Below are 1,153,433 nucleotides of genomic sequence, written 5' to 3'. Positions count from 1 at the left end.
TCCATCTGGGAGCACCCAACGTGAGCCAATCTATGTGGTGAGCTGGGACACACAAACAATTCACTGTATGCAGCGGCTGCCATGATGTGGGTGGGGTTTCATTGAATTCCCCATGCCGGCATGTGGGTGGGCAGTTTCATTGAATTCCCCATGCCAGCTGGGGAATGCTTTGAGTTGTAGGATTTTTTTCCCGTCTAAACAGGCATAGGATTGCACCCTTAAAAGCTTTCGTTTTTTCCCCCTCTCCGAGTGAAAATGAATCAAGCAGAAGTGGCTTGTGATCCAGGTTGAACAGTGGAAGTAATAAAACCAGTCAGAAGAACATTAAAATAATCAATATGGAGAATGGCAAGTCAATTTATTCTCTGTTCTCAGTTAAATGGCTGCCTGGAATTATCTCCAAAAGCTTTCCCCACCAAATTTAGTCTTTCACTTCTGTTGTTTTAAATCCATTACTGTATTTTAAATCTCTGCATTGCTGCTAGGTTTGATTCTGGTTTTAACTTTTATTTTATACTGTAGTTTTAAACTTTTACATTTTTATAACATATTTTATGCTGTATTTTGTAGTTTTAATTTTTGTGAGAGCTTCAGCTATTGGGCAGTATAGAAATGTAATAAATAAATAAATCACATGTAAGTGTTTAAACATGTGGGTGGGAGGGAGAGCAATATGAAGCTGCCATTTTTGATGGAAGCCCCATGGTTTGGTTTGGGGTTTTTTAATATGTTTCATGCAGTTCCATCTTAAGAAGCTTGTAGAAAGTAAAAAGAAGAGCCCACACAGAATACTGGGAATGCCAGTAGAAAGACAGATTGGAGGGGGGGCCCACACACCATTTAAATAGACCTTAACAGAGTTCCTTTATCCTGAAGCAATTCTCTGTATTGTTAAAATTACACTTCTGTTTTAAATTCTAAGATATAAAGCTGTGACAACAGCTGTCATGCTCTTTTAAGAATATATATTTTTATCAATGTAGTGCAATGCCCTTATACAAAGTAGGGCCATTCACACCCCTAAAATTTGGCAGAAAAAGTACTGTTGAGATAAACATTTGAAAAGGCTAGTGATGTAAACATCCTACCATAACCCTACTGAGATGGTCATTTTTTTTTTTTAGGGTTTTTTTTTTGGGGGGGGGGCAACATGTTGTTTACTATTAGGCTTGTCTGATGTATTTATTCAGACCAGAAAGCAGCTACTTGGCATACCGCTGTGTTCTGTAAACAGCCCCAGCAGCAAACAAGGTTTTAAATAAAATCATTGCATAATCAGAAGACTCCAACTCATCTTATCACTTCTCCTCAAATAGCCAAGTAACTGTATGCTGAACTGGTACATTGAGCAACTTAAATACTAGGCATTCCAGCTGTATCTGATTATTTCCCTTCTTTTTGTCAGAAGGTTGGCAGACAATTATAGCCTGACTTTGCATATGAGAATGTTATTCATCCTCATCAGAGTCTAAGACAGAGATGGGCACCTGGGGTCTAGGTGCCAAATATGAGCTCCACTGACTTCCTATCTGGGACACAGCATGTCTCCTAATTTCCCTTCTTCTTGCTCCTGTGGCCAGGGAACCCCAACGTGTGCCTGCGGGCAGCCACAAAACTTTTTTCCCCCCAGGTTTTTAATATACAGACATAGATTTGTATACATCTATAGTAATGAATGGGGCCACGGTGGCTTAGTGGTTAAGACGCTGAACTGCAGACTGGAAGGTCGGAAGGACAGCAGTTCGAGACCCGGGAGTGAGCTCCCGTCTTCAGTCCCAGCTTCTGCCAACCTAGCAGTTCGAAAGCAAGAAATTGCAAGTAGATAAATAGGTACCGCCTCGGCGGGAAAGGTAACAGCGTTCCGTGCACCTCGGTGTTCAGTCATGCCGGCCACATGACCATGGAAGCGTCTTCGGACAGCACTGGCTCTTCGGCTTAGAAACGGGGATGAGCACCGCACCCTAGAGTCGGACAGGACTGGTTGGGGACACCTTTACCTTTATAGTAATGAATACATATGAAATGCATATAACCTTCTAGCAATTATACATAGGCTTCAACAAAAGCAGACCAAATATCCAAATAAGTACCCATTTGAAGGTGACATCTATATGTCACCTGTTCAAATACTGAAAGCATATGGTCCTCAGTCCATGGTATTACAGGAGGTGAGTGCTTATCCTTTCAGTGTTGTTATATCTGTCTTTTAGCTGTCAAAAAGGTGCGGAGAATCCATTTACACTAACCATTTGTTAATTTCCATGAAGCAGGTAAACAATTTAAAAGAGCGCATGCATCACTGAATATTAAGGAGTGTTGCAGTACAAAATCTATCCGTGTAATAGCCTCCTCCCAAAAAGAAGCAACAACTGGACATTGCCAAAATATACATTTAAGAAAAGCATTAGCCGTATTGCACCACCAGCAATTAGCTGAATTAGACCATCCCTTATTAAAGAGACATTGCAGGATCCAGTAGACATGAAACAAAAGGTTTTGCTAAATAAGACTCAGGCTAAGATCCATAGGTGTGGCAGGTAGATGCCAAAGTGGTGACCCACTGATTTTAGGCATTTTGTGGTGGTGCCCACAGCAGTTTCTCAAATTCCCCAAAGTGCCCACAGGTCTGAAAAGGTTGGGGACCCCTGCTTTAGGCACCTTGGTCACTTTTCCCTAAGCTGAGATACAGACAAGAGCTTTAACTCTCCCTGCCACCACCCCCCTCCTGACACTCCATGGGAATAGAGCATTCTCCCCTCTTCCCTGTGTCATCTCTGTACAAAAGCCAAATGCAGGCAAATGGAAGTGAGAAGCTGAACAGCACAAAAGGAAAACTCTGCCGAAACCACAACTGCTGTTCACTCCTGGGAACTTCACTCTTGATGAACGTGAAGGTGGGTGAAGTCTTTGTGCCTCTCTTATTATATAAAAAAGTTGCAGGCTAGGATTGTAGGACATAATAATTGCCCAGTGTTGTGGTGGTGGTTTTTGTTGCTTTTAATTCAATTTTTTTTTAACTGAACATGATCCTGCAAATATGTCATGAAATGAATGGAGGTAGGACACATAGAACATTGTCCAATAGACATTAAACAAAGGGTTTGCTGAATAAGATGCAGCCTAAGATCCATAGCCGCGACAGGTAGATGCCAAAGTGATGATCCACTGATCAGGCACTTTGTGGTGTTGCCCACAGCATGGTCTCAAATTCCCAAATGTTCCCACGGGTCCAAAAAGGTTGGGGACCCCTGACATAGAAGATGCTTTAGATTGGTCATCATGGCAGCTATGATCACACAGTTCAGGATGGCAGCCTTTCGTCTGAGATGTTTGCAGGATCGTGTTGAGGCATGCAGTCTGCATGGTAAGCTCCTGCACATGATCTAAATGATAACAGCTGCCAAACAGAATGATTTAAAGCAGCCGACCCAGGCCTAGCATCACCACACGGAATCCCTGGGCAACCACTGGGAAATTAGCATCCCAGCAGGACCCCCTCCTGACACTTATCCTGCCGCCCACTTTAATTTTTTCCCCCTGATGCTCAGCAATGGGTGGCCAGACAGGAGCTCAGTGGTGGAGCACCTGTGCATGCAGAAGGTCAGAGGTTCAATCTCTGGTGTCTCCAGGTAGGGCTGGGAGAAAGGCCCCTGCCTGAAACCCTGGAGAGCTGCTGCCAGCCAGTGTAGAACAGTTTTCCTCAACCCGGTGCTGTCCAGATGTGGTGGACTACAATTCCCAGAAATCTTGGCCATTAGCCAAGATTTCTCCCAAGCTGGGGCTGATGGGAGTTGAAGTCTAATCTGGAGGGCACCAGGTTGAAGAAAGCTGGTGCATACCAAGCTAGATGGACCAATGATCTGACTCTGTAAAAGGCCGCTTCCTGTGCTCCTAAACTATTTACATTTCCCAGAACATCCCAGAGCGATGCTATGTCAGGGGCGTTGTGGGAAACTGAAATGGAAGCAACCTGGCCCTGACTGAAGGAGCTCTGCCACTGCCAGATAAAGCCACCCGGGGGCACCCTGGCGTGACACAGGGCCCACCAGAGGGCATTATGCTGGGGGCACCTCCCCTGCATGGCCAGTGCAGTGTGTAAATCAGGCCTTATGCCAACTTCACATGAGTTGCATAGAAGAGGAATTTTTGCAGGTGTAGCTTGACGTGTAAGGGGGAGGAAAGGCATCAGCTCTTCCATACAACAGTTAAAGCTACAGGAGCCTCATCCTTCTTTAGATCTGATCACCATAGTTGTTGAGGTACATTCCAATTGTTTAGTTTACAGGGTTTGCACCATAAGCAGACATGTTTTAGTCATTTTTTGTAGGAAAAGTTAAGTAGCAAACACTAAAGTGGCAATATCTCCCCCCAAACCAAACACCCCTTCCTATCTACACAGAAGTCTTTCAGCCATGTTATAAGGATTACAGGCATGCCACAACAGTGTGGAGTACTAGTTAAAGCACCCTTGCCCAACCTGGTGCCTTCCAGACTACAATTCCCAGCATTCCTGACCATTGACCATGCTGGTTAGGACTGATGGTAGTTGGAAGTCCAAAACATCTGGAGGGCACCAGGTTGGGGAAGGCCAGGTTGGCGTGTTGGACTATAACTAGGGAGATCCAGATTCAAATCTTCATACAGCCATGAAGCTCAGTAGGTGACCCTGAGCCAATCATTATCTCTCAACCTAACCTACTTCACCGGGTTGTGGTGAAGATTAAAAGGGGGAAGAACCATGGGTGAAATCCAATTGTGTCAGTCCACTGACAGAATGGCATGCCAGTGGAATGGACTCCATGCAGCTTTTTCCCTGCAGCTCCCCCATGCCCCCAAAATCTGCTCTAGAGGGTCCCCCAACCGGAGGGGGAAAGTCCAGTGTGAAAGCCTGTGCACATGGCATTAGATCACATGGCATTAGATATAGCCTGCTGTATGCAGCTTATTGGAGGAAAGGCAGGAGGATATAAATCTAAAAAATGAATCCCTGAAAAGCAGCAACCCATCCCACCCACTCACTAGTTATCTAACAGCTTACCTGAGCCAGTGGCCTCTCTTTAATGCAGGTAAAGCATGGTTTACTTGATATATTACACTCCTACACAGCAGAAATGCAACATTTTTGTTTACTATATTTTCTGAGGAGGCATTCGGGGGCTGTTTTCATTTCCTTGACAGTCAGGCATTCTAAGGTACACATTTGCTGGATGCAATCTGATTGAGGAAAGCAGGGCCATTTCTGCAGTGCTGTGAACCCAATCAGACTGCAACACACTGAGACGAAAACACCCTTTGATACAACCCACAATGTACCAACCAAGAATTCCAGGAGAGAAATAGATAAGAGAGAGAACCTCATCATCACTTATAAATAAAAGGGTTCCGATAAGGTGGGCGAGGCAGGCTGTTCAGGTTGATCATACCAGCAGCTAAGTTCTGCTAGCAGCTTCCCTGCAAACCTGCTGCAAAACCAGGATTTGTAAACCCAGCAAAGTTTGCACATAGGATTCATTTAGATACTTTCTAAGTCCATTATGGGGCCTGTATATCTGATCTGACATTTGCTAATCTTGTTCAGAGCAGCAAAAAAACTCATTTTCTGCACAAAATACTGTTGCAAGGTCTGAAGTCAAAGTCAGTTTTTAACTAGATGAGGTATAAATCAAATGAGCGTATGGCAGGTGCAGGTTATAAATTAGACGCTGACACTCAGATGTGTGCAGGCTTCCATGTGATTGCTTGAGGGAGTGTGCATAAGAGAGCCAGTTGTACAACTTGGCACTTTGGGGGGGGGGGTCAAGCACACAACTGCTGCAATTTGCACAATCGCGATGGGCACTTTTTGAAGTTATAGTGATTGGCCCGGAGCACTGCCAGCTCATACAACCCATTCTTCCATGTGATCCGGGCTGGTTGCAAGCCCACCTGCTCATTCCTATGACCAATTACAGGAGAACCTGTCCTGATGGTTTAACTACATGTTACATGAAGTGTGTTGCTTACACAACGTCACAGTTTTAAAGATACATATGTCAATGTCTGCCCTTCCCCACTATGAACCAGACAAAAAAAAAATACCCTCCATGCTGCAAATAGCAATAGAAAAAAAGTTTCCATCTGGTGCCAGTGGGAGCTTCTCCTTCTCTTATCCTATTGGCATTTGCAGCACAGAGGGCGCATTTTTTGTCAGGATTGTGGCAGGGAAGAGAAAGCTTAAACTGCCATTCCCCACATATTGCAATCCTGATAAAAATCAGGGACCCCACACTTCATATTAATGTTTTTGTTTAAAAGAAAACACCCTGATGTCACTGCAAGCAAAACATTTAACGTAACGTGAACTTATGCTCCAAAACCATCTGAACTGAGTCTATGGGCATTTTTATACAAGGTTTTTATTCTGCACCTTTACCTGGGCTTCCGCTTCTGGATTTTTTGCGGTATTAAGTTCAGCTCCTTTACACGTGCTTTTTTCCAGGTTTTTCTCTCTCTGCATTTCTATATGTTTCTTTGTACAGCCACTAGATGGCACTGTGGTATAGTGTGATTGTGCAATTACACAGAGGGTTTCATGGTGCCATTCAGGAATCAGGATATACCAGACTTTCCCCATTAAGGAAAAAGAACGAGATAATGGTTGCAAAGCACAGGAGAGGTCGTGGAAGATGACAACATCATGTAAAGGACCCACAAACTACTGTGACTGACCAATCATGAGCACACAAGAAAAACCTAGTGTAGAAAGGCTCTTTATTTATAATTCAGGTTTTTATTGTGCCTCAGTCTTATGGAGTAAACATTCCCTTACTTTTTTCCTTAATGAAGATGAATTGCCTTGAAATATATGAATTCTGTGAATAAATAACTACGTATGTCTATAGCTGCATTTATTTGCTTGTATGGTGCTGCCATTCTGTTTTGCTGCAGGCCTATTATTGCTTGATGTTGCAGACAGGTTGCTTGGAGAAATGCATGCATTAATGTTTTCTTGACCATTCCATGTCCTTTACATTTGCCAAATGGTATTGCCCCTCCCAGAAAGTTTGACAGCATTGGCATGGGAAAGAACTGCAGCACAGAAGTTCTAATCATCAGGACAAACTCCCAGATGTGTGGTCCACCACACAATTAGACAAGGAAATGTCCAAGAGAAGAACAAATATGTTTTCTCCTTCTCCCTTGGAGCTCAGCATGGAAAGTCAATCAGCGAAGCCAAGAAAAACACCCAACATATAGTATATAATGGTTGCCATTAGCTGAAATATACCCTAACACATGAGTGCATGAACTAGCAAGGCAGGGGTCATCAACCGTTTGGGGCCCATGGGTACATTTGAAAATTGGATAAACTCTCATGGACACCACCACAAAATGGCTGCTGTGGGGTGCTGCCTAGTCACAAAAGATAAGTCACTTGCCCAATAAACTGAGAACAAGGCAGAGATTAGAACTGACCCCCAAATGCCAAACCATATATTTGACACCGCAGCACAACAAAATACCCATTTCCCAGGAAAAACTGGTGGTGCTCAGAAAAACACACTCACACACACCAAAAGCCTCAGGCAACCCTCCTAAGTGCACGCGCACATGCACACACACAAGTAAAATACAAATAATACACAAAAGACCCCAGGAAAACACACACACAAAACACACACACACACAAAAGACCAAGGCAACATCCCCACCTCACCCCAAAAGCCCAGGTAACACACACACTCACCCCAAAAATGCAAAATAAATCCAGGCAACACCCCCACCAAATCTCCACACAACAACAAAAACAGGAAAAGCAAATACAACCAAAAGAAACAAACCTCAGACAACACACACACACCAGGCAAAAGACAGATGCACCCCAAAATAGCAGGTACCAACATTCAAAACCACAAAAAACCAAGCAAACACACACACACACACACACACACACCAGGAAAACCCCCCCCCAAAAAAAACCCAAAAAACCCTAAGGCAATGCACACAAAGAAAAACACACAAAACCCCCTCAGCTAACTTGTCCCCCAAAATGCCCCCCAAACCCAGCCAAAATAGATACCCAAAAAACCACATACAAATGAGGCAACCCTCCTCTCCCAAAACACACACACACACAAACCAGGTCACACAGAAACACACAGACCCCTGGTGTCCAGGGGTGCTTGTGAACATTGCATTGGAAACCCCAGAAGTAAAGGGAACATAAGCTGAAGCATAGTGCCGGTTCCAGGTTCTTGTGTAAGATGCTCTAAATGCCTCCCCACCTAAGCTGGCCCCCTTCATCTTCCTTGTCCTCCTCCTCCTCCTTGCCACAATTGCCACTGCTCCTTTGCTTGCCCCTTCCTCCAGGCCAAATTGGCACCACCACCCAGACCCAATCTACACAGAAGCATCTGCTGACACTGATGCAGTTTAAAAACACATTTTCTTAAATTCACATCTACTCCTCCTGTGGCACATGTAGCCAGTGTAGTAGGCATGATATAAATCTTGCTTTTGTGAGGCAAACGTAATCTTAAACCACATTAATTTGGCTATGTATGTGGAGTCTTTGGACATCAACAAGTTTCCTTCCTTTTTTTTTTTTTAACATCAAGGTTATTCACAGGTGCGGCGATGCAAAGGAGTGGACTTTTTTTTTTTTTTTTTAAGTCATCCAAAAAGCGACATGCTGACTTCCTCAGGAGTAAGCCTTGCTGAAGAGAAAACTAGTGTTTTCAGCTAGTTGTTCCTTGAGGTAAAGAAATAAAAGGGACAAAGGAGAGAACTGGGAAGGATTGAAAAGACATTTATTAAACTTATTTGCAGATGCGATGATACAAAGGAGTGGAGTTTTAAAAAAATAATAATAATCCCAAAAGCAGCATGCTGACTTTCTCAGGAGTATGCCTCATTCCATTAATTCCTCAATTCACTGGGCAGGGCAGAGAGAGAGAGGGAGGGAGGGAAGCAATCCAGCAGAAATGTGTGTGTGTTATTCACAGATTCACATCTCTGCAGGTACACATTAGCGAATGCTATTTAAAAAAAAAAACTTGGTCAGTGGAGGATGAAGCTGACAGAAAGGGTTAACTCCTCCCATTCCTGTCAGGTCCACCCTTCACTGATGCAACTTTCCATTCCTCCTCACAGCACTGAAGCCACTCTTCCACTACTACCACCACCCCAGAGTAGCACCGCAAGTTTAGGATACACTGAGTCCCAAAACACAGGGAAGTCGCAGTAAACAGAAAATCTGTTGCAAAAAGACTTTGGGAAAATACGTTTTTTATGACAAGAAAACCTGAGACTGATACAGATTGGGGGTAACGTCATGTGTCACATCCATGAGTGAGGTGCAGTAGCAGCACAGTAAATTCCCCATGTATATTGGGCCCCTGTGGGAGATGGTAAGATGCGTAGAGATGTCTGCTCCTTCTCCTCACTCCTCTCACTGCTCTCTTGGAAAGGGCAGGTAAACAGACAGTAACAGAAAGGAGGAAGAGCAGGAGAAGGATAAGATGCTCCAGGGATTGGCAATGGGCCCCATAATGGAGTGGAGACTTCAGTTGGTGCCCAGTAATGCCAATCCCAACCCCAGCCCTGCTGGAGCATAGTACACAGAGCCGGCCCAGACATGCTGCTGCCTGAGGCAAAGGACAAGATGGCGGCCCCACATTGCATGTACAGAAACAGAAGCTGACCAGACTGGAAGTCGAATCTTACTTCAGCACTGGTGATAGGATGGCATCCTGCCCTCCCCACCTACAGGTTAGTTTAAGAAGCACAGGATAGGCTGACTCAGCTCCATCCTCCAGAACTTTGCTGCTACTCCCCACCCTCCAAAACCTTCCTCATTCTGCCTAATAGTAGGGCCAGCCCTGACACTACACATGTGGAATCAGGAGTACTTAAACAGTGCCCCATCACTCCTATGACCATGAATTATGTTGCTGCTTAGTATTGTGCCAAGATTCCTCCAGTGTTACTGCATGGGATTCTCCTTTGTTGGTGAGCCTTGCGAAATTGTGTCTAGCAGTCTCTTTGCACCATTCTCATTCATGTCAGGAGCTTCTTGGAGAAGTGGCAGTAAGAACTGTAGGCATATTCTGTCCTGCCTGTGGGCCAGCTCTCTTCTTTGCCCCACTGTCTCCCTGTGCCTTAGTGCAGGTGAGAAGACTAGAATCAATCCGTAATTATAAGAAAAATTACACTTTCTCTAGGAGTTAATATACTTTATTCAAGGCAGTTTTATGGTAGCCAGCAAGATTTGTCCTGAAGCTGTTGGTCATAACAATGAAATAATAGTATAATTTTTCCTGCTGGAAATATGGCTTTTAACAAAATTGCATTAAGAGAAAAAGCTGCTCTAGGACTTCATATAGAAGGTACTTAAAGAGCCATTATCTGCTGAATTCGGTGAAGTGGCAGGTTCATTAACTATTTGAACTGTATAAATTCCAAAATATCTTTCTTTGAAACTATTGTCCACACTTGTCTGCATTGGCTTAGTGAAACATTATTTCATTTTGACTGTTCTAGGAGACAGATTTTGCTTGGATAATGGCAGTTTCAAAATACAGCCTGCCCTAGTCACATTCAAGCAGTGTGACTTGGCATTGCTGGAGTTAAAGAACTTTCCATAAATACAGCCCAGAATCTACATACGCAATTGCATTAGTTTTCCAAAGCTTCTGTTTTCATCACAGAGGGAAAACGTCACATTCAAATGAATATATATAAATGTTATTATATCCATAATTGGAGTGCATAGTGCAATTAGACATGGGAAATGTTGCTCCCATAGCTGTGCACCCAACTAAGCAGACAATTTCACGTGCAAAATACCAGCAGGTTGAGTCTTTAAAAAAAAAAAACACACATGATAATATGATAAATCAAGATGTTTGGGACTTGAAATTTAAAATGACAGAGAATTAGCTAGCCAGTGTATATTACTCTTTTTTCCCCTATGAAGGGAGAGGAAGACATATACATATACACACAGGTCACATTAAACAATGTCCCTGGGGAATTTATATTCCAGTCTACGGCATTTTCAAAATATATGTACCATACTCACTCATTTTGCCAAGGTGTTGAGTAGGGAGAAAAGAGCGCTGTGGTTGCTTAGCAACATCCTTTTCCTTCTTCTGTTGCATACAGGGTGGAGCGGGAATGGTTGAAGTGCAGCTTCCTATCTGGGACTGGTGGCAGCAGCTCTGAGAGCAACCAGCAGTTAGTTGCTAGGGAACCCTTGAAAGACCAGTGCCATGTTGTCAAGCATCAACTAGGAATACCATATAAATTCCTTTTCAGATGGCCTCTTTATACATCTATACTGCTCCTGCAATCTGCCTCTTGCACAGATGTACGCACCATCTGTTTCCTGGATAATCCGCCTCACTTTACACCTGAAAATATTGTCACCACCTAGGAGGGTCAGATCCCTCCATTGTCTCCCATAGGGTTAGCTGTAGTAGGGATGCTCTACAAGAGGTATCTGCTGAGGAAGGTTTACATGAAAGCCAGTTTTTCTGTTGGGGTGAGTTTTCAGTTTTACACATGGGAGAAATTCCATACAAATGGCCCTTTGCTTCAGAATCAGCCAGTCAAGTTACTGTGTGAAGAAGTCATTATATTACACATTAAATTGCACAAAACTAGTTCCATCTTTAGTGTTCACCCACTGGTAGACAAAGACATTTTTATCCAGGCAGGCTTTTGTTTGTTAAACTGTTTTGTTTCCTGTACTTGGTTTAACTGGTGGGTGCAGTTTATTTCTTATTTCTTTTTAACTGCTGTGTTTTAATTGTTGTTAGGTCTGCATTATGTTACATCTTATCCGTATTTTATTTTTGTTAGCCTTCTTGAGTACTATTTTTCTGGAAAGGTGAGATATGAATTAATATGTAAATAAATAAATACTTTACACATAATTGTGTGAATGAGGGCTCCTTCACATGGAGTTTTTATCCTGCTATTGAGATTTCTCACTCACGGAAGTTTGCGGGTCCTTTTCATGACGTCATTAACCTCCAGGGCACATCCAGAGGTATCTCCCGGTTATTTCGTCACAAAAAGATCCGGAACTAATGAGCCATTTTTTTAACTCAGAATGTTATGATTAAAATAGCCACTAGATGGTGCTGTTTCATCGCGTTCCATGGAACCTTGAAAATTAAAAGCTTCCCCTCTCAGCAATCATGTGATGGCTGTCTGGGAACCCATGATAAATGTGGAAAGGCTCCGGAATGGGAGCACTGCAGCAGTTTTCCTTAGTGTAAAGGCAGCCTCAGTCTTTGGTCTTTGGGATGGGAATCTAGCAGTGAACACGAACACCTTTATAACTTTGATTTTTGATTAACTGTGAGGTGCTGAAAGCAAAGATCCACTTTTGAAGATCATTCAGATCAGCTCCGAATGGGCCTGATTGGTTTTGCTGTGTGCGGTGGAGGTGGCTCTGGTGTCAGTGGAGTAATGAATCCGCTCTGGGTTTCAGTCAGAACTCTAAAAAAGCTCAGTGACTGAACACCTGCTCTGCATGCAGAAGGCCCCAGGTTCGATCCCCGGCATCTCCAGGCAGAGCTGGAAAAACGCCTGCCTGAAACCCTGGAGAGCCACCGCCAGTCAGTATTGAGAGTAGTGGACCAGATGGACCAGTGGTCTGACGCCAGTATAAGGCAGCTTCCTCTGTTCCTATGATAATACTAAATTTCAGTAGAAAAGTAAAAATATTGCTTTTTTGTTTTGTTTTTTCAGCAGGAAGCATTTCTAGTCTCATTACACAGCTTTTTATAGATCACATTTGTATTCCAACTGTCCTCCAAGGAGCTCAGGGCAGCTCACCAGGCCCTGGAACCCCATTTTATCTTCATCTTTTGATATGGAATCCCATTTTATCTTTGGTAAGTGAGTCTGGGAAATAATGACTGGCCCAAAGCTACCCACTGGGCTTCATAGCTGATGGGCATTTGACCCAGGTCTCCTCCATCCAAACCCAGCATTATCCAGTGCACCGCACAATTCTTGCTAAACATATACTTGCCTGGATTATGTTATAAAGCTATCAGTGGCCACTAGTCATGAGGGCTATTTGCTACCTTCAGGATTAGAGGCAATGTGCCTCTGAATACCAGTTAGAATGGGAAAAGACCATTACCCTCATGCCCTGCATCGGGTTGATCACTCTAGATGCAGGACTAGAAAGGCCTTTGGTCTGAATAATAACCCTTACATTATTAAAGATGTTTTGGTATAAAAGATCTTGCCTTGATGCACAGAACTGGGAAATATGACCTTCCTTAGTATTTTACGATTCTAATGTAAGCCATCAATCTTTGAAAAAGTAGCATCTTATCTCATTAAGGGAAGGTAAAACTGCTGTGTGTCATCTTTTAAGACAGACCTTCTGGTTTTGACCTATACTTTGCTTCATCCTTGTTTGCATTCGAGAGTAGCAAATATGGTACAAAAATACAGAGAAAAACAATCTAAAAAAAACACTTCTCCTCTCTCCCTACCACCTTAAAATCTGACTCCATCATTTGAGGCAGTAGTAAACACATATTTTATGGAAGGCTTCAAAGGCTATGAAACAGAAAGGCATAAAGTGTCCTAATAGAATTTTGAACAAAAAGTCAACCTTTATTGGGGAACTTTAGCGTCCACAATAATGACTGTGTCATTTACTCATTAAGCTTGCTTTGAGATTCATCCTCCTGGACAACATCAGTAGCCTTCTGGTTCATGGAAGATGTTGGGGGGGAGTTGGGAGATTCATCACAGCACTGCAGCTGAATGAATCAGAAAAACTCTAAACTGGATCTTGCAGAGACATCCAACAGACCCCATTTTGAGGATGGTAATGTGCTGCCAGGATTCTGTTGCCCGCCACTCCTGAGACAACCCTCTTCTCTACTCCCCTCGACTCAGCAACAAGAGCAGGTGATCGTTTAGGACCAATAGGAGCCACTAAGCCTTAGCCTGACACTGGGCTAAGGAGAAATAGTGATTTAACCAGAAAGTCATGACATTGACCATGTAATTTGAGAAGAAACAGTTTTGTGAAATGGCCCTTTTCCCAATGTTGTTTCTCCAAATCATTTCACTGATTTTCAGCATTTACTTCTGACCAGTTCATGCATTAGACATGTACTATTAATCTCTGATTTCCTCCCTTCCACTACCACCCTTAATACAGCCTGGTGGGACAGTTCTGCTTTCAAATAAAGAATCTTTGGGGAAGGGGGGGAGTTGCAAGACTTTGTTATATTAAGAAATCCAAATGTTAAAAAAAAAATCTAGTAGTTCAGGTTTTAAAATAGGGCTGCCTGGAATCATATATTGCCTGCACAGGGACGCAAATGGCAGGTGCCGTAGCCGCCGCCATTTGCGCCCCTCTCTTTTGCCATAATAGGCTACATAAATATTTACATAGCCTATCATGGCGAAAAAAAGGGAACGCAAATGGAAGCCACCATAGCCGCCATTTGCGTTCCCTTTTTTTTGCCGTGATAGGCTACGTAAATACTTACGCAGCCTATCACGGCTTCCACAGGGACACAAATGGCGTCCCTGCGTTAGCCATGATAGGCTACGTAAGTATTTACGTAGCCTATCATGGCTATAATGAAGAAGCGAATGGCGGATGCAGCCACCATTTGCAAAGCAGCACGAACAGCAGCAGGTAAGTGTCCTGCTTTGCGTGCCTTTCGCGGGGCAGGGGGGCTTCGTTCCGCCACGAGTTTCGGGGGGCCGAATGCATTGGCATTTGGCCTCACCGAGATCCATGGCAGAATTCTCTGACATCCCTAATATTGTGACTCCACATTTTTAACTAGACTGCCTCAGTCACTATCCTTTCTTTGGTATTTAACACCCTTCAAATTAAATGAGCAGCTGGAGCAACAATTCACCCACGCTGTTAAAGTGTGTGTTTTTCTCTCGATATTAATTTGCTGTCCACTGTAATGGCAGCCCCCCAGTGAGTGGCAAAGGAGGCAGCCATTTCTTATAATGGCAGCCATTTTGAATTTCCCCCAAATTCAAAAGGCACCTCAGAAAAGGGCTTTCTCAGAAAAACAAAATAGAAAATGGCAGCTGTTCCAATCCCCCCCCCATGTGCCCCCGTGCAATGAATTTTGCCTCACCCTTGAAATACAGCCCAAAAAAACAGCCAATTTCAAAGTGTATGAACTGGCTGCTCCCAGGCTGTGGAACTCCCTGCCAAGGAAGGGAGGTTGGCAACTTCTCTGCTGTCCTTCTGCCAGCAGGTATAGACATTTTTATTCAAGCAGGCCTTTGAGCTGGTCTGTTGCTTTGGGTGCTGTTTTTATTCTTTAATTGTAATTTTAATTGTGTTTTAGGACGCAATCCGTTAGTCAGCAGCTAGACGGCCATAGGATATCTGGTTTTCTGGGAACCGACCTCAGAGCCCATGCTCCGAGGTCGGTTCCCGCAGAACTGACCTTCCCCCACTTCTGCACTGCCTCGCAGGCCGCGCAGAAAAGCCCCATGCTCTGCACTCACAGGGCATTCCCAGGGGGCATTCTGGGGCAGAAAGGGCGGAAATGCCTGTACGACACATCCAATCTGTCATACAGCAGCCTCCTCCCCCACTCTGCCCTCCCGCGGCTAGACAGCCGCAATCGGCTGTCTAGCTGAAAGTGCAGGGCAGGAGAAGCACAGAGGGAACAATCTCCTCTGTGCTTCTCCTGCCCTGCATTGGATAGGAGGTTGCATCCAAGTTCAGAGGTGGCCGCCTATCTGCATAGAATTGCACCTTTAATGTATTTGTTTTATGCTTGTTTTAACTAAGTTTTTATTTCAAAGTTTGGTTCTTATTGTTGTTAGCTACGTTAGGCACCATTTACTTGGTGGAAAGGTGGGGTATAAATCTAATGAATAAATAATATGAGGTAAATAACCATGGGGATGTACTCTTGCCAGATCAAATCAAGGTCCACCTAGTTCAGCATTTCTTTCAAGACACCCAGAAATAAGCAGGTACTAGATGGTCCACCAGAGATTCACCAGTGATCCACCAGTGGATCTCACTCCTGTCCACCCCTGGCTGACATGCTTGGCTATTGGTTTGTTGATTTCATGTATATCTCACCTTTCATCCATGGATATCAAGGCAACGTATTACCCAGGCAATCTGCCATCCAGGAACTCACCAGACCCTGTCCTGCGCAGATCAGCATGTCACCTCTGGGTTCATCACTGAGCCTAAAACATGACAGGTGCATGAGAAATGTTCAAGAGCAGCAACCCCCCTCAAAAAGCCTGTGGCTTGGGCTGAATGTATATCTGAATAACAGCAAGACAACTTCCTGGGGAACCTAAGGAGCAAAGACATGCTTATCACAGATTTAGTACCTTATTTAAATGGAATATATCGAAGTATAATACAATGCACAAGATGGAATGTGCCATATGGTATAGTGCAGCCTTGAAGAATTCCCATATGCTTACCCTTCTCCTCTTAACAAAGGCATCCCATGTGTTTGCAATAAGCTGGAATTAACTTTGAGTTCTCCCCATCTTTTTTTTCTCTTAAAGACACCTCAGAAATCACAATAAGATGAGGGAGAAAATGAATACCATAATGTATGAACTTTAAAGAAATAAATATCAAGTCATTTGAATCTATAATTTCACACCAGGATAGTTTATTGTATTGGCCTTTTTAAAAAAAAAAAAAACACCTTATCTTCACTTAAATGCACTAACTGTTCTGTGGTTGGTTAAAACCCATTTTTGCAGCCACAGATGGTGTCAGTTGTGATAAGACCTCCTGCAACAGAGATCAATAAAGCTTACTTTAATAGCGCTTTTTTCCTACCCCACAACCTCAAAAATTATTTTGTGCCACAATAGTCGCTTCTGGGTGGAAAATAAAGGGATGCCGGAATCTATCAAAGTTTTCTTAGCAAGACAGGATTAGTTTAGAACTACACAGCATGATAGTTAAAGTTCGCTATCTGTACAAGGCTGATGGGCAGACAAAAACTGTGATAGGGTTATGAGTTTTTCCCCATTTTCATTTCAGGGGCAACAGAGCTTGCTTCTCTTAATGAGGAAACAAAAGAAAAAAAAATAGCTACACAATTATTTTAAGAGTCTGTTGGCATTCGATTCAGAATGAAACCAGTACTTTAACAGAGATTTTCTCCTTGGGAGCCTTGATGCTGTATAATGAGACTAGACATACTTCCTGCTGGAAAAACAAACGAACAAAGAAAGCAATACTTTTTGAAAAAAGAAACCCCATGACTGGTAAAGTTGTCAGAAATCCTCACAGGTAGGGATGTCAGAGAATTCCGCCATGGACTCCAGTGAGGCCGGATTCTTTAGAATCCGGCTCCCCGGAATCCATGGCGGAATGGCCTCCCCCCCCCCCGCCACCTCATGGAATCCCCCCAGGACAGAGCTTACCTGGCAGTGGATGCGGCGGCGGCTCCGGTGGCAGATGTGGCAGCGGCAGCAGCTCCAGCTGGCCTCCTGGCCGGCCGCTGCCAGGCTGCTGCGGCCACAAATGGCAGCCGTCGTAGCAGCCGCCATTTGCGTGCTTGCAGTCAGCCATGATAGGCTACATAAGTATTTATGTAGCCTATCACGGCAAACAGTAGGGATGCAAATGGCGGCCACTATGACGGCCGCCATTTGTGGCCGCAGCAGCCTGGCCACGGCCGGAATTCTGGCTGCAGCAGAGCCGCTGTGGAGCAGAGCCGGTCCGAGGAGGATTCCGGGGGAGGGACGGAGCGCCTCCCCACTGCCGATGCCCCAGAACGGACGGGTGAGTAGGATTTGTACATCCCTACTCACAGGTTGTCAGGGCAGAATTCAAACTAGGGCCAGATCTGCACCATGTGTCATATCAATACGATCCCATCACAGGGCTCCTTCACATTGAGCTTTTATCCTGCGATTGAGATTGCTCCCTCACGGAAGTTTATGAGCTCTTTACATGACGCCATGACCCTGCCGTGACCCTCCAGAGTGTCTCCTGCTCTGAATGCCCTTTGTTCCATTTTTAAATAGATCGCAGATAATGAGCTATCAAATTACCCCGTTGTGTTCCACTTGAGTTCCCTCCGTGAAAAGAGGAAAAGCAGCAAGAAGAGGAGCGAGATCCATGAAAGATAATGGAAGACTCAGATATGGGGAGAAGGAGGGGGAAGGGAAGGGGGAAAGGAAGCACGTGTACAGGGAGTCAGTTGGGATACAGCATTTAAAATGGAAGCAGAAAGCCCCATTTTAAATGCAGGATTTTAGGCTGTTGTAGAGATGCCCATAGTGATGCCATATCCCTCTTGTGCATTTATACCTCGTAGCACACACAATGACATCTCTTACGGCATTTTGGATAAGCAGCGTAAAAAGTGGGAAATAATGCTAGAAAAGCAGTATATGGAATGTGTAATGTGTCCCAACAGTTATCAGTGCCCTTCAATACCAATAAAAAACACTAGAATAGATCTAGCATCGCTCATGGCCTTCATCATAAATGTTTCTTACAGGGCCAAACTAGATATTGTATAACAGTGGCATGATCCACGTGTTATAATGTGGATTGTGCTGCTTTCCTATAAACAGTTTGAGGGGAATATTTAAAGCTCATGAGTTGGTGGCAGTACTATAAGGATTTATATGATTCCCTCATTTCACTCCTCCTCCCCAAAGAAAAAGAAATGTAGTTGTTGTTGTTGCTTTCCTCAAATATTCTTTGCTGGATTTTCAAATTAATTGAAACAATGCAAATAAAGCAATATAACATGAATATATAACTTTTATTCAGCATGCTTTTCCTTCCAGCAAGGGTTAGTTCAGGTAGCAAAGCCCCACCGAGAGAAAAAGGACTGAGACGAAGCCATTTCAGCGGGGTTCAGTTCAGTTCACTACCCCCTTTCTGCTTGTCCATGCTGAGCTTTAAAAAGCCCCACCGCACTTTATCCGAAATTGGCACAACCTGCATTTTAACACACAGGCCGCACCTCTATATAAAGCCTGGTTTGGGACACAGGTAGGTCTTCTGAGAATCCAGGCTACACAGAATGCTTCATTAGCCCTTTATAGATCTATGATGTATCCTGCTTGCAGGCACAGAACTGGTGGATGGGAAGGGGTGTCTCACTTACAACTGCCCTAGGGGCATTTTAGGGGCATTTTTCCATTGCTGGACTCTGAAGCCAGAAATAAGCCTGGCTGGGCAGGAAAACAGTTATGGCAACATTTATGGGGGAAATTGGCAGGCAGGAGAAGGGTTACATAACACTTCTTCCTACCCACCAAATCCCCTCTGCACATGCATTTGTATTAAGCTTCAGACACCTGTGTCCTAAGCCATATCGGTCTTCAGTGGTTCCTGTTTCCTGGGTATCATTTGGAGATGTGCTAAGTGGGGTCTATGTGGGGCTGCATCAGCTGAAAAAGTTCATTGTGCAACAGGTCTGCACTCAGGGTTCTGAAGACTGCCAAAAGCATGGTGACCTCCATGGGTCCATAACTGGAATCCTTTGGATGATCAAATAACCCAGATTAAGATTTTAAACTCTAACATCTATGGACTGCTGCAGCCAAAGTTAACTCCCACGTGCTAAAATGAACAACAAAGAACAGGGTAATCCACAAGGGCGATACATGCAGTGCAAACCTGAGTTCAGCCATCTCGGCAACTACATTAAGCACCACCATCATGCTTTTTCCCCTTCCCTCCCAATCCTTTTGCTTGTGTCTCCAGATGGGAGCCTGAGGGCAAGGAATATCTGATGGTTGATTTTTATAAGCCACTCTGGGAGTCTTTTGATGGAAGAGTGGGATATAAATGCTTTGAATAAATAAATGAATTGAATAAGCTCAGGAAACATAGATGATGCCACAATTATAAGGAGCAGATGTTTTCGATCCGAGTTTTAGTTTAACGTACGGTGATTCCAGATGAGGCTTTTGTGGCATCATCACCCTGCCTCATTCACAGAATTTTATGGAGAGCTCCAGACAACATTGTGTGCAACTTGTAACCCTCCAGTGTTTTCCCACCATTTCTTCTTCCATCTTTTCTCTTAACTCAGATAATCCATTAAGAAAGAAAAGATGGGATAGTTGCACAATGCCTTTTATTGATAACGCCCAGAGCACTCCATCTGAAAGCATCCAAAGTGGACAAATATCTAATTTCTTTGCAACGATATCCCATTTTCTTTCAACTGTTAAGTGGAAATCCTCACTCACAGGCATCTCTATAGTATACACATATGTATGAGTTTCATGCTACTTTAACTGTTGTGGCTTTCTCTAAAGAAACCAGGAAATCATAGTTCGGTGGGGCTGCTGATAGAGATCCCAAGCACATGACTCCCTTGTTACAACAGCTTCACTGGCTTCCAGTCTGTTTCCGTGCGCAATTCAAGGTGCTGGTTATCACCTATAAAGCCATCTATGGCTTGGTACCAGGAAGATCACCTCCTCCCAAACGAGACTGCTTGGTTCTTAAGATCTTCAGGAGAGGCCCTTCTCTTGGTGCCACCACCATCAGCAGCATATTTGCAGCAGACGGGAGAGAGGGCCTTCTCAATAGCCACTCCCAGGCTGTGGAACTCCCTGTTCAGGGAGCTCAGGTTGGCTCCCTCTCTGTTGTCCTTCCGCCAACAGGTAAAGATTTTTATACAAGCAGGCATTTGGAATATAAGCTAGTCTATTGGTGTTTAGAGCCTTTCTACCGAGGCATTTATTGTGTGCTCACGATTCCTCACTCACTGTAGTTTGCAGGTGATTTCCATAATGACATCATCCTCCAAGGCCTCTTCCATGCTTTGCAACCACTATAAGGGGGGAGGGGTTTCTAACACGGAAAGTAGTATTTCTGTGAATGACGACATGAGACCCTGGTTTATTTGCACAATTCCACAGTATACTGTGGCACACTATACCACAGCGCCACCTAGTGGTTGTGTAATGGAACATATTGAAAACCCCCTGGGCAAAAATACATGTAAAGGAGCTGATCTTAGTCCCACAAAGAATCCAAAAGCAGAAGCCTCAGTAAAGTGGCAGGTTAAAAGACTCATGTAGAAACGCCCAATATTACGGGTTTTTTTAAATGCTGGCTTTCATTGTTGTTAGCTGCCTTGAATGCCATTTCCTGGTAGAAAGGTGGGGTACAAATTAAATCAATGAATAAATAATAAAGCAGCTTTCACAGAACTAAATTTCCCAGGATTTCCTGGAAAGATGGAATAATTGTCAAGACAGTTTGAGTCTAGGGTCCAGCAATTATGCCCATGATATAGCAAATGGGAAGGAAATTAAATTTTTAAAAATAGTACTAGTTCTCTTCCTCAGATCTATTCTGGGCACAGTCTACTGAGAATGCCTTCTGAGCAAGCATTTACACAAGAGATGAGACATATTCATGCACTGGTCCAATTCATTTTAGTGAAGCTTACACAAGAGAAGGACCAGGTGGATTGTATCCATTATTATCTTAAAAAATTTTCTGCAGATGGTCAGCCTCAGAAACCATGTTGGCCCCTAAGGAAGCCTTTGGAACTTTCCATATTACACTAAAATGTAGAATAAATTAAAGCCCTAGAAACCAAATGTATTGGATAGAAGACAGGTTGTCTAGGAGATTCAGAACATATTAAAAGCTACTTAGCTTTACTTTTTATATGTTAAAATGCCTATCTGCCCCCTGCTGCTTAACCATATTAAAGATTAAAGCCAATCATTTTGCAACCTGAAAACTCTATAATAGCTTCTTTAGAAGAGGGTGTCAGCATACTAGATAAGGTAGCTGTCAAATTGTTGTTACCATGGACTGCTGACTTGTGCCATTCACTTAAATTGAGCTATTCTCATTGTTTCACAGTGAAACAGAAGAACCTTTAGCTCCTAGTCATGTAGCATCCCTTTTAAAGAACGGGCCGCTCTGACTAATTTATAAAACTGTGTCTCTGGGTCTTGGGTATTTCAAAATGATTAAGAGGGACTGTCTTTAGGGCTTTTGTATATTTGAGAAGACAAATAGCAGATTCTTGCATTTAACGGGTGTTCACCAATCTTTGGAACATACTGGGTAGCTGCAAAAGGTACAGCAAAACTAGGAACATATTTACTCCTGTAATCCTAGAAAGCTGTTTCCAAAGGAAGGGAATTCAAGGATTCTGAAGATAGATGATAGATAGATAGATAGATAGATAGATAGATAGATAGATAGATAGATGTATTTCATCCTAATAAAAGATGGTATTTGTGTTGGTACAAATATATTCATTCTATGTGCATTGTTGTTCAGTCGTTAAGTTGTGTCCGACTCTTCGTGACCCCATTGACCATAGCACGCCAGGCCTTCCTGTCCTGCACTCTCTCCTGGAGTGTGCTCAAGTCCATATTCATTGCATCAGTGATGCTATCTCGCCATCTCATCCACTGCCATCCCCTTCTCCTTTTGCCTTCAGTCTTTCCCAGCATCAGGGTCTTTTCCAGAGAGTTTTCTCTTCGCATTAGGTGGCCAAAATATTGGAGCTTCAGCTTCAGTATCTGTCCTTCCAATGAGCAGTCAGGGTTGATTTCCTTTAGGATGGACTGATTTGACCTCCTTGCAGTCCAGGGGACTCGTAAGAGTCTTCTCCAGCACCACAGTTCGAAAGCATCAATTCAGCCTTCCTTATAGTCCAGCTCTCACAGCCATACGTTACTACTGGGAAAACCATAGCTTTGATTATACAGACCTTTGTCGGCAAGGTGATGTCTCTGCTTCTTACTATGCTGTCTAGGTTTGCCATAGCTTTCCTCCCAAGGAGCAAGTGTCTTTTAATTTCATGGCTACAGTCACCGTCTGCGGTGATCTTGGAGCCCAAGAAAATAAAATCTGTCACTTCTTCCATTTCTTCCCCTTCCATATGCCACAAAGTGATGGGGCCAGATGCCATGATCTTAGTTTTTTTTAATGTTGAGTTTCAAACCAGCTTTTGTACTCTCCTCTTTCACCCTCAACAAGAGGCTCTTTAGATCCTCTTCACATTCTGCCATTAGGGTGGTATCATCTGCGTATCTGAGGTTGTTGATAATTCTCCCGGCAATCTTAATTCCGACCTGTGATTCATCCAACCCGGCGTTTCTCATGATGAACTCTGCATATAAGTTAAATAAGCAGGGCGACAATATGCAGCCTTGTCGTACTCCTTTCCCAATTTGGAACCACTCGGTTGTTCCATGTCTGGTTCTTACTGTTGCTTCTTGACCCTCGTACAGGTTTCTCAGGAGACAGGTAAGGTGGTCTGGTACTCCCATCTCTTTAAGAATTTGCCACAGTTTGTTGTGATCCACACAATCAAAGGCTTTAGCATAGTCAATGAAGCAGAAATAGACATCTTTCTGGAATTCTCTTGCTTTCTCCATGATCCAGCGAAAGTTGGCGATTTGATCTCTAGTTCCTCTGCCTCTTCGAAACCCAGCTTGTACTTCCGGTACTTCTCGGTTCGCATACTGCTGAAGCCTAGCTTGTAGGATTTGCAGCATCACTTTGCTGGCATGTGAAATGAGCGCAATTGTACGGTAGTTTGAGCACTCTTTGGCATTGCCCTTCTTTGGAATTGGAATGTAAACTGACCTTTTCCAGTCTTGCGGCCATTGTTGAGTGTTCCAAATTGTTGTCATATTGAATGCAGCACCTTAACAGCATCATCTTTTAGGATTTTAAATAGCTCAGCTGGAATACTGTAATCTCCGCTAGCTTTGTTGTTACTAATGCTTCCTAAGGCCCACTTGACTTCACTCTCGAGGATGTCCGGCTCAAGTTCAGTGACCGCACTATCATGGCTATCAGGGACATTCAGATCTTTCCTGTATAGTTCTTCTGTGTATTCTTGCCACCACTTCTTAATCTCATCTGCTTCTATTAGGTCCCTGCCTTCTTTGTCCTTTATCATGCCCGTCTTTGCACAAAACGTTCCCTTGAGATCTCTGATTTTCTTGAAGAGATCTCTAGTCTTTCCCATTCTGTTGTTTCCCTTGATTTCTTTGCATTGTTCATTTAAGAAGGCCTTCTTGTCTCTCCTTGCTATTCTCTGGAACACTGCATTCAGTTGGATATATCTTCCCCTTTCTCCCTTGCTTTTCGCTTCCCTTCTTTCGTGAGCTACTTGTAAAGCCTCATCAGACAGCCACTTGGCTTTCTTACATTTCTTTTTCTTTGGGATGGATTGAGTTGCTGCCTCCTGAACAATGTTACGCACCTCCATCCATAGTTCCTCAGGCACTCTTGTCTATCAGGTCTAATCCCTGAAATCTATTCCTCACCTCCACTGTATATTCATAAGGGATATGATTTAGGTCATACCTGAACGGTTTAGTGGTTTTCCCTACGTTCTTCAATTTAAGCCGAAATTTTGCAATAAGAATCTCATGATCTGAGCCACAGTCAGCTCCAGGTCTTGTTTTTACTGACAGTATGGAGCTTCCCCATCTTTGGCTGCAGAGGACATAATCAATCTGATTTCGATATTGACCATCTGGTGATGTCCATGTGTAGAGTCGCCTCTTCTGCTGTTGGAAAAGAGTGTTTGCTATGATCAGCGTGTTCTCTTGGCAAAACTCAATTAGCCTTTGTCCTGCTTCATTTTGTACACCAAGGCCATGCTTGTCTGTTATCCCAGTGATTTCTTGTCTTTCTACTTTAGCATTCCAATCCCCTATGATGAAGAGGACATCTTTTTTTGGTGTTAGTTCTAGAAGGTGTTGGAGGTCTTCATAGAACCGATCAACCTCAGCTTCTTCGGCCTCAGTGGTTGGGGCATAGACTTGAATTACTGTGATGTTGAATGGTTTGCCTTGGATTCGTACTGAGATCATTCTATCATTTTTAAGATTGTACCCCAGTACTGCTTTTCCCACCCTTTTGTTGACTATGAGTGCTACTAAGGGATTCTTGCCCACAGTAGTAGATATGATGGTCACCTGAATTAAATTCGCCCATGCTTGTCCATTTTAGTTCGCTGATTCCCAAGATGTCGATTTTCAATCTTGCCATCTCATGTTTGACCACCTCCAGCTTACCTTGATTCATTGATCTTACATTCCAGGTTCCTAAACAATATTGTTCTTTACAGCATCGGATTTTCTTTTCACCACCAGACACATCCACAGCTGAGTGTCCTTTCGGCTTTGGCCCAGCCGCTTCATTCTTTCTGGTGCTACTTGGAAATTCCCTCTGCTCTTCCCCAGTAGTATATTGGACACCTTCCGACCTGAGGGGCTCATCTTCCAGCGTCATCTCTTTTAGCCTTGTGATACGTTCCATGGGGTTTTCTTGGCACGAATACTGGAGTGGGTTGCCATTTCCTTTTCCAGTGGACCACATTTTGTCAGAACTCTCTGCCATGACCTGTCTGTCTTGGGTGGCCCTGCACGGCATAGCTTATGGCTTCACTGAGTTACGCAAGCCCCTTCGCCACAACAAGGCAGTGATCCATGAAGGGGTCTATGTGCATTTGTTTCCCATTACCGTATTGGCTACAATACTGTTGTTCACCAGCACACTAATCTATGAGTAGTATCCAACTATGTCTGTCCACCAGCAGAATGGACACAACTGGCAGAATGGATACCCGTCCTCTTGTACCCACCCTGTGCATGCCCCAAGTCAGTTTTGGAGACCTAGGGACCCTCCAGAGTAGATTTGAGAGATCGGGGGGTGGGGAGGAAGGAAAGGAATGGAAGAAGGGGAGTGTACAGTGTCGGGCACGCTCTCCATGCAGACAGCCAAGACGAAGGAGGGAAACATACCACGCAAGCCCCCAACACCCTTTCTCCTTCCCACAGCGACTGCAGCTCCCTCGCCTCGTAGTCTTCTGCTAACTTGGCGCCCACGGCCACAGGGAGGTGTTCCAGATGCCATTGCCAGCAGCAGCAGCACCCGCTCACAACAGCATCTCAGGCTCTTCTAGCTGCCTGCCCCACAGCGGTAGGCTGGGAGTGGGAGGGACCTCATGCAACATTGGGTGTCACCCTAAGTCCTATTGATTTCAATAGGCACCAGAGCACTCTGCATATAAACGTCTCAGCTTATGACAGCCTCCTGAAAAGCTTATGGGCTCCATCACACAGGCGGAGAATTCCACATCGATGCTGGTTCCTTCCCCATCCAGTATCATTGCAGGACTGGGTCGTTCTCTTTAGATGGCTGTCCCCCGTCATGTTATTTTTCGTTTCTTTCCTTCTCACAGGGGTGGTGATGCTGCTCAGAGGCATCACCCCCTTTCTGCAAAAAAGCATTACACGCTCTTGGGGTGTAGCGACAGTGCCTCCCTGGTTCCTGCCGCTTTCCCTCCCCTTGCACATTACTGGTGGATGGGGACTGACACACAGACAGTCCCCCCACCGATCTCCCTGGGGGCCCCCGCCTCCCTGTTCAGTGTTTTTGATGATCTCTGCCATTCACTCAGCTGTTTACTTGCTAGGAATGCACAGCAGAGGGGTGTCCCAGCAGGTCAGAAGACCGGCACACTGCTCTGCCATGCTGCCGACCTGCCGCTCTGCCACTCTGCTGACCTGCTGCTCTGCTGCCTTGCCGCTCTACCATTCTGCTGACCTGCTGCCTTGTTCAGAATGCTGCAGGCCGAAAATGGCAAGGACCCAAAGTGGCGCAGGCACGGGAAGGTGACGTACCCCACAGCCCGTAGTCACCAACTTCACCATCATGACTGCACCCCCAACAACCCAAAATAACCGCCCACAGCTGCCAACACACAGCGGTTCATTTGCGCTAGGGGAGGAATACACAGTGAGGTCATGGCAATCCATTTGCGCATATTTGGGAAAATACCACATTTTTTCCGTTTGAGGAAAACACAGGATAGGTGGGTGGAAATGGTGGGATAACGACTGGACGATGATGACAGCATGTAATGGATGTGCACAAGTCAGGGAGTGGCCAATCATGAATGTGCAATAAACTGGAGGTCTAGAGATGCCCTGTGTGTGGCTATGGCTAGCTGGCCTGGTGTACACCATTGTAAAATAAAGTATTTCCTAAAGTGTGAGAGTAGCAATGAGCTAAATTAATCAGCTGCTGCCTTTGGGGATGTGCAGCCAATGAGGTTACTGGAGCGGTCCACTCTTCCCACTCAAAAATATGGTGAAAATGGAGAAAAAAACAAAATGGAGGAGAGAAAAAACCCCAATAGGCCTATGGGGACTGAACATGCTCATTAGGCACAGAATATTGACTGACTTTGGGGGTGGGTGGGGGAAGTGAAACTGGGGAATGGAATGGAGTGGCTGGAACCCTCCATCCTGCAACACTTTGTTACAGGGCCCCACTTGCGTTCACCACAAATACCAGTTCACATGATGATGTGCAGCAGGTGTGATTTTCTTTCCACCTGTGCTAACTTTCATCTATCTCACTCCTAGCAAGCTATTCATGATATGCATACTGTCAAGAGTACAGGAAAAAAAACCTGAGAGGGAAAAATAGTAAAAAGGCCATATGTGATAAGAAACAGGAACTAAGGTCTTAAGTCAAGACAAGGTGAGCGACTATCACTCAACAGTATTTAGGAATGGCAGACCAAGAAGTACTAAGCTCAGCAACATTCTTGCCGAGTTAGCAGGAGAGAGTTGCAGTTGCTTTGTTTAAGATAAGGACTAATAGGAAAAGCCCAAATGTACACCAAAGTGCTTAGATTGTTTATGCTGTTGTTGTGCAGTCTTAATCTCTTAGCATGCGCAGATGTACTTATGCTATGTAAAGAAAAGTATATAACCTCATGGAATGTGGCAGTGGGGTATGTTCTCTTGCCCAGGCTTGAGACCATCACATGGCTGCAGGAATGCAGTGCAGGGGGGGGGGGATCTCACCGGGACGAAAACCCGGGACTTTTTTTGGAGCCAGGTCTCAGCTGGGTCCCTCCCACTCCCAGCCTACTGCTGTGGGGCGGGCGGCTGGAAGAGCCTGAGATGTTGTTGTGAGCAGGTGCTGCTGCTGCTGGTGATGGCAGCTGGAGCACCTCCCTGTGGCCATGGGCGCCAAGTTAGCAGAAGGCTACGAGGCAAGGGAGCTGCAGTCACTGTGGGAAGGAGAAAGGGTGTTGGGGGCTTGCGTGGTATGTTTCCCCCCTTCATCTTGGCTGTCTGCAAGGAGAGCACGCCCGACTTTGTACACTCCCCTTCTTCCATTCCCTTCCTTCTCCTCCTCTTGATCCCACCTTTCTCTCCCCCACCCCCATGTGAAAATAGAGAGCTGGGAAGAAAAACAAAAGCTCCAGCCAGGAGGAGGAAGAAAGGGGGGAGGAGGAGGAGGAGGAGGAGGAGGAGGCTGTGTCTAAGAAAGCTCCTGCAGCCTTTCTGTGTTTTTCCTTCTGCTTTTCCCTGTGTGCTTAGTGGGAGGGAAACTGGGGAAGATGGAGTCTGTGTTGTGCCACTGCACAGTACATGGTCTTGAGGACGTTACATTTTTTTAAAAAAGGCAGGTGCAGGCCCCTACAAGTTAATGAGGTATAAACATGCATGGATTCCTGACAGGCCTCTTTGATTTCTTTGATTTAGTGAAAATTGTTTTTGCATTATTATTGTACACTGTTGACTCTGTGTGTGTGCGTGTTGCGTGAGTTCAGTACTGGGGGCAGAGTAGGAGGCTTACTAGGGACAGCTACTCTGGGGCCCATCATGGCCTTGAGCTGGCCCTTGCTGGGTGGCTTTGAAGATATCATCATTACCAATGGCAGTAGCCGTTGTTTCTCGAACAAGAGAATGTGGATCCAGAGGAGTGCTTTTGTGTACTGTGATTTCCTCAGGTTGAGACATTGTTCAGAAGGCCGCATAAAGGGTTGGAGCCAAACTTAGTCTTGCTTAGAGTAGACTCACTGAAATCAATGGGAAAAGTTAGTCACGACTTATTACTATCTTAAGGTCCTCTGATTTCAGTGAGTCTACTCTAAACATGACTAAGTCTGCATCCAACTAAAACACCATAAGAGATGACTGAACTATGGATTCTGGACTCATGAAAAAAAGAGAAAAAAAACCCTATGAAGTCAGTTGTCGCAGAGGCCACAGAATGTTGGAATAAACCAAAACAGTGATCAACAATCCAGACTGCTGCTCTAGGGAGAATATAACAAGATGTGTTTCTGCTGTGGGTGATCAACTGGAATTTCTGGAAGCTATTATTTCCTTCTTCTTGCTGGATCTCAAAAAGACATGCCCTCTTCCTGCATTCATCGCTCAACAGAACTCCAAAAGGACTGAAAGTTCATTTTTATTGCATAATCTTACAAAGTTGTACAATCTTGGAAGGGGTGTGGCTGTGAGGGGGCGTGGCTGTGGCTATCATGAAGGGACCCTGCACTTCTGAATTTGCCACTACACTACTGCACAGCTGTGTTGTTTGGGGGAATAAACCAGATCTTAAGAGAGAATTGAAGTATCATGTTTTAAATTCCTCCACAATACTGCCACCAGATGTGGAACTAAGCCCCAATTGGCAAGTAGCACACCACACCACCACAAAAGTAAATTTTTGACCAGAAAACAGGTGGCAGGCTGGAAGGCACGCAGCACTATATAAGTTCAGTGGGCATGGAGCTCTGCCAAATTGCTCATGGCTCTTTCTGGATTCCCATATATCCCTATCTCAGAATATAAAGGAACAGGTGGGGGATGGGGCAGCCATTGGGCCTCTGAGCAAATTTTGGTTTGCAGTTATTCTTGTTTATGAATTACTAAAGGTTTCCATCCCACCTCCTATGAAACTTTTTATTTTTAAAAATAGAGATAATGATACAAAACAAACAATAAATCATCTTTCTGATATATAGATTAGAGTCAAACCAGTGAAAATAAAGAATATGGTTGACTAACATCCTGGATTTTTTCATTCCAGAATGTGGCAAAAAGAAGCCATTTCTCAATAAATCTGTTTTCTAACATTTGATTTTCTCTTGCTTTTATATAGTAAGTCAGTTTAATCATAATAGTAACCTTGTCAGACAAGACAATAGTGTTTTTCCAGTAACAAACTTAAATTTGCTGTTAGAGCTTTACTGGTCTCTGTCACATGATCCCCAAGTGACGGGGGTCACTCAGAGCTGCTTCTAGACCCCAACATTATCATACAGAAATTAAATAATCCTACTTCATACAAGTAGAAGGAGAAAAGGGGTTAAATGCATTGTAGATATGAAAAAGCTTGTCTAGGCCACATTTGATGATTTATTAGCATTTTGGCAGAAATGTTTGACTTTTGACTTTGACACAGAATATCAGACCAATTTTTGCCTCTTTCTCATACATCCATCTTTAGGACACTTAATTGCAAATGTGCTGTGTTGATAGATGTACACATCATAGTCACCAGATGTTTTTATACTCCCTGTAATGGTTGTTACACTCCTCACCTCTTCTCCCAACATTTGTTCTATGTTTATTTCCTACCACCCTCTATGATAATTTTCACAAATGATGCTGTAACCTTTGCATTTCCCATGTCTACAGGTTAAATTGTTTAAAGCTGCGTTGCTAAAACTGAGGTCTCTTAAGCTTTCTTACCATATTAACAACATTCACAAAGTGATACATTTCAATGTTATGTGTTGATAGCATCACCTGTGAAATGCTCTGTGTGATCAGTTTCACCACATTCTGGAAACTATGGACTGGAACACATGACCAGGTCACCATGTGGACACAGCAATAAATTGTTCTACATGGCAGCTGCCTTAAATCCACAGAAACCAGGAAGTTTTGTTTCACGTTCAGAACTGCCCGATAAGTTACAGAAATTTATTTATTTATTTATTTATTTATTTATTTATTGCATTTATATCCTGCCTTTTTTCCTTTTGCAAGGAACCCAAGGCGGTTTACATTATCCTCCTCCTCTCTATTTTATCCCCACAACAACAACCCTGTAAGGTAGGTTGGGCTGAGAGTCTGTGACTGGCCCAAAGTCACTCAGTGAGCTCCATGGCTGAGTGGGGACTAGAACCCGCATCTCCTGGCTCCCAGTCCAACACTCTAGCCACTACACCACACCAACTATTTATGATTGATTGAGAGATGTTTAACCAGCCTTTCCATTTCATGAGAAATGTTCAAGGTGGATAGTAAACTTCATTAGTTTGGTGCAATTAATTATGATGCGGCTGGTACAATTAATTATGATGCTGTGAAAGAAAAATCGTGTACTTTTCAAATCTATGCATTGCTACCAGAAATAATACATTTGATCCCTCTCCTCTAACTTACATTGTACTAACCAGAATAATAATCACTGCTTAAATAATAATTGCCAAAACTGCTGAAATGTTTGTTTAAAGTATACTGTACTATACAACAGAGATAACCAAGCTTTTAGCAGTACAGCACCTGTTGGCTAGAAGCAGGAATTTCAGCAAGGTGCTACAGAGGTTCGAGAAGCTACACTTACTAAAATTCCCTCTTCTACACAATCATTTAAAGTACAGGGCCCCAATGCTGAAAGTTTGGTAGATGAGACTAGATTTGTCTTCAACATCTGTGAACAAAACTGACATGATTATGAACCTCTAGTGATAATAAACAAACATTCACTGAGCCCTGAAAGTAGGGCTGTGCAGGGACCTCCCAATCCGACTCGGAAGCTGCCTCATGGCTTTGGAGGTGGGCCTGATTCGGCTTGGGCTGACTCGGGGGGGGCCAACCCAACTCGGCCCTGAACCTGAAGCAGGATTCGGCCATCTCAATCCCGCTTCAGCCCCCCCCCCCGACGCCCCTGCGCAAACCCCGAGCTCCTTACCTGGGCTGCTGCCTCCGCTGCCATCACCACCTCTTCCACCGCCACTGTCACCGCCTCCACCACCTCCATTATCGCTGGTGCCGCCACCGCCTGCCGCCGCCAGCTTCTGAGCCCTGGATGTGCGCCAGCTCTTGTTGGGGGGAGTCGCCATTTTTAAAATGGCAACTCCTTGCAACAAGAGCCTGTGCACATCCAGGGCTCAGAAGCTGGCGGCGGCAGGAGGCAGCAGCGATAGTGGCAGTGGTGGAGGCGGCAGCAGCAGAGGAGGAGGAGGCAGTGGGGGGCGGAGCCGATGGAAACAATGGAAGCAGCAACTCCTGTGAGTCCCCTCAAGTAAGAAGCTGGAGGCGCTGATGCAGCTGGGCCAGGGTGCTGAAGCTCTGAAGCACACTGAGTGCTTCGAAAAGCCCCCGGCCCGCTCCGGGTCACTTTGTGCCCCGTCCGCTTTGCCTCGGAAGGGGCCTGAAATGGCTGGAAGGGGCCTGCTTTGACTCGGGGTTTGGGCCTCAGGCCGAAGCAGTACACAGCCCTACCTGAAAGTTGTTATGACCATTTGTAAATAATAATAACTGGTTGAGATTCAAAAATGACCCATAATTCAAGTGTAACTTCTCAGAAAAATGTGCAGGGTTTTTTTTTTTCTGCCAAAACTCCAGGGATTGCATCATGGTTTGTACTCTATGCAGGCTCTAGTTAGAGAGACATGAATGCTTTTAACTTAATAAAACTATCAATGACCACCAGACATTTGGCAGAAAATCTTTGAAGCTCTAGAAAGGCTAAAAGACAGGGAAGTGTGTCTGGTAGAAACCTTCCCCATTTGGGAAGGAAAAAATGTATACAGAGACAGACAAGCACAGCAAGGCATCATCAAGGTTACTCCTTGTGGCTTCTTAGAGCTGACAAGGAGAAATCCCACTGGACAAAAGACAAAGTTCTTATGGACTATTGCAAACATCCGGAAAGTGGCAGACAAGACCAGACAGGAAAAGACAAGACAAGGCTCTTCTCTGATGCCAAGGCTCTTCCGAGAAAGAGGACAGAACTGAAGCATCTGGGAATATTTCTACAAACTTGAGGGATGTTTTGAAAATTGATTGTCATACAGTTGAATTAGCGTCAAGCAGAGAATACAACAGCATGTTTGCTTACAGAGCTTTAGTATATCTGTTTCCAGGAACTCAGGGCGGGTAATAAAACTATATAGATATAATTCCATACATAGTTCTTACAATGTTCCCAATGGTTTGGTGAATCTCAAAGGGAAAGAATTCCATGAGCTTCACTCACAAGGCTAAAATCCCATATCCTTACTGGAGCTTCTGCTTCCAGATGCTTTGTGGGATTAAGTTTGGCTCCTTTACACAGGCTGGCACGTGCTGTTTTAATTTCTCAGAAGTTCTCTATGTTTCAGGAAGTACACAGCAAGTAAAGCACTTCTGCTTCCTAGAGAAAAATCGGACTTTCCCCACATTTTACAAAGGTGGGATAAAGGTCATAAACTGGGAGAGGGACCCACCCTGAAGGTTGACACCATCGTGTAAAAGACCTGCAAACTTCCATGAGGAACAAATCTTGATCACATGATATAAGTCCCATGTGGAGAAGCCCGATAACTGTGGAGCAGTAACCATCAAGACAATTCTACATGCCCTGGACACATAGTTGACACCATCGTGTAAAAGACCCGCAAACTTCCGTGAGGAACAAATCTTGATCACACGATATAAGTCCCACGTGGAGAAGCCCAATGACTGTGGAGCAGTAACCATCAAGGCAATTCTATGTGCCCTGGACACATAAACAATGCTTAGCTGGCATAGTCAAGAAAATGGCAATTTCTGTTGCTTTATGATACATACATGCTTACTTCACAACTGGCAAGAAATGAGTTACAAGCATGTGCAAGGTGATTGTGGGGCTGCTTGAGCTAGCCCTTCCCCCAAACCCTCCTGCTGTGCACATTCAGCATCTGGGGGGAGGGGGGGGCTAAGTCCATACCTATTCATACCTGGCTATGTCCTACTTGTGGGCTTCTCATATGCATCTGGTTGGCCACTATGGGAAACCAGATGCTGTACTAGATAGGCTTTTGGTGGGAACCATCATGGCATCTCCTGTGTTCTTTTGTTCACACATTTGGAACTCCTCCACTCCAGCGAGATTCTGGGCCAATCAGGAACTCCCCTTCCATAGAGGAGTTCTATGCATGTACATCACTACATGGGTGGGGTCCCTTCTAATGGTCATCTGATGTGCAACTGGTGGCCCGGAGTCATGACAGCAGTGTGTGGGGGCAGGGGGTGAGGCTAGCCCATGGAGCCTCACAGTACTTAATATGACACTTCAAGCCAGGTCTGTCAAGTGAAAGCCCAACACATTTTGCAAAATGGAACTATATAGTGGTTGCACATGAATGTTAGAGAAATGTATTACGGAGACCTGGCTGGCCGAGGCTGCTGCTCCAACCCTTGCAGCCATGTGTCCAGCTGGATTTTCGTATGCACAGCAGCCGAGGGCTGGAGATCGGGGAGGGGGAGTGGCTGTTATCTACCGAGAGTCCTTGGTCTTCACCAGGCCCCCTCTCCGGGAGACCAAGGTTGCTGAGTGCATGTACTGGAGGTTGGGCCCGAAGGGCAGTCTGGGGATTCTGCTCGTGTACCGTCCACCCCGCTGCATGACTGACTCCCTGGCCGAGGTGCTTGAGGTGGTCTCTGATGTGCGTGTACAGTCCCCTAACTTATTGGTGTTGGGGGACTTCAACGTACATTCGGAGGCCATCCTCACAGGAGCACCTCAGGACTTCATGGAGACCATGGCCTCCTGGGAGCTGCACCATATTCTAACTGGGCCCACCCATGTAGCCGGTCATGCGCTAGACCTTGTGTTTGTTTCTGGAGAAGCGGGGAGTGATCTGGAAGTCGGGGGTATATCCACCACCCCCTTGTCATGGTCAGATCACTATCTGGTGACGTTGGACTTCTCAGTTCCACAACCCCTCTGCAGGGGTGGAGGACCCATTAAAATGGTCCGCCCCAGGCGTCTTATGGATCCAAATGGATTCCTGAACGCGCTTGGGGATTCTCTGGGGCACGCCAACGGCCACTCGGTCGAGACCCTGGTGGGTGGCTGGAATGCCGCAATCACTGGGGCATTAGATCAGGTGGCTCCGAAACGCCCCCTCCCCCTGAACAGGGCTCGGACTGCACCATGGTTCAATCCGCGATTACGAGCTCTGAAACAGGAGGTGAGACGGCTAGAGCGCCGGTGGTGGAAGTCTCGCTCCAAAGACGATCAGACATGGGCTAGAGCTGTATCTTCAGCCTATCACGTGGCGGTGAAGGCAGCAAAAAAGGAATATTATGCTGCTTCCATCGCGTCTGCAGAGTGCTGTCCCAGGAGGCTGTTCCAAGTGGTCCGGAGCCTCGTCGGTCCTGTGGCTCCAGAATCACTGGAGCATTCTAAGGCCTCATGTGAGGCCTTGGCAAGGCACTTTGCAGATAAAATTGATCAGATTAGGTGTGTTACTCTGCACGCAGTGGATACAGTTAGTGAGCAAGAGGCGGCCTGTGGCAAACCGGTTTTGTGGGATCGGTTCCAACTTCTTCCTCCTGATGAAGTGGACAAGGTGCTTTCATCTGTATGGCCGACCACCTCCTTACTTGATCCTTGCCCATCTTGGCTCATTATGGGCTGCAGAGAGAGACTGGGTGAGGGGATCAGGACAGTGGTGAACGCCTCCCTTGAGGAGGGAGTGATGCCATCAGCCCTCAAGGAGGCAGTGATAAGACCGCTCTTAAAGAAGCCCTCCTTGGATCCTCAAGTTCTGAACAACTTTTGCCCGGTCTCAAATCTGCCATTTTTGGGCAAGGTAATTGAGCGGGTGGTGGCGATGCAGTTGAAGGCACACTTGGAAGAAACTGATTATCTAGACCCATTTCAGTCGGGCTTCAGACTTGGGCATGGAACAGAAACGGCCTTGGTCGCCTTGGTACAGGATATGAGGAGGGCTCTGGATAGGGGTGAATGCTCCTTCCTTGTTCTCCTCGACCTCTCAGCGGCTTTTGATACCGTTGACCACGGTATCCTCCTGGACCGCCTGGAGGGGGTGGGCATTGGAGACACCGTATTGCGGTGGTTCCGGTCCTTCCTCTCCGGCAGGTACCAGAGGGTAGCACTGGGGGAGGAGGTTTCGGACCCGTGGCCACTCACTTGTGGGGTGCCACAGGGTTCCATCCTCTCCCCGATGCTATTTAACATCTATGTGAAGCCGCTGGGGGCTATCATCAGGAGGTTTGGGGTGCAGAGTCATCAATATGCGGATGACACGCAGCTCTACCTCTCATTCAAATCTTCACCAAGGTTGGCCGTAGAATCCCTGTCCAAATGTCTGGAGACGGTGAGTGGCTGGATGGGGAGGAATAAGCTGAAGCTGAACCCTGACAAGACCGAGGTACTTTTGGTGGGAGACAAGAGGAGGCTAGGGGATGTTGACCTGGTGTTGAATGGGGTACGGCTACCCTTGAAAGACCAGGTCCGCAGCCTGGGGGTCATTTTGGACTCCCAGCTGTCCATGGAGGCTCAGGTGTCAGCTGTGAGCCGGACAGCGCTGTATCAACTCCATCTGATACGGCGGCTGCGCCCCTTCCTTCCCGACCATCTGCTCCCATCGGTAGTACATGCCCTGGTCTCCTCTTGTTTAGACTACTGTAATGCGCTCTACGTGGGGTTACCCTTGAAGACGGTTCGGAAGCTGCAGCTGGTACAGAACGTGGCGGCTCGCCTGATTAAAGGCAGCCGCCGGCGAGATCACATCACTCCAGTGCTGAAGGAGTTGCACTGGTTACCAGTTGTTTTCCGGGCCAAATTCAAGGTGTTGGTTTTGACCTTTAAAACCCTATATGGTTCTGGCCCAGCCTATCTTAAGGAGCGCCTCCAGCAGCACCAGACAGGCCGCTTAACAAGATCAGCCTCGGATGGCCTTCTCTCTGTCCCATCAGCCAGGACAGCTAGACTGGTGGGGACGAGGGAGAGGGCCTTTTCTGTGGTGGCCCCCACTCTGTGGAACTCCCTCCCTAGGGAACTCCGTCATGCCCCCTCTTTAATGAGCTTCCGTCGTGCATTAAAAACGTGGTTGTTCAGGCAGGCATTTGGGGTGGGTTAGGGTATTTTAGAAAATGTTTTTATTGTAGAATTTTATTGTTTTAAACTGTTTTATTGTATGTTGTACATTGCCCAGAGTGGCTGGGTGACCAGCCAGATGGGCAATTAATACATTGAATAATAAATAAATAAATATATTATTGTACTGCACTTGTTAATAATGATGCTGTCAAACACTGGAAAGGCTTAACACAATGACTCAACAAACTTGGTGGCCTTAACTTGCAACAAGACATCTTCATGGAAGATATGTCTAAGGGCCGAAACAGATGCTATGTTAATTTTATGACTGCATTTAATATGTCTGGGGGTGGGGGTTCTTTTCAAAATAGCAACCCCGGAGAAAGGGGTAGCAATCAGGTTTAAGACTGTGGCATGAGAGGAAGGGGAGTTGCACCCTTTCTCTCCATGCTGCACTTCCAGTGAACCCCTCACCCCACCCTTCTCAAACATGTTATTCCACCAGGAAGGGAAGCTGGCATCAGTACCAGTGGCAATGACTCTCCCAGGGCAAATAACAGGATTCGGGGGAGGCAGGAAGATTTATTTCTGTCAGGATCATAATGGGGGGGGGGAATGGACCCCTCCCCACCTCCACTCGTGCTGCACTCCCAATTCCTGATCACCCACTCCATGGCTGCTATTTTAAAAGGAAAAAATAGACAAGTTAAATGTAGTCACACATCACCTGTTTTAACCCTGATTTTAACAAAAAAAAATCAGCTTCTGCTATGCTTTTTTCCCCCTGTTTAGCTGAATTTTTCAAAGTATTTTATGTATTTATTACTGTTTTGGTTTTATGTTGTGTTTAAACAATAGTAATTTGCTAATAAACTGGTTTGAAATTTTTAAAAATTGCATAGGAGTATAGAATATAGTAAGTAAATGAAAATAAATATATTTGGCACAGTTGAGCGATACTGAGTTCCTATCAGCGTCATCAATGTATTTTTGTAATGAGGCTGAGGTTGACAGAAACATTTTAGCAGCATTTTAACCGCTGATTCAGCAAAGTCTGGATGGCCTTTTCTTCTTGACACTAACAGGTGTGCAATTAAATCTGCACCTCTTCTAGGAGAGTCTCTTTCCATTAATGGTTCTCGAATTAAAACAACAAGAAGCCTCTATCAGTGTTATACTTTTTAAATCTGTAATTACGCTGGCTGAAGATGAGTGATGTGCCAGAAAGATTCCAGCTGCAACGTAGCAGATTTATTAGATAACTGATAACGTGATAACCAATCTGCATTCCAGTGATGGCTTCCATTAAGTATTAAAAGGGCCTTCAACGTACCTTTTCAAAACAGCCCAGTAATTGCTGCACTAGACACTATTTTCAGCTTTTATTCTTCCCAGGTGAAGCAAAAGAGCTGTAATTGATACTGAACAACTAGTGCCCTAAAGATGGTTTACATTAGAAAGTTCTGGACAGAGTATATCAATTCTTTTGTATTCCAAAAATGGATAGGGGAAAAAGGTTTATCCACAGAAGTAAAGTCCTTCTCACTGTAGAGCAGCAATAATGGCCCATTTCTAGAACTTGTTAGCTGAACTCTCCTAGAAGAAGCTCTCAGAGGCCACCCAAACACATACACTCACACACACTTCAGCAACCACATTGCACCCCTTCACAGAGCACCTTAGCCAGGGAAAGTCTGACCTTGTCCCAAGCACAAAAACCTGAAATGTGATCTTCCCATTAGAAAATAAGAGGTTGCACCAGAGGCTCTTGTGTTACCGTAGAAACCTCTGAGTTGATCTTTCGTTCCTGACATGAAGGATGTCTGCCAATTAAAAAGACATGCCCCATTTTTCTGATCTAGAGTACCAAGGAAAGGAATTAGGAATTGGTGGAATTAGGGCAGCTGTTGGGCCTGGCCCAAGAGCTGCCAGTTGGCCATCTGCTCTGTACGCTATTGATTTAGACAGTTTGACTGTTATTAGCCTTAGCCCTTCTTCTCCTTTATGTTCCTTATTTTTCAGAACATTCAGACTCTTTTTGAGCATGATGATTTTCCTGCACAGATATCACTGCCGAAAAGGCATGTACATTTCTGTGTAAACTGTCATATATGACAAATGTCTATGTGTTGTCTATTTTATGGTAAAATAGACATACAGTGCATTCACCAGACATGATATTGTACCCACAGGTATATACACTTTTTCTTCATGGGAACAGTATCATATAGGGAAATGGTTGTGTGTGCAAAGCAACTCTCACTCTTCATAAAACAATGCTGAGAGGGAAACATGGGCCCACTGAAGACAGCAGAAATAATATTCTCACTCGCTGCTATACACTGCTAGTTGATATACGTTCAGAAAGCTTCAAATACATACTTTGCAAATCTCATGTCAGATAATAACAGTTCAGGGCAGTTTCTCAAGTACATTTAGCATGAAAGGTCACCATGAATTTCAAAATTATTTTTACCACATCCTTTTTTTTCTGTTTCCCTTTCTTTCTTTTCTTTCTTTTTTTTGTGATGGCTATTTAAGTTGGATGTACCTTACCATGCTGAGAGCTAATATTTTGCATATCAGGGGAAAGCACTGAAAACAACTCACTCTAGTATGCTACAGGCAGTTCAGGTGAACCCACTCACACATTGGAAGAACATGTAAGTGGATGTTCCGAACTATTACACAAACCCCTGCCAGCTACATGTTCAGCAGCCTTATCAAGAGGCTGTACACACATACTAATGTACAGGTTTAAGACTCCACCACACAAGAGAAATATTGATTGGCCCAGGATTCTCTATCATGCATACTTTAGTATGTGCATACGGCCCCTTTACACAACCACCAAACACATGGCCCGGCAGGGGAGTGGCCGGTGGATGCAACAGCGGAGGACAGGGTTAGTTGGTATGACTCCATGAACCCCCCACACTTTCTTTCAATGCATTGGGGAGGGGGGAGTTAATGTGAAACACACACCCGAAGCACCACTTTTCACAATACTAAGGCACATCCTGAACAGTAGGTATGTACAATCACTTTTTCCCATTGGTGTGACTCTCAAGTGTGGTGAGTGCCAAGAGTGCACAATCATGAACACTTCAAAGAAAATATCAGGGTATGGAAAATGAGCATCTTTAAATCAACATTTGTGTGGAATAATATACTGTAAGCTGAGATGTGGGTGGGAATTGGATTGTACTTTAGACAATTTCTCCCTAAACATGATGTGCCTGTTTGGCTTACATGTCAGCAAGAGGTAGGCATCCATTCTGAAAACAATGAAAACAAATAAACCATGTTTAGTTTTGCAGCCAAGTGCCTCAACCACTTAACCACCATCCCTCTGGGATATGCACAAGGCTGAAAATCTGAACCCTAACTCTGGGCAAAACCCCAGTGCTAATTGGTGAATAAACCATCACCTTATGGGCCAGCAAATGACTGTTTAGGATTAGGCCCCATAACAATTCTAACAGTGCACTGTTACCATGACATGTGTCATGGCTATAGTTTTATGTGCCATTCCAGGTTGTTGCACCAGCATGAGTAGAAGGGTGATGGCTACCGCATTGGCAAGAGCCATCATCACATGCAGCACAACAACACTACTGTTAGAATTGTCTCATTATGCAGAGCTGGAAAGAGCAGACATGAAGCAGTGATTCTGAAAAAAGTTATGTCCTGCAACCAGGAAATTTCCATAATCTACTCTGCATTCTTACTATATTGCATAGTTATGCATTGGGCCAAAAGAACGATGTAGGGCATGAATCCACCATCACCACCATTGTAGATCTTTTTCAGCTACTATCTGGCTTCTGAGATTTAAGCAAACATTGCTCCCTTGCTTTCACACATATCTTTGTAGCCATCAAGCCTAAAAACCTGCCTTTTAAAAAAAAGAAAAAAAGCTGAGATTCTCAGAAAACTGAATTCTGTGTATATGGTGTCCTTTTATGTGACCCCACTGAATTGTGTGAGAGGAATAACATACATTGAAATTAGGGATGTTTTGGAGGAAGCTTATAATGTGGCATATACATTCACAGGAAAAGATTACAAATTGCACTCTTCTACCCAGGAGGTGTTTATTCTGTTGTTCTGATCTTTTAAAATTGAAAATCATGTCCATCTTGGCATAGGGACAATGCATCAAAGTGCTTAGTAAACACGGTTTTTGAGATATTTGATCAAACAAGCTTCATTCCATTACAGAAGGGGAAGACAAATGGATGTGCCCTTTTCATTCATTCTGCATGACAAAATATTAATCTGATGTGGGTGTTCATTTTCCATCATGAAGAAACCAAGGTATGTAGCTCCTATCAGCCAAGGCATCTATTTAATTTTTCTCCTTTTCTTTTCTTTACTAAATAGCTGAATAAAAATGATATTTCTTGTTTTTCCATTAGTGTCAGTCCTATTACTGTATTAAAGGAGGGGTCTCTACTGGAGCAAACAAATCTCTAGTGAAATAAAGGCCTGTTCTCACTGTGGTGATAAACCTGTTTCAGGGCTGTACCACTTGAGCAATTCACATGACAGAAAGCTCCTCTACCCACACACACGATCTGCACAGAGAAAACCAAACTGTAGGGGGATAGCTACCTATATCTCATTTAGGGCTTTAAAAGAAAGCCACTGGGACTAGTGGTGTAGAAGACAGAGCAGGTATCAGTGGGTAGAACCAAAGGGTCGCAGTGAGCAGGGCCAAGGCAGCAACCCGTTGCACAGAAAAAGAAAACTGAGGCAGATTAACTTTGAAATGATGCCTCAAAGCAGGGGGTGGGGAGAAAGAGATCTGCAAAGAAATATACAAAAGCAGTCTTTTAAATGCACAGCAGCAGTCACCCACTGCAAAGAAAAGAGAAATAAAGCAAATTGTTAACGTAATGCCTGCAAAACAGACTGAAAAATGGGGGGAGGGGTGTTAACAAAAGAAAAAAATAATGTCCATCCAACAGGCTCTATCTACCAGCAGAACAAACACCCCTCCCCACTGTGTGCATCTTCAAATCTATTTCAAACGGTTGGGTAACCCTCTAGAGAAAATTTGGGGCCTATGTGGAGGGCTGCAGGGGGAGGAGCACAAGAGAAATTCCCAGTGTGCAAGCAGAGGTTTCCCTGTATAATGCCGGATTCTAATTTATATCTATAAGTGCAAATTTAGAAAGAATTACTATGATTTAAATAGAAAAACAGAGCTCAGCATAGTGGAGAGGACTGTGACGAGGTAACCTGTGTGCCTGCTCAGTGTGCTGACCAGGTGGTAACTGTGGATGGGAAATTTCAAGGCCCCTCCTCTCCTTTCTTGTTTGTTTATTTATTTATCTTATTTTACAATATGTGTATAGCGCTCCATATCCAAAACAGATTTCAGAGTGGTGAACACAAAAGATAAAACAGGGAAAGAATAAGAAGATTAAAACACCACCTTAAAATCATGTTTTAAAAAAACACACAATGCCAACAGAAACCATGACTGGTCAATTACAGAATGCCTCCTGGAACAGTGCTGTTTTCAGGAGGTGCCTGAAACAACACCGTATTGGTGCCTGCCTGACCTCCAGGGACAGGGAGTTCCAAAGAACGGGGGCTGCCACACTGAAGGCTCTTCTCCTGGTGGATAGGTCCATCTGGAACCACCAGGAGCAAACCCTCCGATGACCTCAGTGACCTGGCAGGTTGGTAACGGTTCTTTATCTTTAAACCTGACCTGGACTAGACAGCCAGATCTACACCTTGTGTCATATCATTATGATCCCATTATGGCAACACTATATCCCTCTTGCGCATTTATACCTCATAGGTCACACAATGACATTTGTTGCAGTAGATGGGATAATGTGGAATAAAAAGCAGGAAATAACACTACAAAAGTGGTATGTAGAATTTGTAACGTGCCCCAACTGTTACCAGGGCACTTCAATACCGCTATAAAGCAGTAGTGTAGATCTAGGGCTCCTTTACACAGAGCTTTTATCCTGCTATTGAGATTGCTCATTCACAGAAGTTTGCAGGCCCTTTAGATGATGCCATGAACCTCTAGGGCATCTCCAGCACTAAATGCCTTTTATTCCATTTTTAAATACATCACAGATAATGAGCTATCACATTACCCTGGTTGTGTTCCGCTTGAGTTACCTCCATGAAAAGAGGAAAAGCAGCAAGAAGAGGGGCAAGTCCAATGAAAGATATGGAAGACTCAGATAAGGGGAAAAGGTGGGGGAAAGGAGAGGGGGGAAAGGAAGCGCATGTAAATGGAGTGATTCCTGATCCTGCATTTAAAATGGAAGCAGAAAGCCCCATTTTAAATGTCGGATTTTAGGCTGGTGTAGAGATGGTCCTAGCCTGTCCTTCAAACAGAGGATTCCTTCAAATAGAAGACTGCACTCTAACAGACCATCAAATAGGGGACTTCTCTCTGTAAAGTAGAACACCTGGCCACCCTAAATAGCACACAGTCTTTTCTGCCACTAAGCCATTTATTCATAGGCCACATGTAAAGAAATCTGGTTTGCCACAGCCTCCTCCACCCATGATTCCCTCAGGCACCTTCTTTTTATTCCATTCCTAATTTCTGTCTCACTTCCTTCATCCACCTTATCAATGCCACCATGTGGATAATTCGAGGCCAATTAAGCTGCCTGCCTAAAACAGGCAGCTTAATTTACACGCAGCTGTCTCGCAGACAGCTAAACTCAAGCCACATCTTTCTTTTGTAAGCTAGCGGTCTTGGCTCATTTGTGCTGGTGCAAATCTAATTGCAATCCATAGAATATAGTGTGCCTTCATTCTGTATTTTCAGGTTGAACATTAAAGATGGGGCCAGTGGTCAGTTACATATCGTCAAAAGAGGAAAAGAAGTAGAAATTAACTGGCACACAAATGCTTTATGTGCCAAAAGGAGTATGGTAAAGGTGAGGCAGTGGAGAGCAAGAAAGGACATTGAGCAACAGAGCAAGGTGAGTATCACCTCCTGGAAATCATAGATTCATCAACACATAGCAGCAAATACAGTGTGTTCACATGGACGCAGATGCATGTCACATTCTTTATCATGCAACATGTTATGGTTTGGTCACACCTGCAGACCACAAGCTGCAGTCCTAAGTACTTCTACCTGGGAGTAAACCTCATTGAACTCAATGGCATTTATTTCTAAGTAGATGGGCCTGGGATTGCGCTGTTAGAGACTGGAAAAGAAATATGGGAAAGAAACCATCAACCATACCTGTATATTCTGCATCACATTCCCAGGAGCCACAAAGCAGTTACTCATCTCGAAGGGCCATTACTAGCATCTCTTGGGCAAAATGTATCTTTTGTCAAAAGAAGAGAACTTGTTAAAAAAAACCGAAGCAAGTTCATATAATCAATATTTTGAATAAAATTCTGGACCTTGAAAAGCAGGATGCCGTTCAGAAAAATGAGCGTATCAGGAGAAAGGGTTCTAGCCTAGCCTGCTACTCAGTAGACTTGTTCTCTATGTGGAGGGCATTTCCATGAGCCTCCAACCACAGTCTAAACTGGTACAATCCAGACACAGTAAGCTATCTTTGAGAGATAGCTTACATCCAACTATGGGAAATGTTCCACCACCCCAGTTTTCAAGTTCGGTGTTGTTATCTCTTTTCATGTGATATCGTTATGACCAATCCAGTCCTGCCATAGGGCCCACCCCCATTGTTATGAAGCTCTAGTGATTCACAACAGGCCCTACTGATTAATGGAAGCAATTCAAGTTGATCAGAGGACCCTGAGGTGTGCCATCCTCTAATGGCCCAATCGTATGAGGCAAGATTGTGAGGTTACAACAGTTCATCCTCTTGTGCCAGGCTGACCCTGACACAGCAGCATCACTTGACACTGCTGTCCCACTAAAAGGCTATTCTTTGTTTGGTAAATAAAACACCATCCTTGCTTTTGAGATTTTTATTTACCTATGTAGACTATTGTTGATTCCCCCTGTATAGAGGGGGTGGGGAGAGAGAAATGAGGCATGAGTGCAGCTTTTGTGCACAGTAAAAGTTACCTTCTCGTTTATTACACTCTTATTTTGACAGATTTTTGCACACATGCTTGGACAATTTTTAGAGGTGTCATCAATCTAAGACTGCAGTGCAGTTGCTCTCTCACCTCCTGTTCAGCCTATAACTGAAGAGCTGCTTGGTAATAAATGAGCGATACAGCTGAGTGTCACCAACCTGCTGTAACATTTAATAGATATTCATAACATGTATTAATCATACACCATTCAGAAGGGCTGCAGTCCAGCAAGGTACCAGGTACCTTCTGCTCCTGCTCTTGTCAGTGGGATTTGAGATTTGAAAGACTGGGTTCTCCTGCCCTTCAGAAACCCTTCCTGCCACTTCCTTCGGTCTTCCATGTGCTATTACATAACCCCAGACAGAAGGAAATGAGCATGCTCCAAGGTATGTGTGGCTTGTTGTTGATGAATCCACAGAGACAGATTTTTGTCAATACATTCTTGGCGCTTGGTTTCTTGTGCCTGAGCTGGTAAGCTGTGAAAAGGAACTCCGTATTGTGTTCATCTTGGTTTCATAGGGTTGCAGCCTTGGAGGAAACCTTGATGAATTTGCTGTATCAGCTTGAACCTTCATTAAATACATGTACTTTATAACCTTTCTGTCACATATGAAGTGTGAGATGAGGAGGAAAACAGAAGATTGTGGATGTGGCTTCAGATAAGACTTTGAAGCAGCCTGAATCAGACTATTTGGAGTCTTAGATATCAAGATCACCAAAACTGCTCCCAAAACTGTTCCCATGCTTTGAAGATGCAAAGCCACTGCCAATTTGTGACACAACCTACTGTCTGCAATTTACTGTTTCTGATACCTTTATGAAGTTTCTGGTGCCACCTTGAAAACTGCATAGTCCATGTCAGCACAGTTCTACTTCCAATGTGATCATGACAACAGTGGGGCCTAAAGTTACAGGAAGACACCAAAGGGAAGCAAGAATATAGGAAAGGACAGCACACAGTGGCAGAAAGAGGGAGCCCCACAAATACCACAAACTTAATTACAAAAACTAGTCCCCATCCGAGCTTACAACATAAGCAGGTGTGTAGATACAATAGTAAAACATCCTGAAGCTCAGTTATCCATTGAGGTAAAATATTGTCTTATGATTAAGATTAATGTGGAAAAGCTGGATTGAATTGCATGCAAACAGTTTTGTGCTGCAGGTAACATGGTTCCTTTTTCTATTAATTATTTTATTTTATTTATTTATTTCATTTCTATACCGCCCAATACTAATGTGATTAATATTGTTTCTTTCCCCCATAGCCACTATTTTAAAACCCAAAGTTTTTATATAAGATTTTAAAGCAAAAGTTTGACAGGGTCAGTCACAACTGTTTTCAATTATATCCATTATTCATTTATGATGGACATTCTTTTCCTACAGCATATGTCATTAAGGGTGCAATCCTATGCATGTTTAGACAGGAAAAAAAAAACCTCCTACAACTCCCAGCATGCCCCTGGCTGGGGCATGCTGGGAGTTGTAAGACTTTTTCTGTCTAAACATGCATAGGATGACATACTAAAGGACTATGCCTGTTTTAGGCAGCATAGGGCATTGGTTATACAGTATGTTGTAACCCCTTTACTTTATGTTTTATTTATTTATTTCTATGATTTTTTTAAAATTCATTTTGGAACGTAAGGATTTTCCTATTCCTCATTGTTCCACATTTGCATCCTCATTGCACACTCCTGGCATTAAAGTTCATGCAAGGAATGGTGCTTTGGAACTGATCCTTTGGCATAGATCTCCATACTTGTTAAGTGGCCTGTAAGTTCCATTTAGCTAAAGGTCCTTGGAGAGGCAAAATATTCAATACACCTTAACAACGTAATCCTATGCATATCATTTCAAATGCAAGTCCCACTGAATTCAGTGGGCATTACTCCCAAGTAAATGCTGATAGGATTGCAGCCTAAATGAAATAAAAATGATGGAGTATAATTGTAGTTGTATTGTAGTGAGAAATCTACTGCAATAATTAGATCAACTCTAAGCCAGGTTTTAAAACATTCCTGTTGATTTCTTGTCTGTATCTGTGTTCTGAACTACATGTATTATGAATGCCCAATGCATACTGATAGCAATACTCTCTATCATTAGCCCATGATAAAAAGTCATATCTGATTCTACAATGACCTCGCCATCATCTAAGCCTCAAATTCTGAACAACCAGAAGAAAGCCATTCTCTCTCCATACTGTTTTAATATATGTAAATATCTCCTTTCATATAATGAGAGATACCTAGATCTTTTTTTTCTTTTTACCTTTCGACCTGCTTTACAATTTCCTTATGCAAATCCTCAGTATGACTCATTGTGAAAAAGAGAAGAACAATATTATCAAATGAGATACCCAAGCTGCTTATAGCAAAAAAATTAAATGTATAGTAACAAGTGAAAGAAAGGAAGTGAAAGATCTATATTGAGTGAATGGTTCCTGATGCTCAGATGGTATGATCTTCCAAGTACAAAAAATATATATATTTCCAATTACCAGATTTTTAAAATTTAATTCTCATATCCGTTCAAGTGTTTGTCATTTTCAGAATGCAACAGAACTAAATCGATTCTATATATAAAAAAACTGATAGGAGAAGAACTGGACTTTGCATGCATATTTAGAATATCCAAAGCTGTTCCTTTAGGCAGATGTGTGTACTCCAGATGCAGAGATGGCACCTGCAGTCCTGCATACATTTTTTTTGTGGTGAGAGATATGCAGGTTCAGCTTGGCAAAAGCACTGGAAGAGGTAGAGGACCTTGTTTACAATGTCTATGAAGCTAATCCATGGTAAGGAGCCTGCAAAAGTAACCAATAAAGAAATAATATAATATAATGAAACCGCCCAGAGAGCTTTGGCTATGGGGTGGTAGAAAAATGTTAACAACAACAACAACAACAACAACAATAATAATATAATTCTGGTATGGTCTGCACTGCACTCATGTGCTTCTTGTGGGCTTCCTGGTTGGCCACTGTGTGAACAGAATGCTGTACTAGATAGACTCTTGGTCTGATCCAGCACGGCTCTTCTTATGTTCTTATGTAGAATAGTTGTGAGGTCAAAAAATCGCAGGTTAATTACATTGTTCAGGAGAAACAGAAAGGATATTTTATGATGGCTCTGGTGCTCCATTACTTTTTATTGGAATCTGGGAAGTTATATCCCCTTGGAAATTAGATATTTTCTGTCCTCTACTAAGGCATCACAAGTAGGGGCAAAGGCCAACTACATCTACATTCAAAAACATATAATGATCACATTAGGATGTAACTGTAATATTAGCTTACTCTACAGCTAATATACTGAGAAAGAATTATCATTACACTATACGATGCATGTTTACTCCCAATGGGTAATATCCAACTCTGACATTCAGCTAGCACTAATCAGTGCTAACTCCAGGTTTTGGAGGACCCTTGGGCAAGAAACCCCCAATGGGGTCCTCCCTCAGTGAATCAACCTACTCACCACCATTGTCACCAACTGCTATTGCTTCTCCCCCTCTTTCTCTCCATTATTACCACTTGCTTGCTTGACAGGCAGACAGCCCGTCAAGAATTATTCCCCAGAGTGGGCTATCTGGAGAGCTGTGCCAGGTAGTCTCCTGCAGGCTGATGCTTTGCTCTGAGAACCCCTGGGAGCAAGGCACTGGTTTACCAGAGCAGCCAACCACTCTATGCCTTACTCTTCCCATTGTGCCAGCATTGCTTTCCCTTAACACCACATCATTAGCACTAGTGGAATGCCAGTGTTGGACACTGCCCACTTTCAATGTGGCTTATTCCCAAGAAAGTGTGCATAGAGTTGCAGCCTCAAATTGTTGTCGTTGTTCTTGTTAACAGTGAAAAAGATAATCCTTGGCAAAAGATATGAATTAGGATGCTGAGAGTCCCTTTCCATCAATGTTTGCATTCCTGGGATGTCTGATCTGTCTCCCAACTAAAGTTTAGCCACAGTAACTTTATGGAAGTTGTTAACAGAGTGTTATGAACAGAATGAAACTTAACTCCCTGAATCACACGCTTCTTCAAAGAGCCTGGAGCAGAGACCATTCTGCTATAGACAATAGACTTGTCTCTTTCTGCTCTTCATGTCAGAAAATACCAAAGGCCAAATATGAAACCAAAAAGCATAATAATCACCTCACTCAATGATGGGACTGTGCTTTGTGAAGTTTCCCACTCAGTTATGCCCACATGATATATGATCAAATACAGTATGCAAGCTGCTGTAAGGGCTCCTTTAGCTGAATGTAATCACTGTGAAGCCTGCTACTGTATTAAGCTCCAGGCAGATTGAGAGGGACTCACTGGCCTCATTTCTATGTTTTCCGGTCACTTCTCCTCTCACTCTCACTCTCTCAACTGTCCCTCTCCTATCCCCTTTTTTCACCTCACCCCTTCCCTGAGCAACAGCATTTGAGCTGAAATATAAACAGAGAAGCTAGCTGTTTGTTCCTGCTGCACAATAGGAAGCAGCAACATCTTACATGACATTCTGAGATTAATACATTGTCTTTTTTCAGCTTTCAGATTTATTCGGTGCGGTGAAATTAAATCATTATATCACAGATCTTATTATGAATGAGAAATTTATAGCCTTGAAAAGTTTTTTGTGTGTGGGGGGGGGGGCAGACAAAGGTTTCCTCCAAGTCAGGACATAATATTGAGAACTAATTGGCTGTAGCTTCATCTCAATATTTTTGTGGGGCCTCCTATCAAATTCCACTAACCCTTCAGTGGCCCCTTTCTCTTGTGCTAAGTTCCAACGAATCCCAATGACCTACCGTATTATCCTTGCAGATAATTTTATGCTCAATTATAACTATCACAGCACCTAAGATGCCCTCTTTCACGGAGGTACTTTGAGCAATGAGAAGAATTAAATGGCATTTGAGGCTAGCTCTTTCGTAATAACCGTTCAAAATAAAAGCTTCCATATTTGAAGTATTAGCAGCCATTTGCATTATTGTTATATGGGGGGAGGGAGCAGGAAATAAGAAAAAGATTGCACGCTTTATTTAACAAATCCACCAAGAGATTGAAAAACCATTAAAGTATCCAAAGTAAATCTCAGTGAAACAATGTATTTGAGCCTATGGGTGCATTGGCTGCATATGGTGTCTTGTTGTGTGCATATTAAAGATCACAGATGAAAATATAGTCTGCACATGCCAGATATGAAAAACTAGGACTGCAGATGGAATCATACTTCTCAGCAAAGAAGCCTCATCCTGCAGAGATTGGATTAATAAAATATGGGAGCTTATGGTCATGCCCAAAATTACCTGTCAAATTCAAGAACACAGGTCCCCAAAAAGTTCTGCTTCAATATGTGGTTTTGTAGAATCTCCTGAGGAAAAAAGGTTGAGTCTAACACAGTCCCCATGCTACCCTTAAATATATAGACAATGGTGAACAATATCTTTTTGTTGTTGCTGCTGCTGATTGATTATTTTTGTGTTGTGATATCATTCTCAACCTGACCATTTGTTCATTGCATTTGTTATTTCCAAAAATGGAATAAATATAATGTTAATGCTAAGAAAAGAAAGTATGGAAGAAATAAGCCATCTGTCGTACCAGAGCAAATTGCTTGTTTTTACACAGAGCCCCAAAATCAGGGAGAGCTGACAAGATGCAAAAGAAGGGGTAGATGTGCATATTTTTGGTCTTTCTTCTTCCTTGCTTTTTCCTCTTCTTTCCTTTTCCTTTCCAGTAAACATTAGCAAATTGAGGAGAACATTAAGGCACATTCCCACGTACGCTGACTTGGCTTAAGTCTCTGTTGCCCCAGCCGTAGGCTCTGAACTCATAATTTAGAGGTGCCAAGATAGTGATACATCAGACTCAAAGGTTTACTTACAAGGAGTACTTTATTGGGTAACTTACAGCACACAGGTGTACCCAAGGGTTGGATCAGACAGCTTCTCTGAACCCCGAGCCATTGGGTCAAATGGGTTTTATACAATACATGTTAGCCATGAGGCAGCACAGCACTAGCAAGCACCCCTAGCGTTCATTCTCAGCATAGGCTAGATGTGTTTGGTTCTCAAGCACAGCCACCTGCAAACAGACTTTGCTTCCCAGGCACATCAGAGATAAAGACTCTCCTCATTAGCAAGGAATGCACCAAGAAGGCTGCTATCGGCTTTTTGACTCATCTGCACATGCTCAGAGGCTTACTAGCATGGGAATTGCACCAATAATGAACTTAAGCAAGCATTGTGGATCTCTAGGCCCCTCTAACACTATAAATGACTTGGCTATACTCCTGGGGCCAATACAAAGTCCCACTTAATTCAGTGGGACTTACCTCTGAGTAAACATGCATAAGATCAGGCTGCACAACTCCAGCTTGTTCCCCTTGAAGGCAAATGTAACAATACCCTTTCTCAACTTGTTCTTCTTTAGAAGATTCCTGGAACAGGTCTTCCAAACAGAAGAAAACCATCCTGTGTGTATGTGGGTTTTGTTTGTTTCTTATTTATTTCTTTTTTGCTTTGGGGCCAGTTACCTGAAAAACAAGGCTGGTTCCCCTCTCCCAGTTTTTAAGTTGTGTGTTGTTGTTTTATTGCTTGATTGATTGGTTTTAGCTATACAGAAAGAAAAGTGGCGAGTAAGGGGGGACATGATAGAGGTGTACAAAATTATGTATGGTGTGGAGAAAGTGGATAGAGAGATGTTTTTCTTCCTCTCATATAATACTAGGGCTTCTTCACACAAAGCTTTTATCCTGCTATTGAGATTGGTTACTCATGGAAATTGACCTTTAGATGATGTTGTCAACCTCCAGGGTGTCTCCCACACTAAATGACCTTTATTCCATTTTTTAAAATATCGGCGATAATGAGCTATCAAATTACAACACTTGAGTTCCCTCCTGAAAAGAGAAAAAGCCACAATAAGAGGAGCTAGACCACAGCGCCATCTAGCAGCTGTATAATGAAACATATGGAAGACTAAGATAAAGGGGGAAAGGAGGGCGGAAGCGGGGGGAGGAAGTGCATGTAAAGGGAGTCTGTCATGATCCTGCATTTAAAATGGAAGCAGAAAGCCCCATTTTAAATGCGGGATTTTTGGCTGGTATAGAGATGCTCTTAGAACCCGGGGTCATCCCATGAAGCTGATTGGTGGAAGATTCAGGACAGATAAAAGGAAGTACTTCACAAAGTACATACTGTAGTTAAACTATGGAATTCGATACCACAAAATGTAGTGATGACCACTACTTTGGATGGCGTTAAAAGGGGACAGATTCCTGGAGGAGGCTATCAATAGCTATTAGTACTGATGGCTATATACTACCTCAAATATCAAAGGCAGTATGCCTCGGTACACCAGTTGCCAGCGAACAGGGGCAGGAGGGTGCTGTTGCATGCCTGTCCTGCTTGTGGGTTTCCCATGGGCAGCTGTGAACAGAATGCTGGGCTAGGTAGTCTGATCCAGCACAGTTCTTCTTAAGTTCTTAGCTTGTATTAGGCTCTGCCCTTGGGCACATCAAAACTGTTGGGCTCTGTCCCCCAGATTTGCCCGTACACACACACCCCAGATCTGCTGGTCTCCACCCTTGCCTCAGTCCCCAGATCCATTCTGAGCTCCGACTATGGATCCAAACAGCTGTGCCCCAGGCCCTACCTAGACACCAGAATGTCTGGTTCTGGAAAGAGGTGATCCAGCCATCCCCACTAGCTACCTGATTGCACACCAGCTGCCCATGATGTAAGTCTTGGCTGCTATTGGCAATTTTAAAGCTGAGCTGAAATGCTTGTCCAGTTGTCATCTAATGTCTGGGGCAGCTTCTTCGGGCTACAGAAGATACCAGCTTGGCAGCAGAGGGCACCAGTTTGGTTGACTCCTCTTGCATGGCCGCCACAGCCTGTTGCTTGCTTCTAGTCCCTGATCTTCTAGGTCAACCTTCCCCAACCTGGTGCCCTCCAGATGTTTTAGACTACAACTCCTAGCATTCCTGACCATTGGTCATGCTGGCTGGGGCTGATGGAAGTTGAAGTCCAAAGCATCTGGAGGGCACTAGGTTTGGGGGGGACTCCTTTAGGTGGTCTACGAGGCTGCCCCTTTGGTGCCCCTTCCAAGACTCCAGCCCTCTCAGCACTGAGTTGGATCCTTGTGGGGTTCATTCCCCACTGTCCAGAGGCATCCACAAACAGAACATGAAGCGGGGCAGACTTTCCCACTTATTTGTTCCCAGAATCATATAGCTAGTGGCACACTGCCTCTGGGGCTGGCGTTCCACTTAGCCATCATGACTAATAGCCATTAAGGGTGCATGCATAGGATTGTTCCCCAAGAGACCTATGTTTCATTATGTGTCTAGCCCTTTTTAAAGCCATCTAAACTAGTGGCCATCTCCACATTGTAGTAGAATTACAAAGCGAGAGTACTATGCTATAAAATCATAAAACATATTCATTTTTAGTGAAAATAATAAGGAAATAGATTTTATTTGCTGAAGAAGATGTAGATTGGGTGTTTTTTGTTGTTGAAAATCCATTCTAATTTGGATTTTCAACATAATAATACCCAACATTTATATAACATCTTAGAGTGCTCTTTGAAGTCCTTCATATGCAATATTTTGGCACTTTTTAAGAAAGCTCTACCAGGTAAATACCATGTTCTGGACTAGTGGGGGGATGGGTGGCTGAGAGTATCTCACCTAAAGGCCACCTGCTGACTTCAAATCAGAGGAGCAACTTGAACTCATGACTTAAGGTTTACAGTTCATTCTCTCCGCCACTCCACTGCAGTAGCTCTCCTCTTACAACCAGAGATCAGGTGTGCTGAAAACCTCGACGTGTCTCAGCAGGTTGTGCTAATTTTCTCAGGATTTGTGAAAAAAATGGGATTTGAGAGGAAGTGAAAAATTTCCTGAAAGCTCCATGTGCACGCGCACACATACACACACACACACATAAATAAATAACTTTTTTGTACCAGTTTCCTGCTACTCACAGCTTTGGTTAGCTATTTCTTCAGTGCCACTTAAAAAAAATTACCTCATTCCTCATGGAATCAGTGAGACCATGATGTAGTAAATCATATGTGGTTAGATGATGGTGCCACTGAGAGCAAATGAAGCTATTCAGAATGAAGGCATTATCACTACGCGTTTTATTTGCCCTTTGTGATGTCATCACCTTGCTGAATCTGAGTGGCTGCATGACAACCTCACTGCATACAAGAAGGCCCTGCATTTTTTAAAGGCCATTTTAGGGGGTCATTGTTTTTACTGCCAGCTTTTATGGCATACAAAGCAAACTTCTAAAATTAAGATTACTAGTCACTAATATGAGAGTGATACTGGAAGACAAACATGTCATGTTAGATTTGTTGCAAACATATATTTCCAGATTCCATTAATGCTATCATAGCCCTTCAGCATTTTTTAAAAAACAGTTCCTAGTATTGGTGCAGACAATATGTTCTACCATCTGATTTGATCACCCTAATTCAGAGGCTGAAATTTAAAACCATTTTTGGTTTTGGCAGATTGTCAGGACAGCCAGTAGTAACTGTCAGCCCTGAAAAAGACAGAAAAAACAAAAGGAAAAAATAAGGATTCTGTCTCTGCTACCAAGGAAGGACACTATAAATGTGTGTTGTGATGAGCAATGGTTTTGCTATTCATTTTTTGTTCACAAATTATTGGGTAAACATATACAGCTATATAATCTTGGTTACAGGAGTTAAATCACTAGGAAGCAGCTGTTTGCATAACCTGTATTTTCCATATACTAGCCAGGCTGGTAAATCTGAAAAAATACAAAAAGGCTGGGTTGTGAATTTCTCATCCAGTCACACTGAAAAAGAATTATCTGAGTTCTGTATGAGTATCATGAGACACCCATTCTGTCATGATTGATATGTCATGTGGCCTCCTCAGCTCAGCTAAGCAACCTTGAATCTTGTCTGCCTGCCATGCAGAAACAAGAATAAGGACTCAGAAGCCTTAGCAAGCTTTAATTCCCAGAGATGTTTGCAGTGAAAACATCTGTTGGTAAGGTTCTGTTGGGGTTAGACAAAACTAGGAGAACATCCAAAGTAACCCAATGGAATGAAGAGACAAAATCTCAGGTTGTTGAAAAAATATATAGTTTTATTCCTTGACGTAGCCCAATTACGTTTTGGCCAGTATGATATATATGGGCCTTCTTCAGGGGTCAACGTTTCTTAAAATGCCTGCAGAGATCTCTGAAAACGATATGTCTCCAAGATAAATCCTCCTCTATTGCCTAGCAAAAGCCTGAGGAGCAGCCTTCCCCTTCATACACACACAAACACTGTTGGTCACTGCTGCTGTTTGGGGAAAAGGGAAACAGTCGAGTGCTTGCAAGGGAGCTGCAGATGAGGAAGCTCCAGACTAGTGCCGTGCACAAATCTCACAAGCTTCAGCCCTTTTACCCTCTCTGGGTTCCAGAGAAACTCAATATGCTCAATTGGTTCTCTCAACCCACTACAGGAGAAGTAACAAGGAAAAAGATATAATAAAGGTAGTGTAAAAATCAATAAACACGTGGGAATTTGGATTTTTAAAAACACACAAAGATTTATGGCCTGACGTGTGTAAGAATTCTAAGGTTATATAAAGGGCAAACTGAGAGTTACTTAGCCAGATAGGGCCTTAGAGATCGTGGAAGCAACATCTAGTTAGTGAGGTTTGTGCAGAGAATTTTAGGAGGGTAGAGTAGGTACGGAAGTTAGGAACAAGCATTGATTAAATATAATAACCTATAACTCTTCAGGTTTTAAATAAATCATGAAAAGGGGGGGCATGGCACACTGTGGTAAAACCGCCAGGGAGCTGCTTTCAGTAAAAAAAGTTGGAGTAAAAGGAGTTTCAGCAAATGCAGCTTTTCAAGAGGGAAGCAGCTGGTTGGCAGCGGATTGGTGACAATGTCATCTGTCACAAGGGAACTCAAACTGCTCTAACTTCACACTAAATTACTCGTGTAGACAGCCCCCAAGCATTTCCTGAGTGGGTTGGTTCTCCATTTCAGAGGAGGAGGCTGGAGAAAGATGGAACCTTGGGCGGGAACATCACAGGATTGCTCATAGTTTATTTAGGCATTTCTATTCCATCCTCGATACATCTATCCTATGGTGGTTTACAATCTTTTTTCAAAAAATCAGTCAACTATTAATAAAAATATAATAACACAGATGAATAGAAAAACACATTATTCAAAGAATCGCTTCAAGCAATTCAATACAGCAATTCAACAGCAGAGTGGAATAGACAACTCTTTCCAGGGTTTAAAATACATTTCACTTCATTCATCCACTTCAGGAAAATGTGCATGAGAATAAAATGTCTTTGACTTGGCACCTAAAAGAAAATAAAGCAAGCACCAGGCAAGCTTCCCTGGAGAAAGATTTCTATAACCGGGACACTACTGCTAAGAAGAAAACCCTCCACTTTTTGCCACTGGCTCGATCTCAAATGGTGGCAACACTCTAAGGGCTTCAGTCTATGAATGACTGACAGATGACCTTCATTTGCAGTTCTTCAGGGCAAAAATTGGCTCTGGTGGAATAAACGAATGTATGTTCAGTTACTCAATGATGCCACAAGTCACATTATTATTACACTACCAAGTGTCCAACTATGTACTTGAAGAAACTCTTCCTCAGTTAAAGACAGAACAAAACATTTTTGAATTGTTTTCCTTATTATAAATATATCTTTTAAGTGTTAGTGCTTTACGACCCCCATTTATTTCACATAACCAAGACAACAAAGTGGTTATTATGTATGCAGTGCCAACAGTTTCCACAATGCATGCTAATTGTCTGCAAATATTTGAATATGACAAAGAAAGATTACTTTACAACAACTCCAAATGAAAATTATAATAATGGAATATTAAAGCTGCCACTGACAGTCAAAAGCTGTGTACTTAAGGCTGCAACAAGTAACCGATAAGACTTCCTAGTTAAGGAGATGTGCTGGTGGTGGTAGTAGCTGAAGAAGAAGTATTCCATACTTGTTCGTGCCACAAGCCATAACAAAATGAAATAAAACTTGAGAAACAAATCACAGACAAAAAGGAATCACTCATCAAAACAGTGATCTACCACATAAACAACTAAAGATGTATGACATACATTGTGCCTTGAAGGTAAATGAGGCAGTGTTTTCAATGTTTCTATTGCTATTTGGCAATAGAAATTCATTTTAATTGATTGGAGCAACAGTCTTTCGATACAAATGAAAGTGTAAGTATTTTAGGGTGCAATTAGGGATGTACAAATCCCACTCACCCGTCCGTTCCAGGGCATCCACGGTGGGGAGGAGGCGCTCCGTCCCTCCCCACAGAATCCTCCCCAGCCGGCTCTGCTCCACGGCATCTCCATGGAGCCACCGGCCAGGGCCGGCCGCAGCCAGAATTCTGGCTGCTGCCGGGCTGCTGCAGCCGCAAATGGCGGCCGCTACACCAGCCACCATTTGCGTGGCTGCCAAGCTGTGATAAGCTATGTAAGTATTTACGTAGCCTATCACGACAAAAGTGATACGTCACCATTTGCGTGGCTGCCTTTTGCCGTGATAGGCTATGTAAATACTTACATAGCCTATTATGGCAAAGAGCAGGGGCACAAATAGCGTAGTGGCCGCCATTTGCGCCCGTGCTCTTTGCCGTGATAGGCTACGTAAATATTTTAGTATTTAGTAGTATTTACGTAGCCTATCATGGCAAAAGGCAGCGACGCAAATGGTGGCTGCTACGATGGCCACCATTTGCGGCCGCAGCAGCCCAGCAGCGGCCGGAAGACCAGCCGGAGCCGCCGCCACATCCGCCACCAGGTAAGCTCCATCCCGGGGGGATTCCGCGGGGGGGGGAGGCTGTTCCACCACGGATTCCAGGGGGGGCAGATTTTAAAGAATCCAGCCTCACTGGAGTCCATGGTAGAATTCTCTGACATCCCTAGGTGCAATCCTATGCATGTTTAGACAGAAAAAAATCCTACAGCTCCCAGCTTTCCACAGCCAGCATAGCCAGGTTACAAATTGCGCCTGTAATCTTCTATCTTTGTAGAACAGGTCATACAGCAAGTACAGATTCAAGCCCTCCATGTTTCCTTCGCTGCATAGTGTGTCTACTGATCTGGAATTTCCTACAATGGCCATCCAAGACTGCAGAGCACGTCAACTGAGATGTAAATACTCCCAATTTAAAAAATGGAAACACTCGTCATATATTATTTAAACCATCCGTGAGTGAATTTGATCATATAATTCCCATGAACTACTTTGATTTCCTTCAGCTTTTCTATATCTCGTTGCATTAAAATATCTCTCAAACTGTGCCTTAACCACATCTGAGTTAGTACCCTGTGGCCCCAAATCCCACCATAATCAAAGCTGATGGGTGGCCTGACCGCAGCTGCCACCACCCAGAATCTTAATTTTATTCCTAAGCAAGCTACAGATACATAGCTATCCATCAAATAATCCCACAGAATTCTGAAAGAGTATATCATGCTGTGACATTTCTAGGGGTTCTCACGAGGCTCTGTCCCCTAGAGGTCACTGGTTAAATCATTCAGCTGGTCCACTGAGTCCAGACATCCCCTACTACTCCCCAAATTAACCTGCCACAACCACTCACTGATATGCAGAGAGCAGTAGGACTCTCTTCTTTATATACTTCCCTATGTATATCAAAGCCAGCATGTAGGATGAGCTATCTTCGAATCCACTCAGACCAGAACACGGTAAACATAAATGTATGGAACGTAACATCCATAACAAATAGTCAGCTGATAAATAATAACAATGGTTCTAATAACCTAACTCAGCCGTCTCAAACCTGGTGCCCTCCAGATGTTTTGAACTTCAACTCCCATCAGCCCCAGCAAGCATGCCAATGGTTAGGAATGCCGGGACTTAGTTCTCACTAACTTCTCTCTCTCTCTCTGTCTTCTACCCAGCCAACCCTGTCAACTCCCACTCCTGACTCAACTAATTCTTTATATCTCTCTTTTCTAACTAACCCTCTCTGATCCTACTCATTAACCAACTTTCCCAACTGACACTAACCTCACCCACCATTCCATTCTGATACCTGCTATCAATCATTCCTCCACTCATTCTTCTGTTATTTATGTTATGTATGTATGTACGTATGTATGTATGTATGTATGTATTTATTTATTTATTTGAAACATTTGTTTCCCGCCCTATATCATTAAGATCTCAGGGCAGCATACAGATAAAATCTATTTAAGCAGTATAAAACAATAAATAATTTAAACTCCTAAAAACATATTAAACCATTAAGCAAGCTAATACCAATTAAAATCTAGAACAATAAAACAGTTAAAACAGTGTGCTACTTTAAGCAATGTATTTAGCCCTCAAAGGCTTTGTTTGGTAAAAAGCCATGTTTTCACTTGGTGCCAAAATGGGACCAATGTCTGTGCCAATCGGGCCTCCAAAGGGAGGGCATTCCACAACCGGGGTGCCACAACAGAGAAGGTCCTCTCCCATGTCCCACCACAGTGTATGTCTTGCACTGGTGGGACACAGTGGAGGGCCCCTTCAACAGATCGCAGTCCCCAGGCAGGCATATATAGGGAGAGGCACTCCCTCAAATATCAAGGTCCCAAGCTGCTTAGGGCTTTAAATGTCATCACCAAAACCTTGAATTCTGACTGGAAGCGTATTAGCAGCCAATGCAATTCCTTTAAAACTGGTGTTATACGAATTTTATGAGGTGTTCCAGTCAGCAGTCTAGCTGCTGCATTTCACATTAGCTGCAACCTCCGAGTTGTCTTCAAGGGAAGCCCCATGTAATGTGCATTGCAATAGTCTAATCGGGAAGTTACTGCCAGGATTGATTCTGAGAGTATGGAGATAGTTAGCAGTTCAGATTCAGAAGGGGAACAGCAAGAACCGGGGAAGGCATCTTCCCCAGCCAGTTCAGATCTGGTTAAGCGTGCTTCTCAAGATGCTAGCACCCAGATGGGCCTGAAGCCCCCCCCCCTCTGTGAGAATCCAGGAAGAGGAGGAGGAGGAGAGCACAGGGTGTGACCTGAGGGATGCTAGACTGCGGCGCAGAGCGAAGCAGGAAAAGTTAGAGGTGGAGCTCAGGCGGTCGACCCAGTTGGCGATGCGTGAGGGTCGATGCAGGGGAACATCACTGGATGGGAGGGGTTTCCCTCCGTAAGTTATTCTAGCCAGCAAGTCCCCATTCAAACTGCTAAAAACATCATAGTTCCCATTTGGATTCCCTGCTGTTATTCCTTTGTAGCCTGAGAGTCTTCAGGGATTTGCATCTGTGATGAACCTGTTGACAGTGAATTAAAGATGTGAGACTGAAGCCTCTCTTCTTGTGTGTGTGCATGAGGAAGGTGGGGGCCAAGAGAACGTGACAGTTACCAGTGCATGTACTACTGTGGCTAGGTTATCCCTGTCCAGGAAAGGCCATAGCTGCGGATCAGCCAAACCTGGCCCCAAGTACTCTGGGCCACGGAGTCCATCTGGGGCTCCAGTGACAGAGGATCTAGGAGTACTCCCAAGCTATGCACTTGCTCCTTCAGGGGGAGTGCAACCCCATCCAGGACAGGTCGCTTACCCAATTCCCAGACTCGGGAACCACCAGTCCACAGAGCTGCCATCTTGTCAGGATTTAGCTTCAGTTTATTGGCCCTCATCCAGCCCATTATAGCCTCCAGGCATTGGTCCAGCACCTTCACCCCCTCCGCCAACTCTGACGACAGGGAGAAATACAGCTGAGCATCATCAGCGTACTGGTGACACCCCACCCCCAAACTCCTAATGACCTCACCCAACAGCTTCATATAGATGTTGAACAGCATGGGGGATAGAATAGAACCCTGTGGCACCCCACAGCTTAATAACCATGGGGTAGAACAGGAATCCCCCAATACCAGTCTCTGGAATCGGTCCTGCAGGTAGGAGCAGAACCACTGTAGCACAGTGCCCCCAACTCCCATCCTGCAGAGCTGATCCAGTAAGACACCATGATCAATGGTGTCAAAAGCTGCTGAGAGATCCAGGAAGATCAACAGGGTAGCACTCCCCCGTCTTTCACCTGGCTGGAGTAGGTCGTCAGTCAGAGCAACCAAGGCCATTTCAGTGCCGTACACTGGCCTGAAACAGACTGAAATGGGTCCAGATAATCAGTTTCTTCCAAGAACGTCTGAAGCTGCCCAGCCACCACATGCTCAAGCACCTTGGCCCCAAAGGGGAAACTGGCAATGGGGCAATAGTTCTCACACACCTCTGGGTCCAGGGAGGGCCTCTTCAGGAGAGGGCGCACTACAGCCTCTTTCAAGGCAGCAGGAACCACCCCCTGACGGAGCGAAGCATTTACCTCTCCCTGGACCCATCCAGCCAATCCACCCCTGCTAGATTGTATTAGCCAAGATGGGCAAGGGTCAAGCTTACATGTGGTGGGCCGGACTGATTCAAGCATCTTGTCCGCATCAGCAGGCTGCAACAACTGAAACTGATACCAAGAAACACAACCAGGCGGAACAATGGATACCTCCCCTGACTCTGCGATAACTGTGGTGTCAAGTTCTGAGACAATATAAGCAATTTTCTCTTCCAAGTGCCTAGCAAATTTATTACAGCAAATGACCAATCCAATCCCAATTTCTCTGAGCCTGAGCAAGATCCCAACAGGCTCTTCACCACTCGGAACAATTCTGCTGGGTGACATTTCAAGGATGAAATAATAGATGTATAGTAAGATTTCCCCCCCCCTTCATGGATCACTGCCTTGTTGTGGCTAAGGGGCTTGCGTAACTCAGTGAAGCCACAAGCTATGCCGTGCAGGGCCACCCAAGACGGACAGGTCATGGCAGAGAGTTCTGACAAAATTTGGTCCACTGGAGAAGGAAATGGCAACCCACTCCAGTATTCTTGCCAAGAATACCCCATGGAACGTATCACAAGGCTAAAAGATATGACACCGGAAGATGAGCCCCTCAGGTCGGAAGGTGTCCAATATACTACTGGGGAAGAGCAGAGGGTATTTCCAAGTAGCGCCAGAAAGAATGAAGCGGCTGGGCCAAACCCGAAAGGACATTCAGCTGTGGATGTGTCTGGTGGTGAAAAGAAAATCCTATGCTGTAAAGAATAATATTGTTTAGGAACCTGGAATGTAAGATCAATGAATCAAGGTAAGCTGGAGGTGGTCAAATATGAGATGGCAAGATTGAACATCGACAACTTGGGAATCAGCGAACTAAAATGGAGAGACATGGGCGAATTTAATTCAGGTGACCATCATATCTACTACTGTGGGCAAGAATCCCTTAGAAGAAATGGAGTAGCACTCATAGTCAACAAAAGGGTGGGAAAAGCAGTACTGGGGTACAATTTTAAAAACGATAGAATGATCTCAGTACGAATCCAAGGCAAACCATTCAGCATCACAGTAATTCAGGTCTATGCCCCAACCACTGATGCCAAAGAAGCTGAGGTTGATCGGTTCTATGAAGACCTCCAACACCTTCTAGAACTAACACCAAAAAAAGATGTCCTCTTCATCATAGGGGATTGGAATGCTAAAGTAGGAAGTCAAGAAACAACCGGGATCACAGGCAAGCATGGCCTTGGTGTACAAAATGAAGCAGGACAAAGGCTAATAGAGTTTTGCCAAGAGAACACACTGATCATAGCAAACACTCTTTTCCAACAGCACAAGAGGCGACTCTACGCATGGACATCACCAGATGATCAATATCGAAATCAGATTGATTATGTCCTTTGCAGCCAAAGATGGAGAAGCTCCATACAGTCAGTAAAAACAAGACCTGGAGCTGACTGTGGCTCAGATCATGAGCTTCTTGTTGCAAAATTTCAGCTTAAATTGAAGAACGTAGGGAAAACCACTAAACCATTCAGGTATGACCTAAATCATATCCCTTATGAATATACAGTGGAGGTGAGGAATAGATTTCAGGGATTAGACCTGATAGACAGAGTGCCTGAGGAACTATGCACGGAGGTCCGTAACATTGTTCAGGAGGCAGCAACTCAATCCATCCCAAAGAAAAGGAAATGCAAGAAAGCAAAGTGGCTGTCTGATGAGGCTTTACAAGTAGCTGAGGAAAGAAGGGAAGTGAAAAGGAAGGGAGAAAGGGGAAGATATACCCAACTGAATGTAGAGTTCCAGAGAATAGCAAGGAGAGACAAGAAGGCCTTCTTAAATGAACAATGCAAAGAAATCAAGGAAAACAACAGATTGGGAAAGACTAGAGATCTCTTCAAGAAAATTGGAGATCTCAAGGGAACGTTTTGTGCAAAGACGGATATGATAAAGGACAAAGAAGGCAGGGGCCTAACAGAAGCAGATGAGATTAAGAAGAGGTGGCAAGAATACACAGAAGAACTATACAGGAATGATCTGAATGTCCCTGATAGCCATGATAGTGCGGTCACTGAACTTGAGCCGGACATCCTCGAGAGTGAAGTCAAGTGGGCCTTAGGAAGCATTACTAACAACAAAGCTAGCGAAGATGACAGTATCCCAGCTGAGCTTTTTAAAATCCTAAAAGATGATGCTGTTAAAGTGCTGCATTCAATATGCCAACAAATCTGGAACACTCAACAGTGGCCACAAGACTGGAAAAGGTCAGTTTACATTCCAATTCCAAAGAAGGGCAATGCCAAAGAGTGTTCAAACTACCGCACAATTGCGCTCATTTCACATGCCAGCAAGGTGATGCTCAAAATCCTACAAGCTAGGCTTCAGCAGTATGCGAACCGAGAACTACCGGAAGTACAAGCTGGGTTTCGAAGAGGCAGAGGAACTAGAGATCAAATCACCAACGTTCGCTGGATCATGGAGAAAGCAAGAGAATTCCAGAAAAACGTCTATTTCTGCTTCATTGACTACACTAAAGCCTTTGATTGTGTGGATCACAACAAACTGTGGCAAATTCTTAAAGTAATGGGAGTACCAGACCACCTTACCTGTCTCCTGAGAAACCTGTATGAGGGTCAAGAAGCAACAGTAAGAACCAGACATGGAACAACCGGGTTGGATGAATCAGAGGTCAGAATTAAGATTGCTGGGAGAGTTATCAACAACCTCCGATATGCAGACGATACCACCCTAATGGCAGAAAGCGAAGAGGATCTCAAGAGCCTCTTGTTGAGGGTGAAAGAGGAGAGTGCAAAAGCTGGTTTGAAACTCAACATTAAGAAAACTAAGATCATGGCATCTGGCCTCATCACTTCCTGGCATATAGAAGGGGAAGAAATGGAAGCAGTGACAGATTTTACTTTCTTGGGCTCCAAGATCACTGCAGATGGTGACTGTAGCCATGAAATTAAAAGATGCTTGCTCCTTGGGAGAAAAGCTATGGCAAACCTAGACAGCATAGTAAGAAGCAGAGACATCACCTTGCCGACAAAGGTCCGTTTAATCAAAGCTGTGATTTTCCCAGTAGTAATGTATGGCTGTGAGAGCTGGACTATAAGGAAGGCTGAGCGCTGAAGAATTGATGTTTTCGAACTGTGATGCTGGAGAAGACTCTTACGAGTCCCCTGGACTGCAAGGAGGTCAAATCAGTCCATCCTAAAGGAAATCAACCCTGAGTGCTCATTGGAAGGACAGATACTGAAGCTGAAGCTCAAATATTTTGGCCACCTAATGCGAAGAGAAAACTCTCTGGAAAAGACCCTGATGCTGGGAAAGACTGAAGGCAAAAGGAGAAGGGGACGACAGAGGATGAGATGGCTAGATAGCATCACCAATGCAATGAATATGAACTTGAGCACACTCCGGGAGAGAGCGCAGGACAGGAAGGCCTGGCGTGCTATGGTCCATGGGGTCACGAAGAGTCGGGCACGACTGAACGACTGAACAAAGATTTTTTTTGCCATCCTCACTGCCGCATAAGAGGCACAACGAAGAGTCTTTGCTAATCGTCCATCATACTTGCTCCGAGACCTGTGCCACCTGCACTCTAGCTGTCATCCGGCCTGTTTCATTGCCCATAGATCTTCTGTAAACCAAGGTGAATTACGGGCTCCACTCCACAGCACTGGAGTGGGTGCTTGGGAGTGATTGTATCGATGGCCCTTCCCATCTCACCATTCCATAGTGAGACCAGAGCCTCGACTGAATCACCAGCCCTATCAGCCAGAAAATCCCCCAGAGCATTCAGGAATCCATTAGACCAATCTGCTACCGCCAAACCAAACGTCGCAAAGAAATCATCTGACCGTGATAATGGGGTTGTTGAACACACACACGCCCAAACCAGATTACACATGCTATCCTGAAGTTTCTTTGCAATATGTTTTACTGTGTTTTAAAAGTCTTATGCACCTGAGGACACTAGCTCTGCCCTTTAATATTAAACCATGTAACTGGGTGGGTAAACAATACAAGCAGAGTTGGTGCAGTGAATGCCCTCGGGAAAAGCTCATACACAGCTCTGACATGAAAGGGTTATTAAATCTTTGATCCAGCCAATACGAATGCATTGCACCAATGATTAATCAGTCTGGAAACAGAACAGAAGTAACCGGAAGGAAAAGGATATTCAGCACAAATATATTGCCAAAATCAGTGGCCCTGTGCCAGTGTTCACATGAGGTTTTCAGGTTAGCACGGCAGGCTTAAAAGTATTGCTACTTTGATACAGGAATATGGATGCTTAGATTCAATTTGTCTTTGCAGGTAATATAGGTTCTAAGTCATTTCCCCATGTTTTTATCCTGAATTTAGGGCATTTAGTGCTTTGGAATGGGTCAGGAAATCAGACAGCAGCTGTTACCTGAGGCTCACCGGGGAAGTCAATGGCATCTGACAGGGTTAGAGCTGAGTAAAGAGTCCAGCGTAGGTAGAATAGTCAGGTCTAGGCAGACAAGATTGTGTCAGATAGGTAGAATCAAGGTAAGCACATCAGACACAGCAAGCTAAATAAATGCGGAAGCCTTCTTGTGTAATGGGCAGCTGCAACAGGATCACAGATAACTCAGAGTGAGCTTTGCTGGCTGGAGCTCTCTCCCACTAAAACGATAGGAGGCCGTTGTCTCAGCAGCAAGCCAAATCCAACAGAAGCCATACATAGGCAGCCATGATCTGTAGTGTGGTCAGCTCATTCCCTCGGGAGCAGCTGGCTGGAATGGTAAAGGACCCTTGCCAGATTTTATAGTCTCTGACTTCTGTGAGGCTGGGGACATGGAGGTTCTGCCAGGGGTTCCTCCTCTGACTCAGAGGATGATGTCAAGGCTGTGTCTTCTGGCTGGGGGAGGGGGCTTAATATGGGACTGACTGTCCTTGGAAGAGCAATCTAATCCTCATCTCTGCTTCTCTTGTACCCTGAGAAGGCCAAGAGTTGGGGGACATGACGACAGCATGAGAAATGTAGAGACGGCGTCTGAAGAACTACACAGGCAGTTCCATTCACTTTGGACATGTGTTTCTTGAACTGCAAGGGAGGCCTGATACCAAATGGCAAATCTCTTTTGAATCTGAGGGGAGCTCAGTTATAGAGCATGGGGGCGTTCTATTTAGAGGGAAAATGTCTGATTCGGCATGCCCAGTCCCTTGGGTGCACCCACAGTGCCTCTCTGGGTACTGGCCATTGTGTGGGTGTGACATAAAAGATCTCATCAAGAGGGGCCATAGCTCAGTGGGAGAGCACCTGCTTTGCAGAAGGTCCCAGGTTTGATCCCCGGCATCTCCAGGAAGGGCTAGAAAAATTCCTGCCTGAAACACTGGAGAGCCGCTGCCCGTCAGTGTCGACAATACTGGACTAGGTGGACCAATGGTCTGACTTGGTATAGAATCATAGAATGGCAGGGTTGGAAGGGGCCTACAAGGCCATCGAGTCCAACCCCCTGCTCCATGCAGGATATAAGGCAGCTTCCTATGTTCCTAATTGAAGCCAGCGTGGTGTAATGGTTAAGAACGTCAAAGCAGGACTGGGGATACTCAGATTCAATCCCTCCCCAACCATGAGGTTTACTGGATGACGATGGACCAGTCACTCTGTCTCTCTCTCAGCCTAACCTGCCTCACAGGGCTGTTGGGAGGATAAAGGAGAGGGGAATCATGTATGCTACTCTGAGCTTCTCAGTGGAAGGGTGAAATAAGAATGCAATCAATGAAAGAAATAATGAGTAATGGATAGAAAAGAGAAAGAGTGAGCAACCACAGAGCCCGTTTACTAAAGTGGAAGTCTTTTCTAATATCGAATTTCTCTAATTGTATCCTTATAATCTCAGAACAATCAGATCCAGCTATTCCCTATAGTTTTCACATGTCTCATTTGTACCAGCTGACTGCCATTTCACACAAAGACATGCATCTTGGTGAAATATGCCAGCAAAAAAGCCAATTAGGACTGGATGCACAAGCTGATGCCTGGGTAGGTTGCACTTCTGCCTCCTCTGACTGTGACTGGGCAAAGTGGGAATGGAACTTTCATAGGCCCTGTACATACCTCTCATTGGAAGTGCCACAAGACCCCAAGGCCAATCTCAGGTATCATGAGACTTCGGGCAATACTGACCCCAGTGCTTCACAATGCAAGGCCCAATGCCCAGGGGTAGGCAACCTTCTGGGCCCATAGGCACATTTGGAAATTTGACAATCTGTCATGGGAACAACCATAAAATGGCTGTCATGGGTGGGCCTGGCTAGTCGCAAAGGACAAGTAACCTGCCCAGTGGCATTCATGGGAAATTAAGATGGCAACAGCTAGAGGCTCCCACTTCACTTTGAAGCAATCCCAGTTGCAAGTAAGAAAATATAAAAATACTTGTTTAAATAAAAATTGGGAGGAGTAGGGTGTCTCAGTTGGCACCAAGAAAGGTGTCTAGGGGCACAGTGGCACCTGTGGGCACCATGTTGTCTACTCCTGCCCTACAGCAACATCTTCCCACAGGTTTCACAGAGGGATCTTTTCTCATGTAGCCTATTCTTCCTTCAAAAGCTGTGCTTGCCTGTTGTTATGTGTACATTTTGTTCCTCTTATTTGTCTCCTACTAACCCATAGTCCTTGCCCAAATTCTTCCAAATAAATTGAAGGTTAGGTGACCTCTCTTTTTTAATGCCATTAGTGCACTGATAATTTCCTCTATGCAAAGTGAATTCTCCTTACCTATTCCTTGAACATTAATTTAGTGGAATTTGGTACGAGAGTATACTGACATTGTTAAAGTTAATGATCCAGTGGTTTACAAGACAAGGCACACATCAGGTCAAATTGATTGTATTAATTGCTTTATTGAGTAACATCAACAAGAGTGTGTAGTTCACAATGTCCTCAAGCAAAATCTGTGTGATTACATTAATGGTAAGAAGTATGTCCAAATTCATTAGGTAAGTGGCACTTTTTGTTTATAAAAAAGGTAACTAAAAATCCAAGCTTCAAGACAATAAATATATCACATTATTCATCTTTTATCTCATCTTGCACTGAAAGGTTTCTATAACTCGTGCATGCAAATTCAGCTGCTGTAGCGAATAGAATTTCTGTGTTCAATCTTCCAAAACAGGAAAATAAAAAGAAACAAATATCAGTCTTCTTCAAATGGATGGAATACTATAATATTGAGGGAAACCTACAAAAGAACTCAGGATAAGGCCCATTATAATGAAAAATCTAACTGAAAAAGAAACAAAGTAAGGGAACATGTAGGAGGGAAGGAAGGGTTACTCAAATTTTACTGTTAGAATGTTAATTACAGTAATAATAGAAAGATGCTTAGTAGTCATAAAGTTTTAGCATGTTATTTTGATTACTGACCAAAGCAACCAATTGTTACAAAGAAAAGTTCCGTATGCCTTTATCAGCAATGCTCAAAAGAGTAGTTTCATCAACATTAGGAGGGAATGAAAACAAGGACAGTAAACTCACTTGTCCGTAATCAGCAAAAATAACTCTAATAATAGGCAGTAAGCAACAGAAGAAAACTAGCCAATAGCTCCCTAGGAAAGGAATAATTTTGGCAAAATTAGAGTCAGTCAATAAAGCTCTGTAGGACTCAGAACGAAAAGAAGAGCAGTATTCTCACCAAAAAGAATTCCATTATTGTGCAGTAATATTTTATTTTTGTTTGTTTGTTTGTAGTACTTATATACTGCTTAATATAATAAAATCTCTAAGCAGTTCACATATAAATATTAAAAACCACATTTAAAAACACTATTAAAAACAATTCCAACTACAATAACAATAACAATCACATTTAAAATAGACTATTAAAACAATTCCAGCTACAATAACAATACAAGAACACTAAAAGGGAGCAGCATATAATTAAAGGTAAAGGTGTCCCCAACCAGTCGTGTCCAACTCTAGGGTGTGGTGCTCATCCCCGTTTCTAAGCCGAAGAGCCAGCACTATCCGAAGACGCTTCCGTGGTCATGTGGCCGGCATGACTGAACACCGAGGTGCACGGAACGCTGTTACCTTTCCCGCCGAGGCGGTACCTATTTATCTACTTGCAATTTCTTGCTTGCTGCTAGGTTGGCAGAAAGCATATAATTAAGTGCAGTTAATTACAAGCCAGAGAAAGCCTGGGTGAACAAGTGCATATTCAGGAGACCTTTGAAACATACCACATTTTCTTCCTCCCGAACCACACAGGGGTTTTCCAGATGGTGGATGCTGCCACCAAGAAGATATTGCATGGCATAAGATATCCACGGTATATAAATATTGCTAATAAATAAATAAATAAATATAGTGGCGACATTTATTTCAATTATCTCTGTGCCATCTTTCAAGATACAAATCTTACCAAGGTGGTTTACAGGTAATATAAAAATAATAAAATCACAATAAATAATATAAACAAATAAAAAACTCAGCAGGATCCTTCCCACAGGGCAGTTGGTAGTAATGGCCCTATGCAGGGAGTGGAAAGTTCAGCTGGAGCGGCCCCTGACATTTTCTTCACTTACCTTTCTCTCTCTCTCTTTCTCCTGCCACCCTTCCCACAGGGCAGGTGATGTTAGATTGTGCTGTGGGGCAGGTAATATATCAATACAAAAGGTGTAAATCTGGAAAACATAAGGAAAAGGCAGACTTCAGAAATCAGAATTACTAGTGGAAACATATTTAGAGTCTGGGCTTGTGTGATGATCATATCTCAGCTTATTAAACTGAGATATGGACAAACTTTTTGTCCACAAATGCAGCCACTTTCCTCCTTCCTTTTCAGCATGCAGGAAAGCCAGGAAGTCTCTCACCGTAGTTTACCAATGTCTCACCAATGTCTTGCTCAGTGTGCTGCCGCTGCTGAGTTTAGTAAAATGTGTCATGAAACAATTGCAGCCTATACTAGGGATGTATGAAAGTCACTTACCTTTCCACGGATTATGTTGATGGTGGGGGGGGAGGCATCCCGTCCCTCCCCTCGGAATCCTCGACGGGGGGGAGGCGATCCGTTCCTCCCCCCTGGAATCCTCCACGGCCGGCTGTGCTCTGTGGCAGCTCCACAGAGCAGCCAGCCAGGCTAGGCCAGAGCCGTCCGCAGCCGGATTTCCAGCCGCAGAGAGCTCTGGGTAAAAACAAAAACAAAAAAAACCACGTACACAAATGGCGGCGGCTACAGCCACCGTCATTTGCGTTCCTTATTTTTGGCCGTCTTAGTCTACGTAAATATTTACGTAGACTATGAAGGCGAAAATAAAGGGGAACGCAAATAGCGTAGCGGGCGCTATTTGCGTCCCTTTTTGATTCACCGTTTTAGCCTACATCAATATTTACGTAGGCTAAAACAGTGAATCAAAAAGGGACGCAAATAGCGCCCGCTACGCTATTTGCGTTCCCCTTTATTTTCACTGTCATAGTCTACGTAAATATTTACGTAGACTAAGACGGCCAAAAATAAGGAATGTAAATGGTGGCGGCCATAGCCGCCGCCATTTGCATACGCGGTTTTTGATTTTTTTTTATCCAGCCATGATAGGCTATGTAAATCTTTACATAGCCTATCACGTCTTGTAAAAAAAAACAAAACGACAAGACTGTAAATGGCAGCGGCGGCAGCTGGTTGGAAGACCAGCCGCCGCCGCCGCTGCCGCTGAAGCCGCCGCCGCCCGGAACATCCGCCCCAGGTAAGTCTCGTCCCGGGGGGGATCCGCAGCGGGGTGGCAGGCCGTTCCACCACAGAGTTCGGAGGGCCGAATGCACTGGCATTCAGCCTCACTGAGATCCGTGGCGGAATTCTCTGACATCCCTAGCCTATACAGATAAGGCTGAGCAGAGGTAACTGTGTTTTCCAACCTATTGTGAACATTGTGTCCCATTTTCAGCTTTTTATATGGGGGTCTCAAAATGTTCAGCTGTACTCACTTGAAGCTGCCCTGCGTTACCTAGTGGTGACATCTTCTGACATCAGGTTGTAATGGTGTCATCACATTATTCCTGAGCATTCCACTGCTTTTGTTTCTTAGCACACACCCCTTCATTATCCATACCCCAGTGCTGGGTATAACCATACTTATTAGATGCAACACATCAAATGACATATTTTCATATTTTTTGGAGGTGGCAGCATCTTTAACAGCTCCTCAACATTATGCAGCAGTAGCTTCTCCAAACACACCCATCCCTCATGGGGAATGACAACTCTTCTTACTTTTCTTCAGTTCCCAGGCTATGTGAACTGTACTGCAAAATAGAGCCCCAGCCCTTTAAATCAAGAGCAATCATTGTTGACAGAAAATCTATTTTTTTTTACCTCTGGAATTTGTCCCCCAAAGAGGTATTTTCATACTGAACATGATGTAAACTAGGGTTGTGTTTCTACCAGTGATTTACTCCAACCTGGCAGCACGGTGAGGTCTCTGTGTTTCCATGATGTTGTGGCCATTCAGCACCAACCCCACATTTTAACACAGAAAAAAACGCTTCTTCTGAGACTGGTTATAGTCCAGCTTACTTCGGCTCCATTACTGACCTGTTTCCACAACTGCACTGGGTTCGGTATCATAGTCCTGCCCATGAGGGTGTAGGCCAGCCTTTGTGAGCATGTCGCTCTGACCTCAGTGACCCAACCCTTTCCCTCCCTGTTTTCTGGAAGTTTCATTGCCATTTTGGAGGAGGATGCCAAGGGACCAAGTTTTAAACCATCATGGAAAATAAGCACTAGAACACAGCCCATGACCCCAGTCAAGGGGTGTTTTCTCCCATTGTGCTGAATGAGGCTTGCCCTCTCAATGACTGCAGAAATGACAGAGAAGCCCCTCAATTCACACAGCACATATCAAAGCCCTCTATTCCTTACATGCCATCAAGCACGATCTCAAGGCTCTGGTCCATTGCCTTAGGACGTAACTCCTTCGCAGCTTCCATATAGAGATCCTGTGTGTTAAAATGGGGGCTCTTTCCCACAACAAACCCATTAATGTCTCCTCAGAAGTAACTCACATTGTGCTGAATGAGGCTTGCCTCTGAATACCCACATCAGAGCTTACAGAGATTTCCCCTCAATTGAAATTTAAAGCGCAATTCCTTAAGCGACCAAGCGGGATGTAGAGGCTCCGATGAATTGCCTTAGGAAGAAAGCGATCTCAAGGCTCTGGTCCATTGCCTTAGGATGTAACTCCTTCGCAGTTTCATTATAGATATCCCGAGGGTTACAATGGGGGCTGGTTTCTGTCTTTGTATTTACTGTTCTCTTTCCCACAACAAACCCATTACTGTCTCGTCAGAAGTAACTCCCATTATGGTCAATGAGGTCCTCTGGGTTAAAATGGGGGATGGTTTCCCTCTTTGTGTTCTTCCCCCCTCTTTCCCAGCACAAACGTACGTGTGTCTACTCAGAAGTAACTCCCATTGTGCTCAGTGAGGCTTGTTCCTGAAATGCAGGTGCATCTGGACTTTCAGGGGAAAGGAGAAAGTGGGGGAGAGGGGGGAAGCCTCTCTTCATAGCAAAGCTGATTCCTTTTTAAAAATCTGGTGCTCCTCCATTAGCTTCTCCTTCCATTGTCCTGGAAACACGGCCAAGGAGGTGAGAACACTGATAAGGTAAACAAACCCAACCCAGACTCCACCCAGCCATCAAGAAAATAATTCAATTAGAGCTCAGTGGAAACAGCACAGTGATGATAAGCTCAGTCTTCTTTAAGGGCTATGGAAACAGGAAAAGGAGAAGATGCAATTGGGGAAACATCACAACAAAGTTGCAAACAAAGTGAAGCCAATAGCATGGAAACATGCCCTAGGAGTAGCATTATGCACAGATTTCACACATGCATTTGCATCTGTGCAATCATAAGCTTCCATTTAAATAATTTAAACTTGGAAACTTTCACAGCTTCCTTAGCAGTAACTGGCTAGAGGCCTAAAAATAGAGGGAGAATGATAATATACAGTAGTGCATATCAATTATTTGAGTTCAGATACACAAATATATTTCAGACAAGTTTATGATGCTCAACATACATTTTTGAATCTGGAACTCACCAGAACCAAAAAGAACAGGAAAAAGAAAAAGACAATTCTTGGAACAAGTATCAGCATAAACCTTTAGCTTGTTGAAGTGGTTGGTAAAACTAGCCAGAAGCATGTGGAGTATGAAAGTGTGGACTTCCCTCACCAAATTCTGCTTATGACACCTTCATAGTTCCATTGAAAGCCTTATCTGCAGAGAAAGCTGGGGAGAGTTGGATCCTGAAACTGGAGTGATGTTGCTATATAATTCCTCAGCCAAGAGTAGTATTTACATAAGGTGGTTATCTGAGCTGAACAGAACCCCGCTCTTTTGTTTTTAGGAGAGGCCATTCCATAGTTCTTACTGTTACCGCCTGGCATTTTGGGATCCTGGTTTATTAAGAGAAAGTGTGTGAGGGTTGCACTTTAAAAAATTTAAGATGCTTGCTTTTATTTTATTGTCATGGTTTATATTATAAACTGCCTTGGGTTTCCAAAAGGGTGAAGTATAAATGTATTAACTAGATGGGTTAGGTAAATAAATACAAAGAAATGTGTGTTTCAGGACCAATGGATGAAAAAGCACCCTGTTTATAGGCTTACTTTTATGGGTGCCAGTATCATGAGGTCTTACCAGTTTATGGGTTGACTTAAGTTGCAATCATATGCTCCATTTACACTGACTAGAGAACTTTGAAATTTGGCATTAGTCCCCTGCAGTGGTCTATGTTCTACACTATGGTCTACACTGGGGAGAATAGACAGTAGACACCAGTGTTTCTCCATGGTTACATTGATGTAATTATACTGATGTGAGTGGCCACCGATATAGCTGGGACCATAGGATTGTACTGCCCCAAAAGCAAGGGAATTGGATGTAAGTCAAACAGCCTTTCTACATGAGGCTTTTATTGTACGCTGATGATTCCTCATTCATGGTAGTTTGTGGGTCCTTTATACAACATCGCCATCCTCCAGAGTCTCTCCTGTGCATTGCAATCATTATCATAGGATTTTTATTTTCCCCTAACAAGCAAAGTCTGGTATTTTTCTCAGTGGCATTATAGCAGGCTCATGTATTCATGCAATTCCACTATACCACAGCACCACCTAGTGATTGTGTAGAAAGGCAGAAAAAGAACCCCCCCCCGGGGGGGGGACGTGTAAAGGACAGGATCTTAATCCCACAAAGATTCTGGAAGTAGAATCCAGTAAAGGTGCTGGTTAAAAGCCTCATGTAGAAAAGCCCAAAGTCATGCAAGTTAAAGTCATTTGTAGAAAAGAAGCAGACATGCAAGAAAGGTTTTTCTTACTATGTATATAATTTATCAATGACATATTCCTTCCAGATCACCAAACTATCCTTGGCCACATTCTTTGCAAACATCTATTAGGGTAGGTAAGATGGTACATGAGCAGCTTGCATGGCCCTATGGAGGAAACCCTTGAGCAATTTTGAGACACAAATAATATTATATACACTTCAATAGTAGTAGTAATGAATAGCCCATTTCTATGGGAATGAAGGGGTGAAATTGAAAATTTAATAGTAGTCAATTGTACTAGATGGTAATCTGCAAAAGTCTATTAAAAGAAATTTAATAGTAGTCAATTGTACTAGATGGTAATCTGCAGGGCAAACAGGAAAAATAGTCCCGTCCCCCCTCTTGTGTGCCAAAAGGAGGGGCCCTGATGTGGACATGAAGCCTCTGCAAGAACTTTGTCATTCATTTCAGTGTTCTGCACACATTTCTTTTTCTTCCGCCTCTTCTAAGTCAATGGAGAAAGCTATGCATAGCATGGGAATGTGTACAGCATGGGAATCACAAGGCTGAACACAGCCCACTTACCACTGTCAACTCCAGGTTTTGGACGGCCCTTGGGCAAGACACCTTCAGTTGGCGCCCTTCCTCAGTGAGTCTACCATCTCACTGCCTTCTCACTGCCTTTGTCACCAGCTGCTATCGCTCCTCATTCGGTGCAGAGACAAATGAGAGGTGGCGGGCGCCGAGAGGAGGTGCTGAGCCCGCTTGGCACAACAACAACAGCTGCGCCCCGATGCCCCACGGGAAAGGGGTGAACTCTCTCTCCTAGCCCTTAAGTTCAGAGGCTTCCCACCCTTTCCCCCCAAATGGAGACCAACTGACTCCCTAAGGCTAGAATCTCCTGCTAGGCTGCTCCCTCTTAAGTTTTCCTCTTAGGCTAAGGCAATTATCATCTGTAAGCGTCATTAGGTTAAGTGGAAATAAAGCCTTGGAAAAGCGCCCTTTTGTCTGCGTGTTGATTCTGGGCTACTTGAGCATTTCAGAAGGCAGCAAGGGCACTCCCGACAACCACCACCATTGTCTGGGGCAGAGCGAGAAGCAGGCAAACAAGCAGGCTGTAATGGTGATGAAAAGAAGCAACTCCAGGACGTTCTCGTCAGTGGGCCCCTGCTGGGGTGTTGGCCCTCGGCAGGTGCCCAACCAGACCCACCCTTGACGCTGGCCCTGTCACCTACCATGAATTGTTGGCCTGCTAGGTGCTTGTCAACCTTCCTGTGCATGCAGTCCCAGGTAGATAAGAAAAACAGATTAATCAAGCCCCTAGCGGGCTGTCATACATAACTGGAAATTGCTTAGCCTCTCATAAGCTGTACATGTCTTCTTTACAGGCTATAAACAGCCCAGTAAAGAAGCAGCCATATTGAAGTCCATCACAGCCCACCGCTGCTGCCTCTCTGTCTTTCTTGCTCAGCTAGAAATTGATTCCTGCACCTGTAATTTCCTAGGTAACTTTCAATGATGTAGCAGAGTTGGAAGACAATTCCAAAATAAATGATCTCTGGGAAAAGACCAAGAGAAAGAGAGAGAGGATTTCAGAAAAGGACCACAAACAGGAAACGTGCTGGCTGAATAGCAAGCTTCGGCTGGTGAACTAAAAATCCATCTCAGATAATTGACATTTATTTGATTGAAACAGCAGGGTGCCCTCCATCACCATGGGAGGAGACCATATGGAAGAACAGTATGAGTGGAGATAATGCCTGTCTGCCGAGTGTGTCAATGTGTTTAGAGATTATTCACAGGGCTCTGGGGATTCCTGTATGGTAATGTTTCAGCTAAATTAGAATCAGATTAATTGTTCTAATCTAATTGAAAGACAATGTTTATCAAATTATTGCTCATTCACCACATGATATTGCCGAGTCATTATTCTGAGTTGAAATAAAAAATAATAAAAATAATGAAAAGGCTCTCTTGTAGCACATCTGCTCAAGAGCTCCATAAGATTTCTGAGCCCTACACATGAGTGTTAATGTAGTTTATAACTCTATGAGGTAACAAATAAATTAGAGCCAAAAGGTTTTCAGATGACAAATCTGCTGTCTTTCTGTGAAAGTGCTTCTTGTTGCATAATGCAGCCCTAAGTTAATTAAAATGTTTTTGCAGAGCTGAGTTTCATTTCATTTTAAGTAAAGAATATTTCTTCTCTGAGAATTAAGTGTGGGGGTTTTCTGCAGCAAGTAGCATTTAAAAAACTAAATTAAAAAAGCACATTTTAGTTCTGCTACATTTAGTTTTATCTTGCTTTAATTTTTCCCCCCACCAAATGATACTTTGAAATTTATTTTGTAAATTGCTTTTGTAATTTAGTAACAGATAAATGTTGTTATAGTTCTCCTGGAAACCCTCATTGAATTCCTGCAGTCAGGTAGATTACAAATCAGGTAGTTGGCTGTGCTAAAAATACTAACCATCTTAACATCTGCTCCTATGTAACACCATCTCATAAGTGAGACAAAAACCGCCTCTCCGCAGCTGCCATTTTCATTTCAAGGCCAGCTTCCATTGGTGCCTATGGGAGCTTCCCTTGAAATACAAATAGCATCTTGAGAGAGGCAGTGTTTGTTGGGACTGTGGCAGGAACAGAAAGATTTTTTTAAACAAAGATTCTCCCCAACTTCAAGTCCTGAGGCTCTTCAGGATACCCAATGGCTGCTATTTAAATAACGATTGTGCACATTAATTGCATCCACACAATTAACACTGCTATCTAGTTTGCTCCTGAATCAAAGCAAAAGTGACCCAGCAAAGATCAGGTAAATAATAATTCTGCCACTTTTGTGAGTGACATGTGCCATGCTTTCTCAAGTCATGGATAACAGGAAGGCCTTTACGGATTTAGGTTGTTTTAGGATCTGCTCCTGCTGCCTGTGTTTGTGGACTATTGGCACCAGGAAGGAAAGCCTTCCCCCACCATTCGGGGATGGGGCTTCATTTCTGGTGTTGGAGCCTGGCTGGAAGAAAATGGCGTGGTGGGAAGGGTTGTGAGTGGAAAGTAGCAGGCAGAGGAATGATTCAGCAAGTCCCCTCCTACATATGTACTGGAAACTGACTCCACTGCTTTATTGTTTAGGGTGGTGACCTGCATACAAAGACAGTTCTGAGGCTGCCAAGTGCTGTTTGTCTCTCATATAATATATTCAGGATCAGCAAAGCTCTCTTCTCCCTCCCTCCCTCCCTCCCCCCACCAATGTTGCACCACTTATTGACACTGAGTGAGATGTTATTTTTACACAGGGGCCAAACAGCAATGCAGCTCTCTTATCACAAGAAAAGGATCTCCTGCCCAGCACACATATCCCCTCTCCATGTATGACATGGGGAAAGAATATTGCACCGTTGTTAGGCTTGGATGAAGAGGTGCCCTTTGGTTAGCACCGGTTTCCCCAGCCTGGTGCCCTACACAGAACATCTTTCAGACACAGTAAGGCTCCTCCTCGCGGAAGAGTGTTTCATGAGAAGTCACCCCAAATCAGAGAACTTCTTCCATTTGCACAACCACTGCACATTATATAAGATCTTCTCAAGAACGTTTTACAGCCCACAAGGCTCTCTTCACACCTTGGAATCTCCTGAATCTCCCACCAATCAGCTTCCTGGGATGACCTCTAGTATTATGAGAAAAAAGAAAAACTCTCCCTATCCACTTCCTCCACACCATAATTTTGTAGACCTCTATCATGTCTCCCCTTACTCACCTTTTTTCTAATCTAAACAGTCCCAGACGTTGTAACTTCCCTCATAGTGGACTTGTTTGATGTTTTAGTTGCTCTTTTCTGCAACTCTTTCAACTCTACAATATCCTTTTTTAGGTGCAGTAATGAGAACTGTACACAGCATTCCAAGGGCATCTCTATTTTATTTATTTATTTATTTATTGCATTTATACCCCGCCTTTTTTTCTCTTGCAAGGAACCCAAGGTGGCTGACATTATCCTCCTCCTCTCCATTTTATCCTCACAACAACAACCCTGTTAGGTGGGTTGGGCTGAGAGTCTGTGACTGGCCCAAAGTCACTCAGTGAGCTTCCATGGCTGAGTGGGGACTAGAACCCGGATCTCCCAGCTCCTAGTCCAACACTCTTGCCACTACACCACACTGGCTCTCTACATCTCTACACCTCCAGTTTATTGCACATTCATGATTGGCCACTCACTGACCTGTGCAGGTCCATTACACGACGTCGTCATCATCCAGTCATTATCCCACCATTTCCACCCACCTATCCTATGTTTTCCTCAAATGGAAAAAATGTGGTATTTTTCCAAATATGCGCAAATGGAGCACCATGACCTCCCTGTGTATTTCTCCCCTAGTGTGAATGAACTGCTGTGTGTTGGCGGCTGTGGGTGGTTGTTTTTAGTTTTTGGGGGTGCAGTCATGGTGGCGAAGGTGGTGACGATGGGCCATTGGGTGTGTTGCCTTCCCGTGCCTTCACCACTTTGGGTCCTTGCCATTTTTGGCCTGCAGCATTCTGAACAAGGCAGCAGGTCAGCAGAACGGTAGAGCGGCAAGGCAGCAGAGCAGCAGGTCAGCAGAGTGGCAGAGCGGCAGGTCGGCAGAGCAGTGTGCCGGCCTTCCGACCTGCTGGGACACCCCCCTGCTGTGCATTCCCAGCAAGTAAACAGCTGAGTAAATAGCAGAGATCATCAAAAACACTGAACAGGGAGGGGGGGGCCCAGGGAGATCGGTGGGGGGACTGTCTGTGTGTCAGTCCCCATCCACCAGTAATGTGCAAGGGGAGGGAAAGCGGCAGGAACCAGGGAGGCACTGTCGCTACACCCCAAGAGCGTGTAATGCTTTTTTGCGGAAAGGTGGCGATGCCTCTGATGTGGAATTCTCCGCCTGTATGATGGAGCCCCAAGTGTGGCCGCACCACAGATTTGCAGTATGATATTGGCAGTTTTAATTTCAATTCCTTTCCTAATGATGCCTAACATGGAATTTGCCTATTTTGCAGCGGCCACACACTAGATGGACATTTTCATCAAGCTGTCCACCACAACCCCAGGCTCTCTTTCTTGGTCGGTCACCACTAGCTCAGATCCCATCAGCGTACACGCAAAGCTGGGATCTTTTGCCCCTATGTGCATCACTTTACACTTGCTTACATTGAACTGCATTTGCCATTTGGACGTCCATTCTCCCAGTTTGGAGAGATTTTTACTTTAAGCTAAGATATGCTGGTATTTTTGGTATTTTGGCCCCTCCCCCTTTGCCTTTGGCCCACCAGAGGAATGTGGCACCCGAGAGCTTTTCTGAAATAGAATTCAGCCCTCGGGCTAAAAGAGGCCCCACACCCCTGCTGTAATGCAGCCCCTGGTGCATCAGGGCACTGCACTGTGAGGAATCTCACACTAGTGCTTGGGCAGGTGTTCACTGAATAGCAATGATCCATTTTCTTCTTCCACTAGCAGTTCTGTGGAACCAAGCGGTCGACAAGGAGTTTGCAGGAGTATCATGCAAAGGTTAAAAGGTAGTTGGGCAAGGTTTGTGAGACCATGAAGAAAGGCCCAAAGAAATTGCTCCCGCCATTAACGTGGAAGGCGCAGTGACAAGATTTGTTTGGGAAGGATTCATGGTGCGCATGTAATTTGCATTTATCATTTTTATGATGCACTCAGTTAACTTAAATATCTCATTTAAATACATTTTATTATTCATATTCTTTACACTCTCCACTGCAGTTATTTGGAAATGAGTCAGAGTGGCTGTGGTAATATCTAGAGAATCATAACAGATGGCAGCATAGGAGAAACACATAGGAAGGCCATTTGTAAGCGGAATATATAGCTTAATCTATTGTCAGCACAGAGAAAGGAAACATTCTGCTGTGTAGGTGACTTTGTCAGGCATCAAATAAAAAGATTTGCAAACTAACATCAGAAGTGGCCTTTCTGAAGGAAGGGATTACTTGAATCTTATTACTTCTTTTAAATTACTTTTAGCGTTACAAATGTACAGTGAGCTTTTCAGACCTGTGAAGCAGTAAAGGGTAGTCTCTGATGCAAGGAACTTGGAGATCAGTTCTGATTTCAGATAACATAAGCACGTCATCACGTGGGATGGGGCAACCACCTTTGGGAACCAGCCTTGAAATGCCAATGACAGGGCCAAACACAGCTCTATCCTGTTTGCAAGATAAAGGTCAATTGTTATTGCTCTACCTCCAGCATTACTAAATTTAGCCTTTGATAAAGGCTACAGTTGTCCAGTTCACCTCTGGAAATTTTGACATCACTGGTCTTGCCTTATCACATCGCATGGAGGAGCTGAAATGGAATGATAGAATGTTAAGGATGGAATGAACCAGTTAGGCTGCAATGCTACACACGATTACCTGGGAGTAAGGGCTGTTGAACACAATGGGCCTTACTTATGAGTAGCCATGTAAAGGACTGCACTGTTAGCTCAGCAGCTTCCTTTTTGCAGAAGCAAAAATACCCTATACTCAACCACCCATGACTGATTTAGTTCATGTACATGCAAGCAAATGCATACTGTATATGCTCAGAAGTAAATCACACATTTCTCAATGCTGTCATGTAAGCATGTGTAGGATTGCAGCCATAATCTCCAACAGACTTTCCAGATTATTTAAAAAGCTGGAGCACAGTCCAGTCAATGTTAAGTGCATTTTAAATTCATTATTTTAAATGGGATAATTAAGCACATGTTCAGAACTTTACCGTTGAAATAATTGGGACTTAAATGTGCCTATCTTTGACTGGGCTGTTCCCCTATTTTTTGTGGGTTCCTCATGCTAACCCAAATTTGACATCCATAGTTCAGTATACCCTGTCCCTAAGTAGTTGGCAGGTAATATAGCTGCAACAGGTATGGAAGAACTATGGGGAAATGTTCTCTACTGTCCACCATTTGTCTGTTTGTTTGTTTTCACATGTGCACTCCAGTGGGAACTCTCATATTTAGTCTAATTTTTAGAAAGGTAATTAGAAAAGGCAGACAGCTAGAAATTAGGGGTATGCATCAGATTCAGCCTTATCCCAAACTGAATTGGGCTGATTCAGAAAGATTTGGGAGATATCCAAATCTAAACTGGGCTTTTCCAAAGCAGAGCTCCTCCAAAGCAGACCAAATCAAAATCTAAACCTTCCTGAAGCTTTGTTAGGAATTCATAGATTTGGAGGGACACAGAGACACAGATGGCGTGTCTGCAAAATTTGATACAAGCTATCTATATAAAGAAAGAATCAGGGTGGGGAGAGAGATGAGGGAGAAGAGGGGGTGTAGTTTTGTGACTGACAGCTCTAACTTCTAATCACAGTGAATGCTTTTACTAGGATTCTCTAATCATGGTGCTTTGGGGCAGGAATGTTGAAGTAATGCATCACAGGGCTGTTTCAGTGTTCAATACTCTGGGCTTTTCTACATGAGACATTTATTGTGCGCTTGTCATTCCCTACTCACGGTTGTTTATGGTTCTTTAGACAATGACATGACCCTCCAGTTTCGCTTCTATGTCTAATCAGCACTTTTGGCAAGTTTTTTTAGAGCAGGGAATATGCAGCATTTAATTGTGAAAGCAAAAGAAAGTGTGATTTCCTCTTATGTATTTGTACTATTCCATTATACCACAGTGCCACTTAGAGGTTATGTAGTGGAAAAGCATGAAAAGAAACACATCTCATGTAGTGCTTGGATCTCAATTCTGCGATGAAAACTAAAATAGATACAGCTGATCAACAGTCAATTAAGAGCCTCATGTAGAAAAGCCCTTTGCTAGTTCTCTCTCCCAGGAGCAGAAAATTTAAAAGAGTTTTTGTGTAGTGCATGCAGCCTGGAAGCACTGGGTGCTTGCTTGAAACATTCTGGATATTCAAGTCCTACTTGTTCTGCCGCTGTATGCTCCACATTCATCATCAGTCCCTCTCCTATTGCAGTTTACGTGACTTTGATGCCAACTGAGAAGAGAAAAAAAAAACCTTTAAATAGTTTCCATTCATTATAACTTCCTAGCCCCTGCATCTAGCCATTTTCATACAAAATGCTGGAAAAACCATTAAGGAGAAACAACTCACTTCCCCCCACCTAAAAATTTAAAGATTCCCCTTCCACACAAACCACTGCGCCTCTCCTTCTGATATTTTGCAGGCTTCTTAACTAGGGCCACCTCTATGCTTTATGTCATTTTCATAACAATTGCCTAGAAAATACATAGGGAAATAAGCACTTACTTTGGGGGGATGCCAAATTGTAAAAGGCTGCTGCTGCACAAAAATCCTATCAGCAGATTCCTCCTTTAACAAAGAAAACTTAAAAGGTGCCTAGCACCTGTGCATCTAAGCACAAAAATCCCTCCTGCATGCATTTGTCTGAACAGGGTTACTATATCTGCAAATTCCATCCAATTGTGTTAAAAACAGCAAAAGCATTATAGCCGTTTGTTGATTTGCAACGATAGTCAATGGGAGACACAATGGGATTTCCAAGGGAAATCTGAGCTCATTCCAAGCTCAAGATTCAGATTCAACCCCTGAGTCAAATTGGGTGGCTTCCAAATCAGTCAAAGGCCAATCAGGCTCTTTTCCAAATCTTGTGGTCAGCACACCAGAAATGGTGGGAACTTGATGTGGTGGTGCTCAACCCTGACAGTGTACATCGCCCTCCTCATGTAGCTTGCCTGGCTAAATGCAGAATATCTATGAAAGGCAAGGCTCATCTTACTTCAGCCACCGATTGAGAGACCAAGTAACCTGAAGCCAGATGACTTGGTATTTAGTTGCTACTTTCAGCTGATATTTATGTTTTCTCTTTAATTGCTGCTAGTTTTAACTGCTGTTGCTAGTGTTTAACAACTTGTTATCCTTGCTGTTGGTTTACGTGGATGGGATCCAGTTAAGTCCTCTGCTGATGGAACTGCTTCCGCCAGCAGAATGGGGAGGTTGGTGGACCTTCTGCGGTTAGTGAACCTGTGGAGCAGATTTGGAGGGACACAGAGGCTGTAGGAGGAAGCGAGGACGAACACGTCCCATTGCATGAGTGGACTTGCACTTGCATGATGTTAGATTTCACCCTACTTTTTAAATATTGTTTGACTCGCCTGGTTTTTTCTCTCTCTACTACTGCAATAATATTTTTAGATGTGCTCATGTGTTATACATTATGATTTTATGGTTTGGGTTATTATAATTTTCATATGTTGTAAGCTGCCTTGAGACGGGTAACTCTGACACACAGATTGTGAATGCAGAAAAAAATATGTCCCTGCGGACAGACCTCCTGACTATCACATGGGTTCCACTTGACCCTGATTTTCTTTCTTCCTTTCTGGCCATGGGCCAAAGGGTCACCTATTATGTCACGTTAGTATTTATGTATTTTCCATTTTATTATAATTTGCTTATTTCCAGGATAAATTTATCAGTTCTAACTTTTGGAAAATATAGAATGACTATAGAACAGAACTGAAAATTCCATGGGGCTATTCCATTTTGCCTAGTAAATATATGTATATTCAACATGATACAAATCATCATTATTGACCCAATGATATTTCTCTGATCTTAACCTTTGCACATAACTATACATTATAAAATTGGTTAGCTAAGTGTTATATTATGAAGTAACTGATTCCCAAATACCATAGGACAAAGGTTTCCAAGTCTGAATGCTACAAACTGAAGAATCCAGATGAAAGACTACACTTATATGGGTGAAAAGCCCAGCAATAAATAAAATATGCTATAATCTTTTCTGTTAACTTTAATCTTAACCATACATTTTTACAGCTGTATTGACACTCTCCAAAAAACAAATTTCTAGGAAACATGGAGAACAGCATTAACTAAGGGCTCAGTGCTTCAGTCCTGGTGCAAGAAATTGTACCACTGACCTCAAGTGAACTGTTCTATATGGAAAAATTAGGTCAGACCCTACAGAGTGTTAAAGCACACCATTATAATTCAGGGACTCAGGCTACGGAAGACACCTGTGTATTCTGCGTCTGCGTGCCTTGCGTGGAGTAAAAATAAAACAAAATAAAACCTGTTCTTGAATTGATTTGCCCTTTGTCACTGCCACAGATACGTTTTCCCTGTTATGACAGGTAGTTGTAATTCTATTAGCAGCTCATCAACTTCCCTGTGAAATCGATCTATGTTGGGCTAGCTGGGTCTTCTTAAAGGGACTGATTTATAGCTTCTGCAGGTTTAAAAAAAAAAAGGAAGAAGAAGAAGTAATTCTGCCTCCACTGTGATCAAAGTGCCCAAACAATGTCTGAAAATGAATAACTTTTAGCCTCACTGCAGGTTGTCTTAGTGGCAGATGAGCTATGACCTTTGGCTGGCAGTTTTGCTGAGAGGCCTACTGATGCTGGCATGTATAAATGACTGTCAATTTCTTTTATTAATTTACCTTGCCATCTCATGTATAAACTAGATTTCATTCTCTCCCCGCCATCCACCTTAAATGTCTTCAGCATCAATCTACCATGTTTGCCTAATTTGCAATTTTGCACCATGCTGCACAAGCAGTCAGATATGGAGAACTTCAGAAAATGTATTTCGATGCCTGTCCTTTCATGCATATTGTAAATGGGGGCACATAGGTGACTTTTCAGTTGACAGCACTTTAGTTAAGGTCATGGAAGGAGGTTATCATAATACTTCTATTTATTGAGTGACATCAAGAGGAGGGTAATGGATCACTGTGGTGCAAAAGCTGTCCCTGAATTTTAAAAGGTAACCACTTGAGTTGCATTAATTATCTTTCAGAAGATCGAGCAAATTATTCCATTTTTTGTTGGACAGAAGGCAAATTATATCTCCAATGTCGCAGAACTACATACCTCTTTATTGATAAAATATTCACAACCTAGCTTTGGCAACAAAAATATCAAAATGCAATTAATGTAAAATGTGTGACTTTCTAATCCTAACCAAAATGTACTCTTGTCAACTCCTTGTTTCAACAGGGGCATATAACATGTGAAACGTGAACCTTGCAAAATGCTATATTCACAAATCATAAGCAGTGAGCAGGATCATATTCATATTCTGAAAAGCATGAGCATGGGCAATTCCTGTTTTCAGTGTGTGTTCCACTCACTTAAATAATGTTGCATTGGATCAGATGTTGTTCAACAAACCTTCAAGCAGAAATCATAGCTGTGAAAAGTGCTGAGTATGAGAAAGCTGAGAAAAAGCAGAGCACAGTCTTGTGGTTAAACGCTATATAGCCAAAATTATAACCCCATTAATTCAGAAAATGTGTCAATATTGTTTCCCTCAACAAATCAATACAATACTTTAGAAATTAATATACATTAAGAGTGCAATGCTAAGGGACTAATGCTTTATAGAAAGAGAACTCCAGTTTCAGAGCCCTCCCTCTGTCCTATGCTTTGTTTGCCAGAGCCAGGCAGAGCAAGAGAGACAATGGGGCTTTTTACAGCTTCCTGTTCCTCCATTTTGCTCATCCACCTGGGGGCAGGTGATGGATATTGCGGATCCACATATCTCCACCCCTCCCACCAGAACACCCCTTTTTCACCCTCCCTGACCTGTCCCAAGGATGCTGTGCTTTCTGCAGAGGCTGGGAGGGGTGGGAGTGGGCTGAAAATCCCCACTCGGATTTCCCCTCCTGAGGCTGTAACTGTTTCTACAGCCCTGGGAGGGGAAATCCACCCTAACCTATTTTCCCTGAGAAGCTCTCCCAGGGGATTGCTCCCACAGGATTGCTCTGTAAGATTCTTAAGAGCACAGAAGAGCTCTGTTACATCTAGCTCAGCACCTGTTAACAATGGTTACGCCAGACAGATATGTTCAAGGAGCCCACAAGCAAGACATGAAGGCTGCAGTTTCCCTCTTCTTTGTCCTCCAAAAACTGGAACTCAGAGGCCTGTTGTCCCAGAACGTGGAGATTCCATGTAGCTACCACGATGGCTTATAGCTACTGAATAGACCTATCCTCCATGAATTTGGCCATCTCTACACCACGTGACAATAAAATCTATGCAGTAATTATACATTGGTTCTATGTGGCCACCTCCCAGTCATCTGGTAAGGGGGATAACTTTACATTCACATTTGAATTCTTTAAGAACCCTCAGGTGTGTGCTAGTAATGTTGCCGAAGTTCATAATTTTCTGCTTTGGAATTCAAACCTCAGGCACTCATAATACTCACCTTCAATGCAAAGCTAGCACTATGGACCTATGCATTCTTTTACAGCTCAGATTGTTATCCAAGCTGAAGAACTCCTTCCTCCCTTCCAACCTATCTACTCCCATCTTCGCACTTAACTCACCTGTCAGCAGTAGTAGCATCTCTAGCATTAGGGGGTCTTGCTGGAGGCCTCTCTTCTTTCCAGGTGCCAGGGACCCTGGTAAATTTAATTTTCCCAGGGGACCTTAGTCCTTGGCTTGGAACTCCCAGGATTTCTCTTTCATGTACTGCAACTCATCTACAGTATGGGCATAATACTATGAATTACTACTAAATAATACATAGTTGCTGTAAGGACTGTTGAAATAATGAATGTAAATACTCTGAAGCTCTATTGTAAAGATGTATTATCACCATCAGAGTTGGCACTAGCCACCACTCGTACCAGATTGGCTACCCCACATCAAAATAATCAGGCTGCCCCTTTTCTAGTCATATTTCCAAAAAGTGCTTCTAATGAATAACGTCATTGCCTATTGACATCGGTATTACATGATTTTATGAACTGCTTCCCTGCGGGAGTTGGACCAGTCCTCCAGACAAAGGATCTTGTACATTTTGACTAAATATTCTCCCTCTGGTCTTTCCTCCAGAGTTCAGAGACTGCCACCTCAAAGGAGCGCTGTAAGAGATGGCATTATTATTATATTATTATTATCATCATTTCCATACTCCCCACAGCCAAAGCTCTCTGGGCAGTTTACAAAGATTAAAAACAATTATAGATATAATATACAAAGTGTAAACCCATTTATATAAACTATATAAACAGACAGCACACACAGAGACAACATATATCTAAAAACAATTGTAAACCATCAACCGTAAGACAAATCCAGGACCTGATTAAAAACCCATCATACGCTGCCAAATGCCTGAGTGAAGAGAAAGGTCTTCACCTGGTGCCGAAAAGATAGCAATGTTGGTGCATCATCAAGGAGATCATTTCATAATTGCAGGGGCCACTGACAAGAAGGCCCCCTCCCCTGCTGCCACCTTCCAAGCCTCCCTCAGAGGAGGGCTGCTGAGCATACTGTACAGGTCGGTTCATGCTAACACAGTCTTCCCCAACCTATGGCCCTCCAGGTGTATGGACTCTTATCAGCTCAAGCCAGCATGACCATGAGTACCACACACACACACACCTCTTTCTGGGCTTCAGGGCTTCCCAACATCACCCACTATTTACTCCTGTGCAGGTCAGTGACAACAATACAGAATGTCTAGGCCAGGGGAGAGGAACCTTTGTGGCCCTCCAGATGTTGTAGGGCAACAATCAGTGATGCAGCTAGTACTGAACTTTGGGGCCAAAGTCCAGGGTCCTGCAGCCCAGGGGGCTTCCAAATGACCACCCAGAGAGTGGTACTTGATGAGGGCATCAGGACAGCAGAAGCAGTCATGATGGTGCTATGATTTAAGTGAGTTAAAATACAAACCAACACATGCTCAGAGTATTATATTCTTTTAAATCAGGGTTGGCACACAATTTGGTTGCTGTTGTTCTAACATACCGGGAATGTAGAAGCAGATCTAATGCATGGAATGGCAGAACGAAAACAGAAATGTTAGTTGTGTGCTTTGTGGCCATCTAAAGGGCCCCCGATAAGATCATTAAGGCCAGGAACTAAAATTACCTAAGTGCACCATGGACAAAAATTCCCATCATTCCAACCCTCTAGCCATTCTGTCTGGGGGTGATGGGATTGAAGTCCAATGACATCTAGCGGGCCACAGGTTTCCCACTCCTGGTCTAGGCATATGGCGCTATTCCTCAGATGCAGGATACACCAGCCTAGAGCACTGAAACCAAGGGTAGGCAGTTTGTGGCCCTCCAGATTTTTGGGCCTACAACTCCCATCAGCACTAGACAACATAGCCAGTGGTTAGGGATGTTGGCCAAAACATCTGGAGGACCACAAGTTGCCCACCCTGATTTAAACAGAAAAGGGTATTTTTATTGGCAAACCCGGGAAGATAAAGGCATCATCAACTATACGGACAATTCAAAAAGGAAAATAAAGGTTAAAAAAATAAAAAGTTAAAAAAGATACTCATCTCTTCTGGTTCAGTGCAGATATTAGTTTTACAGAGCTGATAAGTAAAGTCTAAAAAGTTGCTAAGGTAAGAACCAGTATACTCACACCTCTATAGGAAATAAAACAGATAATAGGCAAAAGCCTCTTGACCAGTTATACTTTTGGTACTGGAGCTTAGAGACACATTTGAACCACCCAGCGAGCTTCTAATATTGGGCAGTATAGAAATGTAATAAATAAATAAATAAATAAATATACATTTTCTATGGTTTGGATCCAACCCATAGAAAAGTGGGCTCTGGAAAGTGGCCCTGGCTAGTGTACAAAATGTATCCAGAAGGGTTTTTTCTCCTTCGCACATGAGAACACAATATTTGCTAGTCTCTGCATCATAAGTTCCACTGCGGCTTGATGAAAAGCCTCAAATCCTGCCTGGTGGTCTCTGCATAGTTTAAGGAGAGCGTGTGTCAGCATTAAGCATACAAACTTTTGGCTTTACTACAACCCTTTTGTATACTGCAATGGAACAAATGGGCCATTAAACCCATTTAATCAGCCAACAGACAATTTACCCAGTCTGGGGAATCCCCAAATTGCATTGGGGCAATATGGAATCTGGCTGCTTAACTCAAATTTATGGTCCATTTTCACTGGCTTAAACAAGGGCAGGCATCTCGACCACTCATGTTATGCCGGTGTAAGTATTATCGTATTCATTCTCCTAAAAATGACAGAATAACCATCTTCTAAATAGCATTTAGCCCAGAGGAGAAGACCTATAGAGGCTACCAGCTGGAATAAAATGACCTCTGATATGAAACAAGGAAGTCTTTGAACAGTTACCCATAGGAAATCATTTCAAACTCCTAATTAAACGAATTATTAATCCTCTTTCCTAATAGACCTTTTATCACAGGGTGATTTTTTTCTTTGGTTGAACATAAGGAAAGGGATCAAAATAAAACAGTCCATATCATAATGCCTTATACAACGCTACTTGGAATACTCAGTAGTGAGTTAGGTAATTTTAGACTGTGGACTCAATGGTCTTATGGGGGATGGCGGACTCTTTAGATGGTAATGTATATTGCTTTACTTACGTTACTTCAAACTGTGGTATTCCTGTCCTGCTGCGTTTGGGAGCCCTCCTGCTCATTCTGCTGAGTAGGGCCCTAGACTTCTGCCCCAAAGTCCTGCCTGATGACACTACTGAGAGTACTGTCTACAGTTCTGATCACCATATCTCAAAAAGGATACTGCAGACCTGGAAAAGGGCTAAAGCAACTTTCTTATGAGGAAAGATGACAACAGTTGGGGTTTTAAGAGTCTGGGGCGGGGAAAACAAGTAAGTGAGGACATTATAGAAGTTTGTGAAATTATGCATAGTATGGAGAAAGTGGATAGAGAGTTTTCTCCATCTCTCCCTCTCCCTCTCCCTCTCCCTCTCTCTCTCTCATAATACTAGAATCCACATTCATCCAACTAAGCTGAATGGATTCAGGACAGACAAAAGGAAGTATTTCTTCACACAGGGAAGATTTAAACTATAGAATTCAGTCCCACAAGATGTGATGATAGCCATCAGCTGAGATGGCTGGAAAAGAGGATTAGACAGATTCATGGAAGATAAGGATATCAGTGACTACTAGTGATGAAGGCTGTATGTTGCCTCCAGGTTCAGAAGCAGCATGCCTCTGAATTACCAGTTATGGGAAACAATTGTGGGAGAGGGTGATTGCCTTCATGTCCTGCTTGTAGGCTTTCCATGGACATCTGGTTGACCATTCTGGGAAAAAGGATGCTGAATGAGATAGGCCTTTGGTCTGAATGATCCAGCAGTGCTCTTCTTATGTTCTTCTATAAAGCTTCTTCTCCTGAGTTTAACCACTCTAGCCTCAAAATGTGTAATGTGTAAGGGGACGCAGATAGTGAATCTTGGTGTGGGAATATAGGGGCACTCTAAGTGCACAAGTGAAACGCTGGAGGGCTTGGGTCTAAACCTGCTGGAAATCTCTCATATTAAAACTTCGCCCTGGTAAGATTAGGTGCCAGGCGACCTTAGCGAAGCCAATGAGTGTGGAATTAAATTGTAAGTAAAACCTTTATTCTTTCTCTCTTCTTCCAATATCTCATTTCAATCAAAAGGCCATACTGCAAATTATAATTCAAGTTGTAGCTAGGACTTAATTATGCTATCTGTTTTTATTAATTGCATATCTGCAAGATGCACACCTACACAATTATTACACTCTGCTATTAGTTGGTGAGCAAAACAACATAATTAAGATGTATAAAAAGGATCCTGCCTTGTGAGTAAATATTTTCTTTTTAATTATATTATTACCTGGTTTTATGCTGCTAATTACCAGAATTTGTTGTATAATTGACTCAGCAAGGGGAAAAAAGTCATCCAACCAGCACTGCTTCAAAACAGCATGAACATGGTAATAGATTCCAGTAATTTTAATCTAACAACCTATGGGTCTGTGTAGGATTTAGTATGCTCACAAGTTTAGTTTATCATATTCAAATTAAGTATTAAATCGATACCTAACTCCTGTGGGAGACAGTCATTGCAAAAGATAAAGCAACTTGGTCTTTCTGGTAAGACTCTGCATTCGTGGAAGAACTATGCTCCTGGTGCAACTACAGACAGCCTTGCTGTCAGCCCCAACTGTTGGGCAGGTGGAGCAGGTGTCTAGGATCCAGGGCTGTCAGGGGGCTAAGGTTCTGGATTAGCAAGAAAAATCGAGATGCTAAGAGAATATAGAGAATCGAGGATGGGGCGAGCCAGATTTGGCCTGTGGCTTGTTCCGTTTCACATTCTCAGTCTGGATGATGAGAGGGGGCACATGGTCAGCATGGGACTGTGCTGGGTCGCAATGGGTTGACTGACTGTGCTTGAGTAGTAATGGCACCGCAAGAGGGCTGCTGCTGCTTACATCATCATTCACTGCCACCTTATAATCAGCAAAGCCAGTGCATAGGGTGGCCAGGAGTCCTACTTTACAGAGGACAGTCCTTCTGTTTTGGAGACCTGTCAGAGGACAGTCCTTTATTTGAAGGTGTCCTCTGTTGGATAGGCTGACCAGTCAAAGTCAGATTTAAAGTCAAAGAACCATAAAGAGTGAGCGCCTTGAAGGTGCCCATCAACAGTTAACACTGGACAGCAGACTGAGCAGGCATACTAGTCAGTCTTCTCTACTATGTTGAAATGCCGTATTTCTATTTAAAGTATAGTTATTTCATATTTACACTTTTTATAATATTTATAAATTTGCATATATATTGCACATTTGTCTCTTCTTTTTTGATGATGAGTTTCTCTTCTCTAGTGATACATAAGCAGCCACACTATCAGTGCTGCTTGTCTCCAGGCCAAGAGGTCAAGTGGCATGACCTTGTTGCACAGAAGACCACACCGTCTTTAGTTGCTGGATGCAAAGTAGCCAGAGACCTTCTGCACAGCAGAAGCAGAAGCACCCTAGGTAGGAAGGCAATTAGTGGGCCCTTCCTCTAGAAAATGGAAATTTTTCATTCTTTTGACCACAGACATTACTGCTATGAAACCCACAGACACCATTACTGTCACACAAAATGACATCATAAGTCGATACACACCTAGTGTCAAGGTTTCCATGAGTCCACAGAGATGACCAAAAAACCCTGGGGTCAGGTCTGCTCTGTATCATAATAATCTCAAGTGGTAAGGAGAACGTTACCACATATCAGGTGCAGATAAATGGCAGAATGCGTGGTAAGATTTGACTGTCTGGAAGAATAGTATAAAAGCTAGCAGGATCTTTCACACTGTCTATTGCTTGTGTGCATACAAATGAATGGAGTTTATGAGGCACTAACAATAGCTGAAAAATCTTATGAGTTTGCTGTTTTCATTCACTGTTTCATTGTTTGCATTTTTTGTTTTTAATGTATTGCACACCGCCCAGAGAACTTGGGCTATCAGGTAGTTTAAAAATGCAATCAGTTCATCCATACATCCATGATAGAAACATGACAGAACTCATGTCATATGTTCAACCTCCATGCTACAAAAGTTTCCTGTGGTATTCTGGTCTGAATTAACCCAAGGGATCCACTCTCCATTTGTATCTAAGGAAAATGGAGAGAGGTTGATGTGGAACACCATCAGAATTTAGACCGATAGAGATTGGGCACTGGCATCAATTCATCAATGTTTTGTAATAATGAGAAAGATAGTAATCACCTTGCAACCTATAGTACACTGACTATATTAAGTAGATCCTAGGGCCAAAAAATCCCAAGTTGTTTTCTAGTACAGTATGTATCCTAAGCTTTTAGAATGTCTGAAATCCCCCTTCACAGGGAGCCTGATGAGGCATAAAGTGAGAACTCAGACTGAAGGTGGAGACAGGAAACATTGTGTGGTGAGGAAGAATGTATCATGTACTTTGCTGTTTTCCCAGAAAGATGTATCCTGTTCCTTTTTACACCGGAATGGATTCCTTGATGGAGTAGTACAAGGTGAGACTTAGTAAGACCCAACCTCACAATCTTAGGGTAGTGAAATATTTTAAACTTGGCCCCTACACTCTACAGATGAAGACCTCCCAGATAAAAAGTTACATTTGATGTTCAACACAAAATTGGTTTGTGCGTCCCTTTTTCAGATATGATATGACATGGAAGTGGTATGGTTCCTGTGTGAAACATAATTCATTTTTCAAGCTGTCACATTTCATATTAGCCTCGCATGATTATGCCTAAGCTCTCAGACTAATTTATCCTCTCAGGGAAAAAAAATACTCCACTAGTGCCATTCGAGGCATATTCACTGGACTGGAGTTAGCTAGGATGTACAGTCAGGGCCAGAAATATTGGAACAAAGATAACTGTTTTGGCAGCTGGCCTCTGTACACCACCACACTGAAGTTCAAAGGAAACATACCCAGATGGGAGTGAAGTCAGGACTGTCAGCTGTAATTCAAGGGGTTTGACAAAAGTGGGGCACTAACCATTCAGGAAGGACAGCCAGAGAAGCTCAGACATGAAGATTGCCTCTCTGCTTCTCCTGCTCTGCATAGGATGCCCATCAGCCTCTGAGTTCAGAAGCTGATGGCCATCCTGGTGGGACTGCACCCTCAGTGAATGGTGGCAGTGTCATCCTGGGGTTGGAGTTCACTTTCACAGGGGAAGAGCCAGTTCACTATTACTTATTATTATTGAATGCCAAAAATGTCACTCATGGCAGCTGACAGTAACATCCAGATTAAAAAACTAAATCTTACTTAAAACATAACATAAAAACAAATAAATTAAGAGCACAAGTATAAACACAACAATAAAAGAAATAAACAGCGCCAACCAATCAAAACCCCATTCAGCAGCAAACCAGCTTATACGCCAAAGGCTTACCTGAATAAAACTGTATTTGCCTGCCTGTGGAAAGACAACAAAGAGAGGCCAACTGAGCCCCCCATAGCAGGGAGTTCCAAAGCCTGGGTGGAACCACTACGAAGGCCCTGTCTCACATTCTCACCAAATGTGCCTCTGATGGCAGCAAGATGAGAGAAGGGTGAGAAGAACTGTGCAGTGTGTTTAATAATCATAGTAAAGCTAGAATAAATGGGGCAATAATGAGTATGTTCTGAACCACTGCATGATAAACCACAGTCATGCTATATGCCTATACAAGGCTAGTCACAACACTAAAAGCAGCAGTTATGGAAGCTTTAACATGACCCCAAGCACCCCCCAGCTCTATCTTAGCAAGGTCACAGAATCATAGAATCATAGAATAGTAGGGTTGGAAGGGGCCTAAAGGCCATCGAGTCCAACCCCCTGCTCAGTGCAGGAATCCAAGTCAGAGCATCCCTGACAGATGGCTGTCCAGCCTCGTCTTGAAGGCCTCCAGTGTGGGAGAGCCCACCACCTCCCTAGGTAATTGGTTCCATTCTCGTATTGCTCTAACAGTCAGGAAGTTTTTCCTGATGTTCAGCCAGAATCTGGCTTCCTGTAAGTTGAGCCCATTATTCCATGTCCTGCACTCTGGGATGATCGAGAAGAGATCCTGGCCTTCCTCTCTATGACAATCTTTCAAGTACTTGAAGAGCACTATCATATCTCCCCTCAGTCTTCTCTTCACAAGGCTAAACATGCCCAGTTCTTTCGGTCTCTCTTCATAGGGCTTTGTTTCCAGTCCCCTGATCATCTTTGTTGCCCTCCTCTGAACCCTCTCCAGTTTGTCTGCATCCTTCTTAAAATGTGGTGCCCAAAACTGGACACAGTACTCCAGATGAGGCCCAATCAGTGCTGAGTACAGGGGAACTAGTACTTCCCGGGATTTGGAAGCTCTGCTTCTATGAATGCAGCCCAAAAGAGCATTTGCCTTTTTTGTAGCTACATCACATTGTTGGCTCATATTCAGCTTGTGATCGACAACAATTCCAAGATCCTTCTTGCTTGTCGTAGTGTTGAGCCACGTATCCCCCATCTTGTAACTGTGCATTTGGTTTCTTTTTCCTAGGTGCAGAACTTGGCATTTATCCCTATTAAATGTCATTCTGTTTTCTGCCCAGTGCTCCAGTCTATCCAGATCACTTTGAATTTTGTTTCTGTCTTCCAAAGTATTAGCTATCCCGCCCAATTTTGTGTCATCTGCAAATTTGATCAGCATTCCCTGCACCTCCTCCTCCAAGTCATTAATAAAAATGTTGAAGAGCACTGGGCCCAGGACTGAGCCCTGCGGTACCCCACTCATTACCAGTTCCTTTATTACTCTAGGATGCATTACTCCATCTGGCCCTGGAGATCTGAACTCATTCAAAGTAATTAGGTGTTCCTTGACCATATGCCTATTGATCTCAAGCTGCAATCCTGCCCCTTCAGCCTGTACTTCGCCTTTCCAGGGGGGTCATAGACCCTCTTTTGGGAGAAGACTGAGCCAAAGAAGGAATTGAGCACTTCTGCCTTTTCTTTGTCATCTATTATCATTTTACCATCCTTATTTAATAGCTGAACAACCATTTCTTTCCTCTGTTTTTTACTATGCACATAGCTGAAGAAAGCCTTTTTGTTGCTTTCAGCATCCCTCGCTAACCTCAGCTAGTTCTCAGCTTTAGCCTTCCTGACGCCATCCCTGCAATTCTGTGCTATCTGCCTGTACTCTTCCTTTGTTGCTTGGCCTTCTTTCCACTTCCTATTGTCCTTTTTTGTTTTCAGGTCATCTCTAAGCTTTTTGTGAAGCCACATTGGCTTCTTCTGTTGTCTTCCACCTTTTCTTCTTGTTGGAATTGTTTGTAATTGTGCCTTGAGAATTTCCTTTTTTAAAAGCTCCCACCCATCTTGGACTCCCTTTCTTGTTAGCGTCACTTGCCATGGGACCTTACTGATCATTGTTCTGAGTTTATGAAAATCAGCTTTCCTAAAATCCAGGGTACGCATTTCACTACACTCGGCTTTTGCTTCCCTTATAACCAAGAACTCAAGTACAACATGGTCTCTTTCCCCCAGAGTTCCTGTAACTGCTACTTTATCCATTAAGTCATCTCTGTTGGTTAGGATCAAATCAAGGATAGCTGATCCTCTAGTTCCTTCCTCTACTTTCTGTACGAGGAAGTTATCTGCCACACAAGTCAGGAATTTCCTGGAGGGGCCATGTTTTGCAGAAGGAATTTCCTGGAGGGGCCATGTTTTGCAGAAGGAATTTCCTAGAGCGGCCATGTTTTGCAGAAGCTAGCTATAGGAAGTGCATCCTTGTGAATGCTAAGCTCCATCAGGAATGGAGGGATACTGGAGCTCAAATTTGTAGCATCATGATTTGCTAGAAGATAGGCAGATTTTGCCAGGGGAGTTATCTTCAATAATCCCGTTTCAAAGGTCAAATACCAGACAAACATATACACGGATGCCCACATACATCAACACTGATATGTACCAAGCTGGTACAGTATCAAAGAAGATCACTGTGTATTGTTGCTATCATTTTTTCTGCTTTTTCTAAAGTCCCAAAGATGTGGTTTACACCAAGAACAATAATGCTGGTCTTAAAGTTTACATTAAATAGCAAACTGCATATACAAAAGCCTTGGAATCCTATTATCTTTTCTTTACAGCAGACTTAATTTTGTGCCACCAGGCTAAAGCCACTGAACTAACAGGAAGACTATGGGTCTTTCCTTTTAAACTCTGTATTATATAGAAATATTAATATTAATGAAAAACTAGACACTCTGGAGAGCAAAGACTGCTGAGTTCCAGACTGCAACATTTTCAACCAGACCCCCTAAAACATACCAGATTCTGTAGAAAGGCGGTACTATAATGCCCAAGAAGTAAAACCATTACAATATGAATTTGCTCTTCTCAGACAAAAGCTAGACTTTCTTCCAAAAAAATCTTTGGAAATCTCATTAAGCTTTAATAGTCACACCATTAATTCGTATTCAGACTTTACCTCTTCCAACAATGCTCATCATTGTATTTGTCAATGGAGGACAGCCTAACAAACTTGGGGTGCAATCCTATGTCCCTTAGACAGCATTTGGGGGACATAGGGTAATTTGGTTTCTGGGATCCGAGGTCAGAACCAGAGCTCCAACCTATGAACCCAGAAACCATGCTCCCCTCCCCCTTGCCCTCTTAGCCGGTGTGGTTCTCTCCATGCTGACTACTTCTCCGTGCTCGGAAACGGAGTGTGGAGATGGGGGATTGGGGGCAGTCCCAGGGCCAGGGAGGGGAGAAGACTGCCAAAGCCGTGTTACACAGCTTCCTATGCGCATCCTAGCCTCCTTCCCTCCCTGTCCCCAAAGTCACTGCTAGACAGACAAAATTGCCTGTCTAGCCCAAGATGCAGGGTAGCTGGAACACAGAGCAAAAATGCAGGGTGGCTGAATCCTCTGTGCTCTGGCTGCCCTGCATTGGATACATGGCAGCCTCCAACTTCGGAAGCTGTGGACTATCACGTTAGGATTGGGCCCTCCATGTTCGTTACTACTAGGTGGGGCATCCTTACCAGGTGACAGTAGAAGCACAATTTTCAAACACAGCCACTTAAAAAGACAAGACCAATATTTCAGTCAATAGTTCATGCTCTGTTTAAAATTCTGATGGATTTTTATTAAAATGTCTAATCACAGTAAAAATGAAGACTTAAAAATACATCAGTATAAAACAAAAGGCAAACAGTGTTAAAAAAAAAAACCACTGGTGAATTTTTTGGTTTCTGTTATTTTATGGCAGTGATTATTTTAGCTCCTAGATTTTAGATCTAAATATCTCTGTGTGTGTGTGTGTATACAGCCTATTTCTCAGCTATCTCTTCATGAACTAGATGGTACAACTACTTTGATAATAAGGCTTTTTAATAAATGCAACCCTTGGCAATTATTATACCAAGTTAATTAGATATCTTTATTTATTTATTTATATTTATTTATTGCATTTCTATACTGCTCCATAGCTGAAGCTCTCTGGGCAGTTTACAGAAGTTAAAACATTAAATACAATATAAAAAGTTTAAAAGCCATTTACAAAAAAGCACATAAAAGCACACAGAGAATATACACAAACAACAAATAACTAAAAACAACATTGAACTATCAGACATAACTAAAGATATATCCAGGACCAATTAAAACTCATCACGTGCTGCCAAATGCCTGGGGAAAGAGATAGGTCTTAACCTGGTGCTGAAAAGATAACAATGTTGGAGCCAGGTGGACCTCATCAGGGCACTTGTTCCACAGATGGGGAGCCACCACTGAGAAGGCCCTCTCCCCTGTTGCTTTCTTCCAAGCTTCCCTTGGAGGAGGCACTCAGACGAGGACCTTAGATGGTAAACATAGCGTATGGGTAGGTTCGTTTCAGGAGAGATGTGCTATCAGGTACTGTGGTCCCAGGACATGTAGGGCTTTATAGGTTAAAACCAGCACCTTGAATTGAGCTCAGAAGCATATAGGCAGCCAGTGCAGGTGGGTCAGAGTCAGTCTTATGTGTTCGGACCTTCTGGTCGCTGTTAGCAATCTAGCCGCTGCATTTTGCATGAGCTGCAGCTTCCAAACCGTCTTCAAAGGCAGCCCCACATAGAGTGCATTGCAGTAATCTAACTTGGAGATTACAAGGGCATAGACAACTGAAGCCAGGTTATCCCTGTCTAGATAGGGGCATAGCTGGGCCACCAACTGAAGTTGGTCGAAGGCACTCCATGCCACTGAGGCCCCCTGAGCCTCAAGTGACAAAGAGGTTCCAGGAGGACCCCCAAGCTACAGACCTGCTCCTTTAGGGGGAGTGCAACCCCATCCAGAACAGGTTGAACACCCTCCATCCGGCCAGAATGTTTGAAGAGGGTGTTTTTGTGTTTTTCAAACTTTGATTCATGGCTATAGTAATGGGAAAAATCAGCTATCTATTTGTTCACGTGGCTTAGGGAGCAATCCTATGGCTGCTAGACAGAAGCTAGATGTAGGGATGTACGAATCCCTTACCTGGCTCCGCGCAGGGGCATCCGCAGTCGGGGGGAGGCGCTCCGTCCCTCCCCCTGGAATCCTCGACGGGGGGGAGACGCTCCGTCCCTCCCCCCGGAATCGTGCCCGGCCACCTGCAGCTGGACATCCGGCTGCTGGGCAGCCCTGCAGGGAAGCAAATGGCGGCTGTCGTCATTTGCGTCCCTGTATTGAGCCGTGATAGGCTACGTAAATATTTACGTAGCCTATCACGGCAGAGGGAAAAAACCCAGTGTACGCAAATGGCAGTAGCCGCCGCCATTTGCGTACGCTGGGGTTCCCCCCCCCCCACCGTGATAGGCTATGTAAATACTTACGTAGCTTATCACGGCCTCTGCAAGGACGCAAATGGCGTCCCTGTGTTAGCCGTGATAGGCTACATAAGTATTTATGTAGCCTATCACGTCTATTGAGAGGAGGAAGCGAATGGCAGCTGCAGGACGGCCGCCATTCGCAAAGCAGCGCGGACGGGAGCAGGTAAGTGCTCTGTTTCGTGTGTCTTTCGTGGGGTGTAGGCGGCAGGGACTTCGTCCCACATGCCTTTCGTGGGTTGGGGGGGTGGGGGCTTCGTTCCGCGACAGATTTCGGGGGGCCGAATGTACTGGCATTCGGCTTCACCGAGATCCGTCGCGGAATTCTCTGACATCCCTAGCTAGATGGCCATAGGATATCTGGTTTTCCGGGAACCAACCTTGGAGCCCACGCTCCGAGGTCAGTTCCCGAAGAACTGACCTACCCCCACTTCCATGCTGCCTCAGAGGCAGCACGGAACAGCCCCGTGCTCCACACTCACAAGAGGAGAGCAGAGCGGCAGAGAAGGGGTATTTCTAGAGGGTGTTCCAGGGTGGGGAGGATGGAAATGCCTGTATGACGCATCCAATGTGTCGTACAGTGGTCTCCTCCCCTGCTCTGCCCTCCCATGGTTAGACAGCCGCAGTTAGCTGTCTAGCCGAAAATGCAGGGCAGGAGAAGCGCAAAGGGAACGATCCCCTCCATGCTTCTCCTGCCCTGCATTGGATAGGCAGTCACCTCCGAGTTCAGAGGCAGCTGCCTATCTGAATAGGATTGTGCCCTTAATGGTTTATACTGCAGACCTGAAAGAAAACCATCTGGTAGAGGGGGTGTAATTTCTTTTTTATATATAATTCCCAGTTGAAAGGAGGACAGCCTTCTGAGTTGTATAAAAGAGGAAACAAATTGCATTATATAGAACTAGTAAATTCACCTTGCTGTGGTATATAGGGCCTGTTTCTTTAAGAGACATGTGATTCCTTGGAGTTACTCCCTCCCTGGGTGTCTGGAATGGTTCAGTCTGTTGTCGCTTCTAGATGATGAACAGCTCCTTGTTGTTCTGCTGCAGTAGTTTAATAAAGTTTCCTGTTGAACTCTGGAGTCCTGTTGCTTCCTGGTCTTAGGGCAGCCACTACTGAAGGTCTTCTCACAAAGCGAGTATCCTTATCCATAACCCATAGCAAAGAGGGAAGCCTTACAGCTGCTATTGAAAACCATCCCTTTTTTCCAGGCTGGTTCAAAGGGAAATGGAACTTCCACCCCGTGTGGGAGTTGGCATACGCTCTATGCTGCAGTGCTAGCCTCTGTTGCAAGGTGGGGAACCTTTTTCCCACCAAAGTCTGCATTACCTTGGTTGAAACTCAAAAACTGGGTAGGGCCAGAGCCAGAAGTGGGAAGAGTTACAGTGGTACTCTTGCCTTTGGTCAGCAAGCAACGGGGGGAAGACATTTGCATTCAGCCATTTTTCCATACCCAATTTGTGCAAGGTTCCCGCCATCAGCTTTGTAGTTGTAGGAGGGGGCAGAGCAGGATAGAGTAAATAATATCAATAAAATGGAGCAGCACCAGTGAGGGGGCATGGCCTGGGTAGCAGCTGGTGGTCTGGAGTGAGAGTTCCAGAGGTCCACATTTGGCCCCCATGTTTGACCTCTTGCCCATCTTGGACGATGTTATTTTCCTCTAACCTTTTGCTACCTGGCTGAAATTTACCCTGTGACTGTTCTGATCAGTGCTACCCAGTGTGAAATATTTCACACCATTTTTGAAATATTTCTCCAAGGGTTGCTTAGCTGGTATCTACTTTGATATCCTTTTGACACTAAACAGTGACCTTTTATATTTGCCCAGACCTTTCATAAAAGTTCTGTTCCAAACTGAGTTTAGTCTGCTGCTGTGATGCACTCATTTTTATTGCCTCTGTTGTTTTTTAATATGTTTGCCCTGTTATTCCACTACAGTTTTATTATTTTAATTGTTCTTACTGATGGTTAGCTGCCCTTGAGGGTATATTACTGAAGGGTGGGATTTTTTAATATAAATAAATAAAGTACAAGAAGGGTGATCATAGGGAGTCTTCCTTCACATATTAATAAACAGCAAACAGCGTCCAAAGAGAAACAGAACTCTGCATCCCCAAGAGGAAACATCCCCCTCCTCATTTTCCTTTGAGCGATTTCCAAAGCAGTTTGTTCATAGCATCCTTTCCAAGTTGGGCACCTCCAGATGTTTTGGACCACAATGTCCATCATTCCTGACCATTGATCATGTTGGTTGGGGCTAATGGGAGTCATAGTCCAAAACATCGGCAAGTGCCAAGTTGGGGAAGGCTGGTTTATGGCATTATGTCTGTGTGTTCAAAGCAGTTTAAAATCACTGTAGAACATTCTGCAAGGATTCACTCTAGCTGCTGCTGCACATTCCCATTTGGCCTTTTTTGTTTTTTTAAATCAGCATTATGTTGGATAACAGATCCTGAGATAAAACATCAGTCTTGTGGCACCTTAAAGATAAACACATGTATTTCAGCCTAAAACCTTGGTGGACTATGGTCTTATGCCAGAATAAAAATGTTAGTCTTAAAGGTGCTGCAAGACTTAGTTATTTGTGCTGCAAGAGACTAACACAGCTACCCCTCTGGAAAATGCCACAGTGGAAGATGCTGTGATATTCCAGTGCCAAATACAGTGGAGAATAAGTGTGGCAATGATGTTTTTAAAGTAATGCTCTAAACCAGTTGTGCACAACCCTTTTTGGCCCTGAGGGCCACATTGGGCCGGGGGGCCTCATATGTGCCCTTGCACACACATACACCAACTCTAAACATCATATTAACCCATGCAGCCTTGCATACCCTAGTTCAGGGGTAGACAAGTTCTTGATCCTATTGGGACATTTGAGAAACTGTCCTAGGCATAACCATAAAATGGCTCCCACGGGTGGGCATGAATAGTCACAAGGACAAGTAACCTGCCCAGGGGCATTTGTGGGAAGTTAAGGTGGGTGGCAGCAGTTAGAAGCTCCCATTTCACTCTGAAGAAATCCCAGCTGCTTGTAAAAAAATATAAAATTATTTTAAAAATTAAATGGGGGGAGTGGGCTGTCATTTTGTGGGCACCAAGGCAGGTGTCTGGGCCTCTTGCCTTCCCCTGCCCCTAGTTTCAATGTCCTAGTTGTAAATGCTTACCTAGTTTACTTAGCCAGGGCTCACAAGCACTACTTGTGATTTCCATCAGTTCACATAACCCAAAATATATGATATGGGTCTGCAGCAACCTACTGAGGGACAAAGCTCAATCTGAATGCTAAACAGAAAAGCCATACAAACTAAGGCCCCTTTTGAAAATACTTGCTGAAGACCATTCTATGGCAAATAATGGTTGAGTTCATAATCTGAAAGATTATGGCCCTATTAAAACCTGGGGAGCCACAACATGGAGGCATTAAAATAACTAATTAAACATGGAGCTCTGCTCCTGCAAACATACCAGAGGCTGGAGGAGAAAAAAGACACCATTGAAAAGTCTGTGTTGTAAGTGCTAGAAATAAAGTAAATAAATACTTCATGTTAGGGAGAAATTCTTCAGAGACAATTTGAATCCAGTGACAGTTTTTAAAATAATCCTCCATGAAGCCTTGTTTTTGCTTTGCCATGAACAGCCCTATTATAAATTATTTATCACATTTTTGCCCCACTCTTCCTCCAAGGAACTCAGGACTGCATATGTTATCCACTATTATCATAACATCCCTTTGCGGTAACTTAGGCTGAGAGAGAGAAAAAGGACCGGGATGACCCAGTGAGCGTTATTGCTGAGCGGAGATTTGAATCTGGATCGCTACAGTAGCACTTGAATACCTTATTCACTGGGGTTCATCACAGAAGGCTGAAATCCCACATCCTTACTGGGATGCTTCTGGATTCTTTGTGGGATTAAGATCGGCTCCTTTACACTGGTGGACATGTGCTTTGAATTAAGGACTTCCTTTTTCACCAAGGTCTATATGTTTCTATATGTTTCATTTTACATGGCACATTGATTATTGCACAACACCATCATTACATACAGACGATAGATCGGATTAAGTCCCTTACCATGCTATCCCTGATCTTTTTAAAAGCAGGATAAAGGTCATAAACTGTGGGAGAGGCCCTAGAGATTGATGACGATGTGAAAAGGACCTGCTAACTTCCATGAGCAACCAATCTGGATTGCACAATATAAGCCCCGTGTGAAGAACCTGACTTTACCACACCGGATCTCTGGAAAGAAGGATCATCTACTTCCACATCACCCTGCCCATACACTCATTGTTGGACACTCTTCTCCAGGTGCTCACACTGAGTGAAGTGCAACGGTAGCAGCCAGGGATACAGCCTTGTTGGTGGTAGTGTCCCATCTCTGGAACAGTCTTCCCAGAGAGGTTTACCTGGCACCTACATTGCTATTACCTTGGCAACAGGCATTTTCATTTTTCCAGGTCTCACAAACAAACAAAAAAGCCCTGAACTGGACTGGCTTTTATCCTGAATTATTTGCTGTTTTATTTCTAGGGGGTGGGGGTGTTTTTATAATGTTATTTTAACTGAATGTTGCAAGCTGTCCTGAAAAAAAAAAAAAAGTGTCCATGCGCATACAGTACAAAAATATAAGAGCAAGTGATTATGCCCAATTTTTTATTTTGATAAATGAATGCTGAACTCGAGGGGGAGGGTTGCTATCAAGACAGTGGATGTAAAAATGTTAAAACGGTACAAAAGTTAAGTTTCCCAGGACAACAGTAATTTTGCAGTATGGAACAACATGTCTGACAGATGTTTCACTTTGGATTACCCTCCCTGGCTGTGATAATAAACACGTTTATTAGCAGATCCCAGTTGTCTCAGTGGAATGCATTCATGAGTAATTATGTTTAAGAGTTATAACATGCTCATGCTGGTTTTTTTGAAAGAGAGAAAAAGGTACAAGGCATGTTACCATGCAGAACCACCAGAATGTCAGACAAGCGTTCATACATCAATGTCAGACAAGCGTTAATACAATCAGAGCACTGAAATACTCTCATTCCCTTTGCAAGGAAGACCAGGGATTGTGCTACACATAGACAGCAGATGTGCTGAAACTGTTCCTGCATTTTTCCATTTCAGACTGTTGCAATGCTCCACCACCACAAAGCTAATAAACATGAACAACTAACAAGTCAGGGGGAAACCTAGGTTAGAACCCTTCTCCACAAGACAGTTGATTTCTATGTGCAGGGAGACAGATATAGATGTATAGGTATCCATATAGGTACTGGGGTGGATTTGTGTGCAGGGGAGATTTTCCCCATTGCCAGACCCCTTTTTTGTATAGGGCTCCCCAAAAAGCAAAATTTCTGATAAGCTGCCATCAGTCAGGTGTGCAAACTTAGCACATGGGGAAGATTTTAGAGCCTGCAAGAGAAGCTGCTACCACCGGGGAAGAGGCGTGCCTGTTGCTGCTGGGCCTGCTGTGGCTGCCGCCGCCACCAACACCAGGCCTTCCCTGCGGACTTCTGCCTGGCAGACCTCCAGTCCCTGCAGGACCAGACCCCCAGGTACTGAGCCAGCTGTGCTGTTTCCACCTGCCCCTTGCTGGAGGGGCTACATAAGCTGGCTGGCTGAGGTGGCCTGGGAGAGCCAGGGCCTGCAGGAGAAGCTGCCACCACTGGGGAAGAGGCGAATGCCCTTCGTAGGGAACTCTGTCATGCCCCCTCTTTAATGAGCTTCCGCCGTGCATTAAAAACATGGTTGTTCAGGCAGGCATATAGGGTGGGTTAGGGTATTTTAGAAAATGTTTTTACTGTAGAATTTTATTGTTTTAAATTGTTTTATTATATACCTTGTACATTGCCCAGAGTGGCTGGGTGACCAGCCAGATGGGTGATTAATAAATTTAATAAATAAATAAATTTTAGTGAAACGTTCCTGAGAAAATACCTTTTAAAACCAAAAGGTTGGATGTGCATGTATATAAAGGAATTCATTTGGGGGAAAGTGGGGAGGGGGAGCAAAAGGGGAGGCAACAATTGCACACACACAAAGGTTTGCAAATAAAGCCAATAAAGTCACTCTAACATAGCTACGTACACATTACCTGCTTGGGCAGAGACTTGGGTTTCAGAGTACATGCAGAGTTCCTTGCAAGGCAGAGCATCTTTGGTCACCTGACTGTATGGTTCCAAGATACAAAATACTGAGGTGGTGCTTCACCTATTTATGGAAATGTGAGCCCAGTAAAAGCTGGACCCTTCACAGAAACAGATTGTTGTTTGGACCAATTGTGAGTGAAGCTCCATTTCAGACAGAAGTGGTTAAAGCTAGCCAGTCAAACATTTATTTAGAGGCTGCATCTATCTCCTTAACAATTTTTGAGTTACATTACAAAAGGACTGCCCTGACTTGACTACTTGAGGTATTGTTTAAAAAACAGAACCACCTCAGACAGGGATGGCCCAAGACATTTTGCTGCCTGAGGGAGAGCAACGAGTGGCACTCCTGAACATGCACAGAATTAGCTTTAAAGCAGCATTTGACTTCAGAACAGTAGGTAGAGCAAACACAAGTGACACTACTCTGCCTCCTCTGCCCATTGGTATGGGCCCCCAAAACCCAGAGCACTGAGCCAGGGGCCAAAAATGAATATTTGCTTTTAAGGACTATATATCCTGTGGGTTTATGCTAGGGATGTCAGAGAATTCCGCCATGGATCTCGGGGAGGCCGAATGCCAGTGCATTCGGCCCCCCAAAATCGGTGGCGGAATGGCCTGCCCCCCCGCCCCCCCGGGACGAGACTTACCTGGGGCGGATCTTCCGGGCGGTGGTGGCTTCGGCGGCGCTACCACCGCCGCCATTTCCAGTTAAAAAGAAAAAAAGACGTGATAGGCTATGTAAAGATTTATGTAGCCTATCAAGGCTAGGTTTTAAAAAAAAAATAACTGTGATAGCCTACGTAAATGTTTACGTAGCCTATCACGTCTGACTTAAAAAAAAAAAATACCACGCGCATACGCAAATGGCGGCGGCCACGGCCGCCGCAATTTGCATTCCTTATTCTGGCACGTCTTAGTCTACGTCAAGATTTATGTAGACTAAGACGGCGAAAATAAGGGGAACGCAAATAGCGTAGCGGACGCTATTTTCGCTACGCTATTTGCGTTCCCCTTATTTTCGCCATCTTTTCGCGTTGTTTTTTCTTTTTTTTAAGTCAGAAGTGAAAGGCTACGTAAACATTTACGTAGCCTATCATGGCTGACTGCAGGGATGCAAACGGCGGCGGCTACGGCCGCCGCCATTTGCATCCCTGCTAGCCAGCGGCCGGATGTCCCCCACCATCAACATAATCCGCGGAAAGGTAAGTGACTTTCGTACATCCCTAGTTTATGCATGCTTTGCCCCCTCCCCTTCTTGCTGCATTTATGCATGAGGAATTATTTGTGTAGTTTGATCTTATCTCTGTTAGGGGGCTCAGGAGGCATGTCAAGGGGGAGGGGAAGCTGCTGCTATGGCTGCCCCCCATCTGCCATCTGAAGCAGCCACCTCACCATGCCTAATAGTAGGGCTGACCCTCACCTCAGGAAATATATTGGGGAATCAAACACAGGATATGTATCTGTTGAGGATTTCCAGAAAAGTGGCCTGATCACATGCTCTAGGACAGTGCCCCCCAACCTAGTACCATCCCATGCTGGCTGGGCATTATGGGAGCTGCAGAGGGCACCAGTTGGGGAAGACTGACCGAAGGGGTACTGTTGGTCTGTTCAGAATATAGTGTTTGTCACAGGAACATTCATCCACATGATTCTCCATTTCTGATGGTATAGCTCAAGAACAGTCTTACCATGTGATCTGTTCATAGACATGTTTTGTGGGTGGGGGTTCAGGCAAGTGTGGAAAAAAAAACCCTTGCAATTTCTTTGGTGTCCCAAGGGTTACACTGACTAGTCAGTAGCTGATAACCATCTTGAAATGTTACACATCCTTGCTTTGGAAGAGTCCCTGTCTGCTCAGGTGAGCTGGAGGAGAAGTTGTCCCAAGCAGTTTTATCAAGAAGTACTTCATTTCCCTTGAATACGAGTTTATTTGGAATATTTTTGATATGCAGTTCTATTTGGGCAGCTGTCATTGTTGTTCCTGGATTTTTCCATATCCATCTCTGATCCTCAGTATAGCATGTGAGGAGTCCATGTTCCCCAGATTCTGCCCAGTTTGACACTGTGCTGATAAGTACTCTACAGAAAGAAACACCATATACCAACATTGAAACTCTAACAATGACATTGTCCTTGCTAGCTGAGGCTTACTGAGCCTGCTTTTAACAAATTATTATTAGTGTAACTGTTTGTTAATAAATGAGTGCTACACACAGATACGCAAGATCCACGTTCTCTGAAGATTTTGTATCTAAATAACTCAAGAGACAAATAAATATAAGATGAAGTGCAAAGGGTTGCTGTAGCAGGGGGAAATTGAAGGATTAGTACTGGTACAAAGCAAAGAGAAAGAACTGAAGGTGACTGGTAGGTAAGAGCAGGACCATGACAAGTATAGGGAATAGTAAGAAATAAGGCACAGATCAAAACCAAGAAAATGAGAACAGTGGAAGCAGAAATAGGGATAGAACTGAAAGACACTTGAATGGGGGTGGGGTTAAAAAAAGTGATAGGACTTCATACTCACTTAGGGAAGACAATACAAGCTGATGGGGAAGGAGGCAAAAAGTTAACCATGGAACTGCTGGAAGACTTGATGCCTAACTCTAAGCAGTAGGCCAGGGCTCTACACAAAGACTCTATAGAGAAAACGGGAGGAAAAGCCCATGGCACCTTTAAAAGACTTCTGCCTGCTTCTACCTGATATGCAAGACAGAAGATCAAGGCAAGAAATACAACATTGCACTAGCATAAACAGCATGTAGCACAACTCCAATAGTGCTTGCTGGAGCAACAAGTTGTGTATACAGCTTGCTGCAGTCTGTGGGGGGAGGCCCAGGCCATGCTCCCTAAAACAGCTGTGGAGCAGACTACGAGGAAGACTCCCCCCTCTGGCCCACTCCTGCAGGCCCCATCCCCACAAACCCATCCCATGCTGCTGCCTGGGCAACACAGCCATGACCCAGGCCCCACCCCAGAGCAGCTGGTCCGTGGCCTCCAACCCACACCAGACCCTTCTCCTCCCGGTGCAGCACCCACATCACGGCACAAACTGGAACCCCAGTAAGTCAGGGACCCAGGCTTTTCTGGAGAAACCCATTGTGCCAGCAAGTGTTATTGGTGTTGCACTAGGGGTCATTTACATAATTTTTGTTAGTAGTAGTGTCACACTGGATACTGCCCTGTATGGACAACTGGCTGTTCAGATGGCCATTGTAACAGACATTCCCAGCTAGACAGACTGCAGGTTACATGACTTCAGCACTCTTCCAAGAATTGTAAACACCATCTTTGACCTGTTCCTTGCAGGCACTACTTCTGGGCTAGTCAACTTCCATGAGCTCTCACAAAGAAGGCACCATAGCTAATTGCTCACCCTTGCACTACAAGTTGACAAAAAGTCCTTCAAACAAAATTCCTAGCTAGCAGTATTAATCCTTCTCAACTGCTACCTTCATTCTCTAAGAAGTCTTCTTGACAGACACATTTAAGATACTGCTTTATACAGTTGAGATAGGCCTATACGTTTTTGTTCATAGAAGGAAAAGGTCCCGACTGCTCAGAAAAAGCAAACCTGAAAGCCTTAGAAGCCACTGAAAATTTAACGACTTTAGTAAGAGCATAAATAGAAACATATTTTAAAACACCTGCATCCATATAGTGTATATTGTATTAATTCTGGTAAAACAAACATTAGGAAGGCAAGAAAATGTTATACTTTTCCAAGGGGCATATAGGTGACATTTACTTATAAAACACTGATTTCCATTTGAATTTTACATTTTCTCATACACATCAATATTTTCATTTGTGTTCCTGCAGATAAACAGAAATGTGTGCCTTGCAGAAAGCCAGATGCAGTACCTAAACAATGATTTCTGTTCCAAAGTGATATTAGTACAGTTACTCTAAATAGTGATTCAAAATATAATGGCCAGTCATCTAAAACAACAATTCACCCTCCTCATGCTGAAGTTGCCTACAGCCTAGAATCACAGCTAAGCATCTCAAGTTTTGAAAGAGGAGGATTTTACTTTTCACCTACAATTTACAGATGGGAAAAAGTAATAAAATGAGATTGCTTTAATCCATTGTGAAAATAATACTTTATGTATCTGACATTCGTAGGCCAGTATTTTTTAATGATGACTTGTGCAATATGCATCCTTCTGTAATCTTTGAACTATCTGTATGCTGAAGTACATGAACAAATTATTAATACTGGGAACAGAAAGAGAAGCCGAAAAGGAAACAGAATTATGGCACCTGATCTTTTAGAAACAGATCTCATCACCAATGCATGATGTTAAGCTCTTCGGACTTGAACCTGGACATCATAAAAGCATCTTCATATATACAACATACACACTTAGTCCAGCTGGAGTCAAGAGCCAAGGCATCAAGACATAACAAAGGCATTTGCCAAGACCAATATCCTGCAGGGAGATTTTCCCCAGGTGAATAGTTGCCTAATTGACTTCAGTCCTAGTAATATCATTACTAGGAGGAAAGGGCATTCTTATAGCTGCCTTGCTCACACTTTTGCTCATCTCGCAACCTAGCACAATAACTAGTCATAATAAAGTGCATATGCACTTAAAAGAGGGCGGAACACTCAGAGCTGAAGGAGAAGCAAGGCAGGCTCCAAAGTATTAGGAAACCCAGGGTGGCTTTTGCCAAATAGTTACATTTAGATTGATTAAATGGAGGGAACTTTGGTATTCTGTCGCCCCATTTCCTTGCAATGCTGCAATACCTTGCCACAGGCATAGAATGTAATATAGTGGGCTCCCACTTCACTTGTACTTGCAACATCACTATGAGTGATGAATCAGGCTGTGAGAAACACACAGTTAAAGCAGCAGTTATAAAAATGTTAAGCAACTTTGAGTAGTAGGGATGAACGAATTTGTCCATTTTGGTTTCTGACAGTTATTCATTTTTCCTATCTTAAGTTTGCTCTGTCCCATTTCTGCATCACTTTGATTTTTTTTAAAGTTTGCATAAGGATTTGTCGGCACTTTTCTGTGCATTTCCCCTTATATACACACTTTACACAAGTTTGCCTAATATATGTATTTTTGGCAAGACATTTTCCTTAATATAATGTGATGTTGTGCTTTTCTTTCACTAATATATGCATTTTTGTGCACACTTTCCCCTAACAACACATTTTTGTATTCTCTTTTTTATGGGCAGGATATGAACCTGCAGCTATGGGCAGGTTCATATGGGAGGAAGTGATCTCTCAGATATCCTCACCCGCAGAGATTTAGGGTTTTCTAGATAGGCACCAGCACTTTGGATTGTGCCCAGATTAGAAACAGATAGGCAGCCAGTGTAGTTGATACAAAACCAATGAATATGTTCAACAAACTGTGTATCAGAAAGAAATCTGGCCACTGCATTTTCTGCTAGCTGCAGTTCTTGAAAACTCTTCAAGGGCAGTCCCACGGAGAGGTGTGCTCTCTGTGGTTCTGTTCATATCAGGTCCAGAGTGGCCTTAGTAAGTGACAAAATGTAGACTGTAAAAATGTGATTATTCTACAGGCACATCAATGGCTAGGTAGGGATGGACGGAACACTTACCTTCCGTTCCGTTCTGTTTCCGCTGGGGGGGGAGGCGCTCCGTCCCTCCCCCCGGAATCCTCGACGGGGGGAGGCGATCTGATCCTCCCCCCCGGAATCCTGCCCGGCTGGCTCCGCTCCATGGCCAAGCCGCAGAGCCGCCAGCTGGCTCCGGCCACCCGCAGCCGGACATCCGACCGCTGGGCAGCCCTGCAGGGACGCAAATGGCGGCTGTCATAGCCGCCACCATTTGCGTCCCTGTATTGAGCCATGATAGGCTACGTAAATATTTACGTAGCCTATCATGGCAGGGCGGAAAAAACCAGCATACACAAATGGCGGTAGCCGCTGCCATTTGCGTACGCTGGGTTTTTTTCCCCCTGCTGTGATAGGCTACGTAAGTATTTATGTAGCCTATCACGGCTATGAAGAGGAAGCGAATGGTGGCTGCAGGACGGCCGCCATTCGCAAAGCAGCGCGGACAGGAGCAGGTAAGTGCTCCATTTTGCGCGCCTTTTGTGGGTTGGGGGTGGCGGGGACTTCGTCTCGTGCACCTTTCTTGGGGTGGGGGGTGGGGGCTTCATTCCGTGACGGATTTCGGGGGGCCAAATGCACTGGCATTCGGCCTCACTGAGATCTGTCGCGGAATTCTCTGACATCCCTATGGCTAGGTTCGGACGATCATCAGAGGAAAAGAAGCCACCGTGGCTTCTTTTCCCCATCCCACGCGTGCTCTTCATGCACCCACTATTTCCCTAATTATCCACGCCATGGCACAGGTTGTCATGTCATCTGAATCCAGCAAGGTGTGCAGCAGGGGTGGCTTCCAAACCACCCCACAAACCCTGCAACAAGCCACTTCCACCAGGCACCTCACCAGTTCAGATGACACAACCCAAGCCATGGCAGGGACGTGGGCAGCATGCACAAGGCAGGGAAAAGAACTCAAGGTGACTTCTTTTCCTGCTGATCGTCCGAACCCAGCCAAAATCACTGGCCTTCTGACTGGTTCTAAATACTCTGAGTGGATATTGTTCCAAACCATTAACCATGTAATCGTATACACCAATTACGTTGTGGGGGCAGGGAGAGACAATGCCAGTATACTGGTGCGACTACCAGTATATGCGGTAGATCCTTTATGTGCTCAACACCACTCAGAAAATCCCCATCAGTGCAAAAACATTTTATTTTTGCCCTCCTAAAGGCATCCCAAGTGTGTATTAGATCCTGTGTGCATGAGGGTGCACTTGGCTGGTGCACTCTTAATCTTTGTGTATCCCCCTGCCCTGCTTTGGAACCCGCTTTGTTTGTGTCTTCATCAGTATGTGTGTGCATTGTGGAGTGAGAGGAAAGTCACAAGTCCCCACCATGTAGAGCCAGACAACCCTAGAAACTGCAGAGAAAGAAACAGACCCATCTTCCCATGCACCCTGCTTCTGCCCCTTCTTCCCTTTTCAGACATCCTCTTAGTCCTCTCAGTCCTCCATGCTACCCAGTTCTTGCTCCATCCACCTGCTCACTCTGATCCCCCATTCCCAAACCTGCCTCTTCCTTTTGCTGGGCATCCTCCATCTACTTTCCTTCCTAACAGTCTTCCATTTCCCCCTTTCCGTAACCTCTTCTGCCCCACTCTCCATCCCTCACTCCTTCTCCCATCACCCACTCAGCTTGAATCCCTGCCCCCACAAAGGAATCATGCAGCATTTGGGGGGGGGGTGTATTTTGATTACTGCTCTGTAAAAATTTAGAACTTGGTATTGATGCAAACATTGTCACTTTCAGGTACTCTGTGTGTGTGTGTCTGTGCGTGCGTGCGCATGAGAAAGAGAGAGAGGGAGAGAGAGAGAGAGAAGGCTGGACTTGATGGTCTTATAGGACTCTTCCAACCCTACTACTATTCTATAATTTAAGGTGCTTATTCTTGTTTGTGCATTTTTTTCACATCTGTTCAAAAGTATGGCAATTTATCTGTAATTTATTTGGAATGATCTGGGGGGTAGGGTGCAAATTAATTGAAGAATTTTATTCAGGGTGATTTAGATGGGCAGTTGTCTAGTTTTGCTTTTTGTTAATTTTTTAAGTAAATCCTAGTAATTATTTCTAAGTGTGCATATATAAATTTGCATAAATTTGCATATATGCACACACATTTTATGTAAATGTGTCCTATGGTGCTTAGTAACACTCCTGCCATCCCCCAGAATTTATTTACATACTTACTAAATTTGTATATCTGACCCATAACTAGGGATGTACGGATTGTGTAAAATCAATTCCATCTGCATTTCATGGATTGTCAGGTTCCTTTCGTTCCATCATCTGCTCATTGGCAGAACCAATTTTTCCAAGTTCCTGAATTTGCACAAATTCACACTTGCGCAAATATGCAAATCCAACCCAGATGTGCAAACCCCTCCAAAATGTGAATTGTCACGCTTTAGCCTGTGGGGGAAATCTGCATTTTTAGCCAGTGTTTTTGTATTTACATAAATGTGCGCAAAATTCCAATATAAAAAAAAATTGGTCCAAAAGTCCACAGAATCTGCGCAACTCAGTAAAAGCCAGTCCGCTGAGGAATCTGCAGGTCGGATTCACAGAAATCCAAACCCATTTGATTCCATTGTGGATTTCTCTGACATCCCTATCCATAACACAGGTTCTCTGCAGAGCTCACAAAATAAATACAATGATTAAAATACAACATGACTCAATTAAAAATGAATACCACAATTAAAACACAGCATCTATGGAAGCACCGCCAAAGCTCACTGTTCAGGGCCTGTGCTGGGGACCACCCCCACACATGAACTGAGCCAATGAACAACAGGAATCTGAGGCACTCCTCCCGGCATCACGGCACGCACAAAAACACATCAACCCACCCCCATCCCATGAGCTCCAGTGATACAGGCATCAATGACTCCACAGCTGCAAGTGTGACAGCCAGGGCCTGCAGGAGAAGCCACCAGCACTGGGGAAGAGGCATGCCTGCTGCTGCTGGGCCTGCTGCTGCTGCCGCCATCACCACCAACACCAGGCCTTCCCCATGGACTTCTGCCTGGCAGACCTCCAGTCCCTGCAGGACCAGGCCCCCAGGTACCAAGCCAGCTGTGCTGCTTCCACCTGCCCCTCCCTGGAGGGGCTACATAAGCTGGCTGGCTGAGGTGGCCTGGGAGAGCCAGGGCCTGCAGGAGAAGCTGCCACCACTGGGGAAGAGGTGAATGCCCTTCGTAGGGAACTCTGTCATGCCCCCTCTTTAATGAGCTTCCGCTGTGCATTAAAAACATGGTTGTTCAGGCAGGCATATGGGGTGGGTTAGGGTATTTTAGAAAATGTTTTTACTGTAGAATTTTATTGTTTTAAACTGTTTTATTATATGTTGTACATCACCCAGAGTGGCTGGGTGACCAGCCAGATGGGCGATTAATAAATTTAATAAATAAATAAATAAAGTGCCCAGGCATCCCTACAGAGAGGAGTTTGACTCCCCTTATGCTGTTCACAGTCACTATTTTGGAGTATTACACACAATGGACAGAAGGAGAACCCACACAACACAGTACCAACATAGCGCCTTGGCAGAACTGCAAAGCCATATACAGTGCTCCCCAGGACAAAGGTTCAAGACCCACCAACAGAGAGAATACTCTTTTGCCAAGCAGCCAAAGAAAGAGGCCAGGATAGGCAACAAGGGAAATCACAGACACATACTGACAGCAACGACCTCCAAAGGCTCACCAAAATGGGACATGAGGCTGGGAAACAGGAGATGGGCGTTTGAGCCTCACCAAGGGGAAGGACATGAAACATCATGGGGCATTTGTCTCCCCGCTGCCCCAGCCTCAACACCCAATCATATCTGCCAACAGCACAGGGGCTTGAGGAACAGTCATAGCCTGGTGGACAATCACACATTTTCCATGCAGGAGGTCCTAGGACTGAATCCAGGTCACAACCACACAAGGGACTCCCCCTGCCCTCTGCAAGACAGGTAAGTATGGTGGCTACTCGTCTCTGCAGAGACCTGACTACCTATGTCTCTTAACAATACCGCAGTCCCTTTCTTCTTAGGAAGGTTCTTCCAGTCTTGGCAAGGCAACTTGGAGGTCCAAGACAAAAGGCAAAAGTGCTCATAGGCAGTGCCACTGGTTGGAGTGGACTGCCTGACCTTTGACAACAGAGAGCTTATCTTTGTGGGGGAATGGCTGCCTTCCCTGTGTGGGAGTCACTGCTCCCCACTGTTGTGTGTGGGGGGGAAATGTTAGAGCAGGGATAGGCCACATGCAGCTCCTGCCACCCCCCACTGCTTCCCATTGTCCCCCAAAAATGGAAAAAAAGGCACCTATAGCGGCTACAGTGTGCTCAAACGGCCAAATCTTTTTTTCTTTTCTTTTTTAAAGCATTTTCTCAATCATTTGGCTAAACATACCTCTCCAAATTAATGTTTCAAAATGGAAATTATGTAAGGAAATTGTTGTAGAAGGACTACCTTGTAAGAAAATATTCTAAATATTGTTTACAATGTAAAAGCTAAGGAAAAACAAAGACACTAACAAGTGGTTGGACATACCACTTTTTAAAAAGTACTTGCAAATGTCATTAATTTTTTTTAATCCTCTAATTTGAAAATCTGGAGGTGGGTTTCAGAAATATATTAATACCGCAAAAGTTATTTCTTGTAGCAATAGTACCACAGTACCACCTTGTGGGAAGAAAAAGATTTGTTATTTCTTATTCCACAGAAAAGGAAAATGAGCAGATATCTTCTTTTCTGTTTGTCATGTTTCATTTATATACTGATTTTATGGTGTTGGGATGTCTGAAAAACATTCAGTAAAATTCAAGTTTAAAAGAAAGAAAGAAAGAAAGAAAGAAAGAAAGAAAGAAAGAAAGAAAGGGAATATTAAGTCTAAGCATAAGAGCATGAATTTTAGTTAAACATATGATGCAATAGAATAATACTTCTAATAACTTATTGAAAAATCCAAGTTTTTCGTATATGGTGCAATATTGTTCACTCTTGGTTCAAGTCATGACAAATTACTTATAGACTTACAAAATCTGAAATGGCAGCTCAGAAAATGAGAAAGCATTTCATAGTAACTAATGTAGGGTACAGTCCTATACTGAAGATCCACTTGTGTATGGACTATAGGCTATACTTCATCATAATGTAAGCCGCCTTGGGTTCCTTGCGAGAGGAAGAAAGGCGGGGTATAAATGCAATAAATAAATAAAATAAAAGAAGCCCCGCCACAATGCCAGATATGCTGGCAGAACACTCCCAATATTCCAGTGTAATGGCTGAGTAGTAGTCCTTTAGACAGAGGCGATAGGGCTGAGCAGTAGTCCCCCAGCACCACCTCCTGGGAGCACTCACTCAGGTAAGATTGGAACCACTGCAACACAGTGCCTCCAAGTTCCATATGGGCTGAACACCTCAGAAGGAGACCATGACTGATGGTATCAAATGCTGCTAAGAGGTTCAGAAGAACTAACAGGAACATACTTCATCTGTCTAGTTCCCCCAGCATAGGTCATCCACCAAGACAACTAAGGCTGTTTCAGTCCCAAAACCCAGCCTGAACCCAGAATGGAAAAGATCAAAATAATCAGCTTTACCCTAGAAGGCCTGGGGCTGAGTTGCCACCACTAGCTCTAGGACCTTCCCCAGAAAAGGAATGTTGGAGACTGACCAATACTTACCTAAGATGGTGGGATCCAATGATTATTACTGCATCTTCCTTTAAAGGAATTAAAACACAACCCTCTGCCAAAGAAGAATTTAGAACCTCAACCACCCAGTGGGCAAGTCTCCTTCTGGTAGCTTTTACTAACCAGAATGTACAAGGGTCCAACAAACAAGTGGTTGGCCTCAGACCTCCAAGAAACTTGTCCACAACTTCAGGTTGAACAAGAGGAAATTCATCCATCAAAACAGGACAGGTGGCTGCCTCAATCACCACCCCAGAGACTGTTCTCAATGTAGGGTCCAAGGCAGAATGGATGCGGGTGATTTTATCGGTGTTTAGTTACAAACATATCACAGCAGGTTGCAGAAAACTCCTTCCCTCTGGGGCCTAGGATGTAACAGTCCCTTTACAACTCGAAACAAGTCCGCTGGACAATACAATAGTGTGCTGATGCAATGGCTGCAGAAAATAATGACTTCTTTGCTACCATCACTGTCACAGAGTAGAACTTGAAATGAGCTTTTGCTCATGCTCAGGCAGCTTCATCCCAGGTTTTCCTCTACCCATGTTGTAGCCATCTACCTAAGCACTTCACTGCACTAAGCTCTTCAGAAAACCAAGGAGTCCGAGCTCTGTGCAATAGGAAAAGGTGCTTAGGAGCAATCATGTCAACTGCCCTAGTCATCTCTCCATTTCACAGGTCAGCCAGGGCTTTGATAGGATCACCAGTTCTAACAGTGGGAAAATCTTCCAGAGCATTCAGGAATCCTCCTGGATCCATTTGTTTCCCTAGGCAGACTATCTTAACAAGCCCCCATGTCCCACCCCTGCAGAGATTCGGAGTCCCAGCAAATTTAAGCCCCAGGGCATGGTCAGAAGGCACATAAGGCAGCCACCCTGCTGAAGCTAAGCAGGTCTGGGTCTGGTCAGTGCTTGGAGGGGAGACCACCTGGGAACCACATGTAGCCACCATGATGGAGGAAAGGTGGGATATAAATGTAATAAATAAATATATAGGAGGGGTGGTGTTATTCTAGCAAATCTTCTTCTCCCTGCCTCCTCATAATGTCTTTCAGGCCTGCTGTAATGCATTTGCTAGGCATTTCCAGGATAAGATCTCTTGCATCTGCCTGGAGTTGGACTGCAGTGTTATAGCAGGTGAATCTGGTGAGGTATCCAGAGCACAGCCTTGTCCTGTTCTCCTGGATGAGTTTCAGTTGGTACAGCTCGAGGACGTTGACAAGGTGCTTTGACAGGTTCGTGCAACCACTTCCGTACTGGATCCTTGCCCCTCTTGGCTTATAAAAACTGGCAAGGAAGGAGCAGCTGGCTGGGCCAGGGAGGTGATTAATGCCTCCTTGCGAGAGGGAGTGTTCCTGGGCTGCCTCAAAGAGGCGGTAGTGAGACCATTCCTATGAAGCCCTCCCTGGACCCAGAAAATCTTAGTAATTTTAGGCCAGTGGCAAATGTTCCTTTCCTGGGCAAGGTTCTTGAGAGGGTGGTTGCCAACCAGCTCCAGACACTCTTGGATGAGACCGATTATCTAGATCCATTTCAGTTGGAGATCAGGCCAGGTTTTGGCACGGATATAGCCTTGGTTGCCCTATATGTTGACCTATGTCGGGAGAGAGACGGGGGAGTGTGACCTTGTTGATTTTTCTTGATCTCTCAGTGGCTTTCAATACCATCAACCATGGTATCCTTCTGGGACGATTGTCTGAGCTGGGAGTAGGAGGCATTGCATTGCAGTGGTTTTCCTCCTACCAGGATGGTCAGCTCCAGAAGGTAGTGCTTGGGGAATATTGCTCAGCCCCGTGGATTCTCCAGTATGGGGTCCCACAGGGGTCAGTTCTGTCCCCCATGCTATTTAACATCTACATGAAACCGTTGACTGCGGTCATCCGGAGTTTTGGGGTGCGTTGTAATCAGTACGCTGATGACACGCAGCTATTTCTCCTTTTCATCTTCTTCAGGTGAGGCTGTGGATGTGCTGAATTGGTGCCTGGCTGCAACAATGGACTGGATGATGGCTAATAAACTGAAACTCAGTCCAGACAAGACTGAGATTGGTGGGTGGTTCTTCTGACCAGATGAAGGGTGCTCAATCTGTTCTGGATGGGGTTGCACTCCCCCTGAACGAGCAGGTCCGTAGCTTGGGGTTTCTTCTTGAGCCATCTTTGTCACTTGAGGCTCAGGTGGCCTCAGTGGCATGGAGTTCCTTCTACCAACTTCGGTTGGTGGCCCAGCCACGCCCCTATCTGAACAGGGATAACCTGGCTTCAGTTGTCTACGCTCTGGTAATCTCCAAGTTAGATTACTTCAATGCACTCTATGTGGGGCTGCCTTTGAAGATGGTTCAGAACCTGCAGCTTGTGCAAAATGTGGTGGCCAGATTCATGACAGGGACCATGAGGTCCAAACATATAAGACCGACTCTGGCTCACTTGCACTGGCTGCCTGTATGTTTCTGAGCCCGATTCAGGGTGCTGGTTTTAATCTATAAAGCCTTACACAGCTTGGGACCACAATACCTCTCCTGACATGAACCTACCCATACACTACACTCAACATCTAAGGCCCTCCTCTGGCTGCCTACAACAAGGGAAGCTCGGAAGACCGTGATAAGGGAGAGGGCCTTCTTGGTGGTGGCCCCCAAATTATGGAGTGATCTCCCCAACGAGGCCCTCCTGGCGGCAACATTGTTATCTTTTTGGCACCAGGTTAAGACCTTTCTCTTCTCCTAGGTGTTTGCCAGCCTATGATAAGTTTTTAATCGATCCTGGAATTTCTTATGGTTATGGTTGTTTATTTTTGAGATTGTTTGTTTGAAGTTGTTTTAGATATGTTTCTTTGGGGTATATTGTCTGTTCATGTGTGTGTTTTTGTAAATAGTTTTTAATATCTGTATACTGTTTTTAATCTTTGTAAACCGCCCAGAGAGCTTTGGCTATTGGGCAGTATAGAAATGTAATAAGTAATAATAATAATAAATAATTTCAGAGGGTCCAGCACAATGACAGACATCTCCTTATTGAGACAGAATGGGAAATAGGCAAATCATAGCTTTCATACGGGCAGAGACCAGGTAATCAGCTAAGATCTGGTCCATTGTCATTTTATTTAGGGCTCAACATTTCATGTTTCTTGCAGAATGGTAATTTGAAAATTGTTGTAAAGCTAGATATGACAGTATAGGAACAACGCTGCTACTAAAATAACTCATGTCCTGTACAAGATCTACATTCAACCAGAGATGATGAACCTGAGAGGGAACCTGGACCCCACATCACCTGTACATGGATATCTTCTGCATGATGAAATTACCAAAGGGTAAGCAGCAGGAAACCTGACTAGGAGGAGTGAAGCAGGACAGGCAAAAGTAAAGTCTAGCAATGAGGGAACAAGGAATCAAGGGACTGCAGAAGAAACCAGTCTCATAAACCCTTAGTTCATGGTTGTAGAGACTAGCAGCCAGAGCAGCTGAAACATTAACCCAGCATCAGTCCTTTTATACAAGAGGGGTTTTCTCTGGTACGACCCCCAGCAGTCTCAGCTCCTGAGCTGTACATACATTTTCTTTAAAGAGCAGAGACCTTACCTCAAGTCTAGCACTTCTGTGGGGGCACTGCTTCTGTGCATGTTCTTTATTTTTATAATTTTTTTATTTTTTAAAAAACAAAACGAAACAACAACATAAACACACAATAGACATACAGTAAAATATCTCTTATGATTATAAGGTATCTACCTTTGGCTCCACCTACACAACAAATGCTCATTATTATTCTCTAATTCTTATTTTGGTTGTATATCATACATTGAGTTCACAGACATTATATTATTTCTCCTAATTTTAACAACAACAACAAAAGAGAGTTAACCATCTCAAAGCTCAAAATCCAGATACATAGTTCTGTTCATGTTCTAAGGGTCACCAACTGTGACAAACGGAAGTCTCCATCACCAATCCTGCAAGGTAGAACAGACTGCAAGGCACCCTTTGTTGTCTATTCAGGGGTATTTGTTGCCACCACCCACATAATTAACTCTTAGAGCTAAACTACATGTTACGCTAATCACCTAGAATGTTGCTGGAGGTTAGCTCTTTTTTACTCTAATGTAAGTAATGTTTCTGGTTTCTGTAACTAGGATGAGGAGGGGCAGATTGCAATCACTTCAGAGACAAACAAATAGATATTTAACAGTATTTACTTAATTTTAGAATGTTTGATCAATAACAATATTAATAAAATAATTAATAGAACTATAAGCCAAATATGAACAACTCTTAACTTTAAGCCACAGCTCACTGTAAAGTGCAGTGTTACTGTTGCTAGACTAACAACAGTTTCTTTTCCCAGTTCCTTTTGTTGCCCAACTCTGTTGTAAAGGTTCACGCTTCTAGCTGAAGGCTGCTTTATCTCTTTCTCTTCTTTGCCACATTGTTGGTTTCCCTGAATTTCCTTCTCTTGCTCTCCTCCTTCCCTCCCCTGCTGCCTCCTCCCCTCCTCTGCACCAACTGCCTTCTCTTTGCAACTGGCATTTTACTCTCTCCTCCCTCCAATCCATCCCCCTCCCACTTTACACAGCCTACAATCTAAGGTCCTTAAGAGGCAGGCAGTACATAAGCACATGCATATCAGGACTACCACACTCCAGGACAGAAAGATTAAACCTTCCCCCACCCAATATTTGCTTTCTAAAATCCCATACATGGGGAAGGGGGTAAAAAAGAAAAAAAGAGAAAAAACCCTCCATAATGGAGACTACACAATTAGCGTAACATGTTGCTTGGCTCTTAGTCTGGACATGCAGGAATCCAGGCTTAGAGCTTGTACATATGGAGAAGGGTAGGCCTGTTTTCCAGAGCTTCCTTTGATCTCCAAGAAAACCAGGGTAATATGTATGCCGAGGAGTCTAGCCAAGCCTTCTCCAATCTGGCACCCTCCAGATGTGTTGGACTCCAACCCTACAGTCCAACACATATGGAGGGCATCAGGTTGTGGAAGGCTGGGTTAGCCCATGTGTAAGACCAACAATCAGCTTAGGCAAAAGAACTAAATCACCTCCAATTGTGAAAGTTTCCAGCTGAATATATTTATTCGAGAACCAAGCAGAGAGAAGTTCAGAAATGGTCAGATGCTTTTTTTAAAAAAATTAAACAATAAACTAGCTAAGACATTACTTTTGCGGGACATGAATCCTAGCTTGCCAAAGCAGCTTGCAGGCAGGGAGGGACGAGACTTGCCTGGGATTCCACAGTATGTAAGAAATGAAACTTGATTCTTTGCCAGCTAGCAAAGACAATGTGAGATTTCACAAAGAAAGGTATTCCTAAGGAGGGTCCCCAAAGAGGGACTGGAAATTCAAACTGATCAGTCAATAACCTGATCATATGACCTCCAGGTGATTTCTGCATGAAGCTATTTAACAGAGCTGAGTTGGTGCGGTGGAGGGAGTGAAGGAAGAGATTCAGCATTGGATGTGTAGTAATGCAGATTTTGGTGCCTACAGATGCCTGGTCATGTCTGGGTGTGTTTCCTTGTCAGAGACTTATTGATGGGAAAAGAGAGAGATTGCATTTGTCACACCAGCCCAGGCTATCAGGCAATCAGGAACCTAACAGGGTTCAGGGCAATCACTCTGTTCTCCCACTGGGGAGGGGAGTTCCCTTGCTGTGGCTATCCTTCAGTGTCTGCGAATAGAAGGATGTTTGGGGTGCTTTCTTGAAGCCCCTGAAACTGGGCTTCCTCCACTGCCGCTTCTTTTATTATTTTAAAACAAAATTTACAATGTTTTAAACAAAAAATTGTTCAATATTTGCTCATGTTTACATACAACAGGGGCTAAAATAGGGGTACCTATCCATATTTCCAAGACATGATGAGTTTTAATTGGTCCTGTCAGTTATGACTGACAGTTCAAAGTTGTTTTAAGTTATATGTTGTTTGTGTATATTGTCTGTGTGCTTTTATGTAAATGGCTTTTAAACTTTTTATATTGTATTTAATGTTTTCACTTCTGTAAACCACCCAAAGAACTTTGGCTATGGGGCAGTATAGAAATGTAATTAATAATAACAACAACAACAACAACAACAACAATAATAATGTGTGATACTGAGTGAACTGGTAGCGGAAAAGCTATAGTTCAGTTAAACATACACACTTGGTGACAGAAACCTACTCCTCCAAATATATCTGGAATCAGTGCCATCTTCTGATTTCTCTTGACCTGATTTGCACAACATGGCCAGGTCATTGTGGGTTATTTATCATGGGTTATTTAACCCATGATGAGCTGTGGTGCATGCCAGGAGTGTGCAGCCACCATTTTGATTAACAACCCTCACATAACCCCTCATTAGTAGTAGGGTTATACAATGATTCTTTAACCCTTAAATATGCCACAACCCCAGATTGCCCCGATTGGGAGTTGCATGTTCAAAATGGCAGCCACATGCACCCAGCATGCACTGCGGCTCATCATGGGTTAAATAACCTTCAATGAGTCAGCCGTGTCTTGCAAACCAGCCCTATAACATGGCAGGAGTTGCTTCCAGACAAGATTTTTATTGTGCAATTGCCCTGCCTCATTCACAGAATGTTAAAGCCAGTCCAGATGACATCCTCTTCCATCTGTAACCTCATGAGTTTTCCCACCGCTTCTTCTGTTTTTTTCTTACCACAGAAAATCCATTAAGGAGGGAAAGATAGAATGGCTGCACAATGTCTTTTGACTGTTAGCGCTAGGAGCCCTCTGTCTGGAAGCACCTAGTTCCTTCAGTTTTATCAGAATCCAACAGAGTTACAACTAAAGTTCTATTTTGCTGTTGAAATTGAGACTACCCAAGCTTTAAAAACAAAACTGAGAAAAAAAATGCAATGTTGCAGGGAAGATTTGGCAACACAGCTATATGTGTGTGAATTACTTAGAAAATATCTTTGTGGATATCTTAGGCCTAAATCACGCCTCATGGCATGGCAATTCTGTTGGTTCAAACCAATTATCTCTTTCTCAGCAGGAAGCAAGTTGCTGAAATTTCTGTGCAATCTCACAAGCTGATATTCTACTCACAAAGCCAATAGAGAGCACATTTTCAAGCAGTTAGCAATCCCACTGAGGGCTAGTGTTAGTTAGTTTGTTTGTTTGTTTGTTTGTTTGTTTTTAAGGGCATAGCACCTTGTGGCTTTTATGGTTGTAGGTTTTTGACAGATTACTCTCTTAACAATTTGGACATATGTTTGTCAATGAGAGATGAGCCCTATTTAAAATCCCTCTTCTGTTGCTTTATAAACCTGGTACTGTGGTTTTCAAATATTTAAAAGGATGCTGGAAAGAATATGTAGAACAATCATTTACTGTGTCCTTTGTGAATAGGGCATAAAGCAACGGGTTTAAACCAGCCTGGCAAATATTTATTTAGTACATTTGTAATCTGCCTAATAACTAATATTCTCTGGGCAGAGTACAACCAGTTAAAAAACTAAAATTACCATTTTAAAACAAAGATAAAAATATAAAATACGATATAAATATTTAAAAGAATAAAATAAATCCACAAAGGTTACCAGCACACACAAATATTCGCCTGCTTTCTTCCAATATGTTCCATAATTTCTGGCCTAAAAGAAGACAAAAGAACATCTGTTAAGCTTTCCTGCTGGATTGCTTGGGACTAATTCTTGCTACAGAAGACCTGATGATAGATACTGAAGATGGGATGTTGGAGTATCTCTCTGTTTTGGAATCTTAAGATTACACAGAGCATTTAAGACTTCAAGAAAGAGAAACATCTGTGCAGCCATCTTGGTTTCTATAGTTATCACCATTATTACTGATCTTTACAATCAGTGGTTAAACCAATTTGTAATTAGATACATCACAGCTAGAATACTAGTAATGGTAGAAATGATGGGAAAAAAGAAAATGCCTGCACAGCTGTTTTTCTCATAGTTGTGAATCATTTAAACTTTAAATTTTAAATTTTAAAATTTTATACTTTAAATTTTACTTTACTAAATTTATACTTTACTTTAAACTTTACTTTAAATTTTAAAGTATCATTTAAACTTTAAATTTTAAATTTTTCAGTACAAAGAAAGATTACCATGTTGACACTGGTTCATTGCTATCCTGTGTCCGTCAGCCAGCCAAACAGGTTCCTCTCCCCCTACGGCCACCTGTGCACCACCCAAACCCTCTAAAACAGATGTGGGAGCATAGAGGGGTGCTCCCATTGCAAACACAGATGTCTACTTGTGTGATGTTGGATGTGGCCCAAAGCATTACCAGGGAAGCATGCATATGTTAAATTATGAAACTGAGAGTCCAGCTTATTTCTGGCCCTGACTGATGTTGTTGTTGTTTTAATTAATCTTTAAAGGGAGGTGGTGGGGCAGTTACTAAGGCCAGCTTTTCTTTATTGTATGGGCTGAAGACAATGGAGAAAGGATACAAAGTCTATTGGTCTATGATAAGAACAAGAGTGTTACTGATAGTCTCCCCACCACTACCATCTCTCCTCATTTTACACTCATCCATGCACACCATAAGTAGGTTTTCACAAACACACACATGGTACCTTTGTCATCGCATTCTCTCTACACTCAAAAAATATACACCATTCTTTGTCTTTGATACAGACTTTTGCAATACTCCACATCACACACTGAACTAGCTATTGTACACACAATGTCAGGAAGAACACCTGTTCTTTCTTTCACACATACCTATGCAACAGACATCCCATCGCTCATGCACCTTCTACACGCTCATTGTCACACGGAGACCCACATGTACTACTTTTTCAAATAAACTGCTACTCATTATCTAGGCCAGATGTGTAAGCAGATGTGTATCTACAATTGTCAACCAGCATGATGCCAAACATGAAAAGCCGTTGTGCAGAAAATAATACAGGTATATACATTATACTGAAAGCAAGCAGGTTGTGTAAACATTTATTAAAGTAAACAAAGTAAAAGAAAATAAGTAAAAGAATAAATTGTAGTTACTATTAACAAAACTTGTCAATAGAGGAAGGATGCCAATGGCAAAGAAGCAAGGGGAAAATGTTCTCTAAGTTTAAGATGTTTGAAAATCACTGATTTACAGGAAAATGTAAGTTAAACATTAGAAAAATCCTTCAAAAATATTGGCATATAATCTATCTGGAAATTCTTCTGCCCAGCCTCTGTCGAAATGAATGGGAGTTGTACAAAAGTAGTACAATGAGATATGCAGGATAACATTCTGGCGGGCTGCGTAAAGCTCCCTAGAGATACTGGGGAACATTTCTGGGAGGTCTTCAAGGAAAGATTAAATAGCCATCTGACAGTGATCCTTGTATAGGATATCCTGCCTAGTGTGCCAACAGCACTCGTTCCTAGAGACATCTGACCTGGACATGTCACACATGCCTTAGTTACATCCCATTTGGGCTACTGTAATGTGCTCCACATGGGGCTGCCTTCGAAAACTGTTCAGAAACTTCAACTGGTCCAGAATGCTGCAGCCAGACTGTTGACCAGGGCTGGTTATAGGGAGCACATGACTCCCTTGTTACATCTTCCCTGTAACAAGCCTGTTTCTGGGCAGAATTCAAATTGCTGCTTATGACCTATAAAGCCCTATATGGCTTGGGACCAGGCTACTTGAAAGACCGCCTTCTCCCATATGAGCCTGCACAGTCCTTAAGATCTTCTGGAAAGGCCCTTCTTTCTAGACCACCACCTTCAGAGGTGCACATGGTGACGGCTCAAGAGAGGGACTTTTTGGTGGCTGCTCCCAGGCTGTGGAACTCCCTTCCAAGGGAGGCTAGGATTGCTAGGGATGTACGAATCCCACTCACCAATCCATTCCGGGGCATCAGAGGTGGGGGGAGGTGCTCCGTCCCTCCCCCCCGGAATCCCCAGCTGGCTCCGCTCCGCGGCAAGTCCACGGAGCTGCTGGCCAGGGCCGGCCGCGGCCGGGCTGCTGCAGCAGCAAATGGCAGTCGCTACGCCAGGCGCCATTTGCATGGCTGTCAAGCCATGATAGGCTACGTAAGTATTTACGTAGCTTATCACGGCAAAAGACAGCCACGCAAATGGCGGCCACGATGCCATTTGCGTAGCTGCCTTTTGCCGTGATAGGCTACATAAATACTTACATAGCCTATCATGACAAAGAGCAGGGGCGCAAATGGCATAGCGGCCGACATTTGCGCTCCTGCTCTTTGCCGTGATAGCCTACGTAAGTATTTACGTAGCCTATCATGGCAAAAGGAAGCCACACAAATGGCAGCCGCTATGACGGCTGCCATTTGCAGCCACAGCAACCCAGCAGCAGCCGGGAGACCAGCCGCATCCACCGCCACATCTGCCACCAGGTAAGCTCCGTCCCGGGGGGATTCCATGGGGTGGGGGGGAGGCCATTCCACCACGGATTCTGGGGGGAGGACTCACTGGAGTCCGTGGCGGAATTCTCTGACATCCCTAAGGATTGCTCCTTCTTTGTTGTCCTTCTGCCAGCAGGCAAAGACCACTTTATTTAAGAAGGCCATTAGCCTATCTTTCTTTCTTTATTTATTTATTTATTTAGCGTATGGCACACATTGCCAGGGAGTCTACAATGTTTTTACACGGTAGATGTTCTGGCGCCACTAGTTGCTAGTCTTTGTTGCACTGATGCACCACAAGAGGGTGAACTAGCTTTGCATCAGCTGGCCAGCAGCGTTCTTAGGGAAGTCTGCTCATCCGGGCTTTTTCTCCACCGCTCCTCCACCAATCGCATCCAGGCAGATCCAGCACTGGTTCCTGCTCCCCGCATAGAGTGCTGCCAGCGTTTCCTCCCACCGAAATGGGGATACCTATTTATCTACTCGCAGATGGTATGCTTTCGAACTGCTAGGTGGGCAGGAGCTAGGGATGAAATGACAGGAGCTCACTTCCGTCACATGGAGCTGGGCTTGAACCGTTGGAGTGTCGACCATTTCTGGCCAGCAAACTCCAGCGTCGTTAAGCTGCTGCGCCACCCGTGTCCCCATTAGCCTATAAATGAGTCTGTTGAGTTAGGTGTTGTTTTAAGTAATATTTTTTTTCTGTAATTGTTAACTTTGTTGCATTTTAGGGCACAATCCTGTTGTTTACACCCTCGATGCTCATAAGCCTCTGAACTCAGAGGCTTACAAGCATACAGTACAGAGCAGGAGAAGCAGCAGAGAAAATCGCCTCCCTACTCCTGCCGCTCTGCGTTTTCTCTAGACGAGCTTTTTTGCCCATTTAGCTGGAGCATCTCAGAGGGGGAGAGAAGGCTGAAGAGGCCTCAGGATAGCTTGTATCCCAACCTCTCCAGTCCCCTCCCCTCCCCCCAAATTCCCCCCTTTTCCCCCTCTCCAAAATGTTCCCAACCACACCAGTGGTGTTCTTTCTGTGCCAGCTTCAAGGGGGAGAAGGTGGAGCACAGAGTCCCTCCTCCGAGGTCAGAGTGCTGTCTACAGCCTCGGATCTGGGAATCCAAGGTATCCTATGGCCCCTCAGATGCTGTCTAGGGGCCTTAGGATTGCTCTCCCCATGTACTGTTTTAATCAATTTTAATTGTTTCTTTAAGCCGCCTTGGGTGCCATTTTGGTAGAAAGGCGGGATACAATAAATAAGGGATTTATCTAGATTGCCTTTTGAATCTGTCCATTAATTATGATTCTTAGAGTGCTTACAGACAAGTATTTTATTGTGCCACCACCCTGCTCCAAACATGGAATTGTACAAGGGTCCAGATGATGACATCTTTCATTCGCAACCCTCCTCTGTTTTCCCACTGCTTCTTCCATCTTTTTTCTTACCACAAAAAATCCATTATGGAAGGAAAGATGGAAAAGATGCACAATGCCTTTTGATTGAGAGAGCTAGGAGCTGCCCATCTGAAAGCACCCTTATCTGCTAGTATACCCCAACAACTTGTCCTCCTTCCAAATGGAGGGCTCCTAGTGTCTTCTGGACACACACACGGACACACACACACTCTATGAATGATGTACAGAATTTATCACGATTGCATGGTAAAGCCTCATCTGGAGGCATACTTGGAGCTTTAGACATGGCAGGAACACAAAGCTCTGGAACTGGAACCCTTGTTTTTACAATGCAGTCTGTAGACATGGATACAAGCTATTATTAAAGGTGGTTTGGGAGCTTGTACAGGCAAACATTATGATGATCCTTACCTTAGTTTTAGTTTTTTGGTACCACGGTGATGCCATGAGGTGCTGGAGCTGTGAATCTTAAAGTGCAACTCATAGGCACACTTGTGATCTCTAATTAGAAAGTACTTTGGGTGTGTGTTTTTGAGCAATGGCAGTGCCTTGAGGTGCTGGATTAATGTGGGGGGGGGGGCTAAATTGCAGTCAGTGGGCATGGATGTGAGCTCTAATTAGCTGATGGATTTGGGCGAGACCTGACTATCGGCAAATCTGATTATTCCTCCCCACCCCCTTTCTTTTCCATACACAGCAACAGAATATATAACTTCCTTCATTGGGAAATCCACGTATATGTAAACCTTGAATAGGTTGTCTTTTGGTGTTTCCAGATCAGAAGAATTGCTCTGTGTCTTTAGCAGCAAGTTGCCGTCTCTTCCCATTCAGTCTAGAGTCCATTCTCTCCCAGTGTCCTCCAGATGTTTCGCTATGAACCTGCCCAAGTAGTAAGATCTGCAGCAGAGGCCCTTTTGAGGGCACCATTACCCACAGAGACCGGTTGTCAGGCATGCACGAAAGGGCTTTCTCCTGTGTTGCCCCCGAACTATGGAATACGCTCCCTCAAGAACTACAATTGGCCCCCACTCTCTTGGCCTTTAGAAAGGGTGTAAAGACACATCTTTTCCATTTAGCCTTTTAAAATGTGTAGTTTTTCATGTCCTTGTTTTTACTGTTGCAAGGTTTTATTGTTTTAAATTGTTGTACGCTAACTTGATGGCTTTTTAGCATAGGAGGCAGAATATAACTGTTAATAATAAATACATAAATAAATGTTGGACTTCAGCTCCCATCAGTCCCAGCCAGCATGGCCAATGGTCAGGAATTGTAGCCCAAAACATCTGGAGGGCACCAGGTTGGGGACGGCTGGACTAGACAAATTGGTGGCGCTTTCCCCTGGTAAGACGCTGCACTGCTGAGGGAAAGCATCACCTCACGGATTCCTGCCTGACACGCAGCTGCTACAGGCACCGACGGTGGCCCGCCTGAGGGAGGCAACTCTTTTCTGTCCCGCCGCTCGCTTTCACATCCCTCACCTGCTCTGAGGCGGAGGCCAGCTACCCTTCCGCGTCCTCCACCAAGCCGGCTCCTGTCGCGAGGAAGACATTAGCCCGCCGTCAGGTTTTCCGACGGCACTAGAGAAATGGGTGCTACCTCCTACCACGCTACCCGTCCCTCCCTCAGCGGCCTCTGGGAGGCGGCAAAGGAGGGAGGCGGAGCAGCTCCGGGAAGAGACAGGCGGTGAGCGGGGAAGGAAGAGGAGGCCCACCGCTGCTGCCAGGCCCTAGCCCGGGCCGGGCCTCTTCAGTAGCCGCTACGGAGGCGGGAACGAGTGGGGGAAGCCCGAAGTGTGGGGACAACCTCTGCGTTCCCCTTTGCTGAGAAACGGCCCCAACGTCAGGAGCGGCGGCGGCGGGGCTCCGAGCGGCGGCTCCTGGTCGTGTTCATTCAACTCCCCCCTCTCTCTTTTGCTCCCGGGGGCGCGCAGCCGCCGACGCGACTCCGAGGCTCCGACCGAGGAGAGGCCGCGGCCTGCAAGCGCAGCTCTAGAGAGAAGGGGCGGCGGGGGCTGCTTGCGCCCGAGGCGCAGGATGTCGAGCCAGGCCCCCACGGCCCGGGCTTCCCGGCGGCCCCAATAAAGCCGGGGCGGAAGAGCCTCGTATGAGGCCTCTCCGAGGCCCAGGGGGTGCCTCCGCCAGGCCCTCCTTCCCCTGAGCGGCGGGGGAAAACCCTGGGAAACAGTCTGGCGAGAAGAGCCGGGCGCTGCCTCACCGCTTCCAGACCGGGCTGCCCCAGCCTCCTGTCCCGCCCGGCCTCTAGACGCGCACCCGCCCCGCACACACGCCGTTGGAAGTGAAGGGATGTCTTCTGCCAGCTCCGTGGACATGATTGAAACCCCCCCAGTGCTTAACTTCGAAAAAATTGACTACAAAGAGATTGAAGTGGAAGAGGTGAGTCCCACAGCGATGGTGTTTAGCGAGCCTAAACGTGTCGACTCAACAGTAAGCCGCACTTACTCCAGAGAAACTTATTTCCTGGGGTACATACTTATGACTACAGCCTTGGTGCCCGGCGACAAACCCACCAGCAGTGCCGTATGCACCCGCTGAGCCTGAGGTTGCCATCCTCTGCTTGCTTGCTTGCTTGGGAGTAAGCCCCCTTGAGCTCAGTGGATCTTCCTTCTGAGTAAGCATGTACTGCTTATTTCGAAGAGGTGCTAGGACCCAAAGCTACTTGGGAAGTTGCTTTTTCGCTCCCCCACCCAGGATGTGTACAGCCTAATGGTACTCCTCACCCATTGGTGAGAGAAAGATGTTCAGGATAGTACTCACTACACTTTTCGTGTAGTGGTTAAAATGTTGGCCTTAGAGCAGGTAGACTCAGGTTCAAGTTCTCATACAGCCTTGAAGCTCACTTGGTGATTTTGAGCCAGTTGCCATCTTTCAACTGAAGTCACAGCGTTGTTGTGAGGATCACATGGGCAGGGACCCAGAGACTGAGTTTCTTGGGAGAAAGATGGGCAAAAAATAATAACAGCAAAACAATATGCCCCGAGTACTTCATTAAGCACCAGAGTTGAGCTTTGCTGGTAAAAACTAGTTCTGAGGCTGATCTGTTGAGAATTGAATCCTATTAAGGCTTGAGCACACCAAAGAAGTGTGCACTTGTTTAGGGGACCTTGTAAGTTAAATTTTAAGTTGATGTTGTAAAGAACTACAACAGGCTTGAATGCTTGTTTATTTCAAGGTACAACATTTGAAGCCTCAAGTGGCATTTTGTGTTACTTTATATCATTGGAATAAAGTATGGAGAGGTGGCACTTCTTGTTCTATGTCAGCCATGGACAGCTTCACACATTATGCTTTCTCTACACAGAAAGCTCTTCCATGGAGACTGGGAGGAACATGAAACCTGTGTATGCCCATCCAACATTTGTGTAACTTCATCTGTATGTGTGTGCTTGGAGGCTGTAATAGGCCACTGCTTCCCAGTATGTGTATATATGTAATGAAATATACACATGATGTCAACTTGGACCTCTCACCTCTCTACAGCTTTGCCAAAATCGGTTGCTTTTCATCATTCTGTTCATGTGATGCCTCTCCTTAAATCACTACACATAAGCTGCTCAGCCTAACTTTGACAGGCCGTATGGCCTTCTGCCACCTCCATCTCTCCATTCCTGTATCCCAGTGCATCCTTGCCCACCCACAACCCTCAGCCATTGGAATGTCTCTTCCCTAAAACATATGCTTTTGGCAAACAAGCATAAACATACGGCCACAGAAAAGAAGACTTGTTCCTATAGCTGGGAGTAGAATGCAGCAGGAAGGGAACAGATAAGAACAGGTACCAAGATTGGGTAAATCAGACAAAAACTTGATTAAATTACAGCTTCCAGATGACTATTGGCAAGGCATGGGCAAGGGACCAAGTGCCATTGTAACTTCTGCCAATAGTACCTGTTTACCCCGACTGCTGGGGGATGTGTACTTGTGAAGGTCAGGTTGTGGCAGCAGCCAGTTTTGATATCTGTTCATGATATCTGTTGTGACCAACCAAGCTGTGTGGCAGGAACCAAGATGCCCGAGTTGGGCCAGAAATGAGCCATTGCCCCTTAGGCCTGTAAGGGAAGCCCTTATGAGGACAGGACCCACCCGTCTTCAGGCTATTATCCTTGCCCAATGCCCCATCACTCAACAAGTTAGTTGTGATTGAAGTAATCAGATAGTGAAAGTGAACAGAAACAAACAACAAAAAATTGTTCATGGGGAAGGAAAAACCCAGATCTAAATAACCTGTCAGGAACTACCAGTATTGCCAGTGGAAGTTGTATGCATTTAGAAATTGGAAAATCACCCAGGAGAAACTCTCACACCCCAGATGGAACAGTTAGGTCCCACTGAAGCCAATGTGACTCCTTGCAAGTGTATTTGCATAGTTGTGTCATTATTGTGAAAGACTTATCATACATTTTGTTGCTTGGGCTAGGCACATCCCAGAACTGATGGCATTATTTTCACAGGCATCACATAGGTTGATGGTCAACATTTAGTATTGCTCTGAATAGGTGCTCATATGCAGTGGCACTTGAAGGTAAAGTGTTCTCTAAAAATCTGGTTGCAAAACATCACAAATCCTGTTAACAGGATTTTACAACAGAAGACGTAGAAACAGATCACAATCAAATATGGTGAACAGTTCTTCTCAAACTGCATATGGATCATTTCTCAGTAAGCAGGTTGCCTACATGCAAGGTATGTACATGTACAACCCTACAGCTCCTGCTTTCAGATTATTACATCTTGTCATTCTTGGATTTGGACATACCAGCGATTGAACCCATCTGAAAGAAGAGCTTGTTGCATTTATCTCATGACATCATGAGGATAAAATTGGCCAAGAGGTTATGCTACGTTTGAAGGGATGTGCGCAATGCCATATGTGATGCCTATGAAAATAATGCCATTGGTGATGGGATCTCTTTAACCTGTGCAGCAAAGATTCTTCAAGAATATATGTTTGAGTAATACCTAATGTTTGAGAGGTAATAATAAAGACACTCCTATGCAACTTTACTTCAGAGTAGGTCCCACTGAGCTCAGTGGAGCTTCTCCATCTAGGATATGTGAGATAGTTTATCCTGCGTGAATTGCAAACTTCCATATGCACACAACTTATATCTGCAATAAACTGTGGGTAGCCGAAGTGAAATATTTTTGCATTAAGCTCCTGCATTACCGGGGGAGACAAGGGCTTGGGCTTATTCACTTCTACTCCTGGTCCTCTCCTGCTATTGCCAGCATGACCAGAAGTAAACATTGAACCAGTGGAAGACTCTATGTTTGTTTGAATGTGGGATCTCCCTGACCCTATACGTTAATTCCTGAGGACAGGGAGAACCTTTATTCAGATAAACAATGAGCCCCCCTTATTCATTCGTTCATTTCTTCCTGAGGTGACAGGACTGGGACTGGGAGAGGGAGCACAAGACTTCCAAGGTCTATTTCTAATTCCCCCCCCCCTTTGTATGCTGCTGGGGACAAAGAAAAATCTGATCATGTAAGTAGGGAAATAAGTTCTAGATAAGCTTTCCCACAAGTCAAACACAGCCCACTAGCCATGTGTGATGTCTTCCAGGATTTTGATTAATTCTCATAGTTTTGTTTCCTGCCCAGGACTGCAAAAACAGGAGGTCGCCAAGCACCTGGCAGGCTACTGTGAATTAGGGATGTATGGACTGTATAAAATCCATTCCGTCTGTGTTTCGCGGATTCTCAGGTACCTTTTGTTCCGTCATCCGCTCACAGACATTCGATTTTTTTTTGTCATGCGGAAAAATATGCAAATAATTACATAAGAGCTTTTGTAACAAGTTACAAAATTTGCCTTAGTACATTACATCTAGCGTATTGTCCCCCATTCCATTCAACTTTTCCTCAGCATAGATGTGCGTATTTTCCTATAAATATACGTAAATTTTGGAAAAGTAAAAAAAAATCCAAAAGTCCACAAACTTTCCCTGAGGGGGCTGCTCCACAGCAGATTCTGCAGGTCAGATTCTTAGAAATCCGAGCTTCTTTTAGCCCGTCTCAAATTTGTCCAGCATCCCTACAGTGAATGGCTTTTGGATTGTGTGCATCTTCACAAGTCATAAGTTGTGCAGGTCTTTTGTTATGTCGTTCTACAACGTTAAGAATAGAATTAATGTGGGCTGTGCAGATAGTTTGACTTACTTATCTGAAAATTTACAATTGCCTTCTTATTTAGGTTGTTGGAAGAGGAGCCTTTGGAGTGGTTTGCAAAGCAAAATGGCGAGGGAAAGATGTGGCCATTAAGCAAATAGAAAGTGAATCTGAACGAAAAGCCTTCATAGTAGAGGTACAATTTTGCTTTAAAATTTATTCTAACACAGACTTGTTGTAACTTGTTGGTTTCAGAATAACTTGTTGGTTTCAGAATAATATGTTTAGGTTGTTTTGGAGCAGAAAGCACCTGAAAAAAAAGGAAATGTAGTCTCTGAAGAGTGTATTGTTTATAAAGTGCATTTAGAGCTGCTGGTTTACTAATCCACGGATTTGTATGGGTGCTTATATGTTTATTTATGTGTCATTAAATGTTCTTTTAAGGTTTATTTCTGTGTTGTGTTTTGGAAACTTTCTACATCCCAGGCATATGATCAGGACTGGGGAGTAGGGAACAAGTTGGGAAGTGAACTTAAAGATCCCTCTGAACTGCAAGCTTCCTTAGGTGATTAAAAACTGAAGCCTTCCTTGCCTGTAAGGATATTCTGTAAACCAGATTGGTTTAGAATAAAATAATTCTGCAAATTGATCCATCATGGTTTATTGGTGTCCTGCCTCTTCAGCCACACTGGCCCTGTTCAGATAGTACTTTCCTCTTATCTTCACCATATGTGCAGAAGGTGGAGGGAGATCATGCCTTCCCCACTCCTCCTACTGGTCCTTACAGAAAGTTTTGTATGGATTTGAGAAATGTTGTACTAAAGAATTATTGTTTATATATGTGTAATCCTTGGATTAGCACCCAGGGCTGAGTTCAGTATGTAGAAATATTGTAGATCTGGAAGGAGGGATGACTTTCCCAACTAGTAGACCCCCTTCTTTACAAGGGTTCCCCAAAATAGAATTACTGATAGGCTGCCACCAGTCAGATTGAAACTCCAGACATACCTTACTCTAGCTGCTTGGGGATTTTCTGAGCCCTATTGCCTAGGACCCCTCCCTTCAGCCCAGCCCTAGGAAATAAAAAACAAGAAAGGTGCTTTCGTTTCACAGCATATGCACAGTTCCTTGCAGAGGGGATGGTCTGCGAGAGAGCAAGCAAGCATCTCAAAAGAGCAATCCTGTGCCCCCTAGACAACATCTGGGAGACATAGGATTCTTTGGTTTCCTGGATACAAGGTTGTAAACAGGGCTCCAACCTCGTAGCCAGGAAACTGTGCTCCCTGCCCTCTCCCCCTTTTAGCCAGCACGCTCCCTGCCCTCTCCCCCTTTTAGCCGGCACGTTAGGTAAATGGAACATGGAGAGGAGAGAAAGGGGAGCGGGGAGGAAACCAGAGCAGCTGGCTTACTCCTTCCCTCCCTCTCTCCTAAACCTCCACTAGATGGGAGAAATCACCAGTCTAGCTTAAATGCAGTGCAGGAGGCTCCCACTCAGCATAGGATAATTGTAAGCCTTGACGTTCAGGGGCTTACCCATAGGATTGCGCCCTCAGTATCAGATACTAAATAGATCAGGAGTGGGCAACTTGTTTTGGCCTACAACTCCCCATGTGTTGACCTACAGCTCCCCATATTTTGACCTACAGCTCCCCATTAGCCCTAGTCTGCATAGCCAACGATGAGGGATTATGGGACTTGTAGGCCAAAACATCAGGAGGGCCACATGTTGCCCACCTCTGAATTAAATGTTATTAGGAGGATGACAAGGAGTGAGAGAACTCACTTTTATGGGAACCTGCATTCAATAAAAGCTGACTGCTGAACAGAGACTGACTCTTGTTTTGTCCAACAGTGCAATACCTTCCATTTCTGATGTCAGTCTAGCCAGCAAATCAAAGTAGCTGGACCCACCTTCATAATGACCCTACGCTTACATCTCAAAAGAGCCAGCCAGTTTGAATCAGGCAAACTGTTGTTGTTTTAAAAAAGCCACTGGGGAACAAAAAGGTGAGAGATAAGCCTATTCAGGCATCCCAGCATGGTGCCAACTCACCAGACACTCGAGGTGACACTGTTGAACTGTCATAATATAGTGGGTTGTCACAAGATGTTATCACTACTAGAATGGGAGGGTTTGAGCTATACCATATAGTGACACTACGCTCAAGCTACATTACATTGTGTTTCAAGCCAGGACTTGAGTCCCCACCCAGGAAAACCTGGGTTTTCCTATACAACCTCAATTTGGTTGTCTACATAGCAGTTTTACGCAGGCACCCAAGATACGGGCAAACAACAATATTTATTCAAGGTAACAAACAGTGCATCAAGAAGAGATTAGCAACATAGACAGTCAAAGTCCAAAACTTTCCACCTCCTCTCAAGGTCTATATGTGCCAATGGAAATCTTTCTATGTACAGTTCATTCAAGAATGCAGTCAATGAGTTGGGGTTGCTTGCATGAACTATGAAGATGTAGAAATTTGAGAGCATTGCAATATATTCTGCTCCATCAAGGGGCATCAGAAATCAGATGTGTTGCGATATCTTGTGTTCCAGCAGTGAGCAGCAGCAAATTGGGTGTGGGTGGCAACTCCTCTGGCTCCTTTTGATATTTACAGCTCCAAGCCAACAGAAATTGTTAAGCCAGATCCAAGCTGCTAGCATAGTTCAAAACTTCCCATTTTAGTAGTGATTTCAACCAGGAAGGATGAGCATACTGTACCTATTTAGTGATTTCAGCCAACAGAAATTACAGTGTAGGATTTCTATGGCAAATCTTAGCAATTCTCTATTTCAAGCATTCAGCTCTTGTAGATCCTACAGCAAGCGCATCTAACAGCAACCAATCAGCACTTTAATATTCAAGCCATAAAGGTTTCCTGTTTGGTGTGAGGAGGCATCCAACAATGGTCAAGTCTCCCTGCCACCCAGGCAAAGACTGGGCTCGTATGACCAAGTTCTTTTCCTTTTGTACTAGTGATCTTTGTTCCTTTTTCCCAGTTTGTTCTCTGCCTTCTCCTCACAGTCTTGTTTCTCTTTTATTGTCTAGCTTGTTCATTCTCCAACTTACCCGCTGCTTTCTATTCCTCTCACCCCTTACTCTGGTTCCTGTTGTTGTTTGTTTGTTTGTTTTAAAAATAACCTTTTATCCTAACTGCTTTCAGTTTTCCTTCTGATCCCTCCTGCCCCTCTCTTCTTTCCCTCTGGAGCTCTGGCTCCAAGGGGCAAATGATAAAACCTGCAACGGAGAAGGAGGTTTTATCAGAGCCATGTCAAGACTTCTGACAAAACAGCCGGTGTGCTCTCTGATGATCCCTCAATGAAGGTGCATGGTGAGAAGCCACAAGTGTCCCAAGCACTCATTTGTTCCTTAACTTATTCCAGCAGTTACAGTAAAACATGTTCAGCTGCTCCTAAGATACAAATAGGCTCCTTCTCAGTGTTGAATTTTGGCTTTTTTTACAGTAATAGTGCACTACCTTCCTCCACCACTTGGTGTAATATATTCCTTTCTCTTAGGGATGTCAGAGAATTCCACCACGGATCTCGGTGAGGCCGAATGCCAGTGCATTCAGCCCCCCGAACTCTGTGGCGGAACGGCCTGCCACCCCCCCCCCGCGGCTCCCCCCCGGGACGAGACTTATCTGGGGCGGATCTTCCTACCGGCTGCCGCCACCACCATTTCCAGGCTTGTGGGGAAAAAAAGACATGATAGGCTACGTAAAAAATTTACGTAAAGATTTACGTAGCCTATCATGGCTAGGTTTGAAAAAAAAGACGTGATAGGCTACATAAATCTTTAAGTAGCCTATCATGGTTGGGGGTGGGTTTAAAAAAAAAAAACGCGTACGCAAATCAAAAGGAGACGCAAATGGCACCCGCTACGCTATTTGCGTTCCCCTTGATTTTTGCTGTCATAGTCTACGTAAATATTTACGTAGATTAAGATGGTAAAAAGAAGGAATGCAAATGGCGGCGGCCGTAGCCACCACCATTTGCGTACGTGTTTTTTGTTTTGTTTTTTACCCGGAGCCCTCTGCGGCCGGAAATCCGGCTGCGGATGGCTCTGGCCTGACCGGCTGCTCCGCGGAGCTGCCGCGGAGCACAGCCGGCCGTTCAAGGATTCCGGGGGGGAGGAACGGAGCGCCTCCCCCCCCCCAGCCAGGATTCCGGGGGGAGGGACGGAATGCCTCTCCCGCCACCATCAACATAATCTGCGAAAGGTAAGTCACTTTCGTACATCCCTACTTTCTCTACAGCTTTATACATGGAAGAAAAATAAATAATCTATCAGTAAATGAACTGGTTTGTGTTTGTCCATGAAACACCCTGATCCCCACCAAAAATTGATCATGCTAGCTGGATTTGATGGAGTTGAATTCCAAAACATCTGGATGGCACCAGGTTGGGAAATGCTGATGTGACGTTTGAATCAGTATCTCATATACAATCTGGGAATTGACTGCACAATCTGACAGTCACGTTGAATCACACATTGTATCGCATATGTATGAAACCTATTCAAATGTTATGCCCATGTGTGTATTTCCATTGGTCTTGAAGGTGTGTCAGGGTGGATGGGGAGGGAAGACATGTTTTCACTCTTTCATCACCCATGGAAGAGAATCTAAACCAGGGTGCTCCAAGTGACAAGAAACTAATAGAATATTTACAACTATGTATAATATGCTCAAGACTTGGTTAAAAATTAAGGTTCTTAATTAAGGTGAGGGGGATAGTCATGGCTCCTATTATACTTCTGAAGGAAATGAAGAGTCCATGATGAGTACATTCAGTTTAAACATACCATTTAATTTTTATTTCATTTAACCAAGGATAGCATTGGGAATGGGTGAGAAAAGGTGGAGCTGACACACAGCTTAGTGAAAAACAGGCCACATCCTTACTAGCTATGCTTCTACTTTGTTTGGCATATGAGAACATGGACATTGACCTTAATTTCCCCAGCCCAACTGCTGAGGAAGCTTCCACAGCGACCTGGTCTGATTTCTTCAGTAAACCTGGTAGAAAAAATGGTGACAGGGGCCTGTCACAAATGGGTTCCATGCATTTTGCTATTCTCTGGGGGTATGAGTGAATTCCATTTCTTTTTATGAATGGTTCTTGGTGCCCAGAGGATCCTCCACAGGGTTCTTGTGGGGTTAGCAAGTGCCCAAACCTTCTTACCTTCTATTTTCTGAGGAAGCCTAGGTTTCTGAGGAAGCAAAAGTGACTGTGGTGACAGCAGTGTCCCCAGACCAGCACAGGGGAAATGGAGGCCACTATGGGAGGTGGGGATCTGGCCACCAGGACCTGATATAGAGACGTGTTAATACATTCTTCCCCAGCCCTGAAGCCAGTGACCAACTGTAAGCTATAGCAGTGAATCCTATTTGGAACCAAGGACTTCAGAATTACATTTCCTGTAAATCAAAGTAAATTGATTTGGATTGAATTGTAGGCCAGAATTTCCCAATTGGTTGATTTCTTGACTAGCTTAAGTATTAATACCAATGAAGTATTGGCATTGCCAGTCACCTCTAGCATTGGTGTTACAACATTTCTGTACAGCTCTAAATGTGGTATGAAGATTATTATTATTCTGAAAGCATGTGTATAGATGTATCATTAAGCCACCTGGTAAACATACACTTTGGAAGCATGCAAAGTGACTTGCTCAGCCTCAAGGCACTTGTCCCTTTGTTAACATATTAAAAAAAAAACCTTACAAGTTATGTTTACATTTTTAAAAAATTAAAGTAATGCCAGCAACACTGCTTCTAGCACTGGAGCAGTGGCAGCCATAGGCTAGCAAGAGACATTTTTGGAAGTAAAATGGAGAGTACGGCAGGGTCACCATTGATCATAGCAACCATGCCCACTGAGAAGTTGCAGTAGAGGAGAGAGTCATTTTAAAAAAGACAAGTTGTGTATTAGATGTAGCCGTTATATCTCTACAGGAACTGAAACAGGGTGTAGGAGTGGACTGCAGCTCTTTCTCCAGATGCAGGCAATGTATTATACGTAATCAAGCCAATTTGGTCTTTAAGCTTAGGTATGAATCCTGTATGAAAAAAGATTAAGAAACAGACTAATTGTATCTAAGAACGTAACCTTTACATACATGGCTTTTTTGAATTCCAGCTTCGACAGTTGTCACGTGTGAACCATCCTAATATTGTCAAGTTATATGGCGCTTGTTTGAATCCAGTAAGTAGGACCTCTTTGGCTTTTGAGATCACCATATCATGTTGTTGCGGGCCTAAACATTTTAAGATGAGTAAAGGTTTTGTTTGAGCTAATATCGGTGCCTAGTAACTTCTTCTTTTCACATACTGCATTAGGTCCCCCCTTTTTTATTTCTGAGAATGAATATCTTGAATATCCTTTTACCATATATTAATACATTTTGAATAAGCGTGGTTCTATTCCACTCTTGCTCCATAGGTTCACTTGGTACAGCATTCTGCTCTGCCCTCATCCCAATTTAACGTGAAGAATGTCTAAAACTAATTCAGGAACTGGTGCATGCACTTTGCCATAGATTTCATTACCTCCCATTTGTTAGTTACTCTCTCCTCTATGTTACCAATGTGCAGAGATGATAATCGTTGAAACACAGTATAGATGAGAGCAGAAGTGCATCAGAATTTCCTTTTTGTGCTGCTTTTTGACGATATGTGCAACCACTTGTGTGCATCAGTAAGGTAGAGTGAGGGGACTGGGGAGGAAGAGGAAGAACAGAAGGAAACTAAAGCTACAGCAAATTGTGTGTGCATTTGTCCACAAAGTGTGGAAATCAAAACACAAGAATTGCATGATCCTAAGTTATTGTTGCTGCTACACAAAAAAGGCCAGGTAATTTGGAACACTCAAGCCCAAACAGTAGTTCAGATGGGAATAATTTCATAAACATCTCTACTTTAAACATTTCACATAAAAAGCAAAAGCTTCTTTTAACCTAACACATGTTTTTTTTCCACTAAGGTGTGTCTTGTTATGGAATATGCTGAAGGAGGTTCTCTCTATAATGGTGAGCATCTCTCTTGAATTGTGTTGTCCAGAATTCTGCGTAAAATGTAAGGTTGTGTTTACAGATTTGTTCTATAAAGTGAAAGCCAATGAAGTGGCATAAATAATTTATAGCGTTGTTTGATTTATAATGTAAATTCCTATGTTCTTGTTTTGACTACTTAAAAAAAATCAGAACTCAGGATTAAGCATTCTAGTCAGCTGCTGTTAACGAACTCCACATAGCTAATTTGTAAAGTTAAAGGCCAATTCATACTGCTAAATTGACTGAGCAAAAAAGTGAGATCAGCAATGAGATGTACTCCGGTAAAATGGTTGTGTGACTGCGCACAATTCACAGCTCAACCCACATCTAACAAGTCACCACAAAAATGTTGAAAGCACACTGAGTTGTGGCATTGTAATTGTGGATTGAGTTGTACTCATGGTAACAGCAATCCATTTATTTCTTTACCACAATCACCAGTCAAGTCAAATAACACTGAGCACACATACTTTTCCTGCAAGTTTAGCCTTAAAACTGTTGATGCTTCTATGTTCTAAAAACAGACTTACTCCAATAACAAAGTAAGTTTTTAACTTATTATTCATATAAGTGCTGAGGTTCATAAATATTGTGGGCTGTTTTGTGACCAAAGCTGCTGAAAACAAGCAATGGCTCAGATCAGTTTTGATACTTGGACTACAGTTTATTTGGCCTCACATCTACATAGGTGGCCCCTAGTTTAAGCTAGAAGAAACCCTTTAGACAAAGTGGGAAAAAAGAATGCATTTTGTTGTATATTTTATGTAATGTTCACAGGAGTAGTGTTCCCATGTTGTGTCTACTGTAATGTGCAATAAAGTTCTTTTTAGTTTGTACTTTTCTTTTTCAGTCCTACATGGTGCTGAGCCTCTGCCTTACTACACTGCTGCACATGCCATGAGTTGGTGTTTACAGTGTTCCCAGGGAGTGGCATATCTTCACAGCATGAAACCAAAGGCTCTCATTCACAGGGACCTAAAACCACCAAAGTAGGTTTTCAGGAATCATGTAAGCTTCTGTCATTCAGGCGATCTTGTAGCCCATTTTCTACTAATTCTAGCGGATATTGTGATACGTAGTATCTACTTTTAGATGTGATGTAAGCTATCTCAATTTTATGCTAATATTATGGTGCTTTTCATTAGCATGAATGTATTCAGCACAACTACTCACTGTAGGAGTATAGAAAGTATGTCCCTGAACAACATTGTAGTTATTAATTTTGAGAACATCTTGGTTTATTAGAACTGGGTAATGAAATGACAGTCTTTTAAATAAAATATATTGTTGCTAGTTATAAAGAAACTCCCTCTGTCATCCTCAGTTCTTTACTCTGGCCTATGACTGGAAATAGCTCGGGACAACATGATATGGGATCTTCTGATAAGACTAACTTTCTAGCAAGGTTGCATCATTCTTGGTCAGTGGAGGGTGGAGCCAAAAGGAATGGATTAACTCCTCTCTTCCATGAGAAGGCAGGACTAAAGTATTGATAGTTATCTCGTATGGAGAGGAGAAACCCCCTCAGTCTTTTGCTCTGCCTTCTAGGGAATGGCAGGGTGCCTAGCTTACTTCAGGGGCGAAAAAACAAAGAGCAAACTGAACTTTCTATCACGTTTTACCCCCATTCTGTCATCGATCAGTCAACAGGGGAAAGGACTAGCTCATCGAAATTGTCCCTCAGGGCCCAGGTGGGCTTCCCTAGGCAGAGGTGAGGAGGTGCAGAGCAGCCGCTCCCTTGAGACTCACCAGGCACCAGGCATATCGGCAGGAACCTGACGTGACCAAGCAATTGGCATTGCTTGCCTCTGCAACAGCTCCTCGGGAGGAGGTGGGCCGAATGGGACTCTATCCCTTGCTGCCGCTGCCTAGTCATACCAAGGAAGCCTTCACAACTCACTGGTGGAGTCGGATATGTTGCTAAGTGGGGGGGAGGGGAACCTGCATGCAGGAAACCTCTCTGTCTCACTCCAGCAAACTCGGGCAGCCATTTTGGAAGCAGGCCTACTGGAGCAGAGTGCTCTTTCTTCCCCAATACTATCCTCCCAGGTGGACTCTCGTGTAGTCCACACATGTCTGCCCCCACCCAAAGACCAGCAGCCCAGTGATGCCCTTCCAGAGGAAATACTGGGGTTGCTGGATCAGTGGTGGGCATCCCATATGGAGGGCACGCAGCAGTGGCAACATAAAAAGCGTCGTGATGGGAGGAGGACAAGATTTCCATCCTCTGCATTCAGTAGGTCATCATGTTCATCTTCCACTGCCTCATCAATTTAAGAGCCCCGCTCAAAGCATAGGGGCAGAACCAGTTGCTGGGGGGGGGGGGGAGAGACTCAAGAAATCCAAGAATGGGGAGAAGACAAGCCACCAGTCATCCACAGGCAAGGCTCCCCCTCCTTTCAAAAGCCAAAGTCGGCTGGAGAGCAGGAGGAAACAAAGTTTGTCCCTCTTCCACCCATTTTCTAGATATAGCTAACAGTCGGAGTGGCAGTGTGTGAAAATCAGTCTCAGAGGGGGCCTGCATCCTGGGTGAGAATTCCCAGGGAGGATCGAGCATCAAGGAGGGGGAATTGTCAGAGGGAAATTAGCCTACCTCCACCATCCCCACAACAAAGATTGTTAAAGCAGGACATTTATTTCCCCATTATTGTCAATAAAGTAGTCATGGTTTTAAACCTGCAGCATCTGCTTATTCAAACCAAGGTAACCACTGCTGAAGATCAGCCACAAGAATGTACTGAAGTTTTTCTAGGGGACACCCCCTGAGCCTACAGTTCCCTTCCCATGGTTTTTCTCCAAAGTTCTAGCCACAGAGTGAAAGGACCCTGCCAAGAGGGGGCTTTCTTGGCAATGCAGAAGAGGCTCTGTTCACTGGCTCCAGTCATCCTGGAGTCACTGAAGGTCCCTACTATGGATGAACCAGTAGTGGCCCTCACCTATAGGCTGGTTTTCCATAAGGAAGGCGGAACCCCTAATCGATCCTGGTGAGCAAAAACATGATCCTGCCCTTTGGCAGATGCTTGAGGCTATGGCCTTGACAATAAGAGTGGCTACAGCAAATTCAGTCATAGCCTGGGCATCAGTCTTATGGCACGGTCCCTCCTATCAGAAGCCTCCACTGGATCCAAACATATCATGGAAGGCATGAATAAACTATAACCACTGAGTTCATTGCAGACTCTTCAATGGACTGCTTCTAGTTTGCAGCCAGAACTATGTCCTCAGGTTGTGGTGTGCTGCAGGCTGTGGCTAAAACATTGGCAGCTGGAGGCCCAATCAAAAGGAAGCTTGGCCACCATTCTCTTGCGGGGCGGGGGGATTCTTTGAGGAAGCCGTAACTCCTGTGCTCATAGAAACCAAACAGAAGAAGGTCCTTCCAGTAGCCCATAAGAATCAAGAGGCCAAAGGGAAGAAAAAGCCTGTACATTCCTTTGATCACAGGGCCTCATATTCTATCTTTCAGTTCAACAGGCCTTTCTGATCCTAATGGTCGGGCTACCATTAGCAGTCCAAGCCACATGCCAAGCCAGGCCGAGGAGGCAAGCAATAGGGAAAGCAGCTCTCAGTGTGGGGGGACACTTGCATGATTTTGTGGGGGGACACTTGCATGATTTTGGGCACAAATGAGGTTTAATTTGTTCGGACAGATTTGGGTTCTCAAATTCCAAACTTCCCAGTGATGATTTTCTACCTCTACCAAGAATTGGGAAAAACACCTCAGAGTTCGTGCAATCATCAAACATCTACTGGCCATATGGACTGTGGAAGTTGAAACCGGTGCCTTGTGCAGAGTGATTTTCGGGTGTTTTTTTTCATATTTTTCCATAGTCCCCAAAAGGAATGAGGCATGGAGCTATTTTGGACCTCAGTTTCCTCATCAGGAAGAGGAAGTTCAGGATAGAGACCATGAGATTGACAACAGAGTTGATTCTTCCCCACATTCTGATCAGGGAGTTGCACCAGCACTTCCTACACTTCGCATATGGTCTGGATAAATTCTGCTTCCTTTCGGTTTGTCCTCGATTCCCCAGGTATTCACCAAGGTCGTAGTGGCTCTGGTGAGTCACCTCCACACTCTGGTGATCCACATATACCCTTATTTGGACAATCTTCTCATCAGAGCCGCTACTATGGGGCAGGCGCTGTCCTACATATCAACTACTGTTGCATGTCTTGAGGAGCATGGCTTCATTGTCAACAGAACCGCAAGTTCCTTGACCTGCTCAGAGGATACAGCAACGAGCTCCAGGTTGCCTGCAGAGAACACATCACACTGTCTCTATCGCAATGGATGATCTAGTCCTTTTGGTGGCTCGACCCTCAACAATTTTCCAGGGAAGTGCTCCTAAAGAAACCAACTTGGGCTCAAGTCACACACAATTGGGAGCCCACTGTTAGGGCTAAATAGCTCAGGGGACCTTGCTGAAGTTTGAGATACAGCAGCCAATCATTTGGCTGGAACTCAAAGTGGTTTGCCTGGTCCTTCAGGTGTCTTTGGTCCTCCACAAGCATGTTTTGGTACATACAGACAACATAGCAACAAGAGTATATGTAAGTCATCAAGGCGATTCTCTTTCTGGTGCTGTATGGGAAAAGACAAACCTACTCCTGACATGGGTGGAGATCCACCTGACGTTTCACGGTGGAGATATTTAGCCAGGTATCAAGACCCACAAGCGGAGGCAGTGTATATGATGTCTGCGTCCTGGCTCCGAAGGCTACTATATTCTTTTTCTTCCCTTTCCATTAATTTCCAGAGTTTTGCACAAGGTCAGGTTGCTGGTGCAAATAGCTCCATATTAGCCACAGAGCCTGTGGTTTTCAGACCTTCAGGAGCTCTGCATGGGTTGCCCATGGAGACTTCCAGTTCAGCTGGATCTACTGACTCAGGTTTCAGTTTTCAACCTGGACCAAGAATGGCTGTAACTGGCTGCATGGAGGTTGAACAGCAATAACTGCTAGGTGTCCAGCAATAGCCAGACTGTCAGAAGGAGTGGTCAAGCCTTCAGGAAGCCTTCAACAAACAAAATTTACCAGATGACCTGCCTTGCCTTCCAAAGATGGTGTAGACAACATCAAATATCCCCTAACTCAGCTGGCCTTCCAGAGTTGCTCAGTTTCTTCCAAGCAGGCCTGGACCAGGCTGTCTCGACTGACACCTTAAAAAGACAAGTAGCAGCTTTGAGTAATGTCCTATGTCAGGACACACACCAATCTTGGTTGTCCCACCCTCAAGTCAAGTGGGTCACCCATGCTTCCTTAAGGGAACATCTCTATTGCTGCCACTGGTGGCTCATAAATTTCCCACTTGGGACCTCACCTTGGTGGTCAGGGCCCTCACAAAACCTCAGTTTAAGCCAATCAGAACCATTCCCCGAAGGACTGTATTTCTAGTGGCCTTAATGTCTGCTAGGAGAGTGGGGGAGATATATGCCATTTCAATCTGGGATGATGTCTGCACTTTCCATGAAGATAGGGTGGTTCTGAAGCCAGACCTGGCCTTTATTCTAAAGGTAAATACCAGTTTCTATAGGGCCCAAGAAGTAGCGCTACCTGATTTCCCCCCCAAGCCAGTCCATCCTAAGGAAAAGGAGTGACACAGCCTGAATGTTCATAGGGCCCTCAAAGTGTATATTAGACATACGAAGGAGATCAGATGCTCGGATAGCCTGTTTGTCTCCTTTAAATTGTGGGCACAGGGTAGAAAAGTATCCAGGGGGACAGTCAGCCACTGGGTATGGAGTTGTAGAGCCATAGGAAACTGGTCCCAGGATAGCTTGCTGCCAGGTGGTAATAGCTCGCTCCATCTAGGGGGCAGCGGTTGATGTAAAGGCCCTTCTAGAGGGTATTTGTAAAGCAGCACTATAGGATTGATAAATATGCTTCAGTGGATGCATCTTTGGACATTGATTGTTGCAGAGGGTATTGTAACCTTCACTCTCCTACCTTGTTCTTGGGATACTGCTGTTGGACATCCCATTCCTGTTGGCTCCACCCTCCGCTGACAAAGAATGGAAGGATGGACTTACCATGGAGTGTCCTTCTGGTCAGTGAAGGGTGAACTCAACCTCCCTTTGCTCAGTTTGGTTTGGTATATCTGAGTGAATGGGGATCAGCGTATCACGTTTGTGTAGTGTCTCACTAGGGAGATAGGGTGTCCTATGATTCATTCTTCTATCTGTTTAGTCCAGTTTTTCTGGGCAAGTCGCATGTATGTTGGTTTGTGACTAGAGTGGTTTTATCTGTTTGCAATTGTTCTCGTGCAAGTTTTTTACAAACATAGGAGTTTGAAGTACAGCTGAAGTCAAGTCCTGTGACTGAGAGAGTTTCTCCTCTCACAGGGGGATATGTATCAATATTTTAGCCCTGCCTTCTCATGGAGGAGAGAAGTTAACCCATTACTGTCAGGTCCACCCTTCACTGACCAGAAGGACACTTCATGATAAGTCCAACTTTCCACTCTACCAAATTTATTTATTTTATTACTGAATTTATGTAGCTGCCCTGTAATACAAGTTCTCTGAGCAGCTCACAAAACAAACACATTAAAATACAACATAAAACAATAACTATTAAAAACTAAAACACAGATTTGGAGCAAAGTATTTGTTGTTTCAAAATGAGTATTGGCCTAGATACTCATTTTGAACCACCTTGAGAGCTTTGTGAACCTCCCAGGCAGCTTCGGCTATTGGGTGATATAGAAAATAAATAAATAAGATGTGCTACACATCATTTATTTCTCTGTCCACAACTGAGTGGATATAACCTTAGTAACTATTAAAATGTGACAGGAAGAAGTTAGCTATTTAATAATAACATACATATGCCAGGGCCAAAATTGGAACCTAAGATGTGACTCGGCGCATGGAGCAGGCTCTGTTCTCAGTGGCTCCTATTGAAAGAAATAGGCCAGTGTAAAACTGCTGTAACCTGCAAATCTGAGGTAGAAGAGGAGCAAAACCTGGCCCCTCCAGACACAGGTAAATAGGGACAGGGCACTGGGAGTAGATTTAACCCCACAAAATGGAGGCCTCAGCTACACCCATTTGCTTTCTCCCATATACGTATGGCTTCCATTCACACTTAATTTGGAGCAGAGGGTGGGGAATGCTGCACTTAGTGACTACATTGTGGTCACTGTCCCTTCTGACAGTGAATAACCTGGCTTTCATTGACAGAGACACAGTGCAGTCCTCTGTGGTTCCTTCAGTTAATGGGATCTCTCTTCCAGTACATACTGTCAGTCACAATACCTAGCATTTTGTTAGTACAAATACAGATGGAGGGTAGATTGTTTAATAAAACTGGAGTTTTTTAATTAAAAAGATATTTCCACTTTTCGGAATTTGTGTATATCTAAATCTGCAGATAACATGCCTACGTGATCTTAGAAGAGATTGTCTACAATTCTTAAAAATTCTTTGAGTGTAATAACTGATCTGCTTTAACTACAAGACTACTAAACTATTCTGTTCATTTGGCAGCTTGCTCTTGGTGGCTGGGGGGACGGTTTTAAAAATCTGTGATTTTGGTACAGCCTGTGATATTCAGACACACATGACCAACAATAAGGGAAGTGCTGCTTGGATGGCACCAGAAGTTTTTGAAGGTAACCTACTATGTATTTTTGTGTGTTTTACAAGTATTATGGGTGGGTCCTTTTTATAGTAAATTCTATAATTAAAGTACAGATGTAATTTTCCTATTTGCATATAAAAGTTGCGTATTGGGAGACAGTGGGGAGGAGCCAGGAAACAAACACTTAAAAAACATCTTTAACAGGTAGGCTTTTGATATTTGGGGTCCGTAGTCTAGCCATAATTTAAAATTAAGCAATAAACTTCCAAATAGTTAGACTGGTAACAATCTATGCAGTTTAATGAACCCGATGTAAATTATATCGCTGGAAAGGTATTACCAGTCTCCAGAGTAATACATCTACTTCTATCATAATCTATATTTGTACTCAGACAGTGATTGAATTGCAGTGGTGCTGTTTGTAAAAACTATTGAGTGTTATCTTTTTGTGGTGCTGAAATGCATGCAAGTGAGATTATGCATTCCGGAGATGCTCATTGGGAGTCTTTTCATTTCTAGTAGTATCCTTGCATGACCACATCTCAGTGAAAGTCCCTACACACTCAGCAACCACCTGAGACAGGATAGAAACTAATATTCAAAGATAATCTGCTTGGTCATGTTCTCAATCTGTGTTTTTGTGTATATAATGGCCAGTTAAGGTGTGCTTGTCATTCATTCACAGCTGTCACACAAAGGAAACTTTATAACATCCTTAGAATGATACATATTTTTAAGGGAAAATGTATTACCTTCTTATAATGTGTTAAAAACAATATCTTATTCAGAAAACTTTCAACTGTTGTACTAAGAGAATTTGAGACCCTAAGGCAGAGATGGGGAACCTCAGGCCTGGGGGCCAGATCTGGTCCTCCTGGGGTCCCAGTCTGGTCCATCAGGGTTCCCCATATGGCCACACACCCATCCTCTGGCCTCACCCCCTTTCACTTGACCACCAATCATTTGGTGGTTTCCCGGCTTTTGTGCATGTCCCCCCCCCCATTCTAAAAGGTTGAACTGCCTCTCCTAAGACCTAATTATTGGCAATGAGAGCTTTAAGCTACAATATGCTGGCATTATTTTGTATTTTTGGCCCCACCCCTTTGCCTTCAGCCCTTCTCACCACTGGAATGTGGCCTCTGATTGCTTCTCCAGAATAGAATTTGACCTTCAGGCTGAAAGAGGTTCCCCACCTCTATCATTCAACTGTTACTGTGCATGAGTCTAGTAGTGGCATCAGTCAGCAAATGAGGATACAGATTCCTATCTGTGTGAACTTTGTGTAAGAATGTCGTAGATCACACTCAATGGTTGGCTGAACATACAAATGGCCTGGTGCGCAACATTATCGGCATGAATATATAAATCACTGGATTCTTGTCCACATCTATGCTGTTGATAAACTTGTCTGAACTTAGTAATATCCATTGCTGACTCAAGGGAAGGTAGAATAGCTACATCAGCCCTTTTATGCCTTTGTGTTGAAGCATCTAATACAGTGTTGCCATAAACTTTGTTCAGTTTTGTCACTAACATTCAGAGAATATAATGTTTTTTTAAAAGGACAAATTATATAAATGACATTTTTTCAGGTAGCAACTACAGTGAAAAATGTGATGTATTCAGTTGGGGTATTATTCTTTGGGAAGTGATTACCCGTAGAAAACCTTTTGATGAGATTGGTGGTCCTGCTTTTCGAATCATGTGGGCAGTTCACAATGGTAAGTTAAAATTTTATGAAGTGTGTGTATATATTTAGTATAGTGCACTACTCCGATGCCAGATGCACTGATGAAAGCTTAACACCGTTGGCAAATTTGCGTATGAAAATTGTGTGCTTAAACTCTGATCTGCCGCAATCATGCAGAAAGCAGAGGGTAGGGTCTGATATAAAAAGCAAAGGGGGCATTGGGTGCATGATGCAACACCCCACCCACCCCATTTTCTCCCTGCAGCCCCTCTTTCCCACACACTTTATGGTGGGACAGGTCCTTATTTAGACTTGAAGATCTGTTATCTTCATGTCTAGTTTGGCCATTCCTTCAGCTGATATAGGGGATGATGGTATATCTGTAGCTTTTAATATTACTGCCTGTTTCAAAAATTGATACTTTTATTTGTTCAAATTAGTCATCCATCTTCAGCATATATGATTTATATTGTATTTTTTCAGGAATGGTTTTATGCATAAATAATACTTTGTAATTCAACAAGGTTGGTTTGGTTGTATTCTTTTTTTATCAAGACACTTTAGTTCTTTAAAACACTTTTACATCTTTTAGGCTGTCGTCTTATACTCACTTACCTGGAGTAAGTTCTGTTAAACTCAGTGGGGCTTACTTCTCAGTAGACATGTATAGGATTTCACTGTTAGAGTCTAAACTTTAGACTGTGGATAGTGAAAAGGTAGTGCCTTGAGTAGTGGCTATTACTTGGCTCTGTGTAATAATAAAGATATGTCATGCCTGTATAAGTCTGAATATTTTACAAGAGTCCTTGAGTAATTTGTCAATGTAAAACCATAGTTAAAAATATTCCATTGAACATTTAGGATACACAGCATTTTCGTCATTTAAAGTGCCTTTGCCATTCTCAACTTGCCATACTTCCTTAAGAAGCAACTTAATGAAAGAGTAAACTAAATCCCTACATTCACTCCTGTGAAATCTTTCAATATGCAAAGAGGGTGGGGAAAACAGGAGAAAAGCTACAAGATTTTTGTTGGAAGAGCAGCAGTATGCTTAATTTATTTTCCTAAACCATCAAGGATGGTTTAATCAAAACTGGATTATTAGGTTTGGGAAATGTGTATAATGCTTAAAGCTTTTGTGTACATTTATATTGTATAATTTTAATGGTCTATTTATAGGTACTCGACCACCACTGATAAAAAATTTACCTAAGCCTATTGAGAGCTTAATGACTCGTTGTTGGTCTAAAGATCCCTCGCAACGTCCTTCCATGGAGGAAATTGTCAAAATAATGACACATTTGATGCAGGTATAACATTTTAGATATTGCTATAATATACTGAAAAGATTAGCTTGTAGAAGGTGTGGAAAGCAGAAAGCACTAAAGTAGTGAGGTGAAGAGAAATGTAGATGAAAGAGTAGCTGCCATGACAGGCACAAGGAGATAAGATAATAAAATCTCTGATCACTAGATGTTCAGCATCCACTTTACTATATTGGAACATCCAGCCCATAAGAAATTGCTGGCTTGGGGTAAATTCCTGCACATTTTAATACTTCTTTTACTAGAAAGTTGATATTTTTTTAACGGTGGGGTTTTTCAGAAGCATAATTCCCTTCACTTTCAGCACCATGAAGTGTTAGTTAACAGAAATACCACTGCTTTGATTATATTCTTCACTTTGAGATATAAAAATAACATTTTCTTACTACCTCCCCCTCAAAAATTTAAATATTATAGTGCCCATTTTGCACATCATGCTAAACCACAGGTTAGCACTATGGAAATGAGCCTCAGCTTGTGTGCTTTCCCCTTCCTTTTCTTCCTTTGGCATGGCTGGGAGGAGAGATCAGAAGCATCCACTCTGGTTCATTTAAGCTGTGGTTTGTCAAAAAGTCAAGATTGTAAACCATGGTTCAATCCTGGCTTGTTTGAATAAACCATATATTTGGATCAACAAGGAACTCTGGTTAGTTTAAAAGCAGGAACAAAAGTTTCAGATTTCCTACATGTGGCCACACCAGAGGAGTTGAGGGGAGCGTGCAGGTCCAAGTCTCATCTAGGCTCATTCCATTGTGCTAAACTATGGTTTAGCATTATGCACAAAGCAGGCATAGGACCGTTCTTTGGACTACCTATGTCAGTTTCATCCCTAGAATTTAATTGTAAACCAGTTACTACTGGATTTATTTTCAAGTTTCACAGACATTGGAAAAATCTGTGCTGTAATCTAGAGATGTCTACCTTTTTCTTAAAGGAACAGAAAAGGGTATAATAGATGTTACTTATTGCAACTGTTGGTCTCTACTTGCATGATATGCGAGATTACAATGGAAATGTGCTTTCGAAACTATGTTGGCATGGGATGGAAACGCTCAAGTCTCTCTTGCCAGGAATACTGACAAATAATTTCATAACTTCACTATATCAAAACATGCCAGGCAAACAGTATCTCTTGTGCTAGTTAACTATTTCTAAGACTTTTCTACAGTTGTGTTTTAAATTAACTCTTCCAAATAAATAACTGCTTTTCATTACTGCATTGGTAGCATTGAACATCAAGGTTGTCTGACAGGTAAAGTTACCATATATTTTCACAGATACAATAATGCCATTTATTGAATGCCACTTATATTAGAAAGATGGCATAACATTTTTTTAAATGAATAATACATTTCCTTTAATTTGGTCCTTGACTAATGGCAGCACCACATGTGAGTCATGCTAAATCTCTTCTTTTGTTTACCCCTGTTCACCATTTTTATGTTGTAATGGCCTTTTACTTAAACAATGGACTTTCTTGACTGAACAGCAAACAACAGATTCATCTTGGGAAACAAACTGAAGATATCAATTTGTAGGATGTGGGTTTTTAAGTGGCTCTTGAATTTCTGTAATAGGCCATGTTCCAGAAAACAAAGTGGTTTTCCAGTTCTTACTCTGGCCAGTTTCCATGGATTAAAAAATATGCAGTGGATTTGTTAATTATGAAGATCTCCTTTACCTTCTTGCAGTACTTTCCAGGAGCTGATGAACCTCTGCAGTATCCTTGTCAATATTCTGATGAAGGCCAAAGCAATTCTGCCACTAGTACAGGTGAGTAGATTGCTTGCATAAAAAGTTGATTATGGTAAGATACTGATGAGGAATTAAAAACACACTCATTTTAGGTCCAATCCTACTGGTCATTGGGTTGGATCCAACGAAAGCTTCCTACAGATGGAAGAACTCCTGTGTGCAGGAGACTTTTGATCTGGCTGAGCTTTTTGCTTTTCACTGACTGAACAGGGAAGGAGATGATCTCCACCAATTCCCCCTCCCTCTGCAGTTGTCAGGTTTCCCGATCCCCCCAGTGCACATGCTCAGGCAATCTGACACTGGACACCCACATCAGTGAGATTTCTTTATTGCAGGGAATCCCACTGCAAAAGTTTAATGGTTAAACTCTTCAGAAATCATATAGCTGATGGTCAGATGGTCAGTAGCTATAGGCTCTATGCAATTCCAGAACAGTCCAAAGCTAAACATTGCTACCGTGACAGATCCTCATCAACGTGGTTTCTCCGTTGCCATCTCCACGGTTCTGAACACAAGGGAAGGTACTCTGGATTACTGGGTACCTAACCCAGACAATCCTTTCATGGGGTTCCAACCCCAGACATGGAAAGGGAATGATTCCTGGAATGAACCCATCAGGCAATCAAGGGATAACTTCTTGAAAGACCTAAACAACTCACACCCATAGAGAGTCCAACTTTGAATCTTTTGTTGATAACTCCAGGCTACATGGTCGAGGACCATCAAGATCAAGGGAAGGGCATACCCACACATGCAAGGAGTTCCAGGCCACCATGTTAGCATTGGCAACTCCACGCTGCATGAGTTCTGGCAGAGAGAAGTCCAAAAGTCATAGATCAAACCCAGGCTGCCATACACTGAGCTGACTACAAACAGACACACAATCCACAGCGACAGACACACAACCCCCTCCAGATCCCTTGACAGACAAGAGCTTTTAGCCTTTCAGCAAGGCCCTTGTCTGAACAGGGCGTCACTGCTTTGCCCTCCAGCAGTGATGCTTCAACCTGCGCAACTCTTCTGCAAACCCCAAGCCACCTCTGTCAGGTTCTCACGGACACCTTCCAGCCTCCCTGCCTGCAAAGGCCTGGCCAGCAGGTGGACAGGGATTTGGGTGACTCCCCTTGGCTCTGCTCTGAGAACACTGACAGAGATAAGCTCACAGAGATGCTGACATTCCAGAAACTGAATAGGCCCAAGCCCTTCCAAACTACTTCTAATCAAATCCTGGCTATAACCTACAAGGCCCACTGCAGTACTGAAGCTGGGCCCTGACAGCAGTCCAATATGTCCCCTGAAAATCTGCTCTGGAAGGTTGGGGTGCCCTCCAGAACAGTGGGGGAGGTGGTGCTGGGGACTTCAGAGGGAGGGGGAATCAGAGAACATGCACACAGTGCCAGTGGAAGCCTTCTGAGCAGAATTCCTCTTGGGAACACTCCCACCAGTGGAATAAAAACTCTGTATTCAGCCCATTGTGTCAGAGTAAATAAATGACATAGATGTGGCCTACAATTACTGCTCTGGCATTATGTCACAATCTGCAGTGCTGTAATGGCATTAGGTTAGATGGATACCATTATAGCAGTATTGCTTATAACCATGGAAATAAACACCCCTACAAATAGGTTCGCAACCAACAGATTGTATAGGAACAGTAAGATGCCTTATACTCAGTCAGTCCATTCTAGCTCGGTATTGTCTACACTGACTAGCATCAGTTTTCCAGGATTTCTGACATGACTTTCCCAGCCCTACCTGGAGATTCAGGGAATTGAACCTGGGACCTTTTGCATACAAAGTGCGTGCTGTCCCAATAAGTTACTGCCTTTCCCCATAGAGAGACAGTCCTGCTCCTCATGCCTTACAAAAGTTTTAAAATTTGGAAAGTAGTAACAAGTCTGTAGTTACACTGTGTAACAGAATATGTCCTGGTTTGTGCATAACGGCAACCCAGAATACAGGTTGAGCATGGGTTGTTGAATTGTGGGTTGTTGTTGAATCATGAGTTGTCATTACATGCGAATCTTGCACTATGGTTTAACTATGAGCTGCTAACCACAAACAACTCAGAGTCCACAAACCCATGGGTTCTCTTCCTACGTTTGTAGTTAACAGCCCATAATTAAACCATAGTGCAGGGTTTGCACATAACCTGCAATTCAACAGTAACCCACAATTCAACAACCCATACTCAACCCGTACTCTGGGTTGTCACTATGTGCGAACTAGGCCAATAAGTTCTCCTTTTTGTAGTTGGTTGACTGTGCAATAATTTTAGCAACCCAAAAATCTTTTTCACTGAAAGTTGTGAAATGCTTTAGCAAGTCGTATGTGGAGAAATTACTTGGAAGCGAGATTCCTGTTTGAATTTGTTCTTCATAAAGTTTGCTGCTATCAACCAGTATCTCATATACATAAAGATAAATAAACAGTACATATTCAAGAGGCTGCTGGTATGCTGGATTACACTATTCTGAAAGCAGCATTTATCTAAAACCTCTGTGACACATAAACCTTCTAAAGGCGGAAGGATTTGTGACAACCCACCTGGTATCCATAACCAAAATTACCTCTCATGTTTCTAAACGAAAGGGCTTTACTAGTGATTTATTATATTGAGATATTGAACTTGATTTCACATGCTGAAATAAATCTGCTACTCTAGCAAATATGTTAAAGCTGCATTATGGCAGTCTAGCTAGTATTTTTCAAAATAAGTAATAAGGTGTGTGTGTGTGTGTGTATATATATATATATATATATATATATAGTGTAAGTTTATAGTCGTAAGTGACCTAAACTAAAGCAAGATAACTTCTAACATTCATAGGCTCATTCATGGACATGACTTCCACAAATACCAGTAACAAGAGTGATGTCAACATGGACCCAAATGACTTTCAAGGAACTTCTACCAATGACACTATTAAACGCTTAGAATCAAAACTAGCCCAGCAGATGAAGAATTCAGGAAAGCAGTCGGTAAGATACTGTTGAAGAAACTCGTATTAGATGTACTTTAGAATCAAAATAATTAAGATCTTCATACCCTTTATTATTTTAAAATTGTTTTGCATATTTTTTCAGGAATCCATAGTAAGTACTTGTTGAAAGCTTGTGATGAAAATGCACAATATGTATACATTTATCAAATCTGATTTTCAGAGAATTTTTGTCACAGTGAGCCAGGCTTGTAAAGAGTTTTCAAAACTCGTGAGTACGTGTTATTCCTTGGCAGAAATACAGAGCTACAAACTGCTCTTCCCTTGCTGTGGAGCAGCTGTAATTATGGACTTTCATGTCATTTTAAGAACTTTAATTTAAAAAATGACCATTGGAAATTTACACATTTTTTGCTTGTTCGTCCATTTCATTAATTAGTTTTTGAATACTTGTAAATCAATCACTTTTCTATAGGGAGAGCCTGGCCGTTTGAGTCTACCTCCATCTCGTGGTAGTAGTGTGGAGAGCTTGTCAGAAGTTCGTGGGCGACCACAGTCAACCCTTGTTTCAGGAGAAAGCAAGCGAATGAGTGCTGATATGTCTGAAATCGAAGCAAGAATTGCTGCTACCCCAGGTAAAAATATTATTAAACAACTAAACAGTCAAAATGGGATTGAGATGAATAAGAGTTAAACATGAAGAAAACCATATATGCTTCCATGTGAAGTCAATTTTTAGGTTTCCTTTTAAGAAATCATATTTGGTGGGATTTAATGGTTGGAGGTGTGGAAGGCTGCTGACACAACTGAACTTTCTCCTCCCCGTCCTAATCCCCGTCCCTGTCCTATTGAAAAGGAGTGCCAAGGAGCCCTTGTGAGCAGCACGGGTTGTGTTGCAGGAGGCTGCAAAGGGAGAAGGCAATCCCCCAAAATCAGGTGGAGGCACCTTTCACTAGCGGAGCTTCACTGGTACAGGGTGCCTCCACCCAATTTCCTTGCCCTCTGTAGCCTCCCATAATACAGTCCATGTTATTCAGGAGGAACTCTGACTCTGGAGAAGGTTTTAAGGAAACATAGGGTATTGTTGACGGGAGGAAAATTGGTTGTGTGAGCAGTTTTCCACTCATTCAAGCTTTGTATACCACCTGTAAGGAAATCTTAAAATGTCAATTGATTTACATCAGTCATTTTCAGTACACAGGAACATTGATACAAACAGTAAGCATGTCTCATATTTCAGCATCATAACATCCCAAAGGAAATGGATGTCACGTTCCTTCATCCTCTCCCTTCAGGCTCGCTACTTTATTAGTTAACGACCAGGTTCTTTACAAATGCAAATCTTAGGAGACTCTCAGGCTACAAAAGGAACAGCTACTCCACACAATTACAAATACCAATAGAAGAGCCAAAATGGAAGTTAGAGAAGTTGCTGACAGTTTGAACAAGAACTTCCTGGCCAGATTAGTTTAGGGGGGGATACCCCTCCCTTACAGTTGCACCCTCCAACGTAGGCTATCACGTATAGCCAACCGGGTGGAGCATCTGAGCTCCGCCTCTAACTTTTCCCTCTTCACTCTGTGCCAGACCTAGCATCCTTCAAGTCACGCCCCTCAGTCTTCTCCTCCCCTGAGACCCAAGTTCTCATGGAGGAGGAAGGCAGGGGGACTTCAGGTCACGCCATCTGTGTACCCAGGTCTTGAGAAGAACGCCATTCTGAGTCTGAGCTGCTAACTATCTCCACATGCTCAGATTCATTCCTGACAATTGCTTATGTAGTTCTTAAAAACTGTGCATATTTGTGATACTGTTAAATCCCCTCCCAGTTGCTGGGTGCAATTTGGCTGTTGATTAAGTGAACTTATTTCCCATTACAATCAATACAATTAATTGTGCTTTCATTTTGGCTTTTCTTTAGATATATCTCTGATTGTGGTTATTAAAGTCAGTTATTTCCCCCCCCCCCCCCAATATACACTGTCATCTTTAGGTCTGTTTCTTTTGTTTGGAACATAAATAATTTCTACCCTTTTAAGAATGCCTGATTAATTGAAAAACAGTGAAATTCTTCCCATGCAAGCCCATTTGGAAGAAGAAACTGATACAAATATAATATTTTAATAATAGTGAAATAAAATATGGTTATCTTTGTAGGGCATTCTTACTAATCGTTGCTATGTTTAAACTAATATAAAAGTGGTGTTACGTATGTTTGTTTTTCATAATTAATTATTAATATAAGCATATGATGTGAAGGATGCTAGCTGCAGTTGCAATGGCCACAATCCAGAGAACTCGGAAGCACGATAGAAATTTGCATTCATTCTGAAAAAGCAGTTAGGGTTGGAAAGCAGAAGCCACTGTCTGAGAGGGTGGAAGCAAAGAAAAGTGGGTCTCTGGATTTAGCCTGAGAGCCTTTCTCCCAGCTACCCACAACAGGTAGGCTTCCAAGAAAAGCTCCTCACCTGTGAGGTATGATTAGATCTAGGGGTGTCGGAGAAACCCACAACAGATTCAAACGAGTCCAGATTTCTATGAATCAGACCTGCAGATTCCACAGCAGACCAACTTGTCCAAGTCACATGGATTTTGCAAACTTTTTTTTAACTTTTGTGGGGATTTGTGCAAATGCACACTCACGCAAGTGTAAACAGGAATGAAATTCTCATTTTAAAAAAATCTGATTCCATCAATGAGTGGACAACAGAATAAAAGACACCTGACAATCCGTGAAATACAAACTGAACAGATTTGACAAAATTTGTACGTACGTCTCTAATTAGAGCAGAGGCAGGAAGGATACCAAGAGCACTTGATGATACTAATATGTTGTGTGCTAGCAGAAAAAGATGCCTAAATGGGGTCAGAGCACACCACTTTTTCCTATTCCCCACCCTGTTCTGGGGAAGCCTTCTGTTTTCTATTGATATTTCTCTCTTGCTGGAGTCAGACAACTAGAATACATAAAATTCAGTTTTTTCCTCAAGTGAAAATATTGTGGGTTGGATCCAGCTCCTTTTCCACCACTGGGAGCATTCCCTGAGTGGAGCTCTACTCAGAATGCTCCTGCTGGTAGAAATGAGGGGCAGTGATCAGCAGTTCCCCCATCCCTCTGCAGCCCCCGGCACCACCTTCCCCACTGTTGTAGAGGATCCTCTAACTCTCTGGAGCAGATTGGAAAATGTGTGGGGGGAGAGACATTGAGGAGTACAGGAGGATGGGGGAATCAACAAGGGTTGCCATCACTTCCCTTCCTCCTCCACTGTATCAGAAGCGTCCCGTGAACAGAAGGGATGCTTCCATCTGTGGGAGACAAATTCTGGATCCAACCCAATATTTTTGTGCTTTGCAGATAACTTTTCATATTTCACTGCTGTGAGATATAATATATAATATATAGAGAGAGTTATTATTTATTATTGGCATTTACATACGGCGTTATCTGCCAAAGCCATCAAAGCCGTATACAACAATTTAGATCTCCAAATAATTATTTTAAATATTATATACCTAATTATTTTTAGAGGAATAACCTAATTGTGTTTTCATAATTTATTATCTTCAGACATAAGTTTACAGGCGAGAATAACAATAACTTAGTTGGAACTGGTCTAATTAAAATAATACTTTTTCATCAATCTGTATATTATAGCCTTTCATATGATAGAAAATTATTCATTTTCTGACCCTATTAATGTGCCCTAAGTCAGTAAACAGTCATTTTATTTATCAAGCAGCCTTTCTGTTGCTTACTTCTGATGAGACACTGGCCAACTGCCTATTATGCTAAGCTTTCAATATGCAGATGGGATAACTAAATCTCTGCCAATACCCTATTTTCTAATCTAAACATGAAAGTAGTAGTCCAAAAGTTAATATGTCTTTATATATAGTTGTTGTTAAATAACTACAGTTACTTTCTGACACCTTAACCCCTCTTTTATCTACATTCATAAAGTATTTGTATAAAAGTATAAAGTATTTGCATTTCTCCCTCTGGCTCTCAGAGGAAGAAATGCAACAAATAAACACTCTGGAGGTAGGATCCAATGGTGTCTCAGTGGTAGCACTAATGACATTGCATTGCAGTGTAAATCACTGGTAGCACAACATCATTAGTACTAATGCTGCAGCACTGTTGGGTCCTACCCAAGAACTGATTCTGGTTTCTCATTTGTTTTTATAGAAGGTTAGTTTCCTGGCATCGTGGGTATTTATAGCGAAAGATGAGAGGCAATACATTATTCTTAGGATTTGATATGGGTATCCTTTCCCTGTTCTGATTTAAGAAAGACTAATTTGAAAATGTCAAGTACACAAACCAATAACAAATCAACAAGGAGTTTCAAGATGGGCAATCTTCTATTTATGTTTGTGTAAAGGTAGTAGGAAACTGATTTCTTGAACACCACTTGTTTGGAGAACAGCATGCTCAGATCCTGCTGCTGAGTAAGTCAAAAGCTATTATGCCTAGAATAAATGAAATATTTTAAGGATAGATGTATTCCTTATATTAGATGACCAGTGGGAGAACCAAGTCTTGCTTGTGTGCTCCTGTACAACTAACTGACAACAGCCTTTGAAGCAAAGTTCCTGAAGCAATAGATCTTAAATCTTTGTCACAGGGAATGTTGCCTTTGTTGACATCCACTCTGTCAATACCACACCCTAGCCCAGAAAAACCTTCTCTTAGCAGTTTGTGCTGGGATTACTTCAGGCAGATCCCACGAATTATTGGTGGATTTTCAACCACCATATTGATAGGATTCTTCTAGAATAGCTGTGTGTGGTAGGTACATTCACAGATCTGTTCCTAATAAGGAGCTTTTCACTTAACTTGTTGAGCCATTATACTACCACCATCATCATCATCCTTTTTTTTACGTTAACATTAACATCTATATTTAATTACAAAGCTTTACATTACAAATTTCATTTTCAGCAAACAGTTGTATTCTTGTCATTTTAATCTCTTAATTTTTATGACTGTGTGCTTAATACTATGGAAATTGTGTTGATTCTATCTGTCTTTCAAAATGACAACAGAAATTAGATTCCAATTAAAAAATATTGAAATGTTAGAGTAAATAAATCACAGTATCTTTCATGAAAACATAAGGAAATTTACATAAAACAAATATTTATTCTGAGAGTAGCACTTTTTAGAGAACATTTGGATTGCAGCATAGGGCATACGTTTTGTTAACCTACAAGTGAAGTGGAGCCAGCGGACAATTTAGTCTGTCTTGTGGCTTAGGCTTTGGTTTTTCCCTCCTTCGTTGCCATTCCACTTTATTCATCTGAATGTTTGTTTCTAACTATAACTAATAATGTTGTGCTATGTTACATTGTTGACCCTAGTTATGTACGTTGCTCTTAACAAATGCTTACAGTTTTAAGCATGAATGGAAAGCTATGCAGTTCATTCGGCATGACCTGTTTTGCATGTACTCTGGTTTAACCAAATTAAGTAAAAAGTGCAGTTTTAGCCTGAATGATTTGTGTTACCATTGTAGTCGTTTGCATGTGTATTGTATGTGTGTATGTGTTTTTTCAGCCTTTTCCAAACCTAAACGAGGCCATCGTAAAACTGCTTCATTTGGCAACATTCTGGATGTCCCAGAGATCATCAAACCAGGTATCGCATACCAGCTATGTGGATCCATTGACACTGATGCTGGAATAATGATCAGATCTTTAAATACTTCTTGCTCCTATTTATAAATGATTACCATTTGGCACCAGCTTGTCAGAGCTGACTGAGGAAAAGGAGACTTTCTATGTCACTCGCTCCTATTCTACATTACCAGATTTCTTTTACCTAACAAATACAAATATCCATTGAGCTTGTTTACATTTTCAAAGTAGAAAAACATAATTGCAGCATTTTTTCATACGTATGTAAAAATAGCATTATTGTCTTTGAAAACCAGATGGTTCTCCTACTTAGGAAAATGAAAATGCAGAGGAAGTCTGCATTTACAGTTATTAAATAATGACTACTTTTGATCTATTACATATTTTTGATATAGTCACGATCATTTAAGCACATACATATGGTTTACGTCAGCACAACAAAAATGCTTTACACAAAGGATTAAAAGTAGCTCTGGAACATCTGCTTTGATGGACTAAAGAATATTCCTCAAATACAAATGTATCTACCTACAACTGGATGGTGTATGTTTTATTTTGTGTTTTTTTATTTATTGTTAATATTTAATAAAACTACAGGAAAATATGGTAGGCTATGAAATAAATAACTTAAAATATAGGTATAAATATTTATGAATAAAGTATATGTGTATAAAATACACAATATTGAAAAATGCTAATACATATTTATGTTAATATTATGCTTATTTCTTCAAAAGTTGATAAAAGGTTGCCATTCTTTCACAAATTTCTCTTTGTCTGCTATTTCTTAATTAACAACTTTGGCAGCTAGATCAACTGCTGAATCTAAACAAACACTTTATCTGAACTTTACACTTTGGGACAGTAGATTTCTTCCACTTCCAAAAGATTTTCCAGCCATCAGTAAATTATAAATTAAAATGCTTTGGATCATAAGAAGCCCTCAGGGAAGGTAGTTGAGGGGAGGGGACTTCCTCATCCCTTTCTTTTCCCTGCAGCCTTCCCAAACCCTGAATGGGTTAGACTCTGATGCAGGTAGATGAAAGGGGAAGGAGGAATCACTCAAATTTAGATGATGGTCACACTTATGAAAGTTGCCTGCATCCAAGTTTTGAGTGATTTTTTCCTGCCCCCTTCTGCCAACTTTTTATAAATGCTCCCTTCTGCCAACTTCTATAAAATTATCTCTTTTACATATGTTTTCCATAAAAATTGAAGCAGCAAAAGTTGTGCCAAGCAACATCACTTCTCCTTCTAAGGATAGATCATAATAAATCATTCTCATGATATCTCTTTTTACTTGATACCAAAAGCTTTGGGTAGTCACCAACTATGTCATTGTGCTATTGCAAATTACGTTGTGCTAGTGGAACAGAACTCTAGCGCAACACCAATAGCGTTAGCTTGCATGACAGGATTCCCCGGAAAATCCATCGCTTAAGCTAACAGTATTGATGTTGTGATAGAGGTCTCTTATGCTAACACAACATAATTTGCATTACTGTAATGTCAAAGATGGATATTGCCCTTTGAATTGTAGGACAGTGCTATCACATGTGTGAGTGATCTGCTGTGACAGTGTACATCTCCAACAAGTATATGTGCTGGCTTCATAGATCTTATTCAACTCATGTGGCATTAAGTACCAACAATAGAGAAAATAAATTTGTGGAAATGGATTTGATTCTCTGGTAAAAGAAAACTGTTCCGTTTAGGACCATTAATAGTTATTCCCAACTTATTTTCCCATTGAAATATAAAATTATTTTCATTTTGTAAATCTTTCATTACTGGCAAATTAAACACAAAAGCCTTTTAATTGGATGTTTTCATTAGAATAAAATAGGTCCTGATTTTGAAGAATATTTATAATGTTAAGTAAACATAGCAGTACAAAACATATTTGGCGTACTCCTGTTTCTAAAGTGCAGTGCTATGTACCCATTAAATTTGACATATATTCCATCCAGCTACTTCTGGTGTAGCCTAGCCAAACACTTTGCTAAATTAAGGGAAGCAAGAGGCTGTCTGACTCAAAATTGGGCGAGCGTCCCTTCTCTTAGCAGGTGTGGGTGCACATCCTGCACAGTAGGGCCCCCCAATCCTCCAGAGAGGTTTTTCTGGAGGAACAGGGGAGAAGAAGGGATGGGAAACTTTCCTCCTATGAAATTACTTAAGTTAGTGTATCTTAGGATCGAAGCATATGTTTGTAACCTTTCATTACATAGGAATGAAATCTGTGGAGGAATTAATGTTCTCCATAAGGCTATCGCTTTGTTTCTGTACATTGGTCAGTCAAGAGACTCCTAATGAATGAATTTTCTATAGTAGTCATTTCTAGTCAAATAGCTGAGCATGTTTCATGTGCCAATCACTTCACAGAAGTTCCACCACATCCTGAGTAAAAAATGAAAACAATGTTATGCAGTGTGTTAGGACATAGCAAAGAAAGCTTTGAAAGGAATTCTAAATAGGCAAGATGTAATGCCTAGCCTAGATCTTGGCCAGGATACAAGGGCCAACACCCCTGCTCTTGCCCAAGTGCTAAAGAATCTCAGATGACAAGTGCTTTGGAACTTCTTTGTACAGCATCCATAACAGAAGTGATTCTGAAACAATGGAGCCCTGTAGCATCTTAAAGAGTAACAAATGTGTTTTGTCATAAACTTTTTGTTGGCTAGACCCCACCTCTTCAGATGAACAAAAAATAAATATGAAGCTGGTATTTTCCAGCAAGTTCAGTTGTTGAATGTTTTACACATCCCTTTCCAAAATGTTGACGTTCCACTGAGTAAAATCTCAGTGACCGTTTATGCATTTGGATTACATTATGCAAGACGAAACACATTTTTATATAAAGGTCTCCATCAAAATGGCCACTTCAGTTGCCCACCAAAGCAGAGCCAGCATGTGAGGGCAGGAAGTGATGATACAGGGAAATGTTCCCTGAAACATCTCCTTGTGCTGCATTGAAGGAAAATTCTAAAGTTTCCCCTAAGTTTGAGAAACAGCCTTTTTGGCAGCATGTTGTTGTTGTTCAGTTGTTCAGTCGTGTCTGACTCTTCGTGACCCCATGGACCATAGCACGCCGGGCCTTCCTATCCTCCGCTCTCTCCCGGAGTGTGGTCAAATTCATATTCATTGCATCGGTGATGCTATCTAGGCATCTCATCCTCTGCCGTCCCCTTCTCCTTTTGCCTTCAATCTTTCCCAGCATCAGGGTCTTTTCCAGGGAGTTTTCTCTTCACATTAGGTGGCCAAAATATTTGAGCTTCAGCTTCAGTATCTGTCCTTCCAATGAGCACTCAGGGTTGATTTCCTTTAGGATGGACTGATTTGACCTCCTTGCAGTCCAGGGGACTCGTAAGAGTCTTCTCCAACACCACAGTTCGAAGGCATCAATTCTTTGGCGCTCAGCCTTCCTTATAGTCCAGCTCTCACAGCCATACGTTGCTACTGGGAAAACCATAGCTTTGATTAGATGGACCTTTGTCGGCAAGGTGATGTCTCTGCTTCTTACTATGCTGTCTAGGTTGGCCATAGCTTTCCTCCCAAGGAGCAAGCGTCTTTTAATTTCATGGCTACAGTCACCGTCTGCGGTGATCTTGGAGCCCAAGAAAATAAAATTTGTCACTGCTTCCATTTCTTCCCCTTCTATATGCCAGGAAGTGATGGCGCCAGGTGCCATGATCTTAGTTTTTTTAATGTTGAGTTTCAAACCAGCTTTTGCACTCTCAACTTTTACCCTCAACAAGAGGTTCTTTAGATCCTCTTCACTTTCTGCCATTAGGGTGGTATCGTCTGTGTATCTGAGGTTGTTGATAATTCTCCCGGCAATCTTAATTCCGACCTGTGATTCATCCAACCCGGCGTTTCTCATGATGTACTCTGCATATAAATTAAATAAGCATTATTTAAATAAAGATCTCTAGTCTTTCCCATTCTATTGTTTTCCTCAATTTCTTTGCATTGTTCATTTAAGAAGGTCTTCTTGTCTCTCCTTGCTAGTCTCTGGAACTCTGCATTCAGTTGGATCTATCTTCCCCTTTCTCCCTTCCTTTTCACTTCCCTTCTTTCCTCAGCTACTTGTAAAGCCCCATCAGACAGCCACTTTGCTTTCTTGCATTTCTTTTTCTTTGGGATGGATTTAGTTGCTGCCTCCTGATGAATGTTACGGACCTCCGTGCATAGTTCCTCGGGCACGGTGTCTATCAGGTGTAATCCCTGAAATCTATTCCTCACCTCTACTGTATATTCATAAGGGATATGATTTCAGTCATACCTGAATGGTTTAGTGGTTTTCCCTACGTTCTTCAATTTCAGCCGAAATTTTGCAAGAAGCAGCTCATGATCTGAGCCACAATCAGCTCCAGGTCTTGTTTTTACTGACTGTATGGAGCTTCTCCATCTTTGGCTGCAAAGTACATAATCAGTCTGATTTCGATATTGACCATCTGGTGATGTCCATGTGTAGATTTGCCTCTTGTGCTGTTGGAAAAGAGTGTTTGCTATGATCAGCGTGTTCTCTTGGCAAAACTCTATTAGCCTTTGTCCTGCTTCATTTTGTACACATAGGGAACTGTTTTTAGAAATAGGAATCTGAAACCCTGCGGTGTCTAGAAATTCCCTCATGGCTTTTGACAGTATCTGTGTTTTACCTCAATAGTCTTCTATTGGCATAATATTTCTCATGTTGTGTTTTAACAAGGTTTGAGGCATGGGACAACAATAGCAAAACACTGCACATATCTTGAAGTATTTGAGCAGGGGTGGAATGGGCCTCCCTGTTATGCATGACTTTTATTCATAGAATTTTGTGCAAGGTGGCACTTGCATTATTTCCTACATCTATCCTGTGTTGAGATCTACCATGCATTGTTAGCTAAGAAAAAACGTTAATTAGCAATCAGTTGCAGTTGTGATGGGTTTTATAGTATGATTTTAAAGCCTCACTTTTTTCCCTGTTCAATATCATTGTTAGACTTTGAATTGTAATCCACACAACAAATTTTGTTGTTGTCGTTCAGTCTTGTCCGACTCTTCGTGACCCCATGGACCATAGCACGCCAGGCCTTCCTGTCCTGCGCTCTCTCCCAGAGCGTGCTCAAATCCATATTCATTGCATCAGTGATGCTATCTAGCCATCTCATCCTCTGCCATCCCCTTCTCCTTTTGCCTTCAATCTTTCCCAGCATCAGGGTCTTTTCCAGAGAGTTTTCTCTTCGCATTAGGTGGCTAAAATATTTGAGCTTCAGCTTCAGTATCTGTCTTTCCAATGAGCACTCAGGGTTGATTTCCTTTAGGATTGACTGATATAACAAATAAGTTGTTATTATATTAACAATTATATTCAATTAGTTCTTATATTGTACCAGTATAAAAGTATAAAAGATTGATCTCACATACACAATTCCAATAACAAGAATACTAAACCAACTACGGTACAATTGGTTTGCAAGGTGAGCTTTTATCAAGTTTATGCAAGTGATAGATGGCTTCCTAAAATATATATTGTTAGAGCTCGTATAAATTGGGAGCAAATCTGGGCAAGTTCAGTCTTTTCTTGGGTTTGGGGAGTAAAGATAGACATATAACAGCACAGTTTGTATCAAGTACATTGTAAATGAAATTCTGTTCTGATATTCCTTATTTTGATGATATGTAGCATGATATTAAGCTGTAAAAATTATTTTAGGAAGTAATTTTCTACAGTGGATGACACTGCAACTTTGAAGGATTGAACCTATTGCATCATTATTTGGGGAGGACTAGTGCTTACAATAAGTCAAGCTGGAATCTGACAAAGATTTTTTCCCGTGGAGTTAGAAGCCATCAATCACTTGTATGAACTTTATATAGACTCAATTGAAGCTGACATTTTACAAGTGACCTATTGTTGGTGATTTATAGTATTCACTGTTGGAAATTTGTAGGTGTGTTCAGTCTTTTATACTAGTACAATATAAGTACTAACTACATACAATTGGGTCTCTTTGTTCGTTGTGGTGAGTCTCTTTGACATGTGTCAAGTTAAGGCTAATTTCTCAGATCTTTGAGTACAATCCTGCAAATGTTAGGCACATTCAAGGTCTGTCAGTGGGGTTTAAGCCTCACTGAAATCAAGTAGGACCTAGGTGCTCATAGACATACTGTGTTTTGCCCCCATAGTATTTTCACAGTGTAAAAAAAAAAAAAGAATTACTCATGCTTTATACCTCATGCCTCCATCCTTTATGGTTTTCTGAAGTCTTTGTGTTTTCATGAGGCCTGTTTGCAGTTAGAGAAGCAACAAAAGCAGACAGTCAACTTCCTCATGCTTCTGTGTACTTTGTAACACAACTCTTTGTGAACTCTAGCTCCACTTCCCCAACAAAAACTACCAGACCTACAGATTCTACAGCCTCTGCAACACCTTAATAAACTTTTCAGGGAGTAGATTGTTAAATGTTGTGGCTTGCATTGTAAGCAAGCTGCTGAATCAAACATTCCTCTGTCAGTACCTGTTTATTGCAGCTGCCTCTCTTCACCGCTCACCCCTAAATTACACACTCATTTGAACTTGAATAGACATCTTTGTCATTTTTGTAGTAAGAAATTGTCTTGTGTAGTAATAGCATTATTTTTAGCTCCTAAAGTAAACATTAAGACGGTTAAGAAATCACTTCCAAAAGTATAGTGAGCTGAGCTAACAGCTTAGAATGCTGGAAGCATGTGTTTCCTAAGGAGCAACAAGTATTTATTGATATTCTGCTTGTTTGGCTGTGCTTGAGCTGCTTGCCATATGCCTGTAATAGTTAACCGCAGTAAAAACGCATTTGTCTAATAGCTTGCTTTAACCTCTTGCTGCTAATCAGGAGGTTTCTCATTTAAAATAGCTCAGTGTCCACAATGCTGCTGAGCACAACTTTCCTGAATAAGATATATAGGCATAATCATTTTTAATTCTACCCCACCCTTGATTATTTTAACTTTTGGGCAACCATGATATAATGTTTCAGCAATACATCTGCTGGGTTCTTTAGATTCTCAAATGTTGCTAATCTGAAAGGAGAATGAGTATTCCAGATATTTTTTACAAGTTTATTTCAGCTGGGCTAATTTTAGAATGGAGCTATTGAATGAAATGTGTACATAATTGTTATATCAGTCATGGGTGGATCATCTTGAGGTCCATGCTGAATTGCTAGAGTCAGGGACCAACTGTGTAAATCTATTATTGAACAGCTGATTTTCTTAACATCCAGGCTGCTTTTTCTAGTGTACATTTGTAAGAATTTTTAGTTAATATGAGAGACTGCTTGAGCGCTTCTTTGGAAGTTTGTGCAGTTGATCTGGAAGTTGAGCACATGTGTCTCACAATAATTTACAGCTGGTATTTTTCAGAAGTGGTCCAGAAATTCTAAGCCACTTGGCAAGTCACAATATCAGCATCAGTATCAACTTCCTTGAGCATCTTTTGGTGGAAAGGCAAGATACAGACTTAACAAATAAATAAATCAAGGCTTAGAGCATAATCCCATTTTCAATTTCAACTAAGTTTTAAAACACTTAAAACTATTTTATTCCCTTTTGTATTTTAAGAACTTGATATATCAAAATCCTTCATGAAAAATAAATGAAAAGGTGCCCCAAGTGCTCACTACATTTGGGAAAAGACAAGAGGTTGTATCCACTGGTTGCATGAGCAGAAGTCAGCTTGTGCAACCAATCTCGTTTCCCTTTCGCTCCCCTGTACCTGTAAAAGACCTCTCCAGACTATGGAGTGGGAGGCCTCGAGTAGTGGAGACTGTGGTGCAACATCAAGCAATCCCCCACCCCCTGGTCACGCTGCTGTCCCATACCACACAGTCCCCACTGTTCAGGAGTTGCCCCTGACCCTCTGAAGAGGATTTTCAGGGATACAGGGGGAGAAAGGGAAGAGAAGGATTGATTGTCTGAGCTGCCTTCTGCCATGTAACCATCACATACAACCCAAGATGTTAAGCAAGACAGTATTCAGAAAAATAAGTTCATTCTTACGTTATACACTGCTGGAATTTCCATTCTCTTTTATCCAATTTAATTTATGTGCAAATTAGAAACATCCTACATTGAAATGTTCCTAGGTGACTTTTATTCAACTTTGAAAAAGGTTGAGTAGGATTTGAGACCTCTTATTAAAAGCAGGCTGCATGATGTAAAACACTGAATGATGAACTGAGGGACACTGGATGTTTATGCATGTGCTTATCATTGAAGTGCTTGCTGTAAGTGTTACCATTACTCTGGTGTGTGTGTTTTAAGTTATGTAATGCAACCTTCAAAGACGAAGAATCCCAAGTATTGTGTCAGCTGCTAATCGCAATGTGTTAGTGTTTCCTTTTGGACAGCTGATCTCTCATCTCAAGAGCAGTAAAAACAGTGACCACTATAATGCCAAAATGCTTGTAGAAAATTATGCATACCAAAAATGTCGTCTTTTGTAAAATGTACCTTGATTGGCTTGCAGACTTCAATGATAGGTTTTATTTTTATATAGCCATCAATGGCATATCATTTTAACAAGTTTGGTAGCATTTGGTGCTCTAGCCAGAGGAAAATTGGGGTTTTTTTACACTTAGAGGAAGGTTTGAAGTGCTGCTTCTTTCCAAAAATGGGATGACTAAGTATAACTAATTCTCAACAGCAACAAAAATTAGTAGCATTATAACTAGAATAGAAATTGGGATTGGCATTTCCTGAGAGAGATAGGGCACAAAGACCACTTTCTGTCGATTGCTCAGTTTGTAGACTAATCCAAAAAAGTGAGATAGCTAGCAGAATCTTATCTTAGCAGCCTTACTCTAGAAATCCCCGTAATGTAACCTCCTTGAAATAGATGTCGTCATCAGTGCCAGCCCCCCAGCACTAAGTCTGTTAAAGCACATGTGACAGAAGATGGTGAAGGAAAGTGCAGAAGCTATTAATGGGAGAGGAGTGGTTATTGTATTAGGATATGCTTTCTGTTGACATGCCAGTGTGCATGTGTGTGTTTTTTGCTTAAAACTTTGCAGCTGTCTCTCTGCTCTCCCCCCTCCTCCTCATATACAAACACACTCTTTCTCTCTTGTTCGCTGGATCTGTACAAATTCCAAGCTCTTTGCAACAGTCGCACCCTTCTTATTTTGTTTAAGTGCATTTCAGCTTTTCTTCCTCCTTCACCAGCAGGCAATGGACAGCAGAGGCGCAGATCCATTCAAGACCTTAGTGTTGCTGGAACAGATTCCAACCAGGTAAAAAAATACTTTTTAGACCCTCATAGCTGGTTCATTAAATAACAGTCTGATTTTTATAAATAAAAGGCTTGTACGGGTGAACGACTCCTCTCAAATGGGGTATCGCAAAATTGACATTGAAAAGTGTTTCTAATCCAAGTACTTGGAACAATAAAAATTGTGGTAGTGTGATGTACACCTGTGAATATCTTCCTCCATAGCTCTGAATTGCATTAACACCTCTTAAATTAGTAAGAAAAATCTCAATATTATGTATCATTGTTTGCTATAGTCTCTTCTTTTGCTTTATTTATTTATTTATTCATTCATTTCTATGCCGCCCAATAGCCAAAGCTCTTTCATGAACGAAGCCAAAATGAAAGCATTTCAAATGAAATGCTTTCATTTTGGCAAGGCTTAATAATGGTTTACCAAGACTACAATCTGATGATCGCTTACTTGGGGGTAAGTCCACTGAAGTAAGTAGGAAATGGCTCCAAGTGAACCATGTGTAAAAATAAACTGCAAGTTTTATTAATTTTATGTATTGGAAATATTAATGAAATGTTAACTGTACATGTAACGGTGTGTGTTAAAATTTTAAATTAAACTACCCAGCTACGCTATGTGATACTTTGACTTAGTTAAGTTTGAGAAAAATCACTCACCCATACAAGTCTTTATTTATAAAATGTATGGCGCAGTTCTACATTTGTTACACGTAGGTAAGCATGTATAGGATTGGAGCTTTGGTTAACTTACTTCATTCTTTTACGGCTAAACTTTTCAACATTGATGTGAATTTTAAAGCTACTCCTAAAGGTGTGGTTAGGCAAAACACAACTGCTGAGATATATATAGATGCTCAGACTTACCCAGGATTTCACCTGGTTTTACGAGCTGGTATTTCAGGCAACTACATGTGTGCATACCAAAGCCATAGTACCTCATCAGCATGCAGTTGGTGGTTCATGGTGAAAGCATTGGATGGAAAGGGGGAGAACTATTATGTGTTGTGTCTCTGTGTAGTAACAACGTTGACCCATATGTCTAACAATATTGTTGGATAACGGTCTTTAAATGACAGTGTTTAAGGCATGATTAATGTTGACATCTAAATAATAGTGACAGCGTGCATGCTTCCTGAGTTTTTGTAAAACTTTGAACATGGCCTTCATAATTCAGAGTGGTTTGTCCAGCACACATTTAAGATCAATGTGGACAGGGCTTAAATCAGAGTCTTCTCCACTGAAGCAAGAGAAACACACACACAACATCCCAGTGCAAAGAGTGTGATGGTATTTGTCCTTCAAGAAATTCTCTATATATCTTAATTTAGAGTAGGTAAGAGTAGACTCACTTCAAATGCTAACTATCTGCTGCTATGATCCGTCTATGCCAGCACTGCACTGATTTAAAATAGTCACAGTCCTATGTGCTTCCAGCAGCAAAGTAGGAAGCACTGTAATTGCAATAGGGACCAGAGTTGGCATAGCAACACTGACAGCCACTCCCATGGCAACAGTAAGGCCTACCAATCATGGCTCTGACCACTAATGGCTCCACATTACCCATGCATGGAAGACACCAATCAATATGCAATGGCAGGAACACCATGAAATTGTCATGGAACGCTTTTCCATGGATACAGTGTGCAGGTAGGCATATTGGGGAAATAGCCCATAGTGACTCTATGATCATAGCATCTCATAGACCAGTGGGAAGGCAAGCAGCTACTGACACTTACAGCCAAAAACTCGATGGCTCCCTCAAGACAACAGTTTGAGTCCCCTGGCAGGAGCCAGGAGCAACTTGCAAACAACCCTTTTTCCAGGAAGAAAGGGTCAGTTAGGAATGGAGGTGTGCCAATCAGAATGGCTGATGTAGGGACTGATGACTTTGCTTAACTAATTGTCTCATGCAATCTTGCCCCAGGATACCTCTCATTTTACCCAATATGTCATTCCATGTTCATTTGGGTGATTACTAGTGCTTGTTATTTTTCCACCGGGTCTTTTTTTTTTATTTACATGATGTTACATCATGGGTAGAACCAAACTCTTGAGGACCAATGTAGACATAATATTATTCGTGTCTTTAGTCCTGGTGTGCATTTTTTTAACTAAATAGTTGGTGCAGGGAAAGTGAGCCAGATCCAGCTCTTTGCAGTGGAAGAAGTGCCAACTGGGTGGGTTGGTGAAGGCACATTGCTAATTTAGATCTCCTCCATTCTGACCTGCTGCAGAAGTATATGTTCTCCTTGGGTAAATAGTTCCTGGGCTCTGATAAAGCATATAGCAGAGGGCCTGGAAGAAATGCATCCCAAATGTTTCACTAATTTGATTTTTTTGTGGGAAGTCAGACATCTCAAGTAACCATGAGAGGCAAATTGAGCTGCAAGTTAGCTTCCAGAGATACATGGCAATTCTAATAATTTTAGCAGTGTCATCATGAAAACTGTTTTTAGTGATAACCATTCATTTTTTAAAAAATGTGTTGATACAGGAAAGCAGAAACAGCAGTAGATCATCTAGTCCTAGTATGAGAATGATCACTACCCCGGGACCAACCTCTGAAAAACCAGCTCGTAGTCTTCCATGGACACCTGATGACTCTACAGGTAAAGTTCCTGTTGATATTGGACTCTATTTTTTAATAATCTAACATTTTGAAATGTATTGGGTTAGTTTTGTTATTTACTTTAACAAGCCTTGCATGTATCTGAAATTATAATTTTAAATATCAGGTTTGGAGTCAACAAGGTAAGTATTATTAGGCTGCTGCCATGGTGCAGTTGAGTCCGCTATTGCAGTAGTTGCACCTCCTTTGTTGACTCTTGCATGCTTGCCTAACACATTGAAGCAGAATTTAAAGACAGCAGCAGCAGCAAGGACTCTGTGACTGGGTTCGCATGACATGATAACCCATCATGGGTAACTAGCCACAATGGTTTGTCCTGTCATCCGAACTGAGGCCGCTTCCCGCAGGGTGGCTTACTTGGGGGCAACAGCCCATGGCTTGTTCTAGGAGTTGTTCAACCCACAATGGGTTGGCATTTCATCCAAACCCAGCAGAGCCATTTCATTGTGGGTTGCGGGAATTGGCTAGCGAGGTGCTCAGCAAGAGGAGCAAAAACTCCTGCCGTTCTTTGCAATCTCGCCTATGCCACCACCAGTGACAGCCCCTCCACCAATGGGCAAGAGGCACTTTGGAGCAATTGTCACTGGTTTGTCTCTTCTTTTTGTTCCGGCCCCAGAAATTTGCACAAGTGGGGTTGTAATTTTTTTTGTTGTTTATTGTTTTGTCGGTCTTTCGCAAGTGCACAAGCGCACTCTTATAGCTTTCCAATGTGTGCAGCAATGTCCTTGTATGTTTCAGCTCTCAAGGGGAGCACCAAAGTGCAGTAGGCAATATAATATGGACATTGACAAGGCAAGGCAAGACTGTGTGTTGTCTAATTTACACACAGTTGCTAGGGTCCAGTTGCCAAGTTGTCAGTTGAAAAGCACTGGTAAAGGGGGGGGGGCAGCAAAAGTAGGTGCACCAAGAGGCAGGAGGGCAATATCTCTCAGTTAGCAGTGTGATCTTCTGGGTTTTAAGTGTTGAACTGACAATTCTCATTGTCCTTCACCTTTTCAACGCTTCCCCAAATCTCCAGCTACTCCAGGAAGGGGAGATCTTTACTCCACCCCACTTTTCACAGCTCCTTTTTGGAGCACTTACTGCGGTGGTTACTGCAGTTCCCCGATAGTTCTAAAAAAACCCTGAGAAGGCAGCTCAATGAGATGGAGTGAATGGGACCCCATGGTGGAGCAGGTGTAAATACCTCTGGTGCTCCATTTGCTCTTGCCCATTCTGCCACTTCTAAGGGGTTTTTTTAACTGTTGGGAATATTTGCATCATTTTTTGGATTGGGAATATATGCAAATTTAATGGCTGGGAAGTAAATGGAGGGGAAAGTTGCGCACCTGCACTAGCAGAGCAGTTATTGTAGGTGTGCAAATTTCTGCTCCATTTACTTCCCAGCCCTTAAATTTAGGCAGAATTCCCTTCCATGTACTTCCGAGCCATTAAATTCGCACACATTTCCAGGGGAGGGGGTAGAACTGTCATGGAACCACAGTAACTGCAGCAGTTAAGTGCTCTGAAAAGGAGCCACATAAAGGTGGGAGAGCTAACATCTCCCCTTTCTGGAGTAGCTGGAGACTCAGGGAAGTGTTGAAAAGATGGAGGAGAAGTGTCAGTTCAACACTTTAAAACCCAGAAGATCACATTGCTAACTGGGAGATAGATAGATAGATAGATAGATAGATAGATAGATAGATAGATAGATAGAGTGTGTGTGTCCCTTCTTTCAGTGCACCTACTTTTGCTGCTTTCCCCCCTATAATTATGGTGATAATAAATGCCCAATAACAAATGCTTTGTAAATGTGATTAAAGAACTTATCATAGGAAGAAGCTAGTCTCGGGAAACAACTTACATCAGTGGTGCACAGTTTGTCACAGAACACCTCTAAACATGGACATACACACTTGGCCCAAAAGCACACAGTTGTGATTTTATTTCAGAGATCTATATCCTGCCACATGGCCCCACAGAGCCCTCAGGGCAGCTTCCAACATGGCATAAAACAATGAAAGCTACAAAACAAAGTATCAACCATTAATAGTTCAAATCGGAATCCTAAAGAGAACATAACAGCAGATAGGCTCAGAATCTTAAAATCCGGACTTGTCCGATATTGTTCCATCCACACCTTCTGGAATAAAAATGCTTTCCCATTTTTCTAATAAGGCAGGCCTATCAAGTTTCTTGGGGCAAAAGTTCATATGGGAGGGATGAAAAGGCTCTCTTTCTGTTCTATGTTGGTCTGACTTCAGGCAAGTTCCTTCTCCAGACCCTTTTCTTTATCTGAAGAAGCTAGTGCAGGGGCAGCTGGTAGGAGAAGGTATATTTAGCAACTCTGGTACACACACCACACACAGCTCAGCATCTAAAGGAATTGGAACATTTTGTGAAGAATGCTTCATTTTCATGAAGGGAATCTTCACTGCCTGCACAAAGCACGCCTTGACTTAAGAGAACAAAGAAGCCTCTGCAGATATGTAGGTCTGTGCTCATCATAACCCAGCTAAGGCCCCACTTATGCCCAGCACGTGAATTTCACACGTGCACATTCAGAGGTTTGCGCGTTTGTTTAAAAAATGCCTTGCTATAACACATACATGCAATTAAAAAAAATATGTATTGCTTTACACATTTCCTTTATACATTCTATCCTTTTCAGTCAACACATCTTTAGGATAGAGCCAGTGTAGCGTAGTGGTGAGAGTGACAGACTGGGAGCCGGGAGATCTGGGTTCTAGTCCCCACTCAGCCATGGAAGCTCTCTGGGTGACTTTGGGCCAGTCACAGACTCTCAGCCCAACCTACCTCACAGGGTTGTAGTTGTGAGGATAAAACGGAGAGGAGGAGGAGGAGAATGTAAGCCGCCTTGGGTTCCTTGCAAGAGGAAAAAAGGTGGGATATAAATGCAATAAAGAAAGAAAGAAAGAAAGGTTCTCCCTTTTGCCTTGATCCCTTTTAGGCAGATTTTGACTGCAGTTTTTCTGTCATTATACTGTATTTTTTTCTCCACTGGGTGGTTTCAGAAGACCAAGCACAGCACAGTGATCCTTTTTAATATTGAATGCTAGAATGAAGAGAGTGATCTGTAGGCTTCTGATGTAGTTCTGCAACTTGAGCAGGTCTCTTCTTGGCCTGTATCCAGCTGGGGGAGAGTCTGGAAGTACACAGATTTATATTTCAAAATGTAGCAAACATTTTAAAAAAATATCACATGGAAACTATATCTATATTAAGAGCCTGCCTGAGAACATTTAGGTGTTGAAGGTGTGGTATAGAAATTAAATGAAATAGATGCCATTCGAATCATGAATCTGACCTTACTACACTTCAACTACTATGTGTTAATTGGCTCACCTATGCAGGTACCTCTGGAAATTGTACAGTTCTGTGTGGTTTCAACTGCTTGGTAAATATTTCACTGCATGAGTGGCTAGTATAGACAACTAGCTGTGAATGGAGCCATCATGCAGTGAGATATAAGCAAATGTCATGTGATACTCAGTCATATGAAACTGGTGTTCATCATTTCCTAATGAAATCAACATCTAAGTGGGACCTTGGAAAGATGCAACATGCTTTGAGATCACTTTGAACACCTAAAACTCCAAATATATATATGTGTTTTTCCAACAGATACCAATGGGTCTGATAACTCCATCCCAATGGCATACCTTACATTAGATCACCAGTTGCAGGTAAGTAATTGTATGATTTCCTTATACATCTTTAATACACATATTTTGGCCCTATCCATGAATAATTATGTTGGTTTGTATGTATGATACAAGCCTAATTCAGGTCAGATAGCATGGGTGTGTTTAAAAAATAAAGCACTCAGTTGGCTTACCTTGTTTGACACAGAAGCAAGCAGTAGAAAAATGTAGTCCCTGGTCTTTGACTGAATTGAGTGAGCTGATGCAATTAATTGCTGTTCTGACACAGCAGCTCAAAAGGTCAAATTGCAGTACTCTAGCACTGCTACAGAGGAACATCTTCCCAGCATTGGTCTCTTATGCTGGACTCAGCATAAATGAAGGGAGCATCTATCAGTGCATTGGCACTTACATGGTCCCTCACCCGTGGGACAGCACCGAGATCCTGAGCTGCCCATCTGAAACACTTCCCTCAAGGATGACAGGTTCAGTTGGCTGCATACTTATATTTCATGTATTTCTGCAGATTATCAAATAATACTCTGATATTCATTGCTTGGGACAAAAATTCTTTCAATAGTAAAGGCAAATTTCAAGTTTGAATTGCTGTGCTATATTTTTTAATATAGTTTATTTCTCTTGCTTCTAAGGGCTGGAATATATTGTAGAAAGGATTTGGCATACTTATAGATTGAAATATCAGTTGATTAGTTGTTAACACATCTGACTTTATTTTCAGCCTCTAGCACCATGTCCAAACTCAAAAGAATCTATGGCTGTGTTTGAGCAGCACTGTAAAATGGCACAAGAATATATGAAAGTTCAGACAGAAATTGCACTGCTGTTGCAGAGAAAGTAAGTTTTTAAAAAATGTGTTCTGTTACCGTGGGTGGATAATTTTTACTCCAATAAAGTATGATAGCTTCATAATGAATTGGCAGTCAACACTGATTCTATAATGAGAGTATTCGCCTATTTCTAGCCATAGTTCCACCTATAATTAACTTGAATTATCATACTGGAGCAAAAATTGAGTCTTTCTAGATCAGGGTCATGGCCCTCCAGATATTTTGGCCTACAACTCTCATCATGAGTTGATGAGCAACTGTCATCAAGGTGCAGCTGGTACAGAATGCGGCGGCTCGCCTGATTAAAGGCAGCCGCCGGCGAGATCACATCACTCCAGTGCTGAAGGAGTTGCACTGGTTACCAGTTGTTTTCCGGGCCAAATTCAAGGTGTTGGTTTTGACCTTTAAAACCCTATATGGTTCCGGCCCAGCCTATCTTAAGGAGCGCCTCCAGCAGCACCAGACAGGCTGCTTAACAAGATCAGCCTCGGATGGCCTTCTCTCTGTCCCATCAGCAGGACAGCTAGACTGGTGGGGACGAGGGAGAGGGCCTTTTCTGTAGTGGCCCCCACTCTGTGGAACTCCCTCCCTAGGGAACTCTGTCATGCCCCCTCTTTAATGAGCTTCCGTCGTGCATTAAAAATGTGGCTGTTCAAGCAGGCATTTGGGGTGGGTTAGGGTATTTTAGAAAATGTTTTTATTGTAGAATTTTATTGTTTTATTGTATGTTGTACATCGCCCAGAGTGGCTGGGTGACCAGCCAGATGGGCGATTAATAAATTAAATAATAATAAATAAATAAATAAATCATCCCCCACCATTGGCTATGCTGGCTAAGGCTGATGGGAGTTGTAGGCCAGAACTTCTGGAGGGCCACAAGTTGTCCACCCCTGCCCTAGATGTATCGATCTGTATTTATAGAAACAAAAGGTAAACAAGCATGTAAAGATATAGTGACCTATTTTACATAATCTACCACATTTGAATCATCTTCCCCTCGAACTGCTTGGAATGACAGATCATGCTGATAGTCATAAGCACTTCACCTATTTGCTATGGAGTAAGCAATCTGGAGGATCCTGCATGTTCCTTTTGAACACCAGGAGTTTGCAGTTCCCAGTGAGCAAGAAACTTTGACTGTTGTTTCTTTGGTTGTTGCCCCCATGCGCACCAGTCACACAACCAGGATTACCCTAATTACCTGCGCTGCATTGCGGGTTGCCGTATTCTCCGAACACGGCGCAGGCGTAGTGCATTTTCACCCACCCCACAACCCATCCTGCAAGATGTGGGTTGTAGAGTGGGTGAAAATGAAGTACGCCTGTGCCATGCACCGGGTCCGGATGACACTGCAAACTGCGGTGCCGGTAATTAGGGTAATCCCAGGAGCGGGACAGAGGAAACAACTGAAACTGCGTTGTTTCCCCCGCTGATTGTCCAAATTCAGTCTTTATGTCATGTCCAAGGTATTATTTTCTGGGAATTCCCAGAGTATAACTCCGGACATACTGGTACCATGAGTTAAGTCACTCTTTGACAGACTATCTCAAACCAGTTACATGTGCTCTGTCTTCCTTTTCCCAAATGCCTCACCAATGTCCTGGCGTGCCGTGATAGCTCAGTGTAGCTGGAACTGGCAGCAGTTCCTGCTTCTGAGTAGAGAACCCTTGATGTGATAGGGCAGGCAGCATAGTCTTCCCATTCTCAAATCGGTGAGCAAACCTTTGGTGCTTTGGCCATGTCACTACCACACCCCTTTCTCTGCATGCCAGTCAGGAGCTGTTTACTCAGCAGTCCTGTGGAAAGAGTTGCCAAAGTGTTGCCCTGTAGTGGTAAATACAATGTGGTGAGGCCATTATTTGTGGCAAAGTTGTGACTGAAACTAATGGGATACACCTATTTTACACAATAACATACAATAACTGTTCCATGGCGTTGAACACAACTACATAAAATACAGGGTTTTTCCTGTTAAAACAGTGAGCAAATCACTGCTTTTACCATGTCTGTTCCAACTTGAAAATTTAGCCAAAAAGGACCTAGCTAAATATATACTATAAGATTATTCTGGTTCACAATGTCAACGATTGTTTAGGTTTTGTCATTTTTACACCATTCTCAAAATAGCTCATGTTCTATGTTGAGACAGACTCTTGCTAAAATAGCAGAGGCGAGAGTCACTTAGACCATTTTTTTCACAACTGTCATTTCATTTAATTGATGAGGTAAGCATTCAAAACGCTTTTGGCCTCTAATTTTAGATGAAAAATATCCCAAGCAGACTTGCAGCAAATTATTTCTCAAAGTTTCTTCCTGGGCCCCAAAGAATCCCGTTATTTACTGGACAGTGCTTGCACGTCTTTTACAAAGTCTAGCTCCCCAACATACTCCTTGGGGACCTACTTATGAAAAAGCAATGAGAACTATTTACTTGCAAGCAATCCAATTGCTGCATCGCCTCTTTCAACACATGAAGGTTAGGAAATTCATTTACTACTATAGGGCAACGCTTTGGCAACTCTTTCTTCTCCTCTCGCTCCCTGAAACATGTAGTTACATTCACGTATCATGTCCTATCATGTGTTTCCCCACTCCTGTTTCATATCATTGGCTGCTGCAAGGAGCAGGGAAATGCGTGATGTGATGTCACATTACAGGTATGTGAAACTACATAAAGAGGAGATGGGGGGAGAATGCAGCATGGTGGGTGCTTTCAGTGGCAAACCCAGGTTTGCCATACACATTTAGCTAGGCCCCAATAAGATTCCACTTGAATTCGGTAATAATTGTTTATCCTTTCAGGTGTGCATAGATAGCAGCATTGCAATTATGCAAAGGTCAAAGGCTCTTAAGCATATTAGCATAACCTTGTGGTTGGGGTGAACTAGTGAATGATATCTAGTGTCTTGACAATTCCCAGACATTGTTCCAGCTTGGGGAGCACTGAGGCAGATACAGAAGGAGCATTGACTGCTGGGTGGACCTCTGCCCAGGTCACTGACAATTCATTGGATACTGAGATCCTCCTGGCTAAAGTTCCATACAGGAGCCTTCAGTGTCGAGCACTTCATGCCTTCTCCAAGTTCCCCCTAGTATCAAACTGATCGTTGCACTTTGCTTATGAACATTAGTCTCCTGCAGTGCATTAGTCTACACTAGACTGATGAACACTACACTTGTTCATCAGTGACAAGAACTCCACTTGTCTTAATACAATCAAAACTAAGCCAGTGACAAGTTCACATATAGCTTCAGTAATCCACACATGAATTTCAGACAAGTCTTCTATGATTAATTTGGATTCCATAAACCTCGAAACCTAAACTGTGCTATTTCAAAAGATTGGTGTTAAGGGCTTTCTGTACCTGCAGACATTTGTCAGTGAAGTAAATATGCTTTTCTCAGTGTTAATGAGCCGGGATTGGCTCACGCTGTCTCCCCCCTCCCCCCCATTCCCATTGTCACAGGTGATGTGGTATACGTATATCACTGTGACAGGTGTACACACAGAGATGTATATGCAGACATGCTGCGTCACATGTGACACTTTTCAGATGGACAGAGACCTTGCCCTTCCACCTTACAGGGATTGTGTGATCAGGCTCTGTATGACGCATCCGATAAGTTTTTTGACAATAATTTTTTTAAATGAACAGCACTAGCTATAGATAAGCATGTATATCATGATTTTTCTCTCTAGATTCTCATTCTAACTTATATTGATTTAGGCAAGAACTAATAGCAGAACTGGACCAGGATGAAAAAGACCAGCAAAATACATCACGTCTGGTACAAGAGCATAAAAAGCTTTTAGATGAAAATAAAAGTCTTTCCACATACTACCAGCAATGCAAAAAACAGTTGGAGGTCATCCGAAATCAGCAACAAAAACGTCAAGGGACATCATGATTCACTGGGACTTCAAATTGACAATGATGCACAGAAAAACTTCTTTTTTTTAATTATCCCATAATATGACAACTTCTGAGTGTTTCCTTATTGGTGTGTGCTGAATGTGTAGACGTACCTGCTGCTCTTCCAGCATCTGTTCAGTATCCTTTTTATTTGGGTGAACATTGAGTTTGGGAAAGGTAAGAGCAGCTACATGAATAGTCAGCAGCACTAAACATAAAGCAAAATGCAATGAACTCTGGCTCTTTGCATGTCCCTTGTGTGATGGCTACCCTACCAAAAGTGATTAAGTGGCTGCTAAAGTATAAGACCTTTTGGTGTTAATGCAATAGGAGCAGTGTAGAAACTTTTCAGTTTTTAGAATGTTTTTGTTCTTCTCTCATCTTGGACCGTTAGCAAGAAGCAGTCATTTCCCAGGTCTCCATCATGCACCAAACTCAAGAGGTGATGCTGGCTAAACAGTGCATTCTTTCGAATAGTTCCAGCTTCCACATTAAAAATGGGAAGTCTAAACTGATGCCACCATCACTAGTCGAGTGCTTGATCACCCTGCATCTTGTAATCTTGCAATCATAAAATCCTGTAATTTCTTTATTTTGAGGGTTGAAGAACAAGAAGGGTATGGTAAGCAAGTTTATCAAGGCCATATGTGCTAATTGAGGATAAAGATTCATTAAGCCAAATGGGTCTGGTTATGTTATTTAATCAAGTGTGGAATTGGCTCCTGTCCACCTAAGGGTTGTCACCTTGCAACCCAGTCGCTAGGTATATTCAATTAAATCCTGATGCAGTGGGTGAGAAGGTACAGCTCCTCCCATCTAACCCCTCCTAGGTCCTCTGGTGTGCCCCTCTCTTTGATCTGCCATTGTGAGCAAGATTCCTGGTGCACTACACAGCAAGTGAGAGAACAGGCAGATGATAGGACTGGGCAGCTGCCTTCGCTTCTGCTGCAGTGAGAGATTTAAATGAACGTGCTGAGATTGCAAAATGGCAACCCTGCTCCATGTTTTGGAAGAAATAATGTGAACATTATAGCTTAAGCCACAATCAGAATTTAACTTTGAAAAAAGAACACATCATGAATTGACATTCTCCCACTACCTCCTTTTTGTTTTAAGAGAACAAAGTCCACAATCCAAACAATGACTTCAAACATGGTTAAGGACTTGTATGTACCCAGTGGCATTTTGATTCTTTTTTACACATTTAGCAAGCCTCCATACGTTGGCCCGGTTCACACATAATGACAGCCCATGTGTTTAAACCATGAGTTGTCAGGACTCCAAAGAAATGAGCAAGTGCACTGCCTCCCATCTGCTCACCGCTTCCACTTGCATCCATTTGCTCTAACAATCTAGGACTGCCCTGTTCCTGGCTTATTTACTGTGACATCCGAACCTGGAACTCTAGATTGTTGAGGGACAAACAGCCCAGAGTTTTAATCCAACAACAAACTTTGTGTTTAGACTCTTGGTTGTGTGTCCCTCACGAACCCAGAGTTCTGGGTTCAGACACTCCTGGATTATTAGAGAAAGCAGATGCAAAGCGGAAGTGGTGAGCATGCTGTGGCACAGCTCTCCCATTTCATGGGTTAAACAACCCATGAATTGGGGTTATGTGTGAACCAGGTCGTTATCACATGCTTTTGAACTGCCCTAAGTTTCAAATGTGGTTTTCCATACAGCATGGGGAGCTGCTGTTTAAGAATTTCAGAACAACATGACAAAATCGTGAGTCTGATTGAAAAAGCGACTTACATAGTAGAATCTGCTGAAAATCCCTGCTGCTTTTGGAATCTGAAGCAGCAAGGCTGCATTTTTACAATATATGTATTGTTGTGTCAGTACTTTAAGCCGCAAAAACTAGAAATTGCTAATACTTCTGGGTGTCTATATAAATGTCACCCAGTGTGATGAGAGGGAGGGGGTCATGGATTCAGGCCACAGATTTTGTAAGTCAGAAAATTATGGTTTTGCCATGTGGGTATCATTTATGCAAATATCAAACACAGAAGAATTAACGATATGGCTAACAATCTGTGGTTAGAATTGTCTGAAAGCAACACATGCAAACTCTCTTTCTTGTCAGTTTCTGTCATTCTGTGGGTTTATACTGAGAAGTGGCTATGAGAATTGGGGCAACTTTCCGTCCTACTTAAAATATGCAGCCCAATTCTATGCATGTTTCCTGTATATTCAGTGTGCTTCCCTCCAGGGAAGCATGCACAGGACAGCCATAATATGGCAGTACATTACATAAGCACTTGAAACAGTTTTATTCTTTAGTGACTTGAAACTACTACAGCAACAACAAATTTAATTGCTATCAGCAAAATACCCAAGATCTCATCACAACATTGGAACTGGTAAAAGTCCTGGGCTTCCATTCAGGGTTGCTTCACACAAAACAGTCCCCTCATGAAAGCTCTTTGAAATTGTAGCAGCTTGCTCTGCACTGCAGATGCCACCATGCAGTTTGTGCAGATTGTTGCAAAACTTCTGTTGGGTTTACAGAGACATGGAGGAAATGTGGATTGGAAGCTATATAGTAGCTTCCAATCCACATGGTGAGCCATTGCACATGGATGCTACTTTCATATGAAACAGACTTCAGAAAACGGGTCTGTTCGGGGGCCACTCCAAGGTACTGAGAACTCGCTACGGTTACAGTGCAATTGTCTATATGTCTACTTATAAATAAGCCCTCCTGTGTTCAGCTGGGCTTCTTCCCTAGGGTGTGCAGGGAGTAAGTCTGATTGAACTCAATAGGACTTACCCTGAGTAGACAGGTATAGGATTGCAGTGCATGTCCTCCTTTATTTCTTTACATGCTGAGGGATTGCTGACTTGTGCACAAAGATTATCAAAGCTAAAGGTCTGTGTTCCAAAAACAGTCTCTTTGACTTTAAAATAAATCTATTCTTGGCAAGTTCTGAGAGTTAAAACCCATCTCATTTTGTTTAAATAAAGGGGAGGGTCATAATTCCTGAAACCTTATTAGATAATTTGATTAGCTAGCTGAAACTGATATTGGGATCAACTTAAGGGCACACATATTTATAGCAAAGTGTAATTGACAGGGAAAATAACTACAGTATTAGGAATAGCACAAGTTATCCAAAACACTGCTGTTTGCATACATCTGTCAGGTTAGCCAAATGGATGCAGTTGTGGCGCATCTACTTTTCTCAGAAAATTGCAGCATGAGTAAACATATCAGTACAAAAAGCATTAAAATTTGGCTTTTTACAACATAGGCTACAATCATAAGTGATATGTTTAGAACAATCGTGCTCTAATGAAAAATGAGGTTTGGACTAATCTAATTCAAATTATATCTTACGGAAGTGCTAAGGAAGTTACTCATAGGATTTAGTGCCCCTGAGCAATTTCCTTCTGGCATAAGATGTGCTTTTACGTGCGTGGAAGAGCTTCATCAAGGAAGGCTGCTAGTCATTTTGCAGGATCCAGTTGATTTCTGGAATAGATCTAAATCACTGATGCAAAGCTGCATCTAAATTTGCAGGAGTGCGCTATGTGTTGCTGGAGCTGAAGTGGGAATTCTGTAGCTGAAGTTGGGGACCTGAAGGAACATAGGAAACTGCCTTGTACCAAGTCAGATCATTGGTCCATCTAGCCCAGAGGTCTTCAACCTGTGGGTCACTTCTAGGTCGCAAAAAACTTGCTGCCGCCATGTTGGCAACAGCAAGCTCCCTGTCCTGCCTTTTTTTATCTCGTCAATGTGAGGCGAGTCATGACGGTGATGCGCTGCTAGACAGCAGCCAGTCGGGAGGGGAAGTTCAAATCCGTGAGAAGGCATGGAGGTTCCAGTTCAGCAGCTGTACCCCAAGACCCAATTGGTCAGTCGCGGCCTGCTCGAGCAGGAAGTGGGTGAAGAAGCAGAAGCACCCGGGTCTGTGACGGGGGAAGAGGAATATTTACCTCAGGAGGGTGGATGAATGGCCAAGTAAGCTTCTTTCTCTCTGCTTGTGGAGAGCTTCGGGAGCCTGTGAACCCTCAATAGCCTCCACCAGTAGTGGTATGTTTTTAAAACAACACTAATGCTTTTGCTGGCCTACAGCACAGCCCTCAGTCTTCGGAAATTACAAGCACTCCAGCCAGGATGAGGGGGTGGGAGGATTTCTGGAAAATGTCTGTACTTCAGCCCTTCTTTCTTTTCCTTCCTCCTGCTGCTGCTGATGCTTCCCTCAAAAGGAGCTGCAGAGGTCAGTCACTGCTGCAGCCACTGCTGCTCCTTGGCTGCAAAACACCCCTTTTCCACCACCTCGTCCTTTGATAAGGCTTCTACTGCAGACAAGCTGGGAAAGTCCTGGGGTGGAGGAAAGGCAGCCGAAGCAGCTCTGCAACTGCAGCTTCTATTACTATGGCTGCTCCTGCTGCTTCCTATGAGCTGCATGGATGCTGGCAGCCTCAGGACATGCAAGAAGGCCCCTCTCGCTTAGCACCCTCCGTGCTTCTGTATTGCTGTTCCCATGTGTTCCTGCCAGAATAAAATCCCAGCTACTCTACAGCTCGGCCCCTCACATCAGCTTAAGCACCGTGAGTGTGAAATGCCTAGATTCAATAATAATAATAATAATCCATCTGAAATGTTTACAGTTGCTCCATATAAGGAAAGATCCCCATTGGCTTACCAACTGTACATTTATAGTTATCCCCTAAAGCCCTGCAGTCTCCCTTTTGACCCCCTTGAGACAGTGGGAGGGAGCCTTTCCTTAGAGTGTGTCTGTGTGGGGAGATGCTGAGTTGGGGTGAGGATGTCTGGGCATCCTTGAAAGAACCGGTATGGTGTAATGATCAGAGGTTTGGATTGTCTAGGGCTGGGACAACCCAAGTTCATGTCCTCTTCAGCCATGAAGCTCACTGGGCGACTTTGGTCCAATCACTTTCTCTCAGCCTAACCTGCCTCACACAATGGTTGTGCAGATAAACGGGAGGAAGAAACTTGTACATTGCCTGTAGCTCCTTGAAGGAAGAGCAGGGTAGAAATGAAATAAAGTGCCCCACCATAATCCTGTGTGACAGAGATAGATGGGTAATGGTTGGTTGAATCTACTTAGCAAGATAGAGGGTGGCTCTCTGGGTGAGGTCACGTAGGATGTACTGGGTTCCTTCCACAGGTTGCTGTCCTTTTAATGTGTGGCAAGTGGCAGCCACTGATGGAGTCTTTTCTGTGGTGGTGCCCAGAGAAATCTGCCCAGTGCCAACTATCTGGTCTTCAAGCAAGTTTACTCAAGCCATCTCTGCCATACTGGGTAATGGTGACTACTATGCCCTCTGCTATTTTGCCAGTTCAGTATGACAAGGCTGGTCACAACCTTGCACAAGATTACCTTGCACAAGATTACCGCAGCACAAGACTACATGTCAGAACATGGCAGTAGTGCAACAGTCATGCTTCATCCTAATATACTTATTTGCTTGAGCATAATCATAAAGTTGTGCCGTTTGTATGTTGGGTTAAAATTGTGTGGCAGGTTTCACATGGATGATAATATTGGAGCATTGCTCAGCAATTCTCCAACTATAGCAAATACTTATTCCAGTACACTATGAAAACTTAAGAATTGCCATATGTGGACAGACCAAATGCTATGGTTTACAGCACTCCTAGGAATGGCTTGTTTTACTGACCATAGGTAAACTACTTTAGGAGCCTTTTTGTCTGAGGAGCAGGATAAGAACACTTTAAATAAATAAAATAATACATCAATGGTAAGTTCTCACAGCAGAGATAAAATGATGGTAGCCATCCCACATTATTATTTGACCCTCAGAACCAGACACGGAACAACCGATTGGTTCAAAATAGGGAAAGGAGTATGACAAGGCTGCATATTGTCGCCCTGCTTATTTAACTTATATGCAGAGTACATCATGAGAAACGCCGGGTTGGATGAATCACAGGTCGGAATTAAGATTGCTGGGAGAATTATCAACAACCTCAGATACGCAGATGATACCACCCGAATGGCAGAAAGCGAAGAAGATCTAAAGAGCCTCTTGTTGAGGGTGAAGGAGGTGAGTGCAAAAGCTGGTTTGAAACTCAACATTAAAAAAATGAAGATCATGGCCTCTGTCCCCATCACTTCCTGGCATATAGAAGGAGAAGAAATGGAAGCAGTGACAGATTTTATTTTCTTGGGCTCCAAGATCACCGCAGATGGTGGCTGTAGCCATGAAATTAAAAGATGCTTGCTCCTTGGGAGGAAAGCTATGGCAAACCTAGACAGCATAGTAAGAAGCAGAGACATCACCTTGCCGACAAAGGTCTGTCTAGTCAAAGCTATGGTTTTCCCAGTAGTAACGTATGGCTGTGAGAGCTGGACTATAAGGAAGGCTGAGCACCGAAGAATTGATGCTTTCAAACTGTGGTGCTGGAGAAGACTCTTACGAGTCCCCTGGACTGCAAGGTCAAATCAGTCCATCCTAAAGGAAATCAACCCTGAGTGCTCATTGGAAGGACAGATACTGAAGCTGAAATATTTTGGCCACCTAATGCGAAGAGGAAACTCTCTGGAAAAGACCCTGATGCTGGGAAAGACTGAAGGCAAAAGGAGACGGGGACGGCAGAGGATGAGATGGCTAGATATTATCACTGTTGCAGTGAATATGGACTTGAGCACACTCCGGGAGAGAGCGCAGGACAGGAAGGCCTGGCGTGCTATGGTCCATGGGGTTACGAAGAGTCGGACACGACTGAACAACAAGCTGATAATCTGAAGTATGCATTTCTTGGACAGAGAAACTCCTTTTCTGCCATGATTAGTTATGTACTGCCAGACTTCTCTATGAATTTGTCCAGTCCTTGAGTTCATCATCTATCTAAAGCTTATATTTTCAAGGTGGGTTTGTGCATGCATGCTCATCCCTCTGTGATTGCAACATCAAGCAATGACTTGCACATGGCAGATAAAGATCATAAATAGAGCCATGTGCCAGTGCTGTCTCAGATACAATACTTTGCAAAAAGAGGTGATTTTCATGTTGAGTTGTGAATTATCATAAGACACAGTGTCTCACACAGCGACATGTGGATCAGCTGTGGGGCTCTCTTCAATCCAGTATTGGGCTTTTCAGACCATGGAATTTGACATTCAGACCTGTGAACCAAAGTGTGATAAAAAAAAAAAAATACTGACTTAAGTAGTGATGGTTAAAATTTCTGTTCACAATGGGAAGTTGGTAAGGTCTTGTGACAAAGGGGGGGATTATGAACACTAAATGCTGCTCTGCTATGCACACTCACATGGGACCAAGTGGGACTTTAAATAAACCATAGTAGAATTGGGTTGATGGTAGAATAGATATATATTTGGGGGGTACTGCCCTTCTATTGGTGGCTCATGACCCACAGCTGAGTGGCCTAAGGTAGATCAAAACTGGCACCACTGCTAGTTCTTTCAGAGGAAGCAAAAGGAGATAAGTTTTTACAAAGAGAAAACAATAGAGATGGCAAAAAAAGATACGTGTGGGGTTTCTTTAGTGGCTCCCATGCTGCAGGATTGGGCTGAATGTCACTGCCACTTATGAAACTGTTGAAGACGATGGGCCTGGAGGACAATTTGACAGGTCAAACCTACCAGCTGAGATGTGTTGATCAAAACTGTAGAAATAACACTAGCTGGGTGAAAGCGGTACTTTGTTGGCCACAATATAACCAACCAAACTTATCAGCAACCCACCCTGCTTTTCCACCTTCTTAAATCAATTCCAGCCATGCACTTTGTGGTTAGAAGAGAGCTTGACATCATTTGTGAGTGACACTATGTACTAAAGCAACAAATCTCCCTGGGAGCTGTGGTGGCTGGGCAGCAAAAATGGTACCTAGGATTTATTTTTGTAAATTAAGCACATCAGAGGAGCACAAACGTTAAGTAAGATGCCATTTTTATATACTTTTCTGTCAACACCTGTGCTCTGAATGACAGCACAGTGCAACAGCTGAGGGTAAAGAAATGCCCTTTGTGGAAGAGTCACCACATCCTTTATGTGTGGCCCTCTGGATGTTGCTGGACTACAGCTCCCATTCTCTGTGACCATTGGCCATACTGGCTGGGCTGATGGTAGTTGTAGTCCATCAACATCTGGAGGGCCACAGCTTCCCCACCCCTGCTTTACAGATAGGCCTCCACCGTTTCCAAAATTTTAAAGCATCTGGATCTGCAGCCATATTTTGTGGCTTTGTTCAAACGCCGTACGTATGTATACCACTCAGGCTGCAATCCTATGCATACTTGCCTTGGAGGAAGTACCACTGAACTCAATAGGGCTGGCTTCTGAGTAGATATGCCTAGGACTGTACTGTCAGTGACTCAGCTGAACATGTGAACTGCCTTCATTGAAAAGGATCATGTCTGGTGTAATGACAAGTGATGTGAAATCTCTTCGTCATCATTTGATGTTGCCGCTGATAAGAATGTATGAACGTACCCTTAGAGAAGGATTGTGCCGAAGAGAAGGGAAGTGATTTGCAGCCCTAGCAATGAAATCTTCACTAGGGAGACACATTTCTGAAATGGGGGGGCAGGGGGTGTATCAGAAACCCCCTAGCAGGGTGAGCTGCCCTCCCATCCCAGCTTTTCCCTTACTTCATAATGCTCTGCACAAGATCTCTCATCTGTCCGTTTTTGCACACACAGGGGAGCCTTTCCCACATGTTTACAAACATTCATAAAAAGGGAGGGGAGGGGGAATGGCAGTCAAGGCTAATGCTGAAGGCTGCTTAAAATATTCCTGTACTCTAAAACAGTTTTTGCAGACAGGGATTTGGGGAAGTATCTTTTTATTATTATTTTTATTATTATTACTTTTATTGGCCAGGAGTAAAAACAAAAAACCAGCAGTAACCAGACTGGCAGACAAGAGGCCTGGCAGAAACTGGGGAAGTTCCCCTGAGATGAAACTTTCCAAGCTATTTCCAGCAGTTCTACAAAAAGGCCCAGAAAGACCCATCCCATTCTGAATCAAGATGGGCAGGTTTCTCCCATCTCTAGTCTTAATTCAAGTATTTGTGACTGGAAATTATACTATGATCTCTACCAACAGATATGGCAAGGGTTTGTCCTTCCAACATACTTTAAATGAAAATAGCAAAAGGAGGGGAGGGGAAACGGTCTAGATAAATACATAAGAGACATGCTGGATGAGACCAAAGGCCCACAGTGACCAACCAAATGCCTATAGGAAGCCCACTGGCAGAATCTGAGCACAATAGCACCCTTCCGCTCATGTTCCCCAGCAACTGGTATAGATCCCCCAATACTGTGGTTTACATATCCACCCAAATAAATATTGCCTTCTCCCAGTATCATACCAGGAATGGAGAACATGTGGTCCTCCAGACATTGGACCTCAGTTCCTATCATCCCTTACCATTGGCTATAGTGGCTAGCCAACTATAGATGGGAATTATGTATGTAAGGGCTGTATGTGATTTTGCACCTGAACCATTAACACAGTTTAAAAAAAAAAAAAATCTATACCACTTTTCAGCTTAGCATCCAGGGTAGTTTACAAAAACAAAAAAAATACAAATAAAACATAAGCAACTTATTAAAACATTAATATGGTAAAAAAAATAGAGACTGGAGGCAGGAAAATGGCATCCACTCTGGAAGCTGCTAGTCAAAATGATTGCATCCCATTAGCTTGGACTAAAGCCAGCTTTGTGCATCCTGTGACGGTGTGACACACCCCTAAAATTTCATTTTGATAAGAACTTACCAGATTCGCACTTCTGGAATCAATATGTGAACTGGAAAGCAGTTCTTCAGTATTTGAAGTTCTCAGAATTTTGTGATACTGTCCCCCAAACAAAAAATGCATGTATTTGGGGAAAGTGTCCACAACAATGTACGTATTGCAGGGGGGGGGGGGAGATACCCAAAAGCATATAAGGGAAATTCACTCCCAAAAAAGGTGTATATTAGGCACACACACAAAAAGCATATATGCACACAAAAGTACATATACATTTTTGTGCAGAGGTGTTTTTTTTCCTTAAATTGTGACCATGGCAATGGGATGGAATGAACGGAGGATTGGAAAACTTGGAAACAGACTAAAACCAGCATTGACAGATTCCCCCAATCCTACATACATCTGACCCAAGTGCACCATTTGGGGAAAGCAGAGGCATGTATACTCACACAACGTTTCTGATCACATGTGATTGCTCCTCTGGAGTAGCTGTCTTTGTGGTGAATTCATTCTGCATGCTAAGAGACTATTGTTAACTATTTAATCAAGCAATGTACTAGGTATGCATGCCAAAAGAATATATCCTTTGTGTAAAAAAAAAAAAAAAGTTTTCAAAAAATCAATTTGACCTGATAACATTGACCTGATAACATTGCCATAGTTATTCTGAGATATAAAAAAGTAAGCAAAACAAATTGTTCCTAAAATGCACGGGGGGGGAGGGGGAGGTGTTGGTTGTTTGATTTTCCCAACTTGATATTGGACAGTTCCAAGAGTGGGTCTTTCAACCTTACTAAGATGCCCTTCCCAAAAACTGATGTAACTGTTCAGAAACAAATGGTAGTATCCTGTTGTGCCTGTGCACTCATGGGGGTGACCACTCATGCAACAGAGCTTTTGTGCTTCTAAAAATAACCCAAAATGAGTGAAAACAATTGTTTCTGGAACACGGCAGGTCAGCAGAGCTCGTGGAAGGGAATTCTGCTGACCTGTCCTGATCCGGAAATGAGTGTTTCCACTCATTTCCAGGGTTATTTTTAGAAATGCAAAAGCCCTGTTGCCAAAGCGGTCATTCCCATGGGCGCAACAGAACCAGCGGAGGCGGAGTAGCCCTGTTGGAAACTGCCCAAAACTTACCCAAATTATAAAGCACATGCCAATAAAAAGTAACATCTCAAGCATCCCTCAAACACAGAGGTAAGAAGAAACTGGGAAACTGGGACAGCCCAAGAACGAAGCCTGTTTACAGCTCATAGCTATCACTAATAAAGCCAGACTGAGGCTGAAGTAGTTAAGATGACTACATTATACTGAAGTCAATGGCACCACTCCAGGCTAAGTGATTTTGAGAACAATATCCACAGTGCTGCTAGGACATCTTTCCAATACTCAGATTAACAACCATTTCCAACAGTTGTACATTAGCAGCTAAGAAAATGAAACATCTTTAAGATGGAATTTGACAGTTCTGAAGTCCAGCCAGCATCACGTCATCTCTTCGCTGGGAAACTATCTGTGCAATCAGCACAATGAGCAAAGCCATTTCCAAATAACACAGTTAGTAGTGGCAATGTCCACCCTTATTGCATTTGGCCCAGAGGGGAAGAAAAGAGAAGCAGCTACCACTCCTGCATATGCGTCAAAAGCTTAACGTAAACACTGTGGCCATTGTTTTTACATGCAACTAAAAAGATGCAGTAGTGGCCAGGCAAGTCATTGGTTAATGTGATATGAACACTTGGTCTCTGCAAAAAAATCTGGAGTAGGGAACCAACTCCCATCAGCCCCAGCCAGTATGGTCAATGATCAGGAAATATGGGAGCTGTAGTCCAGCAACATCTGGAGGGCTACAGGATCTACAATAAATGAACGAATCCTGTTGCATGATGGCTCAGCTGATGCTCATCATCTCACATTTGTATCCTGTCTAGCCTTCAAAGAACTCAAGGTGGCACACATGGAATTGCCCCCTTTTTATCTTCACAACAGTGCTGTGAGGAAGGTTAGGCTTTGAGAACATGACTGGCCCCTGGCTGGATTTTAATTTAGGTCTTTCTGGTCTCTGTCCAACACTCTGTCCACCACACCACACAAGCTACACGTGAATAGATAGCCGTAACTTGAACTTATTCCCCATCGTTATTGCTACGGCATGGGAAGCTGTTCCAGCAATCCACCATGTTCCCAGGTTACTACAAACGGTGAGTTGAGAGGGGACAATGATAAAAGGCTTTCCCATGTGGCCAGTGAACTTAGTGGCAGTTGCATTATCAGAAGCTAACAGTAACACACATTTCCAGAGGATTCTTGTTTCTAGATGGAAATTATGTTTCTGAATAGGAACATACTGGATTGGATCCAAAGTTTCTGTCAGTGAATAGAAAGAGATTTCCATTCAAAGATAGGGCAGCTTCCTATGTGTGGAAGGGAAGAGAGTTCGACATGACAGAAGGGACTCTCCAAGACAAGGGGGGCAGAAAGTAGATCTCCAGATGTTTTGGACTTTGACTCCTAGTATTCCTGACCATTTGCCATGCTGGCAAAGGCTTCTGGGAGTTGAAGTCCCAAACATGACTAGGGATGTCAGAGAATTTTGCCACGAATCTCGGGGAGGCCGAATGCCAGCGCATTTGGCCCCCCGAAATTGGTGGCGAAACGCCTGCCACACACACACACCCAGGACGGGACTTACCTTGGGCGAATCCTCCTGGCGGCGGTGGCTCCCATTTCCAGTAAAAAAAATGCCACCGCTGCCATTTCCAGTTAAAAAAAAAAAAAAACATGATAGGCTACGTAAAGATTTACGTAGCCTATCACGGCTAGATTTTAAAGAAATACCATGATAGGCTACGTAAATGTTTACGTAGCCTATCACAGCTAAGTAAAAAAAAAAACCGCGCCTACACACATGGCGGCGCCCATGGGCGCCGCCATTTGCGTTCCTTATTTTGGCACATCTAGTCTACGTAAACATTTACGTAGACTACAGCGAAAATAAGGGGAACGCAAATAGCGTAGATGCTATGCTATTTACGTTCCCCTTATTTTCACTGTAGTCTACATAAATGTTTACGTAGACTAGACGTGCCAAAATAAGGAACACAAATGGCGGCACCCATGGGCGCCACCATTTGCGTACGCGCGATTGTTGTTGTTTTTTTACTCAGCCGTGATAGGCTACGTAAACATTTACGTAGCCTATCACGGCTGACTGCAGGGACGCAAACGGCGGCGGCGGCTACGGCTGCCGCCATTTGCGGCCCGGCCAGCCAGGATTCGGTGGTGGAGGGACAGAGCGCCTCCCCCCCCCACCAGAATTTCGGGGGGAGGGACAGAGTGCCTCCCACCCACCGCGAATCAAATTTCGTTCAAGGTAAGTGACTTTTGTACATCCCTACAAACATCTGGAGATCTCCTTCTGCCCACCCCTGCTCTAAGATATGCTGGAACTAGACCATTTAGGGCTTTAAAGGTCAGCCCAGCATCGTGAATTCTAGCACAGGTGTAATGGCTCATCCCAGCCAAAAGCTGGTCAGCTTTTAAGGGAACTCCTTCATAGAACACTGCACTGCTGTAACCAGTCCAAGAAGTTCATTCTTGCTCCCTCTTATTATTTTCTCTTACTATTCTATTTCCTGTCCTCCATTTTCACTTCATTGGCATTGCCTACTTCCATCTGTTCCTGATGTTCACAGGTGAGTGCTGTTGCTAATGTAGCCAAAACAGCAACTTCTGTGCACAACAGGAAAGGTATAACCAGGCTGAGGAAACCCCAAGGTTTGCAGAGGTACAAATGCTTGAGGGGAGGATTAAGGGGGGAAGGGGAACCCCTTCAGGGAACTGGATGGCAGTTATCCCCTTTAAAGACTGAAAGGCTCGGCACCTAGCTAGTTGAAGGACTATCTCCTCCCATGTGAAGCTGCCCATCCCTTTAAGACAGGGCTGGCCAACTTGTGGCCGTCCAGATGTTTTGGCCTACCACTCTCATGATCCCTCATCACTAGCTATGCTGGCTAGGGCTGATGGGAGTTGTATGCCAAAACAAAGTTGCCCACCCCTGCTTGAAGATCAGCTGCTGTGCCCTCTTGTGTGTGTCATTGCCCTCAGAGGCACAGTTGGTGGCAACGTGTGTGAGAGGGGTTTCTCAGTGGCAGTGCCCCATCTGTGGAACTCCCTCCCTAAGAAGTTAGGTCAACTGCCTCATTCTCTGTGCTCCACTGGCAAATGAAGATCTTTCTCTTTAAACAAGCATTTGCTGCTGCTATTGCTTGATTTTATTTATTGACTGTTGATTTGGGGGATGTTGTTGTTTTGCTGCTGCTTAAGCTTGTTTTAATGAGCTTTTATACTTTGGCTTTCTTCACATGGAGCTTTTATCCTGCAGTTGAGATTGCTTCCTCACAGAAGTCTGCGAGCTCTTTACATGACGCCATGACCCCCCAGGGCATCTCCTGCACTAAATGCCTTTTATTCCATTTTTAAATAGATTGCAGATAATGAGCCATCAAATTACCCCATTGTGTTCCGCTTCAGTTCCCTCTGTGAAAAGAGGAAAAGCAGCAAGAAGAGGAGTGAGATCAGTGAAGGATAATGGAAGACTCAGATATGAGGGAAAGGAGGGGGGAAGGGTAGCGAGGAAAGGATGCAGGTGAAAAAGGGAGTCGTTGTAACCCTGCATTTAAAATGAAAGCTGAAAGCCCCATTTTAAATGCAGTATTTTAGGCTGCTGTAGAGATGCCCTTTGTAAGCCGCTTTGAGCAACTCCTTTTTTTGAAGGGGAAAAGCAGATTGAAATCTCTTAAATAAGGGTGCAATCCTATGCATTTTTAGACTAAAAAAGTCCTACAAGTACGAGCTGGGGAATGCTGGGAATTGTACGACTTTTTTTCTGTTTAAACAGGACTGCGCCTTAAATGACTAAATCCCCAAAACAGTCCAACAAGGATTGAGCATGCTCAGTGGGCACAGAATGGTGACTAATTGTTGAGGGCGAGGGGACAGAAAACCCAGAGGGAGAGAAAATGAAATGGAGTATCCTGAACAGGAGCACCCCACACTACAACATTTTGTTCCAGGTCCTACTTACCATTTACAATTTAGGAGGCTGCAGGCTGGTCTAAAAAGTGGTATGACTATGAAGATACAGTTTGCAGAAATCAACCCCAGCCACCTTGAGCTTTTTTTAAAAGAAAGGCAGGATCTAAACATCTTAAACAAATAAACTATTCTGCAGCTTTGGCCTCTAGACAATATATTGGTGATGAATGAAGATAAACGATTTGTTAAATTGTTAGAACCAAGGGGTTGAAACTGAAGGCAACTCTGCCATTCTTCAGCAATGTCAGATGGCTCAGACTTGGGTCATGTGATAAATTCATGCTAGCCTTAGGTGTTAGATTAACTTTAAGTACTTCCATTTCGTAAAGACTGCAGGACTTGTCATTGTAGCAGACTATAACCCCATTCAGAGACCTAAAATGTATTATGCACTGGAAGTTCCTAATGAGTCACTTATTCTGACAAAGAGCCATAAGAGAGAGAGTAGGGCACAATCCTATGCATGTTTAAATGGAGAAAAGGCCTACCACTCCCAGTGTTCCCTGGCTGGGGAACGCTGGGACTTGTAGGCCTTTTCTCTGTCTAAACATGCATAGGATTGCGCCCCTAAGCTGTCATTCTGCTCTTACTTTTTTCTGTTTTGTACTTGACATATTTAGCTTTAAGGACCTTCCCAAATGTTAAGGCCTGGGTTTTATTACAACATATGGAACTTCAGATTCTGAGCCCAAGCAGAGCCAGTGGCTCTCTCGCTCTGTAATTTGTCTGAGAGCCAGTGTTACTTGCTGCCAAGCATTAATCGCTAGCATTTATCTGATGAATGGCTAGGATATTTCATGAGCTATTGAGAATGTCTCACAATGGAGCTTTAACATATGGCATAGATTTCGGCATTTTGCATATGCAAAATGCATCAATAGTGTACGATTTCAGCATTTTGCATATGCAGACTGAGCGTTTTATCCACAGATGCCAAGTTTAAGGCCATGGTGGTTGTTATCTACAGCTGTGATAGCAGTCTAGAATTCCACAATGGTTTGTTGAACAATAGCATCCCCTCTTTTTTTTCTTTGTGCAAAAAAAAAAGCACAAAAAACCACTGATGTCTCAGAAACTTCACACAGGCAGCAAAGAAAATCCTAAATTAATTTACTAAATGCAAACAATATGAATAACGAATCAAAAGAGCCTGATGAGACTTAAAGTAATAAAAGCTCCAATCCAGCCAGGGTACCATATGCATGCAGAATCAGGATTCTCGACTTGTAACCCTAGATCAGGGATGGGGAACCTGTGGCCCTCCAGATGTTGTAGGACACCAGCTACCATCAGCCCCAGCCAAGACAACCAATGGTCAGGAATATTTGATTTACGTCCCACACTTCAGCCCGATCTACACTCCTGGTTTGTTACACTTCCAATGAGTCTCCTCTCCCCTCTTTTCACATGACGCTCTCCCTGTTTCATTTTGGAACTGCAATTTCCCACTGCCCTGTTACCGCTTTCATTACCCTGATATTCTGTGATTTCTGAGTAGATTTCATTCATGTGCTCTGCTTTTCTGCTGTCGTTACCGTACATGGGCGTGGAATTCTCCTCCCACGCCTGTCCATATACAGCGGTGTTTGTATTTCCCTCCTGTCCAATCACAGCTCTCAATGCCCCCATGCGGTCTTCCAGCTACTGATAGCATAGCTTCCTCAGCACTCAAAGTTTTATCACCAACAAGCAAAGGGCTGGATGTGCCTGCTCTTGTCTGATCTCAGAAGTTCAGCAGGGTCAGCCCTGGTCAGTACTTGGATGGGAGACTGCCTGGGTATCAGGCTTCCTGCGTTGAACAGGAGGTTGTTCCCTCCCTTCAAATGACACTAATTTTTACCTCCTTCTATCCCCTGCTTTGGCTTTTTTTAATTATTATTAAGGAATTATCTTCAAATCTTCGAAGAATCATAGCTTTTCCAGCCCGATTTCTCTACACAGCCCTGGCAACCGTAAATTTTTTCACAGTCCCTTCCATGCTCGCAGCACGCTGTCCCGAACGGAAAGACACACAGACACATCCAGGCAGACAGTCATCACTATTCACGGACAAACATCAATAAAACTGTCCGTGGGCAATTTTTACTTCATCTCATGAGCGGCAGACAAAAACAGGGCAGGCTTCGAAGCTTCGAAAATGCAAGTATACACCCCCAAAACCAGAGCGTCCCCTGCCTCTGCATTTCTCAATCAGAGGGAGAAGAAGGTAAAATGCTTCCCTGCAATGAAGGGAGACACATCTGATCCCTTACCCCACCAAGCTCAGAAACAATGTTCTCTGTTGTTTCATAGCACCCTATTAAGTTCAATGGGGCTTACTCGAGGGTTGCAGACTTACAGGGTGATCTTATGTCTACTCAGAAGTAAGTCCCATTGAGTTCAATGTGGCGTACTCCCAAGTAAGTAAGTGCCCAGGATTGGGGTCATGAGAAAACAGTACAGCAGAAGTTAAGCTACCAGGAGAGGGGGGGGAAGAGGGGGAAGGGAGCATGTGTAAAGGCAGTCAGTTGTGATCCTGCATTTAAAACAGAAGCAGAAAACCCCATTTTAAATGCAGGAGTTTAGGCTGGTGGCAGACCCATATTTTTCAACTTCAGTCTGTGGAGGCAGATGTGCTCTGTGATTGGATACCGGTTTTGTGGGTCTCCCCTTTAAAAACCATATGAAATTATGAGGATTGAGGATCCCTTTTTTGATTTTATGTACCCTTGTTTTACCCAGTACCTCCCAACACATTGGGTGGATGGGGGAGTCTTCTTTTTCAGCCAAACAAGAGAAAGCCTTCAAAAATAGGATTTCACTGGCTACTTAGGGCACAATCATATGTATCTTTAGACAGAAAAGAAGTCCTACAACTCCCAGCATTCCCCAGCCAGCCATTGTGCCGTTCATGCAATTCATCTGGCAGAGCTTGGCATCTTTTAAGATTTTTTTTTTTTAAGCAGTTGCTTTAGGCACAACTGCTTGGGTGGGAAAGCAGTGTCTGTCACCTCCAAATCAGAAGGCACTTTGCTTTCAATGGGATTTCCCTCCACAGCGGACAAAAACAGGGCAGTCTTCAAAGCTTCGAAGCTTTGAAGATGCAAGCAGACCCCCCAAACCCAAGCACTGGGGTGCCGCTGCAGCCGCCCCTCTTCCTCGCACTGGCTGTCAAGGGCTGACGCTGGGAAAAGAGCCTTGGCAGACACCCCCCAGCTTCTCGCCCTGGCCTCCAGCAGGTGGGGAGGAGAAGAGGATAGGTGCCTCCTTCTTCCCTCCACCCCCACCTGCTACAGCGGCAGCAGCAAGGGACAAGGTGGTCGTTTCCCATAAGGCCACGAAAACTTACGGAAAATGACCACCCTCTCCCATGCCACTGCCACTGTAGCAATGATGGGGGGCAGACAAGAGGTGCTGCCTTCTTCCCTTCTTCTTGCTGAGGGAACTGGTGTTGGGGGGGGTGGAGTGGCAACTTCTCACTGGGCTTTGAGCCCCAATCGGATGCTCGCACCTTCCCTACACACACACAGGGATAGAGGAAAAGAGGGACGGTGGGCGGGGAATTGGCAGAAACAGGAAAAGTTACTGCTCCTCCAATGAGAGCTGCCTTCTTTAAGAGCAGGAAAAGAGCGCAGCGCTTGAGTGTGAACAGTGCTTGTGCATTCGATGAAGTACTGGAATGGGGAAACAGGGTGAGTGTGAATAATCACGTTTTAATGCGATGGCATTTAACTCGACAGAATACCGACTTCAATGCGCTAGCAGACACAATGTAGACCCGGCCTTCCTCACAAGGTGCCCAGGGCAGCCAACCTATATAAAAACAATACAGCACTTATACACCATTAAAATCAAAATTCTAGAATCACAACTACATAATAAAATAAACTAATGCATAAGAAAATAAGAACCATGCTGGATCAGACCAAGGTAGGGATGGGTGGATTCCCTACCTGTTGTTCCGCAGGGGAATCTGCCCACGGCAGGAGGCGATCTGTCCCTCCCCCCAGAATCCGTCCAGGCCGGCTCTGCTCCATGTCGATCCTGCAGAGCCAGTTGCCAGCTCCGCATCGCTGGCGAATTTCGTCGACATGGGCGGGCGGCAGCCATTGCCGTGCCATATCACTGTATAAGTAAGTCTCCAGACACAAATGGCATAGTGGGCGCCATTTGCGGCCATAAAGCTGGTAGATTAGCCTAAATGCAGCCATTTATAGCTGCACTTAGGTTAATCTACCAGCTTTATGACCACAAATGGCATCCACTACGCCATTTGCCTCCCTGTTTTTTGACGTGATAGGCTACGCAAATCACTGATCAGGAGGGGAAGCCAGGGATGAAAACAGCTGTTTGGCAGGATTTGGGCTTTTTAATAAGGGCAAAGAGCCCACAGCTTTGATGCTCTGCATGTGCTCTATTGGATCAGAGTTATTTCCCATATAATGTTACAGTGATATTGTCCCAAAGATCTCATAAATATTAGGACAAGCCTTGTTGAGTAGTGAATAGATCAAATAAATCAATACATAGAATGTATTCATTTAGGCTAAGGCCTTGTCATCAGGAAAAATTGGGCTAGATCCAGAGAACCCGTGAGTGGAGTTCTTGCTCACATAAGGGGAACAGGAAATTTTCACCTATTCCCCCTGCAGCCCCTGCACTAGATGACCCTTCAGGGTCACAGGAGGCTGCAGAAGATATAACTTGAGGGAGATTATCTCCCCTTTAGCTTCCGTTAACAGAAGCCTCCACTGGATTGCCAGCTATTCCACAAATCGAAAGAACCCTTCCATTTGCAGAAAGCCTACTCTAGATCCAACTCCTTATACATGCCTTGCATTTGTAATATGTTGTCTTGCCACCTGTTCCTTATTTCCAGGAATTGTTTCTTATTTAAACTTTAATACTAAATGAGGAACATTTCTTTCACATACAGACGGTGGTGTAATGGAGCCAGAGCCTGCAAGGACACAGTGCCGACATCTTTTGATAAGCAGGAATGCTGATGTCATCTGCCACCTCCCTCCAGATTCCCTGTTTCCTCTAGCTTAGTGTCACGTTCCCTTGGCCTCCTCCTTCCTCATGCACACACACAAGAAGAGAGGCTTCAGTCTCACACCTTTAATTCACTATCAACAGGTTCATTACAGATGCAAATCTTCAAAGACTCTCAGGCTACAAAGGAATACAGCTGCTTCATTTACGAATGACAACAGGGGATACAAATGGGAGCTATGATGTTGCCAGCAGTTTGAAACAAGAACTTGCTGGCTAGAATAATTTAGGGAGGGATGCCCCTCCCTTCCAGTGATGCCCCTCTACATCGACCCTCATGCATCGCCAACTGGGTCAACCATCTGAGCTCCGCCTCTAACTTTTCCTGCTTCGCTCTGCGCCGCAGTGTAGCATCCCTCAGGTCACACCCCACGCTCTCCTCCTCCTCCTCCTCCTCCTCCTGGGTTGTCACAGAGGAGGGGGGGCTTCAGGCCCAGCCATCTGATTGTTAGCATCCTGAGAAGCACACCTATCCATATCTGAACTCGCTCAGGAAGATGCCTCCCCCAGTTCTGGCTGTTCCCCTTCTGAATCTGAACTGCTAACTATCACTATACGCTCAGAATCAATCCTGACACTCAGCTGCCATCAGTGCCAGCTCCAGGTTTTTGAGGGTCCTTAGGCAAAACTCTCTCAATGCCCCACTCCCTCAGTGAGTCTACTGTCTCACCACTATTGTCACCAGCTGCTGTTGTTCCTCATCTTCTTTCTCATCATTGCTACCTCTTGCTTGCTTGATAGGCAGAGAGCCAGGGAGCAAGTAGGCAGTGGCATGTCCTGTTGCTCGTTCTCACCACCACTGTTTGCTGGACCAGAGCAAGAGGCAGATAAACAAGTAGGTTGCAATGGTGAAGAGGAGGAGCAAATCCAGGGAGCTCTTGTCCATTGTCCCCTGCTGAGATGTGGGCCCCCGGCAGATGCCCAACCATGCCTACCCTTGATGCTGGCCCTGGCTGCAATCATAGAATACTTATAAGCATGGGATACTCATAAGCCTCCGAGTTCAGAGTCATACAAGTAGTGAGGGTGGATCACATAGGTTTGCACAGCATACTTTTGGGGGTAGTATCTGAACATGCATCTCACAACTTGTGTCAAATAGAGGAGCATTCAAGAGCAGTGGCAAAATATACTTCCTTTGGATTTGCAAAAGCTGGAGAGTAAGTTATCATCAAACTGCACAAAATATTCACCCATTTCATTTTAGGGTCAAAACAGGGGACAAAATATTCCCCCTCCAAAAAATTAAATGTTCACCTTCCTTCAAAGCTGTATACTGCCTTGTATTGTTTCCTGTTTGGTGACTGTTTTTTCTTGGTTAGCATTCAAGACCAGGGGGCAGAGATGAAAATATAGGGTTTTACTAGGGTTAGGCAAGAGCTCAGAGTAACGGCATCACAATGCTACATAGCCAATCTGATTTAGCTCCATTCTGACATCATTACAGGCAACCAAAGTCACTTGAGGGGGTGATGCTTTCTGGACTAGTCCATGAGTAGTGGATGTGGTGATATCACTGAAGGCGATATCACTATTTGGGGCAATGTTTTCTGAGTAGGCAAGCATTTTTGTCACCTTTTCCAGCTATCTTCTAAAAATAACCAAAAGGAAGGAAGCTCCTTGCAATGCTGGCAAAAACATTCACAGAAATCACCTCCCCATCTAGCTCAACCTGAGTTTTTACTCCTCTTACAGTGCAATCCTATACATGCATACTCAAAGGTTAAGACTCATTGAGTATAATGGGTCTTGCTCCCAGGTAAGCGGGCATAGGATTGCAGCCTTAGATACTTTTCTTAAAGATTTTAAGCTCTCAGCATATTATCATACTTTCCACCCTGCTTTAAAAATGTGTGTCTTATCACTTTGCCACCATCTTTCCCCCATCCTACCCCATAAGGGCGTAAGTGTGACTGGTTAAGCTGATCTTATTTTTCCAATTTCATTATCCAGAGAGCATAAACTATTGGCACTCTCCTCATCTTTTCCATTCCCCTCTGTCAGTGCTAGTGCTAACACCACTATCAGCTTTTAGGATGCTCAGTGGGACAAAGTCTGAAAAGCTCTTGAACAGGTCATCATATGATACTCAGCTAATCATTATCAGGAGAAACTGTCTAGACATTATAGCTCATGATAGCCTTCATCTTCAAAGAATTATTCTCATGTAATCAATATGGTGGCTGTTCTTTCAGACCATAGTTCTACGAAGTGTCCGTTAAATATTATTCAATCTCTCTGTTGAAGATACAACAGACAGTGGCCTGTGGCTTGCATTAAAAATATCCCTTCTACTTCAGTACAGATATGTGATTCAAAAACCTTTAAACTAGGGATGTACGAAAGTCACTTACCTTTTCGACAGGGTGATTCATGGGGGGGGAGGTGCTCCGCACCTCCCCCAGAAATCCTAACCCAGCCAGCTCCGCTCCACAGACATTCCATGGAGCTGCCGGCCGGGGCCACCCGCAGCCGGACATCCAGCTGCTGGGCAGCCTGCAGCCCCCCCCAAAAAAAAACAGCATACGCACATGGTGGCGGCTATGGCAGCTGCCATTTGTGTTCCCTTTTTTTTGCTATTTTAGCCTACGTAAATATTTACGTAAGCCATTATGGCGAAAAAAAATGAACGCAAATAGCACCCACTACGCTATTTGCATTCCCCTTTTTTTCACTGTAATAGCTTACGTAAATATTTATGTAGGCTAAAACAGCGAAAAAAAAGGGAACGCAAATGGCAGCCGCCGTAGCCGCCGCCATTTGCGTAGGCTGCTGGGGGGTTTTTTAGCTTGCCATGATAGGCTACGTAAATACTTACTTAGCCTATCACGGCCTCCGCAGGGACGCAACTGGCGTCCCGGCATTAGCGGTGATAGGCTACGTAATTATTTACGTAGCCTATCACGGCTATGATGAGGAAGCAAATGGTGGCCGCAGCGTGGCCGCCATTCACAAGTCAGCGTGGATGGCAGCAGGGAAGTGCTCCGTTTTGCACGCCTTTCGTGGGGTGGGGAGGCGAGGGCTTCATTCCACCACAGATTTTGGGGGACCGAATGCACTGGCATTCGGCCTCACCGAGATCCGTGGCAGAATTCTCTGACATCCCTACTTTAAACCTTCTGTTTTATCATGAAAATGTTGTTCATTTTGGTAGTAAATAATAAAAGAAACCAAACAATGTCCATACATTCCTAGAGACAGACCAGTTTGACTCATTACATGTGGACATCATCATCATTATTATTATTGTTATTAGAATTTCTTAACTCACAATCCTATGGGGATAGTCAGCTGCCTCCAAACTCAGAGGCAAGCAACTACCCAATGCAGGGTGGGCAGAGTGCGGAGGGGATGTTTTCCTCCACACTCTGGCCGCCCTGCATTTGCAGCTAGACATTCGATTTCAACTGTCTGACCAGGGCACCTTGGAGTGGAGGGGGAAAGCCGGATGGTGCATAGGAAGCATCGTACCGGCACTTCTGCAGTCCTCGCCCCGCCTCCAGGAAGACCCGCTTTTCAGCCACTTCATGCTGCTTTTCCAAGCGTGGAGCCGGGGATGAAACCCATCGCCTACAAGGTGGCAGGGGAGAGGGCAGGGAGACAGATTTCTGGGAACCAACCTCAGAGCGCTGGCTCTGAGGTTGGTTCCCGAAAACTAGAGATGTACAAACTGAGCTCCTTCTGTTCCTCTTGACTTCCACAGTTTGTGTCCTGTGCTCCGTTCCACTGTTCACAAGTCCCCAGAATTCTCCTCTTTTTTTTCTGTTCTAAGAATTACGTAGATAAATCCATACCGACAAACGTAATTCCTGTGCCCAGCCGTCTCCATGAGTCTGCATAACTTCTGTAAGAATCAATATTTTTCGTAAATGTTTACGTATTTTTTCCCTCCCCTTCCGTGCAGTAATTACTTTCAGCCAAAACACCTCCTCTTCCTTGTAGGAGCTTCCCAAAAGAGGCTATCTTAGGTGTGCCTGAGAGATAAATGATTTGTTTCAAGCAACGCTGTTTTAAAGAAAGAAAAAACCTTTTAAAATGACCAGACCACTCCTGGAGCTTAGCAGGGAGAATAATACATGGTGTAGGGCTCCAGGACCAGCATGGTCATTTTAAAAGGTTTTTTCTTTTTTTTTAAACAGCATTGCTTTAAACAAATCGTTTGTCTCTCAGGCACACCTAAGACAGCCTCTTTTGGGAAGCTCCTATAAGGAAGAGGAAGTGTTTTGGCTGAAAGTAAACTCCCCAACGGAGAAGGAGGATTTCAATTCAAAAAGAACACCCACAAACAAGGCGGAAAGCACAATTCATTAAAAAAAAAAAACCTTACGTATTTATTATCGTAATATTTTACTATCCTTCCAATTTACAAATTATACTACTTTTTTATTTATGAAAATTTCGTGACTTTTTGCGAATGACACAAAAAAGCCGCATGACTGCTGGCTCCGCAGGACCTCATGGTGCCGTTCCGCAGAGGATTCCGTGGCACAGACTGAAGGGAATTCGATCCCATTTCAGTCCATGGTGGAATTCTCTGACATCCCTACTGAAAACCGAAAAATCCTATGGCCGTCTAGCCGCTATCTAGTGGCCATAGGATTGAGCCCTAAGTGTTACTACGGCAGGAGTAACTACAGCAGGTGGAAAGCCTTAAGGGTGCAATCAGCTTTAAAAATTGTTTAAACAACAAGAATGCCTAGAAGCACATTAGCTCTAAACAACTGGAAATCATTTTCTGGAGCTGCATGTTCAATGAGAGTCATTCAGTTATTTGAAATGTAAGCTATTTTCTAGTCATTTAGTGCAACAAATGGGACTGGTCCCAATCTGTTTCTTCAAATTTCCGTAATTTAAAAGGAACATAACTGCTGCTTCTTTTTTTACAATTCTAATGATCATTGCAAACTCATGTAGAAAATGTAAATGCACAATTCAGAGTGATCTTGCAGCACAAGGCATAGATTCTATTAATGCATTCCAATTTGTAATTCTTTACACAGTATGAGATTGGAAAGCTGTGATTAAAATTAATTAGGTTAAGTAAAGTTTATCCCCCCCTGAGCACTGCTGTTTGAAGAAAGCAATGGTAAAACATTCGCTACATCTGGCACTGCAGGAAGCAAAGGCGTCACGCATCCAAGCAGTGCTGCTTAGCTAGACGTTCCATGCTGCTTATTTGGCACACCTTATGCACCATGTGCTCCCTTCCGAAAGCTAATTGAGTCTAAAGCACTTGCTGACACCTTGCAAAAATTATAACTACCATCCGCAATTATGGGCACTGTAGAGACTGATCAATGAAAAGCAGCACGTAAACTATCACTACAGGCAAGGGTTAAAATAAACCAACCTGTGCTCAGGTGAATGCAGGATTTCTACTCAACCCATGATCCAAGATACTACATCTGTTCATAAGAAAAAGAATACACAGTATCAAAATGACTGAAATAGTATTTATTACAATAACAAATTATTAAAAGTAGTTGTAAAATATACAGATCCCTATTGTCATGGTATTTTACTTTTTTTAAAAAAAAAAAGATCACCAGTATGTTGCCAGTATAATTAATTCGCACACACCAGGACATTAGGTGTGAGAACTCACACCTATCTTGCCATATATGCACTCAAATTTGCAGATTTTGCCTTAACAGTCAATTGGATTAGGACATACTCAAGCAACATCCCATTTCTGTACTGATGATTTCAGAACAGAGAGGGTAGGTAGCTAGCCCTTTGCTATGTCTGAAACCATCACCTTATTGTTAGTGCAACCCTATGCATGTCTAGTCAGAAGTAAGTCAAAACAATGTAAGAAGAGCTCTGCTGGATCACACCAAGGTCCATCTAGTCCAGCATTTTGTTCACACAGTGGCCAACCACCTATTGACCAAGAACCCACAAGCAGGACACGACCGCAATGAGACTGCACTGAGGTTTCTGATTTGGGGGACAATAGCATGTTCCTAGCACTAAATTACTTTTACTCAAATTACTCAAGTCCCACTGAGTACAATGGGAGTTACTCCCAGGTAAGTGTGTATAGACTTCAATCCCTTTCTCAATGATCTTTGGAGATTAAAGAAAAGGATGCATCACACTTGCACACCCCATTTTCACTATACGCACACACACACACACACATATACAGAGAGAGAGAGAGAACTTTCCTAAAGGGAAAGGTCTACCTAGCATTCAGGCCAGTCCCTAAAACATACAAGTGAACTTGAAACATCTAGAATGTATCAGCCTTAGTGGGATAGGTCTGCAATGCTCTTGACTGGAACCTTATATTAGAGATGAGACTTTGGGCTTCTTCACACAGAGCTTTTATCCTGCTGTTAAGATTGCTCACTCACAGAAGTTTCCTGGCCCTTTAGATGACACCGTGAACCTCCAGGGCGTCTTCTGCACTAAATGACCTTTATTCCGTTTTAAGTAGATTGGAGACCATTACCCTGCTTGAGTTCCGCTTGAGTGCCCTCCATGAAAAAGGAAAAGCCGCGAGAAGAGGAGAGAGATCAATTAAACATATGGAAGGCTGAGATAAGGGGGAGAAGGAGGGGGAAAGGGGAGGGGGGAAAGGAAGCGCATGTAAAGGGAGTCCGTTGAAAGCCCCTTTTAAAATGCGGGATTTTAGGCTTGTGTAGAGATGCTCTTTGAGTGTGTAGGTCAGCCCGTTGTCAGTGATACCTGGGTAATGTTCATCATAGGTTCAACAGGCCACTTCACACATTATGGGTGTTAAGTGCACATCTAAAAAATGTTTTCAGAATCTACACTGAAAAATGTAAATGTGTGATTGTGACAAGCAGGTGTCTGAGATTACATGCATCATATACTCATTAGAGAGCTGGGATTGGAATAACTGAGGCTGAGGTCCAGGGGGTGAGAGGGACGGGACTTTATGGGAGACACTCACTTCAACAGAGGTGTTGAACCTCTTTCAGCTTGAAGGCCAAATGCAATTTTGGAGAAGCTGCATTCCCGGGGTGGGCAGGGCTGAAAGCAAAAGGGGTGTGGCCAGAATGCCAAACATACAAGCATATTTTAGCTTAAAGTTCTCACTGCTAACAAAGCTCTGGGACTGGGATTTCAACTGTTTAGAATGGGAGTGGGGAGAGAAACTGCACAAAAGTCAGGAAGCCACCAAATTATCAATGATCAAGGGGAATGGGTGGAGCTGGGGGAAGGGGGAATGGCCATTGGCGAACTCAGGTGGGCTGGAGTTTGCCAGTGGGCTTGGGGCTCAACCCCCCTGTACTACAGCCTCCCATTCTGAGTAATGGGCCTTCTCTGTGGTGGCCCCCACTCTGTGGAACTCCCTCCCTAGAGAACTCTGCCATGGCCCCTCTTTAATGAGCTTCCACCACGCATTAAAAACATGGTTGTTCAGGCAGGCATTTTGGGTGGGTTAGGGTATTTTTAGAAATATGTTTTTAATGTAGAATTTTATTGTTTTAAACTGTTTTTATTCTTGTACATCGCCCAGAGTGGCTGGGTGACCAGCCAGATGTGCGATTCATAAATTAAATAAATAAATAAATAAATAAAGGCTGATAAACTGCAATCCTTGCATATCAACACAGGAGTGGGAGATGGAAGAAGCCACTGTCCTCACTTGAACAGAGTTGTACCTCTAGGGACAAGGATCGTGTGGATTGTATATGGGTTGGAGAGAGCTTCCAGGATGAAGTAGACTTCTCTTGATTATAATATAACAGTGTTAGATGAGGCCATGCTTTCTTGTGAAGGAAGAAAGATTAAGACTACAGTAACATTTTTGTATATTTACATCACATTCTTTTTGTTTAATTGATATGATTTCCTTTCTGAAGATGAGCCATGTCAAAATGGCAACAGGAAGGTGGATTAGCAAATGGGTTGCAAATTACAGAGGGGAGTAAGGAACAAGATGTGGAGAACCAAAAGCAGTAAGGCAAGAAATTAAGGTAAGCGATATTCATAGACATATCAAATCTGCTGACATTATACAGAGGTTAATTCTGTTTCAAAGGACTCCATATTTACATATTTTAAACACTAGATGGCAATGTAAGCATGGCTGTATTCGATGAAGTTAAAGTTATTGTTAAAGAGAGAGGATCCACAGCTCACAAAAAAGCCATTATGACAGTGCAAAGCATAACCTGGAGTTTTCATTTCTTTTCAGCATGCCCTGCTAATCCAGCATGCGCTTCTACACTCCCACCTTAACTTTACATTTTCAAAATCTGTATACATGTATTACAGTGTCAATTTTGTTGAAATTCTAGTGACTATGGCAATCATTTTGTGTTGGTGCCCAGGACAGTTGCTCAAATTGCCCACTGTGCCTGTGGTCCAGAAAGGTTGCCTACCCCTGTTCTAGCCCCTCTAAAATATATGGAAAAGCTCTAATGGAGCTTTTAGTGTACCCAGCCCAGAATATTTTCAATGTTCTTGAAAAACATCCATACTCCGCAAGTTCATTTTCTCCAAGGTTGAGACTTCTACCTCAATTCTTAACCACATTACTCAAAAGTAAGCCTTGTAGACTTCATTGGGGTTTTCTGCCAAGTAAGCATGCTTAGGGCCTCAGATTAGAAACCTGGACCCATTGTTTAAGGAAGATGTTCCACCCAGGGTCATATGGTGAGGTCCTGGCTCTGTTGTAAATACAGGGGGGCACGGAGGGGGGCACCAGAAAAAAATGAAGGGAAAAGAGCAATTTTAAAAAACAAAACATTTCCCCAGCTTTTTCACAAGGATTGTGTGTGGGGGGGTGCTTTTTCCCCTGATTTTTTTTTGGGGGGGGTGTCATTCCGTTTTTTTGTTTTCACACCTTCACATCTCTACCTGAATGCTCTTCATTCATGAACAAGATCCCAGGCAAAGTCCCTGGCATTGCTGACTAAAGGATTTCAAATGGCTTTCTTTAAAAATACACATGGCTGGGAAAGACCCCTGCCAGGAACTTGGAGAGATGCTGCTAGAATAGATGGACCAATAGTCTGAGTCGGTATAAGGCAGCCTTTCAGGGGTCGAGCTCCTGCTCCTTCCATAGCTGATAGAAGCAGACATTTCTGCACATGCAGCTTGTCCCTCCTCCTGCATCCTTAACAGCAGCTGGGCAGACAGAAATTAAGCAGGCAGGCAAAGGCTTTGCCTGCTTAATTTCTTAATGTCAGGCCACATTTAAAGGCACCTCATCAGTCCTTGTAAAATGCCAGGAATCCTAACGCTATAATAGTACCACCACTCCTTCTCTTACAACAGGGGTGGGAAACCTGTGGCTCTCCAGATGGTGTTGGACTCCACTTCCCATCAGCCCCAGCCAGCACGGCCAATGGTTGGGGTGATGGGAGGTGTAGTCCAGCAACATCTGGAGGCCCATCGGTTCCCCACTCCAGTATTATGGGAATGTTTTGCTTCCCCCTCCACAATAGTTGTTCATATGGCAGCTGAAGTTCTATGGAGCGTCTTTGAAAAAGCTGGAGGTCTCATGCAGAACAGCAGGTCCTCACACACACCCCGCCCTGCCCCACTCATAGGCATTGTGCTCCCCTGCTCCCGCGAATGCTCTCCAATGGAAAAATGTGACTTTGCAAATAAACACTCTTTCTTCCAACAATCTTTGTCATAGAGAGTCTTTTTCACCCAGATCCACCCATTTCCCCACTTGTCCCCCCCACACACACACACACTTTCCACTAGCTGAGCTGGATTTTGACAGCTTGTTGACAGCTGTCAAAATCCGGCATGGCTATTAGAACAACCACAAAAAAGGGGTGTGGTGCACTTTTCAATAAAAACAAGGTCCTGCTGACTTGGGAGGGGTAGAGTAGAACGGGGCACCTCAATCAGTGGAGGCAAAACTTTAAATCGGGGGGGGGGCGGACTTGGCTAACTAGGGGATCTTGAGCACTTTCCCCACCTGTCAAAAGTGCTAAGATCATCCAATAAGCCAAGGATCCTTGTGATTTAAAGTGCCACCCCCTGCGGATCCCCTCCTTCTAGCCTACCCTCCCTCAGTCCCGAGCACTCTGTGTCCATATAATAGTGGGCGACACCCCATTTCCCTGCCCCAAAAGGAGTAACTACTTCTATTTTGACAGCTATCAAAATAGAAGTGGTTACAGCAATCTGGGGAGAGAAAGGGGGGCTCGGGCACCCTTAAAAACAGGTGCAGGGGACTCGGGCAAGTGGAGATTCCTAGCAGTGCACCCCCAAGGTTCAGGGCAATGCATTCAACCTTGGGGACAACCTTGCTGGGGGGTGATTTACACCCCGTTTCCCCACCTATCAGCTGTGCAAAGCTGTCAAAACAGCCTCTCTACAGCATTGCTTTGAGTGCTCCCTTGTAAGTTCAACATACAAGGGAGCAGCCAAGGCAAGCCCCGATATTTTTAGATACCCACAGTTGTGGAAGTGCGTAACTGCGAATAACTGAAATAATTTTTTTATTAAATAAAGGGGCCATTTGCGCACATAAAACAGGGCTGTGGAAAATGCAAAAAAACCCACCCTTTCCCCAGCCCCAATTTTTGCACAAAATATGAAACATAATTCAAACGGGGGGGGGGGTGTCCAACCATGATCAGGATCACAGTCAGAGCAGGGACAGGGGGCTTGGTGGGAGCTGGGTGGGCGGCAGCAGCCCCTCTGAAGTGTTGTTTGGGCACTTTGGGGGGGCTGCAGCTGGCAAGGGGAAAGGGGCACTGAGAGCAGTTTGGCCATGATCATGGCCCTGCTTGGGAAGGGCAGCAGGGGTTTCTGCCGCTCTTGCCGACTGGCTTGTTTTAACTATGATGGGTTGGCATATCCAGGTTCAGACAACACAGTGACTCATTGTGGGTAAAGCAACCCCTGCTCCAGACCATGGGTTATTAGGGTAGGTTGTTTGGGAAAAATAACCCGCCCTGATAAAACCAGTTCAGGTTCTCACGACACGCCAACCTACCACAGGTTGTTCAAACAAACAACCTCCAATCAGTTAGTGTTGTCGTGCAAACCTAGGCACTATCTCATTGCTTGCTACACTTATTTAGGATTTAAAAAAAAACAACTTTTATTAGAATATAAATATGAATAGCTTTATTTGCACATGTCTATGGTTTGTACAAAGGGCACAAAGTATTCATAGAATCATAGAATAGTAGGGTTGGAAGGGGCCTACAAGGCCATCGAGTCCAACTCCCTGCTCAATGCAGGAATCCAAGTCAGAGCATCCCTGACAAATGGCTGTCCAGCCTCGCCTTGAAGGCCTCCAGTGTGGGAGAGCCCACCACCTCCCCAGGTAATTGGTTCCATTGTCGTATTGCTCTTACAGTCAGGAAGTTTTTCCTGATGTTCAGCCGGAATCTGGCTTCCTGTCACTTGAGCCCATTATTCCATGTCCTGCACTCTGGGATGATCAAGAAGACATCCTGGCCTTCTTCTCTGTGACAACCTTTCAAGTACTTGAAGAGTGCTATCATATCTTCCCTCAGTCTTCTCTTCTCAAGGCTAAACATGCCCAGTTCTTTCAGTCTCTCTTCATAGGGCTTTGTTTCCAGTCCCCTGATCATCTTTGTTGCCCTCCTCTGAACCCTCTCCAGTTTGTCTGCATCCTTCTTCAAGTGTGGTGCCCAGAACTGGACACAGTACTCCAGATGAGGCCTAACCAGTGCTGAGTAGAGGGGAACTAGTACTTCCCGGGATTTGGAAGCGATGCTTCTATTAATGCAGCCCAAAAGAGCATTTGCCTTTTTTGCAGCCACATCACATTGTTGGCTCATATTCAGCTTGTGATCGACAACAATTCCAAGATCCTTCTCGCTTGTAGTGTGGTTGAGCCACGTATCCCCCATCTTGTAACTGTGCATTTGGTTTCTTTTTCCTAGGTGCAGAACTTGGCATTTGTCCCTATTAAATGTCATTCTGTTGTTTTCTGCCCAGCACTCCAGTCTATCCAGATCACTTTGAATTTTATTTCTGTCTTCCAAAGTATTAGCTATCCCGCCCAATTTTGTGTCATCTGCAAATTTGATCAGCATTCCCTGCACCTCCTCCTCCAAGTCATTAATAAAAATGTTGAAGAGCACTGGGCCCAGGACTGAGCCCTGCGGTACCCCACTCGTTACCTCTCCCCAGTTTGAGAAGGTCCCATTGATAAGCATTCTTTGAGTCCGACTCTGTAGCCAACTGTGGATCCACCGGATCGTTGTTTAGTCTAGCCCACTTTGAGCTAGTTTGCTCATCAGGATATCATGGGGCACTTTGTCGAAAGCTTGGCTGAAGTCGAGGTATATGATGTCTACAGCATTCCCACGGTCTACAAGGGAGGTTACTTGATCAAAAAATGAGATCAGATTTGTCTGGCAGGACTTGTTTTTGACAAATCCAAGTTGGCTTTGAGTAATCATGGAATTGTTGTCAAGGTGCTTCCAGATGGATTCCTTTATCATCTGCTCCAGAATTTTCCCAGGGATTGATGTCAGACTGACTGGTCTGTAGTTCCCAGGTTCCTCCTTTTTACCCTTTTTGAAGATAGGGACAACATTAGCCCTCCTCCAGTCATCTGGCACTTCCCCATCCTCCATGATTTCTCAAAGAGAATAGACAGGGGTTCTGAGAGTTCTTCTGCCAGTTCCTTTATTCCTCTAGGATGCAGTTCATCTGGCCCTGGAGATTTGAACTCATTCAAAGTAATTAGGTGTTCCTTGACCATATGCCTATCGATCTCAAGCTGCAATCCTGCCCCTTCAGCCTGTACCTCGCCTTTGCCAGGGGGATCATAGACCCTCTTTTGGGAGAAGACTGAGCCAAAGTAAGAATTGAGCACCTCTGCCTTTTCTTTGTCGTCTGTTATCATTTTGCCATCCTTATTTAATAGCTGAACCACCATTTCTTTCCTCTGCCTTTTACTATGCACGTAGCTGAAGAAAGCCTTTTTGTTGTTTTTAGCATCCCTTGCTAACCTCAGCTCATTCTCAGCTTTAGCCTTCCTGACGCCATCCCTGCAATTCTGTGCTATCTGCCTGTACTTTTCCTTTGTTACTTGGCCTTCTTTCCACTTCCTATATGTGTCCTTTCTTGTTTTCAGGTCATCCCTAAGCTTTTTGTGAAGCCACATTGGCTTCTTCTGTTGTCTTCCACCTTTTCTTCTTGTTGGAATTGTTTGTGATTGTGCCCTGAGAATTTCCTTTTTTAAAAGCTCCCACCCATCTTGGACTCCTTTTCTCGTTAGCGTCGCTTGCCATGGGACCTTACTGATCATTGTTCTGAGTTTATGAAAATCAGCTTTCCTAAAATCCAGGGTACACGTTTGACTACACTCAGCTTTTGCTTCCCTTAGAACCAAGAACTCAAGTACAACATGGTCACTTTCCCCCAGAGTTCCTGTAACTGCTACTTGATCCACTAAGTCATCTCTGTTAGTTATCCAGTCAAGGATAGCCGATCCTCTAGTTCCTTCCTCTACTTTCTGTAGGAGGAAGTTATCCGCCACACAAGTCAGGAATTTCCTGGAGGGGCCATGTTTTGCAGAATTTGTCTCCCAACAAATATCGGGGAAATTGAAGTCCCCCATTACTACTACATCATGCTTCCTTAAAACATTGGCTATTTGCTTTTCAAAAGTTTCATCCTTGTCTTCTCCTTGATTGGGTGGCCAGTAGTAGACTCCGACCACCAGGTTCCTTTTATTCTTTGCTCCATTTATTTCAACCCAGATGCTCTCGATGGGGCTACCAAGCTCCTCCTCCTGTATTTCTGTGCAGAGATATGTATTTTTCACATACAGTGCAACCCCACCTCCCTTTCTGTTCCTCCTGTTCTTTTTGAACAAGTTATATCCTTCAATTGCTGTATTCCAGTCATGAGAGTCATCCCACCAAGTCTCAGTTATACCTATCAGGTCATAATTTCCCTCCTGTATTAAGAGTTCAAGTTCGTTCTGTTTGTTTCCCATACTCTGGGCATTAGTATATAGACATCGAAGACCATGTGCTTCATAGTCTGGCTTTCTTCCTACATGTGTCTGAAGACTATTATTGAGCGCTATCAGAGCTATTCTCTCCGTTGCAGTGCATGTGCCTATGTCCATTGTTACCCCCAACATTACATCTCCCTTCCCCGTAGGATTCAGTTTAAAGCCCTCCTGATGAAGTTCTTCATGCTGTGGCCAAACACATTCTTCCAATCCTTTGTGAGGTGCAACCCATCCCTAGCCAACAGCCCATCTTCCAGGAAGTATAGCCCGTGGTCCCAGAATCCAAATCTCTCTCGTCGGCACCACCTTCGTAGCCAGTCATTCACCCGGAGTATTTTTCGTTCCCTTTCTATCCCTCTTCTAACTACTGGAAGGATGGATGAGAAAACTATCTGGGCCCCAAAGTTCTTGAGTTTCCTTCCCAAAGCTTCAAAGTCTGACGTGATCTCTTCGTAGCTCCGCTTGGCGGTATCATTTGTTCCCACATGAATGAGAAGAAAGGGATACCTTTCAGTGGGCTTTATGAGTGCAGGCAACCTTTCAGTTACGTCTCTAATCTGTCCTCCCGGGAGACAACGAGTCCACGGGTCTTCACGACATACTTGGGTCTCAATCCCACACAGCAAGGAGTCTCCCACTACTACCACTCTTCTCTTCTTCTTCTTGTAGGCCTGGGTTTCATCGCCTCTGTTTGACTGACCTTCAGCCTCTTGCTCACTCTCATGCAGGTTCCCCTGTGATTCTTCCTCTGCAGGCTGTCCTCCAGTCTCATCCGCAAGTACCTGGAATCGGTTCCACAGCTCCACTGCTTCCACTGGTGCAGAGTGGCGTCTAGTTCTTCTTCTCCTAACTGTCACCCTTTTCCAAGGAGTATCCTCTACTCCATTTTTCTTCACCTCAGCATTTCCCACTGCCTCATCTTGCTGTTGCTCTTCAAGCTTCTGGTCTTCCCTTTGCTGCTGTAGTTCCCCATTCTGTCCAAGAACTCTTCATGTTCTCTTATTCCCCGGTGGGTCGACAGTCGCCGCTCCAGTCCACTTACTTTTTCTTCCAGCAGCGTGATCAACTTGCATTTGTTGCAGGTGTAGGCCATGTTGTTCTCAGGCAAGAAAACAAACATTGCACACACCTTGCAGGTCACCACCACTGGAGAGGCCTGTCCTTCCATTGCCTCTTTTCCCTTTTTGTGTCTAGCTTTGTGATTGTTCTAGACTAGCCTGTGCCTGCTCCTCTGCTTAGTAGAGGTTAAAAGCAGAGTCCCACTTGTGTGGAAGTGTGTGTTACAAAACAAATAAATGGAAAAAAGTTAGTTATAAAATAAAAAATAAAAATGAAATGTTAGGGGCCTCCCCCTTGACCTCCCCTGCCGAACTCCCCTGCCCAATTCCTGTTTGCTCCCCCTGTTCGCTCGCTCTGTTCACTTGCTCTCTGGGAGCTTGCCTGCTTCTGTAGTCCCTGGGCCAGCTGGAGCAGCTTGCTCTGCTCTGCTCTGCTCAGCTGGGAGGCGGGAAACAGACTAAAGCTTCCCGCCCAGTCAGCTGCTGGGAGTACTCAGGCCACACCCCTCCAATTCAGTTGGAGCTCTCAGAAGCACCTGGTGAGCTCACAGCCAATCAGAAGGATAAAGGGCAGCCCCCTGGGCTTCCTGCAGCCCACTTACCTCTTAGCCTCTGTCTCCTTTGTCTCCTTTGTCTCTTCAACCACTGCAACTCCCCTGGCCAACTCCTGTTCGCTCGCTCTGTTCACTTCACTCACTCTCTGGGAGCTTGCTTGCTTCTGTAGTCCCTGGACCAGCTGGAGCAGCTTGTTCTGCTCTGCTCTGCTCTGCTCTGCTCTGCTCAGCTGGGAGGAGGTATTCCCTAACAAAAGCCTATCAAACCAGAAACAAAGTTAAGAAAGAGAAAATGAATGAACTCTACAGGATCCTTTATTACATAAGCTAATAATAAGACAAAAATAATAAAAACTCTAATCAGCGTAGTACTATAAAATATATTGCAACATAAGCCAAATGCATTTTGTCACAAAACTCTTAACATAATGTAATAAGAGTCAACGTAACAAATTGTTTAAAATAGAAACAATTAGAAATCACCACTTACAAGATTAAAACAAAATCCGACAATGTTTTTTTTTCTTTTCTTTTAACTCATTGATAGGCTTTGGCTATAGCATACAAAACTTTAAAAGAATGAAACAATTCTTGACAGACACGTGTTGTTATATATATATATATATATATATATATATCTCCTAAATAGTCTGACAGTTTTTTAAAAAATTGTCTTAATTCCCAGACCACAAAATTAATCTTATCAGAACTTATCAATGTGGCTGTTGGTAAAAGTTTTCCAAAACTGATTAATACAGCTGACATTATCCATAAAAATAGATAGGTAAGTCGGTAGGATAGGCAGGCCTTTTAGGACTTTTGTTATTTGTGTATTATTATATATTACTATTGCCTTATTTAATAAAGGTTCCTGTACAGTGTTACTGTGTTCATTTATTTATTTTTCCTTAACTCTGTATCTGTCTTTTGCCAAATAATATGCTCTGTTATCTCCGAGATGCAATTTACCCCATAATTATTAAATGTTTCCAGTTCCTCAACTTCATGCCAGCTGTTGCTCTATCTCTTATCATTTGTAAAATGTGATAATTTGAGCCCAGAGTACAAGACAATGTTACTTCCTATAGCTGCTTTTTCTGCCTGTGGAGTTAATTGAGAATGCATATCTTCATGGAGTCTTGTTGTGTTCAAGGAGAATGGCATACCGACAGTGCAGCTATTTCAACCAGCCTGAAAACAGTGGAGAGTTGACCAGAGAGTTGTCTCTTGATATAGACATGCTATTTTTTATTGCTTTCTGATTCCTTTTAAACTGCTCTCTCGCTCTCTCATATACAATTGGATTGTCAACTTTCTCTAGCAGGATTCATGAGCTTAAAACTGCTGCAGCAAAACAAACAGAAATTCTGCAGGTGAAGCTTTGTCCAGCTGTTACCTAGAATTATTTCCTCACTAAGTATCCATCAATAAAACAGGTGAGAGTGGAGTGAGTAAAGCAAGAAGGGAGGAGAGGGATCTGCTATAGGAGCCATAGGCTACAATCTAATTCACACTTACCTGGAAATAGGCCTCACTAAACTCAGTGGGGCTTACTTCTGAGTAGATATGCATAGGATTGCTCTGACATCCTGTAGCCCAGGGATGAGCAACTTGTGGGCGTCCAGATGATTTGGCCTACAACTCCCATCATCCCTCACCATTGGCTATGCTGGCTAGGGCTAATCGGACCTGAAGGCCTGCCTTTATGCTAGTTTGGATGTCTGTGATCAGCCCCAAGCAAGCACTGTTCTAGTCAACCTGGCTTCCTATCATGAAAAACAATTAGCAACCCTATTGGCAGGTCTAGACGAAGATCTTTCTGATTATTTAAAATGTAGATGTACCAAACACCCATACAAGGGGGGTGGGGGAATAATGGAGTAGAAGGAACATACACTTAAAATGTGGCCTTCAAAGAAATGTTGAATGTGGAAGGGTGTGATGCTATGCATGCGTCCTTACACGTTCATGGCTGGCTGGGGAATGCTGGGTGTGGTAGGACTTTTTTCTGTCTAAACATGCATAGGATTGCACCCTAAATTTTAAAATTTATTCAAGCAATTATACCATAAAATAAGGAGGAAAAGCCAATAATCATTGTTTAAGGGGGGAAAGTAGAAAAAAAGAACAATCCCTATCCAGTTTGCTAGCAAACCAAATGAAAGTACTGCAGTGGTGTTGAAACAAAAATAAAGAAGTATAGTAGACTGCCAATGAAAATCATTTGATGAAATATGGAATGTATGAGAAAAAAGCACAGCAAAGACAGCACTGACGTAGGGATCGTAGAGAGTGCAGAACAAAAATGTGAAGAGCAGCAATTAAACTAACAAAAAATTAACAGACAAGCATCCATCTAGTCTGGAACTAACTTCTTGCACCATGATCAATCTTTGGAGCCACAGAAAAAGTACAGGGCAAGTTAACAATAAAAATTATAGCTTGGTCATGTACATGTTTACTCAAAAGTAAGAGTCAAAGAGTTAATTGGAACTTACTTTCAAGTAACCATGTATCTTTGTCGCTATATAATGCTCAATAACATGTTTTAGAGCACAGCTAGAATTGGAGCCAATCTACGCAGCTGATTTAATGTGGAGGGAGAACACATCAGGGTCGTTCACGGCAGATGACGTTGTCGCCAATCCTCAGCCACCCTGCTGCTTCCCGCTGGAAAAGGCGCATTTTCAGAAAGTCCTTTTAGCGTGTATTTTTCCTCAAACGCAGCTCCCATGCAATTCCACTGCAGTGTGCTCCGTCCCCCCACATTAAATCCTGGGTGTGCCCATTTCTGTGACCTGGCAGTGACCTGATCAAGAGGTGGGGCTGCTCCATTCCCTCTTTTTTGACACAGGCTTCTTCCCACTTAGCACTACTTCGCATTCACAAGCATTTACCCATTAAGAAACTGTAGCATCTTTTCCCATTCAAAATCTCGCAGCAGCACTGTTTCAAGTATTCAGAATAGCATACTTGCTGCTTTACCCCCATTGAGAATCTGTAGCATCTTTTTCCCATTAAAAAATTGGAGCCGCACTGTTTCAAGCCTTCACAGTAGCGCACTAGCTATCTAGCTTCTTTTTCCTGTTCACAATAGCGCAGTTTCATTCACAGTAGTGGAGTAACTGGCCTATATGTAGTGTACAATAAAGAATACACAGAGGGGAAGGAAAGGGGGCAGCCAGTAGTGGGAGTCTGCAGCCGCAGTATTTCACAGTCGTGTTACTGCAATACACTTACAACTAAGGAATACACAGAGAGGAAGGACAAGGGGCGGCCAGGAGCGGCGGCATGGACAGGGCAGGGAACAAGCCTCTCTCATTCACTGAACAGCATCACTGCAGTTGATGATATTTATTTCAGCTGGCAGGACTCTGCCCAACCCCAAAGTAAGGCAGTTTAAAGTGCTGTTGTGTGACTTGGGAAAGCGGGTTTTAGTATACTCCACTTTTCCTGCGTTGTGTGCTGCTGACAGATAGGGATGTTAGAGAATTCCACCACGGACTTAGGTGAGGCTGAACGCCAGTGCATTCAGGTCCCCGAAATCCGTGGTGGAACGAAGCCCCCCCCCCCCCGCGAAAGGCACGCGAAATGGGACACCTACCTGCTGCCGTTCGCACTGACTTGCGAATGGTGGCCGCATCCGCAGCCACCATTCACTTCATCACTATAGCCGTGATAGGCTACGTAAATACACGGCTAACACAGGGACGCCATTTGCGTTCCCTTTTTTGGGGGGCCATGATAGCCTAGGTAAATATTTACGTAGGCTATTAGGGCAAAAGAGAGGGGCGCAAATGGCATAGTGGCCGCCATTTGCATTCCCTTTTTTTTTTGCCATAATAGGCTACGTAAATATTTACGTAACCTATCACGGCAAAAAAAAAAGGGAACGCAAATGGCGGCCGCCGTAGCCGCCGTCATTTGCGTTCGCTGTTTTTTTGTGGTTTTTTTGCCGTGATAGGCTACGTAAATATTTACGTAGCCTATCACAGCAAAATACAGGGACACAAATGGCGGCAGCTACGGCAGCTGCCATTTGCGTCCCTGCAGGCTGCCCAGCGTCCAGATGTCCAGCTGCAGGTTGCCCCAGATACTCCTATATCTCCCACTCACTCACCCCATTTCCTCCACCGCCATGTCTCCCAGCCATCCCACCCCACACACACACCCCATTGCTACCATCCCCAGGTCAATTTGACTTGGGGGGAGTACTTTGCTGCTCTTCTTCCAGCAGAAAAATGCCTTGGACTGGGCCTGTGGGCAAACCAAACTACAATTGCAAATAACATAAATAATATGAAATTCAAATGAAGATTTGCCTCCTGTCCCCCTTTAAAAAAAAAAAAAAATCCAGCCTGATCCTATCCATGTTTATTTGGAAATATGTTCTAGTTTATTCAATGGGACTTATTTCCAAGTAAGCGTGCAAAGGATCACAATCTTAAAAAACGTTTAAAAGATTTTTTTAATGTGAGAAAAATATCATGAAATATAAATCAGGGGGTAATGAGAAGGAATAAATTCAAAGAAAAAGGATGTAACTGTTTAGGAAGTACAAGGAGGGATCAATCTTATGGCCCCTAGACAGAGTCTGGGGGCCACAGAATAGTTCAGATTCCTGGATCTGAGGTCAGAGATAGTGCTCTGCCCTTGGACCCAGGAGTCTGAGCTCCCCGCCCCTCCACCTCACACTCACAGCCAGCTTGGAGAGAACCGCAAAGGTTGCAAAAGCTTTGTGAGTTCAGAGGTTTACGGCCATACCGATAGCATTGTGCCTTTAATGTGTTATATATACATAATATTACAAAGCAAACTTTGAATATATGGGGCAGTATCCTATTCAGCACTAGCACTAACGTGAAATATCTTGTGCCAGTGTAAGCCACTTCTAGCACAAAACTAAAAGAGTTTGCTGGCACAATGGGTTTCCCCAGAAAAACTGTCATGCCAGCAAACACTATTGGTTTTGCACTAAAGGTCACATACACTAGCGCAATGTAATTTACATTAGCGCTAGTGCTGAATAAGATACTGTCCTTGAAGGAGAACCTGGATAAAGAAATGTAAATTATTATTGTTTTAAATCAAAGGAGAACTGCGACGTAACAAAAAAAATTAGGAGCAAAGTTAATAAACTATGTTTTATAACTGTATATTACACTTGATAGTCCTAATAACATGCTCTTCTTTTGCATTCTATTTGAAGAGTTTAAAAGCAACAGAACAAAGAAAAGTGTTATCCAAGATGTCATACCATCCCACTATGACTTATTCAGTCAATAACCCTGAAAGTAATGCAGTCCAATCCATAACCCAGATAAGCTTCAACTATAGCCTTTCTAATTATATAGGACAGGGGTCCCCAAACTTTTTGAACCCGTTAACACATTTGGGAATTTGAGACCATGCTGTGGTTTTGTTGTTGTTCAGTCGTTCAGTCGTGTCCAACTCTTCGTGTGGTGCTGTGTGCTGTGTGCACAGCTGTGTGCTGTGGGCACCACCACAAAATGCTTAATCAGTGGATTGCTGCTTTGGTGTCTACCTGTCGTGTCTATGGATCTTAGGCTGTGTCTTATTCAGCAAAAAAACTTTTGTTTCACGTCTTTTGGACACTGCAACATCTCTTTAATAGGGGATTGTCTAATTCATCTAATTGCTGCCAGTGCAATACAGCTAATGCTTATTTTAATCATATGTTTTGGCAAGGCCCTGTAGTTGCTTCTTCTGGGGAGAGGTTATTACACAGAAAAATTTTGTACTGGAACACTCTAATATTCACTGATGTACAGTCTCTTTTAAATTATATACCTCCTTCATGGAAATTAAGAAATGGTCAGTGTAAATGGGTGCTTTGCAGCGTTTTGACAGCTAAAAGACTGATATTACAACATTGGAAGGATAGACACTCACCTCCTATAATGTAACAGATGTAACAGGACCTTCAGTATTTGAACAGGTGGCATATAGACACCACCTTCAAATGGATATTTGGTCCACTTTTGTTGAAGCCTATGTATAATTGCTAGAAAGCTGTATGCATTTCATGCAAATCCATGTACACATATTAAAAAAACCAGGAAAAAATTATTTTTTTTTTAATGGGGTGCCCACGGGCGTCGCATTGGGGACCCCTGACATAGGCTATGCTTGAAATTCTGGAGTAAAGGCGGACTCGCTTTATAGTAAAGAAATCCAGCTAACTCCACATACATGTACCTGCTTCAGTAGCTGTTTCTGACAGAAATATGTGACAGTTAATACTTAACACAGGAAAACGGGGGAAGCAGTATAGTGTGAGATGGTGGTGGTATTCCTGATTTAGGAAACAGTGAGCAGGTTTATGAAATTATTAATGTATTGCAGCTTGCTCTTCATCTCAATAGCTGACAGGAAAAGTATCACTTCGCTGTACCAATGCTGTCGTGCAGAATCTGAGGCTTTGTGGGTGGCTCAAAGTTTCCTCGCAAGGGTATGTTTATTCTGATAATTTTCAAGTGGTCAAGATGGTGATGATACTTTAACCCACCTTTCTTTCTTTTTTTACAGTTTGGTGCAAACTTAACTTAGAAAGGCATTGGGGGGGGGAGGTTTGTGGTGCTGCTTTTCCTGTTACTTTGTTGTTGTGGTTTTCTATCTATCATGAAAACACCTGTCACCCTGCTATGAAATTTGATTGCAATGTTTCTCTTATAGATTCTTCTGTGCTGGGCTGGCCAAGGCTTGCTTACTTTATTTTCAATTGTAATTTAACAACGGAAACTGTAGGGGTGAGTTGTTGTTTCTTTACAAAGGTGTATGGCATCATCATCATCAACAACAACAACAAAAACAACAATATTTACATTCTACATTCATACTGAATGAGCTGCAGAAAATACAAGATATGGGAGCATTTTAGAGAGTTATCAAATGCTAAACCTTCCCAACATTAGGCTCAATTCAGTTATAGCCAAGCTATGGCCGCTGGGAACATGTATGCCAAATCTGTATCAAACGTATACCAATTTGCGCAAGCAAGCCATGTGCAAATTTGTCAGAATGAGTTACTGTACAGGCTATATTATTGATCCACAAAAACTGAAACCAGAAGATATTCCTTAGTTTAAGATGGGGCGGCGGGGGGGGAATCTCAGATCTGGGGGCCAAATCCAGCCCTCTGGGGTTCCCCAGATGGCCACGCCCCCACCCCCTTACCCCACCCCCTCTCCTCCCACCACCTTTCATTTGATGGATTCCCAACTTCTGTGCAGACTTTTTCCCCATTCTGAAAGGCTGTCCTGCCTCTCCTAAGGCATAGTTACTGGCAGTGAGAGCTTTATGCTAAAATATGCTGGTATTTTTTGTATTTTGGGCCCCAGTGCTTTTGCCTCCACCCACCACTGGAATGCAGCCCCCAAGAGCTTCTCCAAAAGTGATTTTGAGCCTCAGACTGAAAGAGACCCCCACTCCTGATTTAAGAGTTATATAGGGTAGCTGGACCAAAATTTAGAAATGATTCATGTTCTAGAGGCTTGAGGACCAAACTAGATAGACTAGATTAGTGCTATGCTGAAAATTTCTCCCACTTTTTTTTCTTAACCATTCTCATTCAATTTGATAGAAAAGAAATTGCTTTCGAAAAGACATTTAACAGAGGAGAAGTTTCAGAGAAATTCTCATGGGTTGGGTTTGGGGTTCTTGTGCTTACCTTACTTGTGAGGTGGCTGAGGAGTATGCGTGAGTGTCCTGTCTGTCATCATACAATAATCTCTGTGGCAGCCTCTAGCCTCCTCAGTTTGCTGTACTTCAGGTAAAGCCATCATGAGGAAGACATCATGAGGCAATTCCTCCCGTGGGGCTTTTTTAGTTCAGACAGTGCAGGTGGCCCGGGAGGCTGCATAGCAATTGAAAAATGTGTAATAGAGGGAGAAAACACACACGGTACCCTTGGCCACCTCACAGTGATTTTGTTGTTGTTCAGTCGTTCAGTCGTTCAGTCGTGTCCGACCCTCCGTGACCCCATGGACCATAGCACGCCAGGCCTTCCTGTCCTGCGCTCTCTCCCGGAGTGTGCTCAAGTTCATATTCATTGCATCGCTGATGCTATCTAGCCATCTCATCCTCTGCCGTCCCCTTCTCCTTTTGCCTTCAGTCTTTCCCAGCATCAGGGTCTTTTCCAGAGAGTTTTCTCTTCGCATTAGGTGGCCAAAATATTTGAGCTTCAGCTTCAGTATCTGTCCTTCCAATGAGCACTCAGGCTTGATTTCCTTTAGGATGGACTGATTTGACCTCCTTGCAGTCCAGGGGACTCGTAAGAGTCTTCTCCAGCACCACAGTTCGAAAGCATCAATTCTTCGGTGCTCAGCCTTCCTTATAGTCCAGCTCTCACAGCCATACGTTACTACTGGGAAAACCATAGCTTTGACTAGATGGACCTTTGTCGGCAAGGTGATGTCTCTGCTTCTTACTATGCTGTCTAGGTTTGCCATAGCTTTCCTCCCAAGGAGCAAGCGTCTTTTAATTTCATGGCTACAGTCACCATCTGCGGTGATCTTGGAGCCCAAGAAAATAAAATCTGTCACTGCTTCCATTTCTTCCCCTTCTATATGCCAGGAAGTGATGGGGCCAGATGCCATGATCTTCATTTTTTTAATGTTGAGTTTCAAACCAGCTTTTGCACTCTCCTCTTTCACCCTCAACAAGAGGCTCTTGAGATCCTCTTCGCTTTCTGCCATTAGGGTGGTATCGTCTGCATATCGGAGGTTGTTGATAATTCTCCCGGCAATCTTAATTCCAACCTGTGATTCATCCAGCCCGGCGTTTCTCATGATGTATTCTGCATATAAGTTAAATAAGCAGGGTGACAATATGCAGCCTTGTCGTACTCCTTTCCCAATTTTGAACCACTCGGTTGTTCCATGTCTGGTTCTTACTGTTGCTTCTTGACCCTCGTACAGGTTTCTCAGGAGACAGGTAAGGTGGTCTGGTACTCCCATCACTTTAAGAATTTGCCACAGTTTGTTGTGATCCACACAATCAAACGCTTTAGTGTAGTCAATGAAGCAGAAATAGACATTTTTCTGGAATTCTCTTGCTTTCTCCATGATGCAGCGAATGTTGGCGATTTGATCTCTAGTTCCTCTGCCTCTTCGAAACCCAGCTTGTACTTCCGGTAGTTCTCGGTTCACATACTGCTGAAGCCTAGCTTGTAGGATTTTGAGCATCACCTTGCTGGCATGTGAAATGAGCGCAATTGTGCGGTAGTTTGAGCACTCTTTGGCGTTGCCCTTCTTTGGAATTGGAATGTAAACTGACCTTTTCCAGTCTTGCGGCCATTGTTGAGTGTTCCAAATTTGTTGGCATATTGAATGCAGCACTTTAACACCATCATCTTTTAGGATTATAAATAGCTCAGCTAGAATACTGTCATCTCCGCTAGCTTTGTTGTTACTAATGCTTCCTAAGGCCCACTTGACTTCACTCTCTAGGATGTCCGGCTCAAGTTCAGTGAGCGCACTATCATGGCTATCAGGGACATTCAGATCTTTCCTGTATAGTTCTTCTGTGTATTCTTGCCACCTCTTCTTAATCTCATCTGCTTCTGTTAGGTGCCTGCCTTCTTTGTCCTTTATCATGCCCGTCTTTGCACAAAACGTTCCCTTGAGATCTCCAATTTTCTTGAAGAGATCTCTAGTCTTTCCCATTCTGTTGTTTTCCTCGATTTCTTTGCATTGTTCATTTAAGAAGGCCTTCTTGTCTCTCCTTGCTATTCTCTGGAACTCTGCATTCAGTTGGATATATCTTCCCCTTTCTCCCTTGCTTTTCGCTTCCCTTCTTTCCTCAGCTACTTGTAAAGCCTCATCAGACAGCCACTTGGCTTTCTTGCATTTCTTTTTCTTTGGGATAGATTGAGTTGCTGCCTCCTGAACAATGTTACGGACCTCTGTCCATAGTTCCTCAGGCACTCTGTCTATCAGGTCTAATCCCTGAAATCTATTCCTCACCTCCACTGTATATTCATAAGGGATATGATTTAGGTCATACCTGAATGGTTTAGTGGTTTTCCCGATGTTCTTCAATTTCAGCCGAAATTTTGCAACAAGAAGCTCATGATCTGAGCCACAGTCAGCTCCAGGTCTTGTTTTTACTGACCGTATAGAGCTTCTCCATCTTTGACTGCAAAGGACATAATCAATCTGATTTCGATATTGACCATCTGGTGATGTCCATGTGTAGAGTCGTCTCTTGTGCTGTTGGAAAAGAGTGTTTGCTATGATCAGCGTGTTCTCTTGGCAAAACTCTATTAGCTTTTGTCCTGCTTCATTTTGTACACCAAGGCCATGCTTGCCTGTTATCCCGGTGATTTCTTGACTTCCTACTTTAGCACTCCAATCCCCTATGATGAAGAGGACATCTTTTTTTGGTGTTAGTTCTAGAAGGTGTTGTAGGTCTTCACAGAACCGATCAACCTCAGCTTCTTTGGCATCAGTGGTTGGGGCATAGACTTGAATTACTGTGATGTTGAATGGTTTGCCTTGGATTCGTACTGAGATCATTCTATCATTTTTAAGATTGTACCCCAGTACTGCCCAGTACTGCTTTTCCCACCCTTTTGTTGACTATGAGTGCTACTCCATTTCTTCTAAGGGATTCTTGCCCACAATAGTAGATATGATGGTCACCTGAATTAAATTTGCCCATGCCTGTCCATTTTAGTTCGCTGATTCCCAAGATGTCGATGTTCAATCTTGCCATCTCATGTTTGACCACCTCCAGCTTACCTTGATTCACTGATCTGACATTCCAGGTTCCTAAACAATATTGTTCTTTACAGCATCGGATTTTCTTTTCACCACCAGACACATCCACAGCTGAGTGTCCTTTCGGCTTTGGCCCAGCCGCTTCACTCTTTCTGGCGCTACTTGGAAATACCCTCTGCTCTTCCCCAGTAGTATATTGGACACCTTCCGACCTGAGGGGCTCATCTTCCGGCGTCATATCTTTTAGCCTTGTGATACGTTCCATGGGGTTTTCTTGGCAAGAATCCTGGAGTGGGTTGCCATTTCCTTCTCCAGTGGACCACATTTTGTCAGAACTCTCTGCCATGACCTGTCCGTCTTGGGTGGCCCTGCACGGCATAGCTTATGGCTTCACTGAGTTACGCAAGCCCCTTCGCCACAACAAGGCAGTGATCCATGAAGGGGCACAGTGATTAGGTAAGCTCAAAAATACCACCAAAAGAAATTCACATCTGCCTCAGAAAAGTGGAAGCCTCAACACAGTTGATGCTGTTACCACCTACAGAAGCAGTGCAATAAACCAAAAACTCTTAGAAAAAAAGAAAGAACCTGTACTACAACCCCTGCCAATAGTGATCCCTGCCTGAGAGAAACTGTTGGAGAATTTCTCCTCCCCTAGGATAAATTAGGTGAAATTATCCCCCCAATTTCTCTGCCCACAAATAGACTGGAGAATCTTGAGAGGCCATTTGAGCACAGCTCTAGGCTAGATAGCTAAAGATGGACTAGTCACTATTAAACATGCAGCTACTGCTGAGAACTGCTTCATGTGTATAGTTCCCACTCCCCCACCATAATGTCTAGTGCCAGGCTTTGCTCATATTATGTAATTTTGTGCTTTTCTACCCTCCCTAATGAGTGGCAGCTAAACTAAGGGACAAGTTGCAGCCCCATTATAATATGAGGAGTGCCCTAGTTCTTTCATGATTTGGGCCAGAAAACTGGATATAGTGTATTACTAAGCTATGTTGTGGTGAGAGAGCAAATTTCACATGTAGCTTGATAATACATGTATCTTAGACACAACTCAACAGGCCTCTAATTTTATTGCTTCTGGCAAGCATGAGCTAACCATGCACTTCTGGTCTGTGCTCGCAGCTTCCTTAATCCTGCCTTGCCCAGGCATTCTGCTTCTGATACTTTCCAGTGAACCCTGTAATCATGTTTTGTATTATCGTAGTGATAAGGCTTGGTGGCATTAGAGCTCAACTTCCAGTCTGTGATGCATGTGATTATATTAGTCCTCCTTCAGTGGCTGCAAAATAATAATAATAAATATATCCCTTCTGTAAACCTGCCCCATTGACGTCCGAGGAAGCTGAGTTTGTTATTGTTTCAGCAAAGAGAATTCTGCAGTTTCATTGCTTTGATCCTTGGCCTTATGTGGCTTTTTAAAGCTTAGCGGGGAGGAAAGGAGGGTTACAAGACTTGTAAATGTTTCTATTGCATCAGATTATTGTCTTTCCCATGTACAATCTGTTTGACTCATACTTTCATATATTAAAATTGCATTAGCTCACTCTCTTAGGAAGACCCAAGCCTTTTTCGAAAAGAGTTGCAAACCTTCCTTTCTGTTAAGTTTTATACGTGATTTAGAAGCAAATGAGAGAGAATCAGTGTGAAGCACGTATACACTGGAAACTCTTTTAGAAATTATCAATACTAATAATAAATTATAGACTACAGGAGTCTGAAGTGTAAAGCTGTTTTCGCAAGATTTAAATCTGTTCTTCAAGAACTTCATCTCCACCCACTTCAAGAAAAAAGTGGTGATATGGCCATATGATTTTTCTTACATTTTCCTCCCTTGGAGAAAAGCCCTGATGTTGCAGAGAAACTCAGCCATAATGACTTTAGGTACACGTGTAACTTGTGACCTATATTTTTTTTGGCATCACTCAAGCACCTTGGCTAAAGTATCCATTTTGTTCACGAAAAGGTTGCAAGAGCAGGAGGCTTGAAGGCTGCCAGGAGTGAGAGTCCCGGATGGTAGCAGGGGAGCGATCATCTAATAGAGATATGTGTGTCCTTGACTAATTAAATTAAAATGAGTTGCCCAGCTGCACGATGCAAAACGCCAGTTCACTTGGCCTATCTAGAGCCTTGGTGGAAAACATGGTCCAATCCTGAAGCATCCCTACTCCAAGTCTGATCAGCTAGTTGACGCACCATCTGGGGACCCCTTGCAATATCCTTTCGTTCTGTATACCTGTCTCCCATAAGCATAGATTTTGTAATGCTTAGTCTGCCAGTTTTGATGCAGTCAAGTATCCAGGAACCTCCTTGAGGTCCCCTTTCTTTCACCAGGATTAAGCTAGTGAATCTTTATTCTTACCCCCATCTGGTGGTATCTGGTGCAGAGCCACTGATCCTTTGTTTTGAAGTCTATAGCTTCCCTTGAGTTCAGTCGCCCAGTCTTTTTTGCAGGGGTATAATGGTAGACTTTGAAGTGCAGGCACTCATCGTAACAGCCTCCATAGCCACACACCCCAAGGAGAGGTAAGAAATGCAGGCAGTTGTGTTGATCCATATCAACGAACCAATTCTAGCAGTTTTCATTTCTATTAGGAGCAAGTCTTCTGTAAAGCTAATGGGTCTTAATTACCCATTAAAGATCAAGCCACCTCAAAATACTTCACATTACAAGAGCAATAGCTCACAACTATACATTGTGAGAGCCAGTGTGGTGTAGTGGCTAGAGTGTTGGACTGGAAGTTGGGAGATCCGGGTTCTAGTCCCCACTCGGCCATGGAAGCTCACTGGGTGACTTTGGGCCAGTCACTGCCTCTCAGCCCAACCTACCTCACAGGGTTGTTGTTGTGAAGATAAAATGAAGAGGAGGAGGATTATGTACACTGCCTCAGGTTCCTTAAAGAGGAAAAAAGGTGGGATATAAATGTAATAAATACATAAATAATAAATAAATTGTTGCTGTGAAAATTCATTCCTACCCTTCCCACCAGCTACTGTGAGGATTGCAGCTAAGCTCATAGGGAACAGGGAATTCTGAAGGGGGTCGCAGATGACATCAGTGTCCCTGCTAACAAAGGATTGCCAGTGCTGTGTCCCTGAAAGCCCTGGCCCCACTACACCACTGGTTCTTTGTGAGACTCAGTGTGGACTGATTTGCTGTTGCACATCTCCAAGAATAGCCTGGGGTTTGCTTGGCTCTCAAACCCATTCATCGTTATCCTTCCATCCTAGCACACTGATGCCTAGCCTCTGGTGCCTAGCTCATGTCTCAAGGGCCAGAGTCCCCCCGCCACACACACACACACACACACACACACACACACATTTTCTCCCCCAGCCCATTCTACTTAGAACCACCTCCTTCCCTTGTTTGCCCAGATAGATCTGTTGCCTTATATATCCACGTAGACCTTCACCATCCCCCCCACACCGCCGCCACTCCCCCAGTGAGGACGCTGGAGGGCAGGCAGCTGAAACTTCTATCTCACTGGCATTACCTCTGAGTAAGAGTTCACCATTTTTAGTAGCAGCATTGGTAGCCCCTGCTAGAGCAAACTGGCAACATGGATTCCTGTGCTGTACTAGCTTTAGGACCCAGAAATGGACCAAATTTGTTTGTTGGAAAGCTTCATATTATTTAAGCCAAAAACTTCAGGTAGCTCAGGATTGACATATTGGGACCAAAGTAGTTCCAAAATAATCCCGGAACATTAGGAAGATGCCACCCAAGGACCCTCTGGTGCTGGAGGAGCTCTAGGAAGCGTAGAATGAATATTCTTCTGAAGTGAATCTGGAAACTAGACGTTTGCTCACTCTGGTTCCCCTCCATCACTACCAAACAAACCTGGCACTTGATCTGAGTTAGAGTAGTCAGACGCAAATAAGGACAGTGCTGGTGCGCCTTCAACTGTTGCACAAAGGGAATTTCAGCCGGAGTAGCTTCTACACAACCATTAAAGCTGCAGGAGCCCTGTACTCTTTTTCATCTTGCCACCCTAACCTGGGTGGAGAGCAAGCAGTTTAAGTCATCAGTGTCTGGAAGATTGTTGGTGTATTGACAATGTTGCCATATTTTAGTGTGCCCCCTAAAAAAGAAAGAACGAAAGAAAATAAATTGTCCACTTTGGCTTTCTCTTCGTTCTTGCTCCAAACCACCTTTGTTAGACAGGGATCTTCTAATTTTCTTTAAAGTTCCAGGTTTATTTGCGGTCTCAAGCACCTCTCAGATACACAGGCTAGAATTGCACCCCCAGAAGAGTTCTGTATATCAGAAGTACAATAGGAAATCTTCCCCGCCAGGGTTGTTGAAAAGTGTAAATGGGTCATCTCCCTCTGCATACGTGTTGAACATGCTGCATCCCAAATATCAAGGAACCTGTCCATCTTGCAATGGCTACACCTGTCCACTTCCCCCACATCAAACTCTCCCCCCCGCCAATTCTGCAAGTATATAAACAGAACGTGTTCTGTATTAAATATGTCATCACTCACTTGTCATCTAGAAAGTAAACTGATTTATTATTATTTTTATGCTACCTATCAAAGTTAGCCCTCATACTTCAGCCCTAGTCTTAATCTTAATACCACGTTGATATCCTTTTATAAAACAGTTTATCAATGTGTGTAATAAATAAATAAGTAAGTAAGTAAATAAGTAAATAAATCTTTTTAATTTGGAACATGGGTTTGAATTCCCCTTGCCAAAGATCTAGGGAGAATTGAAAATAACAGCAATAAATAAGGGAGAATCACTGCAAGGTTACCTTGACTTCAAGGCAGCTGGGTGCATTCTTCACACTCATTCATTGTGTTCACACAACATGCTAACCCACACTCGTTGAGTTTGGGTTGTTGTTGAACCGTGGGTTGTTTGTTGAACCATGGGTTAGCGTGTTGTCTGAACCCAGGACACTTTCCACAGGGCGGCTTGTTAACTGTGCAGTGTGGAGTGTGGCTTGTTAGCCACCCTGAACAACCCAACAACAAACCATGGGTTCTCAAGGTGGCTTGTTCAAGAAAAATAAGCCACACTGCATGATTAACAAGCTACCCTGTGAAAAATGTCCTGGGTTCAGACAACACGCTAGCCCACAGTTCAACAAAAACCTATATTCAACCATGGAGTGTGGGATAGTTGTTGTGTTTCCTACTGACCCAGATCCACACCAGGTCAACCCTTCTCATTTGAATGAACGGAGTTGCAGCATGCTTCGGAAAGTTGGGCTGGCTCCAGTTATCGGCACATGTGTTCTAATAGTTCACCAATCTGTTAAACCACAGGCATTCCAAAAAAATGCTGAGCACAGGAAATGTATATAAAAATAAAGGTGGAAAGAATAAAACTAAATCCAGTCATGTTTTTTCACATTATCCTGTCATAGCCACAAATTAGAAACCAGGTGAATATTGACTTAAGCAGTCCTTCAGTGGGTTGGAAACTGATCTCACCTCCCAGGAACCTACAAATATGTAATGTAATACTATTTATGTCAAAGGTACCAGGTGTAGGGAATTATTGTTTGGATGCAAATAGAGTGAGAGGCTGTGTTGATTTATTGAAAATAAATCATGTAATAAGAACAGCCTTGCTGAGTCAGCCCAATATTCGATCTCTGATATGAGCAGGACCTGAATGCTTAACGTGTATAAAAGCATAGGACAGTTACAGAGTTTCACTGTGGTGCCCCTGTCACCAGTGGTGCACTAACGTGGTCAGCTCCGTGGTTAAATCAAACACTATCAGGCAAACACTTATCCTATAATATATGCAGGGAGCTAAGCATATACAGGTCTCCTGAGTACATTTTGTCACACAATTCAGTGTCTAGTGAAGAACTGGAGCACAGCCCATTTCCATCCTTGGCAAAAGAGTGTTCCATATTGTTACGTTAGAGAACTATTAGAGAACCCCTGGAAGAGAGGGGGCTCCAGTGTGTTCCTTCTAGTGGCAGGTGGCAGCACTTCCTCACCAGCAGATCTGCTGGTGGGAGGGAAGCTCCAACCATTCATGACCCACTTCAAGACAAGTATGGCCTGTTCTGGGAAAACACAAGCACTGTGCTGCATTTTTCGACCTGTTTATTTTCAACCATTCGTGGGGGGGGGGGAGTGAAAAGAACTTGCACCTGAAAATTTGTGGGAAGGGTGAGAATTTAGGAGAAATGTCTCCGGGTGCAGGGCTTCGGTGCTTCCCTTACTGTAAAGAGGTGGCTGAGGGAATGGGGGTGCTCTTTCTTTTACCGCTCCCTCCGCCTTTGGGGCTTCCCTGTGCTGCTACCTGCAGAGTGCATGAAAGCTGAGAGAGGCATTTTTGGTTTTGCTTCATTGTTATTTAAAGTCCTTTTAACAACAACATGACGAAAAATAATAAGAAAATAATAAGAAAAATAACAATAACTCCTCACTCAGCTTTCAGGCACTCAGCAGGCAGCCGCACTGGAAAGCCCCAAGGGAGGAAGTCCTGCCAAAGTCTTCCAGAGGGTTTTCCAAGAAACTCCAAGCAGCTGGAGAGGCTGCAAGGACAGAAGGGGGAAATGGTAAAAGAAGGAGCATGCACACACACCCCTTGGCCGCCTCCTTCCAGTAAGGTAGCCACTGAAGCCTTGTACCCTGAAAAATGTCTCCGAAATTCTCAGCAACCCAATGAAAGAGGCAGAAAAATTACTGCCTCTTCCACAGGGAAACAAAGAGGCTGCGAAAAAGCCGGTGGGGTTTCGGCACAGCACTATAAAATACACATTGGATCTAGAGCCCTTTCTACCAAGAGGCACTCATTAATGAGGTGTTCACTTTTCTCCAGAAAGTGGGACCCCAAAGTGGGGGCAAATGGGGACCTATGGAGTTTCACCAGATGGCCAGGCCCCCTTCCCCTGGCTCTGCCCCATTCCCCAACCTGGTGGTTTCCTGGCTTTTGTGCAGTTTTCCTCCATTCTGAAAGGTTGAAATGCCTCTCCTAAGGCTTGGTTGCTCTCAGTAAGAGCTTTATGCTACAATATTCTGGTATTTTTATTTTGTTTTTTGTATTTTTGCAGTGCCCACCACCAGAAGGCAGCCCCCGAGAGCTTCTCTGAAATTGAATTCAGCCCTTAGGCGGAGAGAAGTTCCCCACCCCTGCTTTTTGAGAGACAATGCCAGTATACACTACAGATTACATTTGCTCTTCCCAGGACATAGCCCCAATAAGAACAGCCTCAGTGACATCTTCTTGCAAGATGTCAAAATATGTCTGGTATGTAAGAGAGGTGCTTCATGCATACATTTGTAGTGGCTTTGGGCAAAAATGGGAAGGCTTCACATTCTGAATGGTACCATTTTGAGTGTCTGAATGGGAGCCATGCGGAAAAAGTGTTACCTTGTTTGTTAAACTGAATCCACCTGCAATGGCTACCCCTAAAGTGCTGCTAAATAAAAATGATGTCCTAAGACCTCTATCTGAAGCTTTTTCAGCAAGAATAATCAAAAGCAGACTGTGAAACAGAAATAACTTTTCAGGCAGGGATGTTGTTCCGATCTGTAAGTAATGCCATCTGGTTGTCTAACAATCTAGGCTGTTAACATGGTTCCCATCGTCATCACAGTGTGTGATTTTGCACACATGGCAATAATTCCTCTACAATTTTGGTGTAAGTCCCAAAATTGCTCTCAGTACTGAAGTCTCTTGTAAATGTGCTTTGGCTAGGCCACAACATCATCTCAGATTTTAATTGTTTTTAGGATTTTTATTTAAAATGCTAGAGCAATATTATGGTATAAGGATTTGATTCAATATATATAAACTTGCCGATCTGTAACTAAAGCAAGGAAACCAACTTGGGTGTATTCCCTCCACCCCTCTACTCAGAATAGCGAGCAAGAGAACAAATACGAAGGCCTAAGGAATAGACTGGCTCAAAAGGACCAGAAGTCTAAGGCTGAATCTACACATAGCAGTTATACCGTTATCATACCATTATCATAACTATTGGTGCCCATTGGTGTCATGTGTACCAATAGTTATGATAACAGTATGATAACTGCTATGTGTAGATTCAGCCCACGGTGTAAAGTCTTGCCATCTAAGAAATGGTTTAAACCATTTTATCTTTACAATAGCCATTTGAGGTAGATTAAGCTGAGAAATAGAGACTCACACCCTTCATAGCTGATCAGGAATTTGAATCCAAGTCTCCCTGCTCAAAGTTTAATTATATCCATTAGCTAAGAGAAATCACACTTTTGATTTAATATGCAAAAATAGTTTACAGTGGTTTACAGTGTCACCTCAGTGTTTGCTTGTTCTATATTAAATAGACATTTATATTTTAGCGAGTACTCTCAAGTCTACAAGCTTAGATAATGTTAAGCCATAATGTATGCCTAACAGAACATCAATGTTATTGGTGAGTGACTACATGACAGAGGGCCTTTTCTGCAGTTGCCCCAAACCTCTGGAGTAAGAGGGTCCACCAAGCCCCATCATTGAAAGTTTTTAGGAAGACCATAAAAACCTACTACTTTAGCCTGGACTTCCCCTAATTACGTTTTATCAGACTGGGTTGTAGCTGCAGTTGTATGTGGTAAGCTTTATTTTTATGCTGGTGTTTGTTGTTTTTTAGGCTGTTTGCTGCTGTTGCTGTTTTTACAGTTTTTATTACCATATCGTTTTTTATTATGTGAGTTTTATTGTTGTTCTGTTTTTATTACCATATCGTTTTTTATTATGTGAGTTTTATTGTTGTATGCTGCTTTGGGAAGGCTCCTGCCCTGAAAGACGGCCAAGAAACATTTTAAGTAAGTAAGTAAGTAAGTAAATAAATACAGTTATTGCCACGAACAATCTAGCAGCCGTTGGATGCAGTGCCATCTTTAGTTAGAATAGCAATATAACAGCTAAATTCCCCATCACAGTTATCCTTCCTGGGTAGTCTGTATTAGTCTGACTCTTCATCTCTGTCTGTCCTTTGAAACCCTGACTGGTCCACTTGACCTGCTTCCCTGGATATTTGTCTGTCCTGGATTGCTAGAATAGTTCAAGTTCTGGGCTTGGCTTCCTTTGCCTGGAGTTCCTGGGACATCATTCTGCAAGGATTATTGAATGTTCTTGAGGACCCGCATTCATATGGACTTTGATTTGTGTTCTTTGGGGCTTTGCTCCTGAGACTGGATCAGACCCATGGCTCTGGATCAGTGCCAGCTCCAAGTTTTTGAGGGTTCTTGGACAAAATACCCTCGATGGACTCCCTCCCTCAGTGAGTCTATCTTCTCACCTCCATTGTCACCAGTTGCTTTTGCTCCTCCTCCTCTTTCCCATCGTTGCTACCACTTGCTTGCGTCACAGGCAGACAGCAAGTAGACAGCAGCATCTACTCCTTGCCCTTCTCACCACCACCGTTGACTGGGCTAAACTGAGAGGCAGGTGAACAAGTAGATTGCAATGGGGAAGAGAAGGAGCAACTCCAGGGGGCTCTTGTCAGTGGGTCCCTGCGGGGATGTGCTCTCTCAGCAGGTTCCCGACCATGCCTGTCCTTGACATTGGCCCTGCTCTGGCGTGAGCCCCACCAGCAAGCCCTTGACAGCAAAATCCATAGGATGCCTCCTAGATGAGAAGCTCTTCCATTCTCAAGATGCACTAAGTGTTTATCATTTCGCCAGTCGTTTTCCCAGCACTTAATGTTAATTGCTACCCTGATGTTTGCATTAGGCTGAAAGATCTAGGTCTGTGGACAATTAAGGCCTGTGTCACAAAAGCAAACATAACCATCTCCTTGCAGAGAGTGAAACACATAATGACTGGATACAAAGGAGTTCTCAGAAATCCCAAGTTGAACATATTCCAGAACATGACTTTCTCTTTAATAGGCTCTCTGCCAGAATGACACATTGCTTTAGCTCACTGGGGTCATTCATAAGCTGCCCTTTCTCACTATGTTCCTTCCTGCAACATTCCTGCTTCCATGAACAGGCACCGGGGGATGCTGCTACCGATGGTAAAATACTGTATTATTTACCCTCACAAAGCTTGCGGTGGAGCAGGGAGAAGAAGGATTCTTTGCTCCTTACTCAGTCTGGCAGAAAAGGAAGGGGAGGAAAAGACCACAAAAAAGGAGCAGCATAGAAGGAGCTGAGCACCTACCAAATGTTTAGTTCTTTAAGTGGAAAAACCAAGTCAGCCGCAATCTCTAGATGGCTTTGGACTGTCGAGTAATATCTGGAAGCATCCTGTGCCTCTTCCTACTTTCCTTGGGAAACCTAAGCTTGAGGGATATTATGCTTGAGGTTGAACCAGAGGTCTGTGTGGTTTAGGAAACACTGACAAGGTCTGCCAAAGAGACCTGTTCAAAGAAGAGAGAGTATGACCCTTTCTCCTCTCTATGAGCTGATGAAAAACCCAAAGCACCACAAGATCTCAGCTAAAATACAGCCAGCTATCAGCAGAACATCTCAGTACAATTTAATGAGATGCCAAGAAGAATGACCCGATTCAGCATTTAAGACGCTGAACTGCAGACCGGAAGCTCGGCAGGACAGCAGTTCAAGACCCGAGTGCCGCGTGACGGAGTGAGCTCCCGTCTTCAGACCCAGCTCCTGCCAACCTAGCAGTTCGAAAGCAAGAAATTGCAAATAGATAAATAGGTACCGCTTTGGCGGGAAAGGTAACAGCGTTCCGTGCACCTCGGTGTTCAGTCATGCCGGCCACATGACCACGGAAGCGTCTTCGGACAGCGCTGGCTCTTCGGCTTAGAAATGGAGATGAGCACCACCCCCTAGAGTCGGACACGACTGGTTGGGGACACCCTTTACCTTTTTTTTTTTTAACCTTTAAGAAGAATGATTCTGAACAGCACCATGTCAGATTTCAGGACAAGCAGGTCATGCCTTTTTTTTTTAATGCTTCCCCCCCCCCCAAATCTCCCTGAGTGCCATAAGCTAGCACATCAGGGAAAGAACTGCAGAAAACCTTGCTCTTTGGTTGGCTAGTTTTATTATTATAGATTTGAAATTATTAGATGTCATCATGATGTTCTAGAGAGGCAGAGTTTTTAATAAATAAATAAAGCATTTGCTACATTCAGGAAGTTTGTTTTAAGATGGGAGAGCATTCAAGGGTATATAACTCCCTTCCACCTTCAGTCAACCCTTTTACACAAGCCAATATTCTACCACCTTAGCTTCTTGACCATCTCATTTTGAATGATATGTAAATGACTCTAATTTCCACTTGAAGTAACATGGGAAAAGAGAATAATCTGAGACAGATCATAGACAAAAACCTGGATAGATGCAGAGTTGTAGACCTGATAGGATGGCACATTCATCAGTAGGTTTGAGTTTTGCTTGTGTTTTGTATTTGCATTTCAGGTATGTTCCTCTTTTCATTTTCTCTGGCCAGTATATTTGGTAAAAGTAATATGTCAAATTTGGAAGCTCATAGAAATTATATTTATATTTTGCACAATGGGAATTCTTCTCAGCCTTGCATTTCTCACTTATCCTGCTAACCCAAATGACTGAATAAATGACTATCCAAATCTACCTAAACACCGTGAGAACCAGAAACAATGTTGTCGTTATGAAGCTCAGGGTTATTTATAAATTCATGTTTGTGCTGTTGCTAATATTAATTATCTCATTATTTCTCTCACAACATTTGTGTCATTTTACAAGTTAATTGAGTCCTTGATAAAAGCTTGCAGTCTCAAATCAAACAAAAGGGGGAAAGAAAGAGGGCAGATGTAAAGGAGACAAATAATTGGCAGAGGGCTGGTGCACCTTGCTTTTCCTGATCTCTGCTTGTGCTACAGAGCAGTATGGATTATATGCTCAGGTGTCATCCATCTTTAACCAGCTTCAGCTGCTCACCATCGAGCCACAGTCATTCATGTCCTGATAACAACCAGGTAAGATAGCTGCAGTAGACTCTACCTAGGGCTGCTTTGAAGACTTTGAAATTTCAATTAATGCAGAATACAGCTGCAAGTCTATTAACTGGTACAGATACTACACACAGTGCTGTAGTGGAACCAGGACTTTCAGAGACTCAGCACAGACACTTTTTTATTAGCAGGGACACTGACATAATCTGCCACGCACACATAGACACACTCAGAATTCCCTGTTCCCTCTATGTTTAGCTGCGATCCTCACAATAGCTGGAGAAGGAGGGGGGAATGAATTTTCCCAGCTACCATATATTGTTCCTTGTTGTAATGTGAAGTATTTTGGGGTGGCCTGGTCTTGAATGGGTAAGACCCATTAGCTTTGCAAAAAAGCTGCTCCTAGCAGATATAAACCCCCTAGAACTGGTTTGTTAATATGTATCAACAGAGCTGCCTTGTAATTTTGGACCCTCGGTGGTGGTGGGGGGTATATCATGAGGAGTGCCTGCACTTCAAAATTTACCACTGCACTACTAATTAGAAAACCAATACATAAAGAACATTTCTGGCTACAAGTTTGTTTCCAGGCACAATTTAAATTGCTGACATTGCCCTATAAAGTACTAAATGACCTAGGACCAGAGTCTTCCTGCTTCCATACAACAGTTAAGATCTTCATCAAAAACCCAGTTCAGGTACTCAGTCTTCCGAGATGAGTGGGTGGCAACTAGGGGCAGTGGCGTCCCTCCCATGAAGCTGGGTGAATCCCTTACCTCAGGCAGCGGAGCAGAAGGAGTGGCAAATTGCACACTCCCCCATGCCCTTGCCAGGAGGGCCCACTGCTGCCACTTCCAGCAGGTGCTCCAGAGAGCCCCTCCAGCCTCTCTTCCACCGTGCCACTGGCAGGGCTCTTTCGCCTAGTCAGTGATGCTAGCAGGTGTTTCAGACAGCACAGCTGATCCCACCCTCCCACTGTGGAAAATGTCACAGCAAGAGAGAAGCCAGCGGGGCTCTCAGGAGCAGCCACCCAACCTGTTTTACTCTGAGCCCCAGTGTAAGCCAGAGGGGAGGCGAGCTCTCTGGAGAACCTCACTAACTGAGGAAGTGGCCGGTGCAGCTTCTCAGAGAGCCAGCCAGGTTGAAACATCTGTCTCTGAGGTGGGCCTTCCTCAGACAGGCATTGTGGGTGATCTCCTGGGACATCCCTCCCAAGTCTCACTCTGAGGAAGGGCCCCCTCAGAGACAGGCATTTTGGCTGGCTCTCTGAAGAGCATGGCAGCCCTCTGGCTCTCATTGAGAGGATCCTCAGGGTGAGCTAGAGGGCAGGCAGTGGCAAGCGATGCAGTGTTAGTGGGTGAGGGCAATGGTGATGCGGTGGTACATGTGCTCCCTCGGGCTGTGGGAGAGCTTGCACTGGGCTGACTAGCATGGGCCTTCTTGGTTATGAAGAACCACTTGTGGAACTCCAACCCTCTGTCCATTCATCTAGTGCCCTTCCTGATAGTGATTAGACTCCAATTGAAGACAGAGGCTTTTAATGGGGTCTAATTCTTTGATTTGGCTGCTGTTTTATCTTATTTTTGCTGCTCATTTTAGATTTGGTTACTGTTGCATTTTTATTGTTGGTTTAATCCTGGTTGTGAGATGCCTCGGTAATTATGGTTGAGAGGCAGGGTATACATATTTTAAATAAGTAACAGAATAAATGCTATACATTCATCTATGAAGGATGTATGTGGGAAAGAACATGACTAGAACTAAGGAGCTGAAACAGATAACCTGGTCTCTTACTGTTCTGTGATTCCATGATTAAATCCAATGCCAAACTTGACTTTTGTTGACCTGCTTCCAATCCCCTAAATATAATATGCCTGAGACAGAGGGAAAGGGGGGTGGGGAAGAGATGCAGCAGACCACAAGCACTTTAGTAAGATATACCGAGATAACGCAAGATCATTAGACAATTGGATGAAGGGGATTGAATCAAAGCAATATGATGAGACACATTCCACGAGAAAAAGGCTCTTCCTTCAATGGGCAAATTATTCGCTGTCAATTATTCATTGAGGTCGTCTTATATCCAGTGAATTATTCATTCAGGTCTCCCTCTGAGCTACTCATGATGATCAAATATGAGGTCAGAAAGCAATTTTACCAACAATCTACTCGAGAGGGCAGTTTTAGTAGTGTACAGTTTTAGCAGGACAGCATCAGCTTCTTCAGACTGTGTGTTTATACAAGCTTTTCTCCTGAGGTTTAACTACAGTCTTTTAGGATCTCTTAGGGCCTTTGCAGACAACCGCAAAAGGAGAATTTCCCCCTTAGTACTAAAATAATGCTAGCCTAGATCTATTGTTAGTAGCACAATGTCCTGTCCTTATATACAATGGCTAGGATCACCTTCCTTTCATTTTAAACAAGTCAGCTGAGTAGATCTTAGATACAAAGCTATAGAGGGGCAGTGAAGAGCCTAGAACTGAAGGGGGGGGGGAATAGTTTTTTGTTTTGTTTTTTGAGTTTTTAAAATATAAATCGAGCTTTTCTACATGACACATTCATTGTGCACTCATGATTCCTTACTCACAGTAGTTTACAGGTTCTTTAGACTTTGTCATCCAGTTTTGCTTCTGTTTTGTAAAGAGAACTTTCCCAGGGTTTTTTTTAAAGCAAGGGAAATTTTTGAAAGCGAAAGAACTAGTATTCCACTATAGCACAGCGCCACCTAGAGGTTATGTAGTGGGAAAGCAGGAAGGGGAAAGCCCTTTGTGTAGAGCTTGGATCTGTGATGAAACTGAAAGTAGATACAGCGATTAACAGCATCATGCAGAAAAACTCATACATAAATTTGTGTATATCCATAGCAATGAATACATATTAAGTGCATTTATATGAAAATACAACTTACGAGTTATTATACATAGGCTTCAACAAAAGCAGACCAGATATCCAAATTACCCATTTGAAGGCTGGCATCTGATGGCACCCGTTCAAATGTTGAAAGTGTTGTAAAGTCCTCAGTCCATTGCATTATAAGAGGTGAGTGTTTAAAGGAGGCCGGGGGGAATGGTCGGTGAAATGGGATGGAGGGGAAATTGATTGGACGGAGAGGGTAGCTGGTGTTCATCTCTCTGTATGTGGGGAACTCCTATATTAAAACTCCACATAACTATATTCTATATTCAATTAAAATGCAATTTAAGAATTAAGGAACAACAAAGATTAAATACTCAGCAGCTAAAAACAAACATGGACTCCAGAAACCAGCAAAATGCAGCAGTACCGACATACAAAAATGCCCTTGTAAAACAAGTTTTCACTATCTAGCAGAAGGCATATAATGACAAGACTTGGCAGGCAAGCACCTTTGTGAAGGCTATTCTACAAGACGCATGCCACAACAGAGGAGGCCCTGCCCTGATTTGACTTCTCAGGGGGAAGATGGACAGGGTTCTAGGGATGTCAGAGAATTCCGCCACGGATCTCAGTGAGGCCGAATGCCAGTGCATTCGGCCCCCCAAAATGTGTGGCGGAACGGCCTCCCCCCCCCCGCCCCCCCGGGGATCCCCCCCGGAATGAGACTTACCTGGGGCGGATGTTCCAGGCAGTGGTGGCTCCCGCAGCGGCGGCGGCGGCTGGTCTTCTGACCGGCTGCCACCACCGCCATTTGCAGTCTGGAGGTGTTTTTTTTTTTTACAGAGACGTGATAGGCTACGTAAAGATTTACGTAGCCTATCGCGTCTGGGTTATAAAAAACAACACGCATACGCAAATGGCTGCGGCTACAGCCGCCACCATTTGTGTTCCTTATTTTTGGCCATCTTAGTCTACATAAATATTTATGTAGACTATTACGGTGAAAATACAGGGGAACGCAAATAGCGTAGCGGGCGCTATTTGCGTTCCCCTTTATTTTCGCCGTAATAGTCTACATAAATATTTACATAGACTAAGATGGCTAAAAATAAGGAACACAAATGGCGGCGGCCATAGCCGCCACCATTTGCATATGTGGTTTTTTGTTTTTTTACCCAGAGCCCTCTGCAGGTGGAAATCCGGCTGCGGATGGCTCTGGCCTGGGCCTGGCCAGCTGCTCCGTGGAGCTGCCGCGGAGCAAAACCGGCCGTTCGAGGATTTCGTGGGGGAGGAACGGATCACCTCCCACCCTGTCGAGGATTCCGGGGGGAGGGACGGAACGCCTCCCCCCCACCATAAACATAATCCGCAGAAAGGTAAGTGACTTTCGTACATCCCTACAGGGTTCACAGGGCCATAGTTGGAATGGAACCAATGGGCAAGGTTTTTCAGGGTGGCAAATGGCTGCAAGAGTATAAGTTAACAATTTCCTTATCTTCGAATCCAATCCATTATTTATTTAAGGAAGACACTAATTGTAAGTAGGTAAAAGCTTCAATCTCTTTCTCTCTCTCTCTGATTTTCTTATTCAGTTGGTATGTATTGTTGTTCAGTCGTTAAGTTATGTCCGACTCTTCGTGACCCCATGGACCATAGCATGCCAGGCCTCCCTGTCCTCCGCTCTCTCCCGGAGTGTGCTCAAGTCCATATTCATTGCATCGGTGATGCTATCTAGCCATCTCATCCTCTGCCGTCCCCTTCTCCTTTTGCCTTCAATCTTTCCCAGCATCAGGGTCTTTTCCAATGACTCTTCTCTTCACATTAGGTGGCCAAAATATTTGAGCTTCAGCTTCGGTATCTGTCCTTCCAATGAGCAGTCAGGGTTGATTTCCTTTAGGGTTGACTGATTTGACCTCCTTGCAGTCCAGGGGACTCATAAGAGTCTTCTCCAGCACCACAGTTCGAAAGCGTCTATTCTTCGGCGCTCAGCCTTCCTTATAGTCCAGCTCTCACAGCCATACGTTACTACTGGGAAAACCATAGCTTTGATTAGACGGACCTTTGTCGGCAAGGTGATGTCTCTGCTTCTTACTATGCTGTCTAGGTTTGCCATAGCTTTCCTCCCAAGGAGCAAGCGTCTTTTAATTTCATGGCTACAGTCACCGTCTGCGGTGATCTTGGAGCCCAAGAAAATAAAATCTGTCACTGCTTCCATTTCTTCCCCTTCTATATGCCAGGAAGTGATGGGGCCAGATGCCATGATCTGAGTTTTTTTAATGTTGAGTTTCAAACCAGTTTTTGCATTCTCCTCTTTCGCCTTCAACAAGAGACTCTTTAGATCCTCTTCACTTTCTGCCACTAGGGTGGTATAGTCTGCATATCTGAGGTTGTTGATAATTCTCCCGGCAATCTTAATTCCGACCTGTGATTCATCCAACCTGGCATTTCTCATGATGTACTCTGCATATAAGTTAAATAAGCAGGGTGACAGTATACAGCCTTGTCGTACTCCTTTCCCAATTTGGAACCAATCGGTTGTTCCATGTCTGGTTCTTACTGTTGCTTCTTAACCCTTGTACAGGTTTCTCAGGAGACAGGTAAGGTGGTCTGGTACTCCCATCTCTTTCAGAATTTGGCACAGTTTGTTGTGATCCACACCATCAAAGGCTTTAGTGTAGTCAATGAAGCAGAAATAGACGTTTTTCTGGAATTCTCTTGCTTTCTCCATGATCCAGCGAATGTTGGTGATTTGATCTCTAGTTCCTCTGCCTCTTTGAAACACAGCTTGTACTTCCGGTAGTTCTCGGTTCACATACTGCTGAAGCCTAGCTTGTAGGATTTTGAGCATAACCTTGCTAGCCTGGCACGTGAAATGAGTGCAATTGTACGGTAGTTTGAGCACTCTTTGGCATTGTCCTTCTTTGGAATTGGAATGTAAACTGACCTTTTCCAGTCTTGTGGCCACTGCTGAGTGTTCCAAATTTGTTGGCATATTGAATGCAGCACTTCAACAGCATCATCTTTTAGGATTTTAAATAGCTCAGCTGTCATCTCCGCTAAGTTTGTTGTTAGTAATGCTTCCTAAGGCCCACTTGACTTCACTTTCTATGATGTCTGGCTCAACTTCAGTGACCAATCTCATCTGCTTCTGTTAGGTCCCTGCCTTCTTTGTCCTTCATCATGCCCGTCTTTGCACAAAATGTTCCCTTGAGATCTCCGATTTTCTTTAAAAGATCTCTAGTCTTTCCCATTCTATTGTTTTCCTTGATTTCGTTGCATTGTTCATTTAAGAAGGCCTTCTTGTCTCTCCTTGCTCTTCTCTGGAAATCTGCATTCAGTTGAGTATATCTTCCCCTTTCTCCTTTGCTTTTCGCTTCCCTTCTTTAGACACTAACAATTCAAAGACACTAAATACACACTGACATTTGGCTAGGCAAAAGGTTCTAGGTATTTCTGTTGGTTATGGAGATGTAAAGGCCTGGAAAACATGGGAAAATGGGGGGGGGCAGAGTTTTTCCATTTTTTCCAAGGACCTTATTTGTTTTTTCTGGAAAAAAATGGGAAAATTGAACTGCTTTGGATTATGAAATACTTTCTTTTAGATTTTAAGACAAGGTGTTTATATATTGTTACCAAGGCTTTACTCCTCCCTCCCCCAATGATTTCTAAAAATGATGTTATAAGAGCACTTTTATAGAAAGACTAGAGATTGAAAATGTCTGGAAATAATAAAGCCATGGGGAAAAATAGTTTAAATCATCTCTGTAAGTTTCTCAGCACAGTTATTTCTTCCATTTCTTATTGAAATTATTGGTCCAATGTATCTTTTTACGTATAGACATTTTGGGATGCTCCAAGTCATGCTCAGTTTCCCAACACATGAATAGCGTCACCATGTCATAATATGTAAGAAAATGTACTTTCTTGACAGCTTGGGTTTTGTTCTACAGAGTCCTGTGTTTCTGGACTTATCTTCCTCTGCCTCCAGTACTTCCTGCTTCTTCTAGGATGATTCCAATGTTTCGGAGGCTACTTACGGAAGTTCCCTCTGGTCAGATATAAACTAGGAATCTAAAATATGTTATGTGTAACTTGGTTTTCTCATAAACTTAATCATGTTTGGTATATTAAATTTTAAAAGTATAGTTTATTCAGACAAGAATTATGAATTTACTAATTGAGTTCACTTTTTTAAAGTTTTCAAATATTATGATTATATTATGAGCAAACCATGCTATACATAATATAACTTTAGGAACCTAAAGACTACTTTACGATCCTGAAGCAGGCTTCCTCAACTGGTGCCCTACAGATGTTTTGGACTACACTGGCCACCATTCCTGACCATTGTCCATTCTGGCTGAAACTGATAGAAGCTGCAGTCCAAAATATCTAGAGGGCACCAGGTTGAGGAAGCCTGGCCTAAAGCAACAAAGTTACTTAGGTCTGTAAAAAGTGCTTAAAAATAAGTCTTGCTTATTTTTCCCAAAATTTCCGCTTCCCCCCCCCCAAAAAAAAAACAGAGGGAAAAACCCAATTTTTTCCCCACATCTTCAAAATTTCAGGAAATTTTACATCTCTAATTGGTTACGAGGAAATTGCTGATTATCCATTATTTTCTTTGAAATCCCCCCTCCTAGAAAGATGGCAACCCCATCTAGTAAAGAAGACTGGATATAGTCCTGTATTTGAAGCAGAGCCTCATTTAAGACCCTACAGATCTTAAATGAATGTCTACTCAAGGTAAGTCCCAATTTTGTTCCATGGGACCTATTCCCATGGAACAGGAATTGTTTGCAGCCAAGTAAGGCTGCAATCCTATATCCACTTTCCTGGGAGTAAGACCCACAGAATGCAATGGGACTTACTTCCAAATAGACATGTGTGGGATTGCGCTGTAAATGTGTATAGGACTGGAGCTTGAGTTCCTTAAGCTTAGCTGGAGTTTTTACTTTTATTATCAAGGCAGAATAGGGATTTCGGGGCTTGACTTGCAACATTTACTGCATGCTAGGATTTCTATGAATCAGCTTAGGCTGTAAATAACAAGAACAAAATAGATACAAAAATTAGATTCTGCATCTGTAGTGAGGCATCATTAAATACATTGGGCACTGATCCAAGACCAACCTCCATCTCAAAATCCCAGTAAAAAGCCCTGCTGTATAGTTTACCCACTTTCCTTTAAAAACAACTCCTGCACCATCCCACCCACTCACTCACCCACACACTGCCACCAATTTCCATGTTCTTTCAGACATATCACCTGCATGCTTTATAAGCTAAGCAGGACTGTCAGAGCTGCCTATCTATTCACTGATCATCTGCTCTAGCAGATTTTATAAAAACAGCAAGGTGAAACAAATGAGGGAAAAGCATGTGAAGCCTGTTTCAAGGTTAAAAAGAGCCAAGATTATGATGAACTGAAATGTGACTTAAAATTTATCTGAATCAACACAGCATGCAAATAACAAGAACAAGGTGAATCTTGTAAATTTAAAATGGTTTTGTTTCATTACGCTCTTCTACAGTGTCAAAAATAGCATCTGTCTCAGTGAAAAGCAGCAGAACCTGCACAAACATCACGACTCCAGTCATCAGCGTAACGCTGCATGTGGCACTGAACGAACTTACTATGTGGACTGTTTTGCCACAGGATAGAGGTACAGAGTTGGTAACCTTTTAGTTGCTTCAGGCCCTATTATTCTATGACTGTGTAGATTAAACTTAGGGAATATTCCTCATAACTTTTGTGGAATGTACAGATTATAGAATGAACACACACGCACACACTATACACAGTTATATATGTGGAAAGCTAAATCACTGTTACCATTGTTTTTGTTATCACCATCATTATCATCATTGATATAGTGCATTTTACTTTTTCAAAGTTCTTCATTTACATTATCACAATAATCCTTACAACAACTTTGTAAAGTAGGCCAGAAGTATCCCCATCCTGCTTTCAGGAAGGGCTGATAATGAGAGAAAAGTAGGCTTATCCAAAGCTACCTAATAAAGCCGAGATCTGCATATTTGGGACATGACTCTCTTTTTTTTATTATTAAAACACCCCGTTATGGTGCATATTATAATACTGAAAAGACTTTGAAACTTTTGACATTACAGTGAAGTTTCATGGCTTTATTACCATTGTGGTTTGTCCTCCAATGAGTTCTGGACTTTGCATTAGTGTATATATATACATTTATTTGTGTTCTGTTTGCACTTCAGCATGCTACAATGAGGATGAGATGAGGAAATAATCCAGCATCACTACAGAATACAGGAAGGATCTGGCTATCAAAATCTTTGCCACCCTCATATTCTCTCATGTCCATCTTCGCACCTAATCAGGGCTATAAACTTGATTTTTCTTATGTCAAGTGGATATTCTCAATTTGACAGCCAGTTCTAAATCCTGGTTTTGTGCAGCAAAAGATCATGCAGTATATACAGGAAGGGTCTGTACTTTGACCTAAACAAACACATTTTAATTCTTCATCTGTGTTACCATCAAAATTGTGTCCAAGAAGAGCTGAATTCTTCAACGTCTGTAAATCAGACAGGTTAAGCAAATTTATATGATTTCTCCCTGTTTTGGGTCCCTCCCCCCCTCCTCCACTTCTGGTAGTCATAGATGGGACAAAAAGCTATGCACAATATTGAAACCCTTACCGTTGAAAATTTTGTTCCACAACCCCTGACTTCATGAGATTTCACAAGCTGTCATCCACATATTTCCAACCATAAGGTCTAGAAACACAAAGGCTTTTTAAAATGAAAGCTCAATTCTGGTGCTCACTTCTCTTTCTCGTATAGAAATTGCAGCATGCATACATCCCCACTCATAGTTCTATAACATCCTAAAACACCTGAAACAGCTTGGGCCCAAGAGATCACCATCAATTTCTCTGACACTATACCTAGACAGCATTTAACAATAATACTTAGCATCTCAAAGTTTCAATGCACTTTGTATACATTGTTCAGTGTTTTAAATTAAAATCGGGAATTTCCTCATTCATAACTCAGTCTCTTAGCCACTTAACCACAACAGCTCCTGTAGAAAAGGTGTCCTTCAGTGTCTGCCCCGCAAGTGCGGAACTCTCCCCCTTTATCAGTACCACAGTTCTGGTAGATGCTGCAGCCAAAAAGACCCTTTTCTGCATTCCCGCCAACCCCTCCAACGACCTCGCTGTGTGGGCAAGTTCGTATGGGACTGGGAGGGGACAGAAATAATGAATTTGTCATTACTATTTTTAAGTATATATTGTTTCATGGTCGAACTCTGACGCACTTTCTTCTCCAAAGTCTGAAATGGGGAAAAGGAGGGAGAAAGGAGAAAGGTGATGACATGCGCTGTATATACTGGGTGAAAGAAGCCCTTTTATTCTTCATGCATCAGGGAATGGTCTTAGCTCTGAGAAAACACGACCTCTGTGAAGTTGGCAAGGTCAGCTAAACCCAGAGTGATTTGCTGCATAAGAGCCAATGACACAACCTAAGCTGCCTCGAGGCAATTTAACTTAGGTAGCCAAATGCAACAAGACATGATGTTTCTGAAATCTGAGCAAGCAGCTTCCCCGCTTTCATTCCCTTTTTTAAAAGGAAGTATATAGTATAATGTTTGTTCTGGAGTATTTATACAGCTTAACTATTATATTAGGGTGGGTTTTTTTAAGTGAAACTATCAGCAAAGATGCCAGTAGAAACTATCAACAAAGATGCCATTAGCCAGGGATGTTCCTGTTCCATTAATTCACTGAATCTCCTGTCTGGTTCAGGGTTTGCTATCCTAGCAATATGCCTTTCATTTAAAAAGAAGAAGTTTCTACTCCTCATAATTATGAAAGAAAACTTGGAGAATGCCGACAGTCTCTGATTTGGGCTACGAAAGCAGAAAGAATACTGGTTGGGTCAGGGCTTCACTTAGTATTGTTAGATGTTGCAGCTAGGGTTTGGAGTAAGGGCTTCATCACACAGAGCTTTTATCCCACAACTGAGATTGCGAAGTTTCAGGTTCTTTACATGACGCCGTGACCCTGCTGTGACCCTCCTGCACTAAGCGCCCTTTGTTCCATTTTTAAATAGATCGCAGATAATGAGCTATCAAATTATGCCGTTGTGTTCCGCTTCAGTTTCCTCTGTGAAAAGAGTGAAAGCGACAAGACAAGACGCCAAGATCAATGAAAGATAATGGAAGACTCAGATAAGGGGGGGAGGAAGCGCATGTAAAGCGAGTCAGTGGTGATCCTGCATTTAAAACGGAAGCAGAAAGCCCCATTTTAAATGCAGGATTTTAGGCTGGTGTAGAAATGCCCTAAGTCCGGGGCCCTGCAGCCCAAGGCCCTCCAGATGACAACTCAGAGAGAGGGAGGTGATGGGGCCAGTGGCAAACAGGCCTGGCATCAGCACTTGCACCAGCATGGAGATGCCAGGGCCCCCTGCGGGCAACGCTGCTTGCCATAGTGTCCCTTTCTTCTTTCTTACATTATAAGACAATTAAAAAAAAACATTTTATAGTCCGGGGGGTTATAGATGCTCATGTTATTATTTTTTATTTTAAAAGATACTCTCTTTTTCTACAGCAAAATGGTGATTATTCTCAAGTCAATTTGTTGAGCAGAAGAAGCAAACTCCATTTTATTCCTGCAGTCATGATAGTGCTATGATTTCAGTGAGTTTAAAAAGTAAAACTGCACATGCTCAGAGTATTATTATTTTTTTAATTAGGGGTGGGAAAGAGTGTTTTGTTTTGGGGTTTTGCTTTAAAGTATCATGAATGTAGAAGCAGTTGTAAAGCATGGACTGGCAGAGGGAGTGAGGTGGGGGAGAGAAATGTTAGTTATATGCTTTACAACTGAAGTAATACACATGGCTGTCTAAGCGGGGGATCTGTAAGACCATTAAGTCCAGGATCTAAAATTACCTAGCTGCACCACTGAAAACTGCATATTTTGCAGTGGATGAAAGTGAAGAAATTGGTACAGGAAACAGAATTCACAAAATCTCATCCGCTTTCATTTTAAAAGAATTTAAGACACAACCCGAGTATAGGTCTAAAGTGTATGGGCAATGCCCTCTAAAATTTCAGAAACTGAAACAGAAGCTTCTGAGTAGGATATTGAGTGGTCAGAAGGTGGAGAAAAGTCTCAGTGCATTCCTATGTATATCTACTCAGAAGTAAGCCCCACTGAATTCAAGAAAACACCCAGGTAAGTATATATAGGGTTGCAGCCTCTGGGTCTTGCTGAGCTCTTTGTCCCTTACCATGATAAATAGAAACAGACAAATATGTACATCTGTGTTTGTCATAATTTCTGCAGCTGGCACAATATATACACTGTTGCACCTCCAATGTCTAAAGTGCAATCCTAAACATGCTTACTCAGAAGTAATTCTTTCTGAACTCCTTGGAGCATACTCCCTAATAAGCATGTTTAGGATTGCAGCCTAAGATTCCCAAACATTACAACCAAAAACTACAAAGAGTGTCGCAGCACCTTAAAGTCTAACAAATTTATCCTGTATAATAAATTCATAGTCCAATTCATCAGTTGCACAAGGATTATTGAGAGTGATATGATCATGGGGAGAGAGAACTGTGAAAACTGAGATCAAAAGGAAACTGAATGCTGCAAGTCCTGCAGTGACATTCACATTTTTAACAAAAGCAAAGGTACTCATGTAGGACATAAGAAAACATCCAAAATCCATATTAATGTAATACTTTTATTAGGCCAATTCAAAGGTCACAAAAATGTGCAAGCTTTCGAGATCTCCAGATCTCTTCATCAGGCAAGATGTTACCAAAAGCAGGTTGATGTGGGGAAATGGGAGAGGAGAAAAAAAACAAAACAGGCTGACTTGATGTTGAAGTCATGATGTCTGCATAGAGAGAGGATCAATACTTGTCTGTCACTTTCTTGTTCCCAGTGGGCGTATGCGTACTGAAACCTGAAACCATCACCTCACCTGATAGAGTGGAGGAGGGCTTGTAGACATTCAAACTGAGCTCCTTCAGGTTTCAGTGTCTTTACTCCCACTGTGAGCATGAAGGTGGCAGACAATTGTTGATCCTTCATTTTTAAAAATATAAAATCCAGCTGTTAACTCAGAACTGTCTCCATCATGGGTGAACCAAACATGTCCCTTAATCAGTGGAAAACAAAAATGGAGTTACGCTAAGCAGTCTTTATATATACACAACTGGAGATAATTTTCTTCTGTTTTCCACTGACCAAGGCTCCTGTCCGACATCTAGATTTTATATTTAAATGGCTGAACTAATACAGAAAGGTACATCCTAGAACAACTATTTACATGAAAGGCACTGAAATATAATTGCCTGTGGATAGAGGATCAACTATCAATATTCTAGCTTAAGCAACCAATGGAAGCCTGAAGCACTTCAGCATGTGACCATCGCAGTATATTATGCATGCAGGTCCAAGGAGTAAGTGCAGATTAAAGGCACATTTACTGCTACGGTAAAATCTAAAACTACAGTCTGCATTGCAACCCTTTGAATAACTCAAGGATATTCAGGCCATGAAACAGCTCTTGATCTGAACTTATGAAAGCTATCAACAGTTCAGTTTTGTACCATAAAGTTACGTTAAGTTGTGGAGTTGACTAAAAGGGCTGAACAGTTATTCACAAGCAACAGGATAATAGGGGATTGACAGCAGCATTCATTAATTTGGTTTCTTTCTGAACACTCAGAGTGGACATGATACCATCGCTGGATCTTCATTTCAGGTGCCTGTATTTATATTGATACTTGGAAATAAAGGAAAAATTACAGCGCTGAGCATTGCCGCAATGCAGGGAGATGAGGTAATGGAACATCACCAGGCAGGCCTCTCACGCAAATTGATTGCAAAAGAAGAGATGCAAACTCGTTGCCAGCTCCAGACATGTTGCACTGAAGGGTGCAACCTTTTCCCAGTGACTGTGAACATCTTGATAAAGACAGTGATGTGGCACTTCACTGAAGCCTGAATTCTAAGGCTTGGGTTTGCCCGCCCACACACTTTGGGTGGGCAGGCAAACCGCAGACTGTTGTTTGCGAAGTCAGAAAGCCCTGGATACACATTTAATTACTGTGTTAGCACTCGAAAACTCTTTCTATGCCAAGTGCGACTTGGTGGTTCCTCCCACCACCACTTCTTTTTGTTACTCCACTGTCCTTTCACTGTGACATAATAACAGGATAAACCTGCACCTGGGATCTAAACAACGCAAGCAAGAGCGTAGCGATATATGCTACCAAAAGCCATTCACAGTGGCAGAGGAAAGGTCAGTGGCTGAATTTTTTCTCCCTTGCTTTTCCTATTGTTCCTTTACCATCTTTGGAAAATGTTCCCATTGGGATTTCTGTGGGAAAGGATTTTCATAATCTGAGCTAGGAGGCAAAGGACCAAGGGCTTCTGTCCTTTTAACGGTTGTGTCAAAAAGGGAATGTCACTGCATCTGCCCAAAATTCTCTTTTTTACCTGACTGGGCCATGACTCAGTGGTAGAGCACCTGCTTTGCGTGCAAAAGGTCCCCTGGCATTTCCTGGAAAAACTGCCGCCTGAAACCCTGGAGAGCTGCTGCCAGTCACTGTTGACCCTAGGCTAGATGGAGCTAGATGCTAGATGCTCTGACTCAGATGCTCTGACTTGGATGCTAGATGCTCTGACTCGGTAAACGGCAACTTCCTATGTACAGGAAGCTCATTTCCTTAGAATGTCTGTTGAGCTTTCTGCACCTGTACAAGTGGATGGGGGCTTTCTACCAGTGGTGCAGCTGGTGCTGGACATTGGGGCCAAAGTCCCGGGTCCCACAGCCTACCCACCCCCCAATGACCACCCAGAGAGCCTCAGGTGATGACGGCATCAGGGCAGCAGAGGCAAACTCCATTTTATTCCTGTGGTCATAATGATGCTATGATTTAACTGAGTTTAGAAAGCAAAACTGCACATGCTCAGAGTGTTTTTTTAAATAAGAGTTGGCAAATGTTCAAACATATCAGGAATGTGGAAGCAACGCTAAAACATGGAATGGTGATGGAGAAGAGACATTTTAATTGTGCACTTCAGCACTGAAGAAATATACGGCCCTTCATCAGCGGCCCTTCTCCGTGAGCCCCTGCCAAAGGAAGTGAGGCGGGTGGCTACTAGGAGGAGGGCATTGTCTGTTGTGGCACCCCGGCTCTGGAATGAGCTCCCTAGTGAGGTTCGCCTGGCACCTACATTGTACTCCTTTTGGCGCCAGATGAAGACCTTTTTATTTTCCCAGGCATTTTAGCTTTCTAAATTTTTATCTTTGCTGTTTTAAATCTGTATTTTAAACTCCTGTACTGCTGCTAGGTTTTATTGTGGTTGTATTGTTATATTGTGGTTTTAATGTTCTATATATTTTAAATTGTTTTATTGTGTGTTGTTTGGTTTTAGTTTTTGTGAACCGCCCAGAGAGCTTCGGCTATTGGGCGGTATAGAAATGAAATAAATAAATAATAAATAAATAAATAAATATACATGGCCGTCCAAAGGGGAACTGCACATAAGACCATTAGGTTCAAGGTCTAAAATTACCTAACTGCACTGCGGCTTTCTACATGTGGCTGTGAACCCTGCTATTGCAGCTATATGAGCAAAGGGCCCAGGGCCAGCCCGAGAATTCTCGCTGCCTGCGGCAAAAGAGAAGATGGCACTTCCCCCCTCCATTCCATGTACCTTCCCTGTTATACCCAACCATGTGTTTTACGCATAGTTTGGCACATTTATTCATTTTATATTGTTGATGTTATTGTGATTTCATTTGTAATATTATTACTGTAAAATGCCTAGAGAAATTTATTCTCTGAGGCCTTTAATAAATGAAATAAATAAACAAACTGAAATACAAAAGCCAGCTGGACTGCAGCTGAATCTTAATTCAATACTGTTGACAGGAGTGCATCCTCCAACACCCCTGAGGCTAATTTAGTGGGTGCAAGGTAGGCCACACACACACACACACATACACCCCTATTCTCCAAAACCTCGTCAGTATCACACACACACACACACACCGCATCTGCTGCCTGAGGCAGCTGCCTCGCTCTGTCTAATGGCAGGGCCAGTCCTGAATAGGCCTCTACAGTCATGGTAGGTTGGGGCAGGGCTTCCAGCCTGCCCTCACCTTCTGACACACATATGCATACGCACACTTACCACCCATTGATTTTGAATGCCGGAAGAGGGCTACTGACACTCAATAAGGAACACAGAAATATACTGCCATATACCGAGTCAGACAATTGGTCCATCCAGCTCAGTATTGTCGACACTGGTTTCAGGCATTAAATTTTCCATCCCTACCTGGAGAGGCTAGGGACTGAACTTGGGACGTTCTGCATGCAAAGCAGGCGCTGTATCACTGCACTATGGCCCCTTCCAAAATGATTTGGAAGCGTCAGTTCTTAGGTGTAGAACATGTGTTACAAGGCAAATCTGATTCCCTGCTCCCTGTAATTATAAGAGGACTTGCTAGTGACTGGTGACTGAAGGAAAGTTTTAAAAGCCATAGACAGCTGCTTTGTTCCTGACTAAGCAAATAAGATGAAAAATCAACAATGAGTTTATCCCTGCCTTTTTTAATCCGGCTGCTGTTCTCCTTTATGTCATCTGAAATGTGTATATAAAAGTAATTGGAATCTAACCTTTTGTCACTGGTGACAACAACCCCCCCAAAATGCAATTCAGCAGTGTCCCTGGAGTCAGCACTTCTTCTTGATTACCTTGTCTACGTTCCTGTCTGGTGTTGATGCGTGAGAGAAGCACAGTAAGCTGTGTAATCCGCATATTTAGGTCTCCTTGCTTGAGTCATTTCTGTCTTCTTTCTTCCCAGCTAAGAAAAATGTATGCACTCACATAGGCCCTTGAGGTCCTCCTTGTGAATTTCTGCGCTCTGGCCACAAAATGCATATGCCACTCTGTATTTACCCTATGCATCTTCTCTTAAATGCACCAAGGCTTCAGGAATAGCATTTACCTTTTATTTTATTTTTCATTCCAAACACTGCAAAATGAAGAAAGCGCAAACTGTGTGTGGTGGTATACATTTTCTCATGCAAGAATCAGAAATAAGAACAACAGTAATAAATTACTAATACATTATTAATAATAAATTCTTATTAATAAATTACATAATATATACGTAAGGTTGTATCTAAGAACTGCCTTCCATGAGAGGAAAGGACCTTTCACAAGAGGAAGGGCTCCACTCATAGAAGGTGGCTCTGCTGAATTTTGGGGGATTCCCCCCTCCCATACCACAGCTCACCCCATTCAGCAGGCAGGGTCTCCTGGCTTTCTGTGTAGCACTTGCAGGGACTGCCATGGGAAGGAGGGGCGGGGAAGTTCACTTCTGTCAGCACAGTTGATCCAGCTTAAATCTGGATCCAACCCAAGGCATTTTTCTAAACTGTTCCATATATGTTATCTCAGTGACCCTTAAGGTGGGCCGCTATTATTATCCCATACTACAGTTTGGGGGAGGGCTGGAGTTGATTTTTTTTTTTTTTTAAGTGGCTTCATTAAGGCAGAGACAACCTGACATATTTTGATGCCTGAGGCAGAAAATTCAAATGGCATATCCCACATTGTGGGAATAAAATAATAAACCAAATAACTGGCCATTTATTTCCCTTTCATTGTACTTTCAAAATGCCATCTCACCCTGGCTATTGGTTGGGCTGAGGTCATTTAATGGCTAAGGTGAGATTTGAACTAGCGATTTCCTGGCTCACAGCTCATCCTCATAGCCACTACACTACACTACTTAGTGAGTGATGAATGCTAGGTAAATATTATTCCAGCATAGGGGAACAGGAGCTGTTTCTCCATCTACTGAAAAAGATTTGCTTTCCCTGGATGTTAGAAAATACATTTTGGCCCTACAATGTCACTCCTTTCCTTTGAAACCTCCAAGTCTCACACTTCAGTTTCTCCAAAATTTCTTCATATTCATGCATGAACCAGCAGCTGAGTTGCTGTCATGTAATGTTCCTGTATTCTTCCATTTCTTCTATTTTTATTGTGTGTTTTTCTTTCCTGTCTGACACAACAGTTAAAGCTATTCACATTCTGCTGCGTTATACTACACCAGATTCCCTATCTTTCACTTAAGGTCAAGAGAGGAGAGAAGCAAATTGGGAACTCTGTGTCCCTTGGTATTTTATTCAGGATGCTAATAATTGTATCAGTAGGTTTATAAGCTGATGTTCTTTTAATTGTTTCACCCCCCTCCCCTCATATGCATAAAGTAATAGGCCCACTATCTCATCATCATCATCATCATCATCATCATCATTATTATTATTATTATTATTATTTTCTCCAGTAATATAAAATGACTGATGGGTACAGTCTGAGAAAGAAATGTAGAACAGTCAATATGAATCCAGATTCCATCTGTATAAATTGAGAGCAGGTGAGAAGCTGGTTTTGGAAGGCAAAGGAAAAACCCCATGGTTTTACTTCCCCATGGAAGCTGCTGCAGCAAACAGTGTGGGTTGTTGGCTCCCGGCCTTCCACTGCTCATGGGAAAGGACCACTCATAAGAGAAGAAGGAATGAGCTAAGAGGTGGAAAGGGAAAGGGAGCAACTCAACTAACGGGACAGGGAAGACTTTGTGGATTGGGGACCTTCATGTGCTTCTGGAACCTCTAGCTCAGCCTTCTGCAACCTGGTACCCTCAGATGGTTTGGACAACAACTCCCATTATCCCAGAACACTATTCCTGACTGGCTGTGGCTCATAGGAGTTGTAGTCCAAAACTTCCAGAGAGTACCAGGTTGTTCAAAGATTGCTCCAGATCTCTGCAAGTGATTTAAGAAGTTCGAATTTCAACTGTAAGTCCATTTTAAAAGTGCTACGGTTTAAAAAAGGGATGTTGAGCCTCTTTCAGACTGAGGGCTGAATTCCATCTCAAAAAAGTTATTGGGGGGTGCATTCCAGTGCTGGGTGGGGCCAAAGGCAAAAGGGGTGGGGCCAAAAATACCAGTATACATCGAAAGCATTGTTAGGTCCTCAGTCATCGCATTATAGGAGGTGAGCGTATATCCTTCCAATATTGTAATATCAGTCATTCAGCTGTCAGAAGGGGTACACAGAAGGAGCCTCCTTGAAGATTGTTGTACAATCGGGTGTATCCTGGTAACAGTGCATTGCGCCGGCTAATCCTTCTACCACCTGATCAAACCGCAGCTCGGCGGTGTGGCGGTGGCTACATTTTGGCAGAGCGGAGTTTGATCTGGATACGACACGATGACGAGCTGTCAGAAGGGCATGGAGAATTCATTTGCGCTGACCGTGCATTAACTTCCAGGAAGCAGATAGATAATTTAAGAGGACATGTATATCAGTAAATATTAAAGAGTGTTCCAATACAAGGTTTATCCATATAATAACCTCCTCCCAAAAAGAAATTGGGCATTGCCAAAACATATAGTTAAAGGAAGATTTAGCTGCTTTACTCCTCCAGCAATTAGCCGACTTAGACAAAAAGAGACATGTGGAGATATGGAAGAAGAGTTTTTGCTGAATAAGACATAACCTGAGATCCATAGACACTTCGGATACAGATGCTACAGTAGTGATGCATTAATTAGGCAAAATGGGACAATCCAGTTCCCTATTCCGTTCCTGATTAAGACCCTGTGTACCATATTTATTCACCAGTAGTAAGTATTTATAAACAGGGATTGTGGGTTGATACATTGAGGTTGATGTAACTGACCAGCCTCAATAAGCACTTCAAATAGGAAAGGGGACTCTGAAGCTGTAAAAGCAGCAGGGCCAAACCTAGATTCTAACAAATGTAGCAACTGCAAATATTGCCATTCAGCCATAGCAAGCAAAGTGGATTTGGTACACAAAGCCAAGAACGAGAAGAACTCATTCTCAGCACCCACTGATGATCCAAGGTAGTCAACTTATCTGTCCAAGCTTGCCACAAAAACATTTTCTTACCCATTTTTAAATCTGGATTTCCCTGTAAAGTCAATTGGAAAATTGGTTGAGGAAAAGGGGATGGGGCCGGGGAAAAGGGGGGCAAGCCATCTGGGGGACCTTGGAGGGCCAGATTTAGCCCCCAGGCCTGTGGTTCCACACCCCTGGTTTAAAAGATGTGTGCTTCCAGTGGAGGTTGGTGGCTCCAATTTCAGTGGGGCTGTAGATCCATTCTAGATTTCAGTCAGAAGCAGCTAGAGCTCTAAAGGAGCTATCTAAGGTGCTGAACCTACTTTGGGGATAGGGTTCAGGACCTTGGATAGCTCCTCTAGAGTTCTTGCTGGTTCAGACTGAAACCCAGGATGGATTCACCACCACCCTCCAAACTGGAGCAACCAGCCTCCACTGTGTGCATCCCTCCCCTTCAAATATATCAAATATTTCCTCTAACTTGGGAATTAACAGAGCAACTCTTGCTGAAGGCCTGGACTTAACAAAGCTCCTTGTTCCCCAAATGTAGCTGCAGAAATTCTGGCCAGGCCCACTTGCAGGGCTTCTCCTCCTTTGCAGCTAGAGTATGGCCTAGGGAGCGCAGACAGTTCATGTGGTGAGCATGCTAGGCCAATTGGGGTTCATCATTGCCCTGCATAAGTTAAGCCTCAGAAGAACACACCCAGCTCTCTCCTGTGGGTGGCACTGCAGAGAAGATCGGTCACAACGGACAATCTGCCTGGTGGGGAAGCTTGCCTGCCATCATTCATCCTCTCATTGAGGCATCTCACTTTCCCCAGGATGCCACGGGAGAGCACAGTTTGCAGAGACAAAGAGAGTAGGGAGCACTTTTTTGCAATAAAATTTAACATTGTGCACTTGGCAGAATCTCCCTTGCGCGCGCGCGCACACACGCACGCACGCACACATGCCATGAAACATATTTTGCAACTATAAGTTTTCTGATTATTAATTTCTTTGGGAAATGGTTTCTTTGGCAACGTCTCTTTCACCCCTATCTGCCTCACTCCTTCTCCCTCCCCATCCAAAAATCAGCCCATTTCCTCGTCGCTCTTAAACCCCTGTTCAACAAATTGGGTGCGTGTTTTTATTTTATTTTTATTTATCGTTATATTTCTATCCCACTTTTTTCCTCTTGCAAGGAGCCAGTGCAGCAGCGTACATGATCCTCCTCCTCTCCATTTTATCCTCACAACAACAACCCTGTGAGGTGGGTTGGGCTGAGAGTCGGTGACTGGCCCAAAGTCACCCAGTGAGCTTCCGTGGCCCGTGGGGATTAGAACCTGGATCTCTCAAGTCCCAGTCCAACACTATAATCACTATACCACACTGGATCTCTCCTAGTTTTATTTATTTAATTTATTTTAAATTATTTCTGGGCCTCCTTTAAGGGTAGAACCCTCTCAAGGCAGCATACAAGATTAAAAACAATTCAAAAATAGGCAAAACCAAATAGAAAAGCAATGCATAGTCAATAAAATACTATTAGAAGACTATAAAAACAGAGCGCACCAATAAAACCAGCTGCCGACAGATTATAGAAAGGCCAGTGAAAACAAGTGGGTCTTCATGGCCTTCCTAAAGACTCGCAAAGAAGTGTGTGCTTGCTTGTCCCCCTGGGAATCTAGCTAGACGAATCCTTTTCTGCTTTGTGTATTTCATGATGACTATGCATTAATATGAGAAATACTTTCCTCTCTTCTGTAAGCTACTTAGTACCAGCAAATAAAGTCTCTATAGCAATCTTGGAAGGAGCTTCCTAGATGGCTTTGTCCTTGTCAAAGCTGCAACCTTGTCACTTGGAAGCTGTAATTCAACCACACTTGGCCTTTGCTGCTGACCTGGAAGAAAGGGAAAACATTGTTCATCCATGTGACAAAGCCACAACCTTTCCATATAGAACAGGGGTGGGGCATCTCTTCCAGCCCAAGGGCTGAATTCAGTTTCAGAGACACTCTTGGGGTGGATGACAAAGGACAGCGGGGGGCGGGGGGGGGATAAAAATAATGCAGCATATTGTAGTTTATGAGCACAATCTTATGTGTGTTTAGACAGAAAAAGATCTTACAACTCCCAGGATTCCTCAGCCAGCCATACTGGCTGGAGAATGCTGGGAATTGTAGGACTTTTTTCTGCCTAAGCATGCATTGGATTGCACCTTAAAGCTCTCACTGCCACTAACTAAGCCTTAGGAGAGGAATTTCAATATTTTAGAAAGGGAGGAAACTGCATAAAAACCAGGAAATTGGAATCCCCAAACAATTGGTGGTCTATTTTTTTTTTTTAGTTTATTACATTTCTGTACTGCCCAATAGCTGAAGCTCTCTGGGCGGTTCACAACAACTAAAATCACAAAATACAACATGAAATACAATGTAAAATAAAAGTTTAAAACTACGGTATACAAGTAAAACCCAAATAAAACCTAGCAGCAATACAGAGATTTAAAATACAAGAACAAATTTAAAACAACAGAACTAAAAGACTAAAGTGTCTGGGAAAATAAAAAGGTCTTCACCTGGTGCCAGAAACAGCACAGTGAAGATGCCAGGCGGCCCTCTCTGGGAAGCTCAGCAGAAAAAAAGGCCCTCTTCTTGGTAGCCACCTGCCTCACCTTCTTTGGCAGGGGCTCCCAGAGAAGGACCCCTGAAGCTGATCTTAGGGTCCAGGCCGATGTATATGGGAGGAGACGATCCTGGTTGGGGGAAAGTGGGTGGGGTCAGGGAAAACGAGGCACGGCAATTGGCTTCCCAGGGTTGAGGTTCCTGCCCCTGATACAGAAAGCCCCTTTTCCTCTGTGTTTCCCCTCACCTCATGTTTCCCCAGCAGTGTGGCCTTTCAGCCACCCCTCCACAACCCATAATCTCTGGTTCAGGTAGGCAAAATTAACTTTGGTCCGTGGCCAGTCAATCATGTGAAATCATTCACAGAGTACAGAACTGGATGCTGAAATGATGTTGCACATTAATTTTTGATGTGAATAAAGCTTGAGAAAGAAAGGGGTGGGGGGTTAAGGGGGAAGAAAAATAGGCGACATTTTATGCTGAGAATCTGTAGTGCAGGGCCCAACGTTCATTATCAGAAATATAGGAAATTAAAAGCAGGTGTGGGAAGGCTTTTCTGAACGATGCCAGGGCTCCGCTCTGACCTTGGCTGTGAGGAAATATGTGTTTGCACACACTAAACAACTGGGTTATTCCATAGTTGATTACCTGCCACAGAGCTTCATCAAATAAAATCAACCAATGATGCCCAAATTAATTTAAAGTAGTTAATTTAACAGTTGCTAAAGGGCCCACTGGCATTAAATAGCTTCCGACTCAAGAGTCTGTGAGACTGCCACAAAAGTTTCCGGACATCTTTGTTTTTAGTATTTCAGAGTTAGCCAGAGAAAGCAAGTCATATGAAAGTTACTTTTGGTAAGTGGCAGCAATGTAAAATAAACCCCACATTTTCCCATTCATTTTGCATTTGTCTTTTCTTAAGAACATACGAACTGCCTTGCCCATGGAGTTGCCGACTGATCAGATTATTTCCTTCTTCTTTTTGAAAACCTGCTCTTATTCCTTTAACAACAGCTTGATGTGCAGAAATCAGCCAAAGAGTTTTTTGGAGCATACAGTTAAAGGGTTAGATCCAGATTTATTCATACTTAAGAGTTTGCCCCTCTGAAATCAGTGAATCTGGATCCAACCCCTGGAATATCACCTACTAAGATTTGGCCACTGAGCTGCTGTTAAAAGCACAGCAATGGCCTGCTGAAAAGCAGGCAACCCTACTTTGAGTGACCACAGTCAATCTAACCCAGTGTTCTGTTTCCAACAGTAACCAGACAGATGCCACTGGAAAACTTGCAGGCAGGGCAAGTAAGGGGCATCTGTTCCCTACTACCTGTCCCCATTGTCTGTTAGTCAAGTGGTATATTGTCTCCATCCATGGACGTTCCATTTAGCTGTCATCTGTAATAGCTGTTGCTAGACCTCTCTCCCATGCATTTTTCCAATTGTGTTTAAATACCAGTTTACTGAATACATAGTAGGGGATGATCAGGGCTGTGCCTGCTGACTCCAACCTGAATATGTTCAAGGGAGGTGTAGTCCAACACATCTGGAGGACACCAGGTTGGGGAAGGCTGCTATATAGGCTCCTGTAAAAGCAATACAGCACCCTGGAAAACCGAAGGTCCCAGACCCTTTGTGCACTGGGTGCATAAGGACTAGGGATGTACGAAACGACTTGCCTGTTTCGTTTTGTACATCCACAGTGGGGGGGGAGGCGCTCCGTCCCTCCCCCCGAAATCCTTGACTGCCGGCTCCACTCTGTGGTGACTCCTCAGAGCTGCCGGCCAGGGCAACCCACAGCAACATCCGGCCGCTGCTGGGCTGTGCAGGGACACAAATGGCGGCCGCTGTAGCCGCCACCATTTGCGTTCCCTTTTTTTTGCCGTGATAGGCTACGTAAATATTTATGTAGTCTATCACGGAAAAAAAAAAAAGGAACGCAAATGGCGGCGGCTACGGCGGTCGCCATTTGCATTCCCTTTTTTAGCTGTGATAGGCTACGTAAATATTTACATTGCCTATCACAGCAAAAAAAAAGGGAACGCAAATGGCGGCAGCTACAGTGGCCGCCATTTGCATTCCCTTTTTTAGCTGGGATAAGCTATGTAAATATTTACATAGCCTATCACGGCGAAAAAGGGAATGCAAATGGCGGCCGCCATAGCTGCTGCCATTTGTGTTCCCTTTTTTTTGCCGTGATAGGCTACATAAATATTTATGTAGCCTATCACCGCCTCCGCAGGGACGCAAATGGCATCCCCACATTAGCCGTGATAGGCTACGTAAGTATTTACGTAGCCTATCACAGCTGAAATGGTGAAGTGAATGGCGGCCGCAGACATGGCCGCCATTCGCAGAGCAGTGCGAACGGCAGCAGGTGAGTGCTCCGTTTCGCGTGCCTTTCGTGGGGTGGGGAGGTGGGGGGCTTCGTTCCACCACGGGTTTCGGCGGGCTGAATGTACTGGCATTCGGCCTCACCAAGATCCATGGCAGAATTGTCCGCCATCCCTAATAAGGACACAGGAACCTTGAATGTGTACAGCCTAGGGTCTTAGGAAGCCAACACAATCATTAAGGGAGCAATCCTATGGCCGCTAGTCAGTGGCTAGACTGCCATAGGATACCTGGTTTTCTGGGAACTGACCTCAGAGCCCACGCACCACGATTGGTTCCTGGAGAACCGACCTTCTCCGCTTTCTGCCCTGCTTCACAGGCAGTGCAGAACAGCCCCATGGTCCGTGCCCGCAGGAGGAGCACAGAGCAGCCAAAATGGGGTGTTCCAGGGGGCGTTCTGGGGTGGGGAGGACGGAAATGCCAGTAGGACACATCCTATGTGTTGTCTGGCAGCCTCCTCCCCTGTGACTAGACAGCCAAAATCAGCTGTCTAGCCACAAATGCAGGGCAGGAGAAGCGCGGAGGGAACAATCCCCTCTGTGCTTCTTCTGCCCTGCATTTCGTTGCCTCTGAGTTCAGAAGCGGTCTCCTATCTGCATAGGATTGTGCCCTAAGTCTCCATCATCCATTTCTACCTAGATCAGGGGTAGGCAACCTTTTTTTCTGCTGAGGGCTGCATTCCCTTCAGGGGCTGCATGGTGGCAGTGACTAGGGTCAGAGCCATAATTAGGTGGCTCACCCCTTTTCTTTTTCCTCCACTCTCTTTTCTCACTCTTTCTGCTAACCCCTTTTCTCTCCCTCTTCCTTTCCATGCAGCATGCTGCCAGGTAAGAGACTAAGGTGGCCTACTTTATAGAAGACAGTCCGCAAATTGAAGATGTCCTCTATTTGATGGGTTGTCCTGTCCTGTCCAAGACCCATTTAAAGAGAAAGAACCATCACAAGGGAGAGCAGGGGCTCCAAAGATCCCTTCAGCAGCACCTGGACAGCAGACTGAGCAGGCATCCAGGTCACCTAGTCAGTCTTCTCCACTAGACTGAGATGCACTGCATTTCTATTTAAATTATAGCAATTATTTCTAAATTTGCATCTATACATATAAATGAGTATGTGCAAATGTTATGCAAATTGGTGTCCTCTTTCTTTGGCGGTGTGGAAGTAACTACCCTAGAAGGGACAAATCATTCTTGCCAGATGTCTGAATGGGTCCCATACAGAGGGGTTTTGCAACTAGGCAGAGGGCCACATGAAATTAGGCCAGGAGCCCACAGTTTGCCCACCCAACATAGCTGAATGATGGAACAAAACTTAAGCCACATCTTGTGGAAGTGGATTCCACGTGTTCGCGATGCGCTGTCTACAAGACAGGACTTTCTTTTCCTGTCTTCATGCCCACATTTGCAACACCTCATTTGGGTCTCCAGGCCAAAGGAGCAGCTCAGTAGAAATCTAAGCTTGTTGAGGAACTTGAATGGTCTGAAAAGGATGCTGAAAGGCTTGTGGGAGTGAAGGGAACCAGAACAAAACATAAACAGGTCCTGAGTGAGCTCCAAATAACTCTAGGTCTAGACTTGGAACAAAAAGTCTGCCTTTCTGTTTTTGTTACTCCTCTGGAAAGAAAAGAGGGGGAAAGGGCCCTGGCACTGGAAATTGGTTCTTCCTCCTCCTGTAAGCTAAACACTGAGTCAAGAATGAATGCCCTTCGGCCAGCCCCACACTGCCAAAGGAGGCCTTCAAAACAGCATCACACAGCCAGGCCTGAACAAGGGAAATTCAGTCTGAGCTTGGCCCTGCTGAAAGCAGTGGTTGGAAAGGCCCCCAAGGCTGCATCAGTGCTGTAGTATTCTACGTAAACAGGGATATTTTTTCCCCACCCCTAACTTTCCTCCAGTTAAATTGAATGCACTTACGCATACACTAGTTTAGGCCCAGTCATGATTCTTTTAAAGCTGCTGCCAACAGATTTTAGTCATCTTCTGGCAAAGCCTTCTTAACCACAAACGTTACATAGCTGCTGGATGAGTCATTACTTTGACTTATCTAATTCCTAGACCAGTGCATGCTTGCTTCCTGCAGCTCGGGAGGCTTAAATGTCATAGATGCTGCTGTTGGTAGAGGAGACAGAGGAGACAGTCTTTGGAGACAGAGGACCACTCCAAGTCCGGCTATGAGAATGCTTGTTTAGGAATGTGGAGCCACACACTGAGCTCCATGTCATGCGACTCAGCTCCAGATCAACATCCACAGCTTTGCAGTACATGTGGCTGCTTGTTATAAGCAATGTGTATACTTATAACATGTTTTTGGACACTGGAGTGACTTGTGGGGATCCTCCTAAAAGGGCACCCTAGTTTATCCTCTGGGATTTTCTGTTCCTTCAGCACAAGACAGTAAATGAACACAGTTTTCTAAGAGGCTATTTGCCAGCATGTGCAACCAGTTGATCAGCTGGTGATCTATATCATCCTGCTAATACAGCTCTGTATCTGATCAGAAATTTGGGGAAACAGAGGAATAGTTAACCTTCTCATCACTTGGCTGGATGATGTAGTTGATTCAGTTACATGCACACTCGTGTAAGGTGTTATCACTTGGTAAATGTTTGTCTGTATTTACCCAGTCGGATTAAGAATTCCAAAGTTATATCTTTAAAGGATATAGAGCACATCCACAGGACCTCTTAATGTACTATTTGCCAGGGGTGGGGAACCTGTGGCCTTCCAGCTGTTGTTAGGCTACAACTTCCTTCATCCTTGACCAGTGGCTAGGTGGCTGGGGCTGACTGGAGTTGGAGTGCAACAGTATCTGGAGGGCCAGAGCTCTATGTTCTTTGATCAACTGACTTCACAACAAACAGCCCTGTCTAGATAGATGGTCACGGAATAAATGCATGGGAGGTGGGACAGGGATAGGCAAGCAGCCCCACTATGTCATGCCCTACCTGGAGGAGGATTCATCTGAGGAAGAAAAGGAGGAGGAGAGCCAGCACAATGGGCCTCCCCTGGAAACACTGCAGGAGCGACCTGGCCCCTCTCAAGCAGTTCCTGAATTTCCCCAGATGCTGGAAGCAGAACCTGAGTTGATCCATCCCTCTGAACGGCGTAGAATCAGACGTGAACAGCAAAAGAACAAAAGGAAGTCACAGTGTGGGGCCTCCCTTAAAAGCAACACACTGACCTAATTACCTGGCTGTGCTGCTGAACAACCATCTATAAATTCAGGCCCGCAGATGCCAACTCTCTGCTGCAAACAATGGTACCTTAACCTCGGCTTTGGCATTCTAGGATATCAGATCTGACAGGCTCCTCAGCCTTCGGCTACCCATCTGGACAACGCTTCCGGACACCCCCTGACTGGCCTTGATGCTTGAGTAAACCAGTGCTGGTGAATCGAACTTTGAACTGCTCTGACCATGCCTCTGCCTGTGCCTGCGTTGAAACAGGACACTCCACATGCTGAAGGTCACACTTGCACAGGAATGTGCCACATCACCACAGTGTGTAGGTTCCCAACACACAATCTGTACACTGCCTTTTGGAGCAGTATCCAAGGGGCCATGTATGCCCCCACTGATTCATTTCTGCCCCACTGATTCCCTTCCGCAAGTGGTGGGTCCCACCAATTCCAATGCACAAATGGGACCCGCTGCTTGTGGGCAAACCACAAAATGAGCAGAAACACTCATTTCTGGAAGGAGGCAGGTTGGCGGAGCAACCTTATGCAAACACCACCAATCTGCCTCCTTACAGAAATCAGCATTTCCACTGATTTTGGATCGTCCCGGAAGCACTAAGTCGCCCTTATGCAAGCAGTGGGGGCCACTTGTGCAATGGAATTGGCAGGGCATCAAAGGATGGGCAGAGGTGGGGCATGAAGGCCCCATTAGATTCTGCCCTTTGTTGTTTTTCGGAGTTCAGATTGCACATGGAGCTCTTTTGCTCTTTTGGTTGTATGCATGTAGGCTCCCTGTGTATGTATATATAAATATTTGTAGTAATATGTTTACAGATAAGTATGCTGTCTCTTTCTCTCTCTTTTCTTTTTTAACAGTTTAGCAAACATTTTCATAGTTTACCTTGCGGGCAAAATGTTACATTCAGACCTAACCTAGGTGAGTTTACTTGGAAGCAAATCCCACTAAGTTCAATCAGACCATCCGCAGAGGGTTTCAGCCTAAAGAAATTGTACCAGTTATAGTCTGCTTAGTCGTCTTTGTTTTGCATTGTTAAGTATTGTCGAAATCAAATGCAAGATGTAAACTCAGCAATAATGAGTGCATATATTATGCTTTGTGGTATTTCACTTTTATTTTGCGGCTTTCAGTTGTTGGATTTCTTAGCTACAGAAGTATTAGTTATTTGGCTGTCTAGATCATCCGATGAGCATTGTGATTTCAAATGTACAAAATTGGGTTAGGTTGCAGCTTTCACTGGACTAATTTCAATCACGGCATGGGTGTGCAAACATAGAGTTCTGGGTAACTCAAAAGCCTGAATTTCACATAAACCAGGGGTGAGGAACCTCTTTCAGCCTCAGGGTGGAATTCAACTTTGGAGGTCACATTCTGGGGGGGTGGGGCATGAAGGCAAAAGCGGTGGGGCCAAAAACACAAATAAAAATTCCAAAAAATCAGTATATTGTAGCTTAAAGCTCCTACTGTGCAGACGTTTCAACCTTTTAGAATGGGAAAAAACTGCACAAAATCCAGGAAATGGGTTCAGACAAATGGTGGGTTGTAGCGTGTGCCAGCCACCTTTTTGAAACAGCCCATGGGTTCTATAAGGATTGTTTAACCCTCTCATAAGCCACCCTCTCCAGGTTTGCACAACACGATAAGCCACAGCAACTGCCTGCTGCAGCTTGAATATTCAAAAGGGCAGGTGGCATGCTCTGCAACTCACTGTTCATTTACCAATGGAATCAGCAGAGTGGCCACTCATGTGCAGTCACCATTGGATATTACCCTCAGCTTCCTGCTCCCCAGTCCATTTGCCAACTTAGAACATAAGAACATAAAAACATAAGAAAAGCTGTGCTGGATCAGACCAAGTTCCATCTAGACAAGCATTCTGTTCACACAGTGGCCAACCAGCTGTTGACCGGGAACCCACAAGCAGGGCATGAGCACAACAGCACCCCCCCCCCCATGTTCCCCAGCAACTGGTGTACATAGGCTTGCTGCTGCTCGTACTGGAAGTAACACATAGCCACCAAGACTAGTAGCCATTGATAGCCTTTTTCTCCAGGAATTTGTCTAACCCGCTGTTAAAGACATCCAAATTGGTGGCCATCACTACTTCCTGTAGTAGCAAATTCCATAATTTAACTATGCACAGTGTGAAGAAGTATTTCCTTTTCTCTGTCCCAAATCTCCCACCAATCAGCTTCATAGGATGACCCCGGGTTCTAGTATTTTGAGTGAGGGACAAAAATGTCTCCCTATCCACTTCTTCAGTTTGCTAAGATTTCAAGATGAATAAAACAGCAAAAGGGAATGAGTGGGACTTTCTTGGAGGGAAGACCTTACAAGGTTCTATTTCCTCTCCCCATGAGACCTGTATATTCTTACTGATGCCCAAGAACTGTGTTTAGAGGTACCCAAGGTAGTCTGGTTGATTTCCACACTGGCAATCTGGTTGCTCATTGGTCTTACACAAAGAATTTTTAATTAGGGCAGAGAGAGTAGGCGGGGGGGGAGGGGGAATCTGCTTGACTAACAAGCTCTCTCTTTTCTTAGATCTTGCCAAGATTGCAAAAATAGAGTCAGCTTAATTGCAATCAATGGATAATTCTCCGAGACTTTTTTTGTATGTGTAATTAGCACTTACTGCAGCTCATTCTACAGCACTTCCTAAGTTTGTCTGTTTGTCCGCCTAGGCATATACAGCTGGAGTAAACAAAATTCTGCACACAACTTTTTGTGCTTAGGATGTCATTCTCTCCTTGGTGGGAAGGCAAATGGACAAGATTCCTATGGGGCATAACATTATATCCAGCCACATCTTTCTTTCTTTCGTTCTTATTTATTTGTTTATTTATTTATTTTACTTATCTTCAGATTTTCTAACCTGCCCTTTTTTCTGACAGATTCCAGGGTCGCATACAATAAAAATACAACATAATAAAAACAATGCAACAATTGACCTCCAATTAACAATAAAACTATTTATTTCTTTTTCATTGATGCATTTTAACTGATTTTATATTTTAATTGTAATTTTGTATTTTCTTGTTGGCTGCTGCCTTGAGCACTATTTGTAGCGGAAAGGTGGGATATAAATGTAATAAATAAATAAATAAGTAAAGCGGCAGCAAGGGCCTAAAGCAACCAGGCAGAACAGTAGCAATAAAAATAATTTAAAACTCCTGGACAGATAGAAATGTCACAACCTGGCGCCAAAAATATTGTAGTGTCAGCACCAGTCAAACTTCCTTAGGGAGCATGTTCCAATGTTGGGGTGCCACCACAGAAAAAGCCCTCTCTTTTGTACATACATAATGTACATGAGTGCTAAGTACTAGAGCCAAGATCCAGCAAGATATGATCCAATGGCTACGTAGTCTTTACTCCAGCTGAAGGCCAAACAGGATGGACCAGCCTTGCCTTTGGTGTCACCTGGACATATCCTCTGTGCCCTGGACATAAGCGCCGAGGCCAGATACACACACGCATGCACATGCACAGGACCAGGGCAATGGGAACTGGCAAGATAAGGGCAATGGGACCTGTCTCACCAGCCGCTCTGTGGTTGTTCCGTCCACTCCACACATGATCCCCCACAGCAGCCACAGCATGAGCCAAGGGCCAGATTGATCCAATGAGCCAAGGGCCCGGCTGCCATGGTTTCCACAATTTGCTGACATGATGGGCCCTGGAGACCAGCCCTGCCCCACCTTGGAAGCCAATGTGGAGGCCAGCATTCACACACACTGGATGATGCAAAACCGGGGCAACAGGTGTTCCACAACTGGCTCGTCTGCTGCTGCCCAAACATCTGCACAAAAACTACTTTCCTTCTGTTTGCAAGGTTTGAGTTCCTATTATTTATAGTCCATGCACATATGGCCATCTTATATCATTTCAAGAGCTCCCCGTCTGGAATCTTGTCCTATGGTTTATTCTACACACACGGATCTCCCTTGCTGGGCTGGCTTGATTGTATACAGAAAAGAAAAATCAGGGTACTCCTCTACATTTCATTTCTCTGCACTGGGTTTCATTCATTTTACCCTGTTCAATAACGCCCATTACAACTTCTCAGGTGGGGGTGGGGGTTGAGGGACAGCAGCTGTAATGCTTCCCATTTGACACGAGCAATGTTTTCCTTCAGTGCACTGCAGAAGAGAAAAAAGGTGAAGCCCTGTGTGTGTATTTATAGTTGCCGTGCATTAACACTAAATTAAAATATAAAATAATCAAACAAAATGAAATACACCAACATAGGAAAAGGAGGTTGCTTTTAAGACACATATTCTTTAATCTTTCACTTTGATACATGGTTGTTTCCCAACCATGATGGAAATTTTATCTCTCCTGGTGCTAAGGAAGATGACCCAAACTCCCCTTCCATCCCTTTGCATCTTGCTCTGACAGCCACCAACAAGTTAATTATTAATATGAAATATTTGATGGTACATGGAGCAGCTGAGCATGGTTATACAAAAAGATATGAGTTCCACTTTGTGACATCAGAGCTGCATTACGGTAAGAGATATTCATTTTAAGACATTGATGTTATTCTTTCTTGTAAATGGCTTTGTGCCACTGCAGCACAATGAAGCTGTCATTTAATATTTTTCCTTGCCGTCCCAAAGTACCCACCCACAAAACCTCAGCAGATACATAATACTGAATCTGAAACACCCAACCCCCCCTACTGCAGAAAAGCTATTAGAACAGCCAGCCCTAACCTGGTGCCCTCCAAATGTGTCGGACTACAGCTCCCATAATTCCCAGCCCACATGGGACCTGTATTCCAATTCATCTGGAGGGCACCAGGTTGGCAAAGACTGCATTAGAACAATGGCTAAAAATTGTAAACAATCCCAAATTATAACCCCACCTCCAAACCATGAATTTTATTGGGTGGCTCTTTGCCCCAGGGTTTCACAAGTGATAGCGGCCTTAAGGTATCACTGCCCTTATCATAACATTGACAACTGTACATGACTTATCCTAGAATGATTTCCTTCATCTTGGAAACACTGGCGAACACTTTTGAGAACAGTCTTCCCAACCTGTTGCCCTCCAGATGTTTTAGACTACAACTCCCTGCATTCCAGACCATTGGCCATGCTGGCTGGGGCTGATGGGAGTTGCAGTCCAAAACATCTGAGGGGCGCCAGGTTGGGGAAGGCAGCTCCAGAGAGTATCAGTGGAGTCTGTGGGGAGTGTTTTTTGCAATGGAGGGGAAATCAGTAGCTTGATCACGTTTTAGGGTTCTAGAGGAGCCTCCCTTTACTTTTCACATTGTTATCAGCCACTTTTTACATCAGCTAACAATACAACTTTTGCATGCCTTGAATTTTGAACTACAGGAACACTCTTTTCCCCCTGCTTGCCTTCTCCTATAAAGGAGCGCAGAGCACCAGACGTGTGCTGTGACAAGGTGGAGGAGATATGTTGTATCTGTGGAGGCAAACTAGGGCAGCTGGACTGCCAAACCCTGACTGGAAGCAAAAAATGCAGCACAGGTTCATGATCATACTGAAAACCTAATCTTTATTAAATAATAGTCCCTGTAAATATTAACATGCCTCTGTGTAGTCCAGCACTCTGTAGCAGTGGCCAGAAAGGTATCTTTGGGAAGCTGTGAAGTAGCAGGGCATGAGGACAACTGCATTCCCCTGTTTGGGCCCAGCATTTGGTATTCAGAAAGAGGAAGAAAGATAGAGAAGGTGTATTTTTCCCTTCTTCCCTCCCCATTCCTTTTTCCTTGTGTGTTCTACCTTTTTAGACAGAAAGCCTGAGGGGAGGGACTGTCTTGTTTTACTGATTATACGTAAGTTGCTCCAGGAGGCTTTTGGGCCACGGAGCAGCATAAAAATATTTCAACTCAATCAATCAAAAGAAATACATGTTAGCCCTGTTGGTGCATCAGCAACAGAGAAAGCTCTCTGTGTTGTCATCTCTAAGGCTTTGGTATTATGTACCCCATCTCTAAAATGGGCATACATTTTATAGGAAAACTTCTATGTATGTAATTCCTTCATCATATAAGGCACAGCTTCCGTGACGTTGCCTGTAGTCTGTGGCTTGGCTCACTTTCTTGAGGTTCCTGCTGTTAGATAAAAAGTCCTTGCTTTCGGTTTAGAAGAAAAGAATGCCAGGCAGGCAGCAGTGGATCCAACACTATTTTATTGAACGTTTTGCAAAACGGGTGCAGAGCAGTCTGGACCCCGAGACACGTGTGCAAAAGCCCTTTATATCATATTGCTTCTATTGTTCTTACCAGTAACCAATGAAACAGTTAGTACATCGGCTCACTAAGTTAATATCCAATAAACAGTCACTATCAGCTTACCAAGCCGTTAGTCATGAGTGCGTCAGTATGATTCCCTTTTTGCTCCGCCTATATTTTCCCGCCACTCGGGCTCTTACGTAACTTGAGACGCCAATGGTTATGGAGTCTCCCTTTTTTCTAACACTGCCCTACATGTAGGTAGTTTTCTGTTGTCTGATGGTAGCACAGCAGTTTTGTTACTGCTGGAGGACTGCAGATTTGTTGGAGTTCATGACGACTCTTGTGTGAAGCTTGAATATAACACTCTTTCGCATCGGTGCTGTTAAATTCCCGGTTCTGAGCATTTTCTGCCCTCAGTACAGGCTTCTAAATATCATGGAATGTGACTCTAAGCAACAAAACATGTGTGCACACAGACAAGGAAAATGCTCAGGTGTTTTGTTGCAGTGCATGCCATGTGTGCAAATTACAATTACACATCTAGCACTTGCGGAAGGGAATCAGTGGGGCAGAAATGAATCAGTGGGGGCATACATGGCCCCTTGGATACTGCTCCAAAAGCCAGTTCAACATTTCCTTTTAAAAGGTCTGCTGTGCAGTAAGCGAAACAGGTTGGGCACTGTACATTGACCATGAAAGACCTTGGGGGCATCTGGCTCTGCACCAATCCCTGAGGGTGTCTCTACACAAGCAATTTATTGCATGCTCGTGATTGGTCATTCATGGAATTTTGTAGGTCCTTTTCATTACGTCGTCAACCTCCAGGATGCCTTGCTTACACACATTTTCCCCACTATTGCACTTTCAAAAAGATCAGAGATAAACTAAGATAAGTAATAAAACTTAATGGTGCCATATCAGCAGCATGTAATGCCGGCTTAGCGCCATGAACTTGCTGAGAAGGAATTTCCTTGACTCAAGCCATGCGTCTCTTGATCACCGATCGGAGGGAGAAGAGAGTAAAATGCCTCCCTGCAACAAAGTGAGACAGATCTGATCCCCCACCCCACCACGCCCAGAATCAACGTCGTCTGTTGATTCAGAGCACGCCATTAAGTTAAGTGAGGCTTACTCCCAAGTAAGTGTGCCAAGGGTTCCAGACTTACAGTGTGATCTTATGTCTACTCATTGACTTCAATAGGGCTTGCTCAAAGTAAGTGTGCCTACGGCTGCAAGGAAACAATAAAGCAGAAGTTAAGCCATGAAAGTAAGACTCCCCCCACCCCTTTGCACACATACCAGGGTGGGAGAGAGGCGCTTCCTCTATGTACACCACACATCTGCTGTGTAAAGAAGTCCGTCCTAATCCCACAAAGAAAGTGAAAGTAGAAAGCCCCGGAAAGGATGCAGGTTTTTTTTGCTTAATATAGAGGCAACCCATACTCTCCTCAAGACTCAGCCTCCATTAAGCGTCCATGAGCGTCCATGTGTGTGTGCACATTTTCTCCAAAAACAGTATCCCCCAGCAGAATTTCTTGGGCCCCACTAAGATGAATGTTCTAGGTACACCCCTGTTCATGACTTTTCTGTTATGGAACTCCCACTGAAATGAAGCCTGCCAGAGCATAACATGCTTAAAACATGTTTATTTCAACAAGATTTTATGAAGTAATTGCATGAGTGATCTGTTTGCAGGCACTGCTTAATACATTTTAATGCAGTGGGTTTTAAAGTCTTTACTGTGTTTTAATGGACGTGTGTGTGTGCGTGTGTGTTTACAGAGAGACAGAAAATATTTGGCCCTACAGCACACAGAAGCAAGCCCCATTTTTACCCTCACAACAACCCAGTGAGGTAGACTAGGCTAGGCTGAGAAATATAAAGTTCCCCCAGTAAGCCTCATGGAAATTTGTGTTGAACCCTAGTACAGGTCCAACACACTGTACACTATACCACACTAGTGTATATATAAACAGCAGTTCAATTAAATATACACATGCATTGCTAACTACTGTGCAGAAAAGTGGACTGTTCAATAAATACATAAATTAAACAACTCAAAATATTGTCCATCTTTGCAGACAGAACCCTGGAGCTGCAGTATAAGCTTTAACAGCACGTGAAATCACATCACCCAGAATTAAACATGTGTTCCGTGTGGTAAATACAGGCTTTGGAAGACTTATCTTCTGGCTTAGGGCACGCTTTTAGGAAGTAAATCTCTGTTTAAAATGATTCCCATGATGCAAGATTATGATTTGTTACCTGCGTACTTTGTCAATGTAAACATACATTATTGAGGTCATCGTCTCACAGCAGCAGCTAAATGCAGTATCAATAGGTTTATTGTAATAATATTCCCTTGATTCCTTGGCAAGGGTGCCACTGGCAATTTTCAGAGTGTGTTTGCTTCTTTCATGCTGAGGGCACTGTGCTGTCCTCAACAGACAACCACCAATGCCTTATACAGGTTTCATAGACTTTCCGATGGAACCAAAGATATTTATTAATCCCTCCATCCACCTACAAAATACACTGCTTGCTCAGTCTTGTCTACCCAAGGGTAAAGATGGGCAAATATTCTAACCCATGATGAAAATGTGGTGGAAGCAAAATGAACACATAGTCTAAATTCGGAAAGCAATGCAGCAGATGTGTGTTCACCCTCAGGATGTGCAAATCAGCAAAACTCAAGTTTGTCAATGCTGTCCAAATTCTACCTCAAACCTCATGTCCATATCAGATTGCGAGCTTTGTGTTTTTCTTTCCACACAAAAATGTGCATATATTTTCATGCGCATTTTCCAAATGTACGCATCAAGTGTTTGCATTTTTTGAAATATACATATTTTTCTCCCATTGATTAAAGCACAAATGCATCACAAGCTCAAAAATGTATGGACTTCGACTGCAGTTTGCGTTTGGGTCTGTGTTCAGGTCTGGGAGGCTGGTCAATAACGAAATGAAAAAAAACAAAACCCCTCATACACACGTAGTTCAAAGTGCTTCCATCACACTTTAGAATGTCTGTCTGTCTTTACCTTTATTTAGCGACATCCTTAACAACAACAACAATGTTCCAAAACCCAAGCTTAGGACTAGGTTGAAATCTGTCAGCCAATTTTCTGGAAAAGGTCCAAGGAATTCATATCATTATTTCCACATATACATAAAAGTCAGATGAGAAAATCTCTTTAAAAATCTGATCATTGGGTTACTCAGCAAGATAGGCCATGGCTTCCCAGCATCGGTACATCCTGGGTACCTGCAGTGGAAAGGATGCGTTCATACAATCATCATATATATGACCATCTACATATATATAGGCTTTATGCTTTTTCATGCCTTCTTTTAATTCAGATAGTCTTTCTTTCTCCACACATGGTGCAGGATTGGGATTAGAACAGCTGGCCCTGGCCCTTTGGCATCTACACGTTTGTTGATGCCATCTTTGCATAAAGCTCAGACATCATGACCTTCCTACAACAAAATGGCTTGTACAGATTTTAGGCACTTTGGACCTCTACAACATGACACCCAATGCACATAGAAAATGACATCTGTGTGCAGGAAGTGGCCCCAGGTCTGTAACCAAATGAGAATTTGAACCAGGCTGGTCTGTTACATCCAAGACCAATAGAGCATGCCATCTGGGCCACTGACTAAGCAGTCATCCAATTTAATGGTCTCTTCCTCATACCCATGAGCTGTGACCCGGTAAAATAAAGTTTTCTTGCAGTCAAGCTTGCTCTTCATACGGCCTCGACTTACTCTCTAGAGACAAACTTTGCTTTATCCAATGCAGTGATGCCTCTATATTCTCTGAGAGAATATAGATTAGCATTCCCCAACCTGCTGTCCTCCAGACTCCCAACAGGGCTGGATGGGGGATTCTGTGAGTTGTAGTCCAAAACATCTGGAGGACACTAGATTAGGGACGTACGAATCCGTTACCTTGCTCCGCTGAGGGGCATCCACGATGGGGGGGGAGGCACTCCATCCCTCCCCCCGGAATCCTTCCGGGCCGGTTCTGCTCTGCCTCTGTAGAGCTGCCGGCCGGGGCCACCCTCAGCCGAACTTCCGTCCGCTGCTGGGCTGCGCTGGCCAAAAATGGCCTGCCAATGGCCGTCCGCTGCTGGGCTGCGCCAGCCACAAATGGCTTGCCTGGGCTGCGTCCCTGCCTTTTGCCGTGATAAACTACGTAGATACTTACGTAGCCTATCATGGCTTGGCAGGGATACAAATGGCGTAGCAGCCGCCATTTGCGTTCCTGCCTTTTGCCGTGATAGGCTACGTAGATACTTACGTACCCTATCACGGCTTCTGCAAGGACGCAAATGGCGGCCACTATGGCTGCTGCCATTTCCAGCTGCAGCCCGGCAGCGGCCGGAAGACAACCCAGAGCCGCCACCGCCGCTGGAGCCACCGGAGCCAGGGCCACCACCGCCAGGTAGGCTCCATCCCGGGGGGATTCCACGGGGTGGTGGTGGGGATTGTCCTGTTCCACCACAGACTCCGGGGGGCCAGATTCTAAAGAATCCGGCCTCACTGGAGTCTGTGGCGGAATTCTCCAACATCCCTACACTAGATTAGGGAAAGCTGATGTAGACTGACAAGTGATTGTGAAAGTATTTTTTAGAGGAGTTCAACAAATCAGAGGAGGGATTTCTTTATTTAAAATGTGAAGAGTTTTAATCACATTAGCTGACATTACAGCAATTTATTTTGCTGCTCTCATAAAAGGAGGTAATGAAGCATTAAATTTCTTCAGGAAATTCTCAACACCAGCCTTCAAGTAATGTTCAACCACATGTGAGCCTACTTGGGCGGTGGGGGTGGGGGTAAAGAAGAGAACAACAGTTCAAGGAAAGAATCTCTATCTTCTTTCAAACAGAAGAAAGGCCTTACTGTTCATGTATAATTTGGGGGTGGACTTCATTTAATAAATTTATTGTGTTGGCATTACAGAACATTTGGCAGATATACAAATTATGTTCTGAAAAAAAGGAGGAAAAGAAAAGGGGATGCGAGAAGAAAAGAGTCTAAAAAGAAAATACTTGCATTTGGCTTTATTAATATTCTTACACATACAAGGTAGGAAAGAGTACTGTTTCCTTTAATGAAATTACTGGGTTGTCTTTTTTCTGTGGTCCTAAGAATATCTGTCAATATCATACTTTCAAATTTGTTCCAAGCCAATCTTGTTTTTTTTTTCATCGCAAATGGATCATTATGTTGTCATTATTAAACATTTTTTATTTTGGCAAAGCTTAGCAGATATGACCATATTCTTCCAGAACTCTTTATTTTTTAAAGAAATGACACTGGTGTGTGACAAACAACTGGCAGTTAAATTTGTGATTGCTACCTGACTGATAAATTTTACTTTTCAGTTTAAGCAAACCCTATTGAAAACATCCTCCAGCAAAGGAGATCATTATCTTGTCATGGTGCTGGAGCTTGAGCACCTCAATGACGCCATCAGCTAAACCGTGAAGAGACACCCAAGACGGGAAGGTCATGGCAGAGAGGTCAGACTAAATACGATCCCTGGGGAAGGTAATGGCAACCCACCCCAGTATTCTTGCCGTGAAAACTAAATGGATCAGTACAACCAGAGATATGTTGGTATACCATCGGAAGATGAGACTCCCAGGTCGGAAGATGGTCAAAATGCTACTGGGGAGGAACAGAGGATAAGTTCAACTAGCCCCAGATGTGATGACGCAGCTAGCTCAAAGCCGAAAGGACGGCTAGCAGCTGATGGTGCTGGTGGTGAACGATGAATCCGATGTTCCAAAGATAAACACACCATAGGAACCTGGAATGTAAGATCTATGAGCCAGGGCAAATTGGATGTGGTTATTGGGGAGATGTCAAGATTAAATATAGACATTTTGGGTGTCAGTGAACTGAAATGGACTGGAATGGGCCAATTCACATCAGATGACCACCAGATCTACTACTGTGGACAAGAGGACCACAGAAGAAATGGAGTAGCCTTCATAATTAATAATAAAGTGGCTAAAGCAGTGCTTGGATACAATCCAAAAAACAATAGAATGATCTCAATTTGAATCCAGGGTAAGCCATTTAACATCACAGTGATCCAAATATATGCCCCAACCACAGATGCGGAATAAGCAGAAGTAGATCATTTCTATGAGGATCTGCAGCACCTACTGGATAATACACCAAAAACAGATGTTATTTTCATTACAGGAGACTGGAATGCTAAGGTGGGTAGTCAAATGACACCTGGAATTACAGGCAAGCATGGTCTGGGGAGAACAAAATGAAGCGGGACATAGGCTGATAGAATTTTGTCAAGACAACTCACTGTGCATAACAAACACTCTCTTCCAAAATTTATTTATTTATTTATTTATTAAATTTATTAATCGCCCATCTGACTGGTCACCCAGCCACTCTGGGCGATGTACAACCCACCATAAACAATTTAAAACAATAAAATTTTACCATAAATTTTTTTTAAAAAAAATACCCTAACCCACCCCAAATGCCTGCCTGAACAACCACGTTTTTAATGCACGACGGAAGCTCATTAAAGAGGGGGCATGACGGAGTTCCCTAGGGAGGGAGTTCCACAGAGTGGGGGCCACCACAGAGAAGGCCCTCTCCCTCGTCCCCACCAGTCTAGCTGTCCTGGCTGATGGGACAGAGAGAAGGCCATCTGAGGCTGATCTTGTTAAGCGGCCTGTCTGGTGTTGCTGGAGGCGCTCCTTAAGATAGGCTGGGCCGGAACCATATAGGGTTTTAAAGGTCAAAACCAACACCTTGAATTTGGCCCGGAAAACAACTGGTAACCAGTGCAACTCCTTCAGCACTGGAGTGATGTGATCTCGCCGGCGGCTGCCTTTAATCAGGCGAGCCGCCGCGTTCTGTACCAGCTGCAGTTTCAGAACCGTCTTCAAGGGTAACCCCACGTAGAGCGCATTACAGTAGTCTAAACGAGAGGAGGCCAGGGCATGTACTACCGATGGGAGCAGATGGTCGGGAAGGTAGGGGCGCAGCCACCGTATCAGATGGAGTTGATACAGCGCTGTCCGGCTCACAGCTGACACCTGAGCCTCCATGGACAGCTGGGAGTCCAAAATGACCCCCAGGCTGCGGACCTGGTCTTTCAAGGGTAGCTGTACCCCATTCAACACCAGGTCAACATCCCCCAGCTTCCTCTTGTCTCCCACCAAAAGTACCTCGGTCTTGTCAGGGTTGAGCTTCAGCTTATTCCTCCCCATCCAGCCACTCACCGTCTCCAGACATTTGGACAGGGATTCTACGGCCAACCTTGGTGAAGATTTGAATGAGAGGTAGAGCTGAGTGTCATCCGCATATTGATGACACTGCACCCCAAACCTCCTGATGATAGCCCCCAGTGGCTTCACATAGATGTTAAATAGCATCGGGGAGAGGATGGAACCCTGTGGCACCCCACAAGTAAGTGGCCACGGGTCCGAAACCTCCTCTCCCAGTGCTACCCTCTGGTACCTGCCAGAGAGGAAGGACTGGAACCACCGCAATACAGTGTTTCCAATGCCCAACCCCTCCAGGCGGTCCAGGAGGATACCGTGGTCAATGGTATCAAAAGCCGCTGAGAGGTCGAGGAGAACAAGGAAGGAGCATTCACCCCTATCCAGAGCCCTCCTCATATCATCCACCAAGGCGACCAAGGCCGTTTCTGTCCCATGCCCAGGCCTGAAGCCCGACTGAAATGGGTCTAGATAATCAGTTTCTTCCAAGTGTGCCTTCAACTGCACCGCCACCACCCGCTCAATCACCTTGCCCAAAAATGGCAGATTTGAGACTGGGCGAAAGTTGTTCAGAACTTGAGGATCCAAGGAGGGCTTCTTTAAGAGCGGTCTTATCACTGCCTCCTTGAGGGCTGATGGCATCACTCCCTCCTCAAGGGAGGCGTTCACCACCGCCTTGATCCCCTCACCCAGTCTCTCTCTGCAGCTCATAATGAGCCAAGATGGGCAAGGATCAAGTAAGCAGGTGGTTGGCCTTACAGATGAAAACACCTTGTCCACTTCATCAGGAGGAAGAAGCTGGAACCGATCCCACAAAACCGGTTTGCCACAGGCCGCCTCTTGCTCACTAACTGTATCCACAGTGTGCAGAGTAACACACCTAATCTGATCAATTTTATCTGCAAAGTGCCTTGCCAAAGCCTCACAGGAGGCCTTAGAATGCTCCAGTGGTTCCGGAGCCACAGGACCGACCAGGCTCCGGACCACTTGGAACAGCCTCCTGGGGCAGCACTCTGCAGACGCGATGGAGGCAGCATAATATTCCTTTTTTGCTGCCTTCACCGCCACGTGATAGGCTGAAGATACCTAAAAACCTAAAAGACAACTTTATACAAGGACTTCACCAGACGGTTGACACCGAAATCAGATTGACTACATCCTTTGTAGCCAAAGGTGGCAGACATCTATACAGTCAGTAAAAACAAGACCTGGAGCTGACTGTAGTTCAGATCATGAGCATCTTATTGCACAATTTAGAATCAGACTAAAGAGAATAGGGAAGACCCACAGATCAGTTAGATATGAGCTCACTAATATTCCTCATGAATATGCAGTGGAGGTGAAGAATAGATTTACGGGACTAGATTTAGTAGATAGGGTCCCGGAAGAACTATGGACAGAAGTTTGCAACATTGTTCAGGAGGTGGCAATAAAAAACGTCCCAATGAAAAAGAAAACCAAGAAGGCAAGATGGCTGTCTGCTGAGACATTGGAAGCAGCCCAAGAAAGAAAGAAAGCAAAAGGCAACAGTGAAAGGGGGAGATATGCCCAATTAAATGCAAAATTCCAGAGGTTAGCCAGAAGAGATAAGGAATTATTTTTAAACAAGCAATGCGCGGAAGTGGAAGAAGATAACAGAATAGGAAGGACAAGAGACTTTCCAGAAAATTAGAACCATCGGAGGTAAATTCCAGGCAAAAATGGGTATAATCAAAAAGAAAGATGGCAAGGACCTAACAGAAGCAGAAGAGATCAAGAAAAGGTGGTAAGAATATACGGAAGATCTGTATAGGAAGGATAATAATATCGGGGATAGATTTGACAATGTGGTCAGTGAGTTAGAGCCAGACTTCCTGAAGAGTGAGGTTGAATGGGCCTTAAGAAGCATTGCTAATAACAAGGCAGCAGGAGATGACGGTATCCCAGCTGAACTGTTTAAAATCTTGCAAGATGATGCTGTCAAGGTGATGCATGCCATATGCCAGCAAATTTGGAAAACACAAGAATGGCCATCAGATTGGAAAAAATCAACTTATCATACCAAAAAAATCATACCAAAAAAGAGAAACACTAAAGAATGTTCAAACTATTGAACAGTGGCACTTATTTCACATGCCAGTAAGGTAATGCTCAAGATCTTGCAAGGTAGACTCCAGCAATTCATGGAACAAGAATTGCCAGATGTACAAGCTGGGTTTAGAAAAGGCAGAGGAACTAGAGACCAAATTGCCAATATCTGCTGGATAATGGAGAAAACCAGGGAGTTTCAGAAAAACATCTATTTCTGTTTTATTGACTATTCTAAAGCCTTTGACTGTGTGGATCATAACAAATTGTGGCAAGTTCTTGGTGGGATGGGGATACCAAATCATCTTGTCTGCCTCCTGAGGAATCTGTATAACGACCAAGTAGCAACGGTAGGAACAGACCACGGAACAACGGACTGATTTAAGATTGGGAAAGGAATATGACAGGGTTGTATACTCTCACCCTACCTATTTAACCTGTATGCAGAACACATCATGTAATGTACTGGGCTTGATGAATCCAAGGCTGGAGTTAAAATCACTGGAAGAAACATTAACAATCTCCGATATGCAGATGATACCACTTTGATGGCTGAAAGCGAGGAGGAGCTGAGGAACCTTATGACAAAGGTGAAAGAAGAAAGCGCAAAAGCTGGGTTGCAGTCAAACCTCAAAAAAACCAAGATTATGGCAACCAGCTTGATTGATAACTGGCAAATAGAGGGAGAAAATGTGGAGGCAGTGACAGACTTTGTCTTTCTAGGTGCAAAGATTACTGCAGATGCTGACTGCAACTAGGAAATCAGAAGACATTTACTTCTTGGGAGGAGAGCAATGACAAATCTTGATAAAATAGTTAGGAGCAGAGACATGACACTGACAACAAAGGTCTGCATAGTTAAAGCAATGGTATTCCCCATAGTAACCTATGGCTGCGAGAGCTGGACCAGAAGGAAGGCTGAGCGAAGGAAGATAGATGCTTTTGAACTGTGGTGTTGGAGGAAAATTCTGAGAGTGCCTTGGACTGCAAGAAGATCAAACTAGTCCATACTCCAGGAAATAAAGCCAGACTGCTCACTTGAAGGAACGATATGAAAGGCAAAACTGAAGTACTTTGGCCACATAATGTGATGACCTGAGCCACATAATGAGAAGATACCCTGGAGAAGATGCTGATGCTAGGGAAAGTGGAAGGCAAAAGGAAGAGGGGCCAACCAAGGGCAAGATGGATGAATGATATTCTGGAGGTGACGGACTCGACCTTAGGGGAGCTGCGGGTGGCGACAGCCATCAGGAAGCTCTGGTGTGGGCTGGTCCATGAAGTCACGAAGAGTCGGAAGCAACTGAACGAATAAACAACAACAATTGAAAACATCATAATTTGCTAATAATGATGAACATGTTTCTTAGTTTCAAGCAGTTTCTTTTGGGGGAGGATTTATTCCCCCACTCCACCCCAATAAAACAATTACCTTCCTTCTCCCTGGGATATCTCTTTTGTACTTTAAGCAGGAACTTATCACCACGTCAAAACCTGCAACCCCAGATCTAATCAAAGCACATAAAAGGTGATGTTTTCATCATCTTCAAACACACACAAATGCTCATTGGAAGGACAGATACTGAAGCTGAAGCTCAAATATTTTGGCCACCTAATGCGAAGAGAAAACTCACTGGAAAAGACCCTGATGCTGGGAAAGACTGAAGGCAAAAACAGAAGGGGACGGCAGAGGATGAGATGGCTAGATAGCCTCACCGATGCAATGAATATGAACTTGAGCACGCTCCAGGAGAGAGCGGAGGACAGGAAGGCCTGGCGTGCTGTGGTCCACGGGGTCACGAAGAGTCGGACACGACTGAACGACTGAACAACAAACAACATGAAATAGCATTGGTAACTGTTTCCTGACACATTGGTTCCATCTATCGCTACCTTTGTCACGCCAAATAACTCCTGTCTACAGCTTCGTTGATAAATAAGCTATTAGAGGATTAGTCATCAGCAGCGCTGAGTGGCACTGCAACTGCTGGGACAATGTACAGAGCTGGCAACTTCACTGCCTTGCACTTTGCGTTGTGATTTATATGCCAGCCAGAGTGGAATGCAACCCACTGGATTGCCTTGTTCAACTCATAGAAAGACAGAGAACTGAAAGGCAGTGAAACAACTTTTCACTGCTGTTCCTCATTAAAGGCTCATTATTGATTCCCCCTCTTCTTTATTCATATCTCTGCTTAGGAAGTCAGTCATTCTTCTCTTCTGTGCCCTCTTTCATGATGTAATGTAAAATAAAGGGGTGGGGTGGGAGGTCCATTGATGGAAAAATCTCTGTGAGGGTGGCCAGGTGTCGTACTTTACAGAGACCAGTCCTCTGTTTTGGAGAGCTGTCAGAGGACAGTCCTCTATTTGAAGATATCCTCGATTTAAAGAGCCGTCCAGTTCAAGTCTCATCAACAGCTAGCACCTGGACAGCAGCAGACTGCACACAGTCTGTGTGCAGCACACAGCAGCACAGCAGCACACAGCTCACCTGGTCACAGTCTTATTATATTTTATTTATTCATTTATCTTTATATAGTGCCCAACAGTCGAGGATCTCTGGGCAGTTCACAACAATTAAAACCATAAAATACAACATGATAAAAAATAATAATATAAGACTTTAAGGGAGTGATCCTATGGCCACTAGTCAGCGGCTAGATGGCCATAGGATATGTCATGTGGTTTTCCAGGAACTGATCTTCCCCCCCTTCCACGCTGCCTGGCAAGAGGAGCACAGAGGGGCCAAAATGGGGCATTCCAGGGGGCGTTCTGGAGCAGGGAAGGCAGAAATGCTGGTACAACCCATCCTGTGTGTCATCCAGCAGCCTCCTCCCCCGCTCCGCCTCCCCGCAGCTAGACAGCCAAAATTGTCTGTCTAGCAGCAAATGCAGGGCAGGAGAAGCACGGAGGGAACAATCCCCTCCGTGCTTCTCCTGCCCTGCATTGGATAGGCAGTCGCCTCCAAGTTCGGAGGCGGCTGCTTATCCCCATAGGATTGTGCCCTACAAGTTTAAAAGTAGCATGTAAAACCACAGTAAAACCCAACAGCAGTCACAACCCAGGGAATGCCTGGGTGAAAAGGTGCATTTTTAGGAGGCACTTGAAAGATGCCACATTTTCTGCCTCCAGAACTGCATGGGGGAGGGTCTTGAAGAGGGTGGGGTACAGCCTTTCCTTCTATGGTGAGATACAGTGTATTTCTATTTAAATTATAGTGATTTCTAAAACAAAGTGATTTCTAAATTGTTGTTGTTGTTGTTCAGTCATTCAGTCGTGTCCGACTCTTCGTGACCCCATGGACCATAGCACGCCAGGCCTTCCTGTCCTCCACTCTCTCCTGGAGCATGCTCAAGTTCATATTCATTGCATCGGTGAGGCTATCTAGCCATCTCATCCTCTGCCCTCCCCTTCTCCTTTTGCCTTCAGTCTTTCCCAGCATCAGGGTCTTTTCCAGAGAGTTTTCTCTTCGCATTAGGTGGCCAAAATATTGGAGCTTCAGCTTCAGTATCTGTCCTTCCAATGAGCACTCAGGGTTGATTTCCTTTAGGATGGACTGATTTGACCTCCTTGCAGTCCAGGGGACTCGTAAGAGTCTTCTCCAGCACCACAGTTCGAAAGCATCAATTCTTCGGCGCTCAGCCTTCCTTATAGTCCAGCTCTCACAGCCATACATTACTACTGGGAAAACCATAGCTTTGATTAGACGGACCTTTGTCAGCAAGGTGATGTCTCTGCTTCTTACTATGCTGTCTAGGTTTGCCATAGCTTTCCTCCCAAGGAGCAAGCGTCTTTTAATTTCATGGCTACAGTCACTGTCTGCAGTGATCTTGGAGCCCAAGAAAGTAAAATCTGTCACTGCTTCCATTTCTTCCCCTTCTATATGTATGTATATATACATATAAATTTACGTATACGAATTTTATGCCAATTGGTGCCCTCTTTAGTTGGGGGGGGGGGTCTGGAGATGCATTTTCTCTTTTTTGTGGCAATGTGTAAGTGGCCATCCTAATCTCAGTCCCTACATTTAGTGATTTAGGGGAAATGACAAGTCATCCACAAGTGCCTGTAAGAAGGGGAGCAGATTTAAGAAGAGAAGTGGTGGGTCGGAGGCACCATGCCTTTGTATTCCAGTTGCTGGGGAAGAACAGTGGGAGAGGTCTATGGCTTTTATGTCCTACTTTGGGGTTCTCAGAGGCTTCTGGTTCAGCCAATGTGGGAAACAAAAACAACAGTCTGACTCTTGTAGCACTTGAAAGACTGACAATTTATTCAGGCATAAGCTTTTGTGGACTGTATGCCAGAATAAATTTGTTAGTCTTTAAGGTGCCACAAGACTCTTTTGTTGCAATAGACTAACACGGTTACTCTTCTGGAAATTGTGGGCAACAAGATGCTGGCTAGAAGGAACTTTGGTCTGATCCAGCATGGCTGTTCTTATGGGTGGGGAAAAGATGAAATGGCCCATCTCATGCCTTTCCCCTACTGCTTCTCTGCTCAAAGTCACTGTCTCCCACATTTGCTTTTCCATAGGAAAAGCAACTGCTGGGCTTTTGTTATAGGCATAGACATGCAACATAGAATTCCTCCTTAAATTACAGCTTTGCAAGTACCATTCATAATTGATTATTATTGCTTAGATCTGTAACCCACTTCTTAGTGAACAAGACATTTTGGGGCTTCATAGCTATGTGCAGAAGGAAAATTATTACAGCTTGTTTGCCAGTTCTCAGAACCATCCCTCCCTTTAAAGACTTGAGTAGCTATTCAACAAACATGTGCCTATCTTCACACACACCTCCTGCTTCCCCACCCAGCCCCAGCACCACAAGGAGACTGGGAGATTTGCAGCTTCAAGAACTGTCTGTGACACACAGCAATGAAGCGATTTAACCACGATTGCAAATAAATGATCTATGCACAAAACTGGAACTTGAATGTGGGGAGTTTTTCTGTGATTACAAACTCACACTTGATCCTGCAGCATTGTGTGGCAAGGGGGGAAGGGTAGATCCAGGAACTTTCCTCCATCTACTGGATGTTACTACACCTAACAGCGCCATAGCGATGTGGGAATGAATCCACTGGACTCTATGCACAAGGTCATGCACATGCCACTGTGACCTCTGCAATGCAACCCAGTGCTGTATACTGGACAGTTGAGGGTGGCCACTTTGCCAAAAAAGAGGAAATGCATCATCCGAAAAAGGGGACAAAAGAAGACACTGAATGGTATAAAATTTGCATATGCTAATTTATATGTATAGATGCAAATATAGAAATAATTATTAAATAGAAATACAGTATGTTAAACCATAGTGTGGAAAACTGTGACCAGGTGACCTATGTACTTTGCTCAGTCTGCTGTCCAAGTGCTGTTGATGAGCACCTTCAAGGCCCAGCTCTTCCTTCTGATGGTTCTTTATCTTTAAACCAGACTTGGACTGGAGAGCCCTTCAATTAGAGTACACCTTCAAAATAAAGGATAGTCTTCTGGCAGGCTTTCAAACAGAGGGCTGTCCTCTGTAAAAGGAGACACATGGCCACCCTAGCAGTGCCAATGCATATCTAATTGGCAGTGCCAATGCATATCAGTCTGTGGGGCTGTGCATATTTATTCCACATAAAAATACTAGCCACATCACATGTTGCATATGAACCTCAGTTGACCAGGCCAGTGATTTCATTGGAGTCAGAAATACAAATGTGATCCTCATACAATTATCTTCAGATTAATTTCTCCCAGGGATTCTCCATCCTCCAGCAGCTTTTGGATTTACTAGCATCTTTTCTGCATTTACACTAATTCCAGCACTCCCTCCATTCTTTTTCTTCCTCTCCACTTTAGATTTTTACCCTAAAAACAAACAGTAGTTTCAGACTTAACAGTAGACACTTCTCTCTCTCTCTCTCTCTCTCTCTCTCTCTCACGCGCACACACACACACACATGCACACTATGAAAACAGATGGAACAAATACCTTAGGTGATGATGTGTCACCATAACAATAGGCAGAGCACAGTATACTATAAACATTACAAACAATCTGCTTCCTCTTACAGAATGCATCAGAATAGGTTTGTTTAAAGAAAGAGTACACTGTACTAACTAACACTTACCAGTGTTGTCATTAAGCCTCCAGCTGGTAGAATGCTGGGTGAAAATTAACGGCAATACCTATTGTTCAACAGATTTTCCAGTTGGTATTCTAACAGCTGAGAGAAAATGAGGGAAGTCATAGAAAAAATAGAAGAAAAATTATTCTTTGACCTTTCGATTCTTTGATGTAAACCTAGAAAATATCTGAAGCAAGTGATTTTGCAACCTATTAGCTGGTAACGTAACACACACCACCCGAAGGGTGTTCTCTGGGTGCTCTGACTGCCATTTACTTCTATGGGAAAATGTGCTGCTGTTGGGGATGCTGTTGCAATGAGGGCAATCCTTCCCTTTGTTCCTGACACTGGGTTGCCTGGACTCCACTGACACAGAGTTTGAGAATGAGAATCTTCCTGACAGCTCACAATCCCTTCTGATCCCTCCAGAAATTTATTACAGACATATTTGCGCTTTAGAGTTTATGCATAATCTCATTTGTTAATCAAAACAATAAGAGACAGACAAAATCACCTAGATCTAGATTGTTCTGCTGCTGCTGCTAAACAGTCCCAATAAAATTGCAGACTGTCTGTTCAGTTAATGTGTGTGTGTGTATTCAGGCATTCAAAAAGTGGTTTAAAGCAATGTGTGAAGAGAAGGAGTGCTCCAGACCCATGCCTCTCACTCCTCACGTTTGTTGCCCTCAACTCATGGCGGGTGACAATCTGAAGAGGAGAGTCTTCTGTATCTGTGCAGGCTCTCCACACGAGCTAGAACGTGGAGTTTTCAGTCTTCTGGCTCACATGGAGAGCCTCCACAGATACAGGAGACACTCCTCCTCAGACTGTCATCCTCCACAAGTTGAGGGTGACAAACAAGATGAGAGAGGGGGGCAGGGCTGGAGTGTTCCTTCTCCTCACAGGTTGATTTTTAACCACTTTTTGAATGCCTGGATAGGGGTTATGTTTCAAATAAACATAAGAACTTCAGAAGAGCCATGCTGAATCAGACAAAATGCCTATCTAGTCCAGCATTCTGTTCACATATTGGCCAATGGGAAATTCACAAGCAGGACATGAGCACAATCACACCCTCCCATTCATGTTCCCCAACAACTGCTATACAGAGGCATAATGCTTCTGATGCTGGAGGCAGCATATGGCCATCATGACTAGTAGCCATTGATAGACTTATCCTCCATACATTTGTCTAATCCCCTTTTAAAGCTATCCAAGCTGGTGGCCATCACTACATCTTGTGGTAATGAATTCCATAGTTTAACTATGTGCTGTGTGAAGATGTACTTCCTTTATCTGTTCTGAATTTCCCACCATTCAGCTTTTGTTTCTGTATATAACCTTCCCACCCACAACCACACATACACAGGCATTTTGGAAATTCAAGAAAGATACATATGCTAACATCTCAAGTGATTGCTCTTGCTCATTACGCTATAAAGTTGAACTTGCCTTTACACGAATGCCTAGAATTAAACTTTCTCTGTTTTTCTTCCAACTCTGCTGTATGTTGTCCTAATAATATTTTAGCAGGATGCAACAAAAGAGATTATTTCCATAAAAAATGTTCCGCTTCAGGTACAGAGGAAAGAAATTCTTATTTAACCTCTTCAAGAATGACACATCCCTCTGACATCTTCCCAAAATCAGCACTAGTCAAAGGGCCGCTTCATTAGTAGTTTTGCTTCTCTGGCTCTTTTATAACCAGCTTAGTCCTTATCAGTTCAGGAGAGGTTGTTAACACATGCATCACAGGTTGATTCAAAGGTTTCCTTAGTTTACGTAGAATAATTTGTGCAACGTTTGCCTTTTTATTATCTGTAACAAGGTTGGTCATGCAAAATCATATCTCCTTTCTGGGAAGAGATATCCCATTACTTTAATTTAGTGTTCACTTCAGTAATTTCACCTTTGAACTTCTCATATTAAAATACATATTGATTATATGGTCCTTTCCCTAAGACCAATACGTCTGCATTTGCAAACCTACGGTGATAGCAAAGAAACTGCTACTAAAATGCTAGAATATTGGGGATGTCTCTACATTAGGCAAAAAAACCCACATCCTTTCTGGGTCTTTCTGGTTTCACTTTCTTTGTGGGATTAGGGTGGACTTCTTTATACAGCAGAGTGGTTTGCATAGAGGAAGTGCCTCCCTCCCTCCCTGGCATGTGTGCAAAGGTGTGTGTGGGGGGGCTTGCTTTCCTTACTTAACTTCTGCTGTATTGTTTCCTCGCAGCCCTAGGCACACTTACTTGGGGTTGGGGATAAGCCCCAATGAAGTCAATGGGACTTACTTCTGAATAGACATAAGATCACGCTATAAGTCTGCAACCTTCAGCACACTTACTTGGGAGTAAGCCTCACTGAACTTAATGGGGTACTCTGAATCAACAGAGGACATTGATTCTGAGCTTGGTGGCGTTAGGGATCAGATATGTCTCCCTTCATTGTGGGGAGTCATTTTATTCTCTTCTCCCTCTGATTGGCGATCGATAGACAAGTGGTTTGACTCAAGGAAAGTCCTTCCTCAGCAAGTTCATGGCTGTAAGCTGGCATTACACACTGCCAAGATGGCACCACTAACTTTTATTACTAGTTTATCTCCGATCTTTTTGAAAGTGTGATAAAGGGTCCTTTACAATGTCATGTAAAGGACCCGCAAAATTCTGTGAATGACCAATCAAGAGTGTGCAATAAATCACTCACATACAGACACCCTGAGTCACACCTTCAATTTGTAGCAAATCTGGAATGTGAGGCAATATGTGCAACCACTCTTCTGCCCATTTGTTTTGTAAGCCTAAAATAGCCAGCTCCCACCTTTCAGGATTTTTAGCCAATGAATAAAGTAATAGCAATGTTTTATACAGCCACCGTCCGGAAAAGAATCTTCCTGGTTCATTTTTAAAGACTTTTGGAGGGCCTTCCCTAGTGGGAAGTGATTGTTACCTCAGAAAGACCAGCTCGGAAATCCAGGATTTTAGTGTAGCTCAAATTGGACAGTGTGTCTACCTAAAAAGCAAAGGTAGGCGTAAAGACAGGAGTTCATGATCTTTCTAACTCAGATCTTAGTAATAATTGTTTTCTGAGTTTCAAAGTAGCCCAGTGTTGTTATTCCCATTATTCTGATTTTACTGGGGGCAGGGAGTTAGAGTAGTATATGATGACTCTGCAGTGTAGTCCAGTGTTGTTATCCAGTTATCTGGCAAGTTGATTATTTTAGGAAAATGCAGGGGGATGGGGAGTGCTGTGAAGTTGACTGTAGCAGCAGTCCAATTATTTAAAGTTGTTAATAAAGGGGGTTGTTGGGATGTATGTATCTGTGTGTATATAGCTTTCCAAGAACGTGCACATTTCAGTTCTTGCAGGAGGCCTGCATGGGGCCTCTCTCTCTCTCTTTTAGTTCAAGCCTTGAAACTGAGGCAGTGTGCATGCAGCTCCTCAGAAATTAGTGTTTTTTCTTCATGTATTGTAGTAACGAACCCTTTTGTGAAGGTAAGTACCTGTGTTTATTGTGTGTTGTCTGGAGAGCAGAACCTAGGAATGGACTGCAAACTGAGCCGGTCACCCTCCACCCCCAGTATTAACCATATTAACAAAGCCATACTTGTAATGGCCTTTGGCCCAAGGGCCATTACAAGGGTGAAGGGAAACAAGGAAAGAACTAGGGATGTACGAAAAACTCACCTGGCTCCGCACCGGGACATCCGCGGTGGGGTGAAGGCAGTCCGTCCCTCCCCCTGGAATCTTCCGTGGCTGGCTCCACGGAGCCGCTGGCCAGGGCCGGCCGCAGCCAGAGTTCCGGCCGCAGCCAGGCTGCTGTGGCCGCAAATGGTGGCCATTGTAGCGGCCACCATTTGCGTCCTTGCAAGCAGCCATGATAAGCTACGTAAGTATTTACGTAGCCTATCACGGCAAAGAGCAGGGATGCAAATGGCAGCCACTGTGCCATTTGCGCCCCTGCTCTTTGCCGTGATAGGCTACGTAAGTATTTACGTAGCCTATCATGGTAAAGGCAGCCACACAAATGTCAGCTGCTACGCCATTGGCGTGGCTGCCTTTACCGTGATAGGCTACGTAAATACTTACATAGCCTATCACAACTGCAAGAACGCAAATGGTGGCTGCAGCAGCCTGGCTGCAGCCGGCCAGGAGACCAGCCAGAGCCGCTGCCTAAAGAATCTAAAGAATCTAAAGAATCCGGCCTCACTAGAATCCATGGCGGAATTCTCTGACATCCCTAGAAAGAACTAAGGGTTTCCGTTGTCAGTGGAAAGACATTGTATGGACACCAGGTCTACCTACTGAGAGATAACAGAGGTCGCAAAAGGGAGATTTGCAGTCTGAATGAATTAGTCAGTGGTATATGTTCCAGATATCAGATTATACCTAGTGATGCATTTTGGGAAGGAGATGCAATGGCTGATCTCCATTTCTGAGAGCACTAAGGCTGACTTTAACTAATCTGCCTCTTCCTGAGGCAGCATAAAGCAGAAGTGCAGAGTAACATGATGTTCCTTATATTAACAAAGCTAAAGATTCATTTTAGGTGGTGCACTAGGTAAAAAAGTCACTGAGGCCAAATTGTGAGCATTACCTAGTGGTTGGAGGGGATGGAAAGTCTGTCTTAGCACAAAGTCTCTCTTCGGGTGGTAGAGAATCTTCCTCTGTTTCCATCCTTACCACTGACTAATTCATTCAGCCTGCAAATCTCCATGTTGAGACCAGGTCTATCTAAATTGCAGACCTCATGGCCATGACACTTGGTCAAATTTTGGGACTTGATTTCTTCCCCTATCCTCTGCTTTTTGTACCACTTAGACTGATTAAGAGTTCTGGAGAACTCAAAAGCTTGCACAATTTTGTAGAATTTTGGAGAGTCCTAATAAAGGTATTGCCCAACTGTGCATTTTGGAATATTTTCTCATGGACCAGCATGGCTACTTTTGTGTGTTTCTTACATATACAAAATATGAAACCACACACAAAATGTGCATTTCCAGAAAAAAATGCAATTCCAAAAGAACAATCCTGAATTTCAAACTGAAGCCATGCAAACATTATATTATGTTGCTATAAAAAGTGGCTGATATCAATGTGAAAAGTGAAGTGAGAAGTCCAGGCTCTTGCAGAAACCTAAACCTTGATCAAGCATACCCATTCCTTCTCCTTCTGCCAAAAACACTCTGTCAAAAAGACTTCACTGCTACAGTGTTAACCAACGTTTTCAAGATGAAGGGAATCATTCTAGGAGAACTCATATAGGGCATGTCTACACCAGCCTAAAATCCTGCATTAAAAATGGGGCTTTCTGCTTCAGTTTTAAATAGGGATAGCGGAGAATTCCTCCACGGGTCTCAGTGAGGCTGAATGCACTGGCATTCGACCCCCCAAAACCCATGGCGGAACAGCCTCCCACCCCCCACCACCCCACGAAATCCCCCCAGGATGAAGCTTACCTGGGGTGGAGGCGGCCGTGGCTCCAGCAGCGGCTGGTCTCTCGGCTGGCTGCTGCAGTCACAAATAGCAGCCGTCGTAGTGGCCACCATTTGCGTCCTTCCAGGCTGCCGTGATAGGCTATGGAAGTATTTACGTAGCCTATCACAGCAAAGAGCAGGGACACAAAGAGCAGGGATGCAAACAGCGGCCGCTACGCCGTTTGCGCCCCTGCTCTTTGCTGTATTTATGACGTAGCGGCCGCCGTTTGTGTGGCTGCCTTTACTGTGATAGGCTACGTAAATACTTATGATTCTAGTATTAGGGAGAAAAATGTATCCTTATCCATATTTTCCACACCATGCATAATTTTGTACACTTCAATCATGTCTCCCCTTACTCACCATTTTTCTAAGCTAAACAGTCCCAGACTTCGTAGTAACCTTTCCTCATAAGAGAGTTGCTCCAGCCCCTTCATTGTTTTAGTTGCTCTTTTCTGCACTTTTCTCAACAGTACAATATCTCTTTTAAGGTGCAGCAACCAGAACTGTAGACAGTATTCAACTGTGGTCACACAAGAAGTTTGTATAAGGGCAGTATGATATTGGCAGTGCCTGGTTGTAAGCCATCTTGATTCTTTTTCAGCAGGGCTTTTCCTTGTATATTCTTACTAATTTTATTTTTAATCATGCTTTCCACCAGTTTATCCATAACAGACATTAAGCAAACTAGCCAGTAATTTCCCAGGTCCCATTTTTAAAAATTGGCATTACATTGGCTTGTTGTTGGGTTATTTGAGGGTTGCTTCCACTTCAAACAGGCCATGCTATCTGGGTTAAGACAACATGACAAAACACTCCTGGGCGGGTAAGTAGGCAAAGGTGCCCAGCACATGCCACAGCTTAAACAAGCCACCATGGCTTGTTTAAGCCACAGTGATTATGCGAACCAGGCCAATGTTGTCTGGACCCCCCACCAATAAGATTCCCTGAATGAGGGAGGGTGATAAAGCAATAAAACCCTCATCTGGAAGCATCCTATTTTTATTTTTATTTTTTTGAGAGATACAGGGTTCGGGAGTATTAGATGATCTTATATAACTTCATAGAAGTTCTTATCTAAACTATGTGACTTCTAAATATGTTTATCTTAAGAAATTAATGTACTTTGTTTACTATATGGAACTGCCTTGTTTGTTAAATGAAAAACACCCAGTGAAACTGTTGCTACAGGGGCAAATCTTCAGGCTCTTGTCAAAATTAACTGTGTAGAAATGTCCTTCCCAGTCTTATCAGAATAAAACGCCTTTGATAGCCATAGAAACAAGCAAATAAGCAATAGTGGTTATTATAAAACATAAAGACTGATTTGGGATGTGGAAAGCAAGGTTTTCTTTTGCATCTGTGAATGCCCTCCAATATTTTATATATATACACACACACCATCAGTCACTCCAAAGAAGGTAAGGCAGTTGCTTCTATGCTAATCCAGGGAAGTGTAAAGCCTTCTACTCACATGGTTAGTGGTGTTAATCTTGTAAACCTTCTTAGGTTAACCAGTGGTGTTATTACAAAGGATATTCTTCGTGCTCCTTTATTAGTAAAGTTCTACAATCCTAAACAGTGGAGGCTGATGGCTCTGATTTCAGTAGGGGTGTGCATCCATTCTGGGTTTCAGTCACAATCAGTCAGAACTCTAAAGGAGCTATCCAAGATGCTGAACCTATTTTTAGGATCCTTGGATAGCTCCTTTAGAATTCTGGCTGGTTCTGACTGAAACCCAGAATAAATGCACAGCCCCACTGAAATGCTGGAGTCACCAGCCTGAACACATTATTTGAAAGTAAGCACACGCACACACCCCACCCCCAGGTTATGAAATCAATGGCACTTGCTTCCAAGTACTCTTCAGATTCATTAGTCCTAATTATGTTTGCCTGTTGCTATTGGTGAACTACAAAGAGTTATTTTTCTCTATCCCCAGTGATACAGTACAGACAGCATTTTAAGCCTGGGCAGAGATGAATGAAGACCTTTACAGGTTGCCCCTGTTGTCAAGCAGTGAGTTCTCTTCCTTTCGATTTACAGTTAGAGAAAAATCTCCTGATGTCCAAAGGGCTTTGTGTTTTGATATATTTATATGGATGTAGATTCAATAAAAGATTTTGGATGACTAGTATTTCCTGACAAATTAAAGGCAAGATGGGACCAGTAATGAAGGTGAAAGTGCATGTACTAACAAAGATTTCTTTGCTACACTGCCACTTTGATGTAGCTCATCTTTGCCCTAAAGGAATTTTATTATCCTATGGTGAGCCAACAGTGAAAGATGTGCTCAAAAATCAAGCCTTTTAAGAAAAGATAACTTGATTTGTTTGTTCTGTAATATAATAGATGAGTACGGTTGGAGTGTATTTCTATTTATATATTATCACTGTGAACAGTGATTTCTAAAGGTTTTTTTTTTTTAAGATATTGATCTTGTTTGACAAAATATTCACCTCTACTATCATCCCCAGAAAAATGCTGAGACTTATTATGTTATACATTTTGGAGAGTACCTTTTCTTTTACAAGAGAATCTCTCTTTTTTTCTTTATCTTTTTTGACATCAGGCTGAAAAGAATGTCAAAACCTTGCTTTGCAAGGAGTGCAGTGGGCTGCTTAGAACTATATTTAGAACAATGCTGCATCAGATTCACACACACACATACACAGTGAGGGGCGGGCGGTACTTTGCAGTCACTTTGGAGAGAAATAGTATTCTGTTGCATAATGATGATGTATTACAAAGATGTACTACTCCTTGTCATCACTTTTATAAAAAAAATTGTCACAGAGCAAACACCCACTGCACTTTTCACATTTTAAACAAAGGATGCAGCCTTAGCAAACATTGTCCGAATTTTGCAAGGGAAGGAAGGAAGGAAAGAAAGAATGAATGCATTTGAAGTCATTTGTACCTAGTAGTTCATTACTCAAAGGGACACTGTAATGTCGCAAACAGATTCTTGGCTTATGTTGGCTGTAACAAGTAAAATTAACAGGAAAGACTTTGGAAAATACAAAATTCAACTGGTAAATGTGAAAAAAAATAATGACAGGTATTGTGACTTTTCTAGGATTGTTTCCCCACCACCACCACTCTAGTTATTTCCTCTAGTTATGCATTTTTCCTGTATTATTTATGGCATAACTGCTCAAAGAATTGGTCAGAATCCAAAAAGCAATTTAAAATGCAATGGGCTTGTGTCACTAATCCAGTAGAATTTTTGGCTTAAAAACAAACTAACTAACAAAAAGTAGTCTGCATGCTATATCATAAATACTTTTAAACCCCTTCAGTTTCAAAAGTTTCATTGCTGTGAGAAATATGGTGCTGCTGCTTGAGAAAAACAATAGGTTTATGGAACAAGTTTCACAGGTCTTCAGATTGTGGCCACTTAGTTTCAAACGCTAGCACTGCTAGTGGATGTAGTCCACAACGCAGTGTCATACATTTTAGATCCATCTTAGTATAGATTAGAGTGACTCTACACCACACGTCAACAAACAGAAGGAACTGTTTACATACTGGAGGCAGACATTAGGAAATGGGTTGTCACTGGAGGCAGTTGACACCTTCTTTAACCCTAACTTCTATATTTTCAGTCTGGTTTGCATGATAAAGAATTAAAGAATGGATTAATCCTGTTTCCATTTTATATACTTGCATTTAAATTCTTTCTTGCAGACAAGTGACTTATAGTTTGCAATGATGCAAACTATTTTCTTTTAGGGATACTGTAGGATATTGTGTACCCATCCATTACTAGATAAATTAAAATGAGCCCCCAAAAAACTCCCAATGAGTTAGACCTCTTAAAGGAAAGTGTGTCCACTATGCATATACTATTGTTCGTGCAGCTCATTGGTAATGAATAATTCCACATAATGATCATTTATTTTAAGGGCTATCATGTATTCCTAGACGGAGTGGGCAGAATACAATGCTGACCGCCTGCAAGTGGCCAGCCCTGCCAATTGCATTCCTCAAGTGGTGCCCATCACTGTTGCGACAGAGATTTAGTGCTTCTGGGGGCAATCTGAAATGAGCAGAATGGGGCAGGTTGGCAGAGCTCACGCAAAGGAGCTCCGCCAATCTGCCCCATTCCAGAAACAAGAGTTTCCGCTCATTTGAGGGCTTGCCTCCAGAAGCACAAATCTCTGTTGCGCAAGTAGTGGGTGCTGCTTGGAATTGGCGGGGCTGGCTGCGTGTGGAGTGGAAGTGGCGGTGGGCCTTGTTCACAGACAGGCAGCATTGGATGCTGCCCACTGTAAGTCACTAGCAAAGTGCCCGTTACAAAGAGCCTTTCCAGAGTGAAGGCTTTTTTCTGTGGGTGTGAAAGCACTGCCACTCAGTATTTCACCCACATTACTCTATGACCAGTAATCTCTCTGGCCTCATGTAATAGAAGGGGAGGGATTTAGTCTTGCTGCCAGTGGGAATATACAGGGAAAATGTTTAATTGGGGTATGGGTGGAAGCAGAACGTTGACAGGGCAGTCCAACTGCAGAGGTGGAAGGGAGAGGGGCTTGTGATAAGCCGTGCACTGACAACATGGGCACCATTGAGCAAAATACCCACAATAACACCACTTTTCAGGGCGAGAATTTACCATTCCTCCACAGTGAAAATATTTCAGTGGTGACCTCATCTAGCTGATTCAATTATGGCTGTGTGGTTTTTATGGGTAAACCACAGGGAGCTGGTTCAGATGTAACAATAAACCAGATTTATTTCAGAATTCTAGCTTATTGGGAATGAGGAAGCGTACTGCTTCCTCCTGCTCAATCACAATCTCTTGGCTTCTCCTGCCAGTGGTAGTGGCTAATCTAGATCCAAACCAGGATCCCTGGATTGTTCCTTTCCTAACAAGCCAGAATTATAAGCAGGGTTTGTTCTTAGCTTATGACTCTGGCTTGTTAGGAGTGTAACAAGCCAGGTATCCTGGTTCAGTTGTAGTGCTAAACAAACCATGCAGAGTCTTCCTGGATTGTTTATCCACTCCTACTGGCAGGAGGAGCAAAGTAGGAGTAATCAAACAGCATGCACCAGCACAGTTGCTCATGTTGTTGTTGTTGTTCAGTGGTTAAGTCGTTTCCGACTCTTCGTGACCCCATGGACCATAGCACGCCAGGCCTTCCTGTCCTCCGCTCTCTCCCGGAGTGTGCTCAAGTTCATATTCATTGCATCGGTGATGCTATCTAGCCATCTCATACTCTGCCGTCACCTTCTCCTTTTGCCTTCAGTCTTTCCCAGCATCAGGGTCTTTTGCAGGGAGTTTTCTCTTCGCATTAGGTGGCCAAAATATCTGAGCTTCAGCTTCAGTATCTGTCCTTCACAGTTGCTCATTCCAGATAACAATTACATCTGCATTGGGCCAGTGTTTGGAATGGCCACATGACTGGCTCGTTTTCTGTCTGTCATACAAGTCAATGGGAGCCATTCACTTCTATGGAACAACGGAAATTAGAGGCAGGAACAGATGAGGTAGCAGCAAAACCTGGTCCTGTTTCTGACACTGGTGACCCCAATGTCAGGGACAACAGACAGGTTTCTCCCCTGCCTATCCATCGAGTTTATCAAATCTCCTTTACTTTCTCCCATAGAAATGGGAGTCCCTCAATTTCTATGGAAGAAAGTAAACTCAGGCTGTCATAAGGACAAGCAGTTTGGTGATTTGAAACTATAAGGGTTCCTGCTAGATGAACTACAGGGTGGATTTAAGTCAATTGACTCCTCCCAGAATCTCATGGTTCTGGTGTGGAACAACTTCTACAAAAGAGAAGAGGACTCTGCACAAAAATCAAGCATAATCAACTAATCCATTCACATTTTTATGTAGGATGTAAACTATTTCTCTCTCTCTCTCTCTCTCTCTCTCTCGAATTTCTGGGTATTTCTCCAATTAATATTAAACCATTTTCTTACTGTCATTTACAACTGAGATTCAATGTTATAGCCTGCAAGCAGTTCAGGTCCTTCAAGGAAATTTTAGCTGTACAAATAATAAATTGCTCTTAAGTTTTACTAGTATCTTGCCCCATCACTTCTTCTTGATGTGTTTGCTGCTATGCTTATGCTGAGAGAGAGAGAGAGAGAGAGAGAGAATTCTGTCTCTCTTTTTCTTCCCTACTTCCCTCACACATTTGTTGTGTTTCTTCTTTCTCTGAACTTGCCAGCACAAGTCCAGCCACGCTGTGCCGGCTGGATTTCCTCTTTCCACTGACCTACATCATTTTTGTTGGCTTTCGCTCACTCAGCCTCATTATACCAATCTTCTGCCTCAATCTCATTAGTATTTTCATATCTTTGTGGCTTCACTTTTTATGCCATCTGCTACATCCTGCATGACTCATCACTGGAACAACAAAAAACCCTCCTCGCGCTAAAGCAACAATAAGCTCAGCGAATTGTCTGCTCTCCTGTTAAACTGAGGGAAGAACAAAGTTGAATACAAAGGTGGTGCTGAATTAAAATATGGATGAAGACATTTTTGAACATAACATTCCCTGCAGGTGCTTAACAATGCACCAGTACACAGCTACTCAGATAGAAGCCCCAATGAGTTCAATGGGATGTACTCCCATGCAATATGTATAGGATTGGAGCCTAATCCCATTCAAATGTGGCTGGTGTTAGCGCACTGAAAACCCTTTGAAATATTTTGCTCTGAAGTTGCTACATTCCTAAACCTAAACAAATCTGAAGTCCCTTTTAGCACACTCTTTTCTAGTACACACCACAATAGACATAATAATCAGTTTTACGTTCCATCTTAACATGGATGTAAACATATTTTAAGAAGATGGAGGGAGCAATCCTATGGCCGCTAGTCAGCAGCTAGATAGCAATAGGATATCTTGTTTTCCGGAAACCAACCTCAGAGCCCATGCTCCAAGGTTGGTTCCCGGAGAACCGACCTTCCCCCCATTCTTCACTGCCTTGCAGGCAGCGCAGACAAGCCCTGTGCTCTTCGCTCGCAAGAGGAGCATGGAGCAGCCGAAACGGGGCGTTCCACGTTGGGTGTGTGTGGAAATGCCTGTACGACACATCGTATGTGTCCTACAGCCTCCTCCTCTCCCACTCTGCCCTCCCATGGCTAGACAGCCCAAAGCAGCTGTCTACTTGAAAATGCAGGGCAGGAGGAGTGCGGAGGGAACAATCCCCTCTGTGCTTCTCCTGCCCTGCATTGGATAGGCAGTCCTCTCCGAGTTTGGAGGCAGCCACCTATCTGCACAGGATTGCACCCTAAGGGTGTAATCCTATGCACATTTAGACAAAAAACAAATCCTACAACTCCCAGCAGCCCAGCTGGCAGTCGTAGGCCTTTCTTCTGCCTAAACATGCATAGGGTTGCACCCTTATATGCATCTCTATTTAACTTGAAAAGAAACACATTTTCCTGGCTGCCTTAAAAGGTCTTGCTGAAGACAAATCTTTGCAATTAACCCTCTCCCAGCAACCCTTCCAAGGTAACATGTGGCCTCATCCTAAACACTAGAGATAGGGGAACTCAGGCCTGGGGTGGGGAACCCCCTGGGGGCCAAAATTGGCTCTCTGGAGTTCCCCATACAGCAACACCCTCTTTCCCCAAACCACCAACCACTTGGTGGTTTCCCAGCTTACGTGTAGACTTCCCCCATTCTAAAAGGCTGAAATGCCCCTCCTAAGGCTGAGTGACTTAAGTAAGAACAGTACAGTAAGAACTGTAAGCTACAATATGTTGATATTTGCTGTGTTTTTGCCCCACCCATTTCATCTTTGGCCGGGCCCCTTTGTCTTCAGCCCCACCTACCACTGGAATGCAGTCCCCCAGAGCTTCTCCAAAACTGAATTTGACCCTTCTTTCTGTTGCTGTTTCTCTCCACCTCCTTTCTCCTTTTTTTTTGTTATAATTAATAATAATAATAATAATAATAATAATTCATCCCTGGGGCTGAAAGAAGTCCCACACCCAGCTGTACACCTGGGGTGGGAAGACTTCAGGCTTGCATGATATAGGGGGCGTCTCCACGAGCAATTCAGTCCGAGCTGGCTGCGTGTTGACATTGTTAGGGATACATGACGTTATGGCCATCCAGCAGCTTATCAGGGAAAAAACGGATTTCCTGAGACTGCTTGAAATCTGATTCTTTTCCTTACATTGGGTTCTCTGTGGTATAGTTGTTGTGTGCCCCAGCCCCCGCATTGACCTATGCTAGCCCTGCCCAGGGGTGTGCCTTTCACTGTGACCCCGGTCAAGGGGTGTTTCCTGTCCCAGTAAAAAACAATTAGTGTCTACTCAGAAGTAACTCCCACTGTACTCAGGGAGGCTTGCACACATCAGAATCTACAGAGATCCCCCTGAATTGAAATACAGATTTTAAAGCACTGATTCCCTGAAGCCTGTAAAGCGCTGTACAGAACTTGCGATTCGCCATGGCTTGGTTGATTGCCTTGGGAAGTAACTACTTCACACCTTCGTTATAGAGACCCTGCAGTTAGAAAGGGGGCTGCTTTCTCATCTCTGTGTCCCCCCGCTTTTTCCCAGCACAAGCATATGTGCATCTACTCAGAAGTAACTCCCATTGAGCTCAATGAGGTTACTCTCTGAATGCCCACATCAGAATTTACAGAGATCCCTGTGAATTGAATACAGAATTTAAAGCATTCCCTGAAGCCTGTAAAGCACTTTACTGAACTTATGATTCTCTGATTCTCCATGGCTTATTGCCTTAGGAAGTTACTACTTCATACCTTCATTATAGAAATCCTGCAGTTAGAAAGGGGGCTGGTTTCCCATCCCTGCCTCCCCCCTTTCTTAGCACAAGCATGTGTGCTTGCTCCTGAAATGCAGGTGTATCTGGAGTTTCAGGGGAAAGGAGAAAGGGGGGAGAGGGAGGAAGCCTCTGTTATTGGTTGAGCAGGCCATCTGTCAGATGATGTTCACTCTAACCCCCACTCCCACCAGGAAGCATGTTCTGTGATTTTTACTGGTGCAGAGCACTTGCTCTTGGAGCCCTGCATGGACCAAAGCACAGCAAAGCTGATTCCTTTAAAAAAAGGGGGGGGGAAGTACTCCTCCTTTGGCTTCTCCTTCCGTTGTCATGGAGACACAGTCCTACTTTGTCTTTTACTAGAACTCTGAGATTCATCAACTAGAGCCAGGTGCAAAATAGCGGCTTGGGTGGGGTGGAAATATACCCTTATAATTAAGAAACAAGAAACAAGAGTATCGCAACCCAGGAATTAGTTCTCTGGACCAGTGCTGAGCTCACAGTCCTGTCACATAAAATCGTTTCCTGTCCCACTCAAGCCTTCTTCATCTCAGCAGCCTAATTTAGAAGGAGGGGAGCCTTTTGCTGTTGCTGTTGTTAAACCATTGGGAATTAGAAAGCCTTGGTAAACTGTTACCAAGAGATGTATTAGTGGATCCCAATTTACCTTCTGCCCACCCCTGTTATACACATTTCTTCAAAAGACCTATTGAATTCAGTAGCCTGGATCTAAAGCATTACTTCAGATATGCCCAAAGGTTTGGGAATGCCTAGTAGGCTTGTTGACTTATTTCTTTAAATAGCAGGATTTCATGCATGATCATTGCTTTTCCAAATTGCCTGTCAGTTTCCAAAGTGGGGTACATAGAGTACGGAGGGTTGCTTTTTGAGACACACAGGCCCCAAAGCACCGAAAGCATTAGATGAGTGAGCCTTTGGATACGAGCCACAAGGACTTATGCCAAAATAGGTAAGAATAGGATTACAGCTGTGAGCCTTAAGCAGGGGATCTTTAGAAATGTGCAGGGCCAGTCCACCCGTTAGGTAGGGTGATGCAGTCGCCTTAGGTGGCAGATGCTGGGAGCTGGCAGCAAGGGGTTGGAGAAGAGAGCTATGTGCCTCACAGCCTTCCCTATGTGCCCTAAGCTAGCCTGCTACCTTCAGGTTCAATGGGGGATGCTGTTCCATCCCCAGTGTTGAAGAAATAGTTTAGTCAGCTTTTGTACATGAAATGGGAGTGGGTGTCATCTTGTTCTTTGCTTCAAGCAGCAAAATGTCTTGGGCTGGCCCTGGAAATATGAGACATGGTCCAGCCAAAGTTAAGCACTTGTAGGTCTGATGGAGTACAATGAGAGAGAATTAGCTTTCAAATTGAAATCTGTGGGACGTAAACTTTTTAAAGTGCGGTCCAGTTATCACCTATCATCCCTGCCCCCAATAAGGAAGTGTTCTACAACAAGGACTGGGCCCCATCTGTGCGTTTCCCTCAGTTGAAGCTTTCTGGCTCTTCCCTGGACCGACTTCGCATTTTGTGGTGGGCATGTGGTAGGTGTGCCTAGTGCTTGTGTCACTCTGTGACGCCTCTTCACTCCTCCCTGTTCCTTTGCGGCTCCACAGTTACAGAGGCACGGGGAAGTACATATGTTCGTTTCTTCAGCCACACTTTCACACACTTTCGCAGCTTCATATCTTCACAATGGCTGCTTTGGAGTCAGTGGTCAAGGGCTGGGGGGTCTCAGGGGAGCAGAAGGTCCAGGACCAACTTCGCTCCAGCCACCATTTTGGAATGATGGGTAGGCACGTGCCTCTCATGGGCACACATGAATCATCGCGATAGTCTCGGGCTGGAGAACTGCCAAACAGTTGGCATGGTAGTGAAGGTGCAGACCACCCCCATTTTACCTAAAGAGGAATGGACAGACACAAAAGAACCCCTAAAATACAGAACAGCCACTAAAACTCAAAGTGTCGCACCCCCACCCTCACATGCCTGTGCAGCTATGCATGTAAACATATATCAAAACCCCTTGATTTGAGGATTAGACCTCTTAGAGGATCTGCCAGGCTTTGGACCCAGTGGATCCAAAGCTGCCCAGTGCCCTGTTCCTGAGCCAAGCATAAAACACCCTGATCCAGGGCTTTCTGCCCACTACTGCCAGCACTGGTTTTCTGCCCACATGGGTATGGTGCAGGCCTCTGCCACGTGGAGCTTCTCTCCATAGGCAGAGGCTCCGTTACATCCCAACCCCTCCAGCCATCAACAACTTGAAAGGGGCAGTGGCGGTAGGGAGGTTAATTATTATTTATTTTAAAATGTGTGTCCTGCTTTTCTTCCAAAAGTGATTCACAGCAAATAAAACCATCAACAACTGCAAGAGTTCCACTGCTAGGTCTGTGACATTTCTATGCAAAGTGCAAGTATATACAAGATAAGAAGTGACCTGTTCAAAACAGCAGTCCTTGGTGATGCTGTCTTCCTAAATTTAATCCCTGCAGTTGGACACTGCTGTTGTGAATGGATCACTTCTGATCTTACATACATTTGAACTCTTTAGCAATGCCACAGACTTACTGAATCTTTTGCAAGTTGCCTGTCTTTTGGCAACATTGTTTACATTTTTTCCCTGTGTACCCCACCCATTTATTTGTGTGTGTGTGTGTGTGCATGTGTGTTTGCGCCGTGGGGTGGTGGTGGAAACAAAGACCTCAATTCAGGAAGGCCGGTGATGGAGAACTGAGCTGGGGAGGCTCCTTGAGTTGCGTATTAATGGTGCTTGTAAAACTTGTCCCTTGCAATGATGCCAAAATGAAGAGGATGTGGATGCCAGGCAGTGTGTCATCACATTGTGCAGGCTGTAAAACAGATAAATTCATACATGCGTATATGTGTTTCACATGGGTGGGAATGCCTCTTTTAAGATGCCACCTTTAAGATGCTGGTCCTGTATGATGAATTGATGGTGCACATGCGTGGTAGCAGAAGAGTAGTTCCCCTTCCCACGTGTGTGAAGGAAGATTTCCCCACTAAAATGTTGTCTGCTACCTGAACTGTTGTCATTGTTGTTGTTTTAAATAATAAAAAATATTATTTTATTTCATATATCTTTACCCAGCCTTTTAGAATGACTCCTTGCAAAGTGGCTTACAAAAATCTGTAACATTTATTCCAATAGTCCATTGATGCTTATTGTCTTAACCTACCTATTACCATGTCAGCTTTTTTATAATTCCACCAAGGCATTTGGTTTATCCCCGAACAGTGATTACCGCTTCATTATATTACGGTTTCGAGCCTGCCTCGTTTTTATGAAATGCAGCTTAACTGGTGATGATGGTGCCGGAGAGGAATATTATGGCATGCGTCTGTTTCTTTAAAGGACCACAGAGCACTGGCTGGGGCTCTATCGCCAGCCCTTCTACACAGCAACAATGACCTCACGCACCCTTCGGCTACACAGAGTGCGGCTGCCGCGGCTCGATCGTTCCCCTGGGAATGCGCTGCATCGCAAACGCGTTTCCCTCTCCTTCCTTCCACACGCGCGGAACCTGGAGAAGGATGAGGAGGACTACAATTCCCAGCGTGCCTTTCGACCCCCGCTCGAACGGAAAAGGGGAGGGGGGGGAAGTTGGGAACGAAGAAGAAGAGCAACGCCGGAGGCACCGGAGATGTGCGCATGCGGCAGAAGCCCTCGGAGAGAATGCCGGCGCAGGAGCCGCTATTCGCGGAGCGCGTGTGCGCCTGATTCTCCGCATCCCCGCCGCCTTCGGCGAGGGCGCTACGCGATTTGCGCGGCGTTATCGTGAATGGGGGGAAGGCGGTGTGCGTGCGCGCGCGTGCGTGCGCGCGGTAGTTGGTAGTGGCGGCGGCGGCGGCGGCGGCGGCGGCGGGAGGGGGATGATGTCAGCCTGCGAATGTCAACAATGTAGCGATTGAGGGGAGTAGGCGGCGTTCCATTGGGAAGAGCGCGAGCCGCGGGGAGAGTCAGCGCGAGCAGCAGAACAGGGGCCGCTGCCGCAGCAACAATACGGCGCCGCCGCCGGGCTGCAAAGAAGCACCGAGCCGCCGCCACCTTGGGCAGACAGCCCCCGAGTGCTCCAGCGGCAGAGCAACTCCTGTGCGGCTGCCCTTCCACTCGCCCCCCCATCGCTACTGCCGCCGCCGCCGCCAGTTCCCCCTTCCACTTCCCCGCCCCCTCCTTTTTATATGCATATGTGTTTCTCCTCCCCCTCCCCCTCCTCCCCCCCTCCTCTGCAAGACTCTGCTTCGTGAGGCAGCCGGGTGTTGTTGTTGTTTTTATTTATTTGTTGCTGCTGGTGGTCTTTTAAAAATTATTATTATCATTTAAAGCAATCGGCATATGACGTGCGTCGTCTTTAGGTGCAAATTTTCTACGGACAACCTCAGCAACAAGAAGAAGAATCCTCAGCAAGATTGGGTCTTTTCCTTTTTTTTTTTCTCGCCCCTTCCTAACGTTTGCAAAAAGCACGGGGAGCTAGCGAAAGTTAACGTGGATAGAAGGTGAGTCTCTCTCGCTCGCTCGCGGGCGCGCGCGCGCGCGCACACACACACACACACACACACACACACTTTGCTTTCCTCCATCCTAAGGATGGATGGAGACGAACTTTGGCGTGGCGTGTAGCTGGGAGAGCGGCTGGTTTTCCCTCTTGAAAATTAATCTCCCTCCCTCCCGCTTTATTTTCAGTGTGTCGATTCTGCCTCATTTTCCAGAAAGTCGAAATCTTGCATAATTGCAAAGTGTGCGTGACATGATCCCAAGCCCGTTGGGTTGTGTGTGCTCTTGGTTCTGCTCCGGTTTTGTGACCGGCGCACCGGTTTGGTTCTCTCGGGATACCTCGAAAGGGTGGCTTTTATAGGTGGCCGGGGAGGAGCGAAGCGGAGTGTCGAGAGCGGCTGGGGATGGGCTGTCTTACAATGGGTCATTTTTAATTGCATTAAAGCTTCCGCCCCAACACACCGAGGGGAAAAGTGGCGCTCGTGCCTAGTCCATGCCCGGGGATGGGTGTTGTGAGCAAGCTGCAGGAGGACGAGCTCGGGATAGTAAGTCTGGCATTGGAGGGGGGATGGCGGCGGCGGCGGCCGTTCTTGTGTTGTGTTTTGTGCGTGTGTGTGAGAGAGAGAGCAGCTGTCAGATTGCGAGGCCTTTTTAACAAGCTGGGAAAGAGGGAGGGGGGGCAGTTGGCGGGCAAATACGCACGGCCTTTTGCACCCCCTCTTATTGACACCCCGCCCCCGGTGACCCGTGTGTCTTTGATGCGTTCCAGGTTTTCGTCTGTAGCGGTCCTTGCTGGTTCTGAAATGAAAATCTTGTGCCTTAAGACAAGTTCTAATAAAGAGGTTAATTCCTCAGAGGAGGGGGGAGAGCTGCTAGAATTGAATTTTTGCATCGAGTGGCATAATAGCGAGGGTAGTGGGTGGGGAGAGATTGGGTGGGGGGAGTTGTGTGTGCATGTTTGTTCAGTCTGGGTGGCTAAATGCTTCTTGCCAGATACCCATTAAAGCCATCCAGCATGGGCAAGGCATATAAAGCTGCGCTCATTATCCCCGCTGCTTCTGCCCTCTTTCTCCCATTGGGGTTTCCTATTCATAATTTGATGTGTATTGTGATGTCAATCTGGTCAGTGCCTGCCTGGGCTCCTTTCTTCCCTCCCCCTCTTTCCTTTTTGGAGTGGTGGTGGTAACCTTGTGGCGTGTTGCAATGAAGAACAGTTTGGGAGGCTAGGCTATAGAAGTTCCTGTCTATTGAAAAACGGCTTGCTTCTAAAGCTTGCTATATCATTCTGTGGATTGCCTTGAAATGAAATCTGCCATCTATTTCCTCCTAAAGATGCACTTGTAAAAATACATGGGTGGGTGTGCCTGAGAGTGTATGCTTGGGACATCAAAACTGACTATTGCATTTGCGGTGTATTTATTAGACATACAAGTTGGGCTGCCAAGTCATCTAATTACTAGAGGCATCCTGTTGGCAAGTGAGAGTCTAATTTAAATTATTTGTGACTAGTATCGGAGGGTGATTTCTCCTTGTCTTTCAATAGGTTGATTTCAGATTATACCATAGTCTTAAAATCGTTTCCTCTATCAATTTAATCTGAGTTGCACAGCAAAGGGTAATTACTTCCCAACAAAATATCTCAGTTGCCTAGTGGGATCCCAAAAGAAGATAATGCCTAATGAAAGACTTTGCATTTTTCCTCCCCCACCCCTCCTCAGTATGAAGTTGGAGAGAGATGTTAACGCTGATAATGATTTTCCCAGATCATTAAAAATGTAACATATAGACCAGGCAGCTAACTGCAAAGGCTCTGGCTGTCATGAAGTAAGCTAAGTGTGAAATCATGCCTCTCCTTTTGTGGAACAGGCTATTTTTGTAATACAGCAGGCGTCGTTCTTAAAATGCTTCAGTTATTGTGAGATCGTCATGCTTTTCATTACTGAAGCCCAGGCAGAGCTGGAGTAAACTTCTTTTTATTCAAGGGACTAAACATGATACAGAAGTGACACCTTCTTACAGCTTAGGAATTCATATTAAAGAGTGCTAAATTGCAGTGTTGCCAAATTCACTGTTACAGGCTAAGATTTCTTAACATTTTAGTTTTAAAAAGTGTTAAAGTCCATACATTGTCATGTGCAGTCAGTTCTGTGCATGGTTACTCAGAAAAAAAGCCCTCTTGAGTTTGGTGAAATTAACTCCTTAGTAAGTGTGCTTTTTGGGTGTAGGCTAGGGCTGCAGCACACTGACCTGGGACTGAGTTTGAATTTTGCCTTTGTCATGAACTCATTAGGTGATTCTAGGCAAATCATTGGGCCTTTTCATACATACTGCTAAACCATAGTATAGTGTTATGTACATGAGCTGGACATTTCCCCCTCCTGTCTTCTCCTTTGGTGTAGCCAAACTAACTAGAGTTCCTTGTTATATCTGAATTTGGGGATAATTCTGGTTAGTTTAAACTATGGTTGGTTCAAACAAGCCATGATCAAACTGTTTATCATTCTGGCTTGTTCTCAAAACATAGAAGTGAACTAGCTTTCAAATGTACTGAGGAACCTTGGTTAATTTAAGAGTTGAAGTAAATGCTTCCAATCCCCTCAGCCACACCAGTCTTGTGCATGTAATGTTAAACCATAGTTTAGCGTTGCATCTGAACTGGGCCACGCACTCTCAGTCTAAACCTTGTTACTGTAAGGATTATGTGAAGCGTTATATAAATGGCTAAGCCTGCCCGCTCATTAAAATCTACTGGAGAGGCTCCTTCATGTTCCGCCAATACTGAGCTGCAGTTGGGATGCAGAAGAGGGTCTTTTCTGTTGCCACACCTAGAACTCCCTGCCCCCTCTTCAGTGGTTTTCCATCATCTCATGAAGGCTTTTCCTTTTTGGTAGGTGTTTGGCTTGTCCAGCTGCTGATCGTTCTAAACTCCCTGGAACATGAGTTTCCAGTGAATTTTTTATCTCCCATCTTCCTAATCTATCTTTATCCTGTTATTTTTACGCTATTTTAAAAATTGCCTTGAGCATTTTTAAATGGAGTGGTGACGTCTAATAACTAATATAATAATAAAGTATTATTATAACTTGCTTGAAGCTCATTTTTTATTTCAACGTATGTCTCTTTGAATATAGGGGGAGGGAATGAAACTTGAGCTTCCGTCGTGCATTAAAAACGTGGTTGTTCAGGCAGGCATTTGGGGTGGGTTAGGGTATTTTTTTAAAAAAAAATTATGGTAAAATTTTATTGTTTTAAATTGTTTTATGGGGGTTGTACATCGCCCAGAGTGGCTGGGTGACCAGTCAGATGGGCGATTAATAAATTTAATAAATAAATATATTTGAGAATATGCCGATTGGCATTGTAGCTTTGTAGGCATACAAATATTCCCCTGTACGTGGCAATGTACGGACCTTAAGAAAACAGATCTTTATTATGAAACTGCTGAAGATATTTTAGCCTGTAGCAGTGAATATGGCAACACTATAATTTAGAAATCTTTTTTAATATGAATACCAAAATTCTAAAGAACTGTCATTTTTGTCTCACATTTAAATACCTCTTCATGCTCCAGCCTGAAATGAGATGCGCATTAGAAAATAGTGGACAGTAGTTGATATCGGAATTCTCTTAATGGAAACAGGGAAGGCTTTTTAAAATTCTGTGCTTCACAAGCGTGGGAATGAGAGTCAGGATTGTATGTTTATATTCCCAGTTCTGAGGATAACTTGTTCTGTGACGTGCTTCGTTTTCTCAAGCTGCATAGGTAGTGCCTTCAGCAATGTTATGAAGATGATTGATGTTTTCAGTGTAGTTAAGAGATCTCTTGGCGAGAAGCAGTACTGTAGAAGTTCAAGCAACGTTGAGATAAAATCTGGCCCTAATTAACTTCTGGAAGGTATGCATTCATAAGCAGGAGAGACAGGTTGAGGTGTGGAAGGATGACAACATACTAATGCTTAACCTGTCACTAGGTAGCCTTGTGAGAAACCTATAGTGCAATCCTATGCATGTTTACTCCCAGGAAAGTGTTAATAGGATTAATCAGGAAGCCCTAGGTGTTGGGTTTAGCCATTCATAAAAATGCAGGTGGAGTTGTCTTTTTGCACATTTGAAAGGACTGGATAGTAAATAGAGCAGATGTTGCTTTTTCACCCAAAGCCAAACCACAGTGGGTATTTCTGTAAAGGCTTTTAAGGTGTACCCTTGTTATGACTCTGTGGCTCATGTGTACAGAAATGGAGCAGGTACATTCAGGAATGGACACAAGGGGTGAGGTTGTTGCTTATATGGAGCCTAGGAACCACACATCTAGTTCCACATGCCCAAGGCTTCTCTGGATTTGTGTTTCTCAAAGAGCAGCCCCCTCCCCAATTTCACAGAGCAAACTGATTTTGAAATGGAGAGGATTTTCAAAAGCAGTTATTGATATGACTGTGTTGCAGGGAGGGCAGAGAGTCTGCTATTCAAAGAAAAAAAATTCAAAAAATGCCACTCTGCATGCTCAAGGCATTGAGCATGCCTCAAGTAGAGCTTAGATCCCAGCCTTACGGTGGACGACTATGCTTTAGCTACTTCTACTTTGGCTGGATTTATAACTCTCACTTTAATGGCACTCATTTATGCAACAGTGTTCAGAGTTAGAAAGTTCACCTTATGAATTTCCCTATTTTGGAGCTTCAAGTGTGAACCTCTCTGACGTGTAGACACAACTTGTAATTATCTCAGTCTAGATCTCATCAGTTTTCACCACCACTACATCCACCCCCTTCACTCTCTCGTGAAACTTGGCTAGCCTCAGTGCACAGGAGGGCTACTGCTGTAGTTGTCATTAGACAGCACTACTGTGGGTGCCTGGACTCCAGGGAAATACAGCTTTCCAGGCCTCTGAGCCCTGATTATGTTTTATTTGGTCTGGTTTGTAGGTAGCTGCGACTGTATTGCAGATTCTAGTATTGTCTAGGCCAGCTGTTTTATTGCTGGTGTTAGTTGTTTGTATGTATTGTTGCTGTTTTATTATGGTATGGTGGGGGCTTTTACTATATGGGATTGATTTTATTGTTGTAAGCCACCTTGGGAGTGCTCCATCCCTGAAAGGCAGCCTACAAATATTTTAAATTAATTCAGTTTGCTAAAGAACTAGAAGTTCTGGGAAACTATAATTTCCAGGAATTCTGATATCCAGGGTATTACTGCTCTTCGTTATTGCCCACTGCGGCTTGCAACACATGTCACCAGTGTTCATCCCACCAGGTATGTTTTAGGGAAAGGGGAGAGCAGTGGGGGAGGCTTCTAGCCCTGGAAGCATGGTGAGATCTAAAGCTTGTAATGGGTCTAAGTTTTTAAAAAGTTAGTGTGGATACTGTTCCAGGCCAGGCCAAATAAGCTCATATTAAGCAACCACATTCCATATTGAGCTAGAGAAACCTCACCTAGCCTCTAGTACTCAGGTTAACTATAGCTATGGGCCATAGCCTTTATTGTCCCAGTATACTCATATCTTTGTCATTAAACCTTGATACTCAGAGGGACATAATAGATCACCAGCTAGATGCAATATTCGATATAATCTATATTTAGATTCATAAAATAAGTCATCTGTCAGATATTTGGCATTATAACAGGGAGCTTGCTAAGTATGATAGGCTTAATATGATATCATACTGGGTCAAGGGGTGGGTATGTGATAATATCTTTGATGCTATGTTTACAGTAGATGTTTGAACTAAGAATGCAAGCACTTTCTAAAGAGTGAGGGGAATATAGAAAAATTGTAATTTGGCAGTTGTCTACGTAGGAAGTGGATTTGTTACTGTGGCGTAATCTTGAATTAACACTTGTGTATGTGGTATGTGAATTGATTTTTCAAGTTTTTAAGTGTTCTGTAAAGCACTTCTATTAAAGGTTAATTATAAAAGATACTGAAGGACAGAGTATTAGCTAAAATAAATAAAACAGATTTTTGTTCTTTTAAGCAACAGTGCGGTGTTTTTGCACTTTAAAGTTTACCTGTCTTCTCCTAAAATATCTTCTGCAACAATATAGCAATGGGTTTCACTCCTAAAATCCTCCCCTGCCTCCCCTCCAGAACAATGAAAGGGAGTGCTGTCTCTTCGTACATCCATGATATCTGTTATTTCGCTATGGTTTTTCTTAAGCTTAGGACAAAATACCTCTAAAGGTGTTTAATTTTTGAGAGGGATAAATATGAAATCCAATACAAAATTGATACAAGAGTTGACAGCATTTTAGTACTAAACAGTTCAAAAGTTCTGCATCCTAAGAGCTGCTGTATGATAAATATTTAGAGGAAGGAGCTTATTAACCTTCTCATGTCACAAGACATATCTTGCAAAACAACTCAAGCCCCTGATACATGAGTGAAACAGTTTAGGGGGTTGAGATGTTAGATGTAAATGATTCAGTGCAAATGGCTGACATTATCGGCATGTAAGATCTTCCCCCCCAGCCTTTCATTTTGATATGCACAAAATTGGTGAATCAGTTTACCTTTTATTACTGAAGGATTTTATTGTACAGTGTACCAATTAAAGTTAGAAGATAATGTCCCAGAAACATACAACATTTATAGATATGGTTGTGTCTTTTGTGTACCATCACATACCTCTGATGCACCTTCTGTTGATTAATAGTTTTATTTTTATTTAAAAAGCGGGGGGGAAGCAACATAGACACACAATACACGTCATTACAACAACACACACAGGGATACATTAAAATACATCTAAGATTATAAGGTATCTACCTTCGGCTCCCCTTACACAACAAATGCTTATTATTGTTCTCTGCTTCTTATCTTAGTTGTATATCATACATTGAGTTCACAGATATTATTTCTTTTCTCTCCTAATTTTTAACAAAGAAAAAAGTTGACCATCTCAAAGATCAGAATCCACATACATAGATAAAATTCTTCTCTATTTCTTGTACAGATTTTAAAAAAGTTTCCATTTTGACATAAATTTAATCATTAATCCTTCTTTAATTATAATAGTAAGTTTTGCCATCTCTGCCAGCTCCATCATTTTTGTGATCCACTCATTCACAGTTGGTATTGTTTCATTCTTCCACTTTTGTGCATACAATAACCTTGAAGCCGTTATCATATAGAGAAAGAGGGTTCCCCCCTTCTCTTTTACGTGTTTGTCCATTAGTCCCGGTAAAAAAGTATCTGGCTTTAATTCTATAGTAGTCTTTAATATTCTTTGAACTAGAGACTGTATTCGTTTCCAAAATGTTTTAGCTTTCTTACAAGTCCACCATAGATGATAAAAGGTTCCATCTTGGTCTTCATATTTCCAGCATTTTCCAGAAACACCCATATACATTTTAGACAGTTTACACGGTGACATATACCATCTATACATCTTCTTATAGACGTTCTCTTTAACCTCCGATGCATCTTCTGATGCACATAGACCTGGTTCGCATGACACGACAACCCATGGTGGATTATCAGCCTTGTTTCAGGGTGGCTTGTCATACATCTGAACCCAGCATGGTTTCCTCACTGTGGTTTGTTAACCAAGCACAAGCCAATGACTTGTTGGGTTGTGCAGGGTGGCTTGTTTTCAGAGTGGCTTGTTGTGATGTGTGAGCCCAGCACAATGGCTTGTGTGCAGCTTGTCGGAAAGGGCAACAGAGCTGCCTGGCAAGAGGCGTGAAAAACCCAGTTGCTCCTCGCAATCTCGCTAATGATATCCCCTCCATATTATGTCTTGAAATGATGCTAGTCAACTTACTCCTCTACTTCATCGCCTCTCTAGACAGCAACACTTTTTTTCACCGTCAGGAGATTTGTGCATATTTAACTTTTTTATTCTTTCTACTTTCGGGCAGATTTGCACAAATGTACTTTTTTTGTACTTCAGCAAATTTGTGCAAATCTCCCTGAAATTTTTTTAAAGTTTATTTTCCACAAATCTCCCTGAAGGTGGAAAAAAATATTCTACAGAATAAACACTGTTCTGCTAATGAGCGCATTTGTGCTCATTTGTGGAATAGCAGAGTAGGCTGTTGAGGTTGTGCTGCAAAGGCCCATGGGATATGTGCCAGGAGCAGGCAGGAGGGCTAAGGGGGAAACAAACCACGGCAAGCCGCAGAGCGCCTGATCATCTGTTGGGAGTAACCTGGGTTACCGAGCAAACAACCAACCCACCATAGGTTATTTTCAGGGTGGCTTATTATGATGTGTGAACCGGCTCTCAGTCATTTATCAACTACAGCCACACTAATCTGGATGAATATCCTGTGTTATTAGGGAGTAAATATCATGTACTTCACTGGTAAATTGACCCAGAAGTTTTTAAACTGAACTTCGTATGCTAGCAGTATAGGGTATTTGAAATCCTGTTAATGGATTTCAAAGAACATAACATGCTGGAATACTTAAATTGCCCATCTTCCCATTCTGAAATCTTTATATGATTTGCTACAACTCATATGTGCTAATAATGCCTACTCAGCTTTTGCAAAACTTGGTCACTGTTTCTTTTGTTCTGAACAAAAAATAAAAGAAAATAATCTTATGGCAGCTGCGTGAATTAAGTATTCATTTTGAAGCTTGCCTCAAAAAAATGTAAAATGTATGAGCGTAGCCAGCTGAGTTGCAGCATGCTTGTTTTGTGTTCTAGTCAAACTGAAGCATCTTTGTAGTGTGTTGAAAAGTGTCATACTTAGCCTGCCACTGCTGGAGTTGAAATTATAATTTTAAAGTGAGCAAGCAGAGGAATGCATATAAATTTATGTGTGATCAATAATGAGCTTAAATTGAAACTACTGGTGTAGTACAACAATTACCAGCATTGACAGAAAAGCTACTGCAAGAACAATACATGTAAATCAAAAGGGAAAAGGGGAAGAACTTAAAAAAAAAACCCTAATCACATTCACTCTATATGAGTGAAATATAATGTTTGTAATTTCCTCTGAAAGGTGTTAAAATGGGTATCTTCCACTCTGTCATTTGACATTTTGGGTAGTCCTATTTCTCATACCTAAGTAGTCTCGTATTGCATTTCTGCTATTTTCCAAGGTGCAGGAAACCTTGGAAAACAAACTTTTAGCAAACTACTTTTCATGCTTTGTGCAGTCCTAGACATGTTTACTTGGAAATAAGTCCCATTGTGTTCAGGTGTGTGTTTAGGATTGTAGCATTAGTCTTTCTAAAAGACTAAAGAATTAGTATCATTTCTTACTTGGCTCTGGAACTCAAGTGTCTCAGAAATATTTGGATAATATTGTTTCTCTATTCAAATTACTTATCCTAGTGGTTTTTAGATTTAAATGGATTAAGAATACTCTGAAATCAGTGCAAGATTTCCACTAGTGTCCATGAACACTGACTTGAAATTCTCATTTCCTTATGCATGGCCTTGCAGACTTGCATTTATAAACGTATGTATATGTCCTGGTTTTGATATTTTCCCATATATGTTAATACAGACAATTGCTCAAAGAGAGCAGAAATCAAGAGTGCGTAGGAATTCAAGCTGTTTATACCAAGGGGTGCTTCGTATATTGTAGACATCAGGAAGTACATACCTGTACATTGTGTGTATCTGTGATGTTGCCCGTTGTGCTTTGTTCTTCCTTTGTTCATTATTTTTTATAACCTTTTATATCTCAGGGAAGCTTACAGCAATTTTATCAGTATCTAGCTGTATTCTGTAAGGTTCCACAATCTAAGGAGTTTTACTACTATTTATGATACTTCAATCTCACCCTTCTCTGAAGAGCTTGGAGTAATGTCTGTATTCCCCTCCCCCCTTTAAAACTTTGCTCAACTTATTGGGTTGGATCCAAACTTAGTTCTGCTTCAAGTAGACCCATTGCTTTAACTGTGACTTAAATTAGTCATGACTAACTTGGTTTCAATGGGGCTACTCGAAGCATGGTTAAATCTGGATCCAGCCTTATGGATAAAGTTTAGGCTGAGAGAGAATGACATGTTCAAGATCATCCAATATATTTTATGGTTGGAGAGGATTAAGTCGGAGTTTCTCCATCCGTGTTCCACACTGTACTAACCGGTGATACTGATTTTCCAGACAGTGTTAGATAGGAAATATGTCCAATGCCCTACACTGATTGGGATCTGATTTTAACATGTATGCTTCCATTTACAAATACAGACAGTATAACTGGGTTCACATGATTGGGGAAGAAAAATAAGCTATCGTAGCTTATTTCCCGACCCACACGTGTCAGTTGTGCGCCACGTCATTACCATAAGTACCCTTGCCAGGTACGGTTTGTTGTGTTGTCCAAACCCAGTGAGAGTGCGCAGTGGATGGGTTTACAATCCACCCTAGAATCCATGGCTTGTTCTGAGATTGTGGGATGGTTTGTAGCCCTTCCCTGCTGCACACCCTTGCCAGGTTCAGACGACATGACATACTACGCCTGGTGAAGGGAATTATGGTAATGATGTGGCATGTAATTGGCATGTGCAGGATGGGAAAATAAGCTATGATGGCTTATTTTCCTGTCCTGATCATGTGAACCCGGTCAATGTGTGTGCTTGTGGTTTCTAGGGAAAGTCTCCTGAAAAGGGTTGTTTGCAACTTTGCAACTGCCTAGTTAGACAGGTGGCTGCATCTATTCATTATGTTACTAATTAGTTTTATGAAACAGTGTATTTTTAGAAAAATAGTTGTGGACTTTTCCTGGAAGAAAAGAATTCTCCCCATTACTGGCACCCATTACTTTACATTCACTCTTATGTGGCCATTGGGGGAGCTGCATTTGGCCTTGGGTCGTTGTAGCACATTCATGCAGTAGCGCATTAAAAAAAGGCTCCACAAGAGTGGTTCTCGCTCATCATAGAATATATCGCAAGTGCGGGAGATATGAAAGCACATACTTGATAATTTTTATACTGTGTGAAGAGATCTTAAAAGGTTTATAGACCGCTATAATCCCATTATCATTTACCATCTAGCAGACCTCTGAAGTGGTAATATGCATGTGCAAGGCTGCATTTCTCATATTAAGTAAATGCAACCATCCTCTGCTTCCCCTTCCCGCGGCCCAAACCCTGTGATTAAGAACTTGGTCTTCCAGGACAGAGGGCTTATTTCCAAGTAGGACTGTGTCTCTTTCTAGAAATTAACCTTTAGCCTCCTGATTGCAGTGTATGATCTTTCAAGTGTTCCAAGTTCAAAATCAGCCTCCCGCTCATTTTAAAAAAGAAAAGAAAAAAGGAAGTGCACATTGCTTGCTTGTCCCTGTGTGGTACGTTGTGCTCTGTGTGACAACAATTTCAGTTTTGAAAAAAGAGAAGTAGCTCAAATCCTTTGTCTGAATAAATAAAAAAGCAACTAAAACAAATTGATCATTGAGACTCTGTTGCAGCTGCTACTTATCGCTAACATTAAAACGTGTGCTTTTGTTTGTTTTTAAAAGCACATTTAATTCTGAAGTTGGAATAAGGAAACCGTGACCTATAGGATGAAGGTGCTCTGCATGCTAATGTATGTGTGCCTTTATTGAGTGGGAAGGGCTGTGTGTGTGCACGCTTGCATTTAACGTATGTGAGCCATTTAAAAATGTCAGCAGTTTCCTACAGGCAGCTCTTGCTGACTCACGTGTCTGCTGCTGCAGCACAAGCTACCTTAATTTAAGCCATCCATGATAGGCGAGTACAGACTTGAAGAATGTGAGAGAGCTGCTTTGTTGCTCAAAGGCTATTTTAAGTTCTCTTGCTGCTGCGGTTTCCTTCCTTGTTAAATATCGTAACACACCTTTTAGCTCTTTTCTTTTTCACATTGCTCTTTGGATATAGACATTTGAAGCAAAAATTTACAAATTCGCTGCACCTCTGATGAAACGTAGCTCTTAGTTATATTTTGTAGAGTGCCGGTTTATGTTTATCTTGGGCTGTTCTGTACATTACATGGCAGCGCACCAAGATGTAACATGGAATAAATGTTTCACAGGGTTCGAAAGTGAATCATGTCCATGTTCCAAAGACATTTATCTCACTCACATTTTACAGTTTTAGGTGTATGCTTGGATGTTCACCTTTTAAAATGAAACACATAAATGCAGTGTGTGGAGCAGTTTCTAGAGAACAGAGGTAGTGGGCTTGCATGAGGACTTTTAATTCACTGGCTTTATGCCTAGAAGATAATTGTGGAGAGTTATTGGCCAACTATTAGAATGCAAACAATGGGAGACTCGTAGCGACTGCTGTGTCATCCAGTAGAGTTTTTTGGGGTGGTGAAGGGCCTTCTTGGTATATGCTTGGATATGCAAGAGCTGGAGCCTGCTGTGACCAACTTGCTGTATACCTTGGAGATAAAGTTGCTCGCCTGCATGCCAACTTACATGCTGTAGTTTTGACAGAATCTTATATGGCTGGAACCACAGTACAGTCTAGGCTTTTCAGCATGTACAGCCTGAGGATATGGACAAACTGCTTGGTGATCTGAGACCTATTATGACTAACCTTGATCCTTGCCCATCCTGGCTACTGAAATCTGCTAGAGCTCGGTTGGAGATACAGAATAGATTGGCATAATTACAACCCAGTGGGTAATCTTCCATTCTTGTGTAAGGTGTTGGAGCATGTGGTGGCTTGCCAACTCCAGGCAGTGGTATTTATTTCGATGCAGTCTGTTTTCAGACCAGTTTTGGGACAGAAAGAGCCTTGATTGCCCTAATGGATGACTTATGCTAGAGAATGGATGGGGTGGTGCAACCTTGCTGAATCTTCTGCACTTCTTGGCAGCTTTCAGTACCATCAGTCATGGTATCCTTCTGGACAGTTTATTGAGGTTGGATTTGGGAGGCATGGTGTTGTGGTGGTTTCAATCCTTCCTAAGTGATCAATCCCAGAAGGTGGTGTTTGTGTGACTATTGCTCTATCTCATGGCCATTGAAGCCATTACGGGGTGCCACAAAGTTCCATCTTGCCCCTTATGCTGTTCAGTATGTATATGAAGCTGCTGGAGTGTAATCAATATGCAGATTATGAAACTTAGCTCTACCTTTCATTTCCATCTACTCATTCCAGGGAGTTGATGGAACTCTTGAACAGGTTTCTGGAGGTGGTTTGGGGATGAATGAGGGCTAACAAGCTAAAACTCAAGGTGAGGAAGAAGTGCTATGGGTAGGGACACCAACTATTCTGGATGAAGGTGTGCAACTGGTCCTAGATGGGACTGCACTTACCCTGGAGTGCACAATGTAGGCATGCTCCTGAACTCAATGCTAACTGGGGAAGCTGAGGTGGCAGTGGTGCCCAGGGCTGCTTTTTACCCTCTTAGGCTGGTACATCAACTGCAGCTCTATCTGGAGAGGATCGACCTTGCTTCAGTTATCCATGCTCTACTGAGATCCAGGCTGGGTTACCGTAATGTGCTTTACATGGGGCTGCCTTTAAAGACCATTCAGAAAGTTCAAGCGGTACAGTACGTGGCCACTTAGTACTGGTAGGTGCTAGGCAGCTGGATCATGTGCAAACTATATCTTACTAGCAGCACTGGCTGCCAGTACATTTAGGTGCAGGATGCTTTCATTCATACGAACCAGCCCTATCTGTGTGCCACCTGCCAGACTTGTGTGCCCATCTGTCAAAGGTAGCAGACACGAGGGGCAGGGCCTTCTTGATAGTGGCCTCCTGCTTGTGGAACTCTGTTCCAATTGATGTTTGCCAGACCCCATATTTACTGGCCTTCAGGTGGGCCCTAAAGACCTAGCTTGGCCTATTATTGAGTCGGGACTTTGAGTGCCTTTGTGTGTATATAGTGTTACCTGGTTTTAATTCTTAACTTTGGTTGTTCTTTTGTTTTTTATCCTAGTCTTATTGTGTGTTATGGTTTTAAATTGGTTACACCAACTTGGGAGTGGCTTGTACATATTTTAAATACATTTCCCCTTTTCCTCTTTCCTTTTCTTCCCCTGGCATACACTTTCTTCCTTGTAACTAATGAGGAAGTCTTGACGATTTAGCTCTCCCAGGACACACCTGCAGAGCTGAATCCCATGTTTTCAGTGCCATTGGAGGACTCCTAGCATTGTGCAAATAGGTAAAGCTCATTTGAGAATCACTGTGCGTTCTAGCCAGTGATCTCACAATGAGGGACCATGACCTTTGTGAATAGGCAGCTAAGTGCCTGTGGACTGCAGGCGTCAGATGCACTGAAAAGTGCATATCTGGTTCCCTCTGGCTCTCAGCAGGCATAGCTTCGTTGTGACCAGCATGATGTTGGTACCGTCAGGAGTACATTAAATCCCAAAGTCTCATTATCCCCCTGTGGATTCAGCTTGTTTCATTGTGCTTCAGTGGTTGTAGCTGTCGGCATCAGAGCCTTCCTTCATTTATAAGAGAATGAAAAGTTTGCAGCGCTTACTCTTCTTTAGGTTGTGTCTATACAAGCACAGAGCCACATATTGGTTTGTACATTGTCTTCAGACTGAAGTGCTACTGATCAGCATAATTTGTAGCATGCTATGGAAGTTGTTTGCATCAGAGGCATGCAGAGATGCATCTAAACACCTGGGATCTATGTCTAGACCTGCTCTGCATGGCATTGGGAGTGTGTGATATAGATGCCAGTTTACCTTTGCCATGCCATTCATGACTCAAGAGGAGTAAAGTATACTAGTGTAAATATTGTGTCACATATTAATACTATGCAGGGTCTTATACTAAATTCAGATTTGCTAATTCCTTTATAACTTCTACCTTGACAAGAGTCCATTACTTAAGACTGGGATGGCTAACTTCTGGGCCCTAAGAGTGGGTTCAGTCTTTTCTGGTCAGCGAACTAGAGGCTTGAAGTGTGTTTCTTTTATTCTCTATAAAGAAAGTCATATCCCACAATACAGTTGGTAGCACCTAGGAGTAGCAGTTTCACACTTGCAGCTGATAGCCTTTGTGCCGTAATATTTCATTTCATTTATTCCGTTTCTATACTGCCCAATAGCTGAAGCTCTCTGGGTAGCTTCAAAGATTAAAAGCTTTAAAAATACATCATACATAGTATAAAAACCATTTCCGTATAAATGTATGAACAGACAGCACACAGACAGGCACAGAGATATCTAAATAATTTTAACAATCAACAAAAAAAATCCAGGACCTGATTAAAACCTCATCATATGCTGCCAAATTCCTGAGAGAAGAGCAAGGTCTTAACCTGGCTCCCCAAAGGAAAACAATGCTAGCACCAGAGTGGGGAGATTGTTCCATAATAAGGGCCACCACCAAGAAGGCCTTCTCCCATGTTGCTGCCTTCCAAGCTTCCATCAGAGGAGGCTCCTGGAGGAGGGCCTTAGAAGATGGACATAGTGTCTGGGTAGGATCAAGCCTGGGAGAAGCGCTCCATCAGGTACTGTGGTCTCAAGCCATGTAAGGCTTTATAGGTTAAAACCAGCACCTTGAATTGGCTTGGAAACATACAGGCAGCCAGTGCAAGTGGGCCAGAATCGGTGTTAAATGTTCGGATCTTCTTGTCTCTGTAATCAATCTGGCTACTGCAGTTTGCATGAGCTGCTGCTTCTGAACGATCTTCAAAGGCAGCCCCACATAAAACACATTGCAATAATCAAACTTGGAGGTTACCAGAGCATAGACAACTGAAGCCAGGTTATCCCTGTCCAGATTGGGGTGTAGCTGGGCTACCAACTGAAGCTGGTAGAAAGCATTCCATGCAAACTCAGGCCACCTGAACCTCAAGTGACAAAGATGTCTCCAGGAGGACCCCCAAGCTACGAACCTGTTCCTTCAGGGGGAGTGCAACCCCCTACAGAACAGGTTGAGTACCCTCCATCTGGTCAGGAGAACCACCCACCAACAGCATCTTGGTCTTGTCTGGTTTGAGTTTCAGTTTATTAGCCCTAATCTGGTCCATTGTTGCAGCCAGGCACCAATCTAGCACATCCACAGCCTCACCTGAAGAAGATGAGAAGGAGAAATAGAGCTGCTTGTCATCAGCATACTGATGACAACACACTCCAAAACTCTGGATGACCGCACTCAGTGGTTTCATGTAGATGTTGAATAGCATGGGGGACAAAACCAACCTATGCAGAACCCCCTGTTGGAGAATCCATGGGGCTTAGCAATATTCTCCAAGCACCACCTTCTGGAATCAACCATCCAAGCAGGTGTGAAACCACTGCAGTGCAGTAGCTCCCACTCCCAACTCAGACAATCGTCCCAAAAGGATACCATGGTCGATGGCACTGAAAGCTGCTGAGAGATCAAAGAGCATCAACAAGGTCACACTCCCCCAGTCTCTCTTCTGACACCATACAGGGTGACCAAGGCTATTTCTGGGCCAAAACCCAGTCTGAATCCCAACTGAAATGGATCTAGATAATAGATAACTGAAATGGATCTAGATAATAGATAACTGAAATGGATCTAGATAATAGATAACTGGAGCTAGTTGACAACCACCAGCTCAAGGACCTTGCCCAGGAAAGGAACATTTGCCACTGGCCTGAAATTATTAAGATTTTCCTGTTCCAGAGAGGGGTTCTTTAGGAGTGGTCTTGCCACTGCCTCTTTCAGGTGACGTGAGACAACTCCTTTTCACAAGGAGGTGTTAATCACCTCCCTAGCCTAGCTGTCTGTTCCTCCCTGCTGGTTTTTATAGACATAAGACATTTTTATAAGATTAAGAGATTCAAAACTGCATTAAAGCAGATAACATTAAAGCACTGAATATATCCTATCTCTCAGAGTTTGAAAAAAAAATGAGTAAAAATTGTAGGGAAACATTTTGCTAGACCTTGATTAAAACTTAATTGGGGTCGCTCATGACCAGATAAACGTTGTGAGCTAGTAAGCAAAATTGGTTGCTCTAAAGGAACAGGTATTAAGAACCAAGATGAATTATCTTGTTATTAGTCAACTCTGATAAAGCCCCCTGACCATTGATAAATAGAGAGTAGAGATGTAAAATCTCTGGAAATTTTAAGCCATGAGGGGGAAAAATAGATTTTTCTGAGGGGTTCCAGAAGAAAAGACAATTTTGGGGAAATAGAGAAAAATATGCAATACTTATCCTTTTTAGTGCTCTTTATAGATCTAAAGGTGCTTTGTTACTTTAGGAACATAACATGTATTATGTATAACTTGGTTTGCTTACAAAATTATCATTAGAATTAAAAACATTTAAAAGTAATTTTTTTAAAAAATGTAATTATTTTCTAAATAAACCAAAAATACTTTTACATTTAATACACCAAATAAAATAATTTTAAGAGCAAGCCAAGTTATACATAATAAAATTTAGGTTCCTATTTTATGTCTAACCAGAGGGAACTTCAGTGAGTAGTCCTTGAAATACTTGAATTCATCCTAGAAGTCAGAAGAAGCAGGAAGAGCTGGAGGCAGAGGAAGACTGATGTACAGCATCTGGTGCTACATGTTTTTATAGCATTCTTATTGAATATTTATTGATTTTCTATTGTTTTTGTTTTGCATACTTTTGTATTGTTTCTGTTGCTTACACTGCCTTGATAGGGTTCTACCCTTAAAGGTGGCCTAAAAATTATTTCAAATAAATAAAATATGTTCCTGTTTATGAGGAATTCGTTTGAGTGGGGTTCAGGGAAGTCTTGTCTGAAGAGAGAATTGTTGAGAGCTTATTTAGCTCCAAAGGACTTTCTTACCTATTAGGAATGGCAACTAAGCATATTTAAGAACCTTTAAGCAATCTCAACTTATGATTTGAAGAGTGCCATTTTATTCCCTTTTCTAAACAATTCTCCTTAATAAACATATTTTTGTTCATTTTGAAAGGTTGTCTCTAGCGCTGGTGTTAATCCCCTGTTTACACCATAGGAACCAGGCGACTGAGTTTCTTTGGTATAGAGGGTCTATTTTGGTGGCAGCCTTTAAAGGTTTTATGGCTGAGGCAGCAGTCTATAATAGTGAGGTCTAATTGGGAATTTAATGAAAAACTCTGGCAGTGAGTTCCATATCCCTAAGATTCACAGATTTTTTTTTAAAAAGAAACATAGGTGGGATAACCCACACATTGTCCTGTTACATGGGGTGTGTATAGTTGTGGCAGAATAACCTACAGTGTTTCTCTCACATGTGGGTTTTAGAGCTACATTCAATGGGCAGTACCTTACACTGATGCTGCTGTTTCCTTTGTGCTGGTGGGAGTGAATTAACAGTTCTAAAAGTAACCCTGGAATTGAGTGGAAACACTTGTTTCTGAATCTGGACAGGTCACCGAAGCTCCCTTCTGAGAGCTTCATTGACTTACCCCATTCCAGAAACTAGCATTTCCGCTCATTTCGGGTTGCTTTTAGGACTGCTAAATCTCAGTTGCACAAGTGTTTGCTCTCGCTGGCACATGAGCTCAGTAGAATACTACTTATTCACTGCTACAGCATTTAACCTGAACAAGAAACAGAAGTCGCTATAGACCAAAACCCAAATGGTCAAGATTACACATTTTCTTCACATATTATGATAGGGTGATTCTAGTCACATGTTGGAAAACTGAGCATGAACATCCCAAAATGTCTTATTAGTAAAATATATGTTAATAAGGAAAGGAAAAAAATGACTATGTTGGGAATTTTACAGAGAGGATTAAAAGAAATCCTCCCCTCTCTCTCCCCTCCCCCCTCCCCATGGCTTCAAAACTTTTATATGTCTAGTCTTAAGTAAAGGTCTTACTATTACTTCATTTTTAGAAAACATTGTGGAAGAGTAAAGGCCATGAAGCAATATATGAACACCTTCTCTTAAATGTTTTATTAATCATTCTAAAAAAAAAAATCATAATCCAAAATTGGTCAATTTCTCAGAAAAAACAAATAAGGTTATTGGAAAAAACCTGTTTTTCCCTGTATTTTTCCATTTTTGTTCCTAGGTCTTCACATCTCTAATAGATTAGGGGGAGTGGGGGAGAAAATTAAAAAAATTGAGTGTTGTGGAAGCTGTGAAAGAAATGGGTGTTCTTCATTTCCACCAATATGTATGAGTCATTGGTTGCAGGAGGCTTTCTATTTCTAATAATAAATCTATGCAAGACTTTCAAAATCTGTGGTGTAAGCTCCTACTCATAGCGAAAGGTTGGAAAACATTATATGAAGCAGCTTGCTTTTTTTTTAATGAAGGATTCATTGATTTCTCCACTGGTGCTTGTATGGCTTCTCACACCTTTAGTTGCTGTTGCTGCTGCTGCTGTTGTTTAAGTAAGAGGATTCTTTTTGTTCCTCCAAGCCCTGTGTCATATTTGTTGTAGATGCTAGCTGCATTGTTAAAGAACTACACCTCAGAAGGGAGAAAACATGGACTTCCCTGTTTTAAACAAGCATAAACTGGAATATTCCTCTTAATCCTACAGTCCAGTTTCCTAGGCAGCCAGAGAACCACATCTGACCCACTGAGTGTCCCTATTTCACCTGTTAAGCCTCTGCTTCTTCTTTTCGCAACACACTCTACACGCTTGCTCTTGCAGTTGGACAGGACAGGTTTTGTCCCCTGGGATGGTAGACTGGTTTTTCCTACAACTTAAATGAACACATTGCTATGGAACTATTAAATCACCTTTTTTAGTTCTAACGTGCATTGTGTTTTTGACACTTATTTCAGTGTTGGAAAAGGTAACCTGGAAATAGCCATAAGAGATAAAGAAAAAACACGCAATATGTAGGGCAGAAACCATCCTGCTTAAGTAGTTCATTCTATATTTTATATATATATATAAATTGAGATTTTAAGGTAAGACAGATGCTCTAAATTCTGTAGGTCAGAGGATTAGAAGGTAATTTACCCTCTTGAACTTTAGCAATTTACTTGGAATTAAATACCATGTGTTTCACGAAAATATTCTTACAAGTGGCAGTGAAGCCGTAGTCATCCTGATTCGTAGCATGATAATTATTCAGCTCAATATTTCATCATGTGTAAATTATCTTTTTAGATAGCCCTAATTTTCTGAATCTGTTGCACAGAAATGGTGAGGCCAAATAAGGATGAGGGCAAGATAAAATGGCCTAACTTACGATTGCTTCATAAATGTTTTATGGGGCCATGTGATGTATTTTTAGAATTTTTCTGTATGATGGACCACATTCTTCAGTAAATAAATATTTAGTGCTGATAACAGTAGTGGTAATCTGCATTCTCTAATGTAAAGCTGCCAAATGATTGGCATAATGATCAAAGCACATTATTTAGGAGTAAAACCTACCAATTTGTGCGCACCCTAGTTCCTAGGACGTGTACTTAAGATCCTAGGTTTAATATGCTAGATTGAACAGTAGCATGATTTATCAGTGCTTTGAGTTGCACTGTTTACTTATCTGGGACCGTGTTTTCAGTGTTTAAAAATACCTTAAAGATAAGATGAGAAAGCTGCATTATTTTCTCAGCGTTGATGAACCAGTTGTCTAAATATACTAGTTGTTTGGTTTTAGTTTGTATATTTTTAAAGGCTTCTATGAGAAATCATTGACACTAGATGCTTCATCCATAGTCCTAGTTTTAGCGGTCACTGTGTTTAGAAATGTGCTGTTTTTACCTGGAATACTATGGCAGGCTTGCTGAAATTAAAGAAAAGAAATCGTTTCTTTGAAAGGGACTTGATGCAATATAATCACGCACCTGTATTATACTGGTGTCAATTATTCACTAGTATAGTTGGGACTCATAGAAGCTGAGTGAATCAGTAAGGGCGCAATCCTATTCAGTTAGGCAGCCGCCTCCGAACTCAGAGGCGACCACCTGTCCAAAGCAGGGCAGGAGAAGCATGGAGGGGATCGTTCCCTCCGCTCTTCTCCTGCCCTGCATTTTCAGCTAGACAGCCGATTGCGGCTGTCTAGCCACGGGAGGGCAGAGCAGGGGAGGACGCTGCTGTATGACACATTGGATGTGTTGTACAGGCATTTCCACCCTCCCAGCCCCGGAATGCCCCTTTTCAGCTGCTCCGTGCTCCTCTTGCGAGCGCAGCGCATGGGGCTGTTCCGTGCTGCCTCCGAGGCAGCACAGAAGTGGAAGGAGGTCAATTCTCAGGGAACTGACCTGAGAGCATGGGCTCTGAGGTTGGTTCCCGGAAAAATAGATATCCTATGGCCGTCTAGCCACTGTCTAGCGGCCATAGGATTGCTCCCTTTGTTGCCAATGGTAGAGGTGAAACAACAGAAAAAACATTATCATCTGGATCAGGTTGAGACCAATACCTGAATTATAAACAAAGGCAAAACAGAGTTTAGTAAAAACCCTGGCCTGCTTCGCTTGTAACGAGAAGCCACTGTGGGTGAATTCCCCACATGGCTTCTTGTCATGGCACTGGCTGCCATTTTGAAAATTCAAGCCACAGTGGAGGCAAGCCACAGCTTGTTGCTATGTGTGATCCTGGCCAAGGTGGGTCTTTGAGGTGGTTAACAAGCCACCCGTAACCCTAAAACAGGCCATGGGTTCTCGGTGGCTTGTAAACCACTCCAGTAGCCTACCCTGGCCAGGTTTGCCAGGGTAACTACAGCACATCCTTGCCGCTGCTTGAATTTTCAAAATGGTAGCTGCCACCACAACAAAAAGTCTTGCGGGAAAGTTCACCCGTGGTGGCTTCTCATTACAAGCAAATCATTCTCATTCTCATTCTCATTCATTCTCTCTCTCTCTCTCACGCACACACCTGTCTGCCATAGCTGCATAATCCTACTATACAATATCAACTAGTAGAAACTGATGGTTGATCAGGAAGTGTAAAATATGATGGATATTTACACGATCTTATTCTAAAAATCCCTTATCCTTACCCTGATGAATTCTATGATCTGTGCAAGATGAATTCTATGATCTGTGCCAGCAGAGTGAGTATTATGAAATTAGTGCACCAATTTTCCAAGAGTGAGTTCTGTGCAGCATCTTATATAGAGGGAGGATGAGAAGCATTGTGCACATACAGTGCAGGAGGGTATTTGTATATTCTTAATGACTGGCCATTCACTGGCTTATGACAGGATTTAGGACAGGTTCTGGACTTTGGGTCTAATCCAGATCATACAAAAAGCAGGACCCATTGAAATTGGTAGGCTTGCTCCCAGATGAATAAGGTTGGGGTGTTAACATCATGAGCTTCCACAACTTAAAAATAAAGACAGTTAGTCCAGTAGCCAGAGAAAGTTAAGCAAAATGTAAGGCCTACTGACCTCCATAGGACTAGAGGTACTTTATTTTAGGATTGCAGCGTTTGCCAGTGTCAAAGGAGTGGGGGTGGGGGGGAGGAGAGGAAAGGGGCTACTCTACCTGGGCCCACAACATGCTTCATTCAAGGTCTACAGGTGAGGGAATGTGAGAATAGCCTTCTGTATAGTAAGAAGTGGGGTAAGGTGGCCCTTTTCAGTAACGTAAAGGAGCAAAATGAAAGTGATGAAGTAAAAGCTCATTTCTCCCTCCCCTTCCCTTGAACAGCATTATTTGAGTCTATTTGTTTCATGTGGGTCTTTCTTGAGTAAATGTTTTACAGAGAAAAGATGGCCTGCCTTATGCACCAGAGTTTAAATTGTTAATTAGGTGGCCTGTTCCAAAGGAAATGATGGGTTGTATTCAACGGTGCCCTTCTGCAGGCGAACCAAATTTGGTTGACCAAATTCCACCCCCCCCCAGACCCTGTACACACCCCAAATTTGCTCTTGAGAGTTGGGAGACCCTCTGAAGTAGATCTGGGGGATGCATGAGGGGGGCTGCAAGAGGGAAGAGGGTAAGGGAAACTCCCATTGTCACTACATTTCATAATTTGTATTACACTGTATACATTACTGCATTCTGCTACATCTACTTTCAATTTGTTCATTGAAGATGGAATTTCAAGGTAATGCAATACGGAAATATAAACATCTATACCAATAGTGCTTTTGCGTAGGCACTATGGTGTCCTGCCTCATGTTGGTTTTTTTCATTCTTAATCCTGCAGGCTCTACTAAAGTGGGATTGGTGACTCATTCAGTTGTCTTTCTCAGATAGTTGCTCATCTGCCAGTTGAGGCTTACCTTCCACTTGGTGGAATTTAATGACTAATGCTTAATAAGGGTAACCACCAAGCTCTCAGCTGAGATATGCAAGCATCAAAAAAACAAACAATATCCAGTTTAACCATGTCATGGTTTTGAAGCCAGTAGAATTTGGCATGCTTGCCAATTGAGTTACAACATAATTGCTTTGTTTAGTCCTGCTTTACCTTTATATATGAATAACCATATATAAAGGTAAATTTCTCAGTACAGAATAATACAAGTTTTTGCACACTGCATCATGCTTACATTTCATTGGCTATATATTAGACCAGGCTCCCCAACCTTTTTGGACCTGTGGACACATTTCAGAATTTGAGAAACTGCTGTGAGCACCGCCACAAAATGCCTAATCAGTGAATCACTGCTTTAGCATCCACCTGTTGTGTCTGTGGATCTTATGCTGCGTCTTATTCAGCAAAAACCTTTGTTTCATGTTAATAGGACACTGCAGTGTCTCTTTAATAAGGGATTATCTAATTCAGCTAATTGTTGGAGGTGCAATACAGCAAAAGCTTCTTTTAAACATATGTTTTGGCAATGGCCAGTAGTTGCTTCTTTTTGTGGGTAGCTTATCACACAGATACATCTTTTACTGGGACAGTCTTTAATATTCACTGACGCACATGCTCTTTTAAATTATTTACCTGCTTCATGGAAATTAACAAACAGTCCGCATAAATGTGTTCTCTGCACCCTTTTGACAGCTAAAAGACTGATATTAAAACTTTGGAAGGATAAACATTCACCTCCTAGAATGCAATGGATTGCGCACCTTACAACATGTTCAGTATTTGAACGAGTGGCATTTGGACGCCACCTTCAAATGGATACTCGTTTGGATGTTTGGGCTGCTTTTGTTGAAACCTATGTATAATTGCTAGAAAGATGTATGCATTTCATGCAAATCTATGTATGTATATGAAAAAGGAAAAATAAAAACAAATATAATTTTTCAGGTGCCTGTGGGCAGCACATTGGGGACCTCTTCACAGATGCTGCATTGGGGTCCCCTGTATTAGACCACCTGAGATTCAAATTCTAGTCTGCAACCCAGAGTCTATATTTTGTTTTTTGGATTTGCATATTTTTTTCCCCTGTATTCTAAGTCAAATAATTTATCTTGCTGCTCAGACCACAAGATAAATTAATAAAATAGTCAAAATACTGCAATGGATTCAAGAGTCTTGCATGTTCTTTTGGAAATTGGAGTTCAATAGAAAGATCATTGAGGGTTGTCTTGGCATCTCAACCTGTCTTAAATAACATGAAAGGCGTGTGAAAAATCCTCAATAGCCAAAGAATTGAAAGAAGCATAAGTTGAACACTGCCAGTCTAGAGTAGGGTATCAAAAATAGTTAACTTGCCAACTAGTTCATTTGTTCCCTTTAAATAATTCAGCTTCCCTTTGTATATCGCCACCTCTTCTTCTGGCTGATCCTGCAGAGAAGTTGGTTTCAGATCAATCTGTTATTCACATGAAGCTACAAATTCACCATTTTACATGTAATTTGCTAAACCGAATCAGTAGCAGGGAGAGGGGAGATAAAATGGTGTCCTCATTATTTTGAATAATTCATCTGCTTGCTTGCTTAAAGCAGAGTTTTGTAGCTTGATCCTGGTAAGGAGGGTTTAGCAGTCGGGATCTTAAATGTCAACAACAAATAGCAAGTACAGTCCATTGTTTGTTAGCTCCTTTACTACAACCCCGTTCCTTGTTTTTTTTCTTTCTCCCCCTTCCCTTTCTCATAAGCATCTTTGGAAGTTGAGTCCTTATAGTCAGACTGCAGAAACTCTGGAGCAGGTGTGTGCAATCTACAGCCTCTGGCTGCCCACCTGTGGCTCATGGAACTCTGGGGACCCCACCCACTTTCCCCTGCAGCCCAGCTGACCAGCTGGACTGCAAGGGAGAAAAAATGCTTTTTCTGGCACTGTTATTAGCAGTGCTGAGACAGCACTCTCACTGGGGATCTTTGGGTTTTGGGAGAGGTGAAAGCCTCTCCTAACTCCCAGCAACCTTACCTCTGAGATAGCCATCTTCCTGCTGCTAGTAACGGTGCAGAAGGAGCTATCTCTCTGGAGATTTCTGGAGGCTAGAAGAAGTGAAAGTCTCTCCCAACCCCTAGTGACCTGGCTGGCAAGACCTCTGGCTTTCCGCGAGTAAAATTGGCAAAAGACAGCTATGTCATTGCTCTGAGCTGTATGAAAGAGGTTGGAGAGGCTGTATGTCTATGGGGGCGACAATCATTTGTGTATGCCTGTGGGGGGATGGACAAGGATGTAAGTGTTTGTGTGCATTTGTGGACATGTGTGCACATGTGTAGCCTCTGGCCCTCCATACAGCATGGGATGCGGCCATTGGGGCAGAAAGGTTGTGCACCTCTTCTCTAAAAAGACAAACTTCTACATGGCTGTTTAAAATGTTTATAACCTGTCTTCCCTAATTACTCATATCCACCGTTGCTGGCCAGGAAAAACACGGAGTTGGGGGTGACTTTATTTGCTGAAAATAACCATTTGTCTGATGGGGAGGGTTTCAAAAAGCAAACCCTGGGCTGTTTGCTTTTAAACAGCATTCCTATTACCGAAACTCATAATTATAATTGGTGACAGAAATGAAGTGCTGTATCATTTAAAAACACACTCACATTTATTCAAATGTACCAAGGCTGTAGCCAATGGGGTCTGTAGGATACAAATTCTTTCAAGGATATGCCAAGCCTTTTCCTTTAATGTTTAGCTTCCGTTTGGAGAAGGGGGGGGGGGATAAGTCCAGAAATCAAGCATCTAGTCCTTTTTACTTATGGAGATACTCTGTATCATCTTGGGGCATTTAGGAACACATGGAAGCAGACTAGGGTGAAGAAGACCAGTGTTATTAAGCCCTTTTCTTCTAATCTGAGGTCTTAGTGGGTTGCCAGAAAGACCTAATGAAGCAGGCATCCTCACAAACTGGAATACTCAAAGCTAGGCCATGAGGTGAACTGGAAAAAGTGCATAGAAAATGAATTTCTTGGCAACCCCCTGAGGTCTACATCATCTCTGCATGTGTTCATAGGCAATAATCCCTGGGACCTTGGGTTAAATGTCTTCTGTAAAATTCCTGAGTCTTTTTTGGTAGGACACATGTAAAGCAGGGGTAGGCAACTTGTGGTCCTCAGGATGTTTTGGCCTACAACTCCCATGAGACTTCACCATTGGGAATGCTGACTAGGGCTGATGGGAGTTGTAGGCCAAAACATCTGGAGGGCCAAAAGTTGCCCACCCTAGATTTAAAGGAGCAGACCTAAAATAAAATTTTACACTCAGTGCTGTAAAATGTTCAGGGCCATACGAACCAACTAGGCAAAAATCCAAAGTGGTTTTTGTTCGTTTTTGTTTTTGCACAGCCCTACTAGATAATATACTGAAGGCAGTACACTGTCATTACAAGCACATGACATCTCAAGGAGAAATATATTCCTGTTATGCCTCTGGCCTAAATTGCACTGATTGTTCTCACAGTTCTGACATGTCTACCAATGAGAAAAGTTCCTCTAATCGTGCAATTGAAATTGAAGGTATATCTGATGCTATTGGCTTTGAATGGGATGTTGTGATTTTGAAATGGTGAAGTTAAAACAGATTTTCTCTCAGAAAATATTTACTAAAACGTAAGCTAAAATGTAAACAGTTTTATAGTATTTCCCCAGTTCATTTATCCTTGCTAAAAAAACCATTGATTACCCTGATAAGACAGTTGGACATGTTAATTTTGTTCTCATTAGCTTTGTGTGTACACATTTTCTTTAATGCTGCCAAATAAGAAAAATAAGATGTTTTTTCCATGAAACACACATGCAGTTGTTGTTATTCTTAAAAAAATAATACAGAAATGACCATGCATTGACTCTTCAGCTACTTTACATGGAGTGAAAATGGAGCACACATAAGGTATTGTTATTTCACACGTTGCACTGTGTATTCTGCATTTTTTCCGTAATGCCTCTCACAAATTATTTCAATACATTGCATCCACCCCTCTGGAGTCCAGATTGGGCAAAAAGTGTGGAAATTATAGCCCCAGAGTTTTACACAGACCAGGTACAAAATTCAGTTTTAGGGCTGTTTCCTATCCAAAAGATAGCAGGAAATCTTTTGTAGAGAACTTTTAACCAAAGGTCCAGGGAGTTATTTTCTATATAAAAAATGTAGGGATTATGTAGTCCCCAAGGGGTTGCCACAAAATGATACAATGGTAGGCCGCACCTCAAGGTTTAAGCTTGGAGCAGGTTTATTTCTTCATGTGCGGTTTGTCAGAGTTGTTGTTGTTGTTCAGTCGTTCAGTCGTGTCCAACTCTTCGTGACCCCATGGACCATAGCACGCCAGGCCTTCCTGTCCTGCGCTCTCTCCCGGAGCGTGCTCAAGTTCATATTCATTGCATCAGTGATGCTATCTAGCCATCTCATCCTCTGCCGTCCCCTTCTCCTTTTGCCTTCAGTCTTTCCCAGCATCAGGGTCTTTTCCAGGGAGTTTTCTCTTCGCATTAGGTGGCCAAAATATTGGAGCTTCAGCTTCATTATCTGTCCTTCCAATGAGCAGTCAGGGTTGATTTCCTTTAGGATGGACTGATTTGACCTCCTTGCAGTCCAGGGGACTCGTAAGAGTCTTCTCCAGCACCACAGTTCGAAAGCATCAATTCTTCGGCGCTCAGCCTTCCTTATAGTCCAGCTCTCACAGCCATACATTACTACTGGGAAAACCATAGCTTTGATTAGACGGACCTTTGTCGGCAAGGTGATGTCTCTGCTTCTTACTATGCTGTCTAGGTTGGCCATAGCTTTCCTCCCAAGGAGCAAGCGTCTTTTAATTTCATGGCTACAGTCACCGTCTGCGGTGATCTTGGAGCCCAAGAAAGTAAAATCTGTCACTGCTTCCATTTCTTCCCCTTCTATATGCCAGGAAGTGATGGGGCCAGATGCCATGATCTTAGTTCTTTTAATGTTGAGTTTCAAACCAGCTTTTGCACTCTCCTCTTTTACCCTCAACAAGAGGCTCTTTAGATCCTCTTCGCTTTCTGCCATTAGGGTGGTATCGTCTGCATATCGGAAGTTGTTGATAATTCTCCCAGCAATCTTAATTCCGACCTGTGATTCATCCAACCCGGCATTTCTCATGATGCACTCTGCATATAAGTTAAATAAGCAGGGTGACAATATGCAGCCTTGTCGTACTCCTTTCCCAATTTTGAACCACTCGGTTGTTCCATGTCTGGTTCTTACTGTTGCTTCTTGACCCTCGTACAGGTTTCTCAGGAGACAGGTAAGGTGGTCTGGTACTCCCATCACTTTAAGAATTTGCCACAGTTTGTTGTGATCCACACAATCAAAGGCTTTAGCGTAGTCAATGAAGCAGAAATAGACGTTTTTCTGGAATTCTCTTGCTTTCTCCATGATGCAGCGAATGTTGGCGATTTGATCTCTAGTTCCTCTGCCTCTTCTAAACCCAGCTTGTACTTCCGGTAGTTCTCGGTTCGCATACTGCTGAAGCCTAGCTTGTAGGATTTTGAGCATTACCTTGCTGGCATGTGAAATGAGCGCAATTGTGCGGTAGTTTGAACATTCTTTGGCGTTGCCCTTCTTTGGAATTGGAATGTAAACCGACCTTTTCCAGTCTTGTGGCCACTGTTGAGTGTTCCAGATTTGTTGGCATATTGAATGCAGCACTTTAACAGCATCATCTTTTAGGATTTTAAATAGCTCATCTGGAATACTGTCATCTCCGCTAGCTTTGTTGTTACTAATGCTTCCTAAGGCCCACTTGACTTCACTCTCTAGGATGTCCGGCTCAAGTTCAGTGACCGCACTATCATGGCTATCAGGGACATTCAGATCTTTCCTGTATAGTTCTTCTGTGTATTCTTGCCACCTCTTCTTAATCTCATCTGCTTCTGTTAGGTGCCTGCCTTCTTTGTCCTTTATCATGCCCGTCTTTGCACAAAACGTTCCCTTGAGATCTCCAATTTTCTTGAAGAGATCTCTAGTCTTTCCCATTCTGTTGTTTTCCTCGATTTCTTTGCATTGTTCATTTAAGAAGGCCTTCTTGTCTCTCCTTGCTATTCTCTGGAACTCTGCATTCAGTTGGGTATATCTTCCCCTTTCTCCCTTGCTTTTCGCTTCCCTTCTTTCATGAGCTACTTGTAAAGCCTCATCAGACAGCCACTTTGCTTTCTTGCATTTCTTTTTCTTTGGGATGGATTTCGTTGCTGCCTCCTGAACAATGTTACGGACCTCCGTCCATAGTTCCTCAGGCACTCTGTCTATCAGGTCTAATCCCTGAAATCTATTCCTCACCTCCACTGTATATTCATCAGGGATATGATTTAGGTCATACCTGAACGGTTTAGTGGTTTTCCCAACGTTCTTCAATTTAAGCCGAAATTTTGCAAGAAGCAGCTCATGATCTGAGCCACAGTCAGCTCCAGGTCTTGTTTTTACTGACTGTATGGAGCTTCTCCATCTTTGGTTGCAAACGACATAATCAATCTGATTTCGATATTGACCATCTGGTGACGTCCATGTGTAGAGTCGCCTCTTGTGCTGTTGGAAAAGAGTGTTTGCTATGATCAGCATGTTCTCTTGGCAAAACTCTATTAGCTTTTGTCCTGCTTCATTTTGTACACCAAGGCCATGCCTGCCTGTTATCCCGGTGATTTCTTGACTTCCTACTTTAGCATTCCAATCCCCTATGATGAAGAGGACATCTTTTTTTGGTGTTAGTTCTAGAAGGTGTTGTAGGTCTTCATAGAACCGATCAACCTCAGCTTCTTCGGTCTCAGTGGTTGGGGCATAGACTTGAATTACTGTGATGTTGAATTATTTGCCTTGGATTCGTACTGAGATCATTCTATCATTTTTAAGATTGTACCCCAGTACTGCTTTTCCCACCCTTTTGTTGACTATGAGTGCTACTCCATTTCTTCTAAGGGATTCTTGCCCACAATAGTAGATATGATGGTCACCTGAATTAAATTTGCCCATGCCTGTCCATTTTAGTTCGCTGATTCCCAAGATGTCGATGTTCAATCTTGCCATCTCATGTTTGACCACCTCCAGCTTACCTTGATTCATTGATCTGACATTCCAGGTTCCTAAACAATATTGTTCTTTACAGCATCGGATTTTCTTTTCACCGCCAGACACATCCACAGCTGAGTGTCCTTTCGGCTTTGGCCCAGCCGCTTCACTCTTTCTGGCGCTACTTGGAAATCCCCTCTGCTCTTCCCCAGTAGCATATTGGACACCTTCCGACCTGAGGGGCTCATCTTCCGGCATCATATCTTTTAGCCTTGTGATACGTTCCATGGGGTTTTCTTGGCAAGAATCCTGGAGTGGGTTGCCATTTCCTTCTCCAGTGGACCACATTTTGTCAGAACTCTCTGCCATGACCTGTCCGTCTTGGGTGGCCTTGCACGGCATAGCTTATGGCTTCACTGAGTTACGCAAGCCCCTTCGCCACAACAAGGCAGTTTGCTATGGTCCTGGACACCTTTTGGAATTAACATTGCAAATAACATTGTAAATAATTGATTTTGCACTTTATTTCAGTTACTGTATAATTTGGTGTTCCCCCACAAGGGACATGTAAGAAGTGCTTTTCATATGCCCAGGGGTTGTTCTTTCTAACCCCACCCACCAGACAGTTGCCAAATAGCTCATTGCAAAAAAAAGCAGTTGATGAGGAAAGAGGTGGAGAGGAGTAGGAAGAGCTGACAAAGGAGAGTGCATAGATTCCTTGTTTCTCATGTGGCTTTTGCTGGCTTGGGAAGAAGGAACAAAGACTTCACGTTTGTTCCTTTCACAGGCTTATTATGGAATGAAAGACTTGTACAACTGCCTGCACATGTCTGGAGCCATGTGATACTGAAAGTGTGCTGAAGGTAAGCAGGTCTGGGTCTGGTTAGGTACTGGATGGGAGACTGCCAGAGAACCTGATGTACACATAGCCTTGAGTTTTCTTCAAGGAAGAAAGGTGAGACCTCAATTAAATTTGAGTGGAGGAGAGATTGAGGCTTGATTTTAAATTTTGCAATGAACTGGTGGATGTCCCATGTGACTGCGCAACAACTAAGACTCCTTCAGTCTAACAAGCCAAGAGGGTTATCTCTTTTAATTCACGGAGGGAGTAATCCTATGGCCGCTAGTCAGCGGCTAGGTGGCCATAGGATATCTGGTTTTCAGGGAATGGAACTTGGAGCCAGAGAACCACAGTTCCCAGAGAACCAACCTTCCCCACTTCTGTGCTGCCTCACAGACAGCATGGAAAAGCCCTGTGCTCCACACTCACAAGAGGAGCACAGAGCAGCCAAAATGGGGCGTTCTGGGGGGTGTTCCGGGCCAGGGAGGGTGGAAATGCCTGTACTACACATCCAATGTGTCATATGGCAGCCTCCTCCCCTGCTCAGCCCTCCTGCAGCTAGACAGCTGCAATCGGCTGTCTAGCCGAAAATGCAGGGCAGGAGGAATGTGGAGGGAACATTCCCCTCCATGCTTCTCCTGCCCTGCATTGGATAGGCTGTCACCTCTGAGTTCGGAGGCGGCTGCCCGTCTGCATAGGATTGCCCCATTAATGCGTGAACAGCCATATTAGTAAAAGTACCATATGTGCTGATGATGGCTAATATGAAAGCTCTGCCGGATGTCACTGCTGGCTGTTTAACGTCATGACAGCGTGATTAAGGGTACAATCCTATGCATGTTTAGACAGAAAAAAGTCCTACAACTTCCAGCATTCCCTAGCCAGCATGGCTGGCTGTGGAATGCTGGGAGTTGTAGGCCCTTTTTCTGTCTAAACATCCATAGGATTGTGCCTTTAGTCATTGTATGATGTCTCTGTCTTCAGGTGACTAGGGATGCAAACACACCCCTTGCATCTTGCGTGCCTTGGGACTGAGGAGAGATTACTGTGTGCTTGTGCATTTTTTGTGATGGTTGACTAGTCAATTTAAAATTGGATGATGTGGCCTCTGAATCAGAAGGAACAAACACCTGATGCAGAATGCTTTTGACATTTTATTATCCACAAACAGATGTGGAAGGAAGGACTAGCTATCTGCCTATGCAGTCTATAGGGAGGGCCTAACTTACAATTTTAGAATTGTAGGTTAGAGTAATAATGATGTATTACAAATTCATAATCACTTGAGTGTGGTATTATCTTAATGTAAACTACCTCTGGACAAACTGGTTTGGCAGAAAGAAGACAAGTGAAACCTTTTACCCATTTGTAGACCTGAATTTAATTAGCTTAAAATAGCGCTAAAGGTCCCTAGACTGAACAAATTCATTCTTTCTCCTTAACTAGGTAATTGGTATAAAACTTTTAACTTATTATTCTGGTTTTCCATTTATACCCAGTGGCTTTAAATTAGAGCCTGGCTACATGTTACATCCATCACATCAAAAGTAGCCATGTATAAGTCAGGTTCTGCCAGTTGAGAATGCTGAATATCCTCTAGAAATGGGCAGAGCAGGCTAGAGACACAAAGGTGCAAATACAGGAACCACGGGCCAACTTTCCCCACCCATGGTTTATCTCTCATTTACTGGCCAGTTCGCCCTAGTGGATTGACTGGCGAAGAAACAGAGGCAATTATACACTAAAGGAGGGAAGGTAAAACAGACATGAGCAACAGTCATAGGCAACCAGCAGCTCCTGTCCCCCAATGTGTTGGCCTACAGTCTCCTCTGTCCTTCTTTCTCTGCCTTGTTTGCATTCACTTCCAGAATGTTGGCAGCAGGTATGAATACATATACAAAAACGTGATGGGCTATATCACAGAAGTGTCTTGAGGAGCCCTGCAACTTTATTGTCTTCTGTCCCAAGTAGCACTTTCCCTGCTCCGTGCTGCTTTTTAACTTTTCACAATAGCTTCTAATGCACAGGGATTTGGAGGTGGGGTAGTAGCATTTATTACAGTTCTGCAAAGAGTCCTGCTACATGTACAAATCACAGTTCTGAGAAGAAAGTCTTCCTAGATGCACATACCTTTCCACATGCTCCTTGTGGCATCGACCTGCGGTAATATTGACAAATCAGTAGCTTAAACTCAAAAAAAGGAGCTAATCAGAAATAGGGGCAATAAATGCTCTTTTCTATTTTTAAGATCTGGGGAATTCTCTTGATCACCAGTACACACGCAGAATCGTAACAGCAAGTTCTTAGAACTGTGTTGCAATGAAGCCCTAAACCAAGGGTTCCCAATGTTTTTTGGTTGGTGGGCACACTTAGAATTTTGAGAGAATGTTAAGGGTGCTCTCACAAAATAGCTGCCATCTGGTGGAGCTTGTCTGTTTATAACACAGCTATTGTGGTGGGCATGACCAGTCACAAAACACCCATTTCCCAGAAGGCAAACTGGGGAGACTAAAAGAAAAGCAACTTGCTCAAGAATCTAGTTACAAAGCAGAGGCGGGGTCTAACCTCTAAAACACAAAGCTACTCTTTTGAACCCAAATAAAGAAGGCACTGGAAGGCAGCACTTCACTTGCAACATACCCACCCCCTTGTTAAAAATTTTAAAAAGTGTTAAGAAATAAAATAAAATTCAGGACTGGGAGGGAGCCTGATGGGCACCAGAAGATGTGACTTGAGGCACGTTGGTGCCCACGGGCACATTGGAGACCCCAGCCTTAAACAGTGGCAGTTTCTTGGGTGAAATACCTTTAATCTCAAATTGATATAAATTTGGACATTTTGGAAGATTTCATAAGAGACATGCACGGGTCTTTAAAAAAAAAATCTAATTTGTGGTTGAATCTAAAGTGGGTAAACATGCAACCAAAAACCCTTTTTGGTTGCAATTTACAAAGCTGGTAGTCTTGTCAGTGATTCACTTTGCAGGTGCAGTTCGATTCAGTTAAATAAACCACTACTTTAAATAATCGCTCGAGTGAAACATAGTTAAAAATGGCATAAAAATGTTTGCTTTCCTTTTTTACTTGTCTCCCCCCGCCCCCCAGTCTTCTCCCCCTTCCATTTTAAGACCATATATACTGGGAGGGGGTGGAGGAGCATCTTTGGACATTTGAAAGGTAAAAGCTTTTTCTAGGCATACTCTTAAAACTAAAGTCACTGTAAGCAATCTTTGTAAATTATTTAGGCTTGTCTAAACAATTTATAATGTTCTATATGATGTGAAGCTCTGTTGTGTAGTCTCTACACCTTCTGTGAAATAAGCAAATGGGGAAAACGTCTCTTTAGCATTGTGCCTGAAGGGCCCTTTTAGGCTTTGGTTACATAGCCAATTTTTAGGACATGGCACCTTTTAATTCTCTTAATTCTCCCTTTTTTTCAGTAATGGCTAAAGTGTTGTGCTTAGACCTGGGAAATTCAGATTCAGATATTTGCTGCCATGAAGCTATGTAAATTGCCTTAGGCAAGTCACCAGTACACACAAAGTTATTGTAAGGTAAAAATGCTTCTCCAGGCTCCTTGGAGGAAGGATAAGATACAGATATAACAAATAAAATACTAATTTACATCAGGGATATCTGATCCTTCAAAATTACATGGTTGTACTTCAGTAATTTTGTGTAGAAGATGAGAATTTTGGTAGGGGCAGTGTTGTGAGAAGCAAAGGCCCTACATAAAAATCTAATGCATCTACTTATGTAAAATCCAAGGTTTCTAAACTATTTAAAATATTTTAGAAGAATAGTTAATCCATGTTGTCTGACTGCTGTTAGTTGATCCTTTTGTACCTCTACCTTAGGGGTGGGCAGTATGTGGCCTGCCCTCCTGGTGAATTTGGGGCAACCTGATTTTTTAAAACGTTTAAAGTGGGAAAATGCTATTGAGCACCAAAAAGGTCAAGGTTAGCTTGCAAGTAAGCTAAATTTTACCCTTTTGATGCTCTGTTGCAGCTATGGAAACCATTTTTCCCTAAAACATTTCTTCTAAACATTTTGTTTTCCTAAAACATTTTGTTTTCTAGTCACTCCTGCAGACTGTGGTCCACAGCAGGGTGTGGGGCAGGGGGGCAAAAATGGCTCCAAGACCTCCCAAAGTTTCCTACCTGCTTAGACCCACTTCCTGAAATCTAAATCCCTAAGGAATGAGAATAGGCAGGGAAAACAGGAAGTAGTTTATGGGAGACTATGCTATACTAAAAGTACTGTTATTGAAAGTGTTATTATTAATTATAACTTTAAAATCTTTATGTGCAATGAAGTTATCTATGGCAATGGGCAGAGAAAAACTGTAACATTATTTTGCGTGTCCAGGCAAGGCTATTTGTAATGTGTAAATGCATTTCTATCTCTAGTATTTTTGTAAATAACAGCTGTACCCCCCACCCGCCAATCTTCATTTGGAACTACAGTGCAGGGGTAACCTTTTCATTAGTGCCATTTACCCCATGGAAGCTGTTAGTTCCTGAAGCTGTTAGTTGTCCCTTTAATAGCAATGTGTAGGCGCTGCCTGAGGTGGGAGAGAACACATGCTGCCCCTGCTGCATGGCACCCCGTCCTGCCAGCACATCACATGCTCCCCTTCCCCCTTCTCTTCTTCCTGGTGTGTGACTTTGCATAGAGCCAACATACTGTCAGAAAAAGTAAGGGGGCATGTGACAATGGAAACAGAGGGAGGGTGGCTGTTCCAGAGAGCCCTGCCAGCCTCTCTCTTGCTGCGGCAAATGCCATGGTGGGTGAGCAGCTGGTGGAGCTCTACGGAGAACCTGCTTGAGGGCCCTCATGGTGGAGGTGGGAGGAAGTGGTGCAGTTCGCCACTCCTCCCACTCTGCCAGTGCCCTTCACCCTGCTTCATGGGAGGGCTTGCCTTGATAAGCACACTATTGTGACTAATTCTGACATGGAGTTGGAAAAAAGGGCTTGTTAAAAACAACAACCCCAAAACAAGTTACATAAAAAGGCCAATTCTATATTCCTATAGTCTACTACTAGAGTCCTGCTTTAAAAGGTGATAGCAAGATATGTGTATGAGCAGTCTAATCTAATGGAAGTGAGGGAAAGCACATACAGATTAATTACACCAGAAGGCTAAAATAAAGCTTTTTCTACCCACTTCCATCCACCCCAGCATAGTTTGTTCATCAGTGTAAAAGAATTGTCAGAAAAGGAAAATCTCACTCCTGTGGATGTGTGTATGTTCTTTAATTTTTCACAACTACACTGCCCAGTACCCCTTACAGGGGGTGGGGGGAGGCTCTGTCCTGCTTAAAATAATTTCCAAGTACCCTGTCATTATAGCCTGTTAAAATAGTTCAAGTAAATTAATAGTGCTAGCAAAAACAATTTTGTGACATCGATTTGCCCTTTTCACTGCTCTTTGTATAGGCGCTCATAGCTCTGTGCATACTCTGTGGTTGTTGCTGTGCAGCTGGAAATTACGTGGGAGACTGTTGGCTTCCTCTGAGACAGTTACAGGTGGCCAGATGTGGGTGGGGTGAAAGGAGGAGAAGCTGCGGGAGAGGTACAACACCCACATCCTTTGGCATACACTGTAAGAGCTGCTACTGTTTGTTGGCATATGCTTTGCGCTAGAGAGGGTTTGATTTGTGCTTTTTCTTTCACTGTTAAGTGCTTTGGTTATGACTGAGCTTTTGGTTTTAAATATGCCCTTCCTGAGTGAGCAAAATATTTCTAAAGTTCTCTTTCAATAAAATCTTAACTTGGCTTTTAAAATGGTTATGATGGCTTTTAGTGCTTTTAATGTTTTGATATGTTTATATTTGAGTACATTTTTTATGTTTTGACCTTTTTCTAAACTGCCTTAGTTGGCCCCACAAAGGCAGTATAGAAATATAATCAATCAATCAATTGATCAATTTTGATTTGGTGCAGTGTAGTGGATAGATTTCGGCCCGGGAGACTTGATCTAGGATCCAAAGGTGCTTTGTCTCGCACCAGCAGAAGTCACTTCTGGTTGCACAAAGTGGGTTCCTTGATCTCTGCTGATTCTCCCCTACTGCTTAGAATGCTGAGCCAGAAAAATAATTTTTAAAGGGGAGCCCAGAATGGGCTCTGCTGGGATACTGGAGTATCATGGCTGCCCTGGGCTCACAGACTTGTTTGGGCAAAATGGGGGTACTCCCATGTGCACTATTTCAAGCTCCTTGGATGAAAGGTGGGATAGAAATATGATGAGCAAAACTTAGTGTTGCGGGAGGGTGCTGTTGCACTCATGTCCTCTTTGTGGGCTTCCCACAGGCAGCTAGTTGGCCACTGTGTGAGGAAAACACTGGACTAGATAGGCCTTTGATTTGATCCAGCAGGCTCTTCTTATGTTCTCATTTTAATTTGTGGGGTGCTGTTACTTTTTTCACAATGCATTGATGGGGGAGGAAGTGGATTTTGATACCCTCCGCTCCTCATTTCTAAATTTCTGCTGTTGGAGCAAGACTAATTAAAAGCTGTTTCTCAGTAGGATTGAAATTTTTGTTGGATCAATGATTAGCAGTAATTTGAAGGCAGCCATGTTGGTAGGACAAATCAACAGTAGGTTTAAAAAAAAATTTAGTGTGTGCAGCAGGTGGATGGCACTGCAATCTATTTTTCCTTTAAACTTAGTATGAAATGTAAGCCTGACACTGTTCATAAGGCTTCACAAACAGCAACTTTTAAAAAAATTACAAAGAAGAGCAAGCAAACTGTGTACCGGAAAGAATCTTTATACACCAATAAATAAGAGACTGGGTGGGGTGTACAACACCTTGATCTTTGAAGGCGAAAGTCTGAAAACCCATGAGCAGAGGTGGGTTTTCTAGACTATTCCAGTTCTTTTCCTTGCTCAGAATGGCTTACACAAGCAGTACTGTAACCATCCTTTTAGCTCAGAAAGTCCACAAATAAATTTGGTCTTGGGATTTTGGTTTTTTGCATTCAGTTTGAAATTGGGTTGTCAAAGAAAGCATTAGGCAATTGTTCCTTTGCAGAGACCTGCCCATCTGTCCGTAATTATATGTTGCTCTTCTTACTGAGCCTGTCCAATTTTTATGACCACATCTCTATTAGTCTGGTTGTGCTCCTGTTTCAGGCTGTCCAGAATCCTAAACAAGAGCACTCCTCTTAGTGAGTGAGGGGACACCACAGTAGCTTGTTGATTCCTGACTTCTGGTTTCTTTACACTCTTTCTCCTCTCTCTAGAGTCAACTGTTGTTAGTATTTTATAACCTTCCAGATTCTTGTCGAGAAATTTTGGGGTTGCTTTTATTAAAAAAAAATCTTTTAATTTACAATATTTTATACTTCTGCCTATCTAGGAAGTTCACAGAGTATGTAAGAAATAAGTACTTCATTTTTGGGTGGCCCCGTTTTTCATCCAAAGTGACAAGACACTTATGTTGCCTATCCCACTACTACTTAATAGCGATGGATGAATTTGTCAAGTCTTATTTTATTTTGTTTCTCAAATACAAAGACAAACAAAGATCAAATTTAAATCTAGTTATTGACAGGGGGTAGTATATTTAATATATTTTTCTCTTGTACCCTTCTGACAGAAATATTGGTGTAATCTGTTGGCTGTTTGGAGACTTGCTTTATGGTTCTTCATACTAAATTATATTTAGGGTGCAATCCTAAGCATGTTTAGACAGAAACAAATCCTACAACTCCCAGCATGCTTAAGCATGCATGGGATTGCACCCTTAGTATCTTTTCCATAATCACATCTATCAAGTTTGTTTCTGCACATGTTCTTATTTTTTCAACATTAAGTTCATTCTATGTTTCCACATCAGTTTACAATTTTTATTAAAAGTTTGAGCATGTATGTATTTTTGTGTGCATTTCACCTAATCTATGAATTTTTGTATGCACTTTTCCCAATGAAAGCATTTTTTTGTGAGCAAATTCCCCTAATATAATGTGTTTGTGTGCTCTTTCCACTAATATATGGATTTTTGTGCACCGTCTTCCCTGTTACGCATATTTTTCTGTGCATGTTTTAATTTGCAAGCTGCACCACAAAATTCGGAAAAGTGCAAATATTGTTTACAACTGCATTTTGGTTTGTGAGTAGATTTGGAAAGTGTGAATTTGGAAAGTTCACATTAAAATGTGAACCTAACAAATGTTTCACCAATCCCTGGCCGTTAGTGGGAATGAGTAATGTGAATAAGGTGCCAGAATTAATTATTGTTTGAAAGGAAGTGTATATATGGAGGGACAGATTAGAACTCGCCAACAAGAATAAATCCCTCCTCTCACTGGTATGCTCAGATGACCCCCATCTTTCCATCCTTCTAATCTTGCTGGCTCCTAAGCTTTTCAAAGTAATAATCGCACCTCTGTAAAATGCCAAAAGTGTCCAAGGGTCTCAATGGCTTTTTTCACATAGTTTCTCAATTGGTGCACGGATCCACATACATCTCCATGTTAGAAGGGCTATTGCTGAGAGATCGGATTTTTCTAGCACACAAAATAGCATAAAATATCTCGTTACCGCAAAATAATTTTTTCTCCACCAAGCCGATCAGCTGTGATTAGAGCTGTGTTGAATGTGGCATGCTTCTATGGCACTGTAGGAAGCATTTTCATAGGGAGAAACAATGCATTCTGAGTCAGTTTTGCTGCTCTCCATAAATACGTTTCTGATTTTGCTTGCTTAAGACATATTGTATAGTTAACACGAAGATACTTGAAGTATTGCAAATTTCCCATCTTGCAAAATGTTTAATTCAGCAACGTGCTGCCTATATGAATATTGATGCAGTTGTCACTCTTTGTGCAGTTTCCTGTCTTTCGTTGCATTTAGAGGGGAAGAATTCTTTTCTTTCTTTATGAAGAAGTCAGGTTGCATAGGAATAGAATCACTTGGGATCTTCTTATCTTTCCTGCTTTTGTTTTTGCTTTTGAAGTACTTGATAGCTATTCATCATTTTTAGTGTTAAATATTAATATTTAATGCGAAATATTTCCAAAGAAATGTTTGGAATTTTTTATATATATTGACAAAGAATTTGCATGCAGGCATGCATTTAATTTCTAGACTGTGCAACTTAACTTAGCACTAAGCCCCTTTGTACACAGCTGGACTTCCAAGTACAATGTATACCACAGGATGAAGTTAGTAATGCTGAAACAATCATGGCTCCTTTTTGTTTCAGCTTGCTGTCCTGTGTATCTGGGTAGGTATCTCTGACTCCTAGCTGAAGACCATAAAGCAGTCTTCGCAATAAAAGTGCTATAAAATGAAACGTTCTAATTCCCGCACTGTATCCTTTCAGAACAGCATTAAAGACCTCTTTGAGGCAGCACTTCATTGTTGAGTACAGTCAATAACCTTTGCCCCCCCCCCAGTGTTTTTCCCATATCTTCTCTTTATTTGCATTTATTTGTTACCTTCTATGAGGAATTTAATTCCTAGCCCCTCCACCTTGTATGGCAACTTCTACTCTTTATAGTAGGAGTGGGGATCATGTGGCCCCCATTGCCTGCTGCCACTGAATATTCCATGGTGGTGGCCAGAAAAGTAGTTTTGCTTGAAAAAAACAGGTGTGTGCTCCCCTGGCACCTTGTTTTCAAGCAAAGTTGCTGCTTTTTTGTTGTCATTTTCAGCAGCAGGGGAAAGGTGTATGGCCCCTGGTGGATTCCTGGGGGTAGCAGTACAGACCCCTGGCCCCCAGAAGTTGCCCACTCCTGCTTTATAGGTATTTTTTGCCCTATTTTTTAAAAATAGGTTTGTTGACCTATACTGTGCCTTGAGGAAGGCCTTACTTAATGAGAACAACGTGATTCTCCTGTAGAAGTAGGAAATAGTAGCTAGCCCTTTTCTGTCTTCTCCCAAAAAATGAAACCAGTGCTCCTAAGAAGTTGTCCCTGCTTAAATAGACTTATTTGGTAATGCACACGTCTCTGGCCTGTAAACATCAATCCCGGATGCCAGCCAGGCCATACTTTCATTCTAAAACTGGTGGTAGCGCTTCATTCCGTGCCAGGCACTAGAGTGTTGTTGGCTAGGAAATCTCTGTGGAGCTAAATTGGGAATTCCTCTGGTTTACTTCTCCCAAAATAGCTCAGCGACTCAGCTCTCAAGCCTTTTGACTCTTCTTAGATTCCAAGGTTTCATTGGGAAGAACTTAACTCATAGAGGCATTGGTATTTTGGAGCATGTTGACTGACGAGTTTTATTATTTCTATATCTGTGTCACCTGTATGTTTTTTGGTGTTGTGCTTTTCAGAAACTCGGGCTCCAGAAAACTTGACAGTAGATGGTCCTAACAGGCCTGTGAAATTATCTCCAAACATCACTTGGTATTTAATAGGCTCAGTGGTATGACCTAGCAGCTAACACATTTCGTTTCTTGTTACCAGCCTCCTGACATTTATGGATTCTCTCCCCCTGCCCCCGCCGCCCTGCTCCACCTTTAAACTGGGAGTTTCCAGTGTAATATAAACTGTGGCCAGGCTGAAGGCAAGATTTGGGGGGTGGAGTAGAGGGATGAGGAGGATTGGGAAAAGTGTCTGCGACTCCTGCATTTCAGTAGCTTCTCCAGCAAACTTTAAGCTAACACCTGCAGGAACAGATGCAAGCTCCATTGACCTGCCGCCAGCTACTCTGACTTGCCCTGATCAAGAAACAAGCATTTCTGTCTGCTTCTGGGTTTCTTTTTTAACTGCTAGCTCCCTGTTGCACTAGCAGTGGGTCCTGCTGGCACTTGAGAAGAGCTGGGCATGCCCACAGTGTTGGATATATGACTGATCCTGGCAATTAGTAATCTTATCTAACAATTCCAAAATCCATATTAATGAAATACCTTTATTAGGCCAACCAAATACGGATTTTAGATTTTTTTCTCATTATTCCAAAACAAGATGACCTTTGTTTTTTTGTCCAACAAGTGTGGACTCTGGCAGTTGCCAGCTGGGAGAAATCAAATGGAACTAATTTGTCTAAAGAATCTGACTTATCCATGCTATCTGTCACTTGATGCCTCCTTTGAACAATGTGGATCTATTTGATTTGCTTTTCTTGGTGACTGAAAGAGACAGCTTTTGTTGGAAGGTTTCGGGGTTGGGAGAAGGTTATTTGGATCTACCAGGTTACTTGGGTCCACTCACCGGTGTTTCTTTAAACCAAAAAGCAAGCAGGAGCCAGTGAGCGAAGCCTTCTGCCGATTGCTCCCCAATTTCCTCTCCCTCCTATAACTTAACCACCACCTTCTTGTGTTTTCTTCCCTACTTCTTGGTAATCTTAATGTTGCCATGTGTCTCATCAACTGATATGTTAAAGTTTCTATTTCGCTGTGGACCTTCTCTGTTAACTGTACTGATGTTAGTGTGTTACTGGATATCTTTCCCCTTGGGCTTTCAATACTAGTACACAGGGAGCTAGGATGGACTCCTTCCTGAGATGATTCGATAGAAATAAGTGTGGAACTTTATAGAAGTATTAAATTAAAGATCTTGGTTCCAAGTGCTACAGTGTGGTCACGTAGCTTCTAAAGATGATGTAAGCAGAACTAAACTACAAATAAACAAAGCTGTGCTCTCCCTAGTCCTTGTCTAGAACACCCAGGGGTTTTCATAAGTTCATTTGTTTGCATACTCAACTCAGGCTGTACCCATAAAATGTGAATATCAGCTGTTCAGCTTTCCTATAATTTTATTAATAATTTCATATATATGGCCACCCAGATTTGTAATCTGTAACTACCCCCTCCCCATTTCCAGAGGTAATAAAGATTTTGGTGTTCATCTGTGATCTTAAAACAAAAACACTTTTGGCATAGCATTCTAATTTGGCATGGGAAATAATGCATGAATGCATTACATTGCAACTTGACTAAAGATATGAAGAGAAAACAAGGGGAGAAATTAGGTTAGATATAGTAAACCAAAGTTAATCAGTTTATGGGGTGAATAGGTACTGAAAGAGGAAAATGATGATACTTAATAATAAATTGTGAGATCCAGAGATGTCCTTCCACGTATGAAGCATGCCTTTTTACACCTGGCTTGAGAAAAATGAATAGTGCTACCTACTATAGCACTGTGCAAAGTCTTTTACAAGCATTGCCAGAATAGCACAAAAGAGCTAGTTTCCTTCCAGTCATGATTCTTTAGAGTCAAGCTCTTGTCCCTTCTCCCACCACTCAAATAAAGCTTCTGACGTATCCATGTAATTACAGATGAAGAGAACTGTAGGAAATGCACTAGTTAAATACACTGTGCTCTCAAAAGTACTTCACTTACACCAGCGTAGGCAACAACCTGGTTCCCTCCAGATGCTTTGGACTACAACTCCCACATCTCTTTCCATTGACTGTGCTGGCTGGCACTGGCAGAAGTTGTAATCTAATTTACATTATTCCCATATAATGGCTCGAGTGACAGCAGCAGGGCCAGCCCTACCATTAGGCAGAGTGAATTGCTCGCTTCAGGCTGAAGGGCAGGAAATGGCTGTGAGGTGTTGGAGGCCAGAGCTGTATATGCTACTCAGCCTGCCCTGTTTCCCCTAAGCTAGCTTGCTGTCCTCCAGAACCATGAAGGATTCTATCAGTTGCCAGTCTTAAAGTCTTATTCAACTGCAAGTCCAGTCCAGTTGGCTTCATACATTGAATGAGGGGCACCATCTTGTCCTTTGCTTCAGGCAGCAAAATATCTTGGTTCAGGCTTAGAAAGCAGGTTGCTTAAAGTCTGATGGGTCAATTCATAGATAATCTGAGATTTGAACGGGGAACTTTCTGATCATACTTCATACTCTTAATCTCTACAATCCATCAGATTCTTCCTCCTGAAGAAATAACTTGTGACAATGACATAGCGATTGATTTTGGAAAATATGAAAAAGAGAAAAGCATGAAGTATTGTCTTCAGCCTGATTTTTGGGCCCTGTAAAAATGGATAGCATTGAAACATGTCAGTCTGTCTTGGCAGTCTTAAGAGCACAGATGTGAGGCCTTCCTGTGTTCTTGGAATATAAGCAAATGACTTGAAATAAATCCATTATTCAAATGCTTTTGTCTTGAAAGTAGAAGCCCCCACAATGTATTCTGTTACAGAATAAAACTCAGAAAATCAACTTAACAAGAATAATGTCTGTAAATATTTGGTAAAACCCATAAGTTCTCAACCCCCTTTAAATGAGATTATGCTACATTTATAATACTTATATCTTACAACCAATATGGTCTAACACCGAATCATATTTATTTGATTTCTCTCGCTTGTTTAACTTCATGCTTTAAACCAATAAGTTGTAAATTTGCATGACTGCCTCCTTATCATTACTTTGAGGATAATTGCATTAAATTGCTTGTTCAGAGATGCAGATAGCCATAGGGGCCTAACACAAGATAAATATTTAAAGAAAACTGGTATGTTGTAAACCCCAGTATGAACTGCTAGCTGAGGTTGAAGCAGATTTCCAGTGTGCAACTGTGCTAGGATTAGTGTGACATGTAGTGTAATAAGTGATGAAGCAAATTATTAAAGCAACTTCATTGGCTGATATCCCAGAGTAGTACCTGCCTAGGCCCCCACACCCACTGTCTGTTTTGTTTTGTAACAGAAACCCACCCCTTGGCTTGTTGCAAGCTGCTATTGAAACCTGGGAGTTGAAAGCGGTTTGCCAGTGTTGGATGGTGGGGCTGCTGCTTATGTATGGATGCCCTGTATACCTAGAGCAGCCTTCCGCAACATGGTGTCTTCCAGATGTTTGGAACTTGAAATCCCATGAGTTCCAGGCAGCATGGCCACTGGTCAGGAATGTTGAGAGATGTAGTCCAAAACAGTTGGAGGGCACCAGGTTGAGGATGGCTGGCCTAGAGGAATTTGTTAATTGTATTGCAGTTGCAGGCACATTGATTCAGCACCTTCTTTTCTTTGGAAGCAGACTGTGCTTGTGAAATGGTGACTGATATTACATTACTTAAAACTTGCTATCATTCTGTTGCAATAAAGATGGGAGCAAGTGTGGATAGCATCTAGGATCTGCTTTTTGTGGATCTTTATCTACTTAATCATTAGCATGAAATGTAAAGAAAAATAATAATTATTGCAAAACAGCATTAGGGAAACAGACAAAATTTGAGCTTCGGCAGGGAACGAGCCAAAAAGACATATTTATTTAGTTAAAAGTTCTCTTTTCAAAATTCGTATATTTAAATGATTGAATAAGCAAAGTGCAAATCAGAATCGTAACATGACTCAACTTATAAGTAAGTAGTAGCATCCTTTGTCTCCTCCAACCCCATCTGCAAGTAGGAAAGCTGAGTGATTGCAGCGTGTTGTCATATAGCAGGAGTCTTCTTTTTCCCCCAAATGAGGGGGGGGGGAGATGTCTTGAAGTGTAACTCCGCTTTCTTTTTTTGTGACAACCTCCACCCAATCACACACACATTTTGTAGCTGGCTGCTGTGTTTTGCAAGATCTCATGCTATCATTTGCAAAATCCTCTCTTCCCACTCCTGCCCCACCTGTTACATCTGGTGACTGGTGGGTGAGACTTGGCAAAGTCGGGCAGGGAGACAGAACAATTAAGACCTTGTTTTAAAATATATTATGTCACTGCATAGAACTTACGGCAATTTGGTGTTGGCAGAAATGGTGTCATATCTTTAGAGACCACTGGAGGAAGAGTGTTATGATTTTTGCCAGTTCCCCCTAGAATACCCTGTGCCGCCTGAAAAGCTGTTCTGGAGGGTTGGGTGACCCTCAGGGACAGTGTGGGAGGTGGTTTGGGGCCTGCTGCGGGAAAGGGAAATTGGCAAAAATTGGCTCCTCCACCTCCTCCACTTGGAGCCTCCACTGCATCTTGGTCCCTTCTGCGCATCAATAGATCCTTTGGCATTTTGCTGTTCAGACTCGATTTCTGTTCTGCAAGTGATGGACTTGAATGTTAGATATATATGCCCATATTATAAAGTTCTGTTGTATTAATTTGCATCTAAATAGGGGTGGACGAAAGTCACTTACCTGTCGTCGAAGCTTGTTCGCGGTGGGGGGGAGGCGCTTCGCTGCTCACCCCGCGAAGTTCAGGCCGGGGGGGGAGGCTTCCCGCCTCGCCCGGCCGAAATTCAGGCTGGGGAGGAGGCTTCCCGCCTCGCCCGGCCGCGAACTCCAAAGTTTAAAAAAAACAAAAAACACACGCCCCCGTGATAGGCTACGTGACGATTAACGTAGCCTATCACGGCTAGATCTGCAAAGTCAGCCATGATAGGCTACGTTAATCGTCACGTAGCCTATCACGGGTGACTTAAAAAAAAAAAAAGCGCGTAGGGCTAATGGCGGCCCCCATAGGGAGCCGCCATTCGCGTTCCTTATTTGGTCGCTGTAGTCTACGTAAATCTTTACGTAGACTACGGTGAAAATAAGGGCAACGCAAATAGCATTGCCCTTATTTTCGACGTAGTCTACGTAAAGATTTACGTAGACTACAGCGACCAAATAAGGAACGCGAATGGCGGCTCCCTATGGGGGCCGCCATTATCCGTATGCGCTTTTTTTTTTTTAAGTCACCCGTGATAGGCTACGTGACGATTTACGTAGTCTATCACGGCTGACTTTGCAAATCTAGCCATGATAGGCTACGTGAATCGTCACGTAGCCTATCACGGGGGCGTGTGTTTTTTTTTTCTTTTCTTGGAATGGCGGCGGTGGCAGCCGGTCGAAAGACTGGCTGCTGCTCCTGCCCCGCACGAACACCCGCCGAACCGCCGGCCGGACCCGCCACCGGGAGGGACATTCGGGAAAGGTAAGTCCCGTCCCGGGGGGGGGGGCGGGAGGGTGCAGAGAATTTCTCCCTGAAACTTGTTCGGGGGGCCGAACATGTTGGCGCTCGGCCCCCCGAAGTTTCGGGGAGAAATTCTCCGCCATCCCTACATCTAAATAGAGACAGTGGTTTCCTGTTCAATTACAGGTGTTGGTTTACTCAGCAATGCTAAGATGATTGTGTTCTATCCAATATACTGCTGACGTACAAAGTCATTTTGCTTCTATTTCAATCTAATTGAATTGTCAGACTAATTTAATTAACTCCAGCCCTTACTTTTTTAATCCTTTACCCCCATGCATATATACCGCGTATATAAATTGAGGTTTTCAGTTCATGCAGCTGATGAAGTGGGCTCTTGTCCATGAAAGCTTATGCTATAATAAAATTATTAGTCTTTTAAGATACCACAAGGTCTTTTGTTGTGTTAAGTTCAATGGACTAATACAACAGACTCTGAAATCGATGATTCTTTCTTTGTCAAATGTGTAATAGGATCTGGCATTCTGAGGCTGATACCTAAATGCTTTCTAGGACATTGACGTTTATACCTGACTGTATTCTGCAAATGCAGTTTTGATGTTCAGCTAGAATGCTGAGATGCGGGAGGAGTAGTTGAAATTAGTTACTATGAATTTTATGTTGGGGATTTAGTTAAACTGTCTTGTAGGGCTTAGGGCGCAATCCTATCTGTCTAAACATGCATAGGATTGTGCCCTTAATGCGTTAATGAAGTGATGTGTGTAGTGTATATTTTATAAATCTGTAGAATACGGGCAAGAGAATACTTCCTGTTAAAAGAATATGTTTGTTTTTTTTATGCTTCCCAGAAAGTTTATTCTCTTGCTTGATAGCAGGTTAAACTATTAGATTTTATAATTATGTTTCTTACACTTTGCAAGCTTGTTAAAATAGGCAGGTTTTTAAAACTTCTGTTTTTGGATGTCAGTGTTAAAAACAGATTTCAGCTTTTTCACACACGAGAAGGTTGGGTCTCCATCAAATATGTTCTTGATTAGGAAAATAATAGCAGTCAGATGGCCAGATTACATTAATTAAGATATAGGGAACAGCTTTTAATTCTAAAACTTGTTGAACTGCCATATACGTTTAAGGTAGGCATACTAAGAGCTACCTGAATGCACCAGTTTCAAGATATATTTTTGCATGGGACATGGAATTCGATGGGCCAGAGTACTACAGAGCAAGGAGGGCTTGACTACCCAGTTCATTGCCCAGCTGGACGATCCTGCCCTGGACAGCAAGCAGCACCAGCATTTATTTATTTAGCATGGGTTGGATCCAGAAACAGGCTACCATTCATGGAAGGCTAGTGCTTGTGGAATGGGACTAGCCGCCTTCTCTCCTCCCCACCGCAGCCCCCTCCATGCCCTCTAAATCTCCTCTGGAGGGTCCCTCAACCCTTTGGAGGACACGTGAGGGGGCTGCAGCTGAGAGGAGAGGATGCGGAAAGTCCCCTTCTGCAAGTGGTTCTGGATCCAACCTGAAATTGATAGCCGTTTTGCTGCAGTAAACTGAACCCAAAGCAGCTCATAATAAACATTAACTTAACAAAAGACAACATTTGAAAGAAAAAGACAATTTGTTACAAAACATATCAGTAAACAGTTCAAATAGAAAACCAAGTTGATAAATTGTAAAAGAAATTCAGTATCGCAATTAAGCAAGTGTTGAGCAAAATCAAAACTAGCAGGCCGAAAAGAAACCACCAACAATAATAATAGATAATCCACATTACTCGAGCCACAACTCCAGAAGGGCAGAGGGAGTGGCAACTTGAGGTACTATACTGAGGATGTAGTGATAATACATTGTTTCAAGCTGATACCCTGATGCAAACGTTGGTTGGGCCCAGACAATGCTGTCCCTTGCTTTCACCCTGCATGTACTGGGTGAGCATGAGATCACGCCTTCCTGCCCCTTTTAAGAAAGCTTTTGAATCTGAAGTGATTTAAGCTCAGCTTGAAAATTGCTCAATTTTGCTGGAAAGTGCTCTGAATTGATTATTTTTATTATTTTATTTTTATGTTTTTGTGTCTGTGTGTATTTTTATCTTGTTTTAGAATGTTCTTTTAATATAAGGTTAGCTGCCTTGGCTTCTGTTGGAGGAAAGGCAGGGTAAAAGTGTTTGTATGAATAAAATAAATATATACAAACCTGGGACAAGGTGCTGATTTTGCACATACTTTTGCTAACAGAAGGGTACAAAAAACGATTTCATTGCCTGTTTAGTCAGTTATCTTATTTTTCAAGATCAGTCTAACAGAATCTGTCTCAACTGACGTCAGATTAGGTCAATGTAGCACAGTTACCAAACTGTTATCAGTTCCAGTAGATATGTCCAAAAGCAGAATGCAGTCATTATGCAATTCTCCATCATTAATTTCCGATTTCAAACAATTGGACAGTTTGAATAACTTGGTTAATAGCAGCATCTGTATCTTGCTCTTCCATTATATGGTTTGTATCCATTCATCAGAGTATATGCACTTCATCTATTTTTTATTTTATTAATATTATATGCTACCTAATAATGTTGTCTGGGTGGCTTAAAGACAGTAAAACCATTATCAAAGCAGAGGTTGTGCTGGAAGGGAGTGTGTGGTGGAGGAACCACCATTTCCAAGTCCTGCTATGTTTATGCTGGCTTGAGTGGAAGATGTGAGGGTGGCATTTTCCCTTTTATTTCCAGTTCTCTTCCCCTCTTCATTGCTTCCTATGGAGAGAAATTAACTGATATAGGTTTTTCCCCAATTTTGACGGCATACAAAGGGAATGAGGGGGCTCTGGATCCAAGACCTCTCTCAATATGCCCCTGGCACATCTTCACCATGCCCCTTTTTCCCCCCCTACCATCGTTGGATCACCAGTGGAGGAGTGATGACAGTGGAGATTTCGCAGCAAGGAAGTCTCTGGTGGTGGACATCATCTTCAAACTCCCAACAACCATAAGACTGCACCCTGAAATACAGCACACAACATAAAAATTCAGCACACAGATTTCAGCAACAGAGAGAGTAAAACAGCATAGGGGGAAAATGCACAACATCGCTAAACATATACAGCAGATCTACAAATTCAGTGGAAAAAGGCCACAATTTTTAAAGCCTAGGAAAAAATAGGATTCACCTGGTGGTGAAAAGACTACAAAGAAAACACCACGTGAGCCAATTTGGAAAGCCATATAAGATTTTGGATAATTCTGGATAATTTAATAACAATTTTGTTCATAAACAATACCTTATGAAATGAATGATTTTAAATTTTGGCTGTATTAAGAAAAAAGATGGAAGTAAATGTTTAAAAACATAAACTTTCTAAGTCAGAGTTCTTGCCTCTTTCTGAAAATAATTTTATTAGCTGAGATTCTTGGCTTTTAAAAAATATGGCTTGGAAAAAAAACAGTGAGTATTACCCAGTCCTAGCCTTTAGAATAAGTTGGGTTGATAAATCAAGGCAATATTTTCACATCCCTTCCCCCCTTCATTTTCCTAAAAAAAAAAAAACATCTATAACAAAATCAAGAAGTAAGTCTTAAGGCAATATTTGCATTTATTCCAAATTTAAATAATGTATGAATCATAAGAAATACAGTAACAGAGCCATATACATGATTTGCTAGCCTATGCTCTGTCAGCTAGGAAGACGTGCTAGATAAACCTCCTTTATCATGCTGGAATAATGAGCATATTCTAACATTTTTCATTTTCACACTGAACAAACATCAAACATGAACAACAACCCCACCTCTGAAAAATAAAAGCCCTCATCAGGCATTCTCATCTAATTCTGCTTCTACCCTGCCCATTTTGTAAGTGCTGAAGGAGTTCAAAGCCTCTACTCATTTTAAGCAAAAAACAGGGTCTTCGTCCTGAAGCTTTTGTGTGAAAGAACAGAAAATACTCCTGCATTGCTTTACACCTGTTATTTATGCCTGTGGCTATATCTGGAAATGCAGAAGTGTTGGCATTTTATTCATATCACTACTTTTCTGCAAAGCTCTGTTTAGAATCCTTTTATCATTGCAGTTCTTTGTTGTTTTTTTAAAGGTTGCATTTGGTGGATGTTGAGGTCTTAAAGTGGTCCATAGTGGGCAAAAATTTAAAAGCAAAAGACTGGATAACCTTGTTTGTCTTCCATGGAGATTGGGTTATGCTGAAAGGAAATGTAAAGAATAGAGGACACACTGGCACAGCACAAATTAAGGTCCCTAAAATGTGTGCCTTAGAGCTGCCTTCTCCAACCTGGTGCCCTCCAGATATTTTGGACTACAACTCTCAGCATTCCTTACCATTGGCCATGCTGGCTGGGGCTGATGGGAGTTGCAGTCCAAAAGATCTGGAGAGCACCAGTTTGGGATAAACTGTCTTAGGGCGCAATCCTATCAGGGTAGGTAGCCGCCTCCAAACTCGGAGGCAACGGCCTATCCAATGCGGGGCAGGAGAAGTGTGGAGGGGATCATCCCCTCCGTGCTTCAGCCGCCCTGCATTTATGGCTGGACAGCTGATTTCAGCTGTGGAGCGCGGGAAGCAGCAGCTGGATGACATGTTGCATGTGTTGTACCAGCATTTCCGACTTCCCGCCCTGACATCCCCAGGAATGCCACATTTTGGCACAAGAGAGCTTCAGCTATTGGGTGGTATAGAAATGAAATGAATAAATCAATAAATAATTTTTTTGCTGTTCTGTGCTCCTCTTCTGAGCATGGAGCGCGGGGCCGTTCCGCACTGCCTGCAAGGCAGCGTGGGAGGGGGTGGAGGGAACCGACCTATCCTATGGCTGTCTAGCCACTGACTATAGGATTGCTCCCTTAAAGAAGTGAAAAGCATATAAGTTTGAGGGGTCTCCCATTAATCTACCTTGGTTGTCATTTAAAAAACTGGATGTTTTATTATTTAAAGTTTATACAGGTATAACCTATTATACAATATGTTATTTTCAGGATACAGTAATTGCACCATTGAAAGTCATTTATAGAATGTTTCTCCAAACTTTATGTTGCAAATCAGGTGAACCGTTGTTTTTCTGATTTCTCTTAATGTATTATATGAATGAGAACCACATTGTCATAAACATGCCCCTAGTTACAAGTCCTTTAGACATTCTTGTTTTATGCACTTGTGCTGTCATTAAGCACAAGTGGATGTGGAAAATTAAACAGCTGCATTTACACCGTGTTCAAACAAACATACCCTTTTACGAGCATCATTCTGTTCACGTCTTTTTGGGTGGACGTAGGGACAAAGGAAACATATTGCCAAATCATGATCCATTAGATTTGGCAATGTAATTGCAGGTACAGACCCCCTGATCTGGATTGGGGCCACAGAGGGGGGGAAAGGGCTAAAGGTCCTTTACACCCCCAGCTAGGGTCCCAACCTGGACCAGGACCCCTGCACTTATTCTAGAGGAAGAAATGGTTTGTTTTAAAGTAAGTTTTTTGTGTCTTACACCTCAGGAACCATGGATCTAAGTTATGTAAAAATCTGCATTTTATAGCATAATAGCTGACAGACCAATAAATGGTCTGTCAGTGTTACGGTCGTGCCCTGGCCCTGTTAGGTTTGCATATAGAATTAATTTCTTAGGACTTGATTGTGATGCATCTCCTTCTAACATCCAGTTGACTTACTGGTGGTTTTAGCCTACAAATAATATTAATATAAAATTTTTATTTAGTAGTAACAGTGGGGTAGGCACTGGCAGAATATAGGCCCTTTCCTATGTTATTTTTCCTTCATGACCTTAAAATATATGTAACGAAGTAGTCAGAGTAATCAAGCTCCAGATCTTGATACTGTGTTGAAACAGATGAGACTGTGAAGTCGGCTCTTCAAGTGTCTCTAGTTGAATTTAATATTGCTGTTTATGCATGATGAAGACCTACATCTGTGGCTATTTTGTGAACGAAGCCCTATGTGTAAATTAAGGTTGCATGTAGAGAACAGTGACATGACAAACTAGAGTAGAATGACAACATAGATTCCTTTGCCACTTAAGAGGCACTTCTCCTGTACTGGTTTTTGAGGATTATGTGTACTCTTTCCCTTAAGTAATCACTAGGTCTTCTGTTAATTTGCTTTAACTATTTCCTTCACAAAGATTGTGTTATAGTTTACAGTCAAGTTAAAGTGCTTGTGTTGATTATGTAATGCAATAATAATTAATAATAGTATATTAATGTTAATTCATCTGCAAAATTAACTAAAAATGGCTGCCATTCCAGGTAGTGTTTTGTTATATTGATTCAACGTTTCTATTTAAATGAAATATGTGTGCTGGGGTATTTGGCGAGTATTTCTGTTAGCTGTGTTTAAAGGGGAAACTGTCATTTACGTTGGATACCCATGAGTTGATCCAGGTGTTTGAGCACAGCCTTCTTTGCCAAGGATCAATCAGGAGTGTGTAAACTGTTGCAGTCCGTTGCTTTTTTTCTGTAGTTTGTAAGTATTAGGTAATCAGAAGAAAATAGTACTAATGTTCACCTGAAGTGATTTTAAACTATTATGCTACCCTTTTCCATTTTGCATTTGTGTTAGTCTGTTATAGCAAAAACATCAAAGAGTCTCTTGGCACGTTAAAGACTAACAAATATATTCTGGCATAAGCTTTTGTGGACACTGTCCATTTGTATCTGATGAAATGGATAGTGTCCATGAAAGCTTATGCCAGAATAAATTGTGTTACTCTTTAAGGTGCCATGAGAGTCTTCATTGGTTTTGTCTTAAAAAAAAAAAAAATCTTAAAAATATTCTAGAGAGTTATTGAATTGTTCTTCAAACTATAGCTGTCTGAGAAGACTGTTGATGCAGTGAGGGAGAGAACATGTGGTACGTGCAGGAGTTCTCCATTAAGGACTGCAAAGCAATCCTGATCAAAACAACACCCTTCCATTGAGAAGACAGTGCTTCCTTGGAACTCTGGATTCAGGGTGGTGTCTTTATTTTGATATACAGCACCTAGTGTAATATAAGTGCTCTAAAAAAGTTATAACAAAATAAAAATAAGAAATATGGATGGAATCAGCAAAACCTTTTGTTTAGTAGAATTAAACATTTTACTACACATTCAGCTGAAGTACTACACGTGAATTTAAGATGAAGAGCTGCTCCCAGATATTTATGATCTCAGCTCTCTTTTTATCTTTTCCATAGATGGTATTGCTGAATGGAAATGACTGAAAAGAAAGTAGCCATTATCTACTGTTTTAGATGTAGAGAATTAAAGTTTTATTGCTTGAGGAAAGTTGTGTGTCTGAAAGCTGTTAAAAGCTATGAATCTCTTGGTTGTACGCTCATCTTTGTAAACGTCTTTTGCCGAACCAAGCAATTCCGACCTCTCTCTCTTCTTGCTTGGAACTATTTGAAACACAATAGTTATTACATGAGTGTAGATATGTGAAGAGGAAATCCATGTAAGTTATCACATGTGAAGATTGTGCACATCTATATAATATCGTATATAAACATGTGGGGAACTTGCATTTGCCAGTAGGTTACAAATACATGTACAAGCATTAAAATAGGCGTGGATGTTGGGATGCTAACAATGTTGTGCATGTTACTTTAAACCTGTGTAGCAAAAACATATCTCATCAAGCAGCATCATTAAAACTCTGTATTTGTTATCCACTTTGGTTTGTTTTAGTGTGTGGCATTCAGCCCCTCCTATTTGTTGATACAGCAGTTAATGTTAGAAAGAGGCTGTTCTCTACAGGCATTTCAAAGTGGTTATAAACAGTTATTTAGGTCAACATGGAGCAGTGTTGGCCAATCACTGAAATGTAATTCTTTGTTTCCGTTCATAAAAGGAATCATATTTGTGGTAATATACTGGGTTGTAACCAGTGTTGGTCCTAGTTAGAATAAACACATTGGAATGAATTGGACTGAAGTTAGACTAACATTGGATAGAACCCATTGGGGACAACCTAATATGATTATTTTTCTGCATCTGGGAGATTCAAACTTGTATTCTTTATGCATGTTCATGAATCCACAGTAGTGCCATTAATTTAATAACAATAGACAATAATATTGTAGCATATGCAGACTTTGGCAAATTTATAGCTTTATTGACTTGGCATTTCTTGAGAAATACAACCCTAGCCTCTCTCTCATAGCACTTAAATACCAGCCAGATAGAATGACGATATAACTGTAGATGGCTGCCTAGAGCAATATGTCTGCTGTTGCAGGAGCAGGTGAGGGGGACTTCTGTTTCTCAGTGCTGCCTTGGGGCATGTGTGTTTTGTTGCTCAGGAATGTGGGTTAGTAAAGATGAAGACCTTGACACTGTAAAGAAGCAAGGAATGGCTAGTCAGGAAGTAAGCAGTCTTATAGAACTGAGTCAAAGGCAAGGGTGGATGAATGGTTGCAGTCATCCATGGTTTGCTCAGCTACAGTTCAGGGGAAAGCTGTGATCTCGGGACCCAAAGAAGGGACAATCTACCTGATGCTGCTCTGCCAAAGAAAGGGAGGAGGTGATCCATCAGGGACACACTGATTCCAGCAGAATGATGAATGGCGAAGCATCAGGTCCAGCAAATTCTAGAATCTGGGATGTGGACCGGGAGGGTCAGCAGCAAAAAGTGGCCACATAAGTCTGGTATTTCCCCTCTCATGGCAAAGTGCCTCAAATGTGCCTCTGCATATGTAGAGGTAAATCAGTAGGTGAATAGCAATAGTAAGCACTTCTTGCGTTTTTATGACCTAGCATCTTATTTTTAAGATATAATGGAAAATTAAAGGCCCCCAAAAGGAAGAGCACTGCATAACAAGACAACAAGATCACTAATTAAGAGAGAGAAAGAGGCTCAAAGAAACTCACTAATTCCAGTGTTTAATATAGCATAGGCTTGTGCAACAGTTAGAGTAAAACAGTTTGAGGAGAAGCTCACTAACTATTGAGAGAATTAGGATGTGTAAAGTATGTAGCCAAATCATAGTCAGAAAAGCATCTGTTTTGGTTAGAATGTGGCCAGACGCTTGAAGGCCTTCTGCATAGGAGATAAACAGAAATCATGGTGCCATAACATCTTTTTTTTAATTGGAATTCGTTGCTTGTTACCCTTGCTGAGTCATTTTGTACATAATCATGGCCTACTATATTTTATCAATTCACTGCTGTTTAAAAGGTTGCTTTGGAGAATTCCAAGTTACACAATTTTGCTGCTGTGTATAACTGCTTAAGAAGGTATTTGTGCTTCATCAGAGTGAACCTAATGACTGGATTCCGGCATAGTTTTAGGAGAAACGTTAAGGTCCAATGTGGAGAAATTTCTGGCAGTAACCTGCAACCATGTTTCAGAATTCTTGTATTGTTCGACAGTCCCACCAATCTATCCACATCCCTTTCAACAATACTGATTACAGCAAAGCCTTGTAGGGGTAACGTACCACCTGCTGATAACTTTGTATTCTGCTTCCTTTGTAACTGTGTTGATTAATAAGGTGGCAAAAGAGATGTAGACACCGCACCACTCATCTTCTTCCAAAGTCTCTCCTCCATACATAGTAGAGTATATCATCCAAAAATGGATTTTTTTTCTGGAAAATTTGTCTCAGTGGGAATAAGTAATTTCTTTTAGCATGATCATCATATGTATTTAGCCAAAATACTGATTGCTCACCTCTTCCCCAGCCAAAGAAGCACTAGATGAAACTGATAGTTATCCAGATAAAAGCTGGCTGTTGCCACTCTTTCAATTACATATACGCTGGTAAGCTATTGAAGGAAGCTCTTTGTCCCAGAACAGCCGCCGCCTCCTCTTCCAAGTTTTTTAGAGGTTGCTTTCTTTAATGCTGATCTTATTTAAGCTGCCAAACTGGTACACGTTAATCATAAAATTGTATATGCTTCATGTATATGACTAGATACCCATGGGATAAGTTGCAGAAGTTATGAATAAATAAGCACCTGTAAATTTCACACTTGCCTATTGCATGGCACCTCCCCTTGGATCTGTCACTCTGGAACTGTTGCATTCCAGGCACCTTTTTAACAGCACCCACCTTTATGTTGTTTGTGAGAAGGATTGAATTACAGGGCACGCAGCCATAATAACATAAGAAGAGCCATCCTGGACCAAGGATCCATCTAGTCTGGATGGTTGGAAATCCAACTTTCCCCTTTTATCCATCTATTAAGGTCATGGGAAGTGCTGTCCTGGGCAGAACGTAGCAGCTTAAAAATCACTATTCCATGTGTTAAGCCATAACAGTTAAGGGAATAGAGCCATATTCTGTTCTCTAGGGAGTTACAGAGAACTCTTCTATACGGTTCTCCATGCCAGGAGTTCTTCACAGTTGAACTTGCTTGCACTTGGAGCTAATTCACTGAAATGGTTAACAATCTGTTCACAAGGTCAATATTCTGAAGAGCAGCACCATACTATAGCAGTTGCAAGATCAGTAAACCACAATAATCTTATGGTAATATGTAAATTGAGATTAAGGCTGAAACTATGTGACACGAATGATTCCCCCAGTGGAGGGCGGGGGGAGAGAGAGAGTTGTGTGTGTATATTAAACACACATTCACACACAGACACTATGTGTGTGTGTGTTTAAAACCAAAAACATCTGAGAGAGGGTGTAGTCTTGAGTGGTGGACTGGGCAGGGGGGAGGAACAAGACCCCTAACCCTTTCTCTCTGGCTATTTTTCTGTTCAGATTCACCCTCCCAGCTGTGTTTCTGTCCATGATATTACTGGATATAGATTCTAATATCTCTCTTTCCTTATGGGGGAAAATTGCCATGCTTCTCTTGTAACTACTAGTTCCACCCTTAAAAGTACTTAATTTAGGCTGTTGCTGGAAGTCAAATTCTAGACTAGATAGAGACTTACATTTTCTATTCTCGCGAAGGTTGTATTTCAAGCACAACATTGTGGCAAAAGAACAAGAAGTATGGAAAACTTGTGCATCCTGTTCCTGCGCAGCAGAGCAATGTCTGAAAATGCAAACAGTGGCCAGGTTAGGACAATCAGTGGGAAAAAGAAGCCACCATGGCTTTCCCCACTCTCTGCATATCTGCTTGCGTGCCCACCATTTCCCTAATTACCCACACTGCCGTGTATGTTGGCGTGTCGTCTGAACCTGGTGAGATGCATGGCAGGGGTAGCTTCCAAATCATCAGGCCACGGTGCAGGGAATTAGAGAAATGATGGGTGTGCAAGTTGCATGCACAGGGCGCAGAAAAGAAGCCACGGTGACTTCTTTTCCTCCGATGATTGTCCAAACCTGGCCAATGTGTTATCTGCCATTTGTCCCAAGACTCCAGGTTTAGGGTTATAACTTCAAATTGAAAAATTATTTTTGCAGTATTTTTAAACACAATGTCAAATATAAAAACTATAGGTGTGCTATGCTTTCTTCTCTTTAATGTCTCTGTTATTCATAAGAGTTTTGAAAATATTTGAGGTCATTGGTTTTTATATTTATTTTAAATGATTGTAATTTAATTTATCAGAGATTGATAAAGCAATTCAATTCAAAATTAACAGTTTTTAACTGTTGTAGGGTTTGACAGTGTCTTGGTACAATATGTATATGCAAATCTATTAAGAAGTTTTAATATTTTATAGCAATGGATAACTAAAAACCTAAACCTGCTGTCTTGTTTCTATGGTAACAAATATTGAAGCATGTCTAGCCAAAACTGATTTTTTCCCCTCTTAATTTTTGTGTTAATTAATTCCTAGAACCTTAAAATTGTTAGATCCTTTAAAAAGCGAAACACAGTTACACATTCCTTCAGATTAATGTTCAACATATTTTAAGATCTAACAGAAATATTTCTTTGTTTAAGGGAGAAAGTTAATAGGCGACTGAATGGGGAGACTTATTAGGCAATTGGATGAAATTCCTGGGAAGCAATTCTCGTTGACATGATGTTTTGTACTGCAGAATTGGCAATGAAGAGGAAGGGTTGAATTTCAATTATTATAAAATAGGGTTGCAGCTGCAGGATTCTATTGAAAATGCCACAATCCTCTTGGTCAAGGGATACCCTCCAGATGGCATTGGCTTGAGTGTTTCATGCTTTAACTAAAAGTTAGTTGAAACTTGAGGTTTACGTCGGAGCTGTGGTCCACCATCCAGACAGTGCTACCGGGTGAACCCAGTTGTTTTGAGGGCAGTTCTCATTACCAAATTCCACACTGCAGACCTTCCATTGTATTGTAGATGTGTAGATGGGTTCATTTTCTCTGCCTTAGCCAAGTATTTTCTGTAAGGCTTTCCACATACTTTCTGTAGGGCTTTCCATATGATTAACCCATGCACTTATATATTTGTGGGCATTTGCACGTGCAGACATTTTTGCCTTTATTGAGATGCTTGTGCTAGCCCCTCTCTAGCTCCAACACTGTGATATCTCATGTAATGGATTGGGAAAGGATAAGTCTAATGCAGCTCACCACTGTACTTAATGTTCACCTTTTTAAATCAAGGCAACCTAATGGGCTCCATAGTTGCAGGGAGGAAGAGTATTGCATTAAAAGAAAAAATGTAAATCTAAAAGATTGTAATAACAACAGTAGGATGTTGTTGGCACAGGAAGATGTAGCCTTGCTGGCACTGGCCACTTAAAAATAATTTAAAAGGCTATATGATGGCTACCATGATAAAGTGCAAAGTTGAGGGAACATTCACCACTGAAGAATGAAGAGTTAAAAAAAAAAAAAGCATCAACTTCACCTAATGACATGGGAATGGAGGAAAAGTGAGCTGTGTCACATTACCAATGATGTCATGGGCATACTGAAATAGATGCATCAGAAAACCTTGTTCTTCATAGTAGTTACTGCTGGGCTGGCAGCTATTTTCCCAATATCAAAATATCATAAATGAACTCTGGAGAAAAATGCAATTCCCCCACAACAGAAGCATTACCTTTTGGGAAAATACCTGTATTCTGTATTGAGTACTTGACAGCACAACTGCCGCATTTGTATGTAACAGTCCCATTTATGGGAGGGCCCATCACTCAGTGTTATACTCTGTGTTTGACATGCAGAAAATATTGGATTCATTTCCCAGCATCTCTAGTTAAAAGGATTTGTGGTAGCAGGGCTGGGAAAGGTGTCTGCCTTGGTTCTCTGGAAATCTGCTGCCAGGTGGAAGAGACAGTACTGGACCAGTGGTCATTCTCTGTATAGGGTAGCTGAATATGTTTCATTTCAAGAGAGGAATGAAGGTGGGATAATGCCACGACTTTGACTCCTGTCCATTTCTCTTTAACTTAAAAGTGGCCACACTCATGCCTGTCTAACAGGTCAAGAATTTACACCAGTTTTCTCCCCCTACCTTCAAGTACAGTCAGGGCCAGAAATATTGGAACAAGGATAACTGTTTTGGCAGTTGGCCTCTGTACACCACCACATTGAAGTTGAAAGGAAACACACCCAGATGGGAGCGAAGTCAGGACTTCAAGCTGTAATTCAAGGGGTTTGACAAAAGTGGGGCACTAACCATTCAGTAAATACAGCCAGTGGCATACACCACCCCCCATCGTTGGTGGCTCATAAGTAATGGAACGAACCAACATCATTTCAAACGTAAGGATCGCCTTTAATACCTGGATGAAAATCCTTTGCAGAAAGACTGCCTGAAGTCTGGAACCCATGGACATGACCAAATGCTGAGTTTCCTCCCTCGAGATGCTTTGCCAGGCCTTACTGCAGCTGCCTTCAGCTACTGCTTGTTTGTGGGTCTTTCTGCCTTCAGTCTTGTCTTCAGTAAGTGAAAAGCATGCTCTATTGGGTTGAGATCAGGTGACTGACTTGGCCATTGAAGAATATCCCACTTCTTTGCCTGGAGAAACTCTTGGGTAGCTTTCGCTGTATGTTTTGGGGCATTATCTATCTGCAATATGAAGCAGTGTCCTATCAGTTTGGCAACATTCGGCTGAATCTGAGCAGAAAGTATAGCCCTATACACTTCAGAATTCATCCTGCTGCTTTGATCAGCAGTCAGGTCATCAATAAACACCAGTGACCCAGTTCCATTGGCAGCCATACATGCCCATGCCATAACACTGCCTCCACCATGTTTGACAGATGATGTGGTATGCTTTGGATCATGAGCTGTTCCTTTCCTTCTCCATACTTTTCTCTTCCCATCATTCTGGGACAAGTTAATCTTGGTTTCATCAGTTCACAGAACCTTATTCCAGAACCGGGCAGGTTTTTTGGGTGTTTGCTGGCAAAGGCTAATCTGGCCTTTCGGTTCTTGAACGTTACCAGTGGTTTGCACCTTGTTGTGAAGCCTCTCTATTTACATTCATAAAGCCGTCTCTTAACTGTAGATGTTGACAATAACATGCCCACCTCCTCAAGAGTGTTCTTGACCTGGCTGGATGTTGTGAAAGGGTTCCTCTTCACCATGAGCAGCATTCTTCGGTCATCCACTTTAGTTGTCTTCCGTGGTCTGCCAGGCCTTTTGCTGTTGCTGAGCTTTCCAGTTAATTCCTTCTTTTTCAGGATGTTCCAAACTGTTGTGTTGGCCACTCCCACTGTTTTTGCTATCTCTCTGATGGGTTTATTTTGTTTCCTCAGCCTAATGATGGCTTCCTTCACTTGCATGGACACCTCTTTGGACCTCATGATGGGAGTTCCAGTGAACAGCTACCAAATGCAAATGTAACACTCAGAACCACCTCCAGGCCTTTTATGTGCTTGATTGGTCATGGGGTACCCAGGGAACAGGCCACACCTGGCCATGAAGCTGCTTGTCAGCCATTTGTTCCATTACTTATGAGCCACCAACGATGGGTGTGTGTGTCTGCCACTGGCTGTACTTCCTGAATGGTTAGTGCCCCACTTTTGTTAAACCCCTTGAATTACAGCTGAAAGTCCTGACTCGCTCCCATCTGGATGTGTTTCCTTTGAACTTCAGTGTGGTGGTATACAGAGGCCAACTGCCAAAACAGTTATCCTTGTTCCAATATTTCTGGCCCTGACTGTATCACAGTTTTTAGCAGTGGTAGATTTCCTTCTGGGCCTGCCATTTGGATTTTAAGGGCTGAGTTTTTGCCTAAGCACTTCACTTTAAGGTGAAATGCTTTTTCTCTAGAGCATTTTATTTTCTACAATATCATCAGCCTCTTGCATTTTCTGTCTCATTTTGAGGACTCAACAAGAACACCAAATGGTTTTTGTTATTGTAACATTAGAGGCTAGTAACTAGGGATGTACGAAAGTCACTTACCTTTTCGCGGATTTTGTTGATGGGGGGGCGTTCCGTCCCTCCCCCCGGAATCCTTGCCAGGGGGGGAGGCGCTCCATTCCTCCCCCCCGGAATCCTCCGAGGCCAGCTGTGCTCCGCGGCAGCTCCGCGGAGCAGCCGGCCAGGCCAGGCCAGAGCTGTCCGCAGCCGGATTTCCGGCCGCGGAGGGCTCTGGGTAAAAAACAACAACAACAAAATGCATACGCAAATGGCGGTGGCTCCGGCCGCCGCCATTTGCGTTCCTTATTTTTGCCCTCTTAATCTACGTAAATATTTATGTAGACTATGACGGCGAAAATCAAGGGGAACGCAAATAGCGTAGTGGGCGCTATTTGCGTCCCTTTTTGATTCCTCGTTTTAGCCTGCGTAAATATTTTTGTAGGCTAAAACGGGGAATCAAAAAGGGACGCAAATGGCGCCTGCTACGCTATTTGCGTTCCCCTTGATTTTCGCCATCATAGTCTGCGTAAATGTTTACATAGATTAAGAGGGCAAAAATAAGGAACGCAAATGGCGGAGACCGGAGCCGCTGCCATTTGCATACACGGTTGTTGTTGTTTTTTAACCCACCCAGCTATGATAGGCTACGTAAAGATTTACGTAGCCTATCCCGTCGTGTTGGGTTTTTTTAAACCTAATCATTATAGGCTACGTAAATCTTTATGTAGCCTATCACTTCTTTCTTTCTTTCTTTTTCTTTCTTTCTTTTTTTTTTACCAGAGTGGAAATGGCGGCAGCGGCGGCCAGTCAGAAGACCGGCTGCCGAAGCCGCTGCTGCAGCCGCCGCCCAGAAGATCCGCCTCAGGTGAGTCTCGTCCTGGGGGGGATCCGCGGGGGGACGGGGGGCAGGCCGTTCTGCCACAGAGTTTGGGGGGCCGAATGCACTGGCATTCGGCCTCACTGAGATCCGTGGAGGAATTCTCTGATATCCCTACTAGTAACAAAGGTTTTTAAGGTTCTTTTCTTCCATGTGTGGCACAGAGTGGTAGGCGGCAGTATTGCAACCAAAACTTTCCCCACGACCTGAGTTCGATCCCAGCGGAAGCTGGGTCCCGGGTAGCCGGCTCAGGTTGACTCAGCCTTCCATCCTTCCAACGTTGGTAAAATGAGTACCCAGCTTGCTGGGGGAAAGGTAGTCACAACTGCGGAAGACAATGGCAAACCACCCCGCTATAGTCTGCCATGAAAACACCAGCAAAAGCGGCGTCCCTCTAGGAGTCAGCAATGACTCGGTGCTTGCATAGGAGGAACCTTTCCTTTTTTTCCCCTTCTCTATGTTTATGCTTCATACAATTTTAAATTAATAGTTCCACCCTTTATTTTGTGAACTGTTTTCAGCAGATATTTCCTATTTTTTCCTATGACGTTTTAGTCTATTTCTTCAGATAATTCCATAGAGTGAAAGAGGTTATTGTTTACAGCAACAGTACAAGTACGTGCACATTTGCTAATCTGATTGGTTCAGGATTTCAAGCATGGATGGCATTTGACTGAGAAGCAGAGTTTGGACACGTGCATATATATGTAGACTCGTGTTAAGTCTATGCACTTCCATTTTGTAGGAACAGTTCAGTCAATATTCCTGGGCAAATAGATTCAAATATGCATTTGTATGGAAAATCTTAGTTGTATTAATATTGGACAACAAATAGCAGCTTCTTGCCCTCCCTGCCATGTGGGCTCATGGTGGGTAACAACATATGAACCTACCTAGGTCCTAAGATTGGCTTCAGAGGCCCTGCTCTCAGGCCTGCCATTAAGACCAGGTTGGCAGGTACTGGGGCAGGGCCTTTTCATTGTTGGCCCCACATCTGTGGTATTCCCTCCTCTGAAGATATTGTTTGGCTTCCTCTGTTAAGGCCTGCAAATGAACCCTGAAAACTTTAATGTTCCACTAAGACTTTTATTGATTGTACTGTTCTTTTAAAAAAAAAATTAAATGTTTTTATTGTATGTTATTACATTGTTCTCAGTTTTATAGAATAAAAATGAGATCAGGAAAATCTCCAATGGATAATGCATATAAGCACTGTCTGACAGTTCATTGTTTGTTTTTTAATGACTGTGCTTTCAATGAGCTTGGATATGACCGGCCTAGTGAGTGACCTTTCGCCCATTACAGGCTAATGTTATCTTGCTCCCTACAGGTGTACCATATTTTAGGCTTGGTAACATCTTCCTCATAAGACTTCGTCAGAAAATAAAATAGTTTTCAAATGTTGTGAAAAATAGAGCTATTCTGTGCTATAATATTATATCTTTCTTTGGATTTTGTATGTAATCCCTGAAGTGCATATGATCCATAACAGTTACACCCTGACTGCATCCTTCCTCAACCTATCGCCCTCCAAATGTGTTGGACTACAACTCCCATCATCCTCAGCCAACATATCTTACTACTAAGTAACGTCAGCTTTACTATATTATCTGGTCACCAGTGAAGGACTTGGATTGTGCTGTAAAACACACTTCAGCTTCAGATAACCATGTCAAGACTGCAGTAGTTAGCCCATGAGAATATAGAAATGGCCCACTTCTAGCTGATTAGAAGATACTGTTGGAGGGACGGAGTGTCTGTGCTTAGATCATTTTAGTGGAAACTTTAAAATTCTGGAGTACAGGTAGCAAAAACCATCTTAACTGATGCACACCTTTTGTTTTTCCAACTTTTTCCAGAATAAATTTGCTACTGTTGGGACCCCCCTTTACTGCTGGTGTAAAGGACCCCTTTAAAGTCCTAGCTGAAAATAAAGGTAATTATTGGTTTCAAAATGTTACCAGTCATCATAAAAATATACATATTTTATTGGCATCACATCCCCAAACCATATTCTAACACAAAAGCTACTGTGGTAGATTGGGCCCCACAATCTTAACCCAAATTCCTTGTTGGGCTATCAGGAAGCCCTGAAGGAGAAAACAGGGCTTCCTGATACCAAAATGAGGAATGCATGACTTAGTGAGCTCATAGTAAATAATATAAGGAGTCCAATGTAACCCTGTAGTCTAATAGGGTTTCCCCACAAAAGAACATTACAAAGAAAGCAGGGTTGCAAGTTTGGACTATGAGAGTGGATCAAGAAAATGCCAAACTGGAGCGGAATTAACTCTTTACGATAAAATTTATTCCTGGGCTCCAACGGACCCCTGCGGTGCTTTATAATAGTTTTTTTCCCTGTGCACACACGAATATGCAGGGAAAAAATTACAACCCTCCCCACCACTCTAGAGTTGTAACCACCCAACCCCCCCCCCAAACAAACAATGGATTAATGATACAGACAAAATGCTGAATTTATATTTTCCCTACCCTATTTTGAAATTTTGCTGGGGATAGAATGGGGCTCCAGTTAACTGGTGATTGGTAGTTTCATTTTCCCATTTCAGTTGGGTTAAATCTAATCACTGATAGTTTAGATAGATGGATGGATATGTGTGTGTGTGTGTGTCTCTCCACCCCCCCCCCCATAGATCGATCTCTCTCTCTCTCTCTCTCATTGCAAAGGCGTGTGTGGAGATGAAACACCACTTACCCCATAATTGTTGAGGAATATGTGAAGTATGAAATGGTTCAGATTTTTAAAAAAGTTTTACAAATATTTCAAACGGCTACTGGGTCCGTAGCAACCCCGTTAGCTTGTGAGCGTTACATTCTGGGAGGTCTCTGTGTTAAGAGTTGAGTGAGTAAACATTTGAAGATTTATTGAAAGTGCTTGCACTTCATAAAATGGGTGGTGAATACACATGCTTATTTCTCTTGGTAGGCCTAGTGGCCAACCAAAAATGTATTGTTGCCAGAAATCCCCTCCTGTAAGGGGAAGGGTGTTGTCCTGACCTTATGCTATGTCTCAAATGTAGTACACGGTCAGGGGAAATTCTGCTCCTCTATCCAGCTCTAAGCCTGGATCTGGGGAGGGGGACAGAAAACAAGCCCCTCCCCCAACAGCTCAGTGGTGGAAGGGGGTGGCAGAGGCACATGGGGTTGCCTTTGCTCGAAGTTCCAGGTTTGGGTTTATCTTCCTTGCCAGAGCCTGGTTCTTCTCTTGCTATGGTGAGGGCAGCAAGGGAGATCATCACCCCATCTTCGTGTGTTTGGTAGTCTGCAATTAACTATGGCTCCCATTAGAGTGTGCGCTTGTGCGCACAGTGTGTACACCCAGTGAAATAAGTGCATGTATTTTCGTTACTCATTCTACAATTAAACAGAAGTATGTACAAAACTTGTAATGTGTGCTGGTAAAACCAGGACTTGTGAAGTGGTGTTTAGACTATATTACTTGTCAGTGTTGGGAGGATGCTGGTTGAAGATTGCATTTTATATTATTGCAAGTAAAGGAATCTAATTCCAATACTGAATATCATCTGAATTTGTTGTGTGGTTTACCTCACTATTTCTAACTGCTATGAGCATTTAAAAAAATATATCGAACCATTATGGCAAATTTGATTGTTGGACCAATGTAGGATTAAGGGACAGGCTTCTTAGGTCTGGAAAAGGCATGTCTGTTTCCCGCTGCCCCCTTCTTGAGTGTTTTGCATGGGTTGTTTCCACACTACGTCGAGGGCAAAGGAGTTGGGTCTGTAGAATGGGCTGTGGCACTCAGGGCTCTGTTTAGACAAGGGCCAGAATTACAAATGCAGATATGCCAACAGAATGACTTGGGAGAGTGAGAGATGGGACCTAACCTGTCTTTTCCATTTCAGAAGGTAACGGGAGCTGTTCTTTTTCAACTCACTCTTGCTGAACTGCTGCAGACAGGAAGATTAAGTAGTGTGACTGGTCCCACCTCACTGCGCACAAGACTAATCAAGTCATTACCTCCAAAACAGTGGGAGGGAAGTGCTTCTGGAAGCACTACCCTGGCATCTAGTTGGGAAGGGAAGTGGTGCTGGTATTTCCTCAGTCATCTGGGATCCTGCTAAATATTTCAGAGTGGAGGGGTACGCTGTGAGTGGGAGGAGTGAGATAACTCCCCACCACCTACCCACTACAGCAGTCACTGTTAATAGAATCACTTTAACTTCCCCAAAACCATTTCCAGGAATAAAATTAGTACTGGCAGGTTGTTGTTCAGTCGTTAAGTCATGCCTGAGTCTTCGTGAACCCATGGACCATAGCACATCAGGTGTTCCTGTCCTCCACTCTCTCCCGGAGTTTTAGCCTTGTGATACATATGTTCCATGGGGTTTTCTTGGCAAGAATACTGGAGTGGGTTGCCATTTCCTTCTCCAGCGGACCACATTTTGTCAGAACTCTCCGCCATGACCTGTCCATCTTGGGGGGCCCTGCACGGCATAGCTGATGGCTTCACTGAGTTACGCAAGCCCCTTCGCCACAACAAGGCAGTGATCCATGAAGGGGAGCCCTGGTAGGACAATGGGTTTAATAAGCTTGTATATTTTGAAGATGTAGTATCTTTCTTTGGGTGCAGGTATATTTTACATGAATATTGTGTGTGCGGCTGATTATGTCACCTAAGCTTTTAGAGTAGCAAGTACAGAACTTGCTGAACATTCCAGTTGCTTGCATAAGTAAACATTAGGTTGTGAATGACATTATGTTGAGCAAACTGAAGTGATGGTCGTTGCTTTATCCTAACCTGGCCATTGTAAAAGGATAGGATCAAGCGGCTTTTAAAAGCAACCAGTAGGACAGCAAACATCGTTTTAAAACGTACAAGCCTTCCTTCTGAGTCACTTTCATATGTTCTGATACGATTTTTTTTTTAGTATACACTTTTGAATGGAACAGTGTTTCCCAGTTCTGTTGATTTGTTAGATCTAAAGTCTCACCGCAAATCGCCAGAATATAGTGAAGCTCATGTTGTTTGTCAGGATTTTTTTGTTTTTGTTTTTAAAAACTCATTTCCAAGAAAGCGGCATGTGTATGAAGGGTACCACGGTAGCGCCTGGATCTGTTGAGAATGCACCCTATTTTTAACACACTGTATCAAGTGTCAGCATTGCCAGTTTTAATCCCTGTCTGTGAGCAAGTTGGTGCGCATGCGCCCTCGGAGATCCCTTGTACAAATGGGAATGCCTCTCTATGCCTTGTTTACAGTATAGCAGTACATTATTGAATAAGTTTGCTGAAAGACCTTGGTGTGTAATCTGTGAGCTAAAGCTTGCTTTCAGATGGGCAAATGAAAAGGAACTCTTGCTGGGAGGGATATACTTTTCTCTTTTTTTAAGGATTTTTTTTTAAAAGCAGACATAGAAAGAAACATACGGCTCCAGAGGGAAATACTCTATGCTTTACAGTTGCTTGTGTGGATGGGAACCAGATGGTAAGCTGGGACACCCGCTCAGATAGCTGAGGAGCCAAACATATGGTTAATAGTTAGGAGAAATAGCTTTCAGAGCCAGGCCCTTGCTGACTGCTTCACATTACAGAATGTTACAGTGTGTCATTACATTGCCAAGCTAAGTGCTTAATACCCACTGCGGGCTCTGGGCACACTCTTGCACAAACAACTTTCAGCTCTTTACTGGCACAAAGCAAGAAACTGATGTCATACGTAGCTTTAAAAATGCCACTTTCCTCCCCCTCTTTGCTTGGCGGGGCGGTAGAGCTCACGTATTGTACAAACAGAGTCCCAACAGCAGTCAGCTTTCCTGTGTGTTCTCTGTGTGTGTTTCCTTAATCCATTTCTTTCCAGGATCATTTTTAACAAACTGGAAAGGTTACCTGGATTGCAGCATTGCACTTACATGTCCGCCATTTGAAGGTTCCTGTTTTGGAAGCTTTGGGCAACACTGGCCCCATGTTATCTAAGGAACTGCTGAGCTCATTCATCTGCTTTTCATGGCCCGCTTCCTTTTATTTTTAGCCAAATCCGTCAGGCCTGACAGGCGGGTAATTTGAGCCAGAGAAAGGGCAAAGCTCCAGGTCTCTTCCACAAAGCAATTCTTCCCTCCCTCCCTCCCTCCTGGGAAGCCTCCAAACTTGGCCTGCTTGAGGCAGATGGATTTGTTGAGTCATGTGAGATCATTTACACAAAAACACAGTGAGGCAGTGAAGGGGGAAAAAAGCGTGGGGGAGTGGGAAGGGGGACTTAAATGAGGAGGAGAAGTGGGTAGGTGGGTGGGGGAGCGTGCAGGGCTGTTGACTCTGCTGGCGAGTGTAAGAAATCTTCTGTGAAGCAGCTAGACAGAAGAATGCAGTAGATTCATTCTTGTATAAGGTAATGTCTAGTTTACAGTATAGGGTGGAGCCATAGCAGAGGAATCACTTGAAAACAGATTATTCACTTAGAATTAAAGTCACAGTGTATGCATCCAAAAGGTGGGGGGGGGGAGAGCGCTCCCTTGACAAATGGGTTACAGTTGCAGTCAAACCACTGGACTGTATATTTTAAAACTAAAAATACCCCCTTGCTTTGAGAAAAAAATATCTGTGTGATGCAATAGGAGTTTGCTTTGTCTCGATGCCAGCATGACTGGGATGGGGTTAGCAGGAGGAGCTGGAATATAACATGAACAATGTGGGCAGTTCTTTCCAGAGGTTATTTAATAGGACACCAAGGAATGGAGAAACACTTAGAATTTTAGTGCGCTGAATCCACAAAAAGCCATCATGGCAGGATGGAGAGCGGGGCGTGGGGGAAGTGTTTGATGTTTTTCTAGAAATAAGATACATAGTGGTGATGGCCTTCATGACTGAGCAAACTGCATTTATTTTCCAAATGGTGAATTTACTCTTCCAAGCAGCAAAACTGATTTGAAAAGGGATGGTGGGAATACCAGTGAACAATTTTGCATTGTAATGAAGAAGAATTGGAAATACAGGGGGGGGGGGTGCATGCGTGTGAACGTGTGTGCGGATACAATTAATGCTTTATACAAAATAGATGTGGGGAAAATTAAGAATGTTAAAATACTATGGACCTGCCAGATCCTGTAGTATAGGACCAAATACGTAAGCTAGAATTGTTTTAATAGGTGGTGTGCACCTATAATGGAATGCAAGAGTGGCAGTGTTCTTAAATGCTAGCATACTTAACTAGGGAAATTTTAAATTTGTTTTTCTAGTGTGGTTTGTCTGTTTTTTTTACTTTACTTTGTATCTGCTGCAATCTCTTATTGATGAAAAATACTTTTTTTCTGCAGAAAGTGTTTCTCTGTAATTAGTGAAGTATGTTGCACTGAATCCAATATTTTGCTTTGAATTATGAGGCAATGTTTTACTTTAATTTGCGGTGTTTTGGTAGATTCCCTACCCTTTCCCTCTTGTTTCTTCCTCCTGGTTTTCCCTTGCCAAAATAGAACAGAAGAACCTGACTTGTTGTGACCAGGATTCTAGATTTATTTTTGGCTTTCAATCCACTATTAATGAACCTGTCACTTCAGACTGTGTGTGGCAGCTCAGGTCACATGCTGGAATGCTTCTCCACACTTTTTTTTTTTTTTAATCCCTGCATGTAGAAAACCATGTCAGGAAGAAGACTAGGTTTTCATATAGAAGAGTATTCCATTATGTGAGCCCCACTTCTCTCTGAAGTGGTACAGTCCCAACACAGGTTTATTACTTCAGCAAGAACTAGGCCAAAGTTTTTTCAAAACCTTGTAGTGAACAGTGTAGCTCTCTGAGGACCTAACTTAAATACCTATACCATGGGCCTGATAATCTATTTTGCCTAAGGAAAAGCAGCTTCAGGAGGGAGATTTGGAGTGGAGATGTGGTATGCGTGTGTTTCTCTGCCTGTTTAACCATTTCTGTGCTTCTCCAATCCAGACCACCTCCATTCCCTATCTGCTGTCACCCTCCCACACTCCCCAGTTGGATTCCAAAGCAACATTGCTTTCATGGCAGTAGGATAGTTCACATGCGTGTATTTAGGGAACATGAATGCTTGAATGTCTCCACTGTACCTACAATAGAATGTGTCTCAGGAGTTGTATGTGTGAACAATTTACCTGATCCTTCTCTTTAAGGGGGGGGGGGAGAACGTTTATTGCCTATATTATACATTGTATTATAGATACGGTGGAGTGTGTGAGTGTTTGCTCTTGCCCATCATGTGCACAAAAGGCATGATTGGTAAGTTTGTGAACTAGTCCAATATCTTAGATTATTCACCTCTCTTCTGTTTGAAAGATTTAATTATGCTTCCGGCTTTCTTTTCTCAAGGTTCACCCCCCGGCATAATGATAAGGCTTGAAAACCTCTGCCTGAAACCCTGAAGAGTAATTGCTAATCAGTGCAGACACTACTGAGGGAGATGACCTCTGGTCTGACTATTGATATAAGGCAGCTTCCAATGTTCCCGACTGTCCAGAGCTCTGATGTGACCGATATGAGTAGTCAGGGCCAAAATAGACGTTATTTTAAATGTGTGTCTAGCAGCAAGCCTTTTTCATTTTTTACTCAAGAGTAGGGGTGAGGGTCCAATCTAGATCTTAAAAGCTGGACTGGGGGGTCTGCACTTACGCTTGAGTAAAAATTAAAAAATTAAGAGATGTAACTGCTAGACACACATTTAAAGTAATGTCTGGTTTGGCCCTTGGACTCTAGCAGCCAGGTGCTTACAAACTTAAAACCCTGAATTCTGCAGTTTTAATGTATGGATTCTTAATTTATTTAATAAATTTCTATCTTGCTTTTTAGACTATTCATCCTCCCAAGGAAGCTTACCAACCAAGCTATGTGAATTCTATCTATTGTGTATTTTCTAGCACTGATTACAACTTCCAGTTTTAAATTTGATATTTTTTTGGACACTTACCTAGTTTCTTGAAAATTCTAGATTTGGCTATTGGGGGTATCATCTTTCAATGCCTATCTTATGACTTTTCCAGTTTCGTTCAGAAAACATCATTGTGAACTATGAACAGTTTGCTCCATGTATGATGTCTGATCAAGTCTCTGTGTTTGAAAGTGCAAGTGGGTAACTATGCCAGTTTTAAAATAAATCTTCAGCACATAGCTGAACCTATTTAGAGAAATATTTTGAGTACAGAATCCTGAAGTTATATTAAGGGTGCACAGCAGAGATGGAACATTAAGCAGGATACCTAGGGCCAAAACAGACATTACTTTAAATGTGTGTCTAGCTATGTCTTCTTTTGATTTTTCCTCTAGAGTAGGCACAGGGCCCCAATCCAGATCTTAAAATCACTCCCTACCCCACATGGTAGGGTCCCAATCTGGTTCAGGTGCCTAGAGGATTTTTCTCCCAAGGGGTAAGCCTGGGTTCCTCTCACTTTTGCAGTGTAAAGGACAGACTAATCTACCAGCTAATCACATGCAGGTTTAGACAGTACAGTTGCTAGCCAATCAGCACTGTGCATTTCTAGTTTCTGGTACTAATTCATGTAATTGGTTTTTCCTGAGTTCCACCCTAGAAAGAGAATGGTTCATTTTGAACTGAACATGTATGCTCTTTCAGAGTAGTGGTTGTGTTCACGTCATATTATGTTCGTACACACTCTAATTCAGGGTTAATATTTGATTTCTCACTACCCAATGAGTTAGCAATGAACACAACATAGTAAGGCCCAAATAGTGCCAGCATACTTTCATGGAAATTACTGTGAAATAGCCTGATTGATCATTTGCTGCTTTTTAATAGTAATCTGCCTCCTGAGGCAGGCCACTTATCCTGCCTAGTAGAACAGGCAGATCTGCCTACGCAGTATACTTCTCAGTTCTTGGGGTAGTTGGCCTGCAAGCCATTTAGATGCATGAACCAGCCTTGAGTGAATCATTTGACCCATGCCACAGCAAGCGTAATAAAATAGTTTTGCATTCTAAATTCTGTTAGGATTTTGTATTTGAGGTGAAATAAACATGCATCTTTAAATGGATGTTGTGTTCTAATAATCATTCAAAATCAAGCCAGTCTAGTTGTTGTGACCTAACTATATTAATTTTTAACATTCATACCTCATGTTACAATTGAAGGACATGTGTTTTTAACTTCTCAACTAGAAAGTGTGTATTCTTCTCAATTATACATTAGTATAATTTTGTTGAATCATGGAAGGCCTTGATAATAAATATATTCACAATGCAAGCCTACCCATGTCTGTTCAGAAATAAGCCCCATTGAGTTCAGTTGGACTTAACTCCCAAGTAAGTTTATATAGGATTGCAGCCTTAGCTACTTTACTCACAGTTGTCACAAATTGGGGGAAATCATGGAAATTCATGTTATAGCCCCTTTTGAATATATATATATATATATATATATATATATATATATATACACACACACACACACATATACATATACATATATATATATATATACACACACACACACACACACACACACCTCAAGTTAGCTGTCCCTTTATATCAGATAACTGGATATAGTTGGGCCTTGCTGAACAAACAATTATGTATCTTTTTGTCTTATATTTGGAGATAATATTTTATTTTAAGTTCAGGGTCTTATTTACGTACCTGCTTGTGCCAATTTTGAAAATGGTTTCTTTCAGTACAGATAGTTGTTCAGTTTCATACCAAGAAGTTTTAAGTTGATAGGGAAGTAACAGATGTTTCTCATTTGTACCATTTAAAACAACTAAGAGTATTGTATGAATGTTTAGATTATAGTATGCTATTAAAATTAATTTTGGAATCACAAGGGCGAAAAAGAGCTGTGAAGAAGGGGAAATAATTAGTATGTGACTACAGATGTAAAATTTCTGGACATTTTGAAACCATGGGGAAAACCATTTTTGTGTGTGTTTTTCAAGGAAAAAAGCAGAAATTTTGGGAAAAATTGAAAAATAGGCAATAATTATTTTTGAGCATTCTTTACAGCTCTGAAGTCACTTCATTGCTTTAACAAAGCATCCATCCCCAACTTGTGCCCTCCAGATATTTTGGACTTCAGCTCCCATCAGCCTCAGGCAGCATGGCCAATGGTCATGCTGGCCATTGTAGTCCAAAACATCTGGATGCCACCAGGTTGGGGAGGGCTGCTTTAGGAACCTAAAGAAGCATTTCTGTTCCTAAAGTTACTTTATGTATAACTTGGTTTGCTTATAAATTTATCATTATATTTAAAAACTTTTAAAATTAAACTCAGTAAATTTATAATTATTGTCTAAATAAACCATACTTTTACATTTAATATACAAAACAGGATAATTTTATGAGCAAACCAAGATATACATAACATATTTTAGGTTCCTGTTTAATGTCTGATCAGCAAGTAGTCCCTGAAACATCTGAATCATCCTAGAAGCCAGAAGAAGGAAGAACAACTAGAGGCAGAGAAAGACTGGTGTACAACATCTGTTGCTATTTGTTAGGAAGTTTAGGGAAATTCCTAAACCTGTTCCTATTTGTGGGATGGAATGTAAGGATCTAAAGGAAAAGCTATTGAGATTTTGTTTAGCCAGGAAAGACTCAGCTTAGGAATGCCTATCGGTAAAATGTACTTTAGATCAATAATTTTAATAAGGAATGAAAGAAATAACTATGCTGGGAATCTTACAGAGGGGATTAACAATAACATTTTCCCCTATGGCTTCATTATTTCCAGACATTTTACATTTCTAGTCTTTCTATAAATATGTTCTTATTACAGTTTTTAGAAATGATTTGCGGAGAGTAAAGGCCAGGTAACAATATATATACACTTTGTCTTAAATTCTAAAAGAAAATATTCCATAATCCAAAGCTGTTCTATTTTTCCAATTGGGGGAGGGGGAGGGGGGAAATGGTCCTCAGAAAAAAAATGGAAAAAAACACATTTTCCCTATTTTTCTGGGGCGGTTTCCGGGCCTTCACATCTCTATATGTGACACAATAACAACTATAGAACAACCATGGATATTTGAGTCACCTTGGGATATCCAAAGAATTTTGATCAGCAGAAGGAAAGAAATTAAAATGCTAAATGAAATGAAAATGCTACATAGCCTGGCATCTATGGAGACCATGAGGAATTCTTACAGTCGGGAAGAGAGCACAAAATTAATATAACTGTGAATCGTCACCTTCACTTACTCAGCCCCATATATCACTACTATGAATAGAATGGAAGCTGGTGTGGGGATGTGGTATGTATTTGCCACTTGACTTGAAGATAGTGATACCTTTTGAGAGATGGAGGTCACGCAGCACATGGACCTTGTTTACCTGTATGGTGTGTGGTTTTCTCCCTCTTTTGACTTGCACAGTTCCTATCAAGGGCTTTAATGTTACGCATTACATTAAGGTGCTATGCAACATTTGTGTGGCATGTCATATCATGGTTCATGGAAAAATTCCATTTCATTCTTCATAGTTATATAGCAACTGATAAGAAGCCAAACTCCTCAGAAGTACATTTGTTTTGTTTTTTTAACAGAACTGTCTTCTGCTGAGATACCAAGATAGACTGTCAGTGTTTTCAATGCTTGCTGGGCACAAGTACTTAAATATCATGTTTTGGGTAACCATAGCAATAAAGTATAACATCAAGATAGTTATAAAAATGTGTTTTAATTATGAACAGTGGTAATCTGTGGTATTTGTTATAGAAGTTAACCGTATTTTGATATATATTGTTGTTGTTCAGTCGTTCAGTCGTGTCCGACTCTTCGTGACCCCATGGACCTTCCTGTCCTGCGTTCTCTCCCGGAGTGTGCTCAAGTCCATATTCATTGCATCGCTGATGCTATCTAGCCGTCTCATCCTCTGCCATCCCCTTCTCCTTTTGCCTTCAATCTTTCCCAGCATCAGGGTCTTTTCCAGTGACTTTTCTCTTCTCATTAGGTGGCCAAAATATTTGAGCTTCAGCTTCAGTATCTGTTCTTCCAATGAGCAGTCAGGGTTGATTTCCTTTAGTTAGGATTGACTGATTTGACCTCCTTGCAGTCTAGGGGACTCGTAAGAGTCTTCTCCAGCAGCACAGTTCGAAAGCATCAATTCTTCAGCGCTCAGCCTTCCTTATCGTCCAGCTCTCACAGCCATACGTTGCTACTGGGAAAACCATAGCTTTGATTAGGCGGACCTTTGTCGGCAAGGTGATGTCTCTGCTTCTTACTATGCTGTCTAGGTGTGCCATAGCTTTCCTCCCAAGGAGCAAGCGTCTTTTAATTTCATGGCTACAGTCACCGTCTGTGGTGATCTTGGAGCCCAAGAAAATAAAATCTGTCATTGCTTCCATTTCTTCCCCTTCTGTATGCCAGGAAGTGATGGGGCCAGATGCCATGATCTTCGTTTTTTAATGTTGAGTTTCAAACCAGCTTTTGCACTCTCCACTTTCACCTTCAACAAGAGGCTCTTTAGATCCTCTTTGCTTTCTGCCATTTGGGTGGTATCGTCTGCGTATCTGAGGTTGTTGATAATTCTCCCGGCAATCTTAATTCCGACCTGTGATTCATCCAACCCAGTGCTTCTCATGATGTACTCTGCATATAAGTTAAATAAGCAGGGTGACAATATGCAGCCTTGTCGTACTCCTTTCCCACTTTGGAACCACTCGGTTGTTCCATGTCTGGTTCTTACTGTTGCTTCTTGACCCTCGTACAGGTTTCTCATGAGACAGATAAGGTAGTCTGGTACTCCCATCACTTTAAGAATTTGCCACAGTTTGTTGTGACCCACACAATCAAAGGCTTTAGAGTAGTCAATGAAGCAGAAATAGACGTTTTTCTGGAATTCTCTTGCTTTCTCCATGATGCAGCGAACGTTGGCGATTTGATCTCTAGTTCCTCTGCCTCTTCGAAACCCAGCTTGTACTTCCGGTAGTTCTCGGTTCGCATACTGCTGAAGCCTAGCTTGTAGGATTTTGAGCATCACCTTGCTGGCATGTGAAATGAGCGCAATTGTGCGGTAGTTTGAACACTCTTTGGCGTTGCCCTTCTTTGGAATTGGAATGTAAACTGACCTTTTCCAGTCTTGCGGCCATTGTTGAGTGTTCCAAATTTGTTGGCATATTGAATGCAGCACTTTAACAGCATCATCTTTTAGGATTTTAAATAGCTCATCTGGAATACTGTCATCTCCGCTAGCTTTGTTGTTACGAATGCTTCCTAAGGCCCACTTGACTTCACTCTCGAGGATGTCCGGCTCAAGTTCAGTGAGCGCACTATCATGGCTATCAGGGACATTCAGATCTTTCCTGTATAGTTCTTCTGTGTATTCTTGCCACCTCTTCTTAATCTCATCTGCTTCTGTTAGGTCCCTGTCTTCTTTGTCCTTTATCATGCCCGTCTTTGCACAAAACGTTCCCTTGAAATCTCCGATTTTCTTGAAGAGATCTCTAGTCTTTCCCATTCTGTTGTTTTCCTCGATTTCTTTGCATTGTTCATTTAAGAAGGCCTTCTTGTCTCTCCTTGCTATTCTCTGGAACTCTGCATTCAGTTGGATATATCTTCCCCTTTCTCCCTTGCTTTTCGCTTCCCTTCTTTCCTCAGCTACTTGTAAAGCCTCCTCAGACAGCCACTTGGCTTTCTTGCATTTCTTTTTCTTTGGGATGGATTTCGTTGCTGCCTCCTGAACAATGTTACGGACCTCTGTCCATAGTTCCTCAGGCACTCTGTCTATCAGGTCTAATCCCTGAAATCTATTCCTCACCTCCACTGTGTATTCATAAGGGATATGATTTAGGTCATACCTGAATGGTTTAGTGGTTTTCCCTACGTTCTTCAATTTCAGCCGAAATTTTGCAAGAAGCAGCTCATGATCTGAGCCACAGTCAGCTCCAGGTCTTGTTTTTACTGACTGTATAGAGCTTCTCCATCTTTGACTGCAAAGGATATAATCAATCTGATTTCGATATTGACCATCTGGTGATGTCCATGTGTAGAGTCGTCTCTTGTGCTGTTGGAAAAGAGTGTTTGCTATGATCAGCGTGTTCTCTTGGCAAAACTCTATTAGCTTTTGTCCTGCTTCATTTTGTACACCAAGGCCATGCCTGCCTGTTATCCCAGTGATTTCTTGACTTCCTACTTTAGCACTCCAATCCCCTATGATGAAGAGGACATCTTTTTTTGGTGTTAGTTCTAGAAGGTGTTGTAGGTCTTCATAGAACCGATCAACCTCAGCTTCTTCGGCCTCAGTGGTTGGGGCATAGAGTTGAATTACTGTGATGTTGAATGGTTTGCCTTGGATTCGTACTGAGATCATTCTATCATTTTTAAGATTGTACCCCAGTACTGCTTTTCCCACCCTTTTGTTGACTATGAGTGCTACTCCATTTCTTCTAAGGGATTCTTGCCCACAATAGTAGATATGATGGTCACCTGAATTAAATTTGCCCATGCCTGTCCATTTTAGTTCGCTGATTCCCAAGATGTCGATGTTCAATCTTGCCATCTCATGTTTGACCACCTCCAGCTTACCTTGATTCACTGATCTGACATTCCAGGTTCCTAAACAATATTGTTCTTTACAGCATCGGATTTTCTTTTCACCACCAGACACATCCACAGCTGAGTGTCCTTTCGGGTTTGGCCCAGCCGCTTCACTCTTTCTGGCGCTACTTGGAAATACCCTCTGCTCTTCCCCAGTAGCATATTGGACACCTTCCGACCTGAGGGGCTCATCTTCCGGCATCATATCTTTTAGCCTTGTGATACGTTCCATGGGGTTTTCTTGGCAAGAATCCTGGAGTGGGTTGCCATTTCCTTCTCCAGTGGACCACATTTTGTCAGAACTCTCTGCCATGACCTGTCCGTCTTGGGTGGCCCTGCACGGCATAGCTTATGGCTTCACTGAGTTACGCAAGCCCCTTCGCCACAACAAGGCAGTGATCCATGAAGGGGTGATATATATTACTACCTTGCAATTCAGTTTAGTTACACCAGGATGCTTGTTGTATTCCTTCAGAAAAAGATGTAGTAATGCTGTGAAAACCTGTCAGATAAGACAATTTGATTCAGGGAATCGTAGTCCTCGTAGAAAGCAGTGTCTTCACTGCTGCACCTGCAGTTACTTGTCCTCTGCACGTGGGAACCTGAACGAAATAACAAAGGAGGGTTCTACGTGCCTTATTCAGTTGCTGATTGCTGACTCTCCTATTTTCTCCATTCCTACCCCTGCCTGCACAACAGCAATTATGTATCCAGAAACATGTTTCTGTATACTAATTGCTGTCACAAGATCAGGGCAATTGAGTCTAAACGTTTTTAACAACCAAGTGGATATTCAAGGGAAGAAATGTGGCAACATATCTGGAGTTTAAAGATTGGTGTTGTGTCGTTGTAGAGTATTCCCTGGAGCAAAACTAGTAATGCTAGTAAATAGAGACTTTTTAATAATGTGTACTTTAAAAGACCCCCCACAAAAAAGGAATTATGTATAAAACATTCATTATGGTAAATTGCTACCTTTTATTATTTTACGAGTTCTGTATTGCATATGGTAGTATTGCTGGGTGGAAACCAGCTGAATAATTGCCACTCTTTAAAATTTCACCTATTCTAATGAGAGTTGCTACCATGTAGTTTAGTTTGCATTAAAGAGTTAGTTAATAGTAATGTTCAGAAATTGCAAATGACACCTTTTTTTGTTTGTTTGCAAGGCTTCTCCCATCATTGTTTCTTTACGCTTTGCAGCTTCCCCCCCCCCCACACACACACCTCCCCGTATTCTGCCCACACAATGTCTTTATCAGAGATAACATTAAGGAAAAGAATAACCCTATTAAAAAAGAAATGACTTGGTTAGCAGCTCTCAGAGGCTTGTGTTGGCTTTCAGTTGGAGTTGCATATACAGCAGCTGAGGGTCTCACTGAAGAGCGTGAGAGAGTAAGAAGCAGATGCTTTGCTAGAACTGAAAGGCATTTATCTCTTTTAATGAGATAACATCATTAGTGCTGACAAAGTGCTGCAAATCAATACACGTAATGGACTGCTTCTATCTTTCGGTAGTACGTGGATTGTCGTACTTCTAAGCCATTAGAATTTGCTGAATCACAAGTTCAAGTTTAGTCTGTCATTCTGATCTTCAGCTTTATAATCTTCTAGAATGAGGAGAGTTGAGGTGGGGAGGGGAGGGGAGGGGAGGGAGGAACCCATTATATCTATAGATGTGAAAATAAAGCAAGATTGTATAAGAAATTACATATTGCCTTGGTTTGAGGTAGCTCATCTTAATTTGGAATTCTTTCTTTCTTAGTTTGATGTGTAAGCTTGGTGCCACTTTTAAGACGGCTGAAGCCTATTTCTTCTGTCCTCCATTTTCTTCCTTTTAGAACACTGGTGTAATGAGAGTAGGTCTATTGTCAGACAGTGACATGTCTGACCCCAACATTCAACCACAAAAAGAGGTTGAATGAGAGAAGAGAGGTGACTAGAAAGCAGGGTAAAGGGAAAAGTGTATGTGTGTGTAGGGTGGGGGGGCTGGGGTGCCAAATCTTTTTTTTTTTTAAGATACTTTTAGATACTGTATATGCAGTCTTTTCAGGAGGGGTGGGGGAACAAAGGTAGATAAGAAATAAGGACATTTTAAAGGGTTTTCTTGATAATTGTTTCCATTCAAAATGGAAAACTGTAGTTGAAGCTTTGGCATTATAGAATGTATCTGAAAGGTTACTCAAACCTCAGTCCAACACCTCTTTTTTTCCACATAATTTTTTTTAAACCAAATCTGTGTGGGTGCACTCAAATGTAGGGTTTTCCCCTAGACTCTGGGGCCTCAAGTAACTTAATTTGATTAGGCTCTGGGGTAACAACGCCACTTTGCTGTTACATCCCACATTGCAATAATTCAAAGTCTAATTACTTTCCAATAGTACCACATTTTCCTTCTCTTGCAGTTCCCTTATGGTAAGAATGAAAACAAAAAGATATTTTTTAAAAAAGGAACCCCCCCCCCCAATCTTACTTTGTTTCAAATCTCATCATTTTTAGCTTGAATTGGGAATTTGAACATCAAAATTAGTTATGTTCTGAGTTTTGGGAATCCCATTAGACTGCAAAGAGCTGGAAATGCTGGTCTTCTATGTTCTCACTGGCCTGGCATCCACCACATTATTGGACATTCATGTCAACTATGTTGCTGTTGAGAATTTGCAAAGTAACTGTGGCCGTCCTGCTCATGAGATGTTTGCAGTATGGCTGGAGGGTAAATGCAATATTAACACCAAGCATTGCTAAAGAATAGTAGCAAAGAACATTGGAGTCATATCCCAAAAGCCACTGCCTTGTGTTGCAGTTATTTCGTAGGAAAAATCATTAAAAGAAGCCTATTGTAAACAAAAGAATCTGAGGAATAAAAATAAGCAAATGTCTACAGATAGGTGAAGAACATGATTATATCTTCCCTTCACCAAACATTTTCAATTTCCTGTCTATTCTTAAGCTAATCCATTTTTGCAACATTTTTGATTGCCCTTGGTGAAACTGTATTTAACCTGAAAACTGCATTATTCAGGTATTTTAGTTTTCATTATTTTTTCCATACTGAAGATCTTTGTTTTGCTAATGAGCATAAAGGTTGTAGATCTGCCTGTTGTAACTTTGGGGCATGTTCTCAAGATTAGACATGGCTTTTATTAGTCAGTCCATGTTGCAGGAAATAAGGTGTGTGTGTGTTTTTACTTTTCTAAATGTTACCCTATCCTTGAACATTCAGGGATCATGTGCTTTTCTAATATCTAAATAGTCAAATGAGCATCAAAAGTCGACATTCCAGTCTACATACACTAATGTCTCCAAAAAAATTGAACTCGGCATGGGGCTATGCAAAGAGGAACAGGCTTGATTCTAAGTGGGCAGGGATTACCAGGTACTGAAATCAATTTAGCCCTGAACTCACTGGTGTTCCCTTACTTCAGCCTTTAACTTTCTGATATGTATGAGACTGGCTGTTACTATGTTTTGTAGTGAAATGGAGAACCTGTGGCCCTTGAGATGGCCCAGCTCCCATCAGCCCCAGCCAGCATGGATAATGGTAAGGTGATGGGTGTTGTAGTCCAACAGCATCTCGAGGGCCACAGGTTCCCACTTTTGTCCTTTAGGGGAAAATTAAGCATTACTACTATGATAATTTACATAATTACATGCTGTGGTGCGGTGGCTTAGTGGTTAAGACGCTGAACTGCAGACCAGAAGGTCGGCAGGACAGCAGTTCGAGACCTGAGTGCTGCGTGACGGAGTGAGCTCCCATCTTCAGTCCCAGCTCCTGCCAACCTAGCAGTTCGAAAGCAAGGAATTGCAAGTAGATAAATAGGTACCGCTTCGGCGGGAAAGGTAACAGCGTTCCGTGCACCTCGGTGTTCAGTCATGCCAGCCACATGACCACGGAAGCATCTTTGGACAGCGCTGGCTCTTCGGCTTAGAAGTGGAGATGAGCACCACCCTTTAGAGTTGGACACGACTGGTTGGGGACACCTTTACCTTTACTGTGATAATTTAATACATCCTCACATCTGCACCCTCTCATATATGAACACACACACACCACAAACACACACACGCTGTCACACACCCGATCTGTCATCATAAGGGGTATTTTGCTAATTCAAGAATAATGGAATGGTTCTTGCACGTACAGTGTATTAGCAGACATCGGCTTTCCACAGAATCTCATGTTAATCCATTTAGAAAAGTATGCATTGTGTTATTTATACAGTAGCATAGGGATCTGCCTCATCCTCCTTCAGGAGACTAAGATGTATGCATTATTCATAAATGATGGGAAGTCTTGGAATCCACTCCTGCAATGGCTCATTAATCAGTTGAAACTATTAAATGTGGACAGTGAACAGAACTGAGAAAGCCATCCTTGATTGCAGACAGCTAATGATACTCAGGGAGCAAGTTATGACTTTTAGAGTGGAATTGCCAGTGATCAATTTCTCATTCTCCCCCCCCCCCATTTGCCAAGCATCATTAATTTGAATTGTTTTATATACAGTAATTGATGTATTACAAATGTGAAAAAGCCACTCATCTCCGATTGTCTTTGGCAATAAGATATTGACCTGTTTTGCACATAACGACAACCCAGAGTATGGCTTGAGTATGGGTTGCTGTTGAATTGTGGGTTGTTGTTGAATGTGGGTTGTCATTACGTGCAAACCCTTCACTATGGTTTAATGATGGGTTGGTAACCAGAAATAATTGAAGAAGAGAACCCATGGTTTGTTATTGGGTTATGAATTCTGGGTTGTTTGTGGTTGACAACACATAATTATAGTGTGGGGTTTGCACATAACAACCCACAATTCTAAAACAACCCATGATTTAATGACAGCCCATACTCAACCCATACTCTGGGTTGTCATTATGTGTGAACCAGGTCGTTGTGTCAAAGTGATCCAGTAGGAAAGCCTCACTGAAGTTTGATTTAGTTGCAAACACAAATAATGATATAGGTATGTGTGGGTAGGCAGGCTGTTAAGTTGTGAACTAGTTGCTCTAGACTTATTTACAAGTCTGGTGTAATAACTTGGAATTCCAAATAAATGACTATATGAAGAAATTCCAAATGAATAAGGTAAGAACCAAACAAAACAAATACACTTAAACTAAGAAGTACAAAGGAGCTTGTGGTTCAACCAACTTGAAATTAACTATGCTTAGGCCAGAAAAAATGATATCCAGCATCAGCAACCATTTAAGCAGTAACCTAGTTTAGGTCAGACAAAGAATGTGTGTGTTTATCTTTTTCACTGGCAATAGATTGAGATCAACCAACCTACTGCCTGAGTCAAGCGATGCAGTAGAGATAGAATCTTGGTAGTCTCCCACGTTGGGGGAAAAACCTACCACAACATAATGATGCAGAAATGCAAAATAGATTTCTTCGGTGTAGACCCAGACATCTGTGATGTGAGCAGCATTAAATTTAATTTCTCTAATAATTTTTGTTTAACGCTTGATTGTATCTGAATGTAAGAAATTCATGGCTGCAACTTCTTAATCATTCAGCTATTTTGCAGCCTCATAAAAGCAGTTACAGTTAAGTGAATATTTTTTGTAGGTTTAAGGAATTACAAGAATTTAAATCTATACTTCCTTCCTTACTTGGAGTGGATTTTATAAGAAATTGCAAATATTCTCTTGTAGGGTCTTTGTGTGCAGATTGCTTATTTAAAGCATAACTAAACTAGAACTCTGGTGCCATCCATACATTGTACACTGTTACAATCAAGTGAATTTTACCTGTTCTTCAATACAGCAGAGACCTGCTTTCAGAAAGCCTAACATAATGAGACTGGGTCACAACTAAAGCCTTACTAGCTGATAGCATTTTTCAGTACTGCTTTACTGTGGAAGTTTAAGTTGTCTTCTACTATGGTTATAATTCCAGCATAGTTGCAGATGCTTCATAAATGAGATCAAATAAGTAATACTGCAGCTTCTCTGAAACCCACGTAACTTCATCCACCGCAGCGTAAAATGCTATTGGCCAAACATTAATGAAAAATCTTAAGAAGCAATCGTTGGCATGCATTTCCTACGAATCTTTCTTTTGTCTATGCTTTTCCCCGAGAGACCCACCCTGAGCCTTGTACAGAAGTGTGTCTGTGTACACTGTCTGCTCGTAATGTAAGCTATCATATTATAATCAGTCCCTCTTTGAAAAGAGGTGTTCCTATAGTTCATCAGCCACTGCGCTTTGAATAGCATTATATTCAGAAGCAGTCCAGTGGGTAAACTGAAGCCTGGCAATTCTCGTATTGTGTTTTGTCCTAGGCTGCAGTCCTATACCCACTTGTGAGAAAGCCACATTGAACCCAATGCAGCTGACTTCTGAGTAACATGAATAGCAGCCTTCCCCAACCTGGTACGCTCCAGATGTTTTGGACTACATTGTCCAGCATTTCTGACCATTGGCCATGCTGGCTGAGACGGATGGCACCAGGTTGGGAAAGGCTGATGTATAGGATTGCACTGTTAGGTATTCTGTTTCATGGGTTAATTATGCTAGTTAACCATTATACATGATTAATTATGCTGAGTCACATTTATTGTTTGCTTTTGAGACCTCAATCCTGCTCCAGTAAAACGACTACACACGGTGCATTTTACACACAGTGCATTTGAATATTCTCTTTATTTTTAGACCATTAGTTTGCCCTCAGGATGGGTAACAACTTTATGAAATTCAAATGCCAAGTAAATTTATGAAAATATTTACAAACTGTTTAACCAGCCTCCCCCAAGCAACATAAAAATATATTGCAAAAGTCAGCCTTGCCTACCTAACATACACTGAACAAAGTTCATTTTTTCATTTGTTTCTAATTGTTGTTAGTCACTTTGAAAATTTGTGGGTGACAATATTAATATATTAATATAAATACATAAACTAATTTCTTAAATGCTTGCTCAGACACAAAGATCTTGCAGAGCCTCTGGAGGATGCTGAGGTTTTGGAGGATGGCAAGGTTTGTGAGTAAGAGCAACTATACAAATACCTGTGTGCGGGTCAGTTCGCACAATCAAACAAACCACCGTGATTACTGCTTGCTTGGCAGGCAGAGAGCAATGAGCAAATAGGCAGCGGCATCTACTGTTCCTCCTTTTCCCCACCACTGTTGTCTGGTCCAGAATGAGTGTCAGGTGAACAAGCAGGTTGCAGTGGTGAAGAGAGGGAGCAACTCCAGGGGGCTCTTGTCAGTGGGCCCCTACTGGAGTGCGGGCCCTCGACTGGTGCCCAACCATGCCTACCTTTGATGCCAGCCCTGTGTGTATGTGGCTGCCTTGTTCTACATTATGGCGTCAATAAGGGTGTTATTTTGTTTGATGTAAGAACCGGGGGGGGGGGGGCAGAGAAAGGATGCAGTCTCTTCGGCATGAAGAGTTCTAGCCATTTAGGATTTTAATAAGCCAAAATCAGGCCTTGAATCATGGCCAGAAGACCATAAGATATTTTGTTATTAAGTTAAATGGGAAAGAACATCAAATAGATGAGATTTCCTCACTGTTTTCATACCATTACACTGCAGGAAAGATGAACATGTGAATATATCTGATCTTGAATTTTATTACAATGGCTTTGATCAAATAAGTAGAAGGAGACCATACATTAGTGCTGTTCTGTGAGTTACAATCTAGAATAAAAAGCACTGAATAAGGAAAATACAGGCTGTAGTGTGTAAGCTCTAGTCATTAGAGCTTATACATAAGGATATTAAAAGGTCTTGTGTAAGATTATACACTAGCTCATTCTCAAGAGTTTGCACAAACAAAGGAACTCCCCTGGATTTGGGATCATTTTTCTTGTGTAAGTCCCTTCCACTATGTTGCTACCAGAAGGGCATCTTTGGATCCAACCCATTGTTTCTCGAAGATTTGGGAGAGACTTAGGTCTACTGCACCAATTACAATGCCTCTGTTTGTTAAAGTAATGTCACAAATTTGAGAGGGGTAGCCATTTTGTCTGTAACACCAAAAATAACAAAGAATATAATAGTACCCTAAAGGCTAACAGATTTATTATGGTCATAAGCTTTCATGGACCAGCGCCCACTTCATCAGATGTCTGAAGTCTTGTCCTAAGTTACTGGTATATATACCTAGGACTGTGGTGGTGGGGATCATAAACGGTGAGAGAGAAATTAAATGCAGAAAGTACAGACAATAACAATTATGTTGTTAACAGTGACCATTTACAAAAACACAGATACCTTGACATTGGTAAATTAACTGACATATGTAGTGTGATAAGAAACCTTTATCTTGCTTTAAGAACTGTATATTACCTAAAAGATACAGTCTGAATAAATGTTTGGAGTCAATAGTTTGTATATAGAAGAGCCCTTCTGCGAATGGAAGGGCTTCTTCCCTCACAGAAGGACTTGTGATCCAGTGAAGGCTTCCACTCACAGGAGCGGGAGGCAGTTTTTGCCAGTACCCCCTTGCCCCATGCAGTCTTCTGCACCACCTTCCATGCTTTTCCAAAGGCCCCAGCAGTTGTCCAGAGGAGATTTTCAGTAAGCAAAGGTAGCTACAAGGGGGAATCTCCAAAACCCACCTACCACTCCCTCCATAAGAAAGAGGTTCCTATATTGGCATCTCACAGGATATCCAGATACAACCCAATATGAAAGCATCTCTGTGACCCCCCCCAAAGTTCAAGACCTGGAAGTTGGAGTCCAATGTTAAAACGTATATTTGATCAGATGTTGTTGTTCAGTCGTTAAGTCGTGTCTGACTCTTCGTGACCCTATGGACCATAGCACGCCAGGCCTTCCTGTCCTCCGCTCTCTCCCGGAGTGTGCTCAAGCTCATATTCATTGCATCGGTGATGCTATCTAGCCATCTCATCTTCTGCCGTCCCCTTCTCCTTTTGCCTTCAATCCTTCCCAGCATCAGGGTCTTTTCCAGTGACTTTTCTCTTCGCATTAGGTGGCCAAAATATTTGAGCTTTAGTTTCAGTATCTGTCCTTCCAATGAGCAGTCAGGGTTGATTTCCTTTAGGATTGACTGATTTGACCTCCTTGCAGTCCAGGGGACTCATAAGAGTCTTCTCCAGCACCACAGTTCGAAAGCATCAATTCTTCGGCACTCAGCCTTCCTTATAGTCCAGCTCTCACAGCCGTACATTACTACTGGGAAAACCATAGCTTTGATTATACGAACCTTTGTCAGCAAAGTGATGTCTCTGCTTCTTACATGCTGTCTAGGTGTGCCATAGCTTTCCTCCCAAGGAGCAAGCGTTTGATCAGAGCAAGCATTTGTCCTTCTTTTATTCTCTATTTTGGATGCTACAACTATGATTTTTGGAAGAGGAAAATAACACTTAGCATTTATATAGCACATTTCAAGTGTTTAAAACAATGCCCATTATATCAGTAATGCATACAATAGTTCTTTATGCTGTTACGTATTAGAGAAAGGGTGGAGGGTAAGAGAATAGCGGCTTTACTAGGGCTACCTGATGATATCCAACACTATCTCTCCCCTCCATCTAAATCCAAGTAAAGCTGTTCTAGTTCAAAATTTGTGTCTGACATCAGTAATAGAGTGGATGAGGGTGAGCAAACTGGAGCTTAATCCAGACAAGACGGAGGTGCTCCTGGTTAGTCAAAAGGCAGATCAGGGAATAGGAACTCATGCTGTGCTGGTTTGAGTTACACTCCCCCTGAAGACTCAGGCTTGCAGTTTGGGTGTATTCCTGGACTCAACCCTGAACCTGGGTGCCCAGGTGGCCAGGAGCGCATTTGCATAGCTGAGGCTAGTGCGCCAACTGCACCCATTCCTAGAGATGCTTGATCTGGTCAAGGTCATGCATGCCTTAGTTATATCCTGTTTGGACTATAATGTGCTCTACATGGGGCTGCCTTTGAAACCTGTTCAATAACTTCAGCTGGTCCAGAATACTGCAGCCAGACTGTTGGCTGGGGCTGGTTACAGGGAGGACATGACTCCCTTGTTACAACAACTTCACTGCCTACTACTACTGAATTCAAAGTTCTGGTTATGACCTATAAAGACCTATATAGCTTGGGACCAGGCTACACGTAAGACCGCCTTCTCCTATATGAGCTTGTCTGAGTTTTAAGATCTTTAGGGAAGAGCCTTCTCTCTGTCCTGCCACTATCAGAGGCATGTTTGGTGGCAACGTGAGATAGGGCCTTAGTGGCTGCTCCCAGGCTGTAGAACTCCCTACCAAGGGAGGGAGGTTGGCTCCCTCTCTGCTGTCCTTTTGCTGGCAAGTAAAAACATTTTTATTTAACCTGGCTTTTGGCATGTAAACTGGTCTGCTGGGTTGGGTGCTGTTTTTATTCTTTTATTGTTGTGTTTTTCTTATTTCATGTATTTGTTTTATGATTGATTTAACTGAGTTTTTATTTTAAAATTTGGTTCTTATTACTGTTGGCTGCCCTGAGTACCATTCCCTTGGTGGAAAGGTGGGGTATAAAACAAACAAACAAATAAATATTGAGTTCATGGCTGAGTTGATATTTGAACTGGGCACTTTCTGATTCATAGTTTGTACTCCTTATCAATTACAGTGCATCACCTCTCAGGGCCTTCCTTGATGGTTCTAAAAAATGCCATGACAGCAAGCCCTTTTTATTGCAGAACTCTGCTTTCAGGCAGTCTTCCTCTGAAAGTTAGTACAAGCAATAGACCAGATCACTGTCTCAGCATCTGTTCTTTTGGCTCTCCCTTTTTCCTCTAAGGATAAATGCTTCAAAATTCAATGTTCTTGTCAATACAAGGAGATACAGCAAAGTTTTATTGTCTTGCATAATTGCACCATTAAGTACTTTATAAACACTAATTAAATTAAATCCCACACTACCCCAGTTGCTGCTAACTATTAAGCAGGCAACTATTATACTTGTTACCCAGATGAATAAATAAGGGTGTAAATAGGTCACATCTACTGTAGAAACCACAATGACTTAGCGACAGATCTATTTATAGAAGTGAGATTTTTTTTGACTCATCACTTTCCTTACCTTTTATGATAATGTAATTTGCAGAAGTATATCGTTGCGCCTTCCATAATGAGGGAAGAGAACTAATGGGAAATTATGCTGATGACTTAAGAATTACTCTGAATTGGTTCCTGGCTGCAGCTTCTCTGGTATATATAGCTGAGTGGTTCTTATATTCTGCAAAAGTCTGAAAGGAACTGAGACATACGTTTAGCAGAGGTTCTCAAAGTGTGGTATTAGTTCTTCTAATGTCACCTCCATACAGGATTGGGGTCTCTGGAAAGGGGAGTTTAAGCCTTTGTGGGGGGATGTGAAGGCAGTAAATGACATAATATTGTCATTTACTAGGTAAGCTGTATCTTCTCAAGAGATAGGCAGATCCATTGTTTCATAGACAGACAGGTCTTTTTGGTAAGCAGTTTGAGCAAGCACAGTCAGAGGGAAACATGCACGGGTATGAGGTAGGAAGGTATAAGGGCAGAATTAAGGAACAAAGGCTGACAATAGGTCCCTGTGTGTGGGAGCAATGCATAGGATGTGGTTTGCTGCTTAGACAGACTGTGGGTAGGCAAAGGAGGAAGTAATATTAGGAGCAAATAGCAGTCCATCACAGTGAAGAGGAAGGGTTAGAGTAAGGCTAATGAGGATACTTGGCCACTAGAGTTGGTGGGGAGATACTTGGCTACTCTGGGGAAAGGCCCCTGTTTTGATCCTCCCAGCAGCTGGAGGTCCTGGCATATAGATAGCTGTGGACAAAGTTTTGAGGACAGGGGAGAGCCTTCTCAGTATTTGTTTTTTATTGGGCTTGGAGGGGCAAGTATAACATAATGATGATCATTAATAATTATACATTTCTACACAATAGACAATCTACATTCCAGGGGTTGGCTGATTGAAATAAAAATATCATTTTAAAAATATTTTGATTAAGCTGTACTATGCTCTCCAGATCAGTGTCACATCAGAGGTTATGTGCTCTACCAAAGACCATAATACTTTTGTTGCAATCACCTTCATGTTTCTCAATAGTTTTAAAATATATTGTGAGTAGAAGGATGCTTTTTCTTTGATGCAAGTAAAGGAAAAGGGGTCAGGGGAAGGCGGGCTCAGCAAGAGAGATTGGTAATGGCTGTAGTTGAGCTTGAACTATGGTGGCCTAACTGTAGGTAAACCAACAGTATTACATAGGTGTTTTTTTGTCTTGGTTCAACATAAATAGGTTCTCTCTAGGTATGTCAGTACCAACACTTTCCATGGTCCATGTTTGAGGCACATAATGAACAGATATAAGCAGGTCCAAAGAAAAGAAGGTGCAGTATTGACTCAGATTCAATTTAATTCTACTTTTCACCAAGTCTGCAATGTAGACTACTGGTTGGGAGGGATTGTGGGGAGGAGACTAGTTTGCAAAGGTCAGATGCAGTGAATCTCACACACACGTGAACGTACGACATGGTGCAGACATGCATTAATATCATTAGAAGAGCCCTGTTGGACCAGACCAAAGGCCCATCTAGTGATGTGTTCTGTTTCCCATATTGGTCAACCAGGTTCCTCTGGGAATCCCACAGGCAGGGTGTGAAGACAATAGTCCTCTCCCGCTGTTGATCCCCAGCAGTATACTGAACCTGGAAGTTGCATTTAGCTATAATGACTAGTAGCCCTTGTCATGAGTGTATGGAGGAATGAGTCCCAAGTGAACTGGACTATGGTGTTTGGGGGCACAACTGTGAGCCAAACCGCACATTACACTAATTGCATAGTGTGTGGCTGGGACGTGTCTTTCTTTTTTTACTGTAGTGTAAGCACACATGGCCCCAATTCGGATTGAGACCACCATGCTCCATGATGGGAGGGTTAAACCTCCCCATCCTGCTTTTTTCCTGATATTCTTCCCCATGCCCGGGTGGGAGAAGGGTTAGAAAAAGAAAATAAGTTTCAGTTGACTCCAATTTCTGCAAAAAATGGTGTGGGGAGGAAGGTTCAACCCTCCCCTGACCAGAGAGTGCTGGCCGTAATCTGAATTGGGTCCACTTACACTAAAGAAAAAGAAAAGCCTCCGCTACATGCTATGCAATTAGCATAATGTGTAGTTTGGCTCTACGTTCAGATAAGACTTTGGGATTAGGTTATAGCTTAATTTTTCATTCTGGAGAGTGGAAATGCACTGTCTAAATATCTCTTCCAAAGCAGTTTTTGTGAATGTCATTTTTAAGCTTTATACTCTTCATTTTGAAGCCAATAAAAGGTAACGTTATTCAGACCTTGTCTGTTATAGGTTTTTCACCACTGTATGGCAGTCTTCCCCAACCTGGCACCCTCAAGATGTGTTGGAGTGCAGCTCCCATAATTCCCAGCCACCATGGCCATGCTGGCTCGGAATTATGGAAGCTGCAGTCCAACACATCTTGAGGGCACCAGTTTGCAGAAGGATACTGCATAGTCCATGCTTTACCCATAACATTTTTTCTTATTTCTCGTTTCTCCAGATTTTCTTGTTCTCTTTCTTCTGTCTCTTCCTCCTGCCCTGTTTTTTCTCTCTACCAAAATAAGATTTAGCATTGTGGAGCTAGATACCCAAGGAAGCTCACCATAGTTCATTTGTTCTTGGAATGAATGTAAGCCTTTTTGTTTAAAGGCATTTGGCAGGACTTAACAAGCTAGTTTTAGTGGGTTTTTAACTGTTACCATTGTAAAATGCTAACACTGTATAACATTGTAATGTTAGCTAATTGAATTGATATAATTTGGAGATGTTTGGGGTTTTGTAAGTTTCATAGAACATTTCAAGAATAAGCATGGCAGAAAACATAAAATAAATGAACTAACCCAGTTAAAAACATGTCAGCCCTAAGTATCAAAATTTCCAGGATTTAAACAGGTGTACAGTATATCAATGCTTGTGGGATTTTCATGCTTTCTTATGTGTGGGTGTTTAGTGGTGTACATTAACATTTGACTTGTCATATATATTTTTGAATATTGTTAGACTAAAAATATTCTGTAGAGGCTATAGCTAACTTTTTAACTTTGTTTTTGGGGGAAGTAGAGAGGATAGGTTTATATGACAATCTTGCCGGCAGGATATCGTATCAAAATTCTGTTGTGTGACTATTTTCCCCTGATCTCTGCTATTTCTAGAACTAGTCTCAAACTTTGTAGAAAAACTGCCAGATGAGCTAATGTGTGTGTGAGGCTACATTAACATAAGCAGAAGCAAACAACAGCTGTAACTTCTGTAGCAGGGGTGGACAACTTGAGGCCCTTCAGATGCTTTGAACTGTAACTCCCAGCAGCCTCTCTCACCATTGGAAATGCTGGCTAGGGCTGATGGGAGTTGTAGGCCAAAACATCTGGAGGGCCACAAGTTGTCCACCCCTGCTCTATAGCTTTTCAGGAGGGTATGCCTTACTACTTCTAATACACATTAGGCACTGGAATACATTTCTCACAAGGAAGCTACCTGTGATGTTCATGTGAGGCCCCACTCAGATTTCTTGCTCAATGCTCTACTTTCAGTGAGGAAAGTAACCCTTCTCTCTGTGGTGTTGCATAGAGGTACCTACAGAATGGATCCTACTCTGAAAGCTGGGGTAATGCTGTGATGAAGAGAATAGGGGTGTGAGCTGGAATTCCTCCTGTTTCAATCTGAATCTGTCTATGAACTCACCAGGTAGTCTTGGGTAACTTGAAGTCTCTTATCCGCACTCCTTCATCTTGAATATGAGGGTAACAATACTGGCCTACCGTATAGGCTTGTTGTGGGGATTGCAGAAATTATGTGGAACAGTTGGGACCCTATGCCTTGACTCTGTGATGCAGACCTGTGTCAAACATTCTTATAGCCCAGTCATGACCATTTTTACTTGGAAATAAACCTTACTATCTTCAGTTTGACTCGCCTGGAAGTAAGCTGTATGAATTTGGACTGTTAGCATAATTCATGGAAGTGTGTGGGTCAGTGTAGTTAAAAAGGCGTTCCTTTTTCTGCTTTTACCACCATCTGAGGTAATGGTAGCTTGCTTGAGGCTTAGGAGGGCCTACAATTGATTTCCAGCTCTTACAGATGGCTTATAATTCTTGCTGATCACAACTATTTAACAAAACCCCACAGCGCTATAGCTAATTAGACAATTATTGATGCTTACATGAGGGGAAGAGTAAACTGAAAGAGAAAGAAGAAGCTATACTGTGGACAGGAATGTACTTATGAAAGCACTGGAAGCCAAACCAGTTTTATTAATGATTTTAATGACACTGAAATGGGGAGAAGAAATCGCTAATAGTACTTGCCCATGATTTTCAAATAAATAAATTTAAGAAATAGAAAAAAAGAGGACAGGCTTTAAAATTCAAAGTGACTTGAAATACACTTGTAAGCAAAGAAAACTGCAAAGCATTAAATGCCAGAAAGAAAACTGAATTGCACACACAAACACCAAAGTGTGGGCTGAAAAGTGCACAGGCTCTAGGATCAAGGGAATCCGGGTCATTGCTCGGACTGCAAAATGCAATTCCTTAAGGGAGGAATAAGCCACCCAATAAGGTTTATGTGTTGATAAGGCCAGGACATAAAAGTTACACACTTACAGCCTGTAGGTCGAATCCTCATTGCCCTTCTCAGGGGGGCTGTCTGCTTTGTTTGGGTTTTTATCTTTGAAGCTCCCCAGGAGTGGTTAGCTGATTAAATGTTGTTTGATGCTTTATATTCTTTTTAAAGTATTTCCCCCGATTTTGTTTTTAAAAAAGAATTCTGCTGGGTGATGACATCTGGCCCTTAGTCTTTCCAGTGTACAGTAAAGGATTCTGATAAGGACAAGGCACAGGGTACTTCCTCAGGGTTAGGACAGTCAGTGCCTTATTCAGGGCCCACCGAGCCAGAGGATGTAGCTCTGTCAGCATCCTCTGACTCAGAGGATGAGTCCCTGGCAGAACTTCCATCTCCCCAGCCTTGCAGACGTCTCAGGCTACAAAATCAGGTGAAGGGCATTTAACAGTACAGTCAGCTCCTCCAGGAGGAGGGGTGCAGCTAACCAGACTACAGGACTTGTCAGCCAACATAAAGCTTCAGTTGACTTTAGCTCCCTACTGAGACAACATTCTCCTATTATCTTAGTAGGATAGAGTTCCAGCCAGCTAGACACACTTAAAGCTATCCAGGGTCCTGTTTTCTTCTGCCTTAAAGTTGCCTGCCATGCCTTCACCTATCTACTTTGATTGGACTGTATGTGCTTAACCTGATGTTGCCCACTGTGACCTGATTATGGTTACTGGGTAGGACTTTACCTGCCTTGATCTGACTGCCACCAGATGCTACCAGCTTTCCCTATGAGCCTCAGAATGGGACATTCTGACAAGGGGCAGAGGAGCTTCATAACTGACACAAGGGCAACTAAACTGTGCCCTGCTTTTAGAAAAGGGGGCGGTAACTTTTGCTATGCAAATCTGAGCAAGAAGGGATGTTCCTGTGTTGCAGCATGTTCACTGCTGAAATTTTATATATATATGATATGTATGCTCAAATAGCAGAGCTGGGAAAGATCTCTGCTTGGGACGGGAGCTGCTGCTGGTCTTGGATAGGTTAGGGCTGGGGGGAAAACACGCCTTTTCTGGGGTTTTTTTTTTTACTGTTCTGGTAAACAGAACAGAAACACTTCACATTTGTACTGTTGTTACTTTTAACAAACTGAGAGAATGAACAGGCACAATACACATTTTATTTCAGTACCTGAACTACATAGGCTTCAAACTCTACTGTGCATAGCTCGTCCTTCACAGCTGCATCTGACATCACAACCTTAGTACGAACCAGTGTGCCTACATGTTGGGAGGGAATAACCTAGGAAGATAGCAAGAGACTCAGGTTGCAATCCTGTACACAGTTGGGCTACTTTTAAAGCTCACAGAACTGAATAGAATTTAAACAGTCTAACCATGTGCAGGATTCAGCCTTTACCCCCGTAGAAATAAAATTACTGTGTAGTGCAGCACAAAAATTATGTGCCAGTGAACATAGAACAGAAGATTACCTTCTGTCTTTTTATGGAGAACAGAATCGGTATGCGGGGGGCAGGGGGATTTATTGTGCATTCATTTCAAGCTGACCAAGCAGTTTATAAGAAATTCAACTAATGATTTATTTCCAGAGAGAGAAGGTGTTCTTGATGACATGTCATTAGTTGCTTAATTATTTGAGGCAGAAATTGTACTCAGCATTTTGTTCATTTTTTAATATGGTTTCATTTAAGAAATCCACCATGAAAGCATCCTTGTGTTAGAAATAGATGATGAACCTGCTAAGCAAATAAATCCATTGCAAATTGCTGATATTTCAAGTCTTTGTCTAGCTTCAGAATTTGTGCATATGTTAGCAAAAATACTCTTGATTTAATTCCTTGCCTCAATACTTAAACAAAAACAAAAGGTTGCTGATTCCTTTGAATTAGGTTTCACTTGTGCTGTAGGGGTTGGGGAGAAACATGGTAAACAAAAAGATTGTTCCAAAAGAACCTTTAAGATTTTTTTTTAAAAAAAAAGAACGAAAGGCTTTTGCTGTTTACAATGCATCATTCATGTACACCAGCAAATATAAACATCAAAACAAGGAACAAGCATCAGAAACATGAACATAGAAAGAGATCACTTTGCATAATTTGCTTGAAACATTTGGGTGGGAGGAAGGTCAAGACACACAAGTAACCTTTAATTTGGGAATCGTCCAGCAACAGTCAAGTGGATTTGTTCACACTGTATGTGTGAGAGAACTCTGAGAGAGTGGAGGTTGCTTGTGAGTGCTGCTGTTGTTCCTAGCAAAGAGAATACAATTGCACCAGTTTACTTGTACAATAAACATCAACTTAGTTGTTGAGTCTGCTTTTCAACCAATGCAATGGCCCATACTTTCTATACCAAGCATCAATAAACAGGGTGCTAATATCTCTCTAGCGCCAAGCCATCTCAAGTCTAGTGGCCACTAGTAAGAAAGCAATTAAAGGTTGTTGTTTTTTACAGAAGTCCTTGTTAGTATCTATGAATATGCCTAGTAGGGCAAGCTCTGACTAACTTCCAAAACTTGTCCACTAATGGCCATGTCTGGTGCATGTGGAAGTATATACCAAGGCTCTGAAACTCTGAATGTGTTTCCGAGATGCATGTATGCTGTTATAATGGGTGTTGGGAACTACCTATGGGCCAATTTAATGGAATTTTCCCTAATGTTGGGTGAGATTGATTTCATAGGTTTCCTATGCCAAATAGAGGACCAATCACTATACGATATCTCCCGACACGCATCCTTCTCCCAGACTTCCTTCATTCCCCCCAAGAAAGATCAGGGAGATAGAAGAAGCTTATTTATAACCAATACCAGACTCTTAGATATCTGTGTGTAGCCCAATGCTACCTTTTCAAATGGGGTGGGATCTCTAGTTCTTTGTTTCAGAATTATGGGATTTGAGGAGAATTCCATCATATTCTGATGGATCTGAAATCATGAAACACGTTTTTCTTGTAATCTACCCTTCAACTAAAAGCCTAAAAGTAGCTTGCAATTGGGAAAGAAATCTCAGAATGAGTAGGGTCTTGTCTTTTCCCAGTCTTTAAGTTGATTAAACCTCTCTGGATCATGAAACATTCGGTGAGAGAGCATGGGCATTACAGGAGAAGCTGATGGTGCAATCTGTTCACACCACCTCTTCCAGGCAAGTAGTGTTGCCCTGAAGAAAGGATGGTTTAATTTAGAAATGTTCTTAAGCACAACTAGGGAGAATGGCAGTCTCTTGCAAGAGTTCATGAGGACCTGTGTTCTCTCTGTCTCTTTATATAGGAGGGAGAGCAGCTGTCTGAGTTGAAAAGCATAGAGATACCCCTGGACATCTGGCATACCCTCCCTCTGATGTTTTCCCATAGAGCAAATTGCTTGCTAATTGAGATTTCCTGCCCTCGTGCATAAAGTTCTTGAACGGTGTCCGCCATTTGGTAGGGGGGATTGTTGGTAAAGTTTGAAATAAAGAGGGCAACTTGGACATTGCAGATGTTTTGAGTGTAGCAATGAGCTCAAGCCAGGAGAGATTACCCTTGGACCAACATATGACATCATGCTTAACATGATGAAAGGCTGTGCTATGGTTACGTATCTTTAATTTTGTGAAGTTCTTTAGGATGTGTATGCCTAAATATTCAATGTATCCTGGCCTGAGTGCCAGATTTGAGGTAAATTTTAAATGTTGTAGTCTCAGGGGTTGATGTTGAAGCAAAGGGGCTTTGGTGAAGTTGATCTTCAAAATGGCAGCAGAGCCATAAGCCCTCAATTCAGCTATTTCTGCTGCGTTCACAAGTACATGGGTTGGAAAGAAAGAGAGCTACATCATTGGCAAGTAAGTTGACAGTATGATTCTGTCCAGTTAAGTTGACCTCCTGGATTTTGAAGTTGCTGTGAAGGGCCTCTGCAAATGAACCTTCATCATTATTGCAAAAAGAAGGCATCATTCTTTCATGCCCCTGCTGAGCTTAACTTTTTGGGAATCGTATAAATTAACCCTAATTACTGCCATGGAGCTGTCATTTCAGGGGAGTAAGTGGAAAAAACACTCTCCTGTATTCAATTTCAGCAAGACCTTTTCCAGGAAATGCCATTCTTACCTGTCAAAGCTCTTACAGGAATCTAGGGACCAGATTGCTAGGGATCTTTTTTTGGTTTTACAGTGATGAATCATGTTGTGAAGCCATCTGATGGGCTAAGTCTTCCCTAATCTGGTGCCCTCGAGATGTTTCAGACTACAGCTCCCAGCATTCTTCCCTCCCATTGGCCATGCTGCCTGGGACTGATGGGAGTTGAAGTCCAAAACATCTGGAGGGTGCCAGGTTGGGGAAGGCTATGGTAAGCTTTTTGCCTGTGGGGCATAAAGTTGGTTTGTGTGCCTTTATGTTGGATGTGATGGATGAATTTAATCCGGCAGTCAGGTCTGCTGTTAAGTTCTTAGCATCTTGATTTACAAGAACAATAGGTTGGTTGGAATCCACTTTTTCGATGTCTTGATCCACTTTTAGGATTAGAACTATTGTGGTGGATTTGTAGGACTGTGGAATTATGCTCCTTTTGAAAACATTCTTGAACTGGACCATGAGCCATGGTACCAGGATGTGTTACAACTTTTTATGAAGTCCCCAGTGAAGCGGTCTCGTCTTGGGGAGATTACTTCTTTGCCCTCTTCTTCTGAAATTTCCCAGTTTAAAATTTCTTTGTGGGTGGAGATGGGATGATGACAATATAAAATATTTTTTCAAATGCTCGGAGGCATTACGTGTAAGATGTCTGAATTCCATTGACCTTGTGTCAATTTGCCATTCATGGGGGCAAGTGTATCTGTTAGTATTTTGCTTGTTTCACATAGGTGTGTGTTAAGTGTTATGTTCATGCTAATATCAAGGCTTGAACATGGAACCTGTAAAACTGATGTTATTATCAAGCTCCTGGGTATCTTAAATGAAAATTCAACAGATAAAGCAAGTTGTGTGAAAAATAGGTGGGTAAGCAACTTGAGAAAGTGATCTTCAGAATACTACTAGCCTCTCTAACATTTATTTTTTTAAAAAAAACTAGTTTCCAGAAGTACTGCCATATTTCCTCTTATTTACTTTAGTGTTGTTGTATATTGCACCCCATCGATCTCCACATCATCTTAGCAAGGCCTGTAGTTTGATAGCAGTTTCCTGAATACTGCTGGCTCCATAGTTATTGCAATTCTTTTTGGCTGAACTCCTAGTCCTATTCTCTGTGTCCATGCAGTTACCTTTGCCAAAATTTGAATGGTTTGCATTCAGGCTATCTCACATCTGTCTCTTCATGCATTCCCATTTTACTTTTTAAATTATGTATGCTATTAATTTAGAAGAAAAAATAACAGAAGGTAGAAAACAATGCATCTTAAAGAAATTCCCAGTGATTACTTGAATGCAGGCGTACACAGCCTTTTCAGCTATGAGGGCTGTGTCATGCTGGGTTGGGGGATTGGGGCCTGCATATACATGCACACACAGACATACACATAGACATGCACATGCACACACCAACGATCTGTATGGTGATCTCTGGTGGAGGGAGTGGAAAGTTCAGGTTGCAGAGAATTTGGCAGAAGGGGGGTCAGAGCACCCTTGGGGGCTGCATGGAGCCCCTGGGCTGCAGTTTATGCACCCCTGCTTTAAAATTTTCAAATTCTTGCAGTCCTTGTGAGAAACTGACAGTGTACTACTCCCTTACATATCTGGTTAGAAGTAAGTCCTATTCACTTCGATGGGACTTAATCCCAGGTAAGTGAGTAAAGGATTGTAGCTTTATATTGTCTCAAAGATGGGCCTTCTTGACTAGCAGAAAAATGAATTAATGTGAATTAAGCAACTGTATATTAGTTTGCATATGCAATGATGCAGAATCTTGTTTTTCTCAGAGCAGAATTTTAGTGCCTGCACAGATTTCTGTGATTAGAAATGAAGATGTTGTAGTTTGGCGAGATTGGAAGGTTCCTTACTTTCCTTTAAACTGCAAGCTAGAAATTCTTTCCAGTTCTGTTATGATCTCTGCTGGTGATAAACATCGGAGGTTTTTAATTTTATGTTGAACAATTATATTCAAAGGTCAGTTGGACTAAGCCTCTGTCCTTGGTACTGGACAAACATAGGACATCATTGGCCAAGGAACCAATTTCTTTTCTAGGTTCAACTCATAGGAGCTTTAAATGCTCAGAATTATCATATATTATCAATAAATAATTAGAAAATATAGAAAATGGGGTGTGTTATCAATAAAAAATGAAGTATATCAGTTGGCTTTTACCACTTAGGTATGGTGTGTTCTGTTGGAGGATGGCATGAAATGTGGAATTGTTAAAGCTTCTTCACAGAAGTTTGCGGGCTCTTTACATGATGCTGTGATCATTCAAGGTGTCTCCTGAACTAAATGCCCTTTGTTCCATTTTTAAATAGATCGCAGATAATGAGCTATCAAATTATCCCATTGTGTTCTCCTTCAGTTTCCTCTGTGAAAAGAGTAAAAGTGGCAAGAAGAGGAGCGAGATCGATGAAAGATAATGGAAGACTCAGATCCGGGGAGAAGGATGGGGAGGGGGTTGGGGAAAAGGAAGCACATGAAAAAGGCAGTCATTGTGATCCTGCATTTAAAATGGAAGCAGAAAGCCCCATTTTAAATGCAGGATTTTAGGCTGGTGTAGAGATGTCCATGGGTACCACTGAGATACATTTTAAAGCATTCTACTGGTGTTCTCTCCAGAATATGGAACCTATCGCCAGACTTCTCAAATGGCCGTATGCAAGCATTTGTGATTAATTGATAGCAGAGAGGACAACCCCATTTTAATGCCCAGAAACAAAGGAAGCGCTACACTTAATTCTTTTTTTTAACCATTTTTGTGTTATAAGCTTTTAATTATGGTGTATTAGGTATGCTATCATGGGTGTACTTTCAAACATTTTCCTAAGTTTGCAGTCCTGTGCTTGTGAACTTGAGAGTAAACTCCGTTGATACTTGTTTCTGGGAAAACATGTGTAGCATCAGGCAGTGTGTGATTGGTTGGTTTCTTTTTCGTTGAGCTTTATATCCCACCTTCCTTCCATTATGGAACTCAAGGCAATCAATATACATAAAGTTTCCAACTGGTCTTCCATCCAGGCATTGACCAGACCCAAACTTGCTTAGCTCCAGCTGCATTTTATGCTTTTCGACCATGCCCAGAGTTAGTATATGCTTTATTGTAGTCAGAGGCACATCTACCCTCTGCCAAATGTGTAGGAAATAATTAATTTTTTAAAGTAACTCTACCATTTACTTTTTTATTTGCTTTGTGATGGGGAAATACTGAACATGATGGAAAGTAATACAATATTGGCCATTTGTTTCAATGTTGACCTGTATAGTTCATTCACCACCCATCAGGAATATGATCCCTGAACTTCAACTGGTGAAATCTTCATACCACACCAAGTTGTCATGTATTTCCCCAAATAATGATATCTATTAGGGCCAGAACTCAACTCTTTCCCTAATGCTTTTTAGCCAAAAGGTATTTCCCAAGATTTGCATGAGCAGTGAATCCCCTGATTTGACAGTGAGACTGCCTCTGAGATGACTGTCACAGAAACAAGAAGAAAAGAAGATTAAATGTATTGGCATTAGCATTTTGAATCTGCTGTTTCCTTACTATCTTTAGATTCAAATCTGTGTGTGCATTATTGGTCAATTTCTCACCATATATGAAGCATTTTGCATTTATTTTGCGTGTCCTAATTATGATTCAGAAACAAGATTCTCTATACATTGAGACCTTTCAGATAAAAAATGTTGCTTTGTTTTGTTTACTCTCTATCCCTAACTTCCACTTTTCTGTTGACTTCTGTCCCCGTTGTCAGTGAATCACCAAACAGGCAAGCCAAAATAGGCATTTCCAAATTTTGGTGTCCTCTTGTCTCCAATTCTCTGGGTAAGCATATCAAGATTGCCTCTTTGTTTACAATGGCCAAGCTGTGCCCTCCCTACCAACCCTAGTGCCAGATCAGCTTTCACAGGTTTGATGTGAGGTACTCTAATTGTGTTGAAATGTATTTGGAACATCAAATATCATAAATAAATTCTTATTCTTCAGTACCAGGCTGAGACTTTGCCTCCCCCACCCCACCCCTTGGCAGGTCTAAGCAAGGAAATCTTCAAACCAGGAGCTGTAGCATAGGCAGTCTTACTAAGAAGAAGTTGACATATGGAACTATTTGCAGTCTATCAGCCTTGTCGTCGCCCTCATCTACACATGCAGTAGAATGAAGTGGTAGAATTCTGAGATGGCATCATCCTGAAGTGGTATAGTGGACTTCCCCATTTAAAACTTCAGTTGGGAGAATCACATTTTTGAAATGTTCCCCACTTCCTTAAATTGTACAGCCCTTTTAGCCATCTCAGGTTTCTGCTACCTCATTCTGCTGCATGTGTGTAGACCAGGTCGTAATCATTTCTATAAGTAAAGCAAGTTGTACCAAGCAAGCTAGTGGCCTGTGATGCTTCCCGTGAACTCCTTCCTTTTGTGGACTGTCGATGTCAGGGTGGATAGGACCTGTGTTCAACTTGCGTCACTTCCTCATGTGATCAATGTGTGGTGTAGCATTGCCACTTGTTATGGGGGTATGACTTTGCCATGTAGCAGTCATTTTTGGCTGGGTTCCTTCCTGTTGAAAATCTCCCCTCCTTTGCAGCTGGTTATTTGCATCAGGACCACAACAGGAACGGGGGGGTGGGGGTGGAGTGTTAAGCACTCCCTCCTCAACCTTTGTGACCCTGATGTTGCTTGGCTTTCTCACAGCTGCTATTTACATTTTGAAAATGTGCAGATTAATTGCATTCATGCCATTAACATCACATCTGGTTTGTCCCTCAGTTTTACACACCAGGCTGTATGTAAGTCTTCAGTCTCGATGAAGTATTTACCCCGGGAAACCTGCACTGAAAAGGCACCTGTTCCAGCAGCCCAAGTGCTTGGATAATTACAGCTTACAGTGTATGTAAATATTATGTGGGAGTAAAAATTACCGCAGAAATCATGAAAACCCACCACATTCGTGAAAATAAATTCTTGGCCAGAAACTTTTTTTTATGTATACTTTATCCACAGATATTTATTCTACACAAAACTATGAGAAGTAGGATTGCCAGATTAAAATGTCACGTTTGCAGCTGGGATATCCGAAAAGGAGAGAGCAGGTTCTGTAGAACTGTGCAAATAAAGGACATGTGTTGTATTGTATGGAATAGATGTCTTGAAATAAGAGATTAGATCAATTGCAGGGAAATCCTTTGCCAGTATGTCAGTCTCTTCCTGCTTGTGAAGAGTTTAGATGTCAATGAGAACTCTTCTAGTTTTCCACAGGCAGAGATAGTTCGCTGAGGTGCTACCTGCATGTTCTGCATTGTGAGGAAAGCTGTGCCATGGGCTCGCATGCATATTTAAATCTGTTCTCAGAAAAAGATTTTGATTTGCAGACCATTTTCTCTCCCCACCCGGAAAACCCAGGTCACACAGAGTTTCTGAACCTTGCAATTCCAAGGACAGCCCCTTTGCCACCCCACAAGTATATTTCATAACTCCTCAAAATGTTGGAAGCAACTTGTGATGCAGTACAGCGAAGTGTTGGTTGGAAGAAAGAAATAGGGGAGGCTTGGGATACAACCTAATATTCTCTTTGGATCCTGGACAGGGTGTTCAGCTGTCATAAGCAGGTAAGTATTTTGTCAGCACGCTTCTGTCAGCTCTGCACCCCAGACATATGAGTCACTCACTCACTTTTTTTTCTGCATACTTGCAGAGTACTTTTGGAGGATTAAAATTTCCCACCTTTGGGGGGAGGGGCAATAATGGGGGAGACACTATTATGACTTGAGCCTGGGGTATCTGAGGAAATGAGCATTTTTTTCATATGTGCAATATCAGTGATATCAATGCCAGTAAAGATTTGTGACATGGGAAAACTAGGTAACTGTGATTGCACATATGCTTTACAAATCATTAAAAGGTTATCAAAAATGAGAAGGCTAAACCACAGATTGGTGCAGGATCTGTAACATCTTCACGTGAATTGAAAGAGTTTGTGTGTTACCAAGTGGCCCTTTAAAAGGAGAATGTGTTTAAAGAACTTGCAAATGAATCGTACTCTCAGAAATGTAGGTCAGTCAGTGACCTCCCAATTGAATGAGGCAGCAGTTTAATAGTGCAACTGACAGCTCAACAGCAGTAAACCTCACTGTCTCCAGGAAACTTGTCTTGACAAATGTAAACACGTTATATCCTGTATTTCCCTGACTTTTTTTTTCCCAATTGACACAGCAGGAACCACAAACTGTCACTGTGAAGTCCCCTTCCCTCAGTCCTCCTTGTCCCCAGAAGGAAATGTATTGCAACATATCTTAATTTGTTGTTGTTGGGAAGCCTGTGTGCAGTGTTGAAGGCTTTTTGACAGCAGAATCAAACATTTTGAAATAAATCAAATTACAGCAATATGGTTTTTTTCCCTTTGATGATGGGAGAATTCTTGAATAAGATAGGGAAGGGAGGAGAAGCTGGTTTTCCATTCTTCCTTTCACCCAAACTATCTGTTTTCCTGGGGCTATTTTGTATGTTATGCAGCTGTGGGCAACAGTGTGTTCACCACTTCAAGTGCTTGCAGGAGGGAGTGGCAGCTAACCTTAGTTGCTGGATACTTGTCCTGGGTGTGATATGTGCGACTGTAAACATGCATTTGTTTTATGCACCCATGCATAAAATGTTTTGCATGTACCATTAAACAACAGTGTGTGAAGGTAGACTATATTGTGTAGCCACAGTTGGCAAACCTTCTACAGGAGACATCTAACTTGATTTCACAGTTCTGTGACAGGCAACTAAAAATGCTAAAAGAATCCTTGAAGGGACTGGCACAGATCCTTGTTTTGCCTGGGAACATCCTGCCCCAGCCTAGCCAACAGTTACTTGTTCATTTTGTAGAACCTGGCCTGATCCTGTAGTTATCATTGTGAATGGCCAAGGGATGAGCATGAGCTGCAGGACATGTTGTAAATAGGTCATGAATATCTGTGCCCCCACCCTACCCCCAAATAAGCACCATTCAGCTGGCCTCCTAAGCTTCTGATCTATCCCCAGTTATCACTGTCATTTATGGTGTGGGGCAGTAGAAAATAAAATCAAAGTGTTTTATATCACACTGTAACAATTCTTGTGGTCTGTCTGAGCTTAGGACCAGTCTGCACATTCTGTTTCCCACGTGGAGGAGGCCACTCAGAACAGCCTACACATGATGACATGTCCTTGCCATCGTCATAATGCACAGCACTGCTTTACATGATTCTTCCATCTAGTATGGGGATTCCACTGCAAGCTGCCGCAGTATTGTTGGTGGCTGATGTATGGAGGGTTTTTATGCCAATTAGATGGAAAATTTGCACAGAGAGCGACACTTCTTGTTAACTGACAAAATAAGTCACCCTGTAGAGCTCCTGTGATACATCAGCTTTCCCAGTAAATCAGTTGTAGACTTAATTAGTGCATTAATCAGCCTCGTGTCTTTTCTTTAAAAGAATAAAGATGCTTAAGTCAGCGGGGGTAGTAGTGGACTCATATACTGGGGTGAGCTGGGTTCAAATCACCACTCCCCAATGAAGCTCACTGTCATGTGCCATTTGCTATATCTCAGCCTAATCTACCTCATAGGGTTGTTGTGAAGATAAAACAAGAGACATATAATGTAATGATTCACAAGCCTTTGTTTTACTATAGTACAAAACCTTATAGTCTGGTGTACCTTATTCTAAACTAGTGAGCGCTTTTGCGAATACTTATAGTTAGAGTCAATAAAGAGAAATGTTACTCTTTTTTAACTTCTTGTCTGCTTAAGCAAAAATGTTTCTTGAGAAAGCTATACAGCATTATTTTTTTTTCTACTGGGAATGTTTGCTGTGGTTAGACATTTCTATGCTGTTGTCTTTAAAACTTCCAGTATTCATTTTAAAAAAATTCAGTAACTTTGGTGAGTTTTCCACTTCACAAAACCATTACTGTGCAAAGGACAATTTAAAATCATACATACGTGTACATATGTCCTTTATTATGCCTCACTCACAATACCAGATGTGAGACACAAGGGCACCTTTGAATTAATATTTCTTTTTTCTTGGATATGGTTTTCTTTGCATTCCTGAGCAGGTCCCATTTTGTTGTTCACTTAATGTGTTGCAAAGAGGAACTGTAATTCTGAGCCAAGTTGGAGAATTATAGATTTCCGTTCCAACAGCCCTTGGCTCTGCCTCTTGTAGATAGAGTAGTCTTTCTTTTTCCATTCTCTCACAAACATTTCTGATCGTGAGGAGTTTTGTTTGTTTGTTTTTAAGTCATACCTTACAGATTTTTGCCTTGATGCAGCTCTACTTGCAGGTTAAAATGTGACTAATAGTTCCAGAATGTGAATGGGATGCACATTCAAGTACATAGCCCACTGAAAGCTGCTTTTTAAACATTGACCTTCAGCATTTCTCTACAGCTAGACTGTGGGAATAGTTGTAATATGTTGGTGTGTTAGCTGCAGATAGTAATGGTCTGCCTTTATGTGTTGCTGCTGCTATTGCTGCTGCTGCTGTTGTAGTCTCCGATTCCATTGTTGGATAAAGCGAGGCACATCCTCGATCTCCCCTCTTCAGATGATGTCCGGGTCATTGGTTCCCTACCATAGGATGAGATAAGGGACAGGTCCATCAAGCCTGAACCTCTTTGGGGCCATGATCTGCTTCTGCACTACAGTAAATTGTCACATTGCTGATCTTCTGGCTGCTGCAGAGGATCACTGGACTCACACTGTTCCCAGTTCTCTGGCTATTTGTACTCTAAGCCATGTTTTGTCTCAACTTGGAAAGGTGCCAGTTGGATTCTGCCTGCACCTTGGTAGTTGCTTCTTTCAGCATTGGGCCCAAACTCCCTGGTTTGGTTTTAGACTCTGATTCAGATTCAGAGGCAGAGCTACAAGGAGCCCAGCCAAGGCAGAAAGCAGGGGAGGAAATTCCCCAAGACTATCCAGGAGTCAGGGATGAATCTCCCCAGGGGCTTATCGAACAGGAGGCCCAGGTTCAGAGACTGTCATCCACCCCTCCCCAGGGGAACTCATCCTTTGTCAGAGGGGGAGGGAGTCCTGGAACTGACAGATGCCAGAGTTCAGTGCAGAGTTAAGTGGGCAGAGTTGAGAGGAGGTGAGAGGTAGGCCACCAGATTGACTGCCCTTCTGTAGTTGGGTCAGGGGGACCCTCCCTGAAGGAGGAGCCCGATAAAAAACAGCAGGAAATGATCCATTTGAGTTGACAGGCAGCTGCCTTTACTTGTTTAGCTAATTAGGCGTAATGTTACTTCACTACTCAGTGGGATAATTTAGCTGTCCCTGACAGCTTCTACCTCTTCACCTGATGCTGCAATGGGAGACCCTTCCCCCCCGCCCCCCAGCAAGGACAATTTGCCCTATATAAAACAGTTCTTTCAGATGAGGAGCTCACTTGGCTTGGAAATTTGTCAACCTCCAGTACTATCCAGTATTCCAGCTTGTCCATTCTGAGTCATGCATGCTGGTAGCCATTCCCATGCTTCCAGGTTTTTCAAGCAGCTGAGGACTCCTGTAAGAAACGTACATCAATGCGTCCAACCTCAAAATATTTGGAAAACCTTTACAGGGTCCAAGAAGAGGACTGCACATTTTTGTTCCACCATCCAGCCCCATATTCTGTCATTGCTGAGATGGCACAAGGCACAGTTTGCCAAAAACTGCCCCTGTAGACAGGGAAGGGTGAAAGTTGGATGCCTTGGGACACATTCTGTTCCACAGCAGCCCTTTCCCCCTGGACTGTATATCCATAGATCTGTATATCCAAGTATCAGCATTTCCTGTGGGAAAATGAGCGGTTTTTTTCAAATCTCTGCCAGATGAAAAGAGACACCTCGCCAAACTATTCTACATTGAAACTCAGTGTAGATCAACACCTCCTGCCACTGTAGGTCTAAAGTGGGGATGGGTAACTTGTTGGCCTACAACTCCCATGATTTGAGGCCCTCCAGGTGTTTTGGGCTACAACTCCCTATCCTCCATAGCCCATGGTGAGGAATTATGGGAATTGTAGCCCAAAACATCTGGAGGGCTACAAATTGCCCACCTGGCTTGGATCTATAGGCCTGATACAGGAGGCCAGGACTTGTATAGATGACCTTCCCTTTGATGGGGAAGGCCTTTTTTACTGCCCAAACAGGCACTCTTGACACAGTGCAAAAGGTGAAGATGATGTGGAGAATGGGACTTGCAGGACAGCAACCCATCCTCACTCGTGGCATAGAAGATGGTCCAGTACACAGAACTCATGTTCCTTCTCTGTATGTCCCACAGAACATATATTCATTTACTTATGATACCAGACTTCCTCTTCTAAATAGGAGGCCAGGTATGATACCCAGACCTGCAAATGCTCTGCCCCACAGTGTGGTGAATATACCTGATATGCACCTACTTCAGGTCATCCTCCAAGTGATCAAGGTCGCAAGGATATGCTTGACACAACAATCGTATGCAGCAAAATTGGTTCAATTTTTGCACTGTGCTGTATCTCACAGTTTTGGTCCAGCATGCATTACAATTTCTTCTTTCGTGACAGTCTGATGGACTGTAAGTTTATTCCATAAACGTTTACTTGGCAGAAGTGTCGGCTAGCTGTACCCCATCAGTGTTGTGTCTGTTTTTCCCATTCATTGACCAAGAAATTTCTGACGGGCCTGTTACACTTGTATCTGACACAGAAACCACCTGTCCTGACATGAAGTCTCTCGGTGGTCCTAAAGGGACTCATGCCATAACCATTGAGCCATTTGCCACCTGCAGTTTCAGGTTACTGATGCTGCAGGTTCTTTCTTGGAGGCCATGTCAGCAACATGGTCTAGCAAACTTTGTGCACTACACATACATCCACCAAAGTTCCACAAGGACGGTCATTCGGCTGGATGTGGCTTTCTTGCCCAAGGTTATATCTCCATGTAAATCAGGACATTTTGCTACCAGCATTCTTCCCTTATGCTACTGCACAGCTGGAGATCTTCCTCCACTTGTTAGATATCCACAGGGCATTCGCCTTTTACAAAGACTGCACCACACCCTACTGTAAAGGTCAGTGTCTGTTTGTTTCATTGACAGAAGCCATTCCGTTTGTAGGAATTAATTGGATACCACCCACAGGTCCCAATTTTGGCAAATACTATACTTTTAGAGTTTTATATCAAGTGCCTAAAGTTTTATTCTTCAACTCATAGTTATAATTTAGAATTAATTGCAGAGAGTATTAATCCATTCCTTTCAGTCCAATCATTTCATCACCACAATTAATTAGTTAGATTAGATACCTGAAAGACATGCAGATCTCAGCCAAGAAGTTGCCTCTTTTACATTAAGGAAAACACATTAAGAATATGTAAAAACCATGAAGGGTGGGGGGAAAGCAAAAATAAGCACTTCTGTCATCACAACCATCTTTCCAGCTTGTTAATTTTTTGCCCCTTCATTCTATTGCACCAGGTCAGTTTACTTGCATTGTTTGTTCCTGCAAAGTATTTTTGCCATCCTTTCTCTTAGTGCATCCCTCTTTCTAGTCCATCTGCTTTTACTTTGACACATTTTTTTCAAGGCATCCCTTCTACTTGATAATGACATGAATGCACCCCGATCTTTTGAAAGTGTTTCTGCATGCGTATTGCTCTCCAGATTAGGCTTGATACACAAAAGTGTGTTGGTAAAAGCCTCACATCTAGAATATAGGGCTGTGCATTCAGTTATTTTTACTAGGTTGGGATCACTCATACATCCAACACAGTGGTTTTCAAGCGTTCTGCCTTCAAGGAAGTTTTCCATATTGATGCCCCTGCAGCAAAACCAAATAGAACACTTGCATAATGCAGATGTAGGACATAGTCTAGAATGAACATATGAGATACTAGTCAGATTTTATTGGGCCTCATTGTCTCACTCACTGTGTATTGAGAATGTGCTCTAGAGTGTAGCCAACCCTCTCCTGCAGCTGTCCATTGATGGGGAGAATAAATGTGGACAAGCTGTCATTGTAGGAAAGGTTGTCCAACCTCTCCTTCTCAACATTGACCGACTCTCCAAATTTTGTACAGGGGCAGATCTGCATGTGCAGTCTTCAGCTTCATATGGGGATCTGTGAATTAAGACCTCTGTGATCTTATTACATCTCCACATGTCTGTAGCACCACATAATTTCCTCATTGGTTTGAAGGGATATTTTTCTTTCATAAACGACATTTTGAGCTGAAGTACCTTTTTCTTTTTGGAAGCTTCTGTTAACATGGTGTGTGTGTGTGTGTGTGTGCGCGCGCGCGCGCGCGCGTGTGCCTGCCTGCCTGCCTGCCTGCCTGCCTGCAGCGGTGTAGTGGTGGCAGGTCACGCCGGGGTGTTGCTCTGGCACTTTTTTTTAAGCCAGCCCCCAGCCGGGTCACAGTCTGCTAGGGAAGGAGGAGGGAGCAGAGGGAGTGTGGGTGGCAGCCTCTTGGCTGCTGGCCAGACAAAAGGAGTGAGCGAGGGAGCCTGAGGGAGCTCTGCAGCCTCCTCTCGCCTCCCCCCCTCTCCTCCTTAGCTCTTGGCTTCTCTGCCCATTCCGGCTCCATGCCTGCGCACCCGGCTCTGCCCTCGTCTCCAGCAACACTGGCCACCTCTTCAGGGCTGCTGCTGCTGCTGGCCACAGCAGCAGCGGGAGAGTGGGGGGCGTGCTGCCACCATTATTTACTTATGAGGCAGGGCAGGTGGCTGGTTTGTGCCAGACAGTTTTTACGATTTATCACACAATCCTATGCATGTTTACTCAGAAGTCAGTCCCGCTATGTTCAGTTGCCAGTTGGGCTTTCTCCCAGATAAGTATGCGCAGGACTGCAGCCTTAGCTGCCTTCCCAAGATCTCTGTAAATTTAATTCAAAATAAAGACCCATTGGATTGCACTGTTAATTCTTGAACATTAATTTCTACAATAAGCAGAATTGCCAAATGCAACCTGGTCTGTCAGCTACACTTTTTGGTACAAGATTGGCATGTCTCTGGGCAAACAAACCCTGATGGAGGGAAGGGAAACAGAAAAAAATCAGTTGGGGAGAGAGGAGAAATAAGGTAGGTGTGTGTGTTTCAATCCACCTGGGTATGTGGACGTTTCTGTTGCAGGATGGGAGATATAATGAAGGCGCTTAGGAAAGGCTAATGGGTAATGGGGCACCAAGGGAGTCTGCAAGGGGGCTGTTTAAATGAGAAGGGATCTGTCCGTGAGGGCTGAGTTGAGGGGTTGAAGCTTCCATAGAGTATCATATTTTGAAAACCTAAAATGTTTGTGTTTGAGTGAGTGGGTGGGTGAAAATGATTAACACCCCTGCATTTTTTTCTCAGACATTCAATTGAAATATCACTGCTTTACTCTCAGCTGCACTGTTTTGGATCCCAGTTAAAGGCTGTATATCTTACAAGGTTGTAAAATCTTAGAAGGGGAAGCGGCTGTGAGGGGACATGGCTATGGCTGTCACGAAGAGACCCCCTCACTACTGAATTTGCCATTACACGTGTGTGTGTGTGTGTGTGTGTGTGTGTGTAAAGAATCAGTCACTGCTTCCTAAAATATCTCTGAATTTTCACCCTTTAGTTTTCAGTGTAGGGGTTTAGAGGCTAAATGTTCACCTTATTGCTATAAAGTATCTTTTGAAGGAAGCTCATGAAGGAAAATGGTAATGCAGCTTTTTTTTTTCTTTTTTGGCTAATTAGAACTAGCCCCAGTCATCTTATTATTTCTTCCTCTTTCTCTTTCTCCCTCTCTCTCTCAACTATGTTTTAGAATATGATTCACAACATATTAGACCAGCATAAGCAAAATCCGCCTATGAGATATGTTCTCTCCAAACAAATGTGGGCACATTTGCAAAATTATATGCCTTGTTTATACATAGGTTTTTTAAATGGTAACAACAAAAGCGGAAAAAAGAAGTAAACAAACCCCTAAAATGACTCCAAAATAGTCATTCTGACTGATTCGGTGTTTAATTATTAGTGAGGGAAAGTAATTGATGACTCAAATACTCAGCACTATGGCAGTTTCCGAATTTCAGTTTCATGCTAGGTTCTTTTTAGGAATCGTTTTTATTTGATAGTTGAAGTCAGATTTGTGTTGTACATCACTGCTCAATCAGAAAACCAGTAGTACCTTGGCCAGAGGAGTACTTCAGATTTGTGCAGTAAAAGTAGTCTAACCCACAGGACATCAGCATTAAGTAGATAGTTGCATCTTTCTCTATACTCATTTAAACTGGAAAAATCCAAATTTGTATTTTCGTGTGTTACAGTGAAAAAGAAACAACTGAGTCAAAGTGCAGAATTTAATCACTTCCCATTCTGAATCATTCTGGTCAGGGTGTATGTTAAATTGGTGACTCAGAAGCTGAGATGCAAAATAATTTGCCAAATGACAGACAGAAAGAAAGAAAGAAAACTTTGAAAAACAAAGTGAAAAACAGACTGTAAGTGTCTTTTATTTATTCTTAGTTCTTTGGTATTCTAAAACACGCTGGACTTCAGTAGTCATGTAGATTCCTCTTTGTAAAACTCATTCAGTCCACTGGTGATATAGAAACAACGAAGTTATAACTGTCTGGCACATCTAATTTTTGGATTAGAGAACAAATTCCTAGTGAATGATTTCACTGCCTGTAGTGCTGTCTGATTCAGTTACAGCATTTGATGGAACTTGTTGGGAGTATTAGCGAAGGGAGGATGTTACTACATTTGAGGTAATGTGATTTTTTGTTGTTGCTTTTAAATACGTGCTCTACATTCATAGTATTGAATTCAGCAGCTTTAAGTCCAGTCCTTAAGGTACTCCCATCAGCACAAGCCTTAGCCGTCTTTAAGGAATGCAGCATAACGGCTTTCCTGTACTACTGTGAGTTTTCTGTGCTAAGTCTGAGAATTTCATTTATCTTCAGCCTGGAGGAGGTCTGCTTCATCAGAATGGAAGACATTTCACAATCGCAATATTGACCAGTAGGAAGAGTATTTGCATAGCTTAAGTGGCACAGCTTTGAAGAGAGGCATATGTTACCATGAACACCAAACAGAATGGGCTGGTTTGCATGATCCACGGTGGGCTGTGGCACATGCTGGTACATGCGGATAGCCCTTTGAATATTCAATGACCAGCCATGGCTTGTGATGTGTGAACCTGGGTGGCAGGGGTTGACCATAACCCATGTTCCGTTGTTGGGTTATGTGAGGGTTGTTTAACCTTAACACAACCCCCACCACCCAGGTTCACACAACATGACAAGCTGTGGCTGGGCACTGAATATTCAAATCCCGCCACAGTGGGCGGTTTAGATCAGGCAAATCTGGTCACTGTGTGGTATTAGCCAACAAGTAGCCTGCTGCTTTGACCACCATGATTCCTTTATCTGGACTGTCTGTGTGCTTTCTCTTCCCATTTTCGTATTGTTTCTGCCTCTTCTACCTGCTGCACAAGTGGCTGGTCACAGAGATGAGCCAAGCCTGTCTTCTGCCTAGTTTGAGGTAGAACATGAGCAGTGTTGCTTGTTCCTAGTACAGACCTGCTGCTTGAGTTGGTGCAGCATCACTGTTTGTGTGTGATGGTGTACAACTGTGCAATTCAGATTTTCTCAGGAGAGAGCACTTATTTATAAATGATTTTAAGGCTGATTTATGAAGGATCAATGCTGGAAAGGATAGGGAGGATAGTCACACCAACAAGACCTAAGGATAACCTTTTTGGGACAGCAACCTCCATTCTCAATCGGAATTTGCTTATAATTTATCAGCAGTTAGAGGTGGCTGATCGTATGACTTAAGGCTTTAAATCTGTGTTCTGCAAGTTTGTGATGCAATAAACTGCAGTGTAGACAAGTCCTCCTAAGTAGCATCTTATAAAATGTGTTAGACCCAATAGCGAGGAGTTTGACATCAGTAGTTCTTATCCCTTGAGGTTCTGCTCCTGGGGCAGATTATTATTTTGTAATGGGTGTTTGTTATTGGAAAAGGGAGGGGAAAAGACAGAACATTCCATAAGGTATTTGGAGAGGTACAGTTGTTCTTTTAAGCAGTGTGTGTGAAAGTACAATAAACAGGGCATTGTGGATTTTTAAAAAATGAAATATACATATGTCTCCTAGTGGTACTGGAATTCAAGATTTGGGTTCTGTTCTCCCACTGTATTTTTCCCTGACTTTGATTAGGTACCATAGTAATGAATGCTGCTTCCTTTTAGAAGTCACACAAGCTAAATGAAGCTATGACACAAACAGAATTAGCAAATTAGAACTGATGATCCCAGAACTGTAGGGTAGGGCTGCATTTTGAATTAGGAAGCACTATACATGGGAATGGGGAAGTTTAGGAGGAGGTAGAGAAAGGAGTATAGCTGAATTTCTACAAACTACAGCCATGTGTTCAGCCCTCGCCCACTAGGATATGATACTGTCAGGTCATGCAATTTGGGCAGGCTTTTCTGCAGAAACTGGGCAGGGCTGTGCCTCTCATGCCAGCAAGTCTTTCCATGTGTCGCATGATGTCATGGCTTTATCCCCAGCTTCCAGGTGCTCTGTCTGGCCCATGAGATGTTATGACCTTCAATATTGGTGGCTGTGTTTGCAGTAACATCTGGTATGATAGTATTATTTGGATGACTTCCCTTCACCCAGTACCCTCCTTTCTCCCCTTAAGTTTTGTATTGTGAAGTTTTCTCATGTATTGGGTCGGGGTGGCAGAGAAGGGTGTATAAGGAAGGTGTGGGAAGCGCCTGAGATGTTTGTGGCTCCTATTTTGGATCCATCCCAAAGAGTTTGAATAGTAAAAGTACGCAAACACCAGCTAGTTAAAACAGTTAAATGTTTACTTTAATTAGACTAGCCTGATAGATAAAATTAAGGAGATATTTTACTGATTAACTGTTACTCATATAATACCTAGATGAAATACTGAGAGTGGCTACACTCAGATGGGATGCTAAACTACAGTTCAGTATTATGGAAATGAGTAGGCATGAATGTGAGGAGGAGATTAGAAGCTTTCACTTCAGTTTGACTAATCACAGTTACTTGTTTTGTCCAAACCAAGAACTGTGATTAGTTTTAACATTTAAACAAACCAGGAGGGTAAATGCAGCTTGAAGTTGGCTTGTTTTCCTAAATCATAGTTAGACTAATGGCAGTTTTTCCACCATGGGTAGTTGAAAACAGAAGCAAAAGCTTCTTATTTCTTCCTTGCAGTTGCACTGGAGAAGGAGAGAGGAGGGTGGAACATAAGAACCCTAACATTCGTGCACATAACACTAAACCATAGTTCAGTCTTATGTGCAGACTAGGCCATTGAGTGAATGTAGATACTATTTACCAAACTGTAACTTAGCACAGTGCACATGTAACAACATGGTGAGCTATTTCTCTGCAGCAGTGTTGCCCAACCTGGTGCCCTGCAGAGGTTTTGGCCCAACTCCCATGAGCCCCAGCCATCATGGCCAATGGTCAGAAATGCTGTGTATTATACTGCAAAACATCTGGGCACCATGTTGGGGGACACTGATCCGCAGTATCCTGCTAAATGGTGAGGATTTCCTTTACCACATATCTGTACCCAAGCAAAAATCTGGGGAAGTAGAAAGCAGTATGCGCCAAATCTGTAGGCAACCAGCTCGTTGCGTGTATGTTGGAATTGTTACTATTTGGTGGAAGGTTATGTGTATTTATCCTGTGAAACTTTACTTAACCGTTAATCTGTTTTTTCCACTTCTGACTGTGTTAATTGAGGAAGCCATCTTTTCTTTCAGTGTCTTAAAGGAATTTTCACACACATCGTTAGATTTTCAACAACGTTAGGTGGACATAGGCACCTACCCTTTAAAAGTGGTCTTTGTTCCATTTAACCTAAAACTTCAGGTGTTTTCATCTAGGTAAAATGTAAATTACTAATCCATTTCCATTAATTTAAAGTTCAAAGTAGTTGTTGGATAACATTTCCTAGTTAAGGAGCATTAAAATGGCATGGTTCCACCAATTAACTTGGACAATAGCATAGTTGTGCTAACATCTGCATTTTGAAGCCCTTTGACATCCATGGATGATGAGCACTGTTAAGAGCAAACAAGTTATTTTTTCCAGTTGTTACTTACAACAGGGCTTGCTGCTCCTTTGTCAAGTGTCATTAAACAAACAAATTCTGTACCAAGCAATTTTAATCCAGACTCAAAGCTATTATCATAAAACTGATTTACAATAAAATTATCAGCACCTTGGCTGGGTTCTACTGAAACAAATTCTGTTGCAAAAATGTTGCTTTTCTTTTTGTTATACAGCCTGTGTGAGAATTCTCTATGAATAAATTTAAAGAGAAGGTTTTATAATACTCCACTTACAAATCATGCTTCAGCTACTTTTACTGTCTAAGCCATGGGTGGGCAGAAAAAGTTCTCTGAATATTTTGGACTTCAACTTCCGACATTCCTGACCATTGGCTATGCTTGCAGGGGATTCTGGGAGTTGAAGTCTAAAACATCTGGCAATCCACCATCTGCCCACACCTGGTCTAAGTGTTACATGCAAGTGTGTAATATAAGCCCAGTGACAGGCTACTCTCTAGTGTATGGATGGAGTGATTCCGAGTGGAGAAATGTCAATGTGTGTGCTTAACCCTTCCCATCACTGCTTTTCTATCTCCACCAAAGCTACTCTTTTTATCTGTGGAATTCCAGATGTGTTCTGTACCTCCCAAATATGTATCTGAACGCTGTGGGGGAGGGGCAAGCAACTCAGTGGGGCAATTTTCAGCAGAAAAGCAGCAAGTTAATGGCAGGGCTCAGACATTCTGCCAGGATAGCCACTCTTGGAAACCAATGTAGGAGGGAGCCACCCTAAGGGAGGGGCATCACTGCGAAGCAAAGCTGGCCGTAAGGTTCACACCCAAACCGTTGGCAACTCACTACCCTCCATTTCATGTCCTCTAATTAGAGATCACAGATTAGTTGTTTAGGGGCCTGAAGCAGTCTAAGAGCTTCCTAGAATCTGCATTTGTAAAGAGGCTAGTTTCTAGCAAAATAAAGTAGTATTAGCCTAAAGCTTTGCCTCTTGGTGGTGTTGATTGCAAAGGTGAAGGATAATCCATTTTTGACACGTATCCTGCTTAATATCCAGCTTTTGGCAGAAGAACCTGTAGATCCATAATACTGAGCTAAGGAAATACATTACAGGATGCATTGTAACTGTAGATTTTGAAATACAATGGGGTGAACCCCTTTGGAGGGTTGGAATTCTGGGTTTTACTATCCTGCTAGGCTGCTATAAATTTTAAAGGAATCAAGTTGCCAAAAGACTTCCTTTTCTTTTTTTTACTTTGGCACTTCCATTTTTAACTTGGTCCAGGAAAATGAGCTTGTTGGCGTCAAAATTTCCAATCCTGCTATTTCTCAAAATTAGGCTAAATTTATAATGTGCGCAAAATTTCCTCAAAGGCTACTTAATACTTAAATGAATGGAGCTGACTGAGACATGTTTTCTTCCATTCTGATTTTCAGGTTGAAAACTGCACATTTGATATGAGAGAATTTTTAGTTGGAAGTTGTGCAGTATCTGTTTCTCTTCTGCTCATCCGAGTCCTGGACACTAATTACAGTTCAGACAAGAGCCACTAGATGCTGATTTTTAAGGATCAATAATAACATGTTATGTTAATTGTGCAGCGTGTACCTGAGCCTATTCTTCTTTTCTTTACCTTTTTTTAAACTTTAGAGTAAGTGTGTGCAGCCCTGATTTGGATTGGGACCAACATGCAGTGGGAGAGGTAGATTAGGAAACCCATCCTGCCCCAGTTTTCTTCCTGAAATTCCAGTGGAGTTGTTTTCCTTTCTTAACCCCTCTGTGTGGAGGCAGAATTTCAGGAAGCAAACCGGTGGTGATGGAGAAGTTTAAGCCTCCCCTCTTGGTGCTCCCTGGTCCTGATCCAAATTGGGGCTGTGTGGAATTACCCTAAAGTTAAAAAAAATCCAAATAGGCTCAGCTACATACTGCATAATTAACATGTTGTGTCATTTGACCCTAAGGCTCAAGAGAACTGGGTGCTCCCTGAGCATGGGGTATAGCTCAGGGAAGCATCTGAGCCTTAAAGAAAAAAGAGCTGTGCAAGCCTTGAACTTTCCTGACTATGCGCAGGGAATCAACCTGACCCAAACTAAGAGTTAAACAGGATCCCTTTATATACTTTAAGTCCTTCCCCAGATCATGTGACTGTGAGCCGAGCTAGGGTTAGGGCAGAGCTTTTACCTCTCACATGAGCAGTGGAAGGGCTCATAGCATGTATATAAAGGGATAAAGGATATATAAAGGCATAGGGCTTCTCCACACAGAGGATTTTTATCCCATGATTTTACTGGGGCTTCTGCTTCTGGATTCTTTGCAGGATTCAGATCATCCTTGTACATGCACTTCCCCCCCTTGTTGTTCAGTCGTTCAGTCGTGTCCGACTCTTCGTGACCCCATGGACCATAGCACGCCAGGCCTTCCTGTCCTGCGCTCTCTCCCGGAGCGTGCTCAAGTTCATATTCATTGCATCCGTGATGCTATCTAGCCATCTCATCCTCTGCCGTCCCCTTCTCCTTTTGCCTTCAGTCTTTCCCAGCATCAGGGTCTTTTCCAGGGAGTTTTCTCTTCGCATTAGGTGGCCAAAATATTGGAGCTTCAGCTTCAGTATCTGTCCTTCCAATGAGCACTCAGGGTTGATTTCCTTTAGGATGGACTGATTTGACCTCCTTGCAGTCCAGGGGACTCGTAAGAGTCTTCTCCAGCACCACAGTTCGAAAGCATCAATTCTTCGGCGCTCAGCCTTCCTTATAGTCCAGCTCTCACAGCCATACATTACTACTGGGAAAACCATAGCTTTGATTAGACGGACCTTTGTCGGCAAGGTGATGTCTCTGCTTCTTACTATGCTGTCTAGGTTGGCCATAGCTTTCCTCCCAAGGAGCAAGCGTCTTTTAATTTCATGGCTACAGTCACCGTCTGCGGTGATCTTGGAGCCCAAGAAAGTAAAATCTGTCACTGCTTCCATTTCTTCCCCTTCTATATGCCAGGAAGTGATGGGGCCAGATGCCATGATCTTAGTTTTTTTAATGTTGAGTTTCAAACCAGCTTTTAAACTCTCCTCTTTCACCCTCAACAAGAGGCTCTTTAGATCCTCTTCGCTTTCTGCCATTAGGGTGGTATCGTCTGCATATCGGAGGTTATTGATAATTCTCCCAGCAATCTTAATTCCGACCTCTGATTCATCCAACCCGGCATTTCTCATGATGTACTCTGCATATAAGTTAAATAAGCAGGGTGACAATATGCAGCCTTGTCGTACTCCTTTCCCAATTTTGAACCACTCGGTTGTTCCATGTCTGGTTCTTACTGTTGCTTCTTGACCCTCGTACAGGTTCTCAGGAGACAGGTAAGGTGGTCTGGTACTCCCATCACTTTAAGAATTTGCCACAGTTTGTTGTGATCCACACAATCAAAGGCTTTAGCGTAGTCAATGAAGCAGAAATAGACGTTTTTCTGGAATTCTCTTGCTTTCTCCATGATGCAGCGAATGTTGGCGATTTGATCTCTAGTTCCTCTGCCTCTTCAAAACCCAGCTTGTACTTCCGGTAGTTCTCGGTTCGCATACTGCTGAAGCCTAGCTTGTAGGATTTTGAGCATCACCTTGCTGGCATGTGAAATGAGCGCAATTGTGCGGTAGTTTGAACACTCTTTGGCGTTGCCCTTCTTTGGAATTGGAATGTAAACTGACCTTTTCCAGCCTTGTGGCCACTGTTGAGTGTTCCAGATTTGTTGGCATATTGAATGCAGCACTTTAACAGCATCATCTTTTAGGATTTTAAATACCTCGGCTGGAAGACTGTCATCTCCGCTAGCTTTGTTGTTACTAATGCTTCCTAAGGCCCACTTGACTTCACTCTCTAGGATGTCCGGCTCAAGTTCAGTGACCGCACTATCATGGCTATCAGGGACATTCAGATCTTTCCTGTATAGTTCTTCTGTGTATTCTTGCCACCTCTTCTTAATCTCATCTGCTTCTGTTAGGTCCCTGCCTTCTTTGTCCTTTATCATGCCCGTCTTTGCACAAAACGTTCCCTTGAGATCTCCAATTTTCTTGAAGAGATCTCCAGTCTTTCCCATTCTGTTGTTTTCCTCAATTTCTTTGCATTGTTCATTTAAGAAGGCCTTCTTGTCTCTCCTTGCTATTCTCTGGAACTCTGCATTCAGTTGGATATATCTTCCCCTTTCTCCCTTGCTTTTCGCTTCCCTTCTTTCGTGAGCTACTTGTAAAGCCTCATCAGACAGCCACTTGGCTTTCTTGCATTTCTTTTTCTTTGGGATAGATTTCGTTGCTGCCTCCTGAACAATGTTACGGACCTCCGTCCATAGTTCCTCAGGCACTCTGTCTATCAGGTCTAATCCCTGAAATCTATTCCTCACCTCCACTGTATATTCATCAGGGATATGATTTAGGTCATACCTGAACGGTTTAGTGGTTTTCCCGACGTTCTTCAATTTAAGCCGAAATTTTGCAAGAAGCAGCTCATGATCTGAGGCACAGTCAGCTCCAGGTCTTGTTTTTACTGACTGTATGGAGCTTCTCCATCTTTGGCTGCAAAGGACATAATCAATCTGATTTCGATATTGACCATCTGGTGACGTCCATGTGTAGAGTCGCCTCTTGTGCTGTTGGAAAAGAGTGTTTGCTATGATCAGCATGTTCTCTTGGCAAAACTCTATTAGCTTTTGTCCTGCTTCATTTTGTACACCAAGGCCATGCCTGCCTGTTATCCCGGTGATTTCTTGACTTCCTACTTTAGCATTCCAATCCCCTATGATGAAGAGGACATCTTTTTTTGGTGTTAGTTCTAGAAGGTGTTGTAGGTCTTCACAGAACCGATCAACCTCAGCTTCTTCGGCCTCAGTGGTTGGGGCATAGACTTGAATTACTGTGATGTTGAATGGTTTGCCTTGGATTCGTACTGAGATCATTCTATCATTTTTAAGATTGTACCCCAGTACTGCTTTTCCCACCCTTTTGTTGACTATGAGTGCTACTCCATTTCTTCTAAGGGATTCTTCCCCACAATAGTAGATATGATGGTCACCTGAATTAAATTTGCCCATGCCTGTCCATTTTAGTTCGCTGATTCCCAAGATGTCGATGTTCAATCTTGCCATCTCATGTTTGACCACCTCCAGCTTACCTTGATTCAGTGATCTGACATTCCAGGTTCCTAAACAATATTGTTCTTTACAGCATCGGATTTTCTTTTCACCGCCAGACACATCCACAGCTGAGTGTCCTTTCGGGTTTGGCCCAGCCGCTTCACTCTTTCTGGCGCTACTTGGAAATACCCTCTGCTCTTCCCCAGTAGCATATTGGACACCTTCCGACCTGAGGGGCTCATCTTCCGGCGTCATATCTTTTAGCCTTGTGATACGTTCCATGGGGTTTTCTTGGCAAGAATACTGGAGTGGGTTGCCATTTCCTTCTCCAGTGGACCACATTTTGTCAGAACTCTCCGCCATGACCTGTCCGTCTTGGGTGGCCCTGCACGGCATAGCTTATGGCTTCACTGAGTTACGCAAGCCCCTTCGCCACAACAAGGCAGTGATCCATGAAGGGGACTTCCCCCCTTCCTTTCCCCTTTATCTGCAAGTTCTATGTGTGTCATTATACAGCCACCGGATGGCGCTGTTGTTATAGTGCTACTTCCTCTTTACACAGACAGATTCAACCCAATTCCAAGCACTTCTTTTTATTAGCTCATTATTTCCATTTCAAATTAAGCCATAGAAATGGTCAGAAACCACAGGAGAGGCATTGGAGGTTGACGACATCATGTAAAGGACCCGCAAACCTCCGTGAGTAACCAGTCTTAATTGCAGAATAAAAGCCTCATGTGGAGAAGGTCCATAACCTCAATCAGATTAAGGAGTTCAGTCAGAGCAACTCGGGGTTTGCAGTTTCCTCACTTCCAAAGTTCAAGAATGTCCGCAAGCAGTGCTAATCTGAGGTAGCTGAGGAGACTTGTTCTCAAAGTTGCATTCTCTTTCATCCCATATAATATTTTAAGTATAAGGCTGTAAGCAAAGCCAACATCATGTTGATCATCTAGATTTAGACGTTCTTTAGATGGAGGCTGATTGTTGAGGAAAGTCACTGCTATGTACTCTTTTCCCTTGAAGTGCGGTTTGCAAATTTAAACTACAGAGCTGTTTCCTCATTGTGCTTGCTTTGTAGGGTGACCTTTCTCTTCCATTGGTAGGTTTGCCACTTGGCCAGAATCAGCATCTCTCACAGCCTTGAATGTGGATTTTGGGACCTTCCATTTATTAATCCACTGAAGCATTAATATTATGGGCGAAATTCTGTACCTGGGTACTTTCTCAGTTGAAACCATTCTGCATTCTTCTTGAATGGATGAAAGCATCCATCTACATCTGGAGACTTACAGTGGTTCCTTGAGGTATTGGCCATACATTTTCCAGTAAAAATCTGTGGCAGTTATACAGCTAAAAAATGTCATGTGACAGGTAGGGATGCTGGAGAAATTCAAGATGGACTAAAATGAGCTTGGATTTCTAAATATCTGATCTGCGTAATCCGCTGCAGAGACCCCCTCAGGCCTTGCAGAGTCTGGGGACTTTCGGATGATTTTTTTACTTTCCCGAAATTTACACATATGCATTTGTAGGAAAATACATACGTTTCTGCCGAGGAAACGTTTAATGGAATGGGGGACAATACTTACGTCATTATTTGTGTATTTTTCCACATGACAAAAATAATATTCACATCCCTCTGTGGGCAGAACAAAAGGCGCCTGATAATCCATGAAACACAGATGGAGCGGATTTTACACAGTCCATATGACCCTAGTGACAGGCAGACATGTAGAAAATAACTTGGGGTTAACATAAAACCATATAAACCATATAAACCATATAAAAGCATATGTGCTTACAGCTAATTATCTGTTTATAAAAATTCCCTAGCTCATCATTTTGGCAATATGTGTAAGACCTACTGGAAGATATATTAGTCTGCCTGAAGCGTACCGCTTCCTTTTTGTCAGCATATGCATGCAGAATCTTACTTATTTTTCTTTTCTTTTTTTAAAGTACCTTGAAGTATGCAACATGGTTTTTGTGGCCTTTCTGTCTCTCACACTGCTGTTCTCCCTGGAACAAGATCTCCCATAAAACAGCTTTTTTTGTTATTACTCATTTTGAAAATGGCGAAGTAAAAGTAAGGCTATGCCAAATGTATAGCTTTGCGGGGCAGAAATATTTCCTTAAAAATAATTTAAGGTATGAAAATTGTCGGCTTTTTTGACATTGTATACTGCCATGGTTTCCCCTACCTCTTGCTCCTTCTGTGTCTTCTCTGCATGGGACTTCTTCCTTATATTGAGCCCAGCCAATCTAGAATCACAGGGTGAACATGACATTATGCCACATAGCCAATTAGAGTTCGCTGTGTGATGAAGTCACCGAGGGCAAACAAAGCTATGCTAGGTGAAGGCAATAGAGTGTTCACATTAGTGATTTAGCCAACTGGGACTTGTGTAGTGAACTGATGATGTCATGGGGGCAAATGAAGCCTACTGAGGGCAATGCTTCCTACATAGGCAAAACATTACATCATCTTTTGCAGCAGTTTCCCCCCCAAAAAAGGTGGTGCCTGTCTCTGACAGAACATACAGGAAACCCCTTTTGTCTCAGTCCTATGTAAAAGTATGGTTCTTTTTGATATGCATCTGTCCTGATGTTTGTTTTTAAAAAGCAACGTCAGATATCAGGTTTCTGATATCTAAAATACAAACATTTATTTTAATGTAAGTCAGAAAAGAGATGAAATAAAATGTTTTTGAAATACAGATGAGTGAAAAGATTACTAGCAGTACTGAATATGTTTCTGGCACTGTGAGAGCAGAATACAGACTAAGGCTGAAATCCTGTACTGACTTACCTGAGAGTAAACCCCATTGAACGTACTTCTTATTAGACATGTATAGGATTGCCCTATAAGAGTATGAGTTGAGAAGTGCCTCAGCCATACACTCACTGGATGATTTTGGCGGTAGTAAAGATAAATGTTACATTCACATAACGCTTTTCTACCGCAAAGGTCCTCAAAGTGGTATAAAACAAAATAATTAAAACAAGATCATAAAACAACTTCAAACATTAATCACTGCACAAATTCTAAATAGCTAAACAAGAATGTCTACCCTCACCCACTCCTCCCACAACCCTCAGATCATAGGAAACCTGGTGAAATGGGTGGCTTTTCCCCAACTGCCTGAAAGTTTTAGTGGAATAAGCCTGGCTCATCTCCCTGGTAAGAAAGTTCCACAGCATAGATGCCACCACCAGAAAAGGTCCGCAGAGTTTAACCTCAATGGGCACAGTTGTGGCAATTGAAGAAATATTTCTCCGGTTGATTTTCAGGCATTCTCTATGGTACCCGTGCTGGCTGGGAAATATGGGAGTTGCAGTTCCACACATCTGGAGGGTGCCAGATTGGGAAAGGCTGTCCTATGGCAGGGGTAGGCAACCTGGTAATCTCCAGATGTGTTGAACTGCAACTCCCATTATCCCTAACTATTGGCCATACTGGCTAGGCCTAATGGGAGTTGCAGATCCCTACTCCTGCCCTATGACATCCTACATCCAGGCCATGTAGGGCCTTAAAGCCAGAACAAGCACCTTAACCTTGGTTCAGAGACAAATTGGTAGCTAGTGAAGATTAGAAAGAACCAGTGTTAATGTGTTTACAGCCGAAACAGACATTACTTTAAATCTGTGCCTAGCAGCTATGTCTAGTTCCCCCTCCATTTTACTCTAGAGTAGGCACAGGGCCACCAAGCCAGATCTTAAAAGCCCTCCAACACCCCCCCACACACACACACACACACACATACACACCCTCTAGAGTCCTGTTTCGGATTGGGGACCTTGCATTTACTCTAAAGTAAAAATGGGGAAAATATAGCCGACACAGATTTAAAGTAATGCCTGTTTTGACCCTTAATGGTTAGCTTCAGGCAGAAGCAGAATTGATGCATTCTGAGCCAGCTGAAGTTCCTGAATGTTGAACAGATGTTAAAAACCATACACTGCATTTCAGTAGTCAAGTCATTAATAGTATTGTAGACCAGTGCTATCTACAATATGGGACAATAAATGCTAGTCTGTCTTAAAGGGCTCGTGAGAAGCTTACTGAGATGATGTATGTGAGATGCTTTGAACACTTAAAGTGCTCTATATAGATGCTTATTGCTGTATGAAAGGACATTCTACTCTTACGCCATCTTCTGGATTTTTGTTTTGTTTTCTTAAAATACCTGACTTCCACTTCATCAGTTTTCCTTGCTACTTGAATCTATTCAGGCTGAAACAGCAGTCACTACACAGGCATCATCGTATGGCCTTGTTGTAGCATTTGAACAGTTGGTATTGCTGGTCTGCTAGGAGACTTTCAGTATCTTCAGCCGAAGGTGGTGGTGGTCTCTGGAACAGATCAGATCAGCAAGCAGTGGGTGGTTCAAGTGGGAAGGAGGCAGGGTTGAAACTCAGTTCTGGTGAAAGAGAGTGCTTTTCTTCATCCCGCTCCTTTTGTCTGCATGTTTCATATTAATCTGGGCCTTTGAGTTCCACATTCCCAGTTCAGTTATTTGGTATTCTATGAATAATGGGGAATACCCATAATGAGGGGAAAGGTTCAATGGGGAACCAGCATTGCATTTTTGCACCTCCATACTGCCATGCAGTTAGGCAGGGAATCAGGGCAGGCTGTGCACAATCACCATGTGACTTGTGACTCTGAGATAGCCTCTGTTATGGCCACGTGTGGCCAAGGATGCTTTCATACAAACAGGTGGGGCTCAAGAGGTTTGATAGCAACATGAGCTTCCTCCTATATGCAAGGATGTCTAAATCTCAGGTCTCTGGTTGTACAGGTGTCAAAAATGTTGGTGTGGACATTTAGGTTTTAAACTATGCTCTCATGCCTATAGATCGGGGTGCAGAGAAGGTTTTCAATGGGGGGGGGATTGCACTCTACCAGGCCTCCCACGGACCAGATGATGTCAGTGGGCATAGTCACACACTGACTTCATTCCCCGCCCCCTCCCTTTGCCTTTCTTCATGGCTCTCTCAGTACAGAGAAAGGGACTTATCCAGCGCTGGGAGGAGCAGCCGAGTCCCTGGCTTCATGTAGCATGTGCTGTGCAAAGCAACTCATCCAGTACTTGAAAGAGCAGTCTCTCCTCCTGATGGTAGCCAAGTCCCCCGCTTTTTGCATCTCCACTGTTACCTCAGATTGGAGATAATGGCAAGGATTCCTCCATGTATGGGGGTGTTCCTTCAGCGGGGTGGGGCTGGGAAACCAAGCATCACCCCGTGGTAGAACCAAAAAAGGCTCCACAGGTTGGAAGTTCTGCATCCATGGTTGGTACTGGTAAGGATTTTATGCTGGAACCTCAATTTTGAAATATCTTTCCTTGTCTAGTCACACAACTTCAATATTGCCCAGTTTGTCTGTAAAGCTCATATCCTGGTGCCCTGCCTTGAGGCAGAACGCACATCTTCACTTAATGTCTCTACTAATCCATACTTCTGCATTTGGAGTGAGGCACATAGGTCGATGTGTATATTACTTTCTGGATACTTGGGGTAAACCTTATCTCTGCACCTTGATTGTGTGGCTTGGAGCGTGAAACCAATGGATGGAAGACATTCTTATCTAGTTGGATAGAGGTATATTGCATTAAATGCCAATTAGAATAATGTGAATATGTTCTCCTTGTGGGGGCTTTGTTTTTGGTGTGGGTAAGGAAATATTTTCTGTTAGTCATTCCCACATTTCAGAATAAGAATGATTGTATAAAATAAAAACATGGAATGGACTTGGACTAGACAGAGATGTTTAGCAACGCATTAGGACAAGGTTAGGTTACAACTTACCCTAGCCTGACCTCCTGAGCAGAGAAATTCCTGCTTTCATTTTATAGATCATGTGTTAAACGTGATATGCTTTGGCTCACTCTGTGTAGTGTAAGGATATCTAGGGAACACAGGGAGAGAAATAGAGAGTGAGACATTTGCAGAAGGGGAATGCAATGTTTGGGATGTAGTCCCATGCTTTTCCAGCAGTGAACATCAATCACACCTTCCAAGAACACTAAAGGCCTAGTTTGCACCGAGGTGGTAAAAACTGCATCTGGGCTATACCACTTCAAACTTTACCACATTATAAAATGCTCATCCAGTTTAAAAGAAATATGGGAGGGGGAGATTCCTACACATGGGAAAACTAGCATGTCATGGGGAAGGCTAGTATAGAACCCTCCTTCCTCACATCTAGGGGACCAAACCACACATTAAGGTTATTGTTGTAGTGGAGAGCTAGGCAGCCTGGTGCCCTCCAGATTTTTGGCCTGGGGCTTCTGTGAGCTGTAATGCAGAACATCTGAAGGGCACCAGGTTGTCGATCCCTGGTGTAGCATGTAGCTACATCTTGGCGTTTTGATAATTTAAGTGCAACCACATGGGGCAGGGTGTATTGATCGCAGTGCATGGTATGGAGAATTCCCCTTTCCCCAATTTCCAAGCTCCTAGGGGAGCAATTTTCAGTCTGAAAGCGTGGGGGAGTGAATAGATGAGCTTTCACTCACAGCACACTGTGTTCAAGTAAGAATCATTTTCCTCACTCCCCACCCACAATATGCCTGTAATGGGTTTATCAAAAAAACAAAGACATAGCTATATACTATGCAAGAAGCATAATATGTAGTTTGGCCATACTCTCCTATGCGGGTGGAATTTTACGTTGTATGGAAGAGCATTCAGTCGTGTGAGCTCCTGTGTAAAGCCTGAAGTGGTACGGCCAAGATGTAGGTTTACCACCATGTCTTGTGACTAATATTCTTTAGACTCTCAGCACTTCTCTAGTTTCAACCCCACCCCACATCGCAGTCTTCTGGTGTCCCAACATTCTGGAACAGTTGTAATTTCTTCAAAGTTTAATTTGACTGGAAAAAGCAAATGGGCCTCTATAAAATTTCTGGATCCTTTCTTTATTCGTTGAGTTAAATATGTTAGTTGCCTTCCTTTTTTCCTTTACAAACTGCTTAAGAGTTTATAGGCATCTTATTTTTATTATTGTTGGGAAGCAATCCAGATAGGACTCAAGTTTTAAATTCGTTAAGTGCACTTTTTGCAGGCTTCCTGCTCTCCTCCCCCTGTGTGGCTTGGCTTTCCTTTTCCATGTCTAGCTTTCTTTCCTATAATGTAATTGTAAATTAGGTATGCATTTACTTTTGAGAGAAAAAAGCAGTACGGTTCACACATAGGGCTCTACTAAATATTTTCCAGTCCTGATTTTTCTAGGCAAAAATAGACTGGACTACAAATATTTCACACACAGTAGCAGTAACTGTGCAATTTTGTTAATTGTCATTGTTTTTCTGTCTGCTTCTTTTTTTCTCTGACCACTGCTTCTTCTTCCTGTCTGTATTGGTCACTTGAGTGATCCTAGCCAATCAGGAATGACATAAGTGAATGGGATAATATTATAGAGCTCTATAGCCAATCAGATTTACTTGCATCAGCCTTCCTCAACCAGGTGCCCTCCATGCTGGCTCTGGATGATGGGAATTGTAGTCCAGCACAGCTGGAGGGCACAGGATTGGAGGAGGCTGACTTACATGATAACATCAAAAGGGGCAAATACAGTCAGTTGAGAGTTAGAGAGGGTAATGTAAATCAGCAGGCAAACATTTTCTTAAAAAATGAGAGAAATGGTTAAACAAGAAAGCAATTTTTTACAAACATTTTCTGTAGTATTGAAAAATGCCATGTAATTTCAGCTCAGACCTGGTTATTTGGATGTAAAGTATTAAGTGGGACAACAGTTTTTCCTCTCCTCATGCAAGTTCACAGCAGTCATCTAGCACATCTAATTTATAAACATGGAACTGAGGGCTGTTTCATGCACATGCATGCATTGATTACTGCAGCTTCAAGTGGTGGTTTGCATATGTAAATGAACCATCACAGAACAAACTTTCATGTCAACTTTCAGATGCAATGCTTTGCAATAGACTCTGTTCACATGTTAATCTGGCAAGCACCAAGTGATGAGAAATTAGCAATGTACATGCATGAGAGCATGTCAATGATGCTGTAATTTAGATGATAAGATGCACTACTTCAGTATAGTATATCAGCACAGGTTGGTTCTTCTAAAGCCTACATGCTGACACAGCAACGTGGGAGAAAAACAGTTGTGTGAATCTCTAGGAGCCGAAGTATGTTAACATTTTAGATAGGTTTGCAAATAACCACACTGCTAGATTCCTGTGGCAAGTACCAAATAAGGCAAGGAAGTTCTATCAAAGTTAGTTTTTTCTGAGGCCTCTCTGCAGTCGCACATATACATTATGTGCCTCTACAAAGCAGTATTCAGAACTTTCTAGACCTAAACTACTAGGATGTTTTTGTGTGCCATAAATTACAATCATAGGTAGATTTAAGTACATACTAATTAAAATAATGGATTTATATTTTCAAAAAACATTTCTTGGCTGCCTTTCAGGACAGAAGCCCTCCCAAGGCAGCTTACAGCAATAAAATACATAAAAAGAGTTAAAATATTAAAAGCGATAAAACATAAACACAATAAGTAGCAATAAAAAATCAATAAAAGCCAACAATAAAACTGGTGACAACAACAATGGCAATAACAGCAGTCATATGTTGAACTTGGTTTTGTAGGCCCCTTCCAACCCTACTATTCTATGATTCTTATCAAGAGAAGCCCACTATAAAATAATATGTAGACTTGGAATTTTGTGGATTTATTGTAAGACTGGCTTTACCTGTCATCAAAACATGCTGTGAATCGGTGTTGCTTGGCTCATTTCTGTAGTATCACTGAAAAGCAAGAGTCCAGTGTACAGGCTTTAATTCACACTGGGATTTTAATATAGTATGGGGCAGGGGAAAATAAAGCAAGTCCCAGTGCAAACCCATTTTCTGAACTGTGTGTTGATGGGGTTTTTTTTATATATTTTAGGTTGTCTCCAGCGAAGCTGAGCTGCAGAAGCTTGCCCTGTGAATCTTTGGGTGTTCATATCTTAATGGATTGCTGTAACCTATTAATATCTCCATTCATCCACTTCCCCGTTTCGTGAGGATATTAGCCAGCACAGATCCTGGGAAAGTTACATGTAAGTCCTGCTTTTGTCCCTATTTCATTAAAAAAAAAAAAAAAGACTGTACAAAGAGGATATTTCTTTCTGACTGGTGAGGGGGGAAACAGTCAATCCATATAGTGCTTGTTAAAGTATCCTAAAAGCTGTAATTCACCAGATAACATTAGTCTGAGAATAAATTGATCCTGAAGTACTATTATTGTCTCTTTAAAAACTAAACGTAGAATGTAATTTTGTCATTTTGTGGGTACCTAAGTACTTCTTTCTTCTACAGCAGAGCTTGCACAAAGTACTTTATAAATAGCTTTAAGTATTTGTCTCAAAAGTATGCTAGGTTGATGTGGGGGGTTTTGAAAGGTAATATTACACAGTTCAGTTGGAAAGTTTATACTGTCTGATAGATCACTTTATAAACTTTCCCAGCAATGGCGTACAGGTTAGGTGGCTTCAGACAACAATTGCAAGAGTTGCTGTTCAGTGGAGTCACCAGCCGTTGGTATTTTTGACAATTCAGATGTTTTTGAAGCTTTCCAAAATATGGAATTTGCAGAGCCAGCTACATGGCAGATTTCTGACTACTACTGTCCAGGTAGTAGCATGTTAAGCAGAAAATAAGTCATCTTAATCCATCCTAATGGGCTGGATTTCAAATGTACCATACAGGCACACTGGATGAATGCCTAAGGTGGCACATTTCAAGTGGTGCCTGTCTAGCAAAATCAAAGCAAGAGTACAGTCACTCATACTCTCACTGCTTCCATTGTGGTTGTCTTGCTTCATGAATGGAGAATTCACCCAGATTCTTCTGGAACATCACAGGAAGTTTTTTAACTTAACCATCAGTTTATGTGGGAATGCCCACACTCTGACTGGCCTAGGGTGTCAAAACTCTTTGGGCTGGCCCTAGCTGGGCTAGCGGATATGAAAGAGAGAGAGAGAGATCCATCCTCAGCACAATACCTTATAATGCTTCCTTCTGTATTATTATTTTCCTTTGCTTTCTTATGGATAGATCATTTGAAGGATGTCAGGGCCAAACTTGGATATCAAGGCCAAACCATAGTCCCATGGTGTTTTTCAACATAGAATTAGCCCAATTGGACAGAAAGAGAGGGAAAGGGGTATGCGGGTGAGTGCAGGAACCTCCCTATGGACACAGCTCCCTTCTCTGTAACTGCCGTCTTTAAGTACTTGGTTTCTCTTCTCTTCTTTCTTTGGAGTGACTGCCCTCACATCTAATTTGGTCATCTGAACATAGAATAATCAGAGGATATATTTAAAAAAATTAGATAGTGCTGGCGGTCAAGCAGTAGGAGCAGTAGGAAGAGAACATGTCTCTGTATATTCAAGAATTATATGGCCCGAGAAGTTCTTCCAGTACTAACCTGGAATGCTCCCACTGCCTCTAACCAGTGAATATATGAACCTGCTGTATATTGACTTAGATAATCAGTCCATCTAACCCAGGATTGTCTACTCTGGCAGCAGGACTTCGGGGTTTCAAGCCTTCCACCTCATATGCTACCTGATAGTTTTAATTGGAGATGCCAAGGATTGAACCAGGGACCTTCTGAACGTGCTGTGGCCCCTGTTTAATTCTCTGAGCAGGCCTGAATTTTGCGGTGCATGTTTTCTCTTTGCAATACTCTCCCCAGTCCTTTTCATCCTTTGCATGCCATTGTATTTTTGTGTATTCTCTATTATCATCATATTCTTCATCACCATCATCATCATCATTTCTATACTGCCTCATAGCCGAAGCTCCATGGGCAGTTCACAACAATTTATTCGTTTGTTTGTTTACAATATTATATGCTGCTCCACATCAAAAGATTTCAGAGCAGTGAACAACGAAGATAAAAGAATAAAGGAAAAAAAGGAAAGGTTCCTCCTGTGCAAGCACCGGGTCATCACTGACCCCTAGAGGGATGCCGCTTACGCTGGCGTTTTCATGGCAGACTATAGTGGGGTGGTTTGCCATTGCCTTCCCCAGTCGTGACTACCTTTCCCCCAGCAAGCTGGGTACTCATTTTACCGACCTCGGAAGGATGGAAGGCTGAGTTGACCTGAGCTGGCTACCTGGGACCCAGCTTCCGCTGGGATCGAACTCAGGTCGTGGGGAGAGTTTCGGTTGCAATACTGCCGCCTACCACTCTGCACCTAGGGATGTATGAAAATTCCACCACGGATCTCGGGGAGGCCGAATGCCAGCGCATTCGGCCCCCCGAAATCGGTGGCGGAACGGCCTGCCCCCCCCCCCGGGATGAGACTTACCTTGGGCGGATCTTCCTGGCGCCAGCGGCTCCGGCGGCGGTTTGGCGCCGGCGGTGGCCGGTCTTCCGACCGGCCGCCGCCACCACCACTATTTCCAGTTAAAAAAAAGCAACAATGTGATAGGCAACGTAAAGATTTATGTAGCCTATCATGGCTAGGTTTTTTTAAAAAACCGTGATAGGCTACATAAATGTTTACGTAGCCTATCATGTCTGACTTTAAAAAAAACCAGCAACAACAACGCGTGTATGCAAATGGCGTCGGCCATGGCCGCCGCCATTTGCATAAGCGCGTTGTTGTTTTTTTAAGTCAGCTGTGATAGGCTATGTAAACATTTACGTAGCCTATCACGGCTGACTGCAGGGACGCAAACGGCGGCGGCTACGGCCACCGCCATTTGCGTCCCTGCTAGCCAGCGGCCAGATGTCCGGCTGCTGGTGGAGCCAGCCAGCGGCTCCGCAGAATCCCTTTGGAGCACAGCCGGCTGGCCAGGATTCCGGGGGGAGGGACGGAATGCCTCCCCCCCAACCATAAACATAATCCGTGATAGGTAAGTGCCTTTCGTACATTCCTATCTGCGCCACACGAGGCTCTAAAAGAATAAAACACCATGTTAAAACAAAACATTTTAAAAGAAACAAATTCTAAATTTAATAAACCGCAGCTGGTCATTCAAAGTCACTTGAGTTTAGGTAGTTATTAATATGCTGGTAATTTCTTAATTCCTATATCTGATTTGATAGTGCTTTTATTATGGGTCTTTCTCTGTATTTTGCTGTTTTGTAGATTTAAATGTAGGCATTTGAGCTAGGATTTCTGCCTAGCGGTAAGGACTGTATTTTTAACATCCCTGGCACACTGATATTCATAGACAGACATTAATGTAGCAGAATATTTTAATCTCTATCCAGAGGAATGTATACATTCATTGAAAAAATGAGTATAACAACAACCCCATAATGAAAAATACATCTTAGTTATCATACTTTAGTTATTATCCCAATATGGTGTAGTTGATAGAATTAGATGTAAAAGACCAAAGGTTCAAATTCTTCACTTGGCCATGAAAATAATTGAATGGCCTTAGACAAATGTCTTAGCCTTGCAGGCTTGTTATAAATGTAAATTACCCAAGAACTATAAAGCATTTGCACATGGGAAAGTGCAAAGGTACTCCTTATAATACATGGAAGCTTTTTGTGTTTTGAGTATGCTGCTACTTTAGACAAGGCTGGGTACTATGTTGCCCACTCACTATTCATAGTTGGGGTGGGGGTGTCATGTGACTGTTTGCAGCTGCTCAAATAATTCTATCACATTAACCCAGAAAGAATTTGTAGAATGAAAATTGCACTGGATCAAAGCTCTGGAACATGAAATATTATTTATAAGAACATCTATCATTCACACTTCTGGTGTCCCCAGCAGGAATTTAAACCACTACTTTCTTGAAGATAGCTTCATACATCATCATCCTATTATTATTATTATTATTATTATTATTATTATTATTATTATTGATTTATATACTGCTTACCATATTTTAAAAATCTCTCTAAGCAGTTTACAAAGATATTAAAAGATATTAAAATACATCATACTATATTTTAAAATACAACATAATAAATACAAAAACATTTATGAAAACATGAAAACCAATACAACACCATAATAATAAACTGGGTAGTGTAATCAGTCAGGGAAGGCCTGGGTAGAGAGATGGGTCTTTAATTGGTACTTAAAGCATGTCACAGTTGGTGCCTCCCGAATACCAGGGTGGGGAGGACATTCTATAAGGTGCATGCCACCATGGAGAAGGCCTGCTTCCATGTTGCCGCAAGATGGCAATCCGCAGGTCACGGTACAACCAGCAACGCCTTTGCACTTGTTACATGTACAAGCAAAATATTTTATGTGTACTGAATAACTCGAATAAATGTACACAACAATTATGTATGTATCCAACCATTATTGCGCTCATGAGCTGGATCATATGGGTGTCTATACACACTACATTTTGTTTGAAATATATGTTCCCATTATGTATTGGTTAAACTGAGACACAGTGTGTACAGTGTGTCGTAATACCCCTTAGTTTAATATTTTCTGTCCTTTTAAGTATTGTTGTGCACCTGACAATCGATATGTATATGCTACGCATATGTTTGAAGTAAAAGGTTTATACTTTTATTTTTGTGTGCATAATTTTGCTCCTTTGTGTAATATACTACTTCTAGGGTCCATTAATTTGTTTGGTTTGTGTCCTATATTGAGGGACTTCTTGCTTTTGCTTTAGATATAATTCCCATATTATGCTGTCTGCACTGGTTGCTACTTTGTTTCTGGGCTCAGTTCAAAGTGCTGCTTTTGGTTTTCATCTTTAAAGATCTAAAAAGTCTGAGATCAGAGTATCTTAATTGCATACACTCATATGAAACTGCCCAGCCTGTAAGATCCTCTAGTTGTAGCCCATCTGAGCTTCATATGTCTCATTGAATATGGCTTGGTAGGCACGAGGGGGAAGGCCTCTTCTGTAATGGTGCAGCAGAAATCATCATCACCATTTACGCTGTCTTTCCCTGGTAAACTATGCACAAAGCAGCTCATAGTACTGTCAGAAAAAAGTACAATAATGACATAATACTGAATGAAATATAACAACAATGTTCTAAGATAATTCCTTCCCAAAAATGTCAGGAAAGCAAGCAATTTAATAACTTCATCAAAACATAAATTCCATATTACGCAAACTGCACAATCTATCAACCATTAATACTAAAGCCTAGCAGTAAAACTAGTAAGACAGAATCCAGATTAACAACAATGTAATATACCAATCCAAACTACAGAAGAGGACAATAGTCTGAAGCAAAATATAAGATCTCATTTCTAATAATTAATTAACTATCCATTTCAAAGCAAATCATCAGAATGTGTCTACAGTGAACATATCACCAAACTAATAAAAAACTTCATAGCAGTACATTCAAAATTGCACTAAAATTCACATCAGTGGTACCTAATAACAAAAATAACAGTTCAGATTTGGCAGCAGGAATAATATATCTAACCTTGAAATAAAGACACCTCAGCAGCAGCCTTCTCACAAGTAAGGGTAAACCATACTGATTGTCCCGTAGTACAGAAACAGTCTCTATACCTCCAAACCCATTCTGAGCCAAGGTTTCACTCTGGTAAAAAAAAAAAAGGATGTGTAGCTCCATAAGGTACTCCAATCAAAATTGTGAGATACACTTGTATTAAGATGGTATTAACTTAACCATCCATCACCAGTTCTGAGAAGAGAACCTCTCCTCACCAGGGTCCCATACCCTAGGCCAGAAGTAAGAGGACACATTCACCCTTGTGACAACCCAGAGAACTGACCTAAGGTACCCCCCACCCTGGAAACTGCTATCAAAGTAGCCAGAAGCTGAAAAGTCCTCACAGGGCAGGCTTCTTCTAGGGCACCTTCCAGAAGATAAAAACATTGGTGGGTAGGGCACGTGGGCACTTGGCTGCACACTGTGGAGGCCTCATGAGACCTCAGAAAAGCAGGGCTTACAAGACTCACAGCTAGACGATCCCTAGCTCAGTGGTAGAGACCTGTACCACTGTCTCTACGTTGCATGTAGAAAGTCCCAGGTTCAACCTCTGGAATCTCCAGAGAAATGGGAGAAATGGGAAAAAGCCTTGCCTGTCAACAATACTGGACTAGATGGATCACTGGTCTCACTTAATATAAGGCAGTTTCCTATGTTCTTCTTGGTGGATTCAAAGCCATAGGTGTAATTCAGATACTCATACAAGTGAACATGCAGTCAGTTTACACTGTGCTGCTTTTTTACTGATATGTGTTTGAATGCAGGCCCATATCCATTTTCTTGCACAGCTCATGAAGCATTAGCATTTTATTTACACATAAGTAAGCTGGATCAGGGCAGCATGGTTGAACACGTGTGCTGGAAATTATTCTGCAAGGGCATAATAACTTTCTATATAATGTTATCAGAAGGTATTGCATGGTCAGTTATCTATCACTGTCATACAGGATAATAAAGCTAATGGAAGTGTTGACACTTGAAATAGGACAGCATCATAGTGAGAAACTGCTATTTCCCTTTTTTATGTCTTTGCTGGAAACTGCACTATGCAGACACTAAATTAAGATAAATGCAATTTGCAGCCTTGGCGAGCTTAGGAGCCATTTTGCTGTGTGCATCACGTGCTTTGAAATATTCTGGCTTTTCTCCCTTGCTGCCATTGATTTGCCCATCTTCCTACAGATATGCAAAATGCCAAGTTATTTTAATGTTAAATTATGTTCTTTCCCCCCACATGCCACTTGTAACTTGTGCTGCCCTCTTAGCCCAGGTGGGTAAACCTTTATTTTATACTTATAATGTTGATGGCAACAAGCAGGAGAGTATTTTATGCTTCACCACTGGGAAGTGAGGACAGACAAAGAGTTCAGTGGAGTGAAGGAGGAAGGAGCTAAGAATCACACCAAGATTCAGAGGCCTGCTCTTGGATATATTCAACATTAAATTGTAACGTCAAAATATATACTACATATTTGTTATCTTTTTTTTTTTGCCGTGCTTTCTTTTTTGCTCTATAATAAGTGGTATAGATGCTTCTTCACAGGTGATCTGAAATACGGGACAGACAATTGCCCCCTCCATAAATTGTGCCCTGGTAACAAACATTTTACCTGTAGTCACCTTAGTCACCATCTTTTATGGACCGCAAGTTTCCAGTAGTGCTTCATATGCTAAATGCCAATCACTTATTTCGAGGTGTCAGTGAAAGATTACTTAAAAGACATTACTAGTGAAATCTACTTTCCCTAACCTTAGCCAGTGAAACTAAAATTCTTCTCACCACATAAGTTTTCGTTTTAGTGAAGTTTCAATACTTCCCTCTGTACTTGCCCAAACTGTACAGTCATTTAGTGCCTGATCTGAGGGCATTGTGGTTGTAACAGAGTAGTATGCACCCATTTTTCATAACACTTTTTAAAGTGCTACAAAACCAGAAGAATTTAGAACTTCTGTACCATGAAATAATCTTTAGTAAAGCTCATCTTGTTGCTGCTGCTGCTGTTAATGTATTATATAGCACTTGTATTTTTTAAGTGCTTTTACAATAATCATTTTGTTAATCCTCTCAGCCATCCTCATATCACACTTTATGAGAGTGGAGGGGACAGTTTGTCTTCTTTTGAAGACAAGGGAATGATTGCTAAGAGAAGGAGACGCTCCCTCCAGTTTCTATCCATTCTGTTAAATCTGAGCAAGTGAATGAAGAGTTGAGGGTAGTGAGAAGTCAAAGTAGAAACCGCAGATTCTAAAAAGTAGACAGAAGTGATGCATGAAAGATAAGAGGCAGTGCTTCTGAAGGTGGATATTTGCGTCAGCCTAGTGGTGTGATATCTGTGGACATCCCAGTCCCTCTTGTGCTGCCAGGATAACATGAGATGTAACCAGCAGGGTGACCATGTAGAGCAGTGGAAGGCAACCTCTGACCCATGAAGGCTTTGGCTCCTTTTGTGGGCACTGCCCCAGGAGTCTATTGGGGCTTGGGAAGGGGGCAGGATTCGCCTCCCCAAGCCCCCTGGAGGCTTGAGGGGGTGAGTAGCCTATGTCCCTACATTTCTCTCAATTTCTGGGCAATTGACCCTGATGTGGGAAGAGCCAAGGTGTGGGCTCCTCATGTTTTGATGCTTGTTAACCCTGAAGCATAGAAATCAGTGGCACTTCAACAACTCCCACGTCGCCTCAGAAAGCCACAGTAAACTGCAGGTCACAGAAGGAAAGGAGGGCAGGCAATACTGTTAACCTTCACTGTGTTCTGAAAACAGGTATTGGAAAATGTCCAGATAGTTGTGGACACACATACCATAAGAATGGTCAGGCATGAATGTGAGGCATATGTCTGATAAAACCCTAGAACTTTTCTCCGTTGTTCCCACATCTCAAACTCGCAGCTGAGCATTCCTGCATTGGACCTGCACGCAGAGCCATATTCTGGTTAGTTCCTTACCTGTGTTTTCAGAGGTAATGTCAGGAGTGTTACAAATATTTTAGAAATGCTTTCCTGTGCCAATGAAATATGCATTTCTACAATTTAAAAAAAATAGATTTCAGTGAGGAAGATCATGAGATATAGTACAATAATGGAAGCTTTCATAGGCATAACGATATGGAATTTCAAAAAATGAGTTTAATGAAAAGAGGAACCTAGCTTTTTGAACTGTCTTCATCCAGCTGTGTCATTCGTCTGCTTTCAGGGTGGGTTTCTGCTACATAGGCAAAGGTTCTAACTGGAGTTAGTCATGTGCATATTAAGATGGTATTACTTTGAATGCATGTATGATTTCACGGAAGGAAAAAATTAGGTATGCATGAAGCCAGTAAATGGGGAAAGCATTGCAACGTGTTGTGTGTCATACGTATAAAAAATTAGACTAATTTGCAAAGCAAGTTCTGAAGTGCAGTGGTTAGTCCCAATATCATGCTTGACTGTACAGTGTTTGATATGATTATGACTGGTGGAATTTTTTTTTGTCTCACTGAAATCTACGTTATGGGAAGGGCCAGAGTTCAGGGGCACATCACCTGCTTTGCTTGCCATGAGTCCTACATTCAATTCCTGGCAACTCCAGATAAAAGGACTGGGTAGCAGCTCATGGGAAGGACTGCAGAACTTCAGCCAGTCAGAGTCGAAAATAATGGCTTAGATGGATAAATAGTCTGACCTAGTATAAGGCAGCTTCTTATGTATAGAACATTTATACAACTCCACACCATTAAGCCAGCCATCAGCTTCTTTGAAAGGACAATGCCCTCACTATTTGCATGATCCATTCAAAGTTATGCACTTCGACATCCCATTAATTTCAGTTCAAGAGTTAAGTGTGTGCTGAAATCAGAAGTATTTTAAAAATGCTGAATTTTGGTGGGATGATACCATGCACATTGTGAGTATATTAGAAATGCAGGTTAGAGGTGGTTCCACATCACCATGGCTGTTCCCATTTGTACTATAATGCTTGCCTACCTTACTGTACTTCTACATGTTTTACTGAGAATATATGATGATGGTGGCCTAATTATGACCTAGGTTACTATTATTTTTAATGACAGCAATGTCAGGCTTAGTCTGGTTTTTGTTTTTCTTTAAAACAAAGTACCTTGACATATTTTCTGCTACTTTTAAGGATTATTGCATTGGCATAAGGAAACCCCAGCATAAAACAATCCACAGCTAATGCTGAGATATTTCAAGTACTGAGCCACTCCTAGAGAACTGAAGCTCTCTTTTCTTGTTCTTAAGGGTCAAGTTGACACGTTTAAACTAGGGATGGATGAATCAGTCTATTTCTGGTCCTTGTCCATTTCACAGGTGTTCATATGTCTGTTTCTGCCTGTAAATGTTTTTTTTAAAACTGTACTGATTCTCAAAATACACATTTCTAAAATTCTGTTCTCTCAAGGTATGCATTTCTAAACATCATTTATTCTAAAATACATATTTTATATGCATTACATTTTTTGTGCCAAGAACTGAATGGCAAAATTTTGAGATGTACGAAAACCGAAGGATAACTAGAAGGAGTGAATGAGGTCAGTTTGTATCGGAATTTGCGCACAACGAATTCCCCCCAAATCACTAATTTAAACACAGAAGTGCACAAGTAACGTAGAAAGAGAGTGGGGTAGAGGATCCAATTTAAGGAGCAAAAGAAGTGTGCAAGTGAGGAATGCAGAATCCAGCCTAGGATTGGAAACTGAAGCTTGGAGAAAGGGGGGCAATGCTCCAGGGATGCAAGCCACAGGAGAGAAACTGTTCTGCCTTCCTCACTCACCCACCCCTCTTGCTCCTTGAAGTAGATCTCTCCACTTCCTTCTCCTGCAGTAGATCTAGGATAAAATGCAGGGATCTGCCACCGTGCTATCTAGTTTGGCCCCATGTTCTGCACATTATTTTTTTCTATATCTGTTCCTCAAGTTATAACTGACTTTTGGGATGATGAGGGAAGATGAAGAGGCTTGTGCTGGTCTGAGTTAGAATGAGCCATCATTCTGGGATTTTTTGTGTGTCTGTTGCATTTATGTACTTGACTTGTAGGTGTTGGGAGTGTGGGCGGACAAGAAAAAATAGTGGTTTTAATAAGACTTTCCATCTATTGCCCTTTTGTGTACAAGTGAAAATAAAGACTCATATAATCTTCAGCCGTTCACGAAGTACAGTCAGTCTCTTAAATGCTCACTATTGGTTTGCATGCAGTCTTGTCTCTGTCCGGTAAGATCTATATTTTGGATTTTGAACCTGTGGTAGAGGGAGGTTGGCTTTGCTGAAATGAGAGTGGGGTGTCAGGTTAATAGCAGTTACTGTTTCAGATAATTTGAAGTTGCTTAAACAAAATAGTTCCCATGTATAAATAGTTTGTCATGATTTGGAATAAGCTGCAAAACCTTGGATATTTTGTTTTAAATCTATCATCCAAATTATAGTTATGCTCTAACATGAATCTGGATATAAAAACTGTCTTGCTGAATCAGACCAATGTTTCCTACCCCCCACTAACATCTGCTCCAGAGGGCTGGGGGACCCTCCAGAACAACGTGGAATATGGCACCAGGGCCTGCAGGGGAAGGGGGAAGTTTCAAAAATTGCCTTCCCCCCTCTTCTGTTAGCTGAGGCCTCCACTAGATCAAAGACTCTTCTGCGAAAGAAAGAACTTTAATTTGTGGGAGGGCATAATGGGATGCAAGCTCTAATCACTATTGATAGACCCTACTAATTCTATTGTGGCATCATGCTGATTGACAGCAGTCAGTTTGTTTCTCTTTAGTGTACTTCTTGACTGTATGGTTTTGCTGTGGACTGGGTGGAACAAACCATTAGAAAAAAAGCATGAGGTTGCTCAAAAAATGACAGCACTGCATTTTGTCCCCCCTTCCCTCTCTCTAAAGTCTAGTACAATTTACCCTATGTCCTAAAGCTGTGTGTTTCTCATTCCTGTTCCATATCACTGGCTGAAGCTAGCAGGGATAGGGAAGTGCACAGCATAATATTGTCAAGACACAGGATAAGGTACACTAAATATTACTATGGGGAGAGGGACTTGACACAGGGCTTCTGTTTTCAGTGGTAGTCCCATGTTCCTTTGCATAGTTAAGCCCTGTGCCTACATTTGCCTGCACAGGAGTAGGGCTAAAGTAAGTAGGAGATGTGGGTGCACACAACCCCTGCACCATGTCTCTGTATGAATGGTTGGCTTCTAGAGATGTTTTAAATTAATTTTTATTGTAGTTTTAACAAAACAAATAGGGGGAGAAGAAAAACAAAAACAAAAAATTACATGCATAAAAATATCAATATTCCATTAAGTACAACTTTCTACAAAAGACAGGAGATGATCTGCAAAGGGTTCCTTAAGTATGTTTGACTAAACCTGCTTACAGATCTCCTGTAATCGGGAACCCTACAAGGGTTGAACGTGCTTACAGAACCCTTTGCAGATCTTCACGCTGAGTGTACAAACATCTAGAAGCCAGGTGGGCATGTGTGGATGTTGGGGGGGATGTATGTTCACACCCACATACTTTAGCCCTACTCATGTGCAGGCAAACACCTGCATAGGGCTTTAGTTCTACCCCTAAGTTACACATATTGCCAAATTAGGTATTTATTAGCAAAGTAGGAAATAGAATTTTGGATATCAAATAAAGAAAGACTTTTCAAGCATCACTTCCCATGAACATAACGCTCAACAGTTGCTTGGTTGTGTAAAATAGTCAAACCAAATCAGGTGTCCAAAGGAGAGCTTTCTTATAATTTATACAGAATGTCTGCCTACAGAGGCAATCTTATCCAATGATAAGCTAACAGAACAGTTTGCATTGCCTGTTGGCATGGAAAGGCACAATGTAGCATAACTTGCTGGCTCAGTAACTTTCCTTTTTTAAAATATATTTTTATTTATTTTATCTTTATAAATTAAATAAACAATACGAAAATTACCAACAACCTGATCAATACTACAACTTCCCAACAATACAATATTCTGATGAAGACACCACAATAACAAAAAGAGAAGGAAAAAGAAAAAAGGAAAAGGGAGGAGGAAAGGAAGTGAAGTGAAGAAAAAAGAAAAAGATTCTTTTTTGCTCAGTAACTTTCCAAGGAGCCAGGTCTACTTAAGGAACTGCTGTTTTATTTTGGTTGAATGAACGTGTGTGTGTATGTGTGTGTGTGTGTGTGTGTAGCGAGAGAGAGAGAGAGAGAGATACAAAATCTACAAGATCATCTAATAGAAATCAGTTGAAATTCATAACTTTACAGTTCAAATTCTGATTCTTGATTTACCAGAAAAAAGCAAAAAACACATATATGGAAATTGTCTCCTGTCTTGTCCTACTCTGGCTTGCAGTTCCTCATTGCGCCTTCACTGCACACATACTTCCATACAGGTTGGATGGCAGCAGCCATTTGGATTGGTTGGAAATGGTGGCTGAGCTGTGCCAGTGTGTTGCTGGATTGAAGGAGGAAAGGTCAGGGGAGGATAGAAAATGGAGTGAATGGGAGAGGAGATGTAGCCATGGGGAAGAAGAGGCCATGGGGTGTGGGGGATGGCAGTGAATGGCGTGGATGGAGCTAGAGGGAGACAAAAAAGAAGAGAGGGGGGCCATGGAGGGAGAGCTGGAAATGGATAAGCCATGGCCTGTTGGCTGAGAGAGAGAGAGAGAGAGAGAGAGGGAGGGATCTGAGTGGGAGTGAGTTGGCTGTCACAGAGAGAGAGCTTTGCGGAGGGTGAATTGGCTGGGGGAGGAAAGAGATTTGAGGGGGGGATTTGGCTTAAAGAGAGAGAGGGATTTGAAAGTGTGACAGAGAGAGACTTGAGGGTGAATTGGCTCTCACAGAGAGTGTCAGGAGCACCCTAGCTGCCTCTTACAGCCCCCTCCAATAGCCAACTCAAGACACAGATGAAGAGGATTCTTTCTACGGCTTTATTCCATTACAACTTAATGACTCTTTCAGATGCTAATCACCAGCGACTAAGCAAGGAACTGCATTGGGGTAGTTAGCAGAGTAGCCTAAGCTCCAGGTAAGGCAGTTGGTCCCTGTTTGAAGAAGAGCAGGAAACCTCTGAACTTATGGGCTATGGAGAGGTCCTCCCTCTTACCCTTAGGTCCTCGGGACATGACTATTGTTGTAGCGCCAAGCCGGCAGAGCGCCTTCTCTCGGCGCCCTCCATCTGGCGCCGCTCCCTGCATCTGTGCCAAGCGTCCAGCAAGGCTCCATCCCCCGCTCTCTCGCTGCCAGGGTCACTCTCTCAGGAATGCAGGCAGGAGGAATCTCTCCCTGCCGCTGTGTCTGTGAGCGATGAGCAAGCTCCTCTCCCACGGGTTGTTGCTCTTCCTCAGAATCAGAACTGCTCTGGGGTTCTATGGGCTCAGTTTCCACCCTGACAGAGAGACAGGCTGAGATAGTGATTGCTTCCTGTGAAATGGGTGTACCTTTGGAGCAGAAAAATGTGGGTCCAACATGATTGTGTGTTTGGGCTGCAGACCCCACCTCTGCCTTGCACTTTCTGAACCCCCCACCTGTCTCCAGATTGAAAGCAGAAGGGGAGAGATAGAGTACTCAGAGAGATATCAGGTATAGATAAATCCAGGATTGAAGCCTTCTCCAACTTGGTGCCCTCCAGATGTTTTGGACTATAACTCCCATCATTCCTAAAAATTGGCCATGCTGGCTGGGGCTGGTGGGAATCGACATCTAAAGCATCTGGGGGGGCATCAGGTTTATCTACATCTGACATCTCCCTGAATACACTATCTGTCCTCTATTTTTTCAACCTGGAGACAGATGAGAGAGGTTCAGGAAGATCCTGTTCTGGGTACAAATGAACCCAATATTGTGCTAGGTCAGATGTTGCTTTCTACCCAGTGAGAGAGGGAGAAAGGAAATGCTGGCACATGTAAGGCCACAACTTGTTCTCCTCTTATTTATTTAAACATTCTTTTAAAACCTTGCTGTTGTATCTCTAAACTATCCAAGTCAGCATATAGCCACAATGCACGTCTGTCCAGGACCTAGAGGGATCATAACCTACAGAGGCACCAAAAGATCATATTCTACCAGCAGTCCCTTCCCACATCAGTATGCAGAACTGCATGGGTTTATAAATGCAGCCCACTTGTATAGGATGACCTAATCTCAGCATAACACTTGACGTTTGTAGCTCAAGCCAGTCATTGTAGCTTTAGTTGAATAATATACAGCATTTAGCTACAGCCATTCACTGTAATGATGTATTTTGCTTGTGTATCTCTACTTGTCTGGGAACACTCGTAGGATGCTCATTTGAAGAATGCTGTGTAGCAGTTATTGCTAATGGAGGAATCTTGTGTGTAATTGGAATTCTCAACTAAGGTTGACATTTGGAATGTGGAATATAAATGCAACGAGGGCATTTCAACAGAGCTCTGTAATTGGGGATGAATGGAGTAAATTTGTACATATGTGCTGTGAAAGGGCACAGTGGAAGGTGAAACTGCATACTCTGCAGTGAATGAGGGATGAAAGCCAATGTATCAGTGTCATGGCATGACAGTGTAGAGTATAAATGATATTGTCACTGAGTACTGCAGCAGGTATCGAGGGAATTCCACTCCAGTGAATTACATTACTTAGACAGACCTGAAGGCATTGTGTCTGAATGAGTGGAGGGGAAAAGAGAGGTTGTCAGCATAAAGCAGAAGACATTATAGAACAACTGGCTGCAGGGTTTGGAAATTGGTGCATTTCTGAAGTTTTCCATGTGAAAGCTTTTCAGGAGGCTCTGTGTTTATTTTTTTGCAAGTTTGTATGCGTCAAAATACGATTTTCCTCTCTGGTTCTTCAATTAAGAGACCTCTTCTTGGGGGGCCAGGGGACTGAGTTCCTATACCAATAAAAATATTATTCCCACTTCAATTAAAAGAAATTGTAGGTGCTTATCATTTTGGGAAATCTGGTTCAAGACTGGAAGATCTTTGTTGCCAGACTTTTAAAAATGTTTCTGTTTTAATTCAAATTATGGTCAATGTTTGCTGCTGCCAAATACTGTTGGAATCCTACAAGAAATAGCAGTGGGGGCAGAGGATATCCTTCCTTTCACCTCTCCTTTCTCTCAGCCACTTGCTGCCTTCCCTGCTTTCTGCTCTCCATCCCATCTATTTACCCTTCTCTTCTTCCATTCTCTTGCTGTCTCCCCCTGCCCCATCTCCTGCTATTTCTATTGTACCCTCCTTTTATCTAGTTATCCAGCAATGCATGACGGAGGGGGCAAGTAGCATCCGCCCCTTAGAATGACCTGTTTGTGGTTCCTACAGACATAGAAGTAGGAATCCAAGGAAGCATCACTTTCCCCCGGCCTGCCAAAGGTCTAGGTAATGGATGGGTATAAAGCTAAAAGTTGGAGACTCCTGGTAGAGGCCCTCTCCTGCCCTGCCCAGCTCCCCACTTGGTCACTTTTCTTATCCTCATGTGACAAAAGAAGATGATAGATGTACAGGATTATATCTAATGGTGGCCTTGCCCTAGTAGAAAGTGTATCTACTTGCATAAGGCAGAGCACCCAATTTTTGCCAATTCATCCCTGTCTATTGTAGCCCTCTATGGTATATCCCATGCTATTTCCCAGGAGCAGCCTTTCGGAAGGATGTGCATGCAAGGGGCTGCAGTAGTAGGCAGGATCAGCAAACATTGGGTGCCCTGCTTTTCATGAGCAGAAGCACTTTCCACTAGTGCAAAGCCATCATCGTATTTGTTCAGTCGTTCAGTCGTGTCCGACTCTTCGTGACCCCATGGACCATAGCACGCCAGGCCTTCCTGTCCTGTCCTGTTCAGTTCATCATCGTATACAGTCTATTATACTCTCCTTTCCTTAGCATAATTTTGCGGTGTCGTGATACTTCAGTATAGCTTGAATTCCATTTTGGGGGGTCCAGCAGAGGTTGTTGGTACAACAGTCTAAGCATATATTGTGGTGTTTATTATGTCTCATCATTTTAATCATGGTTCCCACAGTCTCACCTTATTGACCATCATACCTTAGGTTCTGATACAAAGAGCAGCAGTAGCCTTAAGTTGCATTTTAAGGGTTGTGTTCATTTAACTTGTTAGTTTCTGTCTCCGACACCCATGCAACCTCATCATGTGCCAGCCAGTTCAGCAGTAATTGCCAAACACTGTACAAAACGTTCAGATCGGCACATGCCAAAGTTCAGATAGTGGATTTAAAATAAACCGTGTAAATTTGGTAAGCATATGTAAAAGTAAAATGAGTGTATGCTTGACTGGTATACATAATTGAATAGTAATTTGCATTTCCTTGGTGCAGAATTTGAAATGTATATCTTTGCATGTGAAATATATGTGGTCAGGGTTCTAAAGAAGCCTGTGTCACAGTGTATGTGTTTGTGGGTGTTTCCTGACATTTGGGAGAAAGTCAGGAGTGAGTGCTGTCACTGAAAGTGATAGGCTGAAAAGCATTTGATCTATGTGTCTTTTAGAAGATTGTTGTTGTTCAGTCGTTCAGTCATGCCCGACTCTTCATGACCCCATGGACCATAGCACGCCAGGCCTTCCTATCCTGCGCTTTCTCCCGGAGTGTGCTCAAGTCCATATTCATTGCATCAGTGATGCTATCTAGCCATCTCATCCTCTGCCGTCCCCTTCTCCTTTTGCCTTCAGTCTTTCCCAGCATCAGGGTCTTTTCCAGAGAGTTTTCTCTTCGCATTTGGTGGCCAAAATATTTGAGCTTCAGCTTCAGTATCTGTCCTTCCAATGAGCAGTCAGGGTTGATTTCCTTTAGGATGGACTGATTTGACTTTCTTGCAGTCCAGGGGACTCATAAGAGTCTTCTCCAGCACCACAGTTCGAAAGCATCGATTCTTCAGTGCTCAGCCTTCCTTATAGTCCAGCTCTCACAGCCATACGTTACTACTGGGAAAACCATAGCTTTGATTAGACGGACCTTTGTCGGCAAGGTGATGTCTCTGCTTCTTACTATGCTGTCTAAATTTGCCATAGCTTTCCTCCCAAGGAGCAAGCGTCTTTTAATTTCGTGGCTACAGTCACCGTCTGCGGTGATCTTGGAGCCCAAGAAAATAAAATCTGTCACTGCTTCCATTTCTTCGCCTTCTATCTGCCAGGAAGTGATGGGGCCAGATGCCATGATCTTAGTTTTTTTAATGTTGAGTTTCAAACCAGCTTTTGCACTCTCCTCTTTCACCCTCAACAAGAGGCTCTTGAGATCCTCTTCGCTTTCTGCCATTCGGGTGGTATCGTCTGCATATCGGAGGTTGTTGATAATTCTCCCAGCAATCTTAATTCCAACCTCTGATTCATCCAACTCGGTGTTTCTCATGATGAACTCTGCATATAAGTTAAATAAGCAGGGCGACAATATGCAGCCTTGTCGTACTCCTTTCCCAGTTTGGAACCAATCGGTTGTTCCATGTCTGGTTCTTACTGTTGCTTCTTGACCCTCGTACAGGTTTCTCAGGAGACAGGTAAGGTGGTCTGGTATTCCCATCTCTTTAAGAATTTACCACAGTTTGTTGTGATCCACACCATCAAAGGCTTTAGCGTAGTCAATGAAGCAGAAATAGACGTTTTTCTGGAATTCTCTTACTTTCGCCATGATCCAGCAAATGTTGGCGATTTGATCTCTAGTTCCTCTGCCTCTTCGAAACCCAGCTTGTACTTCCGGTAGTTCTTCGTTCGCATACTGCTGAAGCCTAGCTTGTAGGATTTTGAGCATTTCTTTTTCTTTGGAATGGATTGAGTTGCTGCCTCCTGAACAATGATACTATTGTCCAATAACTACAGCTTTTTTCTTTAGTGTATTTGATTTTATAAGTTTCATAACATTAGTGTTTGTATAGTGCTTTCTGAGCGTTCAAAGCACTTGACTTACATTCTGGCCGTAATTCTTACAGCAGCCCTGTAAGGCAGGACAGTATTTTAATTGATCTTGGATTTGTTTTATGGTTTGGCTGATTGTTCAAAGGTGTGTGTGTATATCTTTGTGTATACTGTCCGTTTGTGTGTTTTTATATTTTAAATTTTGCATAGTGTACTTTTACTGCTTTAAACTTTGTAAACTGTTCAGAGAACTTTGGCTATGGGGTGGCATAGAAATGAAATAAATAATAATATTAACCTCATATTGAACCTCTGGAGATGGGACCCTGGGGCTCAGAGAACTAGAGAATAGTGCCCTGCCTAGCATACCACAGTGAGGTTGCTCTCAGCCATTGCAGTACACTAGCTCAGTGGCTCTCAAACTTCACATTCTAAGGGATCATTAGAAAATCCTATCCATATTTCATTGTATGTGTGCAAATGTTAGTAGTGTGTGTGTGTGTGTGTGTTTAATTTCTCTGAACAGAATAATTGCTGTTTTATTTAAGGACCTGTATTTTGTGTTCCTGAGACCTGGTGCACATATGCGGGCTCCAATGTGTACATGGAGATCCATACAGGCAGGAGTTAATGGCTTTAGTTTTGAGAACACGAGCAGTGCATTTCCCAACATCAAAGAGTCCCTCCTGATGCAAAATAACTGTGTGTAACAGGGTTCTGCAGAGCTATAGATTCAGTAGTGAACTTCAGTCTCTGAATATTTGTGTGGTCCCCACCGTGAAATCCTAGCCTCTTGCTTTACAAGCTGAGGGATTAGTCTGTGGAAAAAAGGGAATGCTCTGGTCTGTGTGTTTCCAAGTATAGCTTGGGCATTTTGTAAAGTGAACATCTTTTGTTCATGATACCATCAGTATGTTGTGTTATTTTCCTTTTTCTTCTGAAACTTCTGCCTACCTGAGAGATCTGGCTGAGGTCATCATGGCTGCTCAAATGAACAGGGGCTGAATGATTGAGATTGCAGCATATGAAAGTAGGAATTGTTGTGGGAGGAGGGAGAGTCAGGGTGGGCGGAATGCTTTAGGAAAGACAGAATAACAAGTTTTGCAGAGACTTGTTAGAGGAATGTCTTTTTCCTTAAGAAATAAGTAGGTTGAATCCATTTGGGGGAGAACCATTAGATTTTGTTTTCTCGCTTGTTTCATTCCCTTTCTTTTTGCCTTTACTCTCTCCTTGAGAAATCTTTGAATAAACATACTGAATCAAATAACACCATTTTGAGCATTTTTGATAAAACTGCATTCTCTAAGACAGGGCAAAGCAACCTCCTTGATCCATAGGGGTGCTTGGTTTCCCCCAACTTGTGTTGAGGTACTTAGTGATGTGCGTGTACAGTAAGACTCATGGAAATCCTCCAACTTTGCAGGAAGTAAAGGCCTTGGGTGGAGCTGTAGTATTGCTGTATGTAACACTGAATGAAAAGGGGAGCTACCACCCAAAAGGGATTGGAAATCTCCATGCAGTTAGCAGGTTGGAGAGAGGCACCCAGAAAGCTGCAATCACTCTAGGTCTGAGTTCTCAAAATACAGGTTGGCAGGTTGTGAGTTGAGCTTGTTTCTATACGCAGCCTTGTTCCTATTCCAGGAGTTTGTGCACACAGCCAAAAAGCTGTGAGTAGTTTGAGATTATTTTATTAAATGATTGGAAGTATACTTGCAGCCTCAATTTTACCTCAGAAAAGGGTAGTCTTTTAAATGGAAAGATGGAAAGTGTGAAATGGTTGGATTTTCATTATAGGGGCCAATCTTATTTATTTATTTAATAGATGTATATACCACTGATCATATTTTAAAATATCTCTAAGCAGTTTACAAGGAAATTAAATACATGGAGGGAGCAATCCTATGGCCCCCAGGGGGCATAGGATATTTCAGATTGCTGGATCTGAGATCGGAGACACCGCTCTGACTCCGGAGCCAGGAATCCAAGCTCTGTCCCCCTTGCAGCCAGCATAGAGACAACTGCCCCAGCTGCCTCTCCGAGGTCCACAACCTTGGAGGGAAGGTAAAGGGGATGTTCCTGGGGGTGGGAAGGGTAAGGGACTGGAGAGGCCAGCTTACTCTGTATCCTGAGGCCTCTCCAGCATCCTTTCCTCCCGCTCTGCAATGCCTCAGCTAGACAGGCGAAAAAAGTCCATCTAACTGAAATGCAGAGCTGGAGATGCAGCGGAAGCAACAATTGCCTCCATCTCACCTCCCACTTTGCCCTGGATATTCATAAGCCTCTGAGTTCAAAGGCTTACAAGTACCAAGGGAAGATTCTATAGGATTGCATCCTTAAATGCATCCTGATATACATTAAAATACATAGTAATTGGTAAATGTTTATATATAACTTTAATAAACCATTAAAACCAATGCAACACCATATTTGCAAACAAACTAAAGAATGCTATGATACATTTTTTTTTCTTGAGAGAAACTTTCCTGTAGACTTGGATTCCCTTATCAAAAGTAAATTCAATCACTTTAGTGCTGTTTTAGTACATACCATTATAGCATAGTTTTATAGGTGAAAGGTTGCAGATAATAAACCAACATGCTGCTGTTAAACTGACAATTGATGTGTAAAACTTACCATTTGTATTGAAGTTCCCAAAACTGCTTAAAAACAAGACCAAACACATTTTTGTTGTTGTTCCTAGTCTGGAAGTGGGGAGGGGAAGGGGTGGAGGAAATGGAAAATAACACTATTCCTCAACAGCAGCAATGTTCATACAAAGATATGTTTGGAACAGTGAGGTTATTTGTTCATATGTGACATATGCATAGAGGAATTTGAATAATGTGAGATTTTGTGAAACAGAGTCAAGTACACACCACTGGCATTGTGTGAAGCTCCCTGCTACTAAATCTCTGTCTTGCAAAGAGCAGCATTTTTCTTCCTTCAAGAATCCATTAGTGTAAACTGTTCTTACTAAAGCACTTGTCATTACAATATTAACATAATTTCATACCCCAAGAGAATCTGTTTGTCGGATGAAGTGCAATTGCACATATATTTAATTGGGGTTCAACCCCCACTCTCCCTAAAATGAAGAAAATTGCCTCGCTTTTCCAGTTACCCATCTATGGATACACCATCTATATATTGTCCAGTTGTATTTTTGTCTAATATGCCAAACCAAATACCGATTTATCTATTTGAAGGAAAAACATTTAGAGTTTTAAAATGGACAGCGTTGTTTTTCTTTACAGTCTCAAAAATAGTTGATACTGTTTTGATGGAGGTACTGCTGTTTCATTAGAATGCTGGCATTTAAACTTTTAGCTAAATATTTGATCTTTTAACTAAAGAACCTTTTCCAGGACCTGATATGACAGTTGTCAAAAACAGCATTCCAGAAGCCATACTAAACAAACTCAACCTTCTTGAAAAGTTCAAGTGGGCAATCAGTGAAGGAAAGGTGCTTTCTTTTTCAGTTTGTGTAATGTGTACGCAATTTCAAGGAAACCTCTTGGTAACAGGAAACTGCTACTGCAGGCTTTTGGTGAGCAAGCTGCTTTGATTTTATTTCATTAATAAGACTTAACATGCCTGCAATGAGGAACTGTAGCTCCTCTTTCCTGTCAAACTGCGTAAGACATACTCACACCACATAGGAAGCGAAAGTAGGGGTGCTGATTCCTACAAGTTTCTAAGTAAACAGTCCAATTCAGAAGCTGTTGAACTAAGCCCTGGAATAAGCTGAGATTTCGAACAAGGCCTCCATGATTTCATGTGTTGCCTCAGGCACGTTGCTGCCTTTTGAGCTCAGCTTCCCACCTGTAGAAATTAAATAACAATTAAATCGGCTTTGTGAATACACTCTGACTTGGCCACTTGTGCCATTGAGGACAGCTGTCAGGCAGGGAAGCTTTTGTAAAAAGCTTTTTCAGTTCTCTTCCTAGTTTGATGGTCAGTTCCCATAAGGTGGTGCTACTGCTCTGCCTCATGGCATTTATCCTGTGGAGTTCTGCTTAAATGTCCTCCATTCTTTTTGCCATCTACGTCAACTTTCCCCAACGGCACCCTCCAGATGTGTTGGACTATAACTCTGGAGTCATAGCCCATCATATGTGGATGACACCAGGTTGGGGAAGGCTGATCTCCATGAAATGGCTGAATGATGTCATCCAGAAGGTTGGCTCTCTTTCTCCTTTAGCTGAGGTAGTGGAAGCCTTTTCATATTCAGGTAAGACAGTGGAAGTCCTGGCCAGTGTTTGGGTGTAGAGATGGAGCAGTACATTTATTTTCCTCAAGGGAGGGGAACCCTTTGCTGCTTTCTCTGGGGAAAGCTAAATACTTGTAATTAATTAACATACTTCCTTTGACACATAACAAGTTGTCATTTTATTCTGTTCTTGCTCTGAGCTCTGTATAGTTCAAAAGATCTGTGATGTCTTAGACTATTACAAGTCGTTGTCATCACTTGCTGCAGCAGGATGGAACCAACTGGGCTACCAGTACTCTATCTCTCTCAAGTCTCTTCCCTGAACGTGTACTGAAAACGTGCCTATGGACATAGCTGGACAAGAACATCTTTACTCCCAGAATGGTCAGATGAGCATATGAAATTCGTACCTAGTTTTCCTAATGTTTCCCATCTTGTACACTCATCTGATCATCCTGATGTTACAAAGATGGTTTTGGCTGTTTTCTGGCTAGTCAGAAAAAGCATGAGTAGAGAAGGTTTAATGTCAGAAGCTTCTCTCAAGCTGGCTGTCGGGGATAAATGAGTTAAGGATATGGAAGTGTTCTGCACATTAATGGCCCAACCGTAAAACTTGTGCCAGCATCTAGATTGGGCGTGTAGAACCTTGGGCCCACGGGCCGAATTCAGCCCTTCTAGTGTCCAAATATGGTCCGCTGGGGTCCCCAGATGTCTGTGCCCCCTTCCCCTGGCCACACCCCTTTCCCCCAAGCACCAGTTGGTGGCTTCCTGGGCTTTGGGCAGTTTTTTCCCTATTCTAAAAGGTTGATAGTCTTCCTTATGGCATAGTTACTGGCAGTAAGAACTTAAAGCTAAAATACGCTGGCATCTTTTGTATTTTGAGCCCTACCTCCTTTGCCTTCAGGCCCACCCACCACTGGAATGTGGCCCCGAAAGCTTCTCAAAAATAGAGTTTGGCCCTCGGGCTGAAAGAGGTTCTACACCCATGGTCCAGACTTAAGATAGTGCAGTAGTGTTTCAGGGATACTCCCCCCTAGCACCATGAACAGGAACCTTGGAGCAGCTAAACACACACACACACACACCTATATAACTGTTAAGAATTGCCAAGCTCAGCAGAATGCATTGGCTGTATAGTCGAGCAGCTATCCCTGATGTAGCCAGGAGCAGATCAGTCAGGAGTTAAAATACTCCCATTTTCAGAACAGGATATTGAATCTACTGAGCTGGCAATTTACACACCAGTTAATGGCTGGGTTCAGACGAAACGCCGTGGCTCATCATACATTATGCAACCAACGATGAGTTGTGATGACCGCAGATGCCACGTTTCTTATGCAACCCCCACTCAGGAGTTGTTGAATCATATTAATCGGCTGAGCGTGGGTTATGTGAGGGTTAAATAGACCATGAGTTATGTGAGGGTTATTTAACCAGCACATAACCCATGCTTGCTGGGTTTGCATGACATGACAACCACCAAGTGGGGCTTGCATATTCAAAATGGCAGCCACACATCCACTGCAGCCTCATGATGGGTTAAATAACCCACAGTGGGCTGTCACGTCATGTGAACAGCCCCAGTATGTTTTCATTGTTATTAGATTTCGCTTTTTTTCTCATTGTGAATAACTTTGTTATAGGGTGGACTATAAATACTATAAGTAAATAAATGTATAGATATAGGTAATGTAATGCACATCTTTATTACTGCCACTACTTACAATTGGCTTGATTTTAAATACCTGATACTATTTTAAGCTCTTTATGGATGTTTACGTTGCAAGATAGCAACAAAAATCTGCCCACTTTGTGCCAAGTCAGAAACATAATGTGCTGCTTCTCTCTGAAAGACAAAAATCCCTTAAAAGTGCTTTAGAACTGCCACCATGAGTGTGACGTCAGTGAACCCTTTTCAAAAAATATTCAGCCACAATGCTTATTTTGTATAGCACCAATTAGGTTAAAAAACAACAACTCAACTTTAGGGCGCAATCCTATGGCCGCTAGACAGCAGCTAGACAGCCATTGGATTTTTTGGTTTTCAGGAACCAACCTTGGAGCCCGCGCTCCAAGATTGGTTCCCAGAAAACTGCCTCCCTGCCTCCTCCCCCACTGCCTTGTAAATGGCGTGGATTGTCCTGGGCTCTGCGCTCGGAAGAGCAGCATGGAGTGGGCAGAAAGGGGGTGTTCCTGGGGGCAGGGAGGGGCGGGAACAGCAGAGGCATCATTACAATGCTTCCTATGCATTGTGTCCCCCTGCCCACTCCAAACCACTCCAGCTAGACAGCTGAAATCAGCCATCTAGCCAGTAATGCAGGGTGTCTGGAGCATGGAGAAGATCTCCACGCTCCGCCCACCCTGCATTGGGTAGGGGGTTGCCTCCAAGTTTGGCGGCAGCCGCCTATCCTATCACAATACCATATTCTACTTAGAAAGCAATCTACGTTGGCTGCCTCCAGGTTTCTGAAACAGCTTTTGAAAGTAGTTGCACAGAAGTCTGAATGGGCTTTTTTCAGCTGTCTGAGAGTTTGGATGTGGGAAAACGCAAGTGATTAATTGCATATTGCACTATGAAACAACATTAATAAAAATACTGCGTTACTTTTAACGCATATTATGTTTAACGAAGTTATGTTTAACGAAGATACCAATTCTCTGTCAAACAGCTATAGTTTATGAAGTATTAAATAATTAGCAATTTCATGAGGCAGACAGTTCTAGTGTTGGATGTCAGATTGATGCACGAATAACCACACTAATATCCCTCTCATGTCTTCGCATCCATGCTCAAATTTGTTGGTTGAAAATCTGCCTTCTAGGGCAGGGAGTCACTGCACAATTTTAGAATGGATGTTCGCGTGATAGGCTTACTGCTACTCCACATGTTACAAAGACCATCTCATTTTTCTTGACCTCTTAGTATACTGAAATCTCCAGAGTCCCTGAAAAACATATTTTGAAACAGTAACATTTACTTTGTGTCTAGTTGTGTCCTGTAGGGATGTACGAGAATTTTGTTTTGCTTCGTTCACCCCGTTACAAATGCGAGTGCATTTGTTTTCAGGAAAAGCTCATATATTCCCAAACTTGTGTTTGAAAAATGCAGACTTTAAAAAAAAAAAGCACATTTTTTTGAAAATACGAATTTTCACTCTTTGGTCTATAGGGGAAAGTGAAGGTTTGGGTGTGCATTACAAAATATGCACTTTGCCCATTTAAGCAAAAAGAAAGAAAAAACATCAGAATCAAAAACAGGAATGAGATGGAACAAGCTTTGAGGCGGAACTCGGAGAACCTCAGCAAGCTCACATCTCGCTGATACCCCTCTCTAGCCTTATGTTACAGAACATGGAACTGACCCGTTTTGAAATGGTTTATCTTGCTTTTTATAACTTGAAAAAAATAACAACCGGTCAGCCAATTTTACCCTTCCTTTTCGAAATGAAGCAGAAGCAGCGAGTGATGAAACTGGTAGAGGTTGTTTTTAGTCTGATTTATGAGGGGTGCCCTGCTCAGGAGAGTGTTGGGTACTGACCAGATACTTGATGTTGAACAGGAAATCAAATTAGGGATGATGTCTAGAACTATGATGTCTTAAGGACATACTCCTAAAGGTAGTTTAGGCTACAGTCCTATACTCATTTACATAGGAGTAAATCTGATTGAACTCAAGGGGATTTACTTCTGAGTAGACATGCTTAGGATTGTGCTTTCAGTTTTTCTGGGGGGTGGGTGACCTTTAAATATGTCTCTTTCATTGGCTCTGGTTTTTTATCACTATGTGTGTATGTTTTGGTCATCTTCCTAGGCTTCCTTGTGTATTTTTGCTTATCTGAATCATCGTCTGTTGCTGTCGCCGCCTTCCTTGCCTGCTTTACACTCTGTTGCTGTTCATTTACACATTTTTCTCTTGACCTCCAGGGCCACTGCCTTATCCGCAAACTGACTTCATTTCTGATCTGTCTTTGCCAACTCAGCAGTGACATTGGACATTTGCTTCTCGTCATTGCCATTGCTGGCTCACATTTGGCCACATTTCTGCCATCATCAGCCCCATTTAAATTCTCCTCCATCAGCTTCCTACCATTTGGCATTGATCTACCTACTTCCACTATAAACTATTTTTATCTGCCATTTCCTGTGTATTCCTGTCCTTCATTTAAAAATAAAAATAAAAGGAAAAGAGTTCAAGTTTTTCCTGTATGGTCTGCCAACTCCTATTTCTTTTGTTTAGTGCAAACTGTCTAGTCCTCTTAAACTTAAAACACATTAAATGTTCTTGCATGTAGCTAAGCTTCATTGGTTTCATTGCATCTGCATATAACTTTTCTGCCTTTAAACCTAACTTTACTTTGTCCCTTTTCCTCCTTGAATATGTTTTCAGCCTCCTTTTGGCGTTCCTTCTGTATAATAGTTGCTTTTAAAACAACCATATCCACACCCACTTTTCTCTTTGACTTTGACTTCATTCTTCTTCTGCCTGCTATTTCAGACCCCTTTCCCTCCCCTCATTCATCTTGGCTAACCTCCACACTCACATTGTCCCCTATGGCTGTGTTGCATGATGCTTTTCTTCTCTTGCTTCTCCTCTTGACCTTCAGTTTGGACCACCTCCATGTCATATAGATAGATCTCATGGATTTATTGCTAAAGACAATTGCACAAACATCAGGTCTCTGTCTCAAGGCTTTTAAGCTCCGTTTTTATGTTCCTGCAAATACAACCCCCTCACTACCAGCCAACTAAATCTTCTGCCGCCATCCCACCATAATTCAAATAAGAAACAAACATTGTTCTAGAAGTTAAGAGTTCTTAGAACACATAACCTTAAGGGAACAAGGTACCAGTTCCTCTGTCCAGTGTATATTGGCTAAGAACAGGAATAGGCAACCTGTTACCCTCCAGGTATTTGGAACTACAACTCCAATCAGACCCATCCAGTATGGCTAGTAGTAATGGATCATGGGAGTTGTAATACAAAATATCTGGAGGGCACCAGGTTGCCTCCCCCTGGCTTAGACTAATTTGTTGCTTGGAATCTGTTAGAAAAATCATGTCCACCATCAATGACTCTGCATTTGTGGCATACCATTGTTGGCTATGTTACCATGGAGAATTCCCTTTGCCTAGGTCATTTTGGGGCATTCATGTACACTTGGGATGTCCACCCTGAGGCTACCTTGTTGGGTTTGGCTCAGGATTTAATGGAAACAGCAGGTCTTTCGTAAGTGGTTTCTGGCCCCACACATTTAGCTGGGTTTAACCTAGCAATCTGGGTGTGGAGGAATTTAAATCGTTCCTTTGCCATGGACAGATTACCACATGGTAGGACTTAGATTTATGGGAGTCCTAGCCTCTATGATGATAGGAGTCCTATAAAGATGGTCCAGGAATAAGCTAGATCCAGGAGTAAGATTGTCCCAGGGGATAGATGTGTTTTGGTGCCATTAGGTATACCCAGCAATCTTTTCTTGCCAGCACGTTCCAAGGAAGCAGCTGAAGTCCTGAATCAGTGCTTGAGATTGGGAGTGGTCTGGATGAGGGCTAACAAACTGAAACTTAATCCAGACAGAACAAAGATGCCAATGGTCTATAAGACTGTGGATCAAGGGGTAAGAATTTAGTTTGTTTTAGATGGGATAGCTTTCCTATTGATGAATCAAGCTCACAATCTGGGGGTACTCCTGGATTCTGCTTCAAGCCTGGCGGCACAGGTGATGGCTGTTGGGTTATAGAGAAGCTCAGCCATGATGGTTTTCTGTATATATGTAGTTTGTATTTTCACATTTTATTGACATCACCCTGGCACTTTGGCTAAAGAATCCATTTTGTTCTGAGAGATGCAGCAAGAAGCTCGCCAGGAACACAAGTCCCAGATAGTAGTAGGGGGAGAAATACCTAATTAAGTACTGATTCCTAAGTAAGGACCTAATAACCTCTGTGTGTCCTCTGCTGGTTACTTTATAAGGAATTGCACCATGGAACTCCTGTTATATGCAAATACCTACATCACTACCAAGTAACCACCCTAGACAGACTGCCCATGGGGGTACCTCTAAATTAGCCAGTCCAGAGCCTTGGCAAGAACCATGGACCCAAGCCTAAAGCATCCTCACCCCAAGATAGATCAGCTGGTTAAAGCAATGCCTGGGCACCCCTTGCAGTGTCTTTTGGTTCTGTATACCTCTACATACCTGTCTTGTTAATTCATTAATCTATTAGCCAACCAAATACAGCTTGTAGCCAAAGAAACCAGCAACAAGCAACCAAACAATACAATACAAGATATTAACACTAGAAAATCGTATCATAAAGCTAAAATTTAGTATACAAATACACAGTGCCTTACAAGAATATATAAACAAAGAGACCACATTTCTTAAGCAGAACAATTATCCTCTTTGGCTCTTCTGAGCTGAGCTGCTTTTACCGCAAATCTGTGTTAACCATAATAGTTAATGCTGTGTTAACCATAACAGACTTGGATGAACCTGACAACAAATATATAATCTTGTCCATATAATTAAGGTTAGCTGCAGGTGCTAAACTTCTCATTACATATTTATCTCTTGGAGTTTTATATAACTTGCAGTGTAACACAAAGTGTATAGTATCCTCAACCACATGGCTACCACGGCTAAAGAAACAGCTGTCATTTTGTAACTGTACCACAGTATCAGGGGAGGCTGTGCTTGTTTGGTTGCGACCGGATTCCTGGGCGACCGGAATAAGCAATGGTGAGCGCCACTCGACATGATAACCCACGGTGGGTTAAATAAGCCTCCCTCTCCTCCCACCCTGCGTTTTTCACTAGACAGGCTTTTTTGCTTGTCCGGTGATGGCATTTCAGAGGGGGAGTCTGATTGCTCCCTCCATTACTTTAGGAACATAAAATGTATTACGTGTAGCTTGGTTTGCTTATAAAACTTGATTAAAACTAAAAACATTTAAAAGTAAACTCAGTAGATGTGTAATTATTGTCCGAATAAACTGTACTTTTAAACATAATATACCAAGCATGATATTTTTATGAGCAAACTAAGTTAAACATAATACATTTTAGATTCCTAGTTTATGTCTGACCACAGAGAATTTCAGAAAGTAGTCCCTGAAACATCTGAATCATCCTAGAAGGCAGAAGAAGTAAGGAGAGCTAAAGGCAGAGGAAGACTGGTGTATAGTGCCAGCTCATTGTCTAAGGCCCTCCTCTGGGTGCCTCCTCTGAGGGAGGCTTGGAAGGTGGTAATAAGGGAAAGGGCCTTCTTGGTGGTAGCCCTCTGATTGGCTTTTTGGCCTTCCTCTATTCCCAGGCATTTGTCAGTATATGATAAGTTTTTAATCGGGTTATGGGATATTGTTTGGGTGTGTGTGTGTGTGTGTGTGTCTGCTCGTTTTATATGTATGTAACTAAACTGTTTTTATATTATACATAATACTGCATTTTTAAGGTTTTTAATAGTTGTAAAATGCCCAGAGAGCTTTGGCTATTGGTTATAAATTGGCTATAAATTCTCTCTGGTCAGACATAAACTAGGAATCTAAAATGTATTATGTTTAACTTAGTTTGCTCATAAAAGTATCAAGCTTGGTATATTATGTTTAAAAGTACAGTTTATTCGGACAATAATTACACATCTACTGAGTTTACTTTTAAATGTTTTTAGAAATGTAATAAATGAAATGGAATGAAATGGTTCCCTCAGGATGTTCTTCTATCTCCCTTCCCTGAAGTTAGTTTTCATTGTGTGAAAGCACAGGGCTGTAAAGGCTCTGCGAAGGAAGGGTGAGGTGATCTCAGAACCTAACTGTCTCATAGACTCGCAGCTTTTGTAATGCTTAGTCAACTAGTTTTAACCTAATCAAGTAGCCAGGAGTTTCCTCGAGGTCTCCTTTTCATTTCCCAGACTCAAACTATTGATCCCTTTGTTCTACCTCATCTTGATTCCAACCTCAGAGCTGCTGAACTTTTGTACTCTTTGTTGTGAAGTCTATAACTGTCCTTGAGTTCAGTGCTCATTCTTGTTCCTCCTCTCCATAGTGGGAAATAGCATGGACAGACTTCCTGTCACAACAGCTGTAAGACCAACTGAGGGTTCACTGTTTTGGCTCTCTAACAGTGTGTTCCAGTGTGGAGGCAACTGAATAATGCACCCACATAGTAGCAGCTCTAGTGGGGCTGTGACATGTAAGCAACTTAACATGTGCATTGGCCCAGTTGTGGGGGAGAATGTCTTTGCCAGCACAGCGTATTTCTGGTAGCTGCTACCAGCATTATGTTGAGCACCTCTGGAAGAAAAAGTCTATGCTGATGTCTGACCACAGAGAATTTCAGAAAGTAGTCCCTGAAACATCTGAATCATCCTAGAAGGCAAAAGAAGTAGGGAGAGCTAAAGGCAGAGGAAGACTGGTGTCCAGTGCAACTTCACCTTGTCTCTTGAGTTGCTACACCTAAGAAATGATTATTATGAACTGATGAAAGAGTGAAGGCAGATTTAGGAGAGACAACACATTCCTTCCTGGGCTATTGTTCCTTAGACAACAGACATAACATTTTAAGTGTGGCTGAAATGGTCTGAACACATTTGTTGCATTTCCTCTGCATTCGTTTTCAGGTCAGCACATGTGTGCTTAAATCACTTTCTCCACATTTAAATTGTTATATCTTCACTTTTAGAGAGAAAAAACAGAATAACCCCCCTTTTTAGTAACAGCCTGGTTCCCCTAAATGTCATGGCTAGTTTATACCTCCTCAAAAACATATCCATGAAGAATCCATGAAGAAATGCAGCATGAGTGTTCATTTTGTCACAGGCACTCTTGCTTTGTTACTTCCCGTATCATATTCAAGGATCCTGGCCCTGTTTCTAATGCTTTCCAACTCTGATATCTTTACATCTTTTTGTGTATTTGCCATTCAGCAAATGCTCACCTGTTATTCCTCCTACTTCCACTGTGGTCTCTTGTAAGTCCCACTGATTTCAGTGAAATAGCTAGGCATCTGCTTAAATCTGACCCAACGGTGGAACTTACAAAATTCTGACTCTGGCTTTGAATCATCCTTTTTATTATTTCAGTTATCTGTAGTCCCGTGGGAGCTCACCTTTTATCCTTCATGTACAAGTTATGTAAACAATTCAGATGGATTATGACTGGTGGCTGCTAATGTGCCCATGTGCAATATGTTTGCCAATAGACATAAAGGCAAGGCCACACACCCTTCTTGACCCATTATTGTATTTCCAATTATCCCTGGTGCTCCAAAAAAGAAGAAGAGAGATTAATGCGGCTGAGGATGACATGGCAAATTACTGCGGCTCCTTAACCTTTTTTAAATTGCTAACACTGTTGTAATCTGTAATTACAGAAATCAGCGTGAGAATTGTGGTACTGTATAATTATCTTTTCCTGATACGTTATTGCTGAATGAATTATTAATCTAGATCAGTCTTGTATCATATTTGCAACAGCTAAAGAATCATAATAATAACGTACAATTACATTTCATTATTTCTATCTTTATGTTCATGTTTTTGAATGTTGTAATTGGTAATTAATTTGGATTTTTTTATACTCCCAAATAGCTGGTAGCTTCACATGGTTATAAATTATTTTGTGTCTCAGCATTTGGTTTTTTTAAAAGGGAGCATTCTACTCTTCATCTTACTTAGCTCTTAATGAATTTCAGCACAATCCGCCAGTTCTGTCTCCTGCATAGCAAGTGGGAACTTTACAGAACATCCCAGTGGACTGAGCCATTTGAATGGTACATGGAGAACCAACTGGAGTATATTCTGATGTATAGCAAATTATTGCTGTTGCAGTTCCCATTCTTATTACCGTAATTATAAGGATGCTCCTGCGCTGCTTTACGTCTTGCCTTTTAAAAATACAACAGAACTGCACAGATTTAAAGATTTCTTCAAACTTATCATAATTACACTTTCCTTTACGATTATAGTTTCGCATTTCGGCAGCAAATTACTGCTTTTTGCCATTGCCCTAGCAAGCACTAGTTAGGTTGTGCAAGCATTGGTTTACACTAGCACAACGTCATTAGTGCTCACACTGAGGCACAGTTGGATACTATCTTAAGGGATGGAATTAAATTGCTTTGTATGAGCTTTATGGCCTAACTGCTTCTGCAAATGGCTAGGGTTTGCGAGTAACTGCAGGATTAGACTTGCAGTGCTTGAAATCTATAACCCCTTTTGCCCAGTCTTTGTCTGTGAGTGTGATGGGGTCTCACACACAGTTTGGATTCAGCTCCTTAAGACAAAGGCTTTGAAGTATTCTTTAAAAACTCTCTTAATTACTGAGGCTGTCAAATATAAATGCAAGGTTCTGTTAGCTGGTGTTTATCTTTTGTAGGCTTCGTCTTCACAGTCCTCCCAATTTGGATCGGGACCATGCTGCTGTGGGAGGGGGGCTTATTTATTTATTTATTTCTATACCGCCCAATAGCCGAAGCTCTCTGGGCGGTTCACAAAAATTAAAACCAAACAACACACAATAAAACAATTTAAAATATACAGAACATTAAAACCACAATATAACAATACAACCACAATAAAACCTAGCAGCAGTACAGGAGTTTAAAATACAGATTTAAAACAGCAAAGATAAAAATTTAGATAGCTAAAATGCTAAAATGCCTGGGAAAATAAAAAGGTCTTCATCTGGCGCCGAAAGGAGTACAATGTAGGCACCAGGCGAACCACACTAGGGAGCTCATTCCAGAGCCGGGGTGCCACAACAGAAAAAGCCCTCCTCCTAGTAGCCACCCGCCTCACTTCCTTTGGCAGGGGCTCACGGAGAAGGGCCGCTGATGATGATCTTAAGGTCCGGGCAGGCACATATGGGAGGAGGCGATCCTTCAGGTAACCTGGCCCCAAGCCGTTAAGGGCTTTAAATGTTAACACCAGCACTTTGAATCGGGCCCGGAAATGGAATGGCAGCCAGTGCAGCTGGAAAAGTACTGGCATAATATGAGCTCGCAGGCCAGTCCCTGTTAACAATCTTGCTGCCCTATTTTGGACCAGCTGAAGTTTCCGGACCGTTTTCAAAGGCAGCTCCACGTATAACGCATTGCAGTAATTAGGCTTAGGCTTCACCCCACCATTTTCATCCTGAAAATCCACCCCCCCCACACAGGGGGATACAAAAAAGAAAAAAATATGTTTTTCTTTTTTAAACACCCCCACCCCCCAGGGGGGTGGAGTTTTGAGACAAAAACAGGGAGGAAGCATAAATCCCCCTGAGAGCCCTGTGGGCCCAATCCAAATTGGGGCCGCTTATGCATAGGTAAATTAGCCAATCACGCATAGCTCTGTGTGATTTGAAGAATGTGTAGTTTGGCCGTGAGGAGCCCCTGGAGTATGTTACACTTGTGGACTGCCTGGATATAGCTATGGAGGAAAGCACAAAGTTCTTCCTCTCGACATTTCATCAGCTCCTCCACAAAATATGCAAATATACAAATGCTACATAAGTAGTCTGGCAAGCTTTGCTATTCGTGATTTGAAGAACATGTAGTTTGGACCTCATCCTATTTATGCTTGAGAAGCCAACTCTGCATTTAATTCAGCAGTGGAGCTTGCTTCAGTTTTGCTTATAGTTAAGACTTTTTGAAACAGATTGACAGACTGACCCACTGCTATGTGGAAGTTACTGTGTAATTCTGGGAACTTTCTTGTGAAGTTTGCTTATTTGCTGTGATTTTCTTTGATTGTTCTTATCAAAAAGTGTGGGGGGTATTACATCAGTGTTTAGTTTGCTAACTGCATCTTGGTTGTTTCCTTTATATTAAATCCTGGCTTAGAGATGCAAGAGAACTGCAAAGTTAACAGACTGTGTGAAGTTTAAAAAAAATATATAGTTCCTTTGTATTTTGGAGTTTTTTTCTCTTCATTTTTCTAAATTAATATTATTATTTACATTTCTATACCGCCCCATAGCTGAAGCTCTCTGGGTGGTTTACAGAAATTAAAACATTAAAATAAAATAAAGTTTAAAAGCCATTTACATGAAACACAGAGACAATATACATGAAGGCAACATGTAACTAAAAACAACTTTGAACAGTCAGTCAGTCATAACCAAAGACAGATCCAGGACCAATTAAGAACTCATTGTATACTTCCAAATGCCTGAGAGAAGAGGAAGGTCATAATCTGGGACTGTAAAAACAACAATGTTGGCGCCAAGTGGGCCTTGTCAGGGAGATCATTCCACAGATGGGGGCCACTACTGAGAAGGCCCTCTCCCTTGTTGTCTTCCTCTGAGGAGGCACCTGGAGAAGGACCTTGGGTGCTGAATGTAGAGTACAGGTAGGCTCATTTCAGGAGTGGTGCTCCATCATGTATTGCAGTCCCAAGCCGTGTAGGGCTTTATAGGTTAAAACCAGCACCTTGAATCGAGCTCGGAAGCATATAATTTGTACTTTTAATGTTAGCCTTAAATTAATTGGCCTGTATAAACATTTGGCCATGTAAAGGAGGGAAATCCAAGAATTTCTGGTGGAAAGGGGTAATGAAGGGATATTAGGTATGTAAGCCTTTTGTAGTCCCAGTCAACAAGCTCAGGAAAGAGGCTCTGTCTTATCTGTTTGTTTTGTTCAGATATTCTACTTCTGAAAACTAGTGTGAAATCAGAGACGGAGAGAGAAACAATGGCCTGAAGGGTAGCGGGCCAGTTTCTGTGGCAACTAAATTTATGGACCCTTGTCTGTAACTCTTATGCCAGTCTCCACACAAAGTCTCCTTTCTAAATAAGGGGTGGAAATTTTCCTTTTTCAATCAATGAAATAAAGGCATTTATTTAATCTCTCTTTTGTCTTGCATTACAGCTATACAGTGATGTCACCTCTTATTTATGTCCTCCTTAGAGCATCCTCCTCTTTTGCAATCTGTCCTCATCTTACCAATTTTCTAATCACTTTCACCGCGCTTTCTGCATTATACCTTTTACTTCTGTATCTGATTTTATGTGCCATGGAAGTGTGAACAAATCTGAACAGTGCATCTAAAATTACTTCCTTTCATTTATCTCTTGTCCCATATTTTCAGAGGAACCCTGAATACAGAAAACCCTGAATGAAGTCTCAAAATGAGGGATGAGAGGGCTACTTTGTAGTTGCCTGACTTCATGTCTAAATGGCTTATACTGCCTTTTTTCATACCGGTGTAAAAAGACAAATATAGCAATCTGAATAATTATAGACAAGTCTAGTTTCCCCAGTGTAGTCATTATATACCTTTTTGTGTAGGCAGTGCAAATCTCTCTCTCTTTGATACCCCATCCAGGCCTGTTAGAGTTGTGTAAGACCTTTGGACCAGACTAAGTTGGTTTCCATTTCGTGAAACTGAAATTCTTGCCTGTCTTGCTCTGGATGTGCAAAGTGCAACAATATTTTAAGGGATATTCTTTCGTATACTACTTTCTTAATACAGTATTTTACTACTTGATCTCTTTTCTGTTACTCATGGTTGGGTTATATCCATCCACAATCTTTTGCTAATTCTTCTACTTGATCTCTTCTGATATGGGTGGAACTTTTGTGTGCTGAACGCAGATATTAAATATTTTGTACATGCTGCAGTCTTGTCTCTTTCCCTTGTATCTGTCTGCTTTTATTTTGTTAGCTAGTGAAAAGTAGCTGTCAATATCATAGGCTCATTTTCCTTTCTAATTTAAAAGAGAATGGTAGCACCCTTTGTACTCAATGGCTGCCATTCACCTTTATTGGAGAAAGTAAAGCACTGCATTTGGGAATCCCTTTCAGGTAGGGGATACCACCTGCTACTACCATTCACATGGAGGTCACTATGAATAGTTCTTTACTTCGCAAAGCACCTGAAGAAAAACATCATGACGGTTTAGTACATTCCTATGCAAGTCTACTTGGAAGTAAGTTCCACTGAGTTCAGTAGAGCTTACTTCCAGGTATGTATATATAGGATTGCAGTCTAAAAATGTTGCCTGTGATTTGAACCAGGAAGTTCCTGGTTCAAATCTCACCTCGGCTACAAACTCTCTAGATCAGGGTGGGCAGAAGGTAGATCTGTATCTCCTGGTAGATCTCTGGTTTACTTGCAGTAGATCAGCAAGGATTTCTGACTCCCATTAACAGCAACAAAATCACACACACACACACACACACACACACACCAGTATACTTCTGAAATGAAGAAAGCTTGAGGTGACCAGGAGTGGTTTTTTGTGTGGAAGAGCTATGAGCTCCATTCAGTTCTTGTACTCAAAACAGATTCCTTGAATTCTTTAACACGAAGCATACGTCTTTTGCACCAGCGTCTGGTTGGTGGATCTTGAGGTTCCAGTATAATGAGATTGTGGTAGCAGAACATTCATTTCCAAGCTAGTATATTAAGATGAGAGATGTACTCAGTGGCAGATCATGTGCTTTGTGTGCAGAAGGTCTCAGGTTCAGTCCCAGGCATCTCCAGTTAAGACTGTCACTTCTACCTGAGAGATTGGAAGGCCACTGCCCCGCATATCAATGGTCTAATTTGGTATAAGGCAGCTTCCTATATTTCTATGGTGGTAATGGTGTATTCTGTTTGAAAGACACATCCCTGATCCCAGCAGCTCTGGTCCACATGCAGAGTGAGTTCTACTGCACCATTCTTTTTTATGCTTACCAATACGCTGCATGGTCGCAATGTGAATTTCACACACGGATTCCCATAGAGTGTTGTGTCATGGCAGCTCATTCTGAATATCACTAACAAGCTCCAGTTTGGCACATAATTCTAAAATGAATGGACTATGGCTTGAATACTCTGCCTCTGTCAAATAACGCTCACAAATGTTTTTATTGCTTCTCCTTTTCTCTCCACCCAGCCCCCACTTTCAGGGATACTCCGTATCTATTAGAACAGTGTTGATTGATGGCCTTCCAACATTTTTTTTAAAAATATTCCGTATCTGTCATTCAGTATTGTGGGGAGAAAGAACTAAGTGGGTAGAGTAAAAGCTTATAATGCAGTTGTCTTTCCAGAGAGAGAGAGAGAAAGAGAGAGAGAGAGATTTCTTGAGCTCTTTGTTCCAGCTAAGAGTTAAAGTGCTGATCAGCAGTTCTGCTGAGAGCTGGCTAAACCATGCAGGACACAGAAATCATGATGTAATCTTCCTATTTTTGTGAGCACTGTGATAACTCTCTCTAGCCCTATCTCTCTCCCTTATTGTTTGTTGTTTCTATTTTAGGGTGTGAACGGAATGTCTGTGGATGAGAAGACTGAATCCCCCATGTATGTGTATGAGTCAACAGTCCATTGTACCAATATCCTCCTGTGCCTCAATGACCAGCGGAAGCAGGATATTCTCTGTGATGTGACTTTGATTGTGGAGGGTAAAGAGTTCCGAGCCCACCGGGCTGTGCTGGCTGCGTGCAGCGAATACTTCTTGCAGGTGTTGGTCGGGCAGACCGAAAATGACCTGGTCGTCAGCCTGCCGGAGGAGGTACAGTATGCCGTCATTCCTCTGTCACTTAAAAACAAAACCTTCTAATGTGGTAGCAGAGAGAGCGAATAAGCCCCTCTCTTTTGTAGACAGCTGGTTGGGAATCGGCTAAACCTGAAGGTCTTAAAAAGATAAATCTTAAAGCCCTGTTGTGTTCTCAGATCTGGCTCTGTACGCCTGTGTGTGTTAGTCCTGAAAGAGAGAGGGTAGCAAATGACGCAGAATTGGCTCCCTCTGGTCTTCAGGACAAGAAGAGAAAAAACAAAGGAACCTGCTAGGCAAGAGCACAGTGTCAAGCAGGAAGAAAGGAAGAGTAGAAGCAAGGAGTTATCATAGGAACTGGGCACCATGAACACATTGAACTTCTCATCCAGTAACCCCCCAAAATCTTCCACAAAAGGTTTTGTGACACTTTACTACCTCAAGCCAAATTCCAATTTATCTTAGAGAAGCAAATTATCCCAAAACAAAACGATTTGTGTGTTGCGCTTAAACTTGTTTCCCCAAATCAGTACTTGTTTGACACCCACCCACCCACCCCCCAATTGCACATGTTTATGCTTTACATTGGCTGGAACCAAAAAAAAGCACCCCACCAGTAAAAATCAAGATTTTGGGGGATGCTTTTATGTCCTGGGTGCTCTTTTGTTTACAGAAAGAATACTGCGAATGATAACTGGCTGAACTTTGAGGACATAGTTTACTACTATGCAGGTGACAATGGCCTAGAACAGCCTTCCCCAATCAGATGCTCTCTAGATATTTTGCACTACAACTGCCATCATCCCTGACAATTGGCCATGCTAGCTGGGGCTGATGGGAATTGTCATCCAAAACATCTGGAGGGCACCAGGTTGGGAAAGGCTGTCCTAAAAAAACTATGTTGTAGGTCTGTGTCTGTATAAATGCTGCAATGAAAAGTGCACCGGGAGTTGGATTTCTGCTGTCCACAGACTGGACAAGCTCAATCGGTCGCTGAAGGAAGAGTTGGAAGGTAATGTGAATACTTTACCAATCTGTAGGAGCCAACATGAATTGCAGTGAGAGGAAACACACTTAACAGAAAACAACCAAAGAGAACAGGACACCCAGCAGGGCTTCTCCCGAACTCAGGACGTGGTGCTTTGTCAAGGAAAACAGTCTCCAAGCTCAGACTTTCTGGTTCAAGAATGGGTCACTGGGACTCTCTTGCTTGGTTACAAGTGGTTGGATGACACTTGAGAATAATTGAAAGAACATGCTCATAAGCTTTTCTGCTCAAAAAGAAGTACTTAGTATGAGATAGCTTTTAAGTGTCTCAAAGCAGCCTTACCATGTTGACAGATTTAATTCCTAAAGAGGGAGACTCACTGTCACTTCAGTCAGTAGATTATCATACCACATACAATCAAGTGATTTCCAAAAGTTTATAAAAAATATTTTTAGACCTCATGGTGGCACACTAATTGTATCTAGTCTTACAATTGCACACATGGCAAGGCGCACCCATGTATAAAAAAGGATGCATGTTGTAATGTGAGAATCATGACACATGATTCATGACTTGGGTGGACAAAATGCATATCTGCAAGCTTCCGCTTTCAGCCCTTTCATATCAGCCCAGAAAAAGATACTTGTGCAGCAGGCAGTAGCTACCTTGAAAGTTCAGGAACGAAGAGATATTCGGCTTCCATTGGTTGGGGCTTGGAGCAGACATACGTTGTTTGGCTTCCTTCATTTCCTCGTTACCCCTGCCTTCTGCTACCTTTCTCATGCAGCTTTGCCCTCTAGGAACTTTGCCCTTAAAAAAATATTGTATTTTTTTTGTAACTAAGATAATTGTAATTAGAATAAATTAGGCCAATGAATAATAATTCTTACTAATAAAACAAAGCCACAAAGATGAGCAAGTATGTTGGTCTTCTGACTGTGGGAATTGGCTATGCAGTTTGGTGGGGATCATGAGTTCTTTGTGGTCTCCTTTCAGGCACACAAATGGAAAGTCCTCTTCCTGCACAGAGCACACCTTGGACCCTTGCAGAGTTTAAAAAGAAGCAGAAGCAGGCATGCCTGTCCCACCTTTCCAGGGGGATGTCCTTGCTGACTGCAAATACCTCAGAGGGCCAGAAAGCGCCTTCCTGCTCACTTTTCTTCTGACTGTGGCCACAACAGCAGCTTTCAGAACTTTCTTTCTTAAGGGCTAGTTATGAGAGTATTTGAATCACATAGATTGGGGGCGAGGGCCCTTAGTCAGGTATTTGTTAACTTTATTTAGGTGTTTATACCCCACTTTTCAAGGCAAAAAGCCTTGACCAAGTGGCTTACGATAATATAGTCTTGTGCTCTTTGGACTTCTTTTGTTTGTTTGTTTTAGGTTGTTTGGATTTTTTCTTTCTTATATGGCACGACACAGCCCTTTTAAGAAGCGCTGCTTCTGTGCAGGAAAAATCCCTATTTCCAACAGACACGGACAATACTTATTCTGTCTGGGTGGGGAACATAAGGTGGATTTTTGTGGAGCGTTGTCTGACATTTTCCATGGAATAAGCCATGGGGTAGGCAACTTGGCTCCCTCCAGAAGTTTTGGACTACAACTTCCATAAGATAGGCTATCATCCAGAACAAACTGTCTGCACAAAGTGCACCTCCCTGACTGCCAAACAGCAGCCTATATGTTATTTGATATGCAGCATTTGAAACTTGTTTCGAAAGTAGTTTACAATGCAGCACAGGAGGCTTTTAGGAAAACAACGTCAAGAGACTTGCTGCTTGCACTGAGTTCATGTGCATGAGCCAGTTATATAGTGATTTCTGTTGTTGCTGGCTTCCAGTCTATTCTGTATCCCAGCTATGTTTTCTCCTTAAATCTTTTCCCAAGGTTCCCTTGCATTTTCTTGTTCGGTGAATTTCAATCCAGTGTTAAAGGTTAAATGAAACTGAGATAATTACAAAGCTGTGCATAGCACTGTATTATCATTTAACCATATCAGAGACCAGAATATTGTTATTGAGTATCTTGCTTCTATGGTATATTGTTGAATGCTTTACTAATGGTGCAACTAGTGGATTCATTTCCAAAAGACTTTTCAAAGTATTTAACTTTTACAAATGTTTACTTTAGAATAAACAACTGTAGTTTAGATCTCTTAAGATCTTCCTTTAGATACCCACAGAGCACTTTATATAAGCCCTATGGTTATCCGGAAGATTAGTTAATAGACTTAACAAAGAGAACCTTAGGTCACCCATGTATACAACTTTCTCCCAGTGAGCCTAGAAATTGCGTCTCTTTTATATTTTCATTGTACAAAACAAACCTGCTTTCAGTTTAATAGTGGCTTCTCTTGGTTTATTTTAAACCTCTTCTATTGGTGAACATTTAAAAAAAATGAATGTGATATATATAGGTTTTACAAATTGTACTTTTCAGCTGGGATAGTATAGAGGTTAAAAGCATGAGATTTGAGCTGCAAATTTCTATTTCTTAGCTCAGGCATGAAGTGAGTAGGTGGTCTTAGGCCAGTGGTGCACAACCTGCAGCCCATGGGCCAAATGCATCCCCCGGACAGTTATTGTGCAGTCCCCATGTCCATCTGGGTCACTAGGCTGTGTATATAGGTGTGCCACAACTGACTGGGATGTCGCCCTTGAGGCTAAAAAGGTTGTGCACCCCTGCCTTAGGCAAACCACAACTTCATAATGTAATATGGCACTAATAAGTAACAATGAACTGGCTTATGGAATTGCTCTGAGGACTGCTGCAATGATGAATATAACGTCAAGTATTTTGAGCACATGGGGGAAGTACAATTAGTGTTCAAAATATTGTCATTACTACCAATGCATTAGTATATTCACGTTGATAATGCTGGTCTCAGGCACTGAATTCAGATCCTTGGCATTTCCTTGGTGAGATTGCTGTCTTTGGCCTCAGTTCTTCATGTGTAAAATGGAAATGAAACTAACAACATGACTTTAAGGATGAATGTGATAAGAAAATGATACCTGCTTTGATGACACAAAATTGGGCAGGATAGCTAATACCCTGGAAGACAGAAACAAAATTCAAAGTGATCTTGATAGACTGGAGTGCTGGGCAGAAAATAACAGAATGAAATTTAATGGGGATCAATGCCAAGTTCTGCACCTAGGAAAAAGAAACCAAATGCACAGTTACAAGATGGGGGATACGTGGCTCAACAACACTACAAGTGAGAAGGATCTTGGAATTGTTGTCGATCACAAGCTGAATATGAGCCAACAATGTGATGTGGCTGCAAAAAAGGCAAATGCTCTTTTGGGCTGCATTAATAGAAGCATAGCTTCCAAATCCCAGGAAGTACTAGTTCCCCTCTACTCAGCACTGGTTAGGCCTCATCTGGAGTACTGTGTCCAGTTCTGGGCACCGCACTTTAAGAAGGATGCAGACAAGCTGGAGAGGGTTCAGAGGAGGGCAGCAAAGATGATCAGGGAACTGGAAACAAAGCCCTATGAAGAGAGACTGAAAGAACTGGGCATGTTTAGCCTTGAGAAGAGAAGACTGAGGAGAGATATGATATTCACATCAGGAAAAACTTCCTGACTGTTAGAGCAATACGAGAATGGAACCAATGACCTAGGGAAATGGTGGGCTCTCCCACACTGGAGGCCTTCAAGATGAGGCTGGACAGCCATCTGTCGGGGATGCTCTGACTTGGATTCCTGCACTGAGCAGGGGGTTGGACTCGATGGTCTTGTAGGCCCCTTCCAACCCTACTATTCTATGATTCTGTGATCCTTAAGGATAGGTAATAAATCAAAATAGCTTTCAAAGACAGCTGTTTTTTGATACACCAGTGTCAGCCTTGTGGTTTGCACATGAAACGCTAACACTATGATCAGCACAGTACGTAACAGTACAGCATACGTGTCCATTCAGGGGTAAGCCCCACTGAGTTCAGTGGGACTTACTCCCACATAAGTATGTATAGGATTGCAGCAAAAGCCTGTCACAAAATCACAGGAGTATTTAATTGTGTACGTATATATTTGGTCACATGGTGGGTTTGGTTTTTTCCCCCCAGTTGCTCAGTTTCATTCAATTGAAAAAGCACAGTTGGGCTGCGTGACACCTCTCCTGCCTGTGGAGTAGCAGGAGGAATCCTTTCCTCTATGTGCTTTTAATAACAGCTCCTGTTAAATTCAAACTGAATCAATTATTTCCCGAGAAACAGGTTAATACTGTAGAGTTGGTTTGATCCCTATTCCTGTTGTTCTGTGCTTTAGTTAATCATAGAAACCAGTCTTCCTTCCTTTTAACAAGACATTTAATTAAGCTTTTAATTCATGATAAGAAGTTAAATAGCACTTGGGAATATTTTTTAATGGCTTCTACTTCCCATCTAGATTACCAAAAAAAAAGTGTGATAGAGAGACATACATGGCTGTCAGCCAAGGGTATTGTAGGTCATGCCAATATTAGCTGGCAGCAGGCCATTATCTAATTAACATTGCTTCATCGCTGCAAGTAATAACTCTTAGGAAAATGATTGAGTCATTCATGGGGCCATGGTACTTTTACTTTAGAAATATCCAGCACTGTTTAGAATAGCATCTGATTCATAAGCTTTCCTTCTCTCCTTTTCCAATTAAAGCAATGCTGCATTAGTCATATCTGAAGGTGAAAGCTGAGTGGAAGAAAGACATTTGGTTATTCCCCCTCTGCTCCTGACAACTTGAGATTTTAACTAAAGGAGTTAATCCCATAACAAATACAGTCTTTGGTCAAAAACAAGATAATAAACAATTGTTCATCTAAAGGTGGTCAGTCCATCAGGTGAGGAGAACAGGTGAAGTACATGAGACTGGAGGTGGTCAAATGCTGTCCCCATCTTCAAAAGGGTCAGGGGGAGGATGCAAGCAACTACGAACTGGTCAGCTTGACATCAATACCAGGAAAGGTTCTAAAACAAACAATTAAGCAGCCAGTCTGTGAGCATTTAGAAGGAAAATGTTGTGATGACAAAGAACCAGCACAGGTTTCTCAAGAACAAGTCCTGCCAAACTAACCTTATCTCCTTTTTTTGATAGAATTGCTAGTCTGGTAGATCAGAGGAATGCAACAGATGCACTGTATTTTGATTTCAGCAAGTCTTTTCAACAATATCCACTATGATATTTTTGTTAGCAAGCTGGTAAAATGTAGGTTAGATAAGGTGGAATTGTAGCTGGTTGATTCATTATATACCCAAAGCCTGGAGACAAGGGACAAATAGGGTATCACAGGGTTCTGTTCTGGGCCTAGTGTTGTACACTATCTTTATAAATGACCTGGACCAAGGAATACAGCGGATGCTCATCAGATTTGCAGATGACACCAAACTGGGTGGGGTAGCTAATAGCTTAGACCAGAAGCAGGATTCAAGATGATCTTGACAGGATGAAGAACTGTAATAAAACTAACAAGTGAATTTCAGCAGTGATAAATGTAAAGTTCTGCATTTAGGTAGGAAGAGTATGTTGCACAAATACAGGATGGGTAACACTTGGCTTCACAGCAATAGCTGTGAAAAGGATGTAGGGGTCATAGTAGACCACAAGCTAAAAATGAGTCAGCAGTGGGATGTGGCAGCTAAAAAGGCTAAATCTAGATTGCATCAACCTAGGTATAGTGTCCAGGTTGCGAAAAGTAATGGTTCTGCTCTATTCTGCTTTGGTCAGACTTCAAATAGATTACTGCATCCAGTTCTGCATACCACAATTTAATGATGACACCCCAAAACCGGAGCATTTCCAGAGGAAGCTGATAAAGGTGGTGAGGGGCCTGGAGACCAAGTCCTATGAGGAAAGATTGGAGAAATTAGATATGTTAAGCCTGGGGAAGAGACAATTAAGAGGCAATATAAACATTTGAAGCGCTGTCATATAGATGATGGAGCAAATCTGTTTTCTGTTGTTCAGTGATAGGAGATAACAGTGGGGTTTCCCTGTTCAGTGCTACAGAGAGTCTGCCTTTCTCCAGCACTGAGAACATAAAAGCGGGCTTTCTCAGCACTAGAGGCAGTAGGCAGCCTTTCTCTAGCGCCGAGCATTGGGTGAGACTTGGGAGTGGAAGTAGGGCCTGTGACAGGCTGGATGGGGAACACCTGCAGGCCAGAAGTTTGCCATCTCTGATAAAGAAGGACAGGTCTTGTTGAAGAAGAATCCACATGACTTCAATGAAGGTAAGCCCTGTCTCACTAATTTGTTTGAAAGTATCAACAAACACATAGAAAGGGGTGATACAAGAGACATTCTTTGCTTGGCCTTTCAAAAGGCTTTTGACAAAGTTCCTCACCAAAGACTCCTGAGCATACTTAGCATCATGGGATAAGAAGAGAGGTCCTCTTACAGATTTGTAAATAGTTAGGAAGAGTAGGAATAAATGGACAATTCTTGCAATGGAGGGATGTAACTAATGGAGTTCCCCAAGGGTCTGTATTGAGGCCATTGCTTTTTAACTTGCTCAGAAATGATCTAGAGTTATTTTTATTTTTTTTATTATTAAATTTATTAATCGCCCATCTGGCTGGTCACCCAGCCACTCTGGGCGATGTACAACATACAATAAAAACAGTTTAAAACAATAAAATTCTACAATAAAAACATTTTCTAAAATACCCTAACCCACCCCAAATGCCTGCCTGAACAGCCACGTTTTTAATGCATGACGGAAGCTCATTAAAGAGGGGGCATGACGGAGTTCCCTAGGGAGGGAGTTCCACAGAGTGGGGGCCACCACAGAAAAGGCCCCCTCCCTCGTCCCCACCAGTCTAGCTGTCCTGGCTGATGGGACAGAGAGAAGGCCAGCCGAGGCTGATCTTGTTAAGCAGCCTGTCTGGTGCTGCTGGAGGCGCTCCTTAAGATAGGCTGGGCCGGAACCATATAGGGTTTTAAAGGCCAAAACCAACACCTTGAATTTGGCCCAGAAAACAACTGGTAACCAGTGCAACTCCTTCAGCACTGGAGTGATGTGATCTCGCTGGCGGCTGCCTTTAATCAGACGAGCCGCCGCGTTCTGTACCAGCTGCAGTTTCCGAACTGTCTTCAAGGGTAACCCCACGTAGAGCGCATTACAGTAGTCTAAACGAGAGGAGACCAGGGCATGTACTACCGATGGGAGCAGATGGTCGGGAAGGAAGGGGCGCAGCCGCCGTATCAGATGGAGTTGATACAGCGCTGTCCGGCTCACAGCTGACACCTGAGCCTCCATGGACAGCTGGGAGTCCAAAATGACCCCTAGGCTGCAGACCTAGTCTTTCAAGGGTAGCCGTACCCCATTCAACACCAGGTCAACATCCCCCAGCCTCCTCTTGTCTCCCACCAAAAGTACCTCAGTCTTGTCAGGGTTCAGCCTATTCCTCCCCATCCAGCCACTCACCGTCTCCAGACATTTGGACAGGGATTCTACGGCCAACCTTGGTGAAGATTTAAACGAGAGGTAGAGCTGCGTGTCATCTGCATATTGATGACACTGCACCCCAAACCTCCTGATGATAGCCCCCAGCGGCTTCATATAGACGTTAAATAGCATCGGGGAGAGGATGGAACCCTGTGGCACCCCACAAGTAAGTGGCCACGGGTCCGAAACCTCCTCTCCCAGTGCTACCTTCTGGTACCTGCTGGAGAGGAAGGACCGGAACCACCGCAATACGGTGTCTCCAATGCCCAACCCCTCCAGGAGGATACCGTGGTCAACGGTATCAAAAGCCGCTGAGAGGTCGAGGAGAACAAGGAAGGAGCATTCACCCCTATCCAGAGCCCTCCTCATATCATCTACCAAGGCGACCAAGGCTGTTTCTGTCCCATGCCCAGGCCTGAAGCCCGACTGAAATGGGTCTAGATAATCAGTTTCTTCCAAGTGTGCCTTCAACTGCACACTTAGGGAGTTAGGGATGAGCAATGAGATGGCCAAATTTGCTGATGGACAATTCTTGCAATGGAGGGATGTAACTAATGGAGTTCCCCAAGGGTCTGTATTGGGGCCATTGCTTTTTAACTTGCTCAGAAATGATCTAGAGTTAAGGATGAGCAGTGAGATGGCCAAATTTGCTGATGGACAATTCTTGCAATAGAGGGATGTAACTAATGGAGTTCCCCAAGGGTCTGTATTGGGGCCATTGCTTTTTAACTTGCTCATAAATGATCTAGAGTTAGGGATGAGCAATGAGATGTCCAAGTTTGCCAATTGTTTAAGGTGGTTAAAACAAATAGGGACAACAAAGAGCTCCAAAAGGATCTCTCCAGAATGGGTAAATGGGCATTAAAATGGCAAATGAGGTTCAGTATAAGCAAGTGTAAAGTGATGTATACTGGGGAAAAAAAACCTAACCTCACATATATGCTGATGGAGTCTGAGCTGACCAGAAAAGGATTTTAGGGTTGCAACGAATAGCTTGAGGAAAACAGTGACCTACTGTGCGAGTGTTGTGAAAAGGGCAAATTCCATGTTGCAGATCATTAGGAAATAAATTGAAAATAAAACTGCCAATATCATAATGCATGTATACAAATCTGCAACCACACTTGGAATACCGTGTACATTTCTGGTAATCGTACCTCAATCGGATATTAAAAATCTGGAGAAGGTACAGAAAAAGCCAGCTAAAATGATCAAGGAGCATCTCCTCTGTACAGAAATAAGAAAAAAAGTCAAAGTAGTGGGAGATTTAAGACAGATAAATAGAAGTACTTCACACAGTGCATAGTTAAACTATGGAATGTTCTACCACAAGACGTAGTGATGGCCACCAACTTGGACAGCTTTAAAAGGGGATTAGGCAAATTCATGGAGAAGACTATCAATAGCTACTAGTCATTACCAGTAGGGATGGCGGAGAATTTCTCCCCGAAACTTCAGGGGGCCAAGCGCCAACGTGTTCGGCCCCCCGAACAAGTTTCGGGGAGAAATCCTCCGCCCCCCCCCCGCCCCCCCCCCAGGACGGGACTTACCTTCACCGAATGTCCCTCCCGGTGGCTGGTCCGGCCGGCGGTTCGGCGGGTGTTCGAGCGAGGCGGGAGCGGCAGCCGGTCTTTTGACCGGCTGCCGCCGCCGCCATTGCAATGAAAGAAAAAAAAAACGCCCCCTGATAGGCTACGTGACGATTCACGTAGCCTATCACGGCTAGATTTGCAAAGTCAGCCATGATAGGCTACGTGAATCGTCACGTAGCCTATCACGGGTGACTTTAAAAAAAAAAAAAAGAGTGTACGGATAATGGCGGCCCCCATAGGGAGCGGCCATTCGCATACGCGCTTTTTTTTTTTTTTTTTTAAAGTCACCCGTGATAGGCTACGTGACGATTCACGTAGCCTATCATGGCTGACTTTGCAGATCTAGCCGTGATAGGCTACGTGAATCGTCATGTAGCCTATCAGGGGGCGGTTTTTTGTTTTTTGTTTTACTTTCGCGTTCGCGGCCGGGCGAGGCGCCTCCTCCCCGGCCTGAATTTCGGCCGGGCGAGGCGGGAAGCCTCCCCCCCGGCCTGAATTTCAGCCGGGCGAGGCGGGAAGCCTCCCCCCCGGCCTGAACTTCGCGGGGGGACCAGCGAAGCGCCTCCCGCCCACCGCGAACGGCCTTCGACGACAGGTAAGTGACTTTCGTCCACCCCTAATTACCAGAGGCAGTATGATGCTGAGCACCAGTTGCTGGGGAGCATGAGTAGGAGGGTGTCCTGCTTGTGAGTTTTGTGTAAGCATCCAGTTGGTCACTGGATACAGAGTGCTGGGCTAGATAGGCCTTTAGTTTGATCCAGCAGAGCTCTTCTTTAGTTAAATTATAGGGTTGTCATTATAGGAGTGCGCTCCTTTTTCCAGTATATTGTTTCTAGCCTACTTGTCCTCCTTTTTAAAGCTTCATTAAATGTAGGGTGCATGCGCCATATGCCGTCTTTGCACTTTACCATCATTTTCAGTATTTATCTGGGATCCGTTATGGAACATACCACCTTTCTGTGATAACTGCCATCCCACAGTATGTCACGCATTTTCTTAACTATTTGCATATATCATGCCTTAGGATACTAAACATTTTTGCATGAAGAAATGCCAGGAAGAAAGCTGAATTCAGGCTTCTAGGCTGGCAAAGGCCACATGTATTTAGAAAGTGAGTCCTTCTAGCACCATGGGTGGGATGAAGTCAGGCAACCAGTGTGACTGTGTTCCATGAGAAATCCTTGCAGCTGTTAGCCATCCACACCAGCCTACTGGCCTGAGGGGGGGAAATGTTGGGTATTAGCCAGCAGGAGATGATTGGATGCAGGAGAAAAATCAAAGGCAGAATGTAGGAGGTCAGTTACCGCTACAGCGTTATGCTGGATCTGAGAGATTATGACTTTTCTGTTTTGATCTTTGATCTTTTAGAAAATCAACATTATGTGTATCTCTCTTCTCTGTGTATGTATTGTATATCATACTTTGTCGAAGTGCTCATCAGATGCAACACATCTGGTGTCCTCAGTGATTTGATCTTGAAAAAAGCAAAGAATGATTAAAATAGAATTGCCATTTTTTAATGAACAATTCCATGATGAATTTAAGAGCTTCATGGCAGGCAGGAATTCAACATACGTTAAAAAGAATTAAAACAAAACCAATACACATTGAAACATCTAGTGATTTAACAAAATAATAATCAAGGTGTTGAAGCTCGTTATCTACTGGGGAAAGCTTTTTAGTTTAGAAAATAACAACATGATAGAGGTTTATAAAGTTGAGTATGTGGGAAAAATGGATAGAGGGCAGAGGTGCAATTAAGTAATTTTAGACTGTGGACTTAATGATCTTACAGGTGGCCCCATCTTGAGACAGTAACATGTAATTCATTGACTTCAAAATGTGATAAGCCAGCCCTGTAGCATTTGGGGGCCTTCCTGCCCATTCTGTTGAGTGGGGCCCTGGATTTATGCCCCAAAGTCCTGCCCTGAAGGCATCATTGCCTCAAGTCTCCTTCTTTCATAAGACCAGAACTCATATGAAGTTGATTGGCAGTAGATTCAGGACAAAGGGAAAAAAGTACTTTTTCACACACTGTGTGATTTATTTATGGAACTTGCTGCCATAAATAAAGCCATTAGCTTAGATAGCTTTGTGAACCACCCAGAGAGCTTCAGCTATTGGGCAGTATAGAAATGAATGAATGAATGAATATGAATGAATGAATGAATAAATGAATGGGGAGTTAAACAAAATCAAATAGGGATAGGGTCTATCAACAGCTGTTGGCCATCACAGCTATGGAACTTCCAGATTCAGAGGTGTGTTATGTGTCCCAATACCTGTTGCTTGGAAACACAGAAGGAAGGTTTATTGTCTTCAGGACCTGCCTGTGGGCTACCCAGAGACATCCAGTTGGCCACTGTGGGAAACAGGATGCTGGACTAGACTGATTCAGTACCAAACCAATCCCCAATAAATACTAACAAATTGTAATCTAAGTTTAAAAAAGACACCCACCCCCAAACCATGTCTAATCTGCTCACTTGAAACCTTCCACCCACTTCCTCTTCCATGTTCTAGCAACAAGATGATTCAAGTTATGTACATGCAGCATTATACTATGATATCCAACGGAACTAAAGCATAGAAGAAAGGACCTAAAAAGACATGAGGGGAAGGGACAGAACACATCTCAGTAAGATAAGTGGTGGCCCCCTGAATATGGAATGATCTCCCCACTGAGGCCCGCCTGGCGCCAACATCTTTTTGGCGCCAGGTTAAGACTGCCCTCTACTTCCAGGCATTTAATGGCATACGATGGGCCATTTATGACAGCTGTTTTGAACAGGTCTAGTACTGAAAGTGTTTTTTGATACTGTTTTTAGCTGTTTAAATTTTTTAAATTTTGTATGTTAAAATTTTTATAATGTTTTATGTTGATGATGTATCTATCTGTGTTTCGTAATTTTTGTGAATTGTTGTGAACCACCCAGAGTGCTTCGGCTGTTGGGCGGTAAAGAAATTAAATTTAATAATAATGATGATAACGTAGGAGCCCGAGTTCAAGGAACAGGAGCCCATACAAGGCTCCTTGTATTGGGAGCCCATACAAGGAACAGGAAGTCTACAGTATGTAAAGCTCTTGCCAGCATGGGGCTACAGTGATGGGGAAAAGTGTACTTATTACATTCCTGTCAGCTTGGTTAAAGGCACATAGCCTTTGTCCATAAGAAAGACCAGGGGTGGCCCTAAACTAGCTGCCAGCATCTGGCCCCCTAGGCAAACCGTGCAATCGATGCCCCAAACCCCAAGGGCAGATCTAGGCTGAGGTTTTTGGTAAACTGGGAAGCATTTTGCCCCTGTTTTCTGTTTAATGTTTTTTAAAATGTATTTATTTAAACAGAGTCATAATTATTCATTTTTTCCGTCTGTCTGTCCAACCAGTGTTTCTGAGATCAGATAAAATAGAGGCATGAATTTTTCATTTTTATTTATTGTTTTTTCATTTGTATTTTTTCCCTCAAATGTGGCACTCCACTTAACTTGGCACCCTAGGTGACCACCTAGTTCACCTATATGGACAGGCCACCCCTGAGAAAGACACAATGCTAATTCCAAGGTGTTACAAATGAACTGGGATTGGAAGGAGGCAGGGAGGGAGGGAAGGTAAAGCAGCAAGTTCCATAGTATTATCTCTAGTCAGAGAATTTCTTCATCAATGCAAACAATAGGAAGCTCCTTTATATCAGGTCAGACTGTTGTCCATGTAGCCCAGTATTATCTATTCTGACTGGCAACAACTTTCCAGCTTCTTTTAACTGGAGATACCAGGGACTGAAGCTTATGCAAACTATGTGCTCTATCATTGAGTTATTTATTCATGTATTTAAAACTATTTTTAGGCCGCTTTTAAGGATAGAACCCTCCCAAGGTGGCCTACAAGATAAAGCAATGAATTTAGTAAAAACAGTGATTATAAATAGAACCAGCAGCACAAAAATTAAGAAAAGGCCAATGAAAAAAGGTGGCTCTTCAGAGCTTTGCTGAAAACCTACAAAGAAGTGGCCTGACGGAACCCCTGATGGGAAATCATTTCAGAAGCGCAGGGCCAACTACCAAAAGGCCCTTTCCCTTGTGCTCACCGACCTAACCACTTTGGTGGTGGGCAAATGTGAAGAATTTTTGGCAACCTCAGAGTGTGGAAAGGCTGGTATGGGTGAAAGCAGTCCTTCAAGTAATTTGGGCACAAACTGCTTAAGGCTTTAAATGTTAAAACCAGCACTTTAAATTGGGCTTAGAAACACACTGTCAACCAGTGCGGCTGGCATAGTATTGGTGTCACGTGACCTGACTGCCAAGCCACATATTCTGCATCAGTTGAAGTTTCCAAACTGTTTTTAAAGGCAGCCCCGTGTAGAGTGCATTACACTAGTCCAGTTGGATGTCACCAGAGCATGAATAACCGAGGCAAGATCAACCCTCTCCAGTTAGTCACAGCTAGGGATGGCAGAGAATTTCTCCACGAATCTCCGGGAGGCTGAATGCCAACGCATTCGGCCCCCCGAAATTGGTGGAGAAACAGTCCGCCACCCCCCCCGGAATGGGACTTACCTCTGTCGAATGTCCCTGGCGCTGGCGGCTCCCGTTGGCGGTTCGGCGGCGGCCGGTCTTCCAACCGGCTGCCGCCACCGCCATTTCCCAGTAAAAAACAACAACAACAAACGTGATAGGCTACGTAAAGATTTACGTAGCCTATCATGGCTAGATTTTCAAAAAACACCGTGATAGGCTACGTAAATCCTTACGTAGCCTATCACGGCTGACTTTGGGGGGGGGGGGAAGCGCGTATGCAAATGGCGGCGCCCATGGGTTCATTTACGTAGACTACGTAAACATTTATGTAGACTACACGTGCCCAAATAAGGAACGCAAATGGCGGCGCCCATGGGCGCCGCCATTTGCGTACGTGCTTTTTTTTTTCCCAAAGTCAGCCGTGATAGGCTACGTAAGGATTTACGTAGCCTATCACGGCTGACTGCAGGGACGCAAACAGCGGCGGCTATGGCCGCCGCCATTTGCGACCCAGCAGGAGCAGAGGATTCACGGCCGGAGGGACGGGGCGCCTTCCCCCCGGCCAGAATTTCGGCCGGAGGGACGGGACGCCTCCCCCCCGGCCAGAATTTCAGCGGGGAGGGATGGGGCGCCTCCCCCCCGCCAAGAATTTCGGGGGGAGGAATGGAGCGCCTCCCCCGCACCGCGAAGCAAGCTGCGGGACCAGGTAAGGGACTTTCGTCCATCCCTAGTCACAGCTGGTGTACCAGCCTAAACTAGTAAAAAGTACTCCTGGTTACCACCACCAACTGAGCTTTCCTAGTTACCCCCAAGTCCAGGAGCGTTCCCAAACTGTACACTAGATCATTCAGGGGGAGTGCAAGCCCATCTAAGACCAGATGTATTCCTCTATCTAGATTGGTAACTTTTCTTACCCATAGTACCTCTGACTTGTTTGGATTAAGGTCTCAGCTTGTTTGCCCTCATCCATCCCAAAACTGCCTAGAGACACCAATTCAAGAGTCTCTGCGATCATTACATGGAAACTAGCTATGGTCCTTCCCATGCTGTTTCGGAATTAAGAATACTAAGGGTGACTTCACACATTACAGCAAAAAAATGTAAACGTATGAATGTAATAAACTTGTGTCTTCTGAACATATTGTATCATATAAGTGTGCTGTGATTGGCTACAGCTTGCTGTTGATTGCATACTCGACAAATGTGTGGAATGGCCCTGACTCTCAGAAGCAAGCATGGCTTTTTACAAAATAGTCTCTTCACATTTCTGCAGCAACTGTTAATTTAAGTTCTTCATAAATTGTTTTTGCCACTGATTTGGCAGATTCTAACCTAACCTGCATTCTAGCTTTTACTCACCTCCCACCTTTATTTTGGGAAGATGGTAGTTTGCACCAATCTGTTCCTCAAGCTAAAGCAATTAAGCTAAGCTGTTTAGTCACAGAATGACACAAATACCCTTTGGTGGCCCATAGTAATTTATTTAAATATCTGTTCACAACCAGCTGTGAAACAGCTATGAAGTGCTCCTTTTATGCACTGCCAACATATTTGGAAGTAACTACGTCAGATCACTATGGTATATATGCACTAGGGGATGGACAAATGTGTCAGTTTCACTTTCTCCTACATTTGATTTTTTAAAATACCAAGTTCTTTTTGTCCATAATATGAAGAAATTTGCAAATTTTGGTAAATGTGAATAAAAAACCAAAAGCAAACAAAATTCTCACCCAACTTTACTGCACAAATTCAATAGCTACAGCTGTTCCCAGCATGGAGAGGACCATGCTGTATCCACCTGCCATGTAGCTGTTAAAGATGAGGAGTGTGTCAGAAAAAAAAGTTTCTTATATTAGTATGATCTTTTTCATTTTCAAATGGCAACAGATCAAAGAAAGCGCATTGCAAGCTTTAGAAGCCATTCTTTTTCCTCCCCCCGGTGGTCACTCCTGACCCCTCTGTGTGTGTGCATGTGCGCACATCTTTAAGTGAATGGATACATGCACTGTTTAAATAGACCTTATATAAAGATGAAAACATGGAATTAAACCCACTTATTTTCTATATGAAGGAACAAACAGAGAGTCAAACTACATGTGTATATATATATATATATAACATGTAAATGAGCATAACATTTGCCTGAAGGCCCTCTTTGTGCAAGGAGAGCTAGATGGGGAGGGAGCACAGAATTGGTGGGAGAGCGGGTGCTTAACATTTCCCCTCTTGCCATTTCTCACCTCCAGATTTCCCCCCAACTGGCTCCCCTTTCACACATTTTCAGAGGAAAGGAGGTGTTTGAAACCCCACTGCAGGTGCTCGTCTTCATGTGGAATTGAATGCTGCTTTTAGCACAGTATCTGGTGAGGTGTCCAGTGCACCATCTGATCTAGTTATATGGGTCTTTGCAAGATAGAGTGGTGTGTCCACTCCTGAAAAAGCCCTCCCTGGACCCAGAGGTTTATAACAACCACCACCTGGTCCCCAATACCCACTTTTGGGGCAAGGTGCTTGAGAGGATGGTGGCTTTGCAGTTGTAGATGTTTTTGGAGGATACAGATTATCCTGACCCATTTCAGTGTGGGTTCAGGCCTGGCTTTGGGGTGGAATTAGCTTTGGTCACTGTGGTGGATGACCTTTGGTAAGAAAGAGAGAGTGCCTCTTTGTTGATCCTGCTTGATCTCCCAGAAGCTTTAGATACCGTTGATCATCGTATTCTTCTAGATCATCTCTGCAAGTTGGGAGTTGGGGGCACTGTTCTATAGTCATTCCGCTTCTACTTGTGGGGACAGTTCCAGAAAGTAGCATTGGGTGACTGTGCCTTGGCACCCTGGCAGCTATTCTGTGGGGTGCTGCAGAGTACCATCTCATCCCCAATACTCCTTAACATCTATACGAAGCTGCTGGGCATGGTCATTAGGAGATTTGGGACCCACCTCTATATCTCTGTGAAACTGAGTCAGGAGAGGCTGTGCATGTTCTGAACCAGGGCCTGGTCACAGGGTTGGATGAGGGCCAACAACCTGAGACTGAATCCCAGCAAGACACAGACTCTATGTGTGGGCAGTTCCTGGGCATGGGAATCGGGGAGTTTGCCTGTTCTGGATGATACTGCACTCTCTTAAAACAAAAGGTACATAGTTTGGGGGTGCTCCTGAATTCATAGTTATCATTAGAAGCCCAAGTGACTTTTGTGGCAAGGCATTACCAGTTTCAGTTGGTATGCCAACTGCACCCTTTCATGGACAGGGATAGCCTGACCACTGTAATCCATGCATTGGTATCTTCATGTTTGGATTACAGTAATGCACTTTATGTGGGGCAACCCTTATGCTTGGTCCGGAAGCTGCAGCTGGTGCAGAATGCAGTAGCCAGGATGCTGACTGTGATGCTTGGCTGCACAGATACTACACTGGTGTTGAAGCAAGTGTACTGGCTGCCTGTTAGCTACTGAGCCAGGTTCAAAGGTTTGTTGCTGGCATATAAAGCACTGAACAAGTTGGCTTGTCATTCCTCTAACAAGCCTGGATCCGTAAACCAACTTCAAACTCTGGAGTCCAGGTTCAGATGTAATGCTAAGCTTTTCTTCCCTGATACATTTCTGGTTATTTTAGCTGCAGCTGCTTGCAGGAAAAGCCAGTCGGGAGCAATCGAGCAGCATGCACCAGCATGCCCTCTTTTCCCAGTTGAAAGGCAATGGAGGAGAATAGCCAGCAAAACCTAGTTTTTCTGCCAGGGGGGAATCTAGAAAACATTAGTGATGATACCAAAAGCCTTCCAGTACTCCAGACAATGCCATCTGAACCTATTTTTATTAGTGATTTATTCATTTATTTTTTTAAAAAAACTCAGTCCCACTTTTCTTCCACTGGCGAACTCAAACCAGCCAGTATAGCAAAGAAATAATCAGAGCAGTATCGAAACATTATAAAAGTAATAGAATTGTGCTTATGAGCAGTCAAAACAGACAAAAGCAGAAAAAAATCTACTGCATTGGGAAAAAAATCTCCCATCAGTACAGAATCCCGAAGGACATCAAGTCTTCACCTGGTGTCATTTTTCTTTTCTTTTTAAAATGGAAGAAATTCCAGCTGTGTTCTGCTCTCTTTGTTTTGTCAAAACTGCCTCTCTGGCTACAAACTCCTTATAGAATTTTCATAGAATTCCTTAATGTGGAAGAAATTCTATGATTTCCATAGTATTCCGTAAGTTGTGTCATCTATCACCTAAAGCAGGTGTGTACAACTCGCAAGCTGCATACAGTTCCTGGGGGCCTGTTGTGGAGCCCCCATGTCATCCCACCATCAAATTCCCCCAGTGATAGAGGTTTCTACTTCTGCTGAAGCCTCCTCCTCCCCCAGCAACCCAGAAACACTTGGCATCACTGCCTTTGCACCACTAATCGCATAAAGCAGTGATGCTGACTCAGGTCGCTAGGAAGGGGGAGGAGGCTTTAGGTACTAAAGCGAAACATAGGGCTGGGCCATCAAAATAACAGTAGAGTGGTCGATCCTCGTACTTTCACGTGATCCCATAACATTCTCCTTTGCTTTGTTTAATGTGAGTCCACGCAGATATTTTTCCCATGCATTGAAAGGAATCCTCATGGAATTGTCTCTATAGAAGGGATTCTTCTTATGATGAGCTATAGTCTTCTATAGACCTTCAGCAGGAAACTGCAGCAGCACAATGGAGCAATTTTGCTTTAAAATTTTGCTTTCTCCCCTTTTTCCTAGCATTGCAGTATGCACAAAATTTCCTGGCACTACAGAACTTTTTTCATTTAAAATACAGGGCTATTTTGAAGATCCCCCCACCCGCTGCCACCAAATTTTGGTGGCAGAGGGGGAGCACCAAAAAAGACTAAGGGGACAACATGCGGCCCATGGTCCGTGTGTTGCCCACCCTTACCTTAGTTAATGCCATTGCTCCCTTACCATGACATCAGTATGATGTTGGCCTACGAATATTTATACTTTCCATTTGTTTTACCAGCTTCACCTGGACATTCTGGGAAATGAATCTTGGCCCTTCTGCATGTAAAGCATGTGCTCTGCCACTGAGCCACGGCCCTGTCCCCCCGCCCACAAAAAAACATAATTCTTCAGCTGTGCACTTTGTTGTAGATCTCTCTCTCTCTCTCTCTCTCTCTCTCTCTCTCTCTCTCTCTCTCTCTCTTTATAATCCCAGCAATGTGACAACTGATGTTGGCAGAAACTGATCCAGGCAAGCATGTTTTCTTCTGCTTTTTCCCTCCACCACCCCCCTCCACGCCACCCCCAGTAAATCATGTCAGAATCCCATGTGGCCAGCAGGTCCCTAGTATTCATTTTTGCTTACAATGGTGGAGACTGTGGAGCCAAAGCCAGCATCTAATTGTTATGCATGAATAGGAAGTATTCCTGTACTTATTCGCATTCATTAGCTGTAGGTAGTTTCTCTGTAGGGGTCCCTAGTCTTGTTTTTACAGTGCTTTTAGTGGTGTTTCTGTGCTGTGTGGATTTTTATGATCTGTTGCATGTTGCTCATGCAATTTCCTGCCCTGTAATGGTATCGGGTTTCCTGGCACAGAGGAATACAAACGAAAACCCAGGAGCCCGCATTAGCATAAAATGTCCCAGTTCTGTCAGTTTGATTAATTTGTCTCTTTGTCTCCACTCTATATGATAAGTGCTATTAATGGCTGCAACACTTCATATGTCAAAGTCTTTCTTCTTAATGACTTGAAAATGTGGTTTATTTCCCCCCTTTTTGTATTGTTTTTCTCATTTAGCATTCCACTCAAGTGTAGATTTATGCTGCGCTCTTTCATTATCTTACTGGTTGCAGCACTCGAGTGATTACATATGGTGTTGGGGTATGCGTAAAGATGTGATCCTGGGGGTAGCAGCTGCTGATGCAAGCTGAAAATAGATCCTGTGTACGCTCAGCACTTTTCCCAGAGGTCTTTTATTTATTAGTAACAGTCTTGGTGTAAGACAGCTTGGATCCTCATTTAGCAAGATGACTTTTTGCCTTTCAGAGCAATACAGTGACTTTGCTCTATTTCCTGACTGCTGTGTAATTTTTTTATTTTTGCTGCTATTGCTTTGTGTCTGTAAGCAATGACTTTACCTAACACAAATGGTACTATAACCTTGATTTATAATGAAGTCAAGAAATGACAGGTTCCATTTGAAGTAATGGAACCAGGCAGATCTAAGGTTTTAAATTAAATAATCCTATTTGTAAGACAGCATTTGTACATGCTACACTGATTTAAAATGAACTCCCGTTTTTCTCCAATGATTCCTTATACTCAGTACTGCTTCTCCTATTCTGCCTTCCACATACAACATTTTTCTATTAGGAAGTCATTCAAGGAGATTTCATCAGCAATTGTGTACTGTCAAAACACACAACAACCCTAGACCAATCTACACACATTTCATCTTTTTCTCCATGTTAAAATGTGTGTGTGTTTTCCAAGCAGAATTCTTATAAAAAGCTTCACAAATGTGTCATATATTTTGTTTGCATATCCCTAAACCTGTATTGTGCCTGTATGTTTTCTCCCATAGGGAAAATATTGGCTGTGTCTGGAGTCAGAGGGGATTTAAATCAGGAAAACCGTGCAGGGAAGGAAGGGTTAAACCTCTCTTCCCATAGTGCCATAATCTCATCTCAGTTTATCTCTTTATCTTAAACTGGGCTTGGACTGGAGAGCCCTTCAATAGGAGACTGTCCTCTGACAGCCCTTCAAATAGAGGGTTGTCATCAGTAAAATAGGACACATGGCCACCCTAGACTGTATTTATCCTATAGTTCTTGCCTCCTGCTTGGAAGCTATCCTGCTGTAACAGGCCTAGCCCTGGAATCTCCAATGTGGTGCCCATGGGCACCAATGTAGAGGGCATCTGCCAGTCACTGTAGACCAGGGGTGTTGAATCTCTTTCAGCTCGAGGGCTGAAAGAGACATTCTTGGGAGACACATTCCAATGGAGGCTGGGACCAAAGGCAAAAGGAATGGGGCCCAAAATACAAAAACACCAGCATATTAATATTGTATTTTACAATAACTAAGCCTTAGGAGAGGCATTTCAACCTTTTAAAATGGGGAGAAAACTGCACAAAGGCCAGGAAACCACCAAACTGTCAGTATTTGGGGGAAAGGAGTGGAGCCAGGGAATGGGGTATGGTCATCTGGGGAACTCCAGAGGACCAGATTGTGTTCCCGGGCAGACCATAATAGGCTCCTGGGCCTGAGATTCTGCACCGCTAGTGCAGAGAATACTGAGATGGATGACCAATGATCTGAGTCTGTATAAGGCAGGCTACCTATGTTCTGATACATTACATTTTTGTTACTACATCTATGATTTTCTCCATCAATGCCAAGTTTTATCATGTATTACATACCAGGCTCCAGCCTTTGGGGATGGTGTGCCTTCCAAGTTTAGTAACACTATTAATATATCTTCCTAACTAGGGCTCAGTAAAGGAAACTAATTTGTGAGGAGCTCAGTTTGAGTTCTTTGAGATCCTAAGATGCGTGTTCTTCCTGAGGATCTGATTCTATTCAAAATTGTATTAATACATTAGTAGTAGTAGTAGTAGTAGTAGTAGTAGTAGAAGAAGAAGAAGAAGAGGAAGAGTAGTAGTAGTGGTAGTTTTGTTGTTGGGATTAATATTATAGCTTTATTTATTTAATTTATTAATCGCCCATCTGGCTGGTCACCCAGCCACTCTGGGCGATGTACAGCATATAATAAAACAGTTTAAAACAATAAAATTTTGAATAATAAAGAATAATACCTAAAGCATATTGCCGGGTGATGTCCTCATCTCCAATATGAATATATTTGCAATATTCTATGGTTAGAGAGAACCCTCTGAAGGCAAATTATTTTTTATGTGCATAAGAGATGGAGTTTAAGATCAATAGCAGATACTTTAAATACTGGTGACATGCTCAGCCACTTTTCAGATGAATGAAACTGCAGCCGATGGAGTTGGAAACAACCCTAAGTGCAACTGTGAAACAATGAGCTCTTCAGCGAAGGACAATGATTCTGAGCAAGCTACATTTGACCTACTTATGCTGCCAATGAAAGCTGCCGTTAGAAAGCGAGGGGAGAAAGAAAAGTAAAAGTCCAATGGAATGCAGAAGAGTTTGATGGTTTCCAGTGCAGAAAATGCTGCGTTTTAGCAAGGAGGTTTTGGAAAGAGATAGTTCTCTTCAAGTTTCACCATAGAATGTCTGAAGAAGCATTCAGGACAACAATGTATTGCAGTGTACTTGTGCTTTATTCTTCAAATTGTATCCTGTCCGTCATGGCATTCTGCAAGCAAGGTTTTTTTTTTAAGCGTGACTTTTTAGTTATTTGCTGGTTGGCATTTGGCATGAATGTGCAAGGTTGTAAAAAAGAAAAAAAAAGGATTTCTTGAGTAGAACAAAAGAAGTTGAGGGAAGTCATAAGAAAACAATGGTGCAGATAGATAGAAGAAAAACCAGGAAGTAGCAAAATGTTAAGTTGGGTTTGCATTAATTTTGTAGCATCATTATTAACACAACTACTGCTGCTAATAATAGTAGTAGTATTTGGATGTCTTAGTCACCACTAGTATGCAGAAAGAGGAATTATCCCTTTACAGCTTTGGGTTCGCTGCTGCTGCTATAAACTATTATTTGCTCTGCAGTGTTTTGTCTTCTTGATATTGTGTGTTTCCAATTATTTCTAATTTCTAAGTATGAGCCCCAACATGCGTACCTGGTGTGATCATAACTGATTGCCCCAGACCAAGTCACTATCCTCCAAAATAGCCAGGCTTGTCGTCCATTAACTCACACGGACCCATTTTAAACTAAAATAACCCTGGCTTTCTGTGATCCCATTTTCAAAGAGGTATGTCTGGTTTTGTTTCCTCATGGAAAAGAATAAGCATTTGCTACATCAGCTGTAGTTAGATGGGTAGCTTAGTTAATTTTCCTGTTCAGTTTGAATCCAGGTGCACATACATTGTGTCTCAGTATAATCTACCCAGAACAGGGGTTGGCAATGTGGAACTAGTGCCCACCAAGACCCCTGACGGCACCCACCAAGACCCCTGACCCCCACACACCTTCCGAATCTTTGCACAGAATCCCACCCCCCATCTGTCTCTCTCTCCACAACAATGACAAAGCCCTAGCCAGGAAGCAGGAAATCAGTAGATAGGGAGAAGAACTCTCTCAATCTGCTGACTTCCTGCTTCCTGGTTAGAGCTTCATTCCTGCTGAGGTGATTGCAGAACTAGGCAGCAGAAGAGGAGGAAACCAGAGCAAGGGCTGGGGAAGGTGCGTGGGAAACATGAGGCAGGTTAGGGAGGAATGCTAAGGAAGGTGCAGAAAAGAAAGCAGACAGAAAAGGCAGGCATAAAAGTGAGAATCCAAGGGCGTGGGAGGCAAAAAAGAGAATTCAGAGAAGGGGCAAGAAAATGTGCCTGCTCCCCCAAATGCCACGTGTTCCCATGGACCGGATTAAAAATGTCACATCTGCCTGGGTACCCTGATCCAAAAAACCCACAAATGGCTGAATTTGAGATTAATGGACTTGCTGATTAGGAGCCATGAGAGCCCCAACATTTTTATACTGTTGTCAGTATTCCAAAAAATGGCACCAGCACAAGCCTTCAACAGGCTTTGTGCAACCAAAGCATTTCAAGGGTCATGTTGTTAATTAATGCTATGGAAAGCTGATTAAAAATTAGCCTTAATTAAATTAACTAAGTTTTGTGGAGCTTACAGGAGTGATGTGAAGCACCTCTTTTTTTAAAAAAAAAGTTACTCCTGGGGTTTATGTCAGTTTTCACGTACAGATTCTATACGCCACCATGGTTGCAACAACATAAAATGGATGTTCGGTAACATGTTTGTTTTTTAATCCTTCATTTATTTCTGCTTCCTTTTCTTCTAAGTATGGCAGAAAGAAGGGGGGATAATGCTTTTCTCTTGACACCAGAAGCAAGATAACAGATTACGTTCATAAAAACAAAAATCTATTTTTCCTGAAGCTGTCTAGGAGGAAGAGAGACTACCTATCACTGAAGTAGCTGGAGTCAGCAATCTGCCAAAGGAGAAAGGGGGGGAAATAGCCAGAAAGGCTTTGATTGTAGGAAAAAGAAAGAAAGGGCATTCAGGAAGGCAAACATTTATTGTCTGTCCTCAATTTTGGTTAGCTCTGAATTGCTGGACATGAATTCTCCTTCCCCCAACTTTTCCCCTTCAGGTTTGTAGATCTACCCAAACCAGTGTCCAGTGTGTGTGTTTTTCTACTGGACTTGCAGTCATCCTCCACTGAAGAGTGATTTTCTACTGAGGATGATTTGTATATTTCATCGCATCTCCTGTTGTGTCAAAGTACATATAACTTACTGCATGGTTCTTCTGCTTGTATTTGGAAGTAAAGGAGATACATGTAATGGGGAAATGAAATTATAAAGCCACTAAACTTACCAAATGAGGACCTCATCTTAGTTAAGAGGCACTAAACCATGATATTAATTTTCTAATTACTAAATATAAGATGATTCAGCATGCCGAAGGCTGTGTTTTTCATCATATAGAAGTAAATGAATCAGCCATCAGAATAAAATTTTGCTGTTCGTTATTTTATTCAGACAGAGCTAATTGCAGTTATTTTCTTTGAGTGTCTCTAGAAGTTTATTTATGCTGTTAATAAGATGAACAGCTGTAGCGATACCGACTGCCAGAACTGTAGCCTTTTTTTTTTTGAGACACACTCTAGTGTGGCAATAATGCAATATGAATATAAATTCAAAGTGAACATGATCCTCTTTTAACAGATGGAACCTGAGCTTGCTCACACATACATTCATATTCTTTCATTCTCATACACTTTCTCTCTTTATCAAAATAGTGTTATCATTCTCAGTGGAAACCCCACACAAAATGTAGAATGGATGTTGTCTTTCCCATAGCAATCAGCTGATACTGTAATAACGGGTGCACAATCGAAAGCTGCCTCCACACACATACACACACTCACCAGTGACCCTGAAGCAGCTGGCATTGCTATGAGGGGAGGAGGCTTTAGCTTTAGGAGATTCGGGGCACAGTGTCATCAACATGATGATGACAACTAGTTTTATTTCTCTGTGACATATGAGTCAGCTAAGGCTGAATCTGACAAGACAGACGTTCTGTGGGTGGGCAGTTTCCATGTCCAGGAATTAGGCAGGTTACCTGTTCCGGATGGGGTCACTTTCCCCCTGAAGGATCAGATTCATAGGTTGGGAGTACTTGAACTATCTCTGTCACAGCAAGCCCAGGTGGACTCAGTAACTTTGAGTGCCTTTTACCAGGTTCAGTTGGTAAGCCAGCTGCTGGATAGGAATAGTCTGATCCATGCCATTGGTAACCTTGTTGTTCAGTCGTTCAGTCGTGTCCGACTCTTCGTGACCCCATGGACCATAGCACGCCAGGCCTTCCTGTCCTGCGCTCTCTCCAGGAGTGTGCTCAAGTTCATATTCATTGCATCGGTGATGCTATCTAGCCATCTCATCCTCTGCCGTCCCCTTCTCCTTTTGCCTTCAGTCTTTCCCAGCATCAGGGTCTTTTCCAGAGAGTTTTCTCTTCGCATTAGGTGGCCAAAATATTGGAGCCTCAGCTTCAGTATCTGTCCCTCCAATGAGCACTCAGGGTTGATTTCCTTTAGGATGGACTGATTTGACCTCCTTGCAGTCCAGGGGACTCGTAAGAGTCTTCTCCAGCACCACAGTTCGAAAGCATCAATTCTTCGGCACTCAGCCTTCCTTATAGTCCACTTCTCACAGCCATACATTACTACTGGGAAAACCATAGCTTTGATTAGACGGACCTTTGTCGGCAAGGTGATGTCTCTGCTTCTTACTATGCTGTCTAGGTTGGCCATAGCTTTCCTCCCAAGGAGCAAGCGTCTTTTAATTTCATGGCTACAGTCACCATCTGCGGTGATCTTGGAGCCCAAGAAAGTAAAATCTGTCACTGCTTCCATTTCTTCCCCTTCTATCTGCCAGGAAGTGATGGGGCCAGATGCCATGATCTTCGTTTTTTTAATGTTGAGTTTCAAACCAGCTTTTGCACTCTCCTCTTTCACTCTCAACAAGAGGCTCTTGAGATCCTCTTCACTTTCTGCCATTCGGGTGGTATCGTCTGCATATCGGAGGTTGTTGATAATTCTCCCGGCAATCTTAATTCCGACCTGTGATTCATCCAGCCCGGCGTTTCTCATGATGAACTCTGCATATAAGTTAAATAAGCAGGGTGACAATATGCAGCCTTGTCGTACTCCTTTCCCAATTTTGAACCACTCGGTTGTTCCATGTCTGGTTCTTACTGTTGCTTCTTGACCCTCGTACAGGTTTCTCAGGAGACAGATAAGGTGGTCTGGTACTCCCATCACTTTTAAGAATTTGCCACAGTTTGTTGTGATCCACACAATCAAAGGCTTTAGCGTAGTCAATGAAGCAGAAATAGATGTTTTTCTGGAATTCTCTTGCTTTCTCCATGATCCAGCGAATGTTGGCGATTTGATCTCTAGTTCCTCTGCCTTTTCGAAACCCAGCTTGTACTTCCGGTAGTTCTCGGTTCGCATACTGCTGAAGCCTAGCTTGTAGGATTTTGAGCATCACCTTGCTGGCATGTGAAATGAGCGCAATTGTGCGGTAGTTTGAACACTCTGGCGTTGCCCTTCTTTGGAATTGGAATGTAAACTGACCTTTTCCAGTCTTGTGGCCACTGTTGAGTGTTCAAATTTGTTGGCATATTGAGTGCAGCACTTTAACAGCATCATCTTTTAGGATTTTAAATAGCTCAGCTGGAATACTGTCATCTCCGCTAGCTTTGTTGTTAGTAATGCTTCCTAAGGCCCACTTGACTTCACTCTCGAGGATGTCCGGCTCAAGTTCAGTGAGCGCACTATCATGGCTATCAGGGACATTAAGATCTTTCCTGTATAGTTCTTCTGTGTATTCTTGCCACCTCTTCTTAATCTCATCTGCTTCTGTTAGGTCCCTGCCTTCTTTGTCCTTTATCATGCCCGTCTTTGCACAAAACGTTCCCTTGAGATCTCCAATTTTCTTGAAGAGATCTCTAGTCTTTCCCATTCTGTTGTTTTCCTCGATTTCTTTGCATTGTTCATTTAAGAAGGCCTTCTTTTCTCTCCTTGCTATTCTCTGGAACTCTGCATTCAGTTGGATATATCTTCCCCTTTCTCCCTTGCTTTTCGCTTCCCTTCTTTCGTGAGCTACTTGTAAAGCCTCATCAGACAGCCACTTGGCTTTCTTGCATTTCTTTTTCTTTGGGATGGATTTCGTTGCTGCCTCCTGAACAATGTTACGGACCTCCATCCATAGTTCCTCAGGGACTCTGTCTATCAGGTCTGATCCCTGAAATCTATTCCTCACCTCCACGGTATATTCATAAGGGATATGATTTAGGTCATACCTGAATGGTTTAGTGGTTTTCCCTACGTTCTTCAATTTAAGCTGAAATTTTGCAACAAGAAGCTCATGATCTGAGGCACAGTCAGCTCCAGGTCTTGTTTTTACTGACTGTATGGAGCTTCTCCATCTTTGGCTGCAAAGGACATAATCAATCTGATTTCGATATTGACCATCTGGTGATGTCCATGTGTAGAGTCGCCTCTTGTGCTGTTGGAAAAGAGTGTTTGCTATGATCAGCATGTTCTCTTGGCAAAACTCTATTAGCTTTTGTCCTGCTTCATTTTGTACACCAAGGCCATGCCTGCCTGTTATCCCGTTGATTTCTTGACTTCCTACTTTAGCATTCCAATCCCCTATGATGAAGAGCACATCTTTTTTTGGTGTTAGTTCTAGAAGATGTTGTAGGTCTTCATAGAATCGATCAACCTCAGCTTCTTCGGCATCAGTGGTTGGGGCATAGACCTGAATTACTGTGATGTTGAATGGTTTGCCTTGGATTCGTACTGAGATCATTCTATCGTTTTTGAGATTGTACCCCAGGACTGCTTTTCCCACCCTTTTGTTGACTATGAGTGCTACTCCATTTCTTCTAAGGGATTCTTGCCCACAGTAGTAGGTATGATGGTCACCCGAATTAAATTTGCCCATGCCTGTCCATTTTAGTTCGCTGATTCCCAAGATGTCAATGTTCAATCTTGCCATCTCATGTTTGACCACCTCCAGCTTACCTTGATTCATTGATCTGACATTCCAGGTTCCTAAACAATATTGTTCTTTACAGCATCGGATTTTCTTTTCACCACCACACACATCCACAGCTGAGTGTCCTTTCGGCTTTGGCCCAGCCGCTTCACTTTTTCTGGCACTACTTGGAAATACCCTCTGCTCTTCCCCAGTAGTATATTGGACACCTTCCGACCTGAGGGTCTCATCTTCCGGCGTCATATCTTTTAGCCTTGTGATACGTTCCATGGGGTTTTCTTGGCAAGAATCCTGGAGTGGGTTGCCATTTCCTTCTCCAGTGGACCACATTTTGTCAGAACTCTCTGTCATGACCTGTCCATCTTGGGTGGCCCTGCACGGCATAGCTTATGGCTTCACTGAGTTACGCAAGCCCCTTCGCCACAACAAGGCAGTGATCCATGAAGGGGTTGGTAACCTTAGGATTTAATTACTGCAGTGCACTCTACATGGGGCTTCCCTTGAGACTGGTCTTGAAACTGCAGCTAGTGCAGAACTCAGAGGCTAGGGTGCTGAGTGGGGCAACCTACCATGAGCATGTTCCACCTCTACACTAGCTACCAGTATATTCCTGGGCCAAGTTCAAGGTGAAGTTACTGACATATAAAGCCCTAAACAACTTGGGACCAAGTTATCTGATGGAGAGCCTTCTCCCATATTAACCTGCCCATTCATTGAGATCTATAGATCAGGACCTCCTCGTCGTTTCATCACCTGCACATATACCTCTGACACAGATCAGGGTGAGGGCCTTTTTGGTTGTGGCACCTCGCCTTTGGAATTCTCTTTCCCTTGCAGTACGACAGGCACCAGTCCTGATGGTGCTTTGGTGCCTGTTAGACGCATCTGTTTAACCAAGCATTTGCAGATTGTAATATCTATGATTACCTAATTGTTAGATTTTCTGTTTTATTGTGGAATTTAACCTCCATTGTAATAGATATTCTTAACTAATATTGTACACTGCCCTGGAATTTCTGAATGAAGGGAAAAATATAAATATTTTAAATAAATAAAATTACCCAGGGTATGATTTTACAATGGCTGGATCCTACATTTTCGCTCAAAGAAGGCAACCTGCTTCTATTCACAAAAAGACGCTCCTACTCATGGAAGGACCCCTTCCACACATACAGGGTCCCTTCCATGGGTGGAACTCTCTTCCTGTGAGCTTATGATCCAAGCCAATAGGTTTCAGAACACTTAAATTTGTGCTTCTGGACTGTGAGCCATGCATATAGAATAAGTATGCAGCTAACAACGCGAGTGTGATTACTGAGCGTGAGCAGCAAAGCTTGTTACACGAAAATGTAGAGTAAGCCTAAACACCCAGTTGTGATCTCTCCAAACATGACTGGAACGAAGTGTGCATTGTGTTGTCTGAATGTATCCTTTGTCTGCTTCTCTGTCAAGTGGTCATAGAATGCCTTTGAGCTGATAGTACCTTTTAAAGCATTCTTTATATTCCTACTAAGGGAGAGATAAATGACTACATAAGAGGCATTGTGCATCAGATAAGTAGGCTGCTGTATTAACCCATCAGGCTTTTTCAGATGTGTCTAAATTTGCCTCTGTCTCAGTAGCACATACTAATGTAGAAGAGTGACCAACAGTATTTTATATGCTAGTATATAACAGTCTTGCTAGCCTTTGTTTAATCTATTATCTAAGACTGTAGCCCCTCGTTTAAGTTGAGGGCATCATTTGAAGAGATTTCCCCCTTTTTCAACCATGCTGTGTTGATGTGCATGTAAAGAATGAATTAAAAATCCAACCACATCCAGTCCTGAGATCCAGAAACATAAGTACAAAAACAACGTATGCCAAATTCATGGCCTGGAGTTTTTTATTTATTTTATTTATTTATTGCATTTATACCCCGCCTTTCTCCCTCTCGCAAGGAACTCAAGGCGGCTTACGTTATCCTCCTCCTCACCATTGTATCCTCACAACAACAACCCTGTGAGGTAGGTTGGGCTGAGAGTCTGTGACTGGCCCAAAGTCACCCAGTGAGCTTCCATGGCCAAGTGGGGACTAGAACCCAGATCTCCCGGCTCCCAGTCCGTCACTCTCACCACTACACTACACTGGCTCTCTTTGTTGTGGGGAGGATGAAGGAATCTGTATTTCCAATTCTCCAAAAGCACTAGATTTAAACAGAAAATGAAAGCTATAGATGCAGCATTTGATGGTTTCTGTTTTAAAAAGTATATTGGCCTGAGGGAAAACAGGACATTTATATAGGCCTGCAACCTACCAGTTAATGATTTTAATTGCCTTGTATCTAGTCAAGTGGAATAGTGAAGCCTCTTGTGACAGCAGATTTCTTCTGTAGCACGTTGAAGTTCCCAATATTTGGAATGTTGCAGTAGTTTATAAGCCTTGTTCCACCTCTGAATCAAGTCATTTTCTGTTTGTAATCCCCCCTCAATATTGCTTATAATAAAAGGAAACCTATTGCCACCATTTGAAATGTTAATCTCCAGACTGATAGCAGTCTTTGAGCATGCATAGTCAAGCGTTTATTTAAAAACCCATGGTGGCATTCTTATGTGTGCATATTTTGTAATGGTCTGTGTATTATTATTCTTTTGGCTTCCTGCTTGATACAGACTCACTAAGTGTCATTCCCCTCCCCCCTCCCCACACACACAAACTTAACACAAAAATCTACATCCCCCAGCCTACTCAGCAACATTTTTATCAGCAAATGCTGACTGGAGGGCTCTTGCTCTGAAGACTTAATTTCACAGCAAAATATACCACAGTGCAATTTCAGTGTGCTGTCAAAGTATTTGCATAAATCACTAAGCTCAACTCTACTTGTAAGAAGAACTAGAAGAAGAACGAGAAGTAGAATGAGAAGAACTAGAACGAGAAGAAGAACTAGAACTAGAAGAACTAGAACTAGAAGAACTAGAACTAGAAGAACTAGATCGAGAAGAACTAGAACTAGAAGAAGAAGAACTAGAAGCAGCAGCAGCAGCAAACAGCCTTTCTATGCAATAAGTTGAGGAGATGGAGATGGAGTTTGCACAATAAATGTGCATTTGCTATTTAATTACACAGCTTCCTTCAAGATAGCTCTCTGAATGCAGGTATATTGAATTTTCCAAGCATTCTAATGACTTTCTCTTTCAACATGGCCAAATGTGATTCTGCCCTAGCTGGCACATATGTAGCTATTGTGCTGACTGTGTGGAATGTTGTTAAAGTCATGGCCATGTATTGGGTATTCCATACGAGACCAATAGTTATGCGCACTACTGTTCCCATTCTGACCCCCACCAAGGGAGTCACAATTGTGGGGTCCCTTTTTTATTTACTTGGACTGTGTATTACAGAAGTGCTCTTATTTTCAGGGTTTACATTAAACACAGTCAAACATCAAGCCACCACTTTGAAAAAGCAGTAGCTAGATCGTCAGGAAACATTCTTCACGCTTGTCTGTCTGTTCTCATTGAATCTCCTCACTGAATCATTGGCTACCCAACCTCCTTTCAGCCCTGTCAGAATTTAGGAGAAAAAAGGCAGCTGACAGGCTACTGTGCCCTTTAGTATGGCTGAATAACCACTTGACTAGAACCTAAAAAAATAATATATCTTAATATGTGTATTTGTTTATTTAATCAATGTATCCACCACTTATCATATAAAATATATCTCTAAGTGGTTTACAAAATCAAAAATTTAAATACATCATAATGAATACAAAAGTTCATCAGTTACAATTTTTAAAATATTTAAAACTAAAACTAAAAACACAGAGGAAACAAACTGAGCAGCACAATAGTTCAGAGACGACTTAGAAAACAAGATGGGTCTTTAATAGGCACCTAAAATATGCCATGGTTGGTTTCCTCCTGAGTACCATTAGGGAGGACATTCCATACGGTGGGTGCTTTAAAGCTCACATGGTATCCTTTCTCTCTGGATATTCATGTCCTCTATATTTTACAAACAAATAATTTTCCTTAAATGTACAAAAATTATAAACATGCATATAAGCAACCCTGCATTTGGGTGTGCCACATAACATCTGTTCATCTCTCGTTTGCTAAAGGAGGTGGTTTGGTGTGGGGGGGGTGCGCGTGCATGCACGTCTACACACACGCGCATACACAGGTTACACCAGCATCCTGGGTGTTTTAAAAAGAAAGCTTGAGCATGCTAATTACAGCCAATGAGATTAGAAATAATGTTTAATCCCTCCGACTTTTGTAAGGCTGTGGAGAAAAATAGAATCAGAGTTAACTGTCACTAAGCTTATCTTCTATTTCTAGAGAGTGCTTTATTATATAAATTGTAGCTTTAGGAAAATGCCTAGTGAGGCCATTAAGTAAATTGGCTAATACTACCAATTTTTTTTAAAAGCAAACCACCTCTGGTGCAAGTAAAAATTGAAGCATAGTACAGACAGAAAAAATAAGTAAAATTTAGGAATCTGCACGCAAATTCCCCTTGCCCCCTCTACTTGGGTTCTACATGATGGACAACTGTCACAAACCTGAAGATGGCCCCAGACTTGTTTGACAAGCACCAGAATTGCCCATAACAATGAACATGGTTGGTTAGAGGGAAGTTATGTATGAGAACAGAGAGGCAGGAAGGAAGGAGTGCATGATCCCACAGGCTGGTTTGGATCCCTAAATCCTAGTTAATGTATATATCTGCATAGGGCCATGTATGGCTTCTAACATTGGATAAATATCCTTGTTTGCTGATGGCATTATGGTAAACACTATTGCAACAGGGCTAGCATCAAGAAAATGTCTGAAAGTAAATGCAACCCAATTTGTGAGAACACTCAAGGATGTCAATGTGTGTAATGAGTAGTACGTGTAATGAGTAGAGTAGGAGACCTGACCGAGAGTGATGGAATGATGAAAATACGGTCTCCTAAATTATTCTCCTAATAGACTGCAGTGAGCCTCCCCAAGGAAGTAGGATATCTCCAATCCCTGAACTGAACACTACATGTGTTCAGTTCACTTGGCGCAACTTACAGAGAAAAGGCAGGAACCGAATGTTCTATTTAAAGTTTTCATATGTTTCTCATTTTTAAAAATTCTACAAGTTTGTGGCAGGTTGGAAAGGGCTGCACTAAAGTATTTTCAACTATGGAAAGACCAGTTTGTACTGCAGTTAAATCAGTATCCATCTACTATGTGTGTTGGCTATTTAATTCCCTATGAGTGGTGCTACATTGAATCACGTAGGTCCCAGTAGAGTCCACAGTATCCAGACTCTGTGGGAGGAGATGGTCCCTTGCCTTAAGCACTTTATAGTTGAAAAACAGATGGGCTAAGTGGGAAAGAAAGGCCCAGAGAACTAAAGGAAGTGATAACAGTCACTGAAATGTTCTGTGTTGGGTCTGATTTTGTAGAAGTTTGTATTTATTTATTTTATTACAAATACTTAACATACCTCTATTCAGTCTGAAGACTTCCAGAACAGCTTACAAGGATTTTTAAAATGACAATAATAAAAGCCAGAAAATCAATTGAAAACCGGCAGAACACGAAAAGGTCTTAGCAGACCGACATGGTAAAAAGAACAAAATGATTAAAGCTGTCCCTTCAGCTCTCTCACATTATTTATGGTGGTATAGGTTTCTTTCCCACCTTGTTTCAAAGTTGTCTTGGAAAGTAGAGATGGGTAAGTATCTACATCGCTATTCCTGTTGTATTTTGGGATTGGGTTTGACAAACCAAAGGTATGGGGGGTTTTTAATGAGTAATCTGTTTATTCAAAGACCAATTATTAATCAAATTGGACCTCATTGGATCCCAAATGAGATAATCAGATGTGCAAAAGCTTCTCATCACCCACCCACCCACCTGCAAACTGACAATTCCCCCTTTCCTCTCTCTCCCACCTGGCTACTTGTAGGGCAGCACTTCACATGTCGGAACGGGCAGAAGAGACCGCCCTCAGACAGCTGCTTGATAAGCGAGTGGGAGGGAAATGAGCAGTGTTTGGCGGCTCATGAACTGGAGAGAAGGAGAGGGGCTTTGGAAGTGTGAATGTGCCAGTTGGATGGAGGGGAGGGGAGTTTTTCATGGGTTTGGATTAAAATTCAAGCTGGAGTAAAGATGGAAGTCATAAACCTTGCCTTGTATTTGAGCATTTTGAGTTGTGGAGGTTCATATTCTGAGCCAAGAAGTATGATTTTCCGCAACATCTCTAGTGGCAAGATAGGCTATACCCTTACATTGTTGTAATCTCCTCAACTGCTCTCTAGGGTCGTAGAGAGTGAGCAACTTGCCCAAGATCACCACATGAGCTTCATGACTGAGTACTAGGGATTGGAATGTTAATCTCCCACATTCTAATGTGCTCCCTACTGCACAGAAGAATGTAACTGCACAGAGGAACTATACATATTAATACAAGGTCGCAGACTAATCTGAACCATGTAGAGTGCAATCCTATGCATGTTTAGACAGAAAGAAACTCCTCCAGCTCCCAGCATACCTGAGCCAGCATTGCTGGCTGGAGGGATGCTGGGAGTTGTAGGACCTTTTTCTGTCTAAATATGCATAGAATTGTGCCCTTAAAAATGTGGGGTTGTCTGGGTTACACCTGATTTTAAGTGATATCAAGCTGATGTTAAGATGGGAGGATGGTACATCACATCCTTTGCATTCAGGAGGTCCAAGTTTCAATCCCTGGCATATCCAGGTAGGGCTGAAACCCTGGAGAGCTGCTGCCAGTCAGTGCCAACAATACTGCACTAGATGGACCAACGGCCTGATTCCCTATAAGGCAGCTTCCTATGTGTGTCTCCGTACCGAACACACCCTACACGACCATTTTGATGTGCACAGAGGGGTTTTGTCCATGTCCACAATGGCTTCACAGAATTGAGGTCACTGCATTCAGAGTGGGTATTCAGTAAGAAGATGTGTCTAAGGAAACTAGTGGCATGCTTTTTGATGCACCATTATGAATGGACACTTTTAGGGCTGAGATGCTAGGTTGAAACGTGTCCAGGACTCACAAGCTGCTCTGCTCTATGTAGGATCTTAACAAATTGGCACCCTTTGAATATACATTTTTTAAAACCGCTACTTTTCTCATGAATGCTGCAGAATATTGTATCCATTATGGATTCTCTTGGTTATGCTGTCATTGTAGCTCACTGAAAGGTTTCTCCCAGAAGGAGTGGAGGGGAACCCTTACTAACAGTGTGTAGATGTAATGTATGCAGCTTTTAAATCTTCATCTTTAAAATGTGCAATATTTATAACCACTTTACAGTCCCTGAATATCTGCTTTCTTGTCACAGTGAATTAAATACAAGCAATTCCAAGGACAGTACGGTGGTGGACCCACCATAAAGGCCAAATCAATATTTAGACAGCTTCAGGCTACTTCCAGATTCTGCCAACTTCCACACTTGCCAGCAAAGCCTTGCTTGCATTCATCATGAAAGTTGCCATTTTATGTACTTGAAACATTAGTGCTAATCTGAAATGCTTCTAAGACTTCCTGAGGCATCTCTTAAATTTGCAAGTACGCCTGTTACAGTACTTCAAAATATAGCATTGCTACCCAGTGCCTGTTATAAGTTAGTGCTGTGTTGTTACGGATAAAAGAATTTTGTAGGTACAAATGATCCTTATCTTCCCCGCTTGGTTTTTTCCTCCTGGATTTTTTGTCATGTGTTTTTAAGAGCAAGCAGCTGTCTGTAATACTATGTCAACAACACCATGCAATATCCTCCAGAGGAAGACATAAGTAGCAGATGTCTGGAATGCTGCAGTTTTGGGGGCCTGAAAGTCTTGACTCAGCTTGAGAGAAAAATGTACTGTGGAATGTTCTGAGTCAGTGAAATGTCTTTTATTTTGCCTAGACTTCATTGAAAGAAGTACCAGTCAAAAACGTTTTAGAAGAGCTTAGGCGAGACTCCACTTGTTTTGCAGTTCTCCCACCTAGTGGTTGTGTTAGGTAACTACCATGACAATTTTTTGTCCTTGGAATCTTGGGCTAAATCCAGAATGGGGCAGTAACCAAATATATTTATTAACAGCAGTGCCGGCTCCAGGTTTTGGAGAGCCCTTGAGCGAGACACCGTCATGGGCCCCCTCTCTCAGTGAGTCTACCTTCTCACTACCATTGTCACCAGCTGTGATTGCTCCTCATCCTCTTTCTCATCATTGCTACCACTTGCTTGACAGGCATAGAGCCAGTGAGCATTTATTGCTCCTTCTCATCACCACCGCTGTCTGGGCCAGAGCAAGAGGCAGGTGAACAAGCAGGTTGCAGTGGTTAAGAGGAGGGGCGAGTCCAGGGGGGCCCTACTGGGATGTGGGCCATCGGCTGGTGCCTGACCATGCCCAGCCGTGACGCTGACCCTGATTAGGTGCAGCTGAGACCTCAAAGTGGACTAGTTTACTCGGTCTACAAACTGTTTGCTTTACTTTCATAGTATTTATTTTTATTCCAAATAGTCATATTGAAGATCATGTCAAACAAACAAACAAACAAACGATATTCAAGTAGTATATTTAACATCTGAGTTAAGTAATCCAGCCCAAAATTAATAATAGAATACATATATATTCTGAGAGAATTTCTCAGCCTGGTCAGTGGGTTAACCAGTACCATAGTGATTTAACATAATGTATTTATTTAAAATATTTCAGGCCACCTTTCAGGGCAGAAGCCCTCCCAAAGCAGCATACAGCAATAAAATACATAAAATCAATATGATATTAAGAATGATAAATACAGTAAGAACACAATAAAAACAGCAATAAAAACAGCAATAAAACAGCAACAGCAGCAATTGTATTAGAAGGTAAAATAGTGTTTTCAAGGCCTTCTTAAAAGCCTGCAATGATGGTGGAACCCCAATGGCAACTTATTCCAGAGGTGTGGGTCCACTGCAGAGACCTCTCACATGTGGTCACCCACCTAACTGTTCCCCCTCCTCCTCCCAGAAGCAAGCTTTATAGCCACCCTTAGCACTAATTCTTTTATGAGTTCTGCAATTAGAAATTATAACAAATCTCAAAGTACATTACTTTATACATTTTTAGCAAAATTGGTGTAAAACACACTTTTTAAGGGCCAGATCCAACGCTGCATGAGTGGACTTCCATTTGTGTAATGGGACGTCCCCTTCTCCCCCTTGCAGCAGATTTGGAGTGGGGTGGGACATGGGAACTGCAGGGGACAGAGATACAACCCTAAGTGTCACTGGAGAAATGGTAGCCTGTGTGCATTTGGAAAATGTGCAACGGCAAAACCTTTGAATGAGGGATATTGCTGGCCAAAAATGAAGTAATATATATTTTTTAAAATCTGCAAATGCCATAGACCTCTCATTATCTAAATCAAAATAATCCAGATATCTATACTATTAAATTACTAATGAAATACTAATTTGTCTCTCTGAAGGGATTGTAACCTGGCCCTTTGTGTGAACAATTTTCTTGTTACAGTTAACTAGCATTTAACATTTTTGATGTTCTTCTTCCAGATTTCATATTCCCCTTCATTTTTAACCAATGTGCATGCTTCTAGCCCTCATAACTGAAGAAACTGCTTGAAAGCATGTGGACTACACCTATTGACAGCTCAGAATCCAGAGGGGGAATGGTCTGAGAGATGCAACCAGAAGCTATTCAGTAATTGCTTAATCCTACCATCTTCTGTAGCTTCCATCTACATGGTTAAACCTAGCATTGCTACCTCTTCACAGCAGCACTGAAATCTGGGAAAGCAGAGGTGTGTTAATGTTGTGTTTAGTCATGTGGTTGGAGACCATAGCTGGCCTTCCCATGTGGTTACAGAAGCCATAAAGTAAATATAAGGTTTTAACTCACTACTGTTTACCTACTCATTTAAATCCACCCAGAGATTCTAGCACTTGAGGGTTGGTATTGTGCACAGTACCACAAAGCTCTCCCATGGTTATTCTTTCCTGTCTTCCTACTTTTGTTACTTTCTCTGGCTAAACTCAGTGCCCTTCACCAACATCCCTAGATTTTTTATTAGTACTGTTTAATATTTATGCTGTTCCACAGTGGAGACTTGGTCCTAACTAAACCTTATAAAAATAAAAGCTTATAAAAAACATCCAGTTTCTTTGAAAACCTGTGTCAGCCTCCCCCAACTGGGTGCACCCCTCAAGATGTGTTAGGCTACAACTTTGATCATCTCCAGCCAGCACAGAAGTGATAGGAGTTGTAGTTCAACACATTTGGCACCAGGTTGCAGGAGGCTGCTGTAGACTTTCGGAGCAGAATAATGAGTTTAGTAATTGGTGTACTTTCTTCTGCTTGTAGAGTAAACTCAGCCTAGTTTATGAAAGTATTGTGAAATTGGTAGGATTATGCACCCATTGAAAATTTAGCAGCATCCATGAGTTTATTACAATCTGTTACTGGAGTGAATGCCATTTCACAAGTGCCAAAGACCTCATTGCTCTTTGAGTCATGGGTTGAAAGTTACGTTAAGATCATCTTATAATATGAAGTATACACACAGAAATAGAGCAGGCAGCATTAATTATTGGAAGTAGCTTCACTGCTGACTTAATGAAAGATTAACTAGTACACTGCAGTATTTATGGACATTAGAACTGTCAGGTTATCTAACTACACTTGAGAGGCTTGGGACAATAGCAGTGCTGATGGTAATGCTGGTAATTTCCTTGTTTTTTTGCAGGTCACTGCCAGGGGATTTGGTCCATTGTTACAGTTTGCCTACACCGCTAAGCTGTTACTCAGCAGAGAAAACATACAAGAGGTCATCCACTGTGCAGAATTCCTGCGCATGCACAACCTGGAGGATTCCTGCTTCAGCTTCCTTCAAACGCAACTGCTGAACAATGAAGATGGCCTGTTCCTGTGCAAAAAGGATACCACCTATCAGCGGATGCATGAAGACGAGAACTCCGAGGGAGAAGAAGAAGAAGAGACTATGGAGTCAGAGACGTCCAAGATATCTTGCCCGAGAGAGAGAACGCACCCAGAGCCCTTTAACTTTGAATCTGCCAGTTCGGGAGCTGACAAGGAGGAAGGGATGCTGCCCGACTCTGACATACTGAACGACGGCAAGGGTAGTTTAGATAAAGAAGCAGTAACACGGTACCCCAGATACAAGAAATACCAGCTGGCTTGTACCAAGAATGTCTACAACACATCACACATTAGTACCTCAGGTTTCGCAAGCACATTCAGTGAAGAAAGTTCTGGCGATGGCCTCAAGCCAGAGCTTGCTGTAGGGCAGATTAAAAGTGAGCCTAGGAGTGAGGAGAACGATGAAGAAAACATCACGCTTTGCCTCTCTGGAGATGAGCCTGACATCAGGGATAAAGAGGGGGATGTTGAAATGGACCGAAAGCAGCCAAGTCCCACTGGAACTGACGGGCTTAAAAGTGGTTCCTCTCCTTCCTGCCTAAGGTCTTTCTTCAACCAAACAAAAAACGTAGATTTAGTTGGCTTCCCCAGTACTTCCCAACAGCACTTTGCCAGGAGTCCAGCATGCCCTTTCGACAAGGGGACAACTCAGGGTGACCACAAAACTGATTATGTCCCTTTCACGGGGAATTATGGACTCTCCCAAGCCGTTCAGAAGGGTGCTTCCAATTTTACAGTGGGATCGCCGCTCAGGGGTCCTGGCTTTGTTGAAGGCCTCTGTAAGCAGGAAGGTGAGGTGGACAGGAGGAGCGTTATATTCTCTTCAAACGTTTGTGACCAAGTAAACACTTCGGTGCATTCATATTCTGGCGTGAGCAGCTTGGACAAAGATCTCACCGAGACTGTGCCAAAGGGTCTGTGGGCAGGAAGCAGCCAATCTCTTCCCAGCTGCCAGACCTATTCTCACATTGGACAGGCAGCTGATCACTTACCAGGACGGATGCGGCCTAACACCAGCTGCCCAGTGCCAATTAAAGTTTGCCCTCGGTCTCCTCCTCTAGAAACCAGAACAAGGACCTCCAGCTCATGTTCCTCCTACTCTTATGCGGAGGATGGCAGCGGTGGTTCTCCCTGTAGCCTCCCTCTGTGTGAGTTTTCATCTTCCCCCTGTTCCCAAGGAGCTCGATTCCTGGCCACTGAGCATCAGGAGCCGAGCATGATCGGAGATGGAATGTACAACCAAGTCAGACCCCAGATAAAATGTGAGCCCTCCTATGGAACAAACTCTAGCGATGAGTCTGGATCGTTCTCTGAAGCAGACAGTGAGTCATGTCCTGTGCAAGACAGAGGACATGAGGTAGGGATTTGTGATAAGTACACCTGTTAACACCTGATTGTGACCCATTCAAAAAGCCCATTGTTTTCTTAAATGGCCTTCTTTGGATATAATAGCCAATTTTATCCCACTTTTGGTTGACTCCGCCCTCAGGCTAATAGAAAAAAATACAGAAAATATGTGTGGGGCAGTAAGAAGCTATCATACGAAAAGACTCAAGTGCAGACATCTGCTTGGTCATCTTAACAGTGAGTTAGGAAATTGGGAGCACCATGTAGGCGTGTAGGCTTCTCCCCACTCCTCATGTCATGCATGAGAATTCCCTCTCACCGCCCCCGCTTCCTTTTCAGTTTCAGATATACTGTAGCTGCACTAGGTCCTGTATCAGCATTTCCACTAACTTTATTTGTTTATTTTATAGCTCACCTTTATGCCAAAAAATAGCACCCAAGGCCAATAAAATCCATATCAAAAACAGAATCTTAAAGCAGAACATAAACACAAATAGATTAAAACATAATTGACAATGCCACAGGGAAGGAAATAAGTAGCACCAACCAGTTTAAGACCCTTTCAGCCACAAATCAGCCTAAATGCTAAAAGCCTGCCTAAATAAAAACCTCTTTGCCTGTGGAAGGATGGCAGGAGGTTCCCAAGCCTGGAAGCAACTACCAAGAACGCCCTCTCTTGCATCCCCGGCGGACATGTCTCCAATGGTGGCAGGACCGAGAGAAGGGCCTCTCTCGAAGATCTTAAAACTCAGGCCGTCTCATATATGGGAGAAGGTGGTCTTGAGGGTAACCTGGTCCCAAGCCATATTGGGCTTTATAGGTCATAACCAGCACTTTGAATTCTGCCCAGAAACAGACAGATAGCCAGTGAAGCTGCTGTAAGATGGGATAAAAATGTTCCCTGTAACCGGCCCTGGTCAACAGTCTGGCTGCAGCATTCTGGACCGGCTGAAGTTTCCAAAGGCCACCCCACGAAGAGCACCTGCAGTGGTCCACAGTGGATGTAACTAGGGCATGTGCGACTGCGGCCAGATCAGATATTTAGTTAGCTCAAATCACTGTCTGTAAGCCTGCTTCTAGTCACTGTTGCAAACTCTGATTCACAAAAATGCTGGTACAAATTTAATGCTAACCATAGGTAGGTCCAAAACTAAATGGGAGAGGAGAAGGCTCGTGCAAGAGCAAGGATGAGGGGCAGAGAGCAGTGTCCAAGTCTGGGAGTACCCAGCAATCTAACTACAGTTATTTGTATTATAACTATTATATGGTTATTATAACTACGGTATAATAATTGTGACCATTATTTGCTGGTGTTAAACTATGCCAGCCATGGGTGGGGGCCATTTAGAGCAGGGGTAGACAACATGGTGCCCCCAGGCACCACTGTACCCCCAGACACCTTTCTTGGCGCCCGCCAAGGTGCCCTGCCCATTCCACCTTTTAAAAAAATTAAGATATTTTCTTAGTGGCAGCTGGATTTTCTGTGAAATAGGTTTCTGTGCGTGCTGAAAATTCTGGGTTTAAAGGAGTGGTTTAGTGTGTTGGGGCTCAGATCCAACCTCTGTCTTCTAGTCAGTCTACTGAGCAGGTTACTTGTCCTTTGCCGCGTCTCCAATGGCAGCCATTTTGTGGTGGTGCCCAGGACAGTTTCTTAAATTGCAAACTGTGCCCGTGGCCCAAAAAAGTTACCTACCCCTGATTTGGAGGAAGTAAAAAAAGGGCAGAGAGCAGATGAGCAAAGATAAGATATCTGTGTTCACAGAGCACAACCCAAACAAAATTCAGATCCCTGGAGAGTTAATCTATACCTTATCAGGTCATGCTAACTTGAATCTCATCTCTTTCCTAGCCCAGAGCCATATGACCTTCCAACAATTAACTGATTATGCTTCTCATCAGTAACAGCGCTGCTATTGCATTCAGTAAAAAGCTCTTGCAGGCACTAATAAGCAAACAATTTCACACTAGGGAAAAATTGAACTAGGGTCTGAAAGGAAAGCTATAAGGGGCATATATAATAATATATTTGCACAGACTTTTAGCCAAGCTGCTATTGTTCTTATCAGTGGGAAGCAGGGCCTTTCCAGACAGTTCACTGAGGAATAAATGCACAGTTGCTTGTCCATTGTGGGGCATCGAGACAGTCCTCCCAAAGAAAGCTTTTTGGTTTCAAAATATTGCGTATTTTGGCATTTAGCTGCAGTATATTGTCCCTGGGAAAAATGATGCTTTCCTCAGTGGGGTCGTCGCAATTTGGAGTGCTGAATGAAAAATGGTGCTGTGACTACAAATGGCCCTCTATTACCTAGTGGCTGAGATCCAAAGAACTGTGTTCTAAAGAAGTGAAGTCCCCTCCCATGCCATACCTCATGGCAAATTAATTTGAAATGGATTAATTCTAATCAGGTTTTTGTACATAACTCATTTAGGTTGCAGTCATATATCCACTCACCTGAGAATAACCCCCATAAAACTTACTTCTGAGTAGACATGCATAGAATTGCACTGATCAGCTGTAATCCTATACACACTTACCTGAAAGTAATTTCTATTGGATTCTATGGGACATTTCTGAATGAACATAGGATTGCACTTTTAAGAGGCTGAGGACTTTCCAGCACTACCATTTAATAGCACTCATGCATCCCTTTTCGGGGGATGTGTGTGTGTGGGGGGGGGGGGTTCATACACATAAACAATGTCTAGCACCTTTTATTTCTACCACCTTTAAAATCTACCACCTATCTCTTTAGTTCGAGGACTTCTTCCTAAGCTATTTTCTCCCTTTCTCCATGCTTGATTGCATATATTCCATGTAAGAAGAGTCTGTACTCCTCCCCTCTCCAACACATATTATGAGTGGACAAAACGTCACCTTCATATGGGATCAGGGTTACAAGGAAAATTACAGTAAAGGAGAGGTCTGGCTTGAGTGTGTCCTGGTGAAGTCCACACGCAACAATTTGAAAACGGCAACCTGTAACATCACTTTCTTTTAGTGGGCTTTTTGTATCCAGGCATTGCATGTTGATAAAAACAACAACCCTCGTTTCTAATTTGTGCCAGGTGTGCTTAAGTCACAGATAAAGTTGCTCTAACTATTCTTGTTTGAATCAGAAATGATGGAATTAATGCATATGTGTTTGCATTTTAAATAAAGCAGAATGACTGAACAAAACGTTGGGTCCATTTTCACATAATGGCAGCAAATCGTGGGTTCATTAATTTACCTACTATTTGCAAAGGTCATGTGCTGCCACTATTTTGAATATACAGCCTCTGACTGGAGGTTATTCTGTTGACGTGCGAACCCAAGCACTATGCGTTAATCTTGGGTTAAACAACCCACGGTTAACCTAAGAACTAATTGTAGGTTAACTGTGGATTGTTTAACCCATGATTAACCCATAGTGTCTGGGTTCGCACATCACGAAATAGCCTCCAATCAGAGGAATCAGAGGTTGCATATTCAAAACGGCAGTGGTACATGACCCCAGCAAACTGTGGGTTAATTAGACCATAATTTGCCACCATTATGTGCAAATCAGCTCATTAGCTGTGACAAAGAGGGAGGTGTGCTCTTGAAGGGCATTGCTCATATGTGTAGTCAGCCACCCCTGTTCTCTTTTCCCCTGCTTTACCATTTGGTTCCTGACTTTTTTCAGTATGTAACAAGAGGCAGCGATAATTTCTTCATATAGCTGCATCTGTGATAATTTTGCATAGTACAGATTAGAACAGGCAGGGCAACCGGTGGCCCTCAGCCTAATTTCAAAAGCCCTCTACATGCAGTCAGTTCAGACCTCTGGTAAGAGTGGCCTTTCCCTTCCCTGGCAGCCAGATGCATGGAAAAGAAGAGGGAGAGAGAAAAAAGCAGGTGGGAGAAAGGAAAGAAAGGGCTGACACACCCACCTTTGGCTCTGGTCTTGCCCACCATTGGCACCAGCCCTGCTCACTGCCAACATGCGCCGCCCACCAGGTTGCCCAAGGGGGAATGCCACCCTCAACAGAAAAAGAATGCCCATCCCTGGATTAGAAGAAGGAAGAGAACATGAGATAGAGGGAGGAACAGCAGAAAGCAAATGCTTGTGATGGTATTACTCTGTGTTTATTTGACATATAACAATAGCACTTGAAAACAAACTCTTAACTGGGAATGTTCTCCAGACTTCTTATATACTATTGTCCCTTTCCCAGGTGGTGTCTTATTTTCCCCAGACACTCTGCATCACACTTAGGAAGCATTAATCATTTGTTTTTCAGGTTTAACTGACGAAGCAGCCCCATGCTATGCCATCTCATCCTTAACAGGATGCACTGAGCTGTTACATTTTGGTCTCTGAAAACAAGGCTTTTAAATATTTTTATTTATTTATTTATTGGATTGATGGATTGATTGATTGATTAGCCGCCCATCTGGCCAGCTACCCAGCCACTCTAGGCCAACAATTGCGATATATATACAGATACTACCAATAGTATAACTGTTGCCCACTACTGCAGGATAGGCAAAACTCTTGTAATGTACACATTTTTAATGAATTTTGAGCTTTATAAAAAAAATACTTGGACTGAGTCCCAGAGTAGAATTAGTGCTCAGTAAAACTTGTCCTGACATCCGTTTCTGAGCCCAGTGACCCTCTGTGAATTGGCATATCAGTAAATAGGTGAAAGGTTTTATTTTTGCTTCTACCTTTTTCCTTTACGCTGAGTAAGCCCCATGCAGAAAGATTAATTTAAAATTTTTAACCCATCTTTTAGGGTGCACTGCACTCACAAGGCAGCTTACAATATTGAAGAAACATGAAGGTACAAGTGCAATTAAATGCGCGCGCACACATGTACAACCCACACTGGAGGAGGAGCAGCAGCAGCAGCTAATTATGTTTAAACATCAAACATAGACTCGAATAAAGGTGTCATCATGATTTTTTTTTTCAAGCCAACAGTGATGAGGCCATGCATATCTCCCTCAGAAGGGAGTTCCAATGGTGTGGGGCCACCACGAAGAAAGTGCTATCCCTAGTATCCACCAGCCTCTTTGGTCTTGCTGGTGGGCCAGAGAGCGGGGCCTCTGATGCTGATCTTAATGCTTGGTATAGGTGGTCCTTCAGACCACATGGTCCCAAACCATTTAAGGCTTTAAAGGCCAAAACCAGCACTTTGAATTGGCCCTGGAAACTAACAGAAAAAATACATAATAGTGCCTAGCTCCCACAAGCGTTCTAGCTCTCATATTCTGCACCAGTTGCACTTTCCAAGTTGTCTTCAAGGGCAGCCCCATATAAAGTGCATGACTGCAATCTAACCTGGACATAACCAGTGCACGGCTAGGTCAGTTTTCTCTAATAGGGCAGCAACTGCTGAACCAGCCTAAACTAGGAAAAAGTACTCCTAGCACCTTGACGTCACCTGTGCTTCCATAGATGGTGCTGAGTCCAGGAGCTCATGGCCCTTCAGGAGGAGTGTAACCCCATCCAGAGTCAGATCTAAACCTCCATCCAGATTAGCGGATTTCCCAACTCACAGTATTTCCATCTTATTCCTATCTGGATTAAGTTTCAGCTTGTTAGCCTTCATCTATTCCAGTACTGTTCCACAGCTTCTCTGGGATTCATAAGTGGAAAAGAGAGGTAGAGCAGCATGCTATCTGCATATTGGTGACACTTTGGCCCAAACCTCCAGATGACTTCTCCCAGCAGTTTCAGATAGATGTTGAAAAGCATGGGGGACAAGATGGAATCTTGAGGCACCCCAAATGTTAATGGCTATGGGGTGGAACGAATGTCCTCCAGCACCACCCTTTGGAGCCGTCACCCCAGGAAGGACTGGAGCCACTGCAACACTGTTCCCCCAAATCCCTTTTCAGAAAGACGGTCCAGAAGGATACCATAATGTTAGAGAAAACATAGAAACATGTTATATACCTAACGCATGTAAACTATACCAAGTGGCAAGGTCTGGCAGAAACTTGTTAATGTCATTGTTGGCAAAGTTACATGCAAAGTAGAAGGATGGTAATATTATCTTCTCTCTTTGTTTGTATGTGTCCAAGGGTATGGTCAGAGAGAGAGAGGACAGCTTCAGTGCAGTTACATTATAGGGCCAGAGTTTTCCTCCAGATTAGTCAACTACTGGCATATGGTCAGAATCAGTCCCACCAGAAGGCAAAGTGAAGTGGCACCTCAGGAAGCAGACTTTGGGCTCCATTAAGGAGTAGAAAATTGCTAGTTAACATAATTTATATTTGTTTTACTGTGGAGGACGGGTGTTCTTGGCCTCAAGCACCAAATTGTTTTTGACAGATCTGCAAGTTCATGCAAAATTTTATTTTCTTCTTCTTCCTTGTTCCTCAAAGGGTGATAGAAGTAAGAACAAGAGTTTAATGCAGAATAGGCATATGCCTTAAGCTTGAAAATCATCAATCCAACTTCTTATAAGTACTAAACACAATCTTTTAAAATAGTAGAAATAGTACACTCTTTGAGAAGGATGTGTTGAGATTATAAACTGATATAGATTAGGATTTCATCTCTGCTTACTAGTGACCTGCTGTCTTTTTCTTTTTGTCTAAATATCCTTTTTGTAACTTAAAAACAACTGGATTGGTGTATGTCTTTTTTGTGATATTCCCCTTGGAATGCTATAAGTAAAATCTAAACTTAATACAATTTAAAAGCGAAGACTTTACAGAGAAGATTAAAGAAGGGCAGAAAGCATTAGCAGACTCTTTTCCAAGAATTATCAATATCCAGGAGGAATTGCATTCTTGTCTTTTGTTTTATATTTAAGAGCATCTCTCTAACTGGGGTTGGTACATTCTTTTTCAAGAGATGTTTCTCAAAGGAAGTGTTGTGAAACAATTCAGTTGGCCTACTGAGAATGTTGGATGACCAACCATGGGCTCTTGAATGACAGTCCAAAGCATTTGTGTCAAGTTGCATTACACATAGCCACCCATGTATATGTTGTGTAATAACTGAATATGAAGGACTTGATCCTCAGAATAGCTCAACTAATATCAGCAGAGCTATGCAAACTGAAAGCGGCACCTAATGTTTAAGAGAACAGCTTGTAATGTATGAACACAGCTTAATCTTACTTAGCTTTCCTTTTCTTATAAGACTGCAATTTTGTTAGCTGATACTCCCCAGCCAGAGCCATTTTTATTTAGTAACTGTGTTCTCCTAGTCCAGGCCTCCCCCACAGAGTCCAACATCAGTGCCCATGAGGCTCCCCTACCTCAGCTCCTCATGACTTTTTTTTCCAGGGTGGCTGTCTGGCAAGGCACAGCACTGGCCTGGGGCACTCTGAAGATATTAAGATAGTAAATGGCTGGAGCCTCAGCCAGGGCTGCACTTTGCAGCATGCCCAGCCACCCTGGAAAAAAGTTAGGGGGAAATCGGGAAAAGGAGCCCCTTCCTACCAGCGCTTGGTAAGGGCAGCAAGGGACTAGGGTGACAGTGGGGAAGGGGAAGGGGGGTTGAAAGGGCTGCAGAACAATTGTGGGTGGTGGCAGAGTGTGTGTGTGTGTGTGTGTGTAAGATGGATGAATGGGGTGCATTCTTGTATTTGTGCATGCATGCAGGAAGATTGAGGGAAAGAATTGGGGGTGATTCATAAAGAAAGAGAAATGGGTATTTTGTTTTGTTATGTGAGATCAAATACATAGAAATGGAGGCTAAAACCCAACCTCTGCCTTCTGCTCAGTTTCTTGGGCAAGTTACTTGTCATTTGCAACTGGCCAGGCCCCCACGGCAGGCATTTTGTGGTGGTACCCACAACAGTTTATTAAATTTCCAAAAGTGCTCACAGGCCCAAAAAGGTTGAGTGACCCAGCCCTATTCCTTAGATATGTCTGTACTTCATGTACTAAGTACAGACCCTATGTCTGTACTTAGGATAGTTAAGTGACATTATGTGGGATAAGACAACTTACGTGGTTTACTGATTCCTCTCTGTATTTATCTGCCATTTAGGCTTATATCTAAGATTATCTCTACACCAGCGAAAAATCCCACATTTAAAACGTGGCTTTCTGCTTCCATGTTAAATGCAGGATCATGACAGACTCCCTTTACACACGCTTCCTCCCCCATTTCCCCTCTCCTTTCCCCCCTTATCCGAGTCTTCCAAATTTTTCATTATCTGCTAGATGGCACTGTAGTCTGGCGCCTCTTATTGTGGCTTTTCCTCTTTTCACGAGGGAACTCAAGCAGATCTTAAGTGTTGTAATTTGATAGCTCATTATCTCCAGTCTTTTAAAAAATGGAATAAAGGTCATTTAGTGTGGGAGTCACTCTGGAGGTTGACAATGTCATCTAAAGGACCCGTAAACTTCCATGAGTAACCTTTTCAATAGCAGTATAAAAGCTCCATGTGAAGAAGCCCTAAGAAGGGAAAGTTGACCAGCTGAATCCAAAAGGTGGTTAATGCCTCTTTTTAAAGAGTGGGTAATTCTAGCTGCCTTGAAGGAAGTGATTGTATGGCCACTCCTAAACAAACCATCCTTGGATCCCAATGATGGTGCCAACTATTGGCCACTTACAAGCCCTCCCTTCTGGGGCGAGGTACTTGAGCAGGTGATGGTGACTCAGCTCCATACATCCTTGGATTACAGTGATCCATTTCTAGTAATAGTATTATTATTATTATTACATTACATTACATTTATATCGCACCTTTTTTCCTCTTTGAGGAACCGAAGGTGGCGTACATAATCCTCCTCCTCTCCATTTTAGCCTCACAACAACAACCCTGTGAGGTAGGCTGGGCTGAGAGTCTGTGACTGGCCCAAAGTCACCCAGTGAGCTTCCATGGCCGAGTGGGGACTAGAACCCAGATCTCCTGGCTCCCAGTCCAACACTCTAGCCACTACACCACACTGGCTCTCATTAGTACATTTAGATAGAAATTAGTACATTTCCATCCCACCCTTTTTCCTCTCACAAGGAAGCCAAGGCATCTCACATGGTTCTCCGCCTCCTCTCCATGTTATCCTCACAACAACCCTGTGAGGTAGGTTAGGCTGAGAGTCAGTGACTGGCCCAAAGTCACCTAGTCAGCTTCATGGCCGAGTGGGGACTAGAACCTGGATCTCCCAAGTCCCAGTCCAACACTCTAACCAATACGCCACACTGGCTGAATAGATATATGCCCAATTTATAAAGATACCCATCCTGGCCACTGTTTTCCATGCCCTGGTAACATTCAGTTTAGACTATGGCTGCATATTGTAGGTGAAGCTCCCTTTGAAGACTATTCAGGAACTTCAGATGGTGCAAAGTGCGTCAGTGATGTTATTGGTTGGAGCTAGCTACAGGGGAACATTTCTCACTACTGTTAAAACTGCTCCACTGGCTTCCTGTTAATTTCTGGGACCAGTTCAAAGTGCTAGTTTTAACATTTAAAGCCCTTTAAGCTTGGGCCCCAGGGCCTACTCCCACACAAACCTAAAGGGCCTGCCTACTCCCATGCAAATCTACCCAGACATTGAGTCTTTGTCAGAGGTGAGGTGGGTGGGTGACCAGGTTCCTTTTGGTTTTAATATAGATTACCCTTCTCAGTGAAATCCCATGACACCTTTAGCTTTTAAATGCTAATCTGCCCAAGCTTTTAATGGACAGTGATTTTGATCCTGCCTGCTGAGAACCTTTGCACGGCCTGTTTTATTTTGCTGTTTTAAATGGTGTTTTATGTCACTGCTTGATGCTGCTTTTATTTTTGTGCTCTGCTGATATTTGATTTGATTTCTGTTGTATTTCAGAACGTCTTGTTTTGATCAATATTTGTGTACTGCTTTGGGAACTAAAAGCAGGGTAAAAAAAATTTAAATAAGTATCAAGAGCACACACCAGTGTAGGTATGACTTACTTTTGTAACCCAACTGTGTGGTTGCAGTGGCTTCAGCTACTCTATCACAAACCCTTCTTTTGCAGGCCTAGAGTGTATTGACAACATTGAAATCACTCAGATTGTGTGTGAAGTTGCTTAACCCAGATAGCTTGCCACTGTTAACTGTGATACAGTGTTGTATTACAACTAGTTAACCACCTGGATAGCTGCTTCCAATTCACACAATCGTTGAAGAAGTCACTAATTTCACTTGAAAAGCTTTTCTCCACTGATGGGATCTGTGATACCTGATTAGAGGGAAGCTTGATCTGCGATAGCTATCCATTGCCATGCCACATAGTAGCATAAGGGAAGGTTCTTGTCTCAGTGGTAGAGCACATGCTTTGCATGCAGAAGGTCCTTAATCCCGGCATCTCCAGGTAGGGCTGGAAAAACTCCTGCCTGAAACCCTGGAGAGCCACCGCCAATCACTGTCAACAATACTGGGCTAGATGGAACAATGATCTGATTCAGTATAAGGCAGCTTCCTGTGTTCCTGTATTCCTAATGTATGCCCACCAGGGGCTGGCTGCTGTTGGGGCCCCTGTACATGGTACATATGGAGTCTGCTCCACAACAAATGAGGATCTCAATCATGCACATCATTTTTTGAAAATGGTAGTATACATTTCTGGAAATTCTGGGCCACTGTCATCCAGTGATGCACAGGAGAAATCCCCAGGTCTTGAATGAGTCCTTTTGCATGCTTTTTAAAGTTTGTCACAAGGTTAACTTAGCCATCCATCACTGTGATGAGTCACCCACTGTGCCGCTCTCTGTGAGTAACACTGACATTAGAAGTGGGGAGGCCAATACACTTATCTAGACTTGCAATATTTATGAGGTGCATTCTCCCAAGAAGGAGGACACTTGGCTGTGAATTTTAATAAGACAGATATATGAAGGTGTAAATGTACAGCTATTAATTGTGTAGCTATTTAAATATAAAATATCGAAACTTAAAAAGCTCTTTTCTCTAGGCAATTGGTTACGGCTTATTATAACACCAGACTGAAAGTGCAAAGCCTCTGGATTTCTTTCCAGCTTGAAACAAAATCATTTGTTAGATGTTTACTCTCTGCAAGATCCAAATTGACCAACGTTTATTTTTCAAACATACCCTTTATTTAGACTGCACTCACCTTACTCCAAGGTCTTTTAATGTTTGACAGAACATTGAAAATACAAAATCAGCCCAGATTATGTAAATGGACATACTCACCAAGAAAAGCATCTGGTCTATAGCCAATCTAAAGTCAACAGTGGTACCACATCTTAACAGTGTGCAAGAACCTTTTTCCTCCCGGGAAAAGAAGATAATGCCAAACTTGCAACTGTTGGAATGTTGTAAATGATTTATTTCCAATAAGTATCTTCTGGCATTATATATAAATTTACATACTGGATGGATAAAATAGGTCTACAAGTGGGCCCTTGAAACAAAATGTTGGAATGGTGGTGTGTGTGTGTGTGGGGGGGGGTTGTTACCTGAGCCTGTGGCTGAAATACAAACGTTCATATCAGAGACAGGAGTCCTTGCCTTAACTTGGGTCTTACTTCATGTCCAAAATTTAAATGAGTGTTGGATTTGGCCTGGGAGGAAGTCAAGGGGGAATTTAGCTAAATTAACTTTCACTGCAACCAGAGAAGTCTCTTGAACAGGGGATTTTTGACTGAGAATCCAAACCAGCAATATTAACACTGGACTACATGGCAGGGTTGCTGTAAATGACCTTCTCTTAGGAGAGCCCGCTCCAAACCTGCAATAGCAGTATAACAGTGAATTACACAGCAGTGTTGTTGTATATTACTCCCTCTGCCCAGCCTGCAATATGGATAATTCTAAAGGGTTGTGGCATACTACTCAGAGTCTGACCTGCAATATTCAGTGTAGACCACATAGAAGGGCTGGCATAATCCACTCACAGCCAAAACCTTCAATTCTGAGACAATGAACTGCATTTACTTTGGAATTTGCATTTAGCAGGGCTATTTTTAAAGCTCTCACATTAAATAAGGATTGAGTTAGAGCAGGAACTCTTCTCTTCGTTGCTACCTTTCAGGAAGGGTGGTGGTGGGGATAAACACACTGTTGTCCAATCCTGGCTACATTAAAATCTGGTGCCCATCCCAGCTGTATTAAAAATATCTCACTTGGCAGCTCTCACTTCTGTGATATTTAAAATTAGTTTCTTGGTTTGAACCAGAAAATGATCTATCTGGACAATTAGATGGTTCTCTCTGCCCTTTTTATATATCCCTGTCTTCCTCATCGTCTTTTTGCTCATTTCTTTCAGAGAAAGAAAGAGAAGGAGATAAATGGAGTAAAGGCCAACAGAGGAAGAGGCATATAGACATATAGACAGAACTGCCCATTTTCCACTCTTCTCCTTATATCCTGAGCACTCCCTGATGTCTCTCTCCAGTAGTATATCCTACCACTGTTAGTTGATCATTTTGTAGCTTCCTGGGTTGTCTCTATCACACCCTCCTCCTCACTGAACACTTCCAGCCAGACAGGGGATCTCCCCTTTCTCTTCCAACTGATTCAGTTCATGGCTACTGAGCACGCCCAGTTCTCATTGTGTTGTAATGATGGTGGTGGGGGTGTCCCTTCAGGGTTTTTTCTAAAGATTTTTGTTGTACTTTTGCAAAGCTTGGGGTTTCCTTAGGCCTACTGATACCTCCAGTTTGTCCATGGGTCATGGCATCTTGGCTACATAAGGATCAGCACCTGGGGAATGAGTTCAGGATTAGTTGGAATTAAATATTTGCTGAATGCAGGTATTACTCGTTTGAAATCTTGAGGCCTCACTAAGAAAGCTGCAATCTCATCCAACTTTATGTCCTGTGGATTTTTATGAGTGTCCGTGGTACGTGATTTCTCTTTTTGGAGAGGCTAAGGTGCAGTAGCTCCCTCTAAGTGCAACCCCCATCCCACCCCCAGAAAGAGCATTAGGGCAAACATATCTTGTGTTGTCTAAATCTGCAATCACAATAGTTAAATTTAGCTTGTTTGTACAGTTAGGGCAAAGGGACAAATTTACCTTGCAGACAGGCTAAATTTGGCTGTTTGGGTACTCCACTGTGGATGCCTTTAAAAAAAATTGCAGGGGTGCTAGGGGCTACAATGGAAGTGCTGGGCATCCTGCATTGCCCATCCCCAACTTACATTAACCAAATGAACCCTCTCTTTATCAATTTATCTGTGGACAGGGGCAGACAATATCAAAGAGAGCACATTCTTGGTACCTCCATCTTCCCTTGTACTTTCTTACAGCCATATTTCTAGTCCTCACTTCCTGTGAGAATTCCTTTTCCTGAAATAATAGTCTCCCACTGTCTACTACAGTAATGCTTTGTGAAAGGCATTATACATTCCATATCTGAACCCATAGACATAACAATTTACAGACTTTTCTCTTAACAATCATGGGTGTTCCCAATAGTTGAGGTTTGTGAGGTAAACCAAATGACACCATAGGCTTATGCCTAGCCTATTGTAGTCCCATAGAATACAATGGGGGGCCACATATATATAAGGAGATAGTCACCTTCTAGGTGTTGTGTTTATGGGACAAAGGGTATAGAAAGGAAATCAAACATTCTTCTAATCCGTATCACTATTTAGCAGTCTGCAAGCATGATAGACATATCATGTCTTACATATCATCATATGTAAGGTCAGCTTCTGTGTACTTAAAGCATTGTTTTTTCTGGCTGCCTTTTCTTGGCCTCCCATGCCACAGTAAACTGACCTGTGCTGTTATGTGTTTTGATATGGTGCCATCTTGGGCTTGACGGTTGGGTATGAGGGTGAAGTTCCACTACACAGAATGTGTGAAAAGAGATGATGCTTTCACATGACGGTGGTTTAGAGAGAGGTATAAAAGTGATGTCACGGGCCAAGAAATGTAACAAAATAGTTATTCTTGTGTGTTTCCTGTGTAGAGGAACTACATTATGGGGAACGCCAAAGGATGTGCAGTTTGTACAATATTTGCTGCACAAAACAGGCAGAAATATTTGTATTGGCTTCTAGATTTGTTCATTCAGTTATAGTCTTTATTTCCACATACTTGGTAAACTTTCATGCAAGGTATTATAATCCACATTCAAATATCGAAAGAATCTTCCCTAAGAAACCTGTGAATTGGCTAGAAGCTCTCCCTGTTCTAAGACATCTAAGCATAACCTTTATTGATGTGAAACTTAGATGTCTGCTTCCCCCTCCTGGCCAGCGTGCACACTGACATAAACAACAAATGTGTTCATAATATCTTCCAGAGTAGTTATCCGTGTTGTTCATAACAGCAAAACAACAAAAGGTGTTGCGGCATCTTGGAAGCGAATGGTTCCTTGTAACAGGAACTAAAGTAAATAAGAACTGCCTTGCTTGATCAGACTAGTCATTCTAGTCTGATGTTCTGTTTCCAACAATAGCCAACTAGATGCATCTTGAAGACAATGCCACATCCTTCGGTACTCAGAAGAACACTGCTTCTGAACATAGTGTTAGTTGAACAAGTTAGTTGTTGTGACTAATAGCTGTTATGTAATCCATCCTCTGTGAATTTGCCTAATTCTTTTTTTAAACCATCTGAGCTAGTGACCATCATCACATCTTGTGGTAGTAAAAGTTAATTATCCTTTGTATGAAGAAAGTCTTCTTTTTGTCTGTGCTGGACCTGCTGCTCATCAACTCCATTGGCTGACCAAAAATTCTAGTATGATGAAAGTGGGGAGGGGGGAATTCTCTCTTCACACCATTCATAATTTTAAAAATCTTAATTATCTTTTCTATAAACTTTTCTGTAAGCTATAGCCATTTGTTGTAAGGAGCATACTCCAACATGTTGATCATTTCAGTTGCTCTTTTCTGTATCTTTTTCCAGTTCTAAGATATCCCTTGTGAGATGGGACAACCAAATCTGTACACAGTATTACAAATCTGGATGCCCCATATGTTTCTGTAATGGCATTATGATACTTGCTATTTTATTTTCATTCCCTTTCCTAGTAATTCGTAATATTGCATTTGCTTTTTTCACCACCATAGCACACATAGCTCACAGTTTTGGTCAGCTATTTGTCCGCACTCCCAACATCTCTGTCTAAGGCAATCTCAGCAACTTCAGACCCCTATCAGTGAACATGTGTCAGGATTCCTTTTGCCCCTGCTGAACTACAAAAGCCAAATCAAACACAGACAAGAGGCTTCAATCTACGGCTTTTAATCCGTTACTTCAGTGAGTCATACAGATGCAGATTCTCAGTGGCTCTCAGTCTGCAAAGGAAATGCCATCAGAGAGTTCAAAAGAAAGCTACGAAAGTTACCCACTGTTTGAAGAAAGGCGGGCTCACTATCCTAACTTAAGGGTGGGGGGAGATCTCTCTCTCGTGAGGCCTCTAAGCGCAGCTGTTCATGCCAGGCCAATTGGACAGACTGTCTAAGCTCAACCTTGGTCATCTCTCTCTTGGCTCTGCGTCTGCGCCTGGCATCTAAGAATTCAGGCTCTCCAAGCCCCGCCTCTCCGTTTGCTATCTCTCATGGGGGCAAGGGTGAAGAGGGGCCCTCTCCGTCCAGCTGGGCTTTTGAAACCTGAGGAGTCTGCCTATCTATGTCTGGACAAGCCTGGAAAACTTCCTTCCCCACATCTTGCGATTCTTCTTCAGAATCTGAACTACTCTGCCACTCCCTGCGCTCAGAGGCAACCCTGACATCATGTGAGGTTGAGGTAGCAACCTACTTAGGTGCCTGAAGTGGACAGAAGGGATAATAAATATTCATTAACCAAATACCCTTTAAAGTACCAAAGTATATTTTGTCTCCATGTAAAGTCATACAAGATATTTGACTAACCATTTTCAGTATGGCTCCTACAGAATAATAGAGCATAATGGAAGCACAATTTCTCTATCAAAATAAAACCATTACTAACAAAAAAAAAAAATTCCACTTTGAAAAAAAATATTTTGACAATCTTGGTGGCCTAAAAATGCTATTTATTTTATTAGGTTTTGTTTTTAACTTCCTTGTGATTTCTATTTTTATTGTAAGCCACAATGAGTCTGATTTTATCCTAGAAAGGTGGGCTATAAATGTCTAAATAAGCAAAACAAATTCTGATCATTTGCACCAGCATATGAACCTGAAATGTCACTGAAGTAGTTACATAACAATTTTGTGCCATTGTACTGGTGTGTCTGTTAATATGTCCTCTTCTAAGATTTTTTTTATTTGCTGGCTGTCAAATTGGATTCTATATGGTTTCACTGATGTAGCAGACAATGCAAGCAACTTACAACGGCTAGCATAAGACGTATAACCTCATTAATGACTACAAAACAGTTTCACGTTTAGGATTTATAGCAAAACTTTACCCTATAAACATTATATATACTCTATTCACACAATTGGAGCTTGTATTTTGAGATGACTGAATTATTTTTATGTGTGAAAAATCCTATTGAATTTCTATAGAGGTAGAATTGCTGATTTTATTATATTAAAATAATGTACACTACTGGAAGATGTACTGCTTAAATTCTACTGGCACCCCAAGTTGTCTAGAATGCAGCTAATATTGATGAAGTTGTCAATCTTCCGCTTGAATAAAAGCACATTGCCCTAAGGAGCTTGTTAAATACTCTATTAATTAAGCAAACCGCATCATCTTTTCTTCCCCCGCCCCCCAGGTGAAACTTCCATTTCCTGTAGATCAAATCACAGATCTTCCAAGGAACGATTTCCAGATGATGATAAAGATGCACAAATTAACCTCAGAGCAATTGGAATTTATCCATGATGTTCGGCGGCGCAGTAAAAATCGGATTGCAGCTCAGCGCTGCCGTAAGAGAAAACTGGACTGTATTCAGAATTTAGAATGTGAAATCCGCAAGTTGGTGAGTTTAATACACAGACTCTACTAAAATATTGTATTTTATTTATTAAATTTTATGTCCTGCCTTTCTTCCATGATGGAACACAAGCCTCCATACATAGGGTGACCAGGTAGTCTCCATCTAGATACTGACCAGACCTGCTTAGCTCTCACAGGTTGCTGCATCATGTGCTTTCAGACCGTAGGTTCAGCCCTATATAGGTGTCAGTCATGTGTTTTTCTCTGGGTCATGCTGGCCTTCTGGTGTAATGCTTCCTCCTCTCCTGTGGACCATGCCTACACTCTAAAGTCTGGTGTGACAAGGATCCTGTACCAGGTAAGGAGAAGCATCAAAGTCTATGACGACTCAGGGTGCCATGCTTCTCACCTTCCAGCAATATGTCGCTTTCTCCACAGAAGTAATTGAATTCATGGCATCACCATTGTCCTAGACAGACAGAGAATTCAGGTTTTCCTCCTGTCTTCGCTGTGTCCAAAGTTGCAGTCCCTTTACTTTTGCCCATACAAGTCAATGGAACCATTGTTTGGGAGAAAATAATGGTAAGCTATCACACTGATGAGCACTTCTCTAGGTGAACAGGTGGAAGCAAGACAGTCTATACCTAAAGTCAGTTGCTTGTCCAAACTTTCCTTAAACGTCTGAGAAGGTTCTACAAGCACTAAATCAACATGAACATAATCAACAATCAGAATTGCAGTGATTCCACATAAGCGTTTGTGCCTTTTACTCTTCACAATCTGTTATTTAAACCATATTTAAATATTACTGGTGTGGCATAATGGCAACTGAAAATATGCCTTTATTTATTTATTTGTTTTTATTTAAAACATTTGTATTCCACCCTATATTATTAAGATCTCAGGGTGGTATATAGGTAAAATCAATTTAAACAGTATGAAACAATAAATAATTTAAACAGCTAAAAGCATATTAAACCATTAAATAAGCTAATACCAGTTAGAAATCTAAAAGAATAAAACAACTTCAGGGAATTCAGGGAAACAACTGTTTCCCACCTCCCAGCTGAGCAGAGCAGAGCAAGCTGCTCCAGCTGGTCCAGGGACTACAGAAGCAGGCAAGCTCCCAGAGAGCGAGCGAACAGGGGGAGCAAACAGGAGTTGGCCAGGGGAGTTGCAGTGGCTGAAGAGACAAAGGAGACAGAGGCTAAGAGGTAAGTGGGTTGCAGGAAGCCCAGGGGGCTGCCCTTTATCCTTCTGATTGGCTGTGAGCTCACCAGGTGCTTCTGAGAGCTCCAACTGAATTGGAGGGGTGTGGCCTGAGTACTCCCAGCAGCTGACTGGGCGGGAAGCTTCAGTCTGTTTCCCGCCTCCCAGCTGAGCAGAGCAGAGCAGAGCAAGCTGCTCCAGCTGGTCCAGGGACTACAGAAGCAGGCAAGCTCCCAGAGTGCGAGCGAACAGAGCGAGCGAACAGGGGGAGCAAACAGGAGTTGGCCAGGGGAGTTCGGCAGGGGAGGTCAAGGGGGAGGCCCCTAACTTTTTTTTAAAATTATTTTTATTTTTTATTTTAACTAACTTTTTTCCATTTATTTGTCTTGTAACACACACTTTCACACCAGTGGGACTCTGCTTTTAACCTCTACTGAGTAGAGGAGCAGGCACAGGCTAGTCTAGAACAATCACAAAGCTAGACACAAAAAGAGAAAAGAGGCTATGGAAGGACAAGACTCTCCAGTGGTGGTGACCTGCAAGGTGTGTGCAATGTTTGTTTTCTTGCCTGAGAACAACATGGCCTACACCTGCAACAAGTGCAAGTTGATCACGCTGCTGGAGGAAAAAGTAAGTGGACTGGAGCGGTGACTGTCGACCCTCCGGGGAATAAGAGAACACGAAGAGTTCTTGGACAGAATGGGGGAACTACAGCAGCAAAGGGCAGACCAGAAGCTTGAAGAGCAACAGCAAGATGAGGCAGTGGGAAATGCTGAGGTGAAGAAAAATGGAATAGAGGATACTCCTTGGAAAAGGGTGACAGTTAGGAGAAGAAGAACTAGACGCCACTCTGCACCAGTGGAAGCAGTGGAGCTGTGGAACCGATTCCAGGTATTTGTGGATGAGACTGGAGGACAGCCTGCAGAGGAAGAATCACAGGGGAACCTGCATGAGAGTGAGCAAGAGGCTAAAGGTCAGTCAAACAGAGGCGATGAAACCCAGGCCTACAAGAAGAAGAAGAGAAGAGTGGTAGTAGTGGGAGACTCCTTGCTGTATGGGATCGAGACCCAAGTATGTCGCGAAGACCCATGGACTCGCCAGGTATGTTGTCTCCCGGGAGGAGAGATTAGAGACGTGACTGAAAGGTTGCCTGCACTCATAAAGCCCACTGAAAGGTATCCCTTTCTTCTCATCCATGTGGGAACAAATGATACCGCCAAGCGGAGCTACGAAGAGATCACGTCAGACTTTGAAGCTTTGGGAAGGAAACTCAAGAACTTTGGGGCCCAGATAGTTTTCTCATCCATCCTTCCAGTAGTTAGAAGAGGGATAGAAAGGGAACGAAAAATACTTCGGGTGAATGACTGGCTACGAAGGTGGTGCCGACGAGAGAGATTTGGATTCTGGGACCACGGGCTATACTTCCTGGAAGATGGGCTGTTGGCTAGGGATGGGTTGCACCTCACAAAGGATTGGAAGAATGTGTTTGGCCACAGCATGAAGAACTTCATCAGGAGGGCTTTAAACTGAATCCTACGGGGAAGGGAGATGTAATGTTGGGGGTAACAATGGACATAGGCGCATGCACTGTAATGGAGAGAACAGCTCTGATAGCGCCCAATAATAGTCTTCAGACACATGTAGGAAGAAAGCCAGACTATGAAGCACATGGTCTTCGATGTCTATATACTAATGCCCAGAGTATGGGAAACAAACAGAACGAACTTGAACTCTTAATACAAGAGGGAAATTATGACCTGATAGGTATAACTGAGACTTGGTGGGATGACTCTCATGACTGGAATACAGCAATTGAAGGATATAACTTGTTCAAAAAGAACAGGAGGAACAGAAAGGGAGGTGGGGTTGCACTGTATGTGAAAAATACATATCTCTGCACAGAAATACAGGAGGAGGAGCTTGGTAGCCCCATCGAGAGCATCTGGGTTGAAATAAATGGAGCAAAGAATAAAAGGAACCTGGTGGTCGGAGTCTACTACTGGCCACCCAATCAAGGAGAAGACAAGGATGAAACTTTTGAAAAGCAAATAGCCAATGTTTTAAGGAAGCATGATGTAGTAGTAATGGGGGACTTCAATTTCCCCGATATTTGTTGGGAGACAAATTCGGCAAAACATGGCCCCTCCAGGAAATTCCTGACTTGTGTGGCGGATAACTTCCTCCTACAGAAAGTAGAGGAAGGAACTAGAGGATCGGCTATCCTTGACTTGATCCTAAGCAACAGAGATGACTTAGTGGATAAAGTAGCAGTTACAGGAACTCTGGGGGAAAGCGACCATGTTGTACTTGAGTTCTTGGTTCTAAGGGAAGCAAAAGCCAAGTGTAGTCAAACGCGTACCCTGGATTTTAGGAAAGCTGATTTTCATAAACTCAGAACAATGATCAGTAAGGTCCCATGGCAAGCGATGCTAGTGAGAAAAGGAGTCCAAGATGGGTGGGAGCTTTTAAAAAAGGAAATTCTCAAGGCACAATCACAAGCAATTCCAACAAGAAGAAAAGGTGGAAGACAACAGAAGAAGCCAATGTGGCTTCACAGTAAGCTTAGGGATGACCTGAAAACAAAAAAGGACACATATAGGAAGTGGAAAGAAGGCCAAGTAACAAAGGAAGAGTACAGGCAGATAGCACAGAATTGCAGGGATGGCGTCAGGAAGGCTAAAGCTGAGAATGAGCTGAGGTTAGCAAGGGATGTTAAAAACAACAAAAAGGCTTTCTTCAGCTACGTGCATAGTAAAAGGCAGAGGAAAGAAATGGTGGTTCAGCTATTAAATAAGGATGGCAAAACGATAACAGATGACAAAGAAAAGGCAGAGGTGCTCAATTCCTACTTTGGCTCAGTCTTCTCCCAAAAGAGGGTCTATGACCCCCCTGGCAAAGGCGAAGTACAGGCTGGGCAGGATTGCAGCTTGAGATCGACAGGCATATGGTCAAGGAACACCTCATTACTTTGAATGAGTTCAAATCTCCAGGGCCAGATGAACTGCATCCTAGAGTCATAAAGGAACTGGCAGAAGAACTCTCAGAACCGCTGTCTATTCTCTTTGAGAAATCATGGAGGACGGGGGAAGTGCCAGATGACTGGAGGAGGGCTAACGTTGTCCCTATCTTCAAAAAGGGTAAAAAGGAGGAACCTGGGAACTACAGACCAGTCAGTCTGACATCAATCCCTGGGAAAATTCTGGAGCACATCATAAAGCAATCCATCTGGAAGCACCTTGACAACAATGCCGTGATTACTCGAAGCCAACATGGATTTGTCAAAAACAAGTCCTGCCAGACAAATCTGATCTCATTTTTTGATCAAGTAACCTCCCTTGTAGACCGTGGGAATGCTGTAGACATCATATACCTCGACTTCAGCAAAGCTTTCGACAAAGTGCCCCATGATATCCTGATGAGCAAACTAGCTCAAAGTGGGCTAGATGAAACAACGATCCGGTGGATCCACAGTTGGCTACAGAATCGGACTCAAAGAGTGCTTATCAATGGGACCTTCTCAAACTGGGGAGAGGTAACGAGTGGGGTACCGCAGGGCTCAGTCCTGGGCCCAGTGCTCTTCAACATTTTTATTAATGACTTGGAGGAGGAGGTGCAGGGAATGCTGATCAAATTTGCAGATGACACAAAATTGGGCGAGATAGCTAATACTTTGGAAGACAGAAACAAAATTCAAAGTGATCTGGATAGACTGGAGCGCTGGGCAGAAAACAACAGAATGACATTTAATAGGGACAAATGCCAAGTTCTGCACCTAGGAAAAAGAAACCAAAGGCACAGTTACAAGATGGGGGATACGTGGCTCAACCACACTACAAGTGAGAAGGATCTTGGCATTGTTGTCGATCACAAGCTGAATATGAGCCAACAATGTGATGTAGCTGCAAAAAAGGCAAATGCTCTTTTGGGCTGCATTCATAGAAGCATCGCTTCCAAATCCCGGGAAGTACTAGTTCCCCTCTACTCAGCACTGGTTAGGCCTCATCTGGAGTACTGTGTCCAGTTCTGGGCACCACGCTTTAAGAAGGATGCAGACAAACTGGAGAGGGTTCAGAGGAGGGCAACAAAGATGATCAGGGGACTGGAAACAAAGCCCTATGAAGAGAGACTGAAAGAACTGGGCATGTTTAGCCTTGAGAAGAGAAGACTGAGGGGAGATATGATAGCACTCTTCAAGTATTTGAAAGGTTGTCACAGAGAGGAAGGCCAGGATCTCTTCTTGATCATCCCAGAGTGCAGGACACGGAATAATGGGCTCAAGTTACAGAAAGCCAGATTCCGGCTGAACATCAGGAAAAACTTCCTGACTGTAAGAGCAATACGACAGTGGAACCAATTACCTGGGGAGGTGGTGGGCTCTCCCACACTGGAGGCCTTCAAGACGAGGCTGGACAGCCATTTGTCAGGGATGCTCTGACTTGGATTCCTGCATTGAGCAGGGGGTTGGACTCGATGGCCTTGTAGGCCCCTTCCAACCCTACTATTCTATGATTCTATGATTCTATGAATTCAGTCAGCCCTCAAAGGCTTTGGTGAAAAGCCATGTTTTAACTTGGTGCCGAAACAAAATCAACATCTGCGCCAATCAGACCTCCAAGGGGAGGGCATTCCACAACCGGGGTGCCACAGCAGGGAAGACCTTCTCCCACGTCCCACCATTGTGTATGTCTCACACTGGGGGAACACAGAGGAGCCCCCCCCACACACACACACAGATCTTAGTCCTCAGGTAGGCATATATTCATGGATCACTGCCTTGTTGTGGCGAAGGGGCTTGCGTAACTCAGTGAAGCCATAAGCTATGCCGTGCAGGGCCACCCAAGACGGACAGGTCATGGCAGAGAGTTCTGACAAAATGCGGTCCACTGGAGAAGGAAATGGCAACCCACTCCAGGATTCTTGCCAATAAAACCCCATGGAACGTATCACAAGGCTAAAAGATATGACACCGGAAGATGAACCCCTCAGGTCGGAAGGTGTCCAATATACTACTGGGGAAGAGCAGAAGGTATTTCCAAGTAGCGCCAGAAAGAGTGAAGCGGCTGGGCCAAAGCCGAAAGGACACTCAGCTGTGGATGTGTGTGGTGGTGAAAAGAAAATCCGATGCTGTAAAGAACAATATTGTTTAGGAACCTGGAATGTCAGATCAATGAATCAAGGTAAGCTAGAGGTGGTCAAACATGAGATGGCAAGATTGAACATCGACATCTTGGGAATCAGCAAACTAAAATGGACAGGCATGGGCAAATTTAATTCAGGTGACCATCATATCTACTACTGTGGGCAAGAACCCTTAGAAGAAATGGAGTAGCACTCATAGTCAACAAAAGGGTGGGAAAAGCAGTACTGGGGTACAATCTTAAAAACGATAGAATGATCTCAGTACAAATCCAAGGCAAACCATTCAACATCACAGTAATTCAAGTCTATGCCCCAACCACTGAGGCCGAAGAAGCTGAGGTTGATCAGTTCTATGAAGACCTCCAACACCTTCTAGAACTAACACCAAAAAAAGATGTCTTGTTCATCATAGGGGATTGGAATGCTAAAGTAGGAAGTCAAGAAATCAACGGGATAACAGGCAGGCACGGCCTTGGTGTACAAAATGAAGCAGGACAAAAGCTAATAGAGTTTTGCCAAGAGAACATGCTGATCATAGCAAACACTCTTTTCCAACAGCACAAGAGGCGACTCTACGCATGGACATCACCAGATGATTAATATCGAAATCAGATTGATTATGTCCTTTGCAGCCAAAGATGGAGAAGCTCCATACAGTCAGTAAAAACAAGACCTGGAGCTGACTGTGGCTCAGATCATGAGCTTCTTGTTGCAAAATTTCAGCTTAAATTGAAGAACGTAGGGAAAACCACTAAACCATTCAGGTATGACCTAAATCATATCCCTTATGAATACACAGTGGAGGTGAGGAATAGATTTCAGGGATTAGACCTGATAGACAGAGTGCCTGAGGAACTATGGATGGAGGTCCGTAACATTGTTCAGGAGGCAGCAACGAAATCCATCCCAAAGAAAAAGAAATGCAAGAAAGCCAAGTGGCTGTCTGATGAGGCTTTACAAGTAGCTGAGGCAAGAAGGGAAGCAAAAAGCAAGGGAGAAAGGGGAAGATATATCCAACTGAATGCAGAGTACCAGAGAATAGCAAGGAGAGACAAGAAGGCCTTCTTAAATGAACAATGCAAAGAAATCGAGGAAAACAACAGATTGGGAAAGACTAGAGATCTCTTCAAGAAAGTCGGAGATCTCAAGGGAACGTTTTGTGCACAGACGGGCATGATAAAGGACAAAGAAGGCAGGGACCTAACAGGAGCAGATGAGATTAAGGAGAGGTGGCAAGAATACACAGAAGAACTATACAGGAAAGATCTGAATGTCCCTGATAGCCATGATAGTGCGGTCACTGAACTTGAGCCGGACATCCTCGAGAGTGAAGTCAAGTGGGCCTTAGGAAGCATTACTAACAACAAAGCTAGCGGAGATGACAGTTTTCCAGCTGAGCTATTTAAAATCCTAAAAGATGATGCTGTTAAAGTGCTGCATTCAATATGCCAACAAATTTGGAACACTCAACAATGGCCGCAAGACTGGAAAAGGTCAGTTTACATTCCAATTCCAAAGAAGGGCAACGCCAAAGAGTGTTCAAACTACCTCACAATTGCGCTCATTTCACATGCCAGCAAGGTGATGCTCAAAATCCTACAAGCTAGGCTTCAGCAGTATGTGAACCAAGAACTACCGGAAGTACAAGCTGGGTTTCGAAAAGGCAGAGGAACTAGAGATCAAATCGCCAACGTTCACTGGATCATGGAGAAAGCAAGAGAATTCCAGAAAAACATCTATTTCTGCTTCATTGACTACGCTAAAGCCTTTGTGTGGATCACAACAAACTGTGGCAAATTCTTAAAGTGATGGGAGTACCAGACCACCTTACCTGTCTCCTGAGAAACCTGTACGAGGGTCAAGAAGCAACAGTAAGAACCGGACATGGAACAACCGATTGGTTCAAAATTGGGAAAGGAGTATGACAAGGCTGCATATTGTCGCCCTGCTTATTTAACTTATATGCAGAGTACATCATGAGAAACGCCGGGTTGGATGAATCAGAGGTTGGAATTAAGATTGCCGGGAGAATTATCAACAACCTCCGATATGCAGACGATACCACCCTAATGGCTGAAAGTGAAGAGGATCTCAAGAGCCTCTTGTTGAGGGTGAAAGAGGAGAGTGCAAAAGCTGGTTTGAAACTCAACATTAAAAAAACTAAGATCATGGCATCTGGCCCCATCACTTCCTGGCAGATAGAAGGGGAAGAAATGGAAGCAGTGACAGATTTTACTTTCTTGGGCTCCAAGATCACCGCAGACGGTGACTGTAGCCATGAAATTAAAAGACGCTTGCTTCTGGGGAGGAAAGCTATGGCAAACCTAGACAACATAGTAAGAAGCAGAGACATCACCTTGCCGACAAAGGTCCGTCTAATCAAAGCTATGGTTTTCCCAGTAGCAATGAGAGCTATGAGAGCTGGACTATAAGGAAGGCTGAGCGCCGAAGAATTGATGCTTTTGAACTGTGGTGCTGGAGAAGACTCTTATGAGTCCCCTGGACTGCAAGGAGGTCAAATCAGTCCATCCTAAAGGAAATCAACCCTGAGTGCTCATTGGAGGGACAGATACTGAAGCTGAAGCTCAAATATTTTGGCTACCTAATGCGAAGAGAAAATTCTCTGGAAAAGACCCTGATGCTGGGAACGACTGAAGGCAAAAGGAGAAGGGGACGACAGAGGATGAGATGGCTAGATAGTATCACCGATGCTATGAATATGAACTTCAGCACACTCCGGGAGAGAGCGCAGGACAGGAAGGCCTGGCGTGCTATGGTCCATGGGGTCACGGAGGGTCGGACACGACTGAACGACTGAACAACAGGCATATATAGGAAGATATGTAGTGGGGCTTCCTAACATTTGAAACTGACTTGGGCAGGTTGGAATGTGTGGTAAGTACCCACACCATTGCCACCAGCCATCAGGTAAATATGGTGCTGCTTTGGGTACTTCCCATGCAGTCTAGCTGACAGACATAGGACCTACTTAAGAGCTAATTACGGATGTTCTAGCTCTGGTGTGGAGCAGCCACCGAGAAAATGTGCCGCACTCGTTAAGTTATGTTTATTCCTTCAAGCATCATTCTTATCCGCTTGTATTTTTATTCCCTGAGTTGCTATAGCAATGCAAATTAAAAGTTATTTGGGTTTATGGAAACTGTCTGCAGCAATTTGTTATGAATGTGGGACCGTCAGAGGAGGATTCTGAAGCTGGTGAGCTTAAAGATATTGTACTAACATTATTAGTTATCTTTAATTGTTCTGAAAGTGGTTCAGATGTCTATCAGTTGGGTAATTAGAGCGCAAGTGACTCACAGATCTGATCCCCAGCTTCTGCTGTAATGTCAAAAGAAGTGATGTCAAGTTCTCACACACTGTGAGATCTTGGAGCTCATAGATCTCACCCAACAGGCCAATTTATGAGTCCCACTGTAGAATCAGCAGGATATCGGATATCCAAGCCACTTGTGTTTCTACTCGCCCCACTTGTTGTACACATCAGAAGCGGCTCTGGCGAGAGCTCTGTTCTACACATTACACAGACTGAAGGAGTAGAATTTTTGGCTTGGACCACAGTCCAGACTGCAAGTGGGGAAGTCATGTTTCCAAATGCTCCCTTTAAATATGGGACATGTAACTTGCATGCATACACATGTAAAGACCAAAGTGGGTTTAAGGGGCCTTTTAACCAGAGGTGGTGCACACACAGCAGATTTATGCACTACACTCTTTATAATGTGGAGAGTAGCTACTTCTGAAATGGACAATAAACTCAAACATTCATTCAGAAACCTTGAATTTATTTTTACAGATTATTGTTCTCAAAACACACATACACTCATTTGTAATAGAAGAGAAAAATTGCTTGGTTAGTATATCCAACTCCCTAGCCCATGGGTCAGTATACTAGTTCTAACAGTTCTAGCTAGAAAAGATAACTATTACGATTGGGGAAATGGATGTTTGCCAAATAAGGAAGGGAAGGTGGTGCTATGAAAATGTCAGAGCAGGGGATTGGAAGGCTATATGACCAAGGGAGTTTGGGTGCTGGTGATAATTCTGGACCACAGGAGTGGAAATTGATAATTTTAGGAGGAAAGGAAAAGAAATAGAGCAGGAATATCTATAATTACTTGACTTCAGAGGAAGGGGGAACCCAAAGGACTTCACTCCTGGTTGCTTGTAAAAAGTTTTTTAAAATGCTTTGTGCACAGACTACCCTTGGGTTTCTCAGCTTTAGGTCCAAATTCAAAAATGGGACAATAGCCTCAAGCTCCCTGGGAACTCTTAGGTACTAAATTATCAAGTAACATCAAAAACAATGTCTTTGATATATCCAAATGTTGGACTCTTGATAATTTAGTCTTTGCAGCAATGATGGGGAGACCAAACAGAGGCTAGGCTGTTCTTATGGACTCCAGAGCCACCGCAACTTGGTTAAAGATAGATTTAGATGGGAAAGCCTTGCCAATGGAGTTTCTTTGTGTATTCAGCTTGAGACCTTTTGGTAGCCATTTCCCAATACCTTAAGCTCACTCCTTGACCACTTCTCTTGGACTCAATGCTGACAGGTTGCATGGAAGTTCCAGAGCATTGGTGTGGCTTTGTGGGTCGAGTTGTATTCCTCCACATATGGAACCCAGGTTTGGGGCTCAATGGGCACTTTACCAGGTTTGATAAAGCATTCTCTCTGGTTGTACAAGGTAACAAATGTGGAATTGGCACCAGAGTGCAACAGAGAATCATGCTAGGAAAGAGTGACAAAGAACAACATTAAAGCCAGTTGGATCCCTGGTTGTTCTCAGTGCTGAGGCACACCAGTGTGAGGGATGCCCAAGTAGAAAGAATGAACATTGTCTCCCTAAACTTGAAGGTGTTGATAGGGTTTGAAATGAAGGATACAAAGAGCTGGGTGACTCAGAGACTGGGCCCAAGATGGATCAAAACAAAGGGAACAACAGTTGGATTCTAGGGAATGAATACAAGGCTCAGGGTGGTTCCTTGCCTCTTGAGTTTCATCCAGCAAGCTATACAGAGTAGTGTACTGCAATATTCAAAACAAATGCCAGTGTGGTGTAGCAGCTAGAGTGTTGGACTGGGAGTTGGGAGATCCAGGTTCTAGTCCCCACTCGGCCATGGAAGCTTACTGGGTGACTTTGGGCCAGTTGCAGATTCTCAGCCCAACCTACCTCACAGGGTTGTTGCTGTGAGGATAAAATGGAGAGGAGGAGGATTGTCTATGCTGCCTTGGGTTCCTTAGGAGGAGAAAAGGTGGGATATAAAAGTGTCATCAAGGGTGCTAAAGTACTGCTTGAACTTGATGACTTGGTGGGAGGTGAGAATGCTTCAGGATTGAGCCATTTTTCCTGCCAGGGCTTTTGACCTACCAGTTCAAAGGTACCCTTTGGGTTACTTGGCTGGATGGTGGCATAGCAATCAGGGAGAAATTTGCATGTTTCCATGGGAACAATTCCCTTTAATCAAGGAAGAACCAAGTATGGCTTATGGCTCCTGTGCTTCTGTGGTAGTTCCAGAGCCTTAACAATGTTCCTGGCAAGAAGAAGAAACTTACCTTGGGGAAGGGGATTGAAGTAGCAGGCACTGGACGACTACCTGGGAGACAGGAGAAACAGTGGGCCTCTCCTTCTTGGCCAGCATAAGCAAACATGCTGGCAAAATAAGGAGACAGCTCATGTCTTTGTTCCTCCCCTCTTCTCCAAGATGAATTGTTTCCTTTTTGAGGAGGGAGAATGGTAGCAGTCAGGGGGTGCAAACAGGCTGTGCCTGCTTTGATTCTGTTCACAAGAATTTGAGCTAGGGTGTTTGCATAGTTGAGAACACCTCATTCAAATTCTCATCCTATCCCTACTCTGAAGTGGAACAGTCCAGACTTCTACCACCCCATTCTGCATAATGTGTAGATCGGCTGTACCTATGCTCATTGCTGATGCACCATACTTCTCTTTAAAATTAACACCTCCTTTCCCTACCAACTCATTTCTCTCCTCTCTCCCCCAGGTTTGTGAGAAAGAGAAACTTCTGTCAGAAAGGAACCAACTGAAAGCATGCATGGGAGAGCTCTTAGATAATTTCTCCTGTCTTTCCGAAGAAGTGTGTAGGGATATGCAGAGCTCCGAACAGATCCAAGACCTGCACCGATACTGCCCCATTCTCAGGCCTATGGATCTTCCAGCAGCAGCCAGGATCAATCCTTCGCTAGCCGGAGTAGAGCAAAATGTAGTGACGTCCCAGTGTGTTGGGGAAGGCTTGCAATGCTGTTCGGAGCAAAGCCCTGTGCAGCAGCTAGGAGCTCACTGGCTACCTAACAACATTTCTGACAAATGTGCGCCAGGGAGAGTACTGGATGGAGCTGACCAAGGTACTTACTCTGAGCAAGAGCTCCCTCTAGAGCAGAATAACCAAACGGTGACAGTGGACTTCTGTCAGGAAATGACTGATAAATGTACAACAGATGAGCAGCCTAGGAAGGAATACACCTAGTGGCTGTATACCTTTTACATCACGTCTAGCAAGGTATTCTTCAGTCAGCCAGTGGCCACATTTGTTTGTTGTTTAGACTGAAGAACATACTTGGTGCACACTACAGTGGTCTTAGCAGCAATACTGTTTTTAAGTATTCCCTCCTTTCTACAAGCAGGAGTTTTATCTTCTTCACTATGGTGCTATCCCTTGCTCAGGCAGGGGAACAAAACAGTGGCAACACTGTCTGTTTCTTTTTTATTGATGTTGTTGTTATTGTATTTTAATTTCAATATTCAACAGGGATGGACATAACACCTCTGAGGACCCAAACGCAGCTTTTTTCTCAGTGGCCCATGTCACAAAACCCTAACTCAGGAATTTCCTCTGAATGTTCAATTTTTCATTGAAGACAGCTTCTTTACACATCAAAGTTTTATAGCTAAACTGTACATACTATATATAGTATATATAAAAATATATATCCATATGCAAAAAAAATCCCTGCATGCCTCAATTTTTTCCCATGAAAACAACTGGAAATGTTTAATTTCTATTGTATAAACAAAATTCCAACATTCCTTTTTTTGTCAATGCTAGAAGTAGTTTGTAACTGTTTTAATATTTTCCCCTTACCACTCAGTTCACAGTTCAGCAATATCATTCAGTTTGTACTTTATTTATAAAGTTTTAATGTTAGAAACTTCTTTGAAATTTTAATATGGACAGCATTTGTGGCACAGCTGTCTTTTTGTGTGCGTGTGCCCGTTTGAGCAAAGTGGGTTTTCCTCTAATTTTTTCAGATACTGTACAGCGATGGTCAACTTTGCCACTTGCACTGAGTTTTGGATCAAACCTCTTTTCATAAATGAAGTTGTGATTTCCATAGAACTCATATACTGTATTCTTTACTTCCTCATTTTCTTTATCCTCTGTTAAGCAAAACAGAGGGTGGAAAAACAACACTCAGGAGATGATTATATAGGGAAAAACAATCTTGCCAAACATGGAATTCACCCTATACTGTCAATTGGGTGTTTTCTGTATTCATCTTCCTTTTTTAATTTCCCCAAATCAAACAAAAATATTAAGTGGCTGCTTTCTTTCTTTTTTTCTTTAGGAGTATTATCTATTTGTTTCAGTATTTAATAAGATACTTAAAAACTGTTCAGTGGCCGGTGTATGTCACTGATGTTGAGAAAACTCGCTCAAGGCAGAGGCTGTTTACGTTCCATTGGTCTCAGCGAAGCTTGAATTAAGCTTCTCACTGCAGTTCTTACTCAGTCAGGTTGTACTAATGTTGTTCGTCCCTACAGATAGTCCTGTTGGCCTCAGTGTATAATTCCTTCAAACACTGTCTTACCCAGGTGTTAATTGCAGTGTTTTACTACACCTGCTTCTTACTGTCACTGGCATCCGCTCAATCTCATTCAGCCCTTTTGGAGAATGAGAAATAGTCTGCGCAAGAGAGGATTCCAGAGCTAGGCCTGCAGTACAAAGATGAGTAGAGGGTGCTTAGAGCAATCCCTAACCCTATGGCTTAAAAAGTATACATTTCTGCAGTGATTTGATTGCCCGCATGTCGGAAATATGCTGTAAGTTCCCCTCTTCATAGTATTCTCATCAGCACAGATCAGTTTATGTCTTAGAAGAAACTTTGTCAGAGGAGTTGTTTCAAAAGTATTGAAACTCAAGCCAATTCAGAGAACTCCGGCTGACCTAACTGAGTCACATAATGACCACAAAGCAGCCTTCTTCCAAATGTTACAGCTGCCCTTCAAAAACACATGGAAACAAATCTTCTAGACTGGGGATCACAATTCACCAGGACCTTTCCTACACTATCCTCATTGGGATGAATGGGAATTGCTCAAGAGATATTCTTTTGTACAACTTCCATGGATTTCAAGAAGACTTACGTAGGATACTCCCTCCTCATCCCTGATGGATTGTGTCCTTTTGTCTGTGAATGTGGTGTGTTTTTAAGTGACTTTCTACCTTGACTGTGCCAGTGTGCTTCAAGCTATATTTTATGATGACATCTATGGTTTACAGATTGGTACTGTTCACCTATGAGCCTCGTGTGGTGCAGAGTGGTAGGCGGCAGTATTGCAACCGAAACTCTCCCCACGACCTGAGTTCAATCCCAGCGGAAGCCGGGTCTCGGGTAGCCGGCTCAGGTCGACTCAGCCCTCCATCCTTCCAAGGTCGGTAAAGTGAGTACCCAGCTTGCTGGGGGAAAGGTAGCCACAACTGGGGAAGGCAATGGCAAACCACCCCACTATAGTCTGCCATGAAAACGCCGGCGCAAGCGGCGTCCCTCTAGGGGTCAGTAATGACCCGGTGCTTGCACAGGAGGAGCCTTTTCCTTTCCTACTGTTCACCTATACTGTGGGTCAGACCATGTTCAGGCACCACACGTAGCTGATTTGGGCAACTTCTTCTACTAAGTATGACAATGCGTTCCTCCATGCTAATGTTTACACTAAGCGGTGTGGCACTCATTAAATCAGCATCGCTTTTCTGTTGGAGGAATTGGTGCCCCCTGCCCCCCATTTTTCCTTTTTTTCCTGTTTTGTAATCAGTTTCTGCAGATAGCCTGCCAGTCCTGCTACTTCTCTTGACTCCAAATTCATTGCAGCTTACCTGCCAACCAGGAGATGTATACATTGCACGTGCCACATTTATTGACTGGGAAAGTAGGTGTGTCCTTATGTAGGTTGGAACATTTTTGTAAAATAAATATAGAGAGTGATTTCTAACTATTCATATATTTATATATGTCATATGGATGCTAGTTCAAGCTGTAGGGTGATGTTTTGGCACGAAGGTGGGAAGTCCCTGATTTGCTTTGAATGTGTAGCTATTTAATTAGATGGGACGCTTACAGCTGTTTTGTGTGCAGAAAACAAACTCTACAGGGTGAGGGGGGTGTCTTGTAATCAGTTGACGCTGCAAAGCCCTTCTGTGCTTCGCAAAAGAATTGCAAGTTCTGTGAGACAGCAATGTAAGCTAGAATTTAAAGCTACATGTGAACTGCATTATAGCTTCATAGCCAGGTTTTGGAATTTGTGATTTTATTATTGTTGTTTGTTGATGTTCAGTTGACAGTATTTTCAGTTGCCTTTTTTATCTTTAAGTGACCTCCTACAGCTAGTTGTGGTTTTTTTATGGATATTCAACCAACTCTAAGGCTTACAGGGCTAAGGCATACATTGAACTAGCTTTCTGATATGAAGATCTTCCGTCACACCAACTCATGTGCAACTGGTACTTTTGACCTCATTCCAATGGTTTAAATGTAATTGACAGAACATATTGTTCTACAGCTATTGTATTGACCTGGCTCTCCCATTGGTGCTGGGCCTTTCGTCCCTTTTCTTCTGTTTTCTCTTTTTAGAGAAACTGTGTTTTGTTTTGTCTTTAAATCCACTGCTCAGATAAGTCTATTCTTTCAAGCTTTTTAAGACATTTTGAGTTTGGCTCTTCACCATTTAGAAGTGACTGGTTTGTATATTTGCTTCCTTGGACTATATATTGTGTATGGTTCTTCAGAGCCATGTTGCTCTTGGGTTAACTTCAAGGGAGACATTTAGGAGAATTAGCTTCAGAACTGGACAGAAATTGGTACATTTGAATTGCATTGGGCTGTAGGAAGATAATAAATAACTGACCAAAATTCTGTTTTTAAGTAAAAAAATAAATAGACATTGTTCAGCAATGCAGAAAGAGAAAATCCTTGTACCTTTCATGGATATTATTTCATAAAGGAAATGGTGTTTTGTCTTGGTCTGACGTTTTTGTGCTAGATATAAGCTGCTTTTGTACTGATACAAGGAGAGTGTAAAGAGTGTACATTTAAACCTGTCCAGTCTGCATCTAGTTCTCCTTTTTATTTGCCTTTGCTATACTTTGTATTGCCAGAAAACCTCATTTCATTTGGCTTATTCTGCTTTTGTCAGGTGAGTATTACATTATATAATATATTTGCGTTATCTTGGGGGTGCCTTGAATACAATTGAAGTTCATTGCAACCTGATTCTGGAACAAAGAGCTAGTTTAAAAGGAAAGATTCAGTCAAGTTACCAAGACATCTCAATTCTTATATCCTAGGCCCAACAAATGACGACTCAGGCGTCAGAGTTTGATGCTGCAGTATAAAACTATTATTTTATATATTGTACAAGTAAATTATTCAATGTCTTTCTGAGGATATATGCTGCTTTTAAAGATGCACTATATATATATTTTTTGGATCTAATCCATGTATTTTTGTTCCCAAGGAAGTAAAAACAACAACAACACAACACAACACAACAAAAAAATCATTGGATACACAAACCACTGTAATTACTATTCCAACTGCTATCTTATTAAAAGAGGGAGTGGGAGCTAGATGAACTTAAACATATTCAGCTGCTTATGATATGGTGGTTAAGGCTTATATCAAACCCATTGCCACATTTGTAATTTCAAAAGCTTCCATAGAAATCTTGAAGTATATTTATATAGGCAGTTGTTTTTTTTAAAAAAAGTCTAATCTTGTATAGTTCCTGACGGGGGTTATGTCCCTCTAAGACGGGGAGACTTAACTTGTGGCCCTCCAGATGTTTTGGCTACAGCTCCAATCAACCCTACCCAGCATAGCCAGTTGTGTGGGATGATGGGATGATCCTCCAGAAGACCACAAGTTGCCCACCCCCTGCCCTGAGAGCTCTGAATACTGTGATATTTAGCAGTTGTAGTTATTCCTGCGTGATGAGAAAAGCTACAGCTCTGGAACTTCAGTTTTCATCAGCTCTCTTAAAGGAAAATAGCTTCTTCCCTGGGTGGAATATGCAACCCTCCTGGCAGCTGCTACGTGTTTGGTTCTTTAAAGCTTGTATATCAGAGTCAGACTAATTCTAAAATAAAGAGACCTTTGGAGCCTTTAATAGAAGTGTAAGGTAATCTCATTCCAGAACCATTGTGAGTGACATTTTTACTGGTGACCTATAACCCTTGTATGTTCATTTTAAAAAACAAAAAAAACCATACATCTAGGTTTAGCCTGTGGAGCTGTGGATCTTGAACATCAGGCCTCATGGACAGTTTTGATAAGCCTATGCAAGCTTGAGATCCTCACCAATTTAGCTCAGACCAATGACTTCAAGAGGCAGTGTTCACAAAATATGAACAGATTTCATGTTTATTTCTTCTCTTATTTACATAATGGCATCAGTTAAAATGTGCACATTTTAAAGTTCCATTTAGAGAAGATGGATAGAAAAAAATGACTTAATGTAGTCGAAGGGAAACCTTGCTAAAAATGTGGTAGCTAATTTCCATCTACAATATAAAATCAGTGTGTGTGATTTTGCTTGTTTATACTATGTATATTTATAATATTTGAATTATTTCATGACTCAGGCATCAAACGATGCTTCAGAATAAGAGTTGTATGTGTATATATGTTAAATCCATTCAAACAATTTTATGTATATTTTAAAAAAAATCTATAGTTTGGTGGATTGTAGACTACTAATAAATTATTATAATTTTCTCTGGAAGTTAGAATGTCATTGCTTGCCATGTAAAAGAATTATAGTATTTTCCTACACTCCACCAATATTATATATATAAAATTAAAACTAGTGATATGTGTTTGTTTTTAAATTATAATGCTCATATGGTCCTATCATTGTTGTGATAAAAACCACTTTTCTAGTGGAGAGTAATTCAGATTCCCTTCCCAAACTTAAAAGAAAATACCTTTTATTATCAGACACCTCATTGGTATCAGCTCTTTTATATCAGCTCTTTTATATACAAGTTTAGACACCTATGCAGTGTAGTAATTGATGTGTACATTTTGTGCAGCCTGGTCCGGTGCATGTTTACTCGAAAGTAAGTCTCACTGAGTTTGACAGAGCTTATTCCTGGATAAGTGTCCATAGGCAGCCTTATAAATGGAAAAACTTAAATGGTGTTGTCAGAAATAGATTTCCATTGTTGCTCAAAGCTTGCATTGGAGCTCAGTTTCAGATTCTAGATTTACTGATCTATTTAATTTTGAAGGCATTGGAATTGGAAACTCGGCCTAGGATTTCCCATAGCGCGTTCCCTTAACAGGTCAATTCAAATTTGGCAAACCAGCCTGAGTATCTGTCCCCCCCCCCCTTAGAACTTGGTATTCTGTTGAAAGCGAACATCAGCTCTTTTGCATTGACAGTGTCACAAAAAGGATGATGCATGCTTCAGAAACTGGCAGCTACCACTAGTGATACAACTAAAAATATCTGGATCCCTCCGTTCAGGAGAAACTATATTAAATACTTCATGGAGATCTTTGGATGCTTGATTGTTGCCATTCAGTTCAAGGGTCAACTTTGATTTCATGGGGGGAGGACACCCCAAGAGTTTGTTCCAGAACCAGTGGGATACAAGCGCACCTCTGCTATATGCCTTACAAACTTCAGAGGCCATATTCAAAACAGGGTTTTTATCAGTGTATGCAAGGGGATGCAACCCCTCTTCTCTTCCTCCCCAGGTCAAACAGTATGGACAGTTTTCACACATATCTACCTGTATACTCCTCTGTACCTCTCATAACTGGTCAATGACTGTAACAAGTTGCATCAGGTGTTTTTCTATATACTTTTTACACAGATTCTATGCGATTAATGTAACTGAATTCAATGCATCATTTTATTGTACTAGTTCTTAAGCTTGTCTATTATTTTTTTCTAGGTGACTGTGGTTTCTTGTGATTTTTATTGTATAAATGAAATGGCTGTTGATGCTTATTCCTTGTTACTAAGAATTTTTACCTTTTTGGAAAAACAGCATTGCTATGAACTAATAAATTTAAGACTTCATTTACTCATTGTAAATACAGTATTGTGCAAAGAAGAAAAAACCTTTCCATTCATTTGAATTGATAGTGTTAACTGAATTTTGTCTAGACACCATTTCTGTTGATGAAATAAAGACATATCATTATGTATTGTAGGTTAGCGTCTCCTGCCTCTGTATTAGCTGTTGTTGTATTCACTTAGGAAACAAGCAAACCTGAAATATGGCTTAGATGCAGGATTACACCTTAGTTAAGATCCAATATCTAAGTACAGCATTATGAGGGGATCAGACTTTCTCCTGTCAGTGCTATCTTCCATTTGCTACAGCTTAGTATCACCTGCAGAATTTGCCTTCATCTGACGGTACCTTACTTTTAAGTTGAATTTTACTCCGTGACTTGCGGGGTGAATGAGTGAACTGCCTCTACTGAAAAGCAATGTATCTGAGATGTGGGTAATACGACTTCTTCCTTGAGAGTCTTGGGAGCGTGGGGAGTAACCTTATTTTAGCCTTCCCATTATTCCTGATGGCTGGGGCTGCTGGGAGTTGAACTCCAAAACACCTGGACAGCACCAGGTTGGGGAAGAACGCCCTAGACATATATGAGAGTTTCCTGGGTAGCTCCATCTGCAGAAGCATTTGCCCAAACCATTTGGCAGTGGTAATGAAACAGGATCCTAGTGTTTACCAGAAACAAATCCAAAAGCTCATTAGGTGATGTACCAAGTGATATTTTCTCCCATTGAGTAGGGGACACCTACTTTAGTTTTGGTTCAACAGAACAAGAAAAATGAAGTGCCACAGGAGTGCAAGTGAAGTGCTTTGTTGGAATGAGGTCCTGCTGGACCACTCAGGGAGCTGAAACCACTGTACCCTTGCACAAAGCAGTGTTATTGCTATGAAAGGAAATGGGAAATTTACTCTAACTTTTGGAGTACCTCATTCTAAATCCCTTGTCTCCATCAATACAGTACAGAGACTTCAACAACCATACGTCCATAGAAAAGCTGCAAAAAGTTATAAAACACATCCAAGATTTTTACTGCATATTTCTGAAATCTCTGCCCACTTATCTGCCAAACTATTTTAGTGAAGCTTTGTTTACTAGTAAACCAATAAGACATTGATGGGTTGTTAATAACTTAGGACTGAGCCCCCGTTTTTATCCTTTTAGTTCTGTTTTTTGTATAATAGTTTGCTCAAACATTGTGCAACTTGAATCAATTGCTCCTTCTGTAGGAGCATGAATGGGACACCATTAAAACTAGAATAAAAGCAGAAACCTAACTGCTGTTTTACTTCGGTCTGTTTGGAAGTTTATCTGATTTTGTTTCGATTGTTTTCTGCCCCCAAGGGGTAGAAGTTGGTTTTTACTACCTCTGTGCAATTGTCACTGTGTTGGATATAGATTTAATTACATGGTTCGCATGACACAGCAACCCACAGTGGTTTGTCAGACTTGTTTGTTTCAGAGTGGCTTGTCATGTTGTCTGAACCCAGCATGATGACTTAAGCATAGGTTGTTAACCATGTGCAAGCCACCCTGAGAACCCATGACTTCTTGTTGGGTTGTTCGGGGTGGTTTGTTTTTGGAGTAGCTTGTCGTGATGTGTGAACCCAGCATGATGGCTTCTGCATGGCTTGTTTGAAAGGGCTACAAACAGTGGAGATTCGCCCATAGGGACAAATGAGATCCCCCCCCCCCAAAAGAAAAAGAAAACATTCCCTTTAAAGATTTAGGGTGCAATCCTATTGCAATATTTGGCAGCCTCTGAAGTCAATCCTCTTCTCTGTGCTATGGTCACCACGCATTTTTGGCATTTCGGCTGCCTAGCTGTGGCTTTGAGGAGAGGGAGGGAAGGAGACCACATAGCGCATAGGAAGCAATTTCCACAGCCTCTTCCCCACCCCTGGGATCTCCCCCTTTTCACTGTCTTCGCGCTCTGTTTCCCAGTGCAGAGACATAGCTGGCACGGAGAGATCCACGCCAGCTACAGGGGGGAGGGGAAGGGAGCGTGGTTTCTGGGAACCACGTTCAGAGCCCTGGCTCTGACCTTGGTTCCCAGAAACCAAAAAATCCTGTGGCCCTCTAGAGTGTGTCTAGTGGCCATAGGACTACTGTCTTCATTGCATTAAATTAATCTTCAATATTTAGACCTAGAAATATTTCCTCCAGGGTGGCTTAGAATGACGTGCAAACTCTCCCAGAGACTGGATGCTTCCCTTTTCTTTGATGCAGTTCCTATTTATTTATAATACTGCTTAATATCATAAAATTCCTAAGCAGTTCACATATAAATTATTATATAAATCATATTTCACTCTACCAGTTTAAACAGTAACACTTACTTGCAAGAGTGTTTGCATTTCTCCTTAAAAACTGAAGGCTGCATTTCAGCTGGCTGAAGATCTTTTGTTCAAGCTCAATGTGTTTTACAAGTTGAACCAAACAATCAGAAATAAGCACCAATGAAGCTGATTCCCAGATAACTATATATAGCGGTGCCGTCATGCCCTGTAAATCAATTACATTTACGTGGCATGACTGCAATCCTATGCATAGTTACCACTCAATTGTGGGGGTCCATTAGTGATTTGGTTGTTTACAAACTCCATCAGAAAACATAGACATCCAACACAGATGGATATTAGGTGGGTCGTGACTATGTATTCTCCTTGGGGCGTGGCTATGGGAGCTGTAATGATGAGCTGTTGCACTTCAAATTTTACCAAGACTCTACTGATTTGTCAGTTTGTCAACAGGACAGCACTGGAGAACAGCCTTCTCCAACACGTACTGAGGAAAGGGAGCATACACAGGCAGTGTTCCTGAGAGTTTTTCTACACAAGGCTGTTAATCCACTGTATCTACTTTTGCTTTTATCACAGAATTGAGGTCCAAGCACTACACAAAGAGCATTTCCTGTCCTGGTTTTCCACAGCAACATGGCACAGACATGGAAAAAATGTTTTCTTTCACTTTCACAAATAATACCACATTTCCCCTGCTCTAAAAAACCTTATTAAAAGTGCTATTTAAAGACAGAAGTGAAACTGGAGGGTCATGTGATCGGCTAAGGAACCCATAAACAATGGTGAGTAGGGAATGGTGAGCACATAATAAATGCCTCGTGTAGAAAAACTCAGTGTGATAATAGTGTGTCCCTCTTTTTATTAAACCTTGGAGGGTTCAAGTAGTATGGCAAGATGATGTATTTTTGTAGTATGTATCTTTAAGATTTAAGGCCTTTACAAAAGAGCTCTTTATGGTACAATTGTTGTTACTGAGTGCAGGGGATCCATTTTTTTTCCTCCAAAAAGAAATTGCATCACTTCACTACAAGGGAAATCGCTTTTTTCCCAGCATCCAACAGAGAGCAGAAAATAGACTGAAAGAAGTAAAATGGAAAAACTGGGACAAGAGACCAGGTGTGGGGGAGAAGAGACCTGTGGTGGGAGAGAGGGAGAGAGACTTGTGCAGTGCACACACACTATGAGGTTCAGGGAGAGCAAGAGTGCTGTGGAGCAGAGGAGCCTTCCCCAAACTGGTGTCCTCCGGATGGATGGGACTACAACTCCCATCATCCCCACCATATTGCTCATGTTGACTGGAGATGCACTGGGTGGAGGGTGGAGTAGAGACTGAAAAGAAGGAATGGAATTCAGCAAGAGAAGAAGGAGCGCAGAGAAAAGGGGAGGTCAAAAATAATGGATTAATATTATAACAACTCTTCCCCCCCCCTCCCTATTTTTTCCCCTTTTTTGTTGATGTTATAGCAATGAGGCCCTCTTGAGTTAATAAAAATCCTCAGGCTGGTTTGGGTTGTGCACCCCTGTAACAGTGGCTGTCTTCACCACCACTCTAGCTGGGAACATTCCTGTAGCTTTTACAATCTGAAGGATACCTACCATTGCAGGTATTCCCTGTTGTTTTGTGAATATGTTTTATCTCTTTGATTCTGATTGTGTGATCATCCTAACACTGGAGTGCCCCTCTGTTCAAGGAGAGGGGGAGAGTGAGAAATGCCAGCAAATGAAGAATTCCCCTTACACCATAGCTGTTTTTTCTACAGCAAGGCTACCCCATGCATTATTGGGGGCAGGAAAGGCAGTCAGTTGGAAGAGCCATTATCATCCTGGATATGCTGGAAATCCAATCTTCCTTTAAGCAGCAGCAAATAGCACTGTGGAATTGATTTCAATCCCTATCTGGACACAGCGGAAGTAGGAAAATTACAATTCTTGCTTTAGAAACCTTTTATGTGGAATAACACCCCCCCCCCCAGGGGGCAGATATTTCTCTTAAAAAAAAAAAAAAGCTTTCAGACTATCCTTATTAACACTGGGAGGAACAGGCAAGTAACAAGGTAATGCTGACAGCCCGTGAAAGATCATAAGATGCAACGTGTCGAGGAGTCTTAGAGGGGAGGCAGCTGCACAACCTTGATGAATTTGTACGTCTTTGTTAACATGCAGCATTGAACTATAAAGTCATTGCATGCTGTGCCTTCAGCTTTTATTCATTTATTCCTGGGGTGAACAGAGGTGGGCAGGGAAGAGGGCCTTGCAGAAAGCCCTCTCATTGGCCTAAGCCACCCTTGTAAATGCTTTATGCCTTTGCGCAGGCTTGAAGATGATCCTGGCTTTCCACCGGATAGTGGTGAGGCAGCCCTACAAATCAAGATGTGCCTCTTGCCGTCTTCTCCTGGGATCAGAGGGCTATTCTGTAGCAGCTGTACACTAACCGGCTCCTGCTAGTGAAACATGAGAGGAAACAGTGCATTGTCAAAGTGGTGCTTGGATCGCAAGCAGCTGCCAGGTTGCATTGCGGCACAGACTGGCCTAAAATAACAGATTCTGTATCTGGCTATCTTGAGCTGCATGACTGCTAGCATTTAGGAGGAAAAGGAGAGAACTAGTTTTGGGGTTCATGTTGGCAATTGGTGGTCGTGACAGGTGTTGGGATTTGCTGCTGCGCTTTGGCATTGCTGCTAAACTTGCCTTATTTTTTCATGATCGATGATAGTTCTAGTAGCACATTCTGAAAGGGAAAGACAGAGAGGCTGAGTTGGCTTATAGGAGAAACAAAAACATCCACGTAATGTTTAATCTGAATAGAACTGGAGATCATTTGAGTTAATTTGAGTTTATCTCTTTGCAGAAACAGACTTTATAATTCAGTGCTTCATCTTCAGAACATAAGAACCACCTAACGAGATTCAGACCAAGGTTGTTTAGTCCACAGGGGCCCGTCACAAGCTTCTGAGAAACCCACAAGCAATGCCCTTCTCCTGTTGTTTGCTCCCCTGTAACTGGGGGCCAAATAGACATTACTTTAACTGTGTCTGGCAGCTGTGTCCTTTTTTCTTGTTTCCTTTTTTACTCTAGGGTAGGCGCAGGGGGATCTGGGTTGGGACCCCAGTGTGGGAGGTTGAGTGGGCATTTAAGATCCAGATCAGGGCCCTTGCAGCTATATAAAAATGAAAAAAAGCTGTCGCTGTTAGACACAGATTTAAAGTAATGTCTGTTTTGGCCCTGGTGTTCATTTTTTTCCACAGCATATGGAGGTTTCATGTGGTCATAATGATGAATTGGCCAATTGCCCATGAATTTGTCAAATCTCCTTTTAAAGTCATATAAACAAAAGGCCGTCCCCACATCTTGTGGGAGCACATTCTGGCCATGGATTCTATACATTAATTCTGCACTGAGGGATGAAACACTTCCTTTTGTCTGTCCTGTAATCTCATCAGCTGAGTTTTATTGGACAATCCTGAGTCTCGATATTATGTGAAAGGGATCAGAGAAATGGTAGAACTGGGCTGTAGGGTCATCCACTGATGACAGGGCTTGGACAGAGGGGATAGAATACGGAGTTCCTGAGTCACGTGACAGAATCAGCCCTGCTCTGCCCCATTTCCCAGTCGACAGAGTCACATTTCAATTGCAGCGGTGATGCTTCTCAATTGTTGCATCCCTGCTGCTTAAGCCAGACCAGCAAATTGAGCTTTCAAATGGCATGGCTCCCTGCAATTCACCCGGAAGAGGAAAATCTGTTCCCCAGGCATTCTTGGGTTACATTCAGTCCCTTTTCCATAAAAAGCAGCTGAACCATTTAGTAAGTGCTGTGGTTTTATGTAGATACTTATTTGAAAAACAAACACAAAATCTGTGTTTTTTTTCTCAGACGGTAAAGATGGAATAGGCCTATAGTGAAAGATCCATAGCCTATCTAGCCCAGCATCCAATTTCTTAAAGCAAACAGGCATACCGATTTAAGTTAAACAGGTAGCAAATGGATAGCAAACCCATTATTCTACACCTTGACATGTACTGTATTGAGGCCATCCTAAACTATGGCAGTTTCCTGTCTTTCAAGGATCTCTCTAGTTTTTTTTATAAACTCAATTATAATATTGGCTCATTTTTACTTCAGGTGATAGAGAATTTTAACAGGTCAACTGTGAATCTTCTGATATGGTTACCATCCAGCCAAACCATAGTTAAACACATTCAAATCCGATTGATTTCAATAGAAGCATTAAGTAAGTGCTTACGGCCACTAAAACCAACAGAACTTCGGGGCACAATCCTGTTGAGATAGTCAGCAGCCTCCCAAGTTGGTGGCTGCTGAGTATCCAGTGCAGGGTGGCCATAGCATTTTTGGGTAAGCCGATTTTTGTTTTCTAGCTGTGGCTTTGGGAAAGAAGAGGGAAGGAGGCCATGCAGTACATAGGAAACTGAGTAACGCAGCTTCCGCGGTCTCCTCCCCTCCTCACCCATGGGATCACCCCCTTTTCCCCATCTCCGTGCTCCTTTTCTGAGAGCAGAGACAGAGCTGGCATAGAGAGAAACACACGTGACTACAAGGGAGTGGGGGACGGGGCGGGGAGCGTGGTTTCTGGGAACCACATTTAGGGCCCTGGCTCCAACCTCAGTTGCAAGAAACCAGAAAATCCTATGGCTCTGTAGACTGTGTCTAGCGGCTTTAGGATTGCTCCCTAAAAGTCTTCAACTATGGCTGGATCGTGCCTTATGTAGAAAGCTTAAATTATTTTAAGCCTGCTATATGCTATGGTCCATGGGGTCACGAAGAGTCAGACACGACTGAACAACAACAACAACTGGTGGTACTTTAGCACCAGTCTTAGGTGAAAGGGTAAACCACCAATCCATACTCACTCTTTCCAATCTACACCTAAATTATACACATCAGCCATATACCAGATATGATAAGTTTCTAAATGGTTAACTCTAGTGGCTGGTTCAGATGCAACACTAAACCAGGGGCAAGCTGGTGCCCTCCAGATCTTTTGGACTACAACTCTTGTCAGCCTGAGCCAACATGGCCAATGGTCAAGGATTGTGAGAGTTTGACCAAAACATCTGGAGGGCACTGGGCTGCCTACCCTTTTGCTAAACCATAGTTTAGTGCTACAGGAATGAGCCTGGGCAAGCCTTGAGCTCACACACTCCCCCTCCCCTCTCTTCCTCTAGTGTAGATGCAGGGGGTTGATTGGAAGTATCCGATTCCTCATTTAAACTAGCCAGAGTTTCTCATTGCATCTGAATTTGGAACTCTGGTTAGTTTAAACTCTGGTTTGTTGAAACAAGCCAGGATCTGAAACTACAGCCTGCTCCTGGCTTGTAAAACCAACCACAGTTTGTTATAGTTTGAAAATGGAAGAAGATGCTTCCAGTCTCCTCCTGGCTGTGCTAGAGGGGAGTGTGGAGTGTGTGAGCCTAAGGCTGAACCAGTCCTAGATGTACTACAGTGCATAATGTACACACTGAGAACATACATAAGAAGAGCCATGCTGGATCAGACCACAGGTCCATCTAATCCAGTGTTCCGTTCACACATTGGCCAACCAGCTGTCGACCAGGAACCCACAAGCAGGGCATGAGCACAACAGCACCCTCCCACTCATGTTCCCCAGGATCTGGCGTACATAGATTCGCTGCCTCTGGTACTGGAGGTAGGACATAGCCATCAAGACTAGTAGCCATTGACAGGCTTTTCATCCAGGAATTTGTCTAACCCCCTTTTAAAGCCATTCAAACTCGTGGCCATCACTACTTCCTGTGGTAGCAAATTCCATTTAAGTATGTGCTGTGTGAAGAAGTGCTTCCTTTTATCTGTCCTGAATCTCCCACCAATCAGCTTCATAGGATGACCCTGGGTTCTAGTATTTTGAGAGAGGGAGAAAAATGTCTCCCTATCCACATTCTCCACACCATGCATAGTTTTGTAAACCTCTATCATGTCTCCCCTTACCCTCCTTTTTCTGAGCTAAACAATCCCAGCTGTTGTAACCTTCTCTCATAGGGGAGATGCTCCAGCCCCTTGATCATTTTAGTTGCCATTTTCTGCACCTTTTCCAGCTCTACAATTTCTTTTTTGAGTTGTGGTGACCAGAACTGTACACAGTATTCCAAGTGTGGCCACACCATAGTTTTGTATAGGGGCAGTATGATATTGGCAGTTTTATTCTCAGTTCCTTTTCTAATTATGCCTAAAATGGAGTTTGCCTTCTTTACAGTGGCAGCACACTGGGTTGACACCTTCATTGAGCTGTCCACCCCAAACCCAAGATCTCTTTCCTGGTTGGTCACTGCTAGCTCAGATCTTATCAGGCTATACTTGAAGCTGGGATTTTTTCCCCAACATACATCACTTTACACTTGCTTACATTGAACCGCATTTGCCATTTAGATGCCCATTCTCCCAGTTTGGAGAGATCCTTTACTTACATATATAGTGTGTAATTAATTACAACTTGTAGTTAGTTCATGACAAAATTTCTCAAAAGAGGAGGTCTGTTATCCATCAAATATGATTGAGTAACAAATTATTCTTTCCTTTCCCCTCCTCTAAAATACTTTTTCACAAAGGTCATAGCGCTTGATTTCTGATAAATTTAGTTTGTTTCTGCAAAAAAAAAATTTTTTTGAACAAAGCTAATTATATTTTTCAAAGATTTATCTTGTTTTGAAAGAACCCCCTTTCCACCATGTTGCATCATTCCAAAGTAGCCAGTAAAGCCCAAGGTTATGCTAAGGAGCAATAACTCACACTAGCAGGGTATAGAAGGAAGGCCGCTTGGGTCTACTTGCCATTGACATTCTGCGTCCCATTGTGGAAGGAGGTGGTGGCGTGATAGGAGGACTGCTATCATCTCTGCATTTAGCTTCTGAGCCAGAACCATTCCATGAGTCTGATGTCTCTGAGTTAGTGTCCAGTGTATTGCTCTCTGACAATACCCTGGACAACAAGCTGGACTTGCGGTTCTGATAATGCCCACTGTCCAGAGAGTCACACCGATCATCTCCTAAGTCCTTGCAGCCGATCACCCAGCTATGCTTCTGAAGGATAGCTTGAGGGCTTGCCATGTGACCAGGAATAATGGAAGCTTTAGTGGCATGTTGAGGGTTCTTGGAATGTTCCAGTGCATACTGTTCATTTTTTCGATAGCTGTTGACACCCTGCTGTGGAGGCTTCTGAATGTCCTCGCTGCTGGAAGACACATCCTGATGTTGATAGTCATGCTGCTGACCTGTGAGGTTTGGGAGGTGCCTGGGAAGATGTCTGCTATGGTCTTCATCATGCTCATTAGGATGTTCTAAATGCTGGTAGAGGTGTTGGAGCTGGTCCTGGTACTGACTGGGTCTGCTTCTCTGGGTACTGCACCATTGCTGATCCACATTGATTGGGTTCTGGTTTTGTTTGGTAGGTGTATATCCTTCTTCAGGAGTCAAGTAAACAGGCAGCCCCACTTGCTTCTCTGGCATAAATCTAAAACTGCCCTGGGGAGACGAGTTAGTCATCATGCAAACCTGTTGGATCACTGAATTTTTCTTGGAGTTGGAAAGGTTAGCATCTTGAGCAGCAGCTACAAGCACCTCCTTTGGTTTCTTAGAAAGGGTATTTTTAATCTTCTTGATCCCCAAGTGAACAATCTCCAAGACATTCAGAAACAAAGAAACGGCTGCAATGCCATGCATGAAAACCATGAAGATCGTCTTCTCTGTTGGTCTGGATACAAAACAATCCACAGTGTTAGGGCAGGGTGGGCGGGTGCATTTATAAAGTGGATACATTTGAAACCCATATAGAAGATACTGACCTACCATAAAGCCCACTTCTAAGACTGATCGGGTCAGGATATGCAAGATATAAGTCCACAGCAAGGCCCCTTGCAAGGGTGCCTTGTTCACTTTCTTTTGTTCTTCTAGCTTCCGCAGCTCCCTCTCTATTCTCCGGGGTTCTTCTAATATGGGCTTGATCTCTTCTAGCTGGGCTTTGAGATGGGCTTTCTTCCGTTGCCTCTCTTTTTCAAGGACCCGGAGTTTGTAAAGTGCATGACCCATGTAAACAAGGGAAGGGGAGGAGACAAAGATGACCTGTAGCACCCAATAGCGGATGAGGGAGATGGGAAAAGCTTTGTCATAACAGATATTGCTGCAGCCAGGCTGCTCCGTGTTGCAAATGAACTCTGCTTGCTCATCATCCCAAACATCTTCAGCAGCTACACCAAGAACCAACATCCGGAATATGAAGAGGATGGTAAGCCAGATTTTGCCCACAACAGTTGAGTGGATGTGCACTTCTTCTAAAATGCTACCCAGCAGGTTCCAGTCCCCCATAGTCATGGGTTCATCTCTGAAATAAAATATTGATGTCAATGTTAATGGATGAATGATCACAACTACATGGCAGTTCTGTTGTTAATAGAGGTTGATAGCTGTCTTACATGGAATTCTTTCAAACTCCTTCTGGCATATCTGGTGCTGACGGAAATTAGAGTGTTGGTAAAGGAGATTGTCTGAGTTTAGAGAAGGAAAGCAGTACCTATCTAGGATCCTCTCAGACAGCCTGAACCAACATGCTGCCCTCCACATGTTTTGGACTACAATTCCCATCAGCCCCAGCAAGCATGGTCATGGAAATGGATGATCCTGGCCACATTGGTAACCTCAAGACTGGACTATTGTAGTGCACTTTATGCAGGGCTGTTCTTGAGGCCGGTTCAGAAGCGGCAGCTAGTGCAGAATGCAGCAGCTAGATTGCTCAGTGGAGCTTCTTACCATGCACATTTGACTTCTGTGCGGAAAGCTCTGCACTGGCTGCCAACCAGCTACCGAGCTGTGGTCAAGGAGTTCCTGCTGGTTGATAAGGCCCTAAACAGCTCAGGACAACGTTATCTGAGAGACTGCTTTCCCCCATATAGGCTGCCCCATGTTTGAGGAGGCCTTGCTTACGTAGCCTCCTGAGATTCACTTGGTCATGATGCAGAGGAGGGCCTTCTCAACTGTGGCATCCATCCTGTGGAATTACCTTTGCACTGAGATCAGGTGGGCTTCTAATGGGGTGGGTTCCTGACAACAACTAAAAACACATTTGTTTGCATTTCCCTGATTGCTAGCACTGCTACCCATGGTTATTTTTAATAAGCTTTTTATTGTTTTATCATTGTTTTAATGATTGGTTTTTATTTTTTATCTTGGAAACCACTTTGGGATTTTTTAAATAGAAATAAATAAAGAAAAGATGGAAGTTGTAGTTCAAAACATCTCAAGGACACTGGATGCAGAGAGATGCAATTTTCCTCTATATATCTGAAAGGAAGAGTTCAACTCCGGCTGGGAATGCAAGTCTGATAATGGAGTTACCTAGAGTTCAGGTCCTATGCTGTTCTGAACATGTGGAAAAGAGGAACTATATACTGGAAGGACCATCCAGGCTCCTTATGAAACCAGCTCACTCATCACGGAGAGGCATTTTTAGTCTCCTTCCTGCAGTAAGTGTAGCAAAGCTACTGAGCTTGATGGAGTGAAATGTAAGTGGTATGTCGTTTAGTAAAAACTCAATGGCTGTTCCAGACAAACGTATCTGTTTTAGGGTGCACTCCTATGGGTTACACCCTGGGTACTTGTAAGCCCCCGAACTCAGAGGCTTACGAGTATCCTGTGCAGGGCAGGAGGCACCTCGCACCCCCTGTGCTGCATTTAAGATAGAAGTGCAATTTTGTCTGACTAGTGGAGAATTCGGGGAGGGGGAGGGAAGGAGGCTGGACTGGTGATAGGAAATGGAGAAAGCCAGCTGACCTGGTCTCCTCCCCTCCCCACCCCAAGGAACGCCCCTGTTCTCCTGTCTTCACGCTCCATTGACCAAGTGTGGAGAGGTAGCTGGCATGGTTCTTTCTGTGCTGGCTATAACGGGGAGGGAAGCGTGATTTCCTGGCTATGAGGTTGGAGCCCCGTCTAGGGGACATAGGATTGTTCTCCCCATCACTGGACCCACACAGCGCCTTTTCCAACACAAGTATGATTAAATGTTATGGGTTAGATCCAGGGCTCTGTGAACTGATGGAAGGGCGTGCTCTCGAGTCTCTGTTCTCCTTTTTCCTGCAGCTCCCCCCAAATCTGCTCCCAAGGGCACACGTTTCAGGTTACCACCATCTCCTTGCTCCTCAGAAGAGCTGAGGTTCAAAAACTTACAACACCATGGTGACTACCTATGTGGTAAGTTGTTCTAGACATGTTGGTCAAGATGGAATTCTCTCCGAAACAGCATGGCAGGAGGTCTGCAGTGATATTGGCTAAAATTGCCTATCCCCATTTCTTCTCACAAAAACTCTGTTGGATTGAAGCTCCTTTCACCAATAGAAGGGAGACTTGTGTTTGGAGAAGGACTTCCCTATTTCCAAGCTCATGTCCCAAAGAGTATATGAATAGTATATTCACCCATTTTACTCCAATTTTAGCAATTGCAACTTAACTTTCAGCACCTAGCTTTCCCAATCCATCCCAGACTTCAGTAAATATTATTCTAGCCATTTCCCAACACTGTCACTGCATTTCATCATTGTACTGTGTTTGCTTCCCATCCCAGCCACTCCTCCAGCCCCATCCGTAGTGTGAACTGTACGGAAGAAACCGAACGTCTGCAACAACAGAAGACGGGGGAAAGCCATGGTCAAAAAGTAAATGAAATCAAAGGAAATATTTCATCAAACTATTTCATAATTAGGGTACAGTATCTTTCCAGACAACTGGACTATTTAATATTGTTCGATGCAAATACTGAAATGTGCAGAACAAACAAAATGTGCGGAAAATGAATTTTGTCACAATTATAGACATGTCCTAGTTTGTCCTTGTAAATGGTAATGTTTAGAGGTAAATGAGGAAACAGTGAGTGAAATTGGATTATTTACTAAAGTTTGAATTTCTTGAACTGTAATGATAAATGTCAGAAATTGTCACAAGGCTTATTTTGTGTGTGTGTATGTGTGTGTGTGTATATATATATGTGTATATATATATATATATATATATATGCATGCTTGTGCCATTGTCAACCTCATTCTTTGCTGGGAAATGAAAGACGGATGAAATGTAGGCTTTACAAAAGGCACTAAGGCTGCAGCCGTATAGGTTGCATCCTCATTAGATGAAAGTCTCCGATTTTGGAGGTTTTCAAGTATACAATCCCCTGCTGGGCTGTTGAGGGCAAGGCAGGAGGAGGACGGAGGTGACTTTGAGCCTGTCTAGAGGAGATGTGCTGGAGGGCCTGGGTCAGGGCTGGTGAAGCTATATAATTTCTCGTATCCTGGCCTCTCCTCCCTTCTCCCCTCCTTGCCCTCCAGAATGCCCCATTTTTCCTCCCTTCAAGGCCACATTTGTGACCTTGTGAAGCAGCCAGTGTGGCTCTTTCCACGTCAGCTACAAGGCGGTGGAGAAAGATACTGGATTCTGGAGTCCCCCTTCCAAAGTTGTAGTAGTGTCTATGGTCTTGGAGGAGGGACTACAAAGAATCCTGTGTTTGCTGGTAAATCTCAAAACCAACAAACTTTTCCCCATTAGCTTCCTTGAAGTCTTAAGAATTATCAATCAATGTCAGGTTCCACCACATTTCGACATTTAAAAAATAGATATGGATATTTTCTACCTCATCGACAAATTCTGAGGATTTCCTGTGTGTTGATCTCTTTATCTTACCACCTACAAAATTCCCTCCAGTTGATCTCAGCCCATGCACGTAAGCATGGGTGGCAACGGCAGCAGAAGTCATCACAGTCAGACATCTGCTGGGGCCTACATCAGCAACAAGCTCAGCATGCCCAAAGTACCAGCATTTTTGCTTTGTGAGTTGTCCCCAAGGAAAGCAGGAAGAGGGAGGGTCCTGCATCCAATATCAGGCTTCAGGGAAGATCAGAAGCAGCAAGTCTTGTTTATTTGTGTGTGTGTGTGTGTGTGTGTGTGTGTGCGCATGCCTTTCCCTGTCACCTGGTGCAAATTAAGAGAGGAAAACCTGATACTGTTTACAAAGGGATGAATTAATGGCTAGAAGGGCCTAATACAAATTTACATTTTAGGGCTCCACACACTTCTTATACATAAGCATCCTGTGGCAGTACCCCACCTATAAACGCATAGCTACAAAATTGCATTCGCACCATGCCTACAATCCACCACAGAATAAAGACCATAGGGCTATTCTGTCATGCTGGGAAGACTATTACTATTCTGAATAATCACACAGCAGGACATTTCCCCACTATTCCATGTTGATGTGATAACTGAATATTCTGTATGTTCAGAATGGTGAGGGCTCGTACAGAACCCAACACAGGAAAATGGATATGGACTGAGACATTTCTCAGCATTTGCAGTCACCACTCTGGTTTCTGGAAGTTTGCAGATGGAAAAAGATCAAACAACTCCCTCCCCGCTCCCCCGCCCCAATATTTCAGTGACTCTTATAATCGTAGGATCTCCTATATTTTGCACAACACTTTCAGTGTTAGGTGTCCTACAATATAATTTCAGTTGTGATTTATGAAAGCTAGTGATTTTGGTCAAAAAATATTTTGCAGCATATATATGATGGCAAAAATGGGACAAGGCCCAACCTCTAAATGTGTAAATAGCAAGTGTTCTGTCTTTACAAATGTAATCTATTTTTAATAATTCAGTCACAGCATAAAATATCAAAGAATCATTGCATTTGGGTGGGATGAAGGATGGCATCTATTAGTTGAGAAATGTGGAGGTGTATTAACATAACAACTAGCCTGACTGAAAAAGAATGCAGGACTACATGTATCTTTAGTCAAATCAAACTGCTTACTAGAAAGCTCACAAGCAGCGCATGAAGGTGTAGTAAAAATGTAACCTAAAAGCCACTGTGTGTGCCTTAAGCAGCACGTAGTATTGTGAGAGCTGCGCATGCCTGGAATGAGTGAGCAGTAACCCTAAGATAAGGTAGCTAGGCAAACTGCTGGCAACCAATCAAAGTGACACGCTGGCTAAGGAATGCAAGCTGAGGTGATAAAACTGTAGCGCGGGAGTTGCCCAGGTTCGACTCTGCTTTTGAGCGTGAGCTCCTTTGTCGAACTGTTTGCAAACAACAAAAACGAGTTGGACCCAGCCTGAAGTTGACTCTCCTCTTTGGGGCAAATTGGACTAGCCTCCAGGGGGCAAAACTAGCATTTTGTGCAAAAATCTGGTGAGTAGTCAGGAGTCCCCTTGGACCACCCCAGGGTCGAACGACAAGACCAGCGAAGGTGCCCTTGGGGCGCACCGGATCACCAGAGAACGGGGGTCAGGACACCCGGGAGGTTAAAGGCATGGACTCCATTGATTGAGTCAACCAGGCTGAATGGGTCCGAAGGGACGGCACCAGGGTCCTGGGCAGAGTAAGTATTTGATTTTCCTTGTGTCTTTCTGTTTGAGTTGTGTTCAGAGCATCTGAGGTTTGTCAGGCTCTGTGTATGGTTTCGAATAGAGGTAGGCACAATGGGGTCAGGTAGGTCCCATTAAGAAAACTCTGCAACCCCACTGAAAGTGAGGTTATTAGCATTTGGATAAGTGCAGACCAAAATCCACTGAAGGTGAGAAAAGGTTGAATATAAAGTTCAATATTGTAAAGTCATGATGGTATGCTCCGAGGTAAAGCCCAAAGCCCCTGTTCTCCCCAATTCAAGCCCCACGGAAGGAGCTTGAAGATTGGGAGACCCTGCCCAAGGTGCCCTGAGCTCCCCCTCAACTTATTCGGTCTGTTAGGTTGGGAGGAGAGGTTGTTGGGGGAGGGAGGGAGCCTTTCAGAGACAGTTTGTCTGCCAATGTATCCAAGTTTGTTAGAAGAAGCAAAAGCAGTTGAAAAAGTTGAAACTTCTGAAGAAAGAGATTTGTTAAGTCTTAAAGACTGTGGCAAAATCAAGAAACAAAGACAGAGCAAGTTCTTAAAATATCAGGGTCTGTGTAAGCTTATCTGTGTCAGCCTGCTCAGAGCAGAGCCAAGGGGGAGCTACCTAACCCCCCTCGCTGTGGCTGGTTTAGCCTTAGCAAGCAGAGAGGCTGGAAGGTGTCTGTGAGGACCTGACAAAAGAGTGAGATTTGCAAAAACAAGAAAAGCATCACAGCTGGAAAGCTGAGCAGCACTGCTCTATTCTTATCTGTGGAGGAATCTAGAAGAGGTGTAAGGTTACACCTTCCCCATTTGAACTGATGAAGAGACAGAAAGCTTTTGTTAAAAACATCCCTTCTTTATGGCCCAAAGCCTTCTTTGTTTAGATCTATCATTGTTCAGACTTTTGAGAGGCACTCTGCACATGGACTGGAACTTTGGACAGTTAAAGACTTGCCATGAAAAGTACTGTGAGGCTTGTCATCACCTTAAACTCCCGTTGTTGTAGATTGTGTGTTTGTTTGTGATCAGCTCGGTGTACAATTTGATTTGTGATTTCAACACTCAGATAAAAAGCTGCATTTGACTGAAAGAACTGGGCATATTTAGCCTTGAGAATAGAAGACTGAGGGGAGATCTGATAGCACTCTTCAAGGACTTGAAAGGTTGTCACAGACAGGAAGGCCAGGATCTCTTCTCGATCATCCCAGAGTGCAGGACACGGAATGATGGGCTCAAGTGACAAGAAGCCGGATTTCGGCTGAACATCAGGAGAAACGTCCTGACTGTTAGAGCAATATAACAATGGAACCAATTACCTAGGGAGGTGGTGGGCTCTCTTGCACTGGAGGCACTCAAAATGAGGCTGGACAGCCATCTGTCGGGGATGCTGACTTGGATTCCTGCATTGAGCAGGGGGTTGGACTCGATGGCCTTGTAAGCCCCTTCCAACCCTACTATTCTATGATTCTATGATTTCCAAGGCTTTGATTTCATTTACCCTAATGAAGCATACAGATGCAAATTGCTAGAGATTCACAGACTACAAAGGAAACAGCCTTCAAAAAGTTCAAAGAGAAACTATGAAAGTTAGTTTCCCTTTAAAAAGAGGGGCAGCAAATTCTCTTAACTTAAGAGGTGAGAGGGAAAGATCCCCTCCCCACCTTCTCGTGATATGTCTAAGCCCAGCTGTGTTTCTGAAGCCTGAGAAAGTTCCTGCCCCATGTGTTCCAGCTCTTTCTCAAAAGCTGAACTGTTCTGATGTTCCATTTGCTCAGAGGCAAACCTGACGCTCTGCCAAAACTCATGCAGTGTGGAGCCAATGCAAAAATGGTGGCTTGGAACTCTTTGCATGTATAAGAATGCCCTTCCCTTGATTTTGATGGGCCCTGACCATGCAGTCGGAGGAGCAGTATAATTGTTAGATCTGATCCACCATGCCCTACGATGCAAAACAAATGGTTTCCAGTCATGGTGTTTGATTTTAATGATATGAAAAAGGTATAAAAGAAGGCAGAAGAAAGTAGCAGACGAAAAGGCTTAAAGAAGAAAGAGAGCTTATCCCAAATGTGTGTCGTTGAAATTAGTAAGAAGGTCTAAGCAAGTGAGTTTCTGTCGAAGCAATGGCAAACAGCCTAACTTGCAGAGAAGACAAATAAAGAGTTAAAGCCGGTGCATGGTACAGAGAGTTTGAAACACAGAACAGGCAAGCCAAAAGATAAGTGTGCCTGTTACAAGAGGAGGGCTATAGTAGCCATAAAAAGGGGCAAAGCCCCCATATGAATCTTTAACAAAAATATTACCCACTAGAAGTGGACAATTAAAATTAAAAAAGGCTTTTCTTAATTTGAAGCAAGCCTTAATATCACTGCCTGCTTTAGCCTTATCAGACCCCAGATCATGAAATTTTTAGAGCTATGGTGCACGTGAGAGCACATGAAAAGAGTGCCATTCCTGAAAAAAGGAAAAGGCAATGCTGGCAGCCACCATGGGCGGAAATATAAACCACTGCTTGAGAGCACAGAAGTGACCACAGCGGGGGGGGGGGGTGGCGTAAAAGGAAAGGGCTAACTGGGGCTCTATAAATGTGCATATTGCGGAGAGAAGAGACATTGGAAGAAAGATTGTCCAGAGTTGAAAGAGAAAAGAGACTCACCCTGAAGGCTGCCAAATGCAGGCAGGGTCCTCCGGGGGCAGGGTGGAGCCTAGCTGAAGGGCCACCACCCTACGAACAAACGCTCAGGAGAATCCCAAGGTAAAAGTAAGGGTTGGTGGCAGGGACTGTGAGGCCCTAGTAGATACTGGAGCCACATTTTCTATGATCCCTGTGAAGCGCCCCCGGCAAGAGAAAGTGGAAAGCATGTAACTGTAAAAGGAATTAAAAGGGGAAAAAAACTAAATTGCCTGTGTGTAAGCCCCTCCTCACGAAGATTGGAAATAACACACTGGAACATGCCTTTGTAGTTTCATCTGCATGCCCGGTTGCCCTCTTGGGGCGGGACTTGTTAACAAAACTGCAAGCTAAAATCTTCTGTGATGATCAGATTGTAGTACAGCTGCCAATAAAACAGGGCTCAAATTATCAGATGGCCCTTCAAGCAATCAAGATTGTGTCAGAGGCCAAAGGGACTGAGCTTTTAGGAAATGTTGATCCATGTGTGTGGGCAGACAGAACCCCTGCCTGAGCAAATGCATAACACCAGTTAAAATTTTCTTTAAAAAGGGAGAGAGCCCTGTCTGCGTGAGGCAGTATCCTCTGAAGAAAGCCACCCATGCAGGCTTGAAGCCGCTCATTGAGAAGTTCAAAAAATTATGGTTAGCTAATAAAGGGATCATCCCCCTTTAACACCCCGATTTTGGGTGTGCCTGAGGCAGATAGCACCTCCTTCAGGTTGGTGCAAGACCTGAGAGCAGTGGCTAACTGCCCTTTGTGCCTCAAAAACGATTCAAAGATGTTTGAGCCCCCAGCTAAACTGAGAAGTCGCCCATGGGCTTACTATCCTTTTCAGAGATTTCAAATTGACTTTTCAGAGTTGCCCCAGACTCATGGCTATCGGTACATGCTAGTAATAATAAAACCAATTGACTGCACCGCACAGACAGTAGCCAAGATCCTGTTAAAAAGTAATCCCTAGGCTCTTGTTACCTAAAGAGAGTGAATCAAATCAGGGGCTCCATTTTGTTGGACAAGTGATGCAAGTAGTGGCCCAGGCATAACAAACTAACTAGAAGCTACACCCCCCTTGGAAACCTCAATCCACAAGTCAAATTGAGAAGATGAACTGCGCCTTAAAGACAATGCTCACTAGAATTTTTTTAGTTGAAAGGCCACAGGCCTTGCCAATCACCTCGAGTACAGTGCACCCCCAAGGGATGTATTAAATTAACACCCTTTAAACGTTATATAAGCGCCCACCTCGTATATTACCTATGGCTGATAGCTTAAATGTGAATTTAGAAGTCAGAGTTTTAAGATTCAAGATTATGTTACTGCTTTGCAGTCTGTTTTGTTTTGTCTTTACAGGTTCATGGTACCACACCAATCCTTGTCTTTGGACACTCCAGTGCATAGTTTCAATCCCAGTGATTGGGTACTGATCCAATCCTAGAAAGATGAACCACCTACCAAGAAGCGGAAGGGTCCGTTTCAGATCCTACTTACCACTCCCACTGCTATAGAAGTCACTAAAGGGAAGAAGTGGATTTATCACACTGAATAAAGGCATCACCTGCACCAGAGAGGGTCACACCGGAAGCTGACCCACTTGAAGGCAGCCGTTGGAATAATGAACCCCTGGAGGGACTCAAGTATTTGTTCATGAGAGAGCTTTCTCCTAACGCTTACTGATGCACATTATTCTCTCCTCCTTAAGTTTAGTTGTCTCAGCACTCCCCACTCAAGTAAAAAACAAGAACAAAAAACATTAGTTTAAGAGGTTATGTTTAAGCAGAATAGAGATAATTTAGCTCTCTATTACAAACACCTATCAACTGTCAGAAACTTTACTTTGTTGTCTGCCTTAATTAGAAAAACACAGGTAGGTCTAAAGAAAGAGTGCACTCTTGTTTCAAGGACTCCTGATGAACTGCACAAAACTGAGTACCAAAAGTTCAAATTCCACACTTACACCCAAAAATGTGTTTTTGTTGTCAACATTCTAGTAGCTAGAACAAAGGCGTCCTAGGCCTCACTTGCTGTTTAGAGAAAATCATCAATGCCACAGCAATAATAGTTTGCGCCTTTAAGTGCAAACTACTTGGTCCACCGCTGGACCAAAGAGAGTATAAATTTGAGAAAAGCCTTTTGAGGGGGGAATTGTAGTAAAAATGTAACTTAAAAGCCATTGTATGTGCCTTAAGAGCACGTAGTATTGTGAGAGCTGTGCATACCTGGAATGAGTGAGCAGTAACCCTAAGATAAGGTAGCTAGGCAAACTGCTGGCAACCAATCAAAGTGACATGCTGGCTAAGGAATGCAAGCTGAGGTGATAAAACTGTAGCATGGGAGTTGCCCAGGTTCGACTCTGCTTTTGAGCGTGAGCTCCTTTGTCGAACTGTTTGCAAACAATAAAATCGAGTTGGACCCAGCCTGAAGTTGACTCTCCTCTTTGGGGCAAATTGGACTAGCCTCCATGGGGTGAAACTAGCATTTTGTGCAACAACAGTAACAGCCATCATCTGTTGTCTATTCCCAGCATCTATTATGAAGATGTATACAGCCTTCTTACATGCATGCGCTATTAAGCTAGCATGGCTGATAGCTTCTCCACAAACTTGTCCAATCCCACTTTAAAGCCATCTTGTGGTAGTGAATTTGACAAGTTAACTGTGAAGAAGTATCCTCTAATCATAGAAGCTGGGCCACCTGCACTCTTAAAAAGAGGGAAATCTATCTCCTTAGCTCAAGTGGGCCACCATTCTCCAGTCACAGAATTACAACACAATATATACATACACACTTCCTTGAACTTTTGTTTTCTGACTAAGGCTGCAAAGGCCTGAGCATAAATACATGGATGTAAAATCCATTAAATTAATGGACTTCTTTCTTAAATAATGTTTTGGGATCAGATCATAAAACCTTTAAAAACCATTAAAATTGACAATATTCTCTCTGTGGTGATTTTTCAGTATATCTTCCACTCCATCCACCATTTCAACATCCCTCTGATTTAGAATATCATATGCAAAGTATAGATAAGGAAAATGGATGCGTTTGGGGAAATACTGGGCAAAATCCAATATAAGTCCTACTTAGAGTAGACCTATTGAAATGAAGGGAACTTGTTAGTTATGACTAACAAATCCCATTCTTTTCAATGGGCCTAATCTAGTAAGGACTTTTGGATTTTACCCATTATGATTACAATATGGAAAAATCATACCAGAAATTCTGGTAAAATAAAAAAAAGAAAATAAATTTGCAATTAAAATAAATGTTACCACCTCTGTACATTTTCCATTTAAATAACTTCAGACATTATGCTGTTGCTTACCTTAATGGTAATTCTCTTGCTTATTAAATCTTTTGGAGTATTAAAAACAGATCAGGCCCAGAAAATTATCATATGGCCCAGAAACCAATCTTTAAAAACTGTTCGCTGCTTCTTCCTCTTTTTTGTAGCGCAAGCTCTAATGTAGTTTACAGTTATCACAATGACTATTATTCATAGTCTGTGGCTGCTAGAAATCAACGAATCCAAAGTACGCAGTCAGAGTCTGATCGGCTGGCTGGTACAGGACAGTGCGTCTAGCCGGAATTATCATGCAGTTATTTCAGCTCTACCAAGCCATCCCCCAATGCTTCAGGCAGACTTCATTGCCTTGGAATGCCACTGCTAATTTCATTTGGATCCAAACATGTTAAACCGAGCCGATCGGTAAATGAGTTTATTTTGTAAAATGAATGAACAGCCTCTTCATGCAGCTCTGGATTTTTATGTTTTCTTTACATTCCATTAGTTTCCATGTGAATCAATGGTCAGTGATCAATCGGTCATGTCCGATTTCATAGTCTATTGCCTAGCGGCATAGACTGCTTAATCCTCAGGGGGAGGGGCTGAATGAGACACTAGAGAAGACTAGAATACATTTGAAATGAGACATCTAGATTTTTGTTTTATTTCATTTGGGTTAGCACTGCTAAATCGTTTGTATTTAAATACCCTCGCCCTCCAAAGTGTGACACGTAAGCAAAGGCAACCCGTAAGTTTCCTTCTCAGAATTAAATTCCATCTTTCTATGTCGTTTGAAAAACTATTTACTAATGGAAAAGATACTCATCAATGGAGAATAAATAGGGCTTCAGCATCAACGGGGTTAATTGCATTGCTACTTACTGTGTGACAAGCAGCCAAGTTTTCTGCTAGGGCAATTGCTGTTTGTGCCACTATAACCTTAGGTACTTGGCAACCTTGCCTTGTGACGGTCATAGGATTCCAGTAACACTGCCCCCCCCCCGCCCTTCATTGTAATACAGCTTGCAGCAGCAGAGTATTTTGAGGATCTGCTCTGCATCTGATTGAAAGTCAATGGGGATTATGGAACAGAAAGAGCCTAAAAGTAGTCGAGGCATAATTATATGAATGCTTTCTTCTGGGGGAGTTCCAATTGATTTCCACAGGATTATTCCAGATAAACAGGCTGAAGATGGAACCTTGGGTTCACACAATCACCTTTGAAAATGGGAAGCCTGTTCCTATAACTGCCACTTAGTCTGTGGCACCTTAAGGACTAACAGTTTTATTTTGGTACACTCTTCCAAAAAGCAGGACTTACTTTATGCAGCCCCCAAATTAAAGCATAATAAACTACACCAGAGAAAAATGCTTGAAATCTAATGTTTTGAGAGGATAGCTTTGTTTTCAAGCGCTCTTTCATATAAACATATTGCCATGTAAAATAAACTGATGAAATCAGCCAACTCACATAAAATTGACGCCTCCCTTCAACACAATTCTAAAATCATATGGATTTGATGGACTTTAGTACACAGCACTCCAGTAATAATTGTGGTATAACCCTTTTTGGTTTCTTCACAAGAAATGTGGGAATTTTACTTTCGGTGGAACAGCAGCAATTAGCATTCTGCTGGCATTGATACCAAACAATGCAAGGTATTGCCTTGGGTTTACTAGGATTACAACTCTAGCAACAGCTAAGATGGAAGTTTCTTCATATGGGGGTCCTCACATAGTGCCAACCTCAGCTAGCTTGGGGACCTTGTGCAAAATACCTGAACCAGAAGGGGGAGGGGCTAGTGAGCTTCTGAGCATCACTATTGAACATTTCCTCTCCTGTAGCCAAGGCAAGAGCCAACTGCAACCAAGTTGTGTACAGGACTGCAGGTCGAACTTGGGACTTCCTGCCCAGTACGGTGAGCAGCACTAGTATAACAGGCCAAGTTAAAATTGCACTTCTAGCACGGAAACGAGCGATGGAAGCGGCCTGCCTCTCACTCTCGGTAGTTCCCTAGTTCTGGAGAGAGCAACATTTGCAGTGGAAAGGAAGGTGGTGATGAGGATGGGTGAGCACATCTAAGGTCCCTTCACCCAGCCATCAATATTGTCTGAAGTAAAAGCATCAAGCAATTAGTGTACATGCACTCCTTCTCAGCAAGGGGAGCTATAAGAAGGCCTAAGTGCTACATGTGCAGTCTCTGCGTCCCTGATGAAGCCCCTTTTGTACACGAGAGGCCCTACTGAAAGGGGAAACGTGATGCGGATCACTCTTGTTAGAACAGACACATACTTGGAGCAAACCTCCATGATTTCAATGTCTGTGGAACATACTTCAGGTGCTGGGTTTAGCATTGGAGTATTAAGACTACAGACGTATATACTATCTATAGTTACAAAATAATGTAAGAAAAAGAGTTTCAAAGTATGGTATGAAAACACTCCAAGTCAACTTTTAATGAACATTAAGTGCGTTCATTTTACAAGGTTTGGGATTTGTACTACAGTCTGCAGTATTTAATTTATACAAAATAAAACTTGTCTTATATAATCAAAAATTGCAAGTAAAGAAACTGTATTTAAACACAATTATTTTACACAATATAGAATCCTGTACATTATTTACAGAAGAATAACATTTAAAACTTTACAGTTTACACACTCGCTCACTCACAAATACATCCAGGTCAGAATGGCAGTACGTAACTTTTAAGAAATGTGATGAGTTTTCAAATTGACATAGGATTTTTTCTATCCTTTTTTTAAAAAAATAAGTGGCTGGGTGGAGTCATTGCCTTCTTAAGTCTTTGGCTGCTGTGCACATGTTCTATAGAAATAGTTGCCAAAACAAAATTCTCACCCCCTCAAAGATTGGGACTTATTAGGGCAGGGGTATAGATAAGTTCATCTGGATTATCCATAAATATAGTCTTGAAGCTCTTAATTAAGGCACCTTTGGGATCACATATTCAGATTGCACACTTATTTTGTATAGGTATTTTTAGACATCCATGATTTAAAAGAGAAGTGGCATTCTAAGGGAGCGTGGAATGGCAAATGTGGTTTAATACCTTTGAAAAACAATTCTACATAGATTTTAAATGATGTGCCGTCTTAAGCAGAGGAAACAACTTTCAAATACTGATGTATTACTTGCAAAATAAACTCTATACACTAATTCTGCATGATCTCTAATGCTAACATACTTATGTATCTAATTAAGTAATTATTAAATAATAAATTAATTATTTAATTATCTAATCTCTAATGTGCTGTACATCTTTGAAGATTGAGGCTCGGGTAATATACTGCAAAGCTTTTGTTTGTGTTCACACTTTCTGAAAGTGAAAGGGGAATCTGCTGTTTAACTGTGCTTTTATGTTTTCTTTTGGCTACTGATGGAGGCATGCTATGTATTACTAGTCTTCAAAATTCCACGTCAACAAACAGCTATCGGGTGTTTCTTTCAACTCAAAGAATCGGACTCTCCATACGCTAGGAACTGGCCTCCTTTTATCCAAACAGCCTTAAGAGAGTGTAGTTTTAGGCATTGTGGAATGTAGAGTAACAGGAAGCACAGATTCCTTCCCTCAACCTTTATTTATCACCCAAGAAAGAATTACTAAGGTGAGATATATGAAAGTTTTAGTGGAAGCCCAGGAAACAGGAAGCTCAGGGCAAAGCACTCTGTGTTCTTTCTTGTGTAAAGCTGCTCAAAGTCACCACTGAGTTCTGCAAATATGTTTGACATCTTCGGCAAGAACCAGTTCCTAATTCAGAAAGCAGGGATGTCTCATGAAACATATGGCATAAATGGAGCATTTCAGTTACAGGTAAACGGATAAGCAACAGACAACTATTCTGACTTGGATTGCATGTGCTCTGTCTCTCTCTCAAACATACATACAGTGCATATGTGTTCATAGCAGTTCATAATTGGTAGCAGCAGTGCACTGCTAACTACAGTTTGACATCTTGAATAGCTTCACTAACTGCTTGAATCTTTCTTCAATCTGTGGAGGGAAAGCAAAAAGTTTCAATGCTTGAATTATAAAGCAGCCTATAGTTCAGTCATTTTCCTGAGAATTAAGGAGTATTACATACAGTGGGCCAGTTTTGATGTCACAACAGGCCACCATGGGTTAAATAACACTCAGAGCACTGTGGTATGTGCCAGATGCCATTTTGAATACGCAAGCCCTGGACGGCACTTGCCAATGGCTTATCATGTCATGTGAACCCAGAAGGCAGGGGTTATTTGACGGTTAGGCAACCCTCAAATAACTTAAGGCTTGTTTTAGGGTTGAGGGATGCCTAACCATCAAACAACCCTTGCTGCCTGGGTTTGCATGACGCAACAAGCCATGGCAAGCCTGGCACCTGTGGGCACCATGCAAAAATGGTGCCCACAGGAACCTGGCACAATGCAACAGCCTCCGCAGGTAAATTAAGCCACAGTGGGCTGTCATGTCATGCAAACCAGGTCTTGTTTCTTGCTCATACACATGTGGACAACCAATCACCAATTCCGATTACTGAGGCAGCTGGAAAATCTCCCACCATCATGGAAATGCTATTGTCCTTATCTGTGATTTGTTCAGTTCACGTTATTATGTTTGTCCACACAGGTGGGTCTTTGAGGCAGGACAGTTCTGCTGATATGGAGAAACAACATCCTGTGTGACCTGGCTCTAATATATCTACATGCGAATATTTCCCCATGTTGAACTGACTGATCTGGGCACTGTAATGGGGCCTTCATAAAAAAATAACAAAACACTTGTGGAGAATTTAGAGACACGAGAACAGAATAAAAATAGAGAAAAGACCTAACTATATTTATGAGAGGTATTAAATATATGATGCCTGTAACCTTGCAAAATTTAGGACATATCTATTTTAGTAAAAGGAACTGAGGCTGATAAATATTGATAAAGCTAACCAGTGAATATGGTTGGAGATGGATTTGAAAACTAGCTCTCTCTTCACTCTCCTTTTTCCCGTACCCGAATCTTTGGAACATACTGGCAATCATGGATAGTCTGCCAGGATTTCAAAGATGTTCACAAAAAGAAATTCACTATAATGCCTTTGTTTGAGTCCTGACTTTTTGATCTGCTTGACTCAACAGTGAAATCTGTCTTAGAAGTGTGTCCCCAGCATTTAGTGTCATTAGATCTCACCGCTCCAGCTGCCATTAGTTCCGAAGTATCTAACTAATTATTGGAACATGCCATGAGCCCAGAACAAAACTCAAAAAGCAGACCATGCAGTATACAGAAGATCATGTATGAAGCATTATCTGCCGGGCTGTCTACTCAGAATAAAATGTAGGTGAGTTTTTACAATTTTCAAAGTTTATGTATCACTCTTATGGCACAAGCAAGGCATGGATAGTCTTATTCAACCAGAAAAAATGCCATGTAAAACCTATAGAGAATGTATTACTTTTAATAAAATGAAAAATGAAAATGTTCAGCTTGCTTCTACTTAATTTCATGGGTTTAGAGACTAATTTGTAGTTTGCTATGCCTTTTTTCTGATGTATTTTTTCTCTTAAGAACTTTTAGTCAATACAGCATACTAGTAATGTATGCAGATATATAATGCTCAATCAGACACATAGATAAACATATGTGAAATAGATTAAACATACCTGCTTACCCAAATACATACCTGAGTTGGATTTTTATTTAACCTGGTAGCAACAGAAGCAAACGTTTTTCCTGAAGGTCCTTTTTTCTGACATTCCAATAAAATCTCCCTGTCATCATTTCTATAACAAACATACAAGAGTAATTTCAATCTTGGAAAACTGCTTTGACCTTTGATGGGAAGTCAATTACTATCAGTCTACCCAGGTTAACACTTCAAAACAGTATTACTATAACAGGAAGTGACTTTTTAAACCCAGAGGATAAAGAAACCTGATTATAAAGACTAACTGAATCCTGAAGGCTACTAGTATTCCTTCCACCCCCTCCCCCTTATAAACTCATTATCAGCAGCATTTTCTCACCACTCTGAAGCTTATTCTGCACTGTGATCACCATTCAGTGCTAAACATATTACTTATACATTAACAAAAATACACCATTACCAAAACAGAATGACTGCGTTGGGGTCAGGTTCTTTTATTCTATAAAACAAATTAAATCTTGCCCTTGACTTCCATTCATATACTCAAAATGAACATCTGTAAAACAAAGCATACTCTTATGTTTCTTAATGACACTAAACCAGTGCCCACCGAAGTGATGGAAATAAAGCAAGGATTTCAATTTGTGGCATACTAGGCTATTGGTCCCCAACAGAACTTCTGATACCCCATCACACCGTTACTGCATGTTCTTCCAGGCTAAGAAACCAATTCCCTATATCTGGCAAAAGGACAAATTCATTAATAGCTGCTACTACATATCACAGTAGCATTCATTGTTGACTTTTGATCACTGTTTGATAGCTGGCTTGACGGTGTTGTGTATGTGCATGGGTGTTAAATAAGGACACATCTATGTGTATATGCATATTTTTAGTGAACGTACTCATTCTGTAAAAGGTTTAAGATCAGATAACTTTCTAGAGTTCCTTAAGAATTTCTAATTTTTCCAGCGTTAGTGTTTAATTGGAGTAGAATTGATGTCAGGGGGCAAATTCAGAAGGAAATATTTCTTAGTGAAGAGTTATGGGCATGGCCCCCGGGCAACAGCTTGGTGGCGGATTTGGCCCTCCAATGCATTTGAGTTTGACATGCCTGAAATAGAGAAACCATGGTCAATGGAGAGAGGCTCAAGAACCTTTCTATTCCAATTTAGAATATTCAAAGATGAGCCAGCTGCAGGGTGCCCAAGTGACACACACTCACGATTTTATTTCACTAATTTCCTGGTGTTCATTCTGTTATATCCTCTTCTCTCTCAGCACGTTACATACAAGCATACACAGCCCACCTACTCTCTGGCAATGTGAAGGCTACAAATGTAAAATACTGGAGGGAGCAATCCTATGCCCCCCTGACTGTGTCGGACGGGGGAGGGGATAGAATAGCTCAGTTTCTGGGCTCCGAGGTCAGAGACAGGGTTCCGACTTCAGAGCCAGGAAACCACACTCCCTTCCCCCTCATAACCAGCACAGAAAGTACTGCACCAGCTACCTCTCCACGCTTGGAAAACAGAGTACGGAGATGGGGAAAAGGGGTGTTCCCAGGGATGGGAGAAGACTGGAGCAGTTGCATTACGACCTATCCTACGGCCACCCCAGCCTCCTTCCCTGCTCCTCCTAGACAAGCAAAATCACCCATCTAGCAGAAATGCAGGGCAGCTGGAGTGTGGAAGCAAAGCCTGTGAGCTCAGAGGCTGCCAGGTATCCACATAGGATTGCGCCCTAAATGTTATGGCTTCCTAGCATGGTACTATAGTTTTGCAAGGAAGCTGATTGCTGTTAGAGGTTTCTAGCTCCCCTTTACAGAATTATAATTTGTACAGTTTCTTAGAAGGAAATCATCATGGATAACCAGTTTTCTGATCAAGGTCAGGAATGATTAAAGACTGGCTATTCCTATATAAACGTGCCTGAACTCTGAGATGCCCCCAACTTCTGGAGGTGAGCAACCAGAGAAAGGGCTTTTTCAATGGCAGTGCTCCATTTATAAAACTTTCTCCCTAGAGAGGAATGCCTGACATCAATCCTTTCAATGTCAGGTAAAGACCTTTTCATTTATCAACTACTCTTTTAGTGTTATGTCCTTTTTACTGTGATCTGTTCTGAGAGTTCTACTTTGAGCTGAAGGATGGACTCAATATTGAAAATAAATGCCTTTGTAAAATGATTTTTTTCCCCTTACCATGATCTACTGCTAAATGCTGACATTTTCCACAGGGAAAATGGCCATTGTAGATATATACACAATATAACACAATACGATAACAACACACACACATACAACACATCATTATTACTCAGAGGTCACAACTCAAACCACCATGTGCTTAGCAGGGATTCCAAGTTCCTCCTCTTAACTTATAATCCTCACTTTCCAATTCAGGAAACCTAATTTCAACCATAAGAAATATAAAATAGGACTACATATTTGTTCTAGCTGATCTGGAAAAAGGGTAAAGAAACTTAGCCTGCAGCAGAGGTTAGCCATGCCATGCGATCCTATGCAAGTTTATGTAGAAGTCCAATTGTGTTTAATGGAGCCTACTCCCTAGTAAGTGTGCTTACAACTGCAGTGTTACATTGGTACTGCCTATGCCACAGTGTGCAGGAATACGCAACTCAATCTCTACCTATTACATATTTCTACTTCTCTCCTTTCAAACCTTCAGTTAGCTTTTGGTATTCTTACCTTGTCCAAGAAATTACGACTTCCCCTTTCTTCTTAATGATATTTTTGGCACACAGACTTGATGGCGACATAGAGGATGTTGATGGTAAAGGATCTTCGTCCGTAACTGAGGCAGCCTTTTTAATGGACACACTTGTGGCTACTGAAATAGTCTCTTTAGACTTCTTGCAATTTTTGTTGGTTTTTTTACAAGCCAATTCATTACTTTCCTTTCTTTGTCTTTTTGCAGTGAGTGTTTCTTCTCTCTCCTTTTTTCTTTTTTTGCTTACTTTATTAAGGTTCATTTGGGATTTTTGACCATCAATATTGAGAACAGTTTTTGTTTCAAAATCCTCATCTACTGCAGGCTTGTCAAGCGGATCCTCTGTCAAATTTATAACTCCTTCAACATCATGTTCTACAAGGTCACTTGCTGCACAGCAGTCTTCTGCCTTATGTTCCTCTTTATTTTTATATAAGCGTCCCATTCTAGTATTTAAAGCAGATTCCACCGTGAGATCCCATGAATCAATTTCATTTTCCATGGGAGTCTCATCAGTCAAGTCTATACATATATTGAAATGGTTCTTGGAAGACAACTTTTCTACAAGAGGAACTTCTGCTGAGCTAACTGGAGAATGTTCTATTTTAGCACAAGATACATCACTTTTTTTAAATAATTTCACTGTGTGTGTCTGAGGTAGCTTAAAAACTTCAGATGTGTCTTCATACTGGGGAGTTTTATTTGAGGATTCTTTCAGACACGCTAAAGATCTCCTGAGTTCTTTAGGGGAATCTTGCAAGTCACAGGCTTCTTCTGGGCCAGCACTACTATGCGACACCTGATCAGAGCCTTGAATCTGAGTGGTATTGCTGTATGGCTCCTGAAGGAGTTCAGTCATGTTACATTTTTGCTCTTGGTTGGCATTAGTAAACAGGCCCTCTACAGATTCAGGCACATCATCAGGAGTGCCAGGACGAGGTTCTTCTTGGGGTTCAGATATATTAGAAACCCGATCTTTCTCAAGACAGATAGATGTCTCCTTCACAGCCTCCAGTGAATTAGTAATTTGCTCCTTTCTATTATGATCATGCAACTTATTCTTGGAGTAAATATTATTTATCTTTTCCTTACACATTGCCGTCTCTTCCAATAGTACACATTTGGAATTCAAAGTATCTAATTTTTCTTCAGTCATAATTTCATTGTCTCTTCTCTCACTAAGAGTGGTCGGTGGCTCATTTCCTAGGATTGCTTGATGGAGGATTGGTGAGGTAGATGGTGCAGCACGCCTTATCTTAACAATGAAGTGATCATTTGATTTCTCCATTATTACTGCCTGCATTGGCAGGCTTGGGCAATACTGAAATCCAGGAGCAGCAGGCATACTTGCCCATGATGAAGAACAGCTGGATTTACTGCTTGAATTATCAGATTCCAAAGCCAAATGGATGTCCTGTTCAGAAGCATCCTCCTCTTCAAGATGAGCATCTTCACTGAAGTGTGCACTTAGAACATCCTCGGGAACAGACCCAAATATGTCAGGTTTCAAGAAACTAAGATGAGCATCTGACTTCAAAGGAGAGGGAATAGTCAATGACACTGCTAGGTCTTCCAGAAGAATAGAAGAGACAAGGGATTTTGGTTTTTCCGAAATACACATCTCGCTTTTCTTCAAAGCTGGACTAGTAGGAATTTCAAACATACAGCTTTCATCTAGAATATCTGGATCAATGGGCATCTGCAGTCTAGTTAAAAATGTTGAATCTCTTTCAGGTGAAACTACAGGCCATTTAATGCCATCTAGTACTCTTGATTCTACTTGGGTATCTTTTGGAACTAGTCCTTCTGTCTCGTATGCAGGATCATTCCCACATATCTGATCACCTGGCATGTGTTTTTCCGGTGTCCTGAATTCCCACTGATTTTCATCAATGAAGTCATCATTCTTTTCTGAAAGGTCAGAGCCTTGTAATAAACTTTTGAACATTTCACCCATTTGAGCATCATTGACTAGATTGAATGTCAGGCCGGACATCTGCTGTTCTGTGAGAGGTCCACAGCTAATCTCTGACTTCGGAGGGTCTCCAGCCATGTGTGATCCTTCCTTTTCATATTTCCCAACTTTCAAAGCACTATCTTTTATGGACTTTTCCTTGAAAAGTTCAGCTTTGCTGTGGAATTGTTTTGATTTATCAGCATAGGAACCTTTACATTTTGTAGCTATATTTTTGTGTGTGTCATGGTAACCTCTCTTAGACAGTTGGTTACCCACTACAGGTTTTTGAAGGGCACATTCTTCAGGCTTTTGAGTTCTAGCATTTAAGGTTGTTTTCTTTGATTTCTGTCTGTCGGTTTTATGATTTACAAGGCATTTGGGGCTTTTTTTTGTTCTTTTATCAAGTTTACCTTCATCATTTTCATAACTTATCAAGTTACACAACCTTAGAAGAATTTTTTTTATTTTATCAAATAGGTAGTCAAGCTGCTCATCTACAAGTTTCCACAACTTTTTCTTCATATCTGATTGTTGCCGTTCAAATAGATACTCTATTTCATGATTCTTTTTTATCTGATTAAGTTTAGATTCTATAATTTCACAGAGATTCAGCTTTAAGGCTTCGCTTGATTTCGACATTTTAGAGAAGTCAAGATATTTTACCAGAGATGTAAAATGCAGAACTGCTGAATCCATAACCCTATAAAAGTTCTGTACTGGAAACTGCATCTTAAACTTCATGTAGCTCTTCCGTATTTGTTTTCTTATAGCTCTCAGCATCTGCATAAACTCATGTACAGTAGAAGGTTCAACAGTAATTTGCACTATTTTTTCAAGACTATCGATGCCCACAGCTTTATTTTTCTTCACTTCACTGGAGGACATTATGGTTCCATCTTTGGGTTTCTCTTTACTTTTTTTCCCAGATGCCAATTTTTCAGTATCTTCACTGGAAGGTGTGGCCTTGGCATTGAGGTTGCATGTACTTCTGGACAAATTTGATCCATCAGATGTTTTTCGTTTTGTTTTTTTACTATTCTCAGAGTTCCTTTCTATTTGAGGCTCATCATCATCACTAACAATTTCACCTTCTTCTAATTCATCTGAAGACATGCTGAGCTGAGATTCCTCTAAGATTTGGTGATCTGTGCGAAGTGGCTTTTGATTTTCCTTATTGAGCTCACTGGACTGGTTTCTTCCAGGATAGACAACTACGGTCTCTGGAAGAAAATCTAAAAGCAACAGGACAGTTAGTTAACACATCACCCAAAGGCAGCAAGTGTCAAAACGAACTCCAGTGACAGTATGGTTCAATAGCTCATTTCATTTTAGAACAGTGCACTTAACTGTTCAGAACTTTCCATTTATAACATCCATTTAGAACAAAATGTGTATTGCATTTTAGTAGGGGAGAGGCAGCTTTGACAGCCAGTGTGGTATATAGTGAATAGTTTGTCAGGCTAAGAGTAGTAAGATTCAGGTTCAAATCCCTGCTCAGCCATGAAGCCCACTGCTTGTCTTTGGCCCAGTCACACACTCTCAGCTTAAACTACTTCACAGGATTGTTTTGAGGACAAGGCTGGCAGGTGACTATGTATGTCACACCAAGCTTCTTGGACGAAGAGCTGACTACAAATGAAATCAATTTTCAGAATAGCTTTTATACATGGAGCTCCACAGCAATTTAACTATTTTGGAATTGCAGTGTAAGCTGCATTTTCAGGATCAGTGCCCTAGAAATTACTGGACGGGAAGTTGTGCTAAGAGATGCTATTGTTGTAGAATGCAACTCAGATTTGGACATCTTAATAAAAATGAGACCAGACCCCCTTACCTGTCTCCTGAGAAACCTGTATGAGGGTCAAGAAGCAACAGTAAGAACCAGACATGGAACAACCAATGGGTTCAAAATTGGGAAAGGAGTACAACAAGGCTGTATATTGTCGCCCTGCTTATTTAACTTATATGCAGAGTTCATCATGAGAAACGCCGGGTTGGATGAATCACAGGTCGGAATTAAGATTGCTGGGAGAATTATCAACAACCTCAGATATGCAGACGATACCACCCTAATGGCAGAAAGCGAAGAGGATCTCAAGAGCCTCTTGTTGAGGGTGGAAGTGGAGAATGCAAAAGCTGGTTTGAAACTCACCATTAAAAAAATGAAGATGATGGCATCTGGCCCCATCACTTCCTGGCATATAGAAGGGGAAGAAATGGAAGCAGTGACAGATTTTATTTTCTTGGGCTCTAAGATCACCGCAGACAGTGACTGTAGCCATGAAATTAAAAGACGCTTGCTCCTTGGGAGGAAAGCTATGGCAAACCTAGACAGCATAGTAAGAAGCAGAGACATCACCTTGCCGACAAAGGTCCGTCTAATCAAAGCTATGGTTTTCCCAGTAGTAATGTATGGCTGTGAGAGCTGGACTCTAAGGAAGGCTGAGCGCTGAAGAATTGATGCTTTCGAACTGTGGTGCTGGAGAAGACTCTTACGAGTCCCCTGGACTGCAAGGAGGTCAAATCAGTCCATCCTAAAGGAAATCAACCCTGACTGCTCATTGGAAGGACAGATACTGAAGCTCAATATTTTGGCCACCTAATGCGAAAACTCCCTGGAAAAGACCCTGATGCTGGGAAAGACTGAAGGCAAAAGGAGAAGGGGACGGCAGAGGATGAGATGGCTAGATAGCATCACCGATGTAATGAATATGAACTTGAGCACACTTCGGGAGAGAGCGGAGGACAGAAAGGCCTGGTGTGCTATGGTCCATGGGGTCATGAAGAGTCGGACATGACTTAACGACTGAACACCACCACCACTTTGGCTGCAAATCTTAAAGATTTTACATCTACAAAATCTGAAACCTGAAGATCTACCTTACAACAAATAGCTTTTAAGGTTAAGCCTTATTCATAGTCCCACTGAATTTAAAGAGGACAACTTAAATAAAATGGCTGTGGATTGCAGCAGTGTAGTGTCATCTTGTCTGTTTACTCAGAAGTAAGGCCTGCTGAGTTTGTTCTTACAATATAGAGGTAAAATCCAATTTAGTAGTTCCACTGATGGATCTGTTTCTCTGAATGGATCTGGGAGGAGGTAATTCTTCCTCTCCCCTGCAGCCCTGCATACCCTCAAAATCTTCTGTAGAGGATAAGGGAACCTTCTGGAACAAATTTTTGAGGGTATGGGGGGCTGCAGGGGGGAAACAGAGAGTAAGTCCAGTGGGATGATATGGGATTCCACCCTAGAAGCCAAAAGCCTGCAATCCTATACACACTTACCTGTGAATAAGTCCTATTTGACTCAATGGAACATATTTCTGAGCAGCCATGTACAGGATTGTACTACTGAGTTGCAATCCACCTTGTACCCATGTTCTAATAATATTATGTGGAAGTAAGTTCTATTGGATTCATGCTTACCCATGGTTCAACAATCCACAGTTCAACAACAACCCACACTCAACCACCAAGTGTGGGTTAGCATGTTGTGTGAACAGCCCCACAGTGTAGGGAGAACAGTGGAACAAAAATGCCAATGTTGCATATGACAGGCTTTTATCATGCCTAAAAGGTTAATCATTCTTGAAAATGGATTCAATTATCAGTGTTTTTTCTCATTTAAATAAATATATTTTAACAAGCAGAAACAACATAAATATACCTCTATTATAACTTTTCACAGATCCTTTGAAAGGGCTTTCCATTCTGAGCACTTTAGCCAAGGGGCGTATTGGACTATTAATTGGGCTGATTGCTTTTGGTATGTGCCTCATGTGATTGAGATCAATGCTCAGTATAGAGTTATCATCATCAACTGAAACTGGGTTTGTGTCTCTTGCTTGAAATGCAGGCTTCGACTCTTTATTACATAATTTTTCTAAATGGTTTCCAGGGTCAGGAAAACTTAGCTTCAAGTTATGACCCTTCTGGTCATTTGTTGGCACAACCCCACTCAGTATCTTGGTTTTTTCCACAGTAGTCTTGTGAAGTACAGGTCTGTTTTCTTGTTCAGGATACTCTAACACTTTTTCATTGGCACATTTATTGGACTCTTCCTCGTCCATCAGTGAGTCTGAATCCGTCCCATTAATCTCATCTATTACACTAAAAGAATCAAAATCCACGGAACTTATAGTCTCCAAGTCATTGAAAGAATTATCTGGAAGTGTATCCTGGCCTGCAGGGCTTCCTAGGGCAGCAGCTACATATGTTTCACCTACCAATCCCATTTCAATTTCAGCCTCAGGCAGGAGCTTCACATTATCAACCAGTTCATGTTTCTCTGTGTTTTGTGGGAATGTTGTTGTCTTAGAGGGCTCTATGTTGATCGTTTCTGCCAGACTCTCATTTACCACCTTCACTTTGATCTCAGATACAGATGTTATTTTTTCCAGATTGGTCTGAACAGGATTATCATGGATAGGTAACACTGGTGTTTCTGTTTGCTTAGTCATATTAGTATTACTAGGCTCATCTGGTACTAACATCACTTCCTGACTTGGAATCTCGATGCTGCATTCATTGGCAGACTTTGCTACTGAATTGAGTTTGTCTGTTTGCTTTTTAGCGGGAGAAAGTGTTAAATTTAGTGTCTGCATAAAACTCAGTTTTAAGTCTTTGCTTTTTGACTGCTCCTCATCCCTTCCAACTTTTGTAGGCATCTGCTCCTCCTCACCATCAACTATTTTGGCAATTTCTTCTGGTCGAAGGGATTTCTTTTCCTCCCTTTTCGTACTTCCTTTAATTTTAATGGTTCCTTTTGTTGCCTTTTCTGGTATTTGCTTTGAGTCTCTTCTTTCATTTTGAGAATTCCTGTTTTCTCTAGGATTGTCTCTCTCATTTTTCCTTTTTTCTTCAGTTCGATGTCTGTCTGATTTTGAATGTGTGTGTTCACATTTGCTACTGTCCTCCTTTGAGTGGCTATGTTTTGGCTCCCTATTAGAAATAGGCGGTAGTGGTGATAATCTCTCTCCTTGGAGGCCGTGATCACTTGCTCCTTTGTGTCTTCTACAATCACTATCTTTTATCTTTCGGTCTTCCACATAGCTTTTATTTAATTTTTGAAGACTTCTGGCAACTGTATTCTGTTCAGTAGGACCAGTAAGCTTAACAGTTCTTTGTTGTTCTAGATACCTGTCAGGTTCTCTGTTTTTTTGTCCGCTATTGCTTTCCTCTTTGCTTCGTGTTTTCAAGTCCTTCCGATTTATATTTTGTGACTTTTCACTCCTATCACTGCTGGAGTGTCCTGTTTTTGGCAGTAATCTGTCCTTAGGAGTTGGTTGTTTCTCCTTAGCAGCAGGGGTCTTACTGGTTCTTTTTTCTACACATGGGCTGTTTTTGAACTTTAAGTCCTTACTATCTTTCCAATGTCCATTTTTGACTGTTTTTTCTGGGTAGGCCTGCAACTTTCCATGAGTATCCAATATTCTATCTGCAGTGCTGTCCAGATTTTGTTGTGCTTTTGCTTTGTATCTGCAGTCATTCTCCCTGCTATGATGCTCATTATGTTTAATTTCTTTTTTCCCCTTTTCTTTGTCACAAGAGCTGTCAACATTTTTTAGTCTTGAATGAGCACTATCATTGTAAAGCTGTTCAGGATGTGATCGAGGTATATATGGAGTCTCTCTTTTTTCTGAATGAAATTTCTTATTTTCTAGATCCCAAGTTGGATAATTGGGTGGTATGCCTTTAGACATGGTGTGTTTAGTTCTAGGATCCAGTTTTGGATTGTTCTCTGGAAGTAAATCTCTGCATTTATTTTTTGGTTTTGATCCTTCAAAGTTTCTTGCATTATTAGTTGATGCTGAGAAGTATGTTCTACTATAGGTATTTTGATGAACTGGAACTTCTGATAACCTGTTTATAAAGAGATGGTTTTAATAAGCTGCATTTTTAAAAGCTAGCCAAGATTTAAACGATCATCAAATTCTGCTAAAATCTTAATTGCCTGCATTCACCTGTAATGTGGGAAAGGCCAAAATAAGCCTTACAGGTGTTAAAATATATATGTACAATGTTACTTTTAGATTTTCATGCCAAAGAAGCAAAGGCCCACACAATGGCCTAGTTTATTAAGCCAGTTTGTTTCAACAAACCATAGTTAAGATTAACTGCAGTTTGTACAGGTTCAGGTGTGATAAGCTGTGGTTAATCTAAAACGGAAGCTTCTGATTTCCTCCTTATGGCTGCATTGGGTACATACAGGCTGTAGCAAGCATTAGGCTATAGATACAACCAGTTATTTGATGGAGGTAATCTTTTTTAAGGAGCTCTACACATTTTAGAAAACGTAATTTTTCAGAAAATAAATATCTGATAGTTGGGCTAAAAAGCAACTTAGAATGCAGTCCTATGGGCTAGACACCCGAAGGATGGAGGCCTCCAAGATCAGAGGCTTTCATCCATCCTGCTGGACTCTTGCTGGCAGGGTGCAAGGAGCAAAGGAGGCTATTTGCCTCTCTGTCCTCCATTTGAGCATTTTTTTGTTACGACGGGCCTCTGAAGCCATCTAACTTGCTTTCTCTGCCGGGGGGCAGGAATGGGAGCTGAGAAGCTATAGGATCCACAACCTCTCCTCTCTCTGTCCATTGGCTTGCCCACAACACACCCATTTCCTCCCTTCCCAAGGTCAGACTCCCAACCTTGGAAGAAGAAGCCACCATGGAGCTTTCTAAGGCAGCTGGCAGGGGGGCTCCACAATGGAATGTCTAGGAGCTGGAGGTCTACTGCACTGGTCTCTTAATGTTTATGCCTTTATGTCAAAATGTAGGTAAATGTATGCTTAGAAAGCATCCTTCCCTTTTCAGTTACAATGCTTGGTTTTATCTTTTCTTTTTTAACAGTTGGACATTTTTTCTGTGAAAAGCAATTAGTAAATTAGCTTTCAAAACTGGTACCTTCGCTGGAGATTACTAATTTCTTCATCTTTGCGATTAATTTCTACTCTAGCTGTTTTGATAAGAGCTGAAATATTCTTCTTAAGGCACTGGTTTTCTTTTTGTAGAGTGGAATTCTAATTTAAAAAGAACACGGACACACATATTACAAACATGGGTCCGCATGCATAAATAAAAACAAGACGGAGAACACCAATAACAGTTTAAAAAAAACACCCCAATTTAAATCAATTACTTATTGTGCTGCACTTGGTTTGATATCAAGTGGACGATGTATAGCTAATTCTAAACAGACACCAATAGGACTGACTTCCTAATAAGCACACATAGGATTGTGGCATTAGGCTGTGATCCTATTGATACGTTCTTGGGAGCAAGCCCCACTGAAGACAGAGGGACATACTTCCAAGTAAACAGGCACAGGATTACACTCCTTGGGATATACCAAGCACACTCTTAAATGATCACCTGCAGTTTCAGAATGTAACTACCCTCATTCAATAGCCTCTTCTGTCCTCCTAGTTTCATATTCTTTGATACAATATATATAGGCTTAGATCCTAAGTTCCTGTGAGTGGGAGGAGAGGTGATTTTTTTTATCATTACCCGTCTGCCCTGCAGCATCCTGTGGCCCTGAGAATCTGCTCTGGAAAGCTGGGGACTGTCCTGAACAGTGTGAGAGGTGGTGCTGGGGTCTGCTGGAGGAATAAATGAAAATCATCTCCCTCCCACTTTTCTTCTGGGAGCATCCACTGGATTGGCATCCCTTCCATGAGCAGAAGGAGCCCTTCTTTTCAAAGCAGGAAAACTCAGGATCCAAGCCAGTGACACGACAGCAACTTGCTTAGTAGGATAAGTGAAATATTGCCCTGTTAATGCTTTTACTGGGTTTATTGTTTCTGTATTAAAACGTAACAAGCTCTTGAACCCTATGAGCATCTACTACTTCAGCCACAGATGTTCAGAATAGAGCACAAGGTAGAGAATTCTTACAAGAAATGATTGCTTGTCAATTGGGTACCCTGGATCAAGTGTAATATTCTACATTACATGAAGGGAAAACCATCGCTTGGATCCAAAGAAGCCTGTGCATGAACAAAATACATTTTCATGCATGCACATGGTAGTGCCACCAATTTCCATCATGTTCCTCCAGGCTGCAACCCCTTCCCACATCACACACAACTATGGAAGAGCCCCCGAACCTCTGGAGTGCATGGGGATTTCTGGATTCAAATGCTAGCTGTTAATAATTAGCGCAAAGGAAACTTTCAGAAGGCACTAATATGTGCTGCAATCCAAAATTGAAAACACTAAGAAGCTATTCACAGTACGTTCCAAGTGTATTGCAAAGTTACTTTTCATAAATTAAAAATGCTCATAAATGAAATTCTGATTTTAAAATTCTGATTAAAAGTCCCTGTTGACACTGAGTCGCCGTGGTGAAGCACTTATTGAAAATAGTCAAGTAACGCAGATGGAGAGATGTATAAGAGTTCCAGCATGCTTTCAGTTTCAGGATGCAGCATGGATGAAATACCACTTAATGCTATAGCACCTGTTCCTCTATTTCCTGAAACTTCTTCATCAACTCTTGAAGGTGTTGCTGACATTTCTTATGTTCAGACTGCAACTGTTGAGACAGGAATATTCACATTTGTAAAGACAGTATTGTTAGCAGAATTGTACTTTGGGTAAGACATTCAATTTTTTTAGGATACACAAAATGCTTTTTGCATTTTAAAAATATGAACTTCCCTCCAAAACGGGGGGGGGGGGAACTAAACATGCATATACAAAAGGTGTGTGCCATAACTGATCAGACTTTCGAACTAAGATATGTCAGAAAAACAAAGGAAGCCAATCATAGCGCAATCAAGGTTAGCTGTCCAAACAGGAGGTTGACTGCACTCTAGTTCTGACTAGGTTAAATATATTGGGCAGTATCCAACAGTGTCATTCCTCAAACTCAAATGGCGCTAGCAGAGCTTCATCAAATCTTTCCATTGCACAACTGTGCTTGCACAAACTTAACTTTAGTTGGATTCTCCTCTTGCATGTAGTTTGGAACTTAGTTTCCACTAGCAGAATGACACAGTTGGATATTGCCCTCTGTATGAAGCCATTTCTACCTTCCAATATTGTGGGTGGAAACTGCAACTTCTATGCAAAAAAATATTTGCTTATATCTATAAAATATGGTTCTAAATGTTGGGTTCTCTTGAAGTTCTACAGCATAAAACTTTGAAGGTTAAATACATTGTAATAAATAATTGTAATATTATTTGTAATAAATATATTTGTAATAAATACAAATATATTGTAAGAAAAATTGCTATTAACAGAAATGTAATGTGTTATGTGAAGGTACCACATGCTTCTGTAAAAGAACACCAATAGAGAGCTATTGCCCTCAATGTCCTGCTTGTGGGCTTCTCCAGAGGCATCTGGTTGGCCACTGTGGAGAACAGGATGCTGGACTAGACAGGCCCTGATCCAGCAGGGCTCTCCTGATACAATGACAGAATTTTCCAACTCTCATACTGCACTTTTACTACCTTTGAAGTTTAGAAAAACACATACAATTGCATTTTAGAAATCTCCAGAGGAGTTTGGAATTTTCAGAATGTGTTCAGGTGATCACTTGCTCATGACCTAATACAGGAATAAGACGCTAATGTCACAATTAATATACTCCAGAAAACTCAAGATATGGTCAATATAAACACAGTAATTCCAGATTGCAGCCTAAAAGTCTAGACCTTTTAAAATGGGTGTTCGCTACTTTTAAAACTTAGCCTTGAGATAATATAGATAGCATATAACAGTTTCTAAAATGTTAAAATAAGTGCTCAATCCATGAATTTGCAATATACCAATAATTAACTAACTGCAGCGCTTTCACCAAGACATTATCTATCTGAAATACATACATCATTGTAAGTGGTTTCCTTTGCTGTTCCTTCTTCAATCAGGATCTCATCAAATAAATTTAAACCACTTCTGGTTGGGGTTACTTTTGTAGCAGGACTGGCTGAAGTGGGCAGGGGAGTGGGGGGGGGAGGGAAACAGAGAGAGATTGGATTATTCTTCCTTTCCATTGCATATATACTTCCATTAGATAATGCACCCAAGAGCCCAGTAGGATATTTTATTGGGGGGGGGGGGGATTCTTTGCAAAGCAAGTTCTTATGCCATATCAAGCTGCTTTTGAAGTTTCCTCAGTTTCAAAAAAAGGTTTGCTATGTGGAAGGGGTGCTGCTGTTCAGGAAACACAAGCCCAAGCACATTTTTGTGTTCTCTGGATCCTGGCTAAAGATTATAAGGGCATAGGACGAGCTGTGCTGGATCAAACCAAGGGTCCAACTAGTCTAGCATTCTGTTCACACAATGGCCAACCAGCTGCCTGAGGGGAAATCCACAACCTCCCTCCCACTCATGTTCCCCAGCAACCTGTATACATAGGCATACTGCCTCTGATACTGGAGGTAACACATAGCCATCATGACTAGTAGCCACAGACAGTCTTCTCCTCCAGGAATTTGTCTAACCCCCTTTTAAAGCCATTCAAATTGGTGGCCATCACTACACCTTGTGGTAGCGAATTCCATAGTTTAACAATGCACTCTGTGAAGAAGTACTTCCTTTTATCTGTCCTGAATCTCCCACCAATCAGCTTCATGGGATTACCACAGATATTATGAGATCATTGCTTCCATTCTGCAAAGTACATTGCCAAGACTCTTGGGTTACTTGTTAATAAGGGAAGAAGTTAATCTATTTTTATAAAGCAAGAGTGAAAGACATCAAAGCCTGTATATTAATAGATATTTAATAGAATATTAATCTATGGAATGTAGGCTATATGGAACATGTCGGTACTAAAAAACAGGATACCCAAAAATAAGGCAAGTTTTCTTAATGAACCAGCTTCTATTGGTAAGAGGGAACATAAGCTAAATTCTGAATCCAAGAGACTAGAAAACTAATTTGATGTGATATACAAAGCAAACCTATGAATTTTAAGCTAATGTAAATAGTTCCAGAGCTCTTTATATTTGTCTTTCACATGGAATGAAGAATGGGATCACCCACCAAGCAATCAGGATTGTATACAATACTGGCCATCTGATGGTGGAATGGATTTTCCCACCCCCACTGCAGCACCCCCATGCCTTCCAAATATGCTCCACAGGGTTGGGGAACCCCGTGGAGAAGATATGAGGGGCACAGGGGTGGGGGGAGCAAGGGGAAGTCTGCTTGCACAACATTGGATATAACCCTCAGTATTAGCCAAAATGCAGAAAGACAGTAAAAGGACAGCTGATCGTTAACATGCAACTATCCAAGGAATGACAGATACAAGGTCCTGTTCTGATATCCCAGGCTACACATGCCTATCAGAATTTAGAAGACAGAAGCTTCATCATTCACAAAGACAAAAAAATAAATTATGGTGAGCAGTCAATTTAGAACTAATTAATACTTTAAACCTAGAATGCCACTTATTTCTCTGTAAAGTTCAAAAACTACTAGATACACCTAACAGGAGCAATGACACCCCTCTAACACATATGAACACTAAGATAATTGTGATAGTTTCAGATTTTGTTTGACAACTTTTGTCAGGTTTTAAAAATATATGCTGTAATATTATGCTCCCAGAATACAGTGAATATTTCTGCACATTTTAATATATAAACATCACTTTTAAAAATCCTTCTTCCATGAAGTCCTAGTGAATAAGTCACTAAGAAACATTATTTTCCACTCCATTAAGAGAGAAAACCAGCTGTTTACTCAAATCACATAATAAAGCCAAGCTTCTCGTTAGGGTCAAAACAAAGATTTTAGTGAACGTGCTACTTCTTTGAAGTGCAAATACCTTATACTGCACTGTACCAATTTTAAAAGATCAGGAGTACAGTGCCTAAAACAATCTAGTTGTGTTATGGCTTTATCCTAATAGCAGACCCAGGTTCAAACCCCCACTCAGCTATGAGGTTTGCTGGGAAACCATGGGCCAGTCACTATCTCTCAGCATTATCTTCACAAGAACCTTACCTGACACAGTTATTGTGAAGATAAAGTGAGAGCAGTAGAACCATGTACATCACCTTGAGTTCCTTGGAATAAAGGCAGGATATAACTCAAATAAATACACACATACATGAACCCCAGAGCTGACCAAATAACTATGAACATACTAGAAGCAATTGGAGTGCTGTCTAAGCCGTCATAAATATCCACTGAACTCTCATCATCATCTCTTCCTCGACAAGGAGAAGCTGTAAATAAAGACAAGAACAATATGTAAGTCATTCAGGTCTACATATTCAGTAATGGTACAAGAGAAGAAACAAGTTTCTCTGAAAATAATAGCAACAGTGACCCTTGGGCAAAGAGTCTTTACCTAGCCCATACTGGAAAACAAACTAAGTTGTTTTTAACATTTTATGGCTCAAAATGCAATTCAATGTGAAAATAGTTTAAAGGGATTATGTAAGACATCATCAATAATTATAAAATACTCACTTCAAGGACCCCTATTCAGTGGACTGCTGAGTCCCCTTCCACTGTTACTTTCTCTACCCAAAACTCTTTGTATGGGTGGGAGGTCTGAAATGCCCACATACAGTCAGGGCCAGAAATATTGTAACAACGATAACTGTTTTGGCAGTTGGCCTCTGTACACCACCACATTGAAGTTGAAAGGAAACACACCCAGATGGGAGCAAAGTCAGGACTTTCAGCTGTAATTCAAGGGGTGTGATAAAAGTGGGGCACTAACCATTCAGGAAGGACAGCCAGTGGCATACACCGCCCCCCCCCCCCATCGTTGGTGGCTCATAAGTAATGGAACAAACCAACATCATTTCAAACTTAAGGATTGCCTTTAATACCTGGATGAAAATCCTTTGCAGTCAAGGACTGCCTGAAGTCTGGAACCCATGGATATGACCAAATGCTGAGTTTCCTCCCTCGAGATGCTTTGCCAGCCTTTACTGCAGCTGCCCTCAGCTGCTGCTTGTTTGTGGGTCTTTCTGCCTTCAGTCTTGTCTTCAGTAAGTGAAAAGCATGCTCTATTGGGTTGAGATCAGGTGACTGACTTGGCCGTTGAAGAACATCCCACTTCTTTCCCTTGAGAAACTCTTGGGTAGCTTTTGCTGTATGTTTTGGGTCATTCTCCATCTGCAATATGAAGCGGTGTCCTATCAGTTTGGCAGCATCCGGGTGAATCTGAGCAGAAAGTATAGCCCTATACACTTCAGAATTCATCCTGCTGCTTTTATCAGCAGTTAGGTCATCAATAAACACCAGTGGCCCAGTTCCATTGGCAGCCATATATGCCCATGCCATAACACTGCCTCCACCATGTTTGACAGATGATGTGGCAGGCTTTGGATCATGAGCTGTTCCTTTCCTTCTCCATACTTTTCTCTTCCCATCATTCTGGGACAAGTTAATCTTGGTTTCATCAGTCCAAAGAATCTTATTCCAGAGCTGGGCAGGCTTTTTGTGCAAAGGCTTTGGTTTGCTGGCAAAGGCTAATCTGGCCTTTCGGTTCTTGAGCATTACCAGTGGTTTGCACCATGTTGTGAAGCCTCTGTATTTACATTCATAAAGCCGTTTCTTGACTGAAGATGTTGACAATGAGATGCCTACCTCTGCAAGAGCGTTCTTGACCTGGCTAGATGTCGTGAATGGGTTCCTCTTCACCATGAGCAGAAATCTCCGGTCATCCACTTTAGTTGTCTTCCGTGGTCTGCCAGGCCTTTTGCTGTTGCTGAGCTTGCCAGTTAATTCCTTCTTTTTCAGGATGTTCCAAACTGTTGTGTTGGCCACTCCCACTGTTTTTGCTATCTCTCTGATGGGTTTATTTTGTTTCCTCAGCCTAATGATGGCCTCCTTCACTCGTGTGGACACCTCTTTGGACCTCATGTTGTGGGTTCTAGTGAACAGCTACCAAATGCAAATGTAACACTCAGAACCACCTCCAGGCCTTTTATCTGCTTGATTGGTCATGGGGTACCCAGGAAACAGGCCACACCTGGCCATGAAGCTGCTTGTCAGCCATTCGTTCCATTACTTAGGAGCCACCAGCGATGGGTGTGTGTGTATGCCACTGGCTGTCCTTCCTGAATGGTTAGTGCCCCACTTTTGTCAAACCCCTTGAATTACAGCTGAAAGTCCTGACTTCGCTCCCATCTGGTTGTGCTTCCTCTCAACTTCAATGTGGTGGTGTACACAGGCCAACTGCTGTAACAGTTATCCTTGTTCCAATATTTCTGGCCCTGACTGTAAATCCTGTGCATGGATAGGTTGCTCTGTTCATTGCAGTGTCAAGTTCATCTCTACATCTGGATCCTCTCTGAACATGTAAAACAACACCCAATGCTGCACTGAACTAAGAAGCTGGTGCTTGCAAGTTCTGTGTGTACGTCTGAGTTCCCAAGAGACAGGACCTCTCGAAGGCTGGATAGTATGGCTTTCTGACGCAACGCTAAAGCCAATTCTATCTCTCCTTGGACACATCCCAGAAGCACTTTGGGTGCATCCAGTCTAGGTGGAAGTAAATATTTCATGTAGTTCCATAATTCGTTTTATAGTCTTGTTTTTAAAAAAAAATAAAGTCCAGCCACTGAGTCTACAATTTGAAGAGGGGAAAAGGAGTAAGGGGAAAGGAGTTTCTTAAACTTCCCTGCCACGCCACCAGTTTTCCTGACCCCTCCCCCCATTTCTGGGGGAAAGATACAAATACCCAAATATTTTCTCTTGTGGGCTCAAAGCAACTGTGGGGGTATGTTCATTGAGAAAACACCATGAAGTGAAAGGGATAAAAAGCTTTTATCCCCTGGCACTGGCATCCCCCTTCAAATTGTGATTAAAAGCACAATACAGTATCTAATATACCAGGAGGCCTAATGTCTGGGTTCTGATTATTTAAGTGATAATGTTATCAGTCTGGTCCTATGAAGCCAGAACAGGGACAGACTGGACATGGGAAGTTACACCATCACAGTTAAGAGAACATGCTAGACCTATCATCACAAGTCTGCTATCAAAGAAATCCTTAGAATAACATACAGTGGGGCTGTCAGTAAGCCGCATTCCTTCTCAGTCTCAGTACTGCAGGAAGCAAACTGGTGGTACCATACTGTCAGCAGGGGCATCTCCTGATACAACATAAGGCATGGAACTGTGCTGTATGAGGAACTACCCCTATTGTTCCTTTAGAAACATATTATGAGGCTTTTTTCAAAGGTTTTCTAAAGACAGTTTTATAGTATGGACATTTGCTACACTCATCAAAAAAAGTAACAACAATCCAATTTTTAAAATAAACCTTACCACTATATAGATTAGAAAATGTCATTCCATCATCATCATCTGTTGCCATTATACTCTCTTCCTAGGTATTCCCCATCTATGGTTGGCAGAAAAAAAATCAGGACATTAGTCTAAGCAACAAAATGCATGTTATTAATACGGAAGGCAATATATTTCAGAGAAAACTACATCCCCTCATTCTATTTTCGCATACAGATTTTCATATATATATGTATGTGTGTATGATATTAACATGGGGAGACATTCATAATTGAATAAGAGTGACAGAGTTTATATACTGCGTAGTTATCTTATCTGCATACATATTTATCTACACTAACTAACAAACCTTTGTTACCTGGAAAGCTAGCGTTCCCTGAAATGTACTGGACAAATGGACAGGAAATGTGATGTCAAGGAACTCCAAGCTAAACGGGGAAAATCAGGATTAACATTGCGAGGAGGGATAGGTGGAAGGAAAACTGAAGAAAGTGAGGGTGGAATGCTAAAGAGGGGAGAGGGAAAAGAAGAGTAAGTTCAAGTAAGCAGGTTTTATAATTTCTCCTATCAAAAGGTGGCAGGGCTCAAGCCTGCCTATCATGCCTTTTATTTGTTTATTTATTATCATCAGTATTTATATGCTATGCATTAACAGGCTTCTCTTGACAACTAACAACAAAACATTAAAATACAATAACAATCAATCATCAGTAAAGTAAAGAACAACATAACATTTTCAGTGGCAACAAGTGATACACAGCATCGCTAAAAATACACAATAGATCTAAAACGCAGTGGATAATTAGTACGCAGATCTAAAAAGCCCAGGGGAAAAAGACCTTACTTGGTGCAGAAAAGGCTGTGAAGAAGGCACCAGTCAAACCTCTCTGGGGAAGGCACTTCACAACCAGGATGCCACCACCAAAAAGGCCCTTTCCCCAGTAACCACTATTGAATCTCACTTGGCAAAGGCAGCAGGAGAAGGGCCTCCAAAGGTGATTGTACAGTAGTCCTGGTTCTAACCTCAGATAGGCAGGGGTGCTTCCTCATAACGCAATAGCAAGGCACTCTGCACATGTTCTTTGTCAGCTTAGTCCTGGACTGGGCAGAAGAAACAATTGCCACATGAAGCAGGACGAACAGGTAAAATCCTGAGGGGGGTGAGGCGGAATGGCTATACCACTCCGGATTTCAGGCGGCAGGGTGCCATTTTTGACATAAAACCCTCCCTGTAAATAAAAACCAAGATGGAAAAACTAGCACATGACAGAGAAAGGTTCCAGCACCGCCTGCTGCCCTCCTGCACTAGGTCTCTACAGGCGGCGGAAGCTGTTCATGTCGGGGAGCCTTCCTGAGTGTGGTCCACCATCCGCAGTCTTTAGGGGAGCGGCCCATTTCGCCACCTCAGAACTTCCACTCCTTCCTCCCCACAGCTGCATGTTAACTAGGCCTACGGAAAGTGGTGTGTGTGGTGGGTGACTTCTGGAGGCGGGGGAGCTGGGAGTGGGGTGGAGGTGGGACATGCTGGAGAGGGCAGGTGGGCTATGACGGCGTTGCGTGGGAGGAGGGGAAGCCACAAGGGAACGACCCCAAGTTACAGGAGAGGGTTGAGAGCCGTGGGGGGCCTGGGGGAAGAAGGTACTGAAAAGAGAAGGAGGCTGGAGACCGGGCGGGGCGGCGGCAGCCTGCCTCACTTTCCCACGATCCCTCCCACAGCCCCCCCTCTTCCTCCCTTAGTCTCACGAACCGGAGTGACGTGTCCTGCCTCCCCGCCGCCGTGCCACTTCCTCCTTCGCAGCCGCCGCCGTCGGAGCCCCCCACGGCACCGCCGCTCCCTCTGCCCGCTGTCGCTCGCTGCCCAAGCCGGAGGGGGTGGAGCCAGGAATAATGCATCCAATCGCCCGAGACGCTCGAGCACGTCCCCTGCCGCAACGTCGCTCGCTCCCACCTCCGCCAGAGAAACATTTGGCGCCAAAAGGAAGCGTCAAGGCCCCACCCCGCCGGAGTGACGTTTAGCCACCCTCGCAGTCCAGCTTCTTGGCAGGCTGATGCGTGTTCTTGCAATGTAGCTGGGAGTCGTCCTAGGCATCTAGGCCAGTGCTGCAGCTAGGCCAGGGCCGTGGGGCCAAAAGCAAGGGCCCCGAAGCCCCCCCCCCCATGGCCACCCAGAGAGCGGCGGGTGATTAGGGCATCAGAAGCAAATTTTAAATCTGTAGTCATGATAGTGCTAATATTGAAGTAAGCTTAAAATGCAAAACTGCACCTGCACAGAGTATTTTCTTCCTTTTTTTCTTTGTGGGAAACAGTTGTGTTGTTCATATCAGGAATGCAGTTGTTGTAAAGTATGGAGTGGGGGTGGGGTGGAGAAATGTCAGTTGTGTACTTCATAGCTGAAGTAATACACTGTGCAAGCACCGAGTCATTACTGATGCCTAGCGGGACACTGCTTGCGCTGGCGTTTTCATGGCAGACTATAGCGGGGTGGTTTGCCATTGCCTTCCCCAGTCGTGACTACCTTTCCCCCAGCAAGCTGGGTACTCATTTTACCGACCTCGGAAGGCTGAGTCGACCTGAGCCGGCTACCCGGGACCCAGTTTCCGCTGGGATCAAACTCAGGTCGTGGGGAGAGTTTCAGTTGCAATACTGCCACCTACCACACTCTCCGCCACACGTTGCCATCTAAAGCCCCCATCCAAGTTCATTAAAACCAGGATCTAAAACTACTTGGCTGCACCATTGTCTAGAGTCCTTTTTTAACAGCCAGTCATCAGGGTTTAATATAAAATAACAGTTGTATAGCTAATGGATTTTGTGTCATAAGCTTTCATTTGAGTCCATTTCACCAGATGAATGAGGTTTTATACTCAGCAGGTATATATATATACATACATGGATTTAGGGCATGGGTGGGGAACCTGTGGACTCCAGTTCCCATCACCCCCAGCCAGCATAGACAATGATCAAGAATCATGGGAGTTGTAGTTCAGCATCTGGAGGGCTATAGGTTCTCCACGTCTGGTTTAGAGAAAAATTGGCCCCACTGTTTACAGTTTTTTCTCTCTAAGCCCTTGTCTAATCTGCCAATGAAAGGTATATTTCATACATCTGACAAAATGGACTCTCTTAAGACAACAGTCCTATTGACAGCTGCAAGTAAACCATTAAATACAATGGAACTGCTGAGTAAACACGCATAGAATTTTACAGTAAAGCTTATGCTGCACAATAGATGTTACCATGCAATGCTATACTCTAAGCAGTAAGCCCCATTGAACACAGTGGAACTTACTTCTGAGTAAACATGCATAGGATTGTACTGTTAGCCTTCAAGGTGCCTTTAGAATGTTTGATGCAAGTAATATTCAATTCTGAAACAATTATTAGCATTTGTACATTTTTTAACGCCTATCTAGGTGTCTCGTCTCCCAGTCAAAGGTGGGAGAACAAAGATTTATTTATTATTTGTGGCATTTATGTACTACTGAATATAATAAAATCTCTCAGCGGCTCACAGTATTATTTTTTTGTTTTTGGCTCTAGTGTAAGATGTAGATTCAATTTTAAGCATTACAAATTGAAAAACAAGAACAACAACTAACCAAAAATGGCAAGTCTTTTTGCATTCCATAGAAATCAAAACGGGTAAAAAGCACCTCACTATTCCCAATTGGAAAAAAGAACTCAGAAAATTTCTCACATATCATGGGGGGGGGGGGGTGCCTTCTGCACCCCTACCCCCTTCCCTGCTGCTCCCCACCCCCCAGACATCCCCAGAATACATGGAACACCTTTTCCAGGGTTTTCTTTTCTCTTTCACTCACCACAGTATTTAATAAAGTTTTTTGTTTGTTTTACATTTTTTACACCAATGTAACAAAAGATGGAAAGAAGGGAGAGCTTAGTGAAAGGGGGTAGGTGAAAGGGGGCAAGATGACCAAAGTTATGCAGTTGCGGAACTTTTTGTGATTTTTGGAAACACAGCAATTAAAAAAAAAATCTTTGCAACTAGGTTATATATACATATGTTTACTCAGCAGAAAGCCCAACTGAGTTTAATGTGGCATATTCTTCAGGTAAGTGTAAACAGAACCACAGCTTCACTTGTTCCAGCTCTTGGTGAAAATGCTTGATTGCAAGCCTTTAGTCAAATACAGCTCTCCTTCTGGCTAAATGTTCAGGGTTTTTAAAAAAAGTTATCTGTACCATGTGTTGGTGTTTACCTTGCTATCCCAAGTGGTTTTTAATGTTCCTTACAGCAAAAACACATTAGCAGCAACGTGTTCTTTGTGTGCATAGGGTTTATTATGCAAGACACTGTTTCTGGCTGCTTCCTATTAGGGAGCTTTGTGCAAACTGATCTTATGTATGTTTACTTGAAAGCGAGTCCCACTGCATTCAATAGGGTTTACTTCTTGGTATGTGTGTTTAGGACTGTAGTCGTGCAGTCCAGTTTGGGATTATGATAATACTTTACATAATCCAGTTTGGGATTATGTATGAGGACTGTAGTCATTTTTTCAGACGGGTAGCTGCATTAGCCTATTGCAAAACAACAGTTCTAAAGATAAATATGTATTTTTAATGGCACATGTTTTCTAGGATTAGAATCCACTTCATCAGATGCAAGTCTCAGGATTTTGAAAAAAATATGTAGTTTTATTCTGAGGAGTAGCCCTATGTGTTTTGGCCCTGACTAATATATATGGGCCTTTTAAAGGGGTTTGTAAAAATGCCTGTGGAGATCTCTGGAAAAGTCTCCAAGATGAATCATGTGACTGATCTCTGCAGGTACTTTAAGAAATACAGACCCCTGAAGAAGGCGCATATATATATTAGTCTGAGCTGAAACGCATATGGCTACTCCTTGGAATAAAACAGCATTTTTTTTTCGACATTCTGAGTCTCTTTATTCCCTTAAGCATTTTGGATCTTGTTGAGTTTATTATTTCTAACGTTAACTTTGCTTGTTTTAATATGATTTTATTACACTCTTGTATGTCACTTTAGAAAAATAAATAATATCTGTATTTTGAAAGGTGGCTTAGAAATCCCTTAAATAAAGTGGATTTTCTTCTATTGGTGAGGACTACAAAAAAGATGGATGAGATGAAAGTTTTTTGTACGAACAGGGATGTTAAATATTGCTTTAAAATGCTACAGTAGGATATTAATCCCACCCCCATTGCCTATACTGATCACTTTCTGTTGGTGGCTATTTTGGGTTTTCAGGAAAACTATCTTATATACAAAAACATACCCCAGGTTGCACCAAAGATAAATCAAGTGTGTCACTTCCATCATCCTTAACATGCCCCAGGCCCCAAGAAAATACTCAGAGAATTCAGGCGGTTTATGATCTATGGACAAAGACACATGTAACATTCTAATAGTGCAATTCTATACATGTCTGCCCCCTTCATGGATCACTGCCTTGTTGTGGCGAAGGGGCTTGCGTAACTCAGTGAAGCCATAAGCTATGCTGTGCAGGGCCACCCAAGACGGGCAGGTCATGGCGGAGAGTTCTGACAAAATGTGGTCCATTGGAGAAGGAAATGGCAACCCACTCCAGTATTCCTGCCAAGAAAACCCCATGGAACGTATCACAAGGCTAAAAGAGATGACGCCGGAAGATGAGCCCCTCAGGTCGGAAGGTGTCCAATATACTACTGGGGAAGAGCAGAGGAAATTTCCAAGTAGCGCCAGAAAGAGTGAAGTGGCTGGGCCAAAGATGAAAAGGCACTCAGCTGTGGATGTGTCTGGTGGTGAAAAGAAAATCCAATGCTGTAAAGAACAATATTGTTTAGCAACCTGGAATGTGAGATCAATGAATCAAGGTAAGCTGGAGGTGGTCAAACATGAGATGGCAAGATTGAACATCAACATCTTGGGAATCAGCGAACTAAAATGGTCAAGCATTGGCGAATTTAATTCAGGTGACCATCAGACATCACCTTGGGGACATCACCTTGCCGACAAAGGTTTGTATAATCAAAGCTATGATTTTCCCAGTAGTAATGTATGGCTGTGAGAGCTGAACTATACGGAAGGCTGAGCGCTGAATAATTGATGCTTTCTAATTGTGGTGCTGGAGAAGACTCTTACGAGTCCCCTGGACTGCAAGGAAGTCAAATCAGTCCATCCTAAAGGAAATCAACCCTGACTGCTCATTGGAAGGACAGATACTGAAGCTGAAGCTCCAATATTTTGGCCACCTAATGCGAAGAGAAAAGTCACTGGAAAAGACCCTGATGCTGGGAAAGACTGAAGGCAAAAGGAGAAGGGGACGGCAGAGGATGAGATGGCTAGATAGCATCACTAATGCAATGCATATGAACTTGAGCACACTCCGGGAGAGAGCGCAGGACAGGAAGGCCTGGCGTGCTATGGTCCATGGGGTCACGAAGAGTCAGACACGACTTAACGACTGAACAACAACAACAACATATATGTCTGCAAGTATAGACCTGTACTTAAATGGGTAGCTAAATGGGGCTTGTTCCCAAATAAGAAAGTAGAGTATTACACAAATATCTCGGATTCCTGCAGGAGTGCATTCAAACCACTTTCACGTGTTTTGAACGTAGTTATTTCTTCATCCTAACATAAACCGATGTAAACCTCAAATCAAACTGCAGGAGGGGGCTGAGAGCGCAATCCTATGCATGTTTAGACAGAAAAAAAACTCCTACAATTCCCAGCATGCCCCAGCCAACATGGCTGGTTGGAGGGATGCTGGGAGATGTAGGACTTTTTTCCTGTCTAAACATGCATAGGATTGCGCCTTGAATTACTGAACACCACAACCTTGTACATGCCTACTCAGAGGTAAGTCCCCTTAAGTTCAATGGGACTTAATTCCAGGCAGGTATGTAGACTTGCCGGCGACGAACAAAACAAATCACGGCGCAACTTCGGGCCACAGCCAAGTGAGGGGGCCAAATCCTATTGATCCCAGCATCCAACACGCCAACCGCGCATAGAGTTGCTATGGATGGGTGTCGCCATGCATGATGGGACGAGTAGTTTTGTTGCCCGAGAGGGCGGAAAGGGGAGTAGCAAAGGCCAAGAAGCGATCCATCGGCTCGTGTCGCTGAACGATGACGCAAGGCATTCAGGGGGAAAACGAAAGTCGCTCTTCTTTCCCACGTGTCGCGCCCAGGGCAGCGGGTGTCGGCAGGCAGGCGGCAGGCAGGCGGCGGGCGGACACCCCCTTTCCCAGTCCGCGGGAAGAGGGGAGCTCGAGCCGAAGGAACTCCTGCGAGCGCCAAAGGATGGAGCATCTCCGGCTCAGCCTGGCGGCTCCGCTGCAGCTGGTAGCGCAGAGGAGCGAGAGGAGCAGCGGCGGCGGCGAGCTCAGCAGGTTCCTCGCCAAACAGGTGGGAGGGCAACAATAGCCGCAGCGGCCGCAGCCTCGGCGGCCTCTTCGCCCTCAGCACTCGCGGGGGGAGGGGAATGGTGGACATGCCGTGGGGGAGGGGCAAGCCTTGGCTGGCTGGGGCTGGGCGTCCATTTTCACTCTCCCTCCTCCGCGCGCGCCCGCGCGCACCCACCCGCCCACCGACCCTTTCCTGCCTTGGGGAGGGGGGATTGGCCCGGCTGGAGGAGGAGGAGGAAGCAAGCAAGCTCTGTCTGGCCGCCTTTGTCCTCTGATGGCGTTGGGTGGTGCGGGGAGGAGAGGACAATCCCCTCCATGAGCCTTTCCCACTTCTCTTCAGCAACACCGCCTTCAAGGGGAGTGATGATGATGATAAATGATTGAGGGGGCTCTCTAACGTCAAGGACTGGTCTAAAGCGCCGTCAGTTTGTGTTAGAGATTGCGACGAGAGAGAAAAGGCACACGCTTTGTCTCAGGAAGCTAGGCTGCTACGGCAAACCAACAACAACGACAGTCCTGCTGGTCTGTGAGGGGAAAAAAATCCAAGATCCGCAGTTGGGCAATATTTTTATAAGGACCAGCCACATTTCCACAAAAATGTGCAAGTTTTTGAGTTCTCCAGAACTCTTCATCAGGCTAGGTAGTGGGAAAAGCAGGGGATGTGGGAAGATTTAGGTTGTTGTTTTTAATCGGAAGTAAAAACTATCTCATTTAACATGTTTTGATGTTGGGAAAATTCCACATTCCGTTAGGTCAACAACACAAGGCTGTTATTCCACTGTTTACAAATATGTGTGCGTGTAGACACAAATTCACCATTCAGATCATCGACTTGGGATGGCTGAAAAATACTGGTTGCTCTTTTTGGATGAATTCTTACAGCACTTAAAAATGGGATGGCAGGGGGCGGGGTGGTGTTTGTGGACAGGCACTCCCATTCACAGGGGAAGGTAGTTCTTTGCAGCCCCCACAAAAGGAAATATTTAGGACTGATTCAAACTATTGCAAACGTAAATAGAGAGCACATCTGTATGCAGTGAAGTGGGGAAATCGTATGTAGGTCATCATGCACTCTGTTCACAGTGTATGCACGTCAAAAGAAATACACGTGTGCTCATCAAACATGGGTCTGCGTGTGGTTTTCATGCTTTTTCCATCCCTAGCAAAAGTGCTCTCTGTGTATTAAAAAAACAATGTTTGAAGGCCTGCAGATTACAAAAGTTCGGCAGATAAAGCTCTGGAATTTGAAGACTGAAATATAAACCACATTCAATAACAGCCCTTCTAGAGTTTTTCCTCATGCTGGTCTTAAAGTCTTGGTTTAGCATGTTCTTTGGAACATTTCTAGAATACTATGTTCTGGAACTTAATTTGGCTTGCTTTGAAATTTCTTTTGAGTACAGTTAAACACAATTACTTTAATGTATGGGAAGGCTAAATAATAAGATGGTGGTGGTGATAATAATACCACCTTATTTCTGATGGTATAATTAAGTTTCTCCAAGAACTCTCTTATTAGCTGTATAGTCTAACTGGTGAATTAGGTGCCATTTAAGTTGTTTTGCCTTTGTCCAAATAGTGTTCTGGTATCAGACACAGCCCTTTCATGGATCACTGCCTTGTCGTGGCGAAGGGGCTTGCATAACTCAGTGAAGCCAAAAGCTATGCCATGCAGGGCCACCCAAGACGGACAGGTCATGGCAGAGAGTTCTGACAAAATGTGGTCCACTGGAGAAGGAAATGGCAACCCACTCCAGTATTCTTGCCAAGAAAACCCCATGGAACGTATCACAAGGCTAAAAGAGATGACGCCGGAAGATGAGCCCCTCAGGTCAGAAGGTGTCCAATATACTACTGGGGAAGAGCAGAGGGTATTTCCAAGTAGCGCCAGAAAGAGTGAAGTGCCTGGGCCAAAGCTGAAAGGACATTCAGCTGTGGATGTGTCTGGTGGTGAAAAGAAAGTCTGATGCTGTAAAGAACAATATTGTTAAGGAACTTGGAATGTCAGATCAATGAATCAAGGTAAGCTGGAGGTGGTCAAACATGAGATGGCAAGATTGAACATTGACATCTTGGGAATCAGCAAACTGAAATGGTCAAGCATGGGCAAATTTAATTCAGGTGACCATCATATCTACTATTGTGGGCAAGAATCCCTTAGAAGAAATGGAGTAGCACTCACAGTCAACAAAAGAGTGGGAAAAGCAGTACTGGGGTACAATCTCAAAAACGATAGGATGATCTCAGTACGAATCCAAGGCAAGCCATTCAACATCACAGTAATTCAAGTCTATGCCCCAACCACTGAGGCCAAAGAAGCTGCAGTTGATCGGTTCTATGAAGACCTATAACACCTTCTAGAACTAACACCCCAAAAAGATGTCCTTTTCATCATAGGGGATTGGAATGCTAAAGTAGGAAGTCAAGAAATCACCGGGATAACAGCCAAGCAAGGCCTTGGTGTACAAAATGAAGCAGGACAAAAGCTAATCGAGTTTTGCCAAGAGAACACACTGATCATAGCAAACACTCTTTTCCAACAGCACAAGAGGCGACTCTACACATGGACATCACCAGATGGTCATTATAGAAATCAGATTGATTATGTACTTTGCAGCCAAAGATGGAGAAGCTGTATACAGTCAGTAAAAACAAGACCCGGAGCTGACTTTGGCTCAGATCATGAGCTTCTTATTGCAAAATGTCGGCATAAATTGGAGAACGTAGGGAAAACCACTAAACCATTCAGGTATGACCTAAATCATATCCCTTATGAATATATAGTGGAGGTGATGAATAGATTTCAGGGATTAGACTTGATAGACAGAGTGCCTGAGGAACTATGGACGGAGGTCCGTAACATTGTTCAGGAGGCAGCAACGAAATCCATCCCAAAGAAAAAGAAATGCAAGAAAGCCAAGTGGTTGTCTGATGAGGCTTTACAAGTAGCTGAGGAAAGAAGGGAAGCGAAAAGCAAGGGAGAAAGGGGAAGATATACCCAACTGAATGCAGAGTTCCAGAGAATAGCAAGGAGAGACAAGAAGGCCTTCTTAAATGAACAATGCAAAGAAATCAAGAAAACAACAGAATGGGAAAGACTAGAGATCTTTTCAAGAAAATCGGAGATCTCAAGGGAACGTTTTGTGCAAAGACGGGCATGATAAAGGACAAAGAAGGCAGGCACCTAACAGAAGCAGATGAGATTAAGAACAGGTGGAAAGAATACACAGAAGAACTTTACCAGAAAGATCTGAATGTCCCTGATAGCCATGATAGTGCGGTCACGGAACTTGAGCCGGACATCCTAGACAGTGAAGTCAAGTGGGCCTTAGGAAGCATTAGTAACAACAAAGCTATTGGAGATGACAGTATTCCAGCTGAGCTATTTAAAATCCTAAAAGATGATGCTGTTAAAGTGCTGCACTCAATATGCCAACAAATTTGGAACACTCAACAGTGGCCACAAGAATGGAAAAGGTCAGTTTACATTCCAATTCCAAAGAAGGGCAACGCCAAAGAGTGTTCAAACTACCGTACAATTGCGCTCATTTCACATGCCAGCAAGGTGATGCTCAAAATCCTACAAGCTAGGCTTCAGCAGTATGTGAACCGAGAACTACCGGAAGTACAAGCTGGGTTCCGAAGAGGCAGATGAACCAGAGGTCAAATCGCCAACATTCGCGGGATCATGGAGAAAGCAAGAGAATTCCAGAAAAATGTCTATTTCTGCTTCATTGACTACGCTAAAGCCTTTGATTGTGTGGATCACAACAAACTGTGGCAAATTCTTAAAGTGATGGGAGTACCAGACCACATTACCTGTCTCCTGAGAAACCTGTATGAGGGTCAAGAAGCAACAGTAAGAACCGGACATGGAACAACCAATTGTTTCAAAATTGGGAAAGGATTACGACAAGGCTGCATATTGTTGCCCTGCTTATTTAACTTATATGCAGAGTACATCATGAGAAACGCCAGGTTGGATGAATCACAGGTCAGAATTAAGATTGCCGGGAGAATTATCAACAACCTCAGATACGCAGACGATACCACCCTAATGGCAGAAAGCAAAGAGGATCTCAAGAGCGTCTTGTTGAGGGTGAAAGAGGAGAGTGCAAAAGCTGGTTTGAAACTCAACATTAAAAAAACGAAGATCATGGCATCTGGCCCCATCAGTTCCTGGCAGATAGAAGGGGAAGAAATGGAAGCAGTGACAGATTTTATTTTCTCGGGCTCCAAGATCACTGCAGACGGTGACTGTAGCCATGAAATTAAAAGACGCTTGCTCCTTGGGAGGAAAGCTAAGGGAAACCTAGACAGCATAGTAAGAAGCAGAGACATCACCTTGCCGACAAAGGTCCGTCTAATCAAAGCTGTGATTTTCCCAGTAGCAACGTATGGCTGTGAGAGCTGGACTATAAGGAAGGCTGAGCGCCGAAGAGTCGATGCTTTCGAACTGTGGTGCTGGAGAAGACTCTTACGAGTCCCCTGTACTGCAAGGAGGTCAAATCAGTCTATCCTAAAGGAAATCAACCCTGACTACTCATTGGAAGGACAGATACTGAAACTGAAGCTCAAATATTTTGGCCACCTAATGCGAAGGGAAAACTCCCTGGAAAAGACCCTGATGCTGTGAAAGATTGAAGGCAAAAGGAGAAGGGGACAGCAGAGGATGAGATGGCTAGATAGCATCACCGATGCAATGAATATGAACTTGAGCACACTCCGGGAGAGAGTGGAGGACAGGAAGGCCTGGCGTGCTATGGTCCATGGGGTCACGAAGAGTCGGACACGACTTAACGACTGAACAACAACAAATCAGAGACAGGGAAAGAACTAGGCTCCCTGGGGATGGGGGTGGGATGGATGACTTTTTCTAAGATATTATTCTTTATGATGTATTTAAATCTCCACCCTGCCACCAGTAGGCCTTATACCTATGGACCAGGCCATGTGGCATGATTACCACAGTGCCATGAAATGAAATTGGAATTTTGTTGTGCTTGTTTTTCCTTTCCTGACTACTTGCTTTCTACCACAAAGATTCTTCTCAGCCTGAGCAGAAGGATTTCTAGTTTTCTTGTACTTCAGTTTCAGGCTAACAGTTTGATTAAAAAAAAAAAAATCCAGCTCATTATTTTAGCACAGAGTTTGGGAAGATGATTGGGCAGTGGCAATCTACTGTCCTCTTTGGACCACAAGGTGCTGTTCTTATCAACAATATCTCTTGATTTATTCTGGGAACCTACATTAGAAAGCTGCAATGTAAGTGTAATTTTGTAGTGGTATTGTGTGAAAATGTATTGATGGGTAGAAATCTGCCATCAACTTTGTACCACCGTGGTTTTAAAATTACTTCATTTGTCTCTTGAAAAATAGCTTTGGTTAGTAGAAATGATCTTACAAGGTCAGGGATTTGTTTTGAGTTTAGTTGCTGCCCATGGAAACAAATATTATAGTTATCTCCCCCGTTCTTAATTATTTGAAGTTACTCCTGTTATGGCTACAAAAACATTTCCTAGGTGCCTCCCTTGAGTCTTTGGGGCAGGTGGGCGGGGGGGGGAAGCTGCCATCAGTTCTTTAGGTACCTTTTTTTTCAATAAGTTCACATTCTAAGGGGTTGTTATTCTAAGAGTCTTGCATTTAGGTACAGAAAAAAAATCAAAGGCACAAGTATAGATGTACTTCTGCGAAGACCTGGCTTGGCAGCAGTATCAGTGAAAAGGACCTAAGTCTCTTAATGACCACAAGTTGAATTAGCCAGCAGCGCGATGGGTTGCTAAGAAAATAATGCAATTGGAGGCTGTATTAAAAGAACCATAGTGTCACGGGAAATGATAGCTCCGCTGTCATCTACATTAGGTTGCTTTTGAAGTACTGTGTCCAGTTCCGGGCATGATATTTAAGAAGAATAAACTGGAACATGTCCACGGAAGGGCAGTCAGGATGGTGAAAGGGCTGGGAACCAAGTTCTGTGAGGAACAGTTGAGAAAGCTGAGTATGTTTGGCCTAGAAAAGATTGAGAGACATTTGAAGTCCACTGTTATATCAGAAAGGCTGTCATGCAGAAGATTCAGTAGACTTATTCCCTGTTCCTCCAGAGAACAGAACTAGAACTAATAGTTAGAAGTTGCAGGAAAGAAAATTTTGGCTGAATGTTAGGAGAAATTTCCTAACAGGGTTAGTTCCACCCCCTGCCCCCAGGCAAGATCTTTCACACATAAGCCTTCATTGAGATTAATTCCTATAATCCAGACCAAAATTTGGCAGAAGCAGAGAGAAGGAACTAAAAAATATACTTGACAATGAGCAACTTGCACCATACATCAGGTTGGATCCAAAAAGATCTTTCTGCTCATGGACCTGAGCCTTTGGCTCCTGCCCAACTTCAAGCAGTGTGTGTGTGTGTGTGTGTATGTTAGCATGCATAATTGTAACTTCATTTCCCAAAGGGGATTACGGCGTGGCTGTTTTTTGCATAGTGGCTGAGGAAATCATGTTTTTTATCCTTTGGGTGCAATCTTTGTACCGGAATATAAACAAGTTTGTATATGAAGCAGTTATCTTCAGAAGCAATTTTTGTCTTAAGCCCTGTTGAATAACCCCCTACATAAGAGATGAAGTTGCACAATAACTTAGGATATATTCATGAGAAAAGCTTGCTATCTTTTCTTGGATAGGACCTAGTCAGAAAACACTGGAGGCTGAAATGAAACTGTCAGTGTGCAGCTAATGAATCCTAAATTAAACTAATATGCTTGCTGTCAAATTAATAGGTGTATCCCAGGAGCAATGAACACACAGTCAAGTTGGCAGAATGTTAAAAACCATCTTTTAGGATTGGTTCATACTGCTGAATTCCTTCATGTCGTAATGTTTGCAGGGACACAGCAGTGTAGAGAGATTAATATCAACCACGCTGTGTGTATGGTGATCTAGCATCCATTTCCATGATTGCAGCTGCTGAAAGTTCTCCACACTGTTATGTGCTTGCATACATGATTCTGTGGAGGAATTTAGCTGTATGAGCTAGTCTGTGGCAAATTATAATAAGGAGAAATATTAACACTAATGGTGTTCATAATTCTTCATGTGTAGTTGTATGATACAGTCTGATCTCTGTCTATAGCAATGTCAGGAGGTATTTCCATTTTTATTTATTTGGAAATGTAGCATGTTTTATCACAGTAATTCAGGGTGGGTTATGTGTTACTTATAAACTATTTTATATTTTAGGGATGGGGAGAATGGAAGTGACAAAAAAGGGACAGGTCCTGTCCCTTGAGGACAAGCAAGCTAAGTCTTGTTGACTTACATCAGGGTTAGGCAACCAGATGTTTTATATTCCCAGAGTCCCTGGCCATTGGCCATGCTGGCTGGGGCTTATGGAAGTTGTAGTCCAAAACATCTGGAGAGCACCAGGTTGACTACCCCGATCTACATGATGAAAGATGAGGTGTGAAAACATAACACATATGCCAGGTACAATGAAATGTAGTGTTTGCTGTAGCCACTGCCACTAAGTGGCTACCAAATAAACATTGCTAAGACAGATGTGTCTACTTTTCATTTTAGTAATCTTTGGTTTCAAGTCTCTCTTACTAGAATTGATAAAGGGTGAGTAGCAGAAATGTTTGTGTTATATTGCATATAAAAAGTCCTACCTTCCTTACTCTTGCTTTTTAGATCTTTCTCCCATTCTAATCTACTAGCTTTGACCCCTTTCCATGGAGCTGGGAGAAAAAAAATCTGCTTTTATTGAATATTACTTTGTTTTCAGATCTGGAGTCAGCAGGACCGTCAGTGCATCCTCCGTGCCTTAGCACAGTTATTACTGGATAAAGAATGCACTGTTCTAATTGGTCGCCAGTTTCGTCCAATCTTGCTGGATTTGTTGGAAAGAAATGCAGAAATCATTAAATCTAGTGGCCAGATCAACCATGATCTTCATGAGAGACTCTGTGTGGCAATGAGCAAACTTATTGGGGATCATCCAGATGTGATGCCGTAAGTCATGTGATATTTCTGCGCAATTATTAAGTTTTGTTTTTATGTAGACAGTTGGCTGGAGGCTGGTTCATGTGGTAGCCAAGCAGAAATCATGTATGCGTGATAGTTCACAGTTGTACATGGTGTAGGAATTTATTTTAGCCATATTAATAGGCTGGAGACATTTTAACACACAGGCTCTACTATAGATGAGTCCTACAAACCTTGCCCCACAGGAAAGAGCCTGGGCTGTAGTTCATCACCTGCTTTATGAAATGTATAGCACAGTCACGGAGCCACGTTGCTGAGCCAGTTATAATGGGTTGCGTTTTATAGCATTTACTAAGGGAAGGCATTGCAGCATATTAATACATGACAGATGTAAAGGGTGATGTTAACAAAATGCGAAGTATAAGATAGCAACGGGGCATATAAGTTTACAGAAATACAGCCCATACATTACCAGTTACAGCTTACTGTTAGCAGTGGTGAACCCCTCCTGGGAGCAAATCCACCCTTCCCTTCATCCCTTAACGTACGGCTACCCACATGCCAAACTTGGTTATGTTGTCTGTTCCAATCACTGATTGGTCACAACGTACGTATTTTATCCCTGTTTCTTCCCATGTTTCCATAGCTCCCCTTCACATCATTTATTTATCCTTTTTCTCCCAGTAACTGTTGTTAAGGTTGGACAATAAGGCCCATAAAACCTAAGCTTCGTTTTAGGGGAAACAAGGAATATTGCATGGCTGATTCATGCATCTCCTTTAGCATGAAGGAAAAAGACAAGCTTCTCTTCTGTGGGAAAAGCTTAAATAAAAGCCATTCTTATGTGTGGATAGTCTATCCGTCTACTGATGAGATCAGCTTCGTCCTAGAGCTGAAACTACACCAGGGGCCTATAGACTGTTGTTTGGGTGCGAAGTCAAACATTTTATTTAACTCCCAACTACTACTACTTTCCTTCTACAGTGGGCAGTTTGACTTTAATTTCTGAAAAAATAAGGATTAGGATGAACTTGCTGATTTTTATTTTTTCTCACTTGTATTAAAGCTACAGTCTGTTCACATGATGGGCTTAATGCAGCTTTTAATTTTCATAGGACCCATACTTTTCCCCAGATTTAACAAATATTAGTTTTACTGTGGCAGGAGCTGGCTACAGTTTTAGTTGCTTTCAGTATCTCTATTTCTTGTAGATTTGCTCTGAGATACTTTAAGGATACTTCACCAGTGTTCCAAAGACTCTTTCTGGAGAGCTCAGATACAAGCATGGTTCGATATGGGCGCCGGCGGATGAAGTTAAGGGATCTCATGGAAGCAGCCTTCAAATTTCTTCAGAAAGAACAATCTGTATTCAGAGAGTTGTGGGACTGGAGTGTTTGTGTCCCCTTATTGAGGAGTCATGATACTTTAGTTCGATGGTAAATTTCATTTTATGGTCCTTTTATGGTGGGTTATAAAAATCAGGGTAGAGACTGACCTGTGCAAGCCTGACTTGGATTGTAAAGCCCACAAGATGGCTACAGAACCACAATGGATCATTTAAACTGAAAAGAGGAAGAACATTTTCCAACAAGCTATTCAGGGAAAAACATAAAGAAGAATGGACTCTCTCAGATTGTGTGGGTTCAGTTAATCCACCTAAAACTGGGGTCCACTTCGGATCTTACAATTTTGCCCTGGGAAAAAAATCAGATCAGTGTCAAGATAACTGAAGAATGGCTAGGTCCAGTGTCTTTCACCACGTCAGTCTAGTGTTAGTACTTTTGTGGGCTGTATTCCTTCTGCTGTGTAAAGCTCTCTCCACCATCATGAGACTAGATTTAAATAATAAATGCATAAAGTTGTAAGTGTGAGAACCCACCTTGAAGATAATAAGGTTGGGTGCAGATTTACGCCTGTGCGCCTGTGCTGGTGGAAGCAGATTTCCCTGCCCCCTCCTCCCCCTGTCAGGCCCTCTTGCCTCCTGAAAATGCTGCACAGAGGGTTGGGGGACCTGCTGAATGGGGTAGGCTGTGGTGAAGGGGGAGGGGGGGCAGATTTCCCCCCCCCAAAATTAGATCCCCCCAAATCAATTACCTTGCATAAATGGGGAGGAGGGGGTGCTGTCAGGGATGAGCCCAAGCCCCCAGAGATTTCTGGCCGCTCCCATTCTGAATAAGAGTCAGCGAGCTGTTGGGATTGATCATCCTCCCCCCTTCGCAATCAACAATTCAGACTAAAAGCTATTACGGCTTTGTTACGCTAAAGACTAGCCTTTCTATAATGCAGACTCAAGGAAGTTCTCAGACTTCCCCAGGCTCTGAGACTAGTCTGAGAACTTTATCCTCCCCTAACAGTTTGCCTGTGAAACTTGCCTCGCGGTGACACCCTTCCCTTAGGGCAGCTCCCTTCTACATTGGCTTCTAAGAGTGGCCATCCTGGAGGAGCATCTTAGCCCCATCCCTAACTCCTCCCACTTCAACTTGCGACGATCTCTAGCATCTCTCAAGTCACGACCCTCTTCCTTCTCCTCCTCCTCGGAAACTTGAGTTCTCACAGTGGAAGGAGGAGGCAGCAACTCGGCCTGGGCCATCTGTTTGTCAAGGCCTTGGGAAGAATCTCCCCTAGGTTCTGATCTAGCTGTTCCAACTCTGATTCAGAATCAGGGTCGGCAGAAATCTCAAGGGGCTTGGGTTCATCTCTGAGAGGCGGGATGTCTGCTGCCACCAGCCCAGTTGCACTTCCCTAAATTTGTATCCAGCCCATAATCTTCAACATTTCAATCCTTCATTCACCTCATCCTAAAATGCAAGACCTGCTTCTTTTATGCCTGTACTTTTGCATGCATTCTTTCTCTCTTCTCTCCATCATTCTTTCTCCTGTTACAAACGTAAACACATAAGAAAAAAGAAAATGGTCATGATGCCGCTAGTGCAACAGTTCTGCACAGCAGCAAGCACACAGTCCTGTGCGTCAGTTATTGCCCATTAGTTGAAGACCAGTGACCTATAGCAGCCTTTCTCAACCTAGCAGCCTCCAGAGTTTTGAACTTCCAATTCCCATCATTTCCAGGCTGCATGGCCAATGGTCAGGAATGCTAGGAGTTGTAGTCCAAAGCATTAGGCAAGGCTGGGTTAGAGAAATGGAGAAAATTGTCTGAAAAGCTGCAAAGAAACGTAGTTCAGTAGTCCTAAAATGAAACATCACTTGTACAATCTTTACTTCTTAGGTATACTGCCAGTTGTCTCACACTGGTTACATGCATGAATGATGAGCATCGACTATCATTTCTGAAGAAGATCTTTAATCCAGAAGAGTTAATACATTTCAGACTTAAGTAAGTTTTTTTGGTGGTATCTGTGTGGGGCGTGTGTTTTCATTTAATATTTTATCTGCACATGTGCTAAGCATCCATGTGACTTTGACAGGCTGCTTGAAGAATCACGGATGCAGAATGTTGAGTGTGCTCTTGTCTTGGCCAACCCAGACGTAACCTTTTGGAACAAAGAGGAGGAGTTGCGGTACACTCAGGGAGAGCTTGTTTCTGCTGACCTCTCTGCAAAGGTAGTAGCAGTATGTGGAGTTGTGCTACCTAAGCAGCAGTTTGAGCCCAGAGGAAATGTAAGTAAAAGATTGATGATGCGTAAGTTATTAATTCCCTCTGAAGCTCCTGGTGCTGCCGAAAAATTTGCTCCAAATAACTGGGGAACTGTCTGGAACAGTTAGTACTGCTGGGTGCAGGGGCAATTGGTGGAAATTGCCTTCCCTCCTTCCACCAGAGGGAGCCTCTGCTGTATCGGAGTCTCATCCGTGAATGGAAGGGCAACTCAGGATCCAAGCCTAAAATTTGTATAGGATGATTCAGATAACTTTAATTTCCTCAGGAAGCAATCCTGTGGCCACTAGACACTGTCTGGAGAGCCATAGGATATGCTCATTTCCAAGAACCGACCTTGGAGCATGGGCTCCGAGGTCGGTTCCCGGAAAACTGACCTCCCCCCCCCTCGTCCGTGCTGCCTTGGAGGCAGTGCAGCGAAGCCCTGTCCTCCGCACACGGAAGAGGAGCATGAAGCGACTGAAAAGGGGAGTTCCGGGGGGTGTTCTGGGGCGGGGAGAGCGGAGCTGCATGTACGACACATCCGGTGTGTCGTACGGCAACTTCCTCTCCTGGTCGGCCCCCTGAAAATGGCTGTCTAGCGAAAAATAGCAAGGCAGGAGAGGCGCGGAGGGAACGATCCCCCCCATACCTCTCCTGCCTTGCTTTGGATAGGCAGTTGCCTCCGAGTTCGGAGGTGGCCGCCTATCTAGTTAGGATTGTGCCCTTAAGCACTGACGGCATTAGTGATCTGACAATAGTATGTAGTACGTAGGGCAAAATCTCTACATTGTGTTGCTCCTGGTTGAGCAGTTGTTACTTCATTAGAATTATTCTGAAGTGTTGAAAATATTAATAGCGGACAATTATTTTTGTCCACATGCACAATTTTGACTGAACTTTCAGTTGTGTGTGGTGTACGGCCTAGTAGTATGGAATTCAGAGGCCATCTCTGATTAGCCAGAGCTAATTCTCACATAAGAGGTTGAAAGTGAAGGAGTTATTCTGTGGAGGATCTTGTAGTGAAGAAAACCTTTGCTGTGGAGCCAGAGAGCAGCATTCAGCCACCAGACTCGGTTATCTAGAGATACAGTGAGGGGATCTGTGATGTCAACAACAGATTTACCTTAAAAAATATTAAAGACAAAGACATGTTGTTTAATATTTTGCTTTGCTTTGCTTGATGCTCCCAAGTTCTGCCACATCGCATAATATGAATTGGGCAAGAAATGAGAGGATAGGACAAAGGAATGGGTGATATTTATTCAGTGCTGATAGGATGTGATGTATGGTTTGATGTTTAATAGTTGTGTTGATGTCAAACAGTTTAAACAAAAAACACAAATACTTGCTTCAGGAAGAGGGTAGGGAGGCCTCTTCCTGCATGAGCAGGGGTGTCAAGCCTCTTTCAGCTGGAGGGCTGAATTCAATTTCGGAGAAACTTGGGGGCAGCATTCTAGTGGTAGGCAGGGCTGAAAGCACAGGGGGTGGAGCTGAAGGCAAAAGGGGCAGAGCAAAAAAACACCAGCATACTTTAGCTTAAAGCTTTGGCTGCCTGTAACTAAGCCTTAGGAGAAGCATGCCAACCTTTTAAAATGGGGGGAAATGCGCAAGAGCTGAGAAATCGCCATCCAGTTGGGGGAAACGGGGCAGGGCCAATGGTGTGGCCAGCTGGAGGGCTGGAATGGAACCCCACGAGTGCTGCATTTGGCCTGTGGGCCTGAGGCTCGACACCCCTGCTGTTTAGCAAAACAATGGTCTGACAGCTCTTACGGTATTAATCACTGGTAGATGTTTTGGGGTGAGAAACAAAGAATGAGTGTGGCATCCCGGCCCCCACCTAATGATGCTGGGTATTACACCCAACAGTGTTTAGCAGCTGGGGGGGAAGGGAGGCTCCTTGAAATGAAGAAGGCATATTTTCACTATGGAGCTGAGAACCCACAGAAATGGGAAGATGCACCCAAGCTTAGAAGCCATGCAACAGTTGCCCTGCGATCTACTGGTGTGTGTACCCCTACATGCAAATTTTATTTATTTATTTTATCCATCACCCCGCTTTCTTCCATAACTCACAGTGGCATATATGGGATTCCCAGGTGGTTTCCTATCATTAGAGCCAAAACAAAACTTTGAATATATTTTCAAGTAAGTTGGATTCTTGAAACAAAACGTTGAGGTTTATTTTATTTATTTAATTACAACATTTATATACCATTCCTCATCTAAACAGTAAATGGAACCTAGGGCTGGGGAGGGCAAATAGTGGCTTCAGGGGGATCTTGGCGGGTGGGGGGAACCTTCCCCAATACTGTGTGGTCCTGATCTGGATTCCCCCCTCGCTCCTCAGCACTGGCAGCTTTACATCACATTTTGTTTAGGCTTTGAGACACTTAAAGAGTAACTTGCCAAATGTAATACTTTATACTAGGAGTGGGCAACTTGTAGCCCTCTGGATGTTTTGGCATACAACTCCCATCATCCCTCACCATTGGCTATGCTGGCTAGGGCTGATGGGAGTTGTAGGCCAAAACATCTGGAGGGACACAGGTTGCCCATCCTTTTATACCCTGTTCCTCTTCAGTGTTTATTTCCATTGCCTTCCAATTGAAAACATTGCTATCTCTATCCTAGCAGGTGAACATTTTGAACCAATTTGTGATGGTGAAGTCTGCCTGCACAAATCTTCAAAACCTCGCTATGGCTGTATCTTCACAAAATGCGGTGTTGCTTGAAGGGCCAGTAGGATGTGGCAAAACATCTCTAGTTGAGTTCCTGGCAGCACTAACTGGAAGGACAAAGCCACCTCACATTCTAAAAGTCCAGCTAGGAGATCAAACTGACAGTAAGGTAATGGGAAGCACATTTTAGCCATCTTATGAAATTATTTTATGTTTATAAATTTAGAATTGGATGCCTAGGCGGATGGCTTGACCAGAAGGAATAAGCATATTTTAGAATAATTATTCAGCATCTGAATGGACTAGGTATTGGGAACACGCAAGCTGTGAAAATGAAACAAATGTTATTAGTAATTTAGTCATTACTTTAGTATTACAAGAAAATTTATGTTCAAACTTGGTGCTATCGATTCAGTATCCCATTTTCCTGTTGATGGGTTAGAAAGCATGGGTGGGCAGACTGTTGGTCTCCAGATGTTTTGTACTTCATCCCAAAGCCAACATGGTGAATGGTCAGGAATGCTGGAGTTCAAAACATCTGGAGATCTACTGCCCGCTTATCCTTACTGTAAAGGATTCATATAACTAAACAGTTGGAAATATTCCTGCCTGTTGGAAATATTCCTGCAAGCTGTGCTACCCATATATAGATGGTGTACTTGCTGCTGCCCTGAAGTACCAATCGACATTTTGTAAAAAAACGAAACGTGTTTAGTAAAGGGTTGAGTCTTGAATGGTCATTAGCATATTTTGTCTATTTTTCTAGTTATATTACAGAGACAAATTGTGCTGCATCTAAATATTGATTGTTCACTTTTGTTAGAGTATCAGATTCTAGGAAATGTTTTCAAAAACATGTACATATTTTATATTTGCCTAGCAAAAAGTGTCCAAAGCTGTCTCTAGTAATCTGTATAGATTCTAGCATATCAAATATAGAAGAAAACAAGCAGAAATTAATTATGCTTCAGAAATCTTCATATATTCATATTTTAAAACAATATATATATATTCGATGTGCTTGTTTTTCTTTCTTTCTGATAGACGTTACTGGGCATGTATCGTTGTACAGATGTACCAGGGGAGTTTGCATGGCAACCAGGGTCCTTAACCCAAGCAGTCAGCAAAGGGCACTGGATACTCCTGGAGGATATTGATTATGCTCCTCTTGATGTGGTATGTAGCTGTGCATTGTAGAAGTACTCTGTAGGTCCTTAGGATGAGAGTCATTGTTAGCTTCTCTGGAAGACTTGCATATTTCATGATGGCATTGTTGAAATCTAAGAATCCATACCTGCAGAAGAGGAGGAGGACATCAGATCATTTAAGGTGCAACCCTATGCAAATTTAGGCAGGAAAAAGTCCTAGAACTCCCACCATTCCCCAGCCAGCAATGCCAGCTGGGAGTTGTAGGATTTTTTTTCTGTCTAAACATGCATAGGATTGCACTCTTAATCAGAATATTTATTTTTACTTTGCTCTTCTAGTGTTAATAATCAATTTATGATGTGGAGTTCCAGTCGTTTGTATATAACACGTTGCTGAGCATGTGCTGCTGTGCAGATGTACTAGAACATTTTAAAAACAGATTTTCACAGTGTTTTACAAATCAGGATGAATCCCCACCCTTTGCATGTAGATGCTGCACTCCTAGTCTGCTCTGTATGGTGCCCTTGATGATTTTAATATGTATGTATTTACAATATTTCTATGCCGCCCTATAACAAAGCATTTTCGAAGTGGCTCCTTTGGTGCCGTAAGCCTAAAGCATTTGGTACTGCATGCCTGAGAAGTGTCCTGTCAAAATATTGGTATTTGACAAGACCAATCACTTGTTTCATTTTGGGCAAAGAAGAAGGGGCATCCCATTCCCTTGTTTCCTTTCCTAGGTGACTGATGTTGCAAACCTGACCACTCCAACTCTATTGGGCAGGTACATGCCCAACCTGATCATAGCACAGGTCACTTGTATGTGTGGTCCCGTGTACTTTACATTTTAAACCTGTGCAGCACTCATTGTATGCATGGGACTCAAACTGACATGGATTTGTATGTAAAAAGCTGCTTATTAATAATGAGTTACTAAAATTTCCTGAAGACCTTTATCTGTAGTCACCATTGGAGGTGAGACACTTGGTCTCATGCATTGTTTGAGCCAGTAGGCTGCCTACATTATGGTATTTACAGTTATGAGTATTGATGTAAAATGAGATCCATTGTGCAAGAGGGATCTCTCAGGCTTTCCCTGATGAATGGGATATGGTGCAGGGAGCTGCTATTCTGGAAGTCTGTTTGATCCTTTAAAGTTGGACTTGATGGTCTTATAGGCCCCTTCCAACCCTACTATTCTATGATTCCATGATCCTCAAGAGCATCTTCCGTGTGGGGTGCAAGCAATTGCAGTTGGAAAGATGAGGTGGGAAATTCCTATTGTAGGAGTGAAACTCCGCTTGTGTTGCTCTGGATACTGCCCATTGAAATAATGCTGTGTGATTTTCTGTTTCTTAGATCTCTGTATTAATTCCTCTTCTGGAAAATGGTGAATTATTGATTCCTGGGCGAAGTGACTGTATAAAAGTAGCTCCTGGATTCCATCTTTTTGCAACAAGAAGGTAGACAATGTAGCCTTGTTAAAGCTAAGTTGGAACCTAGCACTTGGATGCTTTTGGCGATGAACGCTCAATGAATTCATAAATATGGAAATGAAAAAGTATTTAAATTCTGTGTATACATAAGGGTGTACGCCAAAAGACATAATTCTTGAATGCTACTAGATACTGAATATTAAGACCCAGTATGATTCCCACTGTGAACTTTTCCCCCTGCCCACTCTTTGAAAAAAAGAAAATATACTTTTCTTGGTGGCAAGTATTCTCTGACTTTCAGGTTAATAAAATAAAGTTTGATTATCTTAACAGTAGTGTAGTATTTTAAAAAAAAAAATGGGTGGGCAGTTTTTTGCTTTTTATTTTGCCCTTTTGCTCACTAAGGAATAGAAAATCATAGATTATATCCAACATTAGTCTAACTTAAACCCCATTTGCTTCAGTAGGTCTACTATAAATAGGACCAATGTTGGATACAACCCATCTTTTGAAAAATGGTAGGTTGGAGCATAAGATTATTTTGAATCTTGATAAAAGAACTTGCTGGACAGTAAGTGAAAGTTGATCTTAGGTCGAATATAAAAGTTATTGAGTAGGCAAACCATAATCTCTTAGCCATCCCTCTAATATGCAGATAATACTGGCCTGCCTTACAGGGTTTTCTTGAGAATTATTTAGATTATGTGTGTATGAAGTGCTTTGCATGTGGGAAAAGAACTGTATAAGTAATATGTTTCATTAGCCTATGGGGCACAGTTGCCACCATAAACAACAATTTAATATTCCATTATTTAAGTGTTCTGTAAAATGAAAGAGTGGAAATGCGGGGGGTGGGGCTGTAGATGGTGAATTCAAGCTTCCTGTATTGATAACATTTGGGGCTTTGATTCTGTTGGCTGTAGTGCTGCAATGAGGAAAGCCTGTAGAACTCATGGTAAGCCTTAAGATGAAATAGAATACTTCTAGTGCTTCAATAATCTAGACATTAATTTCTGGCTTCATCAATTTAGAATCTTCAGTTACAGTGGTGGTTGGTACCGACAGCAAAATAGCCATGCTGCCCTTTTGGATAAGTATTGGATGAAAATTCGGCTAGATAACATGCCTAAAGCCGAACTCAAAGAGGTAGGTTGGGTGTGGGGGATGGTGGGTGGGAAGAACCATGACTTTTTGAACTAATGGCAAGATTATTTCAGGAGCTTTTCTGCAAACTTCCTATCCTTAGAAGTTTTCATTTAAAAAGGAAAAAAGTATATTTGTTTTCATTTTGTAGTGTAAAAAATGTTAAGGACGAGAAACAATTCTAAAAGCACTAAATTCAGTATTAGGCTGCAATTCTGTACATACTGACCTGGGAGTTAAATCCCATTGAACTCAATGAGACTTACTTTGGAGGAGGCATGTATAGAATTGTACTGATAGTCTCTCAAGTTTTCTCAGGTACTAAAACCTTAAAATGACCAGGTCATAGCTGTTTACTTTTGAGGGTAACTATTTGTAGAATACTCAATAAACAATGCATTTACTTTCTGAAGTTTCTGGAGGGGTAGCTATGTTAGTCTATTGCAGCAAAAACAACAAAGAGTGTTGTGGCACCTTAAAGTCTAACAAACGTATTTTGACATAAGCTGTTGTGGACTATAGCCCACTTTATCAGATGTATGGAGTGTTATTGAAAGTTTGATATATACATACCCAAAACTTTCGATAGCATTACGTGCATCTAAGTGGGCTATAATCCACGAAAGCGTATCCCACAATAAATTTGGGGTGCCACAAGATTCCTTGTTGTTTTAACTAAAAGTTTAGCATCTGTAATATTTTCTACTATGGGAATAATAATAGTAATATGGGAATTATGGATATGATCCAGATTAATTTCCGCTTAAGGGAACTGTGTGTACAGCTGAAGCTTTCTTTGCAGTTAATCATTTCTGCTTCTGAAGAGGCAAGCTGTTATAAGAACATCTTGCTGCTTGAACAATTGAAGTTTCCCCAAAGGAATTTTTAAAAGAAAACTCTGGCTGTTTTGAGTGATTAATTTACTTCAACATAGATGAGTTCATTGGATCATGGTCTACATTAGGGCCAATTTAAATGTGCAGGGAAAAGCAGGTAGTAAAGTTCTTCTTTGACTGTACCACTTCATTCTGTGTGTGGGCTGAGTTACTTGTTTGCTGGTATAGTGGGGTTGTATAATTTCTGAAGCAAAATTACCATTTCATGAACATGCAGTAGGTTGGATCCAGAGGTGCCCTTAAGCAGAAGGCCTCCTCCACATGCAGAAGGGCTTTTTCTGACTTGGGACAAGATCCTTGTGTGGGAAAAGGGAACTAAATCCAGAGCTCTGCTTTCATTATGCAAGGTGTGTGAATTCTTGCACAACATAACAAAAAGTCTTCTGCTAACTTTTGCACAATAATTCACTGAACAGCATCGCTGCAAGAGTTTCTTCTGCTAGCACATCTCTGGATCCAGCCCAGTGAGTAGAGTTAAATTGGGTTTTTTTTAAAGAGGACACTTTGACATTTCCATTCCAGAACCCCTCCTTTTTGCTGATGCTTTTTGCTTCTACAAAAGAAACAATATCAGTATCAGTGGAATGGCTTAAGTAAGAATGAGAACTTTGGGTTGTGCTGAACAGCTTGATTAAAATGTCAACCTATTGAAAAAGGCAAATTCCATGTTAGGTGTAATTAGACAAGGAATTTAAAATAAAAATGCCAGTATTGTATTGCCCTTATACAAATCTATGGCAACCACATTTGGAATACTGTGTATAGTTCTGGTCACCACACCTAAAAAGGATATTGTAGAGTTGGGAAAAGTGCAGAAAGGGCAACTAAAATGATCCAGGGGCTGGGGTAATTCCCCTATGAGCATAGGTTACAACGTCTGGGGCTGTTTAGCTTAGAAAAGAGGTGAAGAAGGGGAGACATGATAAGAGATGTACAAAATTGTGCATGGCTTGGAGAAAGTGGATAGGGAGACATTTTTCTCCTTCTCTCATAATACTAGAACCCGGGCTCGCCCCATGAAGTTGATTGGTGGAAGCTTCAGGACAGATAAAAGGAAGTACTTCTTCACATAGCACATAGCTAAACTTTGGAATTCACTACTGCAAGACGTAGTGATGACCACCAATTTGGATGGCTTTAAAGAGGGATTGGACAAATTCCTGGAGGATAAGGCTCTCAATGGCTATTAGTCTTGATGGCTATATGCTGCCTCCAGTATCAGAGGCAGTATGCCTATGTACACCAGTTGCTGGGGTGTACATGGGCGGGAGGGTGCTGTTGTACTCACATCCTGCTTGTGGGCTTCCCATGAACAGCTGGTTGGCCACTGTGTGAACAGAATGCTGGACTAGATGGGCCCGTGGTCTGATCCAGCATGGTTCTTCTTACATTCATATGTTCTTAAGACTTCTTAAGACCATTCATATGTGTCCATAAGGTTATACGCAAGATTCACGGCTCTATTTTGCGTATAAGTCTATGGGCACAGCCTGCCGATCACCTTTTCTTTTTTTAAAGAAATGGCGATCGGCAGGGAGGAGGCAAATGGCTTTGGCGGGCAGGTGGGAAGGTAAGTGGCCCCCAAGCTGGGCTCCCCCCCCCAGAATCCTCACGGAGCGGAGCTACTCTGGAGGATTCTTGGGGGGGGGAATGGATCGCCTCCCCGTCGCCACGGAATGGACTGTGGGGAATCCATACATCCCTAGTAGAAAGGGTAATAGAAGAGCAGCAGGATTAGTGGCTGTCTAGTTGGGGGTGAGCGTGGGTAGCTGGCTGCATGGGGGAGTGAGAGAGTGCGGAGGTGGTGATATCTGTGTGAATGGGGAGTGTGTGAATAGATGACTGTAAATGTCATACGTGTGTGAGGATGGATTTGTACGAAAGGTGTATGTGCCTTTAGTAATGCCTACCACTGGCATGCAGCCCCTTGGAAGGTTACCTTTGAGGGAATGTAACCCTCAGAAGAGCCATGCAAAGTAAAACTTGATGCTGTGGTACTAAGGTCCTCTATGTGAGGCCAGATCAGACAATTGTGCTGGCCATACATGGCTGGGGGAGTGGTATTGCCACTGAGTGTCTGTTCCTGGCTGGTTAAACAAACACGGCCATCTTGTTTCGAATAGTGCCTACTTGGAAACAAAATCCAACTTGTGTAGGTTCAAGCCACATCCCTGAAATCCAACATGACATTCAAGAATCAACTGTGTGATTTAGGCATATGTAGGGATTTTTGTGTGTGGTGCTATTCAGATGTGACGCTCAAACATATGCATCTAAGGCTCATGGAGAACAAGATTTGTAGATGCAATCCTGCTTCCCCACCATGCCTAGTAAGACAAGATTGTCTGAACCTGCCCATTTACTTAAATACTACTGAAATCAGTAAGAATTGTCCATTTGTACCATGTTTAAGACAGTAGTGTACTTTGGATAAAATTCTTAATTAATTGTATGACCTCAGAAAATAGTTACTTTAGCTGATGTTCCTTCCTTTTCCAGATTCTTCAGAGGAATTACCCTAAACTTGCAAAAGTAACAGATCGTCTGTTGGACATCTACGTTGAGCTTACCGGTGATAAACATTTATCTGAAAGCCCTGTTGCGAGAGATGATAACATAATGGAAGACACACCACACTTTACTGAAAACAAAAGGCCGAGCTTAGAGGGCAGAGAGTTATCTCTGAGGTATTTTAATATGCAATTAAGCTGATGGATAGTTTAGTTTGGGGGGAGGCAAATTATCTTTAGACAACTGCTCTCTAGTGTCTTGGAGGCCATTTGCACTGGCCTTAATTGAAATTCCTAGTGAGAAGGCATTAATTGAATGAAAATGTGGTGAGTTTGTGCTTTTGGGGGGAAAACAACAACTAGGGAGTTAATGAAGTGGAACTGGAGCTGTAGTAGTGTGCAGATGGGGGGAGTTAAATGAAAGGACTATTGTTGAGCAGGTTCGCATAATTTTTTCTCTTCCCTTAGGGATTTGCTGAATTGGTGCAACAGGATTGCTTTCAACTTTGATAGTTCTTTTTCCTCTACTGCACTGAATATTTTTCATGAGGTACAAGTCAAACCGTTCTTGTTTTTAGAGTTAAATTTTGCATTTTCCTTATGGTATAAAACCAAGTTGCATATAGGAAATGAACAAGGGCTGGTTCAGCAGTCCCTGGATCTAAGTCCATCAACCCAGTTAGGGTTGATGCTTTGTAGTGATGATTCATGAGAGTGGTTGCATGAATTGCCCCAGGATATGGCAGCTGCTGCTCCACATGTGCCAGGCCGGGTATTACTGTGTCCACGTACGTACGTGTGTGTGTGTGTGCGCGCGCACACACAGAGTTGAAATATCTGAATTAGACCATTTTCTTGTTTTATTCATGGGGACATACTAGCAAATTGTATTTATACTACTCTGGGTCATGTATTGAGGAAAAGTAGAAGATTAAAAACCAGACTAATTGGAAATGTAGTACATGCCACAGTAGTACATGCGCTGGTAACTTCCCGATTAGACAATTGCAATGCACATTGCGTGGGGCTGCCCTTGAAGACGACTTGGAAGTTGCAGCTAGTGCAAAATGCAGCAGCTAGACTGCTGACCAGAACACCTCATAAAAACCATATAACACCGGTTTTAAAGGAATTGCACTGGCTGCCAATACGCTTCTGGTCGGAATTCAAGGGTTTGGTGATGACATTTAAAGCCTTAAGTGGCTTGTGACCTTGGTATTTGAGGGAGTGGCTACTCCTATATATGCCTGCCTGAGAACTGAGATCTGTTGGAGGGGCCCTCCTCTGTGTCCCACCAGTACGACACATACACTGTTGTGGGAAGTGGAAGAGAGCCTTCTCTGCTGTGGCACCCCAGTTGTGAAATGCCTTCCCCTTGGAGGCCCAATTGGCACAGACATTGGTCTCGGTGGCAAGTAAAAACATGGCTTTTTACCAAAGCCTTTGAGGGCTAAATGCATTCCCTAGCACATTGTTTTAACTGTTTTATTGTTTTAGATTTTAACTGGTATTAGCTTATTTAATGGTTTAATATGTTTTTAGGTGTTTAAATTATTTATTGTTTTATACTGTTTAAATTGATTTTATCTCTACGCTGCCCTGAGACCTTAATGATATAGGGCGGGATAGAAATGTTGTAAATAAATAAAATAAATAAATGTCTTCCTCCCCCCCTTCCCCTCCATTGGCAGGCATTAGACTGTTTTACAGCTATGCTATCCAAGCAAGGCAGTAGATTGAAGATGGCAGAGATCATCGGAAGCAAATTGAACATTTCCAGGCATAAGGTACCTTCACCAATTGTCTGCTTCTTCGCAAGTGTTCATCGCTTGGAAAAACGACCTGAAACCAGTGCCTAGGACAGGCGTGGGCAGGCAGGATGCATGGGGCCTACATGATCAGCTGGACTGTGGGGAAAAGATTTCTGTTGCCACATTGCTGTTAGCAGCACTGGAACGGCAATCCAGTTGGAGTAACTGGGGGAAGGGGGAGGCTAAAGCTCCCCTTTCCTTCAGCGACCCCAAAGCAACCAGGATTGTTGCTTCTGTGCAACAAATGACAGTGGGGAAGCAGCGATGCTGAAGGAACTGGGATTGCCCGGGGGGGGGGGGGGGCTTCAGCCTCCCCTTCCCCCAGCGATCCCATCTCTCTGTGTGTATACTTTTGCGTGTGGCTCCTGACCCACTATCCTGTACCACATGCAATCCCTGGGACTGAAAAGGTTGCCCACCCCTGGTCTAGGATCTCAAGATGTGCAACTAGCCTTCGTCTTGTATTTCTGGAACAGTAGTTCTTTGTGCCTCATGGCTCTTGAAACTGAGAGTACATGGCAAAGCACTTTGTGATATGTCATGGAGGGGATTTTTTGTTGACAGTTAGAAATCCATTGGGCTAAAGTGGCTCTTTGATTCCCTGGCAGTGTGTCTTTTAACACTCTGCTCTGCCAGGCAGCTAGATAGGGCACAGGGCTGCATCTTGTACTTGTTTTAATCAGCAGAGTTCAATACATGTGCTGTTTTCCCATAGGCTGAATACTACTGTCAACTTTATAAACCTGAAATTGTAATAGGAGAGCAAGAAGTTTCCGTGGGAAGAGTCCAGATCTTTCGGAAGCAAACACATACACTGCTTGTGCAAAGGTATTTGATGATTTTAGAGATAATCTTTTAAACTGTGGGCCAAACTACACATTGCATTAATTATGAAGCATGCAGCTCCTTTGTTTTTCTTTGAGGAAAGTGTGTGGAGCCCAGTTTGCATGTTGGGAGGGGAGGTTTAATCCTTTCCTCAGCATCTCTCCAGGTGGCTTAAAGAAGCAGGGCCAGGGCGCAGGGGGGCTTCCATTAATGTTAGTGGAGGCTTTTCTTTAATTGCCATTGGTGGGGGAGAGTTTCGGAATGGCACAACTAAATCTCTCCCCATATGTGACAGTCCTGATCTGGATAAGGAACCCATGCACTTATTTCAGAGTAAAGAAAAATAAGAAAGGAAGCAGCATGCGATGTAAGTAACATAATGTGTAGTTTGACCCTATTTTTTCCCCCTCTGTATCTGTGGTGATATTGTGTGATGTGCTTCTAATTAAAATATCCCATGGCAGCATTGTTTGTGTGGCCTATAATTAGGTGTTTTGGAAACCTGATCAGAGAGATAATATATTTGTGGAATTAGTGGATGAAATGGGCTTGGAGATGTTGCAGATAAAACTTTTCAATATTGCTAACTGAACATTTATACCTTTTTCATGTATTGGCAGGAAAAAGCAGACCTTTGCACCCACACGTCCATCTGCAGTATTAATTGAGCAGCTTGCAGTGTGTGTTGACAAGGGAGAACCTGTATTATTGGTGGGCGAAACAGGGACAGGCAAAACATCTACTGTTCAATATCTTGCCCATATCACAGGTAAAATGCAGTATAATCTGGGGACCTCTACCAAAGTTCAGATAGTAGTAGTTCATGAAGCAATTCAGTGTATTTTTTGTTTGTTCCTGTTTCAAGGACACAGTTTGAGAGTTATCAATATGAATCAGCAGAGTGATACTGCAGATCTTCTAGGAGGGTGAGTGGCTAACAATTCTGTATATCGTTCTTGACAACTTCTGCAATAAGTCATTTTATCAGTCTTATGAGTTTACAGCTTTTACTTAGTAGAATGGGTTGTATTCATTTAGGACCTCCTGCCAACCAGACAGCTTCTGTCAATAGAACGGGGCAATTTCCTATACTAGACAGAAATTAGAATGCGACTGATTTCAGTGGAAGATACTTCCATGTTTAGGACTGAAGTGTGCCATGATACTGCTTGTACTGCTCTTGTCTGGACAGCAAACAAACTGAGTTCAAACCAAGAAGGATTCTGCTGTTGTACTAATGCAGAGATACAGAAAGCTTTAATATTTTAATAATCACATATATGCATTAAACGCTTCATTAAATGGCCACTTCAATTTGTATAGTTATTCTCTAGTTGAGTGGTAACAGTACCCAGCATTGCTTCTTATAGCTATGTGTATCAAATATGTACCGAAGCAAGGTTTCTGCATGCTGATTCACGTTTGAATAACTTCGTAAAAAATCATTTGTTCCCAGTTGTCTATTTTCTATATTGCTACACTGAATTTTCTCCAGGTGTGATAAAATGTATTTTGGAGTTAGGGGGGGTCTTTAAAAGGTTCCCATGTATATCTTTTTCCTCTCAGGTATTTTTTTTTTTACTGTTTGTAGCCTTAATTAGATACTTATTCGGTGTGCCATTTTTTAGAAACTGCCTTTTATTTCCTAGAATGTTGGGGCATCATGTTGGTAGTGTGAACCACCCAGAGATTTTTGGTTAATGGGTGGTATAGAAATGTAATAATTGCATGCATGTTACCCGTACGTTTTGGCCAGGAAGGAAGACTCCCTTTAAAAATATGGTTGAATTAGCAGCCAGTTGCATGGCGAACAGATTTAAAAAGGTTTTGGGAAGGAGAACAAGTAGGACAGGGGAGATGCTAAAATACGAGGGGAGAGGATGGTGTGCATATTTTGTATGTTCCTGAAAAAAAATGGCAGGACTGGGGAGAGGCATTTTATGGGCGGGGGAGGAGTTAACAAAACTTGCCCTGGCCCCTGCTTATTCCAAATGAGCTCTTATTTTCTGCTTAGGTTATTTGATCTAGTGAGGCTTTTTCCATAACATGCAGTTGTAGGAGGTTTACGCTCTTGTTTTTCTTTGTACTCTTCACAGATACAAGCCCGTAGACAACAAACTGATTTGGATGCCCTTGCGAGAATCTTTTGAGGAGCTTTTTGCACAGACATTTTCCAGAAAGCAAAATCAGACTTTCTTAGGGCACATTCAGACATGTTACAGACAAAAGCGCTGGCATGATCTTCTCAAACTGATGCAGCATGTTCTTAAATCTGCTATTAATAAAGAAGCTAAAGAAAATGCGTCTGGTAAGACATCCCTTAACTATAGAATGCCTTAACCTTTTAAAATGTCAGTTTTTACCATATCAGTTAAATACTAGGTCCCACTGATTTCAATAGACAGGTTTACTTAGGATGCAATCCTATGGCCACTAGACAGCATCTAGATGGCTATAGGATTTTTCTGTTCCCAAAAATCTGACTCTCCGCCCCTTCCCCTGCCACCTTGTAGGAGGCATGGGTCGTCTCCGGCTCCGCACTTGGAAGAGCAGCGCGGAGTGGCCGAAAAAGGGGCGTTTCTGGGGGAGGGGAGGGGACTGCGGAAGCGCCGTTATGATGCTTCCTGTGTGCCATCCAGCCCCCCAGCCCCGCTCCAATGTGCCCCAGCTAGACACCTGAAATTGGCTGTCTAGCCACAAATGCAGGGCGGCCAGAGCATAGAGGAGAAGATCCCTGCGGGCTCTGACTGCCCTGCATTGGATAGTCGGACATCTCTGAGTTTGGAGGTGGCCGACAATCCCCATAGGATTGTGCCCTTAGGTGCTTAAATTTCTATTGAAATCAGCAGGACTTGAGCATTCTTAAAGTTGGGTGGATCATGCCTTCAATGTGCATTGAATGGTTTGGCATTTTACTAGGTGTGATTCCCTTTAGAATTCGAATAAGGAGAGATGTACAGTGAAGGGGCGGAGGGATGTTGTATCAAATAAATGATTAAATGAATGGTCAATAGCAAAGATGGGGAATGTGTGACCCTCTCGATCAGCCTTTCCCAAGCTGCTGCCCTCCGGGTGTGTTAGACTACAGCTCCCAGAATCTCCCAGGCAGCATGGGACTTTTAGTCCAATCTCCCAGGCAACACATCTGGAAGATGCTACGTTGGGGAAGGCTGCTGTAGATGTTGTTGAACTGCAGTTCCCAGCATCTCTCACCATTGGCTATGTTGGCTAGGGCTGATATGAATTGCAGTCCAACAACAGGTGGGCCACATGTTCTCCAGCCCTGGTCAATAGCATTATTGAAGTTAAGTGGGCCTGCATCTGATTATTGACTGGGCAGGAGCCAGTTGGGGCTCCTGGCGTAAGCCTCACTGAACAATCTAATGAACGGTGTGATAAAAGTATAAAAATAGTTAGATGTTCTCAGACGCCCCTCTTTGAATGAATATATTATGGGAGGTGGTGTTAAAGTAGTCCAGGCTTCATCCCAACTGATATTAAACTGGATTTTGGAGGGTGTGGGGGAAAGGAGCAGAAAAATATTCTGAGATAGGAAATAGGAGAGGAAAAGCCATGGAAAAAATGCCACCCAAGTGATTAGCCTTCTAAGAGTTATCCATGACACATTTAATAAAGATAAGGTGTTATGACCACCCCTTTTTTTAAACAGGAAGATCGTGCAAGTGAGCTAGAAACAGATAGAAATTACTGGGGTTATGTTTGTTTACCAGTTTCCTGGAGAACAGGTTTGTGCTGGAACAAAATATTTGATAATTCCAATTACCTAGACCTCAATGATTGTTTGGGGCATGTGGAATGACTGATTTGGTGCATTCATTTTGATGTCCTTGGTTCTGCTGGTAGGATTTCATAGAGTAAAAGCACCAGTGTAAAAGTGGCTGTTTGAATAATTGGATTTCTACAACAGTTTAAACTAATATGTGGTTGAATCTGATCTGCAGCTCTGAATAATTTACATAGTGGCTTCCGTTTAAATTCAAACTAGTTTTGTAGTATAGTGAATAATTGTTGGGGTTTCATAGACTTCAATTCTTATCTGTTACATTTAGTATATCTTGGGCTTTGTTTTTTATAGGCTCATCACTGAAGGAAAAGTGGGACGAACTTGGTATCCGATTGAACCATGCCCAGCAGCAGATGAAGATGACAGAAAATGCTCTGGTCTTTGCATTTGTAGAGGTAGTCATTTTGTATTTGAACAGTTTTATTTACAGATGACATATTAATGTTACCTTCTTTAAAAATGTTATGGCTGCAAAATATTTTGCTAAAGGTAAAATATACCTTATGAAATTACATTGTACCCATATTAACAGTGCACTGTATATAATCTGTCTCACACTGGGAAAAGTGATGGCAGAGAGAATTAGTTCTACATTTTTCAGAAATAAGGTTTGGATCCTAACATGTAGAAAGAGAACACCAGTCATTCAGTGGGGCTTTCCTGACCACTCTTCCCTGGTACAGTCCTTTGTGTCCCCTAAAACACCTTTTGGGGTGGGGCGGGGCGGTGGACTATCTGGAAAGATATGGAATTAGGGCACTGCATCAGGAGGGGACGATTGGCATACATGGGCGAAGGGCCCCTTGCGTAAGTGGAAATGTATTTTGCTCCTACATAAGTGCTCTTGGATCCAAGCCAAGGGTTTTATTTTTAAAAGTTCCATTTCCATAAGAAAAGTTTAAGAAATTGTTACTTCTACAGGCAGTAGGAAAATGGATCAGTAAAGGGATCTCCAAAGCTGTGAACAGCAGATGTTGTTTGTTGTTCAGTCGTTCAGTCGTGTCCAACTCTTCGTGACCCCATGGACCATAGCACGCCAGGCCTTCCTGTCCGGCGCTCTCTCCCGGAGCGTGCTCAAGTTCATATTCATTGCATCCGTGATGCTATCTAGCCATCTCATCCTCTGCCGTCCCCTTCTCCTTTTGCCTTCAGTCTTTCCCAGCATCAGGGTCTTTTCCAGGGAGTTTTCTCTTCGCATTAGGTGGCCAAAATACTTGAGCTTCAGCTTCATTATCTGTCCTTCCAATGAGCAGTCAGGGTTGATTTCCTTTAGGATGGACTGATTTGACCTCCTTGCAGTCCAGGGGACTCGTAAGAGTCTTCTCCAGCACCACAGTTCGAAAGCATCAATTCTTCGGCGCTCAGCCTTCCTTATAGTCCAGCTCTCACAGCCATACATTACTACTGGGAAAACCATAGCTTTGATTAGACGGACCTTTGTCGGCAAGGTGATGTCTCTGCTTCTTACTATGCTGTCTAGGTTTGCCATAGCTTTCCTCCCAAGGAGCAAGCGTCTTTTAATTTCATGGCTACAGTCACCGTCTGCGGTGATCTTGGAGCCCAAGAAAATAAAATCTGTCACTGCTTCCATTTCTTCCCCTTCTATCTGCCAGGAAGTGATGGGGCCAGATGCCATGATCTTAGTTTTTTTAATGTTGAGTTTCAAACCAGCTTTTGCATTCTCCTCTTTCACGCTCAACAAGAGGCTCTTGAGATCCTCTTCGCTTTCTGCCATTACGGTGGTATCATCTGCATATCGGAGGTTGTTGATAATTCTCCCGGCAATCTTAATTCCGACCTGTGATTCATCCAGCCCGGCATTTCTCATGATGTACTCTGCATATAAGTTAAATAAGCAGGGTGACAATATGCAGCCTTGTCGTACTCCTTTCCCAATTTTGAACCAATCGGTTGTTCCATGTCCAGTTCTTACTGTTGCTTCTTGACCCTTGTACAGGTTTCTCAGGAGACAGGTAAGGTGGTCTGGTACTCCCATCACTTTAAGAATTTGCCACAGTTTGTTGTGATCCACACAATCAAAGGCTTTAGCGTAGTCAATGAAGCAGAAATAGACGTTTTTCTGGAATTCTCTTGCTTTCTCCATGATGCAGCGAATGTTGGAGATTTGATCTCTAGTTCCTCTGCCTCTTCTAAACCCAGCTTGTACTTCCGGTAGTTCTCGGTTCGCATACTGCTGAAGCCTAGCTTGTAGGATTTTGAGCATCACCTTGCTGGCATGTGAAATGAGCGCAATTGTGCGGTAGTTTGAACACTCTTTGGCGTTGCCCTTCTTTGGAATTGGAATGTAAACTGACCTTTTCCAGTCTTGTGGCCACTGTTGAGTGTTCCAGATTTGTTGGCATATTGAATGCAGCACTTTAACAGCATCATCTTTTAGGATTTTAAATAGCTCGGCTGGAATACTGTCATCTCCGCTAGCTTTGTTGTTACTAATGCTTCCTAAGGCCCACTTGACTTCACTCTCTAGGATGTCCGGGTCAAGTTCAGTGACCGCACTATCATGGCTATCAGGGACATTCAGATCTTTCCTGTATAGTTCTTCTGTGTATTCTTTTCACCTCTTCTTAATCTCATCTGCTTCTGTTAGGTGCCTGCCTTCTTTGTCCTTTATCATGCCCGTCTTTGCACAAAACGTTCCCTTGAGATCTCCAATTTTCTTGAAGAGATCTCTAGTCTTTCCCATTCTGTTGTTTTCCTCGATTTCTTTGCATTGTTCATTTAAGAAGGCCTTCTTGTCTCTCCTTGCTATTCTCTGGAACTCTGCATTCAGTTGGGTATATCTTCCCCTTTCTCCCTTGCTTTTCGCTTCCCTTCTTTCGTGAGCTACTTGTAAAGCCTCCTCAGACAGCCACTTGGCTTTCTTGCATTTCTTTTTCTTTGGGACGGATTTCGTTGCTGCCTCCTGAACAATGTTACGGACCTCCGTCCATAGTTCCTCAGGCACTCTGTCTATCAGGTCTAATCCCTGAAATCTATTCCTCACCTCCACTGTATATTCATCAGGGATATGATTTAGGTCATACCTGAACGGTTTAGTGGTTTTCCCGACGTTCTTCAATTTCAGCCGAAATTTTGCAAGAAGCAGCTCATGATCTGAGGCACAGTCAGCTCCAGGTCTTGTTTTTACTGACTGTATGGAGCTTCTCCATCTTTGGCTGCAAAGGACATAATCAATCTGATTTTGATATTGACCATCTGGTGACGTCCATGTGTAGAGTCGCCTCTTGTGCTGTTGGAAAAGAGTGTTTGCTATGATCAGCATGTTCTCTTGGCAAAACTCTATTAGCTTTTGTCCTGCTTCATTTTGTACACCAAGGCCTTGCTTGCCTGTTATCCCGGTGATTTCTTGACTTCCTACTTTAGCATTCCAATCCCCTATGATGAAGAGGACATCTTTTTTTGGTGTTAGTTCTAGAAGGTGTTGTAGGTCTTCATAGAACCGATCAACCTCAGCTTCTTCGGCCTCAGTGGTTGGGGCATAGACTTGAATTACTGTGATGTTGAATGGTTTGCCTTGGATTCGTACTGAGATCATTCTATCATTTTTAAGATTGTACCCCAGTACTGCTTTTCCCACCCTTTTGTTGACTATGAGTGCTACTCCATTTCTTCTAAGGGATTCTTGCCCACAATAGTAGATATGATGGTCACCTGAATTAAATTCGCCCATGCCTGTCCATTTTAGTTCGCTGATTCCCAAGATGTCGATGTTCAATCTTGCCATCTCATGTTTGACCACCTCCAGCTTACCTTGATTCATTGATCTGACATTCCAGGTTCCTAAACAATATTGTTCTTTACAGCATCGGATTTTCTTTTCACCGCCAGACACATCCACAGCTGAGTGTCCTTTCGGCTTTGGCCCAGCCGCTTCACTCTTTCTGGCGCTACTTGGAAATCCCCTCTGCTCTTCCCCAGTAGCATATTGGACACCTTCCGACCTGAGGGGCTCATCTTCCGGCGTCATCTCTTTTAGCCTTGTGATACGTTCCATGGGGTTTTCTTGGCAAGAATACTGGAGTGGGTTGCCATTTCCTTCTCCAGTGGACCGCATTTTGTCAGAACCCTCTGCCATGACCTGTCCGTTTTGGGTGGCCCTGCACGGCATAGCTTATGGCTTCACTGAGTTACGCAAGCCCCTTCACCACAACAAGGCAGTGATCCATGAAGGGGGTGAACAGCAGATACTGTCCCTTTAAGGCAAAGGAGCTGTGTTTTCACAAGAGCATAGGATCCTTTTTGCAACACCAGGATGTTATTGGCAGGACTTGGTTAGGCTTTTTTGCTGGTATGATCAGAGTCTTCCCAGTCAGGGTTAATTATTCTTGCTTCCTCCCCTAATTGTGTTTGACTAGGGAGGGCTTAGAACATTTTTTTTTCTTCCTTCACTTTTCCCTTTACAGTATCGTTATTGATGGCTGATGATGTGCCCTCAAAATAAAAACTTGCTGGTATGGCAGTTTCCTCTGGCATGGCCAAGACACTGTCCTCTGTGAGAGCTGATCTGTCCTCGTCCCTGGGCTCAGTATCAGACATGACTATTGCTGCTTTGCTCATCACAACTATTGGTGCTTCAATGCTGACAACTTCAGTTCTGTCTTTGGATTTGAATGACTCTCCTGTGGTTCCCTTGACATTGGAACGACCTGGGACAGCAGCCCAAAATGTTTAAGGCCAAGAGGCATTCCTCACTTCTGTTCCAACAGAACTTAAGAAAAAGCAAAGGAAGGATAAAAGACTTAAGGCTATTTCTTCTTCGTCCCCTGAGTGCCTCAATACTCAACTGGTCCCCATGACACAGCCTATGCTGTCCCCCTTGTCCGTCTTGGAGGAAAATGCAGCAGTTTCCCCCCTTTTGGTGTTCATTCCCCGACGGGAAGAAGTACAGGAAGCCATAGAAGTTCAAGTGACTGGATTAACATCAGAAGGGGGATTAATTCCTCTTGTATGCTGGGATTCTCTGGCCTGAGGCTTACACCCTCAATATCAAGTGCTCACTCTACTGCACTGTGTTGGTCCACTTTGCCCTTCTGTTGTTTGGTTTAGCCAGTCTTAAAACTAGATCCATTTTGAAGGTAGCTTCAGATCTTCAATTCTCATATGCTAACTTTCTGCCCTGTTTTTGTTTATAGGGGACCCTAGCACAAGCGGTGAAGAAAGGAGAATGGATTCTACTAGATGAGATTAACTTGGCTGCACCAGAGACTTTAGAATGTCTGAGTGGTTTACTTGAAGGACTGTCTGGTTCATTGGTGTTGCTAGATAGAGGAGACACAGGTATTATTTTAGTTTTTTTACCACAGTGATGTTTGTTTGCTTGTTTGTTTGTTTGACAATGGTGTATTTTTACAATGACCCATTTAAAGGTAAAGGACATTGACAGTTGTTCTCAACTGCAATGTTTCAGTTTTCTGAGGGTGAGCAGAATTGTAATTGGTTGGCTGTGCTTTTTACCTTTAGAGCCATTGGTACGTCATCCAGATTTTCGTTTGTTTGCCTGTATGAACCCAGCTACTGATGTTGGAAAAAGAAATCTACCTCCAGGAATACGAAACAGGTAGCAACCGAATGAACAGGTTTACAAAGCTGAAACACATTTGTTGCTTGGGGGCGGGGGGGGGGGTGATGGCAGTAGTTGAAAATAACATGCTCATTTAAGTTTATCTGGTTTACAGGACAGTATACAAACATCCCTTTTAACACTGTGTTGTGGTTTAAGTTGGTGGTTGAGTTGTTCTTTATCATTTTTATGGAATGATCTTTTACTGGGTTTCAGTGTTGTATTTTATGTTTGTATACCACCTTGGAATCAACTTTTGTGGGTGAAGGGTGGTATAGACATATAAAAATAATTAAACATGTGTGACAGGCATGTGCTGTCTGTAGCTGAACTATCCCAGTGGCTAGTATATGGCAAATTAGCTGCTTCTTCTACTCTCAGGAATGAGTAGATCATGATGTTGTGCACTTTTGGGGAGCTACAGTTTTCAAGCATGTTTCGAGTCATCAGGTTTGTAATACAACATTAGAATTATATGGTGATCTCATGGGAAAGATAAAGGGAAAATAATTTGCATTGCTCTGTTGGTCATCTTCTGAAAAGTCAGCATTACTGCAAAACTGCAAAACAGCTGGATAAAAGGCTGGTTGAGTGTATGAGTGAATTTTATGTTCTCTTTGATCATAGCCCATACCTTCCAATTTAGCTAGGCAAGCAGGAGCTGTGAGAACTATGTCATTGGTGATAGCCTGCCAAGTGTTTATTAAGCACTAAATTCTACACTTGCACTTTGATTTCCCTGTTGAGTACTCAACAGGTCTGACTTATGAACAACTTGACATTAGTGTCAAATGTAAAACTTCGCATTACCCCTGCAGAACTCAAAATAATTCAGCAGCAATACACTTACATTTTGCTTTATAAGAAGATTTACTAATGAAATTTCAGTATAATCTATTTGTTAATATAGCCAAGATCAGGGGTTGGCAGTGTAGTGTCTGAGGGCATCAGTGCATCCCTGGACACCTTCCTTGTTGCTTGCCATGGTACCCTAGTCTTCCCACTAAAAAAACCCCCAAAATACACATTTTCTTACCAGCAGCTGGGATTGCTATGAAATAGGTTTCTGTTGGTGCTAAAACTGTGTGTTCAAAGGAGTTGTTTAGTGTGTTGGGGCTCAGACTCAACCTCTGCCTTCTAGCCAGTCTTTTCGGCACAGTACTTGTCCTTAGCCACACCTCCCATGGCAGCCATTTTATGCTGGTGCCCAGGACAGTTTCTCAAATTGCCAAGTGTGCTCATGGCCCCCAAAGGTTGCATACCCTGGGCTAGATGGACACGGATTGTATTGTTAAGATCAAATACTTGTATCCAAACCTTGCATCTCATTGATGCTAAAGGTCTACATTTTTCCACCAACCACTAATGTGCAAATGAGTCAGTGCTCTAAGTCATGTCATGGAAGTATATTATAGTGAAAGGAGTTCACAAATTTGGGCTGTGCTTGCAAGCAACCCATAATTTGTGGACTTCAAATATCCTTTGTAAGTACCTGTGCTGCATAACTCCCTACTACTGAAATCAGTGGGACTTATCTTTGGCTGGTGCATGCCCAAATTTGTTTTTTTCAGACTTCTTTGTCTTGCTGCATTATCTTCCATTAAAACTGTTTCCCAGTTGAAGTTCATGAGTGTGAGGTATCTTTGATACGGCAAACAATGCCCAGGTTATTCTTAGGTTTTCCTGCATTGTGTACCTATGAAGCTATCTTGCGCTGATTTGGACTATTGCTCCACCTTGCCCAGTACTGTTTATTGAAAGAGTACTGACTGAAGCAGTACTCCCAAGGTGTTAGGCAGCTGAACTTGTAGCCCTCCAGATGTTTTCGCCTACAGCTCCCATTAACCCTAGCTGGCATAGCCAATGGTGAGGCATGATGGGAGAAGTAGGCCCAAACATCTGGAGGGCCACAATTTACAGAAGCTTTCCCATTATTGCTACCTGAGATCCTTTTGACAACAGATGTTGCAGATTACATCCAAGAAGTCTTGGGTTCCAAGCATGTGCTGTACACCTAAGCTGTGGGCCCTCTTTGAAAACTCCTACGTTATTTCTGTATTTCAGTTAGTTCTGTTGCAGCGTAATTGTGATGTTGAGAGGCAGGTTGATGTTCAATATTAGGGCTAAATTCAGTAGGCATGAGGAAATAACAGATTTCAGATAAGCAGACAAGGGTGTTACATTGTAATGTCGTCTTGTAGGTTTACTGAACTTTACATAGAAGAACTACAAAATGAAGGAGACTTGCAGGTTCTTATCATGGATTATCTGAAAGGGCTGAATGCAAGCAAAAACATAGTGCAGGGGATCATAAAGTAAGTCAATCTATATATTTTGGTGAATAAATCATAACAGTGCTACATAAATACATAATTTACTAGATTTGGGTATACATAGACCTTGGTTATATGAATGCTTGAGTTTGGTAGAACACCCACATGATGATTTGGTTAATGGTTCCTATGTGGAAAAAAAGGCTTTTTTCCAGGTTTACTTGTAATGTGGTACCTCTAAAATCTTTCCCCCTTTGAACTTGCTGTTTCTGTCTTCGTATACAAACTAGCATTCTCTTGAGTTCATTACAGTTCAGTGCACTGAACAATGGATTTAAATAATGCACCAGAGCTCACATGTGCAGGCCTACTTATTTTCTTCCTTTTTACTAAGTTAGTGTGAACTCTGTTTCTTCAGAGCCATTCTCTTAGCTTGACTCACAGTACTGATCTGTGGCCTTTTTCCTGTCTTTCTAAGTCTTAAGAAACCTTAATTGGAAGTTTGTTGCATTTTCATTTGAATCCACAATTTAGCTCAACATGAAGTAGCTAACCGACCGTGACAGAGATTCCAAAGTTCACTATAATGGTTTATTGTTTTTTCTGGAATTACTTTAGTCTTCTGAGAATTGTCACATAAGATGTGATTTAAGGCCTTTAAAAAAAAACTAAATATTCCAGGGGGATAGTTATTCTCAGATAGCATGTTGTATCACTTTAACATTCTGTGGTTGGGATGAGATAAATGTGAGTGGGAAAGCATTTGGATAGTTAGGAGCTCCTGCCTATGTTACATATTTTATGTAGCACAGGTAATGACCATAATATTATTTATAGTTGAGCCAAGTTTATTCTTTACTACAGCCTTCCCCATCTGGGTGCCCTCCAGATGTTTTGGACTTCAACTCCCATCATCCCCAGCCAGCATAGTCAATGGCCAGGAATGCTGGGAGTTGTAGTCCAAAACACCTGGAGGGTACCAGGTTGAAGTCTGCTTTACTGAATAGGCTGAGACTTACCTGGGATAGTTAGCCAAGGTGTGAAGTGAAGCTCCTTGTAGAATCCTCTGCAGCCCTATCAAGCCTGAAGGAGACAATATTGTTTCAGGATAAGAAACCCTAACCTCTGCAGCACATTGAGGTATCAAGCCTAGATAAATTAACTTTAAAAAATTGTAAACTCTTTACTTCTGTAGTTTCTATTTGTCCGTGAGAAGTGAGTGTGAAACAAAACTGGTGGATGGGACAGGCCACAGACCTCATTACAGTCTTCGTACTCTGTGCAGAGCTTTGAGATTTGCATCATCTAATCCATGCAACAACATACAGCGCTCACTTTATGAGGTGACTATCCTTGTTCTCTGTTGCTAAACCTTTTTTAAAAAGTCTAGAACTCTATGCAAGCTTCTCTAATGCTAAAATGTCTCTTTGAAACTTGGAAAACAACAACTACTATTATCTGTTTCCTTCTCTATAGGGCTTTTGCTTGGCCTTTTTCACACAGCTTGATAGAATTTCTTATCCAGTTGTTCAAAGGTTGATATGCCAGTATATCCTGTCTGGGAACATGAAAAACATTCTCAAGCAGGCAAGTATTTTCTGTGTGTTTAAATAATGGAATTGTTCTCAGTTGAGTTTTAATTTTAATTTTACACATCCTATTGTTACATTTTGGATTTACCTTGAAATCTCTTCATAACCTGATACTTAATTAATTCAAATGATTTGGTCTATCCCATACACTTGTAGGATTTCCTTGTGACTTGACATTCCCTTCCAGTTACATGGAAGTCATGAACTGAATTTCTGGAAAATCCTGTTTATTTTAACTATAAAATACTCAGCATGATGGACGTACATTGAGTTTATTGCCTAGTTTAAAGGCTAGGGTGGACTTTCAGATGACCTATTGTTACCTATGTGGTTAGGTGTGAGGAATATGTGGCTTTGGTAGTTTGTCAGTCACTGCTGACTGAAATTATGTGATGGCATTTTCATGCACAATTTGACCTATAAACTTGGCTATTTAACAGTGTACTCAGCATCATGGAAAACTGAATTGTGTCCATGAACTGTCAAGCATTTCTCATCTCATGTAAGATTTAGAAACAATTTTTTTTAAAGGTTTCTCTGTTGCCACATTCACACATCCTACTAAATATGCACAAATGTGACGTGCATTGGCAGGAACAAACATCTGACTCAAAGCACTCCTCTCTTCTCCTCCCACATGGCTGAGAGGAGGAATTCAGAGGCATTTGATTTTCCTTTATGGTGGTTTTGTGCAACAGGTTGTGGTTAACATTAACTGTGGCTATTTTCGATCAAGCCTCTTTCAAAACATACTTTCTGAAGTTGGCATAGTGAAATCAACCGTAATAAGTACGGTTAAGCATAGTTCCCAGCTAGGATGATATGGGAAGCCAGGATTAACTAAAAGCAGTAGTAGAAGCTTATGAACTCTTCCTTTTGGCCATGTAGGTGGATGGGGGAATACGAGAGCCTGAGGCTCACGCACATTGTGCTAAGCCTTGGTTTAGAGTGACATATGAATGTGGCCTCTGCTTGCTTGGTGGGTTATGATCTCTTGCACCTCTCATGTGAGGGAAATACCATACTGTGGCATTTCAAGAATCCGTTGCTTAAGCATATCATAAACCAAATCTGTACCTCTAATATCTTTTTAGCCCTTGCCAGAGCCTAAAGGAGGGAGAGTGATTAAAGTAGAGGGATACTGGATTTCAGCTGGTGATAAAGAACCCACTGTGGATGAGAGTTATGTACTCACGCCTTCGGTTAAACTTAATCTTAGAGATATCGTCAGAGTTGTATCCGCTGGGTATGTTGGCCTTCAGTTATAACGTTTTTGTTCTATAAAAATAGTTTAAATCCAACTTGGTGAGCAAAAATACTACTTGTTTTAATTTGTGGGTGTACACTTGCTTGTATTAATGTATGCCTTATTTTAATAATGTTGTTCTTATAAATATTACAAGAAGATAAATGTTAACTCAGATGGCATTGGTTTTCTAAAACCAGTATATCTAGGGGATTGGGGAGATGAGAACCCATCATAACACTTGATTATATATAAAATAGGAATTTAGTAAGAGTACAAAAAAACCTTTCTGACTTCATGGGATCAGAATTTATCTTAATTGTCAAGACTGTGGAACGAGCCAGGTTCATAGCTCTTCTGCACACCTTTTGCATTGTTATTGAATTGTTATCCCTACATGTGAACTGTGTTCTCAGATCCAGACCCGTTAGCCTAGAAATCCTGAGCGGTGAGATACGTTGACTTGGAACTTACTATATGCCGCCTTGTCTTTGTATTCTTGTAGAGCAAAAAGTACTACATTTCCAAATGAATCGTAGCAATGTGAGGACTGCAGATTAAAACACAAACAAACTTGGAATTCTGAAGGTTCTAACCAGTGTGTGCATTGCACAGAACTGGCGTTGTAGCTGTATATGGTCCGTGGAGTGTACAATACCCACACCAAATGTGCAGTTCAGGTTGTACTCAGGAGGCAACATGACAGGGCAGTCAATACACAGGAATCCCAACATCCGTTGTCCCTAACTTTGATCCTGACTTAGGGCACAATCCTATGGCTGCTAGTCAGCGGATAGAGAGCCATAGGACTGGTTGCTTTCCAGGACCTCCTCCCCTCCCCCACGTAGGTGGTGCGGATCATCCCTGGGCTCTGCGCTTGGAAGAGCAGTGCGGAGTGGGGGAAAGGGGGCATTCCCAGGAGCGGGGAGGGCATAAGTGCTAGTATGACGCTTCCTACGTGTTGTCCGGCCTCCCCACCCTTGTGCTCTGATGGCCTGTGGCTAGATGGCTGAAATCTGCCCTTTAGCTGCAAATGCAGGGCAGCTGGAGTGCGGAGGAGACTATCCACACCACGCTTCTCCCACCCTGCATTGGGTAGGCGGTCGCCACCGAGTTTGGAGGTGGCCGCTTCTCCACACAGGGTTGCTCCCTTACTCTGTGAACTTTAGCAAGTTTTATCATGATTCCCAACAGGAATCACTTTCTGGAAGCTCTCTTAAGCAGTATATCTTGTAAGAAGACTGTGAAGCCAAGCAGGTGCTGAAGGATTTTTTCTGCCTTCAAATTCTTGGCTACCACAAGATGCGGCATCTAACTAGCTTTGCTGTCTACTAATTCTTCAAGGACTTATCCAGTGCTGATTCAAGGAGATACTTCTATTGGTAAAACCAGTTTAATCCGCTGGCTGGCTGCTGCAAGTGGGAACCATTGTGTTCGGATTAACAATCATGAACACACTGACATCCAAGAGTATATTGGCTGTTATACGTCAGATGTATCTGGGAAGCTGAAATTTAAAGAAGGTAGGCCTGTGGTTTTTATGTTAATTTCTTGGTCATTCTTGTTTAAACAAGGGCTCCACCCTCACCACCAAGTAGTTTGCCTAGCACTTACGAAGTTGCAATGCAAAACCACTTGCCTTATCCAGAAAAGCTGATGACCTGTTAGGCATTTCATGATTGGCTCAGTTCTACAACATGTCCATCTTTCAGCAGGATACTGATTGCTAGTTGCACCCTTGTTTTAAATGGGTTGCTTCTATTGTCATTGCATATTGGAGGGTAGTTAATATTTGTACTTGGCCGCAAATCACTAGCAAGGTTTGTCTTCCAAGATGCTGTTTCAATGCAGGTTATACATAAAACAAACACATCATTATCATCATTATTTCTGGGCCACCTTTCAGGACAGAAGCCCTCCCAAGACAGCTCGCATCAATAAAATACATAAAAACAGTTAAAATATTAGAAGTGATAACAACATAAACACAATAAAATAGCAATAAAAGCCGACAATAAAACCAGCAACAGCAGCAATAACAGCAACATAACATTCTCCTCCTTCTTTTTGGTAAATGCTTTAAAGGTGTCCTCATTGATGCCATGAGAAAGGGCTACTGGATAATCCTAGATGAACTGAACCTGGCACCTACTGATGTTTTGGAGGCACTGAACAGATTGTTAGATGACAACAGAGAGCTGTTTATAGCAGAGACCCAAGAAACAGTCAAAGCTCACCCAAGATTCATGTTATTTGCTACTCAGAATCCTCCAGGGCTTTATGGAGGCAGGAAGGTAGGTACACCGTTCAGCCCATTGTTTCCTCATATGAAGCCAGCTTTCTTCTGCTAGTCTTTGCGGAATATCATATACTAATGGTGAACGCATTATTTGTATGCCAGTCCTTATGTAGCCAAAACGGCACCATCCACACACAAGAGGGAGGCATCAGCAGCCCAATGGGGATTGAGCATCTCACTGGCCATAGACCACTGGCTACCAGGAGTGGGATTGTAATGGAGTATCCTGGAAGAGGGCATGGCTGGCTGGGACCCTGAACAGGACCACTCCACACTGAAGCATTGTGTTGCAGGCTTCACTTGTACTTTACTATTTTCTTAAGTCTTCAAGAGCATTCTTGCTTGATAATTTACTGCAACGTCAAATGCATGTGTACATCCAGTTCTGTATACTAGTTTCTACGGAATTGATATTGCAAAAAGAAGTGTTTATCCAGGAAATACTGTTCCACTTTCAACACTTATTGTTGGTATGAAATAAAGAGTAAATGTCTGTCATGTTCTGCCGGTAGTAGGCTAAAAGTGTCCAGTAGTATTATTTAAAATATATAAATATTTTAATATAAAAATATATAATTTAATTTTTATTTCTTTAGGTATTGTCTAGAGCATTCAGGAACAGATTTGTTGAGCTGCATTTTGATGAACTACCAAGTACCGAACTGGAAACAATCTTGTACAAAGGATGCCAGCTTCCACCTTCCTACTGTAGTAAACTTGTCAAAGTCATGCTGGAGTTGCAGGTACTGGCATTACTGCTTTAAAAAAGGAAAGAAAGAGAGTGAACAAATTGAACAGACTAGTGAGTTGGACTGCAAGTATGTCTTTGACCAAGAAGTTCTTGCAGATAATTTTGAACTTGTAAAAGTTGGCTGTTGATTTCTTTGGGAAGTGTTTTATATATTTTATATGTCCTTACTCTAGTCAAAGATGTGCGCTGGCCAGACAAGAGCAGCTTAGTACATAATGAACTAGGATAGAAGTTAGTGGTATGAGTTTGTTTGGTGGGTGTTTATATGGCTGAAGATTCATTAATACAAAAATTCCCTGCACACAGAAAACTAGCATTTTTTTTGCAGGGGCGGGGGGATTCTTGCCTAGCCTTTTCATTGATGTGCCAGCTTTCTTTTATATGGTGGAGTATTCAGCCATTATCCATCTGGTGTGAAGAAGGCATCCAGCTGTGTGGTGTCTCCTCCTACCTTCCAGCAAAGGCAGAGATCATGTGACCTAGATTTTAATACTAGGCTTGGTGCTGTGAGATTCTTCCCAAATTATTTTCCTGCCTTTGCCCAAGGCAGAGTTCTGCTACTGTAGCACTTCTCTTTTCTAAGGGTTTTTACTCTTATCTCTGGAGTCGCTCCTAGTGAATTGCTTTGTGACTGCATCATCTGGCAAATGCCTTCTACATTGACTCATACATGCATATAATCAGCGGTTTCCTTTTGGACAATATGGCCTGGACCTTCTCTTCTGGGTATACATATTTCAGGAAGGTGTCCCTTTCAGATGCCAGGCAGCTAAGTGCAGCCATCCAGGGTCTGGATGGATTATGGGGTCCTGGTACAGAAGCTTTTGTGCTATGGTCGGGAACCACAGATCTGCCTCTGCCATGTGGGTCCAAAAACCATGGCCTCCATGCCCCCATCTTCTTGTTTCCTCCTATACAAGGATGACTGTGCCTCATTCCACTCTGATCTTCCCAAGCACCTTGGAGGCTAAAGGAGTTGGAGGGAAGACATATAGCAGCACCCTTGGCCAGAGTGAGGCCTAGTCTGTTGACGTCTTCTTTGGTGGGCATCTTGTCTGTCCTGATACAGACCCGAACTAGCCGGATATCCTAATTAGGTTTGTGCTGTGGCCAATTGGAGGGTGGTTGTTCCCTCTCTTGCCTTTTCTCTGTTTAATGGATCTCCTCAGGTTATACTCTATTTTAAGCTCAGCCACTGGATAGAACCAGGGAGGAGTCTAGCACTAAACTTAGTCTAAGTCATATGATCCCCGCCTTTCCTGGATGGTAGGAAGAGACAACCCCCTGCTGGGTGCCTCCGTCACACCAAACCAAAAGGAGCCTTCACCGTAAGTGTCTGATGTTCTGTTTGAACTTCTGTTAGCAATCTGGCATGATATAGGCCAGACACAGGCGTACCACCTCATTTCTCCTGGGGCTTAGTTCCTGGCAGTAATAACAGCTTTAAGCTACAGTGTGCTGGCATTTTTGGCCTTGCCTGTGTCTTCAGCCCCACCCACCATGGGAGCACAGCTTCAGATTGCTTCTTTGAAATGGAATTCAGCCTTTGGGCTGAAAATGTTTCCCCACTATGTTAGATAATGAAGGCTTTTCTCTCTTGTTAATCTAGTCTTATCGCAGAGGTTCGTCAGTGTTTGCAGGCAAGCATGGCTTCATTACTCTACGAGATCTCTTTCGTTGGGCTGAAAGGTACAGATTAGCAGAACAGACAGGCAAGGATTACGACTGGCTTCAGCATTTAGCCAATGATGGTGAGAATTCACACTTCTATTCCACTTATATGGAGCAGTGCCGTATAATTCTATAGTTCAGTATCCAAAATTCTAGATGTTTTGAACTTCTGCTTTTAAAAAATGTGGTAAGCATTCTGGTAACTGTTGTCTTTTTCTTCTTAGGATTTATGCTTCTGGCAGGTAGAGTGCGGAAGCAAGAAGAAGTGGATGTTATTCAGACGGTCATTGAAAAACACTTTAAGAGGAAATTGCATCCCCAGTGTCTCTTCTCAGAAGAAAGTGTAAGGAAGCAAATGGGTAAGTTTGCAAAATTAATGTTAAAAAAGTTTTATACTTGCCAAAACTAATTCACTTGCTGACTTCTTGTGTTTTCTCTTGGTATGTCTTTTTCTCTCCTTCCTGTTGGACCAGCTAAAGCATCTACATGGATTTCTGTAATGGATGATGAATTCAGTCACATTGTTTGGACTCAAGGGATGACGAGGCTTGCTGTTTTGGCAGGCCGCGCATTAGAGTTCGGTGAACCCATACTTCTGGTTGGAGATACAGGGTAAACCACTGTTCATTATATTTATCTTTTTTAGGATGGCATTTCATGATTGGCCGAGTTATACAATATGTCCATCTTTCAACCTTCACCTGTAACAAGATAATGATTGCTAGCTGTATCCTTGTTTTAAATGGGTTTCTTTTGCTGTCATTGCATACTGGAGGGCAGCTAATATTTATACTTGGCTGCAACTCAGTAGCAAAGTTTGTCTTCCAAGATGCTGCTTCAACACAGGGAATACGTAAAACAAACTATTTATTTATTTAATTCTTGACCGCCTTTCAGGGCAGAAGCTGTCCCAAGGCAGCTCACAGCAGTAAAATACATTTAAAAAGTTAAAATATTAGAAGCGAAAAAACATAAACACAGTAAAATAGCAATAACCAGCAATAGCTAGAGTTTAACTGACTCTACAAACATTACTACACAGGTGTGGAAAAACCACTATTTGTCAGATGTTTGCAGCTTTAGCAAGTCAGAAATTGCATTCTGTGAACTGCCACCTGCACATGGAGACCTCTGACTTCCTGGGTGGACTGCGGCCAGTCAGACAGCGATCAAAAGACAAGGTCAGTTGGCAATAAGGTGCCTGATATGATTGAAAGCTTAAAAATGCCACAAAATCTATATGCTCGGTCTCTTTCACTTTCTTTCAAATAGGAGGAGTTTGACAGTTCTAGGCTGTTCGAATGGCATGATGGAGGCCTTGTTTTAGCGATGCGAGAAGATGGCTTTTTTCTAATGGATGAGATTTCATTAGCTGATGATTCTGTTCTAGAAAGACTTAATAGGTATGCACTTGAAAGCCGGGCAGGTTTTTTTTGTCTATGTCTGTCTTGGTGTTATAATCACAAATCCAAATTAGATAGATCTAACTTCATCCAGGTCCTTCTGATTGGTTAGGGTTACCCAATTCCTTCTTAAACATGGGAGTTACATAATCTGAGCGTTAGGTTACACTGGCAAGTCTGCAGTGTTTGCAAGTTTGGAAACTTGATGGGAGCAAGCACTGAGATTTAATTTTCTTCTAGTGTTCTTGAAACTGAAAAGACACTGGTGTTAGCAGAAAAAGGTGGCGAGGACGCTGAAGTTGAATTGCTGACTGCAGGAAAGAAATTTCGTATTTTAGCCACAATGAATCCTGGTGGTGACTTTGGGAAGAAAGAGGTAATGTAAGAAAATGTTGTTTTGTGTGTTATGGTTGCCACCAGTGAGTAGCGTAAGTATTCATATGATGCTGTAGTTTTAAGAGTGCACAGATCATCTGTGTTTTACCAGAGGGTTCGTCTAGAACTGTTTTTGAGTGGGGGCTGTATAACCCCCTCCACTTGGCCCTCAGTGGGCCATATAATGTGAGCGGGCAGAGCCACGGCCACTGACATCATCCAGTCTCTCGCCAGAGTGCGGACTGGAGCCCCTCTATCCTGGGCCTTGGCCAGAGAGACAGTTTAGCTGGGGAAAGCGTATGTGTAGCAAAGCTGCCCTGACCGAGGCACTGGGTGGAGGAGCAGTGCTCCACCCCATGCCTTAGTTGGGGTGGCTTTGCCTTCCCCCATTGGGGAGAATATGAGGTGCGCCAAAGGGAATCCCAGAATCCTGATTGGAGATAACAGCAGGGATCCCACTCTCCACCAGCCTCCAAGGGAGCTGGATTTTATTTATTTATTTATTAAATTTATTAATCGCCCATCTGGCTGGTCACCCAGCCACTCTGGGCGATGTACAGCACACCATAAAACAATTTAAAACAATAAAATTCTACCATAATTTTTTTTTTAAAATACCCTAACCCACCCCACATGCCTGCCTGAACAACCATGTTTTTAATGCACGACGGAAGCTCATTAATGAGGGGGCATGACGGAGTTCCCTAGGGAGGGAGTTCCACAGAGTGGGGGCCACCACAGAAAAGGCCCTCTCCCTCGTCCCCACCAGTCTAGCTATCCTGGCTGATGGGACAGAGAGAAGGCCATCCGAGGCTGATCTTGTTAAGCGGCCTGTCTGGTGTTGCTGGAGGCGCTCCTTAAGATAGGCTGGGCCAGAACCATATAGGGTTTTAAAGGTCAAAACCAACACCTTGAATTTGGCCCGGAAAACAACTGGTAACCAGTGCAACTCCTTCAGCACTGGAGTGATGTGATCTCGCCGGCGGCTGCCTTTAATCAGGTGAGCCGCCGCGTTCTGTACCAGCTGCAGCTTCCGAACCGTCTTCAAGGGTAACCCCACGTAGAGCGCATTACAGTAGTCTAAACGAGAGGAGACCAGGGCATGTACTACCGATGGGAGCAGATGGTCGGGAAGGAAGGGGCGCAGCCGCCGTATCAGATGGAGTTGATACAGCGCTGTCCGGCTCACAGCTGACACCTGAGCCTCCATGGACAGCTGGGAGTCCAAAATGACCCCCAGGCTGCCGACCTGGTCTTTCAAGGGTAGCCGTACCCCATTCAACACCAGGTCAACATCCCCCAGCCTCCTCTTGTCTCCCACCAAAAGTACCTCGGTCTTGTCAGGGTTCAGCTTCAGCTTATTCCTCCCCATCCAGCCACTCACCGTCTCCAGACATTTGGACAGGGATTCTACGGCCAACCTTGGTGAAGATTTGAATGAGAGGTAGAGCTGCGTGTCATCCGCATATTGATGACACTGCACCCCAAACCTCCTGATGATAGCCCCCAGCGGCTTCACATAGATGTTAAATAGCATCGGGGAGAGGATGGAACCCTGTGGCACCCCACAAGTAAGTGGCCACGGGTCCGAAGCCTCCTCTCCCAGTGCTACCCTCTGGTACCTGCCGGAGAGGAAGGACCAGAACCACCGCAATACAGTGTCTCCAATGCCCAACCCCTCCAGGCGGTCCAGGAGGATACCGTGGTCAACGGTATCAAAAGCCGCTGAGAGGTCGAGAACAAGGAAGGAGCATTCACCCCTATCCAGAGCCCTCCTCATATCATCCACCAAGGCGACCAAGGCCGTTTCTGTCCCATGCCCAGGCCTGAAGCCCGACTGAAATGGGTCTAGATAATCAGTTTCTTCCAAGTGTGCCTTCAACTGCACTGCCACCACCCGCTCAATCACCTTGCCCAAAAATGGCAGATTTGAGACTGGGCAAAAGTTGTTCAGAACTTGAGGATCCAAGGAGGGCTTCTTTAAGAGCGGTCTTATCACTGCCTCCTTGAGGGCTGATGGCATCACTCCCTCCTCAAGGGAGGCATTCACCACTGCCTTGATCCCCTCACCCAGTCTCTCTCTGCAGCTCATAATGAGCCAAGATGGGCAAGGATCAAGTAAGCAGGTGGTCGGCCTTACAGATGAAAGCACCTTGTCCATTTCATCAGGAGGAAGAAGCTGGAACTGATCCCACAAAACCGGTTTGCCACAGGCCGCCTCTTGCTCACTAACTGTATCCACAGTGTGCAGAGTAACACACCTAATCTGATCAATTTTATCTGCAAAGTGCCTTGCCAAGGCCTCACAGGAGGCCTTAGAATGCTCCAGTGGTTCCGGAGCCACAGGACCGACCAGGCTCCGGACCACTTGGAACAGCCTCCTGGGACAGCACTCTGCAGATGCGATGGAGGCAGCATAATATTCCTTTTTTGCTGCCTTCACCGCCATGTGATAGGCTGAAGATACAGCTCTAGCCCGTGTCTGATCGTCTTTGGAGCGAGACTTCCGCCACCGGCGCTCTAGCCGTCTCACCTCCTTTTTCAGAGCTCGTAACCGCGGATTGAACCATGGTGCAGTCCAAGCCCTGTTCAGGGGGAGAGGGCGTTTCGGAGCCACCCGATCTAATGCCCCAGTGATTGCGGCATTCCAGCCACCCACCAGGGTCTCGACTGAGTGGCCGTTGGCATGCCCCAGAGAGTCCCCAAGCACGTTCAGGAATCCATTTGGATCCATGAGATGCCTGGGGCGGACCATTTTAATGGGTCCTCCACCCCTGCGGAGGGGTTGTGGAACCGAGAAGTCCAACATCACCAGATAGTGATCTGACCATGACAAGGGGGTGGTGGATATACCCCCGACTTCCAGATCACTCCCCGCTTCTCCAGAAACAAACACAAGGTCTAGTGCATGACCGGCTACATGGGTGGGCCCAGTTAGAATACGGTGCAGCTCCCAGGAGGCCATGGTCTCCATGAAGTCCCGAGGTGCTCCTGTGAGGATGGCCTCCGAATGTACGTTGAAGTCCCCCAACACCAGTAAGTTAGGGGACTGTACACGCACATCAGAGACCACCTCAAGCACCTCGGCCAGGGAGTCAGTCGTGCAGCGGGGTGGACGGTACACGAGCAGAATCCCCAGACTGCCCTTCGGGCCCAACCTCCAGTACATGCACTCAGCAACCTTGGTCTCCCGGAGAGGGGGCCTGGTGAAGACCAAGGACTCTCGGTAGATAACAGCCACTCCCCCTCCCCGATCCCCAGCCCTCGGCTGCTGTGCATATGAAAATCCGGCCGGACACATGGCTGCAAGGGTTGGAGCAGCAGCCTCGGCCAGCCAGGTCTCCATAATACATGCCAGGTCTGCACCCCCATCCAGGATCATGTCATGTATGAGGGAGGTTTTCTGGGTAACAGATCTGGCATTGCAGAGCAGCAAACGAAGGCCAGAAGATGGGGTCATGCCTCCCCCAGCCATCCTTTGGCTCTGGACAGGCCCGGAGCAGGGGACAGATGCTATACATCTCTCCCTTTTTCCCCTTACCTGGCATGGCCTGCCCCTAGCGCTCCGCCAGCGCCTGCCGCCCAGCCTCGGTATGTTCTGGCCCCCAACACTCCCCCCACTGCCTCCATCAGGTGGACACATGCCCTCTCGCTCCTGCCTATCAGGCAGGCTATCCACCCCTAAAAACACAACAAAATTCCCCCCAACAAAATAAAACAAACAAAACAATTAAAATCCCCTTAAAAATGCCAGGCAGGAGTCCACAGGGAAGGCCTGGTGGTGGTGGCGGCGGCGGCGGCGGCAGCAGCAGGCCCAGCAGCAGCAAGCACGCCTCTTCCCCGGTGGTGGTGGTGGTGGTGGCTTCTCCTGCAGGCCCTGGCTCTCCCAGGCCACCTCAGCCAGCCAACTTATATAGCCCCTCCAGGGAGGGGCAGGTGGAGCAGCACAGCTGGCTCGGTACCTGGGGGCCTGGTCCTGCAGGGACTGGTAATCCACCAGGCAGAAGTCCACAGGGAAGGCCTGGTGGTGGTGGCAGCGGCGGCAGCAGCAGGCTCGGCGGCGGCGGCAGGCCCGGCGGCGGCGGCGGCAGGCCCGGCGGCGGCAGGCCCGGCAGCGGCGGCAGGCCCGGCGGCGGCAAGCATGCCTCTTCCCCAGTGGTGGTGGTGGTGGCGGCTTCTCCTGCAGGCCCTGGCTCTCCCAGGCCACCTCATCCAGCCAGCTTATATAGCCCCTCCAGGGAGGGGCAGGTGGAGCAGCACAGCTGGCTCGGTACCTGGGGGCCTGGTCCTGCAGGGACTGGCGATCCGCCAGGCAGAAGTCCACAGGGAAGGCCTGGTGGTGGTGGTGGTGGCAGCGGCGGCAGCAGCAGGCCCAGCAGCAGCAGGCCCAGCAGCAGCAGGCCCACCTCCTCCCCGGTGGTGGTGGTGGTCTCTCCTGCAGGCCCTGGCCCCCGGATGGGGCCGGGGGCTGCACGAGGAACCTCTGTAGGCCAGATTAGGCTCATGGGCTGGAGATTCCCCAACCCTGATCTAGCCCAACTCTGAGAGGCTATTTTGCAGATATGAAAGCAGCCTTGATTGTCAGAACTGACTAAACATGTTGTCTCCTAAAAGTCATTGTTCCCCTTGTTTAATTCCATTAAGCCTCATAAAGGCTTGCAAATTATAAGAAAGATTTTAAAATGCTCCTCTGAATAGTAGCTGTAATAAGCTTATAATAACTGCAGCTATATTTTCTTGCTTGCAGCTATCACCGGCCCTGTGTAATAGATTTACAGAAATTTGGTGTCCACAAAGTAACAACTATGAGGATTTAATACAGATTGTAAAGCATAATCTTCATCCAGGGCTCTGTCTGGCCCAAAGAAGCAACAATGGTAAATCTCATGGGAATCTGTTTTAACAAGTACATGACTTCTTTTTTCTTTCTCCTTTTTCTGGGTAGGAGTAGTCTTACTTGAGAAGTAGAAAGCTATTGAATGGCTTTCTCCACTGCTATATCCAAAAAATTAGATGCGGTGTGAAAGAGGACTGGAGATCTCATTCTCTTTTGCATTTGTTAGGTACTGCTTATTTATGTTACTTGTTACTAAGGAGAATAGTGTTATAAAGCTGCACCAGTATTCCAGGCTCAAGAGGCAATAATAAGCTCTAGTGTAGAAGCCATTGCAAGGCCCATCATGAGCCTGTCCTAAGGTACTTGGGAAAAGGGATGAGGAGAGGGAAGTCATTTCTCTTGAGAAAGGCAAGTGCTGAGATGGAGGCTACATCTCTGTGACACTAAGAAGGAATTAATTGGGAAAGGAAAGATCAAAGAGATTCCAAGATGCTTCCCTTTAGTTATGAAATGTAATTCATTGGAGGTGATGGTGCAGCACAAGGGGGAAGTATGTTAGGAGCATCCTGGCTGTGTTGGCTTGAGTATCTTGGAGTACAGAGGAACTCAATGGTTATGAATCATTAGTATAGTAGTAACAGTTCTGGGTGCCTCCTTGAATTTGAGGTTCTTACCCTAATGTCAGGAAGGTATCTAGTAATTGGGATTGCTCCGCTTCCTTGTGGGCAGACCAGGTATTTGAAATGAAGGCATCAGGTGGAGGACTTCCTGCCTCCCAGACTCTGGCCTCTCACTTGTAGAAGGAAGGTAGGGTTCTTGGGAGTCTTGGTATCCAAATCAACTGTCCATTTAATTTAATTTAGAGAATTTGTCCCTCCCAACAGCCCTAGCTAGGAGGCTTGGATGGATATTTTAGTCTCTAGGTCTGGTCTGCTCTGTTGGTTTAATCTGATTCAGTCAGGGTTTCCATGCTTGTAGGACAAGCAGAGAAGAAAGAAGGCAGCATTACTGAATTAATTCCCTTTTTAAATCTTCAGAAAAGATTTAATAGCGGAAGAGACACTTATAAAGTTACTCAAGCAGTTTGAGTTTGAAGAGCCAGCGTGATGTAGTGGCTAGAGTGTTGGACTGGGACTCAGAAGAACCAGGTTCTAGTCCCCACTCAGCCATGAAGCTCACTGGGTGACTTTGGGCCAGTCACTGACTCTCAGCTCAACCTACCTCACAGGGTTGTTGTTGTGGGGATAAAATGGAGAGGAGGAAGATTATGTACGCCGCCTTGGGTTCCGAAAGGAGGAAAAAAGGCGGAATATAAATGTAATAAATAAAGCAGTTTCCAGGTCAGTGAAGTGGTTTGTCACTGAATCTTTTGTAGCCTCTACAGAGTATCTGAGGTTGCCTTGGAGGTGACAGCTGTCTCCTGACCGACAGATTTCATATCCTTGTCTGAGTCCCAGTGGGGCTTTCTTCTAAAATACCTTTTCTTCTTGCGAGTTGGCTTCCTTCACATTCAAAAACCTGAGAAGTTATTCATGACTGTTAGAAATAGTTTCACACTCTAAAATACTGCTTGTAGGTTTTTCTCTGAGCTGCAAGAATATTCGTGTGGATAAGTCCTACTACAAATGACGCAAGTGAATGTTCCACTAGTTTGTTCAGCTGATACAGAATATTGCAGCTAGTTGTGATCTTGGAACATTGGAATTCTTCCCTTGGGATATTGAAATTCTTCCCTTAACGCTTCAGTCCAGCGCACATTTATTTGGGATTAAGGTCAATTGAATTCAAGAGGGCTTACCTCTGAGTAAACCTCATACAATCGGGCTGCACGTTCAAGATGCTATAAACCTAAATTGTGAAACTGAAATACTTTTGCATATGTTCTGGATTTTTTTTTAAATGCAAACGTTGACTTTTGTTGTTGCTTAATATTTTGTCAGGATCTGGCTAGTGATTTCAGATTGGGCAGTTTGAGCTCCTTGTATATGGGAAGTGGGAATAGTGAATATAGATAGGGATTTAGTGACTGAATGCTGTGACAGAGGTAGGTTGTAACATGGACTACAAATGTTGCAGCCAGTGATAATCAAAAACCTCATATGAATTCATCTAGATGCTGTTAGCAGAAAGGACCCATAAGTTTCAAAGGTTTTTTCTTTGCAATCATGAGAACCAGGCGCTTGTTACTGCTGCTCCCTCCCTGCCCCCCAATCCTGCAAACTGAGAATCTGAGGGTTCTTAGGTAGTTGCTTCATTATTGCTAGTTCATGATCTAGGGAATGAACTTTGCTTAGTTCAGGGGTGGGCAACTTGTGGCCCTCTGGATGTTTTGGCCTACAACTCCCATAATCCCTCACTTTTGCCTATGCTGGCTAGGGCTGGTAAGAGTTGTAGGCCAAAACATCTGGAGGCCACAAGTTGCCCACCCTGGCTTAGTGGATCACGTTAGACAGGCCTGACATAGAGACTCCTCATCCAAGGTTTGTGTTGAAGGATTGAAGAATTCCAAGGAAGTGTTGATGGCAGACTGTGCCCGTTTGCTATATTTCCTGCATCAAGCTGTATGCTTCATCTGCTTAAAGGAATATTCTGTACCAGTGTTCAGTAACTGCAGACTCTTTTAAGTGAGAATAAATAATCACATCTTAAAGACTGGTGAAGCTGCAGGGTCATAACGCGTTTTGTTCAGTTTGTGTTTGCTAATCTTCTTATGGTATTTTTAAGGAATTCAATCCTTCCTGTTTTTGCAAACATGTAAAAAAATTAGAAGAGCATTTTGAGTTTTTAAATTCCTCTAGCAAAACCTGTCTACAGAGGCCTGTGTGAATTATTGTGAAAAGTCTTCTGGTTATAGAACTGTATTTTCAAAAAGACGCTTACAAATGTATTCTCTTCTTCCTCTCAACCCGCCGCTGTAGGAATGGACATAGCAGAACTCATGATGGATTTCATAGAGTGGCTGACTAATCAAGAATTTGGACACCAATGTATTCTCAGCATCCGGGATGTTCTGTCATGGGTCAGCTTCATGAATACTATGGCACAAGATGGACTGTCAGCCTCAGAGGAGTGCCAGCTTTTTAGCATCTCTCCTGTGACGACATTTGTCCATGCTGCATGTCTGGTGTACATAGATGGGATAGGTTCAGGTAAATCTTCATGCTTTTCTTTATGGTAGAATAATTCAGATTCCTTTCTGTCCCTCAGCCCTAGATGTCAAAGACAGGAGAGTTTTAAAGCTAGTTTGACATTTGGGAGCGGATCAGAAATAGCAAAGTGAGTTCTAAGATGAGTGCAAGTAACCTGTAGGATGCGTGCTATGGGGCAGGTAGATTGTAGTTGAAGTTTACAAGACAGGTCCCATCTTATTAATGACAGTATGTGCATTCCTACCATTGACATTTAACTAGTATTTGGTTTGCTTTTCAACATAGGCACAATGTCCTGTTCAGCTGGCTCAACTGCTTTGGTTCGTGAAAAATGTCTGGAATATTTGTGTGAAAAACTTTCCCAAATTGTGCCACTCACTGAGGATCAGCAGAATGAACTGAGAATTTATGACCTGGAGAGAGAGAGGGAAATGGTCTGGATGGATAATTGCGTAGGAATCCATCCTTTTTTTATACCAAGAGGCAAGGAGCTCTTGTTTTTTTCCCCTACAACTTGAGTGAACGCTGATGATGACTTAAGAGCAGAATGTATGAGAGATGAGATGTTACTTTCCAAACATACAGAAAAGTAATGTGCTATAGTCTTCCCAAGACTTGCTCCACTTCTGACGGCAGGTTAACGACTGCTTGTTTTAGTGCTACCCCATGTAAAAAACCCCACAACCCTCTCCTGCATATGTAAAGCTACTGTGTCAGGGAGAAGGTGTTTAGGGTTTTTGGTAGAGGGTGGTGGTGGTTAATGAAGGAGCATGCAAATATTTAGTTCACCAGTCTGCAGTCTAAATTTCTTGTGTTAGGTATCCTCATTCCCTCTATTGCTGATGTTGAAGTGTGAGTGCCGTTGCTTATGTAGCCAAAACAGCACCACCCACACACTAGAAGGAGGTATTGGCAAGTCTGGGGGAACCCAAAGGTTTGCAACAGTACAAAATTTGGGTGGGGGGGGGAGAAACTAAGAGCAGGGAAAACACAAAATCAGCCCACTAAGGATTGACTGGTGGTAGTGGAGAGAACAGAAAACCAGGTGAGGGGGGGAATGGAATGGAGTATCGTGGAGGAAGTCATGGCTGTCTTACTGGAACCAACTGGGAGCACTTTACACTTCAGCATTTTTTGCAAGCCCCACTTCTCTGTCTCTTTATTGGAGTTTAAAACATTAGCTGTTATTTTAGTCTGTAATCCTTTTTTAACAATAAAATTGCTTTCTCTATGCTGTAGGCCCTCTTTACCAGAAGAACAATGTCACGGACTATGCTGTAAATGCAGGAACCACAGCAATGAATGCGCAGCGGTTGTTACGGGCCTTGCAGCTCAGCAAGCCCATTCTCCTGGAAGGCTCTCCAGGTGTTGGGAAGACCAGCCTAGTAGAAGTCTTGGCAAAGGCTTCAGGAAATTGCCTTGTTCGCATCAATCTGTCTGAGCAAACGGTAGGCAGGTTGCTGTAGTCCTAACAGGAGTTTCTGACCATGTGAATGTGAGAAGTTGTACTTGCAAACTTCCCAGTTCCAAGTACTTCTCTTAAGTCTTGAGATGCTTCTGATTGAGAGGGGAGGATATTTAGATGTAGGTTAGATTTATTATCAGCTAATTTAGTGACATAATAATAGAGAGCATGTATGTTCATTGTTCTCTGCTGGTGCGGGTAGGTATCCAGGCTAGGTTTTATTTCTCCCTCCTAAGAGAAAGGGAGTGAGAAAGCGATCATATGACTAAGCTTTTTTGATACTTTGCCTCCCCAGAGAGAGCCCTCCCAGTTCCATCTCTGCCTGCTCACAAACCAGACATATTTTTCTCTCTCTCTCTTGAAACCGTCTCCTAACAGATCTGTTTTTCAAAATGTTCTTTTTTGTCTTTCTTCCTTACATGCACAAACACTTCAAGTTAAGAGAACTAGGCCTCTGCAGCTTTTGGAAGTAGAATGGCAAAACATACCACTTCCTCCACCTAATGCAGCCTTGCCCTACCTGGTGCCCTCCAGATGGTTTGAGCTTCAACCCCCATCAGCCCCAACTAGCATGGCCAATCATCAGGAATGCTGGGAGTTGTAGTCCAAGGGCAGTAGCCAGCTGTGTCCTTCCATTAGCGCAAATGATGTTTCCATTAGCACTGGCGGAAACCAGGTTCTGAACTATGTGCAAGAGAAGAATCCAACTAAAGTCACATTTGTGCATGGTTTCTCAAGTGGTTTTGTGTAAGTCTGGTGCAGTGCATTGTGCCACCCGTTGTGCATTCCTGTTGTGCAGCTGGTTTTGCAACTGCTTGCTCCCATTATGCAGCATGTTGTGCAATGCATTGTGCAGCTCCGCTAGTGTTATCTCAGTCTGCAGAATGTTTCGGTTGGATACTGCCCCGAAGCATCTGGAGGGTACCAGGTTGGGAAGGCTGCCCTAATGAAACAGCTGCTCAACCCACCCAGGCTGTCACACTGCTTTTTCATATCCCAGCTTGGCTGCCCTCCCATACTCCAACAGAGAAAGACACATCGGTACTTACCGTGAAAGTTTCTTCTTCTTGGTGTGTGGTGGGTATCCAGTCCCCCCGCTTACTTGCATTCAATGGTGGGTTTTTCTCTCTAATTCTTAATGGATTGCGCACAGATTTTTCTACACCAGGGGTACAGAACCTCTGGCCCATGTAGACTCTTGGGATTCCCATAGGGGAGGAGCTAAGACTCCAAGCCCCCCCCCCCCCAAGGAACCCCTTTGGAGGGCATCCCCCTGCTGCTATCTCCGATCTGAGATCGGAGCTAACAGTGGAGGTTCCCCTCCTGGTGCAGGGCGACGAGGGGCAGCGGGAACTGGGACTCGCCCACACTGGGGAAGATCCACCCAGCAGTTGGGCCAGGAAGCAAATTATGTCAGATGGCCGTGGCCGTGTCCACTGATGTCATATGGCCTGCAGAGGGCTTGGTGGGGTCATCTGGCCACCCACCCACTCACCCAAAAGTAGTTCTGCACCCTGCTCTACACCATAGTCCACAGGCACTACAAACATTCTCCAATTAGTCTTCCCTCTCTGCCTGTCTTTAATCTATTTCTGGGAAATGCTGGCTTTTTCATGTCTTTTTCCATAAAGCTTGTCCCTATTATAGAACTAGAAGAGACTTTCTCCAGGGAGGCAAAATATATCTTAAATAGTTTGGTCACATGATCCCTGTCTCTTGAACTTAGTAGGAAGTTTAAAGCCCAGCTTGGACACCCGTTGCACACCACCGAGAAGAAATCTTCATGTACCAATGTTCCTTCCTATTCTCTTTACCATGACATTAAAAGATACAAGGCTGTAAATATTTCCAAAGAATCGAGTGTAGAGACAAATTCTTCTAGAACTCAGGAAAGAGTGGGAGACAAAGTAGATGTTTAAAATACAGACAGAAAGAACTTCCATCATAGTGTGCTGCTTAAACTTTCTTCCTTTAAAAAAAGACACATCCTATGTCATTTTTGTGTGTGGAATTCACTATTTTGCTGTGGAGGAAGATAATTACACATAGTTCTTGCTACTCTAAAGTGCGTTACTGAATTTTCTAATTTTAAAAATACGTTGCAAGCCTTTTTTTCTGAAGCCTCACTTTTTCACTTGCACTTGGAAAATGTGGGTTCTCGTTCTTCTTTCAAGGATGTCACAGATTTGTTTGGCACAGACTTGCCTGTTGAAGGTGGCAAAGGAGGGGAGTTTGCCTGGCGTGATGGACCCTTGCTTGCAGCATTGAAATCTGGACACTGGATTGTATTAGATGAAGTGAGTTCAGCTTTACATAATACAAAAAATGGCTCTTTTTTCTTTTTCTGACCACAGATATTGGTATAGTCCCATTGACTGAAATGGGCCAGTTATCTCAACCTGATATAACATTGGTCATATCAGGTCATAACGTTAATGGGTGAGAACCAAGCAGTAATTTTGGACAAAAGGCTAAAGGAAATAATAAATATGCAAAATATAGTGCGTGTGTGTGTATCTATCTAGATACACATGCGTGCACACACTATATAGATACAGATACTGATTTTGTGAAGAAGAGGGAGAATGAGACTTTTCTGATGTCTTCCATCAAATAGTTGAACTTGGCTTCTCAGTCGGTGCTAGAAGGTCTGAATGCCTGTTTTGACCATCGAGCAGAAATTTACGTCCCTGAGTTGGGGATGAGCTTCCGTGTGCAACACAAGACGACAAAGATCTTTGGATGTCAGAATCCCTACAGGCAAGGAGGCGGCAGAAAAGGGCTCCCTAAGTCCTTTCTGAACAGATTCACACAGGCAAGTCCATGGTTTCATTTAGAACTATCCCCATTGTCCTTTTCACATTTTGAATAAGTTTCAAAGAAGCCACATATAGCCTAGTGCACAAGCCGCTTAAGCTTGAATCCCTGATTCCATGCTGATTCAGCCCCACTGAAGTAAGACTGATTTGTCTTAAATTCAGTGGTTTGAGTAGGAGCTAAAAATGCTTTTCACTCTAAAAATGCATATGGCCAAGTAGAGTAGGATCTGTCATGTTTAAAAACCAGGAGCTTTTCTTGGGCTTTCACCATTATATTCACCATGGCAAGTATGACACTGCCCTCTGGTGAGCATTATGAGCAAAAAGACTTCCTCAAAACTTTGCAGAGATGGGTGGGGATCATCCCAGCAGTGTCATGGCCATGTGTTCCCTGATTGCCTTTCCTGCATGATAGAGAGGCGGGGGGGGGGGGCTGTAGCAGCAGCCTAGGAGAGAGACTCCAAGCTCCCAGCCTCTTTCCTGCAGGAGTGAAGGGAGGGATAATCCTGCTGCTGCTGCTCAACAGAGAGGGTGGACCCCTTCTCTGAGCCTCAGCGGAAGCCAGAATGCTCCTCTCCTGCCTTTCCTCCAGGAAACAATGTGGAGGGATTCCTTTGCTATTGGACAGAGCTGCCTGCCTCCATCCACCTTGTGGGTCGGCAGAGGGGGAGGAACCTGATGACTACAATTTTTGCATAAGTCTCCTGGCTGTAGATGTATTGAGGATTAGAAGAGCTAGTACTATACAGTGGTTGAACTGATAGTACATGCAACTGTAGCCTAGGAATGTAGGCACTTAGTGCCTGTATTTATTTATTTATTCATTCATTCATTCTTTCATTTCATTTCTATACTGCCCAATAGCCGAAGCTCTCTGGGCGGTTCACAAAAATTAAATCCAAACAACACACAATAAAACAATATAAAATATACAGAACATTAAAACCACAATATAACAATGCCACCACAATAAAACCTAGCAGCAGTGCAGGAGTTTAAAATACAGATTTAAAACAGCAAAGATAAAAATTTAGAAAGCTAAAATGCCTGGGAAAATAAAAAGGTCTTCACCTGGCGCCGAAAGGAATACAATGTAGGTGCCAGGCGAACCTCACTAGGGAGCTCATTCCAGAGCCGGGGTGCCACAGCAGAAAAAGCCCTCCTCCTAGTAGCCACCCGTCTCACTTCCTTTGGCAGGGGCTCACGGAGAAGGGCCGTTGATGATGATCTTAAGGTCCGGGCAGGCACATATGGGAGGAGGCGATCCTTCAGGTAACCTGGCCCCAAGCCGTTAAGGGCTTTGAATGTTAACACCAGCACTTTGAATCGGGCCCGGAAATGGACTGGCAGCCAGCACAGCTGGAAAAGTACTGGCGTAATATGAGCTCGCAGACCAGTCCCTGTTAACACTCTTGCTGCCCTATTTTGGACCAGCTGAAGTTTCCGGACCGTTTTCAAAGGCAGCCCCACGTATAACGCATTGCAGTAATCCAGACGAGAAGTTATCAGAGCATGGATCACTGTAGCTAGGCTATCTCTGTCCAGATAAGGGCGTAGTTGGTATACCAGCCTAAGCTGATAAAAAAGTGCTCCATGCCACTGAGTTCACCTGTGCCTCAAGTGACAGTTCTGGATCCAAGAGCACCCCCAAACTACGAACCTGATCCTTTAGGGGGAGTGCAACCCCCTCCAGAACAGGTTGAATATCACCTAGCCGGGCAGACGAACCACCCACTAACAGTACCTCCGTCTTGTCTGGATTGAGTTTCAGTTTATTAGCCCTCATCCAGTCCATTACCGTGCCCAGGCACTGATTCAGAACAGTCACTGCCTCACCTGGTTTTGATGTAAAAGAGAGGTAGAGCTGGGTGTCATCTGCATATTGATGGAACCTCAGCCCACACCTCCAGATAACCTCCCCCAGCGGTTTTGTGTAGATGTTAAACAGCATGGGGGATAAAATAGAGCCCTGTGGAACCCCATGGCACAGAGCAGTAATCCCCCAGCACCACCTTCTGGAATCGGCCATCCAAGTAGGAGCGGAACCACTGTAGTGCAGTGCCTCCTACTCCCAACCCAGACAACCTATCCAGAAGGATACCATGGTCGATGGCATCAAAAGCCGCTGAGAGGTCCAGGAGAATCAACAGGGTCGCACTCCCCCTGTCCCTCTCCCGGCAGAGGTCATCCCACAGGGCGACCAAGGCAGTTTCCGTTCCAAAACCAGGCCTGAAGCTCAATTGAAATGGATCTAGATAATCCGTTTCATTCAAGAGTGCCTGGAGCTGTCCTACAACACTGTTGGAGCTGTTGTCTGTACAGCAACTTGCTGTTTTTATTGTTTGCGTTTGAGGAGGTTTTCATTTTAATCATTAGCCTCAGTAAAGATGTAATGTCCCAGTGTGGTTAATGATGAAAAGGGAGGAGAAGGGAATATGTGCAGGGTAGGAGGACTGGGAGAACAAGTGACCCTGCAGAGTGGTGACGAGATCGGGAAATACTACGTCCGCACTGGGCCTATTTGGGACAGAGTGAGACTAAAAGCCCAAGCAAAACAGAGTGCTTTTACCATTATCCTGAAACAGGAAACAGTTCACTGGAATGCTTACAACACTGGTCAATAAAGGGCATTTCTGCCCTTTATTTCCTCATTGTTCCGTTAGTGCAAGTTTGGGACTTTAGAAAGAGTCTGTAGCTTTTATTAATATTTTAAAGTATTGTTGGCAAAACAATTTCTGTCTGTTATACATACGCTTCAGAATGTGTGAATATTTGACATTGCTGGGGTCCCTACTTCTTTGGAATGACATGTGTAGTTGCGTGTGCCCTGTCTATTTTCTGTGTCTGCACAATTCATCGTTGTTTTTTCCCCCTTAATTTTACGGATGGTGTAGGTTTACGTGGACCCACTTTCAGCAGCAGATATGGAGTACATTGGGAACACCCTATTTCCTGCCATTGGTAAAAAATATATAGAAAAGATGGTTGAATTCAACAACAAGGTAAATAATAATGCCTGGGTGCATGTTGAGTGCAGGTCATCTTAAGAAGTAGAACTTGAGAATTCAGATGACTCTATCCCACGGAGCCCTGGTAGACCAAAACCGTAACAACTGCAACTGTGTGGAAATGTGGTCATCTGTAATATATGACCATGTGATAAGACAAATACAGCCAGTTGCAAATCTGAAGTGGCAGGTGATCATCCTTCCCATTTAGCTAGGCTTCACAGATGACCAGCTGGCTATATGGATGTCTTCAGAGAGCTGTCAGACAAGAAGAGTACTGGGAGACTGTTAGTGAGAGAAAGTGAAAGAAAGTAGGAAAGGAAGAAGACAACTGAGAAACAGAAACACTTGTTTGGTTGCAGTCTTGCTAATTTTTTACGTTTTTTTGTTGCCAACTGTGTCCACACAAAAACTTAGTGAGTGCCTGTTCCATTTGTGTGGTTAAAGCTAGGGATGGCATGGGCACCCGTCTCAGTCCGCAAATCTTTTGGACCGCTGGCACCCACGCCCCCCGAGCTCCCCCGCACACACTTGCTGGCCCTCCAGGCTGCAGTTGAGCGCCCCCTCTGTGGTCGGTAAGCAGCCTGCAACTTACCCAGGCCTGTTCGTCTCTGTCCCGATCGCTATGTTTTTAAAAAACATGGCTATCGGCAGTGCTTGCCCATAGACGTATATGCAAAATAGTGCTGTGAAACTCGAGTATATGGGTTATTCACAGCGCTTTTTGCAAATAAATCTATGGGTAAGCACTGCCGATTGCCATGTTTTTTAAAAACATGGTGATTGGGACAGACGAACAGGCCTGGGTAAGTTGCGGGGAGCTTACGGGGGGGGGGGGGGCTCGACTGCAACCCGGAGGGCCAGCGAGCAGGGGGAGAGCTTGGCGGGCGCCCAGAGAACCTGAGCTGGGATGTGTTCTCACAACCCTAGTTAAAGCTTACCAAGACTGAGTACACACAAGAGTTCATTGGGATTTACTCCCAAGTAAATAGGCAAATGAATAAGACCTTAATATCCCTAACATCTTTAAATTAGTGGTGTAGTGGTAAATTTTGAGGCGCAGGTGCTTATCATTACAGTCACCATAGCCAAACCCCCAAAGCAAATCCAAAAATTTAGGCAGCTTTGTTAATCCATATCAACAAACCAGTTTTCATCTCCACCAGGAGCAGGTCTGTTGTAAAACTAATGGGTCTGAATTGCTACCTCAAAGTACTTTGCATTACAACAGGGAACAATATATTGCTGCTGGGAAAATTCATCCCACCCCCCAGCACAGCTACTGTGAGGATTGCAGCTAAGCTCAGTGGGAACAGGGAAGTCTGAGGAGTGGGTGGCAGATGATATCAGCATCCCTGCTAATAACAAAAGTGAAGGGGCACTGCATCCCTGTGAGCCCTAGCTGTGCTGCACCACTGCTTTAAATGCAAAAATCACACGAGCGTGCTAAAATAAGGCAACTGCTTGTTCAGGGTTCGATTACATCCTTTGTAATCTGGCAAACTGTAGGTGGTTGAGCTGTTCATTGAAACATTGGTATTTAATTGTAAAACTGTTTTATGAAGACACTTCTTGCTACCATGGTGTCATCATAGATAACTGTTTGTTGGAATTATTAAATAAAATGATAAATGCTATCATCAGGAGGTTTGGGGTGCAGTGTCATCAATATGCGGATGACACGCAGCTCTACCTCTCATTCAAATCTTCACCAAGGTTGGCCGTAGAATCCCTGTCCAAATGTCTGGAGACGGTGAGTGGCTGGATGGGGAGGAATAAGCTGAAGCTGAACCCTGACAAGACCGAGGTACTTTTGGTGGGAGACAAGAGGAGGCTGGGGGATGTTGACCTGGTGTTGAATGGGGTACGGCTACCCTTGAAAGACCAGGTCGGCAGCCTGGGGGTCATTTTGGACTCCCAGCTGTCCATGGAGGCTCAGGTGTCAGCTGTGAGCCGGACAGCGCTGTATCAACTCCATCTGATACGGCGGCTGCGCCCCTTCCTTCCCGACCATCTGCTCCCATCGGTAGTACATGCCCTGGTCTCCTCTCGTTTAGACTACTGTAATGCGCTCTACGTGGGGTTACCCTTGAAGACGGTTCGGAAGCTGCAGCTGGTACAGAACGCGGCGGCTCACCTGATTAAAGGCAGCCGCCGGCGAGATCACATCACTCCAGTGCTGAAGGAGTTGCACTGGTTACCAGTTGTTTTCCGGGCCAAATTCAAGGTGTTGGTTTTGACCTTTAAAACCCTATATGGTTCTGGCCCAGCCTATCTTAAGGAGCGCCTCCAGCAACACCAGACAGGCCGCTTAACAAGATCAGCCTCGGATGGCCTTCTCTCTGTCCCATCAGCCAGGATAGCTAGACTGGTGGGGACGAGGGAGAGGGCCTTTTCTGTGGTGGCCCCCACTCTGTGGAACTCCCTCCCTAGGGAACTCCGTCATGCCCCCTCTTTAATGAGCTTCCGTCGTGCATTAAAAACGTGGTTGTTCAGGCAGGCATTTGGGGTGGGTTAGGGTATTTTAAAAAAATTTTATGGTAGAATTTTATTGTTTTAAATTGTTTTATGGTGTGCTGTACATCGCCCAGAGTGGCTGGGTGACCAGCCAGATGGGCGATTAATAAATTTAATAATAAATAAATAAATAAAATGTTTAAAAAATAGAGTAGTAATGCCCAATATAGCCATTATATATGTTTATTGTTCAAAAGAAGCAATATAGTTCTAAGAAATAACTTTGCCTTATTAATTTTGGGGGTGTGGGTGTGGAGGGAGAAACAGACTTGTTTGTTCTTTGGTGGTGGTGCCATTTGGGGTTACTGTGGAGGAGAGGGCATTCAGAACCTTACAGCAGATCTTCCATCGGCTCTGTCCTGAAATCAAAGACGTATTCTTTGATGTGCTGAAGATTTAAATTCCAAAGAAGGTATAGTATCAAAGCATTTGTTGTGGCTCCTCTTATACCTCATAATAACCAGTAGATTCTATAGAGGAGTAATCATATGAGCCCTGGAATACAGAGGTGATGTTTGGCCTCCTGGTTTACCTAAATAGCATTCCTGATTCTTTGCCGATTCCAGATGTTGTCAAATATTTTGAAATTGAAGGACTGATCAGAGGCGTTAGGGCACAATATGTTGCCGTCGCAAAAAAATAATAGGAAAACTGCATGTAAGACTTTTACGTATGTACTGAGTTTTTGAAATATAAACATTCCATGAAGATTTTGAAAGAGTCCTCGTCAATGCAGTACTAGTTGTGTGGTGTTGACTTCCAAGAGCAATGAAATTATAGTAGACGGGGATTCGCTGTGTGTAGTGAATATAATTTTGTGGGCTGACCTTTTAATTATCTTAATAACTGAAGGATGTTGTAGTATGTAATCTTTTGAATTGGTACTTTATTCAGATCGATCAAGAGGTTATGATTGAGAAGAAGTGGGGGCATAAAGGTGGACCCTGGGAGTTTAATCTGCGTGACCTTTTCCGATGGTGTCAGCTGATGCTTGTGGACCAGTCACCTGGCAATTATGACCCAGGCCAACACATGTTTTTGATATATTGGGAAAGAATGAGAACAAAAGCAGACAAGGAGAAGGTAAGGAGCATGAAGAATGTGTTCAGTTTTGTTGGATTTTTTTCCTTTGCTGTTTTGAGTGTTTGGATATGTTAAGCCACTTTTTAGATCTTAATACAAAAAATAATTTGCTCAAAATGGTTAGGAACTTAACTGAGCTGTCTGTGCCAGTAATTCATGGACAGCACACTTCCCTAGAGCCTTAACAATCAGCTTTCAGGGGCTTTTGCAGAGTACAGACAGCTACAGTACAGTGTACAGAGTTATTATTAGTCTCCTGGAATTAGATGAAAACTAACTACTTCTGAGGAACAATTAACAACTGTTTGACCTCACATGTGCACAATCTAGTTTTACATTCCAAGCTGTAGAACTTCTGTAGGAATGATGCTTGATTCATAATACATCTGAGCGTTGCCAGCTGGACAGATTTGTTTTCTGAAGCAGATAGCAGACTTCAGCCACATTGACCCACACAACCCATTCAAGGATGACAAGTTTCATGTAAAAGTGTTTAGGAATAGTTCATGATGATAGTTGCAGTAGAAATGGAAGATGAGGATTTCATCATTCAGTACAGATGTGGTCCGACTCTTTTTTTTGGCCTGCTTTAGGTGGTCTCCCTATTCAAGGACACTTTCGGTGAAAATGTTAATCCGTATATGGGAACCAGACAGTTCCACATCACTCCTTATGACATCCAGGTGAGAGAGAATAAAAACAACTACTATTTTAGTGTATTCCTTTTGATTTTCTCCCTACCACCACCACCACCATCACTGTGCTCGCACACATTTAATGTACTTGCATTTTTGTTTTTAATTCTGAAGGTTGGTTTCTCGATCCTCTCCCGTGCCAACTACGTTCCTCCTCCTGGCAAAAATCTGTCACTTCTCCACCATTCACTCCAGCCTTTGGAATCAATCATGAAATGTGTGCATATGAGCTGGATGGCAATATTGGTGGGCCCTGCAGCTGCTGGCAAGACCAGCCTCGTTCAGTTACTGGCATATCTAACTGGTCATCCGTTAAAGATCATGGCAATGAACAGTGCTATGGATACAACAGAGCTGTTGGGTGGATTTGAGCAAGTAAGTGTGTGTTTTTAGTTTGGGGGTGCCTAGTCATTTGGAAATAAAAACAGGTCACATGCAAACAGGAATTCCACTTACATGTGGAAATAGATGAATGAGCAAGGTTTAAATTCATTGGCCGTGTTCAAATAAGTTGCAGTGAATCTTGAGCTCACATACTCTTCCCCCACATGTGGCTGAGAGGAGGAGTTTGGAAGTGTTCACTTTTGGAAGTGTTCGCTTCTGCTTTTACTTAACCACAGCTTGCCTTGTCATACGGACCTGAAACTATGGTTAGTGTAAACTATGGCTAGTTTAAACAAGCCAGCTTCATAAACTAGGTTTGAAGCTGGCTTGTTTTAAATTGGGGTACAGATTCTCAGGGTCCCAGTCTGGCCCTCGAGGGTCCTCCAGATGGCCACACATCATTCCTTTGGCCTTTCCCCCAACCACCAATCATTGGATGGTTTCCTGGCTTTTGAGTGGTTTTTCCCCATTCTAAAAGGTAGAAATGCCTCTCCTAAGACTTAGTTACTGACAGTAAGAGCTTTAAGCTAAAATATGCAAGTATTTGGAGCATTTGTGGGCCCACCCCTGTTGCCTTCGACCTTGTCCATTACTGGAATGTGGCGCTCAAAAGCTTCTCAAATGGAATTCAGCCCTCCACGTGAAGGAGTTTCTGTATCCCTGTTTTAAATTCATAACAGATTCAGATGACATTGCTAGCTGTGGTCAACAACATTATATAAGCTGTGGTTAAACAAACATGGAAGCTTCCAAATTTCCATGTATAATAGGAGGACGGGGGGCTTGCTCACTGCAGCTTATTCACATGGTTTTAAATCATGGTTTAACATTACAATTGAATGTGGCCATTAATTGAGTGCTAATAAAAAATCGAGCTTTTTTCTGCATTTCTGGAAAGCACAGACTCACCTCCATTCTGGTCTATAAGTTTTGTCCTATAATGTGCCTCTTTTGCCATTGTTCCAGTATACCTTCACAGTATTGGCAAATAATTGTCTTGTGTGAAATCATAACTCTTTTAAAAGGCAGGGAGGAAATATACCCAGAAGCAGAGAGAATCAAATTGTGTCAGTCAAAAATTAGTGGCCCTGGATTAGAGATACACATGTGTAGCAGTGAGTGATACATGCTTACCTTCTCAATAGGTGGCTGGGACTGTTTTCATTGTGCTGATTACCTGTTTGGTGTAATAAGAAGGTTCAAATCCTGTTTCCCCCTCTTTCTTATTAGAAGAGGTAGCTGGGAAATTGTGTGTGGTGGTGGCGGGGCGGTTCCTGCATTTATTGTATCCGACATCATCCCCAAAATCAGCAAATTGTACAGAACGTCTGTTTGGTATTGAGTTTGCAGTTGCCAGTCCAGTGGAATTCGATGAACATTTCCCAGATCAGTGCATAGAAATCTGCTTTTGAGTGTACATTCCCTTTTGCTGGATTAGGGCGATTGCATAGCTCCACCCACTCCAAAAAGAAAACCCAACAACACCACATGCTGCAAACACCAATGTGCAGAATATTTTAGGGAGGATGGGAATGCACTTCACCGAAGGACCATTTAACATGAACCGCAGCGTCTAACGCTATTGTTTAACCTTGCCTGTGATGTTTAATGAAGGGAAACTGCTTCCTTAAGTCTCCTCAGAAAATTAGTTCTGTCCAAAAATAGTGTATCTATTCTGGTCAGTCAGTTATTTGGTTAATCTTTTTTTTAATGTGGCAAAAGAATCCAGATGTAACTGATGTAATAAAATATGCTATAGGTTGACATCGTTAGGCCATGGAAGAGCTTGCTGGAGAAGGTGGAGAATGTTGTGAGCACGCTTTTAAGAGACAGCCTCCTCCTCAGTCCTATCTGTCCAGATGATGCTGAGCTTGTGCTGCGTGCTTGGAGCAGCTTCGTTCTTACTTTCAAACCCAAGACTCTAGGGGAAGGGAATCGAGCGATAACTACTGATCTAGTGAATAAATTAGAAGGGGTCCTTGCATTGATCCAGCGGCTGAATGCCAAGCTCAACTCCTACTCAAAGCCAGGTACCCGTGGAAACCGTAGGATGTAGTGGAATATTATTTATTTCCTTTAAATATATCAACAAAGAATATACAAATGCAAGTTATTCTATACTATTAGAGTTACAGAGAAGAAAAAAACATGGTTTGCACGATCAAAACAAGCCATGGTGGCCTGTTGTGAGCCGGGGTGTGCATGGATGTAGGGCTGTTTGAGAGTTGTTAAGAATCCTTCAATAAGCCATGCTGCCCAGGTTTGGATGACCCGACGAGCTGTGGCTAGGCTGTGAGTATGAAGTGTGCACCTGGCACACACCGCAGCCCACAACAAACCATGGTGGCTTGTTTTGAATGTGTGAACCAGCCCAACATTGCATAGAATTATTGACTTTTTCGAGTTACAGTGGCCAGCAATTGCAAAACTCAAGTGAAAAATGAGCATAGAGGGAAATAATAATCCCTTTTAAAAAACAAGAATGGAATAACAATCATTAAAATTTTTCTTAGTACATAAACTATCATCTCTTCCTTGAGTTATTGTTTTTAGGGATAGTGCTTGAAAACTTTGACTTTGCACGACATACTAATTGCCAGTAGGTTGTTTTCTGGAGAAACCCATGATGGTTTAGCGTGTCGTCTGTGAGCTGTTTTAGCCACCCATGGTGGCTTCTTTCCCCCAAACAACCCACTGTGAGAACTCAAGGTCTGCAGAGTGGTTTGTTTTACCCACAATGGGTTGGCATTTCATCTGCCAGCCCGCTGTGGGTAAAGGGAATCAGGTGGCGAGCCGCTCAGCAAGAGTGGCAAAATCTCCCACTGCTCTTGCCCAAGCCACTGCCCATGCCCTTTCCCTTTGCCTGTGACAGCACCTTGAATGATGCCCAAATGGCACCATGGAGGGGCTGTCAGGGCACTCTTCCCCCCTCAGATCCCCCCTTCCTGGCTCCGATGGCCATCTCCATTGTGGTTGGAGCACTTTTTTTATTTTCCCGGCCCCCTTTTGCGGGGGTCTGCAGAAATAAAAAAGCTGAAAATTGGGGTGGGGGGACAAATCCAAGACCCCCAAACTGTGTTGCCCCATCAGTCCTGGGGGGGGGTTGGATTTTGCCCCCACCCCTGATCGAGTCAGTTCCCCCATTTTAAAATTTCTTCAGTCCCATGTTGCACAAAAATGGGATTGGGGAAATTTTGTAAAAGCCCCCCCCCTTGCAAAAAAATTGGAGTGGGGAGAGTCACCCGCCATGGGTCCTGTTTCCCCAGGGACCCATGATGGAGGCACATGGAATTCCTCGCCTTATCCAGTTTTCTGGACGGGCGCTTTGACAGTCCAGCTGAGGTGTATGGAGCTCTTTGCCCATAGACGTCCATTAGATTTTCGAAGTGCTCACCCCGAAAATTGGGTGAGGGGGCAGAATCTCCCCCTGCCATGGTACTTGGACAGCAGCACCAATGGCAGCAGGTGGGATTACCCCCCCCATCTGATTTTGGGGGAGGCACTTCTTTAAAGATTCCCCCAGCCCTATTTTTGCATAAAATGAGACCAGGGAAATAAGTGGGAACCACAATTGCGATCAGAGCCAGAAAGGGGGACTTGGCGGCAGACAAGACGGGTCTGCTGCCAGGTCACCTGGGATGTGGGGTGGAGGACTGGGGGGCAGGGTGGGGGATGTTTGCCTGAATGTCTGGGGGGGTGCTAACCATGCAGGATGGGTTCGCAAAATGGCCCACCCTGCATGGCTAGCCACCCACCATAGGTTAACATAACGTGTGAACGCGGCCTTTGAATACTGGCTTGTCGATTCATTGAAATGTATCTGTAAGCATTCCCCCCCCCCCTTTTTCAGAGTTTTCAAGACTTGTGGAAGAGTTTCGGCACTTCAAACTGCAAGTTGTTCAATTTATGAATAGCAGCAACCATGGTACTTTTGAATGGGTTGATGGGATGTTGGTTCAGGCTTTACAGTCAGGAGACTGGCTTCTGATGGACAATGTTAACTTCTGCAGGTAAACCTACCACAACAGTTGCAGCTATTTTAAATATAAATATTAAAAAAACCCACAAGCCATTGTATCTCATTTACAAATCCAGTACTAAATCAAAGAAAAAATGCATAGTGATGTGTATTGTCATTAATATTGACAATATTATGTTCCAAAACATAATACAGTACATCCATTTCCCAACAAGGTTTTTACTCCAATAAAAGAACCAAAAAGAAAAATGGACCAGCAAAAAATGTGCTGTGGCTCATTCTCATAACACTACTGCATGTATTATAGACACTGATGGTTTAGTGTTATGTTTGAACTGAGTCAGTGTCCTTATCTCAACAATTAAGGGGTTGATGAGGAGTTACTCAGAAGTTTGTGAAACAGATCATATGGTACATAGATATAGAAAACATCATTATGGGCAGTATCCAGTACTGCTACTATGCTTCCGCTCGATCTGTTGCATGAAGGAGACCTACTGTTTGCGCAACAGGAAGTTAGCAGTTCAAAGAGCTAACCCGGAAACAAGCAACAATGCTTGTTTCTGGATCGTGACAGGTCAGCAGAACTTCCTTCTGCAAGCTTCACTGACCTGCCCCATTCAGAAATGTGCAAAAATGCTCATTTCTGGATTGCTTTTTTAACTGCTAGCTCCCCATTAACATTAGTGGTGGGTCCTGCTGGCATGCGGGCAGACTTGGATACCGCCGTTTGTGTCTGCTGCTTCTTTTCTCTTAGCTTCTAGTGTAAAATGGGTAGTGATTAAAGTGCATCTTGGTAGATCTCTCCTTCAGTGACCTTTAGGAAGATCCAGATTGCACAGTAGGCAAGATCCCAGTCCTACTTTCCATTTTATAGAAGAAAGAGACACCTTATTTTCTCACTCGCTCTCATCCCTGCATACATGCAGACTTGTAGCATGTACACACAGTGGGGCTGTTTTGTATCCACTCCAAGATGAAATAAGATTTGAGGAGAAAGGCAGATACGATCCAACTCCTCTGCACACACTTTGTTTCAGGTGTACGCGAATAGGGTAGGAGAAGAAAAGAGTCCACATGTGAACAGGCCCACAAAGGAGTACTACCACAAAGAAATAGTAGTAGGCAAAGTGGTTTTGAAATTATGGATCTCTTGATTTCCAATTGAGTTTTATTTGAGTCAGCTTTACCGTTTAACTGTTTTCTGTTTTTCCTTCTTAATGCAGCCCTTCCGTGCTTGACCGCTTGAATGCTCTGCTGGAACTTGGAGGAGTCCTTACTATGAGTGAAAGAGGAGTGATCGATGGTGTAACCCCCACTATCACTCCTCATCCAAATTTCAGGTGCTTACTCTGTACACTCTTTGAAGTGTCTTTTATTGCTTGATTATGCTTTGTGAATTTTGTATGAAGGGGTGTGTGGTGGGCCCACCTCTACTTGAAGTATCACTTGTAGCCTTGAAAAAAAGTGTGGGGCGGAACTTCATTCAGCTGGAAAAGTACAGCAGCTTGTTCTGGGGAGCGTTCTTCGTGAAGTTTCTCCTCTTCCTGGCAAAAAGACAGATCACGAAGGCACTGGCCATAGTTTTGGCAACAACTACTTATTTATACCTAAACATTTGATGCAAAGATTAAAATGCTAAGCCAGGAGATGGAAGAATGCTGCTGTTTCCCCAGCTCTCTGACATGCAAGCGTTTTAATCTAGTTCTCCACTTGAAATGAATCTTTTTTTAAAACCTGTGACAAACGATACTGCAACCCAAACTGGATGTCTCAAAACAAATGTGTTAGTCTCTCATCAGAATTAGTGGTGATTAGTGATTTAGAACAGAGCACAGTAAATCTGCATCTTGGCCTTTACACGAGAGACTTTTGCTGGTATTATATTTTCTTGGCTAGAACTTCAGCCATTTCTGGAGAAAGTGTGTGTGTGTATGTGTTTCCTTGGCAAATTTTTCTCTATGTCAGTTTATCCTTTTTCACAGCATCTGAGCTCCTTACACATAGCACTTTTCCTTGGATTTGGTGGTGTTGGTTTCTGTAAAACACCTGAAAACTTGAGAGGGGTGGTGGTGGTGGAGAAGAGATAGTCTTTTAACTCCTTAGTGGCTGGCAGGCCTTTTCATTAAAGTCCTGTGTGTCTATAGTACAACCAAAAAGTCCTTTACACACAAGGGCCAGTAACACATTACACCACCACGCATATTACCAAGTGATGGGACTATGCCCCCCCCCCCCAGCTTTGCTCTGATGTCCTCACATTAAGCAGACCCTGGGAAAGGGGAGCCTATGGTCATACAGCAGGGGTGCTGAACCCCAGACTTGTAGGCCAAATCCAATTGGCCATGCCCCGATGCAATGAATTGCCCCTCATTCTAAAAGGTTGAAATGTGTCACATAAGAGCTTTACACTAAAATATGCTGATTTTTAAAGCAACAATTTAGCCTTGCCCTTCTGCCTTCAGCCCTGCCCACCACTGGAATGTAGCCCCCAAGAGCTGGAATTCAGCCCTCAGAATGAAAGAAGTTCAACAGTCCTGTCATACTGCTTCCATCTTTGTGTTATACCTCATCAAGGTGCAGGAAGTATGTTTACTTTAGCAAATCTGGCCACCTCCTTGGCCCCTGTTCCCACGGCACCAGAGAAAGCAAATAAATTTGCCTTTTTGTTTATTTATTAGCCACCTTTCAGGACTGCAATCTTCCCAAGCTATCTTACAATTTAAAACACAAAACTCTTGTGTCAATATAACAAGTTCCTAAAATCGTAAACTACTTTAAAATGGATTTAAAATGAACTAGTAACCAAAGCAGCATATATAATCTTTTTAAAAACCCTTTCAACTAGAAGCCAAAGAAGGCAAGTCAGTGTTTTAGAATCTCTTACAAATAGCAGTAGCTCTTAAGTGTGTTGGGAGGGCAGGTATGTGTGTATACACCATCATGACGAGCAAAGGGCTGGATGCATCTGATCTTGGAAGCTAAGTAGGGTCAGCCCTGGATAGTACTTGGATGGGAGACCGCCTGGGAATCAGGCTTTCTGCATTGAGCAGGGGGTTGGATTCGATGGTCTTGTTAGGCCCCTTCCAACCCTATGATTCTCTGATTCTAAGGCAGTGTGATAGCATTAGCACTAGTCTCTATCATCCACAAAACAGAAGCCATAGCATGTCACTCAGTTCATTTAGCCAGGACCACACAATCGTGTACTTACAGAGCAATTTTTTCTTGTGCTGCAGAGAGCTCTGAAAAATCCACAGCTCTGATTTCAGGAGGCTGGCAGGGTGGAAGAGAGGGAGGTTTTGGTTTGTTCCCCTTTCCCAGTCTTGTTTGTTTTATTTGTAATTTATTTTATTTCTGTAAACCACCCAGAGAGCTTTGGCTATGGGGTGGTATAGAAATGTGAAGAAGAAGAAGAAGAAGAAGAAGCAGCACAGAAGACCATAAGAAGAGCCGTGCTGGATCAGACCAAGAGGTCCATCCAGTCCAGCATTCCATTCACACAGTGGCCAACCAGCTGTCGACCAGGAACCCACAAGCAGGACACAAGTGCAACAGCACCCTCCTGCCCATGTTGCCCATCAACTGGTGTACATTAATAATAATAATTTTAGAAATTCCCTCAGAATGAAATCAGTGGGAGGGAGATGGTCTATGCCAGCTTCAGGGCTGGTGTAAATCAGGAGCTGGTTTGGGGGCAGGTCTGAAGGTTGGAGAACTGTGGAACCTGCAGATCCACAGCCTCTCCCAGCACACCTCTTCCCCCACCCCGATAACAGAGCTCCAAAATTGGGGAAGTAAAACCTTTGGAGGTTTCTACAAGGGCTGGGAAGGGGCATCTGAGGTCAGGTCTCCCCTTCCAAGGAGGGACCTCTTCACCCTCAAAGGGGGGGGCATAGAATTGCAACCTTAGGGTGCAATCCTATGGAGACAGTTGTCAGCCTCTGAACGTGGTGGCTGATAACTACCCAATGCAGGGCAGCAGGAGCATGGAGGCGATCCTCGCTTCCATGCTCTGTCTGCCCTGCATTTTTGGCTAGACAGGCGATTTCACATGTCTAGCCGGGGAGCTTTGGAGCGGGAGGGGAGGGGGCAGGCTGCATGGTGCATAATACGCTGTGTAACACGGCTTCCATGGTTTCCCTGCCCCTGGGACCATCCCCTTTTCCCCTTCTCATTTTTACATGCCAGCTACAAGGGGGTAGGGAGTGTGGTTTCTGGGAACCGAGGGTGGAGTCCTGGCTCTGACCTCGGTTCCCAGAAGCCACAAAATCCTACGGCCCTCTAGACAGTGTCCAGTGGTCATAGGATTGCTCCCTCCGTCACTTTTCTGGTAAGAGATTGAGCTTTCATGCAGTGGTGGTGAGGCTGTGCATGGGTGCAGTAAATATTGATTCGCTTTATTTCTGTGTATTAATAAATAAATACATTTATAAGTTGCCTTTTGGCCATGACAGGTGCCTCCACAGTCATTTACAAAACAGTAAAACAAACATGCAGAACAAACCAGGTTAACAACAGAGCTAAAACCCAAGAGGGGAATCAACTTTCAACCTCATATTACAAACCATTAAAAACCAAAGAATGAAAACATTTTTAATGTCCGCCTGAAACTAAGCAGAGATGTGCCCAGTTTAACCTGAATGTCAAGCAAACCATATATTCTCATATATGCATAAACACATACACTCACTCACAATAAAAACACAAAGCCAGTTTAGGAAAATACTGCTTAGGTTGCTCTTACATACAGAGGCAAGAAGCAGCAGCAGAAAAACGACATGCTGGACGCTTGAAGTAAACAATACTCTTGTTACATGTATTGAAACTTCATAGGCTTTTTCTTTCAATGGATCCTGCACATGGGGAAATATCCCGAGCCATGCGGAATCGTGGGATCGAGATATATGTTCCTGGGGATACTAATGAGACTTCACTGGATCCTCATGATGTGAAGCTGCTATTGCATGGATTGGGATTATTGGGAAATAGCATATGCGATGCACTTGTGGCTGTGCACACAGAAGCTAAAGAAAGTATTCCAGGTGAGGCAAGAGCACATAATAACGTGACGAATACTTGATAAAACCACTTGGTTTGGGTGATTATGCTAGAGGACCATGAGAGCGAGAGAGAAGAACTTTAAATCCTAACATTATAATAATTGCTTTATCATGCGGTAGTTAGTCCAGGCGGATTGCTTAAAAAGAAAACAAATTTAACGTTAAATGTCTTGGTTGCTTACACAAATCCGTAGGCTGCTGTTCCTTGTTTAACCATCTAATTTGATCTATAAAAAGAAAGTGGTACTAGAGTCAACAACCTAATACTGGGGCAAAACAAAGGATGGCATTCTCTTCCATGCCCTGCTTGTGAGCTTCCAGAAGCACAAGCCTGCACTAGGTGCCCTTTGGGACTGACCTTGTTCTGAATGCACAAAGAAAAAAGCAGAGAAAGAAAGATCCAGTACTTCTCATTTTCTTCAGGCAAAGCAGTATTGAAAGGTTAGCCATTATTTAGTAAGCAAAATAAAAATTCAGAAATGTATATTCTCCAAATATCTTTGGTCAATCCACCTTATTTTACGAAATGAAGTTACTTGATTACCCATCTTACTGCATTTTCAAACCCATGTACAACTATATTATTTCCTTATTCCAACTAATGCATGTGAAAATAGCTTTTGAGCAAACTGAAACATTGGCATTCTGCAGACATGATTACTGGATGGTAACATCTGTCTTACCAGGTTCCATGTACACGCTATCATCTTTGATTCATTCTGCAACACTGATTGTGCGGCAGTTGCACCAGGGACTTGGTTTAGCGAAGAGCTTCTATAAAGCATGTTGGGAAGTCTATGCTTGTACACAGCGTTCACAAGACAATCAAAAGGTAAGTCTCGCTCAGACACACTCAGTCTGGGAGGGAGAAGGCAAAATGTTTGTTAGTTTATTTTGAAATATTTCATTAATATTGACGCACAAGGTAGCTTACAAAAGTAGTTAAACTAACACAGCAGAAGCCAAGAGAACAGAAAATTGTTTTTACTCAAAACTTTTATCACAAATTAAATACGACCAAATGTTTGGGTGAAATAAGGTGGGTGCCACACAGAAAAGACCCTGCCCTTGATAGCCAGCCAGCCACCTTTCCTCCTGAAGGTGAGGGCACCAAGAACAGTCCTTTCCTGGGTTTTGACAGATTAAGATATTGCATCCCTTTCTAAACTTCAAAGTATGGGGGGGGTGTTTTCTCCCCAATGCAGCGTTCTTTGGGGGCTTAAACTGGATCATATGGTCAAGTGTCTCAGTTATAATTTCTTCCAGCACGTATCCACTTCTCAAGTTGCCTTATGACTCAGAGGTAGATATTTGCCAGGATTTGGTAAACGTGCTTTTAAAATGTAGAAGCCCTGCTATTTTAAGGCCAAACTAAAATGTGACAGCAGAAAATTCATATTCTGTTTTCTGCAGGTGTTTTTTAAGGCTAAATGCAACTGTTGTGTGCCCCAATTCAGATCACATGGGTGTCTCTGTGTTTTGCCTTCCAGGCCAAATAGCTGCTCCAGTGAGCGTGATTTGGATTGGGGAAGTGGCATGGGGAAAGGGTTAATACACACACACTGGGCGTTGTGGCCTCAATCTGAATTGGTGCCCACAGTGGCTGTATTCATCTTTTAAAAAACCATAACAACCCTGAATGGAAGTTCCGATCACAAGTCTCATGCTGTCACATCTAGTTTGGCTCTTGAATTGTCCATATTAGGCTGGTTCACGCAGGCATGTTCATCACTCATTAACTGAAGCAGCAAGTGACACGTGCAGAGCAGTTGTCCCAGACTAATTCTCACAGATCAACTTTCATATCATCCATTGTAAACATTAAATGCAATACTTACAAATGGAGACAGTTCACAGATTGAGTAATCAGTAACAAATTATCACATACCTACAGAAGTGATGATGGTGAACTGCTGTATGTATGTATGTATTTATTATATTTATATACCACCCAATAGCCAAATCTCTGGGTAGTTCACAAAACCATAAAATACAAGATGATAAAATACAATATAAAAATGTAGAAGTTTTAAAATACAGTATAAAACTAATTACTAACTAGAACCTAGCTGTAGTGTAAAGATTTAAAATGCAATACAGAATTTAAAACAGAAATTGTTCTAAACTATATAAATATTAAACTGAAAAACTAAAATGCCTGGAAAATAAGGTTTTCACTGGTGCTGAAAAGAGCAGAGTGTAAGCCTCTCTGGGAAGTTCATTCCATAACTGGGGTACCACAGCAGAAAAGGCCCTCTTCCCGATAGTCACCCACCTCACTTCCTTTGGTGGGGGCTCCTGAAGAAGATCCACTGAAGTTGATCTTAGGATTTGGGCAGGTACATATGGGAGGAGACAGTCCTTCAGGTAACCTGGCCCCAGGCTGTCTAGGGCTTTGAACATTAATACCAGAACTTTGAATCGGGCCCAGAAATGGACTGGCAGTTGTCATGGAAAAGTACTGGCATAATATGATCACATTGACCGGCCCCCGTTAACATTCTTGCTGCCCTATTTTGGACCAGCGGAAGTTTCTAAACCATTTTTAAAGGCAACCCCATGTATAACGCATTGCAGTAATCCACACAAGAGGTTATTTCCTAGATCATAGTAAAAGTGCATTTCTTTTCATGCTTTTGAGTAAAGGAATATTGTAGAAAGAGGTCTCATCTTTTTTTCAGCCGAAGTACTTTAATTGTAAACTTTTGTGTCTCCTATATTAGCTTGTGCTGGATGTGATATCGAAGCATGTTTCAGCTTTGGATTCAGATGAAGCAAGAGGTGCTTCCCTCCTGGCCTTGGGACTGTGGCCAGATTCTGCATCCAGTGCTTTGTTTGCAGCTGAAGATTCTCTCCTTTCTACGGTTCATAATGATGGGCAGGTCCTGGCATATTGCCTGAACAGACTGAATCTAAAAAACAACAGGTGGGCAAGAGATGTTGCTGTTCCAGTTTTGACAAGTGAGAGTTAACTGTTCCAGTTTAACTACCAAGCAGCTCTTGCCTGTCTATGTATGTTACACTTGACCTTAGTCAAAAGGCCAAGAAGCGACGCCTGGCCATGTATGTTAATTACTCAGCAGCCCCTGTATTTTCAGAGGCAATATTTTTTATCCTCTTGAGGGCAGTTAGTTACATACATGACTTGTTCTGCTTAAGTGCGGAAATGTACAAAAACAAGCATGTACTCAGAGCGGAATGAAAATATGTGATTAAACTAACTATTTCCCATAAAACTAAAGATTTTGCAATGAGGTCTGTGGCCAAGGTTGCTGGTGCAATGGGGAGTTTGCTCTTCATAACAGAACCCCGTAAACATATATTTCCAAATCGGGACAGTTTAGTGGAGTTCCCTCCTGCAAGCTCCACTGACCTGTCCCTTTCTGGTAACAAGCCTTCCTGCTTGTTTTGGGTTGTTAGCGGTGAATCCAACTGGTGTGCAGGCAGTGTAGAATACTGCCCATAATGTGTAATCAGAGTTTATTTTCCTTAATCATGGTTAAATATTATGCCTGAATGCTTTAACTATGGTTAAGGATCAGCGATAAAGTAGAATATGAAACTGTGGTTTAAAGTGTACCATGGTTACGTGCTACATATGCACTCAGCAACCCATTGTCAAGATAGTTTTTCTGGCTCTCCAGAATCTTTGTTTACAAGGTAGCACACACCTTATACATACCCTTTACCAGTAAAGCTTAGTTTGGCAGACTAAACAGTTGTTTCAGAGTGCATCTGGGGTTTTACCCAGAGTGAAGGCAGCAAACCATTGTTAGTGCTGACACATTTAAGGATTATGTCTCCTCTGCCTTTGACAAATGTATAGCGATTGTGTGTGTGTGTGTGTGTGTGTGTGTGTGTGTAGGAATTACCTTTTTTTCATAACCTTTTTTTCAGGACACTTCCTCTTACTATACATGACTTTGAGAAAATTCTGAAGTCTGCAAATCCAGATTGTCTCAAATTCAGTGCAGTTGAGATGAGTGCTTCTTGGGCAGATGACATGGAGGTCCTTTCTGCAGCAGTTAAGTTATTCATAGAAAAGGCAACCAATGAAGACTGGACATTGAGAGTTGGGTGGCTTAATCAGTTAAAAAAGAATTTATCCCAAGTGCCTGGTAAGTATTAACTGTGCTTCTGCTTGACCAATACTGATCTTAATGTTTGGTGGAAGAAAAAGATGTATCATCATGCAGGACAGTCTTACTTGTGCTTACTTGGAAGTAAGTCCCGCTATATTTAATAAGGCTTATTGCCTGGTAAGTGTGTATAGCATTTCAGCCTTAATGTGTGTGTTTTTTCTAGAGTGTTGCAAGTATAATATAAATATGGACTACTGGGGGAAATAAAAATAGAACATTATTTCCACTCATGCAGAAACAAAGGGCAGTATGCTATACTGCTGCTGCACTCCCGCTCATTCTGTTCCATTGCAACATAATGCAGTGGGGAGTTTGCACTTTGTAAAGGAACCTTCCGCTCATTTCCACATTGGGACAGGTTAGCTGAGCTCCCTTCTGTGATCTTCGCTGACCTGCCCCATTCTAGAAATGAGCTAACTCCCCCCCATTGTGCTAGCAGTGGGTCTCGCTGGAGTTCAGGCACATAGGATACTTCCCCCTGACTTCGGCATCAAGTCAGTCTTTTCTTTCTTCTCCCCCTCCCCACCTACTTTTGGTAACATCTTGCTTGATGAAGAGATTTGGAGATCTCAAAGGCTTGTACATTTCTTGTGACCTTTGAGCTGGCCTAATAAAGGTATTACTTTAATATGGATTTAGGATTTTTTAAGAAGTTGAGTATGTTACTGGAATAGTGTATGTGATGAGAGAGTGAATGGGAAGAACAGTCGAACTGAGAAAAAACATACATTCTCAATGGAACTCTTGCCTCAAGAAGTAGGGATTTCCGGGCTTCATAGCCTTCAGTTTCTTCTCAGCCTCCAGCCCAAGAGTCTGGCTTCCTACTTTGACATCTGAGTATAAAGTTGGTTAATGGACTGAATTCTCTGTAGGAGAGGTTGGCTCTTTCCACCCAGCAGCAGCCATGTAGAAAGCCCGCTTCAGGTTGGGGGTCCTCCAGAGCAGCTCCTGTTGATGTGCGAGGGGGTGCTCTTAGAAGGAAATATCTCCCTCACCTCCCCCCCAGCCATACAAGCACAGAAGTGCTTTATGATCATACATGGGATGTATGGGAGCTGTGGTTGGAATTCAGCTCATGCTTACAGTTCTACTTCTTTTTACAGCTTCAGTGTATACTCAGCTGGAAGCTGGAGCTGCATCTCTGAATAATTTCTACTTCAGCCCCCTCTCAGGTGGAATCAGTAATGTAATAAAGATGTTGCAACCAAATATGACTGGTAAGATGTCTTCCCTCTCTCTCTCAGGTCTCTGTGTGTATGTGTGTCTGCTTCATTAAATATTATCTTCAGCCTGGTTCAGATGACACGCTTGGCTCATCGGGGATTGTTTAACTCATGATGAGCTGTGACAAGTGCTGGGGGTAATTTGAATATTCAACCCCCACTTGGGGGTTGTTGTGTCGTGCAAACCCAGCCACCGACAGTTATTTGAGGGTTAAAACAACTCTTGTATAACCCTCAGTTTGTTTTAGGGTTATGTGAGGGTTGTTTAAACCTCAAACAGTGGCTGGGTTCACGTGACACGGCACCCCCAAGGAGGAGTTGCATATTCAAAATGGGTTCATCAGGCGTTAAACATCCTCCTGATGAGCCCAGCATGTCGTGCGAAATGGGTCTTGCTATGCTTTTGAAAAAAATGAAGATTGATGTGAGAAACTGACAGGCTCATCTTTTAAAGTTCTACAACAACTTCACTAACAAATACACCAGTAACCAAATAGAAAGGAAGGATGGTGAGGGGAAAAGGAGGAAAGGGTCCCGGGGAAGGGCACAAATAAAGGAAATAATATAAAGAAGCTATACATAACATCAGGTCATTGTACCGTCAGGTGAAGCACATACACAGGCAAGTCTACCTGTAACAGCAAAATTCAGATCCTTGGGCCCAAGGCTTAGGCAAAGGTCTCACTATATGACAACCAGCCTTTGTTAAGAGCGGTGCTCAAGCACCAAGAGTACAGTCAGATCTTTGTCCATTGATGTATAGGGAGGCACTGGTGTTTCCAATGCTGTAACACAAGTCTTTTAGTTACCAAGAGGGCTTGAGGGAGCTACTTCCAGTAGCCATCTAACAAACCCCACAGCGTGGGAATGGAATTCAACGATACATATACATCAATAAACCTAAATGGTGTTTCTAAAACAAGATTAAGCTCAATGCAAATCTAGGACCAAAAGGATGCAATACAAGGGCAACCTCACATCTTACATACCAGGGAGCCTTCCTCCTTCCTGCACTGCCAACAGAGTCTGTGGCTAGCACGATTTTTCCAATATAGCCTGACGGGTGTCACCATTGGGAGATTCTTAGTGAAGCCTGTGGCAGCAGAGTTAAAACTGGGTGGTTTAGGAAACATGCTTTGGTGGTGCTATTTCTTTCAAAATAAGGCATAGTAAGTAGTTGCATAAGTAGGGGTATGTGTGTAAGATGTCTATATATATCTCATTCAGGAGAGTGTTCCTTCAGTCACTGTACCTATGAATGCTCTTACTCTGTTAGAGTTGGAGAGAGGGAACTGTTTATTTTAAAGACAGATGTGAGCGTTCTTCCTGTTCTACTTCCTTGTTAGATGAACATGTGATTCCTATGGATCCAAGATGGAACATGCAGTGTTTGGATATGATTAGTGATTCAGTGGATTTTGATGCAGAAGTGGAACACTCAGATCAGCTTCTTAGTCTTCTGAAATCTCTTTCAAACCGGTGGGTTTAGCCACATGCATCCTGTCATTTTGGTTTTAAAAGTTAGAGCTTGTCATTACGATACGTTAGAATAAGCTGGTCTGTATTGCAAATTCAGGTTCATTGCTTTTACCTTGGCTGATAAAGTCTATAATTAGCCCAATTTTCAATTAAAAAATGAACTACATGCCAGTTGATCCCTGGTTTGTTTATTTACTACATTTCTAATCCACCCAACAGCTGAAGTTCTCTGAGCAGTTCACGGGCTCTCTGGTTCTGGTGTCTTATGGAAGGAAAGATGAGGACATAATCCAGGAAAAGTTGGCTGCACTTGTGGTCACTGATAATCAAAGTTTAAGTGAAACCAAAAACCATGGCTTAGATCCAGAGGTGTCTTGCATGAGAGGAAAGGTCCTTTTGCACAAGACAGCCCCACAAAATTTCTTCCAATTTCCTTGTCCTGGTGTAGCCCAACCTGTGTGGCATAGTGGTTAGAGTGTTGGACTGGGACTCAGAAGACCAGGGTTCAAGTCCCCACTCAGCCATGAAGCTCATTGGGTGACTTTGGGCCAGTCACTGACTCTCAGCCTGACCTACATCACAAGGTTGTTTTGAGGATAAAATGGAGAGGAGGAAGATCATGTATGCTGCCTTGGGCTCCTTGGAGGAAAAAAGGCAGGATATAAACGTAATAATAAATGCATGCATAAATTCCAAAGAGCCCCTTGACCCTCACAGGCAGCTTTTGTGGGGACACAGGAGGCTGTAGTGTGTGTATGGGCCGGGGGAGAGGCATAAAAGTGTTGCTGGGTAGGTGGAGGTCCACTTGAACTTCTCTGCATGCAACCCCTAATTTCATAAGAGAACTCATGTTGTTTTTAAATAAAGCATTCAAAATATACAAATCACCTACCACATCTGCTGATGGTCATATCCTGAATTCTTCCATCCCTATCACAACTAGTTTGCTGTTTCACTTGTCTAATGAGAATTATACATTATCTGGGCAGGATCCATTTCAGTTCAATTTGTTGTAGAGCTTCTAGTGCAGCTTTCCCTAACCTGGTGCTCTCCAGTTGTGTTAGACTCCAAACATCTGGAGGGCGTTTGGTTGGGGAAAGCTAGTCTAATCCTTTATTGGCACTGTATAAATGTTTCATAGTCATAACTTGAAATTCCGTTTATAGGCCATAAGTTTCCTCTTTCACGATTTTGACTTCTTATCGTGATAATTTAATGACAACCCTGTGTGTGTCATGTTGCAATTGCAGGGCAATATTGTTTCTGGACCGTGAGAAAAAGAGCTATATTGAAAGGAGCTTGATTAACACAAAAAAGCCAAAAACCAGTGCTTTGAGGATTTCTCTAGAGTTCCATAAAGGTATCCATTGCATTTCCATTTTTTTAATAAATGAAAAGCAAATTCAGCTTTGTTTTCTGACAAGAAGAATAATTTTCAGGAATTTACAGGTTGAGTACATTTTTATGTTGATGTATGCTGAAATGTGGATCTCAGAAAGCTTATTTTGAGCATATTTGGTAGTGTTGCCCAGGATTAAGACTTTTTGGAGAGTTATATGCAATACGATTTTGCTGATGGGAGAGTTGATGATACCTTTAGATCCCTTGACAATTCTGTTAGATTAAATAGAGCAGTTTGTTTTAGTTCAGAAAGAGTTAATCTGGAATTTATTAACTGCTACATGGATTTTGGTAACTCAGAAGTTGAGAAGTACGTCCATCCCTCACTTACAGAATGGCTAATGAAAGTTTGGAAATTAAAGAACTGACAAAACTCATGGAGTTCAGAAGACTGAGGGATGGTAAACAAAAAATAGAAAAATGTAATATTACCTGATTTCCTTTTATTTCTTTTAGGAAATGAAGCTACAATTTTGATACTGCTACATATCAGATGGTCATATACATATATTTATAGATATGTATAATATGTGATTTATCTTTACATTATATCTCAGCCTTCCTCAAACTGGTGCTCTCTTGATGTTTTGGACTACAACTCTTAGCACTCCTGACTGTTGACCATACTAACTAGAACTGATGGGAGTTGAAGTCCAAGGCATCTGGAGGGCATCAAGTTGGGGAAGGCTTGTTTAAAATATTCCTTTTTTGATGCTTGTATACAATTTAGTCTATATTATTTTTAATTTATTAGTGTTATTTATATGTGTCCTTATCTGGTAACAAGCCATCAAGGCTTTTAAATACCATTATTTAAAACCTTAAAAAAATAAAAATGACAACAGTAAAAATATTAAACCTACACATTTTAAAAGGCAAAATTGAAGAGATGTGGCCTTACACCTTTCCTAAAAGCCAAGAGAGTGGGGACCAATCATTGTTCTTTAGGGAGTGCATTCCATAGTTTGGGGGCAACAGAGGAGAAAGCCCCTTTACAGGTGCCGGACGGGTGGGTCTCTGCAGGTAATGGTGGCCTCAAAAGGGTCTCCGCTGCAGATCATAATAACAGGGCAGGTACATAAAGAGACAGGTAGTCCCTTTCATGGCCTGGTCCTAAGCCATTTAGGGCTTTAAAACCAACACCTTGAATTGTGCCTGGAAAGCAGTTGACAACTAGTGCAGATCTTTCAGTGCAGTTGTAATACGGTCACAATTAGGGATGGACGGATTGCTTACCCTCCGATCTGCGGCATTGTCCTCTTGGGGCGGGGGGAGGCAATCCTCCAGAGCGGCTCTGTGACGGTTCCGCAGAGCCGCACCCCGGCTCCGTACCACTTCTGATACAGTAATGGCGGCCACCATTACCGAATCGCAAGCGGTCCGGAGCCAGTGTGCCGTTCTGGAGGGAATCCTCGGGAGGCAGAGGTAAGTGATACATTCTGCTGCGGATTCTGGAGGCCAGATTCAAAATAATCCAGCCTCATTTGGGTCGGCAGCGGAATTCTCCGCCATTCCTAGTCACAATACCGTGCAGCCTAGCCGCTGCATTTTGCACCAGTAGTAGCTCCCAGGCACTCTTCAAGAGTAGTCCCAAATAGAGCACATTACAGTCTCCTAAATGTGATGCAAAGGCATGGATAACTGTTGCCAAGTCAGACCTATTTGGGAAGGGTTGCAGCTGGCACACAAGCGTAATTGTGCAAACACCCAAAAAAAAGCGCGTATGCAAATGGCGGCGCCCATTTGCGTTCCTTATTTGGGCACATGTAGTCTACTTAAACATTTACATAGACTATGGCAAAAATAAGGGCAACGCTATAGCCCATAGGTGCCGCCATTTGCATACGTGCTTTTTTTTCCCCCCAAAGTCAGCCGTGATAGGCTACGTACGGATTTACGTAGCCTATCATGGTGTTTTTTGAAAATCTAGCCATGATAGGCTACGTAAATCTTTACGTAGCCTATCACGTTTGCTTGTAGACTCCAACCGGGCCATAGGTCTGTGTGGAACCACCAGGAACATGCCCTCTGATGACCTCAGTGACTGGGCAAGTTGGTAAAAAGGAGGCGTTCTCTCAGGTATCCTGGTCCCAAGTTGTTTAGGGCTTTGTACACTAGTACTGATACCTTAAACCTTGCTCGGTAGCGATTAGGCAGCCAACGCAGTTCCCTCAGCAAAGGAGTTACATGCTGAAAAGGGGCAGCTCCTGACAACAGCCAAGCTGCTGTGTTCTGCACTAGCTCCAGGTTCCGGACCATGTAGCATGTACTAGATGGAGTGATGTATTTTTCTTTTTGGCTTAATTTTAATCTTCAAATGAAGATCCTGGCAACCACAACTCAGTTCCGCATGCTATTGTGGCCAACCTTGCTGCGTTCTTTGAACTTTGGGATGCCTTCGTGTTGCACTGGGTGAAGTCTACACAGATGGCTGTGTCTGATGAAAAATTGTATGAAGTAAGTAGGCCCTACAAACCCTGGTTTTTTTCCAGTTCCTTCATGAGTTTCCCTTCATCTCCCCCACCCCACCCCCCCAACACAAACACACCCACTTTCCATTTTTCAGTCCTTTGTTTTGTGTAGCGAAAGGGAACTTGGAAAGGAGGCATGAAGTCCATCTGTCCCCTCTTGTTGGTGGAAGATCTGGCAAACTGGTTCAAGAAACTGTCACCCTAGACCAGCTTTCCCAACCTGGTTCGCTCCAAATGTATTTGACTACACCCCCCATCGTCTCCCAACCATCATGGCCAGTGGTCATGTTGGTGGAGTATGCAGTTTACCTCCACATCAAGGGGCTTCTCTTTCATTCTCCTACATTTTACAACAAAGTATTTCAGAGACACTCCCTGATACTATGCACTGTTTACTCATCAGAAGCTCAATTGCTGCCTGGATCAGAATACATTTGTGTTACATACATACATTTATTTTATTTTATTTATATATGTGTGTGTATGTATATGTATATATATATATATATATACACACACACACACACTTATTTTATATACATATATATACACACACACACCTATCTATCTACCTATCTATCTATACACACACGGGGGGGGGCGTGGTGGCTTAGTGGTTAAGATGCTGAATTGCAGACTGGAAGGTCGGCAGGACAGCAGTTCGAGACCCGAGTGCTGCGTGACGGAGTCAGCTCCCGTCTTCAGTCCCAGCTCCTGACAACCTAGCAGTTCGAAAGCAAGAAATTGCAAGTAGATAAATAGGTACCGCTTCGGCGGGAAAGGTAACAGCGTTCCGTGCACCTCGGTGTTCAGTCATGCCGGCCACATGACCACGGAAGCGTCTTTGGACAGCTCTGGCTCTTCGGCTTAGGAATGGGGATGAGCACCCCTTAGAGTCGGACATGACTGGCTGGGGACACCTTTTTATATATATACATACATACACAGGCAGACGCGCACACACACCACATCAAAAGATTTCGGAGCAGTGAACAACAAAGATAAAAGAATAAAACATCATGTTAAAACAATTAAAATATTTTAAAAGAAACAAGGAAGAAACCTACTAGTATTGGATCTACCTACAAATATTGTAGGCCTTATGTTTTGTGTTCCAAGTTGGTTGTAGTTGAGGAATGAATAATTGTAAATGTTTTACATGTAAAAATGTAAATGTTTCTACAGCTACATCTAGCAGAATGTTAACATTCAATTTTCACATTGTGGGAGGGGGCATCTATGCCATTTTGTTAACAGAGACTTGGAGCCAAAAAAGTGCAAGAAGAACTCCACTAGTGTTCCTGGGTTTTCCTGACCAGCCTCTTTCCTACTGTCTCCTGTGCCCCTGAAAACCTTCTCCTGAGAGTTGGTGAACCCTGTGAGACAGCATGGGATTTGACAGCAAGTGGAATTTGGGGGGCCATCTTCCATGAGCAGAAGTGCCTTTCTGCTCTCACAAGGCAGCTTTTGGATTCAAGAGATGGTCATTTCCTAGTACTAGTTCTCAAGAATTAGTGCTCAACCTAAAATGTATTGCTGTGTGTATTATAGGTCAGAGAATTAATCCTTCCTGGCTTTCCTCTAGATACTGCATTGCTTATTGTGGCGTGACAGGTTTTGGACAACATCTGACATGGTAGCTGTGGATTCTTCTGGCTTGACACTCCTGTCTCTTCACTGGCACTGGGTTGTGAAACATTTAGTTGGCAGAATACCTCAGTTACTGAGTGGATATGAACAACAAAAGTACGTTGGTTTTAGCTTTCCTATAATGTTGTTAACTGACACAAAGGCCTTCACTTCAATACCAAAAATAGATACACTTAACAATACTCATAAAGACCAAACTGTAAGAAAGACCATAGTTACAGATACTGGGCCTCTTTGCATGATCAAACAGCCCACTGGCTTATTTAAGCTATGATGGGCTGTAGCGCGTGCTGGTGGCCATTTTGAGTATTCAAGGTGCAACTGCAGCTTATTGTGTCATCTGAACCCTAGGCCTATTTTAGGGTTCTGAGAGGGTCCGCCCACACCAGGCTCGTATGACACAACAAGCCACAGTTGTGACTTGAATCTTTCAGGATGGCACCTGAGGGAGCTGCAGCTCATCATGTCTTAAATAAGCCACAGTGAGCCACGGCGATCATGTGAACGCAGTTCTTGTTTAGTACTACCCATTTTTCCAGCATGAATATGATTACGACAATTGTGTGTGTGTGAATCTGACAGACAGAAGGTGGGGCAAGTGAGAGATGAAATACTATGTCCAGGAGACACCAAGTGCTTGACTCAGGCTGCATTCAGACGATTGTGGCGGGGGAAGTAACCATCGTAGCTGCTCTCCCAGCCCTCGTGTGTGCCACATGCGCGACTGCCATTTGCGTTGTTCCCCATTCTGCAACATTGGGGGAGTGGGGGGCTTTGTAACCACCCTGCAATCTCTACTGCATGTCGTGGGTTGTAGGGTGAGTACGATGCCTCCCCACCGTGATGTGCACAACACGGCAACCCACACTGCAGTGCAGGGAATAATGCAAATGGCGGTCACGCACCTGCAGGGGGAGCAGCCACGATGGTTGCTTCCCCTGCTGCGATTGTCTGAACCCAGTCTCTGTCTTCGTGTGTCTTACTTGGTTCAGTACTGAGCAGGGCCATATCTCCCACAAAAGGAAATTACTTTTTTTTTTTTTTTATTAATAGCTATGATTGTATTAAATTGAAGAACACAGAGAAAACCACTAAACCATTCAGGTATGACCGAAATCATATCCCTTATGAATATGAATACAGTGGAGGTGAGGAATAGATTTCAGGGATTAGACCTGATAGACAGAATGCCTGAGGAACTATGGACGGAGGTCCGTAACATTGTTCAGGAGGCAGCAACGAAATCCATCCCAAAGAAAAAGAAATGCAAGAAAGCCAAGTGGCTGTCTGATGAGGCTTTACAAGTAGCTGAGGAAAGAAGAGAAGTGAAAAGCAAGGGAGAAAGGGGAAGATATACCCAACTGAATGCAGATTTCCAGAGAATAGCAAGGAGAGACAAGAAGGCCTTCTTAAATGAACAATGCAAAGAAATTGAAGAAAACAACAGAATGGGAAAGACTAGAGATCTCTTCAAGAAAATCGGAGATCTCAAGGGAACATTTTGTGCAAAGACGGGCATGATAAAGAACAAAGAAGGCAGGGACCTAACAGAAGCAGATGAGATGAAGAACAGGTGGAAAGAATACACAGAAGAACTATACAGGAAAGATCTGAATGTCCCTGATAGCCATTATAGTATGGTCACTGAACTTGAGCCGGACATCCTCGAGAGTGAAGTCAAGTGGGCCTTAGGAAGCATTAGTAACAACAAAGCTAGCGGAGATGACAGTATTCCAGCTGAGCTATTTAAAATCCTAAAAGATGATGCTGTTAAAGTGCTGCACTCAATATGCCAACAAATTTGGAACACTCAGCAGTGGCCACAAGACTGGAAAAGGTCAGTTTACATTCCAATTCCAAAGAAGGGCAATGCCAAACAGTGTCCAAACTACCGTACAATTGCGCTCATTTCATATGCCAGCAAGGTGATGCTCAAAATTCTACAAGCTAGGCTTCAGCAGTATGCGAACCGAGAACTACCGGAAGTACAAGCTGGGTTCTGAAGAGACAGAGGAACTAGAGATCAAATCGCCAACATTCGCTGGATCATGGAGAAAGCAAGAGAATTCCAGAAAAACATCTATTTCTGCTTCATTGACTATGCTAAAGCCTTTGATTGTGTGGATCACAACAAACTGTGGCAAATTCTGAAAGAGATGGGAGTACCAGACCACCTTACCTGTCTCCTGAGAAACCTGTACGAGGGTCAAGAAGCAACAGTAAGAACCAGAGATGGAACAACCGAGTGGTTCAAAATTGGGAAAGGCGTACGACAAGGCTGCATATTGTCACCCTGCTTATTTAACTTATATGCAGAGTACATCGTGAGAAACGCCGGGTTGGATGAATCACAGGTCGGAATTAAGATTGCTGGGAGAATTATCAACAACCTCAGATACGCAGATGATACCACCCTAATGGCAGAAAGTGAAGAGGATCTCAAGAGCCTCTTGTTGAGGGTGAAAGAGGAGAGTGCAAAAGCTGGTTTGAAACTCAACATTAAAAAGACTTAAGATTGTGGCATCTGGCCCCATCACTTCCTGGCATATGGAAGGGGAAGAAATGGAAGCAGTGACAAATGTTATTTTCTTGGGCTCCAAGATCACTGCAGACGGTGACTGTAGCCATGAAATTAAAAGACGCTTGCTCCTTGGGAGGAAAGCTATGGCAAACCTAGACAGCATAGTAAGAAGCAGAGACATCACCTTGCCGACAAAGGTCCGTCTAATCAGCGCTATGGTTTTCCCAGTAGCAACGTATGGCTGTGAGAGCTGGACTATAAGGAAGGCTGAGCGCCGAAGAATCGATGCTTTCGAACTGTGGTGCTGGAGAAGACTCTTACGAGTCCCCTGGACTGCAAGGAGGTCCAATCAGTCCATCCTAAAGGAAATCAACCCTGAGTGCTCATTGGAAGGACAGATACTGAAGCTGAAGCTCAAGTATTTTGGCCACCTAATGCGAAGAGAAAACTCCCTGGAAAAGACCCTGATGCTGGGAAAGACTGAAGGCAAAAGGAGAAGGGGACAGCAGAGGATGAGATGGCTAGATAGCCTCACCGATGCAATGAATATGAACTTGAGCACGCTCCGGGAGAGAGCGGAGGACAGGAAGGCCTGGCGTGCTATGGTCCACGGGGTCACGAAGAGTCGGACACGACTGAATGACTGAACAACAACAACAATGCTTGTATACCCACCACTGGAATTTGTGCAGTCCCCACACAGAGGTACTTGTTGATGTGCTCCCTGCCAGCAGCCTGGTATATTCCTGCAGGTGATTATGTGAATCCCGCTAACTATTAAGGTGTTGAAATGGCTTATGGTGGGATGAGATTCTGTGGGCTTCTGCAGATACAGCATGGCTGCATAGTTTAATGACCAACCTTTCTCTCCTGAATTTCTGTACAAACATTTATTCCTTCTCTCCTTTTAAGGCTGTCCAAGGATATTCAGTCTGTGTCGCAGCAAATTCAGTCTTGTCTGGCCAATCCTGCTGGTAATTCTGTCAGCATTAAGAAGCTGCAGAAGTCTTTGGGAAAACCTCTTCCCTTCAAGGTATGATGTACTGATATGTAACTTCTGTGGTTTCTGTTGAGATTTTTTTTCCTCTTTAGAAGCATGTTCAACATTGCTACGCTTCAGGAATTCTTTAAGGATATTGTGTTACAGAGCAAGAAAAGTCCTTGCTTGATCATGTGAAATAGTTACATCTTCAGAAAACGTGTACGTTTAGAAATGTAAGCATTCTTCTCCCTTTAAGAAAAGGTAGGCCCAGCTTCCTAAGCTCCCTACAGGAAGGGCTGTGGATCAGTGGTAGAGCAGACACTTTCCATGCAGAAGGTCCTAGGCATTTCGGGTAGGGCTGAGAAAGACTCCTGTGTGAAACCCAGGAGAACCTGTTGCCAGTCAGTGTATTTTTAAAAAATATATATTAAAATATTTATACCCCACCTTATCTCTAAGGAATTCTAGACAGCTTACAACAAGTCAATAATTTAAAAACAGTGCTGTGAAACCCAGATGGACCAATAGTCCAGCTATCTCACTTCCTATGTTCCTGCATAGCAGTTCCTAGTTGGTCACTTCTAAACATATGCACACATTGAGACATATCTGACTTGCAGCTTGGGTGCCACAAGTGGCTCAGGCGGCAGGATTTTGTATTCTGTGGTGTAAAGTGACACTTTGCTCCTGCCTGCCTCTCCTGCACTGCAGTGTTCCCTGTGCCTCCGCTCTGTAGACTAGAAGCAAAATGGTCCGCTCCACAAGGGGATCCATACATACTGAAGCACACATTAGTGTGGAACATTCTCATTTGCCCACTCGTGAGAGCAGTCAGGTGGGTGACCACATGTGAGAGGGCCTTCTCTGCAGTGGCCCCACACCTTTGGAACAAGCTGCCATTGGAGGTCCACCATGCTCCGTCATTGCAGACTTTTAAGAAGGCCTTGAAAATTTATTATTTTACCTTGGCCTTCTATTGATATGACTGCTGTTGTTGCTGTTGTTGTTGTTAACATCGCTGTTGCTGCTTTTAACATCTTCGTTGATTTTATTGTTTTTATATTTTTATCATCTTTAATATTTTAATAGGTTTTATGTATTTTATTGTTGTAAGCTGCCTCGGGAGGGCTTCTGCCCTGAAAGGTGGCCAACAAATATTTTAAATAAATAAATACTTCGGATTGACTTGTGATACATTTGCCAAGAAGGTTGGCTATCTCTGATAGGCATATAACATCCCTCTTACTCATGCATGCTTACTTCAACGTTTACACAAAGCTTAGTGTAAAGTCTGTTGTAGGCATTTTACTGAAAACACTAAAGCAAAACATTATAGTGTCCAAACTACTGGGCTGGAGTTGGCATTGTTTTAGTTTTTATTTAATGTTTTTAGGATAAAGAGGTTGTGGAAACTGCTATCCAGCTGAGGAGACTCTCCAAAGCACTTAATATCCAGGAGCTGAAACCCGCTTTTGGGGATGATCAGCGGCAGAAGGAAATCTGTATTCTGAAAGCTGCTGCCACAGAGTGGAAGATAAAGACTGCGTTGCTTCAAGCTCAAGGCCTAGTTCTCAGAGCCAGTCGTGTGAAGGATGTTAGTTCAGGTAAATGACTTCTTGTATCTGACAGTCTGTAGTGAGGAGCTCTTTGTAAAAATGCTAGTACTGCAAGCTTTACAAAACAATGACAGTATATAACAAAATATATACTGTGGTTTTTGTGCTTTTTTTCTCAATCTGTTTGGATTTATTGGGAGATAAGATTCTAGTTGCGGTTCTTTTGCTCCTTTTATTTCTTACAGACGAATTGCGGACTTTGGTGAATCTCCAGCATTCAAAGCTGAAGGAAGGAGGAGCATTGGTTGAGCCTCTTGAAGAAAAGCTTGCTGAGGACAAGCGGGTGGACTCTACTTTGTTACCTCAGCTCTGTAGTAGGGTGCAACTGTGGCCTGCAATGGAGTATCTCACTGTACTGTGGCAGTACAAGCTGACCTCCAATTATATTGCTGAGACTTATTTGCAAAGGTGAGGGATAGTTTTCTGTGGGGAAACTAAATTTTGCCTTTGCTGTTATAACTTTTTGAATGGTAATAGGAGCACAGGGTCTCAAATCCAGTCTTACTGTATTTATTTGTTACATGTATCTCCTGCCTTTTCATCCAAGGAGACTAAGGTGGCATACATGATCATCCTCCTCCCCATTTTATCCTCACAACAACCCAGTGAGGTAGGTTAGCCTGAGAATCAGTGACTGGCCCAAAATCAACCAGTGAGATTTTTGACCAAGTGGGGACTAGAACCTGGGTCTCCTGAGTTCCAGCCCAGCACTAATCACTACACCACATTGGCTTCTTGTGTTAAAGATACCCTCCTGTAGCTAGCTACTTGCTCACATGTGGTGCCATGACATTTTTTTAAATTCACCATACAGAAAATTACCAGATGATGAAAACAAGGCATTTTGTGTAAATGTTTATTTCCATAGTAGTTCTTAAACAGCCGCTCAGAGTTTTTATTTGTTACTCATTAATTTTTTTCCAGTTTTCCCCAAATGTTCACAGCTTAAAATCTGAACACAAAGCACATAATAATCATGCAAAAATCTATTAGGCATACATTATAATAAAGCCTAGCAGCATTCTGACAAGTTAGCTAGCTAATGTTTCTCAGGCCCAGGATAGTAGCTGTCCCTGGCCATGTTAAGGCACTGGCTTTTTGCTGGTGGTAGAGGCCTGGATCTACTTGAATAGTTTGGTAGGCGTGGCTGTTGAATACTTCTACTAAAATTAGTTACAAAGGCTAATGATCATCACTTTGTCAATCAATCTTCTTAGAATACATAGCCATGATTTCACATAGGCCCGTGGTTACAGGCTTCTTTAAGCCGCAGTTCCCACATAAAAGATTGAGTATGTTCATTTAATGTGGGAGCATCAGAAGCCAGCTTTCGGTGTCGTTTTCCTCACTTGAGGGCTGTACCTTTAACATCTCTGTCCTTGAATTCTCTCCTACTTTGTCTTTCCATATTTCTTTCTCTACCACTGTATCTGTCCTGATGTATTGCCCTCCAATGCAGGGATTTTGATCAATCCATAATGTCCATATGCCCTCCCCCTTTTTCTGGGATGTGTGAACTGTTTGATTTCAGTTGCTGTGGTCCTGCCATCCAAAGTGACAGGACTCGGGTAAAGTTGCTTGTCAGCCCTTCCCTTTCTGCAGCTATGGCAGCCATTTTTTTAACCCATGGGAAGCCATGGCAATGACAGGTAGTACATTGGTAATAGCTTCACTGGCGTATCCATGAACATGCATTTATAGATGGAGTGTCTCAAGATGTTAGCCCTATTTGGGCACTCTGAAAACCTCTTACTTCACCATGCAAGCGGGGGCTGCACTGCATACCCCACTGTAGGCACCTTTGTGCCATATGCATGAGCATCTGCAGAAGGGAGGCCTGCACATGTTCAGCTGTCGCTGTGTCTGAAAGGATTATGAGAATTTGTGGAAGTTTCTTATTGGACTTGGATCATTTTGAATGTGGGAAGCTCCTTAAATTTCTAATGGATGTGAAACTTGTAGTTTTGCAGTCTTTGCCCTTCTTCTTTCATTATTGTTGTACCTTGGTCTTTCCTTACTGTATATGGACCATCAGCCAGTGGTTCAGTTGCTATTCTTTGTCTTCTCTCAGGAATGGCAACAGTCGGCAATTAAGCATATGTTCAGAAATAAGGCAATTTATTGCCTTTTGCCTTAAGTTGACACCAACTACCTCTCAACAGCTTCAAGGACTTCATTACCTGTTGGAGCTTCATAAGGTTAGAATAAGTTTTAAATTCAGCAAACTCCCGCTCTTATTTTCTTTACAAGTGATACGATTACCTTCCTGGTATTCAAACACAAAAGTGTTCATTGATCTTCCCTATTCGTGTTAGATAAACAATTTCTGTTTTAATAAGAACAAAAGGAAAGACTGAAATGTGTTCTGGTGACTGAAAAAACATTCATTGTGGATTAAGGAACCAATCTTACTTCCACGTTCTTTGTCTGAGTGGGTAGTCGCTCACAAATTGTTCTTACGGCAGGGATGGGAAATTTCTGGCCCTCAGGCTGAATTTCTGTCCCGCCCTCAAGGCCCCCATTGAGGCTTCTTCCCCTCCAAGAAGGGAGAAATTTGGAGCTGCTGTGGAAAGACACTTGAGGCGGCAGTTCCCAAACCCCAACTGAGCTGCCACTTCAAGGCACTCCGGGCACCTTGAGGTGGTGGCTCTGTTGCCTTCCCTTACCTCAAGAGAGGCGTGTAAGCCACTTCACCAGAGAGCTGCTGTGGTGAGGGGAGTGTTAAACTTAATCTCCCTGTGATCCCCTCCCACCCCTGTTTCTAGTGTGTGAGTGGCATGTGTAGGGGCGTGAGTGAGTGGACAGCTGTGACCCCACCCACAGCTGGCATGTGGCACCACAGCTGGCATGTGGCCCAAACAGTTCCACTGCGAATGTGGCCCTGGGTGAATGTGGCCCTGTCCTGTGCCATGGCACCTAGTACTTGGCTGCCTGGAGGGGATCTCTGGTTCTAGTTGGCTAGTCTCTTGGGAGGTATCTCCAAGAATCAGCTGCCTGCAGTGCACTGGACTTTCCACTTTACTACTCAACTCACGATCGGCTTCTTCAGAGGTTGTGCAGTGTGACGTGTGAACCTGGACCGCTGGGTTGTTTAGGGACTAAAGCTAGCGGTAAGTCCAGCAACAAGCCACAGGTTAACCACTGGGTTGTTTATCTCCTAAACAACACAGTGGTCCAGGTTGACGCTGCACATCCTACAAAGGAGCTGATCATAGGTTATGGGGTAAAGCAGAAGATCACTGGTTGTTCAATAAAGCTGCAGGCATCAGTTTTTAAATGGGGTTCTCATTACATACGACAACCAATGGGTTGTCATTACACACGACAGGCCCTGTCTTCCTGCTGTCTGCCTGCTTCTGGATATACTTGATGCACTGAATGTGCTAAAATTATTTGCAGCACATCTGACTCAGTATTCCCTTGTTCCCTACTGTTCACTGCTTGCCTAGCGAATGTTAGAGTAGCTCGTCATGCATGTAGTGGGTTAAACAATTTTTGGGGGGTGGGGGCAGGGTTCTGTCCAAGTTTGGACTAAGAAATTTATTCTAATATTGGGAGCAGAAAATGCTGTCAGTCCAGATTCTAGCTATTTATATATTTATTTACTTACTTACTTACAATATTTGTGTACCGCTCCACAATCCAAAGATTTCAGAGCAGTGAACAGTAGATAGGCTAAAAGAATAAAAACCATGTTAAAATATTTACTTTTTTTTTTAAGCCCCTAAGAAGTAACACTTTTACACCTTTTGTAGGAGCACTCTTTAAAGAAAACTGTAAATAATGTTAGGACTCCCTGAGTCTTCTGAACTTTTGTCCTGCCTGCACTTTAGGTCTCTGAAGAAGAAATTTCTCTCTTGTGGTCAGAACTGGTGAGTTCTGCTTTAGCAGCATTCTGGAGCAGTACTGTAACTTTAGATCCACAGCACTGGCTATCCTGGCAGCCACTATCTCTGGAAGAGAAGAAGATGCCAAAGTCTCTCATGGACTCTTCTGTTCAGGTTTGTGTATGAAATAATTACATTTTTTAACGTTGTGTAGGAAAATACATTTTTAAAGGCCGGTCTATCCTCCGATCAGGATGGGAATTTTATAACATGATAAATGTAACTATTTTTACACACATTTGGGACCTGCAACAAAATATTGCAGCATGGAGCTCTCCTGTTCAAGGTGCCAGCCATGGCATTCTCTCCCTCCCACCCCATCCCACCAATTTCTCCATTCCTCCTCAACAGTCAGCACGGAATGTCCACTGAGCATGCTCAGTCCTCACTGGGCTGTTTTGGGGATTCCCGCAGAGATTTTTACTAAAGGTTATTTGTACTTTTGCAAATCTTTGGTGTCCCCCAAACCTGCTGATACCTCCCTCTTGTGAATGGATCGTCACATTTTGGTTATGTAAGCATCCACGTTCAGAGCATAAGTTCACATCAGTATTAGGTTGCAAAGATTGTTGCTGTCTTGCATGGAGTTTGCATTACCTGCTAGAGCTGAATCCAAGGATGGCTCTGCTTTTTTCTTTTCTTTTTTTACAGCTTATGCCAGTTTAAAATATAGATCTCACCCAGTATAACTCTTACCCATCTCCTTCAGAGCTCCTACACTGATTTTAATTAAAGTGTCATTGAACTGCCTGTTAATTGGGAGGAGTTTTTCATTTATAGAAGTAATTACTCTTACAGCTTGCTGTTCCTTTTTGTTTGTGGCATGCTCCAATCAATATGATTCTTCCGTTCCACTGAAGAATTTAGCATCTGGAAAAGCGCAACTTGGTTTTGCTTTTCAAAAAACAAGTTTCTGCTTCTTACAAATGTGAGAAGCTTGAAAATGTGTCTTGATATTGCAAAAAATGGTGGGGTTCCTGTTCACTGTTACAGCCTTCAGTTACTTCCCTCCTCCCATTCCTCTATTCCGTGCCTCAAAATTTATGCCTGTCAGTATGATGATTTGTGTTCACCTGTTGTAATCATTGATTTATCTGGGAGAAAATGGAGATCAGGAGCAATGCTTTCCTCTACATACCACATACATTTGATGATCAAAACATCACAGGAATGGAGGCCAGTTTTTCTCCCACCCCAACAGTGTTTTTGATTTCAGCTGCTTTACTATCTTCCATAGAAAGTAGTTGCTTTATATGAAGCAAAGTGAAGTAGATAACATTTGGGGTGACAGTACAGGTGAGCGCCATGCATGTCCCCTGTTCCTGACATAGCGGTCACCAAAGTGTGTAGCCATGTTGCTTCCACCTCAAAGGGGTGACCAAATCCCCCCCCCCCCCGGAACTTTTTACTGCAGAAGTGAACGTATGCAGTGTATGCATACGTCTTCTAGAGCAGAGCTTTCCAAACATTTTTTATGTTGGTGACACACTTTTTAGACATGCATCATTTTGTGATGTGGTAATTCAGTTTTACTAGCAAACCGGAGGTTAAACTAACTCGTTATAAGAGATACGTTCACGTACATAAATTGTAATAATGAAATGTATGGGGATAGAACATATCTCATGATATGTTCTATCTCATTTATATTTTAAAAAATATATGGTTTGTAAGGTAATAACATACATTGTTGTCATTTATGAGTAACAGTATGTAAATATGTGCAAGAAAATGTGAAAAATAAACAAAATTAACTAAAGTATTTACAATACATATTAGGACACATAGGCCCAGGTAGGAGCTCAGCTGCAAAAACACATGAAGTATTGAAGCAAAAGTCCAACAAAAATGATGTAAATATATATGTCTCACTACAAGGCTATATTGCTGTAAATATTTGCAATGCCTATGTCCAGAGTCCAGTTCCAGCACTCTCCAGTGGTACACTGCCAGTGGGTGGTTAATCCACAATTACTGCAGAGTAAAAATAAAAAATAAATGGCAGAAATCAAATTATAAGTGCCACATGGTGGGTGGCTTGCTGTTTGCCACATGGGGTTTGGGAGGGTGGCCTCCCTTCAGCCAGCAGCAGGCGGGTTGACTGGGTGACAGCCTGCAGCTGCGCTCGCCCGGGTGCTTGGGAGCACGCTGATTCTGAGGCTTCTGGCCTCCACTGAGCTCCGTTCCAACTGGCCAAGATGGCGGATGGCCCGCTTGGTGCAGTCCCAGGTGGCGTTTCCACCCGCACGCTACTCTGGCCTGGCCGCGCAGCAGCACGGTGCAGAAATCTGTGAAAGGCGCGCTCGAAATCTTGCAGGGCTGGTGGCCGCTGCCACTTCTCCGTGCCGGCGTCGGCCAAGTGCTGCTTTCAGGGCGGCCCCTCCCCTCTGTTCGCCCCGCGCCTCTGCCTCGCCGTACTGCTCCAACACCGCCAATCACGTGCATCCTACGTCAAGACACCACATGATCCTAAAGCAGCTAATGTTAAAGCAGGCTTAGCAGCTTTAGGAAGTTCCGGGGCAGGGGCCAAGGGAAGCAAACGCAAGTCAGGGAGCTCCGCGGTGCCCTTCCGCACAATTTTCTGCATTTCGCGCGACACACCTACACACTGCCACCGACACGCTAATGTGTCGCGGCACACAGTTTGGAAAGCTCTGGTATAGAATGATGGCAGGGCACATGGCAACACAAGTACAGCATGAATAATGTTGACTTTTATTTATATGTAATAAAATCTTTACTACTCTCTAGTGAAGGTGCAGATTTGAAGGTTACTTTATTGCTGAAGTAGGAATTTAGTGTGGACACAGACTTTAAATACGTGAGGGATGTTGGAGGTGGAGATCCCATCCCTCCTACCTTGGTGCACTGCTTAGACTTCAGTGCCTTCTGGTAGATCTAAGTTTTTGATAACGTGTTCTCTGAAATGTCCAGCTTCTTAAGATCCATGGCTTACCATTTTTAGTTTTACTTGTGGAAATGCTTATCAGTGCTTTAAATGTACATTTTGATCTTTATTAATTTAGGGTGTGGGTATTTTGAGTCGAGCAGTTTTCTCCAAGTGCCTCTCTGAAATTCTAACTAGCAGCAACAAGTGCAGCCAATGGGATGTGACAGGCCTTCCTATTCTTTCTGCCTCCAATGTGACCCTGGGAGAGTGGCTGGAGAGAGCACAGCAGCTTCAGGAAGCCAGCACGATTCTGTGGACCAACTTGGCTTTTTCTACTGTTGCTGAATTTAGGTATTAACAATGATTGATCTCACACCCATGTCCTCTAAAGCCATAAAAAATGTATAGATGGCTTATCCCTCTGGTCAACAACTAGCCTTAAAGGAGGAGCGCTTTTAAGGAAGACGTGGCGGGTGGTGGGCTAATGCAGCTTTGACAAAGGTTGTTGCCACAGCCACAGTTTCCTCCACACACTTCTCTTGCCTCTGTGTTGGTGGCAGGGGGCCAGGTGATATTCTCCAGGTTGGTGTGAGGAAGGCATCCCACAATGGGTTAGATTCCCCTATTGCCCAAGAAAAGCAGGGACCCACGTGACTGAGATTTAAACACTCTATCAGTCCAAAGCTCCTCCTAGCCAGTTCATCCCTGCTTTTCGCCCAGGGCAGAGGTAATTCTCATCTCCTATCTCAAGCCTATACTTCTCTCTCTTTCTAAAATTTCTTAAACTCTTTATCTCTTCAGTTTTTTTCTCTCACAACCAGCCTTTATTTATTCACCGTCCCTTACAAACAAACAAGTTTCTGGTCTTTCTCTGTATGGCTTGCCTATCCCGACCAAAGCCTGAAAAGAAAACAAAAACAATGACTCATATGAGAGTCCTTACGGAGCCATCAGCAGGCAAAAGGTGGATCGGCCAGGATGCTCAGGGAGATATCCAGGCTGAGGCTGAGGGAGTGGGGGCTGGCGGGGGCACTGCAGGCCACCCTCTCCACTCGGAACAGGAGGAGGAAGTAATGGAGCAGCAAAGGCTAGATGCTCCAACAACGTCAAGAGTGAGATCGAATTCATTTTTGTTCTTTTCCCCCACGCAGAGGATTCCCACCAAACAAAGCAGGTGGCCATTTTAAGTTGCAGTTTCGATTCCCATTTGAAAAAGGGAAGCCCCTCCTCCCTCCACCTCCTCCATTGCTCAGATGGGGAACAATGAGATAGCCCCACCACCACCACCAACACCTATCACAAGCATGGCTCGATTAGATAAATCAATCTTACCCCAGATCAGGAAGGCAGTACTGGGCAATCTGACTGCCCATTTACTAAACAAACCCTGAGATCAAGCCATTCTGTAAAATGCACCAGAAGTTTGCATACTTCTGAGTCTTCCTCCTCTCTTTCTCCACACTTAGAAAACAAAAATAAAAAATGGAAATAAGATTTCAAAATCAAAACAGCCTGTCCCTACCCATAATCTGCACTCATCAGTTGGGTCTGAAATCCTTCTCATGCCAGTTGTTACATTCTCACATCCTAGCCAGAACAAACAGCACAACAGCAAAGCTCACATAACGTTTCAAAGGGGTACCAAATCCCGCTCCTTCCACCTGGAGGCCCAGAGCATGCTGTTATGGGCCAAGAGAGCTTAGCCTCCATATCAGCCCAACACATCAAAGGGACTCTGAACAATACAGTAGACTAAGTCAACATCAAATAGAACCGCAGGAATGGAGCCTATATCCAGCAGTCTTCCAGGAACTCTACACCACTTTGGCCCTCCTATGCTGGACCTGTTTGTACCCAGACATAACCACAAGCTGCCAAGGTTTCTGTCCAGATTCCAGTCTTGCAGATCCAAAGGAATAGATGCAGTGTACATCAACTGGCCGAAAGAAAGGCTCTACACGTTCCCTCTAATCCCCCTGCTAGCCAGAGTTCTGCAGAAAATCAGAAAGGAACAAATGGCCATAGTCCTAGTAGTCCCCTCTTCTGGCTGCGACAACCCTGCTTCTCCAAAATCCTAGCCCTAGCAGTGCCAGGACCATGGTTCCAGCCCCAGAAGTCAGACCTCTTGTCTCAGGGACCAGTACTCCACCTAGACCCAAATTGGCTAAAAATAGCCACCTGGCTGCTAAAAGGTCCATCTACTTAACCTTGGGCTATTCTGAGTATGTCATATGCACCCTCCTGGCATCCTGCATGGACTCCCCCCCCCCCCCCGAATCTACTAAACCTGGAAGACCTGCAGATGGAGTGAAAAGGAAAAACTTCATCCACGGGCAGTAGGCATCAAGGAACTCCTAGCCTTTCTCCAGAAAGGCCTCTAGAAGGGCTTGTACCCAGGCACCCTCCGCAGACAAACATCAGGCCTGTCATCAGTCCTTTCCAAGCTGGGTAGGCAGCCACTAAGTTCACGCCCTCACATTAAAAGATTCCTCTGTGGAGCAGCTGTCAAGAGTCCTCCCACAGTCCATAGGTTGCCTTCCTGGAGTCTACAAGTTGTACTTTCTGCAGTGACTAAGCCTAAACCTCCCTTTGAGCCAATTAGATCTATCCCACTGTGAATTCTGTCACAAAAAGTTATTTTCTTTGTTGCCATCGTGTCTGCTCACGGAATCTCAGAGTATCTGCCATCTCAGAAAAGGCCTCATCACCTTCCATAGGGATTCCATCATCCTTTGAACAGGATCCCTAAGGTCAGCACACTCTTCCATAGTCACAGGAGCTTATTTTGCCCTCTTTCTGCCTTAAACCTTCTCACTCACAGGTGAAGGCCTGGCACAAGCTCAATGTCTGCAGAGCTATTAAAGTTTACTTAAGAAGGACAGAGTCCTTTCAAAAATCTGACTCGCAATTAGTTTCCTTTCATCCTGTTGTTATGGGCAAGAAGGTTGCCAGATCTACTTTAGCTAGGTGGTTGAAAGCATGCATTTTTTCAGCCTACGAGGCTTCACGCCTCCACAAGCTGTTAGGAGACGACAGCCCACTCCACTAGGGCACCAGCCATATCAGCTGCCTCAAGTACTAATGCTCCCCTGGCAGAAATCTGCAAGGCGGACAAGTCCTAATTCCTTCATAAGGTATTACAAAATAAACACATGTGCCTCAGCGGAGGCCTCCTTTAGGAGGAGAGTTCCCCATCAGGTAGTAGAACTACAATAGACTCGGCATCCCCCCCCCCCCCCCCAATAAGGGTTTTAGCTTTAGCATGTCCCATTGTGGGATGCCTTCCTCACACCAACCTGGAGAATGGAACATTGGTACTTACCGATAAGGTTCCTTCTGGGCCGGTGTGTGGAAGGCATCCCAACCACACCCTGCAACACCCACTGAGTCTATTTGCATAGGTAATCAGGCTGCTCTTCTCTGCACTTGGCTGGCCAGGCCTTCTCCTAAGGATCCTCAAAATGTATGTCTATGTATTTACTAATAAACTATCTGCTCGTCTGTGGTCCTTCCTTACCTACGATACAAAGAGATGTTTTCTTCCTCAATTTCTGAGCTTTAGCCATGGACGGAACTGGCTAGGAGGAGCTTTGGACTGATAGAATGTTTAAAACTCAGTCGTGTGGGTCCCTGCTTTTCCTCGGTGACAGGGGGAGCTAGCCCATCATGGGATGCCTGCTGCACACCAACTCAGAAGAAACCTTCTCGGTAAGTACCAATGTTTCATTCCCCAGATAGCCAGATTTGGCTCTGGGATCCCTCCAGTCGCTGATCCCTACTTCATACTTGGTTTTTCTTCTTTCAGGTTTACAGATTCCCGGTTCCAGTGTGTCATGTTGCATAGGCAACTCGTGGCTCTCAAAGACCTGCTTCCAGTAGAACTGCAAGAGGATTATCTCCGGAACTGTGACAAGGTTTTCTCCAAGGAGCCTGTGGCTTTTCAGTACCTTTGCAAAGTACTCAGGGATGTTGCTGCTTGGGACTTATTGCCAGAACAGATTCTCTGCCTCTGGCTGACTTGTTTGCAGCAGTTCTTTGGGCAGGAAGGAGGACCCCAGAACCTGCCTGAAACAGCTCAGCGAGGCAGTATCTGGGTCAGTCTAGGTCTGCTGCAGGTTCACCTGTGGCTTCCACAGACTCGGTTTGATCCTGCGGTGAAAAGGGAATACAAACTCAAGTATGCAGAGGAAGAGGTGAGCGCATGGAACGAATGCGTGTTTCTTTGTCTTATATTGAATAGGATTTATAAATGACATTGTCATTTCAAAGTGCCAAATAGCTACTAAACTGTAGCAACAGGTTATATGAATAAATGAGTGAGTGGCAAGGCAGTGTAGATGTTTGCCATCCTATGAAAAGAAAAGAACACAGTATTTCATATGAAAAATAAACTGCAGTTAGCATTTAGTAAGGGTAGAAGACCTTACTCATTTTGCAGAACAGTAGATAAGCTTATACATGGGTAGTCAAGTAAAACCCTATCACAGCAATAAAGATATACACAAATATGCAAATAAAACACTTACAAATAGATAATCTTGAAAGCGTGGGAACTTCTCCCCATCATAGAATATGCAAGCAGAGCAAGGGTCCCTGCAGCTCAGTATTCTGCTTACAAGAGTGACCAGCCAGATGCCTCTGGGGAGCTTAATGGGCAAGGTATTAAGGCATCGCCTCTCCTGTTTGTCCCCATCCTCTGGTATTTAAAAATATATACTGCTTCTACACTTGGAGGTTCCATTTGCCTGTCATGACTAAATAGACTTGCTGCCTTGTTGAATGCTTGCAACAGACGGAATTTTCTGTAGATTCTTAGTACACCAGAACAGAGTTTTTTCCCATTGGAATGATGGCAGAATATGATTTTGAATCAAACCTGCATGTTTTTTTTCTGATGCTTTCAGTTGCACCATCTGGAATGTGAATGGAAAACACACAATCTGTCAACTCAGTTACAAACAGGGAAAGATCTCGAAGATGAAACTATTGGCAGTCATGGTCACCCTCACATCAGGTAACTTTGAGATTCAGTGTGGATCGAGACACCTTAGGAAGTTTTTAATGCTTACTTTCTTGTTTCACAGTTTGAAAGGCTGGCTGTCAATGGTCAGAGTAGTCCTGTGGGCCATGGGATCAAATCCCTGTTTGAGTCAGGGCCTTAGGTAATTACAGTCAACACCAGGGTTCTTGTTGTGTTGCTCTTCTCAGTTTGCCACCAGTGTGCTGAAATAATGTGGGGGAGAGTGTTTGTGTGAGAACAGGTATATTACTCTGTTTTGGTTCCCATCCAGTTTATGCATTAGATCAAAGCAGTGATCTTTACAGTTTTTTTCATCAGGGGCCACTTCAGCTGCAGTCACCACTGCTGAGGCCACTTGACAGCCTTTTCTGGGCTGGGGGCTCTTTCCTTCCTGGGGAATCCCCCAGTAGGCAAATTCTGACAGGCGCACTTGGTATTTTGGATTGGGATGGATCTTTCTCTCATCAGGAAGTGCTCGGCTCCTCTCAGTGCTGCAAAATTTCCGAGCAAAGTTTCCTTGCTCTTCTGCCCACACATTCAATTTCCCCTCCAGCGCCTGTGCAGTGCACCACTGGTCACATTGTTCTTTGCTGTTCTGGTCCTCTCCCACCACCTAATTGGCAGATCGCTCCTGCATTCTCTTCTCCCTGGCCCCCAGCCACCTTACAGCTGACAAGGGGCAGGTCTCCTGGCTCCCCACTCCTAAAGCTTCCTCCAGTAGCCAGGTCACAGCAGACAGCCCAAGACTAAAGCAAACAACAAGGCAAACCTAGGGAAGCCCCTGCTGAGAGTGAGCAGCTATTGCAAAGAGAGAGTGAATAAGAGAGAGAGAGGCGGAGAGCCGCACTTGAGGTAATTTGGAGCCTCCAGTGGCCCTTGGGCCTTTCCATGAAGAACATTGAATCAAAGCAAGCATTTACTTTTTTTCATAGAGCACTATAGGGACTTGCTTGAGTTCCTAATCCCCCCCCCCCCCAAAGTATAGAAATTAGAGGGGTGGCACTTAATTTTCATAATGGCAGATAAATAATGTATTTGCTTTTGAGGTGTTTTCAGTAGTACCTTTGAAACCATAATTGATGAGCTGACCTTTTAAAGTGATGAAACTTATCCTCTCTCAGGATGTTACGCCAAAGGATCCAGAAGCTGAAGGAACAAATTGTCAGCCTTAGCCAAAAGCAAGCCTTTAGGCCAGAGGCTCCTTCGTATGAGGCCTTATATCAGGAAGTTCACCAGTATGCCAGCAGCATTGCTCAGACTTCAAAAGTCCAGGATCTCGTGACACGCCTTCTGCAGTTCCTCCACGCGGACAAGTCCCAGTCTCTCCAGGTGGTACAAAATGTGCTCAACGAGGAATCTGTCTGGCAGCAGTCACACCATCAGTTCAGGAAACATTTGGCAGAGAACTACGCTGCCTTCCCTGATGCAGTTACTCCTTTGCAAGCTGCCATTTTGCAGGTGCAGCATGGCCTGCGTCTTGTGGCTTCTGAAGTCCATAGAACAGCATTCAGCAGTTTTGTCAGTCCAGCCAAACTCGGCACCCTTGTTGCTTCTCTGCTGTCGTTCCCTTCCATTAGTGGCACCTTTCCCAGTTACCTTTCCCATGCAGACACTTTGTGCTCTGTGAACTCTCTGAACGTGCTTCATGGCCTTAAGAGGTTATCTCTGAAATACTCCGCTGAAGATTGTGACAGAGAGCAGAGAATGTGCCTTACCCAGGAGCAGCTGCTAGTGAATGCTTTATTGTATCTCCATTGCCATGTGCTGTCCAAGGGAGAACTTGACCATAAATCTCTGCAGCTGTTTAGACATTTGTGTCAGGTATGGTGTTCTAACTTTAAAGTGTATTTATAGGGTTATAGTTTTGGAGCCCTGGAAGGGCGTTTTTTTCCTTCCTTTTCCCTGTATCTCTCAGGGAAATTTTGGGAAGTTACGTTAAATTTAAGTTAGATGCATTTGGCAAATGAAAGCTGACAATTTAAGAACAGTTGCTCTAATGTTTTAATGTATGTATTAATTTATTAAAACATTGCTTTTCTGGTTGCACAAAGCAGTTTGCAATGGATAATTTTTAAAATAAACATAAACAACATCCAGAAAATCCTATAATCAAAACTAAACAGCCACAGAAAACTGCAACCAAACCCAACTTAAAATAAGCCTTGAAGCCATAAGGCGGGGGGAGTGGGGGAGTGTTTCAGAGCAGTCAGCACTACTCTAAGCTATCACTGTTCTTGCCACAAAGATGGCACAAACAACTAAGCCTGCTGACTTGACTTCAAAATAGGAATGGGCTCATGCTCACCTTGTGTCTAACACAAGACATATGTGGAATTGGTAGGCATGAGTCTGTTGGAGTTTCTGAGATCAAGCGGTTGTTTTTTATTTCTTAGGTAATTATAAATGAGTGGGACGAACAGGAACGCCAGGCCCAGGAAGAGGAGGAACAAAAGAACAGTCTTTATAGATATAAGACCAGGAGCCATGGAAGTGGCCTCACTGAAGAGGAGGAGGAAGAGAGAGAGTTCAGGAAGAAATTTCCTCTTCATGAGAAGGTAGACAACTACTGCTTTAAATGAAAATTGTGTGTGGGGTTCATTCTGGGGGCGGTTGTGGGGTGGGGGAGAACCATTTACAGATTTGGAAAAATTATGGATATGAATAGCTTGACACCTGGGAAGTAGAGTGTATGGGATATGGACAGAAACTATATGTCTGGAGCCTAGGTTCATATTTCTGATCCGTCTTCAAGAAGTTGTTAGGTGTCATTATCAGTTCTTCATTCGTAAAAGGAGAACATTAGCAACGTACAAGGTGGTGATGAGCACTGACAGTGTAAAGACTGCAAAAGCAATTTGCACATCTGGGGAAAGTCTTTTTTAATCGAGATCTGAACAGTAAATAGAGGAATACATAAGGACAGGAATACCATGTTATAAAACAGAGTGAGGGAGACTGGTAACAGAGTTGAGTTTGGCTTGCTTTCTGTTGTGATGTTATAGGCATTTTTGTTGGTCACCAATTATGGTAAAAATTGTTAGAGAGTGTGGGAGATGGGAAATCACAACCGAGAGGATTGGAAGGAGGAGTAAAATGTATTCATATTATAAATGCTTATAACATGTAAGATTACTGTACAAATGATACATTTGTGCAAATGCTTGGGTTTGGATTCAGATCTGCATTACATTACTAAAACTTTAGGGAGCATTTTAATTAGTAAATGTTAATACGTTTCTAGTTAACCTGGTTGAACCCTTTCGTTGTTAACAATGGAACACTATCCATTAGAGATTCATGCAGTTCTTATGGGTTTTTTTTGTTGTTGTTATTGTCACCTTCCCTCCACTTAACTTCACTCTACTGTTTTGTTTGGTACTTGAAGTTAAGAGGCAAAAGTCTGTTCTTCGTATAGACGGCATAAGGAAGATTCCTAATGCAGTATAGACTAGATAATACCGCCCCCCCCAATGCTCTGGCAAATTTTGTAATCATTTACTGACTAGTGCCACTGCAAAACTTGCTACAAGGAGAGGTGAACACTTTTAGCTTCCAACCTTGTGCTATGTTGAGCACAAATGTGGTCTTACAAGCCCTCAGAGGTTCAGTGAAGCAGGGTGTGTGGCAGCCTTTGGCTCACTAGATGACCTGAGATTACATACAGCTGGCTCCGTGTGTTGACCTGGTTCACACATAACAACAACCTATGGTTTAAACAACCCATGGTTGTCATGCGCATGCCTCCCCCACACTTGCCACTTTTGCTTTTACTCATCTACCCACAGTTGGCTCCTTTGTAGGTTGTTGAGTGTGATGTCTAAACCCAGACCAATGGGTTGTTTAGTCCCAGTGGTTAACCTGTGGTTTGTTGTTGGGTTAACTGCTGGGTTGCTAAGCTCCTAAAAAAACCCCTTGGTCTGGGTTTGGATGTCACGCTCAACAACCTATGAAGGAGCCTATCATGGGTTGTTGAGTAAAAGTAGAAGTGGCTGGCGTGCTGCAGGCCATACACACACTCTCTCTCCTGCTCATCCCCAACAGCCCATGGTTTGTTTAACCCATGGGCTGTCATTACATGGAACAGGCTCTAGAGTTTACACACAGTAAGCAGCCACGTGGTTCTACTTGCCACTCTCATTCCTTGCAAGCATGTCCTTTGAAATCTGTAAACTTTGCTTCTGATCGTGAAATACAGTGCCATAAGTTGCCACTGAACAGCTCTTTAAATATGATTTACAGGATTTTGAAGACATTACAGCTCAGGCAAGCCTTGAGGGAAAAACAGAAGATGGTTTAGAAAATGAAGTGGTCCCTGAAAAACCTTTCCTTTCCCATCACTCAATGAAAGCAGTAATGAAGGTTCATCAGCAGCTATGCCTTTGCTTTGCACGATCCTTGTGGTATCAGCAAAACCTCTCCTCCCATCAGGCAAAGCATCATTTGAGTGCATTTCTTTCCTGTTATCAGACTGGTGTTTCGCTGGTGACTCACTTCTATCCTTTGATTGGTAAGGCATTTCTTCTGTATATTCAGGTATGCTGTGTTTCAGTGGCTTGCTTATCTTCTCCCTTCAGGGAGCACATTGATTTGTCTACCCCCAGTGCACAGCAGAAGATTCTACATTTCACACAAGTTTGTGTGGGGCCTTACAGTCACTTGTATAAACTGAGAGCGGGCCTAGAACATAATACAACACTGCCATCTGCACATTGTAGGGGGAGATCAGTGGTAATGGGAAAGCTGTCCTTCAGGTAACTTATCCACTATTACTAGTCTTCTCATTGAGGAACCCCAGATAAGCTTTAAAGCAACCATAGTTTGAAAAAATCTCCCACCACCCAGGACAAAAACAAATATTTATTTGTTTATTTGTTTATTTATTTATTAAATTTATTAATCGCCCATCTGGCTGGTCACCCAGCCACTCTGGGCGATGTACAACCCACCATAAAACAATTTAAAACAATAAAATTTTACCATAAATTTTTTTTTTAAAATACCCTAGCCCACCCCAAATGCCTGCCTGAACAACCACGTTTTTAATGCACGACGGAAGCTCATTAAAGAGGGGGCATGACGGAGTTCCCTAGGGAGGGAGTTCCACAGAGTGGGGGCCACCACAGAGAAGGCCCTCTCCCTCGTCCCCACCAGTCTAGCTGTCCTGGCTGATGGGACAGAGAGAAGGTCATCCGAGGCTGATCTTGTTAAGCGGCCTGTCTGGTGTTGCTGGAGGCGCTCCTTGAGATAGGCTGGAGCCTATCTTAAAATAGTCACCTGCTTCCAAATAGATGATGATGATGATGATTACTACTACTACTATTATTATTAATATTTCTATACCGCCCAGTAGCCAAAGCTCTCTGGGTGGTTTACAAAGATTAAAAACATTTTAAAAATGCAGTATACAGAGATTAAAAAACACATACATAAAAAACACATGAACAGACAGTATACATAAAAGAAACATATCTAAAACAACTTCAAACAAACAATCTCAAAAAAACCCACAGCCACATCCATGAGACATTCCAGGATCGATTAAAATTTATCATATGCTGCCAAATGCCTGGGAGAAGAGAAAGGTCTTAACCTGGCGCCGAAAGGATAACAATGTTGCTGCCAGGCGGGCCTCGTCAGGGAGATCATAGAGTACCAGAGCATAGACAACTGAAGCCAAATAGATAATACATTCCAGTGGGAATGTAACACATTTAGTTTTGCTCTTTGAGAACAAAAGTCTAGACAGCACTAAAAACACAATAAAACAGAACAAAACAAAGATGTCTTGGATAATTGGCTGGATGTGCCTGATCTTGTCTGATCTTGGAAGCTAAGCAGGGTCAGCCCTGGTTAGTACTTGGATGGGAGATCGCCTAGGAATCAGGCTTCCTGTATTGAGCAGGGGGTCTTGTAGGCCCCTTCCAACCCTGTGATTCTATGATTCGAACTTTGCCAACATCAAGGGGAAAGATGGTCAGCTGTTGTGATCTTGTTGGTTTGCTACATGGATAGTATAGGCAGAAAGGCATGCTAGGTTGATCCTGAATTCTGTAGGATAAGGATGGGCTGTCACAGCTGCAAGGTACAATGCATTTGCTTCCCTCAGAGCTTGCTCTTCCCCTGTCCTCTTTTTCTCTGTCTTCTCCACCCCCTCCCAAAACTTAGGTTGTGAAATGAATGATGATATTCACGGCAGCCAACTTCTAGCTAGCACGATTATGCAGAATACACTTTTTGAAGAAGGATCTTCGGAGCTTACCCTACAGATTGAATGGCCATATGACTTTTATCACCATCCTAATATTCAGCAAGTACGACAGTGTCAGCATGTGCTTGAAAACTTCACTAAAGAAGTGAAAGCACTATTGCAAGAATGGCCTGAACACCCTGCACTTACTCAGGTAAGAGGTGGCCACAGCCCAGACTTTTAGAGATTTAAAATGGTATGTACATGTATGCATCAACCATGTATGTTAAGTGCTAGTTAAATAACCAACATGTTGAATGCTGATCAAATAACCAGTCATATGGTCCCCATATAAGACTTAAGCTGGGCAATACCTTTCACACAGCCAAACATACTACCAGTTGCATGTATCTGATAGTATGGCCAGACATACTATCTTAGCAAATGAAAAATCAGTTGTAAAGATAAATGCTACTATAGGCAGATTGCATTGCAAGCCCCTATCTTTCGGAAGTTACAGGTATCTTACTTTGTGGCGTTAATTAGTTCTAAGCTTTGGCAAGTGAAAACCAGAAACATAACAGTCTTTTCATTTTACAGCTCTTGGTTGTGATGAACAGGATCTGTAGTTTTCCGCTGTCCAGTCCCCTCTCGAAGATCCTGAATGGCCTGGAAATTCTTTTGGCCAAATCTCAGGTCAGAAGTGTGTTTGTGAGTGTGTGTTACAAACCTAACTCAACCAACTTTTGGAATTCACCTAGTAGGAAGTGGTATAGGAAGCGGCAACATTTACTAATAAAACTAATTCTGTTGCTATGTAAAAAAAAAATAGTGTGTCGCATAAAGGTGATCATGTTTGAAATTTCAGGTATAGCTAATGGGCATGAAAGGACTTTTCATCATTTTGCTCTAATGTATATTGTTTTGCAGTTTGTTTTTGTTTGAAAGACATACCTTCCTTTTCTAGGATTGGGAGGAGAACGCTAGTCAAGCCGTGTCTCTGAGGAAGCATCTTGATCTGGTCACTCAGCTGATTATCCAGTGGCGTAAACTAGAGCTGAAGTAAGTACTGCTAACTCTCACTATCTTGAGTATTCACAAATGATTGTTATTGGGGGATGATCCAAAGCAGTACACTTAGAATATATTTTTTTCTTGCATTGTCAGTTGTTGGTCAGTCAGTCTGGACAATACAATGAAACATCACACAGAAAAATCTATGAAACAATGGCTTTCAGTCTATCAGATGATTGAGAAATATAGGCAAGAACAGAGAGAGAAGCAAACTGAAGGTAACTGTTTCTAATACCATTGTAGAAAAAAGGCAAGCTGTTAATACAAGCCTATCTTAAAGCAATAAGAAGCACACACAACCAAGGATTTGTGTCTCTATGACCTCATAGAGATTAATGTTGTATGCGTCTACTCCATAGTATATGATCCATATCTGCATGGAGATATTCACAAGTCTGACATTGTTATATTGCACCCCCAGTTTGAGTAATTTCAAGCTTCCCGCACAGCCTTCCCCAACCTGGTGCCCTCTGGATGTTTTGGACCTCAACTTCCATCAGTCCCAACCTATGGCAAATGGTCAGGGATTATGGGAGTTGTACCCCCAAACATCTGAGGGAATCATGTTGGGGAGGACTGGCCCAAGTATATGTTAGGATGGCTACGAACAGTCCTATGGCCCAGTTTGGAGATAGTGGGCAGTGTCAAATGTTGCTGATGCAACCCCTGAAACAAGTCGAAACAGGTCAGTTGAGCTTCCTTCTCAAATGTCGGCTGACCTGCCCCTTTTTGGAAACGAGCATTTCCACTTGTTTCTGGCTGCTCCAGGAACCAATAGCTTCATGTTGCGCTAGAAGTGGGTCCTGCTAGAGCACTGGATGGGTGGGATACTGCCCAAGATTGCTGGTTTCATAAATCATGGTTTATGAAGCCTGGATTGAACATTGGACCCTTGCTTGCTCCTTCCTTTTCTTCCTTCTTCAGCACAGATATCCTGGCTTGTTCTAATCTAGGGTTCCTCATTACATCCAAAACTGGGCCCTCTTAAAACAAGGCAATGAGGGAGGGGTGCATCAGCAAAACAATCCCAGCTTCATAAATCCTGATGTATGAAGCAGGCAACATTACATCCTAACCGGGCTGTGTTTGTTGTGATCTCTGCACAGCCTTTTCCTTATAGTGGAAAGAACTGGTAGTATTTGGGAAGCTATGGATTTAGATGTATAGTATGCCTTATGTATAGTATCCCCTCTCTCCATGTTTTATCAAACCAGGGTTCTTGTTTAAGTAGTCCTCTTGACCACTATTAAGACAGAGGTGGGAGAGCTTGCGTCAGGCGGGGAGGCTGGATTCCAGTTCCTTAACTGTAGGTTAGAGGGAGTCTGCATTACATTTGCATTGAGTCTCAAAGAACAGGTTTTTAGGGTGGCACAAGTTGCTCCTTTTGATGTCAAAATTAAACCATTTGAATGATGCATCTTCTCATCCTCTCCTGCCCCTATCACCCTCACAATTCCAAATTCACTGGATTTGGCAGAAGTGAATTTAACAGCAGTGGTCAATACACTTCAGGCTTTCATAGAAGGAGCCACGTTGGGGGAATTTCACACTCGACTCCAAATGCTTTTGGAATTCCACTGTCACGTTTTGCTGATACCACAAGTGGAAGGAAATGGTAGGTACTGATTGTAAATGGGCTAAAGCTCTTCTTATCTCCTTGGTTGGGGCTAGGCAGTGTTTTACATACAGGCCTCATGTAGCACAGCAACTACTCACTCTTCTGTTCCCCCCCCCTTTTGGGGGGGAAGATTCATTGCCAGCCACAGCCATTCATTTATTTTTGAGTTACTCAGGAATCATTGGTGGATAAAATCCAAATGTTACCATGTTTTGCACTGGTGTGACATCATGTCATTAAGGCAGGAGTAAGCAAGCTTTTGGGGCTGTGGGCACATTTAGCAATTTGAGAAACTGTCCTGGGTGCCACCACAAAATAGCTCCCATGGGAGGTGTGGCAAAGGACAAGTAACCTGCCCCAAAGACTTACAAAGCAGAGGTTGGTGCTGAGCCCCAACACACTAAACACCTTTGAACCCAGAGTTTTCAAATAGCTTTTTCACAGCAATCCCAGCTGCCAGTAAGAAAATGTGTTAATTAAAAAAAAACATAGTGCCTTGGCTAGTGCCAAGAAAGGTGCCCAGGAGCACACTGGTGCCCACCCGCACCACGTTTTCTACCCCCCTGCATGAAGGTATACTCGAGTGATGTTACACAATGGCCCTTTTCCCCCATGAAATGACATCACCTTCAGCCCTGCCTACCACTTGGAATGTGGCTTCTGAGAGCTTCTCTGAAATGGAATTTGGTCCTATTTTAGATAGTCAGACTATCTCCCTGTTTGGCCCCAGCCAGTAGTCTGGACACTGGGGAGCTCTCCACTCGGTTCACTAGACAGCCTTTCCCAACCTAGGTTCCTCCAGATGTTTTCTACAACAACTCCCATCAGCCCTAGGGAGCCTGGCCAATGGCCAGGGATGAGAGGGACTGTAGTTGAAAACATCTGGAGGGACCTAGATTGGGGAAGTCTGCACTGGAGGCAGGATTCTTTACTAGAAGAAGATTTGGGGCAGTCTCAGCTTCTATACTCTAGCTAGCCTTTAACTGGATCAATTCAGACATTATGTTAAACCATGACATGTGCTGGTTATAGTTTAGAGCCCACACTATGGTTTGAGCTTCCAACAGCCAAACCTACTTAGAGCTGCTTATCTGCTTTTGTTCTCTGTTTGCTCAGCACTGAAGTTCATAGGTTCATACACATCTCCATGGTGTAGCAGCCTCTGGAGGCAGAGTTACAGCTATAACTACAGCTTGTCACTTCAGATGTGCTGTTCTATAGTTAGCACAAGCCATGATTTGCAGCTCCACTTCACATCGTGATTTCTGATTCTGATTTGCTTGGCCAGTCATAGATCATGGATTGTCAGTCCTGACATCATGCCAAATCATAATTCAGCTTCCTCAACCATGGTTTTGGATGATGTCTGAATTGAGCTACATTGTCTGTTGCTGTTCTAGGCTGGCATCCATACTTTTTCGTTCTGTGCTCCCTATTCCAATTCAAAATGCTCCATACCTAGAAAAGCCATTTCATCAAGGAGCTCTCCTAACTGTTTAGGATTAGTCCTAAGCATTTATATGTTGTTTTAGTTTGTTACTAATGTTTATTGCCTTAGAGAGAGAGTGCCAAGTTGAACTTAGTGGCTTTATTTGCACAGCAAATTGCAAATACTGGAAATAGTTTTATCTGGAGAGGCATAATCATACTGTTCGGTGCTGACATTGCTTCCCCATTAGTGTATTGCAAGTGTTTGAATTATTACTGCTAGTATTTAATAGGGCTGAGATGTTTGTTTTTGCAGTGAACGGTGACTTTCCAGGGAGTGCAGTGCTTTCTCTGAAAGAGAAGCAGGGGAGAAAAACCACCTTTTACTGCAAAATTGCAATGTGATATGTAGAAACTGGTACTTCCTCTATCTTTCCAAAAGAGAGGGTGGATTTTTCCCTGCATAGTGCTGGAGATGAGATTAACACTTTTTTGCCCCTGTTTGGATGCCATGCATCTGAAAAATTTCCCAAAGGGGGGTCCTTTTTTAATGGATGGGCAATGAACTGATTTTTGACGAGGGGGCTCCCATCTCAGTTCAGGACAACTTATTAATAATCCCTAACGGACAGATATGCCTCTAGTGTTGAAAGGGAGGAAACAGTTATGAATAATTATATTTTTACTTCTTTCAGACATGCTGTGCAATGTCTTATGGAATCTATACAATTATTATAAGCAGTTTTCAGAGTGTGTCCATGCCAAATTGACAGAACTTCGGCATCCTATAGAAAAAGAACTAAAGGTGAGAATAAGATTTATTGATGTAATAACTGTCTCCTAGTCCCTGGCAGTTGGAGGTAAAGCCAGTTCAAACAGTACTGTGGTTCTGTTATTTTAGACTCTCAAATTAATGGTCTTATTGGGGGAGGGGAGGGGGCTCTTTTAGATGGTGATGTGTGTTACTTCAAAATGTGGTAATCCAGCCCTTTTGTGTTTGGGGGGCCCTGGACTTACTTATTTATGTATTTATTGCAATTATTTATATCCCACCTTTCAGGATAAAAAAATCCTTGCAAGCCTGCTTGCAAGTAAGAGAACAATAGCTTAATGAAAGCCACTGTAAACAATATTTAAAATAACTGATAAGGATGCATCCCACAAGGCAGTTGATGGTAGACAGCCCTGTGGAGGAAGGGTGGGACAGTCCAGCTGTAGCAGGGCCTGAGATGGTCTTCACTTGCCTGCCTCTCTCCCCTAGAATCAGCTCCACAGGGCAGTTGGTGGTAATGGCTCTGTGAGGGAAGGGGCAGTCCAGCTGGAGCGGGAGCTTGAGATGATCTTTGCCTGCTTGCCTCCCTCTTTGTTCTGGGATCCTTCCCACAGGGCAGTTGGTGGTAATGGCCCTATGAGGGTAGGGGCTGTGCCATTAGAGCAGGGTCCTGTGGTGATCTTTGCCTGCCTGCCTGCCTCCCTCTTCCTTTTGGGCTTCTGCCCCAAAGACCCACCTTGATAGCATGACTGGGTTCAGATAAAAGTCTGGGTGCTCCCCTGCCTCTTCGGTGCTTCGCTTCAACCTGGAAGCACATGTCACCTCATTGTAAATTTGTTATTATCCTTAAAATAAATATTGCAGTTCAGTGAGTTAATTTCTTTGACTTTGCAGGAGTTTGTGAAAATCTGTAAATGGAATGATGTCAGCTTTTGGGCTGTAAAACAGTCTGTGGAGAAGACACATAGGTAATTTTAAAGTTTCGATGAGACAGCCATTTTGGACATCTGGACAGTCATTGGCACACACAAAAAGGAAAATGGGGAACTGTGGTCTTTTGAAGGGCATTCTCCTCTCTTTCCTCTCCTGTTGCTTTCTTCCTTGAAGCCCTCTATGTGAATTGTCAAGGAAAGATAGATAAGTCAAAAAATGCTATATCCGGATGATTTTCCAGGACTTTGTCTTCTGTGGGTTAGCATAGCTATGGTAACATATTATAATCAAAGAAAATTACAACAGTATCTGTCTAACTAGCCTACATTTGGCTAATACGCCAGGTTGATAACAGCAAGCTCTTCACTCCAACCTAGTGGTATGTCATCACCCACCATTTAGGAATAACAGTGTTGGATGTCTTAATATATGTGCACTTAAGCTAGATTGTGTACAATGCGTGAACTGTTTCAGTCATTTTTACCATGTCATGGAGTTTGAAAACCCATATGCACATGTAATCTTTATTCTCATCCATGTCTTTTCTTGGGAGCTAGGACACTTTTTAAGTTTATGAAGAAGTTTGAAGCTGCTCTCAATGAACCCTGTCGATCTGCCTTGGTGGAGACAGCCAAAGAAGAGCAACTTATTTCCTTGCAGAAACAGGAAACATTGGACAAGCAAGAAACTAAAATTCGGAGCCTGAACAACATATTAAGAAAACACCTGACTGCTAGAACAGAAGCTGCTCAGGTATCTGGAGTTCTTATTTGCATTCAGGTAGAATGTTAGACATTTTTAACCTGAATGTTCGATAACCTATCCTGTTTGTAACAATGAGTTATATGTCATAATGTCTGTGAGAATAGTAATAGTGAAACACGAAGATAAACTTTTTTCTTTGTTTTGTCCTATTGTTGTAATGTGACATCAGGTGAAGTATATATACATGATACTTTTTTAGGGCTGATCTAAAAGTGAACATACATCATGTACTAGAGAGGGACCATACCATTTCAGACTGCAGAAGAGGAGTTGCATGTTTAAATGCTCCCCCATATTAAAACAATAACCAAAAAAACCTGTTCATGGTGAACTAGAATATTAGGGAAAGGGTTTTATTCTAGCCTTATCACTCAACATGTAAACCTTTTGTAAACCGCCCAGAGAACTTCGGCTATGGGGCGGTAATAGAAATGCAATCAGTCAGTCAAATAATATAATAACAACAACAACAACATGGTTATTTTCTGTATGCAAGGGATTTGTTAGTTTGGCGGAGCATGCAGACCACCACCATCAGTTTAAAATGGCACATTCCATCTGTTATTTCTACTTGGTGCCTTCCAGTGGTTGGGAATAGCTGGCTTATCTTACCCAGTAATATGGTTGATCTCTGTGAGTACAAGTTAATGTAAGAGTTGGCCTTCTGATTAGGCCAGAGGTATATGTAGTGTTCAGTCTCCAATAGTGGCGAGCCAGATGACATGGAAAAGCTGATAGGTTCAATTCTTCACTGTTGAGGCTACTCACTATTGATAGAACCATAGGTCAATCAGGATTTCATTTACACTGATTCTTTCTGTTGTGAAAATGTTCCCAGGCTACGCATTTAGAGGGCTTCCAAGAAGATGTGTTCCATCCAGAATCCCTCCAGGGTCGCTTACCTAAACTCACAAAGCGAATGAAGAAGATATGCACAACTCTAGTGAAAAACAACTCATTTCTAGATCTGGTGGAGAACCTTGACAATTTCACAGGTGAGCACTGTAAAAATACCAGCTTCTTATTTATATAGAAGATGTATAATCCCGCCTCTTGGTCAAATGATTTCAAAGGCCCCTTACAATAGATGGTTAAAGTGCACATGCTTGTAAATGCACAAAACCCCAAACCCACGCAGTCCAACAGTGGCAGCGGCCAGCGTGTGCTTCCCTTCAACTCTGCAGCCCCAGAACAACGGGCAGTTGGAGCTGTATGAACGTACAGAATAGAATTCATCACCAAAAAACTTGGGGCAAAAATAGTTTTAGAAATGGTTTGAAATGTTGGATCTCTCAAAACGTTTTCTTCTTGGCCACTGCTGAATTTGAATGAATGTGCTGAATGTATTGCTACATGGATTCTTTCTACTCCTCCCTTCCTTTTACAGGTGACATAATTTCCTCTTCCCATGAATTGCAGAACTTGTCTGTGAATCTAGCCGCAGAAAAGGAAAAACAGACGTCTGAGGCCAAACATTTACTCATGCAGAAACAAAGGGCCCTAACAGAGCTCTTTAAATATCTTGCAGCTGCAGGTGAGATGAGATGGAACTGCTGGTTTAAAAAAAAAAATAGAACAATGCACAAAAATATGAAATCTCCCCTGCCAGACCATTCAGCTGTCCTCATGCTTCTGCATCTGTCTGTAGTGTGTTGGGCCCACATAATGCTGCCACCATCCCCTCTCCTTTCTTTTGCTGTACAGCAGCCTTCCCAAACCCAGCACCCTCCAGATATGTTGGATGGCAACTCCCATAATCCCCAGCCAGCAGAGCCATTGGCCATGGGTGCTGGGAGTAGGCTGTTATAGAAGGAATAGAAACACATCTGGGATAGGCTGCTGTAGAAAGAATACAGGGTGAGGCACACTTGTGGTGCATAAGCATCAGTCATTCAACACATTCTGCACAGCGTGAACCTGAGATGTTGCCCCATTACGTGTGGAGTCTGCTTGCTAGCCCACTGCGTGTCTCTGTAATACCACTACATCACACAGGTCTAAGAGGTAGTGCCCTATAAGACTGAGGGCTCATTTCCATTGAGAGGTGTTTCTCTTGTATGCGCACAGCTTTAGTTTCGTCTTTCATCATGCCCTAGGCTGTGGTTAAGTGGAAGAAATATTGGTATGAACCAGATGTACATGGACACAGCTAGATTTCCAGGATTGTGTTATATTGCAAAAGTGCTCCTATCCATGGACTAGCTAGATCATGCTAGTGTTTTTACAACACACTCATGGGCCAGTTCATGGATTAGGAAGAGTCTCGGGTTTTCATGTACAGGGGAAAACTACCGTGGTCTGCCAGAACACATGGTTGTATCCAATGCTGTCCATCCACCAGCAGAACAGAAATTCCCTTCATATGCCCCCAAATCTGCTCTGGAGCAGTGGGGGGGGGGGGTCATGTTGGGCAGGTGCGGGGGAAGGAGAGGAAGGGGAAGTCCCATTGTGCCAGCAGAAGTCTGCTAGCATGGCATTGGATGAAGCCCATAGGAAGCTGCCTTTCCTAGGTCAGGTGACTTATCTATCCAGCCCAGTACTGGCTACTCTCACTATCAGCGATTCTTCAGGATCTTAGGCAGATTGTTCCCATCACCTGCTGCCTGATCCTTTTAACTGGAAATGTTAGAGATTGGACCTTGGATCTTCTACATGCAAAGCATGTGCTCAGCTATTGAACTATGGTCTCTCCCAGCTACATGAGTGTGGCCCGGCCTCATATGTTTGCTGTCTTGGTTTGACTATGGTTTCCAGTTCTTCTTTGGACAGCAGCATGAGCCATACTTGGCTACAGATCAGGAAGTATGAATTGAAATGTGCAGGAGGCTGGGAGTGTGTGGCACTCTTAACGCTAAACTGTGATTTCACCTTATATGTGAACCAGCTCTGTATGTGCCCTGCGGGTATACCGAACGATGATAGTTTGACAGGAGTGAATGCCATCAGATTGGCATTAAGTGTCAGAAATCCAAAAGGAATTGTTAATTAATTAATTGTTATTAATTAATAAATTAATTTTTGTGAACAGCCCGGAGAGCTTCGGCTGTTGGGCTGTATAGAAATGAAATTAATTAATTAATTGATAGTTTTGCTCTTGCTTGCACTCTCACCCCCACACACACACTTTCTCTTGCACACTCATGCTGTCTCTGACATACAGAGTAGCACATCATTTTGTAACTACACACAGGAAAAGTTGGCCCCAGCCAGCATCAGCGCATGGAGGCGAGATCTGCTGGTTCATTATTCTTGCTTATGAGCTCTGCTCCTTTCAACTACTGGTATGAGTTTAGTTGTCTCTTAGGTAGGGCTGTGCAGGGACCCCCTGAACCGCTTCAGAGGCTGCTTTTGGGTTTCCAAGGTGGGCCCGCTTCAGGTCCAACCCAACCCACTTTGGGCTCTGGGTCCAAAGTGGGATTCAGATTACCGCCCCCCCCATGCCCCCTCTGTGAGCCCCCAGCTCTGTACCCGGCCCTCGGGACACGCGACATCAGCCGCTTCAAGGGGGCTTGCTCTATTTCTGGAAATTCAATTCTGCGCAAATGGCAGCTGTAAGGGCATCACGTACACAATATTACAGGCGTTTACACATGTAATGTTGCTTACATGGCAGCGTGACGGCCACCATTTGCACAGGATTCAGTTTACAGAAATAGAGAGAGACAGCTGCCAGCGTGCATCCCAAGGATCCCGTACAGAGCAGGGAGCTTGGGTGGCAGGGGGCATGTGGCGAGGCAGGCAGCGGGGCTTCCGGATCACACCAAAGCACTTCAGAGAGACCTGACCCACTTTGGGTTGTTTCAGGGCAATCCTGACCCGCTTCAGGAGCAGCCCGACACATCCCACTTTGGCTCTGAATTCAGCTCCGGGGCCGAAGTGGTGCACAGCCCTAATCTTAGGCTGCCACAGCTTAATTTGTATAGCTATATCTTTCTTCATAAAGCCACAGGAGAGAAAAGACCACAGTAGTGGAGTGAGTGTGTGTGTGTGTGTGTGTGTGTGTATTTGCGTTCTGAATGGAGCAGCCTTGTCGAAAACACTCACTTTAATCTTAAATCTCAAAAAGAGAACTTAATTATTTTATGCGTGCTCAATGTCTTCCTAGGATTGTCGTACCGCAAAGGCCTTGCTTGGTCTCGTTCAAAAACTTCCCAGGATCTGCTTTTCCTTCATCCGTTGGATTTGCGCAGTGCATTAGCCTTGGTTAACGGCACACGCAAACTGGATGCAACGTATGTATTTTCTGTTTTTTAGGCTACAGCAATGATCCCAAATGGCAGATATTGTGGCAGAAACAACTTGTTGGGCTTTCTAAATTTGTTCTCTGGAGTTTAATTTTAATTAGGATATTTTGGGGCCAAACTGGACACGACACTTATTATGTACTTTGCCCTTGCATTGTTAATTTTTTCCATAACAAATGCTGGGTAGAGGTTTTAAGCCTCATCCCTACCCCAGTCGGAATCATTCTCTTTCTCTCTACCTGCCCACCTCATTTGCAATAGGAGGAAAGCTCCCATTGACACCAATGGCATTTTCTGGAACCAACACATCAAAAACATAGGTATCTGGCCCGAAGTGAAAACCAGTGCTTTAGAGCATTGGAATATCAGTTATCAAACTGATACTATAAGCATATAATACAAAGTCTGTTGGGATTGCCTAAAAGCATAGGTGAGCTGAATTACTTTGAGTTTGTGTGGTGTCACTGTATCATATTAAAACTTTGAAGTAACTTGCCTTTTTGTCTTAGAGGAATAAAAGTCTTGTACTTGCCAGGTTACTCTCTGAGATCTCGTCATCCTGGGATGGATGCCAGAAATACTTCTATCAGTCCCTTGCACGCCACTGTAGGCTTCAGACAGTTTTATTAGCACCTTCAAAGGTAAAACAGTAACTTCAAACAATACTAACGATTTTATTTAACCTTCTCCTTTTAACAGTTTTGAATAGGCGAGGAAGGATCACTCATTGTTCGAAAGTTTCACATTTTATTTTAGACCAGCATTTTTCTCAGCCGTGTTTTGTACTTGCCCATGTTGTAGACATTATGTGAACAAATGGAGGTAAACTACTGACAAGTTTCTAGTCTGTCACTTACATATCTTTATTACCAAATGTATCCAGTTGCTAAACTTGATATATTAAAAATGATGAATAAGTCACTGAATTGTAGGAGTGGCTTAGGTTCATTATCCAGTCTGATATACATCGCAAAGAAAGTGGAGGTAACTCTTTATTATTTTATATAGAGAGATATGTGTGCGCGCGTGTGCAAACTAGCTAATCAGAATAAGTATTAACGTAAACATTAAATGGACAGTCCAGTCCTTGTGACTTCTCAGCTGAAGCTAACTTACAAACTTGAAAAGGATGCTGTGAGGATCTTGCTTTTCTCACAAATCTAGAGCGTTCAATCCTCATCATCCACAGCACTTAAAAATGTAACCAACGTTACTAGGCTGGGAATTTGTTTTCAGTGGCTTTTTGCGTATGTTGTGAGGCTGATAGATAATAAAGTTCCATACGTTTTGTTAATAATAGTAGAGGGTCACGAACTCAAGAATGAAAATTGCTACCTTGTCACTGCAGGAAATTGGACTAGGCACTGTTGAGAGGTGTAAAGGATTCACGTCACACCTCATGAAGATGCTTGTCAAACAGAGGAACTCTCTAACTGCCTTGACAGAGCAATGGATTTTCCTGAGGTATTTGACCTTTTGTTTTCTGTGTATGCTTTTTGCTCATTTAGAAAAGAAAGCATTCAAACTCAGTATGAAAGAGGAAGTTTGCAAACTGCATGGGGAGGAGCTCCATAGCCATTTTGTGTGCATAAAAGCTGTGATCTTCCCAATCCTAACTTTTAGCCTATTAATAAGCAAACCTGAAGCTTACCTTTGTTCTCTCTATGCTTTGGTAGAGACGTATTGGCATAATAATAGCATAAGTATCTTGTATGCCTTATGCTGAAATATTAGATAAAATTCTACACTCCTGCAAAACAGATGGTTGCCTGCATCTTATTGAGAAGGAGTTTACCTTGACTTGAGAAAACGTTTTGCTACCGAAATCATTTGTGCTGTTGCAGTTCATTCTGCTCTGTTGCTGTCAATCGGGTGAATGGCTGTGCTCCGGTTACTTGTGCTTGTATTCCTACCTAAAATAAAATACACTAATTTATATACGGTGGCTTGGATCCAAGCTTTGCTCTCGTTGGTGGAAAGGGGGCTACTTTTGCCAGTCCTCCTTACCCCTGCTGCCCCTTGCTCCATCCAAAACACTGTTCCGTAAGGCTGGGATATGGCACTGGGGGTTGCAGGAGGAACAGGGAGTTGGCAATCTCCTCCCCCCCCCCCCCCCCGCCAGCCAGCAGATTCCTCCAGTGGATGAAAGGCTTTCCATGGACGGAAGAAGCACTTCCAGAAGAAGAATGCTGGAACTAGCCCTATATATACTACCTGCTGAGAAACCTTGGGGGCGGGGGTGTCAGGGCACATTGAAAAAGGTAAATATAAGAGTTGGTTACGAATTAGAATGGGAACAGTGCTACCTTCTGTTTAGTGGAGTATGCCAGAAGGTGGAGGTAGTAAGTTTTTTTTAAGGTATTCTGTAGTTTGGAACCCGAGATTGTTAATGTGCTCAGTTCACTTGGCAGAAATGTTAATGCAAAACTCAAGAAAGATGTTTAGTCATTTTATAGTTCAGAGTACAATGGATAGTTTGTGTATTCTCAGGGTAAAAAATAAACCAAATATACAATTAACACATTCTCTCTGCAAAAAATCAGCATTTGGAAAACTCCAACTAAGTTAACTGAGCTGTAGCAATTGTATTGTGATTATCAACACATCTCTTACCATTTGAATCTCCTGAACAGGAATCTTCTGAGCTGTGTACAGGAGATTGATACCAGGCTGAATGTTACTAGTGAATATGAAGTAGCATTTCCTCCACAAGATGGTGTTCAGCAGTGGACTGACAGGTTGCAGTACCTTGCCATGCAGTGTATCGTTGTCCTGGAACAGCTGTCCTGGTTAATAGAGTGCTGTCCAAAAGGCCAATTGCTGAATGATCCTACGAAAGAAATACGGTCGGAAGGAACTGAACTGAATGCATCCAGTGTTCTGAAGTCAATAGCTGAGAACCCTTCAGAGCTGCAATATCTCACTCCAGTGGCTGCCGATCAGCTGCCTGTTGGATGCAAGATGCGAAAACAAGATCCGTTGTGTCAACAACTGGCTTCCAGAGTGAAAGAAATGCTCGTTGAGGTTAAGGCAGTAAAGTCAGACGTGGACAGAATAAGGCAACTGGCTTGTGAGACTCTTTTCCATTCCTGGTAAGTCATATATTATGGTATTGGAAGAAAAACATCACATGGGTAGTATCCAATACTGGCCACATGCTAGCGGGACCTCCCACAACACAATGAGAATGTAGTTCCTGAAGCAACTGGAAACAAGCCAAAATGCTCATTTCCAGAAAGGCACAAATCAGCAGAGCTCCCAGAAGCAACAGAGCTAGCGGAGGGTGAGCGGCCCCATTGGAAACTACCCCATGCTTGCAGCCTTCATGCACTCTTATTCTATAAGATTATGCATTTTCTGAAAGGATGGTTGGCACTGTCGGTTTTGTTCAGTAGGAAGGCTAAATGGGGCCTGCAGTCAGCCCCCAATGTGTCCCGAATAGGTATTTGGTGTTGTGGAAGCTGATGGCACAACCATAAAGGCACCCTGAGCCACCCTCTACGCTGCCAAAATACTAGAGCACCTGCCTCTGCCTAAACATCTTTGAGGTAGAGTCATGGCCTGTACTTTTGGAGGAGGTGCACAAGAGGCAGCTTAGCACTTTTGGAGTGCTTCCCCTTCCCCACTGACCAGAACACGCCCTTTTCAACCTCTGCAAGGTTGGTCATGGGACCTAGGAAAGCAGACACCGTGGTTCTTTCTGCAGGGGGGATGGGGGAAGGGATCGGATGTCAGATTCCCTCTGCTGAGGTCATAGCAGTGTCTGAATCTGAAATATCTAATGGTCCCTGGGACTCTCTCCAAGGACCATAGGATTGCACTCTTAAATATCTAGGAGTAACACTTTCAGTTTTTTCAAATAAACTCCAGCAGTTAAACCTACATCCAGTGAATCAGGCAAATTAAAAAACACACATTGTCTCAGGTATGCTTAACAATTATGAGTAGGATTACCACCAGAAAAATGGTAGCATTGCTAAAATTAGATTATTTTTTCCAAACATTTCCCAAAAGAATTGATTCAAAAGATCTGGCACTGTGGCAAAAATATTCATACATTTTATCTGTGAAGAGAAAAGACCAAGGTTTGGAGGAAAAAAAACTTGAGGTAAAAGCAGGTAGATTAATGGGGGATGGGAAGAGCCAAGTATGTATTAATATTATGAAGCTAATCAATTAAGAATTGTGGTATCATATTTAGAGGGAACCTCCGGAGAAGTTACCAGTAAGTGTGGAAGCAACTGTGAAACATTCACATTTAAATGAACAAATTTTATTTGGAGAGGGGGGAAATAGGCAACTTGAAATGGGAAGACAATTCATTTTTATATACTATGTTAAAAGTTTGGAAGAAATGTAAATATCCCCATTGCTTTCACTCTTGCACCCAGATTTTGCCCATGTAGATAAAGAAGAGCAATGTGCAAACTGGAAACAAAAAGGGTTTTATAGAGTGAGATATTTCTATGAAACTAAAACCCCTCTCAGTAGAGCAAAATTAAAAGAAAAAAATCAGGGAATGTAAATAAATTGGATTCTCCTTCTTTAAATATATTATCGTATTACAGGTCCTATAAGTATGGCTAGAAATGTGATGAAATTTTAATATATTTTATTGGAACATAAGATTAATACAAAAGGATTTGTCCGTAAAATTTATTCACATCTTATTGAAATAGATGCAAGTATGTTACACAGGAAAATAATATAGGAAGATGATACTGGGATAACATTAGAGCAAAATGTATAGGATAAATTATGGATGACTCGAATCAAAGAAAACTGTCCACAATCCTTAGGGAGAATTCTTTAAAATTGTTACACCTATGGTGTATTACGTCAGTGTGTCTGGCAAGAACAGCAAACACAAATGGTACAAATGTTGGAGAAATTGTAATCAGCAAGATTTGTATATACATATGCAGTGCCTATGTCCTGTTGTGTCACAGTTTTGGAAAATGATATTTTCAGAAATGGCCAATATTACATATCATACTATATATGGTCATACCAGCATTGATCCTATTAACAATATGGGAATTTAAAAGTGACATCTAACAAATTAATTTTGTTTATGCTGATCACAGTATATAGAGTAATAGCTAAAAGTTAGAAAACTGCCAAACATATAACACTAAAGTCTTGGTACGTACTAATAGCCATGGCAGAAAAATGGATGTATCAAGTTAAATTAGCTAGAGGCAAAGTTAAATATCTGATTTATTTTATTTTTTACAGTATTTTATTTCATATACAAATCAGGGGCATACGCAACAACATATATCAAAGCCTTTCCTCAGATTATGGAAAAATAAGGCTAAGATTAAGTCTGCAATCCTGTACACCTTTACCCAGAAGTAAGTTCCATTGAACTCAGTGTGACTTACTTCTGAGTAGACATGCATAGGGTTGCACTGTAAATATCATTCATTATTATAAGAACAAAAAAGGAAAATTTCTAAGCATTCAATGGATTTCACCAATATTTTTGCCTGTAAAGTAAAGAGGCAAAAAGAAGTTAAATGTGCTATCCTCTGTCCGTAATTAGACTTAGACCTGGTTCGCACATTTCTCCCCTTCGTCCCCTGTGTTTGGACTGGGACTTAAACTTTATGTAATTTTCTTTTCTTATTCGTTTGTTTGGCTTTTGCTTCAGAAAATTAATTTAAACAATGAAAGAGAAAGAAATTTGTGGTGAAGAAAATTGCTGTTTTTCTTAAAAGCAAATATCCAGGTTAAGATCTAGTTCTTTAAATGAGCTGCAATTTTTGTTGCTTTACAGGAAAAGCTTTGAAGTGTGCTCTTCAGGAGTAGAATGTTTGCTAAAGGTTTCAACCCAACTGCAGGATATAGAGTCCTTGTTTGTTCCACCTGAGTTGGAAGCCAGTCAGACTGCATCGCAAATGGCATTAATTAGAAGTCTCATATATATCCAAGGAGAAATTAACAAAAGTGTAGATGACTTCGCTATCTGGAAAACACAATTGTTCAGTTCAATATCTCACTGTGATGGTAAAGACAATCCATTTCCTTTTCTAATTAACAAAATAGTGTGTGTGTTCATTTGGGTATTATTTTCTCATCACTCGTGGATATTTACATGCACTAAGTGCATTAAAATTAGATCATAATTTTGCTACGATCCTAGTCATTTCTCTCTACTTAGCACTATCCAGTGGTCCAGGCACTGGGCTGTTGTCTGTTCCGCCAAGTAGGAGACAAGATCTTTTTTAGTTGAAGACGATTAACCTGAGTGGCTGGGCCTTCCTAAGGCCAGTTTTTCTCCTGTCTCCACACTATTTAGAAGCAGATAGTTGGCTGGGTCTCCCATTTAGAGCAGACTCAAAGGAAGATGAAACAACATATAAGGTGGCAGCTTGAACAGGAAAGAGGTGCTTACATCAGTTCCCAAGCTGCCTCAGAATTGTCGTCGCCCCCCTTTGGCTCTCCCACCTTTTCAGCCTAGAAGGGATCAATGGGGTTGCCTTTTCCTCCTCCACCATCTGTCTTGTCATGGAGATCATTCTCTGGAATTTGAAGTCGACTTGGATTGTTTACAGGGGGTGGTGGCACAGGAGTGATTGAAGTGGTGCTTCAGACCATAATTTACAGCTAACCCCGCCCGCTCTGCATCAGATGCTCAGCTTCCTGGAGGAGCAAGCATTAGTTTTCCTGTTTTTTTCCTAGAATGGCTGCCTCTTTCCAACTTTGCTTTTCACTCTGCCCTTTTGTTCTTTAGCATGTTTCTGTGTTTGGGGTGGAAGGGGTTCCCCATCCCACTTCTCCATTGTTTCAGTGTCCAAGGCTAAACAAACATGGTATTTCCTATTTATGAACTCTTTAGTATTAAGTTCCTTACTTTGAAAAGGGCACAGTTGGCTTACTTTTATGCCCAAATTGTGGGCTGGCTGTTTAGGAACGGATGGAAAGTGAAAGTAACCACCAGGACAGTGTGAGGAAGCAGTCGTCTTTTCACCTCAGTATAGTGAAGTCTTAAAATTTAACCCTGTCATTTCACAGTCTTGATTTTAGTTTTGTTGGGTATTTAATTGTATTTGCTGTTGTGGCTAGAACTGTGATTCCTCTGTGATTTCCACAGGAGAACAAAAATCAGATGATGGATTTGTAGAACTCTTCTCTGAACAAATAGAACTTGCAATCCAAGCTATCCTGAGTGCTATACAGTGTTTAGTAGAAAGAAGAAAAGAAATGGAGGAGACGGATACATCCTTGAAGGAAGATGGTGGGTCTGAACTTTTGTCCTTTCTTTAAGCACTCCATATTCTTCCAAACGTAATAAACCAATCTGCAGTTGAACACAAATCTTATATACTGTGGTAACCTTAGCGGTGAGAATCAATGGGCTTGTGGCCTGTTTGAGAAACCAGTTGAAACATGTCTTTGGTAATTCTTTGTGTGTGTGTGTGTGCTTCTTATTCAAGGGGAAGAATCTTCAGTTGACCAGCTCAAGGAAGGGCATTTAACTAAACACTTGGATGAGGATATCTGTGCAGATATGAATTCTTTGCACGTACAAAAAATAATTTCAGTCATTTCAGAACTCCTTGAGCGATTGAAATCCTATGGGGAAGATTACACTGCATACAAGTGCAAGGTAAAATTCAGCAGCAGCTGAAACTTTTTCTGTTCATGAAGCTTTTTGGAAAGGAGACTTTGAACATAACTTTGTAGACTTTCTCTGCAGCTTTCATCTCACAGTGCCATATTTTACTTCAAAAGAAAAGAAAAAAGAGACTATTTGTGTTGAATTTGTGTTTCTGAACACTTTGAAAAAAAGCCACACTCTGGAGGAAAACTGGTGGATGCTTAGAAATGTCTTGGTTTGTCCCGACAAACAAAACCATATCTTCATGTATATTGGATTTCTTTTATGTCTACAGCTTTTCAATCAATCCTGCCACTTATTGGTGCGTCTAATGCCAATACTTTACCAGTATTCCAGTATCATCCTCTTCTACCTCACTGTTTCCTTGGCCACACATAGGAGCACCGGCAAACTACTCTGTGTTCTAGCCAACATATTTACTGAACTTGCCCAGAAGGTAAGAAATTCTAACTTCTCTTTTCAGTGGATTTGGGAAATGGGATGGAATTCTCCAATATTTCAAATCTGGAATAAACCTATTAGAGGGCTCCAGCAGAAATGACATAAGGCTGGTTTTCATGATTGGGGAAGGAAAATAAGTCTCTGTAGCTTATTTTCCCACCCCACTGACTTACCATAATTACCCTTGCCAGGTGCAGTTTGTCATGTTGCCCAAACCCGGTGGGGGCAGATTACAAACTACCCCGCAACCCTACAAAAAGCCAGGGTTCTGGGGTGGTTTGTAAACCACCCACCCTCACCGGGTTTAGATGACATGACAAACTGTGCTTGGTGAGAATAATTGCAGTAATTCGGTGGCGCGCAACTGGCACACGCAGGGCAGGAAAATAAGCTACAGTGGCTTATATTCATTTCCTGATAGTGTGAACCTGGTCATAGTCGCATACATTTGCCTTTTTACATGATTCCTGTTTGTGAAGCACTTTCCACTACAGGTGTGCTACCAGGTGTGTTAATTGTGCTTACTTTAAAAAAAATGAATTTCTTGATACCAAGCCAGCAAGACACAGCTACTGTATGCCTAAAAACGCAGACAAAACTCTGGGAGCTTTGTTTTTAAGCAAAAATCATAATAGTGATGTTCTGAAAATACAGTTTATCCCATGCTGGAAAACCAAATTCCTACACAGTGCATATCTCAAAAGACAGCTCCATTTCTAGGCTCTCACTTAACCTCAGAAAAGTGGTAAAAAATACAGACAAAATTCAGTAGTGCCAAAGATAAAAGGTCCATTCAATGAATAAATACAGATTATGGCATGATATTTATACATTGGTGATCATCCCGTTCTTCAAGAACTGATCTCCAAAGTAATTGGCCTATACAAATTATGCAACTTTAGTAGAGGATAAAGTTATCTTTTATGCCATTTGCAAACTAGGGTTGTATTGGGGAAAATGCTGCAGCACTTCAGCTACATCCTATCTGCGTAGTTACCAGCTTCTGAAATTGGAGGCTGCCAACTATCCTATGCAGGGCGGCTGGAGCATGGAGAGGATCTTCTCCTCTGTGCTCTGTCCACCCTGCATTTTTGCCTAGATGTGCAATTCTAGGCATGGCTTTGCGGAAAAGGAGGGAAGGGGCCTGGAGACCCAATAGGAAGCTGCGTAAAGCAGCTTCTGCAGTCTCCTCCCCTCCCTGCCCCTGGGACCACTCCCTTTACTCTGTCTCCGTGTACAGAGATGTAGCCGGAGAGGAGAGAACTGTGCCGGCTACAAGGGGGCGGGGAGCATGGTTCCTGGGAACCGAAGCCCTGGCTCTAACCTCAGTTCCCAGAAACTAAATATAGATAGAGATATTGAAATAACAATATACTCCTTTGGAGGCATATCATTCTCTTTTTGCTGTGAGAAAATACACAGGAAATTAGTGCTAAAATATGTTCAAATGAGTATTGTATTATTATGATTGTTGTTGTTGTTATTATTATTATCATTATTAGGGGTTTTGTTTACCAAAAGAGCTCATGGAGGATGCTGCTGGAGAGGGAGGAACAGAATTTCATGATTATGAAGGTGGCGGCCTTGGAGAAGGAGAAGGCAAAAAAGATGTCAGTGACAAGATAGAAAATGAAGATCAGGTATGTGTAAGTGGGATTTGGGACAGTGGCTCCAGAACACCTAGGATTCAGGCGTTGTTTGACGTTTATGTTCATAGTTAATAAATGGTGTGAGCATACTAGGGTTTTTTTTAATATTCATGAAAAGATTATGCATGCTTTTTGTGAATTAATGCTACTGTGTTATTTTCATATAATATAATTTAATAGCTTTCACAGTAACTTTCTTTGCCTCCCCCCCGCCCGCAATTACACCCTTTTGATTAGGAGAAAAAAAAATCATATTCTGAAGCTATATACTAATTCAGTATTAAAGTTGTTTTGAGATTGTGGGGGGAGGGGGAATAAATGCTTCTGGAAAAAACAAAGGCTTCTTTTAAAAAACAGTGAATAATGGTTGGTGAAATATTTCAGGTAGAAGATACCTCCCAAAAGGGTCAAGAAAAGGAGAATGAAGACCCAGAATCCAAACCAGATATTGAAGGAGAGGACAATGCAATTGAAATGTCAGAGGATTTTGAAGGAAAAACATATGATGGGGAGAAAGAAAAGCAAGGTATGTGTCTCGCACTATAGATTTCAGCAACATAGGTATTCAATCACACAAATAGTGACAATGCGTAGATATATTTGGGGCTCTCAAGTTCAGTTTAGTCATTTTTTCACTTTGAATTGAATAAAACATACTTCCTGTTGCCGTATAGCCTTATCGAATTACTATAGATTATTTGTACTGGAAACACTAAATATTTTGTTTGTTTTCCTTACAAACATTGGCAAGCAATGAAACTGGAATTACTTGCACAAAATTAACATAGAGTGTGACTCCAGCAGCTTCATGACAATCTGTGGCAAAATTTGGCAAAACTAAGTTCCATACCATGAAAATGGTAATGCTTCTCCTCTCTCACAAGTATTAATTCAGTTGGGGAGATACAAAATAATGCTTTGACCTGCAAGCGGTAGCGTTTTACTGCTTTTCAAGGTTACCTATTTGGAAAACGGTAATTGCAGAATTTCTAAATTTTGTGGTAAAATTCCAGCTGTCTGATGTCTGTTTTTATGTGCATCTGCTTTAATATATTAATAGGATGCCCACAGGAGAGATGAGCATGGTGAATTTAATATTCTGTCTCTACTTGCAGTATTCATGTAGGTGCAAATAATTGATTATTATGAGAGTCACCTGTTGGGTCTAGACTAGCTAACACTTTCAGGCTATCACCCCAACCAAGAGACTCCTTCTACCATAGGAGAAAAGCCTTCGCCAGTCATAGTGTCAGGGTGCTCTGTGCATATGAAACTGCCTTTATACCAAGTCAGACCCTTAGTCCATCTAGTACATGCAAAGTGTAAGTTCTCCCACTGGGCTCCAGCCACTCCCCATGGGGTGTGTGTTCACCTGTGATGTTGCCCTGTGGAAAATTATACCAGTGAGTTGAAATCCCTTTGAAGGTTTGCACTGGTCTATGTGTGTCTTATGCACTGAACTGTGTTACTTTATATAGAAGACAAAGAACAAACTGATGAAGATGAAGACTTCGATAAACAGATGGGAAATCTTGGAGACACTGAAGCTGACAACTTAGATGAGAGGCTTTGGGGGGATGATGATGATGATGAAGAGGAAGATGAAAGTGATAATGAGGATAACATAACAGAAACTGGACCAGGAATGGATGAGGTAATAAATTAAGTGAATGTATGCTCTGGCGAGAATAATCCAGTGATTAAAAACACATTTCAAATGTTGCCTGTGATAAAAAAAAAACTTAACATCTTCAGGTAAGAAAATGGAAGACTCTGCCAAAGGTTCAAGGAAAACAGCAGAGAAAATGGAAGACTCTGCCAAAGGTTCAAGGAAAACAGCAGAGAAAAATCAGTTGTTTGGGGCTTACCCTCTACTCACTCACTCATTTATTCATTGCACTTATAATTTGCTTTTTGAATTTGAGCAAGACTTCCAAAGTAGCTAATAGTAAAGATGTATTGATGTTAGTTAAAAAGAACAAAATCACAAGGTCATAAAAGCAGCAGGATAGCAAAAAGAGAAGACACTCATCTTGTATCTTATTCTGTACCAAATCTTTCATTTCACTTACTGTGAAATCAAGAAGTGGTATACCACTTTCAGAAACTTTTCCTAATGATAATTTTTGTAATATTTAGAGACCATATAACTCGACATTTCTTTTTAAGAGAGCCTTTTTTTAACATCCCATGTGATCTGGTGATTTTTTCTACTTCGATATGGTCTTGAAGTGTAATCTGAAACTGATACTGTTTCGATATATTTTTATTGTTTTAGTGGATTTGTTCTTAATGTTAGAAACTCATTTGAGTTCATTTTAAGGAAAGCAGCACATAAATGTGTTTTAATACCTGCTACTTCATGTTGGTTGGTTGGTTGGAGTGGGACAATTGTATGTATGTACTTTCTGAGACATACAGAAAGTTAATATCATTCTAGAACTGAGGAGTAGCCAACTTCTGTATCTTGGGGCACCAGTTCTCCAGACAGTGGTCGGGACTGGAGGTCTGTGTTACTACATACCATGAGCTCATCACAGACTCTAAAATTAAGTTGACAACATTTGAATAGTAAGGAGTTCATAGTTACCAGCACATGTGTTGATCATGCACATGATTTAGTTGTTCGTTTGCATTACATTTATAGCCTTCTTATCCAGTACAAATAGTGCTCAAGATGGCTAACAATAAAATTGCACAATTTATACTTTTATAAATTATAAAATTGCACAATGTCTGCTTTTATGGACATTCATGCTTTTTTTAATCAAGTTATTTATTTATTTATTTTTATTTCATTTCTATACCGCCCAATAGCCGAAGCGCTCTGGGCGGTTCACAAAAATTCAAACCAAACAGCACACAATAAAACAATTTAAAATATATAGATCGTTAAAACCACAATATAACAATGCAACCACAATAAAACCTAGCAGCAGTGCAGGAGCTTAAAATACAGATTTAAAACAGCAAAGCTAAAAGTTCAGAAAGCTAAAATGCCTGGGAGAATAAAAAGGTCTTCACCTGGCGCCAAAAGGAATACAATGTAGGTGCCAGGTGAACCTCGCTAGGAAGCTCATTCCAGAGCCGGGGTGCCACAGCAGAAAAAGCCCTCCTCTTAGTAGCCACCCGCCTCACTTCCTTTGGCAGGGGCTCACGGAGGAGGGCCACTGATGATGATCTTAAGGTCCGGGCAGGCACATAATGGGGAGGAGGCGATCCTTCAGATAACCTGGCCCCAAGCCGTTAAGGGCTTTAAATGTTAATACCAGCACTTTGAATCGGGCCCGGAAATGGACTAGCAGCCAGTGCAGCTGGAAAAGTACTGGCATAATATGAGCTCGCAGGCCAGTCCCTGTTAACAATCTTGCTGCCCTATTTTGGACCAGCTGAAGTTTCCGGACCGTTTTCAAAGGCAGCCCCACGTATAACGCATTGCAGTAATCCAGACGAGAAGTTATCAGAGCATGGATCACTGTAGCTAGGCTATCTCTGTCCAGATAAGGGCGTAGTTGGTATACCAGCCTAAGCTGATAAAAAGTGCTCCGTGCCACTGAGTTCACCTGTGCCTCAAGTGACAGTTCTGGATCCAAGAGCACCCCCAAACTACGAACCTGATCCTTTAGGGGGAGTGCAACCCCCTCCAGAACAGGTTGAATATCACCTAGCCGGGCAGACGAACCACCCACTAACAGTACCTCCGTCTTGTCTGGATTGAGTTTCAGTTTATTGGCCCTCATCCAGTCCATTACCATGCCCAGGCCCTGATTCAGAACAGCCACTGCCTCACCTGATTTTGATGAGAAAGAGAGGTAGAGCTGGGTGTCATCTGCATATTGATGGCACCTCAGCCCACACCTCCGGATAACCTCCCCCAGCAGTTTCATGTAGATGTTAAACAGCATAGGGGATAAAATAGAGCCCTGTGGAACTCTATGGCACAATTGCCATGGCACAGAGCAATAATCCCCCAGCACCACCTTCTGGAATCGGCCATCCAAGTAGGAGCGGAACCACTGTAATGCAGTGCCTCCAACTCCCAACCCAGACAGCCTATCCAGAAGGATACCATGGTCGATGGTATCGAAAGCTGCTGAGAGGTCCAGAAGAATCAACAGGGTCGCACTCCCCCTGTAAGTAAGAATTAATATTCAACACTTCAGATCCCTACATAGCCATGAAGCTAGATCCCTGGGTGACTTTAGCCTACTCACTATCTCACAGCTTGACCACAGGGTTTTTGTGAGGATAAAAGGGGGTTGAGGAAATAACATGTCTGCCACTGCAAGCTCCTTGGAGGGAAGAGACACAAATTTGAACATAATTCCTTGTAGGCAGGGAGGGAACATTGGGGTTCATATTTGAACATCAAAGCCTGCTATGCCAGGCCTACCTTTTTACACCAACTGGGCCTGTTAGAGGAACCAGGACTCTGGCAAAGGGAGAGGGGAATCTGCTCTTTAGAATTGTGCCTTCCTAGTACAGCAATCGGGCCCTATATGGCCCTGCCCTAATAGAAGTGGGATCTAAGAGGTATCAGAGGGGCCGGCCCCACTCAAGGCTCACTGGATTTATGTGATTGACTTAAGAATGCCTTACAGCTTCTGGCATCCTCAACAGCAATTGGCTGAAAGCTTTGCCAATTCAAGAGTGGTCCAAAAGTGAAACTAGTAATTGGGTCTTGCCTGTAGTGTCTAGTCTGCAAACCCCTCTCCCTTACCCTGACAGGATCAGAGAGGCCTGAATGAAAAGACAGCTTGAAACTAGAGACTCCAAACATGAGAGAGAAGCAATGGGACTGGACAACCAAAAGAAAACCCGGATTAATGAGTCAGGGACTTAGCCTAGATCACACAGAAATATTTAACTCCCCCCCCCTTCTTTCTGGGGGTGCAAATCCCGTTTGGCCCTATGGAAGAGCCTCCAGCGCCAGCTTTGAATTCTGCCTGGAAATGGACTGGTAGCCAGTGAAGCTATTGTAATTAGGGAATTATGTGTTCCCTATTAGTGTTGCTCCTTGCTTTATACAGCAGCTATAGTCCTATTTGAGTATTTGCCTGAGCAAGCAAGGGCCAGAAGTGAGTAGGGATGGGGGCAAACATCCAAGCCCGGCTCCAAAGTCCCTGCACATACAGGTTCGGCAGGGTTCCCCATTGCAGGGAGACTTCTGTGTCCATTCAACTGAATGTGCTTAAAAATCCTCGTGCTGAAAACACAAAGGCTGCATTAGATCAATAATTTTAATAAGGACTTGAAGGAATAATTATGCTCGAAATCTTAACAGAGTCTTTAAAAATCTTTTTTTTTAAATGTCCCCCTTGGCTTCAAATTTTCCAGGCATATTCCATCTCTAGTCTTCCTATTACGTCATTTTTAGAAATCATTGTGAGGGAGTAAAGGCTGGGTAGCAGTGTATGAACACCTTGTCTTAAACATTTTATTCGTAATTCTTTGTTGTTGTTGTTGTTAACAGGTTTTTTTTTTCATTTTCCAATACAATACAGACAGTAAAGCCCTCCCATTCCCTCCCCTTTAGGTTTTCCCCTCCCTTCTTCATATTGTCCTGTATTTAAAGAGTAACCTATAAGTAAAATCATTAAGCAAAAATGAGATAAATTAATAGTTACATAGAAAATAAATAAATACATAAATAAAAGGGTTGTGTCAAGCACATCTCTTTGCTGGCCTGCACTGGTATTAAAAGAAAATATTTCATAATCCAAAATTGCTCGATTTGGGGGGAGGGGGACAAAGGTCCTTGGAAAAAAATGGATTTTGGGGGGCGGGATTCCCAGGCCTTCACGTTGCTACTTGAAATACCTGTGTGTGCATATTTGGGAACTCTGAGCCAATTTGACTCTGAGGCAAGTGCACACAGGTTAAAGTCACATGTATATCATCCACAATTTATGTGTTTGCTGTTGGAAGAAAAACTGGGCCACAGAAAGCATGTGTTCAGTTAAAGAGAAGAGCTGCCTTTAGTATCATGATAAGGAAGCCATTTGTCTCAAAACGTGTTGAATAAAGTTGTTGACCCCAGAATTGTGTAATTGGTGGTAGCCTGTACAGTGAAATGGTTCAATGGAGCTTTATGTTTCTTGAACAACATAGGGTGATTCAGAACTTGTCGCGAAAGATGACAGTATGGATATTGACGATAAAAATAAGAAGTCACCCAAAGATGAAGGAAAACAGAAGCAAGCAGATGATGGTGAAACTAAAGAGAAAATCCATGAACAAATAGATGAGGTAATAAGAATTCACAGCAGTTCTGTACTAGAGCTACACATATTAAGTCGAATTTGTTTCAACATAATGTATGCAAATCACTGTAGGCGCAATTGCAGTCACATAGCCTGAAACTCTGATTTTGCTGGTTCAACCTCATCTTGCATCTGCATTTCACTAGGAGTGTAGGGGAGAACAGCTGTGTGTACATTCCAAAGCCTCTGTAGTAACTCGCTTTGCTTTCTGAATCTTTGCATGGATGTTAAACGTCTCCAGAAGGTTTGCTTTGCATCTAGTGCCTATCCAGTCAGGGCTGTGTGTTTTTTAAAGTTGACCAGGATTTGCAAGGTGAGGAGAGAAGCAGGAGAGGAAATGGTAGCAAACAGAGGATAGTAACTGAAGCCCCCAAAACATATGCTTAGAATCTCTTGTCAAACCATGTGTGTGAGATTCAATATAGTATTAAATTTTCATATGGTCTTGATATATACATGCCAGAAATATACATTCATCTGTTCTTGTATTTCTCTAATTTGAGGCCCAATCCTCTTGTGTATGTGCGCCCTGATGAAATATTTGTTCTGCAGCTCTCAACTTCCACGGAGATCCATGATTCTGTCCTCCATCATTAATGTTCTGGTGACATTCGTAAAACTAGATAAAGTTTGTAAAGGTCATAGTTTGTTTCCAGTTCAAACCAACGATCAAAATAAAGGAGATTCATCAAGTCTTTGAAAAGGTAGCAGGATGTCTTGGTGATAGCTGTGCAAGATTCAGGGTGCTTTTTTCTAAAATAAATACACATGTTTGCTTAGAGGACCACTTTCCTTCTTCCAAGGTGAAATAGGCTTTCTTAGTGAGTCTAGGATCCTTTCTGTTTGAGCTGTTCTAAAGACAACTTCAAGAGTCAAGATACTGTGCCTCTGAACAGGTTCTTACCCACTGTTTCCCACCTCTATTCCTCTCGTGATGTGTCATTTTTCCTACTTTACAGCGTGAATATGATGAGAATGAGGTGGATCCCTATCATGGGAAGCAAGAAAAACAGCCTGAAGCTGAAGCCTTGGATCTTCCTGAGGACCTGCACCTAGAAAATGGACAGAAAGATGATGAGGACAAAGAAGAAGAAGGTACAGCTGACAAAATGTTTCTTTATCAGCAGACGCAAAGAAGCACAAAATGTTAAGTTGAATTTGTATTGACCATCTAGCTGGTAGTTGTCCAGCCAGGTGAGCAGTGGTGCCGGTCCAGCATCTAGGAAGTGTGCAGACTGACAGAATCCATCAGGTTTGGTGACTGGTAGAGGACCTGTCATTAGAGTTGAGCCCTTTCTGATCATTCATGCTTATAGCTGCTGGATGTTTGTGAATTCATTGCAATGTCCAGGTTGTGTTTACATTCAAGAAGGCTTTCAGCCAGCCCTATATGGTAAGAAGCTTGCTCCCTTTTCATTCAGATTTGGATTTGGATATGATGGACTTCATAATTTCAAGGCTTGACTACTATAAAGTATTCTTAAAGAAGGTTTCCTGTGATGACTGTTAGGAAGTTGCTACCAGTTCTTGTCCCACCTCCTGAGAGAGGCTGCATAATTTTTATCAGTGCATAATTTGTTTAGGGACTTGATTATGGCCTGAAAAGCCTTGGCCTCAAATACCTGGTAACCTCCCATGGAGCCTGTTCTGTTGTGCAGTTAACCTATTTCTCTGTACTTTAGTATGTTCCACCCTGGGCTTGGTGACAACACTGGGATCTTTTCCACATAGTCATGTAGCCATGTTTTCAGTAGAGATGGATGGGAGTGGCCAAAAGCAACAAATTGTGTGTCTCATTAATAACAGACGTGCTTTGACTTTGAAAAAACATAATTGTGTGCTACGTTCACACATTGTCAATTTAGTGTCAGTCACTGTCAGTCACACTTATAACAAAGCTCGTTTTACCTTTTATCTTAAGCATTATCAAGGAATCTTAGTAAATACTTCTCTCCGGTCTTACTTCCTCAGCAGCTGTTTTCATTTAAAAATGCATGTTGTCTTTCACATTAGGAGAAAATCCTTTTGAAATTGAAGAGAAGACCATGGACATAGATGAAAAAGAGATGAAGGAGAAGGATTCTGAAGTTGCAGGTGAAGATGGTCAGGATCTTGAGCAAGTTGAAAAAGAGTCCTCTGAAGATAAAGGTGAAGGAGAAGAAAAAATGGAAGAAGAAACAAAGGAAGAAGGAAGCACAGAGCACCCTGATGCAGGTACGGAAGAAGAAGAAGAATCACCAAATGAAGACCAAAAAGAATCCCTTGAAGAAGAGAGAGAAAGGGGCATCCCTGCTAATGACCAAGGCCTTAATACTCAGGTTTCTTTTTTTTCCCTTTTATTAATAGAGGTCATACAGAGGAAATGTTTGTGCTTGATGTGATTTTTTTTTCCACTAAAGAGATATATGAAGGATACATACAGCTTAAGGCTAACAGTCCAGTTAATGGTGGTGGTAATACTCTGATTTCTCAGACAACAGATAGATCTTAGCCCTCTTCAGGTATTCATTGGAGAGGGCTTTACTGTAACCATGGACACACACTCTGACCCCGACCCCTTCACTCCCGACCTGTTTCTTTATCAGCACGGGTAGGTCAGCACAGGCAGTGTAAGCACATTGCCCTTGCTGTGCTTATACTTCACTTACACTGCTCTACACAGCCAGGAATCCTGGCTTAACAGGGTTCCGATAGAGTGGGGCTCTGTAATTGTGTACATTCAAATGCTGTTATAGTGTCCTTTGCAGACTTTTCATCAATGTGAGGAGGTCAGGAGAGGAGGGGCCGCATCCACAGTGTGTTTCCCCAATTCCTTCCATGTTTACAGTAAAACCCTCTTCAGTGAAGAGGGCTGGTGTTTCAAAACTGTTTCAAGTCAACTCTCCATTACATTCTTATTATTCTAGAATGTTAATTCTGACTAATCTGTTAATTGCTTCAGGAAAATGAGGATATTGATAATCCTGACAAGGATGAGCAGTTACCTGATGCTGTTGAGAGAATGGAACATGAAACATATGGGCAGGCAGGAGAAGAGAACCTGCAGAGTGACACTGCTGTAGAGCTGGCTGGAACTGCTTCTGAGAAGGACCAGGCAAAAGAGGTGAAACGAAAATATTCCACAGTACCTTTGCACTGTGCAGAATGAACTCTTGCAAAACTTTGCAAGCAGTTCTATTTAGGGTTTCCTTTGGGGCTACACTCTCTCCCTGTAAATTCAGTGTGCTCTACTTGAGACATATTCTTAACTCTTGTTTTCTGACTCAGTAGCTGGACTGCCTAATCAACAGATTGACTGTATATGCATAAGTGGGAGTAAGGGACCATTCATATGACCACCATGTGTATTTTGACCAGTCACTGTTGCCCGCTGCCCGGTTGCAGTGTGACTACAGTACATACGTTATCTGAATTGTTCATTATGAGCACAGTTCAGCCTGCAGCAGAGGGAGGGGAGGGAAGCTGGCTATTCCGTCTTCTCTCCTGAGAGACCAGCTGCCTTTGGCTCTAATTCTCCCATCACTTAGTAGTAGCCATTCCATCAGGCTACCTGAACTGCTTATATCCCAGCAGGTCATTGAAAAAACCCTAACTTTAAAAACTGGCACCTGAGTTTGCTTTTTTCCTCCTCATCATCCATTTTCCCTTTTGTGTCATGCCTTCTACATTGGAGCCTGAGGGCAGGGAGTATCTTTTTTTTTTAATCTGTAAGCCACACGGGGAGCCTTTCCGGCTAAAGAGCAGGGTAAAAATACTTTAAACAAAGAAATTGGAGGCCACAATTCTGGTGGTTTGCAGAATTATCATTTCATACCAGGAGAGAACAGTTCATTTGATACTCGATCCATTAGCATTGTGTCATCTGGCAGCCAAAATGTGCTGGTAAATCCAAGAGTAACTGCATGCTGGTGCAAGATAATTTTTGTGTGTTGGTATCAAATGTTTTATTTATTTATACTTTTTCAGTTATAATTGAACAACATATAGTACAACCATAAAGGAAGAAGGTAAGGGAGAGTGAAGAGAGGGGCAAGGTATTTAAAATTTGAAGGCAGATCAAGTATGGATGGTAGCTTATGTTAAGTGTTTGTAAAACACATATTGATAAGAAATTAATGAATGCAAAATAACCATTCTTATCAAGGGAGACAGAATGCAGAGACACAAAGGCAGTTTTCCATTCCTGTTCCCATATGGGATGCTCAGGTTTCTTATGCTACTCCTCTCTAATAGGCTGTGTATCCACTTTAGTCATGTCAAGAAGCCACCTATATGGAGTAGGAGTAATTACCTGAATTAAGCTAATCGATTCCTCCAGCAAGGCAAGGGATGTAGAGGCACTGAGGGCCAAGGGACCATAAATAGATGTCAAATCATGCTTGACTTGTAAATGTGCTTTTAAAATGAGGTTAGGAATCTACCTGCAGCTTCACCAGGAAACTCCCCCACCCTGGGCTCCAAACCATATTGATCATGCATTTCAGTAATTAGCCTTGGCATTTTCTGCACAACATTGGAATTGACACGGAACTGTCAAACTGTCCAGAACTGTAATTTAGCATACCTTTGTCTTCCAGAGATACTGTAGTTGTCCAGTTTAAGCCTAGAAATAGTTGTGCTGCGTTTTAGTAGCAGACATCTTATTCGGCACTTCTCTTTTCTTTTCCAGGAGCATGGAAGTGGAGCTGCTGATGCAAATCAGTCAGAAGGACATGAATCTGAGTTAATGGCACGATTGGCTTCTCAGAAACAAAGCAGAAAAAATACACAGGTTCTTTATTCTTATTTAAAATACTGTAAGATGAAATCTTTTTTTAAAGATTAGTGACCTGACCTGCACCTCCTGGCCTAACATGTGGCTTGGAACTTAGGCTTTTATACTACCTGAATGTTCCAGCTGAATGTTCCAGCTGAATATTATTCAGCTCAATAAAGTATCAAAATGAGCACTTTTGAGAGAAATATGTATATAAATGCACATTTTAATGCATATTTAAAAAACCGCAGATTAAGGAAGAAAGAGGAGAGAATGAATATCAGTGAACATGTGAGAAACTGACACAGACTGTCAATCCCTACTGATCAGTCACGTGTTACTCAGCGTGACTGAGCCTGGTACTGTTTCTTCCTCCCCCTCTGCCAAACAAATGGACTTCTAGAAAGCAGATGAGATTAAGAAGAGGTGGCAAGAATACACAGAAGAACTATACAGGAAAGATCTGAATGTCCCTGATAGCCATGATAGTGCGGTCACTGAACTTGAGCCGGACATCCTCGAGAGTGAAGTCAAGTGGGCCTTAGGAAGCATTCGTAACAACAAAGCTAGCGGAGATGACAGTATTCCAGCCGAGCTATTTAAAATCCTAAAAGATGATGCTGTTAAAGTGCTGCATTCAATATGCCAACAAATTTGGAACACTCAACAATGGCCGCAAGACTGGAAAAGGTCAGTTTACATTCCAATTCCAAAGAAGGGCAACGCCAAAGAGTGTTCAAACTACCACAGAATTGTGCTCATTTCACATGCCAGCAAGGTGATGCTCAAAATCCTACAAGCTAGGCTTCAGCAGTATGCGAACCGAGAACTACCGGAAGTACAAGCTGGGTTTAGAAGAGGCAGAGGAACTAGAGATCAAATCGCCAACATTCACTGCATCATGGAGAAAGCAAGAGAATTCCAGAAAAACGTCTATTTCTGCTTCATTGACTACGCTAAAGCCTTTGATTGTGTGGATCACAACAAACTGTGGCAAATTCTTAAAGTGATGGGAGTACCAGACCACCTTACCTGTGTCCTGAGAAACCTGTACGAGGGTCAAGAAGCAACAGTAAGAACCAGACATGGAACAACCGAGTGGTTCAAAATTGGGAAAGGAGTACGACAAGGCTGCATATTGTCACCCTGCTTATTTAACTTATATGCAGAGTACATCATGAGAAATGCCGGGTTGGTTGAATCAGAGGTCGGAATTAAGATTGCTGGGAGAATTATCAACAACCTCCGATATGCAGACGATACCACCCGAATGGCAGAAAGTGAAGAGGATCTCAAGAGCCTCTTGTTGAGGGTGAAAGAGGAGAGTGCAAAAGCTGGTTTGAAACTCAACATTAAAAAAACGAAGATCATGGCATCTGGCCCTATCACTTCCTGGCATATAGAAGGGGAAGAAATGGAAGCAGTGACAGATTTTACTTTCTTGGGCTTCAAGATCACCGCAGACGGTGACTGTAGCCATGAAATTAAAAGACGCTTGCTCCTTGGGAGGAAAGCTGTGGCCAACCTAGACAGCATAGTAAGAAGCAGAGACATCACCTTGCCAACAAAGGTCCGTCTAATCAAAGCTATGGTTTTCCCAGTAGTAATGTATGGCTGTGAGAGCTGGACTATAAGGAAGGCTGAGCGCCGAAGAATTGATGCTTTCGAACTGTGGTGCTGGAGAAGACTCTTACGAGTCCCCTGGACTGCAAGGAGGTCAAATCAGTCCATCCTAAAGGAAATCAACCCTGAGTGCTCATTGGAAGGACAGATACTGAAGCTGAAGCTCCAATATTTTGGCCACCTAATGCGAAGAGAAAACTCTCTGGAAAAGACCCTGATGCTGGGAAAGACTGAAGGCAAAAGGAGAAGGGGAGGGCAGAGGATGAGATGGCTAGATAGCATCACCGATGCAATGAATATGAACTTGAGCACGCTCCGGGAGAGAGCGCAGGACAGGAAGGCCTGGCGTGCTATGGTCCATGGGGTCACGAAGAGTCGGACATGACTGAACAACAACAACAAGAAGAAAGCAGAAGCTAGGCTTTGAGCCTCTGAGTTGGGAGAGGTAATACCTCAGGGATAGAACACATGCACAGATGTTCCAAAGCTAAAAGGATCTCGAGTAACAGGGCTGGCAGTGACCTCTGCTTGATGACTGAATCACACCATTGGTCTAAGGCAGAATCATACATTCACACAGTTGGACTGGAGATCTGGATTCCCTTCCCCAGTCGGCCATGGAAGCTCGCTGGGTGACTTTGGGCCAGTCACAGATGCTTAGCCCAACGTACCTCATAGGGTTGTTATTGTGAGGATAAAATGGAGAGAAGGAGGATAATGTAAACCTCCTTGGGTTCCTTGCAAGAGGAAAAAAGGCGGGATATAAATGCAGTATATACATACATACATACATATGAAGCTGTTACCTTAAGGGTTGCATGTGGGGCACCACTCGTGCAACTCTGTATGTTCATCAAGCATATCTTAGATGCATGTTCAACCTGCAGAAGTCTTTTTCCGTTATTGGTCAAATGCTTTTTGTGCGCATATTCTCTTTGAATAACGATGATACATTAATAGAGCTTCTGAATCTGAGTTTGGTTTTGCTCAGTGTTGCTGAAAATACATGCCTGTGCTTGCCTATTTTTCAGAGTTTGAAGAGAAAACCTGGAAAAGCTGACAATGAGCGTTCAATGGGAGATCACAGTCAATATGTTCACAAGCGTTTGAGAACTGTAGAGTCCAGCAGTGAAGCAGAGCAGACTCCAGCTCAGCCAGAACAAAATGTGGGGGAAGCAGATGCTTTTGAGCACATTAAGCAAGGCAGTGAATCCTATGATGCACAGACCTATGGTATGGCAGCATTTACAGCATGATGTCAGAGGGCCAGATTATTTTAAATCCTCTTCTTTCACTTTTGTGAAAATGAGCATGCCTGTTTATTGCAACAAAAGCAGTGGTGCATGCTTACAGCAGGGGAAAGTTTTAAACCAGCTTTTACATTCATTTACACTGCACTTTTATTTTGACTAACTTGTGTTTGCTCCTGTCTCATAGTAAATTCTGTACAATTTAGGCTGCAATACCTGAGAGTAAGTCCCATTGAACTCGATAGGTCATACTGCTGAGTAGACATGAATATGATTGCACTTTTAGGGCGCAATCCTAAGTGGATAGGCGGCTGCCTCTGACCTCAGAGGCGACCGCCTATCCAAAGCAAGGCAGGAGAGGCACGGGGGGATCATTCCCTCCACACCATTCCTTCCTTGCTCTTTTTCACTAGACAGCCGTTTTTGATGGTCTAGTGGTGGGGGGGCCGCCCAGGAGAGGAAGCTGCCATACAACACATAGGATGTGTCATACACGCAGCTCCGCTCTCCCCGCCCTGGAACGCCCCCCAGTCTTGCCCCTTTTCAGTCGCTCTGTGCTCATCTTCCGAGCGCGGAGAATGGGGCTTCTCCACGCTGCCTCCGAGGCAGTGTGGATGAGGGGAGAGGTCAGTTCCCAGAATATACCATATTCTATGGCCCGCTAGACAGTGTCTAGCGGGCCATAAGATTGCTCTCTTAAGTATTTTAAGCCCAACAGACAGCCATATTTTATTTCTCCATATCAACAGGTAACTGTTTTAAAATTTGTTTAAAACAAATAGCTATTTAAAAATTATCCTCTTTAGTAAGATACTTTCCAGCTTTGCAATATTCTACAGCCCATGCTGTGTTATAACACACTGAAGATAGTATTGCCCAGAGGTCTCTTGTACAGTAGTGGTCAGCTCTGAGATAGCAGCCAAACAGCTTTAAACGTGATACCCCTGGATCTAGAACAAGGATGTCAGATCTTTTTCTGCTTGGAGCTGAATTCAATTTCAGAGAAGCTCTCAGGGGCTACATTCCATTGGTGGACAGGGCAGAAGGACCGGGGCCAAAATTCTCAGTGAAACGTCTGAGAAGTTCAGACTTGATCATGATCGAGTCTGAAACTTTTGAGCCCCATATATACATGACCATCCTACCACACATCAAGTGCAGATGTCTGGTGAAATCCTCAACACTTGACAGAATGAAACAGACTATTAAGCTGCTACAGGGTAAGTGAGCTTACCTGGGATAGTTTGGTTATCTGTATGAACTCATCTCATACAGATCTTAGTTTAGTGTCTAGAAGGCTGAGCTACAAATTAGGAAGTCACCAATTTGAATCTTGCTTCAACTATGAACTCACTAGGTGGCTTTCTTTTGTCATGCTACTCTTTCTCAGCCTGAACAATGTGGGGATAGTAATACTGACCCTACCTTACATTATGGTTGGAAGGAGTACAAGATAATGCACGTGGAGCACTAACACTCCAAAGGGCTATATAAATGCTGACTTTCATAATATTATCTCACCAGCCCTAGTTGCTCCCCACCCCCTCCATTCACACACACTTTCAAATGCAGTTATAAGTAATACTTTAGATACTTCATGGCTGTTGGTATGCTGATATGGGAGAACATTCATAGTTTAAAAATGTTGGTTGACTTGTTTTTGTTTCCATCAGATGTAGCTAGTGAAGAACAACAAAAAACTGCCATGCCCGTTAGTGAGGACAATGAAGAACCAATTTCTGAAGACATAGCTATGGAAACTGAAGCTCAGAAGGCTGAGGATCTTAAAGCTGTAGAGACTGAGAAACTGAATCCAGAAGTAAAGATGTCTGGGGCTTCTAAATCTGGTAATTGTCAACTTGTTAGCTTAAGAATTACATTCTCCAGGAATAATTTCTTGACTTCACTCAAGAGAGTGCTGTGGCAGTTAATGTTCCTAATATGAAAGCCTGGAAAAACACCTGGAAAAATTCAGGGAGAAATTTTTTTTTTCTGAAAAATTGGAAAAATTGAACAGCTTTGGATTATGAAATATTTTCTTTTAGAATGTAAGACAAAGTGTTTATATATTGTTACCAAGTCTTTACTCCCTCCAGAATAATTTCTAAAAACGATATAAGAACACTTTTATAGAAGGATTAGAGATGTAAAATGTCTGTAAAATAATGACGCTATGGGGAAAAATGGTTTTTAATCCTCTCTGTAAGATTCCCAGCATTGTTATTACTTTCACACTGTATTAAAATTATTGATCTAAAGTATATTTTACTGATAGATGTTTATACTCAGTTTCCCAGCATGTGAGTGGAGTCATCATTGTGCATTCTTGCCCATAAATGTTTGGTATATACTTGGTACATTAAATGAAAAAGTATAGTTTAATTACAAATTTACTAATTGAGTTTACTTTTAAAAGTTTAAAAATATAATGATAATTTTATGAGCAAAGTTATACATAAAATAACTTTAGGAACAGAAAGGTTTCTTTATGTTCCTGAAGCAGCCCTCCCCAACCTGGTGCCCTCCAGATGTTTTGGATTAGAATGCACAGCATTCCCAACTGTTGGCCATGCTGTCTGAGGTTGATGCGAGTTGAAGTCTAAACTATCTGTAGGGTACAGGTTGAGAAAGGCCGTCCTAAAGCAACAAAGTGACTTTAGATCTGTAAAGAATGCCAAAAAAATAAGTATTGCTTAATTTTCAATTTTTCCCAAGGCCTCAAAATTTCTGGAAATTTTACATCTCTATTCCTAACAACGTATTAAACCAGCCAAGATAGAGTAGCCATACAGTAATTGGAATGGGAGAATACAATATTAAGCGAACATGTATTATTCAATTCAGGATCTGAGGAAGTGGAGTTGGACAGCCAAGCTCTCAGTTCTGAAGATGAAGAAGGTGGAGTAGACAAATCACCATTAGAAGTAAAGCCAGATAGAAACAAGCATTCTACTATACATACTGCCCACCAGTTCTTGAGGGATACAACTGTCCAAGTAAGCAACCAGTTACATAAATAGGATATGTTAATTGATTTACCTGGTCATAGTGTTGCTATAAGTGCAGTTTATCCCAAAATTAGTCTCACGTTGCACTGACTCAGATATCTGGCTTCCATTGAGGTAGGACCTTCACATGCAGATGGTACTAGGGACCAGAATGGGAGATACACCAGGTGACTGTGTGATCTTACAGCAGCTTATAAATTTGATCTGCATTATTCACATGGGTTTGCACTAAACCAAAGCAGATGGCTTGAAGAAGACGTTACTTAGTCTTCATTACATAACATATGTAAAAAGTTAAAGGTAGCATTCGGATTTGAACAAATACAAGTGTAGCAATGAGCCTCCAGCACATAACTGTCCAAAATAGGGTGGGGACTCTTAGCTTTGGCATTGCATTTTACTTTCTTGGGGGACTGGGAAGTATGGATTTGGGGGGCCCACTCTCACTGCATAGATTCAGCTCTGGCAGTCTTGTATGCACACAGAAGAACCACCAAGGTATATTAGCAGCCTACATCTGCGTGCACCCTCCCCTCATTGGGTGGAGATGGGGTGGTAGTTGCTCCCAGCATATGAGGAGACTATTCAGCAATCCAGAACTTGCAGTGTTCTCCCATTTGAAACAGAGCACTGTAATGCTAGTTTTTGCTTTTGGAGGCATATTGTAGGTATATTGTTCTTAAATATCTGTTCATATTATTTTATTCCAATTCCAATTTGTTATATTTAAGCACATTGTTAAGAATCCTGAACAGCTGAGACAAGAACTAGAGAAGCAGCTGGAAGTCTGGCAGACTGGAAACTCTGCTGAGGTTGGTAAAGTATTTAATCAAGCATATATACATTTTTATCATGGTTTTTAAAAACATTTTTCCATGGTATGAGAAATTAAAACCTTGTTTCTGAAGCAATGATAAGCAATGTTAAATACTGGGTGCCGGTAACTGTCCTTTAATCACCACAAACATACAGGTAGACCATGACAATCTTCTGCAGTATATAGTGGCACTTATCATTGTAAAGGTTCATAGCAAACTGCTTAATTTGTACCACATGATATTAAGACAAGGATAACTCAAAAGGACTTGGGGGAGTGATAAAAGCATTGATAGAAAAGTGTTACAACTGATGCACCCTGAATTATTAGGGTATAGCAGGTGCCTCTTTTCAGTTTTCCCTGGCACCCCATTCACTTATTCATTCATTCATTTATTATATTTCTATACTGCCCCATAGCCAAAGCTCTCGGGGCAACTCACAAAAATTAAAAACCATTAAAATACATTATATGAGTTATAAAAACCATTCACGTAAGGACATAAAACAGACAGCATGCACAACAACAACATATGTCTAAAACAATTTAAAACAATCCACCAAAGATAATCCATCAAAAAGACTCATTATATGCCGCCAAATGCCTGAGAGAAAGGGCATTAATTTAACCTGAATTAAGAGAGTTTAATTCAGGATCCTCCAACTCTTAGAATAGATTTTCAGAGGAGGAAGGAACAGAAAATTCACTTTCCACCCACCCTCTTCCAGTGGCGTTTGTCTGAATCCAACACCAGATCTAAAATCTGATAAATCTAAATGACATATAATGTTTTTAGTGGTGGGCAGAAGGTAGATCAGGATCAACTAGTAGATCTCTGGGTGATTTGCAGTAGGTTTCCAGGGTTTCTGACTCCTATTTTCTTAACAACAGCAAAAAAAAAAAAAAATGTCCCCCCATTTAGATTAGGCTTCTGAAATGGAGAGAGCTTGGGGTGGGGGAACCAGAAGTGGATTTTTGTATGAAATTACTGTTTAAAGAAATTCTACTAGGAGTAAGTTTGCCATGAGGTACTATTTTGAACCTGACTACTGTTGGTGGACCTTGAGCTTCTAGTAAAAAAAACAAGTACATCCTGTAGCCTTAAGTCTGCACACCCCTCATGTTTCTGATACATTTTCATTTGAGAAAAGAGAGTACAGTGTGTCTTAACAATCTTAACAGTACAGTGTGTGAACCAGTTCACATATCACAGTGGCAATTCCTGGGTTGTTTAATCCAGGAATTGCAGGAACAAGCAGAGGGCACAAGAGTTGTTTCCACTTTTAATTATGTCTAAACCCGGAAACGCTGGGTTGTTTGTGGGTTAAACAACCCAGAGTTAACCCAAGAACAAACAGGTTAAGTCTTCCCTATATAATCTCCCTGCAAGTCTAAAATGAACACAGCAGGGAGTGGACTGGACTAGAACCTTTTTCCTTAAACAACCCAGGAATTGCCATCCAAACTAGGGCAGACTAAATAACTTAAGCATAGTGCATTATTCCTTGTAGTAGTTAGTAAAGCTGAAAAATAAGCAGAGGAAATTTAAAAAATTGGTGTTTTCTAAACACTTCCTGTGACTTCATCTTAATAAACATTTTTTCCTAAACGTGTCACTTCATAATTTTCCCAGGATATAATGGTTTTTCACTCTTTATGAGCTTTTTACTCTTTACTAATGGATATTGTGTGCTTTGTCTTGTGTCTCAATGTTTTAGGAAAAGGCAGCAGCAGACATGTGGCAGAGATACCATCTACTCACTGCGCCACTTTCTCAGCAGCTCTGTGAACAGCTCCGACTCATACTGGAGCCAACGCAGGCAGCCAAGCTGAAGTACGTTTGGTCTCTTTACGGTTTAAAAGCAAGTCCCTGGCCTATATAATCTCACTATCTGCCCGCTAAGTAATCTTCACAGCCAGAATGGCTTAACCATATTTTCATAGGGTGGAGTCAGGGATTCAGTGCTCCTTACCCATGCATGGCACGACAAGGAAAACCAGAATAAGTTACACAAAATAGGAAACATTACGCAAATTGGCTTGGCTTGCATAATTTGTATGGGCTGCAGGTGGGATTACAGCTCTGTCTCTATAGCAAATGAGGGTGATGTGGCTATCAGAATTGGTAGCATTCTACCTCTGTTGAGTTTTTTTAATCCAAATTCACTTTGCAATTGTCATTACTTTGAAGAAGAGCCACATTTTCCGCATTTTAACATAGATTATTCTGATTGTTAGAAGAGCTGTGAGAAACATTTTAAAGTTTTTTCAGAATTATGACCTTATGAGTCAGTATCCGATCTCCTAAAAATCAGGGCAAATATATAGGTGTGTAAATATGGATCTAGAAGCCTAAGGTAAGAAACCAACCCTATTAGTAAATTTCTGTCTGTATTTTTGATCATTCATAATCTGTCAGTTCATGTAAAACATTTTCTTTAAAATGGTTATTCTATCAAGTGTCTTTTTCCTAAAGTGTCCATGCTGTTAATATTTTGCATTTTATTTTTAACCACCAGAGGTGATTATAGAACAGGAAAAAGACTGAACATGCGCAAAGTCATTCCCTATATTGCTAGTCAGTTTCGAAAGGATAAAATCTGGCTACGAAGGACCAAACCCAGCAAACGGCAGTACCAGATTTGTTTGGCCCTTGATGACTCGGCCAGTATGATAGACACCCATTCGAAACAGGTAAAACAGAAATTGTGAAGAAGCTAAATTGTGAACTTAAACACTGAATTCATTAATATATCATTTGTTTCAGGCTGCAGTTAAGGGGCATCCGCCCACATCATACTGTTCCGCTTCTTCCTCCTCTTCTGTCTGTCCTTACAGCTGACACTGTTAGCTTGCCTCGGTCTGCCACCATGGGGGGCTACCCCAGATGCCAGTCCAACCCAGGACTAGTAATGAGGCTAGGGATTTTAACATATGACTATACTATGATGGATGTGCATTCATCTCTATCCCTGCAGCAGGGACAATTTAGCACTTGGGATATATTCACCTGGGGGAAAAGATTACAGGAAAGTGACAAATTGCATCTCTGGCATATATCATGTCTATTCTCTATTTCCTTATGGTATTTCTAAGGAAAGTTTTCCTCAGTGGGAAGTATTTTTAGAATGTGGGATTGGTTCACTATTAATTCTGTGCCAAATGTTACATTCTGTTTACTTAAAATTGCTTTTAGGCTGCCGTTAAGGGTAAAATTCTCTATCTAGGTAAAACCTGTATATGAAGCTTATATATAAAACGGACTCCAACTTGATTCAACTTGTTTTCTATAGCTTGCTTATGAATCCCTGGCAGTGATTGGAAATGCATTGACTCTCTTAGAAGTGGGGCAGATTGCTGTATGTAGGTAAGGACATTTTAAAGCCTAAACTTACTTAAAGATTCTATAATAAAAATTAATGTAACTCCTGCACAACAGTGCACAGTTTTAAAATACGCGTTTCATTTTATTTCAGTTTTGGAGAAACAGTTCAGCTACTACATCCATTCCACGAACAATTCAATGACCAATCAGGAACCCGAATACTACAGCTCTGCAAATTTGAACAAAAGAAAACTAAGATTGCTCAGGTATCTCCAGAATTACTTCTTGGATGAATGGTGCTGCCTTTTCATTAAAAGTTCTTAATGTCTGTTGTAAACCATCTGTAATAGATGGAAATGAGAGAAAAAAATTGGCTGCAATTCAGAGGACAATGTATATATTGTAGATATGTGCACTTTAGCATTTTGAGGAAGATGTTTTCTGAGTTTTTCTTTAAATAGCTCTTGTGCCTGATTCTTCTCAGACTGGGGAGAGGTAACGAGTGGGGTACCGCAGGGCTCAGTCCTGGGCCCAGTGCTCTTCAACATTTTTATTAATGACTTGGAGGAGGAGGTGCAGGGAATGCTGATCAAATTTGCAGATGACACAAAATTGGGCGGGATAGCTAATACCCTGGAAGACCAAGTGATCTTGATAGATTGGAACGCTGGGCAGAAAACAATAGAATGAAATTGAATAGGGATAAGTGCCAGGTTCTGCACCTAGGAAAAAGAAACCAAATGCACAGTTACAAGATGAGGGATACGTGGCTCAACAACACTACAAGCAAGAAGGATCTTGAAACTGTTGTCGATCACAAGCTGAATATATGAATATCTCACTGCACTAGCCTGGTACATAGGTTGCAGAATGCCAGAAGAAATTTGATCGTTGCAGGCACCAATGTCATGGGCCTGGTCTATGCATGCAACAGAATGATAGATTGGATTGCAGCAGTATGATTGACTGGTGGCAGACTGGATTGTAGCACTTCAGACTGCAGGTGGAACAACTGGGCTTTTTTTACATCTTCCTGATATAATAGTCTCCCTGTAAGTTTAAAATGCCCCTTCATGGATCACTGCCTTGTTGTGGTGAAGGGGCTTGCGTAACTCAGTGAAGCCATAAGCTATGCTGTGCAGGGCCACCCAAGACGAACAGGTCATGGCGGAGAGTTCTGACAAAATGTGGTCCACTGGAGAAGGAAATGGCAACCCACTCCAGTATTCTTGCCAAGAAAACCCCATGGAACGTATCATAAGGCTAAAAGATATGACGCCGGAAGATGAGCCCCTCAGGTCGGAAGGTGTCCAATATACTACTGGGGAAGAGCAGAGGGAATTTCCAAGGAGTGCCAGAAAGAGTGAAGCATCTGGGCCAAAGCCGAAAGGACACTCAGCTGTGGATGTGTCTGGTGGTGAAAACAAAGTCCGATGCTGTAAATAACAATATTGTTTAGGAACCTGGAATGTAAGATCACTGAATCAAGGTAAGCTGGAGGTGGTCAAACATGTGATGGCAAGATTGAACATTGACATCTTGGGAATCAGCAAACTCAAATAGACAAGCATGGGCGAATTTAATTCAGGTGACCATCATATCTACTACAGTGGACAAGAATCCCTTAGAAGAAATGGAGTAGCACTCATAGTCAACAAAAGGGTGGGAAAAGCAGTATTGGGGTACAATCTCAAAAATGATAGAATGATCTCAGTACGAATCCAAGGCAAACCATTCAACATCGCAGTAATTCAAGTTTATGCCCCAACCACTGAGGCCGAAGAAGCTGAGGTTGATCGGTTCTATGAAGACCTACAACACCTTCTAGAACTAACACCAAAAAAAGATGTCCTCTTCATCATAGGGGATTGGAATGCTAAAGTAGGAAGTCAAGAAACAACCGGGATCACAGGCAAGCATGGCCTTGGTGTACAAAATGAAGCAGGACAAAGGCTAATAGAGTTTTGTCAAGGGAACATGCTGATCATAGCAAACACTCTTTTCCAACAGCCCAATAGGCGACCACACATGGACATCACCAGATGGTCAACATTGAAATCAGATTATGTACTTTGTAGCCAAAGATGGAGAAGCTCCATACAGTCAGTAAAAACAAGACCTGGAGCTGACTGTGGCTCAGATCATGAGCTGCTTCTTGCAAAATTTCAGCTTAAATTGAAGAACTTAGGGAAAACCACTAAACCATTCAGGTATGACCTAAATCATATCCCTTATGAATACACAGCGGAGGTGAGGAATAGATTTCAGGGATTAGACCTGATAGACAGAGTGCCTGAGGAACTATGGACGGAGGTCCGTATCATTGTTCAGGAGGCAGCAACGAAATCCATCCCAAAGAAAAAGAAATGCAAGAAAGCCAAGTGGCTGTCTGATGAGGCTTTACAAGTAGCTGAGGAAAGAAGGGAAGCGAAAAGCAAGGGAGAAAGGGGAAGATATACCCAACTGAATGCAGAGTTCCAGAGAATAGCAAGGAGAGACAAGAAGGCCTTCTTAAATGAACAATGCAAAGAAATTGAGGAAAACAACAGAATGGGAAAGTCTAGAGATTTCTTCAAGAAAATCGGAGATATCAAGGGAACGTTTTGTGCAAAGATGGGCATGATAAAGGACAAAGAAGGCAGGAACCTACAGAAGCAGATGAGATTAAGAAGAGGTGAAAAGAATACACAGAAGAACTATACAGGAAAGATCTGAATGTCCCTGATAGCCATGATAGTGCGCTCACTGAACTTGAGCCGGACATCCTAGACAGTGAAGTCAAGTAAGCCTTAGGAAGCATTACTAACAACAAAGCTAGTGGAGATGACAGTATTCCAGCTGAGCTATTTAAGATCCTAAAAGATGATGCTGTTAAAGTGCTGTGCTCAATATGCCATCAAATTTGGAACACTCAGCAGTGGCCACAAGACTGGAAAAGGTCAGTTTACATTCCAATTCCAAAGAAGGGCAATGCCAAAGAGTGCTCAAACTACCGTACAATTGCGCTCATTTCACATGCCAGCAAGGTGATGCTCAAAATCCTAAAAGCTAGGCTTCAGCAGTATGCGAACCGAGAACTACCGGAAGTACAAGCTGGGTTTCGAAGAGGCAGAGGAACTAGAGATCAAATCGCCAACATTCGCTGGATCATGGAGAAAGCAAGAGAATTCCAGAAAAACGTCTATTTCTGCTTCATTGACTCCACTAAAGCCTTTGATGGTGTGGATCACGACAAACTCTGGCAAATTCTTAAAGAGATGGGAGTACCAGACCACCTTACCTGTCTCCTGCAAAACCTGTACGAGGGTCAAGAAGCAACAGTAAGAACCGGACATGGAACAACCGATTGGTTCAAAATTGGGAAAGGAGTACGACAAGGCTGTATATTGTCGCCCTGCTTATTTAATTTATACGCAGAGTACATCATGAGAAACGCCGGGTTGGATGAATCAGAGGTCGGAATTAAGATTGCTGGGAGAATTATTAACAACCTCAGATACGCAGACGATACCACCCTAATGGCAGAAAGCAAAGAGGATCTAAAGTGCCTCTTGTTGAGGGTGAAAGAGGAGAGTGCAAAAGCTGGTTTGAAACTCAACATTAACAAAACAATGATCATGGCATCTGGCCCCATTACTTCCTGGCAGATAGAAGGGGAAGAAATGGAAGCAGTGACAGATTTTACTTTCTTGGGCTCCAAGATCACCGCAGACGGTGACTGTAGCCATGAAATTAAAAGACACTTGCTCCTTGGGAGGAAAGCTATGGCCAACCTAGACAGCATAGTAAGAAGCAGAGACATCACCTTGCCGACTAAGGTTCGTATAATCAAAGCTGTGGTTTTCCCAGTAGCAACATATGGCTGTGAGAGCTGGACTATAAGGAAGGCTGAGCGCCGAAGAATTGATGCTTTCGAACTGTGGTGCTGGAGAAGACTCTTACGAGTCCCCTGGACTGCAAGGAGGTCAAATCAGTCCATCCTAAAGGAAATCAACCCTGACTGCTCATTGGAAGGACAGATACTGAAGCTGAAGTTCAAATATTTTGGCCACCTGATACGAAAAGTCACTGGAAAAGACCCTGATGCTGGGAAAGATTGAAGGCAAAAGGAGAAGGGGACAGCAGAGGATGAGATGGCTAGATAGCATCACCGATGCAATGAATATGGACTTGAGCACACTCCGGGAGAGAGCACAGGACAGGAAGGCCTGGCGTGCTATGGTCCATGGGGTCACGAAGAGTCGGACACGACTGAACAACAACAAAGTTTAAAATGAGCACAGCAGGGAGTGGATTGGACTAGAACCTTTTTCCTTGCTGTAGCTTTTTACCTGCAGGGATTTTTCCCCCCGAGGAGCATTAAACATGTGATTCTCCATTAGTTGATTCCACTCTACTACATCAGGATTCTGTTAGGCATTCTGCTGCATTGTCAGACCAAATAAAAGCCTCTCAGTAAATGATAGTGAGGGTGCCTCCATCAAGTAGACTGGTACTAGACTATTCTCACAGAGATCACCAGTATGCCAGAAAACTGTTGCAGACTATAAAGATAACATCACAATTTACATGGGATATCTAAACTCTCTCCTAGGCTACCAGCAAGTATTATTGGTGTACCTAGGCACCTACATTGAGCAGTAGCATTAGCACTCACATTTTAGAATGCAACAGGTGCATTTACTGGTGCTTTAAAGTCTTTCCCATGTAACATGCTAATAAGTAGAAGCTGAAACAAGGGGCACATTTCATGAAAAATATACACACACAGTTGAATGAAATGAACGTGTGTGTGTGTGTGTGTGAGAGAGAGAGAGAGAGAGAGAGAGACTGACTGGAGATGCACTTACAAAAATGAGTCAAAGTGTTAGCCCATTTAGAGCAAGAGTAAATGACTTTCCTCTGATTTGGCCATGTACCAATAGCAGGAAGCCTTCAAAGACTGAGACAATACTTCCTGCTCTTACCCAGATTTAGCTTGATGACATCATATAGCCAATTTTTATTGGCTATGAGACACAACATTGTGCTACCCACGTGATCCCCAATTGGCTGGAATTGCTTCAAGAAGCTATTTTGTTTGTTTGTTTAGTGGCATCAGAGCTGCTGCTTAAGGAAAGAAACAGCTGAAAACAGCCAGCAAGGACAGTTTGTGAAATGTTTTGGGTGAACATTTGGTGCAGACTTGTTAAGCAGCAGTGTATGTGCTTCTTGCAGCCCATTCAAAGCAATTAATCGAATAATGCGGCAACAATATTGTTTTAACAATTTTTGAAGCTCACTACCTTAGGCTACAGTTCTCAGCTTACATTTCTATTCATTTTCATTAGTTCACTAGTGAATTAGTGTCACTATTTTGGGATGAGGGTTCTTGGATCACAGCTGATGAGTCTGCTCTCTTGCTTTTCTACAGTTCTTGGAATCCTCAACAAATATGTTTGCTGCAGCACAGCAGTTATCTCAGAACATCAATCCAGGTGAGTCTCCTATTTTTATACTAACACTTGCCATGGCAGTAGAATTATTTCTAAACTGACTTTATCAGAAGCATTGCTCTCTAGACAAAATACTGCTGATTCAAATAGCAGTACGTCAAAAATTATTAGGAGCTTATTTGTTAAGTAACATTTGAATTCTTGATACCTTAATCTGTTACTACTGCACAGCTAGGGCTTCATTTATACAACGCATTCATCAGTGTTGATTGTTGTAGGTGTTTTAAATTTCATGTCCTGTTTAGGAAACAAAACTTACCTCCCATTTAGGGCTATAATTTTATAGACATATAGAACAGCTTTCTCAGAACTTCCTTTCAGACAGTCTATTTGTATATTAAATCAATACAAAGCTTTGGTAAAACATCAGAATATGTTTTCTCTGTTTCTGGTGATTTTGTTTGTTGAAACTGAAAATATGTCTTTCTTAATAGAAACTGCTCAGCTGCTCCTAATAGTATCAGATGGACGAGGTCTTTTCCTTGAGGGCAAGGAACGTGTCAGAGCAGCTGTTCAGTCTGTTCAGAATGCAAATATCTTTGTCATTTTTGTAGTGCTGGACAACCCTAATTCACGGGTGAGTAAATGAATAAATGAGACAATAGTACTTCTTTTAAGTGAGTGGAAAAGGCCTGTTGGTTATAAACAGGTCCAAGTCACGCTACATTATGAGAAATTTACTACGTTTCCTTTCGTAGTTGCAGTAAAGAGAAGAATGCAAATTTCATACTATAACAACCTAAATGAAAGATCTACTTAAATTTGGAAATGCTTCTGTTTCTTGTCACCCCCTTGCTGGCAAAAGTATTGGGCTTGCCTAATGTTAAAAACTTCCCTGATCAGTTGGGCGCTGATTGTCCCTTTCGCAAAACAGTACTCCGCTCCTCTAGGCTGACTTCTACCTCTTCCTGCCACAGCGGTGAGGAAAAGTGCAAGCCCCTTTCCATTGGAGTCCAGTTCAGGATATTTTCGAGGCTGCCTGCTACAACCACTGAATTCTGGAACCTGCAAATGTCCACAACCACCTTCAGTATTTCTACCGTGCTAGTTTCTGTCTAGACACACAAAGATAAAACAAGGCAATTTTAGCTGTAAAGTATATTCATTTGATAAAAACCAGTGCATAGAGGATTAGTAAAGAAAGCTATAAAACAAACAAACTTGATACCATCAAGCCTAAAATCAGTGTTATAATTATTCTCACCTTTCCTCTCATAACTGCTCCTGATTATTTTCATTTAGTATAACAATTGTTTCTTTTCTGTACTTTATTTTTGGAGAATCATGAAAATGCTGAGTGCTAGATGTGGTACTTGTGTATAACAATATCTGCTCTTACCAACTTGCCATTTTAATTCACAGGATTCCATCTTGGACATTAAAGTACCTGTGTTCAAACGCCCTGGAGAATTGCCTGTAATAAGGTCATACATGGAAGAATTTCCCTTTCCTTTCTACATAATTCTCAGAGATGTGAATGCTCTCCCAGAGACTCTCAGTGATGCACTCAGGCAGTGGTTTGAATTGGTGACTGCTTCAGAAAGCCTGTAGAGTTTGCCAGGTCAAGTGAATATCTGGTTGCTGGTTGGTTCATCAGTGAATTTGAGCTACTGTTCAAGTGAGCCAGAAATCACACAAAACATGCATTCTCCTATGTCAGTGCTGGAGATTATGCAATCCATGGTGAATTCTGACTGTGTTCAGTTACTTCCTTACCTATATCTGGAAATAATGGGAAACAACCACCTCCCTTTTATTATTCTTTGGAATAATTTATTATAAGGTTTATTTAGTATTTCCATATCATTAAGAAATAAGCAGTTCTAAGACTCTGTTCCTATAGTAGTAAGAAGCTAGTTTTGCTTCTGAGAGAGGAAGTTGCAACTAGACCTGTTCAATCATAATTTTAAAAATTGTCTGTCCTAGGTCACATGTGTGAGTGGACCCTGCATTGTGGGGTGAGGAGACTTGGATTTTACACAGCCAAAAAACTACTTAAATACTTGAAACTGTTCAATGTTGCTGAATAGTTGCTGGTTCTCTGATAATGCCAGAAGGGTATTTTTATGACACAAAAGATGTTGCATTATCATTTTACACTGTGAAGTTTGCCCTCAGTCCAAGGCAAACATTAAGACACACATTTGGTATTCTAAAAGCATGCACACGACTCTTTTGCCCCCAACCCTTTTTTCATTACAAAAACTATGCATCATTTGTGATTACTAATAAAGATGTTTTGTTGTTTGTAATTGTGGTGTCCATTATTTGTCAGAATTGACTCAATTTTAAATTGCCTAAGACAGTTTTACTCCATATTAAGACAGCAATCCTATGTCCCCTAGACAGCATGTGGGGAAGGTAGGATTTTTCGGTTTCCCAGCTCTGAGCTCATAGACAGCACTATGAGCTCGTAGCCAGGAAAACGTGCTCCCTGCCCCCTCCCCCTCATAGCTAGGGCAGAGAGAACTGCGGCGGCTGCCCCTCCAGGCCTATCTGTGCTTGTAACATGGAGCACGGACAGGGCGGAAAGGGGGCATTCCCAAGGGACAGGGAGGGGAGGAGACTGCAGAAGCTGTTTTAGACAGCTTGCTATGCGGTCTCCAGCCCCGTTCCCGCCCCCTTCCCGAAGCCGCACTTAGATGCCCCAAATCAGGCATCTTAGGCAAACTATAGGGCAGCCAGAGCATGGAAGGAATCCATGCTTCAGCCGCCCTGCGTTGGAAAGGTGGCGGCCTCCAACTTCAGAGGAATTCAGAGGTGCCGTCTATCTCAATAGGATTGCGCCCTAAGAAACTTATAAACTTAAGTACCTTTTGAAAGTTGTCTTGAGAGGGCTGTCTATTCTTGTCTAGAGGCGGATCTCTTTTTATGTCATAATTGCAGTTGTTACCCAGCTATTTAATGGGATCCAGATGTACTCAGCAGTTTCATGGGATCCAGATGTATTCTGTCATGGAGAAAACTAGCATTCAAAACCCATGTATGATTTCTAGAAAAATTATATTCCACCACTGTGGTTAGTATATTAACTGCAGTGGAGAGGGCTATGTTTAAGTGTTGTGGCCTGAGTGCCATAGGTACTCATTGGCTTGCACCATGACACTAATGGTAATGAGCAGAAGTGCTCCTGGCCCACATACCCCCTCTAATGTCTGTGTCAAGGAATAACTAAATTTTTTTTCTTAAATCTTTAAAAGAACAAGACTAGGCTTATCCCTCACCATTAATATCTCACTGTTTTGTTGAACTCTTTTTTGCATATTTAATGTGTAAGGTTTTTTTAGAATGCTATCTGCCCACACTTTCTAGTGCAACAGTGCACATCTTCCCTGCTTGTTCTTAACAGGTAAGCTTGAGTATACAGATCCTGTATTGCAGCTTTTCTCAAACAGTGGGCCAGGGACCACCAGGGTTCTCAGTCCTACAGCCTGCCCAGTGCGTCCTTGCTCACTAGCTCCACAGCCTTTTGGCTGGACTGACCAGTGCCAGCAGCAGCTCCCTGCATGTGCAGTACACAGGCAACGCATGAAAGCAGGACTTGGTTAGAGAGCAAGGCTCTAGCATACATAGTTGGAGGACAGGAAATAAAAAAAGGGAGGAAACGAACAACAGAGTGGCTGACTGAGTATAAGGGAAGGAGGAGAAAGATGGGAAGAAGGGAGGTCAAAACTAATTGTCAGTTTTCTCAAGTGCTCCTTGTGGGTAGAAAATTTGAGAAGCCTTGGTTCAGTGCAACAAGGCTATCCTGGGAGATAGTATAATGTGGTATTGGGTTTCAACTCTGGGATTTTGTTCCTAATAGTCTTAAAAGGGCAAGAATAGTTATTTATGTATTTATTGAAAACATTTGTATCCCGCCCTAATTTCATTAAGATCTCAGGCCAGCATACAGATAAAATAAATGTAAACAGTATGAAACAATGAATAATTTAAACAGCTAAAAGCATATTGAACCATTAAACAAGCTAATACCAATTAAAAATCTAAAACAATAAAACAGCTAAAACAGTGCAACTTTAGGGAATTCAATTAGTCCTCAAAGGCTTTGGTGAAAAGCCATGTTTTAACTTGGTGCAGAAACAAAACCAACTTGCTAGCTGTATGAACAAGTAAAATTATTTATTTATTTACTTGCTTACTTACAATATTTTTATGCTGCTCCACATCCAAAGATTTCAGAGCGGTGAATGGCACATAGGGTAAAAATAAAAACCATGCTAAAATAATTACTTTTTTTAAAAAGAAACAAGAGTACTGATAAATTATCTCTTGCCCTGCAATATAAGTATAGGTTGCACCAGCATCTTTGCATTCTTTTCACTACGTATCACTTAGTGGTGCATTCTTAATCCCACCATTTGGCTTAGATTGGGTTCATTTCCTGAGTGGAATCTGGGTAACTAGTTATTTTTGGTATAAAGTATTCTTAGGAAATGAAGAGCCAGTTCCTGAGGAATGAGCCACCAATTGTGCACTTCCCCCTACAGCAGGAGTGGGCAACTTGTGGCCCTCCAGATGTGTTGGCCTACAACTCCCATCGGCCCTAGGCAGCATAGCCAGTGGTGAAGGATGATGGAGGCCTACAAGTTGTCCACCCCCTGCTCTACAGCATCATGAATGTAGAAAAATATTAGTGGTATGGAAAGAGAATCCAATTGATTCCTGTGGTGAACTGCTCATAAATGGTACTTTATGTTGTAAGGTAACAACCATTATATGGAGTTATTTAAAGCAGCTCTGATGTACAAGTAAATCAGTCTTATGTAAGCATATATCTTGATAAAAGGGGAGGGATTGTGTGTCAAATCACAAGTGTTATAAGGCATTCCCCATGTTCTTCAGTCCCAATACCCTCCTGCAAAGAATGAACGTATTATACCTAATGCATCCCTGTCAGGTGCCCATTTAACCTTTTGTTTGAAAACCACATAGAGATATTGCATTAAACAAAAGAAGCCTGTTGTTTCGCTGTATGATCCCTTGGGATTTTTTCCTAAAGGATTTGTTGTATTTCTGCAAACCCTGGGGTTCCTGTAAGCCTGCTGCTACCTCCCCTTTTGTTTGTGCTGTTTTGGCTATATAAGGACCCACGCTTGAATGAGTTCATGCTGGCTGGGGGTGGTGGGAGCTGTAGTCCAGCACATCTGGAGGGTAGCAGGTTGGGGAAGGCTGTCATTAGCATATGCCCAGGAAGAAGTGTTGCAGCGTAAGCTACCAAGTTTAGCTAAAGAAATCTTCACTTTTCCTATCCCTTTGATAAAATGAAATCCATTTCCAAAGTCCCTTGCATGGCTTTTACATTTTACACTAAATCTATTATGGCTACTCTGTGCAGTTCTACCTTCACGTCACAACAGAAAGGTTGTGGGGGGGGGGAGGATCCTTTTCCTGAGCAAGGTTGGTTTGAGCTAAGATGCAGGCCTAGGCAGCCTTTCCTTAACTGCAGCGCTGTAACCTTGAGCCTGTGTACTAACGTGAGTACTGCTTTGTTGTTGTTGTTCAGTCGTGTCCGACTCTTCGTGACCCCATGGACCATAGCACGCCAGGCCTTCCTGTCCTGCGCTCTCTCCCGGAGCGTGCTCAAGTTCATATTCATTGCATCGGTGATGCTATCTAGCCATCTCATCCTCCGCCGTCCCCTTCTCCTTTTGCCTTCAATCTTTCCCAACATCAGGGTCTTTTCCAGAGAGTTTTCTCTTCGCATTAGGTGGCCAAAATATTTGAGCTTCAGCTTCAGTATCTGTCCTTCCAATGAGCAGTCAGGGTTGATTTCCTTTAGGATGGACTGATTTGACCTCCTTGCAGTCCAGGGGACTCGTAAGAGTCTTCTCCAGCACCACAGTTTGAAAGCATCAATTCTTCGGTGCTCAGCCTTCCTTATAGCCCAGCTCTCACAGCCATACATTACTACTGGGAAAACCATAGCTTTGATTAGACGGGCCTTTGTCGGCAAGGTGATGTCTCTGCTTCTGACTATGCTGTCTAGGTTGGCCATAGCTTTCCTCCCAAGGAGCAAGCGTCTTTTAATTTCATGGCTACAGTCACCGTCTGCGGTGATCTTGGAGCCCAAGAAAGTAAAATCTGTCACTGCTTCCATTTCTTCCCCTTCTATATGCCAGGAAGTGATAGGGCCAGATGCCATGATCTTCGTTTTTTTAATGTTGAGTTTCAAACCAGCTTTTGCACTCTCCTCTTTCACCCTCAACAAGAGGCACTTTAGATCCTCTTCGCTTTCTGCCATTAGGGTGGTATCGTCTGCATATCGGAGGTTGTTGATCATTCTCCCAGCAACCTTAATTCCGACCTCTGATTCATCCAACCCGGCGTTTCTCATGATGTACTCTGCATATAAGTTAAATAAGCAGGGTGACAATATGCAGCCTTGTCGTACTCCTTTCCCAATTTTGAACCACTCGGTTGTTCCATGTCTGGTTCTTACTGTTGCTTCTTGACCCTCGTACAGGTTTCTCAGGAGACAGGTAAGGTGGTCTGGTACTCCCATCACGTTAAGAATTTGCCACAGTTTGTTGTACTGCTAAGCACGTACAAAGTACCTTACCTGCATATACCCTACCCCTTCACGCTAGAAATAGAGCCGGTGCGGGCAACTTGTGACTCCAGATGTTTGGCCTACAACACCCGTTCTCCCTCACCGTTGGCTATGCTGCCTGGGGCTGTTGGGACCTATAAGCCGAAACACCTGGACAGCCACAAGTTGCCCGCTCCTGGCCTAGGACCTCGGAGTGCTGGACTAGAGCTCCCTTCGCAGGGCAAGACTCCTAGGCGCCCTTCCTTTTTACGCAAGAGCCGCTTCCCAATCAATGCTTCCACAAAGCGCGCTCCTCCCTCCGCGCAGGGCTTCCGCGTCAGGGCCTCGCAAAGCCAGCCGGGGCAAGGGGCGAGGCTGGCCCCCTACGCGAGCGCCTTGTCCCCGCGGGCCGCGGCTTGCTGCTTGAAGCGGGTGGAGAGGAAGCGTCAGGCGGGGCGCGCCCCCCGTCCCCACCGCGCCTTAGCCGGGCGGGGCGCTGAAGAGCCGCCGCCGAGCCACAAGGAAGCCGAGGGCAGGGAGCGGACGGCTGCCGGGCATGGCGGCGTCCCGGCTGCCCCCGACGGCGCTGACTCTGAAGCAGGTGCGGGAGCGGGAGCGAGGGCCCGGGGACCCACCAGCGAGGCGGCCTCGTTCGCCCTCCCTTGCCGCCCTTCCGCCTCTCCTCGGGGAAGCGGGCCCAGTGTCTTGGTGCCTCCTCTCTGGGGACGGGGACGAGGCAGGCCTGGGAGGCGGAGGCTCTAAAGAAGGCCGAAGGGGCTGTTTCGTAGCAGCAGCGGACCCCAATGGCTGTTTATTTTTCTTTTCTTGGCAGGGCTTTTATTCGGTTTGTGGGCCTTCCCCGGTCCTTGCACAGCGGCACAGCTACATAATTTTAGACCCCGGACTTAATGGTCCTGTCCCCGCCCCGCTTCAGATGGGCGTGCATGTTCAGGTGTGAAGCGCACAACTGCCTCCCCTGCCGCTGGTCCGTGCTTTAAAACTGCCCCTGTATTCCTGGTATGTTAGAGCTACAGGAATAAAACTGCTAATCCTGATGTAAAAGAAATGCTCTCTGAGCATGTGCAGTTTCGCATTTTAAACGCACTTAAATCATAGCACTCTCATAAGTACAGGAATAAAAGGGCGCTTGCCACTCTGGGTGGTCATTTAGGGGGCCCTTGGGCTGCAGGGCCCTGGACCGCTAGCTGCACCACTCAGCTCTGTACCCCTAATAACAGCCCGAGAGGCAGAAAGTAAACAGGTTCCCGCTCTGCACCCCATTCGCTGTAGTCCTCAAATTTAAGTCTTCGATCATTTCAGTCGGGAACCTGTCTTGCCTGATGTTTGGGTTTTGTTCCTGGCAGGACACTTGTGCTATTAACGGTTGCATCACAAGCAGGTGAAGTTATTCCTAACATAGCATCTGCATGCTGAGGGGAACGCTTTCCACACTGAATGTCCTGAAGGAGATCTGCTGGAAAAGCAAAGTTGGTAGCTCGGTTTCAGAGTACAAAATATGCCCAAATAGAATCATGTGTATGTGGCATGCGTGTGTACAGATTACACAGGAGTGGTGGGAAACCTGCATTCACGTGCACCTAATCAACAGTATTTCTCAGTAGGGGCTATTTGTGTGGGCATGCTTTGTTCTCTACTGTTTCCACACACTTTAAGAACAAGAATATACTGATTCTTGTCCCCAAGAGATGATGGTGAGGGTCTATCTCAGAATTGTTCGTGCTCCACTTTCTACAGTTTAAGCTGCTGTGCTCTCTCCAGCAGACAAGAAGAACTTTAGGAAGAAGAGCAAGCTCCATTCCTGTCATGTTCATACCAAGAAAGAGTTCAGGACTTCAGCTTTTGTTTCTTTCTTCTTTTTTTAAAGAAGTCTGTACTCCAGCCCTGTCTCTGGCTCATTTTAACTCTTTTTTCATTATGAATAGTACAGGAGTAAACAAGGCTTAAGAACATGGAGTGTATTAAAGCGAAATCACTTTGTGTGAACATGTTCTCACCTTCATTTCCATAAAGGAAAAAGCGGTTTCCTTGCTAGTGTGTCATGTGAAGGCTGAAATGGATGTGATGACAGCTATGGATTAAGGTGCTGGCTTTCACAAATGTTCTGTATGTGCCCCATCATGCATACACTGCTTGCCACATGATTTGGCCCACCCACCAGTCGAAACAGGGTCAAAGTACCAAGACATTTTGATTAGCAGGGTTAATGACATCATCTGTCACCTCTCAGGTTTTCTTGTTCCCTCTAAGTTTAGCTGCACTTCTCACAGTAGCTGGGGGTGGATTTTCCCAGAGACAATACATTGTTGTGAGCTGTCCCTGTTGTAATGCAAAGTATTTTGGGGTGGCCTGGTCTTGAATGGGCCCATTAGCTTTACAAAAGACCTGCTCCTGGTGGAGATGAAATATGCTAGAACTGGTTTGTTGATAGGCATCAACACAGTTACCTGCATTTTTGGACTCTTGGTGGCATCAGTGGCTATGGGAACAGACATGATGAGCGCCTGCACTTCAAAATTACTCCTCCTCTGCCACTCACATGTAGCATAGCATTAGCCATGCCTAAGACTGATGACCTAGGCACAGATGCACTCTACATCCAATCGGCCAACTCATGTAGTGTGTTTATATGACAGGGTACATATAGGATGTTTACATAAGCAAGTGCTTTACCTGTGGCTATCACATTTTTGCTGTGTCTTAACGGAATAAATCCCCTTCATGGATCACTGCCTTGTTGTGGCGAAGGGGCTTGCGTAACTCAGTGAAGCCATAAGCTATGCCGTGCAGGGCCACCCAAGACGGACAGGTCATGGCAGAGAGTTCTGACAAAATGTGGTCCACTGGAGAAGGAAATGGCAACCCACTCCAGTATTCTTGCCAAGAAAACCCCATGGAATGTATGCGAACTGAGAACTACTGAAAATACAAGCTGGGTTTCGAAGAGGCAGGGGAACTAGAGATCAAATCGCCAACATTCGCTGCATCATGGAGAAAGCAAGAGAATTCCAGAAAAACGTCTATTTCTGCTTCATTGACTACGCTAAAGCCTTTGATTGTGTGGATCACAACAAACTGTGGCAAATTCTTAAAGTGATGGGAGTACCAGACTACCTTACCTGTCTCCTGCGAAACCTGTACGAGGGTCAAGAAGCAACAGTAAGAACCAGACATGGAACAACCGAGTGGTTCAAAATTGGGAAAGGAGTACGACAAGGCTGCATATTGTCACCCTGCTTATTTAACTTGTATGCAGAGTACATCATGAGAAACGCCGGGTTGGATGAATCAGAGGTCGGAATTAAGATTGCTGGGAGAATTATCAACAACCTCCGATATGCAGACGATAACACCCTAATGGCAGAAAGCGAAGAGGATCTCAAGAGCCTCTTGTTGAGGGTGAAAGAGGAGAGTGCAAAAGCTGGTTTGAAACTCAACATTAAAAAAACGAAGATCATGGCATCTGGCCCTATCACTTCCTGGCATATAGAAGGGGAAGAAATGGAAGCAGTGACAGATTTTACTTTCTTGGGCTCCAAGATCACCGCAGACGATGACTGTAGCCATGAAATTAAAAGACGCTTGCTCCTTGGGAGGAAAGCTATGGCAAACCTAGACAGCATAGTAAGAAGCAAAGACATCACCTTGCCGACAAAGGTCCGTCTAATCAAAGCTATGGTTTTCCCAGTAGTAATGTATGGCTGTGAGAGCTGGACTATAAGGAAGGCTGAGCGCCGAAGAATTGATGCTTTCGAACTGTGGTGCTGGAGAAGACTCTTACGAGTCCCCTGGACTGCAAGGAGGTCAAATCAGTCCATCCTAAAGGAAATCAACCCTGACTGCTCATTGGAAGGACAGATACTGAAGCTGAAGCTCCAATATTTTGGCCACCTAATGCGAAGAGAAAACTCTCTGGAAAAGACCCTGATGCTGGGAAAGACTGAAGGCAAAAGAAGAAGGGGACGGCAGAGGATGAGATGGCTAGATAGCATCACCGATGCAATGAATATGAACTTGAGCACGCTCCGGGAGAGAGCGCAGGACAGGAAGGCCTGGCGTGCTATGGTCCATGGGGTCATGAAGAGTCGGACACAACTTAACCACTGAACAACAACAACAACGGAATGAATGTTTTAACTAAAGTAATTTTACGATGGGTGGACAAAAGTGTATGTGTGTGTATGTAAACTGGTAGTTTGAAAAACTATTGGGAAAACCGTGTTTACCTGTGGATGTTGCTCATCATTTATTACGCAGGTGAAAAAGGTGCATTTGTATTGGGCTACTGGAAAGAAGTGTTCTTCAGTGTAATAAGTGGCAATTTGTGTCATAACTGGGCATTTTCATTGCAGCGTTTGAATCATAACCTTGAAATGATCACAACAATAATGCTGAAGACCACTTTTACTCTACTTCTGGGACTTTTTATTCTACTTAGTGCTTCTATGGATCACTAAGTGGATTAACTGGGGAGAGTGAGTAGCTAGAAGAGCAAAAGAGCAGGGAGGGGTTATAGCAGAGCACTTGCTTTATATGCACAAGTTCAAATGCCTCTAGTTAAAACAGGGGCAACTTCAGAGGGTTGTGGGGTTGCATTCCCTTCCCTGCCGCAAACAGTCTGAGAGCTGCCATCAGAACTAAAACTGTCCACGTGGCTGGATTCTGTTGGGAAACAAGATGCACAAGGAGCGAGCACCTTGTTTCCTGGCAGAAACATACCCTTCCCCCCCAGCCCACCAAACAGCTATTTGGCAGGCTGATGTGTGTCCACGTGTGTGATTCTGCTGGGAATCCAGTGGCATGGTAGTAGTGGGGGCCACACTGTGGAGGCAGGGAACCTAGTGGGGGCCATAATACTCCCCCCCGGGGCCTGCATGCAGTCCATAGGCCAATTAAAACGATCCCAAGTAGCTGGCTTGGGAGCTGCTGCCGCACAGAATAGACAACAGCAGATAAGATGCACCAGCGGACTAAGCCAGTTTCAGACACCTTCATACGTTCATATCCACATAGAAAGATCTGTGGCTTGTGCCAAAGGGCCCATCCTTTCTTTCACTTGATACCTTGTAGTTCTTGAGAAGGCAGCAAGTTCTTCAGCTGTACAGAAAAATTCTGCAGGCGATTCGTCAAGTACCTAAAGAAGCAGATCGACATTACCTGAGAGATTGGGCAAGGGAAGAATTCAAAAGAAATAAAGATGCTACAAATGAGGTAAGAAGTAGTCATCAACAGGCCCATCCATGCATATGGTTGTACTAGCTTGGTACACTACAATTGGTAGTTGTGCCTGTATTCCGGCATCACGAAAAAGGTCTTCCATAAGACTTCCAAATGGCCTATTCAGAACACCCAGTGACAACTGGGAAATGATTCAGCTGCATGTCCATGGCAGACTAGAGAAAAATGGCTTTTGTAGTATTTGGATCCGTAACCCTAGAGCAGACATTCCCAAGGCTGATTATATCAGGCGTGGGCAGACTTCAGACTTGTGGAATCCTTTGTTTTTTCTAGAAGCCCAAGATCCTCCAGCTGAAGTCTGGACTTAAGGTAGTATCTATAGTAGTCCTACACAGAGTAGGCCCATTGAAGTGAATGGGCCTAGTCTACATAGGACCACCCTCGGATACTGCCTTAGAATTCAAGAATGCTGATCCTAGCTATTCCTTTTGAGGACCAGAACAAAGCTCACATTCCTTCTACAGAAAGGGTTGGATGCAGATTTAGGAACATGTAACTGCGTTGACAGAAGTGAATTTCCCTTCCCCCCTCCTCATGGCAGCCCTGTGCAAATGCTACACAGAAGGTTAAAGGACCCTGCTGAATGGGATGGACTGGTGTGGGGAAAAGGGGGGATTCCCCAAAACTGGGTAGAGGCACTTACTGTGAATGAGCTGCAGGCTGGAGCATGCATTTTGTACCCACTTTGCTGTTCTCCACTAGAGTGACCACTAAACAAACTAAGAAGGCCTTGTTTTGCATGTTGTCCAAACCAGGATTTCTGGCTTTTTGCTCCCAAACAAGCCAGGAATCATAAACCAAGGACAAACCCTGGTTTGTGATTCTGGCTTGTGAAGGGAGCAACAAGCCAGGATCCTTTGGTCTGTTTAACGAAGTGAGAGCAAATGGGCAGCATTCACCGGTACACAGCTCATTCACAATGATCCAGAATTCTGGAGAATGCTGGCTTATCCCATGCAAATTCAGGCATTGTGTGTGAAAGCTTACACCTTGCATGTGTTTACTAAGTAACAGTTTTGCTTTACAGGATACAATTAGGATGATGATCACTCAGGGCAACCTTCAGTTTCAAGAACTTGAAAGAACACTAAAGCTGGCAAAATCCTAACCTACTGTTTGTGGACCACAGTAGCTTCCTCAGAAGACATTGCATTGGAGAGACCTCTCACAGAACCTGAAGTTGATTCCTGTACAGGCTTCCTAAGAAGTGAGAAAACCTAGGCAGGGTGGATAGTGCTGTGTTGGTGTGGGAAAGCTCAAATGTATGTGAAACTTAAGGTGTGATGGGAAGAAATACACAAGAAGCAGGAGTAAGAGTAATATCCAAGGTTGAACTAGACTAAGTCTGTTAAAAATGCAAAGGTGGAGTTTACTACCTCAAAATTGTGAATTGCACCTGGGAAAACCAGAATGTAACCAAGCACTGGAATAATTTAATTCTACACTAGGTTTTATTTATACCTTGTCACATTAAAGAATTGGTTCTTTACCATTGCATGTATTTGCCTTGCATAGTGATATTAGATCAATTCAGAGGGTCAGGTCGATCCCCACTCCATCCTACCCCATCGCCCCTTCAGGTTTCAAGAGGCATCTGATTAGCCACTGTGGGAAACAGTGTTGGACTAGATGCACCTTTACCCTGATCCAGCAGGGCTCATCTTAGGTTCTGCTTGTCTCACCTATGTAAAAAGAACAAAAACCATACTTTTGGCCAGCCAGGGGGTTTACCGGAAGCTGAAACTTCTCAGTTCTTTATGAGAACAGTCTTTGTTTTCCAATCAGTTTACCTGGATATTCATCACGTTTAGAAGAAACAGCTGCACATTTTGCTGAGGTCCCTGAGATTAAAACTCTTGGAACTGTTTATACAAATCAATACGTTTAATACAATTCAGTTTATATACTCTACATGGCACAAGTAATCCAATAGGAACTGTACAGGTATTTTCCATACAAAATTACATTTGATAGGTAATAATTTAGTTCCAGAATTGTTACTTACAGCAGAATAGACATCCATTTATGAACTTTGTTTAGTTTGTTCAGCTGTTCGTAGAAGTCATGAAATCTGAAAAGAGCTTAGCCCAGGGCCAAAGTCTCCAGTAGAATGCAGTAGTCTGCAGTCCTATGTATTTTCCCTAGCAAGTTACAGTGACCTCTCTTGGAGAGATTTCAAGCTATTCTTTATTGTTATGGAAAAAAACACTAAATCAATTACTAAAGTAGAAGGGATACTTGCTATCCATTTTGGTTCAGAGCAAAATATTCTAGTATAGCATGAGATGCCAAATGACTGTCCTAGTAGCATTTCTGCCAGAAAAGTACAGATACAGTAATTTAAACATTTATTCTTCTGATGCAAATCTCATTTGGTACAATACCTATGAATGTTTTTATAGGGAAATTATTCATTATGTGCTCTATAGATGGGGCTGTTCAGAGACAAGAGAAAAAGTGTAAGTATGCACACTTACTTGGGAATAGGTTTCTGGGACTTGCTTCTGAATAAATATGCAGATGATTGGGCTGTAGGTAACTTAAAACTTTGGACTAAATTACAGCATTTTTTAAAAAAAAATCTATTACATTTGCCATAGTATAGAAAGTTAGTTGCTTTCTTGGACCCCATCAGGTGTTTTAAGGTGCAATCCTATGCATGTTTAGACAGAGAAAAGGCCTACAACTCCCAGCATTCCCCCGGCAGCCATACTAGCTGGGGAATGCTGGGAGTTGTAGACCTTTTCTCTGTCTAAACGTGCACAGGATTGTGCCCTTAATAATTTATATTGAGAGATTGGGATTTGTTTTTTTATGGTTGATTTTCTAGTCCCCACATCAAAATAAATGCGTGGAGCAATCCTACTGCCCAATGCAGAGAGCTCCAATATTGGAGATATCCAAGATAACCAAAGAGAAAAAGGAGCAGATTTTTTTGTCATCTTCCATGGGTTTTTAAAAATGATTTCTCCCCCACTGCAAGCAGCAGGAGGGAAATGATTTATGCCATCTCCAGGCTTGGTGTAAATTTCTCCCCATGTTGAGGGTGTGTCTGGCAGGGCTTTGGATTCTGTGTATCCAAAGCCTCTCCTCACATGCCCAAGGGCCAGCCACCAATGTGCCCCCTTCCCCCTTCTGATGTCAGAGAGGTAAAGGCTGTGGATTCTGCAAGAGCTTAGATGGGCGTTCTGAGATTGGATCTCCCCTTCAAGGTCTGAGCTCTCTTTCTTTGTCCTTGGAGGGGGAGATCCACTCTCTGGGATAACCTTCCAGAGGATTGCACTTAAGCTAATTGTAAGGAATGACAAATAATAAGTAGTTCATTGTTCTACAGTTAACATAATTGCTTCACAGTAGGTAAATGGTTCTCCTCCCACTCTTACATGTAATGGTGTATTGTTCTAAAAATAATACTCAGGACCTAGGATGCTCTTTGAAAAACAAGGTCTTCCATTCCATTTCATTTTAGAGTAGCAGCACTGTAAGCAACTTTACCTCCACAACCTGGTGAGGTAAATACACAACTTTCAGCTGGCAATTCTCTGCTTTAGTGAGCATAAAAGGCAGCCTGGAGCATGTGGCTGTGAGGAAACTGGGGCTACTACTCACTTGTTGGGGGAGGGAAAGTGGGCAGTGGCAGAGGCAAGGGAACCTTTCAGTGCTGCAGGTGGCACCCAGCTTACTCTGGATCTGGACCTAACATGACGTGTAAATCTAAGTTGCAAAAACCATGCAAAAACCTACACCATGGTCCCGTACAGAACAGTGACACAGATTAACAACACATTCCCCTAGACTGAGCTTCTATAATAGGATTTCACACACATACACCCCTTCACTAGAGTTTTTCTTGTTCTTAAGACTCTGTTAAAAGCCAAGCTCATTGCAAAAATTATATAGCTCTTCAGCGCCCTTGGCACAAATAGAAAAAAAGAAAAGTCTAGCTTTCCCTTATCTGTGTGTCATGGGCAGACTTGAACAACAGGGATGGTGAAGTGCCAGCATTGAGGACAACATTACTTGCTCCAGGCAAACCACTTGCAATGGCTTTTCTGTTCACTGCAGTGGAGGTAGCTGATCCATGTGCATGGTCTTTTACATGCACTATTTCCTCTTGTCTGAAGAGCACTGAAAAGCCTCAGAGGGTCTGGAGTAGGATGCCGGCATAGAACTTTAAGCATACCTAAATTCATTTGAAATCGGCACAATGCTTGTGCATCCCATGGATTTGAATGCAATGTATCTACACCTGCCATTCCCTGGACTGAGCCCTCTGGCCCTGATTGACAGATCCTAGTGCTGCATGTGAAGATCTCCATGCATTCACCAAAACATTACATGGGGGGGGGGGGGAGAACAACTGGACACAGTGCCCCACCCACAAACAAATTAATTAGCATTGTCAGAGATTACTGTACCATTATTTGTTAGGGATCTAACCAACCAAGGCCTACTCTACATATAGCCCAGATAATTGCATGTGTGATGTTTTACTCTATGGCGGTACGCTTATGTACAGAAGATGGAACGGGGTATAATACATTATTGAATGTGCAGAATGCAAGTTACAAAGAAATTATTAAAGGAATCATTTAGGTATAGCACACAATTCCTTGTCCCGCAATTTGTTTGTGGTACGTGCAGCTTTGTAACAATTTCAACACATACACATTTAATATGCTTACATATTTCTGGATTATAGGATTTAAGTTCACTATGCGATTTAAATTAAATCTCGTTTGCCTAGCGAGGGGTATAAACCTTAGGAACACATAGTCCATTTTGTAATGAAAGAAAAACGTGGACTATTTGGATTATGAAAAATGAGACTACGTGCATGAAGACCTTTATGTACTTTTCCATACACAGCCATCTCTCTTCTCCAAGGACTTTATTCAAGACTCATTCAATACTCTTGAGTGAGAGGTAAGATTTATGCCTAGGGAACTATGCTTGAGCTTGACAATACATTTTGGCCTCTATCTAGCTCTATTTGTGTGAGAATGTGGATGGGGAGGCACATTCAAATGCATTTCAGCATGTGTGTCAGATTTAAAGCAATGCTGTGTGTAGGCAGACTATCCTCACTGAGATGCACATCCAATTATGCCAGTAACTGGCATAACTGCAAGTAATAAGCATTTACTTTATCCTGCAAGTAATAAACATACGTAAGTCTGTTTATGCACAGTGGCTCTCCTGCAGTGTTTTTAACTTCGTTTGAACTTTGAAAAAGTTATGGTGATGTTTACCCAATCTTAATTCTAATATTACCCAGAACTGAAGCTGTGACATAATTTTTATTATTATTATTATTATTATTAATTAATTAATTTTATTTACGAGAAAACGCTTTACATACCACAGCATTCAAGACTCTCTTAAAAACACATTAGCAAAATATTTTAATTAAAGGAGGCTGAATGCTAGTACACTTGAAGACCCAGACCTCCCACTCCATCAGGGTCAAATCCTACATGACAGCCTTAATGCATGTTTTAGGACTGACTTTGCTAAATGGTAAAAGGCAGTCTCCAATGCTGCCCATGCGCTAGTGGGACCCACCATGAGCGCAACGGTAAGCTAGCACTTCATAATGTAACCAGAAAGAGCAGAAACACTTGTTTCTGGAACGGGGCAGGTCAGCGGCGCTCGCAGAAGGGGGCTCTGCTGCCCGGCCCCTTTCTGGAAACAAGCATTTCGGGGTTCTTTTAGGAAGCACAAGTTCGTGTTGCACCAGTGGTGGTTCCTGTGTGCACAACAGAACTAGCAGAGACACAGCAGCAGTAATGGATTCTGGCCTAAATTCATATGGGGAAGTTTTGGTTAAGACATATTTTACTTTAGGAGAGAGATGGCCAACTTCTGTATTTACTCGGGCCGCTCTATTCACCGGACAATGGACTCTGGACAGGAAGCATATGTTTCTTCCATCTAGCAGTAACTGCTCCACAAATATTAAACACACGTGCTCAGACACAAATATGCATACTTACATATTACATGCCAAATTCAAGAGATGTCGCATTATAGCAGGAGTGGGAAACTTGTGGTCCTCTGGATGTTTTGGACTACAACTCCCATCAGCCTTAGCTAACATGGCCAATGGTGAGGGGTGAGAGTAGTTCTAGGCTAAAACATCTGGAGGGTCGCAAGTTGCCCATCCCTGTATTAAAGCATGGAATAGTTCTATTTCTTACAGCTTAAGAACATTTTGTTTCCTTTATGAGAGAGACTGGCAAACATGTCACTGTACCTTGATTAGAATTAGGTGGGGATGGCAGGTCCAAATAAGAGTGCTTCGGGACCAGACCATTACTGTTTAAGGATACAGTATTAGCCTTTTAGGAATTTGCTGTAACTCTTAACCCAGTTTTTCATGAGAATATCCTTTAAAATCAAATACTTTTTCAATTATATGCAAGATTAAACTCAAATATATTAGCAACACCACTGCTGGCTGCAAACGATCCCAGCTTTTTGGCAGGGAGGGGGGATGTAGGAAAAGCTAAATCCAGCCACCCCACTCCATCTCCTACAGAGCTGATCAGTATAATTGTGACTTGACAGAACTACACATAGGCAGCACAAGCTGCTGGACTGAGTTCGGGATTAACACACACACTCAACCCATTTACGTGAACAAACCCCATGCAGTTAAGGACATGTGCGTAGAAGCAAGCTTCCACACATGTATGGCCCTAGCTGGACTAGGACAGAGAAGCACATAGAATTCATTAAATGGCAGTGTAGTCCTGTGCAAGAGTAAGAGGTAGCCTTGCTAATGTTGGCCTGGCCACTAATTCTTCTATTTTCAAAAGGATATATGAACACTCCTGAGCTTCAGTGGTACAGCAAAAGAATGCTCAGTTTCAAAAGAATATGTTAAAATATATATAAAGCAAGACTTTAAAATAATAATAAAATGGCATAGGCATTGGAGAGATGTGGGGAGAGTTACATCAGAGATGCACTCTGAGACAGTTACAGAGATTTCATGGGCACAGATAAGTCACACAACGACATTCTACACAGAATTGCTATCACAACTGGCACGCTACATTACGGGAATAAAATAAACATTTTTTTCCAGCAAGGGGAGGATAATATCAAATGCAGTTTCCCAAAAAAGAAGTGCTGCTTTGAGGAAAGAAATCTAGAGTCCTTGCAATCACTGCATGAACATAATCCTCGTCATTTGGAAAGGCCACAAATCCAACAAGTGTGGAACAGCTTGTAGATTCCCCCTAATTAAGCAAAAAAATAGCTTAATTGCTGTTTGTGAACATACCAGTTCCTCTGTATCTTTTCATCAGCATGAAAAAAAATGCTAGTTCTCCTTCTGCACTTTAGTTCTTAGCTTATACAGTTCCTCTTCCAAACTTTTGATATGTTCTTTGAGAACTGCTTTATCTTCCTGGGCTTTCTGGTCCGCTTGGCTCCGAGCTTCTTCGATCTTCCTTTCATACCACTTCTCCATCTGAGTGGATACAGCCTCAAAGAAGTACTGTGTGATTTCCAGAGCATGAGAAGTGCCTGCAAGTTGAGGGCTGGGCTCATTTCCTCCAGAGGCAGGAGGCTGCTGCTGCTGCACAGATTGAGTCCCTCCAGGCTGATGGAGCCTGTGCTTCAACTGGCCGCTTCTGCTAGGTTTCTTTGTTTGAGTTCCCTTGTCTATAAAGCAGCCGCTCTGTGGCTCTGCCTTTGTCAGTTCAGCAGACGCCTGTGAAACAGTTTGTACCTTAACATGCCTTAATTTGGAACCTGAGTGTTCAGATGGTGGCAGTTCTTGTTGCAATCTGCTGAAACCTGCTTTGTCCTTGGGCCTGACAACTCGTGGAGATGCTGCAGAAGGAGCTGGGCCAGCACCAACTAACTGTTGCTCTGTTCCTGTAAATAAGTCAAAACAAACAACAAGTTGTTCTACGCACAGTGATATGAAAAAGCAGATACCCTCATTAAGAAAGGATAGAGGGCTGGTTCACACATGCAAGTTGATCACTGAAAGAGTGCAACATCAAGTGAAAACTTCCACGTTTTAATAAGCTATCGCAAACAGAACTTTTGTATCAATTCAAATGCATTACTTCCCAGACATTCAGATTCTGTTCAGAGGCTGTGTGCCCCCACCCAGTGAGGTGAGGCAGCTGGTTACTAAGGAGAGGGCCTTCTCTGCAGTGGCACCTCAGCTGTGGAATAGCTTCCTCAAAGCAGCTCACCTGGCGGCACCTTCATCATCTTTCCAGCACCAAGTGAAGACCTTTTTATTTACCCAGGACTGTTAAACAAACTGCCTTTTTGTTGTTGTTTTGTGTTTGGTTTGTTTTTTTAAAAAGCTTTCAAGGGCTGAGCTGCTAATTGGTCTTATTTTTCTATTGTAAAAAAGGCAAGGTTTTTTTAGGCTGTTTTTACTGTTTTTTGTTGTATTGTAAATACTTTATGGTGTCTTAACATTGGGTTGGACTGATGGAAGTAGACTTCCCTGCACTCTTTCCCATGGCAGCCCCTCTAGCTCCCTGAAAATGCTACACAGAAAGTCAGGAGACACTACCGGATGGGATGAGCTGTTGGGGGGGGATCCCCAAAAATAAGGCAAAGGAACCTTAAGCAAGTGGAGCCATTCCTTTTGCGGAAGGCAGATCCTGGATCCAACCTGCACCCATTCACCCTATATTTATTCTCAGTTCTGTAAGCCACACAGAGAACATATATAGATGCATGGCCACTTTAAATAGTCTCACCTCAATCATCCTTGTTATGTTTCCCTTTCAGGTTATCCTCCTTTACAGTTTTAACAAGAACCCTCCAGTGTTGCAGTTGCTGCCAAATCTAACTAGCCATCCTTCCAAGGTCACAAAGTACAGAAGCAGGTTCATATTTATCTGGCAGAGCTCTCTGCTGCACTTAAGTTGCTGAAGAATGCCTAGCTGTGTTTGATTGCTTTAATGACTTTTAAGTAATCGTTTACACTTGAAATTATAGTGCTTTTTAGGTTTGTAATGGCAACAAGTGCTATTCAGGAGCAAGGTGTGTCCCACAGACTAAACCACCACACCCACAAAGCCCTCAAGAGGCTTCCTCTTAAATTAAAAGAGAAGTTCATTTTAATTCAACCTTTTTTGCCTCCTGCTGCTCCTGTTAAGGGAAAAGAGGGATTTTGTTTGGGAACTAGGTAGGGTAGTGGGAAGGGTGGATGGGGAGCTGGACATGTACTTAATTTGGCTCAGCTTTACTCCCCTGGGGGGGCTTCAGAAAAACCAAGGCCAAACCAAGGAGAGTTTACCCATCTTTAACCATGCTCATTCTCTCAACCACCTCTACACTGCCTAATAGAAGGGCCGTGGCTCAGTGACAGAGTGCCTGCTTTGTATTCAGATGATCCCAGGTTAAATTCCCAGCATCTCCCAGTAGGGCTGGAAAAAAATCCTGCCTGAAACCCTGGACAGCCATTGCGGCCAGTTAGTGTAGACAATATTGGGCTAGGTCAGCCAAAGGTCTGACTCAATATAAGGCAGCTTCCTATGATCCTCTTCTTGAAAACAATGTATACCGATACCTGCTATTAGTTCCTTGTGACAGGCACCTTAAAACCACTCTGATTGGTAGGGAAGAGCCTATGATAGTATAGGGAGAGGGGGTGTATGTTGCCTATTATCAAAAATGAAAATGTACAGATGGAATTTGTATTGAGAGTTTTGTTCTATGCCATGGGACCCTTGTGTTATTTTTGCTACAACAGCCTAACGTAGCAACCTCTCCGGAAATGGCTAACAAAAACAAAAAATACCTGATGTGCTGGCTTGCTGAACAACAAAATATTGCTTCCCAAAGCTCTCTTCTGTCATCAGCACTCTACTCCTTCCAGTATCTTCTGAGAGACTATTCTGAAGAGCAGTGCAAAAATGCTGTTGGGAACCATCCGACTGCAGGGGGGTTTGGCTAGTTTTAGCGTCCTTTGTACTATGAAGGTTCTCTGTATCCAAAGTCTCAGTGAGTGACTCGCATGTGGATAGATTTGATTTTGGTCTTGAAGATCTAGAATCTCCAGAAAGCTTCAGTTCCAGATTCTGAATTTTTAATATGCACCAAGCTTTCAGTTCCCCCACCAAGGACATCTGTAAGGAAAAAAAGCCACATATAAACCAGAGGGAACTAACATCTATCTCAGTTCCCAGCAGCTAAATGCATGTCAGATTACTCTTGCAGTCTGATCCAAACATATTTACTCAGACCAAAATGCCACAGAGTTCAATAGATCTTCCTTCCTTCCTTGCGTCCGTCCGTCCATCCTTCCTTCCTAGTAACACCATTTAGGGCGCAATCCCATGCATATTTAGACATAAAAGCCCTACAACTCCCAGCACTCCCCAGCCAGCCAAACTGGCTGGGGAATGCTAGGAGTTGTAGGAGTTTTTTCTGTCTAAACATACATAGGATTGCAGCCTTAGCAGAAAGAGTGTTTTCTTTAAGCCTATGGTAATGGAGCTTTGGCTATTGGGCGGTATAGAAATGCAATGAATAAATAAAAGATAGGGATTGCACATTGAAACCAAATGTTTGCAGCCTGGAACATTGTAGTCACATCATGACTTGTGGCAATGTGCTAGTACCACAGTAGATTTTATAATCAGTATATAAGTAAGACAAAGTCATTATTGGACCAAACTGGAAGTAATGATAAGTGTTACACTGCAATAAGATTATTATTACTATATTCAGTCTGTAAAATGATGAGGATTCTTGGGGATGCCAAGCAGAGGTATTGTTATTAATCCTATTTGTATCTCCAGGCTATGAAAGTGTAATTGGCCCAAGGTCACTGAGTGAGTTTCACAGCTAAGCAGAGACCCGCACCTAGGCTCTCCTGTCCAGATCCAGTAATGTAACCATTATACCACATGATCAACAATTCACAGGGTTGCTTCTCAGCAGAGTTCCATCTAGGAAAAAGAGGTCTCTGCCGTGTTTTGTTTTTCCATTACATATGAAAACACAACTTTAAAATAACTGACTGAAAACATTTTCCTGCAGGATTTTTAAAAATTGGAAGTTCAGATGTTATCTATCTGAAAGGCAATCAAAACTCAGATGAATCAGAAAAGAAGGGGACAATTTCTTTTACCAGAATATTTAATAATATGGGTTCTTTTATGTCTGTTGCTGATTTTCAACAGCAAAAAGAACAGTCTTCCCCAACTTGTTAGGCCAACCAGATGTGTTGGACTACACATGCTGGCTAGGAATGATGGGGTTGTAGTCCAACATATCTGGAGGGCACCAGATTTAGGAAGGCTGAAAAAGACTATGGAAACTGAGAAACTACTGTTTAAATGCCCTATTTCCAAGCATCCAAATTAAGCTGTGAATGTTCAAAATAAAAAATATTTTTCTCTGTAAACAGAGACTTCCCCTGCCCACCCTCCAAAAAACCTGCTGTCACATTTCCAGACCGTGGGCTCTGAGCATTACTAATCAGAAGGCATTCTGATGCGATTCCATTCTTTTTACCATACAGATTTTCTGGAGTAAAGACAGCTTCAGCTATTGGGCAGTATAGAAATAAATAAATAAATAAATAAAAATAAAAGAAAGGAGGGAAGAAGTGGTGGGAAAAGACAGGATGGTTACGAGTGGAAGATGATGTCTGGACCCCATGACAAATGTTACACTGTAAATTTCTGTGAACGAGGCAGAGCAAATGCACCATAAAAGCCTCATCTGGAAGTATCTTTATGTTTCAGACAAACATCCTGCCTTTTCTTTTACATTTTAATGGAAATGTTCAAATTCCTCATCATTTTACATACTCCATGAGAGATTTGTTTTCTCTTATACCTGGCGTTTCTCCCCTTCGTTTCTCTCCAATTCAGTGTGTTCCTGAAGACGATGAAGGCACTCTGTTCTCTCTGCTGACAGCCTCTCTGCCATTAATTTGTCTAAAACACGGAGCTGTAGAAAGGAGGTTTGGCAGAAATGATGTCATTGCATAAACTAACTTATTAAGGAAACAATCTTATGGCCCCTAGACAGCATCTGAGCCGAGACAGGGCTCTGATCTCAGAGCTGGGAATTGGAGCTCCAACCTCCTCTGCACCTCGCATCCAGCACAGAAAGAACTGTGCTGGCTGCCTCTCTGAGGTTGGAAACATGTCCTCGGACAGGGGGGAAAAGGGGTGTTTCGGTGGGCTGGGAGGGGTGGAGACTATCCTGAGGCCTCCCTGGCCTTCTTCCCTCCCCCTCCAAGACACTTTTGCTAGACAAGCAAAAAAGCCCATCTAGCGAAAATGCAGGGCAGGAGGATGGGGAGGCAAAGATCGCCTCCACCACTCCTCCCACCCTGCTGAGGATGACCATAAACCTCTGAGTTCGGAGGCTTACCATCATCGCAATAGGATTGTGCCCTAAATCTCATTACTTAGTAAATCTCCCCTGGCCCCAATGGTAGAAACTAGATCTAAAAAGAGCAGCTGAAAAGGGCATTTTGAAACAATATGAATAAAAATATCCATTTCAATGTTTAAAAATTAATGCACTACAAATTATTTCAGTTGGCTGCAGGCAAGTGTAGAGGCAGGCAATACATGCCCCACAGCCCACGTGTGGTCCTGCCATACTGCCGAATTAAATGGTGGCAACATTTTTTTTTAAAATGGCAGCATTAGCACTACAGAGCACCAAAGCAGTTTGCCGCCAAAATTTGGCAGCAAACCAATTTTTTTCTTAGGTGCCCACTGAGTGCAGCCCATGGGGCGAGTCCAGGGGGGCAAAAATGGCCCCTGGAAGTTGCCCACCCTGGTCTAGAGGGTGAAACTTCAGTGATCAAGGAGGACTTCTGTACTTCCAAACTCTGTTCCCTCTGCCCTGTCAATTTCTTTCCAAGGCTACTTTGTGATAATGAATCTTGACAGATTTAAAACATAAGCTAGAGAAGTAAAATAAGGCCTGGCCTACACATACTGGATTGTATCCAATCCTGGCCATCTGCCAGTGGAATGGAAACTGCTGGTAGAACGGATTTACCCTCTCCCCTGTAGCCCCTCAAATCTGCTCCAGAGTGTTGGGGGACCATCCAGAGCAGATTTGGGAGCATGTGGGAGGCTGTAGAGGGGAGGACAACAACAGGAAGTCCACTTGCACCACATTGAATTTAACCCCATGCTCATAATGTAGAGACTGCAGGAAATAGCTTCCACGTTGCGGGTGCTCAGTGGCAACTGTACCATGTAGAGCAAGTTGTCACGTGAAGAGTTTCAAGCCTCCATACAATGCTTATAATCAGTAGACCTCCCCTCATCCTACAAGTGTTCTTGTCACAATCCTGATGTTTCCAGACCCACTTTGCCCTGGGATGCTTCCTTACCTGATGTTGAGTTTTGTTTTCCATCTGTCCAAGTTTGCTATTCATCTTATCCTGTACTGTCACAAACTCAGCTTTTATTTCTTCCACAGCAGCTGCCAGCTGGTTCTCTACTTTATTTATTAGTGGCTCACAACGACATCCGTTTATTGGTGCCTGCAAGAAATGAACAAGATGGCCCCCTGTCTTAACAGCAACTTTGGCTAAGCGTACAGCAAAGGCAACTGCAGCAAATAGCACTGCATGGGGCCTACAGGAAGAAGAACAAATGGGAAGAAAACAAAAAAAAAAATGCGGATTGTATGTATAAAAGAATGCACAGGGACTGAAAATAAATCAGATGTTAACTGTTTTGGAGAAACAAAACTACAGCCAATAACTTAAATAACTCACTTGATATGCTGCTGTAAAAATGAGCTAACAGTATAGAACCACAGCATTTCACATTTATGATCTGGTCTCTGTGATGCCTTAATAAAGGTATGCCAACAAAACTTCAATAATCCCTCTAGACTCATGTTTTAAAAAAAACCTGAACCAAGAAGTAGTAATATTAATGATCTCTCATTGGGAATATAAGCTCAGTTTTACTTACTTAAGATGAAATCCTATGCATGTTTAGACAGAAAAGAGTATAAAACACTTCTACAGCCATGCTGGCTGGGGGATGTTGGGAGTTGTAGGATTTTTCATCTGTCTCAACATGCATAGAATTGTGCCCTTAGTTAATGTTTCTAAAAGCACTGGATTCAATTAGGAATAATAGTTTTTTAAAAATCCAGAGTGGGTGCATGCAGTTTCCGATTCTTCTTGAGTATTGTCTCCACTGGCCTTACAACCCAAGATTAATTCAGGCATCCAAATAATCATGAAATTATACCCATATTACCCAACCTTTTTGGACCCATGGGCACATTTGGGGATTTGAGAAACTGCTGTGGGCACCACCACAAAATGGCTCCTACAGTGGATGTGGCTAGTCATATAATGGCTGCTGTGAGGGCCTGGCTAGTCAAAAGTGAGCTAAGGTGTGTGTGGAGCTGGAGAAATAGCGAGGCTGGAGGCTGGGAGGGAACAGGAAGTAGCAAGGCAAGGGAGTAGAGGGGAGTGAAAGAGCAAGGCTAGCTAGAAAGACTGCCCTAACTTTTTCCAAAGGTTTTCTTAAAATATTTTTTTTAAGTGGGTAGGGAGCTCTTGGGCATCATGGTGCCTGTGGGCGCTGCATTGGAGACCCCTGGTATATACCATAATTTCCTCCACAGCATAGATAAAATATCTAAAATGTACATCATTTCTTCAAAAGTCCTTTCCTGTTTTATTTCCCCAGGAAACTCTCTATGTACATACATATACTCTAATGGGAAACTACTCAGTAACCTGCATGATTTTCCCATCCTTTCCACGGTAAAGTGTATACAACTGGTAGGCTCGGAATTCATGGGGAGGTGGTGGAGATGCACATCGGTGTTTGCTTCTGCATTTTGACAAGTTCTGCAGTGGGCCAGGAGGCATCTGCTGGTCAGCTGGTGATGTGGGATCAGAGAGTGCTGAAACCTGATTTAAAAAGAAATGCACACGTTTTATTGGTATGCAAAATACTCATTTTTTCTGTCTAATTTCATTTGTTAAGTCTACAGATTCTGAAACATTCCACAGTCTTCTTGACCAGATGTATTTCATCGGTGATTCAAACAATCTCCATTTTAAGGCAATACCCAAATTCATAGCGAATTGTGTTGTTCTTTAAATAGCCCAATAAAATTGTCAAAGGGTTCAGGATTAATGCATAGAATGTTATTTCTCATATTACTTTTACTACCATTGCTCAATTTACTTTGGTGTAAATGCACCCATAATACTGACCTATTTTAATTCATTCAAATCAGTATTATGGCTTTATTTCTATTTGCAGCTATTCACATCCTGAAAAGCGTTTTTGAAAAATGGGCTGAACCAGAAAATCTGTACTTAAAGTCTGTTAAATACACCTTGAATGTGCTGAATATATTGATTTCAACCCATATTAAAAAGTATCAGAAAGCAATCCTGAGCCTAAGCTTTCCTGTGACGCAGTCCCTTTGAACCTATAGAAAGGCTCAATATCTTTGACAGGGGCCAACAAAAGTAGGCATCGGTGAAAAGCCTGACCTTGATGGAAGGAGAAGGGAGACACTGCCTGGATCAAAAGGGTCCCCATTGTCACTTTTCATCTACTGGTACCTTTTCTCTTGGTTTCTTCTTTTTATTCTTCCTCCCTCTGAGCTCTGATAAAGGTAGTTGTGCTTCATCCTTCAAGTCACCTCTCCCTTGAGGGGCCTGGTCACTGCTGTGAGTGTCATCAGCAGCAGAGACACTGCCCTGTTTCAAAATAAAAGCAGGCACAAGCAAGGATGAAATGAACTGACATCTTTGCTCTCAAATAAGTTCTTGCATTCAGTCCTGATCACACATTTGCATGAATCCCAAACTAAAGACAACCAAGGGCAACCGGAGGCATCACTCAGGTTAAAATCACAGGGACAAATATTTTGCTACAGGACTTACAGCACAGTGACATGAAAGGTGAAATTCCCATGTCAGATTCAAATACTTTCCAGAGGTGGAGGGCTTTGCAGCACTCAGACCACATTCCTTGCCTTCTAAATATACAAAGCTGGCTTTACCTTGCTTTGTACCACTTCATCTCTTGGGACAGACTGAGCACGCCTCTCCTGTTTGAGCCTCTCTCTCTTCTTCCTCAGGCTCCTTCCACGATTAAAGCGTGAGACCTGCATATGGAAATCTTTCCAATTACTGCCATTGGGATGGATCATGACTTCGTCAGAGTATGAGTCATGACTAGCTTAAGTACCATTAATTTCAGTGGTTCTACTTTAAGTATGACTAAGACTGGATCCAATCCCATGATGACCCAGTCATCCTGGTCTAATTACAGAAAGGGAGGCTTTAAAATAACTGCTGGTTTCTAGAAGGTAGAAGCAGCAAAGCAAAATTCAACGATGGACATAGGCAATGTTTGAACCAGCTGCACTAAATACTATAGAAAAAAATGAGAAGTGCAGGCAAGGCATGCCCCTTAGCACTAGTTCCTATACATGTCAGAATGTGCGGGTTGAATGTATTTATCACATTTCTATACTGCCCAATAGCCAAGGCTCTCTGGGCAGTTCACAACAAATAAAACCATAAAATACTAGATGACAAAAAAAATGTAAAACTTTTAAAAGTTTAAAAGTACCACGTAAAACCAAAGTAAGACCCAGCAGCAATTACAGCCTAGGGAAAGCCTGGGTGAAAAGGTGCATTTTCAGGAGGTGTTTAGAAGATGTCATATTTGCTGCCTCCCGAACTGCATGAGGGAGGATTTTCAAAGGGTAGGTGCCGCTCCAGAGAAGGCCCACTGTCAGGGTTCTTCATGGAGACATTCTGTTCATTTTGGAATGACCAGCAGGACCTCCTCTGAAGATCTTAAATGTCAGCTGGGTCTGCAGGGTACCCTGGTCCCAAATTGTTTAGTGTGTTAAATGATAATAACATAATGTGGCTCAGTAGCTAATAGGCAGCCGGTGCAGTTCTTTTAACTCAGGTGTTATGTGAGCATAACTAGGTGTCCCAGTGAGCACCCTAGCTGCTGCATTCTACACTAGCTGCAGCTTCTGAACCACGCACAAGGGCAGCCCCAAATAGAGCGCATTGCAGTAGTCTAATCATGAAGTTACTAGTGCATGCAATACAGTGGCTCAGCTACCCCTATCCAGGAATGGGCATAGTTGGCATACCAACCAGAGCTGGTAATGGGCGCTCTGGGCCACCAAGGCCACTGAGGCCTCCAGTGACAAAGATGGATTCAAGATCACCCCCAAATTATGGACCTGCTCCTACAGAGGGAGAGCAACCCCATCCAGACTTTGTCACACTCACAACCTGCGAACGGGGCAATCAAAGGTTGTTTATTGAGGAGCGCACCAGAAATAGTACACTTGCTCACGCCCACTCATGCTTAGCAACCCACGGGTTAACCAATCCATAGGTTAAACGACCCATGGGTTGTCATTATGTGTGAACCAGGTCTAAGTCTGGATCTGACTCCATGGGTTGCATCCAATGCTGGCTGTCTGCCAGTAGAATAGATTTCATCCCCCCACTGCAGCCGCCCACATACTGCCAATCTGGAGCAAGGGTTTCAGTGAGGAGGAGAGCAAGGGTAAGTCCCATTGTGCAAGTGGAAATAAGTTCACCCAGCATTGGATTTGGCCAGATATCAGCAAGCCGGTCTTTGACATGAACTGAAACACATTACCAACTTCACTTGTACTTCACTTGTATGAGAGGCATTTATTCCAAAGTATTATTCTTCTTCTGTAAAACAGTCCTTCTGAATTGGTCATTAATGAACCAAATTCATGATGTACCTGGGGGGCTTTAGCAAGCAGAAGGGCAACTTCGGGGTTGTTGTGTTCCTGGGCAACTTCTAGGGGGGTCTGACCAGCCTGTAACAGAAAAAGCTACATATTTTCTTTCTAAAAACTACAAGAGCTACTGAGCGCTTATGAACATGTGACTGGATATTCATTTTGTCAAAGCTCGCATTTCAGCCAACATTCAGCAAAAAGCAAACAAACCTAGAAACAGTAAGAAAAAGAACTTCAGCACTTACATTATTAATCACCGTCCCATCAGCTCCAGCTTCTAACAACAATTTGGCCACCTTCTTATGATTTAGCACAGCAGCTATATGAAGTGCTGTATCGCCAGCCTAGAAGTTACAAAAGCAGAATGCAACTTACGCGTGGCCGCCTTGGCTTTTGACATACAACACCATCCTGTGCCATCCACGAGAAAATGTCACACAATAGCAATCAGGTGTAATTAGATATTTGAGAAGGATCCAATGAGAAGCCAGTGCTTATCAGACAAGCTGCAAAAACTTAAGCTTTCTCAGCAGCACGTCGGATTCCTTCAGACAATCCAGATCTACTTTCCTCAAGACAAATGAGCTTCAATAAGGGCAGTTTAGCAGGAAGACAGCCTACCAAAAGCAGGCTAAACTGAATTACTTTAATAAAGGCTGTCTGCGTTTATTTACAAACAGAAATAGCTATTACTAACCAGTTAGGTAAGAGAAACAGAAGCATTTTAGTCCAATATTGCTCTTATGTGTTATAGAATTTCTGTAAGGAGGAGAAGGGGAAAACCTTAATGTCAGCATTTGGGGATGGTCATGAATACAAGTGTCTTCTCAAGCGTCCTCCAGGGTATACAGTCAGGGCCGGAAATACTGGAACAAGGCTGACTGTTTTGGCAGTTGGCCTCTGTACACCACCACACTGAAGTTGAAAGAAAACACACCCAGATGGGAGCGAAGTCAGGACTTTCAGCTGTAATTCAAGGGTTTGACAAAAGTGGAGCACTAACCATTCAGGAAGTACAGCCAGTGGCATACACACACTCCCATCGTTGGTGGCTCATAAGTAATGGAACGAATGGCTGAAAAGCAGCTGCATGGCCAGGTGTGGCCTGTTTCCTGGGTACCCCATGACCAATCAAGCAGATAAAAGGCCTGGAGGTGGTTTTGAGTGTTACATTTGCATTTGGTAGCGGTTCACTGGAACTCCCAACATGAGGTCCAAAGAGGTGTCCATGCAAGTGAAGGAGGCCATCATTAGGCTGAGGAAACAAAATAAACCCATCAGAGAGATAGCAAAAACATTGGGAGTGGCCAACACAAAAGTTTAGAACATCCTGAAAAAGAAGGACTTAACTGGCAAGCTCAGCAACAGCAAAAGGCCTGGAAGACCACAGAAGACAACTAAAGTGGATGACTGCAGAATTCTGCTCATGGTGAAGAGGAACCCTTTCACAACATCTAGCCAGGTCAAGAACACTTTTGCGGAGGTAGGCATGTCATTGTCAACATCTACAGTCAAAGGATGGCTTTATGAATGAAAATACAGAGGCTTCACAACAAGGTTCAAACCACTGGTAACGCTCAAGAACTGAAAGGCCAGATTAGCCTTTGCCAGCAAACACCTAAAAAAGCCTGCCCAGTTCTGGAATAAGATTCTTTGGACTGATGAAACCAAGATTAACTTGTCCCAGAATGATGGGAAGAGAAAAGTATGGAGAAGGAAAGGAACAGCTCATGATCCAAAGCATACCACATCATCTGTCAAACATGGTAGAGGCAGTGTTATGGCATGGGCATGTATGGCTGCCAATAGAACCGGGTCACTGGTGTTTATTGATGACCTGACTGCTGATAAAAGCAGCAGGATGAATTCTGAAGTGTATAGGGCTATACTTTCTGCTCAGATTCACCCGAATGCTGCCAAACTGATAGGACACTGCTTCATATTGCAGATGGAGAATGACCCAAAACATACAGCAAAAGCTACCCAAGAGTTTCTCCAGGCAAAGAAGTGGGATGTTCTTCAATGGCCAAGTCAGTCACGTGATCTTAACCCAATAGAGCATGCTTTTCACTTACTGAAGACAAGACTAAAGGCAGAAAGACCTACAAACAAGCAGCAGCTGAAGGCAGCTGCAGTGAAGGCCTGGCAAAGCATCTTGAGGGAGGAAACTCAGCATTTGTTCATGTCCATGGGTTCCAGACTTCAGGCAGTCATTGACTGCAAAGGATTTTCATCCAGGTATTAAAGGCGATCCTTCAGTTTGAAATGATGTTGGTTTGTTCCATTACTTATGAGCCACCAGCGATGGGTGTGTGTGTATGCCACTGGCTGTACTTCCTGAATGGTTAGTGCCCCACTTATGTCAAACCCCTTGAATTACAGCTGAAAGTCCTGACTTCGCTCCCATCTGGGTGTGTTTCCTTTCAACTTCAATGTGGTGGTGTACAGAGGCCAACTGCCAAAACAGTTATTCTTGTTCCAATATTTCTGGCCCTGACTGTATTTAACGAAAAATAATACTGCATCAGTGGCAACAATATGGGCTGGTGTAGACTGCATGCTGCATGCTGCACGCTGCACCATCCCATCTCTTCTATTCACTTTGCAGTTATATTGATACTATCTAGCTGCAAAACTCCAACAACACCAGCACAACACTACCGCACTGGCAATATGGGTCATCATATGCCCTTATTTGCTGGCGAAACAAACCCTGGCAGGGCCATAGTAACTTTTTTTTCACATGGCAGTCCTTGCTTATATACAACTTCATCAGCATGCATAGGGAAGGTCCTATCTGATCATGCAGTGATTTGTTTTCAAGAAAAGCTATATGGTATGGGGTAATTTATCAAAGTATCTTCTAATTATATTGAAATTAATGTTGCAGCTTTTACTTTACAAGATGGATTTTTTTTTAAAGTGTCAAATAATAAATGTAAATGCAGCAACAAGTTCTGACATGGCAAATGGAAGATAACACCATTTCTTCAAGGCCATTCTTGACACCAAAAGAATATCTATGGTATAGCAATCCACTAATTAAAAAGGGAATAATTTCAACTGCTTTCTACATAGTTCAGAACACAATGACCCCATCATCTATTCCAAGTATCTGAAACAGCTCATATTTGGAAAGGCTTATAGAAAATGGAGCACAGTGGCAATGAAGTTCATGCACTGACCTGATTTTTTTCATGGACAGAACAGAAAGCACTGAGGAGCACCCTAACGATGGGTAAGTGATTATAACGAGCTGCAACATGCAAACAGGTATCTCCTGCCTAAAAATAAGGGGGAAATGCAAATCACAGTAAGAAAGCTCCAGCTAACAGGATGTCTTCCACATCCTATGCTGCAATCCTATGCATACTTATCTGGGAACAAGCCCCACTGAGCACTGTTAAGACTTACATCAGAGTAAACATGCACAGATTGTGCTGAATACTGGACATCTCACTAATGACTTAGAGTAGTTATTGATGTTTCTTTTCCTCAGATGTCAGTGGCCCATTTAGTTGGTAATTGTGATGTTACGATTTAATAACAGTATTTTGCTTATACATAGATTATACTTGTAGGCTGCAAACCGGAATCCCTTAACTTATAAGCCAGTGTGGTGTAGTGGCTAGAGTGTTGGACTGGGAGCCGGGAGATCCCGGTTCTAGTCCCCACTCGGCCATGGAAGCTCACTGGGTGACTTTGGGCCAGCCACACACTCTCAGCCCAACCTACCTCACAGGGTTGTTGTTGTGAGGATAATATGGAGAGGAGGAGGATAATGTAAGCCGCCTTGGGTTCCTTGCAAGAGGAAAAAAGGCGGGATATAAATGCAATAAATAAATAAATAAAATAAGCATTCTTTCTGGCTTCACTAGAGCAAGCAGCTTGGGAAGTTGGGACTCCTCTGTTGATAGGTTTTTAAGCCTTCAGGAAACCCATACATAAACCAAAATATTTTTTTAAAATGCCCTTCAATTGCTGGTTAATTTTGTGCAGGAGCTGTGATGATGCTCATTCCAGACAATAAGCAAACAAAACATGGAAGATGATGCCTTATATTAACTCAGGTTCTTTTGATATGGGTCCATTAAAATCTCATGTGAAATTTCATGTGGCGTATAGGGCAACATGGTATTTTACCAGTCCTGCAACTATGCAGGTGATGGATCAATAAAGACATCACTAATCACAACAGACTCTGCAGATGCCAAACAATTGTTTCACGTTAGTTCACAGCCAGTGATCAACTGACCCAACTGTGTACTGTAGATCAAACGGACTGGGTGCTCACCTATACTATGGGGACATGTTAAACCAACCTGTGTATTTGCATTAATGCAGACACTGCTCTAACATACAGTCACATTTTCAGTTCCAAATGGGAAAGATTCAGAGTATACATGATGCTAGTAAATATTCCAATTTTATATTCCACACAAACCTTCCTGTATCAGATGGGGAGGGGAGGGGGACCTGCTCTGTATACCTTCTATTCAGTAGATAAAGTCTGCCAGTACGTGAGAAAGGGCCATTTCTGTAGGATGGGCTACTTCAGCAGGTCTTCTCAACATCTGAGTTCTTGGCTCTTGTTGCTTTTATCATAATGTTTGTCTATTGCTGCAGTGTTTGGATAATATTTAATTACTTTTAAAATGGCTGGCTTTAATATGATTCTGTTTTCATTTTATTCAACTTTTTACCTTTTGGAAAGGCATCTAAATAAATAGAATCAATGAGAGGGCCACTTTCCAGCACAGTAACAGACACATTTATCCTCACTGAAATCCATGGGTTAAGTGTACCTAACTCTGTGACTCTATAAAAATAAAAACATTTATTTTTAGCTTTTATGTCACCCATATTTAGTAGCAGATTCGTGTTTTTTTAAAATGAGGCAAAGAGAGTCCTGTATTCTACACAATCCTTAACAACTTTACAGTGCAATCCTATGTGTATCAACTCAGAGGTAAGTCCCAATGGGTTCAATGGGACTTACTCCCAGGTGAATAGAGGATTGCAGTAGAAGAAAAATAATCTTTTGTGATTGTGCTGCCAGCTATATTTGCATTAAAAGTTCTTAATGCATGGTCACGTTAGTTTAGTCTATCCATTTGATTTTCTATTACAACTACACACACACACACACACACACACACTTGGCAACACTCACATTGTTTTTGATATCAGCCCGAGAGCCTCCGAGCAGCAGGACCCGAACGCTTTCAGAATGGCTGTTTTGGCAAGCCAAGTGCAGTGGTGTGTTACCTGCCTTCAGAAAGAAAGGGTGAGAGGAGAAACACTAGTCATCTTTAGAAAGGGCACAAACCAGCTTATATTACTTTCCTTCCTTCATTCTATGGATTACATCTGGTCTCCGTGCAAAATGAATCTGTAACCTAACATGGACACTGGCAAAAAAGAAAGAGAAAGGCTGTTGATGCTTTTCCCATATTATGCTGTAAACATAATTGCTCCTGCAATCCCATCAGGCATTCATACATTTTTGATACATACTACTCTACAAAGTTGGACCAAGTGGTTTGGGAAGAAGCAGATGCGAATTTCTGTCCATCATAATAGTTGTAACACCCCACTTGATAAGTAGAAATCAGGTTCATGACCTGATAATAAAACAATAAAAATAATAAAGAATGGAAGAAACACAATAAATGAACTAACATGAGGGGAGATTTTTATGGCACCATTGTCACTAAGGGCTAAGTGATTTTCTACATTTGCATTTTACGTCTTGACTCTTCATTTCAATCAGGATATTTGTATGAAGTAATAAAATATAGACAGAATATTTGTTGCTAATTTCATTTTATAGATGATAGATTCTAGATGTGTTGTAGGATCTGGCTGTAAGACTGCAGTCCTCTTACAAGTGCTTATCAATTTATTTAAATTTCACTATGCTGGCATAGGGGTACCTGAAATTGCACAAGAGTTACTTCTTTTTTAAAGGAGACAGAGGCAAAACAGATGCACAGCTTGTCAATTTCAACTGCTCCCTTCCTTTCTCACTTTGAAGAAACAGACTTTGGAAACCGTGGATCAAAGGAGCCCTTTCCACTGTCCAGAGAAGGGAGGGTTGAAGATGTAAAGAGATTTTGTGGTGTTCTAGCCTGGTTATGAAACTGACTACAAAAATGAAGGGGCCAGTTTGAAATTGACAAGAAAAATCAAGCAGGCATGTTTTCTATCAGAGTTGTGAAAGTGACCAGAAAATAATTTTAAACACACATGCACACAAAACCAGGGTGCCAAGAAGCACCCATTTCAGAATGTTGGGAGAGAGGGTGTGTCATGCCCCTACTGTGTGGACAGAACACAGTGAGATGCACACACCTTAAAAGCGCTAGATCTCATGAAGTGTGAGCATCAACAGGAATTTTGCTCTTAGCTTACAGCAAAGGAGCAATGATAGGAAGTTATAGGAGCCCTTTGTCTGGAAGCACCCATTATAGAAGGTAGTCTGCTTCCCCTTGGTTTTGCAGTTTATGCATTTGACATCGTTTCCAATAAATTGGATTTTTATTGCCATTTCTTTGTTAGTCCAATTCATTTTCACATACCCGCTAGAATAAGCCCTTTCCATACTGATTACAACACTAGAAGGCCTTCTAGTATTCCTCAGCCATAATTAATGCACCATTCAGTGCAACTGACCTCTTTTTTGTGCTAGTTGTCAAAATACACAATTTCCCTCACAATAACTTCCTCATGAAGGAATAATCTAGGAATAGTCAATGAAAAACAAAATGAAGAGTTTTGCCAAGAAATGCACTGCCACTCGTCAAGAAATGCTGCTGCTGGAAACGACTGATGAGAAGAACCCTCCATTTTAAAATCATGTTCTTTCTCTTTTTCCTTTACAGCAGAACTTGAAAGCTCTTTTCTGCATGCATCTCACCTTGTTTCTGGCAAGAACATTCGCCCCTGCTTTAACAAGCAGTTTAGCCGACTGACTGAATCCATGCCAAGAGGCTTCATGGAGAGCTGTGTTCCCATCCTGAAGAGCAGGCACAGAGAAGCAGAAGTTCAGAGAACTGTGTCCATATAGAAAAGAATACTGTATACTCCCAGAATTTATTTATTAGGAACTGTACATTTATTTCAGAGATGGGTGAGTTATGGCCCTCCAGATGTTTTGGATTGCAACTCCCATGATCCTTCACTGTTAGCTATGCTGGCTAGGGGTGATGGAAACTGTAGGCCAAAACATCTGAATGGCCACAAGATTACCAAATCTGGCTATGAAAGAACCCTGGTTAGCATTAACTACTATACACATTGGTGCCTATGCAGCCTTAAGCCAAGCAGGAACATTTGCATAAGAGGGAGGAGAAGGGAGCATGCACTGATGCGGCCTGCTGCCAGTCCATTAACCATCACTAAGCAATGGGCAGGTTTACATATGCACAAGCCATGGATAGCTTAGCCCTCAAACAATGTGGTAATCAGTGCAGAGCAGCCCAGTACTGAGCAGGCAAGCAACAGAGCCGGGCAACTTTTACATGATGTGAAAGCCTACTGTAACCTGAAAAATGGCAACCAAAAAAGAGAAAATGGGTAACAATACCAATATTACCAAAGTTTAACCAATGTAATACAATTTTCAAGGGCTGGTAGTTGTGTGTGGTCTTTTGCATTATATTTAAAACTAGAAATTTCCTCCACAAATGATACAAACAAGTTTGAAAGAACTTCCTCCAGAAGCAGCATAGCATAGTTATTACCGGTTTTGTGCATTTTCTCCTTACCTTGTCTTGCCTGTCCAAAGCACACCCCTCATGGATAAGAGCTGATATTACCTCTGTGTTCCCTACAACAGTAGCTCGATGCAAGGCTGTCTGATCACCCTGCAAAGAGAACAAACGATTCACTAACACACCTTTAGTTTCAAATCTACACCAATATACATGCAAATATATTATACATATCAATACATCCCTCTATAGGCAGCAACATACACAGTGGTACAGAAATACATTCAGTCTATGGGTGCAAGCCAAATCAACATCCTGGTATCCAAATCTTTAATAATGATCGCAGTGACATTATATTGGTATAGCTGTTAATAGACAACCTAAACACTTAGACCAACTTCACATGTTATGCATGGAATGTATTTCCATTTAGGAAAAAAACACACACATGTTTTTATGTGGGCTGTCTAAGTGTGGGCTGTCATGTGTGAAAATTATTCACATGTATTGTGCAACATGTACATTAATGTACTGGCTTCATACACTCCCCCCCCCCCCGTGTTCCTTGCAGTAGGAGTAGTGTGTGAAGCAGTACTTGCTGACAGAAGCTTAAGATTTTGGAAGGGTCATCCCCCTTTTTCCCAAAATGCATATATATATATATATATATATATATACACACACACACACACACACACACACATACACACACATACATATATACACACACACAAATACATATATACACACACACAAACACCAGGTCAACCCAAAATAAAATGCCAGGTCAGCCCAAAATAAAATCTCCCTCATCCATGATTTGATTGTGGATGAGGGGGCTGACCTGGCATGTATTACTGAGACCTGGGTGGGGGAACTGGGAGGGGTCACTCTCTCCCAGCTGTGCCCTCCTGGGTACTCGATGCAGCACCAACACCGACTTGAGGGTCGGGGAGGGGGGGTTGCCGTGGTCTATAGGAAATCAATCTCCCTCTCCAGGCTTCCTGCTCATTCGAGCGCAGATCTTGAGTGTTTGTACCTTGTGTTGGGTACCCGGGACAGATTGGGGATTCTGTTGGTGTACCGCCCACCCCGCTGCCCATCAGACTCCCTGCCTGAGCTGACGGAGGTGGTCTCGGACTTGGTGTTGAGGACCCCTAGGATGATGGTCCTGGGGCATCTCAACTTCCATGCCAAGGCCGCTGTATCCGGGGCGGCTCAGGACTTCATGGCCGCCATGACAACCATGGGGCTGTCCCAACTTGTCATCGGCCCAACGCATACAAAAGGACACACGCTTGATCTGGTTTTCTCGACTGGGCAGGAGGATGGTGATCTGAAAGTGGAGGAATTAACATCTGTCCCTTTGTCATGGTCAGATCACTTCCTGCTGAGGTTTAGACTCCTGGCGGCCTTTCCCCTCTGCAAGGGTGGGGGACCTATTAAAATGGTCCGCCCCCGGAGATTAATGGATTCCGATGGATTCCAGAGGGCTCTGGGGGATTTTCCTGCTGGTATGGCTGGTGCTCCTGTCGAAGCCCAGGTCGCTCTGTGGAATGCAGAGATGACTCGGGCGGTTGACACGATCGCGCCCAAGCGCCCTCTCCCTCTGAGCAGAGCCCGGCCAGCTCCTTGGTATACACCTGAGCTGAGGGCAATGAAGCAAGAGGGGAGACGGCTAGAACGCAGGTGGAGGAAAACCCGTGCTGAGTCTGACCGAACACAGGTAAGAGCTCACTATCGAGCCTACTCTGTGGCGGTGAGGGTGGCAAAGAGACAGTTCTTTTCCACCAGCATTGCATCTTCTCAGTGTCGTCCAGCGGAACTTTTCCGAGTGGTTCGCGGCCTGTTATATTCTGGGCCAGGGAGAGAGATGGTGGAACCCTCGGTAGCACGCTGTGACGAGTTTGCATGGCACTTTGAGGATAAAGTCGCTCAGATTCGTCATAAATTGGACACCACCATTAATGCAGTTCCATTGGTAGAGGCGTTCAGAGCACCGTCTGGTCCAGTTTTATTGGATGAGTTTCAGTTACTGAGGCCTGAGGATGCGGACAAGGTGCTTGGCCAAGTCCGATCGACCACTTGTGTGCTTGACCCTTGCCCTTCATGGCTTATTAAATCAAACAAGGAGGGGTTGTCCGGCTGGGTCCAGGAGGTTGTAAATTCCTCCTTGAGAGAGGGAGTGGTGCCTGCCGCTTTAAAAGAGGCAGTAATTAGACCACTCCTGAAAAAGCCTAACCTGGACCCAGAGGATGTTAACCATTATAGGCCAGTGGCCAACATCCCCTTCCTGGGCAAGGTGCTTGAGCGGGTGGTTGTAGGACAGCTCCAGGCACTGTTGAATGAAACGGATTATCTAGATCCATTTCAATCGGGCTTCAGGCCTGGTTTTGGAATGGAAACTGCCTTGGTCACCCTGTGGGATGACCTCTGCCAGGAGAGGGACAGGGGGAGTGCGATCCTGTTGATTCTCCTGGACCTCTCAGCGGCTTTCGATACCATCGACCATGGTATCCTTCTGGATAGGTTGTCTGGGTTGGGAGTAGAAGGCACTGCACTACAGTGTTTCCGCTCCTACTTGGATGGCCTATTCCAGAAGGTGGTGCTGGGGGATTACTGCTCTGTGCCATGGCAATTGTGCCATTGGGTTCCACAGGGCTCTATTTTATCCCCCATGCTGTTTAACATCTACACGAAACCGCTGGGGGAGGTTATCCGGAGGTGTGGGCTGAGGTGCCATCAATATGCAGATGACACCCAGCTCTACCTCTCTTTTACATCAAAACCAGGTGAGGCAGTGACTGTTCTGAATCAGTGCCTGGGCACGGTAATGGACTGGATGAGGGCTAATAAACTGAAACTCAATCCAGACAAGACGGAGGTACTGTTAGTGGGTGGTTCGTCTGCCCGGCTAGGTGATATTCAACCTGTTCTGGAGGGGGTTGCACTCCCCCTAAAGGATCAGGATCGTAGTTTGGGGGTACTCTTGGATCCAGAACTGTCACTTGAGGCACAGGTGAACTCAGTGGCACAGAGCACTTTTTATCAGCTTAGGCTGGTATACCAACTACGCCCTTATCTGGACAGAGATAGCCTTGCTACAGTGATCCATGCTCTGATAACTTCTCGTCTGGATTACTGCAATGCGTTATACGTGGGGCTGCCTTTGAAAACGGTCCGGAAACTTCAGCTGGTCCAAAATAGGGCAGCAAGATTGTTAACAGGGACTGGCCTGCGAGCTCATATTACGCCAGTACTTTTCCAGCTGCACTGGCTGCCAGTCCATTTCCGGGCCCGATTCAAAGTGCTGGTGTTAACATTCAAAGCCCTTAACGGCTTGGGGCCAGGTTACCTGAAGGATCGCCTCCTCCCATATGTGCCTGCCCGGACCTTAAGATCATCATCAGCAGCCCTTTTCCGTGAGCCCCTGCCAAAGGAAGTGAGGCGGGTGGCTACTAGGAGGAGGGCTTTTTCTGCTGTGGCACCCCGGCTCTGGAATGAGCTCCCTAGTGAGGTTCGCCTGGCGCCTGACATTGTATTCCTTTCGGCGCCAGGTGAAGACCTTTTTATTTTCCCAGGCATTTTAGCATTTTAGCTTTCTAATTTATCTTTGCTGTTTTAAATCTGTATTTTAAACTCTTGCACTGCTGCTAGGTTTTATTGTGGTTGTATTGTTATATTGTGGTTTTAATGTTCTGTATATTTTAAATTGTTTTATTGTGTGTTGTTTGGATTTAATTTTTGTGAACCGCCCAGAGAGCTTCGGCTATTGGGCGGTATAGAAATGAAATAAATAAATAAATAAACACACAAACACACAAAAAGAGAGCTCTCAAATATGGGCCTATCCACGTCTTTCCTAACATAGCTCTACCTAGCAACTTATTTGTATGTCTCACCAGATCTGCAGACACAGTGTCGAAGAATGACTCAAGTAGCTCTGTCTGTTCATCAATCATCCAGTTCAGATGTAGCAAAATCAGCCAAGAGAAGCTCTCTACAAGTTAACTTAAATAAAGTTTGCAACATCTGTTAGGATCTAGATAGGCCAATCAACAATGCAGTTAAGATGCATTTTGACTGGCCAAGCAAATATTTAGACTTAAAAAAAAAAAAAGATTGCGCAGCAATCCTACATAAATAGGTCCTACTGGTTTCAATGGAACTTAACACCTTTACAACTATGGGCAGGATTAGAACCTAAATTCATCTGAAGATAAAGAGGCTTCAGCGGACTGTAACACTCTCAAAAGTTTCAGAGCCCATCATTCACTGGATCCTCTTCAAACATCATGATTCTCAACACTCCACCGCACAACGTATTGCTTGTTGGGAGCAAAAAGGACTGTATAAACCAGTTGTTATGGTGAAAGTGGTTTGAACGCACATTTCCTATGCATTTGTTTTTCAGGAAGAGAATGACCTAGTTTGCATCATGACCAACTACTGGTTAAACTCCTGCCCGCTCACCACTTCCGCTTCATTTCTGCTTTTCTTCTAAGTGACATGCAAACCTGGAACTCTGGGTTGTTGAGAGGGAAGCCACCTGGACTTTTGGGTTTGCATATCACAATGAATCCAGGAACAGGGCCTGGGCCCGATGGTTTGTTGTTGGGTTAAAACTCTGGGTTGTTTCCCCCTCAACAACCCAGAGCTCTGGATTCACACATCACGTGTTCCTGGGTTGTTTACAAAAGTGGAAATGAAGCAGAAGTGGCAAGCGGGCAGGAGGCAGCACACTCACTCCAGACAGTCCATGGATTAAACAACCCATGGGATGTCATTACATGCGAACTGGATCAATGTGTGTTCAAACCCTGTCCACCATACCTAGCAAATATGCCTGTCTTCACCCTAAATAAGCAAGCTTAAATGTAAGCTGAGCGGTTCCACACAGAGCTTATCATGCAGGGGAAAGTAGTCACGTGACTGTTTGCAATTTAACCCACTGCAAATCTGTTGGGAGGGAAAACACATAAACGTCTTCAGTGGGAAACCATTTCATCTGGACAAACATTTCAAGGAAAATGGACTTCTATCAGTGGCATGTTCAGATATTCTATAATTTAGGTGTTATTTTCTTGTTATTTTAAATGTTACCTGCCCTGGTCCCTCTGGTGATAGGGCAGGTTAAAAATAAAGTAAGTAAATATTAAATAAGATGGGCTCACTGTTGGTGAGCATTGGTTGAGTTGCAAGATGGCCATATATTTTACTATTGTGCTTCCCCCACCCCCAACATGGTTGTATACACATTTTAAAAAATAAACAACATGACCACATTCAGGTTTCTTACCTTTGTTTATAACATTTTATATATTAACACTTTATTTCTGATTGCCAAGTTTGTGCTTTTAGGTTCTCCTTTTGAGTTTTACCTCTTCTTGTACTCCTTTTGAGTACTACCTTTTCTTGTCTTACTTTTTATTAATGGAAGTTTTGTTTATATTCATTATGAAACAAGGGAAGCTTTTTCAACAGAAATACAGTGTCAGCCTAGAGAGCCATTCAAACCATTCAGACTGGCCCTTGTCTCTTAGTGTCTGCTGTGATAAACAAAGCAAAGGGGATCCTCCCCTGATAAATGACTGAAAGGGGTCTGCTCACCAAGGAATAGATGAGATCTGTAGTTAAGGTATGCCACAGGGGAAAAGGCTGAATTAGCATAGGAAGCTGACTTATATGATGAAGGTCAGACCAATGATGCACAGCAACTACTCTGACTAGCCATGAAGCTCCGTGGCCTCAAGCAAAGGTCTCTCCCATCATCTGCCGCCTGGTCATTTTAACTGGAGATGCCAAGGGCAGAACCTTGGACCTTGTGCATGCATACTACTACCACAGTTCTGGTGATCCCTCCATATAGTAGCAGCACATCCCAAACACAAGACCAACTTACTGATCTCAAACACTGACTAGCTCAGCCATTTTAATTTTAATAAGCAACTAAGATAGAAGAATGTCATGTTTCTATAACAGGTTCCACTCTTTAGATCACCCTTCCCAACTCAGATGCTGGGGAACTTGTTTGGATCTCCAGATGTTTTAGCCCCCCAAAAGATGTTGGGCCCTCCAGATGTTTGGACTACAATTCCCAGCATTCCTGGCCATGGGCCATGCTGACTGGGGCTGACGGGAGTTGAAGTCCAAAACATCTGAAGGGCACCAGGTTGGGGAAGACTGCTCTAGGGCCTAGGGATACCTATTATAAAGATATGGCATTCTTCTGTCTTGGTTGTTTATTAAAATTACACCTTAACTAGTCAGTCTAGGCTCAAAAAATACAAGGGTGCAGAAAATCTCTCAGTTCGAGGGCCAAATTCTACTCCAGAGGAGCTCTCAGTGGTCACATTCCAGTAGTGGGCAGGGCCAAAATACAAAAACATAAGCACAGTGTACCATAAAGCTCTCACTGCCAATTACTAAGCCTTAGGGGAGGCATTTCAACTTTTTAGAATTGCAGGAGTGGGAGGACTGTACAAAATCACCAGGAAATTAACCAACAATGAGTGGTTGGGAAAAGGAGGGGGAGTCAGGGAAAAGGGGGGGGCCATCTGTGGAACCTAGAGGTCCGGACTGGGACCCCAGGTGGGCCAAATTTGACCCCCAGGTCTGATGTTCTATACCTCTGCTATCGTGAGAAATAACAGGATATAAAAAGGAGGCTCGACTATTTGTGAAAATATGTGATATAGAAGACCTGTTCATTCTAGTGAAAACTGGAAAACAATCAATTGTTGCCAGCACAAAAATCCGTATTTGGGGGTGGGGGAGTTAGAGTTTTCATGTACAATTTCTACAAAAAGGCATTAAAAAACACAACTGAAAACTGTGTTTTTTAATTGAAAACTTTACAAATCTTTGGTAATGATGAAATAAATCATCTTGCTTTCGACTACATGGTATTTCACAGATCACAGGCATAAATGCCAGGAGGGAATTTACAATGTGTAAACTCATGATGCCATACTAATATTCATAATGAAGAAATAAAATTATATTGATTGGGATACTATGATATGTATGATCTGATGACACAACCTTGCATTTAAGTAGCAGAATATCTGACAATTTGCAGGAGCAAAATGCAGTGCTCTTATAACTGCAAATGATAAGAGAGTGCAACAGCAAACCACATTTTTCATTTAGATATATGGGCCCAAAAAGAACTACAATAATTTCCTGCAGTTCAAATCCAAAGCCTTCTAAATGGTGGTGCTCAGGAGCCAGCTGTTGCAGAAAGAATGGATTAGACTAATGATTATTTCAAAACAAAAGACCCACTTGCTCGCCCGCTTGATAGATTTTTGTTGTAACAATTATTTTAATTAGAACAGAGTGACAGCAACAAGAAAAACTAATGTAGTTCATTAAAGGACGTATTAAACATGCTGGCATTTGAGAAAGACAACATCTGCTCTGGGAAACATTTCCCTCCAATTAAGAGGAATCTCAAGTCACAAAGCAGAAAGTTGCATTTCCAGTGCCATAATAACAGAGACTAATTGAAATCCAGCCCATATCAAGGCAGAAAACATGACAAAATAGCTATCTAGGCCAGCTTGCCTTGGCTATCACAGTGGTGTGTGTGGGTGGGTGTGTTGGTTGCACCAGTATATATCCATAGAGAATTTCTCTCTAGCCCCAAAAGAGTGCAAGGGAGTTCTTAAAGCATTATGGGAAAGGATTAGAGATCTATTCCCTCCCTTAGTCCTGCCTGTATCATGTGCTTCTGGGGAGTAAGGGTGGAGAGAAGGAGAAGAGGGGATTGCACGATCACTTACTCTGACCCCCACACCCTAAAACTGGTAATGCCCATTTAGCCAAAACTGCCCAATAAGAGCCACCTCTGAGGCACAGCATTCTATTAGCTAGCAAAAAGTGTTGTACTCGCCTACTCTCCTTTATTTTCAAGTAGGAACTGTTTGCTGAGGAGTTGCAAGGTCACAGGTCAATAACACTGCTGGGTCAAGGAAGGAATTTTCTTCTCCCCACATCACTGACCATTGAGGATAAGGCAATTCTATTGGAAATTTGGGTACTAGTGAGCTTCACAGCTGTGCTTAATAGATAATTCAATGGTTAATTGATATATTGAGGACCTGTGTCATATGCAGTCTGTCTAGCAACTCTGCTTATGAAAGAACTGTGTATTTGTCAGCCTTTTATATCCATTCAGGATCTTTGATGCTAAACATCCATGTGTTTATGTCAGCTTTGCCCAACCTGGTGCACTCCAGATGTTAGACCATGGCCATGCTGGTTGGGGATGATGGAAGTTGTAGGTCAACACATCTGGAGGGCATGAGATTGAGGAAGGCTAGCTTATGTGACAAGTTATCCCGAGATAACGAGCTTTTCTGCATGAGCCTTTTACTGTGCGCTCTCCATTAACTACATACAGTTGTTTATGGGGTCTTTAGATGACGTCGTGACCTTCCAGTTTTGCCTCTGTTTTCAAACAGCACTTTTGGTGAGCTTTCTTAGAGCTGGGAAAATGGAGTATTATTTAGAAAGTGAAAGAAAATGCTTTTTCCACTTGTGTAATTGTGCTATTCCATTACAGCACAGTGCCACTAAGAAGTTATGTAGCAGAAAATGTGGAAAGGAAATGCTCTTCATGTAGTGCCCGGATCTCAATTCTGCGACGAAACCAAAAGTAGATACCGCGGATTACCAGCCTTGTGCAGAAAAGCTCATTAGCTCCAAAACCCAATTCAACCTCTGATTTGCTTATAAATTCAAAGAGTATACTAAGTCTGGCAAGATCACGAGCTCTTGGTTCATCTCTCTTTAATCCCAAAACAAATATGTAAATAATTGCAGGCTTATTACCTCTGGCGGGTGGACTTAAAAGTTCCATAAAGCAACAGAGTGACATATAAATGACCCAAGACAATCAATAAAACATTTGTAGCAAAAAAGACCCTTGTTTCTGTATTCGATTAGTCTGTATAAACTGTGACAGCCTCCTTGGATCTTGACTGTGCAAACAATTCCTGGGAAGTGTTTCATGTAGATATGAACATTTAGTGGGACTCTTATAGGGAAAGTATGTGGGTTGAGAACCTTTTGGCAAAACATGATATGAAAGCCAGACATGCAACCATGCACTTTTGAAGTAGCTCTGACATGCCAGTGGGCCAATCCCAATGCTACATGCAACTGTGTCAGAGAGAAGCTGAAGTTAAGAGTGCTAACCTCCTCTCTTTGCAATCTTCTAGGATCTTTTCTAGCCTTTCTCCTCTGTTTTTTCTTATCTTTTTCTTCCTTGACTTCTTTTACCAGGGCCACTTTCCCCTTCACTATTTCTGAGGTATGTGCTGTGTGAACACTCATTGACCAATCAGAGATGGCATCAGGATTCCAATAAGGGCTTGCAGGATTAGCAGGGAGAAGGAAAGAGTTACTTCTTGGGGTTTCATACTCTAGAGAGCTGGTCTCCACAGGCAGAAATTCATAATAATCCCATTCAAGGCCACTGGAGGTCATTCTTCAACTACTAAGATCTTTTACAATATCTTAACGATCAACATCTGTAGAACACGAAGTCAGCATTTTAAATACTCCACAACATTTTAGAGTTTCTTTATGCTATGCAACATTTGGCAGATGAAAAGTTAATTGGGCAATTATCTATTTACTATAGGATATAAAAATAAAAAAGTTACTGACTTTCACAGCTCACTGTTAAACAGCAGGACAAAGGGCAGTGTTTTGAAAGTTGGGAAGATTAGTAATCCAAGAGGCTACAAAACTGCTTCCTAAGAACATTTACTTGAAAGTAAGTTCCTTCTGTCGTAAAAAGCCAATGTGGAGTAGTGGTTAGAGAGCTGGACTAAGGCTGGGAAAATCCAGGTTCAAATATTCACTCAGCCATGAACCTCACTGAGCAATCTCAGGCCAGTTACTCCCTCTCAGTCTAATCCACCTCACAGGATTGTTGTGAGGATAAACTTGGGGAGGGGGGTTATGTATACCACAAAGAAGAGAAACAGGTTCTCAAGATGCAAAAAAAAAAAAAAAAAAGAATTATTGTAGGAAGCCCAACACATTTTGGCCTTTTTCTTATTTTTAGGCCTTCTTCAGGGGGTTGCTAGAGAAAAAAGTCTGCAGATTTTTTTCAGCAAAAGATTGTCTCCTGTGTCAGTCTCCTGGTGACTGTAGATTGACACAGGAGACAATCTTTTGCTGAAAAAATTCTGCAGACATTTTCTCTAGCAACCGCTTGAAGAAGGCCTAAAAATAAGAAAAAGGCCGAAATGCATTGGGCTTCCTACAATAACTTTATCTATTTTTTGTATCCTGAGAACCTGTTTCTCTTCTTTGTGATTTACTTTGGATGCTCACCTCCTTCTATTTTCTTGGATTGTGTACACCGCCTTGAGCTCCCCGGAGGAAAAGCCAGGGCCTGCAGGAGAAGCCACCACCACCACCACCACCGGGGAAGAGGCGTGCTTGCCGCCGCTGGGCCTGCTGCTGCCGCCGCTGGGCCTGCTGCCACCACCACTGCCACCACCACCAGGCCTTCCTTGTGGACTTCTGCCTGGCAGACCGCCAGTCCCTGCAGGACCAGGCCCCCAGGTACCGAGCCAGCTGTGCTGCTCCACCTGCCCCTCCCTGGAGGGGCTACATAAGCTGGCTGGCTGAGGTGGCCTGGGAGAGCCAGGGCCTGCAGGAGAAGCCACCACCACCACCACCGGGGAAGAGGCGTGCTTGCCGCCGCTGGGCCTGCTGCTGCCGCCGCTGGGCCTGCTGCCGCCGCCGCTGCCACCACCACCAGGCCTTCCTTGTGGACTTCTGCCTGGCAGACCGCCAGTCCCTGCAGGACCAGGCCCCCAGGTACCAAGCCAGCTGTGCTGCTCCACCTGCCCCTCCCTGGAGGGGCTACATAAGCTGGCTGGTTGAGGTGGCCTGGGAGAGCCAGGGCCTGCAGGAGAAGCCACCACCACCACCGGGGAAGAGGCGTGCTTGCAGCCGCTGGGCCTGCTGCCGCCGTCGCCGCTACCACCACCACCACCAGGCCTTCCCTGTGGACTCCTGCCTGGCATTTTTAAGGGGATTTTAATTGTTTTGTTTGTTTTATTTTGTTGGGGGGGATTTTGTTGTGTTTTTAGGGGTGGGTAGCCTGCCTGATAGGCGGGAGCGAGGGGGCATGTGTCCACCTGATGGAGGCAGTGGGGAGAGTGTTGGGGGCCAGAACATACCGAGGCTGGGCGGCAGGCGCTGGCGGAGCGCTAGGGGCAGGCCATGCCAGCTAAGGGGAACAAGGGAGAGATGTGTATTATCTGTCCCCTGCTCCGGGCCTGTCCAGAGCCAAAGGATGGCTGGGGGAGGCGTGACCCCATCTTCTGGCCTTCGTTTGCTGCTCTGCAATGCCAGGTCTGTTACCCAGAAAACCTCCCTCATCCATGACATGATCCTGGATGAGGGTGCAGACCTGGCATGTATTACGGAGACCTGGCTGGCCGAGGCTGCTGCTCCAACCCTTGCAGCCATGTGTCCAGCTGGATTTTCGTATGCACAGCAGCCGAGGGCTGGGGATCGGGGAGGGGGAGTGGCTGTTATCTACCGAGAGTCCTTGGTCTTCACCAGACCCCCTCTCCGGGAGACCAAGGTTGTTGAGTGCATGTACTGGAGGTTGGGCCCGAAGGGCAGTCTGGGGATTCTGCTCGTGTACCGTCCACCCCGCTGCACGACTGACTCCCTGGCCGAGGTGCTTGAGGTGGTCTCTGATGTGCGTGTACAGTCCCTTAACTTACTGGTGTTGGGGGACTTCAACGTACATTCGGAGGCCATCCTCACAGGAGCACCTCGGGACTTCATGGAGACCATGGCCTCCTGGGAGCTGCACCATATTCTAACTGGGCCCACCCATGTAGCCGGTCATGCACTAGACCTTGTGTTTGTTTCTGGAGAAGCGGGGAGTGATCTGGAAGTCGGGGGTATATCCACCACCCCCTTGTCATGGTCAGATCACTATCTGGTGACGTTGGACTTCTCAGTTCCACAACCCCTCCGCAGGGGTGGAGGACCCATTAAAATGGTCCGCCCCAGGCGTCTTATGGATCCAAATGGATTCCTGAACGCGCTTGGGGATTCTCTGGGGCATGCCAACGGCCACTCGGTTGAGACCCTGGTGGGTGGCTGGAATGCCGCAATCACTGGGGCATTAGTTCGGGTGGCTCCGAAACGCCCTCTCCCCCTGAACAGGGCTCGGACTGCACCATGGTTCAATCCGCGGTTACGAGCTCTGAAAAAGGAGGTGAGATGGCTAGAGCGCCGGTGGCGGAAGTCTCGCTCCAAAGACGATCAGACACGGGCTAGAGCTATATCTTCAGCCTATCACGTGGCGGTGAAGGCAGCAAAAAAGGAATATTATGCTGCCTCCATCGCGTCTGCAGAGTGCTGCCCCAGGAGGCTGTTCCAAGTGGTCCGGAGCCTGGTCGGTCCTGTGGCTCCGGAACCACTGGAGCATTCTAAGGCCTCCTGTGAGGCTTTGGCAAGGCACTTTGCAGATAAAATTGATCAGATTAGGTGTGTTACTCTGCACACTGTGGATACAGTTAGTGAGCAAGAGGCGGCCTGTGGCAAACCGGTTTTGTGGGATCGGTTCCAGCTTCTTCCTCCTGATGAAGTGGACAAGGTGCTTTCATCTGTAAGGCCAACCACCTGCTTACTTGATCCTTGCCCATCTTGGCTCATTATGAGCTGCAGAGAGAGACTGGGTGAGGGGATCAAGGCGGTGGTGAATGCCTCCCTTGAGGAGGGAGTGATGCCACCAGCCCTCAAGGAGGCAGTGATAAGACCGCTCTTAAAGAAGCCCTCCTTGGATCCTCAAGTTCTGAACAACTTTCGCCCAGTCTCAAATCTGCCATTTTTGGGCAAGGTGATTGAGCGGGTGGTGGCGGTGCAGTTGAAGGCACACTTGGAAGAAACTGATTATCTAGACCCATTTCAGTCGGGCTTCAGGCCTGGGCATGGGACAGAAACGGCCTTGGTCGCCTTGGTGGATGATATGAGGAGGGCTCTGGATAGGGGTGAATGCTCCTTCCTTGTTCTCCTCGACCTCTCAGCGGCTTTTGATACCGTTGACCACGGTATCCTCCTGGACCGCCTGGAGGGGTTGGGCATTGGAAACACTGTATTGCGGTGGTTCCGGTCCTTCCTCTCTGGCAGGTACCAGAGGGTAGCACTGGGAGAGGAGGTTTCGGACCCGTGGCCACTTACTTGTGGGGTGCCACAGGGTTCCATCCTCTCCCCGATGCTATTTAACATCTATGTGAAGCCACTGGGGGCTATCATCAGGAGGTTTGGGGTGCAGTGTCATCAATATGCGGATGACACTCAGCTCTACCTCTCATTCAAATCTTCACCAAGGTTGGCCGTAGAATCCCTGTCCAAATGTCTGGAGACGGTGAGTGGCTGGATGGGGAGGAATAAGCTGAAGCTCAACCCTGACAAGACCGAGGTACTTTTGGTGGGAGACAAGAGGAGGCTGGGGGATGTTGACCTGGTGTTGAATGGGGTACAGCTACCCTTGAAAGACCAGGTCCGCAGCCTGGGGGTCATTTTGGACTCCCAGCTGTCCATGGAGGCTCAGGTGTCAGCTGTGAGCCGGACAGCGCTGTATCAACTCCATCTGATACGGCGGCTGCGCCCCTACCTTCCCAACCATCTGCTCCCATCGGTAGTACATGCCCTGGTCTCCTCTCGTTTAGACTACTGTAATGCGCTCTACGTGGGGTTACCCTTGAAGACGGTTCGGAAACTGCAGCTGGTACAGAACGCGGCGGCTCGCCTGATTAAAGGCAGCCGCCGGCGAGATCACATCACTCCAGTGCTGAAGGAGTTGCACTGGTTACCAGTTGTTTTCCGGGCCAAATTCAAGGTGTTGGTTTTGACCTTTAAAACCCTATATGGTTCCGGCCCAGCCTATCTTAAGGAGCGCCTCCAGCAACACCAGACAGGCCGCTTAACAAGATCAGCCTCGGATGGCCTTCTCTCTGTCCCATCAGCCAGGACAGCTAGACTGGTGGGGACGAGGGAGAGGGCCTTCTCTGTGGTGGCCCCCACTCTGTGGAACTCCCTCCCTAGGGAACTCCGTCATGCCCCCTCTTTAATGAGCTTCCGTCGTGCATTAAAAACGTGGTTGTTCAGGCAGGCATTTGGGGTGGGTTAGGGTATTTTTTTAAAAAAAAATTTATGGTAAAATTTTATTGTTTTAAATTGTTTATGGTGAGTTGTACATCGCCCAGAGTGGCTGGGTGACCAGTCAGATGGGCGATTAATAAATTTAATAAATAAATAAATAAATAAATAAATAAAAGTGGGATTTAAAATGCAATAAAGGGGTATACAAAAATCTTAGGTGAGATGTAAATTTAACAAAAATCCACAGGGACCTTATCAAAAAGAAGCTGACTATTTTTGACAACTATACTTCATCTAAGGCAGTGAAGAAAGTCTTGGGAGAAAGCTACAGGAAAAGAAAATGCGATTACTTCATCAAGGGAGCAATCCTATCTGGGTCGACGGTCGCCACCGAGCCCAGGGGCGACTGCCTATCCAGTGCAGGATGGGAAGAGTGGTGAGGAGCAGATCTCCTCCTCGCTTCCCCCGCCTGGCTTCCGATTTCATGGGTCCTCGGAGGGCGGGAAGCGGCATCTGGATGACATATAGGATGTGTTGTACCAGCATTTCCAACTTCCCCACCCTGGCACGTCCTCAGGAACACCCCATTTTTGCTACTCTGCGCTCCTCTTCCGAGCACGGAGCCAATCCGTGCTGCCTACGAGGCAGTGCAGGGGGGGGTGGAGGTTGGTTCTCAGGCAACCGACCTCAGAGCACGGCCTCCGAGGTTAGTTCCCAGAAACCAACCTATCCTATGGTCTAGACGCTGACTAGTGGCCATAGGATTGCGCCCCAAATGAACTTTCATATTAGATGGCTTTCAAGTTAAAATCACTTGAATCTTTTCCACCAGCTAGCAAACTTTTACTCTGAGCTCAGCAACTGTATTCATGTTGCACAGATTTTAATGACAATCAAATTTTGCCAGTACACTATAAAAATAACTCAGGGCTATCATTCAGTGCTTCCTCTCCTTCTTTTTAAGGCTGACTACAATATATCAACCCCACGAATGGCAAAGAGCAATCCAGAAATAGTGTAAAATTCACACTAGGTTTCTGTGCGACAAAGCACTTAGAAATGCCCCTGGCATTATAAATGCAAACATTCTTGCCATGGATTTCACACTTCTGAATGGTGTGAATGTGATGGGGGCTGGTGGTGGAGTTGCCAGCTCCAAGAGAAGCAGAACTCAAAAGAACAGCAGTGAAAAACGTGAGCTGGGTTTGGGGTGGGCAGGCATTTTGGCTTTCCCAAAGCCCAAATTTCGCACCAAATGTTTGCACATGTGAACATTCAGCACCACCCTATCTCTGAGCTCCTTGAAGAAGGACAAGATACCATTTTTTAAAATGTTCCCAACACTGTATAACTCTTATTTCACTTAAAGGCACCGTTCCTTTATCTCTGCTTATAGACATTTTTTAAAAAGATATCAAAAACATTCCTTGAAGGTTTTGAAAATAAGCCCCAAGGCACTCATTTGTAACGCCCCTGTCTTTTCCCCCTTCAATGCCAACCTATATGGCTTTAAAACTAGTAAAACAAAGCAAACATCTGTTCTAAACAAAAGCTGTCTCTAAAGGAGAGAACTTGTTGCTGTGTTCTTTGGACTATTAGGGGCTTTCCTTGGTTGCATCTACTCACATCATCCTGAAGATCCACATCACAGCTTGCTTTGAGCAAAATCTGGACAACCCGGAGATGACCCTTGTAAGCCGCAAGATGGAGAGGTGTCCTCCCATGCTGTAAAGCAGAAGGTAGCAACTGCTGAAAAAGCTTTAAAGCCAGTTGCCGGTACACAGCACATGAATGACAAACTGCAGCATAACATTGTCAACAGAGAGAGAAATAAACCCAGCCAGTTTCACAGCATAACTGTGACATGACAAATAAGCAGTGGATTAAAAATTAAGCTCACAGATTTTAAAAGGCCTGGGAGAATTAAAGTCTTCTCTGGGCACCTGAAATGACCAGGCAAGCCTCTCTGAGGAGGGCACCCCATAACCCAAGTGCCACCACCAAAAAAAGCACTCTCCCTGGTAGCCACCTGTCTCACTTCATGTGGCAGGAGCACCCAGAGCAGGGACTCTGAAGAGGATCTCAAGACTCAGGCTGGAATATGTGGAAGGTGGATATGTTTTAATTAGGGATAGACATTCAACTAGGAGGTTTCCTATAAAACCTTTCACTATCTATCTGAAATCCAATGCAACTTAGGATCATAGGAGGCTGCCATATACTGAGTCAGACCATTGGCCCATCTAGCCTAGTACTCTTGACACTGACTGGCAGCAGCTCTCCAGGGTTTGAGGCAGGGAAATTTTCTGCCCTACCTGGAGATGCCAAGGAATGAACCTGGGGCCTTCTGCATGCAAAGCAGGTACTCCACCATTGAGCTGCGGGCCCTCCTCTTGAACTCTGAATTACTATTCAAAACCTGCAAATGTAAACACCCTTTTTTCTTTGCAACAATAAAACAAAATGAAAAAATTAAAGTTTGCAGTAACAAAGTAAAACTCAGCAAACATTGAAATTGCACAATGTGGCAGAAGAACCACCATGAAAACAGAAGCAATGGCCTGAGTTCTCTGTTGGAGAAGTGCCATCCTGTCAGTGTGGCTTGCAGGGAACCCAGGTGCAAGTCTCCTTAAAATTAACAAAAGACCTGCCATAGTATCATGCTGTGGGCATAAGAAAGTTAAATCATCACCAATGTAATTAGGAAACAGAGGTGTTAAAAAGAGGATGAAACAGCTTTCAAACACAGTTAAATCTGGTTAAACCTAATGAGAGGTATACGAATTAAGCTCATATGTTAGAATAAGGTAACCATGGGGAACAAGTCATTGCAGATTTGTTCTAATCTACTAATACTCTTTCCACATTTCCTTTACAAAAGGCAAACATTCAGACTACTAACAGCGCAAACCTACTTCCAACTTATGCCCACTAGGCAGGGATCACTACAGAATTCTGCTGTGCTGACAGAAGAACTAGCAGTAGCTATGCTGGAGTTGCAAATTTACAGAGCTATTGTGCCACCATTGTGCCTGTGACATGTACCACCAGATCCCTAGTCGGGTGGAACCATGGCAACACAAGGAGAAAAACTGGTTGGAATCAGGTGGCATATTGGGGGTAGGGATCTCGGAAAAATCTGTAACAGGGTCAAATGAGTCCTGATTTCTATAAATCTGACCTGTGGATTTCACAGCGGACTGGCTTTTTAAGAATCACATGGATTCCACAGACTGTTTTTTCACCGGGGGGGGGGGGATTTGCACTAATTGGCATTAGCGCTAATTCACACTTTTGCAAATGCATCAATGCATTTCATGCAAATTAGCACAAATGCACACTCGCACTAATGCAAATTAGCACAAGTTGAACAACATTGTGATTCGGTCAATTAATGAGAAACGCCTGACCATCCATGAAACACGGACAGAACAGATTTAACAAAATCCGTACATCGCTATGAGGGGGAGGAGCAGAGCTTACCTGAGTTCCTATGCTCCCTAAAGGATGGATCAGTTCTCCAATAATGATGTAGTGTTACGTCAGCAAAAAAGGTAAGACAAGAAAAAACATCCATTCACCCATTGTCTCCCCTTTTGTCTCCACAACCACATTAGCCAAGATTCCACCAACTCAGGAGCCGTCCTGCCCCTATGGACTGAGATTTGTGACAACTTCAGGATGTCCCCACCCTCATCACAGTTGATTGGTGACTTCCCTGCATGGGTACTGTGGGGGCATCACTGATATGTAACATCATGATTGGTGGAGGATGGCAGAGTTGCTAGGGATACTCTAGGAGTGGCTGCTTGTGTTATGCTCTCTCTTGCTTCTATTGGAATTATTTTTCTTTCTCATTCACTGCTCAGATTGCCTAGGATTGCAATGACATTATACCTGGCACAATACTGGCATAGAGGCTGGCAGTGCAAAGGGACCATAATTGTAGTTACTGTTTGCGTTGCTGTATTTTATTGTCCATGGTTACTGTAATGGCAGCTTTCAGATACCTGGTGAGAAAAGCTATCAAACAAATCAGTCCCAGGGTTTGATTTTCATCTGCCAAAATCTAGTGATCGTAGGCAGCACAACTATGCTCCTTTTGTTGTCAAAAATGGGGTTAAAACAAATGAATAAAACAACAATTTTGTGGAATTGTCTTCCACCTAATCAGTAAAACAAGATTATTTGGGGAAGAAACTCTAATAACTTCAGTCCTGTAGATGTTGATTTATTTCCCCAGAACTTTTATTATAATCCAAATTCTTTTACATTAGTTACAATAGTCTCTACAGCATCGCCTTTTCCTCTTTTTCTTTACTAAAAACTACCAGCACTAGACGATGTATGAAGTTTCTAATAAATGTTAAACCCTAAAAATAGAAAACTATAGCTTTGATTATACACTGCATAAGCTACCACTTATATAAGTCTGATATGATCCAAAGAGTCTTTCCAAAGACTCTTATTAAAGTAACAGCTGGCCCAAACATGATGAGTACATTTCCTTTTATTCATCCTTGGAGGAAATCCAGGACTTCAAATTACTTTCAGGTAACTGAATAGTAAGAAGGTTCAACATGTCTCTAGGCAACATTAAGACACACACACACACCTTTATTGATAAGTGATTCTTGGATATAAAATATAGATTATAAATATGAATTCAAACAAGTTTAGGCCTGTGTTTTCCGACTGTCTGCAATTGTTAATTCTAATTAATACATCAGGGTGACTCATTTCTTCACATGTTGATGATCTATCATAGGAAACCAGCTGAAGTGTTTTTATTCAGGCAGGCATTTGGCATATAAGCTGCTCTGTTGCAAAAAGGGGTTTAAATATAGCTGGTACCAGTTCTTTCTTTTATTGTTGAGTTTCTTTTACTGTGTTTTTAACTTATTGGTTTTATGCTATGTTTTAATTAGGATTTTTGTTTTTAATTTGGATCTTGTTAGCTGGCTCAAGTGCCATTTGTCTGGCAGAAAGGTGGGGTGGAAATTAAATAAATAAATACAGGGCAAACCAGTAGTTTAACTGGGGTGGAGTTGCTTGGGGCCTTTGTGGACTGTCCACCTCATGCCTGATAGAACCCAATCCATTTTCCTGTTAGCATGAGCTCCCTCAGCGACCTTCCCCAAGATTTACCCACAGGCAGTGAGTACAGCAGGTTTATTTAGGAAAACTTGTACTCGCTGTGTCAGAGCGCCAACAGGGTAGGTAAGTTGATTTCTCATGAGGGGAGCGGTGCCAACCAATATGCTTAGCCTTGCGCTGCTGCTGCTGCAGGAACATGACTGCTCATTCAACAGGCCTTCCTATTTATTTTGCACATCACCTCCCCCTGGAGACCACTGCGCTATCCGCTACCTGTGGATGCACTAGTAGCAGTACCGCTCTGCCTTAAGGATCAGCATATAAAATGGAAGGGAATACCTGTAGAAAATAACCTGCTTGATAGAACTTCACCAGCTTCACTATGGACAGCTTCCACTGTTTAATTTAAGTTCTGATCATTTGTATTCCTAATGCTTCGCCTAACTAGCTAAAAAAAAAAAAGTTATTCCCAAATAGTGGTCCCACCTGGGGTTGTGGGAGCCTTACATCATCAGGGCTATCAGCACTGACATTGAGAAACAAAGCAGCATGTGGCTGGTTATCATGGATTTATTTCCAAGTCACAGCTTAGTGTCCAATGAGTCCAAACAACACAATTCCATTGTACTGAATTCTGATGCATAACAAATAGGTATTTCTTACTGATGACGAAAGCAATACTGCCTATATGATGGGGGGGGGGCAGTTACAGATATGTTCTGAATTTTGAAAATGTTAGTATTTAGGGAAGGAAGGTGTGTGACAAAAAGGCACTTTTAAAAAGCCAACATCTTACAAAGAGGTTGCTGAGAGACTTGTAGTTCAAGTCAAAAATTATTTGGTGGAGCATAACATTCCCACACACCCTGTCTATATTGTGCTTTCATAGTGTTCACAGCACTTCACATCCATTGTCTCAGCAATCTTTACAACAACTTTGTAAGGTAGGTCAGCATTATTCTCCTATTGTAAATGGGAAGCCAAGTCTGAGATGTAATAGCTAGCCTAAGACCTCCTAATCAGGTGATGACACAGATGTTAACTGGGGACTTCCTAGTCCTTTAGCCACCACCCTACACTAACCTTTTTGACATGCCTCAAAGCCACACTGAAAGAGCCCATTTGCTACCATTTGCATAACCCCTCCTCCTTCACTGAGCACAAAAAGTGACCTTATTTTCCTTTTAGGCATCAGAGCCTTCCGTTATCAGAAGCTGAGGTCAAGAGCAGGAAGGGGGTGGGTGAATGGCAGAGAGCCAGCAATCTTTAATAGAGGAGGTGAAGTTGTCAGAAAAGGGGAAGTAGATAAACAGCATAGTGTTGTCTGCCTGTAGGGCCTAGAACAAGATTTATACGTTAGCATTAGCCAAGAGACCAGGAAGACATCTTGTATAGTTGACAGGAACACCTCAAGAAAGAGGAAAAAGAGTTAAGACAGATGGAGGGGAGGGAAGGGGCTGGGCATAACAAGGCAAAAATAAAAGAGAGATGAAGAAAAACCCACATCACTGGGATAATTTGATTCATTCTAACAAAAGGTCTAAAAACCAAGCAAGTTTAAGTTCTTACAAATCCTAGGCATGCTTTAAGAGTTCTGGATTTTGCTCACTTGGTGTTATGTCGTGTATGTAAAGTAGCACAGACACCAAAGTTCCATATTTACACCTTGGATTTTTCATTTTTAAATAGGCATTTTTCTCCATTAGGTAACCACCACCATCACACACACCCCACACACACACATTGGCTTGTTTTTACAAATGCTCCCCCCACCCTCTATGCACATACTGGATGAATACAGACAGAAATATTTGGTTATATCTCATTGGCCACATGTTTGTGCATCTATACAAATATGCAAACAGAGAAGAATGGCAGAGATTTATTATCATTATCTCTTTCAATTCACACTAAGAGATATGACATATATAAACACAAACATGGCACATGACCAAGAGCCACACATACATAAACACACACGCCACGTGAACAAGAGCCACACACAGCAGACATGCTGTCCTTAGCATCCTTCCGACAGTCCTTGCTGCTGCAGAACGCCACAGGACCCATCCATTCTGCATGTCCTGGTCCAGCTTTCTCTCCAAAGCATGTGCTTTTGTCTCACTTCCAATTCCCAGTCAATCCTTCATTGAAGGATTTGTTGAAGGATCACTTAACGTTTGTGGAAAACATTTCCTTCTTGAGCTAATAGCCTATAATAGCCGTTAATAATGCATTACAGAGTGCTTCCAAGATTTCAAATATCACAGGAATGCAACTGAGGTTCTTTCAACCTCTGCAACTAGAGGTTCCTCGGTAGGACTGAAATATGAGTATGTGAATTGGCCATGATTCTAAATCCTTTTGTACAAGCAGATATGACTGCTTGTGAATCATGAACGGTGTGAGAAATGCACACAGATGTACAAATTAATAGCAGCAATTTATATTCATGGCAGCCAATTCAAGCAGTTGGGTCACCATGCCAAAGTTCAAACCATGCGGGCACATGTATGAACTAAAAGGGTGAGTTTGCATGATCATGGAGGCAAAATGATCCACCGTGGCTTATTTTTCCTCCCAGCGCATGCCGGTCATGAGCTGCCTAATCAGCATAATTACTCTCACTGGGCATGGATTGTCATGATGTCTGAACCCAGCGAGGGTGGGTGGCTGGGGTGATTTACAAACCACCCTGAAACTATAGAACAAGCCATGGGTAGAAACTGCAGAACAAGCCAGCCAGGTTCAGACATCACAAGAACCCATGCCCAGCGAGGGTAATTATGCTAATTAAGTGATTCATGACAGGCACACACGGGGAGGGAAAATAAGCTGCCATGCCTTATTTTCCCTCCATGATAATGCAAGCCTGGTCAAAGAGCCCCAAGACTGCTTGTGTATATTGGCTGTTAGATGATGTACATGACAGAAATTCTTTCATGCGATGACTTGTCCAAAACTTTGCATTAGCACTAGCATCTGTGAATATGTCCTCTTTCCTCATGACACTTCACGCCATCAACATCAACTCTGGCATGGAAATTACCTATGTGACGAAGTAGCAGCATGTATCTACTGGTGCTGAGGAAGTAGGACATGTTTTGGACATGCAAGGATCAGCCACCATGTGGAGACTAGTTCAGACAGACCCTACATAGCAATTGGGGTAGACTGGCCCCAATTCAGGATCCCTTCCAACAACAATAGGGTTCAAAACAAGTTTAAGTATATGTCTGAACTTGCAGGCATTTTTTAAACAAAATATTTACCAAGCTATGCATACTTGAATTATCTTTTTATCTAAACATTTATACTTGATTTCTTTACTCTGGCTAGATTTACTGGCCTCCGGTCAAGAAAAGGGAAGACAGAAACCCTTTTCAATGCTGGCAAGCTGGGACAACTATATTATTAGCCTATGAAAGTCCACATGCTTTGATTTGTTGCTGCTTCATTAAACCACAATTCTGAAATGTTTTTTTCTTCCTACCTTCCTCTTCTATATAAAGAGTACTAAAGATTGTATCCAATGTTAGTCCTACTTAGAGCAGAGCCATTGAAATTAATGGGACTTAAGTTAGACTAACACTGGATACAACTCGCAGGACGTAATCCTATCAGGATAGGCGGCTGCCTCCGAACTCAGAGGCAACTGCCTATCCAATGCAGGGGAGGAGAAGCGTGAAGGGGATCGTCCCCTCCGCGCTTCAGCCACCCTGCATTTGCAGCTAAACAACCAATTTTGGCTGTCTAGCCGCGGAAAGGCAGAGCGGGGGAGGCGGCTGCCGGATGACACATAGGATGTGTCGTAACAGCACTTCCGCCTTCCCCGCCCCGGAACACCCCCAGGAATGCCCCGTTTTCACTGCTCTGCATCCTCTTACAAGAGCGGAGTGTAAAGCCGTTCCAAACTGCCTGCGAGTGTGGGCTCTGAAGGAGTGTGGGCTCCGAAGTCAGTTCCCGGGCTGTCTAGCCACTGACTAGCGGCCATAGGATTGCTCCCTTAATGTACTCGCTTAGATTTAGTTTGAATAAAAAATAATTTAATCTTAAAAGATTTGGGTGGATCCAGACTTTGCCTCCTCTTAACAGGACTTTTGATCCAGTAAAGGAATCCCATTGGCAGAATGGGAAAGGAGGAGATTTGCATCCATTCCCCTCCCACACACACCCATTTATGTCCCCTCATCACCAAATCTGCTCCAGAGGATTGGAGAACTCTCTGGAATAGTGTGTAAAGTGGCTCTGGTGGCTGCAGGGAGAGGGGGAAATTGATGAAAATAATCTCTTCCCTTTTCCACTAGCCAGAGTGTTCTGAGCTGGAATTTAGCTCAGGGGTTGCTATCTTTGGCGGAAACAAATTCTGAACCCAACATTCTATACTTAAATGAGTGTTTCAGTGTTTCCTCAGTAGTTTATTTTATTTACCTTTATTTAGCCAGTGTATTAAGTTTGTAAAAGTACCTTTGGCAATCTATGGGACTGTCCTCCATCTACAATCTAGATTTGAACCGAAGGGCACTTCACATGCCCTCTCAGGCAGTGTAATGGCTTAATGCTGCTGTTTTTTTATTTTTTATATTTTTGTAATAAACTCTAAATTCACTCTACAGTTTACAGAACTAAATATCAGTGTAAGAAATCTGGACAATGACAAACCTTTCAGAAGCAATCACAGGAATCAAAACTTCATAAAATGGTTTTACAGCAACATCAGGAATTGACTTTTGTCTATCTTTTGAAAGAAAGCAAAACTCGCAAAGATTTTTTAAAAGGAAAAAACTACGGATCTTTTCCCTTTGAAAATAGATTTGTATAGTTTCCAAGAAGCATCAGAAGTTACTGAAATTGAAGTAAAAATTTAATAGAAATTGATAGGGCTACTATTTTATTAAAAATGCACTTCTTTTGTAAAAAAATAAAAACTCTATGTGCCATGTGTTCACTGTAAGAAAAGTATTATTTCAGAAGAATCACTGACATGCTGGCATTCCTGCTCATAATATAACTTTGAAACACTGAAATTCATAATGTAACTTCAAATCAATGATGTACATCTCACCCTTGCTCAACTCCGAATCCTGACATGAACTCTGAATAATGTGAATCGGATTGAGGGAGGTTTCTGTCTGCCAGTGACTAAGACATTACATTATTATAGTGGGATCAGAGATGAGATCAACTCTGGATTTTTCTTTAATAAAGTAATGTCTGAATCAGCTCTCAGAACTACACATGTGGTAAACTGATCCTTTGCAGCAAGGTTTCAAGTCTAGAATGCCTACTATACTGTCTGCCATGATCATCCAGACACTGTTCTGGGCAATCCATGGAAGGAAACTAATGTCGCACAAGCGGATTTTCTCCCTCTCTCCTGTAGCCCCCTGAAAATCTGCTCCAGAGGATCTCCCAACCCTCCAGAGCAGATTTTGAGCATCTCTATACCGCTTTCTGCGCCTGTTTTAAATGCAGGATCATGACGGATTCCCTTTACACTGACTCCCCCCCCCCCATTTTCACCTCCCCTTTCCCCTCTTATCTGAATCTTCCATATGTTTCATTGGTCTAGCTCCTCTTACTGCAGCTTTTCCTTTTTCATGGGGGGGACTCAAGCCGAACTCAAGCTCAGTAATTTGATAGCTCATTATCTCTTTAAAAGTGGAACAAAGGTAATTTAGTGCAAGAGACACCCTGGAGGTTAACGACATCATCTAAAGGACCCACAAACTTCAGTGAGTAACAATTCTCAATAGCAGGATAAAAGCTCCACGTGAAGAAGCCTTTTGAGAGTCCATGGGGAGCTGGAGAATTGTCCCTCTCCTGGTTCCACTGACAGAACCAGCTCCATCAGCGGAAAACCTTCACTGGATTTCACCCAGATACTTTCAAAGCACTATGTTCTCAAACGCTATGATAATACATGACTGTCGTTTTCAGAAGTGCTCTAGGGCAACTTTAACATTTAGAGAGTATCATCTACCCAGATTTCACACTAGCATTAAACTCAAAGTAGCTGGCCTGGCATCAACTCAGATTTTTGTTTCCACCCAAAGAGAGGAGTTCCTGAAGACCCACACCTTTCTTACTTACTGAACTGTAGCTTTCAAAATGATGATTTAATACTCTTCAATATGACACTGAGATAAACATGCTTCCAAGACATTTTTGTGGAACTCAGAGCTTCAGAATAACTCAGGTTCAAAACAAACACTTAGGGCGGAATCCTATGTATGTTTAGACAGAAAAAAGTCCTACAACTGCCAGCATTCCCCAGCCAGCATGGTTCGCTGGAACATGCTAGGAGTTGTAGGCCTTTCTTCTGTCTAAGCATGCATAGGATTGTACCCTTAAGTGTTTACTAAAACTGAAGAGATTCAGACTGTAAATTCCTTGAAGTAGTGACCTGTCAGACCTATTCTTTGTAAAACGCTATTTGCATAAATGGTGCTATATAAGAGCCAAAACAGACATTACTTTAAATCCATATCCCGCAGCTATGCCATTTTTTCATTTTTACTCTAGAGCACAGGGCCCCAATCTGGATCCTAACCCCACTAGGCCCCCATGCTAGGGTCCAATCTGAATCAGGGGCCCTGTGCCAACTTTAGAGTAAAAGCTGCTATTTAGAGATTTAAAGTAGCATCTGTTTTGGCCCTCAAGATTATAATTAATAATATTAACAATAATAAATTAACCAAATCTAATAGCAAATGCTGGAACTCTTATCACTTCTCCAAACCACCAGCCACAAGGAATCTAATCCTTCAAATCTATTGAAAAAGCAGCAGAGGTTCATGTGTAGCCTGATTCTCTGCATATTTCTTCAGAAGTTCTATCAGACTTATTCTTCTGAAAGTAAGGATAACAGCTTTAATCTGGCACATGATTCTGCAGCAATAAGCTGTTTGGAAATTTTTATTTCTTGCTCAAAACAAAATGGTGTGAACAAGACAACAGTCAGATTCAGACAAAGGCCTGGTTTGGTCATAACACTAAACATGCTAGAGCCACCAACACAAGGAGACCAGAAGGTTTCTGTTCCATTTTCAATTAACCACATTTTATTGTTGCACCTGAACCCTAAACTCTGGATAGCCTTAACTATGGTTTAGGGAAACAAGTCAACTCAGAAACCATGGTTTGAAGTTGGCTTGTTTTCCTAAATCATAGTTAAAACTACCTGCAGTTTATTCAGGCCCTGAAATAACAATATATTGAGGTTATTTAAAACTGAAGTGAAAGCCACCAGTATCTTCCTTGTGGTCACACCAAAGGAGAAGGGAAGGGGAGCTTGTGAGCCCAAGTCTCATTCACATATCAAGGCTTGATCTCAGTCTGATAAATATTGAGTATTGTGCCAGTGCACTCATTCCTCCCTTCTTTCACATGGCTTAATGCAATACTTCCAGAGTCTGTTAAACCACAATTTCCTGTTACATCTGAACTGGGAAACTGTGGTTTAAGCTCTGACTTAAAACCAGGATTGCAAACCAGAATTAAACCACAGTTTACAGACCCAGTTTGAGGTCAGAGCTTAAACCAGTGTCCCAGTTCAGACATAAAAGGAAATTATGCTTTATCAAACCATGGAAACATTGCATTAAGGCACATGTGTGAGAAAAGTGCCATAGGAAGTATGCAACAATAACGCTTCTTGTTTCTCATTTCTGAAATAGAGGCTTCTCACCCTGCAAGAAGGCTGTCCCAGGCAGATCATTGAGGAAAAGCTTAGAGTGACAGGGCTGATGATTGAAACCAGTTTGTATACTGAGCTGCCTCTAGCCACAACAGTTAGGGTGGTTCAAAAAATAACTTGAGCAGCCTGTCAGTGGAAGAATCCTAAATACTTTCTCCACTGAAAGCTTCAGAGAGGATGCGTCCGATCATGCTTCCAAGAGATAGAGAGGATCTCAACGCTGGTGTGAGTGAGATTTTTGAATGCAAATTGGCCACCCACATACACCTATTAGAACCAAGTATCCATCTTTTGTAAGCACACACATACAGAAGAACATTAGTTCCTCATAAACTACACCATCCAAGGACAGAATACTTGTAGGAGAAAATATCAGCATGTTTCAACAGACTGGCTTTGTAAAACATCAAGCAGTTTGAAAGCACAGCTCAAGATTTCCTTACAGTGGTCCACCTCAGTAATTACTCAGCTAGAACAACAGGAAATATAGGTGCTTCCACAGTGGAGCCATACTAAATGGATGTTTATTTCTGGCAGTTGTTCTTTTATATTAACCATATGGATTATAGCCTATGCCCCAGGTATCACTGTAGCAACAAAAGACCATCTGGCCACCATAACAGACAAACAAAGAAATCAAAGTAATTCTGCTCCTCCACCCCACCCAAGTACAGTCAGGCTTTAAAATGAAAACTCTGTTTCAAATTCAACAAAGGAGAGCAACTATCACCAAGGCAGATAAAATCTAATCTAATTATGCCTCCACTGCCTGCCTTTTATGAAATTTATCATTACCTCTTTGAGCCTTAGACACCCCCTTTCCCTGTTTTGTATGTACAAGATGCACAACAAATTACAAATATAAAGCCAGCATACAAGTGCAAATAAAACTGTATTATTACTCGCTGGGGATCCATCCCTGTTATGGCTGAAGGCCCAAAGGGAAGTAGAATGGTAACAACAGCAATGTAATCACCCACTAAGGGAGGAATCACAGCGTTTTTGCCAGACAGCAGTTCAGACACCTGCAAGCTAGACATCCACTGTGGCCGCTGCTGCTAGAGTTCACATACTAGCAGGATCAGAATGCAAGAGAGAAGGCAGCAACTTTCACGCCAAGCACCAAGTACCCCAGAGCACTGGTGGCCAACCTTTTTGGCAAGTGTATTACAAGCACCATTTTTCTCAGAAAGGTGGGATATAAAACACATAAATAAACAAAAGCCTGGAGTATTAACCACAGCTACTCAAGGGCACTCTTTAGAACATATGCATCTCCCTGTACCTTGCCATGATTTCACCTTTAGTCTCCTGAGCTGGTTAGGCAGCAGCAGTGCCATGTGTCCCAGTCAAGCCCACAGGTGCTCCCGTATCTGTTTGTGCCACGTGTGGCACCTGTGCTACAGGTTGGCCACCTGTGCCACAGAGCTAAGGAAAGGGCTTGAGTAACACAGATCTGGACTCCAATTTCCCAGCTGAAAGCCATCATTTTTAGCAGGAACACAGTGTGGACAGGGCAGGGAAAGGGGGCCATTCTAACCCTAGATCGCTAAGGCGTTCAGCCTTATTTACCTGTCATTAGTTACCCCTTCCATAGCATCATTCAACTTGTGACCAGACAAACAGGATCGCTGAACTGTGACATCTGCAAGGACAGGTACATCTTCTATCCCATTTTCCTTCCAGATTTGTGGCTACTGTTGTTGGGCAAGCTGACACCTGGAAGCCTCTTAACTCTTGCTACAATCTTCTAACAAAATCTTACGTTGCCTCTCTCCCTTTCATACTGAGTGGCTGGCCAGGAAAAAGTTTGTTGCAGATCTTAAAATGAGAAAGTTATGTAAAGCTTACATAAATAGCTATTTATACACATAACTAGTTGTGACACAAGCAGCAATTGCAAAGCTTTATATGTTTGCATCCAGACACTACTCTGCAGAGGTACAGGCTACCTAGGGATTTAAAGGTTAAAACCAGAAGTTTCAACAAAGCCCAGAAACCAATAGGTTCCCAGTTCAGTGTTTCAAGGAGCTTTGATTGAGCCCTATCTGGAATTCCATTCCAGCTTGGCCCCAATAGGTTTATTTCATTTTCCTCAGACAGAGTTAAGCCCTATTCAAGTGTGCTAAACCTGAATAGGCTAAACACATGAAGGGAGGGAGCACTCCAGCCCTGCCCCTCTCCCTCATCAAGTTTTGTTGCCCTCTACTTATGGAGGGCAACTGTCTAAACAGAAGAGCCTTCTGTATTCATGGGGGCTCTTCATGCAATTAAGAACCATGGAAAATCAGGGTTGTATGGAGAGCTCCCACAAATACAGGAGGCTCTCCTCTTCAGAATGTCACCCTCCACATACAAAGGGCGACAGGTGTGACAACAGGACAGGGGGCTGGAGCGCTTGTCTCCTCATACGTTCATTCAACATGGAAAAATGAACACCTGAAGATGGCTTTAGACTCACAAATTATGCAGAGGCAAGTCCAGGTTTACTACCAAGTGTACACTCAACAGGAAGCTGCAGCCAATCACCAATCCCTGACAAGTGTACCTATACAATGCACATGAATACAAACATATGCTCTTTGCATCCACTCATTACATTTTTGAGGTGTACACCTAATATGTATTAAGCTTCCACCTAAAAGGTAATGTGTGAAGTGGCCCACAGTCTCAAGGAACTGTTGAGTGAAATGGAGTGTAGGTAGATGGGGGTGAGGTGGGGGGTGGTAGAATCAAGGAAAGAAGGGGAAGTGAGCAGGGCAAAAAAGGCAGAAGAGAATGCCATCTTTCTCCTATGTATTAGCCACTATTGAAGGCAGCGGTAACCATTTGCTCTTAGAAGTATAGTTAAGGGTGCAATCCTGTGCATGTTTGGACAGAAAAAAAGTCCTACAGTTCCCAGCATCCCCCAGCCAGCATGGTTGGCTGGGGAGTGCTGGGAGCTGTAGGACTTTTTTCTGTCTAAACATGCACAGGACTGCACCCTAAATGAACAGTTTAGAAAGCGCCAACAGAACCTTTTAAAAAATGCTCTTTAAAAAACACACAGAATCTTTTAGATAGTCACTATAGGTCACTGCCTTAGGTCCCAGAACATAGGTAACTGGTTTGTTTTTTTACTTGGGGTACAAGGAATCACCAAAATGCAAGAGCTTCAGCTGTTGGCTGATATTTATTACATAGAAATGTAATAAATACATAAATTTTGCCTACCTTCTCTGGCATTCTTAACATGTCCTGACTCGAGCATGTCTTGACCTCTTAGCATGCCTTGACCCTTTAATGATAGGCTTTTGCATCTACCATTAAAGCTAGCTGATTGCCACTTATTTTCATTCCACTCATGCTGGAGCAACAGCATGCATTAAAATTGCTAGCTCCTGGCAGAACGGAGAAGCAACCATTCCCAACTCCTTGCCTCCGGGACAACATAAAATACAAAGACCTGGTTCACACATAATGATAACCCATGGTTTAATTAACCCATGGGTTACTGCCTTATCTAGAGTTAAGCCAAGATTTGGCTGCCAGATGATAGAGCAAACTGTGGGTTGTTTTTTCAATATCTCGGTTGTTTGGTTCCCGCCCCTGTCACCCACTCCTCTCTTCCCTCTATCCCACATGCCTTTGTGACACTGTAGTATTGGCCTGTAGAGTGGCTGTTTTTTGGACCACACTTGCCCACCACCTCTGCAGCCTGGTGGCACAACCCATGGTTTTGGGTTCGCATATAACAACCACCCATGGTTTAAACAACCCACAGTTCACAACCCAGCAACAAACCATGGGTTCTCTCTGTGGGTTGTTCATAGTTAACAACACAGTTATCCCATAGTTTCAGGTTCACATGTAACAACAACCCATGATTCAATAAACCATGGTTTAATGGTTTGTCGTTATATGTCACACAGGTCATTGTCTCAGTCCCTCAAGACAAAAGAAGTGTCGATTTTGGCATTTTCAGTTCTTTTGTATGTTAAAGGTTGGAAGACAATTTCATTCCAAACAAAATTTTGAGAAACTTGGAAGCCTGTCAGAATACTGCTTCAAAGTTTTATAAGCTTAATTTTCTTTCTCTCTCTCTGTCTTACACACACAGATGCTTTACAACCTTGACTCTAAAACACATTAGAATTACACAGTATATACTAGAATTTCACAATATATGTATACTATTACACAGTATATACTACATAGCATACAGTATATATTCTATCTACAGCCATTACAAGCCATTAGAGGACAAAGTTTTTATCCACAGCTCTCTTCTCTACATATATTTTATAAAGAACTGAAATAACATTCCCCGAGCCAAATAGGATGCTCTCTCCTCTTTTTTTAAGCATACTTGGTGTGTGTTTTTCCCTCAGGAAGCCCTGAAGAACTACATTTTGATTTTTCTTCCTCTACAGCAATTAATTTTGCCAGCGCAAACTGCAATGTGTTCTTTGAAAAAATATATAATAGCTTTACTGTTCAACTCTGCACATTTATTAACGGAAGCTGTTGCGTCTTCCCCTTGGAAAAGGAAAAACAGCAGAAAAGGAAGATTATTTCACATCTAAATGCAATTGCCAAAGAAACAAAAATAAAACACTTTCATCCACACAACTTCCAGGAACAATTACATTTTCAAAGCCAGAAAGACATTTATCAGAGAGAATGGTTTGAGAGTCTGGTTAGTTCTCAGTGAATTTGTAAGGAGTTTTTCTCTTGTTACCTTGGTAACGGCTACCTTGGCACCCTTGTTGATAAGCTGCACAACATTATCCACTTGCCCTTTGTATGCAGCTATGAGAAGGCGTTCTGAAAGCACGGCGACCACATCCTGCTGGCTCATGAATTAGGAGAGAATGGCTTTCAGGACAAGCTGTGGACAAGCTTCTTCAGTCCAAAACAAAAGCTTCACATCAGTCCAACTGCAGTGCACAGAGGGACTCCAGTTTGGTGGAAGGTTGGATCCGTTGCTATGCCATCTTCTGCATCTGTGGATTGGAGGAAGGGGGTGGAGTGTGGGGGACAAAATACACCATCAGTCACATCTTGGAAGCAAAACAAAACAGCAGCAATTACTTCTCAAAAATCCTCTGAAAAGGAGGAAGGAGCAAACAAAGAATACCTGAAGATTGCAAAGCTAGAATTGTTGGATTGCTACATACAAGGGAAAGGATCTGGAGAAGATATACTTTTGGTACGTCCTCCTGTCATCCACATGGTTAACAAGAATAACAAGCACAGTACGTAAATGGCACTATATTTCTAACTCCGCTGCACAGCAAATGTGGGAAACATGAGGGAAGTCTGCTCGGCTCGGCAACTGTCCTCCCTTCTCCAGTCGCTCCAGGATGCTCACTTGTAAGCCTGCTCTCCCTCCAGAGCTTTTCCATTAATAGACAGAAGCACTGCACCTCCTCCCTTATTGATGGGCTCACTTCCACAGAGTATAACCTCCAGCGTGTGTAGAGGCATCAATCAATTACCCATGTCTAAATGTCTTCCAACTGTAGCATCATGACTGTTAAGCATATCATAAAACTGAGTCAGCCCATGCTCTCAAGCAGCACAGCACTGTATGTACGGATCCCTTAACTGTCAGAGCTTATCCTTCAGGAACAGCAATTAAAGAGCAAGAAATAAAACCACTGGAGAATTCCTAATTTTTTTAAAAAAGAAAAAGCTTGCCTGCTCATGCATGCCAACGGAAGTCATTTTGTGGCACATCTTTAACCCAGAGGGAAATATATAATCCATTTGACCAAAAAAAGGTGGGTTTTTTATAATGCCCACCCACCGACCCTGCTTACTTGGAGGGAAGTTTAAGGCCCAGATTGCCCATGCACAGAATGAGGTGATAGAGTGGACTGTACCATTTCAGTCTGACTGTGGAGAGGAAAATGACATTTTTAATGCTCCCTGTTAAAACTATAAACTCCCTGAAGGTAGAAACTAGCAAAGCAGCAATTGGGCGGGGCCAGAACCATTTTCCCTGATGGGTTTTATTTTTTTAAACTTGCAGGAAGTGTTTTTTTCTTCCTGTGTGGGCACATTAAAAAAAATGTGACCCCCATGTGGTCTGAGGTGGTGCAGTCCATTCTACCATCTGATGCACTTGTGGACCAGGACTTTTCACAGGTGAGTAGGCAAGTGGTTACTTACAAGCTTGCTACTGAGAGAGATATCTGTATCTCCAAACAGGCCTGAACCTGGACCACAATACGAAAAAATTATATACATGTGGGTCGAGAACTGTATGCACCAGAAGATTTACTTGCTTGCTGTGTACGCTGCAACAGTTCCAACTTGCCAATGAAACAAGCACATATTTGATTTTAAAAGTGGCTTGACTCTTCAGAGGAGGGGTTGCTGCTGAAGATATGGCAAACAAGACCAGTTGCACGTGCAGCTCTGTCTCCTATGCATGAAAATGCAGCTTTGTATTGGGGAGTGGACTAATGCCTAAGACTTTATCAACTCTTCTACTTTGGTACAGCAAACAAGGGTGTAATCAACATGGGCTCGTATCATGCAACTCTGGTGCTTTTTTTATCTCTTCAGTTATTGTTCTTTCAATATTTGTATTTTGAAGTGCAAGATATGTCCATGTATATTGTTTACGTTCTTTAGTCTGTTCTTTAATCCATGTATACTCTTTATGTTCTTTAGTTGATGTATACTGTTTATGTACCATTATGATTATTATTTATCTAGCCCTTGGTGTGGGAATGGGCTTTGCTGTCTTGAAAAACATGATATTGCAATGCAGAGAGAAGTAATTCCAGCTATAGGTTTATTTGTTTCCAAACCAGTGCACACTCAACTGTGTCTTTACAGAACCATGCATGCATTTATTTACGAATGAATGAATGAGGAAAATTCTATCTCGCATTTCCAGTTCTGAGGAAGCACGCAAGGCAGCTCACCTCAATAATCAGTAAATCAATAAAAATACGCAAGCATAAAAACAATAACGAAGTGTAAAAACAGCTGACAAACACATTTAAAATAATAAAGAGCTAAGAAACTGAGGCAGCAGATAGTCTGAAGGCCCACTGATGCAGCGGGAGTATCAGCTGATGGTGAAATACCAGTAAAGACAGGGCCAACCAAACCTCCCAGGGCCATAAGCACCACATTCTTGATGCTGCAATAGAAAAGGCCCTCTCACGTGTTTTCACCGATCGTACCTCAGAACAGGGCCAGCTTCTCTTTGAGGAATGATTGTAGCTCAGTAATAAATCACATGGTGTGCCTGGATGCCTGCCTGCAGAAGGCCCGAGGTTCAATCCCTGGCATCTCCAGGTAGGGCTGGGAAAGACTCCTGTCTGAAATCCTGGAGAGCCACTGCCAGCCAGTGTTGACAATACTGAGCTGAACCAATGGTCTGACTCAGTATACGGTAGCCTTCCTAGTTCTTCCTAAAGTGCAAGATCCAAGGCTGTTCTGCTATAGCTACTCACAGATATATATAGATAGATATAGATATAGATATAGATTGCCCTAAGTATATTCACAGTCCTAAACCTGTTTAAGTAGCAGGGCAGATAAACCCATGAATAGATTATCATACTTTTCTCATCATCCATACAACTCCTAGCAAAATGAGTCACTTATGCCACAGGAAACAGTTTGACTTGCATGAGGTACCCTTCCAAGTTCACAGCCAAGCAAAAAACCGGAACCCAGATGCCCAACAGTTGTGCCACACTGTCTTCCAAAAACCTGCAAACTGCTTTAGGTGCTGGTAATTCAACAGGGGACTGCGGTGGCTTAGTGGTTAAGACGCTGAACTGCAGACCGGAAGCTCAGCAGGACAGCAGTTCGAGACCCAAGTGCCGCGTGACAGAGTGAGCTCCCGTCTTCAGTCCCGGCTCCTGCCAACCTAGCAGTTCGAAAGCAAGAAATTGCAAGTAGATAAATAGGTACCGCTTCGGCGGGAAAGGTAATAGCATTCCATGCACCTCGGTGTTCAGTCATGCAGGCCACATGACCATGGAAGCGTCTTCGGACAGCGCTGGCTCTTCGGCTTAGAAATGGAGATTTCTAATCTAGGGGGTGGAGCACCACCCCCTAGAGTCGGACACGACTGGCTGGGGACACCTTTACCTTTTTAAATTCAACTACTTATCAACCCTGACTGCTCATTGGAAGGTCAGATACTGAAGCTGAAGCTCAAATATTCTGGCCACCTAATGCGAAGAGAAAAGTCACTGGAAAAGATCCTGATGCTGGGAAAGATCGAAGGCAAAAGGAGATGCATCACTGATGCAATGAATATGAACTTGAGCACACTCTGGGAGAGAGTGGAGGACAGGAAGGCCTAGCGTGCTGTGGCCCATGGGTTCACGAAGAGTCGGACACGACTTAACGACTGAACAACAACAACAACTTATCCACCTAGCTGATCAGGTAAGCAATTAAAATGAATATTTATTTATTTCTATGTTGTTTCACAGATACTGGAGGAATCCCTGGGAATTCTCAGCTTTATAACAAAGCATTCAAAGGGAAATCATGTAACACCGGAAGCCACACTTGGCCAACTGGCACCATGCATGCCGCTGTTGCCACAAGAGGTGTGGACTGAAATTTGTAGCAACCCTGGATGGTAACAGGTGGGCCCACGGGCCTAGCCTGGCCTACGATCAAGGTACACCTGCACTCCTGCCTCCCCCTTGGCTAATATCTGCCATGTGCAATTGAATGGCTCTTGCATATTTTGGACCTGACTTGTGGTGCACTTGCCAACCAGGCTGGCCACCCCTTCCACAGAACTTGCCTGCAGATGCTGTATGAATGTGCAGGGCAACCCACTGGCTGCCATCTTATGTATACTTACCAGGGAATTGGTAGTGCTTACATATCATTTACATCTCTGCATTCAATATCAGTTTGCTATAGTTTATTTGCATGTCTTATTGACATGTCCATAGAGTCACAAACGGAATTTAACGTCAGGTGAGTGAAAGCCACAATCCCGATGTTGACAAATCACCAAATCCGCTAGAGGTTGTTACTAGTTTAAAAAAGGTAAAGGTGTCCCCAACCAGTCGTGTCCGACTCTAGGGTGTGGTGCTCATCTCCATTTCTAAGCCGAAGAGCCAGCACTGTCTAGCAACAAATGGTATTTTAAACCTAGGGGTGTCTCTGTTGTTGTTCAGTCATTAAGTCATGTCCGACTCTTCGTGACCCCATAGCATGCCAGGCCTTCCTGTCCTCCGCTCTCTCCCGGAGTGTGCTCAAGAGGGGTGTCTCTACGTTAAGCAAAAAGATTACATCCTTTCTAGGACTTTCTGCTTTCACTTTCTTTGTGAGTTTGGGATGGACTTCTTTACACAGCAGACACATGGTTTGCATAGAGAAAGCGACTCTCTCCCTCTCTGGCAGGTGTGCAAAGGAGGGGGGCGGGGGGGAGTCTTGCTTTCATCGCTTAACTTGTGCTGTACTGTTTCCTCGCAGCCCTAGGCAAACCTACTTGGGAGGAAGTCCCACTAAAGTCAATGGAAGTTACTTCTGAGTAGACATAAGATCACACTGTAAGTCTGCAACATAAGATCACACTGTAAGCCTTCCAAGTGCACCACTTGGGAGTAAGCCCCACTGAACTTAATGGGGCGCTCTGAATCAACAGAGGACACTGATTCTGAGCTTGGTGGGATGGGGGATCAGATCTGTCTCCCTTTGTTGCAGAGAGGCATTTTACTCTCTCCAATCGGCCATCAAGAGACACGTGGTTTGAACTGAGGAATGTCCTTCCTCCACAAGTTCATGGTGCTAAGCAGGCATTACATACTGCCAATATGGCACCATTAATTTTTATTGCTATTTATCTCCAATCTTTTTGAAAGCATGATAAAGGGGGAAATGTGCGCAAGGCATCCTGGAGGTTGATGACGTCAGGCAAAGAACCCACAAAATTCCAATCACAAGGGTGCAATACATCACTTGTGTAGAGACTCCCCTTGCGTAACTTCTGTGGAAAATAACTAAGGCAAGGCCATGCTGATCAGCTTCTTTGTGTCAATGTGGCAGATTCCTCAAAAGCCCATAACTGTTGTCTTTGTTTCTTCTGTACTGAAGAAGAAACTGTTAGGACAGTAGAGATAAGTTATCTTATTTTCGCAGCAACTCGCTCCAGGCCTATGAACAGTTGTCCTTGCAAAAAGTTACAGGGCGCTGAGAGAAGGGGCTGGGAGTGATGGTCCAGTAAAAGCTTAATTGATCATGAACAGACATGTGCGCTAGGCTTGGCTGATGTCACATTGGCTGATGTCACATTTATTTAGCCACATTATGATTATAAATGTAACTGGTGAGTGTTGATCTGGGCTGCCTCTGGGTTGACAGAGCTGCCTTCGTTGTATACGAATAAACTCGAGTTGAATCTTACCCATGTGTCCAGAGCTGGGCATGGACCTCCAAGTCCAGTTTGGACTTTTACCACACTTCAAAAGCTGAATGATGTGATTTTAAGGATTTTAAATGCCTAAGTTTACCTATATGAAATCCTTAAGATTACTTATCTCCTCTTCTCCTGAGCTGGTTGGTCAACATGAATTAAAAATGAGCCATGTTTTTCACCTCAGCCCATGAAGCCCCTGTCTGTTTCGCTGTATCTCCTACTATTGTAGAAAATTCCCCTGACATTTGTGGGACTCATCGAGGAATCCTTTCCGAAGTAAAGAAAAACAGGCACATCTCTCTTTTAAAGGGAAAAAGTAAAACAATAACAGTGGACCTCACCAGTGCTAGCCACCTTGGGGAAATCCCTTTGGAACAAGAAGGGAGGAAGGGATGTTTTATTATGGAGGTTTACAAGAGACATTCTAGTATATAAACCACACACCACCACATACTAACACAGACAAAACTGTCCTCTAGCAGTCCAAGATTTATGGCTTAGCACCGTTTATTTAACACAACCTCTCAGACCTCCAATCCTACCTAACTAATGCTTCAACTGTTGATTTTATACTCTCCCACTTTCTCTTTCCCTCCATGATTATTGCACTAGTAGTTTCTTTGGAGGCATCATTACTCTCTTCTGTCTTTTCATTCCTTGTGACTATATGCAATGACTTACAGTTATTGTCTTCTGGCCTCTTCTAGTGACTGGAGCCTTTACCATTTTATCTGAATCCTCACTGGATTCAGTTGGGTGTCCACCCAGCCCCTGCAACAGAGAGGGACAGAAAGGAGAAGTTCCCCCCATTGCTCCCTACTTGAATCTGGTCTTTTTGTATGGGAGCAGACCTGTAGAATTATATTTGCCTCTGCCTCTGCCTCTCTCAAGCATGAAAGGAAAATTCTCCTTTCTCTTCTCCCATGGCAGAAGCAAGAAGAGAAGGGACTCTGCTATAGAAGCAACAGCAAGTAGGGAAATAGGCCTGTACAGTCCCGCCCATTGGCCACTTTCACATGGAAAGCCAGCTAGTGTGAACAAGTTGCGTGCCATTGGTCCTCGCAGCCTGTTTAATCCTACTTCACTCCTCCCACTAGCCATGAGCCACTAAACATATCAAAAATGGTTGATGTAATATGACATCTGAATCTGGGATCCTGGCTTGTTTTCCCCTTTACAGGCCAGAATCATAAACCAGGGTTTGTTCTTGGCTTATGAATCCTGGTTTGTAAAGGGAGCAACAAGCCAGGATCCTAGGCTCAAATGTCACATTAAACAAACCATTTCTAGTTTGCTGAGCAGCTCATGCTCGTGGAATGAGCTAAATGGGACGGAATGGGTTGTGTGTACCAACATACATCTCAGTCACAGTAGGCCAGGTTTCACCAGAATCCTGGCTTACAGCTCTGTGTGGTAGCCTGCGCAGTAGCTGTCTAGCCTATAGCTTGATAAGAAACAAACTTTAATGTCCAAAGGAAGGAGCAGGAAGAGGATAAACCATATTTGTTCATGAAGTTCCATGTCTGATGTGGTGATGCTCCCATCTCATGTTCCAAATTATTGAGAAGTCATTGCTTTAGCAGAGAAGCATGTCTCTCACATTCATGCTTAATCCTCCAACTAGTGCCCTTGCTTTCAAAATGCTAAATTAGGCTGTTAAAATATTAACAGGTCTTTTAGTGCTACACTAAAGCAGTAACAAAGGCCTGCTGTTGTTCCTTCCTTTCTAAGCTTTTCTACACAAGGCTACACAAGCAAAGAAAAGGGTTTTAGTAATTATAGGAAAACATATAAAGTTCAAGAAATACAGGACAGTGGCTGGCGGGCTAAGAGAGAAGAGAAATCAATCAAAGAATAGGGGGGAAAAAACCTTTCTTTAATTTATATTTTTTGAGCATCAAGCTGGAAAAGAAACAGACAGTTCACTTCAGAAACGGGGTGGGGATGGGGGACAATACAGCAAGGCACTGGTAGCTGCTCCAGTAATATTTCTCTATTTTATAATTTAGAAAGAAAGAAAAAACTAAATGGTTGAATAATAATTAAAAGGGGGGAGCAAAGGAACAAGCCAAGAAGTAAATGTTTGTTTTTAAAAATCTAGAAAAGACTATGGTTTTTAAAAATCTAGAAAAGACAGAGTAGAATAGGGAAGGACTAGGAGGAAGGAATAAGAAACTGTAGTGAGTGCATGGACACACCCCACAGATCTAACCAAACTTAGAAAACAAACACTGCCCTCTCCCGAGTCCCAACTGACCACCTCATGCAATGAACAATGGAACAGCACAGGGGGGGAGTGAAGGAAGAAGCCAAGATGAAGCTAACTAGTAAATGGTTTTTTAAAATAATCTAGAAAAGACAGATTTGAGTGGAAAAGGAAAGGATATAAGAAGCTGCAATGAATGCATGCACACCCCCCGGATCTAACCAAACACAGTCCTCTGCCAACCAACCACCTCGCACAATGAACAAACACAGCCTTTTGCAAAACTATATAGACCCCCCCTCCTCCACCACTAACTCTGATTGGAGACTGCTGGCTTAGGTTCAGCCCTAAAGTTCCCATTCGCCAAAGCACACTCCTTCTCCTCCTCCTCCCTTCCCCCCTCCTCCCTCATCCTCTCGCCTTCCTCCCTCCCTCCTCCTCCTTCTCCCCCCTCTCTGCGTGATCTTTCAGAAGTTGATATATTTTGGAGACAGACTGTCTCAGCTGCTCAGAAGGCATTAGAAGAGCTACGAATCTCCAAGGCAGACGAGGCACCTTGTGGAGGAGCTGTTTCACTACAGGGCACCTCAGTGCTGGTCTAATACGCTTCGTAACATGACGAGGCACCTCCGAATCTGCCTGCTTCGTACTGAAGCGGTGCAAGTCCTATTAAGAATGTTAACGTATTTATTTATTATAAGTTATCCTGCCTTTCAAATAAGTTTTCAGGGCAGCTTACAATACTAGATCAAAATTAAATGACAAACGTCCATTACATGGGAGTACCTGAGATGTTACTTTGATTTTGTGTTGTTATTGTTTTTAATATACTGGTACTTAATGCCTGGGGGCTGCGGTGGCTTAGTGGTTAAGACGCTGAACTGCAGACTGGAAGGTCGACAGGTCAGCAGTTCGAGACCCGAGTGCTGCGTGACGGAGTGAGCTCCCGTCTTCAGTCCCAGCTCCTGACAACCTAGCAGTTCGAAAGCAAGAAATTGCAAGTAGATAAATAGGTACCGCCTCGGTGGGAAAGGTAACAGCGTTCCGTGCACCTTGGTGTTCAGTCATGCCGGCCACATGACCACGGAAGCATCTTCGGATAGCGCTGGCTCTTCGGCTTAGAAACGGGGATGAGCACCGCACCCTAGAGTCGGACACGACTGGTTGGGGACACCTTTACTTTACCTTTTTACTTAATGCATAAGTGCACCAGCAAGTATCTAGCTAAAAGCTCTTCAAAATGGAAACCCATCCCAGAGTCTTCCAGGTAAGATAGCAACAGACTTGATAACAAATCACCCTTCGGAGCAGTTGCTTATGAGAACACTACACAAGAGCAGGCAAAATGGATAACTGAACTGAGAAAATGAATTAGTATTTCAGACCCATAGCAATGAGGCAATGATGTAATCGGCTTCTAGATAATGAATACAAGAATATAATTCAATGACTCATTCACTACTGCATCTATTGTTGAACTGTTTAAAAAATGTATTTCAAAGCAATGAGGCTGGGTCGCTTCTTCAAGATAAGGTGAGCAAGGTCCAGTTTTTAGTACCTTTTCAACACTGAACATATACAATGTTGATCAGTTTTGAGTTGAGCTTTATGTAATCAGAAATTATATGTACCAACTAGACTACAGCCTCTCTCAGAGAAGGAAGAGGGGGAGGAAGAATGACTGAACCACAGCCTCAGGAGTGCCTCAGCCAGCTTTGCTCCTCTCTCCCCTACCCCGATCAGGAAAAGGGAAGGGAAGCAAAGCCAGTGCACAACCCAAGTCCCATGTGCATGTGTGCACACAAGAGAGTCTGTATGTCTCTCTGTGTGTATCTGTGGAGGCGGGGGAGAGGACAAGCACATTAGGGCGCATGGCGGCAGTGAGGGTGGTCCCCCCCCCCCCACGGGCATGCAGCCCCTGACGAGCTTGTCTGGAGCTAATTTGACCTTTGTGTTGAAATAAGTTCTTACCCCTGGACTAGACTGAAAGTGTTTGGGAGTCAGTGATAACATGGTTCAAGCTCTACTGTAGTTAAACAGGTCTAGTAAATGCCTTTTAACTCTAGAAAATTGTATGTGTAGCACACATAGAGGTCAATATATATATTGTGCTGCTTTACTCCCTCCCTCCCTCTCTCTCTTTCCCCCCAAACACACAAAATGACTGTGAACTTAATGAATCAGCTCTTAACATTATGCAAAACTCCATCATTAAAAACTTAAATAAACTGTGCTGTCAAGAAAAACATAGATACGTTTTATAGTTCTCTATTTGTGGCCTAATTTTTCAGTTTTGCTGCCAGCCTGAAAAGGATTTCATTTGAAAGGGAACATTATGTTTCAAGACGAGCAAAACGTGCTACCAAGTATTAGCCGACCAACATAGTAATTAAATTCTGTTCCTTTAAAAATAGAAACACAAGTATGTCCAAATTGTTCATTTAATCTCCAAAGCAGTTTTTAAATTATTCATTCTTTCCAATGCAATTAGTGAAACAGATTTTTTTTTTTAAGAGCACATTTAGTAGACACAAAGAAAAATGACGTTTTATATGGGTGTTATGCTGTTAACTGGTGCATGGTATTGGGAACTGTCCTGAAAGACCTGCACTGGTTGCCGGGCTCAATTCCGGGCTCAATTCAAGGTGTTGGTCTTAATTTTTAAAGCCCTAAATTGCTTATGACCTGGGTATTTAAGGGATTCCCTGTCTTGCTACGAACCTGCCCAGGTAATAAGATCTGCAGGAGAGGCCCTTTTAAGGGCACCATTACTCAATGAGACCCATTTGTTGGGATCACCTCTCCTTCCTAGCAAGTATAATTTTAGCAAAATACTAAGAGAACAAGGAACCTGCATCAGTGACTGGAACAAGCAGCATGTTAGCTCAGGTGGCTCACAAAACAAGGATGTCAGCTATTCCCTAGAGATGACCATTCCTTGACTCAGCAGTCTGCTCTTCGTTCTTTAGCAGCTCAGCTTAGAAGCCATCTTTCTACATCAGTCACATTAAGGTTCTCGGAATGCCTCTGCTTTCTCCCCACACTGTGCTAGCACATTACTTTTTTATCTCAATAAATTATAATAACAATCAAGGCTAGGGTGAAAAATGTACAACATAGCCTCTATATTCATTGCAGCTGAAGCAAAGCATATTCCTGAATTACCCTCTGTTTCTGGCAGACAGAGTTCTGCATTTCAAGTTTCATGGGGTCACGAAGAGTCGGACACGACTGAACGACTGAACAACAAAATCCACATTTTGAATGGATGACCGATCATGAAGAGGATTTCAGCCGGGACACAAACAGGATAGGACCCAAGAAACCCCCTGAGGAACCAGGGTGCCTGGCAGTTTGCTTTTGTTCTGCTCCTTCCCAGTCTTTCCATTTTCTTAATATATGCATCTGTGCTCATTAGGGTGATTTTTCCTTCCACACAAATAAAGTAACTGGAGCAGGTGGAGGCCACCAGTCAGACGTTGGCATTGGATTCCTGCCAACCTTTCAGCAGAATGCTTCGCGTAAGAGGAGGAGAAACAGATTGGTTTTTCCCCTGGGAAAAGAAAGGGTCAATACAAGCAGACGAACCTTGTCTTTGTCAACCCAAGCAAGTTCACATTTCTGCCTTTACTGTGGAGATTTGTAATTCATGCCTTTGACAATAACAATGTGCGCCATTGACACTGCCTAAAAGCCTACTAGGCTTTTCAGATATGATATCCAATATGGATTCATATCCACGTCAACAAAACTACACAGAAACCTTTGCACCACACTGTGTAATCTCCATTGAAAAGTTTTAAATGGTTTTAATGTACATACCTTGTTTAGCAACTGTGCAAATTCAATTGACCAATGATAGTTGCAGAAAGTAAATATACATTTATGATATTGTGAGCTTTCTCATAAAACTTCAACATGAAAGTTGTTTTTAATATGAGAGATAACATTTTAATTGCAATCACCATGGTTTGAATGAATTGTAAATCAATTCTGTTGACTGACTAAATGCATTTATATAAGAATACGTTGGGGTAACACCTATTCCTACAGATTTACCAGACCAATTTTGCTCATTTTTTTAAACTGAAGCTTGAGCAGTGTAAATCTACAGAAAATTTTGAAACTTCAAAAAAGGTCAAAGCTCAAGCTTTAATAGCAAAACAGTATGTTTGTTTGCTCCACGCCAAACAGTCTCCTATTGCTCTGTGGTTCAGTGCTGGTTTATTTGCTCCACACCAAAGAGTGCCTGATCTGACAGCACATGCTTTCTACCTGAAACTTAAAGAAATTCTAAATGATCTTTTTTAAAAAGAACACTTTAATGAGCTTCCGCCATGCATTAAAAACGTGGTTGTTCAGGCAGGCATTTGGGGTGGGTTAGGGTAATTTTAGAAATATGATGTTTTTAATGTTGAATTTTATTGTTTTGAACTGTTTTTATTGTTGTACATCGCCCAGAGTGGCTGGGTGACCAGCCAGATGGGCGATGAATAAAATAGAATGAATGAATGAATACATACATACACACACACACACACGTACCAAACAGCGCATGATCTGACTTCACGTGTTTTTGACCTCTGTTACCTCCATCCTCCCACTTTCCTTTTTTCTGTTTGGGTTTGTTTTTATTCGCTTTGCTTCACAGGCAGGCTTCATGGGCTGCTGCTAGCCCTCGAGGCAGTTGCCAGAGGCAATGGCCATGCTCCCCCCCCAGATCCCATGATGCCCTACACCTGGGTGGTGTTTGTGTATTTGTGTGTGTGTATGTGTGTGTGAGAGAGGACGGGGTAGTGAGAAGGGAGACGCAACAGGAGAGGGCAGGGCACAAAACCGGCACCATACTAGATAGCTCTGGCTCAGGGCAGGTGAGAGAAAGGCAGCGTTTTTTTCTTCTCCCCCCTCCCCCCACGACTCACCTTTTGTTTTTCAGGCCCAGGTGAAGATGAGGATGGGTCTCCTTGGGTGGGGCCTCGGAACACCCCCTTTCCCTGCAACAGAGGAGGGGTGGGTCTGTCTATGCTTTTGTGTAATGAGAGGGGGTTCTTAAGGGAAAGAGGGAGACTAATTGTGTGGGTGAATGAGATGGAGGGAGGTGGGTGTCAGGGTGGAAACAGAGCCCATAGAGCCCCAGAGCAGTTCTGATTCTGAGGAAAAGCAACAACCCATGGGAGAGGAGCTTGCTCATCTCTCACAGGCACAGTGGCAGGGAGAGATTCCTCCTGCCTGCATTCCTGAGAGAGATAGTGACCCTGGCAGCGAGAGAGCGGGGGATGGGGCTTTGCTGGACACTCAGCACAGACGCAGGGAGCAACACCAAATGGAGGGCGCTGAGAGGAGGCATTCTGCTCACTTGGCGCTAAAACAACGGTCGTGTCCCGAGGACCCAAGGGTAATTACAAGAGAGGACCTCTCCATAGCCCATAAGTTCACAGTCTTCCCACCCTCCTCCTTCAAACAGGGACCAACTGCCTTACCTGGGGCTTAGGCTACTCTGCTAACTACCCCAGTGCAATTCCTTGCTTAGTCGCTGGTGATTAGCATCTGAAAGAGTCATTAAGTTGTACAAGGAATAAAGCCTTGGAAAGAATCCTCTTCACTTGCGTCTTGAGTTGGCTATTGGAGGGGACTGTAAGAGGCATCTAGGGCGCTCCTGACAGCTTGGTCCCCATTCCTCTTTTTTTTTTCTCTTCTCCTACTGCCTCTGGATGGTGCCATGGACCCAGCGGTGCAAGCTCTCGCGCAAGAGAACCAGGCTCTTCGTGATCAAGTTGTCCAACTGACGACTGCCTTGCACGTTTTGCAAGCTGCTGCTCAACACCCACTGCCCCCGATTCCCTCCCGCCACAAGTGCCCGGTGGCTCTGCCAGAGAAGTTTTCTGGTAAGAAAGGACTTTTTCAGATTTTCCGTGCCCAATCGGAGCTGTACATGCGCCTTCGACCTGAGGATTTCCTGACAGAACAGGTTCGTGTGGGCTTTATCATTAACCTACTTTCAGGTGTGGCAGCTAAATGGGCTTCGAGGCTTCTTCTTGCTAATGACCCCCTGCTAGGGGGCTATCAAGGTTTCATGACAGCAATGGCCAGATTTTTCGGTGACCCCTGTGCACGCAGACGGCTTCTCGGGAGATTTGCCACCTCAGGCAGGGCAAGGACTCAGTTTCCAGCTACGCGACCACCTTTCACTTGCTGATGTAGGATTTACAGTGGAATGATGCTGCCCTGGTGGCTCAGTTTTTGGATGGTTTGAACGACAAGATCTTGGATGAGTTGGCACGCACGCCTAGCCCACCTACTTTGGAGGACCTCATCCAGACCTGCCTCCACATAGTCAGCTGGAGGGGAGCCGGCAGACCCGGCGGGGCGCCGGGGGCCAAGATTTCCCTCCTCCCATTCCCCCATGTTTCCTGCTCCCTCCTCCACCCCCCCACCCCTGCGGTGGGGGGTGGAGGAGACCCCGATGCAGCTGGGAGCTACCCAAGCCCCACTGTCGCTGGAGGAACTAGAGCGGCGGCACACGGTGCGCAGATGTTTTCGGTGCGGAAAGCTGGGGCATTTTGCCAAAACCTGCCATGCCAGACCGGCAGCCCCACTGCCTCCTCCTCTCCTCCCTCCTCCTCCTCATCCCCAGGCCTGACTAGGCTGCCCCCAAGCCTGTTGGGGGTCTCCAGTGTGGGGGTTGGCTCCCACCAGGCAGGTGCCTTCCACAACCCCCCTACCCTCCCATCTGCTGTTGCATGTTCACCTCCACTCCTCCCAGTGGGGTGGAGTGGAGGCCCTGGCTTTAGTGGACTCTGGGGCTACGACCAGTTTCATGGACGAAACGTTCACTCACCTCCACAATATTCCTACCCTGCCTCTTCCTGCCCCCTTGGCAGTGGAGACCATAGATGGGCGTTCTCTTTCTTCGGTCACAGTGACCCAGATTACAGCTCCGCTCACTCTGCGTGCTCAGTCCCATGTTGAGCAGATTCAGTTTCACTTGGCCAAGGTTCCCCAATACCCAATCATGCTGGGTGTTTCCTGGCTCTCTAAGCATGATCCTCAAATTTGTTGGGGGCTTCAGCAAGTGGAGTTCTCGTCTCCCTACTGCCGGCAGCATTGCCTCCCAACCCAAGTGCCGGTCCCAGTCCAGGCCTTAACCCTTTCCTCCCCCTCCTCATCTGCTTCTGGCAGTTCTTCAGCTACCGTGATCCTCCCAGAGAAGTATGTGGCTTTTCGGGATGTTTTCGACAAGAAGGAGGCTGACCAGCTCCCCCCTCACCGCTTTTTTGACTGTGCCATTAACCTCATTCCCAGGGTTACCATCCCTGCCAGCCAGCTGTATTCGATGTCAGAGCCAGAACTTCGAGCTCTGCAGGAGTGTTTGGACACGAACCCCAGCCACGGTTTCATTCGCCCCTCCTCCTCCCCGTCTGTGCCCCTACCATGTTTGTTCACAAAAAGACAGGAGAACTCTGCCCGGTGCACGACTTCAGAGCACTGAATTTGGTCTCGATCCCCGATAAGTACCCCCTCCCCCATATACCGGAGATGCTGGAGCGCCTGGGGCGAACCAAGATTTTCACCAAGTTGGACCTGCGTGGAGCCTACAATCTGATTCACATCTGGGAGGGGGATGAGTGGAAGACCTGTTTCAGCACCCAATACACAGCATATGAATACCTAGTGATACCATTTGGGCTCGCCTGCAGCCCCCCCCCCCCACGTTTTCGTGTTTTATGAATGACATCTTCTGGTACTATTTGAACACTTTCCTCATTGTTTATCTTGATGATTTACTTATATTTTCTGAGAACCCCCATGACCATCAGCACCATGTCTCCGCCATCCTCCTGTGCCTCCGCGAGCACCATCTTTATGCCAAGCTGGAGAAATGTGCGTTTGACCTAACCTCTTTGGACTACCTTGGCTATCTCAGCTGAGGGTATCAGGATGGATCCTGCAAAAGTCCAGGGTGTCTTCTCCTGGCAGGCTCCATCCACCAAGAAGGATTTGCAACATTTTCTGGGCTTTGCAAATTTCTACAGAAAATTCCTGCCTAGCTTTGCTCGGCTGACATCTCCTCTCACGGACCACTTTAAGGGCAGGAAATCTCCTTTTCATTGGATGGCATCTGCCCAACAGGCTTTCAAGGAACTTAAGAAGCTTTTTAGTTCTGAGCCGATCCTGTTACATCCCAACCCAAGGAAGCCTTTTGTAGTGCAAATGCAAACTGATGCCTCTGACTTTGCGGTGGGGGCTGTGCTTTTTCAGCCAGATCGGGCAGGCGGCGGGTAGCAACTCCAGGAAGCTGAACATGTCTGAGAGGAATTATACCATCTGGGAGAAGGAGCTGTTGGCCATCAAGTCCGCTTTGGAGACCTGGTGTCATCTTCTGGAGGGGGCACAGGACCCAGTCGAAGTCAGAACTGACTATCACAACCTGGAACATCTTCAGACAGCCCATGCCTTAAACCAGCGGCAGGTTAGGTGGTCGCTTTTTTTTTCCTGCTTCCACCTTAAGATTTGCCATGTGAAAGCCTCCGACAACCTACAAGCAGATGCTGTTTCTCGTAAGCTGGACCTTCAGCCAGGGGGTGAGGAGAGTCCCTCCCCCTCTCTGATTCTCCCCCCGCCCCAGAGTCTGGCGGCAGCTGCGGTGCTTCGCTCTTGGGAGGAGCTCCTTCGCTCTGAACAGGCTCAGGATGCTTTTGTCCGCACAAAGGTGGGGGAATTGGGGCTAGCCTCTGCCCCCCCCAGTCTACCCCTTCTCTCTGCGAGGTGGCCTGCTTTACCATTCCGGCCGGGTCTATGTGCCTTCTAGACCCCTCCGCGAGAAAGTCCTCCATCAGTGCCACAACTCCCGCACTGCTGGGCATTTTGGCTTCGCCAAGACCTTGCACGGAGTGATGCGGGATTTTTGGTGGCCTCGTGTGTGTCGGGACGTCAAGACCTATGTTGCCTCCTGCCCAACCTGCCAGTGGGCGAAAGCCCCCTCAGGCAAGCCCACAGATTGCATCACCCCCTGCCTACCCCCTCAGGTCCTTGGAAACTGCTCTCCCTTGACTTCATCACTAACTTGCCTCGCTCACATGGTAAGACCACTATTCTGGTGGTGGTGGATTTGTTTTCTAAGATGGCCCATTTCATCCCCTGCTCTGGTTTGCCCACAGCCAGGGAGACAGCGGAGCTTTTTTTGGCGCATGTTTTCCGGCTCCATGGATGGCCTGAGGGTCTCATTTCGGATGGGGGGCCCAATTCATTGCCCATTTCTGGAGGGAGCTACCTGGGCTTCACCATGTGACGCTCTGTCTTTCCTCCGCCTACCATCCACAGATGGACGGTCAGACCGAGCACACCAATGCGACTCTGGAGCAATATTTGCACTGTTATGTCAATTACCAACAAGATGACTGGTTTTCCTTGCTGCCTCTAGCAGAATTTGCTTATAACAATGCCTGCCATGCTTCCACCCGGCAAACTCTATTTTTTCCCAATTTTGGTTACCACCCCAGGGCTTTCCCATCCACCCTAGCTCCCTCTTTGCTGCCTGCAGCCCATACATTTTTAGAGGAGTTGCGAGCGGTACACCAACGCAGTACACCACGGGACTCCCTCAAGCAAGCCAAGACAGCCTACAAGGCCTCTGTGGATCGGCAGCGCCAGCCGGGTCCGTCTCTGCAACGGGGGGACTGGGTTTGGTTGTCCACCCAATACCTCCCCTCTCACTCACCCGCGAAGAAGCTTGTGCCTCGTCGCACGGGGCTTTTCCAGATTACGGCCCAGATTAACCCTGTTGCTTTTTGTCTGGCTCTCCCCCCCCTCCATGAAGATCCATCCTGTTTTTCATCAGTCCTTGCTGTCTCAACTGGTTTCTGGCGACCCTCATTGCTCAGCCAGCTCCCCCCCGCCACCAGTGCTGGTGGAGGGGGAGGAGGAGTTTGAAGAGCCTGCGGAGATCCTGGACGCACACCTTTCTCGTGGCCACCTGCAATATCTGGTGGACTGGAAGGGGTACGGACCAGATGAGTGCTCCTGGGAACCCGCTGAAAATGTGCATGCTCTGTTGCTGCTGAGGCGTTTTCACCAGCTGTACCCCCACAAACCCGGAACCCCAGGGGGGGAGCACGAGGGGTGGCATCATGGGAGCAGGGATGATGTCAGGGTGGAAACTGAGCCATAGAGCCCCAGAGCAGATCTGATTCTAAGGAAGAGCAACAACCCATGGGAGAGGAGCTCACTCATCTCTCACAGGCACAGCGGCAGGGAAAGATTCCTCCTGCCTGCATTCCTGAGAGAGATCGTGACCCTGGCAGCAAGAGAGCGGGGGATGGGGCCTCGCTGGATGCTCAGCGCAGACACAGGGAGCGGCGCCAGATGGTGGGCACTGAGAGGAGGCACTCTGCTCACTTGGCACTAAAACAACGGTCGCGTCCCAAGGACCCAAAGGTAATTACGATGGAGGACCTCTCCATAGCCCATAAGTTCAGAGTCTTCCCACCCTCCTCCTTCAAACGGGGACCAACTGCCTTATCTGGAGCTTAGGCTACTCTGCTAACCACCCCAGTGCAGTTCCTTGCTTAGTCGCTGGTGATTAGCATCTGAAAGAGTCATTAAGTTGTAAAAGGAAAAAAGCCTTGGAAAGAATCCTTTTTGTCTGTGTCTTGAGTTGGCTATTGGAGGGGACTAAGAGGCAGCTAGGGCGCTCCTGACAGTGGGTTGGAAGACCTCATTTGCTATAGAGGGGAGAGGCTTGCTTTGATGTAGAGGGAAGAGGTCATATTATTGGGGTATTCATTGAAGGGAAGCTGATGCAGGACATAACTGGAAAGCTGAGAGGGAAACAGGGAGGGAAAGAAGGAAATGCCCCGTGAAAGTTGTTCCAGTTGTAAGGGAAACGGCCAAACATATTTTCATCCAATCATTCTCGGACTACTAGCACCCATGGCGACATGGGCTTTATACTAGTCCAATTAGAACAGTCTCTCAGCTCTTCAAAACACATAGTACAGCAACACAGTTGTATGCTTTCTGTTACAAAGTAAAGATTACACACTTCTGAAATGGGCATTCAGTGAACGAAGAACTAAATCCTATACATATTTATTCAGAAGTAAGCCTCGCTATAATCAGTCAGGCTCACTCCCAAGTACTTGTGGATAGGATTGCAGCCTAATGTAGTTATTTAAATGGCTTGTATGTTTGTGTGTTTAAATGGTCTTCATTTTTAATGTGCAAATTTCAAATCAGCAATGATACAAATCCAATGAGATAAATCACCAACTTCTGTTTACTGCAACAAGACTAGGACACAATCTGATTCATGTAACATTAATGCAAATGTTTGACAATATAAGAAAACAAACTTGTTTTTGTACAATGCACAATGCAACAGGTAAAAGCTAAAATCCACTGCTGGACCTTTGTATTTTAAGCAGTTTCAGTAACAATCTTGCTAAACATACCCAGAAGTTAACCCCATTCCCCCAAGCTTTTCTATATTGCCAAATTTCGAGATGATTCTGCTGCTATTTATGAATTCAAGGCACAGAAATATAAAGGCACACAAGAAGATTTTACTTCAGGTAGTCACCACTATGATTTTATAAATACTGGTCAAAATCCAGAGAAGGATACGTGCACCTATGGGTGGAACCAGACATTATACAGCCAACTTGCATTTCCAAATCCCGGGTTCTGCTTCTTTCTTGCAAAGCCACTTCTTTGATGGGGGTTCCAGCTTGTGGGTGAGGGCTGGTGAAGAAAAATAGCAGGTGGGAAAAGTTATGCACCGCTGTTCCCATCTACGTCTTCCCTGCAAGTGGTACACTGACAAGTCTTGAGTCCCTTTGAAGCTAACAAAATTTAAGCATTTCATTGCATACATATATCCTATTGACCTGAATGGTGCTTACTTTCTCAGGATTGGGCCTCACTGCTGTAGAACTGTTGCAACTTGGGTTATTGCAAATCGCCTTCACTTTTGTAAAAAATGTCTTGCAGTGCAATCCTATATACGTTTATACTTGGAAGTTGTGCTTAGTTTAATGGGACTTCCTCTCTACTATTCCTAGTATTCCATAGCAAGATCAATAATCACAGCATTCAACTTGCTCGCATAAGCACAACTCACAAATCACGTATCAGGGGAAAGGCAATCTTGTTCATTCTCTATGAACAACATAATGCTATGCCAGCAGTGCTGCAAGTTATGTTGGTATTGTTAAAAACAAGCTTTTCTGACACGTATGGAAAATTCTTGACCTTCACTTCCTTTAACACTATATTGTTACATTCAAGCAAAGTTTACATGAAGGGTGGCTAAAAAAAATTCGACCTAAAAATAATTATTTAAGCTAAAAATAATGGAGCTTAGTTTGGACTTAGGCTGACAGCCCTCCACTTTTACCTGTACAGATGATGGGAACTCAGTAAATAGTACACAGTAAATAGTACACACACACACACACACACACACACGTACATTGGAATATTTGTAACTTGTAAACTAGTAAGCAGGTGGAAGAGACAAACATCTCCATTATTCATCCACAATGTCAATTGGAAGAGATGAGACAAAGCTTGTTAACTGACTGCATAAGGATATCTACTTATACATAATTTGAATTTAGGGTGAACAAAGGCAAGGCTATTATGTATTTTAAATTAAATGCTCCAAATATACATTACATAATACAGTTTTTAATTGCAGACACATAAAAAAAAGGGGAAAGAAAGACCAATAAAGGCATGAAATGCATGACATTTGACTGGAAGGGCCTTCGCTATTCAAATAATAGCTTTTACACACTTACTACAATAATAGGTTAACATTTTTGGTGTAAACCCCTTTCGAAAATTTCAGGAATATGTTTAAGCAAGCGTTAGTAGTTCAAAGATAAGGTGATATTGAGTGGTTCCTGTATTCAGCTTCATTAGGATCAGGATTTTCTTCTCACAAGTAAAATTAAGGCTCAGGTGATTATGAGGTTAGATTTAAAAGTACACATTTATTTGAAAGGAAAGGAGTTTCTAATAAAGAAGTTAATCCCACAAAGAACAATTAAGTTTCAAATCTTCTGCCTGATATAAAAATAGAGCATACTTCTTCAGCGAGCAATGGCTTATGAGGCATTTCTATATTCTATGGTGTTTATGATGAAACTATGGCATGGAACACAGAGTTAACAACAACAACAAACAATTAAGTATCTAGAATTTAGTAAGCACAGATGTCTGCTGCCTTAAAGGCACAACACAAAAGGAAAAGGGGACAGGGAGGGAAGAAGCAATGTAAAGCAAACTCCGGTGCCAATTCTTAAAAGTTGTGTAGCTGTTCTTATAATGCCCCGCCTGAATGGAAAATGTTTTGAGGGGGGAAAGGCCAAATCACAGCAGGTCTCTCAGCCGGCTGTCCCATCTCTCTGCTACAGTCAGGAAATGCAGGAGTTGTTTATCAGTGTGAGCACATGTTCACAATGGACAAAATCGACCACATTCTGCTGGCATGTTTTGTAACTTTAATGAAGATTGTTCAGCAGCAGTTGATATGCCAATGAATTCACGATGATCTTCATTCACTAATGTAAAGTAGAAAGCAGCTAATTATATTTTAAGCCTCTACAGATATAATTCATATTTGTTGAATAATTGTGTGATGAATTTTTCAGCCGTTTTGATTTCTTCACTTTGGGGAATATAATCTCAAACAGATAAATATGTTTACTTGGAGATGAGAAGCTTCGGGGGGGGGGGTGGAATCTCTGACACACACAAAAAAGAGAAAAAGGAGTGAACACTCAAAAGGATTTCTATCACCCAGCATGAGATCTTAAAAAATAGTACAGTGCTTTTGAAACTGGACTGAGACTGTCTCAAACGAACCTATGGACAGCTTCAAATTTAGATCTAAATAAATAAATATACAGTGTCCTGTTAGTTCAGTAAAGCAGTGAACCTTAGGAATTCTGGGGCCCTAACCAAATATTAAAATGGCTCCCCTTTTCTGTATTTGGTCCCAAGGTCTTGGACAGTACTGCACTCCACTTTGCCCCAGCCTGCCTGAATTGTCTGAGCTCCATAATAACCCCATTTCCAAAGCCATGGCTGGCTGCCATGGCTCTAGAACCCCAGCAGAGCCAATGGCCAGCACCTGCCCTGAGACAACCACACCAGGTGGCTGGGTCTGGCAGCTGCCCATCATTTAAATTGCCCACAATTTTCCCAGTGCACTTGGGGCATCGTGGCCGCTCTACTTGAGGGTCAGCTCTCAGTCGCTCAGTGTAGATCTGAATAGGACTGAATGACAGGCACACAGTTATAAATAGTGCTGTGCTGAAAATTTCTCCCACATTTTTTTCAACCATTCTCATTCAATTTGACAGAAAAGAAATTGCTTTCAAAAAGAAATTCAATACTGAAGAAATTTCGGAGAAATTCTCAAGGGTTGGGTGTGCGTTTCTTGGGCTTACCTTACTAAGGAGGGAGCCGAGGGGTGAGCACAAGTGTCCTGTCTTTCATTGTACAATCACCTCTCTAGCCTCCTCAGCTTCCTACGCTTCAATGAAAGCCCAGTGGAAGGCAACACGAGGTAATTCCTCCCATAGGGCTTTTTCAGATCAGGAAGTGCAGGCAGTCTGGGAGGCCACTACCTGTGATTAGGTACACTCAAAAACACCACAAAAAATACATTATAAAGCACCCCGAGAATGAGGCAGAACAATAGAAGCCCCTTTCAAGGTGGAAGAAAACTTTCAGGAAATTGGAGGATCGATTTTGGCAGAGCACTAACTCCACATAACACTCCCCCCGCCCCCACACACACACACACACACTCACCTGCATTGCAGTAGATGCAAACTGGGGGCCAGCCTGCCAACACAATTGATGCTGTTGCAGCATGACAAAGCCCATAACCCTTATCAAAAATGAAACAAGCCCTGCCAATGGGGAGCCCTACCTGGGAGAAACTGCTGAGAATTTGTCCTTCCTCTGGAGAAATTCCGTGAAATTATCTCCCAAATTTCTCTGCCCACAAATAAAGTGGAGAATTTCGAGAGGCCATCTGCAAACAGCTCAACTTACAAAGGAAAAAGTATAGAGGTTCACCCAGGGACAAAACTGAGTGGGGCCTTAACCTGCTCCCTCCCACTGAGTTCAGCTACTAAGAATCAGGGCTGCTCCCGTCTGCCTCATTCCAAGCTAAATTCTGTTCAATAGTTTCTGAATAAATAAGTCTCCTTGCCAGATCATCTTTTATGATCACATACACAGAAAGCTGTTCAGCACTTTTGTTAGGTGATAGATGAGCCAGATGAGCCCCTTGAATGGTTCCTTAAGGAGGTAACAGTGATGCGGAGGCAGCAGCTGTCTCTGTGGGTATTGCTCTCACTCTCTCTCAAACCCCAACTAAGTTGATGTTGGTACAGCCTGTGAAAAAGCAGCCGATGGCATAATCTCAGGATGCAGCACAGATTACTCCAGCAGCTGTCTCAAAGAATAACAAAAAGAAGGTATCCTCCCCTTTCAAGGGCAGCTCCATCAAGCAATCTCCTTGATGGGGCTCCAGCTGGGCAGCATGAAAGTAGCTACATCAGGGTTTCTTTATGGAGATGTGTACATGTGAGAGTGAAATTCTCAAAAACATAAGAGTGGCCCTTTCTCTACAATAACAACAATTTCACCAATGATTTGAACTTGAGCTATAAATCAACACTGGGGTAATCTTTAGACTCTTCGAAACCAAGTACGGAAACCTAGAGAGCTAGTATGGCAGCACAGAGAGGAAAACTAAAATACTGATCATAGAGATAACCGCAGCAGAGTTAGTGGACTGACTAGAACAGTTTGCTTTTGCTCTAGCTCAGCATGTCCAAGGCCGTGTCTCCACAACAAAGGAAGAAGCAAATGGAGGAGTACCAGATTTTTTAAAAGGAATCAGCTTTGCTGTGCTTTGGTCCATGCAGAGCTCGACTAGCAAATGCTCCGCACCACTAAAACTGCATTACAGAACATACTTCCTGGTGGGGGTGGGGCTTGGAGCGAACCAATAAGAGAGGCTTCCCCTCTCTCCCACCCTTTCTCCCTTCCCCTGAAACTCCAGATGCACCTGCATTTCAGGGCAAGCCTCACTGAGTGCAATGGGAGTTACTTCTGAGTAGACACACATATGTTTGTGCTGGGAAAGGGGGGGCAGAGGGATGAGAAACCATCCCCCTTTCTAACTGCAGGATCCCTATAACGAAGGTGTGAAGTAGTTACTTCCTAAGCCAATAAACCAAGCCATGGAAAAAAGAATCGGAAATCGGAATTGCAGGTTCGGTAAAGCGCTTTACAGGCTTCAGGGACCCAGTGCTTTAAACTCTGTATTCAATTCAAGGGGATCTCCGTAAATTCTGATGTGGGCATTCAGAGGGCAAGCATCATTCAGCACAATGAGAGTTATTTCTGAGGAGACACTAATAGGTTTCTTGTGGAAAAGACAGCAGTAAACACAAAACAGTAAACCAGCTCCCTTTGTAACCCAATGCTGCGCAGGATCTCTATAATGAAGGGTCAAAGTAGTTACTTCCTAAGGCAATAAACCAAACAACAGAGAATAGGAGCCTCGAGATTGCACTTTACAGCACTTAGGGAATTGTGCCATTTCAGTTGCGGGAGATCTCTATAAGTTCTGATGAGGGCATTCAGGGGACACAACAATTGAGCACAACAGGAGTTACTTCTGAGTAGACACGCACTGGTTTGTGCAGGGAAGGGAAGCACACAGGAAACACCCCTTGACCAGGGTCATGGTGAAAGGCACACCCCTGGGCAGGGCTAGCATACCCAAGGTAAATGCGGAGCTCGAGGCACACAGCAACTATACTGGGGAGACCCAACTTAAGGAAAAGAATCAGACTTTAAGCAATCTCAGGAAATCCAGGTTTTCCCTGATAAGTTCTGGGGTGGCTGCTGGATGGCCATGACATCATGTGTCCCTAATGACCTCCAAACGCGGCCAGCTTGGAGTATATCACTCATGGAGACCCCCATGTCCTTCCTGCCACAATGCCTAATAGATACAGTTGTATTACAACAAAGCTAGATCCATGGTAGCTAGATAACCTTTGAGGGGGCATGTAGGTGAAACCTGTGCAATCCGCCCCTATTTCTACTGCTGAGGACCGTAAGAGCTTTAGTAGGGTACCACTATGCCAGGTAGGCAAACTTTTCGATACTATGAGGACATTTGTCTTTTTTTTTCCCCAGACCAATGAGCACATTTGTCAGTTTTCCCTGGATTCTTCCTTCTTGCCCCTCTCCCCTAAATTCTCCCCTTTCTTGCCCCCCTGAATTCTCCTTTTTCTTGCCCCCCCCCCACTGGATTTTCCCTTTTCTTGCCTCCTCTTTCCTGGATTCTCCCTTCTCTTGCCTCCCGTTCCTTGCATTCTCCCTTTTCTTGCTCCCCTTCCTTGGATTCTCCCTTTTCTTGCCCCCTTTTCCTGGATTCTCCCCTTTCTCCCCCCCCTTTTCCTAGAGTCTCCTTTTTCCTGCCCCCCCCCAACTTGGATGTTATTCTCTTTCAGTCAGGGAATTAGCCAAAAATGCTGAACAAAACTATAAAGCTTCAGCTCTAATGGTTCCTTGAAATTTATTTGCAGCCTTTCGGTGTGAAAGCTTCCTAAATGTAAGTAAAACGATAGGAAGTTATACACTTCTTCCATATATGCAAAAGTAGTTCTAGTATCGGGGGGGGGGGTTAAAATACATCAACAGATGTAGCAAATGCTAAGTAAGATTAGTGTCATATAAATGAAACAGAAAAGATGACCTCATGTCAAGTATCAGTGAATATACATCAGCCTCCTCCAACCTTATGCCCTCCAGATGTGTTGGACTACATTACTACTGTTAACCCCAGGTAGCATAGCCAACTGGGCATGCTGACTGGGAATGATGGGAGTTGTAGTCTGGCACTTCTGGAGGACACCAGGTTGGGGAAGGATTAACAACATTCTCCCAGCCAAACACCACAAGATTTGCTGTCTCAGAGCCATTGCCCAAACCACAGACATTAAAAGCAAGTTCTTAGTAGAAAAGTTAACAGGTCAGGCTATAGCAGGAAATGCGCTGTTTATTGGCAAAAGAAGTAAACACAGTATTAAAAAGTGAAAACACAGTCAGTACAGGGGCAGACAGATGGTGACAATCCCTACATACAGACTGCTTAAATCCACTGAAGTGAATGGGATCAGCAACCTCAGTCTATTCAGGATTGCAGCCAAACTCTAATGTCTCTACATGGTTGCAATTGTTATTGGTCTTAGGGTTTTTTGAAACATTAAGAGTTGAAACATTTCAATAGTTTATTGTTTATTTAAATTAAAACTTGTTTATTTTTATTTTCATTAATAATAAAAATTATTATTATTATTATTATTATTATTATTATTAAAATTACCTCCAGGAAATTCAGAACTCATGCGTTACATTAATTAATTAAATAAATACTAATTAGTTATATTGGGACACCACAGAGGGAAAGATTTCTCTTGGCTTAATTCTGTACGTTTTCTCCATAGGTAATAACAGCTGGGGGAGATTTGGAGTGGGGCTATGGGGGGCTATTCCTTTCATGTCACCACCCCACTTCAATTTAGGGGCACCTCCATAGCTGATTTTCAAAGAAAGAACAAGACATTCATGTTTAGTTTGACCCTAAGACACAGACCGGGAAAGAAAGTACCCCTGAACTGAACTCCTATCTCTCTATAGTAAATTATCTTCCAACTAAATTAATTGGAGATTTCCAAACATGTTTGTTTTAGGAGCAGTATCTCATCCCACAGCAAACTACTTCCAGGTGGTGTCTTCTAGCCTGACTTGTATAAGGATTCTTTAGATGGTGGGGAAGAGATTCCATACCACTTGATTCCTTGCCACCAAGGACATCTGTCACTGACAATGAAATTGTCCATGTGATCAGGAGCATTCAACATTATGGTAGAATCAGGATAAGGAAAGTTGTACTCTGAGTGGGTTGTTACAGCGACATAAAACCTGAGAAGAGTCTTGCTTGATCAGACCAAAGTTCCATCTAGTCCAACATTCTAATTCTGAAAATGACTGGTGAGATGCTTCTAAGAAGCATACAAGGAGAGCATGAAGGCAATCACTGTTCCCTTTTTTCTTTCCCCAACATTTAGAGGTATACTGCCTCTTAACATGGAGATTCCACCTACCGATAGAGATCTTCACATACTGGTATTATTTTTCTACTGAGTAAATAACTTTTGTTTTTTGCCCTCAAATCAACACTCAGCCGGAGCAAAGACCAGAATATTCACTGGCAGACTTAGATTAATCTATGTAATATAATGGCCAATTTTATTGTTTTATTGATGCTGTGGTTTTATTTTGAGATCGTAATTTTAATTTATGTAACCTGCCTTATGTGATGTATAAGCATCAGAAAGGTAGGGTAATTTTCTTCTAATTTATTTTTATTTACAATAAATAAATAGGCAATCTGGTCAGCTTTTTCGCTGCAGTTCAGTGAAGAAAACATCTTGTATCAGCTTGTACATTAAGACAACAGCAACAACAGTTCATTTCCTGATTGTGCAACTAGAACTGAATCTGCAGAGCTAAGAAATGACACTAAGGACAAAATTCATGAGCTATTTACCTGGTATAAATCCTGAGCAATCCTATATATTTAAACATAGTTTCAGTTTGCTTGAGAGAAAACAAATAGTTGGTGGACTGCTGTCTCTGTTTCCCTTTTCAAATGGTTAACGACCAGGCCATAATTGAAATGTTCTTTTTAGGGATGGCGGAGAATTTCTGAGAATTTCTCCACGAATCTCGGTGAGGTCGAATGCCAACGCATTCGGCCCCCCGAAATTGGCGGTGAAATTCTCCGCCAGCCCCCCGCCTCCCCCGCCCGGGATGGGACTTACCTCCTGCGAATGTCCCTCTCGGCGGCGGGTCCCGGCGGCGGTTCAGCAGCGGTTCGGCGGGGGCGGGGGCAGCGGCCGGTCTTCCGACCGGCTGCCGCCGCCACCATTACAAACTAAAGTAAAAAAAAAAAAAAACTGTGATAGGCTACGTAACGATTAACGTAGCCTATCATGGCTAGATTTCCAAAGTCAGCCGTGATAGGCTATGTTAATCGTCACATAGCCTATCACGGGTGACTTTGGGGGAAACAAAAGCGCGTACGCAAATGGCGGCGGCCCATGGGCGCCACCATTTGCGTTCCTTATTTTGGCACGTCTAGTCTACGTAAAGATTTACGTAGACTATGGCGAAAATAAGGGCAACGCTATTTGCGTTGCCCTTATTTTTGCCGTAGTCTACGTAAATCTTTACATAGACTACCCGGGCCCAAATAAGGAATGCAAATGGCGGCGCCCATGGGCCGCCACCATTTGCGTACGCACTTTTTTTTTTTTCCAAAGTCACCCGTGATAGGATACGTGACGATTAATGTAGCCTATCACGGCTGACTTTGGAAATCTAGCCGTGATAGGCTACGTTAATCATTACGTAGCCTATCATGGGTTTTGTGTTTTTTTTTTCACTTTTTGTTTTGCGGCCGGGGAGACGGGGCGCTTCTCCCTGGCCTGAATTTCGGCCGGGCGAGTCGGGACGCCTCCCCCCCCTCGCCTGAACTTCGGGGGGAGAAGTGAAGCGCCTCCCCCCCACCGCGAAAAAAGCTGTGGGACAAGGTAAGTCCCTTTCGTACATCCCTATTTTTAATCCCTGGGAGAAACAGTTACCCTTCCTTCCTTCCTCCCTCCCTCCCTCCCTAAAAAAAAAAAGGCTAAAGTATATTATAAATTAATCTCTGGCCATCTGGCTTTCTTAATCAATTAGATATAGATGAAGAAAAGGGATTGTTTTAACCTATTTCCAGTGCCCAGATAAACACTGAATATGGTGTAATGCACATATTGCAGCTATCTCAAATCTGTGAAGTAAAGCAGTTTTTCTTTGACCTTTATTTAAGTTAAGTCTCAATTATATATCATATTTTGCTGTTCTTATTACATCCAAACTAATAATTGGTTAAGTATCTTAGAATCAATGTACTTCAGATGTCAAAATAAGGGTTTTATAAACAGCAGAAAGGTTGATAAAGTGTAGAGATGTTGATTCAGAGATGAGGAAGTTGGGGCAGAGTAGATGGAAGAGAACTAAGAGGGTGATAATATCCCTCAAAAGTGGTTTTAATTAATGAGGAAATTCTCCTTTATTATCACATTTGAACTATCATAATTATATCCATGATTAATTCCTACAAAGACAGGAGGTAGCATCAAGTATTTCCTGAAGCTACAAGTTCTACCTTGAAGCTTCTCTTTCTCTGACCCCTGTTGCACTGCTTCTATTAGATCAGTATCGAGGGAAATTCCCTTGGCATGGACAGACATGGCCTTCTTTATTATTACTTGAGAAGGCCAAGTCTTTTATTGAAAGAAGATTCCAGGGGTGAACTCTGGCACAAATTAAGCTCAAATTGTTATAAATAATTCCTGGTTGACTAATTCGAAATGAATACCACACCCTAAATTTATCCAAAGACCATATATATAGTTGCCAGTGGCACCATTACATGATGTTGGCACATCCTGGAGTGTGCCACGGTGATTGCAAACTGTTCTAGAGGCTCTGGAAACAATTACGAATGAAAGTGTGTGAGAGCCCGGTCCCTAGAGAATAATTGCTGACCACGTAATTAAATAATTCTAGCAGGCTAATTTCCTAAACTATATTTAACCCCCATTCAGCAATAGTTACACTCTTTTTAAAGGCATTCCACACTTTACAAAATGATTTAGAGCATTCTGATGTTCCCATGTCAATCAGTGTATTCTAATTCCCCCCTCCCCCCAATCAATCTGAAACTTTTTACAAGTATTAATGCAAATTACAATCTCCACTACCATAAACATGAAATTTGGAAACGTGAGAAAAGCTCACTTTTAAATTAATCTTAACTATCATACTACATATTTAACTGTGTTAGGTTAAAGGCACATCTAAGCTGTATTAAATTTGAATGATCAGCAGATCACAATGGGCAGATTTGCACCTCACACTAAGGGCAGACACATAAACAAGCTAACAAACCAGTTTGGCCCTGAAAACAAGAATGGCCAAACCCACAAAATGTGATCATAATTCTGTGTCACTGTTTAAAGCGATCAATTCTTGGTACAACTTTAAATGAAAACGATCAACAGTATTGCTTGTTTGGGGTTGCCAGGTTTCCTGAAAACAGTGGCCTCAATCCAGTTCTAGTCATGCACAAACAAGGTTTTTGCAAGCTCAGGAATGCAGATGCATACGTTAAAATGTCCACTGGAATGCACATCCTGCTAAAAGCAATACAGTGCAGGTAGAATCAGGAGCACTTCTGTAATGCACAGCCCATTATTTATTTATTATTTACATGTTTATCCTGCTCTTCCTCTCCAAGGAGCTTAGGGTCTCATAATAGCTTAGACTGAGAGAGTGTGATTGGCCAAAGGTCTCCCAGAGCTTCTCCACATGGGGATTTTATCCTGCAATTGAGACTGGTTAATCATGGAAGTTTGTGGGTCCTTCATATGATGTCGGCAACCTCCAGAGCTTCTCCTGTGGGTTCCAACCATTTCCATGACTTAATTTGAAATGGAATGATGAGGTAATAAAAAGAAGTACTTTGAATAGGGTTGAATTGTCTGTGTAAAAAGGAAGTGGTGCTATAACAACAGTGCCATCTAGTGGCTTTATCACGAAACATACAGAACTTTCAGATAAAGCCAATCCTCCAGAAAAAAAACAGGAAGTGTGTGTAAAGGCGCCCATCTTAATCCCACAAAGAATCCAGAAGCAGAAGCCCGAATAAAATCCTGGGATAAAAAGCCTCTGTGTGGAGAAGCCCCCAGTGAGCTTCACGGCTGTGCAAGCTCTTGAATCCAGGTCTCCCTGGTCAAAGTCTGACTGACACCCTAGTCAAAATCCAGCAAATCATACATAAACACATCGATGTGCACAGAATACCTTGGCTGGATGAACACGGGTGCCTGACCATATGAAAGCTCAGAAGCACTAGAAGAGGATGCAACTGCAGCTCTGCCCTCCTGTTCCCTTCACCCACTGTCCTCTCCAGTCCATGGTAGCAAGTAGGATTCTAGTTTTGACCAAGAGCAGGCACAGAAGAATGGCAGGTGAAGAGACCAGTGGAACTGTAGCTCTATCCTCTCTCAGTGCCTCTGGACTTTGAAAAGCATCTTCACCAGACAAAGATGAGCCTGCAACCCTATCTATCTTTCTGACATGATGTTTGGCATCCTAAGGATAAACTAGTTGTCAAGACGCAGATCAGTTATCAATCTAATTTGTACCCCAAACAACAACAACAATGTCATTAGAGTTAAGGTAAGGTATATGTCTCTTGTGAAAAGAAAAATAATTGAACTTTTGTCTTAAGATTGGTTTACTGTTGCTAACACTTTATATATTTCTTTACCTCAAGTAACTGAAATGACTCATTAAAGAAATTAAATAAAATTACATGCATTTCAACTTGGAAAACATGTCCTATTCCAGCCCCCAAAGCTTCTATTCCATCTATATAGTTCTCTTTAATAGAAAGAACTTCACCAAACCACAGCCAGCAGTATTTAATCTCCCAGTATTACCACTGTCAATCAAACAGAAGGAACACTTAAAAGAACTTTAAAAGGAAAACCATGGGAATTAAGGTTCGTAAGATGAAAAAACATTTTCTGGCACCAAGGACATTGTTTTTAAAGCACACTGCAAAACATTAAAAAAAATCAACTTAAATATCTACCACTCACAACAAGCACATACATCAGAAACATTCCTGCTGAAATTGCTGAAGAAGTGTGCATATTTCACACAATTCCTTTCACATATGTTCAGAGCTAGTCATGTGTATGCTGCAGGGTCACACAGAGAAAGGCACTGGGAGAACAGAATTCAGCTTCCTGCGAAACTTGGCTTTTATAGAAAAAGGGAAGACATGTTTCTAGCTCTTATGGTTGCAAAGATAACTTGAAAGTGTGTGGCTGTTTTAACTGGTGACATCTCAGAAATTCAGAGGGATACGATTTCCAGTAAAAAGGGGCAAAGCATCAGTCTTACATAGCTCCTTGTACCTTGTAACATACCTTATTGTGCAAGATAAGGTAAATTATGCAGATTTACTCATCTTAATGTTTTATACAGGTCATCACAATATTCAGCTTTTCTTAGCATATACTTGTGTTATATAGCAAAATGCACACAAGCTGTTGAGTGTTTGAGAAATGAACTAGCTTTTGCTATGCAAGCACACCTGATGATGTTTTCAAGAGTATATGAAGCATGCAACTTTCATATTCTTGTAAAATCTGATTTTTATAAAGGAAATAAGTCACAGGAAAGAGTAGTAGTAGTAGTAACATGACTATGGTACCTGTCCAGATCTACACAATGATGTCTATGATAATGTTGTGGAAGGTGGAGGAGGTGGCAAGTGTTAAGTTCCCTATTCTGCTGTATCCCAAACAGGGCCATGGCAACAGCAGGGGTTTACATTCTCTTCTGAAGAGTCCCAAGCTAGATGGGAGCTAACTACTTGCTCCACCTCATCACTCATACGGAGGAGGAGGAGGAAAATGAATACCACATCCTAGTTGTTTCCCAAATTGCTGGCACAACTTACAGAAAATATGAGGTGCTTTAAGGAAGGCCTGCAAAGGTTATGACCCAGCAAGCGGAATGCAGCTCACCAGCCCTCTATTTTGTCTTCACAGGTGCTCAACTACTCCATCATTTCTGCAGTCCCAGAAATGGAACAGCAACAGGTTTATCAAGGTGGGCTGTGTTCAGCTTAGTGGATCACAAATTGTCAGACCTTTCTTTAAAGTAGCCTTCCCCAACCTAGTGCCATCCAGATGTTGTGGACTGCAACTTCTATCGGTCACAGGTAGGAATGTCAGAGAAATCCACAACAGGTTCAAATGAGTTCAGATTTCTACACATCTGACTTGCAGATTCTGCAGCAAACCAGCGTTTTTTTAATCACAAGGATTCTGCAGACTTGCGGACCAGTTTTTTATTTGGGGGGGAATTTGTGCAGGTGCTCACTTGTGGTAATGTACACCCTAATGCACACTTGCGCTAATATGCACTTGCGCAAGGGGAACAAAATTCTCATACATACCATTAAAAGAAAATCTGATTCTGTCAATTAGCGGACAATGGAACGAAAGATGCCTGACAATCCATGAAACACAGACAGAATGGATTTAACAAAATATGTACATCCCTAGTCACAGGCAGCATGGTCGATGGTCAGGAATGATGTGGACTGTAGTCCAAAACATCTGGAAGGTGCTAGGTTGGGGAAGGCTGCTTTAAAGCCTAGCTTGATACCATCAACATCACTTAAGAGTACCATATGACTGAAGACTTAGGGCCAAAATAGGTATGATGTTAGGTACATGAATGCAATTAATGTACACATTTAAAAACATGTAAATAGCTTCTGCGGATAGGGGGAAATTGTGATCCTCCCCCCTTCAAAGCTGCTGTTTTGCTTCAGGAGAGAAGCTTCCACTGGTGCCAATGGAAGCATCCCTCTGATGCAGGCAGCAGCTTCTTCCTTCCCTACTCCTTCAGTTCTCTCTGCTGCGGGGCGGGGGGGGGGGGCTGCTGCTGCTGTGGCTGCTATTTATATGTTTTACAATTGTGCACATTAACTGTATTCACATCATTAACGTAACATCTAGTTCAGCCCTTAGAAAACAACTTAGATGTGCCATTGCATGCCTGCTTGATTAATCTGAAGTGGAGAGGGCAACTGAAAATGCTCCTCTCCTTGGGGAATTGTGTTGTTTTAATCTCAGCATGCATTGCCACTTTTCTAACAAACAAAGGGCTCTCCATGGCAGCTTACAATCAGTACTAAAAAAAAAAAAATGTAACAATAAAGTTCTACAACCAATACAGTCCAGGAAACAAATTAAAATTACCATCCATTATAAAGAAACTGCAGCAAAGTGGTGATATTAGACGACTGTTTCTTAAAAAAGAACTGGTTACGGAGCCTCCATAAAATCTCACTTGGGCAGGCAGCACCCTGGCCCCAAACTGTTTAAGGCAGGGATAGGAAACCTTTGGGGGCTTGTCTGCATATTTGGCAATTTGAGAAACTGTCCTGGGCACCACCACAAAATAGCTGCCATGGGAGGTGTGGCTAGTCACAAAGGACAAGTCTGAGTACAAGGCAGAGATGAGGTCTGACCCCCAACACACTAAAACACTCCTTTGAACTCAGTTTTCAGTGCCTTCAGAATTTCTCCAAACTCCTCCTTTCTCTCTCCTCCTGTCTTTCTCATTAGGGATGGCGGAGAATTTCTCCACGAATCTCGGGGAGGCCGAATGCCAACGCATTCGGCCCCCCGAAATTGTTGGTGAAATTCTCCGCCGCCACCCCGCCATGGGACTTACCTCCTTCGAATGTCCCTCTCAGCGGCGGGTCCCGGCGACGGTTTGGCGGGGGCGGCGGCTGGCCTTCCGACCGGCTGCTGCCGCCGCCATTACAAAGTAAATGTAAAAAAAAACACACACACACACGTGATAGGCTGCGTAACGATTTACGTAGCCTATCACAGCTATATTTCCAAAGTCAGCTGTGATAGGCTACGTAAATCGTTACGTAGCCTATCACAGCTGACTTTGGAAATCTAGCTGTGATAGGCTACGTAAATTGTTACGTAGCCTATCACGTGTGTGTGTTGTTGTTGTTTTACATTTACTTTTGTATTTCGCGGCCGGGGAGATGGGGCGCTTCTCCCCGGCCTGAATTTCGGCCGGGCGAGGTGGGGCGCCTCCCCCCTCGGCCTGAACTTCGGGGGGAGAACCGAAGAGTAGCTTCGGATAGGATAAAAGAGGATAGGAGTAGCTCATCTCCCATTGTGCGGTTACCTTGCACAGGATGGGAATGAGGTGGTCATGTGTCCTACTTTACAGAGGGTAGTTCTCTATTTGAAGGGGTTCTCTATTTCTGTCTAAGTCTGGTTTAAAGATAAAGAACCCTAAGAAAGGAGTACCCAGGAGCCTTGAAGTTTCCCATCAACAGTTAGTTATGGCACTTGAACAGCAGACTGAGCAGACAGCCATGCAGGTCATCTGGTCACAGTCTTCTCTGCTATGGTGAGATGTATTGTATTTCTATTTGTTGTTGTTCAGTCGTTCAGTCGTGTTCGACTCTTCGTGACCCCGTGGACCAGAGCACGCCAGGCCTTCCTGTCCTCCGCTCTCTCCCGGAGCATGCTCAATTCCATATTCATTGCATCGGTGATGCTATCTAGCCATCTCATCCTCTGCCCTCCCCTTCTCCTTTTGCCTTCAATCTTTCCCAGCATCAGGGTCTTTTCCAGGGAGCTTTCTCTTCGCATTAGGTGGCCAAAATACTTGAGCTTCAGCTTCAGTATCTGTCCTTCCAATGAGCACTCAGGGTTGATTTCCTTTAGGACTGACTGATTCGACCTCCTTGCAGTCCAGGGGACTCGTAAGAGTCGTCTCTAGCACCACAGTTCGAAAGCATCAATTCTTCGGCGCTCAGCCTTCCTTATAGTCCAGCTCTCACAGCCATATGTTGCTACTGGGAAAACCATAGCTTTGATTAGACGGACCTTTGTCGGCAAGGTGATGTCTCTGCTTCTTACTATGCTGTCTAGGTTTGCAATAGCTTTCCTCCCAAGGAGCAAGCGTCTTTTAATTTCATGGCTACAGTCACCGTCTGCAGTGATCTTGGAGCCCAAGAAAATAAAATCTGTCACTGCTTCCATTTCTTTCCCTTCCATATGCCAAGAAGTGATGGGGCCAGATGCCATCATCTTAGTTTTTTTAATGTTGAGTTTCAAACCAGCTTTTGCACTCTCCTCTTTCACCCTCAACAAGAGGCTCTTGAGATCCTCTTTGCTTTCTGCCATTAGGGTGGTATCATCTGCGTATCTGAGGTTGTTGATAATTCTCCCAGCAATCTTAATTCCAACCTGTGATTCATCCAACCCGGCGTTTCTCATGATGTACTCTACATATAAGTTAAATAAGCAGGGCGACAATATGCAGCCTTGTTGTACTCCTTTCCCAATTTTGAACCAATCGGTTGTTCCATGTCTGGTTCTTACTGTTGCTTCTTGACCCTCGTACAGGTTTCGCAGGAGACAGGTAAGGTGGTCTGGTACCCCCATCTCTTTAAGAATTTGCCACAGTTTGTTGTGATCCACACCATCAAAGGCTTTAGCATAGTCAATGAAGCAGAAATAGACGTTTTTCTGGAATTCTCTTGCTTTCTCCATGATCCAGCGAATGTTGGCGATTTGATCTCTAGTTCCTCTGCCTCTTCGAAAACCAAGCTTGTACTTCCGGTAGTTCTCGGTTCGCATACTGCTGAAGCCTAGCTTGTAGGATTTTGAGCATCACCTTGCTGGCATGTGAAATGAGCGCAATTGTGCGGTAGTTTGAACACTCTTTGGCGTTGCCCTTCTTTGGAATTGGAATGTAAACTGACCTTGTCCAGTCCTGTGGCCACTGTTGAGTGTTCCAGATTTGTTGGCATATTGAGTGCAGCACTTTAACAGCATCATCTTTTAGGATTTTAAATAGCTCAGCTGGAATACTGTCATCTCCGCTAGCTTTGTTGTTAGTAATGCTTCCTAAGGCCCAATTGACTTCACTGTCTAGGATGTCCGGCTCAAGTTCAGTGACCGCACTATCATGGCTATCAGGGACATTAAGATCTTTCCTGTATAGTTCTTCTGTGTATTCTTTTCACCTCTTCTTAATCTCATCTGCTTCTGTTAGGTTCCTGCCTTCTTTGTCCTTTATCATGCCCATCTTTGCACAAAACGTTCCCTTGATATCTCCGATTTTCTTGAAGAAATCTCTAGACTTTCCCATTCTGTTGTTTTCCTCGATTTCTTTGCATTGTTCATTTAAGAAGGCCTTCTTGTCTCTCCTTGCTATTCTCTGGAACTCTGCATTCAGTTGGATATATCTTCCCCTTCCTCCCTTGCTTTTCGCTTCCTTTCTTTCCTCAGCTACTTGTAAAGCGTCATCAGACAGCCACTTGGCTTTCTTCCATTTCTTTTTCTTTGGGATGGATTGAGTTGCTGCCTCCTGAACAATGTTACGGACCTCCATCCATAGTTCCTCAGGCACTCTGTCTATCAGGTCTAATCCCTTAAATCCACTGTATATTCATAAGGGATATGATTTAGGTCATACCTGAATGGTTTTGTGGTTTTCCCTACGTTCTTTAATTTAAGCCGAAATTTTGCAACAAGAAGCTCATAATCTGAGCCACAGTCAGCTCCAGGTCTTGTTTTTATTGACTTTATAGAGCTTCACCATCTTTGGCTGCAAAGGACATAATCAATCTGATTTCGATATTGACCATCTGGTGATGTCCATGTGTAGAGTCGCCTCTTGTGCTGTTGGAAAAGAGTGTTCGCTATGATCAGCATGTTCTCTTGAGAAAACTCTATTAGCCTTTGTCCTGCTTCATTTTGTACACCAAGGCCATGCTTGCCTGTTATCCCGATTATTTCTTGACTTCCTACTTTAGCATTCCAATCCCCTATGATGAAAAGGACATCTTTTTTTGGTGTTAGTTCTAGAAGGTGTTGTAGGTCTTCATAGAACCGATCAACCTCAGCTTCTTCGGCCTCAGTGGTTGGGGCATAGACTTGAATTACTGTGATGTTGAATGGTTTGCTGTGGATTCGTACTGAGATCATTCTATCGTTTTTGAGATTGTACCCCAGTACTGCTTTTCCCACCCTTTTGTTGACTATGAGTGCTACTCCATTTCTTCTAAGGGATTCTTGCCCACAGTAGTAGATATGATGGTCACCTGAATTAAATTCACCCATACTTGTCCATTTTAGTTCGTTGATTCCCAAGATGTCGATGTTCAATCTTGCCATCTCCTGTTTGACCACCTCCAGCTTACCTTGATTCATTGATCTTACATTCCAGGTTCCTAAACAATATTGTCCTTTACAGCATTGGATTTTCTTTTCACCACCAGACACATCCACAGCTGGGTGTCCTTTCAGCTTTGGTATTTCTATTTAAATTATAGTAATTATTTCCAAATCTGCATCTATACCAATAAATTAGCATATGCAAATCGATGTCATCTTTTGTCCTCTGTTTTGGTAATACATTTCTTCTTTTTTGACAATGGGCCTGTTCAGATATCACAACAGCCCACCATGAGTTAATTTACCGGTGGGAGCTGTCGCATCATGCCAGGCACCTGCAAGCACCAGGCTTGCTGTGTCATGTGAAACCAGGCAGCAGGGGTTGTTTTAGGGTTAGACAACCCTCAAATAACCCTAAAACAAGCCATGGGTTATTTGAGGGTTGTCTGATGGCACCTGTGGGCACCTGGCATGACATGACATGACAGCCCCCCTTGGGTAAATTAAGCCACGGTGGGCTGTCGTGCGGTGCGAACCAGGTCAATGTCTTAAGTGGCCACCCTAGAAGGTAGCTAAGCAGCTATTTCACAATCTTTCCTGGTTTTTGTTCCAAGTTTATTGCAGGGAAACTGCAACATTTAAATACTGTGCTCTATTCACCATGTCTTTACTTTGCTAGTAAAAAACCTGAACTTGGGTACCTATAAACAGCAGAGTGTGAATCGCCTCTCAGATACTTAAGATCTTTTCTAGATGAGGCTGTTTAACCTGCTGATTCTGCTTCTGGATTCAGTGCAGAATTAAGATTGAAATTAAGTTCTTTTTCCTTTCCATACTTTCTGCTACATAACCTCTAGGTGGTGCTGTGGTACAGCAGAATAATGCAACTGTGAAGAGTTGTACTTTGTTTCATGATGCCAAAAAGTACCACATTTTCTCCACCCTAGTAAAAGTGTTTGGGAAACACAGGAGCGAAACTGGAAGATGATGACATTACCTAAAGCACCAGTAAACAACTGTAAGTGAGGGCGAGAGTACAATAAAAACCTCATCTAGAAAAGCTCTTAGTGGTAGCCACCTGTTAACAGAAGCATAATATGTGAATGAACCTTGAGTCATGACAGATGGCAACAAAAACCCTGTAAGGGAACTTGCATTGTTTTTGCCTATATTACTAAGAACTTTAACCAGTCCATCAACTTTCTCTTCCTTGATTATCAGCTCCACGGGCTCCATTTCCAGACTGAGCTCATTATCTCTTCCTGATTCTTAATAGTCTGAGGATTCGCTCCAGGCTGTCTCACAGAAAACGACTTTTTGCTCAGATACTATTTTCCTTACATACATCTATCATTAGTTAGTACTGCTTTTACCATGTGGAGCACTTTGTCCGGAGCCTTCTGCCACATTAACTTTCCAACTTGTTTCAAAGACCAGGGGAACTGTGATTTGGATCCAGACTTAGTCATACTTAGTAGTAAGTGTGTACCTTTTCCCAGTTTTGCTGTTACGTTTGTTAATGTATCTAATTAAATTAAAATTATTCGTTTAAAAGTCGTATTTTTAAAAAGCCTGTTAAACAGTAAATAAGCTATTATGTGCTGCTCCTTAAAAATCCATACTGAAAACGTGACAAAGCTCATTTGTTTGAAATTCATGTGTTTTAGCTTTTGTCAGACAGCTATGCTTAGAAATGCAGTTCTTCTCTCTTCAGTTTCTTAGGAAAATTAGATGTCTCCTGTTAACCAGAAAACTGAATAATATAAATATTTTTATATACATAAGAGATTACTTCATGCATCCTCAAAAAGCAGACTTTACAACAGTCTGACCTCATCCATCCATTTGTTAAACTAATTTATTTTTCAGAAGCATCATTTTAAATCCATGTCCATGTGTTATATACAAAAAACTATACACATCTGTGATTTTTTTACACCACCATAAACAAAGCAATAGATCAGTACAGTATATGTGTTTTGCACATAATAATCTTTTACATTCGAGTTAATCTTGTGCATGCTTACTCTCTCACCACCCCATAGATACCTAAAAAGAAATACTGGTCCTCTATGTCCTGCCAATAAGAAAATCAGAAACACGTATCCTTCTATTCATGGCTCTCAAAACTAAGATACAATTTTCTAAAACATTTAACTGATTCTTGGCATATTTAAATATAACCATGATATCACAGGTTTTAAAAACGTGTTTGTTTGGCCCATATACAATTTTATCCCCCCCCCCCCGCCATGCCCCCATGTCAGTGTTGTGGATCTTGTAGAAACAAATAGCAGAAACAGTTATTTGCTAGGATAGTAGCGATAGCAAACTTTTAATACATTAACAGATGAGCTGGTATTAAAAAACAAATTTGCAGCTACATAGTGTAATTGCTTAATACAAAATGACACTTTTTGTTAAGCCACAATAATAATGGTTTTTTATTCAAACTAAAGAGCCAATAGATACAAGGCTAGAATATTTTCTCAATTATCATGCTGTAAATCTACAGAATCTCTCCCACTGAAGAAGATAATACGGTCCATTGTTCAAAGAGGAAGGAACCTTCAATTACTTCTTAAGGCTTTTAACAGCTCTTCCTGAAGCTTATATATAAAAAAATCCAAATATTTAAATGCAAACACTGCCTTACTATCTGCCTCTGTTCAGAACTATACCCACTATTTATTACAAATACTAGTACAAAACAACCTCCTAACAATGTACACCCCATACTCACACAAGCCGTGTTTGCCACACTCTGGAAAGCTGTGAATCTTCTCAGTCATGTGTTTGCTAAACATCTTGTAGCATTAGAGATTAAGAAACAAACTACACCCAACACAGGGACAGCTGGGATAAACAGCACCGTGCCTGTTCACAATAATAGGGCAGACCAATTTACATGTCAATAGAGGAGTCCCCAGGGCCCATCAGGTTTTAAAGAATTAGGGTCCAGCCAGAAAGCCTTTGGTCACAGAATGAGTGTGCTGCGAGACAATAGTACACAGCCCCCTCCTCCACTGAATTGCAAACCACATGCAATTGTTCCTCTGGATTACCCATATCTCTGGTTAGGATGAGACATAAAACAACAACATGCTCTTAAATGGTTGTCGTCGTCATCATCATCATCTGTGACTTAAAAATTTGGTATTTCCATGAACAGGCCTTTTAATTTTTCTGTGCATTTCCACCCACAACACACACTCCCCTTCCCCTGCTTTTTTTTTTTTTTTAAGTAGGCTTGCCAACTAGGAATATGACATATTCAAGTTATAGGAGCTACAGGCCTTAGGTTTATCTGTAAGGGCCATCCTGACCCCATTTCTAAAGTGCAAGGTTTTACCTCACACACATTAATATTGTTCTCTTTTCGGCCTAGTTATGATAAATGCATACGCTAATATCAACTGGGAAGTTAGAGACTAGAACCTGACAGACGCCATGTTCAGGCAACAGCATTCATAAAATGAACCCACAGGAGACAGCAGGCTCTATCTGTATAGTTGTTGTTGTTGTTCAATCGTTAAGTCGTGTCCGACTCTTCGTGACCCCGTGGACCATAGCACGCCAGGCCTTCCTGTCCTCCACTCTCTCCTGGACTGTGCTCAAGTTCATATTCATTGCATCGGTGATGCTATCTAGCCATCTCATCCTCTGCCGTCCCCTTCTCCTTTTGCCTTCAGTCTTTCCCAGCATCAGGGTCTTTTCCAGAGAGTTTTCTCTTCGCATTAGGTGGCCAAAATATTGGAGCTTCAGCTTCAGTATCTGTCCTTCCAATGAGCACTCAGGGTTGATTTCCTTTAGGATGGACTGATTTGACCTCCTTGCAGTCCAGGGGACTCGTAAGAGTCTTCTCCAGCACCACAGTTCGAAGGCATCAATTCTTCGGCGCTCAGCCTTCCTTATAGTCCAGCTCTCACAGCCATACGTTACTACTGGGAATATCTGTATAGTACATTCATTCAAACACGTATCTGCAATGTGCCTACATATGTACAAGTATAGACAGCACTTCATATAATTGGAAACTGTTTTTCCAGGGCTCCCAATCACTTGTGTATTCTTGTAGGTGTGTAGGCATATTTCCGATGTGTGTCTGAATGTGTACTTTTCCCCCTTATTCTGTTAATCCCTTCATCTTTAGCCCTTGTAACAAACATAACAGTTAAACATATTGAACTTTTACCTCACAAAACCCATTTTTTCACACATGTATCGCAGGGAGCAGAGCCAGACTCCTTGCACCATACACATGTCTGTTTTACAAACCAAGATGTCTGAACAGGCCTAGGGTTTCACTCAGACAGTGTTGAAGCTAGGACTGAACCCAGCAGTCTGGGGGCGGGGAGGCAAGTCACAAGTGATACGGGCAGGGCAGCAGCAAACAGGGGCACCATCAGCACTTGGGCAAGCGGTGGCCCAGTGGGGCTAATGCTATTCATTGCAGTATCCTTTCTCTCTTCTTTTTTTTATTATTGTCATGTACATGGTTGCAAATGCTCATTTTATGTGGCTGGCCATGCCATGTACATGGTTGTAAATGCTCATTTTATTATTTTTACTTTAAAATTATATTATCTTTGCTTCAACAAAATGGTGCTGATGCATAAGTAAATATGTTTAGCATCAGGGCAGCAGATGCGAGCTCCATTTCCTTCCTGCAGACATGATGGTGTTATGATTTAAATGAGTTTAAAATGTGGACGTGCAGATGCTGAGAGTATTTCTTCTTTTATCATTAGTGGCAAACAGTTTTGGTTTTGTTTTCTTTTGCTCTAACATCAGGAATGTAAAGCATGAAACGGCAGTGGAGTGCAGGGGGGCCGGGAGAAGACGGATGTTAGTTGTGTGCTTCACAACTAAAGTAACACAACATAGTCATCTGAAGGCGGCCCTCGTAAGATCATTCAGTCCAGAGTCTAAAATTATCTAGCTGCACCACTGCACTCAGTACCTCAGCTAGATGTCTCCCCTCTTCATATGGAAGAGTTCTACTGCGCTTTAACCCATTACTTTGTAGCAGCTACTGATTTGGGGGGATTTTAGAGTGAATTTAGTCCCACCAGCAAAGCTGTAAGAACTAGACACCAATCTAATCCTGGTCTGAAAGGGAGAAAAACAAACAACCCCCTGTGATGTTTTCCCCTAGTTCATTGGCAGTCTTAAATTGCACTCCTGGTGCCAGCAGATATTACAGGCAGACATTGCAAACAGTTTAACTCACTTGGTGAAAAGCAGTGGGGAAGTGTACTGTCAGATACCCAAGGAGGATGAAGTATGAATGGTGCCCAGATCAATCCTTACCACTCCTTATCCAACCAGAGAAGAAGTAGTGCAGAAAGCTGACTGCTGTACTGTTAGTATTAGTTATGTGGAAGGCGTTTAACCAGCATGGTGAGTGCAGAAAGCAGAATACACAACCACCCAATTTGCACATCGCAATAATTCCTGGGTTGTTGAAGGAATTGTCAGGACCGAGCAGCAGCAAGTGAGTGCGTTGCCTCTTACACGCTTGTCATTTCTGCTTTCGATCAACAGCCCAGGTACGCACTGTTATCATGACATCCAAACCCAGAACTCAGGAGTTTAGGGGTAAAACACCTCAGAGTTAACCCGACAACAAACCATGTTGTATTACAATTACATAGCAATAGCTTGTATAATACAACAACAACAACAAAATACATCCAGAAATAAATCCAATTTAACATTACCCAGGGCTATTCTAAAAATATGGAAAGCTCTACTGTGCTGGAAAACTTCTCATCAAGAGCATGCTACTCGTTACGGGCTACTCCATTGAGTTTCATTATCCTAATAATATCCAGCTTTCTGTCATAAACATTTGTTGAATGGAATCTTTATCCACTATTCCAATGCCTACTTTTCAAGATACAGATAATACAAGAAAAATGCAAATAAAAAAGGAAACAGTTCTTTGGAGATGCATGTCAATCATGCTTCTACTACAAACATGACAGACCAGCTAAATATTGGCTAAGAGGACAAGCTTTATACAATCATCTATGCATGTGTTACAGGAAGAAATGCCACAGAAGATTAAACTGTAACTGAGGCACATAAATTGTTACAAGAAAACATATTGGAATACTAATGTGTTTTCAGCAACAATATAATACACACACATTTGTATTAGAATAGGTTTACTGGTGCGTGATGGTAAAGAAAATAATGTAATGGCTCAAAAACATCCCTTTATCCCTTTATTATGGCTTCCTCAGGTCAAAGGCAAGTACCGTTTTTACTGTTATGCTGTCTGAGAGATTTTCTGACCAATCAGAGAAAGCACACCTAACTACATTTTATCCTTTAAGGCATTTATCCTGCAAGTCCTGATTTGTCAAAAACAATCTGAGATCTTAATGATATAGGGTGGTATACAAAAGTTTTAAATAAATAAATAAAATCCAATAACCTGTTTGTATACAATAATAAAATGGATGAGGATGGTGGAGTAGGTGAGTTACAGTTTTATCCCATTAAAAAAAATAATCTGGCTCAGGGCTGGGGGGAGGTCACAGCCTCCAAAAATTTCAAAAGAAAACTACAGGTTTACAAAATGGCAGGGCTAAGTGGAAGGCGGTGGGGAGAGAAGGAGGAGCAGTTTTCTTGTTCTTCAACTTTAAAAAATATTACTGGATGAAAAGAACTGGTGTTGTACTCGGAGGAGGACAACATTGTTGAGTAAGAAGGAAAATAATTTTATTTATTTTATGTATTTATTTTATTGTATTTTATTTATTTAAACTACTTATATACCACTTGATATCATAAGATCAAAATGGACCTCTAACTAGGCTATGAACCCTTCTCATGACTAAGGAGTGAAAGCATTTCTACAGCAGGCTAAAATCTCACAACTTTACTGGGGCTTTCTGCTTCCATTTTAAATGCAGAATCACGACAAGCTCCCTTTACATGTGCTTCCCTTCCCCCACTTCCCCCTTATTTATTATTTATTTATTTATTGCATTTATATCCTGCCTTTTTTCCTCTTTCAAGGAACCCAAGGCAGCTTACATTATCCTCCTCCTTTCCATTTTATCCTCACAACAACCACCCTGTGAGGTAGGTTGGGCTGAGAGTCTGTGACTGGCCCAAAGTCACCCAGACAGCTGCTATGGCTGTGTGGGGACTAGAACCTGGATCTCCTGGCTCCCAGTCCAACACTCTCACCATTACACCACACTGGCCCTTACCTGCATGTTCTGCCATACAGCCACTAGATGGTGCTGTGGTCTACCTCTTCTTATTGCAGGATTTCCTCTTTTCATGAGGAAACTCAATGCACTGTAATTTGACAGCTCATTATCTCCAATCTTTTAAAAAATGGGATAAAGGTCATTTAGCGTGGGAGACACCCTGGAGGTTGACAACGTCATGTAAATGACCCGCAAACTTCTGTGAGGGGCTAATCTCAATAGCAGGATAAAAAAACCTGTGTGGAGAAACCCTAAGGTTGCTATGTGCACCAGTTACTCTTGAGAGGCTGATCTTCACTACTTCAGTCTTAGGCGATCCCAGGTGGCTGCCTCAGCAGCAGCTCAGGGTTCAGAAGCAGTAGGACAAAGTCCCTTTTCCCAGTGCCATGCCAGCGCATGTACTTCTATCAATTCAAGAAAGGGAGGGGACAACTAAAAGATTGGTGGTTGATACTATGAGAGAGAATGGAATGGCCAGTGCAAAGGATCCCACAGTCAGCAGGAATGAGGTAAAGGGTTAGTGGACCCAAGACTGGATGTATGTTTGGGATTGATGGCTGAATAGTAAATACCTGACTCGGATGATTGTGTTCAGAGAGACATGGAAAGGAAGTACAAATAACAAAGGTTACAAAACCCTGTGGGGGTTGTGGTTGTGGGAAGGAAATGGTCCACTTTTCCTTAAGTTACCAGTATGCCACAGATTTTCCCCTATGCTTTGGCAAGACTTAAATAAATAAAATTTAAAATACGCAGAATACATTCGCATAGACTGAGATTTATAGAAAAGGTATAGCTAAAGAGGGCAGAAGGGGAACAGCTGAGTCAGAAAGATGCCAGAGATATGAGTAGCTTCAAGCTCCCAACTTCAGTTGCATAATGAGAGACCCATGATAATGATATCATTGTGCCAACTACTAGTTGTACTTGGACATAGTCTGGTCTATAAATGCATTGCTTTAAGCACAAGCAATAACACATTCTCATCTTCATCATTCACAGAATCAGCTTGGATCCAACTTCACACAAGCAGACTTCTGCTGGCACAGTGGGGCATCTCTCCTGCAGCCTCCCACCTGCCCCCTCACACCCCAGATCTGCTCTGGAGGATTCCCCAAATCTCCAGAGTAGATGTAAAAGGTGTGGGGGGGGGGCTGTAGGGGGGAGAGGAAATCCGTTCTGCTAGTGGAGTCCATTCCATTAGTGGATGACCAGCACTGGATCTAGCCCATCCCCTCCTCGTGCTTCATCTACTGACTAGCATTTCACTTGAATGAACATAGATTTTTTTTTAAAAAAATCATTTAGGAACTGCTCCATGTGCTTTACGATATGCTGCAAATAAGAATCTGGTGAAATAAATCAATCATTGTTCATATACATTTACAACAAGATTCTTTCTTCATTCATCTGTTTTGCCATTCAATTACATTTTTAATTTGTATTTCTTAAATAGATAGCATAGCATAGCCTCATGTTGTAAATGCATGTCAGATATATTCCTTCCACCCAGATCAGGTGAGGCTTGTCTTATCAATGTATGGGATAGTCATTCATGATGCTCCTTCACAAACTTCAATATACGTCCCAAATCATCACTATTGTAATGGTTTACATAGGCAAAATTTGTTACTATTTTGGATAGGAAATGATAGGATAGCCTTCCCCAACACAGTGCCCTCAAAGTGCTTTGGACTACAACTCCCATGAGACTTAGCCAGCAGGGCCAATGGTCAGGGATGATAGGAGTTGGAGTCCAAAACATCTGGATGGCACCAAATTGGGGAAGGCTTGTGTAAGAGTGATTTGGTGGGCTTGACAAGTGGACCTGAGGAGCTGTCTGTCAAGAGAGAGAGTCCTCCCTCAGAGATGTAAACTTTCCAGAAATCCTGAGACCATGAGGAAAAAAATGTTTTTTTTCCCATGGGGTTTCAGAAAAATTGGACATTTAGAAAAACTGAAAAATAAGCAATACTTTTTTTTTTTTAGTGCTCTTTACAGATCTACGGTCACTTTGCTGCTTTAAGTCCACCTTCCCCAACCTTATACCCTCCAGATAGTTTGGACTTCAGTTCCCATCAGGCTCAGGCAGCATGGCCAACGATCAGGAATGCTGGGCACTGTAGTCCAAAACATCCAGAGGGCACCAGCTTGAAGAGGGCTGCTTTAGGAACACAAAGCAGCCTTTCTGTTCCTGAAGTTATTTTATGTATGACTTAGTTTGCTCATAAAATTATCATTATATTTTAAAACTTTTAAAAGTAAACTCAGTAAATTTGTAATTATAGTCTGAATAGATTAGAACTACATTAAATGACGGCTACAGCTTGAGCACCTCAATGATGTCATGAGCTAAACCGTGAAGGGACACTCAAGATGGGAAGGTCATGGCAGAGAGGTCAGACTAAATACGATCCCTGGGGAAGAAAATGGCAACCCACCCCAGTATTCTTGCCATGAAAACTAAATGGATCAGTACAACCAGAGATATGTCGGTAAACCATCAGAAGATGGGACTCCCAGGTCGGAAGATGGTCAAAATCCTACTGGGGAGGAACAGAGGATAAGTTCAACTAGCTCCAGATGTGATGACGCAGCTAGCTCAAAGCCGAAAGGACAGCTAGCAGCCGATGGTGCTGGTGGTGAACGACGAATCCGATGTTCTAAAGATCAACACACCATAGGAACCTGGAATGTAAGATCTATGAGCCAGGGCAAGTTGGATGTGGTTATTGGGGAGATGTCAAGATTAAATATAGACATTTTGGGTGTCAGTGAATTGAAATGGACTGGAATGGGCCACTTCACATCAAATGACCACCAGATCTACTACTGTGGACAAGAGGACCACAGAGGATTTTTGAGAAGTAATTGCTGCCGCTTTGTTTTGCTTCCAAGATGTGACTGATGGTGTATTTTGTCCCCCCCACTCCACCCCCTTCCTCCAATCCACAGATGCAGAAGATGGCACTCTCACCCTACCTTTTCAACCTGTACACAGAACACATCATGCGACGTGCTGGGCTTGATGAAGCCAAGGCTGGAGTTAAAATCGCTAGAAGAAACATTAACAATCTCCGATATGCAGATGATACCACTTTGATGGCTGAAAGCGAGGAGGAGCTGAGGAACCTCATGACGAAGGTGAAAGAAGAAAGTGCAAAAGCTGGGTTGCAGTTAAACCTCAAAAAAACCAAGATTATGGCAACCAGCTTGATTGATAACTGGCAAATAGAGGGAGAAAACGTGGAGGCAGTGACAGACTTTGTCTTTCTAGGTGCAAAGATTACTGCAGACGCTGATTGCAGCCAGGAAATCAGAAGACGTTTACTTCTTGGGAGGACAGCAATGACAAATATTGAAAAAATAGCGAAGAGCAGAGACATCACACTGATAACAAAGGTCCGCATAGATAAAGCAATGGTATTCCCCGTAGTAACCTATGGCTGTGAGAGCTGGACCATAAGGAAGGCTGAGCAAAGGAAGATAGATGCTTTTGAACTGTGGTGCTGGAGGAAAATTCTGAGAGTGCCTTGGACTGCAAGAAGATCAAACCAGTCCATACTCCAGGAAATAAAGCCAGACTGCTCACTTGAGGGAATAATATGAAAGGCAAAACTGAAGTACTTTGGCCACATCATGAGAAGACAGGATACCCTGGAGAAGATGCTGGTGCTAGGGAAAGTGGAAGGCAAAAGGAAGAGGGGCCGACCAAGGACAAGATGGATGGATGATATTCTGGAGGTGACGGACTCGACCTTGGGGGAGCTGGGGGTGGTTACATCTGACAGGAAGCCCTGGCATGGGCTGGTCCATGAAGTCACGAAGAGTCGGAAGCGACTGACCGAATAAACAACAACAACACAGCATCAGAAACACAGGACTCTATAGAGCAAAACCCAAGCTGTCAAGAACACACATTTACTGTCAAGAATGCACAATGGTGACTCTACTCACATGGTGCGAAACTGAGCATAAATATCTATCAGTAAAATATACTTTAGATCAATAATTTTAACAAGGAATGAAAGAACTAACTATGCTTGGAATCTTACAGAGGATTGAAAAAAAATTTCCCCACGACTTCATTATTTCCAGACATTTACACCTCTAGTCTTTGTATAAAAGTATTCTAATTACATAGCTTTTAAAAATCATTTTTGGGGAGAATAAAGGCTGGATAGCAATATATAAATACTTTGACTTAAATTCTAAAAGAAAATATTTCATAATCCAAAGCTGTTCAGTTGTGCGGAAAAAAAATTAAAATGGTCCTCAGAAAAAAAGGGGGGGAAACGTTTTCCCCCCAAACTTTTCCATTTTAAGAACACCATCATATTTTAGCTTAAAGCTCTTATTGTCAGTAACTAAGCCATACGAAAAGCATTTCATTTACAATGGGAACTAACCCAAGCAAAAGCTGGGAGACCACCAAATCATCAGGGGGAAAGGGGTGGTGCCAGGGAAAGGGGGCGTGGCCATCTGGGGAACCCTGGAGAGCCAAATTGAGACCCCAGGCAGGCCAGATTTGTACTGCAGGCCTACCTTTCAACACCCCTGTTTTCAATGACCCACGGGGTGCTTCCAGACAGACTACTCCTAGTACTATCAATCAAAAGGTATTCCATCTTTCCCTTGTTAATGGATTCCTGTGGTAAGAAAAAAGATGGAAGAAGCAGAGGGAAAATATGGGAGGGTTACACATTGAAGAAAACAATGTCTGGAACCTCCAATTCCCTGTAAAATTCCATGAATGAGTCAGGGCAATTGCACAATAAAAGCCTTGGGTTGGATCCAGATGGAGTCATATAAGTATCAATGGAATCAGTGGGACTAAGTTAGCCATGACTTTCTTGTCTCATTGATTTCTAAGAGTCTACTCTAAGCATGTCTAAATCTGGATCCAACCCGTTGTCTGGAAGCGCCCTAGAAATGGAGATAGTGTATCCAGAAACTGTAACAATGTTTTTTAGGTTTGAGAGAAGGTTGTGTATATTAACCCTTGTTTTCCATCATGAACAAAATAAACGCATTTGGAAACTTAGTGAAACCCATGGTGTACCTCCTTGTTGGAGATTTCTTAAGAACGTAAGAAGAGCCATGCTGGATGAGACCAAGGGTCCATCTAGTCCAGCATTCTGTTCACACAGTGGCCAACCAACTATCAACCAGGAACCCACAAGCAGAGCACAAGTGCAACAGCACCCTCCCACCCATGTTCCCCAGCAACTGGTGTATATAGGCTCATTGCCTCTGGTATTGGAGGTAGCACATAGCCCTCAAGACTAGTAGCGATTGATAGGCTTTTCCTCCAGGAATTTGTCTAACCCCCCTTTTAAAGCCATCCAAACTGATGGCCATCACTACATCTTGTGGTAGCGAATTCTATAGTTTAATTATGTGCTGTGTGAAGAAGTACTTCCTTTTATCTGTCCTGAATCTCCCACCAATCAGCTTCATAGGATGACCCCAGGTTCTAGTATTTTGACAGAGGGGGAGAAAAATGTCTCTCTATCCACATTCTCCACACCATGCATAATTCTGTAGACCTCTATCATGTCTCCCCTTACCCTCCTTTTTTCCAAGCTAAACAATCCCAGCTGTTGTAACCTTCTCTCATAGGGGAGATGCTCCAGCCCCTTGATCATTTCCTTTTTCTGCACCTTTTCCAGCTCTACAATATCTTTTTTTTAGGTGTGGTGACCAGAACTGTACACAGTATTCCAAGTGTGGTTGCACCATAGATTTGTATAGGGGCAGTATGATTTTGGCAGTTTTATTCTCAATCCCTTTTCTAATTATGCCTAACATGGAGTTTGCCTTTTTTACAGCAGCTGCACACTGGGTTGACATCTTCATTGAGCTGTCCACCACAACCCCAACATCTCTTTCCTGGTCAGTCACTGCTAGGTCAGATCCCATCAGGCTATACTTGAAGTTGGGATTTTTTGCCCCAACGTGCATCACTTTACACTTGCTTACACTGAACCACATTTGCCATTTAGATGCCCATTCTCCCAGTTTGGAGAGATTCTTTTGGAGCTATTCACAATCCCTTTTTGTTTTAACCACCTTAAACAATTTGGTGTCATCCACAAACTTGGCCACTTCACTTCTCACTACTAATTCCAGATCGTTTATGAACAGGTTGAAAAGCATTGGTCCTAATACAGATCCCTGTGAGACCCCACTATTTACTTCCCTCCATTGGGAGAATTTACCATTTATTCCTACTCTCTGCTTTCTGTTCTTTAACCAGTTACTGATCCATAAGAGGGCCTGTCCTCTTATTCCATAACTGCTTAGTTTTCTCAGGAGTCTTAGTGAGGAACTTTGTCAAAAACCTTTTGGAAAGTCCAAGTAAACAATGTCTACCGGATTACCCTGTCTACATGTTTATTGACACTCTCAAAGAACTCTAAAAGGTTAGTGAGACAGGACTTACCTTTGCGGAAGCCGTGTTGATTCTTTTTCAGCAGGGCTCGTCCTTCTATATGCTTACTAAATTTATCTTTAATAATGCCTTCAACCAATTTATCCGGAACAGACATTAAGCTAACCAGCCTGTAATTTCCCAGTTCCCCCCTGGATCCTTTTTTCAAAATTGGTGTTACATTGGCCATCTTCCAGTCCTCTGGTATAGAAGCTGGACATGTTCCATATTTTGGTTAGAAGATTAGCAATTTCATATCTGAGTTCTTTGAGAACTCTAGGATGGATACCAGTGATTAATTTGCTATCAATTAATCAATAAGGTTGAGAACTTCATGTTTTGTCACCACTATTTGCCTCAGTTCCTCAGACTCCCATCCTGAAAACATCAGTTCAGGCACAGGTATCTGTCCTATATCTTCTGCAGCGAAGATGGATGAAAAGAATTCATTCAGTTTCTCTGCAATCTCCTTGTCCCCCTTCAGTACTCCTTTAACTCCATTGTCATCCAATGGTCCTCCCTAGCTGGTTTTCTGCTTCTGATATATTTAAAGAATTCTTTATTGTTGGCCTTCTTCCCAGCAGTCCTTGCACATGACGCTTTACCCTGTGTTCAGATTTAGAATGCTTAAGGGTGTTCTCGGCCCAGCCAGGGAAATGTTGCAAAACCCGACTTGAGCAGGAATTGGCTATATTTATTCATTCTTGTAATGCTGGAGACCTTCCTGGCCTAGGTCATAGAGAGGGGTATTGAGGATCACAACAGGAGATAGGTTTGCAAATGGTAATGAAGTACAGTCTAGTGAGGATGGGACTTCTCTCAAGATATCTGTAAAGGAGACAACATGATCAGCAGTCATGATACTTGGGCTTAGATCCAACCTAACACAAGCAGACGACCACTGTTGCAACAGAACTTCCTCATACGCTCCTCCCCACTACAGCACCCCCATTCACCCCATTCACCTTGCTCTGGAAGGTCCTCAACCCTCTGGAACAAATTTGAGAGGTAGATGGGGTGCTGCAGGGAGAAAGGGAAATCCATTCTGCCAATGGATGAGCAACATTGGATCCAATCCTTGGATTCTTATATAATGCCAGATATTTACTTTTATTGTACTCATATTATCTATTAGTTTTCATTATTAGCAATGTCATAATGGCCCCACCACATTAATTGCAGCAGCAGTTCTGGAGATAACACCATGATCTTCTGAGAGAATGGGGTTATTAAAAGAAACCAAGGCATCTAAAATGAGGATGGAAAGGTTAATCAAGGACTAGTCTAGAATCTTCATCCATAAGGAACTTTCTCCAAACACTTCCAGAGGGGTAGCTGTGCTGATCTGGTGCAGCAAAAACAACACAGAGTCTTGTGGCACCTAAAAGACTCACTAAGGTAGTATGGCATAAACTTTCATGGACATTCTTCATGAATGCTTATGTCAGCCTTCCTCAGCCTGGTGCCCTCTAGGTCTTTTGGACTACAAGTCCAACATTCCTGATCACTAGCATGCTGGCTGGGGCTGGTGGGAGTTGAAGTTCAAAATATCTGGAGGGCACCCACTTGGGGAAGATTGGCTTGTGTCATAATAAATGTGTTAGTCTTTAAAGTGACACAAGACTCTATTGTGTTTTCTCCAAAAAGACACATAGCTGATTTTCACTAACAGAGGTTTCAAACCAAATGTATTTTAAATTTGGATTCCAGAGATGAGATGCCTTTTGCAGAGGGTTTATCCAAATTTCTCCACCTGTGCAACCAGTTAACTGTTCTGCATGTGGAAAAAGTGTAGAAATAATCCATGCTTTCTGGCAAGTGTTAGAAACAAGAGTGATCCAGCATGGAGTTGGAAGGATGAAAATTTATTGTGTTTTTTATCAGTAAGGTTTACATGATAAGTAAGGGAAAAACAACAGTAACATCCAAAACTGAACATCCAGTGTTCCAGTGGAAGATAATATGTTAGCATAAATAAAGAACAATGGAAAAACTGCTGAATTGCATCTCAAGGTCCATTTAGCTAATAATAGGCAGGGATCCTGCCTATTATTAAGCCCTGTTAAATCCCATTGATTTAAATGAGAGAGTTAAAGGTGCACTCACATGTCTCTCACTGAAATAAATGGGGTCTAAAATGCTTTAGTTTGGCTAGATTGCACTTAACAATAAGAATGATGATGTATTGGTTTGTTCAGCTTCTATGTGGCACATGTTACTCTACAGCAAAGAAAACATATTTGCAAGCTCGCTTAATGACAGGTTAAGGGCTCCCTTCCACACTCTTGCAGTCTACAAACAAAATTACTTCAAAACAAATAAATCACCGTGAAGGAAGTTGGCATAAGTGACTAACATTCATTGTAATAAGCTTAGATCGCACGCTTTACTTCCTCCTTCCCTTTCATATGTTTTTCTACCCGAACTCTGTGTTGCATGAAAAAACAGTTTGTAAAAAGGATAAACAAGTAGACTGTTGTCTGAATCATATTACTAATAATCTCTAGAAACATTTTGCACAGTCCAAAGTGCTTCACATGGTTGTCACTAGAATCTTTTGATCATTATTTATGACATAATTAGTGATGAATGACACATCTTACAACTCCATTTTGTAAATTTGACTTAAACTTTTCTTCTTTCTTTGGAGGCTGCAAACTCAACTGCTGTACAATCCAGTGCTGGAACCTTCACCTCGTCATATATTTTGAAGCAGCAGACACCAGCCAGGGCTGGTCCTCCCCTTTGCCCTGCGGTAATGCCTTACTAAGGGCACAATCCTATGCATGTTTAGACAGAAAAAAAGTTCTACAAATCCCAGCATGCCCCAGCCAGCATGGATGGCTGGGGCATGCTGGGAATTGTTGGTCTTTTTTCTGTCTAAACATGCATAGGATTGTGCCCTAAGACGGTGAGTTGTTACGTTTCGTAGACATTCTCTGAAGACACTTATTTATTTATTTATTTATTTATTTATTTATTGCATTTATACCCCGCCTTTCTCCCTCTCGCAAGGAACTCAAGGCGGCTTACATTATCCTCCTCCTCACCGTTGTATCCTCACAACAACAACCCTGTGAGGTAGGTTGGGCTGAGAGTCTGTGACTGGCCCAAAGTCACCCAGTGAGCTTCCATGGCCAAGTGGGGACTAGAACCCGGATCTCCCGGCTCCCAGTCCGTCACTCTCACCACTACACTACACTGGCTCTCACTTCTCCTGTCATCTCCTGGAGTACACAGCTAGTCTCTCTCTCTCTCTCTCTCTCTCTCTCTCTCTCTCTCTCTCTCTAAGTTATTAAATAGAACAGCTAGCTGGTTGCTCCAGTTAGGCTCTCTCCATTGCAGAAAGATTCCACAAACATAAACACACATAAACCTCTCTGTGTATGTATAAACACACAAGATATCCAACTGTTAGAAGGTGCAATCCTATGCACATTTAGACAGAAAGAAGTCCTACAACTCCCAGTATCTCCCAGCCAGCATGGTTCCCTGGGGCATGCTGGGAGTTGTAGAACTTTTTTTTCTGTCTAAACATGCATAAGATTGCATCCTAAAGTACTGCTGGATTATCATGGATTATCAACTAACATGGAGTTGTGCATGCTTTGACTACACCTGCAAAGAGCGATCATGAGGCCCACAGGGACTCATAGACCACATTTTATTTATTTCAAGGATTTATATCTCACTTTTCAGTTTTAAGTAAAATTTCCAAAACATCACACAATACATATTTATTTAAAAAGAACACATTTTAAACACAGATGGCTAAAAAGTATCAAATCGAATAGCAGCAACAGAAAATGAAAGCAGCATCAAACAATAAGAAATAAATCAGATAAAACGACAAATAAATAATCTGTATGCAGGTACTCCCCCTTCATGGATCACTGCCTTGTTGTGGCGAAGGGGCTTGCGTAACTCAGTGAAACCATAAGCTATGCCGTGCAGGGCCACCCAAGACGGACAGGTCATGGCAGAGAGTTCTGACAAAATGTGGTCCACTGGAGAAGGAAATGGCAACCCACTCCAGTATTCTTGCCAAGAAAACCCCATGGAACGTATCACAAAACGATAGAATGATCTCAGTACGAATCCACAGCAAACCATTCAACATCACAGTAATTCAAGTCTATGCCCCAACCACTGAGGCCGAAGAAGCTGAGGTTGATCGGTTCTATGAAGACCTACAACACCTTCTAGAACTAACACCAAAAAAAGATGTCCTCTTCATCATAGGGGACTGGAATGCTAAAGTAGGAAGTCAAGAAATCACTGGGATAACAGGCAGGCATGGCCTTGGTGTACAAAATGAAGCAGGACAAAAGCTAATAGAGTTTTGCCAAGAGAACACGCTGATAATAGCAAACACTCTTTTCCAACAGCACAAGAGACGACTCTACACATGGACATCACCAGATGGTCAATATCGAAATCAGATTGATTATGTCCTTTGCCGCCAAAGATGGAGAAGCTCCATACAGTCAGTAAAAACAAGACCTGGAGCTGACTGTGGCTCAGATCATGAGCTGCTTCTTGCAAAATTTCGGCTTAAATTGAAGAACGTAGGGAAAACCAGTAAACCATTCAGGTATGACCTAAATCATATCCCTTATGAATATACAGTGGAGGTGAGGAATAGATTTCAGGGATTAGACCTGATAGACAGAGTGCCTGAGGAACTATGGACGGAGGTCCGTAACATTGTTCAGGAGGGAGCAACTCAATCCATCCCAAAGAAAAAGAAATGCAAGAAAGCAAAGTGGCTGTCTGATGTGGCTTTACAAGTAGCTGAGGAAAGAAGGGAAGCAAAAAGCAAGGGAGAAAGGGGAAGATATATCCAACTGAATGCAGAGTTCCAGAGAATAGCAAGGAGAGACAAGAAGGCTTTCTTAAATGAACAATGCAAGGAAATCGAGGAAAACAACAGAATGGGAAAGACTAGAGATCTCTTCAAGAAAATTGGAGATCTCAAGGGAACGTTTTGTGCAAAGACGGGCATGATAAAGGACAAAGAAGGCAGGGACCTCACAGAAGCAGATGAGATTAAGAAGAGGTGGAAAGAATACACAGAAGAACTATACAGGAAAGATCTTGATGTCCTTGATAGCCATGATAGTAATGTCCTTGATAGCCATGATAGTGCGGTCACTGAACTTGAGCCAGACATCCTCAAGAGTGAAGTCAAGTGGGCCTTAGGAAGCATTAGTAACAACAAAGCTAGCGGAGATGACAGTATTCCAGCTGAGCTATTTAAAATCCTAAAAGATGATGCTGTTAAAGTGCTGCACTCAATATGCCAACCAATTTGGAACACTCAGCAATGGCCGCAAGACTGGAAATGATCAGTTTACATTCCAATTCCAAAGAAGGGCAACGCCAAAGAGTGTTCAAACTACCGCACAATTGCGCTCATTTCACATGCCAGCAAGGTAATGCTCAAAATCTTACAAGCTAGGCTTCAGCAGTATGTGAACCGAGAACTACCGGAAGTACAAGCTGGGTTTCGAAGAGGCAGAGGAACTAGAGATCAAATCGCCAACATTCGCTGCATTATGGAGAAAGCAAGAGAATTCCAGAAAAACGTCTATTTCTGCTTCATTGACTACGCTAAAGCCTTTGATTGTGTGGATCACAACAAACTGTGGCAAATTCTTAAAGTGATGGGAGTACCAGACCACCTTACCTGTCTCCTGAGAAACCTGTACGAGGCTCAAGAAGCAACAGTAAGAACCGGACATGGAACAACCGATTGGTTCAAAATTGGGAAAGGAGTACGACAAGGCTGCATATTGTCACCCTGCTTATTTAATTTATATGCAGAGTACATCATGAGAAATGCTGGGTTGGATGAATCAGAGGTCGGAATTAAGATTGCCGGGAGAATTATCAACAACCTCCGATATGCAGATGATACCACCCTAATGGCAGAAAGTGAAGTGGATCTCAAGAGCCTCTTGTTGAGGGTGAAAGAGGAGAGTGCAAAAGCTGGTTTGAAACTCAACATTAAAAAAACGAAGATCATGGCATCTGGCCCTATCACTTCCTGGCATATAGAATGGGAAGAATTGGAAGCAGTGACAGATTTTACTTTCTTGGGCTCCAAGATCACTGCAGACGGTGACTGTAGCCATGAAATTAAAAGACGCTTGCTCCTTGGGAAGAAAGCTAGGGCAAACCTAGACAGCATAGTAAGAAGCAGAGACATCACCTTGCCAACAAAGGTCCGTCTAATCAAAGCTATGGTTTTCCCAGTGGTAATGTATGGCTGTGAGAGCTGGACTATAAGGAAGGCTGAGCGCCAAAGAATTGATGCTTTCGAACTGTGGTGCTGGAGAAGACTCCTACGAGTCCCCTGGACTGCAAGGAGGTCAAATCAGTCCATCCTAAAGGAAATCAACCCTGAGTGCTCATTGGAAGAACAGATACTGAAGCTGAAGCTCCAATATTTTGGCCACCTAATGCGAAGAGAAAACTCTCTGGAAAAGACCCTGATGCTGGGAAAGACTGAAGGCAAAAGGAGAAGGGGACGGCAGAGGATGAGATGGCTAGATAGCATCACCGATGCAATGAATATGAACCTGAGCACACTCCGGAAGAGTGCGCAGGACAGGAAGGCCTGGCCTGCTATGGTCCATGGGGTCACAAAGAGTCGGACACGACTGAACGACTGAACAACAACAACAAATGCAGGCACTCAGCAGATAAAAATCAGATTTTATTGTTCAGAAAAAGTTTAAGCAAATAAAAAGGTATTAATCTGGTGCCTAAAACTTAAGAAGGAAGGCACCAGGTTGACCTCTTTGGGGAGAGTATTCTGTAGGCAGGGTGATACCACCAAGAAGGCCCTTTCCTTGGTGGCCAATGCCTCACCTCTTAAGATGGCATGACTTTAACAGTGTAATCTTGTACATGTCTACTCAGAAGTAAGTCCCACTGAGCATAAAAGACAGCAATCTTATATGTACTTACCTGGGCATAAGTCGCATTGATCTCAATGGGACTTACTTCTGAGTAGACTTGTATAGCATTGCACTGTAAGGCTTCCGATAAAGGTACCATAGAAAAGGATAAACTTGTGGGAAAATAGCCCACCTTTGTCTCCTAGTACTTACAATTAGGGGCCGCGGTGGCTTAGTGGTTAAGACGCTGAACTGCAGACTGGAAGGTCGGCAGGACAGCAGTTCGAGACCCGACTGCCGCGTGACGGAGTGAGCTCCCGTCTTCAGTCCCAGCTCCTGCCAACCTAGCAGTTCGAAAGCAAGAAATTGCAAGTAGACAAATAGGTACCGCCTCGGCGGGAAAGGTAACAGCATTCCATGCACCTCGGTGTTCAGTCATGCCGGCCACATGACCACGGAAGCGTCTTCGGACAGCGCTGGCTCTTTGGCTTAGAAACGGGGATGAGCACCGCACCCTAGAGTCGGACACGACTGGTTGGGGACACCTTTACCTTTTACCTTTTTTTTACTTACAATTAGTCCTTAATTGAAACTAAAAACCTGAAAACCCATCTTTTCTATTAAGTATTTAGCTCACCCCCTTCAGTTCCAGTCTCAAACAGAAAGACTGTAGAACTAACTGTGTTTGCTCACGTCTATCCCTTCTTATCCTAGCCTCTCCCTTTCCTCTGTTCCACCTTTCCTCTGTTCCACCTTTCCCCTTTGTAGTCTCTCCTACTGTTGAAATTATACTGTAAGCTTCTCAGGACAGGGACCTTTCTTCCCCTCCTGCCCTTAAATTACTCTTTCAAGTCCTATGTACATGGGTGGAACTATACAAGCTGCACATCACAAAGCCGAGCATCACGTGTTCTGTAAGCAATAGTAAGGATGTTATGCTACACTGCAGGTATGTGTCAGTACAGATGATAGGCAGTATCCAACATGGCGCAAACACTGATATAAATTATGCTGTGCTTGCATAAACTACTCTAGTGCAATACCAATAGCATTAGCTGTCATGCCATACCCTGGCAAAATCAACACACCAGCTAATGCTATTGGTGTTGTGCTAAAGTAGTTTATGCTAGCACAACATAATTTATATTAACGGTTGTGCCCCGTTGGATACTGCTCATCATGTGCATATCCTGGCTTATTAAGCCAGGATGTGTGGCTTCCCATTATGTGGAGATGGTCAATGTAAGCTCCACAGGACCAAGTCTGGTCCTTTTTGCTTATATTACGCTAAAAAGCACCATGTACATTGCTGGCACTCTCATATAAACAACAACACAGCTCCTTGAACATTTAATTTCTGTAACATAGAATTACACTAACAAGAATCATTAATTCTGCAACATCATGAACAACAGTTTTAGCAGTTCACATCTTCAAACCGTTCTCATTTTGCTCCCCACCAAAAACAACTAATGCTTTGAGGCTGATTCAAAAAGCTCATAAAGGGTCACAAGAATACCATTAACATCCACTTATAACCTGCATCAGAAGCAAAGGACTCGGGAATGAACATTTAGTATCTCAATAAAAAGATCTGGTTTTACAAGATGCTTCACAGAATGTGTCCTTCATTCCAAAGCACTGCTGACATTTTGTGCTTTGTTTTTCTTAGCCCTCTCCTCTCTCTGTACCAAGACACACACAACTGTGTATCAGACTTCTGGAGAGAAAGAAAGCGAAAGAAGCTACTTGATGATATGGCAGCAAAAGCAGAGGGAAACAGTTACAATACCGGTCCCCTCTCATATAAAATGAGGATTCTCTCATGTTATTTGCTTATGGGGTCAATCACTGGAATGACAAGAATGGTCATTAGACAAAGACATGTTAAGCCAATGTCAGATTGTCAGGCATAGCCATGTTTTATGTGCGAGACAACACTAGTATAAATCCGTTACATTTACATTTTAATAATTTAATTGTAACTTACATTGTGAATATTACTGGACACCTAGAGAGGTATGGAAAGGCCTCCTTAATCGGAAATAGACAGCTGTGAACCTGTGCTTCATACACAACTGCATTGTATTTGGCTGAGAAACAGTGGAGGGAGGGGAGAAAGGGCTCCACAGTAGTGCCCACAGCAGGGGATGTTTAAGAGAAGACTAAAGGGGTTTAGGAGAAGAGTTAAGGCTCATAAATTTACCCACACAACAAAAAGCATGGACACTGTAAGTTAAGGTTGGCACATCAACAAAAGGATTGGGGCTAAGAGGCCAAGCAAAAGTTACAATTTCCATGCTTTTTAGTGCATGAGTGAATTTGCAAGCCTAAACTCTCCTCTTAAAACAAATGTTTTTGATCCTAAAATATATTCCTGATCAAAATATTAAGAGTACATTTACAGGGAAATAATTTGTACCCTCAGGAAGGTCAGTTTAAAGTGAGCAGGATGGAGGTTCTGCAGTTATTTCCGGAAACAGTTCAAATGCATGAGTGGTTGGTCTCGGTGACAGAAGGGGTTTCGAACAATTATGCCTGCTACAAGCCTTGCGTAGCGCTGCTAACACTGTTAGTTCTTCTTGTGCCCTTCAAACAAAATCAGCGAAGCATAAATTGTGTACTGTAGTTTCACTCTGCTCAAACACTATGCAGAGTTCTTAAAATCCTTTGGATGCCTGGTACTACAGTAGGCTCCAAGCTATGACCCCAAAACATAAATAATACTGTTGCCTCAGTTATCATGCTTTTTCACCACTTATGATGTTGGCAGAAAGAAAGCCAGTGGAAAAATAGTTCACATGTGCAGGCCTCTCTGAGAGTTCTCAAACATGTAGCTAGTTTGTATGGCAGCCAATAAATTGCAATGCACAAATGTGTGTATTATATTGACCCAGTTCACATGTCAATTATTGCTGAAAGTGAGCAAGCACGCAGCCTCTGACATGCCCCTCGCTTCCACTTTCAATTAATAACCTTTGATCGCTCCACTCACAGGTTGTTAGCATGACATTTGAACTTAGACACTCTGGCTTGTTTAGAGTCTTTGACTTTAGAGGTCAAAGAACCCAGAGTTAACCTAGAATTTGTTGTTTATATATTGTATATGTTTAATTCTTCCATTTAAATTAATGGAACTTCAAAATTCTTGATTTGGGATGGATTATGCCCAAAGTACTTCCCCCACCCCTCTTTTTCAGAAGATTGTTAAGACAGGGTGGTAGTTTTTTGTTTTGTTCCTGTATATGACAAAACAGACCAGAAGTTTTATTCTTATGCTGTCAGTCACTGTAGCATAGTTTCATAAGCACCACTTCACTCAACATTCTCCTAAAGAAGGCCTAAGTGTGTTTATCCTGCAATGCTGCTGTCACCAGGCCCACCACACTTTTTAACACATTGACCTTTGTTTTAGCATCTCATAGACATGAGGCAAGAGCTGAACTCACACAACATTCTGAAATTTAATTTGGCAAATCTATGAACTAATGTAGATACAACAGTTTGTATTTCAGGAAGTACAATGCTTCAGTGAAAAACAGAATTCAGGGCATGGGGGCAATATTAGACTTTGCTGATCCATAAGCGTTACATTACTTCCTACTTCAGAGATTAGGTATTTTCTCCCCCACATAAGACTTCATCCTTGCAGCCTTCACAGTTCTACAAAGTGATAAACCCAGGATGAAAATAAATGTTTGGGTTTTATCAAAATCAATATTTACATACTTACTAAGATTATAAGAAGTTTTTTTTTTACAATTTATTAACTCTTAAGTTTTAAATAAACCTGTCATAATGATATTTGGGAGGGCAAATTAAATAATATATGGCAGTGTGGCATATATCACCTTGAGATTTTTCACCTAAAGGTCACTTTACAGTTAGTAGCTAGGTTAACTGTGGGTTGTTTAACCAATGATTAACCTATAGTGTCCAGGTTCAAACGCCACATAGCAACATTTAAGGGTTGAATATTCAAGAAGGCCGTGGAACATGCCCCACATGCGCTGCAGCAAATCATGGATTAACCCAGGATTTGCTGCCATTACATGCAAACAACCCAGCTGTTAACCCAATAACAAACCACAGGTTAATCGCTGGGTTGTTTAGCCCCTAAACAACCCAGTGGTCTGGGTTCACATGTCACACTACACAACCTACAAAGGAGCCGATCATGGGTTGTGTAGTAAAGCGGAAGAGGCGGTCACACTGCAGGCAGCACACCGGCTCATTCCCACTCATGCAGTTTTTGAACCAATGGCTTGTCGTTATGTGTGAACCAAGTGTCTGTGTTCACAGCAGTGCCAGAACTCCCGAAAATTGTGCAACACTATGTGGTTTGCAGGGGGGAGAGAGAAGGGTGTGATAAAAATTTCATATGTTTCCAGCAGCCTCACAGCATCTCTGCCATGCTCAAATGTTTTTTGTGGTTGTGACTTTCTAAGACTTTCTTGTCTACACAGCCCTGCCTCCTAGAGGTCCTTGGACAAGTCCCGCAGCCTGTGCCCTGAGCCCAGATGTCCCCTAATATTTCCTAAAATAACATGCTGCTATCACCTACTGATTTACAGAGACCAGCAGGAGTCTGCCTTATATATACTTGGCTGTGCAATTCAAAGCCAGCATGTGGGGTGAGATAGGCTAACCAGACTAAACCTCATTCATTAAATTAAATCCACATGTAGATTTATTGATGGAAAACAACAGCTAGAATAGTAATTTGATGTAGGCCAACAAATAACAGGTCTAATATCCTAACCAAACATAACTGACTCTCATCTTTAACAGCTATTGTAACCACCAATCATTTACTTCATCCTTCTTCTCTCTCTCTCTCTCTCTCTCTCTCTCTCTCTCCCCCCTTACTCTCTTCACTGTCTTCAACTCCCTCTGACTTTCTCAGCTGACTCTCCCCATCTGCCACCCACCATTTCATCACATTCTTCTACTGTCAATCATTCCTCTACTCATTCTTCTATTATAGTGGTGATAATTGCCTGAAGGTAATACACGTTTTTCCCATGGGTGAAATCCAATTCAGTTTTTTGCTGATGGAATTGCTTCCATCAGTGGAACCGGGAAGGGGCAATTCCTTCTCCTCCAGGCAGCTCCCTGTGCACCCTTAAAATCTGATCCAGATGGTTAGGGGACCCTCTAGAGCAGATTTTTGGTGGCACAACAGTCTGCATGGGAAGGAAAGAGGGAGAAAGGCCCATTGTGCAAGAACTTGGTTTATGCACCGTGACACTGCAACCTCCGTTAGAAATTTACTTATGAATGTAACCTTCAGTTGCTGTCTTTTTCTTCCTTTCGGTCTTTTGCTAAATACAGGGCCATTACGTCTTCTTTTCCTTAAAAGTATACCAAAAGCATCGTTTTGCTTCTTAAACAGCAACCAAAACATTGCTATTTATGATCTTCACTATTGTGTAATAACTTTTCGGTCAGTAGCAGAGTGTTCTGGAAGACTGAAATGCTCTCCCGCTGGTTTCCAAATGTTGCTATTATTTTCATAAGTGACAACAGACCACCAACAGAGACACAATCCTAGGGTCTACTCCTGCAACAAACCAAGATGCCAATTCTGTCCCCATATCCATTCAAGCAACACTTTTACAGGACCTAATAATACCAACCATATCATGAGGAGTTCATTCACCTGATTATCCCCACACATATGTCACCATGTGCCAACAATGTCCCTCTACAGTCTACATAGGACAAATCGGTCAGTCTCAATGCAAAATAATAAATGGACACACATCTGACATTCTATGACGTGTGTGTGAACTGACCTACAGTTGCTTTATAAAACTGAATTGTTTACACATAGAAGAAAATAAATACTTTTCAGGATATAGATTTTGTGGTGGCAAGATTCCTATTTTCAGCAAGGGAGGGAAGTGTGGGGAGTTATTAACAAAGAGAGTAATGGACAAAACCAGTTCAGATGTATGTTATTTAATTTTTACAGACACACATTAAAAATTAAAAACAAGAGATGCACTGAACAAATATTTTGATGGGTATCTTTAACTCAATCACTTACAGGAGAGTAAGAAACATTTTAAAGAATTAAACAGATAACAACTATCAGCGCCTTCGGCAAATTCTGGCACCAAGGCTTGTGTTCCTTTTCAAGTCATAACTCATCCTAGCTTTAAATTTCACTTCGAGAGGAAGCCAAGCAGACAAGAGACACAAAACTAATTTTAATCTAATATGAATTTATTTTGTATGAAAAGCAGAGGCCTGAAATATAAATTAGCTCCATATGTGATGTTTTATCGCAATTCATCCGTATCATGTTTCACCTCACATGAAGACCACAGGACATTCTCCAGTTCCATTCTAAATAATTACATGGTTTCTGTGCACTTACGGATAGATCTACACACAGATTGCAAAATGTATCTTGTACATGTATATCTACATTAGCTAGGAGGCAGTTTTCTATCATTTTTCATATACTTTCTGGAGTCAAAAGCTTCATAAATGTGTGATATGCAAGCCTTTTGACATATTTCATTTCTCCCCCCCCCCCCCGCCAGCTACATGAATTTTCTTCAGTATTTGTACTTTGACTGCACTACTGTAATATTCAGTATAAAACTTAAGGGGACTAAATCCATTCCTGTTCTTAACTGCCTGAAGCAAATTGCAGCTCATCTCTTCAAGAAGATCAGGCACTGCAGTGTGAAGGTATTTTGGAATATACAGATACTGCATTTGAAAGACAGAAGAGTTCTCTTTTGACTACATGCTTAAGGCACGTAATGGAGAAAATCAACACTTTTGGAATGGGCAAGACATGATCATCAGCCACACAACATCTAAAAAAGCCATTTAAAGCATTGTGAGGTGGTGGCCCTGTACAAAGCAAGCTGTTACTGACAAAGCCGTGACTGCTGCAACATTCACTTTTTCAAAAACCGCTAGACATACTTTTGGTGTGGCTGTTAAGTGCCTGCCAATATCGAATGGGAAACGGGAAGGACGATCTTCCAACATTTGGCATAGACATACAGTGGTGCACTGGCAAGACAGAGATGGACTATTCAAAATTCAAACCTTGAGTATGCTAAATTACAAAATTCCATTTAGTAGTTCTGTGTCACCCATACATAATCATGTTTTACAACAAACAAGTTTTCCTTTTACTAAAAAAACTGAGTTCTTAGGACCTTTATTTTTACTACTGTAAATACAATACTTTAATCAACCATGCGGTTCAGGAGGCAGAAAATGTGTTGTGTTTTAAATGCCTCCTGAAAATGTACTTGTTTTCGTAAATTTTCCCTGGCTTGTAATCTGATTATCATGATACTGTTCAGCTTGAAGTGTTTCTTTTCATTGTATCTTTTTATTTATTGATCTTTGTTAGGGTAGTTGTAATGGCTTATTAGTAGTGTATTTTAACAGCAATCTGTAAAATATTTTTGTATGTATGTAAACCACTTAGGGTGCAATCCTATAGGGATAGGCGGTCGCCTCCAAATTCGGAGGCAACCACCTATCCAATGCAGGGCAGGAGAAGCACAGAGGGGATCGTTCCGTCCACACTTCTCCTGCCCTGCATTTGCAGCTAGACAGCCAATTTCGGCTGTCTAGCCACGGGAAGACGGAGCGGGGGAGAAGGCTGGCAGACAACACATAGGATGTGTCGTACCAGCATTTCCGCCTTCCCCACCCCAGAACGCCCCCCAGAACACCCTGGTTTGGCTGCTCCACACTCCTCTTCAGAGCGCGGAGCATGGGCTCCAAGGTCCGTTCCCGGAAAACCAGATATCCTATGGCCGTCTAGCCGTTGACTAGCGGCCACAGGATTGCTCCCCCCCAGATGTTATTATATTAAGCAGTATGCAAGTATTATTAGTAAATGAGTAATCAATAAATCAAAACATAGGTCAAGACACTACACAAAGCGACTCTGATAAGGGCCCTACTGGAATAACGACTAAGGAGATTACACTTCAACACTTTTTTCAATGGCAGTTGAAAAATCTTTAGCTGCAATCCTGCTTAAAACCCACTGACCCAGTTTGGACGATCAAGCAGCCCATGGTTAGCAAACCACGGGTTGTTTGTAAATATAAACTGGTGATCAAGCACACTGGTTCCCACCCACCTGCTTCTGCTTTCAATTAACAATCCAGGAACATCCCATTCCTGGATTGTTTTGTGATATCAAAACCTGGAACTCTGGGTTGTTTAAGGATTTAAAAAAATCAGAGTTAACCCTATAATTGTTGGGTTAACTCTGTATTGTTTAACCCATAAGCATCCCAGACTTTCCAGGTTCTGGTATCACAAAACAACCCAGGAATGGGGGGTATTCCTGGCTTGTTATTTAAAAGCAAAAGTGATGAGCAGGTGGAAGGCAGTGTGCTCGCTCCCGTGTGCCCTGAGAATTCTTGGGTTAAACAACCCAGGAATTGGCCATGATATGCAAACTAGGTCATTCACATCAATAACATTTAAGTAGCCTATTTGTGCCCAATATTGTAGCCTTTGTCCTCATGGAGACCATCTACCATGTGAACAGAATCCTTTTAAGTTTTCAAATAGTATCAAAAGCCTGGATGTAGAAAAATGATATTTCAAACACCTCTATCACTAAGTGGGGCAGAAATCCAATAAATATGTTGAAACTGCCTTTTCAGCAGGCGCTGTTGATGTATTCTTCTGAAAGACAAGGAGATGCAACACCAGACCTCCGTCCATTCTTCCATTATTATTGTAATCTTTCATATAAGCCTATGCAAACAGATATCAAAAAATCATGGCACACAGCCAATTTCAAGCAGAATATATGTCTTTAATGTTTTCTCACATGTTACCTCAGGCAATGGTAATTATTATGCTTTTCTATTTCCAATTTTAAAAGAGGCAGGGAGCTTCATTGTTTATACAGTTATGGAAACAGATCATATCTGTTTATATTTTAATATGCTGAACTCACAAGGTATTATACTCTGGAAATGGGGTATTGAAATGCACTCACCTAAAACAGCATTAACCCTTAAAACATTAACTTTCTGCCAAAGTTCCCACCAAGATAAGAACTTTCCCATTCAATGGTTAATTATTTTTCTCATAATTAGGGATGTATGGATTTTGTAAAATCCATTCTGCCTGCGTTTTGTGGACTGTCAGGTGCCTTTTGTTCCATCATCTGCTCATTGGTAGAATCGGATTTTTTCCAATTTCCTGAATTTACACAAATTTGCATTTGCCCAAATTCTCACTTGCGCAAATTTGCAAATCCCCCCCAAAATGCACATTTTCATGTTTTAGCCTATAGGGGAAATGTGCATTTCAGCCAGTGGTTTTTGTTTTTTGTTTTACTTATTTTTCTATGACTAAATTTGCGCAAAATTCTGGAAAGTTAAAAAAAAATGGTCCACAAGTCTGCAGAATCCATACGACTTGGGAAAAGCTGGTCTGCTGATGGAGTTGCATATCAGATTCATTAAAATCTGAATTTATTTGATTCCATTATAGATTTCTCCAACATCCCTACTCATAACAGATTCTGACCAATGCTTACTCATAGCAGTCAGTCATTGATGTTACCCAATTACTCCAAGCATTCTGTATTTATATTCTGTATGAGTAAATAAACTAGGGAAGACAAGATAGGTGACAGTTTATTATATTTGGCAACCCACCGATACATACTTTTAAATATTTTTATCCCACTTTCCTGCTTGCAATAAGTATACACCAGGGCTTACAATAGTAATAAAAATATACAAAAATAATAGAAATAAACAATCAAAATATTAAATAATACCAAAGCAGCATCCGAGTAGTAGAGACAAGTTAAACCAAATCAGGAAAACAAAGCAAAATAATGCCCAGAGTACCTCGGCGGAGAGAGGGCAGGTTCATATAGGAGCCTAGAGGAAGCAAGTAGCCTGTGGAGTTGGCACAACATTGGTAATATGTTCTCCCTATGGAGAGTTCCAGTTAGACATCTCACCACAACATTCTGTATCAGTTGAAGCTTCTGTACAATTCTCAAAGGTGGCCACCCCATGTGATATACTACAATAATCTAGATGATGCAAAGGCATGCATGATGATGACCGGATCAGATTAAGGGCCGCAAAGCATTTGGGATACTCCTTCTATCTCAAGATGCTCTTACTGAAAAGAGAAGGGGTTGTGTGCTCTCTATGGCGGACTCCACACTCTGGTTCAGATAAAGATATTAGACCCATATCCACAAACACCTGAATGTTACACCAGATCAAACTGTTATCTGCCTAGCTCAGTACCCTGACTGGCAATGGCTCTTCACCGTCTCAAGGAGATGGTTTGCCACAACTGCCTTCTTTGTTCATTGATTGTAAGCGGTTCTGGGAGCCTTTTTGGCTGAGAAGCGGGATAAAAATACAATAAATGAATAAATGGGACCCGCTATCCTTTTAACTGGAGATGCAAAGAACTGAACCTCCTCTCTTATGGATGCGAAATAAGTGCACTACCACTGGGCTATGGTCCCATCCCTGATATCCATTTGCAATCTGAAACACTACTCCAAGTAGAATACATGAAGGAGGATTCTGTGTTTATGGTGAATTTTAGTCTACTACGGAGTCTAGCTTCATTTTTAGTTGTCTTTTATGAGAACCGTGTTTATGACCCCAAGTGTTATAACTGTTGTTTTAATTAAGTTTTGTTGTTGTTGTTTTAATTAAGTTTATAACTGAAAATGCATTTACTATATGTGTGGTATACCTATATACTTGGAATATACAGTCGAAAGCACTTCCCAGTCGAAAGCACTTTTCACACAGTGAAAAACCCACATGTGTGTGTGGGGGGGGGGGAGGACAGTCACACATAATAACCTACATGTGGGATACACATTATATCCTACATTAAGGTACCTGTTGTTTAGGAACTGTGTAACATGAGAATAGACCTCCCCTTCAGAAGGTAAAGCAATGGCAGGTGACAGGAAGAGGTGAGAAAAGGCTGCAATGCTTAATTTTAAAAATGAAAGGTTTTGGCAGCAACCCAGCCACGAGGCAATAAGGTGGAAAATATAGGGTACCAAGTGGGAGACAGACATATCTGATCCATTGGGCAGAATCCACCCAGAAGTTCTCCTGTGCAAGCCCTGCTGAAATGAGCAGGAGCTGCATAACTGCTTAGGGATTTGATTATATTAAGGGCGCAATCCTATGCATGTTTAGACAGAAAAAAAGTCCTACAGCTCCCAGCATTCCCCAGCCAGCCATGCTAGCTGCAGAATGCTGGGAGTTGTAAGACTTTTTTCTGTCTAAACATGCATAGGATTGCTCCTTACGTGGCTTATAAATTTTGCTAATAAATAAATAAATAAATATGCATTTAAAGGAGGCTTACACATGATAATTTCTCAGATTGTGGCCAAATGGAAGAGGGTGTGTTTCTGTGTGGGGTGGGGGGGTGCATTAGGATTGTCCAGGTCACGTTTGTACCAGGCCCTGGTACAAACCTCCTTGGAAGCCCCATCACCTTGCTCCTTGGAAGCCCCATCACCTAACCCAGGGGTGGACAGAAGGTAGAGTGAGATCTGCTGGTAGATCACTGGCCGATTTGCAAGAGATCAACAAGGGTCTCAACAGACAGAACAACACGGATCCCTTATCACCCGAAATTAATCTCCTAAAATGAAGACCAAGAGTGGATATTTGTTTGAGAGAGCTGTGAACTGAAGTTCCGGTACTGAACGCAAAGGGCACCTTTTCCCAAGTGTATGATCTCCCCTCCCCCTAATCTGTACCTGCCCCAGGTTGGTGGATCTTCGATTTCTAATTTTAAAAAATAAAATAAAACACATCCTGCAAGCCTGAAATCTGCCCACCCCGGGTCTAACGGTGCATACAAACAGAGTTCCCTACTCTCACATGGGCCAGCTGTTACTACTCTCTATTGTGGGAAGCACTGAGCTCATGAACAGAGCCCGTTTTGCCTTTATTGCCCCCTCACATAAGCTAGGCACACTAAACTTGGGCATGTCAAAACAGGCTCGGGGTTTTAGTTCTGGCTCAGATTAAAGCCTGGAAGGTTCTGAGATTAGGAGGCGGGGCGGGAAAAAGAGACAATGCTTACAGCGGCCACACGATCATACTACCGAGATGGGGGATGGGGGGAGAGAGAAAGCATCCTATAGGTAGCTAATATATTCAAAGATTCCCGCCCCCCTTGTTTACAGTACCGTAGACAAAGTGCAAGAGGCTGAGCTTTGCCTGCAGAGCCCATTTCTGCACACAACAAGAAACGACACTCACCTCTCAATAAAATACTAAAGCAAGTCCTACCTTTTCACTTCTGTCCCAGGAAGCTGTTTACACACATCCCCCTTCGGTAGGCGATGGGCTTGAGGAAAGCGGGGGGGGGGGGACTTGTGTCCCTTGAGCTGCCCCCGCAGGAGCGCTCGATTTGGTCTCTCCTTGCTCCACCCTCAGGAAAAGGGTTTGTAAAGTTACTGCGAAATCTTCCCCCTACTCACTCCGCAGGTAACTTTACTTTTGCTCCCTGGGTGACTCAGTCAGTGTGTTCATTCGTAATCCGCTCCAGCAGTGCCATCTAGCGGCCGCATTTGGAAACGGCAAAAGACAACAAATTGGGGTTCGTTTTGGGGTGCGACATCTAGCGGCCATAGTCCGGAACAACAAAGCGAATAGGGTGGGTTGTTGAAAGATCCCGGAGAGTTCTGAATTCCCGTTCACTCGTGCACGTCTGCGATCCTAAACTCGGGCCGGCGGGGTGGAGTCTCACAGAACATCATGGGAGTTACTTATCAGTACGCATGTTTAGGATCGCGTTGCATAGCGTGTGGTTGGAAACACAGATGGTCAAAGATGCAACCTTTTAAGTGAGCACACAAATTCTTAAAAAAAAAAATTACTCAGACACTGACTGCAACCTTGAAGGTAATTTGAATATGTGAAATAGCTAACACAGATCAAACACCACAATCACAGGCTGCATACTACATGATATGCTTCTTGTTCAGTTGTTAAGTCATGTCCGACTCTTCGTGACCCCATGGACCATAGTACGCCAGGCCTTCCTGTCCTCCGCTCTCTCCCGGAGCGTGCTCAAGTTCATATTCATTGCATCGGTGATGCTATCTAGCCATCTCATCCTCTGCCATCCCCTTCTCCTTTTGCCTTCAGTCTTTCCCAGAATCAGAGTCTTTTCCAGTGAGTTTTTTCTTCGCATTAGGTGGCCAAAATATTTGAGCTTCAGTTTCAGTATCTTTGGTATTCAGTATTCCAATGAGCAGTCAGGGTTGATTTCCTTTAGGATTGACTGATTTGACCTCCTTGCAGTCCAGGGGATTCGTAGGTCCCAGGGACCCCCTTGCAGTCCAGCACCACAGTTCGAAAGCATCAATTCTTCGGCACTCAGCCTTCCTTATAGTCCAGCTCTCACAGCCATACATTAATACTGGGAAAACCATAGCTTTGATTAGACGGACCTTTGTCGGCGAGGTGATGTCTCTGCTTCTTACTATGCTGTCTAGGTTTACCATAGCTTTCCTCCCAATGATCAAGCGTCTTTTAATTTCATGGCTACAGTCACCGTCTGCAGTGATCTTGGAGCCCAAGAAAATAAAATCTGTCACTGCTTCCATTTCTTCCCCTTCTATATGCCAGGAAGTGATGGGGCCAGATGCCATGATCTTCGTTTTTTTAATGTTGAGTTTCAAACTAGCTTTTGCACTTTCCTCTTTCACCCTCAACAAGAGGCTCTTGAGATCCTCTTCGCTTTCCGCCATTCGGGTGGTATTGTCTGCGTATCTGAGGTTGTTGATAATTCTCCCGGCAATCTTAATTCCGACCTGTGATTCATCCAACCCAGCGTTTCTCATGATACTCTGCATATAAGTTAAATAAGCAGGGCGACAAGATGCAGCCTTGTCGTACTCCTTTCCCAATTTTGAACCAATAGATTGTTCCATGTCCAGTTCTTACTGTTGCTTCTTGACCCTCGTACAGGTTTCTCAGGAGACAGGTAAGGTGGTCTGGTACTCCCATCTCTTTAAGAATTTGCCACAGTTTGTTGTGATCCACACCATCAAAGGCTTTAGCGTAGTCAATGAAGCAGAAATCAACGTTTTTCTGGAATTCTCTTGCTTTCTCCATGATCCAGCGAAAGTTGGCGATTTGATCTCTAGTTCCTCTGCCTCTTCGAAACCCAGCTTGTACTTCCGGTAGTTCTCGGTTCACATACTGCTGAAGCCTAGCTTGTAGGATTTTGAGCATCACCTTGCTGGCATGTGAAATGAGTGCAATTGTGCGGTAGTTTGAACACTCTTTGGCATTGCCCTTCTTTGGAATTGGAATGTAAACTGACCTTTTCCATTCTTGTGGCTACTGTTGAGTGTTCCAAATTTGTTGGCATATTGAGTGCAGCACTTTAACAGCATCATCTTTTAGGATTTTAAATAGCTCAGCTGGAATACTGTCATCTCCGCTAGCTTTGTTGTTAGTCACTGCCTTGTTGTGGCGAAGGGGCTTGCATAACTCAGTGAAGCCATAAGCTATGCTGTGCAGAGCCACCCAAGACGAACAGGTCGTGGCAGAGAGTTCTGACAAAATGTGGTCCACTGGAGAAGGAAATGGCAACCCACTCCAGTATTCCTGCCAAGAAAACCCCATGGAACGTATCACAAGGCTAAAAGACATGCTACAATACCATTAATTATGGGACTTCATTCCTTTATGTGTGGGTCATGTAAAGTGGGACTTACCAAGGCTTATCTGTTTTCAAGCACCTGTACTCATTAATAGAAATATAACATAGTATTTCAAAAGTGATAAATAGCAGAATGGATTTCTCTCGCCACTGACAAGTCAACAGAGAGGTCAGTAGCTCCGTTTAACTGAAACAGGCCAAAGGCCAGTTCTGAAGCCATAATACACATTTAGAAATAGTTACTGCACTTTAAATAGAAATACAATACATTTCACCATAGTGGGGAAGACTGTGGCCTTACAAGCATGAGACATATATAAAACGTAGTGGGAATGTGTATAGAAATATAACCACAAAGATGAGGTTTAGTTGAATATATGGGTAAATGCCAATTTCAGCTTAGAATTTCAGTTACAAGTTGGTTTTGCAATACCTTTCTGTCTCTTGCTCCTTGCTTCCTCCAGTTATCTGACTGAATCCAAAGCTCTTCTGTTGGAGAACGTTTCCCTGGATCAAGCCTGTTCTCTCTTAGGCCTCTTCCTCATCTGGGATAAAATCCAACAAAAGACTTACTTAAAGTAGACTGAAGTCCCATTCATTTCAATAGGTCTACTCTAAGTAGGACTTACATTGTATTTTACCCATCTTGTCCCCATTGCCTTTATCCATTGCCTTAACCAGCTCCCTTCCCATACATGTAAATTGTTGTGAGGATAAAATGGAGAGAAGGAGGACCATGTAAGCCACCTTGGGTTCCTTGTGAGAGGAAAAAAGGTGGGATATAAATGTAAAAATAAGGTAAATAAAATAAAATATCTGCTTGTCTATTTGCAACCCATAAATATGAAATCTTATACATATGTCACTCAAGGTATGCTGATTTCTAAAACAACAACAACTGATAATTTGACAGTTTTAGTCAAAACCCAAGGACATTAAGGACACAATCTGAGGCATGTTTGGACAGGAAAAAAAATCCTACAACTCCCAGCATTCCCAAGCCATCCATGCTGGCTAGAGAATGCTGGGAGTTGTAGGACTTTTTTTCTGTCTAAACATGCATAAGGTTGCACCTTAAGTTTACCACATAACATAAATCAATGCATTCCACAACAAGCCAAATTGCACCTAGGCTGGAATGTTGGGTGGTGACAATTCTGTTGTCTCTTTACATACTTTGGTTAGACTGATCTGAGAGACTTCTAGTAGCAGCCAAGAGTGTGTATCCATTGCAAAATGCAAGCTTATCTACTAGTATGTATACATCTGTCTCAAAAGGTACATTCTACTTTATGCACGTGGAGAGATGATGATGATGATTGAATGATAGATAGATAGATAGATAGATAGATAGATACAGATTTGAAGATATGTGTTGACATTTTGTATGTTGACATACAGCCAGGGCCAGAAATATTGGAACAAGGATGACTGTTTTAGCAATTGGCCTCTGTACACCACCACATTGAAGTGGAAAGGAAACACACCCAGATGGGAGCGAAGTCAGGACTTTCAGCTGTAATTCAAGGGGTTTGACAAAAGTGGGGCACTAGCCATTCAGGAAGTACAGCCAGTAGCATGCACACACACCCCATCGCTGATGGCTCATAAGTAATGGAACGAATGGCTGACAAGCAGCTGCATGGCCAGGTGTGGCCTGTTTCCTGGGTACCCCATGACCAATCAAGCAGATAAAAGGCCTGGAGGTGGTTCTGAGTGTTACATTTGCATTTGGTAGCTGTTCACTGGAACTCCCAACATGAGGTCCAAAGAGGTGTCCATGCGAGTGAAGGAAGCCATCATTAGGCTGAGGAAACAAAATAAACCCATCAGAGAGATAGCAAAAACATTGGGAGTGGCCAATACAACAGTTTGGAACATCCTGAAAAAGAAGGACTTAACTGGCAAGCTCAGCAACAGCAAAAGGCCTGGAAGACCACGGAAGACAACTAAGGCAGATGACCGCAGAATTCTGCTCATGGTGAAGAGGAACCCTTTCACAACATCTAGCCAGGTCAAGAACACTCTTGCAGAGGTAGGCATGTCATTGTCAACATCTACAGACAAGACACAGCTTTATGAATGTAAATACAGAGGCTTTACAACAAGGTGCAAACCACTGGTAACGCTCAAGAACAGACAGGCGAGATTAGCCTTTGCCAGCAAACACCTAAAAAAGCCTGCCCAGTTCTGGAATAAGATTCTTTGGACTGATGAAACCAAGATTAACTTCTACCAGAATGATGGAAAGAGAAAAGTATGGAGAAGGAAAGGAACAGCTCATGATCCACAGCATACCACATCATCTGTCAAACATGATGGAGGCAGTGTTATGTAGGGATGTCAGAGAATTCTGCCACGGATCTCGGGGAGGCCAAATGCCAGTGCATTCGGCCCCCCGAAATCGGTGGCGGAACGGTCTGCCACCCCCCCGCTTCCCCCCCCCCGGGACGGGACTTACCTTGGGCGGATCTTCCTGGTGGCAGCGGCGGCGGTGCGGCGGTGGCTGGTCTTCCGATCGGCTGCCGCCACCACCATTTCCAGTTTAAAAAAACAAAACAAAACATGATAGGCTACGTAAAGATTTACGTAGCCTATCACGGCTAGATTTTTAAAAAACACTGTGATAGGCTACGTAAATGTTTACGTAGCCTATCACGGCTGATTTAAACAAAAAACAAAAAAACGTGCATACACCCTACGCTATTTGCATTCCCCTCATTTTTGCCGTCTTAGTCTATGTAAGTGTTTACGTAGACTAAGACGTGCCAAAATAAGGAACACAAATGGCGGCGCCCATGGGTGCCGCCATTTGCGTACGCGCATTTTTTTTTTCTTTTAAATCAGCCGTGATAGGCTACGTAAACATTTACGTAGCCTATCATGGCTGACTGCAGGGACACAAACGGCGGCGGCTACAGCCGCCGCCATTTGCGTCCCTGCTAGCCAGTGGCCAGATGTCCGGCCGCTGGCAGAGCCGGCCGGTGGCTCCGCAGAATCCCTGCGGAGTAGAGCCGGCCGGCCAGGATTCCGGGGGGGAGGAACGGAGCGCCTCCCCCCCGGCCAGAATTTCGGGCGGAGGGACGGAGTGCCTCCCCCCTCTGCGAATGTCTCCCTTCGAAAAGGTAAGTGACTTTTGTACATCCCTAGTATTATGGCATGGGCATGTATGGCTGCCAATGGAACCGGGTCACTGGTGTTTATTGATGACCTGACTGCTGATAAAAGCAGCAGGATGAATTCTGAAGTCTATAGGGCTATACTTCCTGCTCAGATTCACCCGAATGCTGCCAAACTGATAGGACGCCGCTTCATATTGCAGATGGAGAATAACCCAGAACATATAGCAAAAGCCACCCAAGAGTTTCTCAAGGCAAAGAAGTGGGATGTTCTTCAATGGCCAAGTCAGTCACCTGATCTCAACCCAATAGAGCATGCTTTTTACTTACTGAGGACAAGACTGAAGGCAGAAAGACCCACAAACAAGCAGTAGCTGAAGGCAGCTGCCGTAAAGGCCTGGCAAAGCATCTCGAGGGAGGAAACTCAGCATTTGGTCATATCCATGGGTTCCAGACTTCAGGCAGTCATTGACTGCAAAGGATTTTCATCCAGGTATTAAAGGCCTTAAGTTTGAAATGATGTTGGTTTGTTCCATTACTTATGAGCCACCAGTGATGGGGTGTGTGTATTCCACTGGCTGTACTTCCTGAATGGTTAGTGCCCCACTTTTGTCAAACCCCTTGAATTACAACTGAAAGTCCTGACTTTGCTCCCATCTGGGTGTGTTTCCTTTCAACTTCAATGTGGTGGTGTACAGAGGCCAACTGCCAAAACAGTTATCCTTGTTCCAATATTTCTGGCCCTGGCTGTATCTAGATATATTTCAGTCGGGCTTCAGGCCTGGTTTTGGAATGGAAACTGCCTTGGTCGCCCTGTAGGATGACCTCTGCTGGGAGAGGGACGGGGAGTGTGACCCTGTTGATTCTCCTGGACCTCTCAGCGGCTTTCGATACCATCAACCATGGTATCCTTCTAGATAGGTTGTCTGGGTTGGGAGTTGGAGGGACTGCACTGCAGTGGTTCTACTTGGATGGCCGACCCCAGAAGGTGGTGCTGGGGGATTATTGCTCTGTGCAATGGCAATTATGCCATTGGGTTCCACAAGGTTGTATTTTATCCCCCATGCTGTTTAACATCTACATGAAACCGCTGGGGGAGGTTATCTGGAGGTGTGGGCTGAGGTGCCATCAATATGTGGATGACACCCAGCTTTCCCTCTCTTTCTCATCAAACCCAGGTGAGGCAGTGGCTGTTCTGAATCAGGGCCTGGGCACTGTAATGGACTGGATGAGGGCCAGTAAACTGAAACTCAATCCAGACAAGACAGAGGTACTGTTAGTGGGTGGTTCGTCTGACCAGCTGGGTGATATTCAACCTGTTCTGGAGGGGGCTGCACTCCCCCTAAAGGATCACGTTCATAGTTTGGGGGTGCTCTTGGACCTAGAACTGTCACTTGAGGCACAGGTGAACTCAGTGGCACAAAACACTTTTTATCAGCTTAGGCTGGTTTACCAACTACACCAGGTTACACGGAAGGAGCCTCCTCGAAGATTGTTGTACAATCGGGCGTACCCTGGTAATGGTGCATTGCACCGGCTAATCCTTCTACCACCTGATCGAACCACAGCTTGGTGGTGTGGCGGTGGCTACATTTTGGCAGAGCGGAGTATGGTCTGGACATGACGACGACCAACTACACTGTTATCTGGACAGAGATAGCCTAGCTACAACTTCTCGTTCTGATAACTTCTCGTCTAGATTACTGCAATGCGTTATACATGGGGCTGCCTTTGAAAACAGTCTGGAAACTTCAGCTGGTCCAAAATAGGGAAGCAAGACTGTTAACAGGGACTGGCCAACGAGCTAGTACTTTTCCAGCTGCACTGGCTGCCAGTCCATTTCCGGGCCAGATTCAAAGTGTTGGTATTAACATTCAAAGCCCTTAACAGCTTGGGGCCAGGTTATCTGAAGGATCGCCTCCTCCCATATGTGCCTGCCTGGACCTTAGGATCGTCTTCAGAGGTCCTTCTCCGTGAACCCGTGCCAAAGGAAGTGAGGCGGGTGGCATCCTGGCTGTGGAATGAGCTCCCTAGTGAGGTTCGCCTGGCACCTACATTGTATTCTTTCCAGTGCCAGGTGAAGATCTTTTTATTTTCCCAGGCATTTTAGCTCTTTAGAATTTTAGCTTTGCTGTTTTAAATCTGCATTTTAAATCCCTGCACTGCTGCTAGGTTTTATTCTGGTTGTATTGTTCACTGTGGTTTTAATGTTTTATATATTTTGTATAGTTTTATTGTGCGCTTTTTGGTTTTAATTTTTGTGAACCGCCCAGAGAGCTTCGGCTATTGAGCAGTATAAAAATGGAATGAATGAATGAATAAATAAATAAAGACATTTACGTGAATTATTATAGTGGGATACATTTGTGTGTGGATACTGATAACCACAGCTACACACACTGTATCAGGGTTGTCAAATCTTTCACATTTGTAACGCATGTTATGATTCAACGCACGTCTTAAAGATGTCAGCTCTGAGACTGAATAAAACCGTAAGGATCTCCATTATTGTGTGTGATGGGGAAACAAAATAATAGATACTGATATTAATAACCTGATGGTGCCTTCTATATCAAGAAATTTACAGTCTGAATAGGATCAGTAAATGCCATTCAGCTGGAACCACATAAAAAGAATTGGGTTATATTTTGTTTGCTTGTTTGTTTATTCAATTTATGAGTCATCTTATAGCCAAAAAATCAAAAGTGGAATCTAAGGATGGCAATCCTGAAATATTCTATACATTTTGGGGTACTTATTATACTATATACAAGGCTTAATTTGAGTGAGGACTCAGCAGAACTTAACCCCAAATTTATTTCCAACATCAAGACTCAGTATTGGGACAATGCTGACAAAGATCAGCTTATCCAGTGTGTTTAGCCTCCACATGTATAATTATGCATCATAGGGTATACATTCTAGGTATTTGGAGCTCTGAAAACTTAAAAAAAAATAAGTTCAGACCCTTATATATTTATGAACACAACACATGTTGTGTATGGCCCTATCCTATGCATGTTTACTCAAAAGTAAAACCCCCTGTGTTATTGGGCCTTACTCACAGGTAAGTATGTTTAGCATTGCAAGGTGGACCAAAAAGAAGTTCATCCAAATAAATAAGGCTATCCCTGATGTAAAGAAAAACAAACCAATCTGTATATCACAATTTATTAAACCATGTAAATATAGTACTAATAAAGGCACATTGAAGTTCAAAGTACTGCATTTTTTAAAATTATGATATAAAGAAATGTGTGTTCTCATCAATTACTGCTTTATTTTGGTGAACTCTTCTTTTTGGTATCTTGTGAGTTGCCTTTCTCTTCTCTGCTTATTTGTCATAGGATTGCAGCCATAATTGTATATGGATATAGTAAAGCAGTGACACTGAAGTGTCTAAAATCATCAAATAATGCAGTCCTATATGTGTCTACTCAGAAGTAAGTGAGTTCCACTGAGTTCAATAGGACTCACTTCTAGTGAAGTGCATATAGGATTCTGCCAAAGGCTGAAATCTCTCACACATACTTTGTTGTTGTTGTTCAGTCGTTAAGTCATGTCCGACTCTTCGTGACCCCATGGATCATAGCACGCCAGGCCTTCCTGTCCTCCGCTCACTCCCGGACTGTGCTCAAGTTCATATTCATTGCATCGGTGATACTATCTAGCCATCTCATCCTCTGCCGTCCCCTTCTCCTTTTGCCTTCAATCTTTCCCAGCATCAGGGTCTTTTCCAGGGAGTTTTCTCTTCGCATTAGGTGGACAAAATACTTCAGCTTCAGTTTCAGTATCTATCCTTTCAATGAGCAGTCAGGGTTGATTTCCTTTAGGATAGACTGATTTGACCTCCTTGCAGTCCAGGGGACTCGTAAGAGTCTTCTCCAGCACCACAGTTCGAAAGCATCGATTCTTCGGCACTCAGCCTTCCTTATAGTCCACTTCTCACAGCCATATGTTGCTGCTGGGAAAACCATAGCTTTGATTAGACGGACCTTTGTCGGCAAGGTGATGTCTCTGCTTCTTACTATGCTGTCTAGGTTTGCCATAGCTTTCCTCCCCAGGAGCAAGCGTCTTCTAATTTCATGGCTACAGTCACCGTCTGCACTGATCGTGGAGCCCAAGAAAATAAAATCTGTCACTGCTTCCATTTCTTCCCCTTCTATATGCCAGGAAGTGATGGGGCCAGATGCCATGATCTTCGTTTTTTTAATGTTGAGTTTCAAACTAGCTTTTGCACTCTCCTCTTTCACCCTCAACAAGAGGCTCTTGAGATCCTCTTCGCTTTCTGCCATTCGGGTGGTATTGTCCGCGTATCTGAGGTTGTTGATAATTCTCCCGGCAATCTTAATTCCAACCTGTGATTCATCCAACCCAGCGTTTCTCATATTGTACTCTGCATATAAGTTAAATAAGCAGGGCGACAAGATGCAGCCTTGTCGTACTCCTTTCCCAATTTTGAACCAATAGATTGTTCCATGTCCAGTTCTTACTGTTGCTTCTTGAGCCTCGTACAGGTTTCTCAGGAGACAGGTAAGGTGGTCTGGTACTCCCATCTCTTTCAGAATTTGCCACAGTTTGTTGTGATCCATACCATCAAAGGCTTTAGCGTAGTCAATGAAGCAGAAATAGAAGTTTTTCTGGAATTCTCTTGCTTTCTCCATGATCCAGCGAAAGTTGGCGATTTGATCTCTAGTTCCTCTGCCTCTTCGAAACCCAGCTTGTACTTCCAGTAGTTCTCGGTTCACATACTGCTGAAGCCTAGCTTGTAAGATTTTGAGCATCACCTTGCTGGCATGTGAAATGAGCGCAATTGTACGGTAGTTTGAACACTCTTTGGCATTGCCCTTCTTTGGAATTGGAATGTAAACTGACCTTTTCCATTCTTGTGGCTACTGTTGAGTGTTCCAAATTTGTTGGCATATTGAGTGCAGCACTTTAACAGCATCATCTTTTAGGATTTTAAATAGCTCAGCTGGAAGACTGTCATCTCCTCTAGCTTTGTTGTTAGTAATGCTTCCTAAGGCCCACTTGACTTCACTCTCGAGGATGTCCGGCTCAAGTTCAGTGACCGCACTATCATGGCTATCAGGGACATTCAGATCTTTCCTGTATAGTTCTTCTGTGTATTCTTGCCACCTCTTCTTAATCTCATCTGCTTCTGATAGGTCCCTGCCTTCTTTGTCCTTTATCATGCCCGTCTTTGCACAAAATATTCCCTTGATATCTCCGATTTTCTTGAAAAGATCTCTAGTCTTTCCCATTCTATTGTTTTTTCGATTTCTTTGCATTGTTCATTTAAGAAGGCCTTCTTATCTCTCCTTGCTATTCTCTGGAACTCTGCATTCAGTTGGATATATCTTCCCCTTTTTCCCTTGCTTTTCGCTTCCCTTCTTTCCTCAGCTACTTGTAAAGCCTCATTACACAGCCACTTTGCTTTCTTGCATTTCTTTTTCTTTGGGATGGATTTAGTTGCTGCCCCCTGAACAATGTTACGGACCTCCATCCATAGTTCCTTAGGCACTCTGTCAGGTCTAATCCCTTAAATCTATTCATCACCTCCACTGTATATTCATAAGGGATATGATTTAGGTCATACCTGAATGGTTTACTGGTTTTCCTTACGTTCTTCAATTTAAGGCGAAATTTTGCAACGAGAAGCTCGTGATCTGAGCCACAGTCATCTCCAGGTCTTGTTTTTACTGACTGTATAGAGCTTCTCCATCTTTGGCGGCAAAGGACATAATCAATCTGATTTTGATATTGACCATCTGGTGATGTCCATGTGTAGAGTCGCCTCTTGTGCTGTTGGTAAAGAGTGTTTGCTATTATCAGCGTGTTCTCTTGGCAAAACTCTATGAGCCTTTGTCCTGCTTCATTTTGTACACCAAGGCCATGCTTGCCTGTTTTCCCAGTTATTTCTTGATTTCCTACTTTGGCATTCCAATCCTCTATGATGAAAAGGACATCTTTTTTTGGTGTTAGTTCTAGAAGGTGTTATAGGTCGTCATAGAACCGATCAACCTCAGCTTCTTCGGCATCAGTGGTTGGAGCATAGACTTGAATTACTGTGATGTTGAATGGTTTGCCTTGGATTCGTACTGAGATCATTCTGTCGTTTTTGAGATTGTACCCCAGTACTGCTTTCCCCACCCTTTTATTGACTATGAGTGCTACTCCATTTCTTCTAAGGGATTCCTGCCCACAGTAGTAGATATAATGGTCACCTGAATTAAATTAGCCCATGCTTGTCCATTTCAGTTTGCTGATTCCCAAGATGTCAATGTTCAATCTTGCCATCTCCTGTTTGACCACCTCCATCTTACCTTGATTCATTGATCTTACATTCCAGGTTCCTAAACAATATTGTTCTTTACAGCATCGGACTTTGTTTTCACCACCAGACACATCCACAGCTGAGTGTCCTTTCGGCTTTGGCCCAGCCGCTTCACTCTTTCTGGCGCTACTTGGAAATACCCTCTGCTCTTCCCCAGTAGTATATTGGACACCTTCCGACCTGAGGGGCTCATCTTCCGGCGTCATCTCTTTTAGCCTTGTGATACGTTCCATGAGGTTTTCTTGGCAAGAATACTGGAGTGGGTTGCCATTTCCTTCTCCAGTGGACCACATTTTGTCAGAACTCTCCACTATGACCTGTCCATCTTGGGTGGCCCTGCACAGCATAGCTTATGGCTTCACTGAGTTACGCAAGCCCCTTCGCCACAACAAGGCAGTGATCCATGAAGGGGTACACATACTTACCTGGGAATAAGTCTCATTGAATGCAGTGGAAGCTTACTTGAGTAGACATGTGCAGGATTGCACTGTCAGCTTGAAGGTGTTTACGAGGAATTACTGATCAGCATTATCTTTACTGACTCTCCCCCCCCCTTTATTACATTCTGTAGTGGTATTAAAACACCTGTGCCCTTCATAGGATGACCATATGCAATAAAGGCACTTTGAGTGTCATTCTCTAAGCATGCTTTCTCAGAGGTAAGTCTTGCTGACTTCAGTGGGACTTACTCCCTGGTAAGAGTGTAAAACAGGTGCTGCTGGATCACAGATCACTTCACCCTGATGTGTTTGTGAGATAATCGTTATCCAATGGTAAGTGATATGGCATCTTCACAAGCGAGAGGGAGACTTGCATCTTTAGTATTGTTTAGAATAAGGAATTTCTGTGCGTGTGCGTTCCAGTGCTTCAGCAGCAGGAAAAGCCAAGTATGCCAAAATCTCTAATTCTACCCACAAGTTAAAGTTGGGGGAGGGGGGAGAGGGAGGGAGGGGGAATGCTTTTGATATTCTTGTTCCTATTGTTGCAAGGTTTAATTGTTTTAAAATGGGTTTACACCGCCTTGATGGCTTTTTAGAAATAAGGCGGCATATAAATGTTAATAAAGTTGCCAGAGCCCTTTCCTTTGTTGAATCTCGTAGGCTTTGAGCACATACGGAGTGCTTTCCCATGACCATTTGTTAGCCACGGTCACCACACCACACACACACCCATTTGGGGCAGGGCGGGAGGGAGAGGACATTTCGAGGCATATTCGAAACCCAGCAGCCTTCCTTTTACAAATCAAGCGCGGATCCCTCCTTGCATGTAAATCGCGCAAAAAATAAAAATGCGCGCGTGCGTCAGGCCCCTCCCTACCGTGGCAGAGTTCTCGCTTCTCGGCGCATACTAGTCTGTTACTCCGTGAGCGAGGGTGTAGCGTGTGTGTGTCAGGTGACTTGGGTCACGCAGTTTCTCTCCTCTGGGAGGGACTGTGGGGCCTTGGCTGACTTTCCTTTGACAACTACGACGACGAGGAGGAGGAGGAGGAGGGGGCGGAAAAAGAAGGGAGAGAAAGGAAAAGGCAGCAATTTCGGCCAAAGCCCCGGGGAGGCAAAAAGCCTCTGTGTTTGTGCGAAGAGCGAAGCCGGGGCGGGAGCAGGATGAGCCAGGTGCCTGGGAAGCTGAAAGAGCAGGAAGAGGGCGAGGGAGAGGAGGAGGAGGAAGACGGTGATGAAGAGGAGGAGGAAGACGACGAGGAGGAGGAGGAGGAGGAGGAGGAAGATGAGATCGTTGGATTAGGAGTTTATGGGGACGGGGCGGAATCCTTCTCGGATGGCGACCCAGAGAACGGCGGGGACGGGGCGTGTAAGTAGCCGTTGCTTCCCCGGAGAGAAAGGAAGGGACAGCCCTGCGGCTGCGCTGCCAGGCCCATTGTTTTGGGGCGGAGTGAGCGGGCGAGAGGGGCGAAGAGGGGAGGAGAGAAGAAACGCGGGCTGCCCGCGGGGAGCGACGTTCAGGGCAAACGGGGGGGGGGGCGCAGACCTCAGGACCAGGCTGGGGGGAGTTGTGGGGTGGGAGGAGGGGGTTCGGCAATGGGACAGCGGTGGTGGGGGGCAGTGTTGCCGGGGTATCCCTTTGCTGCCTCAAAATGCTTGGCTTCTTGTTCAGACGCTGGGGTGGGGGTGTGGGTGCTGCCCCCGTAATCCTTCCTTGCCCCCCTTCCCTTTCCCTCAGGCAGCAGCGACCGGAGGCATGTCAGCTGCCTGAGGGGAAGAACAAGATGGTGCGTAGCCCCCCGCCGCCGCCGCCGCCGCCGCCTCCATTCCATTCGCAGAACCCGACTGGGCTGGTGGCTGAACGTCCCTTCAGCGCACTTGGGGGCAACAGGTTGGCTTCGGGGGCTGCCAAGCAGGGCACGTGACACACCCAGCCCCCTGTGCTGCAACACCGGGCTGCCCTTCCCCACCTCCCAGCGCCTGAGGCAGCCGCCTATCTCTGCCTAATGGCGACCCCCTCCCTGGGCCGTTTACCCCTAACAGTATCAAGTGGGGTCGGTTTCCCCCTTTCTCTGCTCCGTCCTCTGACAAGACCAACTCGACCCTTAGCCCTTTTCACTGTGCTGCCTTAGAAATGCTTCCTGTGATCCAGATAGGCCGCCTCCTTTTCCCTTGCTCCGTGGAGCAAACGGCCTCCTGCTTCTTAGGGATGGGGCCAGCCTTACCGTTGGGCAGCGTGAGGTGGCTGCCTTAGGCAATAGGGAGTGTGGGGTGGGCAGTGGCGATATGTTGGAGGGCAGAGCTGAGGGCATCAGGTTAGGTTAGGGGGTGCTGTCTCATGGCTGGTGTTGACTATTGAGCTGCCAGTCTAGTAAGCTGCTGTGCATGGAATGGGGGGGGGGGTGCATCTTGCCCTTCACCCCAGGCAGCAAAATCCCTTTGGCCAGTCTTGCTTATGGAAGCTTTTAATAATTGTCAGTGTACAAGAATTCCCACAAGTTGGTAATACTGGTGGGTGAGGAAGATTTTTGGAGATGCATAGAGCTTTGTGGGCAGGGAAGGCTGGGCTTTGAGATGGGCAGAGAGTTGAGTGAGCCTCCTGTAGGATGGAAATCAAAAGTTGGGGATGTGGATAGAAACAAACAGAGGAACATCGCGGCGAAGAGAACTTTGGGGGGATAGAGAGGGGAACTTTGAGGTGGGCTGGGGTTTGGGAGTCAGTGGAGAATTCATAGTGGAATGGGGTTAGTGGTGTGTGTGAGGTGAAAGACCTTGAGGCCATGGGTGGCCTTTATTGTGGGAACGCAGTGATGCTAGAAATTAGATGGGTTGGAAAAGAGGTGAGCGTTCCAAGGGTTTGGCTACAAATGTTTTGGAGCCCATCAGACTGAAAGAAAGAAGTGTGATGAAATTAGTTAAGGAGGTGGGGTTCATGCTGGAAGTTACAGTGGTCTACAGGAGGGTCCAACACTTTCTGGGCTATACTCCTACAGATGTGTAGTATCTTTTGATGGGGACCTGATTTTGGACTGGAATCTGTTGAAAAGGAATAACTTTCTTGTAGATGGTTTTCATTATTATAATTTATATAGGACTTTAGAGAGAACACACTTTACATACATTATGAAGATAATTCTTACAACAGCCCTGGAAGGTAGGTCAGTATTGCAGATGGAACATTGGGGCTGGGTGGCTGAGATTTGCCTATATTTATCTATAGCTATGGACAGTGATGTGGGCAGAATATTTTCCAGAGATTGTTTTTTCTATGGAAGATTTCACATTTCATAAGTTCATGAATAAAAATGAAGGGATGCCAATTTCAAATACAATATTAGGCAAGCTTGGCAGTTTCAAAGTTGTAATTCATGTTTTTAAGGTGATTATCCCTAGCAAGTATGTGAGAGAATATGTATATGTCATTGAAACACATATATGTTTCAGTGGGAAATGGGACTAATAAGCAGTGACAGAGAAATTGAAGGTGCCGCAACAACTTTAGTGGAAGAGAGTTGAACTCTGTTGAAATAGATGAGTGGTTGTCATTTGTCAGCATATCATGCACAATTCTTTAGGTTGCTAAAATCAATTAGTGTCAACAGTTTTCAGTACCTTTGGTTTGTTTCTTAAATTTAAGCATTGTAGGGGAAGTACATATTATTGTCTTTAAATTTTTAAATGGATACAAACAAGAGCAGTAAAATGGTTTCTTCGAGGGTTGTTTCTCTGGGGAGAGACAAACCAGAGGTCTGGGTTTGGACCCAATGCTAAACAACTCAAGGATGGAATGTCCCTGGGTTGTTTAGCCACTGCTGTTGCCTCATTCATGATAAACCACAATTTTAAAAAAATTGTCATGACACGCAAACTTGGTCAATATCAGGGTGTAAGTCCCAGAAAATAACAAGTACTCATAGAACGCCTCTAAACATGTGTAGCCTTTCCATTGTACTGAATGACCACATCCAGATCATACACATCTGCATATTAGGGCGAAAGGGGCTTTTAGATCAGAAAGTATATCTTGAAGTTAGAAATGACTCCTAGCATCAAAAGGAAATGAAGCACTTGACTGGAATTTATGGTGAAGTGAAGAATAAATAGCTGACTCTGGGTAAGGTCAGATCTAGCTTTGTAGAGTCATGTGGATCTCAGTTTTTTGTGCTTTGAGGAGACAGTGACTGAGGATTTGGGGAGGGGAATAATTAGACATTTAATGTCCATTGTAGCTGGGTTTTGTGGGGAAAAACAGGAACAGAAGAACAGGGAGAAAAGGGGAGGGGGGAGGGGAGGAAGTATTCACGTGACAGACAATGGGGTATGGTTAGTAGAGCAGAACCCTGCCAGCATGGGTGGGTGGGTGGTAGAAACAACAGATCAGTGGCCACTCAATTTATTGTATGGATGCTTTAGAAGTGACTGTATTATAGTGTCAAGTAGGGAGGAAATAGATCTAGATGAGCTATGGGACTTGGACAAATGTTAATGAGGAATTAAAGCACACACAAAAAAAATAATTATGCACACTGAGGGGGGAAATGGCTACCAGGTAGCAGGTGGCTACCAGGAAGAGGGCCTTTTCTGCTGTGGCACCCCAGCTGTGGAACGAGCTCCCTAAAGAGGCTTGCCTGGCACCTATGTTCTACTCCTTCAGGTGCCAGGTGAAGACCTTTTTATTCTCCCAGTAATTTGGCATTTTCGCTTCCTAGTCTTTGCAGTTTGGTGTTTTAAATCTGTATTTTACATCTCTGCATTGCTGCTAGGTTTTATTCTGATTGTGCTGTTACAACCACTGATTATGGTTTTAAGCTTTCATATTTTATATTGTTTTATGCTGCGCTTTGTGGTTTTAATTTTTGTGAACTGCCCAGGAAGCTTCGGCTATTGGGCGATATAAAAACAAACAAACAAACAAACAAATATAAATAGGTTAGAGATGGAGGTTCAGACTTTGTTTTCAAAGGGAAAAAAGAAAAGCCTAAGTAAATGTCTTGGGGTTTTCAGCAATATCTGGAGAGAAATATTTCATAAAAAGACTTCCTATTTTTGTTGTGATGCGGGTATTCAGTGTGCATACAAAGAGAATAAATTTTAATTATATGACTTCAGTGTTCTAAGGAAGCAAGAAAGCCTGATTACAAGTCCATAACAGGCAACAGCCATAGAAGGCTATGTGTTCAGATCTTCTTTGCAGCTGTGAATGTCAGTCCCCATATCCGCAGGCTCTGCTCCAGAGTCTGTCTGTATTTTTGATGAAATCCTGTGCATTGATGTGATGGTATAGGAAACATGTTTTATGTGTGTTTTTATAAGGAGAAAATCCTTTTTTCCAGTGGAACAACAAAATTACATTTTATGTTAGAAGAAGAGCGAGTCTTCCACTCTCCTTTTTGCTTTCTGCAGAACACCAGCTACTTTCCTTTTGGACTACATTATCTTCTGTCTTACAGAGCAGGAGAAGGTAGAAAAACAGATTACTTCAAACTTTAGAATTTCTTGAGTGAGCATTAAATAATGTATACATCAAAGTGAATTCTCTGACTTTAATCCATAAAAAACATTTCTGGCATTTATTACAAAGAGACTATATTCTGTTAAGTTTGTATTGTTGATAGGCAATGGATTTATAAGCAAAAGGGGCTTTTCAGATGACAATGCTTTGAGGAGTACTTATTTTAATAAGTGTTCTTTTTTCCTTCAAAGAAAAGGGAACGTGACAAATATTACTTCCAATGCCCAGGCCTCAGAAATGAATATACTTCTCCAAAATGGATACACTTCTCTATCAGATCTCGTCTCCCATAATTCACTTAGCATATGTGTCATCTCATGTTTCACAGCTCCTTTTCTCAACTGATTTGAATGTACCAAAATAGCCCATGGCACTGTTCTTTCTGGGCTATACTCCTACAGACTGCAGGTGGTGGTGGAGGAGAGGGATGTGTATTTGAATGCTGCAGCCTATACTATAAAGCAGGGTTGTACAACCTTTTTAGTCCCAAGGGCTGGATTGGGTGGCACTAGGGGGCCACACATGCATGCGTGTATGCATACACAGACACGTACAGGCACACAAAGACAGACAGACAAGCCTGGCTAGTGCTAGCAAGGGAAACCCTTCTCTTATCAATTGGATAAGGGAAGCAAGAGAAACCCCAGACTTTCATAGCTAGCACTAGCAAGGGAACCCCTTATCTTGGATCTCTAATGAGAGATCAGAGTTAAGAGAAGGGATTCCCTTGCTAGTTCTAGCTGTTGGAAAGCCTGGGGTCTCATGCCAGTGGTAGCAAGGGAATCCCTTCCTTACCTCCAAAATCTGATGAGATATCGGAGATAAGGGATTCCCTTGATGCCACTAGCACAGGAAACGTCAAGCAGTGCTGCTGCAATTTTTTTATGACAGCAACAGATGCAGAGGGGGCTAGTGGGCTGCACTTTTTGCACCCCTGCTATAAAGGAATCTCTGTATTATGAACCAAGCCTTCTCTCAAACACTTTAACTGAATACACAGGGGGAGAAAGCATGCAAGCACAGTGCTTCCTTCTACTTCTCGGTTTAAGCTGTAGTTTGGGGATTAGAAATGTTACATGTGAAATGCTTTCAAGGACATGTGTGTAGAATCAGGGTAAATTCTAAGTGGCAAATAAGCAGCGAGCATGGAATTACCCATAGCTGTATGAAAACATGTCTCCATTTTCTGTGGTTTATGTACATGTTGATTAGCAAAGGCAGTATACTTCAAAACAATTTAAAAAAATGACAGTTGCTGTTAAATAAAATGATGAGGCAGAATGGGTTATAAATTATAGTTTAATGTTTCATCTACAAGACCATGGATTGGATTCAAATTGGCTGGTCTGTGAAGAGGAGCGCTTCTTCCATTCATGGAAGGCACTGGGATCCAGTGGAAGCTCCCCACTGGAGGAAGTGGGTGAAGCAGATTACTTGTTTTTTGTGACTAGCCACGCCTCCCATGGCAGCTATTTTGTGGTGGTGCCCGTGGCAGTTTCTCAAATTACCAAATGTGCCCATGCCCCAAAAAGCTTGCCTACCCTAGGTTGGACTGGGACCAGGGAGACCCGGGTTCAAATCCCCACTCAGCCTGAAGCCCACTGGATGACCTTCGGCCTGTGACACACCTTCAGCCTAACCTACCTCACAGGATTGTTGTGAGGATAAAATAGGGGCAGACCATGTATGCTGCCGGTGGGATACAAATAAAATAAACAATTGATTCCATGGTCAATTATATCTAACCGCATCTAAATTTGTGCATATTGCCAAATGTATTGTTATTTGTTTTGAAGATTTTTATACCACCCTACCTCAAAAATCCTCAGTGCAGGTGTCTTTTTGAGCAATTGAAGGAACTGTAAACTTACAGTTTAGTAAACAAAAGACTACTAGTCATTGTTTGAAGAAAAGGCCCTCTTCAGTATTTTCATCAATACCTATTAGAATAACCAACCAGAAGCAAAATAGCCTCAAAAATAAAAACAGCCTCATTGCTTTAAAGTTTTCACTCACCTAATTAGCTAAAACTTTAATTGACTGATCCCATGATTAAAACTTGCAACCATATAAGATAACATTAAAATATATAAATAATATGGAACTCTAATTAGCACATTCATCTGCATTGATTTCAGTATTAGTGGCTTGTTCTTTGAGATGCATGAGTTGTCTTTGGAACCAGCTAGCAAAATAGCTGAAGGAAAAATATAGAGATCAATTAATCATGGGGGGAGCAATCCTATGGCTGCTAGTCAGCGGCTGGACAGCCATAAGATATGTGGTTTTCTGGGAACTGACCTCGGAGCCTGTGCTCTGGGGTTCTGGGGAGAGGAAGGCAGAAATGCCGGTATGACACATCCTATGTGTCGTCTGGCAGCCTCCTCCCCCGCTCTGCCTTCCCACAGCTAGACAGCTGAAATTGGCTGTCCAGCCACAAATGTAGGGCAGGAGAAGTGCGGCGGGAACGATCCCCTCTGTGCTTCTCCTGCCCTGCATTGGATAGGCGGTTGCCTGTCCTCATAGGATTGCGCCCTAAATCAATCAATTAAAGCTGTTCTTCTTGGCATTGGAAAGGAAGAAATCCTAAGGTTACAAAGAACAGTTATGTAAGGAGTAAAATCAATTAAAATCGAGGGCATTAGTTCTAAATGAATGTTAGGATATGAATGAAAAATAAACACAAACATTTTTTGTGTGGGCTAATTATACACTGCAAAAAAATTTTTTATTCAGTTATAGATTTCAACGATCCCTTTAGTACTGAAGCCAAGCCAAGAATCCTGCTAATGGGACTAAGAAGAAGCGGGAAATCTTCCATTCAGAAAGTTGTTTTTCATAAAATGTCACCAAATGAAACCCTTTTCTTGGAGAGCACCAACAAGATCTGCAGAGAAGATGTTTCTAACAGCTCATTTGTTAACTTTCAAATATGGGACTTTCCTGGGCAAATTGACTTCTTTGACCCTACCTTTGACTATGAGATGATTTTCCGAGGAACTGGAGCACTGATATTTGTTATTGATTCCCAGGTAAGGAAAAGGTCAGGAAGGTCCACACCCAACACCCTGTACATGCACACATGAACACCACCTGACAGTAGACAAGTAGAACAGGTGATGAAAAGAAAAGCTACATACAGTGTGATTAACCTTTTCTTTAGTACAGGCAGGATCCAGAGAACTACAACAAGCAGGATTTCCCTTCTGTAATAGGATTTTCCTATGTCCTCCTTCCCACTGCAGCTCCTTGCACCCCTCCAAATGCTGCTCCTGAGGGTTGTGGGATTTTCTGGAATAGTGTGAAGTGTAGTGTAGGGACTGCAGCTCAGGGGATGGTAGAAACTGGAGAATTTCCCACCCACCCCACATGTGTGAGTGGAACAACTTTCAGCCCTTAGAAGGGGCTCTCTGGATCCTGCCTTATGTTTTCATCTAGACTGATTTAATGTAAATATTATTCTGTGCTAGCATTTATTTTCCCTTTTGTATAGATCCCATCATGGCAATAGGCATTGTAAGCTTTCTGAACTAAATTGTCTAAAACAATCATACCAATAAAATATTTTAAAGAATAAAAACTTATCAAAACTAAGTTGGAGGCTTCCTTTTAATTTTAATGAGCAAGATAGTGAGTGTTCCCTTCCAGTTCGTACGTGATATAGTTAAAGTTATATCCAGTGGTGTAAAACTCTCTGGAACTGGTGTACAGGAAAATTAAAAACATTTCTGGAAAGCTCTTGTCTTTTCACCTGCTCTTCGTTAAATGTGGATGGTAGACCAGAATTGTCAGGCTAATGTGCTGAGCGTACACATTTCCTGACAGTTGCAAAAGCAGTGGTGGTAAAGGTGTTCCATTAATTAGATTATACTTCTATTACGCCAATTATATTACTCCAAGGAGTTCAGGATAGTATATAACAGCCCTCCCCTTTATCCACATAATAAGCTTGTGGGATTAGTTAGACTAGCCCTCCCCAACCTGGCACCCTCCAGATGTTTTGGACTTCAACCCCTCAGTCCCAGCCAGCATGGCCAATGGTCAGGACTGGTGAGAGTTGTAGTCCTAAACATCTGGAGGGCACCAGGTTTGGGAAGGCTGGGTTAGCCTGAGACATAGTGACATGCTCAAGATCACCCAGTGAGTTTCATATATTAATGTGATTTGGAACCTGGGTCTCCCCAATCTTGGTCTAACACACTAATGAGTACTACCCTGCACTGGCTGTGTTCTGAGGTAGGAGAAGAGTTCAACTTTAAAAAAGAAAATGGAGCTGATCTACATCAACAGAATTGTGTATGTAGATGGGCATAGCTTCAGCCTGTATATGGGGTATTATCACATACTGGAATAGTTAATGAACCACAAGTAAAAGCTGCTCCACACAATTTTGTTGATTTTATAACTCAATAGCTGTTGAAGAATTATGGAAAATATCCATAATGGGGGAAAAACCACCCATCAGTTGACACTACCAGAAGCATAGCAAAAGAGTTACATTTCTTAATATGAACTATATGCAGAAGGAATAATTGATGTAGTGAGCAGGCAACCTGTATTTGCAGCTGCTTTTAATAAGAGAAAATGAAAAACAGGCAGGAAAAGCAAGTTTCAATATGTAGGACTGAATATGCTGGAGAGATTTAATGCTTGATAACTTGCTGAAGTGTTCCTTATGTTACGATTTTTGTTTATGAAGGTTTATTTGTATAAAAACGTAGTATAACAACACAAGAGCCATGTTGGATCAGAGCATAGGCCTTCTCCAGCTTTCTGTTCCCACAGTGACCAATCAAGATGCCTGAGGAAAGTCCACAAGTAGGACATGAGTGTCATAACAACCTCCCACTTGTGTTCTCTGGTATCCTGAGGCGTGCTGCCTCTGATACTGAAGATAATACCTAGCCATCATGACTAGTAGCCATTGATAGTCTTATTTTCCAAGAATTTATCTAATTCCCTTTTAAAGCCATCCAATTTGGTGACCATCACTACATCCCATGGGAGTAAATTGTATAGTTTAACTATGTGCTGTATGAAGAAGTGCTTCTTTTTATCTGTCCTTTTATCACAAACGTATTGTGATAAAATTAAAAATACTTCAATTTCTAATTATTGTTAGTTTTCAAAAGCAAAGTATTTATCCGATTTATTTTTGTTTGTAGGATGACTATATGGAAGCATTGGCTAGGCTGCATCTAACTGTGACAAGAGCATATAAAGTTAATCCGGACATAAATTTTGAAATATTTATTCACAAAGTAGACGGATTGTCTGATGATCACAAGATTGAAACACAAAGAGACATTCACCAGAGGACAAATGATGACCTTGCAGATGCTGGGCTAGAAAAAATCCACTTGAGGTGAGAGGAGCACAATGATTGATAAACGCCACTGAGGGAAGAGCTACAAGGCTCCTAATGCCAAACTTATTCAAAGTCTTAGGAAACAAAAGCTGGTGGCAGTGGTACACCATGTCCCCAAATGGCTGCTGCCCAGTCAAGTTTAAAGCTGCTGCCCAGTGTTAAAAGGGTATATTCTCTTTTGGCATGGGAAAGCTAAAAGTGCTTGATTATATATTATCTTGTGAACTGCAGGCCTTAAAAGTTGCTGTACATTAATCACACCAGCTCTCTTGACATGCATGACTTGGGGGAAACCATGATGAGAATATAATTTTGCCATTTACTGCAGCAATATGCCACACACCAAAGTAGTTAAACAGTAGAGTATGGCACTTGAATTGGCCTCACATGATAATGAATACTGTTTATTGGGGGGCGGGGGGAATCAGAGGATGCTACAAACTGGAATGAATATGTGTCTTGTTATTGCTACACCCCCCCCCTTGTTACAAATAAAATCCCTGAAAATCCTAAGATAAATGTTATTTAATACTTACATGCTCTTATGCTATTCATTCAGTTTCTACTTTGCTTCCTGGCAATATCGTCAACATCGCTTACAAAACAGAAAGCATAACACAAAATACAACTTTATGCCATTTTGTCATAGTTTCTTATTTCTTTTAACAAACCTTCCATAACTGTTGATTTCAAAGGAATACATTGATGATACTGTTTCCTTTCCCAGCTTTTATTTAACCAGTATATACGACCATTCTATATTTGAAGCATTTAGCAAAGTGGTACAGAAATTGATCCCGCACCTCCCATCACTGGAGAACCTACTTAACATCTTTATATCGGTAAATAATTTGGATATGTATGCACTTCATACAGTTGTATATCTTATTGCAAAAGAAGGCTGTTTTTAATTTCATTTTTCAAAAACATTGTTACCATTAGGGATTCACTGTTACATGCTAAGGGATTCCGGGTGAAAAAAAACAAGAAGATCTGTTTAATCTTACGAATGTATTTTTGCAAACACATACATGTTTGTAAATAATAATTCATTAAAGTTTAGAACTTAATTTCACAATACCCTGGTGAGAATATAATTTTGCTATTTATTGCCTGGTCATGCCATGTGGCAAAGTGGTTAAATAGTATAGGTTTCTGTGATGCTTTGGGCACAATCCTAAGGCCCCTGGGAGGACATCCAAGGTGCCATGGAATTTTGCAGATTTCCTTCTCTTCCCGTGGAGAGAGAGGTCCACCCTTGGAAGCCTCCTCCATGTATAACAGTTGCTTTTTCACCACTGGATCTCCTGTGGAGAGGACAAAAAGGGGGCATTCTGGGGGCAGTTCAGGGGATGCTCTGGATCTGCAGGACTCAAAGCTTTCCTCTTCTCCTGACATGTCCTCAGAATCCAGGGAGAGGGGAGGGAGGATTTTGCCTGCCCTGGAGCTGGTGTAGTTTATTCCCCTCCCATTACTCTTAATGAGAAGGGAAAGTTCCCTCTCCTAGAAAAAGCTGGGAAAAGCTGATAAAAATGAACTAATTCTCCCTACCCTACCCCCCTTGGATGGCCATACCTGATAAATGTATGGGGTTGTATTCAATGGTGGCTTTGTGCAAGTGGGAAACAATTATGTTCAGGCAAGGCAACTAAGTTTTGCCATCCCATCTCCTCTCCCAACCCTTAGGAGCAGCTTCGTGGGAGGGTACGGTGGGCTGCAGTGGGTAGGGTGGATCAGTTAAAATTGGATGACCCACCCCACCCCCCCAGAAATAGTTTCACCAGCACAAAGCCATCATTAGATATTATCCATGGTTTAAATATTTGGGCTACAATGCAACAGAGATGCAGAATTTTAAATAGATTGAATTATGGCTTTGAGGCATGCGAAAAGAAAGTATCATATTTATTATCTAAAGATTGAGTTCCCTTTAATGAAATCTATATGCTCCCTGTTTCCTTGTAGAATTCTGGAATTGAGAAAGCCTTTCTCTTTGATGTAGTCAGTAAAATTTATATTGCAACTGACAGTACCCCAGTGGACATGCAAACTTATGAGCTCAGCTGTGATATGATAGATGTTGTCATTGACATTTCCTGCATCTATGGGTAAGTAAAGTGTGCTTGCTTGCTTGCTTGCTTTATTTATTTATTTCCTTTCTATACTGGCCAATAGCCAAAGCTCTCTGGGCAAGTTCACAAAAATTAAAACCAAAAAACGCAGGATAAAACAATATTAAATATAAAAGCATTAAAACCACAATATAACAATACAACTAGAATAAAACCTAGCAGCAATGCAAAGTTTTAAAATACAGATTTAAACCACCAAAGCTAGAAGACTAGGAAGCTAAAATGCTAAAATTCTTGCTATTGTGTGTGTTTGTAGACAATCTGTAAGGCTTAAAATTACATGAGAATTAAACCAATGTTCAAAGAAAAACTCTCTAATCTTTGCATATACTATAATGTGCTTCTAACCTTGCTGTTCTCACTACAGGAAAGAAACAATAGAGAGTAACTCACTGAAAATATCAGTGACAATCATGCAATCGCATTGTGTGTGCAGAGTCATCAGAGCAACATGTGTATGGATCAGAGTGATCATAAGAACAGCCATGCTGGATCAGACCAAGGGTCCATCTAGTCCAGTATTCTGTTCACACAGTGGCCAACCAGTTGCCCATGGGAAACCCACAAGCAGGACAGGAGTGCAACAGCAATCTCCTGCCCATGTTCCCCAGCATATTGCCCCTGATCCTGGAATCCTGAAGCTTTGAAGTGAGCTGATTGAATAGAATGGGTGGGGTGAGGGAAAGAGGGAGGAGTGTTTAACACAGGGTTGGGTGGGTTTCAGTCTGTGCGATCTACTTTGTTTTTGAGCTAGAACCCTGAGATTTATCAACTGGAGCCAGTCACAATTAGCTGTTTGCACTTTGTAAGCAATAAACCCTATTGCAAATACAAGATACTACAGAACCATGATTCTAATACCAGTCCCTAAAAATGCATCAGGAGATCTGCACAAAGACCAGATCAGAATAATGTTTTGCAAATTGTCAGAGTGGAGTCAACTGACAGTGCATTCTTATTCTAAGATAAGGGACAAAAGAGGGGATAGGTGAAAACAGAGCTTAAAAATTAGTAAAAGCTGCTAATTATTTTTACTTTAAAATCTCTCTCTATGCCTTGCTGATTGATTCACAGGTGGAGAGAAGCAAAGCGTATTGCTGATGATGGGATGTATCCAACATCCTTCCGCCAGCAGAACAAATGCCGTTGGAAAATTGAATTCCCCCTCCCCTATGCAACCCTCCACACACATCCCATATCTTATCCAGGTGGTTGGGAGGACCATCTGGATGAGATCTGTAGCAGGTCTGGATTGTATGGAGGATTTAACCCAGTGCTAGAAAAGTCAAGGAGCAATGCCACCCTCTTAAAAGCAGGAACCCCATATCCCTGCCTGCCCATACCACCTCCTGCACAGTCTTCACTCCTCAGTAACTTTGAAAACATCCCTTGGATTGTGTTAAGCCTTAAGGAAAAGGGACAGGAGTGCAGGGCATTGGGGAGCCAACCCTATCCACTTCAAATCAGCTGTCAGTCAGGACTGTTCTGACCGCTTCTACTATAATACATATCAAATAGTTAAGTGCATTATGCAGTTATTGTAAAAGACTGGAGTGCAGTTTCCAATCTGCAGGCCAATGTATAGCCCACTGAATACAACCCTTAGTTCAGTTTTAGCCAGCTGGTTTGGCAAATACTACATGAGCAAATCCACAGTAAGAGAGAAAGCCACAGTGAACATATGCCTTGATGTGGTTTTGCCTCTGGTTTAGTTATCAGAGAGTGAAGCCTTGCACCATGGGATAGACAGAAAGATATTCCTAGCTATGCCTGTAAGCCCACATGGGATGCTATAAACTCCTGCTGCCTATGTCATTAGGTTGGCCTAGTGGGAACTGCTAAATAGGGCTGCAGACAGTCTCCATGTTTGTTACTGGTCTATAAAATGTGTAGCAGCCTTCTCCAACCTAATGCCCTCCATAGGAATGCTGGCAGTTGTCGTCCAACACATCTGGAGGGTACCAGGTTGGGGAAGGCTGACCTACAACATAGCTCTGCCCTCTTCTCAGCATGCACCTTTGACATCTTAACAGCACTCAAAGCAAGTGGTGTCTACAGCTGACATAGGTAGAGTCTGAGAAGAGAAACTGCAAATAACTCCTTTGGCCTGTAAGTGTTGGACCTCATAGGACTCAGTCTGAGTAACTGAGTGGACCCTTCTGCCACTGCCTTTATAAATTTCTGGTGGATATTTCATTTGTATTGCCTTCTGGTTGACTGGAAGTTAATGTGACTAAAAGCAGGAAGAGTGGTGTGCTTCAGGAGCATTGTATAAATGACCTATACTGTGTTTGCAGAATCAGCGTAAAGCCCTACCTTGGCTGTGTCTATTTCTGCTTTTCTACAATAAAGACTGTAGATTTATTTTTAGGCATGCTAGAGGCACCAACTCTGAAATGTAGTTTATTTTCAAATAGTCTTGAAAATAGGAATAAAGCTTTCAACAATGGAAGAGATAAATACAGTGATAATTTTTTTCCACTCCCTTTCCCCATCCTAAACTACTGTTCAGGCTCAAAGAAGATGGCGCAGGAACCCCATATGACAAAGAATCAACAGCAATAATAAAACTGAACAACACAACTGTCCTTTATTTAAAGGAGGTGACTAAGTTCCTTGCGCTTGTTTGCTTTGTCAGAGAAGAAAGCTTTGCGAGAAAAGGTATTTCACTTCATGTAGTTTCAGCATTTTGAAGGTCTAAAAATGTTTCACAGTCTTTGTAGGTCTTCGTAATGCAATGTATACAAGCAGACACTTTAAAAACTGTTATAAACAATGTTGTGGGCCATGAAGATGTTCTAGCTGGTGAATGGGTTTGGTACAAAGTTGCTGGAGCCATTTATCTAGTTTATTATATTTATATGTGGCCACTCCTTCAAGGAGTTCAGGGTGGCATATATGGTTATTTCCACCTTCTTTTAACAGCCCTGTGAGGTTAAGTTGAGATAGAATGACTAGCCAAAGGTGAGCTTCGTAGAGCAGAGATTGAAAACTGTGTACTATAGTCCAGCCTCAAGGGGTTCCCCAGGACTGGGGCTTCCCTAAGTTTTTCTTCTCTCTAAATCTGGGCTAAGAACCCCCTCCCTTTCTCATAATACTCATTTCTCTGCATTCTACTCTCGCGCATTGCTTGTTGAGCACCTATGTGCCCCCAGGTACCTTTCGTGGTGCCTGCCAAGGTGCCCTAACCCTCCTACTTTTTAAATTAAAAAAATAATTTAATGTATTAATCTTCCTACTAGCAGCTGGGATTGCTGTGGAAAAGATACCTGAAAACTGTGGGATGAAATGAGTTGTTTAGTGTGTTGGGGCACAATTTCACAAGAAGTCTTTGTATAGTTTATTATTCTAAATTCAGTTCTCCTAGCCTCTCTGCATCTCTCTCTGCATTGTTTGTGCTTTACTTTGACCCTTCAGTTATATCACTATAGCATTGGTGTCCTTCCTAAAACAGGGTCAACAGACAAACCCTGTGTTTTGTATTTTGATACAGAAGAAAACATTTTAATCTTGTGCTTCTCCTGTTTGCCTTACAATAAGCATTCAGCTGTTTGAGCACTTTCTCTTTTGACCTTTGAGATGTTTCCTACAGTGTTAATTGTTCTTAAATAGTCAGCCAAATAAGCAGTAGTAGCATTCAACACCTAGAAATTTGGACATGGAGCACTCAACTAAGCATTTTAAAGAGATAACATAACATCAAAGACTATACAAAAGTTTGATGTTCAGTATGTTTTTTTATCCATTATCAGAGTAAACAATTATGACAATTTGAGTAATAGTTCCAAAATAGTTTCAATTTGAATAGTTCCAAAAATACTCACAGCATACTTCTAAATAGGCTGTAGATATGACTGTGTGTGGTTTCCACTTGAGTGAGTATATATGTCTGTGTTTGTTTGTTTAAAACATTTTTATCTTGATCTTGAAGCTGAAAAAGACTCCCAGTATTAAAGTATTAAAGACAGCTCTCTAATATATAATCTAAAAGACATGACACAAAAGGAAAAGGGATTGAGAGCAAGGACCTATGTTCTTAGGGAAACTTACTGCCTTACTTTTTTATGATTCAGTTTCCAGAAAATCTTCAGTAGCAAAAATGAATAGTATAATTTGGCTCTTGAAGATAACATTAAGTTTTACAAGTAAAGAAAAAAGTTAAAATACTGGTGAATGTAGATATTTATCAGATGTTAGAAGTATAGAAACTTTATATATCACGTGTACATCTGATATTTAAATACGTAAATTTGAAAATGTATAATATGTTGCAAATGCTGTGGGGAATGTATGCATGCAGTACATCTTAACAGTATGTGACCTCAATCTGTATGCAGTTGTCACTTAACTTAAAATAACAACTTTTATCAATCTTGACTGATCTTCAGTATCCTGTAGCTGCAATATCACATGTCTGAATTTAAGGAAGGAGAAGGGGGGAAATTCCTGGAAAAATTAAGGACTAACACCACAGATTTAAACGCATTTAAAATATGTATCATTGCCACTTTAATTTCCCTAACACTATAGGATCTGTGGTGAGAGAGCTTATGGCATTAACCTTGAGTGAGGTCACAGGCTCAGTGCTTAAATCCAAATGCTGTAATGGATCATTATAAAACAATTTCTATATCTTGGTAAATTATCTGTTAAGTTCTGTAGTCATTTACAGCTTTTACTGTATTAGTGTGTGAGAGAGAAATCCAGTTTTAGCCCTTTTATTTCAACTTACAGGTGAATATAACCATGTAAATGTATCTTTACAGACACGTGTGTAAATAAGTATGTGCTGTTAATATTTTATAAAACTATTAAAATATATGAGCTCTGATCTGATGGGCTTAAGAAGCTTTATTCTGTATTATCTCCCACTAAATACCCCTTCTTGGTCTCTGTCAAGTTGCTTGTTTACATCTGGTTTGAGAGGTGAGCAAAGCTGCAAGTTTGTAATACAGATAGGCATTGAGGCTGGTTTTTCTTTGGAGCAGGCTTGTAAATAGCCACTCACCTGGATATCTGCAGCCAGGAGTGAGTACAGGGATTTTTGCTACTTGGAAAGATCTGATTCTTCCTGCCCTTGCTGTACATGCCTGACTTCAAAACAAAAGCTGATAATTGCTGCCCTCCTGATGCTTCAAGGAGGTTGCCCATTTTCCTTTTGGTGGGTTTCCCACCCCACAAGCCTCTCTAATCAAAAGCTTCTTCAGAACATCATTTGAGAGGCTTTATGTTTCTAAAAAAATTGACTGAGGGGTGGGGAAGCTGTCTTCCTGGCTGACGCAAGAACCAGCACTCTGCCCACCTACATCTGAGAAGAGGGGAAGAAGTTACTCCATAATTGACACCGTGGGCAGTATCCATTGCTGCTGCTGCCCCTGCACTGTTTGTGTTACGCCAGCTAGCACTTGCTATACCAACCCCAGAAATGAGCTGAAATTGGAACAGGTCAGCGGAGCTCCCTTCTGCTAGCTTTGCTGACCTGTTCCATTGCAGAAATGAGCATTTTGACTTGTTTTGGGGTTCATGAAGTGCTAGCTTCTCGTTGCGCCAGTGGTGGGTCCTGCTGGCATACAGGCAGCAGTGGATACTACTCAAGGCGACCAGTTAGCACTATGCAAATCCAATCTCTGCTCTAAACTAGAACAGGTTCCTTCTAGCCAGATGCAGTATGTGTGTGAGATATGTAGTGAGTGCACAGGGGACCTGTCAGTGAAACGAAGCATATCTGTCTGCACCCTAAGAAACACCAAGTACAGAAATGTTTTTAAATTAGAACAGCTGGTGTGTCCCGTCCCCCCCCCCCCCGGCGTGCGTGCTTTCAGGCCACTGATGTGCCATAAATGGTTAACATGGGTTTGTGTTGGCAGGCTGTTTTGTCAATATGCTCAAGGGCTAGTATCAGTTGTGTACTTGTTTGAAAGGCTGCTTGGAAGCGTACTTGAACAGACATGGTGTATGGATAATAACAATAAACAAGTTTACACTTGGCTGCATATAATGTAAAGCTGGAACTGAAAGAACCATGCAGCTAGTTCAGTGTGCCCCTTCATGCAACATGGCAAGTTACTTTTGAAACCACAGGGACTTTCAAAAGCAAAACATGATTTTGCATGGGGATGCCTCCTCTTTTCGTTTCCTGCCAAAAATCCTACTGGGCATGCCTAAAGTAGCTCTTTGGATCCCACCCATGATTTGTTTGCTTTCTCCCCACAAGGAGATTATTTTCATATAAGAAACCTGTCATGGGTGAAGCAGCCCTCACTATGGACAGCATGCATTCTCTGAAGCCTAAACCCAAGGTAGGGGTTGGAGTTTTTCCTATGTAAGCAGTGAATGTACTTGCCTGGCTTTGTCAATATGTGGCATGTGAAACTGCAAAAGGAAATCCACCAAAAAAAGAAACCATGATAGTTGTTTAGCTAGCCCAGTTATATTTTTAAATGTGTACAGAAGGGGCTTATTTTTTAACTTTTCAGGGCATGGGCCAAGCTTTGCTTTGTAGTTATATAGCACATAGACCTTTTAGGCTCCCAACTCTGGATGGACCCTTTAATTTCACAAAATGAACATATCAAATTAGCTTCATATTAAATTAGATTGCATTCCCCCAGAATTCATCAATTATAGCCACATCAGCTAAGTGTGTCATTTAAGCCAATATAATATTAAAAGAGTTTGTTTATAATTACATTATGTGTATGAAGATTTGAGTATGGAAAGGCACTTTGTTTTTGTTTTTTCCTTTAGGATTAATAGACTACAACTTTCACTGTTTCCGTAAGGCCATCCATGAGGTGTTTGAAGTGAGAATGAAAGTAGTGAAGGCACGGAAGAATCAGAACCAAATGCAAAAGACCAAGAGGGCCACCCCTAATGGCACACCTAGAATGCCACTGTAGCTGAACTGCTTACACCACTGTTAACATGTAAGGCCTCTTATTTCATGTAATGGTGTCATCATGTTCCATACCCAGAAGATGAATGGAGCTACTGTAATGTTGACATGGATTCCAAAACACTGTATATCTTGTTTGGTTGTTCATATTAAGTAATATCTATGACAGAACTGTTTTGCACTCTTGTCATGTTTCATGATGGAAATGAACTTTTGATAAACCAAGTTGTCTTTTATTTAAAATGCCACTTTTTTACGTGTGGTCTTGAGTAGAAAATGTACCACAGTTTCTACATGCTGCAAACAAATGAGTAAATCAAGAAAATATGGTAAGATGACTTTTTACAAACTTGTGAATTCAATATTCATGCCAGATTATATATAATATTCCAGCTTGTAAATTGAAGTTTTATTTTGAAGTACAATAGCAATAAAAATATTTCCTGGGAGTCTTTATTGGTACATTAAAAGTTTTGTAAACACAGACATTTGGACTAAATACTTCCCAAATGTCTCCATAAATCCTGGTGAGCCCTCTTTGTTCTTTATATGATGATTACCTCCACAGAAAAGTATCTTTCTATAAAGAGACATATTTTGTAATGGTTGCGTGTGTGTTTGGTGGTTTTTAAATAACATATATAAATGCTTGAGAAATGATACAGTGAAAGATGTGCATTTGGTGAAAACAAATAAGGACCTGCTGTAGTTATGTTTGGAAGGGACAGGGGACAGAGACAAAGGACACTGTTCATAACCCTTTACCCTTGAAGTCTACCTCCATTTCCCTGATGGATGACTGCACTGGGAAACGAACCCCAATCTCTATGGAACCAGAAGCCAAAGGGCATTGTGTTTACTGCTGCCAGTCCTGTAAGACTACTTGGTCCAGGAGATCATGGGGGATATAGTGGTTTTAGTGACATCAGAGCTCTGCCAGCTGGCTTCAGGGAGCTATCTGGTAGAAGGACACAGCTACTGCTGCTGAGAGATCAGCGTGGAACAGCCTTGCTCTAGGGAGGCAGGCACAGGTAAATCAGGGTGAGAAGAAGTGGACAGCATTGATTTGAAACAGGGTGTAACTTCTCAAATCATTGATGCAAACCATTGACTTGCAAGAATATGTAGGTTCCATGAACAATTTATTCTTGGAAAGAAGTCCTGGTGCATGTGCTTTTATAACAAGTCAGTTCCCAAAGACAGCTGAGGTGACTGCCAGGCTTCATTTGAATAAACCAGAACTTTATAATCTTAAGAGAGCATCTGAAGACATATTTAAATTTATTAAAATGATAGTGCAGTAACTTGGTATAACTCTACTCCCCTTTTTACCAGCATTACATTATTTTTGTTAATTTTAATAAAACTTACCTTATCCAATTTGCCTGTTTGAAAGGCATTACATAAAACTCCTTGTCTTTACTCTCACCCCCGAAAATTGGGCATTCGTGTTCACTTGTTTAAGTACAGCATCTTGCTTCCATTTAGGTAGAACTGCTAATTAAAATAATTTGGCAAGATTAAGCTTAATGGAAACCACTTGATCCCTCCTTTTGTAGTGAAGGTTCTGTACATCCAAGAGGTTACTTTTTAAGTCTGTGAACTTGAGCACGCTCCGGGAGAGAGTGGAGGACAGGAAGGCCTGGCGTGCTATGGTCCATGGAGTCACGAAGAGTCGGACATGACTTAACGACTGAACAACAACAACCAGTGTGTTATACTATTCTTATTTGTGTGAAGGAGGTAGCTGGTGCTAGTTAATCCTTCAGAGAGTGGTTTCACAAGTGATAGTCAAAATAGTATTCCAATTTCCCTGTTCCTAGACCAGAAAGATCTACATCGATCAACATGAACATTCACAGCATGATCCTATGCATCTCTAGTCCCATTGAGTTCATGGGACTTCCTCCCAGATAAATAGGTATAGGACTTCAACTTAAAAATAGGCCTCTCCCACTGTTATATTAACCTTTGGAAGTGATGCATTGGAGACTCAGCAGTGTTCATGGTACCATTCTTAATACCTTAACTTTAGAGATGATTTCAGAGGGGAACACGAAGTGTTTGAATCAGAGGCACAGAATCTCTCTCAGTCTGAGGACCATATTCCATTTCAGAGAAGCTTTTGGGGGCCATATTCCAGTGGTGGATGGGACTGAAGGCAAAGGGGGATGGGGCCAATGGCAAAGGGGATAGGACCAATATACCAGCATATTTTAGCCTCTACTGTCAGTAACTAAGCCTTAGGGGAGGCATTTCCACCTTTCACAATGGGGAAAAACCTGCACAAAAGGTGGCAAACCACCAAACGACCAGTGGTTAGGGAAAGGGGGTGGGGTTAGAGGAATGAGCCATGGCCATGGCCATCTGGGGAACCTTGGAGGGTTGGATTTGGTCCCTGGGCCTGACCTGTACCCCATGTTCTTAAATTTAAAATAGCTCATTAGAGCTTGTAATCCCTGCCCCAAACTGTATGCCTCCCTTGATCCTAATTTTTGACTGTCTAGCTCATTTCAGTAACAAAGGCCTAAAAATATATGTTTTCCTTCAGTGTCCATGCATATACAGATTTTATATTCATGCATAAATAGAAACAATATCCTTGCAAGTATTCTTTTGAGCTTGGAATTATCTCTGGATTACACCATCTCACTCTGTAGCATGAGCAGCTATCTGCCCTCAGTCCTCTGGCAAGCAGGATTAGCACCACTACAGATTTTGAGCAAGTAAGAAATAGCAGGAATCCCTTCTGAGCAGCAGGAGAGACTTTTGCTATTTCTTACCTTCTCCATAACTGCATAAACAAGAGATGCCCCTGCATTTCCCATACTCTCTGTGCATGCCACAGAATATGGGGTAAGCAATTGGTGGCAAATACAAATAACAGTTAGTAGTCCAAGTCAACGTTTGTAGACCCCTGTGTATGAACAGAGCAGACCTTAAGCCTAGTATTCAATTTTCCCAGCAGCATAATAGCCACTGCAGTGCTGCTCACTCCTTCCCCCAGTTCCAGGTAACAGAAGATGCTCCTCCCCTCCCCAGGCCAGGGTTAACTGGACTATAGCACTGGCTGCTCTTGTAGCTCAGGGCTACTTATGTTACTTAGAAGCACAAGAAGGAATACACTGCAGCACCTATGCTGCCAGGAGAATGCAAGTATTGAGTCTAAGACTGGTGAAAAGACTGAGATTGGCCCTGTAACAAGGTGTCAATGTGGATGATGGGAATTAATTTCTGTTGGATTTTTTAAAAACTATTGTAAGTTGCTCTGAGTGCTGCAGACGAACGCAGGATATAAAGGTTTATAAAGTTATGTATGGTGTAGAAGAAGGGGATAGAGAAAAGTTATTCTCTCTCATACTAGAATCCAGTGTCATCCAATGAAGCTAAATGGTGGGAGATTCATGACAGAGAAAAGAAAGTATTTCTTTATGTAGCTTGTATGCATACATACACCCACACACGTTACTGAATTTACTTCCACAAGATGTGATGGCCATGAAGTCAGATGGCTTTAAAACATTAGACAAATACATCAAGGATAACAAAAGGCAAATGTTCGCCATCAAAAAAATCCCCAAATCTGCATTAGGTTAAGTCACAGGTCAGAAAAAACAAACTTTTGAGATCTCCAAATCTCTTCGTCAGGCAAGATGTTACAAAAAACAGGTATATTTTAAAAAATGGGAGATCATTTTTGTTACTTCAGCCCAGCAGTCACAGGGACAGTCCAGGTGGAACCTGAAAGTTTGCACATTTTTGGTGATTTTGAGTTGGCTTAAATAAAGGTATTTTTCTCAGTGTTTCATGGAGGATAATCATGATGGCTATATGTAACCTTCAGGATCAGAGGCAGAATGCCTCTAAATACTAGTTACTGGGGAACAACACACACACACAGAGGGATATTGACTTTATGCCCTGCCTTATGGGCTTCCAGAGGTAACAAGTTGGACACTGTGGTAGGATGCTGGACTAGATAGGCTTTTGGTCCAACCCAGCATGACTCTTACATCCTTATGATATTCCCTAGAGCTTTTAATACCTTGCTGTTTCCCCCATTTTTTGTCTTAGTTCCGAAGATATTTGGAGAGTGTGAGAGCAAGTGTGTGGGTGTCATTAGAGCCCCTGACATCTTAGGCTTTTTTCTTAACGTTTCTTAATCCTCCCCGCTCCAATTTTTTTCTTCTATTTTTCAGTCTGCTTTGCACTCATGATCTTGAAGATACCTGCCTCAACTTGCCTTTTTCTGTGCATTGGGTTGTTGGTGGAACAGACAAATGTGGTCTCAAGAAAGTATGTATGTGTTGCTGTATGGGTCAGAAACAACACCACCCATTGCTTTGAACTTATTATTTTGATGTTAATCTGAATGCCTCAGTTTGCCCTTTTTTGTGTAATTGGTTCCTGTTATGAAGCAGACCCCTTGCTTCCACCTACAGTTAGCTGCTGTGCCCTCTGCCCCAATGGGTACCAGCTGCCATTGCTATTAATTACTGTGATTAGGTAATAGTAATTATATTGGTTCTTCCAGATTAAATAAGGGGGAGTACATAAGAGCCATGCTGGATCAGACCAAGGGTCGACGTACTTTAGCAGTCTGCTCACACAGTGGCCAGCCAGCTGCCCATGGGAAACCCACAAGGAGGACATGAGTGCAACAGAGCCCTCCCACCCATTTTCCCCAGCAACTGCCTCTGATATTGGAGGTATCATATAGCCATCAGGGCTAGCAGCCACTGATAGCCTTATACTCCATGAATTTGTCCAATCCCTTTTTAAAGCCATCCAAATTGGTTGCCATTACTACATCTTATGGTGGCAAATTCCATAGTTGATGCACTGTGTGAAGTACTTCCTCTTATCTGTCCTGAATCTCCCACAAATCAGCTTCATGAGATGACTGTGGGTTCTACTATTATGAGAGAAGGAGAGAAATGTCTCCCTATCCACTTTCTCCACGCCATACATAATGTTGTGCATATCTTATCATGTCTCCCCTTACCTTTTTTCTAAGCTAAACAATCCCAGCTGCTATTACCTTTCCTCATAGGAGAGTTGCCTCAGCCCCTTGATAATTTTAGTTGCACTTTTCTGCACTTTTTCCAACTCTACAATATCCTTTTTAGGTGAGGTGACCAGAACTGTACACAATATTCTAAGTGTGGTCATACCATTGTTGTTGTTGTTCAGTTGTTAAGTCGTGTCCGACTCTTCGTGACCCCATGGACCATAGCACGCCAGGCCTTCCTGTCCTCCGCTCTCTTCCGGAGTGTGCTCAAGTTCATATTCATTGCATCGGTGATGCTATCTAGCCATCTCATCCTCTGCTGTCCCCTTCTCCTTTTGCCTTCAATCCTTCCCAGCATCAGGTCTTTTCCAGTGACTTTTCTCTTCGCATTAGGTGGCCAAAATATTTGAGCTTCAGCTTCAGTATCTGTCCTTCCAATGAGCACTCAGGGTTGATTTCCTTTAGGATTGATTGATTTGACCTCCTTGCAGTCCAGGGGACTCGTAAGAGTCTTCTCCAGCACCACAGTTCGAAAGCATCAGTTCTTCAGTGCTCAGCATTCCTTATAGTCCACTTCTCACAGCCATACGTTACTACTGGGAAAACCATAGCTTTGATTATACGGACCTTTGTCGGCAAGGTGATGTCCTCTGCTTCTTACTATGCTGTCTAGGTTTGCCCTAGCTTTCCTCCCAGGGAGCAAGCGTCTTTTAATTTCATGGCTACGGTCACCGTCTGCGGTGATCTTGGAGCCCAAGAAAGTAAAATCTGTCACTGCTTCCATTTCTTCCCCTTCTACATGCCAGGAGGTCATACCACAGATTTGTATAAAGGCATTATGATATTGGCAGTTTTATTTTCAGTTCCTTTTCTAATTATGCCTAACATGGAGTTTGCCTTTTTCACAGCAGCTGCACACTGTGTTGACATAGTCATGTCACGCTTTCATGTCAACTGAGTAGTACAAGGACTTGGTCTGTACTTGTGGCATAACATCCTTTCTAGCTAGAGTGGCCCAGGGTCCTACTTTACAGAGGATAGTCCTCTATTTGAAGGCATCCTTTATTTGCAGGGCTGTCTAGTCCAAGTGTGGTTCAAAGATAAAAGAACCATCAGAAGGCAGGGAGAGCAGGGCCTTGCCCATCAGCAGTTAGCACCTGGTCTACCATCAAGCAGACACACAAATCACAGATTTTGCCATCATGGTGAGATGTATTGTATTTCTATTTAAATTACCGTAGTAAATTTCTAAATTCGCAGCACATGCAAATTCATACCCTCTTTTGTCTAGTCCCCTTTGTTATCGTTTTGGCGATGCATTTCCTCTATTTTTGGCAATCCTATATATGTTTACTCAAGGGTAATTCCTGTTGACGTTCATTGGAGAAGGGTATAGGGCTGCTTTAGCTGGCTTTAGTTTCCTTTTCTTAAAATCAGGAGATCATGGCCTTCCCATGAGGTAAAGTGAGCAGACTGCAGGGCAGCAAATCCGTCGGGGATTTTAAAAAGTATTCTTGCTGTATCATGGGCGTAGAGCACGGACACACGCACACACCATTTTCTGTCTCAGGAGCTGAAATATCTCTGCGCAAGCACCATAATGTAGTCGGTTGCATATGCCTCAGCCTGCTCCCCGCCCGCCCCATTGCATCACAGCATGCTTATGGCTTCAGCGGAGATCCTAGAAATACGTTACTGTGAGCACAGAGCAGGCGGGTGGTGTGATAGCCTTTACTTCGGATTAGTCAACGCGGAGCAAATGGTCCGGATTTTTTCTTTGAGGCCAAGGAAGTGTCAGAGATGAGGACGCAGCGGCGGAGGTGTTTGTCCCGGCCGGCAGTCGGGAGATAAGGCCGGGTGGGAAAGTGGAGGAAACAGCGGCGGCTCCTGCTGAGGCAGCTGGTGGTGCCTTCCTTCCCCGCCTCGCACACACGGAGCGGCCGCCGCGTCAAGGGAATTTCCCGGCAGCTGCGAAGAAGAGACGAGGGCGGGGGGCGCGGGGTTGACTGCCCCGCACTGCCGCCCCTTGCACTGCCTCGCCTCGCCTCGCCTCGCCGCCGGCGTGGTTGTGGGCGGCCGCCGGGCCCAGGAAACAGCCTGACGTGGCCTGGTTTGAGCGTCCCTGACCGGCACCGGGAGGGGGGCGGGGGCGTCAGAGGAAAGAAGCACTCGAGGCTCCGTCATGGAGACGCGCTACAACCTCAAAAGCCCGGGTGAGTCGGGGAAGGAGGCGCGGATGGCGGGCGGAGAACCGGGAGTCTTTTATTCGAATGGGTAGGTCGTGGGCCTGCGTCTGTCTCCTCTTGGCTGCCCTCGGGCTGGCAGCGCGGGCCTCATCGTCACGCAAGCCCGTGGTTTTAGTGCACATCTAGGCCGGAACCGCCGGCTCTTTTTCCAAGACTCCCCTCCCTTTGTGTGCCCAAACGCCCCCTCCCTCCACGACCGCTGCCAGAGGGGGCCTGAGAGGATGATGATGGTGATGATTCCTCAGAGGGTGCTGCTCCGCTGCTTCCCCTCTAGTACGGCCTCAACTCAAGCTATGGCAGGGGTAGTATTTATCTTCCCACCATACCTTCCCAAGAGGATGACGAGCTGGAGCGCACAGGGTGATGGAGTTACTCTGGTGGGGGTTAGGAGAGGGCATTCATTCACTTGCTCCATTTCTGTTGAGAAGCGGGCATACTCCTGTCGCAGTCCTGATGTTCCGTTGCTCTATAATCTGCAGCTATTTTTGCTCAAGTATATTTCTGTTCCCCCTGACACACACAGGCACGTACATGCACCAGTCCACATATACTGTATGCTTGCCACATAACTTTTTTTAAAGACCATTTTCAATCAAACAAAGAAACAGGCCCCAAACTCTACGATATCTCATTGTCAATTTATAGGATGAAATTGGTACGTGGTTAAGTGGATCTGTTCATCTTCTGGTGAAGTGTGTGGGCACATGCACATGTTTAACTCAGTTCACTTGTGACTTGCCAATGAAGTGCAGTCAAAAGCCGGTTGAGCACAGGCATGGTGAATGTGAATCATGAGTTGGGCACCTGATGAACCAATCACATGATCACTTTAGCAAGTGCCAGACTACACTTGCAATTCAGTGTGATAATGTGGAATTTGGTCAGATTCCAGAATATTACCTAATAGATATAGTGTGAATCCTACAACACAAGATGATAGATGCTACCAATTTTGATGTGGGATGTGACCCTTCATTTTGAAACTTTGATCTGCTAAGCCTTGACCAATATGCCTCGGTTCCCATCTCTTTGGAAGGGGGATAATTTTGAGCAGAAAACATGCCAGAGGGAAAAGGTTAAACAAATTTTCTCCACCCCCTTGCTGAACTTTTCCTTTTGATTTCAGCCTTCATGACTGCAATCAAAAGGAACATCAGGGGCAAACTACATGGGGGTTGGACTTGATGGCCATATAGGCCCCTTCCAACCCTACTATTCTATGATTCTATAAGCACCACATGTAGTTTGGCTAGGAGGCCTTTTGGTTAGTATGGGCTGTCTTTGCCTGGCCTGCCCTGCCCTGCCCTGCCCTGCCTTAGGCTCAAGAGGTCATGTGAAAGCTGCTGCTGAGCACAGCCCTGATTAGCTTTTGTACTCAATCCTAGCTGCAGTTGTTAGGAGGAGTTGCACCTGTTTGCAAATAGCTAATATAGACTTGAGCTTAGCATGCCCCAGGCAGCAGCTGTCAGATTTTACATTGGGGGGGGGGGATCAGCCCAATCTGACTGAAAGAAAGAGACATTATGCTGCTTCAATGGGCTCACAAGGTTGTGTGAATGAGCCCTGAAACTTCTGTATGCTTCAGTTCATTCACTGCCAGGTTACAAGGAAGTCTATAGTCGCATTAAAAATGTTCCATTTGTGTGTCTTCATAAATGCTGTGTCTCATTTGTCAGAAATTACCCACAATTTGTTGTAGCCTTGATGACCATAAGGTTTGTTTAGATCATGTGAAAATAAATATTGTTTTTTAGATGGCAAATGAAAGTGTTTGTGCTTTTCCTACAGGTGGTCAGTACTGGAGGTATCTGTATGCAAAATTCATATTGTATTTGAAACTCACCTGAAATTGTAACTGTATTTTGTATTTAAAATGTTTTTTTTTTCTATTATCTGATATTTTGTATGTTGTGGGAGAACTTGGAAATGCATAGAACCATAGAGGCAGAAAAGACCTCAAAGGTTATGTAGTTCAGCTCACCTGCCAATGCAGGAAATCTACTTCTGTCAGTACCCCATGATAGGTAGCTATCCATCCTTTGCTTAAAAACCTCTAGTGAAGGAAAGCCTACCATCTTCTGAAGCAGTCTGTTCAACTGTTGAACAGCTTGTACTGGAAGAAAGTTCTTCTTAATATTTGGTCCAGCCTTTCCCCAACCTGGTGCTGTCCAGATGTCTTGGACTGCATTTCAGATCATTTCTAGCATTTTCAGTCCAACACATCTGGAGGGCACCAGGTTGAGGAAGGCTAGTTTAATCTAAATCCTCTTGCTTGTAAATTGAACCCATTGTTTCAGGTTCTATCTTGTAGAACAGCTTTCCCTAACCTGGTGCTCTCCAGATGTTTTGGACTGCAATTCCCTGCATTCTTGACCATTGACCATGCTGGCTGAAGCTGATGAAAGTTAAAAGTCCAAAACATATGGAGATTGCTAGCTTGGAGAAGGCTGCTCTAGAGCAACAGGAAACATATTTCCTCCATCATCTATTTGACAGGCCCTCAGATATTTGTAGATGGCTATCATATCGTCTCTTAATCATATCTTCTCTAGACTAAACATACCCAACTCCTTCAACCGTTCCTCATAGAACTTGGTCTTCAGGCTCCACAACATTTTTGCCTCCTTCCTTTGGACATACTCAGACTGATCAGTAGTTGCCTGGATTCCCCCCCTGCCGCCCCTTCGAAGATGGGGAAAACATTTGTCCACCTCCATTTCCATGGTACTTCACTTGTTTTCCAAGAATTTTCCAAAATTATAGATAGAGGCTCTGAGATTAGAGCTGTAAGTTCCTTTAGCACCCTAGGATGCAACTTGTCTGAAGACTTAAATTCATTTAGAGTGGTTAGGTTTTCCTATACCACCTCTTTACCTATTTTGGACAACAAAAGGGTCAAACATAGTTTCGTTTGTGAGAGAAGACTGAGGCAAAGTAGGAATAGAGCAGTTTTGCCTTCTCTCTATCACCCGCTAACATTTCTCCATGTTCACACAGAATTTGATTTTAATAGCTTACGTCTGTTGATTTGATAGCTTACTTCTTTCTAAAATTAACCTCCACCTTTGCTAACATAAGGACTGTGCTTTTCTTTACTTGTGTTCTCTGCCTCTGAAGGAACTAGTCTAGTGAGTTGTGATATAACTATGATTTTATATTTTCAAAGTGACTCCCTCTGTTGATTCTTCATCCCTAGTAAAATATACATGTTTATTAAGATACTTTTCTTATTGTAGTTGAGCTTGTTCTAACAAACCTCAATATTTCAAGCAATGTGTTGGGCTGACAACAATCAATTTATATTTTTAAATTTGTATAAATCATCTTGCTGAATTGATACATCATCTTAACTGAAAAGAAGTTTAGACAGACCATGGCTAGGATCCCAAGAACCCATGTATCTAGGAAACTTTGAGTTTGTGTTTTTCAGTGATCCCTTTCCCCCATGCCACATTGCAAACCGCTTTTGAAACTGAGGGGACTTTCACAAACAGAATGTGATACGGCATGGAGACCTGTTGTTCAAAGGGGAAAAAGAAAAAAGGAAAGAAAGAAAAAAAATCATATCATACCTAAGCCATTGGGTGTGCTTGAAATAGCTCTTAGGATCCCAGCCAATCTTGAATACTGTGAAAACAAAATACCTCTGAAATACTGTATGACATTCCATAGCTGATAAAACAAAACTCCTTAAAAATTATGTTTTGTTAAAAAGAGAACCTTAAGTATCCAATAGAAAATGCAGAAGGTGGAAAGGGGAGGGAATTGGCAGCAAGAAATAAACTAGATCAGCCTTCTTCAAACTGGTGGCCTCTTGATGTTTTGGACAGCAGTTCACATCAGCCCAAGTTCATGTTTTGAATGGAAAGGGATCCATGGGAGCTGAAGTCCAAAAACATCTGGAGGCTGGAAAAGGCTGAACTAGATTATCAGCAGAAGTCATAGGTAGCTCATCCAGTTCTCCCCCATCTTTATTGCTTTTTTCTTCTGTGTTTACCTGAAGTGGTCTCTTCCAAATGTTCTTCCTCTTGTTCCTTTAAGAGTGTAATAGTTCCAGATTCACAATGGATCTTTTGTATATTCCTTCCTCCTGGTGAAAATAGATTTTTAAGATCTGCATATTCATGTCAAATTTAGGCCTGTGTTTTTTTCACCCAGAGTAACACAGCTAATGAGTCATGATCTTGTGCTAGATACATGGGATTACACTATTTAGTAGTGTGCTTTATTCTGGCCTCTTCATTTTGAGTCCTTCCCTATTCTACCAGTGCCTTCTATATGTCCTATTACTATTAATACATGTTCAGCAATGGCGTAACATTTAAAGACTTGTAATATACTGCTTAATATTATGGTTTATTTCACAGATTAAAATAATTAATGATCCTAATATCTGCCTGTCTTCATTGGTGGTGCAGTGGCAACTGTTACTTGAGTCTATTGTGGTAGTTAACAACAAAAAGAGCAACTGACCTGAGACATAATTTTTAAAGTATCCCATAGCAAAAAAAAAAGAAGAAAAAAGATTGACCTTGGTTCATTATTAAATCACTTTTGAGCATCATTTTTGATGGATTTACTGTACTGGAACATTGGTAACATGAGTTTTCTGATTCTCCATTGAACCTTGAAACATTTACAACTACAGCTAGGATACTACAGAGAGGAGAGCCAGACATATAACTGGAACCGTCTTTGAAGCTGCTGGGGGGTGGGACCTTTTGGTTCCTGGGGCCAGATGGCCTTTCTGCTCCCCCCCCCCCCGTGGGGCATCATAACAGGGGCATGTCTGTGACATCAGGGGTGATGCCTGCTGGAGCTCCTGCAGTCAGTGTTTCAGTCAAGGAGCCTGTTTCGCTCTTCACTGGCTTTCCCTAGCACTCCTCCAGATGGCTCATTAGTGGAGTGTGTGTGTGGGGTGGGGGATGAAGCGAACTCAGCCAGAGCCTCAAAGCACCAGCTGAGTGAGCAGCAGCATTGCTCCTTCCTCACTTGCCCTGCACAGTTCTTGATATTATTTTGTGCTCCAAACATCTAAGGTGGTGAAATCATCCTGATACGGTCATTCTTGAGAAACCTCTCCAAATCAGATGCTTGCCAAGAGCAAAATATAAGTATCCCATGGAATAATAATTACCTCTACCAAAAATTTGCTTTCAAAGGATTGTGCATGTGTGGGTTTCCTTTTGTTTATTTGTTATATTTTGTATAGTTTTAAGATGGCTGTTAACATTTCACATTTTGTACTGTAGGACAGTGGTCTCCAAGATGATCCACTGGGGTGCACAAGCCATCTGATAATTGAGCAGTCTCCTGTTTCCCCGAGGAGCTGCCATTGTGTACAATGATGGCGGCAGCAGAAGCAGGATGGGAAGGGAGCCGAGAAGGAAACTCCATGGCATTTCTCTCTCAGCTCCAGTCCTATCCTGCCTCCGCCATGGCCACCAAGAGCAACTGCACCAGTCTCTGCCAGCATGGCAGAGGAAGGCGCAGTTGCTTGCTCAGCCGTGGCACTGGAGCAGCTGCCATCCTTCAGAAGGCGAGCACATTTGTTCCAAATTTGCTGACCTTTTTGGTGATGACAAATAAACTCACGTAATCTGTCCCTTCAGGGTAAAGGTGAGGTTTTAACAATGAGTGAGAAAGTAACTGCTTTTCAAAAGAGACTTGTGCTATGGAGAGAGCGTTTTGAAAATGGACGTTTGGAAATGTTTCCATTGGTATGTGATTTTGTTGCAGAAACGATGTAAAGGTGTCACCTATAAAAACTGTTATCTGCACACTTAAAAAACTTGGAAAAGGAATTTTCTAACCTGTTAAAAAATCTTCCAAATGAAGAGTTTTAGTGGGTTTTGAACCATTTGTTAAAAACATAAAAGTGCAACACCTTCCAATTAGTTTGCAAGAACAACTGATTGAAATCAGGGAAAATAGACGTTTACTAGCTGAATTTCAGCAAAAACCTTTGCAAAATTGGTGAATAGGATTGAAAAATGAGTATCATGATTTAGTAAGCAGAGCCAACAATGCAGTTCTTCCATTTGGATCTATGTGTCTTTGTGCGGTGTCTTTCTCAGCTATGACAGCCATTAAATCCAAGTATCGAAATAAACTGAACTTTATTTTGAAGGTCTGGTGCTCAGACCTTCAAATCGCTGTATCACAAAGTGTTAAACCAAGATTTTAAAAAATAATAAAGCATTTCAATCACATAATAATTAATAATAATACTTTTAATGAGAGCAAAAACATTTGTATGCCATTAATAAATAAAATACATTATTTTTAAAATCTTGTTTATTTCATCTTTATCTCATCCTTTTTATATTTTTATATTTATTTTTTGTGTATGTTTTATAATGTATGTAATATATTAGTACAGTAGTACATGTATATCATTTATAAATAAATATACATATATTGGGGGTACGTGCTCAAAATGTTTTTACTGATAGGGGTGTGTAATCAAAAAAGTTTGGAGGCCACTGCTGTAGGATATGAAGAACAAAGTGTTTTTAATTGAGTACGTGGCAGTTTCCCCTCTGAGGCAGATAATACAACTTGAAGTAACACTGTGATGTTAGCAGCCCTATTTGCATATATTGTGAAAAGCAAGTCTTGTTAGTGTTGCTCAAAAACTTCTTCTTCCCTTTCAGGAATAGTTATGCTACCTAGTGGCGAGCCTTTTCTAATATGGGTAATTTAATTCTGCTTACTTAGAATTCCATGTGCCATTTCAAATATTATGATGTAAACCTTTTAAATTGAGAACAGAGCCTGGTGAATTGCATCCTAAATCAGTGGCATTTGTATTTATGTTGGTGTGTATACAACAGGGGCATTAATTAGAATCAAGCAAAATATTTTTGAATAATTATGGCTGGGATCCATAAGGATAAGTATGGAGTTCCATGCTCATGCCAGAACTTTTTAGGCCTCCCACCAAGCCCCTTGTGCTCATTCCCTGTCCCTCAAAAGCTGCTACCGAAGGCCCGGGGATCCTCAGGAGCATCATTCTGTAGCTCTAGCATGAGGGATGCAATGAAAAGGGGAAGTGCACAATCCCTTCATGTGCAGATGTTCCTTAAGTATGTGCAAGGAGCTCTTTGGATCCCAAACTACAGGAGATGTAATTTTGTTTTTCTGTCACCTCACACTGGATATGTAACATACTTCTGATTTAGAAATATACTTGGAAGCTTTTCTTTATTAAAGAAAATCTCCTTTTGACATACCTATAGAGAAATGTGAATACATGTGAAACAACTAAAACCTTCAAATTACTGCAGGTTTTTTTCCTTTCAGATCTATCACTGGCCTTCAGGACACTGTCTTGTTACCCTTTAAATGACTGTATTCTGTGATTTCTTACAATATTATAACTTGTGTCTAATGTAGTGGTTCCGGTTCTACCTGCGGGGCCGATTTCTGAGAGTAACATTGGGTGACCATTCTTCGGCCCTTGGCAGTTGAGCTATGGGGTTCTGCAGGGTACCATCTTTTCCCCATTGTTATTGAACATCTATATGAAGCAGCTGGGAGCAGTCATTAGGGGATTTGGAGCCAAGTGCCATCAGTATGTTGCCGGCACACAGCTTTATCTCCCTGTGACATCCGAATCAGGAGAGGCTGTGCAAGTACTAGACCAGTGCCTGAACTCATTAATGGGCTGGATGAGGGCCAATAAACAAACTGAATCGTGGCAAGACGGAAGCCCTGTGTGGGTGAATGGTTCCCGAGTCCGGGAGATAGGCTCGTTGCCTGTTCTGGAAGGGGTTGCATTCCCTCTGAAAGATCAGGTCTGTAGTTTGGGGGTACTCCTAGATCCATCTTTGTCGCTGGAAGCCCAAGTGGTCATGGCGGCTCATATTGCCTTTTACCAGCTTGCCCAACTATGGCCTCTCTTGGACAAGGATAGCTTGGCCACAGTTATCAAGTGCTAGTAACCTCAAGACTGGATTAGTGCAATGCTGTCTATGTGGGGCTGCCCTTAAGGCTCCTCCGGAACCTGGAGCTAGTGCAGAACGCAGCAGCTCAGCTGTTGTCGGGAGCTACCCCTTTTCAGCATGTAACTCCTTTGTTGAGGGAACTGCGCTGGCTGCCTATTTGCCACTGAGCGAGGTTTAAGGTATTAGTACTAGTGTACAAAGCCCTAAACAACTTGGGACCAGGATACCTGAGAGAGCGCCTTCTTCCTTACCAACCTGCCCAGTCACTGAGGTCGTCGGAGAGCTTGCTCCTGGTGGTTCCAGGAGCAGACCTATGGCCTGATTGGAGTCCACCAGGAGAAGAGCCTTCAGTGTGGCAGCCCCCTTTCTTTGGAATTCCTTGCCCCTGGAGGTCAGGCAGACACCAACACTGCGTTGTTTCCAGCACCTCCTGAAAACAGTACCGTTCCAGGAGGCACTCGTTACTTGACCAGTTATGGTTTTTATTGGCATTGTGTTTTTAAACATGTATAATTTTAATGTGGTGTTTTTATCTTTTATTCTTTTATTGTTTTATTGTTTTATTTCTTGTGTTTACCGCGCCAAAATCTGTTCTAGATATGGAGCAATATATAAATATTGTAAATAAATAAATAATTTAGCGGTACCTTTTAAAATACAGCGTTTGAAAAGATAAATGTGTGCCCTGAAAATCTTTTTAAATAACTTGGGGGGATCTAAGTCATGATTTCTTCAGCCATAAATTCCTAATACTCCTCTTACTCATGTACTGTACTTTTTTTTTTCTTTTAGCTGTTAAACGTTTAATGAAAGAAGCTGCAGAACTGAAGGATCCAACAGATCATTATCATGCACAGCCCTTAGAGGTTAGTGTGTATCCAAATAAATCCCCAGCAATTATGGACCCACAAACATTTTTACAAATTCACCTGTCTGCATATAACCTATGACTAGTAATTTGTAGCGTATTTATAAGATGATTTTAGGTCACCTTTGCAAATAAGTACACAAAAGTGTGTCATATGTAAATTTAAACCTCACTTAACCCTCCTCCCACTAATACCTTAAAAATGGTGGGTAATTTGTGCCCCTCCAGATATTTTGGCCTACAGCTCCCATCAGCCCTCATCATTAGTGATGCTGGCCAGAGCTGATAGGAGTTGCAGACCACAACATCTGGAGGGGCATGTTGTCTACCCCCACCTTAAAAAAAATTAAGTTAAAAAAAATCCACAGCTATTCTGAGATTAGTATTTAAACACAGGGAAATATTTGGAGATTTGTTTATTTTTTTGCCATTATGTTACTTCAAAAGAGTACAAAGGAACATAGAGAATAATCATGGCCACTGCTGTAGAGGAGCATTTCTCACTCATAGATCTGTATCTGACCATATACAGAACAAAAATTATTTTTGCCCAAATTGTCCTGTACTTACATCAAAACTGTGCATGGATTTGCAAAGTCTGAACATCCACATCTCCTATTTTCTTCTTCTCCACTCTTTTATTTGAGCCATGGGCTTTAGCACAGTCGTCTTGGGGCTTGGTCCAAAGAACATGGGAAGTCATAGTTGGGTTTTGAGCATTACTAAAGTGGCTTTTATATTTGAAGAGTAGCCATAAGCAATCCTGTATAGTCTTCAAATATACAAAGTGCAGTTTCTTCATAAACCAGCTATACGAATATGCAGCAGATTCTGAAATGCAAGCACCTAAGGAGAGTTAGCTTCATGCTTTTCTCTATGACTCTGCCTCAAGGCAAGGAAATCAAGTAAAAAGCTACTGGTGGAGGACTGACAAATCCATTAACAAAGTTCTTACTTTAATTTATTGTGTTTTGATTAGGCACAAAAAGTATTCAAACACAAGTTGCAAAAGGTTTGCAGGATTGCCCTAAACTAGTCACTTAGGGCACAATACTATTGAGATAGTCAGCAGCCTCCTAAGTCAGAGGTTGAGTATCCAGTGCAGGGCAGCTGCAGCATGGAGGTGATCCTCGCCTCTGTGCTCCTGCTGCTCTGCATTTTTGGCTACACAGCCAATTTTGGCTGTCTAGCTGTGGCTTCAGGGGGGTGAGGGAAGCCGTGTGGCACAGAGGAAGCTGTGTAACGCCACTTCTGTGGTCTCCTCCCATTCCCCCCCCTTTTCCCTGTCTCTGCATTCTGTTTCTGAGCTCAAAAACGTAGCATGGAGAGAACTGCTTTGCGGGGCGGGGGGAGTGCAGTTTCTGGGAACTGAGTTTGGAGCTCTGGCTCAAACTTCAGTTCCCAGAAACTGGAAAATCCTATGGCCCTCTAGACTGTGTCTAGTGGCCATAGGATTGCTCCCTCCATCAGAGTTCAATCAATCCTGAACTGACTGTGTTCAATAGGTTTTAAAATATATATATTTAAACTTTAAAGGATTCATACTGGCTGCTGTGGAATATGCTGCTGAGAAAAAAATTATAATGGAGAAGGGAATATGTGATCCATCACTAAGGGATTGGGAGAGTTATATATGCACCAGCCTCAAGGGACTTTGAAAGCAAATTAATAAATAACACTTCCACATATATTTATATAAACAGCTGTGTGGGTTGCTGCTTTCGCTAGCATTAATTATGCTGTACAAAATCTAGTATTGCTTTAATTTTAAATGTTTGCTGTTAAATTTTTCTGGTGAAGTTAAATTACCAGCTCAAGCATTTGTTTAACACATGTACCAGGTGACAAATAAATATGTTTGCATGCCAAATCTCCCTCTGTAACTATAGTTGCAGTTATGTGAGAAATAGGTCATCTGTTTTTGAGTAGGAATGGTTGGCTGTTGATATATTCATTGCATTTTTGATATTTTTGTAGGACAATCTTTTTGAGTGGCATTTCACTGTCAGAGGTCCTCCAGATTCAGATTTTGATGGAGGAGTTTATCATGGAAGAATAGTGCTACCACCGGAGTATCCTATGAAACCACCAAGTATTATTCTCTTAACAGTAAGAATGTTTAGTAACTATTCATAAAAGCAGGACCACTTGGTTAGATTGCCATTGAAGGTTTTGGCCATCTCAAACAATGTGTAGAAGAATTCTTTAAAAAAATATGCAGAACTATGTTTTCTTTTTTCTGGTCTTTTCCTTTATATTCATGCTAATTAGGCTAACTGGAATTTAAGACTTAAGCTTTTTGCATAGGGATTGGAAGTGTCCCAAGAATAAGGAAGAAAACTTCTTCCTTTTGTTTTGAACTCTGGGCAGCATGATGCTCATGGTGTACTGAGAAGAAAAAATATTATAATTATAAGACGTTTGGAGGAGACCAGCAATGGCAGATGTTCAGCACCATTCACGTTCTTTCCCATCATTCGTATTAAGAGTTTTAGTAGTTACATTAAAAAGAACAGCCTATGAATAGTGTGTTCTCGTTATTTTGTTCAGTGTACTGAATAAGGTTAAAAATCATTACATCTGACTCGGTCCCAAGTATTTGAAGCCTTTTTTGTTATGTGCCATTCTCCATATTCATATGTCAAAAATGGAGTTCAAATTTCCCTATGGGGTGGCATTTGTACACAATTGTGTTTAATTGTTGTTCAGTCGTTAAGTTGTGTCCGACTGTTCGTGACTCCATGGACCATAGCACGCCAGGCCTTCCTGTCCTCCGCTCTCTCCCAGAGTGTGCTCAAGTTCATATTCATTGCATCGGTGATGCTATCTAGCCATCTCATCCTCTGCCGTCCCCTTCTCCTTTTGCCTTCAATCCTTCCCAGCATCAGAGTCATTTCCAGTGACTTTTCTCTTCGCATTTGGTGGCCAAAATATTTGAGCTTCAGCTTCAGTATCTGTCCTTCCAATGAGCAGTCAGGGGTGATTTCCTTTAGGATGGACTGATTTGACCTCCTTGCAGTCCAGGGGACTCGTAAGAGTCTTCTCCAGCACCACAGTTCGAAAGCATCAATTCTTCGGCGCTCAGCCTTCCTTATAGTCCAGCTCTCACAGCCATACGTTACTACTGGGAAAACCATAGCTTTGATTAGACAGACCTTTGTCGGCAAGGTGATGTCTCTGCTTCTTACTATGCTGTCTAGGTTTGCCATAGCTTTCCTCCCAAAGAGCTTTTAATTTCGTGGCTACAGTCACTGTCTGCGGAGATTTTGGAGCCCAAGAAAGTAAAATCTGTCACTGCTTCCATTTCTTCCCCTTCTATCTGCCAGGAAGTGATGGGGCCAGATGCCATGATCTTAGTTTTTTTAATGTTGAGTTTCAAACCAGCTTTTGCACTCTCCTCTTTCACCCTCAACAAGAAGGCTCTTGAGATCCTCTTCACTTTCTGCCATTAGGGTGGTATCGTCTGCATATCTGAGGTTGTTGATAATTCTCCCGGCAATCTTAATTTCGATCTGTGATTCATCCAACCCGGCGTTTCTCATGTTGTACTCTGCATATAAGTTAAATAAGCAGGGCAACAATATGCAGCCTTGTTGTACTCCTTTCCCAATTTTGAACCAATCGATTGTTCCATGTCCGGTTCTTACTGTTGCTTCTTGATCCTTGTACAGGTTTCTCAGGAGACAGGTAAGGTGGTCTGGTACTCCCGTCTCTTTAAGAATTTGCCACAGTTTGTTGTGATCCACACAATCAAAGGCTTTAGCGTAGTCAATGAAGCAGAAATAGACGTTTTTCTGGAATTCTCTTCCTTTCTGCATGATCCAGGGAATGTTGGCGATTTGATCTCTAGTTCCTCTGTCTCTTCGGAACCCAGCTTGTACTTCCGGTAGTTCTCGGTTCACATACTGCTGAAGCCTAGCTTGTAGGATTTTGAGCATCACCTTGCTGGCATGTGAAATGAGCACAATTGTACAGTAGTTTGAACACTCTTTGGCATTGCCCTTCTTTGGAATTGGAATGTAAACTGACCTTTTCCAGTCTTGTGGCCACTGTTGAGTGTTCCAAATTTGTTGGCATATTGAGTACAGCACTTTAACAGCATCATCTTTTAGGATTTTAAATAGCTCAGCTGGAATACTGTCATCTCCGCTAGCTTTGTTGTTAGGAATGCTTCCTAAGGCCCACTTGACTTCACTGTCTAGGATGTCCGGCTCAAGTTCAGTGACCGCACTATCATGGCTATCAGGGACATCAAGATCTTTCCTGTATAGTTCTTCTGTGTATTCTTTCCACCTCTTCTTAATCTCATCTGCTTCTGTTAGGTCCCTGCCTTCTTTGTCCTTTATCATGCCCGTCTTTGCACAAAACGTTCCCTTGATATCTCCGATTTTCTTGAAGAGATCTCTAGACTTTCCCATTCTATTGTTTTCCTCGATGTCTTTGCATTGTTCATTTAAGAAGGCCTTCTTGTCTCTCCTTGCTATTCTCTGGAACTCTGCATTCAGTTGGATATATCTTCCCCTTTCTCCCTTGCTTTTTGCTTCCCTTCTTTCCTCAGCTACTTGTAAGGCCTCATCAGACAGCCACTTTGCTTTCTTGCATTTCTTTTTCTTTGGGATGGATTTCGTTGCTGCTTCCTGAACAATGTTACGGACCTCCGTCCATAGTTCCTCAGGCACTCTGTCTATCAGGTCTAATCCCTTAAATCTATTCGTCACCTCCACTGTATATTCATAAGGGATATGATTTCGGCCATACCTGAATGGTTTAGTGGTTTTCCCTACGTTCTTCAGTTGAAGCTGAAATTTTGCAACAAGAAGCTCATGATCTGAGCCACAGTCAGCTCCAGGTCTTGTTTTTACTGACTGTATAGAGCTTCTCCATCTTTGGCTGCAAAGGACATAATCAATCTGATTTCGATATTGACCATCTGGTGATGTCCATGTGTAGAGTCGCCTCTTGTGCTGTTGGAAAAGAGTGTTTGCTATGATCAGCATGTTCTCTTGAGAAAACTCTATTAGCCTTTGTCCTTCTTCATTTTGTACACCAAAGCCATGCTTGCCTGTTATCCCGGTTATTTCTTGACTTCCTACTTTAGCATTCCAATCCCCTATGATGAAAAGGACATCTTTTTTTGGTGTTAGTTCTAGAAGGTGTTGTAGGTCTTCATAGAACCGATCAACCTCAGCTTCTTCGGCCTCAGTGGTTGGGGCATAGACTTGAATTACTGTGATGTTGAATGGTTTGCCTTGGATTCGTACTGAGATCATTCTGTCGTTTTTGAGATTGTACCCCAGTACTGCTTTTCTCACCCTTTTATTGACTATGAGTGCTACTCCATTTCTTCTAAGGGATTCTTGCCCACAGTAGTAGATATAATGGTCACCTGAATTAAATTCGCCCATGCTTGTCCATTTTAGTTCGCTGATTCCCAAGATGTCGATGTTCAATCTTGCCATCTCCTGTTTGACCACCTCCATCTTACCTTGATTCATTGATCTTACATTCCAGGTTCCTAAACAATATTGTTCTTTACAGCATCGGATTTTCTTTTCACCACCAGTCATATCCACAGCTGGGTGTCCTTTCGGCTTTGGCCCAGCCGCTTCACTCTTTCTGGCGCTCCTTGGAAATTCCCTCTGCTCTTCCCCAGTAGTATATTGGACACCTTCCGACCTGAGGGGCTCATCTTCCGGCGTCATCTCTTTTAGCCTTGTGATACGTTCCATGAGGTTTTCTTGGCAAGAATACTGGAGTGGGTTGCCATTTCCTTCTCCAGTGGACCACATTTTGTCAGAACTCTCCGCCATGACCTGTCCGTCTTGGGTGGCCCTGCACAGCATAGCTTATGGCTTCACTGAGTTACGCAAGCCCCTTCGCCACAACAAGGCAGTGATCCATGAAGGGATGTGTTTAATTACCAGGAATTATAACTTCAGGCTAGGTTTGTATTGCCTTTTTAGAGGCTGTTTTGGGAAACCTTTGATGGTAGCTTCATCATTTTTCAAGAAAATTTGTCAGCTGAGTCTGACAAACAATCCTAATGCTATAGACAAGGCTTCAAGTTTCATTCAGCTAGCTCTTGGTCATTAGCCTGTACAAACTGTTCACTTTTCACAAGGCATTATTCAGTTGTAAAGTATTGACAAGTACTCTTTTCAAGCTACTTGCGTTGAATCTTGACTTTTGAAAATTGTTTGATTTAAAGAACGTTGGTTTTCTTTCTTTGTCTTCCCTATCTGTCCATTTAAGTCCAATGGCAGGTTTGAAGTTGGAAAGAAGATTTGCTTAAGCATCTCTGGACACCATCCTGAAACATGGCAACCTTCATGGAGCAGTAAGTATCAACTGTTGATGGCAGCAAAGGGGCCTTGAAAAAGAAGTAAAGGCATAGATTGCTGTGCTACAATTGATAGCAGATCCTTCCTTGTAATTTTTGTGTTACATTTATACTTTTCTTCAGGCTTGAGTTGTTGGAGGCAGGAATTGATCAATTTTGCATTTCTTTGGGTTTCTAAAAATTACATTGCCCTATATATATTTTCCTATGGTACTTTAATAAGGGGGTTTCCCTTGATTTACTAGTTAAACTGCATACTACTCTTTTTCGTCTACAGTAAGAACTGCCTTGCTTGCCATTATTGGATTTATGCCAACAAAAGGGGAGGGAGCCATAGGATCTCTAGACTATACACCTGAGGAAAGAAGAGCACTTGCTAAGAAGTAAGGGTTTTGTTTTTGTGTTTAACAGATGTTTATGCTAAAGCTTGTTTCTAAAGGTCGACTAGTCTCCTTCAGTGTTCTCTGAAAAATCATGACTAAATTAACTTTCAGACCTGTCTTTTTTTAGAAACAACGTACTTTTGTGGATTATTCTTAATTATTGTCTTAGTGTATGAAATATGGTTTCACCACTATGACATTCCACAAATTTCTGTTACAGATAGTTGGAACCACCGGATTTTGTGCTGAAAAAGGAATGTTTAAAATTCCAGTATTTATTGAAGCTCTGTTTCTTTCTCAAATCTGTTCAGGATTCTAAAGGTCCTGGTTTTGCAGTCAAACTTAAATTTACACTATCATCATGCCACCACAGTTCAAGGTGCTTCTGCAAATGTGTGGCAAAATATACCGCATTGCTGAAGCTTCCAGAATCACCTAAGATCGCATTTTCCCCTGTAAGTTACAGTGCTGTTCTTCCCAGTTGTATTAACTCGAGTTCCACCTGTGGTGGAGTTTGGTAGTAGCTTTGATTTCTGCAATCCCTTCAGCATTTGTTTCTTCAAATATCTTATTTACAGCACAATCCTATACATGTCTTTTGTATAGAATGGAAGTAGTAACTTCCATTGCTGGCTTACGCCAGGTAAGTGGGCATGGGATTGCAGCCTTAATTCAAGAGGGCAGGAAGAAAAGCTTTGGTATGATTAGCTAATCCATCAATAAATTTATTGCGAGAAAATGCAAACTTAACTAGTAAAAAGCCTTAAAAGTTTTCAGAAAATTGTCCTGACAAGGAACAATCTGGATCTTTTTGGATTTTTATTCTGACAAGAACATGGGGAATAAATTTCGTGCTTTTGTTACTTTGATGTAATGTAATTTTTAACTTTTTTCCCTTTAGATTTACTAAATACAATTGGTTAGGTAAATATTCTTCTCCTTTGATTGGTCTACAATGCGTAAGACGTTAGCTTACAGTGCAATCATATCATGCTTACTCAGAAGTAAGTTCCATTGAGCTCAGGATTGCCACCTTAATTTACATTTTCCACACTTCGTTACCTGAGGATTGCTAGTTATGACATTGACCCAGTTTGCTCGTAACAGCTACCCATGGGTTATTTAAAGCATGGGTATTCAGGACTGCAGGGGAGCATTCAGGACTATTCAGGACTGCCTTCTGACTGCTTGCTGTTTCCACTTTGGTAAACAACCCAGGAATGTCCTGTTCTTGGGTTTGTGCTTCATGACGTTTGAACCTGGTACTCTGAGTTGTTGTGGGAGAAACAAACCAGAGTTTTAACCCAACAACAAACTCTGGCCAGTGTAATCCTATGCATGTTTACTCTGAACACATTGGGACTTGCTTCTACATAGAATCAGGGTGAAAATATTTTAATTTACAAAGAAAAATGGAAAATTTATTTTGAAGTATTGGGGCAGCTGTTCCTGTGCTTCGAAGCAGTCAATTGGGTGTTCTTTATTTAAAAAAAAAATACTTTGGACCAAAACATTTAGTCGCTTTTGTTTATACTCTTTATCACCAATACTTTATTTTCAAGAATGTAGCAGGCAACTCATAACAGCAGTTTCACTCGTAGATCTATGGCAGATGTTATCATTCCATACATGTGTAGAGTCAGTAAGAATGCTGAACAGTGTGATTGCTTTTGCTGGCCCAGTTAAATTAATGTATAAACTTCTATTACCGTCTAGGTCTCAGGATTTCTATTGTGAAGGGTGTGGATCACTTATGAAAGAAGCTCTCTTACCCCTAACATCTGGAAGTGCCTCAAGTCAGGCAGACAAAGAGGCCAAGGAACTTGCTAGGCAAATTAGTTTCAAGGTAGAATAACTACTTGCTCATTCATTATGGAGTTAATTGGCCATGCCCTGTTCACTGCTTCATAAGAGCCAGATGCTGTCTGACTTCCCGTCTACCTGTTTGATTTTTTTTTTTTAATCCTTGAAGTTAATGTGTGGGATAGAAGTAAAATGTGTTAAAATTGTAAATATCATTTTGATTAAAAACGTTAAGGGAGAGTATGTGTGTACATCTTTAAATTTGTCCAGATTGCAAAAATATCCAGTTGCAATCCTGTTGGTGAGACTAAACCTCAGTTGAGGAGTGGGACTTTTTTTTAGTGATGTTTGTCTTTTTAAGTGTATTACGTCTTGAAAGACTGTTTTACGCTTTATGTGTGTGTGCTTTAAGTACAGTGTTATGAATAGCCACAGTGCCTGTTCATAAAGTTCCTTGGATAGTTTCAGAAGTAATGGTTGCATTGTGCTTTTAGCAACCAAGCATAGCAGCTGTAGTCCAGAGCTTCATGCATACATGGGGTTCCCATTCCCTTGTATGAGATGATGTATGCTGTATGTGTAGATAATTTTCTTCTCATAAAAGAGAATGGGAAGGTGTTGTACATATGAGGCCCTGTATTCAACTGGAGCTCCTGCATCACAACAAACACACAATTTTGTTCGTCTCTAAACTAGTATGTGTGCCTGCTAAGAAGGACTGAATAAATAATGTAGATAAGAAAGAAGATGCATTACACAACATATCTGATTAGAGCTTTGATTTCCCATTTGGTATTCCCATCTGTGGTGTTTTGCCCTTTTGTTTAAGGCTGAAGTTAATTCATCTAAGAAATCTGTTGCTGAACCTGCAGACATGTCAGGATTGAACCATTTGACCAGTTCACCTGAACATCAACAAGAAAGCACCACTCCAGCATTCCAGGACACAACCACGAGTGAAATGGTAGGTGTTTAATAAATCTGAGAAAACTGAATGAACACCGAGGCTTGGAAAAAACATTTCTAGAGATAATATTTAAGACCTTATTAGCTTTCCAGTAACACCACTGTCTGAAGCACTACTTTCTTGGCAACTCTTGCGACCTTCCTTGAATTTTTCTGTTGTCTTCTGTGCCTGCAATCCTGTATACACTTATCTAGGAGTACGTCCCATTGACCTCAGTGGGGCTTACTTCTGAGCAGACATGTACAGGATTGCAGTTTGTATAGGTTTTCACCCCCCCTTTTTTTTAACCAGTTATTCTAGTGTCTACTTCACTCATTTATTTTCTTCTCCCAACTATTTATTTATTTAATTACAAGATTTTTAACCTGTCTTTCAGGGCACTTTGCCCACACAAGACAGCTTACAATATTATAAAACATGAACGTACAGTAAAATTAAACACACACACACACATGCAGCACATACAGCAGAAAATCATTTTTTAAGCAGAAAATGCAGACTGGAATAAATGTGTCTTTAGGTTTTTTTAAAAAGCCAGCAGTGATAAAGCTCTACATATCCCCCCACCACCCGGGAGGGGGGGTGCTGCAGAAGTGTGGGGCTGCCACCAAGAAAGCCCTGTCCCTAGTACCTACTAGCCTAAGGTAGGTCAAAGAGTAGGGCATCTTAATGCTTGGTCAGACTTATACAGGTATAGGCGTTTCTCCAGAAAATGTGGTCCAAAAACATTTTGGCCTTTAAAAGCCAAAGACAGCACCCTAAATTAGGTCCAGAAACCAAGAGACACCCTATGTAAGTAATACAGAATAGGAGTAATATGATTCAGACACCTAGCTCCCTCAAGCATTCTAGCTGCCATGTTCTGTATCAGTTACAGTTTCTGAATAGTCTTCCAAGGCAGCCCCATGTAGAGTGTATTACAGTAATCCAGCCTGAATGTAACGAAGGCATGTGTCACTGTGGCTAGGTCAGCTTTCAGTAGATAGGGCTGCAGCTGCTGCACCAGCCTTTTTTATCACAAGCAATTTTAAACATATTTATAACAAGGAATACATTCCTTTGCCTTGAATGTCTTACCTTTTGGAAACTTAATGGGGCTTGTACAGAGGGTAATTTCTTTGCAACAACAGTATGGACTTGCTCCCAGAATCACACTTGTTTTAGCCCTAAGCCTGAGAGACTTACGTAAACCAAAGCAAATAGAAGCCCTTCTCTTAAGTGATTTTTAGCTTTTATTCTATTAGGGAGCAATCCAATGCAGGGTGGGCAGAGCGTGAAGGGGATCTTCTCCTCTGTGCTCTGGCCGCCCTGCATTCATGGCTAGATGGTCAATTTCAGCTGTCTAGCCATGGGACCTCAGAGCTGGTGCGGGGGAGGCTGGATGACACATAGGAAGCGTCATACTGGCACTCCCTGCCCCCAGGAACACCCCTTTTTGCCCTGCTCCACACTGTTCTTTGGAGCGCGGAGCCTGAGGATGATCTGCACTGCCTACAAGGTGGTGGGGGAGGGGACAGGGAGGCGGTTCCCGGAAACCGAACAATCCTATGCCTGTCTAACTGCTGTCTAATAGCCATAGGACTGCACCACTAGCATGTTCCTTTTGCTTATCGTGTTCCTTTTTGTTCATAATCTCTGAAGTAAATTTGACTACATAAAGGGAAGTATTAATTCTGACCATTTAAAATAATTGTTTGCTTAATTATGACATATTAATGTGGCCATGGAGAGTTCTTATATAACCCATCCACTTTGGAAGTAACCGACGTTTTGGTACAGGGCAGCTGCTGCTATGACTGCTGTAGACGCAATCTAAAGTCACTGATAAATTGTAGACAAATCCCAGTTAAGCTGCATGTGTGTTTTTAGGGTTGATGGGATGGCAGATTGGTTTAAAAAATTCATGTCAAATCACATCAGACCATCTGTTGCTTGGTGAAAGGTATTTTTCCAGCTATTTAGAAATGCAGGCATGCTAATATTATGCAGATTTCCCCAATAAAGTTTTCCCTGTGTGATTGCTACTAAGCTATGTGATTTGACTTTGTGTGTGTGTGTGTGTGCGCGCGTGCGCGCAAGTATCATAGTTCTTAAGTGGGTAGTGTGTGTGTGTGTAAGTCTGTCCATTGCAGTCACCAGAAATAATAATTGTATTTTGTGCTGGGAAGGTAAAACAAGTCAGTAATTTTATTAATCCCATTTTAGATGACATGATTTTATCTAGGGACTTGCCAATTTTACTCTGTTCATGCTTGAGTCTTTAGAATGGGTACCACCCATAAAACAAAGATGCTTTAACTTATTTATTTGCATTTGTTGCATATGATGGATGATTAACAACCCAATGTAGATTAATATTTTAAGGGATCATGTGGTTGATCTCTCTGTGTGTGTGCTGGTATTGCTTCATTTGGCATTATGTTTGAAAAACAGCCCAGGATTTCTGAGCATCCTTTTGCCTAGAAGGTAGGAAACTCAGGTTGTTTCTGTGCTAGTGTGTGCCTCCCACCCTGGCAGGATGTGGCTTGGAAAGTATTTTTGCAAAGCCACCTTTGTTTTGGCTTGTTATGGGCTCTGAAAAAAACCCTTTTTTCTGCATAAGAATTTTCCATGTAAATATATGCTCTTACTGTTTGGCTGAGGTGCAGTGATGCCATGAATGTTCACAAATATTCTAACTTCTGAGGCATGGATGCAGTGCTGCAGAATAGGCAGGAAGGCTGAGGACTGGAAAGCAGGAGGTGTGCAAGGGGAAGCATTTTGTTTCATGTTTCATTAATTTTTGGTCCATTTTTTCCATTGATTTCAATGCTCCCAGTCCTATGCTGCCTATAATATATTCCAAACAGCATGACACTTGCAGCCATCAGAGCTGCCAAATTTCTGACAGATCTGATGCAAGTTCTCATTTTAGAGGCAATTAAGATGCACAAGACACTCCACAACTGTTAACTAAACTAATAGAGCTTTTCAATCTGTCAGTTTCATGGTTCTCTCTGTTCTTCCTCCTTGTGACTTTTCTGTGAATTGAACACTATGCCCAGAGTGTGGAAAGAATCTGGTCCACTCCCCTAGCACTATTGACATTGCACTAGAGGTTGGGTGGGTCTCTGAATACAAACACGGAATTGAAAAAGCAGACAAATCTTTGACTGCAGGTATATTGTTATCTTTTATTAAGAGGACTTTCTCAAAGAGTAATAATAATGAGTTTCTCTAACTGAAAAAATGTTTCAAGTTTGAAACTCGGGTGCTACTAAGATGAAGGGTTTGCATCAGAGGAAAAGAGAAGCAGGGTCACATAAAGAGGTTTGTTGAGAAACCCAAGGTGTGCTAATAAATGTACAGTATGTAGAGAAGGTGAGGGTTGATCAATTAAACTGAAGCCTAATTTCTTCATTGCCAGAGAGCCAGTGTGATCCAGCAGATAAGCACTGTGTTCAAACAACACGATAACCCACCCTGCGGAAAAAGCACTGCATTCAGACAACACAACCCATGGTTCAGCAACAACCCACACTGGGTGGGTTAGCATGTTGTGTGAACCCAGCTAAAGCATTAGATTTTGACAAGTTGCTGGTCCAGTGGTTAATTTACCCCTGAATTTTATTTAAAGAGACAACAGGAGTGAGTTTTACAGTTTTATCTTGCAGGGTATGGGAGATCCCACATTGAAATAAATGCAGCCTCTCCTTGGCTCATTTATTCACTCCTCCCCAAATGTTCCTTTCTGTGTCCCCTCTACATAATTGGGATTAAAATATTTGCGCTCTCTGCTGCATTAGAAATAACTATATTTTCCAGTATGACTTAATTACTGTTTTCGCTGGTAGTATGCTACTTTTTGCAGTACTCTGAAAAGCCTTTTCAAGCAAGATGTGAGTTTGCTGTTCTCTTCTTCACCAAACACCGAACTTGCCAAACAATGCAGTTTTGTACTGTGTCTTGTATTTCATTCTATTAAATGCAGTTTCCCCTCTTTCTTTTTTTAGTCTGAGAATCAGACCAACTCAGCCGCCTCAAGTCACGAAGAGCATACCCAGCCTGTTTCAAACAATACTTCTATGAGCCCTCGCCAGCGGCGTGCACAGCAGAGAAGGGTGCCAACTTCAACCAACTTCAATCAGGTTCAACAGCCAAGAGTCCACACAAGCCACATGGGGTCAAATCTGCTGATTTTCCTTCTTGTTTTAGCATTGGCAGCCCTTATATTTAGGCGTATATATCTAGCCAATGAGTATCCATTTGAGTTATGAGTTTCTCTCATTCTTAAGAACGGTGACTTGAATGCTTTATTAAAATGTTCTATGTTGGATATGTCATGAAGATTGTTTACATAAGATTACTTTTTGTATTTACTTATTTTAAGTCTGAATGTTAATGTACCATGGGGTACATTAATATCTGCAAGAAATGTACACCTTGATATTCCTGTGATTATGGACTATTAACAATCGATACAAACTGAGCAGATAACTTGAAGTCATTTGAAGAATATATTTCTGCATTAGCAAGATATTTAAGGAGTGAGAGGACTGAACACATCACTAGCGAGCTTTGGTGGGTAATTTTAACTGACAGAGACATAAAATTGTGGTTTTATGCTGGCATGAATAATTATTCATAATAGAGTGACGATAAACATTTAACTGAGAGGGGGTTTCTTAAATTGAAATGCAAATATGTTTGCATAGCGAATGTTGTTAAATTAAGCAGGATGGGGAAATTCTTAATATTTTGTAAGTACATTTATTTCCTACACAACAAATTTGGGTGGGGGCAACAGGATCCCTTAAATTGTGGGAATGTTATCCTCCATGAAAAAGAGGGGTCAGGACATAGTTCGCTTTTCTTTTTAGTTTTAATTGTCCATACATTAGGAGAACCTTTTGAGAGATTTCAATGTCATTTTCTAATAGTTAGTTGTGTATATTTTGCTTTTTTAAAATTTGAAGATCCTGGAAATAGTTATAACTATGTAATATTTACCCAGAGCTTATTGACTATGACTTATTCCAGAAATATATATAATGCTTCTAATTGACTGTTTCATGTGCCCATAAAAATTAAAAGCATTTTCAAAATCCATAAGCAAAGATACGATATTTTCGTAAGGTAATCCATGAAATCCATGCAGTGCCTAAAAGCAGTGTTGAGCTTAATTTGAAGTTGCTCTGATGGTTTAACAGCCAGTGAGTTTGCAAGGAAAGGACTGCAGTTTTCCTGCAGCATTAGTGCTTTTTTTTTCTTTTCACAACAGCCGTTCACGCAGTTCTTCCTCCTCTATGGAAACTGATCCATTGTGGGGAATCATGGGTGCATTCCTATGTAACGATAAGCCAGAAACCAGGAATTCCAGTTCAAATGTAGCGCAAATGTTTTGCCTTCTGGTGAGTTCCCTGTTTCTTTAACCACTCCTGCTGGTGGGAGGCGCAAAATGGGAACAATTGACAGCATGCACAAGTACGCTGCTTGTGAACAATAAGTCAGGATAGGATTCTTTAGAATTCTGATTTATCATTAAGTGTGAATGCTGCTAATGTCTCGAATTACACTTTCAACAATGTGACCAACCTAACACAAGGGCTTGCCTGCATTGCTGTAACATTACTGGAATGTATAGAAATGGTGAATCAGTGGCTTGGATCCAGACAATGTGATAACGGAAGCCCAGTTGCCCAGTTGGCTTTCCCTCCTCCTCCTGCCCACTGCAGGGCCCTCCATCTTCTGAAAAGCCACTGCTTTGTTTGATTCCTGTGTTACTTTGGAAGGTCCCCTGACTCTCAGGGACAGCTTTTGGGGAGATGTAGGAGCTATAATGGGAAGTAGAGGGCAGAAAAGTCCATTTGCATTGAGTACTTTTTGGGATCCAACCTACTGTAACGTGCATTTTAACATTTTTATTTATTTATTTATTAATTATTAAATTTATTAATCGCCCATCTGGCTGGTCACCCAGCCACTCTGGGCGATGTACAACATACAATAAAACAGTTTAAAACAATAACATTTTACGATAAAAACATTTCCTAAAATACCCTAACCCACCCCAAATGCCTGCCTGAACAACCACGTTTTTAATGCACGACGGAAGCTCATTAAAGAGGGGGCATGACGGAGTTCCCTAGGGAGGGAGTTCCACAGAGTGGGGGCCACCACAGAAAAGGCCCTCTCCCTCATCCCCACCAGTCTAGCTGTCCTGGCTGATGGGACAGACAGAAGGCCATCCGAGGCTGATCTTGTTAAGCGGCCTGTCTGGTGCTGCTGGAGGCGCTCCTTAAGATAGGCTGGGCCGGAACCATATAGGGTTTTAAAGGTCAAAACCAACACCTTGAATTTGGCCCGGAAAACAACTGGTAACCAGTGCAACTCCTTCAGCACTGGAGTGATGTGATCTCGCCGGCGGTTGCCTTTAATCAGGCGAGCCGCCGCGTTCTGTACCAGCTGCAGTTTCCGAACCGTGTTCAAGGGTAACCCCACGTAGAGCGCATTACAGTAGTCTAAACGAGAGGAGACCAGGGCATGTACTACCGATGGGAGCAGATGGTTGGGAAGGAAGGGGCGCAGCTGCCGTATCAGATGGAGTTGATACAGCGCTGGCTGGCTCACAGCTGACACCTGAGCCTCCATGGACAGCTGGGAGTCCAAAATTTTGAAGGTTTAAGTGTAGCACACATACAGACTAACTGTTTTAATTGTTCAGATATTTTAATAAATTAGCATGAGCTTTTGTAGGTTACAACCCACTTCATCGGATGCTATAAGTGTGTATATACTTAACCCTTGAATTTGTAAACAGAAGGCTAACACAGTTATACTATAATATTATTGCATTTTAACATGTACAGGATACATATAAACTACTAAATAAATAACATCTGTGTATATATGGGAACAAAATGTGTCCACCTATCTGCAAACACATGACAAAGTGCTTTGTTTATTTGTTTATTTATTTTATTTATTTATTTTTTATTTATTTCATTTCTATACCGCCCAATAGCCGAAGCTCTCTATTTGTTTGCTTGCTTATTTGAGGGTTTCTGTTTTAAAATGCAAGATTCCTTTAAAAAATGTTCAGAGTACATTATTAACTAAAGAGCAAATTGTTTTTTGAGTCCTGAGATCCCTGTGTTGTAGAAAATTAGTTTGCATTGCCTTTCTCTACACCCTGCCTTTGTCCTGCTTTAGTCACCTGCCTTCAGAATACTAACTCTGCTATACTAACTTTGTTATTTAGGAGAAAATCTAGTCCCTTGCTGCTTCCTTCCCACTTGCTTCCCACATGCAGAGAGCAATTTTCACCTGAGAATTGTGCATGTTCATTACTGGCCACAGGGCATAGACAGTATTATGCTATAATGATTAAAGTCAAGTTATTTACAAATACTGTATTTGAGAGTTGGATAAACTTAACAAAAGGGTGGGTCGGGAGAAACCTATGGTAAACACAGGCTGCACTTTTTGAAACATCCCAGCTATTTGGTATAAGAGCTATGAGTTCATTGACATGGGTCCTCTGTAACTAATGGCAGAGAGAGAATGAATATGGGTGCATTTATAACATTTTATCCCATCCTTTAACCAAAATGGCTCCCCAGGCAGCGTACAAGAATATTTCTTAGTGTGCTCCTGCATTCCTGTTTCATAATAGCTAGCAAGTCTCCCATATAAAAGAGTAGTGTATGTCCAGGTTACACTGTTATGCACATGGTATCATATATAACAAACTTAATTATCTGAGTGCTAGTATTCTGTAATCAATATGGCAACATCCATGCAGAAGAGGGAGGTATCAGCAGGCTTGAGAGAACCCCAAGGTTTGCTGAGGTACAGAAAAATTGCAGGAGGAAAATCCTCCAAAACACTGCAATGTGGGGGGAGGGGTGAAAATGGAAAATTGGGAAAAGAGGAGATGGAGCAAACACCCCGCACTACAATATTTTAGACATAGAATCATAGGGTTGGAATGGGCCTACAAGACCATCGAGTCCAACCCCCTGCTCAGTGCAGGAAGCCTGATTCCCAGGTGGTTTCCCATCCAAGTATTAACCAGGGCTGACCCTGTTTAGCTTCCTATTCTGTAGATAAACTTGATTATGTGGTTTACACAAATTGTGCTTAGAACAGTGAAGTTCCAAGATTAGTCCCTGAAGTTATATATCTGAATATTCAAACCTCATTAAGCCAAATTGTTTTGTTTGCTGAATTCTCTCCTTGCATGGAGCTATAAGCAGAACTGCCTGACTTGTACAGTGGTTTGGAATACCTATGACATCTTATTTCAAAAGCAAAAGATTATTCAAATTGACATCAAAATACCACTTTAACTCATTTACAAGTTGAGGCCCTAAGAGCTAATGTAGCTAAGAGTGTGAGCTGTGACGCTGGAAATCTGTTTCAAATTTTTCCTGCACAGTTGTTTCACTAGGTGGTCATTAGGCAAGCCAGCCTTAGGCTCACAGCTGCAGTATCTATCCCCAAATCAAGTCTCCCTGTGCTCATGGAACTAGATGTCAAAACCCCACCACCCACATACATAAGAAGTATCTGCAGGGTCAGGGCTAATCACGAGATTTCTAGACATTCAAACAATTCTAGAAAAAAAATCCAAGGGTGGTGGGGACCCCAGAACAGCCCCATAAAAACTTCATTCATGGAATGCTAACTGACAGAGAGGAAAAACTTGACAGCTGGAGAAGAGGAGGAATGGAATGGAGTGGCTGGAAAAGGAGAAGAGACACATAGATTAAAAAAAAAGTAGAAAGCACCATATAATTGGATAAATCCTTTCCAGGTTCACACACTGACCAGGTTCTCACACAACACCCATGCTTTGTTGCCCTGCCCATGGTTTGTCTGGAAGACAATTGAACAAACTGTGGTTTGTTTTCTCAATCCCGAGGTTGTTTCCCTCCTCCTTTGCCAGCTCCCAAATGCTTTTGTGGCAGTGTAGTACTAGCATATAGAATAGCCAGTGTGGAGAGAGCCAGTGTGGTGTAGTGGCAAGAGCGTTGGACTAGGAGCTGGGAGATCCGGGTTCTAGTCCCCACTCGGCCATGGAAGCTCACTGGGTGACTTTGGGCCAGTCACAGACTCTCAGCCCAACCCACCTCCCAGGGTTGTTGTTGTGAGGATAAAATGAAGAGGAGGAGGATAATGTAAGCCGCCTTGGGTTCCTTGCAAGAGGAAAAAAGGCAGGGTATAAATGCAATAAATAAAATAAATAAATAGCTGCTCTTTTTACCACTCTTGCCCTCCAGCTCTGCAGTCTGGCAAAACAATCTATGAACAACCCATCGTTCTGGGTGCACACCTAATGACAACTCATGGTTAAAACAACCCAAGAGTTCACAATGCAGTAACAAAACACGAATTCTCTTTCTGGGCTGTTTGTGGTTAACAAATGATGGTTTGTTAGTGTAGCTGAGTTCACATATCATGACAACCCAGAATTCAACAATCTATGGGTTAAATAAACTACGGGTTAGCATTATGTGTGAACCAGGTTACTGCAAAACTATTTTAAAATGCCCCAGGGATGGAACAGAAAGTTGCCCATAGGTATCCACTAAGAAATCAAATAATTGAATGTAGTTAGGATAGGGCACAAGTGTGTCCATGCCAGCCCCCCCAAATGGAAGAGAAGAAAGAACTGGACCAAAGAGGACTGAGCATGCTCAGTGCACATTGAACATCGACTGCGTGAGGAGGAAGGAAAACTAAATGGGAGGGAAAATGGAATGGAGTGGATAAAATAAAATAATAAAATATTATATTATAAAGTGGAGTGCTGAATAAAAGCACTCCAGCCTGCAACATTTCGTTGCAGGGCCCCACTTGTGGGGATAATAATATTGGTCTGCCTTATGGGGTTGCAGTAACGATGAATGAGATAATGTATGCAAAGTGCTTGAAAACTAAAAAAAAAACCCTCAACTGAGATAATTCTGTTTGTATGCTACACGGGGCCTTTTACATAGCCAACCTCTTCTCAGCTACATTGCTTCATAACCCATCTGTTAACTGAACCGTGAGGGGATTGCAAGCTCCACAATAACACTTCTGCAAAATGTGCATCTGTGCTAAGTTTGCAGCAATTAAATGGATAGACACAAGCTTCTCGTTGAAGAACGATTCATGTAATGGCACACAATCTAGCCAGCACCCCTAATTTACACAATCTGACAGAAGGAGCGTACAGTTCTGAGATTAGTAGTTCGAACAAAAGCCTGGCATATGCAATTTCATTCTTTTCATCCATTGTTGTTGTTCAGTCGTTCAGTCGTGTCCGACTCTTCGTGACCCCATGGACCATAGCACGCCAGGCCTTCCTGTCCTGCGCTCTCTCCCGGAGCGTGCTCAAGTTCATATTCATTGCATCTGTGATGCTATCTAGCCATCTCATCCTCTGCCGTCCCCTTCTCCTTTTGCCTTCAGTCTTTCCCAGCATCAGGGTCTTTTCCAGGGAGTTTTCTCTTCGCATCAGGTGGCCAAAATATTTGAGCTTCAGCTTCAGTATCTGTCCTTCCAATGAGCACTCAGGGTTGATTTCCTTTAGGATGGACTGATTTGACCTCCTTGCAGTCCAGGGGACTTGTAAGAGTCTTCTCCAGCACCCCAGTTCGAAAGCATCAATTCTTCGGCGCTCAGCCTTCCTTATAGTCCAGCTCTCACAGCCATACATTACTACTGGGAAAACCATAGCTTTGATTAGACGGACCTTTGTCGGCAAGGTGATGTCTCTGCTTCTTACTATGCTGTCTAGGTTGGCCATAGCTTTCCTCCCAAGGAGCAAGCGTCTTTTAATTTCATGGCTACAGTCACCGTCTGCGGTGATCTTGGAGCCCAAGAAAGTAAAATCTGTCACTGCTTCCATTTCTTCCCTTCTATATGCCAGGAAGTGATAGGGCCAGATGCCATGATCTTCGTTTTTATAATGTTGAGTTTCAAACCAGCTTTTGCACTCTCCTCTTTCACCCTCAACAAGAGGCTCTTGAGATCCGCTTCGCTTTCTGCCATTCGGGTGGTATCGTCTGCGTGTCTGAGGTTGTTGGCTTTCTGCAAAAGCCGTCCTTTAGGACCCAGTGGAAATGTTGCCGGATCAGACTAACTTCTTCGTGAGTAACGTCCAATCGCTGAGCAGCGAGGAGAGGGAGACCTCTGAGTAGGAAGCCCTAGAAAGCGGGTTTAAAATATTAAATCAGAAACGCAGTGTTTCTAACAATGATCACGCTGACAAATGCGAGGCTTTGGACGCACAGCCGATTCAATGTTTAAACCAGGGTTTCCTTACAGAGCAGGAGGTTACTGGACTGCAGGAGAGGGGAAGTGGGATTCACACAGAATGTCTCATTTTGCAAAACTAATGTGGTTGATCTTTTGCTTCGTCCTCCTTGTGGAGAGCAGAAAGCACAGGAGGAGGAGGTGGACAGGACAAGAGGTGCAGAAAGTAAGGTAAGAAAAGAACTGTTGTTGTCGTTCAGTCGTGTCCGACTCTTCGTGACCCCATGGACCACAGCACGCCAGGCCTTCCTGTCCTCTGCTCCCTCCTGGAGCGTGCTCAAGTTCATATTCATTGCATCGGTGATGCTATCTAGCCATCTCATCCTCCGCCGTCCCCTTCTCCTTTTGCCTTCCATCTTTCCCAGCATCAGGGTCTTTTCCAGTGAGTTTTCTCTTCACATTAGGTGGCCAAAATATTTGAGCTTCAGCTTCAGTATCTGTCCTTCCAGTGAACTGTAACAAAGTAAAATAATATTTCTGCTTTATATTTTCACCAAGAAAATCCTTATTATGTGTACTTATGCAAGTGCTATATACTGATGCACAGTCTGTCTGAAAAGTGCATGCACTATAGTTATCGGGGTGAGAAACAGGCAAGATAGCCCTCTCTGGATAATTCTAAATTGCTTTTTTTTATTGCTTTGAGAGCTATCATAACTGGCCATGTTTCCTAAGGTTTTAAAAAATAATTTCGCTGAGTAGATTCCCAGGCATGAACAGTGGACATGGAAGTTGCATTCACTGCTCATTTACTCTGAAATGGCCAATTAGTCAGCGGGACTAGTTTTTGTTGTGACCAAAAACTGTTGAAGAAATAAAATGTAGACTCATAAGATATTTAGAGAAGATCTTACCTGTCGCAATGTAAGGGATGTGCAGCCAGAACCTGTGCATATCTACTCAGAAGCACTACTTAGTTCAGTGGGGCTTATTCCCAGATAAATGTACAAAGGACCGCAGCCTTTTTGTTTGTTTGCTGTTAAACATCTGTTTCTCATTATGTATTTAATTGTCTAATATAGACATCGATTGGTGTGCGTGTTTACAAAATTCTGCCTTTTTTTGGCAATTTATTTGGTGACCTTTATTTCTCTGTTTTTGTGTGAAGGAAAACATGTACCAAACAGCTAAAAGCTCTTAATAAAGTTTATCATATTTAATGCCACAGAGGCATGGTGAATAGTTTATATTAGAAAATATAATCTTCCAAAAACTGCCAAGCAAAACTGGATATATTATCCATCTTTGGAGTGTTGACATCCAGTGACAATTGCATCTTATAAGACCATTTGCCTGGCTAAGTAAGATCTTATAAACAACGTTGGGTTAATCCATCTCATTAAATGGAAACACTATGGCCTTCATCCTTTTTATTGGTTGCATTTTCTCCAGCATGACACTTGGAAGCCAGAGTATTTATGGGAGAAGCCAGAGCATTTTAAATGGTAGATAACCTTTGACATACAAGTATTCCAGGAGAATCTCTAGCAGAGGTGGGATATTTCCCATCCCTGCTAGAGAGCCAGTGTGATGTAGTGGACTGGGAGCCCGGAGACCCAGATTCTAGTCCCCACTCCGCCATGGAAGCTCACTGGCTGACTCTGGGCCAGCTAGGGTGCAATCCAATGCTTCTTGACAGAAAAAAGTCCCACAACTCCCAGCGTGCCCCAGCTGAAGTTGTGGGATTGTGCCCTTACAGACTCTCAGCCCAACCTACCCCACAGAGTTGTTGTTGTGAGGATAAAATGGAGAGGAGGAGGACTATGAATGCTGCTTTGGGTTGCTTGGAGGAAAAATAGTGGGATAAACATGCATTAAATAAATAAAAATAAAATAAAAATAAATATTCTATGGTTTGTCCATCTGCTGTTTAACACAGGAGTAGATGCTTAACTTTATAGGTATGTTGTTCTTGGGCTTTGCACATGGTTGATTATTGCCCTGCTCCCACCAGATAAGAGATATACAATGGATAAGATGATTCATTTTATTGGACCAATGTTGCTGGTGACCGTTTATATCCTCTGCCATTGGCAAAGCTAGTTCATATCACTTTATTCACCTTTTTCTCCTGCTCTTTACATTTACAGACCAAATTTGTGCTATGCAGTCACTCAGAACACTGCTGTTTATAACAAAGATGGCTCAATCAATTCCCTGTAGTTAATAATTTAATTTAGAATGTGAAATGTATCATCTTAAGGTGCAGTCCCTAAACGCTGATACTCCACAAGGTCCATTAGTTACAGTAGGACTCAGGCAGAGCTTCCATTAAACTTTGTTGAAAGGAACAGCACAGTGCTTGGTGAATTCCACCCTTTGTGTTAAAGGCAGCAGGAAGTTCACACTCAGTTCCATATCTGCGTAGATAACATCCTTTGATGAACAGGACTTACAACTGCATAACTGGGCACTAGATTCCAGATGCTGGTATTGTACAATTTAAGGCTTCTACAGGCTGATTCCTGCATGCCATTTTTCTTTTCATGTAGGAATATCTATGGTAAAAATATGTTCTCTTAGCTGGATTCCTGACAGCTCCAGACCTGTAAAACTCCATGTGGCTATTGCATTCCAAACATAGAATTTTTCACATGTATTACTACATGGTGGGGAAAAAACTGTATCAGAGTCATTCCATAATTGTATCAGGAAATTGCTGTATGTTCTCCTGCATGTTCCTGATGGACACTTACCACAATTCTTCTCAGGAAAAAAATGGACGAGGACTGATTAATTGCTTTTTTAAAAAGCGTGTAGGGTTGTGTATTATAGTGTTTAATACTGTTGATTCAACAATAATAAAGGGAGTGATCATTAAGGTCCATCTCAGTCTGGTCGTTAAAATTTTATTTTTGTGATCATGCATCCCAGTATACGATTGTGTGGAGAAAAAAGTGCCAATTGTTTGTACAAAGAAGCCATGCAACATTGTAAAAAAACCGCTTGTTGGTGCCACTTCATTGCCAGGTACAGGGCATTCCAACAAGAACTGATTTAGAATAAATGAGACTTTGAGGCAGCATTCCCGTATGCACTTACCTGGGAGTAAAGTCCATGGAACATAGTGGGACTTACTTCTGAGTAAACATGCACTGTGGAGGAGTGCACTGTGAAAGGGAGATGGTGTTCTAGCACATCATGGTTTAGGCCAGCCTTCCCCAACTTGTTGCCCTCCAGTTGTGCTGGACTATAACATTTCTGGCTGGGGATGCTGGGACTTGTAATCCATCAGATCTGGAGGGCAACAGATTGGGGAAGGCTGGTTTAGGCTAGGGATGGGCTGAGAATTAGATCTCCAGATATTTTGACCAACTACCAGCATTCTTGACCATTGGCCACGCTGGCAGGGGCTTCTGGGAGTTGGTCTAAAACAACTGGAGATCTACCTTCTGCCCACCCCTGGTTTAGGCTATCATTTCCCCATTACTTCTACCATCCAGCATTTATTTAAACAATCTGTAGCAGTCTTTATGACCGGGATGGGGAAAAGTCAAAGACTGGCAAATGAGTAGTGAAAAGATAGCTAAAGCAAAGGTGCAAGCAAGAGGAGAAAGTGGTGCCTCAAAGAATGCACGGTTGAAGAAGTGGGTCGTGACAATGTGCAGGATTGGGCCATTTTTTGGCCTTATCTTTTATTTCTTTATTTTTAATTTGAACTATTTCTACCCTACTCTTCAGCCAAAAGGTTCCCAGAGCAGCTTACATAAGATTGATACCATCAAGAACAAACAAGCTAGTCCCTGCCCCAGAAGGAAAAAGGGACCAGAGAAAGATGAGGAAAACAACCAAATTCAGGCACCAGTTCTTAAAGTTACAATGGGCAGTATCCAATGCTGGCAATTCCCTAACTCTAAATACATTGTACTAATGGGAACATCCGCTAGCACAACAGGAAACTAGAGCTTCCTAGCACAACCCAGTAAACTAGCGGAAACTACCATTTCCAGAACTGGACAAGTCCATGGAGCTCCCTTCCATTCTCTTGTCCTTTTCTGGAAATTGTACTTTCAGCTGGTTTCTGACTGCACTAACAAGCAGTGGTTTTTCATTGCACTGGCAGACATTCCTGCTAGAGCAGCAGATCTTATAATGACCTGCTTGAATGGAAATAGTGTCCCATCTCTCCCTCTGCTACAGCCAGATGAAATGGCAGAGGACAGTGGAGGGAGAGGAGGACATAACTTTTGTGTTCTGCCCTTTCCTCTTAAGGAACTCAAGGATGGCATATATGGGGCTAATCCTTTTGATCCATACAACAACTCTATGAGATAGTGGCTTCCCAGTGAACTTCATTCTAGCCAGTAAACTCCATGGTCGAGTGGGGATCTGAATCCAGGTCTCCCTGGTCCAATCCTCTCCACACACTCTTATGCAGTCTTCTTTATCACAGCAAGAGGACTGCAAGAGGGGCTGCGTCGTTCTGACATTCTTCACACACACATGCACACACACCCTGTTTAGGATCCTGAACTCTGTAGACAACAATTTATTCCATCCAGAACTTGGAGGGCAGGCCTGAATTTGTGGGGAAAAGCTAATTGTCACAAGCCACAGTCACCAGTGATAGTAAGGAATGAAGCGCTCCAGCCCTTCCTTCTACACCAAAAAGTAGAGGACAAGGGGAAAAAAAAGGATGAGATTGGAAGCTAAGGTGGAACTCTACCTGGGCAGTGACACTCTCACACAAAGTTGAAAGTACATCACAAAAGACTTGGAAAAGAAGGGAGTGATTTGAAAAACCCCACAACCAGGATAGCCCATTTCTATTGTGTTTTACAGAACAATCCTACTGGAGAGATCCGAAGGTGGATGAACTGTCTTATCCAAAGCCCTGCTGAGCTCATGCCAGCAGGGCGAAAGGCCAGTGGGAAGGAAATTATTAAAACCAGTTCCAGGGCTGGCATACATTTCCCCTCATGTTGGGGGCATGTCTAGGGACTGGGAATTAACAGATCATTGATGTTAGCCACTTTGAGCTTTTGTTTTAAGAAAGGCAGGCTATAAATGTTTTAAATAAATAATTTCATTTCATTCATTACATTTCTATACCACCCAATAGCCAAAGCTCTCTGGGTGATTTACAAAGATTAATAACTTACAAAATACAATATTGTACATACTTGTAAAAATGCAGTATTATACATAATACATTCTACTGGAATGGAAGTAAGCCTTGGAACTCCATTCCATGATGGAATTCTACAGATCAGGAGCACCGCAGAACTCAGTTCTGGATTAGGAACTTCAACTGCAGAGTGATGCGCACCTGAATCATGATGTGTATTCATATGCAAGGCCTCCTTTTAGACCGGTGGTGCAGAACCTCAGATGACCATGCCCCTTTCCTCCACTTGCCTATCGTTGGGTGGTTTCCTGGCATTTGTGCAGTTTTTTCCCCCGTTCTGAAAGGTTGAAATGGCTCTCCTAAGGCTTAGTTGCTGGCAGTAAGAGCTTTAAGCTAAAATATGCTGGTACGTTTGGCATTTTGGCCCTGCCCCTTTCCCCTTTGGCCCTGCCCACAACTAGAATGTGGCCCCTAAGAGCTTCTCCAAAATGGAATTGGCCCTTGGGCTGAAAGAGGCTCAACACTCCTGTTTTAGATAGATGGAGGCACATTTTCATCTGCATCAAAATGTTGATGTGGATCAGATCCAATGTATTTAGCAGAAGTTGCCTTTGAAGAGGGTTCCAAGTAAACAAATCTATGATGCACTAATATACAGGAAAAGGAGGTAGCTTCATTAGCGCTGTTTAAGAAATACATTATAATGTATGCACACACTCCTCTAATTGGCATTAGTGGGAAATGTGTGTGGTTTGTGTACACTCACACACACACACACACACACACACGATAACTAAATTAAAATGCGAATTTATAATATATTAGTAATATACAGATCTGCGTGAACTGACCATTATATGTTAATTGTAAGTCTTTTTGTCAAATTCAGATTTGGCAACCATCATTCATGCCTTCATACTGTGGCTTGTTTATTGTGATGTGGTCTATGTGGAGCTGGAAGATGCATCAATACACTTTATGGGTCAATTCAGACAAGACAATGGGCCGGTTTGCACCATCACTGCAGCCCACCATGGCTTCTTTAAGCCATATCGGGTTGTGCTGCATGTTGGCAGCCATTTTTAATATACATCCCCCAGTGGGGGGTTGCCATGGTTTGACATATCGTCCATACCCTGGAAGCATGGCTTGTTTGAGGGGGAAAGAGCCCTCAAATAACCCATGGCCTGTCGTAGAGTTATTTGAGGATTGTTTCCCCCTCAAAAAACCCTGCTGCCTGAGTTTGAACAACATGACAAACCATGACAACCCCCTGCTGGGGGTTGAATATTCAAAATGGCCACCAGTGATCGTGCCAACGATCAGTACCTGAAAGAGCCAATCTAGTCCATCACATGGATCTGGGATGCTGTCCTTGCTTTCCTGTCCATCTGAATATAGCTCACACATGCAAAATCCTACTTGCATAGGCCTCAATCTCATCGTTGATTGCCAGAATGAAATCTTGGAATCACACACGCAAATGAGACCCACGTTCAAAGGCCATATTCAAACAGGCTGTCCCTGTGTGGATAGCCAGGAAGAATGGAGATGAGGATGGTGTGTTTCCTGTTGTCCACAATGCACAACGTGAGTAATTATTCAGTCCAATTAAGTTTTCTGAGATTTCTGCCCGTAGTGGGCATTTACTTTGGATTCTGTTTCTTTATTCTCCTTCCTTTCCACAGACTAGTACATTTTTGTCTATGCTGAAACAGACAAGTAGTATGTTGCCACTGAGAATTTTAGTCATCCATTATGACACATTGGATGGACTAGCTGGAAAGTAGTCACTGGAATACTAACCAGAATCATGGAATAAGCACCATAATAGGTGACACTAGTGCATTTAATTGGCATAATTTGAACACTTCCTTCCCATTTCAGGAAAATGGGGGGACCAGCACAGGTGATGCTGTCTACACTACCATGACACTCTGGAGGTTTACTATGCCACATTTTCCCTGCTTTTTCCAGGGAATTTCTCATGTTGCCAGTTTAGCATGATGGTAAACTTGAAAGGTTGTCACAGAGGCCAGGATCTCTTTTCGATCATCCCAGAGTGCAGGACATGGAACAATGGGCTCAAGTTACAGGAAGCCAGATTCCAGCTGAACATACTGAAATATTATTATTGTGTGTGTTTTTTTAATGTTGCATTTTAAGGGCTTAGACTACAAGCTGATTTAGGCTACAATCCTAGGTCCACTTAGCTAGGAGTAAGCCCCATTGATATCAACAGGATTTATTTCTGAGTAGACATGCTTAGGATTGCAAAAGCTTCCTGACTGTTAGAGCAATACGGCAATGGAGCCAATTACCTAGGGAGGTGGTGGGCTCTCCCACACTGGAGGCATTCAAGATGAAGCTGGACAACCATCTGTCAGGGATGCTTTGACTTGGATTCCTTCACTGAGTAAGAGGTTGGACTCGATGGTCTTATAGGACCCTTCCAACTCTACTATTCTATGATCCTAAACTTCTTGGGTAAGCTGATATTCAGACATGCTCCCAGTCTCATGATAACTGCATGGCTGACCCACTGTATGGGAATCCTTTGGCCAGAGGTGTATTTCCAACATTTACAAACGTCCCACAGAAAAGGTTACATTTTTAGAATTTGTTTCTTGTACAATGTTTAGAGTTTGGGAGTGACAGCTAGTACTCTTCTTTTTTTCATTCTAGTCACATATATAAGAAGAACTATGACATGACCAAAACTCGGACAGGAAAAAGCGAACAGCTTCTGCGGGTAGATGACCATGATTTCACTATGAGGCCTGCCTTTGGAGGTAAGAAATTTGTTCTTATTCATCTCTTTGGCATTGAACTGTTCAGTGCGTCTCCAAACCAGGCACATTTTCTTGCTCCAGTGATAAGAACCCTCGTTAACTTGTGGATTTACTCTGTTATAGTCAACCCAATGATTCTGAAAACAGAATATGGGTGCCTTCCTGATGTTCCAGGAACATATGAAAACACTTCTCCCACCTTATTGCCAAACTGCCCTTCAAGTGACTTTGTTTTCTAAATGGAATTTTGTTCTTGACAATTATCAGTCATGATTCTAGTGTTTATTTACAACTATAGAGAAGGTCCATGAGGAACCCCTTTTGCTTATTTGACTGAATCATATAATTTTCAATATCCAGTTAATTGAAATATTTATTAGCACACAGCAATTGCCTCAAGCTTCTTGCCTTGTGAGGAATTTTCCACATTAAAAGCCTAATGCAAGGCATTTTTGCTCAGCAATAATTTCTACCAAGTTCGGGGGGAGTTGGTGTTGTTTATTCGGTCAGTCGCTTCCGACTCTTCGTGACTTCATGGACCAGCCCATGCCAGAGCTTCCTGTCGGACATCACCACCCCCAGCTCCCCCAAGGTCGAGTCCGTCACCTCCAGAATATCATCCATCCATCTTGCCCTTGGTCGGCCCCTCTTCCTTTTGCCTTCCACTTTCCCTAGCAACAGCATCTTCTCCAGGGTATCCTGTCTTCTCATGATGTGGCCAAAGTACTTCAGTTTTGCCTTTCATAGCCTTCCCTCAAGTGAGCAGTCTGGCTTGATTTCCTGGAGTATGGACTGGTTTGATCTTCTTGCAGTCCAAGGCACTCTCAGAATTTTCCTCCAGCACCACAGTTCAAAAGCATCTATCTTCCTTCGCTCAGCCTTCCTTATGGTCCAGCTCTCGCAGCCATAGGTTACTACGGGGAATACCATTGCTTTAACTATGCGGACCTTTGTTGTCAGTGTGATGTCTCTGCTCTTCACTGTTTTTTCAAGATTTGTCATTGCTGTCCTCCCAAGAAGTAAACGTCTTCTGATTTCCTGGCTGCAGTCAGCATCTGCAGTAATCTTTGCTCCTAGAAAGACAAAGTCTGTCACTGCCTCCACGTTTTCTCCCTCTATTTGCCAGTTATCAATCAAGCTGGTTGCCATAATCTTGGTTTTTTTGAGGTTTAACTGCAACCCAGCTTTTGCAGTTTCTTCTTTCACCTTTGTCATGAGGTTCCTCAGCTCCTCCTCGCTTTCAGCCATCAAGGTGGTATCATCTGCATATCGGAGATTGTTAATGTTTCTTCTAGCGATTTTAACTCCAGCCTTGGCTTCATCAAGCCCAGCACATCGCATGATGTGTTCTGCGTACAGGTTGAATAGGTAGGGTGAGAGTATGCAGGCCTTCCATACTCCTTTCCCAATCTTAAACCAGTCGGTTGTTCCGTGGTCTGTTCTTACCGTTGCTACTTGGTTGTTATACAGATTCCTCAGGAGGCAGACAAGATGACTTGGTATCCCCATCCCACCAAGAACTTGCCACAATTTGTTATGATCCACACAGTCAAAGGCTTTAGAATAGTCAATAAAACAGAAATAGATGTTTTTCTGAAACTCCCTGGCTTTCTCCATTATCCAGCAGATATTGGCAATTTGGTCTCTAGTTCCTCTGCCATTTCTAAACCCAGCTTATACATCTGGCAATTCTCGTTCCATGAATTGCTGGAGTCTACCTTGCAAGATCTTCAGCATTACCTTACTGGCATGTGAAATAAGTGCCACTGTTCCATAGTTTGAACATTCTTTGGTGCTTCCCTTTTTTGGTATGGGGATATAAGTTGATCTTTTCCAGTCTGTTGGCCATTCTTGTGTTTCCAAATTTGCTGGCATATGGCATGCATCACCTTGACAGCATCATCTTGCAAGATTGTAAACAGTTCAGCTGGGATACCATCATCTCCTGCTTCCTTGTTATTAGCAATGCTTCTTAAGGCCCATTCAACCTCACTCTTCAGTATGTCTGGCTCTAGCTCACTGACCACACCGTCAAATCTATCCCCAATATTATTATCCTTCCTATACAGATCTTCCATATATTCTTGCCACCTTTTCTTGATCTCTTCTGCTTCTGTTAGGTCCTTGCCATCTTTGTGTTTGATCATACCCATTTTTGTCTGGAAAAGTGTTTGTTATGCACAGTGAGTTGTCTTGGCAAAATTCTATCAGCCTATGTCCTGCTTCATTTTGTTCTTCCAGACCATGCTTGCCTGTAATTCCAGGTGTCGTTTGACTACCCACCTTAGCATTCCAGTCTCCTGTAATGAAAATAATATCTTTGTTTGGCGTACTATCCAGTAGGTGCTGCAGATCCTCTTAGAACTGATCTACTTCTGCTTCTTCAGCATCTGTGGTTGGGGCGTATATTTGGATCACTGTGATGTTAAATGGCTTATCCTGAATTCGAATTGAGATCATTCTGTCATTTTTTGGATTGTATCCAAGCACTGCTTTAGCCACTTTATTATTAATTATGAAGGCTACTCCATTTCTTCTGTGGTCCTCTTGTCCACGGTAGTAGATCTGGTGGTCATTTGATGTGAAGTGGCCCATTCCAGTCCATTTCAGTTCACTGACACCCAAAATGTCTATATTTAATCTTGACATCTCCCCAGTAACCACAATTCAGGGGGAGTTAGTCCCAAGTAAAAAGCGTGCACAGGATTATAGCACTACAGCCCAATTCTGTGTAGGTTTACTGGAAAGTAAGCTGCACTGAATTCAGCGGGACTTAGGTAAGAGTGCATAGGACTGAGGCTCTTTTCTTCAAAATGCTCATTTCTTTGTTCAGTAGTTTTGTTAAGTTATACCTGCTTGTGTCTATTAGTCCCCTCACACCCTCTATACTTGGTGATCAAGGTGAGTGTGTACCAAATGCAAGATGTCTCTCACTATGTAAGGTTCTTAAAAAGTATACAAGATTGCCTCAGGAGAATGGTTCTGACACTAAAGATAATACATACTGCCAACTTCAGGTACTGTGTTAGTGAGAGATCTTATGTAAGGCTTTATCATCCCCATGTCTGGCTATTTCATATTCCCCGTGGAGATGTTATTTTACCAAGGAAAGGTGGGTCCTTAACAGTGTAATCCTAAGCATGTCTACTCAGAAATAAATCCTGTTGATATCAATGGGGCTTACTCCTAGCTAAGTGGACCTAGGATTGTACCCTAAATCAGCTTGTAGTCTAAGCCCTTAAACTGCAACATTAAAAACACACACACAATCATACTATTTTAAGATTTTCAAACATTACAAACAATTCAGATAATTTCTCTTTAATATGTTTTCCCCCAACAAATATTGGCAAAAGCCTCCAGAGCTGAAAGGGGTTTTTTTGTTTTTTTTTAAAGGAGCATCTTCAAAACCAGATGCTTTTCAGGGGTGGACTGCTTGTGGCCCACCAGATGTTTGGCCTACAACTCCCATCAGCCCTTCCCAGCATAGCCAGCAGTGAGGGATCATGGGAGTTGTAGGCCAAAACATTGAGAGGGCCACAAGTTGCCCACCCCTGTTTCACATAAAGTAGATGGACAGTGAAGGAGCTTACTAGATTCAAAGCCACAGAGGAGTTTAGACGTTTCAGGTGTGATGCTTCTAAGTTCTCTTTCCACAGTTATATATGTTGATGTGGAACAGAACGTGCCCTGGCCCTGCGGTTTTGGCTGAAAACACTCACTGACCTTTTCTAAGTATATCAGATTATCTAATTATATCGGTTACCAAGAAAGCACGTTAGTGGCAGGTGCAGGACATGAGGGCCGAGCTTAATATAACTGCAGGAGTGCTTTCAAAGAAAATCTGGACGCAACCCTGGAGCGAAAAAGTGGCCAGGCTGCATTGAGACAGCAGCTCAGTGTGTTTACCTAGCTTGACTTAATGGATTTGATCGTAGCAATTGGGATGTGTCTCTTTCTCTTGATTTGGTCTAGAGCAGGGAGGGGGACATAGCTCAGTGGCGGAGCACACGCTTTGCGTGCAGAAGGTCCGAAGTTCAGTCCCCAGCATTTCCGGATAGGGCTAGGAAAGAATCCCGCTTGAAACCCTGGAGAGCCGCTGCCAGTCAGTGCTGCCAGCAGTGGGCTACTTGGCCCAATGGTCTGACTCAGTATAAGGCAGCTCCTTTATGCTCCTGTGGTCCACCTCATATCCCACTGTGTGGGATATATGGATCCCATATGAATATGTATCCAGCATCTTGCCTGTTCACCTCATGCAACTGCCTTCTTCTGGCCTTGCACGTGGCAGAGCCCTTTCCTCTCCTAATATGGGGTCACATTTGCTTTGACCCTTTCAGAGTTATCTCAGTGCCAGTGACCTTACTGGAACTAGCAGATGTTCAGGTATCAGTTACTACAAATATTAATGTTTAAAGATTATGAAAACGTTTTACTTGGGCTGTCTTCCTCAAACTCTCACTGTAAGCGTAAGTATTTCATCTAGGACATCTGAGATATATATATATATATATTTTACAGGGAGCCCATGAATAAGCAGCTTTAGCTGATACCTAAAATAGCTGTATCCTTTCCACTGAACAACAGCCTAATACTTCCTGTGACATGGTTTATTTCTCCCCCTCCCCAGTTTAGTACCAGCCAGCTCCTACTGGATGGCATTTAATCAGGTCATATGGGCTAAAGGCATAAATGGGCCCTGTCCAGTCACAAGTCTTTTGACTAGCTTGTCATAAAGAAGGAGCATCTTGTTATTTGCTGTATGTATCTAATCTGTAAACACTGCTGGCCATTTCTGAAGCCCGGGGAAGCTCTCTTTTCATTTGGGTATGCCCATTCAGTGAACCAAAGTCACACAAGTTATATGCTGCTGGTGTGCAGTCTGTCTAGGCGTCCTGCCAGGGACAGCATCAGGGGTCGTTGTACACAGATGCTGCAGCCCACAAGGAAAAGATGAAAGGTTAGGGTGAGAAACTGCTTCCTGGATTGTACTTTGTGCTCCCAGGAATGCTTCCCCACTCGTCTGATTGTACACTAAGCAATCCCATGCACATTTAGACAGAAAAATCTCCTGCAACTTCCAGCATTCCCCAGCCAGCCTCATAAGCTCAAAATAGCTGTGAAAGTTAAGAGCCAAATGACATGTTCCAGAAGAGCTGTGTGACTGGTCTCTTAACTTTTCCCCCTTGAAATGCAACTTGTGCAGATCCAAATTTGCTCATAGCAATAGTGCTGTGGGAGCAATTAAAAAAAATCTCTTCAGGCTCTTTTCATGTTAAAAATCCCCTGCCACTGCCACCATTGTTTTAGCACTTGCAGGAGAAAGAATATGGGGGATGTAGTTTGGGAGGTGACTTTGATCAGAAAAACAGCCCATGGAAAAGGGATTAAAGAGCACCCACCCAAATCTGCAGGACCTCTCATATAATGTGCAGTTTGTAAGATGCATGCTTTGCATGGAGAAGGCCCCTAGTCTCAATCCCACACATTATTAGTTTATATATTTTACTTATTTAAACATCTTATATCCTTCCTATTTCCCTGAAAAGGGAACTCAAGGTGGCGAACAAGTCAGTAATCTTTAAAACAATATTAAAAACCCAAGTAAATAAAAACTATGACAGTAAATTTATTTAACCCCCCCCCCCCCTTTGGCAAGGGTAGCTTGCCTCACAACATTTGGTATGGCTTTTATTGAAATGACATCCCTAAAATGCAAATTGAGGGCGACACCTCATCCTTTTGTCAGTGGCACAATTAAAGTGATGCTTGTTTATCATATCATAGAATCATAGGGTTGGAAGGGGCCTACAAGACCATCGAGTCCAACCCCCTGCTCAATGCAGGAAGGCTGAGTCCCAGGCGGTCTCCCATCCAAGTGCTAACCAGGGCTGACCCTGCTTAGCTTCCAAGATCAGACGAGATTGGTCACATCCAGCCCTTAGATATGTACTTCATGTCAAGTGACGTCTGGACTTGGTTCTCGCAGATTATCAGTCCCTTGCCTCTTTAAGAGATCTAAAATTCAATCACGGTTTGAAAATAAATAATGTAGCAAATGTAGCTCACGAAACTGCAGGATTAGCCAGAGGGGCAGGAGCCCCAGCAGGCAGGTGCAGTGTATGCTTCTCTGCAGAGCCCTGCCAAGGGGACTTAATCCTAACCTAGAGAACCTCTCGCTATTCCTAGGCCCTCTCTAGCTGGTGCAGCCCTCCATGCTGAATGGCTGAGGTAAGATGGCTGTGCACGCAAACAAAACCCTCCGGATTCATTCTGGGCTTCACTCTGAAGTGGAATGAAGGGGGATAGGAAGCACTTCAAAGCAATGGGACAGCCTCCACCCCCTTGCAAAATCTTTCCTATCAAGAAGCTCATCTGGCATACCCCTAGGATTTTACTAGCCACCGTATTTCAGAAACAGTACTGATAAAACATGTCCATTGTACGGGGGTGCGGCGAGGTCAATATACTGAACAGGAAGGGAAATTATTTGTAAATATATTTAATAAAATGGCCATGTTAAAATAGAACTGAGGCACTCTGGGGCTTTGAAAAGGTATCCATTAATAAGTGCCTTCAGTGACTGGAAAGCCAAGCAGTTCACATAGCACCCTCCGGGCATATCTTAATAGGGTACATTTGTGCTACATCTTGTAGCTGGAACAAATGACAAAGGGACTATTGTGAGCAAAGATAAAGGCAAACATACTAGTTAATAGCCTGGGCCTGTAAGCATGTATATGCTTGCATTACATTTTAAGAACACAAAGGCTGCATTTGCCTGTAATGCTAAACAGGATTTAGGGCTACGTGCATAAGCCTTGGACTTACTGGTGTGCTCCCTCTCCGTTTTCTTCTTCTGGCATGGCCACAAGGAGATCAGAAGAGTTCACTTCCATTTTCAACAAACCACGTTTTCTGGTTATGTCCAAACTAAGAACTGTGGGCAGCATTAACTATGGTGTATTGCAGCCTTCCCTAATCTGGTACCCTCCAGTTATTCTGGAGTTCAAGTCCCATCAGCCGCAGCCAGTATGGCCAATGGCCAGGAATGCTTTGGAGTTGTAGTCCAAAACCTCTGCAGGGCAGCAGGTTGGGGAAGACTGGTATATTGAAATAAGCCAGGATCATTAACCACGGTTTGAAATTGGCTTGTTTTTACAGAACCAGTGCTTAACAGTAACCACACTTTGTCTGGGTTTGGACATAATGAGAAACTGGGGTTAGTTGAAAAGACAAGAAAACATTTCTGATCTCCTTGCAGCTACACCAGAAGAGATGAGAGTGCATGAGCTTGAGGCTTGTGCACACAATGCTAAACTACAGTATAGCATTCAGTGTGAACACAACTACACAGTTACACTGGGGCTGTTCACACAACATGATAACCCACACTCAGTCAACAACCACCATGAACAACCCAACAGCAAACCATGGGTTCTCAAGGTGGCTTGTTCAAGAAAAATAACCCACACTGCATGGTTAACAAGCCACCCTGAGGAAATTGTCCTGGGTTCAGACAACATGCTAACCCACGGTTCAACAAACAATCCATGGTGCAACAGTAACGCACACTCAACCACTGAGTGTGGGTCAACGTGTTGTATGAACCCAGCCACTGACACAAAGGTAAAGATGTAAAGCAGCTTTCCCAACATGATGCCATCCAGAAGGCTTGGGCTGCAACTCCAATCATCCCTAGCCAGCATGACCACTGGCAGTGCTGGCTAGGGATGATAGTAGTTGTAGTCCAACACTTCTAAGGGCACCAAGCTGGGGAAGGGCTGATATACAGCATGTTTCCAAGCAAAACCTCTAGATCTGAAAAATAATCCGCGATCTCCACACCTGTGCTCATATCCAGAGACCCAGGTGCTATTGATTCTTCTGAATGTGAGGGCCAACCCTTTATTTATTTAAAGCATTTTTATCCCACTCTTCTGCCAAAATGTCTCCCAGAGCAGCTTACATAACATTAATAAAAAGAAGACAGCCCCTGCCCATAGACTTACAATCAAAAGGGAACAACAGCAACAACGAAAGAAAAAGAAACAGGGATGAGGAGATACATATTGCTGAATGTCATGTCCCTTAGAGTTCAAGGCGCTCAAATGTAATACTCCATTGCTATATACATTTTTGCAGTAATTATACATCTGTGTACAAATACAAGTCAAGAGATACTGGTTGCAATCTGTTGGAACTACTCCTAGTGACACCCCAATGTGGACCTGTGCAGCAACCATTTCCATTTGGGTGTGTGTAGTTCCTAGAGAATTGCACCTACAGCTGCTAAAATACTGTGTGCTTTAGAGAACATCCAGACATCAGCTTTCCTTGCTGATCATAGCACTTTCATATGTGAGAGCAGCATGTCAAATCAGCACACCTGGTCTTGATCCTTGTTCTGTCCTACCACAACTGGGAGCCCATGGGGCATAAGAAGCACCAGGGGGTGGGTGGCAGCTAGCCAAAGTAACATGTAAGGCTAGGGTCACAGAACCCCAGACAGCTCCAAAGTGGTGCCTCCATGACAACAGAAGAGGAAGCAAATGGTGGCTTACCCAGATTTTTCAAGGAACCGGGTTTGGTCTGCGCAAGGCTCCACGAACAAGTGCACAGCACCATTCTAAGTAGCTTCACAGGAACATACTTCTGGGTGGGGTGGGGGAATTGGCGTGAATGTCATCAGACTGGCAGGGGCTGCTCAACCAATAAGAGAGGCTCCAGGCTTTACCCCCCTTTCTCCTTCTCCTGAAGCTCTCGTAATGCAAAGGAGCAAAGCTTCACATTAATTACTTACTTACAGTAACAAAGCAAACAGTAAGGAAATGCAGCTGCAGATCCTTTGTTAATCGCTAAAATCCTGGAAGGTTCCTCCTGTGCTATGGTCTCCACAAAAATAATTCTCTCTCTCTCTCTCTCTCTCCCCCCCCCCCGCATTAATTACTTCCTTCAGCCAAAAAGCAAACAGTAAAGAAACACAGCATCTATATTTAGGGAGCAAGTCTCATTGACAACAATGGGAGTTAGTTCTGAGGAGACACCTGCTTCCCCAACCTACGCCTGATTCCACCTAGTTTTAAAAATTTCTTTCCCTCTAAAACGCATTAGCAAACGCTACCCACTATCTCACATTTGCCAGCAATTCCTATACCCCATCTCACTATCGCACAATAGTGCGATAGTGAGATAGGGGTGTAGTTATTGCCAGACAAACGTGCTATTTTGCTTTAATGCTTTACTTTTTAAAAAAAGTTAGAGGCTGCCCAGAGCACACCAATACTTTGCGGGGATGGCCACCAGAGTTTAGTGGTAGGCAAGGTGAAGTAAATGCCACGAGGTAGCGCAGAACTCTGATGGCCAGCCCTGAAATGGCAGAAACACCAGGGAAACATAGGCAGGGAAAACATTGGGGAAACACCCCTTGACCAGGGTCAGTGAGGTCACGGCCAGGTGAAAGACACACCCCTGGGCAGGGAAATCATGCCGGAGTAAATGTGGAGGGTGGTGCACACCACAACAGAAGCTCAGACAAGCCGAATTAAGGAAAACAGTTGGACTAAAAGTAGTCTCAGAAGAACTGTTTTTTTGGCACAAAACTCTAGGGTGGCTGCAAGATAGCTACAATGTCATGTGCCCCAAACAACCTCCAGTTGCAGCAACCTCACAGTAAATTGCTCATGAAGATACCCCCCGAGTTAGCAACTTACTTTGCCGAGGTCCAGGGCCCAGCTGAGCTGTATATTCCTCTGGGGCCAAAATGTCCCTGCCAGGCCCTTCCTGAAGATTGGAGAGCCTTAAAGGGATAGTTATCTAGCCTGGACCCTTGCATTCCATTGTCTCTTGCTCAGTTCCCATCTGGTGTGTTGCCTGCACTGATTAGCTAACATTGGGTACTGTCAAGACCTTGGTGTAAAGGGGAATTAGGGTCAGCGGGTACTGTTTTTGGGGGTCTCTAGCTTGAGGGGCTTCTGGCTGTCAGCCTCAGTGCCAGGGTCCGGGTCTCCACAGCTGGTGCTGCTAATCCTCCTGATCTTATTGGAATCTCCTCTTCTGACTCAGAGTCATGACCACAACTCAAGATTGGGCATGGATCATGACACCTTTATGCTGTTCCGCTGCTAGGGCATTTCTGCATGAGGCTTTTATCCCACACCTTTACCAGGGCTTCTTTGCGGGATTAAGTTCAGCTCCTTTACACGTGTTTTTTCCCAGTGGTTTTCTTTCTCTGCCATTCTATAGATTTCATTATATAGCCAATAGATGGTGCTGTGGTATAGTGGAATTGTGCAAATGCACGGAGCATTTCATAGCACCATTCAGGATATACCAGATTTTCCTCGATCTAAAACTTCCCGCGATAATGGTTGCAAAGCACAGGAGAAGCCGTGGAGGAGGATGTAAAGGACCTGCAAACTACCGTGAGTGAGCAATCACGAGCACACAGTAACAGTCTTGTGTAGAAAGGCTCTAGTCCAAACAGAACAGGAAGATCAATATAAGTTGTCAACACTAACAGTCATGCAAAATCAGTAAGTGTGTGTGTGTGTGCATGTGTGTATACACACGCGCACACACACACACAAGATACTTCTTCTTTGAGGCAATTCCTCTTTCACTTCTTGATTTGGCAATTGCAGTTGCTGGGGAAACGGAAAGCACTCTTCATGCTTAAGTCCAGTCATTCTAATGTCTTATTTGCAACAGGGTGGGTTTTTTTTTTTTAATCATAGATTAGTGTTGACTTGAGGCATATGTAATTGGTGTTGAGCAAATTATTTATATTTAAAAGTACCCGGCTATGGAAGGCTAAATGTCTTTGCTTCACTGAAATCTGACATAAAAGATGCCTTTAGATAGAAGTCCTTCAAAATAATAATCACAATTCTTAGTGGAGGTTCTCATTCTTTTCCCTCTGCTCTTTCCTTGTTAACCCCTCTAAAATATTTTTCTTTCTGTTCCCAAATTACTAGATGCGGTTGCATAAATTGACTAAATGATCTTCCCTTTTCTTTTTCTTTGCTGGAGAATACCACAGGGCATATTCCAGGCAAAGTTTAAACTTTTCTTAGTTCCATGTGTTTGAGAGAGAGAGAGGGAGAGGGAGAGAGAGAGAGAGCTACATTGTATTAAATACAAAAGATGATTATTCAAAAGAAAGTATGATCATGAGACACAAATCATGAAAAGCAGACAATCTCACACTTGTGACAGGTAGATCAGTGTGACGTGGGATTATGCATTCTAATGGCACCATAGCCCTTTTGGGACTTATGAATGGTCCCATTCTCTTGGCATTTAGGAAGGGAGTTAAGATGCATCTTTTCAATTTGGCTTTTTAAATTGCTCTGGGTTTTAATGTTTTATTATGTTTGGATTTGGCTATTATTCTTGTCTGAATTCTTTTAAACCACCTTGATTGGTTGCAGAAAGCCAGTATATACATGCAAGAAATAAATAAATTAAAATGTTGCATGTTCAGCATGTATAGGATTGGGATATCTCTCCTTCCAGCTTCCACACTTTCATCTGAAGTTCTGAATAGAGGAGCCGGTGCATATAGCATGTATGTGGGCTCTCTCCACATGTTTGGGAATCCTGCAAAAGGCAGAGTCTGCACTCTATGTACATAGAGCCGATGTGTGTACCTTTGTGCATGTCTCCCTGTTCAAACCTTTGGATGAATATGTGGGGGCTGGGAGTGGATCCCCATTCCCTCCCCTTTCTGTGCATTTGCTAAACATGTGAAAGAGGCTCATGTCTCTAGTACATGTAGGGTGGCCACTTGTGAATCACCAAAAAAGAAGACAAGAGAGGACACCTACTGTATATGCATAAAATTTGGATTTGCTAATTTATATGTACAGATGCAAATTTAGAAATAATTCCTATAATTTAAATAGACATAACACTACATGTCAGCATAGTGTGAAAGTCTGTGACCAGGTAACTTGTGTGCCCTGCTCAGACAGCTGTTGAGATGTTGCTGCTGGGCTCAGGTTCAAGGCCCAGCTCTTCCTTCTGATGGGTCTTTGTCTTGAAGCCAGACTTGGACCTTCAGATAGAGGTCGCCTTCAAAATAGAGGACAGTCCTCTGTAAAAGAGGGCACATGGCCTGGCATAATATGTGTGTTTCTACCAAACTAAGCTCTTCATGGCAGTCTCCTCCCTGCCCCAGTGCCCCCAGTAAGATTGCTGCTTGTCGCTGATCTCTCATGAGAGGGAAGGGAATCCCTTGCTGATGAGAGATTAGAGGTAAACCAGTGTGGTGTAATGGCTAGAGTGTTGGACTTGGACTCAGGTTCTAGTCCCCACTCAGTCATGAAGCTCACTGGGTGAATTTGGGCCAGTAACTGACTCTCAGCTGAACCTACCTCACAGGGTTGTTCTGAGGATAAAGTGGAGAGGAGGAGGAGGATTACGTAGGCCGCCTTGGGTTCCTTGCAAGAGGAAAAAAGTGAGATATAAATGTAATAATAATAAATAAGCGAGGCATGAGCAATGCTGCAACCGCAGCAGATGCAGGGGGGGGTCTGGTGGGTTGCCAGAAATGGCTTGGCAGGCCACATGCAGCTTGTGGGCTGCACTTTTTGCACTCCTCCTTTACGCCATTGATTTGAATGGATTTTGATTTCAGCAGTGACAAAGGGAAGAGCAGTCTTCCAATCCGCTCTTAACAGGAAGCTTGTCAACCTCTTTCATTTTGTGAAGCACCCTTCCCTGACCTGGCACCCTCCTGTCATTTGGACTACAACTCCCATCAACCCCAGCCAGCATGGCTAATGGGTGGAGTGATGGGAGTGGTAGTCCAAAACATCTGGAGGACACCAGGTTGGGGAAGGCTATTGTGAAGGATCCTTGCAGGCCTGCAGCCTTTCATCCTCCTCCAGAAAGAGACCTGGGATGGGCCCATACCCTTGGTGACACTTTCATCCATTGTTAATATACAGATTTTGTGTATAAGTTAAATATTTTTTAAAACCTTTCTGTTCTCCGCTGCTTTCATTTATGGAGGGTTGGCTAGGGCCAGCGTTAGCCCTTAGGGCTTGCGTGACAGCTGCAGCTGTGCAGTGCCTGTTTAAAGCGCGCACCAGGCCTGGGTTTGTCTCTGCACTGTAATTGTCAGAGTTTCATAGTCTTTATGGAGTTTGATTGGTAGATGATATGTCCATTTCCTAGTTTTATTGTGCTTAACTCAGATGATTAGTAACACAAGTCTAAATCAGCCCCAAGGCTCAACATATCTAAGACAAGAGATACTGTATGTTGAGCCATACGTGAACAACACTAGGCAGCAACCAAAGAAAATCTCTCTATAAAAAAGCACATGAAAGACTGAATGCATGGGAATGGGAAGACAAATTAGCAAGGAGAACATCTCTCACTCAGACACCATTGAAATGGATGGGAGATGTGCAGATGTCCAGCTGGTGCTCATTCCATGGAGACCCATCCAAGAGACATTCCCCATGAACTGTGCCCTAAAATCCCTGACAGGTTATTTCAGGGCTGTTAACTTTTCTTCCCTTTCCCAACTGTTATTTCCTGTACTTTTGAGTTTCTGTCATTCTTTTCGGGGAGCCAATGGGCTCTTTTGTCATTTTGTCATTTGGAGATTTATTTTCGAAATTCCCGTTTTTCTTGCCCCACCCCCCTCATTTGGATTCCCACTTTTCTTGTCCACCCCTTGCCTGGATTCCCAGAGTCTATAGTATTAGTCGGTGAGGAGTTTGACTAACCATCTGGAACAAACACCCCCCACCTTCTATAGCTGTATAGTTTAGCTGGGAGGCAGAGTCAGGATTAAAAATATAGCAGCTTCCTAATGACCGTAAGGATTAGCAAGCTCAAAACGCTCTTGACATCTTTCTATGACTCATCACCAGATGCTTAATTCTACAGCCAGGACTCTAAAAACACCCAGACAGAGATTGAGGGTGATGCTTGAAGAGTATACAAGCTTTTGGGTTTATGTATATATTTAGATTCTATAAAAAACAGAATAATGATGATGATTAAATACCATTCAGTACCATTGTTGTTGTTGTTGTTGTTCAGTCGTTCAGTCGTGTCCGACTCTTCGTGACCCCATGGACCATAGCACGCCAGGCCTTCCTGTCCTGCGCTCCCTCCCGGAGCATGCTCAAGTTAATATTCATTGCATCCGTGATGCTATCTAGCCATCTCATCCTCTGCCGTCCCCTTCTCCTTTTGCCTTCAGTCTTTCCCAGCATCAGGGTCTTTTCCAGGGAGTTTTCTCTTCGCATTAGGTGGCCAAAATATTGGAGCTTCAGCTTCATTATCTGTCCTTCCAATGAGCACTCAGGGTTGATTTCCTTTAGGATGGACTGATTTGACCTCCTTGCAGTCCAGGGGACTCGTAAGAGTCTTCTCCAGCACCACAGTTCGAAAGCATCAATTCTTCGGCGCTCAGCCTTCCTTATAGTCTAGCTCTCACAGCCATACATTACTACTGGGAAAACCATAGCTTTGATTAGACGGACCTTTGTCGGCAAGGTGATGTCTCTGCTTCTTACTATGCTGTCTAGGTTGGCCATAGCTTTCCTCCCCAGGAGCAAGCGTCTTTTAATTTCATGGCTACAATCACCGTCTGCGGTGATCTTGGAGCCCAAGAAAGTAAAATCTGTCACTGCTTCCATTTCTTCCCCTTCTATATGCCAGGAAGTGATGGGACCAGATGCCATGATCTTCGTTTTTTTAATGTTGAGTTTCAAACCAGCTTTTGCACTCCTCTTTCACCCTCAACAAGAGGCTCTTGAGATCCTCTTCGCTTTCTGCCATTAGGGTGGTATCGTCTGCATATCGGAGGTTGTTGATAATTCTCCCAGCAATCTTAATTCCGACCTCTGATTCATCCAACCCGGCATTTCTCATGATGTACTCTGCATATAAGTTAAATAAGCAGGGTGACAATATGCAGCCTTGTCGTACTCCTTTCCCAATTTTGAACCACTCGGTTGTTCCATGTCTGGTTCTTACTGTTGCTTTTTGACCCTCGTACAGGTTTCTCAGGAGACAGGTAAGGTGGTCTGGTACTCCCATCTCTTTCAGAATTTGCCACAGTTTGTTGTGATCCACACAATCAAAGGCTTTAGCGTAGTCAATGAAGCAGAAATAGACGTTTTTCTGGAATTCTCTTGCTTTCTCCATGATGCAGCGAATGTTGGCGATTTGATCTCTAGTTCCTCTGCCTCTTCTAAACCCAGCTTGTACTTCCGGTAGTTCTCGGTTCGCATACTGCTGAAGCCTAGCTTGTAGGATTTTGAGCATCACCTTGCTGGCATGTGAAATGAGCGCAATTGTGCGGTAGTTTGAACACTCTTTGGCGTTGCCCTTCTTTGGAACTGGAATGTAAACTGACCTTTTCCAGTCTTGTGGCCACTGTTGAGTGTTCCAGATTTGTTGACATATTGAATGCAGCACTTTAACAGCATCACCTTTTAGGATTTTAAATAGCTCGGCTGGAATACTGTCATCTCCGCGAGCTTTGTTGTTACTAATGCTTCCTAAGGCCCACTTGACTTCACTCTCTAGGATGTCCGGCTCAAGTTCAGTGACCACACTATCATGGCTATCAGGGACATTCAGATCTTTCCTGTATAGTTCTTCTGTGTATTCTTGCCACCTCTTCTTAATCTCATCTGCTTCTGTTAGGTCCCTGCCTTCTTTGTCCTTTATCATGCCCGTCTTTGCACAAAACGTTCCCTTGAGATCTCCAATTTTCTTGAAGAGATCTCTAGTCTTTCCCATTCTGTTGTTTTCCTCGATTTCTTTGCATTGTTCATTTAAGAAGGCCTTCTTGTCTCTCCTTGCTATTCTCTGGAACTCTGCGTTCAGTTGGGTACATCTTCCCCTTTCTCCCTTGCTTTTCGCTTCCCTTCTTTCGTGAGCTACTTGTAAAGCCTCATCAGACAGCCACTTTGCTTTCTTGCATTTCTTTTTCTTTGGGATGGATTTCGTTGCTGCCTCCTGAACAATGTTACGGACCTCCGTCCATAGTTCCTCAGGCACTCTGTCTATCAGGTCTAATCCCTGAAATCTATTCCTCACCTCCACTGTATATTCATCAGGGATATGATTTAGGTCATACCTGAACGGTTTAGTGGTTTTCCCGACATTCTTCAATTTAAGCCGAAATTTTGCAAGAAGCAGCTCATGATCTGAGCCACAGTCAGCTCCAGGTCTTGTTTTTACTGACTGTATGGAGCTTCTCCATCCTTGGCTGCAAAGGACATAATCAATCTGATTTCGATATTGACCATCTGGTGACGTCCATGTGTAGCGTCGCCTCTTGTGCTGTTGGAAAAGAGTGTTTGCTATGATCAGCATGTTCTCTTGGCAAAACTCTATTAGCTTTTGTCCTGCTTCATTTTGTACACCAAGGCCATGCCTGCCTGTTATCCCAGTGATTTCTTGTCTTTCTACTTTAGCATTCCAATCCCCTATGATGAAGAGGACATCTTTTTTTGATGTTAGTTCTAGAAGGTGTTGTAGGTCTTCATAGAACCGATCAACCTCAGCTTCTTCGGCCTCAGTGGTTGGGGCATAGACTTGAATTACTGTGATGTTGAATGGTTTGCCTTGGATTCGTACTGAGATCATTCTATCATTTTTAAGATTGTACCCCAGTACTGCTTTTCCCACCCTTTTGTTGACTATGAGTGCTACTCCATTTCTTCTAAGGGATTCTTGCCCACAATAGTAGATATGATGGTCACCTGAATTAAATTCGCCCATGCCTGTCCATTTTAGTTCGCTGATTCCGAAGATGTCGATGTTCAATCTTGCCATCTCATGTTTGACCACCTCCAGCTTACCTTGATTCATTGATCTGACATTCCAGGTTCCTAAACAATATTGTTCTTTACAGCATCAGATTTTCTTTTCACCACAAGACACATCCACAGCTGAGTGTCCTTTCGGGTTTGGCCCAGCCGCTTCACTCTTTCTGGCACTACTTGGAAATACCCTCTGCTCTTCCCCAGTAGCATATTGGACACCTTCCGACCTGAGGGGCTCATCTTCCGGCGTCGTATCTTTTAGCCTTGTGATACGTTCCATGGGGTTTTCTTGGCAAGAATACTGGAGTGGGTTGCCATTTCCTTCTCCAGTGGACCACATTTTGTCAGAACTCTCTGCCATGACCTGTCCGTCTTGGGTGGCCCTGCACGGCATAGCTTATGGCTTCACTGAGTTACGCAAGCCCCTTCGCCACAACAAGGCAGTGATCCATGAAGGGGATTCAGTACCATACTAGTATTATAATCTTTAAACACCTTTCTGCTGTGCTTCAACATTTGCATCCGTTTTGTCAGGATGTAACATGGACAACGGGTCAAGTGGCAACCAGATGTACTGACACAGGTCTCCCTAGAAATAATATTAACATTCTTTCCTACAGTTAACTACAGCCAGGAGCTTTATAAAGGACCATCTTTAATATCTTAATTTAATTCTCCCACAGGCCCTGCTATTCCTGTTGGGGTAGATGTGCAGGTTGAAAGCTTGGACAGCATTTCTGAGGTCGACATGGTATGTAACTTTCATTTAAGCTTTATTACTGACTCATATTTTGGTTCCATATTAAGGCAAGGGGTTCTACAGTTAACCTCTAATTATTTCATATCACAAATATAGATTAGCGTAGGTAGGATTATCAGTATGGTTTTGCCTTAAAACAAAGCCTGATTATAGGGGCATTTCTACATGAGGCTTTTTCCCCTCACCTTTACCTGTGTTTCTGCTTCTAGATTCTTTGCAGGATTAAGGTCGGCTCCTTTACACGTGATTTTTTCCAGGGGGTTTCTTTCTCTGCCTTTCTATATGTTTCTTTATACAGCCACTAGTTGGCTCTGTGGTATAGCAGAATTACACAATTACACGCTATAAATAAAATACCATTCAGAAAAATACTGCACTTTCCTTAATACTGAACAGTACTGCACTTTTCTTTGCAAACCTGTGATAAGGGTTGCAAAGCACAGGAGAGGCCCTGGAGGATGACAACGTCAAGTAAAGGACTCACAAACTACTGTGAGTGAGCGATCACAAGTGCACAATAAAAGCCTTATGTATAAAGACTCTAGGGTGGCTAAAAGTCAGGTGTTTATAGCACCATTGCTCTGCCTCATCATTCACAGAATTTTACAGGGGGTCCTGATAAAGTCGTCTTCCACTTGTAACCATCCCGTGTTTTCCCACTGCTTCTTCCATCATTTTCCTTGCCTGATTTTAACTGAAAATCAGTTGAGGAAATAAGGATGGCATTGCTGCAGAATTGGTTCTGATTGGTGGCGCTAGGAGCTCTCCTTCTGGAAGCACCCAAATACTAATAAGGTCTGATTTGACAAAAGATTGTTAATATTTCTTAGTGCTCTAGGATGGGCAAGGGATGTCTCTATGGGAGCTAATTGTTAGAAGATGGTTTCTTGATACAGACTGCACTGGAATGTTTCAGTCTTGAAAGCTGTCAGAGCTTCCGGAAGGTGACACATCTTTCACTCCCCACCACAGCTAAAGGGGTATGTGAGAGAGAAGAAACAGCAGTTTGAGAAAGTGGGGCAGAAGTAAAGAGAAAACTGTGAAGTCAGAACTGAAGGCATCTTGGGATGCAGGGGTGTCTCTCACTGGAGATCTAATGTGAAATGGTAGATCTACTACCTGGGAGCAGTGCGTGTGCTACTTGCCTCCACTTGTATATTTGTAAATAAATCAGATATTACAAAGACACTGGAAGTCTCCAGAAGGCTTCCTTTTTTTAAATTAAGATATTAAAGATGCTCCAGGAACTTCTCATCACCCATGGAAGCGGGGAGTGCAAAACAATATGATGGCACCACCATCTGAACAACGTCTGAGCTGAAGCAGGTGGCAAGCAGGGAGAGGGCCTTCTCAGTTGTGGCGTGCCACTTGTGGAACCCAGGGGGCTCACCTAGAGCCTATACTACTGTCTTTCAGGTGCCACGCAAAGACTTAGGGTGTTTCTACATTAAGCAAAACCCCTGCAAAAATCCACATCCTTTCCAGAGCTTCCTGCTTTTGGTTTCTTTGCAGGATTAGAAAGGGCTGTTTACATGGCAGCCTCTGGTTTGAACCGAGGGAGTGCCTTCCTCCCTCCCTCCCCGGCATGTGTGCAAAGGAGCAGGCGGGAATCTTGTTTTCATAGCTTAACTTCTGCTGTACTGTTTTCTCGCAGTCCCCAGGAAACCTCTGACTTACTTCTCAGTAGACATAAAATGTAAGATTGTGCTGCAAGTCTGCCACCCTTGGCACACTTATGTGGGAGTAAGCCGCATTGAATTCAGTGGGACTTCCTTCTGAGTAGACATCAGAGCACCCTGTATGTCTGCAACCCTCAGCACACTTACTTGGGAGTAAGCTCCATTGAACTTAATAGGGTGCTCTGAAACAACAGAGGACGTTGCTTCTGAGCTTGGTGGGGTGGGGGATCAGATGTGTCTCCCTTCGTTGCAGGGAGACATTTTACCCTCTTCTCCCTGCAGTTGAGAAATGCAGAGGCAGGAGATGCAATTGGCAGGCGATTCTTGCCCTCGCTCCTGTCAAATCTCATCCTGACCACACCCCCAACAACTGGAAACAAATTCCCACAGCAGGCAGACACAGCGGTTTCTCCCACTATTGGAGAATTTCACACTGAGGTCATGGTGCTCCTGCTCCATGGGCTGGAAAAAATACCACATTTACTGCGTTTGGGGAAAACACGAGATGGGCTGGAGGAAATGGCAGGAGACACCCTGGAAGGTAACACCATCATCTAAACAGCCCGCGAACTTCCAAGAGAGAGCCGTCTCAATAGCAGGATAAAAGCTCCATGTGATGACCCCTTTAGTACATTTTCCCAGGCTTTGTTCTGATGCAATGAATTTTTAGTTCTTCCCTTTACCGTTGTCACCGGCTTAATTAATTATTGTAATTCTACTGTTTTATGACCTATTGTATCCTTTCCCAATCTGGTGCCCTCCAGATGTTTTGGTCTACAACTCCCGTCATCCCTGAACATTGGGCATGCTGGCTGTGACTGATGGGAGCTGTAGTCCAAAACATCTGGAGGGCATTAGGTTGGGGAAGGCTGTCCTATTGCACTGGAGTTTTTTAATTGAAAGTTGGTATAAACATGTTTTAAATAAGAACACAACATCTCTGAATCTCTTCCTTAATTCTTTGTTTGCTTCTTGCATACAATCAATAAAATCCCTTCAGTTAGAGCAGGGGTGGGCATCTTGTGCCCCTCCAGATGTTTTGGCCTACAATTCCCATCAGTTACAGCCAGCATGCCCAATGTTTATGGTGTGGGATTACACTGTCAGTCACTGACAGTCACCAGTTTTTGAAAAAGCAGTCCCAGCACCAGACAACCTATTAGGAACATCTAATAGGACTTCCACTTTGTAAGGGAAGGGAGAGTTTGAATAGTTATTCAAACTAATCAGTAACTATTTAGGAGAAGTGAGCAAGGGGAAGTAATGTAACTTCTCGTGCATCAAGTCACTGGGAAATAGTCAGCTTTTGCTTTGTCTTTCTTATGGCTGCTTAGTGGTGTAAAATATGTTCATTATCTTCCCACAACCTTATCATAGATAGCAATGGAGAGAATGGCTCCAAGGAATGGTTTGAGGTCACATGATGCTGCTACATTATTTAAGCCAGGGCTGGGCAGAAAATAGATCTTTAGATGTTTTGGACTTCAACTCCCACCATTCCTGACCATTGGATATGCTGGCAGAGGCTTCTGGGTGTTCAGAACCCCTTGAGATCTGCCTTCTGCCCACCTGTGGTTTAAGCTACCAAGGCCTAAGTCTGGTCTGAGCCCGAATGAGCTCTGTTTTCATATTCACGTATGTCTCTAGCATACCAGAGGACTGAATGCTGAAATGTCTTTTTTGCCTGTCCCACTTCTGCAACTGTTTGGTTCCTACTGCTTCCTTCAGCAGGAAACCTAAATGCCCCACTACTCGGTGCCTGCAGTGGAAGTGCTGCAACCTCCACCCATCTCAGGAACGTCGTTTTCCCAGTTTTGTCTTCCCAGTTGAAGGACAAGGCAGCAGCAGAAACCTGTGGTACCTGTATATTTTCCCTCTAGGACAAATAGAAGTGTTGCAAGGGTGGATTTAAATCGCTAATACAGCACAGAGAGAAAGAAAAGAGCCATTTCCCAGCACCACAGCCTCAATCCAGTCGCCGTCCCTCCCCTCCAGCCCTGTGGCTACCTTTACTTTAAAAACACACACACAGGAGACCCAGTTACAGATATCCCAATGTCACATCTGGTGTTTTGCCCTCAGCAGCATCATTTGGGGTTTCCGCTTATCTGCTTTACCTCTTATCGTACTCATTCTTCACAGGTATGGAGGATATAATTACAAGACATCTTTCTTTCTCTTTCTTTCTTTCCCTCACCCCCCGCCCCCCATGCAGGATTTTACGATGACCCTGTATTTGAGGCATTACTGGAAGGATGAGCGCCTTTCCTTTCCCAGTCATACTAACAAGAGTATGACTTTTGATAGGAGGCTGGTGAAGAAGATCTGGGTGCCAGATGTCTTCTTTGTCCACTCTAAAAGATCCTTCATTCATGACACAACCACTGACAACATCATGTTGCGGGTGTTCCCGGATGGCCATGTGCTGTATAGTATGAGGTGAATACAATGTATTCTTTGCCCAGCATTGTTCCAGCTGCTATTGGTTGCTATTCAGGGTTGTTGTTGTTTTTTATGCACAGACAAAATGTGCTGTTGTAACTCATCCTAACCACATGATTCAAGGTCTTACCTGGAAGTTGTACTTTTGATATCATGTTTTCTGAGCACTGAAAGAGCTTCTTTACATGAGGCTGTTAATCAGCTGTATTTACTTTTGGTTTCATTGCAGAATTAATATCCGAACAATACGCAAGGAACATTTCCTTTCTGGCTTTTCCGCTATGTAACCTCCAGGTGGCACTGTGGTATAGCACAAATACACAAGAGGAAATCACTCTTTCTTTAACTTTCACAATTAAATGCCGCATTTCCCCTGCTCTAAAAAAAAAAATCGCCAAAAGTGCTGGTTAGACACAGAAGTGAAACTGGAGGGTCACAACATTGTCTACAACCATGAGAAGGGAATGATGAGCACACAATAAAGGCCTCGTGTAGAAAAGCCCAAGGAGCAATATTTGCTTCCTAGAGGAAAAATGGTGCTTCCTCCATGTAGCATATCTAGATCCACATTTTTGTAGAACAGGTGTCTTGTGCTTGCATGTACTGGATATCCCGTATAGCATCATTAGTGACGAGTAACACATCTGTCTCCCTATCCTACACCATATTTCCTGTTTTCTTCTTAATTTACTTTAAGAGCCAGTGTGGTGTAGCGGTGAGAATGTTGGACTGGGAGCCAGGAGATCCAGGTTCTAGTCCCCACTTGGCTATGGAAGCTTACTGGGTGTATGGGCCAGTCACAAACTCTCAGCGCAACTTACCTTACAGGGTTGTTGTTGTGAGGATAAAATGGAGGGGATAAAATGTAAGCTGCCTTGGGTTCCTTGCAAGAGGAAAGAGGGCAGGATATAAATGCAATAAATAAATAATTCAGGATATATGGAATATAAGAGTATTTCCCATTACAGAGCTTTTCTACATGAGGCTGTTAATATCTACTTTTAGTTTTGTTGCAGAATTGAGACCTGAGCTCTACGCAAAGAGCTTTTCCTTTCCTGCTTTTGTGCTACATAACCTCTAGGTGGTGTGCGCTATAGCAGAATAGCTATACACAACTAGGAAACTACATTTTCTTTCGCTTTTAGACATTTTCCCCACTCTAAAAAACCTGGGAAAGTGTTCTTAAAAAACAGAAGCAAAACTAGAAGATCATGTCGTTGTCTAAAGAACCTGTAAACAATCACGAGTGCACCATGAAAGCCTCATGTAGAAAAGGTTACAGGGCTGAAATGGCCTTTTTTTAAAACGAAAAACTTCAAATCTCAGTATCGTAGAAGATGATTTCAGCTAAAAGGGAAGATAGCTGTAATGTAAAGAGACTGATTAGGCCCATATGGAAGCACCCTCACTATGTTTGATCTAAATGTATCTGGTTGAGCTCTGAAAAACACAGTTCTTCAATTTTGCAGCAGAAGCTGGCTGTACACAGTACCAATAAACCTCTTCATATCCCCCAATTCCAGGAGATGTTTAGCATTTACAAAGAAAGGTCTCTTTTGTATTAATAAAATGAATGGATAAACACATGAGTATTAATGCGGCACTTTAAAATAATACAGTCTTTCTGTCTTTTTTCTCCCTAGCATATTGCAATATTTGAAACTGAGGATTTTAGAATATGTTATATTTTTATTTTTTTTGGTTTTGTTATTTTTGTCTTGTTTTGTTAAAACTCACAATAAAAAATTGATTAAAAAAAATAATACAGCCTTCCTTCCTGAAAGATTGGTGGGGTGTAGGGAAGTCAAGACTGATGGCTGAGCAGCATTCAGTTTGCTGATATGATCATCTGTCATTACAGTTGTGAACCTGGGAGGAAACTAGGCTTACTCACGGCTCAGTCTTATGCATGTTTAGACAGCATGGGTTGTTTAGAACAACCCATGGTGGCTGAGGAAACCTGGGACTTTTTTTCTGTCTGAACATGCATAGGATGGCGCCCTCAGTGACTGAGAGATATGCTGTGAGGTGTGGCCTCCATAGTATCTGCCCCACTAATTAACTGGGTGGGGGGAGGACACATGTTAACCACAATTAAATTATTAGTTTATCAATCTACCAATTCAGTCAATTCAAACTTACAGCCTGCCCAAGTGTGATGTGTGGGTTTGTGCCTTCCTATATTTGCCCTGCTTCTGTGAATCAATCACATCCCCCTGCGATGTGAAACTGATTTTTCTTTTCTTTTTGGAATGTCTAGGATCACGGTGACAGCAATGTGCAACATGGACTTTAGCCGATTCCCGCTAGATTCACAGACTTGTACTCTGGAACTTGAAAGCTGTATGTGGCATTTGTATTTCTGTCTGCAGTGCTTTCTGAGATGTCTACTCAGTTACTAATGAATTTGCTTAAATTGATGGGAAATGTATGTACAGAAGAGGCCATACTATCTATGGTATCTGCTTATAATCATCTAACAGCCTTCTCTAACCTGGTACCCTCCAGATGTGTTGGACTGCAACTCACAGCATAGCTGACTGGTGGATTATGGGAGTTGTAGTCCAACATACCTGGAAGGCCCCAGGTTGGTGAAGGCCATCATAAACAATGAGTCAGTCACTGTAATCATTTAGAAGTTGATCTAGCACAGAGTACAAAGTATCATACAAATGGATATAGAAGCTTGGGTGAAATGTCTCTGCCAGAAAGTAGATCTCTAGATGTTTTGGACTTGAACTCCCAGAAGCCCCTGCCAGCATGGCCAATGGTCAGGAATGTTGGGAATTAAAGTCCAAAACATCTGGAGAGCTACTTTCAGCCCACCTTGGTCTATGCCATAGTAACTGTAGAAACACAAGACCCTCAAAACAATGCACTGGGGGGAGAAGCAAAGGCACTGCCATCTCATTATTCCTTCTTTGACCCATAATATTCAGTTGAAAGATGCACAACATGAGGTCATTACTTTCGCATATCCCCTGTTCCACTTCATTTTCAGCCACTTGCAGGCAGCAGAGAAACACAGGCACAATGACATCCTATTACATTTCTTTCAGCTACACATTACCCAGGAGATGTGGATTGGTGGCACCTGTACGTCTACTGGTAATGTGCCATTTGGGTTTTAGGTGGATAACATCCTGCATGATGCTTTCTTCTGGGCTCTGACGTTCATGTCTGTTTAACACTTCCATCCCTAGTCATGCCCCCACATATCCAGATGTGCCTGCAAGCCTCTTCCATTTTTTATTTTTGACCTCTAGGAGCATCTCATACTATCAGAGCAGCAGCATGCACTCAGAGGACAGAGTGATCCTAACCAAAGGCACAGAATTCTTGACTGCAATCTATAGAGTACAAGGCTGCCCTACCCCGTAACCTAGGAGAACTATGTCCTGTGGGCAATGGGATGTATGAAGGACCAAGTGCACTGTTGGCTCCATTTCTCTCCTGCCCTCTGGTTAGGGCTTCCCAGAACTGGTGGTGAGGAAGAGGAGAATTGTAAAAAACAGCTGGGGAGGGGATAGGTGGGAAGGACATTTTTGCTGCACACCATTGACTCTGGGAGAATCTCATGTTTGCTTTGTGATCCATAAATCCTTTGAGAAGACCAGCCCATCTGTGGTCCTAGGGATATTTCCAGAATCTTGCCAGTGACAAAATCTGCTTACTGACTCTCCTTCCATATGCACTTGGATAGACTTTATGAGAGCAGAACCCATTAACAGTGCCATAGCTTGCTTCTTAGCAACAATATTAACCCCTACTGGCTTTTCTCTGCAATCCTTGTCTGAAATGCTTCATGTCCCGCTTGTGGGTTCCTGGTCGACAGCTGGTTGGCCACTATGTGAACAGAATGCTGGACTAGATGGATCCTTGGTCCATCTTATGTTCTTTGTCTTTTGCTGAATGGGCCAAACCAATGTGTTTTAGAGTTTACTGTGCAAATATTTTATACAGACCTGAACCTCAGTGGATCACATCTACAATTAGTGTGTATCACATGTTGCTGAAGGACAAGATCTTATTTGGTGTTGCTGTTTGGCCATGACACGTTCAAAGAATTTGGGGTATATATACACTACAAATTATACTGCTTTTATAACAGTGTACCTGTCATGGCTTTCCCCAGTGAATCCTGGGAATGGCCATTTTGTGATGGTGCTGGTAATTCTCAAACCCCCACCCCCTTGCATATCTATTGTAGTCAAAGCCCCTCAATGAGAGGAAAGGGACATTGTGGTTGCAATCCTGTGCATGGTTACTTGGGAGTAAGCTCCATTGAATAGAATGGGTTTATTTCTGAGTAAATGGGCATAGGGATGCACTGTTCATCTACAGTCATATGCATGCTTACCTGGGAGTGAATCTCATTGAACTCATTGGCATTTACGATGGAATAAATGTACATAAGACTGCTACATAAACCAGTTTACATTTGCCAATAGAGAGATACTCCCATCAAGGATTTTGTATCAAGGTACTTTTCCCTCCCCTGCCTGATACTGCCCCGGTTGGCACAATAAAAACAAGCTGCCGTGGCTTAAACAAGCTGCCGTGGCTTGTTTTGATCATGCGAACTGAGTCAACGGTGGCCTGTTCTTAGCCGCAGTGCATACTGGGTGCGATTTTCATAATTGCCTCCCAGCCATGGCTTATCATGTTGTCAGAACCTGGGCGGTTAAACAATAACCCATGGGCTGATGTATGGTTATTTGAGAGTTGATTAACTCGCCAACAAGCCATGCCACCTGGGTTCAGACAAAACAGTAAGCCATGGCCAAGTGGTGATTATGCAAATTGTGTCTGGCCCACACCATGGCTCACAAGAAGCCACCGTTGTTTTGATCTTGCAAATCGGCCCATTGCCTTGCCCTTTCCTTTCCTTTCCTTTCCTTTCCTTTCCTTTCCTTTCCTTAAGAACTCCTTTTTAGTTATGTGAGATTCGTATCAGTTATAGACTGTACCAAAGTCCAATAAAAACTAGACTTTTCTCCTCTCTCACATTAGGCCATTGATTCATCTGCTTATTTCATTATTTTGCTGTTGATCTATAAAGTAACATATTTTCGTACTTCCACCTCCTACTCCTGCCCCCCTGCAGATGCTTACACTGATGAAGAACTGATGCTGTACTGGAAAAATGGGAACGAATCTCTGAAAACAGACGAGAAGATTTCCTTGTCTCAATTCTTGATACAGAAATTTCATACAACCTCCAGACTTGCTTTCTATAGTAGCACTGGTATCAGATTTTCTTTTTAATTTTGTTTTGAATCCTGGTAGCTTTTATAACCCAGTCTCACAAACTTGCCGAGCAAAATACCAAAACAATTTCACTAAACCGCTTTCTGTCCTTCATTATTTATTTACATTTTTAGCCCCACCTGCTCAGGAGTGTCCATAGTTTTTCTCCCACCCCCATTTTATTCTCACAACAACCCTGTGAGGTGGGTTAGGCTAAGAGGTATTAGTGACTGGCCCAAGGTCACCCAGTGAGCTTCATTGCTGAATAGAAATTTGAACCCAAGTATTCATAATCCTAGTCAACACCTTAACCGCTATATCACACAGGCTGTCTGTTCTCTGTTCATACGGTTTTCTTGGTAAGTATAAAGAAATTAACACACAAAACACTAAAGGCCAAACTACATGAGATGGCAAAGATTCAGGGGTCTCCATTGTCCCACCTGATGTGGCTCTAATAAGTGATTTTGACACTCTCTCACACTATTTGCATACATGTATGAATGCTATTAAAGCAACAGAGCAGATGCCCATTTTTAAATTAAACGTACATTCTACATAATGTAGGTTTCAATGCAGAAGTGGGGAAAAAAACCTAAATGTGAAAACACTGCAGGTCAGTGGGTGGTGCACTGATTAAAGAATGTAATATGATCTCCTAAAATAAAAAAAAAAATTGATTTCCTCAGTCACACAGGAGCTGTCTGTATATGTTAGAGACCAACTACTACAACTTGCTATTAATGAACAAAAGTTTAATTGTATATGGGAGATTTCCTAGTGACAGTATTAAGTAGCTCACTCTGTATGCCTTGGCAAATCACTGTCAACCTCAGTTCACATTTGTAAAGTGAGAATAAGAGCTTGTGATGAGGACAAATGCATTATTTACATTTCATCACATTTTGGAAATGCTGTCTATATCATAATTATACATAGCATTAGTATTTTCCCCCTTTTCCTTCTTTTTGCATTTCTTTCTTCCACTACTACCCCTTTTCTCTGCCTACCCCTTTCCAGACATTTTATCATTGTATTATGTACATCTCACTGAATTATTGCTCATGCATCTGAAGAGAAACCTACCTCACATTTTAAGAGCTTCCATTATTAAAGTAATTTTCCCCCAACAGGTTGGTACAATCGTCTCTACATTAACTTTACTTTACGGCGCCATATCTTCTTCTTTTTGCTCCAAACTTATTTTCCCGCCACACTGATGGTCATGCTGTCCTGGGTGTCTTTCTGGATAGACCGCAGAGCTGTGCCTGCAAGAGTTTCATTAGGTGAGTGATTATTCTCTGAATGTATAAAGGACAGAAAACCTTATACAAGGGAAGGAAAACACACACATGAGACGCTCTAATGAAAAATCATATACAGCCACTTTGATTTCCATGCAAACTGGAATGGGGAGAGGTATATAATAAGAGCAATGGCTAAGTTTGAACCCAAACCCTGGTTTATGATAGATGATTATTGACCAATGTTTAATTTTTTAAATAATGGGAAGTATCCAATACTGCTGCTGCATCCCACTGTTTCAGTTGTGCCAGCAGGACCGACAGCGAGCACAAAAGGAAGCTAGCGCTTCCTAAAGCAACCATGAAACAAGTGGAAACGTTAGTTTCTGGAACAGGACATGTCAACGGAGCTCCCTTCTGCAGTTTCCACTGACCTGCCCCCTTCTGGAAAGGAGTGTTTTGGCTCAGTTCTGTTTGTCTCTGGATAGGGAATATATAGATTACATAAAATCTGTTCCATCTGTGTTTTCATGGATTGTCAGGCACCTTTCGTTCCATCGTCTTCCCATCTATGAAATCGGATTTTTTTTTAGTTTCTGAATATGCATAAATTCCCCCAAATGTGCATTTTTATGCTTTATCCTATGGGGGAAATGCACATTTTTGGCAATTGCATATTTTTCTACCACAATGTTTGCGCAAAATTCCTGAAGGTTAGAAAAACAGTTCACAAGTCCACGGAATCCGCCCAATGGGGAAAAGCCGGTCCGCTGCAGAATCAGCATGTCAGATTCATAACAATCCCAACTCATTTGGTTCTATTGCAGATTTCTCTGACATCCCTACTTCTGGATCTTCTAGCTTCCTGTTTCTGTGCTAGCATGCAGGCAGCACTGGATATTGCCCAGTAAGTTCTGGAGCTCCAGTACACCTACAAGTCAGACCTACTGATCTGGTAGCTTTTACTCTGAATTCAGTATGTCTAGTTTGTGGCTCCTTAGTGTTGAGGGAAGGAACTCTGTGCATGCTCAAGGGGATTCTGTTCTTTACTATCACTTTGCATACATTTCTGTGGCTACTGGGCCTGGGTCAAATTGAGCTCCTTCCTTGATCTGTGTGGACACTTGAAGTAAAATTTTGTGTGGGGCTTTTTCAGGGATCACGACAGTGCTGACCATGTCTACCATCATTACGGGTGTCAACGCCTCCATGCCTCGGGTTTCCTACATCAAAGCTGTGGACATTTACCTCTGGGTCAGTTTTGTGTTCGTCTTCCTCTCAGTCATAGAGTACGCAGCGGTGAACTACCTGACCACAGTGCAAGAGCGGAAGCAGCGGAAGCTGCGAGAGAAGGTGAGAGGCACTTCCTGTACACCTGACATGAATATATTAGAGGTTTGCAAATGTGAATGAAAAAACTGATGCTTGTGTGTTTGAACAATTTTTGTTTACTGCACTCAAGCTGACACTGAAGCCCTGACACCACAAAAGCAGGAGTTGATGATTGTAGGAACAACAGAGGGAAGGAAACTAAGATCAGAACTGGGGAAATCTGCAACCTGGGACTTTGGCAGAGACAATATAGGGAGGGTAAGAAGGGGGAAATTCAGTATGTCATTTCCCTGTGTTTGCTGCATTGCTTTAGTTACTGCGGATGAATTATTATGAAACCTCAACCAGTCAGAGGCACACTTAAAAACTGGCTTCATCCAATATCATAGCAGAAGATAGTAACTTCTTGATATGAAATTCACTTGGATTGGCCTCTTGCATTTCACGGAAGTTGTGGCTTCTGTGACTCTGGCTTTGCTTATGGTTTTATTGCATCTGTTTCAAATTGTACGCCACCTGGAGAAAGACCTCTTTCTGAAGGATAGCTGATAGATCAACTTGAATGAATGAATGAATGAATGAATGAAGTGGCAAGAACAGATGCTGGAGTGGCTTATGTATACCATTTGCACTTCCTGTGTAACATGCAAAAGGGAGAGCTCATGCATCCCTCACAGAATAAAACAAGTCCTCCTGAGATCCACACACAAGCTAGTGGAGATGCACATCTGGATCTGCATGTGAATGGCAATGCGTGTTCACTTGGGGCCCAATCAACTGGCTTGACACATCATTTGGTGCCACTGGGGCTCCACATCTCCATCTGGAGCCGACTAATTGTTGTATTTGTCCGCTTGTGTGATTAGACCTGGATCCATAGTGTTTTCATGGGGAGTCATTTTTCACTTTTTTATTATTATTGTTAACTGTTGGGAAGGAAGGGAAGGCAAATGGAGAAGTTGTTCATATTTAGGATGCGTAACAAATCTGGCGTTTCAGTAATAAAACTGAAAAATGTTTATTTTTGACAGAAAAGTACTGTTTGTGATGTCACTGTTCTGAGTTGTATAATCATTTACATAAGCCAGGGTTACTGTATAAAAGAAAATGTGTTTCTTTATCCTCAGCTATTAACAATATTTCTCAATAAAATGGTGATTTAGATGGTCTGCCGAGGCCACATGTCCACTAAAGCAAAAGAGGAAACTGTGGTAGCAAAGGTTATCTGTGTGTCCAATAGAATTCCTGAGCTGTTCAACTTGGTGGCCATCACTACATCTTGTGGTAGCGAATTCTATGTGCTATGTGAAGAAGTACATCCTATAAAACAGCAGCAATAAAACACTAAATTATCATACTGAGTTAAAAGCCCAGGTTAAAAAATGTATTGATTCAGTGCCAAAAAGACATTTACATTTACAAAGACAAGCATACAGAAGTGTAGAGAGCATTCAACAGATGGGATGTCACCACAGAACAGGCCTGGTTCATGGTAATTTCCTGCCAGAGCTCAGCAGGCGAAGCATCTGAGAAGAGCTTCGCCAGACAATGTTAAGGTGTGTGCAGATTCCTATAGAAGTAGTCAGTCCCAAGCTGTATAGGTCAGCCCCAGCACCTTGCCGTGCTCAGAAATGAACGGAGAGCCAATGAAGCTACACTTCCGCACTGGCAAGATATGTTCTTTATAACCCATGCTAGCCAGCAACCTGGCTTCAGCATTCTGAACCGACTGAAGTTTGAGAGAGGTCTTCAAGGGCACTCCCATTTTACAGCACATCACAATCATCAGGCATCAATGTTATTTGAACATGAATAACTATGACCAGGCTAGGTCTTTGAGAGGTCACAGTTGGCATACCAGTAGAAAGCTGTTCATGCCACCAAAACACTTGGATGCCTAAAGGAACAGACAGGTTTAACAATACTCTTAAGCTGTAAACCTGATTCTTAAGGGGAAGTGCCACAACTCCATCCAGAACAGGTTTAATTTCACCCCGCAGTCCAGACAGATCACCTACCCTGTCTCCTGTAGTCTTCCACCCTGCTCAATGCACAGTGAAAGGTTGGGTTGTCAATCTTTTGCCACTTCTATGAGTAGATAAATGTGATATTTAGAATTAGTAAATATTCACACCTATGTATTCAATGTTTACTCTGTCTCTATTTTTAAAATACTTATACCACCAATATTATCACCTTATTTATTTCTTATTATATTTTTTCATTTATATTATGCCTTTCCTCTCAGGAAAATTAACACAAAGTATAATCCAAATTGCCCGCAAATTTCAGAATGAACACTTATCTTACTTCATGTAAATATTATATTTCGCTCTGAATTCACGTTTATGGTTAACCCAGATATGGTTTCATAAACTGACTGATGATATGCCCATATGGGTGCAGTGTGTCTTGCTAATAATTTTGGAAAAATGCAGAGAGTGGGCTAGATCCAGAGTTGCCCCTTTGCAATTGAAAGGGCTCCTTCTGTTGGCAGAGAGAACTGGGGCAGCAATTTTCACCAATTCCTCCTTCTTCCTGCAGCCCATAGCACCACCTTACACAGTGTTCTGGAGGGTCCTCCTAACCCTCCAGAGCAGATTTTCAGTGGCATGGGGGGTTGCAGGGGAGAGGGAGAATCATTGAAAATTTCCTCCCCCTGCCTTCCGCCCATGGGATCATCCAAGTTGCAGAGTTCCGCTCCATGCAACACTAGATCCAACCCAAAGAGTCCTCCAATAATATTACTTACAGTTGCAACATTAACAAATATTCTGCTTAATGTCTCCTGTTTTGCCCTTTTTATTGTTCTGTTTCCTCAGTTCCCATGCACATGTGGGATACCTTCCACAAAAACGATGATGCTGGATAGTATATGCAGTGAGTCAGATGCCAATAGCCTAGAAGGGTACCCACAAGGCCAGATGGCGACTGAAGAGGATAAGCAAGACAAGATGGTGATTCATTTGGCCATGAATAATGAGTCTCATTCCTCAAGGAAAAGAAGGCTGAAGGGATATGTTAGTCTACGTATAATGCAAAACACTCATGCCATTGACAAATACTCAAGATTAATATTTCCAGGCACCTATATATTTTTTAACTTAATATATTGGTCTGTCTTTTGCTGAATATGGTGAGGCGGTGATTGATCCAGGAGACATTTAGAAGACTCTGCTGTGCGTTTTGACACCCTTTGGAATCTGAGAGAGAAAACGATTTCTCCTGTTGCAACTTTGGTGCATGAAAACCCTGGATATGTTTTCCAAGAGGCACTACACACAACACTATTGGAGACCATTCCCTTGTACCAGTTAATTTCTTTTCCCCCTCCCTTTCTTAATTTATGGTAGTCTCATCTTTCATACTTGAAAACACGCACCTGCTAAGTATGGATGTCAGCCACTGCAGGAATCTTTACAAGTGGTCACTGGCAATAGGCCCTGGGAGTTCCAGATCAACACTGATAATGGAGGCTAAGGACTGTTTTGTAAACTTCATTGGGACAGTAGTATATTGAAATAAGGGAAAGCTACATTTCATGGGGGAATGTGGTGATGCAGAACATCTTTATTATAAGGGATAGTTGGCACCCATAACGGGATTCCTCAAGCTAATCTGCCTGGTGATAGGTGGCTTCTGGTGATGATACGAAAGTACCTGAAAAAAGCAGGTTTTGTAAGGATACTGCTGAAGAACACTGATTTTACAATGTACCTGTAAAAACAAACAGAGAGCACAGTTACTAAAAATTGGTGGAATTTTTCTAGCCAAATTCTGCAATTGGTAAGTAAATCTACTCAACATAGTGAGAGATACGTACTTGCTTAACTATTAAACATATTTCTAAAGGATATGCTGAACTAGAAGTTAGTCCTTGGAGTTCTCACAAACACCTTCCTGCTATACCAGAAGTATCATGACATAATAATCCTTCCCACCTATCAGTCTTCACAAGCATTCTGCCCCAAGAAATATGATGAAAGCCTCTGTGTTTACTAACTTTTACTGATATGAAAGGCCAAGCCTCACTAGCATTTTATCCTGGTACTGTAACGTCTGACTCGCTTGAGTGGCACAGAACAGGCTCCCCAACCTGTTATCCTGATGCTATTCCTCCCTCAATATTCTGAACTGTTCTATATGAGGTAGTTACTGTGCACTCATGATTCCTCACAGTAGTTTGTGGGTGCTTTAGACAACATTTGCATCATCCAGGGCCTCTCCTGTGCTTTCCAAGCATTTTTGTGGGGCTTTTTTGCCTGGGGAAAGTCCAGCATTTGGGGGGATGGCAGAATGAAACACTAGTATAGTTGTGCAATTCCGCTATACCACAGTGCCACCTAGAGGTTATGTAGCAAAACATATAGAAAGGCAGAGAAAGAAAAAAATCCCGGGGGAAAATGTGCGTAGAGGATCTGATCTTAATTCCACAAAGAATCTGGAAGCAGAAGCCATGGTAATGTGGTGGGTAAGAAGTCTATCTAGAAAAGCTCTGTTTTTCCTCAACAATATATTTTCGGTGTTTGCACTTTCTGTGTGCTGCCAAGTCATATGCATTCCAATCTAGTGGTATTATAACTCTTACTGGTAGGAGTGGGTTTGAAGTGGTAGAACCTGTTTTGCAACATTTCTCCCCACCTTCTGTTGTCCTTTTCTTTCTGACCGTCTCTCACCATTTTTGGGAGGGGCTAGATGAGGATTAGGGGTTATTTCTTCTAAAAGTAATGTAAGCGTAAAGTTTGTAAGACCTTGCCTCTAAAGGTCTACATTTTGAGGTGGAGATATTGTTTTTCTTATTTATTTGAATTAGAGATGACGAACAGTGGAAACATGAAAGTGAAGCTCAGTATGAATTTAAAAACAAAAAGTGGTCCCTTAAAGACTAAAAGATGAATTATGACAAATGTTTGTGGACAAGAGATGTCTTTGTCACGGGCATGAACTGTTACCTTCAGTCACAGGCACACATACCTACAGAGAAAAAGAAAAATGCAGAGATCCACCAGTTGTTCAGTCGTTCAGTCGTGTCCGACCCTTCGTGACCCCATGGACCATAGCACGCCAGGCCTTCCTGTCCTGCGCACTCTCCCGGAGTGTGCTCAGGTTCATATTCATTGCATCGGTGATGCTATCTAGCCATCTCATCCTCTGCCATCCCCTTCTCCTTTTGCCTTCAGTCTTTCCCAGCATCAGGGTCTTTTCCAGAGAGTTTTCTCTTCGCATTAGGTGGCCAAAATATTGGAGCTTCAGCTTCAGTATCTGTCCTTCCAATGAGCACTCAGGGTTGATTTCCTTTAGGATGGACTGATTTGACCTCCTTGCAGTCCAGGGGACTCGTAACAGTCTTCTCCAGCACCACAGTTCGAAAGCATCAATTCTTCGGCGCTCAGCCTTCCTTATAGTCCAGCTCTCACAGCCATACATTACTACTGGGAAAACCATAGCTTTGATTAGATGGACCTTTGTTGGCAAGGTGATGTCTCTGCTTCTTACTATGCTGTCTAGGTTGGCCATAGCTTTCCTCCCAAGGAGCAAGCGTCTTTTAATTTCATGGCTACAGTCACCGTCTGCAGTGATCTTGGAGCCCAAGAAAGTAAAATCTGTCACTGCTTCCAATTCTTCCCCTTCTATATGCCAGGAAGTGATAGGGCCAGATGCCATGATCTTCGTTTTTTTAATGTTGAGTTTCAAACCAGCTTTTGCACTCTCCTCTTTCACCCTCAACAAGAGGCTCTTGAGATCCTCTTCACTTTCTGCCATTAGGGTGGTATCGTCTGCATATCGGAGGTTGTTGATAATTCTCCCAGCAATCTTAATTCCGACCTCTGATTCATCCAACCCGGCATTTCTCATGATGTACTCTGCATATAAGTTAAATAAGCAGGGTGACAATATGCAGCCTTGTCGTACTCCTTTCCCAATTTTGAACCACTCGGTTGTTCTATGTCCGGTTCTTACTGTTGCTTCTTGACCCTCGTACAGGTTTCTCAGGAGACAGGTAAGGTGGTCTGGTACTCCCATCACTTTAAGAATTTGCCACAGTTCGTTGTGATCCACACAATCAAAGGCTTTCGCGTAGTCAGTGAAGCAGAAATAGACGTTTTTCTGGAATTCTCTTGCTTTCTCCATGATGCAGCGAATGTTGGCGATTTGATCTCTAGTTCCTCAGCCTCTTCGAAACCCAGCTTGTACTTCCGGTAGTTCTCGGTTCGCAGTTTTAACTTTTAACTGTTTTAACAGATCCACCAGTAGGTTTGTGTTATTTTTTGAGGACCCATCTCTGTATTACATATATATAGCTACCAACTTGGAAACACTTCATTTGACAAAAGGATGTAAAATTTTCTTGGCCTGTGCCATTTTACTGATCTAAATCCACCCCCTCCCAGTTGCTCTCTGCATACTTTACAGGTATGTTTTCCCCCCAAGTGCAAACAGCAACTCCAGGGTGGTGGAAGTGGAGAGAGATCAGGAGAGTGGTGCAGGAGGAAAGGGTTAACTTCCCGCCCCATCTCCAGCTCCGCAGCCCCCAATTTGTCCCCCTCCACAGCTGCCTTTAAACGTTAAAAAAATGTGGGATTTCTGTGATCAGATCTCCCATGATCTTGACCTGTTTAACTCTTAATTTGTGGCTAAAAGGAGAGGTTTGAGGACTCTCCTCTGCTTGGAAGTAAAATCCTCCAAAAAAGGAAGCCCTGCATCCTGACTACAGGTATGAAAATTAGTGGTGGTAAGGAGGAAACAGCCTGCACACGTTCAGATGCATTCGTTATTGTGGGTTGCATCCAATGGTGTCCCCGCCCTAGTGCTAATGATGTTGCAGTAGCATAAACAATTGGCACAATGGGGGAAAGCGGTAATTTTTGCACTTGGTTTTATTTATTATGGTCAGTATCCAACAGGGCTCTGCATCCCCACCAATTCCATTCTGCAAGTAAGACCCACTGCTTGTGCAATGGAAATTTAGCACTTCTGGGAGCAACCAGAAACTAGTAAAAATGCTCAGTTCTGGAGTAGGGCAGGTCAGCAGAGCTCATACAAGGAAGTTCTGCTGACCTGTCCTGATTTGGGGCTTCCTAAATCTCTATTACGCAGGGGGTGGGTCCGCTTCTGCAATGGAATCAGTGGGAGGGGCTGCTTGAGCAATGGAATTGGTGAGAGGGGCCACTTGCACAATGGCCCCATTGGACACTCCCCTTTATTTATTATTATTTAAAGAAAAACTTAAATATGTGAAGCCACAGCATCAAATTTCAGTAGCAAATCACTGCTTTTCCTCATTTACTAGTTATGTTGCATAAGCGTTGGTTTATACTAGCACAACATAATTGGTGCTAGCACTGGGGTATCATTCACTGCTACTCTCTGTTCCAAGGTTGATGCCTGGCATAAACAAGCTTCCTACAATAAGATGTAACAATGACTATGCCATACGCCAATCTCTAAAATTATATATAAAATATATAAATTGGAATACATAGGTAAGGAGAGTTTTAACCAGAGACACTGTTTTGCTGTAGTATGAAACTAATGAAATCAGAACTGATTTTTGGCTCACTCAGGCAATTTATTCACAGTCTTCTGGGACTGACAACAAGCAGCAATGCTATTATACATATCTTACACGGCCATTTGAGTTTTGTGTTTATGGTGTCTGTAATGAACTCTTCAGAGGATGCACCACTATATACATTGATCCCAAATTCTAAAAAAAAAATGGTCCTGTTGCATCTCATGCTGTCAGTGATGACATCAGAGAACATTTCAGTGCTAGAACTGAGTTGCTTTAAGAAAAGAGACAAAGAGGGATTATTCTTTAAAAGCCACAAATCCTCTTCTGCACTAATGCACATGAAACTCACTCTAGTGGTCAAGAGAATTCTGTATTTTCCTTGAGGCAGGCAGAGGATGCTGTCCCAACACTAGTCATTGACATCAGATTCACGTGCCAGTCTGGTGTACATGGGGACAGATGCTATCTTGTCTTCAGGCAGCAAAATGACTTGGGCCAGCCTTGGTTGCAGCAAAGCACCACTAATGGTTAAGCACCTCTTTCCTCCTGCTGCTTCTCCACTCCAGCTGACAGTGTCACCCCCCAGGAGTACTGTATTTTTAAAAGGCTGTAGGTGGTTCATGGTACACATTTGTGTCTAATGTTTAGTTTGACTTTTATCAGGAAAGGAATATTTGACTAACATATAAGAACATAAGAAGAGCCATCCTGGGTCATGCTAATCTAGCATCCTGTTCACACAGTGGCCAACCAGCTGCCCGGTCAAAGCCAACAAGTAGGACATGAGTGCAATAGCACACCATGTCATAGTCATGGCTACATGCATCCTTTATTTTGTAATACTTAAATACCCCAATCCAGACATAGTGTGCATTTCAGGGCTGTTAAGGGATAAAGGAGAAGTCTGGAATTAATTTCCTTACCTCTTAACAAACAATTGATACTGTCAGAGCGGACAGTACCAATCATCTGTTCAGTCATGCAAGAATGCTGTGTGCTCATGCTTGTGTGCTGGTCATGATTTTCCCCACAGAGCGCTGCTTTGCACATATACAGGATTCCATAAATAATGGCAATCTGTAGACAGAAGCTCATTTCTACATGTCAATTATCAAAAATCTACTTTTATGAATCTCTTTCTGTAGAGGGGCAGGAGGGAGGGTTGTGTGTTGCCAGAGCTTCCAGTATAACTTTGGACACATCACTGAACCTCTTTGTGCCTCAGTTTCCCCATCTGTAAAATGGGGGTGATGAACTAGCCTACCTCACAGGAGTGTGGGGTTGCTTGATCAATGAATGTTTGGTAATGTGTTTCAGTTTCTTGAGGGCAAGGCCCTCTGTAAATGCAGGGTGTTATATTCTTTATGGTGAGCACACAGTTCTACACACCGTTTTATAGAGAATATACCAAATTAAGTAGTCTGCAGCTAATTAGTAATTTAATGTTGATTATAAAGAACCCTCAATGAAACTGGTTTCCTATGCATGAGTCATGTGGGGCTCGCAGAGATAATGGGGCCATAGGCAACCCTGATGCATCTCAAGTAACATCAGTGGCTTTGCACCAGGAGAAAATATTTTCCAAGTTTGCTATAACAGAATGGTGTATGTGCAGGATAATGCCTCCTGCTGTGTAAATAAATATCTTGGCTTCAGACTCCTGTTTATTTTTACAGACTCTCTTGCATAACTTGTCTAGTGGCAGGAGGCAGTTATTCAGATGCTACATTCTGTTCTACTGACATGATCTCACACTTAAATGCTACTTAATGAACTTTGTTCTGAAGTGCTTAGCCTTAGCTAACAGCGTAATATGCATCTGTGCATAATACAATATAATATAATATAATATATGTTTTGAAAGTGTAAATGATCCAGAAGTGTTTCCATCAGATCGAATTATGTGCATCCTGGGGGGGGGGGGGGTACATCTCTGGAGTCTTTTTAGTTATTTAAGGGCTCAATCCGACACATGTTAAGACAGAAAAAAGTTGCACAACTCCCAGCATTCCCCAGCCAGAATGCTGGGAAATGTAGGCCTTGTTTTTTTCTTTTTCTTTCAAAACATGCACAGGATTGCGCCCTAAATGAATATCTTGAACACATGCATGCTCTTGTTTGAGAATGTCCTTAATGTGTCTGGTTCCAGTTGCTGGCTCAAGAGTGGATACCAATAAAAACAGAAGACATCACAGTCCCGGTGCATTTGCAGTTTTTTATTTATTTATGTTTGTATTGAAAAGGATTTTAAAGCTGTCTTTAAGGGTGAAATCCTCTCTTATTTTGCCCAAATTTTCACCAGCCATCTTTCATATGAACTCACCTAACAGCTGAAGGGGCAACTCACTCTCACCTTTCTTCCCAGTCTATAAAATGGGGATAAAAAAATATGGCCTACTGCGCACACAAGGACAGTGAGAATGAATAAGGTCAGGAAACCTCACATTGATTTTCATGCTTTCAACTTGTGGAGCTAACACTGCATCAAGGCTGCCCGGGGTAGCCCCACAAAGCAAGAGCCTCCCTGCCTCAGCTCCTGTGTTTATTGTTGGCCTCTGCCCCAGCCATGGTACATTGCTCATCAGAGCCCCACACATGCATGGGTCCTTGTCAGGCCCAACCCCATCATCCCTCCGGGTGGCCCTGCATACCATCACATTTGATGATGATAAAATATCAATCCTATCAAAAATTAAAACGATTCTGCATGAGTTTTAGTCATATTTGGCAACCCTGATGGTAGCATGTCTGTCAATGGGGAGAATACAACAGAGCACTCGTGCTCCCACCGATTCCTTTCTGCCCCGCCAATTCCCTTCCGCAAGCAGTAGGTCCCGCCAATTCCATTGCGCAAGCAGGATGCACTGCTTAGGCAAGGGAGATTTAGCACTTCCTAGGGAAGGCCCAAAATGAATGGAAACTAGTTTCTGGAAGGAGGCAGGCCGGCAGACTCCCTAATACGAGCTCCACTGACCTGCCTCCTTCCAGAAATGAGTGCTTCCGCTCACTTCAGGTTGCCCCAGAGGTGCTAAATCGCCATTGCGCAAGAGGTGGGGGCCACTTGTGCAAACAGAATTGGTAGGCCATAAGAAAATTTGCAGTTGTATAAGTGCCCCATTGGAGTCTGCCCAATATATACCTAGCAAACATCAAATTGATTTAGGTCCATAGAGATGTCAGGGCTGGCCCTAGACCAAAAGGTAGCCCAGGTGAGGAGAAGCATATCCCTTCTATTTGTTAAACTTTTAAATTTCTTTTTTTTTAATTGCATTTATAGCCCATTTCATGGCTTGGCTACAAAAATTGCATGCATTATTTTAATCCTGTCAAATAAGATGATAAATTTGCACATATGGATCTGATCACAATCATTCACGTGCAAATCGTTTGTTGAACAAGCTTGGATGTTGTAAATTTCCACATGAATAATAATAGAAAAGAACGTTAATGCAACACTGGCTATACAGGTCAGTGCTGCCAGATGAAGTGTTTGTAGTATTTGTTTCATGGAGAGCTTAGTAGAAAGCCCATGACAAGTGCCTCCCAAGCCTGGTGCTCTAGAGAACAGAAAGCCTGTCACCTGTTGCCAAAAGACCACAATGTGGGGGACAGACTAGCTTCCCTAGGTGCCCCCCACCAAATAGGTCCTCTCTCTTATGACCACCCTCCTAACTTCAGATTGAGGAGTCACTTGGAGGAGAGCTTCCCTAGAAGATGTCAGGGTAGCAATAGGTACATATGGGAGGAGACGTTCTGTCAAGTATCACGGTTCCATGCCATGTAGGGCTTTATAGGTCAAAAGCATCACTTTGAATTGAGCCTGGAAATGAATCAGAAGCCAGTGAAGGCAAGAAAGGACTGGTGTAGTATGTTCATAACCCCTGGTCCCAGTTAAAGCTCTTGTTGCCATGTTGTTGTACCAGCTGTAGTTTCAAAGGTACATATAACACATTATAACAGTCCAAATGCTATGAACTAATATAACACGTATACACTTAGGGTGCAATCCTATCTGATCTGCCCTGGTTACTCGTAAGCCTCTGAACTCAGAGGCTCACGAGTATCTATTGCAGAGTGGGAGGTGTGTCGTACCGCCTCCTCTGCATTTAAGCTAAGCGGGCATTTTCACCCCAGTCTCCTCCACTCCCCTGGGACTGCCCCCTTTTCCCTGTCTCCATGCTCCATTTTCCATGGAGAGGTAGCCAGCACAGTTCTTTTCGTGCCAGCAGGGAGGAGGAAGGGGAGGTGGCAGGGAGTGCAGTTTCCTGGCTCTGCAGCCAGAGCCCTGATTCCAACCTCAGAACCAGGAAAGTGAACAATCCTATGTCCCCCAGACCCTGTCTAGGGGACATAGGATTGCTCTCCTAATGAATGTGAAAAATGGGTTCTTTATTTCCTCTATTTTAATTTGCTCTGGTGGAGAAAAGCCATAGATATTTTTGAAAAGTAGTGAAGATGTGGTATAAAATATGTATTGCATTAAAAAATAAAGCACAATAAGTGAAACTATCATAAAGGTAATGATAAAATAATAAAATATACAAATTAATTGTATTAACTGATTATAAGGCAAAATAGATGACAAACTGAATATAAGAGAAAGCATAACAAATATTATACTCTAACTTGGTATAGCACTGCCTTCAGGACAACTAACTTAAGCATTCTCAGGGCTAAACTACATGCTACATTAAATATGTAGCATGCAGCTGATCCTCACCATTTTGTTTACCTTAATGTTACGTGTCTGTGGGCCCAATCCAGATCAGGACCATTGTGCACAGGTAGGGGAGGTTTAAACCTTCCCACCCAACCATTTCCCTGCTAAATCCCCCCCCCCCCGGCTAAAAAAAGGGTGTGAAATCATCCATTGGTGCCAATGGTTCTTTTTCCTCTTTTTTTAGCCCCCGTGCAGGTGGAGCGAATAAATATGGGGGGGGGGGTTAAACCTTCCCTATCTGCACACAGTGGTTCTGATCTGGATCAGGGCCGTGTTTGCTTACACCAAAATGGTAAACAAAATGGTAAGTATCTGCTGCACACTACATATTTAATGATCCAGTTCGCACTATCGCGGCTGGGGAAGTAAGCCACACTGGCTTATTTCCCCTGATTATGCATTATGGAATCATGTCAGAGAGGATTAGCATAATTACCCTTGACAGTGCAGCTTGTTGTGTTGTGTGAACCCAGCCAGGGTTGCTTGTCATCATAGGTAACAAGCCCCCACAACCTGTGGGGTGTTAAGATTCTTGGTGGCTTGTTACCCACAGCAACAAGCCAGCCTGGCCAGGTTCACACGACATGACAAGGCTAATCCCTCTGACATGTGACCGACACAGATCACCCCTCTGTTCCTCCAAAAGGAAAACCTGTGGCAGAGTTTTAAATTTCAGCATGGTTGTGTGATGAAAGCCATAAAACAATTAAGAAAAACAGGAGGATGAAAAGTTAATTGTATTTTCACCTAAAGCATTCAATATCATTTCCTTACTCTGCCTTGCTTATTCCTTTGCTAAGCATCATCCTAAATAGTTATGTATTATTCCATAACCAGACAAGGACAGTTCAGGGATAAGCTCTAATTTTTAATGTCTATTTGATTGGGAGGGGGGACTGTCCAGGTGCTGTGTTATCTTCAGGGAGAATGACTAGCCTTCACAACCTTCATGGCTCCCAGCTGAAAGAGTATCCATTCTTTATCATGCCCTTCACACTTCCATGTTTTCCTGGAAGCACTGGGGCCCTTCTTAAGGTGTTTTCTGCATACCATCCTCAAGGATACTTTGGCCTGATTTGCACTATCATGGCAGCTGAAACAAGCTCAGGGGTTATTTGATGGTTGCTGCCCACCCCAAACAAACCATACCACCCAGGTTTGGATGATATGGCAAACGATGTTGCTGTGGGTAATTAGGGAAATCTGCCCAGCATGTGTGACAGCTGCAACAAGCCAGAGTAGCTTGTTTCAGCCTCTGTGATCATGCAAATTGAGTGCTTGGAGGTTTCTCCATGACAAGGGAAGGAGAAGCAAATGGAGGATTATTTGGATTTTTTCAAGAGATCGGCTTTAGCGTGCTTTGGTCTGTGCAGGGCTCCACGAGCAAGTGCACTGCACCAGTATAAGTCACTTCACAGAACATACTTCCAGGTGGGGGGGGGGTTGGAGTGAATGTCATCTGACTGACAGGGGCTGTTCAACCAATAAGAGAGGCTTTCCCCCAATCCAGGCTCCCCCCCTTTCTCCTTCGATAAAATCTTGGGAAGTTTCCTCCTGTCTTGACAGAAATCACTCTCCTCTCTCCCCGCGACCTGCATTAATTACTTCCTTAAAGCAACAATCATTACTGGAACACAGTGTTTTCCCTACCCTGAACCTGCCAAAACTGTGAACAATCTCCTTCTCTCTCGCTCTCCCCCACCCCCACATTAATTACTTACTTAAAACAACAACAACAGGAACACAGTGTTCTCCCTGCCCTGCTGCAATCAGTTGAAGCTTTGAAGCTTTGACATTAAGACTCTTAAATGCATTACTTCAATTAATTGGAATCTCAGTAATTTCAGAAGTGAGCATTCCAGGAATAAGCCTCATTGACCACAATGGGAGTTACTTCTGGGCAGCCACACTTATGTTTGTGCTGAGAAAGAGGGAGGGGAAACAAAAGGATGGGAAACCAGCCCCCTTTCTAACCCGATGCTGCACAGGATCAAAGGTACAAAGTAGTTACTTCTGAATGGCAATAAACAGAGAATCACAGCATCAAGATCATGCTTTACAGCTTTTAGGGAATGAGTGCTTTAAAATGTGCTCTTTCGATTGAGGGAGATCACTATACATTCTGAAGTGCGCATTCAGGGGACAAGCCTCCTTGATCACGATGGGAGTTATTTCTGAGTAGACACACATATGTTTGTGCTGTGAAACACAGGGATGGGAAACTCAGGGACAGGAAACAGCCCTTGACTGGGGTCAGGGTGAAAGGCACACCCCTGGGCAGGACTAGCATACCTGAGTAAATGCGGGGATTGGGGCACACAACTACTATACCACAGAGAACCCAACTTAAGGAAAAGAATCAGACTATAAGCGGTCTCAGGAAATCTGGTTTTTCCGCGATAAGCTCCGGGGGTGGCTGCAGGATGGCCATGACATCATGTATCCCTAACTACCTCCAAATGCAGCAAGCTCAGAGTAAATTGGTCGTGGAGACACCCCCCTTGTCAGCATTTATTGGTCTCTCCTCCTTGTTTCCAGCAAAGCACACAAAAACCAGCATGGGGTCTGTGAGTGAATCTTTCAGCTCATAGGAAGTCCAGGGCCAGATCTACCTTGTGTTCTATCGATCTGATCCCATTGTAGTGACGCTATATCCCTCTTGTGCATTTATACCTCGTAGCACACACAATGACATCTGGTGTGGTACTTTGGATAATAAGGCATAAAAAGTGTGAAATAACACTACAGAATGCCTAATACGCCCCAACAGTCATCAGTGCACTTCAATACTAATAAAAAGCACTAGTGTAGATCTATCCCAGGATTTATAGGCCATTACCTTGTTCATGAGACCCCAGAACCCAGAAAATGAGTCTAAGAGTAGAATCTGATTAACAGAATTAACATAAGCAAATGTGCAATAGCAAGGTTTGTATCCTGTCAAGGTGATTCTGGACCGGTGGCTCCTAGCACTACTAAATCATTGCTCTTCCACTGTAAGCTACATTTCATTTCATTTCATTTCATTTACACTTGTGGAATTGTGGAATTGCAATTGACTCTCCAGATTTCAGTGCTTTTTCTGCATGCCACAATATTCCATCCACACTAGTTTCTTATATTATATAAGACAGTACAATAGAAATGGGTAATGCTATCCATTCTATCTAGCAAATTGAGTGCAGGAATTCCAGCACTTGCCCAAGACTGAGTGTGTTTTCAAAAACCCTTAAAACTCCTAACTGTAACTTTAAAAAATGTCTACATTATGATGTCACAAACACCTTGCACATAGCCAACCCTCAACATGGTGTCACAATTACCTTCCCCCATAACCGACCCCTTAATTCCCTTTGATAATTATATGTTAGGGTGCTTCCAGATGGAGTGCTCCTAGGGCTACCAATCAAAATGCATTGTGCACCTATTCCATCTTTTCCTCCTTAACAGATTTTTTTTCTGGTAAGAAAAAAGGTGGAAGAAGTGGTGGAAAAACATAGGAGGATTACAAATGGAAGATGATGTCATCTGGACCCCTTCACCTCCCAATAAAACACCATGTCTGAGACAGAACAATTGCAAGAAAAAAGCCTTATTTGGAAGCATACTTGGTCTGAGGGGAGCTACACTTCCCAAACAGAGATTCCAGATGTGTCCCTGATGTGTACTGATGCTTTAGTGCAAGACTGGATCCATTTGCATAAGCTTGGAAATATGGTTCCATCAGGGCATTCAAATTAAATGAGTAGGTAGGGTAAGTAGGGACTTAACATTCTAATTGTATAGGGCTGTTTCTATATAAGAACTACATTTCAAGTTTAAAAACAGAATGACAATGCCCATGAACAAACATTTAGACATGGAGATAGTAAAGAAGGCAGATCTAAATGGCAACACCTGCCTCTGTCCACATAGCTAGCAAAATGCACACTCATAAAACAGTGCAGTTGTGGACATCCATGCTGGAAAGCTCATTTTAAATATGTAGACATGGTTTCTACATTTCATAACTAGTTCAATATATTAATTAAATACATTGCCATGTTCAGAGTGGGCAGCATGTTAAGAAACTGTCATTATCAACAGACAGTTGGTTAGTCCAGATTAATTCCTAATGAAGACAAAAAAACTCTTTATGTAATGTAATGCTTTTGGCTATGGATCAAGGGTTGCAATCATCCACCCACAGCAAACCTTTAAATCCGGCTTTGTTCCACAGGGGAAAAAAATCCCCCTAAAATACCTTCCCATATCTAAAGTTACCGTTCAACCAATCTAAACCGACCAATTCGAATTTGTGGGGACTTCAAATTGTATCTGTAAACTGTCCAATAGGCTATATATTAGCAGAGTGATGCTGCTCTTTTACCTAGAGAGCTCTTGGGAGGAATCAAGTGAGGCAGCCACTAGAGTTACATTTCTACACTCAAAAACTCCTAAGTCTTCAAAGAGAAAAATGCTAACCCTTCCGACAACTTGGTCACTGCTACACTGGAGAGCAAACCGATAGGCACCAAAGTAAGCTGAAACAAGAGGCAGCAGAGTACGAGCTACCTACATATCTCAGAGACCAGCTTTCCTCATATGGATTCCCATTAAGATAATCAACTGGAGCCCTGCTTCATTGTCACATGAGGTCAGGATGGCCACAACCAGAAGCAGATCCTTAATTGCTGTAGTACCAAATGCACAAAATAGCCTCCCTGAGGAGGGATATATCAGTTTTGTTGGCTTTCCAGAGAGGTTGCTGACATGACATCTGAGAGCTGATAAATTGCTGCCAAGGTGGGATTATATGATTGCTGCTGTGTGGCTGTGTGTGTGTGTGTATGTGTGTGTGTGTGTGTGTATATATATATATATATATATATATATATATATATATATAGACAGATGATGAAAGAAAGAAAGAACGAAAGAAAGAAAGATTGATTCTGTTTGTGCTGGCTTCAGATACTGGCTTTTTATTATTGTTGTTTTTAAATGTGTGAAGAGGCTGAATCCAGCATTTCCTGACAAACGAAGATTTTTCAACAAAGTAATAGATAAAAATCTCAATTTCAACTGATATTAAATAAGGGGAAAATGCTTTGAAATGTGTTATATACATTCTAAGTGCTATTGTTGTTGTTATTATTATTATGTTGTTGTTGTTGTTGTATCCATTTGTGGCTTGTGCTAGTGGAAAGAGCTTCTGCTTGCATAAGACATGGCACACATTTTCACTGAACCTGCCCCTCGCCCCCCACTGAAAACCCTCATGTTCCCTTAAAAGATGCTCCTAATAGTTGGGGCCCTTTGGAACAGTATGGATGCAGAGAGATGCAGTAAATGGGGCAGGGAGGGTGGGTAATCAGCAAAAATTGTGTGCCTTAAGTGAGCAGAAGCCCTTTCCCCTAGCACAAATCCAGCACTGGACACACAATTCATATAAACTGTTAATATGAATTGTTAATGCAACTGTTTATTGACCTAGTCAAAATATACACTGGCCTTGGAACAAGACTTGCCTGTCAACCTGACAAAATGGGTAAGAATATGGAAAACAGCACCAGGATGCTCTTCCTGAACTACAAGTTGAGAACTGAATGCAAAATCTTGACACTAAGCTGAGGACACCTAAATATACTGTATAAGCAAAAAAGGGAACAAAACTGTTTCCCAGTTGGCACATACTTCCACATGTTGAGGGAGTTGCAGACAACAATGAATTTTGGATCATACAATGGGATGATTGGGGGGGAAAGGACTAGATCCTTATTCCAGCCAAAAAAAAAAAAAAGGTTAAAAGTGCTTGAGGGCAAAGGGCAGAAAACATAACTGGTACATGCTGACAGTGTTTTATTGTTGTTGTTGTTGTTGTTCAGTCGTTCAGTCGTGTCCCGACTCTTCGTGACCCCATGGACCAGATCACGCCAGGCCTTCCTGTCCTGCACTCTCTTCCGGAGCATACTCAAGTTCATATTCATCACATCGGTGATGCTATCTAGCCATCTCATCCTCTGCCGTCCCCTTCTCCTTTTGCCTTCAGTCTTTCCCAGCATCAGGGTCTTTTCCAGAGAGTTTTCTCTTCGCATTAGGTGGCCAAAATACTGGAGCTTCAGCTTCAGTATCTGTCCTTCCAATGAGCACTCAGGGTTGATTTCCTTTAGGATTGACTGATTGGACCTTCTTGCAGTCCAGGGGACTCGTAAGAGTCTTCTCCAGCACCACAGTTCAAAAGCAGCAATTCTTCGGCGCTCAGCCTTCCTTATAGTCCAGCTCTCACAGCCATACATTACTACTGGGAAAACCATAGCTTTGATTAGACGGACCTTTGTCGGCAAGGTGATGTCTCTGCTTCTTACTATGCTGTCTAGGTTGGCCATAGCTTTCCTCCCAAGGAGCAAGCGTCTTTTAATTTCATGGCTACACTCACCGTCTGTGGTGATCTTGGAGCCCAAGAAAGTAAAATCTGTCACTGCTTCCATTTCTTCCCCTTCTATATGCCAGGAAGTGATGGGGCCAGATGCCATGATCTTAGTTTTTATAATGTTGAGTTTCAAACCAGCTTTTGCACTCTCCTCTTTCACCCTCAACAAGAGGCTCTTGAGATCCTCTTCGCTTTCTGCCATTAGGGTGGTATCGTCTGCATATCGGAGGTTGTTGATAATTCTCCCAGCAATCTTAATTCCGACCTCTGATTCATCCAACCCAGCATTTCTCATGATGTACTCTGCATATAAGTTAAATAAGCAGGGTGACAATAATAGTTAAGAATTGGATAACAGCACAAACTCTGGATATTAAAAAGCTGTATTTTAAAATGTGGAAAATACCCATAATGGAAAAATCAAACGTGGATGGCTCAGTCTAGGAAATATAGGGCTTTTCTACACAAGGCATTTATTGTGTGCTTGTCATTCCCTACTCATGGTTGTTTACAGGTTCTTTAGATAATGTCGTGACCCTCCAGTTTTGCTTCTGTTTCTAAACTACACTTTTGGCGAGTCTTTTTAGAGAAGGGAAAATGGGGTATTATTTAAAGAAAGTGAAAGAAAATGTTATTCCACTTCTGTAATTGTGTTATTCCGCTATACCACAGTGCCACTGAGAGGTTATATAGCAGAAAAGCAGGAAAGAAAACACTCCTTGTATAGTGCTCGGAACTCTATGCTGCAGCGAAACTGAAAGTAGATACAGCTGATTAGCAGCCTCATAGAGCCCTTTTATTGACTCTATTAATAAGGATACGGGTTTGTCTATGTATCCCTGGTGTTCCTTGAGCCCCATACAGGTGGTCCATAGGAAGCTTGTACAACAGTCAAGAATATCTATACATGTACTTGATTCCCCCCCACAAGGCCGTTTTGACCAGGGCTGGATAACAAGGGCCTGGTCTATCACCTGTGATTTTCATAATACAGCTCTGGTTTTGACTATGATGCCAGCGCTGAAAAAAAACTATTAAAATATAAGTTATATATGTGCTTTGATTTGTAGAACAAAAACACACACAAACAAGCTTATTAAGAGGTCTGCTTAGATCCCCAGCAATTTTCAAGTGGTGTGTGAAGAAAAACATCTGAGAACTGCTAGATATAGAACAATATTGTTGTACTGCAATGCTAAATACTTCAATATAGAGAAGAATAAAAATAAGAAGTCTTTTAGTTTACAATGTATCGATTATGAATAGAATTATTTCATTTGATTTGTAATAATTATACAGGGCAGAATCATAAAGAATAATACTTGTAATATTTTATTGCTTTTATGCCACAAATTTATGGCCTCCAGTTTGAATGGATACAAATTTCTGCTGCAGACAAAACAGCATGACCAGCAGCAACCTGAAACTACTTGGCAACATTTAAAATAGACAGTGTGAAAGCAGCCTATCCCATGGTAGCTATCTGGTATACAGTACAGGGAAGCATGGGGTTAGATGCCCTGGAACAGCTTGTCCATTTCAAGGAAGTGCTGGCACTTCAAGAATATGTAAGCAAAGCAGCTTTCCCAAACATATCCCCCCTTCCCCTCCTTGCTCAAATGATTATCAGGCCAAGTCATAAAGATAAACATAGGAGCAAAAGACACAGCCACTGTTCTTTGTGGGACACATTTCCATCCAAGACGGTCTCACTTTTCTAAGGAAATGTGAAAGGAGGGCTGGATCAAGTCTAAAGCACCATTTGCCTTCTTATTTCAAGAAGCAGAAATGACCTAGTTATCTGGGTTGCAGAGGATTAACCTGTAACAACAGCGGGAGGGAGCCAACGACTAATGTGTTTCCGGGGCTTGCATGGTTCAGTATATGACGTCCACATTCATATTGCTACGACTGGCATTGTGATCCCTGATTTCTGGTACTCATCCCTGGTAAATCGCTGTCTGTCTTTTGCCTTTGGGGGATGCCTTGTTAGCATTTTAATGCAGTGTGAGTCATGACTTAAGTCCTATTAATTACGATGGGAATTAAGAGCCAGTAATTCAGTTGGGATCCAACCCAATGTCTATAAAATTGTTCTTATTCCACTCTATGCTTTTCCACTCCCCCAGCTTTTAATCGTTTTGCATGTTGCAGTCACAGGAACGTTTTTTAAAGGGCTTGGGGGATAGAATTCTCAGTTTTAAGTTTGCTCCACCAGGGGGAAATAAATCCACACACATTTTCCCCCCTTCTTCAGTTCAGTCTAAAAACAGCTTTTTTGTTCTCACTCCTGTTAGAAATGCATTTAATATCTTTAACCCTCAAAACGTTTCTCAGAATTCTGCAGTGTTTTTATTTTAAAACTCACTCAAAGCTTCGGGGAGGAAAAAAATCTCCCCACCATTTGAATGTTTAAGTAGATTTCTTCTAACTTCATGAAGTGGACTGGAGGGTATAATTCATATCTACAAATGGGAAAAGTTCAGACAATATTGTGGAGATGCCCAGCTACCTTGGAGGCAAGACAAACCTCACTCAATGTACCTTACTGGCTGAGTGAGAGGAACTGAGGGCCAACCCTACCATTAGGCTGAGTGAGGGAACTACGTTCCTCAGGCAGCAGTAGCTGGGGGTGGGGAGAGGTGGCAAGGTGTTGGAGAGCAGAGCTGTGTATGCTGTGCAGCCTGCCCTGTGCCCCCTATGCTAGCTTGCTGGCCGCAGTGGAAGACATCCCATCTCCAGTGCTGAGGTAAGATTCAGCTGCCAGGCCAGTCTGCTTTTGTAAATGGGGGCAGAGGCTTATTCTTCACCTGAGGCAGTGGCACAATTAAGTCTGGGCCTTAGGGCCAGAGTCCAGGGCCCCAAAGCCCAGGGGCCCCTCAAATGACCACTCAGAAAGTGGCAGGCGAGGAGGGCATCAATGGAGCAGAAGCTAACTCGAGTTTCTTCCTATGGTCATGATGGTGCAATGATTCAAGTGAGTTTAAAACTGCACATGCTCAGAGTATCTATATCTATATCTATCAGGGTTGGCAAGTAGTTGCTAAACTATTTTGCTGTTGTTCTAACGTATCATGGAATGTAGAAGCAATTGTAATGCATGGGATGGCAGTTTGAGGGGGGAAGAGAAATGTTAGTTGTGTGCTTCACCACTGAAATAATACACATGGTCATCAAAGGGTGGGGTGGGGGGTAAAGATTATTAAGTCCAGGGTCTAAAAGAGGGATGAGCAACTTGTGGCCCTCCTGATGTTTTGGCCCACAACTCCCATGATCCCTCATTGTTGGCTACACTGGCTAGGGCTGTTGGGAGTTGTAGGCCAAAACATTTGAAGGGCCATAAGTTGCTCACCCCTGGTCTAAAATTACCTAGCTGCACCACTGCTCCCATATCAACTGCTCTTTCTTTAAGATCATCTGCAAAGAGGCTTCTCCATGTAGCTCTGATTGCAGAGGGACAACGATCATACAAGGGACATTTTCTTGGTAATGGCTGCACTCTCCAAAGAGATTCACCTGGTACCAACACTGAGATAATTTAGGTGGCAAGCGATGTTATTTATTTTTAAATACACCCAAGCATTTTAAACCATTTGATTTAATTGAGCAAGTGTGAATCTGTTTTAAGGTTTTAACTGCTGCTTTCATGTTTTTGTGTTCTTGTATTGATGTTATGCTGTACAGTGTCCACCATCCTGAAATTTGATATGCTATTTATTTATTTAAAATATTTATATTCCACTCCACATCAAAGATATGATGAAAGGCAGTATAAAAATGTGTTTTAAAGAAATAATAGTTCTAGAGTGCTTTTTGCAAAGATGTATTACTACTGGGCAAAAAAGAATTTGCTAGGCCTAGTACTGGAAAAATGAAAGGAAAACAAAAAGACAAGGTCTCGTATGGACCAGCCCCAGCCATTAGTTCTGCATTAGTTCTGAATCAAACACATTTTTACACCTGAAGCATCAACTAATATGAACCTATCAACCAAAAACTCACTGGAAAAGGCTCTGATGCTGGGAAAGATTGAAGGCAAAAGGAGAAGGGGATGGCAGAGGATGAGATGGCTAGATAGCATCACTGATGCAATGAATATGAACTTGAGCATACTCCGGGAGAGAGCGGAAGACAGGAAGGCCTGGCATGCTATGGTCCATGGGGTCATGAAGAATTGGACATGACTTAACGACTGAACAACACCAAACAATATGTTCCTATCAACCAATACGCAACTATCTTTACTACCATAAAGGGACGTGAGAGAACTGTTTACAGGAAACCTGGATTAGCGGTGTGAGTGGTCATAAATAGCAGTGCTGCCACAACAGGTGTTCCAGCTGCTGGGGTCACATCATCTGGCTAGCTATTCACAGCTGTAATGTTCCTCGTCTCTCCCCTCATCCAGTGAAACTCACAGTGCACAGAAAGGTCCTGCTATACAGTTAGGAAGAGCTTCAGCTATAGGTCCCAGATGTTTAGGTCCATGTCATTTGAATGGGCCTCCTGATTGGTTACTTTCAATAGCTGTTGTCACAGTACAGCATTATCTTATACATTCTTCCATTTTGTAAACAAGTGCCAGCCAGTGTTTCTAGTGTTTGATGAAATAAAACACAATTCAAGCAGTAGTTTTTGTTCAAGTAACTATCAAGTATATTTCTGCCTTCTCTTCAATACTTTCTGCCTTGCACATAATCACCCCCCCCACACACACACACACACACAAGTTAGAAGATCTGTCTTGCGCATCATGATTGCTGAAGTGATTGCTTTGGGCTACCATATGGATTTCCTACTGCTCAGCTCCACCTTGCAATTCACAAATTGTGATGGGGATGATTGTGTAGAGTATAAAACTGATGAACAACTTCCCTGAGCAAAAGCTGCAGTGCAAGACACACCATTGGCCTGAGACATGGTCAGCTGCTCAGGTCTGCTTCTTTAGGCAGAATTGCCTCACAGCTGTGGGTTTTCCGGTTCTGTTCTGGAAATCCTTGGATTCCTTGAAAACTTATCAGAACTTTCTTTGTGAGGTCAGGTTAGGTTGAAAACCACTGCCATCATGTACTGTTGGCTATCCCACAGACCTACTTTATCCTGATTATTCTGATACAATATGCACAGCATCTTTCTATAACAATATTACGCTATCCTTCCATATGGGGCCTTTCTACACAAAGCTTTTATCGTGTGCTTGTGATTCCTCACTCACAATAGTTTGCAGGTCCTTTACATGATGTCGCCATCCTCCAGGGCCTCTCCTGTGCTTTGTAACCGTTTTAGTGGGATTCTTTTCTAATGAGGAAAGTCTGGTATATCCTGAATGTCAGCATGAAATCCTGCATGTATTTGCACAATTCTGCTATACCACAGTGCCACTTAGTGGTTGTGCAATGGAACATATAGAAAGGCAGAGAAAGAAAACCCCCAGAAAAAAACGTGTAAAAGAACTGATCTTGATTCCAGAAAGAATCCAGAAATAGAAGCCTTGGTAAAGGGTTAAAAGCCTCATGTAGAAAAGCCCATTATCTCTGCTAGCACAGTCTTACAAGGCAAACCTGTGTAGGTTCATTCAGTTCAGCTTGATCTTCTTTGGCAGGGGAAAGGAAGAGTTGATGAAGTCATGTGGTCACACAGGCTGTCTGTCCTGTAGCACAGCTCATCTGCCATATTACAGTCCTACAGCAGCAATCCCTTTTTTTTTATCAACATCTGACAATTGCATCACCCTTTTTGATCTTTCCATTTTTTATATAGCTTCTCTTTGAAGATGATTAAGCCTCTCGGTCATTGCTGAGCTGTCAGCTCTCTGCTGAATTTATTTATTACATTTCTACACTGCCCAGTAGATAAGAACATGCAGTTTCCTGCAATAGTATATAACCCTGAGTAGACTTCTGACCACCACCAACAACATTCCAGGCTCTACTTTCTGGCTCTCCTAGGCCTAACCTTGCCTCCAGATCTCACTGTATTCTATCCAGGATCCTGACACTCACTTGTTAATGCCAGAACCCACCACCTGCAGGACTCTAGGCACTCTCCGCAGACCTATTTCCATCACTGGATAGTGGTGCTTCTGTAGGTGTGGCCTTGAATAGGAAAATAAATAGGGAGGCAGAAGTACCCTACAAGTGGCTGCAGGCTTGATGCAAGGGTAGAATTCCAACTCTGTGGATGAGGAAGAAAGATTGAAAGATTATCAGATGTTTTGCACCACACCTCCCATCATTCTTGATAATTGACCATACTGGCTGGGACTGATAGGAGTTGGAGTCCAAAACATCTGGAGGGCACCAGGTTGGGCATGGCTGATCTACCAGAATCCAGACTAGCACAGTGTGCCACAAGCACAACACAAGAACTAGAAATATGCACACAGCCAATACAAAAGCACATGATCTCATCCACAGACTACACATCAAGTTATAAAACATGCATAATATACGTAGCTTATTATCAAGGAATTCAGTTAGAAAAAAAATGCTGGTTTTACAGATGGAGAACACTAGTGAAATTTTATTTTCCCAATATTTAAAAGTGAAGGTAGCTGTGTTAGCTAAAAGAAACCTTCCATAAGATACTTTTATCATGCCAACTCTTAAGGTCCCAAAGTTTTGCACAGTACTTTGGGACCTTTGGAAGTCAGCCTAATAAAGGTATTACAGTGATATGGATTTTGGAAAATGTCTTTCAAAATATTTCTATGTTTTCTGTTAACCTAATACAAGTAAAAGGAATAAATACTGAGAACCTAACACAAGTAACAGATTAAATATTGAAAGCCCAAGATAATAGTAATAAGTAGGTAGGATGGGCCTATCCTTTAAAATAACTAGATAGGCAAAGCCTCTCCCACCAATTCCTACACCTGCTTGGAAGGCAATTCTGAAAGGCAATAAAGATATAACTAAAGCTGCAATCCTAAACACACTTACTAAGTCCCATTGAATTAAGTGGAATTTTCTGTCATGATCCCAGGTGTCACCGGGGTCACCCCCCCACCGGAATCATCTTCAGAGGAGGAGACAAAACCTTCAGAACCAGATGGCCCCAGGAAACAGGTCACCTCAGAAGACCCCAGCAGTAACCAAGGTGGTCTAGGACCCTCAGAGGTGATGCATTTGAATCTGTCTCCTTGAGAGGCAGAGAGCTCAAGTTCTGAGGCAGAGGAAGATGCCTGGCCACCACCCAGCCCCCGAGAATGCCAGTGCCTTAAGGCCCATGATAGGATGGTTGCCATGGGAACGAGTGCTTGCTTACTGAAGAGGACTACTCATGAGAAGGAGTCTCCTTAGGAGGAGGCCATCTGACACAAGCTTCTAGCGTGATGCAGCTGAGCCCTGGTTGGGGCTCTGGCTCTATCAGCTTTCAATTGTAACTTCAGAGCTCCTGGAAACAATGTCTGATCTTCAGCTCAGGTCTCTTTCTCCCTGAGCTTGCTGTGTGTTTGAACCTCTGTGCTACTGACCTCTGGACAGTAGCACAGAGTGACTCTGTTTCGGATTGTGTTTCTACTTGAGTGCTCTCCTGTGTTTTGAACTTAGGTCTCTTCTGGAAAACACCTATTTACCTGGTAAAACTGTGTTTTGACCATTGCCTATATCTTGACCGCTCCTGCCTTAGCCTGTTTGCTTTCTGGACTGAAACCTTTGTGCTTGTCCATTTGACTTCCCTATTTGGATTTGTCCCTGTATTTGCATAGCATTGAGCCTGACCCTGGTGGAGCAGGGCATTTACTTTCTCCGTGCCTCTCCCAGCAAGGAGAAAGGCAAAATGGCTCAGGGTGAGGTGGGAAGGGGGGATTATGACACCAGGCCATCTGCGGGTTGAATGATGACAGTGCATGGGCATGGTCAGTGACCTCATCCGAGGAGGTCCTACTTGGGGAGATTCAGCCCCTCACCCTAAACCAGTTCTGCACCCTGCTTTAGACTAAGGGTGCTTTAAGAGAGGGGTCTCAGTGCTATCTAATGGCTGCTATTTCAAATTCTTCTGCATCCAGAGTTGCAACTCAGCATAACTTGGCAGTTACAGCTTTTGCACTTCATGTATATCCCGCTGTCCACATAGTGGGTGTGACAGAGGATTGTTCTTTCTCCTAGTTTGTTCCCTCTCCTTTCCTCCACCTTCTCACAGTCGCTTTAATTCATAATTTCCTAAAGTTCTCCCCTCCTCCTCCCTTCTCCAGACTTTACTGTGAAGCCGACACTTTGACTGATTAGTTCCTGAAATTACTTCCTCCTCTCTGAACCACCTGGAAATTGCTTACCATTTCCTAATTTTTTTATTTTGTTTTTAATTTGCTCAGTTTGACTTTAGCAAAATACAAGAAGTGTTAATGTTTTAAAATGTTCATGCAAAAAAAAAAAGGAATGCTTTTTCAAAAAAACAAACAACTGGTGCCAAAATGATCATGAGCCCAGAGTCTGGCACTCACCTAGATGCAGAATCGGAGGTTGAGGAAACAGTGGTGCCAACAGAGCACCACTGTGGAATCAGAGACCCCTGAGGCCAAGACTCTTGGGCCGGGACCAACAACTGCAGTCCCTGAGCCTGGCTCCAGCACGGAGCCACACACCCATCGCTAAGAGTTCCACAGTCCGTGGAGCTGGTGCACCAATGCCGGCATCATGTCTGGCACGAGCTCTTGGAGGTCCAGAGGAGAGTGAGGCTCCAGGCCAAAGACTTGCCCCTTAAAGACTTCCCAGTTGTAGGGAAGGGTGGTGTCTGAGAGGGGGCTTCTGGAGTCCTTGTTGGAGCATGTTGCTCACCAGGAGCTCTCTTAGGTGCTGCAACATTTGGCCCGCCTTGCTGCACTGAGCCCTCTGGGCTCCTGCTTCACACCAGAACCTGGCAACTGATGGAAATGCAGATGCACCCAGGTAGGGAAGTGAATAGATTTGGTAATAGGGGCTTAACCTCCCAAAATGTCAAAAGTGCACATGTCAAAATCCCACCTCATCCCAAAGATGGAAGTATGTTCAGGTTTTGCAAGGTATGAAGTATTTCCAGGTTGTACAAGGTATGAAAAGAGACAAAAGCAGCATGGGAAGAACACAGGAGGAGGAAGACTTGATGATGACATATAGATGTCCTATAAAAACTGAGTGAACAACGCGTGGCAATTCCTCACTAGATATGTAGTGCAGAAATGCCCTGAAAGGGGGAGATGTCTGAGAATATCATCAACACTTTCAACCCCGGAACCATGGATGCTAGGACCTGCTTCTTTTTTTAACCATATATTTGGATGGTGGTAATGCTGATGGTGTGACCACCTTGGGTCAGGCTGTGACCCAGTAATGCTTGTTCCTGACCTACCAATTGAACAACACTAGTTGTCAATAGGTGGCACTATTATTAGTTGCAATTTGAATTGAACAGGGAATTTCCTTTTACTCTGAGATTCCTGTTCCTTTCATAGAATCATAGAATCATAGAATAGTAGGGTTGGAAGGGGCCTACAAGGCCATCGAGTCCAACCCCCTGCTCAATGCAGGAATCCAAGTCAGAGCATCCCTGACAAATGGCTGTCCAGCCTCGTCTTGAAGGCCTCCAGTGTGGGAGAGCCCACCACCTCCCCAGGTAATTGGTTCCATTGTCGTATTGCTCTTACAGTCAGGAAGTTTTTCTTGATGTTCAGCCGGAATCTGGCTTCCTGTAACTTGAGCCCATTATTCCGTGTCCTGCACTCTGGGATGATCAAGAAGAGATCCTGGCCTTCTTCTCTGTGACAACCTTTCAAGTACTTGAAGAGTGCTATCATTTCTCCCCTCAGTCTTCTCTTCTCAAGGCTAAACATGCCCAGTTCTTTCAGTCTCTCTTCATAGGGCTTTGTTTCCAGTCCCCTGATCATCTTTGTTGCCCTCCTCTGAACCCTCTCCAGTTTGTCTGCATCCTTCTTCAAGTGTGGTGCCCAGAACTGGACACAGTACTCCAGATGAGGCCTTACCAGTGCTGAGTAGAGGGGAACTAGTACTTCCCGAGATTTGGAAGCTATGCTTCTATTAATGCAGCCCAAAATAGCATTTGCCTTTTTTGCAGCCACATCACATTGTTGGCTCAAATTCAGCTTGTGATCGACAACAATTCCAAGATCCTTCTCGCTTGTAGTGTGGTTGAGCCACGTATCCCGCATCTTGTAACTGTGCATTTGGTTTCTTTTTCCTAGGTGCAGAACTTGGCATTTATCCCTATTAAATGTCATTCTGTTGTTTTCTACCCAGCGCTCCAGTCTATCCAGATCACTTTGAATTTTGTTTCTGTCTTCCAAAGTATTAGCTATCCCGCCCAATTTTGTGTCATCTGCAAATTTGATCAGCATTCCCTGCACCTCCTCCTCCAAGTCATTAATAAAAATGTTGAAGAGCACTGGGCCCAGGACTGAGCCCTGCAGTACCCCACTCGTTACCTCTCCCCAGTTTGAGAAGGTCCCATTGATAAGCAGTCTTTGAGTCCGATTCTGTAGCCAACTGTGGATCCACCGGATCGTTGTTTCATCTAGCCCACTTTGAGCTAGTTTGCTCATCAGGATATCATGGGGCACTTTGTCGAAAGCTTTGCTGAACTCGAGGTATATGATGTCTACAACATTCCCACGGTCTACAAGGGAGGTGACTTGATCAAAAAATGAGATCAGATTTGTCTGGCAGGACTTGTTTTTGACAAATCCATGTTGGCTTCGAGTAATCACGGCATTGTTGTCAAGGTGCTTCCAGATGGATTGCTTTATGATCTGCTCCAGAATTTTCCCAGGGATTGATGTCAGACTGACTGGTCTGTAGTTCCCAGGTTCCTCCTTTTTACCCTTTTTGAAGATAGGGGCAACGTTAGCCCTCCTCCAGTCATCTGGCACTTCCCCCGTCCTCCATGATTTCTCAAAGAGAATAGACAGCGGTTCTGAGAGTTCTTCTGCCAGTTCCTTTATTCCTCTAGGATGCAGTTCATCTGGCCCTGGAGATATGAACTCATTCAAAGTAATTAGGTGTTCCTTGACCATATGCCTATCGATCTCAAGCTGCAATCCTGCCCCTTCAGCCTGTACTTCGCCTTTGCCAGGGGGGTCATAGACCCTCTTTTGGGAGAAGACTGAGCCAAAGTAGGAATTGAGCACCTCTGCCTTTTCTTTGTCATCTGTTATCGTTTTGCCTTCCTTATTTAATAGCTGAACCACCATTTCTTTCCTCTGCCTTTTACTATGCACGTAGCTGAAGAAAGCCTTTTTGTTGTTTTTAGCATCCCTTGCTAACCTCAGCTCATTCTCAGCTTTAGCCTTCCTGACGCCATCCCTGCAATTCTGTGCTATCTGCCTGTACTTTTCCTTTGTTACTTGGCCTTCTTTCCACTTCCTATATGTGTCCTTTTTTGTTTTCAGGTCATCCCTAAGCTTTTTGTGAAGCCACATTGGCTTCTTCTGTTGTCTTCCACCTTTTCTTCTTGTTGGAATTGTTTGTGATTGTGCCTTGAGAATTTCCTTTTTTAAAAGCTCCCACCCATCTTGGACTCCTTTCCTCGTTAGCGTCGCTTGCCATGGGACCTTACTGATCATTGTTCTGAGTTTATTAAAATCAGCTTTCCTAAAATCCAGGGTATGCGTTTGACTACACTCAGCTTTTTTTCAGACAATAAAAATGTATCTGCCACCTTTCCAGGGGTTCTCCAACCTTTAACTGGTATCTTGTAACCCTGTAGTCTAGGTAGCAAAGCCATCAGGCCTCAAACATAACCTTCTCAATTTTTGAAAGGGGAAATCAACCTTCTATGCGGGGGGACACATGACTGAAAAGGTGGGTAAATGTGGTAGCCCAAATTGGGGGATTGAGCTCGTGTTTGTGTGAAAGCCTTGAATACTCATGTGAAAGTAATGGAGCCAAAGATTGTTACCGAGACAAAAGGCATGAGGAAGATGAAAAAAGGTAATGCAAAGACTCCAGTGGTAGAGCAATCTGGGTCCTAGAAAGTAAAAGAGAGCTTACTGGGCGGTATAGAAATGAAATAAAACAAAATAAAATAAAATGATTATAGTGACTGCTAATAAAAAGTGGAGTGATTCACTGAGAAGGGCACATTAGTTTGATCAATGTGTACAGTAATTCTAGCAACAGCTATCTCAGGTCTGATGTCAGCGGTCAGCATAGTTGGGCATCTACCAAGGTCAACCTCCCAGGAGGGGCCCCATTGCCAACTGTTGGAACCCACTGGCATTTCTGCTCCTTCCCCTTGTTCCTGTCATTGCTGACCTGCTTAGAGGGGGCGGGTGAACAGGCAGAGACAATGAGGAGGAGCAGAAGCACCCTTCGCTCATCTGGGCCTTTCCATCTGGGTGGCTGGGTGCACTGGGCTCAACAGGAGGGGCAAGTGAATGGGCAGCAATGGGGAGAAGGAGAGCCCCCTCCAGTGGGCCCACTGAGGGCATTTTGCCCACACTTACCTCCCAAAGAAAACCTTGGAAGTGGCACTGCACCATCTAAATCCTTCACTAACATTCATAATTTGCCAATGCTGGCATTATTATTACCTCAGCCCTTTAAAACCTCTTATTGTGATTTCCCACTAGTATGCTTTGTTGAGATAAGAACAATAAGATATGCTGGCTTACAAATATCCAGGACTGGAAAGGATGCCCAGTTCACTCTATGCACACCTTTACCTTTAGTTCAATCTATGCACATCTTTACTTCCTTCGCTGGATATTTTCTACAGGCCCCATATATATTCAAGTAGCCTGGCACACAGATAGCAATGAAGCAGAAGCCAGAAGCCCTGCATGTTCCCTGAAACATATCAACAATGACATCTACAGAAGCACCAGGTACTCTCAAAATAAAATGGCTAGGGATCAAAATATTATCTTTCATGCATAGAGCAAAGGGACAAGGATGAGGTAGTGGCATATGATACACATCAGAATGGCTCCTAGGTTAAAAATAGAATAAAAAGTATTTCCAAAAAAAAAAAAGAGAGAAGGGTTCCTTGTTAAAATTAGAGCTGGTGTATATATAAAGGCATCTCAGCAGGTGCTCCCATTACCATCAGATCCTTTCTTGCTGATTAAAGAGCTATACCAGACAACCCCTGAACAGCCTCTCTCTCATCACTTTCCTGGATGATCAATGCCATTTCCCCCAAATACCTGAAATGCTTCACTTTAAACCAATATTTACAATAGCCTATTTCAAGCAAAAAAGAATAATTGTTCTGTGCAGATTCATGAATTCCACACCGCTCAAAAATCCCTGTGCCATCTGACGTAGGGGGATTTATAGGTTTAGTGGAAATTGCTTTCCCTGCTGTCCAGATTAAATACTGTGGGATGATTTTTCGTATGAGTGAACATCCTTCCAGTAATGAACAGACTGATAATGTCTTAAAAAGATAAAAAGGATCTTTGCTTTGGTTTTCTTCTTCTTTTGTGGATTATTTTTGGACATAAAGAGTGAAGGATATCATGTGGACTGTCCATAAAATGAGGTTTGGCATCTTCTTGCTGTTTTGGGGGTGGGTTTTATCTACAGAATGCAGAGCTCACTGGCACGGAAAGGAAATACATGAAGTCTATAAGAAGGGCAGGTGAGTTGACTCAAGTGTGAATCTGTAAAATAAGAGAATTGATATATTTCTGATGAATATAGAAGCCCTAACAGATCAGACCAGCCAGCCCTCGCTTGTACATAAATTATTCTGTTCTTTGCTTGCAATGTTTTGCTTAGTCCTTTTTCATTGAATGGGAAGCTGTTGGACATTTTTACTGTCCAACATACCAAACATGCAAACAAAATCAAGTTTAATATGTCTTTCTAGTTTTGGAGAAGAAAACCAGGAGCAACTTTTGAAATATTTATTAATCAGTGATTTGTCTGAACAGTGTATTGGTGTAATTGAAGGAGTGAGGCTGCAATGAGGAGGAAAACTCATTTTTTTCAATTTGAAAATTATGATTGCCCTCCCCCCCACAACATGAAGAGGTGTCCCTCATGATAATCTTTTTCGATGTGCATCATACATTCACCTTTCTGTGTATATGTCCATTATAATAATATTTGCTTATACTGCATACATTTTTGAGAGTAAAATAAATCAGAATAAACCTCAAACTATGGCAGACCTCTTTTTGAGTAAAAGACATTAAATTACCTCTAGATTCTTGATTCTTATTTGTATAAAGGCATGGTGGTGTTTTCCTTGAATGGACATAATGAGAAAAACATAACATTGTTGAAGGTCTGGGCCTGAGTGGATAGTGATGGTTCATGTCTTAGTTTATGTTCAGTGTTTCAGATATTCTGTGCCAGCTGCCCAGTGCAACATATTACTGTGGGTGAGCAGAGTATGCGTTTGCAACAAATTAGATCAGAGAATGACATAGTTAATATTTTTGTAATGAAAACTACTAAGATACATGTTAAATAAGGCTGAAGTCCTGTGCCCATTTACCTGGGTGTAAACCCCATTCACCTTAGTGGGACTTACTTCAGAGTAGACATGTATATGATTGCTCTGTAAGATAGCCATAATAGTCTTATTTTCACTAATTTAAAAACCATTTAGAGTAGCACAAGAGCTTCATTATGGCAAATGTATTATTGCATTGTCAATGGCTTGGATCCTAAGATAATATAAGGATGGTCATGGAAGGAGAGTTTCCCATCCCCTTACTCTCCCCCTCCCCGCCCCACAACTGGTCATGTGCCCCCAAAAGCCTCTGAACAATGTGGAATGGGGTGCCAGGAAATTGGGCGAAGGGAAAATTGCCCAAACCCAGGAAAAGGTCTGTTTGATTTGGGAGGATTCCCCCCGCCCCACACACACACCCAACAGCCTCCCACACCCACATTGTTCAGGAGGGCCTCATCCAGAGAGGCTTTTCAGGGGGCATAGGGAGCTGCAGGGGGAAGGATGGGATCATGGGACAGGAAATGTGAACTAGGCATTTTATGAATTGACATCATGCAAATAATCACATTTTTGTGTGTGCTGAACACTGTATTCAAGCCCCTTTCCATTTCAAATGGAACTTAGCAGTGCAAAACCCAGATAAAAGGCATAATAAATATCATATAATGGAAAGGTACAAGTAGCCTGAGGAAGAAAATACTAATTTTTGGCCCAGCCCTTGGAAAGACCAAAAGGGCTCACTGTATCTTGTGTTACCTTGTTGTCCCAGCAACAATATCTACCCACTCTGCTCCCAAATCATTCTGTACTGGATAGCTTCTCTGCAGCCTGAAAGTACTTCATATTGCAGTGGATTCTACACTGGAAAGGACTGGGTATTGATTCAGGCAGCAGCCAACGATCACTAGGGGCTTCTCAGAGTGGCATTGCTGAAGAACAGCCAAGCATAAGATGCATGAGGTCACACGGAAGCCCTGCACAACGTGCGACTCACCAAGTTAAATACAACCCACCAGCCCTGTGAGATGGCCCACAGGGCCTCAGTAAACCTCCTGGTTTTTCTGCCTACTTAGCACTGCAAAAATGGGGAGGGGGAGCACCTTTAAGCAATTGCCAGGCTGCAACGAATTCTAGGTAGGTTGCACTTGGTGAGTCACAGGTTGCTCAGGCTTGTTGCATGGCCTCAGCCTAGAATCTAAGCGATCACATCATTATATGATGCATCCAGGCTAAGGGTAGGAGTGGTCCCCTATGGTCCTGAAAGATGCAGATTTGACACAGTGGAATTACTGTATTATCCATTCTGGATTTTAAGAAGCATTCCTTCATGAAAGGGGGATATTCTGGGGGAGGGGGAAGAATTAATATGGTGCTGATATAGCAATCTGAAAACAATCCCAGGAAAATTATTTTGGTTATTAGAAAAGGAATTATTTAAATTGCTTGTGGAGAGGGTGGATGTGGTGGAAGGTGGCAAGATGGCACCCACAGTCCACTTCTTGAGGTAATAAAACTACTTTATTTTTCTTAAGGAGCATTGCCGGTATCAGAATAGCAAAATTGGGCCCTGAAAAGCAAAACTAAGCAGGAGAGACTACTAATAGTTTCATTCATGGTGGATGAGGGAAAAAGTTATACTACTAAGGGTGCAATCCTATGCATGTTGAAACAGGAAAAAAAAGTCCTACAACTCCCAGGAATACTGGGAGTTGTAGGACTTTTTTCTGTTTAAACATGCATAGGATTGCGCCCTGTTTTGGAGTACCTTAGTTTTGTTTCTTCTCAAACTGAGTTTATTAACAGGAGAGGGAAACCCATGTATACTTTCTCATCTCAGACTATATCACAGTACATTGAACACTGCTCCATAATATGGCCTTAAACCAGAAAAACTTGTATACCATTTTATTTAAGATGACAATAGCATATAGCACTGCTGTTGTACCATTTGGGCACAAACTTCCCTTCACTGGTACAACAGCACAAAAAGTGAAGTTGTCCCATTGGCCAGACCCAACCCACAATCCAAGTAATATTGCAAAAGCAGCCATTAATGGGAGTATAAGAATGGAAACAACTCTGGCTTTAACTTAAACCTATGCTGCTCTTCAACAGACAAGGAGTGTCCAATATCACTTTAAATTCGGCAATCCCAAATACCTCCTTATACTCATCCTTCCATCCAGAGCCATATCAGTAGCCCTCTCTGTGCAGAGGTTGAAGAATGGAACCAATAAAGTTGGTTTATTCATGGTGACTTCCCTGGGGCATAAAAATCAAACACCCAAGCTTAAATGGTTCATATAAGGAGCTGTAAAAATTAGGTTAGCTGTGCACAGTTCCTCTTGTCCAGAAGATTTCTTCAGTCTCCAAATTGATGTTATAAAAATGATGATATCCAAAGAAAAATTCAAAAAAATATCAGCGTATTTTAGCATAAAGCTCTTATTGCCAGTCACTGAGCCTTAGGAGAGGCAGCTCAACTTTTGTATAGGTAGAGGAAATGACTGTATGACTCAGCAGGCTTCAAAAAACAACTGCCCTTTATTTTTCACACACAGAACTTAGCAGAAGCTCCACCCACTGCTGCTAACTCCCAACTTCACAGGAGCTGCCAAGGTTCAAAACAATAACTGACCCACAGAACCCTCCCACCCCCCTAGAATACATCACATCAACCTTTCAGAATGGGGGAAAATCCTGCACAAAAGCTGGGAAACTACCAAATGATTGGGAAGGGGGGAAGGGAGCATGGCTATCTGAGGAACCCAGGCAGAGCTGGATTTGGCCACTGGGCCCCAAGGTTCGGCACCCCTGCTCCAACATCTTATTCTGACTGCAGAAATGTGGTAACATTGAGAGCGTCGCAGTGTTCATACTAACTAACCCATAGGACTTTTTATTGTTAGTTTTAATAAATAGTTCCCAAAGAAAGTACTGCCCATGGTGCTAGGTCCTTCCTGATGTTCATTTAGTTCAGACTTGCTTGTGAATGTGATATTTTGTGCCCTTTTCAGAAATTATTCTCTGTGGAAATCAACACCTGAAGGTAGGAACGGCATCTCATCACCAGGCTGTGCCCCAGCCTATAACTGTTTCTTTTAACCTCTGAAACAAACTTATGCTTATAAGTGTAGAGGTGTAGGAGCCTCTCCATGTGACTGGAAACCCTGCAACATTCCCAAATGTTTACAGAGAAGCCTACTCCCATGTTCCAGAAAAGGGGTAGGCACTCTAGTGCCCTCCAGATGTTTTGGACAACAGTTTCCAGACTGTCTGGCCAATACCCATGCTGGCTGGGGCTTATGAGAGTTGTAGTCCAAAACATCTGGAGGGCACCAGGTTGTCCACCCCAGTCTAGAACACCAGTAGTGATTTCAACAGTGACCCAGAGAGAGAGGGGCGAGATGGATTAGAAGGTTCTGTTCAGCACCACAGGCAGTGTGCTCCATCAAAGATAATGGAGAGGTGAAAGAGCACCAGACTCAAAAGCAGAAAGTTGTTCCATTAAGGAGCTACAGCTTCCAGCAGCAGGGAGGGACCTGGGACAAGTACTCAGCCCCCAGCTTGTGTTGGAGCTAGTTGTCTCTTCCCTGGGGCCTGTCCAGGGGCCTGAAGGACCTGTCTGTGTTCACCCATTGCATCCTGATTCCACATCTTGACCTTTTGAGATGACACACAGTCTCTGTCTGGGCAGTGATCCTGCCCCTGCCTCAGATCACTGCGAGATCCACTTCTTCCAGCCTCCACTGTGGGTGCATCCCTGCAGGAATGGACAGCTATACTGGTTCTATAAGTGTATGTTCATAGACCCATTTCAGACACCGAAACAAATGCATGGACGCCATGACTGGAGCAGAGCCTGCTGCCATGGTTAGAGATTTCTTATTAAGCCAAGATATGATTGTCCAAGCCAGGTTACAGTTTACATCTGTCTGTGCCTGTAAAGGGCCTAAAATGTATACTGTATATAAGCAGGTTCAGTTAAGCCAGTGGCTGGTGCTTAGTACCCACAGCTAAATTTCTGTGAGAGTAACAATTTTCCTAGCCTGTTAATTTTCTAGCAGAGCATCCCAAATCCCTAAATAGAAGTGGAGCCTACCTTCGATTGGGTTTTCTTCTAATACAGCATCCACATGCGGGCTTCTTGTATAAATGACTGAGTGAGGCAGGGTGGTTGAAGGAAGATGGCTAGAGCTTAACTGAAACTGCTTTGCAGATTTTGTGAAAATAGGGCCCTACTGCAGTGGGGGATGACTGCTCTTGCACACGATCTTGGCTCAAGTTAGGATCTGGATAGGAGCTGGTAAAAGAAGGGCTGGTGGATTTCTGAAAATGAATATTTTACATGCACAGGCTGGCAAGCTTGCCAAAGGGGATGGAGGGAGAGTCTGTCTCCTGGTGCAAAACCCCACATCTTTCCTGGGCTGGCACTAGAATCCCACTGTCACCCAGATTTCCTCTATTTTTACCTCTCCCATCTTCTTTCATTCCACTCTGCACTTTCTATAGAAATAAACATTATTTCTGGCGGCTGTCATCCTTAATAAACTTCCATCTTCTTATCCCCTTGCTTTTCCTGCAGTGAGTAGAATAGTGTGCCATGAGAAAATGGAGAAGGAATACCTATTTGCTTTTCCTTCCTGTAGACCAAACTAAGGTTGAACAGTCTTTTTCCTCCTCGCAAAAAATCCTTAGTGCTTTACGATTCCTTTTCTCTTAAAATGGTACTTAGCATACCACACATTCTTCTAGCCCTGCCTTCCCTAATCTGGTGCCCTCCAGATGTGCTGAACTGTCTACAACTCCCATCACCCGGCTAGGGTGATGTAGGGTTGCACACTTGGAGGGCACCAGCTTGACTAGTCTATGACCTGGTTTGCACATAACAACAACCCAAAGTACAGGTTGAGTATGGGCTGTTGTTGAATCGTGGGTAGTTGTTACATGTGAACCCTGTACTATGGTTTAACTGTCGGCTGTTAACTATGAAAAACTCAGAGTTTACAACCCAACAACAAACCATGGGTTCTCTTCCTGGGTTGTTCACGGTTAACAATTCATAGTTAAACCATAGCGCAGGGTTTGAACATAATGACAACCCACAATTCAACAACAAGCCATGATTCATCATCAACCCTTACTCCGAATTGTCATTATGTGTGAACCAGGCCTATATAGCACATTATCTTCTTGGCATCATTCCTCTTTATTTATCATTCAAAAGACTCCAAAAATCTTTTCCTTGACTTGGGAGTGCTGATTATACCAAAGTTTAAGAATCCTTGCTTTATTTAATGCAATTAAATTTCGTAATTTCCAGTTTTGTAAGTAACTGGCTATCTTTTGTAGCACAAAAGCCAGGAATTACTGCCATTTAATCCTAGTTTTACCACCTCTTTCATCCTTTTTAGGATTGCCAATGTTTGAAATTAAACATTCTGGAGCTTTTAATAGGCCTTGTGGGTGGAGCGCTCTCCGTTCATAGCCAGAACACAGAGCAAATCTGGGCTTGCGGGTGGAATCCAGTTATTATTATTTTTTTGTGGGTTTGATTTGGAGATGGAGCCTAATGGTTATTGGTAAGTGTGGGGGCAAAAAAAGCCCAGCACAAAAGCTGTCTATTCAACTGTAGCATGCTACACCTGTTGCCGTTGCTGTTTTAAAACAGTTGATAAAGGGGAAAAACAACCTCAAAGGGCTCATCCCTAGTTTTCTCCCTATTCTAAAGTTTAAATACACACTCCACGTTTCTCCCAGTATGTCCTTCTGATCTCAGTATATCTCTTTCTGTCTGGGAGAGAGCAAGTGAGAGGTAGATACCAATACAGGCACAAGAAATATATTTCCAAAACATACAGGAATTAGGCAGACACTGATCTACACTCCAGACCAGTGAACCAGAGAGGCTTGAGATCTCCCTTTCAGTTCTCCCAACCTGCCCACAAAGTACTGACAGGCTCCACCACCACCTCTTCTACAGCATCCATCCATGAGCCTCCAGGCTCGGCCCTCTGAGTCTCAGGAGTGCCTCAAGGGCCCAGCCACTCTAAGAGGAAGAATGGTGCCTGCCACTCAGTCTGAATCTGGTAGTCAAGGATCAGTGGGAAACATACATGTTTTTTTGTAGTATCTTTCTTAACAGCAAGTATCTTTTGTAACTATTTTTCTTAGCTTGGAAGAAAACATTGTAGTGCATCCCCAACTCCTGACAGCAGTGTTTCTGTTCAGGGCTACAACCAGCATGGGACAGGAACCCTTCCAGTGCTGTTCAGGGTACATCACAACAACCCAGGGTTTAAAACTCTGGGTTGATGTGAATGAGTGGGAGCAAGAGAGCATGCTGGCTCCTGCAGCCCAATTGCTCCAGCTGCAAGCAGGAGGAGCTAAACAACCCAAGGATGCTCCTAACTTAAGGAGAGCTGTCTAGCTATTAACAAAGACATTCCAATGATATAGTCAGCCTTCCCCAACCTTGTGCCAGTTGTGCAGGACTACAGCTCCGAGCATGCCCTGCCAGGTTGGGGATGGCTAATATAAGTCATATCTGAAATCAGTGGCTCTAGTTATGCAAATACGTTACATTTTAGACTGTAAACAAGGATCTGTCCTCTTGTACTCTGTAAAGCTCTGTGCACACTGATGGTGTGCACATAGATATACAAATAAACAAATAAGTAGTTCTAAGAATGTGCATAAACCAAGATGTGGGAGAACTGAGGGAAGGTTCAGATGTTTGCCATTTCTTCCATGCAGGCTGGCACAGGAGGCCTTTGGGATGCATCTGATCCATCATGTCCTGGCAGCACCAGGGACACATTGGGAAAGCTGTTCTTTCCTCCATCTGGCTGTGTCCCCTGTAATGCTTGGGCTACACTATGGGAAGGATGCAAGAAATGCTTGAACCAGCTGCTCAGGTGTCGTACTGCTGAGATAAAAGGAAGTGCTTCTTCACACAGTGTGCAGTTAAACTATGGAATTCACTGCCACAAGATGTAGTGATGGCCACCAGCTCAGAAGGCTTTGAAAGGGAATTTGACAGACTGCTGGAGAATCAGGCTACCGATGGCTACTAGTCCTGATGGCTACATGCTGCCTCCGGTACCAGAGGTAGTATACCTATGTGCACCACTTGCTGGGGAACGTGGGTGGGGGTGCTATTCCACTCATATCCTGCTTGTGCACTTCCCACAGGCAGCTGGTTGGCCACAGTGTGAACAGAATGCTGGATTAGATGGACCTTTGGTCTGATCCAGCATGGCTCTTATGTTCTTATGGGATCGAACCCAATGTAACTGAAGAATTATTTAATTCAATTAATATCTAATAAATAGTGAAGTACTAATCAATACTTTATATTGTGCTTGGATCTCTAAATAGGATATGGTGCTTTTATTCAAAACATTCCTTATGTTCCACTCTTTCAAGTATCTACATGTGCTTTACGTACCCAAAGTGTCTCAGTACAATTAAGCCTACAAGCCTATGCACGTTTACTTGGGAGTAAGCTGCATTAAACGCAGTAGGAATTACCTCTGAGTAAACATGCATTTAGAATTGCTCTGTAAATTTGAGGTTCAAAGTGTTTAATCCTTTGTGGGGGGGTGCAGTATTAATTATCAAAGGATCCATGCACAATGTATATATAAATAATTAACCATGTCACCATATCATATGTTGTTGTTGTTCAGTCGTTCAGTCGTGTCCGACTCTTCGTGACCCCATGGACCATAGCACGCCAGGCCTTCCTGTCCTGCGCTCCCTCCCGGAGCGTGCTCAAGTTCATATTCATTGCATCCGTGATGCTATCTAGCCATCTCATCCTCTGCCCTCCCCTTCTCCTTTTGCCTTCAGTCTTTCCCAGCATCAGGGTCTTTTCCAGAGAGTTTTCTCTTCGCATTAGGTGGCCAAAATATTGGAGCTTCAGCTTCAGTATCTGTCCTTCCAATGAGCACTCAGGGTAGATTTCCTTTAGGATGGACTGATTTGACCTCCTTGCAGTCCAGGGGACTCGTAACAGTCTTCTCCAGCACCACAGTTCAAAAGCATCAATTCTTCGGCGCTCAGCCTTCCTTATAGTCCAGCTCTCACAGCCATACATTACTACTGGGAAAACCATAGCTTTGATTAGATGGACCTTTGTCGGCAAGGTGATGTCTCTGCTTCTTACTATGCTGTCTAGGTTTGCCATAGCTTTCCTCCCAAGGAGCAAGCGTCTTTTAATTTCATGGCTACAGTCACCGTCTGCGGTGATCTTGGAGCCCAAGAAAGTAAAATCTGTCACTGCTTCCATTTCTTCCCCTTCTATATGCCAGGAAATGATAGGGCCAGATGCCATGATCTTCGTTTTTTTAATGTTGAGTTTCAAACCAGCTTTTGCACTCTCCTCTTTCACCCTCAACAAGAGGCTCTTGAGATCCTCTTCGCTTTCTGCCATTAGGGTGGTATCGTCTGCATATCGGAGGTTGTTGATAATTCTCCCAGCAACCTTAATTCCGACCTCTGATTCATCCAACCCGGCATTTCTCATGATGTACTCTGTATATAAGTTAAATAAGCAGGGTGACAATATGCAGCCTTGTCGTACTCCTTTCCCAATTTTGAACCACTCGGTTGTTCCATGTCCGGTTCTTACTGTTGCTTCTTGACCCTCGTACAGGTTTCTCAGGAGACAGGTAAGGTGGTCTGGTACTCCCATCACTTTAAGAATTTGCCACAGTTTGTTGTGATCCACACAATCAAAGGCTTTCGCGTAGTCAGTGAAGCAGAAATAGACGTTTTTCTGGAATTCTCTTGCTTTCTCCATGATGCAGCGAATGTTGGCGATTTGATCTCTAGTTCCTCTGCCTCTTCGAAACCCAGCTTGTACTTCCGGTAGTTCTCGGTTTGCATACTGCTGAAGCCTAGCTTGTAGGATTTTGAGCATCACCTTGCTGGCATGTGAAATGAGCGCAATTGTGAGGTAGTTGGAACACTCTTTGGCGTTGCCCTTCTTTGGAATTGGAATGTAAACTGACCTTTTCCAGTCTTGCGGCCTCACACAACACTCCCATCAGCCTTCACCTCCCTGCACTTTAGCTATTTTTAATGGACATATCACTCCTTTTATGCAACATGTCAAGAAAGCACCACATCGGAATTGTATTTGTCTTGCTAATATTGTATCAATAGGCTTTTTAACAATTGTAATATAGTACAACCCCACATATATCTCAACTCTTCTACATGTCCTATAAATCTGCATGGAGACAACTACAGAGATTTCAGTAGTTTCAAAACATACGCTACAGATCATTTAACAAGTGGATTCCAAAAAGTGATTTAAAAAAAAACCCAGTTAAACTACATTAACCAACACAAGTGCTAAGTGTTCTTTCTCCTTGCTTCATTCGTTATATTCCCTTCTCCACACTCCATCAATCTAAAAGAGTTCATCATTCATTACTGAAATAAGCAACATTCTACCATAAACAAGCATGCGTCTGTCCGTCCGTGCACGCGCGCGCGCACGCACACACACACACAGAGTGTTGGATCCAAACTGAAGCCTTCCACAAGAGGGAGGGCTGATTCTGTTCACAAAAGAATCTTGATCCAGCAGAAGGATCCCATTAGCAAAAAAAATGGGTAGGGAGGCACTTTTAACTAATTGCCCCTCTCCCTGCCATCTGTCTCACTGTTCCAAAGGGTCCCCCATCTCCCTAGAGCAGATTCTTAGAGGGTACAAAACTGCAAGGGACTGCCGGTGCCCACTGGCCCAAATGGTTTCATGACCAGGAAACCAAACTCAGGGAGGGGCTTAAAGGCTGACAGTTCTCAATGTCTCCTACTGAGTTCTATGGGACACAGTGTTGCTCCACCTCCTGGCGCATGCGCCTCAGAGCCAAACCAAACTCCGAGGGAATGTGGAAAGTCCATGCTTGGCATTCCTAAAGATCTGTTCCTTTTTTCAAAAAGCAACTCAGGATGAGGGTGGAGATTTGGATCAAGGCCGCAGCACACAGCGGCCTTGATCCCTAACTCTTTATCCCCCCTACACTATGGTCTTGATCCAGATCCCCACCTCACTCTGGAGCTGCTTATTAGCTGTGGAATGGAAAACATACTGACACCATTTTTATGTGATAGTGAGAATGAATAAGGAGTGGGGATAGAGTAGTGGAATAGACTCAGGGAAGGGATGGGTATTCTAACCCTCCCCAACCAGACAGATTTGGTGGGTGTTCAGCAGTATAGTAGACACTACAGAATTTTGCTTAATCTGGGTGTGCAAGAAAAGAAAAGAGAAAAGAAAAGCAGTGTTTTAAGCATGTGGCAGGCCACAAAATGGCTGTGAGACTGCATTCAGCTAGATTGTAGGTTTTGCAGGCAATACTGGCAGAACAGAAATAATAAAGATAAATAATAAAATATTTTAAACTGCTGCTGGGTTCTTCTTTGCCTAATTCTCACTGAGGTGATAAACCTGTATCTGGATTGCACCACTTCAGATTGCAGGGGGTACTTCATATGACTGAATATTCCTTCATATAAAAAATAAAGCCTCTAGTAGAAAACTAAATAGGGAGATGCAATCTAGCCTAGCTTTTCTGCATGCTGACATTTTACATTTTTTGTATGGAGAATCATCCAAGTATGTGAGGCCCCCACTTACCATCCAACAAGGAACAGCTAGAACACAGATATATGACTAGACCTTTGGCTTCTCATTCTTGTTTTAATGCTCTGGTGACCCATCCTACCCCACCCACCCCTGGAAACTGGCTGGTTACCCATTATTTCCAGACACAATGTTGTATTCCTGTCTGGCCTGCTGAGCTGTGTTGAATGATCAAAGTTGTTCCAAGTTCAGAGGGGACAGAGAACAGCAGGGAAAGATACGCAAAGGAGAGGCTACTTCTGGGGGAGCATAGTTCCATTCTAAAATGGCTGCTCATGTGCCTTACCATGTTACTCTGTAGCAAAGCAGTAAAATTATTAGGTTCCTGGGCAAATGGACAAAAGGACCCTTTAGATCCTTTTGATAGGAACTCACTGGATGCATATTTTTGCTTGCCTGCTCTGGGTTGCTCTATCAGGCATTGGGGCCAGCTCCATATTTAAGGGGCCCCTCAGAAAAGTGTCCTCCATGGGACCTCTCCTAAGTTGGTGTGGTCCCCCTGGTCACAGGCTCACCTGGTGGCAGCAACAGTCAGCTATGAGCCACCATTTTACATTTACCACAGTGCCCCAGAGCATCTGAATTAGCATCGTTCCAGGGCACTGTGGCAAATTACAAAGGTGACCTGTATCTTCCTGTCACCTAGGACAGGCACCAGTGTCCGTGGATTCTGCTGGGGCACTAGGACGGTTACCCTGACATGAGGCCTGCTCGGAGTCAAGAGGGGAAAAAATAATTATTATTATTGGTGCATTTGGTGAGCTTCCAGTTTCCTCTGCAGCTCAGTTCATTTGTTTGAGCCATCTGTATTTGTTCTACTGACTCCCCCACCGCACCCCCGAGGCATCAACTGGCAAGCTACCCTTTGAATCTTCTTGGTACATTATTAACCTGGATTAGAGGGTTGATCACTTAGGAATGTTTGGCAACCAAGAGTCTGCTTCAGTAAACAGTTTGGCCTAGATGTTGCTTGGTGCCCGCTCCAGCCTTGCAGTACTCCAGCAGGGACCTTTTTAAAGGGGCGTGGGGAGGAGGAAGCATGTATGTATCTGTGAAACTACTTCATGATCCACAGACCATTGCTCACAAATTGTCTTCCCTAAAGTTACCCCAAATTATAATTAATGACAGAAAAGACTGGGTCTGATAAACAACAGAGAAATCTTGTCTCTTGGCTGCTGTGGAGAGATTCTGGTTTGCATGCTTGTTAATCCATTCCTATATGACATGGTGAATGCAGAGTTCCAGAGAATAGCAAGGAGAGACAAGAAGGCCTTCTTAAATGAACAATGCAAAGAAATCGAGGAAAACAACAGAATGGGAAAGACTAGAGATCTCTTCAAGAAAATCGGAGACCTCAAGGGAACGTTTTGTGCAAAGACGGGCATGATAAAGGACAAAGAAGGCAGGGACCTAACAGATGCAGATGAGATTAAGAAGAGGTGGAAAGAATACACAGAAGAACTATACAGGAAAGATCTTAATGTCCCTGATAGCCATGATAGTGCGGTCACTGAACTTGAGCCGGACATCCTAGAGAGCGAAGTCAAGTGGGCCTTAGGAAGCATGACTAACAACAAAGCTAGTGGAGATGACAGTATTCCAGCTGAGCTATTTAAAATCCTAAAAGATGATGCTGTTAAAGTGTTGCATTCAATATGCCAACAAATTTGGAACACTCAACAATGGCCGCAAGACTGGAAAAGTTCAGTTTACATTCCAATTCCAAAGAAGGGCAACGCCAAAGAGTGTTCCAACTACCGCACAATTGCGCTCATTTCACATGCCAGCAAGGTGATGCTCAAAATCCTACAAGCTAGGCTTCAGCAGTATGCGAACCGAGAACTACCAGAAGTACAAGCTGGGTTTCGAAGAGGCAGAGGAACTAGAGATCAAATCGCCAACATTCGCTGCATCATGGAGAAAGCAAGAGAATTCCAGAAAAACGTCTATTTCTGCTTCACTGACTACGCGAAAGCCTTTGATTGTGTGGATCACAACAAACTGTGGCAAATTCTTAAAGTGATGGGAGTACCAGACCACCTTACCTGTCTCCTGAGAAACCTGTACGAGGGTCAAGAAGCAACAGTAAGAACCAGACATGGAACAACCGAGTGGTTCAAAATTGGGAAAGGAGTACGACAAGGCTGCATATTGTCACCCTGCTTATTTAACTTATATGCAGAGTACATCATGAGAAATGCCGGGTTGGATGAATCAGAGGTCGGAATTAAGATTGCTGGGAGAATTATCAACAACCTCCGATATGCAGACGATACCACCCTAATGGCAGAAAGCGAAGAGGATCTCAAGAGCCTCTTGTTGAGGGTGAAAGAGGAGAGTGCAAAAGCTGGTTTGAAACTCAACATTAAAAAAACGAAGATCATGGCATCTGGCCCTATCATTTCCTGGCATATAGAAGGGGAAGAAATGGAAGCAGTGACAGATTTTACTTTCTTGGGCTCCAAGATCACCGCAGACGGTGACTGTAGCCATGAAATTAAAAGACGCTTGCTCCTTGGGAGGAAAGCTATGGCAAACCTAGACAGCATAGTAAGAAGCAGAGACATCACCTTGCCGACAAAGGTCCATCTAATCAAAGCTATGGTTTTCCCAGTAGTAATGTATGGCTGTGAGAGCTGGACTATAAGGAAGGCTGAGCGCCGAAGAATTGATGCTTTTGAACTGTGGTGCTGGAGAAGACTGTTACGAGTCCCCTGGACTGCAAGGAGGTCAAATCAGTCCATCCTAAAGGAAATCAACCCTGAGTGCTCATTGGAAGGACAGATACTGAAGCTGAAGCTCCAATATTTTGGCCACCTAATGCGAAGAGAAAACTCTCTGGAAAAGACCCTGATGCTGGGAAAGACTGAAGGCAAAAGGAGAAGGGGAGGGCAGAGGATGAGATGGCTAGATAGCATCACGGATGCAATGAATATGAACTTGAGCACGCTCCGGGAGGGAGCGCAGGACAGGAAGGCCTGGCGTGCTATGGTCCATGGGGTCACGAAGAGTCGGACACGACTGAACGACTGAACAACAACAACATATGATATGGTGACATGGTTAATTATTTATATATACATTGTGCATGGATCCTTTGATAATTAATACTGCACCCCCCCACAAAGGATTAAACACTTTGAACCTCAAATTTACAGAGCAATTCTAAATGCATGTTTACTCAGAGGTAATTCCTACTGCGTTTAATGCAGCTTACTCCCAAGTAAACGTGCATAGGCTTGTAGGCTTAATTGTACTGAGACACTTTGGGTACGTAAAGCACATGTAGATACTTGAAAGAGTGGAACATAAGGAATGTTTTGAATAAAAGCACCATATCCTATTTAGAGATCCAAGCACAATATAAAGTATTGATTAGTACTTCACTATTTATTAGATATTAATTGAATTAAATAATTCTTCAGTTACATTGGGTTCGATCCCATAAGAACATAAGAGCCATGCTGGATCAGACCAAAGGTCCATCTAATCCAGCATTCTGTTCACACTGTGGCCAACCAGCTGCCTGTGGGAAGTGCACAAGCAGGATATGAGTGGAATAGCACCCCCACCCACGTTCCCCAGCAAGTGGTGCACATAGGTATACTACCTCTGGTACCGGAGGCAGCATGTAGCCATCAGGACTAGTAGCCATCGGTAGCCTGATTCTCCAGCAGTCTGTCAAATTCCCTTTCAAAGCCTTCTGAGCTGGTGGCCATCACTACATCTTGTGGCAGTGAATTCCATAGTTTAACTGCGCACTGTGTGAAGAAGCACTTCCTTTTATCTCAGCAGTACGACACCTGAGCAGCTGGTTCAAGCATTTCTTGCATCCTTCCCATAGTGTAGCCCAAGCATTACAGGGGACACAGCCAGATGGAGGAAAGAACAGCTTTCCCAATGTGTCCCTGGTGCTGCCAGGACATGATGGATCAGATGCATCCCAAAGGCCTCCTGTGCCAGCCTGCATGGAAGAAATGGCAAACATCTGAACCTTCCTTCAGTTCTCCCACATCTTGGTTTATGGGGTGGGGCACCTCACTGCCCAAAACAGGGCAGGGCCTCATGGCTCTAGGCCATGACAAGCATTGGCATGCCTGACCTCAACACCCGGGTTGCAGGAGTGACCCATGTGACTGGTCCCAAAGCCTGCCATCCCCTATGTTAACCCAACGAATGGGGTCAGGTGGAGAATTGGCCAGTGGTCGGGCTGCCTGATCACCAGACATGTGCCATATGTTGTGCCAATAAAGTTGTGGCCATTTATAACCCATTCCTGTCTATGTGTGGTTAATGTATCTTCTCATAGGAACACAGGAAGCTGCCTTATACTGAGTCAGATCATTGGTTCATCTAGTTCAGTATTGTTGACACTGACCGGTAGTGGCTCTCCAGGGTTTCAGGCAAGATTCTTTTCTAGCCCTATATGAAGATGCCAAGAAGATGTCTGCAAGCATGTCTCTACCACTGATTCCAACCCTGTTCCCCTTCCCTGGGCCCAGTAGGACCTGGGAACATAAAGGTTAAGGATGGTCGAAGGGGTAGACCTGGTGCCCTCCAGATGTTTTGGACTTCAACTCCCATAATCCCTGACCATTGACTATGCTGGCTGGGACCTATGAGAGTTGTTGTACAAAACATCTGGAGGGCACCAGGTTGCCTACCCCTCATCTGAAGAACAGCATTGAGAGGCCTGAATGCTTTCTCTTTCTCCACTGAAAGCAATATGTTTTTCTTGGGGTGCTTCCAGATGGAGGGACCCTTGTGTTATGAATGAGAAAGCATTGTGTAACTATAATATATTTTCCTCCTTAATGGATTTGTTGTGCAAAGAAAATAAGACAGAAGCAGCACTGGGAAAACATGGGAGGATTACAAATGGAAGATAACTGGGGGATACTGGGAATTGTAGTCCAACACATGCGGAGGACACCAGATTGGGAAACGCTAGTCTAAAGCAATGGTTACTTTCTGTCTAGTGATAGTTGTGATAAAATTTTGAGTTCCTGGCACTGAGAGTGTATGCATTACATTTCATACGTACACATAAGTGTACATCAGGGGTGAGTAACTTGTGGCCCTCCAGATGTGGTTGAACTGTAAATCCCATCATCCCTCACCATTGTCTATGCTGACTAGGGGTGATGGGAATTACTGTTCAACCACATCTGGAGGCCCACAAGTTGCCTGATGTACATCCTATGGGCTGGGAGAGTCTGAGGCTCCCATTCATATTCCACTATGTTAAAGGTGTATATGACCTGCCCTTAGTCAAAATAGTTATCTTCTCCAGAAGGTTGGAGTCGTCTCCTCCCAACTTCCTCATTTCCTCCTACAAAGAGTATATTCCGGGCTGGCCCTACCATCAGGCAGCAGATCCTGGGCGGCTAGGAGTAGCTATCAACTGTTATGAAGTGCCATGTGGCCTGCCCTGAATCCTCTAAGCAAGCTTGTTGCCTTTAGGTGCAGTGGAGGACGTTGCCCTATTATCAGTGTTGAAGTAAGATTCAACTGCTAGTCCAGTCAGCTCCTGTACACAGAATGGAGGGTGTATGTGTGGAATCCTGTCCTCCTCCTCAGGCAGCAAAATGTCTTGGGTCGACCATGAATATTCTGAAATGGAGGCATGCAGAGAATACTCTCTCAAAATGTGAAGTGTGGGTTGTTCCTTCTCAAAGAGACTGGCGAGTAGTAAAAGGGCATCACTTTGCATAGGCAAAAATGTAAGCATCATCAAGACCAAAATGGTGTGTGCATGGGGGGGGGGGAATCCCATTCAATTATTTCAAATTGATCAGTCACTAGTTGTTTCCCATGAATTATTCTGGCTGCATACTCTGAATTGGTAAATTCCCCTCCCTCATCACCCCCGATCTTGACCAGGGGTCAGTGCTGTCTTGCTTTTGCAAAGCAATATGCCTTTCTTTAATGAAAATTGATTAAAACTGCCTATGGTGATGAAATTTTGGTGATAGTGATAACATTTTGCATAGTTAATTCTACATGTTAAATTTCAGATCCTGACCCTCTTCTTTCTGAAGTCACTTTACCAGCCAAATTTCACTCAGCTCATGCAATTCCATAATAAGACAAGCACCTAGGCCAGTCCTGTGCTGTCCTTTTCAATGCTTTTAATGCCTTCTGTCATACCCCAAACCTATTTTGATAATGCACTCACTCCCTTTGCTAGCATGTATGTATGCTTACATAAGACCATACTGAGTGTACCTGAATTGGAAGAGACAGGAGGAGAGATTAGCAAATGGTCCACTAACATGAAGCATCATTTTTCATTCATTAAGCCTGAATTTTACTTGCTTAAGGGGTTACTTTGCTTGTTTTTCCCCCATCACGCATGCTAATTTAGAAGGTCCTCTTTTAGAAGGTGGTGGCACATAACCTGTAAAGAAGTCAACAATTGACAGATGACATAAATGACCTGAAGCTTCTCTAGGCCATAGATATTCCCAGAATGCACTCTGCATCTATGACTCCAGAGAATCCCTGGAACTCACAAGATTTTGAAGACAATGGCTAGCTTGACAGAGGCCACCATAGTCAGTGAGCCTAAATAGGCTGGGCTTGTGAGGGACAGAGTAGTGCATTTCTGAGCAGGGATGGAATGGTCTAAGAGTCATTATAAGCTCCATTTTACACCACTCCAGACTTGAGACTACTCTTCATGCAGATCTTGTGGCATAAAATGCTTGAATTATTATTCTGATCACTACTATTACTAGTGATAACATCAGTGCACTCAATCACAGTGTTATGTTGTCTAGTTTTCTGGATGCTGCTGATAGAGTTAAGACATTGCTCAAATTATGGGAGAATGGTAAGGGGCCTTTAATGACATCCCCCCTGAGCCCCACCTCCTGACACCCATCAGTGTTTGAGCCAAACTATTCTCCCCATCAGCCTTCTAAATGCAGTAGCTTGGGGAAGGATGGTGGGCACCAGAAAAGGAAGCTTCTTGTGTAATCCCATCTCTTCCCTCCCTCTCCCAGAATTTGAGCACTAAGTAAAAGGCTTTGATAACTTGATTCTATAAAGGTGCATGTTTAGACATACTGGCTGGGGAATGCTGGGAGTTGTAGAACTTTTTTCTGTCTAAACATGCATAGGATTGCGCCTTACAGGGTTCTGCAAGCATCCCGCAGGGCTTCCATAGAATTTAATAGCCTCCCAACTCTGGCACTTTACTTCCCCACCCCCCCTTGCACAGGCTGGTCACCCCTCACGATTAAGTTTCATGTTGAAAACTTAATTAACTGTTGGCATTACATTTATGAGAGTTCTTAATTTTCCAGTTGTCCAGTGATCTTGGACAATATCCCAAATTATTATTTAGTATTTTTTTTTGCCTTTGAATGTTGTAATTGTTAAATAAATTATTTATTATGAGTTTTTACGCTCTCTCTCTCTCTCTCTCTCTCTCTCTCTCTCGTGTGTGTGTGTCTGTGTTTTACTTTGTTGGATTGGGATTGTCTGGGATATTTCAACATATTACAGGGGAACTGCAAACTAAATTGGTGGGATATGGCAAGTCTAATGATCATATCCTAACCCTGGTAGCCTGGTGATATGTCTTCCCCAGTACTCTCATGCACTATGGTCCCGAGTTTCACTGGTGCTGTCACTTTTGTTTATTTTTATTTTCTTCTGGGTTGACATGAAGATTAAACTTAAGATATAATTCAGCTTTCTGCAAGGTGCTGAACTTTTACAGCCTTATTTTGTCTATTCTTTTTTATAGTCAGCCTGAAAGACAGAGAAGAGAAACACGTGCAGAATCACACAAGCAAGGCAGGTATGCTACTAAAAATGAGGCATTACAATGCCGATTCCTCTGTTTCCTTTCCTCCCTCATCCCCACACTCTACAGAAGCCAATGATGCAGTTAGGTAATTTTACATTCTGGACCTAATCATTTTACAAGGGTGGGGCTCTATAAATGATGATAAAATGATAATGGTAACGCGTATTTCTTCACTGACTTCCAAATGTGGTACACCAGCCCATCTGCATTTGGGGGGCCCTCCAGCTCATTCTGCTGAATGGGGCAGAGGTCCAGGTCCCGAAAGTCCCGCCCTAATGGCACCATTTATAGAGGCCAGAGCAAAATGTCTCTGTGACCAGGACTGGGAGATCTGTGGCCCTCTACATGTTGTTGGATTCCAACCCTTGTCAGCCTCAGCCAGCATGGTCAATGGTCAAGCATGATAGGCACTGTAGTCCAACAATATCTGGAGGGCCACAGGGTTCCCAGCCCTTCAACTAGACCATTCAGTTCTCTTTCTGGAATGAGAATTAAAATGGTGATTGATTTCAAAGTTATAGCAGTTAGGGGATTAACATAAAAGTTTTAAAAACCTACCTGTAAGTAATAAACATATTTACTTATTGAGCACTGAGTACTACATATAAATACCCACAAATACCCATTTACCAGCGACTTTTCCTGTCTCTCTCCTTGCCACCCCCCCAGCAGACATTTTTTAGTGTCTTCTAAAAATCCGCTCTGGAGGGTCCCCCAACCCTCCAGAGCACATTTTGAGAGTGTGCAGGGGGTTTCAGGAGTGAGGGAGAATCACTCCACTCCAGATTCTGCTGACTGAACTAGTTCCACCAGCAGAAAAAGTGGATTAGATTTTATCCCATGTTATCTACCAATGAGCTTATTTTCTAGCCCTGTTTCTTTACAGGTCCGGTTGCTTGCTCTCTTCCACCCCATGTGTTATAGCAGGGATGGGAAACCTGTGGCCCTCCAGATGTTGTTGGATTTCAGCTCCCACCAGCCCCAGCCAGCATGGCAATGGCCAGGGATGATGGGAGTTGTAGTTCAACATCTGATTTCAGTTTGGCCCCACAGCAGATGGGGAGGGCAGTGAATAGTGGGTCCTGGGAAGGAATGCTGTAGAAGGCATAGCACTTGCAACTTCTCCCACTACATCTGCACTATTAAAGGCTAGGGTGAAATCTCTAGCAATCCTGAGTCTACATTGACTATTAGGAAATGTAAAAATCTGTATCTGAGATCAAAAACATTATTCAAGCTAGTGGCTGTAAAACACATTGCCTCGACTCAAAATCCTTCTGGCTGATTCTCACAGGCAGGTCCATCACTCAACTTAGGTTTACGAAAGAGAGGATGCTGCTTTAGAGTCTTTCTACATGAGGCATTTATTGTATGCTCGTGATTCTTCATTCACGGTAGTTTGCTGGTGCTTCATTATCCTCCAGGGCCTCTCCTGTGCTTTGCAATAATTTTATTTAGTTTTTTTTCCCTTCTAACAAGGAAGGTCTGGTATATTCAGAATGGTGGCAGGAAACCCTCCATGTAGTTCTGCAATTCCGCTATACCACAGTGCCACCTACTGGTTGTCTAATGAAACATATAGAAAGGCAGAGAAAACCCCCCCAGAAAAAAACACTTGTAAAGGAGCCAGAGCAAAGGAGATCACTACTACCTTGTCGTGGTGCTGGAGCTTCAGCACCTCAATGACATCATGAGCTAAACCGTGAAGGGACACCCAAGATGGGAAGGTCATGGCAGAGAGGTCAGACTAAATGGATCAGTACAACCAGAGATATGTCGGTATGCCATCGGAAGATGGGACTCCCAGGTTGGAAGATGGTCAAAATGCTACTGGGGAGGAACAGTGGATATGTTCAACTAGCCCCAGATGTGATGACGCAGCTAGCTCAAAGCTGAAAGGACGGCTAGCAGCCGATGGTGCTGGTGGTGAACGACGAATCCGATGTTCTAAAGATCAACACACCATAGGAACCTGGAATGTAAGATCTATGAGCCAGGGCAAATTGGATGTGGTTATTGGGGAGATGTCAAGATTAACTACAGACATTTTGGGTGTCAGTGAACTGAAATGGACTGGAATGGGCCACTTCACATCAAATGACCACCAGATCTAATACTGTGGACAAGAGGACCACAGAAGAAATGGAGTAGCCTTCATAATTAATAATAAAGTGGCTAAAGCAGTGCTTGGATACAATCCAAAAAATGACAGAATGATCTCAATTCGAATTCAGGGTAAGCCATTTAACATCACAGTGATCCAAATATACGCCCCAACCACAGATGCTGAAGAAGCAGAAGTAGATCAGTTCTGTGACGACCTGCAGCACCTACTGGATAGTACGCCACACAAAGATGTTATTTTCATTACAGGAGACTGGAATGCTAAGGTGGGTAGTCAAACGACACCTGGAATTACAGGCAAGCATGGTCTGGGAGAACAAAATGAAGCAGGACATAGGCTGATAGAATTTTGCCAAGACAACTCACTGTGCATAACAAACACTCTCTTCCAACAACTTAAGAGATGACTTTATACATGGACTTCACCAGACGGTCGACACCGAAATCAGACTGACTACATCCTTTGTAGCCAAAGGTGGTGGACATCTATGCAGCTGGTAAAAACAAGACCTGGAGCTGATGGTAGTTCAGATCACGAATTTCTTATTGCACAATTTAGAATCAGACTAAAGAGAATAGGGAAGACCCACAGATCAGTTAGATATGAGCTCACTAATATTCCTCATGAATATGCAGTGGAGGTGAAGAATAGATTTAAGGGACTAGATTTAGTAGATAAGGTCCCAGAAGAACTATGGACAGAAGTTCGCAACATTGTTCAGGAGACGGCAACAAAAAACATCCCAAAGAAAAAGAAAACCAAGAAGGCAAGATGGCTGTCTGCTGAGACACTGGAAGCAGCCCAAGCAAGAAGGAAAGCAAAAGGCAACAGTGATAGGGGGAGATATGCCCAATTCAATGCAAAATTCCAGAGGTTAGCCAGAAGAGATAAGGAATTATTTTTAAGCAAGCAATGTGTGGAAGCGGAAGAAGATAATAGAATAGGAAGGACAAGAGACCTCTTACAGAAAATTAGAAACATTGGAGGCAAATTCCAGGCAAAAATGGGTATGATCAAACACAAAGATGGCAAGGATCTAACAGAAGCAGAAGAGATCAAGAAAAGGTGGCAAGAATATATGGAAGATCTGTATAGGAAGGATAATAATATCAGGGATAGATTTGTTGGTGTGGTCAGTGAGTTAGAGCCAGACATCCTGAAGAGTGAGGTTGAATGGGCCTTAAGAAGCATTGCTAATAACAAGGCAGCAGGAGATGACGGTATCCCAGCTGAACTGTTTAAAATCTTGCAAGATGATGCTGTCAAGGTGATGCATGCCATATGCCAGCAAATTTGGAAAACACAAGAATGACCAACAGCTTGGAGAAAATCAACTTATATCCCCATACCAAAAAAGGGAAGCACCAAAGAATGTTCAAACTATGGAACAGTGGCACTTATTTCACATGCCAGTAAGGTAATGCTGAAGATCTTGCAAGGTAGACTCCAGCAATTCATGGAACGAGAATTGCCAGATGTACAAGCTAGGTTTAGAAAAGGCAGAGGAACTAGAGACCAAATTGCCAATATCCGCTGGATAATGGAGAAAGCCAGGGAGTTTCAGAAAACATCTATTTCTGTTTTATTGACTATTCTAAAGCCTTTGACTGTGTGGATCATAACAAATTGTGGCAAGTTCTTGGTGGGATGGGGATACCAAGTCATCTTGTCTGCCTCCTGAGGAATCTGTATAACGACCAAATAGCAACGGTAAGAACAGACCATGGAACAACGGACGGGTTTAAGATTGGGAAAGGAGTATGGAAGGCCTGCATACTCTCACCCTACCTATTCAACCTGTATGCAGAACACATCATGCGACGTGCTGGGCTTGATGAAGCCAAGGCTGGAGTTAAAATCGCTAGAAGAAACATTAACAATCTCCGATATGCAGATGATACCACTTTGATGGCTGAAAGCGAGGAGGAGCTGAGGAACCTCATGACGGAGGTGAAAGAAGAAAGTGCAAAAGCTGGGTTGCAGTTAAACCTCAAAAAAACCAAGATTATGGCAACCAGCTTGATTGATAACTGGCAAATAGAGGGAGAAAACGTGGAGGCAGTGACAGACTTTGTCTTTCTAGGCGCAAAGATTACTGCAGATGCTGACTGCAGCCAGGAAATCTGAAGACGTTTACTTCTTGGGAGGACAGCAATGACAAATCTTGAAGAAACAGTGAAGAGCAGAGACATCACACTGACAACAAAGGTCCGCATAGTTAAAGCAATGGTATTCCCCGTAGTAACCTATGGCTGCGAGAGCTGGACCATAAGGAAGGCTGAGCGAAGGAAGATAGATGCTTTTGAACTGTGGTGCTGGAGGAAAATTCTGAGAGTGCCTTGGACTGCAAGAAGATCAAACCAGTCCATACTCCAGGAAATCAAGCCAGACTGCTCACTTGAGGGAAGGCTATGAAAGGCAAAACTGAAGTACTTTGGCCACATCATGAGAAGACAGGATACCCTGGAGAAGATGCTGATGCTAGGGAAAGTGGAAGGCAAAAGGAAGAGGGGCCGACCAAGGGCAAGATGGATGGATGATCTGGAGGTGACGGACTCGACCTTGGGGGAGCTGGGGGTGGCGACGACTGACAGGAAGCTCTGGCGTGGGCTGGTCCATGAAGTCACAAAGAGTCAGAAGCGACTGACCGAATAAACAACAAAAAAGGAGCCAATCTTAATCCCACAAAGAATCCGTAAACAAAAGCCTCGGTAAAGTGGTGGGGTAAAAGCCTGATGTGGAAAAGCCCTTTTTTAATAGACTATCCATCCATCCAGTCTACTGTCAGTGGCTCTCTAGGGTCTAAGCACCAATGTTTCCACTGCTGTCATTGAAAGGAGTAGTTTGTAGGAACTACAATAAAATGACACATGGAAAATGGTCTCAATCTCACCAAAGTTGCAGGACCATAATCATAATTTGACTGGGATTCCTAAGAACCGGCTTTCCAATACCACAGACAGTAAAACATTAAACCTTGCCTGGAAAAAAGCTCTTCTATATTTTGCGACCACCAAAGCTCTCAAATAAGCCAAAGGTGAACAGACACACCGACATGCAGCTATCAGGGCTCTTCTGGATCTTTTGCTTAATTAGCATTTTGGCACTATCCATATCCAACATTAGCAATTGGACCAGAGAGAATCCCAGCCTTGTTCCAGGAGGAAATAAGTGAATCTATAAAAATGAAAGACAAAAGAACTAGCACAATTGATAGAAGACGACTGCATTCAGAAGCATAAGGTGTACTCCCAAGCCAGATTCTCCAGGGAGCTCAATCCTTCCTCCAGGTTCAAGACCTCCACTGCACATCTTGGAGACCCTAAGATTGCTCCTAAAGAAGTTGACTGATGTTTTTGTAAGGATGAATGAAGTCCAGTAACTCATGCTTGGCACTAGTGTAGTGGAACCAGGGCTTGAAGGGGTGCAATGCCAGCACCTTTTGATTAGCAGGATTGCTGATGTCATTCTCCTCCCACCCACCACCCACCACAGAATTCCCAGTTCCCTCTGAGCTTAGCTGCAATCCCCATAGTAGCTGCAGGGGAAATTAATTTTCCCGGGAACAACATATTGTTCCCTGTTTTTTTGCAAAGTATTTTGGGGTAGCTTGATCTCAAATGGGCAATGAAGACCCATTCGCTTTACAAAAGACCTGCTCCTGGTGGAGATGAAAATTGATAGAACTGGTTTGTTACTATGGATCCATACAGCTGCCTGAATTTTTGGATTCTCCTTGGGGGTGTGGCTATGGGGACTGTCATGATGAGTGCCTGCACTTCAGAATTAACCACCACACCATTCCTCACCTTGAGAGGAGGCTGCCCATTGCATTTCTGTGTGAGTTACTACACTGGGCATAGTCCTCTCCAGTCAGGAGCCACAACTAAATCAATGACTCATTGACCAATGTTGTGGGGGACCATTTCTAATGGCTGATCATTCTTATCCTTACCCATTCTCAAAATGAACTCATTTGGGAAAGGTCTTGTCACTCACTGACAGAGCACATGCTTTGCGTGAAGAAGGTCCTGGATTTGATCTCTGTCATCTCCTGGCAGGACTTGTCTGAAGCCCCAGAGGGCCTCTGCCGGTCAATGCAGGCTCTACTGAGGTAGGTGGACCAATGGTCTGCCTCATTGTATGGTGGGCCGCTTCCTATGTGCCTCAAAATTTAGCTCAGGAAAGTGTGTGGCCATCAGATGTTTGGGAAGACAGAATTAATTGTTTGAAGGGTTAATTTAATTCCAGTGAGTGTGTGTGTGATTTACTACTACTCCACTGTCACTGGAACTCCATATAAGAGTTGGGAGATTACTTTGGCCTCATAGACATGAGCAGCTTGAGGGGCAATCAAAGATGGACCTGAGCAGCATATGATCATCTCCCCTACCACAAATTATGCAGTTGAGTTTCCTGCATTTGAGGAAATCGCAGGGGTCAGCACGCCCGGAGTGCAATGGATGAGCCTCGCCCTGGGAAAACCTCCTTTGTGATCAAGGTTCAGAGACAAACTGAACACACATCCAACTCAGTTAATCTATTCACAGCATAGGTAGACTGCGCACCTGAATTTATATGCCTAGATTCAAATTTAGAAAGAATTACTATAATTTAGATAGAAATACAATACATCCCACTGTAGTGGAAAGGACTGTGACGAGGTGACCTGTTGATCTGTTCAGTTTGCAGTCCAGGTAGGAACCGTTAAATGGGCAGCTTCAAGGCCCCTGGACTCTCCATTAGGATTCTTCATCTTTAAACCAGACTTGGACTGGACAGCCCTTCAAATAGAGGCGTGTCCTTTGAAAAGTAGGACACATGGCTACACTCGTGCTTGGTCAGCCTGCTTCTGTCCTGGATGGATTCCATCTCAATCCACCAGTTTTGTTCTTGGGCGTCAGCCAGTTGGCATTTGTCTGACATATTGTTTGCATTATGCTTCCCCTCATACCTTAGCAATGCTTACAATTGACTCCTTGTTGTGCTGTCCCCCCACTGCCCGCCTCCATATTTACTTAGCAATTAGTGTAAAGATACATTAGGTAGGTAGCATCTATGCTAAACCTTGAACAGTTGTGTTTGCATGATAGAGGCTGCAGGATTTGAAATGTGTTGTACTGCATTGTATGGGGCTATTTTATTGCATAGCACCTACATACCCCTATCCCAGTATCACTTCACCTCCAGCCCCATGCAAGTAACTCAGCCCACAACAAGAAGAGACCTCTGGTGCTTCCATCCCTTCCAATGAACTCAGTGGGCTACTTCCTACTCTTTAAGAAACCCCGAGCCTTGACTATTGATAGGCATCCAGCAGTAAAAATATGTTAGATAAGATTTTGGGCCTCTCTACGCGCAGTTTGGTGTTCTGTGACCCTTTGGGGGCCCACATCCCAAATGAAGGAACCATGGATTACAGATACATGATTGTTGGGTTTTTTGCCCCCACATAGTCCGATACTGAAACGAAGTCCTGACATCACCAAGTCACCACTGACAAAGTCAGAGCAACTTCTGAGAATAGATGACCATGACTTCAGCATGCGACCAGGTTTTGGAGGTAGGACATGTGAACTGCTGATATTCTTTTTTTCCTCTTTGAACTTTCTTGAAAAATACAGTCTACTGACTTTTTAAAGAAATCTATAGGGATAGCTAATGTTTACAGGTAAATGCATTTCCTTGCTTAAACACAAGGAATGACGTTTTTCCTGATGTAGCATTTCCATGAAGCCACTGGGTTTGGTGCATTTTCCTGTCAGGGGCTTTGTACCTTTAGTAGCTTCAGGATCAGCAGAAATGTAAAAAGTGCCGCTTTCTCTGACACTGCAACCTGATATTGGAAAGAATTGTGCCTGTTGAATTTCTGCCTGCTATTAAATTCTACATCAGCTGTTATAGTCTACATCGGTTGCTCACACAGACTGGGGGAAAAGGTGGTAAGCAACTTATGCAGCCTATTTGCTGGAACAAAGCAGTTATTAGAAATTAATTAGTTATTGCACAAAGCATTTTTTTTGGCAGGGGGATTATAAAATCTTTAATTTTTTTTTAAACAGAGAAATGTGTCAGTGCTCAAGCCTGCCTAGAACTGAGGCCCCCTGGCTAATCCCAGATGTGGCAAGTGAAGGGTTTTTAGAAGGGAAGAGAAAGGACTATGTCCAGAAGAATTTTTCTTATTGTTTTCATGTACATGTCTTGATCCCTGGTATTCAAAACAGGTCTGAAGGCTGGGGCCTAACTCAAATTAAGCTGAATGTTCCTTTGTATGTTTATGGTACAATCACATGTATGATTAGACCCCCCCAAAATCCTACAACTTGCAGCATGCCTCAGCCAGCATATCTGGCTGGGGAATGCTGGGAGCGGTAGGAATTTTTTTTCTGTCTAAAAATGCAAAGGATTGCACTCTTAGTTCATCTTACTAAGGCTGAGATCATAGAATAGTAGGGTTGGAAGGGGCCTACAAGACCATCGAGTCCAACCCCCAATCCTATACAGTATATACAGTTACCTGGGAGGGAGCAAGTCCCATGGAACTCTATGGGCCTTACTCCTGAGTAAATATGGATAGGATTGTGCTATACATGTCCCTGTTGTCCTAAGGTGTCTTTAGCGTTGGTTCTTCCATGTTCATCCTATTCTCTGCTGGAGGTTTATTATAACAAGGGGAGAAACAGCGTGCTGTTTTAGTTCTGTGGGTGTATCTTTGTTCTGCTTTGGTGGCAAGTTCTTCTGATTTCACGGATGGGCAACCACCTTTTTGAAAAGTTAACTTGCGAAGGAGTTCTTGGCAAGGAGCTTCGGATTACTTCCACAGTGTAACTCTTGCAAGCTTATCTGCTGGTCTGAGTTGCATGGGTTTCTTTTATAGCTATAAGTGTATGTTCAACTTTATAGAAAGAAATAAAGTATGGTTTCTGTCCTAAACTGAAATGTACATAAGGAGCCAGTCCCATTCATTAAGGAAAAAGCCTGGAGAGTCTTTTCTCACCTACTTTCTCTTATTTCCATGTATGCCATCAGCACCAAAGGATTTCCATGATTAAGTAGACTGGCAACGACATTGGATTGGATCCAGATTTAGTCATGCTTAGCAGAGTAGACCCATTGAAATCGATGGGACACATCAGTCATGACAATTGTCATTTCCATTGATTTCAGTAGGTCTGCTCTACTTTGTTGTTGTTGTTCAGTCGTTCAGTCGTGTCCGACTCTTCGTGACCCCATGGACCATAGCACGCCAGGCCTTCCTGTCCTGCGCTCTCTCCCGGAGCGTGCTCAAGTTCATATTCATTGCATCCGTGATGCTATCTAGCCATCTCATCCTCTGCCGTCCCCTTCTCCTTTTGCCTTCAGTCTTTCCCAGTCTTTCCCAGTCTTTTCCAGGGAGTTTTCTCTTCGCATTAGGTGGCCAAAATATTGGAGCTTCAGCTTCAGTATCTGTCCTTCCAATGAGCACTCAGGCTTGATTTCCTTTAGGATGGACTGATTTGACCTCCTTGCAGTCCAGGGGACTCGTAAGAGTCTTCTTCAGCACCACAGTTCGAAAGCATCAATTCTTCGGCGCTCAGCCTTCCTTATAGTCCAGCTCTCACAGCCATACATTATTACTGGGAAAACCATAGCTTTGATTAGACGGACCTTTGTCGGCAAGGTGATGTCTCTGCTTCTTACTATGCTGTCTAGGTTTGCCATAGCTTTCCTCCCAAGGAGCAAGCGTCTTTTAATTTCATGGCTACAGTCACCGTCTGCAGTGATCTTGGAGCCCAAGAAAGTAAAATCTGTCACTGCTTCCATTTCTTCCCCTTCTATATGCCAGGAAGTGATGGGGCCAGATGCCATGATCTTCGTTTTTTTAATGTTGAGTTTCAAACCAGCTTTTGCACTCTCCTCTTTCACCCTCAACAAGAGCATGACTAAATCTGCATCCAGCTCAATGTTTTCTTCCTCCTTCTAAAGGAGGATGGTCAGCTGGTGAATGCAGGCCAGATCTATCCCTTGAAGCGGGTTTCTCCCATGGCAAATGCAGCCAGTTAAAACCAGTGTATACAAAAAAGAACAGTTTTTGCATAGCAGACTGCACAAGAAATAGTATGAAAAAATATCGGGCATTGTGGGTGGAGTCTCACAGCATCAACAAGCTTCCTTTAAAAAAAACCCATTAACCTTTTGCGAAGGTGCGCTCCTCCAGGTAAGTGGAGATTTAAAACAATAGGCTTCTCTACCCCTCTCTCTGCTCCGTGCTGGGAAGGGCAGTGGAAGTCAATGGGAATTACTTCTGAGTAGACCTGTTTAGTGGGCTGTTTTCAGGGCAGACGTGGAGATTTCAAAAGAACAGAAGTCATCCCAAAGCAACATGCTGATATACTCACTTTAAGACTCATTTTGGGGAAAACAAAGCAACTTTTAAAGTCATTAACCTTATGCGAAACTCTTCTTCTCCAGTGTCAAGGGCTCCTTGGCAGCCTCTTTCAGTATAATCCTGTAGCCAAGTCCAGACACAGACAAAGGGATTCTTTTCAAAGCTTTATTCCTCTTTTACAACTTAACGACTCTCCTGTTAGCAACTAGCTATGAGCAGCAGAGTACCTATGCCCACAGTTGGTCCCCATTTGAAGGAGAATCACTGGCAGACCCTGAACTTATGGGCTAGGGAGAGTCCCTCCCCTTTTCCCTTGGATCCTCTGGGCGCAACCGTTGTTTGCGCGCCAACCAGGCACTACGCCTCCTTTCCACGCCCTCCATTTGGCACCGCTCCCTGCATCAGCGTCGCGCGTCCAGCAAGTCTTCTTCCCTTGCTCTCTAACTCCCGGGACTGCTATCTATGCCAGGAATGCCAGTGGGAGGAATCTCTGCCAGCTGTTGGCCCTGGGAAGGATGAGCACGCTCCTCTCCCAGGAGCGACTGCTGTTCCTCAGAATCAGAACTTCTCTGGGATTCTATGGGTTCAGTGTCCACCCTGACATCATCCCCGCTCCCATGAGGCCCCCCTCGTGCTCCTCCCCTGCGGCCCCGGGTTTGTGGGGGTACAGCTGGTGGAAGCGCCTCAGCAGCAACGGAACATGCACATTTTCTGCGGGTTCCCAGGATCGCTCATCAGGCCTGTACCCCTTCCAGTCCACCAGATATTGCAAGCAGCCGCGAGAAAGGCAGGAGTCCAGAATCTCCGCGACCTCAAACTCCTCCTCCCCCTCCACCAGCACTGGCGGTGGGGGGGGGGAGCCGACTGAGCGATGAGGGTCACCAGAAACCAGGGGGGACAGCAAGGACCGATGAAAAACAGGATGGATCTTCATGGGGGGGGAGAGCCAGGCGAAAAGCAACAGGGTTAATCTGGGCCGTAATCTCGAAAGGCCCCGTGCGGTGAGGTGCGAGCTCCCTTGTGGGCGAGTGAGAGGGGAGGTATTTGGTGGACAACCAAACCCAGTACCCCGGTTGCAGAGATGGACCCGGCTGGAGCCGCTGGTCTGCAGAGGCCTTGTAGGCTGTCTTGGCTTGCTCGAGGGAGTCCTGTAAGAGGTGGTGTACCGCTCTCAACTCCTCTAAAAAGTCATGGGCTGCTGGCACTGAAGAGGGAGCTAGGGTGGACGGGAAAGCCTTGGGGTGGTAACCAAAATTGGCAAAAAATGGAGTTTGGTGGGTGGAAGCATGGCAGGCGTTGTTATAAGCAAATTCTGTGAGAGGCAGCAAGGAAAACCAGTCATCTTGCTGGTAAATGACATAACAGCGCAAATATTGCTCCAGAGTCGCATTGGTGTGCTCGGTCTGACTGTCCATCTGTGGATGGTGGGCAGAGGAAAGATGGAGCGTCACATGGAGCAACGGGATGTACGAAAGGTACTTACCTTTCGCGGATTATGTTTATGGTTGGGGGGGAGGCGTTCCGTCCCTCCCACCGGAATCCTGGCTGGGGGGGGGAGACGCTCCGTTCCTCCTCCCCCCAGAATCCTGGCCGGCCGGCTGTGCTGTGCAGTGATTCTGCGGAGCCGCCGGCCAGCTCCACCAGCAGCCGGACATCCGGCCGCTGGCTAGCAGGGCCGTAGCCGCCGCCGTTTGCGTCCCTGCAGTCAGCCGTCATAGGCTATGTAAATGTTTACGTAGCCTATCATGGCTGACTTAAAAAACAAACAAACAAATGCACGTACACAAATGGCGGCAGCCATGGCTGCCGCCATTTGCGTTCCTTATTTTGGCACGTCTTAGGCTACGTAAACATTTACGTAGACTAAGACGGCGAAAATAAGGGGAACGCAAATAGCGTAGCGTCTACGCTATTTGCGTTCCCCTTATTTTCACCGTCTTAGTCTACGTAAATGTTTACGTAGACTAAGACATGCCAAAATAAGGAACGCAAATGGCGGCGGCCATGGCCGCCGCCATATGCATACGCGCTTTTTTTGTTTTTTTTTAAAAGTCAGCCGTGATAGGCTATGTAAACATTTACGTAGCCTATCACGTTTTTTTTAAAAAACCTAGCCGTGATAGGCTACGTAAATCTTTACGTAGCCTATCACGTTTTTTTGTTTTGTTTTTTAAACTGGAAATGGCGGTGGCAGCAGCCGGTCGGAAGACTGGCCGCTGCAGCCACTGCCATCGAACTGCCACCACAGCCACCGCCGCAGCCACCGCCGCAACCAGGAAGATCCGCCCAAGGTAAGTCTCGTCCCGGGGGGGATGGGCCGTTCCGCCACCGATTTCGGGGGGCCGAATGCGCTGGCATTCGGCCTCCCTGAGATCCGTGGCGGAATTTTTGTACATCCCTACAAGTAGCTCCCTCCAGAAATGGGCAGTGAATTGGGCCCCCCTATCCGAAATGAGACCCTCGGGCCATCCGTGGAGGTGAAAAAACATGTGCCAAGAACAGCTCTGCTGTCTCCCTGGCTGTGGGCAACCCAGAACAGGGGATGAAATGGGCCATCTTAGAAAACAAATCCACCACCACCAGAATGGTGGTCTTACCGTGTGAGGGAGGCAAGTCAGTGATGAAGTCAAGGGAGAGCAGTTTCCAAGGTCCTAAGGGGGTAAGGAGGGGGTGAAACAAGCCTGTGGGCTTGCCTGAGGGGGCCTTCGCCTGCTGGCAGGTTGGGCAGGAGGTGACATAGGTCTTGATGTCCTGACACACACAAGGCCACCAAAAATCCCTCGTCACTCCATGCAGGGTCTTGGCGACGCCAAAATGCCCAGCTGTGGGGGAGTCGTGGCACTGATGGAGGACCTTCTTGCGGAGGGGTCTAGAAGGTACATAGACCCAGCTGGAATGGTAAAGCAGGCCACCTCGCAAAGAGAAGGGGGTAAAGTGGGGGGGCAGAGGCTAGCCCCAATTCCTCCACCTTTGTGTGAACAAAAGCATCCTGAGCCTGTGCAGAGAGAAGGAGCTCCTCCCAAGAATGAGGTACCGCAGCTGCCGCCAGGCCTTGGCGGGGAAGAAACAGAGGGGGTGGGATTTTCCTCACTCCCTGGCTGGAGGTCAGGCTTATGAGAAAGAGCATCGGCTTGTAGGTTGTCAGAGGCCTTCACATGGCAAATCTTAAGGTGGAACTGAGAAAAAAAAAGTGACCACCTAATCTGCCTCTGGTTTAATGCATAGACTGTCTGAAGATGTTTGAGGTTGCGATAGTTGGTTCTAACTTCAACTGGGTGCTGTGCCCCCTCCAGGAGATGATGCCAGGTCTCCAAAGCGGACTTGATGGCCAACAGTTCCTTCTCCCAAATGGTATAATTCCTCTCAGACATGTTCAGCTTCCTGGAGTGGTAGGCACAGGGTTGCAACCTGCCGCCCTCCCGATCTGGCTGAAAGAGCACCGCCCCCACCGCAAAGTCAGAGGCATCAGTTTGCACTACAAAAGGCTTCCTGGGGTCGGGATGTAACATGATCGGCTCAGAACTGAAAAGCCTCTTAAGTTCCTTGAAAGCCTGTTGGGCCAATGCCGTCCAATGAAAAGGAGATTTCTTGCCCTTAAGGAGGTCCGTGAGAGGAGAAGTCAGCCAAGCAAAACTGGGCAGGAACTTTCTGCAAAAATTAGCAAAGCCCAGAAAATGTTGCAAGTCCTTCTTGGTGGATGGAGCCTGCCAGGAGAGGACAGCCTGGACCTTTCCATCCTGATACCGTCAGGCGAGATAATGTAGCCAAGAAAGTCCAAAGAGGTTAGATCAAACACACATTTCTCCAGCTTGGCATAAGATGGTTCTCACAGAGGCACTGGAGGATGGCGGAGACATGACGCTGATGGGCGTGGGGGTCCTCAGAAAATATAAGTAAATCATCGAGATACACAATGAGGAAAGTGTCCAAATAGTCCTGGAAGATGGCATTCATAAAACGCGAAAACGTGGGGGGGGGGGCGCAGGCGAGCCCAAACGGCATCACTAGGTATTCATATGCTCCGTACTGGGTCCCAAAAGAGGTCTTCCACTCATCCCCCTCCCGGATGTGAATGAGATTGTATGTGCTACGCAGGTCCAACTTTGTGAAAATCTTGGCTCACCCCAGGCGCTCCAGCATCTCAGGTATGAGGGGGAGGGGGTACTTGTCAGGGATGGAGACTGAATTTTAATTTCTGAAATCGTGCACCAGGCGGAGTTCTCCAGATTGCTTGGCCACAAAGAAGGTAGGAGCACAGGCAGGGGAGGAAGAAGGGCGAATGAAGTCGCGTTTGAGATTCTTGTCCAAAAACTCCCACAGAGCTCAAAGTTCTGGCTCCGACATCGAATACAGCCGGCCAGCGGGGATGGTCGCCCCCGGAATGAGGTGAATGGCACAGTCAAAAGGGCGGTGGGGGGGAAGCTGGTCAGCCTCCTTCTTGTCAAACACATCCCAAAAAAACCACATACTCCTCTGGGAGGATGACGGTAGTGGAAGGACTGCCAGAAGCAGACAAGGAGGGGGAGGAAAGGGTTAAGGCCTGGGCTGGGACTGGCGCCTCCTCCGGGAGGCAATGCTCCCGGCAGTAGGGAGACGCAAACTCCAGTTGCTGAAGCCCCCAAGAAATCTGAGGGTTGTGCTTAGAGAGCCAGGAAACACCCAGCACGATTGAGTATAGGGGAACCTTGGCCAAGTGAAACTGAATCTGCTCAACGTGGGACTGGGCACGCAGAGTGAGCGGAACTGTAATACGGGTCACCACGCCTGAAGAGAGAGGATGCCCATCAATGGTCTCCACTGCCAAGGGGGCAGGAAGGGGCAGGGTCGGAATCTTGTGGAAAAGGGCGAAGGTTTCATCCATGAAACTGGTCGTAGCCCCCGAGTCTACTAAAGCTAGGGCCTCCACCCCACCCCACTGGGAGGAGTGGAGGTGAACATGCAACAGCAGATGGGAGGGTGGGGGGCGTTGGGGAAGGCACCCACCCGGTGGGGAACTGACCCCCACACTGGAGGCCCCCAACAGGCTTTGGGGGCAGCCTAGTCAGGCCTGGGGATGAGGAGGAGGAGGAGGGAGAAGGAGAGGAGGGGGAGGCAGCGGAGCTGCGGATCTAACTCGGCAGGTTTTGGCAAAATGCCCCAGCTTTCCACATCGAAAACATCGGCGCTCAGCTCGCCGGCGCTCAAGCTCCTCTGGCGGCAGTGGGGCTTGGGTAGCTCCCAGCTGCATTGGGGTCTCCTCCACCCTCACCGCCGGAGCGGGGGGTGGGGGAGGGGGCAGGAAACGTAGGGGAATGGGAGGAGGGAAATCCCGGCCCCCGGCACCCCACCAGGTCTGCCGGCGCCCCTCCAGCCGACTATCTATCTGAAGGAAGGTCTGGATGAGGTCCTCCAAAGTAGGCGGGCTGGGCGTGCATGCCAGCTCATCCAAGATCTCGTCGTTCAAACTGTCCAAAAACTGAGCCACTAGCGTGGCATCATTCCACTGTAAATCCTGCATCAGCAAGCGAAAAGTTGTCGCATAGCTGGAAACTGAGTCCTTGCCCTGTCTGAGGCGGCGAATCTCCCGAGAAGCCATCTGCGTGTGCAGGGGGTCACCGAAAAATCAGGCCATCGCTGTCATGAAACTTTGATAGTCCCCGAGCAGGGGGTCATTAGCGAGAAGGAGACCCGAAGCCCATCTAGCTGCCATGCCTGAAAGTAGGTTAATGATGAAACCCACACGAACCTGTTCCGTCTGGAAATCCTCAGGACAAAGATGCATGTACAGCTCCGATTGGGCCCTGAAAATTTGAAAACGTCCTTTCTCACCAGAAAACTTCTCTGGCAAAGCCACCAGGCACTTGCGGTGGGGGGGAATCGGAGGTGGAGGGGGTTGAACCGCAGCTTGTAGATTCTGCATGGCAGCCGTCAGTTGAGCCATCTGATCACGGAGCATCTGGTTCTCTTGCGCTAGAGCTTGCACCGCCAGGTCCCCGGCACCCTCCATATGGCAATAGGAGAAGAGAGAGAGAGAAAAAAAAAAGACAAACGGGGACCAAGCTGTCAAGGGCTGTCATTACTCTTTCAGTATAATCCAGTAGCCTAGTCCAGACACAGACAAAGGGATTCTTTTCAAAGCTTTATTCCTCCTTTACAACTTAACGACTCTACTGTTAGCAACTAGCTATGAGCAGCAGAGTACCTATGCCCTAAGTGGGAACAGTTGGTCCCCGTTTGAAGGAGAATCACTGGCAGTCTCTAAACTTATGGGCAAAGGAGAGTCCCTCCCCTTTTCCCTTTGATCCTCTGGGCACAACTGTTGCTTGCGCGCCAACCAGGCACTACGCCTCCTTTCCGTGCCCTCCATTTGGCGCCACTCCCTGCGTCGGCGTTGCGCATCCAGCAAGTCTTCTTCCTGTGCTCTCTCACTCCCGGGACTGCTATCTATGCCAGGAATGCCGGTGGGAGGAATCTCTGCCAGCTGTTGGCCCTGGGAAGGATGAGCGCGCTCCTCTCCCAGGAGCGACTGCTCTTTCTCAGAATCAGAACTCCTCTGGGATTCTATGGGCTCAGTGTCCACCCTGACATCCGGATAAGCGCAGATGATGCAACTTACCCTTCCTCCTATCAGCACTGTCTGCTCCCCCCAGTCAGCCCAAAGCCAGTACTGCTAATTGAGGTCCCACAGACTGCCAGACCACACTGAAACTGGCATGACAGGAAATCTGTCAGAAAACGACGTTGCAAAAATGCAGGGTTTATGGCATGAAAATCTGCGGTTGCTGTAGGGATGGGGGAACATCATGTACCGTGACTGTCTGTGAGGCACAGTAGCACCAGAGTAAATCCCTTATGTAGATGGGGCTAAGGTGTGGTCAAAATATAGCCTACTTCAGCTTCACTTGTCAGAAAACAAATCCTCTTCCCCAGTTTGTAGGAAATAGGTATCTCCCACACGGAATATTTTAAATGTTTTGAATTTTGCATGCAATGCTTGGGCACATGTCCTCCATACCTGTGAGGCACATATGGCTAGAAAATGTCTGACTTGTGAAGAGGTCAGCATGAGTGGCAAAATATGCTTCTGTTCTCTAGAGCAGTGTCTGAAGAACAGAGGGGCTCCCAAAATTACAAAAAATAGCCATCTCTGTTCTAAAGTTTTCCTCAGCAAGAGAAAGCAGGCAGATATGCCTTCTCTGAATATTAAACTGTATGGCATTATGCTTAACCTTTTCCTGATAAAAGCTATCTGATCACCTCATATTTCTCTGTAGACAGCAGGGTTTAATCTCACAGCAATCATGTTTGTGTGTGGGCTGTGCCTGTGTGTATATAATATGTAATGAACTGATGCACCATTTTGCTGACCTGGCCCTTTCACAACAGCAAGAATATTTAAATTGCTCTGAGTTAATGTTTCACTTTTCACATTGTGGTCATGTGTTATAGAAATCCAAGCTTTTAGACCAGAGGATTTGAAAAACATGCTTTCTTATGGACCACCAGATTAAAGAATGTTGTAATGTATCTACCCTTTCCTGGCTGACAGATGGTAATTCAAATCCAAAGTGCTATTATACCCCTTGATGGGGGACATTTATTATCACTAAATGCTCAGTATTCACAATACAAGCATGTTCAATTAGTTGTAAAAGGTTTTTAGTTTCAGGATTGTTCATGAGTAATATTTTTGCTTTTAGTAAATTTCCTGTTCCATAATTGCAGTACCAACTCCTGTAGGAGGATCTGTGTATGCATTTTACAGTTTCCTTACTGAAATTGAAAGTCTAACATTTTAACCCCAAATAAACGAAGTAGTAATTGGCATACCTATATGGCTGAGTTCACATATGCTTGTTCATCACTTGATGTCTGCAACATCGTGATGGCATCAAACACGATGAACCATACTTTCCCGTCATCTCCCCTTCTAACGTTATAAACCTGCCCAATTGTTAAGATCTACAGGAGAGGCCCTCTTGAGAACACCATTACCCACAGAGGCACATTTGTCAGGCTTTCTCTTGTGTTGCCCTCAAACTACAGAATATGCTCCCAGTTACAATTGGCCCCCACTCTCTTGGCCTTTAGATCTTTTTAATGTAGCCTTTTAAATTATGTAGTTGTTTTAATGTTTTACTGTTTTTAATATTCTTGTTTTTTTTTATTGTGTTAAGGATTTATTATTTTAAATTGTTGTACGTTGCCTTGATGGCTTTTAATCAGATAAAGCAGTATATAAGTGTAAATAAATACATCAATAGCATGGAGCTTTTCAACAGAGGCAGTGATTGGATTCATTTGAGAGATGATTGATGGACTTGCATTGTGAATCAGCCATAAGCATTCTGAGTAGAGACAATGGGTTTTAAAGCCATAATCTTGAATAACATTTTTAGAAGTAGATTGTTTGGTATTTCTTGCTGGTCAGTACAAACTTGCGGTTGCTAGAGAATACACCTTTACCTTCAACAGTTCAGATATAGTGGGAGAGGCTGAGACTACTGGTCCTTCCCAGATTCACTTTTCTTCCCTATCTGCTGTGGGGCAAAACTACAGTCCCTCAATCTTGGTATAACAGATGTGTGGGTGAAATAATTTCTGAGACAGCAGGACAACTTCTCCTGCACTTGTCCCATCCCCATCTTTCACTAGTATCTGTTTAGTTTTGGGGTGGGAACATTAATAATTGCTTGGTGCTTATAGATAGAGTTATCTGAGAGCTGACAGTTGAGAAATATGTGCTATCTGGCTCAGTAAAGTCTTTATATGAAGGTGGTTTTGAGGAGACATTTGAAGAGGGAGGCTGTTGTGAAAAGCAAGATACTGGTCAAGGTGGACTTTTGGCTGGATCCAGCCAGGCTCTTCTTATGTTTTAGGAAGATGCCTTGATGGACAAAGAAAGAATGACTGCTAGAGGCATAGTGGGCAGCATGGTAGAAACATATTTTCCATCAGTCGGGGCCAAACTAGACATTACACATGGACTTGTGTTGTTACACCCTGATGGCTGCTTTGTTTATGGAAAGGACTTTTAGAAGGGGCTATTTAGAACAGAGAAGTAGTAGGAGAGGGGATGATTAACTCTTTCCCTGCCTGCCATTTTCCTCTACTGTTAACCTTTCCTCTAGCTGCTTTCCCCCATGTTGGGTTCCAGGTGCATGTTTGTGAGGTCAAGAAACCCGTGTCTCTGTGTGTGTCTGTGTGAGGGGTGGTTTGAGGGAAGAGGTAAAATGGTGGGTAGGAAAGGGGTTGAACATTCTATTCGTCTGCATCAACTCCACTCTAAACCACCCTCTCCTGAAGTTGTTTTTCCATAAACAGAAAGGCTGTTGGGACTTAAAAACACATTTGAATATAAAGTTTAATTCAGCCCCCAGACTTGTGGCTGTTTCTCATAATATATTTTTTATACAGAAAGATCTGCACCCATGTCTCAACAGATGTTTTGTAATGTGAGAATTGCCATGCCAGTGCCATTTTTGACTCAAACTATACATCTTAAATACAATTGAAAGGTGTTGGCTTCAAGATGTGTAACCTGGGCTGAAATAAATGCATTTTTTCACCTTTTTCATATTTATACACATATTTAACTTATGCAATTTCCTCTCTTTTTTGATAATATATATCAAAATAATGTTTTGATATATAAAATGTATAATATCTAAAACATTTTATGTATAATATATAATATTTTACAATAATATTATAAAATCTGTCTGGTCGCTGATCAGAGATAAGGCAGAAGGAAAGTTTGCAGGAAGTATGGGGACCTCCTGCATGTTGTAGTTGGCCTACAGACCAGGGTTTCCCCATCTCTGACATACAGAATTCCCAACAAGGTGTGTGTGTCTGTGTGTGTGTGTGTTTGTATGAGAGAGAGAGAGAACCAACCCAAAGGCAGTGGAGGCTGGTGGCTCTGATTTTGATGGGGCTGTGAATCCATTCTGGGGTTCGGTCAAAACCAGCCAGAACTCTAAAGGAGCTATCCAAGGTGCTGAAACCTAAATGGAAAACCCAGAATGGATTCAAAGCCCCACTGAAATCAGAGCCACCAGCCTCCACTGCCCAGATGTGCAAATGGACAGTGATCTCAGGCCATGCTATTCACCTTCTTAGCAACTGATTACTTCCCTTTAATGTTGAAATATGATTAGTTATTTTTTGGCTGCTTATGACAAATAATACATGTATGATTTGGATTATTTTGTTTTGGTGCAGTAACTGCATGTGAGTTCCTGATGGGTAACTTTCATCTTGCATATTTGCCTTTTCTGTGAGAGCCCCACTGCAAACAGCTTCTTCTTCTATATGCTCTGTTCTTTTCAATTTCTATGCTGATGAGTTACTTATTGTGTTCTTATGCTTCTGTAGGACCTGCAGTTCCTGTTGGAGTAGATGTACAAGTTGAAAGCTTGGATAGTATTTCGGAAGTTGACATGGTAAGTGCCAGGTTGATGACTCAGATTTTTAAGAAGTGCAAATTAATATTTTTGGGATGAAGTATACATTACTTCATGAATGTGCACTATACTATTTTTAGGCTTCCTACTTCACTGATTGGTAGGATGTTTCAGGGGAACAGCCTAGTGTGGAGAGAGGACTGTCTATTTATTGTGCATTTGTAATATTTATTTACAAATGTACAACTTGTGTGTGGAGGAGCAGACAGGTTAGCCTACACATCAGCATCAGTTTCACCAAAAGCAAACAGCAGAAACTTTTGCGGAATTCGATCTTTTACTGACTACATTCCAACTCCCAAGATATTTCTCTCTAGCTGCACACACTTAGGCAGAACACAGGTCTTAGACCTCTCCCTGGCTGGTATGTGTATCCCATAGCTAGTAACCCTCAGAAAGCATCAAGGAAACATCTTCTAGTCATCAGTGCCCATTGAAGGAACACCTTTAGGTATTTGCTGAAGAAACAAACAAAGACAACAACAACCCCAAACCAAGATGAACAGCAACTAAAGAAAGCATCATGTCACTTGATGACCATTACTTTACTTGTACTTTGAAGTTTAGGTGGTTGTTCTTTCTGAAGGGTGGAATATATACTTTGCATGCAGAAGGTCCCAGGTTGAATCCCTGGCATCTCTGGGTAGGGCTGGGAAGGAAGCCTGGAAGAGCCACTCCCAGTCAGAGTAGGCATTACTGACCTAGATGGACCAGTGGCCTGACTTGGTATAAGGCACCTTCCTATGTTCTCCTCTATTCCAAATATGGGGAAGTATCCAGTGGGTTGCAACCACTAACATAAATTCCATTGCCCTAGTGTAAACTACTCTAGCATAATGTCAATAGTGTTAGCTGGCATGCCAGTTTCAATGCTAATGCTATAGGTGTTGTTCTAGAATAGTTTATGCTAGGGCAATGTAATTATGTTAGTGGTTGAACCCTGTTGGATACTGCCCTGTAGATTTAATTAAAAAGTTTAGGGAGCAATCCTATGCATGTTCAGACAGAAAAAAATCCTACAACTCCCAGTTTGTCCCAGCTAGCATGGCTGGCTGGGGCATGCTGGAAGTGGTAAGGCTTTTTTTGTCTAAACAAGAATAAGTTTGCACTCTTAGTCATTATTGATTGTTAAATTAGTGTGCTTTCTAACATTTAAAGAAGAAACTCTGCACACTGTTAGGAGGTTTAGGGCTCCTTCACATGGAGCTTTTATCCTGTGATTGAGATGGCTCCTTCACAGAAGTTTGCAGGCCGTTTACATGATTCCATAATCATTCAAGGCGTCTCCCGCACTAAATGCCCTTTGTTCCATTTTTAAAAAGATTGCAGATAATGAGCTATCAAATTACCCCACTGTGTTCTGCTTCAGTTTCTTCCGTGAAAAGAGTAAAAAACGGCAAGAAGAGGAACGAGATCTATTAAAGATAATGGAAGACTCAGATCAGGGGAGAAGGAAGGGGAAGGGGGTGAGGGAGAAGGAAGCGCATTAAAAAGGGAGTCGTCATGATCCTGCATTTAAAACGGAGGCAGAAAACCACATTTTAAATGCAGGATTTTAGGCTGGTGTAGAGATGCCCTTAGTTACAAACCTCTTTGTAAATTAAACACTGCTGTCCCCAGCTGAGTAATCTTCAGACATTGCTCCAACCTCGGACCCAGGAGTCTGAGCTCCCCTCCTCACAGCTGGCGTGGAGAGAACCATGCTGTTCTCTCCGTGCCAGCTGCAGGGGGGAGGGGAGCTCAGACTCCTGGATTTGAGGTCGGAGCACTGTCTCCAACCTCAGATCCAGGAATCTGAACTATCTTATGGCCCCAAGGTCACAAAGGGGGCAGTTATGTGGGTGAGGACGGGAAGGAACTGGGGAAGCTGGGATACGAGCTATCTCCAGCCTTCCCCAGCCTCCATCCCTCCCCCTCTCCAATGCCTCAGCTAGACTGGCGAAAATGGCCATCTACCAAAAATGCAGAGTGTGGGGAGTATGGAGGCGTCCACCGCTCCCCCTCCTCTGCACTGGATGGCTGTAAGCCTCTGAGTTTGGGGGTTTTCCGCCATCCCCATAAGAATGCGTCCTTAGATATATAGTGTACAGTAGTTTCAAATCCAGTCCGAGTATCCACTGACAATGTTTTATTTACTACAGCAAATGTTTAATTATAGGACTTTTAGGACATCCTTACAGTTTTACCTTAATCATACAATTTCAGTGTAATTATTTTTTAGAATTGTATTTTGTGGTTCCCTTTTTAAACTGTAGTAGGAGTGGAGTAGTTGTCAAATTCACAGCTTGTAGAGGAAAATCAGAGCACCTTGACAGTGGAGAAACCATTATAGTTGCATTATAATAGTCATTTTGTAGTAATGGTTCCGGGGACCCTCCAGAACAGCATGGGAAGTGGCACCGGTTTCTCCTCTGAGGAAAGATATAGGGTACCCCTGTGGTTGCTGAGGATCATCCTCAACAATTAAAAAAAAACCCTCCATATCCAGGAGCATTTTCAAACCCCATGTCTCTCCTCTATAGGAGAAACATGGTAAGACTTTTACCATGCCCACAGCCTCACTATAAGTAGTGAGGGGGCAAATTCCCTGCTTCCATTTCTGGTTTACCAAAATAGCAGTGCTACCAGCTGCAGCTGGGCAACCTTTACTTGATACTTTTTGTTTCAGGAACGACCCAAATCCTATATCCTTCCACGTGGATTGTATTGGTTTCTGAACCCATTAACCAGGTTTCTTTTAAGCAAATAATATTGTCCTACTGAAGCAACTTTAGAAATTCACTGTTGTATTTATGACAGTTCCATCCTCCAATATTCCACACCAGAAAGGAGAGGCCCCTTGTAACATATAATATAAATGCATGTGTTGGAATTTGTAAAAAGTGATCCAGGTAAGTTAGGGTTAATAGAATGTTTGAGAGTGAGTGAAAGGTGGGAGGGGCTGGTGAGTGAGAGTATTCTGAGGTTTATAGATGAATTGACAGTCTATGGTCTGACAGGGATTAGGGACTGAAGGAGTGTCCATCTAGTGAGTGGGGTTTGGGGAAAAGGATGTAGAAGGGGTAGAGTAGTTAGGTAGGTTAGAACCAAGTATAGATTTATTAATAATAGTATATTAATTATTTAATAGTATATTATTATATTAACAATAATAATATAACTCTTTTTGTCAATTAATTTTATTTGTTTTATTATCAATACAAAATCCCACATATTGGTTTGTTTTATTATGCTACCCAATTAAAAAACCCGTATTTCCTTGTTATTTCTCCTGTATTGGCTAGAAGAAACAATTAATCATATTGGGTGTTTTCTTGACCCAGAGTAAAAGGGTTGAAGCTATGTGTGTCAGTGAGTGGTTTTTCAGTTTCAACAGGTGGAAGATGGAAAAGGTATAACCCTGGAGCAGGAACATCACACTCCTCTGTTCTATTGATTCCTGATTAGAGAATATTTGCCATTCAGGAGGCAAAGGCATCTCTGTTCTCTTTGTTGTGTTGTTCAGTCGTTCAGTCGTGTCCGACTCTTCGTGACCCCATGGACCATAACACGCTAGGCCTTCCTGTCCTGTGCTCTCTCCCGGAGTGTGCTCAAGTTCATATTCATTGCATCGGTGATGCTATCTAGCCATCTCATCCTCTGCCCTCCCCTTCTCCTTTTGCCTTCAGTCTTTCCCAGCATCAGGGTCTTTTCCAGAGAGTTTTCTCTTCGCATTAGGTGGCCAAAATATTGGAGCTTCAGCTTCAGTATCTGTCCTTCCAATGAGCACTCAGGCTTGATTTCCTTTAGGATTGACTGATTGGACCTCCTTGCAGTCCAGGGGACTCGTAACAGTCTTCTCCAGCACCACAGTTCAAAAGCATCAATTCCTCGGCGCTCAGCCTTCCTTATAGTCCAGCTCTCACAGCCATACATTACTACTGGGAAAACCATAGCTTTGATTAGAGGGACCTTTGTCGGCAAGGTGATGTCTCTGCTTCTTACTATGCTGTCTAGGTTTGCCATAGCTTTCCTCCCAAGGAGCAAGCGTCTTTTAATTTCATGGCTACAGTCACCGTCTGCAGTGATCTTGGAGCCCAAGAAAGTAAAATCTGTCACTGCTTCCATTTCTTCCCCTTCTATATGCCAGGAAGTGATGGGGCCAGATGCCATGATCTTAGTTTTTTTAATGTTGAGTTTCAAACCAGCTTTTGCACTCTCCTCTTTCACCCTCAACAAGAGGCTCTTGAGATCCTCTTCGCTTTCTGCCATTAGGGTGGTATCGTCTGCATGGAGGCAAGGTGGATTTTAAAAGTGGGCAATCAAGGCCCTGTTTGTGCAAAAGGTGGAGAAGATCTTTCATTTGAGCCATCATTGGATACAACCCTCTCTTTTGCCATCATGGAGAGATTCAATCTCATCAAGCGAGGGGTGTAACTTAATCACATTTGATTGTTTTAAAGGGACCAATAGAGCCACCAGATAGTTAAAGGAATAGGTCTCACTTACTCCCAGCTCGTCCTCATCCAGGTATCTCATCTCTTGCCAGCCTCATTCCTGTTGTTGGTGTTGTATCTGTTTTGCAGCTTTTTCTTGATAACTTACCATATATAGCTTACTTTTTTCAAAGAGGGGAATTATTTCTACTTCTACCTGCACAACCTTACCAGCTGGGAGTTCTGTCCTTTCACTTAGGGGACTTTGCTGTAGATAAATGCTATGGGGGGTGCCTATAGGATGCTGGTTTACATAACCAACTGAAAGCTTTTCTATATTGGACTATTGATGGTCTTGCAGGGACAAATTTGCCCCTGGGGCATTAGATTCTATTGAGGTGTCTCTAAGCAACCCACTGGATTTGTTTCCAGCCTGTGCGGTTGGATAGTAGCTTTCCCTCCATCCTACTGATCAAGGGGATCTATGCAACATTTATGTAGCTTATCTTCAGAATCCTGATTACGCTTATTCAGCAATATAACTTTGGCAGAGAGTCTCAACAGAATACCTTACTGTTCCAGAGCTGGGAGGGCACAAAAATGATTTATTAATCCTTCCTCTTCTGGGAACAGAGAGTAGTGTCCAGTATTAATCCTACTTAAAGTAGACCTATTGAAATGAATGGGGTTTAGGTTAGTCATGATTAATTTACGTCCCATTCATTTCAATGGGTCTACTCTAAGTAGAGTTAACATTGGATACTACCCAGATTGCCCAGTGTAGTATCTTTGATGCTCATATTCTTCCAGGCATAGATGGGACTTTATACAAGTCCCTTATCAAATGGTTGATTAGAAAAATTACATCTTGCCTCTTTATTTGCACTTAGGTCTACCAGAATTCCAACTGGTGGTTCAGTAAAAGCACCATTGGAGAAGGTATCTGTGGCTGTTCTTACTACCCCCAAAGAGATAGGTGGAGATATATCCCTAAAATATCTGCTTATTATTATACCCTTCTCAAAGAATAGATCTTTAACACTGTGTATTTTAGCTACTGCAGTATTTACTGTGAATGTTATAATCGCTTGAGTAGAATAATAGTTGTAGAAAAGGTATTCTGTCTCTACTGTGTCTGTCAGAGGATTGTGGTCAGAGATGTAATGAGTTGCAAGAAATGTAATTTGTACTCCAGTTGTGACAGCTTACCTTCGGGTTTTAGATAATGATAAAAACCAAATTGTGATGTATTAACTGCAATGGCCGGGACTTACCAGTATACATTCCCACACAGTTTCATGGCCAGTATGTTTCAAAGAGGTTGAAATGACATTCAAAGGAGGCTTTGTCACAGACCATGGATCCTGCATCACTCTTTCATTAACAATTTGGAGCATACTGTTCTTTGGACAAATCTCTTGTCTCACTTGGCTGGCTCTGTTCTTGGGTTTGGGGACTCTTATGTCCTTTTTTCTTCACATCCAATAATTTATATAATCTCTTAAAGTTAATCGAGGATGCTCTCTTTTTACAAACTGACGCTTTCACATTTTTAGATTTCTGAGTCATTTTCTTTTCTTTTTTGTTCTTTTTAAAGACATCTGGTGTTTATTGGTTTCTCCTTTCCTCATTGCTATTTGTAACATTAGAGTTCGAGGAGCTGGGACCTTTGGAGCATTTTCTGGGATAGTATTCTTAGACTTTTGTAAAATCTCTCAATATGGAACGTTACGTTACCCTTTTCCTTTAATTTACCCAGCACCATATATGTTAGTGTTGTCAGCAGCTCCTTACGTTCTATCAGAAAGTTCTTTATCAAAGATATATCATGCAGAGGAAGGCAACTAAAATGATCAAGGACCTGGATCAACTCCCCCATGAGGAAAGATTACAGCAGCTGGGATTGTTTCGCTTGGAAAAAAGACAAGTAAGAGGAGACATGATAGAGGGGTACAAAATTATGTATGGTGTGGAGACATTTTTCTCCCTCATAATAGTAGAACCCGGGGTCATCCCATGAACCTGATTGGTGGGAGATTCCGAACAGATAAAAGAAAGTACTCTGTCACACAGCACATAGTTAAACTATGGAATTCGCTACCACAAGACGTAATGATGGCCACCAGTTTCGATGGCTTTAAAAGGGTTTAGACGTATTCCTGGGGGGAAACGCTATCAATAGCAGCTAGTCTTGATGGCTATGTGCTACCTCCAGTACCAGAGGCAGTGAGCTTATGTACACCAGTTGCTGGGGAATATGGGTGGGAGGGTGCTGTTGTGCTTGTGTCCTGCTTATGGGTTCCTGGTCGACAGCTGGTTGGCCACTGTGTGAACAAAATGCTGGACTAGATGGACCCTTGGTCTGATCCAACATGGCTCTTATATTCTTATATCCTTTGACTAGAGTAAATAGTCTTCTGATCAACTCATGTTGGTTGCTTAGTAGATCAGATGATACACGGAGGCAACTGATTTCCTCATACTCACTTTTAGATGGAATGATAGCAGGCTGTGATTAAGGTGATGAAGAGAAACCACAGTTACTAGAACCTCCTTTTTGATGGACAGCTAAATTACCCTTTAATTTTACCATGTAACAGTTCAATTGAACAACAATTGGGACCCGGTTGACTGTTTATCCCTAAATTATCCTCAGGTTAGCCATCTCAATAGCCAAACTGTGTCCACCCTCCTCCAGATCCAGAGCCTTCATGATGAAGTAAGGGCCCATAGACCAGTCAGAAGCTTCAGGAGGCATAGTTTGGTCAGCCTCATTTTTAGCAAAGAAAATATCTGAGATCCTAAGTTGGTTATGGGCCTTGACATAAGACACTACATCCTCTGTTGCAGGGGCTAGTCCAAGCTGTTCATACCCAATTCTACTAATGACCATTCTGCCCAACCAAGAGATAACCACTATCAGAACTCCAATAGAACACAACTACAGATGTCACAGAGCCTGTTGCTATTATATAGATTCCTCCAATGGAACATTTTCACTGTTACCTTATTACAACCCCACTGTTCAGTTATCACATTGGTGGTTTTTGTCGGAAAGTCTGGTGTGACTTACAGCAGAGTTGTCTTATGTAGAGAAAATGTGGCAGCACAGCATTTAGTATTGCTGGCAATAAATGCAGGTTAGAGTCAGTTTAAAAGAAGTTCAAATCAACTTACTTTATTAGTGCTTTTATATGCATCATCAGAGAAGGCGATCTAACACTGTTTAACTACAAGCACCCCCTAGCGCTAGGTGTGTGAGTGTAAGTGAGCAAAGGCATGAGATATGGTTACTTGCTTCCTCTCTGGAGAGACCCTATGGCCCTTTTTGCAGAGCCAGAGGAAGAAGGAAGGGGATGGTGAGGGAGTAGGAAATAGGAACTGATCAAGCTACAGGACATTTTCTATTGCCCCCTACTGTCTAGAAGCATGTGGAGTTGTTCCAACAGTTTTCACTCTGCAACAGTTTATCAACTTTCTCAAAATATAAACACAGAGTCCATTCTACACCAGGCAACACAAAGCTCTCAACAGCAAATATCAACAGGGTCAAAAACAAAAAACAAAAAAACTATACACAAACCCCCTAAAAGCTCTTATGGTAGCTAATAGCTAATAGGCAGGAAAAATGATGGTCAAATATTATCTGTCTCCTGTCTCTGCACTGCCTGTGCTGTCTCTCTCACTTTCCGTAACTGTTCTGGAGCTACTCCCCAGGACTCAAAAGGGAAGTTTCTTGTCACATGGAAGACACTATTGGGTTCCTTCCCTTCCCAGCTGGCTGATGAACCCCGTAGCAGCTGGCTGTTTAGAGTTCCAGTGCATAAGGGCGCAATCCTATCATCCCCTCTGTGATTCAGTCGCCCTGCATTTATGGCTAGACAGACGATTTCGGCTGTCTAGCAGTGGGATCTCGGAGTGCGGGAAGCAGCAGCTGGACGACATGTAGGATGTGTCATATTGGCATTTCTGACTTCCTCGTCCTGACATGTCCCCCAAGAACACCCCATTTTTCCTGCTCCTTGCTCCACTTCCGAGGGCTCCGAGGTCAGTTCCTGGGAATCGACCTATCCTATGGCCTTCTAGGCACTGATTAGCGGCCATAGGATTGCGCCCTAAGCCTCTTTAGTGACAAAAACATAAGTCTTAACATCTTAATTATAACACTGGTGGGGACTTCAGGAGCCAGGAAACGCTTGTTTGGGGAGCTGGATGAGGCCTTCAAGCTGCCTGTGGGCCATTATGCTATAAAGTAAGGTTTATTTGAAAAAGGAGGCTAACGTCAGTGAGAGCTGTCTCCCCTGAGTTACTGCATTTTGTGTCTACTTGCTGCTACAGATGGCTAAAGCAATTCTTCTGCAATATCATAATCCTTGGGCTGGTTTACACATATGGTGGCTCCCCCAAAAGCATCATGGAAAAGTGTGGGAGCCGCTGGTGGATGTTCAGCCAGCCAGTGCACTCACCAAAGTGCCATTTGAATTAACGATTATTTGTTAATTTATACTCGCTTATTTTAAATAAAGTAACTCAAGATAGTTATTACAATACAACGTACAAAGCAGTGCTGTGATTTGCACTATCATGTCAGCCCTTTTTCAGCTTTATTTATTACGTGTTTTTATTGTTAACACTTTAACAATTTATTCAGTGTTTGAACAAATATGTGAATAGCTGCTCAATAATTTTAGAAAGTTACAATAGACAAAGAAGGGTAGAACTCTAAATTTGATTTGTAGCAAATTGGTATATTTTTTGTTTTATTTTATTGAAGAGGGTATCTTTGTTCTTGTATATTTTATTTGTTACGTGTGATTAAGTAATACTTTTAAAGAAAAAAAAGTAATGTGAATTAAATTCTTCCTTCCTTCCCAATTTCTGGTTTATGTCAGGACTTCACCATGACACTTTACCTCAGGCATTACTGGAAAGACGAACGACTATCATTTCCAAGTACCAATAACCAAAGTATGACCTTTGATGGCAGACTAGTGAAAAAGATCTGGGTACCTGACATGTTCTTTGTACATTCCAAACGGTCCTTTATCCATGACACCACCACAGATAACGTCATGCTTCGGGTCCAGCCAGATGGGAAAGTACTTTACAGCCTGAGGTAAAGTGGAATTCACCAATATTTTTGATTTGGCTTGTAGTGTGCTGACACTGAAGGGGGTTTAACTTCATTACTATCACCTCTACTATTTTGTGCGCAAACTTACAATACACATAGCACAAATCAGTAATTATTGCAAGAATGTCAAATTAAGAAATAAGTATGTGTCACTAATACAATTCAACTCCAGAACAACAAATTTGTATATATGGAGAGACAGAGGTATTCAGTGGACTGAGCCAGTGTTGGCTTCAGATTTTGTGGGGCCCTTGGGCAAGATACACTGTGAGAGCTTTTATGTCCCCTTGTTCTGAGGCTCCACATTACACCAAGAAGGACTCAGATTCAGGTTTTTTTACAACTTCCTTCACAGCTATATCCCAAAGCCTTGCACCATGAGTGATTAATACTGTTGACCTGAAACTGCATTAAACTACAATGAACACTTACTTAAATGTCATGTTATCAAGGTAGACAGAGCTTGTCTGTCTATATTAGTAGCTGTGAAATAAGTATGAATGTGACCTAATTTGGAAAATAGCCCACTTCTGCTCAGACTGATTCGGAGTTGGTCCTCTTCGATACCGTACCTGAATTGAGGTTCGAAAATTGCAGGGATAGTTGCCCCTTCTGAGGGTATCAAGCCTGTCAAATTTCAGAGTAACTGCAGGGAATTTTGTGCAAGAGCAGCCTTGACTTTTTGAGGGGGATGTGCATATCCTTGTTCTTTGTAGGCCATTGTTCTGAAAAGACAGCTTAAAGGTGTCCCTGAGTAAGAAAACTGCAAAGGACAGGTGCGGTGGTTTATGTGAAAAAGGAGCTCTCCAATCTGGGGGGTGGGGGTGAGGATTTGTTTGTTTGTTTGCATTTCTATACCGCCCCATAGCCAAAGGTCTCTGGGCAGTTTACAGAAGTTAAAACATTAAATACAATATTAAAAGGTTTAAAAAGAAATTTACAAAAGAGCACATAAAAACACACAAGATACACAAACATATAACTAAAAGCAACACTGAACTATAAGTCATAACTAAAGACACATCCAGGACCGTTAAAGCTCATCATGTGCTGCCAAATGCCTGGGAAAAGAGATAAGTCTTAACCTGGTGCTGAAAAGATAATAATGTTGGCGCCAGGTGGACCTCATCAGGGAGCTCGTTCCACAGATGGGGGACCACTACTGAGAAGGCCTTCTCCCTCATTGTTGCCTTCCGAGCTTCCCTTGGAGGAGGCACTCAGCGGAGGACCTTAGATGCTGAACATAGTGTACGGGTAGGTTCATTTCGGGAGAGGCATGCCATCAGGTATTGCGGTCCCAAGCCGTGTAGGGCTTTATAGGTTAAAACCAGCACCTTGAATTGAGCTTGGAAGCATATAGGCAGCCCGTGCAAGCGGGCCAGAGTCAGTCTTATATGTTTGGACTTTCTGGTCCCTGTTAGCAATCTGGCCACTGCATTTTGCACCAGCTGCTGCTTCCAAACCATCTTCAAAGGCAGCCCCACATAGAGTGCATTGCAGTAATCTAACTTGGAGGTTACCAGTGCATAGACAACTGAACCCAGGTTATCCCTGTCCAGATTTCTCCTGATGTAGGTCATCATACAGGGCAACCAAGGCTGTTTCTGTGCCAAAGCCTGGCCTGAACCCCGATTGAAATGGTTCCTCTTAGCAATTAACTAACAGGCCTTCCCTCCTGTTTTTTGAGCAATTTGTATGAAAATGGTACATATCCTAGAGGTATCCTCAGGCAAGAAACCTGCAAACTTTCAGAAGGATCGGTGCCTGAGCTAGGAAGTTCTGATGACTGAAACCAATTTAAGGCTTTTTGTCATAGTGAAGCCTCGTGGCATTGAATGGCCATCTCACCATCCCAATTTTGCCCTATCCCAAAGCACAGTGATCAGAGAACCCCTGGTAATATTTGCCCTATGATTAGAAGGTGGACTGGTCAGTCAGTTAGCTGTACTCCCTCACCCTGCAACATTTAAAGACATGAAAACAAAATATGCTATTTGGAGACAAAGTCAGGTGCCTCTTCGTTTTGGGGCAGCTTCAGTTCTGTTGGCTTCAGAGCGGGGATGTGCATCAGATTTGGACAAAGCCTGAAGTACGAGCAGAAGCGAACTGCTTCGGTCCAGTTCTGTTGGTTCCCAAGGTGAAGTGGGCTTTCCTCTGAAGCCAACAGAACCAAAGTTGCCCCAGAAGAAAGCTTCTTCAGAGCTTCATGTTTCAGAGTCTAGTTGACTATAATGAGAATTACTTACCAGTAAACATGCATTGGGGTGCTTCCATATGAGGCTTCTATTGCACCATCACCTTGCCTCATTCACAGAATTTTATGGGGGGTCCAAATGACATCTTCTTCCACTTGTTAACCCTCCCTTGTTTTCCCACTGCTTCTTCCATTTTTTTTCTTTCCACAAAAAGTCCATTAAGGAGGAAAAGATGGAATAGCTGCAAAATATCTTTGGTAGCCCTAGGAGCTGCCCATCTGGAAGCACCCTAGTACGGCCCATTTTATAAAAGCTTATTCATAAATGGTAGAAAGTTTGCATGCATCTAAACCAGCATTATTCCTTTTTTATATAAAACTTTTTCTCAGTCTTGTGATGTGAAGATATTTTAAATATACTTATTCTGTTTCTAGGGTCACTGTAACAGCTATGTGTAACATGGATTTCAGCCGCTTTCCACTTGACACACAAACGTGTTCACTGGAGATTGAAAGCTGTAAGTAAGCAGGATCTGTACAGAAGGCCAAATACTGATGCCTCAAATTTGGCATCAAAATAGGGCTGCACACTATTCTTCTGGAAGGTGGTCCTGTCGTTTTCATAGCTGTGTTGCAGGAGAAATTCTGCAAGTACCAACTCACTGTTGTGCACAGAGAAGGCCTGAATTGGTGTCATCTCCCACAAAAGCAATGTTAGTCTGGTCTAAGTACCCAGAGGATGCTAGCAAAGGAGATACTTCAGCTTTGAGCTCAAAGATATAGTAAGAATCACCCGGTGTCTTCCCTGTGGCTTTGATTTTAATTCAATTCCATTCAGATTTTAATTTTCCAGGAACCTGTGTGTTTTACCCAAGGCAAGAGACAGATCTGAGTATCAGCCTGCCTTTGTTTTCAGAAATAGGGGTCACTCATTCCTTCTTTGACCTAGAATCCTAGGTGTAACCTGGTACCTGCATCACCTGTTGTGGAATAATTAATTCAAGCTGCAATCTCCATCTTGAGACTGGGTCTAAAATATGCAGACCTCAAAGCCACAACATCTGGCCTTGTACTTTTTAATTCCCCCCCTCAGCCTCTGGTTTTATTTTTGTACCACCTAGCCTGATGGAAGAGCTCTGGAGAACCCAAATGCTTGCACTCTATTTTGTGATATGATGGTTGGTTCTAATAATAATATTGCTTAACTGTGGATTTCAGAGTTTTTAATTTCAGTATGCTAGGCACAAACTCCCTCCTCTGCTGATCCTCCTACTCAGGTCTCTTGGGATCTGTGTCCAGACTGGATGAATAGCTACCTAAAATAAGCAGGCTCATTTTAAAAAAATGCTGAATAACCTGCAGTGCAGATTGTATCCAATAACCTGAAGATGATAAACCAGCCCATACTTCCTCATCTCTTGTGGCTTCCATAATCTTACAGTGATGTGTAAAACTCATAAGCAAGATTACTCAAGTAAAAATGCGCTGCAAACAGGAATATTGGCAAGATGGGTCAAAACATGCATCTCCTATCCCCTATCCCTGACACTTATTGCAGGCTCTTTACGTCATCTTATATATGTCAACATGAGCTATTTGCTTAAATGAGAGAAAGAAAATAGAGCTGGTCATACTGATGGGCGCTTCCTAGTATTCTCACAATTAAGAACAGCAACTCCTCCTCACTGGAATGTATGATGTATGTAGGATGATAGTAAAATATCTAAAAGCTCTGTACAGAACATCTTCTGACTTCATTGCAACAAATAAGTTAGTCCTCTCCTTCACCCCCAGATGCTTATACTGAAGATGATCTCATGCTGTACTGGAAGAATGGGAATGATTCCCTGAAAACAGATGAGAGGATATCACTATCCCAGTTCCTTATACAAGAGTTTCACACTACCACCAAACTTGCCTTCTATAGCAGCACAGGTGAGTAACAAAACCAAGGCAAGGCTCAGTTCTTGTGTGATCTCCAATGGGATCTGTTTTATCTCTGCTTAGACAAACCAGCTTTGGACTTATCAAAGAGGCCACTGTGGCATCATGTTGGGCATTTTCTTTCCTGCAAAGGCTCAGCAGATACACTGGTTTGTGCTCCTGAATTCCAGACCTGGGTTTAATTGTGTCTTCACCTGTGCTCAGTGCTGTAACCCAAAATCTTTGTCGATTCAGACAGCTTGTTATTAAGAGGGATAATGTAATGATGTAGGAACATCTGTCCAATAATGGCTAGTAAGTTTCATAGTACCAGGGCCCATGTTGTTGACATCATCACATTGGCATATCCAGTGCTGTCCCTAATATACTGCTAATGCTAATGGAGTTGTGCTAGTGTAAACCAATGCTTGCACAATGTAACTAGCACACCAGGAATATTCCAAGTAGAGCACATTCTTTATCCTTAGACCCTACCATATTCATATGTTTCTTTAAATCCTAAACAAGCTTAGATTTCATAATTTTTATATATTTTTTAAAATCTATAGACAAGCACCATACACCTTGTTTTGAAGAAAAACTGCACATGTACATTACAACTTCATTTGTCAGAGTGATCTGGTGATACGATCTATAATATTTGTATTATTTATTAATTTATAACATCTTTATGCTCCTTTTCTGGACTTCCTCCTCTTTCTCCTGTAGGCTGGTACAACCGTCTCTACATCAATTTCACTTTACGCCGGCATATCTTCTTCTTCCTGCTCCAGACCTATTTTCCTGCCACTCTGATGGTCATGCTGTCTTGGGTGTCGTTTTGGATAGACCGCAGAGCTGTGCCTGCAAGAGTTCCTTTAGGTAAGTGACCCTAAACTTCTCAATATCTGGTCTATTCTATTTATAGCAGTTCTTACCCAGAAGAGGATTTTGAAAGGCAAGTGTAGTTGTGTCATCTTTGGCTAGCTTTTGCTCCCCTATTTTCCCCCATAGGTTAGTAGATTCTTACCTGGCCATAGGAGTTAGTGGCAGGTGGAGGCTATATGTGTCCATATACATGGATGGTGCTATACAAATAGATGAATAATGACAATAGTTTAACATTTCAGTGCTTCCATCAGTAGACATAACTGGCTCCATCCCTATTACATTTTAGACAGGCGGTAAAAACTGTTTTGTTTTGCAAGGCCTTTGGCTTTTAAAATTGTGTTTGGCCTATTTTTAAAGAATGTTTTTGCAACATTGTGATTTTGTTGTGCATTGCTTTGGGGGCCTTGGTGGGTAGAGAAGTGACATAACTACAACAACATCAACAATATTATTGGTAGTAATAATAAAGATGATGATGATAATAATGTCTCTGGCTCTCCTGTTTCTCTCTCCCAACCACACACTTGCATGAATTGCTTCTTCACATGTTTGTACTCTTCTCTGAGATATGCAGAGCCCAATGAATACATGCTGTTAGGAACTGTAATAATATCTTAGTGAATGTGTATAGTGGATTTCTGCAGCATTGTGTGTGAAAGTACAGAGAGTCTAGCTCTCTGCTCAAACACAGGATCATCCACCCACAAGCAGCCAATCGGCACAGCATCAATCCTCAGACCTTTACTGTTTTCTTACAGCTGATAGCACAAAGCTATAGCAAATACTGAAGTAGGATTCCAGCAAAGGTCACGCAGAGAGTCTAAATGATGTGAAGTGATACTTTTCCAATCATGGGAATAAAGACTGGGTGCTACTAAAACTCCAATAATCATGCACACCCTTTTAACACTTATTAAAGTACATATGTAATACTAGTTAGCTCAGATGAATATTTATTACGTGCAGTAGAGACACATGTCTAAAAGGTAATTATGCAGCTGACCACTAATATGGTTTGAACAGATTGTCACATTTTGTAGCAATCTGCATATTTATCGTGCATCACAACTCAATATTAGCATATGTACCTTGACTGAATACACAGGAATGTGATATTCTTTAGAGATCATTACACACTCCAAAGCATACCCAAAATGTGTGGAAATGGAACAGAATGAAATTATAGGTTAAAACCCATGAAAGTGACAGAGACCAGAAATAGGCAGATTCACCTATCCCTAGTTAAGAGGTTTAAAAGCATTTACTACACAATCTTATTTGTGACTACTCCAAAGTAAATGCCTCCAAGAAAGCGTGCTTAGAATTGTAGCTCTGCAGTGCAGTCCTATGGATGTTTACTCAGAAATAAATCTCGCTTTGCTCAATGAGGCTTACTCCATAGTAATTGTGTTTAGGACTGCAGCATTAGTCTAGCTCTTTGCCCAAGGGCAGGATCATTCACCCACAAGACATCCATGCATCAACTGGTGCAATTCAGCACACAAGCAGACAGTAGGCTCACCACAGAAAGGTGACAGCTCAGAACATGGTAGCATATCATTCAAAGAAGGGGACCAACCCACTTTAATCTAACATAGTAGTTTTTAATGAAAAATGCCCCCTTTGTATGAGGTAAACAATGTCAATGTGTTTCCAAAACGAGTATCTGCAAATAATTGTATGTCCCCAGGGATCACAACAGTGCTGACCATGTCTACCATCATCACGGGTGTCAACGCCTCCATGCCCCGGGTTTCCTACATCAAAGCTGTGGACATTTACCTCTGGGTCAGTTTTGTGTTTGTCTTTCTCTCGGTGTTAGAGTACGCGGCAGTGAACTACTTGACTACGGTACAAGAGCGTAAGGAACGGAAGCTGCGAGACAAGGTAAATGTAACATCGTAAGATGTATCCAAATATAAGAATTCTAAGCTTGTTTAGAAATAAAGAAACATACAAATATGACAGGTGTCTAATGCTAAACATGAGTTCTACTTAGGAAATGTCCAATCCAGTGTTTTGGTTTTTACTCTGACTTGATATACAAATGCAACAGAATGAGAATAGACTGCATCATGTCAGGCTGAAGGTGGAGGATCACATTTGAAACCCCTATTTAAAAACAGCTGCTATGTTTGTAGATCCAGTAGATCACTGATAGTCCTTATCTCCATCCATGATTGGCCCAATTAGAATGCTTCCATATGGATAATTTGTAGTGTTGGGTATAAGGAATCATCCCATGCCTTGCAAACCACTTGTGGGCAGCCACAATCCTCCCGTTGATGGCTAGTCATTTCCTCTGTTTCTGATGTTCAGGGTGCACCCGAAGTGCTATTGCTTATGTAACCAAAACTGTAGCATCCTGCACAAAAGGTAGCGGGGTGCTGGTATCAGGCTTTGTGGGCCTCTACGGTTTGCAGAAGTACAAAAAAATCCGCATCCCCCAACAAAGGGAAGGGACCCCCCAAGACAACCCCATCCAGGCCAAGTATGCTCAGTGGCTATGGAATGCTGACTGTTGTGGGGTGGAATGGAGCAACCTTTTGTTATAGGTGCTACCTGGCCAAACAATTTAGCAGCCAAAAGTGCAGCTGAACCCTGACTGATGCAGAGGAAGGATGGGGACAGCTAGCACAGTACAAAATCCCCAAACTGTTTCTCCTTTCCTGAAGATGCTACTTCCCCCGAAATCTGTCTTGGCACAATGATGAACCCTGCAATCACTGGGGGAACATGTTCTGGAAGGATGCCATTTCTTCACATGAAATTCGGTTGTCACGCTAGTCTGCACAAGCTAACTGTGACTACCATTTCGTATTGAACAAAACAAACTTGAATACAACTAGAATCTGATGATGCCTTGTGTTAACAGAAAGGCACTTCTGCTTGCACAAGGACAGGGCCCTCAATTTTGATCAACCGCTCTGCCCCCCCTCCCCCCAGCTGCATCAGAGGGTCCTACATGTCATATAGGACCAGCCAGTAGCTAAGGCTCTCTGGGCAGTTCACCAAAATTACAAACCCCAAATATAACATAATAAACAACCCTCCAAGTAGCTTTTTTGTGGATGGAGTCTTGTTTTTCAAGCAGAAATCCACTCACCATTTGTAGAAGCCCGTCCAGACTACTGCGAGGGTATATTTACACTACACATTTATTGCTTTCATAGAAGTGTAACTATCCTGACTAAGAATCCTGGGACTTGTGGTCAGATAAGAGGGTTAAGAATATTTGTCAAACCACCCACCACCACCTGTTCGCTAACTGAAGCAACAGTTTAAGTCTGGAGTTCTGATACATCTGAAAGATGTCAAATTGCCAGTTTTTATAGACAGCTTCGCAAGCTTCCTGCTCTATATAGGCAGAATTTAAGATTATTCTTGAATAACTTTCTTCTGTTCTCGACAGCTTCTTTGCACCTGTGCACTACCTCAGCCAAGGCAGATGATGGGGATGGATGGCAGTTACAGTGATGGGGAAGTGAATGAACTGGGACAGTATGTGTCTGAAAATGGAGATAAACAGGACAGAATGATGGTTCAATTGGCACTTGCCTCAGAAAGGAATTCAAGCAGGAGGAAAAACCAGCGATACAGCAGCATGAGGATTGACACTCATGCCATTGACAAGTATTCCAGAATAATATTTCCAGGGGCATATATTTTATTTAATCTGATATACTGGTCCATTTTTTCATAGTTATTTTTTTTTCTGTAGCCAGTTTTCACGTGGTACACGTGTTAACTGTATGAAATTAATGTCCATCAAGCAAATTTGACAACAGAGACCATTCTTGGTTTTGACAATGTTCAATACTCCTTATTATGAATAGAATTCACGTAAGGCACTTTCCCATTCATTTTCTTGGGGCTTAGATGGAAGACCCTGCTGGACTACTTATTTTACCAGGGCCCCAAATGGTCATCATGGGAGGCATAGCAAGGGACCGGGGGGGGGGGGGGGAGAGAAAAAATCTGCAAAAGATAAAGGAGATTGTTTGCATAGTGTTTATTTTAAAAGATTGGTGATAAACATTACTAAAGTACAGAACATCGTAGTCATGTGGCTATGTAAGTAAGAGCTTTTCAGTTTCTCATTTTGAAATTGCTAGCTTTAGCATCTGTGTTCCAATTACAGAAATGATGGGACATGTTAATACTTTGTTTCCATTTGTAAATATATAAAATATTGTACATTTTTTGGATTTGTGTAAATGTGCTAAGATTGGAAATCAAAATACTGTAAACGACTTTTATCAAGACTCCTCTAACAGAAGTATAAATGTCAAGTTCTTTGGCGCACACACACACACACACACGTATAGTTCTCTGCATTATTGCTAACTAATCACATCTTGGTACTTTGATATCACCTTCCCAAACAGCTCAGTGACTTAAAAGTTATAACACCACCATGTACCCTCAATAAGGTCAAACATGTTAAGAACAACATTTAGGCTGCAGTCTATGCACTCTTACCTTGGAGTATGCATCACTGAATGTAATGAGACTTGCTCCTGAGTGGACATGCATAGGATTATACAATTACTGAATTAACACTACTGCTGGTCTCCAAACTGATAGTAATCTAGAAGTAGTCCCACAGGATTTTGCAGAGGGAGCTACAAGAATCACAGGAATGTTTCAATATTTCTTTCAGAGTGAAGTATATTTGCATTTAAACAGTTTTCTAAAGCAACAATGCAACAATCATACTGTACTGTTACTGTAGCAATAATTAAAGCATGGGTGGGAAATCCTTTTTCAGCCTGAGAACCAAATCCAATTTTGATGGTCTTGGGAGCCACATTCCAGTGGTGGCAAGGCCAAAAGACAAACTGGGTAGAACAAAAAATAACAGCACATTGTAGCTGAAAACTCTTACTGCCAGTAAGCCTTAGGAAAGGCATTTCAACCTTTTAGAATGGGAAAAATCTACACAAAAGCAGGGAAAACAACACATTATTTGGGGCTGGGGGGAAGAGGCTGTGGCCATCTGGGGAACTCTGGATTTGGCCCCTAGGCCTGATGTTCCCCATCCCTGAAGTATTCACAGTATTGAACAAGCTTTTCTCATTATGGTAGTGTAACTGACTTCAGAATGCTAGAGATCATAAGCAGTATTGCAGATACAACGTTCTAATTACATGAAGCTCTTTTGCTACCATGCCTTATAGAAACTCCTCCAATTTAAATATATACAGACTGTCAGATTTTAATCCAGAAATGTCTGAAGTAAGATATTTACTAGGGGTTGGATACAGAACCTGCCTTCCAAATCTGCACAGGGCTGGGGAACCCTCCAGAAATGGCACTGAGGGCTGCTATGAGAGCGAGTAAACAGCAAAGATCTCCCCCGCTCTCCTTTGTGCTGGTAGGAGCATTCTGAGCAGAACTCTGCTTAGGGAATGCTCCCACTGGCAGAAAAACAACTTGATCCAACCCAAGATCTCTGAAGGAGAAATCACTGAAATAAAATAGTTTAAATAAACCTTTATTTACACGTTTTATGTAAGGGGGCGAGATGGAGGTGTATCTCTGCCCTCTTCTTAAACAAAGCAATGCAACAGAGAACAAAAAAGCGTTTTGCGCTTAAAAATCTTGAATTGCCAAATAAGTCTTTTATGCTGATGACGGTCCTTATGTTTCAGAACGAGGTAGGATCTGAGACACTGGAGGCTTCCTTCTATCTCAGAGGCTTCGAAGTACCCAGTACCCTGCTGGACTGCTGCCAGCAGGGTTGGAGGAGTGACAAAGGTGATTTTTCCCACCAGAATGCCCCCTTTTCCCATCCTCTAAGGCCACATTTGTGACCTCAGGAAGCAGCTGGCATGGTTTTCTCCATGGCGGCTCAGAAAGCAGCTGGCATGGTTCCTTGGGAGGCTCTCCCAGGGACCACGGGATTGCTCTCTTACAGTCTATTGCTACTTACATGGGAGCAAGCATCACTGGACTCAAGGGAACGTACTTCTGAGCAGACATGTATAGGATTGCATTATCCATGCTCTTAATGTTTTTTGTCGCAATGAACATTTACTATAAAATCATGAGACACAAATGATAGTTGTTGCTGAGAGATCTCAGTACTTAGCACATTGTAAAGATCAGGACTGAGCATGTAAAAGGCTTCCAATTTGGGGTTAAACTTCACATGTCAAATGGCTGAGACGGACAGGCTGAAAGCATGAAATCTACATCTTTATGCAGGCAGCTTATTGCAATAAATCTAAATTCATATTTTTTAAAACTGAACAAAATATAAAGCTTTCTATATTATATGAAACCCTGTTAAGAAAATTCAGCTAGAAGGCATAACTCTTGAGATATAGGGAAAGCATCATGAAACAGAAGAAACTTCATAGTAATACAAGTTATTTTCCTAGATTTAGCCACCTTCTGATACATGATTTTCAGTGCCTTATGAATTCATTGACACACTTCATATTAATCAAAATGAAAAATGAAAGTATAGCAAAGAGACTAGTATGGAGAACTCTGTGCAATGCTGCATTCTCAAGGAGACCAGTAAAGTTAGTCACTGTTAGGCTATGCACAGTCAGTCTGAATTCTAGAATTCGTAGCTACTGATGAAATTACAGCGTTAAAGTTGTGAACTAGTAGTGTGCAGTCAGAACTGGTATCTTGAAGAGAGAAAGCATTTTGAGCTTGGAGTAAGAAAGTGAGAGCCAGTGTAGTGTAGTGGTGAGAGTGACGGACTGGGAGCTGGGAGATCCGGGTTCTAGTCCCCACTTGGCCATGGTGGCCAAGTGAAAGTGAGTAAGTGAAGCATACTGTGACAATCTGAATATTCACTTTTTAAGTCAACCTAGATTAAAATGAAAGTGTTAACATGTAGTGATTACATAAAGTTACTCAGGTATAAGCTGCAATGTACCAGTTTTTGCACATACAAACTATAGTTCCTTACAGGACTGGTTTAAATACCTTACTCTTTAAAGATCTTCAAATTTTAAAGGCATTTTAAATGCCTTTAAATCCCCTCTTATCTCTGATCAGTGTTTGCCTGTACTGTGCGGAAAAGAGGGTGTCTTTCTTCAGTGTTCAGCAGGGAAACCCCAGCTCCTATCTGTGATCAGTGACTGGAGGTAACAGTAGGCATTGCCTGCATAGGGTTGGAGGGAGAAGGGACAGGGCCTATGGAAGAAGTTCACAGGCCAGAGGTTTTCCATCCTTAATCTGGATCTTTAAGAAAAGCCAGGATATCTCAACAACTGTAGTGATATTTTATCAAATAAAGCAGTTTTATAACCCACAAAGAGAGCTTAAATGAGCCAATAATAAGCACTTTATAAATACTTATACCATATAAAGCTAATACCACATACAGAACAAAGAGTTAAAAGCATTTCCTAGCAATGAAAGCTAATCTGATCAAGATATCCCACTTTACACCATCAGATCTCACAAGTGAACCTCATCGTGCCTACAAAAAGTATCACTGGACTGTTGGGATTATTTTGGCAAATATAACAGCACAACATTGATACCTTTTTATGTTCCTGTAGGCAGAAAAATATGCCACCAATGACAGCCTACATTTGCTGAACTTTCACCTCTGCCATGGTCTCAGGCAAGTCCCCCTCTTAGCTCCCATTTTAAACACAGGACTCAGTTGTAACTGCACTTGTTTCCAAAAAGTACTGTATAGTTGTAAGAAGGTGTGGGCCTATGCGTATAAATCCCAATGAAATATTTTGGTGACCAACCCCACTTACTTTGCATCCTGTGGCCAAAGCTGCAGCCTTGAAGCAGCTTTCAGCTTTCTCTATCAGATCAGCCAGTTCCTTCAACAGAGGGGTACGCAAGCAAAATTCTAGCTCTGTGTAAGAAAGTATAACATTTGCCATCTCCCCACTGCTTTTTATTGTGCCTGAAAAATAAGAGCAAATTATTTTTTATAACGAAGTTACACAACAATAGAACATCACTTTTGCTATCTTATAAATACCCCATTGTCAGTAAGATTAGCATTCTTCCATTCCAAGTTGATGAATTTCAAAATAAAAGTCAGATTTCAGTTGTTACTTTTAATATAAAGAGCATTACATTTCCAAGCATACGGACAATCCTGGAATTGTGTCACGAATTTCCTAGAGGACTGATTTGTTGTTTTCTGAAATTCTACAACCAATTAATTGGATTAAGGCGCACCAATTTGTGTGCCCATTTCCCACACCCAATTAAGAGGGAGTGACTTCTGGGTAAGCATGCATAGAATCAGGTTGTGAGGTTCTGACTGAACAAAAGGCATATATAGCTCACCATGGAGTCTCCAGGTTGGTTTTATTTGCTGTCTTAAAACTGACAGATTGTTATATGCAAGAACAGCAGCATCTAATGCATTAACTCCTTCCCAAGGATACGCTGCAGCATGAGAAGGCTTTCCATAGTATTTCACAGACACAGTAAGAAAGAAAAGCCATCTCTATCTATCCAGAATATAAACTCTGAAAAGTGCATTTAGTCACCAAGGAACAAGAATCTGAATATTGGGGGGGGGGGGATTTGACGAATTTTGGCAGATCGTTTGGCCAAACTCAACTTGAAGGAAATGCTTGGTGTTTCTTGGTAGTGTTTATAGTACCATTTTATCATCAAACAAGGCATATACAAGTATTAAAATAATTTTATTTCCCCACTGCTCAGTGAACCTCAACAGAAACAGATTTCAACCAATTTCTCCTCAGTTTGGGTCCACTACTCTATTACCACCATCCTGTGAGCACAAGACTTTGTGACCCAGTTCGCACAAGCACCATGGCTTAAACAAGCCCCTAAAATAAACCATAGGGTGTTGTTCGGTTATTTGAATGTTGTTTCCCCTCCAACAACCATACTGCCTGGGTTCAGATGACACAACAAGCTGCACCTGGGAGGGTGATTATGCAAATCACGGCCAGCATATGCTGCAGCTTTAACAAGCCACAGTGGTTTGTTGATCATGTAAACTGGCCCATTGATTTCATCAGGACTCACCCACAAAGCAGCATGTTTAGCCAGGATCATCAGCTTTATCATTTATTGCTGTGACCCGCCTTGGGAGGGCTTCTGCCCTGAAAGGCAGCCAAGAATTTTTAAAATAAAATTAAAAAAAACTGGAAGCCCTGGGGTCATTCCAGCCTCCTGAGGGCTATCTCTCAAGTTGCCGATCAGGGACAAAAGAATGTGGACAGATAGTGACTGTTAATGGTGCTTGATGCAGCCCACTTTGGTGAAGAAGCATTGCTTTTGATCTCCTGCTCAGGGTAGTCCTCCCATAAAACCTCTGCTAACAAGGGGCATATAAGTTTGCAGATGAGTAATGCAATCCAAATCCTTCACCTGTCTTACAAAGGCTAGTTTCAGCATGTGTTTGGATACCATGGGGATTTCTCTCTCTCTCTCTCACCCACCCACGTTCTATTCTCCAAATTACTGGCATTATAAACTACCCATCAGGACCAGAGAGAGCTCATACTAAATATATTACAATAAACTTAGCAATATCATGATAAAAAGAAACATTGCTTCTTTTTTTAGGCATCACACAAAACCCCTTTTATTCACTCAAGCTTTAAGGGTACAACCCTATGCGGATAAGCGGCTGCCTCCGAAATCCGAGGCAACCGCCTATCCAATGCAGGGCAGGAGAAGCACGCAGGGGATTGTCCCCTCCGTGCTTCAGCTGCCCTGCATTTGCATCTAGACAGCTGATTTTGTGAGGCAGAGCAGGAAGGGGGAAAAGTTGGTTCTCTGGGAACCGACCTGGGAGCACGGGCTCCAAGGTTGGTTCCCAGAAACTGACATATCCTATGGCCGTCTAGCTGCTGATTCGCGGCCATAGGATTGCTCCCTTAAAGTATTTTTGTACATTTAGGGCACAATCCTATGTACATTTATACAGAGAAAAGGCCTACAACTCCCAGCATTCCCCAGCCAGCATGGCTGGCTGGGGAATGCTGGGAGTTGTAGGCCTTTTCTCTGTTTAAACATGCATAGGATTGCGCCCTTAAGTATTTAAATGCGCTTTTCTCTGCTGGTCTCATCTCTTATTTGTGGTTTTATGTATGTTTTTATTTTAATGCTGTAAAGTGCCAAGGAATGAAGGATGGCATCAACATATTTTAAATAAAGAAATATTTTCCACCTAAAACAGCAAAGAAACACAAACAGAACAGAAACAGCTTACTTACAAATGAACTGCTAGAGCAGGCTGGTAAACTAAGTCTTCCTGAAATGGGTGAGCCATAAACACAACATCCAGGTCATCAAAAGCCCCAGCTTTACTCAGTACTGCTTTGCCTGCTCCCATTTCTTCTGCTGGTGTACCTAGAACACTGATCTAGGAAAATGAAAAGTGACTCTAAAGTCCTAATTTTAAACAGGGTGTAGAGACTCAGGATAGTGATTTAGCTGCACTCAGTTTACTAAATACATACACATATTTTTTTCAGCACCCACAGCCCCACATCTTGGAACTGGTATAGGACAGTAGTCAAGAGTATAGACAGTGAAAAAGTCACCAGTTCAGATCTCACCTCCAGCGTAAGCTTACTGAAGGCCAAAGGACACAAGATGGTTATCAAACCTGTATCTTTCAACAGGGGTCTGTGTCAACCACATGGAAAAGAGTGCAATTTAACATGCTCCCACTTCCCCTCAGGGTCGCTCACCGAGACCCATTGAAGGACTGGAGAACCACTGAAGGGAGAATAACCTTGGTGAATAGGCAGCATGGAGGAAAGTGAAGGCTGAGTCCCAAGCACCCAGCCCCATCTGTTTTTTAAATTGTACCCCCTTTCACACTTTTATTAGCACTCCTCCCCCAATGTACACATAACTGGGGCGTGTCCACATGTAAAGTCACAAGCCTGACTGCAGCTTGAGACCAAAGCAGACATTACTTTAAGGGTGCAATCCTATGCATGTTTACACAGAAAAAAAGTCATACAATCTCCACCATTCCCCAGCCCCTAATGTCCAGTCCCCTTGTGAACTGGAGGGGAGATTGGCAAAGTCTTCTCAACAGTTCCCACTACCCATCTGCAATATAGCAATACCTATAATACTAGCCTACCTTGCAGGGTTGCTAGTACCAATATTATAGTACCTGTGAAATCCAGGGCGGTTTTCCAAAAATCACAAAATGCAAAATGGGCCTGATGAATAGGAAAAGAGAGCAACTTCCCCACGCATATATCTACTTCACAGCAGGGAGGGCAGCAAAGACAGCCCCCTTTGCTGCCTTCATTGCATCAAGTAGCTGTCCTACAGAGCTTTTCAGGGTGGTTCAGGATTTGATGGCATCTTCCCCAATAAATCCTATGTTAGAGTCCTCAAAGGCCTGCTGTGATAATTTTGTGAGGCACTTTGAGGATAAAATTGCTCAGCTTCATGCCAACTTGAACACTGCTAGCAGTACAGTATCTGGTGAGGTGTTTAATGCACTGTCTGGTTCAGCTGTCTCAGATCAGTTGCAGATGTAGACAAGACACATGCACCTGTTCAGCCTATGACCCACTCTTGACCCTTGCCCATCCTGGCTTATTTGAGCTAGTTGGGGTGTGTGGTGTGGCTGAGTGGATCTAGGGAGTGGCGAGTGTTTCTCTGCATAACACAGCGGTGCCCACCGCCTTGAGGGAGGTGATGGTGCATCCATTCCTGAAAAAGTCCTCCCTAGATCTCAAGGTTTTTACCAACGACCACCCAGTCACTAATACCCCTTTTCTGGGCAAGGTGCTTGAGAGGGTGGCAGCTGGGCAACTGCAGACATACTTGGAGGATATTGATTATCTTGACCCATTTCAGTCTGGCTTCAGCTCTTGTTTTGGGTCAGAATTGGCTTTGGTCGCCCTGATGGATGACCTCTTGTGGGAGAGAGACAGAGGGAGTGTGACTCTGTTGATCCTGCTTGATCTCTCAGCGGCTTTTGATACCATTGACCACAGTATGGGGGTGGCGGGGTCTCCGTGAGCTGGGAACAGGAGGCACTGTGCTACAGTAGTTCTGCTCCTACTTGTGGGGATGGTTCCAGAAGGTAGCATTGAGGGACTGTGCCTCGGCTCTCTGGCAATTATTGCTGTGGGGAGCTGGAGGGTACCATCTTGCCCCCCCCCCCTTTTAACATTTATATGAAGCTGCTTGGGGAGATCATTAGGCATTTTGGTACAAGGTGTGATCAGTATGCTGATGACACCCAGCTGTTTCTTTGTAACATCTGAATCAGGAAAGGCCATGCATGTTCTGAACTAGTGCCTGGATGCGGTGATGGGTTGGATGAGGCCAACAAACAGGCTGAATCCTGACAAGATGGAGTCTTTACAGGTGGAAGGTTCCCGGGTATGGGAATTGAGGAGTTTGCCCGTTCTAGACAGGGCTGCACTCCCTCAGAAAGAACAGGTATGTAGTTTGGAGGTGCTCCTGGACTCAACATTGTCATTAGAGGCTCAAGTGGCTTCTGTGGCAAGGAGTGCCTATTACCACCTCAGGTTGGCATGACAGCGACACTCTTTCCTGGACAACAGCCTGGCCACTGTAGTCTATGCATTGTTAACCTAGGTTACTGTAATGCACTTTATGTGGGGCTACCCTTGCACTTGGTCCAGAAGCTGCAGCTGGTGCAGAATATGCCAGCCAGGATGCTGAGTGGGGCACCTGGCCATGCACATTACACTCATGTTGAAGCAACTGTACTGGCTATTTATTAGCTACTGAGCCAAGTACAAGGTCTTGCTGTTGGCACATAAAGCCCTGAACAGATGGGACCAGCTTACCTAGCAGATTGCCTCCCCCAAAACAGACCTGAGAAATTGCTCGCTAAGATCATCAGAGCAAGTCTTGCTGGTTGTACAAGAGTCTGCAGATCGCCATCTCGCAGCAATACAGAAGTAGGTCTTCTCTGTGGTGGCAGCCACCTTAGGGAATGACCTCCCGCCACTGGTATTTGGGAGGCGCCAATTGTAGCATGCTTGGCACCAATTAAAGACCCATTACTTCACTCATGCCTTCCCTGAGTGAATGTGCTGCCCAGTTTGCTAATTATGGCGTATCAGTTTTAATGCTTCTATTAATGTTTTAGCCATTATTATGTATTTCATGTATATCTTAAACGCATTTTAACGTATTTAATTTTCTTGTAAACCGCTAAAATATATTTTTAAATACGGTCAGCAGTGTATAAATCTAATAAATAAATACATAGGCGGAAGGAGGGGCGGGGTGCGTGCGCGGGGGCTCGGGCGCTGCCTGCCCCCCGCGCCCTCGCCCGCCTCACCTTGACGGCGGGGGCCGGGCGGGGGAGCCCTGCGGCGGCGGGGCCGTGGCGCAGGCTCTCCAGGGCGCCCTTCAGGCCCAGCGCCGCGCCGGCGCCCACCTCGGCGATGAGGTTGTGGCCGCAGGCGTGGCCGATGCCGGGCAGGGCGTCGTACTCGCACAGGAAGCCCAGGCGCAGCGGGGGCGCCTGGCCGGCCTCGCCGGGGGCCCCGTCCCACTGCCAGTCCGCCCGGAAGGCCGTCTCCAGCCGGTAGTGGCGCTGCACCGACCAAGGCGCCGCCGCCGCGGAGGCCGGCGAGGGCCGGCTGGCGAAGAAGCGCGTCAGGGCGCCGTGAGCCTGGCGCTCCTCGTAGGCCAGCTCCGGCCGGCTCCAGATCTGACCTTCCAATGAGCAGTCAGGGTTGATTTTCTTTAGGATGAACTGATTGGACCTCCTTGCAGTCCAGGGGACTCGTAAGAGTCTTCTCCAGCACCACAGTTCAAAGGCATCGATTCTTCAGCACTCAGCCTTTCTTATAGTCCAGCTCTCACAGCCATACGTTGCGACTGGGAAAACCATAGCTTTGATTATACAAATCTTTGTCGGCAAGGTGATGTCTCTGCTTCTTACTATGCTGTCTAGGTTTGCCAAAGCTTTCACTGCTTCCATTTCTTCCCCTTCTATATGCCAGCAAGTGTTGGGGCGAGATGCCATGATCTTAGTTTTTTTTAATGTTGAGTTTCAAACTAGCTTTTGCACTCTCCGCTTTCACCCTCGACAAGAGGCTCTTTAGATCCTCTTTGCTTTCTGCCATTAGGGTGGTATCGTCTGCGTATCTGAGGTTGTTGATAATTCTCCCGGCAATCTTAATTCCGACCTGTGATTCATCCAACCCAGCGTTTCTCATGATGTACTCTGCATATAGGTTAAACAAGCAGGGCGACAATATACAGCCTTGTCATACTCCCTTCCCAATTTTGAACCAATCGGTTGTTCCATGTCCGGTTCTTACTGTTGCTTCTTGAGCCATGTACTTATGAAGGGTGTGTGCAAGACAAACTTTCCCACCTTATTGTGCAGTCTACCGCAGAGCCAGCGTTGTGTCGCTGGTGAGTCGTTCCTTTCTCTGGGAAACGAGTCGCGCGGTGTAACCCAGGCCTCGGGCAAAGCGATCTTAGGGCGCGATCCTATGCATGTTTAAACAGAAAAACGCCCCGGGGGTTGTAGAACTTTTGTTTTCTAAACATGCATATTTATTTATTAGATTTATTAGCCGCCCATCTGGCCGGCTACCCAGCCACTCTAGGCGGCGTACAATACTAATAACATGAAATACAACAGATTTACATAATCAGCTGAACAAAAGAACATAACAAAGCTGCTCTAAAAAACCCTCACCCACCCCAAATGCCCACCTGAACAGCCAGGTTTTTAAAGCCCGGTGGAAGCTCATCAAAGAGGAGGCATGGCAGAGGTCACTAGGGAGGGAATTCCACAGAGTGGGGGCCATCCCAGAAAAGGCCCTCTCCCTAGTCCTCACCAGCCTAGCTTTCCTGGCTGATGGGACAGACAGAAGGCCTACTGAAGCTGATCTTGCTGAATGGCATCCCTGGTGTTGTTGGAGGAGCTACTTGAGCTGGGCCAGAACCATACAGGGTTTTAAAGGTCAATGCCAACACCTTGAATTGGGCCCAGAAAACAACTGGTAACCCGTGCAATGCCTTCTGCACTGGAGTGATGTAATCTCGCCAATGGCTGCCTTTAATCAGGCAGGCCGCCACATTCTGCACCAGCTGCAACTTTCAAACTGTCTTCAAGGGTAACCCCACATAGAGCGCATTACAGTAGTCTAGGTGAGAAGAGACCAGGGCATGAACTACTGATAGGAGCAGATGGTTAGGGAGATAGGGGCACAGCCGCCATATCAGATGGCATTGGTACAGTGCTGCTTGGCCCATGGCTGACACCTGAGCCTCCATGGACAGCTGGGAGTCTAAAATGACCCCCAGACTGTGGACCTGGTCCTTCAGGGGTAGTCACACTCCATTAAACATCAGGTCAACATCCCCCAATCTCCCCTTGTCTCCCATAAAAAGTACTTTGGTTGTGTCAGGGTTCGGTTTCAGCCTAGTCCTTTCCACCAGCCACTCACTGACTCCAAACACTTGGACACTGTTTCTACAGCCAACCTTGGCGAGGATTTAAATGTGGGGTAGTTACATGTCATCCACATATTGGTGACACTGCACCCCAAAACTCCTGATAGCCCCCAGTGGCTTCATATAGATGTTAAAACCCCACTGGATTTTGTGACGCTTACATCTGAGTAACATGTATAGCAGCCTCCCCCGCAGTGGTACAATGAAGTAATTTTAGCCCTTGGACTTAATGGACTTACGGGGATGGGGCTTTAGATTGCCATGCATTACTTCTGTTGAGAAGCGCACAATTAATGATTCTCACCACCACCACTCCATGCTTTACAACTGTTTCTATGTGCCTGATATGCTAGAACAAAACCAAAATTTTTTGCTAACCCTGAGAAAAGAAATACTTTGCACATGTGCAGTTCCACATTTTGAACTCCCTGAAATCATAGCACCACCAAGAATACGAGAGTAATATGGAGTGTGCCAGCCCAGGTGCTAACCTGTTTGCCCATCAGCCCTATCTAGAATGACCAATTGTCAGGAGTTCGGGAGTTAACACCCAAAACATTTGGGGGGCACCAGGTCAGGGAAGAGGGATATATAGGATTGCACTGAAGCTCTCTGTTTCATCTTCCAAGTAAGCATGTAGGATTGCAGTCTGCAAATGGCAGGCCGTACTAGAAGCTCTCTGGATTGATTGTTTTCAAGCTCTATGCCTATCCGGTGGGATTGAAATGTTCATTCAATATGGTGAAGAGGGAGAACATCTCTTTGTCTCCCTTACTCACTGCTGAATGTGAAGTTGTATGTATGGAAAAACCTATGAACACATAAAATGCTGGCAATTCTGTTGAATATATCACATTATCTGTGGTATGAATGGATATGAATCATGATTTAAGACACTAACTAATCTGAATAAAAAAGCTCAGTCCATGCCAACAGAAGCAAGCAAATTCACTGGGAATCAAATGTGCATCCCCATCAGCTGCGCATGGAGTTCTCCTTGCTAAATCTGGCACTGAATTTATAAGAATTAATAAATTCAGAATTCAGCACAAAATCCCCCCCCCCCCCCGGAAAGTGTTTAGGAACAGGATAAAAAAAAAATTAAAGAAGGGAAGTGGCAGCAAAGACAACTGGATGTATGTGTAAGTTATTTAGGGCGCAATCCTATGCATGTTTAGACAGAAAAACGTCCTACAACTCTCAGCAGGCTGGCTGGGGAATGCTGGGAGTTGTAGGACGTTTTTTCTGTCTAAACATGCATAGGATTGCACCCTTATTTATATAGAATACAAAAAACCCCAACCCCTTCCTTACTGAGATACTTTCAATAATGGCAAAGCAAGTATTAAGCCACAATGTTCAAGCTAATGGCACACAACTACCAAAACATTTTAAATATCTGGACAGAACAAAAAGAATATGAGTATTAAATGGCATTAAGACCATGGTGCACACTATGGTGCCACCCAGACCAAAGGGCTTAGGGACATTTATTAATAATCTTCATCCTGTTATCAATGAGACCCACTGGTCCCATGAACTACCAGAAATTGTCCCAATTCCCTTGGAGAGGTTTGAAGGAGCACTGCAGAGAAACATCCTTAGATCACCTCGTGTTGTGTTAGTCAGCCAGCCAGCCAGCCAGCACTGAGCCATATAGCACTCCCCAGGTCAACTACCAGCAGGGTTCAGCAACTTTAACAGAACTGAGGCAGCCCATTCACTGGCAGTACTCGATTCCCCCACCCATATTAACTTATGTTTATTTACTGAATTATTATCACATATCTAAAGAATAGGCGTAATATACAAGTCAATGATTTTATTCTTAAAATCCAGCAAGTAGTTGTACACAGCATACCAGTAAAGCTGAGTGTACAAAACAAACACAATAGCAGATCACTGAAAAAGTGAAAAATATGCTCAGCAAAAGTACATTACACCAGCAGCTTGCAGTATATAGCTCAAATGTTTATCCAAATGAAAAATTCTGTGTACAAATGGCACAGGAAACTTTTAGCCCCTAAATGTGTATTTCATACATATTTGAAATTATAATTGCAAAACATTATATCTGCAAAGATAAGCCTTTGGGGAAAAAGTATCACCCAAGTCTTGAAGTATACTTGTGCACTTTAGCTATTACATTTGTTCAAGTAAGTCATCATCAAGCAACTTATACATTTTTACTAACCTGCTGTGTTACAGGTGGAGGGTTGTGGGTTTTTTTGGCATTCTTCAAAATTGTATATAGATTCAAGATCATACAGGATTTGGTAGAGCAACAATAGCCATGACACTAAAAAGCATATACATAATTCTAATAGCCTTGCAGCTTGAAAAGGAATATTGCAAAAATGTCCTTGATCCAAGAAAAACTTCTCTACTGTGAATTTGCATTGTTTAGAGCCTCAAAGCAAAATTCTAAAATCCTAGGACTTCACAGCATATAGTGTAAGTGCCACAAATAGCACAGGGGCTGGAACACACTGCTGTTTACTAACTGGTTCAGTAGAGGCAAAGCTACCCAGTATGCATCCTGTCATGCACAAAGTAGTACTCTCTCAAACTTCAGGCTTAACATGTGGCTTCTTTGGCAAAAAGGTTATCCCCCCCCCCCCAGCTGTATCACTTCATCATACAACTACTGGATAGAAAACTATAAAGAAAGGCTGAACGTTATTAAAGTCACCAATTGTACACTAATGGAATTGGTGATATGTCAGACAAGGAGCCTCGTGTGGCGCAGAGTGGTAGGCGGCAGTACTGCAACTGAAACTCTCCCCAGGACTTGAGTTCGATCCCAGCGGAAGCTGGGTCCCAGGTAGCCGGCTTAGATCAACTCAGCCTTCCATCCTTCCGAGACTGGTAAAATGCGTACCCAGCTTGCTGGGGGGAAAGGCAGTCACAAGTGGAGAAGGCAATGGCAAACCACCCCGCTATACCCTGCCATGAAAACGCCAGCGCAAGTGGCGTCCCTCTAGGGGTCAATAATTACCCCGGTGCTTACACAGGAGGAACCTTTCCTTTAGTCATGATAGTGTGGCCACTGAACTTGAGCCGGACATCTTAGAGAGTGAAGTCAAGTGGGCCTTAGGAAGCATTACTAACAACAAAGCTAGCGGAGATGACAGTATTCCAGCTGAGCTATTTAAATTCCTAAAAGATGATGCTGTTAAAGTGCTGCACTCAATATGCCAACACATTTGGAACACTCAGCAGTGGCCACAAGACTGGAAAAGGTCAGTTTACATTCCAACACCAAAGAAGGGCAATGCCAAAGATTGTTCAAACTACCATACAATTGCGCTCATTTCACATGCCAGCAAGGTTATGCTCAAAATCCTACAAGCTAGCCTTCAGTAGTATGTGAACCAAGAACAACCGGAAGTACAAGCTGGGTTTCGAAGAGGCAGAGGAACTAGAGATCAAATCGCCAACATTCGCTGGGTCATGGAGAAAGCAAGAGAATTCCAGAAAAACATCTATTTCTGCTTCATTGACTATGCTAAAGCCTTTCATTGTGTGGATCAAAACACGCTGTGGCAAAGTCTTAAAGAGATGGGAGTACCAGACCACCTTACCTGTCTCCTGAGAAACCTGTACAAGGGTCAAGAAGCAACAGTAAGAACTGGACATGGAACAACCGATTGGTTCAAAATTGGGAAAGAAGTACGACAAGGCTGCATATTGTCACCCTGCTTATTTAACTTATATGCAGAGTACATCACGAGAAACGCCAGGTTGGATGAATCAGAGGTCGGAATTAAGATTGCCGGAAGAATTATCAACAACCTCAGATACGCAGACGATACCACCCTAATGGCAGAAAGCAAAGAGGATCTAAAGAGACTCTTGTTGAGTGTGAAAGAGGAGAGTGCAAAAGCTGCTTTGAAACTCAACATTAAAAAAACTAAGATCATGGCATCTGGCCCCATCACTTCCTGGCATATAGAAGGGGAAGAAATGGAAGCAGTGACAGATTTTATTTTCTTGGGCTCCAAGGTCACCGCAGACGGTGACTGTAGCCATGAAATTAAAAGACGCTTGCTCCTTGGGAGGAAAGCTATGGCCAACCTAGACAGCATAGTAAGAAGCAGAGACATCACCTTGCCGACAAAGGTCCGTCTAATCAAAGCTATGGTTTTCCCAGTAGTAACGTATGGCTGTGAGAGCTGGACTATACGGAAGGCTGAGCGCCGAAGAATTGATTCCTTCGAACTGTGGTGCTGGAGAAGACTCTTACGAGTCCCCTGGACTGCAAGGAGGTCAAATCAGACAATCCTAAAGGAAAACAGCCCTGACTGCTCACTGGAAGGACAGATACTGAAGCTGAAATATTTTGGCCACCTAATGCTAAGAGAAAACTCCCTGGAAAAGACCCTGATGCTGGGAAAGATTGAAGGCAAAAGGAGACGGGGACGGCAGAGGATGAGATGGCTGGATAGCTTCACCGATGCAACGAGTATGAACTTGAGCACAGTCCGGGAGAGAGCGGAGGACAGGAAGGTCTGGTGTGCTATGGTCCATGGGGTCATGAAGAGTCGGACACGACTTAATGACTGAACAACAACGTCCACAAATAGATTGATCAAATGGGATATTCCCTGTATAACAATGCTTTCCAATTTGTGGTTTGTCCTCAGGCCATTTGCCAATGTTTCAATGGCTAGGTTGAATAGTATGGAGGCAAGGAGACAGCTTTGCCTCATGCGTCTGGCTAATGAAAATGGTTTGGAGTCAAATCTGTAAGTTATGGCTACTGCACTCGATATGGAGCATAGTTGTGCTATGAGATGCAGGAATTTGTTTCTGAAGTCCTTCCTTTCTTGCCAACACCTCTTTTAGAAAAGACCATTCCATGCTGTCAATTGCTTTGAAAGCATCCAGAGGGAGTGTGGCTGCTGGGGTTCTAGGTTTATTACAGTGGTGAATTATGTTTAATGCATGGCAAATTGAATTAGGTAGATGACTCTTTGGAATAAAACCTGTTTGGTCTGACTTAATATAAGCAGAGATAAAATGGATTTTGTTTACTAAGATGGCCGATAGCAGTTTGGCATCCTGATTCAGAAGAGAGATGGGTCAATATGATCCCAGACCCTCAGTGGTTTTGCCTGGCTTAAGTATCATGACAATCTTTGCTTGTTTCCAGGTCTCTGGCACTGCACCACCCTACAGAATACTGTTAAATAGGTGTTTCAAATAAGGTAACAGGATTTCCCCAGATGCTTTGTTAAAATCACCACTGAACTCATCTATCGCCATGGGTTTTCCATTAAAAAAACAAACAAAAAAACACAGTTTTAATTTCCTCCTCTGATATGGGTTGGTTTGATCCCTGTGTGCTACTGTAAGGACGCAAGGTTTCACCTTGTTTAGAAATGTTGAAACAGCAGACTATTTTGGTTATTTGAGGAATTTAGGCTCATCTAGAAACTGGCAAAGGTTTCAGCAGTGTGATTTGGACCTATTTTGCACAGTGCCTGCCCCATCTAATATACTCACAATGTTATTTGTAGTTTGTTTTTAAGAGCCCAGGCTAGAAGTTTAGATTTTTGTTTCCAAATTCATAGAATTTTCTGTCTAGATATACCATAGAAGAATGTATATTATTTGTTTCCAAAGCATTCAATTCAAATCTCTTACCTAGCAGTGCTTTATGTATTTTGGAGCTCCCTGTCCTCTTATGATCTGCCTCCGATTTAGCTATTTCAATTAATAAAATTGCTTAGCTGCCAATTGTCTCTTTATAAGAGCGCTTGCTTCTTTGCTACATAAGGCCCATCACTTCTTTCATTGTATTCCATACGAGGGAAGTAGTCTGCTACGAGTTCATGTTGAGAGTGAAAAATGGGATTTCCTCTTTGAGTCGGTGTACTACCTCCTAATAAGCCAGCAGGTTGGTCCTAAATCACCATGTGAATGGCAGCACTTCATTTTGTACAGACAATACCATTGCAACTGGCACCTGGTTACACACTGCAATAATCCCCAATTGGTGCTTCCAAATTTGCTCCCATAGATTCTGTGAGACCAGTATATAGTCCAGCCTATATACTGGCATAGGTTTGGTGTCTAGCTGAAAAGAATGTAAAATCCTTGTCTGTGCAGTGTAGTTTTCTCCAAAATTGTGCAACGTAAACAATTCTGCTAGCCTCCCAGTTTTTGTTTTTTACATCTGTCCAGTCTTTCATCCACTATGTTTAAGTCATCTCATAGAACCACCTCATCCTGCTGAAATTGCTGGAGCTTTACAAAGGTGTCCTTCAGGAATGTTTGTTGCCCCTTGTTGGGGCTATAAATAGATGCTGGAATTACAAGCTTGTCCACTAGTTACCCTGCCACAAAAATAAATTGCCCTATTGGATCTTTGAGGATTGCAGTTTTGATAAAAGGGCCTTTCTTGGCAATTATAACAGAGATGCCTCTTGATTTGGATATGCCTGGCGCTCCCCTATCCATTTTTTTTCCAGAAAGTTATGGCTGACTGATTTCAGGTGCATTGCCTGAAGAGACGCTATATCATACCTTTGTAAGGTGGCTAGAATTCTGGCCCTTTTTGTTGGGGTACCACGACTTTTTACATTTAGCTTCAAAACTGAAAGATCCCTCCCACTGGTGGCGCCTGTCCTTTTGGGGTTTCAAAACAAGTACTTATAGGTGCACCCTGGTTGCTTCTTGCATTTGTGGGGTAGTGTACTATCCATTGCTGGAACAAGAAGTCATGAAAACTAAAAACAAACGCCAAACATAAACCATACCAACAAGACACCACTAAAGTTGTGGTGTCTAAGGGGAGGTGTTTGTTTCCCTTCTCTTCTGGTAGGTGTCATGATTCCTTGTCTGATGAGGAGCAGTCCCTACCTGACAAAAAACCAAAGGAGGAAATCCAAGAGCCATCCTGCCAGACTAACTCTGAAGAACCAGGGCTCTCACATTTCACCAGAAGACTCAAGAGTCAGAACAGAAGGAGGGTCATCGGGTGAGCCTTTTCAAATGGCGCCAGGGAGAGGCGCCATTTGAAAAGGCTTACTCAGCATCCTCCTCTCAGATGCAATTCCCAGCTGCAAGCAAAGTCTTTGGTTGCAGCTGGGGGCTGGGTGGGTACAGGCTTGATAAGTCTTCCAGTACCTCTGCTTCCTCGCTAGAAACAAAGCCTGTTCTAGCTAAAGTCTTTGTCTGCCAGACTCCTTGCTTTCTTGCTTTGGATTGAACTGATTTACAATCAGGACTGTTGACCCTGTTTACTGCCTGCTCCCTGCTGCTTCCGACACTACTATCTTCCTGGCTTTTGACCTTGGCTCATTCTTCTTAACAATGGTTTCGGCTCTTCCCAGGTTTTGGCATTCCAATCTTCACAACAGCGACCTTGTTTTTTCCCTCAACCAGTGTTCATGTGCTGTCAGCTGGCGGGGAGCCAGGACTGCTCAGCTACAGGTCCCAGGGGAATTTCTTGAGTGGGACAGAAGGGTTCTTAGGTATTTCCCATACTTACTGGACTGACCCCTTTCCCTTCCGGCTCACACTTACAGAAGTATAAATGGTTAACTCTAGACAATGGTATATCACTGTTTTCTTTCTCTTTCTGATTTCTTTGTTTTGAATACTACGGTACCTGAACATGTACAAAACCATGCTCTCTCAGTCATCACAGTCCGATTGTTCCTTGTCCTGTAGTTTTCAAAGTGGAGCTCCACTGGGGTGATCATTATCGCAAACTGTTTAAGTGCTGTAGGGTGGCCACTCGTGCTTTGTCACTTCCTTGTCTCATGGCTTGTGGTTTTTGATTCCTACCTGCTTCAAGTCTCAGCTGGTTGTTATTTCTCATGGTGTTTTTTGTTCTCGTTTGTGGCAGCTTCATATGGAGACAGAAAATCATCGTATTTAAATGGGGCCTGTGGCACTTTTATGCCTAAAAGCACCAGTAACTCTGCTACTTCTGCTTGTGGGGAGGCAGTGAACAACTTTCCTTTATATCTTATCATTAATTTGATAAGATTAAGGGAAATCCCCAGCAGTATGATATGCCTGCATCTATCAGCTTTTCCGTATAGGGCTTGAGTAGTTTTTGCCTCTGTAGGGTTCCTGCACAAATATCTTGGAATACTTGCAGTTTACTTTCTTTGTACTGGAGCTCACGGATATTGTGAAATGCTTGAAATATTCCCTCCGTCTGGCAGAATCTCTCAAATTATATGTCTCTCAGCTGTCTGCCCTCTATTGGGCTCTGTCTTAACACTCTATGGACCCTTTCAATGTCATCCATTTTGACAGTGAATTCAAGATTCAAGCCTGCCAGCCACTGAATAACAAAGGCCCACATATCCTCTTCCTCTTCATATTCTGGCAGGCCACGCACCCTGCTATTGTATCATCAACTTCTGTCCTCCTCCAGGCGCAGCTGCAGCTCCCTTGTCAATTTAGTCAGCTTCTGCATTTTTGAGCTATGTTCCAGACCTCGGTTCATAGCTATATTTTCTGTGACTGAAATATCTGTGATTTGGGTAGAAACTGCACTTTGTTTTGTTACTAATGGGGAAAGCTCTTTCTTCAGAGAAAGAACCCAGTCCTCTACCAAAACTGCTCTGGGTTGCTGGCTTAGCGATAAGGTGTCTGTGTCCTTTGACAGAGCACTTGTCCATTTCAGGCCTTTTGTTCCTTTGTGCCCTCTTTTGCCATGATGGTGCCTTTCTCTTCACTTGAGTACAATATTTAGAAGGTGAGGAATTCAAAATTACCGTTATCAGTGGATAAAAGGAATCCAGGCATTAAGGAGTTATGCCTCCATCTTGTCTACTAGCAAGCCCCCACCCTGAGACATTTTGAGACTATAAACTAATGGGACATATCTCCTCTCTCTGGAAAGAAAAACAGTAAGACCCACACATATATAAAAGGAGCTAAACAGTAACCCCTCTTGCCCTACAAAGAAAGGTAATGTCTCAAAGTTCAGCCACCTCTGATATTGTCTTTCACCCTCGGTTTCAACATACCATGGCCATGTGGAAACCATTTATCTGTGCAGATGCTCCATGCAATTGCTACCATCCATACCAGCAGCACCTCCAGCCAGATCGCTGGCATGCTAATGCTGCACATGAATGGCCCAGCACTCACAATAAGAGCCTTTTAAATGAGATGGCAGCTGCAGGGAACATCTACATAGCTAAATACTTCCATGTAGTTTCGTTGTTTAAGCAGGACCCTCTTCATTTTGTTTACTTCAGATTTATAAGCCGCCTTCTAGGGTAAACCCTGCCAAGGCAGCATGCAATAAAACTAAAACCACAAAACAAATCAAGAACCAAAATAAAACCAGAATGGTTAAAACGAGACAGTACCACTAACCCAACATCATGGCTACTAACATAAATCCCAACACAATTATAGACCAAGATAAACACGTAAATCTTTAGGCCCACTTGAGCACCTATAATGATAGGGCCTGGCAGACATCAATTGGAACAAAATTCCACAAGCAGGGGCCACTGCCGAGAAGGCCCAGTCTCTCATGCCTACCCATTTAATTGCTCTTACAGCTGGAAACACATGTAGTCTTTCTGACCAATTCAAGCTTTAAAGCAACCTACCCTCCACGTTAAACTGACGTGCTATCTATGTGGCCTGTAGCTTAATTGTTTTAATTTATCCTACTATATTGCCTGTCTGTGTAAATAGAAAAAGAAGTATTTTGTATTATCTCATGACAACAGCAAGTTTTGAGACTTTTGATCCGTTGAATAACCATCAAGTATTTATGTATACATTCAACAATTAAATAAATATGAAGTTATTAAAAACGTGTCAGGAAAACTGTTGGGACAGATTATCCTATTTTGGGACAGACCAGTTGTCCATAACATTTCACAGAAATTCACAATAAATCCAACCTTCTTTTCTTGTTCAGATAAGGAGAGCAGACTGGGAAGTTATGTTGTAGGGCAGGGGTTAAAACCCGTGATGCTGAGATGAACGACTACATAAGAATTTGCTGAATCCTCCTCCTCCCCGCAAACTAGGCCTTTACTGTGGAATAAACTAATATTAAGATAATGCCCATCGTGTTCAGCAGTTGTCATCTAAGGGAGTTTTTCCTCCCTTCACAGAATACTGGAAGTAAAACAACCCAGAACTTATGGGCCAGGACAACATCAACCTTGTTGCCTTTTGAGTTTGCAATTTTAGCACCTCATGAAACTGGTACAGGAACTCTCGCCGATTGTGAGCAGTCTGCCTGAGATATTCAGAATTCTCCAGGAAGGGAGAAACAAATCAATATGATGTGTTACTCTCCTTTTCACATCCTGCTTATGCAGCAACTTACATGGCTAGATCATTTGAGCAGAAACCTCCAAGCTCAACAAAATACTTAAGTTTTCCTTTAGTACTAATGCTGCCAGAATAAAAACTTACAGGAGCCTTGATGAGCTTTAAGAGACCCTGCTCCTACCAGTTTGGGTGCTGATGGGTTCCTACTGTCACGATTTGACCCTGTTCCATAGAGATACGCAACCTTCCACAGCCTCCCCTCCTCTTCTGAAAAGATGAACAGTTATTACAAAACTGTGTTTAACTGGGTGAAGGAAGTCAAAACAGATCAAATATTAAAAATACAGCATGGTCAAATTAAGTTTCTTTTTTAGGAGTTGACCAGCTCTTAAAAGGGCTGAAGTAAAACTTTCATTCAATTATATACATTAAGCTTTCACAGATGTACACATCAGCATAGGATTTATTTGCATGCAATTTCTATTCTTAGGCAAATCAGGACAGTACAATATTTAGGAAAACAGCTTTAGGATGGTAAAAATAAAACTGCTTCTTTCCTTACAGCACATCAGGAATATTAGAAAAAAATCAATACTGCAGTTCATCTTTTAAAAAATCCCCAACATTGTCTTTCAGTACCGGCTAAATAGTACTGAATAGTGTACATTCCAGCATGCAAATTTGTGACTCAACATACAAAAGTCTTCAAAATAGTTGTTAGAGGTGATTTAGTTTTTAAAAATGTTGCCTTCTCTTTCTCCCCATACATGTCTTTGTGCATGTGTGAGTTGCTTCAATCAGAAGTATATATACGTTAAGCCCTGCTAAACTTTCTACAAGACTTTATCTATTTGTTATTACTAAAAAGAGTGCAATGGATCTATTAAAATCAGCAGAAGTTTTACTATTGATTTCAGTGGAATGTGGACTGAAGATACCTCTTTACTGGACCAACTGACAGGTGAGAATGCAAGCATGACACTCAGAGAGAAAACTGTTTAGGTAAGCATGCATACTGAAGAGCTATATATTATGTAGAACACAAAATGCTGTGTAGAAATTGTTCCTTACAACACATCATAAAACTGAAAGGTCACATCTTACTTAAGAGGACAGGAAATGAGAGTGCATTCTTTTGCATTAAGGTCCTCCAGATGGTAGACACTTGGCAGTAGTGTGTTAGATAATTATGGCTGCAATCCTATATACATCTGGGAATAAGTTCCAGTGCACTGAATGGGACTTACTTCTGAGTATGCATAGAATTGTACTGCAAGTCTCGTTTTGGTAATATAAATTATAATAGGCCAAATACAAAGATCACCTTAATTAGAAGACAACTCATCATGCTAAGAATAGTCCGAAATACCTAGTTATATTAGTACTTTTGAGTTGACTGATAGTTTTAATCCAATATGGGCAAGAATAGATACACCCCTTTTTTTTAAGCCATGAGATGAAAAATCTATTTTTCCATAAAAATTTGTTCTTAAATGTATTCCACCCGTCCAACACTGGTAATGAAACATTCAATCATAAGAAATTCATAAAGTTTGATTTTCTTAGTTCCATCTGTCACCATAAGAGACCATATGTGAAAGAACACAAACACAGAAATATTGATTTTTTTAAAACTCAGAGCAGTATTTCCCTGTAAAAGCAGTCATGTAAACTCACCCTTAGTGATGGAGAATGGAAACAAGATTATTCTCTACTATTGATGGTATAAATAATAGATAAGCTTTTATATACGCCCTTACACTGCAGCAACTACTCTAGGAACTGCACCACTAGGGTGATGTCAGTGAACTCTTCCTCAAGTGAGAAGAATGTTGCATTGAAATAACTCTTAAGTATTAGCAAGTATATCACTGGCCAACCAGATGCCAATGGGAAGCCCAAAAGTAGATATGAGGGTCCTCTCCCACTGTCCTGGGCAGCAGCTGATGGCCAAACTGACAAAATGATAACAATTCCATTTCTTAATGGAATATACATTTGGAATATAACAAGTTCTGCACTCTACCAATCTACTATAATGAAGGGATTGAAACAATTCATCTTCAAAATGCAATTCTGCCAGTAAATAGACGGTACAGCAAAAGGCTTCCTGTACCATGTTTGCACAAGTATTTCTTTGATTTTGTACAGCATCTTCCAAGGGAAAACTCCCCACCATCTACATTAGCTTCTCCTTCAACTTCTAAAACAGAGATAACACACTGCTTTTGCTTAATTGATGCCATATATATTAAGCATTTTCACAAGAAGTTTCTGTTTCAGAAACATTCACCCACTTTTATACATATTAATTTCTTCTGGATTATCTGTATACTCACAACTACTAAGGGATACACTTGATTTGGAAATTATGTAGAACAATGGCTCGAGAGCCTACCTATGTGTGAAACATCAAGTAATTACAAGGACAGTCTTCCAGAAAAGTTTAGATAAACAAAAGTGGGAAGGTGCTGTGTTTTCAAATGCTGAGCTCCCACTTGCAAGATTGTGAGGTTCCGAGAGCAGAATGTGATAACCTGGGCACCTCTTGCAGTCACCACCTAACCTTTGGTATCCACTTTGCAAAAAAAACTCAGTTCAAATACACATAGGTTAGCTTATCCTGATTGATTGCATTTAGTTTTGCATATAGTAAGCTAACAGCTTTCACTGTTCCTTGGCAGGAGGGCCGTTGTTATGATGATAACCCACCTTTCCTTTTTAACTATCATACTAGCAATCAAAAACTATTGCAAAACTTTGCAAAGCTAAGATATTCAGCACATTTTCATTCACTGCAGAGAAATCATGTAATTTTGTCAGACAAATTAAGACAACTACATGACATTAATATTAGACAAAAATAATATTTTTAAAGTACGCTGAGGTCGTTTAGTTGCACCACTCAAACAGTCAGCATCTCTCCAGCTATTCAACATTCCCTAGAATTCAAATAGAGCAATTCCGGACTTCCTTGTGAGTATACATTTGTAATATGCTGCAATATTTCAACGTGATGCACATGCTGCTCCAATACCAAGGCCAGATCCTTTTCCATGTTCAGGCATATTGAAGTGTACTTCCTCTTTCAGTTTCACTATTCTGAAGTCTTCTCTGACTTTCTCCAACAGATCTGGCTTGAAAATAACATCTAAGGCAGTCATTGCCAAAGCTTTAGCTGTCCGCAAGGCATAGAACTGAGCTTCTTCTGATCCTAGGATAAATTAACCCACAAGTGAGAACAAACGTGGTTGAAACAGCTGCAATGAATATGCAGGAAAAACAAACAGTTGTGTAGGAAAAGACACAAACATTTCACTGTAAGTTCCTTGGAGGAAGGATGAAATGCAAATTTAAATGACTTTCATGTAATTTTTCCCATAGTGTTCTCACAGGTTTTTTGGAGGGTGGGGTAGGGGGTTGGGTGTAAAGCAAGCGCGCGCACACACACACACACACCACTAACCTGCAGCTCTTGTGTACTGCTCAGTATGGTTCAGTGCATCAGAGCCAATATAAAAATAGGGATGAATCCCAGGAATCACAAAAGTAACATTTCCAAAGTCAGTAGAACCTAAGGAGAGGTAACACACCTCAGAGCTTTACATGTACCAGAAAGGCTATCAAAACCAAGCTATATTCTTATGACAGAGCTGTGCGTTATCGATAGCAAAACATTCAAAACCTTTTCCCAGGAAGACATGTGGGGGTCAGAATTGTGGAAGTGTGCAATTACATATATTTGCTCATCTTAAACCTTCTGTGCAGACCTGAAGCCAGTAAGGTAATATGAAAGGGCAGAAAAATACCCAAGTGTTCTGGAGTGAAAGCCATTCTAAAATGCATGAACACACAGACGCTCTACTATTACCTGACAGCCCGTTCAAGTTATTGTCTGGGATGAAATCCATGCCAAGCTTCTTCCCATTCTCCATGTAAGCCTTTTCCAGGCTCTTGTTAGGAAGCACATTAAAGTAATCATTTGCACCACTTTTTAGCTCCACCTAGATGAGAAAAATATACATTTGCTTTAAAATGAAAGTACCAGATAAAGTCTGAAATAAAGGGTTTACAGTTCAATCCCATGCACGTTTACTCAGAAGTCAGTCCCACTCTGTTCAGTGGGTCTCACACCCAAATATATACAGAACTCCAGCCTTATGCTGAAATCCTATGCACGCTTATTTGGGAGTAAGCCCACTAAATGCAGTGTGGTTTGCTTTGAAGTAAGCACACATAGGATTCCGCTCTTAATAACAGATCAGAGCTCTTCTGCATGTCACAGCCTATAGATATGAAGTATGAAAGTTGCATTCTTTCTCAGAAGCAATCAAGCAATTTTCCTCCCCTTAATTAATTCAGCCATTTTTACAAATGAATATAACTAGAAATGTAGAGGAAGACAACCCATTCCAAAAGATGCCAAATGCTAAGCCACCTCTTAGCAGACCAGCTTACTAATTGTAAACACTCAGAAGTAAGCTCCATTGAAATAACTGGGGCTTAATTCTAAGTAGAGCCTTTAGGATCAGTGTGTTAATCCCTTCTGTCTCCTTTGTAATCTCTTATGATAGAAAAATTCCCCCAGAAATCTACCAAAAAGGAAAAAGTACCAAGAAAATATTCAGTGATAAAGCCTGATGTTGACTGAGCCTTTGTGGATTCAGAAGCATATGAAATATGGCTCTCACTTTAGTATCTTAGTATTTCTGACAATTATGACTTGACAAACCTGATGACATTTATTAAAATATTTATAAACCACCTTTCAGCCATTTATGTTCAAAATATAGCTATAGAGAGAGAATTTAACATGACCACGATCTGATCAGTTCAGAGCTACCACTATTTGAGGAACATGACACAAAAGATAAGTTTGTATTTGGTTGCTATAATTCTCACAGCTCAAATATTTTAGTATGTCCTGAGTAGATTGGTCAAGATGTCATCTACATTTTTAATTTACTTGAAAAATCAGCTCACATTATATCTTAAAACAGAATCTTGATCGACCTTTCAGAACCTTACTTCACACCCTGTGGCCAGAGCTGCAGCTTTAAAACAGTTCTCTGCTTTTTCTGTCAGGACGGAGAGTTCCCTTAATGAAGGAGTACGCAAGTAAAATTCTAATTCAGCATAAGAAGGGATGATATTAGGTTTCACACCTCCATTCTTTATTATACCTATAAAAGAGAAGAACCATGTTATTGAGATTAGTATCTGGCACACTGGGTGTTCTGAGGCTTTTGGCAAAACAGCTAAACAGAAAAGCCACACCAGTTTATGCACTTTATTTAACTCTTTTCTATTTAAAGAAGAAAAAAAACTGTGCCTGGAAAATGTACTCCATTTCAATCAAAAAACATGAAGTTTTTGTCTGCATTCATATTCCGCTGTTATTCATCTGTTGCTGTTAATGTTGGATAAAATTGTGCTGGAACAAGGCAGATTAGGTAAAAAGTAAGCAGTAACACAGAAGCTGAATATATTTTACCAGAGGAGAAACCAAGGCATAAAACTATCACCTTCACATTCTAAGTCTTGGTGGGAGATTGAAGTTTGAATTAAAACTATGTTTATGCCATACTTAACCAAGTTAGACATCAGTTTCTATCTGTACACTTCCTAACATTTCTTTCCTAATCCTTTTCCTTCTGTATATTAATATTACATGGTGGGACAATGCTAAAGTAGTAACTATACAATACTTGATGCCCATAAGCCGATGAAGAAAATGGGGTAAGGAATGAAAATATTTCAAAATCTTAGTTGGCATCAATTTTTAGGACCAAGTATTAAAATACAAGTCCGCCCTGTGTAAGCATGGGGGGAAAATAATTCCGGAGTATCAACTCTTTTCTAGCCGTGGATAATAGAACATTAACCATGGCCTCCACTATACTTTTTCAAATCTTGAAAAGCCTTTTGTTACAGGGTTTGTGTGAAATTTAATAAAGTAGGGTGCTAGTGTGCAGTGTCTAAGTCAAATGGTACAAATATGTTTCAGACCCATGAAGATTAGGAAAAGCAAATGTAACATTTCTGTATGCATTTCTACTGACTTTATTCTAATACACAATAGCTCAGTGAAAGCCACAGTTCCTACAAGAGCCTCAAAAAGGTAGAGTTTACCTTGTACTGGTCCACTTTTCTAATATCCTGCACGAAACTAAAGGACGCTATTACAGAACTATAATATTCCTGAAATCAAAGTTAGCAGTGCATCCAGATTACCCTGTAAAAGCCAGAATTTGGAGCAAAACACTGAAACCTGGCAGGGGATTTCATATCTGATTAAAGTATTCCTTAGAAATCATGAGAATTAGTTATGTTTGAAGAAGAGGTGAACCTTTGATCTGTCATATCTATGCATGTACACATTTTGTATCCATCTTGCCTACTAACCTGCAGAAAAAGGGTGCAGCCACCAGGCAATGCTATCCTTTCCTCCTGAATGCATATCTAGAAGATCTGACCTTCTCCAAATACAATCTGAGCTATCTTGTGAGAAATCATGGTGATATTAATTCTGGTAGATTCTGAACTTGTATTTTCTCTTCTCTAGGACACCATTTGTCTTAGGCAAATGAGTCCATTGTCAGTGTGGAACTTCAAAACAGAATAAAGGAGCAGAACATGTCTCCTTCTTAAAAGAAATTATTTCCTGGATAAAGAGTCCTTTTTGACAGTGTGCTGAGAGACTCCTTCCTGGACAAGTTTGCGAAGAAACGCCTATTTGTTCTAAGACGATTTGAGTTTTTGCAGTACTGTTATATCTCCAGGTATGGTGCCCAGAACCTATGCCAATCTATCAGCTGGAACATTCCTTTCAGGTTTCTTTCAAATTGCTTGCCAAATTTCATCTGCCTGACTGCTGGAATCTGAATACAATTCATGTAATAGAAGATAGGCTGCAAGTTGGAAAACCGCATCATCTAATATTTATAAAACTCCTACATGATACTAGATGCTATACAAAAAACAGCCTGCCTGCCTGCAGTATGTGAACCTGTATGCACATACACTTGCATGTAAAGAAGGAGGACTACTAGTAGATAGTAGGAATCCTTATGAATGGGGTGTTAGCTATCAAGATAGGCTCCAGAATAAAAACTGGTTGGTTTAGTGTCATGGGTTAAGGATAACGCTCAGAAGCTCTGAGAAGATCCAACATACGTAATAACCCCAAACAGCCCCTAGTTTGTGCCTCTGCTTCCACTAAGCTTTCAGTAAAGTCCCTACAAGCAGGGATTACCCTGAGCCCTATTATGTTTTTGATTCCAAAACAGAAGGCCATGAACACTTTGCTTTGGCAACTGACCAAGCTTTAACATGCATGATGGTGATGAGTTTTGAAATGCCATCACCATGTATGATTGGCCAAGAAAGAAGAAGAAAAACAGAGGAATGATAGGCTGGGCACAGTCTCATTCTTAAGTATTTCTGTGCCAACCAGTAATACTATGTGACTACGCTGGGAAATTCCTCATCTGAAGCACACGTGAAGACTGGACAGTGAATAGTGCTATGTTTTCTGGTACTGCTTGCATGATCTAACTTGGCCTCCTCTCAAGAAGGCGTTGTTCTCACAAGAACAAGAAATCATATTAAATATATATCATTATCCACAATCTAATAATATGTTAAAGATATAAATTATCACTTTAAAAGTGATAACAACAGCAAATCACTTGCATGGCTGTGCAAGACTTTGACCTGGCTCACATGTAATGACAACCCAGAGTATGGGTTGTCCTTGAATTATGGACTATCGTTGCATGAAAACTCTGCACTATGGTTTAACTATGGGTTCTTAACCATGAACAACCCAGGAAGAGATCCTATGTTTGTGGTTAACAACCCATAGTTAAACTACAGTACAGGGTTCGTACATAATGACAACCCATGATTCAACAACAACCCACGATTTAATGACAATCCATACTCTGAGTTGTCAATACATGTGAACCAGAGATTAGCTTTCACAGCCACATAAAAAGCTAAATAGTGACCAAAAGAGAAACAGCCTACATTGAAAACCAAAAGAAACCACCAGATTGGAAAAATGGTTTAACTAGTACCCATATATCACACAATGTTTACATAAATTGTGCATAATATAAGTTTATATAACAAAAATGAAAGGTTTTCTCAGGCATAAGATCTTGATGTTTTCTTACATCAGCTGGTCTTACAGCAGCATGGAGAATCTTAAATGTTTTTTACCCTGTGGGGAAGTTATTTTAGAGATAATGCCTTTTAAATAGGTCTACAAATAAGCCATTTGTAATCAATGTTATCAAGAGAAGAAATGTCTTGCTATTATTCCCTTTGGACAATTCTGATTAAAGATTTGTCTGATTATTTTGACTACTTTAAAGATTGTTCTAAAGAAGTTGTATACGAAACAGGCAGATATCAGTAAGCCTGTCGAGTCTGTTCAGAGTCTGTTCTTTGTTATGTACAACCTCAACCTGTGTAATCAAAGCTCAATGAATTGTGTATTTTGTGTATGTGTAACAAAGTTTTTTTTATAGAATCTTACAGATGAGAATGCCTTGCATTTTCGTTTTCTGTAAACTGTGTGGGATATATGGGTACTATATAGTTATATGTTTTAAGAAGATCCTGCCTGGTGGTTGCTTTTGGTGACCAAAAGATAAACACTATGGGCAGTATCCAATATTGCTGCTGTGCCTCCACTTGTTCTGTTGCGCCCACAAAACCAACCCTACGGCAACAGGAACTAGTGCTTCCTAAAGCAACCTGAAATGCTCGTTTCCAGAACAGGACAGGTTAGTGGAGCTCCTTTCTGCAAACTGCACTGACCTGCCCCATTCCAGAAACAAGTGTTTCTGCTTGGTACCCAAACTGCCAGCTTCTCATCATGCTAGCAGGTCCCACTAGCATAGGGCAGCATTGCATACTACCCTATGAATACGGCTATCTTGCCTACACAAAAAGTTTAGTAAACAAAGAAACAATAATGCTGCTCCAGCTAGTCTAGCCAGCAATCTATTATGACCATTTTTAAAGACTATGAGCTGGATCCAGACTTGTCCATCCACAAACAGAAGGGCTTCTTCTGTTCAGAGGGAATCAGGATCCAGGAAAGGCTTCCGGCTGGAGTAACGGGGTGGTGTGATTTTCTTAGATTCCCCCTTAGACCCTGCAGTGCCCCTTCTCATGCTGTTCTGTAGGGTTGGCAGATTATCCAGAACAGCAAGGTAGGTAGTGCTGGAGGCTGCGAGGGGGGTGGGGGTGGGAAGATGAATCAGAGAAAACTGCCACCGCATCCCCAGCCAGTGGAAATCTGGGTCCAACCCTATGAATTGTTACTTGATGGGGGAGCCAGAGAAACTGAAGTGAGTTGTGGAAGGCATACCATTCCTTTCTTAATTTCAACAGGTATTAATTTTGCCTCACTGTTTTCCATTTGCATTATTCTGATTCAAGAGGTTGAGTACAGAGTGAAACCTTCACAGGACAGGAGCTGGATGGAAAGAAATGCAGAAGACGACAAAAAGAAACAAGACATAAAGATCCCAAAGAGCAATCTAAACCTGAGATAATTATTAGATGAAAAGTTATTAAAGGACTTTTATTCTTTCATTCATCTGTGGAGGAAATCTTCCACTAAAGAGATGTTTTACACAGTGTCTCGAACTTATATCCTGATCCACAGGTCAGGAGATGACTGTTTTCTATAAATCACTATTTAAGCCATAAAATCCTGAAAGGGAGCAAACCAGCAAATGTTGTTGTTGTTGTTCAGTCGTGTCTGACTCTTCGTGACCCCATGGACCATAGCACGCCAGGCCTTCCTGTCCCGTGCTCTCTCCCGGAGCGTGCTCAAGTTCATATTCATTGCATCAGTGATGCTATCTAGCCATCTCATCCTCTGCCGTCCCCTTCTCCTTTTGCCTTCAGTCTTTCCCAGCATCACTGTCTTTTCCAGAGAGTTTTCTCTTCGCATTAGGTGGCCAAAATACTAGAGCTTCAGCTTCAGTATCTGTCCTTCCAATGAGCACTCAGGCTTGATTTCCTTTAGGATGGACTGATTTGACCTCCTTGCAGTCCAGGGGACTCGTAAGAGTCTTCTCCAGCACCACAGTTCAAAAGCATCAATTCTTCGGCGCTCAGCCTTCCTTATAGTCCAGCTCTCACAGCCATACATTACTACTGGGAAAACCATAGCTTTGATTAGACGGACCTTTGTCAGCAAGGTGATGTCTCTGCTTCTTACTATGCTGTCTAGGTTTGCCATAGCTTTCCTCCCAAGGAGCAAGCGTCTTTTAATTTCATGGCTACAGTCACCGTCTGCGGTGATCTTGGAGCCCAAGAAAGTAAAATTTGTCACTGCTTCCATTTCTTCCCCTTCTATATGCCAGGAAATGATAGGGCCAGATGCCATGATCTTAGTTTTTTTAATGTTGAGTTTCAAACCAGCTTTTGCACTCTCCTCTTTCACCCTCAACAAGAGGCTCTTGAGATCCTCTTCGCTTTCTGCCATTAGGGTGGTATCGTCTGCATAGTGGAGGTTGTTGATAATTCTCCCAGCAACCTTAATTCCGACCTGTGATTCATCCAACCCGGCGTTTCTCATGATGTACTCTGCATATAAGTTAAATAAGCAGGGTGACAATATACAGCCTTGTTGTACTCCTTTCCCAATTTTGAACCACTCGGTTGTTCCATGTCTGGTTCTTACTGTTGCTTCTTGACCCTCGTACAGGTTTCTCAGGAGACAGGTAAAGTGGTCTGGTACTCCCATCACTTTAAGAATTTGCCACAGTTTGTTGTGATCCACACAATCAAAGGCTTTAGCGTAGTCAATGAGGCAGAAATAGACATTTTTCTGGAATTCTCTTGCTTTCTCCATGATGCAGCGAATGTTGGCGATTTGATCTCTAGTTCCTCTGCCTCTTCGAAACCCAGCTTGTACTTCCGGTAGTTCTCGGTTCGCATCCTGCTGAAGCCTAGCTTGTAGGATTTTGAGCATCACCTTGCTGGCATGTGAAATGAGCGCAATTGTGCGGTAATTTGAACACTCTTTGGCGTTGCCCTTCTTTGGAATTGGAATGTAAACTGACCTTTTCCAGTCTTGCGGCCACTGTTGAGTGTTCCAAATGTGTTGGCATATTGAGTGCAGCACTTTAACAGCATCATCTTTTAGGATTTTAAATAGCTCAGTTGGAATACTGTCATCTCCGCTAGCTTTGTTGTTACTAATGTTTCCTAAGGCCCACTTGACTTCACTCTCGAGGATGTCCGGCTCAAGTTCAGTGACCGCACTATCATGGCTATCAGGGACATTCAGATCTTTCCTGTATAGTTCTTCAGTGTATTCTTTCCACCTCTTCTTAATCTCATCTGCTTCTGTTAGGTCCCTGCCTTCTTTGTCCTTTATCATGCCCATCTTTGCACAAAATGTTCCCTTGAGATCTCCAATTTTCTTGAAGAGATCTCTAGTCTTTCCCATTCTGTTGTTTTCCTCGATTTCTTTGCATTGTTCATTTAAGAAGGCCTTCTTGTCTCTCCTTGCTATTCTCTGGAACCCTGCATTCAGTTGGATATATCTTCCCCTTTCTCCCTTGCTTTTCGCTTCCCTTCTTTCCTCAGCTACGTGTAAAGCCTCCTCAGACAGCCACTTGGCTTTCTTGCATTTCTTTTTCTTTGGGATGGATTTCGTTGCTGCCTCCTGAACAATGTTACGGACCTCCGTCCACAGTTCCTCAGGCACCCTGTCTATCAGGTCTAATCCCTGAAATCTATTCCTCACCTCCACTGTATATTCATAAGGGATATGATTTAGGTCATACCTGTATGGTTTAGTGGTTTTCCCTACGTTCTTCAGTTGAAGCTGAAATTTTGCAACAAGAAGCTCATGATCTGAGCCACAGTCAGCTCCAGGTCTTGTTTTTACTGACTGTATGGAGCTTCTCCATCTTTGGCTGCAAAGGACATAATCAATCTGATTTCGATATTGACCATCTGGTGATGTCCATGTGTAGAGTCCCCTCTTGTGCTGTTGGAAAAGAGTGTTTGCTATGATCAGCGTGTTCTCTTGGCAAAACTCTAGTAGCCTTTGTCCTGCTTCATTTTGTACACCAAGGCCATGCCCACCTGTTATCCCGGTGATTTCTTGACTTCCTACTTTAGCATTCCTATCCCCTATGATGAAGAGGACATCTTTGTTTGGTGTTAGTTCTAGAAGGTGTTGTAGGTCTTCATAGAACCGATCAACCTCAGCTTCTTCGGCATCAGTGGTTGGGGCATAGACTTGAATTACTGTGATGTTGAATGGTTTGCCTTGGATTCGTACTGAGATCATTCTATCATTTTTAAGATTGTACCCAGTACTGCTTTTCCCACCCTTTTGTTGACTATGAGTGCTACTCCATTTCTTCTAAGGGATTCTTGCCCACAATAGTAGATATGATGGTCACCTGAATTAAATTCGCCCATGCCTGTCCATTTGAGTTCGCTGATTCCCAAGATGTCGATGTTCAATCTTGCCATCTCATGTTTGACCACCTCCAGCTTACCTTGATTCATTGATCTGACATTCCAGGTTCCTAAACAATATTGTTCTTTACAGCATCGGATTTTCTTTTCACCACCAGACACATCCACAGCTGAGTGTCCTTTCGGCTTTGGCCCAGCCGCTTCACTCTTTCTGGCACTACTTGGAAATACCCTCTGCTCTTCCCCAGTAGTGTATTGGACACCTTCTGACCTGGGGCTCATCTTCCGACATCATATCTTTTAGCCTTGTGATACGTTCCATGGGGTTTTCTTGGCAAGAATACTGGAGTGGGTTGCCATTTCCTTCTCCAGTGGACCACATTTTGTCAGAACTCTCTGCCATGACCTGTCCGTCTTGGGTGGCCCTGCACGGCATAGCTTATGGCTTCACTGAGTTACGCAAGCCCCTTCGCCACAACAAGGCAGTGATCCATGAAGGGATAAACCAGCAAATAACCACAAGTAAAACCAAAGTGTTCTATTAATAACAGAATCAGAATGGTATGAATGACCATTGATCAGATTGGCTTGAACACAATATGTTGAAAGAGTATGTGCTGTCCTACATAAGTGAAAGGCTATTCAGATTTGTTTCAGTTCAGTTTACAAAATTTTGCATTTAGGATTCGAGGCAATAATATGGAGCCCACTTAACACCATTTTTCTTTGGCATTAAATAAGGTATCAGAAGAAGGCAGGCAATATATTAAATACATGCACCCAACTGTGTCTGTTTAAAAAAGTCAAAGATAAACATCTGACTTTCAAAAGGTTAAAGATTTAGAAAAAATTATTTCTAACTGTTTTACTCAATAGCTACATTTAAATAGTTTTGGGGAAGTAAAGAAAAGCTACCAAATCTATTTGAATTAATGTGTTAAATGAAATATTTATAAATGATCAGTAACACTAAGTTTATATGGGTCTCCCAACAGAACTGAAAAATTGAACAGAATGGTACCCTTTAAACATTACACTAAGCAGCATGGGACATGCTTTCCATGGGTTCATCCCACAGCATCAGCATAAAGCTCAAAAGTCTGCAACCATGTGGACCAATCATGCAGGCCTTTTCCACAGAAGTGACACCCATTGAAAAGCACCTCCCACAATGCCCTGTCATGTTTAGAGGGAATCAACGATTAAACTATTCCTGTGGTAAAGACTAGCTTGAACCCAGGTGTGTCCTACACACTGAAGATCTCTAATTTAGGATTGATCGATATCATTGCATCAAAGGCCAGAAGAACTGAAATGTTGAGTGATCCAACTTTAACACGTCATACCATGCATTAAACCCTTAAGATAAAAATGAATTCAGATAAATGTATCCTCTTTAATTGGGCTGTTTATAACAGACAGTAGATCGCAATGATTTGTAGTAGATCAGCTATTCTGTAACAGTTGCAACAACAAAATGACACACATACCCCAAATTATACTGCTATAATGAAAAAAGCTTGAGATGACCGTGTGTGTGTGTGTGTGTGTGTGTGGAATGACTGTGAGCATCATTCATTTTCTGGTACTCAAATCATATTCATGGGCTCAGAATTCTTTAATTCTAAATGTATGTCTTTTGCACGAAGAAGCTCCAGTGGTTAGATCTTGGGAGTTCTAGTAAGAAACTAAGTAGATCCTGCAAGCCTGAAATCTGCCCATTCCCACATCATTATTTTACTATGCAGCTGGAAAGCACACTTTTTCAATAATTATTAATTTCAGTAAAGTTAACTAACTGTTTAATTCTAATTTGGTAGAATTAGGACGCAATCCTATTGAGATAGATGGCACCTCTGAATTCCTCTGAAGTCGGAAGTGACCGCATATCCAGTGCAGGGTGGCTGAAGCACGGAGGAGAGGATTCCTTCCATGCTCTGGCTGCCTTGTAGTTTGCCTAAGATGCCTGATTTTGGGCATCTAAGCACGGCATAGGAGAGGGGGTGGGAAGAGGGCTGGAGACCGCATACGAAGATCTCAAAAACAGTTCCATGGTCTCCTCCCCTCCCCAGGAATGCCCCCTTTTTGCCCGCAGTTCTCTTTGCTCCAGCTGTGAGGGGGAGAGGAGCACAGTTTCCTGGCTACGAGCTCATAGCACTGGCTACAAGCTCTGAGCTGGGAAACAGAAAAATCTTATCTCCCCCAGATGCTATTTAGGGGACATTGCTCTCTCCGTTGATGCATATTAGATGATAAATGCTGACATAAGAATACCAGAATTTTTTTCTACATTTATGCCCATATCATTATGGCCTAGTATAGATAAAAAATATGTCACAAGCTAGAATGCCACCATCCCGCTCTGCCACATCTATATACCTAGAGAACAAACACCTAGTGGAAAGGCTAAGTTAATATTTGCCCCTTTCCATTTATATGTGCAAGGAGGTTTTTATATGGGGGAGCATTCAATTATGAAATCAACACCTACACTAGGACTTTACTAATAAATGTGTTGGTTGCATGAAATGAAGAGCTTGTAAAATATTTGAATTCCATACCCCAAGACATCTTTACACAAGCTTTTCTGAATTATTTAACTCTTATTACAGAGTATGGAGAACACAAGTCTGGTACAGCCTATATCATGGGTGCACAACATGCATGCATGTGCACATGCGCACACACAAACATTTGTGTACACAAACTTCCCCTCCATGCCCACTGAGATCTAGAGACTGCCGGGGGGGAGTGGTGGTAGAGTTAAATCTGCCCCATGGCCCAGCAATGTCCACTGAGACCATTATTTCTCCACCACTAGTGGTGGTAAAACAACAATCTCATAAGTGGGGGTGTTGAGGGTTCCATCCCGCCAATGATTAACAGCGTGACTGCTGCCCCGGCACTGGAACAACATTCCCATGCACCCAGTCTAGTTGATCAGCTGGTCTGCAGGAAAAAGTGGGAGGGGTTCCGCCGGCTTCTCATGCTGCACCCGGAGTAGCTGAGGGTTGTGCACCCTCGACCTACATCCTAATCTGACTGGGGGTGGGGCACACATCCAATCAGAAACTTCCCTAAACTGTAAACAGATAGTAGGATATAAGGAGCTGGACTGACTTCTAAGATGCAAGAAACGGTAATGTCAGTCTCAACACCAGCGACTATTTGGAAGAACACTCAGTAACTAAATTTAGCATACCTTGGTTTCAGACCGTTCTACAGAGTGTATTAAGTAAACAAATCCTCAACAAATGTGTGTAGGTCTTAAAAGCCTTCTACTTTACCAAGAGATTACAAGTTTGTCAGAAAAATAAACACATGAACAGTAATTTATATCTTAATGTTAACATGCCAGATACAACATATTTGCTTAAACAGAGTCTGAAGTATTACTTGCTGGACATAAGATTTAATGAAGATCTCACCATGAACTCTCCATGTTGGTTTCAATTGCTGTCTTAAAAGTGACAGATTGTTGTATGCAAGAACAGCAGCATCTAATGCATTTACTCCTTCCCAAGGGTAAGCAGCAGCATGAGAAGCTTTTCCATAGTATTTCACAGTCACACTAGGAAATAAAAGCCATCACTTGTTTTTAAACACTTTTTAAAAGTAAAAAGAACCCTTTGGATTCATTCAATGAACTTAATTTTAATGGGATATGTCTGCATACTGTGGTTTATTACCTCAAACCTCTATAAAGATAAATTGCTGAAATAACAGACCAACATGATTTTGAGAGTGGGAAGTATTTGATATAGAACTTCCATTCTCAAAGCTTATCTTTGTCACCGCAAAACAAAATGTGATATTTCCATGGATCATTGGACTGAAAATGGTACATACAAGACAAAAATTAAGCTCTGTGGAAATAAAGAATATTAGTATATTAGAGGTTGAGATTTATTTTCTCTACTAGATCACCTTGAAGCAAATCAATTAAGAAAATAGGTATTTCCAAACGGAGTGAACCAAATCATGAAAAACTGTGATTAAGTTCTTAGAGATTTCCTGTCATCATCTTCATTCACTGCCTTCTGCAATACCTGGGACAGCTGTCCTCATTCAGAAATCTTTTCTGTATAGGAAGCAATTCCCATTCATTTCAACAGAAGGCAATACACCTACACAAAGAAGGTGGGTGTAGACTGGGTTCCTCTGTTGAAACAAATGGCAAAACCCATTATCAGTGGAAGAGCGCCATACAGGCAAAGCCCCCTTTGTTGTTGTTCAGTCGTGTCCAACTCTTTGTGACCCCATGGACCATAGCACGCCAGGCCTTCCTGTCCTGCGTTCTCTCCCGGAGTGTGCTCAAGAAAGCTCCCTTACTCAGAACCAACTGGGTCAGGATAACAGAATTTATAGAACACAATAGATATCTTTGATAAAATGTGGATAGCTGCTGGAATATTTCTACCTCTTTTCAAACACTTCTACATTTCCTAAATTTTAAAAAGTCATATAATAAATTGTCAACTGTAACAATGAATTGCTTACACAGTGCTTTCATTTCCTTGATAAATTTAAAAATCTTTCCTGGAAGTTTGTTTTCACAAACAAAAACTGACCATGTTCTTAAGTATGTAAACACTTGCCCTTATGATGAAAACATTTGGAAACCTGTATTAGACACAAAAATTATAATACAATGCAATAATAATAGCCTTCAGATTTTTTGGAAGTAACTACATGCAGATGTCAATTTATGCTAGAGCTTTGCAATAAAAATGTGTTCTCCAGCAAAAAATGTATTCATGACACCATACAAATTCAAATAGTGCCACATATCTACATTTTGGTAGCACAAAACTCTTTTACTAGTAATTCCAAATATGCAAGTCAGCCTCAAAAGGATAAAATGGGCTTAGTAGACTTAATTTTGATATTTGTTTAAACTGCACTTCTGGTTTTGAGCTTTTAGGACAACCTGCCTTATAGAAACTATGTGAACTAGAAATGAATAACTGAAAGCAGAAATTTCCAGGAGTAGAAAACTGAGTAGGTCTCAGAAGGTTGCCCCTTCATGGATCACTGCCTTGTTGTGGCGAAGGGGCTTGTGTAACTCAGTGAAGCCATAAGCTATGCCGTGCAGGGCCACCCAAGATGGACAGGTCATGGCAGACAGTTCTGACAAAATGTGGTCCGCTAGAGAAGGAAATGGCAACCCACTCCAGTATTCTTGCCAAGAAAACGCCATGGAAAGTATCACAGGGCTAAAAGAGATGACGCCGGAAGATGAGCCCCTCAGGTCGGAAGGTGTCCAATATACTACTGGGGAAGAGCAGAGGGAATTTCCAAGGAGCGCCAGAAAGAGTGAAGCGGCTGGGCCAAAGCCGAAAGGACACTCCGTTGTGGATGTGTCTGGTGGTGAAAAGAAAATCCGATGCTGTAAAGAACAATATTGTTTAGGAACCTGGAATGTAAGATCAATGAATCAAGGTAAGCTGGAGGTGGTCAAACATGAGATGGCAAGATTGAACATCAACATCGTGGGAATCAGCAAACTAAAATGGACAAGCATGGACAAATTTAATTCAGGTGACCATTATATCTACTATTGTGGACAAGAATCCCTTAGAAGAAATGGAGTAGCACTCATAGTCAACAAAAGGGTGGGAAAAGCAGTACTGGGGTACAATCTCAAAAACGACGAATCCAAGGCAAACCATTCAACATCACAGTAATTCAAGTCTATGCCCCAACCACAGAGGCCGATGAAGCTGAGGTTGATCAGTTCTATGAAAACGTACAACACCTTCTAGAACTAACACCAAACAAAGATGTCCTCTTCATCATAGGGGTTTGGAATGCTAAAGTAGGAAGTCAAGAAATCACCGGGATAACAGGTAAGCATGGCCTTGGTGTACAAAATGAAGCAGGACAAAGGCTCATAGAGTTTTGCCAAGGGAACATGCTGATCATAGCAAACCCTCTTTTCCGACAGCACAAGAGGCGACTCTCTACACATGGACATCACCAGATGGTCAATATCGAAATCAGATTGATTATGTCCTTTGCAGCCAAAGATGGAGAAGCTCCATACAGTCAGTAAAAACAAGACCTGCAGCTGACTGTGGCTCAGATCATGAGCTTCTTGTTGCAAAATTTTGGCTTAAATTGAAGAACGTAGGGAAAACCACTAAACCATACAGGTATGACCTAAATCATATCCCTTATGAATATACAGTGGAGGTGAGGAATAGATTTCAGGGATTAGACCTGATAGACCGAGTGCCTGAGGAACTATGGACGGAGGTCCGTAACATTGTTCAAGAAGCAGCAACTAAATCCATCCCAAAGAAAAAGAAATGCAAGAAAGCCAAGTGGCTGTCTGAGGAGGCTTTACAAGTAGCTGAGGAAAGAAGGGAAGCGAAAAGCAAGGGAGAAAGGGGAAGATATATCCAACTGAATGCAGAGTTCCAGAGAATAGCAAGGAGAGACAAGAAAGCCTTCTTAAATGAACAATGCAAAGAAATTGAAGAAAACAACAGAATGGGAAAGACTAGAGATCTCTTCAAGAAAATCGGAGATATCAAGGGAACGTTTTGTGCAAAGATGGGCATGATAAAAGACAAGAGGTGGAAAGAATACACAGAAAAGCTATACAGGAAAGATCTGAATGTCCCTGATAGCCATGATAGTGTGCTCACTGAACTTGAGCCGGACATCCTAGAGAGTGAAGTCAAGTGGGCCTTAGGAAGCATTACTAACAACAAAGCTAGCGGAGATGACAGTATTCCAGCTGAGCTATTTAAAATCCTAAATGCTGTTAAAGTGCTGCACTCAATATGCCAACACATTTGGAACACTCAACAGTGGCCACAAGACTGGAAAAGGTCAGTTTACATTCCAATTCCAAAGAAGGGCAATGCCAAAGAGTGTTCAAACTACCGTACAATTGCACTCGTTACACATGCCAGTTGGTTATGCACAAAATCCTACAAGCTAGGCTTCAGCAGTATGTGAACCGAGAACTACCGGAAGTACAAGCTGGGTTTCGAAGAGGCAGAGGAACTAGAGATCAAATCGCCAACATTCGCTGCATCATGGAGAAAGCAAGAGAATTCCAGAAAAATGTCTATTTCTGCTTCATTGACTACGCTAAAGCCTTTGATTGTGTGGATCACAACAAACTCTGGCAAATTCTTAAAGAGATGGGAGTACCAGACCACCTTACCTGTCTCCTGAGAAACCTGTACGAGGGTCAAGAAGCAACAGTAAGAACCAGACATGGAACACCCAATTGGTTCATAATTGGGAAAGGAGTACGACAAGGCTGTTTATTGTCACCCTGCTTATTTAACATGCATGCAGAGCACATCATGAGAAACGCCGGGTTGGATGAATCACAGGTCGGAATTAAGATTGCCGGGAGAATTATCAACAACCTCAGATACGCAGACGATACCACCCAAATGGCAGAAAGCAAAGAGGATCTCAAGAGCCTCTCGTTGAGGGTGAAAGAGGAGAGTGCAAAAGCTGGTTTGAAACTCAACATTAAAAAAACTACGATCATGGCATCTGGCCCCATCACTTCCTGGCATACAGACGGGGAAGAAATAGAAGCAGTGACAGATTTTACTTTCTTGGGCTCCAAGGTCACCGCAGACGGTGACTGTAGCCATGAAATTAAAAGACGCTTGCTCCTTGGGAGGAAAGCTATGGCAAACCTAGACAGTATAGTAAGAAGCAGAGACATCACCTTGACGACAAAGGTTCGTATAATCAAAGCTATGGTTTTCCCAGTAGTAATGTATGGCTGTGAGAGCTGGACTATAAGGAAGGCTGAGCGCCGAAGAATCGATGCTTTCGAACTGTGGTGCTGGAGAAGACTCTTACAAGTCCCCTGGACTGCAAGGAGGTCAAATTAGTCCATCCTAAAGGAAATCAACCCTGATTGCTCATTGGAAGGACAGATACCGAAACTGAAGCTCAAATATTTTGGCCACCTAATGCGAAGAGAAAACTCCCTGGAAAAGACCCTGATGCTGGGAAAGGATGCAGACGGCAGAGGATGAGATGGCTAGATAGCATCACCGATGCAATGACTATGAACTTGAGCACACTCCGGGAGACAGCGGAGGACAGGAATGCCTGGCGTGCTTTGGTCCATGGGGTCACGAAGAGTCGGACACGACTTAACCACTGAACAACAACAGAAGGTTGCCTCAGAAGCTACATATAACCCATACAGGCTGTAATCCTAACCACGCTAAGGATTAAGCACCTCTGAACACACTGGGGCTTACTTCTGAATTATCTTGCATAGGATTATACTGACAGTATGTCAGGATTGGGCCCAGGCTCCCTAGTTTGGTTTTGACTCTGATTCAGAAACAGAGCTAGAAGCCCAGCTGAGATAGGGAGCGGGGGAGGAAATTATCCAAGACTCTCCAGGAGTCAGCGAAGAACCTTCCCAGGGGCTTACTGAGCAGGAGGGCCAGGCTCAGAGACTATCTTCCCCCCTCCTTGTGGGAACTCTGTTGGAGAGGGAGGGAGCACTGGAATTGACAGATGCCAGAGCCCGCCACCGAGTTAAGCGGGTGGAGCTGAGAGGTGTCCCACCACATTGGCTGACCGTCAGAAGTTGGGTCAGGAGGATCCTTCCTGAAGGGAGAAACCCAGAAAAAGCCTGCTGAGCACTGTGGGAAACCCATCCTTTAGTTGAAAGGCAACTGTCCTGCTTTCAGTAGCTCTCTTTGCAAAAGCGCTATTTAGCTAATTAGGCCTAGAAGACAGCCCCCAGGCTTTGTAGTGACTTCAGGTGTGAAGAGGTGCTATTAAATGAATAAGAGTTTGTGGACTGCACAGCTAGTCTCTGTTGCCTCACTACTCAGTGGGAGGACTTGGAATCCCTGACACATTAAAGGACCGCACTGACAAAGCATGAATTAAAACCTACAGCAGATGCATGATTTAGTAATGCCACAGTCCTGTTTTTCTCTGGCTATAGGCAAGTTTAGGATTCACACCACAACGTGCGCTAAACATGCTGTGATGAGTTGATACACTTCAGAGCCTACAGCAAATCTGAACTTATTTGGGCCACATTACAAGAACACATAATGAAAATGAAAGTAAAGAAGTCAAGGCAAACACAATCCCCCTCCCCAGCATTTTTAAAGGAAGGCTTTGAAGACAAATTTAAAAAATCCCACACCAAAATAAATTCAATTTTGCAAAAATACACTCTTCAAGAGTGTAGAACAGCTGCCACATGCGGGTATGCTGTGTATCAGCATCTTCCACTTTCAACATTACCCAAAATAACCCCAACAACTTGTGCTTGGTGCAATCTGTAAGGGTAGACCCAAGGAGGTCACCTTAACAGCCCAGCCTGTTAGGGTCATGGCAGGCTATTATAGAGTCCAGTAGCATGAACAGGAATTAAACAGTTAATGTATTCAAAAACAAAGGATCCCATTTCTATCCCAGTTGAATCATACAGGTAACTACTTCCATTGCTAACTTCAAACTGCCAATGTTTCTCAATCCTTATGCATATATAGCTAAATAGTCTATACTATCACTCTGTTCAGAGCTTCTGGAAATGCTGCTTCCTACATCGTATCACATGCCTCATGCTGTGGAATTCAATGCTGCTGCTGAACATAGCAGTACTAAACCTGATATCCTCTGTGGAAACAAGGTGGTACTGGCAAGAAGCGGTGCCTGAATTTGCTCGTTTTCGTCTTCCTTCCCCATCTTCTTTTCCTTCTGTGTTATGTCTTTTAGGGCGCAATCCTATGGGGATAGGCGGACGCCTCCAAAGTCCAAGGCGACCACCTATCCAATGAAGGGCAGGAGAAGCGCAGAGGGGATCATCCCCTCGTGCTTCAGCCACCCTGCATTTGCAGCTAGACAGTTGATTTCGGCTGTTTAGCCGCAGGAAGGCGGAGCAGGGGAAGCAGCTGCTGGACGACACATAGGATTTGTACCAGCATTTCTGCCTTCCCTGCCCCAGAATGCCCCGTTTTCAACGCCCTGCGCTCCTCTTCTGAGCGCAGAGCTGTTCCGAGCTACCTGTGAGGCAGTGCGGCAGGGATGTCATTTCCCCTGGAACCGACCTCGGAGCGCAGACTCCGAGGTCAGTTCCCAGAAACTGACATATCCTATGGCCATCTAGCCGCTGACTAGCAGCTATAGGATTGCTCTATCAGATCCTAAGCCTGTTGATAGAGGCTGTCTTGTTTGTTACTCATCTTATATAAGCTACCCTGGGAGCCTTTTCAGGTGAAGAGTGGGTAAAAATGCTTTAAATAATGCTAATGTGGCCCAAGAACCAGAATATCATCCATCTCTTAAGATCTCTGTCAGAGGTCCCTTTTCATGTGCCCCTGCTTTTTGAAGGCTATTGCGCAAAGACTTTTTTTATACTGGCACCCAAATTGTGGGACTCCACGTTCATCTGCACCTTCATTGCTATATTGTAGGCAGCAGGGAAATTCTGTACTGTTCTTTTGGTATTTTAATGATATTTGATAGTGTTTTAGGGTATCTGGTCCCCCTGTTAATTGGATGATTGTTTTAAAGTCATTTTTTTTACTGGCTCTTAGTTTTAATTTGCTGATCCTTTTTTTTTAAAAAAAAGGTTAGCCGCCCTGAGAAAGATGTGAAAGGTAGGATATAAATTCCATAAATAAATAAATAAACAAACAAACAAACAAATAAAAGTAAAATAAACTTGTTTCTTAGAGTTTTGTCTTAAAAACCTGATATCAATTCTGGATTTCCAAGAGAGTGTTCAATACTGTAAATTCAATACTGACTCATGATTCAACAAAAGAATCAACCACCATGGCAGTTATTTAAACCTAGTTTGATAAGTAAATGGGAAATAACTTTTCTATTGGATGTCAGACAAGCACCAGGACATGAAAGCTAAGAATACAAAAAAATCTGAAAGTGTTTTAAAATAAAAGTTCATTTCCTAGTTAACCTAATTCTTTGGCATACACCACTTCTTTCCCCCCAAATTCCACTATTACTGCTGCTAGAATAGAGAAACAAGCATCAAATATACTGCATCCACACACAAAAATGATGTTTTGCCAACGAAGACAATACAGTGAAGATTGTATTGTTTTAACTTGATGAATCACCTACAAGAGGAGATGTGAAAAGCATTAGAATTAGTAAAGGCTACCTAGACCCTGTTTGGCACAGATGGGTTTTTAGTTCTGGTAAGTTTCAAAACAGGTAATCATTTTTTAAATTCTGTGTTTAAATTAATAGTACTGATATGAATCATTCATATGTTACATGAAACCCACAGTGAATTCTGAAGTCTATAACTTCTTGCATTATATTTTATTCTAACGCTGTTCAAGAACAAATGAGGACCAAGTCAAGACTGGAAAAATTACTCCCTTCTCAATATCTACAAAGCTGTTATGCAACTGACAAAAAGCAGGAAGTGCTCTCCAACTTCTAAAGTAGTCTCAAGAAGTTGTCTGTGCTGGACTGCTCACTTAAAAGATGGGAAAGTCATACACTATATCTAACAGGGAAATTTATTTCATTTACCAGTGATCTAATGAGTGCTAGATGGGGAAAAGAAGCCACAGCCTTCATAAATCTACACCTATACTATTCAGCTCCACATACTAAAATCTCACAATTTCCAGAATCATTTGGGGTGAATGATCATAACTTTTATGAAGCATAAAACAGGGAAAGTGTGCCTCGTCTGTTATTGCATTATCTGCAACATGCCACAGATTTCCAGATGCTGAGAGCTAAAGAAGATTCAACACAGCCATCATACCCAGATAGTGAATATTCTTAGGGGATATGGACTCAGTCAAAAACAGAATAGAGAAATGGGATACTGATATGACCCAGCATAATAATACCTGTGTGTTCTGGGTTTGTATGTTAACTTTCAAAAACCTGACCAAAGAATATTTGAAATAAAATATACTGTGTTTGGATTAAAAGAATTCCAAATCTTATGTGGCTGAACTTCAGTTCCACTTGTTTTTAACATGCCTATATGGTTGCCTTTGCAGAAATGTCCACTGAAATACAGCCACTGTCAAATATGAAAAACACTCAATTATGAAGCTTTGAGTCACAAGACATTTCAGTTCTATATTGTAGGTAAACACGAGATCTAATTTCTGGAGAGGTTCCATAATGAGAATGTCAGAGCATTGGTTGAAACAAACTCCTGTAAAAATCCATGTGTAATCTGAACTGCTTCCAACTAAGCAATTGCAGGAACACAGTAAACACAACCGGCACCAAAATTTGGGTATGAAAAATTAAAACAAGATAAAAGTGGGGAAAGATTCACTGGTTATGTTGCAGTGTCCACTACTCCAATAAAGGTGCTGGGGCCCCAAGAGCTGTACTATAATGCCAACCCCTGATGCCAGTCCTGTGCCACCTATCACTCCCTTCTCAATGGGACCCTTCAGGAAAATTAGATGCTGACCAGCGGTTAATTGTTTTCCCCAGTTGGCTCCATAAAAGCACCACGTGAGTTGACAGTGTGATATGAACACCACCAAAACATGAAGTTCAAGCAACCCTGAGAATTATCACAACCTGAAAACGACTAAACCCAAAGGAAATCAAAACGGAAAGATGCTGTCTCTCTCTCTCTCTCTCTCTGAAAAAATGAACAATGCCTCCTGCTCCACTTCACTCACTCATGTTCTGCTACATCAGGCAAATACGCTGCATCTTCTTGGGAGGGATGGGCCATGAAAACAACATCTAGACCATCAAAAGCCCCAGCTTTAATTAAGTCTATTTTGCCTCCTCCATCTTCCTCAGCGGGAGTGCCCAGCACCGTGACCTGAAAGGAGAAGGTTACAAGCGGTCAGGCTCATGAAAAACAACACGAGAAATGGCGCTCCGGGTGAACCGTGACATGGAAGCCGGTTTACCGGGGCGAGAGGAGACGAACACCTCCCCGCCACAGACAAATATTTGTATTTAAAAGATTGATACACCTTCCTTCAGTGAAGCATCCAGGGCGGTTTTCAAAAAACCAACCAACCCCCGAAACGCAGAACGGGCCTGATGAACAGGAAAAGGGAGCAACTTTCCCGCGCGAGTGTCTAGGCGGAAGGAGGGGCGGGGTGCGTGCGCGGGGGCTCGGGCGCTGCCTGCCCCCCGCGCCCTCGCCCGCCTCACCTTGACGGCGGGGGCCGGGCGGGGGAGCCCTGCGGCGGCGGGGCCGTGGCGCAGGCTCTCCAGGGCGCCCTTCAGGCCCAGCGCCGCGCCGGCGCCCACCTCGGCGATGAGGTTGTGGCCGCAGGCGTGGCCGATGCCGGGCAGGGCGTCGTACTCGCACAGGAAGCCCAGGCGCAGCGGGGGCGCCTGGCCGGCCTCGCCGGGGGCCCCGTCCCACTGCCAGTCCGCCCGGAAGGCCGTCTCCAGCCGGTAGTGGCGCTGCACCGACCAAGGCGCCGCCGCCGCGGAGGCCGGCGAGGGCCGGCTGGCGAAGAAGCGCGTCAGGGCGCCGTGAGCCTGGCGCTCCTCGTAGGCCAGCTCCGGCCGGCTCCAGATCTCCCGGCTCAGCTCGCCCAGGCGCCCCGACGACGCCTCGATGCACTCGGCGGCCCGCCGCTTCAGCTCCTCCAGGCGCAGCGCCAAAGCGGGCACCTCCACAGCCTCATTTGGCCTCATCGGGGGGAAAGAAATGGAAGGACCAGAGAAACCAAAAAGAATCGCTTATCTTCCCCCCTGCGAGAGGAAGATAAACAACACCGCGAATGAAAACAGCCACCCAGCAACGCTTCCTCCACAGCCACCAACAAATGTCTGAAACGCGCGCCGTCTGAGATGCTTATATATCCTCGGGTGGCAGCCCCATCCGGGACTTTTTCCCCTGGAGGTTGCTGGGAAAAGTAGTTTATTTTCTTTAATGCTTCGTAAACAGTTCTGTTAAAGCTGCATTCAATATGCCAACAAATTTGGAACACTCAACAATGGCCGCAAGACTGGAAAAGGTCAGTTTACATTCCAATTCCAAAGAAGGGCAACGCCAAAGAGTGTTCAAACTACTTTTCAAACTGGAAAAGACCCTGATGCTGGGAAAGATGGAAGGCAAAAGGAGAAGGGGACGGCAGAGGATGAGATGGCTAGATAGCATCACCGATGCAATGAATATGAACTTGAGCACAGTCCGGGAGAGAGCGCAGGAGAGGAAGGCCTGGCGTGCTATGGTCCATGGGGTCACCAAGAGTCGGACACGACTGAACAACAAACAGTTATTCTAAACAGCAAGACCTCCCAAACTGTGGCACTGACGTGACGTAGCCAATGCAGTGCAAAGATAGACGGGCTGCCCTGTCTAAAATGAGAAAGGTTTTTCATCTGTCATCGCAGCTAGGCGTGCCAGCGAGATACTTGAAGAACAAGGCGCAGTTGATCATAGATATACAGTCTAGCCTAAAGAAGGACAGCAAAACCTAATTTTACTTATCTTTCAATAAGTAAAATGTAAGTTATATCTATAACCAGCTTCAGAAAAGGACATAAACCAAAAATAAATAAATAGAGAAAAATCTGTAGCGTTTCAAGACTTTGGAGAAAAACAGATAGCAGACATTTCCATGGAGGCTGCAGTCCTAATGACACTTATCTGGGAGTAAGTCTCATTGAACTCAATGGGAATTACTTCAGAATAGATACCCGCGCTAACAGTGCAATCCTATGCATATCTTCTCAGAAGTAAGTCTCAGTGGGACATACTTCCAGGTAAGTAAGCGTCTACAGAATTGCAGCCTTGGTAATGAATTTTGCAGCTGTTAATCTGATCAGGTTTATCTTACATGTACCAAGTCAGTGTATTTTTATCAAGTGTATTGCATCAAATAAACATCTGTATTTTTGTGTTAGTGGGTGTGCAGAGCTCTGTAACTTCCGATTGGTCTACCAGAACCACCATCTGTTGAGGTCACAAGGACATGGAGATCAAGTTTAATACAGCCCCCACAAGTCTCATTAAGTATTTAGTGTGCATGGCTTAATCTGTTCATAGCAAAAAGCTTTTGGTGTGTGTTTAAAATAGAAGTGTCCACTTCTGTCCCCAAGGATGCTTTGAGCCTGCTAAAGTGGAAGGGAGGATGAGTGGAAAACAAGTGGCTGTTGACTGAAGCTGGCCAATTGCAGCACAGATCTCATGTAAATAGCCAGTAGAGTTCTGCACCAAAAATTTGGCTACTGATTTATCAGGGGTGGGCAATTTGTAGCCCTCCAGATGTTTTAGCTTACAACTCCCATCAGCAACTAGCCAGCATAGCCAAGGCTAAAATATATGGAGGGTCAAAAGTTTCCCACCCCTTAAATCTATATTCCCTGTGCTCTCACATCTTCGTGTTCCTCCAGGCCTATGTTTCCTCAAGTTCCCTTATGAGGTCACCACCCTGTCCATCAGGAGTACTTAATCTCTTCATTCTTTGGAGCCTGTATGAGATCTTCCATAGGCATAGCCTTTCTCATTGTTCCCTGAACTTGCTGCTTCCTCAGCCTCAGATGTTTCAGTTTTCATGAACATTCCATAACATCAGAGCAGCTTTGTTTGCTTCTAGACAAGACTTCTATCATGCAAGTGCTCTGTCTCATTCACTGAATATTGGGCGGGGGGGGGGGGTCCACACAACATTGTCTTCCACTTCTAATCCTCCCATGTTTTCCCATCACTTTCCTTTGTCTTTAAAATCCATTAAGGAGGAAAGGGTGGGATAGCGGCACAATGCCTTTTGACCCTCCATCTAGAAGCAGCCTTAGTTAATGGCTAAGAAGGCTTTCCCTGACAGAGCAACAGCCACTCTTAGCC

At 43.0% G+C, this 1,153,433-nt stretch overlaps 13 protein-coding genes, 2 long non-coding RNA genes and 1 other non-coding gene across 53 annotated transcripts; 9 read left to right on the top strand and 7 right to left on the bottom strand.

The window, feature by feature from the left end:
* Positions 1-80,329: 80,329 nt before the first annotated feature.
* On the bottom strand, positions 80,330-130,641 carry LOC146359345 (uncharacterized). 2 transcript variants are annotated; one of them, XR_014786626.1, is made up of 6 exons: positions 130,399-130,641; positions 124,698-124,751; positions 86,963-87,118; positions 85,763-85,848; positions 82,544-82,617; positions 80,330-80,822 (listed from the first exon to the last, which is right to left on the bottom strand). It is a non-coding gene; the product is annotated as an uncharacterized LOC146359345 (long non-coding RNA). The 2 variants fall into 2 exon arrangements; XR_014786625.1 differs by having other exon boundaries at positions 80,332-80,964; positions 130,399-130,487.
* Positions 130,590-183,998, top strand: MAP3K7 (mitogen-activated protein kinase kinase kinase 7). Of its 6 annotated transcripts, none has more exons than XM_084827126.1 (17): positions 130,590-131,313; positions 135,134-135,244; positions 141,196-141,261; positions 142,039-142,084; positions 142,959-143,097; positions 149,596-149,720; positions 151,282-151,410; positions 152,559-152,689; positions 154,396-154,477; positions 157,290-157,441; positions 157,877-158,036; positions 162,959-163,039; positions 172,225-172,289; positions 174,777-174,891; positions 178,536-178,597; positions 179,295-179,410; positions 183,132-183,998. In XM_084827126.1, the coding sequence occupies exons 1-17, from the start codon at positions 131,224-131,226 to the stop codon at positions 183,310-183,312; spliced, it is 1,851 nt and encodes a 616-aa protein (XP_084683252.1). In that variant the 5' UTR covers positions 130,590-131,223; the 3' UTR covers positions 183,313-183,998. The 6 variants fall into 6 exon arrangements, with proteins under 6 accessions (XP_084683252.1, XP_084683251.1, XP_084683256.1 ...); XM_084827125.1 differs by having other exon boundaries at positions 172,222-172,289; XM_084827130.1 differs by having other exon boundaries at positions 142,939-143,097.
* Positions 183,999-308,881: 124,883 nt separating this feature from the next.
* Positions 308,882-557,587, top strand: BACH2 (BACH transcriptional regulator 2). 11 transcript variants are annotated; one of them, XM_084827116.1, is made up of 8 exons: positions 308,882-309,768; positions 372,470-372,554; positions 374,426-374,502; positions 439,807-439,960; positions 477,582-477,836; positions 517,230-518,780; positions 535,364-535,570; positions 547,897-557,587. In XM_084827116.1, the coding sequence occupies exons 5-8, from the start codon at positions 477,594-477,596 to the stop codon at positions 548,377-548,379; spliced, it is 2,484 nt and encodes an 827-aa protein (XP_084683242.1). In that variant the 5' UTR covers positions 308,882-309,768; positions 372,470-372,554; positions 374,426-374,502; positions 439,807-439,960; positions 477,582-477,593; the 3' UTR covers positions 548,380-557,587. The 11 variants fall into 11 exon arrangements, with proteins under 11 accessions (XP_084683242.1, XP_084683239.1, XP_084683243.1 ...); XM_084827113.1 differs by lacking the exons at positions 372,470-372,554; positions 374,426-374,502; XM_084827117.1 differs by lacking the exons at positions 308,882-309,768; positions 372,470-372,554; positions 374,426-374,502 and adding an exon at positions 340,649-340,701.
* Positions 557,588-564,267: 6,680 nt separating this feature from the next.
* On the bottom strand, positions 564,268-565,848 carry GJA10 (gap junction protein alpha 10). The gene has a single exon (XM_084831205.1). The coding sequence runs from the start codon at positions 565,846-565,848 to the stop codon at positions 564,268-564,270; it is 1,581 nt and encodes a 526-aa protein (XP_084687331.1).
* A 14,388-nt stretch (positions 565,849-580,236) lies between these two features.
* On the bottom strand, positions 580,237-604,268 carry CASP8AP2 (caspase 8 associated protein 2). 12 transcript variants are annotated; one of them, XM_084827096.1, is made up of 12 exons: positions 604,156-604,268; positions 603,371-603,509; positions 602,767-602,836; positions 602,430-602,505; positions 599,285-599,365; positions 597,011-597,111; positions 595,636-595,710; positions 594,078-594,193; positions 590,843-593,037; positions 585,197-588,407; positions 582,523-582,622; positions 580,237-580,859 (listed from the first exon to the last, which is right to left on the bottom strand). In XM_084827096.1, the coding sequence occupies exons 4-12, from the start codon at positions 602,476-602,478 to the stop codon at positions 580,803-580,805; spliced, it is 5,985 nt and encodes a 1,994-aa protein (XP_084683222.1). In that variant the 5' UTR covers positions 602,479-602,505; positions 602,767-602,836; positions 603,371-603,509; positions 604,156-604,268; the 3' UTR covers positions 580,237-580,802. The 12 variants fall into 12 exon arrangements, with proteins under 12 accessions (XP_084683222.1, XP_084683227.1, XP_084683228.1 ...); XM_084827101.1 differs by having other exon boundaries at positions 603,432-603,509; XM_084827102.1 differs by having other exon boundaries at positions 603,371-603,504.
* Positions 604,269-609,530: 5,262 nt separating this feature from the next.
* Positions 609,531-768,609, top strand: MDN1 (midasin AAA ATPase 1). 2 transcript variants are annotated; one of them, XM_084827091.1, is made up of 102 exons: positions 609,531-609,784; positions 617,564-617,790; positions 618,975-619,199; positions 620,990-621,097; positions 621,189-621,381; positions 623,990-624,205; positions 625,081-625,212; positions 626,545-626,648; positions 627,653-627,767; positions 631,160-631,347; positions 631,639-631,720; positions 632,862-632,957; positions 633,697-633,809; positions 634,427-634,575; positions 634,672-634,732; positions 635,903-636,114; positions 637,903-638,006; positions 642,765-642,909; positions 643,093-643,189; positions 645,394-645,507; positions 646,661-646,808; positions 646,942-647,052; positions 648,152-648,303; positions 649,648-649,826; positions 650,389-650,597; positions 651,199-651,345; positions 652,963-653,104; positions 653,249-653,383; positions 653,498-653,636; positions 654,067-654,205; positions 654,297-654,427; positions 654,668-654,803; positions 659,550-659,679; positions 662,558-662,788; positions 663,074-663,271; positions 664,028-664,236; positions 666,428-666,550; positions 666,871-667,068; positions 669,967-670,074; positions 673,492-673,680; positions 674,274-674,363; positions 674,490-674,750; positions 676,519-676,789; positions 678,610-678,769; positions 679,965-680,081; positions 683,575-683,783; positions 684,488-684,633; positions 686,525-686,727; positions 687,699-687,919; positions 689,047-689,160; positions 690,513-690,645; positions 691,896-692,005; positions 694,370-694,503; positions 696,103-696,263; positions 699,601-699,721; positions 701,064-701,274; positions 701,472-701,694; positions 703,358-703,484; positions 705,120-705,287; positions 708,200-708,414; positions 711,869-712,256; positions 712,968-713,077; positions 714,205-714,904; positions 715,477-715,638; positions 717,323-717,590; positions 719,249-719,484; positions 719,871-719,966; positions 720,238-720,332; positions 720,438-720,562; positions 721,822-721,959; positions 724,086-724,195; positions 725,057-725,130; positions 725,653-725,848; positions 726,699-726,855; positions 727,248-727,394; positions 729,966-730,092; positions 730,640-730,745; positions 731,453-731,568; positions 732,738-733,196; positions 735,887-736,116; positions 737,204-737,347; positions 737,547-737,719; positions 738,006-738,167; positions 739,675-739,812; positions 740,206-740,347; positions 741,300-741,475; positions 745,933-746,070; positions 747,044-747,179; positions 748,098-748,402; positions 749,026-749,187; positions 750,754-750,855; positions 753,495-753,696; positions 755,387-755,560; positions 756,558-756,709; positions 757,453-757,533; positions 759,257-759,372; positions 760,058-760,232; positions 760,832-760,905; positions 761,015-761,129; positions 766,277-766,340; positions 766,793-766,935; positions 767,721-768,609. In XM_084827091.1, exons 1-102 carry the CDS (start codon positions 609,680-609,682, stop codon positions 767,907-767,909), a joined length of 16,638 nt encoding a protein of 5,545 aa, XP_084683217.1. In that variant the 5' UTR covers positions 609,531-609,679; the 3' UTR covers positions 767,910-768,609. The 2 variants fall into 2 exon arrangements, with proteins under 2 accessions (XP_084683217.1, XP_084683216.1); XM_084827090.1 differs by having other exon boundaries at positions 609,572-609,784; positions 623,993-624,205.
* A 4,640-nt stretch (positions 768,610-773,249) lies between these two features.
* On the top strand, positions 773,250-782,753 carry LYRM2 (LYR motif containing 2). Of its 2 annotated transcripts, XR_014786622.1 has the most exons (4): positions 773,250-773,491; positions 777,979-778,119; positions 779,174-780,807; positions 780,863-782,749. XR_014786622.1 is itself a non-coding variant. In XM_084827094.1 (3 exons), exons 1-3 carry the CDS (start codon positions 773,447-773,449, stop codon positions 779,252-779,254), a joined length of 267 nt encoding a protein of 88 aa, XP_084683220.1. In that variant the 5' UTR covers positions 773,250-773,446; the 3' UTR covers positions 779,255-782,753. The 2 variants fall into 2 exon arrangements, 1 of the variants encoding a protein (XP_084683220.1); XM_084827094.1 differs by having other exon boundaries at positions 779,174-782,753.
* Positions 782,754-783,529: 776 nt separating this feature from the next.
* ANKRD6 (ankyrin repeat domain 6) lies at positions 783,530-906,296 on the bottom strand. Of its 2 annotated transcripts, XM_084827093.1 has the most exons (17): positions 906,045-906,189; positions 835,304-835,568; positions 819,414-819,512; positions 812,835-813,083; positions 803,685-803,783; positions 802,835-802,933; positions 801,089-801,187; positions 799,101-799,199; positions 796,161-796,259; positions 795,916-795,993; positions 794,167-794,271; positions 793,724-793,861; positions 792,881-793,057; positions 791,507-791,659; positions 789,982-790,095; positions 787,934-788,261; positions 783,530-786,036 (listed from the first exon to the last, which is right to left on the bottom strand). In XM_084827093.1, exons 2-17 carry the CDS (start codon positions 835,421-835,423, stop codon positions 785,477-785,479), a joined length of 2,616 nt encoding a protein of 871 aa, XP_084683219.1. In that variant the 5' UTR covers positions 835,424-835,568; positions 906,045-906,189; the 3' UTR covers positions 783,530-785,476. The 2 variants fall into 2 exon arrangements, with proteins under 2 accessions (XP_084683219.1, XP_084683218.1); XM_084827092.1 differs by lacking the exon at positions 812,835-813,083 and having other exon boundaries at positions 906,045-906,296.
* Positions 906,297-919,285: 12,989 nt separating this feature from the next.
* On the top strand, positions 919,286-938,833 carry RRAGD (Ras related GTP binding D). Of its 3 annotated transcripts, XR_014786620.1 has the most exons (8): positions 919,286-919,692; positions 926,572-926,867; positions 929,001-929,200; positions 929,931-930,045; positions 931,169-931,311; positions 931,703-931,983; positions 933,848-933,996; positions 938,083-938,833. XR_014786620.1 is itself a non-coding variant. In XM_084827084.1 (7 exons), the coding sequence occupies exons 1-7, from the start codon at positions 919,488-919,490 to the stop codon at positions 938,232-938,234; spliced, it is 1,260 nt and encodes a 419-aa protein (XP_084683210.1). In that variant the 5' UTR covers positions 919,286-919,487; the 3' UTR covers positions 938,235-938,833. The 3 variants fall into 3 exon arrangements, 2 of the variants coding, with proteins under 2 accessions (XP_084683210.1, XP_084683211.1); XM_084827084.1 differs by lacking the exon at positions 931,703-931,983; XM_084827085.1 differs by lacking the exons at positions 919,286-919,692; positions 931,703-931,983 and adding an exon at positions 923,524-923,784.
* A 6,544-nt stretch (positions 938,834-945,377) lies between these two features.
* On the top strand, positions 945,378-970,690 carry UBE2J1 (ubiquitin conjugating enzyme E2 J1). Of its 3 annotated transcripts, none has more exons than XM_084827086.1 (8): positions 945,378-945,454; positions 954,229-954,302; positions 956,282-956,413; positions 960,557-960,641; positions 960,922-961,027; positions 962,744-962,873; positions 963,660-963,794; positions 967,790-970,690. In XM_084827086.1, exons 1-8 carry the CDS (start codon positions 945,424-945,426, stop codon positions 968,051-968,053), a joined length of 957 nt encoding a protein of 318 aa, XP_084683212.1. In that variant the 5' UTR covers positions 945,378-945,423; the 3' UTR covers positions 968,054-970,690. The 3 variants fall into 3 exon arrangements, with proteins under 3 accessions (XP_084683212.1, XP_084683213.1, XP_084683214.1); XM_084827087.1 differs by having other exon boundaries at positions 945,378-945,515; positions 967,790-969,794; XM_084827088.1 differs by lacking the exon at positions 945,378-945,454 and adding an exon at positions 952,143-952,184 and having other exon boundaries at positions 967,790-969,794.
* A 4,239-nt stretch (positions 970,691-974,929) lies between these two features.
* Positions 974,930-1,016,304, top strand: LOC146359335 (gamma-aminobutyric acid receptor subunit rho-2-like). 2 transcript variants are annotated; one of them, XM_084827083.1, is made up of 10 exons: positions 974,938-975,254; positions 982,837-982,943; positions 1,000,432-1,000,499; positions 1,004,403-1,004,626; positions 1,006,890-1,006,972; positions 1,009,737-1,009,877; positions 1,011,013-1,011,165; positions 1,012,280-1,012,483; positions 1,012,586-1,012,713; positions 1,015,278-1,016,304. In XM_084827083.1, the coding sequence occupies exons 1-10, from the start codon at positions 975,040-975,042 to the stop codon at positions 1,015,584-1,015,586; spliced, it is 1,632 nt and encodes a 543-aa protein (XP_084683209.1). In that variant the 5' UTR covers positions 974,938-975,039; the 3' UTR covers positions 1,015,587-1,016,304. The 2 variants fall into 2 exon arrangements, with proteins under 2 accessions (XP_084683208.1, XP_084683209.1); XM_084827082.1 differs by lacking the exon at positions 1,012,586-1,012,713 and having other exon boundaries at positions 974,930-975,254; positions 1,012,280-1,012,476.
* Positions 1,016,305-1,033,643: 17,339 nt separating this feature from the next.
* Positions 1,033,644-1,103,757, top strand: LOC146359333 (gamma-aminobutyric acid receptor subunit rho-1). 2 transcript variants are annotated; one of them, XM_084827078.1, is made up of 10 exons: positions 1,033,644-1,033,852; positions 1,063,923-1,063,976; positions 1,071,567-1,071,673; positions 1,084,835-1,084,902; positions 1,094,231-1,094,454; positions 1,097,102-1,097,184; positions 1,098,461-1,098,601; positions 1,099,319-1,099,471; positions 1,101,171-1,101,367; positions 1,102,893-1,103,757. In XM_084827078.1, the coding sequence occupies exons 1-10, from the start codon at positions 1,033,776-1,033,778 to the stop codon at positions 1,103,181-1,103,183; spliced, it is 1,395 nt and encodes a 464-aa protein (XP_084683204.1). In that variant the 5' UTR covers positions 1,033,644-1,033,775; the 3' UTR covers positions 1,103,184-1,103,757. The 2 variants fall into 2 exon arrangements, with proteins under 2 accessions (XP_084683204.1, XP_084683203.1); XM_084827077.1 differs by lacking the exon at positions 1,033,644-1,033,852 and adding an exon at positions 1,044,379-1,044,678.
* On the bottom strand, positions 1,070,465-1,070,632 carry LOC146359334 (U1 spliceosomal RNA). The gene has a single exon (XR_014787086.1). It is a non-coding gene; the product is annotated as a U1 spliceosomal RNA (small nuclear RNA).
* A 3,425-nt stretch (positions 1,103,758-1,107,182) lies between the features above and the next one.
* LOC146359332 (xaa-Arg dipeptidase-like) lies at positions 1,107,183-1,122,606 on the bottom strand. The gene is made up of 5 exons (XM_084814264.1): positions 1,122,513-1,122,606; positions 1,121,552-1,121,606; positions 1,112,757-1,113,249; positions 1,109,677-1,109,825; positions 1,107,183-1,107,374 (listed from the first exon to the last, which is right to left on the bottom strand). Exons 1-5 carry the CDS (start codon positions 1,122,604-1,122,606, stop codon positions 1,107,278-1,107,280), a joined length of 888 nt encoding a protein of 295 aa, XP_084670390.1. The 3' UTR covers positions 1,107,183-1,107,277.
* A 3,005-nt stretch (positions 1,122,607-1,125,611) lies between these two features.
* PM20D2 (peptidase M20 domain containing 2) lies at positions 1,125,612-1,152,485 on the bottom strand. 2 transcript variants are annotated; one of them, XM_084827079.1, is made up of 7 exons: positions 1,150,784-1,152,485; positions 1,150,294-1,150,442; positions 1,141,063-1,141,205; positions 1,130,195-1,130,349; positions 1,129,038-1,129,170; positions 1,128,633-1,128,740; positions 1,125,612-1,128,380 (listed from the first exon to the last, which is right to left on the bottom strand). In XM_084827079.1, exons 1-7 carry the CDS (start codon positions 1,151,276-1,151,278, stop codon positions 1,128,175-1,128,177), a joined length of 1,389 nt encoding a protein of 462 aa, XP_084683205.1. In that variant the 5' UTR covers positions 1,151,279-1,152,485; the 3' UTR covers positions 1,125,612-1,128,174. The 2 variants fall into 2 exon arrangements, with proteins under 2 accessions (XP_084683205.1, XP_084683206.1); XM_084827080.1 differs by having other exon boundaries at positions 1,150,883-1,151,415.
* On the top strand, positions 1,128,298-1,134,777 carry LOC146359331 (uncharacterized). The gene is made up of 3 exons (XR_014786619.1): positions 1,128,298-1,128,486; positions 1,131,732-1,131,948; positions 1,134,575-1,134,777. It is a non-coding gene; the product is annotated as an uncharacterized LOC146359331 (long non-coding RNA).
* Positions 1,152,486-1,153,433: the final 948 nt, after the last annotated feature.

Source organism: Heloderma suspectum, chromosome 1 (genome assembly GCF_057233095.1).
Source record: "Heloderma suspectum isolate Gila_16-S chromosome 1, 16-S_ref, whole genome shotgun sequence".
Taxonomy (NCBI): Eukaryota; Metazoa; Chordata; class Lepidosauria; order Squamata; family Helodermatidae; genus Heloderma; species Heloderma suspectum.
This window is presented reverse-complemented; position numbering and strand designations above follow the sequence as displayed.

What these genes read in the sequence shown, in the direction of transcription:
- MAP3K7 (XM_084827125.1), top strand. Translation starts at nt 131,224, where the DNA reads ATGTCTTCTGCCAGCTCCGTGGACATGATTGAAACCCCCCCAGTGCTT. An exon ending in AGGGACCTAAAACCACCAAA is followed by an intron (nt 143,098 to 149,595) that starts GTAGGTTTTCAG and finishes TTCATTTGGCAG; the next exon opens with CTTGCTCTTGGTGGCTGGGG. An exon ending in CATGTGGGCAGTTCACAATG is followed by an intron (nt 151,411 to 152,558) that starts GTAAGTTAAAAT and finishes GTCTATTTATAG; the next exon opens with GTACTCGACCACCACTGATA.
- BACH2 (XM_084827113.1), top strand. Translation starts at nt 477,594, where the DNA reads ATGTCTGTGGATGAGAAGACTGAATCCCCCATGTATGTGTATGAGTCA. An exon ending in TCGTCAGCCTGCCGGAGGAG is followed by an intron (nt 477,837 to 517,229) that starts GTACAGTATGCC and finishes GTTTTTTTGCAG; the next exon opens with GTCACTGCCAGGGGATTTGG. An exon ending in TGCAAGACAGAGGACATGAG is followed by an intron (nt 518,781 to 535,363) that starts GTAGGGATTTGT and finishes CCCGCCCCCCAG; the next exon opens with GTGAAACTTCCATTTCCTGT.
- GJA10 (XM_084831205.1), bottom strand. Translation starts at nt 565,848, where the DNA reads ATGACTATGGGGGACTGGAACCTGCTGGGTAGCATTTTAGAAGAAGTG.
- CASP8AP2 (XM_084827100.1), bottom strand. Translation starts at nt 602,478, where the DNA reads ATGGCAACAGATGATGATGATGGAATGACATTTTCTAATCTATATAGT. An exon ending in ATTTTCTAATCTATATAGTG is followed by an intron (nt 599,366 to 602,429) that starts GTAAGGTTTATT and finishes CTTTATTTACAG; the next exon opens with CTTCTCCTTGTCGAGGAAGA. An exon ending in TGTGAAAAGTTATAATAGAG is followed by an intron (nt 588,408 to 590,842) that starts GTATATTTATGT and finishes TGTTGCTTTTAG; the next exon opens with ATTTTCTTCCAGAGACCGTA.
- MDN1 (XM_084827091.1), top strand. Translation starts at nt 609,680, where the DNA reads ATGGAGCATCTCCGGCTCAGCCTGGCGGCTCCGCTGCAGCTGGTAGCG. An exon ending in TCATGGACTCTTCTGTTCAG is followed by an intron (nt 705,288 to 708,199) that starts GTTTGTGTATGA and finishes TTATTAATTTAG; the next exon opens with GGTGTGGGTATTTTGAGTCG. An exon ending in ACGCAGGCAGCCAAGCTGAA is followed by an intron (nt 759,373 to 760,057) that starts GTACGTTTGGTC and finishes TTTAACCACCAG; the next exon opens with AGGTGATTATAGAACAGGAA.
- LYRM2 (XM_084827094.1), top strand. Translation starts at nt 773,447, where the DNA reads ATGGCGGCGTCCCGGCTGCCCCCGACGGCGCTGACTCTGAAGCAG. An exon ending in CGGCGCTGACTCTGAAGCAG is followed by an intron (nt 773,492 to 777,978) that starts GTGCGGGAGCGG and finishes GATACCTTGTAG; the next exon opens with TTCTTGAGAAGGCAGCAAGT. An exon ending in ATAAAGATGCTACAAATGAG is followed by an intron (nt 778,120 to 779,173) that starts GTAAGAAGTAGT and finishes TTTGCTTTACAG; the next exon opens with GATACAATTAGGATGATGAT.
- ANKRD6 (XM_084827093.1), bottom strand. Translation starts at nt 835,423, where the DNA reads ATGAGCCAGCAGGATGTGGTCGCCGTGCTTTCAGAACGCCTTCTCATA. An exon ending in CTGTCCATGAAAAAAATCAG is followed by an intron (nt 796,260 to 799,100) that starts GTCAGTGCATGA and finishes TGTAACTTCTAG; the next exon opens with GCTGGCGATACAGCACTTCA. An exon ending in ATGAAGTGGTACAAAGCAAG is followed by an intron (nt 793,862 to 794,166) that starts GTAAAGCCAGCT and finishes ATTTTGAAACAG; the next exon opens with GGCAGTGTCTCTGCTGCTGA.
- RRAGD (XM_084827084.1), top strand. Translation starts at nt 919,488, where the DNA reads ATGAGCCAGGTGCCTGGGAAGCTGAAAGAGCAGGAAGAGGGCGAGGGA. An exon ending in GAACGGCGGGGACGGGGCGT is followed by an intron (nt 919,693 to 926,571) that starts GTAAGTAGCCGT and finishes TTTTTTATTCAG; the next exon opens with TTATAGATTTCAACGATCCC. An exon ending in TACTTAACATCTTTATATCG is followed by an intron (nt 930,046 to 931,168) that starts GTAAATAATTTG and finishes GTTTCCTTGTAG; the next exon opens with AATTCTGGAATTGAGAAAGC.
- UBE2J1 (XM_084827086.1), top strand. Translation starts at nt 945,424, where the DNA reads ATGGAGACGCGCTACAACCTCAAAAGCCCGG. An exon ending in ATGGCAACCTTCATGGAGCA is followed by an intron (nt 960,642 to 960,921) that starts GTAAGTATCAAC and finishes TTTCGTCTACAG; the next exon opens with TAAGAACTGCCTTGCTTGCC. An exon ending in ACACAACCACGAGTGAAATG is followed by an intron (nt 963,795 to 967,789) that starts GTAGGTGTTTAA and finishes TTCTTTTTTTAG; the next exon opens with TCTGAGAATCAGACCAACTC.
- LOC146359335 (XM_084827083.1), top strand. Translation starts at nt 975,040, where the DNA reads ATGCGAGGCTTTGGACGCACAGCCGATTCAATGTTTAAACCAGGGTTT. An exon ending in TATGAGGCCTGCCTTTGGAG is followed by an intron (nt 982,944 to 1,000,431) that starts GTAAGAAATTTG and finishes ATTCTCCCACAG; the next exon opens with GCCCTGCTATTCCTGTTGGG. An exon ending in TGCTTTCTATAGTAGCACTG is followed by an intron (nt 1,009,878 to 1,011,012) that starts GTATCAGATTTT and finishes TTCCCCCAACAG; the next exon opens with GTTGGTACAATCGTCTCTAC.
- LOC146359333 (XM_084827077.1), top strand. Translation starts at nt 1,044,557, where the DNA reads ATGTGGACTGTCCATAAAATGAGGTTTGGCATCTTCTTGCTGTTTTGG. An exon ending in GAATCACACAAGCAAGGCAG is followed by an intron (nt 1,063,977 to 1,071,566) that starts GTATGCTACTAA and finishes GCCCCCACATAG; the next exon opens with TCCGATACTGAAACGAAGTC. An exon ending in TTCACTGGAGATTGAAAGCT is followed by an intron (nt 1,097,185 to 1,098,460) that starts GTAAGTAAGCAG and finishes CTTCACCCCCAG; the next exon opens with ATGCTTATACTGAAGATGAT.
- LOC146359332 (XM_084814264.1), bottom strand. Translation starts at nt 1,122,606, where the DNA reads ATGATCACCCCAGTGGAGCTCCACTTTGAAAACTACAGGACAAGGAAC. An exon ending in GCCCGGCCCCCGCCGTCAAG is followed by an intron (nt 1,109,826 to 1,112,756) that starts GTGAGGCGGGCG and finishes TCATTTTCCTAG; the next exon opens with ATCAGTGTTCTAGGTACACC. An exon ending in CCTGCTCTAGCAGTTCATTT is followed by an intron (nt 1,107,375 to 1,109,676) that starts GTAAGTAAGCTG and finishes CTTATTTTTCAG; the next exon opens with GCACAATAAAAAGCAGTGGG.
- PM20D2 (XM_084827079.1), bottom strand. Translation starts at nt 1,151,278, where the DNA reads ATGAGGCCAAATGAGGCTGTGGAGGTGCCCGCTTTGGCGCTGCGCCTG. An exon ending in ACCAACATGGAGAGTTCATG is followed by an intron (nt 1,130,350 to 1,141,062) that starts GTGAGATCTTCA and finishes TCTCTTTTATAG; the next exon opens with GTATAATAAAGAATGGAGGT. An exon ending in CTCTGGCCACAGGGTGTGAA is followed by an intron (nt 1,129,171 to 1,130,194) that starts GTAAGGTTCTGA and finishes TTTCTCATCTAG; the next exon opens with GTGGAGCTAAAAAGTGGTGC.